Source organism: Triturus cristatus, chromosome 4_1, assembly GCF_964204655.1.
Source record: "Triturus cristatus chromosome 4_1, aTriCri1.1, whole genome shotgun sequence".
In the NCBI taxonomy this organism is placed as follows: Eukaryota; Metazoa; Chordata; class Amphibia; order Caudata; family Salamandridae; genus Triturus; species Triturus cristatus.
Window position 1 is genome coordinate 1,276,874,131 of NC_140585.1, and position 1,153,433 is coordinate 1,278,027,563.

The following is a 1,153,433-nucleotide window of genomic DNA, read 5'->3' on the forward strand; positions in this document are numbered from 1 at the left end:
GAGACCAGATCAATGGTAGCAGATACAGGTTGAAAAGAAGAGGCGAGAGGGAAAAGCCCTGGGGAACCCCACAAGACAGTTTCATTTTCTTGGAAGTGAAATTGGCGAGACGGACTGCTTGGAATCTGTTACATAGGAAAGAGGAGATCCACTTCAGCGCCAGACCCTGTATTCCGGCATTGCTGACACGGTCAATCAGGAGACCATGATCGACCGTGTCAAATGCAGCTGACAGGTCCAGGAGTACCAGGGCCTGGATGTGCAAGTGGCAGAAAAGTGAGTGAAACTAATAAAAATGAATGCGAATAAGTCAGCGTCTGAGATGGAGTGAGTGAGTCAGAATGAATGGGTGTGAGCTTGAGCGAGTTTGTGAGGAAGAATGAGTCACCGTGAAGTGAGTGAAACTGAATGATTGAATGAAGCTGAGTGAGAATGAATGTGAAGGAGTGACCGTGAATGAATATAAGAAAGCATGAATGATAGTGCGTATGTGTTAAGCTTGCAAGTCTGTGGTTAACCCTGGCATACTGGAGGTCATTTTTACATAATGGGTGGTCAGTACAAAATGTTGTCACTGGCATATTGGAATTATTTGTTGGTGGGGGGGTACCCATGGCAAAGTGTTGTCAGTGGAGATAAGTGTTTGAGAAAAGGGTAAAAAGGGTACCAAGATACTGGTGTGGCACACTAGCAGTAAATTGTAACTTCAGCAAAATCCTGGTGCTGGAATACTTAATGTAATTCCTGGCACTACGGAGAATGACCAAGCCACATGGGCCTATGGTAAAGGCAACCATAACGAAATGCCAGCCCTGACATTCTAGATTTCTGACATGGCTCACACGTGTTTTATTGATGGCGTCAATGGCAAGACTTGGGCACTGGCATATTGAAGGTAATGCATTTTATAAAGGAGCATCCATTTCATATTGGAGTCATTCATGATAAAATTCTGGTCCACACACAATTGAGGTAATTCTTGACACAAGCAGGGAACCTACTGTAGGTATTGAAAAAATGGGGTCAGTCCCGGATTTTCAGATTCATTGACTTTACATATCAGGAAAGTTCTCAAATAATAATGGCCATATTTATCAAAGTTTTGCCTCACCCTCGTACCACACAAGGTAACGCAAGGGCAACACAAAACTTAGATGAGATTACCAAGCCACGCAAAGCCACCTTGTGTGGACCTGTGGTGCTTGTTAAATCTGGAGTAATACAAAGCAGCGCAAGTCGCTGCTGTGCATTACTCTGCCCCAGACAGGTGTTCAATGAATGGAGCCTGCATGTTCCCACACTTCCACACACAGATTGTCATGCATTCTCAGATTTACCATAAGTACTAGACCTGAAAATGCATCAAAATGCTAAGCCTACCTGGGGAGAGGAGAAATGTTTTTATTTCTCCTCATTATTTCCTCTTTCTGCCTGTGCTGCATAAAGCATGACATATAGAAAGAGCCACAGAGAATTGTGTTTTGTCCAGTAAGGTGCCCCCTGTTTTTCGTGCGTTTTTGGATTCAGGGTAAAATTACTTGGCATTTAGACAGTAAACTTTAAAGCTAAGGGCCATGTTTATGCCCCGGTTTGTGACACATTTCCACCACGCAGCGTGGTTCATGCGCATCTCAAACCTTAAGTGAGATGTACAAAGCCACAAAAGGCCATTTTGCTTGACCTTGAGTGACTTCATAAATCTGGAGTAAAGTAAAGCAGCGCACATCGCTGCGTTGCCTTACTCTGCCCTGGAAAGGCATTCCATGGGTGGTGCGCAGTCCTTCCTTGGGGGCTTATCTAAAACCCCCTTGCGCTGCCGGGGCGTCAATTTTAATATGTGAAAAAGGGACGTAACAGCGGCGCAAGGGGCTTGTAAATAAGCCCCTTTGTGCTTATGAGATAGGTGGTTGGCATTTACCATAAAATGCCCGATTTAGAGGAGGTGAGGTTACCAGGAAGTGAAATCAAGCCCAGGGTAGATGAGGTGACGTCAAAGGAAGCAAAACCAAGCGACCTTGAACCCAGAATCCTAAGACTTCATGCCACATGACCTTGATCCTTATATCACCTGATATCACAATTAATTGGCATCAGTGAAGCCTAGGGCATACCTCAAGGAGAAAACTCTACTGATAAACCCCAGCGAGACGCACACAAAATAGTTTTTATGCTTATGTGGATAATAGTTCCAATTTGAGCTATGTTAGTGGTTTAGTTTGGTTTTTGTGATCACATGCAAAGCACTATCACTCCTGCGAATTGCATAGGTGAAGGTTTAATTCAAACAAATTATTTTTCATGTATTCACAAAAATTAAACATGGAAACAAGTTGAAAATGTATATGGTTTTCTAAACTAATTTTATTTTCTGATGTATTAGAAAGAGTGCTCATTGCACTGCTGATTATATTTGGTTTCTACAACTAAAATGATAATTATGATATCCTCATGGAAGCTGCGGAAAGTAAACCATATTTATGAATGCACTGTTTACTCACTGATTCTGGCACTATCATTTCCACGTCCTGAGGTCAGGGGTCACAGGGGTAGTAGCTGCAGTCTCTGGTGACCGATTAAATTGCATCCATACCATTGGGGACCTAAGCTAATTCTTCATCATCTCACTACGACCAAGAGCAAGTGAAAGGCAGAAAAGAGCAAAGATCGGCATTCAGGGCCTCATTTACAAGGAATTGGCATAGGGCAGCGCCAACAAGCCATCTTGCTCCGCTGCCCTACACTAATGTGAAAGGGAAGGAATGCACTGTATTTCTGAAATAAGGTGCATTCCTGTCCTTTCTCCCTGTGCTGTCACACAAAGTGATGCCTAGCACCCATGTAGGCATCCTTGCACAGTGGTACAAGGATGACTCCATTGCAGACAGGATTGTTTTTGTGCAGGAAGGGTCAGCTTCCTGCACTAAAACACTCATGGCTTGGCAGTTCGGGCTGGACTGTTCCCATGAGGCACAGGGTCAAGACTGATTTGCATATGGCCATGTCTAAACTGGGGTGGCGTAGTGGGCAAAAGAACGATGGATTTAACCCAGATCTCTTGACTGGGGGAGAATGTCTGCATTGTCAGCATTCCGTCCATCATTTGTTTGTTGTAACGCTTTTCGCCCTAAGTGGGATGGGTATTCCCAGACGTGGGACCCGTGCTCACTACGCCACTGGAGTCAAGCTATCCTGGCTGATGACGGCTGATAGCCAGAAACCGGTCCTAGGATGCTTGATTCCGGTCCAGGGAAGACATGGCTTGGCAGTTCGGGCTGGACTGTTCCCATGAGGCACAGGGTCAAGACTGATTTGCATATGGCCATGTCTAAACTGGGGTGGCGTAGTGGGCAAAAGAACGATGGATTTAACCCAGATCTCTTGACTGGGGGAGAATGTCTGCATTGTCAGCATTCCGTCCATCATTTGTTTGTTGTAACGCTTTTCGCCCTAAGTGGGATGGGTATTCCCAGACGTGGGACCCGTGCTCACTACGCCACTGGAGTCAAGCTATCCTGGCTGATGACGGCTGATAGCCAGAAACCGGTCCTAGGATGCTTGATTCCGGTCCAGGGAAGACATGGCTTGGCAGTTCGGGCTGGACTGTTCCCATGAGGCACAGGGTCAAGACTGATTTGCATATGGCCATGTCTAAACTGGGGTGGCGTAGTGGGCAAAAGAACGATGGATTTAACCCAGATCTCTTGACTGGGGGAGAATGTCTGCATTGTCAGCATTCCGTCCATCATTTGTTTGTTGTAACGCTTTTCGCCCTAAGTGGGATGGGTATTCCCAGACGTGGGACCCGTGCTCACTACGCCACTGGAGTCAAGCTATCCTGGCTGATGACGGCTGATAGCCAGAAACCGGTCCTAGGATGCTTGATTCCGGTCCAGGGAAGACATGGCTTGGCAGTTCGGGCTGGACTGTTCCCAAGAGGCACAGGGTCAAGACTGATTTGCATATGGCCATGTCTAAACTGGGGTGGCGTAGTGGGCAAAAGAACGATGGATTTAACCCAGATCTCTTGACTGGGGGAGAATGTCTGCATTGTCAGCATTCCGTCCATCATTTGTTTGTTGTAACGCTTTTCGCCCTAAGTGGGATGGGTATTCCCAGACGTGGGACCCGTGCTCACTACGCCACTGGAGTCAAGCTATCCTGGCTGATGACGGCTGATAGCCAGAAACCGGTCCTAGGATGCTTGATTCCGGTCCAGGGAAGACATGGCTTGGCAGTTCGGGCTGGACTGTTCCCATGAGGCACAGGGTCAAGACTGATTTGCATATGGCCATGTCTAAACTGGGGTGGCGTAGTGGGCAAAAGAACGATGGATTTAACCCAGATCTCTTGACTGGGGGAGAATGTCTGCATTGTCAGCATTCCGTCCATCATTTGTTTGTTGTAACGCTTTTCGCCCTAAGTGGGATGGGTATTCCCAGACGTGGGACCCGTGCTCACTACGCCACTGGAGTCAAGCTATCCTGGCTGATGACGGCTGATAGCCAGAAACCGGTCCTAGGATGCTTGATTCCGGTCCAGGGAAGACATGGCTTGGCAGTTCGGGCTGGACTGTTCCCATGAGGCACAGGGTCAAGACTGATTTGCATATGGCCATGTCTAAACTGGGGTGGCGTAGTGGGCAAAAGAACGATGGATTTAACCCAGATCTCTTGACTGGGGGAGAATGTCTGCATTGTCAGCATTCCGTCCATCATTTGTTTGTTGTAACGCTAAAACACTCATGAGCGGCTTTTTCCTCATTCTATGTGTGCTGCAGCATGCAGCACACATGAAAAGAGGAAAAACAAGGAGAAATGAAAACCTTTTTCCTTGTTACACCTGATCTGGGGAGGCGTAAGGTTTAGGCGCTGCCCCAGGTTTATGTGATTTAGTAAATCTGGGGCAGCATCAAAATGGATGTTGCATGGGAACACCCACTGCAATGCCCATAGAACGCTTCCTTGATGCAGAGTAAGGCAACGCAGTGGTTTGCACTGCCTTGCGCTACTCCATGTCTATGAGGGCATGCTAAGCACGCAGGGTAGCTTTATGTCACCTCATAGATTTAATTGAGAGGCCTGCGCACCGAACTGTCAAAATAATGACACTCCAGCAGCGCATGCCTCTTGTAAATAAGTCCCACAATAACAAAGGCGCAGGGCGAGGAGGAACAGACCCTGCTAGAGTGATAGAGACGTGCTGCAAGGTGGTGGAAAAAAGAGGCGTGAGGTATAATCGGGATTACAGAGGCGTGATATATGGCTGCCCACATTTGGCAGAGAAGTACTTCTAATAAAAACTGCGGGCCTCTCCAGCTATTTTATTATTATAAATTAAGCACTGTTTATAAGTGTCTAAATAACATTTAACTGTTTTTGTTATAAAGTTCAAGAGCACTGTTAATCTGAGCTAATTACACCCTAATTTCTAGATTATCAAATAGCAGTAAACATCGGTTGTGCATCAAATTTGGTATTCAAATTTGAGCCATGTCTGCTAAGCTGGGTAAAGAGCAGTGTATTTTGAGGGGGGAAAAACCTGACATTTAGAGAAGAAGTGGGGGAAAATGTGTTGTGAGATAATGAGCCTTTAGGCCACAGTTTCTCTGAACATCTTTCCTTTCTATTCTATTTATGAAATTGTGAAGGACATGTACAGGACTACATCTCTCATGTAATGTATTTCTCTCAGGCATGCACACACCCAGCATATGTACTAACCACACATGCACTGAACAGTACTGCTCCATCCTTGTCTGTCTTTTTCTGCCACCAGCTTTGAGGTGGCAATTTCCTGTTGATTGTGCAATATTGTTCTGGAAGTAAAGGGTCTTGAAAACAGTGTTTAATTTGAGCCAGTGGTTGTATGTGGGACCCAATTGTGCTCATTTTTGGGGACGGGCACATCGTTTTTATCATTGGGCTTTCAATCAGAGCAAGAGAGAAAAAAAGACAACAAGGGAAAAAGTGGAAGAAAAAGAGAGTTGTGATGGAAAAGTGTACCCCTGCTTTGAGTACCCAACTGTACTGTTGTCTGAATCCGTAATGTTGATTTTTTTTTTTCTGTCATAGGTGAGCACAGATCAAGTGCGCTTGTGCCATGACATAGGCCCGTCTCACAGATTGCAGTCTTGTTGGAATGGGAGGGGCGACCAAAGAGCTACCCTCAGAGTGGTGGAAGGCTACCACCTTCACTAAGAGTCAAGCAGCAGAAACACAGTGGTGGCAGCATACCGTGTAGTGATCAGTAGTAGTGAACAGAACCTTTTTACCCTGTGTCACTAAAGTGAGGTCTACAGGTTCACTCACCTGTTTAAAAGTTCTGCTTCTGTGTGCTTAACTCACCCTTGGTCTACATCAGGTAAGATGTGGAGTGCTGCACAGCGCATGAGTGGTGACTGAGTTGGTTGTATGTGTGCCTGGGAAGGGTACAGTCCAAGGACAGAGCAGTGCAGGTGTGGTTAATGCATGTGCTGAGTGTATTTATGCCTGAGAGAAATACATTGGATGAAAGATGTAGTGCTGTGCAGTGCGTGTGCAGGGCAAGCATGTGCTGGGTGTATGTGTGCTAGCAAGAAGTACAATACGTTAAGGGTGAACTGTTGTGCAGTGCGCACATAGTGAGTGTTTTTACCAGGTAGTGTGCATGTGTTTGTAAATACACACCCTGGTTAAAGATAGAAAAGCTTCAGTGCTGAACAGTGTGGACAGATGGAGTGTGTGTACTGAATGCATGTGTACATGTGAGGGTACAATGCATAGGGGTAGCAATGTTGGGCCCTAGGTGTGCTGTGAATTTAAGCAGAGCGAGTGTGCCTTCAGTAGTACATTGTATGGAGGACTCTGGGTTCCACTTTGGGAAGCCCAGGCCTGCCTGATGAACTCAAGAGGAAGAGATAAATCCCCTCAAGCACATTTTTGTATTGCTGTATTCCTGTGAGATGGGTGGGGACCCTCTGGAGGTAAAAAGAAGAGACTCCCTTTAAATTTCAAACAATTGCTAGTTGATTCTGTGATAGATCACAAGGAAGGAGCCTGGACACATCTCAAAAAGGATGATGGGGCTGATAAGGTAATCATAAAGGGCAGGGCTGGGGGTAAGAGATTAACCCTTTGATGCACATATAACTGTGGCTGACATCCAGCTGTGAACTCTGGGCACTCAAATCAATTGTATTGTGGGGCAATCAGCTTCGGAGTCATGCCTTCGGTGACGGATACCCTTTGAAGTGAACACTTTAAATAAAAAAAGGAACCGCAACATAAAACTTCAAAGACCCAGACCCTGACTCACATTTGGTGTCTGGCAGAGGACTAAAAGAAGGGGATATGGAGTCTCTCAAAATTTGTCATCTTCCTAGCAGACAGAGGCTGCGAGATAAGGGGAAGCTCTGCAAGACTTCTGCTTCTGACCGGGATGGGGGGGGGGGGGTCAAGGTCTGCTAGTCTCCCAGTTGGGTGTGGGGACATGACCCAGGGAACCAAGACCACCTGCTCTGGAGAACCAGCCTTCTTGGCAAAACCAGTGTGCCCTGTGAGGAATTGGATAGAGGTGGAGGAAGTGAGGCACAGTCGGGAGCCCTACCATGAGGACTCCCAGTGCATGCTGTAAGAATTTGCCTGTGCACCGAGCGGGCCATAGTCCATGCGCAAAACTGTTTTCTGCAATCCCCATATGCTGGGAGAGGGCCGCCATTAATTGAAACAAGCATTGAGCGCTGCACAGAGGGTGCCAAACCCACACAGTCTTGTTGCTTAGACCCCGTGTGCCAGAGGGGGCCACCAGTGAAGGAGCTGCGTGCCAGTACTTGTGAACGTCTGAGCTCCATCCCCGTATGGAAGGAGGAGCCACAGTGGGGTAGGCAATTGCACCTGAGGAGTCTGTTGCGTCCGGTAAGGACTGCGGCAACCCCGTGTGGCAGGAGGGGCTGCCAGGACCAAATCGACAAAGACTTCAGGCCCTCACTTCGTACTGGAGTGCGGCTTTGACAGGTGAGTCCAGATGAAGTGAAGGATCTGCCCTGACTGGCCCCGTGGACGAGGAGGAAGATGCACCATTGCTAAACTCCAGTAGGGAGCCAAAGGCCTGAATTCCCTCCACCTGGGATAACTTGACTTACTACAACACTGCGAGTTGGAAGCTGTACCGATCGCTGGGGAGAGTGACTGTGCCACTCCAGAAAGTGAGCCTGCACCCACCTAACACTGCCATATGTACAGCGAGCAGCCCAAATTCTATGAGCGGGATCTGCTCTTGTAAGTGCTCCTGCTGATGGTACCCACTGTAACACAGAATGCTTCCATGCTGAAGGAGCAGTAAAACTTGAACTAGGGTCTTTGGGGCCCTAGGGGATTCGCTGTTGAAGGTGTTGCAGCACCATAGACATTTTTAACTAAAATACTGAAGAGTCAAACAGAACTCTTGAGTATGATCCAATAGTTTTACAAATTAAATTCTGCTTGAAATGGCCTGGTGTTTTTAAAAGATTGATGCAGCGCTTCAAAAAAAATGTGTGCTACTCAATGCTGTGTGCGACAACCTTGGGCTGTGCCGGGTCCAAGAGTGAGCTCCTCTGCACCTATATGAGGCAGTAATGGGCCCTCTCTCTAATATCTAGTATTTGACCCCATTAAAGTAAGTAAGTCCTTTCATACTTCTTTTGGTCTGCTGCCAACATGGGAAGAAGGAAAATTATTAGCAAGGCTATTGCCCCCTCTACCTCTAAATGTATTACGATTGTTAAAATAGTGGAGAGGGCTGTGGGTGTCATTACTAATGTAATTACGCTGAGTGAGCACAGACTTTCACTCAATCAGAGACCCAGTGAGATAAATATGGGGGCTGCTACAGTGACTGATAGAGTAGGAGTACAACAGGACTTTGATAACACTCCATCAATTAACCCAGAGTTTGGAGCCATGAGTAATTCAACGCAATCTCCAGTTGGCCCTGTACTGAAAAGAAAAAGAAAGGGTGGTCAGGTGCCAGACCCCCTCCCCCATGAGTCACAAGTGAATCAGCCACTGAGCCCCTTACATGTTCGGGGAGGGCTGAAACAAGTTCTTAGAGTGCTGCTGTATAAGGTTTACAACTGTTATTAAGAATGACCTCCAACCAATTTTGGAGTGCCATATCTCGCCTGAATCCTGGCTTGAAGCTACACATCAACCTCAGACTTCTGAGCTGTTGCTCACCCCATACAAGAGCTATCATTATTTATGAGCTATATAGCTAGCTTATACCTTCAGTCCTTGACCACTGGTTGTTCTTCCGCCAGCTTGGATGAAAACCTTGGCACAAAGTTACTTACCACCAAAGCCTAGGGCTGATAACGGAGGAGTAAATATGCTCCTGGGACCAAATATAATGAAAGATCAACTAACGCAGGGGTGCGGTGGCTCACAGCTATTGCCAAGATTAGTGCAAGAGGTGTCTCCCACCTATTACTTCTAGTAACAGTAAAGCTTGTAGATGGGGCAACCAAAGCTATATGGAACGAGTGCCAAATATGGATGAAATTGATCTTTCACCAGCTGTTAGCCTATTTGTATTAGTTTGGTTGGTGTCCCTGCTCTTCATAAGTTTGCAGACAAAACCCATGGCGATCTTTTCGACAAAGTTTTACATTGGCTGGCTAACCACCCGGGTTTTCTGCAGGATAATAGTAACAGTATCCTCATGGTAAGAAGAGTTGACTGAATTGGACATTCCAAAAAATACATCCTGGGAGGAAGTATCATTGTCAATTTTTGCAATACTGCTTTTGTAAGAAGCCTAGGGGCATACTTACAATAGAAAGGTGGAGCACTGCATAAGCTAAAATTGCTAACACTGTGCTCCACCATTCTGAAAACACAGGGATGTGCAGTATTTACATTGATACAGTGCACCCTGGGTTTTCCCTAGCCCTGGCGTTAAATTCAGCTGCTTAGAGCCATAACAGGCACCCTTGCACCATAGTGTAAGGGTGCCTGCATTGAGGGAATGAAGGTTTATGTGCAGGAAGGTGTTCCTTCCTGTACATAAACAATGACTAATGGTGATTTGTAACTCCTATGTGTGCTGCATTGTGCAGCACACATAGAAGTTGCAAATCATAATTTTTTAATGATTGTTTATGTGAAGGAAGTGATACCTTCCTGCACATAAACAATAATTCATGGCAATTTGCTGTTTCTATGTGTGCTGCAAAATGCAGCACACATAGAAACAGCAAAAACAAGAAGAAATTAATAGTTTCTCCATGTTTCACCATGTTATAACAAGCACATTTTTGGTCTTAATTTTTGCGCTGCCAAATATTTACGTCACCCTTGTAAATATGCGTCAGCGTCAAAATCAATGGGTGTTGCAGCAGAACGCCTGGTGCACCACCCATTGCCTACTGCTTTCATCCTCGTGTTACGAGAGAGGGGGCCTTATTTACAAGGCAGCATTAAGCTACGTTAAGTGGCTTAATTCCGCCTTGTAAATAAGGCGAAGGGTTTATCGACACAGGAATGTCCCAAAAGTGATAAACCCTTGTAAATATGCCCTCTATTGTTATATTTCAAAAGCTCTGAGCAAACTCATGGCTGTGGAGCAGCATAATTGTGATACCATCCTGATATACTGTTGAAGTGCATCATAGTTGTGTGTAGTCAGCACTCAAATATATTCTGTGTGACTAATGTGACTAAGAAAAGATGGGGTATTGCATATTTAAGTACTCCACCTAAAAATAATGTTTTTTTTTTAAATTGTGTGCACAAAAATCTGACAAATAAAGGTCTTTGCAACATTTGCATATTAATATTAAAAGAAATCAAAGCTTAGACATGTCTCATTATGAAGCTAATGAAATAAGGTGCACGTGTAGAATAATGTTTAAGCATTTTTACATCTAACAAGAAACTATATTCATGTTGGTGTTGGAAATAACATTCTTCAGGAACCATTGCCATTAATCATGTGTTAAGAAACTGCATTTTGTTATGTGTGTAGAAATGTGTATGTTTTGTAACACTGTGCACTGTTAAGATGACATATGTTTGGGCCTTGAGAAATGTTTCAGTACAAGCTCATGTTTAAAGTCTAACATGTAATTCGTATCTAGCCTTCAATTTGGAATGTATTTGTATGTATTTTGTTTTTACTGCAGGTGCGGATAAAGCCTTTTTAGCTAGAAAATAAGGGTTTTATTTTTCGTCAGATAGTAAGGTATGAGAAGATGAATCTTGGCAAAGAAAATTGTGGTTACGAGTAAGGAGGCGAGCTCTTATGCAGGAGAAGTATGGCCAAGGACGAACGAAGTAGCAACATATCGATGTGGGAAAGGAGGTGCCAGTAACCAATTTGTGCTTGAATCATGAAAAGTTACTGGAGGAACACGTGACATACCTTGAGTGCAACTAATGTATTATGTTGTAACGTGGTGAGGGTCAGAGAGGCATCTTAGGACCTCATGAGGTAGAGACCTCTGTTTCTTCTTTCAGTGACTTCATGCTACTTGACCCTTATCTGGAGATTCTTCTACTGAAGAATCTGACAGCTGACGCCTTTCTATCTTTCATTCTTACTCCATCTTCTTAGTATAAGGCTATCCCTTTTAAGGTAGTATAGGGATATATAGCTTGCTCATGCTTACCTTGGAGAATCATTTGATGCAATTTAATGCTCAATTCTTTTCCTGATTACTTGCATCACCATAATTGAAATAGGTGTATGCTTCCTGTTATATAGGGTAAATCTCTATAGGAGATTTTGACTTATCCTATTTAATCTGTATTTCTATACGATAATGCTGAGGTTGATGTATATCAATCTGTTTCTGAATTTAAAATTAAACCTTACTAATCTCAGATCCAGTTGTTGAGTGAATTATGGGTGACTATATTGGTTGCATTGTAATGAAATTTAATTTGCGATTGTTTCCACCCTCTTATCTCTCAAGCACCTAAAAAGACCATCTGGTTGAGTAGAGATGCTTAAGTGGGTCCAAGCTCTTTCAGTTGGTAGCAAAGTAGGAAGGTTTGCTCTTTAATTAGAGGGAGATAGAATCTAACCCAGAACAATCTAGACCCAAACTCAGTGACCTTGGTCCAGAGTTCAGGATTGAGACGTGGAGAAATAGATAGACTTCCACTGGCAGACATTGAAACAGCGGGGGCGTGGGAGTGAGTATTATTAGGGTTGTCTGCATGAAGACTATGCTTACCATGCAGTGAAACAGTAATTGTGTGATGTCTGGCGGAGATGTAACAGTTGTATGAATGTGGTGTTAAGTTGTTGAAGCTGAAGTTGTTGTTGAAGTTGTTATAAGATCCAACGTGACCTAAGATCCCGGGATATATAATAAAGGTGCAGAAGGGGGGCGGAGCTAGCCAGGCTAGGAAATGGCCGCCCCGTAGGCGAGCGCTCCCGATCGAGCCACACTCCTTCACGTATCCTGTGTTAATAACCTGCACATTGGGCATAAGAACTAAGCGACTGCACGGCGGAAGACATCCGCTACAGAATTGGGTGTTTTTCTGTGGTGTGAACTGGCCCGAATACAGCGAAACCGCACAGTCTTTCTGACCAGGAGGCGGCCTGGAGCTCGAGGATGTGCACGCCCTGGCATGGTCAGTATGCAAGCCCCGGGTGCGACCTGTGAGGTGTGGGCCTGACAGAGGGGACAGCACCGTGGAACCCAGCGAGTGACGTGCGCTGCAGGCTATCGGGGGTGTTTCCGGCCTCCTCTTCACATACTGCTCAGCCGACAGCAGCTATCAACAGCAAGCAACAAGCGTGGGGGCTGTGATTATTGCCAGACGTGGCAGCAGCGGATGAAATTGAGCCGCGTTGGAAGCACTGACCTCCACCGTCACTGTGGCGGCACCACATTCAGACGGTGGGGGTGCCTGAAGTAGTGCCGGCTGCACCCGATACCCGAGTGTACCCTCAAGTCCCTAAGGTACAGAACCGGGGTGTGGGGCAGGGGGCGCGTAATGGCCACTGATGCATGATACCACAGGTGCCGGACACTCGTAGACAACCCTGCACTTTAGCGCCTCTACCCAGAGCGTAAGGAGTGCCGTGCGTGTGCTGTGGCCCTTTGCAGAATATGTCGTTACTGCCACATGATGAGAGCGGAAGGCAATCAGCTGCCACATTGATAACCCTCAATCCTATACCTACCATTGCAGCTTACAGCCTCACGAGCAATCCAGTCTACAGAGTTAACCTCGAGTGATGGGCAGCCACAAACCCTAGGTTCCAACTCTTCATTAATGCATGCAGGCTTGAAACGGACCTGCACTACTCTCGGGCCCGAGTGCAAGCCTTTCGCTGAAGCAACACTCTGCCAAGCCCTGCCACCCAGATTAAAAGCCTAACTCAGATGCAGAATGTTGCGCCCTGTGCTTATTCAGTATGGTGCCTGGGAGCACATCGCCCTATCTGAATTGGCAAGCTTATACTTCAAGGTGCACGCTTCACAACCAGATGCCCTCGGAGCACTAGTAGGACAGTCATAACCCCGTGTGGTACACTGGGTCACTTTGAGGAAACTCCTGATTAGAATAACTAAGGGCCATATGTATCAATGTTAGGTTTTGCGATTCTCAGATAGCGAATTCCTGGGAATCGCTGTTTGAGAATCCCGAAACGCTATGTATGTAGGATTTGCAATACATTTTGCGAATCCTACATATTCCTTAATTGTGAATTGCAAATTGCAATTTGCAATTAAGGAATACCTCCCCAGTCATTCCTATGGGCTTAGAGGCCCATAGGAATGAATGGGAAGACATTCTCAATTTGCAATTCTCAATTAGAGAATCGCAAATTGAGAATGCAATTTCAAGTGTGCCAGGATGTCAAAAGGACACCCTGTTGCACCCCTGAAATGAGCATGGGTGCACATGTGGCGCACATACATGCCCTAAGGGCATGTGTGTGCGCCACATGCCACTTTGAAAAATGCAAAAATATGCATTTTTGAAAGAAATCGCAAATTACCACCAACCTGTAGTTGGTGGTAATTTGCGATTCCTTAAGGCCAAATTGCACTTTTTTGGTGCTTCTTACATTGCATTTAAGGAATCGCAAAATTTGCGATTCCTTAAATGCAATTGCAAAATAAGGAATCGCAAATTTTGCGATTCCTTATTTTGCACGCAGATTTGTCTTCATACATACCACTTAGCAAAATTGCGATCGCAAACGCCGAAATTCGGCGAATTTCAGCGTTTGCGATCGCAATTTTGCTTGATACGTATGGCCCTAAATCCTTAGCAAGTAACCAACCACACCCTCACAAGGCTAGCACTCGCAGAGTACTTTCGGTACTTACCAAGATACCCATAAATCATATGCAAGATGGGGAAACCGGATAAAAATCAACCTAAACTTCACTTTGAGCAGCAACGAAAGACGGTGGAGACTGGCACAGAGGCCCCTGTGCAAAACCAAGTTAACACAACTGCGCCAGGATCTGATGCATCAGTGGACTTCCACTCAATGTTTGCAACCATACAATCGATGCTGTCCAACATCGATAATTTTTCCAAACAAAGGTTCAGAATATCCAATTTCTCAGTAAAAAAGGACAATTAATGAGCCAAAAATTTACATGTATAGCAATGCACACATTGAAATACAGAATAAAATAAAAATTAGAATAAAAAGACCCTAATGAAAATACAAAATTTATTCAGTGAAAAATATCACCAGGGCTCAGTATAATAAGCTGGTACATATACAATTTTACAATCATATACACAACCAGACAAGTGGCAGACAAGGAGAAAAAACATAAAAGGCAGAGTTTCAACACTTTACAAGAAAACTCCGACAAACAAGACAATGTGTCCTCCAATAATTGCGGCCACAGTAGCGTCGACGGCGTTTCGACCTTTGGCGTTAATCCATGGTCATCCTCAGGACATAAAGTTTAACTGAGCTTCCCAAATGAACAATATATACATCAAATGGATTCTATGTTGCTCTAAATTCAATTCGGCAACTGGCCACCGAAACAAGTCTTATGGGGCCCAAAAATGAAAAGATCCACTCCAAATTATGCCCGCATTGTTAGGCAGAATGGACACGCTACGCGGCAAATTAATTACCGACCAACATCGATGGCAAGATATACTCTTTATACCGTGTCGATCGAATGTCAGAGAGATTGGACAAACATACAGAGCGTATCGACATGGCAGAACGCTGAATATCAGACGCATAGGACACTCAACGTCAACTCGACTTGAAACAAACAAAAGCTGATAAAGCCCTGCAGACCCTCTTGGCTAAAACTGAAGATTTAGAGGCCCGGTCACGTCGTTGTAACCTAGGTCTGATGGGAGTGGCAGAATCGACGCGGGCGGGCAACATGGAACAATACATTCAGACATTACTTATCGCTCTCCTGGGCAGAGAAACATTTTCCGACGTGTTCATTGTTGAAAGGACGCACAGATCGCTCGCACCGGCTCCGGCACCTGGGGTGAGACCTCGTCCCATAATAGCCAAAATACTGAACTATAGAGATAGGAATGCAGCGCTTCGCAAAGCCCGAGAACTGGGAACATTAAACCATGAAGGAATGACGATATCCATCCACCCAGATTTCACATCGCAAGTGCAGGAGGCACGAATGAAATTCCTGGATGTGAAAAAGAAATCGAGAGAGAACAATATTTCTTATGCAATGATATACACAGCTTGTTTAAAAATTACAGATGACGGAAAGAGTACAATGTGCAACGACCCTAAGGAAGTTCTTAAATTCCTGCAGCTAAAACACCCGCAAGCTCTCCGACGTAAATCTCCAAGGGGAACACACGCCGAGCAGGAGCAAACCTCAGATATTGAATAATACCTACACTTCTTGAACTTTGTGCACCACTGCAAGGAATTATTTGGAACGCTCTTGCAGGACTTCTATGCCTTTTATGTGATACCTTGAGACACTAAGAGAAACATCAGTTATGTAAGTAATTCTGTACAGATAACTGTTGTAGACAACTGTATCAAAATGGTTCAATGTTAGATGCCTCCGTTGTATAGGTAACTCACTATTGATTCTAGGTTATGATACACTTATTATATCCATTTTCAATTCCACGTGATTATGGCTTGATCCCCCAGTCGCTTTGCCGCTGGGGTTGTTGTCTGTCGACTGTGTATACCACAGCTTTTGTTTTTTCGATTCTCATCCTAGGGACGGGTTAGGGGTGGGATAATTTAGCTGTAGTTAATGGGAATTGTCTTTGCCATAATTGGGATGGCAAAGTGGGCGGGGGGAGGGAAAGTGCGAAATGTTGGTACATCGGTAGTCACATGTGTGATGAGATCCTATATCAATATATACACCCATATATCACCTTCAAATACAGCACACATGATCAAGGGTAAAACAGATGCAACAATATACAGCACTAGCCATATTTGGTATAATTGGATATTGGATTGACATCACATTGATGTAGCATTGATGAAGCATTACTCCAGGAAACGCATCTACTTAAACACAAAGCAGATAAATTGGGAAACAGATGGGCCGAACTAGCGAAATCGGCAACCTACTCCTCATACGCACGAGGAGTGACAACTATTATACGAAAGGGCACTCATTTTCTGCCAGACCAGACGCTCATAGACCCGCAAGGTAGATACGTTATTATCACGGGCATACTAAGAGGCACCAAAGTTGGTATAATTAACGTATATGGATCGAATACGTATGACCCTGACTTTTTTATGAATCTCTGGACCAAACTACGTGACATACCAGCTATGGAATTGATCTGGGGTGGAGACGTAAATGTCACACTGGGCAATGTATAAGACAGATCACAAAACACCATAGAACACCACCAACGTGCAGTCTCAATTATTTTAAATTGTATGACAGAGTTCCATATGCATGACATATGGCGCATGCGAAATCCAACTACGCTAGATAGCACCCATTCATCGACAGTACATAACAGCTGGTCAAGGCTTGACTATTGGCTCATTACAGAACAAGCCTCCCCATGGGCCCAGGACATTACTTATCTCCCGAAAACACTCTCTGACCATAAACGTGTCTTATTGACCCTACAAATTCCGACATATATACCCCCACCATTTGTGTGGCGTTTCAATGCCACTGTGTTCTTAGACCCAATCTACAAAGAAACAATTCACTCGGCAATAGTAGATTACTTTGCGGACAATAAACACTCAGTTGACAGTGCAGGTATGCTGTGGGAAGCCTTTAAAGCGACTCTCAGAGGCATCTGTATAAGCACGAATGCTGGCATTTTAAGAGATATTCGAACACAATTGAAGAGGTGTGAAGATCGCATGAAAAATCTAGAAACGGAATATGACAACACTCACAGTGCACTCACCCTTAGTAATATAAGGGACGAGATAAATCAATATCTAGCAGACGATGAAATAAAATACACCTCCCGACGCCACGCAGCACGCAAAATAGGTGAGGGAGGCAGACCAGGCAGAATCTTAGCACAAAAAGTGCACACAGAGCATAAACAGCACACCATTATACGAATAGAAGATGACAACAGGGTAATACAATATGATATCCAAGGCATACTGAATACGTTCATGGAAACATACAGTGATTTCTATATAACACACCATACAGCGCTAGCGGCAGAAATTATGCAATATGTTGAAGATATAGCGCTAGTATGGCTATCCGATGCTCACCGTGAATACCTTGACCAACCCATAACAGTGAAAGAGGTACAGCTAGCTATAAAATCATTGCCCAATGGTAAGTCACCTGGTCCTGATGGGTACACTGGAAAATTCTATAAAACATATTCTGAATTACTAAGTCAACATCTGATTGATATGATGAAGTCTATAATAATAAAATCCTCCCCCCCAACGCTACGTGAAGCGCTTATAGTAACACTGCTAAAACCAGATAAAAATCCCGAAAAAGCTGAATCCTACAGCCCCTATCCTTAATAAACACAGATGTTAAGATATTGGCAAAGATTATCGCCACCAGGCTACAACCACTCATGTCCACCATAGTCCTACCCGACCAATCTGGATTTATTCTATCTCGCTCAACCGCACATAATCTACGCACCATATTTGCCCTATTACTTCAATTAAATCAGGAGTTACAAGCTGTAGCGGTGCTACTAGATGCGGCTAAAGCCTTCGACTCTGTGATTTATGACTGGACTTACATGTTTACGATTCTACAAAAAATCATATTTCCATCCATATTCACCAACTGGATTACCCTTCTATACAATACACCCACTGCCCGTATCAAAGTTAATAGACATATATCAGAGGTAATACAAATAGAACGTGGAACTAAACAGGGTTGCCCATAATCCCCCCTATTATTTTCTACTGCATTGGAACCACTAGCTTGCAAAATACGTCAGAAATACGCTCAAACGGCACTACGGTTTAATTTAAGACCCATTAGCATATCATTATAAACGGATGATATAGTGCTATAATAAATGTGCAGAAGACACCGTGTTGTAATTGTCTGCTAAAGTTTTTGGGGGGTTTGTCGTGAGACGTCATTGATGGGCCAATTGAGATAGGGAACTTTTTGTGCAAGATAGAGTTGTGATTAGTGTGGGGTACCTTTTTGCGCAGGATGGAAACTAATGGAAACTATACTGATCTAAGTGATTTCCTGCTGGTCGAGGTTTAATTTGTGAATGTGTATGTTATTTGAGTGATTACATTGTGTCGATTGTTATGGAGGAGCAAACAATTGTTGTTTGTTGTTTTTTTGTATGACTAGTGTGAATGAGAGAAAGTGTGGGGAGTTGTGAGGGAGGGTGAACTGCTGAGAGGAGTGAGAGTGAGGTCAGAGTGTGCCGCGCTGAGATATGTCAGTTGCACTGGGATAGGTCGGTTGATGTAACGCGGCCGGGATTGGTGGTACTTCTCATTTGGTGACGCACTGCTATTGGTGGTCACATTGATACGGTACTTGCAATTATTAAGTTTGGATTTGATTTTAAATTAATCAGATAAAAACTGTGAAAATTAGATGCTTTAGAGCAATAAGGAATATGATAAGAGGAGATGTGGATGTACTTTCTAGAGTAAACGAAGAGTCGCCACCAGAAGATATGCCAGCTCATTATATGGCAATGAATGTAGGAATTTACACTATTATTTGGCTTAGAAATTGGCACAAGATCACAGAGAAGGAAGGTGCACTAGCATTTCCATGCTATAGTACATTAAATTGGGGGAAAATTGACAATTTGAGAGGAATATTTTTGCAATGAACCAATTACCTTACCTACACCTACACAGTTTGAAGTGCTTAATGCATGGATTTGGGCAGCACATGCAAAACAAAAAAACATATACAGAAACAGCTCCGATCATATGTAACTCATACATCACACTTTGTATCTGTGTAATTTACAACACTTACACATCTTCTTCACTGCACTATTTATCACTACTTTGAAGACGTCGCTGGCCGGTCGGTTCCTCTGATATTTACAATCTAACAAGCAGTCGACAAGGCCCTTTATTCGAATGCAATATGTCTCGCATTTGCAAGAGTTTAAGCTATTTGTATTGTAAATGACAATAGCTCAAACTCGCGTGACTACGAGACCTATTGCATTGCAAATGCTTGTTTGATTAGCACTAGGCACCTGTACTGCCTAATATTTAGTCGCACATAGTAACAAAGCAGTGATACCTTTTAATTGTATGACACATTTCAGCTTAAGTGATGGTGACCAGAAAGGCAGGCACTACGCCTGAAGGAACTCCGTAAAACACTGTAAAAGTCTCGAGAATTGAAGGATGTCTATCTCTGGCAGTTTCTGCGGTCTCGTGGGAGATCAAATTAGCTGAGAGAAAACTCTCCCTTTCCAGGGACGACTTAGAATTTACCCCCATTTGAGCACTGAGCGCATAGTGCAATACGATTTCCACCCCAGCTTCAGATATGAGATTTCCCACCCTTAATGAGTAATTGTAGAGATGTCTCTGTAGAAATTTACAGTGCCCCCTCCTCACCAACAAGGGTGAGAAATCAGTAGTAGACATTAACCGTGGGCGTAGTTTGCGAAGTAACGCTACGCGAAGTGCACTACGTGAGCTGCACGTAGCTTTGCAAACTGCGTAGTGCACTGTGCAAGATGCTGTTCGCACTGATTGCACAGTGCCAGATGCTTGTCCGCACTGTGCAATCAGTGCAAACTGCATCTTGCACAGTGCAAGCGGTCATTTTCTGCCGCTCGAGTAGATTTCTACTCGAGCGGCAGCTTTCTCAACGTGGACTGGTAGTTTCTCATCGCGAGCGGTCGCAAGCATACGTGATGAGAAACCTGACCTCCCCGCGTAGAGAAGCTCGCCGGGAGGTTTATTTTGCACGCTCGCGATCGGCAACTTGATGTTGCTGATCGCGAACGAGCAATAAGTCTCGCCGGGATGTCATTTTGCTTGCTCGCGGTCACCAACTTGACGTTGAGAACCACGAGCAAGCAAAAACTGACCGCTGCACTACGCTACGCGTGTTTGCACTGTGCTACGTGCAATTCACATAGTGCGAAGTAGAGCAAACTTCGCAAACTACGCGAGCGCAGCATAGTGCTTTGCCTAGGCTTAGTAGACATCTGGGAGTGGAACATCCAGACTAGCCCAAGCAGCAAGCGGCGCATGAGAGCCCCCAAGAGGAAAAGCAGTTCATTGTCGTGGGAGTACAGATAGATCCCCTACCTGATCATTCAGTACATATCCCTCCTCAGGGAATGAATAGTGGAGACAGCAAGTTTGAGCTGATTTTCCCCAAATTAGGGCAACTAGAAGAGTGTGTTGCCTGATTAACGGCACAGGTAATCAGTTTAGCCACATTGCAGAAAGATAAAAATAATATATCGGGGGCCGGTTCAGATAAAATTAACAGTAACCCCAACGCTAATAGAATCATTTATACTGTGATAACCCAGCCCCAAAGGCCATCAGCAAACACTGATGAGCGAATCTCTTCACCTATGATGTTTCCTAAGGATCCCAGTACTGTCCCACACATAATTCCAACATCAGTGGCGCACTGGAATGCTCCTTTTTAAAACGTCCCGCTATTAAGTCACAACCTCTAATCACCCGGGCAAGTAATGTAATCAACTTCCCCCCTAGTCAACTCCCTATGTAATAGTTCCTGGTAATGTAGCCATAAGCGCGTCATCTCATCTAGAAACATTTTGGGAGTTGAAGAATAAGGTAGGTTTTGGGTAAATGCGAAAATTGGAGTGGAAATTTACAGTTCAATCATCATGGCTAGAAGGGTTGATTGGCTCGGTCTGGACATTAAGAGATGGCCAAGGGTGTGCGTGATAGTTAACTTTAACATTCTCTTGGTCGCTGCACGCCTCTAGTTGACCTTGGGTCCATCCAATACGGACTGAGTGAGTGGTACCCAAGCCTATCCAATGGGATATTTTTACAGACCAGAGATACTGGGCCGGCCCACTTGTATCCCGGCTCGTGGCAGACCACTACGCAAGGGACCCCCTTTTCAGGTCATATAGGCAAAGCCATTGTTATGCTTGGATAGAAGGTTTAAGTAACCTTGAGTCATGTGACTGACAATACAGCTCCAAACTGGCATCTGCCTTAAATGTAGTCGCAGCCCCATTATGGCATGCCAAGTAGACCAGGAAGCACTGCCATCTACACAGTGTAACATCATTCCTAGAGGAAAGGTAAACATACTGAAAGTAATGAGCTGGAATGTTGCAGGGCCAAAGTGCTCCTTCCCGAATGACAGTCCGTCGTACGTGATCATGACATCACTATGATGTAAGAAACCTGGGTTCCTGACCCCATTATACTGGATGGGTATTCAGGCTTTAATGCACCAGCCATCCCATCCTGTGCAGAGCGAGGATCTGGGGGCCTAACCATGTACTGTAATGATAGACACCTTAGGTAGCAATTTTCAAGTGGTGCTATACAAAGGAAACCCCATGATGTATTTTGTAAATTTCTACAGTTATGTTTTTTCCCGAACAGTCCAAATCTCAGATTTGTGGAATTGTTCCTTTTAATTGAGTCCCTTGTGGGGTCAGTAACAGACATAGGGCACCCAGTTTATATGTGTTTAGCACGGGATTTCAATGCTAAACTAGACTGCCCCCCCCCCCCCCCGAGGAAACAATGTTATTTTTCGGGGGGCCTGATCATAGGAGTAATGAACTGAAATCTTTCCTAGTATCTTCTGACCTGCATAATGTTCTGGAGATGGCTGGTGTGGGTATAACTGGTTAGCCTACTTTTAGAGGCATGCACTGTTTTTCTATCATTGACTATATTTTTGTCTCTAATAATTTGTTAGCCTGCTTCGTGTCAGGGTCAATAATCCAAACAGAGTTTAAGGCTCACACTCCTGTAGTAATGTATCTGTTGAGGGCACTAACATTTGACCCCAAAAGCCAACCAGAAGTTTCTAATCTGCAGGTATCCCCAGATAATTTAAAAGTTTGCTTGAAGCTCTCTAGTCCTACCTATACATTGGCTGAAATTATTCAGAGGAACATAGTTTTAATTTTTAGTTGTTAATATCATGCTGATTGTAGAGGGAATGCGCAAATAGTAAACTAATTTGTGACTCTTTGTTCAAACATTAAATTCCATCTTGCTTAGCTGTTAAAAGCCCTAACTGACGATCATCATGCCCCCAGATGGTTCGATCATGAATTGTCAGTTATCAATTGAGCCCTTCAGAAGGCCGTAACTGCCTGTTCTATGGATACTAGTGAGGTAATCCGTTTACGTAAAAGATATAAAGCAGTAACTAGAAGGAGAAAGGTGGAGGTGGTTCCCCAGCGTTGGGATAGATTAGCACATTCAGCTGTGACAAAGAACAGTAAATCCTTTTGGGAATCGGATTTAAGCTTTGAGGTTAGCTCATAAGACCAGGGTTGCCAATTAGTTGTAATATTAATAGTGAGGTATGGAAGACACATTTAGCCAAAATGTACTCATTGGGGACCCAGCCACACATGTCAATATAAGGGTTAGTGTAAACCCTGTTGTGGCAGTTTCATTGTGGAGAAGTGTGGCTCACTGGTTAGAGTAGGCAGACCTGGAAGCAGAGGTCAGCCTGGGACCAGGGTTCAATTCCTGGCTTGGCGTGGTCTTGAGTCCATAAATTGTCCATGGACTCGATAATTCTCGCTCCAGTGCATACTCGATTCATGGGTTCACACTCTGCGACTCTGGGCAATAGTTTGCTTTATCTCCACAATGGCCCCTCACGGCAGGATGCCTGGCTTTCACCTTGTGGATGCCCTGCTGGGTTATCTCACAGGGGAATACCAGGACGGGTTCCCTAAGCAAGCGCTTAGAGACCGGTTGGTGATTTGCACTATATAAATATCTGCACATTACATTACATTACAGAAAGTCTCGGTCTCCATTCATCAAAGTGTGGGGGGCAAGGCACCAGGCCCGGATGGTATTTCCATCAATTTGATAAAATGTAATGACAGCTTATGGGCCCCTCTGCTGGCTAATGTTTATGTTTATCTAGACTGTGCTTCCCTACCCATTTCTTGGGTGTCATCTATAATTCCTATTTTAAAAAAATGAAACCGATCTTCACCTAGCTGGTATCGCCCAATTTCTCTTCTAGATATCCCAGCTAAAATCTATGGGAGGGTTTTAGATAAAAAGATCATTGAGTGGGTGGATGTTAACAACATTCTGAATCCGAGTCACTATGGCTTTCGAAAACCTATTGGAACTCAGGAGCAGTGATTGAATCTTAGTCTAATATTGGGCAAATACACTGTAGCGAAGCGCACCCCCATGTATCTAGTTTTCATGGACCTAACTATGGCTTTCGATTGTGTGAATCGATCCAAGCTGTGCCTAATATCTTTAGCAATGGGGATGGAGGAACCACTTGTACATCTTTTGGCATCATTGCACATGAATGCAAAGGCCAGAGTGAGGTTTGGACAAACTCAGAGCTCCCAAGAGAGATTAACATTGGGCGAGGGGTACGACAGGGGTGCGTGCTCACTACCTTACTGCTCATCTTGTATATAAACAAACTCGGAACCCATTTAACATCATGCACTCCTGATGTACCTAGGTTCTTGGTACCCCATGCCTTGTTTTTTTGTACGCAGGTGATGCAGTCTTGCTGGCATGCACCCCAACTGCCTTGAGAATATTTGTTACCTCATTTGTGGAATTCATGTGAAATTTCGATTTGTTAACAAATTTTTCCAAATCTTTCATCGAGGCATGTGGATAGCGGAATAATACAACTTTCTAGCATCTTGGTCGGAACAAACCACCTAGTCAGTACAAGCACGTTTTCAAATCTGGGGTGCTCTTTAGTTCTAATGGCTCCTGGCATCCTAATATAATTGAGCCGAAAGCTAAGCTCTCCAGGGCGACTGGATCACTTGTAACTCTACTGTCCCCTCCCAGGGTGGAGCATTCGCCCCCAAGGTACAAATTTACTCTTGGCAATGTGTCCCAGTTGCTTCTTACAGGGCGGAGGTTTGGGGCATTAGGGATGAACCAGTGGTTCAAATAGAAAAAATCGTGTTTGCCACAAGCTTTTATCTATTCCCCTTTCTTAATCCCTTTTTAGGTCTCGCCTGACCCAGCGCATGCGCTGGTCTGGCGAGACTTATTGAGAGGGCTCGAAAAAGTGCTACCAGGCCAGCCTAGAGCTACAGTGCATGTGCGCGGGCGCCGCTCTTTACCGCGATTACTTTCACTTTTGCGGCTGCACGGCCGCTTGGCATAGCCAATAGGTCTCGCTTTTGGGACCTTATAAGTATTTAGTAATGCAACTGTTGCATGGCTAAACACTTAAAAGGTCCCAAAGGCGAGACCTATTGGCTATGCCAATGCTTGTTATTTGCCTTAGCGGGCTAGATTTAAGTTAGGTATGCGATTCAGTTCATATCTGGCCAGTTTTGCTATGACTATCGACATGGAAAAATGATGAGCATTTCTTACATGAGATATAATAAAAGATTGGCTAGCTTTCGATAAAAGCCTTGATATCCCATGGTTGGCCTACGTACAAAAATCCTTTGCAGCTATTGACCTCCCCAAACATTCACAAATATGGAACCTGTGGCACACAGGGCAGGAAGCTAGCTTGGTCCCTATTATTAACTCATGCCAGGGAGATAAGGCGAAGTACGAAAACATTAAAAAAACTCTACTTTGCTGTATCTCACTGTGGATCATGATAATACGATTAGCTACTATTTGTGCACAAAGAGAGGTAGATGGAAATCTTCATTATTATTTCGTTTTTGGGCAGAAACAATAAAATATTGACTTCGTCTTCCCTTTGGTTATCAGACCAACTTAGAATCGCATGTCTGCCTTTGTAATAACATCAGTAAACAGTCCATGCTCCATTTGACCTTTTTTCACTTTTTTATCGGAAATGCGCTAAAATGTTTTTAATACGGTTTATCAAACCTAGAAATCTGACAAATTGTACGCAGTCATTTTATTTTTCTGAAGCAGATGCACAAGTCGATGAAACATGTTTTTATGTAAGTTTATTTTTAAGGGCAGCTGTGCGATCCAGACATTCTATGCACTTTGATTAAGCACATAGCACTTTATTTAAGTTTTTTTTTTTTATAGATGTTACTGCAGGCTGCCCAGAACTATAATAATAAAAATGTAAAAGTAGTTTTATGTCTGGTGTGTTTTTTTTATATTGTCATATTGTATTTTGTACTTTTATAGCTGTATGTTCAGCCGAAGAAAGTTGATTTGACTTGACTAGTTAATATCTTTGTAGAATTCAGGCCCAGCCTTGACTTAACTCATTTTAATAAATCCCAGTAATGGCCTGAGGCCCCAAGAGATGTGGGGCTACCTCAAGAGCCTGTCAGAGTAAACGCTTGAGTAATGTAGACATATTTCATATGTGGAAATCATGTATGAGCCATCAGGCTCATGGGCTTCACATATTTAAGCCAACTGTCTAAAACTATGTAGGGTGAATGGTGCACTTTTGAACCTTCCGATGCCAACTGGTCACAAGGTCTTGACTCTCCTCCGACTCGATACAAGTTTCATTGTGTTCCAATAGGCAGTTATGGTGCTGGAGTTTGGGATATTCAAGCAACCATCCTTTGCAGGAGAAGGAAAATTATCTGAGTAGACCCACCTGGAAGACCTTATTCAACTGGCCCTAATTGTAGACTGTCACTTGATCTGGAGTAATCCTAAGGGAACCCTGAATAGGGCCATTATTAAAGATTGCTTATTGAAAGATAAGGGATCAACCATCCCATGGACTGCTTACGTTGATAACTTTAAAAGACCTTGTCCAACCAGAGCTATTTCATTTGCCCGCACTCATCCATTAAGAGGATAAAAAAGTAGTGAACGTTCTTTTCATGAGGAAACAGGCCTGAGAGTGAGCATTGAATGCCACAACATAACAGTGCAAGTATTATCTTGCCTTATGGGAAACAGATGGTATGGAACCCTACCTATCATGGGGAATGGGAAGGTGGGAAAGGTCGCACTTATTTCATTTTAGGGAGGGAACTGTACATCACTTGTTAAGTTTCCTTGGGAGCTTACCCAATGATGGTTCCTCTGAGCAAACCCTGATTCATTTCTTCCTTTTTTTACAATTTTGTGATTTTGGTTTATTTTTTATTAAACACTTTTTAATACCATTATTAAAGAAATGTAGTCTGTCCAGTGGAGGGTGGCTCTTCGCTATTTACAATTTTTAAGCAGCAAGGATGTTTGCCATACCGTTGGTTCCTTTTTAAAATCTGCTGTTTATTTGAGGAAAAGCATGCTTTATTGAACTCCCTAATTAAAGCTCAAGTTTAAGTATTTTGTGCCCCCTTTTATACTCCTTTAAATTTTGAACTTTATGAATTACTGATTTTTACTGTATTTTAACTTTATGCATATTTGTGGTATGTGAATAAAGAATTTGATTGATTGGTACCTCGTTTTTTTCTTTAAAGATAGTAATCAATGCATATATTTTAATTTATAAAAAAAAAACGAAGTCCTTTCCCCCCCCCCCTGCAAAAATAAACTTCCATTTAACATCTACAAGCGGGAAGGGGAATTTGGTCCTGAATGGATAATAGTTCTAGTTCCTGTGCAATCATATTTGCCAAAATAATGTGAAAACACCATGAAATATTTGTTTTTTATAAACTCGAAGTCTTGCCCCTATTTGGGTTGCTGCTAACTGAATACTCCTATGTAAGACACCGTGCCAACATTGTTTCAATTGTAAATCCCAGAAGAAGACTTTCCAATGGGTTAAAAAAGTAACAGAAACCCACCGCTAACTCTTTCAAAATCTGGGTTAATGTGCACACATTAGCTGCTCACAAAGAATGGGGAAAAAATGCATAGCATATATATGGGCACATTCCTACATAGACTCAAACAGCTTCCGGTGTGGTTTTCCCAATTCATCCTTGTCATTCAAATGGTATTAATGTGTTATAATATGTATGTTAAATGTCAGAACACTAAAAATGGCCATGAATACTTACACTTCATTAGGTACAGCATACCATGGATTCAGAAAATGGCATGCTCCAGTCTAGGCTAAAAGCGAATTGTTTGCCAAAAAAATTACAGGCTTCTATTTGGGTGCTGATGTTTTACTTTAGTGGTGCACGATGCCACTTAATGTCATCGCTTTATGCGGAGGCACTTCGTGATCTATAGTTAAATCTTTTTATAGTCTTATTCTCACATCTTCAGTTGGTTATCTGGGGCCTCAGCCCGTAAGATCACAGAATTAGTGGTTTGCACCTGTACGAGTCATGTAAAGTGAGCAGTACCACTGAGATCTAGAACAAAAATGTTTAGTTCTTTAAAACTGGCATGCTATCAAGAACTGTAGCAAATAATTAGACTAGATCTGGGAAGTTTTTTAAACAACGACAAAGATATGGTAAGTACAGTAATATGCCAATGATTTCAATTCTACCAGAGGTAATACCAGCAGAGAGTTAACTAAACAGAGAAAGGGGGCCTGTATGCTCATGGCAGTATGGAGGATGTAGGTTTGCAAGATATTCTTCCATCTGGTATTGTCGAAGTTCTTGAAATTTTACTTCATGAAACCCATGCAGCAATCAGTTCCTGCATCCCAGCTAGAACTCCAGGCCGGATAGAATCCTTAATGATTTGTATGGAGAAGATCTGGAAGTGTGGGGCACCTATATTAATATGTTATCCCATGCCATCCTTTTAAGCATGGAAATTCCCCCTCTTGGAAGTCGGCTGAGATCATACCAATCTTTAAGAAAGGGGATAGGGCTAATCCAAGGAGTTATAGACTCATAGCCTAATGTATTCTGTGCAGAAAATTGTCTGCAAGCAGATATTGGCCCGCATTCAGGATTGGATCTTAGAAGAAAATATTTTGTCTGACTCCTGGGTGGGTTTTCGTGCTAATATTAGTATGTTGGACCAGGTTTTTCGCTTCCTTTGTATTTATTGGAAAGATGTTTTTGTTAAAAGGGGAGGGGGGTATTTGTATGTAGCATTTTTGGACCTACGTACGACTTTTGACCTGGTCCCTCGTTGCAAACTTTGCAAGGTAGTGGTAGAGGTGGGGATCCCATCATATTTATTGGATTTTTTTATGCAGTTGCACTCAGCAAATAAGGCCCAAGTTAGGTGGGGAGAGGAGGGACAACTAACAAAGCCCTTTATGATTAAATGTGGAGATAGAGAGGGGTGTGTCTTAGCACCCACCTTGTTTTCGCTATTTATTAACAGAGTAGTAGAGTTTCACGATGGAGAAGGGTGTGATGCTCCAAAAATCTGAGAGAGTAGGGCTCCTGCTCTTCTCTTTGACAATGATACACTATTGATATTTAAGTCTCCCCAAGGGCTCCAACAGTTACTAAATGATTTTAAACATGTTTGTGATGAGCGTGGTCTGGAGCTAAAATATTTAAAAACTAAATGTGTGGTATATTCTAACTGTACTTCGAAGACACACAAAAGATGTATAAAGGGGACTACACTATTGAATTCGTTTTATTTTGATTACTTGAGGATTCGCTTAACCCAGAATCTGTGCTGGACCCCTCATATAGAGACAGCTCATCTGTCTTTAATCAAGCAGACCGGCCATATTACTAAGATCCACAGAAGAACGGTGTCTCCAGTATTAGAAATATATAATACAAAAGCATTAGGATCAGTTATGTATGGAGCAAGACTGTGGGGAAGTGGGAATATCAATTACCACTCTGTGATTGAACATTGCATTATAAGATCACTGCTTAATCTCCCGGCTAGTACTCCCCTGAATCCTATTTTCCTTGATTAGGCTCAAAGAAAAATTGTTCACAAACTGGACTATAAGCACTTATTGTTTTGGCATTGTCTATGGATGACGGAGCAGCTTGCCCCTTACAGAGTTGGCGTTAGGGATTTTATGGCACTGCCCAGGGTAAATTAAAATTCCCTATTTTTGCTCCCTCAGGGAATTATTGAGGAAACTGGGGTTGGAGGACTATTGGACTAACCCTGGGGAGATGTGCTCGAAGAGAAGGGTTAAGGCTATTTATTGGGAGTTTGTTTTGGTGAAAAATGTGTTAAACCCTATGGGCTCACTTACTCAAGATTTTATAGATTTTAAACCCTTCCTCCTTTTTGAAGATACCATTGACAAAGTTGTTCCTCCATTAGCATGGAAATTGTTACTTCTATTCAGATACAAGACTCTCCTCACCAAACTGTTTTGTAACAAGTGGCGTAGTTGTGCTCTTTCTGATGTTACATGTCCGGCTTGCAAAGGAAGCCCCAAATCCTTAGTCAATCTGCTATTTTTTTCGTCCACACTATGAGAATTTGAGGGCTAAGTGGACCATCCCCTTGTGTAGGCTTATTGGAACAGGCCATTATTTAGAGCTGTTTAGAATACCTGGCACGGATACTAGTAGAGCTGTGGTATTTGGCCTAGCCAAATTCCTGTTGGCTTTATGGATTAGACGCTCAAAGTGTGCTGTGCAATATATTTAGTTTACACTATTTAATCATTTATATTTTTATACTAATGATATGTATTGTCCTACATGTTTTTTATTGTGACATGGGATTTGAATTGTTTCTTTTTTATAAAATGATGTATTTTGGGGATTTTACCATCATCATTTTACCTGTAACATATGTATGTATTGTTTGTGATGTACTTTTTAAGATCTTTGTGATTGATAATAAATTGATGATGATAAGAAATATCTTCCACCCACTTCTAACTTTCTATACCTCACAAGTGTGATTAGGCTGGTGTCAATACAGTGAAGCGATGGCACCAAAAAAACAGTATGCTGTTGCCAGAGAAAATTGGGACCAAGATTATGACATGTTCATAGCACCATGTACACTATCTTAAATAGTATCAGTGAAGAGAGACCAAAGTAGGGTTCTCCAACCTTTTCAATAGTGAGAGCTAATTCTGATTTATTTTAAAAAGTCCTGAACTACTGCCTAACATATGGATAAGATAACCGCACAAAACCAATTTAAGCCACTTAAACACTGCCCCTAGAGAACCCAGTCCTGGTGCAGTAAGCACACACCATTAAGGACAGAATACCTATCGGAAAAAGATCGTGAAGCTGTGTGCTCCACATGAACCAGTGTTGTCCCTTTATTCTCTGCAAATCATCTTTGAGAGGTGTCTTAATGGTTTTGTGGTCTCTTAGTCATGGGATGACACTCTCGCTATCATGAGGGCTAGGACCCGAAAATCTTCCATTTTATGGTGAATGGCCCTAAAATCAATTCATTGTTGTCCTGAAATGTGCACTGCCTTAATGATTTATTTTTAAGAATGGGTACATGCACACTTCATAGAAAACATACCTCTGCAGCCATCCCCATAAGTATACTTTTGATGCAAAGATGAAACAAAAGTAATGAATGAAGAGAATGCTTTAGGAAGTTAAGTACATTCCTCAAAGGAAGAAAGAAGAGAAAGAAAGAAAAGGAAGAGAAAGAAAGGAGAGGAAAAAAGGAAAAAAGGAAAAAAAGAAATAACTTTGGAAAGAATTGAAATTCTGAAAAAGCAAGACGGAAAGAAGGAAATGAAATAAAGTCGGGAGGGAGGAAGCATACAAAGACAAAAAAAGAGTATAAGGAAGGAAAGGAGAATGAGAAAAGGTGAAGGGGGAAACAAGAAAGTGTAAGGAAGGAGAGAACAGAAGGAGAAAAGGGGAAATAAAAGAGGAACAAATGAAAGAAAAAAGAAACGAAGGGAATAAGGTGAGAAAGAAAGAAAAAAGGAAGTAAGGAATAAAGGGCAAAGAAAAAATCGAAAGGAAGAGAACAAAAAATAATAAAAGGGCCGGAATGAAAGAAGAATACAAACGAAAAAGGCGATGAAAATAAAAAAGAATGAAATAAAAAGCAAGAAAAAAGAAAAATAATGAAGAGAAAAATATTAAATGTAACAGAAGGAACATGTAACAGAAAGAGGAAGGAAGAAAGAAAGAAAATTTAAATGCAGTTCAACTCTCCTTCAAATATTTTACTGCCATTGACTTTAAGGAAGTATAATCGATTGAGACTGGTCATCACAGATGCTATCTTTTTTTCAGGGTGAAAGTTTTCAACCAGTGTGCTCTGACGTGAGACGTGTATTGTTTATTAAGGGCTTCTTATCAGCAACACTTTTTTTATTTAAGGAAAGAAGGCTGCATAATGCTTAAGCAGCCACTTTTCAGGCATCACAACTGAAATTACCGAAATAGAGTGACAGGCAGCGAGCCACTCCAACACAGTCTGCAGGCTACTGACAGCACGCAATCAACGTATTGAAGACTACAGGTTCACAGTCTGGGATATAAGGGCGTTTACCATCAGATACGAAATGAAGTATCCATTTTGAATTCACTGCATCCCGTTGTAAAAGGTATTTGGGGCTCAGATATATGCTGGATGAAATGACCAGTCCAAGTACCACCTGGTCCTTTCTTCAAATCTTCCTCAGGAGTTTCAGTTGTAAACGGGTTCCCAAAAACATGTTCTGTTGGGGTTACAATTTCATTTTACTTTTGTCTCTGAAAGTTCAACTGTCTTTAGGCAACAATTTTGCAGCATTTTTGAGGCCCCTCAGTATACCTGAGGGAGCCCTTCAACTGTAAATTAGTGCTCCTCCGGGTTACATTGTTGGTGTTACCTGACCATGGATACCCTAAATTGGTGCCTCTCTGTCCCCATCCTCGCAAAGGGAGTCTCTTTACACAAATATCTATGTGTGGTAACACATTCACAGATTTTGGTATGCATTATTGCATTAGGGGAGCAATCTAGATGCCTCCCCACAGGAATAAAGTTAAGTGGTTTTAGAACAAATGGACACACACATTTTGCGTTATTTTTTCGTTGTTTAAGATGTTTGGAAAAGCGATGTGAATAACCTGTGTCAATAATCTTTAGTGTCATTGGAATGTGTGAGCAGGTTAAATAGTTTGCGAGCACAAAATCCCATCTCTTATGGTTATGACTATCTGATCATATTAAATTTCTTAGAATGTTGGTTGCGATATAGAGCATAGCTGCTATCCTCGAAGGATATTTCCATCCAAAATTATCCTCTTTGGCTGTTTTCTATGGCTGTCCAGAGGGAATGAAGTTTCCCATCAGGCAGGCCTTGGCCCCTCCATTGCACTCAGAGCACCTTCCCAAATGCTTCTTCAAGGAGTGAACTTGGGCACCAGTATGATTCGCTGGACACTGTTGGAACATGCACTGATATATTGACTGGAGGTTCCCTATGACTTGCTGAATATCTTTTGCACCCGTGCAGAATGTGCTGCTTTTGGTGGTTCGAGAGTGGGCAAATGAATGGTGCCACCTTCTTTGCTGGGAACAAGCCTAAAGGCTCTTCCGAAGCTTTGTTGGCTTGCGCTCTGCTGTTGCTGGCTTTACCCACAGTCACCTGAGAGATGAAGTCAAAGCACATAGAAGCGTTCTTTACCCCTCAACAGAAACAGAAGGAGGGCTGCCTCAAAAAATTGCACCTCAAAGTACAAGTGAGCTGAGTGTTGAATCCACAAGGTGAGCATATTAATTTACCAAGGCCTATTCCTTCGCGTCTTTGTGCCTTCAGGTTCTGTGAGCAAGAGAGTCGAATAAGTAAGCCCCCTGTGATGTGCATGTGGGGCTACTGATACAGAGCCACTTGTCCTCCTAAGTAGCAAGACATCCCAATTTTGGGAGAGTCCTAAACCCAGGAGGTATGATTACTATTGTTGGGGACAAATGGGAGCAAGGAGAAGACAACAAGACCTCTGGGTGATAAATGCAGTCCTCCGGAAGAGTTTGAAACGCTCTTACTCCTATGAAAAATTCCAACGTTAGCTGTTGCACTACCCTACTGCAGGACCCTTCTTTGAAAAGCCACATAGAGCATGATCTGCGTTCTATCACTGTATACTCTACTTAATTGGTGTGCATGCTCTCTTGATCAATTTGCTGTTATGGGCCTGCTTGAAATGATTTCTCTTTAAAGTGAAACATGATGGAGCAGAAATCTTATTCAATTTGTTTGGGTGCATCATAATCACGTGAAGATCACATCTGCATATAATCTTGCAATTATATTAACATGACGTGTTAGAATTATGAAATGTATTAACGTAACTACGTGACATTTTTTAGGCTACTGGTAAGTCGCATGGAGAATTAATGTAGGAAATTAACGTAACCAGCAGACAAAGTTAACATGAAGAGCTTGTGATGTGAAGTTGACACTACTCATATACTAACTGTGATTAACAGTGTTATTTCTATAAGTTGGTAAATGTGATAGTTAAAATTCAATAGAATTATGCCAATTTGTAATGCATAAAGTGATACGTTCTTATGTTAGCTAAAATTGTAGGCCTGAAATGCAAGTCCCTGACTACTTTTGCTTTAGATTTAATGTTCTGAATTTCGTGTGCACTGTGGAATCTGTTCTTTCTCACGTTTGCATTGTAGGTAGTGAAACATTCATTAGTGAAAAGTAATGTCTTTGTTTTAGTAGCTAGGTAAGGAGAGAAGAAGTTACAGCTACATGGTTTGGAGGTGATAAAGACAGAGATACATTTGCATGGGAGAAGGCATGGGAAATAAGGACACATTGTTACAAAAGATCTACATGGAGAACACCCTGGAAAAGTAGTTGCATGACTGTACTCATTATGGACTATGCACATGCTGTGCATTATGGGAAAGCTACTTGTGGATCATTGATTGCTGGAAATCGGGAAAGTGCCCACTTCTTTCTTGCCTTTTGAAGGGAGAGCATCTCCGAACAAGCTCTTTCTTTTGCGACAGTAGCTTTATTCTTCTCAACCCATTTCGATGATGGAGAGGCTTCGTAGGAAGACTCTACGTACTAACACTTTGCCTTTTCATTGAAAATGATTTTGGAAGGATGTCACCTTAGCGATAGAGTAGGGATAGATTTAATGCTCTTCACTCATCAACCCTCGATGCAAGGAAATTTGGACCCATGCTTCCTGATTCTCTATATCCTCCTTCTTGAATTAATAGTTATGTTTATTCTGCATCATTTAAATTGGATGCGTAAATTTGGCTTCATGCTAATTCATTGGTATCACTATACTCTCGTGTTGAGGTGTCTCTATGTCCAGTTATTTTTGGCTTTGTAATACAACCTTTTGTAAGACAACTAACCTTCTATAGTTGTCCTCTAATTATTATGTATCAAGGAGATTTATTGACTAATTAGCTGTGTATTAATGATTTTTATCCCCTTTACACTTTCATACTGCTAAAAAGAACCATCAGATTATGTCTCTAGAGAAGGTCTAGAACTAATGGGTCCAGCCCTTTCAGTTAGTAGCAGAGTAGGATGGTTAGCACATGAAGCAAGGGGAGAATCTAGAAGTAATCTAGCATAGGTGAGACTTAGAACCCCAAATCCCCGAACTAGAGCCCAATGATCGAGAATGAAAGATGACATGATCCTGCAGAGATCGACAACGTCTGAAGGTGCAGCGAGATCAGCGGCAGAAGGGGGAGATGGTATTAACAGGATGTATGTAGCATATTAGATTGCAGTAATGGTTCGATTGTGTGATGGCTTGTGGAGTCGAAGTGAGAGTCAAGTGAATGTGGTTTTGGGTCTGACATGGCCCAAGTATTGAAATTTGAGTGCAGTTCCCAAAGTGGTCTAAGATCCTGGAAAATTAAAAGGTATAGAAGACACGGAGATTGTGATGTCTGACCGAAGAATTGAGTAATTGTTGTGAGACATTAGCAGCAGTTCCACCTAAGACAGGGTACTCTGTGCAAATGGGCCATATGGGAATAGTTTAGTGGACCTTGTGGATAGGAGTTAACTATACCGATTTGGGTGATCTACGGTGGTCAAGGGTTCATTTGTGAATTCTCTTGAGTGGTAGAATTGTATTGATCTTTTAGAAAGGCAGAACATTATGGATTTAAGATGATTGTATGTTTGAATGCGTACAGAGAAATTGTGAAGGAGGGTGAGCCGCTGCGAGGAGTGATAGTGACATCCGGTTGTGCCGCGCTGTGATAGGCCAGTGTAATGCCACGCTGGGATTGGTTGGTAGTCATTGAGAAGTCTGTGGTTTAAAAGGATTGTTCCACTGTAATCAATTGAACAAAAATATTGCATTATTAAAATCCTGTGATGCTTTAGGGTGTTACGGGATCTTTTCAGGGGTGATAAAGGGGTTCTTACCAGAGTTGACAAAGAGGCTCCACCCAAAGATACTCCAGCACACTATAATGTGAGAAAATGTGGGCTCCACACTATAATTTGGCTGCAAAATTGGCACAAGGTCATTGAAAAGGAAGGTGAATTGTCATTACCACGCTTTGGAACATTCAGGTTAGAGGTCTGTACTGCTCGATTTTCCCGGCCTTTCTGTGTTAAAGGGGAACTAATGTGACTTCAGTCTCTTTACATCCAAGTCTAAGGGTTAGAGTAGTGTATAGAGCCTATTTATTAGGCACTTCGACATGATCCTGTGTTCTTCCTCATAGATCAGGGTTTGCACACATATCCTAGGGGATAGATTCGTTAGTATTAGGGGTAATTTATTCTGTAGTGAGGGTATTTCATGGAGCCGTGCTGAATTCAGGCCTGGTAGGCCTCAAACGGGAGAGACTCCATCTTGATTCCTGCTCCGGCAGCTTGGGATGCTTCTAGGTCATAGGCAGTGTTTTAGTTAGGAGGTGTTATTCGCTTGGATAGAACCGGTTCAGGCCGGCCCTTATCGAAGGATTGTATTTTTCTTCATGCCGAAGACACTACATCAGGCCGGCCGGCTGGGAACGTGTCCTTGGCACGGGGAGGTACAAGAATTTGGTGGGCGGCAGGTTACGGGCTGGAATTTTCCATGAGAAAATGCACCTCTATATTAGTGAAAGTCTGAGGCAGATACTGGCACTTGCTTTTAGTTCGTAGGCGGCACCTGGCCGTTAGCAGTAAAGCTACTACTTATTCCAGGGAAGACAGATGACAAACTTGAAGGTGGAGAAAAAACCGAGAGATAGATATTCTTCTAACAGAATAGCCAAAGAGAAGAGAGTAGCCGATGAGGAAGAGGTCCCAGTGACTCGGAGGAGAAGGGAGTAGATCTGTGACTGCGGAGGTGTGACTTCCAGGCGAAGCCGAGGCACAGACGAGAAGGGAACCTAGATGACCATTGAGTGCAGGCTACATACGACCAAGGTGATGTCAACCCCTTTTTATTAGAGTGTACAACTTAATCTTTCACTTTTCTTTGCAGGTTATATGTCATAGTATAATGTTATGTGGTTACGTATGTAATGAGTAATAAAGTACCCAGTTTGTAGTGAATCAACATGTGCTGCGTGTTCTGGTATAAGAGGGTAGCCTATTCTTCTAGTCAGCTGTGACTTGACATGAACAGATGTTAATCCTGATCAGGTAAGTGGTAACTGAATAAGGGAGAAAGGAGCCCCTCGAACTGGGGAACAGGTTGTGCTCAACTGGCGGTCCTTGTGTGATCTGATACATAGTAACACTGATTCCCTTGTTGTATGTCGTGGTAATTATAGGATGAACTCGTGCTAAGGCTGCCGTCTGGGTAGGAAGTCCTGGGTCCATCTAGGACCGCGAGGCTGAGGCTGCCGCCTGGGTAGGAAGTCCTGGGTCCATCTAGGACCGCGAGGCTGAGGCTGCCGTCTGGGTAGGAAGTCCTGGGTCCATCTAGGACCGCGAGGCTGAGGCTGCCGCCTGGGTAGGAAGTCCTGGGTCCATCTAGGACCGCGAGGCTGAGGCTGCCGTCTGGGTTGGAAGTCCTGGGTCCATCTAGGACCGCGAGGCTGAGGCTGCCGTCTGGGTAGGAAGTCCTGGGTCCGTTTGGGACCGCGAGGCTAAGGCTGCCGTCTGGGCAGGAAGTCCTGGGTCCGTTTGGGACCGCGAGGCTAAGGCTGCCGTCTGGGCAGGAAGTCCTGGGTCCGTTTGGGACCACGAGGCTAAGGCTGCCGTCTGGGCAGGAAGTCCTGGGTCCGTTTGGGACCGCGAGGCTAAGGCTGCCGTCTGGGTAGGAAGCCCTGGGTCCATCTGGGACCGCGAGGCTGAGGCTGCCGTCTGGGTAGGAAGTCCTGGGTCCACTTGGGACCGCGAGGCCGCCACTTGTATTATAAGAGGTCTTGGTATATATATATAGTAGGAATTCCCTGTCCTTAGGTGGTATATATATATGTGGTTTTGTTTGTGAATAGGCCCTAGGGAGGGGGGTAACGTTCTGGCTGGGTTAGAGAGGCTCTGTTGAGCGGGTTCTATCTGATCAGAAAAACCCAAGCAGAACATTTGGCGTCACGAACCGTTTTCGAAACCTGTGTGCGTCGTGTTGTCTCGTGTTTGCTTTCGGCGTGTGCGTGGTTTTGTTTGTATATTATTTGTGGTATACTTGTGTGTCTAGCTTTTCTTCATCTTTCTTTTCTTTTTCTTTCTTTTCTTCTTTCTCTTTCACGATGTTTTCTAGAAAATCTAAATCTACTTTTAAGTTGCCCGTTGATATTCCCGGATGGGATTCAACGCCTTATGAAGCCTTAGCCCGTGAGTGGGCTGATTCTACTGGTTTGAGTGAGAATTGGAATTCTTCTTTGGAGCTGGCGGAGCCGGCTAATGTGATTACTTGTTTACAGAAGGCACCCGTATCGAAGGGTGAAGAGATTCCCGTTTTGGGGCGCAGAGGTTGGATTGTTCTGTCTGCGTACAGGATTCTACATGAGAGATTGTTGAAGTTACAGATATCTCTTAAGGATGTGGAAGCGCACTTTGTTGAGATTCAGAATTCTCATACTTTGTTGCGGTGTCAAAATAAGTTGCTTGCTGATAAACTTGAGACTTACCAAACTATTGCCGAAAGGGCGGCCGTGCGAATTGCTCGTTATAAATACAAGAACAGGCGCGGTCGGGTTTCGACGCGAAAGGTGCGTCTGGTCGTGGCGAAAGCCGGGCTGGATTGGAATCCTGATGAATGGGATGGTAATATCTGGAACTCGAGTGATTCTTGTTCCTCGGGTGAGGAGTCTGCCAAGCGCGAGTCTTCTCGCTCCCGCCATGATTGTAAGTCTGCTTCTCGCACCTCTGATGGTGCACCCCGTGATTACGCTCGTTCTTCGAGTGGGATCGATGCCTCTTACACTGATTGTCCCTCTACGAGTACTGATCGGGCTCCTTGTGATGCTCGTCCCGCGGTCTCTGCGCATCCAGTTTTTCGTCGGAAGTTGCAGCAGTCTCCCAATGCTCCGCAGGGTGTTTCTTTAGACTGTTTAGAAGACTTTACTCAACAAGAAATTAGTGATATTTTGCAGCGATTTCGGCAACGAGCTGGTGAGTCCTTGCTCACATGGATGGTGCGCCTTTATGAACTGGGCGCTGCTGGTATTATGTTGGATACTGGCGATTGTTTGAAGTTCTGTTCCTTGAGTTTGGATTCTACTGTGCAGGATCATTTTCGTAACTATAATGGTGGTGGTCAAATTTCTTTACTCCAATTGGCGACTGAGGGTTGTAATCAAAAATATCCTACTGAATCTGACTGGCCTGTGAATGACAAGCCGTGGTATACTTTGCGCGATGCTGCTCAACGTCTCAAAGAGGAGGTGATGAAAACGGCAATTTTTCTGGGTACTGCTGACAGGTTGCTTGATGGTTTGTTGACATCTTCTGTGCGGAACCGTATTATTCGATCTTCCCATGTTGCCTATAAGCAGGTCATGATGACTTTATTGATTAATCAGACTGGTAATGTGTTATCTACGGTACTGGAATCGGTGTGCCAACTCGGTGAGTTGGGTGAGTGGTTTAAACCTGAACGTCAGTCCCGGCCTGACACTCGTACTCCTGGTGAAAATAAACTTACTAGACGTGATATCTTTTCTGGTCTTCTGGATGATGGTGTGCGTAGGGAAGACATTGACGGTGAGACTACCGCTCGTTTGTGGGAGTTGTTTCGCAAACGTGGTTTGGATCGGAAGGAGGGTGCCCGGCGTGTTCGGACCACTGAGTGTGATCGTGATGGTTCTGACGGTAGCGGTGATGACGACCGCCGTGGGCGCTCTGTTCGTCGTGATGATCGACGTTATGTACGTGATATGTCCCCCCGTCGAGAGAGAGACAGGGAGAGAGAGGGGGAAAGAGAAAGGGGGAGAAATGATTATGTTTACAGCAGACGTAGAGATGATAGGGATCAATCCCCTGAGTTGAGGAGGAGAGAGGATCGTCACAGTTTGGTCGATCGTAACCCGCAGTACAATGCTGAAGACTCGAATCCGTTCCGTACTGGGAATGGATATGAACAGGAGGTACCGATACCTAAGAAACGTGAGAGTCTTTATCCTGATTTATCCTGGTACACAGAATGCAGTAAGAATGACTAGGAAATAGGTCAAGCTCCGGTACACAGATGGGCTCACAGAGATAATAGACCCTATGTAGATATTGATATTTATTGGAGACATCGTAATATCCAAAGGGCCCGAGCATTGGTAGATACAGGAGCGGAGGCCACTCTTATTCATGGAAAATCAAAGAAGTTTACAGGTCAGCCTTTTACAATTACCGGATTAGGTGGAAAAGAAACTCCTGCAGTTCAAACTTTGCTTGAAATGAGAATAGGTAGAATCCCTAGAAAAGAATATTCTGTACTAGTGGTGCCTCTCTTAGAATTCATAATTGGAATTGATATTTTGAAAGGAATGACGTTGCATTTAGATGATGGGTGTTACCAATTTGGAACCACGCATTATATATCGTCCAGGCCTATATGGGTTGGTCGTTTAAGAATGCCCCCCATACAAGTTCCCCAGGCGACAAAAGTGGTTTGTCAGAAGCAGTATCGGATTCCAGGTGGTCATGAGGAGATTAGTACCACTATTCAGGAGTTGGTGGATGCAGGTGTTATAACCCCGGTTACTTCTGCTTGGAATAATCCTGTTTGGCCTGTACGTAAGAGTGATAATTCTTGGCGCATGACTGTTGATTATCGAGAATTGAACAAACACACGCCCTCTTTGACTGTTGCAGTACCGGATGTTATTACCCTAATTGAAAGAATCCAAAAGCATCCAGGTACATGGTATGCGTCCATTGATATTGCTAATGCTTTCTTTTCGATTCCAATTGCCCCTGAGTGTCAGGAACAATTCAGTTTTACGTGGAACGGGCGTCAGATGACGTTTAGAAGTCTTCCTCAGGGCTTAGTGCATAGTCCTACGATATGTCACCGGCTGGTGGCAGAGCATTTGGCTGAGGTACCGGTTCCTCCCCAAATTCAGATATGTCATTATATTGATGATGTTTTGATCCAAGTTGAAACACGAGAGGAAGTTCAGACACAATTGGACAGGATCATTGAGTGCCTGCGTGGGAAAGGTTGGGAAATCAACCCGGATAAATTGCAAGGTCCGTCCCAGGCTGTAAAATTTTTGGGTATTAATTGGCATGAAGGGCACCGTGAAGTGATCCCTCAGGTTAAACAGAAGATTCTTGATTTTGCAGTTCCGAGGAATAGGAAAGAAGCCCAGAGCTTCATTGGTCTGTTTGGTTTTTGGCGCCAGCATATTCCTCATTTGAGTCAAATATTGGCCCCTTTGTACCGGGTTACGCGTAAAAAGAATGCATTTGAATGGGATAAACCGCAGCAAGATGCGTTCAGTCTGGCAAAAGAAGCAATTCAACATGCTCTGGATTTATGGCCTGTACGTGATGGTGACGTGGATTTGAATGTGTCTGTACAGGGCCCTTATGCGAATTGGAGTTTGTGGCAGAAACAAGGCAGGAGTAGAGTACCGTTAGGTTTTTGGACCAAAAAGTTACCTGATGCTGGTGAGCGTTATACACCTTTTGAGAAACAGTTACTTGCTTGTTATTGGGCTCTGGTGGATACCGAGCAATTGACTTTGGGACATGATATAGTTTTGCGTCCTGAAATTCCTATCATGCAGTGGGTTTTGAGTTCGCCGAAAACTCACCGAATTGGACATGCTCAAGAGGCGAGTGTGATTAAATGGAAATGGTATATACAAGACAGGGCACGTGTGGGCCCGAAAGGAGTTGCCTCTTTACATGAGCAGGTGGCGCGAGCGCCGTCGACTGAGACTGAGAGTGAATGTTCCGTACCTTTAGTACAGGAGTCTCCTGTCAAGTGGGGTAAGCCTTTTGATGATTTGTCCGCAGCGGACAGAAACCATGTTTGGTTCACGGATGGTTCAGCGAGGTTCATAGGGACGACACGGCACTGGAAGGCGGTGTCCTATAATCCGATCACACAAAAATTGCTGAGCACAACTGGTGAAGGTAAAAGCAGCCAATTTGCTGAACTTTATGCTGTTTATCAAGTTTTGAAACAAGAGTTACCTGGTACATGTCATATTTTCACCGATTCTTGGTCTACTGCCAATGGACTGGCTGTTTGGTTGCCGACTTGGCATTCCCATAATTGGAAGTTGCATTCCAAAGAATTGTGGGGAAAAGAGTTATGGCAAGAGATTTGGGAGATGCTCCCACAGAGTACTGTTACAATCTTCCATGTGGATGCTCATACCCCGATAGATTCTCTTGACAAATTTTTTCATAACATTGCAGATGAGAAATCTAAAATTGCTGAGGCAGTGGTGGACAGGCAAGATTCTGATATTGCGGGATTGGCGAAATGGGCACACCAGAAGGCAGGACATTTTGGAGAGAAGGCCACTAGCAGGTGGGCTGCTGATCGAGGAATTTATATTCCCCTAGATTTATTCAAAAATGTTATTTTACATTGTCCCGTTTGTCAGCATGTCAGACAGCGTAAGGTGCCCCAAATTGTTAAAGGTCATTTACATCGCGGGAAACTGCCCACTCAAATTTGGCAGATTGATTACATCGGTCCACTTCCTATGAGTAGGAATTGTCAATATGTTTGCACTATTGTTGATACATACAGTGGCCTGCTGGTAGCCCTTCCCTGTAAGCAAGCTACCCAATTGAATACCATTAAAACATTAGAATTGATTATGATGTATTATGGTGTGCCATTCCAAATTCAATCTGATAATGCATCCCATTTTCGTGGAAGATTGGTACAGGAATTCTGTGTGGAAAACAATATTGAATGGATATTCCATATACCCTACTATCCACAGGCCTCGGGTCTTGTGGAGAGGTTGAATGGCTTGCTAAAGGATCAGCTGCGTAAGTTAACAGATGACAAGTATAAAAATTGGCGAGACTTTTTGCCCCAAGCAATATTGATTTTGAAAAATCGTCCTTTTCTAAATGCTGAATCTCCACTTATGCGTTTGTTTCCCCCGAATGTTGAGGCTATGCCTAATGAAATCAGAGAGACTGTGATGTATTGGGAAATTACTCCCGGAGCTTTGGCTCCCTGTAGAGCGACCCCAGGGTCGGCAGGCTTAGACTTGCATGCCATGGATGACACCGTTTTAAAAAGTAAGGATCGGGTCATCATTGCTACCGGTGTTGGTATTCATATACCACCTGGAAATTTCGGATTGATAGCCCCTAGATCGGGGCTGGCTGTAAAAGGCATTCAGGTGCTTGGAGGAATAATTGACAGTGATTATCAGGGAGAGATTAAGGTGCTCCTGCTGAATAGCAGTGAGGTTGACTTACTGATACACCGCACTGACCGAGTGGCTCAATTACTCATTATGCCTGTTTTCAGTGGTTCATTAATGAAAGGCGCTGCCCCAACTTTGCTAACTGTACGAGGCCAGAAAGGTTTTGGCTCTACGGATAACCCTGGGGCTAGGGTTTGGGTGCAGTCGCCTAAGAATCCCCCTGAACAAGCAGAGGTCATTGCCACCGGTCAGGACAATACCATTTTGGTTATGAGACCAGGGAAAGATAGCTGGGAAGCGGTCCCGGCTGATAAATGTTACTTACGAGAATGATTAATGCCTGTATTTGATTCTATTTCAGATCATTCTTTGGACTGTTGCTGCAGGATGTGTCGGCGCTGGACTCCTTTTGGGCTGGTACGACGAGAGAGGAGGGATCCCGTCAACCCGGGATGAACTGAGAACCAGAGTGTTGCGTTCCTTCGCTGCGTGGGATTCATCATCGAACTTTTGGACATCGCTAGCTAAGAGGGTGACTGATGCCCCTCACTTCTGTTTGACACCGATGAGATCTGTACATGATATCTTGGCGACCTGTCTGGTTGCTGTCCCTGCCTCACTGGAAACTCTAACTAACATTTTCAATGTTTCAAAGGCTCGCCCCAATGTTCTCCTGGGTGATTTCGCTACCCATGTGTATTGCCCCTCATGTACTGAAATGATAGACGAGCAACCCCCCATCCAGTCCCAAATAGTTACTTATAATATCACACAAGGTGACTTATGTTTCTTTCTTACGTGTAATCCTAGTGCGATCTCTGAATGTCTACGCCTGAAACTGAAAGGTGCCACTTCATTTACAGCTCATGAACGGACTTTGTGCTTTCAAAGGACACCGACCACATGTGTTTCAGTTCAGAACAATATGACTTGCAATAGTTTGGTAGTTACCCCCAGTCATTATCGCACGATGTTACTCTATCTGTTGTTTTATTCAGTGTATTCCTTCACTACTTCAATTCTGTACACTCGGTACTAGACATAGATCAGTTAGCTTTGTTTCATATTATTCTTCCACCGATGTTAGTTCTGTGTAATGAATGTATAATAGACTGAAGTCAAGGGTGAAATGTACTGCTCGATTTTCCCGGCCTTTCTGTGTTAAAGGGGAACTAATGTGACTTCAGTCTCTTTACATCCAAGTCTAAGGGTTAGAGTAGTGTATAGAGCCTATTTATTGGGCACTTCGACATGATCCTGTGTTCTTCCTCATAGATCAGGGTTTGCACACATATCCTAGGGGATAGATTCGTTAGTATTAGGGGTAATTTATTCTGTAGTGAGGGTATTTCATGGAGCCGTGCTGAATTCAGGCCTGGTAGGCCTCAAACGGGAGAGACTCCATCTTGATTCCTGCTCCGGCAGCTTGGGATGCTTCTAGGTCATAGGCAGTGTTTTAGTTAGGAGGTGTTATTCGCTTGGAGAGAACCGGTTCAGGCCGGCCCTTATCGAAGGATTGTATTTTTCTTCATGCCGAAGACACTACATCAGGCCGGCCGGCTGGGAACGTGTCCTTGGCACGGGGAGGTACAAGAATTTGGTGGGCGGCAGGTTACGGGCTGGAATTTTCCATGAGAAAATGCACCTCTATATTAGTGAAAGTCTGAGGCAGATACTGGCACTTGCTTTTAGTTCGTAGGCGGCACCTGGCCGTTAGCAGTAAAGCTACTACTTATTCCAGGGAAGACAGATGACAAACTTGAAGGTGGAGAAAAAACCGAGAGATAGATATTCTTCTAACAGAATAGCCAAAGAGAAGAGAGTAGCCGATGAGGAAGAGGTCCCAGTGACTCGGAGAAGGAGAAGGGAGTAGATCTGTGACTGCGGAGGTGTGACTTCCAGGCGAAGCCGAGGCACAGACGAGAAGGGAACCTAGATGACCATTGAGTGCAGGCTACATACGACCAAGGTGATGTCAACCCCTTTTTATTAGAGTGTACAACTTAATCTTTCACTTTTCTTTGCAGGTTATATGTCATAGTATAATGTTATGTGGTTACGTATGTAATGAGTAATAAAGTACCCAGTTTGTAGTGAATCAACATGTGCTGCGTGTTCTTGTATAAGAGGGTAGCCTATTCTTCTAGTCAGCTGTGACTTGACATGAACAGATGTTAATCCTGATCAGGTAAGTGGTAACTGAATAAGGGAGAAAGGAGCCCCTCGAACTGGGGAACAGGTTGTGCTCAACTGGCGGTCCTTGTGTGATCTGATACATAGTAACACTGATTCCCTTGTTGTATGTCGTGGTAATTATAGGATGAACTCGTGCTAAGGCTGCCGTCTGGGTAGGAAGTCCTGGGTCCATCTAGGACCGCGAGGCTGAGGCTGCCGCCTGGGTAGGAAGTCCTGGGTCCATCTAGGACCGCGAGGCTGAGGCTGCCGTCTGGGTAGGAAGTCCTGGGTCCATCTAGGACCGCGAGGCTGAGGCTGCCGCCTGGGTAGGAAGTCCTGGGTCCATCTAGGACCGCGAGGCTGAGGCTGCCGTCTGGGTAGGAAGTCCTGGGTCCATCTAGGACCGCGAGGCTGAGGCTGCCGTCTGGGTAGGAAGTCCTGGGTCCGTTTGGGACCGCGAGGCTAAGGCTGCCGTCTGGGCAGGAAGTCCTGGGTCCGTTTGGGACCGCGAGGCTAAGGCTGCCGTCTGGGCAGGAAGTCCTGGGTCCGTTTGGGACCGCGAGGCTAAGGCTGCCGTCTGGGCAGGAAGTCCTGGGTCCGTTTGGGACTGCGAGGCTAAGGCTGCCGTCTGGGTAGGAAGCCCTGGGTCCATCTGGGACCGCGAGGCTGAGGCTGCCGTCTGGGTAGGAAGTCCTGGGTCCACTTGGGACCGCGAGGCCGCCACTTGTATTATAAGAGGTCTTGGTATATATATATAGTAGGAATTCCCTGTCCTTAGGTGGTATATATATATGTGGTTTTGTTTGTGAATAGGCCCTAGGGAGGGGGGTAACGTTCTGGCTGGGTTAGAGAGGCTCTGTTGAGCGGGTTCTATCTGATCAGAAAAACCCAAGCAGAACAAGGTCTTGAATCAATTCGGGAACAATATTTGCGATGTGAACTTTGCCTGGACCCACACAGTTTAAAGTGGTAGACACATAAATGTGTGCAGCTCATGCTAAGCAAAGAGAGAAATACCAAGGGAGGATGAAGAAAACTGTGAAGGCGTATCAGGATGCACAGTGGGATACTAGGCTTAAGAGGAGGAGAGTGGATAACATTGAAGGCGAGAGGTTGTATCCAGTGTTGGTAGGAGACGTGGACCACAGGATAGCAACAGAAGGGCAAATGGGAATGACAGTAGTGATAATGAAGACTGCTTGTTGGATGGGTTGTTGGCTGAGTGCCTGCCACCCTATAGTCCACATTCAGGTGAAGGGGGATGAAGCGCGGAAAGCATCCAGAATATGGAAAGTGTATCAGACCCAGTGGCTCCTGATCAAGGGGTGATGGGAATTACATTGACGGGGGAAGAGGGGACTGGCGAGTCCATCTCGGTGGGTATGGAACAGAAAGATGTTAATGCTGCTTCACAGTTGCCAGAAGCTCTTACAGTACCGGATCATTAGTCCTGTCGTTCCTGTTTATGACCCATGCCCAGTAGGAAGCCTCATTCAGAGACAATCCATACATGCTGAAGTGACTGGTTTGGGAAAAACAGGGAGCATGAATAGGAACTGTCATTCTTTAGTACCTATGGAATCCAGTACTTCTTTAGTGACTACTGCCGACTCTTCTAGAGTACGGATTGGCTCCAGTACAATAAGGTCTATACCTATGTTAAGCACCAGGTCAGATCCGCAAATGTGAGAAACTCCGGTGAGAGGACTAAGTGGCATGACTCAGGAAGCAAGGAAAGAGACAGAGAACCTCTGTGAATCAGCAGGTTCTAAATTTTGCGGACTTAGACTCCTGGTTGAGGGACCATAATAACAGCAAGGAGAGCCAGAAGTCAAGTAAGTGCACCATCAAGGCGGCAATGAAGGTGAAGCTAGTGAATGTGATGAGGATGAAGGCTGAATTGGAGGAAATCATCAGTGAGAGTCTATCTTTAGACAGAATAGAGACCTATGAGCCAGATGACTTGTTATTTATGGCTAAGAATGTTTGCCAGAAGACAAGACAAGCACACAAGAAGTTGTCAGAGTTTGCTCAGAGGTATGAGGTAGATTTTTCCTGAACAAATGCATTGCAGGTAAATCACAGGCTTACTGACTGTGACCCAGAGTTAAAGGAAAAGAGAGTGACAGGGTTTAAGGATGCACACTCAGGAGCTGGTAAAAGGGATAAGGGCTTGGCTTGGAGTATGCTGGATAAGTGGGAGGAGATGTGGTCAAAGAAGAAAAGCGTAAGAAAGGTGACAGGAGGGTGAACACAGGGAGTAGAGGCACATTCATTACTGGAGGTAGCTAGTGGAGGGTATGTGCATGTTCCTTGGAGTAGAGGTGACCTTGCTGCATTCACAAATGATTTTCCCAGATTGAGATACACTTGCTGAGTGGTACAAGCAAGTTGATCACTTTTTTTAGATCTCAAAGGTGTTGTTGATAGATTTAAACACCTTGCTTAAAATTGTGGATCCTTGTGATCTATTGTCTACTTGTAAGATAGCTGTTGAGGGGCCTAGTGGTGGACCAGAGAAGGAATCAGTATCTCATGGTCCTTCGCCGATGGTCATGAAAAAGTATGATAAGGTGACTGCATGATTGCAATCCAATATAGCCCCACAGGACATCGATAGGGTCAAGATAGACCAAACTACCAAGGAGCTTAAAGAATCGGTGCATGCCTATTTTGAAAGGCTGTTACAAGCCTTCAAACAATACAGTGGGTTAGATACACTTGACCCTAAAGACATGGGACAATTTGTGCCTGGACTGAGGCCAGAGATCAGCCTCAGGATCCAACAGCACCTAATTGTTTGGCAAAACAAATCCGTAGATGAAATCCTACAGTATGCCAGGTACAGCAGTGATGAGGTGGACTTGAAACATAGGAGGATAAAGGAGAAATTGATGTTGGTCCAAATGTGTAATGCCCAAAAAGGAGAGCATGAGCAGGCAATGATGGGAGATATAACTCGTGGTCAGAGGAACACCTCAGGAGGGGTACAACCTCAATCACTCATAGGGTCGATGGGACAGGGAAGAGGGAGAGGTATCCCTATAGATCCAAAGGCAGAGATGGATGTGGAGACCCTAAAGAAGACTACTGCCTGTAATTTTCATCATAAAATCGGGCATTGGAAGTGCCAGTGCTGCCTTAATCCTGCAAACTAATAGCAGGGGGGAGAACTTGTACAGGTGACAGATGGCGTGAATCAATTATAGACATTGACAAGTGCCTCAACCTCCGAGAAGCCACAGTTCAGTCGGATGTATCACCAGATGCCCTCAATCTCTGGATGGATTTGATCTGAATTCATCCTAATGACAGTGCCTGAGAGGGGAGAAAGACTGTACACTTGGAGTAGTCTAGAGGTAGACCAGAGTGGACCATACGTAAAAGCAGATATGGATGGTCATCCCATTACATTCTTGACTGTACCGCTCTACTGTGAGATCCACAGTAGCCCCAAACCAGCCCCTCTCTGGAAAATTGATCCATGTTGTAGGAGTCTCTAATAAGAGAATGATGAACCCTTTGACGCAAGAGGTGCCGCTGAAAATCGGATCACCTTCAGTTTGTGGTGTGGGATTCGACTCCAGTCTGTTTGTTAAGAAGTGCTCTGTTGTGCAAGTTGAATTGTACTATCTACTGCACACCGAGGGGAATTGATTTGCAACCAATTGATGAGGACATTGCTTTCAAATTGGCAAACCAGAACCTTTGTACTGCCATGCTTCCTTTACTGACAGTGGAAGACATGCTGATGGATCTCAGAGACATTGTCTCTCCATTGGTGTGGAACTTCTCAGGAGAGGAGATCGGACTGATTTGAGGAGTCGAGCCAATCTGCATACAGGTCAAACCAAATGTAGAATTTCCAAGAACACCCCAATACAATATGACCCCAGAAACTGTAGCAGGGATTACACGTGTAATTGAATCCATGATTGCACAGGGCATCCTAAAGGAGATCATGGGAAGTCCGTGCAATACTCCTATTATGGGGTTGCAGAAGCAGAGTGGGAAATATCGCATTGTCCCAGACCTTAGGAAATTCAACAGCATAGTGATTCCATGTTGTCTCATGGTACTGAATCCATCTGTAATCCTATTTCAGATTGCTGGCGAAGCTGAATGGTTCACAGTGATAGTACCTCTGTCACACATTTTTCTCCATTCCATTGCACGAGGATAGCCAATGCTTATTTGCTTTCCGTGTGGAGAACTGTTTCTTAACATGGTGTTGAATCCCTCAAGGGTACACTGAAAGTCCATCCATATACAACCAGATCCTGAAAAAGAACCTTGAGAGTTTGATTCTGCCTCGAAACTCAGTGTTGTGCCAATACATTGATGAATTCCTTATCCCATACGGGATGCAAGATGCTTGCAGGAACGATATCATTGCCTTACTGAATCATCTCGCTGACAATGGGCATAAGGTGTCTCTGAGTAAACTTCAGTACTGACCGAAAGAAGTACAGTAGCTGGGCCATTGAATCGAAATGGGCAGAAGGTATTAGAGAGAATGTTGTGCTCTATCTGTACTAAGCAGACACATGGAGGTGCCCATAGACCACTGGCCTATTTCTCAGCTACTCTAGATCCTGTAATTTCAGCCCGGATGTCTCAAATCCGTTTCTGCAACAGATGTCAGTATTGAACGATGTGAGAGCATTGTGGTCAGTCATCCTCTTACAGTATATGTATCACACTCAGTTGAACTTTTGAATACGGAGACTAAAAAGCAGCATTTGACAAATAACAGGTTGACAAGGTATGAGCAGGTGCTTCTTGCCGCTGAAAATGTACTCTGAAGTGGTGTTCTATGTTAAATCCTGCTACCTTGTTACCCGTTCCAAGTGCTGATGTGGAAGAATGTGAGGACCATGACTGTCTGGATGTCACTGAGCTGTCTACGAAACCGAGACCTGACACTGTTGATGAGCCATTGTCCGATCCTAATCAAGTCCTTTTTGTTGATGGTTCATGCTTAAGAGACAATGAAGGAAATTTGAGAGCAGTGTTTGCTGTTTGTCCCATATCTGGAGTGGTGGAAGCTGCTTGGTTACAGGGAGTACACTTCGTGCAAGTGTAGTGAATCAGCCACTTTTGTGGTCTGACACCCTATGATGACCCTCACCACCACCATTCTGTACTGACTTAAGTGTGTTATGTTACCTTAGCCTTAATGTAGGATGGGTTTGCATATGCCTGCATTTTTTCTGTCTTTTAGTGGAATAGTCTTTCCAAGAATAGAAGGTATGGGATGTTGAGGTGCAGTCTTGCGGGTGGTGGTGCACACATGTGCTCAATGTTGTATACTGAGGGATTAAGTGTATAATGTTATTTGGGTTAGGTGAATTATGACTTTGACCTATTGGCTTTGACGTAGTCTAATGTCATTCTGCCTTCTGACTTTACCTTGCTTCAAACTTTTCTGTGTGCACAGTGGTGCTTGTAAGTTGTGTGGATGAGAATTATAGGTGCGGACTTTTGCCTTTGACAGGGCCTCATGTCTGACTCTGCCTTGCTGCTGCGTGCACAGCCGTGCTTGCAAGTTGTTTGGGTTATTCACATTCAAGGTCTTGGTGTTTTCCTGAGCGATTGTTTTTGTTTAGTGTACTGTGGAAGGCCTTGTGAGAGCTTCGTCAAGACAGAGGCTGGAAGAAGTGCGAATGGATGAAGAGACTTGAGAGCTCCTTACTGCCATGGAGATGCTTGCTTGGAACTTGGCCAGTTCTGGTAAAATTCCTCTGGCGGTGGGAGGAGGTCTTTCACAAATCTTCTAGTGTGTTTGTAGCTGAGGGTTGCAGGCTGAGAAACTGGGAGTTTGGATTCCGAGCGAGGGCAGACGTGTCTATCTCGGATTGAACCCTGGCTTGCTGAGCTCTGATCCCCGGCTGTAATTCCCCCAGTCAGAAGTGGAGAAGTGGGCAGTGTATGCACCAGGTGATGTATTGAGTTGTGTAGTTCTTTGATCATTGGAGGTGTTTTCTTTGTGGTGTGGGAGGTGCACATCCAGAGTACTCCTCTGCTCTCTATATATGTATATCTTTCTGATCTCTTGCAGGACGTCCAGTGTACCTTATCTGATATCAGTTATTGCTTGTTTATTAATCAGTATTATAGTCATGCCTTTAGATTATAAGTTTGCTAATCTTATGCATTTGGTATCTGAGATAGCCTTTGCTTAGAGAGTATTATGTAATAAACCCCAAGCTTTATTCTAAAAGTGATAGGGTCTTTGCATTTTGTTAAATAAAACCCCTTTTCAAAAGGTGCTGTTTGTTTTGTGTTGCAGTCTTGCTGTGCCAGGAGTGGTAAGACATGCTCAAAAGTGTATATTATTCAAAGGTGCAGTAGTATATTTGCCTCCCAGGTGGGAGTGCAGGGATTGGGTGTGGCTTATTGGTGAGAAGCCACATTCAAAACAGTGCAAGTGGCTGAAATAATTGCCTTGACACATGCATGTTGCATCTCTGAACAAATCTGAGTCACAATCTATACCGATAGCCAGTACGGTTTTGGTGTGGTTTATGATTTCGGACAGCTATGGTCGCAGAGAGGTTTCCTAACGTCATCTGGGCCACCTATCAGAAATTGGCAGTACGTGAGACAACTGTTGGAAGCTTTACAACTGCCAAGAGAAGTGGCTGTCAAGTGCACAGCCCATGGAAAGGGGAATACATTTGTTACTATTGGAAATAGGTTGCTGATAAATTTGCACGCTATTGTGCTTTTCATGCATTTGTTGTCAATGGAGAATATACTGGCGTGAGTACAGAGAAGACCAAATTCAACATGATGCTAGCAGCTGCCGACACTTGAAGCGAAGTGAGACATTTTTCCAATTGTGATCGCAGTGGAGGAGCAATCGGGTTGGATCAGAGCAGGCTGCGAAAAAGGGAAAGATGACCTTTGGGTGTCAGCTGATGGCAAGGCAGTATTACTGGATTGTTTGTAACATCCCATTGCGAGACAAATTCATGGAGCAGCTCACATGGGAAGAGATGCGATGGTGAGGTTGTTCAGGCAGACTTGGTTCAATCCGAGGTTTCAAGTGATTACGGAAGCTGTGTGTCATCAGTGTGTCACTTGCCAGCAAATGAATGCTGGGAAGAAGACTGTTACTTCCTTGAGCCACATTGGCAGATCAGAAGGTCCCTTTAATCGTATCCAAGTGGATTTTGTTGAGATGCCTGTGTGCAATGAGTTGAGATACATTTTGTTTGATGTGTGCACCTTTTCTCAATGGGTTGAGGCCTATCTGTCTAGGAGATGTGATAGCCTCACAGTAGCTAAGGTGTTGCTGAGGGTACTCGTTTGTAGATTCGAATGTCCAACTACATTGGGTCGGATAGAGTCTCGCATTTCCACCATGAAGTTATTAAGTTTTTGTGCACCACTCTGCATGTGGATCAGAGACTACATTGTAGCTAATGGTCAGAAGCATTAGTAATGGTTGAGCAATTAAATGGTACCTTGCAATCAAGATGTGTGCTTTGACATCTTTAAAGGGGCCAGATGCTTTACCTTTAGTGCTAATAGTTTGCAAGCATCCCTGACAGGAGAACTGGGCTGTCGCTTCATGAAATACTTATGGGAAGAGCGATGCATTTGCCTGCCGTGCCTGCTACTGCATTACTGAACATCACAGATGATTTGGTCCTTGACTACTGTAAAGGATTGGCTGACCTGGTTCATTCTGTGTCTCATCAGTTTGATGCAGCAACTGCATGGACATCAAAGGATCTCTGCCATGACCTGAACCCAGGAGCTTTGGTTCTCATCAGAAAGCACGAAAACTGGTTTGATTCTGTTTGGCGTGGCCCATATCAAGTGATACTGGTAACTACAACTGTTGTGAAGTATGACTCGACGAGTCCTAGGTCCCTCTGATGAAACAGCTCCTCTCCCAGAAAAAATTCCAGTCATGACTGAGGGGTCATGGGAGAGGACAAGCCAAAGTGTAGTGGGACCTGAAGAGGCTGTATACAAACCAGGTTGATGTGAGGAGAGTCAAGCTGCACTAGACCCTGGCATAGACTCTGAGGGAGTTGGACTGTTGCGAGTGACAGAGAGTCTGAGTCAGTGGAAGAGACTGGTGTGACAAGTGGTCGTATGCAGTTAAGGAGGAAAGATGCTGCAGGCGAGACCTGTCCATTGAGACAGAGAAGAAAGAACCTGAGACTTGCATCTGAAGGAGAGCTTGCTCCAGTAAGTGAATTTTTAGAGTATGATCTGAGTGAGACTGAGCAAAACACAGAAGTTGCAAGAAGACCTAGGAGAGCCTGAATGCCTTGTCGGGGATATTCTTCTCCCTATATGGACTTATCTGGTTGCAAATGCTGGAGTGAGCGAGGTCCGAGATCTTGGTGCTGGTTGTCGAGATATTACTGAGAGTTCCTGAGATTGAAACAAAAGCACTTCTGTAATTGACTGTTCCTTTTCCACCAAGGCTAAGTGGCTTAGGGACTCATATTCTGGAAGACATCAAATTTGTTTTGGGGCGCTACAGTCTCTTCAATAGATTGCAGCATTGAGAGCTGAGCTGTTACAACGAGTCACTGCGAAGATTGGCTCTGATCTGATAAGGGATGTGAAGTGAATTTTGAACTGTAAATAATTTGTTTGAAGAAGATAACCAAGGCCCCCGTGGAAGAAGAATACATGTAGGGATTTAATTTAGAAGAAGAAAGAGGGCTAGGGAGGTTATTCCGAGCTGTGTAAATTCTGTAAAACAGAGGCTATCAAAAAGAACTTTCCAAGGTTTCAAAGAAAGTTTCTTGAGAACGTTGTCAAGCGTGGATAGAGGCAGAGAAAGGAGACTCTGAGTGCTATTCCTCTTTGAACTATGATCCGAGCTGCTCTAAAATGGAGTCTGGAAATTCAAATCATAGGCACAAATGTATTGCATGCGCACTCATTGTAGGGGTAGTTGTAGTAATAATGCAGTCATTATAGAGTCAATTTTAAGTTCACCTGAAAGCAAGGAGCATGGATGGGTTGGGGGGTACAAGGGACATCCGCACTTACCACTGTTGGCTCAAAGGAGGGTACACTAGGATCTTAGAAAGGCTTAATAGAGCAAACTAGTTGCTTCCTTCATGTAGACCTATCCAAAGGTGATTATACATTGAATGCTTATGCTAGGTTGTTATTAAGAATATGTGGACGGTATGGAAGTTAGAGATTGCTATGTGTGTATTCAATTACCTGCCTCAGTCGAGGAGGGAATATGATACCATCACTTACCCTTGACTTATAGTATTAGATGTAGTCTACTCCTTATAATGTTTTATAGGAAAAGCCATTATGAGTACCACTTTTGAATTATGTTGTGATACTACCACAAATACCTGTATATACACATCTGAATAAGTGCTATGCCTATAAGAGAGTAGAAAGAAAGGAAAATGACTGCTCACCAATAAAGACACTAGACACTGCTTACGTGCATAGATATAACTTAACATGCATACTAACAGATATAGAAAATAAATTTATAGATCAAGTAGAAGATAGACGTAGAGGAGCAGTTAATAAATTTGACCACAATGAAAAGGGTTCAGATTGGACCAAGGAGGAGTTAGCTCGTAAGGCTAAGGGAAATTCTGGTCCGATAGCTTTGGATTGGCAACAACCAGGTAAGCTTTGCATACGTAAAGCTGAGAGTAGTTATAATTCACTATTTGTGGGACAAAGTGTGTGTGATCATATCTTTTGGTCAATGGTCCTTGGAAGACATTTTTGCAGGAGTCAGTCGAGTGGCACATGGAGTATATTTAGTGTGTGGAACGAATGCATATGTTTGGTTGCTGAGCAAATGGCATGGTACTTGTTATTTGGTAGTTGAGTTTCCGAAAATATACCTTGTGGATGATTTGGAGAGTTCCGAAGAGAAATTGAGCAGTAGGGAAAAACATGGATGGAGTGCAGGAGAGGTGGTGGGAGATATATTTGGAGTGATAATACCTATGAATGACCTCAAGATCAGAAGGCTGTCTACCATAGTGGAGAGGTTATCTGTTAACACAGCTCAGTCTTACTACTCATAGATGAGGACATGGTCTTCAAAATCGCCTTGCATTAGATGTGCTACTTGCAAAGAGGGCCGAGTCTGTCGGATGCTGAAGGTCCAACAGTGTTGTACATCCCTTATAAAAGTAAAGATCTGAAGGTATATATTATTAATATCACAGATATACATCATGAAATACAGTACTCCGACAGCTGAAGGAGTATTGGATACATCCTGAAATCGATAATGATAGCTATAATCTGTATCACTGTCTTGGTAGGGATGATAAGGGCATATAAGTGGCACAAAGCGAGGCAAGAGGAGAACTCCTTAAGAGAAAGAGAGAGAGAAGGATGAAAAGACTGCATGACAGTTACTATAGGAATTTGAAGCAAATGGAGGAGTTTAGACAGAGAAGATTAGCTACAACATTGGTTTAGATTGGTCTACTCTGCAGGGATGCTTTAAAGATTTTTGTAATGGCTCAACATCATCAGAGGGGGAACTGATCGAGTGGAAATCTTATTCGATTTGTAGGGGTGCATCATAATCACGTATAGATCGCATCCGCATATAATTTTGCAATTAAATTAACATGAGGTGTTCGAATTTTGAAATGTATTAACGTAACTACTAGACATGTTTTAGGCTACTGCCAAGTAGTATGGAGAATTAACACAGGAAATTAATGTAACTAGCAGAGAACGTTAATATGAAGGATTTGTGATGCGAAGTTGACACTACTCATATACTAAATATGATTAACAATGTTATTTCTATACATTGGTAGATGTGATAGTTAAAATGCAAGAGAATTTTGCATAAAGTGATACATTCTTATGACAGCTAAAATTGTAGGCCAGAAATGCAAGTTCCTGACAGCCCTCGTTTTAGAATTGATGTTCTGAATTTTGTTTGCACTATGGAGTCTGTTCTTTCTCGTATTTGCATTGCAGGTGGAGATACATTCATTAGAGAAAAGTGATATCTTTGTTTTAGTAGCTAGGCAAGGTTTGAAGAAATGATGGTTACATGGTTTGGAGGTGACCAATTCGCATGGAAAGAGGCTTGGGAACCAAGGACAAATTGTGGCAAGGGAGCTACATGGTGAACACCGTGGTAAAGAACTCGCATGACTGTACTCATTAGGGACTATGCACACGCTCTGCATTATGGGAAAGCTACTTGTGGGTAACTGATTTGTGGAATTAGGGAAAGTGCCCACTTCTTTCCTGCTTTTCGAAGGGAGAGTATCTCAGAACGAGTTCTTTCTTTTACGGTAGTAGCTTTATGCTACTCTAATCATTTCAATGGTGCAGAGACTTCTTAGGAAGACTTCACGTACTGACACCTTCACTTTTCATTGAAAATGCTTATGTAGGGATTTCACCTTAGCAATAGGGTAGGGTTAGATGTAATGCTTTTCACTCATCAACTCGCGATGCGGGGGAATTTGGACTCATGCTTCCTGATTCTCTGTATCCTACTTCTTGAATTAATAGTTTTGTCATTGCTGCATCGTTTAAATTGGATGCGTACATTTGGCCTCATGCTAATTCCTTCGTATCTCTATACCCTTGTGTTGAGGTGTCTCTATGTACAGCTATTTTTGGCTTTGTAATAACCCAACTTACCTTATATATTTGTCCGTGAATTATTATGTATCAAGGAAAGTTATTGACTAATTAGCTGTGTATTAATGATTTATTTCCCCTTTACACTGTCATGCTGCTAAAAAGAACCATCAGATTTTGTCTCAGGAGAAGGTCTAGAACTAATGGACCCAAACCCTTTCAAACACTATCTAAAGGGAGCCTTATGAGAAGGTGGTTTGGGGGGAATTCAGGAAAATGACTAGCTGATTTTTAGAGGGTCTATAATTTAACCATGACATCCCTTAACATTGAGTATTTTTTGAGACACACAAACTGACAATTACAATAGACACAACCAGGTGTACCAAATCTAAGAATCCAAACTTCTCTGAATGAAGAAACTCCAGAGACATGTGAAAGATACAATGTCATCATATTTAAGTAAAAGCATGATCCTTTTAGTCTATCCAGCACTTAAAAATATATTATAGATTTTACATTTTTCTTTATACATAAGTTTGAAATGTAACAAAACAGCATCTAATTGCCAAGCTGGCTGGCATTGCTACAATAATGTACACTCACACCTCAAGGTATGATATTTCAAAGATTCATGTAAGCATACCGAAATCTGTAAGTAATCTGCACAAATACTGTATTTTTTAGATGCCCCTTCATGTAAACCAACCTTTTTCCTTCCCCACTACTTTCACTGACATGCAGAGCATGCTCAGCTACTCAGCAAGCAGTGTTCCAAAGCTTAGCTTTTCCAGGGCACTTATTCCAAAGTGTATTCTTTCTCACTGAACCAAACCCACAAGTTTTCCACAACCAAGAAACTGCAAGGATAGCCCTTCTTCTGTAACAAAAGACTTGAGAATTCGAGGTGGATGGCAATGTTGTCCTTAAAGCCAATCCACATTGTCGATTGCGAATTGTTGAACAAAAGTTAGGTCAACAATTGAGCAAAACATTGTTTTCGGCCCCTTTCTCATCAGCAGCTGCAAAGATTCTCTGTCCAACAGCTGTGTGTGAAAGGCGTGACGTCAAGTGGTGATGGAGTCCTTTCTCTAGGCCACTGCATTGGCCTAACTGACACTTTCTTGTTGGTTCTTGGGTCACCTCACAGTACTGTGCTTACAATAAACTTTGTTGTTCAGAATGGCTATGAAATTATTAAAGTGTCATGAGGATTCCAGGTCTCGAGAAAGCTGGCAGAGCTTCTTCTGGTTGTCAATGACCTTCATTTGAAGAATGTATGCCCACGTAGTGGCGGCACTCCTCATCGTAAGGGACTGTTCAGAACCTGCAAAAATGTCAACCACAAATTAAATTTATGAAGAAGAAATATATGTAGATTTGTAAACATTGTATGGTCGGTAGTTAAGTTACTGAGCCATGTACAACTTTTATTAATCTGCTTTGTTTAGCATTTTTAAAGCAAACATGTATGTCATACTGGAAGACAAGCCTTTATCCAAGAACAATGTAGCAAACACTCGGCCATCCCCTAGCTAAATTGCTGTTCTAAGAAAGGCTATTTAGGTCCTTCCAATGGGTCATGTGTTAAATGTCTGAGAAATATCCCCTTAATTAACAATACTGCAGAGTACATTTTGCATCATTATGACTTTTTAGCACACCCTGTAATACCGTTATTTATGGATGCAGCGCAGCAATCATACCTAGTAGATATCACTCCTGAATATTCATTATTTACTGTGTACCATATTTACCACATGTTAGAAATACCGCATGTGCTAGCTTAAGTGCATGCACATATTTACAGGAAGTAGCCACTGATGAGCCACAGAGCGATATGAGCATTGCAAACAATAAGGATCTTTCATCAAAAAAGAAATACTTGAAAAGTAATCATTAAGCAAATCAACAGAGTTCCATCATTTCCGCAAGAGGTGGAGGATGTATAAAAACATTTCCAGAACCATAAGAGATGGATATGTGAAATTGTGTCATGGAAGAAGAACACCATGGCAAATGGTGAGCGCCCCCAATTCAATACCCTCTATAACATTTCCACAATGAAAATATCAGAGACAGAAGGCTTTATTGGTGAGTTAGAGAGTGGAGCCTAGAAAGATATTGCAGGTAATGTTAATGATTGACCCTACGAAAATTATGAGTGCATTTCTAAACGTACATCAGTCCTTAGGCACCTAAATTCCCTTTGAAGTTTGCTGAGAGTATTTTATCCAGATTCCACTTAGGTTTGTTTAAACAAGTTCTTTATATTACCTCAAAAAAATTATTTAATTATTGTCAGTCATATTTGATCTGGTGCAACAAATTACACAACTATTACTAGACAACTTAAACTGAGGGTAATTATGTACAAGAGCCCTCATTACGACTGGCCTGATAATTGCAGTGTTACTTATAGCACTTCATAAAATATGACCCCATTCTGATTGGAATTCATCTGGTGCATTAAGTACCACCCAATTCTGACCCCCCTCTCCCCCAAATAATAGCAATACACATTGCACAACTTTTACTTACGATCTATCTGCAAGCAAGTGTTTGACAATGGATCACAATTTACATGTCACTCATAATGTTAGTCTTAATGTGATATGCATCACAATAGATTCGCCCTTATAACATGAACCTTTTGTGGTACAAAATAGTGCCTTCTTATGTAGATGATGAAACTGAAGAATGACATTCCTGTTTGCACCAGTAGTAGCTCAGTGTTGACTTACACCATATGATTATTGAAAATAAGTAAAGGAGAGGAGGAATTCATTCCACCTGAAGAAATGATCAAATAACACTTAGAATCCATGGAGGTATTGACAGATATCAATGCCACCAACTAATTTGGAAAGGAGTTAACCATGTAGTGAAGAGGAGGCATTAGACATGTTCGAAGATGAACATCGAGAAACAATAACGTCAGGGGAATTGAAGAAGATCTAAGTGGACTCATGACAAAAAAAAGAACAAGGACAAGAACAGTTACTCGATTCATTTAAAAAGCAGGTTGAGACACATTCTGCATTTCCTCAGATCGGAGATACCCTAAAAGGTACAACTGCAGCACATGAAGCAGTTACTTACTGAACAAAGACATTACCTATGGTCTAATACCTGTTCCATGAAATGCATGACAGACATCATTGCTCACTATCAGTCGTCAGATGGTGGAAAGACCCGCATCTACTGTGTCAGCCCTAAATATCCTTGGAAAACTGCTGTAACAATAAGAAATGCCACAAATGATACTATTTGCTTCTAGGGAAAGCAACACTTCAACGGCCCCATCTACTTCAAGCACCTCTTTATACCCTCAAACATCTCCAGAGAGAAGACTAAGATGATCAACATAAACAGCACTATGCAACTCTGGGAGAGTCTGCTGCTAAAAAATCAATATTGAACATCATTGAATAATTTGAGTTCATTCTTGAAAATGTAAAGAAGTGTTTGTTGTTAATCTTTCCATGATGTCTTGGATTGTAAGGTATGAAAAAAGGGATTTTTTTCTTTAATACCACCATGTGTATTAGTTACGTGTAATTAATCTTTACATTTAAAAGTGTACACAAATGACCACCAGGTGACTACTTGTGATAGTTTTGGGACAAAATTCTGAAGGCATTCAGAACACAACATTACATTATTATTCAAACCACACCAGAGATGGAGCTATATTTGTTTTTGGTTAGCAAACCATGGGAGGGATCTCTGCTAACAAGATTTAACTTTAGAAGCTACCTCAGTTTTCCCATGGACAATTTAATTCAACTACTATAACTGTAGTCTCTTGCGACAAATACCCTATGCAGACATTGTTGCACTTTGTATTTTTTTGTAAATTTTATAATCCATTTACTTGTTTTTTAATTCCTGTTCTACAAATGTATGGGTTTTATAAATTAATACCAGAACTTTATTTCCTAAAGATGTTGAGCAACTCCAGAGTTTGTAACTCTTTTGGGTGTTTTAAAAAAAGAAAATCTGCTGTACATCATACCTAATGAATGCTCTTTTACTCCTAGTATGGATTTGTCTGGGTTAGTCTGACATTTTTATAATATGATGGCTGTACATTTTTTGATCTTTGCTTTAATGATTATATATGAAAAGTCAATAAAGTAAAAGAATAAAGTATGAAGTATGCACCACTTTATTCAGAATTTAGTTTTATTTGCTTCATGCGAAAAATATCACACATGAAATTTAAAGATTTGGTATACATCGCATTTGGAAATGACATGCAATAAATTGTGAACAATATTTTCAGCAAATTATTTTATAAATGTAATTAACATCTTGTAACTGTGTGAACAGCTATATGTAAGCAGTTTTTAATGATGCATGCAAGACTGTCTTGCATGCACCGAGAATCTTAGGCTTCTCGTAATTAGTGCATTAGAGTTCAAACATTTATAGCCGGCATGTCCAATAATGGGCCCAGATTTTCAGGATATTCTCATAGGCTACATTTACATGCAGTGAAACTAAAGGAGAAGCAGGTACGTAGTTGATGGTCATCATAAAATTTACACGATTTGTTGCAACTGTGGACAAGCAGAAAATGTAGGACATCTAGTTTATTGGATGGAGCAAAAGCCCACAAGATATAGTACTTGTATCTTCTCATGATGAATACCCTATTGATTTAACTACATCTTAGTGATGGAAAATATTAGGGGATAGTATATCTTACTACAAAACCTATGCACGGCTAATAATGGATTACTCTGATCATGACACTGTTGCACATTATGATAACCATATCAAAAAAGGGAATGTTCTCTATATTTATGGCTTGATTGACAAATGGGGCCGACTTTTTTCCTTCGAACTTTCTTGACCTCTAGATTCTCATGATGCCAATCAATCGCAGACTGGAAGAAAGTTGTCCTTGATTAATCTTATGACCCGTTAACTATAATAACTATATCACTATTATAGTTGCAAAGGAAAGAGTCTTACACACATTTTGTCTTACATTTCTGATTATTTTCTTGCCTTGTTTCTGAAGGATTTGCATACACTGACTGTGTTTAATGTGCATAATATTGTTTCAGTTTGATGAGTACAGGATCTTACTGAATAAAATCTTACAGCACGGAATTGGAAGAATACTGGCAAATTCCCTGGTAAAGTATTCATTTGCGAAAAACCAGATGGCTTCATGAAAAAGTTACCTTCCATAACAATGTTTCTGGTAGATAGTATACATTCTTCACCTTATGAATTTCCTCCACTTCCCAACAATATCCCTCCAGCATCACTAGATGGCCCTTGTGGCCTCAGCCACCACTCTGCCTACCAAAGATGTGATGACATTGGAGTATACAAATTGCCCACTGGTGCACTGGTGTAAGTTTCTGGTCCTATTCCATGCCCCATTGAGGTGTGCAGAGAGTAACAAAAAGCATTAATGACAGCAAAAAAATAGCATATATTTCAATACCATGGGACCTTACTAATTATCGTATTAAGTCACAGGAGGGGTTGGGAGGGAAGTCAGCATTCTACTGGAATATTTAGTATTCACAGGATATATTCCCAAATGTAAGCGACTTCTCCTTCTGAAGGATACTTCTTTCCACAGATTCCTCATCTTTTGATGCAATACTTTACAGAGAGGTGGGATTGAGCAGTGCTGATGAACCAAGGAAGTCATGAAACAAGGATCCATCACTGTCTGCTAGACCTACGAGGCCTAAACATTATGCAAAAATATGTAAGCATGACCATGTGGCTGATTGGGAAATGTCAACTACTGGAATACCACCAAGGAGAGCAGGTGGAAGCAGCCATGGCAAAGGTAGAGTGGGCATGTATGCCAGCTGGAGAGTCATTGTAGGTCAAGGCAGAGCAGATCTTAATATAAAGTGTAACCTAAGGTTAAATGGTGCATTGCTTTGACCCTTTTGCCATTAGTGATGACCACAAAGAGTTGAATATCCTGTCTATCCTGTCATGGATTATGGAGGTAGTAATGCACTGCACACCTGGGTCCCTGTCTATGCATTTTCTTCTTATTTGAATGAAAAGGATAGAAGAAAGATGAAAGGGTTATGGAATGGCCCACGCGAAAGGCAGATAACACTTTCAGTAGGAAAGAAGGGCTACTAAAGCCAGTTTATCTGGATCGAAAACTGTGACTTGTGACTCGTCCAAAATGCCCTGGAGTCACCTAACTCTACAGTATGTAATCACAGCCTCCAATAAGGAGTTTTCAGAGTCAGAATTCGATCTGGTCAACTGTTTATTTGCTCAAATGAGGATTGTATAAGAGACACTAACGCAAGATTTAGCTCCCACTGAGGAGAAACCAACAGAATGGTCATAAACAAGTAAAACAAATATTTCAGCGAAGCATCACTCCTGGAAACTTTAATTTGAAAAAAGTCTTGTCAGAGAAACACATGCAGCCATATAGTGCAATGAAATAACCTCTTACAGTATCCAAGGCAGAGTAAGGCACAGAAAATCAGAAATGCTTGTACGAAATGGGTACATACCTCTGACTTGCACCACTGAGGACACTTGTTCCAGCGCAACACAAAAATTTATTCTGTGGTGTTCCTGGAAGTCATGAGGCCATCCATAACTTCAGGTAGCAAGCAAAAGTAATCTAGTTGACACTGCTTATACTCCATGTGTGCAACCGCAGTACTTAGGGATTGCGATGAAGGACCTGATCATCCTCCGCTGATGGCATACACTCCTTGTATATACTCTTCTTCATCCAGCAAGAGGGCAATCAGGATCAGCTTGTTTTTTTCACCCACACTTTAGTCGATGTGTATGTATAAAGCAGTAAATGTATGTTTGGTATGCAGTTCCTAAAGAAGAATGTCTTTATGTGGGTCTATGACTATTCTGTAGGGTACACAGTGGGTGTGACCCCGCAAGATTCAAATGCCCTCACACACCTGGATAGATGCCATGCTTCATCACAGGGTGTTTGCTCCTCGGCGGGCCGGCGATGCAATGCCTGACGGGCACCCTCAATGGCGGTTCAGTGCCGGTGATCTTCTTGTCTGCAGTTTGGTGAAGTGCGGGTGTGGGGGCTTAAGGAGTAGATTGGTGTTGAGGTGTGAAGGTGTGAGGTTCAAAATATGGAAAGAGGTACTGCTCAGGAAAAACTTTAATTAACAAGTTCTCTTACCTATATTAAACACATGTGGTGCTATCTATTAGACTTTAGTTATCTCAGATAGCTATAGATCAACATGTATCTAACTTCTGTGTAGTCATAATAAAGATCTAGCAGCTATTCATCAGGACCAATATCAACTTAATCTACTTAGTGATTGGCGTTTTAATGCATGGGTTCATTGATTTTCTCCCAATCACACATGCCTTGGTTTTGGTATTGATTTGTGATTTATGTAGCGATGACCCAAATTGGGCTCAACTCGAGTCGGAACACGAGGGTAGGTTGTTCGTAGAGCCGGTCCTGACCAAATTCACGCAAACAGTGTGCTATTGTGCACAATTCAATGAGGCACCAATTTTTACCCAATTTTGGTCATTGCTTCCAGATTGCTTGATATATCAGATATCAATGCTGGAGCTTTTAAGGGTTTGCAGTCCCCTTGGTTCTCTGTCTTGCCTGTCGGAACACCATGTGTTTTACAGATCGTCCTGTTTGTGACGTGTGATGGTTCAATGACTCTCTTCAGTCTCCAGGACCTGGCGTTGTTTGTGACCCTACTGAGGTCTGAAATGGGCTGTGGAACTCCTTTCCTTTGGATAAATTGGCTGTACTGGGTGGAATGGTGGGTCCTTTTCCAGTGGCCACTCTGTGCTGTCTTTTTCTGGAGTCTCAGCCTCATTTAATATAGCTATGATGTCCATGACTTGCTTAGGAGCCTCCTTTTGATTCGGTTCGGGCCCCCAAATCACTGGCCTCTACCTCTTGTCTAGACTTACAGTCCTCTTTATCTTTTGTGATGAGTGGTTCAGTTTTTCCCTGCTCCTCTTCTTGTTTTGACCATAGCCAGTAAAGTAGGGTTGATCCATTATTAATACCTTTATGTAGTTTCAATATTTTCTTGTTTTTCCTTGACTAGGGAATTCTCAAATTATCCAGAGAATTTGGGTCATTAATTGTGACTTTGTTTTGTGGTTGTAGTTGGCACCCTCTTGTAGTGCTCTGCTCTGGATTAGGCACTGCCTGTTGTACACAAATTGGGACATATTCTCAAGGAACTATCGCCGAGTTAACGACACATTAGCACATCCAAAATCGCGTTAAATACATTGCATATTCACAAGCTGGTGCTAACAGCCGATAACACCAGTTTTCCGGCAATAGCATCCTCAAAAAACATCGCCACAGATGACCCCGGCAACTATCGCTAATGAGATGCAGAGTAGGCGTTCCCGTGCCAAAAACCGCAACAACACCACACCCCAACATTCTCAACAACCAGCCACATCGGCGATAAGAGCACAAAACATGCGATAGGACACGTTAGCATCAGGAAACTAACACCTGCTCAGACCTGGTGCAAAGTCGGACCACAGCCTGCACCACAAAAGCGAGCCCAGCCCAGAGCCACACATGAAGAACAACAGATACCATGGAGCCACTGAACATGCATGCCGGACACACAAGAGGGCCAAAATACCCACCGCCACCACCCCCAGGACCCCAACCCCAAAAGGCCCCCCTCCCGGACCACCACAGAGGCAGCGCAGACAAAGACAGCAGACTCCCAGGAAATGCACCACCCTCACAGACCCAACACCTGACAATGTCATTGCCCACTACAGGCCCAAAAGGACAACCATCCTACGCATCATTCCTGACCATCATCGCCCAACAGGCCGACGGCACCAACACAGCGGACAACCAACATCCCACCCCACACAAAGTTGCTGGCTGTGCTGTACATGTTGGCCTCTGGCACCCCCCAACCAACATCCGCCAGAGTCGGAGAAGTCTCACAGCCAGCCACATCCAAGTCCCTCGCACTTGTCTTGGACATCAGCCTGGTACCCCAGTACCTATACGTCCAAAACAATGAGCAGGATCAGCTGGAGACCAACCAAAGACCATACGCCATAGCTGGATGCACACACGTGGTGGGGGCAATCCACAGCACACATGTCATACCTGTGCCCCCTCATGACCAAGCACACAATTACCGCAACAGAAAGCACACGTCTCACATCAATGTGCAGGCAACATCCGAACACGTGGAATTTCCACCAACGTCGTCGCCAAATACCCAGCCAGTGTGTATGATTCCTTCATCCTCCGACAGTCCATCATCAACCAGCGTTCCCAGGATGGCACCAAGGGAAATGCACAGCCCTTTGGCAAGTTCCAAATGAACACCCCACACACCTCAACTCCACAACCATGCAAATCACAACTCTGGCAAAGCACACCTCACAAAATCACAAACAACATGCAAAACAACATGCTGACCCACCAAACACGACAGAACAACTTACAATGGTAACCTGGGCAAGCCATGAACATGAGCCATCAACGGCATGGCACCTCAGCCACACAATAGCAGAATGTGGGGAGAGGTGGGAACCAGGCATGTCTGAAGGAGGCAGGAGAACGATGTTTGGGAAAGCACACAATGCCGAAAGTGGCGGAGATGTGCTGGACAGACCGCAGTATGCAGAACACACTCATATCCATGGCGACATACACCGCTGGTGTATGGAGTGTAGTGGACAATGGACGAAACCATGTCACCCCAGCCAGTGGGGGAGTCCGTGGAAATGTTGACTGTTGCGTCCCCCCCGCCGTATGCGTGAGCGGAGTGGAATGGGCCGGCGTACGCCAGGTCAGCGTAGGGGAGTGAATAAAAAGCACATAGCCCTGGGCGTGGTCCTCTTCTGGAATGCCCAACGTCTCTAACAGGGCGACGCCTCTCACCCCACCACGAGGCAGATGCCGTCCTCGTGAGTGGAGTTGCCTACGATCCTGTGCGCCTACCGTACCCCAGTCCACTGTACCCCGAACCTGTCAGGCCTGCCCCTGCGCAGCCAGGCCGCACTGATCACCTGCTGACACCGGCATGTGTCAAGGAGGGCTCACCACTTGCCGGCGCAAGCTCCAAGCCCGAGGCCTGCGAACTTGGCAGCCTCCACAGACCATCATGGCCTCCATGACACAGGCACGCTTGACTCCTTTCTCGTTTACGTACTCTACTGCTGCCTCCGGCCTTCACTGCGGTCAAGTAGGTCATACATTTGGGACAGAGTCTTGATTACACGATGGCAGAGTACATATGTTACTTGCAGAGTTAATATCTGTGTACTCCCTTTGAAGTGGTGCCACCAACTCTTTGCATGGCATTCCTACGACACCTGTCTCTTGTCCCCTGCTGACTACTGCCGTCGGCCTACACTACGGACAAGTAGGTCACACATTTGAAACTGAGTCCTGATCATGCAATGGCAGAGTACACACTTTATGGCTGATTTTATCTCACTGTACTCCCTTGGATCAGGTGGCAGCAACCATGTGCATAGCATTCCAATGACAGTTGGCTGTGAGCCCACGTGGACTACTGCTCCCGGCCTGCGCTGCCCTCGAGTAAGTAACAGAATTAGAACTGAACATCGATTATTCAAAGGCAGAGTAAGAATCATTGCATGCAAGTAGAGGCGTAAGAGGAAGACGCGGTTCAGTCAGGAGGAAAAAAAGGATCATCGTTACGGAGGTGATCAAACACTACCGACAACTGCCCTGGTGTCACTAACTCTGTGCATCGCAAGACAATGACACGTGGCTGTGGGCCCTTGCTGACCGCTGCCTCCGGCCTACGCTGCGGGCGAGTAGGTCACACACAATTTGAATTCTGTCTTGATTTATATACATTGACTTGATGTCATTGTACCAGCCTCAACGCAGACTGCATCCCCTTTCAGTCACGGTGCCACTAAGTCTGTTCCCTGAGACCCATGGCCACTTTCTGGTTGGACTTTGGTGGCGACTAAGTCCTAGGACTTGGAGTTGTCGTCGCCATCATGATACTGACTTTGTGTCGAAAACGATGCCGTGGCATTCCACTCCTTCATTTGCTGCTTCCAGACAGCTTCCACCCTCTGCATCATGCCCTGGAAGACACCTTCCACTGTCCCCCGCAACCCTATGCCACATACACCTCGGACACAGATGTGGACCCGCTCAGCTCGCGTGGCCCATCTGACTGCACCACAAGTCACCGTCCCGTGGCAGTGTGCCTGTGCCGGCCGCTGTGCATCCGGGGCCACTAACTCTGTGCAGCTCAAGTAAGGGACCCTGTCTGAATGAATATTGGATGCCCTCTGTGATGGTGGTCTTGGGGTCATCGACGCCATGTGCATGTGGCCCTGCGCTGTCCGCTGCCTCCGGCCTCATCTGTGGCCCACCAGGGCTCACACATCAAATTTAGTCCTGACCGGCCCAGACGTCACATCACCGCAGGAGGCACACGCCACCACTGCCAGGACCACCTCCAAATGCCAACTGCCAGTGTCGAAACAGTTGTACTGGGAGACTAATGGAGTTGCTCACACCTGGCGTGGATGCCATCTTTTTTCTGATCCCCTCCTCAGCACTCAGGTGCCACAGAGTAGGTGCACCACAAATCATCGTCCATTACTGTTTTGGTCATGTGATGTGGGGAGTTCACGCAGCAATGTCACTTCAGGCAGCGTGGGAGACCTGGGATGACGATGAGGAAGATGATGCAGTTGCGACACCCCCCCCCCCCACTGCAGCTGCATCAGGAATATCCCAAAGGGACACCTTCTAGACATTTTCTTCAAATGAGCACGCTCAGCTCTGGTGCCCCGAACTCAGCACACTGCAACTCACGGACACTTCTGTTTGATCATTGTGTGACCTCTGGACTTGCTCCAACTCCCTCCTTGTTGCTCAGTAGTTGACTTAGTACTGCATGTGTTTTCTGTTTCTATTGCAATGGTGTCCACTGTTCAAGTTGTTGCCAGCACCAAGCACTCCGTGCAGGCTGGCTTACACTCACCCCACACACATCCAGCACAGGCGTCACTGTACATGTGGCCCTGCCAATAAATGGGCCGGGCGCATGTGCCCGTAGCCAGTTCAGCATAATATCTGTGTGTGTCCCTGTGGTCTTGTTGTATGCATGCGGGAAATGGACCCTGCAACATTACATTGTGCTGTGTACAGCGGACACGTCACCACAGGCAGCAGGTTAGAGCTTGGACATGTCGCATTGTCGTCACCCACTCAATTCGTAAGGGGAGTGGACTGGGCCGTCATACGCAGAGCCAACGTGGGTGTGTGACTGATATGTGCGTGCCCCTGGGTGTGGTTCTGTACTGGGAATGTGCATCTGCGTGTGTCTCTATGGCAGTGTGGGTCTCATTTGTGGGGTGTAGGTGGTCCCTGAAGGGTAATGGACACCCACGTATGTGTTCTAGTTCGCGTTCCATGGGTTCTGACCATACCCAGACCTGTTTGGGCAATTCCTTTTGGCGTTGTGACACCTGGCATTGGGGTGCCATGTGTGGGTAGGTGAGGTGTTTTGAGCCAGTCGTGGTTGTGGGTGCTTCATGCTGTGTGGTCTGTGCAGGGGCTGGGGTCTCCTCTATGTAGCTTGTGTGCCCTGGTCCTGGTGGTGGGTTGCGTGGAATGTCCATGGGCTGTTGTTGGGCGTTGGTGTCGCAGTAGTGGTGGTCGTCTCAGGCATCACTGATGGGTTGTCTGGTCTGACCTGCTGAAGGTGTTGTTTGTCCCTCTGCAATGTGAAGGGGAGATGCATGTTGACATTGTGTTGACATTTATGTTTGCTCATTGTCCTTGTAGACATGCAGACTGTGTGACAATGTACATTGTGCCTGTTTGGGCGGTGCTGGCAATTAGAGGGGGGACAGTGGACATTTGGCCTACATGACTGATGTGAGGTTGTACCCGTACATATGCATCTCACACTTCCCTGCTCTGTTAAATGTGATTTGCCTGTTTCTGCGCATGGGCGTACCCAGTTGTGTCCTCTGTTCTGCAGTGCCGGTGTTGCACTTTGCGCCACATTGTCATGGGATGTGCTGAGATTACTATGTGTGTGTGCTGCAGTGTGTCACAGGGATGGAGGACATGTGCTACACATAGTTGTGCAATTTGTGCCATTGTGCCCATCTCCCCCCGTCCTCCCAGTCCCTGGTCGTTGCTCACCCTGTTCATGTTGTGTCAGGTCCTATTTTGCTGTGTCCGTACTTCCGGCACTTTGCACCGTCTCCACACTGATGACTGTGGCTTCCATTTCCTCCAGCTCCTCCTGTGGCGCAAGTCTACCACCTCCTGTCGCCGTTGCTGCCTTCCTGTTGGCAGCGGCTTTGGGCCTGGTTTGGGTTTTTACGTCATGCCAGCCCCTCTTGTCTTCCTCCATTGGCCTCCTCTTAATTCCAGCTGCATTCAAGGTGGTCTGATTGTGGGTCAGTTGCTGGTAGTGTTCTTTGACCTCCGTGACGCTGGTATTGTTTTCTTGTGGACTGCACCCCGTCTTCCTCTCCCTCTTCTCCTTGGCCTTCCCCGACCCAGTTGTTCCTTGCTGGTGGTCTGTGGGGCTTGTGGGGTTCGCGTTGGCCTCTGTGCTCGGCCAGGGTGCATCCATGTTGCTTCGCACTTTGGGTTGTTTCTGGTGTGTTGTTTTTGTTGCTTTTATAGTGCATTTGCCCGCCAGACGCGTGGGATTTGCAGGCCTGCTGCTGTTTTTCACTGCTTTTTGTATCGCGCTTGGCCTCATCGCAGTTATTTTGCATTCGGGTTTCACATTTTTGCGGTGTGGCGTTGTTTTTAACGCGGCCATTTGACGCGTTGTCTGGTGACTATCGCATGGTCCCGTCATGTTGTGAATACTTGGTTAACACGGCATAAATTTCCCGCGATAGACTGCGATGTTGGAGGTTGCGTTAAGTTACTTTCGTGATGGTTATCATGTATTCTTGAGAATATACCCCATTGTTTTTTTGGTCCAGGGGGTAAGCGTCAGGGCAGAGATCCATGTACATTAAGTTTGGCTCAGCTATCAGAGCGGTATCATTGTTTGTGGACTCTGGTGTTCCTTGGCTTTGGTGGCATTGGTGTTGAGTCAGCCCGTTTTTGATATCTGGAGTGATGGCTGACTTTTCAGGTCATTGATCAGAGAAATCATCATTGCTGGCACGTTAGAAAAATTGACATTTGCACCCTCAATTTGTCTGCATACAACAATGCAGCATTGGCCATAGCATCTATTATTTTATTGATGTTTACCATTGCCACCATTTGCAGCGTAGTTGCTGGCTGTTCTTCCACCATGCCAGATAATTGCTCGGGCTCTTGATGGTGGATGAAGCATGAGCTCTCACATTCAGAGCACCAGCTGGACAGGGAGGACCTTTCTGGACCGGACTCTTCTGGCAGTGCTTCAAGAACTTGTGGTCCAGAGGATGCTTCTGGTAGAACTGCCACAGCCCTGACTTGGGCCACAATTTTAGAACTTTCTCTGGCCTTATCTGACTCACTGTCTGTAGTTTGTTTTATGCCTGTAGTTTGTTTTCTATGACCCGGCAATCCAGCATTTCCCCCACCCTCTTCTCCTTTATCTTTTGTATTCATGGATGTCGCCCCCTAACATTTGATTTAAGGTGTTTATTGCCTGCATTCAGGATTGCCATTAAGATCTTGTTCACTCAAGTTCCATGTCCCTCTTGATTTTCCATATTCCACCTTACCCTATTAATGGGATCACGGCCTACTGTTTGTTACATTTTTAATGTCTGGCTTCAAACAGCTCTTTTAGTGAAAATAAACCACATGCTATGAGGTCAGCCCCTTCAATCATTGGTTGCTTTGAATTGGCTCCCTTCAGCCATTTCTTTTTACAGTATACCAGAGGATTATTTCCTCTTAACTGTCTACTGAATTCATTTTTAACATAGACTTTGTTTACTTTAATTATCTGCCAGGGGATCAAGAAGGCAGCTGTGATATACAATTTGAAGGTATTCCTTCCTCTATCTACTGTCTAAAGTATGTACGGATAATGGGAAAATACCAGCCTTATGTAATTATCCAAACTTTTGGATCAGCAGGAACATTAAACAACCGGCCAGGAGGCAACCCTATGCACATACCATGAAGAGTCCTTGCTCTTCAATGAAAGGCCATTTACTTCTGCTCATGCATATCATATCAGTAGCACCTCGTACTCATGTGAGCCTTACAAGCATCATAGATCAGGGGAGTCAGGAAGAACAGTTACCTATTCTGCCACTTCACCTTTTCCAGAGGCACACTTTTCAATGTGGACAGGACAGATAGGTTGACTCGAAGTTGACCTATAGATTTTGTCTGGACAACTGGTAATATTACTACCACTATTGTCTATTGATATGCCTTGTGAGACTTAAGAACCATCAAGAAAATGTTCTAATAAACTGCGGCTGTAACTACACACTAAAGAGGGGGTCTGGCGTATTTTTCTGACGTGGCAGGAGGTGTGTACGGCTGGGCGGCCCTGGAGGAAGCCTGCCCCTTGGGGTGGGTTTCATCCATAAATACGCTCAGCCTTCCATCCACCTTCTGGCTCTTTCTCACACTCACCAATCAGTACAACCACATACAAAGAGAATCACGAATTACTGCAATTTCAATTACAAAAAAGAAAACAGACCCACACCTATTGGCTATGCCATTTTTTATGTCTCGCATAGGCAGCGCATGTGCTGCCTCTCCGAGGCATCAAGTAATCTATATGTTGGGTGAAACTCTGCCTATTGCCGGGTAATTTGTCCTGCCGCTTGCCATTTGTTGGCATAGCTTTTCTTATCGGGCTTTTTATTGGCTGTAGATGCGATGCGTCACTTCCGTTTGTTCCGAAGGCAGCACCGCCTAACTACAGTTTTCGTCCGCTTTTGTGGACTTTTCTTCATCAGCACTTGTGTTTAAGAACTCTTTTTTTTAAATTCTGACTTTCGCCCGATCCTTCAACGTGCATTACTTTTATTGACTTTTGCTGTCCCGCGCTACATACAACACTCTCAGCAATGGCGGGCGCTTTTGGTGTTTATTTTCTGTGAGCCATGTGAGCTTTCACTTTTATTTCTTTGTCGCAATGCCGGCAATTTGACTTTCGCTGTCCCGCGCCACACACACAACTTGCGGCATTTGGGGGGCTTCTTGTGTTTATTTTCTGCACTACATGCAAGCTTTCACTTTTAGTTGTAACAATGGCAGAAATTTGACTTTCGCCCTCCCTCAGTGCAATGGCAGCGGTGGGCACCACACACCACACTCTCGGCAATGGCAGGTGCTTCTGGTGTTTATTTTCGTGCACGCTTTCAATTTTATTTCTTTGTCGCAATGGCAGCGATTTGACTTACGCTGTCCCTCGTCAGTGCTGTTCATTTTCAGCGCACCATCACTAACCCTTTAAGACTGGCCCTAGGAGCTCCTAGCACTCTTTCCAAACATGGGGCTGAACACTCCCTCACATTTCCGAGACATAGATTTGAAGAGACAGACTACTGGGATTGAAGGAACCCGCAACCTCCCTCGCCTCCTCCTGCTGGTGAGAGCCAGACACCCCGTCCCCCTCTCCTTCCTTAGTGCATCCAGACATAGTGTGCGCCCTGCCTGCAATCGGCCCTTCCTCCGGTGCCACCTCCTGTCTGTTGGGTACCAACATACGCTGCTGTTCCTGTCAATGGACAGTCCAGTTCCCTGCCCCCTCCTGTGATGTGCAGACCAAGTGCTCGACCCCTCTTTCTCCATAAGGACAGCTCCCACCGTGAGAAGTATAGCCACTGTTATGCTGCTGTACTACGGAGCTACCTCAGGCAGCCACATAGCATTTCATTTTTTAATTACAGGGATGTTTTAGATGTATTTATAAATCACAAAGATAGCTGCAGAGGGCAGCACAGCGCTGCAGGAGAAACCGGATAAAAAGTCAGCATGTGCAGATTTTACGCATTAAGGTACTCCTGGTACTGGCCAAGATTATGTGACCTTTCACCTTTGTTAACCCTTATATGACCTGCCTGAAGCATCAGAAGCAAAATACAAGGGACTTTAAAGCCAGCTCAGTTTACTTGCCCGGAGCAACTCTGTTCACAAGTAGGTGTGAATTGACCATTTGTTGTGATGGTGAGATGATGGCATTGCTTTAGTTTAATGCACTATGGTCCACTCACAATTCAATCTGGAGATTCACAGGACGCTTTATTTAGTTAAGTCATTTGCTGTGTATTCTTTCCACAATTTCACTCCTTTGGCTTAAGGCATTTACTTTGTAGATTAAGAAATTATTTGACAAGAATGCCAGAAAAAACAAGTTGTAGGTAAGACATAGCATTTGTCGAAGAGACTGTGCAGAATTATTAACAAGGAAAATACCCCAGGGCCCATGTGTAAATCAAATATATTAAAGTGTTACTTACTAACTAAAACAAAAAAAAAGAATCCTGTTCGGGTAACATTTGCTGCTGAAAAATAGTGTGGTTACCCCCACCCACTCTCTGCCCATAGTTGTCATTGGCTTTTGTCATTGCACTTTGTAAATGTTGGCTTCTGATTTGTTAATAGGTTTGGTAGTCCCTCCTTAGTACCGCCTTGTCTTCATTTGTAACCTCCTCCCATGAGGACTGGCCATTTTACTTCGGTTGTTACATGGTACCTCTTTTTTAGTCTGTAAGCACTATTTTCTTTCATTTGTTTCTCCTACTGCAGGCACGACATGCTTTCCTGCAACATTCAGCGCACCATGCATGTTTTCTCTTTCCGAGCAGCCCAGGAAAATGGCGGCCGCTTCTTTAAATAGGTGTCACATTTACAAAAGTTTGAGCTATTGGCATTGTAAATGAGAATGCCTTCTATTTATGTGTTAATTAGCAAAACAAATAAACAAAAGGCATTCTCAATTACAATGCCAACAGCTTAAACTCTCACAAATGCGAGACCTATTGCATTTGCAATGCAATAGGTCTCGCATTTGCGAAACTTTGACCTATTGGTATTGTAAATGACAATGCCTTTTATTATTGTATGTTTTTTAAACATATAAATAAAAGGCATTGTCATTTACAATGCTAATAGCACAAAATATCACAAATACGAGACCTAATGCATTGCAAATGCTTGTTTTGTTTGCAGTTCTACAACAGCAATCGTAATTAGTGTGGCGCCGTTCTGCACAGTGTCCTCTTCTGTGAACAATGTGCTTTACAAATCTGAAGAAGTTGTTCCCTGTGATGAAAAGAAAATAGTCCAGTACCACCCGTTGATACAGAAATGCGAACTGCAGCCTGGATATAACTTCCTCGCGCCTTTTCTCTTCCTTGCTCTTCTCCACGGCACGCTACTTAAGTGCACCCATTTTTAGCTGCCTCGGTACTGTACGGAAGTTAAGTTGTGTCAAAAGGTTCCCAAATTGCAGTGTATAGTTAAAATCTACTCTACGCACTATTAATGCTGATAATTCATGGGGCTCCAACAAGTGCCCGAGACAACTGGATAAATAAAGGGGGTCATTACATTCTCACGCAGCAAAATCAGGCCAGAAGTGACTTAGTTTAGAGGATCAGCGACAGTGGAGGTGGTGTAACTGTGTCTACAAATACATGTTTTCATTAATGAAAAATCCTCAATATTTGTACAATTAAAACCTTATGCAGAACAAGCCTTAGTAATATCTTCTTACATGTGGACAGCCGCACGGCGCTGTAATCTTCCAGAACGTGGTGAGGGCGGCTTCTCAACGGAGACAGAGGGACTGGAAGATAAATTTAAAGAAAAGTTTATTTGAATTAAGAAATCTAAAAATGAACAACTGGTTGATCTCAAAGGTTTTGTTATTTTAAACATGTTTTTCTGTATTAACGCAAAATCGATCATGAATAACGTTTTGAATATTACCAACTAGCAAGGGCTGCCACATGATACGTTTGGCCCTGCCAGATGGCCATATCCTAGCTTATAGCTATTTTCTTGCAATATCTATTTACTGAAAATTTGACAATAGTGAAAGGAAGATACCAGGTACGTGTGGCAGAGCTTCTTTATTGCAGTCCAGACATGCAGATCCCCCGGCAGCAACTGCCAACCCCGACCGTTCTACATTCCCTGCACGGAACCTTCATTCCAGGTTCCGTGCAGAGAACCCGAACAGAACACTCGGACAGAACCCCAACACACCCCCCTTCCTTCACAAAAAAAAACACACACCCCTAATTACATAAAAACAATTACAACCCACATGAAAATGCATTAATCACAAAATACAGGAAGTCAAAATCTAACATAGTCCTGTAATTTAACGGGAGATGACCTGGCTCTGGCAGGGAGAAACTTAGTTCTCAAAGGACCCTGTTGAGAAGCAAGGTTGCTTCCCGAAGTGCGACCCCTGGGCGTATCCATGCTGGGAGGTAGAATTGTACCCTGAGTATCGACACCAAATCTGCTTCTCACAAACTCCACTTTGGGCTTAGGTACAACAGAAACAGCAGACTTATTCCAGACCTTGCCATTATGCCACATCTCATTAATGTTGGGTAGAGGTTGGCGATCCACCCAGATGCACGCATTCAGATCGCGCAAGTCCACACACATCCTAAGAGACTTATCGGCCTTGCGCGCTAAAACAATGGGTGACAACCACTCAGACCCTTCAATAGCTTCAATCACCCCCAATGCGCATAACCGTTCTAACTCATGTCTCAATTCACTACGCATACTGAGTGGTACTTTCCGTACCTTGTGCGCCACAGCCCTTGCACCTTCTTTGAGAACAATGCGGTGTTGAAATCCTTTAAGTTTGCCTAACTTTCCACTAAAAACCTCAGGGTAACTTTTTATCCAATCATTCTCGACGCACACATCAGTCGTGATAGTATGCACCGGAGCAACATCCGAAAGACTAGCATAATATTGTCTAGCTTCCCGTTTGGATAGAACCATGTCAGCATGATTCGGATCAAGGATGATTCCAAGTTCACCTTGTTCATGCCATCCTAGCAAATTCGCACCTTCCTCCACTATAAATACAGTACGGAAATGCAATCACCCTTGAATTCTAAGTTCCCCTTGAATTTGCCTATCACCTTCACTCTTTTACCACCATAAGCAAAAATTCTTATACTGGAGTGGACTACTGGGATATTGCCCAAACCTTTAAAATCCTTGACATTAATGAGAGTAAAAGGGAAACCGGAATCGGCAAGAAACCTCATGCCGTTCCCATTCACATTTATAGTACACAAAGGACTTTTCCTTCTTTGACCCTCTCCGATAGAAGCTATTTCTACAACCCCCTCTTCTTGTATAGATGACGAAGATAACATTAATAGTTCGTAACATTCATCATCTTCATACACGCAGTCCTCTTCTATGGCCCTCACAGTACGAGGAGGTACTCTATGTGGTAAAGTTGCTTTGCACATACGCGCTAAGTGTCCCTTCTTCCCACACTTGAAGCAAGTCTGATTTATGGCATAACAAAACTTGAAGTTTCCCAGATGAGAGGTGCTACCACAACGATAACACGAAGGGTGTTGCTCAAATTTTGTTTTCGGGGAATTAGGCACAGATGGTGTCCGGGAAGCATTGATGTTAGTACCCCTGACTAATTTAACAGGAGCTTTTGTGGTAACCAGCTTGACCTCAGATGCAGATGTAGTTTCAGATGTCGATACAGGTGTATTTAACTCTTTCATACAGAGTTGAGAATGTTCAACACTCTTTGCCAAGATAAGAGCAGTCTCAAGGTCAGGATCATCAGAGGATAGAAGTTTCTGTTGAACTTTCTTGTCACATGTGCGTTCAATAAGCTGATCGCGAATTATTTCATCACGAAATTCTCTATAATTACACTTGAGAGCCAAAATTCTGAGAGCAGCAACAAAGTCATCAATAGATTCACCAGGCATCTGTGCACGCTGTAAAAATTTGTGCCGTTCCAGAACTACGTTGCGCTTAGGATTAACCCTTTTATCAAGAGTTTTTACTAACGAAGCATAGTCATCAACAATTAGTGCATCACCATCTTCACCTCCGCTGGTGCACGTCCACACCGACTCCAGGGGTAGAGTTTGCAAAATTGACCTGGCCTCAGCACCTACATTGTACATTAGTAAGGCCTTCTTTTTCTTAGATGTGAAAGTATCACCATCGATTGCTTCCAAATAAGCCTCAAAAGTGGCCTTCCATTGTTGCCATAGCATAGGAGGAGGACCAGGTAACTGTAGAAATGGAGGTGGAGCAGCAATGTTATCCATTGTTAATCTTGCGTGGGTGAGTTGCTGCCACTTAAGATAAACACTATCCTGCAAATGCCACTTTGGAATCTTTCCACTGTTACTGAAAGTGTCTTTTAAAACGAAAAAATAATACTAATAGAACTTCAAAATTGTCTTCTTTTGCTTAAAAATGCTTTCATATGTATATAACTGTACATTTCCACAGAGCTATGGATTGCCAGTTAAATATACTCCTTTTGTATTATTGCATCTGCCATATTCACAAGTAACACTTCGCTTTTAAAAGAGCAACAGAAATTAGCGCTGAAATCCTCGCACCGCCTTTAACCAAAGCGCATGCTACGGAAGCGCAAAGGTTGCCAAGGTTACTGTAAACAGCAAGGCAAGGAACGTCACAGGGTGACGCTCGCGCTGACGCCGCGCGCCAATCTACACGCCGAACAAATCACCAGAAAGAGAGGAAAAACCAAAAATACATCTCACCGCTGAGGATCGTCGTTGGCAGGAAGAGCAGCGGAGAAAGATTCCAGATCCGCCAACCCTGGAGCTCGATAAAGTTCGATTTCTTCGTGTTTGCCGTATCGACGGCAGTGCAGGCAGAAAAAATGGCAGAATCACGGAACACGTGAAGGGGGACTGGACGCTGGACCAGCCCGTCGCCAATGAAAGGAAGATACCAGGTACGTGTGGCAGAGCTTCTTTATTGCAGTCCAGACATACAGATCCCCCGGCAGCAACTGCCAACCCCGACCGTTCTACATTCCCTGCACGGAACCTTCATTCCAGGTTCCGTGCAGAGAACCCGAACAGAACACTCGGACAGAACCCCAACAAATAGGGTGCCACCAAAAGAATCAGAGAGACACCGAGGAGCGTGTGTTGAGAGAAGCATAAGAAAAAGCAAGGTTCAGGAAGATGCAGTACAAGGATTCACCTTCAGAGACACTAATACCACAATATATCTGCAAAAATCTAAAAAAAAAACCTGGGGCCTGGTCCGGTGGGTAGCTGACGATCGAACCTCTCTTCAACAGTTGAACCCTCTTGGTGGACTAAAATGTCATTGTGGGGCAGGGGGAGGGGGTGGGAGGGAGATGGTGGAGAAGTTAGGGGAGAGGGGAAGATGAGGGCGGGGGTACACCAGTGCCAGCATCGGTGCACTAACTGCCATGGAGTCAGCCTGTCTCCTCCCGGTCCATATGGCCTTTCACCCAATCTCCTAGAATGGTGCAGCTACTCCTCCGCTTGGCAAGGTGTTCGGTCAAGCGATGCTGTGGCATCCGCCATGAAAGGGCACCATATGGCTTCAAAATGTGTGACTGATCATTCAGTTTGAAAGTGATTTTCATGTAGCCCCCCACACAATATAGTTAAAGTAGACATTCTTTGTGTGGGGAGAGGGTGGGTTGTCGCCAGTGGAGGGGTGTACATAATTTGGCGAGCGAGCTGGCAAGGCATCTGCACTCCTGGGCGGTTGTATGGAGTAAGTGAGAAGGCCAGGATAAGGCGAGGGAGTAATTTGGATAGTTCTATATCACCATAGCCAGTGCCATACTAGTGTCCAGTGGGGTGAAATGGCTTAACAAGACCACACAATATGAAACAAGTGCTGGGGTCTTGACTACCAACTTAGCAGTCTGAGGAGCAATGGCCAGTTTACATTCAAGTGCGCTGCCTAAACATCTCATTTTTGCATATGGGTTCCAGGTGTTGTTGCATTAACATTTTTAAAGTTGTCCTAATTTTTGCGGTCAGTGGGATTCACAGAAACATCATCATACCAATGCACTAAATCACATTTATTCAAGCTGGCAGACTTGACATTTATAAAGTACAGCAAGCGTCAGTTTCTTGGTAAAGTGTTATCATGCCTCATCTCCGCACCACAGCATCAAAGGGGCAAGAACCTTTGTTAAAATGCAAGCACTCAAACTAAGCATATTTAGATGGATCCTGACTTAAAGCTGGCCTTGGATACGCTAAACAACATCTTGACTTACACAACTACAGAGTGCCTACTTTTACTTAGACTAAAACGTATATACAGTGGTGGCTGGTGTCATTTGAAAGTGGTGAGGAGACATTTGAAAGTGGTGAGGAGTAAACGTTCAGGATGAGTGCCTGTGGCGAGCGAGCATAGCAAGTGAGCCCGGCCACTATAAGATGGGTTCGGGAGGGGGGTTTCCACTGGGAAAATTGTGAAAAAGGAGTGGGAAAACGGTTCATTTTAAGCAAATTCGAGAAAGCAAAAGGTTTATAAAGCAACTGTGAAAGTGTTGTTTTGCCATCAGTAAAGAGATTTCATATAATGACTTGGATAGCTGCTTATTCAGTGTAATCAGAGAATTTCATAACACACTTTGGGATAACAATGCTGTGTTCCTCATAGATCTCCTTATTTATTTAAATACCTTTACAAATTAAATCTACTGAGGAAATACAAGTTCTTGTGATTTGCCAGACTGGACAAAATGAGACAGCAAGGAATAAGCATTGAAATGCAGTAGGGCACCCTACAAGTCACTTTATGTCTCATTCAGGTCACTTGTGACCTGGTGATTCAATTGGTACCGGGCCGTTACGGGTGATCCTGAACCTTTACTCCCCACCACTTTCAAATGACACCAGCCACCACTGTAGACACATTTGATTCGAGGCCGGCCTGGGAGGAAGAAATATCCATTATCTCTTTTAAAGCAATCGTAAAATGCCAACATCAGTTAAAATCCGATGAAACTTATCTTTCATTTATTGTGAAGAAAAATCAGGCTTGCCTCCCCCACATAAGAATTCTTATACTTCATGCCATACTCGACCCTAATGCTCACTTACCATATGTGTGGTTCCTGCAGCAGTGAATCAGCTGCACGGTCTTGGCAATCATTCGCTAGGAAAAATCAGAAATAAAGTCAGTGACCTGCCTATGATAAAAAAGATGCACATAATGCAGGTGTGTTTGACAGTAACTGTTTGAAGATACATACATGTGAATCGGCTGATGCACAGTTCCAAAGCACAGCCATGAAATAATTGTCCAAATGTTGTTTATGCTTAGACATCTATATCATGGTTAACCTGGGACTTCCTGCACTCAATCATGGTTATACTATTTCAGATTTTTGTGAGCACACCTCCAAGATCCTTTTTCATTCCAAGACTCATCCTCAGCCAACAAATGTGGCATACAAATACATCTGCAAAACCCCAGAAGTGTACAGAACCTAATGTTAAAGGCACTGCATTGATAAATGTTCCTTTATATTAGTGGATAGTGTAATCAAGAACTTACACAAGACAGGCAGAATACTTTGCATGTTCAATAGATCAGTAGTATTTGAAAATGAGTAATTATACAAGGACTAGTAGAGAAACATCATTCTGGATCCACCTACAGATGTGGATATAAACAGTGCTTCTTCATTTGAGCAGGTGGTTTCCGGTGCTGGGCACTTAATTGCCAACACCAGCTCTTCGGACAGTCGGCCACATGGTGCCGCTGTTTGTCCAATTTAGAGACAAGCACAACAACAGCTATTTATTAATTCATAATACATTACCAAGCATTTGCATTGCAATCAGTCTCGCCTTTGGGGCCTTATAAGTATTTAGCCATGCAGCACACTGTCTGCAGCTAAGGGACAGAAGCTGTTCCACCGAGATGCAGGGAAGGAAAACATTGGGACATATTTACCAGCCCCTATCGCCACAGGAGCGTCACTTTTTGCGACATTCCCGTTGGGATGGGGGCTTCGCCTTATTTACACTTAACATGGCTTAACGCTTTCTTTGTAAATAAGGGCCCGTTTCACTCTATGCTTAGCGTAAAAGTGGTGGGCAGTAGATGTTGCGGTGGGCATTCCACCGCAATACCCATTGATTTTGACTCTGCCCCCTATTTACATGGGCAGCGTAAATAGGAGGCAGCGCCAAAACTAAGACCAGGGAAAACCTGGTCTTAACTTGGCAAAACGAGGAGAACTGCTTTATTCTCGTTTCTGCTTTTTCCATGTTAGAAAAAGCAAAATGCCTTGGATTGTTTATGTTCAGGAAGGTGACCCTTCCTTCACATTAACCATCTTTAAAAAATAGGAGATGTTGTAACTTCCATGTGTGCTGCATTAAGCAGCAAACATAGAAGTGACAAAACAGATTTCAAAAATTGTTAATGTGCAGGAAGGGGGACCTTCCTGTACATAAACAATCTTCCCATGCATGCAGACACTCTTGCACTATGTTGCAAGAGTGTCAGCGTTGGTGCTAGGCTGCTAAACTAAGCACCAACTCAGGGGAAAGCGCAGGGCTGCACCATATTCTTGTAAATATGGTGCAGCCCTGTGTTTCAGAAATGGCGGAGCATGTCGTTAAGCCAAGGAGGCTAACGACACATTCCACCACTTCTTTGTAATTATACCCCATTGTGTCTCCAATCAAGAACTACCTGCTTGAAAAATGCCAAATATCAAATGATTGGTTAAGCTAATAAGGTAATAATGCACTAAAATTGAGGGTAAGGGGTGCTAAAGCCATATCTGAATTGAGAGATCCACCTACATGGGGCTGGATGCCATGAGAATGTCAGGAACCTGAAGGACGAGCTGTGGCTGTGTGTGCCTTGAATAGCAGCGGGGTTCAAATGCACACCGGCATATAAATGCGGTGGACCAAGGTACATAGAGATAAAGAAAGGAGTAGGCATGGGAGATAAAGAAAGAACTAGGGGCAGGAGTACTGGGAAGGGTAGAGTGCAGGTTAGTGCGATTGATAGCCATATTGGTAGAAGGGATTACATTATACCAGCCCTGGCAACGGGTTAACAAAAGGACTAAGCAAAAATAAAAATAAAATCAAGTAAACAAGTTGCAACAATAAAGTTCAAGGCGACTGCAGCCTGCACCCCAGAATATATTGTTTCCACGCCTTTATCTGTTGACACAGAGCTTAACGATGCTGTAAAAAAATGGACTTCGAACCAGAATGCACTAGGGCCTCAAAGGAGAGCAATATTTGACCTTCTAATTAGAAAGATTCCTGCTTTTCGAAGTGCTTCCGCAATACCATGTAAAGTGCAAACAAACGTTTTGCCTCGCTGCAACAAATCAGGGCAGGGCTTTGGTTGCCTAATGCTTTATAAATACACTGTCACCCCCACCCGCCCCTTACTTATCAACTTTTATAGCTGCTGTCTATCAGTTCTAACTTTAGCCTTCTCTAGGGAACAATACAATTATGTATAAAATACAGACTTAGCCCTCACTGTAAACATAACATTGCACCTTGATAATGGCCGTAGGCGTAGAGGCACTGATTCATGTGTTCCAGTCTCTACAACTTGTGCTATTTTTCAATCTACTCTCCTGTATATTTGCAACTGCAAAGTGTGTTTTAACTGAATAAAACACAATCTTTGCATGGCAAGGCAATTAAGTGCACACAAAGTGAGGCAACGGGAAGCAGCATTGGGAATAGTCACTCCCTTGTAAGTACACAGCGTAGCTTGCTCGCAAAGCAAGGTTTGCTATAAGAGCTACTGTACTGTGGGGGAAGCGGCCTCTACAACGCGGCCGTTTCCACGTATAACCATAACCACGCATGCATTACAACGCATGCGTGGTTACCACGAAAAGCCTTTACCACACATACCTTTACTACGAGATACGTAGTAAAGGCATGTGTGCTAAAGGTAATATTAACAAGCATTGGCATAGCCAATAGGTCTCGCCTTTGGGACCCTATAAGTGTTTAGCCATGCAGCAGTTGCATAACTAAATACTTATAAGGTCCCAAAAGCGACACCAATTGGCTATGCAAAGCGACCGTGAAAGTGATCCCGATCACGATTAAACATCAAAGCGGAAAGTGAAAGTAATCGCGGTAAAGCGCGGCGCGCGCGCCCGCGCACATGCACTGTATCTCTAGGCTGGCCTGGTAGCACTTTTTGGAGCCCTCTCAATAAGTCTCGACAGACCAGCGCATGCGCTGGGTCAGGCGAGACCTAAAAAGGAGGCTTCGGGGTCTTCCCCCCCCCCAAAAAGCATACGAATCAAAAAGGGGGGTTGGGGGGTCTACCCCCCAAAAAATACCACACCTGATTCCGTCGCGATGTGGAGGCAATCGGCGTCGTTCGAGGAAACGGAAATACACTTCCGCTTCCTCTTTATGACGTGCGACGCAGATCGGAAGAGCTAACAGAGAAGAGAGGACGTAGAGAGGTAAGGGGGAATTTAGGTTAAGAAAATAATGAGGGGGATGTGTAACGAAGGGGTACATTTATAGGGTTCAGGGGAGGGGAAATTGAAAAAAGGGTTTGTCGGTGGGGGAATCGAGCAGGGAATTTTTTTTAATGTTAAGGGCAGGGGAATTAATTAGAAGGAATGGGGGCAGGGGGGTCGCACAGGGGTAAAGGGAAGGGGTATTATAAAAAAAAGAACATTTACCACGAAAATGCCTTTACCGATATGCGTGGTAAAGGCATTTTCGTGGTAAATGTTATTCGTGGTAATGGCATTCGCAACGGAATGCGTGGTAACGACATACAACCTTACTGTGGAATACCATGGTAGAAACAATGGTTTCTTGGGGAATTTACAATTTTAGGAGTAAAAACAAACAACACAAAGGGATAAGAGGTGTTGCTTGTGGAGGTGGTGAAAGGATTGGTAGGAGAAGATCCCTTCATTAGCATCCTGACCCATGCTCACCTTTACAGAGTCTACAGGGTACATTACAGTGAGACAGTCTGCTCCCCTGCAATGGCTCCAGCTGTCATGCATGTGCCTGTGGAGGCGCTGGCTGGAAAGCTTTTGTATTAGTCCCCAGGACCCTCTCCACCCCCAGCCCTGCTCCTCTACTGCAAAGCCGTTCCATCTGTCCCTGGAGAGAAGCAGCAGCCGGAGCATTGCTGAGTACAGAAGGGGCAGAGTACAAACCTCCAGCATGCGACAACTTCACCTCATGCAATTTCACAAGCACCCATGTTTCTACGTCGCTCATTGCACAATCACCCAAAACGCTTATCTAGTGTTACCTTTGGTGTGCAATGGGATCTGCTGAGCCTCCCAGGGTGTGCTCCAACAGGCGTTTACATATCAAAGCTGCAGCCATCTTTACAATGTACGGCCTATGGTGAATGGCAATGTTTTATGAGCAGCCTATCCTCCTTCACTCCGGTGGACTCAGTCAGGTTCACACAGGCGTGGGTAAGGGCACGTGATGACTGCAAGAAGCCTCCTGCATGACACCCTACCCGCATACCCTGATGATCCCCCTGACTCTAGTGATATCTACCACAGATAGTAGCAGATTGGTTTCCTGACTATCGCTCCTGTCTGGAGCTGAGGGCAGCAGAACCGGAGAAGTCTAGGGCTCCATAATAAGTATTTACACTGCACATACCCCACGCCAAAGGCTCTAGCAATGTTGGAACCCATGAAATCGCATCAGTGTCCCAAGTGTGCGGCTGATTATGCCAATTTTGTACATTTAGCCTGGAACTGTACAGTTGTCCATGCATTTTGGGTGGCTGTATTTGCCTTAATCTCAACCATGCTTGAACATGCAATTGACCCTGACTCACTGATGGTGCTGCTGGGATATGTCAAGCCATTGAGTCCTGAGCTGAGATGCTTCACTGCTGTATTGCTGTTACTGGCTAAGCGACAAATAGCCCTTTTCTGGGGCAGTAACAGGATTCCCATAAACAATGTCTGGTTGAAGGACATGACATTCTGTGATACTACCAATGAATGTAATGCCTCCTTGCAACCTCTAACCTCCAGACCCAAGTACATTAGGCAGCCTCTTTGATACAATTTATTGACCTTAGAACCTGATGATACCGATGATGCTGCTGGTTAAACTTAATAACCCATACCATTTATCGCTTTGTAAGAGGCTGCCGGTTAACCTGCATGTAAATATGTGCTACCCTTTCATTCCACACTACCCTTTGCCTTAATACCAATGTATCTCCACGTTTAACGCTCCATCTGACTGCTGTATTCCTTGCACCTGCAAATTGCACCTGTTTTATATAATGGTGTGCACATACATGCGCATTTATGATCTGTGCAGCATTGTTTGCCTTATCTGTGAAAATCAATAACTACAATTAAAAATTAAAAAAAGGACAGCATTTCCTTAGAAGACAAGCTAATATTGACAAAGCTCGAGACAAAGGGATCTCACAAATTTACGTATCTCTGCTACACAATGCCAGAGACCCCCTTCTAAAACAAGGGCAGAGATGGGAACAGAATGTGATGTGGTTGGATGATGATAACTGGAGGGAGGCAATGATGAAACCGCAGGGCTTGGCTGGGTCTTCAAGGCTATGCCTCATCCAATTTAAATATTTCCATTGTTACTACTATAGAAGTCTATGACACATGGGTAGAACATATACTCCTATTTGTACTAGATGTCACCCTGCAGAAGGAGCCTTATCTCACGTGATCTTCATCTTTTTGAAGAAGTTGGCCACCTGGATCTTAGAAGAGAGTTCTGGATGTAAGGTGTACTGTCTGAAAAAGTATACTTTATAATATGACTTTTTTGGAATTTGCGAAGGTGAATACGTAATGATGTTCTCCCTCTCAAGTCTCTGATTCTTTCAGCCAAAGATAGTTTGCTTGTCAGGTAGATGAGGTTATTCATAAGATTTACTAACCAAGACTCTTTACATAGAACTCAGGCCTTGGCTGCTAGTGGCTAATGGAAATAGGTAATTATCCCTACAACTTCTCCAGTTGGATCAAGAGGGCAGTGGCCAGTTCTTCTCCTACAGCTCCCCGCAAACTATCCAGGGATTCCCCATCCCAGCCATAGTTTTCGCATGAGCTTAGACTGCAGAAACAACACTGCAAAAAGGTAGAACGTTTATGGCTGCTTTGGTGAAACTGAACCTTAGGAAAGTCCAGAAGCTGTACTATTCCTCTATATCTCGGGCCAAAATCCTCCACTATCGCATCGATCTAGCGAGGAACAATTCTAAAGAAATCTTCTCTATCATCCAGGACTTTATGGCCCGTAGGGCGGAATCTGTCACAATTCCCTCGTCAAACGCTTGTGCAATGTACTCTTTAATTTCTTAACTGATAAGGTTCGCTCAATCCAGGCTTCCTTTATTTTAGATCCATCACTCTATGACCAGGTCCACCCCCTCTCGGAGGTGCCACATACTGAGTGGATCTCTCCCCAGGATTTCATCGGGTAATTCCCCACCATCTGCGATTGGGCACAATATGTGTGACACTTCTTTCCTACGCAGGTGGCATAGTCTCACTTACTCTAACAAAAGTGGGCCTTCAAAGAGCACTTCGTGAGCTAGAAGATTGTTACAATCAACAACCTCGAAATCAACACAAAAAAACAAAAACAATGTCAATTAGAAAACGACTAGGCCCACAACTCACAATCAAGCTCAGCAACAATATCTTAGAGGAGGTCAAGTATCTGGGTCTGTATATGGACAACAGATTGAACTTTCAAAGGCTCAAACAATACATGGTAAAGGAAGGAAACAGCTTGATGTATGCATTCTGCTTCCAAGCAAAAAAACTGGAGGGCCCTTCTTTTAAAGTGCTATTGGTGGTCATAACCGCTAAATTGCTGCAAACACTGGCATACGCAAGTGTGGTCTTGCATGGTAAAGATGCATCACTTTTGGACAGGATAAAAAACAATACATATAAAAGAGTATTTAACCTTCCAAAGAATGCTTCTGCAGTGCAGTTTGTTTGGAATTTGGTCTTACACCACAAATCATAGGGACAAGATACTCTACAATAAAAACATGATACAAACTCGGGTCAAACAGAGCCAGTCCACTGAATATTGCCATATGGCCGGCCCGGGAATCAGTCCCTCACTCTATCCAAAGCGAATATCTATAATCATCACTGGAAGCAACAAGTACAACAGAACTTTGGATCAGAACCTCCCTTCCCCAATAGTTCCCTGGATGATTAAGTGGCCAAAATGCACTCGCTCTTAGATGATAAATGCAGACTAACCAGTCATGCACATGCCTGGATGGGCCTTCAAACATATCACACACTGAAACTGGCTGCATGTTTAAGTACAGCATTCTCCATACATCTAAAGAGAAAGCTAATGGTGGCTCGCTTTGGCACTCTGCCATCCTTGGCCAATCAACCGTCTTAGAAATACAAAGGCCCAAAGACATGCAGACTATGCGGTGCAGTAAAATAAGACTTTATTAATCTAATTTGCATATGGAGCTTTTTATAGATTGTTTGTGTTTTATTATTGAAAAATATTTTTAACACCAGGGGCATTCGATCCTGCAGAAAGGCCATAATGAAAGATCTTGAGTCAATTGGCCCTCAGCCCAGCTGCAAAATGATGACATTTCTGATTTTACATGAAAAATTAACTGAGCTCGAACCTCCGAACGGCTCATGAAATCTATTGTTCCTTAAAGTCTCCTGGAGCCAATGCTAAAAGTCTTCCCAAGACATTTATGATGATTATTTTTCTTACTAAATTGACCAATACTGTATAGATTTTAATAGTATTATGATATACTTCGATCATTAAATTAAGCAATCCTGTATATATTTTAATAGTTTTAAGGTATACCTTGATTACTAAATTAACCAATACTGTATAGATTTTAACAGTATTATGGCATCTGTTTATGGCATTTTGATGATTTTCTTTGGAAGAACTAATTTGGTAACATGGTGGTTTTATCTTCAGATGTATGTAATAATGTTATTTAATCATTATCATTATTTGGTAGATTTAATGGCACTTCAGCAGTTTATGGCTGTCATTTTGGAGGTTTTTAACACTGGAAAGAACGTTCATAATGTCTTTCTACTAATTGAAAAAAGACGTTAGCCATGAGTTTTTATTATACAAGTATTGCACTGTTCCAGTGTTTCACTGTTGACGTTATTTTACTGCTGAAATGTTTTTAAAACTGCTGCTGAAGAATACCTCATCTTACAAGATCAGATTTACCCTCATGTCTCACTGTAATTTCATAAATGGTAATCTAATAATTCTTTCCTTAATCTAATCCCATTAACGACTCTAAGTATCCACCCCAAACCGCTGATGTGCTATGTACTAGTGTGGCAGTAAGGTAGTATGTTCCAGATGGGCTTCTTGAGAGAGAAGTAGAGTGCTGGATAGTACAGTTGCATATGAAGGTATGTGGCCACAGACATGCTGATAAAACAAACACGTTACTAGCCAGCCCATGGCACTGTATGTGGGTGCTGGAATCTTTCTGGAGTCTTTCATCAGACGCATTCCCTTAGCTCAAACTTCATTTGTGAAGCTCACCCTTTATGCTTATGTACTTAAATGCAAACTACAAAGGTCTTAGAGAAAAAAAAGAGAAACAATGAAAGAGAAAGAATAAAACATGAGGGCACAAGCCATTAGTAATGGTGGGAAGAGCTGGTCTTCAAACTCTCTACTTTCACCTGGCAGTAAAGCAAAGCAAACGAAACACCAATCATTAGCCTAAAACAAGAGATTAGAGATACATTCAGACAAATACACAGAAGCTTGCTGCAACACAGAGAGAATTAAAAGGCATTAAAGAGTCTTAATGTAGCACTGGTAGGCCATAAGTATAAACTCAAAAGAATTCCAAAATGTCACCTGAAAACCACAAAGAATGCCAGCCCTCCAAAGTGTACAATTATATACCACACACAGTGCCACAAAGTAACCTAAAAGACAGATGATAAGATGTATTTTGAGCAAGGGAAAAGGTCTAGGCCTATGTCCATAGCATTTCTACTTTTTAAGCATACTTGTGGATAATGTTCCATCATGAGGTAAATCCAAATTAGAGAAAGAAGGCATTGTTTTCAGAAGTCTCTGCCCAAATGGGGTCGTTCTAGGAGAGTAGTCAAACACATATTAAAAATCAGACTAGAGAGCAAGGGCAGGAGGGTACAGTGTTTTGTGGGTGCGCGCTAGGAAATGCTGTTCTTCATTTCAAATGTGAAATTTATTAACAGAATACTCTCGAGTAGGTTTTCATGAGATATAGTTGCAGCTACTATAAGGGAAAGTCAATGACAAGACTAGGATTGCACACAAAAAAGGCAGAGACTTCCGATCCCCTTTTCTTTGCCATTGAATTTGGAAACAAAACGATCAGTCCAATAAACATAGGAGATGTTGGTTCATAGTGTTTGCCTACTACTTGCTGGCCTTTCCCTCGCTCGCTCTTGACTATTTAAACCCCGTAAGAGTTGTTTACAAAGAAAAAACTTACAGACTCAGTTATATCGTCAAGAAAAAAACAATACTGCCTCCATGACAAAGAGAGCAGAGTTCTCTCAAAGGAAATGTAAAGTATCCTCAAAGCATCACTCCAAGTAATGTTAGGGACAATTACAACAGCTCCTCACATACAGTAAGTGAGGCGGGGAGCCTTCGAGATAGGCCTAGTTGGGTCAATCCATGATGTAAGAAGCTAGAAGCAAGCTTTTGAGAAGTCTGTGGAAAAGTAACACTGTCAGAAATCAGTTGAATTAGAAATTCAGAGATTTTTGGAAGTGATCAACTGAAGCAGGATAGCTCAAACACCAACCTTTTCTGATCTCTTTCCTTTATCATGGGTAACTTACCATCTTCTCAAAGTTGATTAGGTTCTCCACCAATGTCCTGTTGCCCTCATGGAGAAATGTCATATCTAGAAAGACAATGGAAATACAAATGAGATATTTAGTTTAAAAAATATGTGAATAGTGTTCACCATCCACTAATTCAGCACAGAGACAGCCATCAGTCATAGGGTCCCTCATTTGCACACTGTGTTGCACGGATCAACCACTAAATTAACTGGTGTACTAGTCTGAATCCTGGAAGTAGCGAATTCCAAAAATGCTGGTAGAGAAGAATAGTACTTGACTATGACACAAACTATGATACTATCAATGTGGGACGTGGCTGGCCGCCTAAGATGATGGGTGCATAATTTGGAGGCTCCCGGACCCATCCTGTGAATCCTGTTGCTGATGCCTACAGAGAGCAGCATCGGAGCCCAAGATTACCGAATTCATGCTCCTGATGCTCTACTGAACCCGGAGGGCTGCTTTGCGACTCCGTTATGGCCTGCAGAGCGCTGTGGATTACATCAGCACCCAGCGTAATGGATGAAGCCTGATTCAACTGGAGGCTCCAGACCCCTGGGGCGAGGAGCGGACTGTGCTATCTGTGCGCTGACCAGGGCTGCGAACTGCCAGATGGCGTACCCTGATATGGACTTGGGCATGCATGGCACCTAACAACCAGTGAAGGTGAGGGGGAGACGCGGGCCAGCCCAGCTGACTAGGGCCTGCTCTTTGGTATCAGTTGATGGCTTCACTGCTCAAAATGCACTGTGGGAACTGCCCAGCCCTTCCTGCCAGCTACTGCCGGCCATTGGTACACACTTGACTCCACACCCTGGTCAGCTTGCTGCTGCAGGCTCCCCCCCCCCCCCCCTTCCCCACCCCCTCCTCTTAGCACAGTCTCTACAATCACCACTTTGTGGATGGCGGCCGGCCCTGTTGTGCTTTTGAGCCTATGAGAGACTGGCAAGGCAAGTGACCGGAAGGTGGGGGCCACTTTCGTGGTGCCTGCTGTTAGCACTGCAGGAGCACGGCCACTGATTCCCTCTTGGAGACCATCATCACATGGGGTTACAAGGAATGGCCCTGCAAGTTGGTGACCTTGGATGCCTGACTGACACTGAAAGTTATTGACGGCTCCCTCTTCACCCCAAAGGCCCTGCACACTCCCTAATCGTGCCCGCATCCAGCTGAATACCTGCGATATGTCCTCCCTGGTTCCTTTGGCTGATGAGTCTGGGCCTACCGGGCCGGTGGTCCCTGGTATTTGTGTAATCAGCGATTCCTACACCATATGGATGAGACTCTGGCCCCCCCATCTGGTATTCCTTTACCTGCATTGCCCTGATCTGATGGGACCCCGTTTCTGATGTTAGGCTCCTCACACTGACCTTAAGGACGCAGTTGGCATCTGTTGGGGGCCTAAGACTGAATCCTTGGTCCCTCTGCCCCTGGTGGTGTACCAGGATTGATGGCTCCAGGCTGGGGTGCACAAGGTCGCAGCGCACTGTGCTCAAGGTGTAAGGCCCTCCGGTGGATGGCCTGGTAGCAGATTGCAGCAGCTGTAGTGGGGTGTTGACACTAGTGGCACAGCAAAATGTGGAGCTCCATCACCTGCCTTGTTCTGACCTGTCTGGCCCATCGAGGGGTGCGGTGAGTGGTGCCTGTTCCCAGTTGGGTCGTCGATTTGCTGCTGCCACAGACATTGCTGTTGGCGGCCATGGGTCACACTAAACACATGCCTGATAAACCGGCCCACACTCGGATCCACGCCCTTGGAGAGCTCAGTCACACAGATTCCAGAAGACATTATTTCTCCCACAATCAATCTGCCCAAGCAGACAAGCTGAATATTATCCTACAGGAAACATGAAAATCGCCAGCAGCAACTGAGCAGTGCTTTGGGGGCAATCAAGACAGACATAAGCATTCTAAAAGATAACCAGAATAAATTGTCAGACGGAGTCAAAAGGAACAAAATAACCCTCTAGGCCCTAACTCCCTGTCAGGCAGACCATTCCACACAGCTTACTCACCTCCATTGACATAACAATCGGCTTCAATTCCGCGTAGATGACAGGGGGAGAGATCATAGAAATAACGTTCGAATAGTGGAGGCTCTGGAGGTTGTCGAAGTCCCTAAGGCCACCCAGTTTTTTAGAGGTGGCCCCATCTGGATTGTCCTAGCTGTTTACAGTGGAGAGGGCAAACCAGGTCCCCACCACGTGGCCCATTTCTGGAGCACCACCCCAGCCCATAATGGCTAAGATCCTTAACTTCAGGGATAGGGACGTGCTGTTGCGCTCTGCATGTGAAAAGGCGCCCATCCTTCCGGAGAATGTCAGGGTCTCTTCATTACCGGACTATGTGGTGGCCGTCCAGCAGAGGCATTCTTTGTTCTTCAAGGTTAAGAAGCAGGTGGGTTCTGTAGGTCTTCATTATGCCTTGCTGTTCACTGCCAGGCTGAGGGTGATCCATGAGGCTCACACTCTCTTTTTTAATACACCGGAGGGAGCTCGGAATTGACTGGAGCTTCAGCTCCCGGACTCGGGGGGCCAGCGGACATCCCACTCTGAGCCACCCAGCCTTAATTAAATCATTTGGCTTTACCCTGGTTTCTTATGCGGATGACACACAGATCATTGTCTCCGTCACCTACAATCCGGAATCCATGGCTACCCAGTTTCACAACTGCATGCTCCATGTTGGTAACTGGATGAGCAGCAATTGCCTGAAATTAAAGTCCTCAAAAACGGAGGTCCTACTGTTTGGCAACAACCCTTCCTTTTGATCAAACAAGGTGGTGGCCCCAGGAACTAGGGACTCTGCCTACCCCCAGGGAAAAAGCAAAAGACATGGTGGTGATTATTGATACCAAGCTATCCTTTGAAGGACAAATTAATCATATCACTTCCTTGTGTTTCCTCATTTTGAAAATGTTAATGAAAGTTTGACCTTTTATCCCACCCAGCCTGCAAAAGAGGGTAGTCACAACTCTAATCTCATCCAAAGTAGATTATGGCAACGCACTTTTTATTAACATCCAAAAACATATTGTATATAAGTTACAAACACTACAGAACGCTGCAGCCAGGCTACTGCTGGGCATTCCAAAACATACTTCTGTTTCTCAAGCACTCATTCAACTACATTGGCTCCCAGTTGACAAACGTATACAGTTTAAAGCACTCTGCATTGCCTTCAAGGCACAACATGCTGTTGGCCCAGACTACTTTATACAGCATTTTATCCATATATCCCAATGCGCTCACTGCGATCATCCACAAGTGGAAATCTGGTAATCCTCAGATTTAACTGAGGTGGGTGAGGTTTAAATTTATGCACATCAAGATCATGGAATTCTCTTTCGGCAGAACTAAAATTCTAAATAAACTTACTGAAGTTTAACGTGGGAAAAGTGATGCAAAAGTGGCGCAGGGGGCTTGTAAATCTGCCCCTTGGCTGTTGTCCAAATAATTCTGCCATCTTCTGAATCTTCTTAGCCTGTCAGATTCTGCTTAGCGCCTAGACACCCCTGGGTGATTTTCGCGCTTTACAAATTGTATTTTCATCTAATTTCATTTAATTTCAGTGTACTCAGCAGAGTAAGCGTCGTCCTCCCTCTTGGCGTTATCTGCAGACAACTCCTTCTCTACAACAGGCCTAAGAGGAACAGCAGGAGGCGATTACCTCAGCAACTGCTCTGAGACTCAATATCAACTGCGTCAGCTCCAGTTCATCATTGGGCACTAACTCAGATTTAGACTCAGCTGGCAGCATGGTGCTTTGTACATCGATCACCTGGCAGATGTCTTATGACTTGTTGTGATGATGGGCTTAAGTAGGGTGTAGAGTATGCCTTGTATTCTCACATTTCTTTTTCTAATTACTGACTACAGTGGTAGGCCTTGTACTACTGCTTGGCGGCCTGTGAGTGGTCATGAACCTCATACCTATACAATGTGTCTCAATTGAGTAATGAAGGGCCTGCGTGGGATCTGGCTTCTGGTAATATGTAACATTCAAATGCATGGCAATGGGTTCTGCTCCTTGATGTGCTCTTTTGCTTTGAGAACAGGGCTGGGGTTTGGGTGGCTTCCAATATAGAGGATGGGTTCACCCTGCTTTCTGGTTTCATATAAACGGTGTAGCCCCCTTTGTGAAGGCCAAACATTTTTACATAGTTGATATGTTATTGCTGGTTCTCATATTGGGTCAAGTGGTTCCTAGAAGCTAGACTGAGTATTTGGGTTTGGGTGTTTGTAGTTTGCCATGTCACCTATTGCATCACTTGAGGGAGATGAGATCTGTTACTTGGGGTGGTTGAGGTGTTCGTGTGGAATTTTAAATGCTGCATTGATACTACCTATGGCTACAATCTCAAATACCTATAACATTGTCACCTGGAATGTGCAGGCCTAAGATCTGTCTATAAGAGGCACAAGGATTCAGTACAACTTTAATAGACGTCGTGCCCACATCTCATTTTTGCAGGAGACCCATCTTTCCACCCACAAAGCCCAAATGATGCACAGGAAATGGAGGGGCCAATTGTTTCACACTTTCTACTTGGCCAGGGGTGTGGTGATTTGGCTTAGAACCGAGGTCCCATTTGCAATCCTTGACACTAAGATAGACACACTGGGACGATATGTTTTGCTTAGCGGTATGTGGGATAGAGCTCCTATTGTATTGGAATGCATATATACATCCAACAAGGAACAAGATGTCTTCCTGTCACACCTCTCCTTCGTTTTGGCAGAGTGGGCAGTGTATCCCTGCATGCTGGTTGGAGACTTTAATGCGGTGCTGGATACTACTTTAGATAGATCACATCTTCCCTTGCCTGGCACTGAATCGATTTGTCAGTCGAAGGCCCTGAAGCAATGGGATGGAAAGCTGGAGCCTTTCGGATGTCTGGTGCAGCTGGAATGCTATAAAGTGGCATGGGAATACACTTTCTACTCATGCCCGACGCATTGCACTCCTGCCTCAATCGGTTTCTTTGTCCGATTACACTCCTCCCTGATTTAACACATGCCACACTTAGGGAAGATGATCTCTGATCACAACCCCATAAAATAACGCTATTTTGGGGCCAAGTGCCTACCCAATGCCCACATGGCATTTGCTGCCGACCCTTCTGGAGGATGTAGTTTTTAGGGAGACGCTAACCACCACCAATACCTATTTTACAGAGAACAATGGTATGGCCACTTCCTTGTTGGTGGAGTGGGAGGCCTTTAAGGTTATAGTTTGAAAGGCTTCCATTAGTGCGGTGGTGAGAGCTAGGCAGGAGGTTATGAGGGAGATTATACGATTGGAGGACAGGGTGGCCCCTTAGAAACGAAGGTGATCATTGATACTGAAGCCGCAGGAGTGCTGCAGGAGGCTCGTATTTTATATGTTGAGCTGCTTGAGCGCCTCCGCCTCATAGATTATAAGGTCTATACTCAGGAGACATATACTAAGGTGGACAAGTCGGGCCATTGCTGGCTCGCCTGATTTGATCTGACACCACCCCAACACCCATTCTCACCATACACGACCCGATTAATGGCTTGCCGGATACCCAAAAGGCTATTTTAGGGCTTTCCATGATTTCTATGCTTATTTATATACAGCCCAGCATTCCCGGACCCTGTGGCTATTGCTGCATTATTACAGTGGGCAACACTGTCTAGGGTGTCGTCGAATGAGAGGGAAACTCTAAGTGTGCCTGTATCGCCGGGAGAAATACATGGGAATGTTAAAGTACTGGCCAGGAATAAAACACCGGGATCAGATGGGCTTCAGATAAAATTCTACTCCGCGTATGTCTCTAAGTTAGTACTGTGCTCAGAAAAATAATATAATTCCTCCCTAAAAGAAATATTGCTTCCTCCCTCTACTAGAGAGGCAGTAGTGACATTGCTGCTGAAGCCTGTTAAATCGCCTGTGGAACTTACTTTGTACCAACCCCTTTCCCTCTTAAACAAAGAATATAAAATCTTAAGTAACATCCTTGCCCACAGACTTCTCCCATTGTGCCAGCAATTACCACATCGGGACCAATGTGGCTTTGTGCCCAGTTGCAATACCTTGCTGAATATTCGTCGGTTGTTTCACGTCATGACTGCATCCCGTGAGGATTACCCATTTGCAGGTTGCGTCTCCTTGGGTGTTTGCCAAGCCTTTAATACCCTGGGGTGGGATTTTACACTGACAGCGCTGGTCCATTCTGGAATCCCATACATTCAATGGGTCACTCTCTTGTAAAAGGACCCAACGGCCAGGGACTTATCTCATATTTCAGATCGCACATGGAACTCGACAAGGCTGCCCCTATCGCCACTCTTATTTGTACTGGTGCTAGAAACTCTAGCACAGCATATTCATCGGGAGTCTGAAGAATAGGGTATACCGGTGGGGCTAGCAATGCCCTCAGAGTCCTTGTATGCAGATGACATGCTACTTTACCTCTTAGACCTCTGTTTTGGATTACAGGGCATATTCCGCTTATTGACATCCTTCCACGCAATATCTGATATACATATCAATATTGACAAGTCCTGAGCTTTTCAGTTTGCTGACAATTCCAAAGGTTCCATTTTGCACTTCGATGAGGGGAACCCACCTGTTGCTGCTCACACTTTCCACTACCCAGATATTCATCTCTATCAGGATGCAAAGGACTTGTTTGAAGGCAACCTTGTAAGAACGATCAATTCACTTAAATCACAAATATATTTTTGGATCACTCTGCCTCGTCAGTCATGCGCCGGCTGGCCCTGGCGAAGATGGTTATGTTACTGTGCCTTTTGTACTATTTTGTGAACCTCCCAGTGGTAGTGCCGGCTTGGGGATTCCAGTTGATGAACTCTATGTTAGATGAACACACCTAGGGTACTGAATACCACAGCGTCGGTCTTACTAAATTACAGCTTTCCACATCTAAGGTTGGCCTTTGGACCCTGACTTTAAGGCATAGTGGGGCAATTACAATGGTTGCCATATTGGTTAGCATGTTGTGATCTGTCAGAAACAGGTTTCACCCCAGCCCAGATCGACAATGGTCAACTTCATAGACTAATGTGCCCCAGTGTGATCCCCCGCGGTCATGTTCTCTCCTACTTCAGGTGGGTCTTGCCTACTGGAAACTTGCGCTGAGATACGCAGTGGTCCTCACACTGTATAGGCCAAATATTCCCATACGCAGTCGCCCTACCTCATTGGGAACACTCACGGTGAGACGTCTGGCTCAGTGGGAACAAGAAGGGGTGTTGACAATGGGATCGCTATTGCAGGAGGGCACTCTGCTGTCCCATGTGGACTTTGTACAGCTGCCTGGGCTCTACAGACTTTATTTTTGACACATGCTAGAGTAGTCTGATATCTGCAGCAGCCCTGGGTCCCAGATGGGAGCAAACCCGGCATGCATGTATTACTTCAGGTCACGCACCCTATGGGAAATGTGAGGCACCTTGTTCGCTGGCTTTATTGTGGGCTCTAGCATACCAGGAGGTGTCGCTGACTCCTTTGAAACTGAATTGTGAAACCAACCTCATTCTGGAAATCCTGGAAAAAGACTGGACACGCATACTTAAATATCCCAAGCGCCCCTTCCGCAATTTTAGATTTAAATGTATTCAGTTTTCTATTCTGCACAGGGCAAATCGTGGACCACATAGGCACACTAAGATGTTCCCTACAGCCTCCTTCAGCTGTCCCCGATGTAAAGCTTTGAAGACCAAATTCACCCCCCTGCTCTGGACTTGTCCCCATTGAGCTCAGTACTGGGCAGAAGTGGCATTGGCCTTATTGGGTGTTATGGGTTGGATCAATGGCACACACCAGTGCAGTATTTTCTTGGTCTCCATTCATGGCCACGCGGTTCTAAGGTGACACTGTGATTTGCTGATTTGGCCTTATTGTTAGCAAAGAGTCTTACAGCACGACACTAGAAATCCCTGATAGCCCCCAGGTTAAATAAATAGCGATGAGGTGGCCCACTGGGGGCTTGCAGCGAGCGATGCTCTTTGTCGAGAGGAGTATTGTGGCCTCTGCAAAAAAACAATTTCCCTGGAATAGGATACTCTTTTAGAGGGGTTTAAAGCGCAGGACATGGCACCTGAATAACCGACCTATGCACACATTCACCGCCACTCCCGGAGCAGGTGACACTTTGTTGGTCAACCCCCTTGCACTCCGTGACTCTGTTGCCGAGGGTACTCTTTTAGATGCTGGTTATGGTAGTGGTTTGGCGGGGTCCCCTCTCTGTCCCCTGCCTGTTCAGACATGGTGTCATTTTTTGCCACTGCCCTCGCATGTTTATACCATTTCTATATCCCCTCGAATGTACTGCTGCATATTTGGATTTCGTAGCTTAGGTGACATGACCATGTGTTGGGAGGGTGGGAAGGATGGAGTTCATAGTTTTTTCGTTTGCAATATGGCGACATACCTCGTAATATTTATGACTTGGCTGTGGGTCTATGTAACGTTCTATGCTTCATCACTGTTTTCATTTGCCAATCACTGCTGTACAAAATGCAATACACCTTGTGTTAAAAAACTGTCTATTCAATGCGCATGCTGTGAGCGAGTAAAACGTGTGAGAAAATAGTCTAAATGACAAATATGTGATTTGTGAGACATCTGGTACACCAGAATATGGTATTTTTCCAGGTAATAAGGGACAGGGATAATGCAAGGTACTACACCACCCCCCTGACTCACAGTCCTCAGTTTTGCATTTAAGAATGGGGTACATGGTAATGCTACATATTTTCCTCAATTCTGACCTAAAAAAACCTGATAAAGTACAATATATTTCCCACACACATGCTGCCAGATCTATTTGATCTATGTGCGAAAGTGCTGTATCTGTATGTGGGCGCAAAGTCCTGATTACCACAACTCTAAGAATAATGGCCTGGAATACTTTGAAACCCAATGCGTAGTGAAACTAGTAAATGAAAGCAGTAACTGTGTTTGAAAATTCAACTTCAAGACAGGTAATCCGAAATCAACATTCAGTTGTCTTTTTTTACTATCTCACAAGTTATTTTTCTTCACTCTCACACGTACGATTATTTTTAAAAAAGTATATCATTATATGAAATTCGATGGCAGGTTTCTTATGGTTAATGAAATCTGCCGACGGTTAGTACTTTAGTGAGATATTTTCCTAGTTTGAAAAGTATTAACAAATATTTTATTTAGTACTTGGACTTTCTTAATTACACACATTTTTACTGTGAAGAGGGCTCATGTGGCTAGTAATTAAAAACATGGAAATATATTTTGTGTAGTGTAACTCTCTTATACGCCATCAAGACAAGTGGTTGAACCCTATTTGTGGGTAACATTACTGTTAATGCTTTTATTGTAGGGATGTGCGCCAGTGACAATGCAGACATGTCCCTCGTCCCGTGTGATGGGGGCCCCTGAGATTCTCATGTCTCATATACACTAATTGGCCTTGGGCTGAATGGGGGGCTATTGGTCTGTTTGGGTCCCCTGGAGGGTTGGGGACCCCGACCTCACCACAGGGGCTGCAGAGACCTCTGTTATGCCCTTGATGTGCGTGCTCCTCGGTGGCAGATTTTTTAAAAATGTTTTTACTTTCCCAAACCTGGGGACCCCACCTGCACTGTTAATGCCTTCTAGCACAAGGGTTGTATATGTATGCCATATGAATGTTTACTTCATACACACTGGTTCAAATCCACAACAACATGGAGAGTTGTTCTGGAATAGTGGAATCCTCTTCCCATCTGTGTGTGAAACGACCAGTGTGTTCCATTTGCCCCGACAAGTAGCAGTGGCTCTATTTCCTGACCTACGATATGGAAATGTGCCTGCATGTGAATTAAATACATTATTGAATTATGAAGAGACTCAAATTTTTATACTTTTACTGCAAAATCTCTTTATAAATAAAGTTGTTCCTAAAGATAAGTGATGCAGGACGCCACAGTTACATCCTTTCTTTAACATCAATTAACCTTTAAATAAACCCTTGCCTGTTTGACATATTTGTATTGTTAGTGCTGAGTGGAGTATACAGCGGCCCAGTGCTGCTGTTGACCAGCAGGCCAGATGTAAAGGTCAGGAGGGCCGTACTTTGAGTGTCAATGATTTAAAGAAACAATGGGGCACTTAACTCACTGTTCTAAACCTGGGAAAAAGGACTGAGATACTCACAACCCTGCAGCCTGTGGGAGGAGGAAGAGCTGCTTATAGCACTCACCTGCAACCTGCTGCACGGGACACCTGTTACATGCCAAGGCAAGAGGACTGTGTTGTCCATAACCCTGCAGTCTGCGGGGAGAAGGAGGAGGCAAGGCGCAGCTGCTCAGTGCTTATAGCACTCACCTGCATCCCACGGGGTGGCACATCAGTTATATACATTGGCAAGAGACCTGCATTGCCCACAATCCTGCAGCCTGCAGGGAGAGGAGGAGGCAGGGCCTGGCTGCTCAGTGCTTAAAGCGCTCACCTGCACAGGACCTCCCGCCTGCACCACACCCTGCACTGCTCCCACTCAGAATACTACTAACAACCTGGAAACACTTTAGTGCATCCTGCTCAACGCCCGCTTCCTCAGCAAAACCACCATGGAAATCTGGGACACCATCAAAAACCTCTCCCCGGACATTGCTTTCATCACAGAAACGTGGCTCAACCCCTCCTGGAACTCCAACCTAACCACCAGCACCCCGACGGCTACACAATGATGCACCAAGGCCACACTAACAAACACGGCAGGGCAATCACCATCATCTTCAGAGAAACCATCAGATGCACTGTTACTCATGACAACACAACCCATCTCATGGAAGACCTCAACTTCCAAAAACAAAATGCCGCCAGGACCACGATCAGAGGCATCTTCGCGCACAGACGTGTGATGCCATCTCCAAACCTCAGCGTACCCCTTGCCATTGACTCCCTCCACTACGTCCTGCCTGGTGATCTAGAGTTTCATGTAAATGCCCCAACAATGCCAACTCTACCACCCTCCTGGAGAACCTTAACAACATTGGCCTCACCCAACTAATCCCCAAACCCAAGCACAAAGTCGGACACATACTTGATGCCATCTTTACCTCCAGCGACAGATTCCAATTCATCCACGTCACAGAACTCAACTGAACAACCACACCATCATCCACCTTACCCTCGCAGATTCCCAAAATACCATTGCCAAGCACCAGAAGAATGCCATCTACCTCAGCTAGGGCAAAGTAACTGAGAATCAATGGACTCAGACCCTTAGCATCACACAACCCAATCTTGACCAGGATGTCCAGAACATCTCTTTCTGTATCAACAAATGCGCCGACAGAGTCGCCCATCTGAAACCAACAAAAATCATCAAAACACGCCAGCTGGTACACCCAAGCACTCAGAACAACAAAGTGTAACTGCTGGAGAAGCGATGGCATGTCACCAAGGACCCCTCTGACAGAGCAGCTCCAAAATTAGCCCTCAGTGATTAGCACCTGTACATCAAGGTAGCCAATCGAGCACCCATCACCAACCGCATCAACACAGTGGCAACCAGACGAAGGAACTCTTCAAGACTGTCAACTAATTCTCCAACCCGGTAGCTACAGAGAACACCATCCACCCTTCCCAAGAACTCTAAGATGCCGTCTCAGACTACTTCAACAGCAAGACTGCCTCCATCAACAACTTTTACCCACCAGCCTCGGCAACCTCAACCAACCAGTGAACACCACAAGAACGATACCCATCTGGTATACGCACACCACTCAAGACCACCACAACCACCATGTTGTCCATCCACTCCGGGGACCCACTGACCCCTGCCCCCACAACCTCTTCAACCTCAGAGCCAATCCAATCAGCACAGAACATACCAGCATCCTCAACACCTCCATCTTCACAGCAACCTTCCCAGGCAAAAAAGTCCATTGCCGACACCATCGACCTAAACATTTACAGACCAATCTCCCTGCTTCCCTACCCAGCAAAGGGCTTGAGAAAGCTATGAATAAACAGCCTAATGAAATCTTGGAACTACACCACCTACTAAACAGATCACAATCAGGATTCCATGCAAACCACAGCCCTTAGACCGTGCTGATTGTTGCCGCAGACGACAACAGAACCCTCCTCGATCATGAAGAAACTGTGGCCCTGATCCTCCTCGACCTCTCTGCTGAGTTCAACGTCTCCCACCACACCCTCATTGACAGACTCCAAAATATCAGCATAAAGCAAAACGCCCTCAAGTGGATTGCCTCTTTCCTTTCTGGATGCCCACAGACTATCGGTCTGCCTCTCTTCCCTGCCGTACTCAAGGACATCATATGCGGCGTACTCCAAAGATCATCCCTTAGCCCCACCCTGTTCAACATCTACATGACGACCTTGCAGACTTCATCAGATCCTACGGACTCAACATAATGTCCTAAGTCGACGACACTCAATTTATCTCGCGCTCACCGAAAACCCTGTCAGGGCCAAAACCAACGTCCACAACGCCATGACCAACATAACCAAATGGATTAGAGACAGCTGTCTCCATCTCAACTGTGACAAAACAGAAGTACCGATCTTCAGAAGAACACCTCTGCATGGGACCACAGCTGGTGGACAATGAAACTCAGCCATACATCCACACCGACAGACCAACCCCAGCATCATCCTCGACAGCCAACTGACAATGAAACGACAAGTCCACACAGTCGCCTCCTTCTTCCAAATCCATCATGTGCTCTGCAGAATCTACAGATGGACCTCAATCAACACCAGAGAGACTGTCACTCAAGCCCTAATCGCCAGCCACCTGAGCTTTGGCAATGCTCGCTACAACGTCATTTCCACCTGCCTCCTCAAAAGACTCCAGACCATACAGAACACGCAGTCGGATTCATCCTCGACCTCCCCAAATCGGCCCACATTACCGCCACCTCAGAAACCTCCACTGGTTACCCACCCAGAATAGATGCCAGTTCAAGATCTTCACGCATGAATGCAAAGCCTTACACAATCAAGGACTATCCTACTTCAACCATCGACTGAACTGCCACCTGCCCACTAGACACCTGTCCTCCACCTCGCTCTCCCTCACACCCCCCTCATTCATCGTGGACAGAGCGGAGCAGGGGCTGCTCCTTCTTCTATGGACAGGCACAAAGACCCAGTTTGAGATAGCAATCACACATCTAAATTCAATCGATAGTTAAGTGCAATTTACACATGAGATGTGCAATACACAAATAACTTTCTTGGATGAGAAAGTTTCCTTGATGAACAAAAGTCTAACAACTGACATCTTTGTCAAATCCACCAATCGGAACAATTTATTACATGATTCCAGTTTTCACCAATTTTCTTTGTAAAAAAATCTGAACCTTATTCTGAACTATTAAGAGTGAGGAAAACGTCAGACAATGATACATATGACAAAGCCAAATCATGATATGTGAGAAGTTCATTAGCAGAGGGTATCCATGAGACATCATAATAGATGCTAAGACAAGAGCTGAAAAGACCAATCGTCAAGTGTTATTTAGAAACAAACCAACTCAATTAAAGAACAAAAGAATTATATTTATATCAAAATACTCCTCCAACAGCACTAGGATCAGAAAAAACATTTTGAAACCGCGGCCTATGATACAATCTGAACCTGACTTCAGGGGCATATTCAATTCCACACCAATGTTTGCATATGAACATCCAAAGGAATCTAAGGAGTTACTACATGCTAAGAATCCCATTGATAACCAGAGTTCAACATACAAAGGTACCATCCTGTGTTCGAATAGCACAAACTGCAACAACATTATAAAAAGGCACTGAGATAAATCATCCATCTAAAGGATACAAAAACAAACTAAGAACCAATGCCACATGTGATATAAAAAATGTAATATACATGTTGAAATGCCAATGCGGGCTCTCCTAAGTGGGCAAAGTCTAACACAGAATTAAAACCAGACTGACTGAACGCAAGAGTAAACATAAAATTTAAAAATTAGAAGTCATTAATCATAATACATTTAAACGTTTTCGCACATAACATTAGTCACCTGAGATACCTAATTTTAGAACAGGGTTTGATCAGAGAAAACATGGACAACGGAAAAAAAGTATTGCAAAGAGAAGTATATTGGATCAAACTATTAAATACTTTAATACCATCTGACTCAATGATCGCATAGAATATTCTATCAAGCACTAACATCCGACAGTATGAAGAATTTTACATTTGGACAGGATTAACATCGCTTTAACGTCCATTGTAAAGTACTTTCCTGACAACAATGATATATTGTAACACGTTGCGATAGACATGAGCAAGAAGAATGTATGTAGTATGGAGTATCAGCATGGTAATGTATTCGGACTATGTATATTAATCAGTGATAATGTTACAGTCATACACAGTTAAAAGTGCACTACCTTAACCAAGTGTTACATTTGTATTTTGACTAACACACATTTAAGCATCACATACCCGATGGAAAAACAGGGTGATTTTATTCAATGGTATTACCATTGAGAGACACATGACTACAATTTGAGGGAGAGTTATACACCAGAGAAGAACGTTAGGAGACTCACATTACAGTTAAGTCGCTACTTCAGGTTGACTTCAGTTATATCCCAGACACTGATGACTTATATAGTTAGGGGACCATAATCTCTCCCTGAAAGCACACTAGGGATCTAGTGTGCTACACCACTGGGTTAAGTTATATATGGACCTCGTAAATGTTGTAACAATGTAAAAGTCTTGTTGATCAAATTGTTTAATCGTGTGTGTATTTATTATGCTCACGGGCATTATGTATGTAGAGTACTGTCGATGTTAAGTGGTTTCACTATGTTTTGCACAATGTAATTAACTGTCGTTTTGTAAAATATTTCTTGTATAGATTTTCTTTGTATTTCGGCATTCTTGCCTTAACCCCCTTTTCTTCCTCTTACTTTGGCATACAATGGGAGAGTCTTTCCTCCCTTTCGTTCCCCGTACACCGATCACGTACTGCTTCACGTTGTCGGTAACGTTTTATGGCGCGCGAGCGCCGACCGCCTCTCACTAGGCCTTGTTGACTTGCCTGGAGACGGCCACGTACTGGAAGGCGTGTTCTGTCGTATACAAATAAACCCCCGGAGCCCGTTTAGAAATTATGACTTATACTAGTAAGTGTTTTTATCCATTGGTCTAACTTGATAATCCGTATATAATTAATTATGACATCAGGTCAATTGTATACGCGGGGTTTTCCTTGACTTTTTCCCTGACTTAATCCCTCAGTATTACATTACCATACTAGCGGCCGCGTAACGCAGGCAATTGTTCTTTCAACCGGCCCGCCCCCGCCCGCCCCCCACCCCTTTTGAAGCACTGAAGCGAGCTATAAAAAACCTCCTTATACCAATTATGGGATTAAGATAATTACAACACTCCTTACTTGGCGAGACCAGCAGCCCCACAATGCCGAATATAGTGGTTTCATCGTGATATAATTCGATATGGTGTAATGTGGTAATTGAACGTTTACCCCTCATTCATGCAAGCAGTGTTCATGTGCATAACTCGTGGGTGAATCAAGCTCTTTCTTCTTTATGCAGCGGGGTTGGAATCATTACCATCACCTTGAAGCCTCCGGGTTGCATTCATTGGACATTAAGTGTCAAGGTAATCTCTCTCTATTGATACCAGCTCGTAGATTTCAGCCAAATAAGCTTTTTGGCAATTACAAGACTCAATAACCTTACTCCCTATTATTATTTTTATTCCTTTTTAAGATTAACTTGGAGAAAAAAAACATTTCCCCCCCCCAATGGTTTCATTAAAGGAACCATGGACTTCATTGCTCACCCCTAATTGATAGGTGAGACCACTTGGTTATCTATACCAATTGTGTTTTAATTCTTTAATGCAACGTCCTGACGTTTGGCGCCACTTGCTTTTTAGGTTGCCCAGTTCAGTCCTGATGAAGATCTGCAAGGCCGAGGAAATCAAAAACCCTAATTGGCCATAAGTCGGATCGAAACGTCGACGCCCAATCTATTCAGTCTGGACCTCTAACTTTGTTCATGTGCCATCCTCGAATTGATTTCTAGTGAGAACCAATATACACGTTTATGTGAATATACTTGGGCCAGACTACCAAGGACGGTGAACTACAACCGTTTTGCCTTTGCTTTGACATATTAAATTCTCTATATATATTCTGTTGAAGTATTCTCTTTCATCACTCTACACCTGAGCACCCCTTTTTCACTGCACGCCCTCTTCTGGAGCAACCTTTCTTAAATTGTTCATGATATTAACTGTCTGGCTCTCACCAAATTACTTTAAATAAATATATGGTGATCCATTTCATGGTCGGTTGTTGCATTCTTATGATTGTTTGCTTCATTCAATGATATGGTTAATCGAAACATATACAAAACACATTTTTTTTTATTAATTCATTCTAAATATAGGTCTAGGACCAATGTTTTTTGTATCACATTACAGTGTCGCTACTTCAGGTTGAATTCAGTTATATCCCAGACACTGATGACTTATACCGATTAATATGTCACTCAAACACACATCAACATACATGTGGACCATAAATTGACTTACATTATAATTCAGAAGCAGGGAGCACGTGTTAACCAGCACAAAATTGTACACATATTAAAGTACATGCGGACTAGAGTTTTTCATCAGATAGACCTGAATAACAGAATTCACACGTTTGCGCGCATTATTTCTTGTTTGACCCATGATTTTTTGTTTCATTATTAGACCTCTCATTGTATACAGCTAGGTAGAGCAACCCTTTTTCGTACCATTTCATGTAGATTGCATGATTTTCCATTTTATTGTTAGATATTAAATCATATATACCTAGGTGGGAGCACTCCATTTTTCATACCATGAATATTACAAGAAAAGTGCGATACTCGTTAGCAAGATGACAATGAAAACATTTTTGTATTAGAGTTGAGCTTCAGTGTTTCACACTGATTTGATACACCATGAACTCTGAATGTTTCAATGTAATAACTGATGCATGCTTGTAACAGTTTATGAATCAATTAACAATGTTTATCTAGAATGTATGTGATACTTTTGAAGTTGCTATTGCGCTATGTTAATTGAACATATGATTGAGCAAATGAAATTCTAAGCAACAGGTTTCCAGACTGACCACTCAATGGAAATGTGCATTTGATGAGATAATATGATATTTCTTTTTTATATGTGTGTTTGAACATAAGTTTTCTTTCATTCCACAGTACACAATGAACTCCTGGTGAAAGACCTTTGGTTCAAAATGTATTGTGGATCTTTACATCGGGATGATTATTCTTTTCACATATTCACAATGAACTTTGTTGACTACAACAGATAAAACAATAGATGCATAATAAACAAGTAAAATTTATAAATATACGTTTTTGATAAAGCACAGTACTAATTCACTTTTTGAACCTAATGAAACAAGTGTTGATTCATAATTAGGAACTAAAAGGTTGTGCAATGGGGACACTGCACCAGCACGGTACAGTGCATGATTGACAAGTCGAGAGGACATTCAGGTTCAGTGAGCGTACCCCATCTGTACCCAACCACTTTACCTACTAATTATTTTTGATTAGTAGGGGAGTGCATGGATCAAATCTACTGTTTGGTAATATGTCAATAAAGTGATAATTGAATTGACCAAAAAAATATGTTCCTTTATAACTAGTGAATTTTGTTCCTGTTGCCAATGCTTTTGACTGGTGGTCTGAACAAATAAAAATAGTAAAATAAAATATTTCGCTTTCTTTCCTTAACTTCACATCCCATTAAAGATGCATAAACATACCCTTCATCCATATTATATGATTTAATAAACCTATGCCTAAATTTCATTTTCAGAATGGCCACTGCAGTTCTATTTCTTATCCTGTGTCCCTGGTCTCGAACATATCACCTCTATCTCCTAGTGAACTCCATTGCTAATGTGTCAGTTCTAACTGTAATATCATTTACAGATCTCCTGCAGTATGCTACAGACATTGAGCTTGATTTATGTGGCATGTTACCCCTGATCCCACTGTCTACTGAACATGACAAATGTGGTGCATTTTACATCTTAAACCACTAGTTCATTTAAAGCTGTGAGGTCTAACATGGACCTAAGGTTCTGCAGTTTTGTCAGATTTTCAAAATAACAGTAGCTTTTTGAATGGATCCTGTTTAGATTCATTGTATGCAACTTTATGTCACGTTGTCATCCTTGAAATCTGACAGTAATTTCAGCCCTACAGAGATGCAATTTAACTGACTTGATTTCTGGTTTTTCACATGTAACCACAACACATACCTTTCAGGAAGAGAGGAATGAAAGGAATTATGGGTGGGTTGAGCTTTGCAATGGCCAGTCTGTAAGATCTATGATTCCATGATGGATCCTGTGGGATAAAATATTAACATATAAGCAATTTTTCAATAGTGCAAAAATGCAGATCAGAGAGCAAATAGTACACATTAAATATTTCTTCTGGGGCAGTGCTCTGCTCAGATGCAGTAAATCGTATATAGCAGTTGATTCATTAAATGAAATTTTACCACAAATAGTCCTTTTTTGATTTTTTGTCACTACCATCTCCTCTCTTCTGGAGAGTGAGTGAGGCCTAGTGGCTGTTTGCAAAATATACAGTGTAATCCAAAAGTCTTACTCAATAGCAAAAGCTACATTCTGCTTGGAAGGGACTCGGAGATATAATAACCCATAAGCCAAAGGCTTAGAGAAAATGACTCCTAGTGCCTATATTAGATATAAGGTGAACTGCCCTGGATGAATCCACTGCACAACTTTATCTAGGTGCTTCAGCATTAGGAGCTGTTCCTCGCAAGAGAGAGCAATGCTGGCTCCTGGTGTATGCAGGGAGCCGCCTGGAGGCGTGGGGGCCTTGAAGTTCCAACCTCTGCCTGAGAGTATGGTGGGTCCCCTAGGGAGAGGGGCTGCAGCCCTGCCCGCTTTATTTAAATGAATGTTACCAGGGATGGAGGTCCCCGGGGCCCATAATGACTCAGAGAGGAGGACTGTGTGGTCCTCCTTTCCTTAAAAAATACATGGCCATGGGTATGGAGTCCCAAGGGCTTAAAAAGACTCGGTGAGAGGAGCAACGCAGGCCCCCTCCTCCTTTAAAAAAAAGGCCCTGGGGTTTGGGGTCCCAAGGGCCTATTGATGCTTGGCAGGCCGATGACCACTTCATTTAAATAAGTGGCCTTGGAAATGGGGTCGTCGGGTAAATAACTGCTCTGGGCGTGGGGGCCACATGGCCTCCGCCCAAAATATTTTTTTATAAGGCCCGAGGGGATGGGGTCCTCATGGCCTAACAATGTTTAGGGAAGTAGGCAACACGGCCCCTCCCCTTTAATAAAAAACAAACAGCCCTGAGGGATGTGTTCCTCACCGCCTTACAAGGTTTGATAAAGGGAACCACACACCCCTCTCGCCTCAAAGGAGTTGTAAGTTGGTTGATGATGAATGCACTTATTGATGAAGAGGTGATCGATTTGTGTGATGCCAGCTCTTATGCTGAGCAAATAGATTGCAATTTGATGAGGAGCTGTGGTGCTTAGTGCTGTGCAGTTTACATACAAGCTGCACAGGTTCTGGTCCTTGCTTCCTAAAAGACTAAACAAGGTGTTTTTATTCTCTTGTCTTTTCTCTTTATTTGGGATGCCTTGAAGGATCTGATGTTTATGTCTCAAATTAGAGTGAAAAATGTTCCTTTGTTTGTGATTGTCCAAGGATGTCTGTCAGACCATCTGTGGTGGGGGTATTTAGAATGTTAGTGTTGTAAATACACTCAGTTAGCATGGAGAGCTGTTTTGCATTATTTACGTTCCAACCTAGGTTTGTAATCAGTTATTTTTAAAGTGTGTGATGATAAATAGTACGAGTACACTTGAACCTTCCTATTTTCAATTTCCAGTGCTCTGTAGTCTGAATTTTGTTCTCTCCTGACCTGTTCTGAACCCTATTGCAGAGCAGTATGGACAAAAACTACCCTTTCAAAGATATGCCAATGAACAACCTCTGCTCAGGCAGATACAATGCATGTCCACACAGTCCTGATCACCTTCTACGTTCACTCATCTGCTACACTTTAGTGATCTGCCAAAGTTCTCATTGTGGGTTCTTGGGATCGATTTATTTATGATTTTCATAAGTTTCTTTGAGGTGTTTTTTTTTTGTTTAATTAATGTGTTTCTTAGTCAAGAGTCCTCGATCTAAACAATGGAAAACTGTGTAAACCCATGCTCATGGGGAATATGGACAAGTATAATATTGCACGGCAGTGTAACAAGACGTCTGTGCTCTTTATCATTTTACTTTGTATTGCTTTGTCTTGTTTCATGCAGTCAAGTTTCTATGTGTACATGTATTAACCATGTTAACCAGTTGATACGTTTCACCCTTTATATCTTGTAATGAGAGAGTTTTTTCAAGTCTTGCTTATTGAGGCACAAATGTCCTGAAAAACTGTTATGTGTGGGACCGGCTCACAAATTCTTTGTGAGGCTTAGATCAGATCTTGTCAGTGGTAGCATCAATGTCATCAGATGAAGCTCATTGCATTCCCACTGATATTGGGTGTAAGGCTGAACTGAAGAATTGCTATCCATTTATTTTGTGCTGAGCTTGTACTGCTGTTTTGAGGTCCAGATATGTTGCATTCCTACGATTCACATCTCTGAAGAGAAAAGGATTGTGGATGAGAATTGTCTGTGCTCTGTTTTTTTTGTTTTTGTCTACCTTGACTTTGATTTCTGAGGTGCTCCGAGTTTAGCTACCCACTTCCTGTACTCCAAACTGAATTTGAGTGCCTTCTTAAATGAGGGCTGCACTGCCCAATAAGAAGCAGCCAGCCTGGCTCCTTAGAGAAAAGAGTAAGTGGCTGGTAGAGACTTGGAGCAGAAAGGAAGTACCACAACTGCTAATATTTGTAAGCAAATGTCCTCAAGCCCCGAAGTTGTGGCCCAGTGGCATCTGGTGACAACATGGCCCCCCGAATGTTACCTGAGAACTATGATGTGAGAAACATTTTTTAAGTTTGTATCAGGCAGGAGTAGCACAATCACAAACTTTTAACTGTTTCTACCAAAACTAAGTAAGCTGAATCCATGCTGCATTCAGTTTAAATCTTAGTCACTTCCATCCAACTAACATATGTTTCGTGCTCAGTTTAGTACCCTCTCATGACTGAATTGATTTTCTTTGCATTATGTTAAAAGTAGAATAATAGAGCTACTTAATCAAGCACCTGGTGTAAGGCATGCTTGGTACCATTCCTAATGAGATACGGTAGCAGGTTATTAGTCAACAAGTACTGACAAAGCCAGTAGGCCTGGCTTTAATGTACTAACAAATGTAAACACAGGCATTCACAAATGCTGTTTGCATGTATTGTATGCACAAATGTTGTTTATCACAAAAACTGCATTCAGGCTGCAATGGCAATTCTGGGACATGTCTTAAACGGCTACTGAGGTGGGTGGCCCAATAAGTGCTACAGGCCCACTGGTAGTATTTAATTTACAGGACCTGGGTATATAGTATACCACTTTAAAAATATGGCAATTGGGTATAAGTCAATGTAACCATGTTTAAAGAGAGTGAACGCAAGCACGTTAGTACTGGTTAGCAGTGGTAAAGTGCACAGAGTCATAGGGCCTACAGAAATAAGTTCCCGCAAAAAGGATGAGGAGAGGGAAAAAAGTTTTGGGGAAGACCACCCTAAGGCTGACAGGTCTAACATGAGATACATTTAATAAACTTAATCCAAATGGAAATCATTTATCCGGTCACAAGTAATGCTGAAAATCTAGCATGACTGTGCCCCTCATGGGCCAACTCCAACATCCATCACGTACAAATGATTTTTTTTTTTAGACCTAGAGAACATATGAAATGCTGAGTCATTGGTAAACTTTTAGTACTAGAATTCCACGCAATGCACACATAATCATGAAGAAATTGTATTAAACCTCGGAGGGTCGGCCGAGGTCAGGGGGAGAGGTCTCCGGGGAGAGCCGTCTCTAGCGATCGTACAGACAAATAACTTCCCCCCCACAGACAGATACCACACAAGGATAAGATTTAGCGTTCTTTATATGCACTTCTTAAGGTACAATGAGATAGTACAAGGAGGTCTGGACTCAGGGGTCCCCTCGATTTAAGTCTCTCAGGATAGGGAAGGGGGTAGCGGGACAGTCTGGTTACCAGTCTGGTAGTTCGGATGATATGATGATTAGCTCACAATCCTCGTGCTTGGTGGTTTAGCTGGTACGGGCCGCGGCAGCGCCAGCAGGTCCCGGTAGAGATGGTCGGTACACGGTCCGCGGCAGGGCCAGCAGGTCCCGGTGAAGATGGTCGATGTACGGTCCGCGGCAGCGCCAGCAGGTCCCGGTGAGGATGGTCGTTACAACGGGCCGCGGCAGCGCCAGCAGGTCCCGACGAGGATGGATGTTGCAGAAGGCCGCGGCAGCGCCAGCAGGCAGGACGATGGTTCGCAAGATAGGGCTACGGCAGCGCCAGTAGTCCGTCAAGGCTGAGTTCTCTCGGTGTCTCTCGGATACAACTCCCTTCCTGCTCCGGAGCTGCCCCAGTTATAGGGCAGGCGCCCTTTGATGTCCGGACCCTCGCACTTGGAGGTCGGAGGGCCTGGGATGAAGGTGTCCAGACACCCAGCAGGGGGTGGAGCCAGCGCCTGGGGGAGCTGGAGGCGATCGGCACCTGGCGGGGGATGAGCTCTTGACGCTTCGTTCTCCCATCGACCTGCCAAGTGGTCCGCTCACCTCCTGGGTGGATGGTGGTGCCGGGATGTCGGGGCCGGCCAGGCCCAGGGTTAGGGTCGGGTGGAGGCCACGCGGCCTCGTGGTGCAGGGCCCAAGATGGCGGCTTGACCCGGCCGGAGGAGCCGGTGGGGGCTGGGGCCCGTGATACATGGAGGTCCGAGGGCAGGAGTTCCGTCGGGAGATGGGGTGCGGGTGCTTTTCGTGGGTCACGCCTGGCGGGCCGGGGCTTGGGCCCTGTCATGCGGGGAGGGAGCAAGCCCTTCGTGTGGCCTGTCCAACATGCGTCCCCCCCAGCTGAAGGCGGGGAGAGTCACCCATCTTCTTGGGGACTCTCCTCGTCGAGGCGGAAAAAGCGTGACAGGCCATCTGCGTTGGCGTGGTCTTGGCCCGGTTGGTGCTCCACGGTGAAGTCCATTCCCTGCAGGGAAATGGACCAGCGCAATAGTTTTGGGTTCTCCCCCCGCATCTGCATCAGCCACTGCAGGGGTCGATGGTCGGTTTGTACCCGGAAGTGGGTACCGAAGAGATAGGGCCGGAGCTTTTTAAGGGCCCACACCACTGCGAAGGCCTCCCTCTCGATGGTGCTCCAGCGCTGTTCTCGGGCCAGGAGACGTCGACTGATGAAGGCCACCGGCTGGTCATGACCTTCGGGGTTCAATTGGGAAAGAACCGCTCCGATGCCGTGGTCGGAGGCGTCTGTCTGTACCACGAATTCCCGACCGTAATCGGGGGCCTGGAGCACAGGGGCGGTGCACAGGGCGGCCTTCAGCTTCTCGAAGGCCGCTTGACAATCGGGGGTCCAGTTAATCTGCTTTGGTTGGTTTTTGGACGTGAGACCCGTGAGGGGCCCCACGATGCTGCCGTAGTCCTTCACGAACCGCCGGTAGTAGCCGGTGAGCCCTAAGAAGGCTCGGACCTCGGTCTGGGTGACGGGGGGCTGCCAGGACTGGATGGCAGCAATCTTAAGTTGCAGCGGGGCCACCAGCCCGCTTCCCACTTGGTGCCCAAGGTAGGTCACGGACCCTTGGCCAATTTGGCATTTGCCGGCCTTAATTGTGAGGCCGGCCCGCTGGAGGGCCTGTAGGACCTCTTGGAGGTGGAGGAGGTGGTCGGACCAGTGGCGGCTGTATACAGCGATATCGTCCAGGTAGGCAGCGCTGAACTCTTCGAGCCCCGCCAAGACCTGGTTCACAAGGCGTTGAAACGTGGCGGGGGCGTTCTTCATGCCGAAGGGCATGACCCTGAATTGGTAGTGGCCATCGAGGGTAGAGAAGGCTGACCGTTCCTGAGCCCGGGGTGTGAGACCGATCTGCCAGTAGCCCGCTGTTAGGTCGAAGATACTGAGGTAGCGGGCGGCCCCCAGCCGGTCGATCAATTCGTCCGCTCGGGGGATAGGATGAGCGTCGGTCCGGGTGACAGCGTTCAAGCCCCGGTAGTCGACGCAGAATCTCAGTTCAGGTGTGGTGCCGGGGGCAGCGGCCTTGGGGACTAATACAACCGGGCTGGCCCAGGGACTGTCCGAGGGCTCGATGACCCCGATCGTGAGCATTTGGCCACTTCCTCTTGTATGCAGGCCCGTACCCGATCTGGTACGTGGTAGGCCCGGTGTCGGATAGGGGGACTGTCCCCGGTGTCCACGTCGTGCAAACACCAAGGGGTGACCCCGGGGGTGAGGGAGAACAGTGTAGCGAACCGCAGCAGGAGGTTCCGGCAGCCCTGGCGTTGCTCCGGGGTGAGGGCATCAGAGAGCCGGACCCCGTCCACGGAACCGTCATTCTCCTGAGTCTTCAGGAGATCCGGGAGGGGTTCTGAGTCTTCCTCGGCCCCACTGTCCGTAGCCATCAGGAGGCTGAGTTCTGAGCGCACAAAGTGTGGTTTGAGTCTGTTGGTGTGGAGGACCCGAAGGGGGTTCCGGGAGGTCCCCATGTCGATGAGGTAAGTGAGGGGGCTTTTGCGCTCGACCACTTTGAAGGGCCCCGTCCACTTATCTTGCAAGGCACATGGTTCGGTGGGGGACATCACCCACACTTGTTGACCAGGCTCGAACTCGACGGAGGAGGCATTGTGGTCATACCATCTCTTCATGTCTTCCTGGCTGGCCTCGAGGTTCGCCTTGGCCATCTCCCTGAAGCGCCGGGTCTGATTGCGTAGGGCCAGGAGGTATTTGAAGACGTCTGGAGGGGTCTTTAGGGGGGCCATCTCCCAACCTTCCCTGACTAGGCTGAGGGGCCCTCGCACAGGGTGCCCGTACAGGAGTTCGAAAGGGCTAAAGCCGAGGGACTTCTGGGGAACTTCTCGGTAGGCGAAGAGGAGGCACGGGAGTAGTACATCCCACTGGCGACGGAGGGGCTCTTCCAATCCCCCAATCATCCCCTTGAGAGTGCGGTTGAAACGCTCCACTAGTCCGTTCCCTTGGGGGTGATAGGGGGTCGTGAATCTGTAGGTGACCCCGCATTGTTGCCAGAGGGACTTCATGTATTTGGAGATGAAGTTCGTGCCTCGGTCGCTGACGACTTCTCGGGGGAAGCCCACCCGGGAGAAGATCCCCATTAGGGCCCGGCCAACCACCGGAGCTGTCACGGTTCGTAGTGGCACCGCCTCGGGGTAGCGGGTGGCGTGGTCCACCAGTACCAGGATGAACCTGTGTCCTTGTGCCGTGCGGGGGTCCAGGGGCCCCACAATGTCTATTCCTACCCTCTCGAACGGGGTGGTGACCACAGGGAAGGGTTGCAGAGGGGCTTTCAGCTTACGGCCACTCTTCCCGCTGGCTTGGCACGTGGGGCAGGACCGGCAGTGGTTCAGGACGTCGTTCCTCATCTTCGGCCAGAAAAAGTGGGTCACTAGGCGACTGTAAGTTTTGTCCTGGCCCAGGTGTCCAGCCAGGGGGACATCGTGGGCCAGGTTGAGTAGGAAGTCTCTGAAGCGGAGAGGTACCACCAGCACCCGACCGGCCCCTAGCTCTGCGATTCTCTGTTCGCTGTATAGCAGGTCGTTATCCCAGTAGACCCAGTGAGATCCGGTGGAGTCCCCTGCGCTCTGGGCGCTGGCTTGTTGGCGGAGTCCCTCGAGGGAGGGGCAGGTCTTTTGTTCCTGGCGGAACTGTTCTTGGGTGGGCCCCCCGTTTTGACGCCACTGAGCCAGGCCGGGAAAGTCCGGGGGTTGCGCGTCTCCTTCGGTCGTCGGTTCCGTGGGGTTGGCCTCGTCGTTGTCTCCTACTGGGGCGACCGGGGGCGGAGGTGCTGGCCATTCCGGTTCTTCTGATCGGGGGACGGCACGGGCGGCCATGGACCGGGTGGTTATGCAGGCCCAGTCCGGGAGGCCCAGCATCCCCAGGTGCTCTCTTCTCTCGACGGTGGCCCACGGGGAACTCTCGAGGTCATTCCCCAGGAGGCAGTCCACGGGGGCATCATCCCGGACCATCACCTTCAACAGGCCGGAGACCCCTCCCCATTCGAATGGGACGCAGGCCATTTGACACAGACTTTCCGAATTGTCGGCTGAGCGGACGGGGCAGAGAATGTTCGGCAGGATCTACTCGGGCTTCACCAGGTGACAGCGGACGGCCGTCACACTGGCGCCTGTGTCACGTAAGGCCTCGGCCCGATGTCCATTAATGGTCACCCACTGACCGTATTTCCTGGTGTTAGCGGGTAGGGGAGCCCGCGGGACCATGTCTTTTCCCCCTAGGCACGCCAGGACCATGGCGGCCGGTTCCCACTCTTGCTGGGCCGGCTCATACTCTTCCTGTTCCTCCGATAATCGCCCTTCCCCCAGGGCGGCGGCAGCTACCTGGCGGGGCTTGGGTGTTTGGTTCTGCGGGCAGCTCGGGTCATTGGCGTAGTGGCCGACTCGCTGGCATCGGTGGCACGTGACGTTGGCTCGGAACCCAGGACGCATCGGGGGGTTGCCCCGGCCGGCCGGAGGCGGGGTGCTGGCCACGGGGGTTGCCGGTAGGGCGTCTCTCCCTCGCCCCTGGCCTCCTCCTCCTCCCCGAGGACGGTGCTGGCCTTGGTTGCTTCGGTTCTGCTCGTGTGGCCCTCTCCGGCCCACTCGGGTGCTTTCCCATCGGTCAGCTTCGGCGGCGAGCTGCCGGGGGTCAGTCAATTTACTGTCGAGGAGGTGCTGCCTGAGCTCGACGAAACAGTTGTTCGACAGGTGCTCCCATACCATAAGGTTAAAGAGTTGTTCGTAGGTCGTGACATGGCTCCCCTTGATCCAACCCTCGAAGGCTCGGCTGAAATAGTTAACGTACTCCACCCAAGTTGTACCCGGGATCCGGGTGCAGTCTCTGAACCTCTGGCGGTACATCTCGGGTGTGAGGCCATAGCGGGTGAGGAGGGCAGCCTTCATGTGGTCGTAGGACGACATTTGGTGATCTGGGAGCTGCAGCAGGGCATCGCGACCTTCGTTGACGAACCTCCCCCATAGTCCGGCTCCCCAATCACTCCGGTCGATCCGGTGGGAGGTCATGGCGATCTCGTAGGCTTTGAACCACTGTTGTATGTCGTCTTCTCGGACATACTCCCGGACAACATCCTTGGGGATGTGGACTTTTTTCTCGGTTGGCCCCGGGGTGTGCGGTCGCTCAGGCACCCCCGGTTCTTTATTCTGTTTCCGAAGTTCTATTTCCGCCAGTTTGCGCTCGTGTTCGAGTGTTATTCTCTTTTCCTCAAGCTCTCTCTGTCTCTGCTTTTCTTCTCGTTCTTCTCGGAGCCGCATATGCTCTAGATTTAGTTTCTGCTCGGCTAACTTGAGTTCACCGTCCATCTTGAGTCGTGCCATTTCCAACTCGTGTAATCTGGTTCTTTCTCTTTCCTGGATCTCCTCCTGCGAGAGGCCCGTTCCCCGCTCCTCGGGAGCCGTGGCGTTCCCCTCTGGTGTGACACTGTTTCGGTCGGAGGGCCCGGCGATCCCAGTTTCTGTCCACGACTCAAGGGCGCGCTTCAAATCATCTTTGGTACTCAGGCCGGTGGTAGCAATGCCTAGTTCCATGCAGAATTGTTTTAGTTCGCGGTGGCTGTATTCTTCCAACTTATCCATTTGGAATTTTTCAGTGGAACCGCTATCTTTGGCTGACATCGTGGTTTTGTCGTGGGGTGAGCTACTCTCTGTACGATTACGCGTTGATTCGGATCGCGCCGCTGGCCACCAATGTTAGACGGACCGGGAGGGTCGGCCGAGGTCAGGGGGAGAGGTCTCCGGGGAGAGCCGTCTCTAGCGATCGTACAGACAAATAACTTCCCCCCCACAGACAGATACCACACAAGGATAAGATTTAGCGTTCTTTATATGCACTTCTTAAGGTACAATGAGATAGTACAAGGAGGTCTGGACTCAGGGGTCCCCTCGATTTAAGTCTCTCAGGATAGGGAAGGGGGTAGCGGGACAGTCTGGTTACCAGTCTGGTAGTTCGGATGATATGATGATTAGCTCACAATCCTCGAGCTTGGTGGTTTAGCTGGTACGGGCCGCGGCAGCGCCAGCAGGTCCCGGTAGAGATGGTCGGTACACGGTCCGCGGCAGCGCCAGCAGGTCCCGGTGAAGATGGTCGATGTACGGTCCGCGGCAGCGCCAGCAGGTCCCGGTGAGGATGGTCGTTACAACGGGCCGCGGCAGCGCCAGCAGGTCCCGACGAGGATGGATGTTGCAGAAGGCCGCGGCAGCGCCAGCAGGCAGGACGATGGTTCGCAAGATAGGGCTACGGCAGCGCCAGTAGTCCGTCAAGGCTGAGTTCTCTCGGTGTCTCTCGACTCCAGGATACAACTCCCTTCCTGCTCCGGAGCTGCCCCAGTTATAGGGCAGGCGCCCTTTGATGTCCGGACCCTCGCACTTGGAGGTCGGAGGGCCCGGGATGAAGGTGTCCAGACACCCAGCAGGGGGTGGAGCCAGCACCTGGGGGAGCTGGAGGCGATCGGCACCTGGCGGGGGACGAGCTCTTGACGCTTCGTTCTCCCATCGACCTGCCAAGTGGTCCGCTCACCTCCTGGGTGGATGGTGGTGCCGGGATGTCGGGGCCGGCCAGGCCCAGGGTTAGGGTCGGGTGGAGGCCACGCGGCCTCGTGGTGCAGGGCCCAAGATGGCGGCTTGACCCGGCCGGAGGAGCCGGTGGGGGCTGGGGCCCGTGATACATGGAGGTCCGAGGGCAGGAGTTCCGTCGGGAGATGGGGTGCGGGTGCTTTTCGTGGGTCACGCCTGGCGGGCCGGGGCTTGGGCCCTGTCATGCGGGGAGGGAGCAAGCCCTTCGTGTGGCCTGTCCAACACTGACTAACACATCCGCCACTCAAATTACTTTCACATTTCACTATACTAATTCACCAGTAATTCTTTATGGGTTTCGGAGTAGCGTGTTACCCGAAAAAGTGCTTTGATGCCTCATCAGGGGTAGTAAGGGCTATAAATATTCAATTGCAATACAATACCTTGTAATAAGGAATCCCCAATGTTAACCTACAGGAGTGGTAGGCCTCACAGGAGTGATAAACAAATGTAGGGGGTTTTCACTAAGACTTAAAAGTACATGCCCAACCTTTTAATTACACAGCACCCTTAGTTCTAACATAAACGTAATAAAATAGGAATTTAAGGCTTGGCAGAAGTGTTTAACTGCCAAGTCAAGATGGCAGTTTAAAACTGCATTCAGGCTGCAATGGCAATTCTGGGACATGTCTTAAACGGCTACTGAGGTGGGTGGCCCAATAAGTGCTACAGGCCCACTGGTAGTATTTAATTTACAGGACCTGGGTATATAGTATACCACTTTAAAAATATGGCAATTGGGTATAAGTCAATGTAACCATGTTTAAAGAGAGTGAACGCAAGCACGTTAGTACTGGTTAGCAGTGGTAAAGTGCACAGAGTCATAGGGCCTACAGAAATAAGTTCCCGCAAAAAGGATGAGGAGAGGGAAAAAAGTTTTGGGGAAGACCACCCTAAGGCTGACAGGTCTAACATGAGATACATTTAATAAACTTAATCCAAATGGAAATCATTTATCCGGTCACAAGTAATGCTGAAAATCTAGCATGACCTAGAGAACATATGAAATGCTGAGTCATTGGTAAACTTTTAGTACTAGAATTCCACGCAATGCACACATAATCATGAAGAAATTGTATTAAACCTGTGTGCTATGAAACTCGTATGGCCCTTGCACAGCATCTGATACAGTTGTCTATGCCCCTAAATGCATGGTCTACTGTCATTTTTACTCTCAACAGGCCATACTTTTAGATCTCAAATGTAAAAAAACTGAACTGCATAAAGAAAAAAGAGAATGCATGAAGTAACAAGCTTTCCCTTAGTAAGAACCACACAATAGATTGGTGTTAAATGCAGTAAAGAGTACAATGTTGCCTACAAGTAGATCAAGTGTCAGTGTTATACACATGTATTTATAACACATATGAGAATTCCCAGTATGCGGCACTCACTGTAAGATTCCCAACAGCTATGAATTTTGAAGGATTCTGAATTCAGGTCTTTTATGATGTGTGGCTCATCTGACACTTCCATATACAGATTTAATCTGATTAGAGAAATTGCTGACCCAGGGCTCCTCACTGTGATCTTGAGTTAATTGCTGATGGTTCTTCTATAATTTTCTTATTGAGGTACAGGTGGAACACAAAATGCACATAATGAGAGACTCACCAGGAGACGTTCAAACGCACAGTACAACTTCCTGCTTTTGTGAGGCAGCGTCTGAAAGAAAGCATAAAACACAGAAGTTTTAATGTTGTCACAATGTGAAGAGCTATGTTAGTTTGCATGTTAGGGTCCTCATTTATGTGTTATTGCCGTAGGGCAGCGCAGCAGGCCTTCCTGTGACAGTCACAAGGGCCTTTTTCTTTTTCTATAGGAAAAACAAGGAAAAATAAAGATATTTCTCCTCGTTGTGCCTTCCGGACGCCTCCCCAGGGAGACGTACATTTTTGATGCTGCCTCTGATTTACGATTTCTCGTATATCTGGGGCAGTGTCAAAATGCCATGGATGTTGCTGGAAATGTCCCCTCAACACAAATTGCACACCCCATTAACACAGGAAACTGTGTTAAGGGGGACAATATTTACGAGGCAGCATTAAGACAAAAATAGTGGCTTAGTTCTGCCTCGTAAATATGAGGCAGGCTCCTGCGCCACGGAACGTTACAAAAAGTGACATTCCGACGGCGCAAGGGGCCTCATAAATGAGGCAATAAATATTTTCCAAATCAAGTTTGTATACTGGAAGCGAAAGGGATAAACAGAGTCATGCCGTGCCTGCCATAAATGATAATATAGTAATGCAACACTCAGAATTATGCATAGCAAGCTCTGCAAATTCAGAATTGATGGTGTACAAATTGAGAATTTTCAATCTAAAAACTAAACGCAAGTATATAGGAGCTTTCATTCAGTCTTCTTAATACATTGGTCAGTAGTAGATCCATTCATGTTCTGCATCCACCACCACAACTTGCAGCATAGGGCAATAGATCAGCCTTCTTAAACCATTGGGTCGCTCCAATGTGGGACACAGCAATGTGCTCAGGTGCCACAAAAGTAGCCCCCTCCAGTCCCAGAGACTAGTGGGCTAATGTATCCCTTTTACAATGCTTTTCATTCCTCTTTTTCCCCGTCTTTTTTAGGTCTCGCCTGCTACAGTGCATGAGCTTGCACATGTGCCCTCACTTGTGAGAGATATTGTTTACTAGAAGGGGCTTAAAGCCCACCTATTGCTTACAATTTTGTTGCTTCTTTGTCACTCTTATTTGATGCCTCCTAATTGGGCAGCACATGACAGCTTCTCTTCCCCTTCCTTCATCTGGAGCATAGACTAAGTACAGATTGCTTCATCTTGATTAGTGTCCTTCTTTGCTGCCGCTGCGACTGAGGTACTAGTTTTTTTTTCTTCCCCTGTACATGTTGCTTCTCCCTTCCTACACCCACTCCCCACTCCCCTTGACTGTGTTGCTTCTTTCTTCACAGCTCCATCTTCCCATTGTCTGTGTTGCTTCTTACTTCCCATGCTCCCATTGTCCGTGTTGCCTCTTCGTTCCCACTCCCCCACACTCCTGTTGTGTGCATTGCCCACCCCACCTGCAATAGGAAAAAAAAGCACTATGACATCGCCAGCGCTGGCTGTATCATAGCATTTTTTTTTTAAGATTCTTGTTACCTCCTAATTTCCATCCCATTGTTTATGATTCTCCTTTGCTAGTTGTCCGGGTTGCCAATACACCTAAGAAAAAAGAGCTGTTATGTGACCAGCGCTGACCGCATCATAGCACTTTTTTTTATGACAGTGAACCATTAATCTATGTCTTTGACTTTTGCAAGCAAACATCTGACTGCTCATACTGTGTAACATTCGCAGGCGGAGAATGGGTTTCCTCTGGTATAATATAATTACAGAATGCTTTACATTGGCAGGAATTTATAGCACTGCAAAATTCATGTTTAAGAAAAGAAAGAAGACAATGTATTATTTCTGCATCCTTTCCTCAACAAAGTTGGAGCTCCGGATGAGGGTTGCTGGGGTACTGACTGCAGTGGATTTTTTTTAACCAATATCTTGGGCATTGCTAAGACCTATTGGGTTTTCCAATGCTTGTTTCCAGTGTCACACAGAAGATACTGCACCAGCATTTTCTCACAGCCACAGAAAAGAGGAAATAGCTCACATTACAAAAATTAGGTCTTCCAAAAAGTGGGCCTAGATGCTGTGCTTATTACTCACATTTTGTTTATGTGCCACGGTCCCTTACATTTGACTTTTTTAACAAACTCCTTTCCCTTGATGAAAATATAGACGTAATTAAAAACCACACTGTAACATTGTTCTGTTATTATTCATGCCCTAGTGCTCAATTTTCCAATTCTTTCTCTCTCAGTCTCCTCCATGGCAGCGTCTTTTTAGGTCAGAGCTTTATTTCTCTTCCCCAAGTGCTAATTTTTCCAATCACTACCGTCTCTGAACATCTTTCTGCTTGCTTCTCCACACTTTGAGCCTCCGTGCCTGTTTTTTTCTGAATCCATAATTCTTGCCAACCCCTTGAAGCATCAAAAATGCTTCACAATTTTCCAATTAACATCCCATCAGTAGTGTTGGGTGGCCGGGCCTAGGAGAAATGACTCAGATGAGATAGGAGCTGGGTACAGTGCCATTTATTATCCTGCTACTCACCACTTTGCCTCTCACAATAATCCTTATTCTGCCTGCTCCAGCCCTCCACGTCACTTCCCCTCTTTCCCTGAGAGAAAGTCACTTCCATCTTTAGACCCTCTAGTACCTTGTGTTTGTTCTTGTGTTTGTTCTTAGTGCCTGATAAGGTGATGGGTCTACATCACCTTGATCAGTCCACGAGGTTGAAATATTTGATGAACTAAACACTAAACACGTGGTCATCCATGCCCGGGACGTGGGAAGTTGGATCTCTTCCCTCACGTTGGTGTGGCTTTTCTGCCCTTCTTTGCTCATTGTCTGTTTCTCTGAAGGTGGTGGTATCCCAGTGTTGGTTGGTGGTTGGCTTGAAATGTGAATCCCATGTCTTGTGATGGACTTCCTTTCTGTCACCTGTAGCGGATTGGTGTCACAGGGAGTTTCCACCTTCCTTTATTGTTTTTACTTGCCCACCACCTGGTCTCCTTCCTCTGGGGTTGTTTCCTACATCCTCTACATCATCTATCCATATAGATTTTAATTATTTTCTTTTTTCGCAGTCCACTGTGAGAGTCTGGTACTAACAGCTCGTCCAAAGATCAGGGTGGTGGTGATTTCTTCTGTCATCAAGTGTGGAGTGGTTTGATATGCGTGCAGGACTTGGTACAGTTCTTTCTCATTCATACAATATCTGTGGTGGCTTGCTGCACAGTTCTTTTTAAGTTGTCCATGAACTGTTCCGCTACTCCACTGTTGTGTTATCCTGTGGTGTTCAATGGCTTAGTGTTTTAGGAATTTTCTGCACGTAAAGGGTGGACCATTGTCCGATTTTAAGGTTTTTGGAAGTCTCCACATTGCAAAGATGTCATCTAGTATGCGAGTTGCTCATCACTGCTAACTCCTCTTGGATGTTGTGGATCCCTTTGATTCCCTTGGAGTCAGTGCCCCACTGTTTGCTGTGTTTCCACTTTTGCGTCTTGCTTAAATATTTGACCAATTCCAGGTCTCCATTTCTTTCATTGAGGTAGCCACCTGTGTGATTGATAGGATCAAGTGTACACTTGTATAGATGATGAAGTGGAGGGACATACTGGTTTGGTAATTTCTCACAAGAAATGTGCATGCACGGGTGTGCGCGCATGCGCAGTTTTCTCAAGGATCACTAGAGACGGCGAGGAAGAGGAGGAGGGCAGCCCAGGGACGCCGCAGTAAAGGTAAGCGGTTTTTAATTTACTTTTAATTATTGTAGAATTCATAGTTAATAGGGGGGGGTGGAGGCAGGTGGCAGAGCAGAGTTCCACAGAGTTTGTTCGCAAACTCTGTGGACCTCTTCGTAGCATCGCTACGCTAACTACGCCCAGGGTTACTCAACAGCTTCGCCATAAATAACGTTTTGCAAAATGAATTACAATAGAAAAAGAAAATTGACAAAGTCAAAAAGCTTGTAGCCGATGGCATAACTAATAGTCTTGCCAATGCTTTTTTTGTGCTGAAAGTATTTGGGATGAAGCTAGGCCTGGGTTCATGGTGAGAAGAGAATGTAGTGATCCTCCATAGTCCCAGGATACATCAGATCAGATGCACTGCAGTTTTAACATCAGAACCCTGACTCTAGTTTGATTACAATCACACGAGGAAGATCAAATCCCAGAGGGCTATTCTGCTTCACAAATGCTCAAAAAAAGGTAAAAAGAATAATCATTGCAGATGTACAGTCCCGACCTAAGCTTGCCTGTACCCCAATCTTTCAAAAAATTAACATTTTGAGATTCCCATGCATTCTACACCTCTAAAAGGAACTATGCATGTTATATTCTAGTATGGCACAATACAAGGGCAATGTTGTACTCTTCCTTTGTATGGTGGTGGCTCTGGAGAAGAGCATGGTGATACGTCTGCAAAATGTTTAATATTTGACCTTTTACAGAACAAGAAATCCACGATGCATTCACAGGTTGTTGATCTGCTAACAGGAGAGCGGAACCAAGCTCTCAATTGTGACTTTTTCCAAGAGCAACTGGTCTCTTAATTTAACTTAGCATTACAGCACAGGTAACCATTTTTTAATGAAAATATGTTTAGGGATCTACCCCTCTTACTGACAGAACGTAAGACAACTAACACCTGTTGTACCTAGAAACGCAGAGCTAATTCAGATACAGAAAGCCACTTAGGCCCTGTTTTTTTCCCATACGTGTTAGCAGTACCTTCAAGTTAATGTGTGGAAGTAGAGTTTAATGCTATTATCGACCAGATATCGTTGTTCTCATGTTGTGTAGCGTTCAGACAACAAATGTTCACAATAAACTCTGCTCGTGAAGGACGAAGGATGCTATTTTTAAAGGCTTCCTGTCCTCACCGGGTTAAACTACTGGACAATTGTATACACGTGTTTACAAATACCAGCTAAATGATGAAATCTGATGTTGTAAGATACACAGACACAACAAAGCACAGGCCTATACTGCTCTTCAGTTTTTGTCTTATCTACATGATGCAAGTTATAACACCTCAGCGGTTCAATCGAGACAGAAATGCTCGCTTTCCATGATGCCAAAATGAATCACATGATAATCTTTTTGGCCCAGAGGTTTCCCCACCTCGGTGTCTTGACAACCTTTTATGAAGAGTTTTTGTCCAATCCAGCCATTCACAGTGATGGAAAATACATTCTGGCTTAGTAGCCGACATGTTCTATTGACCCTGTCTAGATTACTTTCTTCTAGGAAGCCTTCCACTCCCCATTCCTGGGAGATCACAGAAACCCTTGCTGGCTGATGAAAGATCAGCTCTATCTTTGGAAAGTATTTCACTTAAGATTCTGCTGTAAAACCTGAATTGGTTACCTAACAACTGACTAACCACTATATTGTCTTTTGTTTAAGCAATGGTTTGCAAATATATTCACATCCAGTGCCAATGGTCTGCAATCTGGTGACTTTAATATGGCACACGTGGTTCCATTAGCGGCTCGGCAATGAGACCACTATTTCCTGTGTTGATCATATTCAGGAGTTACAGTCAATTCATGACATGTAAGAATTATTTATTCCTTTTGTTCAGACTGATCATTTGGTAATGGTGTATTGTTTAAAGATTTGTCAGGAATTTTGGACCAGACAAGTGTGGGGGACATGCATAATGTTTTATTTATTGTAGACATGTCTATAAGTCCAGTATAAATGCAATAGTTCTATGCAAGCATATACTAGAACAACGTTTTCACCCATGAGTGGTGCTGTGTCTTGCCTTAAATATGGTATATAAGTATTAGTAGTTAGTCACCTTGACCACTGCAGCAGGGGCACCCGTCGCCAATTGCTCCACTATAACGATCAAACATCCACAAAACATGTTTTGGTAGGACTGCCCTTCCTAGTGTGTTGACATTCAGATTCATAAGAGAAATATTGGCACACATTCTACAGAGAACACATTAGCAGCTGCAACCAAAACTGTGCTTAAGGTATTGATGGACCACAAACCATACCTCCCAGGTCCGGGTAAGTCGACTCACTGCAGTGTTGCTTAGACCAAACATGACAGCAAAGAAGGAATTAAGGTTCTTCTGCTCCTTCAGGCTGCAAAAAACAGAGTTATGATTAGAGTTTCAACAGACAAGAATAACCAGGCTTTAAAAGTTTAGGACTAGAGATCAAAATAAGATTAAAACAAACTAAGTTTCATTAAGAATACAATATAAGGTATTCTCCATTGCCAAAAGACTGTGTCCATAGGCTGTGTTAACCCAAAGCAACAACAATGCACAGATCATTACTGGATTATCCTTGACTAGGTTAACAGAGAACTTCTTTTAAGTTACCAAATTTGTGTGGCATAAATTGTTTTAGGACAAGTTTTAAGTTCTTGGGATTGTGGGGTGAACATGATATACATTTCAATTCAAATTGATTTAATAACCCAGATTTACTCGGAGTTCCTTCTTTGACTCTGCGTAATCTGTCAATATGCCCACTGAGCTTTAATGTAATTTTTGAGTTCACTTAAACAAGATGACCTGCTCATGCCCAGGCAAATATATACTCCTGTAGTGACAGCAAATATCTTGCCAAGGGCTGCTTTTATAGTAGTCAAGGCAGGCCTGAGTGATTTTTTATTAATCCAAAAACTGTAACACTTTGCATCGAATGGTAAATATTTGTGTCACTTGCTGGTTTGCTATGGATGGTATTTTGATATGATGATGCTTAAAGCCTTTGCCAAAATAGAGGGTTTTTTCGTTATTCTGGATAAAGTATTTTAGTGATGATAGTCAAAAAACCTTTTACTTAGGATTTAATTCTGCCCCAGAGTTAAGCTTTGTAAAAAGCATCACCCTAAATGTTGAATTTTCTCATGTAGGATGACCTGGCTTTGCTTGGGAATGCTATAGTTTCCAATAAGCTCTACTGATAATAAAACACGTTTTAATAACTGTGTTAGACCTGACATCCTTGGTGTGGTATTCCCCCAGATTTCTGCCTTCACACCCCTGATTGCTGAACTCGTTTTTGCTGGCATTTGAATTCTGTGCACTTTACCCCTGCTAATCAGAGTTAAAGTGCTTGTGCTTTCAGCTTTAAACGTGCTAAAATTGACCTAAACCTAACTGGCACATTTAATTTACTTTCACATCCCTAGTAAATGGTACTACGTAAATCTTGGGCCTGTAAATACAATGCTACTAGTGGGCAGCAGCACTCATTGTGCCATCCTCTAAAGTAGGACTGCAAAACATGTTTCAGGCTTGCCACTGTCTGTTGTGCAATTTTAAGCCACAATTTCGACCAGGCAAAATTAACCTTTTGCCCAGCCTAAACCTTCCTTTTTAATACTTACTAGTCAATCATAAAATAAGGGGAACAACTTTTACAACGCATGCGATGTTACAACGCATGCTTTTACAACGCAAGTCTTTACATCGACTTGCACTAGATGGCGTGCTAACATTAGAAATAGTGTAGTTTACTATCAAAACACCTTCCCTACTGCAACGTGGACTGGAGTTAGAATAGTAACTAACACATTTCTAATGTCAGCACGCCATCTAGTGTATGTCGATGTAAAGACTTGCGTTGTAAAAGCATGCGTTGTAACATCGCATGCGTTGTAAAACTTTCGTTGTAACAGCATGCGTTGTAAAAGCATGCGTTGTAACGTCATACATCCATAAAATAAGCTCTAAAGACTCATAGGGCAGGGTGCATGCTATTTAAAAAGTTGGACGTGTCTTTAAGCTTTACATGTCCTGACAGTCAACAGCTACTAAAGTTGTTTTTCACTGTTGAAATGCTATCTATCCCATATACTAACACTGAAGGTATATTATTACACTTAATAAGTGATCATTTCAGTTGTTGCCAGATAGAAAATTCCTGTTTCCACTCAGATGAATTTTAATTTGAAATCCTCTTGACTGGTAAATGCAGATATTACTCGCTTCGGAAAATGCCACTTTTAGAAAGTTAAAATGTTTGTGCCTAAACCAAATGTGCCTTGCTGCCAGTGCCTAGGGTCACTTGACTGTGAATGGCTCTCCTGTGGCGTTTTACGTATTCCTGACAGACATGGGGACAAAAGGGTATTAGGTGAGGGGTAGAGTGTTCACCTCCAGAGTAGGGTGTCGTCAATGTCCTGGGAGTTATACTCAATTTTTACTGAGCTTCAAACAATAGCCTTATGGCTTGCCCACAGTCTTCCTGACTTTAAGGGGCTGCCTGCTCTGCCACTGGCAAATGCAGATCACATTTAGGCCTGTGTGCCCTTTCTTACCCAAGGCAGTTTGGAACCAAACCCAGGAAAGGAGCAATGTTAGACAAAGGGGGCATCCCCCACCTACAGACTGGCATTGGGGAGGAATGTCGGACCTTAAGACCCTCTCCTTAGAACAGTCCTTAACCTGTGGAATATTCAGAGGAAGGACTGCCCTGCTGTTTGCAGAAGGAAGACTGGACGTTCTTGCCTTCACCTAGATACCCCAGAAATGAGCACAAGAGTCAGTTGGGTGACCTCCTGTGTAAGCTACAGGGCCACAACAATTGGACCTGCCTGAGACCTGCTGTTGGCCTCTGCTGGAGCGAGTTCTGATTCTCCAAAAAATGCACCCCAGGTCCTCGACTTTGACTTCCATTAGAACGCACTCCTCCTGAACTGAAGGCGAAAATCCAGAAGTTTAGGCTCCCAGGGATACAGAAGTAGTCGTTTTTGCACTGTCCATGACTCCCGCCAATGCAAATCTTCAGTGATGAACTGCTCTTCACGTCAGCTCCGAGATCATTCGCCAATGGCAATATTCCGCATCAACCACTAATGCAAAGCTCCAGCAATGATGACTGCACCAAACATCGACTGCCGAAACACGCGACCGTGTCCTCGTGCCAGCAGTTGACTCATCGCTGCTCCCGCCAACGCAAGCCTCTACCTGCAGCTCATCACTTGGACTTGAGAAAGTAAAATTCTTCAGCAGGATGGTCCCTCTGTCCAACCCATGCAGCATTACGGCCAGCCTGTACCTGGGACTTTACCCTGGAGCAGTGTGACAGGATAACCGCAATTGGCACTTTGTGCTTGTCAGAGCTATTTTTCCCTAAAAACTTCCAAAGTTCACAAATCCAATTCCATGAATTGTATTATTGTTGTTTTTATGTAATTTTATATATATATGGTGGATTTCGAGTGTGTCGCGTTTTAACTGTATGACTGATTGAGTGCTGTATACATTCTTTACACATTGCTTCTAAGATGAGTCTGACTGCCTTTGTGTAAAGTTACCAGAGGGTTACTCACAGATTTATTTAGTGACTTTTGCAGTTCACCCTGACAAGGATTGTGTTCATTACTTGAGGGGGATTCCAGTCATATCAACTAATAACTCAAGACAATCTATATTTTGCTGTGTCCTCCCCAACACTTGTTTTGCTTTATACATCTGCCATTTCACCTTTCCAATGTATGTATATATTTATGTGATATAAGAGTGAACCTAGTCAAAACATAGTGGTGCACTATCCAAGCTCAAAGGCACAGACACAGTCGACAATTGATTGGAGAGAGAGATGGATTCTGCTACTGTTTTATGAAATAATGTTCTTTAAAGAATTGAGCCTTCACCTCTCACATAAGTTGCAGCAGAGGGCAGTCCTGGGGATTTGTCATTTCAGGTCCTGGAAGCATAGTGAATATTGATTGGTGCATTCTTTTCTTTTTTACACGTTCTCCATTTTGATGGTATCCTGGCTGTGCCAAGAGCCACAGCAAACGGTGAGCATATCTTCTAGGCAGGTGGGTGCTCTTGTCATAATGACCTTCTAAATCATGCAGCTAGTTTGACAATGGCCAATGGAGTTGACTAATAAGGGGGGTTAAGTGGCGTTCCAACAGGATGGGTGTGATATAATCACGATTCTTCAGACTTCTGATGAGGCATGCTGCTCCACGGAGGATGTCCTTAAGCTCAGTGGGCCAGAGGGGTGTCAGAGAGACAGTGGAGCAGTGACTGCAGCCTCCTAACAAAACCAGGCCAGAAATTCTTCGTTGAAATAGAGGTGGTTTTACTTTCAAATTGCCATAACTGTTACACTGGTAAATCAAATTGTGTAGGACTCTGTACCTGGAAAGATAATGGATTACTTTGCTACAAAACTGGAAATGGGAAGCATGGCAGTTAGAGCAGGATTTATCAGATCTGGCCCCAATGACTGATTGGTTTAGCCTTTACACACCTCATTTGATCTTTTCCAGTGTGAAAATGTGCCTTACACTGAAGAGGAGAAAGGTCTTTCCTGGCTGAAGGATTATTTGTGTGCCAGAGCTCATTGAGGAACAGCTTTGTCATCTCTTCTTGAACATATGCTTCCTGCATTTTGCTCCATGCCTGGTCATGGACTTCTGGTAATTCAGAAGGCTGAAGGGGGCCAAGGCCCTGCCAGTCAAGTAATTTTGCCCCACGAATATGCCACCACAGACAGAATTGAGTATGGGGTCGGGAGACCGAGCAAACTATGGCCAACCTCAAAAAATGACAGTTAACCAATTGTTACTTGACATGTCTTGTGGACGTAGACGTTCTATTGTGGGGACTCCAGACTGCCTATAGAAGAAAGGAGCTTCAGTGTAAAGAGACAGTCCTGGAGATTTGAGTTTTCTCCAACGTTGCATTAGCATGAGAACTTGTGGAAAACAATTTAAAATTCTACTGGGTGAACAGAAACAACCTTAAGGTGCTTACTAAAATAAGGCAAACTCAGCCGACTTGGAGATTTTTGTAGGTGGTCTAAGGCAAGCTGAAACTGCTTGATCATCATTTGGAAGAGTCTAAAACACAGGGTGTGGCCAGCCTGCTGGTTTGATCCTCTTAGATATTCTTTTCTATCACAAAAGTTTCTAAGTCTAAATGTAATAACGATCAGTGAGATCAACCTACAGCTATTATGGAACAATGTTCATTTGAGTCAGCTAAAGGGTGTGTCTAGCAGCCACTGTCATTTTTAGGTCTGGCCTACAGACAACTTTAGCTTCCTCATCAGCCTTATGTAATAAAACAATTCTAAAATAAAAAAATGACATGTATGCAAAAAGGGACTTTGCATCAGCCCTATTCATTTTGGGTCTGTTCAGTTGTCACTCGCATGTTGCTCCCTGCCATCATAGCATCATTTGTGGTGCAACAGGTCAGCGATGTACAGCCACTAGCTGTACTGCAACATGTTTCCTGAGCAGACGTGCTCATCTGCCCATCTGCCTAAAAATTCAGTGCACTTCTTTAGGATATAGTAATTCAAAGTGAATAGTAGCTTTTCTTTGCAACATTAATAATCATATTTTCTTGTGCTGAGCAATAAAACTGATAAGAATTTCCATAATTATTCTAAGTACGCCTGCCTCCTAGGAACTACCCATACTGTTCTAATAAACCGAGATGCAGGTTTAATTTTTCTGAATGTTATAAATGTTACATGTGGGTGCAATAAAACAAAATAACCACTGTATCCACTTGTCAAGGGAAGGCCTATTGGCATTGCCAATGTTTGTTTTTATTGCTTGCACTTTTACCGGTTAAACCGTAATGTCTTTTTCCAATGCTTTGCTATGGTGCATGTGCCTGTTTACTTTATAATGTTTGATTCTTGTAAGCAAATGTTTTCGATGCTGGTATGTATTCTCAGTACGTTTTTGTCTTCATAAAGAACTTGGGGCCTGATGTATGACGCTTTTTAGCATGCGCAAATGGGTCTTAGGCCCGTATGTGCATGCTAAAAAGCATGGGCCCATGTACAAGCAGTATTTTGCGACTCGCAAAATACTGTTTTGTGACTCGCTATTAGGAAGGGGCGTTCCGTTCCTAATGGCAACCGCAAAGCTATGTACCAATTGCAGTCACAAAACACTCGCAAATTACCATCTACTTCAAGTAGGTGGTAATACATGAGCAAATGGAAAGGGGTCCCCAGGGGACCCCTTCCACTTTGCAAATACATGCAATATTATTTTTATGGGCAGGTTTTTTTTTATTTTTAATTGTTCCTGTTTTCCTTTAAAGAAAATGGGCTGCATTTAAAAGAAAAAAAGCTGCTTTATTTAACAGCAGTCCCAGCCATGGTGGTCTGCTGAGCCCAGCAGGCCACCATCCCTGGGAGGGCTTGTCATTCCCAATGGGCTCGTGAATTGAGAAAGGCTCATTAATATTCATGAGCCTCGCAATTTGCGACCCCATTAGGAATTGCAAACAGTGTTAAACACACTGTTGTACGTTCCAAATGGCGCCTCGCAAATTGTGAGTTGCAAATGTGATGCAATTTGCGAGGCGCTATTTGGCAGGTCGTACATCTGGCCCTTGGTGCCTTATTTAGAGTTTGGCAGACAGGGGTCGCAAAAGTGATGGAGTACCTTGTCCTGCAAACTCACAGGCTGTCCTTGCCATTTAGATTTGGGTGAACCATCAGCTTTCCGTTGGCGGTACCCCGGTTGGTTCTTTAGACAGAAAGCTAACTCCGACGGCCTGAGAGAGTGCTGGCCGTCAGAGTAAGAACATTACCAAGTCTGTCCTACTAAGGGCTGACTGTCTGATTTCCTTTTTATCTGACAGTCACTGCCTGGGAAAATCTGGAGTTGCTGAACTGAAAATAAGACTAATAACCCCACTCACACAGGGAAAAACACACCCGGGTATGGGATCATTAGTTATTTCTTTTTCACAAACCAGCTCTCGCTTTGGCAGTTCATTTTTGAAATACAAAACGTTTGGTGGATAACTTTTAAAACCGAGATCAGCCATTCACCAAACATTTGGTACTATCAGAGATCCCTCTATGACGTCAGTTCCTCTCTAAAAATGGTGGTCCTCTGTCCATTAGGATGGCGGTCTTAACGTCCTCCATGACCCTGACGGGCAGAGTACATGTTAATGAACCATAAATCAGGCCCACAGTTAGGCCCTTTTCAGTTCATCTATTTCTTAACTGTATTGTAGCTTGGATAATTATTTCACAGATAGAAAATATGTCATTTCAAGGATGGCCTTTCTGCTTGTGGCAAGCAACCAAGGTTGAGCCAGGAATTCATCACAGCAACCAGCTTACCTTTATGGGTCAGACTATTTGGGCCCGGTAGAATCAGGCACACGGCACGTCACGACTGCGCACACATAGTGTAACTCTGATTGTGGCAAAATTACAGCATAAAGCAGTGAGTACTGTGATATCCAAACTTTGTTTTTTTTAGCTACAAAATCTCGATGCCTCTTATCTCGGGAACACCTGTGTTTGTGATCCATCAACTCCATGCACTATATCCACGTCGGCCTGTCCGACATGGAAAGGCTGTCGGAAAGTGTCTTTGGGGCCCCTGGCAGGGCCCGCTTGGCCCCGCAGCATACGGTTGATGGCCGAGGAGGTGCCTAAGGGACCCCCCTGTAAAAACCCATTACCCTGTGGCAGGCACCATGGGGTGCCTGCCACAGGGTGCAGGGTTTCCTGAAAACACCCCATTTCCCTAAAGGAGTATGTGTTACGACCGGTTCTCAGGCATAACATGGGATGCCACAGGAAACAATGGCAATCCAACCAAACCATGTTAGGTCACATCGTAATCTGTCAGTTGGAACCGTCGACCGCAAGTCGGTCGGTCCTCATTCCGAGACGGTGTCGGGCGGAGGCTTTCCACCTGACATCGTAATAAGCCCCTGTGTGTGGTCACATCCAAATAATGCGGTCAGGACCAACGACCTGAGGTCAGTTGGTTCACTATCCGCAGAGATGTCGGTCAGAGGCATCTCTGACGGACATCGTAATCTGGCCCTATGTCTCCTCGCATGGATCAATGAGAAACCTTGGAATGATGGGTATAAATGTTAAGGGCAGTATTTCCTTAGGTAATTGATAATGAACAGCTGTTTATATGTTGAAAATGTGAGGAATGTTAAAAATATGCTGTTGCTTGGTCCTCCTTTTCACGAGCGCATTACACATTATAGGTAACCTTTATGTCAGAGTATCTCAAGTGTGCACCTTTCTTTCAGGGTTTAATTTTTTTTTTTAGTGATGGGGCCCTAAGTTTTGTTCAGAAGCCTGCAGCTGGCACTATCAAAGGTCGGAGTGCTGAATGCCAATGCTGCGTACTCTTGATTGTACCTCATGTGTCAACCTCAAGTGCTGGCTCTGGGGGGCTGTGCTCGATTGACAACCCTCAGGCAGCCGTGTATAATGGCCCCAAAACAGGAGAGGCTAGTAGGAAAGCGACAATCATAAAGACAGATGTGGTGATACCTTCCCAATTCTTCCTGTCCTAAAAAAAACCAATCTGGAGGCTGACATCCCAACAACTACAGGCCAATATCTCGACTTCCCTTTCCAGCCAAGCTGATAGGAAAAGCTATAAACACCGAGCTCTCTCTTTATATCCAGGAACACGATTTACTGGATTCTTCTCAGTTTGGCTTTAGAAGCCAACATAGCACTGAGACAGCTTTGATCACAGCTGCAGAATATGTCAGAACAACTTTAGACAAAGGAGGGAATGCTGCCCTAATTTTGCTAGATCTCTCGGCTGCGTTCAATACTGTCAGCCTTCAACACCTTACCAACCGGTTATTCCAGAAAGGTGTTGGAGGCATTGCTCTTAAGCTCCTCAGTTCATTTCTCACTGACAGAAAGTAGTACGTGGAATGTAACGGTCACAGATCCACTTCTTTCACCCTTTGCTGTGGCATACCACAAGGCTCGTCGTTGAGTCCCACCCTTTTTAATCTGTATGTTGGACCTCTGGTTTCACTGATCAAAGGCCTTGGCTTCTCGGTTGTCTCCTACGCTGACGACACCCAAATTATGGTGTCAGTCAAAGGGAACGCTGATAACACAGCTAAATGCTTCCGCAACTGTATGCTACAGATTGGGAGTTGGATGTCTAACAACTGTTTGAAGTTGAACTCAGATAAAACTGAGGTACTGCTTTTTGGTAATAAACCATCATTTTGGTCCCCTAGTTGGTGGCCTCAAGAAATGGGTGCACTCCCCACTCCTGTGCTAAAGGCGAAAAATTTGGGAGTTCAGTTTGACGAAAAACTCACCTTTGTGGGTCATGCCAATGCCATCACCTCGTCTTGTTTTTTCATTTTCAAATCTCTTAGGAAGGTCCTCCCTTTTATACCTGTGGACCTACGTAAAGCAGTTATTACCACACTATTCTTTTCTAGAATCGACTACTGCAATGGGCTCTTCTTGAATGCCCACAAGAAGGCCTTGGACAAACTGCAAATGGTCAGGAATGCAGCAGCCAGGCTGATTTTAGGGATCCCAAAACATCAGTCGGTGTCCAAGTTTCTCCCCTTACTCCAGGTCAAAAAAAGGGTTATGTTCAAATCCCTGTGCATAGCCTTCAATGCCCTCCATTCTGAGTGTCCAGCTTGTATTAGGCAACTCTTCCTTCGTTATATCCCTGCCAGAAACCTAGGATATGCCTCCCAGGCTAATCTGGTTGTTCCCAAGTTTAAAAGAGGTACCTGGGGAGGAACTGCCAAACTCTGGAATACGATGCCGCTTACTCTCAAAACCTCGAATGATCTGCTTACCTTTCGTAAAGCACTTAAAACCTGGCTTTTTAATGATTAGCTTAGTACGCTCCTCCATTTCTCTGTTGCCTCACTGATGTCTGTGTTTCTCTACCCCTTTCCCCTTGAAAGTCAGCTCCTAGACACCCACAGGTAGTAGTGCACTTTAGAAATCCTAATTTCATTTCATTCATCCCTCTTTAATCCATCACAAAAAATGTCCCTACCTCTTTATCTCAATCTCACGGTTCTTTTTTATTCCTGCTTCTCCCTTTGACACTATTTTTCTGCCTGTCTCTTCCTCCTCCTTAACCCCTTGTCTTTTTTTCTCTCTTGCTCTGGATAAACGTTTGTTGAAGTAAACTAAGTTCAGGTCACCAAAAATGAGGGCTGGTGGGCCTCACCTGCAACCACTGGATCACAGTGGCATGTATGATCAGAATGATAAAAGAAAACAAAAAACTAAGGCCCTTATTTATGAGGCCTTATGCTGCCATTGTGTCACTTTTTTTGAGATGCTGCAGAAGCGTAAGAAATGCTTCACACTGCGTCATATTTATCATGGTGTCTCAAGGAAGGCGCACTGAAAACTGTTGCATCGCTGTTTTCAACCAGCGATGCAACACTTTTCATAAATGAGGCCCAAAGTGATGAGAGAGTGTGCTTATGGGGGACAATACTAGACATTCCAATGTGCACTTAGTTTACATGGTCTATGTTTACTACGTGAAGCAGATTAATAACAAATCACCTTTTAAACATGTGTCAATGCCAGGATTTGCAAACGTGTCTCTGAGTTTCAAGGCCAGCATATCGGACCGTCAGATATCATTAACTACTATTTTTGCACATCTTGTCTGAAATTTACTAAGAAGACCTGCATTTGCTGAGGGGACTTTTCAACAATCTCTCAAATGCTAATGTCTGGAGTTGATCAGCCTTTGCAATTTTAGCAGTAGGTCCCCTCTCACTCAACAGGGACCTAACAGTTATGGAGGTCGACCAGGAGCAAGCATCTTCATATCCCAGAAGGCAAGCTACCTCACACCCCATTTGCGCCTGCAAATGAATGCAAGAGTGGTAGACTAGTTTGTAACTCACCGTGGAAAGACTGTAGCTTGGAATTTAATGGATCGAGGAAAGAATATTGACTAGTTGCTAATTCACCCATTACCTCGTTCAGAGTTACTATAATAATAAAAAATGCTATCTTAAAAATTAAAACAATACCTGACCATCACCAACATTAAAAACGTTTTAAAGTGAGTGATCTAAGAACCAAAGAGGCTAAGACAATGTGTAAAATCCTTTGTGGCTCTGATGTGCAGGGGGCTCCTGCACTGGCATACCACAGCTTATAAGCATACTTTGACTACATTTAGTGTAATATTTATAGAACTGATCGTTTACTTTGGCATTATCGTATAATTTTGGATAATATTCGGTACATAAAATGTTTTATTACATACTGAGCAGCAAGTTTGATGAATTTTTTCAGCAGCTGCGCTCTCTTCGCCATCTCGTGACACAGGCATATCTCAGTAGCGACCCAGTACTGCACCTCATTGAACCGTCGAATGAACCGCTCCAGGTTTGCAGTCGTTGAGTTCCTGAACTTCTGCTGCCCGAAGATGTAATGAATCAGCTCAACCTTAAATGAGATGTGGAAAGAGAAATGACGTCCATCAGCTGTCTGGTCCAAACACGCAAAAATTCAGTCATTGGTTATTGTTCAAAGGTGACGAGTTAGTGTAAGAGATCAATTGTAACGATGGTTTATAAACGTTAAACAAATAATTTCGCAGCAATAAATGTAATGATCAATAAAGCATTTGTGAAAAGTAAACAAAGATGATGATTTCCTAAAAAATATTTCAATATTATTATTGACAAAATACTCAGAGGAGGAGATGTCATTCATAAAAATATTCTTTCCGATCATACTATTTTTTTTTCTTTTATCTTTTGGATACCTGAATACCTTAATTGTTCGTGCATCTTATTTTAACACCCCGGAATAGACTAGGTAGAATTTAGCAACACCATCTTACTTTACTTTCCAGTCTATATTGCAGCTTTAGAAATACCTTGCTGTAATGTGTTCTTAAACCTTCATCACTTCCTGTATAACATTCCAACATATTTATAGCACTTCCTCTGTCATACCTCTCCATCGACATCACTATGTTATTTCCCTTACGTCTGCATCAAATTCGCATCACTTCATTAAATCTTACATTACTATTATGCTTCATCTACTCCCTTCTTGAACTGCTCGATTTATCTGGATGGCATTTAATCGTCTTGTACCTTCTCAGCTAGAGCTCTTCATCCTGCCTGGCAGATCAGATATTTTCAACACAAAATGCTTCTCTATTATCTGGAATTGATGAATGTCGTTGGACTGGAATTGAACTACCTCATCTATATATAGGATAAATATATTTTTCAATGATACATATTCGTCTTGGAGTACTTTATGTTTATTTTTTGTTATCCCTTCATAAACTAAACTGATGATACAATTTCCTAGCCAATAGAGTTGTGTGAGGTCCAAATACTGCTGAAGGACATAAGTGAACTTAAGGTCCAAGAATTTCCCAGCTAACTTAGTACTGCCAAATGTCTGTTACTCTCTGTATAACATAACAGTCCAGTAGTGTTTTTAAGTAGATCTTTAGTTGGAATTTTATGAACCAATGGTCGGAACCAAAGATCAACCACCCCCAGTGGTCAGTAACTCTTTAATTAAATACAGCCAGGGAATGTTGTGGTATCTGTCAGCCTTGATAATATCTTCTAGAGCTGCTCCATAATGGCAGCTCTGGGGTAGCCCAAATTCTCTGCCACAATAGCAAAGGCCAGAGAGGGGCTCAGAAAGCTACATTTTGCATCCCCATGTCCTCAAGTTATTTTGAGTAGTGTTAAATGTCATTTTGAAAATAATTGTTAAATATTTTCTAAATCTGTATGCATACATTTATTTCATATTTATTAAAACTATTTTCTACATTAATTTTTATTTTAAAATTGGCATATGGATATGTTCTGGTTATATATGTTAGTTAATTATTTTTTCAAAGTTGTTAATATATTATTTCATTTATTTTAAAAATCGTTTAACTACTCATTAAATATATATATGTCTGCTTAAATTGGAGGAGACCTACCTTGTGATGTGAAATGCGTTAGCCAGTGGCGCGCAGGGGGACCCTTCCGTTAAGTGTCTTCGGCATCACTGGCAACTCTCTTGTGTCTTTATGTTCCGAGGTATCTGAAGCCGAGGACCGCCACCCGACCCAAGAAGGCTGAGGAACTGCTGGTAAATACAGTCCATCACTGCATGGAGTGACGTGGTCACTGCTACCGTCGTCTCCAGTTCTTTGCATTGTTTGGTGAAGTGCGGCTGGATTTAGGGGCATGGGAGGCAGCTTTCATAAGATCTGCGCTGTAAATTTTTCCTCATTATGCTTGAATTCAGAAGTCAACTCACAGCAAGCACATACTATCAAAGCTGCAAGAATTCCACTTTGCGGTTGTACATTAAGCTGCATTGTGAGAGTTGGAGTCTGTACCTAGAACGAAAACTACGGCTCTGGAAATAATGTGAGACAGGTGAGCCCTCTTCACTTGCAGGAGAGGCGGGACTATATAAAAGACTTTACAGCAGTTACATCTGAAACTATCGGCATTTGATGAAGGTATTCACCGAAACGCATCATGCCACACAGTTCATTAAAAGCTGGCGTACCTTGCTCCGCTGTGCCCCTCGTGTCTGCTTAAACTGGAGGAGACCAACCTTGTGATGTGAAGTGCGTTAGCCAGTGGCGCGCAGGGGGACCCTTCCGTTAAGTGTCTTCGGCATCAGTGGCAACTCTCTTGTGTCTTTATGTTCCGAGGTATCGGAAGCCGAGGACCGCCACCCGACCCAAGAAGGCTGAGGAACTGCTGGTAAATACAGTCCATCACTGCATGGAATGACGTGGTGACTGCTACCGTCGTCTCCAGCTCCCTGCATTGTTTGGTGAAGTGCGGCTGGAAGTAGGGGCATTGGAGGCAGCTTTCATGAGATCTGCGCTGTGAATTTGTGCTCATTATGCTCGCATTCAGAATTCAACTCACAGCAAGCACATACTATCAAAGCTGCAAGAATTCCACTTTGCGGTTGTACATTAAGCTGCATTGTGGGAGTTGGAGTCTGTACCTAGAACGACAACGACGGCTCTGGGACCAATGTGAGACAGGTGAGCCCTCTTCACTTGCAGGAGAGGCGGGACTATATAAAAGACTTTACAGCAGTTTCATGTGAAACTACCGGCATTTGATAAAGGTATTCACCGAAAAGCATCATGCCACACAGTTCATTAAAAGCTGCCGTACCTTGCTCCGCTGTGTCCCTCGTGTCTGCTTAAATTGGAGACCTACCTTGTGATATATATATATATATATATATATATTTACACATATAGTCACCGAAAAAACCAAAGGTTACAGGGATGTTATAGTTAGATTCAGATTTTATACACAGAAAACCATAGAAATTCAGCAGTTATAGTAATCTTAAGCAATAATAACTCGTGCCCCCACAATGCACAGTTTTCTCATCAATAATTTCACTGCAAATGTTGCAGTGATATTATCTATGATTTTATAGAAGATTTCATGGGTGATGTAATATTTGGGGTATTTAGCAGTGATGGTGAGGGCTCGAGCTATAGTTACTTTAGGGCATGAGATATAGTTAATTGAGATAACTATAACTGCTGAATTTCTGTGGGTTTGTGTGTGTTAAATCTGCCAAACAAATACTTTGGACTTGGGGGAAGGATGGAGTGATTTCAAATCGCAGGTGCAAAGCATTATGGACATTGTAGTAATGATAAGAAACGAAATTGTGATCATGGACTTTCCAACTCGAACATTATAAAAAAGAGTGCAATTGCAAATATATTTAATAGAGTATGGATTTGGACTGATGTATTTTGATTTCTTAAATATGAAAAAAACAGTGGGTTGCACGTATTCATTGCTTGTGTAATTCACAAAAAGGAAAAAGCACTTGTACTGAAGTCCTTCCTCTCTGTCTGACTTAGCAAGGTATTTGAGTTTCCCAAACACCTGCCCCTTGAATTTGCATATGATTAAGATCCATTTGGGATTGAAACGCGTTATGCATGCTGACATGCAGCTGGTTTACCTGCTTGAATAAAGGAGTTTGAAACTACTCTCGTTTGGAGAGCTTGACTCTCATGCTGGGAATGTGCAAGAGTTTTTGTTTGCATATATATATATATATATATATATATATATATATATATATATATATATATATATATATGTGTGTGTGTATATATATATATATATATATATATATATATATATATATATATTCACTGAAAAAACCATGGGTTTCACACACGTTATAGTTAGGAATTAGCATTTAAAAAACCTTAGAAATTCAATGAAAAAACCAAAGGTTTCACACATGTTATAGTTAGCTGGACATTTCACTCGTAAAAAAACAATGAAATTCCCCCGTTATAGTTAGTTCAGCTAACTATAACTCGCGCACCCGCAATGCACTGCTGATGACGTCACATATTACATCACTCATGACATGGTCAGTGACATCACTCATGACATCACTGATGACATCTCAAATGACATCACTGATGACATCACTGATGACATCATCCAGAGAATGTGTGTTTTTCTGAAAATTACATATGTTTTATATATGTATATCTCAAGGTCGATGGAAGAATAAATGGGTATATAAGTGTCTAAATGGATGAATTGTTTTTGAAAAATTGATTCTATAACTGACGGATTAAGTGTATCTTAGTGAATACATGGCTTAGTGAGTAATGTTTAAATATGTAAATATCTGTATCAGTCTCTCACTTTGTGTATAAGTGGCTGCATGGGTTGGTGAGTAGCTACATGAGTGTCTATATAGGTTATTAGTTGGTTTTTTGAGTATCAGTGTCTGATGTCTGTATGGTTCGGTGGGGGGTATTACGTAGTGCATAGGTGCATGAATGAATGACTCACTCTTTGTATGTATTGAAGACAGCATGTGTGCAGGACTCTATGGGTGGATGAGTGTGTGTATGGGTGTGTTAGTGAGTGAATGACTGTCTCAATAGTGTCTCTATGAGTAACTACATATGTTTTAAACTAGTATATGTGACTATTGGTGTATATAAGTGAGTATATGTGAGAGTGAGAGATTGGAAGAGTTCCTGTATGAATAAGTATGTGTTTCTATAAGTGATTGTTTAAAAGACTAAGTGTGTGTAAGTTTCTGTAGAAGTAAGTGTGGTGGTGTGTGTATAACTGTATATGCAAGTAAATGTATGTTTGATTCTTTATTAGCATGAGTGACTATGTGTGTGAGTACCTCTATGGATGAGTGGCATTGTGTAACAGGATGTATAGGTGTATGAGTACATATGATGAGTGAGTACATGTATGAGTGACTGTATAGGACTGTTGGTGAATGAGTGGATGTGTATTTGGATCTTAGAATTACTGTATAGGTTGTTGTAACTGGTATTGGTATGTCCATTGTTTTTAAAATTTTAATTTCTATTTTTGAATGTGTGTATCAAAGGTTATATTAGGGTGATAGGAGGTCTGCCACTCTATCACAAGGATGATGTCATCAGTGATGTCATCAGTGATGTCATTTGAGATGTCATCAGTGATGTCATGAGTGATGTCACTGACCATGTCATGAGTGATGTAATATGTGACGTCATCAGCAGTGCATTGCGGGTGCGCGAGTTATAGTTAGCTGAACTAACTATAACGGGGGAATTTCATTGGTTTTTTACGAGTGAAATGTCCAGCTAACTATAACATGTGTGAAACCTTTGGTTTTTTCATTGAATTTCTAAGGTTTTTTAAATGCTAATTCCTAACTATAACGTGTGTGAAACCCATGGTTTTTTCAGTGAATTTGCAAGGTTTTTTAAATGCTAATTCCTAACTATAACGTGTGTGAAACCCATGGTTTTTTCAGTGAATTTGCAAGGTTTTTTAAATGCTAATTTTTTTATTTTCTTCTATTTTTTAAACATATTTTTATTTTAATTTTCTATCCTTTTATAAAGACTATGGTTAAATTTTTTAAATTCTTTAATATGTTTTTTTTAATATATTTTATAAAATAATCATCTAAAATTTATTTGCAGTACATTTTTTCCTTTTTTTTAGTACGCGTACCGTAAGCTTACGGTAAGCGTATGGTTTACGCAACGTCCGTAATTTATCTACGCTGTTTGCGTATATTAACGCAATTTGCGTAGCCACGCGTACTCTGCGCGGGACGTGTACGCGTGTACGCTACACGCGCACGTTACGCGGAAGTGTCGGGGAGTGACTGTTAAGCGCATGCGCGCAAGCGCGTGTCTTTTTTACGCGCATGCGTACTTTTGCCGTAAGCGTACCGTAAGCGTACGGTAGGTCATGTGATCATGAAACACAACTTTTGATTGGTTGAAACTACTTTCAGTTCTAGAACTCTCCTAAACCACACCCATTCCCCTCATTTCTGCTTGTGATCTCTTAGGAGAAGGAGCTGGGTTGTCTTTGTGATACGATGGCAGAACAGCAGAGCCCTTCTGAGAGTGAGGCTAGCACTAGCAGCACTACCTTGAGGCAGAGAGCGAGGAAACAAAAGACCTCTTATGTATGGGATTATTTTACTTTTCCTGAAGGCCAGCAAAAGGTAAATGCACCCTTAGTTACTTGTAAGCTGTGTCAGCGTGTACTTTCAAGAGGTAATCCTGACAGGAAGTATTCCTTTGGGAATCATACCATGATGAGGCACCTCAAGGATGTACACAAAAGGACACATGCTCGACTTACTGGAGGTAACCCTTCAGTAAGTCAACCAAGCACATCCACAGCAGCTCAGCCTGGACCATCATCTGCAGGGCTGAGTCCTTCTTCTGCAGGTCAGGTGAGCCCTTCATCTGTGGGGGGAGCATCTCCTTTTGCTGGCCCTCTGGAAATTAACCCTCGATTTCTGAGGGTTGATATTCGATGCGCCTCTTGTCATGATCTAATTTGTCATAGGGAGACCAGTGTTTCCCTAGTGAACCTCAAAATAGATCAGCACACTTGTCGCAGAGACTAATTTTCCCAATCTTTCTTTCCTCTGTCCCTGCATGAACACAACGGCTCTTTTAAGAGCCAACCTTATCTTTCATCTTTTTTTTATATATGTTTTTAAAAACTTTTTTTTTTTTTTTTTACCGTACGCGTACGGTGCGCGTAATTATTATTTTTTTTTTAAAAAAACACTAAAAATCAATTATCACATTACAAGGTCCTTGAGAGACTACAATTATTATTATTGACTTACCATACCCACTCAAAAAAATATTTATTCATTTGTTTTTTAAAAAAATTGCTTTTAAAATGGTTCTAGTTTTCGTAAATTTTCTATATCAATCTAAAAAAAAAAGAAAAAAGTATTAATATTTTTAAAACATTTTATAATACAGTACACATATTTACATATTTATCAAAAAATATTTTTGCCTTATTTTTGCTGTTTTCAGAATATATTGCATTTCACTATAAATTGTGAAAGCAATTGCATTCATCATTTTACAGCGGGCAAAAAAAAATAACAATCTCAAAGATTGTATTAAAAAAGCCCACAATCTCTTTTTACTTAAACTTAACATTATAGAAATGTATAATATTCTAAAAAAATATCATCTAATATCAATACTTATTTCTTTAAAATACCGTCTGATATTTTTGTTTCAGAAGTATAATCACAATATTATATCTCAAATAACTCCACATTACATCTGGTTCCATTTCCTTTAGGCCAAATAGTAATTTTAAAATTCTTTTTTGATTAAATTTCCAATGGTAATCCAATAAAATTCTAAAGTTTTATTTGTACAGATCTCACCGATTCTCTGTAACATATTGGTTCCCGAAATATTTATTAATAATTTATTAAGTCCACAATAGAATTGTTTACCTTTCCACATGGCCAAATAGTAATTTAAAAAATCTTTTTTGAAAAAATTTCCAATGGCAATCCAATAACATTCCAAAATTTAAATTGTGTAGATGTTACCGATTTTCTCTAAATTTTTGGTTTTCGAAAGTTTCATTAAAAATTAAAAAAAGTCCACATTACAATTGGTTATCTTTCCATTATGCCAAATGATAATTTAAAAAATCTTTATTTTTGAAAATTCCAATGGTAATCCAATAAAATGGTAAAATTGTTTTGTCCAGATCTTGCCAAGTCTCTCTAAAATTTAGGTTTCAGGAAGATTAGATAGGAATTTGCTAAATCAAAAGGCAAACGTTGCTTAAAAACCAATTGGGAATCATTACACAGTGTCCAGCCTTTTTCACATTTAAGATAAACTGTGTAATGTCCAGAAGTAACAGTAGGTCCTTCATGGAAAATTATTGCAACAGTTACAAAAGTTTTTCCTGAAATTGATAATTGCTGTCCTGTAAACTTCTTTATTAAAGTATCCAATTTTGAACCATCAGCTCTACATCGTTGCATCATTAAAATTACATACTGTCCGTATTCCTTTAAAATTAATGTTGAAAACATGTCAGATTGACACTCACCGCATTGCATGCTATGATTAGCATCTTTAACTAATTTAGCAAAAGTCACTGTTTTAGTCTCTGGCAATGTCAAAAAAATAAACCTTTCATTATCAACATTAGAGCCACATATATTATAACAGTTTTCACAACTATGTTCCCATTTATAAGAGAGACCAAATAAATTATCAATTGCAACTTCTTCTTCTTCCAGTACCTGAAGAAAAAACATCAAAAATTCGTGTGCATCTTGCTGTTCATTTTGAGAAAACTGTGTTCGTCCTGAACATACATCTAAAAGTTTTCTAATTTCAGTAGCACTTTCTATTTGAGTTTTATCATTACTCAGCTTTTGAAAAAGGAGACTCAACTCAGAACAGAATCTTTTTCCCTGATTTACTATTATCTGCTCTTGCAAACTTTCCAGATAAAATGCAACATTCAGCACTACATTTGCGTAGCAGTTGACACCAGAGCTATTTTCAAAATGACATCCTACAACCTGTTCTTCATTTTCCTTATTCTTTTTGCTTGCAATTACATCACTCCTCTTTTTTTTCCTCCTCTCTACATCTTCATCACAGATATTCTCATTTCTCCTTTTACGAGAAACTACACGTTTCTCCAACACAGGATACTGACCTAAATGAGGAGCATAGCTTCTTCTTAATCTATTATACTCCTTTACACAATTTGTATCTGCACTAACTTTTGAGTCATCAAAGTCTATCATGAATAAACCTGATAATGTTTTCACTCGTGACAAAGCAACATATGCCATACCTTCTTTGAACACAGTTGAACCAATGTTCACAAATGCACAATCTACAGTCAATCCTTGAGACTTGTGAATAGTTACAGCATATGCTAGCGAAAACGGAAACTGCTTCCTACGTACATATAAGTCTTTCACAAGCATGAAACGAACTGTACAACGACAAATGTCTTTAACTTCTTCTATCTGATCAAATTTAATTTTTAAACATTCAATTCCATCTTTTTTCTGATAATTAATAAAACCCACAACTCTTCCCATAGCTCCATTAACTAAACCTTTTTCAACATCCAAATTTCTCCTTAAAAATACTCTACAGTTCAAGCAAACATATAGATTTTTTTCTAATCCAGCTGTTTTGGAAATGTTCTTCTCTAGTGAATCCAATTTATTTTTCAGTGTGCCTGTTACTGTGACAGTAATTCTTCCATCCTCAATTTTGTCCACTGCTTCTAATTTCCTGATCTCTTCCTTTTCCAATTTCAAAAGCTCCTCATTGAATATTGAGCATTCACGTAGAGTTGGCATTAAGCAGATGACACTTTTGTTTTCTGCAATGTTCTTGTATATCTTCTCTGCAACTATTTCTTCCTTTGGAAATAAATTATGTAGCAGCCGACTCTGTAATGCTTTTTTGCCAACTTCTGTGAGTAGTCCAATTCTGATATCTTTCAGAATACTTCCATATTCTTCATCGCTTGCTTGCCTCATATTAGTAGTAAGTTCCTTGTACTCAAAGAAGGACCAAATATTTGTATTTCCGATGCTTCCCAATGACTTCTTCGTGTCTTCATGTGTGACAGTATTAAACACTGGCTGTCCTTTAACTGGAGTAAGTTGCAAAAGATCTCCAAAAACTATGACGTGTTTTCCACCAAATAACATGTCATAGTCTGTCTTCAGAATTTGCTGCATTCTTAAATGCACAAAGGCAAGCATTAAGTTTGAAACCATGCTCACCTCATCAATAATGAGAACTTGCATCTTCTTCAATACTCTTGAAACTTCCAAGGATGCTTCTCCAGTTAGCTTGTTGTATTGTATTTTGTTCTCATGCTCCACTGGTAACATTAGCAAACGATGTAAAGTGATTCCTTTTATGTTATATGCTGCTAACCCAGTTGGAGCAGTAACCACACAAGACCAAGTAGAATCCGTTTTTTGCTGTAGGTAGCTTCTGATGACTTTAATTAGGAAACTTTTTCCAGTTCCAGCTTGTCCGCTTACATACATCCTGATTGGATGAAATGATGTGCATGAGCACTCTTTTTTTTTCATGTAGAAATCCGTGATCAATTTTGTTTCTGATCTCTTCATAAATTTGTTGCTGCTCTTCGTTCAGTTGTCTTTCCAAATTTTGTAAGTCTATAAATTCTTCTTGAGCTTGATTCATAGCCGTTTCCACTTCATTCATGGCTATTGATGCTTCATTTTCAACGATTGGTTGTCCTAGGGGATCTTGACTGAGTGTTTCTGAACTTTGGCTGTCCTGAGAACTGTCTCTAGCTATTTCTGCTGCAATTGTAGTTTCCTGTTCAATTTCTTCATTTAACATTTGCAGATAACTTGAGAATGTACTGCATTGTATGCTGTCTTTGCAAGCATTAAAAGAATCTTCATAGCTTTGAAATTCTCCCAGTAGTTCATCCTCTGTACGCCATGGTTTAAACAACTGTAAAAGAGCCAAGTAGTAAAATTCCTTCTTGTCAGTAGTGTCGCAACTCAGCTTCCTGTGATTTATCAAACTTCCTTTTGTTTGCTTCACCAAACATCCTTCCTCACCAATGACTTTATATTTTCCATTGTTGATGTCTTCTGCGGCTTTCCGTGAATAAATGTAGTTCTGCAGCACTTCATAGAGACACATGTTCTCCAGATGTTGACTTCTCTTGGGATAATATGTGTCCAACATGTTTGATTTCAAAATATCTGTACTTTCTGGGTCATTCTCGGCCAAATATTCAATTTCTCCAACAGATTTTAGTACCCGATTTCTCATTGCTGCAAGGCCTAAACTTGCCCAAATTATTCTTCTTGACTTCGAGTAGAGACTTGCAGAAGATAACCTATCTGAACATTCGTAGGATCCAATTTCTCGATGCGATAACATCTTCAAACTGAAACTGTACAGCTTCTTACTGACAGTCTTCTCGTGAGTAATCTCTTCCCACATTTCCTTCAATTCTGTTTTTTCTGATTCCGTAATGTAAGACGTTACATATCGAGCAACAGCAATAGAATTGTCAGCTACATACTCTATATCCATGTTAGCGTTCCACATGGATAAAATGACTGGGTTGTAGTCATTTATATTTTTTGATTCTTCTTTTCTTTTAAGGTTGTAGGTATTCTTAGGTGATTTTCTTGTGATAGTATGTCTCACAGCTGACATAAAACTGTTTACTCTTCCATTTGAAAGAACAGGTCTAGGAAATCCAAATCGACATTTAGTGTAGTATTTATCTTTGCTCTTGTATTTCCGTCGACAGTATTTTCCACACCGATGACTTTGGAAACGTAAAACTTGCTCCTTTAACTTTTTCTCTTCTGTGCTTTTTGGTATAGCACATGTTGCATATTCTTCAATGTAAGATAACACTGCTTCATCAGTATCTGTTCCAAACTTTGGGGCATCCTTGATCCACAACAGCATATGAATATGAGGAGCACCTCTTGCCTGGTACTCTTTTCTCCAAAAGAAATCTACTACTTCTCCTAGAGGTGGATTTTTTTTATTGCAGATGAAGGACATCATAGCCTCAAATCTATGATTGAAATATCTGCAAACATTAACCGGATCCAATGAGCACAGTTCTCCTGCTGTCTTGTATTCGATGTTTTTAATGTTTGAATTTGCCTCTCGTAGAAAATCCAGTAAATCATCCCAAGCGTACTCGACACAGCTTAGTGTAACGAACCATGTTGGTGTTCCTAAATTCCGTAACATGCATTTTAATTCACCATGGCGTCGGTACCAATATTCATTTGTCCCATGCTGACAAGCCATCAGATTGATCAGTTGTGTTTCCAAATGATCATCTCGGTGCTGCACTTTCTCCATAAAATCCTTAGCAGACACATTTTGTAAATGTACTCCACTTTTTAAAATGTGATTTACTGCATAAGACAGTGCAGACAAGTCGCTTTCAAATAAAAGATGGAACAAATAAGGAATACTTTGTCGAAATCTGGGATCTTCAGCATATAGTCTTGTAGTCCGATACTCAGAAGCTGGAATCTGTTCCGGACGTTCATCGTATCGTCCTCCTTTTCCAAGCTTCCAAGCTCTCCTCCCATACACTCACGGGAGTTCCTTTTGCTTTCTTCATCTGAAAGAGATCAATATTGTCTCCCATAACTTCTTTTGAATGAAGAGGATGTATGCTAAAATGTTCATAAATTTCTTCTTCCTTTGACTTGTCCACTTTTTCAATTTGTCCAGTTGGTGTTTCTGTGTCTTCTTGTAAATCTTCTTCTTCTTCTTCTTCTATATAAATTGATTCATACCATTTGTTATTCCTTTTCAAATACAAATTTGCTCTTTGTACTTTCCGCACATCTACCAGCTCCTGCCAAATCTTCTTATTCTTTGTAGGTACACCATTAACCAGAATAATTAATGGTTCAGTTTCCAAAGTATCCGCATCAATAGTTTCCATATTTTTTTTCAAATCCAAGGGCAAATACACCACTCTACCTTTTAAACCTCTCAGTAAATCTGAAGGAGGTAATTTACCAGTTTTGGGCTCCATACGTACTATGGTCTGGAACGGATGAACACATTGAATGAGTATAGACTCATATGTATTTAATTCAGAAAGTTCAGCAGGAATAGCATCCAATTCTAAATTATTATGTACAGCTCTGGTCGGCATTCTATTTTCCTCTAACTTGTTGTAACAGTATTTACAAATACGCTGATCTTCACCCAAATCAAAACAATTTTCAAGAAATATATATGTGGCAAAATCCTTCCACTTATAATTATCTTCATTTTCACTCTTTCTGTAGAGATCAACATTCCTAGTTTGTTTTCTATAATGAGTTCTGCGGCAACAAATACAAGTAAAATTTGGTCTTTCATTAGAGATTATTGCAAATTTTGTTATGTGATCATTAAATGTGTTACTTACAGAGGGTTCTACATTCTCTTCCACTTCTTCCTCATTTACTGTGTCCTTCTCTGCACTGTTTTGTTCAGGACCAAAGTAACAAAACTGAATTTCATCAACAACCTTCTCTACATCTGATACCGTTCCTCGGAACAGAGCCCTATTCAATTCATTTAACTTTATTGCTGGACTTTTGGCAAAATACAACCGTCTCACAAACTTTCTCATTTCAGTATGATGAACAGCCAGCATCCTAAAATGATGGAAAACACTATTACACACTTTTCTAGATAGACAAGCCAGAGAATGACCCTGCAAACCAGTATTCTCTCTCACTCTGCATGGATCCAGACTTTGAAGCACCTTAATCTTCTGTTTTATACTTTTTTTACTATATTCTCTTAGAAACTCACGAAATTTGTCAATAGATTCCTGACGCACAGTGCAAGTACTACTACAATTCCAAGTGTACACTGGGGCTTTAGGACGTCTCCCCATAGCCTCATCCGCCATCACTTGTACCTCATCTCTTGGAACCATTATCTCCTTCTCCATTATGCAACCATTTTTTACATCATAAGCACGACCTCTGGTGTCAACTGCATGCAGCAAACTATTACTTTGAAAATAGCTCTCTTCATTAAAAAAAGGTTCACTACTTGAACTATGCATCCACTTTCCTAAAAACACTTTACAAAAGTTTGTTCTGTTCACTACTCTTTTCCTTTTGCTATGTGATTTCAGTACATTAACCATTTTGTCTAATGTACGCATCCTATTCAAAATTAAAATGAATAGTTTCCTTTTTAATTCTAATGCCTTTGCTGCAATGGCTTCAATTTCTTTTTTTCTTTTATAAAACTTAGTCTTTTGCTTATATTTCTTCACATCCTTTATCAAATTGGACATAACTCTTCTCTGAAACATTTTTCTACGTATCTCTTTAAACGCTGTTTTTCTATTTATGTAAATCTTTTCAGTTGCAGAAGGTATATTTGCATTAACTAAATTCTCAATTTTTTCCTGTCCTTTTCTTTTCAAAACATTCTTTCCAGTACAGACATTTTGTACATTTTTCATTCTTTTGAATATATTTTTTAGAAATTGTTTTTTCTGCTTACCAGAAGATTTTTTCTTTTTCCCAACATGAGCATCTTCTACTAACTTTAGTCCTTCAGTTGTCTTCAAATATAGGTTTTTTTTGTGAGTTTTTTGAACTCTGGATTTTGTAGGCATCTTAAATTTTGTTCACTGCTCTTCAGCAATACCTGAAAAAAACTAAAAAAAAAATCCTTTATTTTATTTAAATATATTACTACATTTCTTTTCACAATAGTCAAAAAACGTAATTTCTTTGCCAATTTGAAAACACACTTATTACTCTTTTTTTTGGCAAGTGATAATCACTTTTACAGACTGACACATTATAAATCCAGTTTTCAGATTTTTTTAAAAGCACATGTCCAGACTGCTTTTTCAGACCACCACCATGTGTATCCTGGGTGACTGCCTACACTTCAGCAAGGGCAACCAGCCTTAGTGATTCTGAATGTATTTGCATTACAGACTGAAACCTCAAACCCCACTCGCTTGTAAATACTGTGCATGATTATACATGGAAAGGAGCTGGGTGTGTGCTAAGAGTCTGCTTCTGCACCAAAAAATCGCTCCCCCTTTTTCCTACTAATGCAACTGTGAAATCACCAGAGCAAAACGCAATAAATCTCTGCCTGTAATTCCTATTTGCACACAGAGTCATGTTTTCACATTAGTCACAAAACGAAATTTCTTTGCCAATTTGAAAGCACACTTACTGCTCTTTTTTTTTGGCAAGTGATATTCACTTTTACAGACTGACACATTATGAATCCACTTTTCAGATTTTTAAAAAAGCCCATGTCCAGACTGCTTTTTCAGACCACCACCATGTGTATCCTGGGTGACTGCCTACACTTCAGCAAGGGCAACCAGCCTTAGTGATGCTGAATGTATTTGCATTACAGACTGAAACCTCAAACCCCACTCGCTTGTAAATACTGTGCATGATTATACATGGAAAGGAGCTGGGTGTGTGCTAAGAGTCTGCTTCTGCACCAAAAAATGGCTCCCCCTTTTTCCTACTAATGCAACTGTGAAATCACCAGAGCAAAACGCAATAAATCTCTGCCTGTAATTCCTATTTGCACACAGAGTCATGTTTTCACATTAGTCACAAAACGAAATTTCTTTGCCAATTTGAATGCACACTTACTGCTCTTTTTTTTGGCAAGTGATAATCACTTTTACAGACTGACACATTATGAATCCACTTTTCAGATTTTTAAAAAAGCCCATGTCCAGACTGCTTTTTCAGACCACCACCATGTGTATCCTGGGTGACTGCCTACACTCCAGCAAGGGCAACCAGCCTTAGTGATGCTGAATGTATTTGCATTACAGACTGAAACCTCAAACCCCACTCGCTTGTAAATACTGTGCATGATTATACATGGAAAGGAGCTGGGTGTGTGCTAAGAGTCTGCTTCTGCACCAAAAAATCGCTCCCCCTTTTTCCTACTAATGCAACTGTGAAATCACCAGAGCAAAACGCAATAAATCTCTGCCTGTAATTCCTATTTGCACACAGAGTCATGTTTTCACATTAGTCACAAAACGAAATTTCTTTGCCAATTTGAAAGCACACTTACTGCTCTTTTTTTTTGGCAAGTGATAATCACTTTTACAGACTGACACATTATGAATCCACTTTTCAGATTTTTAAAAAAGCCCATGTCCAGACTGCTTTTTCAGACCACCACCATGTGTATCCTGGGTGACTGCCTACACTCCAGCAAGGGCAACCAGCCTTAGTGATGCTGAATGTATTTGCATTACAGACTGAAACCTCACACCCCACTCGCTTGTAAATACTGTGCATGATTATACATGGAAAGGAGCTGGGTGTGTGCTAAGAGTCTGCTTCTGCACCAAAAAATCGCTCCCCCTTTTTCCTACTAATGCAACTGTGAAATCACCAGAGCAAAACGCAATAAATCTCTGCCTGTAATTCCTATTTGCACACAGAGTCATGTTTTCACATTAGTCACAAAACGAAATTTCTTTGCCAATTTGAAAGCACACTTACTGCTCTTTTTTTTTGGCAAGTGATAATCACTTTTACAGACTGACACATTATGAATCCACTTTTCAGATTTTTAAAAAAGCCCATGTCCAGACTGCTTTTTCAGACCACCACCATGTGTATCCTGGGTGACTGCCTACACTCCAGCAAGGGCAACCAGCCTTAGTGATGCTGAATGTATTTGCATTACAGACTGAAACCTCAAACCCCACTCGCTTGTAAATACTGTGCATGATTATACATGGAAAGGAGCTGGGTGTGTGCTAAGAGTCTGCTTCTGCACCAAAAAATTGCTCCCCCTTTTTCCTACTAATGCAACTGTGAAATCACCAGAGCAAAACGCAATAAATCTCTGCCTGTAATTCCTATTTGCACACAGAGTCATGTTTTCACATTAGTCACAAAACGAAATTTCTTTGCCAATTTGAATGCACACTTACTGCTCTTTTTTTTGGCAAGTGATAATCACTTTTACAGACTGACACATTATAAATCCACTTTTTAGATTTTTAAAAAAGCCCATGTCCAGACTGCTTTTTCAGACCACCACCATGTGTATCCTGGGTGACTGCCTACACTCCAGCAAGGGCAACCAGCCTTAGTGATGCTGAATGTATTTGCATTACAGACTGAAACCTCAAACCCCACTCGCTTGTAAATACTGTGCATGATTATACATGGAAAGGAGCTGGGTGTGTGCTAAGAGTCTGCTTCTGCACCAAAAAATCGCTCCCCCTTTTTCCTACTAATGCAACTGTGAAATCACCAGAGCAAAACGCAATAAATCTCTGCCTATATTTCCCAACATGTGTAACCTGGGTGACTGCCTACATTCCACCAAGGGCAACCAGCCTTAGTGATGCTGAATGTATTTGCATTACTGAGTCCAACCTCAAACTCTTAAACTATTCTTTTTTTATACCAATACACCTTAATTTATCGTGAAAACATAGTCCATATTATTTTACATGTTCCTCACATTTAAATTTCTCCCAAAACAGAAAATAATAAACGCAACTTCAACAAAAAGAATTACATTTCTATTATTCATTTCTTAATTTACCATATACATCTCCTCTCAAACTCTAACCTCACCTTTAAAATTAGTTAGTTGTGAAAGAAATGTGGCACTCAAACAGCTGATTATCAGAGCCAGGATCTCTGTTCTCTACACCTCTCTCCTCTCAGCAGAACCAGATAATGGCAAAGTTTCCCTCTATTTTTCCACACATATACATGTAAGTTTCAAATCTCAGTGCTTCCCCCTTTTTTTCAAATGTAATCACACATTTCTATTGGTTGAAAACCAACCCTTTTCCAAAAGTACCCTTCCCCCAACTTGACTTCTGCCTAGTACCCTTCCCCCAACTTGACTTCTGCCTGCTACCATAGCAACAGCTCATGGAACACTGCTGTGTGGAGTTAGGTCAGAAGTTCGCCAAACAATGTTTCAATTCCACAGAGCAAGAGTGCTTGACTTTTCAAACCTTACAGCAAATCCATAGTACTGTTCTTTGGTAACACATTTTTCTGTACCAATACAAAACATGCTTCTATAAATTTACACATACAGCCTAGTTTTTAGTGTAGAATGGTATGAAACAGCCAATCAGTTCTTTTTTTTTATAAAAAAATATGTATGCCTCCATTTCCAAACTGTCTTTCATTTCTTTTTACCATTCTACTGAATTTCACCTCCTGAGTGCATCCAGATCTCCTTTGAAGATGTTCACAGTGTGGATTGTAGGGCACAGCTATGTCTTCTGGAGTGAAAAGTTTGCAGAGAAAACAGGTATTGTGAGAGACCTTGCTTTGCCAAATGTAGACATTAAATGGATTGGTCAGAGAGGGTTAAAGTGGCACCAATTGATGCCATTGGTGAAATCCTTCATGCAAATCCAACACCCTGACCTCATAATAGTGCACTGTGGTGGCAATGACCTAGGCACTTTGACTGGGGAAGGTCTGGAAATGCTTATGAAGGACATCTTTGCACAACTGTTTTCAATTTTCCCTAAAACTGCCTTTGTGTTTTCCAACATATGCCAAAGGCAAAAATGGAACTGGTCCAATCATTTCTGTCCGCAGATTGACAAAGCAAGAAAGCACGTCAACAAATCTGTTTCTGCTTTCCTCCGTGACTATGGTATGGGTTCCATTTACCACAACAACTTGCGTTACGACATGCAAGACATTTATAGAGGAGATGGTGTGCACTTCAATGATGAAGGGAACAGAGTCTTCCTCTTGAACCTTAGACTCTGCATCGGTACTTACTTGTAGGTACCACTAAAAAATCACTTCATAAACACAACGGCTCTTTATAGAGCCCCCTAATATCTAAACTCTTAAATCTGCATTTCATTTCATTTTTTTTATTTTTTTTCTACCGTACGCGTACGGTAAGCTTACCGTACGCGTACCCCGCAATTTTTTTTAAAATCAATAAATGTTTTCTTTGTACTTTTCTGTCCTTCTTTGACCCCCTTACAAATGTTAGGGGGTCTGTAACTCTCCTCCTTGCCCCCTTTTCAAGATATCACTCTTTTTTTCCTGAGTGAAACACACGAAATGGCGGCCGCCGCTTCCTGGTTTCGACCGATTCGAATGTTTACTAAGATCTAAGAGCCAATCAGAATCGCGCTCGCGCACGCCACCGTACGCGTACGGTAAGCGTACCGTAAGCTGGCTCAGATATATATATTGATTTAAAGGCTATTTTCTCAGAATCTACTGAACAGATTTACACCAAACCTACAAAAGGCACTTCCTTGACCTGAGGACTACCTCTCTGCCAAATTTCTAGTAATTCTGTTCAGCCGTTCGGGCTGTAGCCCTGTCTAAAGGTCCTATGGAAAAATGCATGGGAAAAACGCGTTTTGGGACCCCCCTTTTATCTCAGCCCCCGCTTGACGAATCCCCCCGAGACTTTCAGGGTAGGAGCGGAGCGTAGCGCCCCACCTATTTTGAGAAATTCGCGAGGATTCGTCGACCGGCGCCAAAGTTATTCAAAATAGAATGTTGCGGATTTCCTATGGAAACAGGGTCCTAACTATAACTACCTACTGGCGACCGCCAGTAGGTAATATGTGTGTGTGTGTATATATATATATATATATATATATATATATATATATATATATATATATATATATATATATGTGTGTATATATATATATATATATATATATATATATATATATATATATATATATATATCCACACAACAGTTCTCCACTTTGCTAGGAGCCCCCGTCCCTGCAGGGCGGCCTCGTGAGAACAGGCAGGGAGTCTCCTGTCTTTCAAAACTGCACACAAGAAGAAATGTCGAGGCTTCAAGTCCGTGAATTGCAAACTTTATTTCAGTAACACAGAGGCAGCATTCCACTCTTTCCCTGACGCGTTTCGACAAATGATTGCCTTGTTCACAGGTGAGTTGAAACATAGTGCTTGATATCATTGGCCTTAAGTACCCTGCGCATGTGACCTCAGTTGTCAGCATACATCATCCATGATGCACCATAATTGTGAATAAATTCAAAGCGTAAGTATTCTGCTTAATAGCACGAAATTCATAGCATAGTGCATTATTGGTGCAGCATGATTTTCAACAGTCACAAAATGTAAGGAAGGCATCCAAAATAAATAGCTGTTCAACTCCAATGCTGCCATATAAATCTGTTAAAAAGCGCAAAATGTCACGGAAATAACAAGATGAAAGCTTCCATCCTGTTGCCCTTTCTCACCTCCTTAATTGAAAATCACCAGGAAAATTCCATCATGGTACAAAGGGGGTGAGCGGGACATGCTCCCCGAGTTAAATCCACACAACAGTTCTCCACTTTGCTAGGAGCCCCCGTCCCTGCAGGGCGGCCTCGTGAGAACAGGCAGGGAGTCTCCTGTCTATATATATATATATATAGATATAGATATAGATATTACCTACTGGCGGTTGCCAGTAGGTAGTTATAGTTAGGACCACGTTTCCATAGGAAATCCGCAACATTCTCTTTTGAATAACTTTTGCGCCGGTCGACGAATCCTCGCGAATTTTTCAAAATAGGTGGGGCGCTACGCTCCGCTCCTACCCTGAAAGTCTCGGGGGGTTTCTTCAAGCGGGGGCTGAGATAAAAGGGGGGTCCCAAAACGCGTTTTTCCCATGCATTTTTCCATAGGACCTTTAGACACAGCTACAGCCCGAACGGCTGAACAGAATTACTTGAAATTTGGCAGAGAGGTAGTCCTCAGGTCAAGGAAGTGCCTTTTGTAGGTTTGGTGTAAATCTGTTCAGTAGATTCTGAGAAAATAGCCTTTAAATCAATATATATATCTGAGCCAGCTTACGGTGCGCTTACGGTGCGCTTACCGTACGCGTACGGTGACGTGCGCGAGCGCGATTCTGATTGGCTCTTAGATCTTAGTAAACATTCGAATCGGCCGAAACCAGGAAGCGGCGGCCGCCATTTTCTCTCTGGCACTCTGAGTGGGGCAGCATAAATGAAGCCCAAAAATGTGTAAAGGGGCAGTATATTGAGATAATAATCACCCAGCAATGATATACGGGCCCCCAAACAACCCACAAGGCCCAAAAAAAAATTTTTTTTTTTTCGAAAATTCGACGATTACGCTTACCGTACGCGTACGGTAAAAAAATTAAAAAAAAAAAAAAGTATCCACACTCTCCCCACCCCATGTGCAAATGGAGCCCGAAGGGCACCAGTTGTGCACGGCTTATCAAATAAATGAAAACAATAAACAAAACATTTCACAACGATGCGCATAATTTTTCCCCCATGTGCGCACGGTGCGCGAAGCGCATCGTGCGTACATGGCCCATCTCGCATAATGTGGGCACGCGGTGCGCGCAGCGCACCTCGTGACCACCGTGCGTGCATGGCACTAACTGCGTAAAGTGGGCGCGCGGTGCGCGAAGCGCACCGTGCGCGCACGGAACGAACTGCGTTAACTGGGCGCGCACGCCACGAATGGCGTAAAGTAAGTTAGCATTTAAAAAACCGTACAAATTCACTGAAAAAACCATAGGTTTCACACACGTTATAGTTAGGAATTAGCATTTAAAAAACCTTGCAAATTCACTGAAAAAACCATAGGTTTCACACATGTTATAGTTAGCTGTACATTTTACTGATAAAAAACCAATGAAATTCCCCCGTTATAGTTACTGTAGGCAACTATAACTCACGCGACCGTAATCCTCTGCTGATGACATATGTGTCTTTATGAAAAAAAAATATTTGTAATATATGTATAGCTAAAATTTAATGGAAGAAGACATGGGCAAATAAGTGTCTAAATACAGTATTAGCATCAGCAGAGGATTGCGGTCGCGTCAGTTATAGTTGCCTACAGTAACTATAACGGGGGAATTTCATTGGTGTTTTATCAGTAAAATGTACAGCTAACTATAACATGTGTGAAACCTATGGTTTTTTCAGTGAATATATATATAGATAGATATATATATAGATAGATAGATATATATTTTAATATATATATATATATTTACACATATACTCACTGAAAAAACCAAAGGTTACAGGGATGTTATAGTTAGATAGTTAGATTCAGATTTTATACACACAAAACCACAGAAATTCAGCAGTTATAGTAATCTGAAGCAATAATAACTCATGCCCCCACCATGCACAGTTTTCTCATCAATAATTTCACTGCAAATGTTGCAGTGATATTATCTATGATTTTATAGAAGTTTTCATGGGTGATGTAATATATGGGGTATTTAGCAGTGATGGCGAGGGCTCGAGCTATAGTTACTTTAGGGCATGAGATATAGTTAATTGAGATAACTATAACTGCTGAATTTCTGTGGGTTTGTGTGTGTTAAATCTGAATCTAACTATAACGTCTCTGTAACCTTTGTTTTTTTCAGTGAATGTTTACATTTGTTTAATGCTATTTCCTAACAATAATTTACTTGTAACCTTTGATTTTTTTGGGTGAATTTCACTGTTTTGTTTAATATAAATTGTACTACAATTTGACCCATAAATTCAATTTACTAATATACATTTACATACATTTATATATTCATTTTGTTCACACATTCATTCTTATTATATATTTTAAAACTAAACATTTCTGAATTAACGTAAGTTAAGTTATGTAGTATTTCTATAAATGCAATGCACCAAGTCTTACTATTTTTTAATGTTATATGTACATGTATCCGTTGCAAATACTCGGACAAACAAGGGGACTGCCAGTTATAGTAGGCACCTTGCTTAAACCTTGATTACATGCACAATTTTACATTGCTACAGTATGTACACAATACTCTGAGCTCTATCAGTTTGCAGGTTCTGTTTGACAACCCAGCTAACTCTAAATGAGAGTAAAAAGGATATTTTTAAGAAAGATGGAGTGAGAGGGAGATTGGAAAATGATTGTAACAAACAATGGTAAAATTATATCTGATGGCCCCTACAATTATTTTTGATGTAAATTCATACTTAACTTTTGTGTCAAATTCCCGACATCGATTTATTCTATCAAGGTTTTGACTAAATCACATTTCGATTATAATAGGTCATCCAACGGGCTTCTATTCTATTCAAGCCTTGGCAGCCTGCCTGTGCGATGGGACATCTTTCCAAACAAACTTGCATTTAATCTTTTTTTGCAGATTTTATTTGGCGGAAAGGAAAAGAGTTATTCTCCCCCTCATTCCAAATTTAAATTCAGGCAAGGCCGCCCAGCATTATACTTCTTACCAACGTTGGCAGATCTGTTTGTATGTCACTGCTTAGCATCCTTCCTATGGCTCTCACTAAAGCACAGGAGATCCCATCTGTGGGTCTGAGGGTGAAATACTAATCCTAAACAATATTAACTTAGAATGATTTTAGGCATTTATTGCCTTATTCATATAATATGTCATGGTGTACATATTTTTATTGTACTATGAATGGTTTTACTGTACATTTGTTGTGAAAATGCATTGGATATTAAGAAAAATTATAGGAAGTAACACAGATCAGTGGAAATTATAGTTAAATAGGTTGGAGCGCTTAGCAGACCCATTGTTGAGATTTTTTCCCTCCTCCTCTATTTCGCAATGTTGTAATTTGGACCCTATGAAGTGGGTAGGGTGAGACAGCATAGAGTTTTGGTATTAATTCCATACTATGCACTGACACTTTTGGAACCAAATGTATTTTTTTGCATTGCTTTTATTATTGTACTTTTATGATCTTTGCTTTTTTAGATTGAATAAAGTGATGATGATGAGTGATACTGTTTCTAACATATGTCATCGGAGTGGTAGTGTGACTGCCTGTATCAGTGTGGAAGTGGCTGTATAAGTGTGTGAGTGGGTGTGTAAGTAGCTGTATGGGTGAATAAGTGGGCATGTGAGTATCTGTATGGGTGAGTGAGTGACTGTATGAGTGGCTGTATTGATGAGTGATTGGGTGAGTGAGTGGGTGCATGTGTGAGTGAGTGGGTGTGTGAGTGGCTGTATGGGTGGGTGAGTAGTGTGTGTGTGAGTGGATGTAAGTGTGAGTGAGTGGGTGTATGAGTTGATGTATGGGTGGGTGAGTGGTTCTGTGAGTGGCTGTATGGGTGTGCGAATGGGTTTGTGAGTGGCTGCATTGGTCTGTGAGTGGCTGTATGGGTGGACGATTGCTTCTGTGAGTGGCTGCATGGGTGTGTGAGTGGCTGTATGGATCTATATAGTGGGTGGAGAAAGGGGCAGGGCCTCTGATGAGCTCTCAGCAATCCTGCTGAGTGGGACTTACTGGTGGTAACAAAAGGGGTTCTTGACTCCCTTGGACTCTCAGCAACCAAGGGGACTTCTTCCCCAATGAATAGTGCACCAGGAGGTGTGTTTGCAGAGTGGTGCACAATGGGGGTTGGACCGCCAATGAGCTCTCAGCAGCCCTGCTGTGTGGGACTTATTGCTGGTAACAGAAGGGGTCCTTGGCCCCAAAGGATCCTCATCATCCAAGGGGATTTCATACCCAATGAGCAGTGCACCAAGAGGTGTGTTTGCAGAGTGGTGGATAAAAGGGTTGCGGCCTCCAACAAGCTCTCAGCAATCTCGTCATGTGGGACTTACTGGTGGTAACAGGAGAAGTTCCTGGTCCCCAAGGATCCAAAGGAAATTCACTGCACAATGAGTAGTGAGTCAGGAGGAGCGTTTGCAGAGTGGTGGACAAAGGGTGCGTGGCCTTTGCAAACTCTCAGTTAGGCTGTCATTGTATCCCTGTTGGAGCAGTGTGCACTGCCGGTAGTTTCAAAAGCACATGACTGAATCTAAACGTAGGAGGTACAATAGTGTATACCAGGGATAAACACACAGTAGCCATTTAAAAAAAAAAGATAATAATCAAAAGGAATGCCTCGTACATGTAGCGTTTTAGGCAAATTAAAAATAAAACAGTTTTGTAAAGGGCAGCACATGTATTTAAGGAAACACAGCGTGGACTATGAGGATTGCTGTGGAGCTCAATTTAATTGTAATTCTAATTTTTCGTCTAGTGCTAGAAGCCTAAGCAGTGAGAAGGAGCTGTTTTATACAGAAATCTATGATAACATGAATCCTCCTACAGAGTAGATACTGAGACTATAAGGAGGAGAATCTCCACTAAACAGAGGTACTTCCTCTTAACAGTATGAAGTAAGTGCTTCCTTGTTTGCTGGAGATGTCTTTATTTTCTTGGCATCAACAACATATCACCAAATTTGGCTGGAAACACGTTGGGGGCCTTTTGGTAAGCTGTCCATCATCCTCGCAAAAGGCAGGAAGACCATTGCATCTACTAAGGTGGACGGCCCGGGGCCAAACAGGTGGAGCCTGAGGTAATTTGGGATGTAGTCATTTAAATGGGGGATGGAGGCTGCATGGCCACCCGTCCCTTGGCCTATTTTGGCCCCAGGGCCCCCAACCTCTGGGGCCAGGCCACAACTTAATAGGGGAGGGTACCACTGGGCCCTCCTCCTCGGGATGATTTTGGCCTCAGGACCCCACACCCTGGGGCCCAGCCTCTTCATGCTGGGTGCCCTGGAGCCCATCCTGTGTGCCATGTTGGAAACCACAAGAAAGCGTCAATGCCCCCACAGTCCCTGGGTTTGCTCCCCCATGCAGGGAGCAGCTAAAAATGTAGCTCGCTGTGTGTGGGAGCAGTTTTCCTGTTCCAGCCAGCTGGAAGCGGTCTTACTGTTTGCTCTTGCTTGGCAGGAGCTGTCCTAACCTCTGCCAAGCCAGAGCAAACAGCTGTGTCCAGGGGGTGGGTACCCCTGGACAAAGGGGGCCAGCCCTGGGGGGTTGCAGTCCCCAGGGCTATTAATTCCCTGGGAGATGACCGTAGATATACAAATTTGGACTGTTTTTATATCTCCAAGACTACTGAACGAATTTACACCAAATAACAAAAAAAAAGGTGCTTTCTGGACCAAAAGTTACGTTTCCGACAAATTTGGTGACTTCCTTTATTAATCCCATTTCTTTTTGACTTACAATATTCCATTCTCCCTTGCACAACACCAAATCCTGGGCCCTCAGCACTGTATATTCTTTATGAAACTCCAGATCTACCATCCTGTCAATGTATTGTTAAGACAGTCATCAGCTTTGTCCTTAAGTGCCAGCAAGTACTTCACCGTAAATTCTCTCATCACAATCATCTGCCTATTAGAAGGCTTGAATCTGTCAGTGCTTTGAACAGAAAAGACATGGATTAGCCGCTTGTTGTCCATCTTGACTACAAACTGCACTCCCAACCAGTAGAACATAAAGTCCTTCAGATCCCAATAGCAAGCCAGAGCATTCCCTTGATGTAAATACCACTACACTCTCTCTTGTCCATTACAACCTGTTTGAACAGAGCCTCTAATCTTATGATGCAAGTAGCACATATCCAAACAGTTTACCTCTTTATGGTAAATCTATCCAAAGATTATTTTTTTTTAGACTTGACCCTCTCTGCAGATCACACCCAATCTTTTTGGATTCACTCCTCATAACTATTCTGAATTGTTTTTTGTTGGCCTCGGGACTCTGCACTAACCAAAGTTAAAGTGTTTTTGCTCACTCCCTAAAACATGGTAATATTGGCTTACACCTGATTGGCATAACATTCAATGCTCTTAGTGGGCTTGCAGCACTTATTTTGCCATCCACTTAAGTAGCTCCTTAAAATATGTGCCAGGTCTGCAATTGCAGCATGAATGCAATTTTAAACTGGCAGATCAACTTGGCAACTCCCTTTGCCAAGCCTAAAACTCCCCTTTTATTGCATACATGTCAACCATAACGCAGGGGGTAGTTATCCCATAGGGCAGGGTCCTTGTAATTAAATGATTAGATGTATACTTTTAAATTTTACATGTCGTGGTAATGATGAAAAACTCTTAAGTTTGTTTTTTGCTACTGTATGGACTGCCTCTTCCACAGGATAACATTGGGTTTCCTTATTACATTTAATAAGTGCTAACATTTGATTGGTAAACATTTCATGTTTGGTCTTAAGAAATTGAAATGTAAAATCATCTTTAATAGTAAAGTCTGATTTTAAGCTACAATTTTGGTTAGACTTGTTTATTCCCCCCAGACAGCCACACAATAGATGAAGTAGGTGTGCCTGCTTAGTTCATCACATGGTAGGATGCGGGGGCTAAGCACAGCCCCACTTGCAACTTGAATCGGCTGGGCACGGCATTCACACAAAGGGTCTGTCACCACTCCATTGTTCATGCAGCCACCTTGGAACCAGGGTAGGGGAAGTGGAAACTTCAAGCACTTCAAAGGGAAATCATTAGAAACTTCTACCTTAAAGGAGGCATCAGGTTTAAAAATAGGATGCTCAGACCCACTCTTCAGTTCACTTTCTGGGCCTTCAGAAGAACTTTCAGTGGACTGCCTGATGCTGTGTACTTCAGAGGACTGCTTTACTTCACCTGAAAGACCTGCCTTTTTGCCCAATGCCTGCCTTCAATCCACAAGGGCCTGTCCTGCTGTTTGAGCACTGCTCTGCTAAACCCAGGACTACCAGAGTGACTTTAAGGGCTAGTTGGCTTGTCTCCTGATTACAGCCTCAGGGACAGAAAAGGCTTATAACATCTTGAAACCGCACTTGGACCTGGTACTGAGCCCCAAGTGGTACCCCTCCAGTCCTGGACCCTTAGTGGTAAAGCTAAAGGTGCCCAAACAGCCAAACGTCAAAACTTGGGACTCAGAACATTTTTTGCTAAAAACTGTTCAGAGAACCTAGAGAAGACCGGGACCAACCTGCTTGTTTATCTGCCCAAGGTGCATCGCTGGTCGGCCTGACTTCGTGACAGCTTCCACTACATTCTTCTTTGTAGTAGCAAATTCTACACAGGGGTCCTTCACGAAAGGAGTATCCGGCCTCATGGAACTCTCATCGGCTACAGCCTCCAGCCTCGTACCACTGGAGTTTTTGACCTCCTAATAAGTGACTAAGTCCAAACACAGAAATCACTACAACTTCGTCCTGCGTCCAGTATCGACACTCCCTCCTCAGACACAGTTGGCAGCCTTGCCCGGCTAAACTTGACCTTCTCTGAACACTATTCTTTGAAATATCCTCTTAGTCTGAAGGTCAGCCTGACCAGGCCCAATCCATTTTATGTGTCCGACTGGCGCTCAGCCATATCTTTCAACTTTGACCCAGTCTTGTGCGACTAGATGTCCACAGCTGGTGCTTTCATCTTTCAGGTGTCAATTTTTACCTTAAACTTAAAAGTTCATAGCTCCAGTTTGACTGATTGGATTTGTGTTGTTTTGGTGTCAAATAATTTATTAAAATTGGTGTGGGGTTCTTTCTTGTGTTGCATTTTCACTTTATTGCTGTTTGTGTACTGCATAAATACTTCACACGTTACTTCTAAGTTAAACCTGACTGCTTTTGTGCCAAGTTACTAGAGGTTTAAGCACAGTGACTTTTGTGCTTCACCCTGACTGGGATTGTGGCTGTTGCTTGAACATTCAACCAACCACCCAATTTCTCACAGTTTTCAACATATCCTCCTTTAATATGTCAAATATCAAATGGCACAATTCAGTACACTGGAATGTGCACCATTTCCTAATGATTTCCCTAAAAAAATGATACATTTTGGAAGTCTCTAAAAAACTAACATTAGTACTCTGACAGTCCTAAATAGGATCTCATTCTGTTCTTAGTTAGAGGAATTGGGGCTTTCTGTATGGCCTTCACCAACTCTGTTTTCAGTATATTATCATCTTTTGATATTGTGTGGACCATGTTTATAAGATATTGTCTAAATAAAGCATCATATTGTTAACACCTCAAATATTTTCTTTTTCCAGTCCACCCTGATGTTTTACTAAGGGCCCTAAGGTCTACACATATGCAGATAGCCTGCCCTGTCCCACTGACCTTAGTCACCAGGATTGCAGGAGCCAACTATTGCAGTTATTCTTCCTCCTCTATGAACTCAAAGTTCACTAACATTTCCAGCACTGTCTTGAACAATCATCAAGTGAGGCATGCCATACTTTGTGCATTACCAGTATAAATTTTTCTTCAATGTGACTTTGTGGTGCCTAAAGGTGCCCTAACCAAGCAATTCTTAACCTTTTGGCTTCTGTATACCCCTACTGAATCAGTACTGGAATCCGGGAAACTCTACTGAGTCATTAATGAACGCCTCTGCCCTAAGAATTTTCTAGAATTTGAACCGCAAAACAATGCACAAAAAGGATAACCAAAACAATGCTCAAATATTGAAATACTTTGCTTAACCCACTGTCAAAAATATAAAATCTTTCCGAATTTTCAAATGTACTTCTTTAATAGTATAAATCTTATTAATTTTAATGTATTATTTTAATATTAAAAGAGACCCTAAGAAAGCCTTGTGAACTCCCAGGGGCCCTCGGACCATAGGTTAAGACCACTGCTATAGCCTATTCTTGAACAACTTGGGTATCTTTTCTACCACATACAAACCCTGTAAAGAACACAACAACATTAATGTCTTGCTGGCAGTTGGATTCAAGTCGAAATATCCTGCAGATGGAAAAGTCCACTGTTAGTCTATTATTACTTCTGAAACTCAACAACAGCCAAGTCTACAACACACTGCTGCATTAATTACTCAGTGCATATCCAGGCAAGAGAAGTGCTGGAGGGAAAATGAGCTAAACAATGCAATGCTCAAGCATCTGTTCCTACTTCACATGGAACCTGCAGAGAAGCTAAGCTTAGTAGTATCAGCGCAAAGGCACAAAAGGCACAAGGTAACTGCCGGATAGCAGGGGCCTTCGAAGATGATGATGAGTGCCTCATACAAAGGATGCAATGGGATTGATGGCCCATCTAAAGGGCACTCCCCCATGTAATTTAACAATAAACTGGGCACATTTTATAATGAACTACAGTTGCCGCACGGAAAAGTACTCACTTAACACTAAGCTACTATAGCTAACAAACAGACTTATCTGATAACTGTTTGTAACTTCTTGGCTGCAACTAAAAACACATGAGTGATGGTATCTTCACCTTTCCCTAGTATGCGCCACTAAGTACCTTATCTCCAAACTGTTGAGAGAATTATTCAAATATATTTTACATTTTGCCATGACCCTGGCATGATTAATGGCAGTCATTGGAATTATCACATGTGCGAACTGGTATTATTTGTGTACTGTAGTCTTCTATATTAGTTAAGGCATTGGTGATTTGAGCAGATCTTGCAGGAGGTTGTATGGATCACTAATGACTATGTCCTGAATTATAGGAGTAATTTCTGAACAAATAAAAGCATATAAGATTTGAATTCTAAGCTGGAAAGCACCTCCCGGGATACTGCAGTTACAATTTCTCTACTTCTGTTAAGTTGTGGGGTTGCTGCCTATAAATCCTCATGATGTCTAGCCTTTCACTTTCATCTATGGTTCCAAGATTGCTGTCATGGTGTGATAAAATACAATAGGGCACAGAAGCATGGGAATCTCCCAAGTTCAGTAAAAATGGTGTTATATTAGTCCTTGTGCAACTGAAACATTTGTTTGATTAGCAGATAAACATGGTATGCAGGGTTTAAACATAAAATCTTTCTTCTGCCTGAAGGATTCTATGGACATTAGTCTGACTTTTATTGATCAGCAGTATTTTACGATAAAATCCATGCTTAATATAAATGTTTGTCTTATAAGTTTCAAAGTCCATTTCCTCATACAAATTGCTACAGGTAACGAATGTCTAGTATTGTGTGGTGATGCATTTTTTGTAATGTTACCGATGTAATGCGAGACAAAAGGGCGGAACCATTGTGAGGCAGAAAAAGAGCCAGAGCTCTTCTATGGTAGCTCCATATGATGTAGTCTAAACATTTTCACTAAGACTTGACACTTAGTGGTGAATCTCTACATAGTTTTGATGGTGACGAGTGGAACAGCCACTGTCAGTTAAACCGCATTGAGAAGAAACAATGCTCGAGGATCCATTATGAAGATGACTTGACATAGGATGTGGTCCGTCGGCTACGCTGCCGACTTTGGTGCTGGACACCAGAGTTCGAGCCTCAAGGTCGCGTCCACATCCTGTGATTCTGGAAAAATCACGTAATCTCCCCGTGCCTGAATGTGTAATGTAAATACGGTGCTATGTAAAGCACTCCAATACCTTTGGGTCGAGTTCGTGCTATATAAAATATGCACACAAAAAAAAATAGGATACATGTTGGCCTCACAAGTATGTGCACTGCAATTTAAAAGAGACATCAGCAACACATCTCACTTTATCTTCCATTTTGAGAAGGGGGCACAACCGTAAGTTACCATCAGGAATTGTGATTGGATGTTCAACTTCTGGTGGCCATTTTAATTTGAGTAGTAGTCGCCTAAGAGCGTTACTGGGAAGACTTACTTTTGGTGCTCATCTTATTTAGGGAACAATTCTCATTAAAGTTCCAACAATCCATGATATGCTGACCCTATTGGCTGTGCATCACTAACTGGAAAACAAAGTATGCATCATTAGAGTGACGTGGATTGTTACCTTAGAAAGTTATTTGAATATGAATTTAGGATCAGTGAGCATATTACTTTCTTATGCAGATTTATGATTTCTGCCAGTGATGTGCAAACTGTATTTCTGAGGTATCGAATATGGTTGTGGATGAATATTCATGATCAGTGATACACACACTGGTCGTACAGGATTCATCAGTAAAAGCCTTAAGCACACCATCTGTTATCTACCTACATAGGTTATTTAGCACACAGGGGCACACATTTCTTTTCAGATTTCTTTTATTACTTATAATCAGTTGTACTTTTTGACAAACAATTTTGGTGGTCTATTTTATCTGTTTTCTTTGAGTTTTGTTGATGTTTTTGTTGAATTTGTTTATTGCCATGCAGTCTGTTCAACCACTTTACCCACCCCCATCATTTTTATAATGTCCAGGAGAGCAACCCAATGCATGGAGAAAAATTGCATGATGCTTTCAGATGCACCTGGGAGCAATTTGACCATCCAGATTTAGCACTGAGGGAAAATAAATTCTTACTGCTCAACTCTTTATGTTTTGAAAAGTGTTCTATGTATAAACACTTGACATAAATTGCTTCCATTGAAGGAGAAGAACTGTATCAATACACAGAAGCAGCAAAGAAAATACAATTGAGGTTTGATGTATGTCCCAGTTTGGTAGTGGATCACCTTAAATTTATAATGAGGAAACAACTAAATGGAGATAATGGAGATACTTACATTTCCACACTTAGAAGACTAGTTGCTGAGTTTGAATTTGACAATTTTCCAGATCAGTTAGATTGAGACCATCTCATTTGCCATTGCACTAATAAGGATAGTAAGTAAAAACAATTGCCTTTGGGAAATCCTTCTTTGGGGGAAATGATAAGAAATGCCAAAGGCATTGAGACTTCATACATTTTTGTCAAAGAATTTGAGGATAATCATTCTAATTCTATTAATGTTCACTCCAAAGAATTTGGATGTCCAAAGTACTACAAAGGGGTTAAATAGTCTAAAAAAACAACCAAGAATTTTATTAACCTAACTAATTTATGAACAGATGTGAAAATTCTGCACTTGGCAAAATAGGTGTAGTTGGCCCTTTTAAATGTGTTACATTTATGTAGTGTAATAAAGTAGGACATTTTGCAAATGTGTGTCAAGAAAAAAAGAAGCAAAACAAAAAAATAGTCAATGTTGTCAAAGAAGAATAAGATGAAATACAAAGTAGTTTAGACAAAATACAAGTAAATTTCAAGGACATGATTTTGGTGGTCAGAGAGGATGTTATTGTAACAAACAACCCCTCTAGCCATGTAGGTATGTGAGTTCCCTCTGAATGAAGTTGAAGTTGAAAATACTTATAAAGCGCACTGTGACCAAGCGGTTTCCTGGCGCTAATAGATTACACAGGGCAGAGGGGAGGGCAGGGAAGGTCAGTGAGAGAAAAACACTAGGGTAAACAGGTGAGTCTTGAGTGCCTTCCTAAAATGTGAGTAGGAGGTAATAGATCTAATAGAAAATGGAAGATCGTTCCAGAAGCGGGGGACAAGGACAGAGAACCTGGTGCCACCTGCTCTCGACTTGCGAAAACGGGGGATGATGAGAAGAGCCTGGCTGGAGGAGCGAAGTGTGCGACTGGGGATGTAAGGAGTGACCAACGAGTTGATAAAGAAAGAGGCAGTGCGGGCACGGGCCATGAAAACTATGCATCCCATTTTGAAAAGGGTGCGATGCATAATGGGAAGCCAGTGAAGGGATTTAAGGAGGGGGAAGGAGTGATGAAATTTGGGGAGCTGGTGGATAAGGCGAGCCGCCTGATTTTGGATGGTCTGAAGGCGTCGCAGCTCGTAGGCGGGGACACCCACATAAAGGCAGTTGCCATAGTCTAAACGAGAGAGAACCATGGCTAAGATAATAATTTTAAGGGCATCCAGAGAAAAGAAACGAGAAATCTTGCGGATAATCCGTAAGGATAGAAAACAAGAAGAGACAACGGAGCTGATCTGAGGGCGCATGGAAAGGTCCTGGCTGATTTTGATGCCAAGGGTTCTGACTGAAGCAGAAGGGGCCGGGGGGGAGCCAAGGCTGGGGGGCCAGAAGGCAGAGGACCAAGGGCTAGAGGTCCCACCAGTCAGGATCAGCTCCGTTTTATCCGGATTGAGTTTAAGATGGTTTAAACTCATCCAGTCAGAAATAAAGACAAGTGTACTTTGACATTTGGGAAGGGGATTGGGAGAGGAAGAAAGATCAAATATTAACTGGAGGTCATCCGCGTAGTTATATACGGAGACCTCCAATTTGAGCAAAGAAGCAATGAGGGGGTAAATGTAAAGGTTGAAAAGAAGAGGGGAAAGGAAAACCAGAGAGCTGGACAGCCTGTGACCGGCCTTGGAGGAATGACGCGAGCCAAGAGAGGGTGGTGCCCTGGATGCCCGCCGCCCTGACACGATCGAGAAGGATGGAATGGTCGACCTTGTCAAAGGCGGCGGAAAGATCAAGAAGCACCAAGGCTTGAGGGCAGTTGGAGTCCGCCTTATTCTTGAGCTCGTCCAGGACAGAGAGAACCACTGTTTCGGTCGAATGAACCGGGCGGAAACCAGCTTGGTGGGAAGCCAAGAGATGGTTATCCTCAATATATGTAGACAGGCAAGAGGTAATGTAGCTCTCAAGGATCTTGCCTAAATACAGGAGAAGGGAGATAGGCCTAAAATTAGAGGGGAGGGTAGGGTCGGATCCAGGTTTTTTTAAGATAGGGATGACCGTGGCTGATTTGAATTGAGACGGCACTATTCCCTGAGAAATAGATGAGTTTAAGAGGACCAAAGGGGGGTCAGGGCAGCCAGCGAGCAGCTCTCTTAGGATGCGAGCTGGTCCGCAGTCGGCAGGAGAGCCCGATTTGACCTTCGTGAGCAGAGTCAGAAAAGATTCTTTTGAGATGGGGGAAATGGGTGAGAGAAGAGGTCAAAGGGGGAGGAGAGAAGGGGTGAAGTTGAGAGGAAGGTGGTGGGATATTTAATTTGATATTGGTGTTCTTGTCAAAGAAATAGTCATTGAGAGACAGACAAAGAGTATGTGAAGGAGTGAGGTTGAGATTGACTATCAGATGCGGCCAGGTTGTGAACGATAGAGAAAATCTCCTTAGGTTTGTTGGCTGCTAATAAAATTTTACCAGAGAAATAGTCTGATTTAGCTGATAGGATCGCTCTCTTGTAGTTGGCTAAGGGGGACCGGTATTGATCCCTCAGGGCGGGACAGTAGTTGCGCCTCCACTGGCGCTCTGACTGGCGAAGAGCCAGTTTGAGGATTTTGAGATCGTTAGAGAACCATTTGTTGGCATCATGGAGGCGGCAAGCTTTAACCGTCCTGAGCGGGGCAATCCGATCACAAAAGGTGAAGAGCCAGGTGTTAATGGCGTCCACTAGAAGGTCAAGGGAAAGGGCTGATAGGTCCGGAGCAGATTTAGTCAGAGAAGAATGAAGGGAGTTGAAGTCAAGCCGATTCTAATTACGAGCAAGGACGTTCTTGGGCAGGGGAGACTTGTCAATGACTGTTAAATCAATAGAAAAGGAAATAAGCGAATGATCTGACCAAGTGCAAGGGAGGATGGTGGTCGGAGAGAGAACCCGATTGGCTGACCAGATCTGGTCAAGAATGTGACCATGAACGTGAGTGGGGGCGTGAATATGGGGGATGAAATTGAGACAACGGAGAGTATCGGAGAAGTCCTTGGAGGCGTGATCTTCCCTGGGGTCGCCAGGCCAATAATTAAAATCGCCCAACAAGAGGACTGACAAATTATTGACTATGAGGGTAGCTAGAAGTTCCTGTAAATCGGGTAAGAAATGGGGCGTTGTGTAAGGCGGGCGATATACAAGGACTATAGTGAGGGGAGAGGACAGATTGACCGAACGGGCCACGACAAAGTCAATTTTGGGTATGGGAGGAAAGGGCAGGGGCTGAAACTGGAGAGCGGACCGGATAATCAATGCCACGCCCCCACCGACTTTCTCATCAGGGCGATCAGCCCGGAGTATGTAATACGAGTCGGGGAGTGCAGATAGAACATCAGGCTGGGAATCTGCGGAGAACCAGGTTTCCGTCAGACAAAGGAAATCAGGGCGCTCGGTGTCCAGGAGATTGTAGAGCTCCAGCTGATGCCTGCCTGCTGAGCGGGTATTGAGGAGGAAGGCAGAGGCTGCCAACGAGGGACAAGGGGGAGGGGGAGGAGAATGTGTGGGGGAAACAGTAGCCTGCTGACAAATTGGAGCGACGACAGGAGGGGAAACAGAGGGAGCAACGATGTTCAGCGCCTGAATGCGATTGCAAGTGATTGAACTGAGAGGCCAAGGACCCTGACAAGAGCGAAGCTGGTCAGAGTTGTAGACAAAGGCAGAGGCAGGGTTTGTGGCCCCGGGTCCTGACTGGGCGCGGACGGGCGCAGACGGGCTTGCCTTTGGCGCGCCCGCTGCGCCCGCCCGCTGCGCCGTCGGGGAGCAATGAGCATTTTATAGGAGGAGAGGTGGGTGGGAGGCAGCCGCGACTAGAGCGCTACCCCTGCCTTCTCCCAAGATGGCGACGATCCTCGTCTCTACTCGGCACCGGATCTACCGGGCGTGGACAAGAGCAGAGGTAGGAGCGGACAATAGGCAATGGCGAAATGCACAGAAGGAGCGCTTCTTAGAGGTAGGCAAGCGTGAGCTAGTAAAAACAAAATTGAGCCCTAGAGCAGCACACAGCGTCAATTATAGTGCAAACAAAATTAAACGTTAAAAACACACTCACTCACTGCCCCCGGCTTCCGCCTCAGGGGTGACACACAAGTAATCTGTGTGGGAGTGGAAGTAGAGGTTTTAAATAGTCCGGGAGGGTGGGAGGCAGCCGCGACTAGAGCACTACCCCTGCCTTCTCCCAAGATGGTGACGATCCTCGTCTCTACTCGGCACCGGATCTACCGGGCGTGGACAAGAGCAGAGGTAGGAGCAGACAATAGGCAATGGCGAAATGCACAGAAGGAGCGCTTCTTAGAGGTAGGCAAGCGCGCGCTAGTAAAAACAAAATTGAGCCTTAGAGCAGCACACAGCGTCAATTTTAGTGCAAACAAAATTAAACGTTAAAAACACACTCACTCACTGCCCCCGGCTTCCGCCTCAGGGGTGACACACAAGTAATGTGTGGAACCTTACATCAGCATGTTAGTTTTAGTTAGGGATAGAGTCTTTAGGCTTTTAGTTGATTCTGGAGCAAGGATTATCTTGATCACTTACAAGTTGTTTGACGAGATGTGTTCGAGTAGACCATGCTCTTGTATTGTATGAATGGAAAAAGAAGGACTGATGGACAGAATGTAGAAAAAGGTCAAACATTCACCCCAGTACAGAAATCTGGGTCTAAATCCATCAACTTTTTGCTTCTCATGCCATTCCAGTTTAAACCCTGCCATATGCAAATCAGTCTGGACCGTATTCCCTATGTGAACAGTCGAGCCCGAACTGCCAGGCCAGGTTCTCCTGGACTGGCCAACAAGCACCCTAGGACCAGTTTCAGGGTTTCACCCCTCATCAGCAAGGCTAGCTGAACTCCAGTGGCATGGGAAGCATGGGATCCACATCTGGGCGTACCGTCCCACTCGGGGTGACAGATGCAAAAAGAACACTTTATGGACAGAATGTTGAACAATGTCAAACATTCACCCCAGTACAGAGATCAGGGTCTAAATCCATCGTTCTTTGCTCCCCTTGCCATTCCAGTTTAAACCCAGCCATATACAAATCAGTCTTGACCCTGTTCCCCATGGGAACAGTCCAGCCCAAACTGCCAGTCCAGGTTCTCCCTGGACTGGAAAACAATCTTCCTAGGACCGGTTTCAGGGGTTCACCTCTCATCAGCCAGCTAGCTTGACTCTAGTGGCATGGAGAGCATGGGACCCACATCTTGACATACCTGTCCCATTCAGGGTGACAAATGCAAAAAGAACAATGGTATTGTATTAAGGCAGAATAATTGAATTGTCAGGTTTTTCTAAGATATACTTGAATTTAGGGAAAGGAAAGTATTTGGCACAATTTAGGTAGCAGTCAAAGGACTCTGCATATTGGTTCCATGAGGGACTTTTTCATATGGTGCTGAGACCCAGAACTAAAGATCAAGTGTCGGTGGTCAGTGACAGTCAGGTGGAGACTAACTCAAAGGTTTCCAGATGTTCTCAGCACCATTAGGAGTTCTCAACACAGGATTAAAATGAAATATGGATACGTGCCTGTTAAGCACAAGTTACATAATTTACCATTTTCCGTAAGAGACAATCTGGACAAAGAGCTTAAGGAATTGTGTGACAAGGTCATAATTGAGCCCACTGAATCATCACTGTGGTTGTCAACTCTTGTTGTGGGTCATGAATAGTCTGGAGATCTTCGAGTGTGTCTTGATCTCAGGAGTCTTAATAAAGCCATTTGAAAATATTCTCATACTCTTCCCCAAGATATCAGATTTTTTGGCTTTGATTGGTGGTGCAAAATGGTTTGGTAATCTAGATTTAGCCTTTACATATCACCCAGTGGTGTTAGAATTTCAGTTCAGGCATTTTCACAGCTTTCTTTACACCCATAGGCACTTTCCAGTACTGTAGAATGTAATTTGGGTAGGGCTGGGCCACATTTGTTTTACAAACGATTATGGGCCGTATGTAGATAAAACGTGTTTTGCGATTCTCTAATTGCAGTTTTTAGGGAATCGCAATTAGAGAATTTCAAAACGGAATGTAGGTAGGATTAGCAAAATATTTTGTGATTCCCACCTATTTCTTATTTGCAAATCCCAAATTGAGATTCGCAAATAAGGAATACCTTGCCATTCATTCCTATGGGCTAGAAGGCCCATAGGAATGAATAGGAAGACATTCTCAATTTGCGATTCTCAATTAGAAAATCGCAAATTGAGAATGCAATTTCAAGGTTGCAAGGGTGTCAATAGGACACCCTTTTGCACCCCTGAAATAAACATGTGTGCACATGTGGCGCACATACATGCGCTAAGGGCATGAAGGTGCGCCACATGGCACTTTGAAAAATGCAAAAAAGTGAATTTTTCCAGGAAATCGCAAATTACCACCAACCTGAGGTTGGTGGTAATATGCGATTCCTTAAGCCAAAATTGCACAACTTGGGTGCTTCCTACATTGCATTTAAGGAATCGCAATTTGGGATTCCTTAAATGCATTAGCAAAGTAAGGAATCGCAAATTTTGCAATTCCTTATTTTGCGTGTGGGTTTTTGTGTGCTACATAGCACACTGCCCAAATTGCGATCGCAAACGCCGAAAATCGGCGAATTTCAGCATTTGCGATCGCAATTTGGCTGCCTACATATGGCCCTATGTAACATTTTTTCAAAGGCATAAAGTGGTTGGCTGCATTTCATGATGATGTACTAATTTTTGTAACTTAATGATGAAATATTGAACCAAGTTCTAAATATTATGCAAGGATATGGTGTAGTTCTAAAGAGGAAGAAACGTGATTTTTTTTAAAATTAAGAGTGGAATATCTTGCCAATGTTGTTTAAGGTGATATTATTGAGCCCAGCCCAGGGTTAGTAGGTGCCATTATTGATGCCACTGCCCCTAAAGAAGAGGCAGGACAAATTAAATTCATTGGATTGTGTGAGTTTTATACACGTTTTATTCCAGCTTATCCTTCACATACCAAACCATTGTCTGTTCTTTAAAACAAAACAGTTTTTGTATGGGATCACGTGTGCCAAGACTCATTTGAATGGATCAAAATACAATTGGTCAGCTCATCTTGCTGTATAACTGTTGATGCCTCCCGGTATGGGCTGGAGGTTGTTTTTACTCAGAATGAATGAAATGTGGAAAATACCATAGGATATACCTCAAGAGTACTCATGGATTCAGGGTTAATTTTCCTACTATTGAAAAGGAATTGTTAGCATGTTGGTGGGCTAATAAAAAATGTAACCCATATGTATGGGGTACTAAGTTTACGGTCAAAGCAGATTATTAACCTTTCCTAGAGAAAGTGTTAAAGACTAAACACCAAGGATTGCTAGATTGCCAAATACATTTGTCTAATACCATTTTGACGTGGAGCACACACAGGGTACTATGAATGTAAGAGCTGATTTCTTGTCCGGGGCTCCAGTTCATGACAAAACGGATGGTAATAATGATGAGGAATATGAGGAGAATTGTTTGATTGCAACCATTGATGTGGAAGCAATGTGTGCTGTATCAGAGTCTGAATGGAAGGAAGAAGTATGGTCTGCTGAAAATATCAAACTGGTGACGAGTTGTGTCATAAGGGTGTCCCACGGAGAAAACAATCTGAAGCTCTTTACAACCTTTTTAGAAAACTAGAGATGAGTTGTCAGTTGAAGTTAGGGGATCTCAAACATCTTGAAAGTACTTTATAGCACCCACAGACCAATGGGTTTGTAGAACACAAGAATCGATTGAGACTTAGTACAATGTGTTAAGTGGGCCATTTCTAAGTGCATTGTGGGAATGCAGTACGTTCCATACTATTGTTTTACCATACAAGTCCTATTCCACTACCAGACTGTCTCCATTTGAGTTGTTAAGAGGTCGTAGACCAGCTTCTAAGGTTTGTGAAGGTAGGATGAGCAAATAGTTTATGCACAGTGTGTCTTTGTATAAGCTTGTTTCTGATGTCAGGAAAAATTTGATCGAAGCCCAGTGTAGACAAACGGTGAAGCTTAGGATTTTTGATTTTGTTTGAATTAAGAAAGGGGGTTATATGAAATAAGGTGAAGAGAAGTTTGGAGAACCTGTATGCATTGATAACATCTGTGGTAATGTGATTAGAGTCAATGGGGAAATGTGTGGCATACTGTTAGAGTTTTAAAGATTTGACACAAAGATGGTACTCCTGACGCAAGTTTTGCCCCTGATTTGGGCATCCAGAACAGTCTAATAGAAACTAGTAATCTAGTTTGCATGAGTATTTGTGTGAGACGTTTGCCCTACGAATTTAGATGAGTCTGCTTTTGTACTCTCAAATTTGGAAATGTAGTTTTAAGAGACAATTACGTTACACCCTACTATACAGATCTAAATGTTTGCTTAAATGTTTACAGGTCTAGTTGGTTGATGTAATATTTAATAGATACACTAGTTTTTCTTTGTGTGCTTTCTGTTCATTCTTATTTCTATTTGTATTGGGCTTATTTAATTATGTGTTTTTAAAAATGTTTAAGTAACTTAGTTTTATGTAAGAGTTTCTGTTTAGGTTTGTGTTAGTCAAGTAAATAGGCAATGCAGAATACTGCGATGTTTTATGAAATGTTATTATTAATGATGCAATGCATCATTAACATGTTACCATTCAAAGAGGAGAGACCATTATGAGACAGAGAAGGAACCGGAGCTCTCCTGTGGAAACTCCATATGGTGTCGTCTAATAAACATTTGAACTAAGACTTATTTCTTAGTGGTGAGTCTCTACAGAATGTCACTGCCAATACATATTATACATATTATATGCGGGGATGCATAAATCTATTCTGACTGATCAGTAATAATACTAAAAGTGGCAGCAGTCATTAACATCAGTTGAGCGCTTCATATAAGACTAATGGGCTAGGGGAAAGAATGCATAGGACCAGATTTGATATATCTGCTTTCAGCAAGCTTGAGGGCTCAAATACACAGATCAAAACATTTTCATCTATGTAAGTTGGAATCATTGAAAAAGTTCATTACAAGTGTTTTCATTAATAGAATACTATTTGAAGTTAGGCCAATATGAAGACTCTACTCTTTGAACATTATTCATCTGAATTCTAAAATAGGTGTAAAAGATATTTGTACATCTTTGTAAGCAGGTTACTGCAGAGCTGAGAATCTTCGACATCAAAACACAGTCTAAATTACATACCACTGTAACTGAAAAACAATTGGCAGTTTTACCATCAGATTATCCATGAACCCTTTGTCCACACCTTAACCAGTAATCTCAATTACTCTTACCCACCACCACTGTTTATATTCATGGTCCTCCACTGGTTATGGTCATGGTCCTTCATTGTTTTTTTTCCTCATTCACTACTGGTTATTATCTTCTTCATCCACCACAGGCTATCCTTCTGGTACAACACTGGCTAGCTTCATAGCCTACCACTGGAGACCATCTTTGTGCAACTTCCTGTTGGTCAAGTACTGGTCATCCTCCTACTCCACCATTACATAAACACATGATGCACCACTGTTTAGCCCCTTGACACTCAATTGTTTATCCCTTCAACCCCAGGCTGAAGATTACAGTCTTTCTAATGTTTTTTCATCTTCATCTTTGACCCGCTGCTCTCGCCCAGCTATTTCTTTCTTTGTGTATTCTCCTCAGTGTCCTCCTTTGAATACCCTGAAGCAGTTAGGAAAATGCGAATATGTTCAAAGTAAAATTACAGTATACCAAAACTGGCATGCCAGCTAAACAATATATTATGATACTTATATTTCCCTACCTGATGAATACTGTTAAACAGATTCCAGTCGTAATCAGTTAATTGACAGGCCAAGTCTTTGGAGCTGATGAAGTCCAAAATTTCTGACGTGCCAACATTTGGTCCCAGTTGGTCGGGATGAGGTGTCTGTACATAAGGAAAGAAAGCATCCAATTGTTTTGTACTCATTCCATATTACAGATTCTGATAATTTCATGAAATATTACCAAATGCAGATGATATAAACTTAATGAAAGTGTTATAATAGCATCATCTTGTTTATTTTGAAAGATTATTTTTACTAGACCTCTTCTATTCCCTATTACTGGAATGCAATCATCATCATCATCATAACTTTATTTCGATCACAAAGATCTTAAAAAGTCCATCACAACCATGTACATTCAAGCATGAATTACAAACAACTGGAATACAATCATAATACAGAATGCATGCCTGATATAAAGCATCTTCGGGGCGGTGGTATCCCACACAGTGGGAAATAACACTTGCTCTGTAGTCGGAAAATGCTTCTTTGTGGGGTTCAAGCCGGTGTACACGACCTCAGTATGGCTGCCCTGTTACCCATCATGCCTACTGGTTTTTCCCCTTCTCAGACCATGAAGAATACTGTACTGGCGTGGACTCAAATGCATCCTATACACTGTAAACAAAATCCGAGTCCAGGAAAAAAATGTGTTGACTAGTCTACTGTAGCATGGCAGACCACCTGACACCTCCCCCCCATGGTGGCAAGAATTGCTTCACCCAAAAAAATGCCATCGTTGGACGAATGCCTAAATTTGACAGGCAAGGAATCGCTGGGCAGCCAAGGTTTTTCTTTCTGCTGCTTCCTCCCTTTGGAGGCCCACCATACTTTAAAGGAGGGTCTTTCCTAATATTAAGGAACTTTGATTATTTCCCAAAAGCTGGGGGTAAAATGTTTGATCCTGGCAAACGGCGGGAAGTGTATACGAATGTAGCCTCTTTTAAATATTATGGAACAGTAAATACAGTGGGTACATTTCATGATGACTTACTATAGCAGCCCAAAATAGGATAACAATAAAGTCATCACTACCTTCCATCATTCCAGGAGATTCACTTTTTCTTAACAAGCCTATCAGCTTACTACTGGCCATAAAAAATTACTATTTCATGGTTGCTACATATAAACACATCACACACTCATCACAGGACATCAACACAGAGTTCTGCTGCCAGGGTCACTGTCCTATTCAGAGTCAATTAATTTTGTATTCCAGTCTCCTTTTGAGTAAGCCTTTTCAACTCATTGCACATACCATAAGTGAGATTAAGCGCCTTAAGTCTGCACAGAACCATTCTATCTAGGGGCCTGGGACTTGCTGAACTCCTCCTCTTCATCCAAATGCTTAATGTTTTTTGTTACAGTTCAGCAGTTTCTTCCAAGATATAACACAGTGGTGCATGTTGCCCCAAATCAAAGATGGAGCAGTGTGAGCATCAAACAACATCAACAGAACCGGCAACAAACTACTGTTGAGCCGCCAAGTCATTGGACAATGTATGTTTTCTGATACATTCTTTATTAGGTATTGAAAATTTCAGGCAACAGCATTTATAAACCATGGTTAATAGCAGTGTCAAGTAATGAAACACCTGTTAAAGTTACTTTAGACTTTTAGTTACCCATAATGTAAGTCTAAGGGCTTACGTTTTTGATACACTTTCTTTGAAGAACATCTGGAGGACCTTTCAAGTCCTGTTAAATGGAAAACATTTGACATTTATTGATTCCTAGTCACTGGAGGATATTTACAGGATAGTTAGAAGCCTCACTGATTTTCTATTGTGTGTACTTTTCAAAGTACGTACTAGCCATCGGGAACTTTGCTGCGAGGATGATTGATATCTTTTTACAATCCCTTAGCTGTACCATTGGATCACTTTTTTTGTTACATTGTTCATGGGGTATATAGAGCTGGTACTGCTCTAACTCAGTTTGATAAGTGTCCACTTCTCTGGCTAAGAGCAGCCTGAGATTGTTGATCTGGGCTTACAAGATCTTCTTCATGCCTTCCAATAGTCTTTCAGATAAGAGCCTTGATCCCAACTTTTACTGAGAATTGTAAATCTAGCCTAATATGTTCTTCCTCTTATTCCTGTATTAAGCTCTCACATGGGAGAGGATTCCAGAGCGTGAGAAGTTTGAGTCACTCTTGTTTTGTAAATTTCTTCAATCACCACTTTCCGTTTCTCCCATACTTCTTTGGTCACTCTTTGAATTATAGAGAATGGTGGTTTTTCAGGAGTTAGATAGACTGGTAGGCCATTGATCATTTCATTGTGTTTTGATCAGAAGCCTCTGGCATCATGATCAGAGATTTACTTAACTGTGAGTATAATCTCATCAGAGCACACAAAAGAAATAGATCAGGGTTAATCGGGAAAAAAACAGTGATGTCATTTTAAACTAGAACCAGACACACATCTCAATTCTGTACCAGAGCTTTCAGTGCTTGCAGTTCTATTTCTCGAGTGGTAGCATGATACATCAGCTCATTTAACCCAGTACACATATGCAGTCATACCATATTCTCAATAGGTTCATATTTATGTAACAATACTGTCAATTATAATGGGATTTCTTGCTACATACACTGTACGGATGTGAATCAGTCTTTATGGCCAGCCTCATTGCTTTTCACATGGTTAGAAATTTGTTTAGGCTACAGATGTGCTTGTCAGCAAATGTATATGCACTTACCAAAGTGTTTAGTTCCCGAGCACGGCAGAAAAATAGCCTCTCATTCACCCCAAGAGATGTGTATACACCAATAGTATCAAGCTTCAGACAGACACGTTCTGTAGGAGAATGAACAAACATTTATGAGGGAGTGAAAGATCGCAGTCCCAACTATTTAGAAATATCTAATCAGAGCTACTGGTATAAGGCCTATATGCATAGGTGGCAGACAAGGAAACAAGAGTATAAGTTCCTCTTGGAATTGAGTTATACTGTGTTTTCAATTTGTAACAGGTAGACATTGAGTATGGGGATCTTTACCCTAGGATTGTCCAGTGTGGGCCCAAGGTCCATTTCCACCTCATTTTTCAGGAAAACCCTTAACCATGGAAATTAGTTCCTTTCAGATTCATTGACTGTAGCCTTAATGCCCATCATTGATCTTCCCTCAGGGATCTACTTTGAACACCTCTGATTTAATCAAATAAGAGAGGTGTGATAATCTGTTGGATCGTACATGGTAGAAACATACAGGGGAGCAGAGGCACTGCCATGAGAGGACACAAGAATGCTAAGCAGGAGGAAATATATATATTCTGCATCAAGGGATGTCTATTACTTAAAACTCACTGTTTCTCTGCTCAACAATGAGTATGATGGCCAACCCCTACTGCTTTCAGACCACTACAACTCATAAACAACCACTCCTTCGCTTTATAACTCATCTCCTAGCACTGTTTGGCACGGCAAGATCAACAGGAAACTAACTGATGGGTGCAGTATGATTTGGGTAATCAAATTCAAGACCCAGCTTAATAATACAGACCAGCAATCACTATTCATGTGAAAAGTTTGAATTAATGGATAATAGTGGCATGGGTCTTCCTAACTCACCCTGCCTTTCTCCTAAACTACACTCTACTTTCCCATAAGATATTGAGAGTAAGGAGAGCAAGCAGGATAGTTCTGGTGGAAAGCAAAATGAGGACACTGCTGCCAAAGGGTCCCTCACTGTTCTAGGTAGTGGAGTGCTCAGCCAATGTTAACACTGCCATGTCAAACATTCACCTACTACTGATATACGATGGATAACAGCAAAAAACAAGCATGGCATGTAAAGAAAACAATTAGTAACTGCAGAAGCACAAAACAAATAGGAGGCATATGTATGACAAGTTTTTTTATACAATAGCTTTTATTTGATTTTGCACCTTAGGGTATCAAGTATACAAGACAAGACTCTTTTTCGTACATTAGCATCCTCCTGTCCATGCACAGATAAGGCATCCATAACTTCAATAAGGAGTGCACCTCAGTATTTCAAATAATTATAACCAACATAAACTAAACAGTATCACTTTGTTGGTTCCATCCACCCTCGCTCCCCCTAGGTTCCCTCACAAGGAGAACCTCAATTCACTCTTTCAATATGTTCAGCAAGGTTCGTACGTTCATGTTGCCCCCATCCTATGTCCCCCCTAGGTCCCCCGGGATGTCACTGTATGATAGATAACCTCCCATTTAGCCTCTCCTTTTCTTGTCAGTCCACTAAATATTGTGCAGTCCAATTTTACTTAGTACAGTAGCCACACAACATATTTGTTTCACATCACTGTCATTCAGAGGGGCCTGGAATCTGAGGGATCTGTCAACAATCTAACCAGTTTGGCACAACTTATTAGGTCGCTCACCAGCTTGTCGTTCTACCTGGTGTTTTCAATGTGAATTTTCTCCACTGTAGCCCACTCCACCATGTCCTTTACCCACGTGCTAATCTCTGAAGGTTTGGTCACAGGCAAATGTATTGTGATTCGTCTTTTAGCTAGTACCAGTCCCAGCATCAATATTTTATGAGTTACTTTCCTCAATTTCCTCAAAAGCAGACACTGCTAAATTGTTAGTGGTAACATGTAACTTGTACACTGTTTCAATTTGTCTAGCATTACCTTCCAGTAGCTCTTAATTGCTTTACAATGACATGTCAAATGTACAAAGTCTGCCCGGTCTGTGAGACATCTCTGAAGTCTGTCTGGGTAAAAATTTGTTCAATGTATCTGGGGTTAGGTATGCCATGTGAACATAACTGCATTGCATGAGTTTGAACCTCACACTGGTCAACCCCTCTTTCACTGCTGCACATACCTCATCCCACTTCGCTTCTGTGATAGGTTCATCTGTGCAGAACTGCAATTTACTGTATGCCTTTAACTGATCTAGGGCCAGATGTATCAAGCTAAATTGCGTTCGCAAATGCTGAAATTCAGCGTTTGCGATCGCAATTTAGCTGTGTGCTATATAGGTAGGCAAAAACCTACTCGCAAACTAAGGAATTGCACAAATTGCGATTCCCTATTTTTATTTAGAGAATCACAATTTGCGATTCCCTAAATGCTATGCTAGTTGGCATCGCAAATTGCAATATTGCCTTAAGGGATCGCAAATTACCACCAACCAAAGCCCTTTTTAGCTTTTTTACAAAGTGCCATGAGGCACACATACATGCCTTAGGGCATGTATGTGCACCACATGTGCACACATGCACATTTCAGGGGTGCAACAGGGTGTCCTTTTGGAACCTTTGCACCCTTGAAATTGCGTGCGCTATTTGCGAGTACCTATTGGGTACTCGTAATTTGCGCACGCAATTTCCATTCATTCCTATGGGCCTCTTGGCCCATTGGAATAAATGGGAAGGGATTCCTTAATTGCGACTCGCAATTTGCGACTCACAATTAAGGAATGCATAGGATTCGCAATTATTATTGTGATTCCTACATACATAGCAGTTTGAGAAACCTTAATAGCGATTCGCAAAAAATTGCTATTAAGGATTCGCAAATCTGTTTGGTAATACATATGCCCCCTAGTGCTGTATGCAGCACTCTATATATGATGGACACCAACTTCCTACAGTGTGATAATGCACACAAGTCCACAACTGTTTGTGTTTGCAAAGGCTCATTTCGGAAGGTTGGCCACATGCCTCTGGCCATGCATTCAAGTTTGGTATAGTGTAAACGACCAAGTACTACCCCAAATATTTATTGTGCATCAGAAAAGGTTATAAATCTAGCAGCAGGTTAAAGATCAGGATCTGTCCTGCATCCCTCCTTTCCCATCAGCTCACTGTCATTTTAAGAGCAATGTGTGCAAACCGGGACCTACTCCATACGTGCATTTCCAGCACGAATGTTGGTTGCCTGAAGATTTATTTTGCCGCTAGATCCCATGCCTTGCAGGTCTGTTGAACTACAAATGGCATTCATCCTAAGAATCCAGCACCCTTCACAGTAGACAGTCCATGAAAGCATGCTCTCTGTCTATGAATTTAGGGGAAGGGTGGAGTGGAGAATGTGCGGCAGTCTACGTAGGTTGAAAGTTGTATTTCTGCAAGGGATACATCTGCATTGGTCCTTGTGGACCAACTCGGGAATCATTGCAATTATTTGATTCACTAGTACTTTACCTAATATTTTTGTGTCTTCATTTAACATGGACAGTGGGTGATATGCCTTCAATTCCATTGGGTCTCAACCAAGTTTAGGGATGGGGATTACGATAGGCTCCCTCATCGTGGCAGGGAGATTACCAGCATCATATGACTCAGTGTAGACCTCTAGGAGTTTCTCAGCTAGGAGCTCCAAGGTTGAGTTGTTATAATTCGAATGTCAGCCAGGGTGGCAGAAAGCCCACCTGGCACCAAGGATTATGTTTTTTATAATACGTAGGGGTGGGGGCTGCCCAGAATGGGCATGTAAATGCCCCCACCCCTCATAAAAACTAGCCAGTCTTTCTGACTCCCCCAGGAGGCAGAAGGGGGCAATAGTTCCTAATCTGCCCACTAGGCACCAGGGATTTTTCTTTTATACATAGGGGTGGAGGCTGCTGAGAATGGGCATGCTAATGCCCCTAACCCCATAAAAGTATTTCTGCCCCCCAGGAAGGCAGCTAAGCGACAATGACCCCTTATCTGCCCCACCGTGGGCAGAAAACCCACTAGGCATCAGGGATTATGTTTTTTATTATATATAGTGGTGAGGGCTGCCCAGAATTGGCATTTTCATGTCCCCACCCCCTATACAAATTTTCCACAGTCTTTCTGCCTCCCCCGGGATGCATATGGGGGCAATAGCTCCTAATCTGCACACTAGGCAACAGAAATCTTGTTGTTTTCTTTATACGTAGGGGTGGGGGCTGCCGAGAAGGGGCATGCTAATGCTCCCACCCCCCAAAAAGTATTTTTGCCCCGCGTGGAGGGGGCGAAAAGTCCACTAGGCACCAGGGATATGTTTATGGGCATGCCAATGAAAAGCCTCATAGGCAAGGGTTGCTCCCTTTTTTTAGGAACACATTTTGGCTGTTTCAGTGATGATTTTAGTCTCATCTGTACCCAAGTGGGGCAGAAAACCACTAGAAACCAGGGAGAGTTTGTGTGTAAACTGGAGTTTGGCTGACGGTCTGCGTGTACTGACCTTTGACTGGCATTTTGCTGGCGGTGTGGGTGGACTCGCGCTTGATGATGGTGTGTCTAGATTGGCACTTGCCTTATGGTGTGCGTGGAGTGGCGCTTAGCTGGTGGTGTATGTGAACTGGTGATTGACTAGCTGTGTGCATGGATGGTGCTTGGCTGCAGGGCTGTAACCGGCACCGGGCGTTTCCCCACTGGGCCAGAGGGGTGGGGGCTAGTTTTCTGGCCAAGGGGGCGGTTTTATCACTGAGGGCCGGTTCTGCAGGAGTGCTGCGATACCGGCATCCAGTAACGAAAGTAGGAGTGGAGCTTTTTACTAGCACGCCCCCCACCTCCCAGGGCCGGTCAAGCAGCAATCTGCCAGGACTGTGTGAGAAAATTATGGAATCACTGGGCCGCCACAAATTTCCTATCACCCAGCGTTCCCCCAGATCTCCTGATATAAATGGTACCTCACTTGTGCGGGTGGACCAAGTACCTGCGACAGGCAAGGGCCCAAAACGTATTGTGGAGACATCAAAATTACCAATTACAAATCAACCTAGGTTTGTAATGGGGGCACCTGCATTTTTGATCCCGGGCTCGGCAGCCATCTAGGGGAAACCTTCCAAACCCACACATTTTTAGCAACTAGACACCAGGGCAGTGAAGGGAGGTATGGCTTGCGTGGATCCCCCAAAGTTTTCCTACCCAGAATCCACTGCAAACCCCCAACTTAAAACGCGCCACGGGCGTGTTTGCACAGTGGTGAAGGTAGGGGGTGGGGCCTGAGGTGATATGTGTGCAAACATGCCCTGTGGCGGGTTTTAAGTTGGGGAATAAATTCCTCTTCAATCCCGAGGTCCCCTGGGGGCCAACTAGCCCACCAGGTACCTCCAGTAATCGCCACGGAGCTGCGTTGCAGAGTGTTGTAAAAAGGGGCGTGGCATCTGAACACCTCTCTGCAACGCAGCTCCCTGGCGCATACTGGAGGTACGTGGTGGGCTAGTTGGCCCCCAGGGGACCTCAGGATTGAGGAGGAATTAATTCTCCATCTTAAAACGCGCCACAGGGCGTGTTTGCAGACATGTCACCTCAGGCCCTGCCCCTTTCCTTCACCATTGTGCAAACCCGCCCTGTGGTGCGTTTTAAGTTAAGGAATTAATTCCTCCTCAATGCTGAGAGTCCCTGGGGGCCAACTAGCCCACCAGGTACCTCCAGTATTCGCCAGGGAGCTGCGTTGCAGAGAGGTGTTCAGAGGCTACGCCCCTTTTTACACCTCTCTGCAATGCAGCTCTGTGGCACTTACTGGAGGTACCTAGTGGGCTAGTTGGACCCTAGGGACCCTTAGGATTCAAGGGTACTTAATCTCCCAACTTAAAACGGACACAGGGCGCGTTTACACAGGGGCGAAGGGAGGGGACAGGCCTGAGGTGATGTGTGCAAACACGCCCTGTGGCGTGTTTTAAGTTGGGGAAATAATTCCCCTTCAATCCTGAGGGCCCCTGCGGGCTAACTAGCCTACCAGGTGCTTCCAGTAAGCGCCACTGCACTGCGTTGCAGAGAGGTGGCCCAGGCCGTGCCCCTTTTTGCACCTCTCGGCAACGCAGCTCTGTTGCGCTTACTGGAGGTACCTAGTGGTCTACTTAGACCCCAGGGACCCTCAGGATTGAAGGAGACTTAATCTCCCAAATTAAAATGGACACAGGGCGTGTTTACACAGTGGTGAAGGGAGGAGATGGTGTAGGAAAGTGGCTCTATATATAGAGGACCAAAGTAAAATCAGCCGAACTACGAATTCAGATTTACTCACCTGTTATCAGGAGAGACCTCAGTGCTGCATCTTTGACCCAGTACTGACCCTGAAAAGTAATTCTAACCATACTTACCAGTAACGTGAATTTCCTTCCATTGGCTGACATTGACTGGTTTCACTTGGAAATTCTTCTAAGTGTAGAGTTTTGGAACTTTAAAATATTCACCTAAAATCATCCGAACAACGAATTCCGATTTACTCACCTGTTATCAGGAGAGAACCCAGTGCTGCATATTTTAGCCCAGCACTGACCCTGAAAAGAAATTCTAACCGTACTTACCAGTAACTTGTATTTCCTTCCATAGGAATCCATTGTCTGGTTTTCACCAGAAAAGTTTCTGTGTCGATTTTCACAAACTACAAATATTCCTTAAAAATCGCCTGTATGACTTAAACGCATTCTTTCAACTGTTTACAGGAGATGCACCAGTGCTGGATCCAGGATCCACCACTGAGTAAGAAAAAGTAACGATAACACTACTTACCTGCTAAGTGAATTTCCTCCCATAGGATAACATTGGTGATTCTATGTGAAAAAGTTTCTGTGTCAACTTTTAAAATATAATAATATTCCTTAAAAATCACTAGTGTAACCAAAACGCTTTTACTCAACTGTTTACAGGAGATGTCCCAGGACTGAATCTAGGATCCAGTCCTGTGGTTAGAAAAGTAATCCATAAAGTAACTAATTGCATTTAACTAGAAATTCCCATTGAGCTCAATGTTGCATTGTGTTTGAAACTACTGTACTTAAAAGTCTATTACCTATTTGCAAAGTATTTAAACTAAAGTAATTCATTCTGAGAAAGTATATTTTGTAATGTAATGTATAATGTAATTATAATGTAATTTAAAAAATAAAATATCTAAAAATAAATAGTTTAAAAAAATTTAGTAAATCAGTATCAAACAAATAAATATAACAATACATTTAAAATAGTTATTTACATGTCATTTGAGATGTCATCAGTGATGTCATCAGTGATGTCACTGACCATGTCATGAATGATGTAAAATGTGACATCATCAGCTGTAAATTGCGGGCGCGCGAGTTATAGTTAGTAGAACTATTTTTACCAGACGAATTTCAATGGTTTTGTACGAGTGAAATGTCCAGCTAAATATAACACCCCTGAAAGCTATGGTTTTTTCAGTGAATTTCAAAGGTTTTTTAAACGCTAATTCCTAACTATAACATGTCTGAAACCTATGGTTTTTTCAGTGAATTTCAAATGTTTTTTAAATGCTAATTCCTAACTATAACATGTCTGAAACCTATGGTTTTTTAAGTGAATATATATATATATATATTTTTTTTTCCATAATTGCCCAAGCTTTTGAAAAGCGCACTCTCGATGGACTGCACCATGCGGTTTTCTCTTTGGCACAGACTCGCACACTTGCTCCTCGGTTATTCGTTCAGACATGACGCGTTTCAAGGCTCCTGCCTTTCATCAGAGGTCAACAGTAAAAATGAACGCAGAGGAAAATTCTGGCCTTCTTTTATTTCAGTTCATTAATGTCACCGCCCTCAGTGTTTTTTTTGGCTTTACGGTGCATTGTGGGAGAGATAGTCTCCTATCTGCCAGAATAAAAATAAATTCATCACCTTAGTAGGTTCCTCGTACTTCATCCTTTTAAACTTCTATTTCTTGCTCTGGTGGGTCCTGGAGCAAGGTGAGAGTCAATTAAGCCGCAATCCTTCGAGCCGCATATCGGGTCCGGACCAGTTCCAACCCGCGGTCTCCTCTACAATAGATGGATGTTGCTGCTTTTCCGCGGCAAGGCTGCCGCGCACAAAAAGTTCTTTCCAGAATTGCCCAAGCTTTTGAAAAGCGCACTCTCGATGGACTGCACCATGCGGTTTTCTCTTTGGCACAGACTCGCACACTTGCACAGGATCCTTGAAACGCGTCAGGTCTGAACGAATAACCGAGGAGCAAGTGTGCGAGTCTGTGCCAAAGAGAAAACCGCATGGTGCAGTCCATCGAGAGTGCGCTTTTCAAAAGCTTGGGCAATTGTGGAAAAACAATTTTGTGCGCGGCAGCCTTGCTGCGGAAAAGCAGCAACATCCATCTATTGTAGAGGAGGCCGCGGGTTGGAACTGGTCCGGACCCGATATGCGGCTCGAAGGATTGCGGCTTAATTGACTCTCACCTTGCTCCAGGGCCCAACAGGGCAAGAAATAGAAGTTTAAAAGGATGAAGTACGAGGAACCTACTAAGGTGATGAATCTATTTTTATTCTGGCAGATAGGAGACTATCAGAAGACATCTGTAGCAGAATAGGACAGCTAGTATAATGAAAAGCATCTAAAATGGTGGACAGAAGGTGGTTTACGAAAAAGGTGATAAGTCATTGGTTGTTCATAAATATTACCTACTTAAAATTAGGTTGCATCTTGCTTTGTAAAATACGTATTTTTCTGATTTGTTGTGAAGAAATTTTTGAAAGGCACAATATGCTGGATAAGCTAATCTTTTGCTGTAGTCAACCACATCTGCTACTGTTGCTAGTGTGCTGCTGTTAAAAACATGGTGAATGTTTGACTTACTGGTACAGTTGAATGTTTCAGAAACTGTTGCTATGGAAACGGAGGTGAAGCAGTGTGGGGGAAGGGTTTAAAGAACAATGTAGTTTTAAAATATATAATTGAGTATTCTATATGTTAGAAAAGTGAATTTTTCCTATCCAGTAGTATATTTAAAAGTGGTATGTTGTTGAAAAATAATAGTAGTATTATTGGAAATGGGTTTTCGAACCACCACAAGGGTTCGCGACCCCATCGTGATGTTACACTGGGGGTCACACTAGGCGCCGCGGCCAAGTCGCGACTTTAGCAAGTTACACAACGAGATTGGGTTGCTTTAGAAGAAACTAGAAAAGGTTAATATAACTACCCAATAGGAAGTAGTTTTACATTTTGAACAACTGAAAGGAATATTTTGATTTGTGCTAACAGTAATATCAGTGGAAAATGATAGGGAAAATTTGCCATTACTGGTTCTTTCTTATTGAGAGTGGTACGTTAAGTTTATTGTGTGGAAAAGAAAAATATCTAACATTTAGTGATAATTTCAGACACTGCAGCAGAATTTCACAGGCAAGTTACGAATATGCAAGGAGTGTGATGTATGGCGTTGGATTCATTAAGTGATTGTAATTAATTTTTTAACAATAAGATGAACTATTTTAGAAAGTTGTGAACTATTCAGTCAGAAGAAATATATACTGGATTACCTGTGTGTTTCAGTGTAAATAATGCTATGGGTATGTTTGATATGTGCAGAGTAATTTCGGCTGTCTAACTGCTACCATGTCTTATGTATGTTTCTGCTTGTTCGTGTAGTGTAACACGTGTGCTGCTGCTGATGACCCTAACTTAAAAACTATACAGTCTATCATAGCACTGCGCAAATCTTGTCAGAGCTACTTGAGCATTCAGTCCCAAAAGCACAGATCTGTCGGCGAAGGCAGGCGTCAAGGAAGCACTTGAAAATTGAGCTTCATACTTGGGCTGCCCTGTTTAAGGAGCAGAAAGGACCCATGCAGCTTCTTCTACAGACATTTAGAGAGAATGTGTTGTGAAACAGAGGTAGTCTAGTACCTAAAGGCTTCTTTCCATGTTTTGTGTAATAAGAGTGACATGAGCGAAGTCAGCCTTTCATTTTGGGTTAGGCCTGGCACTATGAGCTCTGTGTCTCTAATCAAACAGGTAGAGAAATGTGTTGTTGAAAACATGTTCTCAAGTGTATATGCCTACTTGATATTGAAACATATTCCGTCAACTTTCATTGTTTGACCTGTTCCATGTTTCAGTCATGTCTGTGCTTGTACATGTAGTTTAAGACGTGAGGTGCAGCTGATGATCCTAATTTGAAAACTATTCTGCCCTTTCGTAACCCTTGGCATGTATTAACAGAGCTACTTTATCCTTCAGTCTAAGTACAACACATCTCTTTTCTAAGACGGCCTTGTGTAAGCACTTGGACATACCGGTTCATACTCCTTTGTCTTCTATGTTAACTAGAAAGTGATCCATCCTTCATCTTCTACACACATATACAGACTATTCAGTCTGAAGCAAAGGTAGTCTACTATCTATAGGCTACTTTACATGTGTTCAGGCATGTTTGTATTTCTATGTTTAATCTGCACGTGTGGTGTAGTTGATGACTAACTTAAAAACTTTGCAGTCTATTATACTCTTGGACAAATATTGTCAGAATTACTTCAGCATTCAGAAGAACAGGTCACTTAGCTAGGCAGGCCCTTGTGAAAATACTTGAACACACAGGTTAGTCCCTGCCTACCGTGAGTAATAAATAGAGCAGCTTCTTTTATGCATATTTACAGAGCATATAGTGTTAAACAGATGTAGACTACTGTGTAAAGTCTTTGTTACAGGTGTTATCTCATCTCTAAAAGGCACCACTGACACAGTCACTGAGTTATGTTGAAAGATGCTGATATTAATGAAAGTGGTGTGGGAGGAGACAGCCTTTCATTTTGAGTGAGGCATGGCACTGTGAGCTCCGCCCGTAATGAAACTGGTAGACAATTGTGAGGTTTTAAACATGTTGCCAAGTGTATTAACTTCTGTCCTAGTGCGGCCGTAGATAGTGCTGTGTCTTAAACTGAAAGCGTATTCTATCAAGTTTAAATGTCTGACTAGAGTCATATCTGTCATATGTCTGTACTTCTACATCTAGTCTTGCATGCGTAGGGCAGCTGATGGCTCTAATTTAAAAACTAAACATTCTATCATATCCCTAGACAAATATTGTCAGAACTACTTTTACTTTCAGTCGCAGAAGCACAGATCTCTTTGCTAGGCAGGCCTCATGGAAGCTCTTGAACACGCAGCTTCATACCTGGCTGCCCTGTATATTAAACAAAAAATGATCCATACAGCTTCTTCTACACACATTTACAGACCATGTGTTGTGAAACAGAGTTAGAGTTCCACCTATAGGCTACTTTACATATGTCATCTCACCCCTAAAAGGCACCAACATACTCATTGCAGTGTCTAGAAATATGCTGGCACTAATACAAGTGTCATTAGAGGAGATGTCTTTTCAATCAACAATTATTTTGGGGGGTTTTACAAAGAAAACCATAGAAGTCAAGCAAACACAATTAAAATTGGCATCAAGTGCTAAAAGAGGCAATACAGTTTATCCAGCATATCCCCATAACTTGTACCAAAAGGTAAGCGAAGTCCGGAAATAAAATGACATCATCTCAGCCCCAAAAAATGCAAACTAAAAAAATATAATATCAAACATGGTAAAACCATTCATCAGGGCCCCATTATGTACAGGATAAATTACAGACACAGAGAATAGACAACCCTGTTTTTTGTAGGACTCTGCTAGACACACGTCCTACTGCCGCTACTAATCTGGAGGGAGCGCTAGAGAGCCTTTCTAACTGGATTTCCCAGGCGATTGAATCTATAACCACGCCCCTCTCTAATAGATGAGTAAGAAATGCACTCTCAAAACCTTGGTACTCCAGCAAACTTAAAGAACTTAAACAGGGCTGTAAAAACTTGAACGTAGCTGGAGATCGTAATATTGCCCCATGGCTAAAACAACTTTAAGAAGGGCTCAGAGAGAGTATTATGCAGCCATCAGGGAGGCGAAAAGCAGCTTTTATTTGGAGCGCATTGCTAGGTCCAACAATAACTCCAAAGAAATTTTCGCCATCGTCCAGAGTTTCTAAACACCTTGCGCTGAGCGTATTGCTCTCCCTGCTTCATCAGAAAGGTGCGAGAAGCTGTCGTGCTTCTTTATCGATAAAATACAGCCAATTCAGAACAGCCTAGGGACTAGCTCCCTTGAGCAGGCAAGGTCGCACATCCTGAACATTTTAGTTCCCACTCCGTCAGTTCCCCCGCTGATGGAATTCTCTCCCATTGCCTTGATGGACTCACTGTCTATCCTTAAATTACTCAAGTCGGGCTCTCCAACAGACCCTTGTCTGGCTAGGTTACTACGGACTGCGGAGGTGGTTAATCCGGAGGTATATGTCATTGTTAATCTGTCTCTCCAGACCGCCACTGTTCCATTGTCATGGAAGCAGGCTAAATTGTTACCGCTTCTGAAAAAGCCCTCCTTAGATCCTACTATACTCCCTAGCTTTCGCCCTATCTCCCTTCTTCCTGCTGTAGCAAAGGTGTGCGAGAAAGCTGTCTTTAGACAGCTTGCCACCTTTGTTGAGTCATCCGGGGCACTCCATCCTGCCCAATCCGGATTCAGGGCGACATACAGCACAGGGACTGCTCTCGTCAAAATGTCGGAGGCAATAAGGGAGTGCCTGGACGCAGGTGGCAGAGAGGCTCTGATTTTATTAGAACTCTCTGCCGCCTTTGATACAGTGCCCCATCAACAACTACTTGCCCGTCTTACAAACATAGGCGTGTCTGGACGTGCCTGGGATTGGCTTAAATCCTTCCTAGAGGATCGCACCCAGCAGGTTTGGCTCCCACCATTCTCGTCGGCCCCCAGAAGAGTGTCCACTGGAGTTCCGCAAGGCTCCACTCTGAGTCCTCTGCTTTTTAATATCTATATCACGCCCCTGATCTATCTTGCAGAGGAGCTGGGAGCCAAGATCATAGCCTATGCGGACGATACCCAGCTCCTCTTTACTTGGAGGGAAAACGACTTGTCCCCAGAAACAGCTCATAACTGTCTTTCTACCATTTTCAAGTGGCTTGAACTAGAGCAGCTGAAGTGCAACGAGGACAAGTCGGAGGTCCTTTTGTATGGATCATTCCCCCCAACTTTCAGGGAGACTCTGTGGCCCTCAGAATATCATCTGCTCAACTTAGTGGGTAACCCCTCTAAGAACTTGGGTATCTGGTTTGGTGAGGACCTTAGGTTCTCCGTGCAGATTAAGAGACTTGCTGGGGTATGCTTTGGTACACTTAAATCGCTCAGAAAGTTTCTTCCCTTGTTACCCAGGCCAGCCAAGGAAATGGGGGCTCGTGTTCTTATCTTGTCACGCATTGATTATGCCAATGCTCTGTACATTGGCATATCTGGCTACCTACTAAAAAAACTGCAAACAATACAGAATGCGGCAGCCAGGCTTCTGCTGGGAATTCCAGGAAGATCAAGTGTGAAACAGCATCTGCGGGACCTCCACTGGCTCCCTGTGGCCCATCGAGTTCAGTTCAAAGCACTTACTCTGGCTCACAGAGCCCTGCATGGATTAGGGCCGCTGTATCTTAGGAGGCGTTTTGCCGTGCAGCGATTGGCAGTGGTACCTCGCTTCCGCAGGACTCGCTTGGGGGGTAGCTCCCTTTCCGTCAAAGCAGCGGAAGCCTGGAACTCCCTCCCTGTGGAGCTTTGGAATACTCAGGATACTAGGCTGTTCAAGAAGCAATTAAAGACCCTACTTTTTAATAAACCCATTTAATCTCAGAGCCTTCGCTTCCAAGCTCACCGCCCACGCCGGGACACTCTTGAGTATCTGTGCACGTTACAAATGTATTATAACATAACATAAGATAACAGTGACTATGTTATTTATTTTATTTATTTATTTTATTTGAGGAGTTTTATATAGCGCTGGCTAGACCTGGAGTTATCAGAGCACTTTACAAGAGTATCAGCAAGAAGCAAGTTACAGCGAGTTACTATACATTACACAATGTGAAACATTAAAAACACAAGATTACTCGAGAATGGCAAAAAAGTCATAAGATGAAGCAATGTAACACAATGGAATAACAATATTAGCGCAGGATAAGCGGAGACAAAAACAACCTAAGGGGCATAGAGTGAAAAGAGGGAAAACAGTAAGGAAAGGGTAAGGAAAGAAGATTAGGACAGGAAAGGGAGAGAGAGAGACGAAAGGTAGGTGGGACCAGAGGATTCAACAACAATCGAAAACATGGTGCAGGTCCATGGAAAAGAGAGACGATCGAAAGGTCGCCCAGATGGAGACCAGCGGGGAGGAGGAAAGGACAAAGGTCACTAAGATGGCGGAACCAGGACATGTGTGTCAATAGAAGATTGTCCCAAAATGGTGGGGTACATATGAGTCCAAGTCCAAAAACCAAGGGGGCTGAGTCCAGAAAACAAAGCGAGCTGATTTCATGGAGTGGAACTAGATGGGGCAAGGAGCCAGAGAGTCAGAGAAGGGAGGAGTGCAGACGATTGCCAAAGCACAGCCGTGCCGTCCGCATGCACAAGTTCTAGGCAGCGGGGGCAGCAATGTCCACTCCGTTTTCCGCAAGTCAAGGGAAGACTGTTTCAGGTTTTTCAATCAAACAAGGGAGCTAAAGAGGGAACAAGTGCCAGGACGCCCTCCAATCAACAATAGTTCCAACAAAAAAGTACTGGCACACTGTAGCAGAAAACTTTCTTGTTACTCTGGACTGGGTGGGAGGGAGTGTGCGTAATCACAGACCTCCAATGCTCGTTCATAAAATCTAGAGACAACCCATCCAGAATGCTACAAACTTAACAATTAAAATAGATAGAAAAGTCAGAAAAGGAGAGTGTGTAGTCAGTCCACAAACAAATACACTCTACAGACACCCTCAGATAGTGACGAGGTGAGAAAATATGTAGAGAGAGAGAGAGTACCTCACGTGCGCACCACCAGAGGAGCTACTGGTTGGTTCTCACCAGCTTGCCCACGTTTCTTTCATCATCGGTCACTCTCTCTCGAGAAAAAAGGGGGTGTACGGTGTCCAATAGAAAACACAAAACACAAGACAGTGTCATGTGAGAAACGCAACAAACAAATAAATTGTGCAGACAACGACAAAAATAAAAATAGTGAAAGTGTCTAGACTCACAAATGATTGTTTTATTCTGGTTAGGAGTCTATCACTCTGTTAAAAACCACAGCATGTTGCATACCTTAACAATGACGGCCAACATGTTTCATTGCCAATATAGTTTGTGGCAAATTCATCAGGGCAAGAAGGGGTCAAAGAATCACCTTCTCAGGACACACACCCTAAAAAAGACTGACACACACAGACAAACAAACAGCATAGTCAGAGCGGGGAGGGATGAGTTTAACAACCAACCAACGGCGGTGGATGGTAACACCATTTGGTTCATTACCTGGTTTTGGCTATGGGCCCACGTACCAGCCACCAACCAGTTGCAGGGGCGTACTAAATTTTAAACTATCGCCGTCCTGCTCAGCAAAGCACGACCAACGTTGGTGCCTGCACCTGTGGGAACAAGTATAGATCATCTATACATGACTCAATTTAAAAGACACACTGTGTAATCACTCTTCCTCGATGTTCCAGTGAACTAACACCTCGTTTATTCGAAAGTTCTTACAGGCACAGGACCCTTTTAAATATATTATACCACGTGAGCACGCCCTAGTGCCGATATCGAACTCACAGCACAACTGCCTTCAGGAATCCCCAGCGTCTAGTTTGATAATGTGTAAAAAGAACGAAAGCCCACGTTCTTCGTACCAAAACAATCACAAACCAAAACCGGAATGAGAGCGGCGTTTGTTCAGTATCTCGTCCGTCCCCGGGCTTACCCTATCTCTTGTATAACCAGGCGTCACCTCAGCACTGGAACACCTCTACGCGCGGCTGCATTCTATTTCAACAAGAAGCTATGACAAAATCTCGCGTGATTACGCGAGTCGAGGGGGTGTGTCAATTACAATATAGAAATGCCGCGGCCATTTTGGAGTGGTCATAGCTAAGACTTGCAACACAGAGGAACCAAGCTCCGAACTCGGTCCTTTGACTCTAAATAAAAAATGGTACTAATGCAAACTGTTCATAAAACACTTGTTTGTTAAAACACTTGTTTTTTAAAAAAACCAAACACCATACGTCCACCACAAATAAGGCCGGGCCCAATAGGTGGCACGTATGAGGCAATCCCAGCCCGTATGTAGGCAAATTCTTGCACTCACACGACCCATATGTCAATCATCATTATCAAAGGGCGATGGTATATCGGAAAACAGGGACGTAAGTCCGCAATTAAGGCGATCAGGATAGTTAATAGCCAACCTCCAGGATGAAACAAGACACGCATCTGGTTACCGTCGTCCTATTTCATACACCGCCCAACCCAATGGCACCATGATTGAACTATACCAATGGCCAATGTGTCACCTGGTGTTTGCCCTACGGAGCTGGAACATCTCGACCACCCCATTGCAGAACATGCGGAACCACTTTATCAAAGTTGTACTATATATCAGATGTTAAGAAGGGTTTCATCAGGGGTAAGTGGAGGTAGTGTATTGATAATTTGTTCAAATACTCAGCCTATCAATAACCACCTATCTACTTACTTTATTCCACTCGATCTGGTCATTGAGGCCAACGATGTCCCCCTTCTCAGTGAAAATCCAACGGGCCTCCTTTACAGCTAGTCTCTTATCAATATCACCCAGATCGCCCCACACCTTTTCCAGGACAACCCACTTTACAGATCTAAATTGGTGTCGCTGCTCTTTGTAGTGTTGGACTAGTCGAGTGGTGAGCTTACCAGCCCTAATGGTGCTCAGATGCTCCTGAATGCGTACCTTGACCTTTCTAGATGTAAGCCCAATGTAATGTAGTCCACAAGGGCATGTCAACCTGTAGATTACATGGCACGTATTACAGTTGGTGAACTGACGGAGAAACCAGGTCCTCCCGCTACCTAGTGTGATCTCAGTAGTTTTTTCCGTCAGTTCGCACACTGAACAGCTCCCACAAGGATGGTGACCTGAAGGTAGATTTATGTTCTTCTGAGCATGGGCAGGTCGTGTATGCACCAGTCTATCCTTCAGGTTTTGGGTCCTTTTAAATGCAAATCTAGGCTGAGGCATCTGAAAGTCACTGGTAGATAACAATGACCAATGTCGCCTGATTATTTGTCTGATCTTATTAGACAACGGGTCAAATGTAAGGACAACTGGCAAACTCTCCTTGGATTCCTTTTTGTTCCTCTCCAGCAGGGCCTCCCTAGGTGTGTTGTGCGCCCTTTTACGGGCTCTGGTAATGATCCTCTTAGGGTAAGCACGTTGTTCTAATTTCGTGCTCAACACCTCAAATTGATGTAGGTAATCTGATGTAGAGGAACAGTTTCTACGATATCTAAGAAACTGCCCCACTGGGAGGTTATCCCTCAGAGCTCTGGGATGGTACGACTGATAGTGTAAAAGGGAGTTTTTATCAGTGGGCTTATGATGAACACTGGTAGTAAGTTTGTCATCCAACACAGTGATATCGAGATCAAGGTATGTCACCCCCTCCCTACTAAACTGCCAGGTGAATTTCAAGCAGGTGTCCAGAGAATTCAGCCATTCAAGGAACTCACACAGATGTTGTTGAGTGCCCCTCCAAATACATAGAACATCGTCTATATATCTCTTCCAGAGGCAAATGTGCCCCTGGAAGGGATTAGAGGGGTGGTCAAGGTAGTTTGCCTCGAATTGGCCGACGTAAATACACGCCAGGCTCGGCGCAAAGGTAGCGCCCATCGATGTCCCCGAGATCTGTAAGTACAGGGCATCCTTGTGACAGAAAAAATTACGAGTGAGAGCCAACTCCACACATTGCATGACAAAGGACTGGGGGGTGTCATAAAACCACTCCTGAGCTCCCAGGGCGCGAGCTGCTGCCACCAGCGTCGCGTCCTAGGGGATGCTAGTGTACAAGGACTCGATGTCAATAGTCACAAGTAACTGCTGGGATGAGTCAAAGGCCGTATCATTAATGATGTTAAGAATATCGGTCGTATCCTGCACATAGGACCGTTGGGTGATTACCGATTCCCTGAGGAAGAAGTCGGAGAACTGGGAAAGTGGCTCCAACACCGAGCCAATGCCCGATACAATGGGGCGGCCTGGGGGTGGGCGCTGGGCCTTATGAATCTTCGGCAGAATATAAAATGCCGGTGTCCTAGGGTTGAGGTTAACGAGGAACTCCGCCTCTTTTGCAGTGATCCACTTCTTCTCTCGCGCCTGTGCCACAATGATGGTAATCTGATGCAGCAATTCAGCCGTGGGATCACGTGCCAGAGGACGGTAGTTCCTCCTGTCACTCAACAACCTCAGAACTTCCGCCTCATAGTCAAGACTGTTTCAGGTGCCAGGTCACGAGTCCAGTGAGAGGGAAGCAGCAGAGTTGAAACCGGAGGGGGAGCCTCTCCGATTTGGACGGAAGAAGACAGGCTGATAGAGCCCCATAGCGTAGTGCCATAATTCTTACCTCCACTAAACCCCCACATCGTCCCAGTCATCTTGCAGGAGGCCAGCTGGCGGGCCGGTAGTAGGAAAAGCAGCGGCAGTCGAACCCAGAGGCAGGGGGAGGGAAGAGCCTCGGCCCGGCTCCTCTGCGGCAATCCGGAGAAATCAGAGGCATTGGCAATGCTGCGATAGGGTCCGCCGACCGCTGGTCACCAGGTAATTCCACAGAAAAGGCGGGAGAGGGGGAAGACAAGCAGTGGAGATGAGAGGGGAGCTTTGCCCAGTGCCTTGCTGGGTAGGTTTCGGCCACGGTGAGATACCGGAGCCAGACTCTTCTATAGCTGACTGGGCAACTCCACCGAGCATCGGCCATGCTTGCTCGGTCTCCACGGGAGAAAGCCTCTATCGCATTTCTTTCATGAATCTCAGGCTCAGAAGCGGAAGATTAGAACATCGAGGACTGCTGACAAAACAAGACCTCAGGTGAGTAGCTGGTTCCCTGGATTAAGGTGGAAATCTGGGGATTTGAGCCAGAAAGGCAATGCCTGGCCAGGAGCTCCCGGCCAGAGCTCCTCACTGGTCGGCCATCTTGAAACAATCTCATCGAGACGATAAAACCATCCATCATGGGCCCATAAAATGTGAAATAAATAAAGGATCTCATGTCCTTACCATAAAACCTTCCACCCTGATCCCATAAAGGGCAAGGGGTTCTATTAAGAAAGATCTCAAATCACCACTGTGCCCAGAATTTGTCCATAAAGAATTAATCACAGCTGGACCTGAGCCTGATTGTGGTCCTTAAAAACTTAAGACCATGTAATATAGTATTGTTTGAGAGTAATTGTAAAAAAATCAAAGCGGGTCTGACCTGTCTAAAACTTTATTTTTTGCGAATTGAAATAATAAAGGACTTTCTTGGTACCGCATAAAAGTTACAAAACATTAAAAAGTGCATCATGTCCTGTGGAGACTTCCCGTCGCAGCCACTAGGTAGGAGGTACTGCCCATTATTTGCCCAATGAGGGTGGGCCAGAAGGTAGTGGAAGAGGTCCAAACAAAATCTTTTCAATAGGAAATGGTCCTGGGTGCTTTTAAACCATGAAAGATAGGACTCTGTTAAGGGCACAGTTTTCAACAGGGCATAAACTCGGACACTGGGCTTCCTCAGTTCTCAAATAAGTCTAACCTCATGCTAGTAAAGATTTCTATAACGTACTTGAGCCAGCAAATTCGGATAGAATAATCACGAGAAAGATAATCTCTTAAGATGTGCTTGCTTAGGGTAGTTCCTTCTTGAGCCAGATTTTCAACCAAAGCGATTAGGAACAAAAAGCCAACATGTCTGAGAAAAAGGCCATACCTAATTCTTCATGGGCTACAAAGGATCATGAACACTATGGTAAACAGAGCATCCATCCCAGAAAGGTATTTTCAACGACTTGCAATGCATCATGCTTAATGCAACCTCAGATCTCACTAACGTCAATAACCTTGGAGATACGTTTAGCCTTATAAATCTACAGGAGGGCCTGATGGGCCTAATACCCAGTCTAGAGGCACAATTAAAAACTTTGGCAGTGGCCCTAACAAAGTCCCCTTTTTTACGACTTATCAGAGGGCCCCAACTCAAGGCTGCATCAAACACTACCCCAAGGTAGGAGAAAGCATCAGTCCTACCAGAAGATCTATTGATGCAGTAGAACACAGATGACAAGTCCATGAAGGCTGGGTAGTTGGTCCCAAATTGAGCGACGGTGTACTTATTCACAATCATGTAAAGATTTAAACTCTGGTCCACCGTGGAACAACCAGGGCGGAAACCATATTGGACGTCGGCAAGAATGTTGTTGTCATCTACCCAGCTCAAAAGCCTGTCTAATACCATACATCCCAGTACCTTAACCACTGAATCCAAAAGAGAGATGGCCCTATAGCAATGAGTACTATCCCGATATCCCTTTTTGAAAACGGGGATGATGGTGGCTAGAGTTCAGGAATTCGTGCGGCCCGTCATAGCCGCAGCATTGATAATTAAAGTGGGGATAGTAGCGAAAGTGTTCAACTTTGAAATATAAAGGTCTGGAGGAATCCCATCTGGTCCTGGGGCCTTATTTTTAGTCAAATATGTTATGCTTGCTCTTACTTCCTGTGCTGTATAAACAATCTCGGATTGATACTCTACAATATCCTATGATTCCCTAGAACTAAGGCCCGTCTGAAACATAGCCTCAAAATGGCTAACCCACTCTTCCTTTGTGATGTGGGCATCCAGTAAGTTGGCAATATCTTCTGTCAAGAATGGATTGTTGATAATGCTCCAAAACTTGGAGCAATTCTTCAGGGTGCTGGACTCTATTGGGTCTAACCAGGCCTCCTCTTTCAAAACTGACTTACGCTTTACCAGGGTGGCTTTATATTGTTTACGATGTTCCTTGACCACCATGGGATCCCTTGGTCTGATGCTCAGAGCTTCCTTCAAACTCCTGGAGGCTCTGGAGCACTCAAAGTCAAACCATTTAGGGCCTATATGAGATAAACGCTTACCCAGGGCCTGTAATAGATTAGCTATAACTCCTGACATACTATCAAACGGCTTCAAGATATCTGATGGTTTCGACCACCTGTCTAAGCAAGCGGCAAACTCCTTTTGACACTGAGTAAACAGTGACTCAAAACATTTGTCAGGAATAATCTGTGGCCACTTTAGTCTCCTCCCCCTTCCACAGCTATCAGGGACCCCTTGACTCTGTTCTTAATCAGTTGTACTACCCCGGGCCAACCAGTCAAAACACACACAGGGTTGTGGTCACTATAAATGTAATGTTATAGTGATTTGTAGAGCGCATGGCTGCCCAAAGGCTTCCCAGCACTAAGCATAAAATATGGTACAGGCAGCAGGAGCGGAGATTAGCAGAACTCGTGGAACAACCAAGTCTTCAGCTTTTTCCTGAAGGTCGCTTCTGTAGCTATGAATCTAAATTCCCGAGGAAGTGAATTCCATAGCTTGGGAGTCTGGTGGGAAAAGGATCTTCCACCCCATCTGGCCCTTTTTATTCTGGTAGTTTTTAAAAGGCGCTCAGTGCTGGATCTCAGGCATCTGTTGGGGAGTCGTAATCCCACCAGATTTGTGATCTTGCAAGGTCCCTTATTATTTATGGCTCTACGTGTTAGGCAGAATGCTTTAAATCTGACTCTCACCTCATTCTGGAGCGATTATAGAGTTCTTCAATGGTTTCGCATGAGTTCCTGAATTGGGATCTTACACAGAAGTCTGACCGCACCATTCTGCATGACCTGTAATTTCTTGATAACATATTTAGGTGCGCCCAGAAAGAGTGAATTACCATAATCCAAACGTGATGTAACTAGAGCATGTATAACCGTTTTTCTTAGCTGGAGGGGAATCAGCTCAAGGACCTTACGGAGCATTCTGAGCAACCCAAAGCAAGTACCTGCCACTTTGTTTGCTTGGGTCTCCATGGTCAGCTCCTTATCCATCCAGAAGCCGAGATTCTTTTATAGCAGTACTCGGGACTGGAGCAATCCCTAAGCAGCTTGGCCAACTGGATAGAGGCCTGGGGACTCCTGAATTTACAAGGACCATCAGTTCAGTGTTGTCCCCGTTTAGTTTCCGACAGCTCCCTGTTATCCATTTCACTACGCTTTCTAGACATGGTGCCAACTGAACCGATTTACCATCGATCCTAGAATCAAGTGAAAACACCAACTGGATATCGTCAGCGTATGAAATCATGGAAATGCCAAATTTCTGAACTATGTCAGCCAATGGCCACATATAAATGTTAAACAACGTGGGGCTCAGCGATGAGCCCTGTGGCACACTGCATGTCAGCGGCTTTTTGTATAAATGCTCTGCTGGATAGTAAAGTCCCGAATGTAAGATAAAAAGGCTGTAGAGCCAAAAATAAAATCAATGAAAGACTCACACCCTCTACCGTGAAGGTGGGAGCAACATCCTTCTTATCCGGGGGAAATCTGTTCATTTACGAAGTTAAGTCAAACTTATTCATGATAGCATTAAACAAACAGCCCTGGTAGGTATGTTCCATGTGCAGGCCAGATTCGCGTGCACAACCCACATCAGTGACCCCTCAAGCCGAGGGTTCCCACACAGGTGGACATTAAAATCTCCTGCTATAAGGATGGTGGGGCAATACTGTTTGAGATGTCCTTTCCTTTTGGGTCAGGCCTGGCACTGTGTGCTTTATCTTTCTTATGAAACTGGTAGAGAAATCTGAGGTTTAAAACATGTTGCCAAGTGAATTAACCTCTATCCTAGTCCATATAATTCTCTGCAAAGGTATACTGCAAGTAGCCCGCAGATAGCGATGTTCCTTCTTGGAACTGAAAGCGCATTCTGTCAAGTTTGAATGTCTGACTGCTACCATGTCTCAGGTATGTCTGTACTTTTACATGTAGTCTGACACGTGTGGTGCAGCTGATGACCATAAGTTACAAACTATACGTTCTATCAAACCCCAAGACAAATATTGTCAGAGCTACTTTAACGTCCAGTCCCAGAAGCACAGATCTGTTTGCTAGGTAGATTTTATGGAAGTATTTGAACAGACATCTTCATCCCTGGCTGCCCTGTAAAATAAGTAGAAAGTGATCCATGTAGCTTCTTCTACACACATTTACAGAGCATGCGGTGTGAAACAGAGGTAGTGTAGTATTTCTAGTCTTGTCTATATGTGTTCTCTTGCTCTTAAGAAGGCACTGGGACACTCATTGAGGTCTCTAGAAAGATGCTGATATTCAGAAGAGTAACATGACAGAAGTCGCACTTTGATTATGGCTTAGGGTAGGCATTGTAAGCTGTCTCTCTCATATGAAACTTGTAGAGCCAACAGCTATGTGCCTCTGGGACTGAATGCTGAAGAAGATCTGACAATATATGGAATAATAGACTATATACTGTTTAAGTTAGACGGTATATTCCTGCAGCTGATGACCCTATCATACCCCTGCATAAATAATGTCAGTGCTACTTCATCATTCAGTCCCAGAAGCACAGATATGTTTGCTAGGCAGACCTCATGAAAGCAGTTAATCACACAGCTTCATACCCGGCTGCCCTGTATGAAGAGAAAGTTGTCCATGCAGCTTCTTCTACACACATTTAGCGAGCATGCAGTGTGAAACAGAGGTAGTCTAGTACCTCTAGGCTTCTTTATATGTGTTATCATACCTCTAAGAAGGCACTGACACACTATGTGAGGTCTTTAGAAAGATGCTGACACTCAGAAGAGTGGTATGACGGAAGTCACCCTTTGATAATGGCTTAGGCCTGGTATTGTGAGCTCTATCTCTCCACTGAAACTGATAAAGCAAGCAGATATATGCTTTTGGGACTGAATGCTGAAGTAGCTCTGACAACATTTGTCCAAGGGAATGATAGACTGTATAGTTTTTAAGTTAGACTGTATATTTCTGCAGCTGATGACCCTACCATAACCCTGCACTAATGTCAGAGCTACTTCATCATTCAGTCCCAGAAGCACAGATGTGTTTGCTAGGCAGGCCTTATGAAATCAGTTGATCACACAGCTTCATATCCGGCTGCCCTGTATAATGAGTAGAAAGTGATCCATGCAGCTTCTCCTACATGTGGGTTCAAACAGAGGTAGTCTAGTACTTCTAGGCTAGTTTACATGTGTCATCTTACCAGTAAAAAGGCACTGACATACTCATTAAGGTCTCTGGAATGATGCTGATACTCAGAAGAGTGGATTGACAGCAATTGGCCTTTCATTTTGGCTTATTCCTGGCATTGCGAGCTCTGCCTCTTCAATGAAAAAGGTAGAAAAAACATGGTGCCAAATGTATTAAGCTCTATCCAAGTCTCTGCAAAGGTATACTGCAAGAAGGTCGTAGATACTGTTAGTGTCCGGGATACTAAAAACCGACAGACAATGTTTTCCTTCTTCTTCCTGGGTACCTCTTCTTCCTTTACTTCTTCTAACAATCTTAAGTCGTCTTCCTCCTGTCGTTGGTATGAACTTGCCAATGTTTTTGAGAAAGAAAATAAGCACATCAAAAAAATCAGCCTGCCCCCTAACTATCAGAAAGTAGAATGTGACTAACACCCTCATATTTCTAGAAATAGGTGGGAGTTTGAACTTTCTACGATTAAAAGATGTTACACCAATCAAAAGTTTTTTCTTGTTGGTCACATAGGATTCCACCGCGATACTACAGCGGCGGGAGAGCGGTACTGTAAAATATAGTAAATCATAATTTATTGCTCAAATTAGTGAAAAGTTAAAAAATGTTTAGTATTGTTAATAAACCTCTATGATTTATTGCAATTTGAAATGTCTAAATACTGATTTAGAACTTTTTTCAGACATGTAGGAATTGCACCCCCAATGCAACCCTGGAAATACATAACGTAACTGTACACAGTGGCATTGCGGTGTCCTAAAATACTATTAAGATTAATATTATTCAAAAATATATTTTCCTGCTTGATGCACTGTTATTGGATTATTTATGAATTACAATTTTACAAGTAAAAATGTAGATGCAACATTATATATCTATGGGAAAAATTATACATCTTCAAAATCTACGCACCCACTGCAACTTTAAAATTGTAAAAATTTGGAATTGAAAACTAAATTACATTGAATATTAAATAACAATATAAAAATATATTTTTTTAAAACATTTCGCTAGGATCCCTGTAAAAAAAAAAACAGAAGCACAAAGGTCCCAGGAGCACTAAAGACAAAATATCTGAAACAAAAATTAGGAGGACGGGTTATGGTCATCTTCGGTACCCTGAGGACCACCACCTCCCTGGGGCTATATCTTAAACAAATGTGGGGGACAACACATGGCCACTCACCGCAGCCCCGGGGACTGCCATCTCCCGGGGGCTATATTAAATTATAATGCGTGGGGAGCTCTGCCCCCCATGTAGTCCTGGGGACCACCACCTCCCTGGAGTACACAAATAATAATTTAAGGGGTCTGTTGCACCACCTCCCTTGGGGTTATATGAAATAATATTGCATGGGGGCTCCAGCCCCTCGCACAGCCCCAGGTATGGCCAACTTCCCGGACCTATTCAGAGAAATGAGAGGGAGACATGCACCCCTCCGGAGCCCCGGGGACCACCACCTCCCCAGGGCATACATACTATAATTTAGGGGGTCTCCTCCCTTTCTCCACCACTCTGCAAATGCAATTACGAGTTAAAAAAACATAGAAATTGACTGAAAAAAACCAAAGGATACAGGGACGTTATAGTTAGGAATTTGCTTTTAAAAAACCTTGGAAATCCACTGAAAACAACAAAGGTTACAGGAGTGTTATAGTTAGGGTCAGATTTCCTTCATACAAAACCAGTGAAATTCAGCAGTTATAGTTACCTGATCTAACTCTAACTTACTGCCATGCAATTAACTCTTTATGACCTCACATATTACATATCTCATGACATGGTCATCACTGATTACATCGCTCATGACACCATCCAGTGAGTGTAAGAGTTTATAATTGTTATTATATATACTAAGGTACTACAAAACTTAAAATAGTATACAAGGTGTACTACTAATGAGTGATACTACTTTTAATATATATCATGTGAGTGGCTGTGTTGACTGTATGTATCCTTATGCACATTGGTATGCGAGTGGCTGTGTGGGTGTATAAGTGGTTATGTGAGCAGCTGTGTGGGTGAGTGAGATGCTGAGTGACTGTCTGTTTGGTGATTGAGTGGGTGTATCCGTGGATGTATGGGTGGGTGAGTGGTGGTGTAAGTGGCTCTATCAGTGGGTAAGTGGGTGTGTAGTGACTGTATGGGTGAGTGAGTGGGTATCTGAATGGCTGTATGTATAACTATAATGTCCCTGTAACCTTTGTTTTTTCTTGTGAATTTCTAAGGATTTTTTAAATTCTATTTGCTATATAACGTCCCTGCAACCTTTGTTTTTTTATTGAATATATATCCATCCAAGAAAGAAGTGACTCCATTGGAAGGACTAATCAAAGAACAAAAACATATTTTCAATACCACTACAGCATTTCAGCTTCCACCTTCCTCAGGTAGTACTAGATGGTTTGCTCAGTGGCTGCACATATGACACTGTGTGAGATAATGATTAGTATTAAAACAAATGTAATAAGGTTTTACAAAAAAAAGAAACCATCATGTCATTGAGTCTTTCTTTTAACGTTGTGTTTATGTTTGCATTTGGTGGACTGAAATATGTGAAAAGAAAAGTTCCAATATGTCTCTCATTCTTTTAACAGCTTTAGCCCCCATAATACAGTAATAAAAACAACCATAAGAAGTCTTTTCACTTTAGCTAAGGACCAGGGAGCTTCAACTTGGAGTGCTTAAAAAAAATGTCAAGTTCTCTTGAGGTCATGTTTTTAATGACCCAGGAGACATACTGTCTTTTAAAGTTGTATGGGGTCTGATGCACTTCCTGCAGTACACCACAACACCAAAAAAGGCTTTGTGGTGCACCTGCCTCTTCTAGGGGCACCACAAGCATGAAACTATAGAATTTTAAAATGCCCAAGTGCACTATGTTGCGCTCCTTCTTAGAAGCAGTGAATAATGAATGAGTGGCTCCTGCTGCTCTTTATTCTTTTTAAAAAATTTAATATGGGTGTCCCAGAGCCTACCTGTTGCACCTCAATCATTTTTGGTTTTGGTGGAGCTGTGGAGAGGCACCATGGGGGAGGAACCCCAAGGACCAAGCTGGCTTCCCTGTCACCACCCATCACGGGGGCCAGCATAAGCCGGCCATTAGAAAAATATATATATTTCGGAGGAGGCCAATGCCCCCCTTTCTGATCCTCAACGAGAGAGGGGACCTCAGTCTCGGGCCATGTTTTTAATTAAGTGGAGGGGACACACAGCCCCCTACCCAAGACTCTAGGGGCCCAGGCACCCCATCCCGGAGGCTTTCTGTTTTTTAAAGGGAGGGATGTGTGGCCCCCCTCGCCGAGTCAAGAGTGGCACTGGGAAACCCATCCCCTAGCACCTTACGTGGGTGCCCTGGTGTCAACCTGGGGCATCTACAAGACAGTATGTTTGGGGCCAAGGGGGAGCCCCAGGTCGCTTGCAGCCCTGCCGACTCCCCTCATGAACCCATCCCAGGTGCATAAGGAACTGGCTTTGTTCACGCCCAAAGGGAGCAGTTGTTTTTGCTTGCTCCTTCTGGGCAGGGGCAATTTGAGTTTCACTGCCCACAAAAGCTTGGGCGAGAAAACCAAACTTTACTCCTACCCACCAAGACCATTTTCAAAGCTTCGACAAGGTGGGAGCAGACAAGTGGTGAGCTCCCAGGGACACAGTCAGTGAGCCAGCTCTGGAGGGTGGGTTCCCAGGGCCTTTTCTGGCTTGCGGAGGGGGTCCCTGTGCCCACTCCCACTTTTTTAGTATTCAGCTCTGGGGATGGGGAACCCTGAGGCCTCGCCCCCCCCCCTCTCCTAAATATCTATATGCGCTGCCCCCAGGCCCTAGCCCACCTTATTTTTCTTTTATTAGCAGCGCAGGAGGCCACATGTTGAGGTTTTTTAAAAAAATTGCATATTAGTTGCGGATCCTCCGTAAATTTGCTGCAAAATAAAAAATAAGAATATGTGGCCAATGGGAGTCCTTCTGGCCCCTTGTACAGGCCTAGGCAGGCAGGGTATACCTACCTTGCCCCTTTTGTCTATTTGTTATGTATTTTCAAGGACTCAGGACTGAGCCTCGAGTCCTAAGATGACTGCAGCCACATTGTTGTTGAAGTCGTGGCAGCCAATCAGATTTCATTTTGAGGTCTGTTGGCTCAGCTGATCCTCCGCAGCATGAAATACGCAAAGTTTCTGAGGTTTGATTATTCAAAAACTACTTAATGGATTCACACCAAATCTCGGAAAGCACACTTTCTAGACCAAGACCTACCTTTCTGTCAAATTTGGTGTAAATCCGTTCAGCTGATTGGCCTGTGTCTAAATTTTATATACAAAAATATATGGGGAAATATCGCTTTTGGCCCCCTCCATTGTGCACACAAGTAGGTGCTTCCACAGGTGACAATGAGTCAATGGATTTGTAATAAAGTTTTACAAGGCAGCGGTCAACACCACACTTATTGGCTTTGAAAGTGCTTGTTTACTTTGAATTTGAAGCACCTGGCAACAAAACAAAAACAACAAAAACAAGTCTAGTCCCCTCTCAGTGCATGTTTTCAGAAGTCAAAGGACTGTTTTGTTTTTACACTAACAGTGGCTAGGAGTTTTGGTATACCTTTTTGAAGGGAATTAATTGAACACTGGTGGGTTGATGGTCCTGGAAGCGAGAGGAACTGGATCATGGAGGAAACCAGGAGAATATCTAACAGCTACTCAATGCTCCACCATGTTCAGGTTATTCTCTAATTAAAAGATAGTGGGTTGTTTCTCCAGTCAGATGACTTAAATGGTATCTGCTGGTGTGCCCTCAGGCCCTTTGGTATCTTCTTGCATGTACCATCATTTCTGCATATATCCTTGCTGTATTTTAACTTTTTCTCTGCCTTGTCTCCATTTGCATTCACTGTAAGGGGTTGATTTTCTACCTGGCCATCGGGTCCCAAATCTTACAACGACAAGTTCAATGAGTGGGTGAAACTGCACATTTTCTTGTAAAATGAAATATGTTTTTTAATATGCAAATGTGCAAAATTGTGCATTCTGTGTATAACATACTTAGCTGGTATCTTCTTTGAAAATGACATTCAAGAGCATAATGATCTTTATCTCTATAATATAAATTATGTAAGACACTAGTAAGAAATAGGTCAAGAAGGAAGTGTCTCCCACAAGACATTTTCTGCTCGAACTAATCTCCTTTGGGGAAAACTTACGCAGAATTGTGTGACTACAAAATGGCCAACAAATTGATGCAATTCACAAAATATAACCTTCATTATTAAAATGCAATCCAAGTGTTGTGTTGTTAATGGCTAGGTTCATCCCTTTTATGTTCAACTGCAGGCAAAAGAAAAAGAGACTGCTCAATATCCTGTTCTTCTTCTGTATATTAGGATAGGGAAATAAGCTTTAAACTCTTCAAATTAGTGGTTTTCAATGCTGGTATATGAGGATTGGATCCATGCCAAATTTTCAGAGTAGATGCTGAAATGTAAATGTGTTCTAATAAGATTCACTGTCTGCATATTTATTCTCTTTGGATTTCATAGAAATCCACAAAGCATCTGCCTCTACAGGACATACATTGGACACACCCACTCTAAACACTCTTATTTACACCATGTGGTTTGCTCTTAAAGCAAACATTATACCTACTGCTAAAGTATTCTCTTATAATATATTGTTAATTATACTTCTAGTGTGATCTTTTATCTGAGTTATGTGACGGTTATCTTTATGCAATTATACTTTTTCTCTTGAGTTGCATGTTCTATTTTCTATTTTAAAAAGCCTAGACAGCTGAAATATCATTAGGCAAGGATTATGCTATCTTTTCTTCATTTTATTGCTCAGCAGCCATGTTAACTTTCAACAATAAAAAGCAGAAAATCGTAATTTCCCATAACCTTTGAGAAATGATGAAGTAATAAACAAAGAAGTCCATATCAACTCAGGACCCACCATGGAGTATAATGCTCATTGTCCCCTGTCAGTTACCTTCGTTCTTCACTGCCCGCAGCCATGCAAGTTAAGTGTGGGGACTCCGGTCCTTTTTTGTTTATATTCTATCTTGCACTGGTATGTCTGTTTTATTCCTTTTCAGCAATGTGCTCACACCTTATTCTTCAGCAGCCGCAGGAATGATTCGTCGCTCCTTCGTGGCCGCTTCTATAGGTTAATTTCCCTCATTAAGGGGTTACGGGTCTGAGTACACGGCAGACCTCAAAGATGTTTACCTCACAGTGCCTATTTTTCCACCGCATCGGGGTTTCCTCCAATTCCAGTGGTGAGGCCAAACTTTCGAGTTCACCTCTCTACCTTTCAGCCTGTTGTTGGCCCCTTGATGTTTCGCCAAGGTTCTGAAATCAGTGATAGAACATTGAAGGGCATCCGGTATGCGCATGATAGTATACCTGGACAACATGCTGCTGATTGACCAATGAACAAGTGTTCTATCACACCAATACAAATAGCAGTGCATCTCTTGCAGTCCTTTGGGTTTGTAATCAACCAAGTGAAGTCAAGCCTAGTCCCTTTGCGCTTCACCACCTTTCTTGGACTTGTGATCGATTAGGTAGAGTCTATGCTAGGCCGTCCTTCCTGGAAAATAGCTAAAATTCAGCACGAGGTGAGGTGGACATTAATGAAACAGAGAATCTCTTTCCAAGGGTGGTAGGCCGGCTGTTGTTCCTAATTCAGGCAAATTTTCCAAGGCCTCTCCATTTCCAAGCCCTACAGCGTTTGAAAGCATTTCATCTCGTCATAGTCTCAAATACTACCAGCATGTTCCACTATCAGATGAGGCTACTGAGGGGGTTCAGGGGTGACTCTCCCACATAGAAATGTGGAATGGCCATGCTATCTTTGTGTCGCAACCAGATCTGGTAATCGAGTTCGACGCCAGCGGTTCCAGTTGGGGGGCTCGTTGTGGCCATTTCACCACCGGCAGTGCGTGGTCCACCACAGATCAGTCCCTTGCAATCAACTGCCTGGAAAAGATCGGGGGCTCCTTGGCCATCGTGCTATTGTGTGTTCTGCTGAAGATGGACAATGTAGTGGCGGTCCGCTATACCAATCATCTGGGGGTACACTGTTCAAGGCCCTCTCAGATCTGGACAAGAATTTTTGTGAGTACAACCTTAAGTGACATGTTTTGATGGTGGCGGACCACCTCCCGGCGTCGGGTAACCAAGTGGCAGACTGGCACTCCCACCTTCTCCGGGATTCAAGCATGTGGAGGCTACTTTCGGTGATGTTTCAGGTCCTTTCCTCCCTCTGGGGGTCGTTCATGATCGAACTGTTTGCGTTCCGACTCAATCATCAGCTTCCCCGGTACTTCAGCTGGAGACCTGTCCCAGGAGCAGTGGGTCTGATGCGCTCCTGCAGGATTGGTCACTAGAGCATGGATCTGGCTTTCCCCCATTTTTCATGATCATGCGACTGACAGGTCATGTGCGCAGGATGAAGGTGGATGTGGTGTTGGAAGTTGCAAGCGTAGTTTCCAGTTCTGATGGAACTTTCTTGGGCTTCTCCAATGCATCTACATCAGTATCCTCATCTTCTGAGTGATCCGTCAGGGAACCCCATCACCTGGTGACAAACGGCAATCTCTAGCTGAAGCCATGAAGGATTGCAGGTCAAGATGGCAAGTCCCTGGCCTATCGAGAGACGCTGTAGACCTCTTCTCTTGAGCTTGGGCAGACTGCACCGCCAAGAGGTATCGTTCAGCCTGGTCTCGATGGGTGAGTTGGTGTATGCAACAGAGTCTGTATCCCATGAGGGCAGACATTATTCCCGTCCTTAACTTCTTAGCCTATTTGCTGCTCATGGCCAAGCAATAGATACCTTTCCCGGAAACAGTTATCGACTAAACTGCCCATTCTGCTGTGCTTGAATTCCTGTCAGAGGGTGTCAGATGTTAGAGCCCTAGATATTACAGGAAGATCATTTACTCTGGACGGAGTTACCTTCCACATCACAAGGTGGACAAAGAGTCATTCCCAGGTAATTTCCTAGCTAGTCTTCGTGGAGGTGCCCAAATTGTACGTAGTTCGATGCATCAAAGCCTACGAGAAAATGATGGAAGAGCTTCACCCCCACGGGAAGAAACAACTTTGCTTTGAGGAAACCTTTACGAGCAGTCTCCTCACTGACTATCTCAAGATGGCTTGAGGTGGATCATGTAGGAGGCGTGAATTGAGGCCAAGGTTTTTGGTGTGTACTCCACTCGTGGGGCAAAGGCATCAAATGCTTTTGTCTTTAGAGCCCGCTTTGAGGATATTCTGAATGCAGCGGACTGGTCTTCAGGTTCTACCTTAAAAAGGTTTTATTTCTAACCAGTCTCCTCGATTTTGGCCAAGGTCGTGGATAACCGGGGTTAATGGACCTGTTTAATGGGGTAAGTAAGTGTTTCTGAGTTTGAGGTTTTGTATAATGATTTGCTGTATTGTCAGGCATCATGGTTGTTTGATTACCTGATTAACTGCCACCTGCTGTAACCAGTGGGGATAATGATGCAACAGTATCATTTAATGTTATATTTATTTCAAAGCTCAAATATATATCATGGGCTGCTCAGTCATTGCTCAGTTTGTAAGGTTCATGGGTATACAAGGTTACAACAGAAAACGTTTTCATTTGATCTGGAGACCCTAATATTCTCAAAAAAGTAATAATGTAGGGCTGGCTAGAATTTGTGATTTCCTATCATGAAATGTCAAAGCAATGAGCAACCCTGCCTCTACTGCATCAGGAAAGGAAGTCTGACCTCAAAAAAGAAGGTGCAAAAAAAGCACTGGCAAAGCTGATATGTTTTTGTTGTGAAAATGTTTGGTAATAGTTTCGCAACTTTACCTCTCTATCCCAGAAGGAAAGTCACATCTTGAAGCAACATTTTGTGCTACAACAATAATTAAGTTGGGAGTACTCCCCCTTTGCTGACCAGACATCAGTTGCAGGTTTAAGCAATACTCTAAAATAAATGTACAATGGAGTTAGAATATTAGGTTTGTTTTTTAATTGGTGAACTTAAAAGGCATAAAGAGGCCAGATGTATGAAAGGTTTTTGCGATCTCAAATGGTGCACATAGCAAAATTCAGCGGTTTGCAAATGCTAAAAGGCCTTTCATTCTGTATGTAAGGCTTTGTATTTGCAATTTAGGTAATCTCAATATTTTTCGATTACCTAAATTGCAAATGCACTTAGGTAATCACAATTTGTGAATGCCTTATGCACATGTAAGAAGCCTTTCCTAAATGCAAACTGTGCATTTAGGAAACGCTAATTACCATCAACTTCAAATTGATGGTAACCATGTGCGAATTTTGAAAAATGCAGTGCCATGTTGTGCACACATGCCACTAGGGCATGTGTGCTCTTTACATGTGCACAATTTAAATTTTGAGGGTGCCTCAGGGGGGCCTTGAGGCCCCGGGAACCATTGATTTTCCAGTCGCTAATTTGCGATTATCAATTAGTTAATAGCAAATTAGCCAATGCAAAACCATTCACTTCTATGGGCCTTTTCGCCCATAGGAACAAATAGGGTCATTTCCCTAAAAGCGATTCACTATTTACCGAATCACTATTAGGTAATATTAAGAAATCGCAAAATCTTTGGCGATTCCTACATGCATAACATTTTGCGATTCCCAAATAGTGATTTGGTAAAAGCGGTTAGGAAAAGGGCAGGTAAGGGGAATCAGTTTTTTGTTAGACCCGATTTATGTCATGCAACAGTGGAGAAGCGTTAGCAATTGCAGCAGGAAGGGCCAAATGCACTTTTTTTCATCCAAGGTCCAAGCAAAATATTATATGCAATCAATTTAGGTCAATATATGGGGGTTTGAAGCTGGACCTTATACGAGTGTCTATGGGTGGTACCAGGAGTGTGGTAGATGTTAATGCATACTGCGGTGACATTTCTGGAGGGGGGTGAAAGATCGGGGGTAAGGTCAGCTTCCCATCACATCAGACCCTTGGGTCCTTTTGCCTTGCTAGGCAGGCGGGTGGGTGTTGGGTTTTGTTGGGGAAAATGGGGTCACAGGGGTCAGGGGGTTGGTAGGATGCGTTTGGGTGGTTTGGTCACTGGGAGGGGTTGCAGGGGTTGGTGGTATTTGAGGAGAGAAGGTGGAGGAAAGCAAAAAAATTATATCGGCTATGGTTGGAGCAAGCTGTTTTCTTGCAGATTCACATGATAATCGTCATGATCAAGTTAGGCGTGGAGGTATGCACTCTGCCTAGATGGGGGATAGGCTGACGGCCGGGAGACTACAGATTTGTTCTATTAAGGTGTCCGGCTTGAGTGATAGGGCTAAAATACAGAGGGTAGCGATGGAGTTGCGAGTTTTACAACCTGATGTGGCGCGCCTACAAGAAATGCACATTCCCTGGGAGAAAGGCGGGGTGATGGCAGAACTGGGGTATACAGTATTAGCTTGCACACAACATGGCTCTACAAATCGAGAGGTCACCATCTTGACAAAACAAGCGTATGGCCAGTTGGCAGGACAATCGCAGAAAAATAAGGGCGCTGGGTAATTGCTAAGTGTGTAACCGGGTATATTACATTTGTCATATGCTCTCTGTATGGGTCAAATATAGACGAGGCACAGATTCTGGATTTCCTTAATATAGAGCTTGCATCTTGGCCTACCCCTTTGGTATTTTGTGGTGACCTTAACAAACATCTAGATGGCCCAGAGCTACAATCTGGCAATAGACATACACTGGGAGGAGACCAAAGGTTTTTAGGGCATTGCTGTAGCTTCTGTATGAGCATGGTTTAATAGATTTGTGGTATACAGGAAATATCCTGATGCTGGCTTTACATATTTCTCCTGCCTACACAATAAATTGGTCAGATTAAATTACCTCTTTATCTCCAGGGCAACGGCAGCGGAGGCTAAAATCACGATATATCTCAGAATCACGTCTAATCATTGTCCTGTAGTAATGGGAATCCCAGTTCAGGCTCTTTATCCCCAGAGAGCTTTTTCTTTCGATAGAAAACTTTTGGCAGATGATTTATTTGGCAACCATATTAAGAGTTGGATTGTTCAATTTTTGAAAAGCAACAGGAATACAGCTGCTCATTCCATAGTTTGGGATGCCTTAAAGGCAGGGCTTAGGGGGGAGATTCTGAGCTTTGGTATCCATAAGCAGAGAGAGCACAATCTTTTGATGCAGGGCTTGTATGGTGACCTCGGAAGGGCCAAATGCAACTTGATACAATGTATGCTCTTCGATGTGTCAACTACTTTGGCACAAATGGAAGTCGCTTGCTGTAGGGCCAGGATTGTCTCCCTATGGTCTAAAGCGATTGCCTGTAGAGATCAAGTATACAGAAGAGAATTGTATGAATTCAGGGAGGTTACTGGAAGGTGCTTGGCAAAACGGGTTCGGTATAAGTAAGTCGAGCGAGGGATAGCTTCCCTCGAGGATGAGACAGAGAGATTGATTAATACACCCCCGAGGTTTTAACAGTGCTTAGGTCCTTTTATCAAGATTTGTATACAAAGGACGTAAGAGCAGAGGGCTTCCTACTTGACCTGTTGTCGCAAGACCTGTTTAGTGAGATTCTTAGTTGTGAGGATTCTGCACAGCTCGATATTCCGATCTCGCTGGAAGAGGTCAAAGACGCTAATACGTCATTAGCGATAGGCAAGGCATCTGGTCCTGGTAAACTACCCTTAGAATTCTATAACATTTTCTTCCAGGAATTGAAAACAGATATGCTGCTAACTTGTCAGGCGGCTCAGCAGGGACAGGCACCACTATCCTGGGTTGCTACTAATACCGTCATCTTTAAAAAAGGGGCAAATCACCCACAATGCCGAGATCATATAGACCTATCTCTCGCTTAAACTGTGACGATAAAATCTATGCGAAAATCCTAGTGATGCGTATCACCAGGGTAATCACTACCCTGGTTTTGATCTATCAGCAGGGTTTTATCACTAGGCAGAGGCATGGTCAATCATATTAATAGAGTTGTGATCTTATTGGATCTAGCTAGGGTTCAGCAGGCCCCACTGGGGCTGATACTGCTTGATGCCGAAAAGGGTTTCACACTCACTAGGCTTTCACTACTGTGTCTCCTGGAACTTATTATGGATGGTTCTCCACTGCTCGGGTTTCGGGATGGGTTTCATTAATTCAGTAAAAGCTATGTATAGTCACCTACAGCCCAATACAGTGTGATGGGCTTTGAATCCGAGCCAGTCATCATCTCTAGATGGAAAAGACAGGGATGCTCATGCTCTCCTTTATTGTTTGCTTTGTATATAAATCCCTTTTTGGTTAAGTTGGAGCATAGCACGATCATTCGTTTTGTCACCACATGCTCTTCCCATACCCAACTATTGTTTTCAAACATTTATTTTCATACGGCAATCACCCTGTTGAAATCTTTTGTTATCTCAAAATACTTAAAATGGAACTCTACTTAAGCCTCTGTCCTTTATCATCTGTGTAAACTGCTTGATCGTCTGACCTGCTGCTCGTCAGATGGCTTAGTGATGGAATGAAGATCAGACACTAATGAGGGACTAATGACTAATCCGCTAAAATCTTCCTTCCAATAAAAATGATCTTCCTGTTTCAATAAGTTAGATTTTTAACCGTTTTAATACAGCAGATCAGGCAAACCCTCTTTGAATTCTGCTTTCTATTTGGATATCTGACTTTGCTCTTTGCTTGATACCCCTTATCCCCTCAGGTTCACCATGTTGACTGCTTAATGATGTCTCTACATATGGTACTGTAGTTGCTTTTATATAAAGCTTCATACCCCTGATGAAGCATGGATGTTTAGTTGCAGAAAGGTAACACATGGCCTTGTAGGAGTGGTAGAATGAAAGAATCCATGTCTGTTATGAGGTCTGTGTGAGTAGTATTTTGATGCAGTGTGTGAGGAATACAATTGTGCTCTAATCATTGGTTTTTGTTACAGCAGCATAGTATGCACTTACGCATGTGAACTATAATGTTTAGGATTACAAATTACTAGTGCAATTAGTGAGAAAAGTACATGAAAACTGTGGGAACTGCTTTGCTCTTGTGCAAATCTCACAGGCTGCTCCCATCATGGAACACCTCAATTCCAGATCATACCTGACGCAAACACCACCATCAGAGGAACCCTCACCTACAGACCTCCTGGCCCCAACCTCTGCAACTCCATCCCAAACTTCATAGCCTCCCTGGCCTGATGACACCAACTCCACCACACTGCTCGAAAACATGAGCATCATCTGCCTCTTTCAAATGGTCACCACCCCCACGCACAGAGCCAGACACACACTGGACCCCATCTTCTCCACCTTCCACAGAGCTAAATTCTCCCACAACATCGAATTGATATAGCCAGACCACAGCATTTTCCACTTCACTATCGAAAGTCCACAAGATCCTCCAACGAGACTCCTGAACCTCCCTCGCCGCAACTGGGACAAGGCCACAGTACTGCTCTGGACCATCGTCCTAAAAGTAACAAGACCTGCCTCTTCACACTCCCTCGAACACAAAGTCCAAAACTTCTCCAACTGGATCTCCTCAGTCCCCTAAAGAACACCATCAACAACAGACCCATCAAACAGGTCAGCTGGTTCACCCCAGAGCTACTGACCCTCAAGTGACACTGCAAGAAATTAGAGAGACACTGGTGATCCAACAAGACCCCCGACCAACCTCGACTCCTACAGATCTGCCCTCCACAACTAACACCACCTTTTTTAGGGAGACCAAGAAAGAAGCCCTCATCGCTGGCATTGAGGCAAGCGAGGCAAGCGAGTTCAGCATCGTTGGAGAATTCTCCTGCCCCTCCACCACTGAGAATACAATCTGTCCCTCCCAAGCCGTCTGCGATGACCTGGCAGACTACGTTCACTGCACAATTGCAGACATCTACTGCAACTTCGACCTCCAACCCATAGGCCTCAACCACCTCAGCACCCCAACCTGCCCCTCCCACCATCCCAGAACCACCAACTGAAATCAGCACTCCATGGAAGACACCATCTCTATCATGAACTCCATACACTCCAGCTCTCCCACTGGCCCCTGCCCACACGACATCTACAAACTAGGAGGATATATCATTGCACGCCCCCTCACCAAATTCCTCAACAATTCCATCACCAGAGCCACCATAACCAACGTCTGGAGGCACACAGAGGTCAAGCCCCTACTGAACAAACACTTTGCCAACCCCAACGAACTCAAAAACTACCATCCAATCTTGCTCCTCCGCTTCCCCGCCAAAGTCTTGGAAAAAGCCATCAACCGTCAGCTCACAGACTACCTTGAAACTAACAATCTACTCAACCCTTCCCAATCTGGCTTCTGACTAAACCACAGCACCAAGGCCTGTACAGCAACTGGTGATAGCAGATGCCTTCTCGACCTGGGCGGAACAGCAGCCCTCTTCCTCTTCGTCCTATAAGCAGCCTTCAACACTATCTCCCATCACACTCTGATCCCCAAATTCCAACACATCGACATCCAGGGAAATGCACTCATCTGGATCTCTTCCTTCCTCTCTGGCTGAACCCAGAGGATCTGCTTACCACTCTTTTCCTCTGCACCCAAAGACATCTTATGCTGCGTACCCCAAGGATCCTACCTCAGCCTCACCCTCTTCAACACCCACATGACACCTCATATGAAATTGCTCTGAATGTGGAGCAAAGAAATGAGGGATGCTCTTGTGATTTACAGACTCTCTATTTGACCCGTCCTTTCTCTCTCATACTCTTCTCCCCACTCTATATTACTTATACCTTTGGTGTTTCCGATGACTATTTTACAGGGTGGAATCACAGATATCTGCTTTTTTCATCACAATGTTATTCTGACACTTGCACAACTATCTACTGCTGTTCTTTTTGTAAGAAAACCTTGCACTGCTTCAGTATGTATCAGAAGCTTGTGCACCCTGGTGTTGTATTGTACCTCTTCCGCATACCAGTTAAAAACACTGCTGCTGCATCTATTCTGTGTGTGATGGAAGCTACACTCTTCCAGCCTTGTGCTGCCTGCTGTGTATGCATTCAGTAAACTTGTACACCTGCTACAGCAGGTCTGTGTATGGTACATGCATGCACTGCTTCTGACCATACTGTTGTCATTTTTTAAGTGTCAGTGAACTTTCTAAACACCTTTAACTTGTAGAAGACACAATAGTTGGCTTGGCAAATCTTGGTGCTATGTAAAAAGATGTTGCATGATGTGTAACATAAATTAATTCCAAGTTTGAAATAAGCATTGAAAAAGCTAATAGTTCTCTCCGGTAAATGGCTGTTCTGTTGGTTTTACCTGTTTGTTTGCACAACCATTAGATATGCCAAAAGAGCTGCCAGTGTGTTGTGTACACATGCAGACACTTTAGTGGCAATCTTGGAATGGGTTTTCCAATAAAGAAAAGCCATTCCAAGATGACCAACTGTGAATATGTATCTGTGTGCATGCATCATAACACAGCGTGTTCATGAAACCATTCCACGATGGCTGTTGATGCATATGCATGTGTACAAATGCACTGTAGCATGCTGTCACCAATTTTGCCATTTTTAATTTACAGTTCCAATACGACTGGCTGGAAATTAAAAGAGGAACAGGAAGAGTGGAGAGTAAGAGAGCAGAAAAATTCAGAGGTGGGGCAGGGATGTTAGGGGACAGACCTGAGGAAGACATGCACTTCCATGGAATGCAGTAAAAGGAACACTGTGGCCCCTCAATTTAGCTGCAGAAGGATACAGCTCATACAATTAGAACCCTGTGAGCCCAAAATGCTCTGGGCAGGACAAATACAGGAAGAGCCACTGAATCAAGAGCAGAGACCTAAGACGAACAACTAAGCTATTCAGTCATGAATTTGTCTGATCCAAAGCCTACTCTAAGTATTTGTAATTTATTGAAAACAATAGGTCGGTGTCATAGAGTTAAAGCTGTCTATGGAAAGACTGCAAATAAAGGACTGGAGTAGAATAGTAAAACCATTAATGGTTTTGAACATCATTAGTGATAACAAATTCAAGGACTTGCACTTACCCCCTGCTGAGTTCATCTTGACAAGGATTTGGTCCCCTTTGTGTCCATACTTGGCTGCTAGAGATGACATCACTTCTTGTACAGAAGCATTCACAGGTAGCATTATGGAGAGAAAGGAGTGGTCAGATCTGTAGACTTCATACGGGACTGTTCGTGAGAAATAGGAAAAATGGGTTACATTTCAATTTGAACCACTGTAATTTGTGCTCCATAAAAAAAGAATTAAATATTTGATAGATAATTAAATACAAATATCTCTCTGAGCTGCATTAAAATAGGTTTGCAAAGTAATGGTTACAATGCTGAATAAAGTTTATAGTAAAAAAGGCTTTATTTTATTTTATACTATGAAATGGTGATTCAAGCAGTACCCTTCTGACTAACATAAGTCTCAGCTAGATATATAAACATTCTATCATTCATTATCGACCATTAATAAAAGGAGTACTATTTAGTAATCCTGTTAAATTCCCAAACTCTTTATTTAGTCACTGCATTATTCATATAGTTCTTGCCATGAAGTGTACATATGTCTTCCTATTTGCTTCCTATCCTCTGGAGTTGATGAACATGCTGCATATAGTTAAATAGATGACACGAACAGCAGAATGTGAGCAGCAAAAAAAAGAAGGGTAAGGGTGATTTTAGACTTAAGGGGTGGATAGTGATAAAGGGTGTTTTACAGTTTAGGGGTCGGTAGAGGTTAAGGGAAGTAGGTGTAAATTTAGTATTTAGGGGTGGGGAGAGGTAAAGGGAGGAAAGGGAACATTTGGGATTTATCAGAGGGCAGAGACAAAGGGAGATACAGGTTAATTGAGGGTTATGGGGTGGGTGGAGGAAAAGGGAGGTAAGGGTCATTTTAGGGCTCATGGAGGGGACGAGGTAAAGGGAGGATAGGAGTGAAAAAAAAAACTTGGGGGCCCCCTCTTGATATATATGTATATCAGATACTCCTTCTGTATCGCCAAAGAAACAGAACAGACTCCTCTTAGTAAGTGCTTCATATTTTTTATTTTATCGTGCATTCGACGCCATGACACGTTTCGGGCTGCCCAGAGCCCTTGATCACATGACATGCTGCTGATTTACTCCCATTTTCAAAGTGACACAGTGCATTACGTGCACAAATGGTTATAAAATACAGACTTTCCGTCTGAACCCTGCTTTTACAAAACTCGGCTGTATGCAGTTAAAGAATTTGTTTCCTGTTTGTATACACATTGCATTATTTCAAATTACTTTACATTTTAAATACTAACATTCATGTGTAAATACATAAAGTCATGTGTAAAACTACCGATAACATATTTCTGTATAAATAAATATATTTAAAATATTATACACATGTTAAAAAGACATTAGACAATTTCATACTATGCATGCATAATGCTTAAAATCTGCTGCTTTAAAAATCCATGTGCAAATTTATGTTTCAGAGCAATGACTGTATAAATACTTGATAAAACGAATCCCACGCGGTAAACAAATAAATCAGATTATAACACAACTGCTGACACTATTAGTCTGCCTTTACTTTTGACTAGGTCTCACTTGTCATAATGTCTAATCTTTTCTTACAGGAATTAGCTTCTAAGCATGTTAAAAAACCCAAACATATCATGCAATTGGGTTCTTATACCCTGTATACAATACAAGAATCGTGCAAAAGGTGCTGTAAAGTGCTATGGTGCTATTATGCTGTTTAGCATAAGTGTAAAATTACTGAAAAAGTGTCACCGTGCTTAAAAATAAGTCCAGTGTGCCATGAGCCCATGTGCACAACTGGTGGAGAATGAGTTGTTTAGGGAAGAGGGACATAGATAAAATCATATGACACCTTTGTTGGGTATGTCAACTGTTTTCATGCTAGACTGCCTTAATTAAAGCCAGGTATACAAATCTTCAGTAGTATTTAAACAGTGTGGACTCTTACTATCTAATTCTAAGATGTATTTTGTCTCGAGTCGTCAGAGTATTGCATCTCTGTTCCCTCCCCTTCTCAGTGGGGGAACACTGTCAATTACGTAATATTTCAACTGATTGAGATTTTTTATTATGGATCTCGTTGAAGTGGCGGGCTACCGGATAGGAAATATCATTATTGGTTATTGCCCTTAGATGCTGTAATATATTCTTGTGGACCTGGAGGCGGGTGCTACCCACATATCTGAGTCCACAAGAACATTCCAATACGTAGACTGCAAACTCAGATTTACAAGTTAAAAACTTGTTGATTGAGATAAGCTTGTCATTGAAAGGTGTATGGAATATGGTTTTGTTTTCTCCATATTTGCATGCCTTACATGCTGTACATCTGACGAAACCTTTACGTTTGGCTAGCCAATTTTTAGTTTTTAGGGATTTCAGGACTACTACTGACTAGGTAGTCAGTAGTACTGCACGCTTTTCTGAATGTTATGATGGGTGAAGATGACATTTATCCCCATTAATCGGATCACTTTGAACCAGATGCCAGTTTTTTAAAATTATTTTCCTGAGACTATCTCTCTGTTTATTATAAGTTAGAATTAGCCTAGGATTGCCTATATTGTTTGCTGCAATTTCTGTCTGTTTTGTTTTGCTGTTTGAAGGTTTGAATAACAGATCTTCCCTGGATCTAGCTTTTGTGCTCAGTATTGCCTGATCTATGACTCTTTGTGAGTAGCCTCTTGCCAGAAATCTTGATTTACATTCCTGTTGAGCTATACGTAGATCATCCTCATTGCTGCATATCCTGCGGATACGTAACATTTCTCCAAATGGAATACTGCACACTGTATGTTTAGGATGAAAGCTACTTGAGTGCAAAATTGTATTTCCTTCTGTGGGCTTGCAGTGTGGCATGTATGTACCTTGTTGTTCTGTACATATATCTCCACATCTAGAAAGCATACACATTTTGTGCTAATATCAAACGTGAACTGTAAATTCATGTCATTGTTATTCAGTTTGGAAATAAATTCTTCAGCACTTTGTTCATCACCACACCATACTACAAACAGATCATCTATGTAGCGGACCCACTTGACCACATTTTCTGTCCGAACTTTTCTGTGCACTGTTTTCAACACCATCTCCTCCCACCACCCCATATGGAGACCCGCGCCCATAGCTACGCCTCTCTCCTGGTGGTAAACCTGCTGCTGAAACATGAAGTAGTTGTTGTTTAGACAAAAATGTATGATGTCAATAAGCATTCTATTATGTACATGATATTCAATGGGCCTTGTGCATAGATAGTGTTCTAATGCCCTTAACCCATCCCTGTGGTGGATAGAAGTGTATAAATTAGACACATCAATAGATATTAGCACATAGTCATCTTGACATTTAAAATCATATATCTGCCTTAAAAAGTCTGTGGTGTCTTGTATATATGAAGGTAGGGCCCTCACGTGCTCTTGGAGAAATGAATCAAAATACACAGAAACGTTTTCCAGTAGGCTTTCTTTCACAGAGATTATTGGTCTGCCTGGGGGTCTCAGTCTGTCCTTTTGGATTTTTGGGCTGAAGTATACCACTGGCATTATCGGGTGTCCACTTTTAAGACACTTGAGTTCTTCTTGATTAACTAGCCCCATGTTCTTCCATACCAGTAGTTTGGTAAATAGTTCATCCTGCTTTGTCTTTGCGATAGATTTTGAACATAGTTTGTAACAGTTGCGGTCTCCCAATTGATTTTGAACATAGTTTGTAAAAGTTGCGGTCTCCCAATTGGCGTAAAGCCTCCTCCATGTATTGATGTTTTGGCCAGATGACCACGTTGCCACCCTTGTCTGAATTGCGTATTACTATGGAGTCATTGTCCCGCAGTTTTTTCATTAGTTGATGATATTTCTGCAGCTGCACATTATGTTTCTTCCTTTGTTGTTGAGTTTTAAAGTGCAGTTTCCTGATTTCTGACGAGATCATTTCATTAAATGTATCTATCAATCCCTAGTCATTACTGGCACAAATTTGGATTTTGTTTTGAAATTTTTAACTGGTTCGGTATTGATGTTGATATCTAATGATTCCATGGTCATTTGAGTAGATTCTTCATAGTTGTTTGTTGATTCGTCTTGATGTAACATGTTGAGGTCGCGGAGGAAATTAATGTCTGAGGCTGCTAAATCGATACCCGCTCTTTGTTGAGTTCTTACAGGAGCCATCGTTTGCACTTTATCAGATTTCAGTTGATGGTATTTCTGCAGTTTTATTTTTCTGATATATTGATATATGTCTGCTTTTGTTTGTGGGTAATCAAAATTGCTTTCAGGACAGTAGGCTAGCCCTAATGTTAACAGCTGTTCCTCTGCTTTGTCCAGATTGATATTGGCCAGGTTTAAGATGGAGTTTTCATTCATGTTGTTAGTGTTTATTTGTGGCGCCATCCGCTTTGTTCGATTTTGTTTTGCACACTCCCTCCTTCTTTTCCTTCTGTCCCGGTGCCTGGCATTTCTCCTTTGTTTTTGTAGGTGTTTGGCTTCCTGGGACGGAGTGTCTGGCGTCTTTCCTCTCGTAAAAATGTTAGCTCTTCCACCAATATGTGTCTCCTTTTTTGGTATTTGGTTGCCCCTGATGTACTAGGATTTGCTTCCGCTTCTGATTCTGTTTCATCTGAGGAGCTCAGATCTGACAAAGAAGATGCTGTTTGTATTTCTCTTCTTAATGGGTCCTGTTTCAGCTCTGTAATTTACGTTCTTTCGCTGCTTTTGTCGCGTCGTATTTATGCGAAAAGGTAAATATTTGACCCTGTTCGTAGTCGTTTTTATCCCGCTGAAATTTATACGGCTTTCGTTTCTAAATTATTTCTTCTTTCTTTTTCAAAAGCGATATCATCTCCTCTCTCATTTTGTGCCCCACATTGTAGCATTCCAGTGCCTCAATCGTTAGATTAATTTCATCGATTTGTTTTTGTAGATCTTTTCTATCTATGTCGGCATATTTTACCAAAATCTCCACTAATTTCTTAGACAATTCCAAATTACATTCCCCCATTCTTTTAGCATGTTGGAGTTGTCATAGCTCGGTGCAAGCATAATTCAAAGTCCCCTGGGGATTCTGCCCACCTCTAGATATTTTGAAAGCGACCTATGCTCCTACTACTTTGTTTGTTCCGATTTCGACAATTTTTCCAATTTCTTGTATAGTTCTTTTAAGCTTGTGCATTTCTCATCATTGCCTTCCCTGCCTACTTGACCTGGGATCGGCATGCTGGCAGTCTCTGAAAACATTTCCTCTGCCGCCTCTTCCCTCCCTCAGAGCACGTCGACGGCCATTGTATAGCACTACCATGAAAGCGTGTATACTGCAGTGACTACACAGTTCTGCCACTTTTGCACACCTCTCACCAGACTCTAATGGGTAAATCCTACCTTTCCAGCTTCCACTGTGGTTCCTGCGTCCTCCGACACAAAATCCACTGTTCCGCCGTAATCAGTAGGTGTTCTCCCGCCGTCTGGGGGCTTGCGGCTTTCTCCTCGCTGTTCCGGTTCCTACCAGATTTGGCTTTCTGCCACATTGCCCACTTCGAGATATATATATATATATAAACATATATATATATATATATATATATATATATATATATATATATATATATATTATCTACTGGCGGTCGCCAGTAGATAGTTATAGTTAGGACCCTGTTTCCATAGGAAAACCGCAACATTCTATTTTGAATAACTTTGGCGGCGGTTGACGAATCCTCGCGAATTTTTCAAAACTAATGGGGCGCTATGGTCCGCTCCTACCCTGAAAGTCTCGGGGGGATTCGTCAAGCGGGGGCTGAGAAAAAAGGGGGGTCCCAAAACGCGTTTTCCCCATGCATTTTTCCATAGGACCTTTAGACACAGCTACAGCCCGAACGGCTGAACAGAGTTACTTGAAATTTGGCAGAGAGGTAGTCTACAGGTCAAGGAAGTGCCTTTTGTAGGTCTGGTGTAAATCTGTTCAGTAGTTCCAGAGAAAATAGCATTTAAATCAATATATATATCTGTGGCAGCTTACGGTGCGCTTACCGTGCGCTTACCGTAAGCTTACCGTGACGTGCGCGAGCGCGATTCTGATTGGCTGTTAGATCTTAGTAAACATTCGAATCGGTCGAAACCAGGAAGTGTCGGCCGCCATTTTCTCTCTCGCACTCTGAGGTGGGGGAGGAAAAACAAAGCTGGATAACACTAAAAGGGGCAGTCTAGACAGCTCCTAACCACATAGCCATGGTTAGGGTGTCCCATAAGAACTCCCAAGGCCAAAAAATTAAAAAAAATTTTTTTTTAAAAACGCCGATTACGCTTACCGTACGCGTACGGTAAAAAATAAATTAAAAAAAAAAGCAATATCCAAACTTGCCCCACCCCGTGTGCAAAATGTGCCCGAAGGGCACCTTTTGTGCATTGTATATCAATACTAATAAAACAAATAATAGATAACCTTTCATAACGAAGCGCATAATATGTCCGTGTGCGGACGGTGCGCGAAGCGCATCGTGCGTACATGGCCCATCTAGCGTAACGTGGGCACGCGGTGCACGTAGCGCACCGCGTGCCCACCGTGCGTGCACGGCACTAACTGCGTAAAGTGGGCGCGCGGTGCGCGAAGCGCACCGCGTGCTCACTGTGCGCGCACGGTGCGCGAAGCGCACCGTGCGCGCACCGAAAGAACTGCGTGAAGTGGGCGCGCACGCCACGAACGGCGTAAAGTAACTTAGCATTTAAAAAACCGTACAAATTCACTGAAAAAACCATAGGTTTCACACACGTTATAGTTAGGAATTAGCATTTAAAAAACCTTGCAAATTCAATGAAAAAACCATAGGTTTCACACATGTTACAGTTAGCTGGACATTTCACTCGTAAAAAACCATTGAAATTCCCCCGTTATAGTTAGTGCAGGCAACTATAACTCACGCGACCGCAATCCTCTGCTGATGACATATGTGTCTTTATGAAAAAAAATTTTTTTGTAATATATGTATAGCTAAAATTTAATGGAAGAAGACATGGGCAAATAAGTGTCTAAATACAGTATTAGCATCAGCAGAGGATTGCGGTCGCGTGAGTTATAGTTGCCTGCACTAACTATAACGGGGTAATTTCAATGGTTTTTTACGAGTGAAATGTCCAGCTAACTGTAACATGTGTGAAACCTATGGTTTTTTCATTGAATTTGCAAGGTTTTTTAAATGCTAATTCCTAACTATAACGTGTGTGAAACCTATGGTTTTTTCAGTGAATATATATATATATATAATCTACTGGCGGTCGCCAGTAGATAGTTATAGATAGGACCGTGTTTCCATAGGAAATCTCAAAATTCTATTTTGAATAACTTTGGCGCCGGTTGACGAATCCTCGCGAAATTTTCAAAACTAATGGGGCGCTCAGTTCAGCTCCTGCCCTGAAAGTCTCCGGGTGATTCGTCAAGCGGGGGCCGAGAAAAAAGGGGGGTCCCAAAACGCGTTTCCCCATGCATTTTTCCATAGGACCTTTAGACGCAGCTACAGCCCGAACGGCTGAACAGAATTACTTGAAATTTGGCAGAGAGGTAGCCATAAGGTCAAGGAAGTGTAAATCTGTTCAGTATTTCCTGAGAAAATAGCATTTAAAAGCATATCAATATCTATACGCGCGCAGGGTGCACGCACCGTGCGCGCACCGTGCGAGCACCCTAACGTGCGCGAGCGTAATTCTGATTGGTGGTTACATGTTAGTCAACGTTCGAATCAGTCGAAATCAGGAAGTGTCGGCCGCCATTTTGTTTGTTTTCAGTGCGAGAGTGAGAAAGGAAGGTGGCGAACGTGAAAAGGGGGCAGGGTAGAGAGTTCCTGACCCCCTAGCCTTTGTCAGGGGGTCCCTGAAGGACCCCGAAGGCAGAAAAAAATGTTTTAAAAAAATCGCGGGGGTGCGCGCACCGTGCGCGCACGGTGAAAATAAAAAAAAATTTAAAAACATTTTAATACGTAGTTTATTATAAAATAAATATATAAAAAAAATAATACTACTTAAATAAATTAGCATTTAAAAAAACGTACAAATTCACTGAAAAAACCATAGGTTTCACACACGTTATAGTTAGGAATTAGCATTTAAAAAACCTTGCAAATTCACTTAAAAAACCATAGGTTTCACACATGTTATAGTTAGGTGGATATTTCACTCGTAAAAATACAATGAAATTCCCCCGTTATAGTTAGTTCAGATAACTATAACTCGCGCGACCGCCACTCTATCACAAGGATGATGTCATCAGTGATGTCATGAGTGAAGCCATTGACCATGTCATGCGTGATGTAATATGTGACGTCATGAGCAGTGGATTGCGGGCGCGCGACTTATAATTATCTGAACTAACTATAACTTAAAAAACCATAGGTTTCACACATGTTATAGTTAGGTGGACATTTCACTCGTAAAAAAACAATGAAATTCCCCCGTTATAGTTAGTTGAGATAACTATAACTCGTGCGCCCACAATCCTCTGCTCATGACTTCACATATTACATCACTCATGACATGGTCAGTGGCATCACTCATGACATCACTGATGACATCATCCTTGTGATAGAGTGGCAGTCGCGCGAGTTATAGTTATCTCAACTAACTATAAAGGGGGAATTTCATTGGTTTTTTACGAGTGAAATATCCACCTAACTATAACATGTGTGAAACCTATGGTTTTTTAAGTGAATTTGCAAGGTTTTTTAAATGCTAATTCCTAACTATAACGTGTGTGAAACCTATGGTTTTTTAAGTGAAGTTGTACGGTTTTTTAAATGCTAAGTTATGTATGTATTATTATATTTTTTTTAAAAGATTTTTCACCGTGCGCGCACCCCGCGATTTTTAAAAAATAAAATAAAATGTTTTTTTCACCCTTCGGGGTCCTTCAGGGACCCCCTGACAAAGGCTAGGGGGTCAGGAACTCTCTACCCTGCCCCCTTTTCACGTTCGCCACCTCTCTTTTTCACTGTCGCACCCAAAACAAACAGAATGGCGGACGACACTTCCTGATTTCGACCGATTCGAACGTTGACTGACATGTAACCACCAATCAGAATTACGCTCGTGCACGTTAGGGTGCGCGCACGGTGCGCGCCTAGAGATATTTATGTACTTTTAACTGCAATTTTCTCAGGGAATACTGTACAGATTGACTCCATATATGCAAAAGGCACATGCCTGACCTGAGGACTACCTCTTTGCCAAATTTCAAGTAATTCTGTTCAGCCGTTCGGGCTGTACCTTCGACTAAAGGTCCTATGGGAAAATGCATGGGGGAAACGCGTTTTGGGACCCCCCTTTTTTCTCAGCCCCCGCTTGACGAATCACCCCGAGACTTTCAGGGTAGGAGCTGAGCGGAGCGCCCCATTAGTTTTGAAAATTTCCCGAGGATTCGTCAACCGGCGCCAAAGTTATTCAAAATAGAATTTTCAGATTTCCTATGGAAACACGGTCCTAACTATAACTATCTACTGGCGATCACCAGTAGATAATATATATATATATCTATATATATTACCTACTGGCGGTCACCAGTAGGTAGTTATAGTTAGTACCTAGTTTCCATAGGAAAAGCGTTTTTTGTTTTCCCAATAACTTTGGCGTCGTTTAACGAATGTTCACGAAAGGTTTAAAACTAGTGAGGCGTTCTGGTCAGCTCCTGTCTTGAAAGTTTCGGGGTGATACATCAAGCGGGGGCGTTATAGTTAGTTGGACATTTCACTCGTACAAAACCAGAGAAATTTGGCCATTATAGTTAGTAGAGTTTGAGGAACTTCGATTTTCGATTGTGATCGTATCGACCCGCCATTTTGTGCTCGGCCGCCATCTTGTGTTGCCCTCACTCAGGCAGCACGACGATCGAAGTCTTTTTCTGCTTTTCCTGCAATAGTGTAACAAAATAACCTTCTGCCTCTATTTGCAAAGCTGGTGTTAGGATTGGCGGAGTACACTAATCCCTGTCTGGTTTTTCTAATCCCCGTCTCAACTATCTGTTGGTTCACACTATTCTCCTCTGACTTTATCTTGTCGTCTGGCCTTCGCTGTCCTCTGCTAGCATTCTCTTGTTTCACAACTGTCCTCCAACACACACAAACGTATCTCGCCACCTGCAAGTTAGTTGTGGATCTGTTAATGAATTAGTTTGAGGGAGGGGTGACAAACACAGTTGGAGGAGAGGTCTCTTTGAGTCATCTGATACTATGTTTTCAAACCTTTCCAATTGGTGCTGTCCTGTTTTCCAACTTTTCTTATTGGCTCTTTTCTATATGTTCTGGGTGTGTATTTAGTTAATGTATATTTTACATATGTGGTATATAAGTTTGTGCGCCACGGAGTGAAGTGGCAGTCTCCTGAGAACCTACCTCGTGTACTTCTGGGACAACTGTACTAGCTGCAGCTAATAAATCTGATCTTTTACACCGACAGAGTGTCCCCGTGTCTCTGTGTAGCTAAGCAGGAGAACCCAGGAGATTAAGGCGTACCCTGCGCCGCCAGGTCCAAAAGGTACTGGTTCTTCAACTGGCGCCCAACTTAGGGCGGTGCAGTGGTACCGGTCCTGCCCGAAGGTCGTGAGGAAACCCGCAAAAAAATTCTGGAGGAATCGCGAGCCACGTCAAGCGACCCTTGTATGTCGAAAGTGGTCTGAAGGTCTTTTGCAGCGCGGTTACTCCTTCCTGACGGCTACTGACGACTGCTGCCCTAACTGCCGCCCTGCCTTGGCCCTTCCTTTGGTGATGTATGGTAAGGCGAGACGATAGACGGGCCTCTGTTGGTGTAAGAAGACGTCCTTAGTTAAGTATTTCATGGGTCGCGCCCACAATTTTTGTCCTTAGTTCCTCTGGTTCTTAGATTCGACTATTGCAATAGCCGAAGCCGAGGGTAAGTGCATTTGTGCTGCGTAAACTGAGTTTTACCCCCTTTAAGTTTGTGAACAGTCAGGTGAAATCACGAGATGCCTGGTCTGACTAAGTTTGGAAAACTTTGTTGCTTTGGTTGTAATAGGGATTCCTGGCTTGAGGACTCTTGTCCGATTCCTTCGGTTGGAACTCCCACATATGAGCTCTATTCAAAACATGGTATTGGCCCCATTGTCTTTAACGAGACATGGACCTGATACACGAAGAAAGATGGTGTTTTAAAATGGCCAGAAAATGGTAGTTTCGATTCTGATGTGCTAGATAATTTGGAAGCAGTTTTATTCAAAAGAAAAGCCCGGCCGGCAATGTTTGACTCTTTCCGCCTTTGGCGTAAGGAAGCCAAACAGAGAGAAATTAAGCAAGCAAAACGAGATAGGAAAGCACAGGGTATGACTATTATACAGGCTGCCCAACAATTCAAAGATGATGAAATTAATAATGCGATGGAAATTTCAGAAAGACAGCATCGTATGGCGATAGATAAATGTTATCCGCTATTGCCTGTTTCCTCGTCCGATAACAAGAAAGATTTAGAAGAAGATCCCCTAATGTCCCATTTATTGAGGTTGCCTCCGCCCTATGCACAAGGTACTAATGCACCCCAGTTGTTACAGCCTGTTCAGCTGCCAGCAGTACCTCCGCCTGTTCCGGCTCTTCCGCCTTTGCCCCTTTTATTATCTCCGCCCCTACCAGTTTTGCCTTTAACTTCAACTTCTTTGCCCTCATCTCCTGATCTTCGATCTCCTTTGCCTTCTGCTCCTCCTGCAATTACCGGTTCTCCTTCCATTAGTTTGCCTAATATCTTGTCCCCCATTCTTATGTCTAATTCTCCGTCTGTGCGTAAGCGTCTCACGGACACCGTCACTGGTATTCTATCTCCTTTCTTTGAAGCTTTAAATGTGTCTCCGGCTTTTGCTCGAAGACAATCTCGCAGCCAGTTCCCAGATTCTGAAGAACGAGAAAGGTTGGACTCTCTCGCACGTAAATGGATCAAGAAGGGTCCTCAGTATAGTGTGCCTGATATTATGTCTACTTTCTCACAATGGAATGCGCCTACACAAAGATATGTTTTTAATGTAATGTGCGATACTCTCATTAAAGAATGGGAAGATGTGAATTCGAGTCCGATCCCACAAGATCTGTTAGATGTTCAGACTGATTTCGACAAAGGACTTGTGGTGGGTTCTAAGGTTGAGAAAGCTGTAAGGACACTTATTTCCTTTAGATCCTTGTTGTCCTCACAGGCTTTCCTTGATTCCGATCCGTCGGTTAGACTGACACTGAAAAATTACCCCATGAGAGAGGTTCCTCCAGTATGGAAGGAAGAGGTCGCAGCAGTAGGTGCTAATCCAGCTATTCCTGCTCATTTTCAACGTATATGGGTACATGTTCCATGGAAACGATCTGAAGTTTTGGCTCTTACGCAGACTCTACCGGATCCTCGTAAAAATCCTGCAGGTTATTATAAAGAATTATCACAGACAGTTGACGCTTGCATCATGAACCTAGCTGACATCGATATGTTGATGGGAAATGTAGTCCCACAGACAATATGGGCTAGGATTCATAAAGAGAATCACGCACAATTAGGTGCTAATTGGGATGTTATAACTGCCACAGACAGAGACCAAGTGGGTGGTGCAAAGCCTGATGCTTTGATTTCAAGACTCCCTGGTAGGATTATTACATTAATGAAAACGAGGATGCCTGCATTGAGAGTTAACTGGGATAAATTAGCAGCATGCAAACAAAAAAAAGATGAGAGTGTCTCTGATTTCTTCACTCGTTTCGAGGAGACATTTATTGACCACAGGGGTCAAGATATGGCTACAGAGGGTGGTCAGCGATTATTTGTGGACAAATTCGTATTTACTTTGCTTCCCGAGCTGTCACACAAATTGAAAGATTCTGAAAGTTCATGGGCTGTTTCTCCCTCTGCCCAGATATTAGCTACTGCACAATATTATGAAAATAGAGATAAAGAAGAAAGAGAAAAGCAAGAGAAAAAGACGAAAGAACTGAAAACAAAGGTTCTCTTGCAACAAGCTTATCCTCCTCGCTATGTTCAGCCTCAGTTCCAACAGCCTCCGCAGTTTGAGAGGTTGTATCAAAAACCTGAGCCATATGTTCCGCGACCTTTGTTAGGACCTAATCAATGTGCCTATTGTAGAGAAGAAGGTCATTTTAAAAGTAGTTGTCCGATTTTATTGCAGCGCAATGGAGCATTATCTGCTCCACGAGGTCGTGCTGGCCTCCAGTCAGCAAACAGAGATAGAGGTCGAGGTATGTCAACTCAAGAACAACGTTCCCTTCCTCTTCCCAATTCTGTGAATTATTTTGATCAGCAAAATGTTAGGACTACACAGTATTACAATGAGGATTGTTATGTAGAAGGCGAGAATGAGAGTCTTCATATTAACTAGGACAGCCATGGACAAAGTAAGGGAGTTGTGTCGATTCCAGTAGATCAGAATGGACCCTATGTTAATGTCACTACAATGGGTGTTTCAGAGCCATTTCTCCTAGATACTGGGGCGATGAGAAGTTCTATCATTCATTCTAAACTCCCTGGGGCACCTTTGTCTGGCTTAACGAATGTTTCTGTAGGATTTTCTGGCGCCCCTGTTCGTAATCCGGTTTCTTGCCCTTTGCCTATTTCAGTTGGCCCTTATGATTTGGAAGCTTCACTTCTTCTGACGAATGGTTGCGGTAAGAATCTGTTGGGTTTGGACTTATTGAAAAGAATGCATGCTACGATATATTGTTCTCCTTCTGGTGTACATCTTACTTTAGGACAAAAACTGATCTCTCCAATGTATTTGTCCAAAGATCAGTTTCCACCTGAATTGCTTTCTCTTCCGGCAACGCTTTGGGCCACGGGTCCGAACGATGTGGGTTGTCTTGAGATTCCACCTTATGTTGTCACTCTTAAGCCTAATGTTGAATGGCCACGTATTCCGCAGTATAGAATTTCTACTGAAGGTGAAAAAGCGCTCTTGGAAATCATTCAAGATTTGATTCAGAAGGGTGTGGTTGAGGAAACGAGAGGTAACATATGCAACAGTCCTATTCTTCCTGTTCTTAAACGCACTGATCCTTCTCAGCCTCCTGTATATCGTTTCGTAATTGATCTCCGGGAGGTAAACAAAATTGTTGTACCACAATTTCCCGTAGTCCCAGATATCACTGCTCTGTTGACGATGATACCTTCCACAGCGACTTGGTTTTTGTTATCGATCTAAAGAATGCCTTCTTTAGTATTCCCATTGCTGAAGAGAGTAGGGATATTTTTGGCTTCTCTCTTGGAGGCCGAAGCTTCCGGTTTAAGCGCGCACCTCAGGGCTATTGTGAAAGTCCCTCTATTTACAGTCAAGCTTTAAAATGTCATCTTGATGCTTTTCATTTGCCATCTGGTGCTGCTCTTACTCAATACATGAACGAATTGTTGATTGCTGCTGATTCAGAAGATATTTGCAAAGATGTGACTGTTGCATTGTTACGTCATCTGTTTAATCTGAATCATAAGGTTTCACCTTCAAAACTACAATATGTTCATCGAGAGGTTACCTACTTGGGTCATCTCCTATCAAAGGAGGGACGACGATTAACCCCAGAACGAATTCAGGCAATTGCGCAAATGTCTGTGCCATCCACACAAAGGGAGGTACGTGCCTTTCTGGGTATTACTTCTTATTGTAGGCAGTGGATCCCTAACTTCTCTTTGTTGGCCAAGCCTCTATTGGCACTCACTTTGAAAGATACGCCTCAGCCCCTTCCATGGACTGACGAATGTCAGAAGAGTTTTACTGACTTACGTACTGCTCTGTGTTCTGCTCCTGTATTGGGTACTCCCGATTACAGTAAACCCTTCACGCTCTACACTTATGAAAGAGAAGGGTGTGCGTTGTCAGTTTTAACGCAGCGATTTGGAGACAAACAGCGGCCATGTGCATATTTTTCGGCTACGTTAGACCCAGTAGCTAAAGCATTGCCTAGGTGTCTCAAAGCAACAGCAGCAGCAGCGATTTCTATTCGACAGTCTGCTGGAATAGTGTTAGATAACACACTTATTGTTATGGTGCCGCATGCAGTGGATACCTTACCAAACCGAACAAAAACGCAGCATCTTACGAGTGCTCGTTTGTATGGATATGAGTTGACGCTTTTTGCTAGTCACGTGCACATCAAACGATGTAATACTTTAAATCCAGCTACTTTGTTGCCTCTTCCAGTAGACAAAGATGACCAAGAACAACATGATTGTTTCCTCCGTACTGAGGAAGAGACGAAAGGAAGAATTGATCTGAAAGATACGCCGCTAGAGAATCCGGATGGGATTCTATGGGTGGATGGTTCTTGTTTTAAGCTACCTAATGGAGATACAGTTTCAGCCTATGCTGTTACTACTTTACATACAGTTGTGGAAACCGCACGTATCAGACACAATTCAGCTCAAGCAGCAGAATTGATAGCTGTAACGAGAGCATGTGTGTTGTCAAAAGGAAAGAGAGTGAACGTGTACACCGACAGTCAATACACCTTTGGTGTAGCGTTTAATTTTGGACGTCTTTGGAAAGAGAGGGGTTTCTTTACTTCTCATGGTACTAAAATACAACATGGTCAATTAGTGACTGATCTTCTTGAGTCACCTTCTTTGCCTGCCCAAATAGCAATTGTGAAGTGTAGCGCATACAAAAAGATTACAGACGATATTGGCCGAGGAAAAGCATTTGCAGATGAAGTAGCGAAAAAGACAGCGAGAGACGCTACAAGTCGAATGTATGTGGCGGGTCCTGCGAATTGGGTTAGAGAGAGAGGAATGTATGAGGATACAGTGGAAAGTGTAAGAGCGATTCAGAAAGAGGCTACAGAGAAAGAGTTGAGCAAGTGGAAAGAAAGTACAGGAATGTTGGATGAGATGGGATGTTGGGTGGAATTGTCTGAGCACCAACGTTGGCTGTTACCAGACGCCTATGTGCTGGCAGTAGTCACTATGGCACATGGTCCAGCCCACCTAAATGCGAAAGGTATATGCAAGCTTCTGGCTCCAGTGTGGCAGAATGAAGGAATCCCAAAGTGTGCAGACAATGTAGTGAAACATTGTATTGTTTGTTTGATGTACAATCCGGGAAAGGGAACCCCAACTCCGGCAGGTCACTTTGCTCCTCCGACATATCCATTTGAGGTGTTGCAGATCGATTATATTCATATGGAGCGATGCAACAACCTCAAATACGTTCTGGTGGTAGTATGCGTCTTTTCAAGATGGATAGAAGCATACCCTCTAAAAGACAACACAGCCTTATCCACAGCTAAAGCTCTATTAAAAGAATTTTCCCCCAGGTTTGGTTTGCCGCGCGTTGTCTGGAGTGACAATGGGAGCGAATTTGTGGGCCAAGTCATGCAAAAAGTCTGTGCGGTTCTTGGTATCAAGCAAAAGTTCCATGCGGCAAATCATCCACAGTCAGCGGGTTTAGTAGAATGCTACAACAGTACACTAAAGTTAAAACTAGCGAAAGTTCAGGCTAGTACAGGACTCAATTGGCCCAATGCTTTACCATTGGCTCTTCTGTCCAGTGCACTCTCGTTTGGGACTTAGCCCTTACGAAGTGGTTTTTGGACGCCCGGCTAATGTATGGGGAGTCCCTCGCCCTAAGAAATACTCAGACTTACCATATCCAATGTTGATTGACTATTTGCATGACCTTACGACTAAATTGCGTGTTCTCTATCAACAGGTTCAGAGTGCTTTACCAGAAGTTTCCACAGACCCAGGTCATGCCATCCAACCAGGTGACTGGGTCTGTACAAAGAATTTCCAAAGGACGAAAAATTTGGAGCCCAGGTGGAAGGAGCCTCATTTAGTACTCTTAACTACGAGAACAGCAGTCAAAGTTGAAGGAAAGAAAAATTGGATTCACGGTGTGCATTGTAAGAAAGTGCCTTTGCCTCTACCCTTTGATCAGTGGGTTCGTAGGGGTGTTGGTGACTCTGAAAGTGAAAAAGTTCCACGATTCGTACCTTTCAGTGATGCACGCCTGAATGGAACATTGTCTGAGAGAGAGGACGACGACATTCTGCAGGAAGCAATACCACCACATCATTGCTTGGATACGACAAATCCACGAACATTGTTCCGAGACCAAACGATATCTGATAAAGAACATTATAATTTGAGACCTAGACCAAAGAACTCTTAAGATTTCTCTCTCCTATGTAGTATTCTGTCCCGGTTGCAAGGTCACGGTAAGAGTCTTAGTTGCGACCTGAGTAGTGGCATAGGACGGCAGACAATCGTGATTAGGTGATTGAGGAAGATTGCCGTGAGCATCCACTTAGAAAGATGGAGACTACATTAGGCAAAAGAGAAAGTAAAGATAAAAAGAATCATTGTAAAGAAATGTATAGTCGTTGTAGTATTGCTTTATGTATTATTATATTATTGTGCATTCTTTTGGCGTGTATAAATTGGATTGTTATTGCTCTGCAGCAAAAAGTTGTCTCTCCTTCAACTTCTTCGTCTTCTTCTACTGTCTCTCCACATCTGTTTCATACCCTTCCTCAACATGAACTCATTAGAAGAACTGAATATTATAACAATTCCTTTGTCCAGTTGTTACATCAACATCAATTAGTAATCAATACAACTGACTGTTGGGTGTGGGGACTCATGCCACATACCGTAGAAAAAGGAATGCCGTATTTAGTCCTTCCGTTCTCCTATGAAGGTTCTGCTTGGGCTTATTTTGTTATCTTCTCCAATGCCTATCAAAGCAAATTCAGACGATCCGTTAGTTCACGTGTTAGTGATCCGGATTTTAGTCATAGTTCGTTGATAAAGGGAATGGTAGCTATGGCTAAAATCATGGAAAATAGTAAAATCTCCGTTGACGAAAGAAAAGAGTACACTAACTGGAACGTCACCCATTACGTCACTAGCCTTAGTGATAAAGTTAAAAAAGGAAAATCTTCACCGATTTGGACTATACCACATCAGGGTAATTTCTGTCTACAGATAAATGGTCAGTTTGCTGACACTGTACAAAGAAATAGCTGTTCCCACACATATGTCTACTCCTCTCAAAACTCGCCTCCTCTAGTGCCATCTCAAGGCACATATTTCATTTGTTATAATAGGGCTTACACATGGTTGCCAACTGTTTTTTCCGGTACTTGCTATATAGCTTTCCTTCTTCCCCCTACATACACCGCTTCTGCAAATCATCATCGAAACAGGTATGGCAGAGGAATTATTAATTCCAAGGACACAGCAGGACAAGAGGGAGGAGATTTCCTCAAAGGATTTCTTCCTTTTTGGGGTCCGATGGCCAACAGCAGAAATATAAGGCAATTGGTTCGTGTCGTAGAAACCACCATAGACATCACTGTAGGAGCCTTAAGTAATATCATGGCAGAACTACAGGCAGATCGTCTTATGACTTTACAAAACCGAGTTGCCTTAGACTTTGTTCTTGCAGACCGTGGTGGAGTGTGCAAATTGATCGGATCAAGTTGCTGTATTTTCATACCTAATGACGCTCCGACAGTATACCAAGCTATCTCTTAGTTACATATAATCTCAGAGTCGATTCATCAAGACGAAGGAGATTGGTCATTATTGGAGTGGTTTTGGGGACTACTGTCCAAATGGGGTTGGAAGGTATTGACGTTCCTTGGAGTAGTTTTAGCCATCGTATTCTCTTGTTGCCTTTGTATGCACTGTGGCCCCGCCATCTGCGACCTTTATGCTACTATGTGCATCCCTAAACCCAAGTCACAAAGAACAGAGAATATCAGAATGATGCTACAGCAACAGCTCGATGACCTTATGGCCATCGACATTGACTCAGATTAATGTTAGTCTGAGTATCTTTCCTGAGTTCTGGCAAAAGGAGGGTCTGAGGAACTTCGATTTTCGATTGTGATCGTATCGACCCGCCATTTTGTGCTCCGCCGCCATCTTGTGTTGCCCTCACTCAGGCAGCACAACAATCAAAGTCTTTTTCTCATTTTCTTGCAATAGTGTAACAAAATAACCTTCTGCCTCTATTTGCAAAGCTGGTGTTAGGATTGGCCGAGTACACTAATCTCTGTCTGGTTTTTCTAATCCCCGTCTCAACTATCTGTTGGTTCACACTATTCTCCTCTGACTTTATCTTATCGTCTGGCCTTCGCTGTCCTCTGCTAGCATTCTCTTGTTTTACAACTGTCCTCCAACACACACAAACGTATCTCGCCACCTGCAAGTTAGTTGTGGATCTGTTAATGAATTAGTTTGAGGGAGGGGTGACAAACACAGTTGGAGGAGAGGTCTCTTCGAGTCATCTGATACTATGTTTTCAAACCTTTCCAATTGGTGCTGTCCTGTTTTCCAACTTTTCTTATTGGCTCTTTTCTATATGTTCTGGGTGTGTATTTAGTTAATGTATATTTTACATATGTGGTATATAAGTTTGTGCGCCACGGAGTGAAGTGGCAGTCTCCTGAGAACCTACCTCGTGCACTTCTGGGACAACTGTACTAGCTGCAGCTAATAAATCTGATCTTTTACACCGACAAAGTGTCCCCGTGTCTCTGTGTAGCTAAGCAGGAGAACCCAGGAGATTAAGGCGTACCCTGCGCCGCCAGGTCCAAACGGTTCTGGTTCTTCAAGTTAACTATAACTCGCGCCTCCACAATGCACTTCTGATGACGTCACATATTACATCACTCATGACATGGTCAGTGGCATCACTGATGACATCTCAAATGTCATTACTGACGACATCACTGATGACATCATCCATGTGATAATCTGATGCACCTCCTCACACCCTAATAAAACCTTTTATACACCCACTCTAAAATACAGACTACCATTACCGAAACCATAGACAGACCAATAGCAGTTAGTACATACCCGCTCAGTGATTCCTAGGTCTACACACACACATCCATTCATTCACCCATACAGTAACTCATACATGCAGTCACTCATCAATACAGCATTATCATATGCACTCATACACCTATACATTCACTCACACAGTGCCACTCATCCATAGACTTACTCACACACCTACTCAGTCATGCAAAGAATCAATCACACCCATTTACTCATCTATACGGTTATACACAGACCACCTCACTTACTTATACAAATACTAACACATACTTACTCTCTTATACAATCACTGATACAAGCACACACTCATCCATACAGCCACTCTCACAATCACTCACTCTCATGTATAGCCATTTATATACTCCAACACTCACATATACTGCCTTTCACATATATAGTTACTCACACATATCCTACTGAGACATCCATTCACTCACCTACACACCCATACACACACTCACCCATCTATACAGCCCTTCACAGATGCACTCTTGAACCCATACACCCAGTGAATCACCCACTCACATATCTATGCACAGAGTCACCCACCCCCACCCACTCACACAGACACTCAGGCACCCATATATATACTCAGACAACCAATCAATAACCCATATAGACAGTCATGTAGCTACTCACCAACCCATGCAGCCGCTTATACACCAACTGACAGACTGATACAGACATTTACACAGTTTACTCACTAACCCATGCATTCAGTAAGATATGCTTAATCAGTCACTTATACAATCAGTCATGAACCTACTAAATAATCAGTTCAGACACTTATACACCCACTCATTCTTCAATACACCATAGGCAAATATATATATAAAACATATTTAAATTTTACAGAAACACACATTCACTGGATGAAGTCATCAGTGATGACATTTGAGATGTTATCAGCGATGTCACTGACCATGTCATGAGTGATGTAATATGTGACGTCATCGGCAGTGCATTGCGGGGGTGCGAGTTATAGTTAGCTTTACTAACTATAAAGGCCAAATTTCTCTGGTTTTGTATGAGTGAAATGTCCAACTATAATGTCCCTGAAACCTGTGTTTTTTTCAGTGAATATATATATATATATATATATATATATATATATATATATATATGATACTAAACCTTAAATTACAGGCACACTCGAAGTATAATGCTTATAAAGAAGCTGGTTTATTGCTCGTTATGCGTTTCGACAAGTAAATGTCTTGATCACACAAGTCGTGTGATCAAGACATTTATTTGTCGAAACGCGTAACGAGCAATAAACCAGCTTCTTTATAAGCATTATACTTCGAGTGTGCGTGTAATTTAAGGTTTAGTATCATAATTATTACCGGTGAGGGCATACCGGCAAACGCACCACCTGACATCGGGCTCAATCCCGGAATGACCCGCTTTGTGAAGAGATATATATATATATATATATTCACTGAAAAAACCATAGGTTTCAGGGGTGTTATATTTAGCTGGACTTTTCACTTGTACAAAACCATTGAAATTCCCCCGTTATAGTTAGTTCAGCTAACTATAACTCGCGCGCCCGCAATGCACTGCTGATGACGTCACATATTACATCACTCATGACATGGTCAGTGACATCACTCATGACATCACTGATGACATCTCAAATGACATCACTGATGACATCACTGATGACATCATCCAGTGAATGTGTGTTTTTCTGAAAATTAAATATGTTTTATATATGTATATCTCAAGGTCGATGGAAGAATAAATGGGTATATAAGTGTCTAAATGGATGATTTGTTTTTGAAAAATTGATTGTGTAACTGACTGATTAAGTGTATCATAGTGAATACATGGCTTAGTGAGTAATGTTTAAATATGTAAATATCTGTATCAGTCTCTCACTTTGTGTATAAGTGGCTGCATGGGTTGGTGAGTAGCTACATGGGTGTCTATATAGGTTATTAGTTGGTTTTTTGAGTATCAGTCTGAGTGTCTGCATGGTTCGGTGGGGGGTATTACGTAGTGCATAGGTGCATGAATGAGTGACTCACTGTTTGTATGTGTTGAAGACAGCATGTGTGCAGGACTGTATGGGTGGATGAGTGTGTGTATGGGTGTGTTAGTGAGTGAATGACTGTCTCAATAGTGTCTTTATGAGTAACTACATATGTTTTAAACTAGTATATGTGACTATTGGTGTATATAAGTGAGTATATGTGAGAGTGAGAGATTGAAAGAGTTCCTGTATGAATAAGTATGTGTTTCTATAAGTGATTGTTTAAAAGACTAAGTATGTGTAAGTTTCCGTAGAAGTAAGTGTGGTGGTGTGTGTATAACTGTATATGCAAGTAAATGTATGTTTGATTCTTTATTAGCATGAGTGACTATGTGTGTGAGTAACTCTATGGATGAGTGGCATTGTGTAACAGGATGTATAGGTGTATGAGTACATATGATGAGTGAGTACATGTATGAGTGACTGTATAGGACTGTTGGTGAATGAGTGGATGTGTATGTGGATCTTAGAATTACTGAAGAGGTTGTTGTAACTGGTATTGGTATGTCCATTGTTTTGAAAAGTTTAGTCTCTATTTTTGAATGTGTATATCAAAGGTTATATTAGGGTGAGAGGAGGTCTGCCACTCTATCACAAGGATGATGTCATCAGTGATGTCATCAGTGATGTCATTTGAGATGTCATCAGTGATGTCATGAGTGATGTCACTGACCATGTCATGAGTGATGTAATATGTGACGTCATCAGCAGTGCATTGCGGGCGCGCGAGTTATAGTTAGCTGAACTAACTATAACGGGGGATTTTCAATGGTTTTGTACAAGTGAAAAGTCCAGCTAACTATAACACCCCTGAAACCTATGGTTTTTTCAGTGAATTTCTGAGGTTTTTTAAATGCTAATTCCTAACTATAACGTGCCTGAAACGTATGGTTTTTTCTGTGCATTTCAAAGGTTTTTTAAATGCTAATTTCTAACTATGCCTACAGAGATAGGACATGTGAAGAAAGAAGAAAAAATGCACAGAAAGAAAAAAAAGAAGTGCAGAAAGAAGCAACAGAAGTCCTCAAAGACGAAGAAAAGTGCAGGAAGAAGGATAACGTGCAGAAAGAACAAAAAGAAGAGCAGAAAGAAGCCTTGTTGCAAAATCATCCTGTACCCTCAACTTTTTCAGACGGATACTGGTGGTAACTGAGTCTGACTAACCAGTACTAGAGCCAGTACTAGGTTAAAAGACACTTAGAATACAGTGAAAACCCCTACATACTCTAGGGAACATTATGCGTTGGGGTCCCCCTGTGATTAGCATGACCTGCTCTGTAAGCACCTAGTATATAATAGGGCAGGGGGATTAAAACTACCTCTTAAAACAGGCCACAGGGCGTTCTTGCACACGTTAACTCAGGCCCCGTCCCCTCCCTTCACCACTGTGTAAACACGCCCTGTGTCCGTTTTTAGTTGGGAGATTAAGTTCATTTGAATCCTGAGGGTCCAACTAGCCCACTAGGTACCTCCAGTAAGTGCCACAGAGCTGCGTTGCAGAGAGGTGTAAAAAGTGGCACGGCCTGGACCACCTCTCTGCAATGCAGCTCAGTGGCGCTTACTGGAAGCACTTGGTGGGCTAGTTAGCCCCCAGGGGCCCTCAGTATTGAAGGGAAATTATATCCCCAATTTAAAACGTGCCATAGTGCGCGTTTGCACACGTCACCTCAGGCCCCGTCCCCTCCCTTCACCACTGTGTAAACGCGCCCTGTGGCTGTTCTAAGTTGAGAGATTAAGTCCCCTTGAATCCTAAGGGTCCCTAGGGTCAAACTAGACCACTAGGTACCTCCAGTAAGCGCCACAGAGCTGCGTTGCAGAGAGGTGTAAAAAGGGGCTTGGCCTCAGAACACCTGTCTGCAGCGCAGCTCCCTGGCGCATACTGGAGATGCCTGTTGGGCTAGTTGGCCCTCAGGGACCCTCAGTATTGAAGAGGAATTAATTCCCCAACTTACAATTCGCCAGGGGGCGCGTTTGCAGAGTGCTGCAAAGAGGGGGCATGGCCTCCGGCACGATGCCAGTCTTTTATTTATTTTAATTTTTTAAGAAGGGGGCTGTGTGGTTCCCCTTCTTATTCTAATTTATTGGCCCTGATGACCCCATCCCCCAGGGCCTGTCTCCTAATTATATTTTTTTGACCCCAATCCCCAGGGCCGGCCACTGTTTTTTATTATTTTTAAAAAATATATATTTATAGACACACCTAGGACATGCTGGACAAACCGTACGTACCTATCACCATGACGATTTGCGTGATATTCATTAAAAGGCGACTATGCATACAATGAATCCACATGGAATGTATTTACACCACTAGTGGAGCTCTGACATGTCTGATGCCCTACCGTGCCTAATCCCGGTAGACACCCTTGTCGTTTATTTATACAAACATGGGTAGCTATTGACGGGCACATTTAATACACATGCACACCAAGCCATTCAAAGGAGATTCGACAAAAATTCGACCAAAACTATGCAAGAAACACCCCTCACGGTTAATAAAACACACATCCACTGCCGGATGTGTAATACTTTTTATTTTACTCTCTGGAAAGGGGACGAACATCATTTGAGAGTCACAGCGCGCTCCTGGCAGAGCCCAATGCTGTGTTACACCCACCATTGCCTGCTGAGTGCCACACACCTCTGTGTTGTATTCCACTAGCTAGTGCATATGCTATGACACTCTCTAGCCCATGTGCACTGTAACACCACCCCGTGAATATGTCATGCCACACTTGTCTTCGCACGGGTTATATTGCCCCATCTAACGTGCCTTCCTCGATGCCTATGTTAAACGCACAGTGCTATGCCATACATATTACAATCTGGGATCCATATCTTTGTCACAGTGCATATGCAACGTTACACTCCCCAGCACATATTTTATATTACAACTTTAGAGACTAGTTAGGTTACACAACACTGCCCTGTGCATATTACACTCCAAGGCGCATATCGCATAGCACGCGCTAGTGCCTGTGCTATCTCACGCTCTCCAATGAATCTGTAATTGCGCACAATGTATTGCATATTATATTTCACGCCCGGTTCATCTTATATCACACTTTTTGGTGCATAGTTTATACCATACACTATATCTAGTTTTCATTTTCAATCGTGCTCTCAGGACTATGTTCTATATAACACTGTGTTCACCTACCCTTTTCACGGGCATTACATTTTGCGATAGGGGGTGGAGGGTCAGGGGGTGTTTCTGCCAAGTGAGCCCGGAGTCACAGTCACAAACGTCCTCTTCTTCCTGAATAAAAGTGAGACTATGCTGCATACTTGTTCATATTTTAAGTAGTTCGCACAGACACACGTTTTAAAAACAATAAAGTTCCTAATACCCGCCTTCTCTGAACAGTTAGCTTGCTGCCCCATCCCCCTCCTCCCTATCCTCTGTTGTGTGAATCATGGACTAGCCTCCTCCCTCCTGCCATGCATGGTCTATTGTGCTGCCACTGTCCTCAATTTAGTATGATGTACCAGTTCACTCCTCCTGCCCTCCATTGCCCAATTCTATGCCCCATCATTGACCTCCTGCTTAAACTCTGTGCTTAGCTTGCTGCCCCTATTCTCCTTCCCCCTGCCCTCCGATGTCTTTGTGCATGCCCCTGCTCCATCCTTTTTGCCCACCATGTTCCATGGACCTGCCACTCCTATCTACTCTGAGTGTTCTGTTGAGCTGCCACTCCCCTCCCACCTGCCTAGCATTGTCAGATGACTGTAACCTGTCCCTGCCACCTCCACCCTGCCTGTCCACATGCCATGCCCCTATCCTCTTCCTCCTGTCCTACATGGTCCATTGTACTGCCACACCCTTCTGCCCTCCCTGGTCTGCTGTGCTGCAACTGCTCCTCCTGCCTGCCCCTTGCGGTCTGTTGTGAGGCCCTTTCCCCTGAACTTTCTTGTCTGTGCACAGGTCCTGACCCTCCCTTCTATCCTCCATCGCCCTTTGTGCATGCCCCTGCACCCTCCTTCTTGCCCATCATAGCCATTGTGCTGCCACTAACCCTCCCACTTGCCATGCATGGTATTCTGTGCTGCCATGGCCCCTCCCACCTTCCCTGTGTGGTCAGTTAGCTGCCCCTGACCCCCTCCCACCTTCCCTCCATGGTCTGTGTGTATGCCATCACAGTCTCAGTGTTGCTCTTCATGGTGTGTCTTGCTTCTAGTGCCCATCCTGCCTGACCTCCATGGCTATCTTGCTGCTCCTGCCCTGCCCCCTTGCCCCCAGCCCTCTGTTTACATGTGCAGACCCCTACTCCCTCCCTCCTGGCTTGTCTGTTCCATTGTAATGCCCCTGATCCGTCCCTCCTGCCCTTTATGATCTGTTACGCTGCAGCTTTCTCTCCTGTCTGTCCATTATGGTCAGCTAGCTACCATTGCCTCTTGCCCCTCTGTTCTCTGTTGTCCATGTGCATGGTCCTGTCCCCTCCCTCTTGCTTTCTATGGATTGTTGTGCTGCATTCCCGTCCCACATGCCCTGTGTGGTGTATTGTGCTGCTGCAAACCCTGATGCCTGCCTGCAGGGTCAGTTTGGTGCACCTCTCCATGTCCCTCCTGTCCTCTGTTATCCAAGTCCATGTCCCTACCTCATTTCCTTCCATGATCCAATGTACCATACTTGCGAACATTTTGAACTTGGTAAGAGGGTGATTTTGAAAAAAAACTGGGGTATTGATTTTCCCCTTTGAGTTACATTGAAAAAGAGGAGATTGTAGACAGGAGACAGATCAAATAAAGCCCATTTGAGCTTAAAAACATTGGACGTTTCCTGGCTGAATCGGGTCTGTTGGCATGTATGGTTGTACTACCATTGCCTCTTCCTTCTGCCCACAATGGTCTATTACATTGCCACAGCCTCTCTTGCAAGTCCTGTATTGTTGGTTTGTTGCCCCTGCCCCCCTTTCCACTGCCCTCCATAGTCTGTTGTGCTGCCACGGCCCTTCCTGCCTGCTCAGTGTGGTTAAATTGTTGCCTTTGCACCCTCCTACCTGCCTTCAATTTTCAGAGTCCGTGCCCCTGGCCTCTCAACAGTATCCTAATGAACAACTAGATTGCTAACATTCTATATTTATTACAAAAGTGTGGAACGCCTGACGTCATCTTGATGTAATCAAAACTGTAATACCTAGAGCATTTCCTTTAGAAATTACATATATGAGAGGGTCTTATTGGCATCAAAATTATGGTTAGTGCTCTAAAAGACTAAAATAAGGACATATTTTCTGAGTTTTCAAATAGCGACAAAGCACTTTTAAATTATGTGTTATCTTTATGTTTTTTTATCCAGTTGACCGCTTGATTAAATGTTGCACTTAGGGGAGAGGATGTGGTGTTACTTCCAGAACTGCAGACTTTGCAACTGGGGAACCAGGTTGGAGTTTCTGCTTCAGCTCGACATTCTGTGATGCTGGTCAAATCACTTAGTCTCCCCATGTCTACAACCAAAATGAATTTGTTCTTGTGTGATGTAGCCAATGCTCATGTAAAGCACTCCAATACCTGACAAGTCTGCACTATATAACACTGCAAAAACACAAAATAATAAGTGTTTTGCACAATTCTGTCATTGGGCTATATTTGAGCTACATCTGGGTGATTTTGGGCTACATTTAGGCTCTTTTGTCTCCGGTGGCCATCTTGGGAGATTTATTTGTTATGAAGTTTCCTAATTTCCTCATGTACTGCAGTCTCCTCAGTAGGAAATGCTTTCAGTTTTTTACTTTGATTCCATCATGAAGGTATTCAGATATGTCACACATTTGCCATAAATTCTGAATGTTAGCACTCTAGTTGCTCATTAGATCACTGTAGTAAAACTACTGTTCACCATGGAAGTCTTCTCCTGGTATTAAAAGTGCATATTTCAGTCTGCATGTCAGAATTTTTTAATGAAATAGAAGAGGATTTGAGAAGTCACTCAAAATATGCCCTCATTTTCTTTCTTCAGCATTAATCATAATTTCTATGGCAAAATGAACCCCCTCATTGTGTTCCTTTTTAAATTAAATGTTTTAAGTGTTACCAGTTTATTCCAATCAAGATGGCTTCAGGTGTGCCATACTTTTGTCATAATGAAGACAGTAAGCGCTCTAGTTGTTTTTAAGAACACTCTGGGACATTCTGTCATTGGGCTATACTTGGGCTACATCTGGGTGATATTTGGGCTACATTTGGGCTCTTTTGTCTCTGGTGGCCATCTTGGGAGACTTATTTGTTATGAAGTTTCCTAATTTCCTCATTTACTGCAGTCTCCTCAGTAGGAAATACTTTCAGTTTTTTACTTTGATTCCATCAAGAAGGCATTCAGATGTGTCACACATTTGCCATAAATTCAGAATGTTAGCACTCTTTTTGCTCATTAGATCACTGTAGTAATGCTACTGCTCACCAGGGAAAACTGCTGCTGGTATTGAAAGTGCATGTTTCAGTCTGCATGTCAGAATTTTTTTAATGAAATAGAAGAGGATTGGAGAAGTCACTCAAAATGTGCCCTAATTTTTCTTTCTGCAGCACTAATCATACTTTTTATGGAAAAATGAACCCCCTCATTTTGTTCCTTTTTAAATTAAATGTTTTAAGAGTTACCACTTTAATCCAAGCAAGATGGCTTCAGGTGTGCCATATGTTTATCATAAGTAGGAGTGTTAGCGCTCTAGTTGTTCTTTGGAACACTCTGGGAAGCTGCAGTAGAACACAAAGGAATCAACTGACAGTCTCTGCCCTTGTTGGATGTACATGTTTTACTGAGAATGTCAGACTTCATTCTCACATGACTGAGAAAGATAATGTGAATTTACAGAAAATAAGCTCTCAGTTTAGCTTATAGATCACCTTCCAAACCTCTGTGGGAAAAGCATGAGAAAATATTTTTCTCTCAATCATGATATCCCAGCAGAAGGCTTTTTCACATGGTGAAATCACCTTAGAACATACCACAATTCCTAAAATGAGTATGGTACCATCAACAAATGATTTATAATGTAACTAAAGTCTTAAAACCTTCTATTAACTGCAATCTTTTTAATGAGGTGCTATCATGTATATTGGTCCCAAGATGGCTGCCAACACTTCTTGGATGAAGTGCTGACAGCCAATCAGATCTCAGGATGAGATGTGTGGTTAGGCTCCGCCCACATATATATATGATTTTACTTTTGATTTTCTCAGGAACTACTGAACAGATTGACACCAGACCTGCAAAAGGCACTTCCCCGACCTGAGGACTACCTCTCTGCCAAATTTCAAGTAATTCTGTTCAGCCGTTCGGGCTGTACCTTGGACTAAAGGTCCCTATGGAAAATTGCATGGGGAAAACGCGTTTTGGGACCCCCCTTTTTTCTCAGCCCCCGCTTGACGAATCCCCCAGAGACTTTCAGGGTAGGAGCGGAGCGGAGCGCCCCACCTATTCACCTATTTTGAAAATTTCACGAGGATTCGTCAACCGGCGCCAAAGTTATTCCAAATAGAATGTTGCGGATTTCCTATGGAAACACAGTCCTAACTATAACTATCTACTGGCGACCGCCAGTAGATAATATATATATATATATATATATATATATATATATATATATATATATATATATATATATATATATATTTATATATATATTCACTGAAAAAACCATAGGTTTCACACATGTTATAGTTAGTGGAAATTTTACTGATAAAAAACCAATGAAATTGCCCCGTTATAATTAGCGCAGGCAACTATAACTCACGCGACCACAATCCTCTGCTGATGCTAATACTGTATTTAGACACTTATTTGCCCATGTCTTCTTCCATACATTTTTAGCTATACATATATTACAAATATTTTTTTTTCATAAAGACACATATGTCATCAGCAGAGGATTGCGGTCGCGTGAGTTATAGTTGCCTGCGCTAACTATAACGGGGCAATTTCATTGGTTTTTTATCAGTAAAATTTCCACTAACTATAACATGTGTGAAACCTATGGTTTTTTCAGTGAATTTGCAAGGTTTTTTAAATGCTAATTCCTAACTATAACGTGTGTGAAACCTATGGTTTTTTCAGTGAATTAGTACGGTTTTTTAAATGCTAAGTTTTTTTCCCTTATAATAAGCCCTGTACATTTGGTGGCCTACGGCCACCAAAAGCACAGGGGGTGGGGTAAGTGTGGATAGTGTTTTTTTCCATTGTAATAAGCCCAGCACATTTGGTGGCCTTCGGCCACCAAAAGCACAGGGGGTGGGGTAAGTGTGGATAGTGTTTTTTTTTTTTTTTTTTTTTTACCGTACGCTTACCGTAAGCGTACGGTAAGCGTACCCCGCGAAATTGCCGAAAAAAAAATAAAACCGTTTTTGCACTTGGGGGATGTTTGGGGACTCCCTCAACATGACTATGTGGGAGGGAGTTGTCAAAACAGCCCCTTTACATGTTTTTGGGCTTCCGATTTTAAAAATCTCTCTCAGTGCGAGAGACAAAATGGCGGCCGCCGCTTCCTGGTTTCGGCCGATTCGAATGTTTACTAAGATCTAAGAGCCAATCAGAATCGCGCTCGCGCACGCCACCGTACGCTTACCGTAAGCGTACGGTAAGCGTACCGTAAGCTGGCTCAGATATATATATTGATTTAAAGGCTATTTTCTCAGAATCTACTGAACAGATTTACACCAAACCTACAAAAGGCACTTCCTTGACCTAGGGACTACCTCTCTGCCAAATTTTGAGTAATTCTGTTCAGCCATTCGGGCTGTAGCTCGTTCTAAAGGTCCTATGGAAAAATGCATGGGAAAAACGCGTTTTGGGACCCCCCTTTTATCTCAGCCCCCGCTTGACGAATCCCCCCGAGACTTTCAGGGTAGGAGCGGAGCGTAGCGCCCCACCTATTTTGAGAAATTCGCGAGGATTCGTCGACCGGCGCCAAAGTTATTCAAAATAGAATGTTGAGGTTTTCCTATGGAAACGTGGTCCTAACTATAACTACCTACTGGCTATCGCCAGTAGGTAATATATATATATATATATGTATATGTATATGTATATATATATATATATATATATATATATATATATATATATTCACTGAAAAAACCATGGGTTTCACACACGTTATAGTTAGGAATTAGCATTTAAAAAACCTTAGAAATTCAATGAAAAAAACAAAGGTTTCACACATGTTATAGTTAGCTGGACATTTCACTCGTAAAAAACCAATGAAATTTCCCCGTTATAGTTAGTTCAGCTAACTATAACTCGCGCGCCCGCAATGCACTACTGATGACGTCACATATTACATCACTCATGACATGGTCACTGACATCACTCATGACATCACTGATGACATCACTGATGACATCATCCAGTGAATGTGTGTTTTTCTGAAATTTAAATATGTTTTATATATGTATATCTCAAGGTCAATGGAAGAATAAATGGGTATATAAGTGTCTAAATGGATGATTTGTTTTTGAAAAATTTATTGTGTAACTGACTGATTAAGTGTATCTTAGTGAATACATGGCTTACTGAGTAATGTTTAAATATGAAAATATCTGTATCAGTCTCTCACTTTGTGTATAAGTGGCTGCATGGGTTGGTGATTAGCTTCATGGGTGTCTATATAGGTTATTAGTTGTTTTTTTGAGTATCAGTCTGAGTGTCTGCATGGTTCGGTGGGGGGTATTACGTAGTGCATAGGTGCATGAATGAGTGATTCACTCTTTGTATGTGTTGAAGACAGCATGTGTGCAGGACTGTATGGGTGGATGAGTGTGTGTATGGGTGTTTTAGTGAGTGAATGACTGTCTCAATAGTGTCTTTATGAGTAACTACATATCTATTAAACTAGTATATGTGACTATTGGTGTATATAAGTGAGTATATGTGAGAGTGAGAGATTGAAAGAGTTCCTGTATGAATAAGTATGTGTTTCTATAAGTGACTGTTTATAAGACTAAGTATGTGTAAGTTTCCGTAGAAGTAAGTGTGGTGGTGTGTGTATAACTGTATATGCAAATAAATGTATGTTTGTTTCTTTATTAGCATGAGTGACTATGTGTGAGTTACTCTATGGATGAGTGGCATTGTGTAACAGGATGTATAGGTGTATGAGTACATATGATGAGTGAGTACATGTATGAGTGACTGTATAGGACTGTTGGTGAAAGAGTGGATGTGTATATGGATCTTAGAATTACTGAAGAGGTTGTTGTAACTGGTATTGGTATGTCCATTTTTTTGAAAATTTCAGTCTCTATTTTTGTATGTGTGTATCAAAGGTTATATTAGGGGAAGAGGAGGTCTGCCACTCTATCATAAGGATGATGTCATCAGTGATGTCATCAGTGATGTCATTTGAGATGTCATCAGTGATGTCATGAGTGATGTCAGTGACCATGTCATGAGTGATGTAATATGTGACGTCATCAGTAGTGCATTGCGGGCGCGCGAGTTATAGTTAGCTGAACTAACTATAACGGGGAAATTTCATTGGTTTTTTACGAGTGAAATGTCCAGCTAACTATAACATGTGTGAAACCCATGGTCTTTTCAGTGAATTTGCAAGGTCTTTTAAATGCTAATTCCTAACTATAACGTGTGTGAAACCCATGGTTTTTTCAGTGAATTTGCAAGGTTTTTTAAATGCAATTTTTTTTTTTTTTCTTTTTTTTTTACATATTTTTATTTTAATTTTCTATCCTTTTTTAAAGACTATGGTTAAATTTTAAAAATTCTACAATATGTTTTTTTTTACCATTTTTATAAAATAAACAAGTAAGATTTATTAGTATAACATATTGGGTTTTTTTTTTCCTTATTTTTTTTTTTGAATTTTTTTTTAACGTGCGCGTACGGTAAGTGCACGTCTTGCTTTCATTACGTTAGATTTCTACGCTGTTTGCGTTCATTTACGCAATTTGCGTAGACGCACATCACGCGCGCACAGCGCGTAACGCGTACGCTGCACGCGCACGTTACGCGGAAGTGAAGGGGCGTGCCTGTTTTGCGCATGCGCGCGTGCGCGTGTCTTTTTTACGCGCATGCGTACTTTTGCCGTAAGCGCACCGTAAGCGCACCGTAAGCGTAACGTACGCGCACGGTAGGTCATGTGATCAAGAAACAAGACTTTTGATTGGTTTTTACTACTTTCAGTTCTAGAACTCCCCTACACCACACCCATTCCCCTCATTTCTGCTTGTGATCCCTTAGGAGAAGGAGCTGGGTTGTCTTTGTGATACGATGGCAGAACAGCAGAGCTCTTCTGAGAGTGAGACTAGCAGCACTACCTTGAGGCAGAGAAGGAGGAAACAAAAGACCTCTTTCATATGGGAGTATTTTACTTTTCCAGAGGACAAGAAAAAGGTAAATGCACCCTTAGTGACTTGTAAGCTGTGTGGCCGTGTACTTTCAAGAGGGAATCCCAACAAGAAGTATTCCTTCGGGAATCACACCATGTTGAGACACCTTAAAGATGTACACGGAAGGACACATGCTCGACATACTGAAGGTAACCCTTCAGTAAGTCAACCAAGCACATCCACAGCGGCTCAGCCTGGTCCATCATCTGCAGGGCCGAGTCCATCTTCGGCAGGTCAGGTGAGCCCTTCATCTGTGGGGGGAGCATCTCCTTTTTCTCGTCCTCTGGAAATCAACCCTCGGTTTGTGAGGGTTGAAATACGGTGCGCCACTTGTCATGATCTAATTTGTCATAGGGAGACCAGTCGTAGAGACTAATATTCCCACTCTTTCTTTCCTCTGTCCCTGCATGAACACAACGGCTCTTTTAAGAGCCAACCTTACCTTTTAACTTTTTTTTATATATTTTTAAAAACTTTTTTATTTATTTTTTTACCGTACGCGTACGGTACGCGTAATTTTTTTTTTTTTTTTTTTAAAAAACACTAAAAATCAATTATCACATTACAAGGTCCTTGAGAGACTACAATGAAAAACTGAACATGTGATTGTGGAGAAGTGGAAAAAAGGGACCATGAAATTTTTGACTTGCCATACCCACTCAAAAAAATATTTATTAATTTAAATGTAATTTTAATTGCTTTAAAAATGGTTCTAGTTTTCGAAAATTTTCTATCTCAATCTGAAAAAAAAGAAAAAAGTATTAATATTTAATAAAACATTTTATAATACAGTACACATATTTACATATTTTTCAAAAAAAAAATTTGCCTTTTTTTTGCTGTTTTCAGAATATGTTGCATTTCACTATAAATTGTGAAAGCAATTGCATTCATCATTTAACAGCGGGCAAAAAAAAAAATAACAATCTCAAAGATTGTTTTAAAAAAGCCCACAATCTCTTTTTGCATAACCATAATTTTATAGAAATGCATAATATTCTTAAAAAATATCATCTAATATCAATACTTATTTCTTTTAAATACCGTCTGACATTTTTGTTTCAGAAGTATAATCACAAAAATATATCTCAAATAACTCCACAATACATCTGGTTCCATTTCCTTTATGCCAAATACTAATTTTAAAATTCTTTTTTGTTTAAATTTCCAATGGTAATCCAATAAAAATCTAAAGTTTAAATTGTACAGATCTCACCGATTGTCTGTAACATTTTGGTTTCCGTAAGATTAATTAATAATTAAATAAGTCCACAATAGAATTGTTTACCTTTCCGCATGGCCAAATAGTAATTTTAAAAATCTTTTTGGAATAAATTTCCAATGGCAATCCAATAACATTTCAAAATTTAAATTGTGCAGATGTTACCGATTTTGTCTAAATTTTTGGTTTTCCAAAGTTTCATTAAAAATTGAAAAAGTCCACATTACAATTGGTTACCTTTCCATTAGGCCAAATGATAATTTGTAAAATCATTTTTTTTGAAAATTCCAATGGTAATCCAATAAAATGGTAAAATTGTTTTGTACAGATGTTGCCAAATCTCTCTAAAATTTAGGTTTCAGGAAGATTAGATAGGAATTTGCTAAATCAAAAGGCAAACGTTGCTTAAAAATCAATTGGGAATCATTACACAGTGTCCAGCCTTTTTCACATTTAAGATAAACTGTGTAATGTCCAGAAGTTACAGTAGGTCCTTCATGGAAAATTATTGCGACTGTTACAAAAGTTTTTCCTGAAATTGATAATTGCTGTCCTGTAAACTTCTTTATTAAAGTATCTAATTTTGAACCATCAGCTTTACAGCGTTGCATCAATTAAAATTACATATTGTCCGTATTCCTTTAAAATTAACGTTGAAAACATGTCAGATTGACACTCACTGCATTCCATGCTATGATTAGCATCTTTAACTAATTTAGCAAAAGTGACTGTTTTACTTTCTGGCAATGTTAAATAAATAAACCTTTCAGAATCAACATTAGAGCCACATATATTGTAACAGTTTTCACAACTATATTCCCATTTATAAGAGAGACCAAATACATTTTCAATGGGAACCCCTTCTTCTTCCAGTACCTGAAGAAAAAACATCAAGATATCCTGTGCATCTTGCTGTACATTTTGAGAAAACTGTGTTCGTTCTGAACATACATCTAAAAGTTTTCTAATTTCAGTAGCACTTTCTATTTGAGTTTTATCATTACTCAGCTTTTGAAAAAGGAGACTCAACTCAGAACAGAATCTTTTTCCCTGATTTACTATTATCTGCTCTTGCACACTTTCCAGATAAAATGCAACATTCAGCACTACATTAGCGTAGCAGTTGACACCAGAGCTATTTTCAAAATGACATCCTACAACCTGTTCTTCATTTTCCTTTTTCTTTTTGCTTGCAATTACATCACTCCTCTTTTTTTTCCTCCTCTCTATATCTTCATTACAGATATTCTCATTTCTCCTTTTACGAGAAACTACGCGTTTCTCCAACACAGGATACTGACCTAAATGAGGAGCATAGCTTATACTCCTTTACACAATTTGTATCAGCACTAACTTTTGAGTCATCAAAGTCTATCATGAATAAACCTGATAATGTTTTCACTCGTGACAAAGCAACATATGCCATACCTTCTTTGAACACAGTTGAACCAATGTTCACAAATGCACAATCTACAGTCAATCCTTGAGACTTGTGAATAGTTACAGCATATGCTAGTGAAAACGGAAACTGCTTCCTACGTACATATAAGTCTTTCACAAGCATGAAACGAACTGAACAACGACAAATGTCTTTAACTTCTTCTATCTGATCAAATTTAATTTTTAAACATTCAATTCCATCTTTTTTCTGATAATTAATAAAACCCACAACTCTTCCCATAGCTCCATTAACTAAACCTTTTTCAACATCCAAATTTCTCCTTAAAAATACTCTACAGTTCATGCAAACATATAGATTTTTTTCTAATCCAGCTGTTTTGGAAATGTTCTTCTCTAGTGAATCCAATTTATTTTTCAGTGTGCCTGTTAATGTGATAGTAATTCTTCCATCCTCAATTTTGTCCACTGCTTCCAATTTCCTGATATCTTCCTTTTCCAATTTCAAAAGCTCCTCATTGAATATTGAGCATTCACGTAGAGTTGGCATTAAGCAGATGACACTTTTCTTTTCTGCAATGTTCTTGTATATCTTCTCTGCAACTATTTCTTCCTTTGGAAATAAATTATGTAGCAACCGACTCTGTAATGCTTTTGTGCCAGCTTCAGTGAGTAGTCCAATTCTGATATCTTTCAGAATACTTCCATATTCTTCATCGTTTGCTTGCCTCATATTAGTAGTAAGTTCCTTGTACTCAAAGAAGAACCAAATATTTGCATTACCAATGCTTCCCAATGACTTCTTTGTGTCTTCATGTGTCACAGTATTAAACACTGGTTGTCCTTTAACTGGAGTAAGCTGTAGAAGATCCCCAAAAACTATGACATGTTTTCCACCAAATAACACGTCATAGTCTGTTCTTAGAATTTGCTGCGTTCTTAAATGCACAAAGGCAAGCATTAAGTTTGATACCATGCTCACCTCATCAATAATGAGAACTTGCATCTTCTTCAATACTCTTGAAACTTCCAAGCATGCTTCTCCAGTTAGCTTGTTGTATTGTATTTTGTTCTCATGCTCCACTGGTAACATTAGCAAACGATGTAAGGTGATTCCTTTTATGTTATAGGCTGCTAACCCAGTTGGAGCAGTAACCACACAAGACAAAGTAGAATCCGTTTTTTGCTGTAGGTAGCTTCTGATGACTTTTATTAGGAAACTTTTTCCAGTTCCAGCTTGTCCGCTTACATACATCCTGATTGGTTGAAATGATGTGCATGAGCACTCTTTTTTTTCATGTAGAAATCCGTGATCAATTTTGTTTCTGATCTCTTCATAAATTTGTTGCTGCTCTTCGTTCAGTTGTCTTTCCAAATTTTGTAAGTCTATAAATTCTTCTTGAGCTTGATTCATAGCCGTTTCCACTTCATTCATGGCTATTGATGCTTCATTTTCAACGATTGGTTGTCCTAGGGGATCTTGACTGAGTGTTCCTGAACTTTGGCTGTCCTGAGAACTGTCTCTAGCTACTTCTGCTGCAATTGTAGTTTCCTGTTCAATTTCTTCATTTAACATTTGCAGATAAGTTGTGAATGCACTGCATTGTATGCTGTCTTTGCAAGCATTAAATGAATCTTCATAGCTTTGAAATTCTCCCAGTAGTTCATCCTCTGTACGCCATGGTTTAAACAGCTGTAAAAGAGCCAAGTAGTAAAATTCCTTTTTGTCAGTACTGTCGCAACTCAGCTTCCTGTGATTTATCAAACTTCCTTTTGTTTGCTTCACCAAACATCCTTCCTCACCAATGACTTTATATTTTCCATTGTTGATGTCTTCTGCGGCTTTCCGTGAATAAATGTAGTTCTGCAGCACTTCATAGAGACACATGATCTCCAGATGATGACTTCTCTTGGGATAATATGTGTCCAACATGTTTGATTTCAAAATATCTGTACTTTTTGGGTCATTCTCGGCCAAATATTCAATTTCTCCAACAGATTTCAGTACCCGATTTCTCATTGCTGCAAGGCCTAAACTTGCCCAAATTATTCTTCTTGATTTCGAGTAGAGACTTGCAGAAGATAACCTATCTGAACATTCATAGGATCCAATTTCTCGATGCGATAACATCTTTAAACTGAAACTGTACAGCTTCTTACTGACAGTCTTCTCGTGAGAAATCTCTTCCCACATTTCCTTCAATTCTGTTTTTTCTGATTTCGTAATGTAAGACATTACATATCGAGCAACAGCAATGGAATTGTCAGCTACATACTGTATATCCATGTTAGCATTCCACATGGATAAAATGACTGGGTTGTAGTCATTTATATTTTTTGATTCTTCTTTTCTTTTAAGGTTGTAGGTATTCTTAGGTGATTTTCTTGTGATAGTATGTCTCACAGATGACATAAAACTGTTTACTCTTCCATTTGAAAGAACAGGTCTAGGAAATCCAAATCGACATTTAGTGTAGTATTTATCTTTGCTCTTGTATTTCCGTCGACAGTATTTTCCACACCGATGACTTTGGAAACGTAAAACTTGCTCCTTTAACTTTTTCTCTTCTGTGCTTTTTGGTATAGCACATGTTGCATATTCTTCAATGTAAGATAACACTGCTTCATCAGCATCTGTTCCAAACTTTGGGGCATCCTTGATCCACAACAGCATATGAATATGAGGAGCACCTCTTGCCTGGTACTCTTTTCTCCAAAAGAAATCCACTACTTCTCCTAGAGGTGGATTTCTTTTATTGCAGATGAAGGACATCATAGCCTCAAATCTATGATTGAAATATCTGCAAACATTAACCGGATCCAATGAGCACAGTTCTCCTGCTGTCTTGTATTCGATGTTTTTAATGTTTGAATTTGCCTCTCGTAGAAAATCCAGTAAATCATCCCAAGCGTACTCAGCACAGCTTAGGGTAAGGAACCATGTTGGTGTTCCTAAATACCGTAACATGCATTTTAATTCACCATGGCGTCGGTACCAATATTCATTTGTCCCACGCTGACAAGCCATCAGATTGATCAGTTGTGTTTCCAAATGATCATCTCGGTGCTGCACTTTCTCCATAAAATCCTTAGCAGACACATTTTGTAAATGTACTCCACTTTTTAAAATGTGATTTACTGCATAAGACAGTGCAGACAAGTCGCTTTCAAATAAAAGATGGAACAAATAAGGAATACTTTGTCGAAATCTGGGATCTTCAGCATATAGTCTTGTAGTCCGATACTCAGAAGCTGGAATCTGTTCTGGACGTTCATCGTATCGTCCTCCTTTTCCTTTAGGAAACAGCTGGGGAAAACATCGAGCTTCCAAGCTCTCCTCCCATACACTCACGGGAGTTCATTTTGCTTTCTTCATCTGAAACAGATCAATATTGTCTCCCATAACTTCTTTTGAATGAAGAGGATGTATGCTAAAATGTTCATAAATTTCTTCTTCCTTTGACTTGTCCACTTTTTCAATTTGTCCAGTTGGTGTTTCTGTGTCTTCTTGTAAATCTTCTTCTTCTTCTTCTTCTATATAAATTGATTCATACCATTTGTTATTCCTTTTCAAATACAAATTTGCTCTTTGTACTTTCCGTACATCTACCAGCTCCTGCCAAATCTTCTTATTCTTTGTAGGTACACCATTAACCAGAATAATTAATGGTTCAGTTTCCAAAGTATCCGCATCAATAGTTTCCATATTTTTTTTCAAATCCAAGGGCAAATACACCACTCTACCTTTTAAACCTCTCAGTAAATCAGAAGGAGGTAATTTACCAGTTTTGGGCTCCATACGTACTATTGTCTGGAACGGATGAACACATTGAATGAGTATAGACTCATATGTATTTAATTCAGAAAGTTCAGCAGGAATATCATCCAATTCTAAATTATTATGTACAGCTCTGGTCGGCATTCTATTTTCCTCTAACTTGTTGTAACAGTATTTACAAATACGCTGATCTTCACCCAATTCAAAACAATTTTCAAGAAATATATATGTGGCAAAATCCTTCCACTTATAATTATCTTCATTTTCACTCTTTCTGTAGAGATCAACATTCCTAGTTTGTTTCCTATAATGAGTTCTGCGGCAACAAATACAAGTAATATTTGGTCTTTCATTAGAGATTATTGCAAATTTTGTTATGTGATCATTAAATGTCTTACTTACAGAGGGTTCTACATTCTCTTCCACTTCTTCCTCATTTACTGTGTCCTTTTCTGCACTGTTTTGTTCAGGACCAAAGTAACAAAACTGAATTTCATCAACAACCTTCTCTACATCTGATACCGATCCACGGAACAGAGCCCTATTCAATTCATCTAACTTTATTGCTGGACTTTTAGCAACATACAACCGTCTCACAAACTTTCTCATTTCAGTATGATGAACAGCCAGCATCCTAAAATGATGGAAAACACTATTACATACTTTTCTAGATAGACAAGCCAGAGAATGACCCTGCAAACCAGTATTCTCTCTCACTCTGCATGGATCTAGACTTTGAAGCACCTTAATCTTCTGTTTTACACTTTTTTTACTATATTCTCTTAGAAACTCACGAAATGTATCAATAGATTCCTGACGCACAGTGCAAATACTACTACAATTCCAAGTGTACACTGGGGCTCTAGGACGTCTCCCCATAGCCTCATCTGCCATCACTTGTACCTCATCTCTTGGAACCATTATCTCCTTCTCCATTATACAACCATTTTTCACTTCGTAAGCACGACCTCTGGTGTCAACTGCATGCAGCAAACTATTACTTTGAAAATAGCTCTCTTCATTAAAAAAAGGTTCACTACTTGAACTATGCATCCATTTTCCTAAAAGCACTTTACAAAAGTTTGTTCTGTTCACTACTCTTTTCCTTTTGCTTTGTGATTTCAGTACATTAACCATTTTATCTAATGTACGCATCCTATTCAAAATTAAAATGAATAGTTTCCTTTTTAATTCTAATGCCTTTGCTGCAATGGCTTCAATTTCTTTTTTTCTCTTGTAAAATTTTGCCTTTTGCTTATATTTCTTCACATCCTTTATCAAATTGGACATAACTCTTCTCTGAAACATTTTTCTACGTATCTCTTTAAACGCTGTTTTTCTGTTTAAGTTAATCTTTATAGTTACAGAAGGTATATTTGTATTAACTAAATTCTCAATTTTTTCCTGTCCTTTTCTATTGAAAACATTCTTTCCAGTACAGACATTTTGTACATTTTTCCATTTTTTGAATATGTTTTTTAAAAAATCTTTTGTCTGCTTACCAGAAGATTTTTTCTTTTTCCCAACATGAGCATCTCCAACTAACTTAGGTCCTCCAGTTGTCTTCAAATATAGGTTTTTTTTGTGGTCTTTCTTTAGTCTGGATTTTGTAGGCATCTTAAATTTTGTTCACTGCTCTTCAGCAATACCTGAAAAAAACAAAAAAAAATTCCTTTATTTTATTTAAATATATTACTACATTTTTTATGTTCTTTAGAAATCTTAAAATACTATAAACCCCTTTCCTATAAATGAAAATCACAATAACACCTTCACAAATTAAATATCTAAAAATAATTCCTGTGTGCACACAAAGTCATGCTTTGAAATTAGACAGAAAACGAAATTTCTTTGCCAATTGCAAAGCATACTTTCTACTACTTTTTAGGCAAGTGAAAAGTACTTTTACAGACTGACACATTTTTAATCCACTTTTCAGATTCTTAAAAAAAGCACATGTCCAAACTGCTTTTTCAGACCAGCACCATCTGTAACCTGGGTGACTGACTACACTCCAGCAAGGGCAACCAGCCTTAGTGATGCTGAATGTATTTGCATTACTGACTGAAACCTCAAACCCCACTCGGTTGTGAATACTATGCATGATTCCAGAGGATAAGCAGCTGGGTGTGTGCTAAGAGTCTGCTTCTACACAAAAAAAATGTCTCACCCTTTCCATCTAATGCAAATGTAAAATCTCCAGAGCAATACGCAATAAATCTCTGCCTGTAATTCCTATTTGCACAGAGTCATGTTTTCACATTAGTCAAAAAACGAAATTTCTTTGCCAATTTGAAAGCACACTTACTACTCTTTTTTTTGGCAAGTGATAAACACTTTTACAGACTGACACATTTCGAATCCACTTTTTAGATTCTTAAAAAAGCACATGTCCAAACTGCTTTTTCAGACCAGCACCATGTGTAACCTGGGTGACTGACTACACTCCAGCAAGGGCAACCAGCCTTAGTGATGCTGAATGTATTTGCATAACTGACTGAAACCTCAAACCCCACTCGTTTGTGAATACTGTGCATGATTCTACAGGATAAGCAGCTGGGTGTGTGCTAAGAGTCTGTTTCTGCACAAAAAAATGGCTCCCCCTTTCCATCTAATGCAACTGTGAAATCACCAGAGCAATACGCAATAAATCTCTGCCTGTAATTCCTCTTTGCACACAGAGTCATGTTTTCATGTTAGTCACAAAACGAAATTTCTTTGCCAATTTGAAAGCACACTTACTACTCTTTTTTTTGGCAAGTGATAAACACTTTTACAGACTGACACATTTTGAATCCACTTTTTAGATTCTTAAAAAAGCACATGTCCAAACTGCTTTTTCAGACCAGCACCATATGTAACCTGGGTGACTGACTACACTCCAGCAAGGGCAACCAGCCTTAGTGATGCTGAATGTATTTGCATTACTGACTGAAACCTCAAACCCCACTCGGTTGTGAATACTGTGCATGATTCCACAGGATAAGCAGCTGGGTGTGTGCTAAGAGTCTGCTTCTACACAAAAAAAATGGCTCACCCTTTCCATCTAATGCAAATGTGAAATCTCCAGAGCAATACGCAATACATCTCTGCCTGTAATTCCTATTTGCACACAGAGTCATGTTTTCACATTAGTCACAAAACGAAATTTCTTTGCCAATTTGAAAGCACACTTACTACTCTTTTTTTTGGCAAGTGATAAACACTTTTACAGACTGACACATTTTGAATCCACTTTTTAGATTCTTAAAAAAGCACATGTCCAAACAGCTTTTTCAGACCAGCACCATGTGTAACCTGGGTGACTGACTACACTCCAGCAAGGGCAACCAAACTTAGTGATGCTGAATGTATTTGCATTACTGACTGAAACCTCAAACCCCACTCGGTTGTGAATACTGTGCATGATTCCACAGGATGAGCAGCTGGGTGTGTGCTAAGAGTCTGCTTCTACACAAAAAAAATGGCTCCCCCTTTCCATCTAATGCAACTGTGAAATCACCAGAGCAATACGCAATAAATCTCTGCCTGTAATTCCTCTTTGCACACAGAGTCATGTTTTCACATTAGTCACAAAACGAAATTTCTTTGCCAATTTGAAAGCACACTTACTACTCTTTTTTTTGGCAAGTGATCAGTACTTTTACAGACTGACACATTTTGAATCCACTTTTCAGATTCTTAAAAAAGCACATGTCCAAACTGCTTTTTCAGACCAGCACCATGTGTAACCTGGGTGACTGACTACACTCCAGCAAGGGCAACCAGCCTTAGTGATGCTAAATGTATTTGCATTACTGACTGCAACCTCAAACCCCACTCGGTTGTGAATACTGTGCATGATTCCACACGATAAGCAGCTGGGTGTGTGCTAAGAGTCTGCTTCTACACAAAAAAAATGGCTCCCCCTTTCCATCTAATGCAACTGTGAAATCTCCAGAGCAATACGCAATAAATCTCTGCCTGTAATTCCTCTTTGCACACAGAGTCATGTTTTCACATTAGTCACAAAACGAAATTTCTTTGCCAATTTGAAAGCACACTTACTTTTCTTTTTTTTGGCAAGTGATAAACACTTTTACAGACTGACACATCTTGAATCCACTTTTCAGATTCTGAAAACAGCACATGTCCAAACTGCTTTTTCAAACCAGCACCATTTGTAACCTGGGTGACTGCCTACACTCCAGCAAGGGCAACCAGCCTTACTGATGCTGTATGTATTTGCATTACTGAGTGCAACCTCAAACCCTTAAAGTATTCCTTATTTTTACCAGTACACCTTAATTTATCGTGAAAACATAGTCCATATTATTTTACATGTTCCTCACATTTAAATTTGTCCCAAAACAGAAAATGATAAACACAACTTCAACAAAAGGAATTCCATTTCTATTATTCATTTCTTAATTTACCATATACATCCCCTCTCAAACTCTAAACTCACCTTTAAAATTAGTTAGCTGTGAAAGAAATGTGGCACTCAAACAGCAGATTATCAGAGCCAGGATCTCTGTTCTTTACACCTCTCTCCTCTCAGCAGAACCAGATAATGGCAAACTTTCCCTCTCTTTTTCCACACATATACATGTTAATTTCAAATCTCAGTGCTTCCCCCTTTTTTTCAAATGTAATCACACATTTCTATTGGTTGAAAACCAACCCTTTTCCAAAAGTACCCTTCCCCCAACTTGACTTCTGCCTAGTACCCTTCCCCCAACTTGACTTCTGCCTGCTACCATAGCAACAGCTCATGGAACACTGCTGTGTGGAGTTAGGTCAGAAGTTCACCAAACAATGTTTCAATTCCACAGAGCAAGAGTGCTTGACTTTTCAAACCTAACAGCAAATCCATAGTACTGTTCTTTGGTAACACATTTTTCTGTACCAATACAAAACATGCTTCTATTAATTTACACATACAGCCTAGTTTTTATTCTAGAATGGTATGAAACAGCCAATCAGTTCTTTTTTTTATAAAAAAAATATGTATGCCTCCATTTCCAAACTGTCTTTCATTTCTTTTTACCATTCTACTGAATTACACCTCCTGAGTGCATCCAGTTCTCCTTGGAAGATGTTCACAGTGTGGATTGTAGGGCACAGCTATGTCTTCTGGAGTGAAAAGTATGCAGAGAAAACAGGTATGGTGAGAGACCTTGCTTTGCCAAATGTAGACATTAAATGGATTGGTCAGAGAGGGTTAAAGTGGCACCAATTGATGCCATTGGTGAAATCCTTCATGCAAATCCAACACCCTGACCTCATAATAGTGCACTGTGGTGGCAATGACCTAGGCACTTTGACTGGGGTAGGTCTGGAAATGCTTATGAAGGACACCTTTGCACAACTGTTTTCACTTTTCCCTAAAACTGCCTTTGTGTTTTCTAACATATGCCAAAGGCAAAAATGGAACTGGTCCAATCATTTCTGTCCGCAGATTGACAAAGCAAGAAAGCACGTCAACAAATCTGTTTCTGCTTTCCTCCGTGACTATGGTATGGGTTCCATTTACCACAACAACTTGCGTTACGACATGCAAGACATTTATAGGGGAGATGGTGTACACTTCACTGATGAAGGGAACAGAGTCTTCCTCTTGAACCTTAGACTCTGCATCCGTACTTACTTGTAGGTACCACTAAAAAATCACTTCATAAACACAAGGGCTCTTTTTAGAGCCCCCTAATCTCTAAACACTTAAATCTGCATTTCATTTCTTTTTTTACTTTTTTTTTCTACCGTACGCGTACGGTGAGCTTACCGTACGCGTACCCCGCGATTTTTTTAAAAATTAATAAATGTTTTTTTTGTACTTTTCTGTCCTTCTTTGACCCCCTTACAAATGTTAGGGGGTCTGTAACTCTCTCCCTTGCCCCCTTTTCAAGTCATCACCCTTTTTTTTCTGAGTGAAACACACGAAATGGCGGCCTCCGCTTCCTGGTTTCGACCGATTCGAATGTTTACTAAGATCTATCAGGCAATCAGAATCGCGCTCGCGCACGTCACCGTACGCGTACGGTAAGCGCACCGTAAGCGCACCGTAAGCTGGCTCAGATATATATATTGATTTAATGGCTATTTTCTCAGAATCTACTGAACAGATTTACACCAAACCTACAAAAGGCACTTCCTTGACCTGAGGACTACCTCTCTGCCAAATTTCAAGTAATTCTGTTCAGCCGTTCGGGCTGTAGCTGTGTCTAAAGGTCCTATGGAAAAATGCATGGGAAAAACGCGTTTTGGGACCCCCCTTTTATCTCAGCCCCCGCTTGACGAATCCCCCCGAGACTTTCAGGGTAGGAGCGGAGCGTAGCACCCCGCCTATTTTGAAAAATTCGCAACGATTCGTCAACCGGCGCCAAAGTTATTCAAAATAGAATGTTGCGGATTTCCTATGGAAACGTGGTCCTAACTATATCTACCTACTGGCGACCGCCAGTAGGTAATATATATATATATAAACACATATATATGTATATATATCCAGCACAGTCCTGGCAAACTGCAGCTCTCCGCCACCGCCTAACAGGAACGAACCACTCAACGTTTGTAGATTCAATAAGTGCTTTTATTCAGGTTTCCATTCTCAAATGAATGACTTCACAAGGCATCCGCCTTACGCTCTTGACGTGTTTTGACCGCTCCACTGTGGTCTTGATCACATGACAACACTGCGTTTTTTTACGCTTTAAATATCTTCATGAACACCTAGTGCCCGTTAATTCAATGATAATGGAAAGCAGACTATCGAATCGCATAACTTGCCTTCACATGGACTCATAGATACAAGATATTTGTAAGTTTGATACAGCATAAAATAGATAAATAGAAAACATTCAACATGTAAATCAAAAACTTGTAATTCATTGGCCCAATCTCATTCCTCTCTGCTATATAAATATATTATTGTTATTCACAATGAATGTCGGCTGGGCTATAAACAAAATCATCATATTCACGAAAATGATAGTTTTAGATGTAAAAAATGGCACTGATGTAAATAATGGCTCAAATTCAAAAAAATCTGTTTAAAAACACAAATATCAAAATTGCTATATGCCTATAAATAATTACTTAATTTGCTGATACCATGCTGCTGCTGTTTTTATGTTCCATTACATTGTCGCCTCATAAAGTGCTATATGTACCCCATAAAGTGCGATGTGCATCTGATTGCACTATACCTATAAAGTGCAAAATGATTCAAAAAAGTGCTCTGTGCAAAAAATGTGCCAATATTGCTGGTTAAACTTGTTTGAAACCACATGAAGTCTCATGTTGGTAATTGTTCAACAGTGCATGACATTTCTGGCGATGTTACCTTGAAAGTATTAAAGTGCTAGTGCAAGATACTAATAATCATATCAAAATTTTCTTGCAGTGGTGGACCATATTGACTCATCTTTTAAGGACATCTCAAAATTATGGTTAAAAGGGGATTAACCAAGCACCATCTTACATTTACAACCTACTGCTGAAAGTTACTGATACCTCTGAAAACATACTGATAAAATGCCTTTCTAAAAAATTAGGTAAAGCCTTACTCATATTTAATCAATTTGGCATTTTGGTATTTAATTCTATTATAAATTCTGATTCCAGTTGCCTTAGTAGCCTTTCCCTGTTGCTTTCTCTTCTTAATGGAGGAATTGTTCCGATTATAAAATATTTAAGCTCCCTTATGTTGTTTTGATGTACTAGTTTAAAATGCCTGGCTATTACCGGTTAGCATGGATCGGAGTTAACTATAGCCCTTAAGTGCTGCAGGATTCTATTTTACACTTGGAGTTTGGTGCTTCCCACGTACTTTCTTCTGCAGGGGCACTCTAATACGTACACTGCATATTCAGTCCGGCAGGTATAATGCCCCTTGATCTTAATTGGTTTGTCACAGAATGCAGTTGTGTAACTCAGCATATTAACTCCAAATTTGCCGACTCTGCAAGACATGCATTTAAAAAAATACAGTCTTGAGTGACAACCTGTTTTGTGCCGGACTAATTTCCGGACTACGCCTAACTAGTGAATCCCTCATTGACGGTGAGCGTCTGAATGAAAGGGAGGGCTTGTCAGGAAGAATCTGATTTAAGGAGATTTTTCTGATCTGCTTCTCTTGTTTGCTGTAAGTTGTAATCATTCTGATCTCCTGTAGTTTCTCCCACGTATTTAGTGATGGTGTAGTGACAGGTTCCCTATTGCTATTCTCATTGAAGAGTCTGATCTCTCTAGGTTGGGCACTGGTGTTAAGTATGGCTTTCTGCAAATCATTGATATTGTACCCCCATCCAATAAATCTATCAGTTGCTTCTTTCTGACACTGCTGTAAATCAATTTCAGAGCTACAAATTCTTCGTATTCTTAAATATTCCCCGTAGGGGATGCTCCAAATCAAATGTCTGGGGTGTGTACTCATGGCATGCAGGATTGAATTCCCTGCTGTGATTTTCCTATGCAGCTTGGTTTGTACGATACCATGGTCTATGTACACTTGCACATCTAAAAACCTTATAGCCCTATTGCTGATATGGGCTGTGATTTTCAAAATCATCGTCTGTACAATGCCACCATCTCATCACGTGTGGTTCCCACAGCCAATTCAATTGTGTTTTGAGGACCTGCTCCCCCCACCAGCCCACGTGTAATCATGCATAGCTGGGGGAGAAGCAGGCCCCCATGGCTGCACCTCTCATCTGTTGGTAAATTTCTTTAGTGAACATAAAATAGTTATTTGTCAAACATAAATTGATAATTTTAATCAACATTTTGTTATGTTCATTTATATATACACACACACATATATATTCAAAAAAATCAGTCCTCACTTGGTGCGCTCAACCACAGGTGCTAGCGTGGGGCTGAACTGTCTGCCCAATCCAATTTTATCATCAAGGATACACTGCACTCGATACATTCCAAGTAGACATTCTTTATTCAGAACACCTCTGCTCCACCAACAAGTTTCGATCACATTTGGTCTTTCTCACGGTAGGTGAGTATGTTTTTAAAAAATGTTAATATACTGCTCCGACAATTGCTTATTAGGAATCATTGTGGGAGTTGGAGTTTCACCATACATATTTACAAGTATAAAGGACAGTGCTATTGGCAACATTTTGAACTCTTTGTTTTACTGTCCATATATTTCACATCGTGTCTGACTTACACTTGAAGTGACATGTTTAGTACATTATTGATGTAATTATTGGTTTTACACGAGGCATACCAACATAATGCAATCATTGTTATTTTGATTACAGTTTCTTTGTCATGATTGTTATTATTGGTGTTTGGTTTCTATAAGTAGAGAGATATCCAATCATAACCTCGTTGTTCTGTTCATAATTACTGGTATTGTACCATCTTAATATTCAATTCTTAATTTGACTAATTGCTGGTATAGTACCCTTAATTGGTACTTTGTTGGTATGTCCTTTTAATTTCTTAGTAAACGTATGACTGCAATGGGCATCAATATATGTTCAATTTATTCACGGCGTGTCTCAAGGTGTTTTTTTTAAAAGTTTCTGTCTTATAAATGTACATAAAGTTCCTCATTGTTATTCAGACCTGCTGGTTTCTTAGTTTTAAGTCTGATGATGCAAAGTGATTTTAACCTTTTCGGTGCGTCGCACGGCCAGGAGCCGTCTGACGCACCAGTGCTCATGTGGTTCGGACGGCTACCGGCCACCTGCGCACATGGCACTTGAAATCCCTCTGGTGTGTTATGTTTTGGACCCTTGCCTGTCATGGGTACTTGGCCCACCCACACAAGTGAGGCACCATTTTTATTGGGAGACCTGGGGGAACACTGGGTGGTAGGACATTTGTGTCAACCCTGTGACCCACACTGTTCCCACAGAGAAATTTGTATTTTTTTTCAGATAAATTTGAGGTTTTCAGGGGATTCTGGGTAGGAAAATGTTTGAGGGTCCACGCAAGCCATACCTCACTGGACTTCTCTGAGTGTCTATTTTTTTTAAATGTCTAGGTTTGGTAGGTTTCCCTAGATGGCCGTCGAGCCCTGGGCCAAAAATCCAGGTGAGCTCCTTTGCAAAACCAGGTCATTTTTTGATAGGTAATTTTGATGTCCCCTCAATGTTCTGGGCCCTTACCTGTCGCGGGCACTTGGCACACCCACACAAGTGAGGTACCATTTTCATTGGGAGAGTTTGGAGAATGCAGGGTGGGCAGAAGTTTATGGCTCCACGCAGATTCCAGAACTTTTCGTCACAGAAATGTGAGGAAAATGTGTTTTTTTTTACAAAGTTTGAGATTTGCATGGGATTCTGGGTAACATAACCTGGTGGGAGCCACACAAGTAATGCGATCTTGGATTCCCTCGGGTGTCTAGTTTTAAAAAATATATAGGTTGGCTAGGTTTCCCTAGGTGCCGGCAGAGCTAGGGTTCAAAATCCACAGCTAGGCCCTTTGCAAAAAAAGTTTCAGTTTTCACTGTAAAAATATGTTGTGTCCACGTTGAGTTTTGGTTTCCTGTCGCGGTCACTAGGCCTACCCTCACAAGTGAGGTACCATTTCTATCCGGAGACTTTGGGAAATGCGGGGTGAGTGGAACTTTGTGGATCCACACAGATTCCAGATCTTTCCATCACAGAAATCTGAGGAAAAGATGTGCTTTTTTACAAATTTTCTGATTTGCAAGGGATTATAGGTAACAGACTCTGGTGAAAGCCACACAAGTCATCCTATCCTGGCTTCCCGTGGGTATCTAGTTTTTAAAAATGTATAGGTTTGCTAGGTTTCTCTAGGTGCCGGCAGAGCTAGGGGTCAAAATCCACGGCTAGGAACTTTTAAAAAAAGGGTCAGTTTTCACTGTTAAAATGTGGTGTGTCCACTTCGTGTTTATGCCCGTTTCCTGTCGCAGACACGAGCCCTACCCTCACAAGTGAAGAACCATTTCTATTAGGAGGCTTTGGGCAATGTGGGGTGGGTGAAATTTTGTGGATCCACGCAGATTCCAGAACTTTCCATAACAGAAATGTAAGGAAAATTTTTTTTTTTTACAAAGTTTGAGGTTTGCAAGGGATTCTGAGTAATAGAACCTGGAGAGAACTTCACAAGTCACCCCATTCTGCATTCCCCTGTGAATCTAGTTTTAAAAAATGTATAGGTTTGCTAGGTTTCCTTAGGTGCCGGCTGAGCTAGGGTTTACAATCCACAGCTAGGCAATTTGCTAAAAAAGGTCAGTTTTCACTGGAACAATGTGGTGTCCACGTTGCGTAGTGGGCTGTTTCCTGTCACGGGCACTAGGCCTACCCACACAAGTGAGGTACCATTTTTATTGGGAGATTTTGGGGAATGTGGGGTGGGTGGCAATTTGTGGATCCATGCAAATTCCAGAACTTCCCATCACAGAAATGTGAGGGAAATGTTTTTTTTTTCTTCAAAGTTCCAGATTTGCAAGGGATTCTGGGTAACAGAACCTGGTGAGAGCCACACAAGTCACCCATCCTGTATTCTCCTGGGTGTCAAGTGTTCAAAAATGTATATCTTTGCTAGGTTTCCCTAGGTGCTAGCTGAGCTAGGGTTCAAAATCCACAGCTAGGCAGATTGAGAAAAAAGAGTCTGTTTTTACTGGAAGAATTTGATGTGTCCATGTTGCGTTTCGGGCCGTTTCCTGTCGTGGACACTAGGCCCACCCACACAAGTGTGGTAACATTTTTATCCGGAGACATAAGGGAACACAGAATTGTAGAACAATTGTTATTACCAAATTGACTTTCTTTGCATTTTTTCCCTTCCACGTGTAAGACAATTTGTAAAAAAACTGTCATTTTGAAAAATGACCTCAAATTCACATGCTTGTATGGGTACCCACAATTTTGGAGGGGTGCAAAAAACCACTGCTTATAAACTCTATATTTTGTTCCCATTGCAGAAATATATTGGTTTCCTTGGTACCAATTTTTCACTCTTTATATTTTACCAAATGAATTGCTATATACCTGTTACACAATAAAAAACAATTGCAAGACGCAGTTCAGCTATTGGCTCTGGGTTCCTCTGGTCTTCAACCTACAAGTCCTATATATCCCCACAACCTGAATGGTCCAGCAGATGTAATAGTATATTGCTTTCAAAAATGTGTCATACTTAGAAGAAGTTACAGGTGAAAACGTAGGCACAAATGGCAGTTTTTTTTAACTCAATTTCAATATTTTCTATTTTCAACTGTCAGTTTCTATTAAAAAAAAAACTCAAAGGATCTACACAAATGACCCCTTGCTAAATTCAGAATGTTGTCTTGTTACCAGAAATGTATAGCTTTCTGGGATCCAATATGGGTTTCACACCGATTTTTACCACTAACTGGAACGAAGTTGAAAGCACGAAAAATAGGCTATGTCTCAGTGAAAAGCCAAAACTGTGTAGAAAATGTTGGTTTCTAACAAAAGTCTGCCTGTCCCTGAAAGCTGAGAAGATGGTGATTTCAGCATCATAAACCCTTTGTTGATACGATTTGCAGGAAAAAAACAGACTCTTTCTTCTGCAGCAATTATTTTACCATTTAAAAAAAAAAAAAAAATGTAGCGGTATCTTGGCTAATTTCTGGGGCTCTTCCAGGGGAATCCACAAGCCTTGGGTACCTTTAGAATCCTCAGGGAGTTGGAAAAAAGGGTGCAACTTTGGCGTGGATACCTTATGTGGACAAAAAGTTACAGGGGCCCAAGCACGAACTACCCCAAATAGCCACAAAAAAAAGACTTAGCACTGGCGGTGGGAAAGGCCTAGCACCACAAGGATTAATTGTCTTAATCTTTGAATTCTATTGCCTCTATGTTAATTCTGAGGAATCATGCCTAGTCCAACGAAATGCATTGATTTCTAATAGCTCTTTTTGCATTGAGCAAGATGCTTAGCTCTGTTTTTACTGGAAGAATTTGATGTGTCCATGTTGCGTTTCGGGCCGTTTCCTGTCGTGGACACTAGGCCCACCCACACAAGTGTGGTAATATTTTTATCCGGAGACATAAGGGAACACAGAATTGTAGAACAATTGTTATTACCAAATTGACTTTCTTTGCATTTTTTCCCTTCCACGTGTAAGACAATTTGTAAAAAAACTGTCATTTTGAAAAATGACCTCAAATTCACATGCTTGTATGGGTACCCACAATTTTGGAGGGGTGCAAAAAACCACTGCTTATAAACTCTATATTTTGTTCCCATCGCAGAAATATATTGGTTTCCTTGGTACCAATTTTTCACTCTTTATATTTTACCAAATGAATTGCTATATACCTGTTACACAATAAAAAACAATTGCAAGACGCAGTTCAGCTATTGGCTCTGGGTTCCTCTGGTCTTCAACCTACAAGTCCTATATATCCCTACAACCTGAATGGTCCAGCAGATGTAATAGTATATTGCTTTCAAAAATGTGTCATACTTAGAAGAAGTTACAGGTGAAAACGTAGGCACAAATGGCAGTTTTTTTTAACTCAATTTCAATATTTTCTATTTTCAACTGTCAGTTTCTATTAAAAAAAAAAACTCAAAGGATCTACACAAATGACCCCTTGCTAAATTCAGAATGTTGTCTTGTTACCAGAAATGTATAGCTTTCTGGGATCCAATATGGGTTTCACACCGATTTTTACCACTAACTGGAACGAAGTTGAAAGCACGAAAAATAGGCTATGTCTCAGTGAAAAGCCAAAACTGTGTAGAAAATGTTGGTTTCTAACAAAAGTCTGCCTGTCCCTGAAAGCTGAGAAGATGGTGATTTCAGCATCATAAACCCTTTGTTGATACGATTTGCAGGAAAAAAACAGACTCTTTCTTCTGCAGCAATTATTTTACCATTTAAAAAAAAAAAAAATGTAGCGGTATCTTGGCTAATTTCTGGGGCTCTTCCAGGGGAATCCACAAGCCTTGGGTACCTTTAGAATCCTCAGGGAGTTGGAAAAAAGGGTGCAACTTTGGCGTGGATGCCTTATGTGGACAAAAAGTTACAGGGGCCCAAGCACGAACTACCCCAAATAGCCACAAAAAAAAGACTTAGCACTGGCGGTGGGAAAGGCCTAGCACCACAAGGATTAATTGTCTTAATCTTTGAATTCTATTGCCTCTATGTTAATTCTGAGGAATCATGCCTAGTCCAACGAAATGCATTGATTTCTAATAGCTCTTTTTGCATTGAGCAAGATGCTTAGCTGTTGCATAATTCAGATGGTTGTTTTTGACTGCTCTTATATGTTCTAGTATTTTCTTCTCAGGCATACATATACTGTTTCCTACATATCTTAATACACATGCACATTGAATGTTCTATACGACAAATTTCGTGTTGCAGGTAATTTTGTGGGCTATTTGATTAGTCTATCTTCGTTATCTTTAATGCTTTGCATATTGATCCCTATTTTGCGTGCCTTGCAACTACTGAAGTTCACAAAGCCATTATGTCGATCTTCTAGCCAATTCTTTTTAGATTTCTCTAGAAAATGGCTTTTCACTAGATCAGGTGTTTCAAACCAGTCGATCGGGAGCTACCAGTGGCTACCACACACCTTCAGAGTAGCTTACAGCCATGAGTTTGTTTTTAAGTAAGTGCTGGGTCACATTTCCCTTTCGAAATTATGGGAAGGCTGTGTTTATTTTACATTATTATCAGACTGCAGATAGCAAGGTCTGATAATGAGCAGTGGCCAGTCAGATTTATGACCTAGGCTGGGCACAGAGGGGAAGAACTAATGTACTGAAGTATTTAACTTTTAAAAGTCCTTGTCAACTCAATATTGGAACATGAGAAAAAAATTATATTTCTGAATGCTTTTAAAGAGGAGAAAATGTATATTAAAAGTTACCTTAATGATTAAGTTAACTCTTCATATACATTTTCTCCTATTTCAAAGTCATGTATTTGCAAACAGTAGGCTTCTTGCTCCCACGTGCCATATGTGTAACTGAAAAATCCAGTAATTATTTTAAGTGGGATAAATTTAAAGTGCAGAAAAACGTTCCATACTTTGAACATTTTGCAGAACATTTTTCTGCACTTTAAATTGATCCCACTTAAAAAGAAATGGTTGTATGTTTATGCTACACGTGTAACAGTGCCACATATTGGGAAAGGTATGTCCTGTGCTACAAGTACGTACGACACAGGCTCTCAGTCACCTACAGACATACATCCCATTCATACGCACAATACATCCCAAAGATTACGCTCTTGCTGACACACATGGCAGCCCTGTCATAGTGCTCCTAGTCAAAGTATTTTCTTCAAACCATAGTATCTGGCTCTATGGACATTAGTCCTAAAGTAAATGAAGCCGGATGTGGGGGAATCTGGTAACAAAGCACAAGTTATTTAGCCCTCAGTTACTCACATTGATTTACACTGATCAGAAGTACCTCTCACTACAGAAAAGGTTGGAGACCCCTGCACTACAGGATCTTTTAAGGATTTGGTTTTCCTGAAGGGCACTAGAGGCTGAAGACCTAAGCATGATCCAATATCTAGGTCCTTAGATATCGGATGCCACTATTTTTTAATTACGTTAGTGATTTTCTTGCATTCTTTGCTGTATGTTATTATGAATCTGGGTGTTTTTTGTTTTGATTGTATGGGTTGTCAATGCTTGTGTTTCCCTCTAAGTAATCAATGTCTCTGCACAAGATATATTTTGGACTTTTTCTATACAGTTTTTTAGATATTTTGATTTGTATCCTCTGGTTTGCAATCTATGTACTATGTCTGAGAACTTTTCTTCTGCGACTTTATCTTTGGAATATTTCTGTTGCATTCTGATAAGTTCTCCATATGGAATGCTTTTAATCAATGAACCTGGATTGAAGCTAGTGCAATGATATATGCCGTTGGTTGATGTTTCTTTTCTATACAGAGTAGAATGATTTTCACCTTGATCTATACAAATCTGTGTCCCAAAAATAATTTTCGTTTTACTGGTTGTACAGGTGAATGATAGTCCTACACTGCTTTGATTCAATCTGTCAAAATGATTTCTGAATTCACTGTCATTCCCAGTACAAATTAAAAATAAGTCTTCTATGTATCTGACCTATAGTACTATCTTTTTCAATTCTTGTTGGTTTTCTGTTCCCCAAGCAATTTCCTTTTCCCACTATATCGTAATGATATTGGCATAGTTCGGTGAAATGATATGCCCATGGCAATTTTGAATTTATGCTGATAACATTTGTGTTTCCTCTTCATATTTTCAATATCAGATTAGAAAAATAGGAAGAGAAAACAGAAGAAAAAAAAAGCGAAAGTTCCTATGAGATGAGATGGACTATAAACAAGGCAGAATTTTAACATTTGCTAAAAGATTCGAGGCCTTGAAACAAAACTATAAAAAATAAAGACATTTTTAACAGAAGTAACTAGTGAATCTGATATAAGTGAAAGTGAAGTGACAATTAGCTGCACTTTTCAACTCAGATCAACTCTTTTAGAGGAAATGAGATTAATGTATCTGGTTCAGACAATGACAAGGGGAAGGGGCAGAGGAAGAGGAGGAGGCAGACACAGTGGCAGAGGAGATTCAAAGTCTACAAAAGTAAAAGAAAAACAAGGAGATAAAGGAGGAAAAAAGACAATATCCTTGACGCTATTTGAGCAAGAAGAAGCAATGAATGATGATGCAAACCTTATAATCAAGTAAGTTCTATTTATCTCAGGCAACTATTACTGTTGAATTTCTATGATTTTATATGAGTGAAATCTGAGCCGTTTACAGAGTGGTGGGGAAAGGAGGCGAGACTCAGGCACTTGCGGGGGCCGGCTTTTTATTTAAAAAAAAAATTTATTAGTGGAGGGGGCTACATGGCCCCTCCTTCCCGGGGCTGATTTCGGCCCAAGGACCCCATCCCCCGGGGTCAGGCCATTTTGGAATAAGGGAGGGGGTGGTGCAGCCTCCCCTTCACAGGGCCGATTTCGACCCTGGGTACCACAGGGCCCGGCCACCATTCTGGGTGTAAACAAGAGAGAAAAGAGAAATGCATGTTATTGTTACATATTGTAAGGTTACACAGTAAGGTATAAGTTTCAGCAATAGAAATGCTTATGTAAATATTAAATCATTACACAGCTGTAACCCAGCAAATTACTTCTACATTTATTTCAAGCAATTCATTTTCTCTTTTTTCACTTTTCACAGCTTTTATATGTGTACATCATAAACATTGTACTGTCTAAATATTCATCTTTGAACAGTGGAGAAAACCCAGCACTGTACAGTATAACACTATAAATAAGTGACAATATGCATTGCACTCACTACAAATGCTTAATACATTATTATAGCTATAGCTACTGAACTAATTTTAAGAAACATTTAAAAACATTATGATATTACAAGTTGTCCATTACTCAAGATAGATGTAGAATTTTGGAGGCCGCTTTGAAGACATCATCCCTGGTAGGCCAAATGATGTCCCAAACACTGATGATCCATGAAGAACAATCACAGTATATCAATTTTTAAACAGTAATCCTCCTTAGAACTTTGGATGAAGAAAGAAGAGGTATGAATTTGGAAGATTGAAAGGCAGTTTATGTTTCAATGTAAGCTTGCTGTTATTGCATTCCGTTCATCCACTTACACTTCTTAAGTACACAATGTAGTTTCCTGAAGTTTTAAAAAGTCCTGCATGAAAATTGATAGCGACTGTAGTGTAAATTCTTCCAGAAATTTTTATTTATTCTGCTTTGAAGTTTGTCATTTCAGTTTCCATTATAGATCCATCTGCTCTGCATCGTTGTGGCATTAATATAATATAGTTTCCACTTCTCTGTAACTGCAATGCAGACATATATTCTGATCTACAATTTGGGCAGGTCAGATTTTGGTTAGCGTTTTTGATCAATCTGTCAAATGGCACAGCTTTGAAATCCAGGAATTGTTCAGAATTGATTTTAGTGGTAGATGCAAAAGAGCAATCTTCACAGTCAGGCGTCCATGTGTAACTCCGTCCAAATAGCGTATCAATATTACTTCTTCTTGATTCAGAACTCCAGGGATGACCATAAGAAAATTATTTTGCGTCTTGCTGAGTGTTGAGAGTAATACTACAGATCAACTATATATGTCTACTAGATCTCCAATGCTTGAAACACAATGTACTACAGTTCAATCACTACGTAAACATTCCAGCAAACAACACAGTTGACAGCAGAATCGGCTGTCTGCTTTATGTTGAATTGCATCTATAAGATACGGTAAATAGAAGAGTACATTGAGAACAACATTAGCATAGTAGTTGACATCATTACTATTTTCCAGCTGGAAACCTGCATTATCTCCCTCGTTTTACAGTTTTTTCATGTTAAAACCTTCTTCCTTATCTTTCTTTTGCTTTTTTTTAGGAACATCTATCGATTCTTTTATAAGCTTCTACTTTTAACAGATTATCTGTTCCTCATAAATAGGATACTGTCTTAAGTGAGGAACACTTCTTAACTGATTGTACTCTCTGACACAACATGCATTAGCACTCTCTTTCTTTTCATCAAAATCGACCAAAAGCAAACCAGACAATGTTCTAATTCGAGACAATGGTGCATATGATGTATCTTATTTGAATACAGTACTTTCAATATCAGTGAAAGTTGCAGCTACTCTTAAACCTTGTGATTTATGGTTAGTAATCTGTTTCACGCCATCAATCTGATCAAACTCTATGGCTAAGTATTCAACCTCATCCCTATTCAGAAAACTAATTAAATCAATCACTTAAACCCATTGCACCATTTACTAATCATTCCTCAACATTTAAATTACTCAGAAAATTGCTCTACCGTTTTTGCACACGTGTAAACACTTTTCTAATCCTGCAGTCCTAGATACAGATTTGTCCAGTGAATCCAATTTTTATTTTAGTTTTCACTTAGTAGTATTGTCACTCCCTGGTGTTCCATTTTGTCGATAGCTGTGAGTTCCAAAATGTCTTCTTTCTTCAGTTTTAGTAATTGTTTCTGAAAATTGAAACATGCTTGAAGTGTAAGCATTAAACAAACTATAGCTTTACCTTTTTCACTGAAATTGAACATTAGTTGTGCTGCTGTGTTGTTAGAGAATAGTTTCTTGATAAGTCAACTTTCTAAGATAATACTTTTACCTTTGTTTGTCAGAATTCCAACTCAAATGTCGTTTAGAATTTTTCTGCATACCTTATCAGACGCCTGGCGCATATTTTTCACTAGCTCCTTGTATTGAAAGTTTTGCCAAATGTTTACATTTCCAATACTCCTTAATGAATTTCGAGTTTCATCATACAGAAGTGTCTTGAAAACAGGCTTTCAATTCATGGGGGTTAGTTGCAGTGAGTCACCAAAGACAATTAAGTGCTGATCTCTAAACATCACGTTGTACTCTGTTCTTAAAATCTGTTGCATTCTCAAGTGAATGAAGGCAAGCGTTATATTTGAGACAAAGCTTACCTCATCGATGATTAAAAGCTTCAGCTTCTTCAATACTCTTGACACTTCATGACAAGCTTCACTGGATAACTTCTGGTACGCCAGTTTATTATCATGCTCAACAGGAACTATTAGTAGTCAATGTAGGGTAATTGCTTTAATACAGTGTCCAGCTAATCCAGTTGGTGCTGTTACTACGCACAATAAATATGATTCTGTTGTCCTCTTTAGGTAAGTGGTAAAAACATTAACTAAAAAGCATTTCCCTGTGGCAGCTTGGCCACTAATGCATAATAGTATTGCTTAAATGATAAGAATTTGAATAATTATTTCTTCTCATGGATGAATCCATGCTCTATTTTCTCTTTTATCTCCATATAAATGTATTTCTGGTCATCGTTCAGTTGTCCAACTAACTGTTCAAAATCAACAGTTGACTGTCTTGCTTGTTCCATTGCAGTTTTCACCTCATTCATGGCAATGCAGCTTCATTTTCAATAATGGGTTTTCAAAGAGAATCTTGACTCAGTGATACAGAACTTTGACTGCTTTGGAGACTCTCCTTAGCTACCTTAGTTGCAATAGTTTCTTCCTGTTGATTCTTATAATTTGACATTTACAAATATTTTGTGAAGACTAAACACTGGATGCTGTCTTTTACAGCATTCAAACAATCTTCATAGTAGTCATAGTCTCCAAGTAATTCCGATTCGGCACGCCAAGGCTTGAAGAGTTGTAAAAGTACCAAATAGAAAAACTCTCTTCTATCGGGAGTTCGGGAACTACGTTTTCTGTGGTTTATAGATTTCCTTTAGTGAGTCTCACCAAACAACCGTCACATCCAACTACTGCATATTTCCCTTCCTCTATGTTTTCTGTTACATTGCTTGTGTATCTGTTGTGTTGAAGGACTTCATAAAGGCACATGTTTTCTAGATGTGTACTCCTTCTTGGATAGCATGTATATAACATATTTGATTTCACAACGTCTGTACTTTCCAGATCAAACTCTACTAGGTACTGCATTTTTGGGACAGACTTTAACACTCTATTTTGACTACTTGCTAGGCCTAGACTTACTAAGACAATTCCTCTTGATTTTGAGAACAAATTAGCCTAACTCAATCAATGACAGCACTGCTATAGTCCCATCTCCCTATGGGAAAGAATTTTCAAGCTGAAGCTGTACAATTTCTTGGTTAAAGTCGTTTCTGCAGAAATCTCTCTCCACATCTCCTTTATCTCTGTCTTCCCTGACTTTATAATATATGAAGTAACACACCGAGCAACAGCGATGGAGTTGTTTACAAAAAATTGTAGATCCATATTTGCATTCCACATCTTGAGACTCACAGGGTTGTAGTCATTAATGCAATTGGAAGCCTCTGTTCTTCTCAGGTTGTATGTGTTTTTTGGTGATTTCCATGTCACAGAATTTCTGACTGCAGACAAAAAACTGTTCACTCTTCCCTGAGAAATATCAGGTCATGGGAATCCAAATAGACATTTTGTGTAAAAATTCTCCCTTGCATCTGTATTTTGGACGACAGTACTTCCCACATCTATGACTTTGAAAGCGTAGAACTTATTGTCTCAGGCCCTTTACATTACCGTCTTTTGGGATGGCATATGTCACATACTGTTCTATGAAAGACAAGAAAGACTCATCAGTGTCACAATCTGTTCCAAATTTCAGTGCATCTTTTACCCATAATAGCATGTGACTATGAGGAGCACCTCTTGCTTGGTATTCTTTTCCCTAAAAAAATCAGTTACTTTGCAAAGAGGAGGATTTATTTTGATGCAGATGAAAGACAACATAGCTTGAAACCTGTAGTTGAAATATCTACAAACATTAGCAAGATCCAAAAAGCAAAGATCTCCTGCTGTCTTGATATTGATGTCCTTGTGTTTGAGTTCACTTCTCTCAAAAACTCAAGCAAGTCATCCCACGCGTACTTAGCAGGGGCGGCTGGTATTAAGGGGGTAGGGGGCGTTGACCTACCTACCAGCATCGGGGAAAACTAAAGGGAGAGAGAATGAAGCCCCTCTTTTAAAACGGCTCCATGGTGTTTAATGAACACCATGGAGCCGTTTTAAAAGAAGCCTCACTGCTTGGTGCTCCCCCGTGAAACGAAAAAAAAGATTTTACATAGTTTGAGTGAAACTATGTAAAATCTTTTTCTTGTGCTTGTCTCGGAGTCTTCCTGCGGAAGAGCGCATGTGCAAAGCTGGGCGAGGACTATTCCTTGCCCTCGAGGCAAGTGAGGAGGCTGGTGACATCAGCCTTGTGGGAGTGGCTGCATAAAGTGGCAGGGCATGGCTTTCAAATGGGGCGCTAAGGAATTGGCCCAGGGCGCGGTCAGTGGAGCACCATTCAGGATAATGGGAAGGGGCAGGGCTGGCGCATAGTGCGGGGGAAGTGGCTATACAACTTTGGCAGCCCCTATTTCACAACACAGTTGCTGGGAAAGAAAGGCACCTACAGCCGTGGTGGTTTTAAACGAGCGCACAGCAGGTTGGTTTACGTCTTTAAAGTTACAGAGAGCTGCCATTAATTATAAAGTAGTGACTCGGAGTCTTCCTGCTTGATTTTGTGTCGTCCATAGCACCAGGACGGGCGGGAACAGAGGTGGCGTGGAACCCGGCCCAGGAGGAGCAGAGGCGGCACGGCCAGGACCCGGTCAGGTAAGTTTCATTTATTTTTTGTCCCCTCCAGTAAAGCCGACCTGTCCGTTCTGCGTCCGAGCCGAGGCACTCCTGAAAAAATACAAGTTCAAGCCAGGCTACCTACAGATCATCGACATTAGCCCCCAGGAGCTGATGAGCAAAATCCAGGACTACCTGCAGCAGCTCACGGGTGAGCGGACGGTGAGTGGCAGCTTCTTTAGTAATAGTCATACGAGGCGGGTTAGCACTTAGCAGAAACCTCGCTCCTGTATTCACCGTTTACTTCTCACTAATTTTTCGGGACTGTTTGTGACATTCTTTCTGAGGCAGAATTTCCTCCTGGAAGGGGGAGGAGGTGAAAGCGCCGAATGATTATTTTCAGTTTTTCTTTGCGCTTTATGCTCTTTCTTCAGTCACGCCACTGTATCTGGTGGGGGGGGGCGATACTTTATTGTAAAGAGTGAATTGTTGAAGATGTACACTGAGTGACCGGGGAAAATAGCTCTTATGTAAGTTCTCATTTTACTGTCTTCTTGTAAATAGGAAGGTTGCATATGGACACCGCATGTAATTCCCCCCCTCCCCCTTGTGTATTGCGAGTGTAAAATCTTTACGCCACTAGTTGGGACCTTCATTCTGCGCTAACTTGTGAGATTGCTCCGTAGGTACTGATTTACGTAAGCAGGTTTGGAGAAGGCCAAGGTGGGGTCTTGGCTTCTCGTCAAAAGGTTTCCACCAGATTAATGAAACAATAGGCGATCGATTTGCAGCTGCGCCACCTGCGTTTACAAATATCCATTGTCACCGGAACTAGCTATTGCGCTTGGAGAGAAACAAAAGTAAAGTTCACCCACGATGTGTTTGTTTGCTATTTGCTGCTGCTTCTGGTGTTATTTTTTTTAACTTGTGTGAAAGGTGGTGTGCATCTAAGCACTGAGATTAGTCTTGTTAGTGCACGTCTCACGATGGGTATTTTCCCCAGTAATAGAAAGTGATTCTTCGCTGTCACTGCTCTTGTGCACACTGCATGCAGATCGGGCATCATTATAGGAATTCACTGATCTTCACGGCCTCATTTATTTGTATTGCTAACAAGTTGCCTTTGCCCTTTGGGATCACGCTGCAACTTAGGACCAAATTAAACATAATGATGAGAAGGCGGTCTTGGAATCTAGTGTGTGTTTAGGGGCGGGGCGTGTTGCACCGTGCAGACCGGCGAAATTATGCAACCGTTTCATGCCATTAAGACCGCTGTTTTAGGGCAGACAGGACAGGACTCATACTTAATACACGTCCATTAATAACTGTAGGATTTATATCTTACGCATGTAGGCGAATAAGGTGGAAAACGAAGAGCACAACCCGTTGTCCCACCCCCCTTGCCCAGCCTGCCTTCCCTGGTGACTCCGCCGGCTTGGTGGGGAAGCTTGTTAAAAACCGGGGGTTGCATTACGCAGAAAAAATATTAGTCACGATTTTTTGTCAAACTAGATGTTTGGGAGGTTGGAGGTTAGTGGGTTTTTGGTGCCTTCTGTGGAACAGCTCGAGATTTATTTAAAGTATTGTCACAGTAGTGCAGTGCAGAGCACAGATTTCTGATGATTAGAAACGTAGCTTCCCTCTGCAAAGACCCACATATAATTTATGATATTGGAGTAAATTACATGTGCAATTTACACATTTGGAAAAAATCCCCTCATTTCCAGCTGCCTTTGCATCAATAAGCGCCCTGCTCCCACCCGCTGTTGCATATTGATTTTCAGCTGGCTGTGCTGTTGTTTCTCAACACCAGAGCAGTTTAGGGGAAAAGCAATTCCTGCAGTGTTCTGTATTGTTTTTTCTGTCTCTCTCCCCCCTCTAGGCCCATTTTATTTTCTGGAATACCCTCTGCATGTAGTGACCTATGAACTCAGTCGGTGTAGAGTCCAACAACATTCTTGTCTAGGGGGTCTTCAATCTGAGGCCTTACAAGAGGTTTACAAGTGATGTCTCTCCCCCTTAAGTAGCGTCCATTAAAGCTGTAATTTGTTTGCCTGTTTGGCCAGGAGAGTTCCCCCCGAAGGGGTGTCTGCAGTGTTCCATGAATTATCCGGCGTGCACCTTTGTGCTTGTGGGTTGGACATACTGTGCTTTTGTAAGTACCAGTACTCATTTTAGTCTTGATTCGTTGCTATGGTTGGCTCTCCATTACCAGCGCTCAGATCAGAGACACAATAGTTCAAGCTAAAATGGATGGGCAGGCCTGGGCGATAAACATGGATGTTGTCAGGTAGTCCTTTAGGCGAAAACACTATTGCTATCTGTCCAAATTGATAACTATTACAGAAAAGAATTGTACGTCTTTTCATTCTATGCAGCCTTCTGTGCTCTCAACTTGTCTTGCTCGTCTCAAGTGCTGTTTTTCTCATCGCGCTCGCCGCTGTGCACCATGCCAATATTATTACGCCTCACCACTTTCAAATGTCACCAGCCACCACTGGTACTTAGCATAAGTGAGTGTCAGAAACCAAGAAGGTGCACCTAGGTTTCTCAACATGCATTTCAGTTCTCCATGATGACAATACTAATATTTGTTGGTGCCACATTGGCACGCCATTACGTTAATCAAGTTGTACTCGAAGTTTTCATCCTTTTTTAGGAACTTCCACAACAAAATCCTTCGCAGAGAGATTTTGGTGATCAATTCCTGTCTTTAGTACGTGGTTTACAGCATATGAAAGTAGAGACAAGTCAATCTCAAAGAGAAGAGGGAATATGTATGGAATACATTTTTCAATCCTCTGAATATAATCGTGTTGATCAGGATTCAGCTCTTGCTATCTGTACAGGTCGGTCATCATATCGGCCACCTGCTCCTGTGTAAATTAGTTGGGGAAAACAGCCAGCCTCTTTCCCCAGACACTCATGGCAGCTCCTTTTGCTTATTTCATTTGAAGGAGATCAATAGCATCACCAATTATTTCTTTAGACTGTAGGGGATGGATGCTATAGTGTTCATAAATTTCTTCTGATCTGGATCAATACACTTTTTTCAATCTTTCCACTTGATGATAATGTGTCATCCGCCATATAAGTTACATTTTGAGCAACATCAACATTTTTATACCAAATATTCTTTTGTACCAGGTATAATGTTGCTTTTTTAACTTTATTAAACTCCTTGAACTCATGTCAGATTTTTTAAATTCTTGGTTAGAAGCCTATTTACTAAAATTATATGTGATTCATCAATAACTCTCTCTGCTCCTATGGTTTCAATTTTCTTTTTAATCTAAAGGTAAGTAGACAAATCCTCTTTTTAGGTCTTTCTGTACACCTGCTGCTGGTACTGTTCCTGCCTTTAGTTCCACACTAATTATTGATTGAAAAGGATGTATGTATTGCATAAAAATTGATTCATAAACATGAAATGCTTGAAGTTCTTCTGGAATTGATGAAAATTCTAACTTGTTATGTATGGCTCTGGCTGGTATTTTGTAATCCTCTAACTTAAAATAGCAGTACTTACATATTATTTGTCGTGTGGACAAATCAAAGGGTTCCACTACCAATACATTTACACCAAAATATTGCCACTTACATTGTTCTCTTTTTTAGTTTTAGGGTACACAACTACATTGCGAGTTTGGCTTTGGTAAGTCAGTGCATCAATAACAAATACAAACATGGTTTAGTTTCACTGAACAAAGTGTGTTAAACTTTGCAATCTCTTGTGCAAGGTTTTCAGTACTAATTCTGGTATCCTGTTCTTCTATACCTCCAGTAATCAACTCTTCATTTTCTTTAGACTCCTCTTCAGGACCAAAGACATTAAACTGAATAGCTTTGAAAACTTTTTCTACCTCTGCTACTGTACCTTGCAATATACTTCTATTCATCTCTCATAAACATAAGGCAGGTGTTTTTACATAGTAAAGTCTCCTAACCAAATTTCGAACGTAGGAACGCTGCGAGATACATCTCGGTGGAACGTATCATGGCACCACGAATTTATTGAAAAGGAGTTTGAGAGATACATGGAATATAACATAGATTTTAACGGATATAAATATTGAGAACAGATGAAAATTTGAAGCTGATTGAATTCCTGATAATGTCGTTTGGAGACAATTACTTTTGAATATTTACACAACAACAGAGTGTGAGCTACGACATAAATGTGCCTTGAGGAAGCCCTGGGTGGGGCGAAACGCGTATCGGCTGCTGGCTGCTGCATTCCTAAAAGAGAAATAAAATGATTTCTGAATGATCTACAGCTACGTGGATACTGATTTGGAAACTCCTTTATAATACGATGAAATGGTTATGAAGAGTGTATAGATACACATGGGATTAGAGTGACTTGTATACGGTGTGCTCCTGTGTCTTTTGTCTGTTAGGTTTGCTCTGGGACAAGGAAAATGTAATACATTTTCTTTGTACACCCAGGTTGTAACACTCAAGGTGGATGAGTGTTTGACATTGTGATTGCACCCAATAATAGAGTGTTGTTTTAGTAATATTTGGAGACACTATGATGTGCAGATCACATATAGCAAATCCACCATGGTCTTTGTTGAAGACAGAATTTAGATGCTGTTTTAGATCAGGCTGAGGTATTCAACCCCGGATGAGCTCCTGGGCCTTTAGAAACACCCAGATTTGAAAGGTTTTCACCTCTTACCATGGACAAAATAATTAGTCTCATGAGTTCCATTAAATCCAGTGTTCCTTCGGACCCTTGTCCTCCTCAGGTCATTAATCTTGAGGCCAGGATAGGGACCGGACCACTTATGAATTTATTAAATGAGATATTGAATTTTTGACAATTCTCAACCATATGGAAAAGGGCATCCATCCTTCCATTGGTGAGAAAACCCTCTTTGGACCCTAAGCAGGTGGAAAGTTATCAACCCATTATCCATCTTCCGTTTTCTCCCAAGTTTTAAGAGAAGGCAATGAAAGAGGAAATACTATCCTTTTTATATGCCAACCAGTTGCTTGATTCCGCTCAGTATGGGTTTAGAGCAAGCCATTGTACTGAATCAGCTCTGGTGGCAGCATCGGAGGAACTAAAAGGACTAGTTGACAAGGGCGGCAGAGCAGCACTAATTGTACTGGATCTCTCTGCCGCCTTTGATAAAGTTCATCACGCACTTCTCATTAAATTTCTTACGTCGCTTGATTTTAGGAATACTGCGCTAACACTGTTGAGCTCATTTCTTAACGATAGGCAAAAGTGGGTAGAGATGGGAGATACAAGTTCCAGGCCTTTCACTCTTCCCTGTGGGGTGCCTCAGGGATCTGCTCTCATTATTTAATGTATATGTCACTCCCCTTGTTAATCATATTCACAGTTTTGGCCTGGCTGTATTCTCCTATGCTGATGATATGCAGATAGTGCTGTCTATTGTATCAGATGTGGAAAAGGATACAAGCAATTTATGTAGATGCATGTCCCAGGTTGCAGGCTGGATGTACAGAAACTGTCTCAAGCTAAGGCTTACCTCCCTGGCGCTGTCTTTGGTGTGAAGACGAACGGCGGTTTGGGGCAGTGGCGCGAGGCGCAGAAACGCCGCAGCAACCACGGACTGCATCCCCCAGGTGCCCCAGGTGCCCCAGCAACTACCGGCGCGCCGCTGACGACACCACCTGCGTCCGGAGGCGCTACTTAACAGCGGAACGCCTCCCGCCCCGCGGGACGCGCGCGGGTGTCGCCGGGCTAAGCCCGGGCAAAGGGCGGACCGTCTGTGGCCGTCCGAGGTCGGTGGAGGTCGGGTCGGGCCAGCCCCCTAACACCTTGCTCCTCGGCTTTGGAACATTCAGATAAGTCATTGAGTGACTCTTATGTACCATTGAGTATTTGGATTTGTGACCATTTTACGTGCATCGGTCTGTTTGTGTCTGTGTATCACTGTGAGGATTGCTAGCCCTATGGCTAAATGTATTGCCAATACAAAAGGGGGGGTTGGGACACTGGATGCGTACCTTAAACGAGCTGAAACGGCGGTGGCTAAAGAGATAGAATTAGTTGAAAGGAGGTTATCTCTTGAGCCATCTAGTATTAATACTAATAATTCGAATAATGCATTGACCACCGTTTCAATCGGTAATACTCAAGTACCAATGGTATCGCTTCAAAGCCATGATTTGCTAGATATATCAAATGTATCCTGCCCTCCTGCTCCTAGCCCGACGCCTTCCCCTCCCAATACACGCACTAGGCAGGCACGGGCTGAGCTTGTTACTAGAGCTAAAGAGCTACCAAGAAAGCGGAAGGCAGATAGTGCCATCAAGGGTAGCAAACCGCGTGCAAAACAAGCGAGAAAAAGTAAATCTACTGTTGGCATGGGCTCTCAAGTAACTAGCCAATTGATTCAGGCCGATAAACCTAAGACTCATGCAGAGGGCGTCCAAACAACTTCCCCTATAGTCAACCCTATTGAGGGTGATCACATGGCCAGATTTTTGGGGGGTTTAGAGGAGCGCTTCAAGGCCCTTATTAATCCAGTTATGGAAAAACTTGAGTTAATTGACCATAGACTAGTGGCCTTGGAAAGCAAGGTATCAAATTATCAGGGCTCTTCGATCATGAACAAATTAACGGCCACTCGCTCTGACTGTGCTCCCATACAAATACCTGTAGACACTAGCTTGAATGTTGGAGCCCAGGTATTTAGAGAACAGGTAGTAGCTCAGACAATTAATGCAACAAATAATCCCATTCCTGTAAGAGACACTATTTCAGGTCCTGGAGGTCATAGAGACAATCTAAATGGTATTCTTTATCCTTCCCAAAAAGCCATAAAACTCCATCTCCCCCCTGAGGCGTGCCCATATTCCATCATTCTGGCAAATGTCCCCAAAATATTAGATGGCAAAGAGGAACATTGGTCATCACTCAAGAATAAAGTATTACATTTTCTGAACTCCAGAACAGTGCTGGGTGATAACCTATATAACAACTTTAAGATGGTTCGAAGGGTAGACTGGGTTGGAGACACTAAAAAGGGCTTGGATGGAGATTGCGTTGTTGTTAACTTTGCATCCCCCCAATTGGTAGATCATATCCTAAGACCGGCAGGCTCATTGAGAATACATCAAGACCGTATTAACATTCTGCCCCTAGGGTTTTTCTACCCCCCTCGCCCTATAGTTGTCAGCAAAGGGAGAGGCCTTGTTCCCTGTTCTGATTCCTATGTTAGACCCATTACAGTAAGTAACAGATTCGAGGTGTTGAGTTCTTTGGACTGCAACGACTGACTGGCTAATGGTCAAGATCAGGGCCTGCGAGGATCTTCGCTAGCGAATCATTCTGTAGCTATTATACCATCTGATGTAGGTTCATATGATGTAATTCCCCGGGAATTCAGAGAAGTGACTCAGACCAGTGTTCCTCTCAACACCAATAGTCCTCTGCTAGTGGTATCTCAATATGAGGACCTTGTTGTTGGAGACTTGCAGGAAGTTTCACTACGTGGAAGGGATGAGGACAATGTTTTCTCATCTCTAGTTTCCTGGAATGTAGCAGGAATTAGGGATAAAGTTGTGTCATCTGATTGGTCCAAGTTTTTCGAAAATAAGGATATTATATTGTTGCAGGAAACCTGGTCAACTGTTTTAGATTATAGACCTGGTTACCTTAGTTTCTATGTCCCCGCTGTCCCAAGTCTCCATGGAAGAGCTAAGGGGGGTCTCTTAACCTGGATTAAACAGGATAGCGGGTATTCTTTGACTCAATTGGATACAAACAGTAACGATATTTTACTTATTCAAATCCAGCGCCCTTGACAAAAGGATCTATTTGTTTTTAATATCTATGCTAGAGGGTTGCCAGGGGGTAAATCTTCAAAAACTGTGGAGGAGCTGGACCAGCTTCTTGATGTATTTTGCAAAAGGGGTAATATCATTGTAGCGGGTGATTTTAACTGTTGTTTCGAACCTCTGGATGTAAATGATATTGATCTTACTCTAGAGGAGGATCGTACTTGGAACATTCCCCAGCTGACACTTGCGCCAGTAAAAAAATGGACCGAGGCTGTACTTCAGCTTAAGGCACTTTGTTTGGGCCAAGGTCTACGTGCAATTAATGGTAGATCAGCATCTGACAAACAGGGGGCTTTTACGTTTAATAATGGATTACGTAAAAGCTGCATTGACTATATACTGACTAATAAAGAATATTGGTCTAGTATTAAGGATATGAAAGTGATGGAGAGGGTGGAAAGTGATCATGACCCCCTACTACTATCATTCAAATTATTTCATATTAATAGTGAAGAGACTCCTTTTAGGACGGTGGAAATTGTTCCATCTAACGATTCAAGGCGAGTCAAATGGGCTAATTGCCTATTGAATGAGAGGCAAATTTTAACTATAAGAGATTTAACTATTAAAGCCACAAATGACCTACAGATTTGTATTGCTCAGAAGGACAATATGGGAAAAGCAAATATTATTCATATGAATCTTTTCAATCAACTTAGTGTTTTTTTTACAAAACAAACTCATGCCAAACCCAACAGACCATCCAGAAAGGAGGACCAATGGTATGGGAAATCATGCAGGACTGCTTATCGGGTCTTGTCAGATGCAGTCAAAACTAAGGATATAGCTTGTATTAGGGTTGCCCGCGAATTATTTAAAAAAGCTCAACTTGATGCCAAACGTGCATGGGATCAGGATTACTGGAATGATCTTTGCTCAGCCAGTAAACAACGATCAATGTGTTCCTTTTGGGACCTGGTCAGGTGGAGTAGGGGTCAAAAAAGAGAAGAACCAACTAACTTTGTACCTCCCAATCTGTGGGTTTCGCATTATGCATCTCAGTTTGCACCCACGGATGCTTATGAAGAGAGTTGTATACCAATTATTCCCTCTAACATGGTCATAACTCCTTTGGTTTTTGATTTAAATGAGGTGCATAAGGTATTGAAATCTATCCCTAGAGGCAGAGCACCAGGTTTAGACACGGTTCCAGCTGATCTGTTTATGCACGACAAAGATCTTTGGGCACCTTACATTCTATCCTTAGCCAACTGCTTATCAAATGGTTCACCCATACCTAACACCTGGAAGGGCGCTCAGATTATCCCGATTTTCAAAAAGGGAGATCGCTCTGATCCGGGTAACTACAGGCCCATAAGCCTGATCGATTGTATACAGAAGGTGGTAGCTAGGCTTGTCCTATTAAGGATTCAAGGGTGGATAGAGGAGGAGGAAATTCTATCACCACTTCAGGCAGGGTTCCACAGCCACACAAGTACCATTGATCAGGTATTTAGGTTTTTATTAATATATTGGCGGGTGGTTCAATTGGGAGATGGCATGTTATTTGCAGCCTTTGTTGATCTTAAATCAGCTTTTGATTTAGTCCCTCGAGCAAAAATGTGGTCCGTTTTTAAAGATCAAGGAATGCCTATTGACATTTTACTTTTTTTAATTAAACTACACAAGGATAATTTTGCTCAAGTAAGATGGGACCAATCAGGCAGTGTCACAGACAAATTTTCAATCGCTAGGGGAGTTCGTCAAGGGTGCGTTTTAGCCCCGACCCTTTTTTCTTTATACATCAACAGAGTTATCAACTATTTTAAGGAAACACCAACCGATGCCCCAAAATTGGACGGTAAGTTGATTCCTCTGTTGATGTTTGCAGACGACACCTTATTAATTTCCAAGACACAGCAGGGCCTTCAAAAAGCTATAGATGTGTTTCAAATCTTCTGCAAAGACCATGGACTTATCGTAAATGTTACCAAAACGAAGTTTATGGTCTTGCATAAGACCAAACACGTTAGAGGGACCGTGCTGATGAATGGAATAAAACTAGAACAGACCAGGGTCTTTTCATACTTGGGCATAACTCTTGCATCGAAGTTAGAATGGAAACCGCATGTAGATCACGTGACAATAAAGCATGCACAGTTAACTGGTGCACTAATAAAAGAATTACATTTGTCTCATACTAAACATATGATTCCAGCGCTTAAAATATATGAAGCTAAGATAGGTTCGGCAAGTCTTTATGGGGCAGAACTCTGGGGATATAGTAATCTTATCCAACTGACTAGGGCCCAAAACAAGTTCTTGCGACTGATTACTGGCCTCCCGACCTCAACTCCTTTAATCCCCCTGTATTATGACCTGGGGGTTTTGCGCCTTGAGGATATTGCAAGATACAGACCAGTGGCTTATTGGAGGAGGCTTTGGGTTACCCCTGAAATCTCTGAATACGCCCGGGCTTTTCTGGATGTCAGGGGGTTTGACAAGGGGAATAAGATTTTATGGATGAGGGAGGTCAGGTTATTGTATTCTGCAATGGGCCTAGCAAGTTTATGGGAGGAGCCTACAGTACATACTTTTCCCCCCAGGAAAACCCTAAAAGACTTGTATTGGCGGGTGGTTTCAGAAAGAAGATTTGGATCAAGTATTGGTCCGTCTCTAACTTCGGACTTCTTGGCACTCAAGGATAAGCCCTTGTTTGAAAACTACTGGGACTGTATCACTGTTGCGGAGGACAGAAAGCGATATCACCAATTTAGGGTGGGCACCCTTCCAATCAATACATTTGTCGCAAAATGGCGAAAAGACTTAAAACCCGATTGTCCCTTTTGCCCAGCTTACCGGGAAAATATTGCGCATATTTTATTCATTTGCCTGGAGTACAAAACACCAAGACGGGTTTGGCTCAAACCAATCTCTCTTTTACTGGGTTTTCGGACAGGGGTTGAGGCTTTGCGGTGTTTTAAGACAAACACATCTCAAACTGTGATTATTGCTGTTTCAAAATTTCTCCATTGGATCTGGATTATTCGTGCTTATAAATTACGCCTCGTCTGATCATTTGATAATTTTTAAACATTTTTATGGGTTTTAATATATGAGATATTTATTTATTTATAATTCCCGCTGCCATGTATGCTCTATTTGCAGTCTACGTTATAACTATGGTCCCCTCTTTTGCCTTCTGTACCCCTCTATCTATTTTATAATTGTTTAATATTATGTGTCTTTTATGATGATAAATCGAAATAAAGACTTGAAATTGAATTGTCTCAAGCTGAACTCGGAAAACATGGAGGTTCTGCTTTTTGGAAATGTGACTATCATGGTGGCCTTTAGATCTAGGTGTTTACTGAGGCCCGCTCAGAAGGCAAGACATTTAGGAGTCATTTTTTACACCAAACTATGTTTCTCAGAACAAATCAATACTGTTACCTCAGTAGGATTTTTCAAGCTGAAGTGAGGTTCTTAGGAAAATTATTTTGTTTATTCCGTTTGATCTTCAGAAGACGGTGATGATGGCACTCATCTTTTCAAAGATGGATTACTGCAATGCCTTATATTTAGGCACCTCTAAATATCTGATAAAAAACTTCAGTCCTTTCAGAATGCAGCTGCAAGAACGTTACTGAAGGTCCCTAAATTTGAACCAATCTCTCTTTTAATGCACAGCCTCCACTGGCTACCGATGGAACAGAGGATTACATTTAAGGCTCTGTGCATAATTCACAAGGCCCTTCACAGAGCTGTTCTGACCTTTTTTCATGATCGGTTCTCTTGGTATACCCCCAGTAGGAACCTTAAATTGAGCTTTGCACGAATGTTTACTGTCCCACGAATAAACAAAGTAAAATGGGGTGGAAGAATGCTCTCTTACAGTGGAGGTAAACTATGGAACTCCTTGCCTCTTGCCTTACGGCTGCAACCCACCATGCACCAATTCAGAAAACAGTTGAAGACCCAGCTGTTTACTCGATAGATCAATGAGCAATGCCAGAGGTGTTCCTCAGGCAGAAGGTTTTCCTGGTTATGATCTGTATAGCGCTAAGACACCTTCGGGTATTGTGCGCTCTATAAAATTATTTCATTCATTCATTCAGTACCTACCTCTATGTGCATAGTTGTACCAGTGCCCCTTTACTATGTACCTGTGTGCATCTGTGTATTACTGTATACTTAATAGTATACTTCAATGTCTCACCCTATGTTTCAGTATCTCTGTCTGGGTACGTCAGGATACACTTCACTATATACCTAATTATCTCACTGTATGCATCAGTGTCTGTCTGGATGTGTTAGTGTACACATCAGGTTGTACCTCACTGTGTTAATGTATACAGGAATGTATCCTTGGCTCTGTTGGTGTATACATAGGTATATCTTTATGTGTGTTAGTGTGTATATCAGACTATACTTTACTGCATTACTGTAAGCATCAGTGTGTGCCAGGTTTTCTCAATCTATATACCAGTGTATACCCGAGTGTAACAGAATGTACATGACAGAATGTCTGGGTATCACACTGCTTATATTCACTGCTTGTGTTAGTGGCTATATTGGTGTATACCTGTGTTTTGTTACTCTTAACACATTTTTATTCTCCTTTGCTGATCGCAGTACTTTTCTTTATTTTCATTATATATTGTCTTGTTATATTCCCTTTTACTGTTTCTAAACACCCTACTCACTTCTATCCACTTTATATGCACTCATCGCTTCTCTATCAAATATATGTTTATGCTACAGCTTAATTCACCTACCTGTTAAATGTGATTGCTGGCGTGTATTTTTGTTTCTCTGTATCTCTTTGAATATTTTCTTTCAGAATGAACACAAAAAACAAGCACAAGAATGGTACACTACTCTCATACAAGGGAACCATTAATGGTAACCGTTTCATCTTTGCTTTCAAGGTTACACAGTCTGTAGACTAATCACAACCTTGCTTTAATATTTTACTAGTAATACACTTCTTCTGAATGGTCAGAATTGTTAATCCTTTCTTACACTCCTTAAAAGAAATCCCAATTTGGTAGGTGTTTTGGGCAGCTCTGTGGAGCCACAGTGGTGGTCAGCACGGCCCCCCATATCACCTGACGATGGATCTGCGGATCCATTTGACAAACTGAAATCTTTATATTAAACTGCTTCTAAAGAGTTTTACTTACACACCACTAAGCATTAATGCCTAAATTTGGACACAAACACTCCCTATTCAACATTTCTTCTATTAACATTCTTTCTTCACATTTACATTCTAGCCTTTTTTCTCCCCTTCCCTCCTTCCTCCTGCAGGTCTGTTACTATGGTGACCAATATTGTAACATCCTTTGCTAATAGTAGGTCACAAGTTCACAACAATTTCTAGACCGGCATGCTGACTCCTAAACAAACTGTAGCAGTTATGGTTGAGTGTTTGGAATTAGAACCATATCCCAAACACCATTACTTCTTGCTAATAACTGGAAAGCAAATCACACACCTACTTACTTTTATCTGAATATCTCAACCTAGTTTTAACCACTAGCATATTTATACCATCCAATAAAATCTCATCTTTTAAATATGACTTGCTAAGGTCTTTTTTTTAACTACCTTCATTTTCAAATCTGTGCCATTCATCAGCAGCCTTCTCCTGTGTCGCACTGCTTCTTCCTTCAAGATGGTTAGAGTGTGGATTGTGGGCCATAGCTTTGTGTTTTGGGCTACAGAGTGTGCTGGAAAGAGTGGCATGGACAGGTATCTTGGTGTGTCTAATGTGAACATTACTTGGTTTGGCCAGAGAGGATTAAGTGGCATCAACTGCTTCAATTAGTTAAAAGCATTATGGATTGCCAACATCCAGACCTCATGATTGTGCACTGTGGTGGCAATAACGTGGGCACACCAACTTGGGTAGGACTGGAAATCCTAATGAAGGATACATTTCTCAATTAATGAAACCTTTCCCTCAAACTGCTTTGGTGTTCTCCACCATATGCAGAGGCAGGAAAGGAAGCAGTCAACTGAATTATTTCCGCAGATATACCTAGCCAGAAAACATGTTAATAAAACTGTTTGAGCATTCCTCAGAGACCAAAATATGGCTCTATCTACAATAACAACCTACGCTTTGACATGGATGGGATTTAAGACAGGATGAAGTTCATTTCAAAGGGAAAGGTAGCAGGGTGTTCCTGAACAACTTGAAAGACCACATCCTGTTTTATGTGTAGTGTTAACACACACACAATGAACACAAAGGTATTTGAGCCACCATATTTCCCAAACACATGTTCATTTACTTTGTAAAACTTAAAAAGAAAAATTCAGGTCCACAGTGGAACCGCAAACCTAAACATACATTCAATACAAAACAGCACATTTAGGATTCTTTTTTAGAGATCTGTGTGTGGATGTATGACTGTGTGTGTGAATCTGCAGCTGAAAGTGTAAATGCCTGTGTGGGTGTCTGTATGGGTATGGGTATGAGAGTGGGTGTGAGACTGTCTGTATGGGTGTAAATATGGGTGTAAGATTCTCTGTATGGGTATGTGAATAGGTATTAGAGTGTCTGTATGGGTGTATGTGTGAGTGTTAGAGTGCCTGTATGGGTATGTGAGTGGGTGTGACAGTGCCTATATGGGTGTAAGAGTGGGTGCAACAGTGTCTGCATGGGTATGTGAGTGTGAGTATCTGTATGGGTATGTGACTAGGTATGACAGTGTCTGTATAGCTAGTGAGTTGGGGGAAAGTGTATGGGTGTAAGTGTGGGTTTAACAATGTCTGTATGGGTGTGTGTGAGTGTATGTATGGATATGTGAGTGGGTGCAAGAGTATCTGTAGGGGAGTAAGCGTGGGCCTTCATGTCTGTATGGGTATGTCAGAGGGTTTGAGAGTGTCTCTATGGGTGTAAGAGTTGGTGTAAAAGTACATATATATAATTTATGAGTCTCTTGAAGTTACAGGGGGCAATGCTGAGCCCCATGAGGGGTCTGCAGATCTCACGCCTGACCCCAAAAAACATTTTGCGGCATTTTACCACCCAGTATACATGCTTACAGCTCATTTTTTAACACACACAAGGGGTCAGGAAAGTTCTCACCCGACGCCTTCATTCACTATGCATGCAACTTTTCAGCCCCGGAGATCATTTCTGAAAAATAAAATGGTGGCCACAACTTTTCTGTTAAGGTGCATCTAGCCAATCAGGACTCGGATTCACCATGGGTGGATCTGCCGAGGGTTGGCGCCACTAGATATACAAATGTCGTTTTCATTTATTATCTCTAAAACTACTGAATGGATTTATACCAAATCACAAAAATCACACTTTCTGGACCAAGAGCTAGCTTTCTGCCAAATTTGGTGTAATTCCATGCAGAAGTTTATGTTATAGTCGTGTTCAAAATCCTATGGGAATTAACATGGGGAAAACATATTTTGGGCCCCCTTTTTCTTGTCTCGGCCCCCGCTTGATAGATCACCCCAAAACTTTTAACACTGCAGCTGAAGTGACCATCATATTAGTTTTGAAAATCAAACGGCACCAAAGATACTGGCCAAACAAAAAACGCTCTTCCTATGGAAACTAGGTCATAACATAACTACCTAGTCGTGACCGCCAATAGGATGTGTATATATATATATATTCACTGATAAAACCATAGGTTTCAGGGACGTTATAGTTAGAAATTAGCATTCAAAAAACCTTAGAAATTCACTGAAAAAAAGATAGGTTTCAGGGACGTTAGAGTTAGTTGAACATTATACTCAGACAAAACCAGAGAAATTCCGCCGTTATAGTTAGTTCAGCTAACTATAACTCGCGCCCCCGCAATGCACTGCTGATGACGTCACATATTACATCATTCATGACATGGTCAGTGACATCACTGATGACAACTCAAATGACAGCACTGATGACATTGATGACATCATCCAGTGAATGTGTTTTTCTTCAAAGTTTAAATATGTATTATACATATGCCGAGGTATATTGAAGAATGAGTGGGTGTATAAGTGTCTGAATGGAGGATTTAGTAGGTGTGTGAATGACTGTTTAAGTGAGTGATTAAACAAGTGTTACTAAATGCATTGGGTTAGTGACTACACTGTGTGAATGTTTGTATCAGTCTGCCTGTTGTTTTATAAGTTGCTCCATGGGTTGGTCAGTAGCTACATGAGTGTCTATATGGGTTATTGATTGGTTGCCTGAGTATTTGAATGGGTGCCTGGGTGTGTGTGTGGGTGGGTGGGAGGTGTTTGAGTCTGTGTATGGATGTTTGAGTGGTTAATTCACTGTGTATATGGGTTCAAGAGTGCATGTGGAAACAGCTGTATGGCTGGGTAAGTGTGTGTATGGGTGTGTTGCTGAGTGAATGGATATCTTAATGGTACATGCCCAAGTAACTACATATGTAAAAGGCAGTGTATGTGAAAGTTGAAGTTAATAAATGACTATACGTGAGAGTCAGTGATTGTGACAGTGGCTGTATGGATGAGTGTGCACCTGTATTAGTGATTGTAGAAGAGAGTAAGTATGCATTTGTTTCTGTTTGAATAAGTGATGTGGTGTGTGTATAACTGTATAGGTCAGTGAATGGAAGTTTGATTAATTCTTTGCATGACTGACTAGGTGTGAGAGTAGCTCTATGAGTGAGTGGTGGTGTGGGAGTGTCTGTATAGGTTTATGAGTGCGTATGATAGTGTTGTATTGATGAGTGACTGCATGCATGAGTGATTGTATGGGTGAATGAGTGGATATGTTTGGGTGGAGCAGCCTGGGTGTGCAGGGGCGAGACAGTGATGAACGCATATGCAGTTGTATGTACTGATTCTATACTATATTTCAGATGAGTGAGCTTGAGGGCTGCAGTATGTCCCAGCACGTGGTTGGAGACACACCGGTGGTAGAAAGGTGAGCTGTGAGGGTTTTGTCCACAGTGCCGGCACTCCCTCTCCCTCTCCATCTCTTCCTTTCTCTCTCTCATACTCTTTCTCTCTCTCTTCCTCTCTCTCTCACTCTTTCTCTCTTTCTCACTCTCTTCTTCTCTCTCTCACTCTTTCTCCCTTTCTCTCTCTCTCTCTCTCCTTTGATAGGCGCATGACGCAAAATCTTATCTTGCTTTTTGTCTTGCAGGCTGTTATTCACAGATTGTCGAGGGATGACATGCCATGGCTGTACCTACTTTTATTTTGTTGTTTTCTGTAAATAATTTCTTTTATATGTAAATCCGTAGATGACTTTGATTCTCATTAGTCCAACCTCACATGAATCTTGATTATTATAATTGTGCGGCATCAGCTGTTTTGTTACGTTCCAGATTCTAGAAGGTTGCTGTCACATTTGTCGGGGGGATTAGGGGGGATGGCGGACAAGCGGATGGTGGCGGAGGTGTCGGGGCACTCTTGGGTGTCCGAGCTGCATGATCGTTGGCTCCATGGCATCTGTTGTTGTTCAGGTGTGGCTGTGGGCTGGGCTCCCTTTCATGTTGCAGGTTGAAGTCCGACTTTACACCAGGTCAGAGCAGGTGTAAACTTCCTAGTGCTAACGCACCTTATCGCCTATTTTGTGTTCTCTTTGCTGATCTTGCTGGTTGTTGAGAATGTTGCGCAGTGGTGTGTTTATTGCTTTTTGCACGGGAACGCCTACTCGGTATCTCATTAGCAATATTTGCTGAGGTCACCCGTGACAAGGTTTTTTGAGGCTGCTATCGCTGGTAAACTGGTGATATGGGCTGTTTGCACCAGCTTGTGAATGGTGCGTTAAATTTATCACCATTTTGGCTGCCATTAACTCGGCGATGTGTCCTTGAGAATATGCCCCTCGGTGTTTTAAAGAACTGAGAAGTACTCAAGGCCGCGCTGAGAGCCACGCACCCAGCGCCTTCACACTAGGAGGCAGCACACCCTTCGTGTTCACGCTAGGAGGTCGCACTGAAAGCCGCGCTAGGATCACTACTCCAAACTTTTTTGGAAAAAAACGTTCACTTTTAATAATGTACCTTCCCCTTGGAGACCCCATCCCCCGAGGCATGCCCACAGCTACATTTTTTTTTTAAGGGGACGGGGCCAATTCTGGCCCCGGGGACCCCATCCCCTGGGGCCTAGCCTCTCTGTTGGAGACCGTGGGGGGAGCCCCAATGCCCCCATAGTCCCACCGGCTCCCCGCCTCCTGCGGGAGCCAGCATTGCTTTTGGGCAACAGGAGTTGCTAACATGCAGCATCCCTTGCCCAAAAGCAATTCTCATTTCCTTTATTGAAGCAAGAGGAGGTTTTCCTCCTCTCGCTTCAACAAAGCAAACCAGGGTTTGCTATCACAGGGTGAAAGCCATGCTCCCACCCTGTCATAACAAACGGCAATGTCCTGGGGGTGCACACCCCGGGACATTGCAGGAGCTGGCTCTGGGGGGTGGCGGTTCCCAGGACCATTAAGCGCTCCACTTCCCTCTATTTTCAAAGCCCCATGTGGTGGTGGTCCCCGAGGCTGCGGGAGGGCCGCGAGCCCTCCCGCACCTGAGAGCGCGCATTCGGACGTTTTTAAAAAAAACAAATGGGGGGTCCCAGAGCAGGCCTGGGTGTCAGAGTGTTTCTACCCTGCCCCCTTTTCTTCACTTTCAACTTCGTTTTACTGTCATCAGTGATGTCATTTGCGATGTCGTCAGTGATGTCACTGACCATGTCCTGAATTATGTAATATGTGACGTCATCAGCAGTGCATTGCGGGGGCGTGAGTTATAGTTAGCTGAACTAACTATAACTTCCGAATTTCTCTGGTTTTGTATGAGTGAAATGTCCAACTAACTATAACGTCCCTGAAACCTATGGTTTTTTCAGTGAATTTCAAAGGTTTTTTAAATGCTAATTTCTAACTATAACGTGCCTGAAACTTATGGTTTTTTCAGTGAATATATATATATATATATATATATATATATATATATATATATATATATATATATATATATATATATATTAGTTATAGTTAGGACCGTGTTTCCATAGGAAATCTGCAACATTCTATTTTGAATAACTTTGGCGCCGATTGACGAATCCTCGCGAAATGTTCAAAATAGGTGGGGCGCTCCGCTCCGCTCCTACCCTGAAAGTCTCGGGGGGATTCGTCAAGCGGGGGCTGAGAAAAAGGGGGGGTCCCAAAACGTGTTTTCCCCATGCATTTTTCCATAGGACCTTTAGTCCAAGCTACAGCCCGAACGGCTGAACAGAATTACTTGAAATTTGGCAGAGAGGTAGTCCTCAGGTCAGGGATGTGCCTTTTGCAGGTCTGGTGTAAATCTGGTCAGTATTTCCTGAGAAAATAGCATTTAAATCAATATATATATCTATAGGCGCGCTCCGAGCGCGTACGGTAAGCTTACCGTACGCGCACGCTGCCGTGCGCGAGCTTAATTCTGATTGGTGGTTACATGACTGTAAACATTCGAATCGGTCGAAATCAGGAAGTGTCGGCCGCCATTTTGTGTGTCTCACACTGATAAACAAAGGTGGAGAACGTGACAAGGGGGCAACAAAGAGAGTTGCAGACCCCCTAGCGTTTGTCAGGGGGTCCAAGAAGGTCCCAAAAGTATGAAAAATACATTTTAATTTTTTTTTTAAAAATCGTGGGGTGCGCGTACGGTAAGCTTACCGTACGCGCACGGCAGAAAAAAAAAATCAAATTTAAGTGTTTAGATATTAGGGGGCTCTAAAAAGAGCCGTTGTGTTTATGAAGTGTTTTTTTTGTGGTACCTACAAGTAAGTACCGATGCAGAGTCTAAAGTTCAAGAGGAAGACTCTGTTGCCTTCATCAGTGAAATGTACACCGTCTCCTCTATAAATGCCTTGCATGTTGTAACGCAAGTTGTTGTGGTATATAGAATCCATACCATAGCCTCTGAGGAAAGCAGAAATAGATTTGTTGACGTGCTTTCTTGCTTTGTCAATCTGTGGACAAAATTGGTTGGACCAGTTCCACTTTTGCCTTTGGCATATATTAGAATATACAAAGGCAGATTGAGGAAAAAGCGACATTAATTGCACAAAGGTGTCCTTAACAAGCATTTCCAGACCTACCCCAGTTAAAGTGCCTAGGTCATTTCCACCACAGTGCACAATAATAAGGTTAGGCTGTTGGAGGTGTAGAAAAGATTTCACCAAAGGCATTAATTGGTGCCACTTTAACCCTCTCTGACCAATCCATTTAATGTCTACATTTGGCAAAGCAAGGTCTCTCACCATACCTCTTTTTTCTGCATACTTTTCACTCCAGAAGACATAGCTGTGACCTACAATCCACACTGTGAACATCTTTCAAGGAGATCTGGATGCACTCAGGTGGTGTCTTTCAGTAGAATGGCAATATGAAATGAAAGACAGTTGTAAAATGGAGGCATACATATTTTTTTTTAATAAAAAGAGCTCATTGGCTGATTCAAACCATTTTACAGTTAAAACTAGGCTGTATGTGTACATTTTAAGAAGCATGTTTTGTATTGGTTCAGAAAATTGTGTTCCCACAGAAGATTAATTTGGATTTGCTGTTAGGTTTGACAGGTGAAGCACTCTTGCTCTTTGGAATAGAAACATTGTGTGCTGAACTTCTGACCTCTCTGCTCACACCAGTGTTCCATGAGCTGTTGCTATGGTAGCAGGCAGAATCTGCTGTTTGAGTGCCACATTTCTTTCTCAACTAACTAATTTTAAAGGTGACATATGAGTTTGAGAGGGGATGTATGTGGTGAAAAATTGTTTTTTAAATATGAAAATATGTGTACTGTATTCTAAAATGTATTATTAAATATTAATACTTTTTTCTTTTTTTTCAGATTGAGAAAGAAAATTTAGGAAAAAATAAACCTTTTTTCTAGCAATTTAAATAAACCATTTATTAATAAATAAGTTATTTTGTTGGTCAGGTAAGTGTGAAATTTCTGTATTTATCACACATTTAGTTTCATGCTCCCTTTTTTCACTTCTCCTCTCTCTGCTTTTCTCATTTCAGTTGTACTCCCTCAAGGACCTTGTAGGGTGAAAAAAAAATTATTTAAAAAAAAAAAAAAAATGCGCGTATCGTACGCGTACGGTAAAAAAAAAATTACAAAAATTAATTTAAACTTTTTAAAAAAAGTTGTGAGGTAAGGTTGGCTCTTAAAAGAGCCGTTGTGTTAATACAGGGACAGAGGAGAGAAAGAATGGGAATATTAACAAGGACCACAGATGTGCTGGTCTATCTTATTGTTTATTAAGGAAATACTGGTCTCCCCATGAACAATTAGACCATAACATCTGGTGCACCTCATTTGTACCCTCTGAAATCGAGGGTTCGTTTCCAGAGGAGCAGAAGAGGGTGATGCTCCCACCGCAGAGGAAGTGCTCAGCTGAGCTGCCGAAGATGTACTCGGCTGAGCTTCTGCGGGTGTGCTCGGGTGACTTACTGAAGGGTTTGCTTCAGTATGTCGAGCAAAAGTCCTGGGATTTAAATCCCTAATGTGTCTCACCATAGTGTGATTACCAAAGGAATACTTCTTCCTTGGGTTACCTCTAGATAAGACACGCTCACAAAGTGAGCAGGTGACTAATGGAGCATTTACCTTTTTCTGCCCCTCTGGAAAAGTGAAATACTCCCAAACAAAAGAATTATTTTGTTTCCTCCTTCTCTGTCTGATGATGCTGCTGCCCTGCTCACTCTCAGAAGAGGACTGCTGCTCTGCCATTGTATCCCAAAGACAATTCAGCTCCTTCTCCTAGGGAATCACAAGCAGTAATGAGGGGAATGGGTGTGGTGTAGGAAGATTCTGGAACTGAAAGTAGTTTAAACCAATCAAAAGTGTTGTTTCTTGATCACATGACCAACCGTACGCGCACGTTAAGCTTACCGAGCGCGTACGGTAAAAGTACGCATGCGCGTACGAAAGACACGCGCACGCGCACATGTGCATTACAGGCATTCCCCCGTTATAGTTAGTGCAGGCAACTATAACTCACGCGACCGCAATCCTCTGCTGATGCTAATACTGTATTTAGACACTTATTTGCCCATGTCTTCTTCCATTAAATTTTAGCTATACATATATTTCAAATATTTTTTTTTCATAAAGACACATATGTCATCAGCAGAGGATTGCGGTCGCGTGAGTTATAGTTGCCTGCACTAACTATAACGGGGGAATTTCATTGGTTTTTTACGAGTGAAATGTCCAGCTAACTATAACATGTGTGAAACCTATGTTTTTTTCAGTGAATTTGCAAGGTTTTTTAAATGCTAATTCCTAACTATAACGTGTGTGAAACCTATGGTTTTTTCAGTGAATTTGTACGGTTTTTTAAATGCTAAGTTACTTTACGCCATTCGTGGCGTGCGCGCCCACTTAACGCAGTTCTTTCCGTGCGCGCACGGTGCACTTCGCGCACCGTGCGCGCACAGTGAGCACGCGGTGCGCGAAGCGCACCGCGCGCCCACTTTACGCAGTTAGTGCCGTGGATGGGCCATGTACGCTCGATGCGCTTCGCGCACCGTGCGCACGTGGTGGACATATTATGCGCTTCGTTGTGAAAGATAAATATTTATATACAGTTTAAATTATATGTTATATGCCGTGCCCAAATGGGGCCCTACGGGCACCATTTGCACACGGGGTGGGGAGATTGTGGATATTTTTTTTTTAAATACATTTTTTTACCGTACGCGTACGGTAAGCATAATCGGCCAATTTGCGTAAAAAAATTAAAATGAATTTTTGGCCTTGGGGGTTCTTTGGGGACACATTTAGCAAGCCTAGGTGGTTGGGAGCTGTGTAAACAGTCCCTTTACATGTTTATTCTCTTTGTTTTTCATCCCCCCCTCAGAGTCCGAGAGAGAAAATGGCGGCCGCCGCTTCCTGGTTTCGAGCGATTCGAATGTTTACTAAGATCTAACAGCCAATCAGAATCGCGCTCGCGCACGTCACCGTACGCGTACGGTAAGCGCACCGTAAGCGCACCGTAAGCTGGCTCAGATATATATATTGATTTAAAGGCTTTTTTCTCAGAATCTACTGAACAGATTTACACCAAACCTACAAAAGGCACTTCCTTGACCTGTAGACTACCTCTCTGCCAAATTTCAAGGAACTCTGTTCAGCCGTTCGGGCTGTAGCTGTGTCTAAAGGTCCTATGGAAAAATGCATGGGAAAAACGCGTTTTGGGACCCCCCTTTTATCTCATTCCCCGCTTGACGAATCCCCCCGAGACTTTCAGGGTAGGAGCAGAGCGCAGCGCCCCACCTATTTTGAAAATTTCGCGAGGATTCGTCGACCGGCGCCAAAGTTATTCAAAATAGAATGTTGCGGTTTAACTATGGAAACAGGGTCCTAACTATAACTACCTACTGGCGACCGCCAGTAGGTAATATATATATATATATATATATATATATATATATATATATTATATATATATATATATATAAAGTTTCCTCAAGTAACGACGCACACTCAGGAATCCATTGCAACCACAGAGGTTTATTCAAGTGAACCGCTACGCGTTTCGACACCAAGAGTGTCTTGATCACACGATTTTCACAGTGCTTGATGCCGTGTATATGACAACAAGAAACATAGAAAAGGTACTACAATCGGAGATCTCGCTACTGCCCCGTTTTTTGGCAGCCATCTTGTAAGTGTAACCAAAGTAAGTATTGTATGTCTTAATAGATGTAGACTCACCAATTAATATCTACAAATTGACACAAATGAAAACATACTTGATAAATCATGATCACATAATGTCCCGTTAGTGATGAATACACAAACTGAAGTACTTTGATTGGTCCACATGGCTCAGGGCATGCCTTCAGGGTTTTGAGAAGATAAAACAATAGGTGTTGGCGTGACTCAAGTAGAGCCAAAGAAGACTTTGCAAATCACACAGAAATGAAGATATGGTCTAGGTACAATTTGTGATAAAGTGCAAAAATGAATATAAATGGATAACTTAGTACAAACAATTACCACAATCCCACAAGCTACCAATGACACCTTCTTTAGGACCTTATGTGCAGCTCTCATTATGTTTTCATGGTATTATGCCACACTGCCATAGACACAGCTCCGAAGTACATATTCCATAATGCACAAAAATCATCTTGAAAGTAAAGGAAGGTTACCTTTATCTTGAGCCTGAATGACGTATGCATTATTAGAAAATCCATCTTCGATGCTGGCTAACCAACTTCCACCGCTACGGACCTGGGAATGTTGACAGCAAGAAAGGGAATAATTGTTAAATTACGTCAAAACAAGAAAGTGCGCTGCTTTGTTCGAACTGCAGTAAAGTTTGACTAGACTCCTGTTGTATAATGTAAATACAATACATGATCCATTACATCTCACACTGCAATTGTTCTAAGGTAGAAAGATCCTTCTGACTCTATCTGGCCAGTACAGTAAAACTGAAGCTGTTAGGGAGCCTTCCGAAAATGATTTAACTTCTATATTAGGATATTTTAAATATTGACTGTTACCGTCCTCTGCATACATATTGGCTAATGAATTGATTATATTAAATAGAATAAATGCACTGGTACAACACATTTTGCCTACTTAACTTGTTTCTTTCTTGTTTGGAAGGAAGGTGCCCTAAGTTCAAAAAAGCTATCTTATGGGCTTAAAAGATGGCTTTAAATTGTTGTGTTACTCATGGGTCTTAACTCCTAGAGCAGGAATGGACAAAATGTTGTTTGCATTCCAGAGTAGCAGGAAGTGGATTATCGCAAAAATCCACAGAATTTCGCTCATCCACTTCCACATGTCATACATGGATAAAAGGCATAGCTGCCAAAACAAACTTTTGATCAGTTGAAATATAAGGTGGTTATCTGATCATACCTGTGCCACATCTTGTTGTCCAGCAAGAACCACATAACAAGCCTCACATTGGTTACTGGCTCATAACCAACCAAAGTATATTGTAATGTAGCACAATTTGTGAACACAAAATATACATTTGCATGCCAGAAAGAAAAGCCAGTGCAGATGTAAACAATGACTAGCCTTAATATTGAAATTGGATTAGTAAAATATTGTCATATTTAGAATAATAAGAAAGAGGAACAGATAGAAACCTTTTGGGAATACAAGATGTATTTGTTGTAAAGAAACAATGGCACATCTTAACACACACACCTTAAGACTCACCTGCTGCTTGATTACAGTGGGGCACAGAAGAAATGGTGGAACCAAATCGGCACACAGAGGAGAAGATAGCAGAATTGAGCATATATGGTAGAGGTTTGCCACAGTCAACACATACAGATTGAACATAATCGTCCAGGGGACAATCAGTAGATGGTGATCCAACAGACATGTTACCTTTCAACTTTTGTTAGTTATATGGTTTCCACTTGGGAAAACTCTGCACTTGTGCCACACACTGTGCTTGTTTTTCATGTTTTAGGGTACGGGTCACATTCTTTGTTAGGTTTACTTGGGTTTGCTTTGGAGGTCGTTGACTTGCCATGTGGGTTCAAAAGTGGCACCCTGGTCTATCCACTGACTTAGTATGACCCCATCCCTGAAGAGGCCTGTAGCATTGATACTCGCTTTATGTTATTGTATGATGCCTTTTCTTATCACTATGGTTATTTATTTCTGTTAATATTGGGGTTTTTTTTGGTTGATAGAGGTAAGCACCTTCTCCAAGCAGGAACCACCACTCTAGCTAGGGTAAGCTAGATACACAGAAAAAGATAACCTGTGTTCACCCTCTGGTGGCTTGGTACACAACTTTCAGGCTTAACTAAAGAGGCAATGTGCAAAAGTATTTGTGCAACATGCACACAATGACACTGTGACAACTCCACAAAAATACTCCATACAGGGTTAGAAAAATTGATTATTTTTATGAATGTATCAAGGGCAAAACAAAAATCTATTACATAGAACCAGTGTAAGGAATTTTTAAAGAGTGATTAGAAGCAAATAGTGCTCAGAGGTTTCTTGAGGTCATGCTGGACTGGGGTGAATTCAAGAAACCGCGATGGAGGGCAGGCTGGTTACAAGACTCATGCAGGTCCTGCTGAAAGGTACCTTGAATGGAGCAAGGGTCGACATCGAAGAATCAATGTGTGGGTTCCTAACAGCTCAGGGGATGAAGGCTTCGTCAGCAAACCCCTTTATTATGCAGCCACCCCCGTCGTCGTTGAACTGCACTGTCCCTCGTCATCGAGCAATGCAGTCCATCGCAGTGATGTCGTCAATCAGCTCTTGCGTCAGCGTAGAAGGGTAATGTGTTGGTTGTAAAAAAAATTGTAAATTGATACTTGTATAGCGCACTACTCACCCGCAAGGGTCTCAAGGCACTTGTACGAATACCGCTGTGGAATCGATCCTGGCTTTCCCTGTGAGGCGTCCACTCCTGGGCACCCCCAAGGTGGAGGCCAGGCATCCTTTAGCGTTGTGGGGGCCGTTGTGGAGATTAAGCAAGCTATTGCCCAGAGTTGCAGAGTGGGACTCCATGATTGGAATAGGCACCGAGGCGAGAATTATCAGGTCCGTGGAATTTTTGAGCCCAAGACCCGCCGGGGCGGGGAACTGAACCCTGGTCCCGGGCCAGACCTCTGCATCAGGGTCTGCCGCTCTAACCATTGAGCCACACTTCTCCATTGGCGCAAATTTGTCACTGCGTCAATTTTGATGGCTCTGTACAGAAGTAGTCAGCTTTCAAGAGCCCAGGACTGGATTGACACCACTTGGCAGGGCGGGACTCACAAGTGGCAGAGTCCAGGTGCTGTTACAGGGTTGAAGGAAGTCTTTGATGGCCATGAGACTTCAGAACAGGGGGCATGCCAGCAAGCCCTTGGAGTCACTCTGGGTTCAATTAAGATGGGTCCCGTCCTTGTCCTCAGCGGGGCAGAGTTCAGCAGGGAGCAGGGCAGCACAGCAAAGCAGAAAGGTTGTTCTTTTAGAGCAGCAATCAAGCAGAGTGGCAATCCTTGTAGCACAGCAGTCTTTACACCTGCCAGACATCTTCACAGGTCCAGTAGTGTACTGTTTTGGTAGTGTCAGTCCCAGTACTTATACCCAGTTGTGCCTTTGAAGGGGGATTAATTCAAAGCAGGCCCTTGAAGTGCACGGGGCCCGTTGTCTTCCCAGCCCTGGCTCCAGTCTATCATTATGGAGTAATCAGTTTGGAAACAGGACATTGCATAATTAGGTGTAACAGTCAGCCCCACCCCTCTTTTCCTGCCCAGGAAGAGTATCAGAATGCAGATGTGTTCTCTGTCAAACCCATCCTTTCTGTATTTGTGACTGTCTAAAGGGAATGCACAAAGTGTAGCTGTCACCCACCCCAGATGTGTGTTGGAGACAGGCTGCAAGGCACATAGAGAAGTAAGAGCACAGAAATGTCGACTTTCTAAAACTGAAGTGTTAAATCCAACTTTACCAGTAAAGAGGATTTATCATTACCATTACAAAGATTTGAAACATGATGCAGCTACTCCTTTCTAATCAGGAATTACATCTTACCAGTGTTAAGGAATTCCCAATGCTAACATATGAGAGGAGTAGGCCTCACATATGTGAAAAACAAATGTGGGTGTTTGTCACTACCAGGACATGTGAATCTTAAAAGTTCATATCCTACCTTTTACTTAAATAGCACCCTGCGCTTAGGGCTACCAAGGGCATACCTTAGGGGTGACTTATGTACAGGGCCATTGGAATCATGTGACAGTACAGGGCCAAATTATGCAGCAGGGTTGAGTAAATTATGCGGCGAGAAAAGGCAAATTATGTGGCACAATGCAGCATTTATTTTATAGTATAACTTCATTATTTTGTACTTTTTACACTTGTTAATACTGTCTGGGAATTGGGTGCACCTCATTAGAACCAGTTGTATACCCAAATATAGCAATAAGCAACAGAAAGGTGAGCAGTCAACCAGGCGTAAACTAACGTCCTGCTGCATTTTTAGCAACGTTTGAAACTTTTGAGCAAGAAACAAAATATTATTTTGTTAAAATCTGCAGATTATGCAGCGGATTATGGAATATGTGGCAAATGTGGCAAATCTATAATCATGCAAAAAGTGCTGCAGCCGTACAATTGCATAATTCCAGTGGCCCTGCTTATGTGTAAGAAAATGGAGTTCAAAGCTTGGAAAGTAGTCTTACACGCCAAGTCAAAGTGGCAGTAAACTGCACACACAGGCCTTGCAAAGGCAGGCCTGATACAGGTTTGCAAGGCTATTTGTGTGGGTGGCACAACCTGTACTGCAGGCCCACTTGTAGCATTTAGATTACAGGCCCTGGGTATATGGTATACCAATTTACTAGGGGCTTATAAGTACTTACATGTGACGAGCCTATAAGGTGCTTGCCATGCGAAGAACTGGACGGAGCTGCGGCTGAAGTCTGTGGTGTACAGGGTGAGGTGTCAAACTATGGGGAACTGCGCTTCTGAGGAAGACTCGGGTGAAGAACAGAGTACCATATGGGCCATCCCCACTAGTCTGGTTCCTACCTGGCACGTTCATACCTTTGCGAGGGGCCAGGGCTTCTTGATCCTCCGGCCTTTGGACCTCTGGAGTTCTTGTACTTTATTGGTGTTGTCTGCCCCAGGACCCGAGCCCCATAACACTGCACCGCTCCTCATTAACTGGCAGACAAACTAAGCCAAGTGCTACAGCCAAGATAAAGGAGCAGGTGGGAGAGTTGCTCCCATATCCTTGGCACTCTGCTACAAATCTTTGGCTCATTTGGAGCCTTTAGTTAACAACATCCTGCAACCGGTAATATTATACTGATTCATTTGGGCAAATCGGTGACCTGCAATAAACCAATGATTGTGCAGCCAGAATCAAGAACAGTGGTGAGTGTTGTTTAAGATGGGCGCTCTGTTGTGAGTCTCACCACGTGTCTAGTGTGAGGCACTAAGGTTCAGCGCAGATTGGTGGGAAAGACTGTAGGCATAGAGTCCTCAGCAAGAGGCGAGTCCATGCACCCACAGAAGTGGCCCAGCTAGGACTGGGTGTGGCTTGAGGAGATGGAGCACTAGCACTCCCAGCACCAGCCACAGATCCGCTGTTCAAATGGGAATAAAGTAGAAGAGCCGCCTGCTCTGTCTGCCCATTGTACACCCCGTCTCGATTCAGTTTAAATCCTCCTTTAATCTACACTCAGTTTCTTTTATCCTCCAAATATGATTGTGCTCATGCCTGCCCACTAACTCAAATTTACCACTAGAGGATTTCTACTCAGATTCCTGGCATTGAAAGACTGCTCTTACTATACTAAGATATCTTGAACATTCATTGTAGTGGGTGAAGGTGGCAATCAATCCCAACTAAGGGAAGAAAAGGCATCCCTCCAACATGACAATTAAAAAGCTAAGAAATTGCTCTGTCATAATGAAGTGGAATGAAATGGTACAAACAGTGAAGAGAGGCAAGAAAAAGTCTGGACATATATGCTCTATAGAAGGACTAACATAGATCCCTGAATTCTTCCCTACGATAGCTCTTACAACATCAGGAAAACGGAAAACACCAATAAGAAGTATCACAATGATCAATGCAGAATTAAGTGACAACACAGCAACTGATATGATTTGATTTGAGTTTCTACAGCGCAGCAAATACCCGAAGTGTCTCGGCGCTGAAGAAGGGAGGACAGAGAGAATGAGATTGCATTTTAGTAAAAAGCCAGGTTTTAAGAAACTTGCGGAAACTCCAGAGAGAGGGAGCTGATTTAATTGCCAAAGGGAACCTTGTTCCAATTCCGGGCTGTGCAGACCAGAAAACTCAGCCACTCAAGGAGGAGAGCCTGTATTCAGGCACCACCAAATTAATCACTGAACTAGATCTAAGGGTCCAGTTGGGCACTTACTTTCTGATTTTTTCCCTCCGGAAGGCTGGCCCTTGACCCTTAAGTGCTTTGAAGGTTATTCAAAGCGCTTTAAACGGAATTCTTTGCCGAACAGACAACCAATGCAGTCTAACTAGAGCATGTGTGGCCGACTGGAATCTTGGAATTTTCATCAGCAGTCTAGCTACTGAATTTTGTAGAATTTGTAGTTTTTTTCAGCAAGCCTTAGAACAAGTGCCAAAAGCTGAAGTGAAAGCATAAACAAACAGCACCGCTCTTTCCACTGAAACAAGTAATCAGTAGATAATTCCAGAAGTTGCCTCTATCCAAACCTTGCCATTGGATTATACACTACCTGACATATAATTGAGTCAGCTCACTTATACAGCTGGGATCAAACTGCTGAAAGAGACTTTAGAACTAATAAATAGTACATTGTAACAGAGATTGAAGTGAATCTATCCAGCTCTCCGGTTTTTCATCTTTAACATCATTTCAGCCCGCAAAGGAGCATGTAAACATCTCCGAATCTCTTCAACCATTACAGAAGGTACTTGAATCTATACTACTACTGCTAGAAATGGCAACATCCAATTCTGAGCACACACTAGAAATCCAAACTACAATATTCAAATCTCTAATTAATCAAAATGGTCTGTCCACTGCTGGAAGGGCAAATATTGGAGTGGGAGTCCAAACAAATGAGGTCGTTGACAGCCAAAAAGCCCAAGTCACATAGAATATTCACAAAAAGTCCAGTGCATCTCAATCAAGCTAAAAAAAACACAAAAAGGGAAAATGGGAATGGGGAAGCAACAGTTTACCCCCTATGCACGTTATTTGCAAAATCACCACTTGATCACCACTTGATCGGAGTACTGAGACTGCTTCTCATCCCTTGCTACCTGATATTTAATTACCTCATTTAAAAAAAAAATGTTTTAGTATTTATGAATTGAGGAATTGTACTTATGATTATGTGGTTTTTAAACAATGGCTTGGGACTGGTTATGTATGAAAGGTAAGGAAACTACATGAAGAGGTTTTTTTTATGAATTGTTACAAAAATTGTATTAAGATGTTTTCTACTGTAAGTTTTCACTAACTCAACAATAAATGTTTCATTCATTCAATTACCTCATATAGCAGGTTCCTCGAAAATACCCTCTTTCACCTGTTAAACAATACAAGAAACAGACCCAGAGAAGAATAATAGAAATAAGACAAAAGTAAAGAAGTCTTTGAGGAAAAAGAAAACAGCACCTGTGAATTTGCCTTTTTTAATGTGAAACCGCTTGCTCCTTTAACCTCAGCGCTAGTGTGGGTATCTGTTTCAACAAACTTTATACTTCGTGACTTCCTCTTAGTAGTTCTGCTATTTGCTTTTTTCTTTTTCCTCACATTGGGGCATATTTACAAGCTGGCGATAAAAAATTATCGCCGCTTTTGCGGCTGTTTTTGGCCAAAAAGCGGCGATAATATTATCGCCAAATTAGCAAGGCCACGCTAACGCGTGAAACCTTGCTTTAGCATGGGGATTCCTAACGCCCAGCTTTGCATCTCTAATGAGATGCAAAGTGGGCGTTCCTGACCTAACATGACAGGAGAAATGGCGCTAAGCGACATTTCTCCTATCATCAAGCCCCACGCTATGAAGCATTGCGGCAGGAAAAGTAGCGATAACCCCTGTTATCGCTACTTTCCTTACGCCTGCTTCAGGACTGACTTAGCCATGATATCCTATGGAAGGTGGATATCATGGCTAAGTTTGTGAGTCTCTATCAGCAAGCCAACGCCACACTACGTGAGATTATCGCTGGGTTTCCAGCGATAATCTCACGTTAGGCAGTTAGCATGAGGATTTTTATCGTTGAGGAGATAAGCGTTGCTAATAGCACGCTATCTCAGCGATAAAAATCCACGTTACCCGGCGATAATTATCCTCACGCTAAGAGCGCTGAGAGATGATTATCGCCGGGTGTTGTTGATATGCCCCAGACTTCTTTACTTTTGCCTTATTTCTATTAGTCTTCTTTGGGTCTGTTTCTTGTATTGTTGAGGATGTCAAAGAGAGTAAATAGAGCTTTGGACACAATCTTAGCCTGATAAATCGTGACAAGGGCTCGGAGGGGTTTACTTCCCAGCTTAGCAGCAAAGCTAAAGACTGCTCCTGTGGTCTTTCTGAGTTCCTCACCTTCGGCCCAATCAGCGGCTTCCAGCTCTGATTGGAGTCAAACAGCACACGAAGATAGGGGAAACTCTCCACCTTTGCAAATAAGGGCCCACTCAGGCTAAAAGATTTTGCACTGGGTTTGCTGGGCACCACCACCATAATGTGGGATTTAGTGAGGTTGACCTAAAGGTCTAAACCCCTCATAAAGGAGTCAAATGTATTCAAAAGTGTTTGTAGACCACTGGCTGTTCTCGCTATCAACACTGCGTCATCTGCGTATAAAAGTACTGGTAGGAGATGAGTACCAATCAATGGGGGGTCTACTTTTGGTGCAATTAAAGCATGGTCCAGGTCATTTGCATACAAAGTGAATAAAAGTGCAAGAATGCAACCTTGTCGAACCCCACAGCCCATCTTAAAGCTATCAGTGCATAAAAAATTGTTGGAATATCTGACTCTAGCAGATGTCCCCTTTAAGAGATGCTTGAGTGACGTCACTGGTAGTGTGTTATAAGGCAGATCAGGAGGATTTACTAACATTTTTGTGCTGGGTGTGCCTCATAAAAGTGATGCAAACCAGCAACATTTTTTTGAAAAATGATTTACTTTCCAGCGCAAAACTTGTTTTGCACTGGAAGTTGACTAAAAATTGTGCAAAGTAGTGCAAAGAGCTGCTTTGTGTTATTTAGCGCCAAGGGGGCGTTCCCATGCAATCACCCACCCTTTTTAACGTGCAACCCTATCTAACTAAAATGTGAGGTTTTGTTTAAAAAAATAACAGCTTTTGAAACCAGGTGTCAAAAGAAAAAAAGTTTCCATTTCTCCTTTCGTTTCAGACTTTGCATGTGTGCTGCACTGTACAGCACACATACAAAGTAGGAAAAGTTTCAGAAGTTGTATATGCAAATAATTTGCTGTGGAAGGGAACCCTTCCAGTACAAAACCTATGCTAGACTCTGACACACATCCTTGAACTATGGTGCAAAGGTGTGTGCATGGCGCACGGCAGCAAAATTCTGCACTGGCGTGGGAAGAGAGTGCCATATCTCTGTAGATATGCCGCTCTCCTCCCTGCATTTTTGGCTGCTGCCCTGCGTTGTGGGACAGTTTAGTAAATCTGCCCCTTCATCTCCCTGTATTTAAGTAAATAAAAAAAATCTGACCTTGTGTAATGTCATTTAGTGGTCATGTAAAGCGCTTTAATGCCTTTGGCCCAAGTTCCAGCTATACAAACGTTCCAAAGAAAATCAATCTCATTATTGTTCAAGAAGCCATGCAGACGATACAGATACCAACATAGGACTGTGTGGTACAAACATTACGGGGCAGATTTACAAGCCCCGTGCGCCACTTTTGCGCTGCCGTTGCGTCACTTTTGTGACGCAGCGGTGGCGCAAATCTAGCGCCAAGCTGCGCCAGATATACGACGTGATGCATCTAGGGAGATGCGTCACGTTGTAAAGCCCTGCGCCACATTAAACCTGCGTCAGGTGTAATGTATGCAGGGTGGGCGTTCCGTCTGAAAAAGCCTCGGAAAAGTGACGCAGTGAAATCTATAAGATTTCACGCAGTCACTTTTCCGACGCTGGTGCGTCAAATCCTTACGCCTGCTTCAAGCAGGCGTAAGGCGTGACGCACCATGTTAGTGATAGGGTAGGTTGGAACAGTGCTGGAGTTGCGTCGCGCTTGCGACACAACTTCAGCACTGCGCCAACCTTACGCCGGCAGATGCGTCGCGCATCTGCTTGTCCTTGCGCCACGATGCACCGCATTGTAAATGCGGCGCATCTGCGGTGGCGCAAGGGCAAACTTGCGTGACGCATCTTCCCTGGCGCATCCCTGCTGATTTGCAGGGATGCGCCAGGGAACATAAATCTGCCCCTACGTGTCTAGGATGGGGCCTTTCTCAGTTTGGGCGGGGGGCTCAAGGATTTTCACTGCCCTAGCTAAAATGCAATATTGTTGTTATCGTGCAACAATTGTGTTTTTTGTTCAGCGAGCTCACTTCACACCACTTCTTTGCATCCTGCATTAAATACCTTAGATCAGTGCTATCCAAACGTTTTTGAATCGACGAGAGCATTGAGCCTAGCCTGAGAGCTCGGAACCGCAGCCAGGCCGTCCGATTGGTCCTTCTAATAGAGGCACACCTTCGATAACAGGCCCTGTTCTTCCACACTATGTCAGCAGCCCACACCCTCCTCCCCCCAACCACACGCATACTGCACTGACGGCATAACCACTTATGTTTACTCCACATAGTGGAACCCAATCTTCATCTTCGCAAATGTATGTGACTATTCTCCTCTGTCAAACCACCTCACACACAAAACACCTGTCACCTTAACCCTCTCTGTGCCTGCCGTATCTTTTCACCCCTTGCTTAATACCCCCATATTTGCCTAGCACACTAACTCCCCTTCCTGAACCTGTAACCTTGCTGTCACCCCCTTTGCACCTGTCTCCTCATTGTGTCTGACTGCATCCACTGACATTCTAATCGCACATTGTTGTCTCACCACTGAAAATCACCACAATCTGCTGTCAGCCACCCTCACTGTATCTGTAATCTTGCTGTCTTTACAAACTCTCTGTAGATGTCATACCAGACCCACAGCATCTGCCACCCCTACATTCTTTGTCTGCACTCCACTTCGTCTCCGCCAAACGCCACTTTTTCATACTCTACTTCTTTACCTGGAAACCCTTTAATCTTTCCCTTTATTTATCTGTCACAACAATAGTAACTGTCAGCATCTCCATTCTATAGGTCATCCACCATAGTTTCCACATTCATGCTAACGTCTTCCACGTTATAGCAACAGTATTCGCCGTCTGTCACACCACTTTATTTTCCCCATTGTGTTTTTTAATACCACTGTATCTGTAACCAACCAGTCTGCCACACTCTCACTGCATCTTTCACCCCTTTATATCTGCTACCCTGATGCACTTTATCTCTCACCTCCACCATACCGGCCACCGCCACTCTGTCATTTATTTACCATGTCTGTCAAGTTCATAGCTGCATCTTTCTGTCTTTTGCTCCTCTGTCACTTCGACACTCCATGCCCACCACTGAATAATACCACAGCCACAGTGCTTCACCCACACTGTCTCTTACTTCCACTGTATTTGTAAACAGCCTGTGCCTACCACAACCTCAGGGTCCCTCCTCCCACATTGAGTCTGGCAACCCCCACCTCTCGCATGCGCAATTTGTCCATTGCCCTTTTAAGATTTCGCATGCACGGGGCTGCTGTGAACATGTCTAAAAATCATTGACAAAGCCAATAGATCTCGCCTAGGCGAAACCTTTTGACTTTGCCAATGCTTGTTTGCATTGTAAGCAAGGCTGACCTGGCTGTAGTGGGCATCAGGCGTTTCCTACGGAGGCTGGCAGGTGGAAGGTGCAGTTTTAAAAGCACCCGCTGCAAAGTTCCTTGTATATCCAGAGTCTTCAGGCAACACTAAAAGTGTCATGACAACCTTGGTCATTTGTATCTGCTGGAGAGAGAGGCAGTTTTGATTTATCTGAGGAAGCGAAGAGGGTTAATATGCCTGCTGCAAAGGACATGTACTATGAAGATTACAGAACAGTATTTTATGCGCATAGCTCAGTGGGTTACTGTTTTTGTCACAGAGGTCCTTGTTACAGTATAGTTCATAGTACAATCATAATCTAGTACAATGAGCTATGAACTGCCATCAAAGAGCTCCATGCAAGCTCCATGGTACAGGTTAGAAAGTTATGTTCTTTCCCCAGTCTTTCATTATTTTATTAGTAATGCTAACCCTAACCATTGTGTTACGTTCTGGATTCTGGATCTGATTCACAAAGGGCCTCTGCACTTGTGGTGGAGGCCGCGCAGTAATGGGGGAGTCTCTGCACTCAGGGCGGAATCGCCTCAATGATTGTGGAGATTCCGCCCCGAGTTTAGAGACTCCCACATGACTGCGGGCCCCCGCCTTGAGTGCAGAGGCACTTTGGGAATTGTGCATGGAGAGTTTGTGCCGCCCCACAGTGGCGTAATGAAAGTTGAAGGGGCCCCCTTGCAAGGTACACAGAGGGGCCCCGCTCCAGATTTAATCCGGAGCTCTCCGGCGCGAGTACAGTGCTGAGGGGGCCCCCTGCAGCTCGCCCCCCCCACTGCGGGGGATGCGGGGGACTGTGTTATGCCGCTGCCGCCCCAGACCAAGCACTCTAAAAAAACTGTCTACCATTATGGATGACATGTGACTCCTACACCTTGTAGTCCCCTTTGCTCTATGTAACCTTTTCTATACACTGATTTACACTGTTATAATTTGTTTTCTCTGTATGTGTGTGTGATATAAAGTGCTTCGACACACTACAATGGTATGAGGCGCTATAAAACAGATGAAATACATGTGAGAGAGGGACTATGGGGAGAGGAGAGGCACTTTTGGAGAAGGATAATGAAGGAATCATTGAAGAGCCCCAAAAAAGATAGTCTTTTCCTACTGCTCTGTAAGGTCATCATGTACTATGCTTTGAAAGCTAATACAATTGAATATATAATAAAAAAAAATGTGTTGTAGAAGGTACCATATTTCCTAAGTTGTCCTGGGGAGGGAGAACTCACCCCCAAACCCCCTTGTAGTGGTCAGACTCGCTCACTGCGCAGCCTGTCCCTGAATGCAAGTGTTGCAGAGCAAAACAACCATTAGAAAACAGTCGCAATAAAATCTACCTCATTAAAATGCACAAGGCAAGTTTCATTTAACAACTCATTGTTAAAGAATATGAATACAGATTTGGAGGCCGGCGACTGTCACCTGACCGAAATCCATGCAGTTACAAAATGCCCACTTTTTCATTAATCTAATCTCTGTTCATTAAAGGAACAAGAGATGGAGTAAAAAACAAGCATTGGCATAGCCAATAGGTCTCGCCTTTGGGACCTTATAAGTGTTTAGCCATGCAACAGTTGCATAACTAAACACTTATAAGGTCACAAAAGCGAGACCTATTGGCTATGCCAATGCTTGCTTTAACTGCTGCAATCTATTGAAGCGTCACGGAGAACATCAAAGCGGCCGCAAAAGTGATCGCAATCGCGATCAAACATCAAAGCGAAAGTGAAAGTAATCACGGTAAAGCGCGACGCGCGCGCCCAAGCACATGCACTGTAGGTCTATGCTGGGCTGGTAGCACTATTTGGAGCCCTCACAAAATGTCTCTCCAGACCAGCGCATGCGCTGGGTCAAGCGAGACCTAAAAAAGGAATCGGATAAATGCTAGAAATCGCATTGGAAGAGCATGCGGTGGTCGCCTGGAGCACCCGTACACTGTGATTCACAGGGCGGAAGCTGTCTGTCACTCCAACGTTCACTTTGACAATCAGTACCACATACCTGTAAATGGTTTGCATCTACAAACGTGGTTGCAAAATACGGAGACTCGCTTCCTACAAGCACTATATTTGATTTACTATAATAAAATCCAAAGTTACGCAACCATACCTTTGCAAGGGAAGTCACGTTCGCGCTGCCATTTTCGATTCTAGAGTAGAACAAAGAAAAGACGTGTTAAAAGATGCTGCTCGAAAACGTGTGTTTTTTAATGTATTTATGCAAAATACATATTTTCATTTAGTTACAATAAGTACAAGTAAAGTGGCAGGTGGTCTCGTGATTAAAAACCACTGGTATTGTAGCTTCCAGTTCTTAATTTGTAAAATATTAAGTGCCAGGGCGCTTACCAGGTGGCCACTGCAGCTTCCACCACCCATCCCCTTGTCATCGCTGCCAAAACAACTACTAACGATCTCTCTCGCATGTAAATGCGACATTTCAGATTATTCCAGGTCCCCAAAGCTAAAGGAATGGTGCAGGTATGAGCAATTTTAATGTATAAAGTAGTCGTAATCTACCGTTGTTCTGCTCATCTCTAAATTAGATGAGCAGCGCCACCATGTGGTGGACTGTTTTAAGTATGGTGTTTACTTTTAGGTGCGGCTGCCGAGCACCGGAAATCAATTAAGCACTGGCAGCTTCTTTTGAGAAACCCTGTGTAGTTGTATTCTGATGATTTTACCTGCTGGGATCTACCAGTTCTGAACTGGAAGTGCTTTGAAGCAGATTTTACAACAAACACATGTATACATTTTAAAAATAACCAACAGAGGGCATGGGCCGGTACGACTTCTTCCTGCTAAACTCTGGCTGGCATGGTTCCACGGCCGAGTGGCGAGCTGGGGGCCTTGAAACAAGCATGGAGCGGCTGGATAGCAAACACCTACAGCCAGAGGCGACGGATCGCGGTTAGTCTGTCCGAGGGAGCAGCAGCCCCAGAGCAGCTTTGGAAGCAGTCACGATAGCGCCAGCAGGAGGCAACAGTCCCCACCCCCCACAATAGCATGCATGTTCCTACGCATAAATAAAACACACCACACAACTTTTTGTTTGGGTAAGAAACTGCTGCAGGTTTATTACATACACCGTTATGTAATATGGTGGGTTATCTTACGGGCGATCCAAGGGCAGGCAACCAACTGGGCCACCTGCCCGCCTGATGAGCCAAGCAGCACTAGGGCGAACCCCGTCTGTGCTGCCCCTTCGGTGCAGAGAGGGGGGACGCCTCCCCGAGGGGTCCCCTAGTAGAAGGGGGGTGGGCTGGTGCCTTGCTGGCACTAGAGGCCCGTCCTTCTAGGGCACCCTGCGGGCGCCAGGGCAGCCACGTTGCGCCAGCAGGAGGCAACAGTCCCCACCCCCCCACAATAGCATTCATGTACTTACGCATAAATAAAACACACCACACAACTTTTTGTTTGGGTAAGAAACTGCTGCAGGTTTATTACATACACTGTTATGTAATATGGTGGGTTATCTTACGGGCAATCCAAGGGCAGGCAACCAACCGGGCCGCCTGATGAGCCAAGCAGCACTGAGGCGAACCCCATCTGTGCTGCCCCTTCGGTGATCCTCTTCCCGGATCACGGTCCCTTATTACTCACGCCCCTTTCAGGGCGGAGCGTAGCAAGGCAAGCCCCCGGATGTTCAGGCCCACAACCGCCCGAAGGACTAACGCAGCGCCGACACGGTTTTCCAGGAACCTCCCATGAGGCTCCTGGGCTCTGGCACCCCCTATGGTGCCGCGCAGAGGTATCCTTCCTTCGGTACCCATTTGCATCCAGATCGCCCTGTAACTCCGCCACAGCTCTGGAGGAGGCCACCGTCACCACCAGGGCCTCCCACCAAAATAGCTATAGTCTTGCCCGCTAGATCGTCTATCTAGAGCCTCCTGCAAAGCTAGATGAAAGAACATCCCTACTGGATATTGATGCCCCATCTATCTCCCAATAGCCCTAGACGTTAGCTTGGGTCAGCTGGTGTCTGATGAAACAAACGCCCTATGCCTGTGAAGTTGTGCCAAGCACTAGGCACCTCACGCCGCCAAGTTCCACTGTGTCCTAACTCAGCCCCGTCCAACACAGGGCGGGACAGTTTCAGGCCCCCTGGCTCAGGATGCCCACCTATTTGCTGATCACACCGGATGCCACCCTTCTGGCACCGTGTGTGACTGGACACATGTGTCTCCGAACTCTGGGACAGCACTCGCTTGTTAGGGGACCGTTCCTACCGCAGTAGCCAACTAGGCTTTAGGGCTGGAAGGACTATACTTAACCTAGGCACCGCCCCTTCACTCGCTAAATCAATGCGCACATGGAGGTCTCTAACGCATATGAACCTTGCGCATGGCTGCACACCAGCGCAGCCCTGCATCCCCTATTCTTTATAGGAATTTCGACCACACAGTTCCCTCTGGGAAGTCCCCTAGGCATACCCGCTTAGAGAATCTGCTGATTCGATACAGGGCGCACTGTCTGTAATCTAGTGCCTAACCTTTATATGTGGGAGATGCCACCCACCGCCTAGGTCATGGGTGCGAGAAGTTGGCCTGGTATATGCTGTCTCCTAGTTATAGGGACACCTTGCACTAGTCCAATTCGACTCTTATTGATGATAGGTTTAAGACAACCTTTAAAGAAAGTTATCCTAGTGGTAGCTGTGGAGAGCAGCCTTCAGGCTAAGTCTTGAAGGAATGTTAAGCTTATCGTTTTACCATAATAACCTCTTGAATAACCAAATGAAAGAGTATCCCACACAGGTATATATGTAAAATATATGTATTTATTCTAGACAGAATCCCACAGTCTCTTTATGAGGCTAGTGGCAAAGTTCCAATTCAAACAAGCATTTATAAACACAATAAATAGCACAGGAATCACTGGGCCCCAGGGGGGGACCAAACCATATATCAAAAAAGTGGTATAAGAACCACGACAATTCTACAGACAATGCCTAGGGCATTTAGGATCGCTGGCCCCTTAAGAATCCACCCCAGGTTATGAGGAAGGGGACCCACGGGAGGCGCGTGCAGTGGAAATAGCTGCTATCGGGATCTCTATTATAGTCTATGGAGAATGTCGCGGTTGAAATTAAACAGATTAAAGTCGCTTCTAGCAGGAGTACAAAGTTAAAACTTTAGACTTAAGCTTTTGAGGAGCCCACTACCACGAGAGTACCGAGGTACCATTGTTACCTGCCCCAGGGAAGCCGGGTGCATAGGTCGATTCTGGTGTCGGGTCGCGGGCTGATTTTCTATAGGAAAATGTTCAAAAGTGCTGCTAGCCAAAAGCGTCGATGATGCCGTGAAGATCAAAGATGTGAAGATTGTAGAGAAGAATCTGAAAGCAGAGGGGACAGAGTCTGGGTCACGGCAAAGTGACCAGGAGGCTCAAAGCAAAGAGCCCTTCGATGTCGGGTGATTCAGGTGCGAAGTGGTGTAGCTTGAATCTGCAGCCACGGGCTCCGGGAGGCTTCAAGGAAGGCCAGCTTCCGGAGGGCAACTGTCCCACGTTGGATGAGGGTTGCTGCGGTGTTAGTGTCCGGATTGGATCCACTAAGCCTTGGCAACCGCAACCCACGAAGAATAAACAAATCGGCTACAGTGCAGACCCACGAGGTCTGGGAGAGGTCTCTTTTGGAGAGACTGTAGAGCAGGCCTGGAGCAACCAGAGGAACTCTTGATTGTAGAAATAGACCTCCGGTAGGGCCCACAAGTTGAGAGACAAGGGACCGCAGGAGGCGGCAATTTGGAGTGCGTAAAAGGGCACCCACGGGCCACCGGAGGGGGCTAGGGCGCTGGTCTTTGGCACAATTGCTGTAGAGTGGTTGGCTCGAAAACGGGCCAAAACACAACTTCCCCACTGGTCAGGGTCATGTGCTACGCAAGAGGTGGCCGGTGTCCTGGGGTATTGGGGATCTCGGCACCCACGCGGTCCACGGTGCCCAAACTCTTTGAGCACACTCACTGGCCTCTGGGATGCGCTGGAAACCCACCTCAAGGGTGCTGGAAGTCGTTGAAGTCCGTAGGAGCAGCGAGGTTCCAACCGGGTCACTTGCAGTGTTTCAGGTGCCTGCCAAGCAGGGGGATAACTCCTTTATCCCAAGGGAGATTTCTTCCATCAGCTGGGCAGCAGCAAGTCGAAGGTCAAGACTGTAAAGTTATAGATTAATCTGAGGCTCTGGGGCCACGTTATTCACCTTTATCCCCAAGATTAGGGGAGTGTCCAGAGTAGTGTCCACCAATGAGTGGTGAGGCGGGAAAGGGTGGCTACACCCTCTCCCCTTTGTGTGTTTCCCACCTGGGCGTGGGGCAGGATGCCCCTGAACCGGTTCCATGTATGCAGAATGAGGTCTCTGCAGCTGCCTACGTGCAACTCTGAAAGGACATTTGGTGCACCCACCCTGTTCCAATCCACATTATCCTGTCTGGGGAGATGCTAGCACCTCCCTGCCACAGTCAGCTGGCGAGGCTGGGGTTTTCCCCCGCAACAGCCAGCCAAGGTCGTGTAGGTGGCGGGCAGTAGCCATTTTGTGATACATGTGCACTTTTAAATTGGTGTCTCAATTCTGCCGCTTTTCCCATATCGCCCCTCTATCAGGGGGGAACCGTACCCTCATGCCCATGGCTGGACTGGGGGTATGATTCCTACATGTTTGACACCAAACACGATATGGTTCTGTGTAGCCATTCTCAAGTTATCACGCTATCGCGATAGACTTATAATGCGGTTAAGAGTATATGGTATGGCTACACTACAAACAACCCAGCAATGATTTTAGGAGGGTTGCAGAGAGGCCCTACTCAGGTAGGGGTCCCCCCTCACACATATCTCAGCACCCTGCCCTGTAGGATTAGCAAGGCCTGCTATAGGGGTGACCTATGAGAGTACATGTTTTGTAATGGGGTGGGATATAGGCTACCTATATCCCTGTAAGGGGCGCTAGCACCACCTTACCCAGACTACAGTAGTGGTCTGGTGGTGTCAGTTTGTATGGCTGTCCCAGGGTGGCACAATAAGTGCTGCAGCCGTGGTAGGCCTACTGAGGGACCCATGCCCTGGGTACCTAGGGTACCATCTACAAGGGACTGTCAGGGTACCCTCAGTATCCAATTGGGTTTGTACCTAGGGTACTCACATCAGTTTTAAGGAGAAAGAAGATAGGCTGGGGTCCTGGATAGCAGGATCCCAGCCAGACTAGTCAAAAACCACTCAAATACCAGGCAAAAAAGTTGGGGGCAACCATTAGTCAGATTCCACCTTCCTACATAACCCCCCCCCAAACGAAGGAAGATAAGGCTAACCTTGTCCAGATAAGCCTTTATTTCCTGAGTGGCCATATAAGGAAGAACCTGCACTAGCATGGTTGCTCCCCGTCTCATGGTCCACTTGGGAAATCCTACCCCAAGGGGTTCTAGAGTTTCTCCAAAGTCTAGGGGAATTACCTGTATTGGTTTTTGGTACAGAGGTGGGCTGGTGGGGTGTCTGAGTCTGGAAGTGAGGCCCTATTTGGGTTGGTCTCAACCTCCTCAGGTCACTGGTCACCATGGAAGCCTTTCTGCCCATGACTGTGTCATATCTGGCCCTAAGGGTCAACCTCTGGCTGCCTACAGCTGGGGGTTGGGTCCCTTTGGTTGGAATAGTGGAGGGCACTGAAAGGTTTAGGGTAACTATGCCCCAGGTTTCCCTGTGCCCAGCAACATCCATTTGAGGGGTACCTATACCTAGGGGTAAGGGGGATCCCTCAGTTTGTAGAGGAATATTCACCTGGCTAAAACTATTCTGCTGGGTGTCCCTAATCTGCTGATGAGGGGGTTACTCTGGGCAGGGGCCCAGTAAGGGTCCACTGACCTCCCTGACCTCTGCAGCCCTGCGCTGACTGAGGCAGGGTAGAGAGGGGCAGGATACCTGCTCCAGACTGGGTACCACCTTGGAAGGGTCCCCTGCCATCAGAGAGGTGGCCAGGCCAGGCCTGTCCACTTCTGGGGCAGTTACTTCACAAGGGGCAGGATCAGTTCCCTGAGAAACTTGACCCTTACCTTTAGTCTGGTGGGGGGAGGATTGTTCCTCTCCCCCTATGCTCTCTGTTTGGGTGGAGTGATCCATAGTTTCAGGCTTCACTCTTTTTACTTTCTCCTGGGGTGGAGGTGAGGCCTTTAAGGGCTCATCCACTCTCTCAGGAATGCCTACCATTTTCAAGTGGGCCTTGTGATCCACCTCAGCCCAGACTGAGATTTCCAGATCATTCCCCAGTAGACAATCTACAGGCAAGTTTGGGGACACTGCCACTCTCTTTGGGCCAGTGACCCCTCCCCAGCTGAGATTTACCACTGCCATGGGATGGTCTGTCCTTAATCCATCTATATTGGTCACCTGGTAGCTAAACCCAGGTAAAAGCTGTTCTAGGGGCACTAGCCTCTTGGTCACCATGGTAACACTGGCCCCTGTGTCCTTGTAGGCCACAGCCTTCTGACCATTGATCATGGGCTCTTGTCTGTACCTGCCCAAAATTTTGGGATCCATGGTAAAGTTGGCAAACCCCATGCCACCATCACAGACTAGAGTTGCTTGTGCAGGGGACCTGGTTAGGCCAGAGTCCACCTGCGTTCCCCAAGAAAGCCCAACTAAATTTTTGGGTGCACTCCCACCACCTGGGGGATTACTACTAGTAGTAACAGGAGGTGTTGGAGCTGCAATGGGAGGAACATTTTCTTTATTGCCATTCTTTGGACAGCTGGAGTCAGTTTTCCAGTGGTCAGGTTGCTTACACACATGGCAATATGGTTTCTTGTTAGAAGAGGAAGTATTTTGGGACCCACCCCCAGTACTGGGTTTTTGGGGCCCTTCAGGGGACTTTTCTGTTTTATTATCTCCACCTTTCTCTTTGGGCTTGGTAGAATCTTTCTTCTGGTCACCACCTTGGTTCTTGGGCCTGATCCTGGTTCTGACCCATTTGTCTGCCTTCTTTCCCAATTCTTGGGGAGAGGTCAGATCAGAGTCCACCAGGTGCTGGTGTAAGAGTTGGTTATGACAATTATTAAGAATCTGCTCCCTCATTATGAGATTGTACAATCCTTTGTAATCATTAACTTTACTGCCATTTAACCAACCTTCCAATGCCTTGGTAGCACAATCAACAAAGTCTACCCAATCTTGATCCTGTGCTTTTTGGGTGTCTCTGAACTTAAGTCTGTATTGATCAGTGGTTAAGCCAAACCCATCTATTAAAGCATCTCTCAAGATATAGTAATCATCTGTATCCTCTTCTCTTACAGAGAGGAGCTTGTCTCTACCTTTGTCTGCAAAGGAGAACCACAGGATTGCTGCCCACTGCTCTACTGGGACCCTTTGTACTTTACAGGCCCTCTCAAGAGCAGCGATCCATTTGTGGATGTCATCCCCTGTCTTATAGGGGGGCACAATCTTATGGAGGTACCTATTGTCAGGGACTTTCTCTCTAACTCTAGGGGTTTCATCACTGCCACCAGGGGTCTCTAGACCCCACTTTCTTGAAGCTTTCTGAAGCTCCAGGGACTCCCTGTCTAATGCTAACTGTTCTCTCTTGAGCTATAGCTTTTGCCTGCTCAAACTGGATCAGTCTGCATTTCCTCTCTTGGGAGGATTCTCTCCTCTGAGGAGAGGCAGAGGTCCTTTTGGATCTCCTAGAATGCTTGGAACCCACTGAGGGGGATCTGTTCCTTCTACTTGGATCCACCACTCTCCCTTTAGGGATGGAGAGAGTGCCTCTTGGGCCATCATGTTGTGAGTGGTCTGGTTCTTCCAGGTCAGGATCACTATCCTCTCCCTGGTCCTCATCAGAGTCCACTCTGGGAGTGTCCTCTTCAGAGGGATGCCCACCCTTCCTGCCTACCCCATCAGACACTAAAGTCTGCTTAAAATCTGCTATGAGCAGGATTTCCCTGAGGCGTTGGGTGTTGGCACCTTTGTTTGGCTTAAGTTGCCTAGTGGTGCACATCTCCCTAAGCTCAGCAAAGGAGAGATCATCATATTTGTTGACTGGAATCCTTTGGGATCCTTCCAGAGTCTTATGGGCACCTCCATTCAAAGGCATTTCTAGTGTAGTGATAGTGGTGTATCTACCGACTCTAGGTGTGGCCGACTAAACCCTTTCTTGAGTTGTAGTCAAGGTGTGCTAAACCCTCTACACACAACTCCTAAGTTCAGTAGAACTTATTGTATTCTAGCTTGAATGTATATGTACCTTTGGTACCAAGTGGCTTTCACTTTAGAAATTCAATTTGTTATCTGGTAAAACAATGGTAAGCTTGAATCCAACCGCTGCACACCAATGTGAGAAGTTGGCCTGGCATATGCTGTCTCCTAGTTATAGGGACACCTTGCACCAGTCCAATTCGACTCTTATTGATGATAGGTTTAAGACAACCTTTAAAGAAAGTTATCCTAGTGGTAGCTGTGGAGAGTCTTGAAGGAGTGTTAAGCTTATTGTTTTACCATAATAACCTCTTGAATAACCAAATGAAAGAGTAGCCCACACAGGCATATATATAAAATATATGTATTTATTCTAGACAGAATCCCACAGTCTCTTTATGAGGCTAGTGGCAAAGTTACAATTCAAACAAGCATTTATAAACACAATAAATAGCACAGGAATAACTGGGCCCCAGGGGGGGACCAAACCATATATCAAAAAAGTGGTATATGAACCACGACAATTCTACAGACAATGCCTAGGGCATTTAGGATCACTGGCCCCTTAAGAATCCACCCTAGGTTATGAGGAAGGGGACCCACGGGAGGCGCGTGCAGTGGAAATAGCTGCTATCGGGATCTCTATTATAGTCTATGGAGAATGTCGCGGTTGATATTACACAGATTAAAGTCACTTCTAGCAGGAGTACAAAGTTAAAACTTTAAACTTAAGCTTTTGAAGAGCCCACTACCACGAGAGCACCGAGGTACCACTGTTACCTGCCCCAGGGAAGCCGGGGGCATAGGTCGATTCTGGTGTCGGGTCGCGGGCTGATTTTCTATGGGAAAATGTTCAAAAGTGCTGCTGGCCAAAAGCGTCGATGATACCGTGAAGATCAAAGAGGTGAAGATTGTAGAGAAGAACCTGAAACCAGAGGGGACAGAGTCTGGGTCACGGCAAAGTGACCAGGAGGCTCAAAGCAAAGAGACCTTCGATGTCGGGTGCTTCAGGTGCGAAGTGGTGTAGCTTGGATCTGCAGCCACGGGCTCCGGGAGGATTCAAGGAAGGCCAGCTCCTGGAGGGCGACTGTCCCACGTTGGATGAGGGTCGCTGCGGTGTTAGTGTCTGGATTGGATCCACTAAGCCTTGGCAACCGCAACCCACGAAGAATAAACAAATCGGCTACAGTGCAGACCCACGAAGTCTGGGAGAGGTCTCCTTTGGAGAGACTATAGAGCAGGCCTGGAGCAACCAGGGGAACTCTTGATTGTAGAAATAGACCTCCGCTAGGGCTCACAAGTCGAGAGACAAGGGACCGCGGGAGGCGGCAATTTGGAGTGCGTAAAAGGGCACCCACGGGCAACCAGAGGGGGCTAGGGCGCTGGTCTTTGGTACGATTGCTGTAGAGTGGTTGGCTCAAAAACGGGCTAAAGCACAACTTCCCCACTGGTCAGGGTTGTGTGCTACGCAAGAGGTAGCCGGTGTCCTGGGGTATTGGGGATCTCTGCACCCACGCGGTCCACGGTGCCCAAACTCGTTGAGCACACTCACTGGCCTCTGGGATGCACTGGAAACCCACCTCAAGGGTGCTGGAAGTCGTTGAAGTCCGTAGGAGCAGCGAGGTTCCAACCGGGTCACTTGCAGTGTTTCAGGTGCCTGCCAAGCAGGGGGATAACTCCTTTATCCCAAGGGAGATTTCTTCTGTCAGCTGGGCAGCAGCAAGTCGAAGGTCAAGACTGTAAAGTTCAAGATTAATCTGAGGCTCTGGGGCCACGTTATTCACCTTTATCCCCAAGATTAGGGGAGTGTCCAGAGTAGTGTCCACCAATGAGTGGTGAGGCAGGAAAGGGTGGCTACACCCTCTCCCCTTTGTGTGTTTCCCACCTGGGTGAGGGGCAGGATGCCCCTCAACCGGTTCCAAGCGGTGTATGCAGAATGAGGTCTCTGCAGCTGCCTACGTGCAACTCTGAAAGGACATTTGGTGCACCCACCCTGTTCCAATCCACATTATCCTGTCTGGGGAGATACTAGCACCTCCCTGCCACAGGAGCCCTATTGTCCAGCTGGCGAGGCTGGGGTTTTCCCCAGCAACAGCCAGCCAGGGTCGTGTAGGTGGCGGGCAGTAGCCATTTTGTGATACATGTGCACTTTTAAATTGGTGTCTCAATTCTGCCGCTTTTCCCATATCGCCCCTCTAGCAGGGGGGAACCGTACCCTCATGCCCATGGCTGGACTGGGGGTATGATTCCTCATGTTTGACACCAAACACGATATGGTTCTGTGTAGCCATTCTCAAGTTCTCACGCTATCGCGATAGACTTATAATGCGGTTAAGAGTATGGGTGCTAGCACCACCTTACCCAGACTACAGTAGTGGTCTGGTGGTGTCAGTTTGTATGGCTGTCCCAGGGTGGCACAATAAGTGCTGCAGCCCTGATAGGCCTACTGAGGGACCCATGCCCTGGCTACCTAGGGTACCATCTACAAAGGACTGTCAGGGCACCCTCAGTATCCAATTGGGTTTGTACCTAGGGTACTCACATCAGTTTTAAGGAGAAAGCAGATAGGCTGGGGTCCTGGATAGCAGGATCCCAGCCAGACTAGTCAAAAACCACTCAAATACCAGGCAAAAAAGTTGGGGGCAACCATTAGTCAGATTCCACCTTCCTACAATGGGGATCTAGGAGGTCATGGGGATCTAAAGGCGCACACCATATCCCCGGGCGTATCTCTAAGTGGGACTGGCTCCAGCCAGCTGTAACGCCAGAGACACACCTCTCAAACATCTTACTCGTTATGTCACTTGGCACCCTTCTGGTTGCAGCTTTGTGTATTTGTAGAGTACGCCTGCCCCCGGGGCACGGTGGCGCTGCTAGCCAGTGTGTGCTACCCCCTAGCCGATACTTATCTCCCTTAACTGCCATTACTTGGATTGAGGGGTTGCAGATTCTACCCCAGGACTGAAGACTTAATGCTCCAACCCCCTTTGACCCCAGAACTTGGGGACAACCCCAGTGGGGACCCTGCCTTACATGGTACATCTACCGCAACGCTTGACTATCAATGTGTTAGGGACCCCAATCCCCAAAGATGCCCCATCTATTGTCTGGTTCTAGCCCGCAGAAGGATAACCCAGGGGGGGGGGGGCAGACAAGTCTGCTGGACCAGGGGGGAAAGTTGTGTGCAAATACCTGCCCTTTCCTGGATTTTGGGACACCAAAAGGTCGAAAATACCCTGTCTCCAAATGGCACTAACGCAGAGTTTACCAAACTATTCCGCGCCACCGCACACTTGTTAGCTGACACTACCACCACCCGCCTGCTGCCCTGGTTAACGCGCGGGTGACTGTGTCTTACTGGAGCTACCTGATACCGGCCCTTGGCTGCAGGGGACTGCCCACCCAGTGTACATGGTACCTGATTCTATATGGTGCCCGCAGGTGTTCCCCATGAAGGCCCTCGTAGCCTATTGCGCAATGCAGACCCAATATTTTAGCAGTGCCGCACTTTGCGTTGAAATTGATTGAGTAAGTGTAAAAATGTGCTTTCCCACCATTGGGCAAAGGTAGACAGGTGTTTTGCGGCTCCTGACACTGCCTCCGGATATATAACACAAACCACAGTACCTCAATACACGCCAGTACCCTTGGTTTTAACAGTGCTTGTTAGTTGTATAAGATAGGTGAAGCCAATTTTAGCTTCCCTGCGTAGCCTGTTAAGGATGCTTCCCTTCTGAACTGGTGGGACTGTCACCTTAACGTGTTGAACATTCCTTAAATGTTTCCCTTCGATGCATAGCGAGCTCAACCGCAAATGGGACCATTACACTAATCAACTTCCGCAACAACCAGACAGGTCACCTGCACGTGATCTAGGTGCGGAAAGCGGGAGCCCTTAGGAAATGGAATAGTGGCACACAATCCCCATGTTGGAGACAAACTAGACCTCGGTGTACTGCGAGAGAGGCGCATGCAGAGACAACATAACTATCCTATGCCAAAAAAGAGCCTGTCCGTAACTTTTGTCTATGTTGGGACAAAGGATGAACCAAGATAATATCACCGGTCAAGTCTGTGATGTAATATACGCTACCTCTGGCATATTTCTCATAGTTCCCCTATACGGCTGACACCGCACTCTCCCCCTGTGCTTTGTGAGATCCTGGCCCACTTTGGTGTGAGCAGAGCCCCGTGAAGTATACTTGGGTTCTAGACCGCTAATGCACAAGTTTACGGAGAGAAAGATGAAAGCATACTTGCCGAGCCCCGGCCAAAACCGACAACCCTTTCACCCTTTGTCACCAGTAGCACATACATCAATAAGACATTGATAAGGGCCACATGCATAACTCCTGGTGGCCAAAGGACCCTGTTAGTGAATGAAGGCTTTATTCATTCATGAACAGCCAGATTGAGATAGACTGGCCCCCCAAGTGGTCTTCCCGCTTAATGGCAGCCTGGCAGTACAAATTGGTTTAGAGCACCCATGATTAACCCCAACTGACCCTGTTCGGTAACCACCCAAGCAGACCTTGGGCTGTTTGCGGCGACACGGCATAGTGACGGTCGGTATTGCGCAAAACTAGGATCCGCAAACGCGCGCGCTACATAACTGCAAATCTGCAAAAGTCCCGAAACATGCAAAACACGATAGAGGTGCATTGAAAATTCTGTGCGGTCACGGTAGTGATCTCTAGAAACACAACTGCATCACGATAGTGATCAGTGAAGTTCCCTTACTTATACAAATCTCTGGTGCCACTGACACAGCACAATCGCGGCCACAAGAAGCCACAGTCTTACCAAAGGCTTTAATTTCGAGGCCAGTGGGAACGCAACAGCATCGCAACAGCGATCGACTTGAACTCGGTGTGCTCTGAGGGGATAGATGAAGGGACTCTTAATACAATCTGAAGGCATCTCCAGTAATTTCACAGGTTAGAAGCCCACTGACGCCACAGCTGGTACAGTGTAGCGACACTGAATCCAAGTTTGGCTGCATAACAAACATCACCTTTGCTTTTACCATTTTCTACCAGCCATAACTGTATAAACGAATCATCAAACGTTTTAAACGGTGCAGGTATCTAAAGTTGGTGTACAACCTCTCTGTCCTCCTAACACCTGATGTGTTCTGTCGATTACAGGTAAATGCACATCTGACTTCTGACCCTTCTGACACATCTGGCTGCTAGGTGATTAGCTGTTTTGCCCACCAGGCCGTTGCCAATTATGACTCTGATTATGTTCTTGTCTTGCTGTGAGTCTCCAAACTGATGTGTAATAATGAAGGATGTCTCGTAGACAAGTTACGTAGAACAAGTTATAGGTTTATTGGTTAGTCATAAAGTCCATGTAGATCTCATGTAAGGCCTCAGCTAGGCCCCAGTAAAGCCCCACCAGGAGCAGCCTCCCTGCTGCTCAGCCCATCTCCTCCAACTGCCAACTCCTCCAGTCCCCCACACTCAACATTCCAAGTGACCTCACTCATGGCTGAGCAGCAAGGAACAGGACAGCAATGAGGAAAATGTACAAACAACTACAATAGATTATAGCACATCTCCCTTCCTTAGAAAAACTAAGCAAAAGATATAAATGCATTGAATCAAGATAGCACAAAATACCTTTGCTTAAATAAAGTAGAAATAAAAAGAAAGTACATTATGCAAATAATTATACATCAAATCAGCAAATAGTCGCAAGAAAATAACTATAACAAAAGAATAATGAACCCCATCCCCCTCCCTAGGGAAACTAATTAGTTGGGTACACACTACCAAAAAAACACCTCCCTAAGACACATAGAACATAGAAATAGGGAAACGCATCTCCCTATGAAACTCCAAATACTGTAATAGGGGAAAACACCTCCCTATAGGGGAAAACACCTCCCTTAGACACATAGAACATAGAAATAGGGAAACGCACCTCCCTATGAAACTCCAAATACAGTAATAGGGGAAAACACCTCCCTATAGGGGAAAACACCTCCCTTAGACACATAGAACATAGAAATAGGGAAACGCACCTCCCTATGAAACTCCAAATACTGTAATAGGGGAAAACACCTCCCTATAGGGGAAAACACCTCCCTTAGACACATAGAACATTGAAATAGGGAAACGCACCTCCCTATGAAACTCCAAATACTGTAATAGGGGAAAACACCTCCCTATAGGGGAAAACACCTCCCTTAGACTCTGCGAACACTGTAATAGGGAAAAACTTTCCCTATGATACTCCAAGATATCAAATCTTGTAATAGGGAAATCCCTATGACACTCCAAAATTCAAATTACCGTTATAGGGGAACAACGCCTACCTACAGGGGAATTAACCTCCCTTAAAAACTGAACACATTCATTTACATTGAATGTTACATCCACAGCTGCTTCTACGCACAAGAACGCACACACACAACTGCGTTGCAGAACACATTGCTTACAGGGTCGCACAAGGCAATCCACAACCGAGAACAACGGTATGACTAAGAATAAAATACAGATACAACACCATATCCAACATTCACTCATCAATATAATCACATTAATTACGTACAACACAACAAAACGCAACGCAATGAGAAGCAAACAAAGCAAAACACATAATAACAGTGTACATAAGCATGGTAATGCACAGTGTGGCAAAAACAAAGATATCATATCCGAGAAGCTTGCTAAAACAGTTAAATGACTAACGAGTGACTTCATCCAAGGACACCATCCAACAGTATCTGGAAAATAAAACCTGCTAATTTCCAATGACCACGCAGCTCGTTTTTCATAAGAGTACACTTCTTCACCTCATAACTTCAACATAGAAAGCAGTTACTAAACCGATGTCTTTGCAGAATTCCGTTTCCAGTCGAGATTGGCAGTATTCTGTTTCCAGTCGAGATTGGCAGTATTCTGTTTCCAGTCGTAGTTGGCAAAAAAAAAACCAATAAATGCAAACTTCCACAAGATGGCGGCACGTTACCAAAGCAGAGGCGGATGGCTCACAGCACAAACGTGCATTCTCTGTCCCTGCAGAACGATGCAGACGTCACCAGGAGACGACAATGCAGGAGGCAACCAAGAGCAAGATGAAGGTGAGTGGCGCGTGCACCGAATCCCACTTGGATTCAAAAGGAAATAGTATCGCATAACAGATTGGCAGTTGTTTCCTCACGTTATCCTTCAAATAGCTTGCACTAATTTCCCAAATATACACGTGTCTCCCACGCAGTAAAAATATCACAGCCAAATGCGCCACTATGTGCCCTTCTTAACTTCAAAAAAAAAAAATACTCGACAGTCTCTTTGTTTTTCCGGTTAAACTGGCAAAATAATGAACAAATGTCTCACCCATTGTCACGACCAATCACGCACCTTGAAACTTGCAAAAAAATAGATCAGACTGATGATCCAACACGATCCACAACGTGCCCTCCTACAAGCTTCATAGATGATGTTAGTCACGCAAGCCAAGCACGAAGATTTATTCACCTCGTTGTCTCTTGTCAACAGACTTGCACTCTGACTTCACCTCGACCTTGAATGCAAGCGTGAAATTTGCCAAACACTTCACGGGACCAGACTCATGCCCCCCGATTTCAGAATGCTTAAGCGATGTACTTTCCCAGCCAAAGTGAATGTTTCAACATCCGTGCACTTTAAAATCAGATTGCCAGATCGTTGTATTTCCAAAAGTGTAGGTTTTTAACGTGTGAGAATCTCTTGCACAGTACAGAAGAAAGAAACTGACACATACATATTAGGGCGACCGATGGATAGGTCACTGGTGGGGCTCTTAAGTGTCAGCTTCCAAAGGTTCACTTGTAATCTCACTTAAATTCCTTTTTCAATTCCAGTTCCAATCACTTTACACACATCTTTACAGTTTCCTCTTTACTCACAGTTTCAGTACAGCAACCAGCTTGAAAGTTCTCTTGAAATTTTCCTTCTCTCCTGAAAATCCTTTATCCATTGAAGCACACACGTAAGTTCTTTCCAGTCGTCGCCAGTGTAATAATGAAGGATGTCTCGTAGACAAGTTACGTAGAACAAGTTATAGGTTTATTGGTTAGTCATAAAGTCCATGTAGATCTCATGTAAGGCCTCAGCTAGGCCCCAGTAAAGCCCCACCAGGAGCAGCCTCCCTGCTGCTCAGCCCATCTCCTCCAACTGCCAACTCCTCCAGTCCCCCACACTCAACATTCCAAGTGACCTCACTCATGGCTGAGCAGCAAGGAACAGGACAGCAATGAGGAAGATGTACAAACAACTACAATAGATTATAGCATGATCCCTCTGTTTTTCTGACAAGATCAGGATGTATTTTGTTTTGCAAAACAATAGAACCTTCTGCTATCCTGATTGTGTGTCCCGTCACCACATATTGGAGAACTTTAAATTTGAATCGTCACAAAGCTTTTCTCCATGTCTTCTATACTTTAAGTGCGATTTTCCTACCGATAATCCTTTTCGGGTTCTGGAGTAGCATGCTACTCACTGAAAAAGCGCATCGTCGCCTCACCCGAGGGAGTAGACACCATAGAATGCAAATTACAATACATACATCTCTATAGTAGTCCGCTTCATTACCCATTACCTTTTGTGAAGCAGGTGCAGTGGCACCGGGGCCCAGAGCCCTGCGGTGTCCATTGCCCACTGGAGAATGCTGTAGCTCACTACTCTAACAGCAGTCACAGGGGCCATATTCCTTGTTTGCACCAGGGCCCCTAACTTCCGTGCGATGCTAATACCTGAAGTGCTTGTTTATGTTAGCTTATGTTTTTTGTAGTTTCATGTTGCTTGATATCGGCCCATGTGCATTGGAGCGCTTTACATGTGCATGAGTTACATTACCCAGGTCAGGTTGATTCATTCTTTAGGCACAGGGAGATTAAGCGCATTGCCTAGACAAAAGTGTGTCAAGCCGACGCTGGGACCAAAGGCAGGTTTCCCAGCACCAGCCAACAGTTCTGATTTGACTTTATGACCCGGGTGATATTTACACATCTATACTGCAGCCGCATTATTCTGCTGGGATTAATACCGAAGTCCCGCAGGTGAACACTTCTCTCTCTCTCGCTCTATTTTGGGTCTTAGAACGCCTAAGTATTGTGTTGGGATTCATCCCTGTGACCTAGCGGGTCATAACCAACGTAGCCAGGTGCGCATAATACCGCAAGGCTTTTCATAATACCAATCACTCAGGCATTACAGGTGCACTCAGGCTTCAACCGACGGTGCCTTAAAACACAGAGCAACTACACGAAGTCTCAAGACTGCACAATTCTGTACATTTGGAGATTCGCATGTGAGCAATTTCCCCAGTGAATGTATCCCCCTCCTCCCTCGGGAGACTTATTTTTCACTGTTATTTTACTAGCAAACAAACCTGTACTTCAGACCACATGCGCTTCGGCGACCGGTGTTATCGGCAGGAAGGTGCGATATCACTTTGATATGAAACTGTGACCTTACTTAATCTCGCGTGAGTGCAGTAAAGCTTTCATGTGACCGGTATTGTGAATTGATGTCTGAACTTTAAACCGGGTGAATGTCTGAGACTCCTTAGACCTCCTCCCATCTGCCAGCTCACAGTCATGGGGCAATGATGACCGCGCCTAATGAAATACCAGGAATCTAGTACTCCGTAGATATTACCTAATTTTGCCATTCCGGATTCGGAAAATGTGACCGAGAGCCCTGGCACGTCTGTCACAATACAGGAGGACACGGCGTGCGTGCGGGAATTGGCCTCTTAGTGTCCCGTGATTATCCCCCAGATGCCAGCGAGGCCACAAAGGGATTGTTTATTGCACACAGGCGTGTGGCGTGGAGCCCTGCCTGTCGGCTGAGATGGGCACGCTGAGGACAACACTGCGCGTAGGCTCGCAAACGGACTAGACCATCAACTTGAGCAAGTAGTCACTGGGATACCCCTTAACTTTTTTAAATTTTTTTTATTACAATTCGCATCCCAAACACATGCAAGTGAGAGGAGCAGAGATGAACCTCCCGTGCAAACACTCTTTGTGAATCCGGCAGCGATCTACTAATCGACTTGTGACCACCCCATCTGCTGCTGCACATACTAAGGTTGTTCACCACTGGCCCGCGCCAATGACCAATTCATGAGTCAAGCACCAGCAATGTAGCCTACTGCCATGCACTGGTGTGTGCATCACCACTTCTTTCAAATGTGACCATGCCATGGACCCACCGGCAAGCCACATCATTGCCCGCACAAAATGTGCTCTGAGTCGGTCCCACAGGCACACCAGAAGAGCACTGAAGCCACCCAGAAAGAACACCTCCCGGTGAGTGCAGCTGGCCACCGCTCCACGAGGTTGGGCGGATGTCGCGAGCCCAACCCCCCAGGATAAACCCCAAACCCGGAGCCACTCTGCCATGGTATGTAAAATGGCCCAGCCCAACAGAGCAGCGCTATCGGAACCAGCACCTTGGGGAGCACAAGGAGCCAGTGCCGCCCCAGCAAACACAAGAGGAAGGTAAGAGGGTGGGGGAGGCCTTTATACCCCCACCTCCCGTTCTTGCGCCCCGGAAGTGACGCGCCCTGCGTGCCGCAGCCACTGGCTGCAGAGAGGGGGGACTCCTCCCCGAGGGGTCCCCTAGTAGAAGGGGGGTGGGTTGGTGCCTTGCTGGCACTAGAGGCCCGCCCTTCTAGGGCACCCTGCGGGCGCCAGGGCAGCCGCAATAAAGATGTTGCCGGAAGCACAAAGGGCTTCACAATGAAATTGGGGGCATATAAGGTCAGCTTCTTTGCAAATGATATTTTATGTTTTCTAATGAACCCAGCACTTTCAGGGCCAGCCAGGCCCAGCTCTAGGATTCTTGCGGGCCATGAACAAGGATGGGTGGGCCACGAAGATGAATGAGCAGTGGTTCAAAGTATTGCGGAGATCTGATATTTTAGGTACTGACATTGTCAGCTTTTGACATTTTAACACCATAATCCCCAACTAGTGAGGTACTTACAACGCATTCCCTTAATTCGCTTCTGGCTTTATGGAAGGGGAGGGATGCAGCATACAGATTGGCTGCAGCCTGCTCCTGGTCATTTGCAGCAGCAGAAAAATTCCTGCTGCTACACGTCTCTTTGCAGCTTTTCATGTTTTTTTAAAAACAAAATTGGCAGCTTTGCAGTTTGCAAAGCACTGAAGTTTCAAACTGCTGTGCAGTAAGCCCACTGACAACTTTGCACACCCCTACCTAATAAAATAATTGCAGACTTTACCATTATTTATCCTCCCTTTCTCTGCACATATTCATTAAAAAAACAAAGTTGAAAACGATGGAAACTCACCAGTTATGGTAACCAACACACACAATATAGGCCATAACTCACGCTGCCTGTCCCGCTCAGAACCCATTCTCAACTGAGCATGGGTCTTTCTCCCATTTGTTTTGAGGCCATACAAGCTTTTTTCAGAGATAATGCTTTTTTAGCTCTTCTAGCCTCTGGCAGTCTTCCCTGTAGTTGTACTACTTCTAACATTCACATCTCCCCTCTCAGTGGAAGAACTAACAACGTGTTTGAACTGCTAGTATTGAGTTGTCTGCTTGTTTTGTAGCGTACATTTGGTTTGCGATGTGTAAATGGTAATTAATGTGTACCATGTAATAAAAGACGCTTCAGTCTGCTAAACAATACTGCAGTGCCCTGTACTAAACAAACATATTCAGACTAGACAACATTATAATGTGCACTTCAGAGCTCTGCCTAGCCACTGAGGTAATAATAAAAGACTTCCACAGGAGTTTATGGTACAACGGGTGTGCTCTATGAACCTTAAAACCCTTTCTTTAAGGCACTGAAATACATCAGGTAAGGTGCTTTTGAAAAAAATCATAGTAGTATGAAGTCAGCCTCATCTGTGAGAGTGAGTGAGAGTGTTCAGGATATCTGCGTTGTTCATTTGTGAATGTAGCAGCTACCATCCCTGCTGACATCACACCTGTCCCCAGGCCTGAAAGTAGCCTATGTTCTGGGTTGACTCAGGACCAAAAATTGGCCCAGGCACCCAAAAGCAAGCGTCCCACCTTTGCAGATCTCAACCTTTCAAGAAACATTGTTTGGATAGTATTAGGGAGCTGATCTGGGGAGACATTTCTGATAAATTAAACTTTTAAAATGTTCTAGGACCGTTAGCATTATTCACTTGCTAGAATATCTATTATTTCTCTGCAGCTCACTCGCACATCTTCCAACGAATCTGTCCCTGAAACAGTTGCTCACTCTTAGATAGTCTAAGACCTTATTTGCCCTTTGATCTCTAAGTCCTCTCTCTGGTCCTAAAACTCCTGATCATTCTTATGAATCCTTCCTTGGCCCTGACCAGCATGACCCCAGAAGCTCATGTGGATCCTCTTGTCTGTAGGATTCTGTTCACACTTAAGAATCCATGGGCGCTGCTTATCCTAAGGCCTTCAGACTCTTGCTCGCCATCAGTTGATCTCTTAACTACCCACTTATCAAAAGGACCCTGAAGCTCATTTCCACTCTCCGGTCCTCTGAGACTCCTGCTCAGGTTCAGATGCTTCAGGTTCAAGCTCACTCTCAGGTGCCTTTGGATTCCATCTCATAATCTGGTCACCTGATTTCCCTGTTCACTGGTAGTCCCTATAAGCAGAGGGTGGCCCAGCACTCAAATAAATGTAAATGTAAATGTCAAGGTACTTATAGAGCGCACTGTCACCAGACAGCCACCTTGCGGTGTCACCTTTTGCAGTTTCCTGACGCTGATACTCATACCACTGTGGAACCCCTCCTGGCTTTCCCTGTGAAGTGTCCACTCCTGGGCAAAGCCAGGCATCCTTAGCGCTGTTGGGGCCGGTGTGGAGGCTAAGCAAGCTATTGCCCAGAGTTGCAGCGTGGGGCCCGTGATTAGAATAGGCACTGAGGCGAGAATAGACAGTTGCGAGGAAATTGAGCCCGAGCCCCGCTGAGGCAGGAATCGAACCCTGGTCCCTGGCCAGAACTCTGCTTCAGGGTCTGCCACTCTAACCATTGAGCCACACTCCTCCACACAAATGTGAGTGATAATTTATAATAAACCTTATTCACAATATAACAAAACACAGTCCATCAGGGTCTTCCCAATCAAAGAAAAGTGCTGGCAGAATTTGATTGTAGATACAAAAATTCTTTAATTCTTTATTGGTATACAAATTCATAAAATTCTTGATCGCTGATGTATTTCGTCCTCATGCGGACTTCTTCAGGGCTAAAATATATACAAGTAGACAAAATAATATTTACAACACATACATAAAAATATTGTAACATAACATACAAAAGAACCAGGTAAAATATTACTCCACAAAAGAGTAAAGTTCATTTGCATCATTGCCATGACATAGGCCAAATTCTTTAAAGTCAAGGGAAGACCACTATAAAGCACAAGAATTGATATGGCTATTTAAACCAACATTGGTATGTAGATATGATGTTCATAAAGACAGGAGCATAAAAGGAGCACACAAACCCAGAATTATCACAAATGATTTCTAAAAATGAGCGATATTACTCACTCATCAAAATATATCACAATACAATAAGTCCCCATAGAAAAAGAAAATGTGTTTTTACAAATAACATGTATTACACACAACAATACAAAGGTAAAAAACGGAAAAAACAAATATCTCAACCTATTATTTAATCATATAGGCATACCTTGCTGCCGTAAACAAATTCTCGAGATGTTATATTTTAAAATGCAATCAGGTCAAATTTGCAGAGTAAGTTATTCTGAAAATCTGAATTCTTGCTTGGCCCTGACCAGCATGACCCCAGAAGCTCATGTGGATCCTCTTGTCTGTAGGATTCTGTTTACACTTAAGAATCCATGGGTGCTGCTCATCCTAAGGGCTTCAGACTCTTGCTCGCCATCAGTAGGTCTCTTAACACCCACCTATTAAAAGGACCCTGAAGCTCATTTCCACTCTCCAGTCCGCTGTGACTCCTGCTCAGGTTCAGATCCGTCAGGTTCCAGCTTACTCTCAGGTACCTCTGGATTCCAGCTCATAATCTGGTTACCTGATTTCCCTGTTCACTGTTAGACCCTGTTGGAAATGGGGGTCTCTGGTTGGCAGTTGATGGCCACTGTTCAATCAGGGACCCTTCTTTCTAAGTCAGAGTGAAGGGCTGCACCCCCTTGACAACCCCTGCTCCACCCTGTGGTAACATAGCACGAGCAGTTAGGCTAATCTCAGAGGCAGTGTGTAAAGCGTTGATGATCATACACAGTAAATACAGTGAGGAACACTACAAAGGGACATAACACAGGTAGCTATCCAAGGAAATAGTTATATTTATAGAGACTTATCACAAGACCACATAACGGGGAAAATACTGTACAAAAAATATTTCTCTCTGGATGCTGCAAAAATAGTTCCAATGGGTAAGGTAAAGTTCATTTCAGGACAGTGGTCTCTGCGACCCCTCTTACTCACAGTTCTGAGATGTTGGCAAGTAATCCACAAGAAATGTCGCTCCGGCGGGTTAACGACAGGGCCGCTCGCTAACGGGGGTTAGCGATGATTTTCCGGATGCTCAGCCACTGTAGCGATGATTTTCGGCCCGCGACCATGCGGGGCGATGATTAGGCCAGCGAGCCTTCAGCAGCAGTGATGCGATGATTTTCTTTACGCTCAGCAGCTGTAGCGATGATTTTCTGGCCGCAAACGTGCGGGGCGATGATCAGGCCAGCGAACCTTCAGCGGCAGTGATGGGACGATTTTCTTTACGCTCAGCAGCTGTAGCGATGATTTTCTGGCCGCAAACGTGCGGGGCGATGATCAGGCCAGCCAGCCTTCAGCGGCAGTGATGCGACGATTTTCTTACGCTCAGCAGCTGTAGTGATGATTTTCTGGCCGCAAACGTGCAGGGCGATGATCAGGCCAGCGAGCCTTCAGCGGCAGTGGTGCGACGATTTTCTTTACGCTCAGCAGCTGTAGCGATGATTTTCTGGCCGCAAACGTGCGGGCGATGATCAGGCCAGCGACCCTTCAGCGGCAGTGGTGCGACGATTTTCTTTACGTTCAGCAGCTGTAGTGATGATTTTCTGGCCGCAAACGTGCGGGGCGATGATTTTTAGGCTTTAGCGATAATTTCGAGGCTTTAGCGACAAAATGAAGTCTACTGGTCCTGAGACTTCAGTCAGGGGGCTAGCTCTCTCTCTAGCCCTTGGGTGATTGCAGGTTCAAGATTAAAAAGTTCTCTTGCAGCTCCTTTTCCCTCCTTTTTCCAGTCCAATGAAAACTACTGCAGGCCAATCCAGGGAACAGCACACAACACCAGGACAGTCCTCTCCTGCAGCTTTCTTCAGTTCCATGGACAGAGGTTGGTCTTGAGATCCAGGGGCAATAAAAATTGTAGGGGTTTCAGAACAGATATTTATACCCCAAAAGTCTTTGTTCTAAAGAGTCACAAGTCACTGAACCCAGCCAGAACCAGTTCTGCTCAGTCCTGGAGCACTTTGTTTACCAGGCTGCTTCTTTCCTTTCAGGGGGCAGGGCAGAGACATCAGACGCACCACAGGAGGTGGAGCCAGCATTGTGGAGGGAAGGCACAGCCCTATTCAGGTCCCAGGTGCAACTCCTCCCACCCATCTAGATGTAGATCCCTCCATTCACCACTCGGACACATCACCCTGTCTCTCTAGGAATTCCCCAGCCCTGTCACTCCAAACCCAGACAGCCAATACACATAGCAGCAGAGCACACTGGAAGGCTTAGGCAAGAAAATACCTACTTTCTAAAAGTGGTATTTTCAAACACAGTATATAAAAATAACCTTCACTAAAAGATGTATTTAAATATTCTGAACTCAGGCGTACTAAACTCGCTTTTCTACCATGTTCCTGGGGTCAGTTAGGACTATAGAGTGTAATAGTCAAACTGCCCATTCTGGCCTATGGAGAGCAGATAGCCTTACAGTAGTGAAAAACGAAATGGGGTGTAATTCACTACCAGGACATGCTACACACATCAGAGCATGTCCTACCTTACAAATACAATGCACCCTACCATAGGGGTGGCTTACATGATGCCAAGGGAAGGTTCAGGGGCTGGGAAGTGGGTGCACTTCACAGCCAAGATGGCAGTTCTAGACTGCACACAGACACTGCAGTGGCAGGTCTGAGATACACTTTACAAGCTGCTTCTGTGGGTGGCACAAACCAGCGCTGCATGCGCACCAGCAGCATTTGGTTTACCAGCCCTGGGCACACACAGGCCACGCTACTAGGGACTAACAGGTAAACCAAATAAGCCAATCATGAATATACCAATTCACATATCATATTTACAAAGGGAGAGCATATGCACTTTAGCGCTGATCAGCAGTGGTAAAGTGCCCAGAGTCATAAAATCAACACAAACAGGTCAGAAAAAATACAAGAGGAAGGCAAAAAGTTTAGGGATGACCCTGCAAGAAGGGCCATTTCCAACAGACCCTGTAATTCTTGTTCACTCTTCCTTCGAAGCTTCAGGCCATCCTCATTTCCCTGAGGGTCATGTTTACCATGAGATTCCATAAGACTTATATATCCATATAGCTTTCTTGATGTTTTGCTCAACCTAAAGGCATGAGGTGCATTGTCACTACCAAATGGCTAAAGCTCCTGCTCACCCTAAATCCTCACAGTGGGCATTGGGATGAACATATACTTCAGAGCCATAGCTGAGTTTTGGTCCCTGAGCCTCAAGCTCACCCTGGGGTCCTGAGGTTTATGCTCATTACACTTTTCACGAAACCCTGCTCACTCCAAGGTCTTCAAGGCTCCTGCTTGTCCCAATGGCTCTGGCTCACCAGGGGGTGCTAAGGTTCCTGATCAGTGTCATTTGCCTGTGGGTCCTGGCCACACTCCAGTGCCCAAAGGCTCCTTCTGAGGGACATTAATTATTGAAGATCTGGTCCACCTTAGACCCCTGGGGCACATGCCATACTCAAATTGCTGAATCTGCTTCTCAATTTCACCTACCAGAAGATCTATTTTACCTTCAGATCACTGACTTTCCTGGACAGCCTGAGTTTTCCTATTATCTCTTCCCACACTTCATAAGTCGCAAAACTCACTGCTATTGTTCAGGCTTCAGTGGGTGTACACATACAAGTCTTTCATGGACCCTTTTGGATGTCACACTGAAGTGTCTCTTTGTGTGATGTCTTGGAGGGTATAACACAGCGTGGATACTTTTATATTGTTAGAAGAAACATGATCTGAATCTGCTTGACATGCTGGAGGAAATCACTTCAACTACTGCCGTTCTTTTAATTTTTTATATATTGCTTGTGCACTTCACGCCTCCTGCTAGTGTTTAGCCCTCTCTCTGCTTTCTTCACTCTCTCATTTCACCTGCACTCTTACATTCTCACCAAACATATCTGCAGATTTTCTATGTTCCTGTATGTCTGTCCATATATCATACCAAATTTTCATTCTGTCTTCCTCCCTCTGTTTCCTCTCATTCTACAAACCATTCTATCTAATTTAATCCCCTTCTTTAACATTGTCCCTCCCATTATTCCATCTCTCTCGTTATCCATCTCTTTTTTCCTGTCTCTACCTTGCTCTCTCTGTAGTTGGCCTGAATCTTCCCATTTTTATTGCCCCTCTACTATTTCCCTTCCTCTCTCTTAGTCTATAATGTCCCCCTCTTTCACACTCCTGTCTCCCATTTACACTCTATACTTTGCTATTTTTCTACCTTCCATGTCCTTAGTCCCCTCTTTCCTATTGCCTCTTTGAGTTTTACTTCAGTTCTTTTTCCTGTCTTGAAAATCTTCCCTTTCTTCAATTTTGTTTTCTCATGTCAATCACCATCATTTCCCTCTGCTCGTTGAACTTGTTTGTGCCTTACACCTAATGTTATATTTTGTTGTGCCAATTTACTGCATTGCTGCAGTCAGTATCTACCTGCTTTATCAAACCTTGACATTTGCAGAAGACCATTCTCTGTAGACATTAATTAGATTCCTGTCCTTGTAAGTGCTTTCAGTTCTGCATGCTATCAAAGGTTATTCAGGAAAGTGGAGGGGCCTTGTTCTACCTTTAGTAGAGATGACACCAAAAGTATGTTTTATTGTTGAGTGGTAAAGAGAAATCCACCTATTTATGGAGGAATCTTTGGAAACAGTGGAGAATCCACAGATGGCATTTCTTTTACCAACCTATCCCTTTCTTGAAGGTCTACAATTATCCCTATCTCCCTCTTCTGCATCCATTGCTCGCTTTGTCTTTCTTTATTCCTTTTCTCCCTTTGACACCATCCTTCTCTCCACTTTTGTTTCTTACCCTACCTTTACCAATCTCTTGTTCTACCCTTCTCTCCATTTAGACTGTCCTCACTTCAACTTTTCCTTGGCTGTTTCCCTCATCCCCTTCTCTCATCTCACTCTCTCATTGTGCATATCTATAATTGTTTCCCTTCCCTCTAGCCTCTTTTCATCTCTTCCCTCATCAATCATTTCTCCCTCTTTCTTCTCCCCCTCTGCGTTTGTCTCTAATCCCCACTTGAAGGTGAATTACGCAAGTATCACCATGCAGCTTACGTCCTAGTAGCAGGTGACCTTAACTGCTCCTTCGAGCCCCTTGCCTCAGCAGACCTTCCAGATCTATTAGAGGATGACGTCAAGCGAGGTATCCCACTACTAACATTGCCCCCTATCAAGAGATGGACTAAATCTGTTGTATTTCTGAACACCATGTCACTAGAATTTGGCCTACGGGCGGCCAATGGTAGAACACCCTCTGACCTCCAGGGCGCCCACACGTACAACAGACCTAATCACACCTCAAGGATCGACTATATACTTCTCGATCTTGAGCTCTGGACACACATGGTGGACATGGAAATAATTCCCTCTCATGATAGCGACCATAACCGGCTATCTCTTTGTCTAAACTCACTATGGGCACAATCACATGGGTCCTTGTCTTCATTGGTGGCTAACCCCCTCCAATCTTCGGAGGTTATCCCCACCAACTGTGAGAGGCGCCTCAAATGGCGCAAAGTAATGTTGGATGATGTCAAAGTCGAATCAATTAGGTCTATTTTACATGCTACGCAAGCTGAGCTGACTCCAACCACCAATATTCAGGATTCCCTTAATAGGGCTCCTTTAGTCTTTCAAGATACCCTCCTTAAATTGGGGAATCTATTTCGAATACATTGCAAAGGTGGCCTGCCGAGGGGAGGGCTAAAGCCCATCTCCAAGAATGGCTGGTATTCGCAAAATTGCAGGACTAACAAATCTGCCCTAATAGCGGCTCTAAAGAGTGGGAATACACCCATGATCCAGAAAGCTAGGAAAGATTATAAGATCTCGGTTTTCAAAGCAAAAAAGTCTTGGGAGGAACAGTTTTGGCAGACCCTAAGGGAGGCTTCCCTTAAACGTAACCCCGGTGCCTTCTGGGATACAATAAGATCAAAGAATAGACCAGCCCATGAACTTCTAACATGTAATATCACTGGTCCAGTTTGGTATGAGCACTTCTTCAATCTCTATTCCACTCGATCCAAGACGGTGGAGATGTTCTTCCCTGAGGGGATGCTTCCCCTCGTGGACGCCCAGGATATTGACCCCTTCTCTGACAGGGAGGTATTTAGTGCTATCCAGTCTATTGTCCCGCAGAAGGCAGCTGGTCCGGATGGTATCCCCGGTGATGTGCTTAAACTTGATCCATCAAGTTGGGGGAAGCTCCTCTCGACCCTTATCAACGCTATTGTTAACGGCGCCCCAGTCCCTGAGTCATGGAAGGGGGCTGAGGTTGTTCCCATTTTCAAAAAGGGTGACCGAGGAGATCCGGCTAATTACCGCCCAATAAGCCTGATCGACTCATCTCAGAAGGTTACTGGGAAAGTGATTTTGGAAAGGATACTTACCTGGGCAAACGACAACAACATTCTCTCAGATTATCAAGCAGGTTTTAGGGCCGGGACGGGCACTATAGAACAGGTCTTCAGACTGATCCTTATCTATTGGAAGATTGTCCTCCTTGGAAAAGGCAGTCTCTATTTGGCCTTTATAGATTTAAAAACAGCGTTCGATCTTGTCCCCCGCGATACCCTTTGGCGTGTCTTATCCGACATGCACATTCCTTCCTACATATTGGCCCTGCTAATAAAACTCCACGACGGCAATTATGCCCAAGTGCGTTGGGGCCAACAGGGCCAAAAAACTGAGAAAATTCCAGTAAACAGGGGCGTCCGCCAGGGGTGTGTTCTTGCTCCCACCCTTTTTTCACTTTATGTGAATGGGGTAGTGGACCATCTGCTGAAAGTTCCTGCTGATGCACCATCCCTGGCGGGCGAACGTGTTCCAACTCTCCTGTTTGCTGATGACACCCTCCTCCTTTCCAAAACACCTATGGGCTTGCAAACACTTCTTGATAGTTTCCAATCCTTCTGTAATGATAGAGGTCTCATCATCAACACCACCAAAACGAAATACCTAATTTTAAATCCACCTAAAAAATTAGGTCAGCCTCCAGTTTTGAACGCAGTTCCTCTTGAAAGGGTCAAAGAGTTTGATTACTTAGGCATCCGCATCACAGATAATATGCGATGGACATCTCACTTGCACAAAATGCTTCTTTCTCATAAGAGGGTCACTGGTGCCCTCCTCAGAGAACATCGTTCCTCTTCTTCTAGACCAATAGCCCCAGCACTGGAAATCTACAAAGCTAAGGGTGTGAGTTCGGCACTCTACGGAGCCGAATTATGGGGCTCAAACAATATTGAGGAACTTGCCAAATCCGACTCCAGTTTCTACAAGGAACTGATGGCACTTCCGCAGAGCACACCTATAGTGCCCTTACTTTCGGATTTAGGGTGCCATGCGTTGAAAGATCTGGCCAAACTTCGTCCTTTACTCCTCTGGGCTCGGCTCTGGCGGACCCCCGAGTTAGTCAAGTACGCGGAGGGCCTATCCGAAATACTTTCCATGCCCTCTTGGAACAAAATTAAATGGTTAAAAGAGGTAAAGTCCCTGCTTCTCGATCTCGGCCTAAAAGATGCCTGGATAAATAAAACTTCGCCCCCGAAAGCCGAGCTGAAGAAACTCTACTGGAGTTGGGTTATAGGAAAAAGGAATTCCAGCTCCCATTCCAGTAGATGTACCACCGAATTTCTTCTCCTCAAAGATAACGTTCATTTTGAGCCTTATCTTGACATTATTCAGAAGCCATACGATCGAGCCCTCTACTTTAAATTCAGAATTGGCACTCTTCCAGTACGAGAGCTGACTGCCCGCTGGAAACCTCCATTCCAAACTTTGTCCACCTGTCCTTTTTGTGTAACTAAACTTGAATCTCTTGCACATGTGCTTTTTGCATGCCCAGAATATAAAATCCCAAGATCATATTGGCTCAAACCCTTATGCAGAACTTTGGGCACGCGTGACCACCTCATAGCGTTGCGCATTCTTAAATCAGACACACGATCTCTCTTTGTTTGCGCCCTATCGAAATATTTGAGGTGGTCCTGGCTCCTAAGGTCTAAAGGCCTTGCAGCCCTTGACTAAGTAGTCAGACTGTTTTACATTGCCTGCCTGCATATCTATTTTATATTGTCCTATTTATAATGTTTACATGTTTTTTATAATTCTTTGTATATCTTGGGATTATGTTGTCATTATATTTGCATGATTTTTTCTTTGGCATCACCTGTTTTTAAAACTGATATTTGTCTGTGCTTTTTAAGATATTCTTTTATCGAAATAAAGCTTATTTCAATTCAATTCAATTCTAATCCCCACTCTGTCTCTTATTGTCTTTTTTCTGTCTCTTACCTCTGCTTTTGTCCCAACATAAAGGTGAATTAATTTTTTCACTTCAACATTGTCAAAATCAAACTTTCCTTTTACCTATTTCTAGTCATATTTTTCTTTAAATGTAAAGGTTTTTCAGTCCTTAGTGCAATCACTCTTAGCTGTGTACAGCACTCTCCCCATTTAATAAACGGATGACATTTCATTACAATGAAACTTCCAATCTCAGTCCGGTACATCACTGCACAGTTTTTAAACCAAACCCCTCTCCCTCCCCCCCCCCTAGCTTTTCAATACGGCCACTGTGGTCTGCTGTGATGCACCAAAGCCAATGTCCCTCGCCTAAGACTTGTAATTGTGCTGTGCCAAAAGCATCAGCAGCTCCCTGAGGACTCAATCACCTCCTGAGGCCTGGGATGGGAGGAGATACTTCATGCTGTGTCTCCTCGGCCGGCCCATTCTCATTCTGCCCATGACAATGGGCCGGTCTCACTCTGTGGCTTGCGGAGAGTCGCACGCAAGCTGTAGCAGCCTTTCCGGTTGCGCGCCAGCTGGAAAATCGGCCTAGGTATGTCGACCTGCTTTTCCACTTCTAAATGGTTTTGGGTGGGCCAGGATCTTCCTTGGGTGAGCCTGGCCCACCCGACCCACCCTCTAGAACCGGGGCTGGGGCCAGCCCTGGTTGCAGAGATAGATCTTTTTTCCGAGGTGGCAGGATTCAAGATCAATTACTCTAAATCACTTGGCCTGGTAGAGGCTGACCCAGCCTACACTGCACACTTACACCTATCGAGGGACGAATTCCCATACACGGAAGGCCTGTTGCAGTACCTTGGTGTTACTAACTCCAGTGGCGGCTCCTCCGCTAAGCCGTAGGAGCATTGCCACACTGTGCAAAAATGAAAAATAAAATTACAATAACGTATCGTTATCATTTTATTTTTCCTATTGCATGCAGTCAGTGGCATGAGTGCAGTGTGGGGAGGGCGGGGCTGGCTAGAGCAGAGGAAGAGTGGTTTGCACTCCCAAAGTGCACATCAACTGTTTGGCCAGCCCTCTTGGGCCAACCAAACAGTTCATGCGCACTTTGCATGTTCCCATCAGGTTGCATTACACAGCCTGGTGAGGAACATGCACAGGCTCCATGTTCCGGTCTGAGTGCCAATCCACGTTGCTCAGACCAATCCCTCTTGGGCCAACCAAACAGTTCATGCGCACTTTGCATGTTCCCATCAGGCTGCATTACACTGCCTGGTGTTCCAATCTGAGCACCAATCCACTCCGCTCAGACCAATCACAATGCTGCATTGCAACCTTGTGATTGGCTCAGGGGAGTCTGTGTGCCGGCTGCTTCCTGCTGCCGGCTGGACTGCAGAAAGGAAGAAGGAAGAGGACAAAGGGGAGGTGGCAGTCATCCATTCCGAGGTAAGTGTTTTTTTTGTGGTTAATTAACAGCCTACCACCCCCGTACGTTAGCAGCCGCTACTGATTATCTCCAATGAGTGCTCCACTCTTCACATGAGAAATGTCCTGACCTTTCTGGATACTATTCAAAGACCTTGACAGATGGGGTCGACTTGATCTATTGTAGTACAAATGCATTAACACTGTTAAAATGGGGGGAGCAGCCTAGCGCGCAACCAAGATGGCCGCGTAGGTGCGAGGCTCCCGAGGACCTCCGCAACCTCCTACGATTATCCTGAAATTATCCTGTCCTGGATGAGGGGACTATGTTGGTGAACCTGAGCTGAGGTGGCGCCCGTTTCCCGCTTCCAAATCGGATCTCGGACACCGGAGTGAGCACCGATTGAAGTGTGCGGCCTTCCCCTCGCTGGACCCCGGATTTGCGCTGTGGGGTGATCGAGTGACAAAGTGAACAACAGCGGCAGGCAGGGCCTGGCGACTCGCGTGCCCCGCACTTTCGCTTTCGCACCACCTTGTCGTCTCTGCGAGGTTGGGTCGCGGAGCCCTTGGTGTTGGTGTGGTGTGGCCTTGCTGGGAGACCCTGCCTGCCTGCAGGCTGTGATCCACCCCACTGCCCTGAGGGGGCCCCCCCGGAGCTCGTGTCTGCTTTCCTGCCCTACACGACGTGGCTGGTGCGACTGGGAGACTGGTGGCCATGGCCACGAAACAAGATGGAGACCGGGCAAAGACCAAATCGACCCGGCGCGGCGCCGTCCATCAGGCCAACAGTATGGACCGCTATACCCTCCAGAAGGGATCGCCCGATGGACCGCGCAAGTCCCCTGAGAGCCCTCCTGATGCCCCAGACCTGCCCGCAGATTTGACTCTGCGAGATGTTATGGGCGCCATTGCCGAGATGAAGGCCTCGGTGGGCCAGCGGTTTGATACACTGGCGCAGAAGATTGACTCGGTCCTCGTGGATGTTGGCCTGGTGAGGGCCGATCTTTCCAAAACCAATGACCGAGTAGAGTCTTTGGCCCACACCGCATCGGGCCTAACGACAGATGTAGCGGCCTTGCAAACAGAGGTGCGCCGGCTTAGTCGGGCGACTGCGCTAATGGATCGACGCCTGGAGGACTCCGAGAGTCGGGCACGGAGGAACAACATCCGCATTATCGGGGTGCCCGAGGGACGCGAGGAGGCGGCGGCGGATCTCTTTGTGGAGGACCTGATTGCTACCCATCTCCAGCCACGGGGGCTGAGCAGATTCTTCGCTGTGGAGAGGGCCCACAGTGTTCCCGGGGGAAGGCCGAAGGTCGGAGCCCCTCCGAGACCTCTCATCGCCCGGATTTTCAATTTTTGGGATAGAGACGCTATCCTGCAAACCTCCAGACTGCATGAACCGGTCAAGCTTGACAATATGGAGGTTAATTTTTATCCTGATTTCACCCCAGCGGTCCAGAAGCAGAGACTGAGCTTACCCCGGTGCCTTCTGGGATACAATAAGATCAAAGAATAGACCAGCCCATGAACTTCTAACATGTAATATCACTGGTCCAGTTTGGTATGAGCACTTCTTCAATCTCTATTCCACTCGATCCAAGACGGTGGAGATGTTCTTCCCTGAGGGGATGCTTCCCCTCGTGGACGCCCAGGATATTGACCCCTTCTCTGACAGGGAGGTATTTAGTGCTATCCAGTCTATTGTCCCGCAGAAGGCAGCTGGTCCGGATGGTATCCCCGGTGATGTGCTTAAACTTGATCCATCAAGTTGGGGGAAGCTCCTCTCGACCCTTATCAACGCTATTGTTAACGGCGCCCCAGTCCCTGAGTCATGGAAGGGGGCTGAGGTTGTTCCCATTTTCAAAAAGGGTGACCGAGGAGATCCGGCTAATTACCGCCCAATAAGCCTGATCGACTCATCTCAGAAGGTTACTGGGAAAGTGATTTTGGAAAGGATACTTACCTGGGCAAACGACAACAACATTCTCTCAGATTATCAAGCAGGTTTTAGGGCCGGGACGGGCACTATAGAACAGGTCTTCAGACTGATCCTTATCTATTGGAAGATTGTCCTCCTTGGAAAAGGCAGTCTCTATTTGGCCTTTATAGATTTAAAAACAGCGTTCGATCTTGTCCCCCGCGATACCCTTTGGCGTGTCTTATCCGACATGCACATTCCTTCCTACATATTGGCCCTGCTAATAAAACTCCACGACGGCAATTATGCCCAAGTGCGTTGGGGCCAACAGGGCCAAAAAACTGAGAAAATTCCAGTAAACAGGGGCGTCCGCCAGGGGTGTGTTCTTGCTCCCACCCTTTTTTCACTTTATGTGAATGGGGTAGTGGACCATCTGCTGAAAGTTCCTGCTGATGCACCATCCCTGGCGGGCGAACGTGTTCCAACTCTCCTGTTTGCTGATGACACCCTCCTCCTTTCCAAAACACCTATGGGCTTGCAAACACTTCTTGATAGTTTCCAATCCTTCTGTAATGATAGAGGTCTCATCATCAACACCACCAAAACGAAATACCTAATTTTAAATCCACCTAAAAAATTAGGTCAGCCTCCAGTTTTGAACGCAGTTCCTCTTGAAAGGGTCAAAGAGTTTGATTACTTAGGCATCCGCATCACAGATAATATGCGATGGACATCTCACTTGCACAAAATGCTTCTTTCTCATAAGAGGGTCACTGGTGCCCTCCTCAGAGAACATCGTTCCTCTTCTTCTAGACCAATAGCCCCAGCACTGGAAATCTACAAAGCTAAGGGTGTGAGTTCGGCACTCTACGGAGCCGAATTATGGGGCTCAAACAATATTGAGGAACTTGCCAAATCCGACTCCAGTTTCTACAAGGAACTGATGGCACTTCCGCAGAGCACACCTATAGTGCCCTTACTTTCGGATTTAGGGTGCCATGCGTTGAAAGATCTGGCCAAACTTCGTCCTTTACTCCTCTGGGCTCGGCTCTGGCGGACCCCCTTGTGATTGGCTCAGGGGAGTCTGTGTGCCGGCTGCTTCCTGCTGCCGGCTGGACTGCAGAAAGGAAGAAGGAAGAGGACAAAGGGGAGGTGGCAGTCATCCATTCCGAGGTAAGTGTTTTTTTTGTGGTTAATTAACAGCCTACCACCCCCGTACGTTAGCAGCCGCTACTGATTATCTCCAATGAGTGCTCCACTCTTCACATGAGAAATGTCCTGACCTTTCTGGATACTATTCAAAGACCTTGACAGATGGGGTCGACTTGATCTATTGTAGTACAAATGCATTAACACTGTTAAAATGGGGGGAGCAGCCTAGCGCGCAACCAAGATGGCCGCGTAGGTGCGAGGCTCCCGAGGACCTCCGCAACCTCCTACGATTATCCTGAAATTATCCTGTCCTGGATGAGGGGACTATGTTGGTGAACCTGAGCTGAGGTGGCGCCCGTTTCCCGCTTCCAAATCGGATCTCGGACACCGGAGTGAGCACCGATTGAAGTGTGCGGCCTTCCCCTCGCTGGACCCCGGATTTGCGCTGTGGGGTGATCGAGTGACAAAGTGAACAACAGCGGCAGGCAGGGCCTGGCGACTCGCGTGCCCCGCACTTTCGCTTTCGCACCACCTTGTCGTCTCTGCGAGGTTGGGTCGCGGAGCCCTTGGTGTTGGTGTGGTGTGGCCTTGCTGGGAGACCCTGCCTGCCTGCAGGCTGTGATCCACCCCACTGCCCTGAGGGGGCCCCCCCGGAGCTCGTGTCTGCTTTCCTGCCCTACACGACGTGGCTGGTGCGACTGGGAGACTGGTGGCCATGGCCACGAAACAAGATGGAGACCGGGCAAAGACCAAATCGACCCGGCGCGGCGCCGTCCATCAGGCCAACAGTATGGACCGCTATACCCTCCAGAAGGGATCGCCCGATGGACCGCGCAAGTCCCCTGAGAGCCCTCCTGATGCCCCAGACCTGCCCGCAGATTTGACTCTGCGAGATGTTATGGGCGCCATTGCCGAGATGAAGGCCTCGGTGGGCCAGCGGTTTGATACACTGGCGCAGAAGATTGACTCGGTCCTCGTGGATGTTGGCCTGGTGAGGGCCGATCTTTCCAAAACCAATGACCGAGTAGAGTCTTTGGCCCACACCGCATCGGGCCTAACGACAGATGTAGCGGCCTTGCAAACAGAGGTGCGCCGGCTTAGTCGGGCGACTGCGCTAATGGATCGACGCCTGGAGGACTCCGAGAGTCGGGCACGGAGGAACAACATCCGCATTATCGGGGTGCCCGAGGGACGCGAGGAGGCGGCGGCGGATCTCTTTGTGGAGGACCTGATTGCTACCCATCTCCAGCCACGGGGGCTGAGCAGATTCTTCGCTGTGGAGAGGGCCCACAGTGTTCCCGGGGGAAGGCCGAAGGTCGGAGCCCCTCCGAGACCTCTCATCGCCCGGATTTTCAATTTTTGGGATAGAGACGCTATCCTGCAAACCTCCAGACTGCATGAACCGGTCAAGCTTGACAATATGGAGGTTAATTTTTATCCTGATTTCACCCCAGCGGTCCAGAAGCAGAGACTGAGCTTCCTAGGCGTCAAACGCCGTCTTCGGGACCTAAACCTCAAATATGCCATGCTTTTCCCGGCCAAGCTGCGTGTGGAGGTGGATGGTCGCACGCACTTCTTTGATCGTCCCGAGGCGGCCGGGGACTGGCTGGATACTTTGCCCGGGGATCGTGATCGGGGGGGCGGGGGGGGGGCGGCGGGGGGAGACGACACGCTGGATCAGGACTGAGGGTCTAATATTGGGCCTCACTCTGGACGAAAATGATGCCACTTTTGATTCTGCGTCAGTTTTTGTAAGTTCCCCTCCTATGGAGGTTGTGTTGGGTCTATTGGGGGTTCTCCCTCCTCCTCTAGGGGGTTTAGTTAGTCTAACTACATATGGGGCGACAGGCACACTGCACGTTGGGGGGCTGTTTGGGCTCATGCAGGGGTGCAGGGAGGGGGGAGTTCTGTTGGGGTGGGTGGGTAGGGATGGGGTGTTGTTCGTTTTTATCACAAGGCAAACGTATTATTGTGTTGGTTCTAAAGTGCTCTCCGGGGTACGAATGATGGCTTTTGTATATGATGGGGGGTAGGGAACTAACTTTGTTGTCCTGGAATGTGAATGGACTGGGGGACAGGATCAAACGGGGTGTGGTCCTGCAGTTTTTCAAGCGAATCTCGCCCGATGTAGTCTTTCTGCAGGAGACACACCTCATTGGCAACTCCTTCTGCGCCATGAATCGGCGTGGCTATCGCCTAGTGGCTCACTCGGGCTTTACGTCCGGCTCACGGGGTGTGGGCATCATGGTGAAGAACTCGCTCCCGTTGGAGATTGATGATGTGCTCCACGATGATAGGGGACGTTATACGGTCTTGGTGGGAAGACTGGAGGGCAAAGTGGTTGTCTTTGTGTCAGTATACATCCCACCGGGGCTGCAGTCGACCACCTTTGCGGACCTTGGGCGCCTTCTCCTTGGCCTTCCGGGAGGGCTTTTGGTTGTGGGGGGGGATTTTAATGCGGTGGTATCTGGATCTTTGGATCGTCACCCCCCTAGGGACCTCCCCCGGGCACAGGCGTGGCTACCCGGCCTCTTGGATACATTTGGATTAGTGGACTGCTGGCGTTTAAAACACCCCACGCAGCTGCAGTATACTTTCCACTCGGGAGCCCATGGTAGTCTCTCACGACTAGACTATGTCCTTGTCCCGGCGGCCTATGTTGGGAGGGTGGGAGAGGTACGCCATTTGCCACGGGGTATTTCGGACCACTCCCCGCTCCTACTGCACTTTGATGTCTTTCCGAGGGGTGAGGGTAGGGTGGTCCCAATCAATCCTTGGTACCTGCACGACCCCTCCATTCGCGCTGCATTGATTAAATCCCTTCAGCGATATTTTGATGAGAATGTGGGGTCTGTGCCTTCGGCCATACCGCTATGGGAGGCTTTCAAGACAGTACTCCGAGGGGAGGCCCTATCCCTTATTTCCCACGCCCGGAGGCGCGAGCGGGAGGAGGTGACCCGGATGGAGGCCGAAATAGCCGAGTTGGAGGGGAATTTAGAAGGTGGGGTGACGGATGCTGCATTACATGTCCTCCAACTCAAGCAAGCGGCCTACAGGGCCCTCGTCACGGAGGCGGCCAGGGGCCTCAGTAGAGAGCAACAGGGGCGTCTGTATGATGTGGGTGATAAGGCTGGTAAACTTATAGCGTGGTTGGACAAAAAAGAGAGAGCGAACCGTGTGGTCCCGCTGATTGAGAAAACGGACGGTGTGTGTGTAACTGAGCCAGAAGAAATTGTCTCCTGCTTCGCGGATTATTTCCATGGGGTGTATTCCCTGGTGTCTCCCTGCTCGGAAGAGGATTCCCGTGCCCTGCTCAGTGATATCGCGCTGCCGTCCCTTTCCGGGGAGGACAGGGTGTCGTTGGACGCCGCTCCCACCTCCGACGAGATCGCCCTCGCCATACGCTCGGTCGCTTCCGGCAAGGCCATGGGTCCGAATGGTCTCCCTATCGAGTTGTACAAGTTGCGACCGGATACGCTGGCACCCCACCTCCGGACTATGTTCCTGGCGGCACACTCGGTGGGCTCCCTCCCGCCGGACCAGCGTCTGGCTACAATCGTGGTCATCCACAAGGAAGGGAGACCTCGGGACCGGGTTACATCCTATCGGCCCATTTCGCTGCTGAATGCGGAGCCCAAGATTCTCGCTAAGGTACTGGCCAATCGGCTGGTCGGCGTGGTGGGCGATTTGGTTCATCAGGACCAGTCTGGCTTTATTCCCCATCGCAACACAGCCCTTAATCTGCGGCGTTTGCACGGTGTGCTCGCACGTGCCCCGTTCATACGGGAGCCGGCCATTTTGGCGTCCTTAGACGCCACCATGGCGTTTGACACGCTTGAATGGCCATACATCTGGGCGATGCTTGCGAAGTTTGGATTTGGCCCAGGGTTCATCAGCTGGGTCAAATTGCTGTATTCGGGCCCATTGGCGCAGGTGGTGGTGAACGGAAGAGTATCGGCTCCGTTCGAGCTGGGCCGGGGCACACGACAGGGCTGCCCCTTATCGCCGCTCCTCTTTGCACTTGCCTTGGAGCCTCTGGCGGAGTGGCTGCGGTGGGAGCCTTCCATCCGTGGTCTCCGCTGGACCCCCGAGTATGAGGACCACGTATCCCTATACGCTGATGACATCCTCTTGTACCTAGCTTCCCCACGTAAATCACTCATAGTACTGGTTGATGTTCTGCATTCATTCGGTCGTAACTCCGGTCTGGTCATCAACTGGGCTAAATCGTGTGTGTATGTTCTCTCTGGGGAGGCTCCTATCCTCCCGCGGGGCTGTCCGATCCAGGTCGCCCCGCAGGGATTTAGGTACCTGGGTGTCTTCATCACTCTGGACCCGGAGGCTCGGTATGATCGGAACTTGCTTCCCCCCCCTCCAGCGTCTGAAAGAGGATGTCGCGCGCTGGCGGCGTTTGCCGCTTTCGCCGCTCGGCCGGGCGGCATTGTTTAAAATGATGTCGTTGCCGCGTTTCCTATACGCGTTGCAGAACACTATGGACCTCGTCCCAGCGCGCTACTTCCGCGAAGTGGAGAGTTTGCAGCGCCTCCTGTTCTGGGACGGGAGGCCACGTATTGCCCTGGCTAAGCTGACGCTCCCCTGGTATGATGGGGGGATTGCCCTCCCGGATATTAAACGGTATTATTGGGCCTCCCAGCTAGCTGCAATTAATCAGGGCCTATATGGGCCAGCCTTGAACCCGGCGTTTGCAATGGATAGGATGCTACTTCCAGGTGGTGACCATAATCGAGCGCTCTACTCTAGCGCGCCCGACGCTCGCCTAACGGGCCCCACGCGTGTCATGGTGCGAGTGTGGCACGCGGCCAATGCTGCAATGGGGTGGAAGGACCGTTTGACCCGGGCGTCACCACTATACGCATCTGAGCGGTTGGGCTCCTTGTGGTCCTCGAAGGGCTTTGAGAAGTGGGATTTAATAGGCATCAGCAAAGTGGGGGATCTCTGGACGAGGGGAGGATTTAAAACGTTCGAGATGCTGCAGACGGAATTTCAGTTGCAGGGCAGCGAGTACTTTCGGTACTTGCAGGTCCGGCATGCGCTGGGCTCCGTCTTTCCGGACGTTGCCTCCATCCCGGAGTGTTCCCCCCTGGAGGATAGAGTGCTGGATGGACACGTCCCTGACAGCACGATCTCACTGATCTACAAAAAACTGATCAACGACCGCTCAGACTTGCTGACTGCCCTTCGTGAGGCTTGGGTAGCCGATGGGCTGGAGCTGGACGACGAGGACTGGATCTCCGCGGTGGCCTCCCCGAAAGAGGTGGCCATACCGGCTCGCCTTCGTTTCGTCCAGCTCAAGATACTCCACAGGGTCTACATGACGGGGCCAAAGCTCCTGCGTATGGGCTATGCTGAGGACGGTTTGTGTAAGCGTGGGTGTGGTGCGCTGGGGACTTTTCTGCATATCTTGTGGGAGTGCCCGGAAGTGGAGGGGTTCTGGCGAGGTGTGCATGAGGTGCTGCGAGTGGTCACGCATGTGGCGCTGTTGCCCGAAGCGAGGAGATGCCTGTTGAATGTGTGGGAGCCTACCGATTACTCGGTGCCGCAGACGTGGTGGGTGACTCTGGGGTATATGGTTGCCAAGCGTGATATTGCCCAGCTGTGGGGATCCCAGAGGCCCCCGACTGTCTCGGCCTGGAAGGAACATATGGATTGGTGCATGTTTCGGGAAAAGGTGGTGTATGTGGCGAGAGGTAAGCCTGCGACATGGGTGAAAGTGTGGGGCCCCTGGAACGCCTACCGCGGGGGAATCTGTGCTCCACCGTTATTGCCCGATCCGTCGCCGGCCCCGTCCCCTTAGCCAACTCATCCCCCCGGTACCTGGGCATTAGGTGTCCCCAGCCCTAGTTCTGATCTCTCCCCCCCTCTTGAGATTCCTATGGATGGCTAGGATCCCCCTCTAGGGGAGCACGTATTGCTATTCCGATTGAGGATTGCCTTGTGGGTTTGTTTGTATTTGTTGTTCTTTAAGTTTAAAATGGAACCGTATAATGGGGTCTGGATAGTGTGGCGCGCAACGATGTTACCTCCTGTACATGCTCGGCCGCAGCACCATGTGTTTTATAAATGTATATCGTATGCTCCTTTTATTGCTAGCGGCCGGCCGGAAGGTTGTAGGCCCATATTTGTATAATTTTTTGAGTCTTGTAATAAACGGTTTCAAAAAAAAAAAAAAACACTGTTATAATGAATTTTCTACCATGCCTGCTATTCATGGTCCAAACCTTTCCACTAAGATTTCCCTAAAAATACCTAAAACATTCAATCCCGTCTACTGCAGTTTGCATGGGGAAACACATCACCCAGGAAGGCAAGATTAGCCATCTTCAATAAACCATCAGAGGGTGACATCGGATTCACAGACGTAACACATTGGGGTCAGTCTGCTTTGCGGATTTGCTTTTAAAATATACTGCACTTTCACTTTTGATTTAAAATCTGCACTTATTAGAACTGAAAACTTCTTTTTAAACTTGCTGAAATTCCATATTGCACTGTTCGTTAACTGCATTGTGCTATTAGGGGCATAGCTACAACCTAATTGCCTAGGGGGGGGAACCAATCAGGGGCCTTGTTGGGCCACAGGCATGTGAAGGTGCTAGGCACCATGTCCATTTATTGAGAAGCGGGCGCACCAGTACCTCTGAGTAGTGGCCTTGCTTTTAAAATAAATAGCACTTACACTTTGGATTTAAAATCTGCACTTTTTAGAATTGAAAATTGCTTTTTCAACTTGTAATTGCTGAAATTCCGAATTGCGTTGTTTGTTAAATGCATTGCGCTGTTAGGGGCATGGCTACAATCTGATTGGCTAAAGGGGAAAACAATCAGAGGCCTTGTTGGGAGACAGGCATTCGAAGGTGGTTGGCACCACATACATTTAATGAGCAGCTGGCAGTCCGAGCCCGTCCGCATCCGGCCGGGGCCAGGGGCCAGCCACCATGCCCAAATCATTACTTATTCTTTGGAAGAGATATGGGACCTTAATCCAGTAGGTCAAAATATATCCCCTTCACTTAATATGCAATTTAGTAAGATAGGCTTATTTAACATCCATGATACTATCCACACCACATGCAATTACCCTAAACCTCTGCTACCTCTCAGTCTTAATAGTACCATTACCACAATACACAAGCAAAATTCTACCAAACTTTTGGTGACTCATCTTAATACATGTTACGTGGTTTAACACCAGTCTGAAATGTTCTAATTTTTAGATACAGAGGATCCACATTTGCTATTATTTACTGAGACTTGGCTCACAGAATAATCATCCCCAGATATTCTATCAGCTCCCCGGATGATTATTACATTTTACAAACCAATACAGTACCAGGGAAGCTGGGTGTTGGCGTTGAAGCAATAATCAAGAAAAATGTTGAATTTACCTAGCTGATGTTACTAACCCTTCCATCAGTGGAAAATGTGGTAATTAAACTTGAATCTTCCACTTGGCCCTTGACGCGCGTCCTCTTGTATAGACCTACCAATTATATGCATAATTCCTCTTAAACTAAGCCAGTTCCCTCTACCTGAGTATTCCTAAATATCTTACATGCAGGTTCAAGTTGGTTCAAAACCAGGCTGCTCAGCTGATCTATCAATGTCCCAAACACTCCCGCATTTCTCAAGTGACAAGAGATCTTCATTGACTCCCTGTTGCACAGAGTTCCATGTTCAAAGTATATTGCACTATCTTTAAGGTTTTGCACAAGAATAATCCAGCTTTTATCAAATCTCTGATCCATAAGTATTCCCCCAGAAGGGATCTTAGATCCACTCATCTACTCTATTTGGTGATTCCCCAATTTAAGAGGAATAAGACTGGTGGAGTCAGGTTCTCAGTCACTGCTCTCTGTGTCTCGAACTCCCTGCCTCTGGAACTTAGGACCACCTCAAACTATGGAAAGTTCAGACAAATGTTTTGAAGACTTGGCTTTTGAAGCAAGCCTATTATAAATATGCTGAGTCGTGCTGAGACAGTTACCTAGTGCTAAGAGGCCATTTGGTGGATGTGCGCTCTATAAGATACATTCACATAACACCATAACACAATAGAATTAAGTGGCACAACTCCATCTGCCACTTGAGTGAGTCGGGTCCATTGGAAGAAAACCATGGCTAGCTGTCTGTCTCTCTCATTCTTCTTCAACTTTTTTTGTGGCAGCCTTCACACCATAGGCCTAAGTCCCACAAATTTGCAGACGTTGTAGACACTCTCCTTACTTATTTGAAAAAACTGGATAGGTGGACAGAAGCAGCCACGTTTCCACTCCCCTTGTCTCCCTTACCCGTAACACAGACTTCCCAACAGGATTGAAAGAGCATTCATATTTTAACTGAACTGGTCTTGGTCCTCATAGGTTGGGGGATATTTTCAATGGAACATTACTAAAACCTAGAATTGGGTACGAGGAACTCTACCAAGCTCAACCCAGATGTACCCGGCACTATACTGGGTGAGCACTTGACTCTGGGAAAGCCGGGAGAGCTAACTCACTAGGAAATCATTATCTCACTGGTCTCCGCACAAAGGGGAATATCACCACTATGTACACAACACTAGTTATGGGCCTCACACTAATCTGCCCCAATTTCATGCAGAGGTGGGAGGAAGCTAGAACACACCTTTGCAGAAGAAGAGCAGGAGATCATCTGGCAGAGGGTTGGGAAAATCTCAATCTGCGCTCAATACAAAGAAAATGCATATACTCCTAACTCGCTGGTATCTTTCTCCAGGTAAGTTAAAAGCAATGTTTGGGAGTTTGGACTTGTGCTGGAGGGGATAACAGATGAGGGGCACATTATTTCATGTCTGGTGTGCATGCTCACAAGTAAAGCCCAATCTGCTAACTTTGATAGAGGAAATGACAGAGGTAGCCCTGCTGCTGGACATAACAGTTATTCTATTAGGCCACACCTTGGAGGAGAAGGTATACCCATTACACACTCCCACGTCTTACAGCGCAGAGACTGATACGCCCCTGGGGTTAAGGCAGTCAGAAATATGGCACATATACATTATGAAATGTTATCGGCCATTTTGAATATTTAAAAAAATATGTAAACCATTTAAAACTTAGGTTAGTGGGAGGAAGAGGACTCACGTGTGTTTAACCTAATAGGAAAATGTAGACTGCACAGGATTTCGGTCTTCTTGGTGAGAGGACTCTGAAGGATGCCTGTCCTAGCCAGCCCCTCCCCACTCCCAACCTGAGACCATTAACAAGTCATCACGACTATGACCGGACTAATGGTGTAATTGATGAGAAAGTAGCATGCTATTGTTATTATTTGAAAAGGGCACAGATGTATAGATATATCTCCTCCTATGCCCTCATGAACACCATTTGGTATTTAAGACACAAATCCTCCAATCCCCAATGGTTTTGAAAAAAAGCCAGACCTGCCCTACCTGCACATTTGGTTTTAGTTTCCTTTACCGCCTTCTTTATTAGTTAATTCCAATTGCATTTGTTGGTTCTTAACATGGTATACTGAGCTTAAACATTGTATTGAAATGAAAAAACCTTCAATAAAAGTGTAGTTAAAAAAATATTAACGAAGGAGCTTAGACCACTGAGCCAATGATGCAAAGGAGAACATCACTATCTTGAAACAATATAACACTAAATGGAAATTCAAACTAAAGCCTTGCTATTGTACAGCTGTCATTGTTTTGATGGGAAAATAAAGAAATGCATTAAACTGGGACTACGGTTATCCCTTAATCAAAAGAGGAGAAGCATAGTTAGCAGCCTTTTGCACACAACTCTTCATGGTTCTTCTCAAAATTTTTCCACAAAACAGTTGAATTTCTAACTTCTACAAGTGAGAATATAAATTTACAACTTGAATTTGAGAAGATTTTTAAAGGCCCATTAATGTCCCCGGATATAGTTAATCCAATCATCTTGACACCCGTCCTCTTTAGTGGTGACTAGAAGTCCTGATTGATCAAAAGCCTAAGACTGTTCTTGGGTTCTCCATTCATCATTCAAGATTCTTTCAAGGCTTTATGCTGATTTGGGGACCTGTTGAATGGAGGATATATACTGGAACTCACCATCCTTGCTGAATGATCTACTAGTTCTCCACTAGGAGGCTCTTGCAAATGTCTTGCACTGCAACTCAAAATTCCCTTTATATATCCAAACACAACAGTGGACTGAGTCACCAGATGGTGCTTGGAAGCAATTCAGAAAATTCGAAATAATAATAACAATAATAATCAAAATTAATTTTAAAATGTAAATCGTTGTTAGCCTTGAAAGACAGTGGAAGCCAAGTTATGTACTAATATTGAATCCTGTTTAACTAGAAATAAAGTAATTAAATTACATTTAAGTGGTTATGGCATGTACTTACTGAAATAAAAATATAAATCACTCCTGGCTGCTCAAAATGTAAATGCTGTATTACTTGCTATTAATTCTCCCTTCTCCTTATTTAACTGTAAACAACTGGTCTTGCACATAAAAATCTAAGAGAAACACAATTTCTAGAATTGTAATTGGCAAAAACATTTATATTGCTGAAAGATAAATGGTAGTGTCTCTGTTTAGGTCACTAAAGGGTGAAGCAGCCTATTTGAAGAATAGTGTTTCAAGCCAGCAGAGAGTCCATATCCAGGTCTCTCGATGCAGATTAATGAGTGAAAGAGTGCTTTTTGGTATGCTCACCTGAATGTGTTTGGACTAATGCTGTTGGCTTTTCAGCTCTGTGCACTGGGTAACTGCCATTTGGACCCTGTGCATGTACTCTGACCCCTAAAATCGGATAAAAATTGCTACATCTGAACTTGAATATACAACTTTCCAATAAGGCCATAGTATAAGGTGCAGAAATATACCTGTGGATGGGAAGTTACATTTCACAAGTGGACTACTATTGTGCCATGAACTAGATTGACAAGGGGACACATGGCTTCAGGCCTAACTTTGAATCTAGACTTCTGCAGCATTTTAAACCTGCAGCCTGGCCTGTCAAAATAACAATTTTAACAGGAGAAAAATGGTTCCTTTTAAATGCTAACAAGTCATTCTAAAGTAGGGTTTGTAGCCCACAAAGTAGGGTGCATGGTAATTAAAAATTAGATATGTAGAAATGTAATGGTGCCATGTTCCCACAGTGACACCCCCCCCCCCCCATAAAAAAAAAGCTATTTTCACTGTCATAAGCTCTGGCTATCCTTTGAGGGAAACTAGAGTGCAGACTGAAATATTAATTCTGCTTTCTTGATTTGGGATAACCTAGAAAAATGATTCAGCAACTGTTTTTAATATTGAATAAAATACCAATATAGTGGTAAAGTTAGATTTAAAAACCTATTTAGGAAAAGTAACTTTTAGAAAGTTACCTTTTCACTGCTGGAGTATCCTAAAGGCTAATATGAATTAGCCTGACAGCAGCTGCTCTGCCAATGGTTTACCTTAATGAGGTGTGAAAACTGTCCCATAGCTAGAGGTAAGGGCTTAGATCTGGTTACAGGTTGGGCTGGGTGCAGAGAGTGTGATACATATCAATTCAGGTAGGGCAGCTGGGGAGGCTCCAGATTCATTACCCTGAAAGGGATAGAGGTGAAGCCTGGCCATTCACAGTTTAGTGTAAGTGAAGACCTGAAGAGGGTGAAGTATTTGTACTTTAGGACCAGGGTAGCCAGTCAGGTGCCAGTCCAGTGGGAGGGGGAGACAGTTCCAGAACACATTTGGTGCAGCTTAAGAGGGGAGAACTGCTCATTTCCCAGAGCACACATCTGACTGACACACACGCTTACTCCAATGGCAGATGGGCTTAAAATAGTGCACTCCGGGATAGTATGCAGTAAGAAAAACAGGATTTGCTATATAAGTGGGTAGGTTTGCCCCAGGAACCTTTTCCCCATTGGTTAAGGAATGTCCAGGTGTCACCCGTAACCACTGTCTACTGAACTGCACAAAATGGACCTTACCACCAGCTCCTCAGAACACCATCTGGACCTGCTATTTGAGATCTGTAAGGAGACCAGAAGGGTTAGACCTTCTCCCATATATACCCAGGACAAAGAAGTGGAACCAATAGCCACTTGGCTAACCTCCTATGTGGAAACATTGACACAACAAGCTGCAAGAGGCCTTTTTGCTGACCTGCCCACCTGACCAGCTGCAACTGAGCATGGACTGGACCACTGCTTAATTTAAGCCTGTGATTTCTGGTGCCTGTCATGGGCATTTAATTGTCAGCACTTATCATCAGTCCACCACATGGTGGCGCTGTCTGCGAAATTTTAAGCACAACTGTGTTTAATACATCAATATACATTAAAAATGAATAACATCTGTTGCACACACAATTATTATAGCTTTGGGTGGGATGGGATAGTTTGAATGGTTACACTTGTAGCAGTGCATTAGTTAGTACTTGTGTTTGCTCTGTCACTGGCAATAAGTGGCACTAAGTGGTGCAGGCTGCAGTGGCCTCCTGAGATGGGCCCTGGTACTTACTATTTTACAAATTAAGCACCGGACTGGACCCTGCGGCCTCTGCTGAAGTGAGTTTGAGCCCCTCATTGCTGTCCCTGTGTCCAGATGGAGTTCCTCGACAATCTCTGAAAAGCTGAGACTTCCAAACCTCTGGAGGAGAAGGACCAACCATCCACATCAATTCACTAAAGGAAAAACCTTGCTGGAAAAGAAAATCAAATGGATTCCAATCTTCAGTTTTTTGCTGCCTGAATATGCAATTCAGTGGAACCTTTCAGCAGGCCTATTTGCTTCGGTGCAACCTTCCTGGATACAGTCTACAGCCTTGTCCCACTGGAGGACCCTGAGCTCCAAAAACAGACTAAATCCCAATGAAGAAGTCTTGACCAGGTGAAGGCACACAAAGTATCCAGCACACAAGCAAGTATCTCTCTGGGAGTGAAATTCAAACTTTTGCCACTCAGAGCTTTTCCCACCAAAACCAATGGCTTCAGCAGGACCTCGTGCAATGAAATCTAGCTTTGAAGTGGACTTCGTCAGATACAATCTAAAACCTTGCCTCGTAGAAGGGTTTCACTTCAATTTCAGCGTATCTTTGGTCTTCGACCAGAATGTCGAATCTTTGCCCCAGATGAACCACTTGATGAATCCAACCAGGGCTCCATCATGGTTGGTCTGAAATCATGTCTCGGTGCTGATCACATGCTAACAAATTCCTACAATTGTTGCTTAGCTTTTTTCAATTTTTTCTAGTAAATCGTTTAAAACTCATATCTCTTATTCCCTTTATTGGATTTTTGTTGTTGTTTATTAAATGTTCCTCTACTTTTATAAATCGGAGTGGGATGTTTATAGTATTGACTTTTTAAAACTTTTTAACTGTAATGGCACTTCTAAACGATTTACATATGTTCACTAACTTAAGCCTGTCTTCTCCCTGCAATATTACCAGGGCTTTAGTTCAGGTTTAAATTATTGAAATCTTTGCCTGGACTTAACAGGTTAGAGACTTTACTTGTACTGAAGTAACATCCACCAAAATTAATCATTACATTTCTTTCATTGGTGGCAGCGGTTGGATCCAGAACTTGTGTTTAGCAGTCCCACTCAATGACAAAAGTTGAAATTTCAAAATCCCTAAACTAAATACACTGCAAAAATTGTTTTTGACTTTTAATTGACATACAATATTTTATAGGTTATTTTTTCCAGATTATTTTCTGGTTCCAATTGTTGCACATTAACATTTTGGGAAGATTTACACTCTGTAACTAGTCTATTGTTGATATTCTAGGTTCATCGATGACTAGACTAATAGTGTGGAAGTCATTTCCATACTATATTTACTTACATAAGTCAGACTTCGTTCAGAGTTATGTCAGTGCATAGTAGAAAAAAGGTAAGTAAGGAGAATTTTGACCCCCCCAATTAGTAAACTCAGTTAGAATGTAAATTATTTTGGGGTAGCAATCATGCATCTTAATAGCAGTGGGACATTCAGGCTTATTTAGTGTATCCATAAAGCAGATTTAGCTATTCTAATAGCAGATGTTTACTCACGTGCGGATCTTTCTCCTCTCTTGCAGCTGTTCCTTCAGAATGTTACTCAAGCGAGGATCTTTACTCACAAAATCAGAAAGTTTCTGTAAGAATCAACAGCACATAGTGGATTTATTTTTCTTTTATAACCAAGATTGATTCTACTAATCTTTCAATATAAATATACCATATTATTAATACTTTTGCAGGGTGAGACAAACCTTAATCACAATTACGGAGGTACTGAATAAAATAATATGATAAAAGATATTCATTATCAGTTATCAAGCCTAAGCAAAGGGATCAGCACACTCTGGTGCACTAGATGAACTATTGGCCCATTAACACAAACAGAGGTTATTTTGCATCAGAGCAAAGGAGGTGCTATAAAATTCTCACTTGCCTACATTGAGCCTTCCTGAATGATCATAAGTCAATATATGCAACTTAATGCCTTGATTTCATCCCTTCTTAATGGAGGGGGCAGGCTACCAGCATGAATGTGGCCTGCCTGTTTTCTGACTACTGTATGGAAAGCTTCCCATGATGGATTTTATGGAATGGGCAGGGTGAAATGAAAGAGTGGAGGTTGGTCGAGGGCAGACCCATTCTTCCCCCGGGGTCCAACAAGGAGTAAAGTCCTCAATTGTCTGACAGAAAGACAAGCCTATTTGTGGCATACTGTCTGTACTCATATACTCTACTGAATTGCATTTCATTTTCATTTACATTGTGTGCTGCATTACAAAAATGCATCTAGATGCTAAATACAGAAAAAATGTATGCTAAATATGAAATAAACAATTAATGAGGAACTACTATTCTAAAATCGATTAAGAACTAAAACTGTTGGGACATTGTAGAGGACTGTTGCAGATGATGGGCACACTGGAGCAGGTGATTAATATTAGTACTTATCACCCAAAGCCCCTGAATTTCATCTAGGTGGGAAACTTTAATGCCAGATGCTGCCAAAAAGTAGGAAAGATAGTTTGTGGTTTAATGGATTGTGAAGGTGACACAATTACCCATTTTGACCATAGCGATCATAGGAATGCAATAAATTGTTGATTACATGGAACCTGGAGATAATGACTAGAATAAATCCTCTTAAAGGTTCCATGCTTGGGACTTTTGGGAGCGTAGATAAAGAGTCTGCAATTTATTATATAATATCTTCAAAAACTTTTAATGATAGGCCACCTAATATGCAGGTAAGCTTTTTGGGGTTTAGTGACCATCCTTTTCTTGCTTGCGATTTCAATTGGGAGGGAAATACTAATACAAATGCGGGGATAGTCCCAAAGCCAGTTTTAGCCAGAAATAATGGCTATATAATAAACTGGAATAAAGTAAATCTTCATCCAATGGTGCTTACATGTAGGCAGGCTGAGATTATGACCAGCTTAGATGAGAGTGCTATTCCTGAACAGGTAACCGCTGCATTTGTGGAGGTATTGGATGATATTAGGGCTCATCTGACATGGACATTCTCACCCACAAAGCGCCCTCCAGAACAATGGTTTCACACCAATTGTACTAAGACTATATCAAATTTGCACAAGGCTTTGGGCATGGCTCCCAGACACGCTTCTCTGATACGGAGCCTGCATACCAAATATGAGGATGCGAGAGGGATTAGGATAACTGGTTTAAGATAGATAGCTTGGGCAAACCTGAGATGAGCAACCGAGATGAAGGGTAGTAGAGGGTTTTGGAAGGTTGTGAACGCCCCATTTTAAAAAGAGGATGAGGATCCCTCACCAGCTGTACATATTGATGAAGCCAGCCGGGTGGCTCATTTTCAAAGCATTTTACAAGCACTATAGGGATGACAAGTAATATACAGAACCACTTCATGGATAGAAACAAGACCTATCTAGTGTTTGAGGTGATAGAGATAGAGTACGAAATAGCCCAGTCTAGTTTCCTGAAGGAAACTGCATGGGGTTCCTGTAGACATAAGTTTGGAGACTAAGTGCCTCATTACAAGGCCCCTAGCAACACTTTTGCTTTGCCGGAGTGCCTCCGTTTTAAAGCTGCAGTAGCGCAATGAGTCGCAGCATATATACAAGGCCACACAAAGCCACTTTGCATGGCTTATCATGGTCTTGTAAATATGTGCCCCTTTCACGCAGTGTTGTGTTCCATGGGTGTTGCTATGGGAGTTCCCATGCAACACCCATGGAATCTGAAGCCTTCCTAGACCATCTTTATGACCCAGTGCATTGTAATGATAGGAGGGTGCTTAATATGTTACTTCTATCCAGAAGAATCAATCTAAATCTTATTGTCATGCACAAATTAGGGAAAAGGAAAAAAGAAATAAATCAAGACGAATTACAAGGAACTTCGCCACAATATGCATCGCTTGCCCATAACCAAACACAACAGAGAACTTATTACCAAAGTCACGAGCCCAACACTGTGAAAATAGTGAAATAAAAATTGATTCTCGAAACACCAAGTGTAGTGCAGCAATCCCAACACTAGTGTATACAACACAAACTTAACTGTGTAAAAAGATTCAATTCCGACAAAAAAGCAACCGTATGCACCATGTCATGAGTTAATCCCTTTGAGCAAAAGTCACAGGATACCTTAATATGTTCAATCAATCCATATCTGAGGTAGGATAAATCCCAATCAATTGTATATGACTGCTTGTAACATAAATACAAACAGACATCTAAATAGAAACGTTTAGGGACACTGATCCGTCTAACCCGGCACACATAACATGCTCAAAGGGTGCACACAAAACACCATACCCATCGATATTCTTACAATGCCCGGAAATTAGAATTGCAGAAAAAAGAAATAACGAAGGCCAAGTATTAAAAAAAGGCATTCAAGGCAATACACTACGGTAGGAAAGTAGGATCTGCTTATTATGGTTACCCACACTTTTTGTTTGATGTAACACTGTTTTTGACTAGTCTGTCTAGGATCCTGCTAATCAGGAACTCAATCTATCTGTTTTCTCCCTAAACTATTATGTTATGTGCTTAGATACACTCCACCCTATCATGTTTGGTGTCAAACATGTTGGAATCATACCCCCACATCGGTAACCGGTGTGGGAGAAATTATTCTACCTCTCCAACTGGACAAAGGACATGGGAGTAACCTCCCCCCTGTCCAGAACCTCCCCTGGGAGGGTCCCCTGAATCTTTCCAACCCTCTCCCGTGGGTACTTAAGGGTTTACCTGGCTGTAGGAACCTAGATTAATTGTGGACAAGATTCAAAACTGAAACCACGGCACTTCAACCGTCTGGGCAATCTGGTCTTCGCTGGACTTCATTTGGGCCTGACTTCTTCTCCCTCTCAGTCTGCTGCATCGTCTGTGCCTGTGCACCATACAGGACATGTGTGGGACCAGTGGGGCATCCAAGACACATGAAGATAATCTCCCTTGGAGTGAAGGAGTCACTCCCCTGCACTTGCAGGCACCGCAACACTGCTGACTGGTCTGCTGATCCTGACCTTTTGTGGACCCCGAAAGGCTCAGCAACACAGGAGGTGGGTTGCTACGTCCCTCGAGATCTGAGCTTCCCTCTCACTGACTTTGGGGTCAGAATCCCTTGTGGGGGCTGCAATACCTGAACCCCTGTGCACTGCATACTTTTGCAAGTGCGTGTGCTTGTTGGCAGTTCCTTAACAAGTGCATCGGGCTCCAAGTAGCCCCAACCTCTGGCAACTTTTTCCACAAAGATCTTCAACCACCTCACACCGTGTGCTCCGTGGCCTTTTGTTTTGTGAAGCTGCTCGAGGTCCTCTTGCGACTCCAGTGCCTCCGGCCTGTGGGTCCAATTTAAGGTCAACTTTGCTTTTCCTGGGCTCCCCTGGTTGCTCAAGGCTTTCCCCAACTACCTTGGCTGTGGTGAGTCTCCTGGACCATGCTGGTCCGAACGGTATACTTCCTTGACCTTCTTTGTGGGTTGCTGTTGCCAAGGCTTATTGGTGCTCCCGCCGGACACCGACCCCTCAGCACTCGTCATCCTTTGTGGGACAGCTCACATCTGGCTCCTTGTACTCCTCAATGTTGCCTGGTCCCTGTGCTGCAGAATCAAGGTCACAGTCAACTAACCTGAAGCACCCGATGCCATTGTCTACCGAGCCCCTGGTCACTCTCAAGTGACCCAGACTCTGTCCCCTCTGCTTTCAGGTACTCAACAAGAATCCACATTTGGATTCCAACAGACATTCTTCTCCCTTACAGCAGCGGCTCTTCTTCAAAGTCCTCCATTGGCTTCAATGGCGGTTTCCGACGCCACTTCACACCTATGCACCCAGCTTCCCTGGGTGAGGTAACTTGGGTACTTCGGTATCCACGGGTGGGGTGGCTCTCCAACCTTTTGTCTTCCACTGGGTTTCTTCATAGTCCACTGGCAAGGGTCCCTAATCTTTAAAACTCCAACCTCGACTTTCACATAGATTTGTACGGAGCACGCGGTCGTGTTCCCAAACTGCACTTGTTCTCCGTGGGGTCCCTATCTACTCACCTTTGATGGTTGCTTGGGGTCCCAGTGATTATAAGTCCTCTCGACATCGTCCTCACTCGAGTCGCGGTTCTTATACCACTTTCTTAGTATATGGGTTGCCCCCCCACCCCTGGTTCCACTGTGTATTAGTGCTATTTACTGTCATTTCTTTGCTTAAGTATTGTGTTCTTTGTGTCTATCTCCATGTAGAAGATACTGTAACGTATTATATAGCGTTATATAATAAATACATATTTCTTATAACTACTGTGTGGTTCTCTTTTCATTTAATCTATACTATAAGATTGCATTTTGGTAAAACAAGCTGCTTTACACTCCATCATGCCTCAGCCTCAAGGCTGCTTTCCACAGCTACCACTTGGATAAGTTTCTAAGGTTGTCTGAGACCTCTTAAATCACCATAAGAGTTGTCTGGACTGGTTCAAGGTCCCACTTACTTTAGTGGACAGCATATACCAGGCCAGCCTCTCACAAATACCTATTGTTTAATAGAATATTTTCAAAGTACAACTTACTTGAATTACCGATATGTGAGTTGACAATGCTGGTTCCGTGGTGTAGCACAATACCGAAGCGAGCCCTAGAACATTTAAACACCTATATCTGGTCACATGCTATGAACCCAATCACGGACCCAACTTCAACAGATCTTTGACAGACATCTTGAAAAGAAGGAACAAACTCAATTCAACTAACAAGTCAGTGGAGTCCTCATCTGAAAAAATTAATCAAGAACTAATGGTGAAGGGGGCAAATGAGAATTTTTTTTTTTTTTAAATATTCAATGGTTGACCCTAATTGTGCTATCAACGGACAAAATATGTTCACCAAGGTATATTAAAATACAGTAAATGATAAAGCAAACATTGGTGTAATTCCCTTTAACTGTTTTGGCTATAGCACTGCATAAACTTCCCTATTGAAATTGAATGGAAAAAAGCATTCTGGGGGACCCCTCCTTTCCCACAAATCTCCCCCACTTGACAGATCACCTCTGTTTGTGTCTGTTATGGTAGGGATGGAGAATGCATGAGGTCATTTAAAATAAAACAGGGTGTAAGACAAGGCTGTGTCTGGGCCCCTTACTATTTTTTAAAAATACACCAATGGGGTGCAGGCAGTTGTGATGGGAGCATCAAAAGACCTACCCACCTTTAAAGCAGCATTCCTCCCAATACTGCTCTATGCAGATGGTGCTGTGTGATTTGCAAGACCTGGGGTGGGGCTACAGAAGCTAATAAGGGCCTATTCAAAATTTATGACTAGCCTAGATCTCTGTGTAAATGAAGCAAAATCTTTTGTGCTGGTGGCTGGCACTCACCCAAACAAAACTCCCCTTGTTTCATATAGATTGGTGCAAACTGACAGTGGTATATTCCTTCACATACTTGGGGGTTGCTTTTGATAGGAACTATACCTAGTCAAACATGGTGGTTAACAGGGCCCTAGCAATGGAGAAACGTGTTAGGGCCATTTTTAGCTTCATTTAGAAGCTAGGTTCCCAGAGGATGGAGGTAATTAAAAAGGTGTACACCGCAAAATATGTCGCTGTAGCAACCTATGGAGCTTGGGTCTGAGGGATAGGGGCAATAGATCAACTTCAAAGAATAGAGAACGATTTTCTCAAGAGCCTGTTAGCCCTCCCAAGTAACTGTGCAAACTATGTTTGTCACACTGAGCTAGAGGCCCTGTACATTTCAGATGTAGTAATATTTGCACCGATTGTGCTGTGGCACTCGATCTGTAAGAGAGACACAGTCAGTTTTATCTAAAATATCATTAAGGATTGTCTGGGCTTACACAATATACATAAGGTCGCCTGGCTGCAATACGTGAAAACGGAGCTGGGGTTGCAGGGTCTATTTGCTAACCCTCCCAGTTATAGAACTGTGTCTAAAAAAAGGATCAAACTAATAGTCCCGGAGAAGCGGGTAAGCAAAAGAGTAGAAGCTAGTCACATTAAAAATTCAGTAAATTTATACCTCACCTGCCCCGTCCGCACCCAGGAGGATGAGTCCTATTTGATATTTGTGACAAATCCTCAACACCGTTGTATACTATCTAGATTTTGCATGAATTATATCCTCTTAATGATGGGTTTTCTCAAGAACATTTTTACATTGAGCGACCTTCCAATATTTCCCTGTGATAAAAGGTCTGTACAGTCCATTTTGTGGGATTTATACCCCACACAGGAAATGGTTTATTCTCATACTTTTAAACAATAGCGCTTTATTTTATAAAACAGTTACCTACTCATTGCATCTGTCACAGCACGCCATAGTTTTTATGGTCCTGCTGGTCAAGTAGGAGGGGCTTGACAGATTGGGATAGGGTAGGTTAAAAGGGAGAGAACGGTCTTTAAGTCAGAGGGCATATTGTTCTGTTTACCCTGTGGGAATCGTTCTTTTTCTCTCTAAAAATCCATTACCTCAATTACCCACCTTCCCAACCCAATAGTGATACGTCAGTCACCACTGTCAACTCTGGTTGGGGAAGAGAGAGGCTGGAACAATTTCATTTGAACAGCCAGACTGCAGACCATGAGCCTTTTCCTATGAAATATGGATGGCATCCAATAGATTTCCTCAACGCTGGGCCCACTGGAACTTCAGATTCTGCTGCAGAGCCTGCATATGCCACCTAGCATTGCTGCCAAGGAGAAAGCAGGAGGACAAGAAGCATAAGTGCTGCTCTCACCTTGATCAAGGACCAAAGATGAAATATTGTGATCATAGCCCGAATGACCTGGACTCATTGCTGTGGAGGGAAGGTCCTGTACTGTACTGGGTACAGGACAGCTCAGATGAATGGGAGCATCTGCAAAGGATTTTGGTGTGACTTCAACTCACTGCAAGTGAACCCCAATGATGTCAGAAGGTTCATCTTCATTGAAGGTGATCTACAACTGATTGTGGTGAGCTCACTTTCAACAACCAGTCATCAAGGTGTGGAAAAACTGGTATCCTCCACCTCCAAAGGTGGGAAGTAACCACAGCCATCACTTTCTTGAACACCTAAGGGGCACTGGTGAGGCAGAAGGAGAGCACATTAAAATGATCTACCTTGAACCACAGATAACATCTGTGAGACTGCATAACTGGATTTGGAAATGTGCATCCGACAGATCCAATGTCACCATCCAATTGACTGGGTTCACAGCAGACAGGTTTTCGTCCAACATGAGCCTTTGAAGGCATTTAGAGGATCAGGGTCCAGAATAGGCCAGGGTTCCCAGTCCTTAAGCCCAAAGCACTAGAAAGGGTAATAACCCTTTTCTCTTTACAAGTCCGGAACTCTCTCAATTGCATCTTTGGAGAGTAACACTCACACCTCTTGTAACATAGAGGACAGGTGTGCATCCAAAATGCACTCACATATGAGAGGAAGATTTGGTGGGCAATAAGACATGGTAGGGCATAGCCATAAAAAACAATCTGTAGGAACCATCTGTCAGACATGATGGATCGGCATCCTAGAAGGAAATGCTGAATACTGCCCTTCACAGGATGGGTGTGTGCCACTAATGACAAACTAATGTAGCTTAGTATCTGTTGCTGAAGGGGAAGGAACTAGAGGACTGGTGCCTCTGCTGACCTTCGCTCTCCCTACCAGACCACATTCTCAAAAAGTCTGAGCTGACTGCTGTACTAGTTGTGGTAACTGTTTTTGTTTGTATTCCAGCTCCATGGAATAGCCTCTGAACTTTTCCAACTCAAACATGGGAACTGCTTGGCTGGTGTCAACTGACCTAAAGATCATGCTGTGGCTCCCCTTTCTACAAAGTGCACCACGGCTTAATCTGCCTTTTGACTGAAATGGTGTGAGCCATCAAAAGAAATATCCAATAGAGATGGTTCTACATCTATGGAGAATCATGAGTAACACATCAACATGTGTCAGCATAGCATAGCTTTGGTGCTAACCACCCTATCCAGGCAATCAGTAGTATTTGTCATGAACACCCAAGTTGTACTGATGAGTCACAAGGAGAGCACATTAACCTGATCTGCCTTGCGCCACTGATAACATATGTGAGATTGCCTGACTGGTCTATGAAAAATGTGCATCCAGCAGGTCCAAGGTCACCATCCCATTGCCCGGGTTCACAGCAGACAAGATTTGGTCCAACATGAGCTTTTGAAGGCGTTCAGAGGATCAGGGTCCAGAATAGGCCACAGTTCCCAGTCCTGAAGCCCAAGGAACTAGAAAGCATAACAACTATTTTCTCTTTGCAAGTCTGGAACTCTCTCCATAGCATCTTTGGAGAGTAACACTCACACCTCTTGTAACAGAGAGGAGAGGTGTGCATCCAAAGTTCACTCAGATTTTGAGGGGAACATTTGGTGGGCAATAAGAAATGGTAGGGCATAGCCATAACAAACAATCTGTATGGCCCATCTGTCAGACATGATGGATCGGCATCCCAGAAGGAACTGCTGAATACTGCCCCTCACAGGATGGGTGTGTGCCACTCATGACAAACTAAAGTGACTTAGTATATGTTGCCAAAGGGGAAGGAACTTGAGGACTGGTGCCTCTGATGACCTTCACTCTCCCTACCAGACCACATTCTCAAAAGGTCTGGGCTGACTGCTCTACTAGTTGTGGTTACTGGGTTTTTTTGTATGCCAGCTCCCTGAGATAGCCTCTGAACTTTTCCAACTGAAGTGGGAACTTCTTGGCTGTTGTCAACTGACGTAAAGACAATGCTATGGCTCTACTTTCTATAAAGTGCACCAAGGCTGAATCTGCCTTTTGACTGAAAAGGTGTGAACCATCAAAACGTATATCCATGAGAGATGGTCATACATCTCTGGAGAATCATAAGGAACGCATCGACATGTGTCAGCAGAGCATAACTTTGGTGCTAACCACCCTATCCAGGCAATCAGTAGTATTTAGGCCAGCTTGGGTCATATATTTGGCTGCATCTTGTCCATCATGGATTGTCCGAGCCAAAGCAAACTAATGGTCATCCAGGACCACCAGCAAGATCTCACTGACCATGTCACAGAAGACATGTGTGTAGCAACTCAACAAGAATACTGAATTTACCAATCACAATCCGAGGCTGGCAAAGTAGAGCATATGGTTGCTAAATACTCCAGTTCTCTTGGACTCCCTCTATAGAAGAGTTGTGGGGAATGAATTAGGAATCATCCCACTGGTTGAATCATGAACCACAAGGATATATGGGATAGGATGTTTAATAAGAAAATCAGGGTTCCCAGGAGCTGGTCTGTGACTCCGGGCCTACTGCCTATTCACCAGTGTGAAGGAACAAGGCTTTAAATAAGTGCCCATTAAGGTATCAGTGAGGGCCTTGTTAGAAGGAAGCAAGGGCTCACACATGGCAGGCTCAGGTTGCAGAATTTCACTAAGGACATTTGTTTTTGTCCCGACTGAAGTCAGCTGTAATCTAGGATCTCGGCTGCCCAGTGGACCACTAATGAATTTGATGCACTCTCTTCTATTGGGGGTCCAAGTTGGGAGTCAAAACCATGCCTCAGGGTTGGCATCAGGCCCATCCATGTTGAAATAAGGGGAGAGAAACCCATTCAGGGGAATATTCACCATCATCCCTATCCTTGGGCATTCAAAGGTTTAGAGTCCGAGCCCAAAAAATAATGGAGCCTCTGTTGGTGTGCTTGCACTGGTAGAGGCACCAGGTAAGAGTCAGGCTGTATTGTGACTGATTGCACTTTAGTAATCTTGTAGCATGGCATTGGGCAAGATCAGTTCGAAGTCGGGTCTCAAGGGGTCAGGCAGTGCAGAGGACGGACCCGCCGGGATTAACCTGACTGGAGGCCGATGCCTTTCCTTGGGGTCCCTAAGAGGACCAGAGGAACTGGAAAAATGCTAACAATCTACAGCATGACCTTCTTGCAAACCTCAATCTGTTGCAGCGTCACCAATGGCATGGGAATTTATGGTGCATTGGGATCAGTTGGGGAATCGGCTCCAGGGAATTAGTTCCATGAAGTGGACCTAGAAGGAGATAAGCTCACATAACACACTCATACCTTCTCTTTGGATACAGAGTGGTAGGACGGGATCAAGACCTGCTTCACTTTTTTATGCTTGTGCTTGGACTTTGATTTGGACTTACTAGAGATCTTTGATCATGAAGATGAACATCATGGGGATGGCTTTAAGAGTAGGACTGAGTCCGTGCCCAAGACTTGGAGTGGAAGTGGGACTTAGGTGAGGGCTGAAACTTCTTATATTTGGCAACTTACTGCTTCACTTCTTGATCCCGATCACCATCAGGTGCATGAAGGCGCATTTACTTCATGATTTCAAATTGTGGCCCAGGCACCTCAGACACACCTCATACTGGTCATGACTAACTTCTTCTTTACACAAACATTTTTGAAGGGGACATTGTTCCCTAGCACACTGGATTTTACTTAGAAGTCGTCAGAAGGATGATTAAAATGGTAGCAGAGTTTGTGATCCATGTTGGAAGGCATGGCTGCAGTGCGTAGAGGTGGCATATATATGGATGGCACTTATATGCGGCTCTGCCCCTTCATTTCCTGGATAGTACACAGACGTGGAGCTGCATGGCATCTCCTAGTGAGACGTGGAAGCTTTGCAGGAGAAATGTTTCCAGAACCATTCTGGTGCCTGGGGAGTATTCTAAGGTGAGGAATCTGTGATTACAAGAACCCATCAGAACAAGTGGTACTCTAAGTGCTAGAATATCTCAGAGGTCTGATGGACAGTAGTGGTATCAGAGTGATGCCACTTTTAGATTTTTCTGCTACTTTGACACCATTGTTCATTTAATTCTTATCACCACAGAGGCTGAAGTATGCACTGGTGTGCAACAACTGTTCTTCTACCTGAGTCACTGGAGTCAATCTGTTGCTCTGCCACCTTTTTCCTCTCAGCACAGGAAGATCTGCTCTAGCGTCCCTCATGGGTCCATATTATCCCGTCTTATACCTACTATCTAAATGAGCCACTTAGCAAAATCAGAGTGGTTTGCACTTTTATAGGTACACTGGCGATACGCAACTGATCTTTTGTAAGTAGAGCCTAGGACAGAGAAAGAGAAAATGGTTTCATTACTATCAGTCCTTCACTTTGCGGTCAATGGCTACCAGTGTCTTGAAAATAAATCTACTCAAGACAGTACTGCTTATCAACCTGCATGACCTTCCAGCTGGGGCGTCAGGCTGCATGGTCACCAACACTGGGGCCCTACCCACTCCAGGCCAAGATGTTGTAATACGAATATGTATCTAAACAGTGACCTCTCCCTTGAAACTCTAGTTGCCAAGCAGCCAAAAATGCAAAGTATCTAGTAGCATATTTGTTTACATTCATTTATTTAGTTAGTATTGATACTAAACCCTCCAATCACATGCCCATAGTTAATGCCCTTATACAATCCAAACTAAACTATTATCTCAAACTAGCTGGGGATCCAATCAGATTAACAGACAGATTTTAGCTTGTCCAGAATGCAGCTGGCCAAACTAATTTCATGGCTCTCTAGAGGAGATCACATCAGACATATTACTATCATTGTGTGGCTCCCTGTTAAAGACAGGGCGCTTCTCAGGGATACGGTAATGACAGAGTAATTTACCAAGCTATCCTTAACTTCTTTGAAGCTAAATTCAAGTAGCAAGATCCTGGTCTCCACAAGTGATCCAGACATCTGCTTCTTTGTGACATCTACAATACTAGCATGGCTACTTCTGGAGACAGAACATTCACAATTGCACCCCTAAGATATGAATACTCTACCTGTGAGCTGAAGACAACTTGTTAAGATTTCGGAAAGGCCTCAAGACTTGGCATTTCAGTCACTAAGCAATGTGCAGTTTCCAATCTTGTGCTGCCTTCACGGTTTACTTTTATTTGTACTTTTTTAGGATTTCTGTTTTATTTTTTATTTTCAGAAGCTTTGTCCTAATGTATCTTAGACTTCTACTATGTTATATAAGGTTGTATAAGGCTTAGCCTTTGTGTTCTCAAAGCACCAAGAAGCTCTGCAGTTCTACTCTCTATAAATAAATATTAACATAACAGGGATGCAGTAGAGGGTGCAAGAGGCAGACCTATTATCACCCCAGAGGTTCTAATTGAAAGCAGATGCCAGTAGCAGCAAGCTGTCAGTCCCCAGTGCCCGTGGGACAGACACAAGCAAACACACAGTCATTCATGCACAGAAAGGTAGCTTTATTTAGGCTTCTCCACAGTAGTCAACCACTATTCACCAAACACTACATCTGCTGTGCTTGCGTCTTGGGCTGAGAGGGACCTGAAGTGATAGCAGCAGGGCCTGCTCAGTGACAGAGACCCCAGGCAGAGGGAAAGGAACACAGTATAGGAAGACTGCTTTGGGCAGGGTTGCTCAAATTAAAATGGAGCTGAGTGCCAATGTTTTTATAACTGGGTGTAAACAACAGGCACGCAGGTGTTTAAAGGCTGGGATGGCATAGGCTTGAAGAGGTGAAACTTGAGTTGAACATATGCTGACTTGGAGGAAGGGTGACAATATGAACAGTAATTAAGGGAGGGAAGTTGAGTTACATATGTGCTTTTATGAAGGATAGGAAGGTATGTGATACATAGCACCAATTGGCTACATGATGGCAAAGCATGCTGTGTTGCCTTGCCCTATGTTATTTTATTTACTGTTGTGCTGCGCTTAAGATACAGCTTGGTGTGCCAAGTCATGGCATATTATGTTATGGTTTAGCTATTCCATTGTGAGTGTCACTAATTCACAATGTGAACAGATTTGCAAAATACATATGAAATGTAAATTTTTAACCTGGTAAAAGATCAAACCAGGTATATGCAGTATATGTAGAGATAGTAACATATTGTTGATGGTCAGGGAAGAATTGAAAACCATTGTCAACTCTGACAAAAATATCCAAATCAGCCCATGTACTGTTGGTGGACATGTCTAAAAGGGGGCCATTTGGACTGTTGTGGCTGAGTTAGAGCAAACAACCTGGCTCTAAAAGCAGTCTCCTAGCTTGCAGCCCACCCAAGAAAATGTCATTGTGGTACATAGCCGGTCAGATCCTATTGGCACTTTTCTAACCTGGTGCACCCGCCACTCTATTTCTAAAAAACAAGAAAAAGTGGCTGTCAGATAGTCAAATACCGCAAACCCTAGCTCACATTAAAATGCTGACACAAGACATTTATAAGCTTTTGCTGTCAATCGCACTTGAGGCTATAGTGTCTGTAAAATAAAGAGGTTTTCAACAAATCCATGTATTCTTCCCTTTTTTTCTTCATCATTGTTCTATCAATCCTTACGCCCTAACCCATAATAAAGTCAATGCAAATTAATTATATCATATCTCACTGTACATTTCGGTATCCGCAGCACATGTATACATTTTTAGGTCTCGTCTGTGACAGCATTTGCGCTTCTGCTTGCAAGACAGTTTATTTTCAGAGGGTTTGGAGTCCACTTTAGTTTACCATTGGCTGGCTTCATCGTCACTCTCATTTCCTTGCTTCTCTTTGGTCAGGGCCTGCCAGCTTCAACTCCTCTTCGTGTATTTTTTCATCCCCAGGAGCAAAATCCAAAGTTCTGCTTCCTTGGTGAGTGTCCTTCCACTGCTTGCATTGTGGGAGCTACTTTTTTCTTTTTATGGAAGCACTCTGTGTGAGTGCATGTTTTTGTCAGCTTTGTCTCCTTTCTGTGCTAAACCCCACTTCAAGGTGTCAGTGCTAAGCAAACAACTGTAGAATCGAGACACAGTGCTTGCAGGGCGTCAGGATGTTGGGGGGGGTTGCTGAATCCATTAGCAAAGTCACTTACTAAATGCACACGGTGAACTGCAGCAGTGAGGATGCAGGAGGTACTACTTCCCTTCACTCAGCAAGGGACAGCAATTAATTACTGAGCAAACTTGAGAGAAAAATATAAAGACAGAAATATGTATGCAGGCAATACTATAGTGTTTCTTCTTGTAGTTTGTTGTAGGTCTCTCTGCTTGCTGAGTTAGCATGTACACGTGATTGTTCCTCCATCTGGCATGTGTTATAATGGTATTTTAAGAGATCAGAGTTAAAAAAAAAAAACATTCTATATAGATTGTAATCCACTGCATCAGTAGACGTTTTACCTCATCTGTGGGGTAAAAGGTCTATAATGCCCACTGCTTGGTATGTTACACATGAAAAGCTAATAATTACAGCAGTCACCCTAATATCTGCAGCAAAGCGCCCTTTGAGTCACTACCCGTAAATAGCTTCTGAAAACACCAACATCAGCTGAATGACGTCACCATTTTGTAGCTTTAGACACTCGACCATTTGATGTTGCCTAATATTGAAGAGACTATTGCAATCTATTCTAGAGAACTGTGCGACAGCAGTGTTTAAATACTAGAGTCGCTCTGGCTCAAATTTTAAGCTATGAGACATAACTTATTCACGCATTCTACCTAAAAGTACTTTGGTATTCTCCCTTTCCAGTTGTTGTTTGGGGGGATGCATCCGTGTGTATAGAACAAAAGTCATATATATATATATATTCACTGAAAAAACCATAGGTTTCACACATGTTATAGTTAGCGGAAATTTTACTGATAAAAAACCAGTGAAATTCCCCCGTTATAGTTAGTGTAGGCAACTATAACTCACGCGACCGCAATCCTCTGCTGATGCTAATACTGTATTTAGACACTTATTTGCCCATGTCTTCTTCCATACATTTTTAGCTATACATATATTTCAAATATTTTTTTTTTATAAAGACACATATGTCATCAGCAGAAGATTGCGGTCGCGTGAGTTATAGTTGCCTACACTAACTATAACGGGGGAATTTCACTGGTTTTTTATCAGTAAAATTTCCGCTAACTATAACATGTGTGAAACCTATGGTTTTTTCAGTGAATTTGCAAGGTTTTTTAAATGCTAATTCCTAACTATAACGTGTGTGAAACCTATGGTTTTTTCAGTGAATTTGTACGGTTTTTTAAATGCTAAGTTACTTTACGCCATTCGTGGCGTGCGCGCCCACTTAACGCAGTTCGTTCCGTGCGCGCACGGTGCGCTTCGCGCACCGTGCGCGCACAGTAAGCACGCGGTGCGCTTCGCGCACCGCGCGCCCACTTTACGCAGTTAGTGCCGTGCACGCACGGTGGGCACGCGGTGCGCTACGCGCACCGCGTGCCCACGTTACGCTAGATGGGCCATGTACGCAAGATGCGCTTTGCGCACATGGAGGACATATGATGCACTTCGTTTTGAAAGGTAATATTTTAATTTTTCGTAATTTTTATAAGCCATGCACAAATGGTGCCCTTCGGACATCATTTGCACACGGGGTGGAGAGAGTGTTGTTAATTTTTTCTTTTATTATTTTTGGTTAAAATATTGTGGTTTTTCACACATCAAATAAGCCCTGCACATTTGGAGGCCTGCAGCCACCAAAAGCACAGGGGGTGGGGAGAGTGTGGATAGTGTTTTTTTTTTTTACATTTTTTACCGTACGCGTACGGTAAGCGTAATCGGCGAAATTAGCGAAAAAATAAAAATTGCATTTTTGGCCTTGGGGGGTCTTTGGGGACTCCCTCAACATGGCTATGTGTGTGGGAGTTGTCTAAACAGCCCCTTTATATGTTTATTGGTTTTATTTAACAACCTAGCTCTCAGTGCGAGAGAGAAAATGGCGGCCGCCGCTTCCTGGTTTCGGCTGTTTCGAATGTTTACTAAGATCTAAGAGCCAATCAGAATCGCGCTCGCGCACGCCACCGTACGCGTACGGTAAGCTTACGGTAAGCGTACCGTAAGCTGGCTCAGATATATATATTGATTTAAAGGCTATTTTCTCAGAATCTACTGAACAGATTTACACCAAACCTACAAAAGGCACTTCCTTGACCTGAGGACTACCTCTCTGCCAAATTTCTAGTAATTCTGTTCAGCCGTTCGGGCTGTAGCCCTGTCTAAAGGTCCTATGGAAAAATGCATGGGAAAAACGTGTTTTGGGACCCCCCTTTTATCTCAGCCCCCGCTTGACGAATCCCCCCGAGACTTTCAGGGTAGGAGCGGAGCGTAGCGCCCCACCTATTTTGAGAAATTCGCGAGGATTCGTCGACCGGCGCCAAAGTTATTCAAAATAGAATGTTGCGGATTTCCTATGGAAAAGGGGTCCTAACTATAACTACCTACTGGCGACCGCCAGTAGGTAATATATATATATATATATATATATATATATATATATATTCAATGAAAAAACCAAAGGTTTCACACATGTTATAGTTAGCTGGACATTTCACTCGTAAAAAAACAATGAAATTTCCCCGTTATAGTTAGTTCAGCTAACTATAACTCGCGCGCCCGCAATGCACTACTGATGACGTCACATATTACATCACTCATGACATGGTCACTGACATCACTCATGACATCACTGATGACATCTCAAATGACATCACTGATGACATCACTGATGACATCATCCAGTGATTGTGTGTTTTTCTGAAAATTAAATATGTTTTATATTTATGTATATCTCAAGGTCAATGGAAAAATAAATGGGTATATAAGTGTCTAAATGGATGCTTTTTTTTTTTTATTTTTTGTGTGTAACTGACTGATTAAGTGTATCATAGTGAATACATGGCTTACTGAGTAATGTTTAAATATGAAAATATCTGTATCAGTTTCTCACTTTGTGTATAAGTGGCTGCATGGGTTGGTGAGTAGCTACATGAGTGTCTATATAGGTTATTAGTTGTTTTTTTATCAGTATGAGTGTCTGAGTTTCTGTATGGTTCGGTGGGGGGTATTACTTAGTGCATAGGTGCATGAATGAGTGACTCACTGTTTGTATGTGTTGAATACAGCATGTGTGCAGGACTGTATGGGTGGATGAGTGTGTGCATGGGTGTGTTAGTGAGTGAATGACTGTCTCTATAGTGTCTTTATGAGTAACTACATATCTATTAAACTAGTATATGTGACTATTGGTGTATATAAGTGAGTATATGTGACAGTGAGAGATTGAAAGAGTTCCTGTATGAATAAGTATGTGTTTCTATAAGTGATTGTTTTTTAGACTAACTATGTGTAAGTTTCCGTAGAAGTAAGTGTGGTGGTGTGTGTATAACTGTATAAACTAATAAATGGATGTTTGATTCTTTATTAGCATGAGTGACTATGTGTGTGAGTAACTCTATGGATGATTGGCGTTGTGTAACAGGATGTATAGGTGTATGAATACATATGATGAGTGAGTACATGTATGAGTGACTGTAGAGGACTGTTGGTGAATGACTGTATGTGTATGTGGTTCTTAGAATTACTGAATAGGTTGTTGTAACTGATATTGGTATGTTCATTATTTTGAACATTTTAGTTTCTATTTTTGAATGTGTGTATTAAAGGTTATATTAGGGGAAGAGGAGGTCTGCCACTCTATCACAAGGATGATGTCATCAGTGATGTCATCAGTGATGTCATTTGAGATGTCATCAGTGATGTCATGAGTGATGTCAGTGACCATGTCATGAGTGATGTAATATGTGACGTCATCAGTAGTGCATTGCGGGCGCGTGAGTTATAGTTAGCTGAACTAACTATAACGGGGAAATTTCATTGGTTTTTTACGAGTGAAATGTCCAGCTAACTATAACATGTGTGAAACCTTTGGTGTTTTCATTGAATTTCTAAGGTTTTTTAAATGCTAATTCCTAACTATAACGTGTATGAAACCCATGGTTTTTTCAGTGAATTTGCAAGGTTTTTTAAATGCTAATTCCTAACTATAACGTGAGTGAAACCCATGGTTTTTTCAGTGAATTTGCAAGGTTTTTTAAATGCTAATTTTTTTTTTTTTTTCTTTTTTTTTTACATATTTTTATTTTAATTTTCTATCCTTTTTTAAAGACTATTGTTAAATTTTAAAAATTCTACAATATGTTTTTTTTTACCATTTTTATAAAATAAACAGGTAAGATTTATTAGTATAACATATTTTTGTTTTTTTTTTCCTTTTTTTTTTTTAAATTTTTTTTTTAACGTGCACGTACGGTAAGCGCACGTCTTGCTTTAATTACGTTAGATTTCTACGCTGTTTGCGTTCATTTACGCAATTTGCGTAGACGCACGTCACGCGAGCACAGCGCGTAACGCGTACGCTGCACGCGCACGTTACGCGGAAGTGAAGGGGCGTGCCTGTTTTGCGCATGCGCGCGTGCGCGTGTCTTTTTTACGCGCATGCGTACTTTTGCTGTAAGCGCTCCGTAAGCGCACCGTAAGCGTAACGTACGCGCACGGTAGATCATGTGATCAAGAAACAAGACTTTTGATTGGTTTTTACAACTTTCAGTTCTAGAACTCTCCTACACCACACCCATTCCCCTCATTTCTGCTTGTGATCCCTTAGGAGAAGGAGCTGGGTTGTCTTTGTGATACGATGGCAGAACAGCAGAGCTCTTCTGAGAGTGAGGCTAGCAGCACTACCTTGAGGCAGAGAAGGAGGAAACAAAAGACCTCTTTCATATGGGAGTATTTTACTTTTCCAGAGGGCAAGAAAAAGGTAAATGCACCCTTAGTGACTTGTAAGCTGTGTAAGCGTGTACTTTCAAGAGGGAATCCCAACAAGAAGTATTCCTTCGGGAATCACACCATGTTGAGACACCTTAAAGATGTACACGGAAGGACACATGCTCGACATACTGAAGGTAACCCTTCAGTAAGTCAACCAAGCACATCCACAGCAGCTCAGCCTGGTCCATCATCTGCAGGGCCGAGTCCATCTTCGGCAGGTCAGGTGAGCCCTTCATCTGTGGGGGGAGCATCTCCTTTTTCTCGTCCTCTGGAAATTAACCCTCGGTTTCTGAGGGTTGAAATACGGTGCGCCACTTGTCATGATCTAATTTGTCATAGGGAGACGAGTATTTCCCTAGTGAACAATAAAATAGATCAGCACATTTGTCGTACCGACTAATATTCCCATTCTTTCTTTCCTCTGTCCCTGCATGAACACAACGGCTCTTTTAAGAGCCAACCTTACCTTTCAACTTTTTTTTATATATTTTTTTAAACTTTTTTTTGATTTTTTTTTTTACCGTACGCGTACGGTACGCGTAATTATTATTATTTTTTTTTAAAAACACTAAAAATCAATTATCACATTACAAGGTCCTTGAGAGACTACAATGAAAAACTGAAAATGTGATTGTGGAGAAGTGGAAAAAAGGGACCATGAAATTTTTGACTTACCATACCCACTCAAAAAAATATTTATTCATTTAAATTTATTTTTAATTGCTTTAAAAATGGTTCTAGTTTTCGAAAATTTTCTATCTCAATCTGAAAAAAAAGAAAAAAGTATTAATATTTAATAAAACATTTTATAATACAGTACACATATTTACATATTTTTCAAAAAAATGTTTTGCCTTTTTTTTGCTGTTTTCAGAATATATTGCATTTCACTATAAATTGTGAAAGCAATTGCATTCATCATTTAACAGCGGGCAAAAAAAAAATTAACAATCTCAAAGATTGTTTTAAAAAAGCCCACAATCTCTTTTTGCATAAACATAACTTTATAGAAATGCATAATATTCTTAAAAAATATCATCTAATATCAATACTTATTTCTTTAAAATACCGTCTGATATTTTTGTTTCAGAAGTATAATCACAAAAATATATCTCAAATAACTCCACAATACATCTGATTCCATTTCCTTTAAGGCCAAATAGTAATTTTAAAATTCTTTTTTGATTAAATTTCCAATGGTAATCCAATAAAAATCTAAAGTTTAAATTGTACAGATCTCACCGATTGTCTGTAACATTTTGGTTTCCGAAAGATTAATTAATAATTAAATAAGTCCACAATAGAATTGTTTACCTTTCCGCATGGCCAAATAGTAATTTTAAAAATCTTTTTGGAATAAATTTCCAATGGCAATCCAATAACATTCCAAAATTTAAATTGTGCAGATGTTACCGATTTTTTCTAAATTTTTGGTTTTCCAAAGTTTCATTGAAAATTGAAAAAGTCCACATTACAATTGGTTACCTTTCCATTAGGCCAAATGATAATTTGTAAAATCATTTTTTTTTTAAATTCCAATGGTAATCCAATAAAATGGTAAAATTGTTTTGTACAGATCTTGCCAAGTCTCTCTAAAATTTTGGTTTCAGGAAGATTAGATCGGAATTTGATCAAAAGGCAAACGTTGCTTAAAAATCAATTGGGAATCATTACACAGTGTCCAGCCTTTTTCACATTTAAGATAAACTGTGTAATGACCAGAAGTTACAGTAGGTCCATCATGGAAAATTATTGCAACTGTTACAAAAGTTTTTCCTGAAATTGAAAATTGCTGTCCTGTAAACTTCTTTATTAAAGTATCTAATTTTGAACCATCAGCTTTACAGCGTTGCATCATTAAAATTACATACTGTCCGTATTCCTTTAAAATTAACGTTGAAAACATGTCAGATTGACACTCACTGCATTCCATGCTATGATTAGCATCTTTAACTAATTTAGCAAAAGTGACTGTTTTACTTTCTGGCAATGTTAAATAAATAAACCTTTCAGAATCAACATTAGAGCCACATATATTATAACAGTTTTCACAACTATGTTCCCATTTATAAGAGAGACCAAATAAATTTTCAATGGGAACCCCTTCTTCTTCCAGTACCTGAAGAAAAAACATCAAGAATTCCTGTGCGTCTTGCTGTACATTTTGAGAAAACTGTGTTCGTCCTGAACATACATCTAAAAGTTTTCTAATTTCAGTAGCACTTTCTATTTGAGTTTTATCATTACTCAGCTTTTGAAAAAGGAGACTCAACTCAGAACAGAATCTTTTTCCCTGATTTACTATTATCTGCTCTTGCACACTTTCCAGATAAAATGCAACATTCAGCACTACATTAGCGTAGCAGTTGACACCAGAGCTATTTTCAAAATGACATCCTACAACCTGTTCTTCATTTTCCTTTTTCTTTTTGCTTGCAATTACATCACTCCTCTTTTTTTTCCTCCTCTCTACATCTTCATTACAGATATTCTCATTTCTCCTTTTACGAGAAACTACACGTTTCTCCAACACAGGATACTGACCTAAATGAGGAGCATAGCTTCTTCTTAATCTATTATACTCCTTTACACAATTTGTATCAGCACTAACTTTTGAGTCATCAAAGTCTATCATGAATAAACCTGATAATGTTTTCACTCGTGACAAAGCAACATGTGCCATACCTTCTTTGAACACAGTTGAACCAATGTTCACAAATGCACAATCTACAGTCAATCCTTGAGACTTGTGAATAGTTACAGCATATGCTAGAGAAAACGGAAACAGCTTCCTACGTACATATAAGTCTTTCACAAGCATGAAACGAACTGAACAACGACAAATATCTTTAACTTCTTCTATCTGATCAAATTTTATTTTTAAACATTCAATTCCATCTTTTTTCTGATAATTAATAAAACCCACAACTCTTCCCATAGCTCCATTAACTAAACCTTTTTCAACATCCAAATTTCTCCTTAAAAATACTCTACAGTTCATGCAAACATATAGATTTTTTTCTAATCCAGCTGTTTTGGAAATGTTCTTCTCTAGTGAATCCAATTTATTTTTCAGTGTGCCTGTTAATGTGATAGTAATTCTTCCATCCTCAATTTTGTCCACTGCTTCCAATTTCCTGATATCTTCCTTTTCCAATTTCAAAAGCTCCTCATTGAATATTGAGCATTCACGTAGAGTTGGCATTAAGCAGATGACACTTTTCTTTTCTGCAATGTTCTTGTATATCTTCTCTGCAACTATTTCTTCCTTTGGAAATAAATTATGTAGCAACCGACTCTGTAATGCTTTTGTGCCAGCTTCAGTGAGTAGTCCAATTCTGATATCTTTCAGAATACTTCCATATTCTTCATCGTTTGCTTGCCTCATATTAGTAGTAAGTTCCTTGTACTCAAAGAAGGACCAAATATTTGCATTACCGATGCTTCCCAATGACTTCTTTGTGTCTTCATGTGTCACAGTATTAAACACTGGTTGTCCTTTAACTGGAGTAAGCTGTAGAAGATCCCCAAAAACTATGACATGTTTTCCACCAAATAACACGTCATAGTCTGTCCTTAGAATTTGCTGCATTCTTAAATGCACAAAGGCAAGCATTAAGTTTGATACCATGCTCACCTCATCAATAATGAGAACTTGCATCTTCTTCAATACTCTTGAAACTTCCAAGCATGCTTCTCCAGTTAGCTTGTTGTATTGTATTTTGTTCTCATGCTCCACTGGTAACATTAGCAAACAATGTAAGGTGATTATTTTTATGTTATATGCTGCTAACCCAGTTGGAGCAGTAACCACACAAGACAAAGTAGAATCCGTTTTTTGCTGTAGGTAGCTTCTGATGACTTTTATTAAGAAACTTTTTCCAGTTCCAGCTTGTCCACTTACATACATCCTGATTGGATGAAATGATGTGCATGAGCACTCTTTTTTTTCATGTAGAAATCCGTGATCAATTTTGTTTCTGATCTCCTCATAAATTTGTTGCTGCTCTTCGTTCAGTTGTCTTTCCAAATTTTGTAAGTCTATAAATTCTTCTTGAGCTTGATTCATAGCCGTTTCCACTTCATTCATGGCTATTGATGCTTCATTTTCAACGATTGGTTGTCCTAGGGGATCTTGACTGAGTGTTCCTGAACTTTGGCTGTCCTGAGAACTGTCTCTAGCTACTTCTGCTGCAATTGTAGTTTCCTGTTCAATTTCTTCATTTAACATTTGCAGATAAGTTGAGAATGTACTGCATTGTATGCTGTCTTTGCAAGCATTAAAAGAATCTTCATAGCTTTGAAATTCTCCCAGTAGTTCATCCTCTGTACGCCATGGTTTAAACAGCTGTAAAAGAGCCAAGTAGTAAAATTCCTTTTTGTCAGTACTGTCGCAACTCAGCTTCCTGTGATTTATCAAACTTCCTTTTGTTTGCTTCACCAAACATCCTTTCTCACCAATGACTTTATATTTTCCATTGTTGATGTCTTCTGCGGCTTTCCGTGAATAAATGTAGTTCTGCAGCACTTCATACAGACACATGTTCTCCAGATGATGACTTCTCTTTGGGTAATATGTGTCCAACATGTTTGATTTCAAAATATCTGTACTTTCTGGGTCATTCTCGGCCAAATATTCAATTTCTCCAACAGATTTCAGTACCCGATTTCTCATTGCTGCAAGGCCTAAACTTGCCCAAATTATTCTTCTTGATTTCGAGTAGAGACTTGCAGAAGATAACCTATCTGAACATTCGTAGGATCCAATTTCTCGATGCGATAACATCTTTAAACTGAAACTGTACAGCTTCTTACTGACAGTCTTCTCGTGAGAAATCTCTTCCCACATTTCCTTCAATTCTGTTTTTTCTGATTTCGTAATGTAAGACGTTACATATCGAGCAACAGCAATGGAATTGTCAGCTACATACTGTATATCCATGTTAGCATTCCACATGGATAAAATGACTGGGTTGTAGTCATTTATATTTTTTGATTCTTCTTTTCTTTTAAGGTTGTAGGTATTCTTAGGTGATTTTCTTGTGATAGTATGTCTCACAGATGACATAAAACTGTTTACTCTTCCATTTGAAAGAACAGGTCTAGGAAATCCAAATCGACATTTAGTGTAGTATTTATCTTTGCTCTTGTATTTCCGTCGACAGTATTTTCCACACCGATGACTTTGGAAACGTAAAACTTGCTCCTTTAACTTTTTCTCTTCTGTGCTTTTTGGTATAGCACATGTTGCATATTCTTCAATGTAAGATAACACTGCTTCATCAGCATCTGTTCCAAACTTTGGGGCATCCTTGATCCACAACAGCATATGAATATGAGGAGCACCTCTTGCCTGGTACTCTTTTCTCCAAAAGAAATCCACTACTTCTCCTAGAGGTGGATTTTTTTTATTGCAGATGAAGGACATCATAGCCTCAAATCTATGATTGAAATATCTGCAAACATTAACCGGATCCAATGAGCACAGTTCTCCTGCTGTCTTGTATTCGATGTTTTTAATGTTTGAATTTGCCTCTCGCAGAAAATCCAGTAAATCATCCCAAGCGTACTCAGCACAGCTTAGGGTAACGAACCATGTTGGTGTTCCTAAATTCCGTAACATGCATTTTAATTCACCATGGCGTCGGTACCAATATTCATTTGTCCCACGCTGACAAGCCATCAGATTGATCAGTTGTGTTTCCAAATGATCATCTCGGTGCTGCACTTTCTCCATAAAATCCTTAGCAGACACATTTTGTAAATGTACTCCACTTTTTAAAATGTGATTTACTGCATAAGACAGTGCAGACAAGTCGCTTTCAAATAAAAGATGGAACAAATAAGGAATACTTTGTCGAAATCTGGGATCTTCAGCATATAGTCTTGTAGTCCGATACTCAGAAGCTGGAATCTGTTCTGGACGTTCATCGTATCGTCCTCCTTTTCCTTTAGGAAACAGCTGGGGAAAACATCGAGCTTCCAAGCTCTCCTCCCATACACTCACGGGAGTTCCTTTTGCTTTCTTCATCTGAAACAGATCAATATTGTCTCCCATAACTTCTTTTGAATGAAGAGGATGTATGCTAAAATGTTCATAAATTTCTTCTTCCTTTGACTTGTCCACTTTTTCAATTTGTCCAGTTGGTGTTTCTGTGTCTTCTTGTAAATCTTCTTCTATATAAATTGATTCATACCATTTGTTATTCCTTTTCAAATACAAATTTGCTCTTTGTACTTTCCGTACATCTACCAGCTCCTGCCAAATCTTCTTATTCTTTGTAGGTACACCATTAACCAGAATAATTAATGGTTCAGTTTCCAAAGTATCCGCATCAATAGTTTCCATATTTTTTTTCAAATCCAAGGGCAAATACACCACTCTACCTTTTAAACCTCTCAGTAAATCTGAAGGAGGTAATTTACCAGTTTTGGGCTCCATACGTACTATGGTCTGGAACGGATGAACACATTGAATGAGTATAGACTCATATGTATTTAATTCAGAAAGTTCAGCAGGAATAGCATCCAATTGTAAATTATTATGTACAGCTCTGGTCGGCATTCTATTTTCCTCTAACTTGTTGTAACAGTATTTACAAATACGCTGATCTTCACCCAATTCAAAACAATTTTCAAGAAATATATATGTGGCAAAATCCTTCCACTTATAATTATCTTCATTTTCACTCTTTCTGTAGAGATCAACATTCCTAGTTTGTTTTCTATAATGAGTTCTGCGGCAACAAATACAAGTAATATTTGGTCTTTCATTAGAGATTATTGCAAATTTTGTTATGTGATCATTAAATGTCTTACTTACAGAGGGTTCTACATTCTCTTCCACTTCTTCCTCATTTACTGTGTCCTTTTCTGCACTGTTTTGTTCAGGACCAAAGGAACAAAACTGAATTTCATCAACAACCTTCTCTACATCTGATACCGATCCACGGAACAGAGCCCTATTCAATTCATCTAACTTTATTGCTGGACTTTTAGCAAAATACAACCGTCTCACAAACTTTCTCATTTCAGTATGATGAACAGCCAGCATTCTAAAATGATGGAAAACACTATTACACACTTTTCTAGATAGACAAGCCAGAGAATGACCCTGCAAACCAGTATTCTCTCTCACTCTGCATGGATCTAGACTTTGAAGCACCTTAATCTTCTGTTTTACACTTTTTTTTACTATATTCTCTTAGAAACTCACGAAATTTATCAATAGATTCCTGACGGACAGTGCAAATACTACTACAATTCCAAGTGTACACTGGGGCTTTAGGACGTCTCCCCATAGCCTCATCCGCCATCACTTGTACCTCATCTCTTGGAACCATTATCTCCTTCTCCATTATGCAACCATTTTTCACTTCGTAAGCACGACCTCTGGTGTCAACTGCATGCAGCAAACTATTACTTTGAAAATAGCTCTCTTCATTAAAAAAAGGTTCACTACTTGAACTATGCATCCATTTTCCTAAAAACACTTTACAAAAGTTTGTTCTGTTCACTACTCTTTTCCTTTTGCTTTGTGATTTCAGTACATTAACCATTTTATCTAATGTACGCATCCTATTCAAAATTAAAATGAATAGTTTCCTTTTTAATTCTAATGCCTTTGCTGCAATGGCTTCAATTTCTTTTTTTCTCTTGTAAAATTTAGCCTTTTGCTTATATTTCTTCACATCCTTTATCAAATTGGACATAACTCTTCTCTGAAACATTTTTCTACGTATCTCTTTAAACGCTGTTTTTCTGTTTAAGTTAATCTTTTTAGTTGCAGAAGGTATATTTGCATTAACTAAATTCTCAATTTTTTCCTGTCCTTTTCTATTGAAAACATTATTTCCAGTACAGACATTTTGTACATTTTTCCTTTTTTTGAATATGTTCTTTAAAAAATCTTTTGTCTGCTTACCAGAAGATTTTTTCTTTTTCCCAACATGAGCATCTCCAACTAACTTAGGTCCTCCAGTTGTCTTCAAATATAGGTTTTTTTTGTGGTCTTTCTTTACATTGGATTTTGTAGGCATCTTAAATTTTGTTCACTGCTCTTCAGCAATACCTGAAAAAAACTAAAAAAAAAATCCTTTATTTTATTTAAATATATTACTACATTTTTTATGTTCTTTAGAAATCTTAAAATACTATAAACCCCTTTCCTATAAATGAAAATCACAATAACACCTTCACAAATTAAATATCTAAAAATAATTCCTGTGTGCACACAAAGTCATGCTTTGAAATTAGACAGAAAACGAAATTTCTTTGCCAATTGCAAAGCATACTTTCTACTACTTTTTAGGCAAGTGAAAAGTACTTTTACAGACTGACACATTATGAATCCACTTTTCAGATTCTGATAAAAGCACGTGTCCAAACAGCTTTTTCAGACCAGCACCATGTGTAACCTGGGTGACTGACTACACTCCAGCAAGGGCAACCAGCCTTAGTGATGCTGAATGTATTTGCATTACTGACTGAAACCTCAAACCCCACTCGCTTGTGAATACTGTGCATGATTCCATAGGGTAAGCAGCTGGGTGTGTGCTAAGAGTGTGCTTCTGCACAAAAAAATGGCTCCCCCTTTCCATCTAATGCAACTGTGAAATCACCAGAGCAATACGCAATAAATCTCTGCCTGTAATTCCTCTTTGCACACAGAGTCATGTTTTCATATTAGTCACAAAACGAAATTTCTTTGCCAATTTGAAAGCACACTTACTACTCTTTTTTTTGGCAAGTGATAAACACTTTTACAGACTGACACATTTTAAACCAACTTTTCAGATTCTTAAAAAAGCACATGTACAAACTGCTTTTTCAGACCAGCACCATGTGTAATCTGGGTGACTGACTACACTCCAGCAAGGGCAACCAGCCTTAGTGATGCTGAATGTATTTGCATTACTGACTGAAACCTCAAACCCCACTCGCTTGTGAATACTGTGCATGATTCCACAGGGTAAGCAGCTGGGTGTGTGCTAAGAGTCTGCTTCTGCACCAAAAAATGGCTCCCCCTTTCCATCTAATGCAACTGTGAAATCACCAGAGCAATACGCAATAAATCTCTGCCTGCAATTCCTCTTTGCACACAGAGTCATGTTTTCATATTAGTCACAAAACGAAATTTCTTTGCCAATTTGAAAGCACACTTACTACTCTTTTTTTTGGCAAGTGATAAACACTTTTACAGACTGACACATTTTGAATCCACTTTTTAGATTCTTAAAAAAGCACATGTCCAAACTGCTTTTTCAGACCAGCACCATGTGTAACCTGGGTGACTGACTACACTCCAGCAAGGGCAACCAGCCTTAGTGATGCTGAATGTATTTGCATTACTGACTGAAACCTCAAACCCCACTCGCTTGTGAATACTGTGCATGATTCCACAGGGTAAGCAGCTGGGTGTGTGCTAAGAGTCTGCTTCTGCACCAAAAAATGGCTCCCCCTTTCCATCTAATGCAACTGTGAAATCACCAGAGCAATATGCAATAAATCTCTGCCTGTAATTCCTCTTTGCACACAGAGTCATGTTTTCATATTAGTCACAAAACGAAATTTCTTTGCCAATTTGAAAGCACACTTACTACTCTTTTTTTTGGCAAGTGATAAACACTTTTACAGACTGACACATTATGAATCCACTTTTCAGATTCTTAAAAAAGCACATGTCCAAACTGCTTTTTCAGACCAGCACCATGTGTAACCTGGGTGACTGACTACACTCCAGCAAGGGCAACCAGCCTTAGTGATGCTGAATGTATTTGCATTACTGACTGAAACCTCAAACCCCACTCGCTTGTGAATACTGTGCATGATTCCACAGGGTAAGCAGCTGGGTGTGTGCTAAGAGTCTGCTTCTGCACCAAAAAATGGCTCCCCCTTTCCATCTAATGCAACTGTGAAATCACCAGAGCAATACGCAATAAATCTCTGCCTGTAATTCCTCTTTGCACACAGAGTCATGTTTTCATATTAGTCACAAAACGAAATTTCTTTGCCAATTTGAAAGCACACTTACTACTCTTTTTTTTGGCAAGTGATAAACACTTTTACAGACTGACACATTTTGAATCCACTTTTTAGATTCTTAAAAAAGCACATATCCAAACTGCTTTTTCAGACCAGCACCATGTGTAACCTGGGTGACTGCCTACACTCCAGCAAGGGCAACCAGCCTTACTGATGCTGTATGTATTTGCATTACTGAGTGCAACCTCAAACCCTTAAAGTATTCCTTATTTTTACCAGTACACCTTAATTTATCGTGAAAACATAGTCCATATTATTTTACATGTTCCTCACATTTAAATTTCTCCCAAAACAGAAAATGATAAACACAACTTCAACAAAAGGAATTCCATTTCTATTATTCATTTCTTAATTTACCATATACATCCCCTCTCAAACTCTAAACTCACCTTTAAAATTAGTTAGCTGTGAAAGAAATGTGGCACTCAAACAGCAGATTATCAGAGCCAGGATCTCTGTTCTTTACACCTCTCTCCTCTCAGCAGAACCAGATAATGGCAAACTTTCCCTCTCTTTTTCCACACATATACATGTTAATTTCAAATCTCAGTGCTTCCCCCTTTTTTTCAAATGTAATCACGCATTTCTATTGGTTGAAAACCAACCCTTTTCCAAAAGTACCCTTCCCCCAACTTGACTTCTGCCTAGTACCCTTCCCTCAACTTGACTTCTGCCTGCTACCATAGCAACAGCTCATGGAACACTGCTGTGTGGAGTTAGGTCAGAAGTTCACCAAACAATGTTTCAATTCCACAGAGCAAGAGTGCTTGACTTTTCAAACCTAACAGCAAATCCATAGTACTGTTCTTTGGTAACACATTTTTCTGTACCAATACAAAACATGCTTCTATTAATTTACACATACAGCCTAGTTTTTATTCTAGAATGGTATGAAACAGCCAATCAGTTCTTTTTTTTATAAAAAAAATATGTATGCCTCCATTTCCAAACTGTCTTTCATTTCTTTTTACCATTCTACTGAATTACACCTCCTGAGTGCATCCAGTTCTCCTTTGAAGATGTTCACAGTGTGGATTGTAGGGCACAGCTATGTCTTCTGGAGTGAAAAGTATGCAGAGAAAACAGATATGGTGAGAGACCTTGCTTTGCCAAATGTAGACATTAAATGGATTGGTCAGAGAGGGTTAAAGTGGCACCAATTGATGCCATTGGTGAAATCCTTCATGCAAATCCAACACCCTGACCTCATAATAGTGCACTGTGGTGGCAATGATCTAGGCACTTTGACTGGGGTAGGTCTGGAAATGCTTATGAAGGACACCTTTGCACAACTGTTTTCACTTTTCCCTAAAACTGCCTTTGTGTTTTCTAACATATGCCAAAGGCAAAAATGGAACTGGTCCAATCATTTCTGTCCGCAGATTGACAAAGCAAGAAAGCACGTCAACAAATCTGTTTCTGCTTTCCTCCGTGACTATGGTATGGGTTCCATTTACCACAACAACTTGCGTTACGACATGCAAGACATTTATAGAGGAGATGGTGTGCACTTCAATGATGAAGGGAACAGAGTCTTCCTCTTGAACCTTAGACTCTGCATCGGTACTTACTTGTAGGTACCACTAAAAAATCACTTCATAAACACAACGGCTCTTTTTAGAGCCCCCTAATATCTAAACTCTTAAATCTGCATTTCATTTCTTTTATTTTATTTTTTTTCTACCGTACGCGTACGTTGAGCTTACCGTACGCGTACCCCGCGATTTTTTTTAAAATCAATAAATGTTTTCTTTGTACTTTTCTGTCTTTCTTTGACCCCCTTACAAATGTTAGGGGGTCTGTAACTCTCTCCCTTGCCCCCTTTTCAAGATATCACTCTTTTTTTTCTGAGTGAAACACACGAAATGGCGGCCGCCGCTTCCTGGTTTCGACCGATTCGAATGTTTACTAAGATCTAACAGCCAATCAGAATCGCGCTCGCGCACGCCACCGTACGCGTACGGTAAGCGCACCGTAAGCGCACCGTAAGCTGGCTCAGATATATATATTGATTTAAAGGCTATTTTCTCAGAATCTACTGAACAGATTTACACCAAACCTACAAAAGGCACTTCCTTGACCTGAGGACTACCTCTCTGCCAAATTTCAAGTAATTCTGTTCAGCCGTTCGGGCTGTAGCTGTGTCTAAAGGTCCTATGGAAAAATGCATGGGAAAAACGCGTTTTGGGACCCCCCTTTTATCTCAGCCCCCGCTTGACGAATCCCCCCGAGACTTTCAGGGTAGGAGCGGAGCGTGTGCCCCACCTATTTTGAAAAATTCGCGAGGATTCGTCAACCGGCGCCAAAGTTATTCAAAATAGAATGTTGCGGATTTCCTATGGAAACGTGGTCCTAACTATAACTACCTACTGGCAACCGCCAGTAGGTTATATATATATATATATATATATATATATATATATATATATCAACGCTCCAGAGGTTACCACACAGTAGGAAAGCACTCGGACAACAGGTAGGTTCACCTCTTAAACCTTTAATCTTTGGTACAGGCGGGTTCAGCAAGCAAGTAAAATAAAGCAGTTCCAACGCGTCGCCTTACGCGTTTCGAAAATCTCTTCATCAGAGGCTTTGGCGTGGATAGCGTGCAGTTGCGGACACTCCCCCATTGTTATGCTCGCATCCACATATGATGCATTATGGGAAAGACAGTCCTCTTATTTCACCGTAAATCGTTGCACTTGTATTTTCTGCTGTCCTTAAAGGCTCTGCATGAGCCCCTCACCTGCCGGTCCGTCTTAATCCTCAGCCCGCTGTCCCACAACAGGACAGGTATATCCAAGTCCCAAGTGGCCCCCAGTTATTGTGGGGTGGTGCCTTCCCAGCGGCTGGGCTGCCGCTTATAGATCAACGCTCCAGAGGTTACCACACAGTAGGGAAGCACTCGGACAACAGGTAGGTTCACCTCTTAAACCTTTAATCTTTGGTACAGGCGGGTTCAGCAAGCAAGTAAAATAAAGCAGTTCCAACGCGTCGCCTTACGCGTTTCGAAAATCTCTTCATCAGAGGCTTTGGCGTGGATAGCGTGCAGTTGCGGACACTCCCCCATTGTTATGCTCGCATCCACATATGATGCATTATGGGAAAGACTGTCCTCTTATTTCACCGTAAATCGTTGCACTTGTATTTTCTGCTGTCCTTAAAGGCTCTGCATGAGCCCCTCACCTGCCGGTCCGTCTTAATCCTCAGCCCGCTGTCCCACAACAGGACAGGTATATCCAAGTCCCAAGTGGCCCCCAGTTATTGTGGGGTGGTGCCTTCCCAGCGGCTGGGCTGCCGCTTATAGATCAACGCTCCAGAGGTTACCACACAGTAGGGAAGCACTCGGACAACAGGTAGGTTCACCTCTTAAACCTTTAATCTTTGGTACAGGCGGGTTCAGCAAGCAAGTAAAATAAAGCAGTTCCAACGCGTCGCCTTACGCGTTTCGAAAATCTCTTCATCAGAGGCTTTGGCGTGGATAGCGTGCAGTTGCGGACACTCCCCCATTGTTATGCTCGCATCCACATATGATGCATTATGGGAAAGACAGTCCTCTAATTTCACCGTAAATCGTTGCACTTGTATTTTCTGCTGTCCTTAAAGGCTCTGCATGAGCCCCTCACCTGCCGGTCCGTCTTAATCCTCAGCCCGCTGTCCCACAACAGGACAGGTATATCCAAGTCCCAAGTGGCCCCCAGTTATTGTGGGGTGGTGCCTTCCCAGCGGCTGGGCTGCCGCTTATAGATCAACGCTCCAGAGGTTACCACACAGTAGGGAAGCACTCGGACAACAGGTAGGTTCACCTCTTAAACCTTTAATCTTTGGTACAGGCGGGTTCAGCAAGCAAGTAAAATAAAGCAGTTCCAACGCGTCGCCTTACGCGTTTCGAAAATCTCTTCATCAGAGGCTTTGGCGTGGATAGCGTGCAGTTGCGGACACTCCCCCATTGTTATGCTCGCATCCACATATGATGCATTATGGGAAAGACAGTCCTCTTATTTCACCGTAAATCGTTGCACTTGTATTTTCTGCTGTCCTTAAAGGCTCTGCATGAGCCCCTCACCTGCCGGTCCGTCTTAATCCTCAGCCCGCTGTCCCACAACAGGACAGGTATATCCAAGTCCCAAGTGGCCCCCAGTTATTGTGGGGTGGTGCCTTCCCAGCGGCTGGGCTGCCGCTTATAGATCAACGCTCCAGAGGTTACCACACAGTAGGGAAGCACTCGGACAACAGGTAGGTTCACCTCTTAAACCTTTAATCTTTGGTACAGGCGGGTTCAGCAAGCAAGTAAAATAAAGCAGTTCCAACGCGTCGCCTTACGCGTTTCGAAAATCTCTTCATCAGAGGCTTTGGCGTGGATAGCGTGCAGTTGCGGACACTCCCCCATTGTTATGCTCGCATCCACATATGATGCATTATGGGAAAGACAGTCCTCTTATTTCACCGTAAATCGTTGCACTTGTATTTTCTGCTGTCCTTAAAGGCTCTGCATGAGCCCCTCACCTGCCGGTCCGTCTTAATCCTCAGCCCGCTGTCCCACAACAGGACAGGTATATCCAAGTCCCAAGTGGCCCCCAGTTATTGTGGGGTGGTGCCTTCCCAGCGGCTGGGCTGCCGCTTATAGATCAACGCTCCAGAGGTTACCACACAGTAGGGAAGCACTCGGACAACAGGTAGGTTCACCTCTTAAACCTTTAATCTTTGGTACAGGCGGGTTCAGCAAGCAAGTAAAATAAAGCAGTTCCAACGCGTCGCCTTACGCGTTTCGAAAATCTCTTCATCAGAGGCTTTGGCGTGGATAGCGTGCAGTTGCGGACACTCCCCCATTGTTATGCTCGCATCCACATATGATGCATTATGGGAAAGACAGTCCTCTTATTTCACCGTAAATCGTTGCACTTGTATTTTCTGCTGTCCTTAAAGGCTCTGCATGAGCCCCTCACCTGCCGGTCCGTCTTAATCCTCAGCCCGCTGTCCCACAACAGGACAGGTATATCCAAGTCCCAAGTGGCCCCCAGTTATTGTGGGGTGGTGCCTTCCCAGCGGCTGGGCTGCCGCTTATAGATCAACGCTCCAGAGGTTACCACACAGTAGGGAAGCACTCGGACAACAGGTAGGTTCACCTCTTAAACCTTTAATCTTTGGTACAGGCGGGTTCAGCAAGCAAGTAAAATAAAGCAGTTCCAACGCGTCGCCTTACGCGTTTCGAAAATCTCTTCATCAGAGGCTGGGAAGGCACCACCCCACAATAACTGGGGGCCACTTGGGACTTGGATATTACGGTGAAATAAGAGGACTGTCTTTCCCATAATGCATCATATGTGGATGCGAGCATAACAATGGGGGAGTGTCCGCAACTGCACGCTATCCACGCCAAAGCCTCTGATGAAGAGATTTTCGAAACGCGTAAGGCGACGCGTTGGAACTGCTTTATTTTACTTGCTTGCTGAACCCGCCTGTACCAAAGATTAAAGGTTTAAGAGGTGAACCTACCTGTTGTCCGAGTGCTTCCCTACTGTGTGGTAACCTCTGGAGCGTTGATATATATATATATATATATATGTATAAGTGGAGGTAAATCCTTTTTATTTTGCAGATTCAAATGTGCAAGTGCATAGTAGTTTGCAAGCAAGTGCCCAGTCTATATAGGAAGAAATAACTATTTGTATATTTTGTTTCACTCTAAAGCCAATGCTTACAGGGATGTTATAGTGAGGTTCAGACTTTGCACACACAAAACCATAAAGATTCAGCAGTTATAGTTATCTCAAGTAACTATAGCTCAGCCCTAAAGTTACTATTTATCAGGCTCCCACCATGCACAGGTTTCTCATCAATAATTTCAATGCAAATGCTGTGATATTATCAGTAATGTCCTAGAAGATGTCACGAGTAATGTAATATGTGGGGTAATTAGCAGTGCATAGCGTGGGCTCGAGTTATAGTTACCTTAGAGCAATAGTTGCAGCCAAAAGCTGGCCCTCACATATATATCCCCCGGTCCGTCACTCGCTGCAGACCCGGAACCCCCATTCGAGTATCGTCCTCGCAACGAAGATTGTGCAGACTGAGCCGATCTCCATTCAGATCCGCCATCATGGGCTGCCTCTAATTCCTTCCGGTATGAAGTTTCACTTCCACGCGGATAATTATTGCCGGTTTTGCCGCACCAGGAAGAGTCCATACTGACCTTGTTCCAATACCAGAACAACCACCGCTCGTTCCTTTACGACTGTGCCCCCCGCACAGGCTCATCCAGGAGCGCTTGGAGCATCAACCCTCCAGGCTCACTTTCCCAGGCATTCCATTACCTTGTTAGTCCTGAAGAGATCCCACCATCAAATTGGGGATCGAAACGTCGTCGACCTACATCTCTAATCTCTTGATGTTACACTGGAATTTTCTATTCAGAGTATGAGATGTTTCTCAATTGTGACTTTAAATAATCTTTATTTCAGATACACCAAAAGTCACTTTTTAAGTCACTTGCCTGCGGTTAGGAAATCGGCTGATTTCCTTTACTACTCACGGGCTGCTCACTTATTTCACCACGTGCATACTTGTTCTTAGCAACTGTATTAAATCTTTAATTTATTTTCTGAATAAAACATTAAATCCAATTTTTGATTGGAAAATTGTGATATTTAAAATTGTATCTATTTTTGAATGGGACCTTGTTTCTTCTAAATAACCGTGTACCCTTGGTCCCGTCTGATCAATAGGGTTTCCTTGTTTATATTTTTTCACATATATACAACACACACATAAAACACACATGTTCAAATAGATACAAAAGTTGCACACTGTTACACAATCAGATGTACATAAAACACACATTCAAATAAGACAAGAAAGGTGAACACTGTTACACACTGTTCACAAGCACAACAATACAGAAACAGGCACAAACATCCACCAACATCCACGTACAGAGCACAAACAATTCAATACAAATATTGCAATCTAGGGGGGCGCTAGAGGGCGCACTGCGGTATGGCTGGCTGAGAAAGGCAGCTCCGCCGGGCGGAAGACAATTCGCGGACTTTCGCCCCCACAAACCACCCCTATGATAGCGAAAATGGCAGATATGGATGTGGGAAGCCTCGGTGCCTAAGGAACTGAGATTGCGGGGCTGCCCCGGCGACGCAGCAAGGTATTTCCAGCGAAAAAGTGGAAGGAACCGATGAGCCGATACAAGATGGCCGCGCCCGCAGCCGGGGACTGCCGCCGCCTCTGCCGCCGCCTTTGAAAGACTGACGCCCGGCCCGCGGCTGCCTGGATCCGTCATGGTGTACACAGCGGACCGCCGCCAACGAAGCGCTGGTGGGAATAGAAGGTGAGCCCTGAAGCGCATAAAAAGTACGGACAAATAGCGTGTGAGCTGGCGACCACAAAATGGCGGCGGAGCTTACTTGCGGGCCTGAGACAGAGTAAGGACGAGAGCCGCATGACCATCGCTCTATCGAGCCCAACGGAAGCACGACGGATGGCAAATGGGGGGTATGACACGTACAATGCCCGGGAACGCGCACACCAGCGCGGTTATGCGGCGGATTTAGCGGCGGAGGAGGGACAGCAGCGACAACGACGAGGCTGGAGGGCAGCTGCTGGCTGGTGAGGGGTGTGCGGCCTGACCCCCCTGGAGCGATACCCCATAGCGCCGCAAAGCTGGTTATTGTCGCGCCGACCTCGGGCTGGGGTGTTTCACCGCTGGTCAATGCACCTCCGTTTGCCGCAATGGTCGAGACACATTGGCGGCGGTGGCCGAAGTTAGCGAGGTTGGAAGAGGTGGCGCACCTATAGACAGCCGCGAGATAGGTATTGGGTGTGCTGGCTGCCCCGCCCGCCTACCTGCCGTGCCCCAGTCGTGAGGATAGCCAAGTACCACGCTGACCCACAGACCCGCAACACCAGGACACTGGAGACCACCATGGGTAAAACGGATAAGCACCAATCCAAGCTGCAGTTCGGGACCCGCACACAAGGCAAAAACAGCGCGACCACCCATGAAAATGAGGGGGATTGTGACACGTCTGAAGGCTCGGGAATGGAGGCTGTACTGAAGGCGATCCAGCAGAGCCTTCAAGAAATGAACAGCAAACTGGACAGCGTGGTGCTGAGGGTCGACACCATGGCGGCAAAGCTGGAGAAGCATGATGGGCGGCTGACGGAGGCGGAGCACAGGATCTCCAAAGCGGAAGACGACTCCATGGCTATGTTGAAAATGTGCAGTGGTCACGATAAGGCGCTTGAGACCCTACGAGCGAAGGTGGAGGACCAGGAAGCTAGATCCAGGAGGAACAACATACGCATTTCTGGCCTCCCAGAGTCCACAAACACTGGGAAGATGGAGACCTATGTGGAGACATTACTAAAAGAACTCTTCGGGGCCGATAAATTCTCGCCTGTCTTCCTTGTTGAGCGGGCCCATAGGTCACTGGCACCGACGCCTAAACCGGGCGCTCCCCCGCGCATGATAATAGTGAGGATGCTGAATTACAGGGATAGGGACACAGCACTCAGGATGGCCAGGGAAATGGGCAAAATCACGCATCAAGGAAATAACCTGGAATTTTACCCAGACCACACTGTGGCGGTACAGATGGCCCGCAAAGAATTTACCCCCGTGAAGAAAAAATTGCGAGACTTGGGACTAGAGTATGCGATGCTGTACCCAGCAAAACTGAAAATCATGTCAGCGGGTAAGCCGATAATACTCCCAACAGTGCAGGCGGCGCAGGAGTATATCAAGAAGCTGGGAAGAAGGATGGAATCGCAGGGAAGGGCCGACCGAACCAGCGACGTTGAATGACTACTGGACACGCTAGACCACGTGCGATGACGAATGTAAGATCTACTCTACACCCGGAACTAGGTGTACTCTGACTGTCGAGCTCCACAGGGCAGGCTGCGATTGATATGGCGCTGGAGGTCCAGTGCGAAGTCGGGAGGCCCGGCTCTCCCACTGAGTGTGGGAGTAAGAACTGATGACATACTCCCTGCCTGGAACAGTTGATCGCTTGGGCCGGAGGAGTTCCCTATCGCAGTGAGTACAGTAAGCGCATTGGGAATGTGGAGAGTGGTGGTCATAGACTTACGGGTAAGATGGGGACCACGGCGCACACGCACAAGTGGACTGCTGGCGCAATGGCGCGAGACACTGGTGGCGCTGGTCTCTTGGGCAGTGGCGGCCCACCGATAACAAGAAGACACAACCCGGAGGTAAAGCGAACTTGCAGGGGTGCGCCGGGATGTTGGACAATTAAGATATGGCGTACCTATGCATAGACGGCCGGGCCGGAGGTCATGATTGCGAAAGTATATGGGGTGGGGGAGGGGGTAGAAGGTTACATGTAAGTGAATCAATACTCACGCCTCAAACTTCTGCCCACATCCACTAAGTGGATGGCGATGTGTGAACCTGGCGACACCCCCCGGAGGGTGCGCCCCACTTCGAAGTTAGTTACACTACAGTTCAAGTTACAGTTATTCTTGGGATGGCTTTGGCAAAGTTCGGGGGCTAAAGTGGGTGGGGGAGGGAGGGGGATTTGGACTCCAACCGACTACAACCTCTGTGTCTGAGAGGCATGGCGAACTCCTGGGCAAGGTACTATCACATGTATAATGATTGCACTCAATGTATGCCGCTGTCACATTCACTTACCATGGGGTATACACCAGTGCACTCACATTCTGGAACCCTGACTGAACAGCTAGCGTTGATCATTCATCACCAGATACAAACGCATGTCACGTAGGGACTCGCTGAAATTAATCACTTGGAACGTAAGAGGGCTGGGCAACCCTAAGAAAATTAGGCAACTGTTTGCTTACTTTGACAGGCTGCGAATTAACATTGTTTTCTTGCAGGAGACTCATTTGGGTCAAAACGGTGCTTCCACACTGGGGGGTAGGTGGGCTGAATCGGTCACTCACTCTAACTACTCCTCTTATTCCAGGGGAGTGAGCATACTGATTAGGAAAGGTACGGGCTTTGACATTACCGACATTCATAGGGACACGGCGGGGAGGTGCGTGGCGATAGCTGGCAAGATTCGAAGGCAACAGATCCTATTAGTAAACACATATGGCCCCAATGTGGATGATCCGGGGTTTTTTAGAAAGGTATGGGGAACCATCGCGAACATGCAGGCGCCTCATGTTATTTGGGGAGGGGATTTCAATGTCACGTTACAGGATGCGCTAGATAGAGCGGCACACACTGCGGAACAGCATGGGAACGCCAGAACAATGCTACGGGATGCAATGGAAGACCTAAACATGGTAGATCTGTGGAGGGCGCGTAACTCAGGAGTAACGACAGCGACACACGTAAACGCGGCTAATAATAGTTGGTCCAGGATAGACTACTGGCTGGGCACGCAGAATGTACTCGCATGGGTGCTCGACGTTGTTCACTTACCCCGCACACTGTCGGACCACAACCCGGTGCTCTTGGAGGTTGAGGTCCCGCACTATGACCCACCGCCGTTCGCCTGGCGTTTTAACGCAGCGGCGCTAAGTGACCCTGTCTACGTTCATACCATACAGGAGGCGATAGGAGACTACTTTGACCTTAACGGCCCAACAACGGAAGACCCGGGTTTGTTATGGGAGGCCTTTAAGGCTACAATCAGAGGAGTCTGCCTCAGTACAACCTCGGGCATCCTCAGAGTGCTGAGACGACAACTGCACACACGCGAACAGGCCATTCGCACACTGGAACAGTCATATACCCAGACAGGAGACACCAAAATCTTGGGGGAAATCCAGGTACTGCTGACAGAACATGCTAAACTTGCTACTGAAGAGCTGCAATACGTGTCCAAGCGAGCTACAGCGAGAAGATATGGGGAAGGAGGTAGGCCTGGCAGGGAACTAGCCTCAAAGATATGCGCAGGCAAAACACCACAAAATATCACGTCCATAACCACTGACACCGGGGAGGTGATCTCAGACACCAAGGGTATACTGCAGGAATTCATGAGCACATACGGCACACTATACAAGGCACACCCCTCACCGTCACAGGCTGAGTTACTAAAATACATGGAAGACATAGAACTGGCATGGCTGGCTGACGGACATAGGAAGTACTTGGAACGCCCGGTTACTGTCGAAGAAGTCGCAGACACCATTAGGCGCCTACCTAACAATAAAGCACCAGGGCCGGATGGCTTTGTAGCAGAATTCTATAAGGCATACACTGACCTACTTGCCCCGCATTTGGTGAACCTGTACGGGGCGGCACATGAAGCCCAAACACTACCGGCATCAATGAGGGAAGCCTTGCTCATTGCATTGCTGAAACCGGGCAAAGAAATAGATAAGTGCGACTCATACCGTCCTCTGTCACTGTTAAATGTAGACACGAAAATCATAGCTAGTCTACTGGCAGACAGGCTTAAACCGCTTATGCCGCTATTAATCAGACCTGACCAATCGGGTTTTATCCCGGACAGGGCCACCACACATAACACGCGCACGCTGTTCGCATTAGCACACTATTTGGATCCGGAGACGAAGGCTGTGGCGGTGCTCCTTGACGCCGCTAAAGCGTTCGACACGATTGGTTGGCCCTTTATCCACGCAGTACTGGTCCGTATGGGCTTCCCGTGGATCTTTCAAAGATGGATAGCTATGCTGTACACAAACTTGACAGCACGCATCAGAGTAAACAGATACATTTCGGACCCCATACAAATTTGCAGAGGCACTCGGCAGGGGTGCCCGCTCTCGCCGATGCTTTTCGCTTTAGTGCTGGAGCCCCTAGCCTGCAAAATCCGGCAGCATTATCATCACTCGGCGATTCAAATGCCCTCTCGACCCATCCACATCTCACTCTACGCGGATGACATGGTGTTATATGTTAAACACCCTGATCAGCACCTGAATCCGCTTCTGAGAGAATATATAAAGTTTGGTCACCAGGCAGGTTTGCAGATAAACTGGGCTAAGTCCCTTGTATTGGCGCTAACAGACAGCACAAAACCGACCACATTAGATTATCCCCTAGAGTGGCATGAGGAACCCACCAAATATCTGGGCATATGGTTCCATAGAGACCCAGAATTGGTAATCAGGACGAACTACGGGCGGGTGATTGCAACACTGGAAGACAAAATTAAAAAATGGAACAGGCTTCCGCTGTCCTTGGCGGACAGGGCAGCGATTGTGAAAATGGTACTGCTGCCGAAATTCCTCTATTTGTTTAACAATATCCCTATAAAACCTCCCGCTGCTGTCTTCCGCAACATCAAGGCGCTAGTCCTTAGTTTGCTATGGGCAGGCAAACAGGCGAGGATGGAATTACGCACAATGACACTGCCATACGCGAGGGGGGGGTTCAAGGTCCCAGACTTCTACCTATACTACCTATGCGCTCAGGCGCAGTACGCGCACTTCTGGTACCACGAAGTGCCCTTCCTGACACACGTGGCCGTGGAGGCAGGGAACGCCGATCCGGTCCCTTTACCCAGTATGCTCACACATAAGCGCACCAGGCTACACGATCGCGATATTAACCCAGTTAACACGACCGCAGAAGCATGGAGACTCCTGGGCAGGGAAGCAGGCTGCCTACCGCTATATGCACCCACGCTCCCGCTAGCGCATCACCCAGCCCTCTCGGTAACACAAGAAAAGGTTGGCATGGATCTGTTCCGGCGGGCCGGAATAGACACGTTGGGGGACCTGTACACAAATGGCGAATTCCAGACACTTGATAAGCTGCGATACATCAGCAATCCAACCCCACTGTTCAGTTTTAACTTCTATAGACTGCAGAGGGCACTACGGGAACACTACCCGTCACATCCAGAGGAACCACCTACCCTGGAACCTCTACAACTACTCCTGACTACACCAAGGGCATCACACCTGGTCTCCAAACTATATGCGAGTATACAAGGGGCGGTAGGGACCAACACACACAAGGCCAGGGACAGATGGAGCGCGGGACTAACAGAACCCCTGACGGATGTGGAGTGGGAGTCCGCTTGCATGCTCACGGGCATGCTAACTCCCAACGGGAACCTGAAAATTATACATTACAAGTATTTGCATCAAGTGTACCACACACCTAAGAGGCTCTACAAACATGGCTTACGAGATGATTCAAAATGTTGTAGGTGCGGTCAGGAGGATGCAGATTTCATGCATCTAGCATGGCACTGTCGTAGAGTGGCGGGATATTGGGAACGGGTCGTAGAGGTTTTGAGTGAGATGTTGGGGGTTGCAGTGAAGTGCGAGGCGAAGGTCTGTCTGCTGGGTATTACTCCACATCTGAAAGCTTTGAGGCGTAGATTCTGTGCTGTGGCGCTGCTGCTGGCTAAAAAAAGGGTGTCGCTTCACTGGCAGAGTAAAAGAGCGCCAGAAGTAAAACGCTGGCTTGAAGACATGGTGTACTGTCGAGATACGCTAGTAACATATGAAGAGGAATTGCCGGGCGGCTCTAAGCCCAAAGACTATTGGGGGTACTTGCGAGCCTATTTGCTTGAACATGACAAGTCAGACACAGACACGGAAATTGTGTGAGCTGAAAAACTACAAATGTCAATACGGGGTGCTCAGTTATGCAGTGCCGACGCTTGGGAGGGAGGATGCCGTGACGCAGAGGGGAGGTTGCAGGGGGAGACCTATAAGTTGGGGAAGGTAATGTTAAGATAAGTTACAGTTAAAAACGAAAATGCGCGTACAATACACCAAAAACTGTTAAAATGTAAGACTATAGATGTACCAGACAGCGAGCGGAGCACTGACACACACCTGCATGATGTAGGTTACCACGCCGCCGGTCCGCTGGATGTCGGCTGATGGGCTGTGTACAACTAGCATTGTAGCGCAAAACTGTAATTGCATGTAGCCGGCCCGAGGTGGATGTAGGCAAGTGCAGTATAAATGATTCTCGACATGTTGGATGTGTGTTAACAAAGTGCAATAAAACTCTTACAATAAAAAAATAAAAAAAAAAAAAAATATTGCAATCTAGCACCCATACAAAAAAGCACATCAGTTCAAACAAGCACAAAAGGTAAAAAGCACACACTAGTACACAAGCAAGCATGGCAGAAAACAGACACAATCACACTCACCAACATGCATGGACGCAAACACAATACAATCACAGACAGGTACATGCACCCACAAACTCACACAGACTTAAACACACAAATTTAGTTTAGTAAATATGCATCACACAACTACAGGTTGGCCGTAGACTTCCAGTTGAAAGGGGCTAGGAAAAGTTTCCAGAGAAAGAAAAAGTCACCAGATGGTGAGCATCAGACACCATATCACATTACAATTAAATCAAGCAATGGCAAAGCCAATAGGTCTTGCCTGTGAGAGCTATTAGCTTTGTTAATGTTTCTTTGTCATGTTGTACAGCAGTGCAGCTGCTGTGCATGCATGACAACGTTTTTCAAAAAGTGCGTTATGATACAACCAGCACTGGCTGCATCGTAGTGTTTTTGAAAAATATTAGTCATGCTGTACAGTGGCCAGCCTGCCGTACAACATGACTATGAAACATTGACAAAGCCAATAGCTCTCTCATATGTGATACCTATTGCATTTGTGGACACTTGTCGGTGTTTCACATAATTAGCGATGATACCCTGTATTATTATAGGATTAGTCAATGAAACATGAGAAATCATGAACAACCAAAAAAGGACAGAGCATATAGGAAAACATCACAGTTTGCCTACAAATAACCCTTCCAGTGTTGTGTTATGGTGTTGTACGACTCATGCCTAATTTCTATGTTCACTGACCCTATTCTGTTCATTAAAAGGCTGCCTTTTTCTTTGGTATCTGCCTATCCTCCTTCCATTGACGACATGTGAACCAAGAACATTAAAACAATTAAAACTCTAATTACCTCTAAAAGGTTGAGAGCACTGGGTTCCATCTGCACCAGCCTTCCATAAAGCGTCACCCACTGGCTAATCAAACGCAGGATTTTCTGCCTTTTGTTGAAGGAGTACACAGCCTTCTCCTGTTCAGTGCCTTCTGATGGCTCCGCGTAGAAAGTAAGAAATTGTTAAGAATGTTTTCTCATAGTATAAATGACGGCATGCCATTCAAAAGACCAAGTTGGAACAGTGTCATCCTAAAGATATTGAGGGACCCTGGCAACAAATGTTTAAGGGCACTGGTTTGGAACAAATGCGAATTTTATGACGATTTTTTCTAATTTAGACCTTTTGTTGCCTAACAATATTGAATTATATGATGGGTAACGTACAAAAATACGCCGATGTCAGCTGGAGGCAAATTTCCTTTTCACAGGGGGGCCATCGGAAGGTGGACGGCCTGGCTTTCCCCATGCCTTAAAACGTCTCTGAGTCTGAGAACTTTAGTTGGGCCTATAGGGGGGTGTTGGCTTACATATAGTGGAAAAATATATAAGCTTCAAGTCTTTAAGAAAATACTGGCTTCGATGTCCTCTGCTGCATTCATCCTGCTCTGCTTCTTTCTACCTATATTTTTAGATTTCTACACTGTCGTTTTTAATGACTACAAAAATTTAGTAATGGGCAAAATATCGAATTTCGCTGGAGAAGTGGGAAGATGAAAACGTTGCCACTTCATGCAGATTTGAAGTTTCACAACTTTGCACAGTTTACATTTCTGAATGTAAAACCTACCTTTTGTGGCTAGTTGTTAACCCCTTTACTTTTTTAAAGGTCAAGATGTTGGCGAAGTATCACTTCCGTCTATAGCAATCTTGCACAAAGATTCTTGCTGGCTTACAGGTCATGCAATCCTCGGGCAGAACATTGTACTGCTTGATTATCTCATTCTTTTCCGGAATTAAAACATTAAGGCTTGTTGACGATGGGAAATTATGGATTAACCTTGGTCCTGTTCCAATAGACCAGCCAAGCAAGAACTGCCAGGCCTTCGCCCCCTGAGCAGAACACACGCAATCCCAGACTATTTCAGCCTATTTGGGCACTGGCATTAAGGTGCAAATTTAGTCCTATGGTCCAGCGAGCATGGTCCCACAATTGGGCCTATGCATCACATTGGGGAAATCAAAAAAGTGTCTGGTGGAATACTTGAATTAATCTCAGCTGCTGCTAATTAATTGAGCTGCATTCCTGTCCATGCTCACTTGGGTTACTTCTGCTCCCAGGGAACCTGGCCTGGCCTGGCAGTTCAGACTAGACTGTTCCTATCGGGGCAGAACCAAGACCGATTTGCATGTAGATGATTCATTTCTGAGATGGCATGGTTTGCAAAAGAACAATGGCCTGGACTGTGCACAGAGTACCTACTAGTTACTGAGATTAATTCAAGCAATCCACCTATCACCTTTTGTTTTTATCATTGTCTTTTAAACATTTTCACAAAAGTTAGTCTAGTGAGCTATTACCTCTATATTTACAGAGTGAATATTCTGCTTCAGCACATACCTGAATTTTGAACTGCCTGCAGTACATCTCTTTATGATGGTTCAGGATCTTGCTGTGCCCACTGTTACTCTGCAATGTCTGTCTCTCTCCATTGTGCTTCTCGGGAGGGCAGGGAAAGACCCATGGCCTTCCCCGAGTGGCGGGGTGTGCAAGCCACTACACATGTGTGGCCGCCACCAGTCCATATCCGCCTAACATTTCTTTTGACATCAAATTGTTCCCATTATGTTTGATCAATCGAGAGCACACTTCACAGCTAAATGAGGACTGCCTTGCTCCTCCAGAGCTCTGCTGCATCACTCAGATTATCAAGGCCTCTAATATAATGTTGGCCCTGTGTATAGGCTTTAGTCCAGGGTTTGCTCCCGGCCTCCTCCAAAACGCTTCTAAAACGTCCAGCTCTGCCCTCCCAGGGCCACCATCTTACCCGAACACCCCTGTTTAGGCCATCATGTTCCTAGCCTCACCACTTGCCATGACAACCTCGAGTCTGTATATGTGCTGCAATGTTGAAATCCTTCAGGACACTGCTTTGTCCTTGTCTGCCACATAGCTCGCCTAACCACAGGTCGCACCTCGTCCTTGTGTAACCATGCATGCCATCACAACTACTACTGTCACATCTTTCTTCTTCAAGCCATCACCACATCTTTCAGGCAGATCTTTCACAATTAGCCTCCAATGCCTATCCTGCATCTCCTCTGCATACTGGTTCCAGAGCTGACGAGCAGAGAAAGAAGGGCTTACCTCAACAATTCCCCAGGGGACTCAGTTGTCAAGTGGTCTCCCTCAGTTAGAAGCAGTCTGTGGCAACTGGTGATCACCTCCTTCCTAGCCAACCATTATTTTATAACAAAATATTTTCTGGGGATGATGGTACGCAAACAGAGCTACACTGATAACAGCCATCTTGCTGCTGGCACAGCCACAATCTCTGATTTCTAAGATTTGATCCTTTTAATAATTTATGACAAGGATAGAATAATGTCTCTCTGATCGTACTTCTGTTTCCCTCTTCGTTTTTTAAAAATTATTTGAATTTTTTCCGAAGTAATTTCATGTGTTTCAAATTGTCTTCTGCATAATACAGGCGTGTCTCACAAGGATCCACGAAGTACATGCCCAATAAAGATTTTCAAAACATAAAATTGAGGTAAATTTTAATGCAATAAATAAAATCATATTCATGGTTTGCATCTAGCCTGAAAATCCGGCATGGTGATGATCCTCTTAAAAACAATGCACAACTTTGCCACAAAGTGCATTAATGTTTGGATTTAAGGTTTATATTGCAACACTACTCTCTAAAACTAATTAGAAAAACTAGAATAATGCATTAAAATATATGTCTCTTCAGTTGTAGCAGTGTAGCAGAACAAGGCAGAAACTACTGTAAGTTTCTCCTATTTACCACATCCCGCTCTAGCTAGTGGCGGAACACATCATCTGTGGATTTTCAATCGCAACCAGACAGGGAACAAAAGCTAATCAAGTCATACAGAACACACAAGGTGCTTTGTGGTGCACTACAGCTGTGTTTCCTACAGTTGCCCTCAAAAGAGGTGTGCTCACCCTCCCTGACAGGGGGAATGAGTTGTTCAAGTAGCAAAGAGATGTTACTTACGCTGGATTGGGCAAACTAAAGGATTCATTCATAGTAAACTTTGAGAGAATAGGTCACCATAAGTAAAGCCAATGGAGGCAATTCCATGATGCTACTTCTTTCAACATCATGGTAAATCAGAATATAAAGTTCATTTTGACTTCCGCACATCCATGGTCCAGATTGAGACATGGAGAAGAAATGAGTTGTTGCCATAGAGTGCCATGCAACATCACACGCTTCACAAGTTTTCATGGTTCTAGTAGAATAAAGATTTGGGATAACCTCAGGGATGACACTGGGAGCTCTAAATGTGACCATAGTCGTCAATAAGGAACATATGCCGTACTGCTAGACCTATTTCATAAGACAGGCAAAACTGAGAGGAAGGACTACGCTCCTTTTCAGATAGATGACAGGTTTGATAATACTTTCTTCCAAAAGATCGTGAAGACCTTCATTTCCCTGGACGAGCATTCACAGACTATCTACCCATTTCACAGACTATCTACCCATTTCACAGACTATCTACCCATTTCACAGACTATCTGCCATTTTCTGTTCGTGTCCATATGGAAGACTTTATTTGTGGACACCGTGCTTTTATCACCTAAAGAATAGCAATAAACTCCAAAGGATATTGATGTAGTAGGGACTGGCACAGCTGCGAAGTTGGCATAAAAACACTGTGGGTCAGTAGGAAATCACCAAAGAACGTGTCTGTAAAAAACACAAAAGAAACAAGGAAGTTTAGAATTGCAACATTGAAATACAATTTGGAGATCCTAGTTTGTGTCTGCAACAGAGGTAAATGTGCAATGTAACAATTGTAACCACAGTTAGTGCAAAAAGGAGAACACAGGGTTAAAAGCTTGGTGCACATGATGGAGTTTCTGACCAAAGAATTAGACAAAGTGGAGTTGCCAAATGGTGCCAAATCACGGGAAACACATTCAACCAGTCCTGGAGTTTTAGTCAACAGCAGGTTAGAATCTAAGAATTCGAGGTTCCTTTTTCTCACCATGCAAAGTAATGTTGAGTAAAAAGCCATGGCTGGTGGTGAAGGCTTCACTCATGAAAAGGGGCCACTAGCTAACTTTGATAAGGACATACTGTGGTGATATAATATTTGAACGCATCATCTGCTGTTACAGGGCCTAACAGTATTTTGCAAATGTCGAAATTCTGATATGATTGTGGCCTCCACACTAATCTCAAAGAGCCGTTTACATAAACATTTCTGAGAAAAACAAATACGTTTTGAATTTGTAAACCTGCCCATGTAGTCCTGCAAATGATTGATTACACTTCGTTTTTGCAGGTGGAAGTATGTTAGAGTAATAAGATGGATTCACCTCCCCCATCTTGCACCTCATATAACCAAGACATCCACATCTACTATCCATTTTGCCTCGGCAAGGAACCTTCCAGCTTCAAACATAAGCTTGCTCTGTTTGTTCACCATGTTGAGGTTTGGGTGCCAGGTAGGCTTTACACCACTGAGCTGCCGTAAGTTGTGTCATTTTGAGTCACTCCTTTGGCTTCCTACCTCTCTTAGTATGAGGTTTATTAATGATAAGACGATCAATGAGGATTGGTGTCAGAGATTTATTGTCATTGCTGTGAAGCACATTGCTTTTTACAGACCTTTTTCAGCTCCTTTGCTTTTGTCTGCATGTGCACTTGACCAAAACACATAAAGCACCTTGTTCAAAAGGGGCAAAGAAGCATTGACATTGACATTTCCATATCAGGCGTTTGGCGCGGTCATGAAAGCCTTGTTGAGGCTTCCAATGTCTGCCTCAACCAAAGGGATACCTTCTGTGAGAAAGTCTCAACATAGTGATACAGACTGACACAAATTTCAGCAACCGTGTGATATCAGGATGTTTGTGAAATGTTTGAGGTAAGCTTAGTGCTAATCTATATAAAAAAAAAGTGCAGGGGCCCAAAGTTTTTTGGGGAGCCCAGCTCTGTTGCTGCTGAATGTCTGAGTTGCGGAATGCCAGTACTAGATAGTCTCAACACCACACTTCCTGTCTCTGCCTTTCCCCTGCAGATTATTTTTAATTCATGCTTTCTCTCTAACTTACTTTGCCTCCTCCTTTCACCATTTTCTGCTTTTCTCTCTCATGCTCAAGGTTTGATGTTGAAAAATTAGCCTTGGTCTCAATGTGTACTGGCGCCCTCCACATGCAACTGTATAAAGTGGTAGTGCGGATTGCGCGAAGTGTTTTAAAGTGTTCTTTTTCTTATGCTTTAAAATTAAATAGCTAAAAGTAGTTTACAGTTCCTTGATCCTCTCTGTTTGATACATGTTCAATAAAAATGTTAATTATAAAAACATTGCTAATGATACGCGTGCTTCATAACACAAATGTGTGTCCAGTGACAGACAAGGAGTGCGCATAGCAATTTCTTTCATCTGAAAGATGGTGGTTATTAAACACAGAGCACCCAGGTATGGAATTATGTGGTCTGAGAGACTCTCACGTTTTATTTGGCGCATAAATGTTTTGAAAATCAAAGTTATTTCTAGAAAGTAAATCTGATCTTGAATCTCAGGTGGGTTCCATCCAAAAGTTATTTCTGTAAATCACGTATTCAATTGACTACGTCAATACAATTCATCGAATCAGAAACAAAACTAGCATTATTTTTTTACTTAACTTCTTCGCTTTCCCAAAAGTATAGCACATCTGTTTTCCACTACATTTCTGCCTCTGTAAAATATCCTTGCATATGGTTTGGGATTTTTTAAGAAAGACCCAAAGGATATTCAATCAGTAGTTTGGTTATCACATTCAATTCAGAACTTCTAATTGTCATATGATGAAATCTACAAAACAGATGCAGAACCACTTCCCCAACCCCTCTCAAGGGAAAGTGTACACCGTGTCTTCACTTCATCATCTTACAAGATAGCACATTAAGTAGTCATACATAGCTATCGATGATGAAAAAAATTACTGCATTGACACAGCTTTCTAAATTTGAAAGTTTGGGCGCTCTGTTCTTAGCATGAAAACCCACAAGATGACCTTGATCTTGACAAAATATTTATGTGAGTTTCATACACAAGATCTCCTATCTGAAGTTTTATTTAGATGAAAAGTACAGAGAAAAATTAAGTGAATAGAAAATGATGATCTATCCAAAGCTTTCAGTATAAGATACTTAATGATCTGCGTAGAGAAAAATAAGACCGCGCCATTTCCGAACCAGAAATAGTGACACAAAGGAAATAATTTACAAATGGAAATTGTAGTACAATACCTGTCTGATCATATATGGAAGAATCCAGCTTCATTGTCTCTAGCAAATGTTCGAATATCTTCTCAGGAGTACCAGACATCACTGTGTATCTGAAAAACAGAGCAGTCAGTCAACTACCCAAGAAGAATCTTTTTACCCGATCACCCCCCTCATGCAGCTGAAGTGGGTCAAGATCAACATGATCAACATGATTATATTAATTTAGCATTCTTCAGTGCATATTTAAAGATTTTTAACAAGGAAGCTTTTCTTGAATCAAAGAACTCAACTGGTCAAAAAATGGTGACCTCAATTCTACTATGAATTTGGAAAATCATGGAACAAAGACTTCAGCTTTTGACTCTTACTTGCAAATGTATGGAAAAGGTTACATTTCCACTTTCTACTTCTCAGCAATTTAATATTTTACAACTCCAAATGATATATTAAAGTATTTTTGCAATAACTGGGCACCATGCTAGAATTTCAAATTGGAATAATAGCACAGTTTTGTATTGGAAGTGGAGATAACGTTGTTGTAATGGTGCTGATGCATGTAAGTATATGTAAATGCAATCAAGTCAATGTGATGGGGATGCACTGCCAGTGCTTCAGCAGGTACTCTTATCAAACTTTGTTACAGTATGCATTCTCATCTCAAAGACAGGAAATTTTCCAGTATTTTGCCTGTGCACCCGTTTAAACATGCCACTATGCTTTGACTAGAACACCAACAGAATATATCCTGACATCAAATATCTGCAAATGTCAGCATATCAGAAGGATCAATGGTAGGGTGTTCTATGGAGGCTTTTGCCCTTTAGCGATTGTACACAGCTCACCGCCAAGGGTTTGCACTGTTCCATTAAACCTTGACAGGGTCGTGTGTTTACAAATTTGCACATGAAGGACATCCATTTTAATACTTCTCAGTATCCTTTGTGTCAAGGTATATGAATTCCTCTTTCAAGGTATTTTAAGGATAATCTGTAGAACCTTTGAAGACTTCAGCAACAATAAAATCCCTATGATTTGGCTGTGGGTCAACTTACACTTTGGGAAAACTTGTTGAATCACAACATGTGTAATACATGACGTCCCCTGGACATTTTTTCCTACCCCCTAGGAAAAAATGTGGTTGTTATTCATGCAAGTGCAGACTTTGCAATAGGGGTTGTAGTGAAATGGGTTCCGCCTATTTAATCCGCCCAGATTTTTCATTTTTTGATCACCTGGTTTTTAGACCTTTTCTGTGGGTGAGTCTCACTAACTGAGTTTCACCCACGGTAATAACATTGCAATTGGACTGCAGGGTGCCTACCTCCAGTGTCCACCTTTTAAGATAAGGCCACTGCAACGTAGCTAGGTTAAGGAGCATTTAGCTGATTACATGTGTGTGGGTTGCACATGTGAGACTACTGTCGTGTACAGACCATTTACTGTACACAGGTATCCTGGCCCAGAGGGGACTCTGCCTGGAAAGATGTTGACCTAAGGTAGGCCCAAAAATATTACTGGGAACTTAATAGGTACGGGCAATAGGGCTTACCGGTTTATCTGCAGTGTCACTGTATTATGCACATAAGGGGAAATCTGCCTTAAATTGCAGTTTTGGCCTACACAGTCCAGTGAGTTATCACACTGGGTGAAACATGTACGGCAAGTTTGAATATGTAAATCCGAAGAACCTACAAGTACAACTTATGGGTCTTCCAGAATAGTCATATTTCTCTGCTCAACTCGGGATCAATTTCCAGGCCTTTTGTCACCATGCTGGGCCACGTTAATTACTCTGCTCCACAGCAGGAGGAACAAAGTCCTCTCCACAAAAAGGAGTAACTTACATTGCTTCACAGGAAGAGGTGAGAAGGAAAATCTGCATCTGCTATTCAGCTATCACACTCTACCTGGGTTGATACAACCCAGTCCCAGTTAACAAATGAGGAAGTCCAGAGATCTGAAGTCAACACAAGAAGGGCATCCCTTTGGAGTTTTGGTGGGAAGGTCCCTGGCAGTGATGTTAGCTAGGGGGTAGCTGAGTCCCCAAGAGGAGCTGTGCACATACACCACTTGACAGCATCATCTTGGATTGTCTCGGCAAGCTGTGCTGGAGGGTTGAGACAGGAGTCAAGGGGTGATGTGGCAAGATAGGACTGGAAAGGGTTGCCTGGCAAATAGGACTTTCCACCCCTACTTAAAAACAACGAAGAGAGAGACTTGTACACTGTAATTGGACAGCGGCAACACTATGGACAACTGGAAGGACAAGTCCCCTTATGCCCTAATAGACTAAGGATTCTACCTCTAGCTGACCCCTAGGCCAGTAGGTCTCTCCGGGATGAGTGAGGTTTGCTCCATTAACCCCCTAAGGACTATTTGGGGGAAGACCTGGACTTCTGTGCCCCAGCAGGAGGATAGGAGCACCAAAGACAAAGCAAAGGAGAAAAGCTGTTGAAGAGAGCAGGTGAAAGCTCACTCTCTGCAAAGTGTGCCACTTTAGAGGCCAGGAGGCCTGCTGAAAAGGTGGCTAGTGCTTGTTACCAGGAGCAAAAAGAGTCAGGAACCAAGAAATCAGCCTAACAGACCCACGTTAACTAAGGGTAAAGGATTTGACATTTGACGCCCCCTGCTCGAGCAATGGAGTGCGTGACCTGTCTGGACTACAAGTCCAGAAACAAATCCCAGTGTGGGCCAGTGCCAAGGGGCTGGCACAAGCATCATCAATTATTAAAGCCTAGGGAGGGGGCATGCGTGGGGCCCCCTCCCCATTCCCAGGCCAAAGTACAAAAAAATGGGTCCCGGACCCCACCCCCAGGCCCTGAAGACAAAGGACGTGTCCTGGGACCCCGCCCCCCGGGACTGATGAGGAGAAAGGAAGAGGATGCACTGTCGCACCCCCACCCACAATGGCATTGAATTCACCCCTGCCGCCCATGCCCAAGCCTGGGGGAGCTCATCATCCAACACAACTCCAACACCCTTCCCAATGGAGCGACATGGAGTTAGCCAGCTGTGCAACGCGGTAGTGGGTTCCATGCTCTGTCCCAACAAAAATACATATCGGGGTGTCCCAGGTGGGACCAGCGATCCCTAACAACAGAAAAGGCAAACACAGAAAAAAGAGACACAGGCATGAAGCCCAGGCCACAAAAAGTAGAGTGGTGAAAGCTATTCAAATATGCACAATCCACAAAGGGAGCACTACATAATGTACAGAGGGGCTGCATTTGCGCAAAGTGTGCTTCCTTCTGGTGGCTCTAGGAGGGCAGGGGAACCACCAATACTTTAAAAAAAAGTTGTGGGGGCCTGCATGCATCACAGTAGAACCCCCAAAGGAGTTTAAAAAGTGCCCCCTTAGTATCCAGGGCCAAGGAAGTTATGACACCATGACACCAGGTTTTTCAGCATTCATTTCAGGTCATTCCCAAGGTTAGAACTTTGCTTCTAAAGCTTGGATGTTCATGGACATCTAGTGGTTGGTGCTATAAGTGCAAGTTATGTAGCCTAAAGGATTCAAGAAAGGCACAGACATGTTATGTGATTTAAAAATGCTTTATTTAAAAATGTATTGATAGTGATTTATGGTAAATATTGCAATACTTTATTGATAAAAATGATTGCATGTAAACCATGGTTACTGATTTCAGTGATAGATGGTTTTCAATATATAATTCTTGGTCTTTTAATATGAGGACCCTGACACAGCCAATAGATCTGGTTTATTTAGAGTGACACTCTCCCTATATTGAGATGTGCTGTATGAGGAGGGGATACTGTGATCGATTTGGGGATAAGTGTGATTTCAGAATGCATATATTTGTTACTTTGCAGCATAGTATTTTGTAGAGTGTGTGTAATTAATGCACTTTTCCATTTCCAAAGGTAAAGCACAGACTGGTCAATCATTTATTGAAAGTTATTGTTTCGTGCCAGCAAATGGTTATTACTAGCCCTCACCACCTCCCCTGCTCGGTTACCCTGAGAGAGTCCAGCACTTCAATGGGGTGCTTTTTTCAAGTGAGGGGATGATTGTAGACCTATTACTTGCACAGAACTAACACCCTTCACAACTAATTACCACATTTCCTTACAATGGTAAAATGCCACTGTTAGAACTGCCATCCTTGGCATGGTTTCTCCTGAACTTTTACCTTCTGATCTCCTGTTTTTGACTGATGCTGCTGACTTTGTTTTTGCTGGCTTTGGGAATCTAGGCACCTTAACACAGCTAACCAGTGCTAAAGTGTGTGTGATCTTTAGTTAAAATATAGTAACATTGGTTTATCCACAATTACCATTTTTAATTTAATTATAAGTTCCTAGTAAAGTTCACTACATTTTCCCATGGTCTGTAAATCGCGTGCTACTAGTGGGATCAGCACTAATTGTGCCACCCACTTAAGTAGACATTTAAACATGTATCATGCCAGCCACTGCAGAGCCTGTGTGTGAAGTTCTAAACTGCCATGTCGGCCTGACAAGTTAACTTACTGAAAGGTCTATCCCCCCATAGGATAACATTGGAATTGCCTCATTAGATTTTAACAGTGTACTTTCCAAATGAGAAGAGATGGGACCCTCAGATTTGATGTCTCTGGAATCACAATTTAAAAACACAACTTATGGTGAAGTTGGTTTTCAAATTGCAATTCTGAAAATGCCACTTTTAGAAAGTTGGGATTTTCTTACAGTTCCCATTTGGTGCCTCCAGCCTGTCGCTGGAATACACGTCTGTGGTGGGTGACAGCTGGCTTCCTGCATTCCATCTATACAGCCAAACACAAAGGAAGAGTAGGTGAGTCTAAGTGGTCATCTGCATGCTGATGGGTCATGCTGAGCAGGATGACAGGGAGGAGCTGAAAATTACACCTGAATGGGCTGTGCCATGTCCCACAAAGGGTTGCTGCCCCCCCATTAGCGAGTCTGGAGCCAAGGCAGGAAAGAATGGGACTCTGAGCACTTCAAAGCATTTTTTTGAAGTCTCCCAACTTCGAAAAGCTCAACTGGGTATAAGCACTGTACCTCTGACATCACCAAATCAGAACACTTCAGGAACTGAAAAAACATTCTACCAGGAAGAAGGAATGCTTTGCTGCTGGAAGAACTGCCATTTTGCTGAACTGCTTTGCTGTGTTGGCCTGCTGCCTTTTACCTGGGGGTGAGAAGGACTGGACCTGCATCTCTACATCCTAGAACCAAAGTATCTCCAAGGGCTGATTGGCTGTTTTGTGAAGTCCCAGGAATATCAGAGACTTCCTCTCTTCAACCTGCAAACAGCACCTAGACTCTGTCTGCTGCGAGCCCAAGTGGAGCCAATTCAGTCCTGGGCCCATGGAAGTGAGCATAAAGTGCTTCATCTGCCAGAACCAAGGCATTTACATTGTTGCACCGATAGGAACTAACGCATCCCCGCCGTTGTGAAAACCAGATTGATGCATCGTACTTGGAACTGCCGCATTGCCTCCGGAACCACTGCGTCGGAACCAACGCATCGCCACCACTGTATGCAGAACATTGGCACATTGCCTCCACTATGTGGGGGAAGTAGGCGCTTCACATTTGGAACCGCCACATCTTGGAACTGTTGCACCGCTCACAGAACCGATGCTTCCCCGCTGTTGCACAGAGATATCCGCCGCATCACCCCAACTGCATGGGGATCACCGACGCATCTTGCTGCTGGTGACCAGGATCAAGGTACATCTGTTCATTGGGCCCAGCATGGGTTCTGGATCTGGCTCGCACTCTATCGCGGTCAGACTGAACTCTTGACTTTTGCCCGGTCCAGTGTGACCAATTAGCGCTGTAACTGCTTACTGCTTTTAAGCGCTATTTTTGCATTTAATCTTTAAAAATTCATATCTCGTCTTCTACTGACTGGCTTTTTTGTTATTTTGGTCTTCTATTATTTATAGAAATATTCTCTATTTTTCTAAACTGGTGTGGAGTCTTTTTCTGGTGTTATCACCCTGTTACTATTTGTTGTGTTGCACAAATACTTTACACATTGCCTCTTAAGTTAAGCCTGACTGCTCAGTGCCAAACTACCAGAGGGTGAGCACAGGTTAATGTGTGTTACTGACTTACCCTGACTAGGATTGTGGTTCCTGGTTGGACAGGATGCATACCTCTGCCAACCAGAAATCCAATTTCCAACAGCCACCATTTTCCACCTTTCTGCTCCACAGAGCAAATTTGAGGCACTTCATACACTCAGCTTTCATTGGAGGAAGACGCACCCTGAAAATGTTCTTTATGCTCTCCTTTTATGTAGCTTATAGTGAAGCTTGGACCTTTGTCCTGCTATGGGGAGCCCAGTTCCAATTTCCTTCTCTTACTTCTTAGGGAGGTCCTATTTGAGCTAACAAAATCACTAAGGCACTGATTAGGAGTAAAGGGTAAAACTCCACTTGTTGCATGAACAGGAGTTTGAACAGATTAATGTGTTCATAACAGTCTCCCCTGCAATTGCCCCGTGGTAACTTTCAGCTGGTATACCCTGCTTAACTTTACCAGGGGGAAGCCTGAGGGGAAAACTATGATACGTTTAGAATTAGGTGCATTGTGCCACATTCACACATTGAATTCTCAATTTTCAGTGAGTCAATTCAGAATATGAGCTCTTTACCATACCTAGTAAACACTGCACCTCATAGTATAGATTTTTACCGGTTATAGTAAATATTCACAACTAACTTAAAGGTTACCCGTTTTCAATGATAGCAGGTACCTTGACCCTCTCATTCTTCCAAAAATTTATCAAATGAGTACCATTAAGCTGGGAAATAGTACACCTGCTAGTACTGTGGAAAGAGAATGAATTGTACTCAGAAGTGCTTTCTCTACCCTTACTCATGTACAAAGTGACTCTACGCAATGTTAATTTATGCAAGCAGGCGGAGCTGCAGTTGGAGTCGAAGCACTGGAGTTCAGGTTCCGATGCTCCACAGGTGTTCTACAGGGTCGGCCCATCGGCCTGTCGTGAGAGCAGAGCAGGCAGAGTGGGTGGAGCTGTGGCTGGAGATGAATCAAGCCTAGGTAGTGGCCCATGCCGCCTCCTGGAGTGTCTCCAGTGCATCATCGATACACAAACTGCCATTGGCCTCAGAGCACGAGGGATATCTCCCCCCGTCTGCCTCGATCTCCATCTGGCCGTTGCCTGAGGTCACAATGCGGCGAAACCTGTAAAAAGCCAGAGGGAGCCCTACCAAGTCCTAGGAAGCCTCAGGGAGTGCAGCGCACCACATTGCCATGCAAGGGGCAGCAAGTTGTGAACTGACTGGGGCACCCTTGCTAGATTGGTGGCTTTGGCTGTTGGCTGCTTTCTGGTTCCCCTGCCCCACCCCCCTGTCAGCACTCCTTCCTATCCTTATTGAAGGCCTTTTTGTCAGCTGGAGCACTGGAGCTTGGGCATTGAAATTGGGAAATTAACAGTAGCAGCATGGTGGACAGGCTGCGAGTACTCCAGGAGGCAAAGCCACACTATACAAAGGTAGAGGCAGCTGAAGTTGCAGTGGTAGTTGAAGGGGCAGCAAGGGGCTGTAAGGTAGGCCTTCTTGCATGGTTGCGCGCTGGGTTGTGGATGCTGCCCAACTAGACTCGGAAGCGGCTTGTGGCCTGGGTGTGCTCCCTCCCCTGACAGTCATCCTCGCACCATTACGCTTTCCATCGCAAATACGAAGCCAACACAGAGCTGTCGTACCTCCTAACTGGATGACACCCATGCCAATAAAAACACTGGGAGATTTGCTGGTTTACTTGGCGGCACAAACAAGGCTCTCAACCCTATTATGCAGGACACGGCAGCAGCCCCTAGCTAGCTGGAAACTCTCCCACAGGGTATTTGAGACTCACAGGTACATTGCTAAGTCAAGAAGAGAACAGAGAAAAGCAGCACAGAGATCCACAGTAAGGACCACAACAGTGGAAACAGTAGCAAGTGGGTCGAGACAACAAATGGCGCACAGAGATACTCATGGCCAATGCAAGCCTGTGCCACAAGGCAATTCACTGAGAGGAGTGCCCCAGGATGAAGAGGGGAAATTAGGCCTTGAACATTCTGAGCTTACATCGACCCAAGCACACAGCTTGGCCCAACCAAATATACCATTCATAACTATATCACAAGGATAAGGGCAGGCATGAGGGAAACCAAGCTGCAATCAGAGCCAGAACTGCAGAGGCAACAGAGGAGCTAACCCCCATTTCTGACAGTGCAGCCATCCCCAGCCTTGAAGAATCAATAACCAGAGAGATGGTGTAGTTAGCAGATGCAGTTGAAAAAAGAAAAAGTACAATAAACCTACACAACTTAAGCACACCCTCAGGAGACAAGGAGGTGATAGAGAGCTCCACAAAAATGAATACAGGGGTCATAAGCCCAAAGGACAATACGCACGATCAGGCTCCGACCATACAAGAACGTGAGTCAAATGCGCCTATCTACACATCCAACTCACAGAGATATAGCCCAGATGGGGCTAACTCCACAAATTTGCAAAAAAGACAGGGCATTTTAGTAGAGGCGATGGCTCATCATCCAGCCAACCACCATTGTGACAATTCATATGAGACGGAAACAGAGCGGCTCAATCAGGACTGCTCTACCCCTCCAGGAACAACCCAGGATGGTGAGAGGGACCTTGAGCAACCATATTTCTCAACAACAATCTTTGCACCAAATTTAATTGGTATGAAGTACCTTGTTACCAATATGAAGGGGGCATCGGGCCCAAACTTGTAGGGTATTACACCCCTATCCCAAGTTCCATCAACTAGAAATGATGTTTCTGACACCATCATAAACACTAATAATTTGTTTCTACAGGTTGCGGTCAAGGCCCTCACTTGGCAAAGTGGAGCTAATGCAAATGCTCGCCCTAGAGTGTGTTGATGCTCAAAAAGAAATTGGACACACTTAATCAGCAGTGGTGAAGTTGCAGCAGCAAGCAATGCCATAATTGACAACTATAATTGACAAGCTAACCACACTGTTGGAACTATTATCCACACTAATAAATTATTGCAAAAGTACTCAGATGGGCACTACGCAAGGTGGACAAATCCCAATCAAATTGAATGTGGAGGAATGGAGGATGAGGAAACTTCCGGTATAAGCAAAACGAGAGGTTGTGAAGTGAGTTGGCCCCCCCTCAGCTATGGACCCACAACTGGAAACCACAAATCAAGGGTCCGCAAGACCTGGAAGGCAAAGCGACACCAGCAGGAAGATACAACAGCTCTAAACAACGTCTCCCACACACTTGAGAACTGAGGGAATTAAGCTGCTACAAGAGAAGCAGGCATTTAATAATGCTAGTCCTGCTGAGAACACAGCCAACACGCCATCAACAAGTAACTATGCAATAGAGACCAAGCCAGAAGTCGTGAATGCACCTTGCCCCCTATTGATGGAAAACCTCCAAGTACCTCTTTTACGACAACAAAAGAAAAAATTGGCAAATCCTTGAAAAAAATAAACAATAGGCCCATTTACAATGGACAAAAAGAAAAACCTACTCAACCCTAAGCGCTAAATACTCCAGTGAACGGGAGAGGGTAGGGTAATGACAGTAGTGGGGAGGGACTTGTGAGCTACCCGCTCTTCCAACACAAAACAGCAACATAAAAATAAATTAAACAGCCTCTTCAAGACAAACAAACCATACACATTGCAGAAAGCATTCATACACTGTCAAGCTCTGGACTGAATGTGTTCCCAGAGGCACAACAGAAAAAGGAAAACTACACCCAGACTACGTACCATACGGTACATAACGCTCAGCCAAAGACCTACTCACAGGCTGTGGACACCAACAATAGATGCAGTGCCTCGGCGAAATAAAGCTCCCTCTACACTGAAACTCTCAACGAACAGCATGAGATAGCATAGGTTAATGAAATCCAATCAGAAATGACTAGTACGTGGAACATCATACTAACATACAGTAGGGCAATCAATCCAACTAGGGTGGAGGAGCTGCATCAGGGATCTAGATCTCTCCGTATGGAAATTCACAGTGAGCAGCATGTTTCCTCTTGGTCAAATGATCAACAAATTGTAACAATCAGAGAAATAGTAAAACCCTCTTCTCATTTTGCACACAAAGAACTTAAGGAGAACAAAAGGATGTGATGCATCGCAGAGCTCCTGCATAGAAGAGGGAAGGGCCCCAATACAGAACGCCAGCTAAAAGACACAAGGAAAAAAAGATAAAAAGATAGTATGGATGCTAAACGAAAACATTTAGAGGATGAGTGGAAATACATATACTCACTGTAGGCACCTAGTAAGTCCAGGGAATTCTGGTGCTTCGTCAACAGCCTGGCAAGTACAACCACTGGCAAGGAGAATGCTGTCCCAGCCAACAAATGGGTTGTTCACGTATCAAACCTTTATGTAGAGCCCACTAAAACAAGGGCCACAATCAAGAACTCACTTGCTAATGCCCTAGAGTGCCTGGAGAAAAACCCAATTGTAGTCTCCAAAAAGGAGATGCTAAGCATCCTGTAGAGAATCCGGAAAGATGGAGTCCTGGGCCAAAATAACTTACCTTGGAGCATCTTTAAGGAAGACCAGGTATTTTGGTCACTGTTAGGCCTGGCATCTTTTGGCGTTATGTTCCCAATCTTTGTGTTTCTGACCTCCTGTTTTTGACTGTGTGCTGCATTTCGGTTTTGCTGGTTTTAGGACTCTGGGCACTATACCACTGTTGACCAGAGCTAAAGTGCAAGTGCTCTCTGTGTAAAATGTAACGATGATTGGTTTCTCCATGATCGGCATATGTGTGCGCCCAGGGCCTGTAAATCAAATGCTACTAGTGAGCCAGCAGCACTGATAGTACCACCCACATTAGTAGCCTTGCAAACATGTCTCAGACCTTCCACTGCAGTGTCTGTGTGTACCGTTGTAAACTGCCATTTAGACGTAGCAAGTGCACCCACTTGCCAGGGCCAAACCTTCCCTTTTGGTGCATGTAAGGCAACCCTAAGGTAGGCCCAAGGTAACCCCATGGGCAGGGTGCAGTGTATTTAAAAGGTAGGACATGTACTGCTTTGTTTTACTTGTCCTGGTAGTGAAATACTGCTAATTTCGTTTTTCACTACAGCTAGGCATAGCTCTCCCATACGTTGGCATTAGAGCTGCCCTGTAACATCTTCTAAGTGTATCTTTCAATTGGGAGCTGACAGAAAAATTTAAATTGCAGGTCTGACTTTACTTTTTACTTGTTTACTTTTTTACTTTAGCTATTCAGAGCCTCTGCCTGTCTGCTGAATATACTTCTGGGTTAGGATGACAGGTGGGCTGTTTGTGCATTCACTATAGAAAGTCACACAAAGGGAGCCAGATGTGACCTGCATATCCTGATGGCACATAACCAGGCTGATGGGTCTTCCTGAGCTAGTGGTGGGAGGAGCTGACACTGACACCTGAATAGGGCTGTGCCTGTCCTCACAAAAGCATCTTCACCCCCCTGCAGTGTGTCTGGAGCCAGGGCAGGGAAAGGCTGAATCCTGTGCACTACAAAGACTGCCCTCTGAAGTTTGCTTACTTCGAAGACTAAAAAGGGTGTAAGTACTGGACATGCGACCCCATATCTTTAGAACACTTCTAGACTGAGGACATTCTGCCAGGAAGAAGAGCTGGATTAACTTTCTGGAGGGACCTACACTTTGCTGTTTGCTTTGCTGTGTTGGTCTGCTGCTTGCTGCTTCTCCTGGGAGTAAAAGGACTGGACTTTGCTTTCTGTATCCTGCTTCCAAGGTGCTCCAAGGGCTTGAATTGAGCTGGCCCCCTGTTTAGAAGTCTTAGGGCAATCAAAGTCTTTACCTGCCAGTAACTGGACTCTGCTGCTGAGAGTCCTGACTTGCCATTAAGGGTGGGCGTAGTTCGCGAAGTAGCACTTCGCGAAGCTACGCAAAGTGAAGTTCGCACTACGCGAGCTACGCATAGCACTTCGCGAACTGCGTAGTAACATGTTCGCACTGTGCAAGATGTTGTTTTCAATGATTGCACAGTGCGGACAAGCAACCGGCACTGTGCAATCATTGAAAATGACATCTTGCACAGTGCGAGCTGTAGTTTTCTGCTGCTCGAGTAGATTTTTACTCGAGCGGCAGCTTTCTCAACGCAAACTGGTAGTTTCTCATCGCGAGCGGTCGCGAGCATACGCGACCCCTCGCAATGAGAAACCAGACCTCCTCGCATTGGGAATCTCGCCGGGAGGTTTATTTTCCATGCTCGTGATCGCCAACTTGATGTTGCTGATCGCGAACAAGGAAAAAGTCTCGCCGGGATGTCATTTTGCTTGCTCGCGGTCGCCAACTTGACGTTGAGAACCGCGAGCAAGCAAAAAATGACCGCAGCACTACGCAACACTACGCTACGCGTGTTCGCACTGTGCTACGTGCAGTTCGCGTAGTGCGAAGTAGCGCGAACTTCGCAAACTACGCGAGCGTAGCGTAGTGCTTCGCCCAGGCCTACTTGCCATGTGGTGCCAACTTAAGTTCCTGAGTAAGGGTGGGCGTAGTTCGCGAAGTTGCACTTCGCGAAGCTACGCAAAGTGAAGTTCGCACTACGCGAGCTACGCGTAGCACTTCGCGAACTGCGTAGTAACATGTTCGCACTGTGCAAGATGTTGTTTTCAATGATTGCACAGTGCGGACAAGCAACCGGCACTGTGCAATCATTGAAAATGGCATCTTGCACAGTGCGAGCTGTAGTTTTCTGCTGCTCGAGTAGATTTTTACTCGAGCTTCAGTTTTCTCAACGCGAACTGGTAGTTTCTCATTGCGAGCGGTCGCGAGCATACGCGACCACTCGCAATGAGAAACCTGACCTCCTCGCGTTGGGAATCTCGCCGGGAGGTTTATTTTCCATGCTCGCGATCGCCAACTTGCAGTTGCTGATCGCGAACAAGGAAAAAGTCTCGCCGGGATGTCATTTTGCATGCTCGCGGTCGCCAACTTGACGTTAAGGACCGCGAGCAAGCAAAAAATGACCATGACCGCAGCACTACGCAACACTACGCTACGCGTGTTCGCACTGTGCTACGTGCAGTTCGCGTAGTGCGAAGTAGCGCGAACTTCGCAAACTACGCGAGCGTAGCGTAGTGCTTCGCCCAGGCCTATTCCTGAGCCCTTAGAAGTGAATTTTGGTTATTTCAAAGCTAAAATCCACACGACTCCCAGCGTCATTGAGAACCGACACATCACTGCAAAACAAGACACATCGCTGCTGCCAGCCCTGGAGGGTGGTCCCCACTTGACACAGCGACTGTTAGTTACAATGCATGCCCCAGCTTTCCATTGCAGCACGTCAGACGTACCACCGTTGCGTGAGTTTCGAGCACCGCATCACCAAAGTCCACACTGCTCTGACTCCAACGCAGTGCATGTTTCATCACTATGGAATCGACGCAGCGCAGCTTAACTTTCAATGCATCATCCCTGGGAGCCGATTTCTTCATCAACACTGCACAGCAGTAAGAAAACTATGCACCGTGTCTTCAAACAACGCATCACACTCCCCTGCAACAGTAAGGAATCAATGTATCATCTCCCCGCCTAGCAGTAAGAAAGCAAAGCCTCCCCTCCCCTGCAGCAGTAGGGAACCAATGCATCACCTGCCTTTTTTGACGCTTCACCTCCCCTGCCCCTCGCATCATCTTTCATTTTTGACACATCTAAGGTACTTTGTCCTAAACAAGCACATCCATTGACTTCTATGGACTAAACTTGCTTGACCTTTTAAAAGTGAGACTTTGATTTGTGTACGTTGGATTGTTGCTGTGTTAGTCTTGTTTTATTCAGATAAATATTAGCTATTTTTCTAAACTGGTGTATCCTCCTTTTGTAGTGTTTTCACTGTGTTAGAGTGTGTGAGTGTGTGTATGTTAAGGTGTGTGTGCGTGTGTTAGTGTGTGTGTGTTAGAGTGTGTGTGTGTGTTAGAGTGAGTGTGCGTGTGTGTGCATGTGTGCGTGTGTGTGTGTGTGTGTGTAAACCACTATCAACTAGAGACCCATTTCTATCAGGTACTCTACATGCACAACCTCTTCAACGGATATATTCTGTTGAGAGCCATCTGAGAATCATGGAAATGCTCCATTTTGCATCCAATTCATAAAAAAGGGGCCAGCACCTCACCTGAAAACTACAGGTTAATTGCTCTACTAGACATGGATGGTAAGGCCTTTGCAAAGGGGCTCCCTCATTAGCTGGAGAGCTAGATCAATGACAACAACATCAACCATGCTATCAGATGGGGTTCAGGCAGAACTCCTCAAATACGGGCAATATGATAGCTCTTTCCTACCTGGGGGCCAAGGCCATTGAAAAATTCACCCCCTGCTTTATGCCCGCTTCATCAATTACAGTGCAGCGTTTGATGGAATTGACCAGAACATCCTCTGGACCAAACTGACGGATTGGGAAATACCAAGGCAACTCCTGGCAGCTGTCACAGTTTTGTACACTGACACTTGGGTCTAGATTAAGATAACGCAAACTCACACTACAGCAAAAATATATGCAAAGACCTGAAGCAGGGATGCCTCATTGCTCCCACCTTGTTTTGTTTATATACAGCAGACTTAGGCTCGGAGCTGTTGAAGGGAAATATCTGCTCACCTAAGTTAGGCCACCCCAAATTAGCCATAATTCAGTATGTGGATGACCTAGAGCTATTGGATCAAACACAAATTAGGATTAAGAGACCCTGGGCATACCTACTCATATACCACTAAGAACTCCCTGCATGGAAATGCTGCAAAAACTAAAGTCCGGTCTTTGGCCAAAGAGTCAAGAAAGATGGTAAACAGTGTTTACCAAGCAAGAGAGACAATTTTTTAAACAAGATTTAAAATCAACCACCTTCCCTACTGTTGCACAGACTGGAGTTGGAATAGTAAATTCGACTATTCCAACATCCAGCCCCCCAACAGCAATTCATTGTTTTCCGACTTGCGTTGTAAAGGTATGCGATGTAACAACGCAGTAGTTGTAACAACCGTGTTGAAATGACAGGCATTGTAAACGCATGCTAACTAACGTGCCATATTCAGAAAGATCACCTGGAATAGCAGGTGGACCCCATAAACAAAAGCACGACCTGCAAATACAATTATCTCAGTATCTGGTTGGCAGACACTGGCAAATCCTTATTGCATGCCAAGGCCCAGGTAGAAAAAGCAGCTAAAAACTACCTTTGCCTTAACTAAATTATATCACAATCTGCAAAGTCATTCAGTGCAGGAGATCCAAATAGTGACGGAGGCAAAACCACTATCAATCATAACTTATGGACACCTCGTGTTTGCCGGTATGCTCAAAGCGCTATTAGAGAGCTGTCAGACAGCTGCACAGAGAAAAATATTCAACCTCCCCAAACAACAAGACGTTCACCGGTCTACCAAGAGTATGGCCTAGTGAAAAGATGATTTAATTAAATATTACCATCAAGTGGCCAGAGCAGAACCACACTCAATGAGAGGTGCCTTGCGTGTGATATTCCAAGATAAAAAAAGTGACTGGTCAAGGTACCTTGGCAGCACAAGAGTCCCATTGCATTTGACCGCAGAGGGTCTAATCAACCCACTCGTAACAACACAGCACCTAAAGAGGATTGTAAAGGAGCAGGGCAAGCTCATAACAAGGGAAAAAGTCATTAATGAAATCAGAACCATCCCAGGAGCAGTGGGGCTCGACACATCAGATGAATACGCTATTTGCCAGCCATATCTGAAAGCAGACTTGGAAAGACAAGCTCTAAAGAACGCCCTGTTGACCAGGTTCCTAACACTGCCTGTATATGCATACAGATCCCACTGGAAGAACATTCCCCCTGGTCTTGGGCAATGCAGGCTGTCCCCATATCCCTTATAATCTGTGGTGCACATTGTATGTTGTTGCCGAGCATTGCTCCTTAAGAGGCAACTTTTTCTAAGGGCAATTTTCCTGCAACATCTTATAAGAACATGTGAAGAGGCAATGACATACATCAATACATCAGATGTCCTGCTGGAACTACCATGGCTTGGAAGGTTTATTGCTGTATCTGTAAGGCTGTTGTGAAACGCTAGCTCAATCCCAGGGACAACTCACCTTGCAAATGGGCCCACTGTCCTGAGTTATTTGGTAGGGCCTGACGTCTTGGCACCTTGAAGAAATGTCAGGTTACAATCACTTTTGAATTGACATGTGACACTGGAACAAATTTGTACCTTTGTCTTTCAAGCAGCTGGCCTTGGTTGGGCGCTGTCTTGTGTCACTTGACAATTTGACAATTTACACTTTGAATGTTATGCATGTTTCTGTTGGCCCACAGGTCTGACACCTGTCCCTGAAAGAAATACCTGCTTATAATTTGTTCCTACAGCCAGCCATGAGATATTTGATATGGCCCACCTATAAGGCACCTTGAAAGTAAGGCCTGTTTACAATTGTTCTTGAACTAGCAGGTGGCACTTAGTGAATGGCCTGAACTTGCACATGGCACTTTAGTGAATGGCCTGACAACTTGACACCTTGCACTCTGAAAGAAATACTTGTTTACAATCGTTGTCGGATCGGCCCCTGACACCTTAGTGAGTTTGTACCTCTGTTACTCAAGCTGCTTGTCGCTGTGAGGCTCTGTCTTGAGTTCTTAGATAAGCCTTCACAATTAGGCACCATGCACTTTGAAATTATATTCGAAATGTCTATTGATGGTGCGCATTATCCTCCTTGTGATGCACTGTTTTAATCTGTCCCCGTAGCACAATTGCTGTTTTGTTGCGCTCTGTTTCGAGCCATTCGATAAGCCTTAACAGCTTGACACCCGACACTTTGAACTCTATTCCTGCTCTCTTAATCACATCTGAAACGTCCTTTCCGGCTGTGTTTTAAATTCTCTGTAATCTATCATTTATTTTGTTTCTACACTAAATGGATCTTTGCCTTTTATTGCTTTCAGGTTTTTTTATCAGAGACCTCATGGCCCGACATATTATTGGTATATTTTAATACGTGTGTGTTTTTGCCTCTTTGACGGCATTGCAAGGAATTTAAGTAATCACACATTAAAGTACTATTTACGTACTTATGTATTAATAAGAATATTGTGTGTTATTAATGTAATGCTATTATCATTATTGCTCCTATTATAATGATTGAAAATATCATTATTACATATTTTATCATTGCAGGGGAAGGGAGAGTGCCATTTTACTCGAGTTTCTTTGACTTTTCTTTCTCTCTTCTACATGGTAGTTGGACAAATATTTAGGTCTTCATAAAAAAACAAAAAACACCGATATCTGACCAGTATGGCAAGAAATTAATCTGATCAAAATTCTAGTACAAATATTAGTTAACATTCGTACTTAGATATGGTGTTCTCATGGAGGTAAAACACATCACAGAAGTGCCACAACTGCACATTCTGCTTAAAAAACAAGGGGATAACAATTTTGCTTCGGCTCTTTGCCCAAACAGGCGTATGCACCGAATTCAAAGCCCTGGCGATGTCCTTTTAGTAAAAGCATGGCCACGAGAGAGGATTTCTGCTAGCATTTCCAAGTAACTATTAACTATATAAATTACTTTCACTTAGGGTGATTTTATGTAAATGTATTTGTTATCTACATCATAAAAATCTGTCTCTCCTAGACCTAAGGTATACAGCCTTGATTTAGACTTTTATACCTATTGCAATTGTTATGTAATATTATATGAGAAACATCTCCTATTTCATATTAAGACAAACACATTGAACACCTTAAAAAGTTAATCAGCACAAATGGAGCATACCTTTGACTTTGGCCAGAAAAGTATTATTGGTATTAATGTTAACTCCTGCTCCATCCTGTCCATTCCATAAAGAATCACTTACAGATAAACTCTCCCATCCGCTAAGAAGGATTTGTGAGGTAAAGACAGCCCTTTGACGTGCTGTAATCTACCAGTATTGAGTTCAAATCAAGGCAATGTCAATCAGCTTTCTATTAATATTTGCGAATACGATGTCATTGCACACTATGATATATGAAGGCTTGACCAGGACAATACTAATAAATGCAGTGTTAATGCACACCATAAAATATGCTCACATTTCAATGTTAATAACTTTAGAAACAATGTCAATGTATGCCATAGTTTATGCACGCATAACATTGTTGATACCAGCAGATAGAATGTCAATGTAAACCATAATCTATGCATGCATGACAATGTCAATATCAGTGAAGACAATATCGATGTACACTGACCTCTAAACACATAATATAGCCTTATAGCCCGCCGTAGCAGGCTATACCGGCTATTAAAGGCCCGCTGCAGCGTTAAAGGCCCGAGCCGAAGGCGAGGGACTTTAACAAAAGCAGCGGGACTTTAATAGCGGTATAGCCCTGCTACGAAGGGCTATAAGGCTATTAGAACAATCTGCCACTAGAGGGCAGAATATTCTAACAAATTAAACAAAGGCTTCTCGAAGCTCGAGGGGATTTAAATCCCCTCGAACTTCGAGAGGCTTTTGTAAAACATTAGAATGTTGCTCTGCGGGCCTTTACCGGCCCGTAGAAGCATGGAGCACTCCATTGTCTACAATGGAGTGCTCCACATTCCAATGTTCTAATACTGACGACGTCAGTAAAAATGAAATCAATGACCGCCATGTTAATTGTACACATTTTAACTAACTCATATCATTGCTATCTGATTCACCCAGGGTGACCTCCCCATCAACCGCAGGTCAGAGATACGTCGTCAGCCAGGCCCTGCAACCCAAAATCGACCCTACCAATTGACAGGTCGGAGGTGGGGTGACACTTAGCCCAAAGACAAAAGCGCACCCAGGGAAATCCCCCATCGATCCCACAGATAGGAAGATACACCCCAAACAGGTCCGAGGAAATTGGCCCTAAGAAAACAAGTTTGGTCACAGGTATGCGTTCCCAAAATACCACAAAGATAGATGCCACATAAAGTTAGTAACACTCAGCAAATCAGGACACAGCATACGCACTTCTCACGTCGGACATCTGGACACATACACACTGGCCCGCACTAGCTCTCCCTGAAGTCGAGAGCCACCTGTTTCCCCCCTTATCGGATGGTTTTACTTCTTGTTTATCACTAGACCAAGAATGGCAGATCGGTCTATTGTACCTCATGAATGGTATAAATGGTCGGCCAAAACTTCTGCACAATGAGAGACTTTCTTCAGACTCTACACTGCCGATACTCTCCCAGCCGCTGCATTTAATTAAACCAACTTCTTCCTGTTTTTCTCAAATGCCTCTTCTCTTTTCATTTTTTAAGGTAAATTCATATGTGAGCAACATTCCCATCCTACTAAGGCAAGTAAATCAAATAATGTGGTGGAACTTTGTAATATCGTACTTCACATATACCTACTTCACAATAATGACTACTAGCATACCGTCAAGATAAGTAGCTGTGGAGTTAAGAAGAGCAAATCTACCCTTCTCTTCATATGCTTACCTTGATCAAATGGTGGTAGTTGAAGAGGTCAATATTGTAGAGTTGATACATGTGCAGGTCAATATAATTTACCTCCATATTGTGACAAACAATACCATTGAATAGTTAATACTAACACTTAAAGATTGCAAAAAAGCGGACTGAAGCTATATATAGACACAAATTGTTTATTAATTCTATTATTAGTGTTTCTAGGCACATGGGAGAAAAATTATAGACTGACAATTCGTACTTGTTAGTGACTGAAGATGCAGCCTGTTCGTTGGTACTTGCTCCACGTTGGTTCCTTTCAAGGACCAGCACAACTCTACCATGTTCCGTCAGGCGCACTGTGTTAGCCTCCACATCCTAGGAGAATTGTAAACATATAAAATACAATTAAAATTCACAAGTCAGTGCTTTCTTTCAAGGCTGGCATCTCTCTACTTACTGATAGGTGCTAATGGTACTAGCTCCTAAACAGCTTGTCAATGACCACCTCTCACACCATTTTCCAGCTCCACAAAGCAATCCAGTACCTGTAGCCTGGAAAAATACTCTGGGAGATTCAGGAAAGGTCTTTACAAGGTTCAGTTGCCTGGAACTTGAGCCTACCAACACTAACCACAAAGAAAAAACAACCTCTTTTGTATGATCTTCATTAAGACAATCGCCCAATCCTTAAGCTCTCACCTGTAACCGTTTTTTTTTAAATCCACAAGCCTGTCAAACACCTAGGATAGGTCAAACCACTTGTACCTCCATCAACTGTGTGAGCCAGTCTAAGGCACTTCCTTCATTATTCACAAAGATCCCTCTAATCCCCATGAGAGATCAGGAAATCCCTATATCCACATGAGGAGTCTTTTATAATACCATGCTGTCCATGAGCCTCCTTGCAAAGTGGCTACTTGTAATCACTCACCCATAAGCAGAAGCTCCCTACCGAAAAGAACAGGAACAATTATTTCATGTTTTAATTAAAAAATTATTTGGAAAAGATGTTCATGTAAAATATACATTTGAACTAAAGAAATAATTATTTTTACTCTAGAAATAATCAAATAAAATGTTAAAGCACATTAGCACTTCAAAATACATGTACATTGAATCTTTTGAATATGTAATTAACTTTATAAATATTATTTTTAAATAAAATGAAATAAAACTTCCCCAACTAGCATTTTTAATTTATAGTGCGTACATTTAATTAAAAGTTATGTTTAATGTAAATTATTTTTTGATTTAAGTTTATAAAGTTAATTTATTGTTTTTTTTAAAAAAAAGGTAAATTAATTATTAAAATAATAACATATTTAATGATTCATTTTTAATATTATTTAAGACTAAAAAAATATAATTTAACATAGAAATAATGTAATTATTTTAAACTTAAACTGGGATGCTATATTAAGTCCCTGCCGCCATTATTGTCCGTGTGAGTGGCTATGTGTGGTGCTGGATTTACTCTAAGGCCGGGCTGGAGTACATCTACTACTGCTGGTGACCGTTAGGGCTGTATTAACTTTAGAAACGTAGAGACTTATTTACAAGCCCATTGCCTCATTGTTACGTCACTTTTAATATGGGAAAAAGTGATGTACTGGCAGCACAAGGGGTTTGTGAATAGTCCCTGTAGTTTGTGAATAACAATGTTATTACTCTTCTGTAGGGGTGTGTTTGTATAAGTATGTCCCCCGTAAACACCCATTTAACACTCCATTAACCAATTCCATTTTATTGTAGCTATTCCCCATTTTTCAGGCACTTTCCTTGGCCCCCCCACATTTACTTTTTGTGCACTTTTTATATAGCCCAAATGTGGCCCAGGGGAATTAGAAAGCTTTAAATGAATATCAGATTACTTATTTCTTTATTTTTCTGTTTTAGGCACAAGGAATTTAACTGATTAGCCCAGAATGACAGAATGTTGAGCCTAGGCCAGGACACAGACCTGGTTCTCTAGTCCCAAATTATTAGTCAGATTTGTATAGCACATGGCTGCCCCAGCGACGGGGCGTCCCAGCGTGACCCCAAACCAAGACAGACGCCCTGGAGACGGAGGCGAGATGTTACTAAAGAGATGTTAATTGACAGAGCCGGGGAAAAGCCAGGTTTTTATGGCTTTACGAAAAGCCAGGTGCTTCTGAATTACTCTGATGGAAACAGGCAGTGAGTTCCAGAGCTCCAAAGACAGGAGATCTGGCCGTTAGTGCACATTTCCTCCCTATGTACTATAAAAACGTATGCATAAGCACATTTCCTCCCCATGTACGATAAAAACGTATGCATACTCCCCAAACTGACTGAGATCTCTGTATGCAAACGATACACGAGGCGGAGGACCCAGCACATATGTTTGTGAATAGTATTTTGTGGTGCGTCAGTAGAAATACTTTATATACTTACGACAAAATGATGCGTGTGAATAGGCAATGCCGATTTTTTTTTTAGGAATCTTAGTCGTCACTGGATGTAACAATAAAATAAAATGATAAGGCCAAAAAGTGATTGCTATCTGAGCATCACAAAAGCTTCTGACTGGGCTAGCTTCCAGTCTATTCTGAATCCACAGAGCAATCCTTGTTGTCCACTGCTGAGTGTTTACCATTGACAATAGTGTAAAGATGCCTAGTGAACCATTAATATTCACAATAAGTCATGACTGACTAGCGGAAAATCAACGTCTGGAATAATATATGGCTTTCTACAGGACATTTTATTATGGATAATACTTTATAGTTACAAAACGAATAATTATTATAGTCAATAATAAATAGATTCATACAGAGTCTTTTTTTCTACACGTAAATCTACAGGAGGGGGTCTGTTACATAGACACTGCATTTGTAAGCTGTACTAGCAATTTGGGCGCCCATGCTTGCCTGCTCAGTGCCTGACGTCGTCTGCAAGACAAGCTCTGACTCACCCTGAGGATGCGGTTGAAGTCTTGTTTGTCTACACGCAGGAAGTGGCAGTTGTCCTCGCGCAGGATGATGCTGGCTGCCCTCGGGGCATCGTTCACCAGCGCGAGCTGGCCAAAGTCGTCGCCCTCATGCAGAGTTGTCACCAGCCCCTGCAAAGAAACACAAGAGCTGTCCAAAAGAAACCTGTTTATCGCTAATAATAGCAAGCATGCGAAAGCTTACAAAAAGGCAGCCTTTTCGCAGATTCGGGTGGAGGTTGCTGCGTAGCAAATAGTTTTAACCCCATTCTGTCAGGATCATTTGTTACAGCTGCGTCAGCATTTCCCTGCTGTCTCACTGGTGTTAGAACACGTGCAGGCAGATGCCAGACCAAATAGCTTTTTAGGTCTCGCTGAGCCAAAGGCTCGAAGAGACATTTTATATGTGGGATTTTCAAAGTGCTACCCACAGTCTTTTGGCTGGCCTAAACCTTGAGTGCACGATCACATGCACGTGCACAGCTGCTCCCACTCCCCCCTCCCTTCTCTATAGCTTTGGCTCCTTTGTTTTTTATTACACCCTCCCTTCTCTCCCCGCTGTTTTCACACTACCCCCTCCCTTCTAATCAGTTTCCTTTCTGCTTGCTTGATCGCGTCTCCGATCACTTTAACTACAGCCTAAAACAAGACTGATGTGAAATGAACAACAATAACATGTTACGAAAAACAAAAGAAATTAAACAATACACTTTTTCAGATATGTTTATTATTATTATTATTATTTAAAATCTTATATAGCGCGCAGCTACCCTTGGGCATCCCGGCGCTTAACCATGCTTATGGCTTATATAACAATCCCGCAGCTTTCCTTCCCACACGCACTGTACTCTACAAACACTGTTATTACTTAGGAACAGCCGGACTCGCGTCTGTCTCTCTAGGACACCAGAAGACGATTGTGGTTATATTTGGAATAAAGACTTTTCTTGGAACCTATAATTGGCTTGAAATTCGGTGAATGCTAAGAACAAACAGTGCGTATCGTTAGTCAGGAGTTTCAAAATCCATTTCTGACACGACAATATCAGATAGATTCAGCATTTTCTCTTTTATAATTTTTTTTACATTATGCAGTACGACATCCTTACATTGTTTTAGGCATTAAGAGGGTTGCCTGCATAATGTACTGCCTAATGCGTTCCTGCAAAAGGCACATTGTGCTTGTGGTATATTACTTTGCGTATTATCATTTACATTTGCTGGAAAATGTACGATAAAACCGCAAATATGCAGTAGCGTTACCACACTGATTGACAGTAATACCACAAGATTAGCTTTAATTGGATATTATATTGGAAAACGGCATTTCAGCTCTTTTTTTCACACTGAAGTCGCAGTGTTGGGTCAAGCTTCGTGCTGGTGACCTGATGTGGTATTATCCGATTTTCGTAATACCAATTCCTTTTACGTCGCATATTTAACATACATTTTGTGCTTCACAAGCCTCGTTCCAAATTTCTTTGCAGAGCTGTAGAAAAACGAGCGCAGACCCAAAGTTCATGCAGATTGTTTATTGCCACCTAAGTCAGTCCGCCAACATTTTGTGCATGTGCAACTTTGATCTCTAAATAATCCCCACTCGCAAATTGGAAATAAATATGTGGCAAATTATGTGTGTCTTGGCTACATGATGATAAATGCACATTGCCGTAGGTCCTTTCCACCCGTGTCTCGAGATGCTATGGCATCATAATTTCTCTGAAGCTTTTTTATTCAGCTAATCGTTGAAAGCACAGATGCGTTTATTTTTTTTACTTCACAGGTTTAGCAGGATCTCGTATTGTGTGGGATGAATAATCCAGACTGAATGTCGGTAGTCCCTCAATGTTTTCTGACGAAAGGGACTACTGTAGGAACATGTGTGCGATCTAATTTGAAGTGTGTCTGATAAGACTTTTGGCCCAACTATAACCTAAGAGCTTTTTATTTTTAATGGGTCGAGGTGATCTCTTTTCAGCTTTGATTTTACATATGTTTTGGTCCTTCTACAAAAATATCACAAAAGCTTACGAAAATATGGCAAACCGTCATGAGCAATGCAATGAGTTTCACTGACGGAATTAAAATGTGCCAAACATGACCCGAGTGTCACAATAAAAACAAGCATTTGCAATACAATAGGTCTCGCATTTACGCGAGTTTCAGCTATTGACATTGCAAATAACAATGCCTTTTATTTTTGTTTTCGTTTTAAAAACATAAATAAAAGGCATAGTAATTTACAATGCCAATAGGTTAAACTTGTTATGCGTGTATCTAGTTACGTATTTGCATTTATTTAATTGGTAAAGCACTGCCTGGGGGCGTAACTCTCCCTTCGTAGCGCTAATGGCTGCATCGATGGCAGTTCTTGTTTTTTTTACTTTAAACGCGAGGCACGTGTGCGGCCAATGCTTATTAATAGCATTCCGTCGTCCTTGCATGCTGTACTCTGACGTGGTTGAGGATGTCTTGACAGCAAGCGGTACTGTGGCGTGAGGAGGAATAACCGGCGAACAGTCGTAAGGACTGGCTGTGGCCTGGTGGCTGAATTGCTCGTTTGGAGACCTCAAATTTGGATTCTGCTCCGATTTGGTATTTGAAATGGAACACACTGCGTTATTGCATGTTCCTGCAACTTTTTAAAAAATTCCATAAGTGGGCCAGACATGGTTGAACCACGAAATAAAATACTTTAGACGTCAGTCAGAGACAGAAAATTGAATTCTCTGCTTTGTTCATGGGCAGCGCAGTTCACTTTGCGTTTGGGTCTGTTGTTAAATTCGGGAAAAAAAAGTCAACCCATATTATTTTGGACTCTGCAAGTTCACCTGTGTACAGTTAGATAAACCTATGCAAAGTCAGTTACAATAGTAACGTTTTGCTGAGATCCAGAAACAAGTGTCATCCGCTGAAGCATGTTGTTCTTTTGGGAGAAAAGGCGTCATAACCAAGTGCTTTCAGTAACAGAACATTTCCATTTCTGGATGAGAAAGGTGTTCTCAGATTCCAACTGCTGTCTTGTGACCTCTCAACCCGCTACGTAAAAAATTGAAGGGCTTCTTTCCAATCCCAGGTGGCGCGAGGAGCTTGTAAATATGCCATGGAATCTGTGCACTGTTCTACCACTTGGTTCAAAAGTAGCCACGGGAGTCTAGGCGCTGCTGTGACCTCCCCAGCTCATACGTGCAGTATCAAAGCATCTATCGGGCCAGGCACTGGCCACTTTTGAAGAGTTTACCCATGCAGCGGAATGGAAACATGTCTCTTGCGTTTATACGAATAGCTGCTTTATTACCCAGCTTGTCTGGCCTCCTTATCGACCATGTGAAGATAAAGAGCTTTGCTGGAATCGAAATCCAACTACAGTGCACAGAAGCCCTGATAGCAGTGGCATCAGCCCGCTAAATCCCCCCTCCAGAATTCAACAGCCCTCCCTACTACACAGTAGAGTGTAACGAGCTCAACACTTTTCTAGTGAATCCCTTACCCTAAACACTGATTCTGAGCACAGCGGCCCCTCCCCACACCTGTGTGTAGCAGCAGTGGGGTTTTGTTACAAGTGGTAGCTGAAAGGAACAAGCATTTGCAATGCAATAGGTCTCGCATTTACGCGAGTTTGAGCTATTGGCATTGTAAATGACAATGCCTTTTATTTATGTTTTGGTTTTTAAAACATAAATAAAAGACATTGTCATTTACAATGCCAATAGCTCAAACTTACGTAAATGCGAGACCTATTGCATTGCAAATGCTTGTTTTCTGCATCTTGTTAGTATAGAGCAGTGATACTCAAAGTCAGGGGCGGCTCCTCCGCTATAGCGGTGGAGTGTCACCCCACTGCTTTTAAGCAGTGCGACGAAGAAGAAACATAAAATGATAATACCTTAGAGTTACCATCATTTTAGGTTTCCTGCCTCTCTGTGGGCGGGAGGGCGGGCGGGGCCGCTCTGCTCTTGTACCAGGACAGAGGAGGAGTGGTTTGGTCACCCCTAAGTGGGCACTGACTGTTTGGTCGGCCCTTTTGGGCTGCCTTAGCCAGTCATGCGCACATTCCCCTTTCTCCATGCAGGCTGCATTACAGCCTGCATGAAGATCAACGCCAGGCTCCCATTCCCTGTTTGAGCGTCGAACCACGACGCTCAAAACCAATCACAACATGGCATTCCAGCGTTGTGATTGGTCAGGGAAGACTGGCTGTACTTCCTGTCCCTGTCTGACAAGAAGAGAAGACACAGGACCCGGCGCGGAAAGATAGGTGTTTTATTTACTTATATATTTATATTATCAATTGCCCACCGTCCGTACCCCCACGCCTGCACCCGCACCCGCCACGCCACCTGTGAACCATGCTGGCCACCACTGCTCAAAGTAGGACCAAGGGCCGCTTGAGCCCTCTTGACCTTCACATGCGGCCCTCCTGAAATGCCTGCTGAACAACAGTACTGGCCTGCTGCAATTTCTAAAGAGAGATCCAACATTCCGAAAGATGTTGACTAAACGGTTAAGCATTTATTTACACCTAAATGAATAGAAAAGATGCAAATAAGTTGACCTGCCCCACTAACTTTAGCAACACATTTACTTTTAAGATATCTAGCATTAAATGTGTACAAAATATGATAAACGCCTCTCCAAATTTCATAAGCGTATTTTGTTAACATGGAGAAGCGATTCACCTTAGTACAGCAGATTAAATCAGTGCATTAGTAAGCATTTTTGAACAGTGACAGTTTTAAAAAATGAACGTAGAAATGTTAATGCCTCCTCCCACCCTGACAACAATACTAATAGTGAACTAAGAGGCAAATCATTAAATCATCGGAGTCATGTGGAACTCCCTGGGTGGCCTAGGTTGTTGTTGTACATGGATAAAATTACAGTTTATTAAATTAAACACAGAGAAGGTTATGTAGAGCACACATCCATTTGAGTATTTTAAGGTGCTCTTAAATGTAATAATGAAGAAAGGAGGCAGAGCGAGATAAAACAATTGCCTAGGTTCACACAATTAGCTCAAGTGGGGAAGCCGGGATTGATCCCAAGTTTTCTGGTTTCCCCTACACCCACCTTACCCTGTTCTCCGCAAAGACTCTCTCCCACCCTGCTGGCATCAATGATGCTCTCAGGCACACCACAGACCATACTTTGAGGCCCCTGGGACATTGATTACGAGCACCATGCCCATGGTATAGAAATACCAGGCGGGGGTGACCACACCCCCTCCAGATCATTACAGACCCTCTTACCAGTCCAGGACCTTCAGGTAACAGCCTAATGCATTCTGGGAGTTGTAGTTATACTGTGCTTTCGTTCACCGACTTAGACTAAGACACCTGAAATGTGTTGATGAAAAATTGAGTTTCTAACGGCAAGAGTGGGGTGGCCATGCCATATGAGACATACCTATGGGTACAAAAGTATTTGCACATTCTAGTCTATTCTGTAAGTCTTGTAGAGCGCATAGCTACCCGAAGGCCTCCCAGCGCTAGAACAGCATCAATACCCACAGCTCACCGGAAGGACTATGTGCCAAAAAGACAGGTTTTCAAGGCATTACAGAAAAAAAGTTCATTGGGAAGCGGGCGCAGTGTGAGTGGTAGGGTGTCCCAGAGTTCCACACAATCAATAACTCCTGGGAATACTCTTTTGGCTAGTATGTGAGAGGCAGCCATGGTTTTATTCGGAATGCAGCTCCAGGACCACATGGAAAGAGAGCAAAGCCATTTACTTTCTGAATGCCATACATTATGGCGTGACTCAGTGAACGACATGCTCATTGCTTCTAAGTGGCTGGCCAGGACATACTGCGGGATGTACAATATTCCCAAGACATTTACCTGCATTTCGAAAAAACAGACTCTTCAGGTAGACTGCCCTCTTACAGAAAAGGGTAGACTCGGTTAAAGGGCCCAGTATGCATTGCTCATATCATTATGAGGCTGTGGTAACTACCAGTATTTCCACTGGCACTATCACATAATACCTAATACGAATAATCTCCACACCACTACACTACATGACACTACATTCAGTTTATTTGTAAGTAAACTGTAAATAGGCCAAGGACAGTAGGCAAAGACAGCAAACTGTATATTCCCTGAGAGGCCACGTCCCAAGGAAAGCATTGAAAGTTTGAAACATGCTGAAGATGTTATTGTTTCCTTCTTGATGTTCCTCCCACAGGAGTATGTTAACTTGGTAGCTGAGGCCATGTGCTGATATCACCAGGGCTCCTGAGTATAATAACCAGTCGTGCATATCTGCACATAGGGGTTCTGACATGCATGAGCAATGCCATACCTCAGTCTTCTTTCGAAAAAGAAGTGACCCCAGCCCACTTAAGGGTGGTCCTGAACATTATTCCAGGACCACAGGTAAACGGGAAAAGCATATATTTTCTAATTTGACACACCATTACCAATTGATCAGTGTATCATTGCCCCTGAATACCTTGTCAGGAGCCCACACTGAAATCATGTTTTCACTACATTCATTTGCAAAACCTGATGCTTGTTTCTGGCCTCTGTCTTGTGGTAAACTTTATTTGGGTTGCCGGCCACATATATTGAAGTAGGGGACCCAGGCATTGATGTTCTGTAGGGATACCAGATGTGCAAAGGGATTCTGGCCTTCAAAGGCTCACCCTTAATACATCTAACATACATTCATGCCTCTTACACAACTTTGAGCACCTTCTACCATGCGCACAGAGCCCCTACTTTTTAGGCTAACTCACAAAATGAATACTGCCACGCCCTAACCAGATGCCTTCCAAAAGTGGTTTTCTCGCCAATCAAAATACAGATGCATTACTGTAGCTAATGGTTCACTCCCTTTTCTTCAAAGCAAATAATGTTGTGGCCTTAAAACCATCTTAATACAAGTGTGTTGTCTGAAAGCTATGAAACAGGACTTCCAGCTTACATTGATCGTCGCCCTCTAGTGGTCGTACTTTACATCACTTTGCCTTTCTTCCACGTCTAAAGCTACTGTTCAACACAACTGTCGAATGAACTCCCACTGAAAATACCTAAGGAACAATCCCTAATTAATTTAAGGAAATCTCTTAAAGACACTTTATTGTCAATTTAAACAACTTCTTCTGCTGCCAAGTCTTTAAGTGCCCCCTCTAATCAGCGCCAAGAGACTGTATTTGTAGTGTAAATTGCCCTTAAAAATATCATTAAATAAATAATACGAAAGAAACAACAGACTAAACTACAAGAAAATAAAATGAATGTTTTACAGTGTACATATATGAGGTCATGTACAAAAGCCAAAAAAATAGTTATATGGAAAATCATAATAATAACAACTGTGTGGTTGAAATGTGGATTTCTTCAGTTGTCACTACCGCTGTGAAGAAGCAAAATTCCCGACGCTAGCATTAAAGTAGACCTTTCCATATCTGAACAGCAGAGGCAAGTAGGCAGCGTGGACCTCGCAACACGGTTTCTGAGCTCACCTGGCTGCGTTATTACAAAAAACAAATACTGTCTAATACCATAACACACTGAGGGGTCTATTTACTAAGATTTAACGCTGCGTTCGCATTACAGAAGTGACGCAAAACGATACAAAAATCTTTTTTTCACCTCTTTAATTTCCAGTGTAAAAGCTGTTTTCCGCTGGAAAATAATGCACAGCACTGCGTTGTGCTGCTTTGCATTACTTAGCGCCAAGGGGGCGTACCATTAATGGTGCCTGGGCATTCCCATGCAGCCATCTACAGGGCATATTATCAAGAAACAGAGTTAAAATTATCGCCGCTTTAGCGGCAGAAAACTTCAGCTAAAGCGGCGATAATGGGCTTGATAATATGCCCTTGAGAATTCCCATAGAAGCCCATGTTTTGGTGACAATATGGGCTTCTATTGGAATTCTCAAGGGCATATTATCAAGCCCATTATCGCCGCTTTAGCGGCAGTTTTCTGCCGCTAAAGCGGTGATAATTTTAACTCCATGCTTGATAATATGCCCCTAAGTTTTCTAACCCTAAGCCCTATTTACTTAAAAAAGTCGACAAGGTTTAGCACCTATTTCAGATTCACACTGTGAAGTAGAAATGCTTTTATTTTTCCTTTCTTTTCCGACTTTGCATATGTGCTGCACTGTACAGCAGACATACAAATTGGAAAAAGGTACAAAGTTAATCTAAGCATAATATTTCTCACAAAACCTATGCTAGACTCATGGAGACACCTTTGCACTATTGCACTATGATGCAAAGGCGAGTCCATGGCGCACAGCCGCACATTTCTGCGCCAGTGTTAGGGAGAGGAGAGGAGAATGCCATAATTCTGTAAATATGGTGCTCTTTTGCGGTCTCCTTCTCACGTAGTGCAACATTTGCAGCTGCTGCACTGCGCTGCGTGAGAATCTGGTAAATCTGGCCCTTAATACTTGCAATTGTCATCCCAGTGCTTCAACCGCACATATATGATTTCATTCGTTTTCTTAACAAGTGTGTCACGGTTAGAGATGTTCAATATGCATTACTTCCTGTAAGTCATCCCTTTTACCCTTTTCTGGCTTCTTTCTTTACCAATCTATCCGCTTTCTTTATTGTTTTCTTAACTTACCTTGCCATGGGTAACCACATTTACCGAACCCTTCCAGATGATGTACCAAGATGTGCCTTTGTCCCCTTGACTGAACACTGCAAGTAGAGAAAAGATGCACATATATTTAGCAATATTATTAAACTCCAGTTCGCCCTGCATAACACCGTCAGACAGCATATTTTTGTGAACCACCTCAAGTTATTACTTTTAACTCAATCGAAAACACTGTAGGAAAAACAAGCATTGGAATGTCAATGGGTCTGGCTTTAATGTACTGCTGTCCGATCTCTCATAGGCACACTGCTCAACTTGCACAGACACATGGGCAGAATCGTGTGTACTGGGAATAGGAGCAAGAACCAGAAAAGTGCATCTGCCTGAACTGGCATGTGGACCATGGGGACAACCAAGAGTACATGAGAAAAGAAATGGAGCATCTTAAAGTGCATATACGTATGGGAACTGAGATGCCCAGTTCAAGTGCCAGCAAGTGGCTTGTGCGGTGAACAGTTTAAATATCAAGTTGCCAAAATATCGAATTTTAACCCCTTCGACGCGCATGACGGAACGGTTCCGTCATGCACGTCGGTTGGGCTGTGCTTATGACGGAACCGTTCCGTCATGGCCCCGCCCGCGCACGGAATCTTCAGCGTGGCGCGGAAATCCGCGCCGCGCTGAAGAGGTTAAATATCGAGTTGCCAAAATATCGACTTTCAAAAATATAATGGTGCAGAATATCGAAATGCAGGTAATAAATATCGTTTTTAATAATATTGAAGTTAGTAATATCGACAGTCATTATATAGTTGTTAAAAATATCTTTAGTGTTTTATGTGTTAGTATATGTGTTAAAAGTATGTATTATTTTTTTAATGTATGTTTGAATTTTTTAAAAGTAATGAATTTTATATTGATTAATTTTTGCGTAATTTAAATCAGTAGCGGGTTGTGGGTTTATAGGGGAATAGGGTGGGAAGTAGTTTAATTATAATAGTTTTTTTTTATTATTTAGAATTAATTAATTATATGTTAATTTGTTTTTGCGTAGTTTAATTCTGTAGCGGGTTGTGAGTTTATAGGGGAATAGGGTGGGAAGTAATTTAATTATTTTATTCATTAATAATTTAGTATGTAATAATTTATTTTGTTAATTTAGTTAATTAATTTTTACTAATTAATTATAAATTGATTAATAACAATTAATAATTAATTGGACATTATATTAATTGTGTTTTTATTATTAATTAGTAATTAATTAGATATTAATTATTAATTTGTAAATATGTTAATTGTGTACTTTTTTAGGGGTGGGTGAGGGTTGATAGGGGAGTAGGGTAGGAAGTACTTTAGTTTTAATGTAATTTTTATTGTTTTTTATATTATATTTATTAAAAGTTATTTTATAATGTTAATTTTGTGAATTAATTTAGATTTGATGGATATTCATTGTATTGTTAATTGTAATTAGTTAATTAATTAATTGTTAATTAATTATGTTAATTTATTAATATTTTACAATATTGTAGGTGACGTTTATAGGAGAAAATGGTAGGAGGTAAATTATTTTTCAAAAAATAATTACTTGTTAATTAATGTTAATTATATTGCAGAAGTGGGTATACTAAATTATTTCCCTACGCTATCCAACACTTTCCCTACTGTTATATTTGGTGGAGTGAGAATATTAAATCATTCCCACCCGATATCCAACAATTTCCCTACTGTTGCATTCGCTGGAGTGGGAATAGTAATTTTTAACCTCCCGCTATCCAACACTTTCCCTACTGTTGCATTCGCTGGAGTGGGAATAGTAATTTTTACCCTCCCGCTAGCCAACACTTTCCCTACTGTTGCACTCGCTGGAGTGGGAATAGTAATTTTTACCCACCCGCCATCCAACACTTTCTCTACTGGTTCACTCACTGGATTGTTATATTTAATGTATGTAAAATATTATTTAAAAAAATAAATATTTATTTGAATGTTCTAAATTTTTATATATAATTTATTTTTATATCTATATTATAGGTTTATTTATATATATATATATATATATATATATATATATATACATGGAATTATATTTTAAATTATGTTTTTAACATTTTATAATTAAAAGTATTAATTAGTTTTTTAATATTATTAAGTTAATATATATAATAAAAATCCATGTTTATTTCTTTTTACATTACATTTATTATTTATCAATTTTAACGTTATTATTTAATTAATTTTATATTGCTTTTAAGACACATAAAAAAAGTCGATATTTTAGCAGACTATATTATTGACAACGATATTTAGGATTCAATATTTTTGTACTTACCTGTTTGTAGATAAGAAGTCGATATTCTGTCTCTCAATATTTTTACCTTGATGTTCTGGCAGCTCGATATCCTTCTCCTTGATATTCTGTCAGTGATCCGGCTAGTGCACCATGTAAAGCGTTTTAAACAAGGCCCATTTATTCAATTGCAGCATGAAGAGGAAAGACAAGTTGGATTTAATAGAAGTGGCTAAGGTACATTAAGCAACAGATGTGGCAGGTGCATTTTGCGTAATATGAAGATGAGTGACAAAATATATAGTTAGTTAAGAAAAGCAAGATGATTTCCGACAGTCCAAAAGGAAGGAAATAGTAGCTTGGATCACTAGCCTTCTCTCTTCAACTTGGATGGCTAAAAATAATTTTCCTTAAGCTCTTCAAAAGGGCAAAATATGTTCCAGTCATTTTGTTGCATGCAGGCTGAAGTTAAGATCAGCGTTATTAGTAACACCAACATTGTTGGTTATAGTAGAAGGATCTGGGATTGGACAAAGAGCCAATGATTACCAAACAGAGGTCCCAGTCTAAGGATGATTCCCTAGAACTAACACCCCTGTTTAATTTGCATTCAACTACAAATGGTTATTTGTCATCAAATCTGTGACTGAAGCCAGGCATTCCCAAAGCTTATGCTGAAAGAGAGAGCGTCTTCAATTTTTCAAGAACTGAATATCATTAGTGAGTTCAAAAAAGCTAAGCTAAAATTAAGGTGCCGATTCCGATCCATGAAAAATATTCCCCGTACGAATCGTATCCGGATTTTTTTACGTACGAATCGTACAAGTCCCGTACAAACTGGCAAGTACGATTCGTATGTTAAAAAATCCATACGAATCGCATTGGGAAGATTCCCTGACATGTCCTCGGGTCGGAAAAAGTGTCCGACACGTCCCCGGACAGTTTTACGTACGAATCGGTAAACTGAAGTCCGAGCGCGCAAGTACGATCCGTCCCGTCCGTCCGAATGCACAACCGTATGGAAAAAACACCGTACGGAGCGAACTTCCATAGCAACCATAGAGACGTCCAAATATGTGCCCGCATACGCGCCGAACACCCCCCCAGCCCACCCCCCCAAGTACGCGCCGTACCCCCAGCCCCCCCATGTACGTGCCGTACCCCCACCCCACCCCCGTAGGTACGGAGCGTACCCCCACCCCCCCTATGGACGGTGCGTACCCCCACCCCGTAGGTACGGAGCGTACCCCCACCCCACCCCGCACCGTACCTACGGGGGTGGGGGTACGCTCCGTACCTACGGGGTGGGGGTATGCACCGTCCATAGGGGGGTGGGGGTACGCTCCGTACCTACGGGGTGGGGGTACGCTCCGTACCTACGGGGTGGGGGTATGCACCGTCCATAGGGGGGGTGGGGGTACGCTCCGTACCTACGGGGTGGGGGTACGCACCGTCCATAGGGGGGTGGGGGTACGCTCCGTACCTACGGGGTGGGGGTACGCTCTGTACCTATGGGGTGGGGGTACGCACCGTCCATAGGGGGGTGGGGGTACGCACCGTCCATACGGGGGGCTGGGGGTACGGTGCGTACATACGGGGGGCTGGGGGTACGGCATGTACAGGTGCTCCTTCTGCGCGTCGTCCTGATTTCCCGGCAGTTTTTGGCTGCCGTAAAATATAATCCGTGCGGAGTGACGTGGGCACAGATCGTACTTGCTGGTTTGTGAAATGCTGCCTGACTCCGTCCGGACGTCACGTCCGCGGTGTCCCGGATCGGAATTGTGGGTATGTGTTTTGTCGGTCGGTGGTTTTTGCGATTCGTACGGAAATGGTGTTTCCGTACGAATCGTACTTGCATGTTTGTAAGGTATTTTTCCCGGGTACGAGTCGGACGGAGAAAACGCTCCGTCCGACGATTCGTACCTGGTTTTTCCAGGATCGGAATCGGCCCCTAAGTGTTAGAGCAACCAAAGGCGTTAAATAAATGATAGAGAACTTCATAAAGTGTACAATATTTCTTCATAAATTAGTGTTTAGGGTTTTTACTTTTAAAAAGAAAAGGTGTAATAATTCATTTTCAACTAAACACAAAATCACAAATTTACACAATGAAAAACAAAATCTCTCATTCACCACCTGAACTAGATGTCTGTGAAAAAGGTCTCATAATGTTGATCAATGTATAGACTTTTCCAATTGTATGTGTCGATGAGTTCACAACAGAAAGCTCTTCCTATCGTAGCTGTCTCAGTATTATCAACTTGCATTTGTCACAGTTCATATTGAAAAATCTCTTTCTAGTGCGTTTGTAAAAGAACCCACAACATAAAACCAGACTCTCAGAGCACTCCATCGCTGACTTGGAGAGGGGCTGTGGGCTAGAAACTTTGAGTTGAGCAACACTCAAAAATAACACCCACTATAGCAATGCCCAACCAATGCCTTTTCTTAAAAAAGACAAAGTACTTTAATGCACATACAACTAAATAGGATACTCAAAAAGACAAATATTTACAAGATTTCAATCTAAAGAAATATCACAGGTGCAACTAACCCAGGAAAAGTAGTGCACTTCTATTATATGTGAGGTACCATGTGGCAAGGTTTTAATCCTAAAAACTAGCTATGCTCCTATATGGACTGACTGGAAAACAAGAGGCTTCTCGCACTCAAAAAGTTTAAGACTACAGTCTTTGTCAATTCTTTCACGATGTAAAATGAGAGCCCTACTGCCTTTGTAGAACAAGTTACTTACCTTCGGTAACGATGTATCTGTAAGAAACATTAGTTAGTTGGATTCCTCACCTTAGAATATCCCCAGGCGTCAGACTGGATCCGGAAGATTTTTCGTCAGCAATACCCCTTGCGCGTCGCTAGGCGTCGTCTGCGGCTCCGCGTCCGTCGTCGGCGTCGTGCGCCGGAATGACGTCGTCGGAGTACTTAGACGCCGCCCTCGCGCGCTGACGTCAGTTCTTGTACATAGCTTTCCGCGCCAGGAACGCAGAGCCATGCAAAGACCGACACTGGTGCCAAAAATAAAATCTAGGGGCCTGAAAAGGATAACCTTAACCCTAGATGTCAGTTCGCAGAACGGGGAGGATGGGTGGGTCGGTGAGGAATCTAACTAACTAATGTTTCTTACAGATACATCGTTACCGAAGGTAAGTAACTTGTTCATCTGAAAGAAACACGTTAGTTAGATTCCTCACCTTAGAATAGATACCCAAGCAATACCATCCCCGGTGGTGGGTCTGCGAACCAAGATCACACCAGAAAGTCCTGGAGGACAGAACGGCCAAAGAAGCCATCCCTCCGGACTTGGCTGTCAAGGCAATAATGCCTGGCAAACGTGTGTAGCGAAGCCCACGTTGCCGCCTGACAGATGTCCTGCAAGGGGACACCCCGTCCCAAAGCAGTAGTAGCCGCTGTGGCCCGAGTAGAGTGGGCGCGCAGCCCAACAGGAGGGTCCTTTTTTGCCAAGGAGTAACAAATCTTGATGCACAAAACGACCCACCGAGAGATGGTCCGTTTGTGCACCGCTTTCCCCTTCTTAGCACCCACGTATCCAACGAAAAGTTGGTCGTCCACCCGGAACTGCTTTGTGCGGTCCAGATAAAAGGAGAGCGCACGTTTTGAGTCCAGACGGTGGAGCCTCTCTTCCTCTTTGGAAGGATGCGGAGGCGGAAAGAAGGTGGGCAAGGTGACAGACTGCCCAAGATGAAATGGAGTCACCACTTTCGGAAGAAAGGAGGGACGAGGCCGAAGGACAACCTTGTCCGGATGAACAGAGAGAAAAGGAGGCTTTGAAGATAAAGCCTGGAGCTCACTCACCCGTCTAGCCGAGGTGATGGCTACCAGAAAAGCAGTCTTAAGCGTCAGCAGACGAAGAGGACAATTATGAAGAGGCTCAAAGGGAGCACACATTAGAAATGTGAGAATGAGATTCAAGTCCCACTGAGGCATTACAAAAGGGACAGGAGGGAACGTGTGAGTAATGCCTTTTAGAAAGCGTGTAACTACAGGGGACTTGAAAAGAGAAGGCTGATCAGGAAGCCGCAAGAAGGCAGAGATGGCAGCAAGATAACCTTTCAGGGTGCCCAGGGCAGAGCCCTGCCGGGCCAAAGAAAGAAGAAACAGTAGAACCTCAGAAAGAGGGGCGGAAAGGGGATCCACAGCCTTTGCTGTGCACCATGCCACAAATTTGTTCCACCGGCAGGCGTATACCGTCTTTGTGGAGGGACGCCTGGCTGCCAGAATGACATCACAGACTTCAGGAGGCAAGTCAAATGGCATCAACTGCCACCGCTCAATCTCCACGCATAGAGGTGGAGGCTGGACAGGTTCGGGTGGAGGACCGTCCCCTGCTGCTGCGACAGAAGATCCTCCCGAAGGGGCAGACGTATCGGAGGATCGGTCAACATACTGAGTAGCTCGGGATACCAGTACCTTCGTACCCAATCCGGAGCCACCAAGATGACTTGGGCCCGGTCGTGCCTGATCTTCTTCAGCACTCTGGGCAGAAGTGGTATAGGCGGAAAGGTGTACAACAGACCGCAACTCCACTCGTGACGAAAAGCGTCGCCGAGCGAGTGCCGCCTTGGAAATTCCAACGCGCAGAAGTGCTGACATTGCGCGTTCTCTTCGGTGGCGAATAGATCTAACCAAGGCTCTCCCCACTGCTGAAAGAGACCTTGCGCCACTTCGGAGTTCAGACGCCATTCGTGATCCATCATGCACCGGCGGCTGAGTTCGTCTGCTCTGGCGTTCAGAGAGCCCGCCAGATGTTGAACCACTAGGGTGACGCCCTGGTGTTCCAGCCACGTCCAGAGGCGCAGAGCCTCCTGACAAAGGGTCCACGACCCCACCCCGCCCTGTTTGTTGCAATACCACATGGCGGTGGTGTTGTCCGTGAACACCTGCACGACACTTCCCCTGACAGAGGGAAGGAAGGCTTTCAGTGCAAGCCGGATCGCTCTCAACTCCAACAGGTTGATGTGGAGACGAGACTCCGCCGGAGACCAGAGGCCTCTGATCTCCGCCTCTCCCATATGGCCACCCCATCCCAGGAGGGACGCATCCGTCACTACGACATGCTCCGGTTGGGGAAGGGAGAGGCTTCTGCCCATGACCCAATCGCGGTCCGTGAGCCACCACTGCAACTGCTGTGCAGTGCCCTCCGAGATCAAGACATGGTCGGACAGGTTGCCGTGATGCTGGGCCCACTGAAACTTCAGGTCCCACTGCAGAGCCCGCATGCGCCGCCTGGCGTGATGCACTAGTAGGATGCAGGAGGCCATCAGCCCCAGAAGCCGCAACACTAGCCTGACCGAAACCCAGGATAGAGGCCGAAAGATGGGAATCAGGGCCTGAATATCCCGGACCCGCTGTTCCGGTGGATAGACCCGGAACTGCGCCGAATCGAGAACTGCTCCGATGAAGAGGAGCTTCTGAGAGGGACTCAAGTGTGACTTCGGCACGTTGATGGAAAATCCCAGCAAATGCAGGAGATCCGCCGTAGTCTGGAGGTGGGAGACGACTGTCTGGGGCGAGCCCGCCTTCAACAACCAGTCGTCGAGATAGGGGAAGACTGGAACCCCTGATCTGCGCAGATGAGCTGCGACCACCGCCATCACTTTCGTGAACACCCGAGGGGCACGGGTGAGGCCGAAGGGGAGCACGGTAAACTGAAAGTGCTCTTGGCCCACCGTGAACTGCAGGTAACGCCGGTGGGCCGGCAGGACGGGGATGTGGAAATATGCGTCCTGCAAGTCCAACGCTACCATCCAGTCTCCAGGGTCGAGGGCAGCCAGAACCTGAGCCAAAGTTAACATCTTGAACCTCTCCTTCCGGAGGAAGGCATTGACGTTCCGGAGGTCCAAGATAGGGCGTAGGCCCCCTTTGCCCTTCTTGGGAACCAGAAAGTAGTGGGAATAACAACCACGACCTACTTCTGGGCTCGGAACGCGCTCGACGGCCCCCTTGGCCAAGAGGGCCGAAACTTCCTCGTGGAGAAGATTCAAATGATCCCCCGAGATACGGTGGTGCTGCGGTGGCATGGCTGGAGGGGTCGTCTCGAAGGGGAGGGAGTAGCCCCTTCGGACGATTTGCAGCACCCACCTGTCCGATGTGATGGACCGCCAGTGGAGCAGGTGATGGCGAACTCTGCCGCCCACTGGCGTGGAATGGGCCTGAAAGCTCGGACTAGGAAGGCTTTGAGGCGGATGCTGCCGGGGTGGATGTGGGCTGACCGCGTCGTCCTCCAGAACCGCCTCGGCGGAAACCACGTCCGCGACCGCGCGCAGGTTGGTTCTGCGGCTGGTGGCTAGGCGTACGTGAGGAGGCACCCCTTCCTTGGCCACGAAAGGGGCGAAAGGCGGAAGTTTGCGATCGCGGGGCCGAGAGGCCCAAGGACTTGGCCGTAGCCCGGGAATCCTTAAAGCGATTCAGCGCACTGTCCGCTTTCTCGCCAAAAAGGCGAGTGCCATCAAAGGGCATGTCCATGAGAGTGCTCTGAACATCGCCCGAAAATGACGTGGACTGCAGCCAGGCGTGACGTCTAAGCGCCACTGTGGTAGAAATCGCCCTACCCAGCGAGTCCGTAGTGTCAAGCCCACATCGGATAGCGTGTCGTGCTGCATCCCTCCCATCGGCCAGAGCCTGGGTAAGTCGTGTCCGGACCTCCTCCGGACACAGGGGCAGCACGTCCTCCATCGCATCCCACAGAGAGTGGGAATAACGGTCCAAGAGACAGGCGGTGTTCAAAGACCGCAGGCCCAAACTAAGGGAAGAGAACAGCTTCTTGCAAAACTGTTCGTCTCTTGGAATCCCGGTCCGGCGGAGCGGTCGGGAAGGAGGATTGGGACGTAGAGGCCTGGATAACCAGGCTCTCGGGGGTAGGGTGTTGGGACAGAAAACTGGGGTCGCCCGGAGCAGGGCGGTGGCGCCTGGCGACGTTCCTGTCCACAGGAGGAACTGTGGAGGGCCTGGACCAGGTGCCCTGCAGAACGTCAATGAGGGCCTCATTGAATTGCAGCAGAGGCTCAGTGGAGCTTGCTGCAGACTGAAGCACCTCAGTGAGGACGTTAGTCCTCACAGCCACGGCAGGTAGCTCGAGCCCAAGGGCTGCGGCCGCCTTGCGCAGCACCACAGAGAAAGCAGCGCCCTCCTCCGAAGCCACAGTCGGAGGAGAGACGAATCCAGTGTCCGGAGAAGTATCCAGGCCACTGGCCTCCCCCAGTTCATCTGCCCAGTCCTGTGACATTTGAGCCTGAGCGGCCATAGGATCCTCGGATCCCTCCCAGTTGTCCCCATCATCCGATTCCTGGTATACAGGAGGAAGGAACGGAGCCGGGCGGTAGACATAATGTGTCTCTAGCGGCGCCGAACGCGGCGTCCATCGACGCCGTAGCGGCGCCGGGCCTGGAGCGGGACTGAACTGGGGCTCGACGTCGAGCGGAGTCGGCGTCGGGGGTGGTACCGGTGTCGACGCCGGCGGAGGAGGCGTGACGAGGTCGACCGGCGTCGGCGGGGACTCGGGAACGGGTCCCTCGGGCGCTTGCGGTGTCGAGGCCGGAGCCGTCAACGGCGCCGGGGCCGGAGCCGCCGGCAGGCAAGGCAGCCCTGTCGGGTCCGCGGGGCCCGAAGGCGCGCCAGCGGGCGTCGACGGCGGAGCCAGGCTCCTCATGGCCGAGAGGAAGGCACTGACCTCCGCCGGCGTCGCGTCAGTCCCAGGGACCGGCGGGTATAGGGACTTGCGCGGCGCCTGCGGCTCCGCCGGAGCCGCGGGGGTGGAACCACCCTGACCCTCGGCCGAGTCGCGCGACCGGCGAGGGGAGTCCGAAGAGCGGTGTCGCCTCTTGGACTTCTTGGAATGCTTCGACTTACCCGAAGACTTGGATCCCGACGACCGATGGTGACGTCGGTTGCGGCTCCGCGACCGATCCTTGGACCTCCTCCTGGACCGGGATCGAGAGGCTCGCGGAGCCGAGTGGCGAATCTCGAGAAGCTTACGGGACCGCTCCCGTCTAGCCTTCGAGGTCAGGGCCTTGCAGTCCGAGCACGACTCCGCGTCGTGGTCGAGGCCCAAGCAGTAAAGGCACCGGCGGTGATGGTCCGTAACCGACCACAAGCGGCTACAGTCAGCACAGGCTTTAAACCCAGGCATCCTACCGGCACCGAATTCGAGACAGATCAAAAAGGATCGAAAAAGTTAGTCAAAAAATGACTAAAGGGGTAGCTCTCCCGGATCTGCGCTTACTGGCGCGGAAAAAAGAAGAACTGACGTCAGCGCGCGAGGGCGGCGTCTAAGTACTCCGACGACGTCATTCCGGCGCACGACGCCGACGACGGACGCGGAGCCGCAGACGACGCCTAGCGACGCGCAAGGGGTATTGCTGACGAAAAATCTTCCGGATCCAGTCTGATGCCTGGGGATATTCTAAGGTGAGGAATCTAACTAACGTGTTTCTTTCAGATACCATATTTAATAATCAATAATGCATGATTCATGGCTTCAACTTGTACATGGCCATGTCGCCTCTGTCTCGAGATACCCATGAAACAATTTCGGCCACCTGAAGTTTTCCTAGTCATAACAGTTAACTCTCCTTCTGGAGACATTAAGGGCCTGATTCACAAAGGGCCTGTGCACTCGTGGCAGAGGCCCCACAGTCGTGGCAGTATCTCCACAATGAGAACGGTCATTGCAGAGATTCTGCCCTTAGGGGCTCATTACGATGGCGGGTGGACAAAGTGAAATGTGCATGTTGTGCATTGGCATGCACAGCATGACAGGCACCGCGCGGTACCTGCCACCTTGTGCATGCCAATGTAGGGGGGTACCATAGTTTCCCCAAGTGCAGCCCTCACTCCCCCGGGGGCCCGCAACGGGCCCCCACAGCAATTCCCGCATGCCTTTCAGGCCTTCTCTGCCAGGCATCCTGTTATGTATGGCGGTGTCGTCCAGACACCGCCACCAAATAAGGCCCGAGTTCCACCCGGCAGGCAATCGGAACGATTGCCTGCCAGCGGAAATGATGCAGACAGTCTTTCCCTCCGCCGCTGTAACCCCCGCCATTGTGATATGGCTGGGGGTAAATGGAGGGTGGGCAGGGAAAGATGTCGGGCGGATTGCCGCCGCCGGTCGGGCGGTGGCGATCTGCCCGACATCATAATGGACCCCTAAGTGTGGAGAATCCCCCACAAGTGCGGGGCCTCTGTCACGAATGTGAAGGCTCTTTGTGAATCAGGCCCGCCCGCAAGCAATTACTATAGCTGGATCTAAAACGGAATATTAATACTAAACCCACTAAATCCCTTCCTATTGCATTCACGAGGTAACAACCCCGCATGGTGTTCGGTGAGGAGTTCTCAAAGCCCATCCTATTGTATTTATTAAGAGTTCATAATGAAAATAAACTGCGTGGTTTTTGGCAACAGTTCAATGTAAAACCTCTTTCTATAATATTGGTCAGTGAGTTCCCAATATGAAAACTCTTTCTACTGTATTACTCATGGGGTTACACAAAGCAAAGTCCCTTCCTACTGCATTTTACCCTGGTCTGCATTAACAATGTACCTACTAGTTAGGATCAATGGAACTATCTCTTAGGCAGACTAACACAACTATTTTTAAATAAAAAAAATGTACAGAGGATGATCAACAAGTGGGAGGGGCCACAGTCTCTCTCCTTGTGTTACTTCTGATAGTTTTGTTTCTGGTGATCACACAAGCCAGGGGTCTCCAAATCATGTCCCGCGGGCCAACTACAGCCAACTACAACACTATATCTGGCCCGCAGAGTTAGCCTGGCTACAAGGTCTAACCTTGCCTGCAGAGTCAGCCTGGCTGTAATACGCCGCTGTTCTCCGATGGTGTTTTGCCTGCAATAGAAAAAAAACCGGAATCTTACTTTCACAGAGTAAAAGTAAGAGTCCGTTATTCTCTATTGAAGGAAGCCATAAACTGAAGAAGGAGAAGGACAGAGGAAAGTAACCTGACCTGGAGAGGAATGCTCGAGAGCTGTGAGGTCCTTGTTTGCTCAATGAAATCTGTGGGAGCGGAGGAGTAATCTATTTGAAGAAGGTGAACGATAGGTCTGTAATTGCTGCCCTACCAGGACACTTTGCACTACCGTCACAACTGGACTCTGACTTTAATTGCAGTTGACTTTAGCAGAAGTAAACAACTACCGTAATGTGGTGCAGGTGCGTGCTGCTTTTTGTGGTGCCGGTGGGCTCCCGCTTCGACGGCAGCGAGTGGTTCGGGCGTGTGAACGATACAAATACTGGATAACAGCAGTTACAGGTAAGTAAGTTATTTTCTTATATGCTACTCTGCAAGGTGTCTTTTTATAGGCTCATCAAATGTTGCCTCAAATCAGACCTCTGGTATAACTCCGAAACGTCTGGCATACCTACACATGTGAAGGAGACAATATATATTTCACACTGAGCACTTTTTGTAATCTGTGCCATCTGCACTAGATTATGCATTATGATGTTGAAAACATTATAATTGAATGTGTATATCTGCCCTCTCTATTCATTGATTGTGATACTACCACACCCCACTGTGATTATTCGACTTGGGTGGGTAGAACTGTGCATCAAATTTGTACCCACAGGACCATTGTTCTGCATACTAGCTTTAAAAAAAGGTGCTATGTATGCTCTTTTAGACAAGAACTAGCAAGTTAGAACAGTGTGCTCCTTTTTTGATGATTATTTACTACATTCAGATTGAAACCATCTTCCACTTTGAAATTCATAAATCATAAGCTGTGGCATTTCCCGTTGGATATCAATTTCCCAGCATAAACCTTCTTTATCATAATATCAGGGATATTACACCTTGACCTGACTTGCCCCCAACCTCCCGCATTTTGTTCTTATAGACATGTCAGTCTTGTGCCCAATTATCTATATTTCCAATGTAATAGGATAATGTAAATTATTGTTGTTCTTTTAACCTTAGCTTGGATATCTCACTATCTGGCATCAGCAAGTATGTTCAAATTGTGGAGGTATATTTGAAGCACAAGAAGCAGTTATTACTGTTTTCACCAGGCAAAATTCAAGTTCAGCTTCTTAAGTCAAGCCTACCAGACAGCACAGCCAGCTCACTTCTTACTATTGGTTGGCTTTATTGCCTCTCATTTGCTCTCTTCTTATTCAATGGCTATTGTCATCCCAGCTGTTTTGTCAGTCCCATGGGGGATGTAGAGGAAAGGGGAGGTCACTATTTCGATAGGTGGAGTTTGAATAATTGATATTTAATGTATTTCTTGAAATATAGTGTAGGAAAGTGCCCCTTTTTGACATAGTATCTGATGCAAGTTTGACAGGAGTGCCCTGGGTTCGTGCTATCCAGGTCCCCAGTACCAGATCTCTTTCCCTAAAACTGTATGATGTTCCCCCAATTGGCAATACCTTTAGCACCACTGAAAGTCCCTAGTTAATGGTACCCCTGATAGCTAGGGCAGGGAGGCTAAATAGGGTCCCATAGGGCTGCAGCATGTATTGTGCCACCCTAAGGGACCCCTCAGCACCATCATGCAAACTGCCATTGCAGGCTGTGTCCCATAGTGCAGAAAAAAGTGAAGACACAACATGGCATACTTCCTGTGTACCATACCTGCAGACACTTCATGCAGTATAGGTAAGTCACCACTACAGCAGGCCTTGCAGCCCTAAGGCAGGGTGCACTATACTACATCCCAAACCTCATTGTACTACTTTGATCTCCAAACTAACCCTTTCTAGACTCTTCCCTCCTCTATCCCTCATTGGATCACCCCAAAACTCATTTTAATACCGTGATCTCCTAAACAACCCATCTAAATTCTTCCCACACCTATCCCTTCTTTGACGCATCCCAAAACTCATCCTACTACTATGATCTCCCAATAAACTCTTTCTAGACTCTTCCCTCTTCTATCCCTCATTATCCTTTTCAATCCAACTAACAGACTCACATGTCCACTTCTCAAATTAACTTAAATTTCACTATACAGATCCACCGCTAATCATTTTTGGGTTCCAGAGAAGCGTGCTACTCACCGAAATGCGCCTCAACACCTCAAAAAGGGTAGTAAGCGCTATATAAATACAATTACAATACAATATAGTTTAAAAGTCTGTACTGCATCTACTGGTTTCTCACACAATACACATTCTGCATGCAAGATGATTTTAGCCTTGTACTAGATGTCTCAAAGGAACAGGATGTCTTTGAAAAGCTTGTTGTGCTGGTGCAGAGTAATTCACATGTGAGATTTATCTTTAACTAAATATATGACCTGACTCTTCAGGTTATGAGAACCTAACCTAGGGGTGTCAGGAAAGCACTAGTTTCCCGAAAGAACACCCAAGTGGAAGAAAGGGACAGGGCAATTCCTTTCTTTAGTCCCCTCACTCACCAGGGTTTCCCCACGGTGACATGCTTCATCATTGGGGTCCTCTCAGTCCTCTACGGGCTGAGGCGTGCTGCGACTTGCGGATTACGTAGGAGCACTGAACAAGACTATGTGTTGTGCAAGTGTCGTGGTGTGGAGTGGTTTAGAGTGAATTAAAATAATCAACTAGTGGGCCAAATAAACTTTATTCTTGCTCCTAGCTAATTGGTTAAAAAAGTGGGTGATATGCTAGAATAAACTACTTTAATGGGTAAGTGTACCTAGCATATGGTCGACTAGTTTCGAGCTTCCCTAGCTCTTCATCAGGACTACACTGGGACCAGCCCAGTGCAAGTACCACTCCTAGAAGACCTAATGGTGCAGAAATAAGTGAAAAAACATACAAATGCTGCGCATAATTAGCATGCGTTAATCAAATACATACGTAATGTACGTCTAATGAAAATATTTTAAAAGGCAAAACTGTGCCTCATGATCGACTGAGGAGGGGTTGGACACTCGTACACTTGTACTGTTCAGGCCACCCACCGGAAACACCTACTGGAGACCTGCCTCGCCGACCGATACTGCGGTCGGCGAGGCAGGTCTCCAGTAGGTGTTTCCGGTGGGTGGCCTGAACAGTACAAGTGTACGAGTGTCCAACCCCTCCTCAGTCGATCATGAGGCACAGTTTTGCCTTTTAAAATATTTTCATTAGACGTACATTACGTATGTATTTGATTAACGCATGCTAATTATGCGCAGCGTTTGTATGTTTTTTCACTTATTTCTGCACCATTAGGTCTTCTAGGAGTGGTACTTGCACTGGGCTGGTCCCAGTGTAGTCCTGATGAAGAGCTAGGGAAGCTCGAAACTAGTCGACCATATGCTAGGTACACTTACCCATTAAAGTAGTTTATTCTAGCATATCACCCACTTTTTTAACCAATTAGCTAGGAGCAAGAATAAAGTTTATTTGGCCCACTAGTTGATTATTTTAATTCACTCTAAACCACTCCACACCACGACACTTGCACAACACATAGTCTTGTTCAGTGCTCCTATGTAATCCGCAAGTCGCAGCACGCCTCAGCCCGTAGAGGACTGAGAGGACCCCAATGATGAAGCATGTCACCGTGGGGAAACCCTGGTGAGTGAGGGGACTAAAGAAAGGAATTGCCCTGTCCCTTTCTTCCACTTGGGTGTTCTTTCGGGAAACTAGTGCTTTCCTGACACCCCTAGGTTAGGTTCTCATAACCTGAAGAGTCAGGTCATATATTTAGTTATGTATACAATGGGAGGGTGAACCTAACCGTTATAAAACCTCTCTTTCCCCCCTCTTTTTGAAATAGATTTATCTTTAAAGCATCTTAACTCTGCCCCAGCCATACCATTTTCTCCTAGGTACTGATAGGATTCTGATTCCCTATGAAGAAGGTCGCCCCTGCACAGTGGAGAGATTGGACACCTCCTTCCCACTTCAAACCGGCCACAATATCTCTAGTCATGTTCAGAGATGAGGGCCCTGAAGGCTCGTACTTTAATCATTTGAGCTCCTTAAAATCCTTTTTTGATTTTCTAATTTTATCTCCAAGCTTGCACAGTTTATCAGATGATTTACTGCACACAGTAGGTATTTCCTGTCTCTGAAGTCCTCATGTATAATTGGATTGTTCCCTCTTTCATTGCACTTGAGCTTTCCCTTGTCAAAGAATATGGAGCTGTTTAAACTTAAAAGATAGGAACAGAAAGTGATAGAAAGTTGAAATGACAGCCTCTTCCCAGGCCAGGCCTGTATAGCATTTGCACCATGGGATATGGTGCAATGAAGGAAACGAAAAGTCAAATCTCTGGCTGCAGTGTGCACACTGGCCTGTCCACCCCAGTTTCTGGCAGGAAAGACAAGCTGACATCAGCTTCAATCTCATACAATGGAAGAGAGCCTTGTGACATTGGAATAGGGGCGATAGAATGAAATGGGCCAGAGTAGCATCAGTTTCAGAGAATTTAAGAGGCCAGTTTGGCTTCAACCTCAGCTCAAAAAATGGATGAGGTTAGGCCGGCATAAATCTCACACCAGTGTAGCGTCAGTCTCAAGCCTGTTGAGTGGAAAAGATCACCATGGCATCAGACTCGCACTTTGAAAAGAAGAAATTCAAGTGGTATCAACTTCAGACTGTGTAGAACGAAAGAGGTGTCATTTGTTTCTGGTTCTCAGGAATGGTGGAGTCCAGGATAGCATCAGTCTCTGGTGCTTTATTATTGAAGAGTCTAGGCTGGTATGAGTCTGTATGAGTCTTGAGCAGTCCAAAATGTACAATCCCATGATGGCATTTGTTCAATTTATTAAAGAATAAATGATACGACCAGGACGGCATCAGCCTTATATTGCACAGGATATAATAGTCATTGAGGCATCAGTTTTAAGTGCATAGAACGGAAGATACTAGTATGGAAAAGACAAAGTGGCATCGGCCTGAGGATGAGTAGAAAGAAAGATATGGGTGACAGTAGTGTCGCCTCTATAGTGGTAGAGTCAAGGAAAAGTAAAACATATTAATTCTTTACATTTTATTCATACAAAAATGTTTTTTTCGGCCAGCAAATATTTGTAAAATGCACAATGTGGCTCTCGTACTGAAAGGTTTGTTGATCCCTGACATAAGCCATTTCAGACAGCTAAACTGTCAAGCCAGGTGTAAAAAAGGTGATTCCCCCAAAAAGATTTGACAGAGGGGGTAACCAAAGTCCTTGCCTACTATGTAATCTGTGGAAATCCATGATAGAATATATTTGCCTACAAGCTTTGACTCAGTAATGGCAATCCACCAATTTAGGATTATTGGCTCTGAAAAATGCTCCAAACAATAAATAATTAAGGTCTACTACCTTCTCAGGATTTTTCACAATAAATAGCTCACACTTATTGTATCTGGGATAACTTTTCCCAATCAGACTTTCAGTCTTGATCATTGGCTTTTCACTATAATCAACTAAGGCCTCCTTTATTGAGTATAATCTGTGCAATACAAGCATTTGTTTTCATGGGACGCCCACACCTTGTGCCTAATGTGACAGATGTATAGTTAGGAGGAGGAGCAGTGATGACAATTCAACTGCCAAAGTTCTAAAGTAGCAAAATAGCCACTAGACCCCATGTACTATTCGAAGGATAAAGACAACGGGGGCGCTGAACATGGTGACACAGTGTCATTATCATTTATTTGTCTTTAATGAAATGTTAACCTGTAACACACATAACCATTTCTTATATAGGGACATACTAAAAGGATTATTGGGGACAATGCTTGAATTGTAGAACATGAGCTAATTGACTGAAACAGTCTTCTTCTGGGGCAAGGGTGTTCTCACACCAAGAAAATTTTGAAATAAATGGGAGCAAATAGTACCTTTCAGGGTACGTTTGTCTAACATTTTCAAAAAATCTGTAGGCTCTAATAGAGAGCTTACTAAATTTTTAAGTCCTTTCATGGTGTGTCAAGCCAATGAAACCTCATGTTCCCCAGCAATTTAACCAATTTTCTTCAAAATGTGTCGTATGTGCATCTTCACAAACATGATCTCTATTGTGCCATGGCCAGTATTTTATCATGGGTTCCTCCCATATTGAGTGGATGACCCCTTAAACCAAGAATTACATATAGTATGTCAGAGCCAGAATTTTTTATAAATCACAATAAGAGTAGGAGGTACATATCCTCCAAGAAAGTCAAAACAAACACAATAAAATGCCGTGGTGGTGCAGATAGTGTCTACTTCGACATTTACCTTGGACTTAGAATCTACTATAATACTCAACATATTGGATGAAGAAGACCTACATTATGTGGCCTGTCTCATCATCAGCTTCCTCACCCCACCTAATATTACCAGGGCAGACTCTACCTCATTGTGAGGGAATTCTTAATAAAGAAACAACTGAATAAAGGTGGGATCCAGATGAAGAAAAATACCTTGACGTAAACCTTGAGGGATTTCCTTTATTACAGGTACCACAAGTATGGTTAAAATAAATGTTAAGTGACGATGGGTACAATCAGCAACTGTACAATTCCATATACTAGCAATTGTACATTGAAAATCAAGTGTAAGTTAAAATGCAGGCAAATTATGTATATAATAGAAGAGAGCATCTGTTTTGTATATAGATTTAGCAGAGGCATCCTTTGTGTCTGTATCTGCTTTACTTCCTTGAGGAGTTATAACTGTGTATGCGTCCTAAAGCCTGTTGTTTCAATGAACGGGTCATATCAGAGTGTCCCAGCAATGCCCTTTGCCTGCACCTGTAAACAATCTTGATATCTAAAGGGGCAGTGTTTGTATTTGCCCATAGTGATTGTTGCAATTGCATTCTGTCCATTCAGTATACCATATTTTTTGCTTTTTAGATCACCAGGTATTGGACTTTTTACTGTAGGTAAACTTCACTACATGCGTCTCGCCCACGGTAATCACATGGCAAATAGTCTATGCATGTTTAATTCCAGTGTTGGCCTTTTAAGATAAGCCTGCTGCGAAGCAGCAAGGGTAAGGTGCACTTGGCTGATTACACATGAACACGTGTGCGGGCTGTGCAAGGGAGACTGTTGTACACAGCCCGATAACTGCGCAAAGATAGCCTGGTGCAATGTGGACTCTGCAGGATTAGATTTTGACCGGGGGTAGGCCTTATATCGTTAGCGTACACTAATAGGGAAAGTCTGTGTGATTTACTGTTTTGTCTGTAGTGACACTTTATTACACACATAGGGAAAAGACTGCCTAGGAGTGCAGTTTCACTTCCCTTTGGCCTATAGAGAACAGTGAGGTATTGAATTGGGGTGTAACCTGTGCGACAAAATCATATCTGCAAGAACCACAATTATATCTGTACACCTTATGGGCCATTAGGAATTGCCATATTTCTCTGGCTCAGCTCAGAGGCAGAGCCCAGACTTTTTGTCATGTTGCTGTGTCCATTTAATTGCATTACTCTCCAACTGCAGGAAGAAAGGACTCACCACACAAAGGAAGCAAATAATAGGGCTTCACTCAACCCCTGAGGAGGGAAGGGGTAGGGCACAATGTTCTGCATCAATCAATCAGCTGTCACACTGTACCAGGGATGGGCCTTCCAAAGCCCACTGAACAAAGGTGGGAACCCAGACCTCTGGAGCCAACGCACGAGGGGGGCTCCCCTTGGAACATTTAGTGAGCAAGGACATGGAAGTGATGTCCGCAAGGGGCGGAGCTGGGACCCCAGAGGAGATGGGACTAGTAACTCCTGGATGATGCCATTTTGAACTATATCAGCATGCTAAGCAGGAGGCTTGGGACAGGGGTGGAGAGGTGTTGTGGTAGCGTAGGATCGGGTGTCTGGCTTCTGGAAACCTCTCTCCTTTAAAACCCTTGCACAAGGAGGAGACTCTCTCTCTTGCCTAGTGATTTCTCTGCTCTTTGCTGCTGGACCCTGGGACCACCAGCGATAACTAAAAAGAGGATACCCTGATGCCAAGAAAGGACTAAGGACTCTGCCCAGTTGACTCCAGGACCAGTGGGTTTTCCCAACGTCCTGTGAGGCTAGCTCCCTTACGCTCCCTGAGGACCAGATCGGGGAAATCTCTGGACTTCTGCGCCCAGCAACCAAGACAGGCAGGAAGGCTGAGGAAGGGAGCCCGGAGAACCAGCTCATTGAGGACTGCACTGCTTTGAAAGTGAGGCGATCTGCTGCAACTGCACCTAGTAGCTAGAGCTCGCACCAAGGAGTAAAATGAGCCCATGATAGCCAGAATCGGCCCAACTGGCCCAAGTAATAGCATTTTAAAGTTTGGCGACCTTTGACCTTTTGACTGGCAAAGCACGTGTGGCTCACTGATGTTTAATAATTAACCCCAGTGGTTGCAAATTTATCTTTTAAAGTTTCCTCAGGTAGGGGGCCCTCCTCAGACTCTCTATCACTCAGGTCCCCCATCCCTTGGGTGTATTTATCAAGAGAGGGTAGAAACCTCATCCCCGACTCCCGAATACCAAACTATGAAGAGAGACTGACATCACTCTCCCCCAGTAGCAATGGGCCTGCCCTGCTCCCCGTGTTCTAGTATGGGGTAGCGGAAGGCCACTGCAAGTAAGAAGATCCCTGCCTGCTGGAGCAGAAAGGCAGGGAGGAAGGGGTTGATGGAGAGAGAGAGAGGGGGATAGAGAGGGTAAGGGGACAGAGGGAGAGATGGAGAGAGGGAGAGAGGCGGAGAGAGAGCGAGAGTGGGGGGAGACAGAGGGAGAGAGGGAAAGAGAGAGAGGAAGGGAAAAAGAGAGCGGGAGAGAGACAGGGAGAGATGGAGCGAGAGATAGAGAGGGAGAGAGAAAGAGAGAGAGAGAGGAAAAGAAACGACAGGCTCCCGCAGCTATTCAAGGAGGTGCAGACTGCATGAGAGCCTCCAGAGCAGCGAGAGGTGGGCCTCTTCAGCTGCCCCCAGTGTTGAGGAGGAATGGAGATGTCCAGGTGGGACCGGGCACTCCCCCCCAAAAAAGGAGCAAAAGAAAAGCTTAGCAGCTCTCCCCGACACAGAGGGAGGGCCGATACAAAAATATTCACTGCTTCTGGATGGAGCATCCCATAATGCCCCGAGTGGACTTTCTTATTTAAATATTTCTCATACCTAGTGGTAGCTCCAGAAGGACGGGGCATCGCCAACGATTTCAGAAAGTGTTGTGTTGGGCTGTAGCAGTTACCACAGCATCCCTGCAGTAATATTAATAAACTGACCCTATGTCTGCGGGGGTCAGGAATCCAAGACCTCCCAGAATTTGATAATTATTTATTTTTTTATTACTTCACCGGCTTGATCTGGTCGTAATTATTTTGATCAAAAAATGGCTTAAAGAAGGCCATTGTTGTAATGGAGTATGGTCTAGGGACTAAGATTAAGGTGGCATGTTAATATAGTAAAATTATGATGCTTTCTAGGGGCTGCTTTTATGATTTCATGGTTGGAAAGTTTTTAAAAAAATCAAAAGACATGTTTTGCTCGTTTTAAATGCTTTGCTGAGTTACTAACGCTGACATTGATTGTGGAATACAGTTAGAATTTTATTAACAGTAATAGGTGCATTTACACATGAGTATTATTATTGATGATTGAATTTACCTACAAAATGGTGAATTTAACATGGGGGTTGAAGCTCTTGAATCTTTGACCAAGCCAATAGACTTAGTTTATATGTTTGTGTGACATCTTTAGGGGTCAAAGGCGATTATATAATGTCATCTATAGTATTTTAAAAACTACCAATGTATACATTTTTAAATTATTGTGTAGTACTTAGTAGTTTGTGTGTTATAAATGTACTTGTTTTTCTAAAGAAAAAGTACTGACTGGACAATAATTTATTGAGTGTTATTATTGCATGCCAGTGAACGGCGATTACTAGCCCACACCACCTCCCCTAAGTAGGTCTTGGAAGGCTCTGCCTCACTACCCTGAGAGAGTCAAGCGCTACAATGTGGTGCTTGGTTTCTAGTAAGGAGAATTGTGGACATGTTACTTGTGCAGAGCACACAATTAATAACCCAATTTCCTAAAGTGATGCTATATTTTGTATACACATAGTTCTGATTCGTCTTTACTTGGTTTCAGCTTTGATAGTGTTCAGTGGGATAGCAACTGTACTTGTTAGCAATGCTCTTGCATTCAGTGGGGATAGTATCTGCACTTTAAGTAATAGTACTGTATTTTAATGGGACTGGGCCTTAAATTTCACACAGAGTTTCTGAAGGGACAGTGAATGAAAAACTTAGCAGTACTGTTATAATTTTAATAGGGTTGTGTCAGTGATGATGTGATATCAGTACATATACAAGTACAGGTCAGCAATAAAACTTGTTGGCACAGCCCTCTAAGCAGCATACACAGTTACATATTCAAAAATTCATAACATAACAAAGTAAATGAGTGGGTCGGCAGATGCTCCATCCAGAAACAGGCAGTATAATTGCCAACAGATGGTGGCGAAGAAGAGGTAGCATATTTAAGGTTTCACAACCATTACCATCATTATGCAAGGGCCAATAGTAATAAACCAGGTGTGAACACTATCTAGGCCTGATATTAATGTTCTCAATTAGACAAGAATTATAATCATCATTTGCCAAGGCCAGAAGTATTTCTTGCGAGTACAATAACACTATGCCTGTGTATAATTACGAATAAGTGATTACTCGCAGTTCTAATCAGTAGGCACATTGACCAACTGGGATGGTGTACAGCAGTGAGACTAAGTCTGCTAGAAACTATTTTTACATCATGGCTAGAATACAAAATTGTACAAATATTGTGTTCCTTTTCTACATTAACCATGTTTTCACAGAGCCACACTCTCAGGTCTGGCAAGGACAATTTTATGCCTCCTACTCAGTCTATTTTATCTGGCTACATTCATTTGGGCCCGGATAGGAATCTCAAACTGGAGGGGCATAAGGATGAAAGGAAGGTCAAGTAGGACCTTACTTTGGACTGAAGGAGCAGTCCCCAATCTGCACAGGCCGCTTGAGAATACACCAGACGGGGGCAAATCAGTGTGATTCGGTAAGCATAGCTCCTAATCGTTTGGCACTGCCATGCGCAGTGTTGAAGAGCAAGGACTAGGGTGTACCTCGTACACAGAGTGAATTAAGAACAGGAGCAAAACAGCATTCTGCTGTGTGCTGAGTGTTGTATCCTGTCATCTCTCAGTTCCTTGCTGCTCAGCCTGTGTGAATGTGATGTAATACAATGTTCAGGAGGGAGAAATCCTTTACATCCCCTGTGTTACATCGCAAACCATTACAACGCAAGTCCTTACAACGACTTGTGGTAGGGGGCACAAGGTGTTGGATTTTAAAATCCAACACCTTCCCTACTGTTGCACAGACTGGAGTTAGAATAGTGAATTATACTATTCCAACATCCAGTGCCCCCTACAGCAAGTAACGACTTGTAATGGTATGCGATGTAACAACACGGTTGTTGTAATGGCCGCGTTGTAATGGCATGCAATGTATCGCATGTGATGTAGCATCGCATATTCTGTTCAGGAGTGTGTTCAGGAGTGCATGGTTTGTATGAGTGGTCAGTTGGAATGAGTGTGGCTGAGCAGCACGATGCTGCTCCTGGTGGGGCAATACTTACTATCTTACTTGTAATTAAATAAACCTTCTCTTATAATCTACACTACTGGCTACAGGACTGATTACCTAGAAAGGCCTTACTTTATTTACAAAAACTAAGAACCATGTGTGAGATGCTAAGAAACTGCACAAAAACCTAAGAGAAGCTAGTTGAAGCATGAAGAGAAGCCTGAGTAACGCCCGGGATGCCCCACCGGTGTCTATTACAACAGACAGCCTAAGGAATTGAGGTTTTGGGCATTTGACCTCAGGCAGACTACAGAATTGACGTTTTGGGTGTTTGATATGTGTACCTTGAAGTCAGAGAAGCCTGCAGTCATCTGATGTTTGGAAAAGTCATTTGGAAGTTTGTTATTGTGTTGATGATTACACAGTGACTTGGCAGTTTGTGCCTGGAAGCTGTTTCAGGCAAGCAAGGATATCATGAAACATTAACCTACAGCAGTATAGGACAGCGTGTTGGCTGCGATACTGTGCACTATGTACAAGTGATTTCGGATTGTACTCGGGGGCACTGATCGAGCCTCAGTGTGGAATTACTATGGAGACCATCTGGGTTTGATCTTGAGCTCTGGTGTATGCAAGGGCATTTGCTTACCGGTTGTGTGCATTTGAAAATTTGAAGGATGCACCTGTTGGGTCTTTTATCTGCAACATCGCTGCTGCAAGACTCTGCTGTGACGTGTTGCACCATTCTAAAAGTAGCACTGTCAGCGTAATGCAGCTGTGTGATCCTGCGGTTATGTGATACGGCTCCTGTGATGTGTTTGCGGTCCTTCTGAATGTAGCTCCGTGGGTGCAATCTGGCTATGCCGTCAGTGCATCCTCTAACAGCAGTTTATTGGTTGTTGAGGTCACACAAGATGCTCCGGGTGTAGTGATTCCAGCGCTCTACCTTAGCAACGCTGGTTGTGTCGGCCTAGGGTGCCAGGACTTTGGCATGAGGAAGATTTGATCAGCAGCAGGTTATGGCGCAGGTTTTTCGACGGATCGTCAGCAAGACTGACACGCGTGCTGATGTGCACAGCACTAAAGTGAGATGGGCATGCACAGAGCACTGTGGTGAGACGGCCATGTTGGCCTGAGGTCTGTCTGTGCAGCTATGTATCTATTGAGCTGGGGTATGTACTGCCTGTGAGTCTACAACAATTTTTTTCTCTCAGACTTTTCTTCACGTCGTTGGTCAGAGGTGAACTCATACTAGTGGTATTTTTGCAGTGGGCTAGGGTGAGAGGCCGCTCAACAACTAGTTGACTGTTATTGGTAGCTACTGTCATGTAACACGCTATATATATTTCTAATGCCATGCCTCTGTCTATGCATACTGTCCTCAAGGTTTTGTGATATTTATTGTGTACCATGCTTAATGGGCTGTTGTCTGCGGTAGTGAATGATAAATGTGAGCAGTGTGTGGGTGAGTGTTGCACTCTTATCAGTGCATGTGTCTTATGAAGTGCCCAGAGCGAAGATTTCCTATCACACAGTAGTTAGCAGAAGATTTCGAGACATTCTTTATTGTGTCTCACTAATTAACTATGCAATCCCATGCTGTTGACTATCCATTTTGTCATGAAGGTTTTGTTGTATTTTTTGTATAAATATGCTCTATTGGTTGCTGTTTGTGGATGCACTCCTGTTTTGTATGTTCGCTTTATGCAGTCAGGGGTGCGAATTGCGTTTTGTGTCGCTCTGTGTAGTTTCCTTTGTGTGGAAGTCTGCTGGGTTAGGTCTGATGTGAGATTGTGTGCATTAGTTTGCAATATGTGTAGTAGTTGTTGTGCATTGGTTCCCTTGTCGTGCAAGGTGTGCAGCAGTAGGAATGAGTTGGTTCCTTTGTCCTGTAAGGTGTGCAATAGTGGGAGTGCGTTGGTACCCTTGTCCTGTTAGGTGTGCAATAGTGGGAGTGTGTTAGTAGTGGGAGTGCTTTGGTTCCCTTGTCCTGCAAGGTGTGCAGTAGTGGGAGTTTGTTGGTTCCCTTGTTCTGCAAGGTGTGTAATAGTGGGAGTGCGTTGGTTCCCTTGTCCTGCAAGGATTGCAGTAGTGGAAGTGCATTGGTTTCTTTGACCTGCAAGGTGTGCAGTAGTGGGAGTGTATTGATTCATTTGTCCTGCGAGGTGTGCAGTTGTGGGAGTGCGTTGGTTCCCTTGTCCTGCAAGGTGTACAGTAGTGGGAGCACATTGGTTCCCTTGACCTGCAAAGTGTGCAGTAGTGGGAGCCTGTTGGTTCCCTTGTCCTTGAAGGCTGTGCAGTAGTTGGGGTATATTGGCTCCCTTGTCCTGCAAGGTGTGCAGTGGCGGGAGTGTGTTGGTTCCACTGTCCTGCAAGGTGTGCAGTAGTGGGAGCGCATTGGTTCCCTTGTCCTGCCTGGTGTGCAGTAGTGGGAGCCCGTTGGTTCCCTTGTCCTTAAAGGCTGTGCAGTAGTGGGGGTGCATTGGTTCCCTTGTCCTGCATGGTGTGCAGTGGTAGGAGTGTGTTGGTTACCTTGTCCTGCAAGGTGTGAGGTGGATATATGTATAAGATGTATCCTGTTGTATATATATCTGGTGTTCTCTGGTGGGAGCAGTAGATATATTGTGAGTGATCTATGTTAGTAATTTATGTAATGTGATCTTTTTATAATGTGATCTTCTTTAACAATCTAAGGAGTGAATAACTTTTTTAATGTGACCTTTCTTTGAAATATAAGGATTGGTTACATATATATTACAGGAGGCGTGGAGTGTGTATTTTCTTCAACTTATGTAATGTGGCCTTTCTTTGTAATTTAAGGACTCACACATATATTTGCAGGACATGTGGAATTTGTATTGTTTTCCACCTAGCGACCTGTTGTTTCTTTTGTTTTCTGAAAGAAGGAGATATGTTGTATCCTGTTATCTCTCAGTTCCTTATTGCTCAGGTGAATGTGATGTAGTAAAATGTTCAGGAGTGCATGGTTTGTATGAGTGGTCAGTTGGAATGAGTGTGGCTGAGCATCAGGATGCTGCTCCCAGTGGGGCGATACTTACCATCTTACTTGTAACTGAATAAACCTACTCTTATAATCTACACTACTGGCTACTGGACTGATTACCTACAAAGGCCTTACAAAACGGAGGTAATTTAAGAAAATGTCTGGATGCATTATTATCATGAAAATATACATTCATTATACTCGCTGTATCTGAATGGATGGTGAAGAGAGTCAAATCAGACGTCTCATAATCTAAGCAGCCAGCTTCATGACTTAAGTAAGAATCTAATTGTAGGCAAAAAAGTAAGGTAGGCAAAAAAAAGTAAGGTGCCTGAACCCTCGATTAACTGTTTATAAACGCATGTACATTCCATTTTGTTCCTACTTGAATGATTTCACATATTCTGAAATCATTTACCCGTTGCATGCTCAGGGCATTGCTTTTATGTGTTCTACATGGTTGAGGCCTCCCCAGGTCTCAAGGAAGAGAGAGAGTGAGGCGGCACCAGTGCCCTCTAAAACCGTCCTCCATCGCTCAATACTGCTACAACCGATCCAGTCAGGAGGCCAAGGGTCCAAAGGCAGTGCCATGGGTGAAAATTCGCAAGCCAGGGGTCACTTCTGCAACACCTGGTGACCCCAGAATGAAACCACATGTAGCACATTACTCATTACATATTTTATATATTTAATTGTTTATTAATTTATTTCAATATTCTTTAGAAGGATTTTCAGCATTTTAGCGTCATTCTTCATTTTTTGTATTCATTGTTTGGCTGAGAGTACAGGTATGTCTGTGAATGTGTTGAGAAATGTGGATTTTTTGATGAGGAATAGATAATGTGCTAATATCTAAAATATCTTTCATGCAACAACGTGTATTATAAGTAAAATTTCAAATGGGAAATACATTATAAGGAAATTAAAACCTGTATTCTTAAATGTGCTTTTTATTTGTAGTACAGTAGTACAAGTCATCAATGATATCATTAGGGACTTTATTTAGGATGTCATCACTATTTTCATCAATAATGACCAGATTGCAAGATATTTTCCGGGGAGACCCATCCTCGGGACTCAGGCAGGGAAACCTGTCTTTGCTCTTGTTTAGCCAGAGAATTTTCAATCTGCCACCAAGCGGGAGCAAACACCAAGTTCGCTTACAGTTGGTGGGAGTTTCAAAATACTCCCGCCAGATGGGTGTGGACTTATGATCTGTTTCTCTGCCTGCAGTGCCGCACGCCACCACCCTCTAATTGAAACACAAATGGCTCTGGGAATAGAATCCCTTGGGAAAGGCCCTATGGCCAACACCCACACTACGCACAGCCAAAGGCTGTGCTCAGCATGCTGTTGGCTGTATCTAGGTGAGTTTGGCTGCAAGGCTTGGCCTGCAACCCCACCTAGCACGGCCAAAGGCTGCTGGGGGTTAAATTTACATATGGCAATTAAGTATTACTTTACGGTAAGGAAACCCTAGAAATTCACTGAAAAAGACAAAGGTTAAAGTAACGTTATAGTTAGATGTGATAAAAAGATCTGTTTTCGTTTAAAAATAAAAAGCTTAGAAATTCACTGGAAAAACAAAGGTTAAAGTAACATTATAGTTAGGTGAATTTGTCAATGGCATCATAAACCTATTGAATTAAAAAACAAAGAAATTCACCAATTACAGTTAACAGCACTAACTATAACTTGCGCCCCGCCGTGCACTGATTATGACCTCACAATTGACATCATTCATGACATGTTCTATGACAGTTTTAATGACATCACTGATAAAATCTCAAATGACATCATTCATGACATCACAGATGACCTCACTGATGGCATCATCCAATAATTGTGCTAGTTTGTTTTATAGTTTACCTAGTGGCGGGTAACTTCCATATTTCTTTTCTACCTAATTTTGTACAGCGTGGGTCCAGCTAATGAGTGTAGGTGTTTACAAAATGCATGTACTCCTAAAGCACCATAACTGTTCATTATGTTCCATGCAAGTGGTTTGGTTCTCCCCAAAAAGTTTTCAAAAAGAGAAAGATTCTACGTAGTAGGTAAACTTATGTGAGCAGCCTTTAGTTATTAGAGAGAATCGTGTCAGCTTGTCAATTTCTACTTAACATAGAAGACTGTGTGCACCAGGTACAAACCTATGTACATGTGTTTGTGTTTCACCACAGTTTGAAGGATGCAGGTAGTACAGAACAGTGGGGCCGGCATCGGCCACGCCAAAAGTATGGCGGGCGAGCCGGCCCCCCTTCTTGAGCAGGAGGCGGGCCTGTCGCGCACATTAGTGACGCTGCAGGCGTGCCTCCTTCACCATAGGTCCCGGCCCGGAGGCGTGACCCGGAAGTGATTAGAATCAGTTCCGGGTCACACGAAGGGACATCGTCAGCCCAGTAGCCCTGGCCTGGACACCAAGGGGTATAAAGGGCTGGGGAGCACAGGAGTCTGTCTCTTCACTCCTTGCTCCCAAGCTTGCCCCTAAGCCTCGCTAGGAGGCTGTAACTTTGTTTTTTATATTTTCCAGGTTACTGTTGCGAGCTGCGGATCGGAGTGTCTCTGGCTATCGGATCGGATGGACGAAGCGCGGTGTGATCGTCGGTTGGCTGGGAGAAAAGTGGACGAAGGTTGCCGAGGAGAAGCGGCATGTCGTGTCTGTCTCATCGGTTGCTGTTGCTGTTGCGAGCTGCGGATCGGAGTATCTCTGGCTGTCGGATTGGACGGAAGAAGCGCCGTGTGATCGTCGGTCGGCTGGGAGCAAAGTGGACGAAGGTTGCCGAGGAGTTTCCTACGTTAACCGTCAGGTACCCGGTTGGGGTGGCGCAGGTTCGGTTGAGAGCGCCCACCCCCCCCTGGTTTCACTTCAACTCTAGCCCCGCATTGTAATTGTCACCGCGCACCACCTGTTTCTCGGCTTTCATTACCGTAGCGTGCGCGGTGTTTAAACATCAGAGTGTGCCGGCAACAAGAATTTGTCACCACGCACCGTCTGCTTAGCGTGCGCGGTGCGTCGACATCCCGTGTGCCTGGAAAGAGTATTATTCTACATGCATCTCCTGAGTGCATTTGAAAGTGAAAGTCATACCCGCATTTGAATTTGGCATGCGCATCATCAACGTAGCGTGCGGCGGGCTTGTGCTAACAAAATTTAACTGGTGATAGAGCGAAGGGGCATGATAAGAGTTCCATTATACACTGTTTGATGTTTATCCCAGTATCATTCCATCGTTGGCTGATTTATTAAAGCTTTGATACCCTTAACCTTAAGGGTGCTTGCCCTGTAAGGCATTGAGTGACAAAAGGGCGAAGGAGCTTAATAATAGTTCCATTGTACATTGTTTAATGTTTATCACAGTAGCATTCCATCATTAGCTGATTTATTAAAGCTTTGATATCCCTTAACCTAAAGGAGGCTTGCTCTGTAAGGTACTAAGCTGTCTCTGTGGACATAGACAAGAGCTGTTGCAATTGACATACCCCGGTTTGTGGCAAATAGGCATTGTGGTGCACTGTTAACTGATAGGTTTGTTCTGCTACCATTACTGTCAGGGTTGTTTTCTTGTGTCACAATTCTGCCTGAGACCTCATTCAGATTACAACAGGTGGGTGAGGATTTCGTACTGTGTTCCTGAATAATGGCGGAAAAAGCAAAGAGGGGAGACCAGCGCTCTCGTATGGAGAGGCTGATGGAGGAAATGATGAAAAAGGTGGACGAGCTAGGACATGGCCTTGCTAACCTTAGGGAGATAGTGGAGGGGCAAGAGGGGTCAGAAGAGAGGGCTAGGCACACCAATGTGCCCCCCAAGGCAGCTTTTCCCCCAATCCCAAAAAGGGTTAGAGCAAAGAAACGGGTGGGGAAAGAATCTGCTGCACCAATCCCCCAGGTTCCCAGGGGAGGCAATCCTGATGCGCCCACCCCCCACGTTCCTCAGGTGCCACTCGTGCCTCAGGGTGAGGTCCCCCATGCCCCGGTACCCACCCCGGTCCGAGTACCGGAGACTCCGATGGCACCGGTCCCAGGACCAGCTCCACCTTCAACACCACCCGTCCTGGTGCCAATACTTGCGCCTCCAGCGGAGCCGCATACCCCAACACCACTGCCAGCTCTCCCTGTGACCCCAGTGCCAATACTGGGGCCCCCAGTGGCGCCCCACGCCCCAACGCCACTGACAGCTCTCCCTGTGACTCCAGTGCCACAACCCTCCCCCACAGGAGTGCCTCCCACTGTCACAGGGGTCCCGGTCCCTGTTGCATAGCCCACGGGGGATACACCGCAGGGTGGGGTCCCACAAGACATAGTGTCACATTTGGCGGCAATCTAGCCATGGTTGGGGAAGGCAGGCATCCTTGCTCCAACAGTGGGGGCTAAGGAGTTGGGTAGCGATGCTTTAGCAGAGGCGAAGCGAATTGTGTCTCAGTTTAATGCGTGGCCTGGGGAAAAAATCGTGGAAGGGCCAGCTGCACCATTAAAAATCATTACAGGGGGTGGTACCAGCGCACTGGAGAGCAAGGTAGTGTCAGTTTCCAGTGCAGCAGCAGGAAAACAGCAAGAGGCACCTCCGCAGCAGGTAAGCTGCCAACATTGCCAATGTTGGACGCCGGTGAGTCCCGCTCTGAGCGTGAATTCTTAGGCAGACATGTTTCTCTGAAGTTGAAGAATAGAATTTGGGCTGGTGAATATATCAATATGTTTTCATTGCTGATTTGCGAAAGAGAAAGGGAGGAAGCAAGAAAAAACAAAGATTATATGCCTCCCAGGGAATGGGCCAGTCAGATGTTGAAATACAAGGTGGAAGAGAACTTACTCAACTGGATCAGTGCCTTTTCCATATTTATGGCAGTACCGGCTGAGCGTTTCCCAAATTTGCAGGCGCAGATGGCTTGCTACCAAAACAGGATAGTTCTGGCCCATGATAAATTCGCAGGAGGGGGGTGGTTGGAATATGATAATAATTTCAGGGTGGCTAAGGCATCCGACCCATCGCTGTCATGGGACCGAATCGACACAATAGCATGGTTGGGTCTTTTTGGGGGTGAAGGACATCGTGACATAAAGAGCCAGTCCCCTCAGTCCTCTCAGCCTTTTCATTCCTTTCGGTCACAGGGTAACACAAGTTACACCAATAATTCAAACGGCACTGGGGGGAGGAAGGGGACGTGCTGGGATTTTAACAGACGGACTTGCACCAGACCGCAGGGTCAGTGCAGGTTCAAACATGCATGTTCCATTTGTGCCAACCCATCCCACCCAGAATCCAAATGCCTCAAAAAATCAAAAGATAAGGGTAGGAAAAAGCAGGAGTGAATCGGTGACCCCGCTAAAAGCACGGTCTCCCATTGAAGTAACGGCTCAACAAGTATCCCTGCCACCTTACTGCAAGAACTCTGTTGGAGGGTTTCAGGGACGGCTTTAGGATACCTGCTCTAAATTATGTGGGATCACCAGAGTGCAAGAACCAACTCTGCACGGGCCAATCCAGGTATAGTTTCCACAAAAATTGCCAAGGAACTGTGCCTGGGTAGAATAGCGGGCCCATTTGGGTCTGTACCTGTTGAGAATTTTGTCTGCTCCCCGTTGGGGGTAGTGCCCAAAAAAGTGGAGGGAGAATTCAGACTCATACACAACCTGTCAGCCCCCAAGGGAAAATCACTGAATGATGCAATTGATGATGAGTTTTGCAGTGTAAAATACGCTTCTTTTGACCAAGCAGTGGAGATGCTCAGGAATTTGGGCCCTGGAGCATTGATGGCGAAATCAGACATAGAATCAGCTTTTTGGTTACTCCCAGTACATCCGGACGATTACCATCTGCTTGGTTTTAAGTTTCAGGCAAATTTTTATATGGATATGTGTATGCCAATGGGCTGCTCTGTGTCATGCGCATATTTTGAAAGATTCAGTTCATTTTGGAATGGGTGTTCAGACAGAAGACAGGGCATCAGTGGGTCATGCATTACTTAGATGACTTTCTTATCTTGGGGGCACAGGGCTCCCCGGAGTGTGGGTGGGTGCTGCAGGAGTTTTGCGCGCTCATGCAGGCTTTTGGGGTTCCTTTGGCCCCGGGGAAGACAGTTGTGCCAGCATCAACGATAGAGTCCCTGGGCATCGAGTTAGATTCCATTCAGAGGTGCTTTAGGTTGCCCATGGACAAAGTCACCAAGTTCAGAGCAGCTTTACAGCTATGTTTGATCAAAGAGACGGTCACACTCCACCAGCTGCAGCAGACAGTAGGACAACTAAATTTTGCTTTAAGGGTTATCCCGATGGCAAGACCGTTCTCCCGATCCACCTCACAGGCCATGGCGGGTCGCACGGAGAAACATCACCACACAAGGCTGTCAGCTGAGGTTCAGCAGGACATGCAAATTTGGACTTCAATGGCAGAGTAGTGTGGCCCGGTCCGCCCACTGCCTCCGCGGAGTTGGGTTTAATGACTGACGCCGCGGGCAGTGTGGGATTTGGTGCCATACTCGGTACCGAGTGGGTGGCACAACGATGGCCTGCATGGTGGGTGGAGATCAGCTTGACGGGTAACATCGGTTTCCTGGAGCTCTTCCCCATCTGGGTGGCATTGACTGTATGGCCAGAGCATCTGCGTAACCAGTCAGTGGTTTTCTGATCAGACAACATGACCGTCGTCGAATGCATCAATCAGCAGGCAGCCCGTTGTAAGATGATTCTCCGCCTTTTGAAGGAGATTGTTCTCAGTTGCATGAAGCTGAATATCCAATTTAGAGCTAAACACGTGCCTGGTGTCCTTAATCATGCTGCCGATGCACTTTCTCGCTTTAAGATGCAGGTTTTCAGGGCGCACCTCCCAGCAGCGTCGGTCCACGCCTCCCCCTTCCAAGAACGACTCTGGCAGATTGGTGCCCCCATCTACCTGACCTCGTGGCAGCTAGCCTAGCACCGAGGACCAGGAAAGCATACGTAGGGGAGAGTGGAATTAGGTGATCATGTGGCAGACCCCACAGGGCGATACAGTGCCTGTTTGAATGTTATCATGGGGACGCCCCATTGGTTTGGATGGCTGTGGCTCTAAGGGTCTTGAGATGTGCAGCACTGCCTTCTTTAATAAGCACATATCATCTGAATGAGGAACTGGGTTTGGCTTCACCTCTGAGAGCTACCCCCAGAGTGCAGGTGAACTACCATTCTGAGCTATTCACTAGTGACTTCTGGGGTAGTTACATAAGTCATAACCCGAGCATCCTCTGTGAATCCCAAAACTCACTCTTCAAATGCTCTGCATTCAATCTCACAGTATTTAATAATGTTCAACCTATCATCATTAAATAACCACACCTGTCAAAAGAACTGATTCTGTGTGCCTTGGGGCCTCATCCAAATTGCCAGTGTTTACGTGTTGTGTGCCACCAGGAAAGCCATCAATGTCATTTATGATGCCCTCTCTATCACACGATATCAGAGGTTGTGAGCGGTACATTTGGTGGGCGAGTGGTAGTTTATGTCGGTGGTCCAAGTTATGGTTTCTGCACTGAATATCATATTAAACTCTTCAAATCAATGTAGCCTAACATTAACACGTGTTTTGGCCCAAGTATACTAATAAAAGCATGTTCACAGATTTATTACGAAGGTGTGAAGGCTAAATTACATGTTACTGAGACAGTACCCCATAACTGAGAAGAGAAAGCACTGCATATTTTATTGCCAAATGCAGGTTACTTTGACCTGGCCCAGTAAAACAACTCTGCTAATGGTCTCAAGGACTAATCAGTGTGTGGATTTAACTCCTTGTATTCTGGTTTGGTTTAATGCCTTTGCTTGTAACTAGCACACATGACAGAGTAGCATGGCATAATACACATGCAGAGGGTTAATATGCTTCTTATCACCATTGCTGTAGAAGAGGAGGGGCATCATGACCAGCTTCAGGCTTCACCAGTCATGAGACTTTTCCTCTCCCATTCCTCAACATTGGTAATAAGTAGCATATTACACTCTGCATAGCCACATATATACTATAAGGCCCAGTTTACAAATGTATTTTCGGACTTGAGCTTACATTTATGGCCAAAAATACCTCTAATTATGCCTACCAGAAATTCACGAAGGAATTTGTGGCTGGCATAAATGGTTTTACTACTGCAGGTTGCTCTGCCATGAGTGCGGGTAATTCCAAAGTATTAAAACCCACGCAAGGGTTGGAAATTGCTAGAATATGGTTAGGTTAGCCATGTAGGTTTGAACACAACCACTAACTTGTACATTTCTTGGGCCTTGTTGCATTCAAATCCGACGTGCAAAAAAATGATTTTTTTTTCTGATGGCTGGCCTAGGTTCAGTCCGATTTCCTTCACTACAGTCCAAACCCCAATATATCACATACATAAAGAATGAACTTAGCCCTCTGCTGGACCTACAGGAGATACCCTGGTGTACACGGACTCCAAACTAACACAGAAATAACGTGGGTGTCCCTGTAACAGAACATTTATCCTCAAAGAGGGGTTAGAGGTTTTGTGGGATTTCGTGATCTACTTTCTTCATTTACAGTGTTCTGTGTATATGAACATACTTAAAGCAAATTAGCTTGTTAAGCCGCTGTGACTTGCTGTTTGCTTTGGAAGACTAAAGAAAAGCTAAAGCCATGACAGCCTAGAAATTAGTGCTTATAAACTCCTATGAGCTTCCCATTTGTATTCTCTATTTACTTTTTTCAGTTATTTGTCAATCATCTAAGGCACCCTATAAGCTATTAGTATTGAGACCTTGAAATCCTTAAAATGCATTGTGCGCCCCACTTCACCTCGGTGCCTCCCTGCTTGGTCTGCATCATCATATATCTGTGATACAGGCAGCCTAAATGAAGTTTTGGGGTTGATCATCACATTGGCAAGGGGCTCCCAAGGTATTGAGTTATGCCACAGACCAGTCCCATGTTTAGCTGGTAGCTTGTGGCATTTGAAGAGAATTGCAAAGTATACTCCAAGGATGGGATACTTACACACTGTTCCTGCCTTGGCATGGGATTCAAAGACAAGTACCGAAGCCAGCTCTCTCTTCACCTGGAAGAGGAAACAAAATAAGCTTGTTAGCATCCACACAATATCTCAAAATCCATAATGTCGGCTACATTTGTAATTTAAATGTGAAGCAAGGAGCACACTTTGAAACCAGAAGCAGCGACATTGCGTTGAGAGGAGCTTCCACCATAACAAACACACACAGGCGTTACCTTCAATCTACGGTGAATCAATCAGCAAAGGAAAAGAAGCACATCCCAAGGTCTCGTTCAGCTACCTGTGACCCGAAAGGCTCTTTGGTCTGCCTTTTCTATGGAGTGATGTTCAGACATCCAACATTTTTCATTCATATTCCTATCTGAATCTGGAGAAGGCTGAAGGTGGAGAGTGGGGAAAGAATTGTATGTGGTAATTATCAGGCACCTTCCCTTCCCTGGTCTATGGGGAGATGTTTCCATACTGCCATTTGACATTATCATTTTTGACCCACAAACTGATTCTCTCATGGACAAGTCCTTGCCACCTCTACAGCAAAGCAGGAGTCTCATGTGTGTCATAATATGTATTGGGTTTATTCATTTACTTTTTTGTGGCGTGCCCTTATACACAAAGGCTTATGACTCATGAGCAATGTACTCTTTCCGCCAGGGGCTTTCCCTCATGGTTTTGACTCCACCTGGGTCTCCCTTTTCTCCTTGCAACCACACACACTCACATTTATTGGGAGCAAGTAATGTCATATCGGTCATTGCCTCCCCATGGCTCCACCTTGACTTCGTCAGCGCAAATATCCTTACACAAGGGCTTATTTCTTAGATGTTCTGTCAGTTCTCTTTCAGAGCAGGTTTTCTCCCATTTGGTATGGTGTCCTGAGGACCCCTGCCTCTTCCCTAACAGTGGAGGTTGTCTTCCATCTGCGTGTTCCCTAACTGTTGAGGTTTGTTTTCATCTGACAGGACACCTAGTAAAAATACTTACCGAGTTTGAGAGGTGGGATACTGCCTTGATGTGCAGGAGCTCTTCAAAGATCACCTCCAGCTCTTCTTCCGTGCGCTGACTAGGACTAGAGAAAAGAAGAGGGAAAGCAGGTTGGCTTTTGAATCAAACGAAGGAGGAAAGGATCACATCACCTAACATACCAGTACTCAGTTTGCCCCAATACATTATGATAAATGCAGTGCATGGTGACACTTACTTCAGTCACAATCTTTAATTTTCACCCTTGTTGGTGTAGCCAGCGCTGTGTATCTCTAGACATGAGAATCACAATAATTGCCCTTCATCAGTAGTGGCTTTTGAATCATTCCCACTGACCAAAGACATTTAGATGTGCAGCCATTAAGAAAGGAGTGAGCACAAATGCCAAATATCCATAGGTTTCAAATGCACATGGAGAATGAGGATTTACACCTCAAAAGTAAAAATGTACACAAGTAATTGCCAATGGTGATTCACTGGTTTTACAAGGGCTACTGTGGCACACAGAACGGTTTCTTTCTCAGCGGATTATGGCAACAGTTCTTAAATTTTGACTTCTGAGTACCCCTACTGAAACATTACTGAAATCCCCTCACTGAGTGATAATTGGAAGCTGGGGAACCACGGCCTAATCAATGTCTATGATTTGAATCTTAAAACACTACTCAAAAATATAAAAACAGGAATAAACCCAAAACATTCTAAAATATTGAAATCTTTTGATTGATTCACCATGTAACATTAAAAAAGTTTTCAATTTTTTAGTTGTGCTTCTTTATTTGTGCATACTTAATTCATTTAAATGTATTAACTTTAATATTATTTAATTTTGTAAAACGGAGCAGGCCTCACGGCTTCCCATGTGTTCTCGAACCTTAGGTTAAGAACCACTGAACTGGTAACAGTAGCACATAACATGGATGCATACGCATATCACAAGTGTTTCAAATTAGTCACACTGCCTTTAAGCAGTTCTTTACCTGAAGTCTGCAAGGATTTAAACAATTAAATAACGTTAGCAAATTAATAAAGTATATATTCATAAAAAGGCAAGATGCAACATTGAACATTTTAAATTGCTCTATAAATGTGAAGGAATTTGAAATTTGAGGCTAAAAGCTAAGTTGGTCTCTTTAGCTTCATTGTTGAGAAGAGCACAAGTACAACAAAAACAGTACAGTATGGAGGATTTTGCCCACAACAAGAAGCACCACTATGTGCATGTAAAAGAGAGCATGTATTAGGAGCTAAAACATGAAGTGATATCCTAAAGTCTAGCATATCACTTCATCTTTTAGAAATAAAACAGTCTCTTAAAAATGAAACCACATTTTGAAAAGCGTCAACCTTCAAATTAAAATAATCATTTTAACTTTCTATTTTATTTGTATGTAGATTAAAATATTTCACATTTTGTTTATTGTTTTTACGTTTACTTGTTCCTGTGTTTTTGTGTAATGGTTTAAGGTTTGAATCATTGAAATTGTATAGACTGGTGTCCCTATCTTGTAGTAGTGGCTCAGTGGGTGTCCGATCTATCCCAGCTTTCAAGATACTAGTTGGCTATGTACATTATTTAGATATAAGGTTTATCATATGAAATTATACTTTATGTGGATATCATAGATAGTAACACTGATAAATTATGGTGCACTATACTAACGGAGTTACAGGAAACAGAATAGGGACAGAAAAGCAGCATTATATTGAGTAACAGAAGCACTAGAGTAGTGAGCTATATTAATCATATTTTAGATGATAGTGTGAACGTTAAGGGCCCAAGACAATAGTCTGATTGCATGGGACCTTTCTCCAGACCCATTTTACCCTTTGTACATCTGGAGCTTTTCTCCAATGTAAATCTCCTGATTAGATTGACCAATGCAGTAGGCTAGAACGGTTTTTATCACCCCAAGCTACAGTGAGTAACTGATTTTGTTTTATTCCCATTTTGCACATCACAGGAATACACACTGTAATTTTATCCCATTTGTATTAAGCTACTGCCTCGATTTTGGTATAAATAAATAAGGGACATATGTACATAACATTTTTGTGGTTGGAAACGCCCCGTTTGCAAAATCATCCTTGCTTGCGTCAGCAAAAAAGCTATTCTGATGTACATATAATAAATAGCAATTCTGTAGCTTTTTACCGAATTGCAATTTGGTTTAGCGATTCAGTATTTGGAAAGGGCATGCTTAGGGTATCCCTTCCAAATACCGAATGCCAGTGGTATTTACGAATGTTTTGCAACCAAATTACAGTCGCATCAATCATTGTTTACCCACACCGCGAAGGAGGTGGTAACTATTCGCAAATGGGAAGTGGCCCCCAAGGCACCCCTCCTCTTTGAGAATGTTTATCAAAATATTTTTAAAGAGCAGGTAGGGGTTTCAAGGGCCACTGCCTACTCTTAAGAAATAAAAAAAAAGTTTAATTTTCTTTTTTAAACACATACCATTTTCCTTTAAGAAAAACAGGCTGCATTTGAAAAAAAGAATATTGCTTTATTTAAAAGCACCCATAGGCATGGTGGGCTGCTGTCCCCGGCAGACTATCATTCCTGTGATGGCTGCAATTCCTAACGGGTCACAAATTGTGATCTACCTCATTAATATTAATGAGGTTGGTCAATTTGAGAACCCATTAGAAATCGCTATTTTCTATATGCTTATTTTGTAAATTAGAAATTGCAATTTCTCAGTTACGATTCAGTAAGAATCGTAATTAGGAAATTGCAATCCCTACGTTTTGTACATATGACACTAAGTCCTTAGTAGAATGCTCTGTATTGGGAATGCACATGCAGTACGGCTGACTAGAGCCAGTAGAGTGGAAAACCTTCACCAGTACTTTTTATCTTTCACTGTTTTCAGATCCACAAAAAGATTGAGTTCAAATCTCTCAAAGGTAGAATGTAAATAACATATATAAAGGGCTGCTTTCAACATAAAATAAAACGCATCCTCTCACTGTCTTCCTTACACAAACATTAGCCTTAACCCCTGCTTCTGCAGCATGTGGACAGGAAGTAAGACCTTGTCGGTGCAAGCATCCACCTGGTGCACCAATCACACTCTATCCCTACGTCAAAACAAGTGAAGTTATAGTCTGTTAGGGTCTGATTCTTCAACTGGTGTGTTGGACTTGGCCTTTTTTTGCAGGATCGTCCCCAAACCTTTTACCTTCATTCTCCTGTTTTCTCAACCTGTTTTTGTAGGTGTTTAAGACTCTGCACACTTTACCACTCTCCTTTAAACATGGTAAAAGTGGCTTGCAGCCAATTGGCACATTTAATTTACTTGTCCGTCCCTAGTAAAGTGGTACTACATCTACCCAGGACCTGTAAATTAAATGCTACTAGTGAGCAATGTTCCCTCTAATTTTTTTTCTCCTGTTTACAGCAGTTAATGGTCTCTGTGCATTACATTCAAGGCCATGTGCGTCAAAGACATGTGACAACTCACTAACCTAGCGAGTACACTACCAGAATTTGTGGTATTTGCCAGAGGTGAGATCATTCACCCTTTCACCCTGCGTAGCTTTTCCTGGCCTTGTAAATAAGGCACCCTTTCACGCATTACTCTTTGTGAAAGGGGTGTTCCATGGGTGTTGCTGTGGGTGTTTCCACACAACATCCATGGAACTTGGCACATTTCAAGATTTACAAGGTTTTGTAAACCTGGGAATGCGTCAGATTCCTGTGCATAAGGGCGGCGCAACAAGGAGAAATACCTTTATTTCTTTTTCTGTGTGTGCTGCATTCTGCAGCACATAGAAAGAGGAAAACTCCTGTTGTGATTGCTTGTGTGCAAGAAGGTGTTCCTTCCTACACAAAAAGAAGCACCCCTACAACGCAGACACCCTTGCACCGTGGCACACGGGTGCCTGCGTTGACGCATGGCAGCCCATAATATGCCAGCGCAGGGGAAAAGGACAGGAATGCGCTGTGTCTTGGAGATGGGGCGCATTCCTGCCCTTTTCTTTACAGCATGGCAGTGCATCAGGGAGCCTTGATGCTCTGCCGTGCATCAAAATATTGTAAATAAGGCCAATCGTTTTAAAACACAAGCCACTAGTGAACTAATAGGCAAGACAGTTCTGCTTACTCCACACCTTTCGCATGCTCTGAAAGATCTTTAGATCGCTCCCAATGGACACCAGGATAAGCGTTACCCAGGCCCTGATTGCCAGCCAACTCGCCTACAGTAATGCGCTCTATGTAGGACTTACCACCCAACTCCTGAAAAGACTCCAGACGGTACAGAACTCAGCAGCCACTCATCCTCAACCCTCCCAAACAGACGAACATCACCCCCCACCTCCACTGGCTCCTTGTCCAGAAAAGATGCCAATTCAAGATGCCGATACACGCCTAAAAGGCCCCCCATGACCAAGGACCAGCATGCATTAACCACCGAGTGAACAACCACCACCCTCCAGACACCTCCGCTCCACCTCCCTCACCCTCGCTCACACGCCCCGATTCTGAAGCTACAGCGGTGGACGCTCCTTCTCGGACATCGCCGCAATGTCCTGGAACAGCCTTCCCCACTGTACAGCCTCCTCTCTCACGGAAATCAGAAAGGCAGTCAAGTCTTGGCTCTTTGACTGATGCCAGCAGGTTCCAAGCACCTGGATACCCTCACAGGTGACTAGCCACACTCTACAAATACGGATTGATTAAATTTAACTTTTCAGGTGAATCTTCTACCACAATCATGAAACATCTTTCTTCTCCCTTCTCAGTACTCTGAAAATCATGTCACTCATAACTAACTCCACTCACTCAAAGTGCCACAATATAGATCTCATCCTTTCCGACATCCATGCTTCACCCCTTCTTGGCAACTCCCCTATAGTAGTCTGACGATCACATAACCCGTTTTCACATCACACATTGACTCTATACCTGACAGGGATCTAAACAAATGCTCTAGAATCACTACATACTCCTTTACAAACTTCCCCTTAAAAGAGCTAAAACTTTGCATTTTCTGACAATCAACTACCTCCTCAGAACATATTGTCGACTCACATTCAATAGCATTCAAAATCTCCTTGTGCATCACTATACAATCACACATTCCACTCAACAAAACCCTCAATGCTAAATCCTTAGCTCATTCCTGGGCATTTCCAGAATCAAAACTCAGAAAACATGAATTTATGCAAACTAGAGAAGCAGTAGCAGAAGAACACAATCACCAACCACCAAAGGGTGGCTACATTCTACAAACCGTGTCTGGAGATTAAACTCAGAGTTCAGCACTTTTCACAGCTCTAAATGGCTTCATCACCTGTTTCATGCCACCCACCATTCACTACTTTCTACAGAATTCCACTGACATCAGCAACTTCTTTATTTTCAAAATCATCACCAGACACAACATTCAACTGCCTGACAACTCCTCCGACAACCTTTTTCTGCCCCCCACACAACAACTTGGCATACTTTTACTTCTTTTACATGGGCAATACACCACATTCAAGCCTTCCTTATATGATAATGACACTCTGTTCTCCTTTATCATTAAATCTCTACATTGAGATGTTACCACACAGCAACATTATCAACACCTCCTAATTGCCACAATCTCTGTGTCTGACAAATAGCCACATCCTTCACCTCACACACACATATGAGGGCCCTGATGTTAAACTGTCATCACAGCACCTAGCTACCTTAGTTCAGCAAGACCTTGGGAAATGACTGGTTACGATTCATACCCGTCTGCCTCCTGCCTTATAAACAGCAAAGTAACAACCTCTACGCATGTGCATTCTGCATCACTGACAAGTGAGACCTCAGCACTACCTCCTCTTGCTGTTGGACTTGTCTGTGGCATGCAACAGCACACAAGGCCTTCTCATCATTTCTCCCCAATATAATTTTAAGTATTTTGAAGGGCCCAGGGAAGAAATATTTTGGGGACTCCTGTTTGGAACAACAGTGAATTTTGTTAGCCATTTTTGATAATTCAAGCCCTATATTGAATTTTTGCCCAAACCTTAAACGTCTTTGTTCCTCCCTTCTGAACACGCATCGCAGTCCATGCTCCAATAGCGGAGTCCTCCAGACAACCACATTCCCTCATGCCTGTGCATTTCATCGTGGTTTCATCTACAGTTGCATCCTTTTTATTAATCCACTGTTAACATCATCTGACATTCATTGCTTCATACACTGCCTCAGCCTCTGCCTCATTCAATCTTGGATATTTGCTCTGTATCTAAAGCTAAACCGCAATGACACAGACATTCTTCTCCTTAATGGAGGATTCAACAAAAATCAGTTATTATCAGGTAAGAACCATGAAATCTTCGCCCCTTCACTCAAACACTGTTGAAAAATCTTCAACTTTCACATGCACTTGGTCCTTTCATTCAAAATTCAGGCAACCAATAATTCTTACGTGGCTTTGAATAAAATAAATGTGCTTTGGAATATGCAATGCTTTATTCTCCACAGAATATGAATGTATAGGCACCAAAGGGAAGGCTGCTGGTTAGGCTTCTCAATGCATTATCGCTGGCCACGGGAAATAAACGCACATCACCGCCATCTTCATTCATCTGCTCTGGCTCTGCCACCATGACAGAAATCCTCTTTTCATAAATATCTTCCCAATAAGTACAAGAACGCTGGATGCCACAGGAAACAAGCCCAATCGTCAACTCCTATTGGAAATTCATTAGGCACTGCCCAATGGTCTTTCCTTAAAGAAACTAAGAATTTTTCTCGAGAGAACTCATTTCCCAGCCTTGCCCTATGAAGAAAATAAACTCTAAAATGGCTTCCCCTCAGTCCTCAGCACTCGTCTAGTTTGGGAAGAATCTAAATACTTTGTTGCTTGGGTAATTCATTAATGTCCCTGGCAAAACCCCCTCCCTCAATATCACCTATCCACTGTATTTTGACTGAGCCACATCTATTTTTGCTATGTGCTGTCATTAGGGTTGATGGTTAAGTTCATCTTTAAAAACATATGCAATAAAGAATTATTACCAGGGAGACAAACAAAATAAAAGATGACACACTTGTCGAGACAGGGAAACAAGGTATAAATAATTCTACTGTGAAAACGTTGTTGTGTGAGTAGTAGACAAGGAGAAGAAAGCAAGCAGCCTGATGTGTGTGTTTGTGGGTTTGGAGTCTCAGCTTTTGTTACTGCTTACGTGCAATGCTGAATAAATCAAAAAGCTAATTGCATCCTGGATGAAGGCAAAAACACAAATGGCAAGGTGGAAAAGAACTCCTTTCAAGGGTGAGCTCTATTTTTATCATTTAGTCCGGAAGTTAGAAGTGTATCAATTTTTCAACAAAAGGTGTAACGCATCACTTTAGGAGCTAGTTGTACTGACCTGCACCTCGGGTTATCACTGGAAGGTTTGTCTCAAAAGATGAGTGTTAGACCTGGCATCCTTGGCGTTGTTTTCCCTGACTTTTGGCCTTTACCTCCTGTGTTTTTGATGCTGTGGTGGATTTTGTTTTTGCTGGCTTAGATGCTTTGGGCACTTTGCCACTGCTGTTCAGTGTCAAAGTGCAAGTACTCCCTGCGTAAATTGATATTGTGATTGGTTCGCCCTGATATGCATATTTGTTTTACAAGTAGGTCCCTAGTAAAGTGTACTGAGTGAGCCAGGGCTGGTGAATCAAATGCTACTAGTGAGCTTGCAGCACTGATTGTGCCACCCACATGAGTAGCCCGGAAAAGATGTCTCAGGCCTGCCACCGCAGTGCCTGCATGCAGTTTGTTAACTGTAATGTCGACCTGGCAAGTGCACCCACTTGCCAGGCCCTACCCTTCCCTTTCCTTGCACATACAACACCCCTATAGTAGGCCCAAGGTACCCCCCTGGGCATGGTGCAGTGTATGTGAAAGGTAGGACATGTACTGGTTTGTGTAACATGTCCTGATAGTGAAATACTGCCAATTTCGTTTTTCACTATTGAAAGGCTATCTTGCCCAAAGGACAGAATGGAGAATGCTCTGTAACATTTTACAAGCATATCTTCCCATAGGAGTAAGATAGAAATTTGGAGTCTGGTATCCCCGAACTCAGAATTTAATAACACTACTTTCAGTAAGATGGTTTTTAAATTCTGCGTTTGGAAATAGCACTTTTAGAAAGTGGCTATTTTCTTGTTCAACCTTTTTGTGTGCCTCTGCCTGTTTGTGGATTGACTGCCTGGCTTTGGAGTGACATAGGCTGGGGTGGCTCCAGGAGTCTGGGTGAGTCAGCACTAGGCTGAATGGCTCCGATCTGCATTTGAAGTGGTGGGAGGAGTAGTACCTGTACCTGAATAGGGCTGTACCTGCCTTCCACAATGCTGGCTCCACCCCCCTGTGGTGCGTCTGAAACCAAGGCTCACACCGACAAAGCATTATGTTGTGCACTGGCAGAGTGCCCCCAGAACTGGTTTGGACTGGGCTCAGAGTCCCTTTGCACAAAGGGATCAAAGACATTTTGGGGTATAAGTACTAGACCTAAAACCCCTAAACTTTAGACTATTGCTGGAATCAAGAGGAATCTTGGCTGAGGAGAAGAGCTGAAGAAACTGAGAAGTACTGCCCTTGTTGTGTGTCTGGGGTTGGCCTGCAGTTGCTGTTTCTGCCAAAGAAAGGAGAAGGACTTTGCTGTGTGCTGTGCCCCCTGCTTGAAAAAGGACTTTGCTGTGTGATGTGTTTCCTGCTTAAAGAAAGTCTCCAAGGGCCTGAAGAAGAGTTGAGGAAAATGCTGAAATGATAGAGGGTCTGTTCAAGGAAGCCAAACTTAAGTTGCACAATTGTTTCACTAAAACTATAAATACAGTAACGCAACGCCACAGTTTTATGCACAACTACATAAGCCCAGTGAGACAGTTGATGGTTTTGTAGCTCGGCTGCGCGGGCTGATAGCTAAGTGTAAATTTGGGGCAGTTTACGGCGGCAGCACATGCTCCCATAGAGAAATGGGAGTATGCGACCGCACCATCTGCGGTCGCATTGTAATTGCAGTGTTGGGAACACCAACCAGAGGTCGGTCAGTCCCAGGACCGCTACGGTGTTGGTCGGAGGCGACTCCGACCGAAATCGTAATCTAGTCCAAAATGTGAATTAGACAACAACAGAACAATGAGCAAAGAAGGTTGACTAAAATACCCTGTAACACAGTATAATATTTATGTAGAAAATAGATAGACTAAAATCAGGCCTTGGCAAATGCCAAACCTACAAATCAGCAATCAGAGGCACATTAAAAAAGGGGCAAAATCTAAACTCACGCTTTGCGCAGTATCATGGTGAGGAGTGCATCTGGTCCCAACAATGCCAGAAATGCCAGGCATTCCTGCAGCTCCTCCTCCAAATCCCTCTCACTGACCACAGCGTTCTGAGGAAGCTCCACTCCCATGAAGCGGTAGAACTGGTATTCTTTGTCCTGGAAGTTGATCTCCTGCTTGACTGAGACAGCAATAAAATGCAACAAGTCAGTATGGGGTGTGGCTTGCAGAGAGGGCTCAGTCGGTGCAATGAAATGCCACAGCGCACCCATTCCTAATACCGTAGGAGATAAAATAAACAGAATGAAAACACAATCCACACTCATAATTAGGAAAACCAGAACATGACCAAGAAAATAGAGGAAACCCTTTGTGTGTGGGGTTTTGTAAAGTGTGACTATCAATTCAGAGGAGTCTTTTTAGGGTTAGCAGCTACTGAATCCAGTTGGACAGAATGCATTATGGTTGTTAGGTTTACTTTTTATTATTCATACCTTACAGTGCATGGAAGCACTGGTCTTAACCAGTCACCGGGACCGAAGAACCCAATTCGATCTACTAGCCAGAATGAAACATGCATCGGAAATGACAACAGGATTGACCTGCATTTTGAGTGTGACCCAGTTATTAAAAAAGACCGTTGTAGTGTAAAACAAAACAGAAAAATATTGTTTTCAATATGCAATTCCACTATGAGACAAAATCGGAAATCGTGGTGGCCATTGCACTATTGAGATACAGAATAGTACCTCATGCACTGTAATGCAAGTGCTCTGTAGGCGGTAGAATTACACCCCAAATAGGCTAGGAGAAACAGAATGAAAAGAGAAAGTAATACTAGGGCATATCCAAAGTTCACTCACTGTCTACTTTAAAGAATTAGTAATAATTGGTCAAGCAGACACTGTGCTGTTAAACTGGACCTAAAAAGTCGTAGCCTACCTGCATTCCCTAGCCTCTCCAACTAAAAGTCTAAACTACTAAGTGGATACAATTAAACGTTGTTTATTTCATTTGCGGTGTTTATAGTATACAACTACACTTAAAACCACTTTTCTTTTAAAAGGTAATCATGTCCCGTCCTGTTCTTACACTTGTCCATATATTGGGATAAATACCATAAATCTTCAGATGTCTTAAACTGAATTTATAATGTATTTAATTATTTTTTAATGCGTTGAAATGAACAGAACCAAGTGGTCATTTATGAGGATTGATTATGCAATATACTGTTATGTCACATAAGCTTACAATGATGTCACTAAACGATTCTGAACTGTAATGTCATTGAGTTCTCTTATGATGCTACATAATAAATACCACTTTGATCAACACCTTAAACCAGGGTTCCCCAATGTCAGTCCTGGAGGGCTGGATCCATGCCAGATTTTTAGCATATCCACATTTAGATAAATGAAATTATCTTAAAACCCTGGCATGGATCCCGACCTCCGGGACCAACTTTGGAGAACCCTGCCTTAAACTAACCAGGCAGTGGTGAAGGAGTATATTATCCCTATGACCATTCAATAGGTTCATTGCCTCAACAACAGGTAGTAAAATACTAGAGATAAACTAAATTACAATACAATACTGGAATGAAAATTAACCATACTGTAATGTGTCACGTTTTGATGTCATGTTCATTCGACTGTGAGGCAGAAAAGAAGCGCAATTAGCTGGCATTCAGCACATAGATACTTGAACAGGACAATGAAATCACCATTGATTGTTGATTGGTTGAGTCGAAGCGCATGAGCAGAGAGGAGCAAGCAGGACCGTCGAGCCGAGCGGCAAGTGCAGTGTCCCGGAGGCCCTGAATACGGCCCCGAATTCGCCCAGAAATCGGCCCTGAACTTAATGGGAACCTGCAGCCTCCCCTAGCCCTAGGAGCATGGGGTTACTGGCCGTGGCTATACCGTTTTGTCTGGAGACGTTGAGGCGCGGGCTTGTAGGCAACGAACAGCAGCACCGGAAGCTCGAGCTGCGGCACCGCCCGATCTTGCGGATGCGGCTGGCGGTAGGCCGGTGCGGCTTGCGAGTCAGAGCGACCGCTTTTAGTCTACCTGCCTTGCCTCGCCCTTCCTCACCTTGCTTCACCTTGTTCTGCCCTTCTTCCTCCTCCAGGGGTGGGCGTCCACCCGAGACCTGCGTTGGGAGTTGGTCGGATCCGAGCAGCCGTGCAGCACGCGTGGAGCAACACAAATCGTGTGTCTTTGAGGCAAGCCGAATTAAACCAACCTCTGGCTTGCCTCTTTTATCTCTTAGGCAAGCCGAATTAAACCAACCTCCGGCTTGCCTCGGCGCATCTCGGCTCTAGGGTCAGCATTGGCGGTTCCACAGCTCAACCTAGTAGGTCAGCCATAGCCGCAGCTGGGAGCCGCAGTGAGTCGTGCCGCGTTGCAAGCCGTGCAGCAGCCGTAGACGCCATTTACTAACTGTCATGTTATCCGCGCAAACAAGAGCAGGAAGCAAGCTGCAGAGGGTCCTGTGGATACTGCCCGATTTCGCGGAAGCGGCAACCATTAGGTCGGTGTGGCTTGCGAATCGGTGCGGTTTTCTTTAGGAATAAAGGGGAAGGTAACCCACATCGCCATTTGCTGATTATCTCTGATCAATACTGCCTAACACTGTCAACCCCTGCCAATACCTGTTCATAAATTCGGCAGCAGGCGTGAGATTATCATCCTAGTCATAACTCCATCTCAGTCCATCTACAATCTTAACCCTTGTCCTGGCCAAAGCCCCAGTTTGTTAGCTGAAGGGTTGTCCTCGTCTCTCTGTAAGGTATAGCACAGCGGGTAAAGCAGTAGTTGGCAACAGACTACTGGACAGAGTGAGAGTTGGAGTTTTCGGGTCCAGTCTGGAGATAGCGGGCAGACAAGCGGAGAGAGGAGAGCAGAGTGGAGTGGAGGGTAAGGGCTTGACATAGACGGAATGTTAAAGCGTATTATGCGGATCAAGCGAGCGGAGGCAGGAGTCAGCCAGGCAGGCACGCAAGCCCGTAAGCCCGAGCGAGATGACCTCCAGAAAATTACGCTTGGGGCTTGTGCTTTCCTCATCACCAAGTCAACCTCATAAATTAAGAAGATCATTCAGCGGCACTAGACAACTACAGCCACTCTGCTATGAATCCCACCCTGTTTTAACTGTTTTTTTCCGAAAGATGCCCACGTCTTCTTCATTGCCTATCGCTGAATCACAGGGAACTCATTGTAACCTTGCTGGGTGCCAGGTGCAGTTTTGTGAAGGGGTCAGGGCCCAGATATCTGAAAGGGTGGAGGATGGTTTAAGTGAGAAACCGTCTGACGCTCCCACCTGTGCCACTTTGGTCTCTGATCCTCCTGTCATCCAGCAGAGCCAGCTACATACGTAATTGAATAGGAGAAAGCAGCCAAAGTAGTCAAGGCCAGACTGTATGACTGAGGTTACACCTGTTGTTTCACCAGCTCGGGGGACACCCATAAGGGATCAAGCGAGGATGGTGATTTGGATGATCGCCTGGGTGATGTTTCTCCCATGGTGGAGAGGGCAAAGTTATATGAAGAGCCAACGCCAGGGGAAGACTTTACACTCCCAGATATCGAAATAGAAGCCCAAATAAGGGACTGGGGAGACTGTTGTGACCATATGCACAAGGATGATCACTTAATGAGCGGATCCAGGGGAAAAAACATTCCAACCATAAGCTCCTCCCCTAGGCGTCTTTCTATGCCTTTTTTATATTGTAGCACAAGTCATTTGATTGGTACTTCTATGGAGTCTGCCCATGATGTATTCCTGCTCACAACCGAAATGGGAGGGATGGTGCGCCCTCAGAATAACTTGTCTGTATTGAATTTTTTTAAATTCTATTCTGTCTCTATTAGAGAAATCTATATTGAGTTCTGACCATATATTGGAAATGATCTCTGTAATGCTATTTGAAGTGCAAAATGGAAAGAAGTTTGACACTACTAAACCTATGTCTACGATTGTACTGCTTGATTTTCCTGGCCTTCTTGTGTTATAGAGCGATCAATATGACTTCAGTCTCTTTCCATCCAAGTCTAAGGATTAGAGTAGTGAATAGGGCCTATCTATTAGACACGTTGACACAATCCTGTGCTCCTACCCATAGATCAGGGCCTACATACATAGCCTAGGGGATAGATTCGTTAGCATTAGGGGTAATCTGTTCTGTAGTGAGGGTATCTAATGGAGCTGTGCTGCATTCAGGCCTGGTAGGCCTTAAACGGGAGAGACTCCATCTTTCCTCCTGCTCTGGCAGCTTGGGAAGTTTCCAGGTCATAGGCAGTGTTTTAGTTAGGAGGTGTTATTCGCTTGGAGAGAACCGGTTCAGGCCGGCCCTTATCGAAGGATTGTATTCTCCTTCATGCCGAAGACACTACATCAGGCCGGCCGGCTGGGAACGTGTCCTTGGCACGGGGAGGTACAGGAATTTGGTGGGCGGCAGGTTTCGAGCTGGAAATTTCCATGAGAGAATGCACATCTATATTAGTGAAAGTCTGAGGCAGACACTGGCACTTGCTTCTAGACCATAGGCGGCATCTGGCCGTTAGCAGAAAAAGCTACTACTTATTCCAGGGAAGACAGATGATGAACTTGAATCTAAAGAGGAGAAAGTAGCCGATGAGTAAGAGGTTCCAGTGACTTGGAGAGGGAGAAGGGAGTAGATCCGCGACTGCGGAGGGAGAAGGGAACCTAGATGACCATTGAGCACAGACTACATACAATCCAGGTGATGTCGACCCCTTTTTCTTTGAAGTGTATAACTTAACCCTTCACTTTCCTTGCAGGTTATATATATATATATGATGTATTCTGCGAATGTGCATGTGGCATTTAAATAAAGTATCTAGCTTGTCGTGAGTTAGCATGTGTTGTGTATTTTTGTATAGGAGGATAGCCTATTCTTTTAGTCAGAGTTAACTCAACATGAACAGAGGTTAATCCTGGTCAGGTAAGTGGTAACTGGATGAGGGGGAAAACGAGCCCCTCGAACTAGAGAACAGGTTGTGCTCAACTAATAGTCTTTGTGTGATCTGATATATGGTAATCCCGATTCCCCTGTCATGTACTACGGTAACAATAGGATGAGCTCGTGCTAAGGCTGCCGTCTGGTAGGAGATTCTGGGTCTGCTTGAGGCCGCGAGACTATGGGTGTTGCTGCCGTCTGGTAGGAGATTCTGGGTCTGCCTGAGGCCGCGAGACTATGTGTGTTGCTGCCGTCTGGTAGGAGATTCTGGGTCTGCTTGAGGCCGCGAGACTATGGGTGTTGCTGCCGTCTGGTAGGAGATTCTGCGTCTGCCTGAGGCCGCGAGACTATGTGTGTTGCTGCCGTCTGGTAGGAGATTCTGGGTCTGCCTGAGGCCGCGAGACTATGTGTGTTGCTGCCGTCTGGTAGGAGATTCTGGGTCTGCCTGAGGCCGCGAGACTATGGGTGTTGCTGCCGTCTGGTAGGAGATTCTGGGTCTGCCTGAGGCCGCGAGACTATGTGTGTTGCTGCCGTCTGGTAGGAGATTCTGGGTCTGCCTGAGGCCGCGAGACTATGGGTGTTGCTGCCGTCTGGTAGGAGATTCTGGGTCTGCCTGAGGCCGCGAGACTGTGTGTGTTGCTGCCGTCTGGTAGGAGATTCTGGGTCTGCCTGAGGCCGCGAGACTATGGGTGTTGCTGCCGTCTGGTAGGAGATTCTGGGTCTGCCTGAGGCCGCGAGACTGTGTGTGTTGCTGCCGTTTGGTAGGAGATTCTGGGTCTGCCTGAGGCCGCGAGACTGTGATTGCTGAGATTGCGAGGCTGTGAGGTCTTGATATATATATATATATATATATATAATAGGAATTCCCTGTCCTTAGGTGGTACATATATATGTGGTTAAGAGGCTGTGAAAAGGCCCTAGGGAGGGGGTAACGTTCTGGTTTGGGTCAGGAGGGCTCTGTAGAGCGGGTTCCACCCGATCTGAAAACCCAAGCAGAACATTTGGCGTCACGAACCGTTTACGAAACCTGTGTGCGTTGTCTTTGTCTTGTGTTTGCTTTCAGCGTGTGCGTGGTTTTCTTTTTTATATATTTGCGTGAATAGTTTTTTTTTTTTTCTCTCTTTCTTTCTCTCTTCCTTTTTTTTTTCTTCTCTTTCTCTGCGTTTCTTTTTCTTTCTTTTTCGCGATGTTTGCTAAGAAATCTAAATCTACTCTTAAATTGTCCGTTGATATTCCCGGATGGGATTCAACGCCTTATGGAGCTTTAGCCCGTGAGTGGGCTGACTCTACTGGTCTGAGTGAAAATTGGAACTCTTCTTTGGAGTCAGCGGAACCGGCTGACGTGATTACTTGTTTGCAGACGGCACCTGTATTGAAGGGTGAGGAGGTTCCCGCTTTGGGGCGCAGAGGTTGGGTTATTCTGTCTGCGTATCGGATTCTGCATGAGAGATTGTTGAAATTGCAGATCTCTCTTAAGGATGTGGAGGCACACTTTGTTGAGATTCAGAATTCTAATACTTTATTGCGGTGTCAAAATAAGTTGCTTTCTGACAAACTTGACACTTATCAAACGGTTGCCGAAAGGGCGGCTGTGCGGATTGCTCGTTATAAGTACAAGAACAGGCGTGGTCGAGTTTCGACGCGTAAGGTGCGTCTGGTCGTGGCGAAAGCTGGACTAGATTGGAACCCTGATGAATGGGATGGTAATATCTGGGACTCGACTACGTCTTGTTCCTCGGGTGAGGAGTCTGTCAAGCACGAGTCTTCTCGTTCCCGTCATGAATGTAAGTCTGCTTCTCGCACCTCTGATGGTGCACCCCGTGATTACGCTCGCTCTTCGGGCGGCATCGATGCTTCTTACACTGATTGTCCCTCTACTAGTACTGCTCGAGCTCCTTGTGATGCTCGTCCCGTAGTCTCTGCGCATCCGGTTTTTCGTCGGAAGTTGCAGCAGTCTCCCAATGCTCCGCAAGGTATTTCTTTAGACTGTTTAGAAGATTTTACCCAACAAGAAATTAGTGACATTTTGCTGCGCTTTCGGCAGCGGGCTGGTGAGGCTTTGCTCACATGGATGGTGCGCCTTTATGAACTGGGCGCTGCTGGTATTATGTTGGATACTGGCGATTGTTTGAAATTTTGTTCTTTGAGTTTGGATTCTACTGTGCAAGATCATTTTCGTAACTATAATGGTGGTGGTCAAATTTCTTTGCTCCAATTGGCGACTGAGGGTTGTAATTTGAAGTATCCTACTGAATCTGACTGGCCTGTCAATGACAAGCCATGGTATACCTTGCGTGATGCTGCGCAACGTCTTAAGGAAGAAGTGATGAAAACGGCTATTTTTCTGGGCACTGCTGACAGGTTGCTTGATGGGATGTTGACTTCTTCTGTGCGAAATCGTATCATTCGCTCTTCTCCTGTTGCCTACAAGCAGGTCATGATGACTTTGTTGATTAACCAGACTGGTAATGTACTGTCTACAGTGTTGGAATCGGTACGCCAACTCGGTGAGTTGGGTGAGTGGTTTAAACCTGAACGTCAGTCCCGGCCTGACACTCGTACTCCTGGTGAATATAAATTTACTAGACGAGATATCTTTACTGGTCTTTTGGCTGATGGTGTGCGTCGGGAGGACATTGATGGTGAGACTACTGCTCGTTTGTGGGAGATGTTTCGCAAACGGGGCTTGGATCGGAAGGAGGGTGCCCGGCGTGTTCGAACGACTGCGTGTGATCGTGGTTGTTCTGATGGTAGCAGTGATGATGATCGCCGTGGGCGCTCTGATCGTCGTGATGATCGGCGTCCTGCACGTGATCTGTCTCCCCGTCGAGAGCGGGACAGGGAGAGAGAGGGGGAAAAGGAAAGGGGGAGAAATGATCATGCTTACAGCAGACGTAGAGATGATAGGGATCAATCCCCTGAGTTGAGAAGGAGAGAGGATCGACACAGTTTGGCCGATCGAAACCCGCAGTACAATGCAGAGGACAGGAATCCATTTCGTAATAGAGATGGATATGAACAGGAGGTATCGATACCTAAGAAACGTGAGAGCCTTTATCCTGATTTGTCCTGGTACACAGAATGCAGTAAGAATGACTAGGAAATAGGTCAAGCTCCGGTACACAGATGGGCTCACAGAGATAATAGACCCTATGTAGATATTGATATTTATTGGAGACATCGTAATATCCAAAGGGCCCGAGCATTAGTTGATACAGGAGCGGAGGCCACTCTTATTCATGGAAAATCAAAGAAATTTACAGGGCAGCCTTTTACTATTACCGGATTAGGAGGAAAAGAAACCCCTGCAGTTCAAACTTTGCTTGAAATGAGAATAGGTAGAATCCCTAGAAAGGAATATTCTGTATTAGTGGTGCCACTTTTAGAATTCATAATTGGAATTGATATTTTGAAGGGAATGATGTTGCATCTTGATGATGGGTGTTACCAATTTGGAACGACGCATTATATCTCGTCCAGACCTATACGGGTTGGTCGTTTAAGGATGCCCCCTATACAAGTTCCCCAGGCGACCAAAGTGGTTTGTCAGAAGCAGTATCGCATTCCGGGTGGTCATGAAGAGATTAGTACCACCATTCAGGAGTTGGTTGATGCAGGCGTTATAACTCCAGTTACTTCTGCTTGGAATAATCCTGTTTGGCCGGTGCGTAAGAGTGATAATTCTTGGCGCATGACTGTTGATTATCGAGAATTGAACAAACACACACCCTCTTTGACTGTTGCAGTACCGGATGTCATTACTTTAATTGAAAGAATCCAAAAACATCCGGGTACATGGTATGCGTCCATTGATATTGCTAATGCCTTCTTTTCTATTCCAATTGCCCCTGAGTGTCAGGAACAGTTCAGTTTTACGTGGAACGGGCGCCAGATGACGTTCAGAAGTCTTCCTCAGGGCTATGTGCATAGTCCTACGATTTGTCACCGGCTGGTGGCAGAACATTTGGCTGAAGTACCAGTTCATCCCAAAATTCAGATATGTCATTATATTGATGATGTTTTGATCCAAGGCGAAACACAAGAGGATGTTCAGACACAATTAGATAGAGTCATTGAGTGTCTGCGTGGGAAAGGTTGGGAGATCAATCCGGATAAATTACAAGGTCCGTCTCAAACTGTAAAATTTTTAGGTATTAATTGGCACGAGGGACACCGCGAGGTGATCCCTCAAGTTAAACAGAAGATTCTTGATTTTTCGGTTCCGAGGAATAGGAAGGAAGCCCAGAGCTTCATTGGCTTATTTGGTTTTTGGCGCCAGCATATTCCTCATTTGAGTCAAATATTGGCCCCTTTGTACCGAATTACACGTAAAAAGAATGCATTTGAATGGGGTAAGCAACAGCAAGATGCATTTAGTCTGGCGAAAGAGGCAATTCAACATGCTATGGATCTATGGCCTGTACGTGATGGTGATGTGGATTTGAATGTGTCTGTGCAAGGTCCTTATGCAAATTGGAGTCTATGGCAGAAACAAGGCAGGAGTAAGGTACCGTTAGGGTTTTGGACCAAAAAGCTACCTGATGCTGGTGAGCGTTATACACCCTTTGAGAAACAGCTACTTGCTTGTTATTGGGCTTTGGTGGATACCGAGCAATTGACTTTGGGACGTGACATATTTTTGCGTCCTGAAATTCCTATTATGCAGTGGGTTTTGAGTTCACCAAAAACTCATCGAATTGGGCATGCTCAGGAGGCGAGTGTGATTAAATGGAAATGGTACATACAAGACAGGGCACGTGTGGGTCCGAAAGGAGTTGCGTTTTTACATGAGCAAGTGGCGCAAGCACCATCGGCTGAGACTGAGAGTGAGTGTTCCGTACCTTTAGAACAGGAGTCCCCTGTCAAGTGGGGTAGACCTTTTGATGATTTGTCCGCTGAGGACAGAAACCATGTTTGGTTTACAGATGGGTCGGCGAAGTTTATTGGAACGACACGACACTGGAAGGCGGTGTCTTATAATCCGATCACACAGAGACTATTGAGCACAACTGGTGAAGGGAAGAGTAGCCAATTTGCCGAGCTTTATGCTGTTTACCAAGTTTTGAAACAAGAGTTACCCGGCATATGCCACATTTTCACCGATTCCTGGTCCACTGCCAATGGACTGGCTGTTTGGTTGCCGACCTGGCATTCCCATAATTGGAGGTTACACTCCAAAGAATTGTGGGGAAAAGAGTTATGGCAAGAGATTTGGGAGATGCTCCCACAGAGTACTGTTACCATCTTCCATGTGGATGCTCACACCCCAATAGACTCCCTTGACAAATTTTTTCATAACATTGCAGATGAAAAATCTAAAATTGCTGAGGCAGTGGTGGACAGACAAGATCCTGACATTGCGGGATTGGCGAAATGGGCACACCAGAAGGCAGGACACTTTGGAGAGAAGGCCACTAGCAGGTGGGCTGCTGATAGAGGAATTTATATTCCTCTGGATCTAATCAAAAATGTTATCTTACATTGTCCCGTCTGTCAACATATCAGACAGCGTAAGGTACCCCAAATTGTTAGAGGCCATTTACATCGCGGGAAACTGCCCGCTCAAATTTGGCAGATTGATTACATCGGGCCCCTTCCCATGAGTAGAAATTGTCAATATGTTTGCACAATTGTCGATACATATAGTGGCTTGCTGGTAGCTCTTCCATGTAAGCAAGCCACCCAATTGAATACCATAAAAACATTAGAATTGATTATGATGTATTATGGTGTGCCATTCCAAATTCAATCTGATAATGCATCCCATTTTCGTGGAAGATTGGTACAGGAATTCTGTGTGGAAAATAACATTGAATGGATATTTCACATACCCTATTACCCGCAGGCCTCAGGCCTGGTGGAGAGATTGAATGGCCTGTTAAAGGATCAGTTGCGAAAGTTAACAGATGACAAGTATAAAAATTGGCGAGACTTTCTACCCCAAGCACTATTGATCCTGAATAATCGTCCTTTTTTAAATGCTGAATCTCCGCTCATGCGTTTGTTTCCCCCAAATGTTGAGACTATGCCTAATGTAATCAATGAAACTGTGATGTACTGGGAAATTACTCCCGGAGCTCTGGCTCCATGCAGAGCGACCCCAGGGTCGGCAGGTTTAGACTTGCATGCTATGGATGACACCGTTCTGGAAAGTAAAAATCGGGTCATCATTGCTACCGGTGTTGGTATTCATATACCACCGGGGAATTTTGGATTGATCGCCCCTAGATCGGGGCTGGCTGTAAAAGGCATCCAGGTGCTTGGAGGAGTTATTGACAGCGACTATCAGGGAGAGATTAAGGTACTTCTGCTAAATAGCAGTGAGATTGACTTGCTGATACATCGTACTGACCGAGTGGCTCAATTACTCATTATGCCTGTTTTCAGTGGTGAAATAATGAAAGGCACTGCCCCAACTTTGCTAACTGTACGTGGCCAGAAAGGCTTTGGCTCTACGGATAACCCTGGGGCCAAGGTTTGGGTGCAATCGCCTAAGAATCCCCCTGAACAAGCAGAGGTTATTGCCACCGGTCAGGATAATACCATTTTGGTTATGAGGCCAGGGAAAGATAGCTGGGAAGCTGTCCCAGCTGATAAATGTTATTTACGAGAATGATTAATGCCTGTATTTGGTTCTTTTTCAGATCATTCTTTGGATTGTTGCTGCAGGATGTGCCGGTATTGGACCCCCTTCGGACTACTTCGGCGAGAGGGAAGGGATCCCATCAACCCGGGATGAACTGGGAACCCGAGTGTTGCGTTCCTTCAATGCGTGGGATTCATCATCGAACTTCTGGACCCTACTGGCCAAAAGAGTAACTGATGCCCCTCACTTCTGTTTGACACCGATGAGATCTGTGCACGATATTCTTGCGACCTGCCTAGTTGCTGTCCCCGCCTCGCTGGAGACTTTAATCAGTATCTTTAACATTTCGAAGGCTCGTCCGAATATTATCCTGGGTGATTTTGCTACCCATGTATATTGTCCTTTGTGTACTGAACTGCCGAATGAGCAACTCCCCATCCAGTCCCAAATAATTACGTATAATATTACACAAGGTGACCTATGCTTCTTTCTTACATGTAATGCTAATGCAATTTCTGAATGCCTACGCCTCAAGTTAAGGGGCGCCACTTCCTTTACACCTCACGAACGAACTTTGTGTTTCCAGAGGACACCGACAACATGTGTCTCAGTCCAGAACAATATGACTTGCAATAGTTTGGTAGTTACTCCCAGTCACTATCGTGCGATGTTGCTACCTGCCCGATGGCTTTTCTCGTGTGGTAATACTTCCTGGCCATATGTCCCCGCAAACATTTCCGGAGGCCCGTGTGCCATTACTAGATTGAGTTTATTGATGTTTTCTTCACATCCAAATGCCAACTCTCGTGTGCTTCGAGATACAGTGATATTACAGGAGGATTGTGACTCATCTTTGCATTTATATTCCAAGTCTGAATATCTTAGCCTAGCTGTTTCAATTATTGGTGTTCCTGCTTTGGCGGTTTACAATGCCAAATCCATTGGGAAAATGGCTTGCTGGATGGTTAAATCTATTAATCATACTTCTACAGTCTTGTCTGACTTGCTATTAGACGCCCAGGGTGAACGTAGGGCCATTTTGCAAAATAGAGCAGCCATTGATTATCTTTTGCTTAAACATGGACATGGTTGCTCAGATTTCGAAGGTCTCTGCTGTTTTAACTTATCTGATCATACACAATCCATTCGTGCACACATAGATAAATTGCATGACTTAACCGATGAAGTTAGAAAACACATTGATCAGGGCTGGTTTGACTGGCTCTTTAATTGGTTACCGGACATGCATATGCTACGCTACATATTAGGTGGCATTTTGATTGCTATTGCTGTTTTGATTTCTATCTGTTGTTTTATTCAATGTATCCCTTCACTACTTCAATTCTGCACATCTGGTACTAGACATAGATCGGTTAGTTTTGTTTCATATTATTCTTCCACCGATGTGAGTTCCGTTTAAATGTATGTATAATAGACTGAAGTCAAGGGTGAAATGTACTGCTTGATTTTCCTGGCCTTCTTGTGTTATAGAGCGATCAATATGACTTCAGTCTCTTTCCATCCAAGTCTAAGGATTAGAGTAGTGAATAGGGCCTATCTATTAGACACGTTGACACAATCCTGTGCTCCTACCCATAGATCAGGGCCTACATACATAGCCTAGGGGATAGATTCGTTAGCATTAGGGGTAATCTGTTCTGTAGTGAGGGTATCTAATGGAGCTGTGCTGCATTCAGGCCTGGTAGGCCTTAAACGGGAGAGACTCCATCTTTCCTCCTGCTCTGGCAGCTTGGGAAGTTTCCAGGTCATAGGCAGTGTTTTAGTTAGGAGGTGTTATTCGCTTGGAGAGAACCGGTTCAGGCCGGCCCTTATCGAAGGATTGTATTCTCCTTCATGCCGAAGACACTACATCAGGCCGGCCGGCTGGGAACGTGTCCTTGGCACGGGGAGGTACAGGAATTTGGTGGGCGGCAGGTTTCGAGCTGGAAATTTCCATGAGAGAATGCACATCTATATTAGTGAAAGTCTGAGGCAGACACTGGCACTTGCTTCTAGACCATAGGCGGCATCTGGCCGTTAGCAGAAAAAGCTACTACTTATTCCAGGGAAGACAGATGATGAACTTGAATCTAAAGAGGAGAAAGTAGCCGATGAGTAAGAGGTTCCAGTGACTTGGAGAGGGAGAAGGGAGTAGATCCGCGACTGCGGAGGTGTGACTTCCAGGCGAAGCCGAGGCACAGAGGGAGAAGGGAACCTAGATGACCATTGAGCACAGACTACATACAATCCAGGTGATGTCGACCCCTTTTTCTTTGAAGTGTATAACTTAACCCTTCACTTTCCTTGCAGGTTATATATATATATATATGATGTATTCTGCGAATGTGCATGTGGCATTTAAATAAAGTATCTAGCTTGTCGTGAGTTAGCATGTGTTGTGTATTTTTGTATAGGAGGATAGCCTATTCTTTTAGTCAGAGTTAACTCAACATGAACAGAGGTTAATCCTGGTCAGGTAAGTGGTAACTGGATGAGGGGGAAAACGAGCCCCTCGAACTAGAGAACAGGTTGTGCTCAACTAATAGTCTTTGTGTGATCTGATATATCGTAATCCCGATTCCCCTGTCATGTACTACGGTAACAATAGGATGAGCTCGTGCTAAGGCTGCCGTCTGGTAGGAGATTCTGGGTCTGCTTGAGGCCGCGAGACTATGGGTGTTGCTGCCGTCTGGTAGGAGATTCTGGGTCTGCCTGAGGCCGCGAGACTATGTGTGTTGCTGCCGTCTGGTAGGAGATTCTGGGTCTGCTTGAGGCCGCGAGACTATGGGTGTTGCTGCCGTCTGGTAGGAGATTCTGGGTCTGCCTGAGGCCGCGAGACTATGTGTGTTGCTGCCGTCTGGTAGGAGATTCTGGGTCTGCCTGAGGCCGCGAGACTATGTGTGTTGCTGCCGTCTGGTAGGAGATTCTGGGTCTGCCTGAGGCCGCGAGACTATGGGTGTTGCTGCCGTCTGGTAGGAGATTCTGGGTCTGCCTGAGGCCGCGAGACTATGTGTGTTGCTGCCGTCTGGTAGGAGATTCTGGGTCTGCTTGAGGCCGCGAGACTATGGGTGTTGCTGCCGTCTGGTAGGAGATTCTGGGTCTGCCTGAGGCCGCGAGACTGTGTGTGTTGCTGCCGTCTGGTAGGAGATTCTGGGTCTGCCTGAGGCCGCGAGACTATGGGTGTTGCTGCCGTCTGGTAGGAGATTCTGGGTCTGCCTGAGGCCGCGAGACTGTGTGTGTTGCTGCCGTTTGGTAGGAGATTCTGGGTCTGCCTGAGGCCGCGAGACTGTGATTGCTGAGATTGCGAGGCTGTGAGGTCTTGATATATATATATATATATATATATATATATATATATAATAGGAATTCCCTGTCCTTAGGTGGTACATATATATGTGGTTAAGAGGCTGTGAAAAGGCCCTAGGGAGGGGGTAACGTTCTGGTTTGGGTCAGGAGGGCTCTGTAGAGCGGGTTCCACCCGATCTGAAAACCCAAGCAGAACAACGATACACCCCCAGATGGGAGAATGGGCAAATGATAGGCCAGTACTAGTCTCTCCCTTGGGAGAATTGAGAGACGTCTCCGTACAAGCTGGAATGCCTCTCTTCTTGGTGCCCCCCATAGTTCCTTTGTGTACGCTTGAAAAGGAAGAGCTTTGTTTAAGCACACTATTTGAGGAGGCTGAATTGAGTCCCCCTCTGGAAAAGTCCATCTTGAAAACCTTCCCTCTGTTTAATAAAGGAAAAATAGGGGGCGCCGGAGAAGCCGTGCAAACTGGGGGCCATGCCAAGCAAATTAAGCAGGTGGGGATGGGGGGAGGGGTAGGGGAGGCCATAATTTCATCTACCACTCAGGCGCATTCCCCTATATTGCCAGGGAAGTGAGGACTGAAAGCAGAGAAGACGGGTTGCCCAGTAATAAATCATAAGGGGGAAAATATAAAAAAGAAATATAAAAATGAGACGATTTTCTAAACAAAAAGCGTCAAAATTGCATTTTTCCAGATCCCAGAAAGCCAGAGTGATATTCATATAATAATGGAGGAGGGAGGTCCTAAATCACCGGTATGAGATGGCAATCTAAGGGAACCCACCACAGCGTTTATGGTATCAGTTGGGATATTGGGGGACTTTGGACCGGTAGTATCCCCACCAACCCGGATGTCGCAGTCCTTCCAAGCAATCCATTCCTCCTTGACTAACGAGAAGGCTGATCCATTGGGAGGGGAAATGCAAATGGGATGTGGGGTTTCCTTGCTAGAGACAGGATTTGGGGTCTCTGATTCCAGGGTGGATGGTAACCTGGAGGGGGCCAAATACCAATCATCAGGCAGGCTGGGTCGAATAGAATCCTCATAGGGACCACATCTATGTCCAATAGAAACTTAGAGGCCCCAACTTCCAAAACTGTCTCGTACTCAAATATTCAACCTTATGGTGGTGCACAAGTTGTTAGCTTTACCAATAGGGTCCCTTTATGGATCCCCTGGAGGGACTCTTCAAAGAAAACTAGTGGGGTACAGACTGTTTCATCTCCCATTGTGGATTTTACCTGGCTATTTGACAATGAATCCATTTGGGTAAACGGAGGATTCATTCTTACTTATTCTTGGAATTAGAGGCATTAAAGCTGATAGCAAGCAAGGATATATTAAATGAGATGATTAATGTGTACAGCACTCTTCCCTATTCTAGTGTCACTTTTAGCTCCTTGATAGTGGCCAATTTGGTTTTGCAGAATTGTGAGCATTTTTTGCAACGAGGTCTTGATATAACATCTGTCATAGAATATGAGGAATATCAAACTGTGGGTTCTACAACTCAGCGCTTGAAAGTTCCAAGGGCCCGTTAATTCAGTGGTGCTAGATGCGTTGGGCCCTGATACTGAGTATTCTGTGGGTAAAACCAAAAACATTGTGGTCTCTGTGGATAGGAAGGGACATTCAATATATTTTGTGTCTGGTGTGGCAGTTGCTCCTCAGACCCCAGACATAGAAGATGAATCGGCCCAGTGGAGTTGGGTTGCAGGAGCCCTGAATAACACCCATCCGGAAGCAGAAAGGAGTGCTCCGTTGAGGTAGCCTGGGATATGACTGGTTTGGGACCCAATGAAATGAAACTGAATTCCTTGATAACCATGAACCCTTTAATCATATGCTTACAAAAAAACATGGTCCTGCAAAGAGTTTGAGTGTGATGGCTATTTTGTTTATTCCTGCTATGCCAAGCGTTCTGAAATAGGGCACGCCTGGGGCGGGGGGGTCTCCATTTTGCTTAAGAACTCCATTAATTGGAATCAGAAGGTCTTTTGCCACCCCTCAAATCTTTGTATATGTTTGAAGCTGGCATGTTCGGGAGATTCTGGCAGGTCCATTTCCTTACTTGTGGCAAACTTGTATATTCCTCCTGGAATTTTTTTCTTTTATTCAGGATATAGCTATTAGGGAAGAATGCCCCCTAGTGATAATAGTGGGAGACCTAAACGCCAAAATCTCGAATTCTGCCTCGGGGATCTATGCCAATACTGGCAAAGAGGAAATTTCGCACATACCCGAGATTTTACTAACAGAAAAAATAAAAACAGATAAATGGGGGTTCCTCTTGCTTGATAGTGTCATAAGTTTAGATCTTGTTATTCTAAATGGGAGAGTGCCTGCTGACAAAATAGCACATGTTACTTTTCACTCCCAACACATTCAGAGCCTTTTAGACTATGTGGTTGTCTCCTATCAAATGTTTGGGACTTGTGAAAATCTTTTTTACTCTCCCGTCGATATGGAGCGACCATAGCATAGTAGGTATGACAGTGGCTTTTGATCTTTCCGTATTGGATCCGAGGAATACTGGCCAGGCATGGCTACTTTTAATAAAGTAAATGGTCGGTCCTTCTGGACACAAAAAAACATCTCTGAAGTAGGCTTGATTGTGAAGAGGGCTTATGTAGTACAGCAGGATCATGCTTATGCCAACATTACACAGTTCTTTGAGGCCCAAATGGAGAAGATACGTAATTTAAGCTCTAAATCTTTGAACAAACAGGGTACGTCCTAGTTGATATTTTTAAATCAAGCAATTAACTGTCTTGTCCAAAACAGTATATACAATTCCTCACAGGTCGGCAGCAGGAAATTAATCGCATTAAGCGAGTAAGAAGACGCTGTAAGCTTAGTGAAAAAAGAAGAGAGTTTGATGCCAAGTGGATTGGGCTGAGGGAACCAGCAAGGGCCAAAGACTCAAGAAAGTATTGGCACTTGATCACGGAATACTGTGATTCAAGGCAGAGGGCTCTGCCTATACCAATCCCAGAACAGGACTGGGTGGACTACACTTCCCAGTTATACAAAAATAACAGCCCAGTTACTCCTGTGATGATTGATGTGGTTAAATCTTCTCTTATCAAATTTGGCCCCCCGTCAGGGGACGAAGCGGTAAGTTACATGAAGAATGCTAGAACCTCCGGCACACAAGGGCCGGATGGAATAACAATTGCACTAATGAAAAAGAAGTCAGCTGCATGGGGTGATTTTTTAGAGCCATTGTTCAACTATAGTTTTCTAACAAACAAAATCCCCCCTCTTGGAAGAGGAGTATTATAGTCCCTGTGTATAAAAAGGGCCCGAAAACTTTGCCTGCTAACTTTAGACAGATTGCTATGCTGGATGATTCAGGAAAACTATTTGCAAAAAGTATATCATGTCATCTACAACAATTGGCTCATGATCAGAATATCCTACCACCTGAACAAGCTGGTTTCAGACTACTGTAGAGAAATATGTTTTCTCACAAAGCATGTCAGTGTATACAGCTTTTATTGATTTTCCCACGGCGTTTGACAAAGTGGATCGCCAAACGCTGTGGAGAAATCTTCTCCTTGGCATACCACATCACCTTTTGGGTCTTATTATGGAATCGCATACAGATAACTTGTACCAAATTCTGATGGGAGGTTAGCGGGGTTATCATGCAAGATTAGAACATACAATGGGCTTAAGCTGGTTTGCCTACTGTCCCCCTTTTGTTTTCTTTGTATATTGCTGATCTTCCCGGCATCCTGAACTCAGTGAGGGGGGACGCCCCCAGAATCGGTACAGTGCCCGTTGGAGGAGGGTACACTTAGGGCTGCCCTGAGAATAGATATTTTTGACACATTAAAAGATCAATCAACGTTTTTTAGGTCCTTTGTACATGTAAATGACACATTTGGTCTTAGTCTGGACACCGCTTCTCCTATGCCTAAGTCTGCACTGAAACAGCTTTTTAAAGAAGTCCGTATCAGTATGGTGAGAGATACTACTTCAAGTCAGTCCAGGTCCATTAATGAGGTGGTCTGTGGGAGTGCTTTGGGGAATAAACCACAGCCTTATTTATCTTGGAATATCCCTCACGGGATCGTAAGGCTGATACTCCTACTGAGAATCAACTTGCTATCCCTAAGAGAAGTTATTGGTATCTGGGATAAAATCCCAAGAGAGAAGAGAATTTGTGAAATGTGTCATTTGTAAATCCAAGATCTTAATCATGTCTTATTTATATGTACGAAGCTGCAAAGTGCCAGGCATGTGTTCTTAAAGCCATTTTTTATCAAATGTAATATTCACTTTGTCCAGGAGGCCTGTTCTTTGGTTCGTTCTCCTCCGAATTAAATGGTTTGTTATAAGATATATCAATTTTTTAAAACATTTCTCTTGATTTATTAGGTAATTTTTAATAGTAATTTTATTCTTATGTCATAACATTTGATGGTTGGATATTTGACTGTCTCATGTATTTATTGCACTATTTGCACATTATACAGTACGTTTGATATAAGGATTCCCCCCCAGGAGGCAGCTATGTATAAAGGAAGAATTTTGTATTATAGGTAAAGTTTGTCTCTTTTAATCTGTTTGTGCATTTTTGTGGACCTCCGTCGGAGTTCCACATCAAAATAAATAAATAAATTGGCAGTGGCAAATACATTGGCATACTGTGTTAGACTGTAAGTTATACTTTTTTCTTTTTTTGGCAGGGACTTGCAGAAGCAGCGACCACCCTCAAACATATTTTATCCTCTTGAAAAGAGAAAAAACATTTCTGCTGCAGCGAATATACTCAATGCCAGGCGATGTGTTCTGCCCATCTAATCCACCCAGATGTTTTGCTTTATGATCACCTGTTTTTTGACCTTTAATTTTTTCCTGTGGGTTACCCTCACAACTGGTAACTCACCCATGGTAAACACAATGGCGAATAGACTGTGCGTGCTTAACGCCAGTGTCCGCCTTTTAAGATAAGGCTCCGGCTACACAGCAAGTGTAAGAGGTGCCTGGCTGGTTAAACATGAATGCCTGTGCCCACGACAAGGCCTGTGCATGTGAGACTCATATTGTGGGGAGCCTTGTAACTGCAAACAGATAGCCTGGCACAGAGGGGACTGTGAACCATTTGACCTGGAGTAAGCAACATAACGTTAGTGTGCACTCATAGGGTAAGTCAGTTTGGTTTACTGTCTTGTCTGCAGTGACACTCCATTATACACCTTTGAAAAGACTGACTTAGAGTGTAGTTTTGCTTCCCTTTGGCCTACAGAGACCAGTGACGACTCTCAGTGGGTAAAACCCATATGCCAACCCCAAATCTCTGAGTTCTGTACAACGTATGGCTCAATCAGGATTGTCATATGTTTCTGGCTCAGCTCAGGGTTAGAGCGCAAGTCGTTTGTCACCCTGTTGTGCTAAGTTAATCACATTTCTCACAAGCTGCTGGATCAAAGGCCTTCCAGTTCCAACACAAAGGGAGAAATTAGTAGTGCTTCACTCAGCTCCTGAGGAGGAAAGGGGTGGGGCTAAATGGTCTGCATCAATCACTCAGCTGTCACACTGTGCCAGGGATTGACCTGCCCAAGCCCACTGAACAAAGGAGGGAGCCCAGACCTCTGGAGCCAACACAGGAGAGGGATCCTCTTTGAAGATTTGGTGGGTAAGTGCCTGACAGTGATGTCAGCAGGGGGCGGAGCTGAGAGACCCAGTGGAGATGTGACTAGTGACTCCTGGGTAGTGCCATTTTAAACTGTCCCAGCATGATGTGCTGGAGGGTTGGGAAAGGGGCAGAGAGGTGATGTGGCTTCCTAAGATAGGCCAGAGGTGCCTCTCTTCTAGAACTTTCCGCCACCTCTTAAAGTTCGTGCACAATGGAGAAGAGCTCTTTCTTGGTTGTGTTTTTCTGCTGCACACTGGATTGGAGGCAACAGCCATGGATAACTGGAAAGAGGAAGCCCCTGATAGCCTTCTGGACTGAGGACTCTGATTACAGTTGACCCCGGAACCAGTGTGGCTCTTCCCTGGAACATTAAAGTTTATCCCCTTACACCCCCTAGGGACTAGTTTGGAGAAGAACTGAACTTCTGCACCAGTGGAGAAAGGTGCAGGGAATGAATGGAACCAGCTTCCTGCAAAGTTTGCCTGAGGAAAGTGTTACAGGTGTCTAGGGTTCGCCACAGGAGCAAAATGAGCCCAAAAGCATGTAAAACAGCCCTAAGTGGCCTTAGATATCAGAAGGAGAACTATTTTAACTTTTACCCCCCAGCACGATCATAAAGCGTGTGGAGCACCGAACTGTTAAATGCACCTGGGGTGGGCCAGGGCTGAGGCTTCCTACAAGGAAATTTTAATTTGGCAAATCCTGGGAGAGGGCATGAGTATCCTCCCAACCCAGAGCTGAAAGGGCCAGGGATCCCAATCCCTGGGCCTGATATTATCTATGGGGCCCAGGACCTCCAACTACAGGTCCCCCACCGGAAAGAGGAAGACAGGAGAACTGTTATGCTCCCGCAAAGTCAAGGGAGGGGCCCAGAATCCCAACTCCAGGCCTCAATGACTACTGGGCATGGACAGCACCATCGCACCCCCCTCAGAAGTGGTCCAGAAGGTGGGGGAGTGCTGCTACACTCCCCCAGCTTTGGTGGGCCTCCCCTGCACCCTGTGTCTAGGGGTAGTGGGCATCCACCAGCAATGAGGGGAGTGGGCAGCGGAAAAAACAGCTGCCGGCTTCAGCGGTAGCAGGCAGGAGTCAGCGGGGCAGGCAGGGGTGGGATCCTTGAGCTGCCTCCAACACGAGTGGTGCCGGGCACCCCAGAGATAAATAAAGAGAAACAAAAAGGAAATATTGCGTGGTGCAAGGCTTTAAGGCACAGGAGAAAAGAGCGGCCGGAGCTGCTCATCAATTATTCAAGCTCGCGGGAAGGAGCGCTCCATAATACCCTGCGGGGCCTGATATTGTCTAAAGAATTTCTGCTGCTTTTGGTGGACCGAGGACAGTGGGGCCACTACCAACATGGAAAAGAGGGAATAGATGAGCTGCAGAAGCTCCACAGCTGTCCCCAAAGAGACCTAAAAGATTTTTCAACAAAGTGCTGATCCTAAGTCTGGAGGGTCGACCGATGGGTCGACCGAAGGATAACTCCTCTGAGCATGGTTTAGGTTTCCAAGCACTCGGTAGGCTGGAGCATGTGCTCTACAGCTAGGAGTGCAGCACCCTCCAGAGGCTTTGTTTATGGATATAGGTTGTGACGTAAAGATGGTTAAAAAAGACACAGACACATGGTCCATGTTTGAGAATGCTTTACTTAAAAAAAAAATTCATGACGGTTCAACAAGGCTTTACTCGAAAGCATTTGCTAAACCTGGCCCTCTTTGCAGAGTCACCCCCAACTGTTTTGCCTTTTTCCCCTCCTACTTTTTGCTACATTTATTTTTGTTGGCCCTAGGACTAACCAGTGCTAAAGTGCTTGTGCTCTCTCCCTAATACATGGCTTGATTGGGATACACCTAATTGGCATATTTAATTTATGTATAAGTCCCTTCTAGAGTGGTATACCACATACCCAAAACCAGTATATTAAATGCTGCCAGTGGGTATGCAGCACTTATTGTGCCACCCACTTAAGTAGCACCTTAAAACATGTTCCAGGTCTGCCTTTGCAGCCTGATTGCAATGTCACACTGCCATGTTGACTTGGCATTTAAACCTCCTTCCCAAGCCTTAAACTCCCCTTTTATTACAAATGTTACCCCTAAGGTAGGCCCTAGGTAGTCCACAAGGAAGGGTGCTGTGTAACTAAAAGGTAGGACATGTACTTTTAAGTTTTACATGTCCTGCCAGTGAATAACTCAAAAACTTGGTTTTTCACTACTGTGAGGCCTACCCCTCCCATAGGATACCATTGGGAATTCCCTATTACATTTAATACACTGTAATTCCTAATTGAGAGAAGGTAGCTATGTCATGTGTGGTACCTATGGAATTATAATGATAATCCCTCTTTAATAGTAAGATTTGATTTTTATTACTATTTTGAAAATGTCACTTTTACACCATTGGCATTTTCCTGCCTTTAGACCTTTGAGCCTGCAGCCTGTCTTGGGTCACGTGATTGGATGTAGCTGACAGTTGGACTTTGTGAATTATTCCCAGACAGTCACACAATAGAGGGATTAGGTGTGCCTCAATGTGCCATCACTAACAGGATGGGGGGTCTGAGCACAAATTCCCACTTGCACCTGAATAGGCTGTGTCCTGTCTCCTCAAAATAGGCCTAACAACCTTGTATTGTTACTGCAGCCAACTTGGGAGCCAGGGCAGGTGAGTTAGGAAATTTAATGCACTTCCAAGAACCTTTCCAGAAGATTCTACCACCTTCCACAAAAATGGAACCAGGGTATAAAAATAGGACCTTCAGACCAACACATCAGCTCACTACTGGACCTGTGGAAGGATTATCACTGGACTTCCTGCTGCTGTCACCTGCTGTGCACTCTGCCAGACTGCTGCTCTACCTGGAATAACTGCTTTAATGCCTGGAGCCTACCTTCAAGATTCAAGAGCCAGCCCTGCTGTTGAACCCTGCTCCTTCACCTGCACCCATGATTGCCAGAAGTGACTGCAAGAGCTAGTATGCTGACCCCCTGTTCAGAGCCACAAGGACATAACAGGCTACCACCATCTTGAACCTGCACTTGGGCCCTTTCTGAGTAAGTCCTGAACCCACAAGAGGTCTCCATCCACTCCTGGACCCTTGGCTGTGGTGCTGCAGGTGCCCAGATGGCCAATTTCCAAAACTGAGGACTTAGACAAAATTTGGCCCAAAAGTACTCTCAGAACCAGGAGGGAACCGGGACCAACCTGCTCACCTATCCACCCAAGGTGCATAGCTGTTCAGATTGACTTTGTTGCTTTTCCCTCTGCGTTCTTGTTGGCAACGGCAACTCTGTTTCAGCGACCCTTCTCCAAAGGGGCATCGACCGCGGGGAACTGTCTTCGGCTACAGCTCTCTGCTGCGTCCTGCTGGAGATTTTCGACTTCCATCTCAACGACTAAATCCGAAGGTTAACATTTTCACTGTGGCTTCAAAACACCACGAGAAGGTCTCACCAGTGACCCTGACCTGGGATCTGGTGATCCCCGACTTCCCTCAAGCTTCAAGACGATGTCTGTAGCCTCAACCTGAAGGGTCCCCCGGACCGCAACCAGAGCTAGTAAGAAGATCCGACGCCAAAAGACACCCCTGCACCCGAAGCCCCACTGCCTTGGGTGGCCCAACCAGCGATGTCCAGGCATCCCACAAGAACCCATCTTACCTCTCCAGCTGGTGGTTGCAGTGGCGGCCGGCAAGTCTCGCAGGTGGTAATGCAACATTGTGATTGGTCTGAACACTGTGACACTGAGCTCAGTCAAGGGCTCGAGGGTGGGCATGTTCTCCATGCAGGCTGTAATGCAGCCTGCATGGAAAATGGGTAAAGTGTGCATGACTGGTTTGGGCGGCTCAAGAGGGCCGACCAAGCAGTAATTGCGCACTTAGGAGTGGGCAAACCACTCCTCCCCTGCTCTGAGAGCAGAGCAGCCCCACCCATCCGCAGAAGGGGAAGCTTCAAAGGGCTGCCGCCTTTGTATTTATTGATTTATTTATTTATAAAGTTTTATATGGCGCGAACGTGACCCACGAGAGTATCAGAGCGCTTTACAGTATAAGAACAAGAAATGGTTGAATTAGTATACATACATTCAAAAGTGTCAATTCGTACAAAAGGAATAGAAGATATATGATTAACAAACATAGAGGACCATGATACTGTAGGACGTAGAATAATATACAGTTTAAGAACCTTAAATGAGTGTGCTAGCAAACATATATATTATAACTATGATCGGATCCCAGTGGATAAGAGGTGTATAGATAAACCCAAGAGAGACCCACCACTAGCTAAGCTTTACACTACATACAGCAATTGAACAGTAAGCTGTCCCTGCCTTTTGCTGTCCCCAGCAAATGGCTCCCACCAGTTCTGAACCCCACTCTGGGCAGAAGAATCGGCGGGAAAACCGAATTAGGAGGAGAGGTGCGCCCACCTTTGCCAACCACTCCCCTCAGTTGAGGGATGCGAGGTGAAGCACGCATCTCAGTCCCCCCACTCTTGAAGATGAAGGGACTCAGCCAATTAGGAAGCAGCTCCCCTCGACTGTGACCAGAGCCAAAATACAACCCTGCACCTGACGCCCCAAGGCCTTGGGTGGCCCAACCAACGGTGTCCAGGCACCCCCCAAGAACCCAACTTAACTCTCCAGCGAGTGATCGCCTTCAGGAAGCCTCCCTGCCCGAGCCTGCAGTGTCTTTTATGGACCGAATATCTCCCCTGGAATCCACAGGGTTCCCGATGTCACCATGGCACTCTGCACCCGGCCACCCCTGTTCCTCTGGTGGTGCAGCTCCTGTGCTGATTGTTGGCCACTGCAGTGCTGATCTTAACCCCAGGAGCTTTGCTTCCATCCCAGAGTGTCCTGCTCATAAACAGCCCCTGACTCAAGGCCCTCTTAGCCCCATTGGTTAACCTTGGGCCCCTGCACTCTGCAACCAGCCACCCCAGTGCTATTCTTGCAGGTCAGTTACATACCTGCAAACTGATAACCTTCTTTTTCCCATAGGAACCAATGTTGTGATTTTTTGTTCCTAAACATTTTCTACGTGTCGATCTGAACTTTTGTTTGAAGGAAAAGTAACTATCTTGCAAACCAGAAAAAGTCTTACTTACCTTGTATTGTAGGATCAACGGTGTGGTATCTAGGCATACCACCCCGAGTAGTCAATGTAATCCAAAAATAACTCAAAAGTAATCAAAAGTAATTTCTATGTAATTTGAACTGTTTTTTAAGCATATACAAACCTGTACCAATTGCAAATCCATTCCCAATTGCTTTACCTTAGAAAGTTTTACAATTGCTAGTACATTTTACCTACCTGTACCGGGTCCTCCTTGGTTCTAGAAATAAAACATAAGTATACCTTTTTTATACTTAACTGATTGGTCTGGATCCTGTCTCTCAGTGTGCCATCAGCCTTGATGGAGTGAATACAATCAATGCTTAACACACCCTCTGGATAAGCCTAACTGATTGCCCACACTACCCCAAAGAGAGCTGTTAGTACATGTCTAATTTAGCCTCAGCTATACCTCTGGGGACTCCCTGGAGTCTGTGCACACTATACCTGAAATTGGTATTGTATATACAGAGCTAGCTTCCTACAATGGACAAGTCTGAATGCTGCTCGGATGTGGGTGGAAGATGCAGCAGGTTGGAAAGAAGTTGCAGAGCGTAGCCCCATTAAACTGTCTGCAAAACCCACATGTCGGATGTTATGCCCTGCAGGGACAATGATAGGTTCTACCTAACACTGGGTGGCTATGTGCCACTAAGGGCAAACTACAGTTTCTTTAAGTGGCTGCCGAAGGACAGAGGACTGAAAGGGTCGATCTCCCTGCCGGCCTGGACGCTGTCTGCTGGATCCCCTACCCTGGCCCCAAAAGGGCTGGGCTGACTGTTGCTAGGGTGGTGGCCTGGGCCTTGATATTGCCTATATGTGAAACCCTTGGTGATGCCTCAAAATTTACTAAACTAATGTGGATACTACCTTGTGGTGTGAAGAGGCTGAGGGAACACATTGTGGCCCCACTCTGTTTAAAGAGTTTCAGGATAGAATCAACCTGCTTGCCAAAAAGGCATGACCCATCGAAAGGCAAAATTATGAGGGAAACCTGGACATTATCTGAGAAGCCCGTGGATTTCATCCATGTATGGTGTTGGAGCACCATGCCAGTCCTGGCTGCTCTGCCTAAACAGATGGTCATGTCAAGACCAAACCGTATGACATATTTGGCCATGTGCTAACCATCCTCAATTGTCTGCTCTAAGCTGCCACTGAATTCCTCTAGGAAGCTGGCAAGATCTCTGCATGCAACCATATCCCATAATGCATGGGAGTACCTACTCCACAAGCAGCTGTCGCTGACCGATCGAAAGGCAAGGCTAGCCACGGAGAACACCTCCTTCTCCTAATGCCTCAATTCAATTCAACTCCCTATCTGTTTGACGCATAGAGGAGGAGTTTGTGATAATCCTGCTAGAGGAAACCTCAACTACCAGGCTCTCGGGAGGAGGGTGATGTGTCAAAAAGCAGGGTCACCCAGAGCAGGTCTATAGCATTGTGCTTCCTGTCCATTTACAGATGGGCAGGAACATAGTTTAGCCCATTTGGCCATGAGAGTTTCAGTCAGAGATTCGCTGAATGGCAGCAAGAGTTGAGCGAGGTCTGCCCAAGCTGCAAAATTTCACTGAAGACATCAGTTTTCAATTCAACAGATGGAACTTCTAAGTCCAGAACTTCTGCTGCTTGTCTCATTACCACAGCAAATGAGCCTGTCTCTTACACTGAAGGCCAAGAAAGAACCCAGCCCAATGTAAGGGGAAATGTCCAATCCACTAGCATCTTGAAGGTCCAAATAAAAGATATCTTCATCATATTGTGTGGGAAATTCATCGCCATCATCACCATCTTCACCAAAGGCTGGCTGCCCTTAGCCAGACTCCGATTTAAAACGTTGTAAACAGAGTTGCTCTTTTGTCCGAGTCAGAGTTAACTGGGGCTGGTTGCATTGGAACTGTTCCATAACGCAACTTCGGTGGAGGTTGAGACAAATTTAGTCCAGAGATGGACAGGACAATAGGATCTGTATCCTTCTCTGGCATGTGAGATATCACTGTTGATGTAGAAATATCAGGAACTGGCACAGATTGCGGTGCTGAACATGGAATAGGCACCAGATTCAGAGCTGAACCCAAAATGGCGTCAGGAGGTACATTTGGTGCCAAGGATGGCTACACCGGTGGTAACTCAACTGTAGGCCTCTGCAGATCTGTGGGGCCAAAAGGGTACGAAAGGGAGCCGGCAAGTGCCAAAGATGTGCAACAAGGCTTCTTTGAAAGAACTAATCTGTTGCAACATCACTGATTGCCCCCAGCTATGGGTTCAGCTCCTCTGTGTGGAACAACGAGAGGGATCAAGGGGCAACTTGACGTCCTCACAACTTCTCAGAAGGAGAGTGGCATGAATGGGAAGAGATTAGCTTGGCCCTCTTCTGTTTCTTCTTGGACTTCGACTTACCCGAAAACATGGACCACGATGAAAACATGGACCGCAATGAAGACCTGTCGCAGGAGCAGCCCCAAGAATAGGAACGGGTCTGCCCCCTCAACTTAGAGCGGGAGCAGGGTTTATATGACTTCCTGCAGTTTTCAAAGGAAGTACAGCTTGGCATCCTGGTCCCGGATCAACTTTGGATGCAAAAGAGAACACTCCTAACATGACTTGGAGTCACGGCCTGAACCCAAATACCAAACACACCTCATTGGGATCTGTCACAGACATGTGTTTGCGACAGTCCCAACAAGATTTAAACCCTGTGATTTTAGGAGGGGACATGTTCCCTTGCACACTCGAAAAAACTATTTTGCACCATGTAGGGGCTGTGCTGAAAAATCTTTTGCATCCAGTCTGGCCTCTGGGTATATTTTGAAGGTGAGGAGTCTGTGGGTAGAAGTATTCATCAGAAGGGGATGGTATCTTCAGTTACTGATCTCATCTGGATTATTAGACACTCGGGGTGAAGCCTGCACAATCTCCAACTCATCAGAATATAGAATCACATCTAATTGAGGTAAGTAGAAGTATTTCTTTATTGGGAAGAACCAACAATGATCACCATCCAGAGGAGGTTCAAAGTCAACCCTGAGGCTGCAGGTCAACTAAATCTAGATAAAAACAGAAACATTCAGTCTACCAAAGGAATTCATCTGATTTTTGCAGGCTTATCCTCAATGAAGCAGCACGTATGAACATTCATTCTTCATATCCTCAATCGCCTAGAGCTACAAATTATGGAAATCCATGCACAGTATTCAGAATCTTTATAAATATTCATCTGGCCAAAAAGGTTGACTGCACTATTCATCAACAAATACTTTACTTTGATTATAGTATATTATCATAAAAGTGCAAAGAGACAAATTTAAACACACCAGGTCACATTCATCATCAAATTTAGCTAAAAACTGAAACATGTAACTGAAACTACATAATAAAAATAGTAAGAAAAGGTTATAAAAGTCAGAAATACATTAACATGAAAAGGGAGTTGTAAAGACTAAATCAGTGTAAACTCTAGTCAGCTAAAAAAACTAAAAGGCAGCCCTATTGCGCCAGTAAAGTGCATGTTTCAGAAAGGCACCCACCGAAGATGTTACTGGGGGACTTGGAAGCAACAGCAGGAAGTTGAAAACTGGTCTACACTGGCAAAAACCCAAGTTTTTAAGTGTTGGTGGTAACTATTCCCAAGGGCTGTTAGTATAAACTATGTACTAGTTCTTTGTTCAACTTTCTCCCACTTTCCAGCTGGGATGGTGTAGCTGTTGAACATCCTTGCATTTCACCAGCAGTAGCTTCAGCAATATAGTACAACAAAAGGCAGTAGTTTCAGGGTAATCTTAAGGGTTTAGGGGCCCTGGGCTAAACGTATTTTTGGGGCCCCTGTTTAGAACATCTTTGAATTCATGATCCGATTTCAGCTCTTTCAAGCCCTCTGTGGCCAGGTCACTGAGAGTGCACAGGCACCCTCCTCCAAATTCTAAATGTGTTTACATGTAATATTTAGGGATTGTGATATGTGTTTTCAATACTGTAACACAGCAGCAACTCACTAACACCCTACAAATAATCTCGGTGACCCGCTCCCACTTCTCATATGTGAGGTCCTGTTTTGATCTAAAAGAAACTTTTCCTTATGGATGTTGCATGACACATAAACACAACATTTCTCTGCAAAATGTCTGTAAATAGACTCTCTCACATCACCTACATTAAAAATAAATTCAAGGAAAACAGCATTTAAAACAATCTGTTTAAGAATTCTTCAATGCCATCAGGGAAAGATGCTCTGTAGGTTTGGGCCCTGGGCCAGAGCCCACTTTGTCCATGCCTTAAAACATCTCTGAGTAGTTTCCCAGGGATGCATGGATCTTCATTAATCTTCCCAGCCTTTTTTCTAAGTGTGTTTGCTTCATTAATAGGTTATGCTTTTGATATTTGCACAGTACACAATAGCACCTTTTGGCGTGGCATCATGGTGCTGATAGAGCGTGATGGTGCTCTAAAATTGCAGGGGTGCATTTTAATCATGGATAGTCCACACCCGCATATATTCTTGTGTTGTATTACCAATTTTGATCAGTAGAACTGTGCTGTAATAATAAAACGTGCAAGTGAAATGATATAAAGTTATTTTGTGCCCTACAGAAGATAAATAAAATGATGTTTATATTTCAAATTGTAATCTTTAGTATGCTGCGATTGCTTAGTGAAAAGTTTCTGTGTAATGAAATGCATTTTAGTTTAAATGTGCACCAAAATGAAGATTGCACGAAGAAATAATGACAGATGCTTAACATGTAATAATTGTAGATGCTGTAGTGCAAAGCCTTATTAACTCAAGCGTATAATTTGATGTGTAAAGGCCTAAATGAAATGTTCACGTTGAAATATGAAAGGCCTATCTGTTTATTCTTACGTTGGCCAAAACTGTGTAGGCCCGAGAATGTATTTTCCCTGGTGTGCTCTCGCATTTAGAAGTAGTCAGCGAATTCCATGTGTATGCAAGGATTTTCTGTTCTCACGTTTCAGTTGCAGGTGGAAGAAGCTGCCTTTGTTAGTTAGAACTAACGCCTTTTGTTTTAGGAGTTAGGCATGGAACAGATGTGCAACAACGTAAGCAACAAATTGATAATTGGGAGCCGATGTTCTTTCTCATTGAGGAGGCCTGGGAACCAAGGTCAACGGAATGCATATGTAGAAGACGGTGGAAAACTACCTAGGAGAGGTGTCCATTAGCATGAGGTGATCTGTGGGCGTGTTCTTCATTGCCACGAGGGAGGAGAGGCAGAAGAAGAAAGAAGGAGGTTCAGGGAGGTAGAGGGAGACAGGATGAGTTAGGAGTCAGAGGATTGATTTGGGAAGAGTAACTTAGAACAAACTCTGTAGCTTTAGTCATCTGGGTTTCATAGTGAATGCGCTTCTTAGTAAATCTTCACAAGCCGACACCTTTTTACTGACTTTGTGTGGGAAAATGTTAAGTAGGGATGTCACCTTAGAGGTAGTGTAGGGATAGTTTTCACTTTTAGAGACAGATGAAGTCTGACTTGAATGTTGGAGCAGTCCTTGCTTGTGTTTTATTTTTGAAGTTGTTTATTCTCTTCATGATCCACCGGAGCAGATTAATCCGTAGATTTGTTTTTGTATTAGTTCCTTTGTATTTCTACAACCTCATCTTGAGGTGCTTGTATATTCAGTTGTTCCTGGCTTTGTAATAAACCCCTAAACCGAAGTTGGAGTCTGTGGTCCTTGAGTCCTGATTGGGTTTGGAAGGTTAATCTGTAATGCGTTGTTTCTCCCCTTGTTCTGCTTGGGTTTTCGGATCAGATAGAACCCGCTCATCAGAGCCTCTCTAACCCAGCCAGAACGTTACCCTCTCCCTAGGGCCTATTCACAACAAGTAACCACAGATATATACCACCTAAGGACAGGGAATTCCTACTATATATATATATATATATATATATATCTAGACCTCTTATAATACAAGTGGTGGCCTCGCGATCCCAGACGGACCCAGGACTTCCTACCCAGATGGCAGCCTCAGCCTCGCGGTCCCAGACGGACCCAGGACTTCCTACCCAAACGGCAGCCTCAGCCTCGCGGTCCCAGACGGACCCAGGGCTTCCTACCCAGACGGCAGCCTCAGCCTCGCGGTCCCAGACGGACCCAGGACTTCCTACCCAGACGGCAGCCTCAGCCTCGCGGTCCCAGACGGACCCAGGACTTCCTACCCAGACGGCAGCCTCAGCCTCGCGGTCCCAGACGGACCCAGGACTTCCTACCCAGACGGCAGCCTCAGCCTCGCGGTCCCAGACGGACCCAGGACTTCCTACCCAGACGGCAGCCTCAGCCTCGCGGTCCCAGACGGACCCAGGACTTCCTACCCAGACGGCAGCCTCAGCCTCGCGGTCCAAGACGGACCCAGGACTTCCTACCCAGACGGCAGCCTCAGCCTCGCGGTCCCAGACGGACCTAGGACTTCCTACCCAGACGGCAGCCTCAGCACAAGTTCATCCTATGATTACCATAACATACAACAAGGGAATCAGTTTTACTATTTATCAGATCACACAAGAACTGCCAGTTTCAGCACAACCTGTTCTCTGGTTCGAGGGGCTCCTCTCTCCCTTATTCAGTTACCACTTACCTGATCAGGGTTAACATCTGTTCATGTCAAGTCACAGCTGACTAGAAGAATAGGCTACCCTCTTATACAAGAACACGCAGCACATGTTGATTCACTACAAACTGGGTACTTTATTACTCATTACATACGCAATCACATAACATTACTATGTAACACATAACCTGCAAAGAAAAGTGAAAGATTAGGTTGTACACTCTAATAAGAAAGGGGTCGACATCACCTTAGTCGTGTGTAGCCTGCACTCAATGGTCATCTAGGTTCCATTCTCGTCTGTGCCTCGGCTCGCCTGGAAGTCACACCTCCGCAGTCACGGATCTGTTCCCTTCTCCCTTCTCCGAGTCACTGGGACCTCTTCCTCATCGGCTACTCTCTCCTCTCTGGCTATTCTGCTAGAAGAGTATCTGTCTCTCGGTTTTTCTCCGCCTTCAAGTTTGTCATCTGTCTTCCCTGGAATAAGTAGTAGCTTTACTGCTAACGGCTAGATGCCGCCTACGGACTGAAGTAAGTGCCCCGTATCTGCCTCAGACTTTCACTAATATAGAGGTGCATTTCCTCATGGAAAATTCCGGCCCGTAACCTGCCGCCCACCAAATTCTTGTACCTCCCCGTACCAAGGACACGTTCCCAGCCGGCCGGCCTGATGTAGTGTCTTCGGCATGAAGAAAAATACAATCCTTCGATAAGGGCTGGCCTGAACCGGTTCTCTCCAAGCGAATAACACCTCATAACTAAAACATCACCCTTAACCTAGAAGCATCTCAAGCTGCCGGAGCAGAAAGAAAGATGGAGTCTCTCCCGTTTGAGGCCTACCAGGCCTGAATTCAGCACGGCTCCATGAAATACCCTCACTACAGGACAGGTTATCCCTAATACTAACGAATCTATCCCCTAGGATATGTGTGCAAGCCCTGATCTATGGGGAAGAACACAGGATCATGTCGAAGTGCCTAGTAAATAGGCTCCATTCACTACTCTAACCCTTAGACTTGGATGGTAAGAGACTGAAGTCACACTAATCACCCGTCAACACAATAGGGCCGGGAAAATCGAGCAGTACATTTCACCCTTGACTTCAGTCTATTATACATTCATTAAACAGAACTAACATCTGTGGAAGAATAATATGAAACAAAACTAACTGATCTATGTCTAGTACCAAATGTGCAGAATTGAAGTAGTGAAGGAATACACTGAATAAAGCAACAGATAGAAATCAAAACAGCGATGGTAATCAGAATACCTCCTAATATTTGACGTAACAGATACAAATCAGGTAACCAATTAAAGAGCCAGTCAAACCAGCCCTGGTCAATGTGTTTTCTAACTTCTTCTGTCAAGTCATGTAGCTTATCAATGTGAGCGCGAATGGATTGTGTATGATCAGACAAGTTAAAACAACAAAGACCCTCAAAATCAGAACAATCGTGTCCATGTTTAAGCAAAAGATAATCAATGGCCGCTCGATTTTGCAAGATGGCTCTGCGTTCACCCTGGGCGTCTAACAGCATGTCAGACAGGACTGTAGAAGTATGATTAATGGATTTTACTATCCAGCAGGCCATTTTCCCAATAGATTTGGCATTATAAACCGCCAAAGCAGGAACACCAATAATTGAAATAGCCAGGCTAAGGTATTCAGACTTGGAATATAAATGCAAAGACGAGTCACAATCCTCCTGTAACATCACTGTATCTCGAATCACACGAGAATTGGCATTCGGATGTGACGAGAACATCAGTAAACTGAGTCTCGTAATGGCACAAGGGCCTCCAGAAATATTTGCGGGGACATATGGCCAGGAAGTATTACCACATGAGAAAAGCCATCCGGCAGGTAGTAACATCGTGCGATAATGACTGGGGGTAACTACCAAACTCTTGCAAGTCATATTGTTCTGGACAGAAGCACATGTTTTCGGTGTCCTTTGAAAGCACAAAGTTCGCTCATGAAGGGTAAAGGAAGTAGCACCTTTCAATTTTAGACGCAGACATTCAGAAATTGCACCAGGATTACACGTAAGGAAAAAACACAAATCTCCTTGTGTGATATTATAGGTAACTATTTGGGACTGGATGGGGGGTATCTGGTCTGGTAGTTCAGTACATAAGGGGCAATACGCATGGGTGGCAAAATCGCCCAGAAGAACATTGGGGCGAGCCTTTGAAATGTTGAAAATATGAGTCAAAGTTTCTAGCGAAGCAGGGACAGCAACCAGACAGGTCGCCAAGATGTCGTGTACAGATCTCATCGGCGTCAAACAGAAGTGAGGGGCATCAGTCACCCTTTTCGCCAGTGAGGTCCAAAAGTTCGATGACGAATCCCACGCAGCGAGGGAACGCGACACTCGGGTGCGTAACTCATCCCGGGTTGACGGGATCCCTCCTCTCTCGTCGAACCAACCCGAAAATAGTCCGACGACGACACATCCTGCAGCAACAGTCCAAAGAATGATCTGAAAGAGGATCAAATACAGGCATTATTCATTCTCGTAAGTAACATTTGTCAGCCGGGACCGCTTCCCAGCTATCTTTCCCTGGTCTCATAACTAAAATGGTATTGTCATGACCGGTGGCGATGACCTCTGCTTGTTCAGGGGGATTCTTAGGCGACTGCACCCAAACCCTGGCCCCAGGGTTATCTGTGGAGCCAAAACCTTTCTGGCCTCGTACAGTTAGCAAAGTTGGGGCAGTGCCTTTTACCATCTCACCACTGAAGACAGGCATTATGAGTAATTGAGCCACTCGGTCAGTTTGATGTATCAGTAAGTCAGCCTCACTGCTATTCAGCAGGAGCACCTTAATCTCTCCCTGATAATCACTGTCAATGATCCCTCCAAGCACCTGAATGCCTTTTACAGCCAGCCCCGATCTAGGGGCGATAAATCCAAAATTCCCGGGTGGTATATGAACACCAACACCGGTCGCGATGATGACCCGATCTTTACCTTTTATAACGGTGTCATCCATGGCATGCAAGTCTAAACCTGCCGACCCTGGGGTCGCTCTACATGGAGCCAAAGCTCCGGGAGTAATTTCCCAGTACATCACAGTCTCTCTGATTTCATTTGGCTGAGCATTAACATTCGGAGGAAACAAACGCATAAGTGGAGATTCAGCATTTAGAAAAGGACGATTATTCAAAATTAATAGCGCTTGGGGCAAAAAGTCTCGCCAATTCTTATACTTGTCATCTGTCAATTTACGCAGTTGCTCCTTCAGCAGACCATTCAATCTCTCCACAAGACCCGAGGCCTGCGGATAATATGGGATATGAAATACCCAGTCAATATTGTTTTCCACACAGAATTCCTGTACCAATCTTCCACGAAAATGGGATGCATTATCAGATTGAATTTGGAATGGCACACCATAATACATCATAATCAATTCCAATGTTTTAATGGTATTCAATTGGGTAGCTTGCTTACAGGGAAGGGCTACCAACAGGCCACTGTATGTATCAACAATAGTGCAAACATATTGACAATTCCTACTCATGGGAAGTGGACCGATGTAATCAATCTGCCAAATTTGAGCGGGCAGTTTCCCGCGATGTAAATGACCTTTAACAATTTGGGGCACTTTGCGCTGTCTGATATGCTGACAAATGGGACAATGTAAAATAACATTTTTGATTAAATCTAGGGGAATATAAATTCCTCGATCAGCAGCCCACCTGCTAGTGGCTTTCTCTCCAAAATGTCCTGCCTTCTGGTGGGCCCATTTCGCCAATCCCGCAATATCAGAATCTTGCCTGTCCACCACTGCCTCAGCAATTTTAGATTTCTCATCTGCAATGTTATGAAAAAATTTGTCAAAAGAATCTATCGGGGTGTGAGCATCCACATGGAAGATTGTAACAGTACTCTGTGGGAGCATCTCCCAAATCTCCTGCCATAATTCTTTTCCCCACAATTCTTTTGAATGCAATTTCCAATTATGGGAATGCCAAGTCGGTAACCAAACTGCCAGTCCATTGGCAGTAGACCAAGAATCGGTGAAAATATGACATGTGCCAGGTAACTCTTGTTTCAGAACTTGATAAACAGCATAAAGTTCAGCAAATTGACTGCTCTTACCTTCACCAGTTGTGCTCAGCAGTTTTTGCGTGATCGGATTATAGGACACCGCTTTCCAGTGCCGTTTCGTCCCTATGAACCTTGCTGAACCATCCGTAAACCAGACATGGTTTCTGTCCTCTGCGGACAAATCATCAAAAGGTCTACCCCACTTGACAGGAGACTCCTGTACTAAAGGTACGGAACATTCACTCTCAGTCTCAGTCGATGGCGCTCGCGCCACCTGCTCATGTAAAGATGCAACTCCTTTTTGTCCCACACGTGCCCTGTCTTGTATATACCATTTCCATTTAATCACACTCGCCTCTTGACCATGTCCAATTCGGTGAGTTTTCGGCGAACTCATAACCCACTGCATGATAGGAATTTCAGGTCGCAAAACTATATCATGTCCCAAAGTCAGTTGCTCGGTATCCACCAGAGCCCAATAACATGCAAGTAACTGTTTCTCAAAAGGTGTATAACGCTCACCAGCATCAGGTAACTTTTTGGTCCAGAAACCCAACGGCACTCTACTCCTGCCTTGCTTCTGCCACAAACTCCAATTCGCATAAAGGCCCTGTACAGACACATTCAAATCCACCTCACCATCACGTACGGGCCATAAATCCAAAGCATGCTGAATTGCCTCTTTTGCTAGGTTGAACGCATCTTGCTGTGGTTTATCCCATTCAAATGCATTCTTTTTACGAGTGACACGGTACAAGGGGGCCAATATTTGACTCAAATGAGGAATATGCTGACGCCAAAAACCAAACAAACCAATGAAGCTTTGGGCTTCTTTCCTATTCCTCGGAACTGCAAAATCAAGGATTTTCTGTTTAACCTGAGGGATCACTTCACGGTGCCCTTCATGCCAATTAATACCCAAAAATTTTACAGCCTGGGACGGGCCTTGTAATTTATCCGGATTGATTTCCCAACCTTTCTCACGCAGGCACTCAATGACTCTGTCCAATTGGGTCTGAACTTCCTCTTGTGTTTCGCCTTGGATCAAAACATCATCAATATAATGACACATCTGAATTCGTGGATGAACCGGTACCTCAGCCAAATGCTCTGCCACCAGCCGGTGACATATCGTAGGACTATGCACATAGCCCTGAGGAAGACTTCTAAACGTCATCTGACGCCCATTCCACGTAAAACTGAACTGTTCCTGACACTCAGGGGCAATCGGAATCGAAAAGAAAGCATTAGCAATATCAATGGACGCATACCATGTACCTGGATGTTTTTGGATTCTTTCAATTAGAGTAATGACATCCGGTACTGCAACGGTCAAAGAGGGTGTGTGTTTGTTCAATTCTCGATAATCAACAGTCATACGCCAAGAATTATCACTCTTACGTACAGGCCAAACAGGATTATTCCAAGCAGAAGTAACTGGGGTTATAACACCTGCATCCACCAACTCCTGAATAGTGGTACTAATCTCCTCATGACCACCTGGAATACGATATTGCTTCTGACAAACCACTTTTGTCGCCTGAGGAACTTTTATGGGGGTTATTCTTAAACGACCAACCCGTATAGGCCTGGACGATATATAATGCGTAGTTCCAAATTGGTAACATCCATCATCTAAATGCAAAGTCATTCCTTTCAAAATATCAATTCCAATTATGAATTCTAAGAGTGGCACCACTAGTACAGAGTATTCTTTTCTAGGGATTCTACCTATTCTCATTTCAAGTAAAGTTTGAACGGCAGGAGTTTCCTTTCCACCCAATCCGGTAATTGTAAAAGGCTGACCTGTAAACTTCTTTGATTTTCCATGAATAAGAGTGGCCTCCGCTCCTGTATCTACCAATGCTCGGGCCCTTTGGATATTACGATGTCTCCAATAAATATCAATATCTACATAGGGTCTATTATCTCTGTGAGCCCATCTGTGTACTGGAGCTTGACCTATTTCCTAGTCATGCTTACTGCATTCTGTGTACCAGGATAAATCAGGATAAAGACTCTCACGTTTCTTAGGTATCGGTACCTCCTGTTCATATCCATTCCCAGTACGAAATGGATTCGTGTCTTCTGCATTGTACTGCTGGTTTCGATCGGCCAAACTATGACGATCCTCTCTCCTCCTCAACTCAGGGGATTGATCCCTATCATCTCTACGTCTGCTGTAAACATAATCATTTCTCCCCCTTTCTCTTTCCTCCTCTCTCTCTCTGTCTCTCTCACGACGGGGGGACATATCACGTACATAACATCGATCATCACGACGAACAGAGAGCCCACGGCGGTCGTCATCACCGCTACCGTCAGAACCACCACGATCACACTCAGTCGTCCGAACACGCCGGGCACCCTCCTTCCGATCCAAGCCACGTTTGCGAAACAACTCCCACAAACGAGCAGTAGTCTCACCGTCAATGTCCTCCCTCCGCACACCATCGGCCAGAAGACCAGAAAAGATATCACGTCTAGTAAGTTTATTGTCACCAGGAGTACGAGTGTCAGGCCGGGACTGACGTTCAGGTTTAAACCACTCACCCAACTCACCGAGTTGGCGTACCGATTCCAGTACCGTAGATAACACGTTACCAGTCTGATTAATCAATAAAGTCATCATGACCTGCTTATAGGCAACAGGGGAAGAACGATTGATACGATTCCGCACAGAAGATGTCAACAAACCATCAAGCAACCTGTCAGCAGTACCCAGAAAAATTGCCGTTTTCATCACCTCCTCTTTGAGACGTTGTGCAGCGTCGCGCAAAGTATACCACGGTTTGTCATTCACAGGCCAATCAGACTCAGTAGGATACTTTTGATTACAACCCTCAGTCGCCAATTGAAGTAAAGAAATTTGACCACCACCATTATAGTTACGAAAATGATCCTGTACAGTAGAATCCGAACTCAAGGAACAAAACTTCAAACAATCGCCATTATCTAACATAATGCCAGCAGCGCCCAGTTCATAAAGGCGCACCATCCATGTGAGCAAGGTCTCACCAGCTCGCTGCCGAAATCGCTGCAAAATATCACTAATTTCTTGTTGAGTAAAGTCCTCTAAAGAGTCTAAAGAAACACCCTGCGGAGCAGCGGGAGACTGCTGCAACTTCCGACGAAAAACTGGATGCACTGAGACCGCGGGACGAGCATCACAAGGAGCTCGACCAGTACACGTAGAGGAACAATCAGTGGAAGAAGCATCGACCCCGCTCGAAGGACGAGCGCAATCACGGGGTGCACCATCAGAGGCGCAAGAAGCAGACCTACAATCACGGCCGGAGCGAGAGGACTCGCGCTTGGCAGACTCCTCACCCGAGGAAGGAGAATTACTCGAGTTCCAGATATTACCATCCCATTCATCAGGATTCCAATCCAGTCCGGCTTTCGCCACGACCAGACGCACCTTTCGCGTCGAAACCCGACCACGCCGATTCTTGTATTTATAACGAGCAATTCGCACAGCCGCCCTCTCGGCAATAGTTTGGAACGTCTAAAGTTTTTCAGCAAGCAACTTATTTTGACACCGCAACAAAGTATGAGAATTCTGAATCTCAACAAAGTGCGCTTCCACATCCTTAAGAGATATCTGTAGCTTCAACAACCTCTCATGCAGAATCCTGTACGCAGACAGAACAATCCAACCTCTGCGCCCCAAAATAGGAATCTCCTCACCCTTCGAGACGGGTGCCTTCTGTAAACAAGTAATCACATTAGCCGGCTCCGCCAGCTCCAAAGAAGAATTCCAATTCTCACTCAAACCAGTAGAATCAGCCCACTCACGGGCTAAGGCTTCATAAGGCGTTGAATCCCATCCGGGAATATCAACGGGCAACTTAAAAGTACATTTTGACTTTCTAGAAAACATCGTGAAAAAGAAAGAAGAAAAGAAAGAAAAAGAAAAGAAAGAAGAAGAAAAACTATACACACAATTATACCACAAAAAATATACAAACAAAACCACGCACACGCCGAAAGCAAACACGAGACAACACGACGCACACAGGTTTCGAAAACGGTTCGTGACGCCAAATGTTCTGCTTGGGTTTTCGGATCAGATAGAACCCGCTCATCAGAGCCTCTCTAACCCAGCCAGAACGTTACCCTCTCCCTAGGGCCTATTCACAACAAGTAACCACAGATATATACCACCTAAGGACAGGGAATTCCTACTATATATATATATATATATATATATCTAGACCTCTTATAATACAAGTGGCGGCATCGCGATCCCAGACGGACCCAGGACTTCCTACCCAGATGGCAGCCTCAGCCTCGCGGTCCCAGACGGACCCAGGACTTCCTACCCAAACGGCAGCCTCAGCCTCGCGGTCCCAGACGGACCCAGGGCTTCCTACCCAGACGGCAGCCTCAGCCTCGCGGTCCCAGACGGACCCAGGACTTCCTACCCAGACGGCAGCCTCAGCCTCGCGGTCCCAGACGGACCCAGGACTTCCTACCCAGACGGCAGCCTCAGCCTCGCGGTCCCAGACGGACCCAGGACTTCCTACCCAGACGGCAGCCTCAGCCTCGCGGTCCCAGACGGACCCAGGACTTCCTACCCAGACGGCAGCCTCAGCCTCGCGGTCCCAGACGGACCCAGGACTTCCTACCCAGACGGCAGCCTCAGCCTCGCGGTCCCAGACGGACCCAGGACTTCCTACCCAGACGGCAGCCTCAGCCTCGCGGTCCCAGACGGACCCAGGACTTCCTACCCAGACGGCAGCCTCAGCACAAGTTCATCCTATGATTACCATAACATACAACAAGGGAATCAGTTTTACTATTTATCAGATCACACAAGAACTGCCAGTTTCAGCACAACCTGTTCTCTGGTTCGAGGGGCTCCTCTCTCCCTTATTCAGTTACCACTTACCTGATCAGGGTTAACATCTGTTCATGTCAAGTCACAGCTGACTAGAAGAATAGGCTACCCTCTTATACAAGAACACGCAGCACATGTTGATTCACTACAAACTGGGTACTTTATTACTCATTACATACGCAATCACATAACATTACTATGTAACACATAACCTGCAAAGAAAAGTGAAAGATTAGGTTGTACACTCTAATAAGAAAGGGGTCGACATCACCTTAGTCGTGTGTAGCCTGCACTCAATGGTCATCTAGGTTCCCTTCTCGTCTGTGCCTCGGCTTGCCTGGAAGTCACACCTCCGCAGTCACGGATCTGTTCCCTTCTCCCTTCTCCGAGTCACTGGGACCTCTTCCTCATCGGCTACTCTCTCCTCTCTGGCTATTCTGCTAGAAGAGTATCTGTCTCTCGGTTTTTCTCCGCCTTCAAGTTTGTCATCTGTCTTCCCTGGAATAAGTAGTAGCTTTACTGCTAACGGCTAGATGACGCCTACGGACTGAAGTAAGGTCCCCCGTATCTGCCTCAGACTTTCACTAATATAGAGGTGCATTTCCTCATGGAAAATTCCGGCCCGTAACCTGCCGCCCACCAAATTCTTGTACCTCCCCGTACCAAGGACACGTTCCCAGCCGGCCGGCCTGATGTAGTGTCTTCGGCATGAAGAAAAATACAATCCTTCGATAAGGGCTGGCCTGAACCGGTTCTCTCCAAGCGAATAACACCTCATAACTAAAACATCACCCTTAACCTAGAAGCATCTCAAGCTGCCGGAGCAGAAAGAAAGATGGAGTCTCTCCCGTTTGAGGCCTACCAGGCCTGAATTCAGCACGGCTCCATGAAATACCCTCACTACAGGACAGGTTATCCCTAATACTAACGAATCTATCCCCTAGGATATGTGTGCAAGCCCTGATCTATGGGGAAGAACACAGGATCATGTCGAAGTGCCTAGTAAATAGGCTCCATTCACTACTCTAACCCTTAGACTTGGATGGTAAGAGACTGAAGTCCCACTAATCACCCGTCAACACAATAGGGCCGGCAAAATCGAGCAGTACACCCCTTTACACTTTTCAGTAGGTAAAAAGAGACATCGACCTGGGGTTCCTTGTTAAATTTTCTGTAGTGGAACCCAGCCTTATCAGTGCTTTCGGTGGTTCAGTGTTTCTTTCCATGTGGTTATGTTAATTCAACTGTAGACAAAATCTCAGGCAGCTTGTGAAGATGTGTGTTCAGTAGTGTTACTGGCAAAGTCCTCTGTTAGGTAACAGTGTCAACTTCAGTGAATAGGGGTGCATGTTCATGGGCTTGGTGGGTGAGATTGGAAGGCTGCACCATATTATTTATGAATCTTAATCTTCTAGGCTGGTTGGCACACCAGTTCCCCGGCAGATGTACAAGTGTGTAAGGGGACTGGTGGTAACCGAGATTGTTTGATACAATATTAGTCACATATTTGAGCTCTGCACCATTTTTATTTGTAGTTTCGTCTCTATGTGTGCTGTTGTAGTATTTTGCTTTGTTTATCCTGGTGAAGACTTCTGTTGTGAGCACGGCGGTTCCCAGCTATATGGAGTATTTTCTGATTTGATGAGTTGCACCTTCTTCCTAAGCTGTAATGTTGGATCCAATGTGTGCAGTGTGCGTTATCTTGCGAACATGATGTGCACCAACTATAGCGAATGTCTGTTATCATGTAAGGCCCTTGTTCTACTTGCCACTTGGTCGCCTTCCTTTTTACCTCATTAATAATAGGAATCAAGTGCTGCTATGATACAGACCGCTCTGGCTGCGTCATAGCACTTTTAATTGCTAGCAGAGTGGTTCATTCGGGTGCATCACGTGATAGGGAGGGCATCAACATGGAGGGTGCAGATGCATCCCGGCAGCAATAAAAAGGTGACAGGACGTGACTAGCACAAGTCACACCATATGTACTGCTCGATTTTTCCGGTCTTATTGTGTTGAAGGGTGATTTAGGTGACTTCAGTCTCTTCCCATTCAAGTCTAAGGGTTAGAGTAGTGTCTAGAGCCTATTTATTAGGCACTTCGACATGATCCTGTGTTCTTCCCCATAGATCAGGGTTTGCATATACATCTTAGGGGATAGATTCGTTAGCATTAGGGGTAATCTGTTCTGTAGTGAGGGTATTTCATGGAGCCGTGCTGAATTCAGGCCTGGTAGGCCTTAAACGGGAGAGACTCCATCTTTCCTCCTGCTCTGGCAGCTTGGGATGTTTCTAGGTCATAGGCAGTGTTTTAGTTAGGAGGTGTTATTCGCTTGGAGAGAACCGGTTCAGGCCGGCCCTTATCGAAGGATTGTATTTTTCTTCATGCCGAAGACACATCAGGCCGGCCGGCTGGGAACGTGTCCTTGGCACGGGGAGGTACAAGAATTTGGTGGGCGGCAGGTTACGGGCTGGAATTTTCCATGAGGAAATGCACGTCTATATTAGTAAAAGTTTGAGGCAGATATTGGCACTTGCTTCTAGTCCATGGGCGGCACCTGGCCGTTAGTAGTAAAGCTGCTACTTATTCCAGGGAAGACAGATGACAAACTTGGAGGTGGAGAAAAACCGAGAAATAGATATTCCAAAGAGAAGAGAGTAGCCGATGAGGAAGAGGTCCCAGTGACTCGGAGAGGGAGACGGGAGTAAACCCGTGATTGCGGAGGTGTGACTTCCAGGCGAAGCCGAGGCGCAGACGAGAAGGGAACCTAGATGACCATTGAGTGCAGGCTACATACGACCAAGGTGATGTCAACCCCTTACTATTAGAGTGTACAACTCAATCTTTCACTTTTCTTTGCAGGTTATGTGATATGTATTATGTTCCGTGAGTGTGTATGTAATAACTAAATAAAGTAGTAAAGCAATATGTGCTACGTGTTCTTGTGTAAGAGGGTAACCTATTCTTCTAGTCAGCTGTGACTTGACATGGACAGATGTTAATCCTGATCAGGTAGGTGGTAACTGAATAAGGGAGAAAGGAGCCCTTCGAACTGGGGAACAAGTTGTGCTCAACTAGCTGTCTTTGTGTGATCTGATATATATAGTCATGTCGTGGTAATTATAGGATGAACTCGTGTTAAGGCTGCCGTCTGGGCAGGAAGTCCTGGGTCCGTTTGGGACCGCGAGGCTGTGACTGCCGTCTGGGCAGGAAGTCTGTGGCTGCCGTCTGGGCAGGAAGTCCTGGGTCCGTTTGGGACCGCGAGGCTGTGACTTGTCTAAGGCTGCCGTCTGGGCAGGAAGTCCTGGGTCCATTTGGGACCGCGAGGCTGTGGCTGCCGTCTGGGCAGGAAGTCCTGGGTCCGTTTGGGACCGCGAGGCTGTGGCTGCCGTCTGGGCAGGAAGTCCTGGGTCCGTTTGGGACCGCGAGGCTGTGGCTGCCGTCTGGGCAGGAAGTCCTGGGTCCATTTGGGACCGCGAGGCTGTGGCTGCCGTCTGGGCAGGAAGTCCTGGGTCCATTTGGGACCGCGAGGCTGTGACTGCCGTCTGGGCAGGAAGTCTGTGGCTGCCGTCTGGGCAGGAAGTCCTGGGTCCGTTTGGGACCGCGAGGCTGTGACTTGTAGGTCTTGGTATATATAGTAGGAATTCCCTGTCCTTAGGTGGTACATATATGTGGTTATTTAGGTGTGAATAGGCCCTAGGGAGGGGGTAACGTTCTGGTTTGGGTTAGAGAGGCTCTGCTGAGCGGGTTCTATCTGATCCGAAAACCCAAGCAGAACATTTGGCGTCACGAACCGTTTACGAAACCTGTGTGCGTTGTGGTTGTCTTGTGTTTGCTTTCGGCGCGTACGTGGTTTTGTTTGCATTTTATTTTTGTATATTTGTGTGTATAGTTTTTATTTTTCTTCCTTCTTTTCTTTCTCTTCTTTTCTTCTTTTTCCTTTTTCACGATGTTTTCTAGAAGGTCTAAATCTACTTTTAAGTTGCCCGTTGATATTCCCGGATGGGATTCAACGCCTTATGAAGCCTTGGCCCGTGAGTGGGCTGATTCTATTGGTTTGAGTGAGAATTGGAATTCTTCTTTGGAGCTGGCAGAGCCGGCTGATGTGATTGCTTGTTTGCAGAAGGCACCCGTATCGAAGGGTGAGGAGATTCCCATTTTGGGGCGCAGAGGTTGGATTCTTTTGTCTGCATACAGGATTCTGCATGAGAGATTGTTGAAGCTACAGATATCTCTTAAAGATGTGGAAGCGCACTTTGTTGAGATTCAGAATTCTCATACTTTGTTGCGGTGTCAAAATAAGTTGCTTGCTGATAAACTTGAGACTTACCAAACTATTGCCGAACGGGCGGCTGTGCGAATTGCTCGTTATAAATACAAGAACAGGCGCGGTCGGGTTTCGACGCGAAAGGTGCGTCTGGTCGTGGCGACAGCCGGGCTGGATTGGAATCCTAATGAATGGGATGGTAATATCTGGAACTCGACTGATTCTTGTTCCTCGGGTGAGGAGTCTGCCAAGCGTGAGTCTTCTCGCTCCCGCCATGATTGTAAGTCTGCTTCTCGCACCTTTGATGGTGCACCCCGTGATTACGCTCGTTCTTCTAGTGGGATCAATGCTTCTTACACTGATTGTCTCTCTACGAGTACTGATCGGGCTCCTTGTGATGCTCGTACCGCGGTTTCTGCGCATCCAGTTTTCCGTCGGAAGTTGCAGCAGTCTCCCAATGCTCCGCAGGGTATTTCTTTGGACTGTTTAGAAGACTTTACTCAGCAGGAAATTAGTGATATTTTGCAGCGATTTCGGCAGCGAGCTGGTGAGTCCTTGCTCACATGGATGGTGCGCCTTTATGAACTGGGCGCTGCTGGTATTATGTTGGATACTGGCGATTGTTTAAAGTTCTGTTCCTTGAGTTTGGATTCTACTGTGCAGGATCATTTTCGTAACTATAATGGTGTTGGTCAGATTTCTTTACTCCAATTGGCGACTGAGGGTTGTAATCTAAAATATCCTACTGAATCTGACTGGCCTGTGAATGACAAGCCGTGGTATACTTTGCGTGATGCTGCTCAACATCTCAAAGAGGAGGTGATGAAAACGGCAATTTTTCTGGGTACTGCTGACAGGTTGCTTGATGGTTCATTGACATCTTCTGTGCGGAACCGTATCATTCGATCTTCCCCTGTTGCCTATAAGCAGGTCATGATGACTTTATTGATTAATCAGACTGGTAACGTATTATCTACGGTTTTGGAATCGGTGCGCCAACTCGGTGAGTTGGGTGAGTGGTTTAAACCTGGACGTCAGTCCCGGCCTGACACTCGTACTCCTGGTGAAAATAAACTTACTAGACGTGATATTTTTTCTGGTCTTCTGGCTGATGGTGTGCGGAGGGAGGACATTGATGGTGAGACTACCGCTCGTTTGTGGGAGTTGTTTCGCAAACGTGGCTTGGATCGAAAGGAGGGTGCCCGGCGTGTTCGGACCACTGAGTGTGATCGTGGTGGTTCTGACGGTAGCGGTGATGACGACCGCCGTGGGCGCTCTGTTCGTCGTGATGATCGACGTTCTGCACGTGATGTGTCCCCCCGTCGAGAGGGAGACAGGGAGAGAGAGGGGGAAAGAGAAAGGGGGAGAACTGACTATGTTTACAGCAGACGTAGAGATGATAGGGATCAATCCCCTGAGTTGAGGAGGAGAGAGGATCGTCACAGTTTGGTCGATCGTAACCCGCAGTACAATGCAGAAGATACGAATCCGTTCCGTACTGGGAATGGATATGAACAGGAGGTACCGATACCTAAGAAACGTGAGAGTCTTTATCCTGATTTATCCTGGTACACAGAATGCAGTAAGAATGACTAGGAAATAGGTCAAGCTCCGGTACACAGATGGGCTCACAGAGATAATAGACCCTATGTAGATATTGATATTTATTGGAGACATCGTAATATCCAAAGGGCCCGAGCATTGGTAGATACAGGAGCGGAGGCCACTCTTATTCATGGAAAATCAAAGAAGTTTACAGGTCAGCCTTTTACTATTACCGGATTAGGTGGAAAAGAAACCCCTGCAGTTCAAACTTTGCTTGAAATGAGAATAGGTAGAATTCCCAGAAAAGAGTATTCTGTACTAGTAGTGCCACTTCTAGAATTCATAATTGGGATTGATATTTTGAGAGGAATGACTTTGCATCTAGATGACGGATGTTACCAATTTGGAACAACGCATTATATATCGTCCAGACCTATACGGGTTGGTCGTTTAAGAATGCCCCCCATACAAGTTCCCCATGCGACAAAAGTGGTTTGTCAGAAGCAGTATCGTATTCCAGGTGGTCATGAGGAGATTAGTACCACTATTCAGGAGTTAGTGGATGCAGGAGTCATAACCCCAGTTACTTCTGCTTGGAATAATCCTGTTTGGCCGGTGCGTAAGAGTGATAACTCTTGGCGCATGACCGTTGATTATCGAGAATTGAACAAGCACACACCCTCTTTGACTGTTGCAGTACCGGATGTTATTACACTTATTGAGAGAATCCAAAAGCATCCAGGTACATGGTACGCGTCCATTGATATTGCTAATGCTTTCTTTTCAATTCCGATTGCCCCAGAGTGTCAGGAACAATTCAGTTTTACGTGGAACGGGCGTCAGATGACGTTTAGAAGTCTTCCCCAGGGCTATGTGCATAGTCCTACGATATGTCACCGGCTGGTGGCAGAGCATTTGGCTGAGGTACCGGTTCATCCCCAAATTCAGATATGTCATTATATTGACGATGTTTTGATCCAAGGCTAAACACAAGAGGAAGTTCAGACCCAATTAGACAGAGTCATTGAGTGCCTGCGTGAGAAAGGTTGGGAAATCAACCCAGATAAATTGCAAGGTCCGTCCCAGGCTGTAAAATTTTTGGGTATTAATTGGCATGAAGGGCACCGTGAAGTGATCCCTCAGGTTAAACAGAAGATTCTTGATTTTGCAGTTCCTAGAAATAGGAAAGAAGCCCAGAGCTTCATTGGTCTGTTTGGCTTTTGGCGCCAGCATATTCCTCATTTGAGTCAAATATTGGCCCCCTTGTACCGGGTCACGCGTAAAAAGAATGCATTTGAATGGGATAAACCACAGCAAGATGCGTTTAGTCTGGCAAAAGAGGCAATTCAACATGCTCTGGATTTATGGCCTGTACGTGATGGTGACGTGGATTTGAATGTGTCTGTACAGGGCCTTTATGCAAATTGGAGTTTGTGGCAGAAACAAGGCAGGAGTAAAGTACCGTTAGGTTTTTGGACCAAAAAGTTACCTGATGCTGGTGAGCGTTACACACCCTTTGAGAAACAGTTACTTGCTTGTTATTGGGCTCTGGTGGATACCGAGCAATTGACTTTGGAACATGATATAGTTCTGCGTCCGGAAATTCCTATCATGCAGTGGGTTCTGAGTTCGCCGAAAACTCACCGAATTGGACACGCTCAAGAGGCGAGTGTGATTAAATGGAAATGGTACATACAAGACAGGGCACGTGTGGGCCCGAAAGGAGTTGCTTCTTTACATGAGCAGGTGGCGCGAGCGGCATCGACTGAGACTGAGAGTGAATGTTCCGTACCTTTAGCACAGGAGTCTCCTGTCAAGTGGGGTAAGCCTTTTGATGATTTGTCCGCAGCGGAAAGAAACCATGTTTGGTTCACTGATGGTTCAGCGAGGTTTATAGGGATGACACGGCACTGGAAGGCGGTGTCCTATAATCCGATCACACAGAAATTGTTGAGCACAACTGGTGAAGGTAAAAGCAGCCAATTTGCCGAGCTTTACGCTGTTTACCAAGTTTTGAAACAAGAGTTACCTGGTACATGTCATATTTTCACTGATTCTTGGTCTACTGCCAATGGACTGGCTGTTTGGTTGCCAACTTGGCATTCCCATAATTGGAAGTTACATTCCAAAGAATTATGGGGAAAAGAGTTATGGCAAGAAATTTGGGAGATGCTCCCACAGAGTACTGTTACAATCTTCCATGTGGACGCTCACACCCCGATAGATTCTCTTGACAAATTTTTTCATAACATTGCAGATGAGAAGTCTAAAATTGCTGAGGCAGTGGTGGACAGGCAAGATTCTGATATTGCGGGATTGGCGAAATGGGCACACCAGAAGGCAGGACATTTTGGAGAGAAGGCCACTAGCAGGTGGGCTGCTGATCGAGGAATTTATATTCCCTTAGATTTAATCAAAAATGTTATTTTACACTGCCCCGTTTGTCAGCATATCAGACGGCGTAAGGTGCCCCAAATTGTTAAAGGTCATTTACATCGCGGCAAATTGCCCGCTCAAATTTGGCAGATCGATTACATTGGTCCACTTCCCATGAGTAGGAATTGTCAATATGTTTGCACTATTGTTGATACATACAGTGGCCTGCTGGTAGCCCTTCCCTGTAAGCAAGCTACCCAATTGAATACCATTAAAACATTAGAATTAATTATGATGTACTATGGTGTGCCATTCCAAATTCAATCTGATAATGCATCCCATTTTCGTGGAAGATTGGTACAGGAGTTCTGTGCGGAAAACAATATTGAATGGATATTCCATATCCCCTACTACCCACAGGCCTCGGGCCTGGTGGAGAGATTGAATGGCCTGCTAAAGGACCAGCTGCGTAAGTTAACGGATGACAAGTATAAAAATTGGCGAGACTTTTTGCCCCAAGCACTATTGATTTTGAATAATCGTCCTTTTTTAAATGCTGAATCTCCACTCATGCGTTTGTTTCCCCCGAATGCTGAGGCTATGCCTAATGAAATCAGAGAAACTGTGATGTATTGGGAAATTACTCCCGGAGCTTTGGCTCCATGTAGAGCGACCCCAGGGTCGGCAGGCTTAGACTTGCATGCTATGGATGACATTGTTATAAAAAGTAGAGATCGAGTCATCATAGAGACAGGTGTTGGTGTTCAGATACCACCTGGAAATTTCGGATTGATCGCCCCTAGATCGGGGCTGGCTGTAAAAGGCATTCAGGTGCTTGGAGGAATTATCGACAGTGATTATCAGGGAGAGATTAAGGTGCTCCTGCTGAATAGCAGTGAGGTTGACTTACTGATACATCGCACTGACCGAGTGGCTCAATTACTCATAATGCCTGTTTTCAGTGGTGTATTAATGAAAGGCACTGCTCCAACGTTGCTAACTGTACGTGGCCAGAAAGGTTTTGGCTCCACGGATAATCCTGGGGCCAGAGTTTGGGTGCAGTCGCCTAAGAATCCCCCTGAACAAGCAGAGGTCATTGCCACCGGTCAGGATAATACCATTTTGGTTATGAGACCAGGGAAAGATAGCTGGGAAGCGGTCCCGGCTGATAAATGTTATTTACGAGAATGATTAATGCCTGTATTTGGTTCTCTTTCAGATCATTCTTTGGATTGTTGCTGCAGGATGTGTCGGAGCCGGACTGTTTTCGGACTGGTACGACGAGAAAGGAGGGATCCTATCAACCCGGGATGAACTGGGAACCCGAGTGTTGCGTTCCTTCGCTGCATGGGATTCATCATCGAACTTTTGGACCGCACTTGCTAAGAGGGTGACTGACGCCCCTCACTTCTGTTTGACACCGATGAGATCTGTACATGATATTCTGGCGACCTGCCTGGTTGCTGTCCCCGCCTCATTGGAAACTTTAACTCATATTTTTAATGTCTCGAAGGCCCGTCCCAATATTCTCCTGGGTGATTTTGCTACCCATGTATATTGCCCCCTATGTATTGAATTGCCGAACGAGCAACCCCCCATCCAGTCCCAAATACTTACTTATAATATCACACAAGGTGATTTGTGCTTCTTTCTTACGTGTAATCCTAGTGCGATCTCTGAATGTCTGCGCCTAAAACTAAAAGGCGCCACTTCGTTTACAATTCACGAACGGACTTTGTGCTTTCAAAGGACACCGACCACATGTGTTTCAGTTCAGAACAATATGACTTGTAATAGTTTGGTAGTTACCCCCAGTCACTATCGCACGATGTTACTACCTGCCGGATGGCTTTTCTCATGTGGTAATACTTCCTGGCCATTTGTCCCTGCAAACATTTCCGGAGGCCCTTGTGCCATTACGAGACTCAGTTTGTTGATGTTCGCATCGCATCCGAATGCCAACTCTCGTGTGCTTCGAGATACTGTAATGTTACAGGAGGATTGTGACCCATCTTTGCATTTATATTCCAAGTCTGAATACCTTAGCTTAGCTGTTTCAATTATTGGTGTTCCTGCTTTGGCGGTTTATAATGCCAAATCCATTGGGAAAATGGCCTGCTGGATGGTGAAATCTATTAATCATACTTCTACAATTTTGTCTGACATGCTATTAGACGCCCAGGGTGAACGTAGGGCCATTTTGCAAAATAGAGCAGCCATTGATTATCTTTTGCTTAAACATGGACATGATTGCTCGGACTTCGAAGGTCTCTGTTGTTTTAACTTGTCTGACCATACACAATCCATTCGTGCACACATCGACAAGTTGCGTGACTTAACAGAAGAAGTTAGAAAACACATTGACCAGGGCTGGTTTGACTGGCTCTTTAATTGGTTACCTGATATACACGTGCTACGCCAAATATTAGGTGGTATTTTGATTGCTGTTGCTGTTTTGATTTCTATCTGTTGCTTTATTCAGTGTATTCCTTCATTATTTCAATTCTGCACACTTGGTACTAGACATAGATCAGTTAGCTTTGTTTCATATTATTCTTCCACAGATGTTAGCTCCATTTAATGAATGTATAATAGACTGAAGTCAAGGGTGAAATGTACTGCTCGATTTTTCCGGTCTTATTGTGTTGAAGGGTGATTTAGGTGACTTCAGTCTCTTCCCATTCAAGTCTAAGGGTTAGAGTAGTGTATAGAGCCTATTTATTAGGCACTTCGACATGATCCTGTGTTCTTCCCCATAGATCAGGGTTTGCATATACATCTTAGGGGATAGATTCGTTAGCATTAGGGGTAATCTGTTCTGTAGTGAGGGTATTTCATGGAGCCGTGCTGAATTCAGGCCTGGTAGGCCTTAAACGGGAGAGACTCCATCTTTCCTCCTGCTCTGGCAGCTTGGGATGTTTCTAGGTCATAGGCAGTGTTTTAGTTAGGAGGTGTTATTCGCTTGGAGAGAACCGGTTCAGGCCGGCCCTTATCGAAGGATTGTATTTTTCTTCATGCCGAAGACACTACATCAGGCCGGCCGGCTGGGAACGTGTCCTTGGCACGGGGAGGTACAAGAATTTGGTGGGCGGCAGGTTACGGGCTGGAATTTTCCATGAGGAAATGCACGTCTATATTAGTAAAAGTTTGAGGCAGATATTGGCACTTGCTTCTAGTCCATGGGCGGCACCTGGCCGTTAGTAGTAAAGCTGCTACTTATTCCAGGGAAGACAGATGACAAACTTGGAGGTGGAGAAAAACCGAGAAATAGATATTCCAAAGAGAAGAGAGTAGCCGATGAGGAAGAGGTCCCAGTGACTCGGAGAGGGAGACGGGAGTAAACCCGTGATTGCGGAGGTGTGACTTCCAGGCGAAGCCGAGGCGCAGACGAGAAGGGAACCTAGATGACCATTGAGTGCAGGCTACATACGACCAAGGTGATGTCAACCCCTTACTATTAGAGTGTACAACTCAATCTTTCACTTTTCTTTGCAGGTTATGTGATATGTATTATGTTCCGTGAGTGTGTATGTAATAACTAAATAAAGTAGTAAAGCAATATGTGCTACGTGTTCTTGTGTAAGAGGGTAACCTATTCTTCTAGTCAGCTGTGACTTGACATGGACAGATGTTAATCCTGATCAGGTAGGTGGTAACTGAATAAGGGAGAAAGGAGCCCTTCGAACTGGGGAACAAGTTGTGCTCAACTAGCTGTCTTTGTGTGATCTGATATATATAGTCATGTCGTGGTAATTATAGGATGAACTCGTGTTAAGGCTGCCGTCTGGGCAGGAAGTCCTGGGTCCGTTTGGGACCGCGAGGCTGTGACTGCCGTCTGGGCAGGAAGTCTGTGGCTGCCGTCTGGGCAGGAAGTCCTGGGTCCGTTTGGGACCGCGAGGCTGTGACTTGTCTAAGGCTGCCGTCTGGGCAGGAAGTCCTGGGTCCATTTGGGACCGCGAGGCTGTGGCTGCCGTCTGGGCAGGAAGTCCTGGGTCCGTTTGGGACCGCGAGGCTGTGGCTGCCGTCTGGGCAGGAAGTCCTGGGTCCGTTTGGGACCGCGAGGCTGTGGCTGCCGTCTGGGCAGGAAGTCCTGGGTCCATTTGGGACCGCGAGGCTGTGGCTGCCGTCTGGGCAGGAAGTCCTGGGTCCATTTGGGACCGCGAGGCTGTGACTGCCGTCTGGGCAGGAAGTCTGTGGCTGCCGTCTGGGCAGGAAGTCCTGGGTCCGTTTGGGACCGCGAGGCTGTGACTTGTAGGTCTTGGTATATATAGTAGGAATTCCCTGTCCTTAGGTGGTACATATATGTGGTTATTTAGGTGTGAATAGGCCCTAGGGAGGGGGTAACGTTCTGGTTTGGGTTAGAGAGGCTCTGCTGAGCGGGTTCTATCTGATCCGAAAACCCAAGCAGAACACCATATCGCTTTTCTTTTAAGTCATGCTGCTGTGCAACACGGCTAAAACATAGACAAATCTAAAAGGTCAGGTAGGTGAAAAATATTGGCATTGCCAATGCTTTTTGTTCTCTTCTACATGGTTGGCAATGAGTTACAGATTCTTCCCGAAATCTACATTTCCAAGTTTAAAAAAAAATCTTCAGCATGAAACTCCACGGCCTGAACACTCCATGAAACAACTTCTTGGAGACCAGTTTATTGGTAGGATATTCTTCTCAAAGTCATTGCATTTGTCTCTCCATGGAGGGTCCCTCCGTTAACTGATGGTTCACACAAAACAGACTGACCCATGATTGCTATTATCAACTTTACATTCAACTCAGTTCTGCTGGCCAAAAGAGCTACTCTGTGTACAGAAACCTGAAACCTTTTCCCAACCAGGCCATGAACGTTTCGACTTTTATGGAAATTTCCTTCTTTGACTTATATTTCTTAAATGTCCACTGGGTTGAGACTGACACTTGCCAAAAGGCAGTGGGGGCTGCACCGAGTTGAAGACAGAGATACTGTCTGAAAGGGAATCTTGTCCGTGTGCGAGTTCTGCAGTGGCGTAACGAAAGTTGAGGGGGCCCCCCTGCAAAGTACACGGAGGGGGCCCCCTCCCCGGGCCACCACCTACCACTTTTGCAGAGGAGGTCCCCTGGAGCTTGAGGGCCCACCCTGCACCGAGGAGGCTGCGGGGACTTATTTTACGCCACTGCCCCAAGCACAGAAACCTGCCAGTCCCACAGAACTCAAGCAGAGAAACATGCCAGTCCCACAGACCTCCCCAGGCAGAGAATCCACCCAATCCCACATACCTCTACAGGCATAGAATCCTGCCAGACCCACAAACCTCCCCGGGCAGAGAATCCTGCCAGCCCCACTGACCTCTCCAGGCACAGAATCTGCCATCACCACAGACCACTCCAGGCAGAGAAACCTGCCAGCACCACAGACCTCCCCGGAGACAGAAACCTGCGAGTCTCACAGACCTCCCCGGGCATAGAAACCTGCCAGCCCCACAGACCTCCCCAAGCACAGAAACCAGCCAGTCCCAAAGACCTAAACAGGCACAGAAACCTGCCATCCCCACAGACCTCCCCAGATAGAGAAGCCTGCCAGCCCCACAGACCTCTCCAGGCAGAGAATCCTGCCAGTCCCACAGACCTCCCCAGGCAGAGAAACCTGCCAGTCCCACAGACCTCTCTGGGCACAGAAACCTTCCAGTCCAACAGACCTCCCCGGGCACAGAAACAAGCCCGTCCCACTGACCTCCCCAAGCACAGACACCTGATAGTCCCACAGACCTCCACAGGCACAGAATCTGCCAGCCCCACAGACCTCCCCAGCACAGAAACCTGGCAGTCCCACAGACCTCCACAGGCACAGAATCTGCCAGTCCCACAGACCTCACCAAGCATAGAAACCTGCCAGCCCCACAGACCTCCCCAGGCACAGAAACCTGCAGCCCCACAGACCTCACCTAGCACAGACACCTGCCAGCCCCACAGACCTCCCCAAGCACAGAATCCTGCCAGCCCCACAGACCTCCCCAGGCAGAGAAACCTGCCAGTCCCACAGACCTCCCCAGGCAGAGAAACCTGCCAGTGCCATAGACCTCCCCATGCACAAAACCCAGCCAGTCCCACAGACCTCCCCAGGCACAGAAACCTGTTAGCCCCACAGACCTCCCAGGGTACAGAAACCTGCCAGTCCCACAGACCTCCCCGGGCACAGAAACCTGCCAGTCCCATAGACCTCCACAGGCAAAGAATCTGCCATCTCCACAGACCACTCCAGGCAGAGAAACCTGCCAACCCCACAGACCTCCCCAAGCACAGAATCTTGCCAGCCCCACAGACCTCCCCAGACAGAGAAACCTGCCAGTCCCACAGACCTCCACAGGCAGAGAAACCTGCCAGACACACAGACCTCCCCAGGCACAGAATCCTGCCAGTCCCACAGACCTCCCCAAGCACAGAAACCTGCCAGTTCCATTGACCTCCCCGGGCACAGAAACCTGCCATCCCCACAGACCTCCCCGGGCACAGAAACCTGCCAGTCCCACAGACCTCCCCAGGCAGAGACACCTGCCAGCCCCACAGACCTCCCCAGGCAGAGAAACTTGCTAGACCCACAGATCTCTCCGGGCACAGAAACCTGCCAGTCCCACAGACCTCTCTGGGCACAGATACCTGCCAGTCCCACAAACCTCCCCGGGCACAGAAACATGCCAGTCTCGCAGACCTCTCTGGGCACAGAAACCTGCCAGTCCCAGAGACCTCCCCAGGCAGAGAAACCTGCCAGTCCCCACAGACCTCCCCGGGCACAGAAACCAGCCAGTCCCACTGACCTCCCCAGGCACAGAATCCTGCCAGTCACACTGACCTCTCCAGGCAGAGAAACCTGTTAGCCCCACAGACCTCCCAGGGCACAGAAACCTGCCAGTCCCACAGACCTCCCCAGGCAGAGAAACCTGCCAGCCCCACAGACCTCCCCAGGCACAGAAACCTGCTAGACCCACAGACCTCCCCAGGCAGAGAAACCTGCCAGTCCCACAGACCTCTCCGGGCACAGAAACCTGCCAGTCCCACAGACCTCTCTGGGCACAGATACCTGCCAGTCCCACAAACCTCCCCGGGCACAGAAACATGTCAGTCTCACAGACCTCTCTGGGCACAGAAACCTGCCAGTCCCACAGACCTCCCCAGGCAGAGAAACCTGCCAGTCCCACAGACCTCTCCGGGCACAGAAACCTGCCAGTCCCACAGACCTCTCTGGGCACAGATACCTGCCAGTCCCACAAACCTCCCCGGGCACAGAAACATGTCAGTCTCACAGACCTCTCTGGGCACAGAAACCTGCCAGTCCCACAGACCTCCCCAGGCAGAGAAACCTGCCAGTCCCACAGACCTCTCCGGGCACAGAAACCTGCCAGTCCCACAGACCTCTCTGGGCACAGATACCTGCCAGTCCCACAAACCTCCCCGGGCACAGAAACATGCCAGTCTCACAGACCTCTCTGAGCACAGAAACCTGCCAGTCCCACAGACCTCCCCAGGCAGAGAAACCTGCCAGCCCCACAGACCTCTCCGGGCACAGAAACCTGCCAGTCCCACAGACCTCTCTGGGCACAGATACCTGCCAGCCCCACAGACATCCCCAAGCACAGACACCTGCCAGCCCCACAGACCTCCCCCAGCACAGAAACCTGGCAGTCCCACAGACCTCCACAGGCACAGAATCTGCCAGCCCCACAGACCTCACCAAGCATAGAAACCTCCCAGCCCCACAGACCACCCCAGGCACAGAAACCTGCAGCCCCACAGACCTCACCTAGCACAGAAACCTGCCAGCCCCACAGACCTCTCCAGGCAGAGAAACCTGCCAGCCCCACAGACCTCCACAAGCACAGAATCCTGCCAGCCCCAAAGACCTCACCAGGCAGAGAAACCTGCCAGTCCCACAGACCTCCCCAGGCAGAGAAACCTGCCAGTGCCATAGACCTCCCCAGGCACAAAATCCAGCCAGTCCCACAGACCTCCCCAGGCACAGAAACCTGTTAGCCCCACAGACCTCCCAGGGTACCGAAACCTGGCAGTCCCACAGACCTCCCTGGGCACAGAAACCTGCCAGCCCCAGAGACCTCCCTGAGCACAGAAACCTGCCAGTCCCACTGACCTCCACAGGCACAGAATCTGCCAGCTCCACAGACCACTCCAGGCAGAGAAACCTGCCAGCCCCACAGACCTCCCTGGCCAAAATAGAATAATCTTACTATGGGCTAATTATTGTTGCTATGTCAGTGCAAAATGAATTTGTTCTGTTTTTTACCTGGTGTTAAAGTGGATGTCTTATGGCCCGAAGTTGTGGGTCTGTTGTTTTTCTAATGAGATAGGTCCATAACTGAAATAAGAAGCATGTCTGGCATCCAGTTCTGAGAGGGGAGGAGAGGTGGAATATGTACTGTGCTCAAATGTCGTGTACCATAGGAGACCTCTTCAAAGACAAAATATTAGCATATGGCGTTCCAGAAAGCGATACTCAAATTTAGTGCTTAATTTGAGTCGCTGGGGCCCACAGGCACACATTTTTGTGGGCGGCCATTTCTTTTTTCCTATTAGTCTTTTCCGAGAGCGGGAGAGGGAAAAAAACACATAAAGGGGAACTAAGGAGGAAGTGTAAGACAGAAAACCGTCACCTAGGAAAAAGGAAGGAACCTGCACGAGTGAGATAAAGGGCATGGAGTATCTGGCACTGGTTTATAAGTAGGGCTCCCCATTTCAGTTTTTTACTGATTTTTTACAGATAAATACAGACAGAAAACCATTTATTTTCTTGTCTGTATTTATTTTTTAATGTGGATAAAAACGAAAGTTGGGTGTTTTTGGAGAGAATCTAAATACACTTTGCCATGACTGCCAGGCCAATAACTGTGTAGATTGCTAGGTAAGAGGGTTTAAAAAAGGAATTTTGATAAAGAGGCTTAAACAGCAGCAGTGGCGTAGCTAGGCCTTCTTCGCCCGTGGTAGTTACAGCCTTTACTGCCTGTGGCAGCCGTAAGAGCGGGGAGGGAGGTGTTGGTGAACAAATCCAGCGTTTGCCGCCCAACACATTGCAGGAAAGAGCGGGGGATGCTGCCACCCCAAAGCTCGTGCCACCCAGGCGCACCGCCACCCCCCTTGCTACGCCACTTAACAGCAGTAGATATGTTCAAGGCTGATACTGAAATGTGCATATTTTCATAAAAGTGCGTTGATTTATCTTCTGCGGTTGTTCATATCACTGAAACCTGGCAGGCATTCAAGCATGACTGCATATTTATTGGTTAAATAAATGTGGAAATATACCAGTTTCAGCTTTATTTTTCTCACAAAAACAATAATAAATATGGATAAGTACAGATAAAGTTGACAAAAAATAAATATGGATAAATACAGACGGAAATGTCAAAAAATAAAATACCATAACACCGAGAGCCCTAATTACAAGGATGCCTAAGGTAGTTTCAGGACTACCCATTCTTGGTACTGGGCGTGCTGGCATTATATAACGCCGACCGCGTTGTTCTGAGCAGGTTAAGGACACAGGCACTCATTATTTTACAAATTAGCACTGCTCAATCCAATAATCCGTGTTATAAACATGCAAATTGTGGGGTCAAATGATAATTCTGTCTTTGTTTAACACAAAAAACCAGAATGAATGGACATTTGTGAAAAACATCAATGCATCAAAGGATATAACTATAACATTTAAAGACGTTCAAAATCATTGTCAATGGTGCCTCTGTGCCGCCCACTTAAAGTGAAACACTTGCGCCAAAACTGCGACAACCGATGAAATAATACGGAAGGTAATTATGTCAGTACAAAATGTTCACTTCTTAGTTAGGACCCCAAAAACATTTTATTCATACCCTCTCTGCTTTGCGCCTCAGCAGGGGGCTAGATCCTTATACATGTCATGGCATGCTAAATGAAATAACAGTGGTGGGCTCCAATTAATCTAAGCAAGCTGGGCCATGCAGTTCTCCTATGAGCCAAGATGGCGGTCTGGTACCTATGCCTTTCCTCTCTTTGGAATGCACGTATTAGCCAGGCTAGTCACACTACCCTTGGTCTGTAGCATGTCGGCCAGCCCCCAACAGGGCCGGACTGGGAACCAAAACTGGCCCTGGCAAATTGCTCTTTGCCAGGACCGGTTTTCGGCTAATTTTGTTACAGGGCCAATTTTGCAGCAACGGCCCTCTAACAAAAACGGCCCCCAGGGGCCCAAAACCGGCCCCCACCAGTGCGGCGCACCGGGGGATTGCCCGGTACCCGCTACGACCAGTCCGGCCCTGGCCCCCAAACCTGCAATGCCATGATGATTCTCCTTCTCATACAGTCTCATGTACTTCTGCACTTGTAGATCTATGTGAAAGGTGTTCTGCGGTGTGGTGTGGTACAAAGCAGCAGCCGTTACTGTGGGCTCGGGCTGAAGGAGGCTTGTATTTGATGGAGCTGCATGAACCGGAATAAAATATTACAACTATAATAAACCATAAAAAAAAACTATAGCAATAATAATAAATGCTAATAAACCAGCCACATCTTCATTATGGTTTTAGAACTTCATTTCTGAAAGTCATCGATAGTCTGTGCAGGGAATTTCAGGGCATCACCTTTTTAAAGAATGGTTAAAAAAGGAGCAATATAGTTGCATTAAATAAAGGTATGTGGGGTGGGCAACACTGCAGTTTTGATTGTATTTCAGCTGCCTTTGGGCATCATTGTTGGGTACTGTGGGCCTCATTTATGAGAAGTGACGCATCGCTGCTTGAAAGCAGCGATGCGTCACAACGCAGTGCGACCTCCTTTCGACATCAGTGATGCGTCATATTTATAATATAATATAATATAACGCATCATGTCGCAAGGAAGGACAGATACGTCAGTATAACTGAAGTATCTGTCAGCGCAAAAAGTGGCGCATTGCTGGAGTTATGTCGGAAGCCTGACGCAACTCCAGCAATGTTCCTTTCACATGGGGCAAGCCCCATGTGAAAGGGCCTGCGTCACCCTTACGCCTGCCATGAGGCAGGCGCAAGGTTTTGACGCATTGACGGCCTAGTAGTGGCGCAGCGAAATCTCAGATTTCTCTGCGCCACTCCTACGACCCTTTCTTGCGGGGGTACGCCCACCCTGCATACATTATACCTGGCGCAGGTATGATGTAGTGCAGGGGTTTACGAAGTGACGCATCTACCTAGATGCGTCACGTCGTAAATATGGCACGACATGGCGCATGTTTTACGCCGCTAGTGCGTCACAAAAAGTGACGCACCGGTGGCGCAAATGTGACGCAGGGGCTCATAAATGAGCCCCTGTGTGTTAACAAAATGTAAATGTGTATGTACTTGTATAGCGTACTGCCACCCCCAACGGGGGTATCCTGGCGCTTTTACTCATACCGCTGTGGAACCCTTCCAGACCTTTCCCTGTGAAATGTCCACTCCTGGGCACACCCATGGTGAAGCCAGGCATCCCAGCGCTGCTGGGGCCGTTGTGGAGATTAAGCAAGCTATTGCCCAGAGTTGCAGCGTGGGACCCATGATTAGAATAGGCACCGAGGCGAGAATTATCAGGTCCGAGGAAATTGAATCCAAGACCCGCCGAGGCGGGGGATTGAACTCTGGTCCCGGGCCAGAACTCTCCATCAGGGTCTGCCACTCTAACCATTGAGCCACACTTCTCCACATGCCACAGACCATGCGCAGTGGCACCCCAGGGTGGAACTAGTTCCCTAGTTCCCTTCTAGCCTTCACACAGCCAGGCAGCAGTTTTTCTGATTACTTAGCTACCTTGAGCGATCCCCAAGAGTGACTACATGTTGTAGCTGAGATTAGTATACACTGGACAAAGAGGGACCTTCTCCCGCACGGAAGGAAGCTCGAATCCTCTCCTGCCTGCTGAAACCGAGGCACTGAAGTTCTTTCGGGGAGGAACTGTCGTAATGAGGAGCATATACTGGGTACCTCAAAACTTAACACAGTGCAGAGAAAAGCCAAGTGAAACACAACCTCAGAGACAGTTTGAAGTGTAGGAGCACTTCCTTTCTGTAAATTTAGCTACCCAAAGTTGTGACGAGTGCGGGAGCATTGAGGTCTCAAGAAGGAGTGACATTTGAAAGCCAAGTGGCCAGATTTGGCAGACGGTGAGCGCACTACATAGAAGAAATTGAGAATGTTCTAAGAGTCAAAGGAGGATTCATCAATTTACAACTAAGTCTTGGCTACCTGTGCAATATTACTGTGAGCAATCTGGTGGATCAGTTTCACCAGGTGCTTATTACTGTAGTCTCTTTTGTTAACTTGTTATATTGATTTATTCTGATCATTCGTTTTTGTCTTAGTCCAATAGCATGAAGGAACCATTGCTCACTTGGAAAAGAAAGCAGAAATTATGAGATTATTAGTACATTGTCATTGGTGCAGAAAAAGCCTGCCACACCACAACAAAAACAGACACTGTAACGACAATTTGGGATAGAGCAGTGGAATTTACAAAACCTTTCCTAAAGATACTGAGAGGTCAGCAGGAGAGCACAGGGATGCCCTTAAAAGACTGTCTTGGTCGCTGTCGCACACTCAAGTGGGTGGTAAATTTGATGTTGTGTTGTTGTGGGAGATCAGCAGAAAGCTAACCAAAATGATCAGTGGGGAAAGAACAACATTTTGAGGGCTTGAAAGGAGGAGCTTATTGAAGGTCAGCTGGCAGGATGGATATTGACAGAAGAAACAAATAATCCTGCAAAAAACATTACACCAGGTCCTTTCACTTATAAATCATACAATGTATTGTTCTTTATAAGTAAATGTAATTGTAAACAGAATGCTTGTAAACATTCCTAATCAGACAGCATTTAACCAACATTAAGACATTTGCCTGAGAATAATTTAAATTCAAAGTTTAACTAAGATTTTCTTCTTTTTGGGCAGATTTGAAACTTTAGCTACGGATCTTGCTCGACATTGACGGCCACCTTACCATGAATGAGAGCGCCTTCATCCAACAACACTTGCCAGATCCCAACTGCTTGACTCCGGAACTGGACTGTCGGGCTGGCGCGGATCAGCCAATCCACAAGCTCCTTCCCTGAGCAGCACTGCCTGTAAAAATCATAACACAGCAGATGAAAATCAAGGTTTGCTATATTAATCAGACGTTCTATGCATTGAAGATGTACCCCCAGGGCTCATTGGTGCACCCCCAAAACAAAAACAGAAAATCCTAGATAGGAAAGACTAATTGGTGAATGGGAAGACCGCAGGGCTGCCAAAGACGTATGTAATGGAGATGGAGTGAAACGGTGACCAACTGACAAAATAAACATAGATGAAATATTGTCAGGTTAAATAATAAGAGAAACATTATCAACCTTCAAAGAGGAGTTATTCAAATAAATTGCACTTTTGTGGAAAAAGCTTTCACTTGAAGCAATCACGTAGGACACCCACTCTTTCGGAACCCATGCAGCCAAAAAAAAACCAGAGACCACGGTACCACAGCCACAGTCTAGTCTTATTCAGTGCTTAATTTGAGCCGATGGTTTCCGGTGCTCGGCACCAGCCCTTAAATGTTCAACACCGGCACTTATTACAGTGCGCCACATGGTTGCACTGTTTGTCTGCATTAGAGATGACCACAACAACAGTTGTTTATTAATTCAATATATATTAAAATTAAGTAAAACTTGCCGCCCAACCCATTCTTAAAGCTTTGGAGGCCTCGAATAGTCTGAATTAATACACTTGTAGCAGTTGTGTTGATTCTGTCATTGGCCGGCTCGCAGGGGCAATGGATGAAGTGGCACCCTAACAAAGGCCCTGGCACTTTATTTTTTTACAAGTTAAGCACTGGGCTTATTTATCTCCTTCACGTCAGAAATACACTGAGAACACGTCTCCTCATATCATCTGACCCCTCTTGTCCCACAGGATGTACACAAGAGAACCTCAATGGAGTGGAAAGGATGAATTGTTCCTGCTTACTGTGTACTCATTCATAGATACACGCGCATTATTTGTACATTTATAGATGTTTGCATGTGTACTGTTTATTGCAGCAGAACTCCTCAATAAAAGGAATAAATTCAATATGGAGTTTGGTGTTGTTTTTGTAGTGGCTCGCAAGGCATATTGGCTGATGCAGAACTTTTCTGTTCCACACTAAAGTGGGTAGTCAATTCCACTAATGTATTATACTTAACACATATTTGCAATTATTTTACTCTAGATACAGTCAAGCAGTACTCCTCTCAGAAACCAGGCTTACCCCTTAGGAAAACCCAATGCGAGCGGTGCAGCTGCGGTGATTTCCCCCGGCACAAAGCACAGCAGCCCACAGAGGTTTTGCCGTTGGATGTGCTCAAGGGCTGACCTGTCTGGAAGCCATTTTCATGACGTGGGGAAAGACCACCAAGGACGATGGCTGGAGAGCAGCCCATCCTTAGAGAGAAAGCGATGCAACCAGCTAAATCGACATCAGGGATTGAGGCCTATCTGCCAGTGACCACGTCTTGACTGTTGGAGGCAACATTGAGGACAACAGTGTTTGCATGTGTGAGACAACCTCTTCCCAGCCTCTGTCCCTGCTGAATGGGAGTCCATGCCGGGGTGCTGAAGCAAGGTGGGGATGAGGCCGCTGGACCCTGAAGTCAATGGCAATAGGTAGTGATCGCAGGATGTGTCCAAAGGAAACAGACTGATTGAGGGCTCTAATCTGTTGACACAATAGGTTAGATTTTCTAATTGTCGATGTAACACAGCACAGCAACCAACGTTGCTGTACTGTGTTGTGCAAGGGGGGACACAGTGCAGACATATCTACTAAGATTAGCCTGCTGCTGCTGCCATCCCCTGTGCTAGCTATGTAATGTGGCTGCCTTGTGCAATGTGCACAGCCTCGCACCAGGGTGCAAAAATGAGTGTGCGCTTTTATGTGCTTTCTCGCCATACTCATTCAAAACACTTAGCTCCAAGAGATTCCCTTCAAAGTGATAGCTTTGCTTAAAAAATACCCCAGATTAACTAAACAAATAAATAACTTTTCTTCCTGCAACCAGATGATATGGCAGCGAGGCCAGTTGGTGAGCATGCAGTGGAGAAGCAGAAAATGAGACATCTGTTGGCATAGTAATCCACCTGCCACCTAGGACTAAACCTGTGATACAAGACCACTGGTGATTGGCCCCTATAACCAAAATGAAGGGGCTAGCCTAACACCAACCTGAAGTTCCACAGAGGACAGCATACTACTAAACAATCCTGAATGAATCGAAAGAAAACTGCACAGTGATTACTATTTGGAACTGTGAAGTAGGAGAGGCACGTCCTACGGAGCATGCTAGATGAGCATGGTGAATTGCTAGTGAACTCCCTCCTTATCTTCACCCATCCCCTAAGTTTGCACAAAGGCTGTGAATTGCTTGATGGCCATGGATGGAGTAAACCAAGAGAGATTGATGAACTGAAAAGCAGCTTTTATGCCCTGCAAAACATAAAAGTGCATATGGGCACCTAGCTCAATGGTCAGGTAAGAAAGGAAGCCTCACTAGAGCGACTGCTGTAAGAGGGGATACTCCTGTGGAGAGACCCCACTCGTCCTTCCTCCCCTGTATCTGCTGCTAAGCAGTGAACCTCATTGAAATCATGCTGATCTTATTCACTGACAGAAGCGCAACCACTTCCTGCATAACGATGAGCACATCAAAAAATATCAATAATGACATGCACCTTTTCACAGACACCTTGCCCCAGAACACGCTAATAATAAAATGCCTTGTTGACCCAGCCATCTGACTAAGGGAACGGCAATTTCAATCAAATAATAAAATGCCCTTGTTGACCCAGCCATCTGACTAAGGGAACGGCAATTTCAATCAAACCCGGCAGGCCTTCCAAGACACTAGAGAGTCAGTGAAAAAATAAATAGATGCTGTGGCTGTTGCAGTCAACCTTCTGAGGAAAAAGAAACAAACAAAGTCAAGGAAAGAGAATCATTATTTGTAACTCTTACAGCTGAATTAATGTCAATACCAAACCAAATGAGGACTAATTGGTGTTGATTCCTTAAATATAGGGAGAAGAAGCCAAAAACAGATCCAGGAAAAACAAAATCAGAATAGCGGGACTGGCAGGGAGAGCAGAAGGCCCCAACATGGAGCTCTTCTTAGAAGATTGCATTACCAGAACTGAAGTGCCTAAAGATCCTCTTGAACATTTTCTCCATGGAGCAAGCATATAGGGTGCCAATTCCCTGTCGTCCTGGAGGGATGACCAAGACCTGTTATAGCCTGTCTAGTAAATCACAGAGACCGCAACCTTATACTCCAATGCGAAAGACATTAGAGCCCTATAGGGTTTGAGAGAAATTCTGTAATAATATTCCCAAATGGCTCCCTAGCAATTCTGCAAGAGCATATTTCATTCCTCAAAGAGAAACATTGGCTATGGGAATTGAACATTCAGTAATGATCCTCTTTCCTGCCAAACTGAAGGTTATAGTAGATGGAAAGACTCCATTATTTACTGATGCCACTGCTACATGGGAATGAGTGACTACAAAAAGCTCCCTGCTAAGAACAAGTTCGATTGCAATATGTGGGGCAGTGGAGTAGGGTTTTCCCTGGTTGCGTGTTTGTCTTTCGGCTGAATGTAACCCCACCTGTGACCTATCAATCAGTAAGCCTGGGTTTCGGTCGCAGGGCCTGTCTGACAACGTATTTCTGACTTGGGGTTGATGGGGCGGTCATCTTGCGTGAATTTGACAGCAATGATATGAGCTTGTTGCTGCGTATGCATAAAACATGGCGGTCATTGATATATTTACTGACATTCTCATTATTGTGTGCACCGTTGTCGTAGATATCAACATTGCTTTTACTGTTTTTGACATTGTTATGCGTGCACAGTTTATGGTGTACATCGACATTACATTTCATGGTGTACATTGACATCGAATTCACCAATATTAACACTTTTAAATCTGACTTTGACAGTATATGATTATATATCTACACACACAAAGTCTGATTTAACATCTTTAGCAAACCAGTACACTTTTGTGAATGTGTATCTATACATACACACACGCTTTACGATTGTCCTTTGTAGGTGGCCCCACCACTTTAATCAGTGCCCCAATGTATGCCACTGCCCCTCCCCCAAAAAAATCACTGCTAGAGGCGCCACTGGACCTTAAGATGAAACTAGTATGATTGCACCTTGCCAACTGCTCTTGTGGAGCATAGGAGTATATATACTACCCCTTTGGAGAAGCTGCGATGTTTCGATTTTAGGGGCTAGAAAGCAAGGTAGCACGAGGAAGAACACATTAGAGCAGAACAATTTTGCAATTTCACACTGAATTTACTGTCGGATTTTGTGCCCGGACGGTATCTTTAAAAGTCACTTTTCCCCCAGGCTGCCTGTCCTTTCTTTCAATGTGTATTTTGTATGGGGAACATTCTTCGTTTTCTTAACGAAGTTTCAGCCTTTGCATTCTCTGTTTATGTGATGAAGTCAACCCGATTGTACATATTTCATTTCTTTTCCGACAGCGCCACCTGCTGGCCCTTGGTAGTTGTTACTTTTCATGCCTTAACACTTATGTCCATGTTGCAACATATATTGATGCTAGCAACCTCATTCGGCAGCCTTGTCTCCACACCATGCAACACTACACCCCCTCTGTCCAACTTTTACTTACTATCTATGCTGGTCAAGGCAGGATCTGCAAACGCTTACTTGAAATTATTAATTATATGCATTTTTTCAACCTAATCTCCGATCACAAACTGGATGCGGGTTTCATCACTGAATCTTGGCTCAACGGCCTCTTGTCCCCCAAAATGTATGCAGTTTTTAGTGTCGACAGACAAACATAAAACTGGAGATGGCCTGGCTGTAATTATTAAGAACTCAATCACATGCATTACGGCCCTATCCAAAATGATGACTCCTTCAAATGCCTTACGCTGTCTTTTACTAGCTCACCTGCTTACATGCAGTGCAAACATACAATCAACCATCCCCCTAAAAACACCTCCATATTCATTGGGCAGCTAGCAGAATACATAACTGAAAACATGCTCTCCGAACATAAGAGTTTTCTGGGAAACTTTAACGCTGACGGGTTTAATCCTGATAACAGAATTCCCAATTGAAAATGGCTTCCTCTAGTTCACAATATTCACCCAAAGGTCTTGTTGATCTCCACTCCGACTCCCAAGGAAAAACTCCTGACCTCATTCTCGACGATTCCAACCGAGTCCACTGTCTATCCCCCGTCCCCATTTATTGTTCTGTTCATTTTACCCATTCCATTTTACATTCTTACTAATTTCAGTCCACACTGTCCTAAGCCTATCTGCAAAAGGCTCTGACGCACCCTTAAATAAATATCACCCATCAGGCCTTGCTTGCTATGTCACATTATTCCTGAACTCTGCAACACAACCAACTCCAAAAATGTTGACCAAATATTTGTGGAATCGGACTCCCTTGTATCCAAAAAAGTTGATCTATTAACTATGTTACAACTCAGTAAATGCCAGAGTCAACTGATCCAATCATGTTTCTCATATCTGATCACATGGGTAACAACCCTCCCCGGAAAATTAAGAAAATTAAGAAGAGTTCTGTCACTGGTCTAAATAGTAAAGAGAGTCAGTGGCGTCATTAGGGTTGGTGTCACCCGGTGCGGTCCGCACCCCCCGCACCCCCATAGTGACGCCACTGGCAGCACACATGCAAAGTGGGAAGAGTTAGGAGAAATAAAAGCATTTCTGCTTCTTAACTCCTGCTTTTAAGTGGCGTTACTATTTGGTGTTTGATGAAAAATCCTGTGTACTATTGTGAGCAGATAGGGTTTTGCATCAAAAACCTTGGGTGGTTACAGGGACATGCCCATGTGCCTCCTTAATGCAGAGTAACGCAAATCAGCGCTTTGCCCAGGTTTGCGTAACTTTTTCGTGTAAACCAACATTAATACCAATTCAAATTGGTTTGTGAATCTCAAAAAGCGTTTTCCGTCCGCAGGCCCAATACAACACCTTTGTAAATCTGGGCCTGGGTGTTTACAACTCATCATGATGAATGACAAACCCTACAACACAGAGGTTTCGGCCTGGTTTGTGCTTGTATCAGGTCTTCAGTGCTTCACTGATTCTTCACACGTGGTTGAACCGCACAACAATAACAGCAGTGTATCTTACTTCCTACAGCTTTGTACAATTAACTTTTCCAGCCTTAAAAAACCTCCAGACGAGTGAACGCACCGGTCAAAACACCTGTGGGCTGCGTGCTCAACCCCATCAATGAGCAGTGTTCCCACAACAATGCTGAACATGCACTGATAGAGGGTCTTACCACAACCTTTTTACTTGTCTAACTGTACAGGCTGTGGGGCTGCGACCTGTGTTCTTCTGGTTCAGATGCAACCCTTGTTCTAGCAAGAAGCTTTGATGCTACTAGCAATGAAACAGGGCCTGTCTGCCTCGGGCCCCACCCACGCTCTAAGCTGCATTCTCAATGTGTCTGCATGGCAGTGCAGTGCTGCAGTGTGAATTTGAGGTCAGGTAGTGCTTGCCGTGGGGCGTCCGCCTGCACCTCCCTGCACCCCCAGCTTGCACAAGCACAAACTGCCAAATATTGACAGCTGACAATCTGCAAATTGTTAACCCCTGTTTTGCTCCGCAGCACTCGCGCATGCTTCCGTGAGGCATCCCTTTCCCTTGCGACTCGCAAGTCTCGCATTATGAACATTGCTTTTCATACCAGCCCTTGTGCGTCATTATTCACTCTGCTTTGCGAATTGGAACTGTGCATTCACAAAGGCCAGTTCAACTGACTTACCAATGCCAAGTCTGTGAGCACTTGAACCACGCTTTGTCTGGCAACAAGAACAAATGAGGCATTACATATAAATAAACACTTATTTCAGTGGTGGGTGGGCGATGGGACGCTCGTTTGGAGAAGTCAGTCACCACAGACTATGGAATCACGAATAGGCAATAGTAGGCCTGGCCACTCACCTGCTGAGTTGCAGACAGGGGGGGGGGGGACTACCTCGGTCGGCCTTCCTTGAAAATTAAATTATAGTGGCAGTGTGGCTGGCGACGGGCCGACGGCGACCTGGGACCTCCTCCCCTCCTCGTCGTGATGCCAAGTCACGCGCATGCGGGAACCCCTCTAGTGACGACGTGACGTCACTGCCGAGGCGCGCAGACACGGTGGAGGAGGAGACAGTGCGCGCTGCGCACAGGCACCTCCTGTGAATAGAAGAACAAGGTTAGGTTGCACTGGCGCGTCGTCGTTGCGTTTGGACTGCTGGTGGTTTACTTTCAATAACATTGCATTGCATTGTGCACCCACGGTTGCAGTGCACGCACCACAGACAGTGACACATCACCGACCGGACCGGCCCTTTGGTGTCACCCCCCCGTGAGGGTGTCACCCGGTGCGGTCCGCACCCCCCGCACCCCCCTAGTGACGCCACTGAAGAGAGTCGTACTGCGAATCATATGGGGGCATATTATCAAGACAGGCGATAAAATTATCCCCGCTTTAGCGGCAGAAAACTGCCGCTAAAACGGCGATAATGGGTTTGATAATATGCTCTATGGAATTCCAATTGAAGCCCATGTTAGATGTGAAGGACGTCTAACATGGGCTTCAATTGGAATTCCTTAGAGCATATTATCAAGCCCATTATCGCCGTTTTAGCGGCAGCTTTCTGCCGCTAAAGCGGTGATAATTTTATCGTCTGGCTTGATAATATGCCCCAACATTTGTACACAAGAAAACAACGCCTGTTTATTAGAGTGACCAACAGTCCATACATTTCACCGACTGCCCGTTATTTGGGCCTCATGTCCGTTGTCCGTTCACGGACGCCTTTTGTCCGTAATTCTGCACAGTGCAGTGAGCTGTCCCCCTGCAAGCAGCCTGAGAGTTCTTAAGTCTCACTATGGGGGCCAGCTCGCGCTCCTGCTGTGCCCAATGGCCTGCAGCAGCCCCTCCCCGACCTGGCGCAGACGGATGTATGACGTTACAACGCATGCTTTTACACCGCATGCCGTTACAACGCATTTTTTACACCGCAAGATCTGTTACAACGCAAGCCTTTACAACGCATGCTTTTACAACGACGTACACTAGATGGAGTGCTGACATTAGAAATGTATAATTTACTATTCTAACTCCAGTCCACGTTGCAGTAGGGAAGGTGTTTGGATAGTAAAACTACACTATTTCTAATGTTAGCACGCCATCTAGTGCATTTCGTTGTAATGGAATGCGTTGTAATGGCATGCGTTGTAACAGATTTCGTGTTGTTACAGTTTCGTTGTAATGGTAGTGCGGTGTAAAAGTTGCGTTGTAAACGTTGTATACCGGCGCAGACTGCTATCAGCCCATCATGATCCTGTATGTTGGCCTAATTATCACAAACAGAATGATAATGGGCGTCTCTGCTCAGTGACAGGATGACCTCTTTTTACTAGTAAGTTTCACATGATGCCATGTGCAGACTCTAACATGCAGGAAGTATTTAGTGCTTGATTTTCTCCCCACAACAATCAGAATATTTTAAAGGAGTCAATCTCTATGAGTCAGAGAGTGACCTCTCAAAACAATGTTGAATAATCACAGACAGTATTTGCCCTGCTTGGCGTTCATCTGTGAGATGGGACAACAGTGCAGTAACCAAATATATAAATTACCTGCACAGTTGCTCAAAGCTGCATGCACACCAAATAAACGCAAGGTCAACGATTGTCGCAACCAAATATAAACTTATTGAGACTTGTACTTATGTTGGTTGTCTATTTACGCACTCATATACTATTGCGTGACCTCCTCTGCAATGTCTGTAAAACGTACCTTCCGTCCCGAATATTTGTCCTGAATTTTGACCTTCTGTCCTGAATTTTTGTACTGAATTTTGACACTTTGTCCTGAATTTTCACACTCACCTTCCTGAATTTGCACCCATCCCAGTTGGTCACCCTACCGTTTATCTTAACCAACATTTGATTCGAGGGGGAATCAAATGTTGCTTAAAATAAATGGACGTTGTTTTGCTGTGTTTAACATAACTCTTAATGTGTGTCAGACATTAACAGTTATTTTAAACACAACAAAACAACTCCCGTTTATCGTAACCAACATTTGATTTGAGGGGTGTGTGTGGGGGGAGATGGGGGGGGGGGGCAATTTTGAAGTGTGGAGAGATGTCCAGGATAAATTGGACGGGAGCACGGTGAAACTAAACAGATCGCCTGTCGTTTATTTAGGTGTTGCTTTAAAAGAAACGTTTCACGGTTTTTTTTCTGAAGCTGCTCAGCTTTTCTTTACATCTGATGGTCTCAATCTGATCTCATGTAGCGAGTTCCAGCGAGTGAGAGCCACGCCCTCAATTTATTTTTAAAGTGCGGCTATCCCTGGGTAAAAATCGAGTTTTTTTTTACTTGGAGTTTTTTTTTACTTGAGACTGAGGCATATTTTGCTCTTTAACTTTCCGTCGCCGTGGTGGGGCAGACACCAAGAGACGCGATGGCCCTCACTGCGTGCGCCTGAGTGCCTGCCATTCACAGCAAAGACGCTTTGCCCCAGTTTTCTCTCCTTATTTGTTGCAGTGCACAGCTGTGTGCGCACCGTGACATGGTGGTAATTGTTATGGGGCATATTAACAAGCCAGGCGATAAGATTATCGCCGCTTTAGCGGCAGAAAACTGCCGCTAAAACGGCGATAATGGGCTTGATAATATGCTCTATGGAATTCCAATGGAAGCCCATGTTAAATGTGAAGGACATCTAACATGGGCTTCAATTGGAATTCCATAGAGTATATTTTCAAGCCCATTATCGCCGTTTTAGCGGCAGTTTTCTGCCGCTAAAGCGGCGATAATTGTATCGCCTGGGTTGTTAATATGCCCCCAAGTTCTTTAAAGCACACCGATGCCTGGCCTGTGAGTAGAGCAGTGCTACATAATAAATATAGTATGCATTTCCATGATGAAGGGGAGGGCTTAGCCTGAACAGAGATCCTCCCTGGAACGCCTCGAGGCATTTTAGCGGCACCACTCACTCTGTTGATGTGTCTTCTCCCAGAGCCTGGCGTCCGGCCATTGTCGTCCTGCGGCTGCGGTACGGGGTCATCATTACCCCATTACCAGGTCCCGGGGCTCCGCGAGGTGCTTAGAAGGGGTGGCAGGCCTAGCAGGATGGACAGCATAGTTTCAGAAGTAATGCAATTACCAATTTGAAAACTAGCCTGTTTCCTCAGGAGACGGGCCGGCACGAGCATTACCCGATTTAGTGATTTGCTTAGAACGCCTGAGCTGCCTCCAGGTGAGGCGTGCATGGCTAATGGAAGTTGTCGTGACCATGCTTTGTTCGTCATTATGAGCCCGGCCTTCCAGCCTCGCCCCTGCGTCTCCCGAGGCAATCTGCATGCTGCGCCCTTGCAGTTTATGTTAGTAAACAACACGAAAGCTGTGCAAAGTTTGGCTCGGACAGGCGAACCCCGCGCTGAGGCTGTGGATGTAACCCCGGGCTCGGACCATTGTGCAGATAGGAGAGGGTTCAAGTGCCCATGTCGGACTGGTCACAGCAAGGCACCCGTCTAACCCGACATGCACACTTCACGCCAAGGCCCAGCTGAACCTATGTCTATGTCAGTCAATTATTAAGCCCCCACGACTGCCCTCACTCATGCAGAACGCAAACTCAGCCAGGGGTGTGCTGAAATAAAAGCAGTGCACTGTGGCTGGGCTGAAAACAGATTCAAAACATTTATGGGGCCCGACCCTGGTGGCGATAAAACAAACAGGGGTACAATGCTCCCACGTACCAAAAATGAAACCGCCACTGATCGATAGATCTTAACTAGTAAAAATAGGCGACCACTCCTCTTCAACTACCAACATCCTTCACAACGACAGTGTCGTCCTTCACTAGTCTAGTATGCTTCACAAGCTCAGGTCTATCTAACTAAATCAACATTAGATGACATCCTCCTGCTAAATAACTGTCTAACTCAGATTTAATCATGATTCACTAAAAGTGCCTTCTTGCCAAACCCCCCAAAACTAAAGAACTGAACACCTACTTTTACCAATGTTAGAATTAGGCAATTTATGTACTTACATGGTCTCCTTTTGCGTTATGTTATGTTAGCATTTAGAAGGCAATAATTAGTAGTAGCCACTATGCCTAAATGTACTCCACTGAGTTATCCACGAGCTTAAGTTAGCATTTGCGGCTCCATTTTGTAGCTCGTAGGCCATGTTAGGTGGTGACTGATTCAAGCCCCAATTATCTGAGGTTCTTGCCTCAGCGGAAGACTGTCTTCAGCTATTTTTTTCCTTCTTGTGTTCAAGGTTGGTTCCCGACTCACTAATGAACAGGCCATTCTGCCTCTGTATGCCTATCCCTCTTCGTAGCCCTGCTCCTACGTTAGGAGGAGCAGCGCCTAGCCAGGCAACCTTGAGATAATGATAGTGTGTACCCATCATACAGGTGGCAGCCCATCCTTCTGTGCCTTCTTTCTTCATGTACGGCTCAAGCCGATAACTTTCCATTGGGGGCATGGTTGGGGGTTGTCTGAAGAATTAATTTGCGTTACCAAGTGTTGGGGAGCCAGTCCCCTCGACAGCCATCTCCGGGGGTTGGTAAGACTGGACTCCAATGCAGTGTATTTTACTAATAAAGGATTGTTTGTATTCTCTACTGTCTGACCGACTCTTCACTTGTTTGGAAGGCTATGAGGTGGTCGTAAGTGACCCGGGTGGACCTAATTGGGTCACTTCCTTCACCCAAAAAAGATTTGATCCCCAAGTATTTGACTCTCTAAAGTTTGAAGCCTAGGCACCCACCACAACCCGACGGCCAAATCACTTGGGTTCATACTTGCTTCTTATCTCCTCACATCAGGAGGTGGAACAAGCTAAAAAAATTAATCTTCATACATAAAAAAAATCTCCCCCTTATCCCTCTTGATTTACTAAATGTAGCTGTCAACCCTGCAATGATCATTTCAAGACCTGACTTCAGGAATGCACTACTGGATGGAACACATCAATCTTCTCTGGGTCCTCGCAAATCATTGCTTCATTCAGCAGCTATGTTCCAACCCTCGGCCTGTAAATTCAATGACATTTCACCTATACTTCACAAGTTGCATTGGCTGCCAATTTTCACTAGAATCAAATTCAAGTTCTGCTTTCTTGTCGACATGCCCTTCAATGGAAATAATCCACCTTACTTTGCTGATCTGCTCAAGATCTCTGGCAGTCATAAAGGACTAAAAAGTCATAATGTTATTCTACTTGAAACCTCAATGTTTACAGCCTCTACTGCTCAAAGGCCATCCTTCTCCGGTGTGGCCCCAGTAGCCTAGAACTCTCTCTTTCTAGACCTCAGAACTCTGACATCAATCACTATCTTCCAGAAAGAACACAAGGTTCACCTCTTTAGCAACACACAAAAAAAAACCCACAAAAAGATGATGGATGGAATGCTGAACATTATCAAACATTCACCCACAGTCACAGATCTGGGTCAAACCCCTATGTTTCTTTGCTCACAACTAGGCCTGGGCTAAATTTCCGTTCCGCTCGCGGAAATTGCGATAATTTGACATTTTTGCGTTCTGCGGAGAGCGCGAAAATGTCAAAATTTCCGCATTCTGTAGATTAGCGATAATTTGTTTCTTGCTCGCGCTGTAAAATAATACATTCTCTCACGCGCGCGATCGCCTTACCTGAATCCCCGCGTTCGCCGACAAGTTTTCCCGATCCGGTCGCGTTCTCCACGAGATGTTGGATTGTTGGTAGCCATTTGCGCTGTCTCGCGACAGTTCGCGCCCACAGTAACGTCATGCGTCACGCAATCACGTCTTTCTTCTCGCGATCATGCACCGCGAGAAGAGTGAAAACAAGATTGCCGCACCCGCGAGCAACCGCATGGATAAGTTGGCGAGCCGCGACCACGCAGAAAATACCGCGGACGGGCGGGAAAAAAACTTCTGCATCTTCGCGATATTTTCGCGTGTTTGCGGAGATTTTTAACATTTTCGCGATAATTTGCGAAAGTCGCTTTCGCAAATTCCGCCCACCCCTACTCACAACACCACCCCAATTTAGACCCAGCCATATTTAAATCAGTCTTGACCCCAGTCCACATGGGAACAGTCCAACCCGAACTGCCAGGCCAGGTCCTCCCTGGACCGATGGATTTAACCCAGATCTGTGACTGGGGGTGAATGTTTGACAATGTTCAACGTTCCGTCCATCATCTTTTTGTGTTGGTTCACCTCTTTAGACAATACTTACTCTAACAGTATTGTGCACACCTGACAAATTCTATTTAAATATGGTCTGTCGTAAATGTTCAAAACATTTGTTAATGACTGGGACATTTTTCCTCCTGCCCCATCCAGATGTACCCATTCATTTCAGAGGTTTTCACTGTAACACCCCCTAACGCTGTTGAGCTCCATATGCACTATATAAATGTTAAACATTAATAAATACAATTAAACTCAGTTTCAGACTGCTTTAAGGGACACAAATGACATAGTATGTTTTGTTGAAGAAGATACTGACACCATTTTGTAGACTCCTTCCTATACTCTAGCTCTTCCCTAATGGTGGTTATAAAAATTCAAGGTCCATCTACTGGGAATCTTCTTGCCTGCACTCTCATCAAATGCTAGCATGATGCCCTGATCACACTCAAAGAAGAAACACGTGATTAGATTCTCCGGAGGAAAGACCCCTGATACAGATGGCCTTCCATCGTCATTTTATAGTACATATGGGCAATTGTTATCCCTTCAGCTGGAATCGTGCAGACTGTTACCTACGGCAAAAGAAGCCATGGTGGCAGTGGCTACTAAACAAGACCGAGATCCATCCACAAATAATGGCAGTGCTCGAATTCAGATTTTAGAGACTGGATGCGCACTCGTCGAGTGCGCAATGAGTCTGTATAACAAGGGTGATACATAACAACTAATGTAGTATTTACTGGAGTGTTCTGGAGCAGAGAACATGGCGTTGCAGCACCATCAATACTCTTGATGATAACTACAAACATGATTAAGAAAAAGAAAAAGAGGAACAACTCTTGATAATAACTACAAATGTGAAAAAAGGAATCAATGTGTGAATTTTTTTTTTTGAGAGTGCAAAACAGGAACCACTGCCTGATTTGAACGAATCTAGATCATGAAATATTGGCAAACATAATAACAAACCAGCTACTTACATTTTTCCACCTCTTGTTCATCCCAATAAAGTGGGTTCATTCCCAACCCCAGCAGATCATCTAATTTGAACAGACTTTCATTTTATTGACAGCCTTCCACGATAGTATCGGACACTCTGTGTGGCCTGCTGTTATTGAAAAGACCTTTGATACATAAGAATACTTCAACTCTTCTGGAGTGGTGAGGGATATGGCATTTAGACCATACATTGCAGTCTCCATTTGGGAAGAAAATCTAGGCAAACGGGCCCTTCTTCAATTGTTAAAAGCATGTGCCTGTTGGCAAAGGAGTGCTCTACTTGCAAGAGGAGACGGTGCGTACACACCAAGGCAGGGGTTATGAAGGTAGGTGCAAGGCAGTATCATATCAAGGAGCATTATGTAGAATGTCAGTGCACAGCCTGCATTGACAGACATGTTTCTATTCATGTAATAAATCACTAAACACATTATTTTTAAATGTCTGCTCCTAAAATGTACCTGTTTTTCACCAGAGAAGCCAAACAAAAAATATGCCAGTGATCCTTGTGAACCAAATCACACAAAAAAGAAGGCTTGAAATGTAATACCTCCTTCATGGCACAGTTGAAGCTAAAAATATATCAAATTCAGCTCTTTTTCTTGCAGCTTCATTTTGGGATAAAAATTCATGGTGACAGAGTAATAGAGTTATTTCCAGTGTTAATAAGGAAGGAAGCATCCTTCGTTTGATGAGAATTAGCTACCTAATCAAGTTGACTTTCTTTACAGGACCAATTAGTAATCAAGGATGATACACGGATTGAGTAGAGGTTGTGGCATTCTGGTAGGTTACTCCGGCAATGTTCCCTTGTTGGAGTCTAGTCAAGACAGCGTTGAATACATAAAAAAAATGTCAACGGGCATCAGCCATAGCCCATGCAGGTAAGAGTGGAGAGGGGTGGGGCGGTGGGGCGTTTAGACAGTTGACGAGGATAAATGAATTATTTATTTAATTTTCCCTCGTAGTCATTTGTCGAAACCCCCCCCCCCAACCTAGCCCCACCGCTATTACCTGCACGGGCGTGGCTGAAGGGCATACATTGCAAAGTGCTTTAATCATTAGTGGTATTACATTTCAGAGCAGAACTTCAGGGCTGCGACGCAAAGATTTTTTTTTGTTAGAAAAAAATACTTATCTTTTCAAAACAAAAGAAAGAAACGTATTCCCTCTGGCTCCCATCATGATCCTGCACCCCCCACGATCCTCTCTTTAGCCACGGAAGTCATTTTTCAGATTTTTCTGAAGATGGCTAAACTGTCCTTAGAAAAGGGGATAGTTCCGGTGCAATGGAAGCACGCAATAGTTAAAGTCATTTTAAAGAAACCAAACTGAGATCCCATCTGCCTGTCAAAGTACCGTCCAATATCCCTGCTGCCTGGGCTGAGTAAAGAGTTGGAAAAAACACGTCAATACCCACCTCTCAGAAATATCTGAACTGAGACCGCCCTTTTAGCGGTGGTGGAGGGCACTAAAATGAGGCTTGATCATGGTTAAGGTCTTTTCTCTCTGACAGATCTTTTCAAGTTTATGAGACGCCCTTCGCCTCAGACACCTTTCCTCTCCACTGTGGTGTCCCGCAGGGATCTTCTTCCAGCCCAACAGTTTTTAATTTGTACATGCAACCACTTGCAGAGATTATTAAACCATCTAGTATTTTTAAAGTATCAAATGCAGATGATACCCAACTGGTCTTTTACTCACACCTGGTCAAGATCCTTCTTCGACCCTAGGTCTTTGTATGGAAGCTGGATGGGCCCATCCTATCTGAAACTGAATGGTAGCAAAACTGACTTGATGATTATGGGGAATCATCAGTCACCCAAAGGTCTCTGGGCTGGCCAGACTGCTTAGATTCATTCCCCAGTCCCAAAATGTCTATAAGAAGCTTGGGAGTCTGGCTGGATAAAGCTCTAACAATGGTGACGTAAGCTACCAAACTCTTGTCCTATTGCATGGGAATTCTCAGAATGCTTCAGAAAACTCCCCCTCTGCTTCCCAGGATATCCAAAAGAATAGTGGTCCATGCACTCATTCTTTCACGCCTGGACAACGGTAATTTTCTTTTTTTAGGTGCTCCCGAAGCTGTAATACGTAAACTACAAGTTGTGCAGCTATGCAGAATGCTGCAGCACATGTCTTGTTACAAATACAGAGGCACACATCAGTGAGAAAAAGTCTTAGGGAGCTTCATTGGTTACCAGTCTCCCACAGAATCCAATTCAAAACACTATATAACGCTTTTAGAGCACTGAGTAGATAGGGACCCCTTCTTGCCCGTCAGCTCATAACTCGCTACACCCAAACGTGTTCCCTTCATTCCTCCAATGAACAAATGGCAGCTGTTCCTACCATTTGAAAAACTAGAAGCAGGGGAAAGTCTTTTAGCTTCCTTGCGCCCTCTCTCTGGAATTCTCCCCCGCTGGCCTTGAGGTCCACTGGCAGTGAATGCATGTTTCATTAATTACTTAAATCGTGGATATTTGACAACTAACCCTCCACTGCGCCTTCTTTAATTATTGTAGTCTCACTTAGCGCTGGGATGCCTACAGGTCGCCATGTGCTCTATAAATCATCATAGTCTAGTATAGTATCTTATAGAATTAGTGCAGTAACAGAATTAGTAAACAAAATTCAAAAATATTATTAAAGTCATGAAATAATTAACGTTACAATACATTTCTATATCGCAAAAAGAAATATGAAGCAAAGAAAACATTTTTGAGACTGAGAACTCTTGAGTAAGATGTGTGAGACCTGCAAAATTTGCTTTTGCACAGTTATCTAAAATTTCTGAAAAAGTACACGAAATGCAAAACCCCTATATGGCACTAAATTTTATCTTTAAATGCGTCCTTTTTTATTAATTTTGGACACAAGCATGCATTTTGCACTGAAATAATAGTGAAAAAAACTTTCTGGTTATTGCGCTGTCCCTGTGTGCTTGCCCTAATTTTTTTACCCCCAAGTTGCTCATAATTATGTGATAGTGTAATCCGGAAAATTTCTCGTAACACGCGTAATGCACTATTAGTGAATGTTAGAAATGGGGTTTCTGGTTGGCTAGGGTATGCACATAAGCCAGGCAGAACCCACCACTCTAGTCAGGGTAAGGGAGTTACACACCGAAGATAACTCCTGCTCACCCCCTTGGTAGCTTGGCAGTGCAGTCAGCCTTATCCCAGAGGCAATGTGTAAAGCATTTGCACAACACACTCACACAGCAGTGACACACTAGGCACACCACAAAAGAGACTCCACACAAGGTTATAGAAAAATATCCTCTGTATTATCCATAAAAACACATTAGAACACAATCACATATACTGTGCCACTGGGCACTTGTAATGACTTCACATGGGTCACATAAATCACTGGGCCAATCGGGCCACTGTCATAGACACATGTAGTGCACTGGACACAATGCTCATAGGGCGCACAGGTTATCAAAACAGCATAGAACCATTATGCATTGACATAATCAACAGTGCCTTATAGCACGTACCTGTAGAGGGCACACACTTGCAATCTTCACTGGCAATGTAACATCACATATATCAACATCAGGGCATAAAGGAACCAGTAGTGCCATGAGTAACTACTCCTAGTTTGCACAAGTTACAGCAACACCATCATTATACATATGAAGGCAACTTCCTACAATAACCATCAGGATCCTGATACTGTAAATCCAAGGAAAACGACATATGCCATATCAGGGCCCAATACATCCACATTGCCCGTTAGGCAGTCATTTCTCCACACAGCGTGGAGCACAGAAGCCACCAGGCCTCTCTCATGGGGAATGCAGCAATGAATGGGGGTTTCCTTCCCACTCAGGGATCATCAGTACTACTCCTCTTCCTCCGTGAGGAGTGGAGGCCTCTGTCGAGGTCTACCCCGAGATGCCCAAAACAACAATGCCCCTGATATCCATACCACCTGTAAGAGAGGCACCCGCTCTGCTCAAGTTGGCCGGGGACAGGGAGTACCCAATGGACTGGCCCCCATGAGTGCAAAGCCCCGGGGCTTCATTAAAAAAATAATGTTTTATTAAAAACCAGTTAAAAACAGACAAAAGCAGTTTATCATCCTGTCATAAATGTGTCTAAGACATACAAATGCCATATATACTTAAAACAAGTTCCTCTAAGTTCAGGGGCACAGCTATTACCCCTTAATAAAGTGCAGTTTTCGGACCCTACAAAACACAATAGCTACATATAGCAGTTAACAATCCCACAAATTTAAAACAGAGAGACAAAGACAGACAGTATAATTTGTCATTTAGGTAACGCATCCGTTAATAAATTTCAAAAGGCTTTTCATACACACAATCTGAAAATACAGTGTCTACAAGAAAAGCTGTTCCCACAGATTGTGTTGTAGTGCTGCGTCGACGCGTTTCGATGGTTTGAATTAATTATCCATCTTTTTCAAGACAAAAAATATTTCATCGTCTCTCTTATTGTAGGCACTGTTTGGTTGCCGTTGTAAAAGACTCCTTATAACATATCTCGATCTCCTCGGATTCGTCTATTATCTATTTATTCTCTATGACTTGTCTCAAGACCATCTTATTCAGCGATGGAGTTTATTATGTTCCGAGACACTTATCCTTCGTCTTCTCAATGTGAGGCAAATTGATTCTTGCTTGTTAACTCGTCCTCAATTTGTCTTTAGTAATTTTTACAGTCTTATTTGCAGAAAACCGCTTGGCGTGTTATTATGAAGTTGCAGTGTAAAGCGGACCCGTATCGTTGCCTAGTTACGGTATTAGCTTCTTTATTTGGCCACAACAGTGCCATCTCGGTAATCCTGTATCGTTTCCAATGGGTTCCTCTTGTCCTCGTAACGGCTCACCGTAGCGAAGCTCAGCCCACTCACCACTCCCTGGGGGGCTGAACGGGTTAGGTTACGGCCGTCCGCTGCTGTTACAACAAATGGCCTGGTGCTCCTGGTAGGAGGTGGCCAATGGGGGTGCTCCAGTCCGGAGCTACAGGACCGGGTAGACACAGGGTGTCGTTACCGATCTCCTTTCCTCCATTTGTGGTCAGGAGTGCATTCCTGCTTCGCCCGGCCCACCACCAGGCTCAGGCATGCAGCCTGTTACCTCTGCCTGACTTCCAAACTCCCTCATGTCGCTCTGGAAACTGGGCTCCCTCTCCACCTTGGCGTGGTGGTTGCCCTGGCAACATTGGGCATTCCCACAGGAAGGGGCTAGGTCCAGCGTGGAGACCACACTTGCAGCGAGCGCCAGACAACACGAGAGCAGCCCGCATAAAATTCTCTCTGGCTCGGAGGCCAACAACAGGAACGCTCACCACGTGCTTCATTTAAAAATGCCAAGAAGTGAATTACACAGTGCTCACCACGCGCTGTCACAAATCAGATAGGTCAAGCCACAAAGCCATCGGAGATCACAGGGGCACACCAGCAAAGTGTCCCCAGTTAGGCCAGTACCATGATTCTTTAGGCAGAGTGGTAGTCCCTCCCCTTTGCCCGAAATGCAGCAGGTCAGCACTTTCTGCAGTCCTTTTTAATGGCAGTTCCTCATGGTCCCACACAGTGTCTTCTTCCCAGCCCACGCTAAGCTCCAGTCCAAAAACATGGGGTGCCAGACCCTTCTCTTATGGTGCACAAAATCTTTTTTCTCTTCTGGTAGAGGGCTCTGAGCCTAGTCCAAACCAGTTCTGTCCTCACTGGTGTAGTTTTCTGGCAGGCGGTGGAGACAGCATTGTTCAGGGCAGACCAGGCCGATTCAGGTGTAAGGCAAATCTCCACCCACCACTCTATATGCAGCCCAGGTCTATTCAGCCCAGCCCACATTCATCACAGGAAAGGAGGGTCACACCTCAACCCCCTGAGTGGCTGTTTGAAAATATTTCACATCCCCTGTCTCTGTCACTCCAAATCCAGACAGCCAATTCACAAACCAGCAGAGGCACAAAGACACATAGCACACCGAAATGCCCATTTCTAAAAGTGGCATTTCTAAAATAGTAATAATAAATCTGATTTCACCAATAAGTAGGATTTATCATTACTATTCCAAACATACCAAACATGGTCACACTATCCCTCTCATGTCAGGAATTACCACTGAAGCCATATCAGGGAATCCCCAATGCAAACCATCGAGAGGGCAGCCTCACAGCTGTAAGAAACCAAAATTAGCTGTTTGTCACTACCAGGACATGCCACACAGTTAAGGCACATGTCCTTCCTATTATCTACAGAGCACCCTGCCCATAGGGCTAGCTAGGGCCTACCTACCTTAGGGGTGCCTTGTATGTAGTAAAAGAGGAGTTGCAACGGGACAACCACTTTACATGCCGCGTCACGGTAGCAGTGAACTGCACGAACAGGTCCTGCCTGGAGGAGTAGGAGAAACCTACTCTCAGACCATCAAACTGGGTTCCATGCTGAGAGAAGCACTGAACACATATTATATTAATTTGGGATGATCTGAAATTTACAACATACAGGAATGGAGTAGCACCACTATTATGGTTAAACAGATTGACAGCGAGAAGTGCCTAGCATAAGAGGAAGCATCTTAAACTCCAGGATTGGGAAAGTATTGTCTTGATTCCTTCAGCACCTTCCCCCACACACTGTGAAACTCCCCAAACATCAATCATCTTCCAATTTCTGCTCAACCTCTACCTCTCCCCCTTACCAGACCTAACCAGCTACCTCAATTTAATGTGATACAGTTATGCTGAAGACACACAGGTAATACTAAAATTGGAACACCTAAACAAGCTAGGATTGTCAAGACCACCATCTCCTTGCCATTGAAGAATAGATGCTGATCTTAACCGCAAACATGTGGGCACTGGAAAAATTACCAATCAACATGCATCTGGGCCAAGGAACGAGTGACTATGTGTGCACAATATTGCTTAATTGTTTTTCTCAAAATGGAAGTGAAATAGATACCATAGAGTGGACACTATAGTGTATCTATTAACTGCCTGTTCAGAACATTTCTGAGTCATGCCTATATACAGTGCATGCCATGGGCTGTCCGTGTATTCATTGGCTAAACCATATAGGGTAGTGCTGCTTAACATTTTGACTTCTTTGAATCACCACTTCATCATTTCTGTAACCGAGGACAGCAACTGAATCATTATTGGAATCCAGGAACCCCCGCCGAGTAATTATGGGAATCTGAAAATCCTGATCTAAGGAACTTCGATTAGAAGAACCAAAACAATGCACAAAATTATGGAAACAAGCATTCATTAAACAAATAACTTATGACATCTTTTATTTATTCAAAACAACAACATTTCAAATTTAATGGGAAAGTTGGAACTTTTCTAAATCAAATTGAGATCCCCATCATAAACATGTGCTGGTTGACTGGTCCCACAAATCAATCTCAGGACACAAACTTAATTTGTAGCCTCCACTTTCAAATCCCCTCACAGTTATAGAACATTAAAAAAAAATCAATATTACATTTTGCTTCTTTATTTATATACACTTTATTATTCTGTTAATACTATTTACTTTTCTAAGAAGTCGTAGACCTCCCGACTATGTGTCTCGGTAATCGTACCACAGGTTAAGAGCCACTGCTCTAGGACATTTATGCTGGCTGCCTGTAACCTTGTGTAGGGTTAACTGTACTCTATCATTGTCTATTTGACAATCTACTCAGACTTGGGGATACCCTCCTTCGCTCCTCTTACTAGATATGTGAACAGTGCATGACTGTATATCATTCCCCTTTGACCGTGGACATGGTTCCTAACTCACAAAAACAAAATCTCAAAGTGTGAGGAGAGGATGGGGCCTTTGTGGGGGTGGGGCCCCGTGCACGATTTACCTAAGAGGCACTGTTAAACCCCATCCTGCCCCCAAGACCCCTGAAGCTGGTGCCGATGTCAGACATTAGTATTTTAAAGCCTTGAAATTCCACAATTTTCAATGCTTTCCCTGCCACTGTGTGATATCCACTCCTCAGCAGTTGATTGCGTGATGGGAGCCGATATCATGTGTCACATGGTGGCACTGTGTGAGTTGGCAGGTATGCATGGAGTACTACCTAAAAACACATCTACTATGAGTATGCCTCTCCTGTTCAAGACTACGAGCTCTTTACCTTTTTTTTCCTGAGAGACTCCAAAGATCACTTTTCAGGAACGGCAGTAAAATTCCTTCACTGGCTGTTCCTCACTTGTTTCTCCATGCATTACATGGAGCCTCTATGCCGACTGCTGCTTTCCATGATGGTAATTCTCTACTGCTCTATTGTCACACCAAACAATTTATGTAAAACATGTTCACTCTGGCTCCTCTTCCTGCCGATAAACTATTAAGCACTGTAACCTTAAACAGGATAAGAGCACCACTGTTGTCACATATGAACACCACCAAGCTGTCCCGGTACAGGCACCAACGCAGTTCATCACCTTTCCAATAAAGCACTCACCCACAGTGTAGCATACCACCTGTCTTTTGGCACCCCATCATGGGACACAGACTCTTCAAATATAAATGTTGGGGCCTAATTGTAAAGGCATTTTGTAGTACATAAAGTAGTACTCCTGTACTGCTCTTTTACTTACTCTTAAAGGACATTGTGACTTGGCCAAACAACCTAAAAATTGGGAATAAAATGGGACTGTCCATATACAATTATTAGAACTGCACTCTCTTTGTACTTTACTAATAGGAAGTTGGATATAACGGGTCTGATTCAGAAAGGAGTATGAGGGTATGCAAACAAAGACTTATGTGATACTGCCTATCATACTCTAAAGCTTCTTTTTGCCTGTGAAATCCTGGGGGAACAATGCTTTACAGGAGATAGTGGGTGGCCATTGTATTTCATGTCTTTATTTATTGTATCAGTTAAATAAAACCATTGCAAAAGGATAATAAATAACAATACATTTAAAGCACTACTCTAAACTAAATTTCGTTTGACCATATGGGGACTGCAAAAATCCTGGAACAAAAAATCAAAATTAAGTATATAATTTTTTTTCTTGTTTTCAATATTTTGATGAAAAAAATACAGTGAAACTTTGTTGTATTTTATATGGTTTCCATTCATTTCAATATAGGTCTGCACATATTTATTTAGAGAGCAACATATTTTTCTTCAGTTTTTAAAAAGGATTTTTTAATTTTGCTTTTATAATTTGGGACTGTGGGTTGTTTTAAGGGATCGAATGGGAAATGTTTTATTTGATTTGTAGTATTTAATCATTATTTAGTATTTATTTTTAAATGATTTTATTCCAGAATTTTGATTAATGAAATATGTATATGTTAATTTGGGAAATGTTATCTTTATTTTGACAAATTTAACTAAGAGCAATTTATTTATTCATCAAGTAGCGGGTCTTACAAGTAAATTGGGTGGGTAGTGTTTTATTTTTAAGTTGTTTTAATGAGTATCAAAGTTAGTAACCATATTATTCCTAATTTAACATGGGTATCATATGTATATGTACATTTGCCAGCAACTCATAGCACTTTAATCTGAGCACTTTAAACTGCATCAGTGGCATCAATATGCAATTGAATTCATTTAATGAATTTAATGTTTTTCTTAGAGGAAATGTATACTATATTTTTGTGTAATCACATGAAAGTTGAGCGATACTGAATTCACTTTTAAATTGTAGATATATCATTAAACTTATTTCAGAATTGACCATGTGTAAAACTGAAATTACTATTGCATTTGCATGTGTTAGGATGGCGCTAAGAGTATAATTGACATAATGGTATGCACTTACACATTGTTGTTTTCCCTTTTCTATTTGGTTAAAGCTCAAAGTACATAATGAAGTAGACACATGGCGGATGTCATCGTGAACATGGCTGCGAGAGGCAGTCGAAACGTGCAGATGAACTAAACATTGCTGAAAATGGGAAAAAAATACCTTTGAATTCCTAATGGAGTGACATTTATGTCCTTATTGAGGATATATATATATATATATATTATCTACTGGCGGTCGCCAGTAGATAGTTATAGTTAGGACCACGTCTCCATAGGAAATCCGCAACATTCTATTTGGAATAACTTTGGCGCCGGTCGACGAATCCTCGCGAAATTTTCAAAATAGGTGGGGCGCTACGCTCCGCTCCTACCCTGAAAGACTCGGGCGGATTCGTCAAGCGGGGGCTGAGAAAAAAGGGGGGTCCCAAAACGCGTTTTTCCCATGCATTTTTCCATAGGACCTTTAGACACAGCTACAGCCCGAACGGCTGAACAGAGTTACTTGAAATTTGGCAGAGAGGTAGTCCTCAGGTCAAGGAAGTGCCTTTTGTAGGTCTGGTGTAAATCTGTTCAGTAGTTCCTGAGAAAATAGCATTTAAATCAATATATATATCTGAGCCAGCTTACGGTGCGCTTACCGTGCGCTTACGGTAAGCTTACCGTACGCGTACGGTGACGTGCGCGAGCGCGATTCTGATTGGCTGTTAGATCTTAGTAAACATTCGAATCGGTCGAAACCAGGAAGTGTTGGCCGCCATTTTCTCTCTCGCACTCTGAGGGGAGTGGAGGAAAAACAAAGTCCGAAAACAGTAAAAGCGGCTTGATAGACAGCTCCCAACCACCCAGTCATTGTTATGGTGTCCCCAAAGAACCCAAAAGGCAAAAAATGTAATTTTTTTTATTTTCGAAAAATCGCAGATTACGCTTACCGTACGCGTACGGTAAAAACAAACAAAAAAAAAAACAATATCCACGTTTTCCTCACCCCGTGTGCAAATGGTGCCCGAAGATCACCGTTTGTGCATGGCATATATTTCATAAAGACAATCTGTAGATAACCATTAACAACGATGTGCCTAATACGGCCTCCGTGTGCGGACGGTGCGCGAAGCGCATCGTGCGTACATGGCCCATTTAGCGTAACGTGGGCACGCGGTGCGCGTAGCGCACCGCGTGCCCACCGTGCGTGCACGGCACTAACTGCGTAAAGTGGGCGCGCGTTGCGCGAAGCGCACCGCGTGCTCTCTGTGCACGCACGGTGCGCGAAGCGCACCGTGCGCGCACGGAACGAACTGAGTAAAGTGGGCGCGCACGCCACGAACGGCGTAAAGTAACTTAGCATTTAAAAAACCGTACAAATTCACTGAAAAAACCATAGGTTTCACACACATTATAGTTAGGAATTAGCATTTAAAAAACCTTGCAAATTCACTGAAAAAACCATGGGTTTCACACAAGTTATAGTTAGCGGACATTTTACTGATAAAAAACCATTGAAATTCCCCCGTTATAGTTAGTGCAGGCAACTATAACTCACGCGACCGCAATCCTCTGCTGATGACATATGTGTCTTTATGAAAAAAAAATATTTGCAATATATGTATAGCTAAAATTTAATGGAAGAAGACATGGGCAAATAAGTGTCTAAATACAGTATTAGCATCAGCAGAGGATTGCGGTCGCGTGAGTTATAGTTGCCTGCACTAACTATAACGGGGGAATTTCAATGGTTTTTTATCAGTAAAATGTCCGCTAACTATAACTTGTGTGAAACCTATGGTTTTTTCAGTGAATATATATATATATATATATATATATATATATATATATATATATATATATATATATATATATATATTTATTTTTCAAACAAAAAGATCCCGGGAAACAAACTGAAATGAATTGGAAAGGCAAAGAACTTACAACAACTGAGCCGGGTGAAATGAGTGTTCGTGATTTGGAGACCTTGGCAATTTAGGAGGAGCTAGGTGAAGAAAGTGGCTCCCAGCTACCACAAACTAGAGATGATCGACAACGAGCAGCTGAGTTGGGAATAATTCAGGTTGGAAAAGAAACCCCCTTCAAGCCACCCTCACGTTTCCTCCCGCAATTACCTATGGATGCTATCGATGTGTTCTCGGAGTTAGTAATCCAGGATCTTAAAGAACTCAGGAAAGAAGAGGGAAATAGTAAAAGCAAAAGGGAATTGCAATGGAACTTATCTTTGAACCAAAGAAAGGCATTATGTGATCTGCAACAAGATGCTTCAATAATAATAAAACCCTCAGATAAGGGCGGTAATGTTGTGATACAAAGTCATACGAATTACTGCAAGGAAGCTCTTCGTCAGCTACAGGATGAAGCAAATTATGCCTTAACAACAGAGAAAGAATATAAGACGAGCATCCAAGAATATGCCAATTTGATTCAGAAGTGGTTCGAAAGAGGAACGCTGTCCAGGGAAAATCCAAAGATACCCACGTTCTATCACCTACCAAAGGTGCACAAAGATGCTGTTAACCCACCCGGAAGGCCGATAGTGTCCTCTATCGGAGGTTTGACGGAGAATATGTCCAAATTTATCGATTACTTTTTGGCACCTTTGGTTGTTCAGACAAGCTCGTATACGAAAGATACCAAAGACTTTCTAAAGCAGATGCAAGGTATTGTGTGGGAAGAGGATTTTCTGATGATAACTATGGACGTTTGCAATTTGTACACAAGTATAAGACACCAGGATGGTCTAATGGCAGCAAAATTCTTCTTAGGACAACGTCCAGCAAGGTTTCTGGAACATAATGAAATGCTAATACAGTTCATTGCATTTTGCTTGAATAATAACATCTTCATTTTTAATGATCAAAGGTACCAAAATAATGGGTACTGCGATGGGCACCTGCTTCGCCCCCAGCTACGCGAATCTTTTTGTAGGCTGGTGGGAGAAGCAGGTAGCCTGGGCAGATGATAACAGTAAATGGGTGGATCAGGTTGTCTGCTGGCGTCGTTACATTGACAACCTCTTCATCATTTGGAAGGGGTCTAAACAAACAGCTGAAGAATACATTAGTGTTCTAAATGTCAACAATTTCAATTTAAGATTTACTTATGAAATAAGTGACAAGGAAATACATTTTCTTGACATTAAAGTTTTTGTCAAATCAGGTATGATTCAAACATCCCTATATAGAAAGGCCACAGCAGGCAACTCTATTTTGCATGGTGGTAGCAGCCATCCTAGAAGTTTGATAAGTAGCGTCCCGTATGGCGAATTGCTACGAATCAAAAGGAATTGCTCGATGAATGAGGACTTTGATCAAGCAGCTAATGACAGTGTCAAGCGGTTCAAAGCTAGAGGATATTCACATAAAGTATTGAATGTGGCACAATCAAAAGTGAAAGAAGTCACAAGATCAACTCTATTAAAAGATTGTCCTAAGAAGAAAGATGAAGTAGGTAGCCTTAGGTTAATTACCACTTATTCATCATCAGCTATGAGGATAAGGTCAATTTTACGAAGGCATTGGAGGATTCTCAAAACAGATAATACCATAGGTAGTTCTCTGGCGAATTATCCGCAGATTACATTTAGGAAATCGAGATCCTTGAAAGACCAATTGGTACAGAGTCACCTCAAAAAGCCATCTTCCTCTTTCTTAGGATCTAAGGGCCTCCAAGGTTCATTTCCATGTGGGAAATGTAAGGCTTGCCACACAAGTAGAAAAACTCTAGCATACACCATTCCGGGATGTAAAAATCCTAAAAAGATCACAAAGTTTATGACTTGTAGAACATCTTTTGTGGTATACTGCCTAGAATGTCCTTGTAACTAGCGTTACATTGGCAGTACAGTAAACGCGGTTAAGATGCGCATCCTGGAACATCAGAGAGCAATCATTAACAGGGATGTAAATTATCCTGTTGCACGCCATTTTTCCACTCACCATAAAAGCGATAGAACTCTCCTTAGATTCTTTAATCTAGATTGTATCCCAAAAGATATTAGAGGTGGAGATAGAGAAAAGGCTTTGAGGCGTCTGGAGTCTGGGTATATTATTGAACTCCAGACCAAAACACCCGAGGGATTAAATTCAGGGGAGGAGCTGATCACTCATCTATGAGATATCATTTGGTTACTGTGTTCCTATGTTTGAGCTGAACGAAAACTAAAGATGAATCACAAATCTTTGCCCATCCAAGGGCGAAATATTTTGGTACACATATAGAATGAATTGTTGAACATGCATTTTGAAACAATGAGAGGGAGTTGAATGAATCAAGTGTTCGATTGGATTAATGAGGTATATAATTCAAATGTAATGTTTCTTTTCACATTTAAAAGATGGTGAAATCATGCTAAATGGGTCCCGTATTCATGTTGCCCACCTAGGGCTTTATAGCTTGAAAAACGAGATTCACTTGTAAATAATTAATGAATCATTGAACTCAAAAATTAAAAGTCATAGGATAGCCAAAAGTTAAATGAATTAAGAAGTTAAATCTGACCGTAATATTATTTGCATGTTCTAAGATGGCGACCAAATTATGTCTAAGTGGTCCTTTATTTATGTTTATGCATTTAAGTATAAATCAATTTCCGTTTCCCGTTATGAGACGACACTGATGAAAGCTACGGCTGAAACGCGTCTGTTGCACGAATAAATCCGAATTGAGGATAAATCTAACCGGAGTGCTGGTCTTTGTTCTTTTTGAACTTTGGAGCGTCATATATATTTATATATTCGCAATACTCCAACCTTCGTTCCCAAAGACAGGCACAGGAGCACGGACCACACAGGTAGGTGCAGATTTTTATTTTTATTTTTTATTTTATTGATTCAAACAAGCACCAGCAGCATGAAGCGTTGCAGCTCCGAGGAGCCTTGATTACATGACGCGCTTAACAGTGTAAGGTTTGTTTTCATAAAGCTTTTTTTCTTTTTTTCTTTTTTTTTTTTTACTTTTTAAGCTTTTTTCTCTTTCCATTCTTAAAGTGAAAAGTGCCGTATGTGCAAGGTAAATCATGGAAATAGACAACCTATTTACATTTCTAGGTTTCCTGTCTAATAGCATAATTGATACATTCAGGTTTGAATACCGATTGGAATTATGCATAATTAATTCATGGTTTTCCATACATCCTGGTATAAATACTAGACATTTTTGTAAATAGATATGTAAAGTGCTAATGCAAATTACAGTACTTATCCAAAAAAGTGTTTGGGTGCTGACCTTGCCTTCTAAACATACATTAATATCTAAAAACCCGTGCAAAATACGCTAATAAAAGTGTATAAAATTTCTAATACCCATCTAAAACCATGTACAAAATAGTGTAAAATGATTAAAAAAGTGTGGATTGGGCGGCGAGATAGTTACATGTTATTTCTGATGGCATAATGTCTTAAAGTTTGATATCTATGTCAGTTTTAAAGAATCTTACTAGAGGCAGGTGTATAGTTCCTCCGTAATGTTAAGGCCTCTCGGGGACTTTGTGTCGAGCTCTAAAATATATCTGGTTTCTAGACGTCTAAGGGCCTTTTCTCTGTCCACCCCTCTTTTGTATGGTGGGATTGCGTCAATGATAAAATACTTGAGTTGTTTGGGGTCCACATTATTTGCTTCTCCAAAGTGTCGCGCTACAGGGTATGTAGTGTCTTTGTTTTTGATTGCTCTGATGTGCTGGAGTATCCTCTTGTGCCCCTGTAGTATAGTGCTACCTACATATCGTAGGGCACACGGACACTCCAGCATATAGACTACATAGTTAGATTTACAGTTTAGGGCCTTCCTTATTGGTTTTTCCTGGTCACTGAATGGGGGGCCATATGAAACATTGTTGATCCCAAATTGACACGCCTTGCAGGTTTTACAGCGATGGAATCCCTACCTTTGTGACAACCATGTGCTTTTAGTTTGGGTAAAGGGGTCATTTTGAACTAGCACGCCCTTCATGTATATATATGTATGTCCACCAAATGGCTGTACTTAGAAGTTCCCTATACCGCGGTGTCGGTGCCAGCTGACGGCAACAGCAGCCGTAATTTATTCACAAAAGCCCTCAGTTAATCCTCAAATGAAGAACACAAGGAGCGGCACACCAAGAGACTGCACAATTCCTTTACTGTGCACCAAGATGACGCGTTTCCCCTTGCTGCCTTTTTCGAGTGATTTTTTTACAGCAAATTCCACCGAAAATAGGGGTGAAGGTTCATGGACATAGTAAACATACTTAGCATGGAAATATATGTATACATAAAGGAAACGTATAAACAAAAAATGTCAATAATGCTATCTCGAAATTCAATGCGCATAATTAATACATTCTCATAATAAATTTCCCAGGCACTGAATAGCTCAATTCATTATGGTATTTTACATCTTAACTCAAGTTACTCGTAGTATTTTAATAAGTTAATTCAAGGTTACTAAAAACAAGGTAACAGCTTCCAGTTCATGTTTCAGTGTTCACATAAACATTTACAATTGCGTTTTAGGAGTTAATTGCGCATGCGCGATTACAACCATCTCCTTGAAAATGTTTCAAATAATCAAAGTGAAAGACATCATACCTCTGTTGATAATAATGTCTCAATAAAGGTAATTCAAAATCATTTAGATAATCACATAACTCTTTACAGTAATGTTTCATAAAGTCAGTTGCACATGAGAAGCCATCTCATTACAGTGTATCCATTAACACAAAATGCCTCAGGTATTTGTAGTATGTCACATAACAACTTTATTTTACGAAACATAAAAGCGGCAATGACGTTGGCTATCTATTTGGTTCAGTATGACAGTGGTGGCGAATAATCGGCTTCAGTAATGTACTGTTGCCTAGCTATAGCTCGCGTCTGATGACATTATCTATTCGAGAATATACTTAAACGTAGGAAAAAATCCCTCCAATGGATATTCACACCCTCTGCTTTTGGACCAATCATAAGTTATGTACTTCTTTGGGCAACAAACCCGGACTGCAACCATCAATTATCAACAATCAAGAGTTATGTACTCTAATTTAAGAACCACAACCATTGTGGCCCTACACTACCCCGGATATGTAAAAGAGCTGTATACTGGTGCATGTTAAATCAAGGTGAGTGGGAAATTAATGTGAATATGTATCCTAAAATTATAGTGAAAATGACTGGGAACAGGTAGGACCCGCTAAAACATCCTATATATCCAATGATAATGGTAAGCCCCAGCAGTGAGTCATAATATGTGCCTATCTACTGCGAGACTGATGCCAGATATCTGGATCATGGGATATAAATGGGCAGGACTCATTATGTTACATAGCATTAAAATAGGAGCGATAAAGTGAACGTAAAAAGATTAAAATAATCATGAGAGAAGGTCAGGTTCAACGACCTATGTGTGTTTCAAGTTCTTCCCCACTGTTCAATCCGTTGTGAGTTTTGGTATTGAGATAATTTATGTATCTTGCCTCAAGAACCTGGAGATTTTTCGCTCTGTCTCCCCCCCCCACCCGTATGTGTGGTAAAACCCTGTCCACCCAATGGAATTGGAGGAGATTACTGTCACTTTTGTGTATTTCGCCAAAGTGTTGCGCTACCAGATAGTTAAAATCACTGTTGGACACTGCTCAGAGGTGTTGGAGAATTCTTAATTTTTTATTGTAATTTTGTACTGCCGATGTACTGGAGGCCACATGGGCACTCCAGCATGTAAACAGCAAAATCACTGTTGCAATTGATCGGTTTCATAATAGTCTTTGTCAATCCTATGCCTGCCATGTACGTAGTCTGACTCTTGCTGTTTCTACAGGCCTTGCATGAACTACAAATCATAAATCCCCTTGCTGGTGTTAGCCACTGAGTTTTGGTACTGTCTTGTGAGTAACTATGTACTAAATGATCCTTCAGGGAACTGGGCAGTCTGTATGCGAATTTGGGTGATTTGCCCACATATTTTCCGATTATGGGGCCGTCCACCAATAAGCTCCAATGGGCTTTCATGGCTTAAATTCTAAAAGTCAAACAGAAGTACGTCTGGAAAGCTGCACCAGGTTTCAAACTTGCTCCTGGGAAAGTCATGTGACATTCCCACTGAGCTCTCCATAGGGGACAACACTGAAAAGGGGAAATAGTATCCCTCAAGCGAACACATACTTTTTCTTTGCAGAGAAAGTCCTTCGCCTACACCCCTGCCAAATATCCATTCCATTTCCAACCCTGAAAACACATTTATGTATGTTTTCTGTGGACACCATATTGATTCATTTATGTATTTTATGTTACTCTTTGTAAATGTCTCTCATATTTAATGTGTCAAAGTCCTGATACACTTTTATTTAGTTTGTATTTATTTGTTTTTGTGTTTATGTATATGTTATACAACCGTCCTGTGTGTGCTCTTGAAATTTTACTATTTGCAGTTTTTCAAGATATATGATGAACAATATACTGTGTCTTAATTTCATATCTTGTTGGTGTCATGTTTTTAAATTAGGTAATATTTTAATACCTGTACAATTGATTTGTCATATTTCTAGTGTTTCAGGATATTGAATAAGTCTTGTAGGAGAAATATTACACTCCCTACAGAACCAATTGTTGTTACATACCACCAGATGTCCCAGGTTCTGTGGGATACTGGGTAACCCCCTTAGTCTTAATCTTTTAGTTGTTAAGTACCTAATATATTTTATTTTGAATGTGACTAGTAAATATGTTATGTTTTGGTTAGGTGATGTTATCAGTGGAGGTTTTCCTATTTTTGGAGTTCACTTATTCCTTAGCCTATTATCTGGTATAGTTTCTGTTGCTGTATGCGGGGCATGTAGCTCTTATTGGAGAAAAATAGGATGTAAAGAACAAAATGGGCACTAGGTAAGCTGGTTCTTATGTCTTTTATTATTTTTATTTTTTAAATGGATTTATGTTTGAACCTAGTTGGCAGCTGTACACTGACGGGTTCAATGTGTCAAACCCAGGTGTCTTGGAAGCAGTGTAGGAAAAGGCTTAGTTTATCTTCATTAGTTTTACAATATGAGGAGATGAACAGTAAAGCATAGTGTTACTCTCCTTCAAAAGAAAGGACAAATACTAGGATGAAAACAATTTTAAAACTGACAAAAGGAAAATTAGCTGCTCAATGCAAACTATGTTTAGAGTGGATTTTTGAATTTGTTACCCATTTGCTTGGTTGAAATAGAAGTTACACCCTTGTATCTGACTTTCAGGTAATATTTTTAGGATTGTGTGAATCAATACATGTTAACTAATATTTTGGTAGGGATATGTTTGTTAGTTTTATAGTGTATTACATAACTAAATTCATGCTGTTTGATTGTTTTTAGGGTGGAGGCAAAATACTAAAGGTATGTTATTGTGGTACTGTTGATAGATTGTTTACATATGGATAAGAAGGGCATGAGTTACGTGTCCTATCCATTAACTGAATGGTATCCTGGCATCAGGGTTAATAGATTGTTAGTTTTACAGAATGTAATTACTGTTTTATCTTCACTTTTACTATCATAGGAAATTAATTCTTCTTTGCTGTGTGTCACAATATGATACAGTGGAATGTCAATTTAATGAAAAAAAATGATTTTGGGTGCAGGTGTGGTTTCTTTCTCTGATTTTCTTTTTCTGCTTAAGATGGAATATTTGGAGCCACTTCTTTTCATATTGTCCAAGTAGGATTTGTAGAGCGGGAGACATCCTTTTCAAGTCCTGGAGTGTGTTTTTTACTTCAGTTTCTACCACTGAAGGCACGTTTGTACTCTCATATATTTTCCATGTTGAAATTTATTGTAGCTGCACAGCCATAATACACATTAGTGTAATATTTAGTGCACTCCATGTGGGTGTGCCAATTTACAGTGCTTTCCCTTGAATATGTGTAGCCTAGCTAGGTTAATAGGGGTTTCCCTTTTTTGTAATGCTTTGCATCTTAGTTGGTTTGATATTTTGGGATTTGTGAATGATAAATTATATAAAAAGAATTTTGGTCCTATAGTTTAACATCGAGATATTTTTCATTTATTTCAGTTCAATTGTTTGTATTTTGCCTTTATATACTGTTTTATTATTCTGTAGTGTATCTTTAAGCATTGAATGGTAGCTCAGTTTTATCAAAGTAGTTTGAAATGTTTCTATTGAGACATCTGCATTGGAAATATAATGAAGTTGTAGTTGTATATTACATTTAATTATAGGTGGGTTTTTTAAGCTATCAAGCAAGAGTATAATTAACATTGGTTAAATAAATGTCCACTTACATCAGGCAGAGTTAAAAGTGCTTCTGTTGGGCAGAATAAAATCCTACTCTTGCCTCGGGCAGCTTTGTGTCAACTTATTTCTATTTGTCAATTGATCTGTTTTCGAATGTAATAAGGTTAATATCTTTTTTAGTTTAGGATGAGAGACTGAATTTGTCTTGCAAAGTTTCAAACTCTCTACATGTACCTTATTGGATAATCATGGTGCTGGTTTACCAATCTTAAACCCATATTTGCAAATGTAATGCAAATTTTTGCTTAACAGTCATCCAGCATTGCTGCGTAACTGCAAAACTCTTGACTCAGGTTGACAATGAATCCACATCGCTGTGGAGAATGAACAGCCCTGGTGGCAGAAACTGTACGTAGCAGCAGACAGACTAGAGGAGGACCCTGGGGCCCACAAAACCTGTGCAACACTGCCAACTTAAAAGCAGATCACAGCTCTTGGTTCAACATGCAGTCTTTGCATCATAGGCCCAATGCCCTGAGACTGCACCACACATCATCCACTTTGTCTTGGGATACTATTGTGTGTTCCCAGGGCCCTCTCTCTACGTCTCCCCCTATCCTAACTTGCAGTGTTGAAGAAGGGATGCATGGCTCCTGGTGGAACCATCAACCATGCCACGGGAGGTGACAGAGTGCTTACTCTCTTGAAGTTCAGCCACCAGATTATTGGACTGACCACAGAGGCAGAGTCAGGGAACTGGGTGGCGGCAGGGACTCCTGAGCCATCAGGAGGGACGGCATGCTCGGACTGGTGGTTGGGGGTTATGCACTTCCCCTCCTCCACACCAAGTCATAACAACCAAGTAACACAAGGAGACTGTGGACATTGGCATATCGGGCCACTACATCTCTCCCTCCATGTGGACAATAGAGCAAGTTAAAGGTTGCTTTCTTTTACTAAAGTGCACATAGCGCTGGACTTCTGATCCTGGAGAACTGACCCAGTAAACAACTGCACCATTGAGGAGCTGGAAGCATCATGGCACATTTTGTCCTCCCCATGATGGTCATCTGTGTGGTGAAGGTTGTGGCGTCACAAGGGACCATTCATAACTGCTTACGAGACCTGTGGCTGCTTTAGCCGGGGGTGGGGGGTAAAGGGACTTGCTCTTAGCATCTATGCTTCTCCTCGATGATTGGTGGATGCAATGACCATGTTGTGGGTAATGGGCATGTAGAGCCGAAGCAGTACAATTTAAACTTGATCAACAGAGGACCAGAAGTTGCCTGGCAATGGCTGTTGGTAAGCTCAAGGATGTGTTAGGTGGTGGGTTAGACCAGACAACACACTTGAATACCACCACAATCCTGAATCTCAAGGCATGCCTGGAAACAATAGACGGTCTGATTGTTGTGGTCTCTGTAAAACTGGAACATAGTCACTAAATGGCTTGAGTGCCAGAATAGAATGAATGGAGCAGAGTGTCAGATTTCCCACCTTGAGGAGGACACCATGGCCACAAACAAGAAAGTACTGAAGATGAAAAAACTGTTGACTTTAATCTTTGCCATGAATGAGGATCCTGAGTTGCACCCATGCCACAATAATTCCCTTATTGCAGGTCTGTAAAGGGTCTGCAAACATGGTGACACAGGATAGGTTTGTAGAAAATGTTGAGTCTGAGCAAATTTTACAAAACATAAAAAGAACTACTGGCTCGACATCTTGAAATGTATACTGAAGCTTTGGAATTGCAAAGATTAGAGGCCCCCTGCTGCTAATGTGAAGTTCACCTAGGCAGGGAAATACATACTGTAAGGTTCCTAGGGCAACTTCAATATATGTTTAAAAATTCATAATGGGGGCGTGGCCAACTGCCAACGGGAATGGCCGCACGGTAGCGAAGCTCCGATGCGCCACTCCCGAAACATCTGTAAAATACTAATTTCCCCCAGCCGAATCGTGGCTCTGAATGACTCCTTGACTGCAGTGGCTGCCGCCCGAGGTGCGGGTACAATTTGGAGCGGATCAGGGCGGAGAACCGGGGAGAGACGCTGTGTGCCGGAGTCTACTGAAGAGGTCTAGCCAGGTGGAAGTGTTGCTGAGCGTCGGGGTCGCGCCACGCAACACTGCTGCTGCGGCCTGGTCCGTGCACAAGATGGAAGAACAGATTAGGCAGATCCGGCGCTCTGATCACGCGTCCTTCCCAGAGCTGTCTGGAGAGGGGCAAACCGCTGAAGGCCCTTGGCACTGCCGGGTGACTGCACGGCAGTGAGTACACCTGCCCGGGTAGGAACTCCCCACCCGCTGCCTCACCGCCCACACTGACTGTCTCCCACTCAATGTATAACTGATCGGGGGACTACCCGGGGACCGTGGATTGTTTGGGCAGCGGGGGACTTAAACAGCAATGACACCACCTTCGCCTCACGAGCTGCCCCCTATGGGAAACTGAGAGCCCAGCTTGAACTCTATTGTGTGGCCCTCCTGCCAGCTAAGGTCAGGGTGCCAGCGGTGACTCCCCGAAGGGACATGGGGGAGCCAATAGCCTGACTGAAGACTGAGTGTAAGGCGAGGGCAGCGATTGCGTGGCGCATTAGGGGAAGGATCGACTCCATAACTACTGAGGCTAGTGCTGGGCCTATTACACTGGTGGGACCTCACGAGTCTGTCAAGCATGGGGCCACCAGGCCGAAGGTTTATGTTGGATACCTAATTGAAGGTGCTTTGGACCCGGAGCTGCGGGGAATAACCAGAACCCCTTCCCCCTCCAGGAGTATCCGAAGAGTGTATCCAGGCGTCGGGGTGACGTGGGGTTGGAGAGCCACGTGCCAAAGCCAACAGCCGAGTGGAGGATCCCGCAGCAGGCAGCGGTGAGTAGCTGTTGCTCCCTGGCCCTGCATCGTCACTCTTCCCGCCAAGCTGAGATGGCGACGGGCCGCAGTGGAAGAACAGTGACGCAAGCCAAGCTGGAGAAGTTTTCATGACAAAAATCCCAAGAGGAAAGGCCAGGCACTGCCGGAGTGCAGTATGAGAACTCAAAGCCCACAAACAATGACCTCCTGGCAGTAATCACCACGGTGTGGACCTCTCTTGAAACCCGAATAGATACCGTGGCCACGGAGCTGGCACTAATGAGGGAAGACATGAGGAAAATGGCGGATCGGGTGAGCACAGTTGAGGGCACGACCTCCGAACTGGTGACGGACACGACCCTCCTCAAGAAGCAGGTGGCTGATCTACGCAACTCCCAGGAGGTGATGACCCTCCAGCTTGACGACTATGAAGGCAGGACGCGCTGCAATAACGTCCGCATTCTTGGTGTACCTGAACGAGCGGAGGGGCAAGCGGCGGATCTGTTTGTAGAGGAGCTGATTCTAAAGCATCTCCAACCCCGAGGCCTATCCAAATACTTCTCCATTGTACGAGCCCATAGAGTGCCAGGGGGTAGGCCGAAACCAGGAGCCCCTCCTTGTCCCTGCTGGCCCGTGTGTTTAATTTCCGTGACCGGGATGTGATTTTACAGACTGCGAGAGCAGCCCCTCTATTGACGATCGACAACAGTAAGGTCACATTCGTCCCGGACTTTACCCTGAGGGCCCAGAAGCAACGCCGGAGTTTTCTAGAATCGAAGAAAGCCCTCAGGGAACAGGAGATTAAGAATGCCATGTTGTTTCCAGCGAAGCTCCGAATTGAATCCGATGGAAAGCTGTGGTTTTTTGCCAGGACGGAGGACGCTTGGGACTGGTTGGTGCACAGTGGGTAAGAAGCCACACAGATCCATGCCGGCGTGGTGGGTGCCGGTGAGTGGCGCCAGCAGAGACGTTCCCCGTCGCCCTCTGATTTGGAAGTACGAGGTCCCTCTGGATGATAGCAGATGAAGGACCACGCATGGGACTGGTTTGATTTCTTTCTGATTGTTTTGGGTGCAGGGACTAATTGTTTCTTTTTTGCCTCATTTCTTCAGTAAGTTTTCTGTGGGACAAGTCCATGTAAATTTGGTCATCTGCTGATCGCGAGGTCCCGATGGTCATGAATGCACAGGTGTGATCATCTTCCTCATACGGTTACGGCAAAAGTGATGTCCCGCACCCGGGGGTTATCGGGCCGGGGCTAGATATTTGATGTTGTGATAGTTGCTCTAGGGAGTGGGGTTGCTCACTTTCCTGAAGTTGACAATGGTGGGCAAAAGGCACTTCTCACAGACCCTCAAATGATTGCCGACACTTTCGCGTCTTAGTTTGAGGAAGTCTATAGGGTTCTGCAGACATCTCAGGCCCCAATGTTGGCAGACTTGCTAGCTACGATTAAGGTGGTCGGTATTTCCCCGGAGGGCAGGGAGCAGTTGGAGGTAGACATTACGGAGATGGAGATCCAAAAGGCCATACACGAGGTTTGGTCCGGCAAGGCGATGGGCCCAAACGGGATACCAATCGAGCTTTTTAAACCCATGACATCAATATTGGCCCCATATCTGTTGGGTCTCTATAAGGAGTGTTTTGATTCTGGTCTCCTGCCGGCGAATGTGCGCACAGCCGCTATAATTTTTATACACAAACCAACCAAGCCGGTGGAAGACTTGTAGATCGTATTGTCCCATCTCCCTTTTAACCGTAGAGGCCAAAATCCTGGCAAAGCTCCTGGCCAATCGGATTCTCCCTTATGTAAGAGAACTGGTCCACCCGGATCAATCCGGATTTATACCAGGGAGGAATACAGCACGAAATTTGCAGAGGGTGCATGGGGCCCTGGGTAGTATCCATCCCATTGAGGAAGACGCATTCCTCCTATCAATGGATGCCGCTATGGCGTTTGACACTATAGAGTGGGACTTTCTCTTCACCGTTTTGGCCCGAATGGGATTCGAACCCAAGTTAGTACGTTGGATTAGGCTCCTCTATGCGCAAACCACTGCACATGTCATCGTCAATAACCAAAGCTCTACTGCTTTCCCCCTCCATCGGGGCACAAGACGAGGATACCCCTTTCACCCTTATTATTTGCCCTAGTATTGGAGCCGCTGGCGGTATGGGTTCGGGGTGATCCCGGGATACGGGGGATCAAATAGACGCCGGATCACGAGGACCGCATGCCGCTATACGCGGATGATATCCTCTTGCAGCTAGCATCTCCAACGCGATCTCTGCAACGGTTACTACACATTTTCCATATTTTTGGTGCTCTCTCAGGCTATCAAATAAACTGGTCCAAGTCCCAAATGTATACGCTATGGGGCTGTCCCCCATCTAGTCCTAGGGGTTACGAGATCCCGGTGGCTAATGGAGGATTCTGTTATCTGGGTATTTTTGTGACACTGGACGTGGGCCTCTTCTATGACCGAAACCTACTTGGACCCCTCCAACGTCTTACATCAGACGCTGCACATTGGAGGTCTCTCCCTCTCACTCTCCTGGGCCGGTGGCTTTGTTCAAGATGTTTGCGGTCCTGCGTTTTCTATACGTGTTGCAAAACACTCCTGATCCCATTCCAGACCTATTTTTCTCAAATTGATGGCATACTGCGGGGCCTATTGTGGGAAGGCCGTGCTCCACGAATAGCAATGAGTAGACTTACATTGGACTGGTATGAAGGGGGCATAGGGCTCCCAGACTTACGTTTATACTATCAGGCCTCTCAACTAGCCCTGATTAATAGGTGGGTGTTCGTCTCACATGACAAGCCTAATTTTCGCACGGACCACTGGCTTATGGGAAGGGTCGGGTACAATAGGGCGCTCTATACCAACCCCCGTAAACTTCATCTGACGGGACCCACGGCCCGGGCGGTCGAAACATGGCACATGGTCACTAGGAAACTGGGCTGGAAGGGACGCCTAACTAAGGCGACGCCATTGTGGGAATCTGATACCTCTGGGTGCCTTGGTCGATGCCCGGGGTTCGACAAGTGGGATTTAATTGGGATATCCACGGTGTGGGACATGTGGGTCAAGGGAAAGCTGGCCTCATTCGCAGACCTTCAGACAAAGTATCAACTGGGACAATCTGAGACCTTTAGATACCTACAGATTAGTCATGCAATTTCGGTGGCCATACCAAAAGACGCCCCTCTCCCTGACTCATCCCCTCTGGAAGATCGGTTACTACTGGACCCCATGGATCACAAGGATATATCATTCACTTATAAGAAGTTGGTAAATAATCGTGCAGATCCAATGCTGAAAGTGAGGATAAGCTGGGAGACTGACTTGGGAGTTATGGGGGATGACGACTGGCGAGAGGCACTGGCGTCCCACAGGGAGGTGGCCATTCCAATGCGCCTACGGCTTATTCAATTGAAGATTCTACATCGGGGCTACTTTGACTCCAAGCTTCTATTTAGATTGGGTAGGTGCCCTGAGCCGCTTTGTCTCCGACACTGTAATCAAGAGGGTACCTTTGAACATATACTATGGGGCTGTCCACAAATCCAGTCTTATTGGGAAAAGATTACCCGCCAAATGGAGCGGACCTGTGACAAGACCCTGGGGATGTTTCCCCAGCTTTGTCTTCTCAATATCTGGGGTACTACTGATCTCACACAGGCAGAGCAGCACTGGGCCTCAATGGGCTTCATAGTAGCCAAACGCAACATAGCCCAGAAATGGGGGGTGGCTGAGTGCCTGCGGGTGAGTGATTGGGCAAAAGATATGGATGCAGCTATAATCGCTGAGAAGATGGTGTTCAAGGGCCGTGGCTGTCCCAGGAAGTGGGACCATAAATGGGGGAAGTGGAATAAGGATAGGGGAGGCATCTGTATTTCCCCTACGGTAGAGTTGAGGAGAGAAAGACACACCCTGATGGCCCAGTTGGCAGCAGAAGTTGGATCTCCCTCCCATCCCAACTAGCATAGGACGTAATGTCGAGAATATGTCAGTTGATCTGTGGTGTTGTGTAGTAGGCTCTCAGAAAATATATTTTGTAAATGGCGGGTCTTTGACCAAATGCGGTGAACAACAATCCTTCTTGCATATAACTGATGTGTATGTTACTCTATTGATACCTGAAATGAGAAATGTTATTATGTCTCATGTGTATGCGATGTACCGATGCATTGTTGTTGGAAAATTAATAAAAAGTTTTAAAAAAAACATTCATAATGAAAATGATTTCAAAAGAGGAGACCGTCACTCAATGTAAAAAAATACAAAAATATTTTTTATTAAATCATTTCTACTTCAAGTATAACATATTCAACTTATTGTAACAGAGAAATCACTTTGTCGTTCTACATGCATACTGCACTCATTCATTTATCCATACATACAACTCATACACATGATTAAGTTCTTTTGGACATTCTATACATTGCATTTATGGAAATTGTAAATGTGTGATGATACGGTATCCCAAAGTTAATCACAATTCATATATTCAGTCAAGGAATACAGCAAAACGAGATGTGGCAGTGATTCATCTAAGCGCGATTCGGCAGCGCCCTGCCTTCTTCAGGAATGCCACTTCACAAATGTTTCTCAAGTGAGGATTAATTGCCTAAGGTAGGTCAAGAGTGTCCTCAATGACAGGCTGTTACTTCATATGCCAAACTCATTTTTTGGTAAAGGTAGGATCTTATAAGAAAGTAATCTATGGAGCTAAAAAAAGCATCTTAGTGATGAAATTATGTGATTTTAAAAGCGGGGTTCCTGTATGCGGCCTGGTCCTGTATAAACGAATTTAGTTGGAGGCAACGAGCTGTATATCCAATCTCTAAAGCTGTAATCTGTGATGAGGAGGATAATCCTTCTCATGCAAAGCTCAGCGGCATCAGCTTCTTTATTCCATCATCGGGTCCCCCTTAAGTCCGGATACCGAGACTTCAGGCGGACCCGATGATGGAATAAAGAAGCATGAAGAAGAAGTGTCTTTCTGGCAAGGTCAGCGTTACTATGGACGAGTACATATGGCCAATTCCTTGAGTGCAGGTGTGCCATGGGTAAGCCTGGATTTGTCACTCTTCAACATGCTTAAATAAATTTCTTGTTGGGCATGAATTGGTGACTAGTTCATATAATATACCTATACATCTTTCTCCAAGGGACTGCCATACTAGACAGAACTATGCACAGAGGCGTTTTAAGGCATGGGCAAAGTGTTCTCTGGCCCAGGGCCCCCTGAAACATTTGGCTCTGTTCTCCACACAGTCCTGCCCTGATGACTTTGAATGATTCTTAAAGATATATTGTTTTAAAAGCTATATTCCTTTCATGTGTTTTAATGAGTGGTGTATGAGAGTTTATTGCAGATGTTTTGCACAGAAACTTTGTTTTTTTTCAACATCATGCAACGTCCCTAAAAATTTTCTTTTTAGATCAAAAGAGGACGTCGGTAGCAGAGATTATTTGCAATACTACTACTAAGCTGCTGCTATCTTACAATATTGAAAACATACCCAACTATCCCTGAATAACAGATATAAACACATTTAGAATGTGGACCAGTGTGCCATGCAGTGTCGGTTCCCTGACCAAAGAGATAGTGAAAAAGCTGAAATTTGATCATAAATGTAAAGCTGTTCCAACAGGGACCCCAAATTATGTTTGTACTAGGATATGCATGCCAGAATCGTTTTCTCCAATGACCACCAACCATGTAGAGCTGCCCAGGCTGTTGGAGATGGCTTGATGTACCTCTGCTCTTTCTTCCTTTCTTTTTTGTTGTTTTCAAACTCTTCTCTGACTTGTTGGCTCTCTGTTTCATGCTACAAGCTGCCGAGGCGGTTCCTTATTAATGTCCGATTATAGCTGTTAAGTTAGCATTCAATGGAATCCTTTTGTATGCATATAGTAGTTCAATTGAGCCTTTTGCTTGTTGTAACATAATATGGAAAAAAAAAATTGTACGCACCCTTCATGTATGATCACCATCACCTGTGGAGTCCACAAGGATCCATCTTTTTTACCATCATCTTCAATCTCTGCATTAAACCCCTTGAAACACTACTCACCAATAACATCATCAACTTGATGAGCCTCGCACACTGATTTCATCTCATTCACAAACAGATGTACAGCACCTACCTGAAATTTACTCCAACCAAAACAAAATGTATCCTATTAGCAAACAACAACAAACAGTAACTAGTCCAAACCTTGTTCAACGACCTGAATCTGAATTGATTCTAAGCCCACCAGTCAACCACGGGATTTATCTTTGACATGAACATCACTCTCACGAAACACATCACCAAGAATACCAAGATGGCCTGGGCTGATCTCTCTACTAAAGAAAGTTAGATCATTGCTCCAAGAATGTGACTTCAGAAATGCTGCTCAAGATCTCATACTCTTAGATCCGGATGGTGGCCATGCACTGGGCATGTCCTCCCAGACTGCACTCTGTCCCCTTTTAAAGGGATCACACAGTCTGCAGCAAACCTCATCGAGGACTTGAAGATACATGATCACTTCACCCCCTCCCTAAATAAACTCCACTGGCTTGCCCTGCTAGGAAGTACCACCTTCGAGGACAGCACATCGTCATTAAAGCAGCCCGACCAGCAAACTGGCTGGCTAGGTAACAAGCATCCCTTTGTCTATCAGGCCTACCCCAGGGCTGTGTTGGTTGTAAAGTTACCAAAATACATTACTCTTTAGCACTACATAAAAACCCAGTAAATAGTTAATCTCCCTTCCCAGAACCCAGCACTCTGCATCTAGATTCACTTTCTGATTGAATCTCTGGGTAGACGCTCTGGAGCGCTCTGAGGCTTTTTGGCTAGGTTTGCTCTATACAAATAATACAAACAATCATTAATTAAGTCACATGTACTTATGTGAATAGCGATTGCTGTACAATTCCGAAGTGTTGACTTCATGGTTTTGCAATTATTGGCATTTATTGCTTTGTAGCCATGTGTAAGATTTTTGTTGTATAGAAATTCACAGACAACATTAACAGTGTTGATTGTACATTGTGTTCTAATGTATTGACTAGAAATCTTTCTGACGACCAAGCCAAAAAAACACAGACGTGCTTTCGTTCTCCCTGTCTAACATGAAGGAGAAAGTAGTATCTAAGGAAAGTTAGTCATTCTAGGACTATTCCTTGTCCACTATTATTACAGCCAACGCGTCAAATGGGGGCTCAACAACATTTTCTGGGCGATTGTAGGATATTTTGTGATTTCCAAATTTATTTAGAGGTATATCTTAGTGCACACCACAGAGAAACAAACTTCAGATTACTTAGCAAGTTTTCATAACAAGATTGTAAAATGTTTTTAGCCCCCAGGCAGCCTAATATTAGGAAATTGGTTTCAGGAATAATCTGGTCAAAAGCGGCCACTTAATATATATTGTCGGATCCCCTGCCGATAATCGAGAACTGGATCCATGCCGCTTTTTCTGGATGACCACAGGTATGAAAATGAATGCCATTTTAATTAAATGCAAATTAATTACAAACTGATATCCAGAAATTCTAGCACAGCGACAGCTCACATGAACCAAGACTCGATACCTTGTTAAAGACAAGCGCCACAAACTCACAGTCTGGTCATTCAAGTTGTTCACATGCGCTCATGCCATATTTTTGGAGTGAATATTTCACAATTTCACATCGTGGCGTAATGCTTTAATTTAGGGGATTTTACGTTACAACTCCAAGCCCGAGAGGCAAAAATACCGATTTTCTTTTTTTTTAAATGATGCCACGGTAACGGAAATTTCCCCTGGACCTGGTAAGAATCCGATCATGGGGCCTTTGGAACTGGTCTCTTGCCCTTCCTATGGTTAATGGCGAGGGGCAGGGCTTAAATTGTGCAAGTAGTTGCAGGTAGGGAGTGCCAACATTCATTTTTGAGGGTTGGCTTTCTCTTTAATTTTGACCTGGAGAAGAAAGAAACAGAGACAAATGGGCAGAAAGAAGAGAAAGATGGGAAAACAGTGACAAAGGGAGGGAGCAGGTATGAAAAACAACCTGCAAGAATGGCAGACTGGTATTATAGGGAGGTGGAAGAAAGAGCCATGAGGTGAATTCGGGGCCGGTTTTGCAGCTGCGCTGCAATATTGGTCCCCAGAAACAAAAGCAGTAGTGCTCCACGCTGGCACCCGCACCCCCTCCCCCACGGAGGGCTGGTCTGACAACATTTCCAGGCCTGCTCTGGGTTCCCAGTCCGGCCCTGACGACATGTACTTTAAGCATCGGACCACACCCCCGCCGTGACATGCAATTTAAAAATAACCTTTTGTTCGATTCAAACAAACCAAAAATAGACACCTGAACAACAAGGTCCAGCGCACTAATTAGCGAGGCAAACTATGGTTATTTTGACATCTCACTGGGTCGCCCATTTCCATGAATAGAAACAGTTTCCCATCTCGGCGGGTAATGCAGCTATCCCGGTGATGAGCAGTGACAGAACTGTGCACGCCACAGCTCTCCTGCCACGTTTAACTGCCTCCAATGAGCAAGAGTATGGCCAGAACAAGACCTAAAGCTATAAGCATTTGTTTACTATTTGAGAATAAAATGCGTCTTTAAAGTTCTCTGGCTGCCCCCACTTCCAAGTGAATGTGTCAATGAGTGGCACAGGAGGAGTTATTCCTTGGAAGCTTGACAACACAATACATTCTTTTGTTTGCCATTTTACATAGTGCAGATTTGCCCCAAATAGCATCGAAGCGCTTTATGCATTTACATTTACGTGCTGGTGCCGGATACAGGGACAGACTGTAAAATAAGCAAAGATGGAACATATCACATAATCCTAGCAGTGGACGTCTACAATTGCATAGGTGTAGTGGCACATCCAGGGACAGGTTTATCATTATTTGATACAGCACAACGCAGCAAGGCAACTTGCTGCACCCTGTCAAACTGAAAGGGCGTGAATGCACCAAATTTATCAAGATTTTGTCCATTCCTACCCTCTCACTGGGCTGGAGTGCTATGTGCTGTCTAGCTCCAACGCAGGCACTCCTGCACCATGGTGCAAGGGTGCCTGCGCTATATGCACAACAGCAATCCTTGTGTTATTTGCGTTATATGCACAACAGCAATCCTTAGAGGTGTTTTCCTCTTTCTAGGTGCTGAATAGGAAACAAGTAGTAATAAAGATAAGGGGAAGGTGTACTGTTTTGACAAATTCCTAGGTTTACTAGTCTTGGGACATTTGGGAATGCACTAAAAAGCATTGGCGGATGCTTGGGAACACCCATACTCCACCCATGTAATGCCTATCCGGCGCAAAGTAATGTAAGTCAGCGGCATGCGCTACCTTGCGTTACTCCAGATTTAACAAACACAGTGGGGCCACGCAAGGTGGCCTTATGTGGCTTGAGAAATCTGACTTAAGGATAGTGCTGCCCTTGCATCACTTCACGTGGCACAAGGGCAACGCAATGCCTTGATAAATCTGGGCCCCAGTGTCCAGACAAAGCATTTGCCTATGTGTATGACCAGGTCAGGAGGAAAAGGCCCAGGGGCACACAGGATGTGAGGATGATATTATACATGAATTACTTTCCTGACGTTTGGATGCAAAATGGTAATTGTTCATTGGACTAACACCAATGTGTTACAGTAATCCATTGAGACACATAGAGCAGGTTTTTTAATGCTTCCATGGAGAGCAAGCAATGGTAAAACCAATAGGTTTCGCCTAAGTGAAATCTAATGGCTTTGTCAATGTTTTTTTACATGTTGCACAGCAGCGCAACAGGAGGGTGAAAATGGAGAGTGGTTGGAGGATGAAAAACAGTGGGAGCAGGGCGTGCGGTGGCTCAAAATCAACAGAGAGCAGGAGGAGGGCACGGGAGTGGGGGAAACACAATAGAGAGCAGGAGGAGGGTGGGGTTGGAGGAGAGTGACTGCAGACACATGCACTCTGGAAGAGTGCATGTCAAAAAGATTTTTTTAAATAGTACGTGCAGGAGCCTTCTGCCAATTGAAGGACTCTGGCCACAGACAGGGACAGTACTTGGTTCTTGCTCCACAGCAGAGACACATAGAGAAGCCTCAGGAGGAAGCAGAAGCAAGGAGGAGGCGGCTTTGGCCAGTAAGAAACAAGGAAACTAGAGTGTTTTGGGAGCCAACCAAGGATACGTAATGGTAAGTAATGGGTGAGCTCTAAGTCAGTTTTAGGAATTTTTTTTTCACAAGCACTGTGCAGGTGAATCCTAAAAAAGGTTTGTGGTGCTCAAAAGGCACAAAAAGTTGAAAAGTTGGCAGGATGTCAGATAAGCAAGCAAGGGCTACAGATGAAATGTGGGTAAATCAGAATGAAGTGTGTGTAAATCAAGTCTACACATTTGAAAAAAAAATGGCTAAACCATTAAAAGGATCTATGTCATAATCTCGCCAGCCACTACCTCATCTGCCTTTTCCTTGTCAACTCAAAACCCCTGTCTTCAACTACCCTGTCTCCCTATATTTCGAATTATTTTAACGTTACACTTCAGCACCACATCATATCCGTTCATGAAAAGGGTTCTCCTTACAGTTACCCGTACAATTGCCCTTGCCCTAAACAAAGCCCTAACACTTATCCTATCCCTCAAATTGTCCCCTACTCGTACCCAGACCCTAATGCAAACAGAGCATTTTACATAAACCTTACTACTACTCTAACACTTAAACTAACTCTAAACCATTTCTTAATACTAAACCTATACTTAAACCTTACTTTTTCACTAACTAATTTCTACTGTTGACCATCAATGTAATGTACCTTTTCTTTCTGACTAACTCTTTCTGTTACTCTAAATTTTTACTTATCCTCACCATTACACTAAACCAGAATACATTCTTTACCCTCACACAAACTGTAAGACTATTGCCTGCCCTAAACCTTTGTCTTGGCATTATCTCAACCCCAATACTAAACGATCCTACCTCACTTTAAAGTGTTGAACATAAGGTAATGATACCTTTAATAATAATGGTGCTGATGTAATCACACATCTGGAAGGTTTACCAGTTGCATGCTTGACTAATCTGGACAGTCCTGTCTTTCTTTTGAATTCTTTTAATCTTATCTAACTCACCATAAAACCAAGACCAGATTTTTAAGGAAAAAATGGTAAAGGCCTAACTAGTCACGCATGGACCTGGGAAATTTGGCCTCTATGGGTAAAGATACTTCATGATGTAAAGCAGACAGGTTAATTGCGTATGAGGGCTGACTCAACAGAGGTTTCAGGTAAACAGAGAGCAAATAGAGCAAATCCATCTGGACAACGAGGAGTTACAATATGCAGATAAACAGTAATCTGAAAAATGAAGTTATGCCAAATTGTAAAAGAAGTCTGTTAGAAATGGGGGTCTCTAGTTGGCAATGGTTTGCACCTTTGTCCAAGTTGGGATCCTTCTTCCTAGTCAGGGTAAGGGAGTTACACTCCAAAATTAACCCCTGCTCACCCCCTTGGTAACTCGGCACGAGCAGTCAGGCTTATCTCAGAGGCAGTGTGTAAAGCATTTGCATATAAACAACATTAATACAGTGGAAACACTACAAAAGGACACCACACCAGTTTAGAAAAAATTCAAACATTTTTATATATCCAAAACAAGACCAAAACAACATAAATCCAACATAAGGTACTTACAAAAATGCACTTTTGCAAGAATAACTTTAAAGATGCAGTTCCTTGAAGTGGGTAGCCCCGTCCGGTGCTACAGCGATACTGAAAATGACAGAATCCAACAGTTCCTGCTGACCTCATCGGAGCGGGTCAGCGGTAGGGTCGACAGACTCATTAACAGTATCTTTTTCATTGCGGCTGATGCGGGTGGATGTGGCAACTGTAGGAAAGTAGGATCTGCTTCTTATGGTTACCGCCACTTTTTGTTTGATGTTTCACAGTTTTTGGCTAGTCTGACTGGGATCCTGCTAATCAGGACCCCAGTCTATTTGCCTTCTCCCTTAAATTGTTACACATGTACTTTGGTACACTCCAGATTGGATACTGAGGTAACCCTATAAGTCCCTAGTATATGGTACGCATGTACCCAGGGCATAGGTACCCCAGAGGACTCCATGAGCTGAAGCATGTATTATGCCACCCATGAGAGGCCATGCAAAATGGAACTACAGGTCTGCTACTGCAACCTGTGTAAGATGGTGCTTGCACCACTTACCGTAGATATAGGTTCACTATATCTATAGGTCACTACACTCAAAACTTATAAGTCACCCCTATAGCGGGCCTTAACAATCCTGAAGGCAAGGTGCTGGGTTTTTAGTGAGAGTGTGGTAAATAATTTTCCTTTACCGGGACTGAATTTGATACAGAAACATAATAAAATAGCTCAGTAAAATGAGAGGCAGAATCCGTGGTATTAGAGGTTCGGAATGGGCTTTATTCCAATACTCGATTATAATCGGATGCTTCAAGTTCCGTCACCACGAAGGTTCAGGAAGTGAAGTACATACATTATTGACATGAAATGGCTTTTATAGAACATACATTACAATGAAGTGAATACAGTAGGCGTAACAATTGATAAGGAAAATGACGAATATCATGCGTAACCGAAAATGGGTGTAATAAGGAGTAAAAAGGAACATAATTGGTTGTGATGTCATGTATAGGTGGATCTATAAGATAATACTTGGCATAGATGCGCGCGCAGCATTATGACGTGTGATTGACGTGTAACTAGGGGGTGAAGGGGACTTGACATTTAGCTCTACATGTGGAGACAAGAAGTCTGAGGGGTCAAGTCAACCTAATCCCAAATCATATCTAACATCCTATGTTTAAAGAACTATGTTATCCACAAAGGAAGGACTCTCGGACAGAATCTATTCTATACTGACTGTGCGTGTGTGTACAAGCGTCTAAGTGTCTACACTAAATGCGAGGGCAGGAATCTTCCATAGTAACAGGGCTATGAATTACTTGTATTAAGACAGAGAAGCCGGGCCCTTTGCTTGGTAGCTAGAAGAATGTTTACTTAAACTACTAGGCAGGAATGCATCGGCTGAGGGGGAAGCAGATAACTCGAAGGTGAAATACAGTTCTTGGCAGAGAATAGGCTGATGTCAGGCTTCGTGAGCCGCGCAGAGAATGAGACAGAGTTCATGGTCACAGATGCAGGCTCAGACTGGAGCTTTCAGAGGCAGAAGGCAAGAAGAGTTTTGATGACAGAATCAGGGCCTACTTGCCTGGACTGTAAAATGGCATAAGTGAACCATATAAAGCCGGTGGCCTTTTGTACTTAGGAATGGAATATCCGGCCTATTCATGGTGGATCTGACAGAGGACATGTTGACGGTGGACGCACATGTATTTGCGTCTTCATAACTGGAACTGGAGGGAACATACATGTACTTGTAACATGTACATAGAACCGTTGGGGTCCAAGATAGGGGACATAACTGACCAGAAAAATCCATATTTCCACATTCCCTCCTTGTCCCCTACTTGCCCATCAATAGACATCAATCTTCATTAATCCATCGATTTGTTCATATAGCATCATTTGTTCTTCTTTCTTCTTCCGGGGTCTTGAATGAAATCTTGGTGGTGGAATACACGATGTGGCACACAGACCACAAATCGCTGGTCCACATTGCAGACATAGACAGCAACTGAATAGTATGAGAAGGCCAATACCTAGGAAGGATAGAACTCTCCATCCCCAGGCTGATATCACACTCCAAAACCAACTGGACCAAGTCCAGGTGCCTGGATTCTGGTGTATCTGGCTTACAATCTTGTGAAGGCGAGTTATAGCTTTATATACAGATGGCGAATTCTCTGGTATGAATACGCAGCAGCTGGATCCGATGACCCTACAAGCTCCGCCCCTATCAGCCAGGATGACGTCAAGGACAAGACGATTTTGGAGCACAACAATCCGCATAGCAGACTGCTCTTCTGTTAAATTGCCTAAGGCGGAAATAGTTTCATTCACTACTGCTTCAAGGGTTCTAGTTAATCTACGTATCAGCTTACTATTAGTAACAGTACCTATATAGGGAAAGATGCCTTTATTGAAATCTACATACTTGTCCCATGCCGTCTCAGTATAATCGACAATTGGGAGATCTCTCCGCTCTCTATTGTGTACTAAATGAATATTTCTGTAATAATCAGGAGGAGCTAGGAAAACAGGTGGCAAAAGGAATGCAATATAGCAGGTACCATCCCAATCTAGAGGTAGACGCATATATGCAGTCTGACCACATATAAAGTAGGAGTGGCGATAAGCTCTGAACGAAGATTTGCCTTGATCACTGAATTCTACTGTAGTAGTACATTTACTATGGCCCATATGTATGGAACCAACCTTTCTTACACACAATTCACCTTTTGCTGGGAATACTGACATGGTGGGTAAGACTAGTTCAACTTCGGTTACGACATTTAGAATCATGAGATTAGGTGTAAAATTACCTAATCCATATACTTCATTTTCTAGATCAGTTCCTGTTCTTTTGGGGCGACCCTCCTTGTCAGGGTAGCAGACCTTGAGTAAAACTAGGTTTAGGTTTCCCCATACCCACTGATCTTGGTAAACTGCTGTGTCTGAGTCTATGGAATTGATTAAACTGAACCATGCTCCACAGGAGCCATTATGTGTAAATGGATGTGGAAAGAAAGGCAAGACTCCTTCATAATTCTGATAGGGAGGGAGTCGGCCACACACCCAACAATTAGTTGCATTACTAGTCTGATGGGAATGATGTAACATACTAATGAAAGTGTTATTGCGCAGCGCAAGTCTATAAGACAATTCATGCGGAGGTAAGTCACTAAAAGAATGTTCAGCAGCAACATTATAAACATGTCTAGAAATAGGGTAATATATGTGCAACAACATACTTGTAATAATTATTAAAAGACTCAATAAAAATAAAATTAATAATGTCACTATGCAGTGGCTACGCAGTGATTTACAATACGCCTGTCGTTTCAACATTTTCCGGGTATTTTCTCTACTCAGGTCCAAGGGATACATGTCAGAGACAATTCAACCGCTTCACCTTGGAGAGGACTTAAACAATCAAATTGCTCGACTTGTTGGGCCTAAGCTTTAGTTTGTAAAGTTCGGTTTCAGTCCTTTCAACCAAAGGAAGTTTTGAATCAGTCTGTGAGGGAGTGCAGGGCACAATGTCTATATCCGAGGATTGTCCATGGAATTTCTTGATATGACTTGAATGAATCCAGCCCTTGCGGCCCTCGATCTTCACGGCTGTTCTTGTGGTCAGCAGAACCAACTTGGGTGTCTTCCACCTGGGCTCCAGCTGAGTCTTTCGGTCGAAATTTCTCACAAATACAATATCCCCCGGAACTACGTCATGGGGTTTCACCTCAGTGTTGTCGGGAAATGCTGCAGCAACCTGTGAACGACAAGATTGTAGTGCAGACATCAAGGAAGCCAAGTAATCTGTCAGCATATTACAGTCAATATCAGTTATTTTGCGTGGTACAGGCGTCCCCCACATATTTGGTGGTCTGCCGAAGATCACCTCATACGGGGATAGCCCTGTTCGAGAGTGTGCTACCATTCTCATGTAAAAGAGTGCAACTGGTAATGCTACTATCCAGTCGACACCTTTCTCTCTGCATATTTTGGACAGTCTTATTTTCAGTATCTGATTATGTCTTTCTACGAGACCTGCTGCCTCGGGGTGTCGAACACAGTGGAATTTCCACTGATATCCTAGCAGAAGTGAAACATGTTTCATTAATTCGGATGAGAACGGCTGGCCGTTATCTGAGTAGACAACACGTGGTAAACCGTATCGTGGGAAGAATTCTCGAACCAACTGTTTGGCAGTAGTCGGGGCAGTGTAATCTGAAACCGGGTATGCCTCCGTCCAACGAGACAGAGCGCAGACAACTACGAGAACATATTTGAATCCTCGACATCATTCCATCTGGATATAATCCATCTGGAGGACTTCAAAAGGGTGGTCAGGAGGATGAAATCCACCCTGTTCTACGGGAACACTTTTTCCTGGGTTGAACTGGCAACAGATCATACAGGTACGGACTTTTTGTTTGGCTGCTGCTCGTAAATGTTTATTGAACCAAATGTGTTGAATGCTGTCTAGCATAGCTTTCTCTCCTAGATGCGCTGGACTATGGGTAGTGTTAATAATGACTTGGACCATTGAATCAGGAAGGAACCATACAGACTTTTCCTTCGTCATCCATCCTTGGTCCGTTTGGATCCCTCCTAATTCAGTCCATTTCTTTATTTCGTCTGGTGTAGCATGTGTCTGTATGTCAATTACGTCAAGAGTAGGATCTTTAACTGTCATACAATGTGTCGGCATCGGGACTATTGTCTTTGTCATGTCGGGTGTTTGAGCAGTCTGTTTAGCTGTTCTGTCCGCTAAATCATTGCCTTGAGAAATGATATCAGTAACCTTCGTATGAGCCTTACATTTCATAATTGATATTGCAGTAGGTAGATGTATTGCATCTAATAAGGCATGAATGAGGGGTCCGTGCTGAATGTGGGCACCGTGGGAAGTTAAATAACCTCTCTCTCGCCACAGCACGCCGAAGTCATGTACAACTCCGAATGCATATCGTGAATCAGTGTATATGTTGACCCTTTTACTTGTGGCTTGAATACAGGCTTGTGTCAGAGCAATGAGTTCTGCGGCTTGAGCTGACAAAGTATTTATACGATTTGTTTCAATGACTTCAGTATCTGTTGTGACTGAGTAAGCAGCCACCAACTCTCCTGTACTTGTTCTCATACATGAACCATCTACATACAAGGTCAGGTCTGGATCTGACAATGGAACATCTGTCAAGTCTTGTCTAGGTTTCGTCGTTATAGTAATAACTTCAATACAGTCATGAGCTAGTGGGTCTGTTCCGGTTACTGGTAAAAGTGTGGCAGGATTCAATGTGTTACAGCGTCTGATTTCTATATGTGGCTGAAACAATGTAAGTTCATATCCTGTGAGTCGTGCTATAGTCAAGTGTTGTGTTTGCGTTCTATTTACAAGAACCTCTACTGCATGTGGTACTTGAACTGTCAATGGATGTCCTAACACTATGGCATCGCTTTGTCTAATTGCTAAAGCTGTCGCTGCTACTGATTTTAGGCATGCAGGCAAAGCCTGAGCTACGGGATCTAATGTGCTAGAAAAATAAGCACATGGTTTGTGTGCTCCTGCTTGTTCTTGTGTGAGTACTGACAAAGCAGTACCTTCGCGTTCTGTAACAAAGAGTGTAAACTGTTTTCTGTAACAAGGTGTTGCTAAAACGGGTGCTTGACATAAAGCTTTCTTTAGGCTTTCAAAAGCTTGTGTATGTTCCTGGGTCCAAGGGAGAACAGTCGATGTGGCTGCCTCCTGGGTTGTCAACTGAATGAGTGGTTTTGCTAGAAATGCATATTGCGGGATCCACTGTCTACAGTATGAAGTGAGGCCTATGAAAGCCCGCACCTCCTTTTGTGTCTTGGGTATTGGCATGTTAGCTATTAACTGAATGCGGTCTGGTGTAAGCTGCCTTCCCTCCTTGGACAGCGAGTGTCCAAGATAAATAACTCGCTGGACACAGAATTGCAGCTTAGAAGGGGACACCTTGTGCCCCTTTTCGGCTAGAAATTGTAAAACTGTCAGTGATGCTTTTTCACATTCAGGTTCGCTTCGGGCGGTGATCAGCAGATCATCGACGTATTGAAGCAGAGCAGTGTTAACTGGCATGTGGATACTGTCAAGTTCTCGTTTCAGTGCTTGGCTATAGATGCTGGGGCTTTCTGTAAATCCTTGAGGTGCGCGTGTGAATTTAAAGCTACGTCCATTTAAACTAAATCCGAATAAATATTGGCTTTCCGGATCTATTGGGACGCTGAAAAAGGCATTCTTGAGATCGATTACAGTAAAGAATGTTGCTTCGGAATCAATAGCTGTCAGTAATGACGAGATATCTGGGACCACAGGAAATTGTGGCACAATGCATTTGTTTAACTCGCGCAGATCAATAACCAGTCGATATACTGGCGGGGCCTTAGGATCTGTTCGTTTAAGAATCGGAATTATCGGTGAATTACATATATTGGAGTCTGTTTCCACAACTACTCCTTGGGTAATGAGCTCGTCAATGATTTGTAGTAAAGCCACTACAGCATCTGGGGGTAATTTGTATTGTCGCATTCGTGGTAGCACCACTCCTGCCTTTAATGTGACTCGATATGGTGTAATATTCATGCAACCAACATCAGTAGGGCCTTGTGCCCATAGATGTGTCGGTAAAGTCTGCAGTCGGGGATCCATGTCTCTAGATACATAGTGACCTTTAAAATCACGTAAAAACAATCTTACTCCTTCCGGAGAACAACATATTATGGCTCCTAGAGCTTTTAACGTTTTTATTCCTAATAGATTTTCTGGACATGATTTAGTAAGCAATAAATCTGTAGTTCGGGTCAGAGGTCCTATCGTAAGTGGCAGAGGTTGTGACACTTCATTAACAATAGGTTTTCCTGAAAAACCAAGGGAAATATTTTGTGAGCCTGAGAGGGGTGCCCCTAGAACTTCACTACGTTTTATAGTTGTTCGACTTGCCCCTGTATCGAGTAAAAATTTTCTATCTTGACCTAATAATTCACTGTGTACATAAGGTCCTTCTTGATCTACAGGTATCTCGATAAGGGGTAAGTCAACTTCCCTCTCTAGGCTAGTTCATGCGTAACGCTGATACTCAGGGTATTCATACTGTGCGGTCTGATACATTTGTCGTGTTGTTGTCTGTGTGGCAGCAGCAGGCAACGGTGGTGCAGCTGGCACAAACTGTATTGGCTGTTGTGCGGCTGGCATGGCCTGGGCATGCTGCATAGCTCCTGGTTCATTCTGATCTTGTCTAAGTGGCCGTGATCTTTCTTGCGTTTTACCTATGGCGATATTATGTTTTAAAACTGGACAATCGTGTACGTAATGACCTGGCTTTTTACAATAATTGCATGTCCCTTTTACAGGTCCTGCAGAGTCAGAATGTGTCATACCCTTTTTATGTCCTTCAGCTGGAACTGTCTGAGAAACTAACATTTTCATTTTCGTGTCTTTCATGCGTCTGTGTTCATGTTCTTGTTCCTCTCTAATTCTATTGTGATGGTACTGTAACATTTGTAACATTTGTGATGGAGTGTTACCTTGCCAGGTACTCTCGAATTTTAATACTCTATTCTTTACTGGGGGCAGGGCATTTTCTACCAATTTTGTTACAAACAGATGTGGGTATGATTCGCTACTTGCTTTTATGCCACTATTTATACCAAAACATTTTTCAAATCGGGCATAGTAATCACTAGTGTCTTCATCTTGCTTCTGTTTACAGGCTGAAATTGTACCCCAATCTTCCTTTTTCGTAGTTAATAAACGCGGCAGTACCTGTACTAGTAATCCTGGTAATGCCTTAGTTTTGTCCCCAAGCCCTGCTCCTGCAGTTCGGGCCTTTTCTTCTGCTTCTAATACTGACCATTCTATCTTTTGGTCTCCTACCTCCCACTCTTTTTCCTTGAGTTTCTCATAAATGCCAGCAGGCATCAATACCTTTAATATTGTCATAATGTCGGGATAGGTATACTCTCCCATGAGTAACATGTCTTTAATTTCTCGGTGAAAACCCGCTGGGTCTTTGTCATGACTGGGTACCACTTTCTTCATTTGTAACAATTCTATTTTCGATATGGGCGTGTATACAAATACACGTTTGAACTCGTTGTCCTCGCCCTTTATTGGGTGCACTTCTCGTAAGGGATTCTGTCTATCCATGTGATACGTGGTTCTTTCCTTGACGGGCAATGAAACATGTTCTGAACATACAAAAAGGATATATTGCTTTCTTGATTCTAGAATTTCTTTAATTAATTTAGTACCTGAACCTCTCCATCTATTCGTGAGTAATTCAGTCAATATGTCGGGTAAGGGACCAGGATCTGAATGTTGACTCCGATATAGTATAATGAGTTGTTGAATCATATAAATCCCAGCTAACCTCTGTTCATCTGGGGTGAGATTCAAAAATGTGCGTACTACTGTATCATCACCATATTTTCCGGGACTGTCCACCCAATGGACAGCTGCCCTGGCTAAATCTTGTTCATCCATAGAATCGAGAAAATGATAACCCCTTCGTTCTCGGAGTAGTTTGTCAGCTGTTTGGAACGAATGCTCGTTAGACCTTATATGGACTATGGGTGCTGGGAAACCCCTGTTATTGTCTGGACATATCGGGCGTATCGGGTCAATAAGACATCTCGTACTATTATAAGATCTTCTTTTACCTACATAGGCTATAGTTTCTGACTGTCCTGTGGGCGGTCCTGACCCTTCTTCCTCGCTTTGTTCGAACTCATCTACCTCTAATCTCTCTTCGTGTAGGCGTTCTATTTCTTTACGGATCTTTCGGCACATGGCTATTATACAATTTTGTTTATCATGTCTCCCTTCTGATATATTCTGGCTCCATCTTGTAAGAATTTGCATTGCTTCCGGGTCTACCCCCGGTCGGTCCTGATTTCTGATCACACAGTTTATGAGGAAACGTAACAGTTCCCCCTGTATCTCTACTTTCTGGTATTCCATAGCTCTGTAAATACATTCTGGATCTCGCCCCATTTGGACAAAATGGTATATTTTATCTAGATGCGCAGTCATTCCTGGTAACTTCCCTAAATACACTGCGGCTCGTCTGATACGTAATGATGCTAGGGTCATTTCGTCCTCTTTTCCGGGCACAGGGTCATATCTACAATCTACAAGAAGTTCCTTAAGCGCACGGGCACTAATGAGTTTGGGTGTACGTGAATGTGCTGACTCTTGAAAAGTAAGTTTATTTATTCTGGGTGGCGTAGAAAAGATATTGGTAGCACCTCCCGTGGCCCCATCTGGGGTGTCGGGTGTGAAAGGATTCGTCGAACGTGACACAGCAACTATAGGTGTGGACACAGCTATAGAAGTAGCTGTAGGAGCGGATGCAGAAACAGATGTGCTTGCCGGAACTCGTGTCAGAACTTGTTGCTGTAACGATACGGGTACTGGATGTTGGCGTTGAACCTCCCTGGTATGCGGTCTATGCGGGGCGGAATTAGCATACTCGGGAGCTGCGTCATCTAAATATGAGGAAAGAAAAACGTCTTCTGCGGTTCTAGGATGCCCCTTAGGATGTACCTTTATTGGAAATAATGGGGTTGGCAAGTCTTTCGGTATCTCTGGAGTAGCCTTAGGTAATCCTTCGGCCAGAAGGGGATACATACCATTCATAAGGGCATTTCTTTGTCTGTCTACTTGTTCTGCTTTCACTCGGATACCTTCCTCAATTAATAGATTTTCTTGAACTTTATTGGAATTCTCTTTACTCTTCTCTTCCTGTCTACGTGCTTTTTCTGTTCGTCTATGTGATTCTTTACGCCATAATTCAATGGCATCTTTCTGTGACTGTCTGACTTTTCTTTTCCATAACTCTTCTTCTACTTTTATGATGCATTCCGCATCCCAGGTTCCCGCTGTGGGCCACCTCTGACTTTCTGGTAATTCCTTGGTATAGTCTACCCATAAATCGAGAAATAATATGGCATCTAAGCCATGTTTATGATACATGAAGTACCCTGGGGTGTCCCTAGGAGGAATAGGAACGGCCTCTTCGAGTACCCCTTTTCTGGTGGTGATCTGTCTTAATTTCGAAAAGAGCGGCATATTGAAAACTGACCTTATACTTGATTTTGACCAACTGACCTGATACTTGAATTTGAACAGACTTAATACAATAAACACGATAATGAACAGTCATTCATACCACAATATACAGAACATACTTAAACATATTTAACATGTAAACATTAAACCTTTAACTGAAACAACAATGATGATTGTCTGCATAACTAATCACCAAGCTTAATTCTTGACAATAACTAGATACTTCGGAATACTTGATATACTGCTAAACAGTACAGATACACTGCTAAAACAGTGCAGACCGGATTTGTGTACCCAAACCCGTCTTGACCGGCACAACCTATGTGCACGTCAGAAATGCCTCCCCAGCAATGGTACTCACCGGGTAGCTTCGGAAACGGAAGGCCTCGGTAACTTGAACTTGAATCGGACTGGACTCGACTCGACTCGTCGGACACTGGACTCGACTTGGGACTTCAGACACTGGTGGGCCTCTGTATACCTCGGATCTTGCTCTCTCAGCTAGGCTCTGGTCGGGATACTTCGCACTTCTCACCGCCTCGTCTGGGTGTTGATCGCAGTCTCAGTCGCCCCCGCTTGACCGGAGGGAGATACAGGAAATCCTGCTGGTACGCGTTATTGTCCGTCCAGCTGTGGCAGGAGACCGGGCCTGCAACGCACCGCCGGCGCGTGAGATGAGAAAGTGTCCCTATTCGGGCGCCATCATGTGGTAAATAATTTTCCTTTACCGGGACTGAATTTGATACAGAAACATAATAAAATAGCTCAGTAAAATGAGAGGCAGAATCCGTGGTATTAGAGGTTCGGAATGGGCTTTATTCCAATACTCGATTATAATCGGATGCTTCAAGTTCCGTCACCACGAAGGTTCAGGAAGTGAAGTACATACATTATTGACATGAAATGGCTTTTATAGAACATACATTACAATGAAGTGAATACAGTAGGCGTAACAATTGATAAGGAAAATGACGAATATCATGCGTAACCGAAAATGGGTGTAATAAGGAGTAAAAAGGAACATAATTGGTTGTGATGTCATGTATAGGTGGATCTATAAGATAATACTTGGCATAGATGCGCGCGCAGCATTATGACGTGTGATTGACGTGTAACTAGGGGGTGAAGGGGACTTGACATTTAGCTCTACATGTGGAGACAAGAAGTCTGAGGGGTCAAGTCAACCTAATCCCAAATCATATCTAACATCCTATGTTTAAAGAACTATGTTATCCACAAAGGAAGGACTCTCGGACAGAATCTATTCTATACTGACTGTGCGTGTGTGTACAAGCGTCTAAGTGTCTACACTAAATGCGAGGGCAGGAATCTTCCATAGTAACAGGGCTATGAATTACTTGTATTAAGACAGAGAAGCCGGGCCCTTTGCTTGGTAGCTAGAAGAATGTTTACTTAAACTACTAGGCAGGAATGCATCGGCTGAGGGGGAAGCAGATAACTCGAAGGTGAAATACAGTTCTTGGCAGAGAATAGGCTGATGTCAGGCTTTGTGAGCCGCGCAGAGAATGAGACAGAGTTCATGGTCACAGATGCAGGCTCAGACTGGAGCTTTCAGAGGCAGAAGGCAAGAAGAGTTTTGATGACAGAATCAGGGCCTACTTGCCTGGACTGTAAAATGGCATAAGTGAACCATATAAAGCCGGTGGCCTTTTGTACTTAGGAATGGAATATCCGGCCTATTCATGGTGGATCTGACAGAGGACATGTTGACGGTGGACGCACATGTATTTGCGTCTTCATAACTGGAACTGGAGGGAACATACATGTACTTGTAACATGTACATAGAACCGTTGGGGTCCAAGATAGGGGACATAACTGACCAGAAAAATCCATATTTCCACAAGAGGGTGCCCTTCCATGAGCAGAGCCCCTCTGCAGCCTTCGGAGACCACTCTCCTGGGTTGTCTGTGACTCAACCAGACATATAGGTAGAGGTGCATTATAACCTCAACGTAAATGCTATCTCGAAAACGGCTGCATAGAAACATATCGTGTTTGGTATCAAACACCTTGGAATCATACCTCCACACCGGTAACCGGTGTGGGAGGTACGATTCCACCCTTCTGAAGCGAGCTTCATGGGGTCACTGGTCTATCCGGTGCCAGCCGTCTTGACCCGGACAGCACAAAATGGATGCTGCCAACCATAGACACATTTCTGCCCTTCTGCTGCTGAGTCAAGCTCGAGCAGAGTAAGGCAGTACAATAGGCATTCTGTCGCAGGGAGGTGTGACCACCTACCAGACAGGATTCTGTGTATTGGAGCTGGGTGTGAATAGAGAGATACTGTTTACACACAAAGGAATTTTAATTTAAAATCCTCTTTAATAATTTAGTGGGATTTTAAGGCACAGTTCTGGAAATGGCACTTCTCAAAAGTTTTTAAACAGTAAAAAGGTACACCCTATACTATAGATCATGAAAACTTTCAAAGAAGTAATGTTCCTTCTTCATTTCTCGGATTGTCAATCTATGATCACAGTACACCTTCCTTCTGAATACATACAAGTCACACCTACAGTAGGTCCTAAAGGCTCATGGGGCAGCATGCATTGTACTTAAAAAGTAGGACATGTGTGCTTAAGTTTTACATGTCCTGGCAATGAAAGACTCCTAGAGCCATTTTTCATTGTTTCTCCCAATGACTAACCCTGGGTTATCTTATTGCATTTTATAAGTGATAACTTTGGATTGGGAGCGAATAGAGAGATACTGTTTAACCCAAATGAATTGTAATTTAACATTCTCTTTAATGCTTAAGTCGGATTTTAAGTCACAATTATGGAAATGGCACTTTTAGAACGTTTTTAAACAGTAAACATTAAAAAGGGGGCTAGGATCTGTACATTTTGAAAGAGTATAAAGGTACTCCCCTACCATAGATCATGAAAACTTTGAAAAAAATGATCCTCCTTCGTTTCTCATATCGTCAATCTATCACCACAGTGCATTTTTCTTAACTTAAATAACGATCACTGCCGCTACCATATGTCAATTCTTGATATAAAATTGTTCCCCCCAAAACAAGAGAACTCAAAAATGTATATAGAGTTGAATATCATTCTTTTTTAAGTATCATTCTTTTTTCATTCTTATTTTAAAAAAACACTAAAAAATGCATTCACTGATAAGCAAAAGACAAATTATGTACAGTTTGTGAAACAACCTTATACAAATGACAACATAAATTTTAAAGACATATACATACAAAGTCTTCAGGACATTACATATACAAAACATATTGTTCGTTTCTGTGTCATGCCAAATCAGTGCAAAAACAAGATATGAAGAAAGTGTCCTACAGTGTAATGCTAAAGGTTACATATTAATTAGATTCCGGTGCATGTTTTAATTCTCAATAGCGTAGTCCAAATAATACTACGTGGCATTTATTGTGGTCGGAGATTATTGGTTAGATCCCAGAGCTGTAAATGCTCTCTTCGTAATTTTAATAAATCGATTCATTTCTTGTTTGGTTATAGAAAACTCCTGGCCACATAAATTTGTACGCTGACGCGTTTCGAACTTCCTATAGGGCCTGTATCTTTGTCAATGAAGTTCTTCTTTGGGACTTGTAGAGAATAAATATATAGGACACGTTCAAGAGAGGCGTTCCTACATCTTCATTTGGGTAAAAAGTCTGATCCCAGCATGGGGCCTTCTCAGTAAGTTGATATTGAAGGTTTCAAGATGATTTATTGATTCAGGAAGCTAATCCCAATTCTTCGAGTGGGGATTTTAGTCCTCTTGCATAAGCGGATCCTGCAGCGAGATCAAACCGTGGGTTAGTCAGCGGTCAGGTCAAAGAAACTTCTTCTTGATGAACCCACGGTTTGATCCGTTCATGCAAGAGGACTCAAACCCCACTCAAAGACTTTTTACCCAAAGGAAGATGTGGAACCTCCTTACTTGAACGTGTCCTATATTAATTCTCTACAAGCCCTGAAGAAGACCTTCATTGACAGATACAGGCCCTATACCAAGGTCGAAACACGTTGGCGTACAGGCCAGGAGTTATCTATAACCAAACAAGAAATTAATTAATTTATTAAAACAATGAGGAGAGTATTAACACCTCTAGGATCAAGCCAATAGTAGGGGTGGGCAGAATTTGCGAAATCCACTTTCGCAAATTATCGCGAAAATGTTAAAAATTATCGCAAACACGCAGAAATATCGCGAAGATGCGGAAGTTTTTTTCCCGCATGTTCGCGAGATTTTCTGCATGGTTGCGGTTCGCCAACTTACCCATGTGGTTGCTCGTGGGCGCGGCCATCTTGTTTTCAGTTGTCTCGCGGTGCATGACCGCGAGGAGAAAGACGTGATCGCGCGACGCATGACGTCACTGCGGGCGCGAACTGTCACGAGACAGCGCAAATGGCTAAAAACAATACAACATCTCATGGAGAACGCGACCGGATCAAGAAAACATGTCGGCGAACGCAGGGATTCAGGTAAGGCGATCGCGCGCGCGAGAGAATGTATTATTTTACAGCGCGAGCAAGAACCAAATTATCGCTAAGCTGCGGAATGCGGAAATTTTTACATTTTCGCGCTTTCCGCGGAACGTGAAAATGTCAAATTATCGCATTTTCCGCGAACGGAATGAAATTTTCGCCCAGGCCTAGCCAATAGTCTCTGACTACAATAAGGGCCATGTAGTATTATTTGGACTACACTATTGAAGATTAAAACATTCACTGAAGTTAATTAATATGTAACCTCTACAGTGTTACACTATGGAACACTTTCCTTATATCTCGTTTTTGCATTGATTTGACATGACACAGAAATGATCAATGGTATTTGGATATGTAATGTCCTACAGACTTTGTATGTATATGTCTTCGATATTTATGTTGTAATTTGTATAAGGTTGTTTCACAAACTACATAATTTGAATGCATTTTTGGGTACTATTTAAAAATAAGAATGAAAAATGAATGAGACTTAATAAAGAATGATTTTCAACTATATATAAATTTTTGTCTTCTCATGTTTTGGAGGAACAATTTTATATCAAGAATTTACAAATGGTAACAGCAGTGTTCGTTATTTAATGTAAAAAAACCAATACTGTGGTCATAGACTGACAATTTGAGAAATGAAGGAGGAACGTTTCTTCTTTAAAAGTGTTCATGCTATATGTTATAGGAGTACCGTTATACTCTTTAAAAATGTACTGTTGTCAGCTAACTAGGTCCAAAATTGGACCACTCTCTGTTATGATAAACACTTTTAGAAAGTTGGCATTGTCTTGTTCTAACATTTGGCCCTTCTGCCAGTGTAATGGGTCACATCACTGTGAATGGCTCTGCTGTTGGGTTCTTTTATTGCTTCCAGATAGTAACCCAAAGGGGGCTTTAGATGTGAACAGGATGGGCCATCCTAGCAGTATGACTGGGCGAAGATGTACCCAGTCCCACTTACATTTCACAAGGTTTTGCTTCCTGTGCACAAAAAAGTCTGACACCAGCCCTGCCCTGTCTTTTATCACCCCAAACAGTTTGGAACCTTGACAGGGGGATGGAAAGAACTTTCCAGAACCAGATGCTGAGGTAGTAGAGGTAGTAGAGGGAATCCTCACACACAGAGACTCACACCAGATATAAATATTGGACCTCCAGAGCCACTCTTCAGAACCCTTATGGCCTTGTGGACATTACAGAAGAAGGACTGCCCTACTGCTAAGGTCTGCAATGCTGTCTAAGAAGGAAGACTGGACCTGCTTATTTTCATCCTAACCGGAGTGACTCCACGGGTTAGTTGGCTGACCTCCTGTGTGAGCTACAGGAACATAACAATCTTCAGAGGCCTCCCTGCCCTTGCCCAGGTGACCTGCTGCACTAGACCTGTCTGGACCTGCAAATTGATCTGCCCGAGCCCTGCTGGATGGAGCCCCAAAAGGTGCCCCCAGGTCCTGGACCCTTGTCTAGCATCAGTCTGAGCTCCTGCAAAGAAGTAGAGGTGAAATCTTAAAGTTTGGGCTCTTTGTGACCTCAAATGGGCCCCTTCGCACTGAGACTCTGCCACCTGAGAGGACCACCAACACAAAGATCTGGTGAAAGTTATTCTTCGCACTTCAGCGACCACAAGCAATGTGAGATCTGCACTCCGTGCTACAGCAGCAACAGCCTGCTCTGATCGCCAACTCGACGCTACAGCAATGACCGTCCACGACACCTGACCGGCTCTTCATGCTACAGTGACGACAACCTACAAAGCTTAGCCTGCTCTTAACACTACAGCCACGATCACACACAACACTCTCCTTGCTCCTCACAGCCGGCTCCACCATGGCCGGACTTTGAGAAGGTAGCTTTTTCAACAGTACCAACCTGACTCGTGGTCGGCCTGAACTCGTGACTTTCCTCATGGCCCAGATGGCCGAGAGGGGAGCTTTGTGCTTTTATGAGCTATTTTCAATAAAGACTTAAAAATTGCATATCTCTGTTTCTACTGATTGGATTTTTGTCATTCTGCTATCCTTTTATTTATTAAAATGTTCTCTATTTTTCAAAATGGGTATTGGGACTTTTTTGTGTTGTATTTTCACCTTATCACTGTTTGTGTACTGCATAAATACTTTCCACTTTGCCTCTAGGTTAAGCCTGACTGCTTTGTGCCAAGCTATTAGAGGCTTAAGCTCAGGTTAATTTAGCGAATTTTTGTGGTTCAACTGACAACGTTATTTGTTGTTGCCTGAGTGTGACTTCCATCCATCTAAATCAATAATCCAATTTCTTGGAGTGGAATGTGAAGGAAGTGCAAGGGATAGCATCAAAGGAACTGATACAAACCAGGATGACTTGTAGAGAGAAAGTCAGCTGAGTCGTGATTTTGGGCAGCCAAGTCTTTATTCCTTTCCTGGATTTTACGTGAGTGTTAAGGTTTGTTATTCCCTTTTGGATTTAGTTTCTATGTCTGGGCAATAAAGGAGCTCCCACTGAGGAGTGTTTGGTGGAAATCCACTCAGGAGTGACAGAATCCTTATTCCTACCTGCCAGCGAGAGTGTTCATGGGCTGAGCAACATTGGAGAAGTGGTAGATAGATAGAGACATCTCACAAGGTTGTCCATTGTCGGCCATAACGTTTGGGATTGTAATAGAACCAAAGACAATGAGAAGAAGGGAAGCAGATGGGAGGATACAACTGCTAGGGAGAAACCATATAATATATTCATGTGGAGCTGACTTATTTATCCTTAGAGAGCCAGAATTTACCCTGTTGCAGTCGATGGAAGAGCTTCTGCTCTTCTGAACAGTCTCTGATGGAAATGTAACCTCAAGAAAATCATGAGTCTTCCCACTAAGAAAACAGCAAGAGAGAGCGCAAGTAAAACCAGATATAGTCCCACTCCTATGGAAAATAGAGACGTGTAAATACCTGTGAATGCAGACACATCAGAAAGAAGACAGGATGTGTGGCCACCAACCTCAATAAAATAGTCACTGTACTTTTGGTGAAAGTTGCCCATCTCACGACTGGGAAGAGCTGCAAAACAATATCTGAGACTGCTGTCAATCACTAGACATAGCGGGTTGAGATATTAAAGATGGAAGGATATGGTGCATGCACCACATATATCACTGTGGCGTCTCCCCAGATTTAGAGATAGCTTAGACATACAGCAGACGCCCGTGAACTGCAGCAGGTTTCAAAACAGTGGGGGATATGTGCTAGAACGAGAATCAGAGCAAGTCTGCTAAGTGAGGGAAATATTTGATATGGGGTAGGACATTTTTTGACTTACAGAGCAATGCAAAGGTCAGCAATATTGACCTGGGGACACAAAACGAATGTGCCTTTTGGATCTGCCTGTCTGCAGTTCCTATTGATGCTTGGGAGTTGTAAGCACGAGATAACAACATTGCATAATGTAATAACACAAACATATTTTACCAATATTATCACGCTAAATACGAAATGGGAGGTGAACTTGAGTAGGGAAATGTCAGATGATGGATTGGAAAAGGCTATGCAAACACAAAAAAGTACTCAGAAACAGACGCTTCGAATATACACAGTTGAATGGCATATACCAATCCTACCTGTCGCCGGGAAAAATAAATAAAATATAGGTAAAATATGTCCAGAGGCAATGTGCAACTGCACCCGCTGTGACGTGGCACATTCTGAGGCTTGATATGCTATAGAGAGTGTCTTAGTTCCTGTCCCGGCACAGTAAACATTAATTACCCATCCAAGCTAGTGGTCTTATCTCAATAGATGCCAACTGTGAGCCTGGCACTTCATATACAACTTCAATATTAACATAATATAACCCAAATGGCTTTCATGTTCTCCACACTCATTTTGAGGTAATGCTTGAAAACCTATGGATTTCCCAAACCCCAAGTAATAAACAGTTAATGAGAAGTCAGGGGGAGCTGCAATGGATGCATTAAAGGCTGGTAAATTCCACTAAGATAGACTTAAGGTAAAGGGAGGCCAGGAGGCCACCCAGATTCCCTCTCTCACAATATTGTACCCTTAGCCCAATATACGTCTGTGCACATGTGCATAACAATAATAATAATGGTAATAATAGTAATACCTAGTATACATCCACTCAAAGGTGATCTTACAACCCTTCTGTGAGAGGAAAAATAAAGGAACATTCCTACACCCTGCCAAAAGATAATGGCAGTTTTTAAAATTAAATTGTCAACCGGTAAAGTACTTCACTACCCTCACTCCCATGAAGGAAGTAGTAGAGGAAAGTGATATTCACCACCTTCATTTTGATTCTTTGTGATTTTATGAAGAGATATGTAATCTATTTATGGGTTTTATTGTGTTTTTTTTTATTTAAAAAATATTTGTATTGGTTGTTTTCAAATAAAGCAAAACATAGAATACTACAAATGAATGGACATATGAAAATAAACATATGAGAATAAACAAAAAGGACAATAAGGACAAGTACATTGATTATTCAGCTTGAGGTGGCAGTATGACATTCTTACATATACAAGTGATGGTTAGCCTAGGTTTGTTAAAGCCACCTTGGTAGCTATCAATGACTAGAAATGTACCGCACAGATTCAGCGAGGGGGAATACAGAGAATTCCATAGCTCAGAATATAGAACAACATAGGTATCGGTATGCATCTTAAGATCTATAGTGTTTTGACAGTACTTCTTTATTAGCGTAGTACAGCGAACACGTGTGAGAACATTCCATGAAGGGGATTAGTCTGTCAAGGCTCTGTTGTGAATCATGGCGGCTTGTGCGAGTTAAAGAAAAGATCAAGGCAGTCCCACATGTGCCTAATGGGGGGTTTCCATGGTGAGTTCTGAAGAGCAACGTTGTCAGCCCCCCTTAGGTTAGTGACCCAGTTCAGCCAACATTTAAAGGATGCTTTTCGCGTGTCTTTCCAGTTGTTTATTATGATCTTAACTGCTGCCATTAGGAGTCGGTCCAAAAGCGCCCCATCTTTTTCATTCAGTGACTCTACTCTGAGGAAGTCGAATGTCAGTGTAGATAGTTCCCTATTAAGGGAGTATGGGAAAAGTTTAGATATGAAGGTCGAACACCTTATCCCAAAAGGGTACCACACACTCACAGAGAAGTAATAAGTGTTCCAGGTCCCCTATTTTATCATTACAATTCCAGCAAATGGGGTCTTCTCGAATCTTGTGTGAGTGTAGTCGGGCTGGTGTCCAGTAGGCCTTATATAATAGCCAGAACTTCGTCTGGGAGAGTGCTGGAGTAATCTTATTCCTCGCAACAGAGCTCCAGGTTTTGGACCAGTCACCCTCCGATATCGGGGAAGAGGAATGTGATTCCCAGAAGGATGTGAGTTTCTTATTGAGGGCAGAATGTTGTGAACGGATTAACTTATATATCCAGGAGACCTGATGTCCTAATATATTTATTTTCGTCACAGATTGTGGCAGAGAAGGAGATAGGGGGGATCTAGGTTGTATCTAGCCTGCAATTATTTAAAAGTTAATGGGTAGGCTCCATTGAAAAGTTGATGAGGGAAATAAATACCCCTATTAACTCAGGTTTCGTTATGTAGAGTGTTCCCTTTATATAAGATTTTACGGTTATCCCAAAGGGATTCAAGGTTAGATCGTCTAATGCTAGTGTCCAATAGTTTATCCACTTTCAGCTGTTCAGACTTTGTGTTTTTAAATATGGGCTTTGAGCAAATGACTTTGGTGAGGTTTGCTGTTAGTAGGGCTGCTGGGGCAAGATTTTTAAGAAGTGATGTTTCAATGTCTAGCCATACTGGGGTATATTCTTCCGGTGGTGCGAGCCAATACGAACCTTGTTTTGCCTGGAATGCCGTCTGGTAGAGTTCAAAGTCAGCTATGTTGACCCCCCCAAGGATTTGTTGTGTGGATTTGTTGGATTTATTGTGTTTAATAGGTAATTTCAGGTACAAAATCTCCATCAAACTGTCCCGCAACAGAAGGGATATGAATTTCAATGTCAAATATTAACAGGAAGCCCAACTTACTATTCAAAAAACACAATTTCGAGGAAGACAAGTCCCACATAGCATAGTTGTTTATCTCAGCCAGCCTGGGCAAAGAAAAAATACTGAAAGCAAAGATAACTTATCATAATATCACTTAAGAAAGATCCTTCCGGGAGGAGCCTAGCGCGCAACCAAGATGGCCGCGTAGGTGCGAGGCTCCCGAGGACCTCCGCGACCTCCTGAATTAATCCTGGCGATATCCTGTCCTTGTTGAGGGGACTGTGTTGGGGAACCGGAGCTGAGGCGCCACCCGTTTTTTGGGCTCGAATCGGACCCCGAACGCCGGTGGGAGCATCGATCGAAGGTTGCGGCCTTCTCCTCGCCGGCCCCCCGGATTGGAGTAGTGGGGCGATCCGGGGACAAAGTGAATAACAGCGGCGAGCGGGGCTGGGCGACTGGCGTACCCCGCACTTTCACTTTCGCTTTTGCGCCCTCCTAGCTCTCAAGCCGGGTCGGGCTGCGGAGCGGGGTGCGGTGGCCTTGTCCAGGAGCCCGGCTGACCCGCCGGCGGTGGGTTGACCCGCGGTTCGGTGGTCGCCCCTGCCCCCCCCCTGGCACCCGTGACTTGGTATAGCGGCCCGTTTGGGGAGCTTGGCACGACGGTGGAAGAGCCAGCATGTCCACCAAACAAGATGGCGACCGGGCGAAGGTGAAGACGACCCGCCGTGGCACGGCGCACCAGGCCAACAGTATGGACCGCTACACGCTTCAGAAGGGTTCTCCGGAGACATCGCGTGCATCCCCGGTGGGCCCGACGGAGGCATCTGCTCATCCGGTGGATCTGACCCTCCGGGACGTCATGGGCGCCATCGCAGAGATGAAGGCCTCGGTGGACCAGCGTTTCGACACCTTAGCGCAAAAAATAGACTCGGTCCTTGTGGATGTGAGCCTTGTGAGGGCAGACTTGTCCAAAACAAACGACCGAGTCGACTCCCTGGCCCACACCACAACGAGCCTCACGACAGACGTGGTGGCCCTCCAGAAGGAGGTGCGCCGGCTTGGCCAGGCGAGCGCCCTGATGGACCGGCGATTGGAGGACTCCGAGGGTCGGGCCCGGAGGAATAATGTCCGTATTGTGGGGGTCCCGGAGGGACGAGAGGCGGAGGCGGCGGATCTTTTCGTGGAAGATTTGATCCTGACCCATCTCCAGCCCCGGGGGCTGAGTAAGCTTTTTGCGGTGGAGCGTGCTCACCGGGTCCCCGGGGGCAGACCTAAGACTGGTGCCCCGCCGCGGCCGCTCATTGCCCGGATTTTTAATTTTCGGGACAGAGATGCTATCCTCCAGACCTCCAGGCAACAGGGACCGGTCAAGCTTGACAACATGGAGATACATTTCTACCCAGACTTTACTCCGGCGGTCCAGAAGCAGCGACAGAGCTTTCTTGGGGTTAAACGTCGCCTAAGGGACCTGAACCTCAAGTACTCAATGCTCTTTCCAGCCAAGCTGAGGGTAGAGGTGGATGGTCGCACGCACTTCTTCGACCGGCCCGAGGCGGCTGGGGACTGGCTGGACACTCTGCCTGGAGATCGGGGCCGGGGGGGCGGGGGGGGCGCGGCTGGCGAGGAGGGCCCGCCGGATCAGAATTGAGGGGTGACTGAATAGGCCTTGCTCTGGACGTTGTTCCTTCACCATTTATTGATTGCGTATGTTCCCCTCCTATGGAGGTTGCGTGGGGTCTGTTGGGGGCTTCCCTCCTCCTCTGGGGGACTAGTTAGTATTTTAGCTATGGGGCGACAGGCACACTGCACTTTGGGGGGGCTGTCTGGGCTCATGCAGGGGTGCAGGGAGGGTGGAGTTCTGTTGGGACCGGGGGGTGGGGGGGGTGTGTTGTTTGTTAGCACCGCAGGGCAAACCCGCTACTATGTTGTTGTTATTAGGATGCTCGATGGGGGACGACCGATTGATTCGACGTATGATGGGGGGTAGGGATTTGACTGTGTTGTCATGGAATGTTAACGGCCTGGGGGATAGGATTAAGCGTGGTGTGGTCCTGCAGTACTTAAAACGTATTTCACCAGATGTTGTCTTCCTGCAGGAGACGCACCTTATAGGTAACTCCTTTCATGCAATGAATCGGCGGGGATATCGTTTGGTGGCACATTCCGGCTTCACCTCGGGCTCGCGGGGGGTGGGTATTATGATCAAGAACTCGCTCCCGTTGGAGATTGATGAGGTGCGCCATGATGAGAGGGGACGCTACACGGTTCTGGTGGGAAGAATGGAGGGTAGAGTGTTTATCTTTATATCAGTGTACGTCCCGCCTGGGTTACAAGCCACCACATTCGCGGACCTGGGGCGCCTCCTTCTGGACCTTCCGAGTGGCCTGCTGGTGGTTGGAGGGGACTTTAATGCGGTAGCCTCTGGGTCTATGGATCGCCATCCCCCTAGGGACCTCCCCCGGGCACAGGCGTGGCTGCCCGGCCTTCTGGACACGCTGGGCCTGGTGGATTGCTGGCGATTAAAGCATCCCGCATTGCGACAGTACACCTTCCACTCGGGTGCCCATGGTAGCCTCTCGCGGCTTGATTACATCCTTGTCCCGGCGGCCCATGCAGGGAGAGTGGGGGAGGTGCGCCATCTAGCGCGGGGTATCTCAGACCACTCCCCATTGTTGTTGCATTTCGATGTCTTCCCGAGGGGGGATGGCAGGGTGGCCCCAATCAATGCATGGTATTTGCGCGACCCCACCATTCGTGCCGATTTGATCAAATCCTTACAGCGATATTTCGACGAGAATGTGGGGTCGGTCTCTTCCGCCATCTCCCTGTGGGAGGCTTTCAAGGTAGTCCTTAGAGGGGAGGCCCTCTCCTTTATCTCCCATGCCCGGCGGCTCGAGCGGGAGGAGGTGACCCGGGTAGAGGCCGAGATTGCAGAACTGGAGGGTGACCTGGGGAGCGGGGTAACAGACGCCAAGTTGCATGTTCTACACCTAAAGCAGGCGGCCTATCGGGCCCTCGTCACGGAGGCGGCCAGGGGCCTCAGTAGAGAGCAGCAGGGGCGATTGTATGATGTGGGTGATAAGGCTGGCAAATTGATTGCGTGGTTGGATAAGAGGGAGAGAGCGAGCCGCGTGGTGCCTTTGATTGAGAGTGTTGATGGTGCGTGTGTCACCGAGCCGGAAGCCATTGTCTCCTGCTTCGCGGATTATTTCCGCGAAGTCTACTCCCCGGTTTCCCCCTGCTCGGAGGAAGATTCCCATGCCCTGCTTCGGGACATCGCACTGCCCTCCCTAACGGTGGAGGACAGGGATTCGCTGGACGCCCCTCCCACCTCGGACGAAATTGCCTTGGCTATTCGCTCGGTTGCATCCGGCAAGGCCATGGGCCCCAATGGTATTCCCATCGAGCTCTACAAGCTACGCCCGGATGTGTTGGCGCCCCACCTGCGCGCGATGTTCCTGGCGGCCCACTCGCAGGGTTCCCTCCCGCCGGACCAGCGCCTGGCCACAATTGTGGTGATCCACAAGGAGGGGAAGCCCCGTGAACGGGTCACATCCTATAGGCCGATTTCGCTTTTGAACGAGGAGCCCAAAATCCTTGCCAAGGTGTTGGCCAACCGGTTGGTTGGCGTGGTGGGCGACCTGGTCCACCAAGACCAATCTGGCTTTATACCGCACCGCAACACGGCGCTCAATCTGCGGCGCTTGCACGGGGTGCTCGCGCGTGTCCCATTTGTGCGGGAGCCGGCCATCTTGGCGTCCTTGGACGCCACCATGGCGTTTGATACGCTTGAATGGCCATACATCTGGGCGATGCTGGCGAAATTCGGGTTCGGCCCGGGTTTCATTAGCTGGGTCAAATTGCTATATTCGGGCCCATTGGCGCAGGTGGTAGTGAATGGGCGAGTCTCGGCCCCATTCGCGCTGGGGAGGGGTACGCGACAGGGTTGCCCCCTGTCGCCTCTCCTGTTTGCCCTGGCCCTGGAGCCCCTGGCGGAGTGGCTGCGGTGGCACCCTTCTATCCGTGGTCTCCGCTGGACCCCCGAGCATGAGGACCGTGTGTCCCTCTACGCTGACGACATCCTTCTGTATCTCGCCTCCCCGCGTAAATCACTGATCGTCCTGGTTGATGTTTTGCGCTCATTCGGTCGCAACTCAGGCCTGGTCATCAACTGGGCGAAATCCTGTGTCTATGTGCTTTCCGGGGAGGCTCCGGCCCTACCACGGGACTGTCCGATCCAGATTGCCTCCCAAGGTTTTCGGTACCTGGGTATCTATATCACACTTGACCCGGAGGCCCGCTATGAGCGGAATTTGCTGCCCCCCCTCCAGCGCTTGAGGGAGGACGTGGTGCGCTGGCGGCGTCTGCCGCTCTCGCCGCTCGGCCGAGCGGCTTTGTTCAAAATGATGTCCCTGCCGCGATTCCTCTACGCCCTCCAGAATACTATGGACTTGGTCCCGGCACGCTATTTCCGTGAGGTGGAGGGCCTCCAGCGGCGCCTGTTCTGGGACGGGAGGCCGCGCATTGCTCTGGCTAAATTGACGCTCCCGTGGTACGATGGGGGGGTCGCCCTCCCGGACATTAAACGGTATTACTGGGCCTCCCAACTAGCTGCAATTAATCATGGCCTTTATGGGCCCGCCTTGAACCCGGCATTTGAGATGGATAAAATGCTCCTACCCGGTGGCGATTACAATCGCGCGCTCTACTCTGGCGCGCCCGACTCCCGTTTGACGGGACCGACGCGTGTTATGGTGCGTGTCTGGCACGCGGCTAATGCAGCTATGGGGTGGAAGGACCGTTTGACCCGGGCGTCACCGCTGTATGCGTCTGAGAGGTTGGGCTCCCTATGGACGTCGATGGGCTTCGAGAAGTGGGACATGATCGGAATCAGCACGGTGGGAGATCTCTGGACGAGGGGGGGATTCAAAACTTTTGAGACGCTGCAGGCGGAGTTTCAGCTGCAGGGCAGTGAGTACTTTCGGTACCTACAAGTCCGCCATGCGCTGGGCTCCGTCTTCCCGGACGTTGCATCCATTCCGGAGTCTTCCCCCCTGGAGGACAGAGTGCTGGACGGCCATGTACCGGACAGCACGATCTCCCTCATATACAAAAAACTGATCAACGATAGATCGTGCCTGCTGACTAGTCTCCGCGAGGCCTGGGTTGCCGACGGGCTGGAGCTGGACGACGAGGATTGGATTTCCGCGGTGGCCTCTCCGAAAGAGGTGGCCATCCCGGCTCACCTTCGTTTCGTCCAGCTCAAGATCCTTCACCGGGTTTACGTGACGGGGCCAAGGCTTCTGCGTATGGGTTTTGCTGGTGACGGACTGTGTAAGCGTGGCTGTGGTGCGCTGGCGACTTTCATGCATATACTGTGGGAGTGCCCGAAGGTGGAGCGATTCTGGCGTGGTGTGCATGAGGTCCTGCGTGTGGTTACGCGTGTCGCGCTGCTGCCTGAAGCGAGGAGATGCTTGCTGAATGTATGGGAACCGAATGACTATTCGGTCCCGCAGACGCGGTGGGTGACTCTGGGATACATGATAGCTAAGCGTGACATTGCTCAATTGTGGGGATCCCAGAGGCCCCCTGCGGTGTCGGCCTGGAAAGAGCATATGGATTGGTGTATGTTTCGTGAAAAGGTGGTGTATGTGGCGAGGGGTAAGCCTGGGGCGTGGGTGAAACTCTGGGGCCCCTGGAACGCCTACCGCGGGGGTATTTGTGAGCCACCACTGCTACCGGCTGCCTCACCTGCTCCGTCTCCCTAGACGGCCCCCCTCCCTCGGCCGCGGGCGCGCGGTCCCCCAGTCCCTGGCCTACTCCCATTCCCCTCCTCAGAGTTCTGCTGCTGGTTTGGATCCCCCACTTATGGAGCACGTGCTGTCACTTTGGATCGCGGGTTGCCTTGCGGGTGTGGTTTTTTGGTGTTGTTTTGTTTCAAGAAAAGGGAACCGTACTGTGGGCTTGGAGCTGTGTGGCCTGCACCATTGATTACTCCTGTTTCACTGCTCTGCACTGCCGAGAGACTTTTACTGTATGTATGCAATATGCTTTTGTCATTCTAGCGGCCGGCCGGGTGGTTGTAGGCCCATACCTGTAACTTTTACAACCTGCAATAAACGGTTTCACAAAAAAAAAAAAAAAAAAAAAAAAGAAAGATCCTTCCCTGAGGAGCATTCCCCATGCCCAAACCACCCAGAGGACCTAAGAGTACTTTGCATCTCATTTGAGCACCCCCTCCCCCACCCCCAAGCTACATATAGAAAGTTTTGCCTGGTAAGGGCTCCGATTGCCCAGAAAAGCCCTTTCAACCAATAGCCGTGAGAATACATATTTCTTTCTTTTGTGTTCCACTTTCTGTTTCCCTGGGTGTCCCACTGATGCTCGGAGCCCCTTAGCCAACACCCCCTGCTTAATTTGCAACAAGGCATATTTCGCTTCATTCTTCCGAATGGTCTTTTGAATGATGCAATCGCTCCACTCAAAAGAAGTTACCAACACCATCACTGTGCCACCCATTCCATCCACAATTTCGGCTTCTTTAAGGCAAATTCAAAGGGCCTTGACACTATTCCTACCTCCACCACCCCAAGTAGATAAAAAAAACAAGTCAGCAGACACTTCAATCATTATTGGCTGTAATTTCCCCAGCGAAACTTCAGCAGGTACACCAAGCACTCCCAACTGAAATCCTCTCTATGCATTATTTAGCAACTTCAACTTCTCACCCAATTTCCCCTAGTAGCCATAGTGCTAGACTTAAAGGCCTGATTCCCTCTCATGGCAGTAGATGACTCCGGGCCAGGTTGGAATTTGGCTGAGAGGTACTCCATTGTAGTCACTGTCAGCTGATTTAAGGCTGAGCAGGCCAACAGTACGTGATTGACAGAACCTACTCCAGCTTCGTTACCCACATTCTCCTCAGACAGCCCAACATTGTATGGGCCGTTCGAGGTAAGTCATGCAACCATTTAACCAATTTAAAGATGGCAGTCAGGTGGGTTTTTGCTGTCCGTCACTGCAAGGTAGAACCTGGCAGGGAGGGACAGTAAAGAAAAAATGCCCCTCCACTATGGGAGAAAAACCTAATGATGTGAGGACCATTATTTTTCAAAAACAAACTCCCCCATTGAGGAACATTTGGAAAAGTCTGATGTTCACCCATCAGGCTTGAAGGTGCCATGTGTCAAACGTTTCCAACATTGATGTGAACCACCATTCCTGTCAATGTAGAGAGATGTCCATGGAGCCGTCAGGCAGAGCAGAGGTAGCATAAAGTCCTCCGCCACCCTACCTTTGCTTTACTCCGTCCACCAAACCTTAAATCTGGCCCTTATTTGTATGACCCTCCAATTTGATGGTCCACTGACAGAATCCTGCCAGATAAGCCCTCCAGCTTCTCTTCCTCATTTCCCACTACTGCAGTCATTATATTCATCTTTGCATCAAGAGATTCATGCAAGGTGGACATTAGGCCTGTATGAAATTTCGATTAAGCCAGCATAATCTGCATAATTTTCAGCATTTTGTGATATGCTTTTTATGCGAAATTGAGCATCGTGGCGTAACTGGTAGTCGAGTACAAAATTCTATTGTATTAACACCAGAACAACACAAATGGACAGAACAAGGGCAGCTCTTGTTCGTGGCAGTTGTGGTCATATCAATTTTGGATGCAAGAATGCACTTCCCCAAAAAAAAAAAAAATGCCAGATCTGCATTTCATGTAATTCAGCGTACATTTTTCAAAATCTCATAATTAGCAAATGGAAACTATGCAAATTTCACACGTGCCTGGTGGAAATAGACTGCAAGTGGGTCTGTTCACCTTCTATCAATTGTGGCCCACTATGGGCTTCCTGTGACAGATCATACCTGCCTCCTCCTATATTCTATCCCTTCAGTGACAATAACGTTTTATTTGCTTCTTTGCTTGCTCATCGTCGCCAAACCAGAAGAGCAGAACACAGAGCACAGATCAACTGTATCAAAAGAACACAGTGCTATGACCACTTTTAGGTGTCTTCAATGCTTTTGAGATGATACCTGGAGCCACCAGAGAAGACACCACATGGCCAGTAAGAAGGTTGAGGCCCCCAGGGTAGTCATCTGCTGTGGGTGACTCTGTCCCGGGTATACAGGAAGCAGGTGATCGCTGGCCTATAGGCTAGCATTTGCCCCCCAATCATGCCCTCAACCTCTGTGCACTCCAATGGAGCAGCAACAATATAGCAACGGTTGTGGTTAGGCCACTGTACATCTTTTTCTCACATTAGGAAGAGGTTGAGGAGAAGCACTACCCTCTCTGTTAGCTGAAATTGGGCCTTAACATGTCTCTGTTGCAAGCACAGTGAGGATTGACGTGGCCGCTTATGGGAACACTGCCACCTCCAACTCCATTTCATTGCTCTAATGGGCACACAATATACATCTCTCACATTAGTTAGTGTAGAAGTCTCATGGATCCCACAATTGCACACCAATGCAGAAAATTGGTAGGAGCACCAAAGATTAACAGCCACCGTGACATCCCACCAGTACACAAACAATGGAATGCATGACATACTATAATTCTAACCTAAAGAGTACTGCACTTAAAGATACAGATACAGCATACTACACCCGCCTGCATGTAAACTATTTTTAACTCCATCATTTCTGCATTACTGAATTTATTTCCACTCTTTCTTCTTGCTTTGTTTTCATGTCCCTCCCGACTAGCAGTCTTCATTTATGTGCAAAGTCTAGGGAGGCTTAATAATAAATGAAACTTAAAATAATCGAGTACATGCCCATACCTGTAGGTTCTCAGGTAATACTTTCGGTCCCGGATGATGGCAGGAGATAGGCTCAACAGGTGAGAGTATAAGAGCCTTGAAGCATTCCAAATCTTTTTGGATGATACCTAAGAAGCAGGTTATCAGTGAGAAAACGATCAATAAGAAAATGCACTAGAATTGAAGGTTTGAAAAACATACATGCCCTACTGTTAAGTTAACAAAATGATCTTAAACATTAAGTATTTATAACTTGCAGCAGTTTTAATGTTTCTAAATGTTTTAAGCTTAATCCATTCAAGCTAGTATATTAACATATCAAAGTACGTTCTGACCTATGCATATTGGTTATGTCAGTAATCCACTGAGTGGCGTTTTCACGTGTCAATTTTCCTGCCAAATTTATGTTATTTAGGGAATGTTGTACAGAAAGGTTTTCACAAGGCACTGCTATAGTGGTAGTAATTCTGCTCATTTAGGACTTTCTCTATTAAATTCTAAGGGCAAGCATCACAGGTTTTATTTTTTAGGTCTGGCCTAGAGACAACTTTAACTGGTTTGTCTGTCTCATATTTAACACAAAAATCATATTAAAAAATACGTAAGCTGTACATACATACATAGGGCCAGCCATCATTATTCATTTGGTCTGTTCAAGTGTCATTCACATTTTGCTAGAGCCCACCATAGCATACAGCAAAGGGTACTGAGCAAGCCCGTTTCATCCACTGAGTGTCTTGCACAAAGAGTGACAGCATTTTGCCTGATAACATGTTTAGAAAAAACTGTTAAGCAGTGAACTTATTATTTTTTATTTTTTTATTTTTTTTTATTTAGAGAGTTTTATATAGCGCTAGCTAGACCCGGAGGTATCAGAGCGCTTTACAAAAGCAAACAGTGTGTTACCAGTTACAGAAAAATTCACATTAATTACAGAAAAATTACAAATTCAATACAGGAGTTATTGGCAGGACGAGTGTCAGGATTAAAAAAGAAGTGTCAGACCAGGTGTGCCTGGGTTGCTGGGACAATTAATTTCCTCATGTTTTCCATATGTTTGTAAACATAAGTATATAAATAAAAAAGCTTGTGCATGCCAAGTTCCGACCTGTTGACTTTGCCAATGCTTTCTGAGTTAGTTTACAGACTCTAAAGCAGTGCTTCATTTGAGCCGGTAGTTTCCGGTGATCGGCACCGGTACTTAATTATCAACATCTGCATTTCTGACAGCCTACCACATGGTGGCACTGTTTTTCTAAATTAGAGATAAACACAACAATAGTTATTTATTAATTCATTACACATTAAAAAATAGTAATACCTGCCCAAGCTATCGTTATAGCATTGGGAGCGGAAATAGTCTGAATTATCACACTTAGAGGGTGTGAACTGTAGCAGTTGTGCTGCTTCTATCACTGGCGGCACTGGCAGTGGCAATGGGTGGTGCAGGCTGCAATGGCGCCCTAGCATCAATCTTTCTTTTACAAATTAAGCACTGCCCTAAAGGCATTATTCCAAGCTATTCAGTCATATCTTTACAGGTGCATGTTAGACTTTATTTCCCAAATAGGCATTACAATTGATGCACCCATTTTGTACAGACCCCACGTGTTCTCCAAGCACACATTTTGCCAGTTGGAACTCAGCTAAATTTTTGGTGGAAAAAAAATAAGTTTGGCAGCTAGGAAAGGGTGAAGATCGAAGAAACATTGTTTACAAAGATGCCACCCTATTCTGACTTGCAAAACCCATAATGTGAATGTAACACACCACGAGGGAAAAACTGCATGCAATAGAATTTCTTTCCTGGGTAGTATTACTTCCTGATATTACGTATTAACTTTTTAATGAGTCTCTTTTTTCCATTTAAATTACTGATAATTAATACATATGAAACATCTAGGAAATTAGCTATCATACATCTGGTTTAATTTGCACATTATTGGTTTAGGAAGTGTATACATGCAAAAGACATAAGGCTCTAAGTTACACACAATTTTGTGCATATGAATAGATATTAGATGAATCAAACGTAATGTTTGAGCGGAGAACTCTTGATTCCAATTTGAAGATTTAGGCTTAGCGGACATTTACATGGCAGACTGCACTTACTACTTCTGCCAACCTGTTTGTGAGGATTGTGGTGTATTATATGGTATGGTATGGCTGTCAAGCCTTACTGTGGAATACTCTTGCAAAAACTGTCTTGGGTCCAGTCAGGTTCATTTGACCAATCGTAAGCTCAAACCTGGGAAGCTATGACTTTGAGCAGCAAGGTTTGAACAAAGAAACTTAGTGTAAAGCATTTAACAGTACCAAACAACGGAATCAGAAAGCCACAACACATGAAAGAATTACAACACCAATTTATAGAAATAGATATTTTTATGAGGTTTTAGAGTCCTTTTATGAGCAAAATACATTGGAGGGTTCCAGAGATACAGTTGTTTAAAGGTTTTAAAACATTGTAATTGAAAACCAAACAAGCATCGTGTCGTGTCCCCCTGCGTCGCCCTTCAATAACGACAGACACGGTAGGTACAGGGAGGCTTCTTTATTCTTATCCTCCACCTTCAGTGTCCCTACTCTAACTGCCCCGTTTCCCTCTCCTAGCACCTCCCGTTCCCTCGCTCCACCCACGCTCCGCCCTCCCATCTACTAGACCGCACACTAGTACATCTCCCCCTTTGTTAACAGAACAAACTTACAAAATATTTACATCTCTTCAATCAGCCGACGTGGCTGGCGGATTGTCTGTCGTGGTCTGAGAGACCGGCCTTCTGGTACCGCAGTAGGGTTGCCTTCGCTTCGTTCCTCCGGGCCAGTAGCAGTCTCACCTCGTAGTTCAGTCTGTTCAGTTCTCGGAGGCTGGAGTCGTGACTCTAGCGCATCTTGCAAGGCCGAGCTACATCTTTGAAAATGAGACACATTTCGAGTGATGCGCCTACTGTCTGATTCTGCCGTCAGCATGGTTCCCTTTTGACGGGTGACTGTCAGCGGCTCTGCTCGAAACCTGCTGTCCGTTTTCTTACATTGCTCCTGCTTAACCACCACACAGTCTCCCTCTCGGAAAGAGAGCGATCGGGCTCGCCTCCGACCATCAGCATACGTCTTCATGCCCTCTTTGCGAGCCCTGTCAGTGGTCACCATTTCTTGATGGATGCGACCTGGGGACACGGGTCGTAATGCTCCTTCCCAGGTGGGTATTCGTGTCCGAATGGGACGCCCCAGCATGAGTGTCGCTGGGCATTTGCCTGTGGTGGCATGTGGTGTCGTTCGGTATGATCGGAGCACGTCATTGAGGGCTGTTTGCATGTCTCTTCTATCAAGCACAGCCTGCTGGAATGTTCTCTTGAGGGTGGCCATGAATCTTTCAACAGTGCCGTTAGCCTGAGGCCATAGCGGTGTTATTCGCCGGTGTCGGATATCCATTAGTTTCATGAAGTCACTGAACTCTTGCCCATTGAACGGCGGGCCATTGTCCGTCTTCATTACTTTGGGTACTCCCCACGCTGCAAACACTTCGTCGAGGACGGCGAGCGTGGCAGTTGCTCCGGTGGAAGGGACAAATCGGGCGATGGGGAATCTCGAGTACTCATCAACAACCACCAGCACGTACTTGCCTGACTGCATTGGGCCGTAGAAGTCCATGGCTAGTTCCTGCCACACTCCCGATGGTAATGGTGTCATTTGGAGCGGAGCTGGAGGATCACCGCGCCCCACCACTTGGCACTGCGGACAGTCTTTGAGGGTACGTTCTACCATTTTGTCAAGAAACGGGAACCAGACACGTTCACGAAGGGCTCTCTTGGTCGCAACCACGCCTCGGTGGCTTTCATGGGCCAAGTTGATGACTCCTTGGCGCAGGTGCTGTGGGATGACAATCTGGTGGTCTCTCAGGAGCAGCCCTTCCGCTGTGACGGATAGTTCCTCGCTCACATTCTTAAATGCCTGTAGCTCTTGGCACTTCTCTGGGTCACTCTCCTCAGGTGTATCGTCCTGTCTCCACCGATGTGCTCGTACCCGGTGAATCACCCTTTGTAGCAGCTCATCCTGCGAGGTGGCTTGTTGGATGGCTTCCAGGGGAACAGCCGGCGGCCGTGCCTGGGCCACTACGAAGTGGATGTACTCCTCAGCTACGGACGGAGTGGGACGTTGGGTAGCTTCGGGGTGCCTTGACATGTAATCGGCTGGGTTGGCCGACTTCCCTGGTTTGTGGACAATGGTGAAAGTATATTCTTGCAGACGTAGTCCCCATCGTTCGATGCGGGGTGGCATTTTGGAGCGCGGGTTCCCAAAGATGGTGACGAGCGCTTGGTGGTCTGTCACCATGGTGAAGTGTTTTCCATATATGAACACGTGAAAGTGTTCGCAGGCCCATACTACCGCGAGGCTCTCTTTCTCGGGTTGGGAGTAGGCCTTCTCCGTGTTGGAGAGACTTCGGCTGGCATGGGCCACTATGTGACGCTGGTCAGTGTCCTTATCGTATTGGGCTAGGATGGCACCGAGACCGACGGGGCTGGCGTCCACTGTGATCTCAGTTTTTCGGTCCGGGCTGAAGTACGCCAGACTGTCGGCTTTTCCCACCGCTTGTTTGATGTCTCGAAATGCTCGCTCGCACTCCGGAGTCCACTCAAATGCCTGGCCTTGTTTGGTCAGTCTCCGGAGGGGGTGGCTGAGAGTGGCGTAGTCTTCGATGTACCGCGAGCAGTAGCTCGCCATCCCTAGGAAGGACTGCACGTCGCTGACATCCCGTGGACTCTTGGTATCATTCAGCGAGCTCACTTTGTCCGGGTCCAGCTTCATCCCTGCACCAGAGAAGACGTGCCCGAAGAATTTCAGCTTTTCTTGATGGAATTCGCACTTCTCTTTGTTGAGAGTTAAGTTTGCGTCCAAGAGCGCGTGGCAGACTCTGTCGAGGGCTGTGTCATGAGCTTGAATGTTCGCCCCATACACTAGGATGTCATCACTGTAATTCAGTGTGTTGGGGATGTGATGGATAGTCTGCCGGATGGCTTCTTGGAATATCTCGGCAGCTGATGATATACCAAAGTTCAACCTTTTATACCGGAACAGCCCCAGGTGCGTCGCGAACGTTGTGATGTACCGAGAATCTTCATGGAGTTCCAGTTGATGGTACCCTTTGTTGAGGTCGAGTTTGGAAAACACGCGCGCACCATTTAGTGCGGCTATCATGTCACTCAGATGGGGTCCTGGGTGGCGTTCTCTCTCGATAGCTGTGTTGGGCATGCGCATATCCACACAGAGTCGGACTTTCCCTGGAGTTCCTTTCTTCGGGACGATCACCACTGGCGATACCCACGGCGTGGGGCCCTCTGTACGCTCGATGATGTCGGCTGTCAGGAGGTCTTGCAGTTCATCTTCTACAGCCTGCTGAAGGTGAAAAGGAACCTTTCTGGGATGCTGGGCAACCGGTCGAACCTGTTCATCGATATGCAAGCGGATCTGGCCCCTATTCATTTTTCCGAGTCCTGTGAACAGTTTTGGGAACTTGCGGACGGTGTCACCGTCATCGGTGACGCGATAGAGAATTTCAACCAGTCTTAGCCGTTCGCCCGTCGGGAGGCTGAGGAGACAGTCCGCTTCCGGCCCCTCGATGACATGTATCACCGCTGGGACTGATGTCGTTTGGTGCCTCAGTACAGTCGGGAATTTTCCAAGACACGGAAGTGGTTCTCTGGACATCCAGGTGTAGACACGGACGTGCGCAGGGTTCAGTCGGGGGCGAGGGTTCATCTTCCTGTATTCAGTCACTGGGATGTAGTTCAGCGACGCCCCGCTGTCCATCACGAACTTCGTGTTGTGGCCACCAACACTGATGTCCAAACGGGGGTATTTTTTGAGTTGGTCCGGGTCAGCGATCATGTTCGCGTACTCCACCGAATACTCTTGTTCGTCTGAAGATGACCCTGATTCACGAGATGGAGATCTCCTTGACCACCTGGACGACCGCGACTCCCTGCTGGAATGGGAGGACCTTGATGATGATTTCTGGCGGACATGCACTGCTCGTACATGGTGCCGGCAGGTGTCTCTTCTCGACGACTCAGGCGCGGTCTTGTCTTTGTCTTTCTCACGGCGGTATTCCCCGCACATAGCTTCAAAGTGATGACTCCGGCCGCACTTGCGGCATTGTTGCCCCATGGCCGGGCATGTCCCGCTGTGTGGAAAGTCATATCCACATCGGTAGCACCGTCTCGCAGCCGATTTCTTTGCGTGATCGTGTCGCTTGCTCCTCCTTCCCGAGTCAGGTCGCCGATGTTCTGGGTAGCGGCGGCGTGAAGATGGTCGGGCATGTCGCTCGCGCTCTTTCGACCCCCGGCGGGGACGACTAGTGCGCACTTGACACGCAAGCTCCTTGCGCTCCGTGCACCCTGACTCCATGGACTTGGCATGTTCCTCGGCCTGGTCGTGCACTCTTGTGAGTTCTTCTATTTCGTCCAGTGTGTGGGTCTTCTTTAGCAGTTTTCGTCGAAGTGTCTCCGACTGACAGCCGTCAATTATGCGCAAGCGTATGGCATCATCCGTTGAGAACGATTCGAAGTCGCAGTGACGCGCTAGCCGCCGAAGCCGCGTAATGTAGGCGCCCATTATCTCATCTTTCTCTTGTCGCGCCCGCTGAAACACATACCTCTCATAGTCCACATTCTTCTTGTGTATGAATTTTTTATCGAGGGCTTCACGAACTTTGGCGTATGTTCCTGCATCTGCTGCGGGAATTTCCTTGATCATCTTGCTGACATCTTTCCCCACGAGATTGCGGAGTGCAATCAGCTGGTCCTCATCCCCGAGTACCTTGGAGCCTTTGATGTAGTCCTCAAAGTCCTCTATCCATTCCTCCCAGCGAGGGCCCATACTGCTACCGACGACGAGCGCCAGAGGCTCCGGAGGGCGCAAATGCGACAGTCCCATGACGATTGGCTTCGCGTCCTGACGGGTCGGCGATCCATGGTTCGACATCGTGTGCGCGATTCACCCCACTTCCGTCAGATCAGGCGGCTTCCCAAGTTCGTTGTGACTTTGCTCGTGTTTGTTTGTTCACTTGCCTGTATTAGCTCGTGCTTATTTGCTTTGCATTGACGTTGGTTCGTGCTTGCTGTTTGTAATCTTCTTTCACCTTTGCTTTCGCTTGTGCTTGTTTGCTTTCACACTCTTAGTGGACTTTGCTCGTGCTTGTTTGCAGTGGCTGGCTTGTGCTTGTTTGAATTTTTTTTTTCCTTTTTTTTTTCTCTGGGCGCCTGACTTTAAGATGGCCGCCTATTTATTTCAATGGGGATGTCCCTCCGAGGCTGCCTGACTTTAAGATGGCCGCCGGGTCACTGCACACGTGGGGGCCTCACACGAGGCTCAATCCTTGCTTTCTGCCTGCCGCAGCGTGTTGGAGCTTCACTCACCCACTCCTGGAGACTGCCGCTTGCACCAGGTAGGGAAGGCTTCACCGCTGCTCACACGTGTATCTTCTTATTTCATGCGCAGGGGGGGGGCTCTCATGTGTCGAGATTGCCTTCTACGAAGCACTTCTCTCGCGGGGGGGGTTCCTTGAGCCGGATCTGGGCTTCCCCTTCTCATCCGCGTTCACCTCTATTATCTGCAGGCCCCGGGTCAGACTCCGGGTGCACCGCGTGTGTGTCAGCGCTCCCGCCGTCACCTGTCACCACTCGGTCTCCGGCGGGTCGTTCACGTCGTCGGGTCCGGGAGAGTCTGCTGCTCATCCCACCCTCGTCGCCAGCTGTCGTGTCCCCCTGCGTCGCCCTTCAATAACGACAGACACGGTAGGTACAGGGAGGCTTCTTTATTCTTATCCTCCACCTTCAGTGTCCCTACTCTAACTGCCCCATTTCCCTCTCCTAGCACCTCCCGTTCCCTCGCTCCGCCCTCCCATCTACTAGACCGCACACTAGTACACATCGGTCAATCAAAAGGTTACATTTTGCTTTTCTCAAAGGTTCAAACCACTTTTAGGCAGATCAGACTTTAAGCACTCCGAAAGAATGTGGTCACAGGCAGTGGCAGCTTCTCAACAATGGTGGAGGAGTGTCGCCCCACTGCCTGGTTCAGAGCCAGTAAATGAAAAATAAAACAATGTCATTGTTTTATTTTTCATTTTCCAGCTCTGAGCCAGCTTGCGAAGAGAGGGGTGGGGCATGGGGAGGAGGAGTGTTATGTGCACTCCTTAAGTGCGCATATGTGTTTGGCCAGCCGCCCCGGATCATCTAAAACACACATGCTCACTTAGGTTTCTCCAGCGAGACTGCATTGAACAGCCGGGCTGGAAAAACTCCACAGACTCCTTGGTCTGAGCAGGGCATCTTTCCTGCCTGCTCAAACCAATCCCTGCACTGCTCTCCCATGAGAGCAGTGTGTGGATTGCAGGGAGTCCATGACATGGCCCCATTGCTTGCTGGGACCAAGAAGGACTATGCTGAGTGTGACGAGGTAGGCAGCTCCAGGTACGTTTTTCTTTTAATTTATATTTTGTTATAACACCCGCATGCGCTTCCCCTCCCGAGCGCCCCCTCCACCCGCTCCACCACCTCTTTATTGTGGCGGTCACGATTGGCTACAGGGCAAGGCCAATGGAACACCTAAACGAGATGTGCTCAATAGTCATTACCCAACTGTGGTCAGCTCTGGCAGAATACGACTAAGGGCCTGATTTAGATCTTAGCGAACAGGTTACATAGGATCTAATGGGATTTATATTTTGGCGGAGGGTATATCTGTCATTTATTTTAGAAACTTTATTGGCTGAAGAACTGTCTGCAATGAATCCACTAACCATGATGATATTGGATATCTGTTGTCACTATAAAACCAGACTTTGTGAATGTTATGAAGTGTTTGTGTCTAAGGGACCAAACTCAAGTTAGACCAAGAATATGAATGTGCTGCACCCATTATTTTACGGGGATTCTCCAATTGCACTCTCCAAGGACAGCAGGAAAATGAAATGGTTCAGCTAAACTTTCAATGGAAGCTCTCATCATAATCAGAGAAGTATTTCACAAGGGACAGAAACATTACCTGTCCTCCCTGACAATTCAGGATCATACTTGAAGGACCACAGAAAACCATATTTTGCTCAGAACTGAAGGAGAGAGAGTTGCATGGTCATAACCAGCTTTGCCAGCTGATAGAACAATAGCCCAACTACTGTGATGTTCACTGCCTGCTGTGTGGAATCCTTCTGAGGATGAAGGCCTGTGCCGCTGCCCACCCCACCTCAGGATGACTGTTGCCAGGAGCAGAGCTCTCTTCCTCATCATTCACACAGCGAGCTATGCAAATACATCCTCATACTTACCACGAGGAATGATAAGGAAGAGTTCAAGAAACCTGAGTGGTGATCTGCTTTTTGCCATGCTGCTTGCACAAGGTGGGCTCTCTGTCTTCCAGAGTAGAGGGTCAGGGTCAGCAATATATCATGTAACATAAATATCTCAAGCACTACATTAACCTAATCACTTCTTAGCACAGTAAGCAAAGGTACCTTTATGGGGGTATAAGGTTAAAAAATGCATGCTTATCCTGCAAAATAGTGGTAGGTGATGTAGAAGGTATGAAACTTTGGAAGGGCAATATTGTCAACCTTAATATAGTCACATAAAACTGCTCTGTTAGCAACTAAAAGGTTGTGTCCAATTCCATACACCTTCACATCCAATGTAAATCTTGAAGATTGTGACATCTTCTTTGGAACCAAGCATGCAATGTCAATGTTCTAGGCTGTAGCAAACCCATTTCAGGTTGTCCACAAAAAGGATGGATCATGTGTTTCTAGCCTTGATCTCCGGGTTAAACCTCATTTAAGGGAAGGGTGGTGAAGCGCTTATCAAAACCAAACAAAATGTTTTTCACAGCATGAAAAGTGGCAAATTTTGATGTTGTTTATAGCAGAAGAATAATGGTGGATCCCCTGTCATGGGTGGACATTCCTATTGCATGAGCTATTGGTACGTTTCTGTAGACAATTTTTCACGCATAGACAGTTGAAACATAGGGAGTTCGTCCAGTGGCTTCAGTCCTGGGCAGATGGTGGGAAGAGAACTTCTAGATTTCATGTGGAACACAAGGAAATCTATCATAGTCATACCAATCAAAGGTGGATAATGTTCTTAACAGGGCAAGATTTCTTCTGTTCTACCTTCGGAGGTTTTCTCATTGAGGGAGTGGAGGTTTATTTGTTGTGGGAATGTCATTTTTAGGTCTCGCCTACGCAGCGCACATGCGCTGCATAGGCAAAAAGACCTTTAGCCGTTGCTTTGGCTTTTCAGCCAAAAATGTGCACCCGTTCCATTGCCTTCAATGGCAACGCATGCATGTGTGGCGATTCACTTGCAGGAGCGCGCGGCGCCATTTGGTAACAATTATCGCTCATGGTGCTGCTTGCTCTCACAAGTGAAGCGCTTTCACTTTTGCCGACACTTTTTTTATCCAACACTCACCCCCTCCTCTCGCCCCTCCCCCTGCTGCCTCCTATTAGCGCGAGGAACGTGCTTGTTATACCTGTACTTGTGAGAGATCTACTGGGCGAATTGAATCTAAAATTATTAGCGTTTCCATCACACATACTCACTTGTGCGTTCGAAGCTCCGAAGGTGAGCCAGCCTGCCAGGCAGGCGTCTGTGCTGATGTGCTCCGCAAAACAGCTGTAGCGGAAGGCATGGAAATGGGGGCGGAGCTTCCGTGGGTGCAGCAGGTGCAGTGGCACCAGGGCCCAGAAGCTCGAAGCGCCCCCGATTATTGAATTTCACAGTTTTTTTTTGTTGAAAACTTTATTTATTCGCCAACAGACACATATGATGCCGGCCCCTGTAATCCAGAGGTATCGGCCCAAGCAATTTACAATCCTGCCATTGACATTTTGATCAGAATAGGATAATTGAAATTCATTTCAGATGAAAACAAAACCCCTAAACTCGCCCCCCACCCTCCCCACTCCCACCCCCGGACCGCACCCTACCATAGTCAACTATCCGTAATGCGTGTAGGCGTAAGTCTAACAGGTCAGTTCCCCCTCCATACGTGTACCCCCAGGGGGAGACCCCTATAGTTCGCCCACCTCTTCCAGATCTTATAATGTTTGCGAGGACACCCTCGGGCAACTAAGATAGGGAGCTCCAGGCCCATACTAAAGTCTAAGCCCCTCTTCCACACAGTCAGCGAAGGGGCATTCGGCGCTTTCCATGCCCTGGCAATATCCCTCTTGGCCAACGTAAGCCCTAGTAACAGGAGATGCCGCTTATATATGTTGCCACCAATGTCCTCCATGATGTGCAGGAGCGTCAGCTTGGGGTCCGCGGGGAGATCCCACCCCAACACCTCGGATAAGCAAGCCAAAACCCCTCGCCAGAATCGAGACAGGGACCCACAAAACCACACAGTATGAAAGAAGGAGCCCTCTTCCAGTCTACAGCGCAGGCACTCCGGAGAGTCAATCAAGCCCGCCCGCCTCAACCTTCACCGACTAAAGTAGGCCCTATGTAGGTACTTAAACTGTATAAGACGGAGTCGCATGGCTATAGCTGCACCCCGGGGCGAAGCCAGTGCATCTGTCCAATCCGTCTCATCAAGGGGCCCAACGTCATCCTTCCATTTCCCTTTAAGCTGTTGGAGTGAAGGGGCGCTATGAATAACTAGGGATCTTTAGATCTTGGAGATTTTCTTCTCCTGCAGGTCTCCCATAAACAACTTCGCCTCGATTGGACTAAAATCAGCTATGGAGTCCAACCCCACCAGACTAGGGGAGAACGTGTGGCGAAATTGCAAATATCGATAGAACTGCGTCTGCGGCATGTCGAACTCCTGCTGGAGTTCCCGGAAGGACTTCAGCACACACCCACGCACAACGTCGCCTACTGTGGAAATACCAATCCGATCCCACCCCTCAAATCCTGACAGGGCCGCCAGCTGAGGCAACTGCCCATTATGCCACAGGGGGGTCTCGCACGTGAGGACACCCCACCACCCAATGCGTCGTAGCGCCTGGCGCCAAATTTGGAAGACACCTGCGTCGCCGGGGGCAACTGTGCCCGATGGACAGCGGAATAAAGCAAGGTGTGAAGTGTGTGTGGGGCCATAAGCCGCCACTCCACCGCATATGCCGGGTCCACCCCCCTCCCATACCACCACTCGTTCAATACCAGCAGATGGGAGGCCTGGTAATACGAGAGCAAATCTGACGCAGCCAGACCCCCCGTATAAGTTGAAAGGAAGCAAGTTCGTAGGGTTGAATTTCGCAGTTTAATAGAGGAAGGGAGACCCGCTCACTTTCTGCCACTGTGACCCTCTATCACACTGACTGCATATAAAAGGCTGAAAACCAACACAACTTGCAATAAAATCGTGAATCCTATTTTTTTTTTTTAAGGCGGGCTGGTGCCTCTTGGCATGCGTGTCATTACATATTTTGTAAATATGGACAGAAATATGTTTTTTGTAATTTTGGGGTCGAAACAGCTTCAGAATTTTTCGAGAGAGGCGGACACAGTTCTGTGAAATAAAGTGTGACCCGAGTTACCGAGGTGACAGTGGCAGTTTGAGGCGATGCCCCTGTGACGCACCCTTTGAGTGTCTGTTTACTGTGGTCAAAGTGTGGACTTTGGGGGGGTGCCTACCTGTAACAATGCGATTCCTTTCCCACTGGGCTACCACAGACCCTCCCTCTTGTATTTTCAAAAAGACACCAGCGCCAATGAATGACTCCCCTTGGAGCCGCGCGCTGGGCTGGGGTGGGGGGGGGGAGAAGGGGGCAGTGACCCGGCGCCACCATTAATGCCCTATTAACCCCACCTCTCACAATCACTTTTAGGGGCGCCGCCGCGAGGGCTCGCCTCTGTAAAATGGGCCACTGAGCCAATCCAGAGGGGCGGCCGGAGCTGAGGGGCTTTGTGTGCGGGGGGATGTGGCGGCTCCTGAAAGGGAGGGGGGGGTATGTCACGTGGTGTACACAGAGTTCAGCACTCTTTTTCTGTGAGCTCAGCCATTGTTTACCTTCTGAGGGAAATCTGAAATATCAGGTTTTTTTTTCATACAATAGATTTCCCTTTTAAACTTTGAAGAAGAGACTTCATGCCCTTTAACTCAATTGGTTTAAACATTTTCCAAATACACAGTCGCGTTATGAAGATCATGTTAAAGATGCAAAAAAGTGCAGAAATATTTACTTAGCTCTTTTGCCAAATCCTTCACATTATATTTATTTAATGTGCACTGGAAAGCGAAAATTGTCTTTATTTTTTGTCGTTTTATGTCGTGATATGACGTTGTAAAAGGAGAACGTTTCTGGGTAGATGTTTAAAAGTATTATTCAAAAGTTGTGCATTGTTTTCAGCCTCTGCCAATGCTATAACAATATTTCATCTTGCAAATAGTATTTGGGATGTTTGCCCTGCGCCCTGTTCTCATTAAGCCCCCTGCCAGAGCCGAGATTATCCGCAGCAGGAAATGAAATTACACAACAGGGGTGGTTTATCGAGTTTACAGAGCAGTCGTTACATAGCCTTCCTTGGAAAGGATGCAAAGGGAGCGAGTTTTTTTTTCATGCATCATTATTGTCTAATTATAACAACCTGTATTATATATAGCGCGCCGTCCCACGCTTCTGCAGTTTCTAGGTGCTGTAGGTAACAACCGTTACTGTTACCCAGTTGATTAATGAACTTCAGAAGGATAGTAGACTGCGTTACCCTTGCTGGGATTCTAACTCTTGATGTGCAGATAACAGCAGCGAGCGTTTAAATCACTGACACCTTGCTGTCTTTCTTGCGCCCGCACTGCCCTTCTGCTCCTATAGAGCGCGTTGCTACCTAGAGGGTGGTGAGGGATACAAAGGAGTAGCAGAAGAGGAGGAAAGACGTCCTGTAGGAGGGTTTCGTACATACATTCACACTCTCTCTTACTTGTTAGAAATATTTATATGGTCTGGGAAATGCTTCACATTCAACAAAGTAAGATGCAGGGTGCATCTCTTCCTCAACCTCTCAAATAGTTCTGCAAATGAACCACCACTGCTTTACTTGTAGGTAGCTGTCAATGCAGCGCCCAGATACCCCTAGGGGTGACGACAGTGCAGCACTATATAAATGCTGCTTGACTGAATATTATGTACAATATGACTAGAAATGATACAATGATGCTAGCTCTAACACTATGACTGATGCCACGTCCATCATTATGTCTTGCTGGACACCACTATGGTAAGGATGGCAAAAATAAGTAAAGAATTGCCACCATTATGCCAGGGCCAACAGTAACCAGACGTGAATAGTGCATGTGTGCCAACATTAAGCCAATGGTAAACAGTATGCCAGGGGTGTGCAGCATCTTGCCATTGATGCCCATAGTAGGCTGAGAATGACCTGCATTGAGCCAATTGTTGCATTATGTCACATGTGGTTTCCATATTGCTTCGGGTGACCTCAATATGCAAATAATGACCGCCACAATGCCAGGGGCAGGATTGGTCAAGTGGTGGGTTCCATCATGCCATAGAAGTCCATATAATGACCACAAGCATTGGCATAGCCAATAGGTCTCGCCTTTGGGACCTTATAAGTGTTTAGCCATGCAACCCTTGATGTTGTTGCACCAAGGATATTGTGCTGGATAACTAAACACTTATAAGGTCCCAAAGGCGAGACCTATTGGCTATGCCAATGCTTGTTGGAATGGTCACTGATTTTATCAAAGCAGTGGTATTACATGTTGTTTAGATTCTTGTTATAATATGTGTTTGAGCTTGGGTTTGATATGCCAAGGGTACTGTCCTTAACTAGTATCATGAATATTGCATAACTTAAAGAGGTCTAGGTTCTAGTGTCTGGGCAGGGAATCTTTGTAATATGGACTTCGTATGGCTTTAGATCTTGGAACACTTTATGATAAGTTTTAAACGGCCTGTTAATTTGTGTTTTAAATCTTATTTTAGTTGTGAAAGTTACCTGGCTGTAACACTGCCACCTTATATGAAGTCACTTTATGTAAAATTTCACTTGGGTACTTTATCATTGAATAGGTTTACAGCAAAAAAAGAAGAGAACACTTCCTACGTAATTTTGTGCTCTCTTTCAAAAACCAAAGACACAGAGCATTTTCTCATGCCCATGACAAGTTATGGAATTAATGGTTGAATCTGCTTATGTTTGGAATACGAGGTTAGAAATAGAAGAGATGTCCTAGACTTGAAAACACACAGAGAAGGTAAAAGATAATTTCTGTATTGCAAGTCAGAAAACAAAAGCTGACTCTTCAGTTGATATTACTACAATTATGGCCTTGTAGTGTACCTTGGAGGATAAAAAAATATTTGTAACTATTGAGAAATTTTATTTTATGTAGATAATGATATGTTTAAAATGAGGACTGTCATTTATTTATAGTACATTTTGCCACTAAACATTACTGACTGCCAGACACTACACAACTGAGAGGCACACACCAAGAATTGTATGTCAGAATAACGAGGACAGACACATTATCCTCAAAAATACTGTGAACTGAACAAGGAGAACGAAAACATTGTGGCGTTCAGTATATATAAATAATTATATATCTACTCTTCTTAACTCGACATATGTTTACTCTGAAGACACATATATTGGCAAGGTATGTACAAATTAAATTGGGAAAAGACCTATTGATGGACAGAATGCAGAACAATGTCATACATTAAACCCAGATCAGTTGACTGAGGGTGAGTGTTTGATTTGCTCAAACGCTCCGTCCGTCATCCCCTTTGGTATCGCTTTGTTCACCCTAAATTGGCAGGGTATGCCCAGACGTGGGTCCCTTGCTCACTTTGCCACTGGATTCAAGATAGCCTGGCTGACGAGGGTTATGAACCCGAAACCAGTCCCAGGATGCTTGTTTCCGGTCCAGGGAAGACATGGCTTGGCAGTTCGGGCTGGACTGTTCCCATGAGGCACAGGGTCAGACTGATTTGCATATGGCCATGCCTGAACTGGGGTGGTGGAGTGAGCTAAAGAATGATGATGGATTAAACTCAGATCAGTTGACTGGGGGTGAGTGTTTGATTTGCTCTAACGCTCCGTCCATCATCCCCTTTGGTATCAAATTAATTTGGGTACTGTAAACCTCTAGTTACTTGCATACACTTGTCTTTACGATCGTTTAGTAGTCAATAATGTTGGCGGACGATATAATGTCCCTGAGACTCCAGTAGTATACCTCCGCCAAAGCCACGGCTACGGATATGTTGACTAGAACATCCATTTTCCTCATTCCCTTTCTACTGCAGAACGAGAAATTCCCAATAAGAAAGGAAAATATAGTATGAATAGACAGATGCACTGCTGGACTTTCGTTTTTATGAAACACAATGGCACCATACTTCCCCTTCGGTATTCACAAAACAAAGAATAATTTGAGAACACTATATGTTATCACATCTTTTTAAAATTAATACAAGGCTTTAATCCTAATCAACTGCCCATCTCCTGGTCAGGTCAATTACATCCCAGTTTTCTCTATTAGTCTTCAGGGTGTGAGGTGTACAGAACAATATTTGGCAAACCATATTTCCTCGTCTGTGCATTACCAAAACCGCACTTCCTCGTGCATGCAGGAAAAACTCTTTCAATTGACGTGGGAGAGAACAGCAGTGAATTGGAAGAGTTCACCTATTTGTTTGAGCTAATGACAAAATCAATCATTTTTCAAAGCAAACAAAAAACAACACGGAAGTTTGCAGAGAGATGCCTTTGTTAAGCTAAATCATAATTAAGGTTACTAGTATTCAAGACCACATCCTCATGGTGTAATAATGCAACTGAAACAGACCTTGTAGGAAAGAGTAAACAAGCATTTGCAATGCAATAGGTCTCGCATTTACGAGAGTTTGAGCTAGTGGCATTGTAAATGACAATGCCTTTTATTTATGTGTTGATTTTTAAAACATAAATAAAAGGCATTTAACAATGCCAATAGCTTAAACTCTTGCAAATGCGAGACCTATTGCAAATGCTTGTTTATTCTTATGGCAGATAACTATAAATATTGAGGGTGGGTTGAATATTACATTTGTTTTTGTAAATATATGGGAGGAGAAGAGTCAGACAAAGTGGCAGGTAATGTTGATGGTTGGGAAGAAGAAGAGGCTTTATATATATATATATATATATATATATATATATATATATATATATATATATATATTACCTACTGGCGGTCGCCAGTAGGTAGTTATAGTTAGGACCACGTTTCCATAGGAAATCCGCAACATTCTATTTTGAATAACTTTGGCGCCGGTCGACGAATCCTCGCGAATTTTTCAAAATAGGTGGGGCGCTACGCTCCGCTCCTACCCTGAAAGTCTCGGGGGGATTCGTGAAGCGGGGGCTGAGATAAAAGGGGGGTCCCAAAATGCGTTTTTCCCATGCATTTTTCCATAGGACCTTTAGACACAGCTACAGCCCGAACGGCTGAACAGAATTACTATAAATTTGGCAGAGAGGTAGTCCTCGGGTCAAGGAAGTGCCTTTTGTAGGTTTGGTGTAAATCTGTTCAGTAGATTCTGAGAAAATAGCCTTTAAATCAATATATATATCTGAGCCAGCTTACGGTGCGCTTACCGTACGCGTACGGTGGCGTGCGCGAGCGCGATTTTGATTGGCTCTTAGCTCTTAGTAAACATTCGAATCGGTCGAAACCAGGAAGCGGCGGCCGCCATTTTCTCTCTCGCTCCCTGAGTTGGGCAGCAAAAACGAACCCCAAAAATGTGTAAAGAGGCAGTTTCATGTGATCCTAACCACCCAGCATTGATACAGGGGTCCCCAAACCACCCCCAAGCCCAAAAAAAAAAATTTTTTTTTTTTCGGAAAATCGCCGATTACGCTTACCGTACGCGTACGGTAAAAATGTATAAAAAAAAAAAATTATCCACATTCTCCCCACCCCGTGTGCAAATGGTGCCCGAATGGCACCATTTGTGCATGGCATATTACAGCTATGAATTTAACAAAGAATACATTTCACAAAGATGCGCATAATATGTCCCCCATGTGCGCACGGTGCGCGAAGCGCATCGTGCGTACATGGCCCATCCCGCTTAACGTGGGCACGCGGTGCGCGCAGCGCACCGCGTGACCACCGTGCGTGCACGGCACTAACTGCGTAAAGTGGGCGCGCGGTGCGCGACGTGCTCACTGTGCGGGCACGGTGCGCGAAGCGCACCGTGCGCGCACGAATGAACTGCGTTAACTGGGCGCGCACGCCACGAATGGCGTAAAGTAACTTAGCATTTAAAAAAACGTACAAATTCACTGAAAAAACCATAGGTTTCACACACGTTATAGTTAGGAATTAGCATTAAAAAAACCTTGCAAATTCACTGAAAAAACCATAGGTTTCACACATGTTATAGTTAGCTGTACATTTCACTCGTAAAAAACCAATGAAATTCCCGCGTTATAGTTAGTGCAGGCAACTATAACTCACGCGACCGCAATCTTCTGCTGATGACATATGTGTCTTTATGAAAAAAAAATATTTGTAATATATGTATAGCTAAAATTTAATGGAAGAAGACATGGGCAAATAAGTGTCGAAATACAGTATTAGCATCAGCAGAGGATTGCGGTCGCGTGAGTTATAGTTGCCTGCACTAACTATAACGCGGGAATTTCATTGGTTTTTTACGAGTGAAATGTACAGCTAACTATAACATGTGTGAAACCTATGGTTTTTTCAGTGAATATATATATATATATATATATATATATATATATATATATATATATAGGCATGTAAAAACGGTCTCGCCTTTGGGATCTTATAAGTTTTTAGTAATGTTTTATATTATTGTATGTGAAAGCTTTAAAACATTTATGCATTTATTTAAATCAAAAGTTTCTTTTTTATTTTAGTGTTACAGTATTATATAGCGCCTGCAACAGCCGGAGCTATACTAGCATTTTAACAAATAGTTGCTCGGAAAGTTACAACTAATTTATGACGCACAACAATTAAATAGGTCACAACAGAATGCATTAGCAAAGTAAGAGAGCCCACGATATCCCTAGTGGAGGGGGTGATGCCACAGTGCAGATCAGAGCAAAAGCGTAAGCAAAGTAAAAGAAGAAGGCACGCGCACAGCTGAAAGAATCCTGGGGGCAAACTGTGTGGGTTTGAAGTCGGACTTTAACATCAGGAAGATAACGCGATGTACGACAAGAAGGTGCGCGCACATCTGAAAGAGCCCGAGGGCTACTGAGAGTACACGCAGCAGCCACAGGTACAAATAAAAGCAGGGCTGACTCTGACTTTCATCCTTTCTATTGTTCAAAGAACATTACCATCACATTAGGTAATAATAACAAGGTATGTTGTCTTGTCTTCTAAAAGAGCGATTTCCATCTGATCTACCTACTATGTAACACAAGGCTCAGTAATTTATCGAAGCTCAGTGACAGCCAGTCATGGCAATGCCATGCTGAGCGCAGCGCGGCCTTTCAGTCCTGTTATTTCCTCCAACTACCCCACCTCGCACGATACACTCGCGAGGGCGCTCGGATGAATGCAACCAGAAGACGATGACGTGCAATCAATGTACTAGATGGAGCACACATTCAATTATGGAACTGTTATTACTGTACATCTACACCAAAGCAGCAATGCTGTATTGGGAACCAGCAAAACAAACTTGTCATTGTTGTGTTTAAATGTCATCCTACGTCAGAAATCGAAGGACTGTGGAAAGAAAATAAAAGTATGAAAAGCCCAAACTTGTCTCGAAGCTTTCTGCTAAAATGGAATGCTTAGGTGAAATGCAGAGCTCATTAATGTGCCCTCAACTCAATGAACAAAACAACTTTGGCCCCAACATATGTTTCCAATAACCCGTTTCTCACTCCAGTTTCACTTTTTAATGCGTATTTCAACTACATAACAAACAAAGCAGTTTTTTTTTTAAGGCTGCTGTATTATGTTGACCCCAGACACACTTGTTACGTCATCAGTATTTTTAACATTAATATTCCCACTGTATCCCTCAACCCTCAATTGAATGGAGCATTCCAAGCCTCCTTACATGGACATAGTGCTCTGTCAAACGCAGGCAGAGAGGAGGGTTGGGCAAGATGTGCACTGCCCTGGTTGGTCCCTCCTGCCACAGGTAGCGAACACATGTCCCACCGGGGTTGTGTTTTCTCACTGCCTGCAGGACAAGCTTTGAAAACATACAGAGGCGGCAGCCGGGCTGGCTCTGGGCCCCTGGCTGCACCGTACAACCCTATAATCAGGGAGTGCACTGTGGGATGGGGGAGGAGTGGCGTCCGAGAAGGTGCTCGGAAAGTTACAACTAATTTATGTCGCACAACAGTTAAAAAGGTCACAACAGAATACATAAGCAAAGTAACAGAGCCCACGATATCCCTAGTGGAGGGGGTGATGCCACAGTACAGGTCAAAGCAAAAGCAGATGGGGAAGTAATGGTGGCGGAAACAACACAGGGGCTTGGGTGGGGGCGCCAACAAGGGAGGAATGGGTTTGGGGAAGCAGTACAGAGGGCATGGGTTGGGGAAAAGCAGAATACAGAAACAGCACAGAGTGGGGAGCCAATGGGTGTAAGACAGCAAAGTGGAGTATGTGGTGATAAGCAGACGGGAAGAAAGTAATCGGAGGGATGGTGGACTACACGAGGGTGAGCGGGACGGAGAGAAGTACATGGGTGACAGACAGCAGCTGGAGAGAGATACACTTACTGTCTGAAACAACTCGGCCTAACCTTGCCAAGACCACAGTTTGCAAGGAATCATTCGTACCGTGAGCCTGTCAGCATTGCAATCAGCACTTCAATGAAGGCTGGGCACTTTTCGGCGAAGGACTGGGAGCTCTCTGAAGAGAGACTCTTGTGTTCGATGAGGACAGGTAAGTGCTGCAAATAAGGTGGTGAGAGGTTGTAAAGGCCACAGTGGCAGCTGTGAGGAAGGGTATGAATGCCTCGTGGATAAAGGAAACAAGCAAATCGCTGGGCAGAAAGGTAGGAAAAGCAGGAGCTTCTGAAGGAAATAGAGATACAGGGACTAACGAGGGTAAAGAGAATGTCTCCGTGAGCCTTGTGCTCGGCTGGCGCCTCGGGCATGTTTACTACGGGAACACATGGAATGCAAAGCCATTAATCAAGCAGGATGGCTCTGTCTCCTTCACACCCAGGGAGGAGGGAGATGCGAGCAGAGCATCAAAGGGCTGGGTGAGAAGGGAGGGGGGAATGCAAGGGTCAAAGCGGCGAAAGTGAAAGTAATCGAGCAGAGCATCAAAGGGCTAGGTGAGAAGGGAGGGGGGAATGCAATGAGCAGAGGAGCAGCTGTGCACGTGCATGTGATCGTGCACTCAATGTTTAGGCCAGCCAAAAGACTGTGGGTAGCACTTTGAAAATCCCACATATAAAATGTCTCTTCGAGCCTTTGGCTCAGCGAGACCTAAAAACACTTGTGGCACATAAAAGGTAAACGTAAGTTTGCACAGCAGAAGAAAGAAATAGGAATTGCTGTTGATACATTAATCATGGTGTGAATGAGTGAAAAGTAAATGCATGTTTGATATAATCAGGAAACTTTAATTTCTGTCTGTTGTATTATTTCTAAATTCATTTTATAGTGTGTGAAGGTGATTTGCAGGTTTAGAGAAAAGGGAGTATAAAAGCTGGGTACTGTAGTCTGTTCTTTGAATAAATCCTCTGCCCTGATTAATCCATTTTGCAAAAACTGAAATGTTTGACTCATTTTTCAATGCATACCTACTTCTTGCGTTGTGTGTGTTGAATCTACCAGTATTGACCATCCATTTTATTTCATTAATGATATGCTTGGTGAAAAGAAAGGTGTTCTCCATTGGTCGGCCTTTCTTTTTGTGATTAATGTTGTAGTGATACATGCGGATTCTTTAGGAAGTCAGACTTTTGGAGTGGTGCACCGCTCGGTATTGAGACAAGTGGTAGTCAATTAGTCAATGAGTCTTATGATATTAAAGTCTTGACCTTTTTTCGTGGTTTCACCCCTCTTCAGCCAGGATAGCTGGCTGAAGAGGGAAGTGCGGTCACTGTGTCCGCCGTTGTTTGGAACTACAATTTACATGCGGATTCTTTGACTGCCAGTGAATGTGTGTTAACCTTTCACTCACTGTAAAATACAAATATGTTGCTCTTCTGTCTAATGAAAGGACCTGTTTCACATGTATTAGAACTATGTTGAAGAGATTCAAGGATAAACCTACCGCTCATCTCGATAGGCAGTGAAAAGAACTTTATGTTCTTTACAGAGCAGCAATGATAATGATTTTCCTATTCCCGCTTCAATTACTCAGTATGCCTGAGGCAAAAACACGATTAGCAAATAACTCTAAATGATTTCGCAATCCAGTATCTAACAGACTTCACCTGGTAGATCTCATAGGAATATGGAAACTGAAATGTTTTGTGTCCTCCGACGTATTAATTTAAGTCTGTACACATGTTTTATTTTTTTATTTTACATGCATTTTTCATGAGCATTGTTTGTGTGGCTTTTTAAGTCGAACCTAGGCAGCACGCATGCCCTGCTTCAAGACATGCCGTATTCTCACGATAGATCAGTCCTGTTTTCACTCCCTTCCTAACAGTGTTTTGCTAGATTTCACATTGAGGTCACGTTAGTGAGTTTCTGAAATGTATTATTGTTTTATGCCTGTGTCCAGGGGCACGCAGCCCAAACCCTCCCACAGCTTAAGTAATGCTCTAAGCCGAAATCACTCAGGTAGGTGTTGACGCATGTTACCATGTATTTTCAACAGTAGCATTCCTAGATTAACTTTTCCAAGTTCATCATAAATCTCTTATAGTAATATTAGCAGATCAGCTGTAATAGATGGCATGCATGTCCATATTCAAGATCCTCATAGCTACAATTGTGCAGATATGGGAAACCTTATCCAAGATGGCCACCATGATCTGAACTTCAATGTGTTGTTCGCAGTTTGAGACCGGAAGTGTGTCTTGAAAGCTGACAGCAAAAGCAGCTAGTGCTTCGGTCCATAATTACATGGAGGCTTTCTCCATAGGTCTGGTGGTGTGCATGAAGTGACGGCCACAGATAGAAGAAAGAGGGAGTGACCCACAAGAGATTGGGGCTTAAAATTCAGTCTGCTCATTTATGCAGCCAAAGCCTAGTTCATAAGTACGCTATGTGCTGTTCTTACTCTTGCGGTCTTCGTGCTCCTTGTTCCCCCATACTATAAAATATTCCTTTTGTGACCCTTCAGTTTGCTGTCCCCAGGTCCCAAAGGATCATGTCCTCCCTCAGACAGTAGGAGCGGCACTGTGACTCCATCAACTCCAACTGCGAGGGTGAAGGTGATGGGAGCTTGGGACGTTCACGAGGGAGCTTCAGCAGAGAGCAGTAGGAACTGCATAACTTACCTATTCAGGTGTCGGGACATGGGGCCTATGAGGAAGCTACTCTATATCGGAGAACTGAGGTGAGAAACTGCCCTAGAACACTGAGACCCATGCAACAGACCTTAAGGATAGGATACAGTCTATAGAGCGCTCTAATACCCGAAGGTGTCAAGGCGCTGGGCAGACGGAGGAGAAGAAAGAAGCAGGTAGGCGCCCACTAGGATGAGAAAATACATTTTCAGCATTTTTCTGAAAGTCAGAAGAGAATCCGCATTGGAGATGATGGACAGCAGAGAGTTCCAATGTTTGGCGGCCGCTACAAAAAAGGAGCGACTGCTCCATCTGGCCCTGCGGAATCTCAGAGAGACCAGTTTTTTCTGGGTGGAGGATCTCAGGGTCCTCCTGGGGACAAGCATTTAAACATGGTTTTCAACTGCGATGAGCCTTTGCTGTGTAGGGCCTTATAAACAATGCTCAAGACCTTGAAGGAGACTCGCTTCCTGGAAAGCCAGTGCAACCTGGCAGCTGTGTTCTGTACAACCTGAAGCATGTCCAGGGATGTCGCATTAATGTTGAGGTACAAAGCATTGCAGTATTCCAGCTGGGAGGTGATAAGTGCAATTATGGTGGACCGATGCAGTTCACGTGGAATATACGGCAGCACCTTTCTGAGGGGTTCTTAAGATACAGAAGCAGGTAGTGACAGTGCTTCTGACATGTGCAAAAACAACAGTTGATGGACAGAATGCAGAACAATGTCATACATTCACCCCAGTACAGAGATCTGGGCCTAAATACATCGTTTGTTTGCTCACCATGCCATTCCAGTTTGAACCCAGCCATATGCAAATCAGTCTTGACCCTGTGCCTCATGGGAACAGTCCAGCCCTAACTGCCAAGCCAGGTCCTCCCTGGACTGGAAACAAGCATCCTAGGACCAGTTTCGGGGTTTCACCCCTCTTCAGCCAGGATAGCTTGATTTCAGTGGCATGGAGAGCATGGGACCCACATCTGGGCATACCCGTCCCACTCGGGGTGATAAATGCAAAAACAACAGTTGATGGACAGAATGCAGAACAATGTCACACATTCACCCCAGTACAGAGATCTGGGCCTAAATCCATCGTTTTTTTGCTCACCATGCCATTCCAGTTTGAACCCAGCCATATGCAAATCAGTCTTGACCCTGTGCCTCATGGGAACAGTCCAGCCCGTACTGCCAAGCCACGCCCTCCCTGGACTGGAAACAAGCATCCTAGGACCGGTTTCGGGGTTTCACCCCTCTTCAGCCAGGATAGCTTGATTCCAGTGGCATGGAGAGCACGGGACCCATGTCTGGGCATACCCGTCCCACTCGGGGTGACAAATGCAAAAACAACAGTTGATGGACAGAATACAGAACAATGTCATACATTCACCCCAGTGTAGAGATCTGGGCCTAAATCCATTGTTTTTTTTGCTCACCATGCCAATTCAGTTTGAACCCAGCCATATGCAAATCAGTCTTGACTCTGTGCCTCATTGGAACAGTCCAGCCCGAACTGCCAAGCCAGGTCCTCCCTGGACTGGAAACAAGCATCCTAGGACTAGTTTGGGGGTTTCACCCCTCTTCAGCCAGGATAGCTTGATTCCAGTGGCATGGAGAGCACGGGACCCACGTCTGGGCATACCCGTCCCACTTGGGGGTGACAAATACAAAAACAACAGTTGATGGGCAGAATGCAGATCAATGGCACACATTCACCCCAGTACAGAGATCTGGGCCTAAATCCATCGTTTTTTTGCTCACCATGCAATTCGTTTGAACCCAGCCATATGCAAATCAGTCTTGACCCTGTGGCTCATGGGAACAGTCCGCCCCGAACTGCCAAGCCAGGTCCTTCCTGGACTGGAAACTAGCTTCCTAGGACCGGTTTCGGGATTTCACCCCTCTTCAGCCAGGATAGCTTGATTCCAGTGGCATGGAGAGCACCGGACCCACGTCTGGGCATACCCGTCCCACTCGGGGTGACAAATGCAAAAACAACAGTTGATGGACACAGTGCTTCTGACATGAGCATCAAAGGTGAGACCCTTATGGAAAGTGACCCCCAGATTTTTTGCTGTCCAAACTGAGACAGGAAGGGGACCGCAGTCCGTAGGCCACCAGCCATTGACCAGATGGAACTCTGTGAGTAAAATACCAGTACCTTGGTTTTGTCAGCATTAATCTTAAGTGAGTCACCCTTCATCCAACAAATAATGCTAGTCACGCACTGATTGAATTTTCCAGCGACCATTTGCAAATCATTTGAGATGGAAACAATGATTTGGGTGTTGTCCGCTTAGGACCGCAGCTGGAACCCAAATGATCTCACCAGCTCGGCCAGGAGTGTCACATAAAGGTAAAGAGGGTAGGGCTCAGGGAGGAACCCTGGGGGACCCGAAAGGAAAGGCTGTATGCATTTGCTTTGAAGCCTCCGCAGCTGACAGTGTTCGTTGTCCCTGACATGAAGGAGTGGAGGAGCTGCAAAGCCTTACCCGAGACTCCCACTTCCTGCAAGCGCTGAACCATGCTCATGGGAGAGACAATGTCAAATGCCGCTGAAAGGTCGAGCATCATCAACACCACCGATCCACCCTGATCCACCTGTGTGCCAATATGGTCTGTAGCCGCATTAAGAGTAGACTTGGTGCTGTGACTGTCACAAAACCCATTCTGCGAGCGGTCTAAGATCTCCTGGGATTCGACGTATTTCATCAATTCCATTTCAATGAATTTTTCCAGGATCTTAGCAGGGGCAGGAAGAATGGAGATGGGTCAAAGAAAATTCAATTCTGAAGGGCCAGAGTTAGTTTTTTTTAAAGAGTGGTGAAACTGTAGTCGCCCGAGGAAAGTATGTCATTAAACACCTTACAGATGAAGTTATCTACCAGGTCAGGAGCCAGTTTGAGTAAGGATTGCATACAAGGATCCAACAGAGCACCGGTGTTAGAAATGGGGGTCTCTAGTTGGCAGAGGTAGGTACCTTTGTCCAAATAGGGACCATTGCTCCCAGTCAGGGTAAGGGGGATACACTCCTAAAATAACCCCTGCTCACCCCTTTGTAGCTTGGCACGAGCAGACAGGCTTATCTCAGAGGCAGTGTGTAAATCATTTGTGAACACATACAGTAATACAGTTAAAACACTACAAATGGACATCACACCATTTCAGAAAAATAAGAAATCTTTATCAAAACCAAAACAGGACCAAAGGACAAAAATCCACAATACAGTTCTCAGGATATCCTAAAAAATAGGTTATTCACTCAAATAAAGTTTGTAGCAACAAATAACTCCACCTGGAGTTATGATGGCGTGACAGATGAAAATCCCAAAGTACGGCGCCGACTGCGAAGTGTGTGGCGTCAGGGGTGGAGTCAAGCAGACCCTCAATGAACAGTACCTTGGAAACAATGAAAGCAAATATGGGGCACGGCGTCAGGGAGGTGATGCTTTGTTGGCGCCGGGCAGCATTGGTTCCTTACTACCCCAGAGGGGGTGAAGCTTTAGTTCCTTACTGCGATGCAGGGGGTGAGACGTCGGTTCCTTACTGTGTTGGGGAGGAGAAGTCATGGTGGCGGTGAGGCGGCGGTTCCTTACAACAGTGCTCTATGTTGATGAAGCACTTGCGTCGGTGAAGTCGGGGCTGCGGGGTGAGTCGGGACGGTGCATCGTGGACCTCATGAGCAGTGTCCTCTGCTCCGGTGCAGGCAGTGGCCTCGGTGACGACTTCGGAGTCGATGAGGCACAGCATAAGCAGGCGACGGGCCTACAGTGCAAGTCGGGGCAGTACGTTATGCTCTTAACCAGCAGTGACCACGGCTTTGGTGCAGCTTACGGCGTCACTCGCCGGCGTCGTTGTTGCAATTTACTTCTGTGGCAGCTTAAACAGTATTTCCAGATGCAGAAATACAGAAGAAATTAAGCCTTTGTGTCCCTGAGACTTCAGTACAGGAGGCAAGCTCTATTTCAAGCCGTTGGATATCTTCCTCAAGCAGGAGCACAGCACATAGCAAAGTCCTTCTCCTTTCCTTGGTGGCAAGTAGCCACTTCAGGCCAACCCCGGACAGTAACCAGCACAGGGGCAGTATTCCTCCCCAGCTTCTCCGGCTCTTCTCCTCGGCAAAGGTTCCTCTTGATTTCCCAGAAGTGATTTAAAGTTCTGGGCCCCAATAGTTATATCACAAGATCCTTTGTTCTCTGGTGGCAAAGAAGCCCTGTGCTCAGTCAAAACCAGTTCTGTACTCTCTGGTGCAGATTCATGGCAGGAGGTGGAGACAGCATTGTCCTCGGCAGAGCAGGCCCATTCAGGTAAAGCAAAATCTCCCCCCCCCTACTGTAAATGCAGCCAAGGTCTATTCAGCCCAGCCCTGACTCATCAGGCTCTTTGGAGCCACTGCTCCTCCCCAGCCCCTGTCATCCAAAAGCCAGATATGCGCTACACAAACCTCGCAGAGGCACACTGGATGATTAAGCAAGAAAGTACCTACTTTCTAAAAGTGGTATTTTCAAACACAGAATGTAAAAATGACCCTCACTAAAAGATGCATTTTAACATTCAACATTCAGGCGTACTAAACTTTATTTACCTACCTTGTTCCCAGGGGCAGTTATGTTTATAAGATGTTATAAACAACTTCCCCATTCTATCCTATGGGAACAGGCAGCCTTGCAATAGTCCTTGCTTCAGTTAAACATTTCTAGAGCAGTTTCTTTAATACCATTATAAGTCATTACTTTCCTGTGCAACAGCAGACTGGAACCAAGCATATGCAAATCACCCTCGGTCCTCCCCAAAAGTGACTCTCCCCCTGTACTCCCTGTTCCTCTTTGTTGCCCAACTGCCTCTGCCATCCATCCTCCTTTTTGTGCTCACCTGTGTGCTTCTCTGCATTGCCCTATGACCCGCTCCCTTCGTGTTGCTTTCCCTCAACCCGTGTTTCTTTCAATCCGCCCTTTGCTTTGTTGTCACCTCCAGCCACCATTTCTGCTTTTACCCACCCTCTCATGTTGATTTGGTGTTCAACTCAAAGTTCCTCGTGTTGCTTCATTTCCACCCACCCTGTTTTAAAAAAAGAAAGAAAAAAAGGCATTTGCTTCTTTTTTACGTCAAGCCTAGCGTTAGCACGCATGCACTGCTCGCTCTGCAAGACTGCTATAGTAGAGTATGGGAGAGAAGCCACACCTACTCTCCCATATTTTTCATTTGCTTGTGTCATTGTCTTTCGTAAATGCGGTCGTCAGATTCGTTAATAGGCTTGTTAGTCCCTCCTTAGTACGGCCTTGTCTTCATTTGTACCATCCCATGACGACTGGCCCTTTTACTTCAGTTGTAACACAGGACCTGTTATTTAGTCTGTAAGCACTATTTACTTTATTGAGTTTCTCTTACTGGAGGCCGGACATGTGCTGCTTCAGCTGACACCGCTTGTGTTTTTTTCAGCAGCACAGCCACCCCCGTAACACGGGAGCCTGCTTTCAATCACTTTAACCCAGGATTATCCTGTATCTGTTTCAACCACCCAAGTAAAATGAAATTAGAAATGATTAGCAAATTAAGTCATGCTAATTCCAGGTAGCACATAACCCTGTGCTAATGGGCTGAAGCTGACAACAGCACATCTGTGTTACATGTCGTCTGTACTAATGCTACCTGGCGGGTTGTTTTCAAAAGCCTGTTTTATTAACACCACCAATACCAACACCACCAATACCACCACCACCAATACCACCACCATCAATGCCACCACCACCTCCACCAATACCACCACCACCAACAATACCCCCACCACCAATACCACCTCCACCACCAATGCCACTACCACCAATACCACCACCACCAATACCACCACCAATACCACAACCAATACCACCACCTATACCAATACCAACACCACCGCCACCAATACCACTAACAGTAACACAACCAATGCCACCATCACCACCACCACCAATACCACCACCACCACCAATACAACCACCACCAATACCACCACCACCAATACCATCACAAATACCACCACCGCCAATACCACCAATACCACCATTACCAATACCACCACCAATACCACCACCAATACTATAACTAATACCACCACCAATACCACCTCCACCACCAATACTACTACCAATACCACCACCACTAATACCCCCATTACTACCACCACCATCATCAATATCACCACCACCACCACCAATACCAAAACCACCACCATTACCAATACCACCACCACCAATGCCAGTACCACCACCAATTCCAATACCACCACCACCAATACCAATACTACCACCACCTATACCGCCACCACCAATACCACCACCACCAATACCAGTACCACCACCACCAACACCACCACCACCACTACCACCAATACCAGCACCACCATTACCACAACCACCAATACCACCACCACTACCACCAATACCACCACCACTAACACCACCACCACCAATACCACTAATACCAATGCCACCACCACCAATACCACCACCACCACCAATACCACCACCATCAATGCCACCACCACCTCCACCAATACCACCACCACCGACAATACCCCCACCACCAATACCACCTCCACCACCAATACCACCACCACCAATACCACCACCAATACCACAACCAATACCACCACCTATACCAATACCAACATCACCACCACCAATCCCACCACCACCAATACCACTAACAGTACCACTACCAATGCCACCACCACCACCACCACCAATACAACCACCACCAATACCACCACCAATATGACCACCACCAATACCACTGCCAATACCACCACCACCAATACCACCACAAATACCACCACCACCACCAATACCGCCACCACCAATACCACCAATACCAATACCACCAATACCACCACCAATACCACCATTACAATACCACCACCAATACCACCATCACCACCAATACTATAACTAATACCACCACCACCAATACCACCACCACCACCAATATCACCAATACTACTACCAATACCACCACCACTAATACACCCATTACTACCACCACCAATACCACCACCATCAATATCACCACCACCACCACCAATACCAAAACTACCACCATTACCACCACCACCACCATTACCAATACCACCACCACCAATGCCAGTACCACCACCAATTCCAATACCACCACCCCCAATACCAATACTACCACCACCTATACCACCACCACCAATACCAGTACCACCACCACCAATACCACCACCACCTCCACTACCACCAATACCAGCACCACCAATACCACACACCACCATTACCACAACCACCAATACCACTACCACCAATACCAGCACCACCAATACCACTAATACCAATACCACCACCACCAATACCACAACCACCACCAATATCACCACCACCAATACCAATACCAACACGGCAGCGCCTCTCGCTCACTAGTAATAGCAAGGGCACTGTACGAGGCTGGAGCTGCAGCTGCAGCCAAGACCATCCCTCCCTCCCTCCATGCCTGCCATAAAGCACAGCCCACCCTGCATCTGGACCCTTCTACAGCTGCAGTGTTTTTTATTAGGCCAAAGATAGCAATAACATTTCGCAATGCCACACTGCACACTCAAATCATGGAGAGGGCAGGAAATAGCCCCCCCTTCCCGCTTTTCCTTCTGAACCGCAACTGTAATCTCAGAGCGAAAGGTGTTGGAGTGCTTTTTTAGTGTTTATAGCTCGGATCATATGTAGCTCTCACTTCACACTTTGTGTCTGTGTAAATTACAACACTTACACATCTTCTTCACTGCACTATTTATGACTACTTTGAAGACGTCACAAGCCGGACTCTTCCTCTTATATTTACAATCTAACAAGCGGTCGAGAAGGCCGTTTATTGCAATGCAATAGGTCTCGCATTTGCGAGGGTTTAAGGTATTAGTATTGTAAATGACAATGCCTTTTATTTATGTTTTAAAACCCAAAACAAAATAAAAGGAATTGTCATTTACAATGCCAATAGCTCAACTCGCACGAATGTGAGCCCTATTGCATTGCAAATGCTTGTTCTTTTTTACTTACCGATCTAACTTGTTTGATAACTAAAAAAAATTTAAAATGTAGGCACGTGCATGTGTGTAGCTATACTGCGCAGTATCTAAAATGAGGGGAGAGACTTGCCTGCAATATGTGGTGCCCTACTGTGTGGTGCCCTGAATTTACGGGTCTATAGTGGAAATCCTACACTGGGGTGGTGCTCTGATGACATCTTGGGCTGCCTGCTGCTCCTGAGGATGAAGCCGTCTCACAGGATGCAGCAAAGGGGACTCCAAGTCCCATATTCCTCTGCACAGCCATCAGCTACTCTTGATTGTTGCTTTATGAGCACAAGGGAGCGCCACTGCACCAAGGGACAGACTTGCCAACAGTGCGGTGCCCTACTGTGTGGTGCCCTTAATTTACCAGTCTACCATTGAAATCCTGTGCTGGGGTGGTGCTCTGATGACATCTTGGGCTGCCTGCTGATCTTGAGGATGAAGCCGTAGAAGGAAGCGACCGCTGGAGAGTCCAAGTCCCATCATCCTCTGCACGGCCATCAGCTGTTCTTGATTTGTGCTTTATGAGTTCAAGTGAGGCCGCTGCACTGGGGGAGAGACTTGCCTACAGTGTGTTGCCCTACTGTTTAGTGCCCTTAATTTACCAGTCTGTAGTGAAAATCCTGAGCTGGGGTGGTGGTCCTCTGATGAAATCTTGAGCTGCTTGCTGCTCCTGAAGAGAAAGCCATCGGGGACGCAACCGTTGGGGACTCCAAGTCCAATTATTCTCTGCACGGCCATCAGCTGTTCTTGATTGGCGCTTAATGAGCACAAAGGAGCCTTACTGCCCGGGCTGCATGTTGGCTGAGCCCAGGCGAAGCCCGGCCAAGGGCGGGCCCGTCCTGCACCCGTCAATGACAGGAGGAGGCAGGGCAGGGCCACCCCCTTTGGTCTGGCACTACTGTAGACCCTCGCTTTGCCCCGTGTATTTAAGTGGACTCCTGCAATTTGTATGCACTTGGAGGCTACACGTAAGGAGTCCTTTCCATGGATTGAGGCGCTGTCAAGAGTAAGTTGTAATAGAATGCCAATGCTACAGTTTGCATTTTAATGTTTACGAACAGGGCCGGCGCTAGGCATGGGCAGTGTGGGCTGCTGCCCAGGACCTCAACTTCACCTTATCCACATGGGGCACGCATCAGTTGGTCACTGACCACAGCACGCGTCTCATGTGGATTTCTACCCAGCTGTGGGCTTCTCTTGTGCCCCCCTCCCCTATTCATGTACTATTTAGCAACTAGGTGTGGCTGGGCCCCACACCTCAAAGGGTAAGGTAGATTGTCTGGAGTGGTGGGGGCGACGATTAGCACCCTGCACTGAAGGTCAGGGCGGGGTGGTGGAAACAGTAGGTACACTCTCTCTGCTGCTCATGAGGGTGCCTAATTTGTTGCCTTGGTCACAATCACTGTGAGGCCTAAGGCAGAGGCCCCCTACCCTGGGCCTTGCACCGTTACACAAGTGCTGCGAGGTCCAAGAGAGTGCCCTAGACCCTGGGCATTGCAGGGGTAAACCAAGGAGAGGGGGACTTCAACCCTGGGCCTCGCAGTTATGGTATTGTGCTGCAAGGCACAAGACCAAAGTTGCCACAGGCATCTGGTCATCGCAGAGCTACAGAATGTCTGAGAGGCCTAGGAAAGTTTATGCTTAGCTGCCAAGTTTTCAATCTGTCTGTGTGTGCTATTTCCATGTTTTCTGTGTGATTATGTGTGAAATTTTATTTGGTGAAAAATCAGTTGCATTCTGAGACATGTACTTCTGTTTGCCAATCAAAGACGGGCTTCCCAGCCTTGGGATGTAAGTGATATTAGCTAACAGGACAGATTTGACAGTGAGCATGTATATATGATCTTATAGTTTGATGATTTAACATTTAGATTCTGCCTTTATTAAGGGAATGGCCCATGCATTCCTAGTTTTACAAAATGCAACTATTTCCACCAACATGTATGTGGAACAGTGCAAACTGTGTGGACTATTGAACGCTATTGATTAACGTGGAAATTGCGGCCTATTCACAAAGGAAATAAAACAATGTTGATACACATTATTTTAAAAGAGTGGGATGGTCCTCTTATTTTTGTATGGTACAACCTCCGCAGGTTAAAATACTATCAGTGCAGCAGGACAGATATCCTGCAAGATAACGACTACTTTGGATGAAAACATTGTTGTTTAAGAATTCCTATCTAGAAAAAAAATCTATGAGCTATATTTTGAGTATATTCCTTTACACTTCGAATTGTGCTCCAGTTTCAAAACTTCCACCCAAGTGGACCACAGAAATACTGTTAAATCTGGTAAAGAAATTTGAGAAAAATTGATATTTTTCTTTTTTCATCATAGTGATTTCGTTTTTCTGGACCAGCTGAACAGCACACCATTTCGAAAAATAAAGTGGAGCCTAGGAGACGGAGATCATAGATCTCCTAGGGGCTAGGGTGTTTGCCAGCAGATGCGTAGAGTCTAGCCTGCTGGGGAAGTAAGGAGCTACATGCTCTGTTGGTACACGTGTTTAAAAAATCCCATTCACACTTCTGCCCATGCATCTAAGCATCTCTGCTGTAACAGTCCGTATGAATTTTTGACAATTCACATTACTGGGCAAAAACAGCCGGGGTGCTTGTTAGCCAAATCACCACAACAACAGTGCTAACAGAAAGAGCCCTTATGTAATCGTGCCATATGCCACGCATTTGCATGACTGTATGCAGGCCTGGTGGGGATGCTGTAACATAACCTATAATGCTTTAGTCTAACGCAAGATGCATGGCACTTAGCAGGGCTGTTTCATTGACTTGTGGCTTTCCATTACAGATGACAGCACTACTACCTAAAGAGGTAGGCAAGCCAACAAATTAACAAGGATAGCTAAACCAAGGGTCTAGCTTGGCTCAACGCACCCATGCGCAATGCAAGCTAAGAATATTTTAGCCATGTAATTCATGCAAAACCATCAAGTAAAAACACAGGAGTCTCATTAAGTTTCTAAAAAGTATATTTCTTTAACATAGTTGAAGAGTTTCATCTTAGCACACCAAATAACATTTAAAGGTATTCTGGTTTTAGATTGTGCAATACAGTTGTGTGATGGGTATCTTTTTCTCCTGTTTTACACAAAAGGTAATTCCTTTGTTTGTATTCTTGATGCACAAGGTTAGACCATAAGTGGCACCCATAAGACATGAATGCTGGGCTCATTTTCGGCATGAGGGTCCAACAGGACCTCGAGCTGAGCCAGTGCTGGGCTTCTGGCTTGAGCCCCTAGTGGCCTGACCACCTCTACCATTGGCATGTGCATATGTGATATCAGCTCATAAGGCTGCAGCTTCCTACTTCCTTTGGCAGCACTACTGCCCTGTGTATAATGTATTATAAGTACATAAAACTGCAGCTTTCCCCTTTTGGATTGCAGCACAACTACTCCAGGCATAGGACCCTATAAGTTCACCGCCCTGCAGCTGGCAAATCATACTGTAGCATGATTTCCTTGTTCGGGCTTCCAAGTTCACGAAGCTGCAGTTTCACAGCGCGGACTATAGCTATATTAGCCTATGAAGCCTATGCGGATGAACATGAACGTTCATGAAACTATAGCTTTCTAATAAACTACACAAAGGATGACATAGTTCCACTATTCTGTTGCTCTGGTCTTAGTCCTTATGTCTCGATGGATGACTTTAAGCCAGTCCTATGTATACAGCCTACAGAACTAAGTATAATGGAAACAGTAAAACTTGGTGCCGTTAGTATAAAGCTGCCCTCATGCTATGGCAAGTTAACAGCTGTGTTGCAGAATTATTGCCCTTTGTACAGATCCTAATATGTCTGTGATGCGAGTAACCTTCTGGGTTGGGTTGCGCAACCAGGGAAGAAGGCTATCAAATGATAAGAATTAGTAGTGGGCTGAGCTAATGCCTTGAAATATGGATGTTATAGGTTTGAACCTCACCGTGGACAACTCAGCCTTTTATCCTTCCCAAGTTGATGAAATGAGACATAAATTATTTTAGCACCTAGGGACAGCTCGGTTGGTGGCATGTGAAATGTTAAAATCAATTTGTATATGTGATGTCCCAAATCAGATGCAATAGTTTGTTCGCGTAAATAGACATAGTAATGGGCTCTCCTGTGTCAAATGTGAAAGTTATGCCTTTTTAACGGACACCCTTGTACATTACACTACTTGTAGTTTGACTTTCCTACCATTTGTTTGCACTTGTACTGTGTTGCATATTTGCCAGAAATGCTCTGTCTAGGTCACAGGGCAGGCCACACAGGTAGCAATGTCACTGGGAGAAGCAAATGGATCCATGGACATATTTGATGGTTCTGGGCTGCCTGCACTGGCCCTTTATTCTATCAGCCCATTTTTTGAAGACTCGAGGGTGCTGCGGTCACCTCTTTCACTTTTTCTTCTCCCTAGGGTTAATTTCAGCAGACACAGGTCGGGCTACAGGAGGGAGAAAGAAGAAAGAGAGAGAGAGAATGGATCTACGGATGGATGGAAAGAGATAGAAAGAGTCAACGGGGAGCAAAAACTTTTTTAAAAGAAGGGTCAATTCCCTGATAAGTATCCCTAAAAAGTGAGGTTAAAAGTACTTTATGGATACCCATCAGCGACTTTAATGATGCAATCATAAAAATACTTTAAGGGCATGTTCTTGATGCACATTTGAAGATGTAGTTTGAAATGCAATTTAGAAATAAATAAATAGTCCTCTTATGTGCAGCCATTACAGCAAGCTTAAATGCTCCCCATTGTGCCTCGTTGTCTTGATGTATTACTGCAAGGCTGAGCAGATGAGGGCTCCCCTGTTAGGTCTTGCATCTCTACACCATGGCTGCAGTGCCCAGGGGAGGGGCATCAACCTCTCCAATATCCCAAGAACTCACATCCACCTCCACCGCTCTACTTAGTATAATAAACCAGAGGGTTGCCTAACAGGCCTGTGCCGAACTCTAACCCGCGGCCAGGCTCTGTTCACTGAGCCACTGGGAGGAAGAGGACTTGCCAGCCTCTTAACACAATATCTGTTTCCAGGTCAAAGTTCTCTTCCTGTATCACTTGTAAAGGGCGCGCGTGGTTTAATACTGAACTGTTATTTATTATTTTAAGCACTGTTATACAGTGTTTTACTGGCATTTACATGCTCTAGTTGAGCTTTCTGAATCTGAAGCTTGTGAAATAATATCTTGGTAGGAAAATGGCTGAGTATTAACTAGGCATATGTTCAAATGTTCTGTATATTTATTTGGTGGATTTCTTAGGCATGGTCCCTGGCTGTTGAGGTGCTGCTGTATGTGCACCATAGGACCATTTACTGGCCACACATGAGAGAAGGTTTATAATCTATGGCCTTAAACTTAAAAAGTGAATTTATATTGGGTTTGCTGGGGATTATATTGAAGAGAAGAGGTGCTTAGACCCAGAACAAAAAAAACAACAAATGAAATGTCTCATTTTTATGGTGTGAATTTTTGTAAAAGAATTTGTCGAAAATTAAGTTTAGAGAAACTCAATGGTAGTGTTACTTCTAAAGGTGCAACACAAGATGATACATTTGGGGGAATATTCTTAAAATTATTTGTAATGCCAAGATAAAAACATTTCTACAGAGCACTACTCTAACTCCCAAGGCTTAATTAACACTCTCCTGGCTTCACTGCGAGCACCACTTGCCCAGACCTTAGCTACATTCTTCTGGTTCTCCTCCAGGTGCTTTGCACACAACACCTTTTTATTGAGTTCCCAATCCTCCATTGGCCCTCACAACTATAATCAAACACTGTGGGCCTCATCTGCAAGAAAATGACGCAGCGTGGAACGTCAGCCATTCAGCTGTACCCTGCTGCGCCATTTCCTTTTTTTAATATATTTTTATTTGAGAGAGACAAAGAAAAAATGTTCTCTTCCCCCCCTCGTTTTATCCCCAGCGCCCCCCCACCCATATATGTTTTATCAGTGCATGATTCCAATCCCGTGGTGGTGCATAAACCTCGAACATACTTTGGTGTGCTCATTCAGGAGCTTATAAATAATTCCAATCCTAGAGGGCGTAGGCAGTGTTATTCTATCCACCAGTTCATTTCTCCCGAAGTAATCACCCTACTCTTATTTTTTTGTAAAAAGTCCCTAATTTGAATATACTTAAAAAAGTCCCCATGGGTAAGGCCAAATTTTATGGTGTTATAATACCCTTGTGGGAATAAAAACAGCCTAATTTTTTAATATCAGCTTCAAGCCAGGTCTTAAAAGGTAAGTCATTAAAAATATCTGGTAGGTGTCTATTCTGCCATATCGGTGTGTGTTAATTTAGCCTTCCTAGCCGATTTAGATGCTGTATTGACCCCCAGATTTTAAATGCTGTAAATAGCGTCTTAAACCGGACTCTTTTATAGTACCCATAATTTAACTGGTGTCAAGTAATCCGCAAGCATCAGGGCCAATCATAAGTTTCCAAGGGGTAGGAAATTTTGTTTGCATCCTTCTATTGTCAATGCTCAAGAGTGTGGTAAAGTGTGTGAGTGAGGTTGCCCACTAGTACAGCTTCAGATTAGGAAGGGCTAGGGCTCCATGCTCCCTGGGTAACGATTACAATGTAAATGTTCTTCTTGGCCGTGAGTAAGCTCAAATAAATTGTGCAGAGATATTCTCAAATGTTTTAAACCAAAGATTTAGGAAGGCAAGTGGTATTGCTCTAAAAAAATATAACAATCTGGGAAAATAAATCATTTTGATTATGTTGGTTCTCCCATTAAGGGTTAGATGTAAGTGATCCAGCTTCTTTAGCACCTTCCTGGTCTCCTCCGCACAAGTCCCCAGATTTTCCTTAACGACCTGATCCAAGTCCGAGATAATCTTGACCCCCAGATAGTTTGCTTTATTGACAACCCAATTATCATTAAGGGTAGTGAATTCTTTAACAGCTATTTGGGTTTTTCCTGGTTCAGGGCGTAGCCTGAGAGCGCACCATATTTTCGTGCTTCTTCTTCTATCGCACCCATAGCCTATTCGGGATGTGGAGTTATAACGGCTATGTCATCTGCATAAGCCAGGACTTTGCTCTCATACTCGTATCTTACCATAGGGGGAATTCTGTGGGCCGCTACTAGTTGTTTTAGGAAGGGATCTATATACAGAGCCAATAGAGGTGGTGAGCAAGGGCACCCCTGTCGAGCCCCCCTCGTGATTTTCAATGGTTCCATCATTTCACCATTTATGAATACACTGGCTCCCGGTTCTTTATATAAGGCTTGTACTGCTCTGATAAACCTTTTCCCTATCCCTTTCTTTTGCATTGTAACCAAAAGGAATGGCCAGGAGACCCTATCAAAGGCCTTTTTGGCGTCTAAAAAGATTGCCACCATAGGGTCTCCTGACACTTGATTTACATCGAACAGGGTGATAACCCTTCAAATGTGCTCTATTGTTCCCTTACTGGGAATAAAACCATGCTGCCCCTCGAACACTGTTTTACCAATGACCTGCCAGAGCCGTGTAGCCAATACTCTGGAGTATATTTTCACACCTCCATTGATTAAGGTTATAGGGCGATAGGATCCCATCTCCTGAACAGTTTTATCTTTCTTAGGGAAGACTATCATTTTTGCCAGCGCCCAAGTTCTTGGTGGTGCCACCCCTTCCGCAGTCTGCAGAAAAACAGATGTCAGTGTTTCTTTAAGTTCCTCTCTGAAGATTTTATAAAATTCTGTAAGAAACAAATCAGGCCCTGCCGCTTTCCCTCTGGGTAAGTTTAAAAGGCTCCCTCGAGCCGCCAGAGCTGACGAGCTTGGGAGTGCCTGCATGCCCTGAGTGGAATTATGCCTGTGAAAATTAAGTGGCAGCATGTCCAGCAACCTACGACCTTTTCCCTACTGATGACGGAGGAATCCAGAAACACGTGTCTATGGATACGCGATAACAAATTAAGGCATTTGCCTATTATCACTACGAACTTTGTACTGAACTTAAAATTATGCACTACATCAACCAAGATGCCCAGAGGTAGTGACGCTGAGACGTGATGACAGTGTGCCCCTACCCCATTTCACTGTTTAAAAGGCTCCCTCGAGCCGCCTGAGCTGATGAGCTTGGGAGCGCCTGCATGCCCTGAGTGGAATTGTGCCCGTGAAAATTAAGCAGCAGCATGTCCAGCAACCTACGACCTTTTCCCTACTGGTGACAGAGGAATCCAGAAACACGTGTCTAGGCATACACGATAACAAATTAAGGCATTAGCCTATTATTACTACGAACTTTGTACTGAAATTAAAATAATGCACTACATCGACCAAGATTCCCAGAGGTAATGACGCTGTGACGTGATGACAGTGTGCTCCTACCCCCTTTCACTATCCACTGAGGTGACTGCAAAAATGTCTAGAGCTCGGGAAGCGGTGCTGCTGCAGGCACTGCAGAGCACTGCAGACTTGAGGTCTACAGGGACCGTCCAAGCCAGGATGAGCAACTGCTTGTGATGGGGGTGAGGGCAGGGGTGTTCATACAGGTAGCCTTAAGGAAAAGAAAGATAAACATTGTGACTGCTGCAACTGCTTAGAGTGCCGTCCGATAGTATGGGTACAGAAGAGTTGTGTGTTGTACAATCAGTGTGGCATCAAGGTGAATAAAATAAAATTAGGATGAAAAAGCTTGCTGCTGTTACAATAAGCAATAGTAACCCTCTCAGCTTTGCTCAGATGCCCTTCTAAGTACTGGTGAAAGGCTCTCAGCCTGTGTTGTCCTTGAGCAGACAGCTGCAGAGTTATGCAAATCTGCCTATTCAAACAGATTTCCTGACTCTATGCAGCATCAATTATGGAAATCTTCAATAAGTGATTGTCACTTAGTTTACATATGTGCCTCGGCGGAACTTGTAGATAATTGACAAGGCATGGAACACATCACTGACATTCCACGCTGACAGATACAAACACTGTTGAATCTCTATTGAAATAGTTAATGATGCATGCCTAGTAAAAGCCAGTGGCTGAATTCTTCTTTAAAGGGATGTACTATATATCTATTATTCTGCTACAGTTGGTCAAGCTTTCCCCCTTGTTGCCCTTCGCTTGGCAGTTTATATTCAGAGCCAGGTTGAAGTAATTGTATTCCGGCGTCCTACTGCTGAACAAGGAAGGCAGGAGTCTGCCATGAGCCGAGAAACAGGAGGACACACCAGACCAGGTCTGGCATTGTTTAAGAATACCATTTTGCTTATCACATTTAAATGGGACTCTCCCGGTCCGACTCCTAACCCAGGGCACAAGCCTGCTTGGTGTTTTCAAAACATTGGTCACTCCCTGATACTTCCCGTAATGGATTACATAATATGTTTTTTACAAGACTAGCTGATCTATTACATCAGTTATTTTGAACTCTAAAGTTTCAATAAAGTGTATGTAATCATGTTTGTGTGCTATAATACCATGGGTTTCAGTTTCATCCAGTGAGAAACTGCATCAAAAATGTTAATTTGGGATGGGCGGATTTCCGCTGAATTTCTGAGTTTTTTTGGAGCTCCATGGAATTCCGCGGAGTAGAACTCGCAAGCTGCACCCACCCCTAAATTTTATTCATTCAGATATCATCGCCACTATAGAAGCCACCATTGATAAATTTAAGGAATCCTCTAAAATTAGTAATCTGAATACAGCTGCAAAACTTTCAATAGTGGTTATGGGGGATTTTAATATTCATCCTTGCCTTGGACCCTGTTTTTTATTTCAAGACCCTCTTGTGGAGGATTACTCTACACTTGTTTATTTTGAACACTCTCCACAGGGAGATCAGTTGAACAACTTGATAGATTCGCAGAACCTGGTTATTCCGTGTATTCAAGCTGCCCCCAAATATTTTGGAAGAGGCGCTAAAACTATAGTGGATCATATCTCTGTCACTTCTCCCTTTTGTGGTGTATTATTCTGTTAAGTGGGCCTGCTGGAGCGGGTTATGCAAAATTTTGTATACCCACCCCATTTTGCATGTCGTTTTATTAATTAGATTAATTAATTAATTAATTATAATCGTACTAATGGTTTGGAGTGATGTGGAAATAACTAACCAACCTTATTAATGATCGAAATACACGTGGGATTTGCATCTGCATGGCCTAATTAATTAAGTGAACTAAATTCCGTACGCATACTAATGGTAGATAAATAGAACATTGCATGATATATGTCGCTTTGGTGATGTAATTTTGATTCATGCTTTATTTTGTAAGTATAACCCGCAATGAGTGTTGCTTTTGCTAGATAATTACACACACATATGGGTATTAGCGAGGGAATAACATTTAATTAGTCCTTTTTATGTATTAATTACGTTTTTGTGTCTCTTTGCTTAAGTTGTCCATTATGGCCTGCTAAAGATGGCTGACGTTGGTGCCTAACCCGACTGCCAACGCTGAACAAGGCTTGGGTGAAGTGCGCCTGCGCTAAGATGAGCAACAATGGCCCCGTCCTGACCCCAGGCAAGATGTACTTATCAAGGCCACTGGGAATGGTGCCAACGATACAGACAAAAGACTTTATAAAAGAACTGGAACCAGCAAGTATACTGACATCATGGACTAAACCTTATGGGAACGGAGAGGTTGACCCCTGATCAGCCAATTAGAACAATTTAAAACTAAATTTTGTTACATTTTGTTATTGAAATTATTATAAAAATAGAATAGAGAGGTCGAGAGTCACTCCATCGATTTCCTGATGATATGCTGACGGAGAGGACGGTGACACTGCAGGACAGCTGTTAGCCCAAATCTCTGAAGGACTGAATTAATGCCCAAATTCCTGATGAACTTCACCTGCTAAATTGATGGGCATAGATTTGCGAGACTGCCAGATTTGACATAGAGGACGACTTTAGCCAGAATAGGTAAATATGAATGGCAACTTGATCGAAGGCATGATTTCATTTGCAATATTAATATAAAATTGAATTTAAATAACAACAGAAATGAGTTGGGTTGTTTATTCATTGAAATGTGTTAATGTAAAGGTTAATTAGGGAAGTAGGGTTTCACTAAAACCTTCAACTAACAGATCCATCCCGGTTTTAGGAGGATAATACCAAATGTGGAAACTTGGGCCTAATGAGTATTAGAAGGGTTTGTAGGTGTGTTGCTCATTAGGGTAAAGTGGTATCTTACTCCCTCATTATCCAGCGCTTGGAAGGATAAATCGCCTCTCGTGCGGACTAATGGTAAGTGTACGTTGGTGTTATGGGCCCCACCAGCGAATGTATAGATAGTGTATGTGTGTGTGATCCTTTAGTCTGTGGCAGTAGGGAGGGATTTTGCACTCTGCGCTAGATCAGGCCGATGGAGTGATCAGAATGCTCTAGTGCTGGTCCTTTCTTATCAGAGCCAGCACTCTTCTGCCTTACCAGCAGCGTTTGATTCACTGGCTGTTTCAGACCTAGGGAGACAGATCAGGTGGGCAAAAATTGTTCCCGATAATTTTTGTGGGACACTTTTTAAACATCATAGTTTAGAGAAGGAGAATTGTCTTAACCCTGATCTAGGTCCCAAAGACATTCTTTCAGCCTTTTCGAATCCTTCAAATCTGCCCTAATGGTGGATGGCCCGGATCGCCCTACCCCTAACAATCCTCAGTGGTTTAACCAAAACTGTTCTAACGCTTTAGGAGCCCTGAAAGCAACACTAAAAACACGGCCAAGGGATAGGGCCTTGATACAACTCCGAAGATCTGTATATAAGAAGGTGCTGAAAAACAGAACAGAGTCCATAAAGTGATATTTGGGAGGAGTTGGTACAAGCTAGTGATATCAGCAACACAGTTGCTTTTTGGAAAATCTTGAACAATCCCTTTCTGGCAGCAGACTCTCTGCCAAGACTGGCTCCAGTTATATCAGAAACCCAATGATTCACCCATTTTCCCTCTATTTATTGGATGGCAGTCAGAGCTTGTTATTATCTAATTAGGGCCCAGAGGAGGTTAATCCGTCCTGTCTTTCTTATTCCATCTCAGAAGTTACCAGTGTCATCAGCCATCTGTCTTGTCATAAAGCACCTGGACCAGACAGCTTTCCTGAAGATCGTTTCAAGGGAGACAGTACTCACTGGGCTCCCTAATTGCCAAATATTTTAAATGCTGTGGTTTCCATTGGCGCTTATTTTCATGGTTCGAGTCTATCATAGTCCCGGTCTTCAAGAAAGGGAATCGAGGGGATCCAAAATGTTATAGACCAATCTCACTTACTGACACAACAGTGAAGGTCTTGTGTCCAGTGGTTTTAAATAGACTGATGGATTGGGCGGACAAGTAAAATATAATTTTCAATTGTCAGTATGGGTTCAGATCGGGGTTAAGCACCAATGGGCAATGCCTAGATCCCCAACTTTTGATTCAGAAATACACGATGGCCAAGAAGGGGAATCTCTGTTTGGGTTTTATGAACCTTTCCACAGCTTTAGATCGGGTTAACCGATGAAAGCTGTGGTCATATTTATTGCTTTGGGGAGGAACCAGTTTTAGTCTCTTTCATGGCAGACGTCCACAGGGATATGTCGGGCGCGGTTAGAGGTTCAATTGAGGTTGCCTTCAATAGGAGTTTTTCCATCTCCCGTGGAGTGCGACAGGGATGCATCGTAGCCCCATTTTTGTTTCCATCTATATTACCGTCCTGGAACCGGCATTAATGGAAGTTTAGGGAGACCCTCCTAGGGTGGGGTCACGAGCAATCCTAGTACTCCTATACATGGACAATGCCGTCCTTATATCTAGGACACCTTTAGGTCTCCACCGTCTTTTAATTTCTTATTAATCTTTTATGGATAGCCTAGACTTATTTGTAAACTCTGCAAAATTATTCATGTTGAGGCTGGGGGTCAAGCCTGTTAAACCAAGGAGACATTTTTGTCAGAAAATCAGAATTGCCCAGGTGGGCTCTTTTAACTACCGTGGCATTCTGTTTCATGATAAATCCTCTTGAGGACCTTCTTTTTTTGGAAGAAATTGGCCCTTGCCAGGCTGTGTGGCGCAGTTATGGATTTTAACTTATGGGTGGCCAGGAAACTGTGAAAGCTTTGATCCATGTGTATAAGGTTAAATGTGTGTCAGCAATTACTTATGGCAGTAACCTCTGGGGATATCGGGATTGTGATTTGATACAGCAGGAAGAAAATAAGTTCCTCAGGCAGCTCCTGTGTGTCCCACTGGGTACTTCCAGCCTCGCGGTGCATGAGGAACTTGGTATCAGCTATATATCGGACCACAACAAACTCAGACCTTTACTTGCTGAATCTCGATCTGGCTTAATAGTGAGCCTATACTTAACAGAATAATCATTCGGGACTGCCTTTCCTTAGCTAATCATAAGGTCATCCCATGGCTAAATTATATAAAGTCTGCATTTTTAGCTTTGGGTGTTCCCAGCCTTTTACTCACCCAGAAGGTATTATTAAAGAGGATTACCAGTGGGTGGAACACAACTTTCCTATGCCTTTGTTAGCCAGTCATGAGGATACGGAGAGTCATAAGTCTTTGGTCCGGGCTTACTTTTTAATACAGACGTTTAACTCATTGGAGCCATACTTAACCTGGGTGACTAATACCCATCATCGACATCTTCTATCCAGGTTTAGGATGAATGCGTTTCTCCCACTGGCAAGTTTCCCTAAAGGCTGGGTGGCAGGTGACCCTTTAGGCCCCTTTGAGTGCGATGCTTTTTGAGAGCAGACTTTGCTGCATGTCGTTATGTTCTGTAATCTTTATACCTTGCCTAGGAAAAAGCAGCCGCGGCCCGTGGAGGGAGTTCCGTGGGGCGGTAAGGCGGGGCGGGGGAGGGGCAGGGTGGGGGGTTCTAAAAACCGGAATATGGATAATTGCAGGTAAGTAAACAAATAAATAAATAAAACGAATTTCGTAGCGAGCGCTACATCGCAAAATGCGATGCAGCGCGCGCTACGAAATTCGTTTCATTTATTTAATTGTTTACTTACCTGTAATTGTCCATATACCGGTTTGTAGAACCCCCCACCCTGCCCCTCCCCCGCCCCGCCCCGCCTTACCGCCCCACGGAACTCCCTCCACAGGCCACGGCTGGGAAAAAGTACCTGGTTCCGCTCTTGAGGGAGGCCAAGTTTACTCAAGTGAGGTCGGCCATGGATTTTCTTGCTATGCTGGGGAATGGTCGTATATGTGTGAGCATGGGGCATTTTTTAAGCACTGTAGTTAAGTTGCGAGGCGCCGGGACATGATGTATCTTGTTCATACTGGATTAACCGGCACCTGCGGAGAGATTGCCTTGGTGGAATGCAATAAGGTATTTGCTGATAGTTTGACCCGTTCATTATATCTGTGTCTTCTTCCGTGTTGAGTGGTATGTAAAATGTATGTATTTGTTTAATTGTGTTATATATCTTTTATGGTTATTTATTTGACCGAATAAAGAAAATGTTCTTCCTCTTCATCTAAAATGCTGTGCAGTATAGCCAGGGCACAAGTCCTAAAAAAAGAAGTGGGGGGACGCTGTCACCGGAAGTGACGTCACAACAGGAATCTCATGAAAAGAAGTGGGGGGACGCTGTCACCGGAAGTGACGTCACAACAGGAATCTCATGAGTATTCATATGCCTTTAGATGACGGGGCATTTCACAGCACTGCTACCCCTGGTCTGTTCCTCGATGTCCTTTGCAACCCCCCCTCCCCCCCACTCCCCCGAGGGGGTGCCCCAGTTGCACAACGAAGTGCACAAGATACAGAAGGACACACATTCCAAGCGTTAACCGCCAACGCCTGCTCGCTCCGCCTCCCAATCACTCCAGCCTGCACACACCACCGGTGCCTCTTAAAGTCTCCAATTACAAATATTAGCATATCTTTGGTAATTTACGGGAAACTTCCCTCCCACCCGGGCTCTCTGCTCACACAATGCTGTCCAGCTTTTGGGCAGGGGGGACGGCGTCCACCCGGAAAAACCTGGTAAAATAAGTGGGGGGACGCCGTCCACCCGCGTGGTACCCCGACTCGAGCCCTGAGTATAGCTGAGAACCATTTGTAAAGCCAGTAGATCACGAAGGCGAGACCTATTGGCTTTCCCCGTGCTTGATTGGGCAGGCAGGCACTGGGATCTCACTACAGAGAGGGCATCTGCCAGTGCAGCTTCACAGACAATAAATGGCAGAGCAGCGACTGTGAAGCCAGGAGAACTGAAACCACTCTCTGAGCCTCAGTTGTTTCTTTTTCTAAACATGGGCACTGAGTCTGCTGGGGAACAACGAGCAGAAACAAACCCAAATAAAAAACAAAAAAATGAAAACAGAGGCACATTAGCAACAAGCAGCACTCCTAATTAATGTTAGCCACTTTTCATTTCTATTGTGTTACTGATATCGTAGTTTTACTGCATAACGTCATTAATATTGCTATCAATGTTATAATTAGTAGGTAGAATTACCATTTACCTCTTTCATCGACTGGGCGTAGTCCAAATGAGCAGCACTATCCGGGAGAGGAGTCTGAAAGGGAGGAAAAGAGAACAAGGCCGTATTTGTCATCTGTGGTTTGTCTCTCTTCTAAACACAAACAATGAGATATTATTGCCCGAGGCCCCAAAAGCATGGCAATGGAGAAATGTCAAATAAAAAAAAGTGTTAACCTTACATGTAATCGGTATGATAATATCACATACAAATGAGCACTCCATAGGCATAGCTGCGACAGGAATTACGCTGGAATGAAATGTGGCAGGGCGATGCCAATAGTATACCATTTCCAGAATACTGTCTTCCTCAGTGAGGACACAGGTACAGCATTCATGGATAGGATGGGAGGGCCATATGTACGAGGAAGTGGCGGAGCGTGTCGTTAGCCTCCTGGGCTTATCGACACGCTCCGCCACTTCTGAAACGCAAGGCTGCACCACGTTTACAAGAATGTGGTGCAGCCTTGCGTTTCCCCCTGCAAATGCGCTAAGTTTCACAACTTAGCGCCAACGTAGGCACCCATGCACCAGAGTGAAAGGGTGTCTGCGTGAAGGGGAGGATTGTTTATGTGTATGAAGGGTGTCCCTTCCTGCACATGAACAATCCTAAAATGCCATTTTGTAACTTTCATGTGTGCTGCACACATGTAAGTAACAAAATGGCATTTTTAAAAAGGTTTGTTTATATACAGGAAGGGACACCTTCCTACACATAAACAAACCATGGCATTTTGCTTTTTCCATGTGTGCTGCACAAGGCACCACACGTGGAAACAGCAAAAACGAGCAGAAATAATGCATTTCTCCTCGTTTTGCCGCCTTAAGACCAGGGTTTTCCTGGTCTTAATTTTGGCGCTGCCTCCTATGTACGCCACCCTTGTACATAGGGGGCAGCGTCAAATACAATGGGTGTTGCAGTGGAACGCCCACCACAACACCCACTGCACGCCCCTTTCATGCTAAACATTGTGTGAAAGGGTGCCTTATGTACAAGGCAGCGTTAAGCCACGTTAAGTGGCTTAATGCGGCCTTGTACATAGGGCAAGGCCCCTATCGCCACGGGAACGACATAAAAAGTGACGTTCCCGTGGCGATAGGGGCTTGTACATATGACCCAGAGTCTTTAATGTTTGTGAACTTTATGAGGAATTAGAGAATGTGTACCATATTGCTCCACATAAAAGATGCCTAATGCCATCCCTGGCGTGTGGCAGAAGGTTCTAAGGGACACAACTTGCTAAACAATCAGTACTTTATACAAACAGTCATATCCCATTACATGTGAACAGTGAAATGCCCCATGCATAGGAATTACGTCTGAACCATAACAGCACCAAAACTCAAAGTGAAATGTAAAATGGGACAAACATGTAGGAACTAAATGCACACTGACACCTGAAAACAACATTCCAATGAACATTGGTTTGTTTTATGAAGATCCTAATGACTTATTGTTCCATAAACCAAAAAGAAGTTGTTCATGGAATAGAAACTGTAGAAAATAAGTTAGCATAGTTTCTTTAGCTGATTCACTTATGCCATTAAAGCCCAGGAGATTTTTCAAGACTGTGACACTGGCAAATGGATGGATATTTCTTGATTGATAAGTAATTTATATTTTGACCAACATAAAGTCAATAGGTCTCTTACTTTCACAAGGATCATTAACCTGGAATGCTTTCACGCTGTATAATCAAAACAAAATATTAATTTTTACCCTTCGCTACTTTGAAAAAGCTCAGGACCTTCAATGGCACTCCTTTAGGTATTTCCTTTATCGGCATCGCCTAGAGTCAGAAATAATTACTCAAAGAAAGGTGGGGATGGTATACAACACATTTATCAATGGCACATCATTTGCTAAGTCTCAGAACCCTTGGATATTTAAGTGTTTTGGTAACAATACTGTTGTCCGCTGGTTTGGGTTGTGGAGATTCCAAAGCGGGATGGGTCTTAAGAACTTTGGGTAAGTAATTAGTGGGTCTTATGCTTTGGCTATGGTGTGCAGGTCAGTGATTGTTGCCTATTGGTTGTGGTCTTCCAAATGGTGATGGTTATATGTTGGGGTTGGAGGACCACTTTGTAACCTTCCCCTAGTGTCCGTCTCTGTTCTCTATGTGCACATTGTTTTGGCTGGCAATGGGCCTTTCCAATGGAGTGGACTATTAGGACATGGATAGGGTCGAGACACTTATTACATTAATACTTGTATACATGATCATTGGGTTTCAGTACTGGACTGGCTGTTAGTATTGTTCCGTCACCTTTATTCAACCTGTTAACTGCAGACTTTGCCAATGGCAGAGCCCCAACAGTGGGAGGAGGGAAACAATAGTCTTTCAACATTCCATTAGTCTGTGGTGGGCTTGTGTTTCAGGGGATGTGGAAATGCTGGCTTTCATTAGCAGACTACTCTCTGCAGATTATGTATTTTGCCAATAGTGGAAGTTTTGAATTTAGGAATACGCAACTTGTGTGCTTCCAATAACCTGTTTTAGTGCTGTCAGAGGGTGCTTTGTTTTGGTGAGGGTCTGGATCAATTGACTGTACTTTACTTGTCTCAGGAATAATGTTTGGGACATTACTTCTAGAAAATACTCTCACAGCTCCATTACTTCAGGATTGACATCATCCTTGCCATTCTTCTCTCCCTCTATACCACACCCAATGCCCCTTTACTCTGCTACATCGTGTTGCTGTTACACATGTGGCAATGATCTTGTAGTACGTCACTGGGTCACAATCCTATGGCCCACCTGATTCGCAGAGAATTTACCTTACATATAAAGTCACTCAACGACATGTCTTGTCTTCCTTTGAACAATGTTGTACCGGCACTACCTTGCAGAGCTAGGATGCAGGTATGTTAAAAGAATTTCTGTAAGCCATTACCACTGTTACCTGTAAGGAAATGTGCCATGCGTCAACAGGTGGAGTGATGTAGTGCTAACCAAGCCTCCCTGTAACCTTACAGAGGAGCTTCTGATCCAGATGTTCTGAAGCTGCTGGTGAATCGCATTGTGCCTGTACAATTATGCTACATGTGTGATTTACGTACACTTGGACACTATGTTAGTGAGCTTCAAATTAATTTATGGAGGGGGTAGGATAGAGCTATCATGTTTGTAATTAACTTGTGTCTGAGGACAGCATCTGCTTCCTGTTGCTGTGCATCTTGTTAAACTTCTTCGCCCTTTTCCTTATTGCTTTCATGTTCTGACTCATACACATCTGGTATTGGTGCACAATGTCAAACTGTAGCACTGTCACAAAGGCAATAAATGAGTACCATGTGGTACAAGGTGTCCTGCTTGTACATCAATTCTCCATGAGTGTGTTCCGGACACCTAAAATCTTCCTTCAGTAGTCCCAATGCACATTCTATTGTGCTTCCGCTTTAGATGTGTGCACTGTTGTTTGCTTTCTCATCAGCTGTCCCTCTCAGAGGTGGCCATGAACCATTCTACAGGAGGATGTCCTGAGTCACTTTTAGAGGATACACTAATGGATACACCATTGCCATCACCAATGCGCCCGATCAGGGCCAAGCAGTGATAATAAATGTGTTCAATGAAAAAAAGTGAAACAGTAAAATCGCATCTCTGGGAACGAGACGGTTAGCTTCCCATTTCCCAGACATCTTCGTCTTGTGACATCATGTATGTCTGAGTGCAGATGGTGGAGCTGGCGGTGTGGTTGTCAGAGAGTGGAATACTTCCTTTATTCCTAGCATCTAGGCACTAAAGAGGCATTGGGTAAATAGGACTTGCTCTTCGACTCCCAATACCATACAACAGCACTCTTCATCTTCACTTGTGGCCAAACATCCATAGCATGCACCAATATTTGACGTGTCTAAGTCACCGTAGTATCACATATTCCAAATTCACTTTAGGAGCACATGCACTATTCAAAACTATTGAGATTATAACTCGTTAATACACTGGGGAATTTTCAGATGGTGAAAGCTCAAGCGCACCTCAGAGGCTGTTTCCCTCAAAACATCCATCCAGTGCAGGGACAACCCTCTTACCATTTATTATTTGATATACCTTTTTCGCCAACTGAGAGGTAAAGAGAGTTAGCATTTTAATCAAACAATCTCATTAACAGTGCAACCCATTTGGCTACACAATAAGGACCAGGAATCAGTGACTATAGTTAAGAAGGTTTATTACAACTTAGCAGTCATGTTAAGCTTTCTAATCTAATGCAAATTCAGTATAACTCCAACAGATGGTATTATGGCATCAAAGATGTCTCCCACAATTTCACTAGCATTGGCACCTCTCTAAGCTCTCATATGTTCTTCCCCTGTTGGGTCATCAAGATGCCACACATGATAGACGTTTGGAATAACTATCCCTTTTTAACATGTTCCATCCATACCATCTCCTGGGGAATCTGTAATAACCATTCTTCCCACAAATAAAGTAGACTCATGGAATAACAGGATCTGTTCCCTCTAAATATAATCCCCAATTCTCACAGGTTTCAAAGGTGTGATCACATTCACTCCTACCTAAGATATAAGTATCTAAATTAGATTATCTAGTATATGCACACAGTTTCCTATGATGTTGGCAATCTAATGCGAATGTGGTTACATTTCCAGCTACCTTATGATCAAGCTCCCCTTTAGCCCATGTTGGTGCAGTTTGCTGCTCATCCATAATAGTTATTCTCCTATCTTCTACTTATCCTATACATTTCTTCTCAACATCTGTCAATGTACAAGTCAAATTGTGTCTATAAGCATAGGCTGTATCCAATGTTATGGCGTGTTTAAAGAAATGTCCAACTATATCCAGTGTTCTAGCTGACGATTCATATGTTTCAGCACAGGAATTTCTGAAAAGGCTAAGGGGTAATTGCGAGTCTGGTGTTCCACAGACTGCCAAACTTGCTGGGGCAATGTGATAGCGGCCTTCTGACCGCCCTATTACAACCAGGACAGATGGGCCACCATGGGACCACCGCAATGGGCAGGGATCAGAGATCCCTGGCGATGGTTCAGTGGTCTTGAGGACGCAATATGCTTGGGGGACCCCTGTGGCCCCTGAAGCATATTATGAGTTTCCTCACCACCACACTTTTAATGGGGGTGTGACCGTCATGAAAAGTGTGGTGGAAAGGAAGCAAGGGGGGCCCTACAGGGCCCTCTTGTGCCTCAGAGCCATGGCGTGCATGCAGGGGGGCATATGTCGTGCCCCCTGTGTTCATGCACCCCAGTACCTGCACTGCATGGACTGCAGCTGTCCATACCATGCAGGTACTGATTTTGATGTGCCCATTGCGGTGCCTAATTCATAGACACCACCATGGAAAAGCCTAAGCACCGCCTGCAAGACAGGAGAAAACACCTAATCTGGCAGGCGGTTCAACCAAGGATATGGTGGTGCGGGAGGAGTGCGGGAGGGGGCGGTCCCACTCCCGCACTGCCAGATTTGTAATGAGGCCCTCAGTCATAATTTGAATAATAATATTGGAGATGTCCTTTCCATAGAAAAGACTCATCAACAAACTACAAGACACACCATAAGTCAGAGGAACATGATGATATGTAATACCCTCTTCTGTAGAGGAAGGGTATTGCGTGCACATATAACAGTCCCTATCATCCATGGTGTCAACATATTCATATAGTAATTTGGAATAAGCGTTTAATGAATAGTCTCCTCTAGATGCATCTACATGTAAGTCTTACTCTTCCATAGAAGGTAAACTACTGTCCGTAGGAAATGGAATTTGAGGGGCACTTGTAGACCTAAACTCTTTTACATGAGAAGAAGTAGGTAAGCTCAACATTACAAGCAAAGCAGGCAATACTAATGTTACAAAAACAAATACTCCTGCACACAAGCACATACATCTACCAGTGTTAGTACCAGTGTTAGTACTAGGCTCTATGATTTCTCTGATCAGACAGTTTAGGTGGAAGAAAGCAATACAGCCCTCTCAGTCAGTTCCAACTGTGCAAACAGCAAAACAAAGTTAAAGTGCCTTTTCAGCAAAATATGTACAAAGGATCTTAATGAGACTTCCTTAGCCCTACTCCATGTTCTTCTAAATGACAACCTTATGATCCTTCAGCAGACTAAGGCTTCGACACTCTTCTTAGTAGTTTGGACAAAATCTATTAAGTTCTTTCTCATAAATGTGCAATTCAAATTCACTAATGATCACATCCGGAATAAATTGACTCAGTCTGTGTAGTGGCAATGCGATTTCAAAGCTCAGTTCAGTTACAGCGTTCAGTTCAAGGAGGCTCAATCAAATTGAATTATTATAGCAACATTTTCAAAATGTTCTACCCCCCACCTTATTAATTAGCAGCACAATATGTCCATTCAGGTGAGGAGTACCTTCAACAGGGTACTTTAGCTCTCTTTTATCTCCTTACAGCCGGCCCTTTGTGATCATCATCACTTAGACCAGATCCTTCAGTATCTTCTGGGATAGTGTATGGCACACACACTTCAGACAAACTCTGTCCTTTTCTCACTTGCCCTCTTGGCTACTGGTCTACAAGCACTACTCGCATTATTGCTGCACTAGGTCCTTTGCCAGGGTTTGAATCTGGTGCAGTCAACGCTACAGGATACAACCCTTCAATACCGACTTTAACTGATGACTCTCTCAGACCCCCTCTCAGGTCAAACAAGTGCTGTCCAATCTCCTTGCTGGTCCCCAACTAGTTGACTAACCTGCTTGTTTGTCTCAATTTAAACCACCGGCACGTCAGGGGCAGGTACTGTTATATCTTCAAGGGGACAAGGTACTCGGTGAGTATGGGTGGCATACCTCCAGTAGGGGAGATCTCTGCACTTCGCAGCTGTTGTAGTGACCAAGATAACCTGGTAAGGCCCTCGCCACTGAGGTTCCAAGCATGACTTTTGCACATGCTTCTTCACCATAACCCAGTCAGAGGGACTGAGGTCATGGCACTGTTCCTGTTGAGGTGGGCTGTGGCCTCTTCAACATGCTGAGACACAGAGTACACCACATCTGTCAGTCCTTTGTAGTAATCAAGAATCATGTCATCTGTAATGTTCACAAGCATATTTGCAAGCCCAGATGGCAGTCTCATGACAATCTTGTACACCTATCTGGAGCACTGCATAGGCTCATCGACACAAGAGGCAAAGCATCAGGCCACTTCAAAGGTATCGAGGCACACACTTATGTCAACCTAGATTTCAAAGTCCCATTGACCTGTTCCACAATACTGGAAGCCTCCGATCGATAACTGCACTGTAGTTTCTGTTCAATTTGCAATGCAGCACAGAACATCTTCAGACCTCATTATTAAAATGAGTTCCTCTTGCTAAGTCCAGGCATACTACATGCATTTGGATTAATTCACACGATGGATATGTTTTCCAATAAAAAGAATAGCTTGGTCCCCCTACATATAAAGGGAGAGGTTGTCATTCATTCATTGATTTTATTTTCGTAACCCCCTTATTAAGGGGGATATACTGAGATTTGACATTGAACATAGTGTCTACAGCGATCACAACCCACTAGCCTTAGTGCTTGGGACACAGTCACAGCTACAAGTGTTGGATAAACAGGCTGGGTGCACGGAAATTGTTGTTATAGACCAAGGTAGAAGGCTTAGATGGGCCCAGGTCGATACGGGCTCTTTTAATGCCTCCCTATTTGATAAAGGACAGCAGGAAATACTGAAGTGTTTAGATCTAAGGGTAGTGGGTGTGGACCTAATAGAGGCCTTTAAGAACATCGCACATTTAGTAGAAAACTTACTGAAGGCCCCTTTAAGGGGGCCCAGTGGGGCCGCACCAAGGTGGTTTGACAGTCAATGTTCGGGGGCCCTGAGAAAACTGAAAGGAGCTCTTAAACAGAAACCCAGGGATAGGGCGCTAGTGGCTGCTTGTCGTGTAAGCTACAAGTTAGCTGTCAAAAAAAGAAAGAGGGATTTACAACGTGCTACTTGGGAAGAACTTACAGAGGTGGCAGAATCGAAGAATTCTGCTCGCTTCTGGAATGTAATCAATAATCCCTGTTTCTCTGATCCAAACAAGCCGGGGCTAAGTAACATCATCCTGCTAGATCAATGGCGAGAGCATTTTCAGGGACTGTATAACCACCTTGCCATTCAGAACGAACAACAAACCCTAAATATATCATTAGGTTGCACCCCTCTTGTCCTTATGTTGGAGGAAGTAACATCAGGAATAGAGGGTCTGACAAGGAACAAGGCTCCGGGGCCAGACAGGATCCCACGGGACCTTTTTAGGTCTAACACCGAGGTCTGGGCCTCTCTTTTAACAAGGGTACTGAACGCAGCAGTAAACACAAACATGCCAGATTCCTGGTCCTCTGCTATCATCGTGTTGATTTTTAAGAAGGGTAATAGGGATAGCCCACAGTGTTACCGGCCAATATCGCTGATAGATGTTGCAGCCAAGGTTCTGGGGCAGGTGCTTTTAAATAGGTTGACGGATTGGGCAAAGGAGACACAAATTATCACAGACGTGCAAAGTGGGGAAAGTCCACCGTAGACCAGTGTCTTAATCTGTATTTCATCAGTGCTAAATATACCATAGCGAAGGACAGGGCACTATATCTAGCCTTTATGGACCTCACTGCGGCCTTTGATCGCGTGAATCGTAACAAGATGTGGGCTTCAATGAGGGACCTTCGGGTAGATATAGCCATAATAAACATCCTCCACTCACTGCATTCCAACAGGACAGCAGCTGTAAGATACACAATGGAGGGGGAAGTTACAGGGCGTTTTAGTTGTTCTAGTGGGGTGAGACAAGGATGCATTTTTGCTCCGTTCTTGTTCGCCATTTACATTAACGGGCTTGATGCTACCTTGCGGAACATTGAGGCTGATATACCTAGAATAGGGGGCAGAACAGTCCCGGTGCTGCTGTAAGCAGATGATGCGGTGCTTTTGGCCAGCACCCCACATAGCTTACAGCTTATAATAAACGGTTTTGTAAAATTCATGGATCAATTGGACATGTCCTCGAACCTAGCAAAATCATACCTGATGGAGATGGGAAAGAAGCCCAGCAAAAAATATAATTACACTATAGGCTCATACACCCTGGGTAAAGTCCCAGCCTTTGCCTATTTGGGTGTGTTTTTTGATAACCATCTGAATTTTAAACACCTTATAGAGGCAAAGTGTATGACTATGAACAGGTCCACGGGCTCAATTGCAAATTATGCCCGGAGGTTGGGGCACTGGACCCCGGGTGTGATTTTAAAATTGGATAAATCAGTTTGTTGTGCTAAAGTCTTGTATGGTAGTGAGGTGTGGGGATTCGTTAAACCGACCACCCTGCAAAGGGAAGAGAACAAATATCTAAGGTGGATGTTGAAAGTCCCACATAGCACGCCAGCATACTGTATACATGAGGAGCTGGGTGTTAGGTATATTTCAGATATCATGGGAGTGAAGCCCTTAGTATGTTGGCTGAAGATCTGGTTCAATGAAGAGGTGGGCCTGACAAGGTTGATAGTACGGGATTGTCTCTCCCTGGAGCATGCGTGGAAAATCCCATGGTTGAAATACGTTAGGGAATCCTTTGTCAACCTATGGTGCGCAGATTTATTTGACAAACCAGAGACAATTAAATCAAAAGATATAAGCGATTTTAAAACTCTGTACCCAACGTTTGCGATGGTGCAGCGCGAAACTGTTGAGCTGGGGAAACACTCAGTGAGGGATTATATTTTAGCTAAAACGGCCCCGGGTATAGAACCCTACCTAACATTAATGACAAATGCCCATGATCGTTTTTTAGTAACCCGTTTTAGACTGAATTACATCCATCATTTATCGGCAGTTCCGGCAGGTTTTATTATTAACTCAGAAGAGAGAGGGCCCTGTGGCTGCGACATGAAGTCTCCGCAGGACACACTTCATCTAGTTTTACTCTGCCCATACTATGCCTACCCCAGGAAACTGTTTCTGAAAGACCGGTTAAGACAAGCTAGATTCAGGTAAGCTCGGGTAGCTTTGCTATTTGTAAAAATGTCAACTGATGTTTTTACCCTTTATTGTGTGAGAAATGTTTTAAGAGCCGTTTTAAAATTACGAGTAACGAGGGGGAATTGAGTATCAATGAGTTTTTTTTTTTAGCCCATTTTAGCTAACTGTATTCCTGTGAATCTTTTTAATGACTGTTATTTGTATGCTTTTATGGTTTGTCTATCAAATCGAATAAAGTTGTTGAGGTATTAACTCTCTCAACAACCAGGGGGGCGCTAGAGGGCGCACGGCGAGATGGCCGCCTGCTAAGTCGGCTCCGCTGGTCGGTGTGAGGAAACGGCAGCTATCGGCGACATGCGGCGATCCTAGCGCCCAAAAAACGGGGGCACAGCCCCTTAATATATGCCGGACTAACTTGGTGAAGTTTGAGACACTGACGCTGCAGACAGTCACAGAACGCGACACTCCGGACGATCGTGGCTGACGGAAGGGCAGACAACATGGCGGCGCTGGAGCAGCAAAGCGGTGAGCGGTGAAACTTACAGGGATCGCCTGCGGAGCCGCGGTGAGTCGCTGTCGCTGCTCTGGGGAGCTGCTGGCTGGAAGCTGGGGATCTATGGAGCTGCGGCCCTGAACTGGCATCGCGGAGGAGAGGGGTGGACGAAGCTGGCGAAAAGACGCCCTGACTGTAAAATGGCGCCCGCCATGTTACGAACGGCTGGAAACGGACGGCCATTAGTGCGCAGCGAACAGAGGCAGTGGGTATGCGGTTACTGAAGGCGGCGACTGAGACACGACCTCACCACACATAACGTCACACGGAGGAGACCGGCGGCAATCGAGGGGGTAAGGCCGAACAGGGAGCCACAACAGATGCCGGTAGCGTGTTGAACGGGAAGCTGACAAGGGGCGCTACAGGCCTGGCGTAGGGTGAATTGCGCGCCTGGTTCAGGTGACTGGCAGAGGGTGAGCGGTGGCAATCGGAGAGCCCGGGAAGCCATAAGCGCTGAAGGAAGACACCTGCAGACGCAGAACCCAGAGGCGAGCACCACATAAACCGCTCACGGAACGGAGGGCGCAGAGGCCGCGACTTGAAGCGTGCGCGGGGGTGTGTGGCGCTATGGGAAAAGCAGACCGAGGCCAGACGAAGCTCCAATTTGACGCGAAAAAAGCGGCGAAAGCGCACACGGCGTCGTCGGAGGAGACTGCGGCAGCGATACAATCGGCGCCTGTGGGAATGGAGGGTGCCCTCCAGGCCATACAGCAAAGCCTGCAGGATATACATGGAAAACTTGACTCGATCACGCTTCGCGTGGATAATATGGCGGCGAAGCTAGATGGTCACGGGGAACGGCTGGTGGAAGCGGAGACCAGAATATCGGCGGTGGAATACGAAGCGCACGCCACAACCCGAAAGTGTACGGACATGGAGCGACTGCTGGACGTGATAAAAAACAAAGCGGAGGACTTGGAAGCGAGGTCCCGTCGCAACAACGTACGAATAGCGGGAGTTCCGGAGTCCACAAACATAACCAAAATGGAAACTTATGTGGAGGAATTGATAAAAACTGTATGTGGAGAGGAATCCCTATCACCCATCTTCCTAGTCGAACGCGCGCACAGAACCCTGGCACCACGACCGAAGCCGGGACTGCCTCCGAGACCTATAGTGGCGAGGATCATGAACTACCGGGATCGCGACACTGTCCTCCGTATAGCCCGAGAAAAACGCAAGATCAGCTATCAGGGAAACGAGCTGGAGTTCTACCCGGACTTTACGATAACGGTGCAGATGGCACGTAAGGAGTTCAACCCGATAAAAAAGAAACTCAGGGAGTTGCAAATTGACTATGCTATGTTATACCCGGCGCGTTTGAAGGTCACCTGCGACGGGAAAACAACGCTGCTGCAGACACCGAGGGAAGCACAGGACTTCATCAAAAGGACTCTCAATCGGCGAAAGGAACAACGCCGAGCGGAACCCACAATAGACTCGAACTGAGGACGACTACATGGATAAGTGTGCTGGTTGCCACAATGGGTGATAACGGTAGAGGCTGTGCTGGAGATGAAACATGGTGTACTACATGCTGTCGGCTGACTCATATATCTTTTGAGGGGTGGGTGTAGACCGGACAGCATACTGCAAGGGAGAGCGCAAGGGAGAGGTACGAGGCAGACACTGCTGCTTGATCTCTTGTACACAGGCTCCCTGCCGCGAGCACCGAACAGTGAGGCATGGCGGACGTGAGTACAGAAACTTTGTGGGGAAAGGTGGGCCGGAGTGAATACTTGCCGTATGCGATATGGACTACCTGATAGCACCATAAATGCTCGGATACATAACTGCTATGTTAGAAGTTGAGAGATGTGCTGGGATTTGGCATGTATAGAGATTATATCACTGACCACATCCATTAGATTGGATGGAAAAGTGCGCTCTTGGTGGATCCCCCACGCGGGAGTTCCCCAAATCAAGTTGGGTTGTACTGTTACGGGCTAATGGGAAATGTCTTTGGCAGAGTTGGGTTGCTAAAGTGGGTGGGGGGAGGCGGAGGGGACATTGGGGTTTGTTTCTTAGGTTTTGGTACGATGATAGCAACAACAATCTGAAGGGTGATGCTATGACACGGGATGTAGGCAGGGTCCGTGAGGTTGGCTGCGGTGGAGGTGCCGATTGCATAGAGATTGCACCAGTATGGACTGAATGGGGGTATGATGGAGAGTAAAGCACTACGAGATACTAGATTATCTTTACTGACGTGGAATGTACGGGGGCTGAACAACCCCCAGAAAATAAGGCAGGTGTTGGCATATTTAGATCGACATCACATTGATATTGCAATGCTGCAGGAAACACATCTGACACCGAAGGCCCCTATGCGAGTGGGTAGTAGATGGGCGGAGACGGTGCAATACTCATCATACTCTTCCTATTCCCGAGGAGTCATGATACTGATCAAGAAAGGGGTGCAGTTTGAGGTGGAGTCCACACATACAGATGAGATGGGGCGCCTGGGACTAGTGGTGGGACGGCTACGGGGTCAGCAGGTGGCATTAGTGAATACTTATGGACCAAATATTGATGATCCTGACTTCTATGATGCGGTGTGGACGCGATTGGGGGAATTGCCTGACATACCACTGATATGGGGGGGGAGATTTCAATATAGCGTTGCAGGACGGTTGGGACAGATCGAGTAACACCACTGAACCGCATACAAGGGCTAGGAGAAAATTGCGGGCCATAATGGAGGATAGGGGGCTGGTGGACGTCTGGAGAGCAAGAAATCGGGAGAGCAAAGAGGCGACACATACGACAGCGATTAGTAGTAGCTGGTCCAGGATAGATTATTGGTTGGGAAACGAGGCGGTGCTCCTATGGACGAGATCCATCTGCCACATGCCCAGGACACTTTCGGATCACAATCCGGTGAAGCTCACCATTGAGATACCGAATTACACACCCCCCCCTGTTTAGTTGGAGATTTAATGCAAGAGCACTCACTGACCCTTTGTATGAAGACGCAATTAGTAAGGCTGTGACGGAATACTTTGAATTAAATGCGCCAACCACAGAAGACCCCGGGTTGCTGTGGGAGGCGTTTAAGGCCACCATTAGGGGGATCTGCATTGGAACGAGTGCGGGCATACTGAAGGATATTCGCCAACAATTGGCGTCATGTGAGCAGAAAATTAATGTGCTAGAGAGAGAATATGAATGTACCCAAAACACGACATTACTGGCTGATATCAGAAGCCACATAACTACATACCAAACGCTAGCAGACGATGAGTTAAAATATATATCGAAGCGACACGTGGCCAGGAATTACGGCGAAGGTGGCAGGCCGGGTAGAGCGCTGGCGGCCAAAATATGCGCGGGGAAAGTGCCACAGGCGGTACATGGGGTACGAGATGAGCATGGAGACATGAAATATGGGGCACAAGACATTTTGAGGGAATTTAGAGCCACATACGGTAAGCTATACGAGTCAAGGCCGACAGCGACGGAGGAGGAGACAGGGAACTATCTGGAGGAGGTAGCGATAGCCTGGCTATCAGACGACCATAGAGAATATTTGGCGGCACCTATTACAGTAGAGGAGGTGAAGGAGGTGATAAAAACTCTCCCCAATGGGAAGTCACCGGGCCCTGACGGGTTCACGGGGGAATTTTACAAGGCATTCATTGATCAAATAGCTCCACATCTGGTGGAAATGTACGGAACTGCCCATGACCAGATGCGATTGCCGCCAACGCTTCGTGAGGCGCTTATTATTGCCCTTTTGAAGCCAAAAAAGGACCCTGAACACTGCGAATCGTACAGGCCACTCTCCCTCATTAATGTGGACGTCAAGATTCTAGCCAAACTGTTGGCGAAACAGCTACAGCCGCTGATGACCCGATTGATTCTACCGGATCAGTCGGGATTTATCCCCACCAGATCAACTACGCACAATACACGCACCCTCTTTGCACTATCACACTATTTGCAACCAACGACCAAGGCGGCTGCGGTCCTACTGGACGCGGCCAAAGCATTCGATTCCCTGGAATGGCCGTATTTGAGCAAGGTGATGCGGAGGATGGGATTTCCGCTGCGCTTTTTGCAATGGATACAGCTACTCTACACAGCGCCGGTGGCTCGAGTGAGAGTGAACGGATATGTGTCAGACCCGATACATATATGCAGGGGGACGAGACAGGGCTGTCCACTGTCCCCATTGCTATTCGCACTGGCGATGGAACCGTTAGCTTGTAGAATACGACAGAAGCATCACTACTCGGCGTTGCAGTTCCCGCAGCGCCCGCTCCACATATCGCTATATGCGGACGATATGCTCCTATATGTGAGAGATCCAGAAGTGCATTTAAATGCACTGCTGAGGGAGTATGTGCGATTTGCGCAGACGTCCGGGATTAGCATTAATTGGGAGAAATCGATTATTGTTCCGCTATCGGACACTACTCGGCCGCATCAACTGGACTACCCAATAGAATGGCAATCTGACCCGGTGCGATATCTGGGAGTGTGGTATCATAGGGATCCAGAGGAGGTGATCCGGGCGAACTATGGTAGAGTGGTGGGAACGCTGGAGGGGAAAATAGAGGGCTGGATACAACTCCCCCTTTCGTTAGCGGATAGGCTGGCCATTGTCAAGATGATTGTATTACCCAAACTGCTGTATCTATTCAATAATATACCGATACCACCACCAACTGAGGTGTTTCGTAGAATCACAGCGATGGTATTACGATTGATTTGGGCGGGCAAACATGCTAGGATTGAAATGAGGACGCTAACGTTACCATATGCGAAAGGTGGGTTTAAAGTGCCGGATTTTCTGTTATAATATTTATGCGCACAGGCGCAGTTTGCGCACTATTGGTATCATCCCGTGCCGTTCCTGACGCATACGGCGGTAGAGGAGGGCGATGCAGCTCCTGTTCCGCTAAAGGCAATACTCCCACATAGGCGAGCACCGCTGCATAAACGTGACATCAACACAATAGATACGACAAATAAAGCATGGCAGGCAATGGGGAGGAAAGCGGGTAAACTACCTCTGTATGCGCCGGATTTGCCCCTTTTACACCATCCAGCATTGTCGGTGACCCAGGAGGAGGTAGGGATGGGACTGTTAAGACGGGTAGGACTGACCACAATGGGGGATCTGTTCCTTAATGGGACGTATCAGGAACTAAGCGATCTTACCTATGTTAGTAACCAAACACTAATGTTTAGATTTACATATTACAGACTGCAAAACGCCATGAGGGTGCTCTACCCTTCTTTCCCTGAGGAGCCGCCACAAATGCAAGCGTTGCAGTTGGTGTTGACCACGCCATCTGCCACAAAACTGGTGTCGAGACTTTATAGTAAGTTGCAAGAAGATATTGCGTATACTACGCAGGCCTCATTGGACAAATGGAACAGTGCGTTAGAGGACAACTTGACACTGGAGGAATGGGAGGTGACCTGTTCATTAACTGAAATGCTGACACCTAATGGAAATTTAAGAATGCTACATTACAAATATTTGCACCAGACCTATTACACACCGGCTAGGCTTTGCAAGTATGGTTTAAGGGAGGACTCGCGCTGCCGCAGATGTGGGGAGGAGGGGGCGGACTTCTGCCATCTGGCCTGGAGGTGCGCAGGGGTGGCGGATTATTGGGTAAAAGTGACGGACATGTTGGGAGAAATGATGGGAACGAAATTGGGTTGCTCGGAAAAGATTTGTTTGCTGGGGATAGTGCCTGGTCTGAGAGCTATGAAACGTAAATTTGCTGTGATTGCGCTTCTGATGGCCAAACGGCGTGTATCGCTCTGCTGGAACAGTAGGACTGCTCCATCTATTCAGCTATGGCTCAAAGATCTCACTTACTGTAAGGACACACTCAAAACGTATGAGGAAGAGCTTCCAGGAGGGTCGAGACCACATGATTACTGGATGTACCTAATTGACTATTTACAAATGCAACAAAATGAGTGATATTGTTGGCAGACGGAGGGAGGGGATGGCTGCTTAACACCATAAAGATACTACCTGAGGGGAGCTGGGGAGGTCCTAGAGACCGAATGATATTGTACCACGACCTAATTGTTTTGGTTTTGTATGTTGAAATGTTGATTGCATTTCCAAAATGTGAATAAAAAAAAAAAGTATATAGAAAAAGGACAAGTCCCTAGGGATTACGGATTCTGATCTTTCCTTCGTTTGAGGATTTAGACAAAGGTCACCTCAAAGAGTGGGAAAAGCTATTACTGAATTAATCTGTGGGAATGATGGACATCCTAATTACGGATGCAGAACTAAAACGTAGCAAAAGTTTAGTTGAAATTGCAAGTCTAGAAAAAGAAATACAAGATTTGAACTTACCAGAAGTGACAGAACGTAATCTAGTGATTTTAAAGGAAGAATTACGAAAGCACCAACTATAATTGAAAGATAAAAAGTCCCAGAAAATTAGGAGAGATGAGAGAGACTATCAGAACGGAAGAGTCTATACTTTTGCAAAAACAATTGATAACATCAAGACTTAACAATACAGAACTATTAGAACGTATCTCTCAGACAACTGATACAGCCAGTGTCTCGGACACTTCCAGCATTAGTAGTTTAACTAGTGGAGAATCATCAAATATGCAGGGACAAACAGCAAGTGCAGCTTCTGATCCATTTATTTAGAACTACAACGGTTCAGAAAAGGGAACAAACAGGCATTCAAAAGAGATATGGACCTAAAAAGACAAGGAGGGGCAAATCCAAATCTGGGCGGGAGAGAAAAAGTAGGCGTCGCCACCAGATCAGTGGCACTCAACCAGAAGAGTTAATCTGTACAAATGATGTTGAACACTCAGATGGTATAAACATTGTCAATCCATCAAGTCGTGTTTTGAATAATTCTGAAATAAATGTATTGAGCAAGGGACAGTTTTTGTCCGAGCGCCACACCAAATTTTACATCCTTTACATACAAGTTGTTTTAAATTTGTTAGAAAAATAAAACTGCTCAAACTTTTTCAAGATAAATAAAAAGATAAAACTTGTGAAAAAAAAAAAAAAAACTCTCTCAACAACCAGGACATAAATCAGCCCATTACACACAGGCATCCTCATAAAGTACAGTTTCATCCTGGTGAAGCGACCACCTGATCTCCCATTGTTACTCAGTATTACTTCTGTTCTCCTACCCACAATGTGCTGCTGACACATAACACATCTGTGACAGAACCCTTCATCCATCTGCCTGAACCTGGTGTTAAACCAGGTTTGCCTGAACAAGCGTACCATGGCGTTTCTACCAACATGTGCAGGTCCATGATGTCTTGCCATTGGAGGCAACAAATTATCTGGCAACACAGGTCTTCTGTCTCCTGAAACCCAAATGTTGTCCTCATCTGTTTTGACACAACCAGCTCTAATCCCGCCTTGTTGATCTACTTCTGATACTACCTCCTGTAGCCTCTTAACTTCCTCCCATGTATCAACTGTGGTTAACGACAGTTTGTAATTTGTCTCATCTGTTCTTTCATTTTGGTACTTTCCATTAAATGTACAAGCATTAAGGCAGAATATTTGGCTGTTTCATCTGCATACCTGTGGCCCACAGTAACATAATAAGTTCCGCTGCGGTGTGAGGACCACTTTACGACCGCAATCTGGGCAGATAGCTGTAATGCTTTGAACATGTTATGCCCGCTCTCCCCGTTGCGGATTGCTGATCCCAAAGAGGTTCTGAATCCACGTTGTGACCACAACTGTCCAAAGTCGTAAACACCAAAGCCATACTGACTATCAGTAAAAATTGTTACTCTCAGCTGGTCTGAACCACAGCATGCTCTAATAAGAGCAATCAATTTGGCCACTTGTGCAGAAAATACTAATTGAAGCCAGGAGGCGTCAACCACACCTGAGAAAGTACAGACTGCGTAGGCAGCTCTCAGGCTTCCTTCGTGATGTTGTAAGCAGGAACCATCAACAAACATTACATAATCTGATTCCGGTTGTGGCACATCTTGTATGTCAGCTCTTGGCTTGGTGCACAGTTCAGTAACATTGAGACAGTCATGCTCAACTTCACCTTCGCCTACTTCACTTTCAGGCACAGGTAAAAGGGTGGCAGGATTAAAGGTAGTACATTGCTTCAATGTTAAATTCTCAGCTGCAAGTCTGACTTGCTCATACTTAGTCAGGCGGCTGTTGGTGAGGTACTGTTTCCTGGTGTGAGTTGACACTACTCCTTCAGAATAGGGAACAAAACCAGTCAGAGGATGACCCAAAGCAATGCTCTCACACCAAATGATGCGGACACCTGTGGCGGCAATGGCTTCGAAACATCCGGGCAAGGCAGCAGCTACTGGGTCAAGTGTAGATGAAAAGTAATCAACGGGTCTGCGAGCATTCCCATGCATCAGGATTAGCACAGGGAGCACAGCCCTCCCTCTCACCAAAACAAAGCAAAACGTTTATTGTAATGAGGTATTTCCAATGCCTGGGGCACGACCGAGTCTCTCAGATATGAGATGGCACTCATGCAGATGTTATACCATGGCTCCAAATCTGACACATCCCTGTGTGTCAGCCTCTGTAAAGGCTTAGCCACTAGGGAAAAGCCGGGAACCTTCAGTCAACAGTAGCTCACCATTCCCGAGAACATCCTGACTTCTTTCTGGGTAGTGGGTGGATTCATTTTCGGAATCGCTGAGATTCTCTCTTGTGATGACTTCTTTCTTACAGTACTGGAACTTGGTGGGGACACTTTATGGCCATTCTCTGCTAAATGGTTCAACAGAGCAATGGTATCTCGTCTGCAAGCCTCCTGTGTATTTGACGCCACCAATAGGTCGTCAATCTATTAAACCAGAACTGAGTGATAGGACATTACCAGGGACTTCAGGTTCTTTTTGACGATCTGGTTAAAGATGGACTGACGTTTGTGTACCCTTGTGGGACTCAGCACCGTGCCAAAATATGGCTGCTGAACCGAAATGCAAAGAGGAACTGACTGTCTTCATGAAATGGTATGGAAAAGAAGGCTTGATACAAATCAATGACACTGAACCACTCGATCTCACATGGAATCTGAAATAAAATCACAGGTGGATTTTGTACCACAAGACAACAAGGAACAACTATAGTGCTGATCCTTCGCAAATCCTGCACTGTCAATATTTTCCATTTGGGTTCTGCAAGCCCATAATGGGTGAGGTACATTGACTCTCTATAATCTCCTTCAGAATGCCTTGTTGAGTAATTGAGTCAGTTACAGTAGTAATCCCAGTAATGGTTTCAGGGGTCACATTATATTGTGGGATTACCGGATATTCAGATAGCATTGAGTTTCACTGTTATACGGACAGGTACAACTCCTTTATTGAGACCTGTGTCCTTTCCTGAAACGTCCCATACTTCAGGCACCACAGTGTCTCTCAATACTGGGTGCAGATCATCTTTTGCCAACATGGAGTACAGTCTAACATCTGAACTCTGGTTCTCAAGTTTAAAGACAACGTCTTCATCATGAGTATGAAACTCAATGCCAGTCGGGGTTCAGTAAACAGAGCAATTCAGCTTGCTCAAAATATCACGTCCATGTAGACTTACAGGAGTCGAATTGCACACCAATAATCTGTGATTCTCCTCAAAGGACACTATTTTAACAGGTACTGCTTCAGTAACAGAGCTAGTCAAATGTTTTTTTGCCACTCCAACAATTTGGATTCCTTTTCCTCAAGAGAGGTAGGTTGCTAACCTCTGCTGTTCTCCCAGTAAAGTTGGTAGCACCAGAATCTATCAGGAATAATATGGGGTGGCCATTCATCTCACCATCCGCGAATGGACCTCTCTGGCCTACCTATAAGGTTGTGCCATGCACATAATCCTCCTCCTATCTCAGGCCCCAACACTGGGACAGGTGTGAACTGTAATCCTCATCTGCTTGTATCATCATGGGGTACTGCTGACATGTACCCTGATTCACAAAAGGATTGGTGGGGGCACATTGAAATGTTGTACTCTCTGCTTCGGTACCTTTCATGAGCTTGTCCAGCAGGTCTAGAAATATCAGGGACCACCCAGGTGAGATTATAGCCCTATCATCATTTTATGCCTTGAATGTTATCCCAATATATTACATGCTCAGATTGGAGTTGTTATACTATTATCAATTCACAGATATACCACTGTGGTTTCGGGACTTGAGAGAAACCATCAATCACCCCGTAAATCGTCTGCCCAATATGACTGGAACAATAGAAGTCTTACCAATACTAGGTGAGGTATTTTTCTCCTTGAAAGCAAGTGAGGAGAATGTGTACGAATGCAAGGTGATTAGTTCTCAGTATGTGAGCTTATTAATCTTTTCAAATATACATTTTAAACTACTAGTGCGTTTAAGTGTGGATGATGAGAAGGGTGCCATATAATATTTCAAAGAGAATTCCTGTTGACCTCGTTGTATTTATTGTCATGCCCAATAGTTGACTGTTGTTAGTTGCATCTTATTTTTGATACTATGCCAACATTTTTTATTCAAATCTAACGGTTTTGTTAATAATTAGTTACCAGACTATCCGTGAACCCTTCACTGGAATACAGGGGGGGCCAACTATGTGGGAAGCATTGGTTTTCAAAATGCATATAGTTTGATATAACATGTTGGCTTAGAGATTACATTTTTGGACCAAATGATTGATATTTGTTGTTTTTTATTATACAGGTGTTTTTAACCCCTTCCCCGCTCATGACGGAACCCCTCCATCATGAGCCACGGTTGCGCTGTGCTCATGACGGAGTGGTTCCGTTGGCGGCCGCTCCGCCCACGCGGCGCTAATTCCCCGCCTGTGCGGGCGATTAGCGCAGTGGGCGGAGACGTGACGGAACCACTCCGTCATGAGCACAGCTCAACCGTGGCTCATGACAGAGCGGTTCCGTCACGAGCACCGCGCCACCGCGCTGCCCCCAAACCCCCCCCCCAGCGCCGCGGCGGAATTCCTGCCACGGCGAAGGGGTTAAATCATCAAACATGTTTACATTTTATGATCAAGAGAGTCAAAACATTTGTCTTGAAAAAGATGGTGGCATAATACATCCATTGAAACGCGTTGACGCTCAAATAAGTACACAATCTGTGAAGGGGGATGTGGCCAATGAGTATTTGAAAAATCAAAAAATACAAGGATCCACACTTGTGTCACTGTTGTAATACGGATGTGTGCCATGTAAATGACATATTGTGGTTGTCTATTTTCTGTACTCTCTTTATCTTTGCTTTTTAGTCAATTCGTCATTAGTTCTTGGTCAGGACTCTGTGATTATGTACTGGGTTCATTGTTCTCTTTTTTTTTAAACTTGAGCTTGATTTTATGATTTTTTAACTAATAAATCGATTTATACTTTTTGCATACCTATGTGTTTTATCATCTTTGGAAGATATATGGCACGTTCTTCTCAAGTGTGAATGAGACTGTATGGAAGGTACAGTTTATGGTGAATGGATTGTGTAGACTGGTTGATTATTGGATAACTGAAACTGGTCCAAAGGATACTGTTCCCTTACTACTAGAAATATCTTTACACATGAACAAAAGCTCATCATCCTCATAGCCGTTTAATTGGCAAAGACAAGGAGATGATGGACGGAGCGCTGAAACTTGTCTGACGCTCACCCCCACTCACAGATCTGGGTTGATTCCATCATCGTTCTTTAGCTCACTTCGCCACCTCAGTTAAGACCCAGCTATATGCTATCCCAATTAAATGCTTTAGGCCTTTAATTAGGACATGTCAAGATTCCAAAGTATCATTTTGTCTAATTCTAGTTTCAGTTTGGCCACAACTATTGCTTTTTCCCTTTTTGGGGCTTGAATATTCCTGCCACTTGGTCTGGGATTCTCAGAGTGTCTAAACCTTTGAACGAATCATCAAGTTCTCGGGCAGTAAGACAAGGTTCTTCTGCTAGGTATTAAGATTTATCTCTCCACTAAAAGAACCACGATTTGCATTAGGTGGTTCAAAAGAGACATGTCAGAACTTGGCGAACCCATAGGTATTTCTGTACTGGGGGTACTGTTGTAAACACTTGGAAGCACATTCCTGTTGGGCATGAAAGAGAGTAGCAATCTTTGAGCAAACCTAGTTGGGTCAGACCCTATCTATTTTAATGTAGGGTCTGCACTTGCAGCACATGGGGCATTCCTTTGAGTCGGAATCAGAGGAAATGTACTTATTGTCGAGGCCATAGGATTTCTACCTGACGTGCCCATCCCAGTGGGAACAGTCAAAGTATGTGTAGTATTTACGGCCAATCCATGTTTATAGGAAGGAACTACAGGATAAATAGCAACAGGAGCAGCCAGTGTATCTGGGGCATTTAGAACAGGTGAAATGTCAGTGGTTGTCATCCTTGAACCCTCTTCCATTGAATTGGAACTTGCATCTACTGGTGCCGTAGGCACATCAAAATTCCCACCGGTGTGTGCACTACTCACTCCACCAGCTTGGGTCACATTGTAAGGCAGTGGACAGTTTAACAATTATTAGTTTCTAAATTCTTCACTTGAATCACTATCACGGTCTTCAGCTATATTCTCTATACCATTGCCTCTTTTTTTTTTCTTACCCTTTCGTTTACCTTTCCCTTCTTCCTCCTCATTGATGCAGGTTACAGTCTAGCTCCCTCAATCATGTCAGTTCTCCATGTTTTCTGTTCTGCATCCCATCTAGCATCCGCACAAGTAAATATTGGTTTCTTGACCCTTCCTTAAAATCGCTCTCTGTCCAAGGTGGGCTGTATGTTCCCAAGCATAAAGTGATTCATAATTGCGTAGGTCTAGGAAGTGGTTTCATTTCAAACAGCTTCCTCCTTAAATGTTTAATGATTGTCAAATTAAATGTACAATAATGTGAAAACATCAAAGGACCATCTTTCTCAGTAATCTTATGCCATTGTTTAAGCCAAATACACTTATGAAGACCTACGCTTATTGCCAGATAATGACCTGCTGTATCTTGCGTATCTTCAGGTGGTGCCTCTTACCCCTTTCTAACAGGTACAGTTACATCTCCCCTCATTAGACTTTGTAGTGCTTTAAAGAACTTCATTTTCATTGAAAAATATGCAAAGTTCACAAATGAGTTTTGGTTAACACCCCAAAATTCTTCTTCTTTCACAATTCTCTGTTCAGCGCTAACAACCAACACCCAACACCAGTGCGGCTCTTTATGACATATCCAACCAATACCAGTGTGGCTTCACACCAACCAAGCATTACCAGTGAAGCACTCGGTGACATCAATCTCACTCCTTGCAGCAGCTCACCCTCTTCTACAATTTTGACAAATGCCTTCTCTAAGCAATTTACGTACAAGACAAATGCAAGCAATTTCCACAACCAACTTTGTCTCCCCTTTCTAAGAAATTAATGATATTCATACACACAAGAAGAGGCCCGGAGCAACACTTTCCGACCGACCCTGACATTTATTCAAATTAAACCTCAGCCAGGGGGTTCTTATCCGGGTTGATACAGGTCCTCCCTGTGCACTGAGATTCACTATACCAACCACGCCTCAAAACCAGGCAAAGATAAAGTCCCTATCTTAATAGGGCTGTCAAAGACGTCTCACGACTAGCACCACAACACAGCAGATAACTACACCACAGTATCTTCTACACTGATAACGTATCTATCTCGGGATCTTAGGCATTGTCAGGCCCGATAACCACTTAACCTTTTCTGCATTAAGCACCACATTCACACAACAACTTACAACATCTCCACAGAACCCCACACAATCACTGCAAAACACTGCAAGCTAAATATAAGCAATTGCAACACGCAACCATATTAATACTCACACCTTTGCTGGTCCAACTAATTTCTGAGCCGCTGTAACTCCATCCATCATTCGAGCGAACCATAGGCTTTAGAGTTTTGTAATGGACTTGGGACATTTCTGAATGGGACACCCTAACTCCCTCACTTCAGTGATGAACCATCCTCTCCTACCAGTTGATCTAACACTGGGCCAACCCTCTTGCCATTTGTTATCTGATAGACTTTTTTCACCAACTGAGAGGAATAGGGAGTTAGTATTTAATCAAACAATTTCATTAACAGTGCAACACATTTGTCAACACTATGAGGACCAGGAATCGGTGGCTATATTTAGGAAGGTTTATTACAAGGTAGCAGTCAGGTTAAGTTAAACAAATCTCAATACCATGCAGTAAAGATACATAATAACAACTGGAATCCCAACCTCCTAAAGAAGATCAGGTGTACTAGAATAAGGCAGGCAAGAGGTTCAGTCACAACAATACAAAAGATCAATAACAGAATTTGAAGATACGAGAAGAGTTTCTGGTTCTCTCTTCTATACATTGGTGAAAATATAGCATAGCTCTTGTATAATTATTTTATTTTTAATGTGCAATGTTTATTACAAAATTTAGAATTTCATCATAATGACCAAATAGATTAAGTTGAATAAATCAATCCGATAATGCCTACAAAGTACAAAGATAGGTAATTAGGTATGAATAGGAAATGCCACAAAAGTTCTAAAGCTAAAACATCTGCTTTATACAACTACTTAATTACAAGCAAGCATTCCAGCATACTGTTAGAAGCTGTCTGCCTTTTCCTTGGGAAGAGATCTTATCTTGACAGTAAACGGGGCTTAAACAGTGGGTACAGATTTTGGACGAAATATCGTAAATGCGTGCAGCCAGGAAAAGTTAACAAAAAAATGTTCCTCGCAAAAGCGAATGAACACAGTAATTCGGTGATGGGAACTGATAAGAGATCCATTTTAAGATAAACTAAATACAAGAGATTTCACAAGCAAGCGCCAAGCATGTGAAACCTAACAATCAACTAGTCCAGACATATCCCAACACTTGAACCTGAGCAGATCTGATTGCCACCTTACTCGGATTCACTATGGAGACCAACTCACCCTCAAGGGACACATCTCCAAGAAACCCAAGACTGCCTGGTAACAGCACTCTGGACTTTAGAAAGTGAAACCATTCCTCACAGAATGTAAGCCCTTGTATGCTCAGATCAGTAGGGTGGAGATGCCCTGCTCCAGGGCCACTAAGACCTCTCATTGGCCACTACATTAAGGGCATCCCTCGGCACTCACAACTCCTCATCAAGTAAATGGGTAAGTATAAACAGATGACATCCCACCGTAATGGAACTCCACTGGCTCCTTTGTCAGCCTTTTTAAGATCAGCTGCTCATTCACAGCACCATTAAGATCAGCACTCCCTGTTATCTGGCTGAAAAAGTATTTACTTTTGGTAGGTGTAGGCACAACTACAGCCAAAATACCAGACTACAAACAAAGAAGAGCAAAAAGAAAAAAAATAAGAAAATCCTTTTCAATTTAAGCACCCGGGATCTGGAATGGTATCCTTTTACCCACCAGGGCCACCCCAATGTTCTCCAATTTAGGAACCTAATGAAGACACACACTGCTATAAGGAACCCTACAACTGGCTGAAGTAACAGTTCAGCTCCACTCAGAACCCGGTTTTCACTCCAATAAATTATATATTTATACTCTGTACAGGGCTTGCCTGACTTTTGGCTAGGTCTGCATTATACAAACACCATAAAAACATACATACCTAAATATGTAACAATTTGTTAGTGTGGGGACTGCAGGGGCTAAAGTTGAGCAATTTACTTTCCTAGGCATTCCCTTTGATCCAGACTCAAACTGGAAATACCTGCTCAACTTTCGGGTTCATCAGCTCTAAAATTCAAAAGAGGCTATTTTCTGTTTTTCTTCAAGATTAGACCATTAGCCTGTGAGGGTGTTATTGTGCATTAAAAACAAGTGTCCAGCAAGTGTCTCCTATGGTGGCAGAGTTTGGAGGTATGCTAACGTGCTACAGCTCGAGCAAGTGGAAAATTGTTTTCTCCGACAATTGCTTGAGTGTCACAATCTTCTTCTACTTTGTGTCATGCTGATGTCAGTTTAGGGTATATAGAAGAAAGTACTTAACTTAGCCCGTTGTTGCTATGGTTGGAGGTGTGAATAAAACTTGAGGCTGTAATGACTAGAGCAATGATTTCTGATTGCTTGGCCCTACATAAAATGTTTGCACTCCCTTGGCTAGCTTACATCAAAAGGACATTTATAACTCTAGGAGTTCAGATGTTTTTTATAAACCCATACACCATCAGTATCAGCACAATGGATCGAGTCAAATACCTTTCCTTCAACCATGAACTTCTTAAAAATAAGTTGCAGAATACGCAGAAATGGGGGATGGTCTAACCCACCTCATGACATCTCCCAGGACCTATCTGATTGATATTAGCAACTCTTACTATAGATACCTTCTCACTTGTTTTAGACCCAATACTGTTCACATTTTAGATGCATTCCCTATCCAGGGATCTTGGTTTTCAACACTCCCTCAGTACCTATGCAACAACGTATTTGAACAAAACACTGTCCACTTTATTCTGTTCTGCTCTTTGCACATATCATACAGGAAAAGCTTTCTAGTTCCCTCTTTGCATGAAACAGGCATTAGGCACCATAAAGAAGCTTTTATCAACACACAGCAGCTTGATAACCTCTGAATCTGCTACACGGTCCTAAACTATATAAGATGTTCTATAAAGATAAGAAACATATATGGAACAAGGCATGAAATACAGTGGATTGTAAAAAGTTGCTGGTTGATGCTTCATTGCTTACCTCTAATGTACTTTGGTTGTATTTTTTTCTAGGCCTATATTGAAGTGTAAAAACGTTTTTGCATGAGGCACTTTTCACTCTGCTTTGTTTTGTCCAAATGCCCATCGATAAACTGACAGATAACTAAATGCTTTAGCTTTAATGTATTTTATTTATTAAAGTACCGTGGGGCGATAATGAAATATTGCACCTTTTTATTCTAGTCATTGCATGTATTTTTATCATGAAATTTTGTATGAAATTGTGCACGTTTTTATGGCTAAAGATGATTTGACTTATGCCTTTTAAATATGCAACACCGAAGAAAGCCTTGGTAACCGAGTCTTTCATGCAAGGAACTATATTTAGGTCATTTCATTGTAATCAAGGAAAAGTATTTACTTTACAATCTTTACATGATGAGAAAAATTGAATTCAATTGTGCTTCACTACATAAGCAGACTCAGCTAGGTACATACCATCTAATAGTTCATGATTACTGTTTATTGTACAGATTCTACCAAGAATACACTCGAAGGCTGGGTGATGGCATTCCAGAGTTGTGCCATTATTGAAGCATAAATATTTCAATACTTTTGGAAAGGAGCACTGGGCACATTATGGCAGACTCCAAATCCACTTTAACAGTTTCTTGTTAGCAGCAAAAACTACCACTTTTGCATCACTGCATGATCTTCTTTATTTTGGAAAGGTAAAGTGTTCAAAGTATTTTCTATATTTTTCATCAGTACATGTCTTACTAAGGATGTTCTCCTTCTCAAAAGGTCGGTCTTTCAGTTACAGATGTATCTAGGCACTAACAATCAAGTTTAATCAAAATTGACAATGTTCCATTATCTTTCTTTCTTCTTAGAATTAATGAAAATATGAAGCAAGAGATTCACCACCATTTATACAAATGTATTTTATATTCAATCTGAACAATACTTTGTTAGAGGTCATAGATCTCAAGACTTCAGATATAAAGTTATTTATTTGAGATCATATGCATCAACATTTAATAGATATGATACATCTATAGAACAACTTTACATTCATAAAAACCTTAATTCAAACATCTACCCAAAAATATTTCCTATTTTTGTTAAAGGGAGACCTCTTCAAAGTAGTGTAGCCACTCATTTGATCATCGCCTGCACTTATCTACTATTTAACCTTCAGCTCTCTTATCTCAATCATATTTCTCAAAAAATCATAATCAACCATGTGCACATAGTTTTGGCTTATTATTCATAGTCTTCATCAGGTTATCTTCCAATAAAGATATATATATATATATATTTTTTTTTAAAGTCTTACTATTGGGTTTCGTTAATAAATATAAAACTTAAAATATTCTTCGTTTACCGGAATGCCCAGTCTTAATCCATGGTATTTCCTTTAATTCATTCATACATGGAAAGAGATACAAAAGTCATCCTGTCGAACTACACAAATATATACCATCTTTTAGGATGCAATTGATTACCTTTTCTTCATTGGAATTTATGAAAAAACATTCAGAAAGGGTTATTTCCTTATCTCACCAGAAAGTATCTCCAGGGGTAAAATAAATGCATCCAATCCTATACAGTATAAGATATTTATGATTTCCATATGCACAACTGAATCTAAGGACAAACCCAAAGCTAACTTTTAAGTATCTAGTTTCTATGTGCTACAACTTATTCATAATAAATAATGTTCACACTCTTTCACACCTATGTATTCCGTCCTTTTGGTAATATTTTTAGGGATTCAGTACTTATTGTTTAGGACATTTGTTCCCAACACAAATCTACGGAATCATATATTAGAATGTAACCGCAAAGTTAATCATACAAGATTATTTTAGGTCATTTTTCAGAAAATATGACTCCCAAGTTTTTTGCTTATTGTGTGCTCACCTTTGAATTTTACATGGTCTGTTAGAATACAATTCAATCACAGATATAGTGTTCAGGAAGTCCCTGATTGTGCTAAGCTATCATGTGAACACTAATTATGCCTCACATTCAGGACTTCCCTAATCGTTCTATGTTTATAGAAACACTGATCACATCAGAAGTTCAAGAAAACCTCCTATTACTCATGTCCATAACATGAACAATATCTCTCATTAGGAAAGCCACTCAGTAGAATTAACAATTTATTTGATGGATCTTGTGTGTAAACTTGATACTATTTACCTTTCAGAACGTCACATATATCTGTTATTAATTAGCTTTAACTCTTTCATTTTCATCAGTTAACCACATTGTAGTAATTAAGTACTACAACGTCGATAGTGCTGAATGTAGTTTATTCAGATTACAGCTACACAGAAGACAGGAGCACGGTGAAGAGCTGGCTTCTCCACCAACAGCTCCACAAACTATTTAAAACATCACTGACAATGGGTTACCTAGCAACACTAAGATTCTATGACACAGTAAACCAAGCTAAAGAGGTGAGATATAACATATCCTCTCTCCTCCCAACAAAAAAACAAAAGACAATCAAATCGCCAAAAACAAAAACAAAACTAACATTTTGTAAAGAACAAAAAACTAAATCACATTTCAATCCCAGAGACTATAAAAAACATATGTCAACATTATCAATTACGATATCTGCAAGGTACACATATGTCAACATTATCAATTACGATATCTGTAAGGTACACTTCTCGTTCTGTTGCTTCTTCTCAGAATTCCCTCGACATTTTTATTATGTTGAGCAACATGTGAGGTTGAAGGTGACAAAGGTAAACCCACAACCTCCTTAACCTTAACAATTTTGTTAGCATTCCACCATTTCCCTCCAACAACCTGTACCGCATTCCTTCCCACCTTAATAATCTGTACAGGACAACCAAACTTAGACTCACCTTTGTTTACATGCAAAGGAGTTCTAATGCGGACAAAATCGCCTACAACAACATGTACAGATTTGACCCCACGTTTGTTATCAAACCACATTTTTTGTTTACATTGGGAATTTGAAACATTTTCACGCACCAATGACATAAGACTGTCAACATCAGGAACAGAATTAAGTAATCTATTCATCCATGCAGGTTTGAAACTTGTATTGGCTCTTCTACCTCTCAAAAGTTGAAAAGGAGAAACTTTGGTAGTGGAGTGTGGGGTAGTTCTATAGAACCACAACATGCTATCAATTGAACTAAGAACATCAGCATTCCGAGACCTAGCCCATCTAATGCAATCACCCGCCACTCTGTTCATGCGCTCGACCAGACCATTAGATTGAGGGTGATAAAGCGAACTTTTTACATGCTTGATATGACAAGAGAGCAAAAAACATTCAAATTCTGAACTAATAAATTGTGTTCCATTGTCTGTAACAACTGTACCAGGAAACCCTTCTCTCATGAAAACCTCTTTTAAAAAAGAGATCACAGAACGAGAGGAAGAATCCTTCACAACTTTAATTTCAGGCCATTTTGAAGAATAATCAATCAAGACAAAAATAAATCGACACCCCCCAGGCAATATTTCCATTGTTCCCATTATATCCAGACCAACCTTATACCGTGGTTCTGAAGGACATTCTATAGGAAGAAGAGGAGGAGTTGTCACCTTCAAACCCTTATCAGCTGAATGACAAATCACACAGTCATCAATAAGTTGATTGATATCACCATCCATAGCATGCCACCAAAAAGACTGGCGAACCCTTCGCTTGGTAAGCGTAGCACCAAGATGACCCTCATGTGCTTTAGACATGATACTCTTTCTGAGACTATGTGGAGCAACAAGCTTGTCACCACGCAACAGTACACCATCCTCCACAGAAATTTCAGACGCTACTTTCCAAAACGGTTGTAAAGACTGCGGGAGTACACGTTCTTTTGGCCACCCAGATTTAACTAATTCACACACACGTTGCAAAACTTGATCCTCACTTTGTGCCTTTACCCATTCATCAACTGAGTCAAAACCATGCTCATGAAGATCCACAGAAGCTACAAAACAATCTTCAGAGTCATCATCCCCAACCTCACAATCTCCCAACTTCGAATTGTCAAATGGAAAACGCGATAAATAATCCGCTCTAAGGTTTCTACCTCCTGAGATATGCTGTACATCAAACTGATACTGCATAAGGCGAGAAACCATACGAAGTATCCGTGGAGAACATGATTTGCCAGAACACGAACTCAATATACTAACAAGAGGTTTATGATCAGTTTTAAGCGTGAAACGTTTTCCACAAATGTATCGTCGGAACTTTTCAACGGCCCACAAGCATGAAAGTAGTTCCTTCTCGATCACAGAATAATGTGACTCAGCATCTCTCAACACTCTGGATGCAAACTCAACAGTATTTTCCCCACAGGAAGAATCTTGAGTTAAGACAGCTCCCAAACCAACTTGGCTTGCATCAACTATGATACAAGTGGCAAGAGTAGGATCATAAGGTTTAAGAGCTCCACTCTTAACAAGTGACGATTTCACATATTGTAAAGCCAATTCACACTCATCAGTCCAAGCAAAGATCGTTCCCTTGCATAAAAGTGAACTGATCGGACGAACTATAGTAGCATAGTTCGGGACAAACTTGGAATAGTATTCCAGCAAACCAAGAAGCGATTTTACTCCGGCCTTGTCAGAAGGTGATGGTGCATTAGTGATAGCGTCGAGTAAACCTTGCCTAGGCCTGATACCATCGCTTGAAATCAAATGACCAAGATATTCAATTTCATCACAGAGAAATTTGCATTTCTTCGATTTAACAACCACCCCTTGATTCTTTAACACATCAAAAACTTTCTTGAGCAGTACATCGTGTGAGGGGATATCTTTTGAGTGGATTAAAATATCATCCTGAAAAACAAGAACTCCACTAATCCCACCTAAAATGTTTTGCATCACCCTCTGAAACACTGATGCCGCAGAGGCAAGTCCAAATGGCATCCTTTTATACTGAAATGTGCCAAGGGGTGAAATAAATGCAGTAAGATGACGAGAGGAAGGATCTAGTTCAATCTGATGATAGGCACTTGCAAGATCTAGTTTTGAAAAATACCTCGACCCCTTTACACTTGATAAAAGATCAGAGATCTTAGGTAACGGGTGGGAGTCGACCCAGATCTCCTTATTAAGAGACCTCAAGTCCACACAGACACGAAGTTTACCACACCTTTTCCGGGCAACTACCAAGGGAGAAAGCCAAAGTGAGGACTCCGTTGGCTCAATTATTCCCTGCTTAAATAACATTTTAAGTTCTTTGTCCAAATCATCCCTCACACTAAAAGGAACACCTCTCAATTTGTGTTTTACTGGAAGAGCACCTTTCTTTACTATAATTTTATGTTGAAAACTCTTAATCGTGCCCAAACTTTCCCCAAAAACAGAAGGGTAACGTTCTTTCCAACTGCCCAATTGTTGATCCTCAGTAATCACCAAAACCTGTTCACTTGTACCTGGTCTGAGTACCATTCTGAATAATCCTTGATGGTACCAACCAAGAATGTTAAGACCCTTGACAGCAACGTAAATCTTACCACAAATTTTCCTGTCTTTGAAAACAAGTTTGTCTTCAAAAATACCCAACAGGTCAATTTTCCGTCCCTCATACGAGACTGGGGAGCGATCAGGGGGTTGAAGATGTCTATCACCCCATGTATCATTAAACAATTTTGAGTAATCATTGTAATTCTAGCCCCCGAATCAATCAAAAGCTGTAGAGATTTACCACCTACTATAATCTCTTCAACAGGATCTACACATTCAGAAGAATCATTAACATTAGCCACCATATCATGAAAGTCAGTAACTACAGAAATGATTTCAGGATCAGAATCCTGATCCGATTCAACAATACAGGCAACAGATTTGAGTGGTTTTTTCCTCTTCATGCAGACTTTAGCGAAATGTCCATATTTCTTGCAATAATTGCACATGACATTTGCTCCTGGGCACTTTGATCCTTTTTGATGTGGTGGATTTCCACATCGGTAACACATGTTCTTTGTAAATTGTGCTTGATAAACACTGTTTCCTCCGCCAATGTCTTTTCGTGAACTGATCTTTGTCGATGAAGATTTTGACGAACTTAGTTTATCTTTACTTTGAGACGTAATAACATTAACAGATTCTGTAAAATTCTGCTCCAGTTCTTTCAAAGAAGTTACCGAAGTCTCAATGCTTTTAGCTATTTTTATAGTTTCGTCAAGAGTGGGATTGGCTAGAGACAGAAGTTTCTGACGGATCTGTTTATCTTTGCAGTGGCAAACAAACTGATCACAGATCAACTGGTCAGTAAAATTTTCAAACTGACATAGAGAAGCAAAATTGCGTAGTACTGATATATACGAATCCACATCTTCAGTATCACTCTGTTTGCGTTTGAAAAATTTGTGTCGTAACACCATTAGACTGGGTTTCTTGTCAAATCTTAACTTAAGTTTTGCAACAGTATCTTGGAACGCATCAACAATTTCATCAGGAGCAATATATGGACTGCAACAAAACTTATTATGATGAGGTGTAAACCAACATTTTTAAATGAAGAAAACGTTTTTAAAGCTGTCCTTATTTTGCTAAATGTTTCACAAAATAAAAAAAAATGTGAATTTAACTTAAATACACACTTTTGTATAAGTGAACATACTCCTTTAATGCCCTAAATCTGTTTTTTTATTTAAAAAAAAAAAACGTGCCGATTTTCGTGTGAAGACGACACAGCTGATGCCTTTAAAACGCAAAACTGCAATTATTTTCCAAGACGTGCTGATCGTCGTATGAAGACAGCACTCGAAATGCCTTAAAATCGTAGAACAGCTGAGACGGCCTTGTACAATTTTAACCAGAAGTTTAGACGTGCCAATCGTCGTGATTGGCTGAACCGTAACTGACGAGGCTAGAAAACACCGTTGCGCGTCGTCCACATTGATGACGCGATGTCCCACAAGCTCAGACTGTAATACTGCGGCCTAGGTCAGGCAGATCAGGCGAAACCAAGCCAGCAACCGTTGTTGCGCAAGTGCAGAGATCAGCCAGCAGCTCTTGCTTGACTGCGCAAGACCGGACAAAAAGCGTAGAAATCTTCCACATAAACGGGAATGAGCGTCGTGCAAAGGTAAGAGAATACTCTCTACTAATCTTTATGCACAAAAGAGCTTCTTGTATAATAAATATGACATCAGTCATCCTCTCTGCGCATATCCGATAGAAGACTTTGCGGTAGCAGTCAAACTAAACAATCCTTTTTGAATAAATAAACAGTCTTACCGCAATTCGTCTTCTTCTATAAATAAAGCTTGTAACTCAGCTTTGCGCTCGTAGTCCGGAACGTTTCTGTGTAGCACTCGATCGTCGCCACAATAATTGTAGTAATTAAGTACTACAACGTCGATAGTGCTGAATGTAGTTTATTCAGATTACAGCTACACAGAAGACAGGAGCACGGTGAAGAGCTGGCTTCTCCACCAACAGCTCCACAAACTATTTAAAACATCACTGACAATGGGTTACCTAGCAACACTAAGATTCTATGACACAGTAAACCAAGCTAAAGAGGTGAGATATAACACACATCTACTCATGATTTATGGTATGGATAATATAATTGTGATCATATAAACCATTACAATTCTTACCTATTTCATTCAAGGTATGAGACTATCTCCAGTCTTAAACTCTAGGCCATGTTCTTGTGATTACTAGTATTAATAATTCTCCAGTTTTACGCATAACTTGTCAAAACATACTAGACTTAATATCTGATAGTTTCATGCTTATTTACATAAAAGTGAGTGGAATCCAATCTAGCTCTTCATAAATGACTTACATTAAGAAGTTACACACACATTTTTATATAGCGTGAGCTATTTGCAAGGGTGTCAGAGTGCTTACCGTGAACAGAGATACAATATATTTCTCCATTACATTGTTCTAAGGACAGTTTCAAGTTGCAGTCTATAATCAGGCAGAGACATACTGCCGGTTTAGTATAAGATTACATGTCGACCTATGGTCTCTCTTCAGGAGACCAGATAGAGATAGAACAAGGTCTGGAGGGGGGTGGGGGCTTTGGTGATAGTACAGGTCAGATACTTTAGGATTCTTTGCCCATATAAGCAGTCTGCACTCTTCACTAGGAAGGACAATCCATTAAGTGTGGAGCCATCGATTCTAACCCATATTCACCTACTGCCCATGGCTTTAAAGGGTAATATTCAGTTTGTAGTGTGTTGAGATCAGATGAAGCCTAGTGGGAAATCAGGACGTTGCTGAGTTCCTTATGAAGGGAAGTTAAGGAAAAGCCACTAAATAAGAGGCAGTTCAGCTTTTCTCTTTTGGGTTGGCTATGATGCATAGAAGTGGAGTGAGAATAGAGAAGAAAATGGCTCAGTGGTCTGTCCCGGCGAGGTGTGTGGAGGCCTTTCCTTGGAGTGAAAGTTAATCTTTTTTTAGGAGGTCAAGTTGGCTACCTTTATGGTGAATAGGTTTGATGATGTGCTGTTTAATATCTAGTCTTCACAACAGATGTGTAGTATCCTGCCTTTGTTAATGTTATGCCATTTACACCTCCTGCTCAGCCAGTGTGTTTGTGCTGCGTGCTGCATGGAATGTTGGGAGTGATGATGTATATCGAAATGTTGGGAGTCTGTGAGGTGAAGGTGACAGTTGAGAATGGGCTGAGCAGCAGGAAGGCTGCTCTTGGTGGGGCTGCTCTACAGAACCTACCTACCTGCTGTTCTGGAACTATCTACATGTAACTATCTTCAAAAAAGCTTCCTGAATTTCTTCCTTTCTGCATGGACCTTCTTGTAGTATACAAGATGTTTTCATAATCTTGATACAAGAGCCGCTGAGGAGGTTGAAGTCTCCAAGTAAGAAGGAGTGGGAGTGCCGAATGGAGATCATTGTGTTTAGGTTGATAATTCTTCAGCAAAGATCTTCTTTAAATCCATGCAGTTGTAAATCAGGCAGAAGTAGGCGATGTATGATTCTGAGAACCGAAAATGTCAAGTAAGGAGCTCGAATTTTTAAGCTGTTGCTGTTTCAGTTCTGGCACTTGTGAATGTTGGGGAGACTTCCTCCTGTCCTCAAGTGAAGTCTGTATGTTGGATGATGAGATCTGTGGGGATGCATTAAATATGCAAAGAATTTGCCCAATTTATATGCAAGGAATTGCCCAAGTTCCCTGGGAACCTGGGCTGCAATATAATAATTTTACCAATAGTTCATATGGCTACATTTATGCATTAATGATTACATTGACGGTTTAAACAAAATATACATCAAGCTGATAAACAATGGATTTGAATTATACAAGTACATCAAATGGCATGACATATTGGATGCACAAAAAATAAAGTTGTGACAAGAAAGCAAATATGAATATTATGATCATCTCCGAATTAACAGTGCAATAATTCAAGGTAACGCGCCACATTGACTGCGTGATTCAAATATGTAAACAGTGAAAAGGAGCAAAAATCAAGCACCTAAAAACACATATAGCTGTTGAGAGCAAAATGGAGAGGAATTACAATAATTGGTCCCCTTTATTCCTTTAATCAGTGGAGTATGAGATAATCCAGAGTTATAGAGATATTGAGGTGAGTTACACAAGGGCATCATCAGGACGGACTCAACAACACTCTGGCAAAAGCAACTCTTAAGACTCTAATGAAGGTAGAGCAGCCAGGCAGATCTGCACAGGGGCAGGAAGATCAGGATGGGTGGTAACACGTATGCACCGATGCAAAATGGACATCCAAGAGCTGTCACTGTCTACTTGGAGCTGCAGCTTGGGGCCCTGTAACCCAGGTCGATTCACAGGACACAGCAATTTCATTTAATAATCCAAGGGAGGCTTGAGGCTCTACCACAGGCCCAACATATATACAAATTGAGGGGCATGGCTACTAGCTCACAGAGACAGGATGGAAACGTTGCGTCCTGTGAGGATACGGACATCAAGGATCTGTGTAAAGATGGGGTGACCCATGTTTCTGTGATGGAGACTGGATGGAGCAGGTTTGATGCATAGAACTATGTTAATGAGGAAAGGACAGGTCCATAATGGCTGTGGCACCCTCATGAGCAATGATGACATGCAGCGAGGAGTCAGGGGTCCTTCCTCTGAGCCAGAGTGCAGAGACTGTCACTTCTCAGATCAGCGGTGTAGAGGGAAGGCTATGTCTGTCTCTCTGTCGGCCAGTTTGGGCTTTGTGCTCATGTGTGCATTTATGTGTAGCCTTTGGGTTTCGTCCCACTGCACACATATCTCTGTTTGTAGTGTTGCTGGTCTGGACAACTGCACTATAGCTATTAGAAAGCCAAACTATTTTATTTTTAATGGCTTGCACCACGCCTTTCCACTGCCATTTTGTTTCTTTTATTTTCTGCTTTTGCCTTCCTCTGGCCTGAACCTTCCACATCTCTTCCCCTGCTCTGTTACTGTAAATCACTGACAATTAATTGGCATAAGAAAAGCACATAGCACATTTTTGGGTGTTAACCTCCATTATCTAAAACACTGATCGATGTTCTTTGCTCAGTGTTTTTGGCAATCGAATGTTGTCGACTCACTGTAATAGTCCATTAACAATAAATGCACTTTGTACAGGCTGGAAATTAATTTATAAACATATGATCACGTGCTACTTTTCAGAAGGTATGGTGTTTGTAAGAATTGGTGCCAACTGCAAAATGCTGTCACGAGATGTAGCAAGGCTTGGATCAGGGTCAAGTGCTGCTAAGCTGCAGAACATGGCGTGCCTCGATAGAAGCAGATCCTGCACGTGGAACACCAATGACGTAACGCAGGTAAATCACTAAATCTACATGATATCTGAGACTGGATTAAAAACGTACTTAAAACGCATTGCATAAGATACAGCCTGGGTTTGTGGTTTCAGCAAGTCCTTGCTCCCTGCCCAGGGAAGGTTACCTCTGGGACTCCACCACCCTCAAGCTGTTCAGTACAAACAGCTCTCTATTCCTGCAGCACGTGTTGACACAGCAAACACGCAAATTGCTTCCAGAAAAGAAAGAATGCAAGATCTCGGGTACAGGCTCTCAAGTGAAAGCTTTAACTGATAGGGATTGTTTTTTTACTGACAGATTGCAAGCTGCAGACTAGTCAAGGGGACATTAAAGGCTTTTAGCAGGACTTGCTGGTGCCCTATGTGAATTTACATGCAGTGTCACACCTCTGATAATCCGGTCATATTTGATGCTTCTACGGACAATCTGGCGCAAATTTTCTGGTGGTCCCCAAGTGGGCTGCCAACGGTAGACAGCATTTACAACGCTGTCTTTACAATGGAATGCCTTTACCATGCGATGCTTTACCACGCAAACCTTTACATCAAAAGTTGAGTATAGTTAAGGTAAGTGTGTGTGTGTGTGTGTGTGTGTGTGTGGTGGTATGTGGATGCGTGTGTGGGTATATGTGTATATATGTGTGTATATATATATATAAATATATATATATATATATATATTCACTTAAAAAACCATAGGTTTCACACATGTTATAGTTAGCTGTACATTTCACTCGTAAAAAACCAATGAAATTCCACGTTATAGTTAGATCAGGTAACTATAACTTGCGCGCCCACAATAAACTGCTGATGACGTCACATATTACATCACTCATGACATGGTCAGTGACATCACTCTTCACATCAATGATGACATCTGAAATGACACATTGTGGATTGCGGTCGCGCAAGTTATAGTTACCTGATCTAACTATAACGTGGAATTTCATTGGTTTTTTACAAGTGAAATGTACAGCTAACTATAACATGTGTGAAACCTATGGTTTTTTACGTGAATTTGCAAGGTTTTTTAAATGTTAATTCCTAACTATAACGTGTGTGAAACCTATGGTTTTTTCAGTGAATTTGTACGGTTTTTTAAATGCTAAGTTATGTATTTATTTTTTATTTTTTTTTCTGGTTTTTCACCGTGCGCACACCCTGCGCGCACGGTGCGCTTCGCGCACCGTGCGCGCACTGTGGGCACTCGGTGCGCTTCGCGCACCTAGCGCCCACGTTGCGCAGTTCATACCGTGCGCGCCTCGCCTTTTTTTACACAGTAACAATTTTTTTTTCTCCCTTGCGGGTCCTTCAATTTATTTAATAAATGTGATTGTTATTTCTTTTTTTTTTTTAATTGTTTTTTTTTGCCGTGCGCGTACGGTAAGCTTACTGTACGCGCACTCGGCGATTTTTTTTAAAATTAATAAATGTATTTTTCGTACTTTTGTGTCCTTCTTTGACCCCCTTTCAAATGTTATGGGGTCTATAACTCTCTTCCTTGCCCCCTTTTCACGTTATCTCCCTTTTTTTTCTGTGTGAAACACACAAAATGGCGGCCGACACTTCCTGATTTCGTCCGATACGAATGTTTACAGTCATGTGACAACCAATCAGATTTGAGCTCGCGCACGGCACCGTACGCGTACGGTAAGCTTACCGTAAGCGCACGGAGCGCGCTTACAGATATATATATTGCTTTAAATGCTTTTTTCTCAGGAACTACTGAACAAATTTACACCAGACCTACAAAAGGCACTTCCTTGACCTTATGGCTACCTCTCTGCCAAATTTCAAGTAATTCTGTTCAGCCGTTCGGGCTGTAGCTGTGTCTAAAGGTCCTATGGAAAAATGCATGGGAAAAACGCGTTTTGGGACCCCCCTTTTTTCTCGGCCCCCGCTTGACGAATCACCCCGAGACTTTCAGGGTAGGAGCTGAACGGAGCCCCCCATTAGTTTTGAAAATTTCGCGAGGATTCGTCAACCGGCGCCAAAGTTATTCAAAATAGAATTTTGAGATTTCCTATGGAAACACGGTCCTAACTATAACTATCTACTGGCGACCGCAAGTAGATAATATATATATTATCTACTGGCGGTCGCCAGTAGATAGTTATAGTTAGGACCGTGTTTCCATAGGAAATCCGCAACATTCTATTTGGAATAACTTTGGCGCCGGTTGACGAATCCTCGCGAAATTTTCAAAATAGGTGGGGCGCTCCGCTCCGCTCCTACCCTGAAAGTCTCGGGGGAATTCGTCAAGCGGGGGCTGAGAAAAAAGGGGGGTCCCAAAACGCGTTTTCCCCATGCATTTTCCCATAGGACCTTTAGTCCGAGCTACAGCCCGAACGGCTGAACAGAATTACTTGAAATTTGACAGAGAGGTAGTCCTCAGGTCAGAGATGTGCATTTTGCAGGCCTGGTGTAAATCTGTTTAGTAGGTCCTGAGAAAATAGCATTTAAATCAATATATATATCTGTAAGTGCGCTCCGTGCGCTTACGGTAAGCTTACCGTACGCGTACGGTGCCGTGTGCGAGCTCAATTCTGATTGGTGGTTACATGACTGTAAACATTCGAATCGGTCGAAATCAGAAAGTGTCAGCCGCCATTTTCTGTCTCTCGCACTGAAAAACAAAGGTGGATAACGTGAAAAGGGGGCAACGAAGAGAGTTGCAGACCCCCTAGCGTTTGTCAGGGGGTCCACGAAGGACCAAAAAGTACGAAAAATACATTTAATAATTTTTAAAAAAAATTGCGGAGTGCGCGTACGGTAAGCTTACCGTACGCGCACGGCAAAAAAAATAAAGAAAAAAAAAAAAGAAATAACAATCACATTTATTAAATAAATTGAAGGACCCGCAAGGGAGAAAAAAAAATTGTTCCTGTGTAAAAAAAGGCGAGGCGCGCACGGTATGAACTGCGCAGCGAGTGCCCACAGCGCGCGCACCGTGCGCGAAGCGCACCGTGCGCGAAGCGCACCGTGCGCGCAGGGTGTGCGCACGGTGAAAAACCAGAAAAAAAAATACATAACTTAGCATTTAAAAAACCGTACAAATTCACTGAAAAAACCATAGGTTTCACACACGTTATAGTTAGGAATTAGCATTTAAAAAACCTTGCAAATTCACTTAAAAAACCATAGGTTTCATACATGTTATAGTTAGCTGTACATTTCACTCGTAAAAAACCAATGAAATTCCACGTTATAGTTAGATCAGGTAACTATAACTTGCGCGACCGCAATCCACAATGTGTCTTTTTAGATGTCATCATTGATGTGAAAAGTGATGTCACTGACCATGTCATGAGTGATGTAATATGTGACGTCATCAGCAGTTTATTGTGGGCGCGCAAGTTATAGTTACCTGATCTAACTATAACGTGGAATTTCATTGATTTTTTACGAGTGAAATGTACAGCTAACTATAACATGTATAAAACCTATGGTTTTTTAAGTGAATATATATATATATATATATATTATCTACTGGCGGTCGCCAGTAGATAGTTATAGTTAGGACCGTGTTTCAATAGGAAATCCGCAACATTCTATTTGGAATAACTTTGGTGCCGGTTGACGAATCCTCGCGAAATTTTCAAAATAGGTGGGGCGCTCCGCTCCGCTCCAACCCTGAAAGTCTCGGGGAGATTCGTGAAGCGGGGGCTGAGAAAAAAGGGGGGTCCCAAAACGCGTTTTCCCCATGCAATTTTCCATAGGGACCTTTAGTCCAAGGTACAGCCCGAACGGCTGAACAGAATTACTTGAAATTTGGCAGAGAGGTAGTCCTCAGGTCAGGGATGTGCCTTTTGCAGGTCTGGTGTCAATCTGTTCAGCAGTTCCTGAGAAAATCAAAAGTAAAATCATATATATATGTGGGCGGAGCCTAACCACACATCTCATCCTGAGATCTGATTGGCTGTCAGCACTTCATCCAAGAAGTGTTGGCAGCCATCTTGGGACCAATATACATGATAGCACCTCATTAAAAAGCATTGCAGTTAATAGAAGGTTTTAAGACTTTAGTTACATTATAAATCATTTGTTGATGTTACCATACTCATTTTAGGAATTGTGGTATGTTCTAAGGTGATTTCACCATGTGAAAAAGCCTTCTGATGGGATATCATGATTGAGAGAAAAATATTTTCTCATGCTTTTCCCACAGAGGTTTGGAAGGTGATCTATAAGCTAAACTGAGAGCTTATTTTCTGTAAATTCACATTATCTTTCTCAGTCATGTGAGAATGAAGTCTGACATTCTCAGTAAAACATGTACATCCAACAAGGGCAGAGACTGTCAGTTGATTCCTTTGTGTTCTACTGCAGCTTCCCAGAGTGTTCCAAAGAACAACTAGAGAGCTAACAGTCCTACTTATGATAAACGTATGGCACACCTGAAGCCATCGTGCTTGGATTAAAGTGGTAACTCTTAAAACATTTAATTTAAAAAGGAAAAAAAAAATTCCATAAAAAGTATGATTAGTGCTGCAGAAAGAAAAATTAGGGCACATTTTGAGTGACTTCTCAAATCCTCTTCTATTTCATTAAAACATTCTGACATGCAGACTGAAACATGCACTTTCAATACCAGCAGCAGTTTTCCCTGGTGAGCAGTTGCTTTACTACAGTGATCTAATGAGCAAAAAGAGTGCTAACATTCTGAATTTATGGCAAATGTGTGACACATCTGAATACCTTTGGAATCAAAGTAAAAAACTGAAAGTATTTCCTACTGAGGAGACTGCAGTAAATGAGGAAATTAGGAAACTTCATAACAAATAAGTCTGCCAAGATGGCCACCAGAGACAAAAGAGCCCAAATGTAGCCCAAATATCACCCAGATGTAGCCCAAGTATAGCCCAATGACAGAATGTCCCAGAGTGTTCTTAAAAACAACTAGAGCGCTTACTGTCTTCATTATGACAAAAGTATGGCACACCTGAAGCCATCTTGATTGGAATAAACTGGTAACACTTAAAACATTTAATTTAAAAAGGAACACAATGAGGGGGTTCATTTTGCCATAGAAATTATGATTAATGCTGAAGAAAGAAAATGAGGGCACATTTTGAGTGACTTCTCAAATCCTCTTCTATTTCATTAAAAAATTCTGACATGCAGACTGAAACATGCACTTTTAATACCAGCAGCAGACTTCCATGGTGAACAGTAGTTTTACTACAGTGATCTAATGAGCAACTAGAGTGCTAACATTCAGCATTTATGGCAAATGTGTGACATATCTGAATACCTTCATGATGGAATCAAATAAAAAACTGAAAGCATTTCCTACTGAGGAGACTGCAGTACATGAGGAAATTAGGAAACTTCATAACAAATAAATCTCCCAAGATGGCCACCGGAGACAAAAGAGCCCAAATGTAGCCCAAAATCAACCAGATGTAGCCCAAATATAGCCCGATTACAGAAGTGTGCAAAACACTTATTATTTTGTGTTTTTGCAGTGTTATATAGTGCAGACTTGTCAGGTATTGGAGTGCTTTACATGAGCATTGGTTACATCACACAAGAACAAATTCATTTTGGTTGTAGACATGGGGAGACTAAGTGATTTGACCAGAATCACAGAATGTCGAGCTGAAGCAGAAACTCCAACCTGGTTCCCCAGTTGCAAAGTCTGCAGTTCTGGAAGTAACACCACATCCTCTCCCCTAAGTGCAACATTTAATCAAGTGGTCAACTGGATAAAAACACATAAAGGTAACAAATAATTTAAAAGTGCTTTCTCGCTATTTGAAAACTCAGAAAATATGTCCTTATTTTAGTATTTTAGAGCACTAACCATAATTTTGATGCCAATAAGACCCTCTCATATATGTAATTTCTAAAGGAAATGCTCTAGGTATTACAGTTTTGATTACATCAAGATGACGTCAGGCGTTCCACACTTTTGTAATAAATATAGAATGTTAGCAATCTAGTTGTTCATTAGGATACTGTTGAGAGGCAGAGGCCAGGGGCACGGACTCTGAAAATTGAAGGCAGGTAGGAGGGTGCAAAGGCAACAATTTAACCACACTGAGCAGGCAGGAAGGGCCGTGGCAGCACAACAGACTATGGAGGGCAGTGGAAAGGGGGGCAGGGGCAACAAACCAACAATACAGGACTTGCAAGAGAGGCTGTGGCAATGTAATAGACCATTGTGGGCAGAAGGAAGAGGCAATGGTAGTACAACCATACATGCCAACAGACCCGATTCAGCCAGGAAACGTCCAATGTTTTTGAGCTCAAATGGGCTTTATTTTATCTGTCTCCTGTCTACAATCTCCTCTTTTTCAATGTAACTCAAAGGGGAAAATCAATACCCCAGTTTTTTTTTCAAAATCTCCCTCTTACCAAGTTAAAAATGTTCGCAAGTATGGTACATTGGATCATGGAAGGAAATGGGGTAGGAACATGGACTTGGATAATAGAGGACAGGAGGGACATGGAGAGGTGCACCAAACTGACCCTGCAGGGCAAGCATCAGGGTTTGCAGCAGCACAATACACCACACAGGGCATGCGGGACGGGAGTGCAGCACAACAATCCATAGAAAGCAAGAGGGAGGGGACAGGACCATGCACATGGACAACAGAGAACAGAGGGGCAAGAGGCAGGACCATAATGGACAGACAGGAGAGAAAGCTGCAGCATAACAGACCATAAAGGTCAGGAGGGATGGATCAGGGGCATTACAATGGAACAGACAAGCCAGGAGGGAGGGAGTAGGGCTCTGCACATGTAAACAGAGGGCTGGGGGCAAGGAGGCAGGGCATGAGCAGCAAGATAGCCATGGAGGTCAGGCAGGATGGCCACTAGAAGCAAGACACACCATGAAGAGCAACAGTGAGACTGTGATGGCATACACACAGACCATGGAGGGAAGGTGGGAGGGGTTCAGGGGCAGCTAACTGACCACACAGGGAAGGTGGGAGGAGCCATGGCAGCACAGAAGACCATGCATGGCAAGTGGGAGGGTTAGTGGTAGCACAATGGCTATGATGGGCAAGAAGGAGGGTGCAGGGGCATGCACAAAGGACGATGGAGGATAGAAGAGAGGGTCAGGACCTGTGCACAGACAAGAAAGTTCAGGGGAAGGGGCCTCACAACAGACCGCACGGGGCAGGCAGGAGGAGCAGTTGCAGCACAACAGACCAGGGAGGGCAGAAGGGTGTGGCAGTACAATGGACCATGTAGGACAGGAGGAAGAGGATAGGGGCATGGCATGTGGACAGGCAGGGTGGAGGTGGCAGGGACAGGTTACAGTCATCTGACAATGCTAGGCAGGTGGGAGGGGAGTGGCAGCTCAACAGAACACTCAGAGTTGATAGGAGTGGCAGGTCCATGGAACATGGTGGGCAAAAAGGATGGAGCAGGGGCATACACAAAGACATCGGAGGGCAGGGGGAAGGAGAATAGGGGCAGCAAGCTAAGCACAGAGTTTAAGCAGGAGGTCAATGATGGGGCATAGAATTGGGCAATGGAGGGCAGGAGGAGTGGACTGGTACATCATACTAAATTGACGGCAGTGGCAGCACATCAGACCATGCATGGCAGGAGGGAGGAGGCTAGTCCATGGATTCACACAACAGAGGATAGGGAGGAGGGGGATGGGGCAGCAAGCTAACTGTTCAGAGAAGGCGGGTATTAGGAACTTTATTGTTTTTAAAACGTGTGTCTGTGCGAACTACTTAAAATATGAACAAGTATGCAGCATAATCTCACTTTTATTCAGGAAGAAGAGGACGTTTGTGACTGTGACTCCGGGCTCACTTGGCAGAAACACCCCCTGACCCTCCACCCCCTATCGCAAAATGTAATGCCCGTGAAAAGGGTAGGTGAACACAGTGTTATATAGAACATAGTCCTGAGAGCACGATTGAAAATGAAAACTAGATTTAGTGTATGGTATAAACTATGCACCAAAAAGTGTGATATAAGATGAACCGGGCGTGAAATATAATATGCAATACATTGTGCGCAATGACAGATTCATTGGAGAGCGCGAGATAGCACAGGCACTAGCACGTGCTATGCGATATGCGCCTTGGAGTGTAATATGCACAGGGCAGTGTTGTGTAACCTAACTAGTCTCTAAAGTTGTAATATAAAATATGTGCTGGGGAGTGTAACGTTGCATATGCACTGTGACAAAGATATCGATCCCAGATTGTAATATGTATGGCATAGCACTGTGCGTTATAACATAGGCATTGAGGAAGGCACGTTAGATGGGGCAATATAACCCGTGCGAAGACAAGTGTGGCATGACATATTCACGGGGTGGTGTTACAGTGCACATGGGCTAGAGAGTGTCATAGCATATGCACTAGCTAGTGGAATACAACACAGAGGTGTGTGGCACTCAGCAGGCAATGGTGGGTGTAACACAGCATTGGGCTCTGCCAGGAGCGCGCTGTGACTCTCAAGTGATGTTCGTCCCCTTTCCAGAAAGTAAAATAAAAAGTATTACACATCCGGCAGTGGATGTGTGTTTTATTAACCGTGAAGGGGGTTTCTTGCATAGTTTTGGTCGAATTTTTGATGAATCCACTTTGAATGGCTTGGTGTGCATGTGTATTAAATGTGCCCGTCAATAGCTACCCATGTTTGTATAAATAAACGACAAGGGTGTCTACCGGGATTAGGCACAGTAGGGCATCAGACATGTCAGAGCTTCACTAGTGGTGTAAATACATTCCACGTGGATTCATTGTATGCATAGTCGCCTTTTAATGAATATCACGCAAATCGTCATGGTGATAGGTACGTACGGTTTGTCCAGCATGTCCTAGGTGTGTCTATAAATATATATTTTTAAAAAATAATAAAAAACAGTGGCCGGCCCTGGGGATTGGGGTCAAAAAAATATAATTAGGAGACAGGCCCTGGGGGATGGGGTCATCAGGGCCAATAAATTAGAATAAGAAGGGGAACCACACAGCCCCCCTTCTTAAAAAATTTATATAAATAAAAGACTGGCATCGTGCCGGAGGCCACGCCCCCTCCTTGCAGCACTCTGCAAACGCGCCCCCTGGCGAGTTGTAAGTTGGGGAATTAATTCCTCTTCAATACTGAGGGTCCCTGAGGGCCAACTAGCCCAACAGGCATCTCCAGTATGCACCAGGGAGCTGCGCTGCAGACAGGTGTTCTGAGGCCAAGCCCCTTTTTACACCTCTCAGCAACGCAGCTCTGTGGCGCTTACTGGAGGTACCTAGTGGTCTAGTTTGACCCTAGGGACCCTTAGGATTCAAGGGGACTTAATCTCTCAACTTAGAACAGCCACAGGGCGCGTTTACACAGTAGTGAAGGGAGGGGACGGGGCCTGAGGTGACGTGTGCAAACACGCACTATGGCACGTTTTAAATTGGGGATATAATTTTCCTTCAATACTGAGGGCCCCTGGGGGCTAACTAGCCCACCAAGTGCTTCCAGTAAGCGCCACTGAGCTGCATTGCAGAGAGGTGGTCCAGGCCTTGCCACTTTTTACACCTCTCTGCAGCGGTACCTAGTGGGCTAGTTGGACCCTAGGGACCCTCAGGATTCAAATGAACTTAATCTCCCAACTAAAAACGGACACAGGGCGTGTTTACACAGTGGTGAAGGGAGGGGACGGGGCCTGAGTTAACGTGTGCAAAAACGCCCTGTGGCCCGTTTTAAGAGGTAGTTTTAATCCCCCTGCCCTAATATATACTAGGGGCTTACAGAGGAGGTCATGCTAATCACAGGGGGACCCCAACGCATAATGTTCCCTAGTGTATGTAGGTGTTTTTACTGTATTCTAAGTGTCTTTTAACATAGCACTGGCTCTAGGACTGGTTAGTCAGACTCAGTTACCACCAGTATCTGTCTGAAAAAGTTGAGGGTACAGGATGATTTTGCAACAAGGCTTCTTTCTGCTCTTCTTTTTGTTCTTTCTGCACGTTATCCTTCTTCCTGCACTTTTCTTCGTCTTTGAGGACTTCTGTTGCTTCTTTCTGCACTTCTTTTTTTTCTTTCTGTGCATTTTTTCTTCTTTCTTCACATGTCCTATCTCTGTAGGCATAGTTAGAAATTAGCATTTAAAAAACCTTTGAAATTCACAGAAAAAACCATAGGTTTCAGGCACGTTATAGTTAGGAATTAGCATTTAAAAAACCTCAGAAATTCACTGAAAAAACCATAGGTTTCAGGGGTGTTATAGTTAGCTGGACTTTTCACTTGTACAAAACCATTGAAATTCCCCTGTTATAGTTAGTTCAGCTAACTATAACTCGCGAGCCCGCAATGCACTGCTGATGACGTCACATATTACATCACTCATGACATGGTCAGTGACATCACTCATGACATCACTGATGACATCTCAAATGACATCACTGATGACATCACTGATGACATCATCCTTGTGATAGAGTGGCAGACCTCCTCTCACCCTAATATAACCTTTGATACACACATTCAAAAATAGAGACTAAACTTTTCAAAACAATGGACATACCAATACCAGTTACAACAACCTCCTCAGTAATTCTAAGATCCACATACACATCCACTCATTCACCAACAGTCCTATACAGTCACTCATACATGTATTCACTCATCATATGTACTCATACACCTATACATCCTGTTACACAATGCCACTCATCCATAGAGTTACTCACACACATAGTCACTCATGCTAATAAAGAATCAAACATACATTTATTTGCATATACAGTTATACACACACCACCACACTTACTTCTACGGAAACTTACACATACTTAGTCTTTTAAACAATCACTTATAGAAACACATACTTATTCATACAGGAACTCTTTCAATCTCTCACTCTCACATATACTCACTTATATACACCAATAGTCACATATACTAGTTTAAAACATATGTAGTTACTCATAAAGACACTATTGGGACAGTCATTCACTCACTAACACACCCATACACACACTCATCCACCCATACAGTCCTGCACACATGCTGTCTTCAACACATACAAAGAGTGAGTCACTCATTCATGCACCTATGCACTACGTAATACCCCCACCGAACCATGCAGACACTCAGACTGATACTCAAAAAACCAACTAATAACCTATATAGACACCCATGTAGCTACTCACCAACCCATGCAGCCACTTATACACAAAGTGAGAGACTGATACAGATATTTACATATTTAAACATTACTCACTAAGCCATGTATTCACTATGATACACTTAATCAGTCAGTTACACAATCAATTTTTCAAAAACAAATAATCCATTTAGACACTTATATACCCATTTATTTTTCCATTGACCTTGAGATATACATATATAAAACATATTTAATTTTCAGAAAAACACACATTCACTGGATGATGTCATCAGTGATGTCATTTGAGCTGTCATCAGTGATGTCATGAGTGATGTCACTGACCATGTCATGAGTGATGTAATATGTGACGTCATCAGCAGTGCATTGCGGGCGCGCGAGTTATAGTTAGCTGAACTAACTATAACGGGGGAATTTCAATGGTTTTGTACAAGTGAAAAGTCCAGCTAACTATAACACCCCTGAAACCTATGGTTTTTTCAGTGAATATATATATATATATATATATATATATATATATATATATATATATATATATATATATATATATATATATATATATATATATATATATATATATATTACCAAATATAGCAAGTATAACGACCACCACCGAGCTTTTCAATCACCAGATCTAGTTTATTAGGTAACGCGTTTCGCCTGACACAGTAGGCTTGATCACACACGGAGTCGTGGGATGAATACACGTTTATACTATCAGGGAAACAAAGCAGAAAACGGACAACATTCAAACTGTTATCAACCAAGTGTGTTAGTTTGGCGGCCATTTTGAGCTAGTCAAAATTATACATGAAACATATATTCAGTCTAGTGCTCTATATGGTCTAATACATGTAATTTTTGGTTTTGTGAACTATTGTATTCATAGTTTCAAACAATTATTTCCTCTTATTTTACATGTTGATATCCTTTATACATTGTACCTGAAACGAAATATCCTGTATACAGTCTAGTGCTGTTTTCAATATATGCACACAATTTACACTATTCATAAAGCATAGTGCTCTGATTTTGAACTATTAAATTCATAGTTGCAAACAATTGTTATACATGCTTTCTTTATAACCATTTCTTCATACGCGTAGTAGCTAAAAGGAAAAATATCCTCTATTTCGTCTAGTGCTGTGACCTGTATTGTAAGTCCTCAATATATATAAATTCTAAAGCATAGTGCTCTGATATGTATGTACATGAGGCAAAGTTCTTGTGTGCATAATGGTACGTATAAACTATACAAGTTCCTGACACAGTGTCAGTATTATTGTCCGATGAACAAACATTCTCCTCAAGCAACGTGACCTAATCTATCCCTGCTCCACCCAAAAAGATCCACACCCAAATCAACAAAATTAAAATTCTGTGCTACCTTTCCCTTATATAATCTATACACTACAGAAAAGAACTAAAACATATCGTTAGGAATATGGAGGTTCTCTTATCTGTCATGTGATTCAATTTTCTTTTCTGGAAGAAAAGGGTAGGGGTGAGATGCGATCCCCTTCCGGAGTCGGCCCCTTCCTTTCTTCCTAAAATAAAACAAATTACAAATATATTAGATACACTTATTCAGTTAAAATTCTACTCAATTACCTCTTAGTACACAGATATACAGATCAATTAGATATACAGAGCACAGCATCCAATGAATCTTATTCTCGTAAATGCACACTTAATTCCTCATCTTGATTCAATCCTCCTGGATGTTTACTTTGTAAGTTAATGATATGCCAAGACTCCCTCTGTCTGAGTTGTAATTCTCTATTACCACCCCTTCTGTTATACTCTATCTGTTCTATAACGAAGAAAGATAGGAGTGAGTTGTTGGATAGATGGTACTTAGCAAAGTGTCTTGCCACAGGGTAATGTGGATCTTTGTTCTTAATAGCTCGCATATGTTCCAACACCCTCTTTTTTGCTGCCAGAGTGGTACTTCCCACATATCTTAAGTGGCAAGGACATTCGAGGATATAAATAACAAATGAAGTTCCACATGTAAGGAATTGTTCAATATTCCTTTCACCTACAGGTGTACTGTATTTTTTCTGCATGTGACTGCTGCGGCACGCTCTACAGTGGCCACACGGAAAAAACCCCTTTAGATTAAGGCGTGTGTTTTTTTGGGGTTTAGAAATATCCCCTTTCATCAGAATATCTTTCAGATTTCTGCTTTTCCTGTAGGTGATAAGTGGACGTGTGGGTAAGTCTTTAACCAAACTGGGTTCCGTCTTTAATGTGTTCCAGTTTTTATTCAAAATTTTGGCAATATTTTTAGACTCTGCATTAAATGTGAGGATAACCCTAGGTTGGTTTGTTCCTTCTTTTTCTTCCTCAAGTTTTTCTAGCAGAGTTGTTTCTCTCGAGATGTTTTTCACTTTTTCGACCGCTCTATCTAGCACCCATTTGGGATATCCCCTTTCTTTGAATCTCTCAAGCATTACATTTTGTTCAATGTAGACATCTTCCATGCTACTGCAGTTTCTTCTTGCCCTGAGCAGTTCTCCAAATGGAATACTCCATTTTAAAGTTTCTGGATGGCTGCTCAGGGCATGAAGAAGACTGTTCCCTGCTGTTTCTTTTCTGTGCAGTTTAGTGCAGATTTTGTTCTGGCTGATTTCCACCGTGACATCTAGAAATTCTATGGCTACCTTACTTATATTATATGTCAGTTTCAGGTTGTAATCATTGACATTCAAGTTGTTTATAAATGCAATTGCTGATTGTTCATCCCCCTTCCATATAATAAAAAGGTCGTCGATGTACCTAAGCCATTTAATTATTTTTTCTCCTGACTCAGTTTGGGTAATTTTACTCTGTACCTCTTCTTCCCACACCCCAAGAAAGAGATTGGCAAAACTTGGGGCAAAACAAGTCCCCATAGCAGTACCGAGAACTTGTTTGAACATTTGATCATTGAACAAAAAAATGTTGTGTGTTAGACAGAATTTTATCATTTCTAATATTGTCATAGTGTGGTCCAAAAACCAAATTTTTCTTCTTTTCAAATAGTGAAAACAACATTTTAACCCCAATTCATGGTCAATTATGGAGTAGAGTGAATTTACATCCATTGTGATTAGTTGATAATCCTCCTCCCACACGATATCATTTATTTTGCCAAGAAAATCCTTGGTATCTTTGGTGTATGACGGAAGAGTTACCACGTACTCTCGTAGAAAATAGTCTACATATTTAGAAATCTGTTCTGAAACGCAACCAATCGATGAAACTATTGGTCTCCCTGGCGGTGAAGTGGCATTTTTATGGATTTTAGGCAGTAGGTAGAAACTAGGTAACTTTGGGTAATCTTTTTTCAAGTAACAGAATTCTTCCCATTGTATGAGGCCTTGGTCTTTCCATGCTGTTAGCATTGCCCAGATTTTTATTATACTGTCATTGTATTCTTCCATATTGCTTGCCACATAATATTTTTCATCATTTAACTGCTTGAGTGCTTCATTGATGTACAGACTGCGATCCCATAAGACGATGTTACCGCCTTTGTCTGCTGGACGGATTATTATATTGTCGTCTTCTGCTAATGATTTTACAAAATCCCATTGGTTTTTAGTAAAATTCCTTTTAGGTTGTTTATAAGAGGGTTTCTTAGTTTTCATACGGAAAGTAACTAGATCTTTCATTACTGTTTCGTGGAAAGCATCTATGTTGTCGTGCGGTGTCGTGGGATAAAAAATAGATTTGGGTTTAAATCCTGTTTTAGCTGGACAATCCGTAACAATTTCTTCTTCTACATTAGTCGTACATTCGGGATCATCATATAGATCCACTAACGTTGTTAGTGTGTTGAGATCTCCTATGTTGGTGTAAGGTATATCTTCCATTCCCATATAGCTATTATCACTTTCATTTGGTGGTCTTACCCATCTGTTGTTGTGCCATTTTTTTAGCTTAAGCTTGCGTATAAATTTAAAAATGTCAATTCTAGTTTCTGGGTAATTGAAGTTACCTGTGGGACAAAATGAAAGACCCAAACATAGTGTTCTTTTTTGTTCCATGCTAAGTGGTCTGTATGATAAGTTTACAATAGTTTTGTTTGCCATTGCGTCCTCCGTTATTTCTGTTGTGTTTGACCACTCTTTTTGTTTCCCATTGGTCTGTATCCACGTCCTCGCCCTCTTCTTGATTCTCTGTCCAAATCTATTTTTTATCCCACGACACCGCACGACAACATAGATGCTTTCCACGAAACAGTAATGAAAGATCTAGTTACTTTCCGTATGAAAACTAAGAAACCCTCTTATAAACAACCTAAAAGGAATTTTACTAAAAACCAATGGGATTTTGTAAAATCATTAGCAGAAGACGACAATATAATAATCCGTCCAGCAGACAAAGGCGGTAACATCGTCTTATGGGATCGCAGTCTGTACATCAATGAAGTACTCAAGCAGTTAAATGATGAAAAATATTATGTGGCAAGCAATATGGAAGAATACAATGACAGTATAATAAAAATCTGGGCAATGCTAACAGCATGGAAAGACCAAGGCCTCATACAATGGGAAGAATTCTGTTACTTGAAAAAAGATTACCCAAAGTTACCTAGTTTCTACCTACTGCCTAAAATCCATAAAAATGCCACTTCACCGCCAGGGAGACCAATAGTTTCATCGATTGGTTGCGTTTCAGAACAGATTTCTAAATATGTAGACTATTTTCTACGAGAGTACGTGGTAACTCTTCCGTCATACACCAAAGATACCAAGGATTTTCTTGGCAAAATAAATGATATCGTGTGGGAGGAGGATTATCAACTAATCACAATGGATGTAAATTCACTCTACTCCATAATTGACCATGAATTGGGGTTAAAATGTTGTTTTCACTATTTGAAAAGAAGAAAAATTTGCTTTTTGGACCACACTATGACAATATTAGAAATGATAAAATTCTGTCTAACACACAACATTTTTTTGTTCAATGATCAAATGTTCAAACAAGTTCTCGGTACTGCTATGGGGACTTGTTTTGCCCCAAGTTTTGCCAATCTCTTTCTTGGGGTGTGGGAAGAAGAGGTACAGAGTAAAATTACCCAAACTGAGTCAGGAGAAAAAATAATTAAATGGCTTAGGTACATCGACGACCTTTTTATTATATGGAAGGGGGATGAACAATCAGCAATTGCATTTATAAACAACTTGAATGTCAATGATTACAACCTGAAACTGACATATAATATAAGTAAGGTAGCCATAGAATTTCTAGATGTCACGGTGGAAATCCGCCAGAACAAAATCTGCACTAAACTGCACAGAAAAGAAACAGCAGGGAACAGTCTTCTTCATGCCCTGAGCAGCCATCCAGAAACTTTAAAATGGAGTATTCCATTTGGAGAACTGCTCAGGGCAAGAAGAAACTGCAGTAGCATGGAAGATTTCTACATTGAACAAAATGTAATGCTTGAGAGATTCAAAGAAAGGGGATATCCCAAATGGGTGCTAGATAGAGCGGTCGAAAAAGTGAAAAACATCTCGAGAGAAACAACTCTGCTAGAAAAACTTGAGGAAGAAAAAGAAGGAACAAACCAACCTAGGGTTATCCTCACATTTAATGCAGAGTCTAAAAATATTGCCAAAATTTTGAATAAAAACTGGAACACATTAAAGACGGAACCCAGTTTGGTTAAAGACTTACCCACACGTCCACTTATCACCTACAGGAAAAGCAGAAATCTGAAAGATATTCTGATGAAAGGGGATATTTCTAAACCCCAAAAAAACACACACCTTAATCTAAAGGGGTTTTTTCCGTGTGGCCACTGTAGAGCGTGCCGCAGCAGTCACATGCGGAAAAAATACAGTACACCTGTAGGTGAAAGGAATATTGAACAATTCCTTACATGTGGAACTTCATTTGTTATTTATATCCTCGAATGTCCTTGCCACTTAAGATATGTGGGAAGTACCACTCTGGCAGCAAAAAAGAGGGTGTTGGAACATATGCGAGCTATTAAGAACAAAGATCCACATTACCCTGTGGCAAGACACTTTGCTAAGTACCATCTATCCAACAACTCACTCCTATCTTTCTTCGTTATAGAACAGATAGAGTATAACAGAAGGGGTGGTAATAGAGAATTACAACTCAGACAGAGGGAGTCTTGGCATATCATTAACTTACAAAGTAAACATCCAGGAGGATTGAATCAAGATGAGGAATTAAGTGTGCATTTACGAGAATAAGATTCATTGGATGCTGTGCTCTGTATATCTAATTGATCTGTATATCTGTGTACTAAGAGGTAATTGAGTAGAATTTTAACTGAATAAGTGTATCTAATATATTTGTAATTTGTTTTATTTTAGGAAGAAAGGAAGGGGCCGACTCCGGAAGGGGATCGCATCTCACCCCTACCCTTTTCTTCCAGAAAAGAAAATTGAATCACATGACAGATAAGAGAACCTCCATATTCCTAACGATATGTTTTAGTTCTTTTCTGTAGTGTATAGATTATATAAGGGAAAGGTAGCACAGAATTTTAATTTTGTTGATTTGGGTGTGGATCTTTTTGGGTGGAGCAGGGATAGATTAGGTCACGTTGCTTGAGGAGAATGTTTGTTCATCGGACAATAATACTGACACTGTGTCAGCAACTTGTATAGTTTATACGTACCATTATGCACACAAGAACTTTGCCTCATGTACATACATATCAGAGCACTATGCTTTAGAATTTATATATATTGAGGACTTACAATACAGGTCACAGCACTAGACGAAATAGAGGATATTTTTCCTTTTAGCTACTACGCGTATGAAGAAATGGTTATAAAGAAAGCATGTATAACAATTGTTTGCAACTATGAATTTAATAGTTCAAAATCAGAGCACTATGCTTTATGAATAGTGTAAATTGTGTGCATATATTGAAAACAGCACTAGACTGTATACAGGATATTTCGTTTCAGGTACAATGTATAAAGGATATCAACATGTAAAATAAGAGGAAATAATTGTTTGAAACTATGAATACAATAGTTCACAAAACCAAAAATTACATGTATTAGACCATATAGAGCACTAGACTGAATATATGTTTCATGTATAATTTTGACTAGCTCAAAATGGCCGCCAAACTAACACACTTGGTTGATAACAGTTTGAATGTTGTCCGTTTTCTGCTTTGTTTCCCTGATAGTATAAACGTGTATTCATCCCACGACTCCGTGTGTGATCAAGCCTGCTGTGTCAGGCGAAACGCGTTACCTAATAAACTAGATCTGGTGATTGAAAAGCTCGGTGGTGGTCGTTATACTTGCTATATTTGGTAATCTTGAAGTCGGCGCGCTCCGCCGACACCGAACGACCTGCCTGCCTGGGGCGTGGGGAGACAGAAGGAGCAATCGGAAAATGAATATATAGCTTTCAGAAAGAGCAGGAGACAATGTTGCAAAGATTCCGGGAGAGGGGTTACCCTGAGGATGTCCTTTTGACTGCTCAGAATAAAGTAGCCAAACAAAAAAGAACCACGTTACTAATTAAAAGACCTGTCTTGGAAGAACAATGTAAGACCATTAGAATGATTACCACATTCAATGTGGCGGCTAAAGCAGTTAACCATACGCTTAGTAAACATTGGCATTTGGTTAGAAATGACCCAGTGGTGGGTACAAGTGTCAATGTTTTTCCCCAAGTCACTTACCGTAAAGCACGTTCCTTACAGGACATGCTGGTAAGAAGTTATTTGGGAGTAAGCAAAAAGTTGACTTGGATTCAACAACAAAAAGGTTTTTTCAAATGTGGGAAGTGCAAGGCTTGCACCACCAGCAAGAATGTAAAGACCTATCCCCTACCAACAGGGAAGAGTGGTGCCATTAAGAAGTTCATTAACTGCAACTCAGATTTCTGTGTGTATGTTATCAGGTGCCCATGCTCCAAACTTTATGTAGGAAGTACGATCTTTCCTGTAAAAAAACGTATTTTGGAACATCTAAGGGCCATCAGAAATGTTGATCTGAACTATTCAACAGCCAGGCACTGGTTGAAACATCATAGTAAGGATCTTAACTGCTTTTCGTTCTTTGGTATTGACAGGGTGCCGGCCAACCCTAGAGGGGGTGATCGCCAAAAACAACTGAGAATCCTGGAGTCACAGTATATTATTCTTCTTGAGTCGAAGAATCCCTTTGGTCTCAATGAAGATGAGGAACTTTATGTACACATTGGATGAACATCTTATGTGAATGTATCATGAATATTTTGATCGATTGTGTGGTTTACCTTATACTCCTAGGATGTTGTTGTCTGATCGGTGCTCTTGCCACATTCATTTTCTCGTAGTAAACATGTGTCAGTGATTTTGTTTTTCACTCATATGAAATTTTCATTTGATGGGACCATGTGTTTAATGGTCACATGACCAATGTTTTCAAGAGTGTTTACATGTATAGAATTGCCTATGAAGAGTATATTTGGTATTTCTCTCAGTTCAGAGCCACTTGGCTTTTTTTTTTCATTAATTTCACTCTTTTGTCTACGCACTTGCGTTTGTAAACTTTAATGATTTTGTTTTTCCTCATCTGGAGGATTTTGAAGTCTTCTGTCTATTTCAATGCTCGGACAGCGAGCCACACTTGGTCCACTTTCTATGTCTTTGTATGTTTTAAATGGAGGACGAGTGTTTTACTTTTTGTGGCCAGTGAAGAAGAGCGTCTGCTCGAAACGCGTAGCCAATAAAACTTTATTGAATTACTAGACCTTGGAGTGCGAGTGTTCCTTGACCTATTGCGGTGGAATTTTCATTCATATATATATATATATATATAAATATATTTATATGTCACAAACAAACGCCCAGGTTTGAGGCCGCACTCCGCATTCAGGTGGGTTACAAACCATTTTTATTGAAGCATGCAGCTTCCCATCTCGTTAGGAAAATCCCTCGGCCTTACGCGTTTCGAGTCCTTTGTGACTCTCATCAGAGGCCAGCGTCCGAAAAAAATTCCTTTGCTGCCACACCCCCTTTATGCACTCTTGGTTACTTTGACTAGCCTCCGGTGTGCCCTCGCAGTCGAGTTGATATTATCAGGTGCATTATGGGGCATGTGGTTTATTAATGCACTTTATACGCTCCATTGCGTTTATTTCCTTTAGTTCAATCACAGGATAAAAGTTTAACAGGCCTCTAGTGGGCCCCAGATAGGACTCTGCATGTTTCTTTTCAAACGCTGCCCTTGCCTCGAAGGAAGCACTACCAACACTCTCCTACCTGCCACATCGCCCCTGGGTTCCTGACGCTGTGTGTCTCCCCTGCAGCCGCTGCCTGACATCGCGCGGCCATCGCAGGGGGAGACTACAGCTCCCAGAGGGCTTAGCACTCCACAGCTGATCGCAATCTTCGCGCCCGGAGGCGCTTAAATGAAGGAGGCTCCCTCGGTGGAGCGGGTTTCTTTTCAAACGTGGCCCTTGCCTCGAAGGAAGCACGACCAACACTCTCCTACCTGCCACATCGCCCCTGGGTTCCTGACGCTGTGTGTCTCCCCTGCAGCCGCTGCCTGCCATCGCGCGGGTCATCGCAGGGGGAGACTACAGCTCCCAGAGGGCGTAGCGCTCCACAGCTGATCGCAATCTTCGCGCCCGGAGGCGCTTAAGTGAAGGAGGCTCCCTCGGTGGAGCGGGTTTCTTTTCAAACGCTGCCCTTGCCTCGAAGGAAGCACGACCAACACTCTCCTACCTGCCACATCGCCCCTGGGTTCCTGACGCTGTGTGTCTCCCCTGCAGCCGCTGCCTGACATCGCGCGGCCATCGCAGGGACAGACTACAGCTCCCAGAGGGCTTAGCGCTCCACAGCTGATCGCAATCTTCGCGCCCGGAGGCGCTTAAGTGAAGGAGGCTCCCTCCGCATCGCGGGACGCGCGCGGGCGGCGCCGGGCTAAGGGCGGGCCATCTGTGGCCGTCCGAGGTCGGAAGAGGCCGGGCTGGGCCATTCCCCTAACGACCAGAGACACAGTAAGACGTGACTGTACTATATGTTACTCGCCTTCGGCTCTGTGAATTATCCCTATCTGCTCTTATTGTGTTAATCTGTGTATGTGATAAATGGCAGGGAAAGGGAAGCGAATTGGGGGTTCCACTTCCATCTTAGGCACTTTGGACTCATTCATCACCAGAGCCGTCTCTGTACTTGAGCATGAGATAGCCATCACCGAGAGGCGCCTCTCTACAGAACAAATGTACGCTAGACGTTCATCTATTGGCCCATTTGGCTCTGGCGAAATCTCCAAACATGTCGGGGGGGCACGCCTGTGGTGATTTGCCTTCGGTTGGTGGTATTGAAGTGAACCCCATTACTTCTCCAGCTAAGGAGGTTAGTGGTGCCATTACTAGTGCTCCTAGCGTGGTAGATGTGGCTCCATCAAATCCTAGAGCTGCCTGCCCTCTAACTAGGGCTGGTAGTAAATTATCTAGATCTGTCATCCCAAAGAGGAAACGTGGGGGGGCTGCCGAAGGTGCTAGACAGGCGAAAATGGCTAAAATAGCAAAATACTCGGCTAAGCCAGACGCTGTACCTTCTGACGATTGCCTGACTATGGGCAACACCAGTATTATTGCTCCTGCTCTGCCTGTGAGCGGCGATAGCTTTTCCCAGATTGAACAGATGGGCCGATCCTTAATTCTCCCTCTTTTAGAAAGGGTTAAGTTAGTCACTGACAAAATTGATCGCTTGGAACAAACGATTCTCGATAATTTTTGTTCATTAAAAAACGTGGTCAAATTGTCTACAAAAGATATCGCAAAACCCATTTGCCCACACCTTGAAAAGCCCAAGACCTCTGGATCGGTACCTAATGTTACACCCTCTGCCAAGACAAACACAGGTTCAGGTCCCGGCTCTTCTAGATCCATAGCGAACACTCGGCAGTCTTTGGGGAGGGTGGGAGGGACAAGTAATGCACCCAGGGGGATTTACAATATGGAAGTAACGGGTGAGAGGGAAATGGTTAATTTAGATATCCCCGCAAATCCCCCTAGATCTCCACTGGCCCACATCCATCTTCCACCCGAATCCCTCCCCTATGTAGTGGTACTAACTGGTGTCCCTGACCTATTAGGTGACAAGTCTGAATCCTTCCAGGAATTAAAAAACAAAGTGTGTCATTGGTTAAATAAGAACAGACCAATTCCTGCTAATATGAATGGGAGGATCTTATTTGTCAGAAGAGTCAACTGGGTGGGATCTAGAGCCAAGGATGTACCGGGCGATTCTATCATTGTGAAGTTTATGGATAGGTGTATTCCGAGGTTCATTTGTGACCATGCATTTCTTGGGCCCAGGTCAGGGATCTAGGAGTATGACCTGCACTACTTTTACAATCTGTCCTCTAACTATGAGGGTACTACTAGACAGGACTGGGCGAAGAGTGGTTTGCATCCTGGCCCTACCCATTATTCTTATACTAACAGTGCTCGCTGTAATGGTCCAAGCAACCTTGATGCCCAGTATTGACCAGCAAAGAATGAGCGGAACCCACTATCCTTTAATAATGTCACGGTGTCCGTGAGCAAGCTCCCAGACGGCCCCGATGTTGCTCCCCTGGCATTTCCCGGGACTCCCACTTTGCACAGGGATGCATCACCGGGCTTGTACAGGGTGAGCGTGAGGCCATGTGAGGAAAGTTCGATCACCGCCCACCGTGATCTGAGTGTGGGCTATGGGCGAGGTACTCTGATATCCTGGAATATGGCTGGACTAAAGGCTAAGTTGGATTCCCCAGAATGGGTGGAATTCATTAATAATTACGATGTTTGCCTTTTCCAGGAAACTTGGTCTAGTGACCCTCAATTCCTACCGGGATATTTAAATTTTCACGTCCCAGCTATCAAGGGCCCTAAAGGCCCCCTATTGGCGGTTTAACCATCTGGGCCCGACAGGATTTATTCTCCAAGGCTAGTGTGATACCCACGGGGTCTCCTGACATACAACTAGTCAGGTTATCCGTTGGTCCCATGGGCGAAATAGATATCTACAATTTATACCTTAGAGGGACCCAGGGGAAAAGGTCACGGGTATTGGATACTTTGGTTAGTCTCATAGAAGCAAACTCGTGTGACAGGGATCTGATTATAGCGGGCGGCTTTAACGTTACGTTTGAACCCCTTCTTGATCCGGACTCCGATTGGGGCCTTGATCCCGAGGAGGACCGGCTTTGGGGCGTTTCGTGCCTCTCGCTCGCCCCAATCAAAAGATGGTCTGAGGTGATAGTGCAGGTAAATGCACTTTGCTATGAGAAAGGATTAAGGGCCTTGAATGGTAGGACCACAGGGGATAAGTTGGGTGCCTACACATTCGATAATGGCCGCTCGAAAAGCAGGATTGACCACGTACTTTGCTGTATGAGGCTATGGCAGTACATTTATGACATGGTGGTCGAACCAAGAGCCGAGAGCGACCATAACCCTATCTGTGTAACCCACCACTGGTGGGGGGATACTCGTAAGACAGGAGAGGCACCGATACTGCTGCCCCCTGATAGTGTCCCCACTAATGACATGCGAAGACTCAAGTGGTGCCAGGTCAAGACCCATGCCAAGGTTATTGCTGGCATTGATGTTGAGCTTGCCCAAACCATGCTGAGACTAGAGGATGCATTGCCCACTAAAGAAGGTAGAGACCGAGTCTCTAGATTACACGAGTCCTTTTTCTAGGGACTACGCAGGTACTTCCTCAAGCCAACGAGCAAGGGTAACAAGTCACCACCCAAGCGCTTGCGCTGGTACGATGGGGAGTGTAGACGTGCCAGAGGTAATGTGGTGCAAGCCCTTTCTAGTGGGAACAAGACATGTATTTAAAAGGCCAGACACTCTTATAAGAAATGTCTTGCCCGGGCAAAAAAGAACTGGGACGATCAATACTGGCTAGATCTGAAGGAAGCATGCTACGCCAGGGACTCTAGACTGTTCTGGAATGTGATTAAATGGAACAGAGGTGGCCTTCCGGACAGACCATCAAATCATGTTACGCAAGAGGAGTGGTTAAGGTATTTTAAACCCCAATACACTTGTAACTCTTCATTTAACCACCTGGGGGTGATACCCCAAGTTTTTTACCCGCAAGGTCCTTTTAGCCCCAAGGATGTCCTAGCTGTATTTGGTTCTGTAGCCGCAGGGCGGGCCCCAGGTCTAGATGGGGTTCCATCTGACCTCTTTCTCCACAATAAAACCTGTTGGAGCAAGTACATCGCACTGGTGGCTAATGCTGTGGCTGAAGGCGCCCCAGTGCCTAAATCATGGGGGGGTGCCGTTATAGTCCCCATTTTTAAAAAGGGAGATAAGTCACTCCCAGGGAATTACAGACCCATTAGCTTAATAGACACAATCCAGAAGATCATCGGGAGGTTGGTGTTGAATGCGATAATGGACTGGATCGAAGACAATAGGATTTTGTCTTCTTTCCAGGCTGGCTTCCGTAAATTTACCAGCACTGTGGACCAGGTTTTTCACTTTGTCCAATTATACTGGAAGGTAGTAACCTTGGGCAAGGGCAGTCTCTATGTCGCTTTTGTGGACCTTAGAGCTGCCTTTGACCTCGTGCCCTGTCCGCGGTTGTGGTATGTTCTTGAAAAGTTGGGCCTTCCCCTGGAACTTTTGACTCTGGTTATGCGGCTCCATGAGTCTAATTTTGCTAAAATTCAATGGGGAGGACCCGGGGAAGTCACCTCTGAGTTTCCAGTAGAGCGCGGTGTGCGTCAAGGTTGCACCATGGCCCCCACGCTCTTCTCCCTGTATATCAACGAAGTAGTAGATCGAATGCTAGGTGTCAATACCGATGCCCCAAAGCTCTCACCCCAATATTAATGTTTGCGGACGATACTCTTATCGTATCGAAAACTCCGAGTGGTCTGCAAAGGGCTTTGACAGTGTTTGACGATTTTTGCCGCGACTATGGTCTTGAAGTAAATGTGGCCAAGACCAAACTCATGGCTTTTAATCCTCACTCTAACTACAAAGCGGGAAAGTTTTTTATGAATGGGCAGTCGCTTGAAGAGGTTAACAGCTTTGTCTATTTGGGAATTCACGTGACTAATGACATCAAGTGGAAGAGGCATATAGATATGTCTACAATGAAATTTAGACAGATATTGGGAGCCCAGACCAGCAAGCACAAAAAATCTTTTAGTAAACCTATTAAACCTGTGCTCCAAGTTTATGAGGCCAAGGCTATAAGGGCTGTGCTATATGGGGCTGAGCTATGGGGTTTCGACACGTTAACTTCTTTGACAGTTGTCGAAAATAAATTTTTCCGTAGTATAATTGGCCTTCCCCAGCGCACGCCCTTGGTACCACTGCGGTATGATCTAGGTAGGAAGGCTATTAAGGACTCAGCCAGACTTCGTCCGGTTTTATACTGGCGGAGGCTTTGGACCACCCCGGAGCTCTCCTCTTATGCCACGGGTCTTATGGACGTAATTAAATCTGACACGTTCCATAAGATCGGGTGGCTGAGGAACCTCCGTGTGTCTTTGATAGATCTAGGATTAGAGGGGCTGTGGAGTGATCCGGTGGCTGCCTTGTTCCCCCCTAAGAATCTTCTGAAATCGCTTTATTGGGAAAAGGTTGACCACCGTGTCTGGGGTGACACCAATTCTTCCAAGCTGACCAGCCAGTATTTGGAGGCCAAGGTTACACCTGCTCTTGAACCTTATTGGGATTTGATTACTCACCCGAGAGATAGGAAACTCTACTTTCAAATCAGAGCAGGTTCTCTTCCACTTAGGTCTTTCACTAGAGGGTGGTCTGGTACAAGCACAGATATATGTCCTGCTTGTGGTTCCTACGTCGAAACAACCGCCCACTTCTTGTTTGTCTGTCCTGCATATGCTATTCCCAGACGAGTGTGGTTATCCCCTATGTGTAAATCTTTGGCCACAAGGAGCTGTGCTGTTGCTTTAAGAATCATATGTACAAGCACTTCTCTGATTGTTTCAATTGCTATAGCTAAATGTTTGGGGTGGGCCTGGACTTTGAGGCATAAGGCTCTCGTGAAAATTTTGGGAGCACCTTCGTGAGGGTTCATGCTGATGGGAAGTTGGTTGACTCTATCCTTGTCCTAACGGATATATTACTTCTTTGTATAGTACTTTTATTCATTTTTATACATTGTAATTCATCCTTAGTCTATTGAAATGTGTAATGTTTTTTTAACTAGGCTATTTTTAAGTATTTATTGAATGACTGTATGTATTGTACAGGGGATTTTTATTGTTGTCTATTGTTGTATATGTTTGTGTCTTATATGGATTTTTTTAAATTCGAATAAAGACTATGATGATGATGATGACTCTGCATGCTTAAAATTAGGTCACCATCAGCGCCCAGGCAGAGAGGTACGGTGCCCCCCAGGCGGACCCTTACTTCGCTCTTCAGATGGTGCGTCGCCTCTGACATTGCTTTCAGAGTTGCTTGATCGCTTCTACGATAACATTGGCGGTCTGTCAATTGTTCTAAAGCCTCTTTGATGTAATCCTCCTTTGCCCAAATTACCAAATTGCCGCCTTTATCAGCATTCCTTATGACTATATCTTTTTTTGTTTGACAATTTTTTCATAAGTTGATAGTATTCCATTTCCTGTTTTTTCTTTTTGGTGTTTTTGTCTTGTTGATCTTGTGATTCAAATGTTTGAGTCCCGTGATGACTTGTTCGTGAAATAGATCGATTGAGTCCCTCAGCATAATGGGAACAAATGTTGAGCTAGGTTTAAATGTTTTAGTTTGAATGGTGACATCGATGTTAGTCCCTGTGGCTGAGCTCCGATTGAGCTCATCCAGAGTTTCGGTTGTTTGTGCCAACATCTGGAGGTCTCTGAGGAGCGGCATGTCATCCTTGGTTAGATTAAACACAGAGGGGGAACAGGCAAGAGGAGACACATTTTCTGCTTCATTATTGCTTTCTTTATTTGTTGTGTCTTTAAGAAGATGGTATTTTTTAAGTTTTAGGGCCTCATGTAGGTAGCGAAATACCGGTCGGTAACGGCCGATTTTCGGTAAATATGCCGTTACCGACCGGTATACAGACAAGTGAGATGTAGGAGTCCAAAAACCACTTTTCGGTAAATATGAGGCGGTAAATACCGATTCATAGTTACCGAATTCTAAAATACCGATTCATATTTACCGAATACAGAATTAACGAATCGGTAAACATGAAGTGGTAAATATGAAGTGGTAAAAATTTAAAATGACATGTAGGAGCAGTCGGTAATTAAGAAATCCATTAAAATCGGTAATTAAGAGTCGGTAATTAACACGGACTAAAAGCAGGTGGTAACCATCAACAATGGATAAAAGCAAACCCAAAATTCAACAGCGTGGACAACATGGCCGCTATGTACGTCATTGCAAGGCGCCTACGTCTACAGGCAGCAGGACTGAGGGTGTGGCGACGGGAGGAACAAATCTACAGACAGCGCATCACACTATTCCAGCTGACTGATGCAGAGATACATGAGAGGTACAGGCTACACCCCGAAACAATCATTGACTTAATCAGGGACCTACACCCACTCCTGGACCAGCCAGTTAGAAGGGCGCACGCCATACCCCCACATGTGCAGGTGCTCTGCAGCCTACATCTGTTGGCATCCGGCAGTTATCAGGTGGTGATAGCTGCGGTGGGTGGGGTATCCCAAAGTTGCCTGTCCCGTTTCTTCAGGAAGTTCCTGGATGCCATGATGCAGAGAATGCACCACTACATAAGCTTCCCGAACTCACAGGCTGCACTGCAGAAAACAAAAACTGACTTTTATCACATGGCACAGTTCCCCCATGTCCTCGGCTGTATTGATGGTACCCACATCCCAATCTGTCCACCAGCAGATACAGAGCACATCTACAGGAACAGGAAGTCCACCCACTCCATCAACGTGCAGGTGATCTGTGATGCAGGGAACATCATCACAGATATTGTTGCAAAGTTTCCTGGGAGCACCCACGACTCTTACATCTTCCAGAATAGTGGGATATACACACGACTGAGTGCCGGAGAATTCGGAGAGGGATACCTGCTAGGTAAGTAACAGTGACGCCCCTTGAAACATGCAAACATAGTGTATAGAGGCATGTTACTGATGGTTCCCTTTCACCCATCCAGGCGACAGTGCATATGCATGCCGGTCATTCATCCTCACTCCCTACCTACACCCAGCTACCCAGAGTGAGAGACGATACAACGTGGCACACAAAACAACACGCAATGTGGTGGAGCGCACGTTTGGACTACTGAAGAGCAGGTTCCGCTGCCTGCACAAGAGCGGAGGCGCACGCCAGTACAAACCCATCACCTGCTGCAAGATCATTGCCACTTGTGCAATGCTGCACAACCTTGCCACGAAAAAAGGTACAGATGTGGAACTAACATATTTTGAGGACAACGAGGATGAGTCAGGCCAGCCAGAGGGCAACGCAGCTAGAGTGCCAACTGCAATCGATGGGAGAGAGAGACGGGCAGAGATCACATCCAACTATTTCTGAGTAAGTAAGGGGACACAGCGAGTTGTGAGCAGTCATGACGTAGTTTAATGTGGCACCACGCCATGAACACATGATCAGGCCAATCTGGCAATATATCATCTATACAAGGAGTATGTCCAGGGTTACGTCACCCATTGTGAAGTGGCTAGGCAGGGCGACATCAATGTTTGCGCATACGCGCTGCAGTGGTGGATTGCACGGCCTGTGCATCCTCACTAGAGCCAACCCCAAGCCGCCTGCTGCTCCTGCGTGTTTCTGGGACGGGGGTGTGATGCTGCTGGTGGTGTCGATGCTCTCCGCAGGATCCCCTGCAGCAGTTGTCGACGCCTGACTCGTCAATAGCACCCCTAGTGCACTTGTCACCTGCACCATCCCCCGAGACAGGTCGCTGCAGCACTGTGTTAGGCCCTCCTGCATCGTCACAGAGCGCCGGCACAGTAGGGAAGTGGCAGTTGCCAGACGGTTGAGTGCCCTGCTGGTAGTGTCCCTTCTCTGGCGTTCCCGGCGCCGTGCTTCGATGTCAGCATCTAATTTGCTGCACAACTGCTGGATAGACTGGGACATGTCCCGAATGCCCGCAGCCATGCCGCCAATGTTTGTGTCCATGTTGACTAAGCTTGTCTTCATCACCCGCATGTGCCTCTGGACTGACATAACTGCCTTTGATTGCAGGCGCTGTTGCTTTAACATTTGGCCCTCGAGCCCCAAGAAGACACCATGGCCGTCAGTGGGTGCTGGTGGACTCTGGACACGCGACCTGCGGCGCCCTCTTGTTTCCGTCTGTGCTGCCTGTGAGGTGTGGGGCACAGTGGCATGGCTCCCTTCCTGGGGCCCGGTGCGGTCTTCAGGGCCCATGCTGTCGTCTGACGAGGTGTCCAAGGCTCGTAGCCTGGCTGCTGGACGCCTCCTCTGTCTCACGCATGCAAGCGGAGATGTGGCCGGTGACTCGAACATGAGTGGCGAGGCTGGCTCTGGTGGTGGTGATGCTGGCTCACGGTGAGGTGATGCTGGCTCTGTGTGCGGCGATGCTGGCTGTGTTGGTAGTGCGGCTGCCAGTGGGCCTGCTCCCCGGTCTGTACTTGTGCTGGCTGGAGGTGTTTGATGTTGCCGTGGTGCCGTCTCTCCTGCAGCATGCCCTGTCCTGCATGATGTCACATCTGTGGACAGAAATACAACATTGGCTCAGTGTCCCCGAAGGGCTGCATTGCAAGCGGCACAATAAATAATTTCACATTCCAACATGTCCCCTGTCTCCTTGTGCCTCGAGTGCGTGACATGCCTTGTTGCCCTGTAACATTTACGGCATGGTTAGTGTTGCCCTGACTACATCTCCCGGAATGCATTGCCTGTCTGCACTGACACGTGTGGACTGCAGTGTGATTCTCGTTTCACATTTGGGGGATGTGGGATGGGGTAGGGGGGATACATTGCTGTGCTTTCGTCTTACCTTGGTGTGTTGCGGCTCTGGCAGAGCTGTCGGCGTCCCCAAGACCCACGACGCTCTCTTGCTCGATTGTGGCCGCCACCAGCTCCTCCAGTTCGGTGAGGGCAGGTGCCCTGTTGGTTCCACCTCCGGTCTGGCTGGCCTCCTTCTGGATGTCGCCCATCTTCCTCTTGGTTACAATCCTCAGGTCATACCAGCGCTTTTTGAGGACCTCAATGTCCCTGTGGGTCACTCCCACAGCATTGACCTGCGCCTGGATGGCCAGCCATATGTTGCGCTTTTCCACCTCAGGCACTTGCAGGGATTGCCTGCCGAACAGCTTCTGGTGCTGCTTCACGACCTCCTCCACCAGCACCTGGAGTTCCTTGGGGCTAAATTTCAGCTTCCTCCTCCTTTCCCCTCCGTCTTTCTGTGTTCTCTGGCTGGACATGCTGTTCGTTTACCCGCTCGCACATGCAACTGCTCCCTGCCTCTCCTCTGCACTCCAAGCCTCTCCAGGGTCGGCTAATTATGTCCACCTGCCTGGGTGTGGCCACTTCGGCTAATTGAGTACACCTGCCTGGGTGTGGGCAGTTCCAGGTTGGGTGGGCTGTCGTTGCACTGGATTCGCTGTTTCGTCAAGTCATGTGATTTTCTTTACCGACTCCGTACATACCGAATCGGTATTTTCCGAATCGGTAACTACCACCTCGGTATTTTGCGATTCGGTAACTTCCACCTCGGTATTTTCCGATTCGGTAAATACCACCTCGGTATTTACGGATTCGGTGAATTCCGATTCGTGATTACCGAATGTTACCGAATCGGTAACTGTTACCGAATTTTTACCTACATATAACTTACCGATTCTAATTTACCGATTCGGTACGGCTCGGTATTTACGAACCGGTAAAATTTATTTACCTACATGAGGCCCTTAATTTTCTAATACCTTTGAAAACATCCATTCGCGTTGCAGCATAGTCAAACATTCTTTCTGGACAAAACGATAGTCCCAGGGAGAGTAGTTGTAATTCTGCTCTATTGAGGACTGTAGTTGATTAATTTGTCACTGTGATGTTGCTAGCTTTGACCTGTTTGTTGTTTATTTGCGATTCCATCGGTGTGTTTGATATCGCCTGGTTGGTTCACCTTCGTTTTGCCCGTCTCCTTTCTCGACGTTTGGAGGTATTGTTTTTCCTTCTTGCTGTCTTGGTCGCAAAGTTTGTTTTTGTTCTTCAACTAAAAAATCCAATTCTTCTTCTAATGACATGGCAATCGGGACACATTTATCTCTGGCTTCACCTTCCGTTTCACTTTCCATAGCTGAACTCAATTCGGAAGTAGCAGATTCCGCTTGTTTATTCCCTCTGTTGCCTCTAGATGGGAGTTTTAGAGGCGGTGCTATACTTGAATATCTTCATATTTTCATATTTTTAGCGAATGTGAAGATGCGCCCGCACTCGAAATCAGCTTTGTCTCGATGGTATTTATACTTTTTGCGTTCCCTTATCTTCTCCTCCTCTTTTTTTAGGTGTTGTGTCATTTCATCTCTCAATTTCTTATCTTCGTCACTTTGACCCATTTCGCCGATTTCGTCATTCAGGGCTTCTATCTGTTCCTGTAGTTTAAGTCGATCTGACTCCGCATATTTTACCAGAAGAATTACTAGTCTCTTTGATGATTCTAAATTTGTCTCAACCCACTCTATCATCATTCGTGGGTCCGGTGTTTCATAACTAGGCGCTATTAGTATGCGTAATCCTTGTGGTACCGCTGGAGGGATCTCCCCTCCCACCACTTGCTCTGCTCCCTCTTCATCAATTTTTCTAAACTTCTGTATTTATCCCGGAGACTTGTGTTTTTTGCTCCTGCTGTTGCATTCTGGGCTATGTGGTTTGTTTTAGGTATGTTCGTGTCATTGAACATTTCTACCGCATGCGTAAAGTCGGACACTTCGGAAATTTCTGAATGAGGAATTTGCGTTCCATTTCTCCGATGGTACCGTCCCGGACTGCTTTGTCTATAATGTTCTCAAGAGTTAGCTGAATCTGAGAGGTAGGATTATGTTCAAGAATTGAATAAGTCATGGTGTCAAGTACATGTTCATCCAATTTGCGATTGTAATGTACCGAAACCATTACTACAGGCGCTCCCCCTTTGTCAGCATTAAGAAATGTAATGTTAGGATCATTGGCCAAGTGTCTCAATAAAGATTTATCTTTGGATGTCAAGTTGGATTGTTTGATTTTGTTGTGTCTGAAAATGAGTTGAAGGTCATGTTTAACCAAAGTTTCGAAGGTGTCTAAAACTTTGTGGCTCACAGTGGCCATGAACGTACTTTTTGACTTCAAGCCTGCCAGAGTGTTAGCTGGTTGTGCAGACGGTTCAGTGAGAACATTGTCAAAAAAATGTCTAAGTCTTAAGTTGCGCATGAATTTATGAAAGCTTACTGTTATATCCTACTTAACTGAATAACTTGTAGTCCAGCCCTGCTGCCACTATCTGCTCAGCCAGAGCGTGAGATGGTCATAGAATGTTGGTGTGCCTGTGATGCATGGAATGCCTGGGTGTCTGAGTGGATGAGTGGTGGCAGTTGAAGATGGGCTGAGCAGCTAGGCAGGCTGCTCCTGGTGGGGCTGGTACCACACTAGGCTGGCTGGAGTAGAGACAGATGTAACCTGAACTGGAGACTGAATAAAGATGGCTTAGGAATACCTCCTGGCTCCAGGTGTCTTTCTACAGAGATCATAACACTTACTTCCGCTTCCAAAAGATTCGAAGAATAGGTAGGAACAAAAGAAGATCCTTTTTGAAGTAATTTGATGTGAAACTTATCCAAGGGCGTTGAAGAAATATTGATGACGAGGTTGTCAGGATCATTCAACGTTGACTCCTTGTGATCCTCTTGTCTATAGCAGGTTCTGAAGATACTTCTTTTCTTGTCCCGCCTGGGTCTACGTTGTCTGGATGGCTTACTCCTAAAAAAGGAGCCGCAGAAGTAGAGGTTGAAGAAGAAGTTGATGGAATTTCTGTGTTCCTGATTGCTTCTGTGCGAGGTTGTTCCTTACGAGTGAAGTTCCTGGGTCTATTCCGAGTTTTGTCTTGAATCGCTACTCACAGGTGAAGTGTCTGTATCAGATGTTTTACCAGGTGGTTTATTCTGACGTCTTCGTGCGTATACTTCAGCCCAATTATAAACTTCACCTAGTTTATAATCTATGGTGTCCCTGCGGAACTTGCGAAACTTCCTTTCGTTGATTTCTTGCGTGTGTTTCTCAAGTTGTTCATTAACATCTGAAAGTGTCTGGGTAAGTTCATCTGACGTCATCTTAGACGATAATTCACTTTTAAGTTGAGTGATTTCAGTGTTCAATTCATCCAATATGTTTGATAACTCTTCAATTATTAGTAAAATGAGATCCAATGAACACTTATTCAAAATTCCATACCATCTGTCGATGAATTTAGGATAATTTTTGCATAGGGATGGCTTTAATGAGATTCTTAAACCTCTAGGAATGCGTTGAGCGTGATGGTATTGGATAAGGGTACTCGCGTGTAGACGTTGGTTGATTTCACGTTTAGTGAGGTAAATCAGTTGTTTAATGTTGCTTTGTACAGTGCCGGTTCCGGAGGGGGTCGATTCTATCTCTCCTATCAATGAGTAAATGCGTTGTGCTTCTTCATTGCCGAAGGCAAAAGTTTCAGCTCGTTTATCAGTTAGATTAATGATATCTTGATAAGCCATGTTCGCTGATGGGTGCTGTGGTAGTGGTTTAGCGAATGAGAATGTCACTTGTATAATATACCACGCACGACCAAGTTAAACACTGTAAAACTGGAAGTTTGAAAAGTTCTGGGCGTGCTAGAGAGGAGTCGTCCTCTAAACCAAGGCGAAAAGTACAGTCGGCAGTTGCACCACTCAACAATGGGTGGTGTCCCTCGTATAGCACAGCCGTAAATGGGGCGACGATGTCGCAATTAATCAAAAAATTTGAAGAAAGTGGAACTTAAAGTTTATTAGGAGATAATATCCATTGTAATCATGAATATTTCAATGATGTAAGTATTTCAGCAATTCAAATTGTTGTTTTAAGGCAACTGAAGGACAATCCCCGATTCATTTCGGGTATGAGATACCCATCGTCAGGAGGAATCCTAAAAACGTAAAGGTAGAAGTGAGTAACACGACCCATAGAATGAGAATGTTGATTAGTCAAAAAGTGACTCCTAGTTAAAAAAGAACGTGTATTATTGAAAAAGGAAAAAGCGGAAAGGAACAGCGGAACAAAGGAATGTGACCAGATCCCCAGTAGACCAAAAATTAGACGAAAAACTAGTTGAATACCCGTGTGTGTAAATACCAATACTACTTTGTAAAGCCACTATGATTAGAAAACATATAACGACAGATAAAATACCCGTGACTGTGTAGTGATCAAAAAGTCTAATTTTTGGTCTACTGGGGATCAACAGTGTTTAACTTGGTCGTGCGTGGTATACTATACAAGTGACATTCTCATTCAGCTAACTATAACGCCCCTGAAACCTATGGTTTTTTCAGTGAATTTCTAAGGTTTTTTAAATGCTAATTCATAACTATAACGTGCCTGAAACCTATGGTTTTCTCAGTGAATATATATATATATATATATATATATATATATATATATATATATATATATATATATATATATATATATATATATATATATATATATATATATATATATCGAAACCATAGACACACCAATACCAGTTAGTACATATCCATTCACTGATTCATAGGTCATTACACACACCCTCTCATATGTGCAGAAAGAGGAAGAAATGTGCAGAAAGAATCAAGAGAAGTGTAGAAAGAACCAACAGAGGTGCAGAAAGAGGCTTAGCTTGACTACCTTACAACAGACTCATACAATATTCACTAATCCTTTTCCCAAGATGTATTAACCACTTCGCTGCAGCGCACATTTCCCCGCTGTGCAGGTGAATTCTATGCATGCGCAAATCGGACGGCCCACCATGACGTCAGACGGCCGGGGGCCATCCAACGCACGGAAGAAGTTAAACCTCACTTTTGTCTTGAAGGTTCACTATTAATAGACTGCTCAGAATGTTAGGCCTACCAAACAGCAATCCTACGCATATCACTGTTGTAAGTCTGATCAAGTTTGTGAAGGTATGCATGCGTGTCTCTGCTTTTACAGAGAGACATGTTACATAAAAATAAACATAGACATTCTTGAATACCTGTGTTTTAAACAGCATACTCTGTAAATATGTGTTCAAAAAGGTTTATGTATTTCTTTCTGCTCATACTACAGGGCACATGGGTATTCAATAGTATATTTGAGGAGCTCTATAACACCTATTTACATAAGACTTGTCTGCCTGTGCAACTGAGAACATTTAACCACCTATAGAAGAAGCTACCCACTTTTCAAGCTTCCATCTTCAGATGATTAACACATGTGAGAATACATATACAAGTAGACATATACCTCAGTCACAAGAGCACGCAGACCTTTAAACTTGACAGCTTGCACTTCCCATTTGAGTACAGAAAGAGAAGAGAGAAGTACAGAAAGAAGCAAGAGATGTGCAGAAAGATACAAAAGAAGTGCAGAAAGAAGGAACAAAGGTGCAGAAAGAGGCAACAGGGGTGCAGAAAGAGGAAAGGGGATGGAGAAAGAGGCAAGGGGGTGCAAAAAGAAGCAGACGAGCTGCAGAAAGAAACAAAAGAAGTGCAATAAGATGGAATAGAGGTGCAGAAAGAGGCAAGAGGGGTGCAGAAGAGGTAGAAGGGGTGCAGAAAGAAGCAAGAGAGGTGCAGAAAGTAACACAAGAAAAGCAGAAAGAATGAGCAGAGGTGCAGAAAGAGGCAAGAGAAGTGCAGAAAGAGGAAAGAGGGATGCAGAAAGAAGCATGAGTGGTGCAGAAAGAAGCAAGAGGGGTATAGAAAGAAGCAAGGGAGGTGCAGAAAGAAGCAACAGAGGTGCAGAAAGAGGCAAGAGGTGTGCAAAAAGATAGAAGAGGGGTGCAGAAAGAGGCACAAGGGTTGTAGAAAGAAGCGACAGAGGTGCAGAAAGAGGGATGAGGGTTGGAGAAAGAGGCAAGAGGAGTGCAGCAAGAAGCACGAGAGGTGCAGAAAGAAACAAAAGAAGTGAAGGAAGAAGGAATAGAGGGGCCGAAAGAGGCAAGAGGAGTGCAGAAAGAGAAGAAGGGTGCAGAAAGAGGCACAAGTCGTGCAGAAAAATGCAAGAAAGGTGCAGAAAGACGCAAGATAAGTGCAGAAAGAAGCAACAGAGATGCAGAAAGAGGGAGGGGAGGTGGAGAAAGAGGCAAGAGAAATGCATAAAGAAGCAACAGAGATGCAAAAAGGGGGGATTAGGGTGGAGAAAGAAGCAAGAGGGGTGAAGAAAGAAGCAATTGTGTTGCATAAAGAAACAAACGAAGTGCAGAAAGAAGGAACAGAGGTGCAGAAAGAGGCAAGAGAGGTGCAGAAAGAGGGAAGAGGGGTGCAGAAAGAGGGAAGAGGGGTGCAGAAAGAGGGAAGAGGGGTGCAGAAAGAAGGGACAGAGGTGCAGAAAGAAGCAAGAGAAGTGCGGAAAGAAGCAACCGTGGTACAGAAAGAGGGATAAGGGTTGGAGAAAGAGGCAAGAGAAGTGCAGAAAGAAGCAACAGAGATGCAAAAAGGGGGAACAGGGGTGAAGAAATTGGCAAGAGGGGTGCAGAAAGAAGCAAGAGAGGTTCAGAAATAAACTAAAGAAAATCAGAATGAAGGAACAGAGGTGCAGAAAGAGGCAAGAGGAGTGCAGAAAGAGGGAAGAGGAGTGCAGAAAGAAGCATGAGTGGTGCAGAAAAAAGCAAAGAGGTACAGAAAGAAACAAAAAAGTGCAGAAAGAAGGAACAGAGGTGCAGAAAGGGGCAACAGGGGTGCAGAAAGAGGGAAGAGGGGTGAAAAAAGAGAAAAGGGGGTGCAGAAAGAAGCATGAGAGGTACAGCAAGAAACAAAAGTACAGAAAGTAGGAACAGAGGTGCAGAAAGAGGCAAGAGGGGTGCAGAAAGAGGCAAAAGGGGTGCAGAAAGCAAGAGAGCTGCAGAAAGAAACAAAAGAATTGCAGAAAGAAGAAACAGAGGTACAGAAAGAGGCAAGAGGGGTGCAGAAAGAGGGAAGAGGGGTGCAGAAAGAGGCAAAGGGGTTGCAGAAATAAGTGAGAGGTGTAGAAAGAAACAAAATAAGTGCAGAAAGAAGGAACAGAGTTGCAGAAAGAGGCAAGGGGGTTGCGGGAAGAGGGGTATGAAAGAGCCACAAGGGGCACAGAAAGAAGCAAGAGAGGTGCAGAAAGAAGCAACAGAGGTGCAGAAAGAAGAAAGATGGGTGGATAAAGAGACAAGAGAAGTGTAGAAAGAAGCAAAAGAGATGCAGAAAGGGTGAAGAGGGGTGGAGAAAGAGGCAAGAGGGGTGCAGAAAGAAGCAATAGAGGTGCAGAAAGAAACATAAGAAGTGCAGAAAGAAGGAACAGAGGTGCAGAGAGAGGCATGAGGAGTGCAGAAAGAGAAGAAGGGTGCAGAAAGAGGCACAAGTGGTGCAGAAAGAAGCAAGAGAGGAGCAGAAAGACGCAAGGTAAGTGGAGAAAGAAGCAACATAGATGCAGAAAGAGAAAAGAGGGGTGGAGAAAGAGGCAAGAGAAGTACAGAAAGAAGCAACAGACATGCAGAAAGGGGGAAGAGTGGTAGAGAAAGAGGCAAGAAGGGTACAGAAAGGCGCAAGAGAGGTGCATAAAGAAACAAAAGAAGTGCAGAAAGAAGGGCGAGAGGTAGAGAAAGAAGATGGAAGGGTGCAGAAAGAGGCAGGAGGGGTGCAGAAAGAGGCAAAAGAGCTGCAGAAAGTAGAAGAGATGTGCAGAAAGAGGCAAGAGAAGTGCAGAAAAAGAAAGAAAGGTGCAGAAGGAAGCAACAGAAATGCAGAAAGAGGCAAGAGAGGTGCAGAAAGAAGCAAGAGTGGCTTGCACACTATTAGTACCAATTTAACACCCACCTTTAGCAATAAGTAACAGGTGACCATTCTAGGTTTACAAAGGACCTTCCACCAAGCTGTAACACTTGTAGCTGCATTTTTGGTAATGTTTGAGCCGTTTGAGCTAGAAATAAGGCTTTTTTTGTTCAAATCTGAAGATTAGGCAGCAGATGATGGATTATGTGGCAAATGCGGAAAATGTATAATTATGCGAAAGTCGTTGCAGCCAAAGAGTCGCATAATTCCAGTGGCCCTGCTCATACCTCCTACTAAGTCCAGAAGTGCTCCTCAGTGGTTCCTTCTTGTTTTTGTCTGATTGAGTTTATAGTTTAGCTTCTATGGAAAGGAGGAAGACTAAACCTGAGATTACTACTCCACAACACAGACTACCATACCACGTAATTACTCTCCATAACACATTATCTCACACTACATAATTCCTATACACTAAATACCACATACTTCCTATCCACATAATTTCACTGCACATCATATCGCATAATTCCACTACACACAACAAACATCCACTCCACTCTAAAAAACATTAGTAAAAAACGTTTACATTTACAATGCCTATAGCCGTACCTTTCACAAATGCGAGACTTATTACATTCCAAATGCTTCTTTAACTAGTAGTCGCATTTGCAGAGTGGTGGGAAAAGGGGGCTTGGCCTCCAACCAGTGCTCAGGAATTCCACTGCGTAGGACTTTCAGGAGGTACCAGGAAGGCTTCTTGGCCCCCAAAGTCCCTCAGGAGTAAAGTGGACTTCATTACCCATCCAGTAGTGTGCCAGGAGGCACGTTTGCAGAGTGGTGGAGAAAGGGGTCATGGCTACCGATGACTTCTTAGCAATCCCGCTATATGGGACTTACTGGAGGTAACAGGAGGGGTAATTGGCCCCCAAGGACATTCTTGGGGGCCAACTACCCTTTCTATTACCTCCAGTAAGTCCCACACAGCAGGATTGCTAAGTTCTCATATCAGGCCATGCAAATTCTGCCGGATTTCTTAAAAGAAAAATGCATTTTTGGGGCTGGGGGTCCCTGTGGGACCCGCAGAGCAGGCCTAGGGGGTCAGGGTGTTTCTACCCTGCCCACTATTCTTGTTTTTCATCTTTTTCTTTTTTACTGTTTTCTTGTGACTCGGTTTTACCGAGTCACAAGATGGCTGCCAACACTTCTTGGTTTGGAGTGTTGACAGCCAATCAAAATGAAGCTCGTGCTCAGGAGGGTTCACAAATCCTACTCGGCAACCAGATATCCATATTTTTTTTTTCTACTTATCAGGAACTACTGAACGAGTTTAAAAAGACCTACCTTTTTGCCAAATTTTGTGTAATTCCGTTTGTCTAAAGTTTCCTATGGAAATGAACATGGAGAAAACGTGTTTTGGGACACCATCCTTTTTTCTTGGGCCCCACTCGACGAATCACCCCAAAACCTTCAGGAGCTGACCTGAGTGAACCATTACTTTTGAAAATTTTGCAAAGATTCATCAAATGCGTCAAAGATATTGGCAAATCAAAAAACGCTTTCCCTATGGAAACTAGGTCCAAACTATAACTACCTTCATATAATTTTAATGTACAATAAAAGTTTTAAATAATTTATAAATATTTATTATTCATCATCAAACTTTATTTTGGATATAGAGAAATCCATAAAACATAGTATTCATCAAGCATAGAAGATTTAAAACTGCGCAATACATAATTGATAGTAAATAAGATATAAAGTGTCGACAATCGCATGGCCAAGGCTCTTGGGAGAGGTACATGTGCTTGTATCACAAGACAGCGTTGATATTGATAAAAACTATGTGAATGCTTATGATGGTACATTGGCATATACAAACAAAATTGCATCACTATTGTCAAATTCTCCTGTCATGAACTCCCCATCAACCTGATTCAAAAATACGTGAATAAGCAGGGTCTGCAACACAGGTCACAGGTGGGGTGGCACATAGCTGGCAGGCAAATGCGAAAACAGGAAACTCTGGTTCCTCCCCAGATAAGTGAAGCGACACCACAATAGTCCAGGGAAATTAGCCTCAATAAAGCACACATGGCTAGAGGGGTACGCACATTCTTGAAACACCATAAAGTTAGATGCCACAGAGTTAGGAACACACAGCTAATCAGGACACAGCACACACAGTACACGCAGTGATCATGTGCCCTTCATACCGGATACACTACCCACTAGCCCACAATGTGTCTACGCTAAGTCGAGGCCAACCTGCATTAGTTATCAAGTACCTTTTATTTATGACTCTACAGATCAGGCCACATTCCTTTACCAAACAAGGATCGCCAGATTTACTTTTATTGCTCCCAAAACTGTATAAAAACAGCTCGGATTGATTGTACTTTTGAGACAGTACTCAGACCTGTTTCTGTAAGCTGCACTCCCGGCTGCAGCGTTTCATTAAACCAACTGTTACTGTTTTGCCAAACGACTCTTGTTTTTTCAAAGTAAATTCATATTCAAGCAACATTTTGGTGAGTCAGAAATTAGAAATTGGTGCTTCGAACCCAACTATAGCTAAATGACAGGGACCCCATTTGGACAGATTCACATCCGTGCTGTAAGGAAGATGAGCAGATGCCACAATTGATTGAAAGTTCTGCTGAATCTGCAGTGCGAAGGTCCATTCTGAAGCCATCGTCAGAGGGTAAGAGATCACATCCGATCCTTAGTCCCGCACATTTGGCATATGGTAAAGAAGAACGAAGCACAAAAATATAACCTGAGCGTTCTGTCACTGAAAGAAATTTGACATATTACCTAGTTTATGTGCTTGAACTGAGTAGTTGCAAGGTAGCCGTGGAGGAGTTCCTGCGGAGGTCTCCTCATTTCGATGGTCAGCACCCTAGGAAGGGTGAATTGGTTGTCGCTTGGACTGCAGGTTATGATACAGATGGTACGCTTGTCCCTAGGTATGATACAGAGTTAATGCTTGGAACTGCTGGGCGTGATACAGATAGTATGCATAGGACCTGGGTGTGATATAGGGCCAGCTCCTAAATCTTATTTTTTAGTCTAAAAGGGTTTTCTCAGTGCAGCCGTTTTCTAAACACTGTTGGAATCTGAAAGAAGTGGGAGTTGTTGTTTGCTTGGACTGCTGGGTGTGACATAGATGGTACGCCTGAGCCCTGGGTGTGATATAGGGTATAATTCGGATACTAGGGCTAATTTGGATCTTGGAGATTAGGGTAGCTTGTGCTTGGTCAAAGAGGACCAGTGGTTGTCAAGTTGTTCCGTCTTTCTACATAAATTGCTGTTTTGTTTGTCCTTGAACCAATTTTGACAGACAATCGGACTCACTTAGTCCCATGAACTGTGCAGAGCTTCCCTTTGTCATAGGGTAGCATGCGCTAGGAGCGGGATAAGGTATTTTTGGACAAAGTCATCATTTTTCTCCGTCAGTTTTTTTCTCTTTATCTTCATTTTGGTTTTTTGATTGATACATTCTTGATGTTGTGGTGCTGGTAAATTATTGCAACATCTTTGATGTTGTGTTTTGTCAATGACTTAATGTGCTTATGATGGCGTTGCTATTTCTCACAATCATTATTCCATATCAAAGTAGAGTCTGTTATTTTGCTGCTAAATTCACACGTTTGAACTAACAATTGCACTTTCTTTCAGGTTGTGACCCTTCATATCCATTGCTCTTTGTTTTTGTGAAATTTTTGTTCTGATGCATCTGTACATATCGTTGAACTTGTGATAAAGTAGTTATTGTAGTATACCTGTGTATTTATTTCCCCACAACTAGACAAGAATTTGAGATTACATAATCCCAAAAAGCTAGAGTGTATCAGTCCCTTAAAGGGTTCCCAACTCATCATGGAGTCGCCACTAAAGTATATGCAAACTAGGTTCCCCACACAGGTTAAGAAACTTAGCAAGTATTGCTACGAATGGCAGGCTCACACTAAGGCATACGCGTTCTCTGGCCAGAGGGGGAACCTTAGACATTGACATAATCGAACACACAAGAACACACATTAGGACCAAATATGTAGGGCAAAAAAAGACCAGAAGAGAGCTGTTGTTAGAAGTGTTGGCCATCCTGAAGGAGGTCCAGACTGATAATCCTCTCACCAAACCAGCAAGTAAAACATCTGGGCCTCCCCCACCCTATGTAGGAATGGAGGGGCTCTCCACTATACCTGCCATGCCTGCATTAGATAGAACTAAACTGCCAGTCGAGGAAGCCAGAGGGCCCCCTGCCGAACAAGGAACTACTAGATCCAAACATGAGAGGCTAACAGATCAGCAGGCCCAGGCAGTCCCAGCATCACCCAAGTCCAGTGCTAGAGCTCCCCGAACTTTGACCCCCCAGTCCATCATGTTCAGCCCTACAAACCTCAACGACACGGAAAACATGCACTTCCACCAGTCAAGAGGAACACAGTTGGGTGACAGGAACATTCATAGCTGTTCTGGACAGTGACATGACTAGTGAGGGTGAGGAAAGCGCTCCCAGTCCCCCGGGATATGATGATGAAGGGGAAGCCGCAGGGTATGCTCAAGCAGTAGGAAAAAGACCTTTTGGAATCGATTCACTTTTCGCCCTAAAAACGTGCATGCGTTGCATTGCTTTCAATGGCAACGCGTGCACGTTTGGCAATTCCCTTGCGGGAGCAAGCTTTGGCGCCATATGTAAGCAATTATCGCTCCTGGCGCTGCTCGCTCCCTCAAGGGAAACGCTTTCACTTTTGCCAACACTTTCATTTTTTTACTTTTAGCGCGAGGCGCGCGCGCTTGTCTTGTTTTTTATGCCTCAATTTATATTCACAGTTCAGCTGTCATTTCCAGAGGTGACATTCTCGCTGAGTATGTAATTAGGACAACTGACGTAAGCAAATTAAGCGATCTGGCTCGTATACGCAGGTACCTTTCTTTAATATTACCAATTACTGTCCTAGAGTGCAGGGAACCTGGAATTCACATTGACGCGGACTGTAGACGTTAAAACAGTATGTATTCCCTCGTGCGCAGACCTTCTAATTAGTTCATAGCACAAACGGGTAAGCTGAAATTAGCAGCGGTATTTGTCTTTTGGGCCCCACAGGGGGGGGGGGGGGGCAACACAGACCACGAAACATATTGTTGGTGTGAAAAAGGCCGCTTTATTGGAAACAGGTGCACCTTACATAGAAACGTCCCTTGGCCTGTGCCGTACAAAACTAATCCTCGCTAAATATAGCCTTCCTATCCGACCCCCCACCCCCTCCCCTAAAAATGTTTCCCGCCCTGCAACAATCATAAACAACTTACAATTTCCAACTTCCCTACCCTATCTAACTAGGTAGATTCTTATATCCTACCCCACCGTAAACACAACTCATTAGATGTCCCCCATGCCCTAGGGAAAACGCCCCAAATCCTAGCGCACCACACCAGCACCTGTTCCAGCGACAAACCCCACAACTCAACCTTTCCTAATGCACCTGTCCCCAAGAAAACTCCCCCCACTTCCAAACCTCCGAGAACAAAACACCCCCCCAACCCCCAATAGAGGGGGGGGGGGGCCCAGCTCGAAAAGGGAGGGTGGGCGGGCAAAAAACCAACCCCCGACACACACCCAGCTAAATAGCCCCCCAGCCCAAAACCAGCCCAAGGAGCCCAACCAGCCCAAACGGAGACCCCGGACCCGGAAGAGCTTGCTCGTGCTCCGGATGCCCTCCCCCTCCCCTGGCCCAAAATCCCCCGGGAGGGCGAGCCTCCCGCTGGTCGGCCGCCCCCCCAAAGCCCTATTGGTGTGCTTGCTGGCGGGGCTTGTAAAAACGCATCTGAGGTGTCTGCGTGGTTTGCGCCGAGGCAGCATTATTCGCCTTCCCTTTTCTCTGCCTTTGCAGGTGCAGGTTTAGAGAGCACATGCGCTCACTATATTATTGATGCACTTAAGTGGAGTGTTGCAACGCATGTAATATCGCGTACGCTTATGGCCCTGAAGTAGGCGTGGAGAGAGAGGCCGCATATCTGTGAGGTGAAGGACGTACGGGGATGATTACTGAGCCAGCGGTCTCCTTCCATTCCCGACCCTTTATGTTTAGCTGGTTGTCATGGTAAGTAATTGGATAGAATTTAAGCCATTTTCTCCCAGGTAGGGAATTCATAATTTTACCCTTCACCTAATTTTGAGCATACTTTGAAGGAATCCTAAAGTTCCCGAAGGAACGGCGCAGCTTTATTAATTATGTGACCGGGCTGCCTCCCCTTGAAGCTCAGCTCTGCCCTGCGTTGGCCCACAGTCAATAATTGTTGTCTCTCCCAGGCCGCAAGCGCGTCATCACTTACAGACCTGGGCCTTGAAACCCGTGTCTGCTGGAAAGGTTACATTTAAAGTGTTGTTCGTACAGCCCACTCAAATAGTCCTATTGTGAAATTAGCGCATTCTTCCGTTTTTTAAATGTAATCCCTGTCACCCTCCTTAAGTGTGGCACGCTTACACGTGAGTCACGGGACCTCTCTTAAATAAATTACCCTGGTGCCACCCAGAGCAGCTGGCTATGGCTGGTCATAGGCGTCGTGCCACGACTCCCTGCCGCCAGCACTACATGTGCCTGTAGGGCAGAAACCTGGCTGGGCTTGTAAATGTAAATGTAGTTGAGCTTATATAGCGCACAGCTACCCGCTGTGGGTTTCCCGGCGCTTGCTTAGGGAACCCGTCCTGGTATTCCCCTGTGAGATAGCAGGGTATCCACAAGGTGAAAGTCAGGCATCCCGCCGCGAGGGGCCGTTGTGGAGATTAAGCAAGCTATTGCCCAGAGTCGCAGAGTGTGAACACGTGAGTCGAGGAGGCACCGGGGCGAGAATTATCGAGTCCGTGGAATTTTTAGCCCAAGACCCGCCGAGGCGGGGAATTGAACCCTGGTCCAGGACCGATCTCAGCTTCCGGGTCTGCCGCCTCTAACCCCTGAGCCACACTTCTCCAGATCATCTTTCTCTCGTGCAGACAGCTGCCCTGGGAAGCAATCCTGTGCCTAGGGCCGCAAGGTCTGAAAACGCACTGCCATTGTGGATGAACATGTGGGTCCAGCTGGTGGCCTTTCTGCAGCGCTGGGACGAACCACACCACCCCTCCCCCTCCCAGTAGTAAATTCAGGCACAGCATCCAGCTCCATATGGCAGCCCTCGATGCTTGCTCCCGCCCCTCCCCACCTTCTGCCCACACGCCACTGCAGCACCCAAAATTTCAACAACCACTGGTGCGCACAATTTTGTAATTCTGTACTTAAGATAATTTGGCGCCCATCCAGCCTACACAACATTCAGCATATTTAGTCATGCAGCATGATGTACCACACCAATAGTTTAAACTTAATTAACTGTGAATTACCTAACTCACGCACCCATCTCCCAGAATCCCATGTGTAAAGGGACCTTACTAATGAAGCAGTGGCGTAATGCAAAATTATGCCCCCAGCACAATCTGATGGGGGGCTCCGAAGTTTGCCATATCTCGCAGAAACACATTGACATTGAGTTAAACAGAACATTCTGACCATTTGGGGCCACCTGCTATGAATCCTGTTGAAATTTCGAATTATTTGAAGCCAAGTAAGGTGTGTACATACTTGAAGTCACATTTCTCACCCGTTTTCTAATAGGCTGCCTGATTTTCGTTTCCATTTTTAAATACATAATACAAGTTTTGCGGTTCTATGTCTCTTGATTATATAGCCGCGTTAAGTGAAGCATGTGTAATTTTAGAATCACTTAATGTGCCCCGCTTATACTGAAATCCGCTTTTATGCCAGATAAAAACAGCAAATGACACCAATTTAAACTATGTGTCTTCTAGGTGAACATTTTTTAATAATAGACATTTGATAAAATGTATTTAAATATATTAATAACGAAAATAGAGCAAATGAAAATAGATAGAACAAAGGCAGCTATCTACATAATTCATACATGTGAGATAATCTACCCCATTGAGACCTGAAAGATATTCTATGATACATACCACGTACAGCTGCATTCACCACCCATTGCAGGTATAAAACGGATGCTTATTTTTGTTTTGTAAAATTCACTTTCTTCTATGTAGCGCACTTGCGGCTGTAAGGCTGATTCGCAGCGGTAGTGAGTGCCAAATAGAAACAAGCATTGGCATAGCCAATAGGTCTCGCCTTTTGGACCTTATAAGTGTTTAGCCATGCAACACTTGATGTTGTTGCACCAAGGATATTGTGCTGCATAACTAAATACTTATAAGGGCCCAAAGGCGAGACCTATTGGCTATGCCAATGCTTGTTATATATTGGGACAATCTCAGCTGACTGCCAAAAGCCCGGGCTCGAGGCACCATCCAAGATGGAGCAGAAAAGCAAATAAAAGTAGCAGGCTCTAATAAAAGGTTTTGAATGGAACACTTCCCCAGGAATGGAGTTGGGGCAGGGAGCTATCCGCAAGGAAATCATCTTTATTGCCTTTAGGATGTCTTTGAGTTGGAGAGTCAACGGAGTAGTTTCTCTTACTGAGGGATTAAAGGGTTCTACGATACCGCTGATGATGTTGATGGGCTGGCTGCATAAACTTTCCTGAAGTGTTCCACTCAGGTCTGTGGTTGCAAGTTATAATCTACACAACAAGCAGCATTACCGATGCCATGGGCCACTATACCCCAAAATGCCTTGCTATCCAATGTCCTGCCTGTTACCGTCAAGTCTACCCAAACCCTCCATTCCCATGCAGAGCTAGCCTGTAGCTGGGAATTTTTGTAGTTTTTTCTGGTCCTGTGGATATCGATACTGTCCCCCATCTTTAACGTCTGAATGAGGAAGTTATATTTATTATTAACCTTGAAACAGTCAAATAAAAGTGTATAGCACATGAATTCCTCATATTAAATGTCAAATCTTAATTAGATTATTAATTCAATGTATAAATATATAATTTTAAACAGTTTTAAGAAAATCAGACCCTCACAAACATTTTTATATATATTTTGTTTTAAGTTTAATGTAACTTTAAAAAAATAAGATTATTATTGAATTAAAAATGTAATAATTATATGTTTTATAATCATTTGAAAATATATAAATGTTAAAATAATTTATTTAACATTCGTTCTTATAGGGGGGATATTTTAATTCTATATCTCAGTTGCTTTTTCATGCGAGAATATTGCAGCACCAGCTGTTTGCCATGTCAGAACCTGACTCACCCCACGGTGGTACTGGTGTGAATTTGGACCAGTTTTGACACCTTTATCGTGGTAGTAACTTCAAAAATGCATTTTATTTTGTGGATTGTAATTGTCTTACTCTTTTGTGGATGTGTGTTTGTATTAGCATGTGCCTCCCAAATCCCTCCTTATATTTCTTTAAATCCTTCCCACTTAGTAATGAGTCATAAACCAGCCACTCCCCCTTGTTTCTCCCATGCTTACTACCAAAACATACACCTGCATGTGCAGACATTTCCACACATGTCTGCACAGTACAGATACGACTGAAAGAACTCAGAGAAAACAGAAGTCCTCATCCTCAGATCCACCCCCTCCGCATGGGATGACACTTGGTGGCCCCCTGCCCTTGGAAACCCACCCACTCCGACAGACCATGCACGTAACCTTGGCATCATACTGGACTCACTGCTCACTATGAATTGCCAGATCAACACTGTGTCCTCTGCATACTTCAACACCCTTTGCATAATGTGCAAAACATTCAAATGGTTCCCCCCCCAACTCCAGGAAAACTGTCACTCGCGCCCTCATCACCAGCAGACTGGACTACGGCAACGCCCTCTATGCCGGACTAGCCACCTTCTACAGGAACAGAGCAGGGGAAGGTCCCTCTCAAACCTTGCAGCCAAGATCTGGAACGATGTCCCCCTTCACTGCCGGCGAAACCTGACACTGCATCAATTAAGGAAAGACCTCAATACCTGGCTCTTCAAATGGCCTCACTGGAGTCGCACATACACACCCCCAGCGCCTTGAGAACCTTATGGGTGAGTAGTGCGCTTTACAAACTCCTGATTGATTGATTAGGAGAGGCAGGGGTCTCTGGGTGTAGGTTTGATAACTGCATTTTGTAGTACATGTGAAGTACCACAGAAGTATGTTTTACATACTACAACATGCAGGTTGTGAATTCAACTCTATGAGCCTCATTACGAGGTCGGGTGGAAGGGCGGACGACAGCTTGTCGACGGTGGTGCACCCGACATCTGATAAATCTGTCCAACCGCAATATTACGATATAGGCGGTCCGACCGATGCCTGCGGGGGAATCCGCTCCACCTCCGATAGGCTCAAGGAGCTCATGGGGCAGGGGTGGATTGTAGTTTCCTAAATGGAGGCCGTCCCTGCTCAGGCACCGCCATGGGGATTCCAATGCACCTTTCCGACAGCCTTTTTATGTTGGTTCTTCTCTGAATGCAAATTCCAGAAATGCATGTAGAGGTACCTAGCACCACTGTCTAAAGCTCGCGATCACTGCCGCCTGCACAAGTAGAGTGTAAACAGCAAATACTTGACAGCTTTCAGTTTGTGAATGGTTAGCACCTGCCCCTATTTTGCTACTTGCTGAATATTATCACTCCATGCCTCCCTTGGAATTAGTTCTTGACAATATATGATTGCTTATGTGCAAAGGTGGCAAAGGCAATGCCAAGGGTGGTAAGTGCAAGATAGGAGTTGCAGTTGTGACCCCTAAGGGACATCCACGAATATAAACATTTACTCAAATTGGTACAATAAAGATGAACCTGGACTAAAACTTGTCTGTCATTATTGCGGTGTCGGGATTCACATGCACAAGATTAGTGGCTCCAATTCCTTGCTGATACCATCCTGCAGTAAAACACGACCCAAAGTCATGGTTCGATATTCACACCTATGTAATGGACATTTTTGCACACAGAAAGTCAGGTGTACATTTCTGTTAGGTAGTCTCTAGAAAGATTCAAAGGGCGAGATTTACAAAGCCATCTTGTGGTTGCAAATCCTGCAATTTGCAAAATAAAATGGTTTGCCACCCCACAACTCTTTGGCTTTTTATTATATACTAAACCTATTTTTGAAGTCAGAAAAACATCTTGCATTTGCAGACCACTGAAAAGTTGGACTCCTCAAAGGATGTGGTAACAGATATGCAATGGGAAATCTATACCTTTTGGACTCACCCCCTTTTGGGAGTCAAGTCAGTTGACCTCGAGGGGAAAATTCAGTTTTTCTCAAAGCTGCACCTGTTTCTCTAAGCAACACATGGGTTTAAAAAAAGATTCCCATTGGAAAATAAAAAACAAGGGAATGGTTGACTGAATTCCTTTGAGGCCACCATCCCCGTGTTTGCAGCCACCATCCATGTGTTTGTAGTCAATTACAGGAAGTCAGAACCAGCAACCAATCCAATTAATATTCATAAGGAAGGTCATCTGTGACCCTCTGCAATTGGAGTTCTGCAATACAACCTATACGGTCATAGGTCATATTGCAACACTAAAGACTAGTGGCAAAAAGTAGAGGTGCAATTGGCTACCACTTTTTGCGACTGATCCTTTCATATATCTGGCCCAGCCGTGGGGACATTCCAGACTGTGGGTTCGGCTGATGCAGTGTGGACAAGATTATCCTGAACCCTGCTGGTGATCTACAATTACCCAAAAACAAACCATGCCACTGGAACAATAGTAAGTCCTATTTGAACTGTAAATAAACGTGCCCAGAAAAATTTAAAACATCAAAATGTTGTTTGTCATAGAGATAGGTAAGCAAATAACTCTTAATGATCCAATGAAAAGACAAAGTGTTAAGTTAGGTCTGTTCCTTCTCTATCTGGATCAAGCTTTTTGAAGAAACGTCGTTCTCATTCATGTTATGTGTATTTGCACAGAGCACTATCAATGGTGAGGGTATCCTGGTTCTGAGCAGGGGTGTGCGCCCAGCCCTGGCTATTACAGGTTAGTTAATTGGAAGGTAGGTCTTCAGCTTCTTGCGAAATTCAAGAGGAGAGGAGGAGGCTCTGATTTGGAGTGGGAGGTTGTTCCATGCTTTAGGAGTGATGTAAAAGAACGCCTGACCTTCCTGATCTGGTTCTGTGTATACATGGGATGTGTGTGAGCAGGAGTCCCGCAAAGCAGACGTGGTTGGTGGGAAGAGGTGAGATTGTTCAGGGAGGTGGGGTCTGAGTTGTGTAGTGCCTTAAATGTGTGTGCCAGGTGTTTGGATTGAGCGCCTTTGTCTGTCCAAAGCCAGTGTAGTTTCTTGAGGTATGGTGTGATGTGATCTCTGTGTGGGAGGCGGATAAATCTGGCTGTCAATCTCTGGATGGTTTGTACTTTTCTAGTTAGTTGCTTAGTGATCCCGGAGTATTGCTGGTGACTAGAGCCTGAGTGACCGTTTTTCTAATGTTGCGTGGGAGCTATTTGAAGAGCTTCCTCAGAATCTTCAGGGAGTGCAAACTCAAGAGGAAAACAACCTCACCATTTACTTCTCTTAACATTGCACTTCGTTTGTCGTGATCAGCCAGTAGGGTACAAAAGTTGCAACATCACACCACTCCTTTCCGCATATAAAAAACAAACAAATTGTGGTTTTCAAATGGAAAGAAAATATTACATTTTACCTAATCACTTCTTAGACAAACCTATGTACATTTCTCTAGCGACATAACACAATATTGAAGCATGAGAAAACATATACCCAGTCCTTCCAAAAAGGTTAAAGAAATGAGAAGAAAATACCTAACATTTAATTATTTGCGAAGTCTAGTTGTTGTCTGAAGAGGAATTTAGAGGGATACCTCTTGCCAGAGGTACTGCCTAGGATCTCCTGTCCACAATGGTACCTGGAATCAAGAGCGTCTGACAATTATTTTTCCGGTTTGGCCTTGTGCATTCACCCAGGACAAAAATGCAATGTGAAAATGCCCTCCCTTATCCTCCAAGCACAATAATCAACATGTTACGGTTTGTTGTGTTCTTTCCTTCAGAGCCCAGGTGTCTTGCTTTATTCCAGTGGTTACTGAGATGTTACATAGACCATAAATGCCTCAGGTGCCATTGCACTACTCTTCTGTGTGTTGTTGTTAATATCAGTTTCAAATGTTTCAATTAGAACGACGACAAGAGCACAAAGAAGGCAAAACGTGGTCTACAATATTAATGACATTTCAGTATCGACCTGCACATAATGATACCCAAGTCCCAACTGCTAGCATGTCTCAAGGCAAGCTAATGCGGAGTTAATAATAGCAAATCTTTATGTCCTACAGAAGCTTGATTTGATGGAATGTTGGTTGACGATATTGTGTCGTCGATATAGGTGGAGGCCTATGTTACCGACTTCGAGATTGTGACATCTAACAGCAAGAAATACTTGAATAAGTTAATAGTCAAAAAAACTCAGTAGGTGCCTTCACACCACATCCAAAGCAAAGGCTTTCCAGACCAGTCTGTGTCAGCCATAGTGCGACTGTCATGACCCCTCATAATTAAGGCTCCCTGTTTTCCGTTTTTACGGAATTTTACAGACAGAAAACAATGTGTTTTCTGCCTATATTTATTTTTAAAAGTGGATAAATACAGAAAATTGTGCTCCGTTTAAATGATTCCATGCTAACTTTGATGCATAATAGGCCAGCAGCTGAGCATATGCACAGCATCGGAAATAAAAAAAACAGGATGAAATGTATTTAAATAACAGCATATGTCATCATACATTTATGGTATAATGCTAGTATTTACCAGTGGATGTATTGTTATGTAATATTTGACAGCTTAAATAGCTAAAACACGACAGACATCAAAGTATGAGTGCTCGTCTATCAGTTAAATAAATATGGAAATGTACAGATTTTCAACTTCATTTATACGCAAAACACAAAATAAATATGGATAAATACAGAAAAAATGGCCCAAAAATAAATATGGATAAATACAGACGGAAGTGTTCAAAAAATAAATACCATAAAACCGGGAGCCCTACTCATAATGCATCTCACTCAGGATTCAAACAAACACTCTTGCATGCAATTTCTCACCACAGGTTGCATCAGATATAAAACAGCCCAATATAAAGCACTAAGATTTCACTTCCTCTTGACCAACCATATGTGTGCATGAAAACCCCCTCAGCAGGCTGGAGAACAATGGGTTGCCTTTACGGCTGAATGGGCTGGGTGATGCTAAGCAAACCAAAACCGTAAAGCGCTCTTCTGAGAGGGGCACATGATAGTCTTAAAGGCATTCATATTATTGGCAGCTGCAGAGGACTTGGCAACCTAAGTTTTATGCAAGACTGTAAAGTATTAAAGTATATCAGGAGATATTTTTCATAACTAACTGCTTAAGCAAGTGTTTTAGAAGAACTGTACAGAAAAAATAATCATGGAGTCAAATTCCATATAGTGCTCCACATACACGTTTAAAAAATACCGGGCTACCATAATACTGTGGGAAAATATTGAGGATCAAAATATTGACAATGTAGGACGTTGTGCCTGGGGACCGGAGAGAGACTACAGGGGTAAACTACACCTCCCAGCATTCCAATCGCCTGGAGGCACTAGAAAACACCGACACTGGCCCGCGGCATGTAGTAGACGCTGTGACTCGAGACTGGAGAGAGCCTACGGAGGTAAACTACACCTCCCAGCATTCCAAGCCCCTGGAGGCGCTAGAAAACACCAACGCCACGCGGCGCAGAGTAGACACTGTGTCTGGGGACCGGAGAGAGCCTACGGGGATAAACTACACCTCCCAGCATTCCAAGCGCCTGGAGGCGCTAGAAAACACCGATGCCGGCCCGCGGCATGGGACGTGCGCGGGGACGCTCCTGGGCAAAGCCCGGGCCAAGGGCTGGCCCGTGCATGCCCGTCTGAGTCCGGTTGAGGCTGGGCTGGGCCCCCCCTTGAACATCGTGAAAACAGAATGGGATTTGTCCGCCCTCAGGTACCGTAATGTTCCATATTTTTATCTGACTGTAATTACTCACGCTTAGACAGTTGTCTTTTCGCTTTACACTCGAATACATAATGTGCAAGTGCAAGGGAGTGGCAGGAACCTTGAACGCCTTTATTACTAGGGCTGAATCAATGCTCACCCCCGCATGATCCAGCTGACAGAGCGGAGACTTTCATTAGTTCCTATTATTACACAGAGACGTTCTTCATTAGGACCTCTCACATTGGGGGGTGCTGCAAACGTCCCTGCCACTGTCTCTCCTCCTCTGCAAAATTTGTCTCAGTCCCCCTCCCTACCAGCTTTGGACGAAAGTTCTATGAGTACTCGAATTTGGCCTAGTAATGCCACGAGGAGCCGGGTTTTTAAACCGCTTATTGAGGACAACACGAGTGAACCTCCACTTAAGAGAAGGAGGGGTGCAGGCACCCAAAAACTTCAAAAACAAAAGCAATCAAAAGGGCCCGACCTGATAAAGCTAAGGGGGATGAGGAACTGGAACAGGGGACAACCCCGGTCCTACTTAGTCATGATCAGACCATGCTCCCCTCTTCAGTGGATAATGAGCATTTTTGGAAAACGATGGAGACTATGTTCACAGTCCTATTAGCGCCCATGCAACTCAAACGCTCAGTGATTGAAGAAAGATTATCTAATCTAGAGGGCTTGTGCGTAATGGTTAGGCCACCTATAACATGCGAAACAGAGACGGAAAGGGTATCCTCAGCCCCAACAACGGCTGAAGATTATCCTCCTCCTCATCAACCAACTCAACTTTCTCAATTAGAACACTGTCAAAATAAGGATATGAACACTCTCTCATCTGTTCCTCACCGGCTTGGGCAAACCATTACCTTGCAAAGTACTGTTAATCGCCCAAATTCAAATGACTAGAAACCCCCTTGCTTTGCCCCCTAGAATTCCCCTAGGCTGGCCCTTAAATAACTCACAGGGACCTAACGTGGAGGGTGGAAATGTGGGTACCGTATTGGAAAGGCCTAATACTATGGAGTAGGCCCATGACCGGTTTCAAACGCATTTACCACCTTCAGCGGCTCCCCTTGTATTGGTCCTTGGAAACGTTCCCACCCTGAGGGTCGATCAGTTAGAAAATACCACACAACTAATTGATAAATCCCTCCATTGGCTGACTGCCCATACTACAGGTCTGACAGGAGGGGGGTCATGTTTAGCCAATCACATCATCATGGCAAGAAGGGTAAGGTGGGTGGGGCCGTCCTTAAAAACTTTGGAGGGTGACTGTGTGGTGATCAACTTTAGCAACCCAGAAATATTGAGATCCCTTTTGTTTCAACTACTCAGACTCCCACCTAAGGGTACCCAGATTCTGCCCTTGAAACTTGGCTACTTTTATTCCCCTGCAAAAAGAACAATTGATGGACAGAATGAAGAACAATGTCGTACATTCACCCCCGTACAGAGATCTGGGCCTAAATACGTCGTTTTTCTGCTCACCATGCCATTCCAGTTTCGACCCAGCCATATGCAAATCAGTCTTGACCCCACACCCAATGAGAACAGTCCAGCCCGAACTGCCAGGCCAGGTGCTCCCTGGACTGGAAGCAAGCATCCTAGGACCGGCTTTGTTCGCCCTAAGTTGGCAGGGTATGCCCAGATGTGGGTCCCTTGCTCACTTTGCCACTGGATTCAAGCTAGCCTGGCTGATGAAGGGTGTTACCCAGAAACCGGTCCCAGGATGCTTGTTTCGGACACAGGGAAGACCTGGCTTGGTAGTTCGGACTGGACTGTTCCCATGAGACACAGGGTCAAGACTGATCTGCATATGGCTGGGTCTGAACTGAAGTGGCAAAGTGAGCTAAAGAATGATGATGGATTCAACTCAGATCTGTGACTGGGGGTGAGTGTCTGAAAAGTTTCAGCGCTCCGTCCATCATCTCCTTGTGTTAACCTTTATTCCCCTCCATCCTGGGTGGACCGAATGGGTCTGAATCCACCGCTGCTTTCTAGGGCGGTTTACGCAAAGTCGATACCTCTGAAAAACTCAGGTGTACCACTTATAAATAGATTTGCATCCCTTTCAGGCATGGACCAATGTGATTGACTACCCCTACCTCCTTTCGAGGGTCCCCTTATATCAGCAAGTGTACTGACCGGTATTAGTGAACCCCCTAGGCACCTTTCATCAGAAATCACACTTTCCGATATTAGTAAATCTCCTTGGTCCGCGAAACAAGAGACGGGGCAGTTTAACTCCTTTTTACTAGCAACTTGGAATGTGGCAGGCAAAGCAAATAAAGTGGGCAATGAGCATTAGGCAAAATTTTGGCAGGAATGTGATTTGATCTGCTTTGAGGAGACTTGGGCTACGGACCCCTTTTTTGTTAATGGTTCCTTCCAATCAAAGGCAGTTCCAACGACATCAGGGAGGGACAAGGGGGGTTTGTTAACATTGCTTCCAAATACATCAGATGTGAAGTAAATAACGTTCATACAAAGTACCTTTTTCTTTCATATGCTCATCCTTAAGCCCCCCCAAATTAGGCTCCTGGGTTTTATTACATTTTTATAACAACAACTTTGGGCCCAACATCCATTTGGCTGTAGATTAGGTAAATAGAGAATTGGATGCTACTCTAAAAACACAAAGGCTTAAAGAACCTATTACGTTTATCTGGCTTGGTGACTTTAATATCTATCCCTGTAAATACAGTGCAGAGAAAGTATGTGGTATGACTGATCTCATGGGCAATCCGTTACACCATTTCTCTCACACCACCTATGGCAACACTCTGAATCAGACACTTTCGGCCAGGGATATGGTGATCGTGAACAAGTACTCTTCTACCACTGAATCCCTACCTAAAACATTTAGATCTGGCGAAAATGGGTCAACTATAGACTTTTCTCTGATTTCAAACTAACTCAATGAGAGCTGTATTCATGCGCATGCCCAATTTACATCTTTCAGTGATCACGCCATTTTAATCTGTGAGATCCGCTCTGCTCCTAGAGAACTTCATAGACAGCAGGAAATAGCTCCACCTTTAATTGCTAGGAGAAATGGATTTCAACTAAAGTGGGCTAAGATCAATAGCGCTAAACTCTCTCTGAAATGGTCAATAAATTGTTAGATAGTATAGAAACATGTTTGGATCCAACTAGTTCCCCGAGTGCAACATTACTAGGCTTCACAAACCTACTGGATAACATAAAAGATGCATTTACATGGTACAAGCTTGATAGACCCGAACAATCCAATGGTTGGTTTGATTCCTCTAGCACAAAAGCTAGAAAGGCCCTAGTAACAGCACTAAAGACATTACCAAGGGATGCAACACTAATTGCCTCCTTACGCAGGGACTATAAAGTAGCAAAAAAATCTAGGGAGAGGGCGAGAAGGGAGGAAATTTGGGTTAGTTTAGGGGATGCCTCAGAATCAGGGAATAGTAAAGAGTTCTGGGACAAAATTAATGCTCCCTATTTCAAGAGCCAAGGAGATCCTGCCCTAGAATCACATATAGGGGGAGATGATTGGGTGGCACACTACTCAAGCATTTTTTGCCTCACCTCTGCTCACCCGAGCCCTCCTAACACAGTAGGCCCTAACCTCCAAGTAAATCTAGTATTTACCCTGTTGGAGGTAAAGTGTAGACTAGAGACCTATAACAAGGGGAAAGCACCTGGCCCGGATGGGGTCCCAATAGATTTTTTTCAGATGGATGAAGAACTTTGGGCCCTCTTGCTGACAAATGACTTTAACAGGATAGCGTTACTGAGCCCTCCGCCATCATGGAAGTCAAGCCTAATTGTCCCAATCTTCAAAAAGGGAGATAAGGGTAATCCTAAAAACTACAGACCCATCTCCCTTATCGACCCAACGGCCACACTTATGGGTCGTCTTCTTTGATCCAGGCTTGAATCCTGGGCGCTAGGAAGGAATTTTTTTAATGCAGTCCCAATATAGCTTTCAACAGGAGAAGGGCACTGTTGATCAGTGCTTAAACCTTTCCCTTATTATGGACAAATATGGGAGGGTTAAGGGCGAGAAACTTTATTCAGCCTTTATGGACTTAACTGCAGTGTTTGACTGCGTTTCCCACCCGAAGCTATGGGACATCATGTTAGAGATGGGAATGGACTAGCCTCTTATTAACTTCATTCGCCAACAGTATTCCGATGCCTCTGCTTCTGTCCAGTATGGGAGGAAAGGAGAGCATGCCCGCCCCTTTAACATCTTAAGAGGGGTTAGGCAGGGTTGCGTCCTCGCACCATTTTTATTTTCTATTTATACAAATGGTGTGGAGGATGTGCTGGTGGGTGAATCCCGGAATATTCCCTTATTTGATTCCTGCCAGCTCCCTATCTTGGCATACGCAGATGATGCCGTACTACTTTGCAGAACTGGTATGGGTCTCCAGCATCTGATAACAGCATATGCGGCTTTTATGAGTACGCTGGACCTAAAAGTAAATCATACTAAGACATTTATATTAATTGCAGGAGCAGGGAAAAAAGATAAAGTACCAAACTTTTATATGGACTCGAAAAGAATTGAGGTGGTAAACTCATTTTCATATTTAGGAGACCTTTTTGATAACAAGCAATCCTGGACACAGTTGGTGGAAGGAAGAGTAATGACGATGAACAGAAGTCTAGCAGCATTAAAATCATTCACTAGGAGGCTCGGTGCCAGACCTATCGGCCCCATAAAAAAGATTTACCCGGCAAAAACAGTTTCAGCAGCTGTGTATGGGGAGTCTCTACAGTTAGCCAAAGATAAATTCCCGAAATCTCTAATTTCCCTTCCTCAATCGTACTCAAACTATATCTCCCATATTGAATCGGCTCTTCCTTATATCACTGACTCAATTCGCCTGGCACCTCTCATGTTGTGGTTCTCGATTTGGCACAGGGATACAGTCCCCCTAAACCAAATGATTATTATAGATCTCTTCAGAATGCAGAACCATAGCAGGAGTCGATTGTTAGACTATGTTGAGCAGGAATTTAGTGCCTTGGGTTTGTTGAATTTATTTAAGGTACCAATGAGATGCCGGACCTTTCCCAAGACAAGGTTGGTTGAGACTTTCAAGATGAGGGCCCAATATGACCATAGAGAGAAGAATTATGGTACACAGATGGTTCAGATGTATCAATTAACACCCCCGATAGCGGAGGGTGAGTTTTCATATTTAGTAGAGGTCTCACTTTCTCATCACATGTTTATCCTATCGAGATTCCGTCTAAATTTGATACATTAATGCTGGGGTATCCAGGTAGAAGATTTAGGCACTCTGAATTACCATCGTGCCCTTGTGATTCTAAGGCACCACACAATGATTTGCATTTGGTACTTTTCTGTAGCTTGTATGCTCAAGAAAGGAAGTCATTTATTGTACCTATTTTAAAGAAGCATAAATTTCGTCAATGACGGGTTGTACTATATTTTTCAAAATCACTCTCGAACCCCTTTGTCTGGAAACAGGTGGAGAATTAATGAATTTTGAGGACCTTTTATTTGTCTACTAGTTTTATTACTTTTTAAAAAACTGAAAAATATATATTTGCATTTTTTCTAACTAAATGCCTTGATTTTTAAAAATGTTTAATATGGAATTTACTGTAAATTTGACTTAAAGGAGGCTTGTTTAAGGATAGAATTGTGACTCGTTGTATTTTCAAAGTTGTTGTTTTTTTAATGTACTTTTATGATCTGAACAAAAAAGATCGAATAAGGTTTTAAAGAAGAAGACAATGTAGGACTATAGAGGTTTGCTTAACTCCACATATATGTACCTTGACTATATATATATATATATATATATATATATATATATATATATATATTATCTACTGGCGGTCGCCAGTAGATAGTTATAGTTAGGACCGTGAATCCATAGGAAATCCGCAACATTCTATTTTGAATAACTTTGGCGCCGGTTGATGAATCCTCGCAAAATTTTCAAAACTAATGGGGCGCTCCGCTCAGCTCCTACCCTGAAAGTCTCGGGGGGATTCGTCAAGCGGGGGCCGAGAAAAAAGGGGGGTCCCAATACGCGTTTTCCCCATGCATTTTCCCATAGGACCTTTAGTCGAAGGTACAACCCGAACGGCTGAACAGAATTACTTGAAATTTGGCAGAGAGGTAGTCCTCAGGTCAGGGAAGTGCCTTTTGCATATATGGAGTCAATCTGTTCAGTAGTTCCTGAGAAAATTGCATTTAAAAGCACATACATATCTATAAGCGCGCACCGTGCGCGCACCGTGTGCGCACCGTGCGCGCACCCTAACGTGCGCGAGCGTAATTCTGATTGGTTTTTACATGTCAGTCAACGTTCGAATCGGTCGAAATCAGGAAGTGTCCGCTGCCATTTTGTTTATTGTGGGTGCGAGAGTGAAAAAGAGAGGTGGCGAACGTGAAAAGGGGGCAGGGTAGAGAGTTCCTGACCCCCTAGCCTTTGTCAGGGGGTCCCTAAAGGACCCCGAAGGGTGAAAAAACTTTTTTTTATTTTTTATTTTTAAATCGCGGGGTGCATGGCGCACGGTGAAAAACCATAAAAAAATTTAAAAAAAATATAAAAAAATTAGCATTTAAAAAACCGTTCAAATTCACTTAAAAAACCATAGGTTTCACGCACGTTATAGTTAGGAATTAGCATTTAAAAAACCTTGCAAATTCACTTAAAAAACCATAGGTTTCTGTTGTAATCTCGTGCACATTCTGTTCCATGTTGGAACAGATGCGCGTTAGGAATGTTCGGGGTTGCTGGGGAATGCGGGGGGTTGGCAGTTGAATGGACGAACACGGAGGGGCAACATCTTTTGTCTGTTGGTGGTGTTTGTAATAATAAAGCAGCAATTGGAATATTTACTGGAGTCCTGCAACTTTTTAACACTGGCGACGATTGACTGTAGGAGCACCACCAACGTTTGAAGAACCCACGGATTGTTTTTGTATGGTCGTCCGAGTCGGCAGTATTTGCTTGGATGTGAATGGACTTTGGACTCTACATCCTGTTAACGACTGTTTTCCCTTCGAGAGGTACAGCAAGTCAGAGGGACTGCTGCTGAGTTTCGCCCAAGGCATAGTGTTTCGTGCTGGTAACGGGAAAAGCGGCAAGACACAAGGAAGCGAAGAGTTGTTGCCGTTTGGAACAGGCAAGTCATTTAAGAGACTGTGGCTTGTCGGATGTTTTGTGTTGCGGTGCTGTGGTGATTACTAGTGAATATTCACACTTACCGGTGTGATTAACGGACATCTACGGGGCTCGCGCTGACTTGATGGTCTGCATGCGCGTCAATCGAATCCTCTTAGCCTCATCTCATTGCGGTGGTGTCATCGCGCATCACGCATCACGTGATTGACCAGCGCGTCACGTCACGTTGGACGTGCCTCCATTTTGAAGGTGGTAACCTTGGTTACAGCTGAAGCTTTTCTACGGAGTGAAGGAAGGTTTGCAGGTCGCGTTTTTGATGCGGTTTCTACGCGTTGGAGGGAGACATTAACAGCCTGCGTTCCTGTTTTATCCTATTGACTGTGATTATGGCATTCTAGTCAGTTTCTCGTTTTTTTTCTCGTTTTTTCCCTTAAAATGTCGTCGGCCTCAATGAGCCAGCCACCTGCATTCCTGTGTGAGAAAGGTGAGCCATTACTTCCTTGGAAGCGATGGAAAAATCTTTTTGACTCCTATTTAGTGGCAATTGAGGGGGAAAGATTCTCGGCCATTCGGAAACAAGCCATTCTTCTACATAACTTGGGGGTTGAGGGGCGAAATATTTATGACAGCATTGATGAACTTCCAATGGGGGATGGATCGGGTAAACCGTGTGATGTCTTTGAAATGTCAATGAAGATGCTTGAGAACTACTTTGGGCCACGCATTAATGTTGTGCTGGAACGTCATACATTTTTCATGAGAATTCAAGAACCAAAGGAGAAGGTTGGGAATTATGGAGCATCTTTGAAGACTTTAGCCAGAACATGTGATTTTGGAGATTTAACGGAATCACTAATCCGCGATCAGTTAGTCAGATGTACAAATAGTCCCAGAGTTCAGGAAAAACTCCTTTCTAAAAATCCATCTTTACGTGAAGCTATTGCAATTGTGGAAGGCATGGAAAATACTTCAGGTTGGGTATAGGAGATGAAGGAACATAAAACCTCCACAGACTGGACTCCTGCCCCCAGCAGTATCCACGAAGTGGCAGCTATGGTTCAACAACCAATTGTGGAAGACAACGTGGGCAAAGTTTCTCAAGTCCCTAAGGCGAAATTCCAAATTGATCGTAGCAAAATCAAATGTTATCGTTGTGGGAGTTCGAATTATACTTCTAATTTTCCGAATTGTTTTGCTAAATCTGCAACTTGTCTAAAATGTGGCATGAAGGGTCATTATGCCAGGGTTTGAAAGTCTCCTAGCAAAGTTCAATGTCTTGAGAATGCTGAATCTGTTACAACTGGTCCAAGGATGGTCATTTCTAATGTTAGGAGTGATGGTATTGTGGATGCTGACCCCATATTTATGCCTGAATGTGATGTTGTGATTGGTGGGGAAAGTTTTGTTGTATTAGCAGATTCTGGTTCTCCTTTTACGATGATTGGAGAAGAAATTTGGAAAAAAACTTTTCCTGACATTACGTTACTGGATACTGATATTAATCCGGTTAGTTATGGGGGGTCACGGATTAATGTGTTTGGTTACACGATTATGGGTATATTTTAAAGGGCCGTGAGACCATTGGTAAGATCTATTTGGCACAGAGGGGGGATAATCTGTTGGGTTGGAGGCATCAGAGGGATCTGGATATTATACTTAATCCCAATGCTCTCAAAGCTGCTGATCAAGTCATGCTTATTGACTGCATCCCCAATTCCAACAGTTTTTTTGAAGAATTTCCCCAAGTTTTTACAGACAAGTTGGGTCTTTTAAAAGATTTTGAACATCGCATTATCTTAAAGCATAATGCAATACCGTGTGTGCATAAGGTTCGAAAGGTTCCAAACATGATGATAGCTCCTCTTAAAAAAGAGTTGGATAGGCTATTGGATTTGAAGGTTATTGAGGAGATTGAATCATCTGAATGGTTGGCTCCGGTGGGTTTGGCCCCCAAGGATTCTGGGAGGAGCATTCGCATGTGTGTGGATCTCAGAGGTCTGAACAAATGGATATGGGTTGACCGCCAACCATTGCCCAATATTAACGAGTCTTTGTCTATGCTGAATGGTGCGAGGGTTTTTTCTGTTCTTGACTTATCATCGGCGTATCATCAAGTACCTCTTCATGCTGATTCTAAGCACCTGACGTCCTTTGTAACTCCATTAGGAGCATTCAGATTCGTCAGGATGCCCTTTGGGTTGGCATCAGCTGCGGCTTGTTTTCAACGTATTATGAAGTTGGTCATTGGTGATATGTCAAATATCATTTTCTTCCAAGATGATATTCTGGTTTTTGGCAAAGATAACTCGGAACATGACATAATTTTGAGAGTGGTCTTAACAAAGTTAGCAAGTAAGGGCCTCACAGTCAACAAGCTGAAGTGTAGAATTGGTGTGTCTTCAGTTACATATCTTGGGCATGTAATTTCTGGGGAGGGCATTCAACCTAAGCTTGAATTAGCTAAGAGCATTGTTGAAGCTCCAACTCCAATAGACAAGGAGCAAGTTAGATCCTTCTTGGGTTTGGCTGAATTCTATGCCAAGTTTGTTAAAGGTTTTGCATCTGTGGTTGAGCCTATAAGAAATTTGCTTAAGAAGGGTGCTCATTTTGAGTGGAATGAAGCCTGTGAAGTTGCTTCTGGGATTGTTAAACGCTCCATCAGTCAGTTACCCAGTTTAGGCCATTTTGATGCCAACAAGAGAACTATTCTCACCACTGATGCGAGTTTGGCTGGTTTGGGTGCGGTACTATCCCAAGTGGAGAATGGAGTGGACAAAGTTGTTGCTTTTGCTTCTCGGGCTTTGAGAAAAGCCGAGCAACAAAATTCTTGTATTGAGAGGGAAGCGCTTGCAATAGTTTGGGCAATTAAGCATTTTAAGTTTTACCTTTGGGGTATTCCCTTTGTTGAAAGATCAGATCATCGTCCTCTGGTGCAAGTCTTCTCTTGCATGGAGAGTGACAGATTGACTCCTAGATTGAAGTGTTGGAGTGAGGGATTGGAGGAGTTCAATATCCAAGTGCAGTACTTGCCTGGGTCCTCGAATGTGACTGCTGACTGTCTGTCCAGATTGCCCATTCAAGAACAGGAAGATTATGTTGATGTTGATGTTGGTGTTTCTTGGGTTAGGGAGTCCTCTATTTCCCATGAAGAATGGAGTCAGGCTGTTTCTGTTGATCCTTTATTTTCTTGTATCAAGGATTTCATCATTAAAGGTTGGCCGGTTCATTGCAAGGATGTGGATACAGAGCTTCATCCTTTTTGGTCTGTTAGGAATGAGCTAACTTTTGCACATGGGGGGTTGATGAGGGGTAGTAGATTTATTCCTCCTGTATCCTTGAGACAAAAATTGATAAACCTGGCTCATGAGGGGCACCTTGGAAGGAGTCTCACTAAGTCGCGGCTTAGAGAGAGATATTGGTGGTCATTTATGGACCGTCAGGTGGAGGTTATGGTTAAGGATTGTCATCTATGTGCATCTAATGATAAGTCCAAAGTGGTCAATAATGCCCCTTTGTCTCCAGTTGAAGTTCCTAGTCAGCCATGGACAAAGCTAGGTCTGGACTTAATGGGCCCATTTGATTTACTTGCGCCGTCTGAGAGATTTGTTATTCTCTTGGTGGATTATACTTCCAAATGGGTATCTACCAAATGTGTGAGTAATGTCAACTCAAAAGTCATTGTGGAATTTCTGAAAGATGAATTTGCTGGGAAGGGTATTCCGAAATATCTCATTACGGACAATGGTGTGCAATTTGTCTCTTCTGAGATGGGGGAGTTTTTAGATGATCTTGGTGTCATTCATTTTAAAACAGCTCTTTATTCTCCTCAGGCCAACGGTCTTGCTGAGCGCATGAATCGTGTTGTCAAGGGTTGTGTGCAAACAGCGTTGGATACGAAAACTCCCCTTAAGGATGTGTTACGTGATACATGGTGGGCTCATCGTACCACTGTGAACCAGGTTGTACGTAACTCGCCTTTTTTTTCTTCTGCGGAGTCTAAGTTGAATCCGACTTGGTTTCCTTCTCATGATCTGATTCCTTTGGATGGGGAGGAAGTGGAATCTAGGATTCATTCTTATCAGTCAGAGTATAAAAAACGGTTTGATCTAAAAAATGCTGTTAAGTCCAAAGTATGGTGTGTGGGGGAGTGGGTGTTGGTCAAGAAACCCAGGTTTTCGAAAAAAGGTATTTCGGAATTTATGGGTCCGTTCTTGATTTCTTCAATTCACAAGAATGTGGTTACGATGCAAAATGGGTGTAAGTGGAATATGTCAAGGTTGGTGAAATACACGGGGCCAGATCCTTCTTGTGGTTCTAGTCCTTGTGATGTTGATCAGTCTAGTTTTTCTGCTTCTTCAAGTTGTGATAACTTTCCTAGCACTTCAGCTTTTCCTGATCCGGGTCATGTACTGCCCAGGGATCCTTCTAGGAGAGTGCGTCGCACTCCTGCAAAGTTTAATGATTTTTATTTGAATACCTGTTAGTTAATTTGTGTTTTTATTTTTCTTCCATTCTCGTCATTATTTGATTTTTCTATTGTTATGTAAAGGGGATGTGTTGTAATCTCGTGCACATTCTGTTCCATGTTGGAACAGATGCGCGTTAGGAATGTTTGGGGTTGCTGGGGAATGCGGGGTGTTGGCAGTTGAATGGGCGAACACGGAGGGGCAACATCTTTTGTCTGTTGGTGGTGTTTGTAATAATAAAGCAGCAATTGGAAAATTTCCTGGAGTCCTGCAACTTTTTAACAGTTTCACACATGTTATAGTTAGGAATTAGCATTTAAAAAACCTTGCAAATTCACTTAAAAAACCATAGGTTTCACACATGTTATAGTTAGGTGGACATTTCACTCGAAAAAAACCAATGAAATTCCCCCGTTATGGTTATTTCAGATAGCTATAACTCGCGCAACCGCAATCCACTGCTCATGACTTCACATATTAAATCACTCATGACATGATCAGTGGCATCACTCATGACATCACTGATGACATCATCCTTGTGATAGAGTTGCAGTCGCGCGAGTTATAGTTATCTGAAATAACTATAACGGGGGAATTTCATTGTTTTTTTTCGAGTGAAATGTTCACCTAACTATAACATGTGTGAAACCTATGGTTTTTTAAGTGAATATATATATACATATATACACATACATATACACTCAGCTCAGATGTGTCCATCAGTTGAGTTGCACTTGGCCAGCATCAGCAAGAGAACTCTCTTTCCATGGTATGGACGGATACCGCTTACAGATGCGTGCATATCACGTTCCCATTTAAATACGACACTCCCTCCAATGGGATGGTCATATGGAACTGTGCATTATGGGAAGTATAGTTCGTAATCGATCATCCGTATAATGCGTGCATCCATTTGGGGGATGATCGATTACAAACTATACTTCCCATAATGCACAGTTCCATATGACCATCCCATTGGAGGGAGTGCTGTATTTAAATGGAAACGTCCTATGCACGTATCCTTTCCGTGAAAGCCTCTGAAGAGAAAGCTGAGGAGCTTTCGAAACGCGTCAGGCAAACCTACACGGAGGCTGTTGATGGCTGTAAGCGGTATCCGTCCATACAATGGAAAGAGAGTTCTCTTGCTGCTGCTGGCCGAGTGCAACTCAACTGATGGACATATCTGAGCTGAATATATGTATATACACATATGTTTAAAGTATCTAGTTGTTAAGTTAAGAGTGAGAGCCTTATACTTACCTATTTGTACTTACATTCTTGACAGTTTGGTCCTCAGTATTTTGCTCAGTATTGGTGCAAAAAGAACAATTGATGGACAGAATGCAGAACAATGTCATACATTCACCCCAATACAGAGATCTGGACCTCAATCCATCCTTTTTTTTTGCTCCCCATGCCATTCCAGTTTGAACCCAGCCATATGCAAATCAGTCTTGACCCTGCGCCCAATGGGAACAGTCCATCCCAAACTGCCAGACCAGGTCCTCCCTAGACGGGAATCAAGCATCCTAGGACCGGGTATGGGTTTTCACCCCTCATCAGCCAGGATAGCTTGACTCCAGTGGCATGGACAGCATGGGACCCACGCCAGGGAGTTATTCTATTTTGATATAAACAGAGGGCTTGGAGAGAACTCAACAACCAAACACCAAACTATATTGAAGAAGGTTAGAATCACTGGCTATACTAGCTTACTCCTAAACTATGAGAACATCATAACACATTTTGCTGGGCTGTGGTTAGCATTCAGTCCTTTCCTCTACACTAAATATAACACCTTCAAGTAAGAGAATGGCCAGGACTATTTAGTAACAACTCTGGACAATCCACTGTGTGGCGTAGTTCCCTTTTAATCATTTAGCTGATCTGCAAACTGTGAAAATACAGTCTCGCAAGGTCAGTATATTATATACCTTCAAGGTCAGTGTACCATATGCTTTTAAGGACAGTATACCATGTACCTTCCAGGTCGGTATTCCCACTGTTGTAACGAAACTTGAGGGGGCCTCCCTGCAAGGTCCGTGGAGAGGCCCCCTCTGGGCTCAATCAGGAGCTCTACGGCCAGAGTGCTGCACTGAGGAGCTGGGGGGCCTGTGTTACGCCCCTCAGTATACCATATATCTTCGATAACATAGTGTCCTGGCTTAAGGTAAGCAGTAGTACAATTCCATTTTTTCAATTGATTTTAAGTCCTGTACCACAGCCTGATCAGGCGACAATTAAACTTGCTTGGTGCAAAGAGAATCACCAATGGATAGTTTCTTTGGATCCATTTGGCATTTCAGCTATTACTTGCCTTCATCGCGGAGTGAGATTTTCAGGAGACCACATTGATTTACATAGTTTTGTGAGCAGGCTCACTCCACTTGCTTAATGGAGTGGAGAATTCCCACCATGTTTAATAACACGATTGATAACTCATGTGAATAAAGCAAAGATATGTACTTTACATAGAAAATGAGGTATTCGTCTTAGAATTACTTTTCTATCATGTATAGGTAGTGAGGTTTTAATGCTGCAATGCTTATATTTTTTAGAAACTCTGTAATGCCAACATGACTCCTAACAATAGGGCCACCCCTTTTTTGAGTATCTCTTCTGGATGTAAGTGTTTTTTTTATTTTATGATGGAAGTCAAGGTAATTCTTGTGAGTGAATCGCAGTATGAGATGTCATGTACCAAAGTGACACTCCTCTAGTTATGTGTGTTTATTGACCATGACTTCAGGGTCATTCAAATTCCCCTAATTATCCATTCAGTGAGCTCTGTTTTCTGGCAACACCCTCGTTATTATGACCATCGAGTTTTTTAAGCTCCACCCCCTCCGCATGGGATGACACTTGGTGGCCCCCCGCCCTTGGAAACCCACCCCCCCTGACAGACCATGCACATAACCTCGGCATCATACTGGACTCACCGCTCACTATGAATTGCCAGATCAACACTGTGTCCTCCGCATGCTTCAACACCCTTTGCATAATGTGTAAAACATTCAAATGGATAACCCCCGACTCCAGGGAAACAGTCACTCACACCCTCATCACCAGCAGACTGGACTACGGCAACGCCCTCTATGCCGGACTAAACAAAAAACTCCTCTGCAAAGTCCAGACAGTCCAAAAGGCCGCAGCCAGACTAATCCTCGACACAACCACATCAACCAACACCTCCACGACCTCCACTGGCTCCCCGTCGAAAGACGAATAACTTTCAAGCTGCTAACGCATGCCTACAAGGCCCTCCGCAACATTTTGCTTATTATCCATTTACTGAGCTCTGTTTTCTGGCAACACCCTCGTTATTATGAGCATTGTGTTTTTTTAAGGGAAACATGCCTTTAACACTCTATGTTAGGTAATGCTAATTTTCCATCAGTTTTGTTTTTGTGCTGTCATTGCACTTATAGACCTTAGAAAGGTTTAAGTAAGTTGCCTGTCTAATACGAAGGGTTTGTAATCATTAAACCATGTACCTGGATTTGAACTTTTGTAACATCGCTTACTGTGGCTTCCTCAACTTTTTTTTTTTAATAACATTATATATTAAATTTGTCAGAATTGGTCTTTGCGTGTATAACAAAAGCACAAAAATTATAAAACATAATACTTTGAGGGGTAACCCCAATTGGAACACTTGGAAACGCAATAATTAACCCACCGGCTTAGAGATGGCACAATGTCCGAGCCATAGAAAGAGATACAAGAAAGAAAAAAACAAGAAACAGGAGAAAAGGAAGGATATAAAGAGGGACAGAGACTGATCAGGCCGTTCAAATCCGCTATAGTTTAATTGCAGATTATTCCATAAATCCCAATGAAACCCCGACCAGATGCTGTCGACCTTCCTAAGCGAGCGAATACTCCAAATGTGTTTTTTTTTGGGGGGAGGGGCGGTTTATGTAGTGCGAACTAGCCCCGAAGGTATCAGAGCGCTTTACATGAGCACCAGTTGAGTTACAGTCAGACACATTCATTTTTTATGTTTTGTTAGGCACAGGGAGATTAAGTGCTATGCCCAGAATCACAGGATGTTGAGCGTCCCTGTCGAGACTCGAACCCGGTTTACCTGCTTCGCGTCGACCGCCCTGTTAGGCCACATACTCTCCCCACATCTTTTCTTTGGCAAGATCAATTTCAGACTCGTTAATCTTCTGAATGTTAGCCCACCACTCCATTGCCCGCAAATGGACTGAAGACACCCAGGATCTAGGGATACAAAGTCTGGCCGAGACAACAATTATAGAGAACAGCCACCTAAGACCAAAGTCATTTTCCATTCGGAATCCCATCATAAACTCCTTGGGGGTAAATTGTGTTTCAAAACCACAGCATGCTGCTGTCAGTTGACTCACCCCTGTCCACAACTCCTGTAGAGCAGGACATGTAACAAACATGCAAAGGATGTCAGCAGCAAGACAGCCGCACTCAGGACAGTTAGTTGTATCTGCACGAACATTCCTGCCCCAACTCATAATTTTCTGTGGTGTATAGTACAGCATACAAAGGGTCTTAAATTGTTGTAAATTGAACTTAACAGAGTGCACTGACCATGCCACTATCTCTAGAGTGTTGTATAATTCTGATGGTACAATCTCGAAGGAGAACCTTTGCCTCCACTTAGCAGCTAGAAATGGGCTATCATCCGTCCTGTGCTCGCAGAACCGAAGATACATCGTGCTAATTAGGGATTTCCTGCTAGCTTTATGCAGGCATGTCATGATGTTAAAGCCTACCAAATCAACGAGAACCTTGCTTCTGGACAGAAAGCAATTCCTCAACTGCAGGTATTGTAAAAAGAAATGCTGGGGAATATCAGATGAAGCTTGAAGCCCAGTAAACAAATGAAATCCATTCAGATCATACAGCTGCCCCACAGTTTCCATCCCTTATCAGGACCAGGTCCTGCAGACATGCAATTCCTCCAGAAATGCAGGGTAATCCCATAACTGCAATTTATTAACACTAGAGAAACTTTTGCACATACCCCCCACCAGATAAAAATAATATCCTTAATGAACTTAAACTCTAACCTGTTTATAGTAAGTGGGAACCGCTAACCTATAGAAGAAAAGCCCACAATCCAACCCCAGTACCACTCGATATCCCTCTATTGACAAGTCTGGTTCGATTAATGTAAGCAAATTGCGAAGTCGGCCCGCAAACGCTGCCCAGTAATACAACTTAGAATCTGGTAAATGCAATCCCCCCTGCCTGCATGGAAGCTTTAGCGATCGAATAGCTCATGGCTTCCTAAACTACAGTTCCAGAGTGGTCCCAAGCACTATACTATCAATGTGGAAAAAGACTCATTTGCTGCTGTTGGAAGATTCTAAGTTACCACGATCAGGGAAAAACATAGCAGCAGTGCATAATGTTCCAGTTACTTACTGGCAATCATGAGTATTCCTAGTCCTGTTGTCCTCATCCCACTCATTACTTTGAGGTGGAGTCCACCTCATAAGACAGAAAAAAGTACAGACTGGAATGCTAGCATGAGCACCCCACTACCTCCAGCTTGACTCATGAAGGGCTTTCTCACTCAGCGTTCCTCCGAGATTATCAAACCTAGACAGAAAAATTTATGAAGACCTTTGAACTGGGATGGAAGTGGGGACGTAATGAATGGGACGAGGACAACAGGACAGGAGCAATTAAGATTACCATTAAGAAACTGGAACATATGGAACATTAGGGGGCTAAACTACAGCAGGAAAGCAAGGCTGGTACACGCATACCTCACAAGACATAACATAGATTTGTGTCTGTTACAGGAGACTCATTTACATGCCCAGACCTCCTCAAAACTTAATCATAAAAGGTGGGTATTCACATACACATCGAAATACTCTAACTATTCTCATGGGTTGGCAGTGTTGGTGAAACGTGGTCTTGACTGGAGGGAGAGAGAGATATATATTGACCCGAAGGACGATACATTATCCTGCTAGGCTCCCTGGGAGACCTTTTTCAGGATATATGGGCAAACATCAGAGAAACTGGATGCACCACGATTCTATGGGGGGGTGATTTTAACGCTGTTGTAAATGATGATTTGGACAGACAGGGCACGGCGTGGGCACATCACCCCGCAACAAGCAAAGTTCTAAATTCTATATTGAATGATGGGGACTTGGTTGATGTTTCGTGAATGCTAAACCCACTAACTAGGGAGGGGACAACTCGGCCGCTGGCACGGGTCCGTACGGGTCGATACGTGTCGGATGCCTTTACTATTGAGAGGGGAACGCGGCAAGGCTGCCCGCTTTCCCCATTGTTGTTTGCCCTGGCAATGGAACCGTTGGTGTGCCGTTTGCGCAGGATACTCGAGGGACAGGGCATCCGGGTGGGGAACACGGAGCATGTGGTGTCATTGTACGCCAACGATGCATTAATATACCTGAGTCGGCCGACCCAATCACTGCCGATATTGTTAACAGCGCTGGCCAAGTTCGCTGACGCCTCTGGACTCTATATTAACAGAGCAAAGTCACAGCTCTATACGACTGAATCTAAGATCGCCTGGGAGGCGGACCAGCGACCGGAGCTGGAACTTCCCTGGGCGGAGGATACGATCCGATACTTAGGGATATGGCTTGATAGGTCCAGGGAAGGGTTTTACCAGCGTAACATCGTGAGGATCATCCAGGGGTTGCAGGGTAGCATTACCTTTTGGAATACTCTTAACCTCTCCCTGATGGGAAAGATTGCACTCATAAAGCTGGTGGTCCTGCCTCGTTGCCTCTATACCATGCAAGGGTCTTTTTTCGAGATTCCACACCGGGTCTTTCGGGAACTCGACTCGCTCCAGGTCCAACTGCTATGGAATGGGAAGCGCTGCAGGGTAAGTTTGGAGGTCCTGAAACATAGCTGGGGTAGAGGGGGTTTGGAGATTCCCAATCTAGAGCTTTACTACTTTGCGTCGCAATTGCAACATGCCATAGCTTGGTTGGACGCGGATCCCTCTTGGGAGAGGTCCCTGCTGGCGGGTACGTGCGGGGACCGCCAGCTAGGGGCTTTGTTGTGGCGGGCTGGGGGGCGGGACCCGCCTCTGGTGCAGCTAGGGGCCGCAATTTGGAACCGAGTGGTTCGCAAAACTATTCAAGATAGACCCTTCGCCCCGGATGCGGATTTCTGGCAGATGCCGCACTTTGCGCAGATCGAACGGGTAATGTCAACGGAGGCGTGGAAGTCAGGGGGCTGCCTGATGTTGGTCGACCTGTACCCGGACGATAAATTTATTACATATCAGGAAGCAATGACCACCTTTGAGTTGGGAGCAGGGCAGTTTCTGCATTATGCAAAAATAGCGGCAACAGCACGACAACTGTGGACTACGTTTCCGGAGGCCCCGGGGCACACTCAGACCTTGGTCACTATGATAGCTATGGCGGGAGGGCGAAAATGTGTTACTCACCTCTATAAGGCGCTACGGGAGGATAAAAAAAACGGCCCCCTAAAAATAGAAGAAAAATGGCAGCAGGTGTGCCCGCAGGAGCTTGCACCGCGAGACTGGGTGCGAATCCACGAAAGTGTGCGGAAGGTGGCAGTGAGCAATCGCTTTAAGCAAATCCAGTACAACATAATACACATGACATACCTGTCGCCTAGGAGGTTGCACGCCATTGATGGCTCCAGGGACCCCCGTTGTCCCAGATGTCGCGGTGAGCCAGCAGATTTTCTGCATATGGTGTGGACGTGCCCAACGATCCAGACGTACTGGGGGGTGATTATTGACGAGCTGACCCGGATAACCGGTTGGACGATCGCATTGGATCCCCGTGTATGTCTGCTGGGGCTGATTCCGCGAGACCCGAAACGCAAGCTAAGCAGGCGGTTTCTGGTCCTGGGGCTAGTGATAGCCAAAAGGCATATAGCAATCCACTGGTTGACGCAGCCAGGACCTGTATTGGCAAAGTGGAGGTCAGATTTACGGGAATGGGCCCTGGCAGAGGAGGGGCACATAGGAAGCACTAGGAGAGACCCCAAGTTGCCTGAGGTGCTACTAGCATGGGGGGCAATGATGCAGGACATAGCGGGACAGGCCTCCCAGGTCACTATATCCAGTACAGCGGGACTGTCCATCGGGGCGGGGGAGACCCCAGGTCGAGAGAGGGAGATCGCAGGTGGCCCTGTGTGAGTACTCTGATAAGCGACCCTTGAGTTACGGTGACCCGGCAGCAGGGGGGGTGGGGTAGGGAGGGGTAGGGAGGGTGGTTGGGTTGGGGGAAGTGGATGGGAGGTGGGAGGGGGGTATTGTTTTTACGATTGGTTTGGATAAAGCGAATTCACAGAGACATCGATTGTACATTATGAAAGAGAATGGACTCTACAAGGAATTGCACCCATACGTGAGGCACGATTGCTGCAGACTTAATAATAGGCTTCTGGATGAGGCAACGACCGGACCACTGCTAGGTGCCACGGGTTGGCTTGGTCCCTTGGTAATCTGTAGATATCTGTCCCACGGCTTCCTGGGTTGGAGTCTCTTCGAAGCACCGGTCGATATGGCTATGTTATGCAGTGTACTGATGATGATGCACATTGTGATCTTGAGGAAACCAATAAAGTTTGTTTAAAATAAAAAAACTAGGGAGGGGACATGTTTCTCTGAACATCGTAGAGCCTGGTCTCGATTGGATTATTGGTTAACGACTAGAGACGTGGCCAGCTGGGTGGTGAAGGTGTTGCTTCTGCCGAGAACGCTATCTGATCATTCCCCATTCCTCCTAAAAATTGCACTTCCTGATACTAAACAAAGAGCGTTTTCTTGGAGGCTACCCCCACACGCGCTATTAGATGCGGCATTTCGAGAAGAAATCCGTACTGATATAATTGACTATTTCACCCTCAAAACTGGTGCCATCGACACTGAGGCCTCGCTATGGGATGTATTTAAAGTGGTCATCAGGGGGCAATGTATATCTAGACAAGCGGGGGTTCTCAAGGCCATCAGGATTACATTGCAGAACATAGAGAATCAGATACAGGATCTGGAAACCCATGTGTATTCTGAAGACACATCTCCACTCCTAGCTCAGTTGAAAGCCAAATTGTTAGAATATGACGAAGAGGCACAGAGGGAGTTGAAGTTTTTGGGGAAATATGCTGACGCACGTAGTTATGGTGAAGGGGACAGACCAGGACGGACGCTTGCAGGCATGCTTAAGAAACCATGGTCTACTGCTTATATCCCCGAATTGATAACAAGGAACGGTGAGGTGGTCAGAGGTCCAGTAGCTGTTCTCGAGGAGTTCTCCTCCTTTTATGCCCATTTGTACACAGCCACACAAACCGAATGCCCGGAGGGAATCCAGGCATTCTTGGACTCCTTGGCATTAGTCTGGTTTAATGATCGACACAGGAAATATATGCAACTACCATTTACGGTGGAGGATGTGGCTACAGTTATTAAAAGTTTGCCATTGGATAAGGCCCTTGGGTCGGACGGGCTTTCTATAAAGCCTATGCGGAGGAGTTGGCGCCCAGACCTTTGGCGGTTTATGAGGAAGCCCATGAAACGGGTATATTACCACAAACAATGCGTGAAGCTATAATTATAACCTTTCTAAAACCTGGGAAATTGGACACTGACCTAGACTCATATCGCCACTGTCACTTATAAATGTGTATGTTAAGATCTTGGCGAAATTAATAGCAAATAGACTGCAACCTTTACTTCCCATCATAGCCCTGCCAGACCAATCGGGTTTCATACCTGGGAGATCCACATCCCATAACCTAAGAACAGTCTTTTCAGTTCTGCATTATCTGCATCAAGATGTGCAGGCGGCAGCGGTGTTTTTAGATGCGATGAAAGCATTTGACTTGCTTGAGTGGCCTTATTTGTTTAAAATTCTGGAGCAGATGGGGTTTGGCCCCCTTTTTGTCAAATGGATCAGACTGTTATACACTGGCCCGTCGGCTAGGATACGTGCGAATGGTCTTATATCCGGTCCAATCCAGATTACGCTGGGCATGAGGCAGGGATGCCGCTGTCCCCCCTTTTGTTTGCTATTGCAATGGAGCCGCTGGCCGTATGCACAAGACAACACCACACAGATAAAGTGATAGGGTTTAGCGCAAGGAGCCTCCTAATATCAGTGTACGCAGATGACGTCACCCTTTATATTTTGAACCCTGCGCAGAACCTAGACACAGTATTACGAGAATTCATCAAATTTGGTGGTCTGGCTAGCATATCCATAAATTGGGCCAAATCGGTAGTGTTCCCCTTAACAGATAACACCGCGACAGTGACTTCTGAGTTCCCATTACAATGGGAAGACAAGAAGGTGAAATATCTAGGAATTTGGATCAGCAGGGATGTACAGGAAGTGTGGAACTTAAACTATGGCAGAGCCATCAACTGGTTGGAAGAGAAAATTGCCATATGGGCTAAACTTCCACTGTCGTTAGCAGGACGGATTGCATTGATAAAGATGGTTGTGCTACCTACATTTTTATATCTATTTGTAAATCTGCCGATTATAATTACACAACCCTCATTGCTAATATCTGTGGTGTGGGCGGGTGGACAGGCCCGAGTATCGTGGGAACTGTTGACTCTCCCGCTTAAGCAGGGAGGACTGGGTGCCCCTGATATGAAGTTATACGCACTGTGTGCACAGGCACAATTCTTACACTATTGGGTTCATCCAACGCCGTTTCAGCCATACGTGGCTGTGGAGACGGATGCAGTGGCACCGGTTCCCCTGCAGGTGGCGGTATATCAGACATATCGACGACCCACGGATGGTATCGATATCTTTGAAACTCTGATATGGGCCTGGGATGGGCTGCGATGGCGGGCAGGTGCGCAGGTATTATATGTAGGCCTGGGCGAAAATTTTGTTCTGTTCGCGGAAATTGAGATAATTTGACATTTTCGCGTTCCGCGGAAGAGGGCGAAAATGTCAAAATTTCCGCTTTCCGCAGCTTGGCGATAATTTGCGATCGCCTTACCTGAATCCCTGCGTTCGCCGACAAGTTTTCTTGATCCGGTCGCGTTCTCCATGAGATGTTGGATTGTTTTTAGCCATTTGCGCTGTCTCGCGACAGTTCGCGCCCGCAGTGACGTCATGCGTCGCGCGATCACGTCTTTCTTCTCGCGATCATGCACCGGGAGACAACTCAAAACAAGATGGCCGCGCCCGCGAGCAACCACATGGGTAAGTTGGCGGCCCGCAACCATGCAGAAAATCTCGCGAACATGCGGGAAAAAGAATTCCGCATCTTCGCGATATTTCCGCTTGTTTGCAATAATTTTAAACATTTTCGCGATAACTTGCGAAAGTGGATTTCGCAAATTCCGCCCACCCCTAATTATATGCCCCCTCCATTCCACTGGCGCCAAATCCAATGCTGCCTAACATCAGAGATGAGATAAACAAGAGGGTTACGCAGACGATGACACTAAATACTTTTGAGGACCTCTACCGGGGTGGGGGGGGGGTGTTTAGGGAACCTCCGACGGCAGAGGACGGACAGAGAGTAACCTTCAGGGAGACCATTCTTTACCATAAGATATGAGCCGCCTGTCGCTCATTGCATACTGAATTCCATGCCCGGCCGCCCCCTTGGCGGCCCTGGAGAATTTGCTTCCTACACCATCGTCGAGTAAGCTTATCACTAGGCTTTACGCACGCATGCAATCTGACATCCCAGTGACGGAGCCAAGCGCTCGACATAAATGGAATGCAGAACTACTGCCCCCCGACTGAGGAACAATGGTCTTACTGCTGCACTCAATTGACTGAACTATCTCCCAATTACAGACTCAATGCGAGTAAATTAAAGTGTCCTGCTGTCGAATTTTAACATTATTATGTTTGAAATGTATACTTTTATATCTATACTGGTTTTATGTACAAGGGACACATCGCTTGGGTAGGCACATGTTGACATGTGTGGGAAATGTGTGTTATCCACTGTCGTATAATGAAAAACCATACACCGAGTTGGTTTGTCATTGTTCATGATCTGTAATGTATCTATATGAAAATACCAATAAAGTAAAAAAAAATGTTTTAAGTAACCTGGAACATTGCCTCCACATCCTTTAGTCCTCATCCCTTCATTACTTTTGAGCCATACCAAAGTATACTTTGATTGGCCTGCATATCCAGAATAAAGGAACTGCAACCCATTTTACTGCATCACAGTGATTTAATGACAATATAACAAATTATATGTAAGCACATTTTAACCGATTTAACACCCCTGTACCAAAGCTTGTCTTATCTTTGAACAATTTTTCAATCTTTAGTGCCTTACAAATGGGTAGGGAACCGCCCAGGTTGCTGACCTGAAACATTTTGGTGGATTGACCTTGGACCCCCTGCAGGCAGGATTCCTAGGCCAGAATATGCCCAAGAGATTGTCTGCTTTATCCATCTACTTATTTTAGACCCTTGATTAGAAGTACCAAATGTGATGTATAGAGAATCTGTTCTTCTACAGAAGTACCAAATGTGATTAATGGAGAATCTGATCTTCTAAAAGATGGGGACCTTTCAAGATAGATCAGTGTTGTCCTCTTTACATCTAACAAATTCTGCTGCATGTCTTGTGTGGAATCAGAAGACTCATTTAAGGATGGGAGAAGAATCACCTAGGATTTTGTGAAAAGAAGATGGCACTTTAGGGATAAATATAGGGCCCAACTTCAACAATATCCCGTCATCATGAAATGAAAGAAAGGGTTCTCTAGCCATCCCAGCTTGCCAACCCTCCTTGTGGAGGTGATTGCTACCAGAAAGACTACTTTCATAGTTAGCCATTTGATATAAATCTCTTGTAAAAGTTCAAAGGAGGAGGAACCTAGGCCTTTAGGACCAAAGGTAAGTCCTGTAGAGGGTACAAAGGTTTTATCACTGGGCATGAGAGAGATAGACATCTCAATCTGGCTTCTAAATCCTCCTCATCAGGTAGATTTCTCCATGGTTTCCTGAAGGCTCTGATAAATGCCTATTGGGATCTTAGAGTAGAAACAGACAGGTGTACCATCCCATGGAAACTGGAGAACTTCATTTAAAACACTATCTAATTTATTTATAAAGATTTATATAGCGCGAACATGACCCGTGAGGGTATCAGAGAGCGTTACATTAGGGGGACGTGCGAGATAAGTAGGAGACAGGAGAAACAGTCACATATATGAGGGAGGTGCAAACAAAGAAGATTAACAGGTTGATAAGCTTGACCTCCATAGTAAGTCAGAAATAAAGTGGTCATGGTCAACAAATGAATAATAGTCACAGATAAAATCAAGGCGATAATTTATGCAGAGAACATCACTTTTGGAAATGTCCCCAATGCCTCCCATACGATTTTAACATAAAAGGTTTCTGAGACTCCTGAATAGCTCTTAATAGATATATGGGTAATCCCTTGCTTTGCAGGCCCCTTCTCTCCACCTCAGTACCGAAAGCCTTAGCCTCTGGGAAAGAATGACATGTTGTATTCCTAAGAGAGAAATCCAGAGGGAGAATCCAATATTTTTGGACTGCCAGTGATTTCAAAATCGGAAACACCAACGTCTATGGCCAAAATGAAACCACCAGAATCATATTGCAGTCCTCCATTTGAACTCTTGTAAGCAGTCTGGGGATCAGAGGGATTGAAGGGAAGAGAGAGAGTATTTGATTGGGGCAATGCGATGTCAGTGCATCCACACCCCATGGGAGCAGAACTTTGGTTTTTGAGTATTCCGCGGTGAGGCAAGAAGGGCCAGAAATGGACTCCCAAACCTCCTGCGGCTTGACTGAAAGGTTTGTTTGGATAATGACATCTCCTGGCATTAGGAAAAGACCCTGCTCCAGTTGCCCGCAAACACATTATCCAATCCCTTTACATGAACTACTGTTAGGGAGACTGGATGTTGCCCTGCCCATTAAAACAATTGGATAGCTATCATATTATCAGATTTTATCACCACATTTAAATGAGATATCAATTATTATTTTTTTTTAAATGAAGCACTGCTCTGAGCACTTCTGTCAGTTCTCTCCACTTGGAGGATTGCCAGCTTTCCAAAAATATCTAACTTGACAGGCAGGCCATTGACTCCAGGGCTGCTCCTGAACCAAAGGCACTTGCATCCATGGTTATAACATTTGGGGGATCTGGTTGTAAACATTTCCCTTTGATTCCGTAAATAACCATACCCTGAGCTCTTTCTTGATCTCCTGTGTTCCTGGTATCAACATCTCAAAATTCTGTGACTTGGAACTCTAATAGGAGTGCAGATGGGCCCACAGAGGCCTCATATGTTGCCTCGCCCTTGGCACCATGAGGGCAGATGATGCCATGTGTCCCTGGATTCCTAGTGATTGTCTCACCGGAACAACTTGATTCAGAATAGATTTCAACATCAAGCTCCTTAAGGTCGTTGCCGGGCCACAGGAAGAAACACTTTGTTGAGATTCACACAAAGCAAAAACAAGCATCCTGAAGATCTAGTCCCCTCCTAAAAAACTCCTAGGGGAGTAGAGGAATTAGCCTCTGAAGTGACTCCATCTTGAATGGTATAGTATTGACACATATTTTGAGTCGCTTTGAATCTAGCATCATATTGTGGCTTTGGTGACCAGGAATACTACTGGAAACAATCCTTTCCCCAATTCTTCTCAGGGACTGCTTCTATTGCCTTTCACAGAATCGAGACTGGATTGCTTGAGAAATGGCTTTCTTTGCTGTGTGGCCCATTGTGTAGGTATCACTCCTAATTCCTGTAGAATCATCAAAAATTCTCTTTTTAGCCTGATCCAATTATCAGGAGAACCCATTTGTCAGAAGTAGATTCCCACCATGTTTCCAGAAAGTGACGGATTCTTCCACCAACCACACACTTGGCCATTTCGGGCATAGTCATGACCTTGATTGTTGGGGGACTATGGTTGCTTCTCATCACCCTCATTCCTTGGTTTGAATTTGTCTTTTTATTGTTTAGACTGCTTCCATGAAGGTTGGTAAAAAAGAGACTTAGGGCCTGATTGCCATGTCGGTCGGAATGCCACCGACCGACAGTCGGAATTCCCTAGACCGTGTCGGAACCCATCCGTCCGACTAGGTCAGAAACAATTCTGACCAACCAATTATGATGCTCATGGCCGGAAGGGGAACCGTTCAGTCATTCCAAATAGTTTCCGGCATTTGGAGAATCCAAGTTGGTCGTAATCGATTCATACAGCTCAACGGACTGCGTTTCCGAACAACCGATTACCATGGTGGATTCCGACAGCCTTCCCGACTCGGTCTGTCCAACACGTAAAGGCTGTAAGAAAATGACTTTGGAGGCCCTTAGCAGGCTCCCCTGCATCCTGAGTCCTCCGGTTTCGGGTTGACGGGGTACCCAAGGGACCCCACTGTAAAACCATGCACAGTGTGGCATGCACCATGGGGTGCCTGTGATAGGGTGCAAGGTTTTCCACAGACACCCATTTTCCCCATAGGAGCCTGTGTTGTTGGTCGGAAAACAGGCTCCCATTGAAGTCAAAGGGAGTCCTTCCGAACGGTGTTCGGAAACATCATAATTGGTTGGGCTGAACAGACGACAGCAAGTCAGTCGGAACTGAATCCAACAAGGAGTCGGTGGTTTAGGTTTCGACCAACATCGTAATGAGGCCCTCAGCATTAGAGAAAGGAATAGAACTCTGTTTAAAAGAATTAGATATGTTTTCTTACTTTGAACAGCTAATGGATTTTGTCCTCCAGCTCTGGACCAAACAAATGTGTATGCTCAAAAGGCATACTTAAAGCTGATGCCTTCTGAGTCGAGTCAGTATGCCAGTCTTTTAGCACCAAATTTCGATTGGTGTCAATTGATACCCTCACCCGGCTAATGCAGCTGCTCTAACATCAACTGAAATATCTGAAATGTACTCTGGTTTTCAATATTTCCCAACAACATACAGAGGTCTAAATCCTCTTACATTGATAGGCACCATAAAGACCAGCTCTTCCAGGTAGGTGCATCAAAACAGTCTTTCTGTCTGCATGATACTTAATTTTGGACTCTTCTATCAAAGATGTCCTTCCCACTAAAACTTGCTACAGAGGAAATAACGAGAACAGTATTAGGCATTAATTGCTGCATGTCCACCAGTGGATATCATTTTGCCATAAATATAGGTAAGATTATCTTCTCTGGCTCCTTCCATTCACGCTTTTGAAATCTAGACTATAAGAACGCACCAGGTCTAGTGTAGATAAGTGCTGGAATTGTCTAAATAAGTGACTTTGAAGAAGTCTCAGGAGTTTGCTCCTCTTGAAAACCCATATTGGTTTTGACATGCAACTAAATATATCGAGAAGCATTTCTTTTGTAACATATTCCCCTTTTTGATCATCAGGCAAGTGCTCCTCTTCCTCCTCAGAATCACAGGAAGTATTAGAAAACAACAGTTGTTTGCTTTTCACAGTCGTGAGTCACTTTGTCCCCTTCTATCTCCAACATGGTTTCTCTAATTAACCTTTTTAACTGCACATCCTCCACCTCCTTCCTGGACTCTCTCTTCGGGGGAGGGGAGGAAGACTAATTAGATTATATAGAGGTATGAATATGCTTCATCTTTCTCAAGTGCTTCCCCATTATGGCACTGAATTCCAAGACGAGAAAAAGGGAATGTTGTTATACCACCAACAACAGCCTGTTTTAATTTTGTAGCTCTGCTATGCAAACCTATTTAACCTTCTTCGTCCTTAAACTCTCTCCCTCCAAATGACTGTGAAGGAAAAAAAGTCCAAGCATGCAAGATGAGCAAACATCTCCACACATACCTAGATGTTCATCAACATATCTAGCCTTTCGTATGCCCTACGGTCCTCTAAGTCAATCTAAGAAGGAAAAAAAGTCCAAGCGTGCAAGATGAGCAAACATCTCCACACATACCTAGATGTTCATCAACATATCTAGCCTTTCGAATGCCCTACGGTCCTCTAAGTCAATCTAAGAAGGACAGCAAGAAAACACTAAGGGCCTGATTACGAGTTTGGCGGTGCGGCGCAGGGCCCGCCCCACCACTGCACCGTCAAAGCCGTGGTCTGGATGCCCGCCAGATTAGGAGTTTCGTCCTGTCTGGCGGGTTTTTTGGGGCGTTCCCATGGCGGTGCATCTAAAAATGGACACTGCAATGGAAACGCCAAAAACAGTTCCTGCACAGCGTGGACTGATTGGTCCATGTCGTGCAGTAACTGGTGTGGAGGCACACATGGGGGGCACATACTGTGCTCCCCTGTGTGCATCCACATGACGTGAGGGACCTGGGGGGCCTGTAGCACCCTCTTTGTTTCCTCTCCACCACGGTTTTCATGGAGAAGGAACCGCCATGGTTGGAAACTTGTAATATGCTTGGTGGGTCCCGCCAAGCATATTACTGCCTCTACAGCCACACCACTGTCAGGGAACAGCTGTTTCCTGGTGGCAGCGGTGGGGCAATTGCGTTCATACCTCCCTAACTGTAATAGGGCAGTCGGGAGACCGCCACTGCAGCGCTCCTATGAGTCTGGCAGTCTGTGGACCACCAAACTCATAATCAAGCTCTAAGTCAGAACAACACAGTCCTATTTTTAGTGCACCAGTTTTAGTCCTTATGTTTACTTACCCCCAGCCCAGCAAGCGAAAAGCGAGACAGAAACTACAGAATAGCTCAAGTCTAAGAGGAGTCGAACACCAGGTATTGACCTTTCAGCGAGACTGCCATACGAGACCCCAATAAAGAATGTAATTGAAGTGGGGCCCTCCTTCACTCAGCAAAGGCCTTGGCTTATGAGAAGCATGAAAACATGTTTTTAATTGTGTATTTGTTTAGCTAAGCATATGTTTCGGTGTTCTATAAAATAACCTGTATGTAATATAAGATTGACAAGTCTTCAGCTACTTCTGACTCTTAGGTTGCAGTATTTCAATTTCTGCTCACAGTGATTCGCCAATTGCCATAACTGTTTCACTTTCATACAAATTATTGAGTAATAATTCTTGCTATTTATATGACTTTTATTGTGTATGCAGTTGAACATAGGATAAATGTAAAGGAAGAAAAGGGATTCAAATAATCTGTTTTGATTTGCGAATACACTGTTTGATATAATCATTCATTTGCAGTAGTGCATACAGAGAGCGTTACACTGAGCTTTATAGTTTCTACAATTACCTTTGAAGCATGGAGGAGGCAATAAATATATTTTATTCAAAAACTTTGATGTCAAACTCCACTCATAGAACAGCTTCACAAAAGTGGGTGGATGATAGACAGATTATGGTTAAAGTCCAATATGTTTTTAACAAGCTGTTGAACGGTGTTGTATTTGCTTATGTCAAAGTATACACTAGCTAAGAAGAGAAAAAATTACCTTGTATTTATGTAACAGAAGTTGCCACAAGACAAGGTGAGTTGGGGGAAGTTGTGGTCTATTCTGGCCCTAAACAGTATGGTCAAATGACAGTAAAAATGTTGAAATGTGTGTATGACCAACTCTTTGTAACACTTAACTATGTGGGCAAGGGAAAACCTGGCTTGGCGGTTTGGGCTGGACTGTTCCCATGAGGCACAGGGTCAAGACTGATTTGCATATGGCTGTGTTCAAACTGGAATGGCATGGTGAGCAAAAAAATAATGGATTTAGGCCCAGATCTCTGTACTGGGGTGAATGTATGACATTGTTCTGCATTCTGTCCATCAACTATTGTTTTTGCATTTGTCACCCCGAGTGGGACGGGTATGCCCAGACGTGGGTCCCGTCCGCTCCATGCCACTGGAATCAAGCTATCCTGGCTGAAGAGGGGTGAAACCCCGAAACCGGTCCTAGGATGTTTGTTTTCAGTCCAGGGAGGACCTGGCTTGGCAGTTCGGGCTGGACTGTTCCCATGAGGCAGAGGGTCAAGAAGTCAAGCTCTCATGAATTATGTTATTTACCGAAAATTGCTAAAAATGTTGTTCCTTTATATTATTATTTCCTGGTGATGCTGTCCTCATGTCACATCTCCTAGAGGGCTGCAAAAACTAGGTGGAAATATATATGTTAGGTAAATAGGTTTGCTGTATCTATGCATAAATATATGTGATGTAAGGAAATGTGTATTGCAAACCATCATAGATTAGAAGTTTTAAGTGTGTTATGGAACGGGTAAAGCAAACCAAAGCATTTTCACATCTGGTGAGCTTTTTAATAACTAGTTAACATTGTCCACACTTTTGAAGGCAATGCAGGCCTATATGTCACAGGCTCATTGCACAATCATGGGATTTGCAATTTCTGATTATTATTAACCAATAGATTTAATTTTGAAAGTCTATAGTGCATAATTAGTTGCAACAACTTTATGGCTCAGGCGTTTAAAAATTTGTAAATCCAGATGTTATCCATTAAAAGAAAGCTGATTTTTACACAGAATGAAGAGCACACTGATATCACTATTAATTGGTATTCTGTAACAATATTTTGGCCTGGTATACACATATAATTTTATCAAATGGGCACCATTCAGAAATAAAACAAAGAGTGACTGTTTAAGAACCTAAATAAGAATTATTAGAGCGAGGTGTGATTATTGATAATTATTGGATTAATGTATTACAAATGGTGGGTTCTGATTAGTGCTGCATAATAAATTAGATACGGGTGGTGATATTTATTCATTTTTTATTGTTTTTCTGATGTATGATGATGTATGTATATTAACTTTTCCAGAAAGAATATATTTAATCTGACCTAGTGATATAATATAAATCAATCTGGACTGAAGAGGGTTGCAGCCTATGCTGTACTTTCTGAATATTGCTGATTGTTCAGAGCTTAGGTTCAACTTAACCTTAAGGATTGTTGATGCTGTCTTATTATCTAGCTGTAAGCATCATATGCACAATATATGAAGCCAAATCGGTTTTAAGGGTGCTGATTTCATTCAACACGGACAAGACAAAAGTCCCGATATTTGAGAACAACACCTCGCCATGGAACGATGCATGGTGGCCTGCTGAACTCGGCCCATTCCCCACCCCTACAGATCATGCTTGCAGCCTCTGCATCATCTTGGACCGCAAGCTATCCATGAAGAAACAGGTAAACACATTCTCATCTGCCTGCTTCCACACCCCACGCATGCTCCGCAAGATCTTGAGGTGACTCCCAGCCATCACACAGGCCCTCCTCACCAGCAGGCTGGACTATGGGAACACACTTTACACAGGAATCACTGCACGCAGAATACAAAAACTCAGCGGCCAGACTCATCCTTGACCTCCCCAGACAAACACTCATCACACCTCACCTCAATAAGCTACATTGGCTCCCGATCCACAAGAGATGCCAGTTCAAGATGCTGACCCATGCATACAAAGCCCTGTACAATGAGAGACCAGCATACATCAACAAACGCATGACCGGCTACCAACTGGTCAGACATCTACGATCTGCCTCCCTCTTCCTCGCAGACACCCTCCGAATCTGCCGAGGCAACAGCAGAGGAAAATCCTTCTCAAGCCTGGCGACCAAAGCTTGCAAAAACCTTCCCCTGCACATAAGGACCACCTCATCACTCCAGCAATTCAGGAAAGGGCTCAGGACCTGGCTGTTTGAATGAACAGATGACCACGAAGCAGCTTGCAACTCCAGCGCCTTGAGACCATCATAGATGCTTTACAAATACATGATTGAGTGATTATTCTAACATACATTCACACACACAATCTCTTCACATCAACCCCCTTTTATTAGTTGTATTGTACAATCAAAACTAAGTAGAATGTGCAGGCATATTGAAACACTCGTTTTCATGCCACAAAAATGTTATGTTACATTAGACAAAGGATCAAATGACCAGTCTGTAGTTAGTAGACAAGAGTTTTTCATCTAGATTTTGAAGTGAGTGAAATATTTAAGTCAGTGTGATACTGGAAAACACAGAAGGCACACTCTCTCATGCGAACTGGGGAGTGCAATGTATGCCCTACTCATCTGTTCTTTCATATTCCCTTGTTTATAACATTCGACTGATTAATTATCTCTCCAAATTGTGGATAGAAATGTTCTGCATCCCATCCTCTTTGCTCTACTCACAGCCATCAATTGAATGAATGAATGAAAGTTTATTGTACATAAAAAAATAAAACAGTTTTAGACTGGCCTTTAACACAAAAGTTATGAAATATGTTAATGATTGCCAGAAACGTTTATGGCAGAAGCAGTACTTACAGCTTCCATCTGTTTTTTAAAATGCTCTTTATAAGAGACAGTCCACTTTTCATTTACATTGTCTTTATCGAAGAAGCTTTATTTTGCCTAGGTGTATATAAAATAGTGGAGACATTTAACAATGTAACTTATTGATTTGTTCTAATTACCTGCAAAGCAAAACAATGTTACACCCTGTGCTATTCTACATTCTCATTTTAGAAGGTGTGTAGCATTTTGCATAAAATCAAGCATATACCAACATAAACAAATTAAATGCTGCACACCTTCTTCCATTGTAGAACATATTCAAGATACTCTTTGATGCTTGCCTAATAGGAGCCAGGCACCTTACATCTGCAAAATCATTATTACCTTAGGCATAAAAGTCAATATTAGATGTAGCCTGAAAATTGGATTTTAAATATAACTATGAATTGATTGTCTAGTTACTGTTGAAACATAAATCCTACCTGTATCATATTCAGATACTCCTGTGTACTAATATTTTATAATCAAATATGGATGCCAGTTTTTAGTAGTTTGAAGTGCCTGTGGCACCGAGTACGGTAGTTAACTTTCATGGTTCAAGTAGGCACTGAAGCCAGATGGCCTGAGTTGTATATTTGCACATTTCATAAAGGTCCAACCTTGCTTTCAAATTTGTCATGTGAGAATTTGACTTAAGAGAATATTGAGCCTAGTGCTGTGTGTATGAATAATATCAATCCCTCAAGGATAGCCAGCACTTCATCGAAAAGGAGATACTGACACTTGCTCATTAGATAAAGTTTTGTTGAGAGTAACAAGTTTCTGTCATGTGATTAAGCTCTATTGATTTGTATTGAAAGAAAACATGTATGCTGGCTGGCTGTATACTTTTGAAGAAACAGGCTTGATTAATTTCAAAGAAAAGGGTTTAATTGGAGTAATTGCAGCAACCCCCAACAGCAGTTATCCAGAGCACTTCTGCCACCGTCTCCGTGACTCCAACAGACTGGATTCCCGTAGTGGAACAGCAGTTGCTAGGATGCAGTTGCTGGGTACAAGATATGGTGACATCACCATGAAGGCACATGAAGAATACAACATATACTGGCTGAATGTTTGTGTCTTTTTAGCTCTTTGCTCCAAATGACCATTTTCTAGCAAGGGCCTGGTTAGGTGAAAAGACAATTGTCTCAGCTTTTTCTGTGCTGCCAGCGATTTTGCATTAAATGGTAGTTGGACTTTAAGTTTCCCAGTTTGCATTTTATTTTTAGCTCAACCTAGTTCGAATTTTTATAAGATAGACAGTGCTATATCTTTTAAATAAAAGTAACATTTGACATTTGTTTTTAGAAGATGTAAGGTACTCTTGTCCAAGAGAATTTCCAAAACAAGGTAACTTGTATGCAGCAATAATTTTACTAATATGTATTGCTTCAGATGAGCTAGACATAGTGCTAATACAGAAACAGTCCAATATATCAGGGCTTTCAGAGTATGTCCTCTGCTAATGGGTATTCACATACCTAATAATGTTTAGTCCTAATAATGAAACAAGATCCTCCTCAATATATCATTGAGCATGGAAGATCTTCAATAAGCAATTAGAAACAATCGAAAAAAATCAATATGTATATTGTTTGTTGGACCCGGCCTCGTGGCGTGGTCCCGAACCCTCCTGCCCGACCTGACGGGGGCAGCCCCCACCCTTCGGGGTCCCCCAGGATTGTACCTTGCTACCCGCACCAGCCTACGCGCCACGGCTCGCCCCGGCCTCGGCCCCAGCGAAGCCCCGACATCGAGGCACCAAGATCCGGCCAGGGGGCACCAAGTGGCCACTCCACTGATCCCGGAGGAGGGGAGTTTCGATGGGACCCCCAACCGGTCCCCAACGCCTGGTGTCGATCGCCCTCCGGCCTGCCTGGGCGCTGGCGCCTCTCCCGCTGGGTGTCTGGCCTCTCCCATCCTGGCCCCTCCGCCCCCGAGGCGCAAGGGTCCGGACATCAAAGGGGTCCAGACCTATATCTGGGGCCGCCTAAAACCAAGACGGCAGTTGTATCCTGGAGTCAAGAGCCCTGCTGATAGGATCGTGGCTGACCCTACGGAGAAAGACTCATTACTTGGAACTTGGACCTCTGAGCCCTGCTGACTGCGTCGCGGCTCCCCCCTCTTGCTGAGAAGAAGACCCTCCCGGAACATCGGAGCCCTGCTGACCTCGTCGCGGCTCGACCTCGCAGAAGTAAACCATCGGAGCCCTGCTGACCTCGTCGCGGCTCGACCTCGCGGAGGTAAACCATCGGAGCCCTGCTGACCTCGTTGCGGCTCGACCTCACCGCAGCAATCCCCCTGAACCGTACGGAACCCCCCGGCTCGAGGATTGAGAGCTAGGCGCAGGGTGTCCAGTCCCAGGCTAAGACTGAGACTGTCCCGCTACCCCATCCCAACCAGACTTTGAGACTCTCTTGGATCCCTCGATCCACCTGTATATATTACCACAGAAACCTGCCCTGATAACCGATAAAATCGTATACGAATAAATACCCTGGCTGTGTCCCTTTGTGGTGGTGGGGGTGCTTGGCTGATACGATCATAGGAGAAGGACCTTGCCCCGGAGGCTTCTCAGCGGCGCTCGGCTACTCGCCTACGGAACGGTGGCCCTCGGGGTGGTCAGTCCGACACCATCCGGCTTCCGGAGGGCGCCCTTCTAACATTGGTGGCCAGCGGTGCGATCCGAGCCCGACGCAGATCGTACAGTGGGTAACTCACCCACTACCTATCCAGACACAGAGTAACCATGAGCAACCAAGAGACCACCCCAACCGCGGAGTTCCAACAAGAACGGTTGGAGTAATATACACATAAGGAACTAAAACAGTTTTGTAAAGACAAAGGCATCGCAACCACCGGATTAAACACAAAAGAGGACCTGCAAACAGCCCTAAAGACCTGGGTAGAGTCCGAAGCGGCCTCCCCCCAAACCGAAGAGAACCCGGTGCCAAACGTACACCGGCAACCAACCGCCGCCCCGGCAGAGCGGAGGACAACTAGCCTAGAGACCGGCCTCTCCCCGGAAGAGATACGAGAACGGGAGAGGGTCAGGACCCACGAGTTAGAGCTCGCCCGACTCCGCCTGGACGGCGAACTCCTACTAGCCGAAAAGAAATTGGCCCTAGAGCAACTGCGGTTGCAAGAAGAGATCGAGGAGAAAAAAACGGCACCGAGAACTGGAAGAGAGGAGGCTAACCCTCGAGCATGAGCGGGGCCTCAAAGAACTTGAAATCAAGTCCAGAAATGGAGAGACCGGCACCCCCGGAAACCGAGACACCCCCACACCGGTAGAGGCAAAAGTACATATCCCCAAGGATGTCGTCAAAGAGTACTACAAAAACGATGACATCCAACAATCGTTCAAGGCCTACGAAGTAGCCATGACCGCCCATCGGGTACCTCGGAAAGATTGGGGTGCCGGCCTATGGGGACGGTTCCTCAGCGAAGGCAGAGACACCCTGCTGCAGCTCCCAGACGCAGTGATGACCTCCTATGACCATATGAAGGAGGCCCTGCTCACCTGCTATGGGCTCACCCCAGAGATGTACTGCCAACGCTTCCGGGACTGCAAGAAGCTCCCCGGTACCACCTGGGTGGAATACGTAGACTTTTTCAGCAGAGCCCTGGAAGGGTGGATCAAGGGCAGCAACAACTGCTTCGTCGAGCTGAGACAGCACCTCCTCGACAGCAAGCAAGCTGACCAAGCCGCGGAAGCTCGCCGCCGAGGCCGATCGATGGGTGAACACCCGGGTCCCTCGGAACTCGATGGGGGAATACCAACGGAACACCACGGGGCCCCCCCGCCAGCGGGGCGGAGGAGGGGGATCGAACAGAAACAGAGACTTTCCAGCGGGGCCACCCCGGAGTCCTCCCCGGGGCCCGCCCTCAAACCGCACGTCCCCGTCCCTCGCCCGAAGAGGGGCCCCCCCAGCCCGACCAGGGCCTCGACCGACGGTGACGTGCTACAACTGCCAACAACCCGGGCACTATGCCAGTGACCCTACCTGCCCCATGAACCGACGGGCGGGGACCACCGGGCCACCCCCCCGCCAGTTGGCGGCCGCTGCCCTGGGGGAAGGGGGAGAAGAGGAAGAAACCTACGACGCTGGACCAACCGAGTGGGAACCCGCCGCCATGACATTAGTCTGCCTGGGCAGTCGGGAGATGGTACCCCGGGCTCCCATCCCGAGCAACACCCAGAAGTACCAACAGTGGGTCACCATTAATGGACGCCGGGACGAAGCCTTCCGAGACACCGGAGCCAGCGTGACAGCCGTCCGCTGCCACTTGGGGACCCCCGAACAGATCTTGCCTAATGTACTGTGCCCCGTCCGGTCGGCAGACAACACTGAGAGCTTGTGCCAGATGGCCCGGATTCCCTTCGAGTGGGGGGGAGTGTCGGGCATGCTGAAGGTCACCGTCCGCGACGACGCCCCCGTGGACTGCCTCCTCGGGAACGACCTGGAAAGTTCCCCCTGGGCCCACGTTGAGCGCCGAGAGCATCTGGGGATGCTGGGACTGCCCGAATGGGTCTGCGCAACCACACGGTCCACGACCGCCCGGGCCATCCAACCGAGCGTCGAGGCTCCCCCCGAAGAGCAGGAATGGCCCGAACCACCATCCCCCACCGACGAAGAAGAAGCCGACACCGAGGCCGGGCCGCCAGAACTCGCCCCGGACGAGGTCGCCGCGCTCGGCGACCTCCCCGAACTCGCTCAATGGCGCCAAGAAGGTGGCCCCACAAGGGAGCAGTTCCGCCAAGAACAAAAGACCTGCCCCTCCCTCGAAGGGACCCGACAGCAAGCAGCCGCCCAGGCTGCCGGAGACCAGGCGGGGACCCACTGGGTCTATTGGGACAATGACCTCCTCTACAGCGAGCAGAAGACCGCAGAATTGGGGGCCAGCCGCGTGCTGGTGGTCCCCCTCAGATTCTGGGACTTCCTCCTCAATCTGGTGCATGATGTGCCACTCGCCGGGCACCTGGGACAGGACAAAACATACAGCCGCCTGGTGACCCACTTCTATTGGCCCCGCATGCGGAAAGACGTGGACAATCATTGCCGGACCTGCCCGACCTGCCAAGCCAGCGGGAAGAGCGGGGGAAGGGTCAAAGCCCCTCTCCAGCCCTTCCCAATAGTCAACACCCCGTTCGAGCGAGTGGGGATCGACATCGTGGGGCCCCTGGACCCCCGAACCTCCCAGGGGCATCGCTTCATCCTCATCCTGGTCGACCATGCCACCCGATACCCCGAGGCCATCCCTCTCCGAACAGTGACGGCCCCCGTGGTGGGCCGGGCCTTGATGGGAATCTTCTCCCGAGTAGGCTTCCCCCGGGAGGTGGTGAGCGACCGAGGCACCAACTTTATCTCGAAGTATATGCAGTCCCTGTGGCAACAGTGCGGAGTCACCTACAAATTCACCACCCCATACCACCCCCAGGGGAGCGGTCTAGTCGAACGATTTAACCGGACATTGAAAGGGATGATCAAAGGCCTGGAGGAGCCCTTCAGACGCAAGTGGGACGTCCTGCTGCCCTGCCTCCTGTTTGCCTATCGGGAGGTCCCGCAAAAATCTCTGGGGTTCAGCCCCTTCGAACTCCTGTACGGACACCCTGTCCGAGGCCCTCTCAGCCTGGTCAAGGAAGGCTGGGAGACCACCATCCAAGATGCTCCCCCCAACGTCTATCGGTACCTCCTGACCATGCGAAACCAAACACGGAAATTCAGGGAGCTGGCCGAAGCCAACCTCGAGGCCAGCCAGGAGGAGATGAAACGCTGGTATGGCCAGAACGCCTCCTCCATCGAGTTCGAGCCCGGCCAGCAGGTCTGGGTCATGTCGCCCGTCGACCCCTGTGCCCTCCAAGACAAGTGGACCGGGCCCTTCAAGGTGGTCGAGAAGAAGAGCCCCGTCACCTACCTGGTCGACCTGGAATCCCCCAGGAACCCCCTCTGGGTCCTCCACGCCAACAGGCTCAAACCACACTTTGCCCGAACAGAACTTAGCCTGTTGATGGCTACGGATGATGGGGCCGAGGACGACTCCGAGCCCTTACCCGACCTCCTGAAAACCTCCGAAAAGGACGGCTCCGTGGAGGGAGTCATCCTCTCCGCCACCCTGACTCCCGATCAGCGACGAGAGTGTCAAGGACTGCTGCATCGCTTCGCTGCTCTCTTCTCCCTCACTCCTGGAGTCACACGATGGTGCGTCCACGACGTCGACACCGGGGACAGCCCCCCCGTGCGACACCGAGCCTACCGGGTCCCCGAGCGAGTGCGGGCCTGCATCCACGCCGAGGTCGCCAAGATGTTGGCCCTGGGGGTCATCGAACCCTCCGACAGCCCCTGGGCCAGCCCGGTGGTCCTGGTGCCGAAAGTTGCCGCCCCCGGCACCACCCCGGAGCTCCGGTTTTGCGTGGACTATCGGGGGTTGAATGCCGTCACCAAAACCGATGCCCATCCCATTCCTCGGGCAGATGAACTGATCGACCGCCTAGGAGCAGCCCGCTACCTTAGCACCTTCGACCTCACCGCCGGCTACTGGCAGATCGGGCTCACCCCCGGCGCCCAAGAGCGTTCAGCTTTCTCCACCCCTGATGGCCATTACCACTTCCGAGTGATGCCCTTCGGCATGAAAAATGCCCCGGCGACCTTCCAGAGGCTGGTAAATAAGGTACTGGCCGGCCTAGAAGCATTCAGCGCCGCCTACCTGGACGATATTGCGGTGTTCAGCAGCCACTGGGCCGAGCACCTGACTTACCGTAAAAGCCAGCAAGTGTCAGATAGGCCAAGGTTCCGTAACCTATCTGGGGCATCAAGTGGGGAGCGGCCATGTGGCTCCCCTCCAGCCAAAGATCGACGCCATCGTAGCCTGGGAACCTCCAGCCACCCAAACCGCTGTGAGGGCCTTCCTGGGACTCACGGGCTATTACAGGCGGTTTATTCAGAACTATGGAAGCATTGTGGGCCCCCTCACGGAGCTCACATCAAAGAAACAGCCCAAGAAGGTGCACTGGACGCCCCGCTGTCAGGCGGCCTTCGAGACCCTCAAGATAGCGATGTGTACCGCTCCCGTGCTACAAGCCCCCGACTACAGCAAGGAGTTTGTGGTGCAGACGGATGCCTCGGAGTACGGAATCGGGGCTGTCTTGTCCCAAGTGAATTCGGAGGGGGTTGACCAGCCGGTGGCCTTCACCAGCCGGCGCCTGCTGCCCCGGGAGCAGAGATGGAGCACCATTGAGCGAGAGGCCTTCTCCGTGGTGTGGGCCCTCAAAAAGCTCCGGCCCTACCTCTTTGGCACCCACTTTCGGGTTCAAACCGACCACCGACCCTTGCGGTGGTTGATGCAGATGAGAGGCGAAAACCCGAAGTTGTTGCGATGGTCCATCTCTCTGCAGGGGATGGACTTCACTGTAGATCATTGGCCCGGCAACGACCACGCCAACGCCGACGGCCTGTCCCGCTTCTTCAGCCTCGGCGAGGAGAACCCCCAAGACGATGGGTGACGCCTGTTGGACCCGGCTTTCGAGCTTCGAACTTCCCTTGAGTGAGAGGTAGGATCGCGCGTCCCACTTGTGTTTATTCAAAACTCGTCTCGCTGATGCACATCCCTAACGACAAAACGTAAGTAAGTTTGTACTTACGTTGTAGGCAATTGGTTCGATGAAACCACAAGTTTTGGTTCGATGAAATTACAGGTCTTGCACGTATATAAATTCCGCTGACACAATACTGTACGATGTAGAAACGATCTTCAATTGCGCCTCATATATTTTTTTTATGCACTCTTCGAGTATCTCCCGGTTAGGAATTCCCTTGCTTCCGCTTGCATCAATAAGTTGAAATGCAAACCCCACACCTAGGTCCTTCTCCGGCGAGAATATCAGTGCCGCTAAATTTCAGTGCTGCTACAATCTTTCAAAGGGCACTTCTGGCTCTCTTAGGATGTTAACTCTCCTGTCTTCGTTTGTATGTAAATCGAAGCACAGCGCTTCTTCACGAGTTCACACTTTGACAGGAGGCACAGTTGTTGATACACTGGAATTGCTAAATTTTTCTTCTGTTGAGGGTCTTCAATGGTTCCGCTAAGGGAATCATGTAGCTGCACAATATTTCTCTTTAATCAAAAACGCTTGATGTTCTTCTTAAATGGTGTATCCCATCCTCGTCGCCATTTTTAAAGAAACAGGCTTGATTAATTTCAAAGAAAAGGGTTTAATTGGAGTAATTGCAGCAACCCCCAACAGCAGTTATCCAGAGCACTTCTGCCACCGTCTCCGTGACTCCAACAGACTGGATTCCCCTAGAGGAACAGCAGTTGCTAGGATGCAGTTGCTGGGTACAAGATATGGTGACATCACCATGAAGGCACATGAAGAATACAACATATACTGGCTGAATGTTTGTGTCTTTTTAGCTCTTTGCTCCAAATGACCATTTTCTAGCAAGGGCCTGGTTAGGTGAAAAGACAATTGTCTCAGCTTTTTCTGTGCTGCCAGCGATTTTGCATTAAATGGTAGTTGGACTTTAAGTTTCCCAGTTTGCATTTTATTTTTAGCTCAACCTAGTTCGAATTTTTATAAGATAGACAGTGCTATATCTTTTAAATAAAAGTAACATTTGACATTTGTTTTTAGAAGATGTAAGGTACTCTTGTCCAAGAGAATTTCCAAAACAAGGTAACTTGTATGCAGCAATAATTTTACTAATATGTATTGCTTCAGATGAGCTAGACATAGTGCTAATACAGAAACAGTCCAATATATCAGGGCTTTCAGAGTATGTCCTCTGCTAATGGGTAATCACATACCTAATAATGTTTAGTCCTAATAATGAAACAAGATCCTCCTCAATATAACATTGAGCATGGAAGATCTTCAATAAGCAATTAGAAACAATCGAAAAAAATCAATATGTATATTGTTTGTTGGACCCGGCCTCGTGGCGTGGTCCCGAACCCTCCTGTCCGACCTGACGGGGGCAGCCCCCACCCTTCGGGGTCCCCCAGGATTGTACCTTGCTACCCGCACCAGCCTACGCGACACGGCTCGCCCCGGCCTCGGCCCCAGCGAAGCCCCGACATCGAGGCACCAAGATCCGGCCAGGGGGCACCAAGTGGCCACTCCACCGATCCCGGAGGAGGGGAGTTTCGATGGGACCCCCAACTGGTCCCCAACGCCTGGTGTCGATCGCCCTCCGGCCTGCCTGGGCGCTGGCGCCTCTCCCGCTGGGTGTCTGGCCTCTCCCATCCCGGCCCCTCTGCCCCCGAGGCGCAAGGGTCCTGACATCAAAGGGGTCCAGACCTATATCTGGGGCCGCCTAAAACCAAGACGGCAGTTGTATCCTGGAGTCAAGAGCCCTGCTGATCGGATCGCGGCTGACCCTACGGAGAAAGACTCATTACTTGGAACTTGGACCTCTGAGCCCTGCTGACTGCGTCGCGGCTCCCCCCTCTTGCTGAGAAGAAGACCCTCCCGGAACATCGGAGCCCTGCTGACCTCGTCGCGGCTCGACCTCGCAGAAGTAAACCATCGGAGCCCTGCTGACCTCGTCGCGGCTTGACCTCGCGGAGGTAAACCATCGGTGCCCTGCTGACCTCGTCGCGGCTCGACCTCACCGCAGCAATCCCCCTGAACCGTACAGAACCCCCCGGCTCGAGGATTGAAGGCTAGGCGCAGGGTGTCCAGTACCAGGCTAAGACTGAGACAGTCCCGCTACCCCATCCCAACCAGACTTTGAGACTCTCTTGGATCCCTCGATCCACCTGTAAATATTACCACAGAAACCTGCCCTGATAACCGATAAAATCGTATACGAATAAATACCCTGGCTGTGTCCCTTTGTGGTGGTGGGGGTGCTTGGCTGATACGATCATAGGAGAAGGACCTCGCCCCGGAGGCTTCTCAGCGGCGCTCGGCTACTCGCCTGCGGAAAGGTGGCCCTCGGGGTGGTCAGTCCGACACCATCCGGCTTCCGGAGGGCGCTCTTCTAACATTGTTTAAGTAGGGCAGGCCATTTAACTGTAGAACAAAATGCGTTTTCCACTATGATGGTAGAGCTTATCACATACCCATTCTGAATGTTAGAGAAAAACTTGATGGCATTACTAACACGTAACTTCCAGTTTAGTCTGATGTCAATAGTAACTCTCAAATACAATCAATCAGAAACAGGTCTTTAATGGGAAGCATCAGTAACCCATTTAAATGCCAGCCTAGAACACCCAGACCTATCAATCTTAAGTCTAGTAATCGTATTATATGAAAGCAATTGAGCTGTTTTTGCATGCCTACATGAGTCATGGATAAAATAATCTGACTGACCTTATCATTGCAGAGTTTCAGAGATATTCTATCAGATTTAACCAGTAAACCAAGAGATCAGCCATATATAATGAATATAACAGGGGTACTAAAATGCACGCCTGCTTTAGGCCATGACAGCATAAACTCTCAGTGTAAGACCTCCTCCATTTGAAAATTCTTAATCCCAAGTATCTAGATATAGCTCAATCAAAAGGTGGATCAATTCCCAAAGAATGTAATTTGGCCTTTAGATGATTGTGGTCTAGTTTGATCAAAAGCTGTAGAATACTCAATAAAAGAGACAAAAATCTGTTTTAATCTTCTGTTCCAAAGCAGTAAGGACCAGCATCAACACCACAAAAATGTTATAAAATTTCACACACTTCATCCTAAAACCAGTTTGGGCACAATGAAGCAGTTTTTTTGCTGAGGTCCATAGTAAGGGTTTTGTCAATAACAATTTAGCAAACATCTTGTTATTGGAGTCCAAAAGTGAAATAAGCAATACATTTCTAAATCCAATGCTGGCTAAAACAAAAGGACATTTGCTAGGACCATGGAACAATTTCAGTTTTACAAATGTTAGTATAAGACTCATAATCAGGCTCCAACTCAGTGTGGTTAGACAAAGGCCACCACTGATATATCATTTAGACTAGGAGAGGGAGATCACCAACAGCCTTCGACGAATGCCAGAAGCTTATCTGCAATAATTACACTGGCATTCATTTTCCAATTTCAGAACACAACTGTAGAGTCTTCAGCAGCATATAGTTCTTTTATAAAGAGTTACCAGGATTGCTTTGTTATATAATGATAAATAGCCCTCACAACGAAGCCGTCACCCCGCATGCAATTACAATGTGGTTGTTAAAAATGACCGCGTTGTAACAACGCATACCATTACCATGCAGGTCAAAACAATGACTTGCGGATGGGGGAGAAGGTTTTGGATTTAAAATCAAACACCTTCCATACTGTCCACATAGACTGGAGTTGGAATAAAAATTATACTACTCAAACATCCAGCACCCCCCTTCGCAAGTCGTTGTTCCGACTTGCAGGGTAATGGTATGCGTTGTTACAACGCGGTCGTTGTAACAACTGCGTTGTAATTGCATGCGAGTTGACGGCATGCGTGAAAAGGAGGCATATTCCTATACAATAGTCAAGTGGCTCTTTATAACAATTCATGCCGAACTCTACTAGGTTCCAAAATCTACAGGAATCCTCAATTGTGAAATAAAAAAATAATTGACTTCAGATTTCATCATGGTTCCATCCTCTGATATTGAAGACTTTATTTTGTTAAACCTGTTTCAATTGCCTAATGGAAATAAACACAATTTACAGATTCTTGATTTTCTAACATTTGTTGTGCATGTTGTTGAATAAGATCATAGTGTCAAACATATTAAAATATTGACTATGAGCCATTTTAATGCCCCCCTCCACATACACCCCCCCCCCCATTTGAAAAAGCCAGGTAAATAAATAGCTGGGTTTCTCCTGCTAACAGTGGCTAGTGAATGGAAACTTAAAATGGGAAATTAAGACCACAAAAGTCTAGTTGAGGCATTAAATTAGTGTTCTAGTGTTGTTTTCCAATTATTTATTATAGTAACAGAAACATTGGTCAGATGAAAATTATTCTTGAATGCTCTGTGTTCCCAAGTTACATTAATTAACTGACTGTGGCGATCAATTCAAAGTCTAACTAATCTCTGGAAATCTTTCAGCAAAGAGAAATCCACAACATGTACAAATGTACAGTCAAGGACCGTGCTAAGAACTAGAAACAAATGTGTATATTGTGCTGGAGAATCATGCTTCAAACACCCACTGAAGAAATAGAAACAATTAATTGAAAAATTACCTTACCACTTTCTTAATGGCACAATTCTGTGGGCTTTGCAATTTAACAGGAGAGTGTTAAAGTAGAAATCATACAAACTCCATGTATTTAATTAACGAAACATGCTAGCTTTAAAATCACCAGTGATTAATAACAAGAGTTTTAAAGTAACATTTTAACAGGCATTAATTTTACTGAAAATCACATTTTACATGACTGTAGGCAAATAGACATTGATTACTTTTTTTATCAAGGATAATCAAAACTACAAGAATATATGTTGAGCTAAGCAAAGGTTTTTTAACCTAAAATCCTAAAGTGGTATTAAGCTGGTATTAATAAGGTCTGGCCAAAATTTTGTGTCTATTCAAAACAACACGGTACCAGTTCCTATAGTGCGCAGTCCCAGTAAGGTATACTGCCTGAGAGGTTGGGAAAAACAATGTGATTGGAGAGGTTCGTGGTGATGTCTGAGATGTAGGCCAGATACTCCCGGGTGGTTTTCCAAGTGCCCTCACACACCCTTGCGGGTGCAAAGCATCATCATCGGGCGTTGCTCCTCGTGGGGGTGGCGCTGCAGTCCCTCACGGGCCCTTCAGGAGGGCTCTCTGTCAGAGATCTTTTTGTTGACGACACCTTGATGGTCCTAGAAGATGCTCTACACTCTCTTGATCCATGGCCATTTATCACTCCCATACCCTTCATCTGCGAATGTGCCCAACTCGCACTCAAAGAAAACATTTTTGAGTTTAATAACAAACTTTACCATCAAATACAGGGCACATGCATGGGGAGCACATTTGCGCTGAGCCTGGCCTGTCTCTACATGGCCAAACTGGAGGAAGACAAAATCCAAAATCCTACTAACCCCTTCCAAGACAACATCCTTTTGTGGCGTCGATACATCGACGATATTCTTGTGCTCTGGAGGGGGAGTACAGATGACTGTGCTGCGTTCTTTGCCTGGATGAATACGATTAACCCTTTCCTCAAATTTACAGGCACCCATTCTCATGAGTCGATTCCCTTCCTGGATCTCTCCATATCCTTGAAAGATGGCTGTTTACTAACTGCGAACTATAGAAAACCAACTGATAGGAATAGCCTTCTACTATATCAGAGCCACCACCCGAAAGCATTGAGGGACAATCTCCCTGTAGGACAGCTCCTTAGACTGAGAAGGAATTGCAACACCCTCAACGAGTTCGAAGCCCAAGCTGCCATCCTGAAAAAGAATCTCATAACCAGGAAATATCCTACCAGCATCATTAAAACAGCTCATAAAAGGGCTAGGAACAACAATCGTGATGCACTGCTAGAGACAAAGACCAAATCAGAGAACACGGCACTGACGTGCGTGACATCTTTCACCCCTCTCTCCAACAACATTCAGAGGATAGTGAGACGACATTGGAAAATACTTAAAACCGGTTCCTTTGACCCTGGTCCCTGCCCCCTGTTTGCGTTCAAACGCACTCAGAACCTAAGAGATATTCTAGTGCATACCCGCCCTAGAAAGAACATGAAACCACGAGAAACTCTGTGGGCATTACCCCCAGTTGTAGGCCATTTCCCATGTGGCTCATGCACTGCCTGTCCCCAGACCAAACCTTTGAAAGAGTTGGACCTAGGACTTCCTAGACCCTGGCAACTGAGACACCACACCAACTGTAATACTAAAAACTGCATTTATCTTGTTACTTGCCCGTGCGGACTCCGATACATAGGCATGACGACTAGACCTGTCAAAACCCGCATTGGGGAACACAAAAGTACAATACGGTGCAAGAAAACACAGACCAGACTGCAGAACCATTTCCTGGAACACAACCATTCCCCTGACAGTCTCAAATGGACTGTGATTGATCACAATCCTTCGTGGACACCAACCAACCTGTTCAAAACAGAACAACGTTGGGTCTTCAGACTCCGCTCTGATGTCACGGGTCTTAACGACGACATCCCATGGAGTTCCCTCAATCCATAACATCGGCCATCATATCCCCACCTTGCCATCCACTGCAGACTTGACATCATCGTCTGCTTTGACTGTAGTTCCATCCCTGTGTCCAGTCTCATGACCAGAACTGCGGTTCTCTCACCGTTTTCATACAGATAATTGCAGCTCTAAATTGTGTGGACCCATGAGAGTTTATGTGCAGACACCTGTAGCTAACAGACCCTCACTATATGTGTATATACACCTATAGCAATGAGTGCCAGATTACCTATGACCTCTCTCGCTAATCACATTATGATACCACCATACCTCTCTGAGACTACGAGAGATATACCTAGCCCCTGTGTATGACCAAACACAACCAGTTAACCTGTCGACACACACACATGAATAAAACCTCGGACCCACCATGGCCGACGCTCTCATCTCTTAGGCTAATGGGATATTGGGACCTTACTTTCCTGCCCGACTCCAAGGGACCTCCATACGGGTCCTGAATATGCATCACCCCTTCTACACCCCTCCACGTGTCTTCCCAAATCCATGACACGGAGACATCCATACGACAACACCCTTTATTCAGTTACGGACCATTCTAACATGGCCGACATCCACAGCTCGTGTGTCTGACCAAACACAATCTTAGAATCTGCCGACACACACACATTGTTATAACTACGGACCCGTTCCAACATGGCCGACACTCACACTACAGAGGCTAGTGGGGGTATTAGGCAACTACTACGCTGTGCGATTCCGAGGGACTTCCATACGGGTCCCTACTATACGCACCACCCCTACGACACCCCTTCATGTGTCTCCCCAAACCCGTGACACGGAGACACTCACACCACAACACTCTTTTTTTACTTTATTTAGTTACGGACCACTCCAACATGGCCGCCATCCACAGTACCTTGTAACTTCAGTCCCGCCTTCAATTCCACGACACTCACAGCTGTTCCGGGTTGAACATCCAATCATCTCCGGACATATATTGTGCCTCCACACCGTTTCAACTACCGGCAATCCTGGAGGCACGTAGGTGTTCAGAATAGAATACCCGGGGCGTAAGTAAGTACATGTCTACATCTTCTTATTTTGTTCTGTATGAATTATCGTAACTCTGCCCAGGCAGTCCTACTGTTGTGTATCTTCCTCCCCTCGTAGTGTGAGTTTTTTTTTTGATAAACAAGTTTTTATTGTTTTCTTGTGCAACAAAAAACAGTGAGCCTTGCAGATCAACCTTATACATTAATCCCATCTGGGAATCAATCCCCTTCCCCGCCCCCCCACCCCCGAACCACCCCCCCCTTTCGCCCCACCCCACCCTACCAATCACAATACATTCCCTAACCATTTCCCCCAAACCCTGCGATACTTTTTGTGGCAGCCCCGAGCCTGGTAAAGAGTCCGCTCCTGCGCCGCACACCAGTCCACCCCCGCGCTCCACCTGGTCAGACTAGGCGGCTGCGGCTGTTTCCATGCTGCCGCAATGTCCCTTTTGGCCACCATTAACGCAGTCATGAGAAACACTTTTTCGGCGCGTGTGCCATCCAGGCCATCAGTGATACCCAGTAGGATGTGTTTGGGGTCGTGCGGTACCTCCCACCCCAGGACCTCCGTCAAGTCAGTCTCTATACCACGCCAATACCCCTCCAGTTCCGGGCAGGACCATACCATATGGAGGAAGTCAGCCGGGTCAAAGCTACAGCGAGGGCAAGCTGCGTCGGTGGAGAGGCCCGCGCGGCGCAGGCGCGCTGGTGTAAGGTAGGCCGTGTGCAGGTAGTAGATTTGAATGAGCCTAAGTTTGGCGGAGGCCGTCACTAGCCTGGGAGCCATAAGGGCTTCCCGCCAATCGATCTCGTCCAGAGGACCCACCCATTCCTCCCAGCGCTCCTTCAGACTCTCCTGGGGCACAGGGGTATTGTTAACAAGGGAACGATATATTCTGGATATGCCTCCCCTTCCTAGGTTACCCATCCGGACCTGCGCCTCCGGGGGGCTATGGTCCGGCAGCCGGATGTCAAGCGGGGTGTGGGCCCTTATGGCGTGTCTCAATTGAAGGTACCTATAGAATTGGGATGGGTGGAGAGAAAAACGCGCCTGCAGTTCCGAGTACGAGCACATGCGCGCCCCCCGCCATACATCTCCCAACTGGGAGATGCCGAGCAAGTCCCACGGGTCAAAACCCTCCAACCCCGCAACCTCCCGTAACCATGTCCCATGCCAGAGAGGGGTGGCGCGCGTCAGCTTCCCGGTCCACCCGGTGTGGCGGAGTGCTGCCCGCCAAGCCAGGAAGACCGCCTTGGTGATATCGGGGCAGGAGGTGGGAATCGGGGCGCCGTACATGCGGTCCTGAACACTGGGGAGACCCAAGGCCTCCAGTTCCACCCTGTAGGCCGGATCGGACCATCCCCCCCCAAACCAGTCATGAATGACCAGAAGCCGGGTGGCCAGATAGTAAAGGTAGAGGTTGGTCATGCCCAGCCCCCCATCAAAGGTGGGGATGCGGCAGATCGGCAAGGCCAACCGTGGCCTCTTCCCACCCCAGAGGAACCTGGTGGCCATCCCGTCCAACTCACGAAACCACGACCTCGGAAAGGACACCGGAGTGTTCTGCAAAATATACAGAAACCGGGGGAGGATCATCATTTTGTAGAGCGCCACTCTCCCCAGCGGGTTCAGCGGGAGAGAATGCCACCGAGTAAGGTCCGCCTTGGCTCTCTTGACCAAAGGGGCCACGTTGAGCGCCCAGCTCAATTCCGGGAGGAGGGAGACCCCGATGCCCAGATACTTGAAGGACAGCCGGCGGAGGGGAATCGTGGTCTGCCAGTCGAAGCATTCCCGGGAGGGGTGAAGGGGTACGAGGACCGACTTGTGCGAATTGAGGCGGAGGCCAGAGGCGCGGGCGAAGCGGCCCAAGATATGGAGAGCTCGAGGGCCCGAACGCGCTGGGTCGCCAAGGTACAGCAGAACGTCGTCCGCATAAAGGGCGATCTTGTCCGCCTCAAGGCCCGGCCATTCCCATCCCCGAATGAGAGGGTCCGCTCTGATTAGGGCAGCAAGGGGCTCCATTGCGAGCGCAAAAAGAAGGGGTGAGAGTGGGCACCCCTGCCGCGTGCCCCGACCTATCGGGAACGCTCTCGACAGCGCCCCGTTAACCAACACTCTAGCGCGAGGGCGCGCGTACAGAACCTGCACCATCCCAACAAACTTGGGACCGAAGCCCATATGGGCTAATACGTCGAACAGGTAGGGCCATCCCACCGAATCGAAGGCTTTCTCGAAGTCGGCGAGCAAGAGAGTGAGGTAGGGAGATATGCGATGGCGGTGTGCCAGAGCTACGTGGAGGCGGCGGAGGCAGTGGCGGGTGCCCCGATCCGGCATAAAGCCGCATTGATCCGGGTGCACCAGGCACGACAGGAGGGGCCGCAGGCGCTGGGCCAGAACCGCCGCATACAGTTTGATATCGGTATTGATCAGAGAGATCGGCCGGTAGGCCGACCTGTCCCTGGGCGGTGGAGTGGACTTAGGCAGGACCACAATCGTGGCGACGTCGGCCTCCGGCGGGAAGGAACCTCTTTCAATCGCCTCCGCATATAGGGCACCCAGCCGCGGAACCAAGTGTTCCTTGTAAGTGGCATAAAATTCCTGTGGGAACCCGTCCGGACCCGGGGTTTTCCCGGCGGATGTGCGCCCTATCGCGTCTCCGATCTCTTCAGGAGAGATGGGAACCTCCAGACTCTCCCAATCACTGGGCCGCAGCCGGGGAAGGCGTAAATTACCAGCGGTGAGCAATGACGCCAAAGGCTCGTAGTGTGAGTTTTATACAAACGCTGGCTGTCTCTTTTTTAGCTGGCGGCCCCGCCCCAGCTGATCTCTATCCGGTATAGCCTGGACCCATGTAACATTGGGTAGGTGTCAGAATGTACCTCAAGTTCCACAGAAGCAGAAGTGACGATTACTCCCAATGCCCCTGCATCAGTGCAGCCACCAAGCAAGGGTAACGGCACTAGCACGGGGGAAAGGGGAAGTGGAAGAGAAGAGAAGAGACTGCCTCAGGATGGTGTATGACCTCTAGGTGGTGATTTTGCCTTCTCTGCTGAGTCTTCTGTAGTGTGTGGTTCTTCACTGGCACGTCTTAACGAGGTACACCTAATGCACAGAGGTGAAAAGGGGATTACAAGAACATCCTACTCTCCTAATCTTCCTAATGACTTTTATATTCCTCTGCTCCTACCTTTTACTCCTACAGGCTTGCTACTCTTCTATATAGTGATATTCTTTGTAACCTTTTAATTATTACTGACTTGCACATCTGCAGGCTTGAGAAATAAGTTCCATCTTCTTACAAAGAATTTGATATGTACATAAATAATGAATTAACGGAATGCTCTCTCTTTCTTGCAGATTCTGTAGTGTAGAAAGTCTAGGTAGTTTCAACAACTTCCTTTGCAAAAGATGCGCGCAAAAGGTACAGGGAAAGGTAAAATAGGGAGGAAAGGAAAAGGAAAGGTCGCCAAAGGGAGGAGAGGAAACTGGGGGTTCGGCGCAGATGCGCACTCACTGACTTTAGTCGCTGGCTCAGTCTTGGCTTCTATTAGTTCACGGAGAAATCGGATACTCAGCCACTCCGGAAAACAGCTTCCTTCTCAGATGAACAAACGAATATTCCAGCCAGTTGAATTCTCCGCAACTTTCTTGACTGAAACTTGGGTAACCGAAAACCGCTTAACTTGACTACTCGACTACTAGCGGTTGATTCGGTTCTGTGGATTATTCCGAAAATATCTCTCTTCAAGTTCTAGGGCAGTTCTCCTCAGGATTCTGGAGCTCACGGAAAACACTAGCTTCTCTCAGGATATCTCGATTGAAGTGCGCAGTTTGCCGCGCGCCCAACCGTCAAGTCAAAGATGTACAGCAACTGACGGCAAGAGCCGCGGCCATCTTGAAAGGTCCAACTGCACATAGAACATTATAAGTCTCGATATAAGTTCACCACTTGCGGCTTCACAAGAATCCGCTGTCTCTTTGGTTTTTGCCATATATGGTGCACTGCTGACACCACATGAGTCTGATTCCTGACAGTAGGTTTACCAGTTTTCCACAAGCATTATACTGCTCCATCACTACAATGTAGAACAGTCTTGAGCACGGGATACTGTTGAATAATTTCACTGGCTCACCCGTCCTGACTCACCATCTACTACGGTAGACCTTCAGGCATGTCGTTAACACGCAGTTTTACTCGACACTAGTCGGCTTTTAGACACCAGCTCAACAACTGTGGTCATGACTCCCTTCGAAACCTTGCATGCCCTTAGCACTGTGGAGCTGTCTACCATGCATGTGTTTCGCACTAGTCATTCCTGCATGACCAAGATATCCACAGAGTTGATAGAGTCACAAGTCTCTCTTGCACTTGCCCCCCTTCCCCTGGCACGTGGCACAACTATTATGCGAGTATATCTCCGCACCGGTTCGTCTATACACCGGGGACATGTATTACGCCCTCTCGATATGTTGCTGACCACTTCTTTTTGCCTCTTTTTGTCTCCTTGTCCCCTTTTTTTTCCCCCTCTCCTTTTAGGTTCGCTCTCTGGGACACGAACAAAACGTGTTCCCTCTAATATGGACATATAGGATACACTCTCGCCTATATCTCATTTTTTGTTATTCTTTTACTTCTGGTCCTGACGAAGCGCTACGGATCCGTTAGGGACTGCAGGGAAGCGCGAAACATGTTGACCACCCACCTCACGTTCTTACTCTCACTCTAATTTTATCACACACGGGTCGAGAGTAGCAGAACAGTCTACCTTTCCCCTACTTTTTAGAGTGCTACTTAGGCACCACTCCCCGCTAGATTTTAACCAGACCCGCAGGACTCACTAATATACCGTTCAGGGTACCTACAGGTCTTTTTTAGTCTCACCACATCACCCACTATCCCCACACACCCGCACGCACAACTACGGCTACTCCAACAAAAAGATCTCCGACAGAGAGCCCTCCTGAAGGGTCCGTGAGGGACTGCAGCGCCACCCCCACGAGGAGCAACGCCCGATGATGATGCTTTGCACCCGCAAGGGTGTGTGAGGGCACTTGGAAAACCACCCAGGAGTATCTGGCCTACATCTCAGACATCACCACGAACCTCTCCAATCACATTGTTTTTCCCAACCTCTCAGGCAGTATACCTTACTGGGACTGCGCACTATAGGAACTGGTACCGTGTTGTTTTGAATAGCTAATTTAGGAGCGCTGGTACAGGACCTTCTCTTTAACTCTTGCTCCTGGTCCCCCTCTCAGTGTGTTTACAAAATTTTGTGTCACCAAATTCTAAAAAATTAAGCGAATATGTTATTTGCGAACTGATGACTGCTTTGATTACTGTTCTGTTGTATTTAGCACTATTTTCTAGGTGCAAAATACATCCTTTGGTCCATTTTGGATGTGATACATCCTGGCAATATATGAGGCACAGATAGAAAGATTACAGTCAACTAGCGATTGAGTTACTACACCTGGGTCAGCAATAACTTTCCCGTTTTGAAAGAGGTAATTCAATTGCCCAGACGCAATCTTAACAGCAAACATTAATATGATTATCATCTACTCTTCATAATTCAATATCCCTTTCAGTTAGCCCGACTCTGAAAAATGTACCCACTAAATGGTCAACCTTCTTTAGAACAAGTATGTCTGAACAATTAATATTCCAGATTATACCATCTAAAACCAATGCATGCCTAGTGTTCTGATTCCACCTTTGCTGAATTGGCCTAAGTATAGTAGGATACTTTTTTGGGGAATATATACTTGGTCTCCACTTCACTTATCATTACAAAGTACAACACCATGAGGCAGTCCCGAACATAACAAGAAAAAGTTGCAATTTCGGTCCATATACTTCCATTACGCTAGACATGCGGAAAATCTCTATGGCTTTTGTAAAACGATCATAATATTTTTACACATTTTTTATGCTTTGAGAATTTAAATAAACTTCAGCAAACTTTGCATTTTACTTTTCAAAATGTTCCTACTGCCCACATAGGGAGGTTTACTCGGTAAAAAACCTAGGGTCTCATGATTTGGCTGTGGGTGGAAGGATATTGTGGTTTCCCAAGAATTGCTGTCCATCTATGTCATTCAAATATATTTTCCCACAGTCTTCCACCTACCACTATTCCTACCTTTTGAAGGGTGGTTGTGATAAATGAGGGATGGTCAAGACATCTGCCTTCAGAAAGACACATTATGATAGGGCTCAACAATGGTTGTGAATGCCGTACACTCTGGATCCTTAAAAAAAGGATAATCAGCATTGATGACACAATCATTCTGGTTCCATGAAGGATGGGGCTAGGATTGGGAAAGATGGAAAATGAAAATGTAACTGAAAACAAAACATTGATTGGCAGTAGAAATCTTAAATGATATTTTGAGAGCTTATGATATATATTAATGCTGATTTGAATTGACTGATCGTTTTACTTTCTGTAATGATTCTTTATTTTAAAATTAGTTTGTGTAGGTTTTTTTTATGTGCTTAAGACCCTCTTTTTTTAGGACCCTCACGGCCCCATTTGTCTAATAAGCCCTTGGAGTATAAAGCTGATGGTAGTCCAGAGGAGACACATTACAATAGGATCAGTAAGTATGCAAATCAGTCTTGACCCTGCGCCCAATGGGAACAGTCCAGCCCAAACTGCCAGGCCAGGTCCTCCCTGGACTGGAAACAAGCATCCTAGGACCGGTTTCAGGCAGGATAGCTTGACTCCAGTGGCATGGAGAGCACGGGACCTACGTCTGGGCATACCCGTCCCACTCGGGGTGACAAATGCAAAAAGAACAATAGATGGACAGAATGCAGAACAATGTCATACATTTACCCCAGTACAGAGATCTGGGCCTAAATCCATCGTTTTTTTGCTCGCCATTCCAGTTTGGACCCACCCAAACTGAAGAAGGCCAGCATTATGAAGGAAAACTATGAAGTGAGAGTTGAGAGACAAGAGCGCCGGAGGGTGCACGTGATTGTAACCAAAGGAGCCAGATATGCAATTAACAAATATGAGCGTGATTTCCGGCTAATGAATTGGGAGGGCACAGGAGCGCCACAAAGGGGAAAAATAATAAGAGTTATTCCATGGCCAATTTTGTTAAATAGACGGGTGTTTCAATTTCGTGATACGATAAGTTACAGTAATACAGGGTAATAACAACTATTTCAAGTTTTTTAAGATTAACATTCAGATCTGTGTGTTTAATGCACGAAAATCTATATGGTACGGTAAACATCGTACACTTTCCCACTGTTAAATTTAATCAGGTTTGACGTGCCGGAATTTAACGAAATGTAAGGTATTTGACGTATCCAGTACCTACCACCTACTTTACATCCCATCCCAAAAATTCCGACCCCTGTGTACAGGGCATTAAGTGGGACGAAAAAACTAGGTGGTCTCCTCAAAGAGACGTGGGTGATGTCATTATGGCCGTGGCTTAAAAACACATAAACTAAAAACCTGCTGCTTAGCATAGTGTCCCGACCGACTGGTATTTTGCTGCTTCTGTCATTGCATCCAGATATATAATACAACACGTAACATTACACTTACAACAAGCCAGGACTATTGGCTTTGTCAATGGTTGTTAGTTGTGTTAGATAAATAAGAAACAACTATGGCTTCGTTGTATAAAATATTGAAAATGCCTTAGTTCTGAGATGATGAGGCTGAAAAAACTATTCATCAGGAACCAGTGAAGGGTGGCACTGCTGCAGAGTTATGATTTTTTTTCACCCTGGGGTGGGGGCAACAATGGGGAACCCGATAGGGACCCGTCTCAGCACCTGCTTTTTAGAACGGCAGGACCCGGCTCGCTGAAAGGCCTGTTTGTGTACAATTTGTGCACCGGTTGGAAAACACCGACCCACTCATAATGACGGTATTAGTGTGTTCAGGTCTGCACAGAGTTTACTATACCAGACTTCTGGTGTGGATTTAATTGAACAGAGTACCTAATCCAATGCATCTCAAATCCCGCTGCGCTTTCCCACTTTTCTCTATCTTGACTCCAATTCCCAACTTGCACATCGCCATGTTTTCCTCTCACGGGTTGGACATTGTGTTTATGATACCATTGAGAGACCCAGTGCCTGCATGGGTCTGTAGACTCTTTAGAAAGACGCTGTAATCCTCCCCTCCCACAGCCGTGTGGCGTCCCCGGCAGGCTTCCTGTGCTCAACCTGCTCAAACAATCCTGTAGTTCGAGAGAAATCCGGCCTGCGCTGGGCCGCTGCCAAGCTCTGGAGTTGTGCTTCGCCTTCTGGCAGCTTCTCGCCTCCTCTGCCTTGTTTTGGACCCAAGCAACAAACATCACAGGATCCCTCGAGGCACTGAGTGCAATTGAGACTCCACGTTTCTGTCGCCATTTTACAGAGCGCCCGTGTGTGTTACCAGACAAAATAAGTTGTTAGTCGTCTAGTATCAGGGTCAAAGCCGAAACAATTTCCATTAAAATGTATGCACTTTCGGCATACACGGATATCCTGAAAATCTGGCATGTTCCAGCAAACCTATTAAGTTAATAAACAGCTGAGCCCACGTGTCCCTTTGTGAGATCCTTCTGGATTCTTTAGCTCGTCTTGTTTCCCTCGCACTGAGTGTAGTCAACAAGCTGGAGCTGTAAAGGCTACAATCGCTTCCTCCACTGTGGCCCTTGGGGCAGCATCTGCAGCTCGCGTTGCACTTTTTCAAGGCAGGCACATTACACAATAGCGAGACGCCCCACTTAAGTCACTACAAACTTTCTTCCGGAATAGGGGTGCCAGAATTGTTATTTCTTTGTGTCTCTTCAGACATGTCCAGCTGCTGCTGCCCGAATGTTAATGTTGGCCTATTAGTAGGGATATGCTCTTAATTGCATTTGAAATGCTATTACTGCCCCCACAACAACCGAGCCTGTTTAACCCATGAATGCCTACAAGAAAGAAAGCAGAAACTCAGGAGCTCAGTTTTATTTTGAGCCTGTCAAGTGGCACTTTTGGCATATGAGACCATCAGGCATTCCTTATTTTTCAGCCAAAGTCGAATTACATTTTGGGCCTAGTCATTTTTTGCGTTTTTAACGCATTTATCATTGCCTCAATGTTCCAGCAGGCACAATGCTGTTGGTTAAGACGTGAGAATTGGTAGAACTTGTTAAGCATAACATGCAGCCACTTTTCACCTATGTTTAACATTTTGACATAACATGCAGCCACTTTTCAGCTATCTTTAACATTTTGACATAGTGGTATAGTCCACCACAAAAACTGCTGGTCTCGCATGTACAACCAAAAGTAAACTCTGCTCACATATTTTGTGAGTTAATTCACATCATGTATTAAAACAGAATTTGGCAATGCGATTCGTCTTGTCTTTTCTTAAGTGGAACATTTCATACAGAGCTTCCCAACACAATAAAGGTACAACATGAACAGCAGCAGTGCAACCTTCTCTAACACAATGAACAGGTGAAGAACAGGTGTCAGGAGCAGAAGGAAAATCACACGATTCACACACACGAACAAGTGCAACAGAGATAGCTCAAACACAAAATAGTGAGCAAGAAGCTTTAACGACAGTTGTATGATTTCTGTAAACAGACAAACAAAGAAGCAGAAAAGTTCTGGAAGAAAAATCCAAACCTCTAGTGGAAATACCAAACATTCATGTACTTACTCACATAGGATTATGAACCTTGGCCTACCTTATGTTCAGTGTGAAATGCTTCAACAGTGGATTACATATCCAAGCATCAGAGAGTATTATGCTTCACTGACTAGACATTATTTTACGTTTTGGGATCCGTAGCTGGGGTGAGGTTACGTACCTTAAGTTGACATTCTCCCTTTGTTAAACTGTCAGACCTATTTTATAATTATATGTAGGTGAGCTAAACATGGTTTATACTGGTGTCTCCCTACCACAATATTAAAAACAGAAGGATCGAGCAACAGACGCTACTTCTCTTTTCTGTCCAAAAGTTTCGGCGCACTAATAATGCCCCTCTGCCGTGAGGCATCTTCCTCAGGACAGTATGTATAGCACATCAAATACTGTGAAACAGCATCCGCAGGACATGGTAGGCGAGGCATATTTCCCTAGGCTCCACTCCTTGAAGAGGCTTTGCAATACCCTATTGGGGGTGCTGTCAGCAAGCGTGCTATGTTTCGCAGGGCACTGTAATCATAGCCTATATCAGAAAATAAGCCATCCCCAGTCGCTGAGCTATTTTTTTTTTTTTATAGCTTAGGTACAAACTTTTAAATTAAACTGTATTTTAGATTTATTGACTTAAGAACATTAAATTATATCACCTGCTCTGGGTGGCCTTCATTAGAATTAGCAAACCACACATTTTCTACTTGATAAGTTTATTAATGACTAAAAAGGCAAGTCCGTTGCTTTGTTTCTTGTACACGAGCCTAAGGAGCAACATTACTGTATATTAAAACATAAACAAGAGAGATTTGTGACAGTGCGCATCCTGAACTGAATTATTTCAAGGTAGTCTCATATGTGATGATTATGGAAAAGTAGGCACAGGGAAGAAAAGTAATTACCTAGTGTTGCACAGTTTGGTCTAGATGGGAAGCCGGGATTGAAACCAGTTTCCTGATTCAATATTGTGCAATTCAGATCCTGGATGGGGTATCACATTCTCTCCACCTTCTTCCCCAATGACAATTTTATGAGTAACCGAAGAGGCAAGTTTGTTGTCTTGTATTTCCTAAACAAGGCCTTTATTGTTAGTATCGGAGGAGCAGCATTATGGTCTATAAGACAATATATAAAAGAGGTTTTCATACAGTGAGCATCCTGATCTGAATTACTTTAAAGTGACACAGCAAAGAAAAGTAATTGCAGGAGTCACATAGTTTGGGCAAGCTAGGTAGTGGAATTGAAACCAAGGTCTCTGGCCAGGGCCCAAACCAAGTTTTTGAGCGACTTCCCACTAAAGCTTCCTATTGGCCTCGACATTTTATGCAAGTGTATTCAAAATATAATTTTTTTTTTTCATAAGAATGTGACAACAGCAGTTGGAACACCCCTTTCTTCATAGAATAGGTACACCTTGGTTAGAAACTGTGCAAGCTTTCCTCCTTCTGATGAGAGGTACAGCTTGGGAAGGAGCAGAACAAGCTTTCTCCATCACAGGACAGGTACAAATTGGTAGTAGTAGTGCAGAGGTACAGTGATAAGTGGCCTTGTATTGTGACCAGCGAAGTCACATGTGGAGTGGAGGAGGATCACACTCATAATTTTGGTGGGTGTCCAACAGTCGCCTCAGAGACCCTTGGGGTCATCACGGCTCATTGAGCTGGGCGGTCCCACACCATCTGCAGGTGTAGTTAACTTCTCACAGGACAACTACACCAAACCACGTCTCATCTCCAATAGACCTCTTCTGCCCACTACTGTTATAAATCAGGGCAACCAAAGAGCACACTTTGTCCATCCTGTAGGCCATCCAAGACTCAAGAACTTCCCTCGAAGGAAAAATAGGTGTATTCGGTTTCGCCTTTTTGTTGCTCCACCAAGATCTGCAGAAAAACCAGAAAGGGTTACGGAGGGTAGACTTTCTAAGTCCATAGACCCACTGTGCAACTGTTATTCCCAAATTTCAATCCTGCACAAGTCTGTTCACCAACTTAAGGCACGCGCTGAAGATGCGGAGGGTCGATCAAGATGCAATAATTTTTATATTATGGCGATACGGGAAAGCTCTGAGGGCTCCACCCCACCCAATTTGTAGTGAATTGGCTGAAATCATGGGTGCCAGAAGAAGACGTGTCTATGTACTCTATAGTGGAGCAAGCCCACTGATCCCGCAAGCCGCTCCTGCTCATTGCGCGCATCTGTCATTTTGCCAACGGGGACATGGTGCTGAGAGCCTCTCGTAATTTAGTCAACATGACGTACTGATCATCTTGAGTAATGATATTTCCTGACTACACATTGAAGGTTTAACAACAGTAGTGCTCTTTCTTGACAAAAGATGAGGGCGATGCAAATCAAATACATGTTACTCTTCCTGGCTCACCTAAAGTTTCTTTTTGGGGACAAAACATTATTTTTCGACAGGGTGCACGAGACTGGGTGGAAGAGAGAGCAGACATGCGAGGACAGAGGTCTCCCCCATCTCAGGGTGGCCGACACAAATGTTGACTCTGGTGCCCGAAACCGGTCCTAGGATGCTTGTTTCCAGTCCAGGGAGGACCTGGCCTGGCAGTTCGGGCTGGACTGTTGCCATTGGGCACAGGGTCAAGATTGATTTGCATATGGCTGGGTCCAAACTGGAATGGCATGGTGAGCAAAAAAACTAAGGATTTAGGCCACGATCTCTGTACTGGGGTGAATGTATGACATTGTTCTGCATTCTGTCCATCAATAGTTCTTTTTGCATTTGTCACCCAGAGTGGGACGGGTATGCTCAGACATGAGTCCCGTTCTCTCCATGCCACTGGAATCAAGCTATCCTGGCTGAAGATGGGTGAAACCCTGAAACCGGTCCTAGGATGCTTGTTTCCAGTCCAGGGAGGACCTGGCCTGGCAGTTCGGGCTGGACTGTTTCCATTGGGCACAGGGTCAAGACTGATTTGCATATGGCTGGGTCAAAATCAGAATGGCATGGTGAGCAAAAAAACGATGGATTTAGGCCCAGATCTCTGTACTGTGGTGAATGTATGACATTGTTCTGCATTCTGTCCATCAATAGTTCTTTTTGCATTTGTCACCCCGAGTGGGACGGGTATGCTCAGTCGTGAGTCCCGTGCTCTCCATGCCACTGGAATCAAGCTATCCTGGCTGAGGAGGGGTGAAACCCCGAAACCGGTCCTAGAATGCTTGTTTCCAGTCCAGGGAGGACCTGGCCTGGCAGTTCGGGCTGGACCGTTCCCATTGGGCACAGGGTCAAGACTGATTTGCATATGGCTGGGTCAAAACTGGAATGGCATGGTGAGCAAAAAACGATGGATGTAGGCCCAGATCTCTGTACTGGGGTGAATGTATGACATTGTTCTGCATTCTGTCTATCAATAGTTCTTTTTGCATTTGTCACCCCGAGTAGGACTGGTATGGTGAGCAAAAAAACAATGGATTTAGGCCCAGATCTCTGTACTGGGGTGAATGTATGACATTGTTCTGCATTTTGTCCATCAATAGTTCTTTTTGACTCTGGTGCCTGGCACCACTCAGGAGGTGGTGGTGGAGGAGAGGGCACTGGATCCAATCAGAAGAAGCAAATAGGGAAAAACACAATGATGGCCAGTTGCCATCGGTAGGGTACCAAACCGGCAATTACTGAATTACAGAGTCCCTGACAACCGGGGCAACATGTGGCCCACTCCTGGAGCTCATCAATGTCAGCATCAGACTGGCAACATAGCATTCTTTCAAATGGGTGGGTGGAGGGGTTTCACTGGGCTGAACCTGCTCCTGTAATACATTTTTAGCTGTGAGTTGTGTTATGGGAGGGCTTAGGAATGTTCTGGTTCAGGGGAGGTTTTCTCTCCACATTTGCTCCATTGGTAATGGTCATTTTTCCACCATAACAGCTACCTCTTGTTTTGGAAGTATGGAGAGGTATGGGGGGCGTTGTATGTACTTCAGGTAGTCAGATACACTTTATACCCCCAAGTCACCTACGGCCCACCAGGTCTGGACCCATGACATTTGACGTCCAGTAAACACCTGCCTCTAGATGGCTGAGCCCTGTGGCTCTGTGTCATGTGGGAACTGTGCTTGATCAAGTGGAATGACAATGGTCTCCTCGATAAAGTGAAAAGGGGGGCTGTCTTTAGGACATCCCGTAGGCTGGGGCCTGATGTTCTGTTTCTTCAAGAAACCTACCAGCTAAGGAATAAATGTCTCTTCTTGACGTACTTGGGCTTCATGCAGATTTTACACGCTGGGTTTACCAGGGGTTTGAAGGGGGTAGCCATCCTTCCTTGGCAACAGGTGCCCTTCAAGGTATCCTGGACTTTGCACGTTAGGATGGGTCGGTAGGTAGTGGTGGCAGGCACTCTTCAGGGTCTGCCCCTCTCTTTTATCAGTGTCTATACACCCCTCCACTGTTGGGGGATTTCCCCAGACTCCTGGAGGATATACTGCTGCAACTCCCTGTTGGACCTGGGGTGGTGAGGCAATTTAAAGGCCTGAGGGGGACAACTATGGATCGCTTGAAAGTTCCCGCAGGAAGGGGACAAGTCACATGCTCTTAGCGCGGTTGCTAATGTCTATGTGCCTGGTGAATGGCTGATGACTTCGCCACCCAACTGAGCGATTTTACAACTTCTCCTCAGGGGTGCACAACTCATTCTCGTGTTTGGATTATTTCTTGCTTTCCAAATCTGAGCACTCGATGGTGGTAATGGTGTAGTTCCGAGAGCGTAGTTTTTCCAAACACTTGGTTGAAATGACAAAAAAGATTGGAATGGGTGGAAGTGGAGGGAATAGGGCCTAGGCACCTAGAGATTGATTTCTAGAATTCAGGGACTTCCTTCTTGAGGCCTTAGATACTTACTTGTAGGTGAACAAGGGATCTGTCAAGCCCCGTGGATGGTGTGGGATGCTCTTACGGTCATGATTTGAGGGGGAATTTTTAACTAATAAACGGGTCAAAAGCCTAAATCCTAGCAGGAGCTTAAAGACATAGAGACTCATATCAGAAACCTGGTGTTGTGCTAACTCTCATCCCGAGAACGCTCTATCCTCAGTGACATACTCCATACTCCAGCAATCCTTCAGCAGACTCTGCTGAATGAGGTGCACAATGCTTGTTTCACCACTCAGAGTCGCATATACTACTGGGGGGACAAAGCAAGAAAAAGTCAAAATCTTGGACAGTAGCGGCAAGGCCATCTGTGGCAACCTGCCCATTGCTCGTAGATTTGTGCCCTATTATACTCAACTATATGCTAAACGGTGCAACCCTCAACTGACAGATCTGGCCTCTATTCTGGCAGATCTCCCTGTTCGCACACCAAACGCTAAGGAGAGGAACCACCTAGAAACTGAAATCATGGTGGAGGAATTAGGCTAGGCATTGATCCAGCTTCAATCTGGTAAAACTCTGGGTCTGAACGAGTTCACAACTGTATTTTTGAAGTCACGCCTCAACACCTAGTGGAAGCCTTAATTCCGCTGGACCTGCAATTGGAAGACATTGTTGTTCTAATGCCGACACCCGACTGTGGATTTGTTCGAGCTATTTCCCTTCTAAACACAGAGGTGAAGATTTAGGCTAATTTAAGCTGCTTAAAGTGATGTAATCCCTGATTTACCCTAATTAGGTAGGGTTTATGTCACACCAAGCCACAAGGGGCAATATCCAGAGAGCCCACAATGCATTGGCCCTAACTCCAGACTACCTGGGGACAAGAAGCTGCTTATGGTTGATTTATGCAAGGCCTTTTTTTTAGTGGTATGGGACTACCTATTCTCACTACTAGCCAAAACGAATTTCACTCCCCGCTTCTTTAGTTACATCAACTGCTCTATAAGTTGTAGTCTGTAAGGATTCATATAGGAGGGGTTGTCTCTGAGCCCTCTCCGATTTAAAGAGGAACGTGGCAGGGGGCCCTTTGTCACCCCTGTTCTTTGCATTTGCCATCAAACTGCTTGCTGACTGGCTGAGGGTGTATTTAGAGGACAAAGGGTTTGCATGGGTGGCGGAAGTAGAAGATAGGATTTCACTATATGCTGACAATGTCCTTATTTTCCTGGGTGCCCCATTGTGGCCCAAACCCCACTATTTACATATTTTACAAGAATGCAGGAGTTTCTTTGGTGTTCAGATGAATGAAGCAAAATCGTCAGTGTTCCCTATCAGTGCTGGCTCTCCTGATGCGCCCTGGGCGACCTGTCTGCATACTGTCTCAGATGGGTTTTGCTACTTGGGAGTATATGTGACTACAAATCGTCAAATGGCCTGGGATCAGAACCTACAGCCTCAATTAGATATGATGATAAAAGACCAGATTCTGGGCCTTACTTCTGTTGTTCTTTTGGGGTAGATCGGCCATCCTTAAGATGGTGAATCTCCACATCTGCTTTACCAACTGCAGAACTAGCCCTACCCCTTTCCGAACACCTTCTTTAGCCACATCAATCAATCAATCAATCACTGCATTTGTAAAGCGCGCTACATACCCGAGAGGGTCTCAATGCAATGCTGCAGGGCTTCCTGTGGAATCACCACCTCCTAGGCTTGCGTTGTCCAAATGTTTTAAATTCACCTTTGAGGAAGCCATAGCAACAACAGACATTATATTATACTACAGGGTCTCAGATCTAGTCGTCTTAAATGACTGGTAGTTTGGTGGGTTCCAAGATCTCGCCTTCTGAAGAGTAGACATTAAATGGAGTATAACTATCATAACTATCAAGCCTCATATATGGAGGTACCACTAGCCACACAAGTGGTTTTTCGAGTTTAGGGTGACACACTAAAGTCCCTTAGCTGGTCCCACTGCCTGACCCAAGAGACTCCCCTGTGGTCAGGCACGTGGCTCAGACAGGTAGCAACGCTGTCGGGCTTTCAGCACTGGGACCTCATTGGTATTTCCAGAGTGAGAGATTTGGTTCATCAGGCCATGTTAAAGACGTTTGTTGATCTGCAGGGGGAACACAGTCTTCATAGCAACCAGCTTTACTGCTACCTGCAGATCAAACACCCTCTTACCCCCTCCCATCTTCTGCCTAGACAATATTCTGGAGCACTGCCTGCTGGAGTCCAAAGCAGCATCAAATTTCTCTTATATATAAATCCCTTATGGTCAACACTCCAGATTCTTTTACCCAATTGCGGAGGAATGGGTATTTGATTTGGGCATATTAGACGAAGAAAAATGGAAGGAAGCCCTGGCATCCCCTCGGTATGTCGCTATTGCTTCTCAATTCCGCATCATCCAATTAAAGTACCTACACCAAGCCTATTTCATGAGGGTACAGATGTGGAAAAAGAGGGCAAAATAATTTTGACGGAAATAGATACAAGCGAGCTTCAACGTGCTTCGATTTGCCTTGTTGCCAAACAGGACACTGCCAAGGCATCGAAAGATTCAGCGTCACCCTCAAAGAAGTGGAAGAGTGGGCTGGATCACCGTCTCAGCTTAAAAAGGCCACCTCCCTGGGATTGCCAAAAAAAAACACAAAAACACGTGGAGAAACTGGGTTTGATTCAGGGAGATCCACCTTGAACTATGTAAAGGGAGACTCTGGCCACAGGACCTGGGCGTATACATTTTGGAATCTCACAAGGTTGAGGACAGGGGGAACTATAAGAGAGGGATTTGGGTGGAGTGGCACACTAGGATGCCCAGGTACTTGGTGAGAGTGGTGCACTTGGTTGTTTTGTACTCGAGATGAAATCCTGACTACAGGTTTATACTGTATCATATGTAAAAACAATAAAAAGTGTAATAAAAAAAAAGTACAGATACAGCATGGTAGCATCAAAGTAATCTACCCAGTTTCGCAGGAGGCAGCACTTGCAATCTGACTGGAATGTACGGGTGGATGAGTGAGTTAATATGTTAGTTCTGACATCATTTTTAATTAGGAGCTATTCCATATCAGAATACTAATGGTCCCACTGCTGTCACTCAGAGACTGCTGTGTGTTCCGATTCTTTGGTTTTTCAACTATTGAGAAGCTGCTGTAACCTAGCAGACCATTCCCAGGTCAAACAGGATTACTTTAGAAGCAATCCCAGAGTCATTGGATGATCATCCAACTACTCTAGAAGTCATTTTCACATCATCAGACATCAGCAAGCTCTTGAAGTCATCAGCAGAGTTTAGAAACTTGAGCTCGATGACTTGTGGATGACTTGAAAATGAGCATCTGATGACTTCACAAGGTGTGACTATTCCTGATGACTTCAGGAGGATTTAAGAATGAGTATGCGATGACTTCACAAGGTGTGACTATTCCTGATGACTTCGGGAAGACTTAAGAATGAGTATGCGATGACTTCACAAGGTGTGACTATTCCTGATGACTTCAGGAGGATTTAAGAATGAGTATGTGATTACTTCATAAGATCCAATTGTGCTTGATGATTTGAAAATAAACATCCAAATCTCCACAAGCATCATTTCTTCTTAACATGATGAAATTTCTCCTTATGTTTTGAGAATGATTATACTTCTAGTGCAAGAGGTAAACACCCATTACAACTAATCTTTTACCACTACTACCATCACCCCGCATACCATCACAATGCAAATACCATTACAACGCATGGCATTACAATGCATATGCATTTACCACACATGCTTTTACAACAAAATTTGTTGTAAATGCATGAATGGTAGAAGCATATGTGATTTATATGCAAGTATAAGGTATGTATAGGGTTTGGGTTTTGGAGTGTAGGGTTATATGTTTTGGGGTTCAGGGGTAATTTTAGGGTTAAGGCGTTTGGGGTGCTGGGATATTTATAGGGTTCAGGGTGGGTTTAGGTTTTGGGGTGTCTGGGTATTTTTAGGGTTCAGGGTGGGTTTAGATTTTAGTGTGTAGGTGTATTTTTAGGGTTCAGGGTGGGTTTAGGTTTTGGGGTGCAGGTTTATTTTTAGTGGTCAGGAGTAATTTTCGGGTTAAGGGCATGTTTGGGTTTTGGGATGCTGGGGTATTTTTAGGGTTCAGGGTGGGTTTAGGTTTTAGGGTGCAGGGGTATTTTTAGGGTTTAGGTTTTGGGGTGCAGGTTTATTTTTAGTTGTCAGGGGTAGTTTTAGGGTTAAGGGCATGTTTGAGTTTTGGGGTGCCCAGGGTATTTTTGGGGTTCAGGGTGGGTTTAGGTTTTGGGGTGCAGGGGAATTTTTAGGGTTCAGGGTCGTTGTAGGTTTTGGGGTGCAGGTTTATTTTTAGTGGTCATGGCTAATTTTAGGGTTAAGGGTATGTTTGGGTTTTGGGGTGCTGGGGTATTTTTAGGGTTCAGGGTGGGTTTAGTTTTTGGGGTGCAGGGGTATGTTTAAGGTTTAGGTTTTGGGGTGCAGGTTTATTTTTAGTGGTCCGGGGTAGTTTTAGGGTTAAGGACATTTTTGGGTTTTGCGGTGCCCAGGGTATTTTTGGGGTTCAGGGTGGGTTTAGGTTTTGGGGTGCAGGGGTATTTTTAGGGTTCAGGGTCATTTTAGGTTTTGGGGTGCAGGTTTATTTTTAGTTGTCAGGGGTAGTTTTAGGGTTAAGGGCATGTTTGAGTTTTGGGGTGCCCAGGGTATTTTTGGGGTTCAGGGTGGGTTTAGGTTTTGGGGTGCAGGGGTATTTTTAGGGTTCAGGGTCGTTGTAGGTTTTGGGGTGCAGGTTTATTTTTAGTGGTCATGGCTAATTTTAGGGTTAAGGGTATGTTTGGGTTTTGGGGTGCTGGGGTATTTTTAGGGTTCAGGGTGGGTTTAGTTTTTGGGGTGCAGGGGTATGTTTAAGGTTTAGGTTTTGGGGTGCAGGTTTATTTTTAGTGGTCCGGGGTAGTTTTAGGGTTAAGGACATGTTTGGGTTTTGGGGTGCCCAGGGTATTTTTGGGGTTCAGGGTGGGTTTAGGTTTTGGGGTGCAGGGGTATTTTTAGGGTTCAGGGTCATTTTAGGTTTTGGGGTGCAGGTTTATTTTTAGTGGTTATGGGTAATTTTAGGGTTAAGGGTATGTTTGGGTTTTTGGGGTGCTGGGGTATTTTTAGGGTTCAGGGTGGGTTTCGTTTTTGGGGTGCTGGGGTATTTTTAAGTGGCATTGTGGGTTAGGGTTTTGGGGTGTAGGGGAATTTTTAGGGTTCAGGGTGTGTTTGGGTTTAGAGGTGCTGGGGGATTTTTAGGGTTCAGGGTGGCTTTAGGTTTGGGGTGTAGTAGAAAATTTTGGGATCAGGGTGTGTTTTGTTTTTGGGGTGCTCAGGGTAATTTTAGTGTACAGGGTTCAGTTTAGGTTTTGGGGTGCTAGGGTAGGTTAAGTGTTCAGGGTGGGTTTGGGGGTGTAGGGGTATTGTTAGTGGTCAGGGTGTGTTTTAGGGTTCAGGGTGGATTTGGGGTGCCAAGGGTAATTTAAGATTTTAGTGGGCATGGGTATTGGGGTGGTATGGGTAATTTAACAATGTTAGGGGTGTTTAGTTATTGGGATAAAAAAGGCCTTTTTTTGTCTTTAGTTTAAAAAAAAAAAAATTAAAATAAAATATATATATACATATCATATTAAAAAATATATATATATTTACCATAAACACTTTTACAAACTTTATGCATTCACCGTGCACGCCTTTGCGTTGTCATGGCATGCATGGTAAAGGCATATGGTCGACCTCGGAGATGGGTATCTGGTTCGAGCCTCGGCAGGTAGGCTGAAAATACTGTGATCCTGGGCATATCACTTAATCTCCCGGAGCCTAACAAAAAAAGAATGTGTCCGTCTGTATTGTGCCTTAATGTAGAATAAAGTACCTGTTTTTTCCATAAGAGTAGCACTGGGTTGGACAATCACATTATTGCATGGCTGGGTGTAGTGTTGAGTGCTGAACCTGTGTGCCACCAAACTTACCTCCATGAGAAGCCTGTGACTGCTCACCATTGCTACCACCGAGAAGCTAGTGTTGAAAAGGTTGTAGTTTGCCCAGTTTTGCAGAGTCATAGTAGAATGGGCCCTGGGACAATAGAGTAAAATGACACCAGCCTACACACAGCCGTGGCCCATAGCCCCTAACTGCTCCATTGCCCATGAATGGGGTTTAATAATCAGATCACATGCCTAATTAAAAATCAATAACATCTTTTCAAAGTCGGCCTCCTTGCCATTAAAACATATTTTGTTGCTTCCCATCTGGCATCTTCACTGAAACCCTCTTGGACCTTTTTAAGGTAAACCAATCTTTGCTGGATCCTATTAGTCATGCCACCATGGTGATGCCTTCAAAAGCTCTAGGAAGAACGTGGCCCTCTTTTATTTCAAAGCAAAACCAACACACACACACAAACACATACACACTGCAAGTCTCATTAAGGGAGACAAGCCCAGAAGCCTCTAGGATATCTCGCTGAGCCAGCTTCCTGATATGTCCATGGCAGGGGTCATCTCAGCACTATCCAACCTGAAATCAGAATCACTCTATAATCCATGTTCTCCCTCTACCTTAAAATAATTGATGCCTGTTCTTGCCCCAACTCGTTGCACTGCAATCAGCTCCTCTTTTAACATGAGCATTGTTAGTCAGCTTTACAAGAAAGGCATCTTCATTTCACTCATGAAAAAAGCTAGCCTGGATCCTAATGAGCTAAAGATTTAGTGCTCTATCACCCTCTTTCCAGCCTTTTCCAAGGTCTTGAAACAGCTGGCCAAGTTGCTTCAACATCTTGAATTGCTTAACCCACTATCTTGGATTGGGAATGGTGATATAGGCCTGGTGTACCTCTTCCTGGGAAACTATGGACCCGAGTACACAAGACAACGGGCTTTATTAGACAACTCATGGTTCTGGTGTCCGCTCACAGGAATCTTCCACGCTTGGCATAAAAGATTTTTAAACCTGCTATTACAAGAGGACTGCTAGTCACAATTAATTGTACAGTGACTGGGCAATGAACCGTCCCCCTTCCATACTGTGAATTTAATTTGCCAAGACTTTGGGCAGTTTTTAGGCCTTCATTGGGGGGCAGGCATAGGACCAGCAGAGGACCCGAGGTTTTTCTCTTCAACAGGCACATGAATCCAATGGACTATCCTACCTGTATGTAAGGCTACTGAAATCATGCGACAGGGTAGCACTAAATTATTTGGCACCGTTAACTAAATAATGCGTCAAATTATGAGGCATGGCGCAGCACATTTTTGTACAGGATTACTTCATTAGTTTGTAATTTATACATATGGTAATACTGTCTGGGCAAACGTTTGACCTCATTAGTACCAGCTTAACAACCAAACACAAAAATAAACAATTTAAAGATGCCCAGTTAACCTTTGCAAAGGGCTTTCCACAAAGTTCTAACACATTGCCACATTTTTAGAAATGTTTGATCCATTTGAGTTATAAAGAAGATTGTTTTTGTTAAAATCTGCAGATTAATTAGCAAATAATGGATTGTTTGGCAAAGGGGAGGGGATGTGGAGGGGATGTGGTCCGTCAGCTGCGCTGCCCACTTTGGTGCAGGAAACCAGGGTTTCCTGCACATCCTGTGATTCTGGGCAGGCGCGCAACACCCATTGGACTCAAAGGGCCTCAGCCCCCCCCCCCCCCCTGTCGTGTGTGGCCCGGGAGGAGACTAGCTTCCCGGCGCACACATAGCAGCACCCGAGCACTTCACAGGTCTTTAAAAGACCATTTGCATGTTAATGGGGCCTCGCTGTTGTTTCACCCCTTCTAAGAGCCCCTGCAGTTCCACTTTGCCTATGGCTTAAAAGATTCAGCCCCCCGAAATTTTTTCTTAGCCCCGCCCCCCCCGAAATTTGGCTCTAGTTGCACCTCTGATTCTGGGCAAATCACTTAATCTCCCTGTGCCTGAATATGTAATATAAATACGGTGCTCATGTACAGCGCTCCAATACCTTCGGGTCCAGTTCGCGCTATATAAAAGATGCAACAAAAAAAAAAGCCGCAAATCTATAATTAGCCCAAAAAAATGCAGTGACTGCAGAATCGCATGATTCCAGTGGCCCTGCCTATATGCATATTTTTATACATATACCTGTGGCACCTCTGGTATATAAATAATAACAGAACTTTCTATTGAAAGTTTAAAAGCTTTCGAAAAGCAAAATGTGTCACGTTTTAATTGAACTATAGATAGCGTAGCAGTGAAATAACAGCCATACCTAATGAGGTTCACGATAGATGTTTAACTCAATATCATTGTTATAACTTTATGCGGACTGTTAATTATTATACCAAAAACCCTTTCACTCTGATGAAGTGAATATTTCATTAATAGACTTCAAGAGTATAATGGATTATGATTTTGAAAATGTGCATTCTTCTCGCTGCGTTCAGAACGGCAGCGCTGTCATCTAGCCTTTATTGAGTTTTCAATAAAGTTGGTTGACAAATGGAAACGGCCTTTCCTGCAACCAACCTTTGTGACCTTTGTCCGCCTACAGGCCATTTCGGCCAATCAGCAGGAGGATTGTGTGTCCAGACCTGCAATCGGGCTACTCGACCACAGGCGTGTGTTCTTTGTGCTGCTGCTCAAACAAGGGGAAATGCCGATCCTTCCGAGCTGCGCTTACCTTGCTCCAGGACAAGAAATGGCGCTTTCTTTCTCATTTCAGATGCAAACAGAGGAAGGTGCTTGGTTTGAATTCGAGTGTAGCGCTCTGGCAGGAAGGGAATGAGTGTAGTCGCAATAGCAGGGAGAAACAAAGGCAAATAAGGCACTGAATTCCCCTCCCCCCAACTTGAGAGATTGACCAGGGTTGCACTTTAAGTAGGGGTCGAGGACTCCTCTCTCGGTCTTGTGTTTTTTTTGTGGTTTTTTTTGCGTGTTTCCATTCTCTCCGATAACTAATCATTCTCTTTTCACACTCGAGACAAAAATACGCTTTTCATCTTTTTTTTCCTATGCATCTTTCTTCACCTCTCCACCCAGCAGGTTCAACACTTCCCTCTCGTCCCGGTGAAGCTTGCTTTCTTCCTCCTGAACCCACGCTCTATTTTCCTGATAGTCGTCCTTTATATTACTACTCTTTCAAGTTTGCTCAGGGTCGGACTGGCCTGGTAGTGCCACAACGGCTGATCTGATAGGTGAGAATGTGGGGCATTATTTAGGCTGTTTGTGGACTGGTTTTGTGGTTCTGGTGGGCCACTGTTTACTGTTGCTTTCCCAGTTAGTACCACATTGCATGCAGCAAGCACAAAGAATGTGGGTCCCAATACACAGTGTAAATAACCTATACAAATGGCTATACAAGGTCAAAACTGCCCGATTTATAACTGTGGGCGAATTTTTAACTAGCTGATTTACGGGGCCACTTTAATTTTACTGCCTGGGTCTATTTTCTGTTCAAGTCCGGCTCTGCGTCTGCTTTACAAACTGCACACTCCGGACGCTTGGTCTCCATCCTCTGCATGCGCTCTCTACTCGCCACATAGACTGTTCATTCGCATTATGTTCCCTATTCTTCAGTGGTGTTAATTGTCAGCCCTCTGTTTTACCAGATGCAGGAAGTGTGGGGTTCTTTTGTTTGCAACTCGGTACAGGGAAGGTGGGCGGATCAGTGATATGGTGGAGGGGTGGGTGAGTGAAGGGATGCATGGATAGATGAAATAGTGAAAGGATGGATGTAAGAATGGAGTAGTGAAAGGAAGGATGGGTGGATGTGTGAAAGGATGGATGAGTAAGTGAAAGGATGGCTGAATGAAAGAATGGATGGATGGCCAGGTTGAAAGGATGGATGGCTAGGTTGCAAGGAAGGGAGGATAGATGAAGGTAGGGTGAAAGGGTGGATGAGAGTGAAAGGATTGATGGATGAGTCAAAGCATGGATGTGTGAGTGAAAAGGTGGATGGATAGATGCATGGATGAATGAGTGAAACAAATGTAAGAATGGATGATTGAAATGCTGGATTGATGATGGGAGGCTGCATGAGTGAGTAAAAGGATGCATCGATGAGTCAAAAGATAAATGGATGGATCAGTGAGTGGATGTATGAATGGACTGAGTTAAAGGGTTAATTGGTGGATATATGGATGAGTGAAAGGGAGAATATATGGATAGCTGGATGGAAGGGTGGATGAATAGATCAATGAAAAGGGTGGATGGATGAGGTAGCAAAAGAATGGATGAGTAAAAGTGTAAATGAATGAGTGGAGCAATGTGTGGAAGGGTGAATGGATGAGTGAAGAGATGGGTGGCTGAATGAAAGGGTGGATTGATGGATAAGTGAAAAGGAAGATGGATGAGTTAAAAGGTAAATGGATGATGGATGGAGGGATGTGTGAGTGAAGAGGTGGATGGATAGATGCATGGATGAATGAGTGAAGGAAAAATGGATGGATGAGTAAAAGGATGGATGGATGGATAGATGAGAGGAAGGCTGGATGGATGAGGGAAATAGTAAATAGAAGGACTAAGTGGATGGATGAATGGATGGGCTAAATGAAACCGTGAATGGATGGATGTATGCATGGATACATGAAGGAAGGGTAGATGGCTGGCTGTATTAAATGGTAGACAGATGATGAGTGAAAGGCAGAATGGATGGATGAATGAGTGAAAGGATGGGTGGATGAGTGAGTGAAAGGGTATATGAATGGATGAGAGGATAGATGGGTAAAAGGGTGGAATGATGAGTGAAAGAATGGATCGCTGAGTAAAAGGGTGGATCAGTCAATGAATGAGTGAAAGGGAGGATGGATGGAGTAAAAGGATAGATAGATGAGAAAAGGGTGGATGGATGGAAGTGGGGATAGACAAGTAAAATGATGGATGACTGAGTGAAGGGATAGATATGTTTTGTGGATAGGTTTGAAGATGGATGAATAGGTTTGCATGTAGATGGGTATATGGATGGACGGAATGGTGAAGGACAGAATATTGGATGGAAGACAGAATGTAAAGGTGAAATGATGATAATCAGCAAGTGGATGGAAGAATGAATTGATGAATGGAAAGGTGCTTGGATGCAAGAGACAAGCAAGTCTTTCTGGGATGGTCCCGATGACTTGCTTCACTTGCTTGGTCTCATAAGAGTTTTGGTTCAAAGTGGGGGGTGTTTTAATTTTCTGGCTACTCCCTTGCCCATACTCCTGTGTAATTCCACTTTCTAACCTTTTATCTTCAATCTCCACTCACCAAATCCGATCTCTACCATGCACATTGTTGTCCACATCAGGCATCTTCTCTATACTGCTCATGTGCTCTCCACCCTCTACAAGCCATTGCCACCCTATTTATCTACTCTTTACACTATAGTTTTTCTCTCAACCGTTCACTTGCTCTCTTCCCTCTGCACACAACTCAATATATCAGATTAAGGAAAGCACAAATGAAGCACATTTTTTGTAATTCTTTGAAGTATGGTGGAAACAAATATTTCAATATGATTTAGAACAATTCAGTACACTAGGAGATTACACTTCCACACATTGTTTTGTGCACTGTATACTTTAAATCAGTAAAACTGTATGCCTTAGCAAATGTAATAGTTATTTAAATTGCAAATGTGTTGACTGTACAGGCAGTGCACCATCACACCAGGCATACTCTACGCTACACCACTCTACTCTGTACAACACCATGCCCCTCCCCTCTACCACACAACCCTCTACCACACACCACTCCACTCCCTTCTACTTTACAACATGCCACTCCACTCTGACACTACACGACATACCACTCTTATACACCCCTCCACTCACGCTCCTATATTTTTTTGCAACGACTCTCTACTTTGATACTCCAATCTTTGACACTTCACTATACTCTACACCACTCTACTGCACTCAACAACCCTCTCTGCCACTCCACGACACTGCCACTCTGTTAAACTCCCTCTACGCCCCTTTACTCCACTCCATTCTGACTCACTTCTCTGCTCAATGACTCTCCATGCCCCTCCACTATTCAACACTCCACTCTGCAACCCTTTACTCCACTCTACACTACAACAATCTACTGCACTCTATGCAACTCTACTCTACGACCCTCTACGCCACTTCACTCTACAAAACTCTACTCCATTTTATGCCACTCCACCTCACTTTACTGCACCCTACAACACTCTGTGCCATTCCACCCTAGGACACTATCGCTCCACTCTACAACACTCTACTCCACTTTATGCCTCTCTACGCAACTCCCTCATTGTCACTCTTTCCACCATCTGAATGTGTTCTCCATCCTAAACATCCACTGTAACCCTCTCTACCCATTCTCCAAGCCTCACCTCCTCTTTCTGTCATTTGCATTGGCTCGCCATATCCATGATCTATTTCGCCCATCCTCCCTCTGAACATTAGATCTTCTCTCAGTGCACCACATGGGCTTTTAGCCCTCTACTTCCAACACCCACACTGTTTATCCTACTCCCACACAGGATCTCCACCAATGACATACATAAACTGTCTGCCATATACACTCTCTACCCAGCACATTCACTCTCTACATCAGCCCTCGTATAGTACTCAGCACATGCTCTCTCCAGCCGCCAATTGTGCTTGTCACCCTGTCATACGCTCTTTACCTTCCAAATAAGTTTCTTACCCTCGTTGGTCTCTATCCACCCATCACTTGTTATCTTCACCATTTACTTTCTCTTGTCTGCATTCTACAGCCCACATGTTCTATCCATGTTCCACTTCCACTGTTCATATCTACACATAACACCCGATTACTAAACACTGTATATCTGTCCTCCACATGAGTGCTACACTCTGTACATGCGTTCCCTACATTCACTTTATTTGCATGTTTGCTTTCTACCATCCATAATTGTATTCTACCCAACACTTGCACTGCTTGTGTATGTACATTGTTCACCCTCTGTATCCACCATCTACATCTGTTGTTTATCTCACATATCCAATCTAAGCCTTCTGCATCCACTCTCCAAGTACTGTATCCTCTCTGAACCCTGTACATCTGTTCTCGACACTTGCTCTAGCCACTCCAAACACCACTTCTGCTCTTGGTGCACTACATCCACTCTCCACCATCTTATCTGCTAAATACAAACCTCACCAACTCCCAGTCCTTTTCATTCTCAAAGCATTATGACCGCTGCTAACACCATTTAAGTTCCCTCTGTGGGTATCTTCTAGCCATTAAATTCATCTTCTACATCCACTCTTCTTCCATGATAAGAGCTTTCCACTTCCACTAAACATTTACTGACACGCCACTTCTACTCCTCTATAGCCTCCAAATGCGTACTCTATTTTTCTCTTAGAACTGCTATCTTGCTGCTAGCCCACACTTCAGATATGCTCTTCATAGAAGCTCTCCATATCCAGTCTCAACATCCACTATGCCCTGTTATCTTTACAAGCACTCTTCAAATCATCTGTCCAATTTTACTGCACAACATATTTCACACGCCTTATCCTTACTCTTCTATCCAGTGCTGCACTGTTCTACCATTCACAAACAGTACTCAACTCTATGTATTCGGCCTTAGCATGACACGTATACACCTAAAGTCCCATGCCTTTTTGTTCCACACTACATATGTTAATATCTCCACTTTGCAGTCAGCATCTGCTATCCACATAGACTTTCCACATGAACATCCTCTCACACCATATAGCTGCAGAGTTCAATATCCATTTGCACTTAAATCCCATTCTTAAACAAAGCGTCAGAACAATAATTAAACTATTTACCAACTGGGATTTAGAACACTTCACGGCTTACTAACTACACACATGTAACACTGTGACTATATACAGCTACACAATCCATCACCACGCTCAGTTATAGTACTAAAGACACCTAAGCAATAGCCAAGAGTGCCCATCCAGTGGATACTCTTGGATGTTACGAATTGGGATTACTTCTAAATAATTCCACTGAGTACTCTTGGTTGTTAGGCAGTGATGAGGGGATGTACCGTAGTGTTTTCCCAATACCCTTGTGTACATTAACTCCAATTTGAAGTTGTCATAAAATCATACTACAGTAATGCATAATAATTCTGAAGATATTAGCAAATCATCCAGTGGTTGTAGCCAGTAACCATGAGGTTGTCCTGAAATCATCCGGTAGTATTTCAAACTCATCCTGCACTTGTCAGTTAGTATTCCTTGAGAAGTACAAGATCATCACGCATTTTTAATTGAAGTAATCAGGACACCATCCTAGAGTAATTCACACTCATCCTGCAGTTGTCAATTAGTATTCTTGGAGTTGTAAAGGATCATCACGCATTTTTAATTGAAGTAATCAGTACACCATCCTGGAGAAATTCACACTCATCCTGAAGTTGTCAATTAGTATTCTTGGAGTTGTAAAGGATCATCACGCATTTTTAATTGAAGTAATCAGGACACCATCCTGGAGTAGTTTTTGTGATTACAGTAAGAGTCATCTCATTTAAATATTTCTCCCTGTGGGCAGACTTCAGGATGGCTTGGGATGACTTCCCCAGATAATTACAGGAATAGCCTGGCTGAAGTCATCGGATGACGCTAGAATGAGTCCAGGATGATCTTCCTTTTTGACTTGGGATTGCTATTTGGAGCGGCCCGACCACACCCCAAGTAACTATGCTCTACATAGGCACAGAGGTGGCAACTTATTCAAAAAGGTTTTGAATGTGCACATCATATGCTGTGTAAACCCTGCCATGGCGCTGCACCTGTTCAGAATGCTATGCACCGCCAGTGATCCCTTCCGTTATGAATGGAAGTACAGGGAGCTGCGCCTGCGTACAAATAGCAGAGAATAGCAAAATAACTCGGCCCACGTAGCTCTACTCTGACCATGACCAGACAGAGCATGTGAATGTTTATCTCTTGAAACTCAAAAGTTACAGATAAACGCCTTCCTTTTCTGAAATAGAGATTGGAAAAGTCGTATTTAAATATCCCTATATATTTCACTGCTATGCTCAGACTTCTGGATCTCTTTTATTTGAGAGACCAGATAATAATAATAATAGCAAAATAGCTCTGTAAGCCACAACGGTGCCCCACTCAAACATTAAAGCCTAAAAATAAAGAGCAAAGTATGCACAATTCTAAAACTACATCACAGGTCCCACTACAGACAGGCCGTAAAATCCCTGATTTCTGCCCTATGGCACTAATCTTGCAATCAAAGTAAGTGGCAGCATCTAACTATCTACTAAAAACTCATATAATGTACGTGACTTAATGCCATAATCTGTAATTTATACTTTCACAGCTGTAATGAAAGCCGTTCATCCTTCTGAGTCTGCTTTGAATAGTTGGATGAGGTGGAACCCCCCTCATGCCAGAACCCTGTACTTAAAGTTCCGTCTAGTGATCCTGCCAATTTTGAGCCTTTACCACTGCATGGAGGCCTGGGAACTCGGAGGCTGGGAAAACATGCCCTTTCTGCCCTGGGGTGATCGAAGTGGTTGAACATAAAATTCTGTTTTGGCCAAGAAAAAGTGTATTTTGCCATAGTGTCATACTTTGGGTCTGAGGAATTACAGCATTGCCCTTAGAATACTCAGAAGTAATATAAGCAAGACCATTGTCTTTGTAGTCTCAAGCTATTTGATGTCTATGTGGAGGTTATGACTGAAAAAGGTGTTCCCCTAATGCTGCTGTGTACTTAACGTTTTAACATATTTTATCCTGGTTGTACTGTAATATATTTAGCTGGATCTTTTTTCTCTCTTATATATGCTCTGTACTTTTATTTTATTTATTTTATATTTATGTATTTATCTTTGCCTTTTATGGCCTTTTAGGCCGAAATAAAGATATTAACTGACTGACTGACCTTCCGAGTTTGGCAAATTAAGTGCCATTAAATCAGTGAATACTAACATCGGTTATTTACAGCGCGTGAACTTTTCAGAAATGCAGTATACATACAAGCAATTTAGTATTGTTGCTATTATTACTGTTAATATTATCATCATCCCAAGAATTATATCAGCTCCTGTCATTTAAGCAAGTCTTATCCCATTTCCTATCAAGCTGTTGGGTCGTGTGGATCCTTGCTTCTTTATCTCGCTGGTGCGTGGCCCTTGCTGGGTCCATTACCGCTCACAAGTAGGAAACCAACGCTAGTAAAGAGAGAGCCTGCACTTCATTGGAAATTCCCCCAAGAACCTAAACCCCATCAAACATGTTAATCGATCCTTCCACGATTAAGGAGTGCAAAATTCTCGAAGGGATGTTAGAGCCAGACTCCCTATGAGGGCAGAATTCACACTCAGGGTTGAGCCTCTTTCTTCAACCAGCCTTCATAGAGACTCTTTTCAATATGGCACCTACATAAGCCTTCCTGACTCAACTGCTGCTCTTGAAGCTCATTTCAGACTCTCAAGTGCTCTCCAAATTCCCAGTCACCGTACTGCTGAGGGATATTTTCTCTGGCATGTTTATCATCCTGTGAACCAGCACGCGTTGGAAGGCCTTGGAATGCCAGGCATGTGCAAAAGCAATACAGACTCACTAAAATATAGCAGCCTTCCAGTTCCAATCTCACCATCCATTTTTGAAAAGCCTCGTTGGTAGCCAGTGCCAGGGAATCTCCTGAAATGTGTGGATCTGCATGTGTCCCTGCCATTGGTGGGGACCACATTTTTCATCCTGAAGAAAAGGGGTGCAACACTAGGACCACTGCACACAAAGTCAATCTTAACCACTGAAATGAATAGAACTAACTAGTATATTCATCCCCATTCATGGCACTGCTGCGGGGGAGTTTTATTATTTGTAGAATGTTCAAGATTCTATATATAAGATTCTATATAAGATGTTCTATAAGCTTTAAAGATGCTGCCGAGTGATGGCAATAAAGGAATTTACTGCAACTCCAGGTCTTGACATCAAATCATAGTTCATCATCTTCCAAGTGGTCATGCTGTCTAGACAGCACATGACGCAGGGCTGGCTGGGAAGCAGTCCCTTGGCGACGCGGGATGGGCACAGACTGCAGGGTTCTTAGGGGCACAGTGCGACGCGTGGGAATGCCCAGCAGAAATGTGGTATTTATGGGAAGAGGTCATCAACAGACTAGCGCGAATTTCACTTTGGTTTGCTTTTTTCATTCGTAAGCCTAAAATAATAATGTTCCTGTGGGAACCATCTAGGGGAAAGAAAGTGAAATCCCTGCATTATTTAGACCCACTGGTTTTATTAGTGTCTTTCTTTGCACAAGTATATTAAACATTGAATGGGCGTAAGGGGCTGCGCCATAAACGCTCCTAAGACGATGTGTCTTTCCTTTAGCATGCCTTAGCATGTTTTTTTTCAATATTTATTTTCTACTCACCATAACATAAAGCTTGTGTGGAAATGGGCAAGTTCAAACTCCATCAGTCGTAATCTTGGGCACTGGGTCGTACTGATGGGCCCGAATTATAAAACCATGTGTGATTTTTAAACACCCTTGAGAGATGTCTACCTTCAAGTAATAATCACATTTAAAGATATATTACTTTATAGTGTGATATAATGTTGAAGTTTGTTTAAAATATTTGAGGCTACATGGCTGACACTCGTAGATGAAAAAGAAACCACTACATACCAGGTGCCTTTTAATTTAATCCGGGGGCAAACCCTCGATCCTGGGATGCAGAGATGTAGCACGTGGATAGTCATAACTTAAGTAAGTAATCTGTATATCCATACAGCAGGTCATTTCATAATATTCTGGAGAGGTTGTTTGGAAGAACCATTTCCATCAAAGTGCGTTTACCGCATCACGTCGATAAGCCCAACCAAAGGGAAGTGACTGGGATTCTAGAACATTTCGGAGACGTTTGTGTTTGCTAACACAGACACCCTAGTGTGATAACATAAATGAAACGCCTCTTTAAAGTTACTTCATAACAAATGTGGCCTGTGTGTTACAGATGTTGAGTCTGTCAAGGAGGTGTGAAAGGCAGAAACATCTTTTTGACTCTCCTCTACTGGGTATCGTTAAGGTTTATTAGTATTATTAATTAACTAATTAACTAATAAGTAAAATATCAAGATAAGTCACTAAAACATGGTGTTATTAATGGATTAATTAAGTCCCAAAATATTAAGTTAATTCACTGACGCATGAATCTAAGGTGCAGGCTGGATGTCCAGATAAACTGGCAGCAATAAAATTTTCAAATATTGAAATAAAAAAATAAAAAAAACAACACTTGCAGTTACAATGAGTTAGTCCGAATCAACGAGTCCTGCTGTTGGGTTACAGATGCTACAGGATTACATTTTCATTTGAAGCAAAGATCAACTGTTAATAATAAAGACATTTCAAATAGATATGCCTGTCGCCTTAACATTGGTCAGTGGTTGTTTCAAGGCACATATGCGCCTTTTCATCAAATGCGAATTAGTGTTAACGTCATCAGATTTAAGCTTTTGTATCAACATGCAATACGGCTAATGCAATGCCATCAACAGATCCTCCTTATTTACCTAGATCATGTCTCCTGACATTATACATTTTAAAGGTTTTTAAATACTTAGGAATATCTATTAGAACCTGATGACAGTGATTAATGGTGTTCCTCATAAAGCCCTTTAGGTCCAGAACCATTTTATAGGAAGTTGCTACACTGTGATCCTGAATAGAATGCTTAAAATAATCACCTCTACTTTTCTTTATATGTATCTGCTTGAGTTATTTCTTTCTTGGATATATATACCACTATCTCTATTTATGTAATAATTGTACTGCAAATATTTATATAAAAAAGGCTGCAGACAAAACTATGCATGTCTCAAAAGAAACATCTGTTTGATGAGTAGTGACTTCAATGGGTTTGGTCATGTTTTGAATTTCTTTGCAAAGATAAGGTCTTTCTCTACAGAAAGATTTTCTTCTGAGACTTCAAGATTAAAAGGTCTTGTAGGGGCACGATTTTAAACTTTTGGACAACACATCAAGAAAGCTTTGTGCAATAATGAATTTAAAGTAAACCGCAGATAACATATCAGTTTGCCAGAATACCATGCTGCCGCAGTCAGAGAAACATAAATTGCACAATAGCAACAAAAACTCGTTTTTTTGGTCGAGCATATGTCAGTGCGCATGCACTGCTCTGCGAGACTTGTTGTGGTGGAGTATGTAAGAGAAGCCCCGCCCACATTTTTCATTGGCTTGTGTCATTGTCCTTCGTAAAAGCTGGCTTGCGAGTTGTTGTTAGGGTTGTTAGTCCCTCCTTGGTACCACCTTGTCTGCATTTGTAAACACCCATGGCGACTGGCCCCTTTACTTTGGATGCGACACAGCATGTCTTATTAAGTTTGTAAGTACTCTTTTCTTTAATGTGTTACTCCTACTGCGGGCACGACGTGCTTTCCTCGCCATATCCACTTTCACTTTCAAGCAGCCACAGACTATGGTGATGGTGGCCGCTTGTTTAAAGTGAAATAGGTCTCGCACTTACAAGAGTTTGAGCTATTGCCATTGTAAATGACAATAGCTTAAACTTTTGTTAATGCGAGATCTATTGTATTGCAAATGCTTGTTTATCAAGCAAAGGAGCATTGAGGGAGGACCGGCGCGACTCATCCATTCCAGAGGGTCCCTCCCACCCTCTAGGTTCAGCCTCGGAGCAGACTGTATTATGCGGCTCAAGGAGACCTTCAGCTGCCACAGCTGGTCGGTGGGGGTAGCTGGTCGGGCCATTCCATCCCGGTGCATTTAGTTTTCTCATTGCCTCTATAGAAAGACTGAGACTGGCATCAGACTAGTAAGACATGGGCATGAAAACCGTGGCCACTGCTCTCTACCTGATGTTAAATCTGACTCGGTGAAACTACCCTTTCAAAGATAGCACTCAGTGACGTCATTCATGGTACACATGGCCTAACCGTCACTGCACCTGGTCTTCATGGTCGCCAGGGCTGTATCAGGACAGGAAGTAAACAAAACAATAAGCTTCCTATGTACATTCTGTAGTTTCCACTGACCTCTTCTCCCTCTGCAGCCAACCAGCTTCCGGGGCTAAGAGTTGGGGATGGGAGTCACCCCTGTGATGTAAATGTAAATGTATGTGTCTTGTAAAGCGCACTGCTGCTCTGAGGCGTCCTGACGCTGTAGACCACTGGGGAACCCGTCCTGGTTATCCCTGTGAGATGGTCCCTCCAAGGTGAAACCAGGCATCCCCAGCGAATGTGGGGGGCCGTTGTGGAGATGAGGCAAGCTAATGCCCAGAGTTGCCGAGTGTGATCCCTGGTTGGAGTAGGCACCGAAGCGAGAATTATCGAGTCCGCTGGCCCTGGTCCATGACCCTGCCGCGTCGGGAATTGAACCCTGGTCCCGGGCCGTCCTCTGCTTCCAAGTCTGCTGCCTCTAACCAGTGAGCCACACCACTCCACTGATGACATCACATATCAAAACCGGTGTGATATAATTTTGCTTAAATGACCTCTGAAGTATTACTAAGTAAGAACATCTCCTAATTTCCCTAGAAACAGTCGGCCTACATGGTCTCAGGTGTTTGGAAAGAGGCAAGCGCTCGTCAACATCTTTTAAACTCTTTAATTGAAATACATTTTCGACGAGATTTACCCAAGATCGCAAGGTGAGATGCAGTGGAGAATCCAACATTATAATCCTTTGTCTCCTGTACTGATAGGCTAGGTGCTGGAAGTTTTTCTACCAAGTTGAGGGTAAATTTATATATTTTATTTTGTTAACCGATTGTTACAGAGTCGGAGAGTCACTGGGATTTAAGGACATATTTTTGCAGTTAAGTGAATTTAGGCGCATAGAGGCGGAGTAGCTTCCCCAGTATGGCAAAGTTTGGTCAAGTGGGGATGCAGGGTTTATCAGCAAGATTTGCTGATTACATGGTGACCGACTGGGATCACCTGCTGATCTCTTGCAGTCATTTCCAGTGGTGTCAGACCTGGGATCTCAGGGCTGGATCCTTGTAGATTTCCACTGACTGCATGGATTACATTTAGATCCACAAATGGATCATATGTGGATATCTTGATAATGTGACACAGATCAGTCCCTCTTTGACCTACTTTGGATACCCCTGGTCCATGCAGTCTATTTAAATCCAGGCTCTGGTTAGTCAGAGTAAAAGCAATGCCAGTTGTGTTCCTGTGAGAGGGGTTTTTAAAGGTATTGACTATCATAGGAGGCCAGGACTTTAAGTGGGCTGGGTCATGCCGGTGCTGAGCACCGGTAGCTCTTAAAAGCTGGTGCCCAAACGGGTCCCTATCGGACTCTCCATTTTTACCTTCAAGGTGGAAAAGAAAAGCTTAACTCTGCAATAGAATCATCCGTCATTGCTTTTGATGTAGCTTCAAAGAGACTTATTTTTCAGTTTTATATAGTGCAAACACGAGCACCAGTTACATTACATGAGGACATAGTTGTGTTTTGAATCACAGGCTGTTGGGCTGACCTGAGGCTCGAACCTGGTTTTGCAGCTCGAAAGTTGGCAGCTCTAGCCTTAGCACAGCCTCGCCCACAAGAATGGAAGCATTTTCAATATTACATACAACAAAATCATAGTTGTTGCCGATTTATCGTATGCAATTTACAACCATTGACTAAGCCAATAGCCCTGGCTTGTTGTAGGTGTAATGTTACTTGTTGTGTTATATATCTGGATGAATGGACAGAAGCAGCAAAGTACCAGTGGGGCAGCACACTATGCTACGTGCATATTCTTAGTTTAAGTGTTATAGGCCATGTCCTTTATTACATCGGCCCCGCCCCTATGAGAGACCCCCAGTTTTTCATATCACTTAATGTCCAGTAGGAGGCTGTTGTAACTAAATACGAGGTCTACCTGTTCACTGGAGAGTTCGGTGTTGTTGGCCTCATCCCCACTGCTTATTGACCTCACTAGAAATGGAACCATAAAAAGGAATTTTAAAATAAACCTAGACTCCTCTTTTGTTGTAGGGGGTATGAAGTGCTGGTACTCTCCCTTTCAGTTTTATTTCAAGCAGTACTTACTGTTATATTTCTATTGCATGCAGTAGTGCGTGTTTTTAATTAACTCGCACTCTCCCTGAGAGTGTTATGTGCAGTAAATCGGATTACATTGACTGTGATTGTTGAACATCTTTGTAGTGGCGGCTCCTCCACTAAGGCAGAGGAGCGTCGCCCCACAGGAAAAACAAAATGATAATAACATGGTGTTTTTATCAGTTTTAGGTCAAGCCTGGGTAGTGCACGCGCTACTGCGAGGCATACAATATTGGAGTATGGCTTTGAAGCCCCGCCCACTCTCCACCCATATTTTTAATTGGTTTGTGTCATAGTCCTTCGTAAACGTTTACTTCCGAGTCATTATTAGGCTTGTTAGTCCCTCCTTGGTACCGCCTTGTCTGCATTTGTTACCTCCCATAACGACTGGACCTTTTACTTGTCTTGTTACACAGTCTGCTTTATCTTGGCTGTGAGCACTATTTTGTTTTGCCCCAATTCCACCCACTACGTCGCAGCACGCAGCCCGCTTTTATTTTATTTACTAATGGTGGTCTGCTTTAACCATAGCGGCCGCGTTTCTTTCTTTTTCTTTAGCAGCGCTGCCCGCTTTAAGTATAGCGGCCACACTTACTTATTATTTTTGCGGGGGTTGTTTGTTTACTAGCGCCCATATCAACTTAACAGATACTTTTTTTTTGTCAAAGCGCCCCGTGCCGCGGTTTCACTTTAATGTCGGCCACGCCCCTGTCTTTAGACACGGCTTGTCTAAGGCAAGGGCGCGGCCTCCAGGAATGTGAAAGCGCCGCATGGGTGCTAGTAAACAAACATATTTGCAATGCAATAGGTCTCGCATTTGCGAGAGTTTAAGCTATTGCATTGCCAATAGCTCAAGCTCTCGTAAATGTGAGACCTATTGCATTGCAAATGCTTGCTTATATAGAGCTTACTACTGCAGCAAGACAATTTTTAAAAGCTATAATGCTGGACCTGACCCTTTTGTAGGGTTATCCACAACGTTTCTCTCTAGATAGTCAAACACAAAGGGAGCTGAGGTGTGCCCTGCATATCCTGAAAGCCCATTACCAGGCTGAGCTAGAGTGGGAGGGGGAGTTGACACTTGTACCTGAATAGGGCAGTGCTTGTCCACATACAAAGAGCTGCCTTCCCCCCTGTTGTGTGTCTGGAGCCAGGGCCAGGAACAACAGAGATCTTTCTTTGAAGTTTCCCTACTTCAAAGGCTAAAATGGGTATAAAAACTGAAACTCTGACACCATATACTCAGAACACTTATGGACTGAGGACATTCTGTCAGGAAGAAGAGCTGTTGTGATGCCAGGAGGGACTGCAACTTTGCTACTTTCTTTGCAGTGCTGGCCTGCTGCCTTCAACTTCTGTCCTGGGAGTGAGAGGAATGGACTTTGCTCTCTGCATTCTGCTTTTTAAAGTTTCTCCAAGGGCTTGGGTTGAGCTTGCCTCCAATTGGAAGTCTCAGGGCCATCAAAGACTTCACCTGCAGCACCTGTGCTCCTTCGTTGAGAAACCAATCCATCAACTTCAAGCGTCACTTCGGAATAGGCGACACTCTTTAACACCACACCGCTTCCTACAAAGGAGCTGTGGTCTCTGCTCAACACAACGACCATGACTTAGAATGCAGGCACAGCCGCAGCGCCTCTGAAGCACCACCACAATGGGAGTCTCCAGTACTGCGTCACCGATGCCTCGCACTCTCTTTGGTTCTCAGCGTTTCAGAAGTACTGTAACTGGGGTCTGCATGACTCCGTAGCCGGTCCCCGCTCCATGGAGGTCAGCCAGAACTTGTGGATCCGCCCTCGTCAAGCACGTCGAGAATAGTGTCAGCTGGAGCTACTGTTTTCCAAGCAATATAACTGCATTTCATCTTTTAAAAATGACCGGTGTAAGTTAGATTTTTGTTGTTTTGGTCTTGTTCTTGTCAAATAAATATTGGCTAGTTTTATAAACTGGAGTGGAGTACTTTTGCAGTGTTCTCACTGTGTTACTGTGTGGGTGTCCAAATACTTTACACATTGCCTCTGGGGATAAGCCTGACGATTTTGTGCCAAGCTACCAAGGGGGTGAGCAGAGGTTATTTTTGGAGGGTAACTTACCCAGACTAGGATTGTGGGTCTCTACTTGGACAGGGGCATACCCCTGCTAACTAGAGACCCACTTTCTAACCTATAAAACCATTGTTGTTACTTCTCAAGTAAATGGTACTCAATTTCTCGACCTCAGAAGAGCAAACTGCTCATTTGACACTTCCATGAGCTGAAATTTTCACCTGCAATCATACCCAAAATTATCAGACAGCACCAAGCTGTTCAAACAATCTTGTCTGTGGTTCCATTCCCGATCTGTTATTACTGCCTTTTGATCACTATCCTGTGTATGTAAAATGACTGACAGAGAGCATGGCCTTGCCATCAGTCTCAGAATACAAAGGGCAGAGAAATGGATCGAGAGCTAGAATTTAAGGGGGACTGGGTAACCCTGTAGTCAGGCTGCAAGGTGAAGGGATAATTAATTCAATGGTTGCTGTGGGCAGGAAGGGGCATCGTGGCTCAGCGAGCTACATGCTAAGATATTCAATGATCTACAGATCATTATATATAGTCCCAACAAAGCTGAGGCAGACTTCGATCTTTTGGAAGTAGGTAAATTGAGTACCATTAATATGGCTATTCGCAATGCCTGTTTTTACAGTGATTAAAAACGGCAGCAGTATGACATAAAGCACTGTACAATACCATGTTATTATTTTTATATTTTCATTCAGTAAATATATTGTTGCTTATGATTTTGTGAAAAAACTGTTTATGAATTTGTGCAACATAGGATTAAAGTCCCCTCGATTGGGTCACGTCCTTGGTTACAGAGGCCACACTCCTTTACAGGACTCGTAGGTGTTTCACATCCATGTCCCTTTTGAGACCCCCCCCCCCCAACACCTTTTCCATCCCACTTAAAGTACTGCCTACACCTATGATTTTTTTCTACGGTGTAGAAAATCCACAGGGCTAGGGCCAGGATCGGACTGGGACAGAAAGTAGGCCCAGGCAACAAACTAAAAGTGGCACCCATTAGGAAGTTAGATAGCTAAATAAAAGTGGCCAATGTGTGAAAATTGGAGCAGTTTTGTACTTGTGAAGACACGATGTATAAGTATTTTGCAAGATATGGAAAAATGCACGAATTTGAACTTGCTTCAGGCATATTTGTTTTAATATTTAGGAAATCAACAGCAAAAACTGGCCCGGTAGGCCATAAAAAAGGCCAAAAAAACAACCAAAAAATTGGCCGAACACTAACCTGTCTAACCAGCCCATTGGGCACTGCCTGATTGCCCTACAGGTCAGTCCTACACTGGCTAGGGCTAGAACACTTGCATGAAATGTACAACAAGGAGAGATGATTTCCAGAGTAGCCATGACTACATACAGAGACACAGGAGTGCTTTTGTCACGTTTAGTGAACGACTATGAAGCATCTTCGAAATATTATGTTGGACTTCAATCTTGTAATCGTTTTTAAATAATATTACTTTCCTTAATTTGTTTGGCGATTACAGTTGCTGTGTGAATGTAATTTTGATGTCGAAGTGATGCGTTGCTTAATATTCAGGTATAGCACTGTGAATACGTGCAGGTATCGCAGGGGATTGTGGGCAATGTAGTTGCTAATGGGAGAGGGAGGGTTTAAATAATTGTAGGCATGCCGCTGAGCAGCTGGGAACTTTCGCGATATTCGTAATCAGGTTGAGCACCTGGAGCCAATGCTTCGCTGTGGATAATATAAATACTAGCCGGGAAACAAGAGTTGCCTTTGCTTCAAGGATATAAGAGATGCGTTTTCGCACTTTTCGCAACTCTATGATGTGGAACACGCTTTTTGTAAAACTAAGCTGGGAGCAAGATAAGCCATGTAGCTTACTTACCTAGAAGGATTCACCACGTTTGTCACGGTAAGCGGAGCAACGCAGAATTACACGGGGCATTTTAAACATTTTCTGTTTAAGCAGGGGGAATAAGGCGAAGGTTGGTAGATCGGAGGTGCTAAGGATGGCGGACTTACAGATTTTTTTTCGTTTTGAAGTAAACAATTGATGTGAATCCGTGTTTTTTTTTTTGTTTGGTTTTTTTTGTAACTGACGTGGCTCAAACAAGTCTGTTGATTAAATAAGCATGCATTATCGACATACACATTATATATATAAAATGAAAGAAGTGTATTATTGTAAGTGAAGTTGAAGTTCAACACTGATGTTAATTAAAATTTTTTTTTGTATTGTAGATACCCCCGAAGAAGGGATTGATTCCCGAAATGCATTGGGTTATTTAATAAAACGTGACATTCTAACACCATCTGGCCTCCTGTGTTTGAGTAAACGATTGTCCATTGAAATGAGTAAACTGAATTGAAGACACAAAAATGGCAGTAAAAAGTAAAGGATTAATGGAAAAGTTAAGAAAAATAAGAATATTAGGATTTGATTGATTGGACTCATGGAATTAATGGCTATGCTGCCGGTATTGGAACTGCAACAGGTTTCACAGTTTTTGTACATAAATAAAGGGCCATATGTACAAAAGCATTTTTGTGTTTCGAAACTGTCCAATTCACTGAATTGGGCCATTTCCAACCGAGAAAATTCTTTTTGATACGTAGAAAACACAAATTGCAATACAGTAACATGTTACTGAATTGCGATTTGTGTTTAGCGATTTGGTCTTTGGAAGGAGTGTGCTTCGTGAGTTCCTTCCAAATACCGAATTGCTGTGTTATGTATGAATGTTTTGCAATCAAATTACAGTTGCAAAACATGAATGCTTTACCAACACCTCAAGAGTGGTGGTAACCATTCACAAATGGGAAGGGGTCCGAAATGTTGAAACAAATATTCTTTAAAAGTGGACAGTGATCCAAGGGACCACTACATACGCCTAAAAAATAAAACTTAAACGTTTTATTTTATGAAACACATCCCGTTTTCCTTAATAGAAAATGGATTTCATTAAAAAAAAAGATTGCTTTATTGACAAGAAATCATAGACATGATGGTCTGTCAACCCCGGCAGGCCACCATCCCTGTGGTGATTTCAATTCCTAATGGGTCACAAATATTGACCAACCTCATTAATATTCATAAGATAGGTCTGTTTGGGACCCATTAGGAATCCATTTCTGAAGTTTGTAAGATTTCTTACATTAGGAATTGCGATTTCCTATTTGCGGTTCAATAGAAATCGCAATTAGGAAATCACAATTCCTATTTTTTTATACATACGACCCTTGGCTCATTGGCATTTTATTTCCATCTTGAACATTTTGCCTTAATCCAAAACTTTCGGATCTGTGTTTCACCCCTACAGGCTAGAGATATTTATTTTCTCCTTTTTAGGTCTCGCTGAGCCCAGCGCATGCGCTGGCTCGGAGAGACATTTTGTATGTGAGTTTTCAAAGTGCTGCTGGCTGGCCTAGCGCTTGCGTTCACGCGACCGTGCACACGCGAACCGCTAGCCTTCAGCAGCACTTTGAAAACTCGTGCGTCACCGCGATCATTATCGCTTTCAGAGCGATCGCGATGATGCACACTTTCAATGCTTGTTAATTCTCCACCCCGTTCCTTCTTCCCCACCTGTCAGACATCACAAACCATACACGGCTCTTCTTTTTTTCCCACCTTCTATAATGGCACTGGGGTAGGATGGCTTTTGCTGACTGGGAAGCAAAAAGCAATTGGCAGCGAGTGTTTTTCTACCACAGATTTTTCTCCACCGCTCATCCTAGCCGGTTGCTCCATATCCACCCATGTGCGGGATGGGATACCTGGCGTTTCCCTTGCATTTTTCACAGAAAGCAACTCCATTGTTTTGATACGATAGTTCACATGTTAAACTGCACGAGGCACGCAAAGTGGTCTGCGCATACTGAACACGCGCGTCTTTTTTGCTCCTATCTTGTATCGTTCCCATGCCACCACAGACCACCCCACTCCCCACGCGGGGCTTCTTTTACCCACCATGCACAGGCATCAGTGCAAAGAGCTGCCGATCCATGGATGATGCACTGCCCTCCAACCCAGTATGCTTTGTGGGTACTCTGCGCTCACGGAGAAAGTGTTGCACTGATAGAAGTGAGCGACTTCGAGAGTGTGTACCACGTTTGTCTCCCAACCACCACACACCACTTGGTTCCATACAATACGTTTTCCTTCGCAGAATGCACGAGGTGCAGAACTTGGTGGAAGCGAGACCTTTAAGTTAGTCCTAATCATGTTTAATATGTATAAACCATAGAATATGGTTACCCAGCTGCAGTGTTTTGGCTTAAATTACAAGCCGTGGATCACCTGCGCAGCGTTGTTTCGCCCCGTTTGGAGCTCGTAGCACTTTTTGTATCACCAATGCCACCTCTTGCCTTGTACTATGTACTGCACACTCATCACATGCCACCTTTACCCAGTGTGCGCCCTGTCTTTGGTTTCTGCAGCATGTGCACCTCACCTCTGAAGCGCGTGCACTGTCTCCAGTTATAAATGTGTCCTGTGCAGCGCTTGCAATGTATTGTCATTCAATGTGCGCAAAGCCTCCCACAGTTCTTGCTTAACCCCTTCCACCGTGTATTGAGGATTTGTATTTCCTCGAGCCGCCTACACATTGTTTGTGATTGGTGCCCCTTGCAGTGCATCCTGGTGCTGTGAGTGCAGACTCTCGCAATGAAGGTTCGGTCTCCTCTCGAATGCATACTATCGTTAAGGACATCCTTCGTTTATATGATGAGTAGTTTTATCTGCAGCACCCTAAACAATGCGTGTAGCATAGCAGATCGATATACTGGAGGGCCCTTCTGCTTCCTCCCTCACCAGGGTCGCAACAATTCACTTCCCATCACTGAATAGTGAATACAAAATCTTCAGTGCAGCGCTTCCGTGCATGCAGTGTCTCCTGCAGCGTATGCGCTGTCTGCAGCACGCACAGACTGAGCTCTGCCTGTGATGCGCGCCCGCACTCCCAGGGCGCCCCCGGCGGGGGAGCCTTGACACCGGTCTCTTGTCAGGGACTCGTAAGCCCTGCGCCGGCTTAAAAGGCACGGCTCAGCTGACCAGCCTTCTGATTGTGGATACCAATGTAAATATTGGGCTGCTACGGTAGTGTAATTGTGAAAGCAGTCTGCCTTATCTTAATGAGTAGGTTTGTTCTTGGAAGCCTGCAGTATTGACAGCAGGATGGGCCGTGACTACCGTCTGCTGCTGTTTCTCATACTGAACGGGCTATTGAGAGTGTCCTGTGGTGACAAACCCTCCTCCCTCACATTCTTACTATAAGGCTGCCCCCTCCGCAGCAGCTTGAAATGCCCAGATCTGATTTTATCTTGAAACACATTTTGTACAAATAGATTGGTTTTGTCACAAATGGAACCCACACGCAGGCTATGGTGACCCCCGCAGTGACCCTGTCTTTCGCAGTGACCCGTTCCTTTCCCTTCCCGCTACCCCAGAGCTCCTGGATGACATGTCTGAGAGCCGAGAGTGCGTGAACTGTGTCTCCAATCAGTTGCCCCTCTAGAGACGGGACAGCACCGGGCACTTGCTGTGCAATGCCTGCGGCCTCTACAGCAAGATGAACAGGCTCAGTCGGACGCTCATCAAGCCCCAGAAGCGAGTAGTAAGTACCGGCCGGGCACTGGGAGGGCAAGGGTGTCTCTCGTGGAGGGTAAGTGTGTTGGTGCTCGCTACCCACCCCTGTAGCACGTTTACACCACTGGGGCCAGACTAAAAAAACCTGGAACTACGGAGGCCTGGAAAAATCAATTTGCACCATGTATTAAGTAGGGAGAGAAGGTGCAATGCAAAGTGGTCCAGCACTATTTATTCTGTTTCCATAATATGGCCTCAATTTAAATGTAAGTTTAAACAAGTGTGCTCCAATTTTATTGTACATAGAGCAAAAACAGTCTAATGTCTGTTCTGTCTGTATAATTAACGCACTATTCATGTTCTAGGATTTTATAAATGTATACATTAATAATATGATTTAGAAGTCGACATTGTACATTTGATTTCACAATCATTTCCCTCTATTATTCCCCTAAGCAAGCGTTCTTATGTGCTGTAGACTGGGAGGGAAATATGTTTGCCCCATTCCGCATTGTACCGGGAGTAAACATGCTGCAGTTGTGGGCATGCTGCTTGTGCAGATTTCTTTTAGGTGACCACATAACTTCCCAACAACAACAAACACCTTTGTCTCTTGCCTTCGTAGAACCCCAGTGCTGTCTTCTGCAAACTTACCTCAAAAGTCCTTCATGCTGCAGGTGCTTTTAAGTAAACACCATGGAAATCTTTTTAGAATTTGCAAAACTTTCAAGGAGTCATGGAGCACTTTTCACTAACAATAAGCAAGCAATCAAAGTTGTGTGCGTTAAATAATCCTTCTATATTGCTCTGATGTTCACGCACACTTGTGATATGAGTTAGGATTGTTTTCTGCCTTCGTTTTAGGCCGGCTTGCCTTCCCCCACATTACAAGAGCTGGCCCAGGCAGGCATCAGCTAGAAATCTCTCTACCCTTGCCCCAAATGTGTCCAACTCTTGCCAATTTGACCCTCAAGTTGCTATGAGCCAGCAGTCGTAGCAGTGAGATGTGAGATGGGCCCAAGCACCATGTCTGCTTCCTTTCACTGATACACAACACTGCCTGTTTGCTTTGCTAATGGTATTGTATAGCAAAGCAAATGGCTTTAACTTAATGAAAGGTGAGACCTATTGCATTTTTAATGCTTGTTTTAAATTCATGCGGAGAACACGTTTTCATAGGAAGAAATCCCTTTCCCTTCATCCCAAGGAAAACTGAGGATGTTTGGATCTCAATACCATAGATAAAGTATGCAATGAGTTTGGAATTGGAAAATGATTATGTAACTAAGTATTTGCAATTATCTGTACATTTTCGCAGTTTTACAAATTGGAGGGGTTTCATTTTTTTTGTAAGGCGTCTGTACAAGGCAATCCCAACGAAAAACGCTATTTTCCTTGGAGCTTACAGATATGACTGAGAACCATTCACATTTCTTTCCTGCTAAAAGTTGCATTTGAGCATGAAAAAGAGCATTATTTCAGTCCTAAATTTCTCCATGGAGCTGAAGTAGGTATTTCTATTATAACACATGAATGATACAAGTGAGAAGTAGATATTAATACATGATCTATCACAGTACAACATCCTACGATTATTGCTTTATGCAAAAGAACAAGCTACGGCTGACCATAAGTTGAGCCCTTCAAACCACAGATATTTTGTTAAAAGTTCAGTTCCTGTGCACAGATCTTCCTGGAGCACGCCGTAGATCGACTCCACTGTAGGCCAGTTAGACGAGAAAAGGCAAAAGAGGAAGGTGCACCAGTAAGAAGTCCAAGTCCAAACAGTATCTTTGAAATATTCCTTTAATTTTCTTGTAAAAAAGACTCGCAGCCAACGCGTTTCGTTCCACACTGGAACTTCTTCAAGGCAAAAAACAGGCTTCCGTTAAACAAACAATGTAGTAGAAGGTGCAACGTAATTGAGTCCCGCACATATGAAGAATATAAATTCACAGACAGTAGTCAAATGGTAAGAGTATCAATGGTAAAAGTAAAGTATCGCTTCGTCTCATGTTAGAGTTCAGGACAGGAAGAGTCACCTCGACAGCATGTGTAGCTTTAAAATGCAGGTGACCAGAATAGCGGCTCCATAATACGAGCACAAAAATATCAAAGATTCCAATATTCTTGAAATCCACAACCTGTCCTCAGAGCGTACAACCGAAAGATGCAAAAAGCTTTTTTTATATTCTTCATACGTGCGGGACTCAATTACGTTGCACCTTCTACTACATTGTTTGTTTAACGGAAGCCTGTTTTTTGCCTTGAAGAAGTTCCAGTGTGGAACGAAACGCGTTGGCTGCGAGTCTTTTTTACAAGAAAATTAAAGGAATATTTCAAAGATACTGTTTGGACTTGGACTTCTTACTGGTGCACCTTCCTCTTTTGCCTTTTTATCCTACGATTATTGGAAGGTTTCACCAGTTACTACCCAAGAGAAAACAATGAGACAGATGCCAGCAGAGGATTCCGGGCCATGGTGATCTTCACCCAGATGGCATGTTCTCCCCAACACCACCACAGTAGTGAGGTGAAGAAAGAGACCAACACCGGCCATGGTGACAGACGATACATTTCAGTACCCTGCACACCCCTTCATGCGGCTCTTAACCGCATAAGAAACAAAATTGCATAAAATGAATTGTGTGCAGCACTGTAATTTGTAGGAAAACTCGAAAATTGAGACTGGCTGCAATCAACTTGTCTTGTCACAGATACAGTGCCCCCTCTCAACACATTTTTGCCGGAACCATTTCCAGAGGTTTTATTGATATATCATCATTTTGAAAATTGTCAAAAACAGCATGCATTCTATTACATTTGGAGACTTACTACTTCAAAAGGCTGAAAGGTCAACAGGTACATAAAGATACAAGATACTGATGGTACAAGAGAGCGTCGAATCTCAAAATAACTAAGTTTAAGATCAGAAATGCATGACTGAACTTGACTCTGATCACAATTTTCAACATTCTATAAAAAGAGGATGGTTTTCTTTAGGCCATATTTAATATTAAGAACTGTCAGTTGTATTCCCTTTATCTTCGTACAGAAAGTATTAAATTCTGACTCGAAAGTTACAAAGGTGTTCTTCTTTCAAAGGTATTATTGGAATATTTCTCACCCATGGAATTTATGCTTTAGGATATTATTTAAATATTTCTCACACATAGAATTTATGCTTTAGGATCTGTCCCACTGACACAGAAGAAAACTGCATAAAACGCTCTGTGCACTGAAGTGTAAAAGCACCAGGCTCCTTTTAGACTTTGCCTGATGATGCTCCAAAGTCCAGACTCGTGTCTGTCAAGCCTCCCCCAGTTTTATGTGCCATAATGAACACGACAAAACAAGCAATAAATATGCCATGCAATTCACAAGCGGTTTTATTTCAAATTACTTTGCCATCTGTGCTTTACTTTCTTACTTGTTTGTGTAAGTGACGCACTGAACATGAACACCACTTTCAGGTGATACAAAATTGTTCGGAGTTTCATCTCGAAAGAATCTCTAAGTAATTCTGAATTTAAGATTGTGCACAGGCAAAAACTAGGCATAAGCAAACTTCCATCAAAGGAAAGGAAAGTCTATCCATTTATCCTAGTAGATATGGGTAATCAATGAATACTTGTTGGTAAATTTGGGCTTCAGAATCTTGTCAAAAAAGGCAGCAAAGATTTGAAGTCCTCGCAAATTTCCAAATAGGGCACTTTTAGAAAGCTATGTGAATGAAGGCATGCACCCTGCAGTACTGTTCAAGTCTACAATAAATCATGGTGGCGTATGACGTACAACAAATAAATACGGTCTTCTGTGCCTGTAGGGGAATGTGGTCTCCATACTATGCGTTTTACACTAAGAACACTTGCCTCCCCTCCAAGGGTCTATAAAAAACAGAAGTGCTGCGCTGCCGAAAAACGTTTTAGTGGACAATACTTACTGTGTGGCCAAAGTGGTCCAAGAAAGACGCATGAGTTGCGTATGAATATAGAACAATAGGCCTAAATCGGGACAGGCAATTAATGACTGTCCCTATTTATGTGACTACTTGAAAAGGACACCGTGAGTGCCTACCCTACTCACAGGGTCCAAAATATTAAAATATTTGCCACAGTGCCCTGCAGGGATCTGCACTCAACTGGACAACCTGAAAACGAATTAAATGCAATGCTATTGGCTAAGGGGGCAATAGGGAGTTGGTTGGGTGGGGCACCACTAAGGGAAGGCAGAAGACTGGAAATGTATGGATATACATTACAGCTAGACCAGCCCATTCCTAGAACCTCCATATTTGAAGCAACTCTGTCTTCCAAATGCGCTGGGTGCTATTGACTTGGAAGATATTAGGGATGAGAAGACAGCAATACACAGAGGCTGGGGACGCCAAGTGCAAGAGTCCATTGTGCTACAGCCAGCTCCACCCTTTACCAGTGCAACAGTTTCTTAAGCAGCTCCAGCTTCCTGCAGCGCGGGACAGTGCTGATATGGTGGCAGTGGGGGGGCTAAAAGGTTGAAACAAGGGCAGGCATGGGACGCCAAGCAGCGCTTATGTTGTTTTTTTTATAATTAAGTGGCAGGGCCCAAGTGTGCAGCTTGCACCACCCTCTGTCTCAGCTTGCACTGTCAAATGCCAGTGCCACCCAAAAATACTACCAATCATACTCGAACAAATGTGGCAATCTGGCCTGGGTGAACTAGTATTAATATTTTTTTAACATATAATGAATTGCCATACACTGTTGCCAATATGCTCTACTCTAAAGTAGACAATCGGTGCAACCATGTAGTGAACTGTCAAAAATGTGTGCCGGTGCTGAGCTCCGGCAAACAGGGGCACAAATTAAGCACCGACTCTGAGTATCTGAGTCTCCCACATTAAAGTCAGATCTGCCCATTCTCACTGCTCCTGCGTCTTATGCAGCGCCTTCTTTCCATAGTGAGGGTCCCACTTCACTTTGGCGCAAGTGGGAGTGACAAGATGAGGTACAGACAGTCATGGGACTCCAAAGACCAGAGACCCTCACCTTCTAGCCAGCCTCGCAGAGTAACAGTGGTTCCTTCTTCTGAGAGTGCGGGATGTGCGCAGGTGTTTCTGGCCATGGCCCAATCCCGTCAAGGACGGGCCCTTCTGCTCTCATCAGAGCTTGGAAGAGTCTGGACTGAGCCGCATCTCTTGACCCTGAAGCTTCTAAATGATGTAAGGAACTATGTCAAAACCAAAGGCGGCAACACTGCTGAAGGTACATTCCACATCAAACGTGGCATCCATAGATGTTTTCTTAAAGAAAGTGATAGGGGAGGGGATTGAATGACAAAATTGCCAATGCGAACAACCATTTCACAAAATACTCCCCTTTCTAATAGTACTCCTGAGAGGCTCTTTATTTATCTGACTTTTTTCCTGTGGTTCGCCAACAACAGCTTCTAATACAAAACATAGTTTAAAGGCTGACCCTAAAGCGGAGATAGCGGAACATCTACAAAGATCCTTTTCCGTTGTGAAGGCAAAGATAATAAATGTTGAAATAATAGACAGTTTAAAATTTAAGACTGTTCTTAATGTTCTGAAGAAGTCTAAATCTATTTGAGCATATCTCTTATTGTAGGAGAGTGTGGTGGGGTGTTGACATCTCGGAATAGGTGTAATAACAATAGGGCAGATGTACGTACTCAATCGTTTGCAATTACCAAATAGCACATTTTTCTGATTTGCTATTTGGTAATCGCAAACACCGATGCACAAAAGTGTGATTTACACTTTCTGCGATTCCCTGTGGGTCGCACATAAACCTATCTCATTAATATTCTTAAGGTGGGCCTCGGTTTGCGGCCCATTGGGAACCGCAAAAACCAAAGAGATGGTGGCCTGCTGGGGTCAGCAGACCACCATGTCTGTGATTGCTTTTACATAAAGCAATCTCTTTTTTTTCAAATGCAGCCTGATGCATTTCTAAAAGAAAAATGAGAAGTTTGGTTTTGATTTTTTTAAGAGTAGGCATTGGTCCGTGGGACCATAGCCTGCTCTTAAAAAATGTTTTTACAAACATCACAAAGAGTACCCCTTCCTATTTACAAATAGGTTACCACCTACATAAATTAGGCAGTAAAATGAGAATGTTTTGCAACCACATTTAGGTTGCAAAACATTCACACATACCACTGTGATTCGGAATTAGGAAAGGATACCCTAAACACGCCCCTTTCTAATACCGAATCACAAACTCAATTTAAGCTTCGGTAATAGGTTACTGAATCACATACTGGGCCTCTGTACATTGAAAACTGTTTTTTTTTTCATTTGCAAATGGCCTGATCCTGTGCATTGGGCCATTTATAAATGAAAAAATGCTTTGTACATCATGCGCACAGCCCCTAAACAATTTTGTGATGAGTCAACACAAACTGATTTTGCATTTTCTTTTGACCTTTGAAAATTCAGTATCATGGGTTGCAATGTGCCTCCATCATCTTTTGGACAGGAAGAGGACTCTTGGGGTAGAAAGCGAGTCCTCAGTGAGCATAGGGAATATAGCCAGAGTTGTCCTGATTCCTTTACAGCCTTACTTCAACCATCCACAGCCTCAAAGTTACAACCCCATAAAAGCCAATTCCCTATGTGGCTATTTTAGTGGCGGACAGTACATTTGAGAATCTTTTCTCGACCAATAATAAGTTTGTAAACTGACCAGCCGCGGTCGGTAGTAGGAGTAACTGCAGGGCGGTGACGTGGGGAGGGGGAGGGGCAGCGTGGGGGGTAGTAAACTATGGATTATGGAGGTTTACAGGTAAATTAACATATAAATTAATAAAACGAATTTCGTTGCGTGCACTGCATCGCATTTGGGGATGCAGTGCACGCAACTAAATTCGTTTTTATTAATTTATATGTTAACTTACCTGTAAACCTCCGTAATCCATAGTTTACTACCCCCCACCCTGCCCCTCCCCCTCCCCACGTCACCACCCTGCAGTTACTCCTACTACCGACCACGGCTGAAACTGACTAAAAAGGAACACTTTTGCAGAGAGAAATTATCCCTCCGATATTCTTATGGCATAATGCGTTTTGTGGGTTGACCCATTTGATAAATGTGCCCCTGGAGTTTGTACTATCTACACTTGTATGAATACCCTTTCAGCTTTGAGGCCTACTCTTGACTGAACCAATCATTCTGTATTAAGATTCTAAATCAAGGCTTTTCGAGAGGCCTAAGGCAAGGCCCCCATTAAGACAAGTGGGTGGGAGGGGGCAGAATTGTTTTAGAGTCTGGGTGGATTCATATTCTGTGGGAGTTGGTTCAAATAAGTCCCCCTCTTCCACCTCACTAGAAGTAAGTGGGACCTAGGCACCTTTAACCATTGAAAAACATAGTGGTGGCTGGCTCTCTGGAGAGTGGATAAATACTGAGCCACCAGCTGGGGGACTCCAGACATGGCTAAGACATTCTAGGGGTAGAGGACGCGCCAGTATCAGATTGCATTTTCCCCCAATGGCTAACAAGGTAGTGCTAGGAAATAGGTTTAAGCCACTGTCCTTGCTGGATTCAAATGAGTGACTGCTAACTCCAAATTCTGAAGCAATGGCGGCCGGATAGCTGCAATAAAGCAGTCATCAGAGTTGTGACAGTGTGAGGTCTTGATAATGAGGAAGAAGAAGTGAAAGACCTATGATTATTTTATCTTGGAATATCATAGGCTCAGAGTCCAAGACAGAGGACAAGACCTGCAGATATTTTATTGAGAAATATCATGTTGCCTATCTTCAGGAAACATGGGGGCAAGAGCTACCTTATAGCGACCTTTTTAGACCGTTATCCTTGCCACTAAAGGGGGAAGAGATAGACTGTCTGGTGAGTTGCGTATTTGGGTGTCCCGTTTACAATATTGTTGTTCAGCCTTATTGCACTCATCTTTGAAGAATTTGCTAATCTTATTAGTACATTTCTATGATGATTCCTCAGTTTATGTGATCCACTAGTGCACTAATTTCTTTTGGGAGAGAAACCTCTCCATTCTTAGTGGAACTCAATTTCTTGATATATTAGTACAGAGCATTGATTCTGTATCATCCCCACAGCTTTCTAATAAATAGTAATGCAAATATTGGTGTTGGCAGAGAACAGGTACTGACCACTAGCAATGCAAATGGTACTGTAGACAATTACAGTGGCAGCTAGCATCTACGGGGAGGAAAGGCAGTGGCGCGTGTGCCGAAATATTATAAAACAATAAATAAGACTTACCTAACGTGACGTCCTCACTCCGGACCTCCTCTTTGCAGGAACTGGAACCCGATGTTAGAAATCCCTTGCCCAATCCTGGCGCTTCTCATATGCAGCATGTGAGCAGCGCCCTGATTGGAGGGAGCGGGCTCACTTTGGCTTCACAGCACACTGGAGGCCTGCACTTAATCTCAACCGGAGAGGTTTAAAGTGCACATGTGTGGCTGGCCATCGCAAGATGGCTGGCCACAAAGACGTGCGCACTTTAAACAGTGCAGTAGACAGCCTACCCTCCTCCCTGCTGTCAGTCAGTAGCGGTCACGCACCCGTCCTGATGCATGGCTCAGGAGGGGGGATGAAAAGCAAAATGGTAATGAACTACCATTTTATTTTTCATCAATGGGCTTTGGGGGTTGTTTAAGTGGGGCGCTCCAACGGAGAAGCTGCCCCTGGATATTTATAAATGTGAGGTAGTGTACTGGTTTTTTGGCTGCACATAGTCTTTTTAGTTAGTCTGGCCTTTTGAGGCTGACGGACTAACTCTCCTTGCTTTTGCAAGTAAAGGCAAACCCTGAGTTACTGAATACTTTCTAGTCTCAGACTGCTTGGGACATTGTACCAAGTTTTCTCCAGAGTCCAGAAATTGATTCAATCTCTCCTCTATTCAGCAATTTGGGTGGCAAATACTACACTGTTGGTGATTGTAGGAACCCTTTCAAAAGATGCTCGGTGTTTATACTGGGAAAATTAGGGCCATCTGATTTGATCTCAAGGGTGATATAACAATCAGAGAAAGTTGGCATGTCAGGCTTGAAGCTAGACATCACTGTTGAGATTATCACCAAGTGGTTTGAGCCAACAATAAATCTGTTGACAGTCTGTCTGGTCCTACCTTGCTTTATTCCCGGTAAGAATGGATGGTTGGCAGTAAAGTTAAGTATGAGCTAAGTAAAGCCCTGAAAACCATTCCAAAAGAAAAAGAGTTGGTTTCTAAAAAGAGGAGTGTATATCAGCATCAAATAAGAAGCGCTCAACAGGAATATGATTGACAAGACTGGTCAAATCTGCCAGAAACTGGTCACTATAAAAATGAGCTGGGCTGCTGATGAATCACTGTAGAATACAATGGTTCTGTCGGGTATATACAAACAATTACTTTGTTTTACGAATGGATCGAGAGAAACTGAATACATTCAAATGGAAAAATCAATCATAGAGGAAAATTTTCTTTTTCAAGAGGACCACATAAACAGATGACAATGAAAATCACGATGAAATCAGATTTGTTGGCTGTCATATTGTTTTTGATATATAAATTGCATCATTTATATTAGCATCTATGTCATTCTTTATAGCAAAGCAAGGCTACCAAAATTACAATCCTTAAAGTGAAATCGTGCATCAGTGAAACAGTGACATAAGTGACAACGTTAGTGCATAATATGTACAGGAATGAAAAAAGTTTTATATACAGAATATAAAAAGGGCCAGTATCTAGAAAAGTAACATGACACAGTTTCCACGAATGACTCAAGTTCTGTATGAAAACAGGTCACACACTGGTCCTAGGTATTGTCGACGTTTCAACCCAGTATAAGCGATATTAAATCGTCATGCGGGTCTTCATCAGGACGTTTAAAAGAAGCAATGGCAACCTGCAGGGGCAATTAAAGTGCGTGTCAAAAGAAGGTCCTTAATACTCCACTACGTGTGGTCCTAGACCTACAGGATTGTGGTCACAAAAGAGGCCAAAACTCACCTAACCGATAGTCTAGGGCTGCCTAATTTTCAAACGTTGTAGAGACGAAGCACTCATCCAATGAGGAGTCTGAAGTGTGGATTCAATTAAATTGAACCTAGGACAAAGGGATTGGATATGATGTAATCAACCCGCCATTACTACTAATGAAGAAAGAGCTCAAAGGACGATTAGGGAACTACAAACCGCAAAAGCCCATTATAGATGGCGAATGGCTCAAAGGCGACTTATCTCCCATTGAATCAAGCGTGAGTGGCGGTTTCTAAATTGGAAAAAGCATACTGCGGTGAATAAGTCACTAAACGGTGGCTGATTAGAGGACCGCTAGAGGGGTTAATGCAGTCAACCCCGAGGAAAACCACAGATTGTGACTGAATCCCTGGCTACGAGATCTAGTTGTTTAGATGGAGGCCGTCAGATCCATTCTGAGGCCGAGACCATTGGAAAAACTAACAGCGTCTAAAGTATGAGCGGGAGATGCGCGCTTAGTTGCATGCTTTAAACAGAGAGGGGACGCTTGTGCGTAATACTCACTTAGAGTGGCAGCCGGATTGCTTGCAAGCGGTTAAAAGTCACGCTAATAGGCCACCTTTCGTTGACGTGGGAAACCAAAATAGTTTGGTAACAGCGTCTAAAATATAAACGGGAGATGCATGCTTAGCTCCATGTTCTCGACAAAGAGAACCCAGAGAGGACGCTAGTGCGTGATACTCACTTTGAGTAGAGGCAAAAATACTTGTAGACGGTTATAAATCCCGCTACTAGGCCACCTTTCGTTGATGTGGGGGAATCCGCGTTCGAAACGCAAGTGACAGGACGGCTGATATATGTAAACGAGCTAATCCCGCCCCGTATGACGTGAGTAACTGAACGTGCCGTAATGGTTGCCAGGTAACCCAGGTCGCGTCAAGGAGAACCGGGACAGCTGTTGGTATGCCGTAAGCGTCTGTGGTGCTGCACTGACGTCGGCCGTAACCATAACAACGAATTAATCGAGGCATATAACAAGTTGGTTACTCGGAAGCGTGGAGATGGGAATTATAGAATGAATACCTTGGCGGCAACCCTATGCTGTGATTAAACAACATGATTTTGCACAACAAGTGAACAGAAAATCTACAAGTATTTTTGCCTCTACTCAAAGTGAGTATCACGCACTAGCATCCTCTCTGGGTTCTCTTTGTCGAGAACATGGAGCTAAGCATGCATCTCCCGTTTATATTTTAGACGCTGTTACCAAACTATTTTGGTTTCCCACGTCAACGAAAGGTGGCCTATTAGCGTGACTTTTAACCGCTTGCAAGCAATCCGGCTGCCACTCTAAGTGAATATTACGCACAAGCGTCCCCTCTCTGTTTAAAGCATGCAACTAAGCGCGCATCTCCCGCTCATACTTTAGACGCTGTTAGTTTTTCCAATGGTCTCGGCCTCAGAGTGGATCTGACGGCCTCCATCTAAACAACTAGATCTCGTAGCCAGGGATTCAGTCACAATCTGTGGTTTTCCTCGGGGTTGACTGCATTAACCCCTCTAGCGGTCCTCCAATCAGCCACCGTTTAGTGACTTATTCACCGCAGTATGCTTTTTCCAATTTAGAAACCGCCACTCACGCTTGATTCAATGGGAGATAAGTCGCCTTTGAGCTATTCGCCATCTATAAGGGGCTTTTGCGGTTTGTAGTTCCCTAATCGTCCTTTGAGCTCTTTCTTCATTAGTAGTAATGGCGGGTTGATTACATCATATCCAATTCCTTTGTCCTAGGTTCAATTTAATTGAATCCACACTTCAGACTCCTCATTGGATGAGTGCTTCGTCTCTACAACGTTTGAAAATTAGGCAGCCCTAGACTATCGGCTAGGTGAGTTTTGGCCTCTTTTGTGACCACAATCCTGTAGGTCTAGGACCACACGTAGTGGAGTATTAAGGACCTTCTTTTGACACGCACTATAATTGCCCCTGCAGGTTGCCATTGCTTCTTTTAAATGTCCTGATGAAGACCCGCATGACGATTTAATATCGCTTATACTGGGTTGAAACGTCGACAATACCTAGGACCAGTGTGTGACCCGTTTTCATACAGAACTTGAGTCATTCGTGGAAACTGTGTCATGTTACTTTTCTAGATACTGGCCCTTTTTATATTCTGTATATAAAACTTTTTTCATTCCTGTACATATTATGCACTAACGTTGTCACTTATGTCACTGTTTCACTGATGCACGATTTCACTTTAAGGACTGTAATTTTGGTAGCCTTGCTTTGCTATAAAGAATGACATAGTTGCTAATATAAATGATGCAATTTATATATAAAAAACAATATGTCATCCAACAAATCTGATTTCATCGTGATTTTCATTGTCATCTGTTTATGTGGTCCTCTTGAAAAAGAAAATTTTCCTCTATGATTGATTTTTCCATTTGAAAGTATTCAGTTTCTCTCGATCCATTCGTAAAACAAAGTAATTGTTTGTATATACCCAACAGAACCATTGTATTCTATATTATTCATACCCAGGTTCTGAGGGACACAGGGTCACCCCATTGTTTATGATACATGATGAATCACTGTAGGCAGGGGGCCTGCTGACCAGAACAATCCAGATTTGAAGCAGCTATCCCAGAAGATGGTGGTACCATTTTTCAGACGTTTATGGGTCTAATGGAGATGATAGTGCGGCTCTCTTTCCGTTATGGATAACCTGATCTTCAGTTTCACACTAGAAGGAGATGGCGTGGCCATCAGAAAGGGTCTGCTTAATGAAAGCCTTCAAGCATTACTAATTATAGAATTGCATTTGTAAATCTGGTAACACTTATTTCTCCATTATTATGTTACGCGGTATTCAACTTTCTTGGGGCAGCCGATAAGCTTAGAGACAGCCTAATGTACATTTTTATTAAAACTAGTTAAGAACTGACTATTTGACTGTTAATGTGTGTTTTGACTAGGTTTTATCAGGATCAAATCTAGATGAGCATTGCCTGTTATGTTGTTACATGAGGATTTTTTGTAAATATTTAAATTTTTTATATGAATCATGTATATTGTTTTATCTATTATTTTTAGTATATTTTTTTTAAAGAAGATGAAATGAAATGCCGCAAGTCATCCCTCCGGGTCCTGAACCTCAGCCCAAACTGTCAAAATATTTGATGAGTTTGTTGAACTCTGATCCCTGAAAATTAGGGGTTTTCAGGAGGTCAGCCTAAGCATTGCTCCCCCGTTGACATAGACAACATATCCTAAGAGTAATAATATTGGGTTTCTGCTGGAACAGTATAAATAAAAGCTGTTATTCCATATATGTTCTGTTTTATTATCTGTTACGCATACAAATCAAATACTCTTTGTATGTAATTATTTTAACAATTTTTGCAGAGGTTTTTTTTCATAAGCTTTACTATCTTTTATGAATTGTCAATAGCATTTTTAGAAGTAAACAAAAAAGAAAGAGTGCCTGGATGTAAATATTTGTCAGTAGGACAGCAGCACGTCAGCTAGAGTACTCCAGGGCACACTTATCCTGCAGATCATATTTAATACACACAAGTTTACTATGGACCTGTTAAAACATGAACATTACCATCTACACATATGACGGTACGCAACCTTTCCCAAGGCTAACATTTGACGCATCACTTATCAAGATGCATTAGGACACAGATCTTATGGGTCATCCACGCTATCTCAAAGTGAACAGGAAAATTGATCATACCTCATTAACGAGAAGTCCAAAAGAAGCACAGCTTAGAGCAATGACAAAAACTGCATATGAAGACTATCTCTCACTAGGCAAAGTTCTTGTTCACAACACAGAACTATAAAACAATCAACTCAACATCCAATGAAATACCAGCTAATGTATACCGTGTAACTGTTCTTCATTACTCTACAAAAACCAGACATTTCAAGAATGAACTATTGAAAACACCCATCTATAAGGTATGCACAAATTAAAGAATTAATTAAAGAAAAATACACCCTTCTTGTAGCCCGGCGATTGGATCCAACACATTATCACAGATTGCTCCTATTCTAAATGAGCTAGGTAATGGTAGACAAGAATCCGTGCTTGTATATAAGTATCACACACAGATGCTTCAACTAGGGCCAATAATTATCCGACAAAAAATAGCAAACCATGGACAGCAAAGTCATTGCCATGTAAATGAATTCCCACTCTAAGAATATGAAAAACAAAACTGAATAACCCAAGAAGAAATACAATGTTTTGTAAGAAAACCTCAGAAGGCCTACTAAGTAGTGGCAAAATAAATCTGCAGCAATTGTATGAACAATAAAAAAAGCACCCATCTCATTTGGATGTGTGCACTTCTGCTGCATGATCCTGATAGTGTGCATTGTTGCTAGCTTAAGGTAAAATGGTAATGGGACTTTGAAATGCAGAAAGACCAAAGGAAACAACTTCCATATCTGGTGAAACTGAACACACTCTCTACTCACTTCTGTGTCTATTGGGATTTCCTGATCTTCAAGGAAAACAAGCTTTGGCATAGCCAATGTGTCTTGCCTTTGAGACCTTAAAAATGTTTAGCCAGAGCTATTTGCTTTGCCAGTGTCTTTAAGCTATGCTGTAGAGCGTTGTGACTGTTGTGCATAATGTTGAAAAGTTATAATAAAAAAGTGCTATAAGCATGTTTGTTACCTTTATACAAACCAAGAAGACATTATATACAACTGAACGACCCTATTAAAAAAATAATTAACATAAAAAATGTCTTCTAGTTTTTATGAACTTGCAATGCTGGCAACTTCTTCCTGTCTGTTCTAATGCTTGTTTGTTATACATTTTATTTGCTATGAGGGGTGGGACATAAACAACGGGGAGTGGAGGTTGAGAAATAGTACCTCAATTAAAACATGTGCAGCGGACGTACACTATAGGAGAATCCACAGGTTCAGAGGGTGGACTGACGTGGAGCTGAGTGTTGCTGAGGTGGTGCTGAGTGATACTGAGCTGGTGCTGAGTGATGCTGTGGTGCCGAGACATGCTGCAGTGGTGGTGCTGCACTGGTGCTCAGGTGATGCTCAGCTGGTGCCCAGGTGATGCTGAGTTGGTGCTGTGCTGAGGTGATGCTGTGCTGATGCTGAAGTAGTGCTGTGTTGGTGCTGCGCTGGTGGTGCACTGATCCGGAGGCAATGCTGTGCTGATGAGGAGATGATGCTGTGCTGAAACTGAGGTGATGCGCTGGCATTGAGGTGGTGAAGCACTGATGCTGACTTGGTGCTGCATGGGTGGTGGCACACTGATAAGGAGGTGGTGCTGTGCTGAGATGGGTCTGTGCTCATGCTGAGGTGGTGCTTTGGTGGTTCTCAGGTGATGCTGAGTAAGGGTGGGCGGAATTTGCGAAATTGACTTTCGCAAATTATCGCGAAATTGCGCAAAATCTCCGCGAGCATGCGGAACTTTCGCGAAGATGCAGAGATTGCTTTTCCTGCCTGTTCGCGATGTGTTTTTGCGTGCTCGCGGGGAAATATATTTCCAACTTGCCCATGCGGTCGCTAATGGGCACGGCCATCTTGCTCGCAATGCTTATTTCCTGTTCGCGATCGCAATGACATGTTCGCGATCGCAAACTCTCGCGGGATAGCGCGACCGGCTACCAACAATCCAACATCTTGTGGCGCGCGTGAACGGATAGGAAAACTCGTCGGCGAACGCTGGCACCCAGTAAGTCGCGACCACGCGCACGAGAATGCATTTTTAGAGCGCGAACAAGAAAAATAGTTCCGTTTCGCTGCAGATTGCGAAAATTTGGACATTTTCACGCTCTCCGCGGAGCGCGAAAATGTCAAAATTTCGCTAATTCTGCGAGCGGAACGAAATTTACCGCCCAGGCCTAATGCTGAGTGAGGCTGAGGTGGTGTTGAGTCATGCTGAGTCATGCTGAGTTGGTGCTACTGCGCTGGTGCTCAGGTGGTGCTGAGCTGATGCTCATGTAGAGGTTAGTGATGCTGAGTAGGTGCTGTGCCGAGGTGATGCTGAAGTGGTGCTGCGATGGTGCTGAATTGCTGCTGTGGTGGGGTTATGCTGATGGTGATTGGGGCTGCACTGGTGCTGAGGTGGTGCTGCACCAGTGCTCAGGTGGGACTGGGCTGGTGCTGAGGGGGGCTTGGATAGTGCTGTGCTGATGCTGAGGTGGGGTTGTGGTGGTGCTGTGCTGATGCTGAGGTCGTGCTGCACTGATGTGGTACTGCGCTGATGCTGTGGTGAAGTGGTGCTTCACTGGTGCTCACTTACTGCTGATACAGAGCTGGTACTGAGGTGGTGGTGTGCTTGTGTGGAGTTGGTGCCCAGGAGCTGATGCTGCGGTGATGCTGCGCTGGTGCTGAGGTGGTGTGCTAATGTTAAAGTGATGCTGCGTTGGTGCTAAGTTGATGCTGAGGTGGTGCTGCGCTGGTACCGACGTAGTGGTTCCCTAATGCTGTAGTGGGGCTGCACTGGTGCTGAGTTGGTGGCGATGCACTAGTGGTGCCGACAGCATGCTTAATTGCAAGGCACGCTTTTATTAGGGCTAGCATTATGCTAGGGTTGGGTAGTAGTAATAAAATGGTACATAAAATATAGCCAGTATGGCTACTATGCTGCTGGGAGTGGTCCCATTAATGTTGCAGATGGCGTGGCAAGCTGGCAGGACACTGGGTTCTGAAATGAGACTATGGGCCAGGTGGGGATTCAGACACCTGTCAGCCCTAATCATGCTCTCTTCCCCTTACATACTATCACACATAAACATAGGCTCTAACTGCAAACCATCCACAAACACGTGCCCTTCTTGTTACTCGCAGAAGCAATAAACATAATTACCTCCACCACTTTGCTCCTTCTCTGTGCCAGCTCAGCGTAGCTCCCAGCACTCCTTCACCTGCACTGGTTGGCTCCAAGCACTCCTGAGGGGCATTATTGACAGGCTTTAAAGGCCCTGTCATCCGTCTCGGACGCAGTGCAGCTAACTGATCTGAAACATGGCTTTAACCAGGCGCGCAACACCCATTGGGCTCACCGGGCTTCAGCCCCCCCCCCCCCCTCGTGTGTGACAGCCCGGCTGAGACCGCCTCGCGGGCTGGCGTCCGTCTAATTGCAGCCGCACCAGAGTACTTCACGGGTCTGTAAAAGACCATTTACTCGTTAATGAGGCTTTTGTTGTGTTTTCACCCCTTCTTACAGCCATTCTGCCTATGGCTGGAAGACTTAGCCCCCCCCGAAATCTTTTTCAGCCCCCCCCCCCCCGAAATTTGGCTGTTGTTGCCCGCCTGGCTTTAACCATGTATCTATGCCACATATGCTGCTAGTGATCGACTCTGGTGCTGGCTCTGCACTGTCTGTCACAATAGGTGGGACAACATACAGCCATGCCAACTATAAATGCGCTATACCCTGTTTCCTGAAGATCATTTTCACAGGATGTGGCCCATTTCCGACTGCCTACTTACATATACGATGAGAGGGGCTGGAGGTAGAGGATGAACCACAGCCTGAAAACTATTTAATGGTAAAATAAAAATTAATAAAGCATGTTCGAGTCAGGCAGCAATGACTTTGTAACCGCCGTTAAACAATACTTTAGAAGCGATGCAATGCCAGAACGAAAAAAGATGCACACAGAACATGGCATCATGTGCATTAATGCCCCAAAGACCCTTCCTTCAAAGTGAATGGAAGCGCTTTTAAAGCCAGGTGAGGAGGGGGGCTGCTCTGAGCGTGAATGCACAACAGATGGCTGGGACAGAACTTGCATGCTTGGCAACCGGCAAGAAGTGACTTGGGGAGGAGGGTGTGTCTCTCCTGAGACAGCAGCCTGTCTGTGCAAGGCATGTGCATCAGAGCAAGGAGAACCCCCTGCCAAATGTACGCTCCCCACCCAGCTGCAAAACAAGATGAAAACATAGATAGAAAGTAACCCAAGGCAGCTTCTGAGTAGGAAAGCAAAACGCATGAATAACTTCTCAGCAGAGCAATACTAGTGACTGTACGTTATGTTCTTTCTGTTTTCAGCGCTTAGAGACCGGCGGTGATAGGCGCTATACAAAAACTCTTTAACATAACATAACTAGCATCAGGCGCTGATATTTTTTCGAGTAACTTTTTCCCTCAAATAATCCTATTTTTCAATGTTTTATTTGATGACAATTTGTCTCGTGCAGTTCTGGGGAACAATAAAGCAGAAAGTGGAGCAGTAAATTAACCGTCTGTTTAGTGTGTAGGAGTTTGGTCAGCGTGGTAGTTTGATGTTGGGTTGCTTTGTGTGTGTTTGAAATGTCCAGAGAGCCTTCAAATAAATCTGCAACAGGAAACTAATAAGATGAAACATGAAAGGGGGCGCCCCTGCTGCCCCTCCACTAGTACCTAGTACTTGTGGAAGTCGTTCCTGTCCGTTGCGAAGCCATAAGCTCCCATGAGCTAGTGCGGTACCCCCGCGGTGTTCTTCAAGACATGGCCACTCGTGCTCACAGTATCCGCAACCATTACAACCCCACTAGTAAGGCAATATACCAGACAAGTGAGGAAATATGCAACGTCCGGGAAAAGTGCGCATAGAAGTACACCTCAACCAGGCACACATACGTCAGTGACGGTCAAATGAGTTAAAAAGTGCAACCTAACCTTAGTCAGTAAACAAGGAGACTTGATGACCAGAACATGACTATAGAAACAAGGGTGTCATTTATTGAAATAGAAGTCGGCCGGGCACATAACGCACTGTGTATTATGGGATGACCATATTAAGCAGTAAAGAATTTAGGAGTGAGTGAGCGACTTGAGGCATCGGCTGTGACTGGAACATGAAGGAGCGGTTTAAATGTATGTTAAGGTGGGCAAATGCCAAAGTATTGTGATTGTTTAATATACATTTATCCATTAATTTTACACTTTCACAACATTACATCATTAACCAATCCAAGGTCGCTATGCCCACAAAGCTTTGCGCCACCCTTGTAGTATTGTGGCATACCCTATAAAGTATTCGTATACCCTAACAAACATGAAGCGCAGTGCCCCTCACCTACCGTCCTCTTCCTCTCCCCAAGGGCGGGCTCGGACTGGTGGGGAAAGAAGGGAGGTGAAAGGGTGGGGTGTAGCTAAAGCAGCAGGGAAGGGTTTACAACTATGAAACGGAAAAAGAAGTGCAAAAACAAAACGAAGTGTACACAGGAGCAATTCCACATGTGACGGGGCTAGTAGTCAGGGACAGGAACCACCCACTGAAAGGATGCACAAATGTGAAAGTTAGCCACAACAAGGAAGGGATTTTAGACAAACACACAAGGGAACCAATGGGAAGCGAGAGGCTGGATCAATGCTGATAGAGTGGATACAGCATGCCTTGCAGAGCCGCACATACGCGCTGACTCTAGGCTCAACCTATAAATGGTTCTCAAAGGATTTTGAATCCTCAAAAGCCACAAATACTGTAAATCCAAAAACAAAGAAGTACAGCAAACAATATTGACCTGTGCAAAAAAATGATCCATTAAGCAGATTCATATCCCAATTTCCAAATTGTGGTGGAAACTAGTGTGAAACCTATGGATGATCCAGGAAAGCTATAGATGCCTGAAAAGTAGATACAATTATGGATTCAGCATTCAGGATTCCAGAAGTTTCATTCACAAAAAAGTAAGGGAAATGCATGATTTCCGGCAAAGTTTGAGGTTTGTAGGGCCTTGTGGGTATGAAAACCTCATGGGATTCACCTGCACCTTTTTCTTTCGCCACAAAGGCAAAATCCCTGATGTCAAGTGGAACCTCCCAAACTTTCCCTGGTGTTCAGGGGGCTTTCGGCCCACCCGGGGTTAGCTAGGAGGAAATACCTCATTTAACCCCCTGGAGGGCACAAAAATAATGTTGCCCCATTTAGTTGGGGTGGGAGCAGGGCCATTCCCATGGTAAACAGCCCCCACTTCAATATATATATATATATATTTTTTTTTAACTTTCCCTGGTGTCTAGTGGGCTTTCTGCAGATCAGGGATAATTACCACATCTGCCTCCTGCGGGGGGGGGGGGGGCGGGCAGAAAGACTGTTGCCTCATTTAACAGGGGACGGGGGCATGGCCATGCCCATGTTGGGCAGCTCCTACGCTTACATTTAATCTTACAGGTAATTTATTTTTTTTAATTCCCGGTGTCTCGTGGGCTTCTGCCCCCCCCGGGGGGTAATTAACTCCACCTGTGCTGCCCTACTCCCTTGGGGGGTTCGATGTCCCCAATTTGGAATACTATTACTACTGTGCCCAGGCACACTTCGCAGTGTATTGGTTTCACCCGCCTTAGCTTTAGAAGATGGCCATATGGCCCCTGTCCCACCCTTGGGCTACCTGTTCACGTTAGGAGGGGGCCGTGAACGAGATCCGTCCACAGTTGACTGCACCAATATGGCCTGGAGAAGGATTACAGCCAAACTAGAGGTCCCAATGATGTATTCCCCTAAAATGCCCTTGGTACACCACCCCTCATTGCAGTTTACCTATGAGGGGTTATGCTGTTAGATGTTAGAAAAACTCAAATACACTACATGGGGAGACCTCTATATAGGAGGCATTTTCCGAACCAGGGAGCAATTTTTTAGCACTCATGATCCTACTACCATGGACCTATTCATGTACATTAGACTTAGGCAAAGTGTGAAGGCTGCCACCCCAACATTCCCCGTAGAACCACTCACCTTGCCACCACTCCACGCGATTTTGCAACCGAAACCCCCTAGACATGTCACTTTGCTTCTGTATAAACACACGCAAAAGGCACCATTACCTTACACCCCAATTGCCCGGGCAGAATGGGACAAAGACCTAGAGACACCCATAACAGATGAGCAGTGGGAATTCAGCTGCACACAGACAAAAGCTCTCACCGCTAGCAGTCGGCTGCGACTTATTCATTATAAGTTCCTGCATAGATTATACTATACTCCTGCTAAACTCCACAAATGTAAGTTACGGGAGGAGGACAGGTGTGCATGGTGTGGAAGGGGAGGGGCGGACTTTTATCACTTAGCATGGCAATGCCAACAGATATATGACTACTGGTTACAGGTGTTCGAGGGCATGCCACGTATGCTAGGAATACAACTACAGTCGACCCCATTGATAGCACTGCTGGGCTGCACCCAAGACATAGTTACGATACATAAAAGGTTTCTTGTGCTGGGATTCCTCATAGGTAACCGTAGAGTAGCTTGCAAATGGGGGCGGGGAAGTGCCCCTAAATTTAAGGACTGGATGCAGGATTTGACTACCTGGCAGGAACAATCGTTATGTTATGCCGATGTTGCTTCCGTTATCGTCACGGCTGAAAGACATATGGGGCCCACTAACCGCATACCTCCTCTCTCAGAGGGCCTCTTTGGATGCAGAACAGGACGGGCGGTTGACCGACTGCGGTCTGAGGGGTGAAGCATCCTACTCTCCTTCCCCCGGGAAGTGGTGGGGAGTACACAATCTTGGAGACTGGCATGCGGAGAGATGTGTGATGATAATGTGGGGAAGTGTGGTTTCTGTCCTATATGTGCAGGGCTTCAGCGGGTCCTATCCCTCTCTGGTGGGACATTCCTTATGAATACTGGGTGTAACATTCCTCTGGACTGAAGACTTGGTTGTGATGTATCTCATGCTTTTTAAGACAGTACAGGCTTATGGGGTTGGGTGGGGGGTTCTGTTTGTTTTGAGTTCATTTGTTACCCCTGTGGGGCCGGTTTGATAAATACTGAAACTTTATTGTCTGCATAATGATAACTTTGTGCTGTAAAACTTGACAATACAATAAGGACATTTAAAAAAAAAAAATGTAACTCCACCAGGGGGACAGAATGACTGTTGCCTCATTTAGCTGGGGCTGGGAGCATGCGCATGCTGGGCAGCTCCCGCCCCAATATTTTTATTTAAGAAAAATCCCTGGTGCCTAGTGGGCTTTCTGCCTCCGGGGAGGGGGCAGGGGGGTTGCGATTAAATGTCCCCATCTGCCCCCCCCTCAGAGGGCAGAAAGACTGAAACAATATATTTGCACGAGGGATAAGCCCTTGCCCAAGAGGATGCTACCCTATCTCTGGTGTCTAGTGGGAGGATCCCTGCTTGAGGAATCACTCTCCTGTAGCGATTTCCAAGCAGGGATCCACTGGGCAGAGGTGGCATTGGAAAGGGAAGATTCTCTCCTTTCCAACAATACCTTTCCAAAAGGAATCGGTGTTCGTGGGCTGAGATATCAGTGCTTCACTTTTACTGCAGTGATGTCAGTGTGCCCTGTACACTCATACTCAATACTAATACTCAAGGTCCTCGAGAAGCTCGTCCCAAGCCGATCATCACAGTAGTAAAAAAAAAACACTCTGGCTGCTCGGGAAAAGGACCAGAGGGAGTCCTTTATTTTATTTTATGCTCTCCAGGGTAAAATGTTTTTCACACTATCATTACCATAGCAAATCCAAACCATTAATTTAGCAAAACTTGGTCTTGGCAACGTTTCTGATGAAAACAGAAGAATAAAAAATGCTGGTTTAAAGATTTACAAATACACAAATTCCTTAAAATGGGTATAGCGTCATACATAAAAGAGAATGTTTAATCTTTTTTTAACTTTAAGCATAATCACGTTATCCTACTTTAATGTAAAAAACATCTTTTTCCTCCTGCCTTCTCCTAAAACGTCACACCATATCATAAACTGATAGCCACTGAATTATTAAACGTCTGTACTGTTCCATTCACCAGTGGTGTTCTTGTTCATGTTGCCAAGTTTAGAACTCCTGCTCACCACAGCTAACTTCCTCCTGTGGTCACCCTTCTATACCTTCATATGGTAACCGATACAGTTGATCATAACATAACTTTACTGGCCTTTTCATGTCTTTTTAACTGTCATGTAACACTACTTCTGCCTCTTTGGCATCTCCTACTCTGCTTCCTACTGCTTCTCCAGCTTACTACCAACATCAATTTAATAGGCAACCCAGGGAGCTGTGCTCTTTAACTTCTCTTCTTCAAACTCTACACAACTATTTTAATGACAATATGTCCTTGCACTGCTTCTCCTACTGTTGCTGTGCCAATGGCACCTACCATGTTAGCATTTAACATGTAAACCAGATTTCTCTGCTCTTGTGGCTGAGAAATCTGGAGTTATATATAAGCTTTTACGTCTGCCAAGAATCCCTTACTAAATGCCTGATGTAAATTGAGGTATCTCTTCCTAAACTTAAGCTCACAACTAAAAATATTCTTGCAAGTCGAGACTAATGTATTGTAACTCAAATCCAGGAATGAAAAGTTTCAATCTATTCTTGAAACCATCCATCTCTTAAGCATCTAAATGTACTGGCAAATAGCTAGACTGGCAGGCATGAGACAGAAGCTTCCATTATATGCCACCAGTACTGTACTGGTGTAAAAAATCACCCCTAAATCATCACAAGTAAAATATTTTGACTTTCGTAATCACCGACCTGTGGAAATATGGATTTTCATGATCAGTTATGTCCCCTATCTTGGACCCCAACGGTTTCATGTATAAATCACAAGTACATGTATGTTCCCTCCAGTTCCAGTTATGAAGACGCAAACACATGTGCGTCCACCGTCAACATGCCCTCTGTCAGATCCGCCATGAATAGGCCGGATATTCCCTTCCTAAGTACGAAAGGCCACCGCCTTTATATGGCTCACTTATGCCATTTTACAGTCCAGGCAAGTAGGCCCTGATTCTGTCATCGAACTCTTCTTGCCTTCTGCCTCTGAAAGCTCCAGTCTGAGCCTGCATCTGTGACCATGAACTTTGTCTCATTCTCTGCGCAGCTCACGAAGCCTGACATCAGCCCATTCTCTGCCAAGAACTGTATTTCACCTTCGAATTATCTGCCTCCCCCTCAGCCGATGCATTCCTGCCTAGTAGTTTAAGTAAACATTCTTCCAGTTACCAAGCAAAAAGGCCCATCTTCTCTGTCCTCATGCAAGTAATTCATAGCCCTGTTACCATGGAATATTCCTACCCCCTTGCATTCAGTGTAGACACTTAGACGCTTGTACACGCACGCACAGTCAGTATAGAATAGATTCTGTCCGAGAGTCCTTCTTTTATGGATAACATAGTTCTTTAAACATAGGATGTTAGATATGATTTGGGATTAGGTTGACTTGACCCCCCAGACTTCTCGTCTCCACATATAGAGCTAAATGTCAAGTCCCCGTCACCCCCTAGTTACACGTCAATTATACGTCATACTGCTGCGCGCGCATCTATGCCAAGTATTATCTTATAGATCCACCTATGTATTACATCACAACCAATCATGTTCCTTTTTACTCATTATTACACCCATTTTCGGTTACACAGACCAAACGTCAATGTCCTTATCAATTGTTACGCCTACTGTATTCACTTCATTATAATGTATGTACTATAAAAGTTACTTCTTGTCAATAAAGTATGTACTTCACTTCCTGAACCCCCGTGGTGATGGAACTTGAAGCATCCGATTATAATCGATCACCGGAATAAAGCCCATTCCGAAACTCTAATATCACGGATTCTGCCTCTCATTTTACTGAGCTATTTTATAATGTTTCTGTATCAAATTCAGTCCCGGTAAAGGAATTTTTATTTACCACATGATGGCGCCCGAATAGGGACACTTTCTCATCTCACGCGCTGGCGGTGCGTTGCAGGCCCGGTCTCCTGCCACAGCTGGACGGACAATAACGCGTACCAGCAGGATTTCCTGTATCTCCCTCCGGTCAAGCGGGGGCGACTGAGACTGCGATCAACACCCAGACGAGGCGGTGAGAAGTGCGAAGTATCCCGACCAGAGCCTAGCTGAGAGAGCAAGATCCGAGGTATACAGAGACCCACCAGTCCGAAGTCAAGCCCAGTGTCCGACGAGTCGAGTCGAGTCGAGTCCAGTCCGGTTCAAGTTCAAGTTACTGAGGCCTTCCGTTTCCGAAGCTACCCGGTGAGTACCATTGCTGGGGAGGCATTTCTGACGTGCACATAGGTTGTGCCGGTCAAGACGGGTTTGGGTACACAAATCCGGTCTGCACTGTTTTAGCAGTGTATCTGTACTGTTTAGCAGTATATCAAGTATTCCGAAGTATTCCGAAGTATCTAGTTATTGTCTAGTTATTGTCGAGAATTAAGCTTGGTGATTAGTTATGCAGACGATCATCATTGTTGTTTCAGTTAAAGGTTTAATGTTAAATGTTTAAAGTGTTTAAGTATGTTCTGTATATCGTGGTATGAATGACTGTTCATTATCGTGTTTATTGTATTAAGTCTGTTCAAATTCAAGTATCAGGTCAAAATCAAGTATAAGGTCAGTTCTCAATATGCCGCTCTTTTCGAAATTAAGACAGATCACTACCAGAAAAGGGGTTCTCGAAGAAGCCGTCCCTATTCCTCCTAGGGACACTCCAGGGCACTTTATGTATCACAAACACGGCTTAGACGCTATATTATTTCTTGATTTATGGGTAGACTATACCAAGGGATTACCAGAAAGTCAGAGGTGGCCCACAGCGGGGACCTGGGATGCAGAGTGCATCATGAAAGTCGAGGAAGAGTTATGGAAAAGAAAAGTCAGACAGTCACAGAAAGACGCCGTTGAATTATGGCGTAAAGAATCACATAGACGAACAGAAAAAGCACGTAGACAGGAAGAGAAGAGTAAAGAGAATTCCAATAAAGTTCGAGAGAATCTATTAATTGAGGAAGGTATCCGAGTGAAATCAGAACAAGTAGACAGACAAAGAAATGCCCTTATGAATGGTATGTATCCCCTCCTGGCCGAAGGATTACCTAAGGCTACTCCAGAAACACCAAAAGACTTACCAACCCCATTGTTCCCAATAAAGGTACATCCTAAGGGGCATCCTAGAACCGCAGAAGATGTTTTTCTTTCCTCATATTTAGATGACGCAGCTCCCGAGTATGCTAATTCCGCCCCACATAGACCACATACCAGGGAGGTTCAACGCCAAGATCCAGTGCCCCTATCCCTACAGCAACAAATCGAGTCACAAGTTCCGGCAAGCACATCTGTTTCTGTATCCGCTCCTACAGCTACTTCTATGGCTGTGTCCACACCTGTAGTTGCTGTGTCACGTTCGACGAATCCTTTTACACCCGACGCCCCAGACGGGGCCGCGGGAGGAGCTACCAATATCTTTTCTACGCCACCCAGAATAAATAAACTTACTTTTCAAGAGTCAGCGCATTCACGTACACCCAAACTCCTTAGTGCCCGTACGCTTAAGGAACTTCTTATAGATTGTAGATATGACCCGGTGCCTGGAAAAGAGGACGAAATGACCCTAGCATCATTGCGTATCAGACGAGCCGCAGTGTATTTAGCGAAGTTACCAGGAATGACTGCGCATCTAGATAATATATATCATTTTGTCCAAACGGGGCGAGATCCAGAATGTATTTACAGAGCTATGGAATACCAGAAAGTAGAGATACAGGGGGAACTGTTACGTTTCCTCATAAACTGTGTGATCAGAAATCAAGACCGACCGGGGGTAGACCCGGAAGCAATGAAAATTCTTACAAGATGGAGCCAGAATATATCGGAAGGGAGACATGATAAACAAAATTGTATAATAGCCATGTGCCGAAAGATCCGTAAAGAAATAGAACGCCTACACGAAGAGCGATTAGAGGTAGACGAGTTCGAACAAAACGAGGAAGAAGGGTCAGGACTGCCCACAGGACAGTCGGACACCATAGCCTATGTAGGTAAAGGAAGATCTTGTAATAGGAATCAGACTAGATATCATACTGACTCAATACATCCGATATGTCCAGATAATAACAGGAATTTTCAAATACCTATAATTAATATAAGGTCTAACGAGCATTCGTTCCAAACCGCCGACAAACTACTCCGAGAACGAAGGGGTTATCATTTCCTCGATTCTATGGATGAACAAGATTTAGCCAGGGCAGCTGTCCATTGGGTGGACAGTCCCGGAAAATATAGTGATGATACAGTAGTACGCACATTTTTGAATCTTACCCCAGATGAACAAAGGTTAGCTGGGATTTATATGATTCAACAACTCATTATACTATATCGGAGTCAGCATTCGGACCCTGGTCCCTTGCCTGACATACTGACTGAATTACTTATGAATAAATGGAGAGGACCAGGTACTGAATTAATTAAAGAAATTCTAGAATCAAGAAAGCAGTATATTCTTTTTGTATGTTCAGAACATGTTCCATTGTCCGTCAAGGAAAGAACTACGTATCACATAGATAGACAGAATCCCTTACGAGAAGTGCACCCAATAAAGGGTGAGGACAATCAGTTTAAACGCGTATTTGTATATACGCCCATATCGAAAATAGAATTGTTAGAAATGAAGAAAGTGGTACCCAGTCATGACAAAGACCCAGCGGGTTTTCACCGAGAAATTAAAGACATGTTACTCATGGGAGAGTATACCTACCCCGACATTATGACAATATTAAAGGTGTTGATGCCTGCTGGCATTTATGAGAAACTCAAGGAAAAAGAGTGGGAGGTAGGTGACCAAAAGATAGAATGGTCAGCATTAGAAGCAGAAGAAAGGGCCCGAGGTCCAGGTTCGGGGCTTGGGGACAAAACTAAAGCACTACCAGGTCTACTAGTACAGGTACTGCCACGTTTATTAACTACGAAAAAGGAAGATTGGGGTACAATTTCAGCCTGTAAGCAGAAGCAAGATGAAGACACTAGTGATTACTATGCCCGATTTGAAAAATGTTTTGGTATAAATAGTGGCATAAAAGCAAGTAGCGAATCATACCCACATCTGTTTGTAACAAAATTAGTAGAAAATGCTCTGCCCCCAGTAAAGAATAGAGTATTAAAATTCGAGAGTACCTGGCAAGGTAACACTCCATCACAAATGTTACAAATGTTACAGTACCATCACAATAGAATTAGAGAGGAACAAGAACATGAACACAGACGCATGAAAGACACGAAAATGAAAATGCTAGTTTCCCAGACAGTTCCAGCTGAAGGGCATAAAAGGGGTATGACACATTCCGATTCAGCAGGACCTGTAAAAGGGACATGCAATTATTGTAAAAAGCCAGGCCATTACGTACACGATTGTCCAGTTTTAAAACATAATATCGCCATAGGTAAAACACAAGAAAGATCACGGCCGCTCAGACAAGATCAGAATGAACAAGGAGCTATGCAGCATGCCCAGGCCATGCCAGCCGCACAACAGCCAATACAGTTTGTGCCAGCTGCACCCCCATTGCCTGTTGCTGCCACACAAACAACAACACGACAAATGTATCAGACCGCACAGTATGAATATCCCGAGTATCAGCGTTACGCATGAACAAGCCTAGAGAGGGAAGTTGACTTACCCCTTATTGAAATCCCAGTAGACCAAGAAGGACCTTATGTACATAGTGAATTATTAGGCCAAGATAGAAAATTTCTACTCGATACAGGGGCAAGTCGAACGACCATAAAACGTAGTGAAGTTCCAGGGGCACCCCTCTCAGGCTCACAGAATATTTCCCTTGGTTTTTCAGGAAAACCTATTGTTAATGAAGTGTCACAACCTCTGCCACTTACGATAGGACCTTTGACCCGAACTACAGATTTATTGCTTACTAAATCATGTCCAGAAAATCTATTAGGAATAAAAACGTTAAAAGCTCTAGGAGCTATTATATGTTGTTCTCCGGAAGGAGTAAGATTGTTTTTACGTGATTTTAAAGGTCACTATGTGTCTAGAGACATGGATCCCCGATTACAGATTTTACCTACACGTCTATGGGCACAAGGCCCTACTGATGTTGGATGCATGAATATTACACCATATCGAGTCACATTAAAGGCAGGAGTGGTGCTACCACGAATGCGACAATACAAGTTACCACCAGATGCTGTAGTGGCTTTACTACAAATCATTGACGAGCTCATTGCCCAAGGAGTAGTTGTGGAAACAGACTCCAATATATGTAATTCACCGATAATACCGATTCTTAAACGAACAGATCCGAAGGCCCCGCCAGTATATCGATTGGTTATTGATCTGCGCGAGTTAAACAAATGCATTGTGCCACAATTCCCTGTGGTCCCAGATATCTCGTCATTACTGACAGCTATTGATTCCGAAGCGACATTCTTCACTGTAATCGATCTCAAAAATGCCTTTTTCAGCGTCCCAATAGATCCGGAAAGCCAATATTTGTTCGGATTTAGTTTAAATGGGCGTAGCTTTAAATTCTCCCGCGCACCTCAAGGATTTACAGAAAGCCCCAGCATCTATAGCCAAGCACTGAAACGAGAACTTGACAGTATCCACATGCCAGTTAACACTGCTCTGCTTCAATACGTCGATGATCTGCTGATCACCGCCCGAAGCGAACCTGAATGTGAAAAAGCATCACTGACAGTTTTACAATTTCTAGCCGAAAAAGGGCACAAGGTGTCCCCTTCTAAGCTGCAATTCTGTGTCCAGCGAGTTATTTATCTTGGACACTCGCTGTCCAAGGAGGGAAGGCAGCTTACACCAGACCGCATTCAGTTAATAGCTAACATGCCAATACCCAAGACACAAAAGGAGGTGCGGGCTTTCATAGGCCTCACTTCATACTGTAGACAGTGGATCCCGCAATATGCATTTCTAGCAAAACCACTCATTCAGTTGACAACACAGGAGGCAGCCACATCGACTGTCCTCCCTTGGACTCAGGAACATACACAAGCTTTTGAAAGCCTAAAGAAAACTTTATGTCAAGCACCTGTTTTAGCAACACCATGTTACAGAAAACAGTTTACACTCTTTGTTACAGAACGCGAAGGTACTGCTTTGTCAGTACTCACACAGGATCAAGCAGGAGCACACAAACCATGTGCTTATTTTTCTAGTACATTAGATCCCGTAGCTCAGGCTTTGCCTGCATGCCTAAAATCAGTAGCAGCAACAGCTTTAGCAATCAGACAAAGCGATGCCATAGTGTTAGGACATCCATTGACAGTTCAAGTACCACACGCAGTAGAGGTTCTTGTAAATAGAACGCAAACACAACACTTGACTATAGCGCGACTTACAGGATACGAGCTTACATTGTTTCAGCCACATATAGAAATCAGACGCTGTAACACATTGAATCCTGCCACACTTTTACCAGTAGTCGGAACAGACCCACTAGCCCACGACTGTATTGAAGTTATTACTATAACGACAAAACCCAGACAAGACTTGACAGATGTCCCATTGTCAGATCCAGACCTGACCTTGTATGTAGATGGTTCATGCATGAGAACAAATACAGGAGAGTTAGTAGCCGCCTACGCAGTCACAACAGATACTGAAGTCATTGAAACTAATCGTATAAATACTTTGTCAGCTCAAGCCGCAGAGCTCATCGCTCTGACACAAGCCTGTATTCAAGCCACGAATAAAAAAGTCAACATATACACTGATTCACGTTATGCATTCGGAGTTGTACATGACTTCGGCGTGCTGTGGCGAGAGAGAGGTTATTTAACTTCCCACGGTGCCCACATTCAGCACGGACCCCTCATTCATGCCTTATTAGATGCAATACATCTACCTACTGCAATATCAATTATGAAATGTAAAGCTCATACGAAAGTTACTGATATCATTTCCCAAGGCAATGATCTAGCCGACAGAACGGCTAAACAGACTGCTCAAACTCAAACTCCCGACATGACAAAGACAATAGTCCCGATGCCGACACATTGTATGACAGTTAAAGATCCTACTCTTGACGTAATTGACATACAGACACATGCTACACCAGACGAAATAAAGAAATGGACTGAATTAGGAGGGATCCAAACGGACCAAGGATGGATGATGAAGGAAAAGTCTGTATGGTTCTTTCCTGATTCAATGGTCCAAGTTATAATTAACACTATACATAGTCCGGCACATCTAGGAGAAAAAGCTATGCTAGACAGCATTCAACACATTTGGTTTAATAAACATTTACGAGCAGCAGCCAAACAAAAGGTCCGTACCTGTATGATCTGTTGCCAGTTCAACCCAGGAAAAAGTGTTCCCGTAGAACAGGGTGGATTTCATCCTCCTGATCACCCTTTTGAAGTCCTACAGATGGATTATATCCAGATGGAACGATGTCGAGGATTCAAATATGTTCTCGTAGTTGTTTGCGCTCTGTCCCGTTGGACGGAGGCATACCCGGTTTCAGATTACACTGCCCCGACTACTGCCAAACAGTTGGTTCGAGAATTCTTCCCACGATACGGTTTACCACGTGCTGTTTACTCAGATAACGGCCAGCCGTTCTCATCCGAATTAATGAAACACGTTTCACTTCTGTTAGGATATCAGTGGAAATTCCACTGTGTCCGACACCCCGAAGCAGCAGGTCTCGTAGAAAGACATAACCAGATACTGAAAATCAGAATGTCCAAAATATGCAGAGAAAAAGGTATCGACTGGGTAGTAGCGTTACCCGTTGCACTCTTTTACATGAGAATGGTAGCACACTCTCGAACAGGGCTATCCCCGTATGAGGTGATCTTCGGTAGACCACCGAATATGTGGGGGACGCCTATACCACGCAAAATAACTGATATTGACTGTAATATGCTGACAGATTACTTGGCTTCCTTGATGTCTGCACTACAATCTTCTCGTTCACAGGTAGCTGCAGCTTTTCCCGACAACACTGAGGTGAAACCCCATGACGTTGTTCCGGGTAATCTCGTCTTTGTGAGGAATTTCGACCGAAAGACTCAGCTGGAGCCCAGGTGGAAAGCACCCAAGTTGGTCCTGTTGACCACAAGAACAGCCGTGAAGATCGAGGGCCGCAAGGGCTGGATTCATTCAAGCCACATCAAGAAATTTCATGGACTATCCTCGGATATAGACATTGTGCCCTGCACTCCCTCACAGACTGATACAAAACTCCCTTTTGTTGAACCTAACAAATCTGAAAATTACAAACTAAAGCTTAGGCCCAACCAGTCGAGCAATTTGATTGTTTAAGTCCTCTCCAAGGTGAAGCGGTTGAATTGTCTCTGACATGTATCCCTTGGACCTGAGTAGAGAAAATACCCGAAAAATGTTGAAACGACAGGCGTATTGTAAATCACTGCGTAGCCACTGCATAGTGACATTATTAATTTTGTTTTTATTGAGTCTTTTAATAATCATTACAAGTATGTTGTTGCACATATATTACCCTATTTCTAGACATGTTTATAATGTTGCTGCTGAACATTCTTTTAGTGATTTACCTCCGCATGAATTGTCTTATAGACTTGCGCTGCGCAATAACACTTTCATAAGTATGTTACATCATTCCCATCAGACTAGTAATGCCACCACTTGTTGGGTGTGTGGCCGACTCCCTCCCTATCAGAATTATGAAGGAGTCCTGCCTTTCTTTCCACATCCATTCACACATAATGGCTCCTGTGGAGCATGGTTCAGTTTAATCAATTCCATAGACTCAGACACAGCAGTTTACCAAGATCATTGGATATGGGGAAACCTGAACCTAGTTTTACTCAAAGTCTGCTACCCTGACAAGGAGGGTCGCCCCAAAAGAACAGGAACTGATCTAGAAAATGAAGTGTATGGATTAGGTAATTTTACACCTAATCTCATGATTCTAAATGTCGTATCCGAAGTTGAGCTAGTCTTACCGACCATGTCAGTATTCCCAGCAAAACGTGAATTGTGTGTAAGAAAGGTTGGTTCCATACATATGGGCCATAGTCAATGCACTACTATAGTAGAATTCAGTGATCAAGGAAAATCTTCATTTAGAGCTTCTCGCCACTCCTACTTTCTATGTGGTCAGACTGCATATATGCGTCTACCTCTAGATTGGGATGGTACCTGCTACATTGCATTCCTTTTGCCACCTGTTTTCCTAGCTCCTCCTGATTATTACAGAAATATTCATTTAGTACACAACAGAGAACGGAGAGATCTCCCCATTGTCGATTACACTGAGACGGCATGGGACAAGTATGTAGATTTTAATAAAGGCATCTTTCCCTATATAGGTACTGTTACTAATAGTAAGCTGATACGTAGATTAACTAGAACCCTTGAAGCAGTAGTGAATGAGACTATTTCCGCCTTAGGCAATTTAACAGAAGAGCAGTCTGCTATGCGGATTGTTGTGCTTCAAAATCGTCTTGTCCTTGACGTCATCCTGGCTGATAGGGGCGGAGCTTGTAGGGTCATCGGATCAAGCTGCTGCGTATTCATACCAGAAAATTCGCCATCTGTATATAAAGCCATCACTCGCCTTCATAAGATTGTAAGCCAGATACACCAGAACCCAGGCACTTGGACTTGGTCCAGTTGGTTTTGGAATGCGGTATCAGCCTGGGGATGGAGAGTTTTATCCTTCCTAGGTATTGGCCTTCTCATACTATTCAGTTGCTGCTTATGCCTGCAATGTGGACCAGCGATTTGTGGTCTGTGTGCCACATCGTGTATTCCACATCAAGGTTTTCACTCAAGATCCCGGAAGAAGAAAGAAGAAGAAATGATGCTCCATGAACAAATCGATGGATTAATGAAGATTGATGTCTCTTGATGGGCAAGTAGGGGACAAGGAGGGAATGTGGAAATATGGATTTTCATGATCAGTTATGTCCCCTATCTTGGACCCCAACGGTTTCATGTATAAATCACAAGTACATGTATGTTCCCTCCAGTTCCAGTTATGAAGACGCAAACACATGTGCGTCCACCGTCAACATGCCCTCTGTCAGATCCGCCATGAATAGGCCGGATATTCCCTTCCTAAGTACGAAAGGCCACCGCCTTTATATGGCTCACTTATGCCATTTTACAGTCCAGGCAAGTAGGCCCTGATTCTGTCATCGAACTCTTCTTGCCTTCTGCCTCTGAAAGCTCCAGTCTGAGCCTGCATCTGTGACCATGAACTTTGTCTCATTCTCTGCGCAGCTCACGAAGCCTGACATCAGCCCATTCTCTGCCAAGAACTGTATTTCACCTTCGAATTATCTGCCTCCCCCTCAGCCGATGCATTCCTGCCTAGTAGTTTAAGTAAACATTCTTCCAGTTACCAAGCAAAAAGGCCCATCTTCTCTGTCCTCATGCAAGTAATTCATAGCCCTGTTACCATGGAATATTCCTACCCCCTTGCATTCAGTGTAGACACTTAGACGCTTGTACACGCACGCACAGTCAGTATAGAATAGATTCTGTCCGAGAGTCCTTCTTTTATGGATAACATAGTTCTTTAAACATAGGATGTTAGATATGATTTGGGATTAGGTTGACTTGACCCCCCAGACTTCTCGTCTCCACATATAGAGCTAAATGTCAAGTCCCCGTCACCCCCTAGTTACACGTCAATTATACGTCATACTGCTGCGCGCGCATCTATGCCAAGTATTATCTTATAGATCCACCTATGTATTACATCACAACCAATCATGTTCCTTTTTACTCATTATTACACCCATTTTCGGTTACACAGACCAAACGTCAATGTCCTTATCAATTGTTACGCCTACTGTATTCACTTCATTATAATGTATGTACTATAAAAGTTACTTCTTGTCAATAAAGTATGTACTTCACTTCCTGAACCCCCGTGGTGATGGAACTTGAAGCATCCGATTATAATCGATCACCGGAATAAAGCCCATTCCGAAACTCTAATATCACGGATTCTGCCTCTCATTTTACTGAGCTATTTTATAATGTTTCTGTATCAAATTCAGTCCCGGTAAAGGAATTTTTATTTACCACAGACCTGACCTGTGTAAGACAGGCTGTCACTCCCTGCTAGCTGGCACAAGTGAATATGAGCCAAAAGGAGGACGATTTCAACGTAGAACATATTTTCAAGCTGTCGCGAAAGGAAAAACTATTTTCGGAATAATAATTACCATAATGTGTATAGAACAATCAGAGGCAGCATGGTAGTTAGGTAAAATAAAATGTTGCACTGTGGCACAATATAGATACTGTAGTGCAGGTTTAGATTAGTAATCAAAATAATGACCAAGTGTGTCACTTTTAAAATGGGAAAAAGTGATGTGCCGGCGGCGCATGGGGCTTGTAAATAAGCCCCATTGTTTCTTGGGGATCAATAGGTGCTGATTACTATCCTCGTCAAAGGAATTCTTTTTATCAGCCCTGAAGGAATTAATGCTCTTATAATATTGTATTGTAATTTAGGATTTCATGCACTTACTACCCCTGCGTGGAGTACTGAAGTGCATTTCTATGTGGTAGCATGCCATACCTTGTAGGTGTGTGGCGGAAAGTATATTGCTTTGTGCCTATGGGAGAACTCTTTCTATGTGATGTGTCGTGCCCATATTATGGGACACTGCACGTACATTTGTATACTTTGTCTTATGTTGGCAGCTCTGATTATCTTGTCACAGTCCCTTTAGTTAGACCTGCTGGGATGCAATAAAAATATAACACAGCAAAGACAATGAAACGCATCCACTCTGGAGCACCCACTGACCCCTGCCCGCCACACATTTTCCACAGGGTCGCCACCACCATCGCACCCGAACTCCGCCGAACTATCAACTGCTCCCTCGAGACCGCCACAATCCCCGATAATTGCAAACGTGCCAAAGTCAAACCCCTCGTCAAGAAGCCCTACGCAGACCCAACGGATCTCAAGAACTTCATGCCAAAAAAAAAATGTCAACTTACCTTCGCACAGCGGCGAAGGTAAGTTTACTTTTTTCTTTTATGCACAGCCCCTCCACCACCGTTCTGAGGCAGCCGCCATGGAGGTCAGCCGAGAAGCAGGACGAAACAGCCCATGTACTACACTAATGAAAAATTGTTTAAGCCAGAATGAGTCATAAAGAGACAAATGGCAGGGGTTGAGCTAACTCACTGGAGGATAAAACAAGCATTGGAGAAGCCATTAGTTCTGGATTTAATGTGCAAAGACATGCACAAATGCCATTTGCAAGGGTTAGCACATAAAGACTTGGCCTATTGGCTTTTCCAATAGTTTTGATTTCTATTTCTTGTAGACCTGCACATATAATGGGGAAAATCCAACTCATAAACAACAGAAATTCTAAGAAGAAAAACAGTACTAGGTCAAATACTAAGTGGCATCCCACAGGCACCTCTAAATTGCTGGCAAAGGGAAGTTGGGGGGGAAGTACAGTGCAAACAACACCGCATCCCAAACCTAGCAGTCGACATCTTTGTGCATATGTGTAAACGGGGAGTATAGGCACATCTGATATTTCTACACACTCAGATCTTGCTGAATCTCTTGGAGAAAGCTCCTATTAACCCTTAATGGTGCTGCTGTAGCATGGCCTTAGGAAACGGTCTATGTTGCACAACTAGAGTTTACCCTAATGCGGGGCCCACAGAGCACCAGACTTTTGAGAGCAAGTTAGGGGGTAGGGAGGGAGGTGTACTGGCCTTTCTGCATGTGCCGGCAGCGATGTAAGGCTGAATGGGCTATGGGATGGGACAGAGAACCATCAGCAAGTGAAATGGGGTGGGGGGTTGAAGGAAGTGAGTAGCTTGCGACATGTGCAAGAGGCATTCTGAGGCAAGAGGCTGAAGTAGGGGGAGAGGCCAGCACCATGTGTCAGCATTGCTTTGAAGTGGTTAGAGCCATGAGAGTGGGTGGGGCCAGCATAGTGGATCGTGTGTTCTTAGATCCCATATGCATGTGAGGGAGGCATAAAAGATGTCCTTGATAAATTTCTTCAGCGCACTGTATATGATGGGAGAGTGGTGCAGCTGCTGTCAGTTGAACAGTAATTCGGGTCAATCTCTCTAGATCTCTTTTATTTAATATCATAATCTGAAAGGTACAACCAGGAGCGAGCCTGAAAGGGAGCTGCTTGATGTAGAGGGGTAGTGGCAATTGAGAAGGTGAATCCTTTGTATTGGAGGGTTAAATTATGCATGGTGTGGACTGCTCCTGCATAGTCAGAGCATTGGGTGAAAGCCAATAGGCTATTGTTGTGCCTCTCAACAATGGAAAACGTCATCAACTAAATTTGGTAGGCTAATCCAAGACTTGATGGAAAGCCTATTCTACCAATAGCTCATGAAGAAAATGTGTTTAAGTCCATGGCTGAAGGAGACTGACTGAAAGGCCACTGTTGCTTTGTATTTCTAGTTCTATGTTTGTGGGTGTATTGGTGAAATGAAATAGCCATAGCCAGACCTAAATAGCATCGGATTGACACTCAGAGGCAGCTTGGCCTAGAAGAAACAAGCCGGATCCTCTGAAATGTTTGCAGGGCTGGGCAGGACAAGTCACATTTCAGGGAGATTTCTTTAAAGGATCACAACTTCTGACAGACTGGGAGGACAGAGCTGGGGTCAATCTGGTGAAAAACTATGTCCCAGCTCTACGGGCTTTTAGCAAACACAACAGGGGCAACCCTTAGACCGCAAATGGAACATGGACATGAATACATACACAGCAACTGGGTCCATCCAGTTGTCATTTCTGGGAATATTTATTAGGTTAAGATGATATAATTAATTCATCATAAGTCCCTGAATATGTACTAATGGCCGTGATGACAAGGATAAATCATGTAGAAACAGTTATATCAAAAACTGTTCAGAGGATATAGACAAATATATAGAGCCATATTATATAACCGCTTAGTGTGATAGGCGAACACATGGTGCTGAGATAAGCTGGAAATGTGCACACTCCCCAGCCCGCCCACGGGCAGCAGAAGTAGACACTGGTCTGTTACAGGTAAGTAATGGTCCTTCCTGACAACCCCGTTTTGCAAGCAGCAGGCTGCCACCTTTGCTGCAGGAATCCATAAAGTGCGATTTTTCGGGGGAAATCAATCATACAAAAAGCACCAGTCTATAAAAAGTAACAACTTCAAGTTCCACTGCGGAAGCGGTGTAAATGAAATAAAAGTCACTTGAATGTTCTAAATGCATTCAAACAAACGCTATTTCTGTGGATGGCAATGTCTTTATTTTTGTTTGCTGAGTGCTTGCTACCCGGCCTCCCAAGTTCATAGCGCTATGAACAAGTTAATTGATTTCAGGGGAACAGTGTCTTACTCAAACTAACCTCATCTCCATCCTGCTGCCCCAACAAATGCATGTATTTACTACGCCTGCTGTAATCCTTAAAGAGAGTTAAGAATACATATCATTGCTACTGCATCTTCAACAGAGATTCGCAGACTCTATTTCTAGTAAGTGTTATGGTTACAATTGGGGTTTGGGGGCAGCCGACTACATGGAGGTCTGCCCCAGGGATATTTTGGAGAATGGAGCAGCCCGAATGACTACTCCAATAGTTTGGCTATGTTTGGGCTATGACAGGCTGTACTGCTCGATTTTCCCGGCCTTTTTGTGTTAAAGGGTGACTAGTGTGACTTCAGTCTCTTACCATCCAAGTCTAAGGGTTAGAGTAGTGAATGGAGCCTATTTACTAGGCACTTCGACATGATTCTGTGTTCTTCCCCATAGATCAGGGCTTGCACACATATCCTAGGGGATAGATTCGTTAGTATTAGGGACAACCTGTCATGTAGTGAGGGTATTTCATGGAGCCGTGCTGAATTCAGGCCTGGTAGGCCTCAAACGGGAGACTCCATCTTTCTTTCTGCTCCGGCAGCTTGGAATTCTTCTAGGTCAAGAGTTATGTTTTAGTTATGAGGTGTTATTCGCTTGGAGAGAACCGGTTCAGGCCGGCCCTTATCGAAGGATTGTATTTTTCTTCATGCCGAAGACACTACATCAGGCCGGCCGGCTGGGAACGTGTCCTTGGTACGGGGAGGTACAAGAATTTGGTGGGCGGCAGGTTACGGGCCGGAATTTTCCATGAGGAAATGCACCTCTATATTAGTGAAAGTCTGAGGCAGTTACATGTTCAGTCCGTAGGCGGCATCTAGCCGTTAGCAGTAGAGCTACTACTTATTCCAGGGAAGACAGACGCCATCTTGAAGGCGGAGAAGAACCGAGAGACAGATGCTTTCCTAACAGAATAGCCAGAGAGGAGAGAGTAGCCGATAAGGAAGAGGTCCCAGTGACTCGGAGAAGGGTGATTCCAGGCGAGCCGAGGCACAGACGAGAAGGGAACCTAGATGACTACTGAGTGCAGGCTACATACTACTAAGGTGATGTCGACCCTTTCTTATTAGAGTGTACAACTTAATCTTTCACTTTTCCTTGCAGGTTATGTGTTATATCGTAATGTTATGTGATGGTATGTGTAATGAGTAATAAAGTATCCAGTTTGTAGTGAATCAACATGTGCTGCGTGTTCTTGTATAAGAGGGTAGCCTATTCTTCTAGTCAGCTGTGACTTGACATGAACAGATGTTAACCCTGATCAGGTAAGTGGTAACTGAATAAGGGAGAGAGGAGCCCCTCGAACCAGAGAACAGGTTGTGCTCAAACTGGCAGTTCTTGTGTGATCTGATAAATAGTTGTATGTTATGGTAATCATAGGATGAACTTGTGCTGAGGCTGCCGTCTGGGTAGGAAGTCCTGGGTCCGTCTGGGACCGCGAGGCTGAGGCTGCCGTCTGGGTAGGAAGTCCTGGGTCCGTCTGGGACCGCGAGGCTGAGGCTGCCGTCTGGGTAGGAAGTCCTGGGTCCGTCTGGGACCGCGAGGCTGAGGCTGCCGTCTGGGTAGGAAGTCCTGGGTCCGTCTGGGATCGCGAGGCTGAGGCTGCCGTCTGGGTAGGAAGTCCTGGGTCCGTCTGGGACCGCGAGGCTGAGGCTGCCGTCTGGGTAGGAAGTCCTGGGTCCGTCTGGGATCGCGAGGCTGAGGCTGCCGTCTGGGTAGGAAGTCCTGGGTCCGTCTGGGATCGCGAGGCTGAGGCTGCCGTCTGGGTAGGAAGTCCTGGGTTCGTCTGGGACCGCGAGGCTGAGGCTGCCGTCTGGGTAGGAAGTCCTGGGTCCGTCTGGGATCGCGAGGCCGCCACTTGTATTATAAGAGGTCTAGATATATATATATATATATATATATATATATATATATATATATATATATATATATATATATATATATATAGTAGGAATTCCCTGTCCTTAGGTGGTATATATCTGTGGTTACTTGTTGTGAATAGGCCCTAGGGAGAGGGTAACGTTCTGGCTGGGTTAGAGAGGCTCTGATGAGCGGGTTCTATCTGATCCGAAAACCCAAGCAGAACATTTGGCGTCACGAACCGTTTTCGAAACCTGTGTGCGTCGTGTTATATCGTGTTTGTTTTCGGCGTGTGCGTGGTTTTGTTTGTATATTCTTTGTGGTATACTTCTGTGTCTAGCTTTTCTTCTTCTTTCTTTTCTTTTTCTTTCTTTTCTTCTTTCTTTTTCACGATGTTTTCTAGAAAATCTAAATCTACTTTTAAGTTGCCCGTTGACATTCCCGGATGGGATTCAACGCCTTATGAAGCCTTAGCCCGTGAGTGGGCTGATTCTACTGGTTTGAGTGAGAATTGGAATTCTTTTTTGGAGCTGCCGGAGCCGGCTAATGTGATTACTTGCTTACAGAAGGCGCCGGTATCTAAGGGTGATGAGCTTCCCATTTTAGGGCGCAGAGGTTGGATTGTTCTGTCTGCGTACAGGCTTCTCCATGAGAGGTTGTTGAAGTTGCAGACCTTGCATAAGGATTTGGAAGCGAACTTTGTTGAGATTCAGAATGCTCATACTTTGTTACGGTGTCAAAATAAGTTGCTTGCTGACAAACTTGACACGTACCAAACTATTGCCGAGAGAGCGGCTGTGCGAATTGCTCGTTATAAATACAAGAGTCGGCGTGGTCGGGTTTCGACGCGAAAGGTGCGTCTGGTCGTGGCGAAAGCCGGACTAGATTGGAATCCTGATGAATGGGATGGTAATATCTGGAACTCGAGTGATTCTCCTTCCTCGGGTGAGGAGTCTGCCAAGCGCGAGTCCTCTCGCTCCGGCCGTGCTTGTAAATCTGCTTCTTGCGCCTCTGATGGTGCACCCCGTGATTGCGCTCGTCCTTCGAGCGGGGTCGATGCTTCTTCCACTGATTGTTCCTCTACGTGTACTGGTCGAGCTCCTTGTGATGCTCATCCCGCGGTCTCGGCGCATCCAGTTTTTCGTCGGAAGTTGCAGCAGTCTCCCGCTGCTCCGCAGGGTATTTCTTTAGACTCTTTAGAGGACTTTACTCAACAAGAAATTAGTGATATTTTGCAGCGATTTCGGCAGCGAGCTGGTGAGACCTTGCTCACATGGATGGTGCGCCTTTATGAACTGGGCGCTGCTGGCATTATGTTAGATAATGGCGATTGTTTGAAGTTTTGTTCCTTGAGTTCGGATTCTACTGTACAGGATCATTCTCGTAACTATAATGGTGGTGGTCAAATTTCTTTACTTCAATTGGCGACTGAGGGTTGTAATCAAAAGTATCCTACTGAGTCTGATTGGCCTGTGAATGACAAACCGTGGTATACTTTGCGCGACGCTGCACAACGTCTCAAAGAGGAGGTGATGAAAACGGCAATTTTTCTGGGTACTGCTGACAGGTTGCTTGATGGTTTGTTGACATCTTCTGTGCGGAATCGTATCATTCGTTCTTCCCCTGTTGCCTATAAGCAGGTCATGATGACTTTATTGATTAATCAGACTGGTAACGTGTTATCTACGGTACTGGAATCGGTACGCCAACTCGGTGAGTTGGGTGAGTGGTTTAAACCTGAACGTCAGTCCCGGCCTGACACTCGTACTCCTGGTGACAATAAACTTACTAGACGTGATATCTTTTCTGGTCTTCTGGCCGATGGTGTGCGGAGGGAGGACATTGACGGTGAGACTACTGCTCATTTGTGGGAGTTGTTTCGCAAACGTGGCTTGGATCGGAAGGAGGGTGCCCGGCGTGTTCGGACGACTGAGTGTGATCGTGGTGGTTCTGACGGTAGCGGTGATGACGACCGCCGTGGGCGCTCTGTTCGTCGTGATGATCGACGTTATGTACGTGATATGTCCCCCTGTCGTGAGAGAGACGGAGAGAGAGAGGAGGTAAAAGAAAGGGGGAGAAATGATTATGTTTACAGCAGACGTAGAGATGATAGGGATCAATCCCCTGAGTTGAGGAGGAGAGAGGATCGTCATAGTTTGGCCGATCGAAACCTGCAGTACAATGCAGAAGACACGAATCCATTTCGTACTGGGAATGGATATGAACAGGAGGTACCGATACCTAGGAAACGTGAGAGTCTTTATCCTGATTTATCCTGGTACACAGAATGCAGTAAGCATGACTAGGAAATAGGTCAAGCTCCAGTACACAGATGGGCTCACAGAGATAATAGACCCTATGTAGATATTGAAATTTATTGGAGACATCGTAATATCCAAAGGGCCCGAGCATTGGTAGATACAGGAGCGGAGGCCACTCCTATTCATGGAAAATCAAAGAAGTTTACAGGTCAGCCTTTTACAATTACTGGATTAGGTGGAAAGGAAACTCCTGCAGTTCAAACTTTACTTGAAAAGAGAATAGGTAGAATCCCTAGAAAAGAATACTCTGTACTAGTGGTGCCACTCTTAGAATTCATAATTGGAATTGATATTTTGAAAGGAATGACTTTGCATTTAGATGATGGATGTTACCAATTTGGAACTACGCATTATATATCGTCTAGGCCTATACGGGTTGGTCGTTTAAGAATGCCCCCCATAAAAGTTCCTCAGGCGACAAAAGTGGTTTGTCAGAAGCAGTATCGTATTCCAGGTGGTCATGAGGAGATTAGTACCACTATTCAGGAGTTGGTGGATGCAGGTGTTATAACCCCAGTTACTTCTGCTTGGAATAATCCTGTTTGGCCTGTACGTAAGAGTGATAATTCTTGGCGCATGACTGTTGATTATCGAGAATTGAACAAACACACACCCTCTTTGACTGTTGCAGTACCGGATGTCATTACTTTAATTGAAAGAATCCAAAAACATCCAGGTACATGGTATGCGTCCATTGATATTGCTAATGCTTTCTTTTCGATTCCGATTGCCCCTGAGTGTCAGGAACAGTTCAGTTTTACGTGGAATGGGCGTCAGATGACGTTTAGAAGTCTTCCTCAGGGCTATGTGCATAGTCCTACGATATGTCACCGGCTGGTGGCAGAGCATTTGGCTGAGGTACCGGTTCATCCACAAATTCAGATGTGTCATTATATTGATGATGTTTTGATCCAAGGCGAAACACAAGAGGAAGTTCAGACCCAATTGGACAGAGTCATTGAGTGCCTGCGTGAGAAAGGTTGGGAAATCAACCCAGATAAATTACAAGGCCCGTCCCAGGCTGTAAAATTTTTGGGTATTAATTGGCATGAAGGGCACCGTGAAGTGATCCCTCAGGTTAAACGGAAAATTCTTGATTTTGCAGTTCCGAGGAATAGGAAAGAAGCCCAAAGCTTCATTGGTTTGTTTGGTTTTTGGTGTCAGCATATTCCTCATTTGAGTCAAATATTAGCCCCCTTGTACCGTGTCACTCGTAAAAAGAATGCATTTGAATGGGATAAACCACAGCAAGATGCGTTCAATCTAGCAAAAGAGGCAATTCAGCATGCTTTGGATTTATGGCCCGTACGTAATGGTGATGTGGATTTAAATGTGTCTGTACAGGGCCTTTATGCGAATTGGAGTTTGTGGCAGAAGCAAGGCAGGAGTAGAGTACCGTTAGGTTTCTGGACCAAAAAGTTACCTGATGCTGGTGAGCGTTATACACCTTTTGAAAAACAGTTACTTGCATGTTATTGGGCTCTGGTGGATACCGAGCAATTGACTTTGGGACATGATATAGTTTTGCGACCTGAAATTCCTATCATGCAGTGGGTTATGAGTTCGCCGAAAACTCACCGAATTGGACATGCTCAAGAGGCAAGTGTGATTAAATGGAAATGGTATATACAAGACAGGGCGCGTGTGGGACAAAAAGGAGTTGCATCTTTACATGAGCAGGTGGCGCGAGCGCCATCGACTGAGACTGAGAGTGAATGTTCCGTACCTTTAGTACAGGAGTCTCCTGTCAAGTGGGGTAGACCTTTTGATGATTTGTCCGTAGAGGACAGAAACCATGTCTGGTTTACGGATGGTTCAGCAAGGTTCATAGGGACGAAACGGCACTGGAAGGCGGTGTCCTATAATCCGATTACACAAAAACTGCTGAGCACAACTGGTGAAGGGAAGAGCAGTCAATTTGCTGAACTTTATGCTGTTTATCAAGTTTTGAAACAAGAGTTACCTGGCACATGTCATATTTTCACCGATTCTTGGTCTACTGCCAATGGACTGGCAGTTTGGTTACCGACTTGGCATTCCCATAATTGGAAATTGCATTCAAAAAAATTGTGGGGAAAAGAATTATGGCAGGAGATTTGGGAGATGCTCCCACAGAGTACTGTTACAATCTTCCATGTGGATGCTCACACCCCGATAGATTCTCTTGACAAATTTTTTCATAACATTGCAGATGAGAAATCTAAAATTGCTGAGGCAGTGGTGGACAGGCAAGATTCTGATATTGCGGGATTGGCTAAATGGGCCCACCAGAAGGCAGGACATTTTGGAGAGAAAGCCACTAGCAGGTGGGCTGCTGATCGAGGAATTTATATTCCCCTAGATTTAATCAAAAATGTTATTTTACATTGTCCCGTTTGTCAGCATATCAGACAGCGCAAAGTGCCCCAAATTGTTAAAGGTCATTTACATCGCGGGAAACTGCCCGCTCAAATTTGGCAGATTGATTACATCGGTCCACTTCCCATGAGTAGGAATTGTCAATATGTTTGCACTATTGTTGATACATACAGTGGCCTGTTGGTAGCCCTTCCCTGTAAGCAAGCTACCCAATTGAATACCATTAAAACATTGGAATTGATTATGATGTATTATGGTGTGCCATTCCAAATTCAATCTGATAATGCATCCCATTTTCGTGGAAGATTGGTACAGGAATTCTGTGTGGGAAACAATATTGACTGGGTATTTCATATCCCATATTATCCACAGGCCTCGGGTCTTGTGGAGAGATTGAATGGTCTGCTGAAGGAGCAACTGCGCAAATTGACAGATGACAAGTATAAGAATTGGCGAGACTTTTTGCCCCAAGCGCTATTAATTTTGAATAACCGTCCTTTTCTAAATGCTGAATCTCCACTTATGCGTTTGTTTCCTCCGAATGTTAATGCTCAGCCAAATGAAATCAGAGAGACTGTGATGTACTGGGAAATTACTCCCGGAGCTTTGGCTCCATGTAGAGCGACCCCAGGGTCGGCAGGTTTAGACTTGCATGCCATGGATGACACCGTTATAAAAGGTAAAGATCAGGTCATCATCGCGACCGGTGTTGGTGTTCATATACCACCCAGGAATTTTGGATTAATCGCCCCTAGATCGGGGCTGGCTGTAAAAGGCATTCAGGTGCTTGGAGGAATCATTGACAGTGATTATCAGGGAGAGATTAAGTGCTCCTGCTGAATAGCAGTGAGGTTGACTTACTGATACATCAAACTGACCGAGTGGCTCAATTACTCATAATGCCTGTTTTCAGTGGAGAGATCACAAAAGGCACTGCCCCAACTTTGCTAACTGTACGAGGCCAGAAAGGTTTTGGCTCCAGAGATAATCCTGGGGCCAGAGTTTGGGTGCAGTCGCCTAAGAATCCCCCTGAACAAGCAGAAGTCATTGCCACCGGTCACGACAATACCATTTTAGTTATGAGACCAGGGAAAGATAGCTGGGAAGCGGTCCCGGCTGACAAATGTTACTTACGAGAATGAATAATGCCTGTATTTGATTCTCTTTCAGATCATTCTTTGGACTGTTGCTGCAGGATGTGTCGGCGTCGGACTATTTTCGGGTTGGTTCGACGAGAGAGGAGGGATCCCGTCAACCCGGGATGAGTTACGCACCCGAGTGTCGCGTTCCTTCGCTGCGTGGGATTCGTCATCGAACTTTTGGACCTTACTGGCAAAAAGGGTGACTGATGCCCCTCACTTCTGTTTGACACCGATGAGATCTGTACACGACATCTTGGCAACCTGTCTGGTTGCTGTCCCTGCTTCGCTAGAAACTTTGACTCATATTTTCAACATTTCAAAGGCTCGCCCCAATGTTCTTCTGGGCGATTTTGCCACCCATGCGTATTGCCCCTTATGTACTGAACTACCAGACCAGATACCCCCCATTCAGTCCCAAATAGTTACCTATAATATCACACAAGGAGATTTGTGTTTTTTCCTTACGTGTAATCCTAGTGCAATTTCTGAATGTCTGCGTCTAAAATTGAAAGGTGCTACTTCCTTTACCCTTCATGAGCGAACTTTGTGCTTTCAAAGGACACCGAAAACATGTGCTTCTGTCCAGAACAATATGACTTGCAAGAGTTTGGTAGTTACCCCCAGGCATTATCGCACGATGTTACTACCTGCCGGATGGCTTTTCTCATGTGGTAATACTTCCTGGCCATATGTCCCCGCAAATATTTCTGGAGGCCCTTGTGCCATTACGAGTCTCAGTTTACTGATGTTCTCGTCACATCCGAATGCCAATTCTCGTGTGATTCGAGATGCAGTGATGTTACAGGAGGATTGTGACTCGTCCTTGCATTTATATTCCAAGTCTGAATACCTTAGCCTGGCTATTTCAATTATTGGTGTTCCTGCTTTGGCGGTTTATAATGCCAAATCTATTGGGAAAATGGCCTGCTGGATGGTAAAATCCATTAATCATACTTCTACAGTCCTGTCTGACATGTTATTAGACGCCCAGGGTGAACGCAGAGCCATCTTGCAAAATCGAGCGGCCATTGATTATCTTTTGCTTAAACATGGACACGATTGTTCTGATTTTGAGGGTCTTTGTTGTTTTAACTTGTCTGATCATACACAATCCATTCGCGCTCATATTGACAAGTTACATGACTTGACGGAAGAAGTTAGAAAACACATTGACCAGGGCTGGTTTGACTGGCTCTTTAATTGGTTACCTGATTTGCATTTGTTACGTCAAATATTAGGAGGTATTCTGATTACTATCGCTGTTTTGATTTCTATCTGTTGCTTTATTCAGTGTATTCCTTCACTACTTCAATTCTGCACACTTGGTACTAGACATAGATCAGTTAGTTTTGTTTCATATTATTCTTCCACCGATGTTAGTTCTGTTTAATGAATGTATAATAGACTGAAGTCAAGGGTGAAATGTACTGCTCGATTTTCCCGGCCTTTTTGTGTTAAAGGGTGACTAGTGTGACTTCAGTCTCTTACCATCCAAGTCTAAGGGTTAGAGTAGTGAATGGAGCCTATTTACTAGGCACTTCGACATGATTCTGTGTTCTTCCCCATAGATCAGGGCTTGCACACATATCCTAGGGGATAGATTCGTTAGTATTAGGGACAACCTGTCATGTAGTGAGGGTATTTCATGGAGCCGTGCTGAATTCAGGCCTGGTAGGCCTCAAACGGGAGAGACTCCATCTTTCTTTCTGCTCCGGCAGCTTGGAATTCTTCTAGGTCAAGAGTTATGTTTTAGTTATGAGGTGTTATTCGCTTGGAGAGAACCGGATCAGGCCGGCCCTTATCGAAGGATTGTATTTTTCTTCATGCCGAAGACACTACATCAGGCCGGCCGGCTGGGAACGTGTCCTTGGTACGGGGAGGTACAAGAATTTGGTGGGCGGCAGGTTACGGGCCGGAATTTTCCATGAGGAAATGCACCTCTATATTAGTGAAAGTCTGAGGCAGTTACATGTTCAGTCCGTAGGCGGCATTTAGCCGTTAGCAGTAGAGCTACTACTTATTCCAGGGAAGACAGACGCCATCTTGAAGGCGGAGAAGAACCGAGAGACAGATGCTTTCCTAACAGAATAGCCAGAGAGGAGAGAGTAGCCGATAAGGAAGAGGTCCCAGTGACTCGGAGAAGGGTGATTCCAGGCGAGCCGAGGCACAGACGAGAAGGGAACCTAGATGACTACTGAGTGCAGGCTACATACTACTAAGGTGATGTCGACCCTTTCTTATTAGAGTGTACAACTTAATCTTTCACTTTTCCTTGCAGGTTATGTGTTATATCGTAATGTTATGTGATGGTATGTGTAATGAGTAATAAAGTATCCAGTTTGTAGTGAATCAACATGTGCTGCGTGTTCTTGTATAAGAGGGTAGCCTATTCTTCTAGTCAGCTGTGACTTGACATGAACAGATGTTAACCCTGATCAGGTAAGTGGTAACTGAATAAGGGAGAGAGGAGCCCCTCGAACCAGAGAACAGGTTGTGCTCAAACTGGCAGTTCTTGTGTGATCTGATAAATAGTTGTATGTTATGGTAATCATAGGATGAACTTGTGCTGAGGCTGCCGTCTGGGTAGGAAGTCCTGGGTCCGTCTGGGACCGCGAGGCTGAGGCTGCCGTCTGGGTAGGAAGTCCTGGGTCCGTCTGGGACCGCGAGGCTGAGGCTGCCGTCTGGGTAGGAAGTCCTGGGTCCGTCTGGGACCGCGAGGCTGAGGCTGCCGTCTGGGTAGGAAGTCCTGGGTCCGTCTGGGATCGCGAGGCTGAGGCTGCCGTCTGGGTAGGAAGTCCTGGGTCCGTCTGGGACCGCGAGGCTGAGGCTGCCGTCTGGGTAGGAAGTCCTGGGTCCGTCTGGGATCGCGAGGCTGAGGCTGCCGTCTGGGTAGGAAGTCCTGGGTCCGTCTGGGATCGCGAGGCTGAGGCTGCCGTCTGGGTAGGAAGTCCTGGGTCCGTCTGGGACCGCGAGGCTGAGGCTGCCGTCTGGGTAGGAAGTCCTGGGTCCGTCTGGGATCGCGAGGCCGCCACTTGTATTATAAGAGGTCTAGATATATATATATATATATATATATATAGTAGGAATTCCCTGTCCTTAGGTGGTATATATCTGTGGTTACTTGTTGTGAATAGGCCCTAGGGAGAGGGTAACGTTCTGGCTGGGTTAGAGAGGCTCTGATGAGCGGGTTCTATCTGATCCGAAAACCCAAGCAGAACACAGGCCTATTTTGTAGCCCAGGGAACATTTTATGTGACCATCCACCATTTTGTGGAAGTAACAGAGTGACTAGTAGTAGGACTTTGAGTGTTTTTTAATTGTCATTTAAGGCTTTGTGGGGTTGGCTTTGGTTGGAACAGATGTGCAGGGGAAGAAAGTGAATGTTTTGGTTGTCACTTTGAACCAGGTGTAGTAGCGGTTGACAGACAAGTTGGCACGGTTTAGCCAAGTTTGTTCTTGTTGACAGCAGACATCCAGGCTGAAAGTGAACGGATAGACAAGCTCATGCTTGGATGAGGTATGAAGTTTAAGGTTCATTAGGAAGTTAGGTTAGTTACAGGTTAATAGTTGCTGTAAAAATGCTGGGGATGATAAAGCTCCCAATTGCTGAGGATCAGTGCAGGAGGCAGTACAGAACTGCAGCTTTAAGTTTGTGGGGGGGGGGGGACTTTTATGGGTGGTGGGATAGTTTACCATAGGTAACAATGTTATAAAGTGAGGTTGTAATTTTGCAAGACACACAGGTTTATAATTGTAATGTGCACCTGTTTCAATAAAAGCAGCCTTTTTGACACTATTTCAATGTCAGTAGTAAGTTCTGCCTCCCATATTCCCCCATGTGGTGAGAAACATTACATTAAAGAAAGAGGTCTGTAAGAGTCATAATGCGTTTTTCAAACTTAGTCTGTCAAACTGCTTTTCAAAAGTATTGCATCATTTCAGTAGTAAAACAACTTCACAAGGTTATAGCTGTAGAAAAAAGTACAATTATAAAAATCAACCCATGTTTCGTAAGGTATCGATGAAAATAACCATAAAGAGACGTGGTTAATAAAAAGATAAGCAAAGTGGTAAAATGGTACCAACTACCAAAAGCAGAGTTATTTCACAATAAAAAAATAAGAGTGAGAAAATACTTCATTTTTCTTAAGCTGAGCAATTCCAGAAATATTCTTGTAACTAGAATCCTCTAGAAGATGGTGACGCCCCAAAAATTGAATCCAGAGTTACAGAAAAACACTACAAGTGAAGTCTACCTCCTATCAGAGCCGGCTTTAGTGCTGGCGATGCCCAGCGCAACAATTGTTTTTTGGCGTCCCTACTCCACTCATGACCTCCTCCATGGATCCCCACCCTCCAACAGTGTCCTTCTTCTCCCCATAGCCGCTCTCACATACACTGCACTAACCATCACGTCGTAGACCCCAGCCTGCAGACGCATCCTCAAAGGAAAGCTTAACAAACTAAAAACCAAATGACCATGGTGAAGAAGGACAAGTTACAAGATATCCTACAAAACTGTAACATTCAGTTCAGCGCACATCCTTCAAAAAGTCCAAAAGTTACAAGAGCTACAAGGGTCTAAGTCCAGCAAAGCAAGAGATCCCAGTGTTTATAACACAAGAAACTATACAGACTCCATATTAATGCTTAACCAACACAGTAAGAAGCTCACAGACAGCATTTAGTTATGCAACAGAAACAACACTCACCCCCCCCCCCCCGCGAAAGGTAAGAAGGAAGTTGTTGTTCCTAATGCTAACATGCCGCAGCAAACAAGCAGGTCACCAGGGGTCCAAATCACAAGACGTTTCATACACCGCAACAAACCTGTCTTGTCCCAGTCACCCAACAGCGCCGAATATCCAGTTTCGAAAACAAAAAATCAGAACCAGACCCTACAACGGCAATGTTGAAAGGATCACTAAAGATCCATATCAATTTTGCTTTAGCACGGAACGTTATCATTTTAAGTGACTTTACTAATGTGTTTTAATACGATACATTGCTAAGCCTGATTTTAGGTGTTTACTTGTAATGATTATAAGTAATCAATCATGAATAAAATTACATACATTTAACTTATTTGAAAGCACTGGTAGGGTATTGCTTTACTAATATGAATGTATATCTACCCAAATGAACCCTTTTTAGCAACATTAGGAATAGATGAGGAAAAACTGGGGGAGAACCATCACATCCTAACCTATATTATTTAGTTTGCATGCAGCTCTTTGAGGTCAGTTCATAAGTCACTGTTCTGTATCAGGATTGTAACTTGTGAACTGCTGTCACTAAAGGATCTTTACAGCAAAAGTGGTAACCCACGGAGCAATGCACATAAAATACAGTACTGTGATCTGCATGGTACACGTTCTTTGCAGCAGGCATATTAACCCAGTGTGCTACTTCATGATGAGCCAAACTGCCACTAGACGAAATTCAGATCCCTCTCCAGCAGGAACATTGATCAGCAGAGCTATCTAGGCATTTGTATTGCTGCCACAAACAGCTGAAAGCACAAGGAACTCTGAAGCAAGTGCTTTTAAAACCATAAATTACTTCTAAACGCAGCGCACCCTCCTCTCCCCCCACCCCCAGACACCACACCTCAAGGTCAGCACCAGGTGCGGCTGCAAGGGTCACGCTAAAGCCGGCTGTTTCTATTCCCTCACACATCATGAGCATTGCAGGGGGATTCTGTGTACAATGCAGAGCAGGGAGCCTTTCACCATATTAAAATGGCATACACAACTAATATGGCAGACCCAACAGTGAAACAACCAACATCCCTCCCTCTCAAGACCTCTGCAACAAACTCAGCTCCTTCTTCCACCGCAACATCAAGATGCTCTACGATAACTTTGACGACCAAGACCATGGCCCGTCCCAAAACACACCCCCAGAGACACCATCCAACAGACCCTTCTCACCTGGATCCCTCTCACCACAGAAGACACAGAAAAAACAATGAAAATCATCCATTCCGGAGCACCTACTGATCCCTGCCCGCCGCACATCTTCCAAAGGGCCGCCACTACCATCACACCTGAACTACGCCGATCTATCAACTGCACACTCGAGACCGCCACATTCCCCTACGATTGGAAAGACTCCAAAATCAAACCCCTCCTCAAGAAGCCCTCCGCAGATCCGACAGATCTCAGGAACTTCAGGCCCATCTCACTACTCCCATTCGCCGCCAAAGTCATTGACAAAGTCGTCAACACCCAGCTAGCACACTTCATAGAAACTAACAAAATCCTAAACATCTCTCAATTCAGATTCCACAGCAACCACAGCACCGACTCCGCCCTCATAGCCGCAACCAACAACATCCACGCCACCCTCGACCAAGGCCACACAGCAGCCCCCATCCTCCTGGACCGTTCAGCAGCCTTCGGCATGGTCTCCCACCGCACAAAAGTCACCAGACTCCATGACCCCGGCATCCAAGGAATAGCCTTAGACTGGATCCGATCTTTCCTATCAGGTAGAACACAAAGAATAAGACTCCCCGTCCTTCCTCTCCGAACCAACAGAGATCAGATGTGGAGTACCCTAAGGATCCTCCCTCAGCCCCACGCTCTCCAACGTCTACATGGCCTCCCTCACAACCAACTTCAGGAAACAAAGACTCAACATAGTCTCATACGCCGACAACACCCAGCTCATCATCTCCCGCGTCAAGGAACCTCACATCAACAAACGCAGTTTCCAAGAAGAGATGGAAGACGTTGCAAACTGGATGAGCAGCAGCTGCCAGAAGGTCAACTCAGAGAAAACAAAAGTTCTCATCCTTGGCTTCACTCCCTCTGTATGGGACCAGGTTGCCCCCCGCCCTCTTAAACCCTCCCAACTCAACGGACCACGCTCGCAACCTCGGCAACATACTCAACTCTTCACTCACCATCAGATCAGGGCTGTGTCCTCCACTTGCTTCAACACCCTCTGCATACTTCGCAAGACCTTCAAATGGATTCCCCCCCAACGCCAGGAAGACCGTCACCCTAGCACTCATTACCAGCAGACTGGACTACGGAAACGCCGTCTATGCCAACAAAAAACTCCTCCGCAAACTCCAGACCATCTAGAACACTGCAGCCAGACTTATCCTCGACATCCCACAAGATGAGCACATCACCCAACACCTATGTGACCTCCACTGGCTCCCCATTGAAAGAAGAATAACCTTCAAACTGCTCACACACGCCTACAAAGCCCTCCATAACACCGGACCCCAATACCTCAACAAACGTATGTCCTTCCATGCCCTCAAGAGAAACCTCTGCTCTGATGACTTCGCCCTAGCCACGGTCCCCCGTATCCACCGGGCCAGAGAGAGTGGAAGATCCTTCTCCTACCTCGCGGCCAAGACCTAGAATGAACTTCCCGACGCATCTGATGAAGCCCGACAGTGCACCAATTCAGAAAGGACCTCAAGACCTGGCTCTTTGAATGACCTACGGGGCTTCTCACACCCCCCTCCCCCACACCTTGAGACCCTCACGGGTGAGTAGCGCGTTTTAAAACCCCTGATTGATTGATACATTTAAAAACAATTAATCTAAACAGGAAACAGTTCCACGGTCAGCCATTGTCATAAAAACCGGGCATGGCTCGGCCCCTCTCAGACCAACATTTGATGAACTGGTCAAACGATGTACCATTTAAAAAAATTGTACCAGCCCAACCATTTTCAATTTTCTGTCAATAGTGATCCGGCCGGCTGGGCCACACTTTTGTAAAGTGAGGCAGCAGGCTACAAAAAAGCATTGTTATGAATACTGTAAATTCCAGCACTCTGGGTTAGGAACATTAGTTAAAGCAGGCCTGAAACCATGTCAGCATGTTAGGATTTTATTGCAAGATCAATTAAGACACAATAATTCTTCATGAAACTGATTAGCCCATTCCTGGTTCTGCTGAAAATATGGTCCAGCCTCAGTCATCCAGAACCTCCCTTGGGCAGGTCAATCAAGGCTGTTGTAAGCACTGACCATTAAGCAAGTTATGACGAATATATGACGTTTCTTCGCATGCGTTTAGTACGCATGCCATTACTACGCGGTCGTTAGTTTTTTAGTTCGCATACCGTTACTACGCAATTCGGAACTACGAATTGCAGTAAGGGGGTGCTGGATGTTGGAATAGTATAATTTACTATTCCAACTCCAGTCTATGCGGACACTAGGGAAGGTGTTGGATTTTAAATCCAACACCTTCTCCCCCTTACTGCAATTCATAGTTCCGAATTACGTAGTAAAGGTATGCTAACTAACAACGCGGTCGTACTAACGACCGCGTAGTAATGGCATGCGAAGTAACGCATGCTAAGTAAACGCCGTTTACCAGTTATGACTGAGTGACGGGAGCATATGACACAATAACGAACATTACTGACGAGTTAAAAGTCACTAAAGCTACTTACAAGTGAATGTGTCAGCACAAGACCTATATACCTCCCACCACCCTTCAGTCAGATGTCTGCTAAGGGACAGCTGATCTGCACCCTATTTAGGAGGTACAATCCATGCAACTGGATTGGATGCCCGCTGTCACTGGCAATTAAATTATAAATTCAGGTTAGTATTATTTTACTTGTGACACGCCGGAAGCTTGGACCCTGCAAACTCTGCAACAACTGATACTAGTATCCCCAACTCAATTGAAATTGTTAATCAAATTACCAAGAATGAAAGGCCCGCCGGCTTCTGCTACCTTTCAAACTTGTCATCTACAGGAAGCAAAAAGATTTCTATTGTACTATGGTCATTTAAAGGGGAGAGGGGTTGGCCTGACAGCTAGGGCGGTCGACCTCGAATCCGGGGAACTGGGTTCGAGTCTGGGCAATGACGCTGAACATCCTGTGATTCTGAGCAAATCACTTAGGGGCATATTCTCAAGGCAGGCGATAAAATTATCGCCGCTTTAGCGACAGAAAACTGCCGCTAAAACGGCGATAATGGGCTTGATAATATGCTCTATGGAATTCTAATTGAAGCCCATTTTAAATGTGAAGGACGTCTAACATGGGCTTCAATTGGAATTCCATAGAGCATATTATCAAGCCCATTATCGCCTTTTTAGCTGCAGTTTTCTGCCGCTAAAGCGGCGATAATTTTATCGCCTGTCTTGATAATATGCCCCTTCATCTCCCCGTGCCTAACAAAAATTAATGTGTCCTCATGTGTGAACTCTATAAAATTAAAAAATTAAATAAAGGCGGAGTTATATCACAGCAAAACCATGAAACCTCGCCGTTTTGACTACTAAAAAGGTAATAAAGAATGATGAGAAGGCCTTTTGCTGAGCCTCACAAACACTGCCACCTGCGCGTGCCACAGAGCTGCCTCAGGGCGGTTACCCTCGGTGCCGAACCTATCATACACCCCGCGGGACGCCTCTTGGTTTTATTTCTTATAAAAGTGCCAAGAATCTTCTACAAATCCAAACGTCTGTTGAGCAGCACGGGGAAGGGTGATTAAACATACATCTACATTGTATTAAAGAGAATGTATTGCCATTGTTGAGGGTACCCACTTAGAGGGAAACGGTTGCATACATGTTGACATCAATAAATCAGTTGGCTGCCATGTTACAGCTTCTGGGCCTGTGCCAAGAGCCTCGCCTCACCAGCAAGAACAGCCCTGCTCCAGCCAAGAGACAGGTGTTTATTCCACATCGAAAGCAGCTGTAGTGCACTCAGGGATAGGAATAAATGTGGCCTCGTAATGAACCTGGTTAATGGGTTATCACCGGCGCACCAGATATATGATCTCTGTTTTCCAACTTGACTACTTTGGTTTACATAATATCTGGAATATACTCCAGGGGTTCTTTGGGCACTACTCAAATACAGTTGCAAACTCAGCATAACTTGTCATGTCTTCTTTTGATCCCCAGAAGGAAACATGAACATTGACGAATACAGACAGTATTTGAGCATCAGAAGCGGGCCACCCTATAGATACACTTAAACCATTCCTGACAGGCCTGGGCCTCCGAAGGGAGGAAGGGCTGGGGTAGAGTAAGTCACATGTCAGCTGGAGCCTTGCATTTGACTGACTCTGTCCCTCCCAGCCTCAGAGGCATTTCAGACTCCAGAGGCCCCAACATGTCGCTGTTGACCTTTGTAATGGTATTTATAGAAACTGTTACGTTTAGTGATGTGTGGGGTTATTTTCAGAGCATTCAACAGATCTATATTTTTGCCCTAAAGTCATCTGCTCTTCTTTGCTTATTGTGTAACCTTGTCATTGTTACCACAGCAAATCGGACCTCAGGTGCATAGGGCTTTGTCCCCCAACACAGATCTGCGCCTTTGGGTGTAAAACTTTTGTTTTGTTGTTCTAAAAACACAAGAAGGGCAAACCTGACCCCTATATATGAGAACATCACACGAAATTCGAGCACAGACAACGGAAGCCAGTTCACCCAATGGGACTTACCAAGCTATCAATTCAAAAAACAGAACCGCAACAAAGTTAGAAGCACACCTCCCACAATCATGCACAGTATCAACAATCCCCCATCACCCCACCACCTAAACCCCTATGGAAAACAACACACTGAAAAAAACTGGTGGAACAAACACAGAAGCAGCTACGCAACCATTCAGAGAGTGCCTTAGTCCTAGTAAGATGCACAGAAGCTCTACGGAAATTAAAACGCAATACAAAGCTCGCATGCCAATAAGAAACTAGCTTACATTCCAACAAATCTCTATTCCAAATACGTGAAAATGGGGCACCCAAAAGGGTAGCCCCTGACAAATAGGAGAGGACCAGCGGGGTGGAGGACACTCAACGGCAATTGTCGGTGGCAATTTTTCAATTTTTGTGGGGACTGGGGCAGCATGGCTCCCAACATGACTGAATGGTGGGTATTTTCAGGGGTTGGTGGGGGTGACTGCTGGGAAGCAGGTGGTCAGCATTTAAACTGTAAGGGCTGGACATTACCCTCTTTTCTCTGCCCGATAACCTGCAGCTTACCCCATACCCTTGGCCACAAGTTTCTCCATCTTGAAAGGGAAACCCGGGGGGGGGGGGGGAGAAGATGGTCAGTAAACCATGTTCCTGTGGTGGGTTGGCTTATAGTTGGCCACAAAGCAGGCAGACACCTTGGCATCAGATATTCAAAAGTTGGGAGAAAGCTGGCTTACGTTTTACCGCAAGCAAGGTACTGCAGTGCTCATTGGTGGTTAGGGGTGGGCCCTACAGCTACCGCCCCTAGCCCTTGGCGTGTACTCTATAGCACTACCCTCAGGAAGTGGGGAAGATGGTGCTTGTGGTAAGGGAACAAATGATGGCCCAGTTACCCATTCCCGTTTCCCGCAGGAAGCCAGGGAGAATCCCTCCTTAGGAGTGACTCTGGCATGATACTATTTAGGGACTCAGCTTATAAGTTGACCTGGGCTCCCGCTGTACTAGGAGGCAGGTGAGTTGCTCCTGTGAGAAATTCAACAGGGGTCCGAGGAGTAGCGACAGGGGCCTGAAGCCAATTAGCTGATATTAGAAGGGCAACCTAGGGGGTCAACTTTGAGGAATCTGCTACTTCAGAGATCAAGTGTCTAGCTTTTCTTTCACTAACTGATGTATACATTTTTAGAACCTTAGAATTCAGTGGCTGGTTTAAACTTGTTTGTAAATAGATCTTACCTGAGAATTTGATTCTCATATCCAACAATAGTGAGTCTTACATGGAGTTCTTCATTGGAAGGGGGGGCTCAATGGGGTTACACGTTCTTCTGTCTCCCCAACATACCTTGGAGGTCCCGCACCAACTGCTAGTGAACAGGCTGGAGCCACAGTTCAGTGATGTCACTACTATACACCTCTTCTATCCTACTTCTGCGCTGTTCGTTTTTGGCGCATTGACAAACCAATAACTTTTTCCCCCAGATAGGGTTGCCCTAGTATGGAACAATCTTTCAGCAGAAGCGGAGCCAAACACGCTACTTAATTTGGAAGGCCCAAGATTTACAAAAGATAACAGAAGGCTTAGTAGAGAAGGGTACAGTTGAGCCCAAGTAGGGTATGGTCTTCCAAGCACAGAGAGTGATAGATCTACTGGGAGACAGAAACACATTCCCGTAGTTTGTGTGTGAGGCAATTATGACTGAGGAGTCCTGTTAATCTTTTTGGCGAACAGGCTCCCTACAAAATAAGACAGTACATCCCTGGCCAATACTAGGTAAGGAATTGAGTGGGGAAAAAATCGTCAATCGTTGTTCATTTGGGTGACAAGAATAATGACCAACAAAAGGTTCTATAATCTAGTGAAATAAAGCACATACCCATCGTATTCCTTGTATTCTGGGCTGCTCCCCTGTGTCGCGCTCCAGGTGGATCTGATAGGTGTAACTCCGGAAAAAGTGCATCTTGCTGCACCAGTTGAGAGGCCTCCAGTCCAGTCTACATTCCCCCCCGCTACAAATCAAATGGTATGACCTTGCAGAAGCGAGAGCAGGGCCGGGGCACGGGTTCCATAGTCCTTGCTTCGTAACTTGTCTGCACACAGAAAAGATAGGCCATCTAGGAGGTGCAATCACGTGATTCTGCGAGACAACTGCATGATCTAATACTGAGGCGACGCGATACTCCACAGCTCGAAGAACTCAACTTCTTGCAATGAACCCCAAAAACTTGTAGTTAAGGCTGATAGAGCGCACCACAGTCCATACAAGCGGACTTATCACGTCACTAGCAGATGCTGCATTGCTGAGGTCGTCCTCCTAGAAATCGTCGTTAATCATCAGAAATGCAATAAATGTTGTGAGAACCGGGTTGTTAAAGGTCTTTTCTGCACACCGGGTACTGTGTGGGAATCTTGGCACAGTTCGCTAGACTCGGCCCCAAACGTCGAATGACTTCAGGCTTCTTTCACGCAGTTCTCTCCTTTCGCGCAGTTGACATTGTGTGCTGTGAGGAGGCGGTCAGTTTGAAATCCGTGACACGACACACGAAGATGCGCCTCTAACACACCCGGTGTTTCTTCATCCAGCGAGCGCCTAGAGGCGAAAAGTTGTTGTGCTCTCTACGTCCCCACCACACTCAGACGCAGGTGCATCCGCTCTGGCGGAAAGGGACGGGGCACACGCACTCAAGACTGCTGCTGCAAGGGCGGAGGTCGGAAAGTCTCTAACTTCAGACTGTTGTTTGTAGCGTGTTCATGTAATCCTCGGCTGCTCTCTGGGTAAACATGCCCCACGCACGCACGACAGACACCGGGCAGCGCGCGCTGAAAGAAAAAGAAGGAAAGGACATCTTATCTCCAACTGTGGAGGTCCAGTTCACAGCTTGTGTCTCCGCCTGAAATTCTCCCTTCTAGAGGAGAGCTCAGGGAAGTAGTTTACTCTCAGAGGAAGATCGTAATCAGTCATTTAAAATGTTTCGCTTACTGACACTGCATCAGATCTCACTGTGCCCGCCAAAACACTGCATCCAGTCACCAACACTCTCTGCACAACCTCAAAAGCCGTTCAGCGCCTCTTTAACAATGCGCATTGCCTTGCTTCGAATCGAGTCCATAACGGCCTCTGCTTCAAAGCAAGAACACTCTCTCCGCGTCACCTCATTAACATTCATTTATTTACCTCGATAACACTCTGATTCACCCCGATGACAATATCTGCTTCGCCTCAAAACCCCTATTTTTCTTTACCTCACCACTCTGCTTCACCACATTATTCTTTAATTTAACTCAATTACACTCTGCTTCACCTCAAGAACATTCTCTGCTTCAGCACCATAACAATATTTTCTTCACCTCAACAACACTAAACTTCACGTCTCTCTGCTTCACCTCAATAACATTATTTCCTTCACCGCTAGCAGACTTTCTGCTTCTACTTATTAGCATTCGCCCCTTCGCCTCAACAATCTCTGCTGCCCCCCCCCCCCCAAAAAATCGCTTTCTACTTTACCAGTGTCACTAACTTCGCCTCACCAACACTCTGGTTTACCTGTATAAACCTCTCTGCTTTACATTTAAACAGTCTATGCCCCAGAGCACTCTCTTGCATCACCACAAGTACACGCTTTCACCTCAACACTATTGTCTTTACCTCAAGAACACTGTTTGCTTCATCTCAATATACTTGTTTGTACATCAATCACTCCCTCAGCTTCACCTCGCAGCAATCACCGTTCACCTCTCTGTTTCAGCTCCCTGCTTTTCTCTCGTCCCCATTCTCATCTACCAAGTGTTCGCCCTATAGCTGTATCCTAAACGCATGCATTTAATTCAGCTCAACTGCGCTCTTTGCCTCAGACGTGTACCCGTTTACCGGAATAATACCTAACCATGCCAGCTTCACCTCATAAGTTTCTGCTTCACCACATCACTCTTTGGTCAGCTGAATTTCTTTGGCTGTTTCACCTCAATAACTTTCTTTGAGTCGATAACACTCGTTGCCTCACCTCGGTAATTTTGCTGCTTCACCTCAATAACTCTTCTTTCCTCGCCTCAGTGCCTCTCTTTGCCCCGCCTCATTAACCCCTCAGCCTCAGCTAAATGACTCTTTCTTCCTCGCCTCTATAATATTCAGCTTCTTCAGTATACCTCCTTCCGCCTCACCTCCGGAACACGAGACGAGCACACAGCTTCCAGCCGCATAACCAGGACGGAAACAACGCTGGCAAGCCCGTACCAGGCTGAACAAACATTTGGCAGGTGACCTGCAGCAGAGTAGTTTTCATTAGGGAGGCAGGGCGCCCTCCCCAGGCGGGCCGGCAGGGACACACCCCCTGGGCCGGCACCGCCCTAGTGCTGCGTGGTGTCTGCTCCAGTTTACCAAGCGCGCGCCGAGCTCGCTGCGGCAGGCGCTGCTGCGTGTTCAGAGAGATGTCGTGTCACGCAGCGCGGGCCGCGGGCCATAGGAGCGACCCTGTCGGGTTGCTTCTGGTTTGTAATCTGCCGCAGGTGATGCGGGAGGTGACACGACTTGCACTTTATCAAGCTTCCAAACTCTCGTTTTCGTAGTTGTTTTTTTCCTATCAATATACTCTTTTTTTCCCCCTCAAATACTGGAGCTGTCCACTTTCTCAGCGCAATGCAGTTTTCACCATGGTAGCTGCATGTCGGCTAGGTGGCCCAATGTAATGTGGGAAGTAAGAGAAGGCACACATTGATTGCACTCACAGACACCCAGGGTCGCCCCTTACGGGGGCAATCCTAGGGGCTGCCTCTGCCTTCTCCCCAGGAACGGTCTTGGAAGAAGGTTCTATTCAGGGCTTCCGTGGGATGAAAAAGGTTGGGGGGGGTGCTCTAGAAAGGAGGTGGCCAAGAAGCATAGATGTGACTCGTCTGAAGAGGCATAGCCTATATAATTAAGGGCTTGGCATAAAATATGTAACCTAAATTCCTGTGCTTCACACAATATGGCACCTGACTGGCATTTGCGTGCCTCTCCGCCAGCTTTCTGTTATTGCACCCAGACATATCACAGAATAACACCTATTCACCCCTTCACACCACATCCCTCTGTGAAAACTTGACACCATTTTTCTGTCCTTATCTTTCAGAAATCCTCCTTCTGCATATATCACATTTCATTCTTTTTGCTCTCTCCTTCGGCACGTATTTACTTGCTTCTCCTGTACTCCACCCCCACAAACATACACCTGTAAGCAAACCAATTTCTTTTACTTATGCCCTCTCAGTATTTTAACAACTTAGTACTTCTTTCACACACTTTCTCATATACTCAGAATTACATGTGGTGCTTGTCATCATTGATCTGTGCGCTCTGCAGAGGGACCTAAGAATGGATACGAGCGTGTGTTCTGGACACCTTCATGACCCACTGGCCTGTGGTGCGAGAACCTCACAATGCCTCCAGCCTAAACTCCTAAGTTCTCATTCATGGCCCCTTATAAACACCCACTACAACCCGAGCTGATGCAGATACCAGGAGACGGCCCAGCTCACAGTACTCACACTACAAGATCACTACAAAGGCATGAGAAACCGCCAGGAATAAACTACATCCTGGAAAGAGCAAATACTCTTTGGAAAGTAAATCAAGTGAAACATGTGAAATGTAAACAGAACTACCTCACTGGCATGGATAGCCTGAAGAGTTTTAACAGTCATTGTTGAGAAATTGATCAGGTTCCCTTTAAAGGCCAGTATCATGGGGTCCAATAGGGAACCATTTGAAAGTCCGCGTTTAATTGTTTCAGGGTCTGAGACCCGATGAGACTCTCTCACTTAAAAGTCTGGTGCTATCATTTTATCATTTACCAGACTCCTAAACTTTAGGCTGAAAATAACACATCATGGGACTTATTTACAAGCCTCTTGCCCCACATTTGTGACGTATGGGTGGCGCAAGAGGCTTGTAAATAAGCCCCCATGTCTTTAGGGTCCCATCTTTCAAATCCTTGGATGTATTTGTTCAAACCATTTTGTTCTGGTTTCATTTTGAGGCAAGCCTAAAACTGTCAGAATTGCTTTGTTAACCAAAATCACAGGCATGGAAAATGGCGCCAAATGACCCTTAGGTACAAAAACAGATGCTTTCTTCCAATTTACAAATGCTGTGTGGAAAGTCTCGACACCCCCTCACATAAACGAAAAAGTATCCAAGATTTAGTGAGGGCTTCTGCGTTCTATCAGAGAAGGGCAACCTGGGCATAGCTGGGCATAATGCTAAAACCTTCAGTCAGCCTGTCATTGTTTTTAACTAATAGCAGTGTATGTTACGGCCTTTGGGCTCATGCTTATAACAAAACAGGAGATATAACACGCCCATGAATGCAAATTGCTGATGGTTGATAGAGCGCGGGTCACCAGCTCGGGTTAAACACACATACCTAAATACTCACCTGGGCCGAAACCATTTACACAAATGAGCTAGCAAACCCCGCTGATATCAATTTTTAAGTTTTAACTGCAATTTAATTTCACCTTTACCAAGTCTTACCAATTTGATCTCCTCAATATTTCCTTTCTCGATGAATCAGGTTTCTGAGATAGTTTAAGGTAGAAAATGACATTTAACTTAAACTTGAAATAACCACAAATTCAAAAAGTTTGAAAAACTTTATCTAAATCAGTAATTTTGTGAGTCAGAATCAATTACAGCTTAAACACATTCTTTCAGGAGGCAAATTAAAGTAAAAATAAACAAAGTCATACTAATGATCAATGAAGACGGTACCTGGAAGAAAGGAAAAGAGAGAGAGCAGGTACAATGTCAGTTTTCGCAGAATTATATTTACCTAAGGTGATAGATGAACCCAACTCTTTGAAGATAGGCCAGATAGAATCTGCCAGGACAGGAAACAGACAGAGGATTGGACAGATTCAGATCTGGGAAGGTGACCTCTTCTAAGTGCAACGCCAGCGTCGAACCCCTCTCTGATACTGCTCTCCTCGGGTGTCCCTCTTCCGAAATCCCCTTCTAGATGATTAGATTAGCGATCAGTATCTCAATTTCTTGAGCAGAGTTTCTGGCAGCAGGTGGGTCTGAGACAGCGTCTCGGACAGAGTATGTAGCAGCATACGTGTTGGGTCGGTGACGAGTCGGAATGACGGATCTGACAAGTCTGACAACATTTCTACTTAACTTACCTCAATTATACTATTCTGTATTTGTGTACCTAACCCCAAAATTGCAATATTTGCGTTTTCCCCTATTCTGATTGGGCAGGACGAGGAGGTGAGTTCATCACACCATATTAAAAGTAATAATTTCACTGTGGACTATTGTTCTATGTTTTCACCCCTTAATAAATGATTTCACTGTATACCACTTATCTCTACTCTATCCCCATTTACTCATTTTAATCTTTTGCATTAGTGTTTAATAGAACTTACAAGTTTTAGTTCAAGCAGTAGCATATGCGTTAACATGTGAGTTTTAAGCGGCCATTTTTAAAGCTATTGCGCAGCTGCAAAGTTTTCCCACCAAGCGACAGAATACGTCACACTACGTAGATGCAGTAGACGCATGCGCACTAGAAATCCCGCGTTTTAGGCGGCCATTTTAAGACACTCGGGTTACTTGTTAGTAATACACATAGAAAAGCTTCCCCTAGATACAGTATGTTGTGTATAATGCAATATTAGTATTTACAAAACGTGTTGGTAAAGTGGTTACATGTTATTTGAGAGGATTGCATACAAGCAAGTTTCTTTTAATACAAAACCTTGTTCCATCAATCCCCTCTCTGATGACATTTAACGCCATCACTAATTTTGACTAAATCAGATGCCAACTTTAGCACATCTCAATTTCTTCTTCAACTTTTTCATTCCTTTCTTTCTCCCACTTACACTGTAATCCTCTAATTCTTTTGTAAAAGTCTCCTTTTAATTCTTCTAGTTGTATTTCCTCGAATTTTCTTTTCTTACCTCTTTCATTCAATTCATATTTCTTTCTCCCTTTGCAGCATTTATGCCAAAACATTATTGCTAATACCAATAGTGTTATTCCCATTATGGGCAGTATTATGTGGCCTAGAATACCATTACCTATGTTAGAAAACCAACTACCTAAACTAGAAATGCTCTTTGTCAGCGTCTTCCAAACATTTTCAACTTCCAGTGGTTTCAACTCTTCTTCTTATTTCATAATATTTTTAATGTATTTCCCAATTTCAGCGCTTTTATCTGGAATATACGTGCAACAATGTTGCGCTTTCAATAATTTACAGACTCCACCCTCTTTTGCCAATAGTATTTCAAGAGCAAGTCAATTCTGCATAACCATAGGTCTGACCGCAACTAATTCAGTGTTGATCATTAAGAATCCTCCAGCAGTGTCAGTAGATAACCGATCAACTACTGTAGATAACTGACAAATCTTCCGTGAATTTAGAAGAACTCCCACTGAAGGTATCAATGCTCCAAAAATGTCACCTACTATTTCTTAAAAACGAGCTTTTTTTACACGTGTTAGTTCATTATTGCCTTCATTGCTTCCAGTGATTCTCTTTACATGATAAACTTTAGGGAATACTATTCCAAAATAGCAACTCCCATACCAGTGGTCAGGCAGCCTAAAATAGGCTTTATTGCCACACACATAATAGATTCTAGGAAATACTGGATCCGTTCCTCCTTTTAGTCCCCATCCTCCAATTACTAAGAAATTATGTTCACATTCACTGGAACCAATGAACACATTGTTATATTCAGTCTTTCACCTATGAAGACGGATTTTTCCCTTCTTTTTAAAATCCAAAGACATTGCAGCATGAGTCTTGCCATTTGCATAATGCTTTTTCTCCTCAGCCCATTTAGGTAGCTGAGGTTAAGGCTCAGCAGCTCTCTTTTGAAAATCTTGTCTCCTTGCCTCAACTAAATTCAAAAATATGTTCTCTTCTTCATGCAATTTACAAGTTAAATTGTGTTTGTGTGCTTCAGCTATATCTATTGCTTTCATTGTTAGAAAATATTCCCCCATAAATTGTGTGTCTCTCGTACTAAGAACAGGGTTCATGCTTTTCCGCATAGGAACCTCAGAAAAGATCACATCTACATTAGAATAATAATACTGCAATTTCCCTGTTCTATAGAATAAGCTTGCTAAAATGCTACACGAAATACCATATGTCAATGGTAAATGATGATATGTTATTCCTTCTGCTACAGATGCAGGTAATTTCATACATACATAACAATCACTAACCTCCATGGTTTCTACATATTGTACTAACAAGTTGGTAAAAACATTCAAGTCTGTATCATTTTTGTTAACACTGTGATGTAAATCTAACTCATCTGGTGCTTCTAATTCAACTTTGTCTCCTTTAATGGTATCTACCTTTCCATGTGTATTAGTGCTATTTTGTACATTTGTAGCCATCAAATAAGGAATGGCCACAGTTAGTACTAACCATATTTAGAGTACTAAAAATATCATACCTATACATATTCTACAACATTTCCTTACACAATTCGGTTTTCCAGCAGCTCTATTGTCAGCCATTTATCAAAAGGGATAAGAAGATTTCTCCTCTTTACTTTAGTATTTAACTTCGTGACAGAATATAAAGGGAAATTCTTTTCAGGTTGGTCTCACTTCTTCATCAATTGGTTCTGCATTTATCGCCAATTATCGCCTCTCCTGATTCTTTTAGCTTGCACTGCGCTTTCAGTTTCTTACAGTGTTCTTCTATTTTCACTAAGTTGTGGCACAACTTGTTTATTTTCGTTTTCCGAATCCCTCTCTACCTGACCTTGTCCAGGGCTCATTATTTTGATGTCTCCCACCTGGATGCGTTCTTCTTCCCTAATCTGACCCTGTTCAGGTTCAGTTTTAATTGGATTTTCTTCTTCCTTTACCTGAACTTGTTTGACTTTGCCTGTCTGGTCCTGCTCAGGCCTTTCTGTTTCTTGATTTTCTTCTGCCTAAAAGTATTTTCTAAGACCTATCTGTCCCTCCTCAGACACTGGGGCTGTAACTTCAACTTCGTCTGTCTGAGTAAATTGCACTTTCCTCATCTGGTCCTGCTCAGGTTCCCTAACAATCGTGGTTTCACCTGAGCGTGTTCTTCTGTTCCTACCTGGTCCTTACTCTTTTCCTGACTAGCTAATTTAGTTTGGCTCCTTGTCCTTACAATTTCTTCAGGTATCTCAACTATTGGGATCCAATCATCTTGACTGGTGCTTGGTTGTTCCTGCTCAGCTACTTCAGGATTTATTATTCGTGATCCTTCAGCTGTACAACTTTCAGCCCCTTCACCTGCTTGAGTCTGTTGAGGTTCTTCTTCGTCTGGTGCTGGTACTATTTTAGTATGGCTTGCATGAATCCAATTAGGTAAACCTGCACATTTTACTGCTGTTGTTGTAACCAATATAACCAGATGTGGTTTTTTCCACCTCGGTGCTAGGCACGATTCTCGAGTATGAATCTTCACTACAACCCAGTCACCGGGATTCAGATCATGCGCTTGGTTTGACTGCCTGGGGACTGCGTCTTCTCCAACCTGGTGAGATATAGAACGGACTTGGTCAGCCAACTCTTTGCAATACTCCAGTACCAAATCACCAGTTATATTTAACAGCTTGTGTCCTGGTATACATGCCTGCCTCATTGTTCTTCCCATGATTATTTCATGGGGACTCAATCCGGTATTCTTGTCTGGAAAACTTCTAAGTCCCATCAGAACAAGAGGTAAAGTATCAGGCCAAACCAGTGGACTGGATGCACACACCTTTCCCAGCCTTGACTTAATTGTGCCATTCAATTGTTCTACCACTCCAGATGCCTCTGGGCGGTATGCACAGTGCAGCTTTTGTTAAATTTTGAATGCTTCACAAATTTATCAAATTATTTCATTATTAAAATAAGACCCTCGGTCTGATTCAATAGTTACTGGAAAACCGAAAGGCGGTATACACTCTGTTAATAGGAGTTTGTCCACAGTCAAGCTGTCATTTCTTCTGGTGGGGTATGCCTCCACCCACTTTGAAAATAGACAAACGATGACAAGTACAAATTTTAAGCCTCGACAAACAGGCAACTGAATTAAATCAATTTGAAGTCTTATAAAAGGACATTCAGCTGTTCCAATTTTCCCTGTATAGACTATTGTTCTCTTGCCGAGATTCATTTGTTGACATGTCAAGCATCTTTGTCAAAGACTCTCTGCAATGTTCCTGAACCTTGGATTAAACCAATCCCATCTAAAGAGTCTAATCATTGCATCTCTGCCTATGTGGGTGTCTCCATGATACATCCTAGCCATGGGTGCAAGCATACAGTCTGGCAATACAGGTCTGTCATCTAAGTAAACCCATACACCATCTTCTGCCCTTCTCTGACAACCAATTTTCTCCCACTCTTCTCTTTCGTTTGCCTCTGCTTCATCTTGGAGTTCTCTTATTTCTCTCCATGTTTGTAATCCTCACAACAGCATAAGTTGGCAGCTGATTCCACAATTTTCAGCTTTCCTGTTTACTGCCATTTGAAATTTTGCGCATTGTTGGGCAACCTGTGCAGCATATCGATTACCTGCAGTCACACGGTCATTTCCTGATTTGTGTGCGGCACACTTGACCATTGCCACCTCTTTTGGTAATTGTATTGCTTCAAGCAACTCCTTTACAAAATTTCAGTTTTTAATGGGAGACCCTGAAGAAGTCAGGAAGTCTCGCTGCATCCAGAGCTGGCCAAAGTCATGCACAACCCCGTAACCATACTGACTATCAGTGTAAATGGTTACTCTCCAATTTTTCCCATTTTTGCAGGCTTTAATTAAAGCTATCAATTTGGCTACTTGTGCAGACCCAACTCCTGGTAAATAGGATGCTTCGACTATTCCAGCCATTGTACATACGGCATAAGCAGCATTCAACCCTCCCTCCTCATGGCGCATACATGAGCCATCTACAAAACGCTCATGCTCAGCATCTCTCAAAGGCTCATCCTATATGTCTGGTCGGGGTTTGGTACTGAGTTCTGTTACATCAAGACATTCGTGTTCAGCTTAATCTTTCACTTCCTCATTGTATGGGTCTGGTAACAAGGTAGCTGGGTTAAGAATGGTACATCTGATTATGGTCACATTTTCTGCTCCAAATATGATCCTTTCATATTTGGTTAATCTGCTCGGAGTGAGATACTGAGTTTGAGTTCTTGTTAGCAGAATTTCAACTGCATGAGGAACGTATACCTTAACAGGATGTCCCATTACAATTGACTCACTTTGTTCTATACTCACACACGTTGCAGCCACAGATTTTAGGCATCCTGGCAATGCGAATGCTACAAGATCTAAGGTAGCAGAAAAGTATGCCACAGGACGTCGCATTAGACCATGTCTCTGTGTTAAAACTGAGAGGGCACAGTTTTCTCTCTCACAACAGAACAATGCGAATTCTTTTGAGTAATCTGGCATACCTAGAGGAGGTGTTTCACATAAACAATTTCGCAATTTAACAAAAGATTGCATGCTCAGATCATCCCACTCTACTGGGTCTTTTGCTCGTTTCTTTGTCATTTGTATCAAGGGTTTTGCCAGTAGAGAAAACCCTACAATACATTGCCTGCAATATCCCACAACACCAAGAAACATTCTTATTTCTTTTTGTGACTGTGGTAGTTTCATTTGCTTTATTATTTGTATTCTCTCAGTGGTCACTCTTCTTAATCCTCATTCTATTTGGTGTCCTAAATACTTTACTTTGTTTCTGCAGAATTGCAATTTTTCAGGGGACACTTTATGTCCACCCTTTGCTAGATGGTTTAATAGGGCAATGGAAACAGTTACACAATCATTCCTTGTTTTGGACGCGACCAATAGGTCATCAATATACTGCTGAAAACAACAAGAGAGTGAGGGAAGAACACAAAGTAAAGGCCACTCTCAGTCCCCCAGGTAAATATAATCAAATCAACTAAAGAGTGTGCCTTGAGTCTGTCGATAGAGCACAACTGTAGAATCCAAATAGGTTTCTTAATAAAGCCCTCACTCACCAACCTGGTTGGTGACATGCTTCATCATCAGGACCCACCGGGAGAGGCCGAATGCCACCCCGGTGTGCTTTGATGCCAGAATTACTGCGGAGCTGGTAGTGTGTGTGTGGTGAGTAGTGAAAGTGATTGTTAAAAATGTCTTGTTTGTGTCAAAAAATAAACTTTATTAAAAGCCAAACAGACATATATAAAAACAGAGTGTAGGACGTACAAGCTGAATAAATTGCTCAGCCAAGTCCCTTATGATGTGGTCCACATGTTTCTGCCTAAGTGTTATGTTTAAACAGGCATTCGTCAGGACCAAGGAAGGACGTGGGAACCTCAGCGGTATGGGCACGCTAATGCCCACCCTAACCAGAGGTTATAAGTGTGAAAAATAAAAATAAAGATATGGTGTCTCCCGCATTGGAGAGGAACCGAGTTTATTTGGAGGTGTAGTCAATCTCTACACCATGGGTCTCGGGAAGGGGGTGGAAGCTACAATGGCACACTGCCAACTCAGCTAGGCACCCGCTTGGCACCTAAGTGATCCCTCTGAAACCGGACCACGATGAAAATTAACCGCTGAGAGAAAAAACCTTTTATTAATATCTCTCAGAGATCAAAACTAAAAACAGTGCAAGGCGACAGTTTTCAACAAATGACTGTCTGGACGTAAAGGGTCAACATGTTTCAGCAAAAACGGATCAATTGTATCCTATGCCTTCTTCAGGACCTCAGAATGTTGCTACTGCAGAAAAGTGATGAAATAAATGAAAAAAATGAATACAAGGTAGGAACAACTGCAACCTCATCACCTGTAATCAGGGCTGTTCAACAATTCCTCTGTAGATAACGGACTGTCGATAGTTTCAGTATTATACGAGGATAAGACCTCACCTATCCTGGCCACAGCTCGGGAAAAAGGAGGCACCGCTCTATCCGTCGGTACCTCTGGCGGTCCACTGAGCCGTCTGGGGAGGTCAATGGGGAGTGCACTGTTTTTAGTTTTGATCTCTGAGAGATATTAATAAAAGGTTTTTTCTCTCAGCGGTTAATTTTAACTCACCAAACTCACAGCAAATTTCGCACTGCACCTAACCTTCCCACACAAATCAACCATTCACGTCTGTAGGTCTATCGCTATAAACAGCTCCAATTAAAACATCCATGAGCTCCCCTTTCCTTTTGAAAGGGTTCTAGCCCTTAGTGCCACTAGAGTGACACTAGGCGGAGACCCAGATGATGAAGCATGTCACCACTGGTGAGTGATGGGTATCCGTCCTTTTATAGGATTTTTCCTCTTTTAGTCTTAGAGAGATATATAGGTTTCTGGTCACTGTCTTTAGGTCTTTTGTGGTTGTTACAGGTTGTCTAGACCCGTGGATATTGTTGTGTAGTTAGTTGATTCCTTAGCACCTCATTCTGCGTCTGTGGATTTAAATTTTGATTTGGGCCATTATTATGTTGTATGCTTTTACACGCGTTCTTCCAATGCCCCAATGTTCCGCACCCATGACAGAGAAACCTCTTCTTGGCCTCTTCTCTACTTAGCCGCCCTTTCGGTTTACCCCCATTATTTTCCCCCTGACCTTGCCCCTTCCTGTATTTCCTGCCTGATTTTGTAACTGGAGTTCTTGTTGTTCTGCTAATTTCACTTGAGCCCACATCACTTTTTCTTCTAAATTCTTTCGTCTATTGTCAATTTCATCTCCACAATACTTTGCATATTTTAAAATCTCGTCTATTGGCTTTGCTTGCCAGCACAAATTATGCTGTCTAATCATTTCAGATATTTCTTTTCGTAACCCTGACACAAACCAATACACAAAATGTGCCATGTCCTTATCCCCAATAATCTCAAATCCACTATACTGTTTGAATACCTGTCGGAGGGGCTCATAATACGCGTGTACAGACTCATCTTTTTCCTGGGTTGTTCTATCTATTTTTATCCAATCTGTTTCCTTTGGGGGAATTTTACCTTTTAAGAAAGTTATTACTTGGTTATATTTCTTCATAACCTCCCCTGATGGATCTCCTGTTTTCTCATTTCTCAGTACTCATCATTAGGCCAATCGACTGTAATTTACATTCAGTCCACAAATCAGCAGGCACCACTATATCAAAGAGACCATCTAAGTCTTTCAACAAAACGTTCGATACTTTCACAAACCTTTCAACTTGCCTGTCCCATTCCATTGGTTTTTCTCTCAACTTTGGAAAATCATTTGTAAATGATAATATATCCTGTCGGGTCCATGGGACATGTACATATCCTCCTCCTGGAACCCCTCTCATTAGGTACAACCTTTCTGACTTCTCTGTTTCTTTCACTAAATATTCAGATGTTACCCGATTTGCCTGGGCCTCCTCTTTTTTCTTTGACCACCAAACTTTCCATCTGTCTAAATCTACCCATTTTTGCAATATAGTCATTAATTCTTTAATCTGTAATTTTCTTCCTAACACAGTCATATTTTCTAAATCCTTATCAGAAAATTCTACTCTACAAGGTTTTTGCAATACTTTGGATCGCCCTATTTCTGTTCCCATTTCAGAGGCTAAATGTACCAGTTTTTCATGAAATGTTTTTGTGTTTCGGGTTATGCTTCTGCAAATGGATAGCAATTCTTCCTCATTATAGGTATTTAACCTATCTAGTCCTACATTCCCAGCTATCATTTCTTCTAATTCAACTCTCAATTTGAATATGTCTAATATTTTCAGTGGTGAATTTGGTTTCTCTATTTCTTGTGCCCATCTTTCTATTTCTTATGGGGTTACAATTATGGCACTTTTCAATCCGGTGGCTGTCTCGATTCGTACCTCTTCTGAGCAACCTGATATGACTCTTCGGGGTGTGTCATTTATTTGCCCTCTTATCGGTAAGTCCATTAATGAAATTACAGACTCGCAATCACTAGCTTGGTCATCAATTACTAACTTCTCTTTTCTTGGCTCAATAATGGGTGTTGTTATGACAGGTCTTTTAGGACAATTTGATTTATCCCCGTACAGTGGGACAACAGGACCTATAGTCACTGGTATAGTCAAAGCTTCGGGATGTGCGTTTATCTGCGTTATCTTCTGTATTAATTCATCTCTATTCTTATTTATCGCTTTCCTTTCTTTTTCCTGAAGTACCCTTTCCATTGTTCTCTGTTGTACTATTTGTGGCACTAAAGATGCATCTAGAATCGGAGCACTCAGGGTAGTTCTATTAGGTCTTTCTTGATAAGGCGGAGGATTTTTCATTAAAATATCTTCTAAATAATCATCTTCTGAGTCCCCGCAACCAGTTAATGTTAAACGATTTTTCTTTTCTGTTCACTTTCCTCCTGTCTGTTCCTCTGCCACCAATACAGGATATAACCCTTCAGTTAACATGGTCTGTCTCCACTCTTTCATCTGCTTATCTCGAGTTTCACGTGGAAATTTTGGATAATATCTGCTCAAATTTCTCTCACTCTTGGGTCTATCTCGCTCAAATGCCTCAGTTTCCCATTCTTCAGTGCTTCATACTGAGTTAATCTGGGTCTTGGTTTTAATTCATTCATTCTAGTGCGTAAGTTATGTAAAATTCTTCCAATAAATGTTCCGTTCTCTGGGAACGCCAGTATTCCATCATCTTTTGTATACTCTACCCAATTTTCTATCCATACACACGTATGATAATAACCTCTTTCTACCATCATATAGGATGCAGGAGTTTTCGGAGGAGGAATGAGGATTCCCTCTCTAGTTTTAATGGGTTTATCCTTTATAAAATAATTCTTAATTTTCTGGATAAATGACATTTTCCTTTTCTCTCCATACATTTTGCGTGATCTTCCTTTTATGTACTGTTCGTGGGCAAAACCTAAGTATCTTCTATCTAGGCGATTCCCTATTAAAGTAGGATCATGTCTCCACATGCAAGACCCACTATCAATTATTATTATGGATTCTATTTTCAACTAATCAAATGTTCGCTTTTACTTTAACAATTGACCAATACCAGCAGGGCTTCTTTTTCTTCCCACCAATCTGCTTCTGTTTTGCGATGCGTTTAGCCAATAGTAGCGCGGCTCTCTATGACATCAGTATCACTCCTCACTACTGACCCCTCCTTTATAATTCTTCACGACAGTCGCACGCCCACTGTTTCAACCAATCCCAGCGCGGCCCTCTGTGACATCAGTGCAGCACCCGCAACTGACCCCTCCTTTCCAAGGTAATATGAAAACTTATTTCTTTCCCGAATTTACATACAATTTTTCATTAATCAACAACATAGAAACATTTGCTACTGTGTCTGATCCTCTAAATTCAAAGAATAGTCAACCTATTACTGCGAGCAAACCTTTTCCGCTTACTCTTCACACACTATGAGTAAAACCCTTCCGCTTACTCTTCACACACTTCAAGTAAAACCTTTCGGCTTACTCTTCACACAAGCATCAGAGAATCTGCTACTCCTTCAGTATTACCCTTTCTAGGTGATATAAGACCAAAGTTTCACCAGCGGACTCCTTTGCTACCAATTACTCTCACTTTTATACAAAAGAAAAAATAGTCCCTAAATCAGTGCTTCTAGTCCTGCGTAACTTTCAGCACTTTCCTGATCCAGACAAGTAACCTCACTGCAGTATGGCTGCCATTTGCCACCCACTATTCCATATTCCCGGGAATTTCCAGACAGCATGAAACAATACATAACAATTAACGAATAGCGGTTATTAATGCATAAATCAAATAATTCAATCCACAATATTTTCTACCTAACTAACTAGAACCTAACCATGCCTCTGCTACCAAAGAAAACTGATAGAGCGCGGGTCACCAGCTCGGGTTAAACACACACATACCTAAATACTCACCTGGGTCCAAACCATTCACACAAATGAGCTAGCAAACCCTGCTGATATAAATTTTTAAGTTTTACCTGCAATTTAATTTCACCTTTACCAAGTCTTACCAATTTGATCTCCTTAATATTTCCTTTCTCGATGACTCAGGTTTCTGAGATAGTTTAAGGTAGAAAATGACATTTAACTTAAACTTGAAATAACCAAAAACTCAAAAAGTTTGAAAAACTTTATCTAAATCAATAATTTTGTGAGTCAGAATCAATTACAGCTTAAACACATTCTTTCAAGAGGCAAATTAAAGTCAAAATAAACAAAATCATAATAATGATCAATGAAGACGGTACCTGGAAAAAAGGAAAAGAGAGAGAGCAGGTACAATGTCAGTTTTCGCAGAATTATATGTACCTAAGGTGATAGATGAACCCGATTCTTTGAAGATAGGCCAGATAGAATCTGCCAGGTCTGGATACAGACAGAGGATTGGACAGATTTGGATCTGGGAAGGTGACCTCTTCTAAGTGCAACGCCAGTGTCGAACCCCTCTCTGATACTACCCTTTTCAGGTGTCCCTCTTCCGAAATCCCCTTCTAGATGATTAGATTAGCGATCAGTATCTCAATTTCTCGAGCAGAGTTTCTGGCAGCAGCCGGGTCTGAGACAGCGTCTTAAACAGAGTATGTAGCAGCATATGTGTTGGGTCGGTGACGAGTCGGAATGATGGATCTGACAAGTCTGACAACATTTCTAGTTAACTTACCTCAATTATACTATTCTGTATTCGTGTACCTATCCCCAAAAGTTGCAATATTTGTGTTTTCCCCTATTCTGGTCAGGGCGAGGAGGTGAGTTCCTCACACCATATTAAAAGTAATAATTTCACTGTGGGCTATTGTTCTATGTTTCCGCCCCTTAATTTACTTTCCCATAGCTTTATTCCCACCCGCATTTCACATTATGATCAATACAAGTTATACTTTTTATTCAAAATGGTTGCTTTCGTCCGGTTCAGGGGTTTACTTTCCCAGGCGTCTTCGCCTAATGTGGCCTTGGCTGTGATTCAAGTGTGTCATCCTAGTTTCCGTCGAGTTTGCATGCGCGCGGAACCTGTGGAGTAGGGATTTCAGTCAGCCTCCGAGGCCCAAACGTGACTATTAATAAAGTCAGAAAAAGACACGTTAGAATGTGACAATAAATGATTTCACTATATACCACTTATCTCTACTCTATCCCCATTTACTCAATTTAATCTTTTGCTTTAGTGTTTAATAGAACTTACGAGTTTTAGTTCAAGCAGTAGCATATGCGTTAACATGTGAGTTTCAAGTGGCCATTTTTAAAGCTATTACGCAGCTGCAAAGTTTTCCCACCATGTGACAGAATACGTCATACAACGTAGATGCAGTAGACGCATGCGCAATAGTAATCCCGCGTTTTAGGCGGCCATTTTAAGACACTCGGGTTACTTGTTAGTAATACACATAGGAAAGCTTCCCCTAGATACAGTATGTCGTGTATAATGCAATATTAGTATTTACAAAACGTGTTGGTTACGTGGTTACATGTTATTTGAGAGGATTGCATACAAGCAAGTTTCTTTTAATACGAAACCTTGCTCCATCATGGTTAAAAAGCCATTATTTGGAATTCAGTTTAACTTATAACTGTTAGCCACTTGGCACTACTGATTATTATTGGGTATTATGTTAAACCACTGGTGGGAAGTGATCACAACCCTCAAGTAGTAACATTGGAGCTAACAGTACATTTTCAGCTACAATACAATATTCTTCATCAAGCGTCAACATCCTATAATTTGAAAAGGCTGTGTTGTGTGTAGATTTAGATTTCGTATATAGCTTTCCCAATTTATGCCCTTATATAGGTACAATTCATATTGCCCTTATTTAGGCATAGAAAATCCAGCCCTTATTTAGGTATTGTCCATGCTAACCAAATACAGGCATGGTCTCCTACATCCGTCCATCCATGTCACAACGAGTTCTTGGAAAACCAGACTCTTAAGCCGTTAGGAATTTCCCTTGCTTGGATATTGATTTCTCCAAGAACTCATTTAGTATGCATGAACATCAATACCTTCGGGGTTCATTCATGACGTTCCGATGCCCGACTTTTACGTAAATACAGGCATTCCTAAACACCTTCAAGGTATAAATATACCTGCACTTGCCCTGGCAAACCACGATTCCGGTACGGTCCAGCTCGACTGCCTACTTGCGGGTCGCCACGGCAAGTTCGGAAGGAGATCGAGTTCCAGCCTAATGCACTGACCAGACGCTGTCATCCTCCTCGCAGAGAATCCAGCTCCAGTGTTTCTGACTCCCCTTGCGGGGTGTTAGATATCGAGTCCCGGAAAGAGATTCCAACCTCGCACATTCTAAGGTATGGAGCAGACTAGAACTTAGAGAAACTTTTGGCAACTCTTGGCAAAACTATAGCTATAGCTAGCAATACTTTAGACAACAGCACATACTTCTTACCTCGTACTACACTTAGGTTAGGTAAACTGGGGTAGAACAATTTAGAAGCATCAGATGAGTATTCACATTTTAGCCTGTGTTATTTATGTATGTATTTTATGAATATATATCGTAACTATAAACCATGCTTTTGCAGTATTATTTTATCTTACTGCTAACTCTGTACATATTGTACTTCGCAGCCTGTCTTACGGTTATAGCAGTTCATATCTCTTGCATGAGAAATAACACTGTTCAATAAACCCTTTTTATTGAAACGCCCGTCTCTCTATTTCTGTGCAACTCTGTAGAAACGAAGCATGCACGATTGACTGAGTGAAACTGATATCTATTGTTTCCACGGTTCTGAGATTGTTCCGACTCTAAGGGAAACAAAGTCGTCATGTTTAGGCGGTTGTCAGAAACTAATCCCTTCTTGTTTTTTCGAGAAGTTTCTAGTGACCTCTGAGTTAGCTGGCACACACAAGTAATTAAGTTTAATGTACTCGATAGAGACATACTGACCTCAGTCCTATGTCAAATCTATAGTGTATATTATTCCAATGCGCAGAGCCTATCAGGGATATTAGAACTACACTACAGCTGGTTTGGGAGTCAAAAAACAACCTGGAATAATTTGTTTTGCGGAAAAATAAATGTAAGTTGTTTTTTATTTTGAGACACAAAATGAAGTATATATGGTGGAGATTTGGAACCAAGTTGGTAAATCTTTATTATGATTTTTTCCCTCTAAAAACAAATGAAGGGGGAACCCTAATGTAATTTACCACAATAGGTGGTATTCGTTCAAGCTGTACCGACAAAAGAAGACCCTCAGTAGAGCTACAAGAGCAGCCTTCCGGCAAACATTTTCGGCTACAAACTCTTCTTGAAAGCACACATTGAGATCCCTGAGAAGGGTATATAAGCAAGAAATATGAAAGGCAAAAACGGCATATCATAAGGAGATATGAACTAAACTGCATTATGCCAGTAAGACAAATATCAAGGAGTTCTTGGGAATTATTAAAGACCTGGACAACAGTGGTTCCAGAGCTAACAGTGCTAATATCACTGAATCTGGCTCGGAAGCTTTCATCTCAAACCTGTATGGTGAGAGCCCTGAAACCAATGTACCACACCAACAGGATAAGGTTGATGACATAAACCAATATAGTCCAATGAGCTCGAACATCATCAATTAAGCCATTAAACAAGGAAATAGTTTCAACCTTTCTTAGTGGGATCAGATCAAATGGAGCGCCAGGCCCAAACAGTCTCTTCAATGCCATTTTTAAAGCCAACCCAGACCTGTGGGCAGTGATCTAGACCCCTAGGCCAGTCCCAGAATAATGGTAAGGGAGCATACTGCAGCCCATTTATAAAATATTTCCCTTAAATATTCCAGCAAACTACCAGCTTATTGTTCTAATAGATGTTGAGGTGAATGTTTTTGCATAATGTCTACTTAAGGATATCAAAGAGTGGGCAGAATCGCATTACATAATACCTATTTACCAATCCGGACTCCTAAAAGCCCGGTCAACAACTACAAATTTCCCTTCTCTTACAATAATAGCAGAGAGAGCAATTTATAAAAGGCAAACATTATACATCTGATTTGTTGATCTAAAAGCAGCATTTGATACTGTACTACGTGAGCTGCTATGGTCAAAGCTAGTGGCATGGGGAGTGGCGCATAAACTTCTTGATATCATTATCCTCCTATATACCAACACAGGTTCAGGTGAAGATGGGGGACGGTACCAGCTTGACCCGGCAATTTAACACCTTTAGGGGCTTGAAGAAAGGTTGTGTGGCTGCACCATGTTTATTCAGCCTCTTCAATGGACTGTCTACCTCTCTACCTGCATAATGTAAACACAAACACCTCATTTACAATATGCCAACTATACCATATTACTCAGTTATATGCCAATAGGCCTACAGAGGTTAATTGAGTCCTTTGACAAATACATAACAGCTAATTGTATAAAGTTGGATATAAAGAAAATCAAAATAATGCCAATAGGGTCATTCAGTTCTAAAGACCCGGTAACTGCAAATTACAGGGAATGCCAATTGAATCAGTCAGGTCTTACAAATATCTAGGCATTTTATTTGATGACAGAGTTACGTTTAAGGGTCACTTTAACCTTTTAAGAGCTAAAACTGCTTCCTTCTTCTTTAATATTATAACATTGCATGACAAGTTAACATGCCCTAGCTGTGAGCATCTAGTAAAAATCATGAAGGCAAAACTGGTTCGTGCATTAGCCTATGACTCAGTAATCTTTCGAGGTCTGGATGTCAAATTACTGGACAAGCTACAAATTAAGGCTTTTAAATCTGTCTTCAAGATACCGAAGAACATAGGCCATGCAGGAATTTGTTTGGAGCTTGGTCCACAAAGTCAAATTCCAGTGAGAGAGGACGCCTTTTTTAAAAGTCTTCATGTCTTGTTTTAATCCAAAGCGGGCTCTTTAGAAAATTTGTGTTTGGCAATAACTTATAATAATAATACTATTTATCAGAGTACTTTTATAAATTCAACTACCAGCCATTTGGGCTCTCAGAAACAAATAAAGACTCAGTTCAGAACCTTTTAAATTGAGCAACAAATCTTCTATCTGTAATAGCAGAAAAGGAGGCATGCTTGCACTGTAATTAATTCTTTTGAGAAACTTGAGGTCCAGCCTTACCTGCGGGCACATTTTCCACCTTATATGAGGGCCTCATTTCTCAAACTAAGTCTTGGCAGGTATTCAGCTAAGGACAGTACTCCAAGGTGGATGCAACAATGGGCAACACATTTTTGTAGACTCTGTGGCTACTCAAAAGAATCTTTATTGCATGTAGTTTGTGTTTTCCCTTGTTATCTTAAAGTGTGACAAACTCTGCTAAAATCATTGATTTTAGAAGCAGGTGTGAGAACATGACACCAAGCCATCATGCTTTGCTTATTTGGCACATCAATTCTTTTAATTTGCTGATTTATCAAGTTCTTGCTTTTGGTGGATATGTTGAAATCAGTTTCATAATTTGTCAGTCTTTATGCGAACACTTACATCTATTGATTCCTGCAAATATAGAAAGAAGTATATCACTTTAGTTCTACTATGTATATTTTTTTTTATTGTTGTTATTATTATTTATTTGTTTACTGGTGTTAGTTTTAAGGCCTAGTACAATTTGAAAACTTTTAAGTATCTTTGTGTTATCTTGTTTTGCAGTGTTTGTGGGAGCTTATTTTTTATTTTAATGTTCTGAATGCTCAGAAAATGCAAGCACTTTAGCGCCAATTTGATCAAACCGCGAAATGTTGAATTTGATGCTAACAGTGTCTGTATTGAGTTGATTCTAAGCCCTTTGCACTTAAGGCCCCATTATAATGTGGGTTGGAAAGCCTCCGACCACAATTCGGAGTTTTTTGACTGACACCTAAGGTTTACAGTCTGACCGTCTTATTGCAATTAAGGCGGTCAGAGTGTAAACTGGCCGGTCTGACTGTCTGGCTTCCGATGGGCTCAAGGAGCTCGTCGGCCAGTCAGAACTGCAACATAATCCCTAAAGGACGGCGTTTCCGCCATCGAGATTACGATGTCGGCTTCAGACAGCCTTTCCATGCCGGCCTTTCTGACATGGAAAGGCTGTTGGTAAGCAACCTTGGGGGCCCCTAGCAGGGCCCCCTTGCCTCTGCAGCCTATGGTTGTGGGCCTGGGGCCCTGCACCCTGTGGCAGACACCGTGAGGTGCCTGCTACACTGTGCAGGGATTTACACAAACTTCGATTTCTCTATGGAAGCTTGTGCTGCGGCTGGTTTCCGACCACAGTACAAGCTCCCATAGAGAAATGGGAGACTGCAACCACACCATTTGCAGTTGCAGCATAATAATGTGGTAGGGACCGCTGACCAAAGGGCGGTCGGTCCAGATTCCGCAGAATGTCGATATCGTAATGAGGCCCTTAATATTCTAAAGCGGACTGTAACTATTGAGGCACTTTAGTGTTACATTACACTAATATCTGAAGAATTATTGAAAATGTTTACAGACTTGATGAATTTCTAAATTTCTTCTTTTCCAGATGAGATATGGCTATAGCCAAGCACTTTATTATTATTATTATGGTTTGCGTTTGCCTGTAATCAATGTATTGTTGTGAGAAGTGCTGTAATTATTGTATTTATATAATTGTAATGGATTTTATTACTCAGGCAATAAAATCTACTTACATAACTGAGTCTGAGTGCTCGAAAGCAACACAAAATCAAGCAGAATGCATCCAAAAGACACAAACTTGTCTGTGTGGCTCCAGTACTTACCTCTAGAACATGGGTACTCACAAACTTTCTCTCGGGGGGCAAATTTACTGTGTGGTTTGTGGCCGTGTGCCGCACTGGTGGGGGCGGGGTCAGTGGGGGAGAAGGAGAGGGGACAGAGATAGAGCAAAAGAAAAACTGTGACCATGAGGTTGAACACAGGCCCCTGCAGCAGACGCCTTCGTCCACTGAGCCACCAGACTCGGCACACACACACATCTCTCTCTCTCTCTCTCTCTCTCTCTCTCTCTCTCTCTCTCTGTCTCCCTCCCTCTCTCCCTCTCTCCCTCCATCTCCCTCTCTCTCTGTCTCCCTCCCTCTGTCTGTCTCCCTCTCTCTCTGTCTCCCTCCCTCTCTCTCTCTGTCTCCCTGCCTCCCTCTCTCTGTCTCCCTCTCTCTCTCTCTCTGTCTCCCTCCCTCTCTCTCCCCCCCTCTGTTTCCCTCTGTCTGTCTCCGTCTGTCTCCCTCTGTCTGTCTCCCTCCCTCAGTCTCCCTCTATCTGTCTCCCTCCCTCTGTCTCCCTCTGTCTATCGTCCTCCTCCCTCTGTCTGTCTCCCTCCCTCAGTCTTCCTCTATCTGTCTCCCTCCCTCTCCCTCCCTCTATCTGTCTCCCTCTATATGTCGCCCTATGTTTCCCTCTCTCTGTCTCCCTCTCTCTGTCTCTGTCCCTGTCTCCGTCCCTCTGTCTCTCTCCCTCTGCCTCCCTCTCTCTCTCCCTCTGTCTCCCTCTGTCTGTCTCCCTCTGTCTCCCTCTCTCTGTCTCCCTCTGTCTCCCTCCCTCTGTCTCCCCCTCTCTCTGTCTCCCTCTGTCTGTCTCCCTCTGTCTGTCACAGTCTCCCTCCCTCTGTTTCCCTCCTTCTGTCTCCCTCTGACTCCCTCCCTCTATTTCCCTCACTCTATCTCCCTCTGTCTCCCTCTGTCTCCCTCTGTCTGTCTCCCTCTGTCTCCCCCTCTGCCTCCCTCTGTCTCCCTCCCTCTGTCTCCCTCTCTCTCCCTCTGTCTCCCTCTCTCTGTCTCCCTCTCTCTCTGTCTCCCTCCCTCTCCCTCCCTCTGTCACCCTCTGTCTCCCTCCCTCCGTCTCCCTCTCTCTCTCTCTCACTCTGTCTCCCTCTGTCTCCCTCCATCAACCTCTCCCTCTCCGTCTCCCTCTCTCTGTCTCTCTGTCTGTGTCTGGCTCTATCAGTCTCTGTCTGTCCCTGTCTCTGTCTGTTCCTGTCTCTGTCTCCCTCTCCTTCTCTCTGTCTGTCTCTGCCTCTATCTGTCTGCCCCTGTCCCTGTGTCTGCCTCTATCTGTCTCTGTCTTTCCCTGTCTCTGTCTCTATCTCTGTCTGTCTCTGCCTCTATCTGTCTCTGCCTCTATCTGTCCCTGCCTCTATCTCTGTCTCTATCTCTGTCTCCGTCTCTGTCTCTCTGTCTCTCTCTCTGTCTCTATTGCTGTCTGTCTCTATCTGTATTTACCTCTATCTGTCTCTGCCAGTCTGTCCCTGTCTCTGCCTCTATCTAACTCTGTCTGCCCCTGTCTCTGTCTCTGTCTGTCTCTGCCTCTATCGGTCTCTGCCTCTATCGGTCTCTGCCTCTATCTGTCTCTGCCTCTATCTGTCAGTCTGTCCCTGTCTCTATCTGTCTCTGTCTATCTCTATCTCTATCTCTAGCTGTCTCTGTCTGTTTCTGTCTCTATCTGTCTCTGTCTTTCTCTGTGCCTTGGGCAGTGCACACGTACTGTGTCTACACATCCCCGTCACCAGTCCAGAGACAGCCCCCCTCCACTCCCCCCTCTCCCTGTGTAATGTAAATTTCTCTCTGAATTTGTTGCTTCACGGGGTTTGTGTCCCACCACTGGTCCTGGGGTCACATCTGTCGCTGGCTTTAATTCTGACTCTCACCCCCAAGTTGTCAGATCACAGCCCCCCTTTGGCGCCAGTCACCCGTCTGTGTAGGTATGCATGCTTCAATTATATATAGCGCCAACCTGGCGGCGAGCATATGTGCGCTGTGCTGCGAGAGCGGAGACCAGGCCTGAGCTCCCTGGCCTTGGCTCAACCCTCTGACTACAGCTGGAGGGAAACATCACATCACAGGCTCTTAACGCACACCTCACCCGGCTTTCACTCCCTACTGCCCTCTGTCACCCTCTATCACCTCACCCGGCTCTCACTCTCTGCAACCCTCCGTCACCTCACCCGGCTCTCAGTCCTTGCTGCCCTCTGTCACCTCACCTGGCTCTCACTCCCTGCTGCCCTTTTTCACCCTCTGCCATCTCACCCGGCTCTCACTCCCTGCTGCCCTCCGTCACCTCACCCGGCTCTCACACCCTGCTGTCCTCTGTCACCTCACCCCACGTGTGTGGCAGCCCGGGCTGAGACAGCTTCCCAGGCACACACACAGCCGTAGCCGAGTACTTCACAGGTCTTTAAAAGACCATTCTCTCTCTCTCTCTCTCTCTCTCTCCATCCCTCTCTCTATGTCTCCCTCCCTCTCTCTCTCTCTCTGTCTCCCTCCTTCTCTCCCTCCCTCTCTCCCTCCCTCTCCCTCTCTCTCTGTCTCCCTCTGTCTCCCTCTGTCTCCCTTCCTCTGTCTGTCTCCCTCTCTCTCTGTCTCCCTCCCTCTCTCTCTCTGTCTCCCTCCCTCCCTCTCTCTGTCTCCCTCTCTCTCTCTCTGTCTCACTCCCTCTCTCTCCCTCCCTCTGTTTCCCTCTGTCCGTCTCCGTCTGTCTCCCTCTGTCTGTCTCCCTCCCTCAGTCTCCCTCTATCTGTCTACCTCCCTCTGTCTCCCTCTGTCTGTCGTCCTCCTCCCTCTGTCTGTCTCCCTCTGTCTGTCTCCCTCCCTCTATCTGTCTCCCTCTATTTGTCGCCCTTTGTCTCCCTCTCTCTGTCTCCCTCTCTCTATCTCTGTCCCTGTCTCCGTCCCTCTGTCTCCCTCCCTCTGCCTCCCTCTCTCTCTCCCTCTGTCTCCCTCTGTCTGTCTCCCTCTGTCTCCCTCTCTCTGTCTCCCTCTGTCTCCCTCCCTCTGTCTCCCTCTCTCTGTCTCCCTCTCTCTCTGTCTCCCTCTGTCTGTCTCCCTCTGTCTGTCTCAGTCTCCCTCCCTCTGTCTCCCTCCTTCTGTCTCCCTCTGACTCCCTCCCTCTATTTCCCTCACTCTATCTCCCTCTGTCTCCCTCTGTCTCCCTCTGTCTCCCTCTGTCTGTCTCCCTCTGTCTCCCCCTCTGCCTCCCTCTGTCTCCCTCCCTCTGTCTCCCTCTCTCTCCCTCTGTCTCCCTCTCTCTGTCTCCCTCTGTCTCCCTCTCTCTCTGTCTCCCTCCCTCTCCCTCCCTCTGTCACCCTCTGTCTCTCTCCCTCCGTCTCCCTCTCTCTCTCTCACTCTGTCTCCCTCTGTCTCCCTCCATCAACCTCTCCCTCTCCGTCTCCCTCTCTCTGTCTCTCTGTCTGTCTCTGGCTCTATCAGTCTCTGTCTGTTCCTGTCTCTGTCTCCCTCTCCATCTCTCTGTCTGTCTCTGCCTCTATCTGTCTGCCCCTGTCCCTGTGTCTGCCTCTATCTGTCTCTGTCTTTCCCTGTCTCTGTCTCTATCTCTGTCTGTCTCTGCCTCTATCTGTCTCTGCCTCTATCTGTCCCTGCCTCTATCTCTGTCTCTATCTCTGTCTCCGTCTCTGTCTCTCTGTCTCTCTCTCTGTCTCTATTGCTGTCTGTCTCTATCTGTATTTACCTCTATCTGTCTCTGCCAGTCTGTCCCTGTCTCTGCCTCTATCTAACTCTGTCTGCCCCTGTCTCTGTCTCTGTCTGTCTCTGCCTCTATCGGTCTCTGCCTCTATCGGTCTCTGCCTCTATCTGTCTCTGCCTCTATCTGTCAGTCTGTCCCTGTCTCTATCTGTCTCTGTCTATCTCTATCTCTATCTCTATCTCTAGCTGTCTCTGTCTGTTTCTGTCTCTATCTGTCTCTGTCTTTCTCTGTGCCTTGGGCAGTGCACACGTACTGTGTCTACACATCCCCGTCACCAGTCCAGAGACAGCCCCCCTCCACTCCCCCCTCTCCCTGTGTAATGTAAATTTCTCTCTGAATTTGTTGCTTCACGGGGTTTGTGTCCCACCACTGGTCCTGGGGTCACATCTGTCGCTGGCTTTAATTCTGACTCTCACCCCCAAGTTGTCAGATCACAGCCCCCCTTTGGCGCCAGTCACCCGTCTGTGTAGGTATGCATGCTTCAATTATATATAGCGCCAACCTGGCGGCGAGCATATGTGCGCTGTGCTGCGAGAGCGGAGACCAGGCCTGAGCTCCCTGGCCTTGGCTCAACCCTCTGACTACAGCTGGAGGGAAACATCACATCACAGGCTCTTAACGCACACCTCACCCGGCTTTCACTCCCTACTGCCCTCTGTCACCCTCTATCACCTCACCCGGCTCTCACTCTCTGCAACCCTCCGTCACCTCACCCGGCTCTCAGTCCTTGCTGCCCCCTGTCACCTCACCTGGCTCTCACTCCCTGCTGCCCTTTTTCACCCTCTGCCATCTCACCCGGCTCTCACTCCCTGCTGCCCTCCGTCACCTCACCCGGCTCTCACACCCTGCTGTCCTCTGTCACCTCACCCCACGTGTGTGGCAGCCCGGGCTGAGACAGCTTCCCAGGCACACACACAGCCGTAGCCGAGTACTTCACAGGTCTTTAAAAGACCATTCTCTCTCTCTCTCTCTCTCTCTCTCTCTCTCCATCCCTTTCTCTATCTCACCCTCCCTCTCTCTGTCTCCCTTCCTCTCTCTCTCTCTATGTCTCCCTCCCTCTCTCTCTCTCTCTGTCTCCCTCCTTCTCTCCCTCCCTCTCTCCCTCCCTCTCCCTCTCTCTCTGTCTCCCTCTGTCTCACTCTGTCTCCCTTCCTCTGTCTGTCTCCCTCTCTCTCTGTCTCCCTCCCTCTCTCTCTCTGTCTCCCTCCCTCCCTCTCTCTGTCTCCCTCTCTCTCTCTCTGTCTCACTCCCTCTCTCTCCCTCCCTCTGTTTCCCTAAGTCCGTCTCCGTCTGTCTCCCTCTGTCTGTCTCCCTCCCTCAGTCTCCCTCTATCTGTCTACCTCCCTCTGTCTCCCTCTGTCTGTCGTCCTCCTCCCTCTGTCTGTCTCCCTCTGTCTGTCTCCCTCCCTCTATCTGTCTCCCTCTATTTGTCGCCCTTTGTCTCCCTCTCTCTGTCTCCCTCTCTCTATCTCTGTCCCTGTCTCCGTCCCTCTGTCTCCCTCCCTCTGCCTCCCTCTCTCTCTCCCTCTGTCTCCCTCTGTCTGTCTCCCTCTGTCTCCCTCTCTCTGTCTCCCTCTGTCTCCCTCCCTCTGTCTCCCTCTCTCTGTCTCCCTCTCTCTCTGTCTCCCTCTGTCTGTCTCCCTCTGTCTGTCTCAGTCTCCCTCCCTCTGTCTCCCTCCTTCTGTCTCCCTCTGACTCCCTCCCTCTATTTCCCTCACTCTATCTCCCTCTGTCTCCCTCTGTCTCCCTCTGTCTGTCTCCCTCTGTCTCCCCCTCTGCCTCCCTCTGTCTCCCTCCCTCTGTCTCCCTCTCTCTCCCTCTGTCTCCCTCTCTCTGTCTCCCTCTGTCTCCCTCTCTCTCTGTCTCCCTCCCTCTCCCTCCCTCTGTCACCCTCTGTCTCCCTCCCTCCGTCTCCCTCTCTCTCTCTCACTCTGTCTCCCTCTGTCTCCCTCCATCAACCTCTCCCTCTCCGTCTCCCTCTCTCTGTCTCTCTGTCTGTCTCTGGCTCTATCAGTCTCTGTCTGTCCCTGTCTCTGTCTGTCCCTGTCTCTGTCTGTCCCTGTCTCTGTCTGTTCCTTTCTCTGTCTCCCTCTCCATCTCTCTGTCTGTCTCTGGCTCTATCTGTCTGCCCCTGTCCCTGTGTCTGCCTCTATCTGTCTCTGTCTTTCCCTGTCTCTGTCTGTCTCTGTCTCTATCTCTGTTTGTCTCTGCCTCTATCTGTCTCTGCCTCTATCTGTCCCTGCCTCTATCTCTGTCTCTATCTCTGTCTCTGTCTCTCTCTCTGTCTCTATTGCTGTCTGTCTCTGTCTGTCTTTACCTCTATCTGTCTCTGCCAGCTTGTCCCTGTCTCTGCCTCTATCTAGCTCTGTGTGCCCCTGTCTCTGTCTCTATCTGTCTCTGCCTCTATCGGTCTCTGCCTCTATCTGTCTCTGCCTCTATCTGTCAGTCTGTCCTTGTCTCTGTCTGTCTCTGTCTATCTATGTCTCTATCTCTAGCTGTCTCTGTCTGTTTCTGTCTCTATCTGTCTCTGTGCCTTGGGCAGTGCACACGTACTGTGTCTACACGTCCCCGTCACCAGTCCAGAGACAGCCCCCCTCCACTCCCCCCTCTCCCTGTGTAATGTAAATTTCTCTCTGAATTTGTTGCTTCACGGGGTTTGTGTCCCACCACTGGGCCTGGGGTCACATCTGTCGCTGGCTTTAATTCTGACTCTCCCACCCAAGTTGTCAGATCACAGCCCCCCTTTGGCGCCAGTCACCCGTCCGTGTAGGTATGCAATTGCTGGAGCAGAGTTTTCTGTTAGAAAATTCTGGGGCTTTTGAAGCTCTGGCATGTCTATGCGTTTTATTAATTATTAATAATTAACAACTAATTATTTGTCTTGTGCAAGTGAGTCTCATTAACCAATTTGTTTGTCCTAACACAAGAGAAGGTTACACAAGGGTTAGCTTATTTGTGCTGTATTTGTTTTTACAATAACGTGCAAGTTTTCCATGTTTAAACGTTGCTGTGTGCTATTTATTTTGAGCACAAAACGCAGTCTGAATTAATGCTCTATATGTCGCAAAGCTAGATAAATGCATACACATAAGGGTATTAGTGGGGTTAACACTGTCTAATCATTATGATGTAGTAATCTTTATTTTGTCTCTTTAATTAAAGATGGTCTATTGTGGCCTAAGGAGGCCTTTATGAAAATAACTAAGAATAATTTGAAGCCTGGCTGAGCTGTGGTGCAGGCGAGATCTATGATGTTACAAGGGAGACCCCTGCTGGAGTTCAGTTAACAGAAAAACTGACGGTAGTCCTTATATGGAAGTTTCCGGGAGGACATCAGCAAGTTTGGAGGATCTCCAAAAGAAATGTTCGTCCTTGATGAACAATGGAGCCTCAGAAAGAACTCTGTGCAAAGGCTGATTTGCCGAGGGAAGTGAACTTCAACAGTTACAAAACTTGATTCCTTTTCCGAGGATTGCGTATTATGACTTTTCTTGAGCGGAGATTTCAGGATGTTGCTAAGATACATCCCTTCCTTCTCGTTCTGCTCAGTGATACAATTAATTCATGTGGGTTTTCATTGTATTTTGCATTATAAAATGTTAGCTTAGGGAGGGCTCTCCCCACTCTTTCTTTCGTCGCCTTGCTGCGTGAACTTGCGTTGCAGAGGTCCGATGCTGAGGACTCTATCCTGAAAAGACTTTTCAAGAGACTGGTCCTGACCCGTTCTGACACTAGTTAGAATAGGTAACTATGAGAAATGATTTATTCTGATTTTATTCTGACTAATTTTAGATAAAGCAATATAATTTCAACATGGTGTTGAGTATTTCTTTCCTGGTCATTTATTGTATACCTTTTGATTATTGTTTATAGATTATATATATTATGTTAGGCAACCACTAAGCTGGTCCTATCGCCTAGATATAGATGCAGGGTGCTTTAGGAGTTTTCTTCCCACAGGTTTATTGCTGGTAGAGTATTGGAGCGTATGTTAGTGAAATGGGCCCTAGTGTATGATGAGTGCATGTGCGTGTAACTGTGAAGATTACTCTATCTGTGGTAGTGGGCATATTTCTGATACCCTGATCTGTATCAATTTCCTGGTAGCAGAGGATGGTTTAGATGGTTGTCTTGATTTGATCTGATAAGATAAGATTGCTTGTAAACTAGCTTATTGATTATTGATTTATTTTTGATGTTTTTAGTATACGTACTAATATTATATGTTGGAGTCGTAATGTTGAGTTAAATGTAGTGCTTCTGGAACTTGGAAGCTGGAAACAGTTCCGTAGTAGGGCAGAGGAAGGCGTATATGCTGCTCTCGGGAAAGACGGGATTGTAAGGAATTACGTGTGACAATTGAAGTTGCGCGTTCACATTGTCTGGGTTCGGAATCAGTGACATTGTATGTTGCTATTAGAAATTTCTGGTATATAAGGAGTGTGTATCGTAGTGAAGGTTATCTGTGAAACTCTGGTCTTAAGTCCCAGGGATCCGTAAGGATTGCCGTTAAAGCTTATTGCAGGAGGAGTAGTAGGTATTCTCTGAGCTTGTTTGCAGAACTGGGCAGAGGTAGGCTGCTTAGTTGTTGTGAGTTATAATTCTGTACAGAGGCAGATTGTGCGCTGTTCTCAAGAAGCAGGATTCTGTGTGTATGTACTATATTTTTCTCGTATGAATGTGCGTGAATGCATATACATTTATTAATTGTAAGACTCTTTGGATAAGTCCTAGAGGAAACAGTTATGAGATGTATGTAAGTTGTTGACTCTTGAGAAATAGACTCTCTTTCCTATTCTGTAGTTAGCGAAGCAGACAATGGAAATGTTTTTATGTGGTAACTAACAAATTTTGTAGAAATTTTGACACACGAAGTCTACTGAGAGTTTTGTAAAGGAGGGGTAGACGAGTGACAGTGACAGGAGACAGAGACTGCAGCGGCTGCTGACGTCAGAAGGTTCGCGCACTGATTGGATAGTGACTCGGAGTAGGGTTCGCGCTAGGATTGGTGCGTTAGTGTGGGTCGCGCAGGGATTGGTAGAGCTATTTAGTGACGTAGACGCTCCAGGACTGGTGCGTTAACGAGAATTGAGTTTTCAACCTAAAAGGTAGAGAGTTTAATAAGTGCTCGCTAAAATGTATTATCAAGAAGAGAAAAAGAAAAAGACATTCTTTGGAAAGGTTAAGAAGTGGTTTAGCAAGGATAAAGAGGTTAAGACAAGAGAGGGTGAGTTGCTACCTCCAGCGAAAACACCTGCATCCTTTATGGTTGCGAAATATGGATTACATACCTGTATATGGTTGCAGAATTGGGTTGGCTATACTAAAGAAGATGGTGTTCTAGCATTTCCAGAACATGGTTCATTTAATCTGGCCGTGTTAAGAAATTTACGGGAAAAGATGGCACATCTGGACCCGAAGCCGAGACCTACACAGTTCGAGGCTTTAGTGGAATGGGAAGATGAAGTAATTAGTCGAGAGAGACAGAGAACTGGAGGTCAGTACAGATATATGTTTGGGAGGAGACATGATCGCGAAACACATCATGATCGAATGAAAAGGTGGCGGGATGCTAACATGTCAGAAGGATTATATCCTATGAGAACAGTTGAAGCTTCTGCTCCTTCAGAAGAAAGGGTTTCTGAGTCAGATAGGAGAAGATATGGAGAGTATGAAGATGAGGTCTTAAATGACATGATTTACAAGAGACCACCTCCATATAGATCAGAACCAGATGAGAGTACACCAGTTGTTTCTCCGATAAGAGATACAGTTGAGAAGGAAAGGATGACACCTGAATCAAGAGGTAGTGGGTCTTTCAGAGAAAGAGAGAGTCAAGGTAGTAGAGAAAATGCTAGACAATTAGCGAAGACGACAACAGAACTGACTGAGAAAATTAGAGAGTTAACGATGAATCTGGAAGCTGTTACGGTACCTGTAACTATAGGTCCGGTTATTCCTAGGTTTGACAGACAGAGAGCAGGTGAAAATGGACTGGTGGTTCCATATATTGCAAATGATTTGACAAATTCAGCTGGATCTTCAGGAGATTCAGATAAAAGAACAGGGAGAAATGACCTGAGACAAACAAGACATGACACAGGTAGTGAATTAATGGATGTTAGTGAACCTAGTTGTTCACGAATGCCAATTTTAGACCTGCAGAGAAAAGTGGTTCCAGTGAGAAAAACGGCAGAAATAACAGTTGACGATTTAAACGACTGGATGAAGGTTCTTCAGAAAAAGGATAAAGATTCACAAGTTATTGATGTGGTTAAATTACGTATAGAATTAGAAGAGCTTGTGACAGGAACAGTTCCAACAGAAATCCTGAAAAGTCATCATGATGGTGAATTATTGTTCATGTGCAAGAGCATAACATGGAGAGCAAGAAATACACATGATAGACTGAGAGCGATAGCAAATGAGCAAGGAGTTGACATTGATAAAGTAAAGGCTTTACAGAAGACATACAAAATGGATTTTACGGAGAAGGACATAGAGAATTTGAATACTTCTGGTAGAACAGGACAGATTAAGGAAATGGTGGCATTATTGCGAAGATGGGGTGACGTAGAAAAGTGGAAAGATAGGTGGTATAAAAAGAGAGATGAATCTGAAGATAGAACAACTTACTCAGCATTTCCAGTAAGAGAAAAAGAGAAACCAGTGGAGCAGTTTCCCATGAGAGAAATACCTGGAGGAGGATATGTACATGTTCCATGGACCAGACAGGATATTTTATCATTTACGAATGATTTCCCTCGATTGAGAGAAAAGCCCGTCGAGTGGTATAGGCAGGTAGACAGGTTTGTGAAATTGTCAAAAGTGCTGTGGGTTGACCTGAATAGTCTGTTTGATATAATTGTTCCAGCAGACTTGTGGACTGAGTGTAAAATAGTTGTGAGTTGGCCTAGTGAGGAATATCCAAGAGATCCGAGAACAGGGGCACCAGATCCAGAAGTGATGAGGAAGTATGAGCAGGTGATGGTATACCTGAAGAGTAAAGTTCCACCAAAAGAGACAGACTGGGTTAAAATAGATCGAACACAACAGGAAGCAAAAGAATCAGTTCATGCTTTTTACGAAAGGCTGATACTGGCTTTTAAACAATTCAGTGGAGATGAACACCTGGGTGACAAGGATTTGAGTCATTTTGTATACCGATTTGTATATGGCCTTAGACCTGAAATTGGTGAGAGAATTCGTGAACATACAGTGGATTGGCAGAGTAAGAAAGTAGATGAGATTCTGAGACATGCAAAATATTTCAGTGATGAAATTGAAGCGAAACAAAGAAAGCTGAAGGAAAAAGCAATGTGGGCACAAGTGAAAGTTGCAGAAAGACAAGAAGCACAGTTAGTGGAACAGGCAAATAATCCAGGAAATAATACAGGGAATAGACCAAGATTTGCAGGAAAGGGAAGAGGAAGTCTTGAGGAAGCCAAAAAGAAGTTCCCGTGTTACAACTGTGGTCAACTGGGACATTGGAGATCTGAATGTCCTAATCCACCATTAAATGAGGGTAAATCCTTAAATCAACAGGTGCAGAATGAAGGGAATAACCAGCAGCAACAGCAACAACAGCAGAAAGTTGTGAGACAGCAGCAGAGTCAAGAGCCAAAACCACCTTTACCGCAGAATAGAGGGGTACAAAAGTACAGTCAGGATTCGGGATTCTTCAATGATGAGCAGGTAAACAAACCAAGACGTACTAACAAGGTACAGCAGTACTTGTTAAAGAGTGAAGGGAGTGAGTCTGAAAGTGATTACTGACGGTGCCGAGAAGAGGAAGAAGAGTGCATACTTGGTGCAACTCTAGAAATAGACCAGGCAGGACCATTTGTGGATGGGAAAATAAATGAAGAGGGTGTTACTTTTTTGGTAGACACAGGTGCGACAAGATCAACTGTCAGGTCAACAGATGTTAGAAATCTTCCTCTCTCGGATGAAGCAATCCAAGTAGTTGGTGTAGCTAATACACAAATCAGAACACGTCTTACTGAACCAGTGAAAGTACAGATAGGGAAATTTTCAGACATGCACAGATTTATTGTCTGTGACACGAGTCCAGTGAACCTGTTAGGTAGGGACTTATTGTGCAAAATGAACTGCACGATTTTCTGTACACCAGATGGAATAGCTTTTGAGACACCAGATGATGATGTTTTCTATCGAATGACTTTAGAAAATAGAGAAAATGAATTAATTGGTGCATTTCCAGTGTTTAATCCAGAAGATCTGCCTCAAGAGCTGAGAGACACAGTGAAAAGAATAGTTTGGGATTTTACCGGAGAGGATGTGGGATTGATGAATAATGTAGATCCAGTAAAGATTGCAGTGAAAGAGGGAATTACATATCCTAACATTCCTCAGTACAAAATGACGCCGGAAATAATTGAAGGGATAACTCCTATAATTGAGAAAATGATTCAGCAAGGAGTTCTGAGAGAATTACTGAGTAGTCCGTGTAATTCACCGATAATGGGGCTGAAGAAGCCTAATGGCAAGTTCAGGATTGTCCAGGACCTGAGGAAAATTAATCAGATTGTGGTGGCATGTTGTCCCATCGTGCCAAATCCATCAGTGATTCTGTATCAAATTCCACATGATGCTGAGTGGTATACAGTGATTGATTTGTGTCATGCATTCTTTTCAATTCCATTGCATCATGACAGCCAGCCGATTTTTGCATTTAGGTTTGGCCAGCGTATTTTAGCATGGTGTCGTATCCCACAGGGGTATACGGAGAGTCCTTCGATATTCAATCAGTTATTGAAGAAATCGTTGGAAAGTTTGGTTATGCCTGAGAACTCAGTGCTAGTGCAATATATTGATGACCTACTTGTGGCATCAAAGACACGTGAAGCTTGTGAAGTAGATACCATAGCTTTACTGAATCATCTGGGAGATGGAGGGTTAAAGGTATCTCCAGCCAAATTGCAGTTTTGCAAGAAAGAGGTGCATTATCTTGGACATAATATTGAGAAAGGTCTGAGAAAAGTGACTACTGACAGGATCAAAATAATCAGAGAAATGAAAGCTCCAAAAACTCAGAGAGAAGTGAGAATGTTCCTGGGTATGGTGGGATATTGTCGTCAGTGGATAATTAATTTTTCCCTGATAGCAAAGCCATTGATTAAATTGACAAAAAGTGACATGACAGATCCATTGGATCTAGATGCAGAACAATTGGCAGCATTTGAAGAGCTCAAAACAAAAATGTGTGAAGCTCCAGCTCTGGGTATGCCAGACTATGAAAAAGAGTTTGAACTGTACTGCAGTGAGAGAAATGGATGTGCACTTTCAGTGTTAATCCAGAAACATGGGCAATTGAGGAGGCCTATTGCGTACTTCTCATCGACACTTGACCCTGTAGCTGTGGGTTTACCAGGTTGTCTAAAATCTGTGGCTGCAACATGCAGAAGCCTGGAACAAAGTGAGGGGATCATAATGGGGTATCCTGTAAGGGTATTCGTACCTCACAATGTGGCAATTCTTTTGACAAGAAGCAGAACTCAGCATATGTCAAATAGTAGGTTGACTAAATACGAAAAAGTGATTTTGGGAGCATCAAATGTGACTCTTGAGAGATGTACGAATGTGAATCCAGCGACACTTTTGCCGGATATTGAGAATGTGGGTATAAAGATGGAAGATGATCATGATTGTTTGGATGTGCTTGAGTACTGTACAAAACCAAGACCAGATATCAAGGATGTTCCTTTGCCTGAGAATGATCATGTGCTGTTTGTGGATGGATCATGCTTGAGAAATGATAATGGTGTGCTATGTGCAGCATATGCGGTGTGCAAAGTTTCAGAGGTAATGGAAGCATCACCATTGAAAGGAGTAAAATCTGCACAGGTTGCTGAATTAGTGGCATTGACAAGAGCGTGTGAGATTGGGAAAGATATGAGAACAACTGTATTGACTGATAGTCAGTATGGGTTTGGAGTGGTGCATGATTTTGGCCAACTGTGGCTACAAAGAGGTTTCTTGACATCGGGTGGAACTCCGATAAAGAATGCTGAGCTGATTGGAAAATTGCTTGAGGCGATACAGCTGCCTAAGGAGTTAGCAGTTGTAAAATGTGCAGCACATGTTTCAGGAGAGGATTTTATCACTGTTGGCAATAGATATGCTAACGATGTGGCACAGTACTGTGCGAAGCTAAATCAGTCAATTAATAGGGACAGAGAAAATAAGGAAATGTCTTTCCCTTTTGTGATGTTTACTAATGTCTTAGAAACATGGGATGAAGTGAAACAGTTACAAGATGAGGCAGGAGAGGAAGAAAAACAAGATTGGATTAAGGCAGGATGTGCTCCAAGAGAAACAGACCATGTTTGGGTCTACAGAGATGGCAGACCAGTAATGCCAAACTCAATTTTGTCGTCAATGGCAAGGATGTATCATGGCCAGGGACATCTGGGGAGGGACGCGATGATTAGGTCCTTCAAACAAACCTGGTACAATGCAAAGTTTAGGGCAATTGCGGAGAGCATCTGTCAAAGGTGTTTGATTTGTCAGCAATTTAACACTGGGAAAAAGACAGTGGTGAGTTTAGGGACAATTGGCAGAGAAGGAGGTCCTTTCACAAGAATGCAAATTGATTTCATTGAAATGCCCCAAGTGAACAGACTGAGGTATGTCCTAGTGATAGTATGTTTGTTTTCAAGGTGGGTGGAAGCTTACCCGACAAGGAGGAATGATGGATTAACAGTGGCAAAATTACTGTTGAGGGAGTTGATTCCTAGGTTTGGGTTTCCAGTCACAGTTGAATCTGACAGAGGTAGACACTTTCAAAATGAACTCATTGGTTTGATTTGTGAAGCATTAAAAATACAGCAGAAGCTACATTGTGCATACCGACCAGAGGCTTCTGGTGTGGTTGAGCAGATTAATGGCACAATCAAGAACAGAATTGGGAAAATGTGCTTAGCCACTGGCATGAAATGGCCAGACGTTCTGCCTCTAGTCTTAATGACTATGAGATCTACTCCAGATAGAACTACAGGTTTGAGTCCACATGAAATCATTATGGGACGTGCAATGCGACATGCATTCGTGCCTGTGAATAAATTGATGACAATAACTGATGACATGATTTTGGATTACTGTAAAGGCCTGGCTGACGCAGTTCATTCTGTGTTTCACCAGGTTGGAGAAGAAGCTACCACACTTGAGAAGAAGCAAGCCCATGATCTAAGTCCAGGAGACTGGGTGAGGATTAAGGTGCACAGAAGAAGAAATTGCTTGATTCCAAGGTGGGGAAGGCCGAGACAAGTTATTCTGACTACAACGACTGCAGTAAAGTGTGCTGGAGTGAGACACTGGGTACATGCAAGTCATACTCTGAGAATTCCAAGTCCGAGAGAGGGAACTGGCGAAGAGTATTATGAAGAGTCAGATTCCAGTGATGGTGAAGATCCAGAAGATACAGAATCAGTGAGAAGAGAAGCAGAGAGAGCTTCACGAGATTCACTGCGAATATCAGAGGGAAGATCAGATTCTGTAGAAGAGCCTGAAGTTTCGTGTAGCAGTGGAGGAAAAAGAAAAGAAAAGAGAAAACACATAGAGACTACTCCTGAATCAGAAGAGGAGGAGATTGAAGAACCACTTGAGATTATTCTTGAAGAAACAGGGTCAGAAGAAGATAGAGAGGGACAGATTGCGGAAGACCCCCGAGGAGGTGTAGGGAACATTGATGAGGAGCTAGGTAAAGGGACAAATAGACAGCAAGAAGATTGCGTGTTGGAGACCCGAGGAGGGACAGAAGTAGGGAAGTCTCAAACAGTGGTGAAAGAATCTGTGAAAGAAAAGAAAACTGCTAAGAAACGAAAGCAAAGGGCAATTGAAACAGAATCAGATGATGAAAATGAACAAACAGAAGGTCGAGTTCTGAGAAAGAGAACTTCGATTGGAGAGAAGAGTGTTAAAGAAGTGAGGCCGAAAAAGGTTGTGAAAGGAGATCGTTGGCCTAACAACAGAGTGAAAAGACTGAGATACAAGATAATAAGAGCAAATACATCGGAAGCAGAACAAGTGAATGAGGTATCCAGTCAAACTTCAAAAGTTGAAGAGGTTGAATCAGAGAAATCAAAAGAACCAGTAGAAATAAGAAGAGTTAAGAGACCCAACCAAAAGTATAGGTCGCCGGAATGGACGTATGTGACACTGCCTGAAGGTGAAGAGGTGGAAAGTCAAGGAAATCCAGAGGAGACCGTGCGAGAAGTGGTTGAGGAGGATACTGGTGAAATCCTGAAAGTACTCTTGACTGACATCAGAGAAGAGTCAGATACTGAGGATTCAAGTGTTGGAGATCTGATACAATTTGATGTTGAAGAAATTGGAGTGAAAAATGATGAGTATCCAAATTGAGTGAAAAAGAATTCACTTGGACTGAGTGAACAGAGAGATTTTTGAAGAAGCTGAAAAGTTTGGAACAAACGTTGGAAATTTGAAAAGTTCTAATTACAATAGTGGAGTAGAAGTTAAAGCAGAATGGCTAATATAGAGAATAACCAAAATAGATGTGCCTTCTTTAAAAGATGGTGCAAGATGTGCTGCTGTTGTACTGGAATATTAATGCTTCTATGGGGTGTTTTAGTTTTATTAGTTACTTTTAAGGTTGAATTTGGGATGGACACAGAAAACATGACTAATATAGAGAAGAATTCACAAAAGGTAGTCCCAATTAGAAGTGGTAGTTACATACACAAAGATAGGTCAATTAACAATTTTTCTAGTAATGTTTTTTCTAAACTGTTATATGAATATGTGAAAACAATGGAAGTGAGGGATTGTTATGTCTGCATGCAATTACCTGCATCTGTTTCAGAAGGTGTTACTTATCACCATTTACCAGCTACATATGGTATTTCTTGTAGTATTTTAAGTAGTGTTTTTTATTTGTTAGGGAAAGTAGATTATAAGATGTCTAACAGAGATAGTATTTTTGGGCACTTGCCAATGAACAAAGAGCTGAATCCAGCTAAAGAAGCTAACACTTTGGGTGAGATTTTTATTGAAGAAAAAGGACTAACATTAGATTACATTTTTAAAAATAATTTAACTTGCAGTTTGAAAGAAGAGGAGAAAGCTTTCCTGGATATGGTAGAGGAAAGGAGAGTGAACATACAAGAGAAAGCAGGGAAATATGAAGTGATGAGACTATTTGGGACATTGAGATGGGAAAAGAGTTGAGGAATGGGGTTAGTCCAACTTTAGCTTTGGATGCACTGCAGAAGGGTAAACTATGCATTACCAGAAGGAAATCCCAATATGATACATACTTTGTGGGAACTAGTGAGTGCCATGATACATACTTCGTTGCGACTGGTTGGGGTTTCAGAGGTGGAGAAGATACTATTTTTCCAGGAGTGTACTATGTGTGTGGGAACAAAGCTTATTACAGGTTGCCTGACCATTGGTATGGCACATGTTATGTGGGTTTAGTTTTTCCTAAGATTTTTCATACAGATAAAATAAGTGATGTAGAAGATATTAATATACTAAAACGTTTTAAGAGAGAAACTTGGTCTGAAATAGTGGGTGACATTTTTGGGGTTTTGATTCCAGCAGTGGGAATTTCTTTAAATGCTTATGGAATTCGGAAATTGTCCACAGTGGTTGATCGTTTATCGACAAATACCGCAGGAGGATTTCTTTTGGTAAATACGGAATTAAGTGCCGTACGTGCCATGTCTATGCAAAATCGACTTGCCCTTGATATTCTTTTGGCTAAGGAGGGTGGAGTTTGTGGAATTTTGAAAGTTCAACATTGTTGCACTTACATTCCTGATGAAAGTAGAGACTTGAAAGTCTATATCAAAAATATTACTGATTTGCATGAAGATTTAGTACCACTTGAAACTGGGAGTTTATGGACTAAACTAGCTAATAAGATGATAGCTGTTAAGGATTTTATTACAAAGATAGGTAGTACTATTGTAGGTAGAATATTGTTTCCTTTTTTTCTTGTATAATTGTTGCTGTGCTGATACTGAGATTAATGTGTGTGTGTTGTAAAAACAGGAGAGGGAAAGAGAAGAAAGAGAAATTAAAAATTGAAAAGAAAAACAAGAATTCGAAAAGAGAACGAGAACCAGAAGAAATTGAATTAGAAGAATTGAGGGAGAGTGTTTATTTAGAGACTAGGAGAGATGATGAAAGAGTGACTGGTGTTTAATGTTGTGTAAGGGGAAAAAGACATTTCTGATTTCTCCTAAAATGGGACTAAAATTTTCACTAATTTTTTTTTTTGGGTTTATTTGGTGATAAAATCACCAAAGGGGGGATTGCTGGAGCAGAGTTTTCTGTTAGAAAATTCTGGGGCTTTTGAAGCTCTGGCATGTCTATGCGTTTTATTAATTATTAATAATTAACAACTAATTATTTGTCTTGTGCAAGTGAGTCTCATTAACCAATTTGTTTGTCCTAACACAAGAGAAGGTTACACAAGGGTTAGCTTATTTGTGCTGTATTTGTTTTTACAATAACGTGCAAGTTTTCCATGTTTAAACGTTGCTGTGTGCTATTTATTTTGAGCACAAAACGCAGTCTGAATTAATGCTCTATATGTCGCAAAGCTAGATAAATGCATACACATAAGGGTATTAGTGGGGTTAACACTGTCTAATCATTATGATGTAGTAATCTTTATTTTGTCTCTTTAATTAAAGATGGTCTATTGTGGCCTAAGGAGGCCTTTATGAAAATAACTAAGAATAATTTGAAGCCTGGCTGAGCTGTGGTGCAGGCGAGATCTATGATGTTACAAGGGAGACCCCTGCTGGAGTTCAGTTAACAGAAAAACTGACGGTAGTCCTTATATGGAAGTTTCCGGGAGGACATCAGCAAGTTTGGAGGATCTCCAAAAGAAATGTTCGTCCTTGATGAACAATGGAGCCTCAGAAAGAACTCTGTGCAAAGGCTGATTTGCCGAGGGAAGTGAACTTCAACAGTTACAAAACTTGATTCCTTTTCCGAGGATTGCGTATTATGACTTTTCTTGAGCGGAGATTTCAGGATGTTGCTAAGATACATCCCTTCCTTCTCGTTCTGCTCAGTGATACAATTAATTCATGTGGGTTTTCATTGTATTTTGCATTATAAAATGTTAGCTTAGGGAGGGCTCTCCCCACTCTTTCTTTCGTCGCCTTGCTGCGTGAACTTGCGTTGCAGAGGTCCGATGCTGAGGACTCTATCCTGAAAAGACTTTTCAAGAGACTGGTCCTGACCCGTTCTGACACTAGTTAGAATAGGTAACTATGAGAAATGATTTATTCTGATTTTATTCTGACTAATTTTAGAAAAAGCAATATATTTTCAACATGGTGTTGAGTATTTCTTTCCTGGTCATTTATTGTATACCTTTTGATTATTGTTTATAGATTATATATATTATGTTAGGCAACCACTAAGCTGGTCCTATCGCCTAGATATAGATGCAGGGTGCTTTAGGAGTTTTCTTCCCACAGGTTTATTGCTGGTAGAGTATTGGAGCGTATGTTAGTGAAATGGGCCCTAGTGTATGATGAGTGCATGTGCGTGTAACTGTGAAGATTACTCTATCTGTGGTAGTGGGCATATTTCTGATACCCTGATCTGTATCAAATGCATCAATTACATATAGCGCCAACCTGGCGGCGAGCATATGTGCGCTGTGCTGCGAGAGCGGAGACCAGGCCTGAGCTCCCTGGCCTTGGCTCAACCCTCTAACTACAGGCTGGCGGGAAACATCATATCCCAGGCTCTTAACACGCACACCTCACTCCCTACTGCCCTCTGTCACCCTCTTTCACCTCACCCGGCTCTCACTCCCTGCAACCCTCCGTCACCTCACCCGGCTCTCAGTCCTTGCTGCCCTCTGTCACCTCACCTGGCTCTCACTCCCTGCTGCCCTCTGTCACCCTCTGCCATCTCACCCGGCTCTCACTCCCTGCTGCCCTCCGTCACCTCACCCGGCTCTCACTCCCTGCTGCCCTCCGTCACCTCACCCGGCTCTCACTCCCTGCTGCCCTCCGTCACCTCACCCGGCTCTCACACCCTGCTGTCCTCTGTCACCTCACCCTACGTGTGTGACAGCCCGGGCTGAGACAGCTTCCTGGGCACACACATAGCCGTAGCCGAGTACTTCACAGGTCTTTAAAAGACCATTTACTTGTTAATGAGGCTATGTTGTATTTCACCTCTTCTTAGCGCTCCTGCATCTCCACTCTGACTATTGCTGGAATCGCCCGGCCCCCATAGAGCAGAGTCTCTCGGAGTCCGCGATGCTGCAACCGACGGTGTTTGCTGACACTCTTTAAAAAAAACAACAACAAAAAACACAGGTATGATGTCTGCAAGGTCCGCGGGCCGCCAAGGAAGGCTTGCCGGGCCACTGGCCGCCCGTGGGCCGTACTATGGGTACCTGTGCTCTAGGGGGAAGTGCGGGGGAACAGTGGAGGTCCTTGTGAGGCAGAGCAATATCAGAATTTCAGAATAATCAATCACAAGGGACACTTTACATACAATGGGGCACAATTCACAAAGAAAGCTGTAAATCTGTGCCTGCCGGTTTACTACATCGCCTGGGCATAGATTTAGGTATTTACAAAGCTTCTAGAAGTATACCTGCAAAATTGTTGCAGCTTTCCAGGCATTTTTTAGGAAAATATTAGTGAATTTCTTTTTTGCCAATGCAGAATCATTGCTTCTAGAGTAACCGTATGTGTTGCAAATTATTGCATAGTAAAATGCGTTCTCCATTCATCAATTCAAACATTTTCACAGAGGAAATGTTTTTTATCTTCAAGAAACCTACCCTTTCTTCTTCTCTAACCAATTTTAGGGATGTCCTCTTCTTCTCTACACCGTAGACAAGATTATTGGCCTGAGCAAGCCTCTAACCAATTTCATGGTGGAAAGGTGTTGGGGAGAGTTTTTAGAATACCCACATCCTCAAACATATGTCATAAACCTAACATTGAACCACCACCCTAGAAGCCTAAGCACTAGTGCAGTGAAATTTACTCTCGATCACTTTTACACTATCATGCGGCAATGTTGTACATATGTAAATTGATTCACAAGTGCAGCATCACCTTTTACGAATAGCTGACAGCTGTAAATGTAGTTATTTGCACTCAGAAATCAGATTTTTTCGTGTCAATTTGCATTTTGAATCGGGCCCATTCAAAGCAGACCTGAATACTTTACATAATCAATGGTTATTCTGAAAATATTATGTAATCAACAGGGGGAGAAAGAAGCTGTGATCCATTCAGCTTCCTGTCAAAGGTAAATAATCAAGGGGAGAATTGATCACTTGTACCTGTAATACTAGGGTCAGGTGTGGTAACCAACTTAAAAACCCTCATTCACATACAGGAGCGATTGAGCGGTATATCTTGGTTCTCCGCTTCTCTTGGAACGTGAAAGCATCATCATTGGATCTTTTTTTGATAGTATGCTTTCCTCCACCTGTAGGTTGACCGACTGGTTTTGACAATAGTGATCAGGAAAAAAGAACAAAAGTGAAGTGAGTTAAAATTCCTTAGCTCTCCTTCCCAAACAAACTTTATTCGGTAGAAGAGGTGGCAAGATAAACAAAATAGGATGGTGTGTGTATAGAAATGCTACTGTTCTATAGCACCTTGTAGTCCATGTGAAAGGTCGACATGTTTCAGCCCCTTTTATTGCCCAAAGGGTCGGAGGGCTTTCTTCAGGACCTATTTCAAGTGCTAGGGTGCTATATTTGAAAGCATCCTATCAGGGTAGGTAAATAACTCACCCTTCCCTTTAAATTGTGCCCCGGTTAAGGACCCGTAATTGGAGCGAGCACAAACAAGACAGCCTGCAGCCTCAGGTGTCAGAGCCTGCCGGTCCCCCCAAGGAGGCCCAATTTGGCAAACATAAGTTATAGGTACTACCGACCTGTTACAAAGAAGAAGGGTGAGTTGTTTACCTACCCTAATAGGATGCTTACAATTATAGCACCCTAGCACTTGAAATTGGTCCTGAAGAAAGCCCTCCGACCCTTTGGGCAATAAAAGGGACTGAAACATGTTGACCTTTCACATGGACTACAAGGTGCTATAGAACAGTAGCATTTATACACACGCACCATCCTATTTTTTTAATCTTGTCACCTCTTCTACCGAAAAAAGTTTGTTTGGGAAGGAGAGCTAAGCAATTTTACCTCACTTCACTTTTGTTCACTTTATTCCTGATCTCTACTGTCAAAACCAGCTTGTCAACCTCCAGGTGGAGAAAAGCATACTATAAAAAAAGGACCCAATGATGAAGCTTTCACATTCCAAGAGAAGCGGAGAACGAAGATATACCGCTCTATCGCTCCTGTATTTGAATGAGGGTTTTTAAGTTGGTGACCACACCTGACCCTGGTATTACAGGTACAAGTGATCCATTCTTCCCATGATTATTTATTCTGAAAATATGCTAAAGATGTGGCCATTGTGGATCTGTCTCAGAGTTATATCTTGCAACTCACCTCTCCAATAGCGTGGTCAGGGTTGAGCCTTCACTGCAAAGGAGCAAAAGGTAAAAAAATTATTGTGTGCAAGGACATAGCTTTGTCAGTAAAATTAGGGGGATGCTAGCCTTAGATTTCCCAACACTCTCCATGACATACCTGTGAGAAAGTAGATTATTAGTTGGGATGGATAGTAGTCCACCAAAAGTAATAATTTCACTATACTTGTTAGGTCCAATAAAGTTTTCAGTAATTCAACCCTGATCTCAACCCCTTGTAAAAGACAGGCTTAACTTAAGAAAATGTATAAAGCATTAAAAAGTACCAAAACACTTAAAACACTTAAAAAGTCAATACAACACAATAACAATTCCCCTCCAATTTAAAAATATAAAGAATATTTTAATGAGCAAAATGACCCAAAAACAACAAACATCCAGTAAGGGGACCTGGAAATATGAATTTTTAAGGTTTTAAATAAAAATAGTGCCAAAAAGTGCAAAGCGTCGACTGCAGGTATGCTAGGCACTCAGACAAAGGTAAGTTTTAAGGCCAGCCACGATGGAGCAAGGGTTTGATATGAGGACAAGGTTAGACCTGGTCCAGGAGTTACCTGCGTACTTAGAAATTGTTCTAGAGAGAAGTGGCAATCGACAAGTTGTCGGCAGGGAAAGCTGCATTTTGGATCCGAAGCAGGGCTGCTGAAGAGAGGGGTCCTAGTGTGATCATCGATGAAGGTGGGAAAACTCAGAACGCGTGAATTCCCAAGTCTGTGCACAGGAAGGGCTTGTCAACAATCGGATGCTGGTCAGCGTTAATCCAGACAAAGCCCTCTTAGTTGGAATTTGAAACATTTGTGTGGGTCGGATCCCCTTCAATCGCACACAAGAGCAAGCTGAGGCCGACAAGCGATTATACAGCTGTGACTTAGATGGCAATCCCGGTCTCCATCGGTTCTCCAGGAAGAAAGTTGGCAAAAAGTTTCTAAGTTAAAGCTTTTGCAGTTTGGGCAGGATGAGAGTCAGACTTTGCCCTTTTTGCAGGGTCATCCCTGAACCTTTTGCCTTCCTCCTGGTATTTTTTCTGACCTGGTGTTGGTGGTTTTAGGACTCTGGGCACTTTATCACTGCTGTCAGTGTAAAGTGCATGAGCTCCTATGGTAAACCTGGTAAGATTGGTCTACACCTGTTTGGCATATTTAATTTACCTATCAGTCCCTAGTAAAGTGGTATCTCAGATACCCAGAGCCAGTAAATTAAATGCTACTGGTGGGCTTGCAGCGCTGCTTGCGCCACCCACTAAAGTAGCCTTTCAAACCTGTCTCAGGCCTCTGCCATTGCAGGGCCTGCACGCGCAGTTTACTGCTGCTGTGATGTGGTACATGAAGTGGGTGCCACGTCTGTGACTCCCCTTTTACTACATATCAGTCACCCCTAAGGTAGGTCCTAGCTAGCCCTATGGACTGGCTGCACTTTAGGTAAAAGGTAGGTTAAGTGAATTAACTGTGTGGCATGTCCTGGTAGTGACAAGCAGCCATTTTGGTTTCTCACTACTGTGAGGCTGCCCTTTCATAGGAATGCATTGGGGATTCCCTTATATGTGTTTCAGTGGTAATTCCTGACATGAGAGGCGTAGCATGATCAAGTTTGGTATGCACGGAATAGTGGTAATAAATGCTGTGCAGTGGTGTTCGCAGATTTATTATCACTATTCTAGAAATGCCACTTTTAGAAGTGGGCATTTCTGTGTGCTATTTGTCTTTGTTCCAGCCTGTTGAGTATTGCATGTCTGGCTCTGGAGTGACAGAGACTGGAGAGGTGCAGTGGCTCCAGAGGGGCTGGGTGAGTCAGCGCTAGGCTGAAAAGGTCGATCTGCCCTTGGAGTGGTGGGAGGAGTAGCACCTGAACCTGAATAGGTCTGTGCCTGCCTTCCACAATGCTGGCTCCACTCCCCTGTGGTGTGTCTGGGTCCAGAACCTACACTAAAAAAGAGGTGCTTGTGCACATGTAAAGAAATCTGTAAGTGCACCCCAGAACGGGTTTGGACCGGGCCCAGAGCCCTGTGCCAGGGGGAGAACAAATACATTTTCAGTATAAATTTTGGGGTATGTTTGTGTGACCTGCTTGGAGCTGTGAAGAAAGGACTGCTGGGTGCCAGGATGAACCGCCATTAAGGACTTCCCTCCTGCTGTTTGGGGGCCCTGTGAGCTGGCCTGCCTGGGCCCAGGTCTGCCTTGTGCGAGCGCTTGGTGAGCGCCCTTTTTATCCTGCTACACAAGGAGTGGGTTGAAACAGAGAGGAGCACTTTGTGCTCTGCAGCGTGGGCAGCGCCAACCTCTCCTATGTGACCTTAGCCCCAGGTGTTGGCTCACACCGCCCCAAGGCTTGAGGTATGTTTCAGGAGTTTTGCGCTCGAAAGTGCTGTGAAACGAAGCCCGCTCCATCGCGGAACCCCACCGAGAAGGAATTCCAGCATGGGGATTCCTCTGTGCTGCCTGGCTGTGGGCAGAGCTTTGCCACTGGAAACCTGATTATGAGCGCTACTGCTGAAAGCAAACGCCGAAGTTGCCAAAAGCCAGGCGGCTGTTGCCTAGTTGTAGGCGGGGCTTCCATAAAGAGAGCCCCACGTGATTTCTTAGCGTGGACAGGGGTGTGGCCGCCCTCCAAGAAGGAGACGGAGACCGCTGCTGGAGAAGGCTGGGCGGAGGGGAGAACACCCACGGAGACTTTGTTCTGTGTCCTGCTACCACGGTGTCGTACCGAAAGAGGCAGTGCAGCCTGAGGTTGGTGGGGTGAGTGACCCCACCATACTTGATGGTCCCGGCATAGGGAGCCTGAGGCCAGTGTTTGCATCTGCACCGTCAGATCGCAGGTAGCTGCGCGCGGGATAAAAGTGGTGGCCTGAGCCCTGACTTTATAAAGGGGCATTGCAAGGGTAGCTCTGGACTGGGCCCCCGCGGACAAAGCTGGACTGCCTGATGTTCGCCCCCTATGTCTAGGTGGGACCTAATGTGATTAGGTAATGTGTGGCCTCAGAAAGTGGGTACAATGGTGCCCTGCTGCTAATGTTATACAAAGTGTGTTATGCTCAGTGTGACCCTACCAGGGTAGCGAGCTGTGGCTCGGAAAATTGTACAGTGAATGTGTCATTGTACTGTGGGCAACTTATCAATAATTGCTCTGGTGCACTGTAGAGAGATGTACCATGATGGTGGTATTATAATATGGGCACACTAATAATGTTTACGGTATGTGCACTGCTATGATTTTCATGCCTAATGAATTTATGCTAAGTGCACCCTGACCAGTAGTCACTGGTCGTGTCCCCTAACTGTGATACATATGATGGTTCTTACAGTGGCCCGAATGGCCCTGTCATTTATAAAATCTCCAACGAAGGGGCACATTATTATTTAGAACCCGCGAGGCTCTAGGGGGCATGTGTTTAGAGCCTAGAGAGGCTCCCAGGGCAGCAGATTGACTTCAAGGGGCACAGTGGTGCCCACGCTCCCTGTTCACAGTTGCCCAGCACTTAGTGGGCAACTGCTACGTTTAGGTTGTGACCCCCTGAGTTTGGGACTGTGCCTCCTGCGCAGTCTTGCCCCTGACTTTGCTGGGACATAGGGCGTCCTAGCCCCGACCAGGCCAGTTGGCCCAGGGATTGCCACAGATAGTGGCTAATGTGAGTTTTTGCGCCATTGTACCTTTCCTGCACCTCTGAATGTGGTTATGCGTCATGTGCTTTGCTTTACACCTCTGAATGTTATGCATCATGTGTTTATGTGCTTAGACCCCTACAGGTATTGTGATACTTAGGTGGTTGTTTTCTCCCTAGTACAGGTGGTGCTAGTGAGGTCCTGATTCCCTGCGCAATATTTTCCTAAGGTGGTTAGGGTTGCGTAGGTGGTACTTACCTGATACCAGTAGTTACTGGTTGTGTGCTACATATGTTATTTTGTACTACAGTATTATTCCTATGTTCTAAAAAGTGCAAATTCCTGACAGTGGTCCAGGTGGCCCTGTCCCCTGTATATATAATCCCTTGTAAATTCTGCCCGTGCCTGTTGGCACATTGTAGAGTGTGTGTTTTTATCTAATGTGTTGTGTATAATACAAAGGCTATTTTTATAGAATACCTTGTGTGGAGTTTCCTTTGTGGTGGGCCTTGGGTGTTGTTGCTGGGTGCGCGCGCAAACGCTTTACACATCGCCTCAGGGATAAGCCTGTCTGCTCGTGCCAAGCTACCAAGGGGGTGAGCAGGGGTTATCTTTGGCGTGTAACTTCCTTGCCCTGACTAGAGTGGTGGTTTCTGCCTGACTTTGGCGCAAGCCTTAGCCAACCAGAAATCGCCAGGTCTAACATTGGTGATCAGCGGTGGGATTTGGACTTGCGTTTGCGCTGTACCACAGCGGCAACTGGCTGCACTACAAAACTCTGCATTTAGATAAATCACATGGTATAGGGATTATTGTTCTAAGGTTGCTTTTAAATGTAATTTCTTTGGAAATGTGTTTCTTGTGCACTGTGAGTTAGGTGTCCCTAGCTCGGGAGGGTAGATCATCCCCCTTAGTGCATTGTGTTTCTGGATTCACCAGAGGGTGGGATCCAGTGGTGGCAGCATAATAGTGTCCTGTACATTTGTCCCCCGCCCTGCGCCCAGAGTTGGTACCTGTGTCACGTGGTGGTCAGGTTGAGGAATCAGGGGTGGTAGAAACTGCCTTACCAGTCCGAGGGGAGGGTTGTGTGTGGATGAATGGTGTGTGGCACTAGGCAAGTGAGTGTGAGTTCTCTGGGTTAGAGAGCTTTCTGAATCTTTTTGTGAATTGTGTGCTCCTGTTAAACTCAGACCCCTAGGTTCCCTGTGTAATCTTTCACCAGAACGTCCGCCAGAATGGAGCCTGCTTTTGATCTCAGTGATCTAATTTATTACAGTAGGCAGGAGTTGGAAATGTTCTGTAGAGAGAGAGACATAGGGGTGAGAGAGTCAGACACTGTGTACGAACTTAGGAGCCACATGATCCAGTGGGTTAAGAGGCAAAGGGATCTTGAGCGCAGTAGAGAAAGGGCCCGGGCCTCACACCTGGAGGGTGGTGGGTCTGTGGGAAGCCCTGAAAATTCCGAAGAGGAGGAAGAAGATGACAGTACCTGGACGCCCGTAGAGAGTGAGGACCCCATAGGTAGGGCGTCCCTTACTGGGTACAGCGTAGGAGGCAGCGCCTCATCCCTTTCCCTGTCCCCAGAGGAGTGGGAAGATAGGAGGAAAGAAAGGGAGCACCAGCTGGCGTTAGAAAAGCTCAGGTTAGAGCATGCGCAGGCTATGGCGCAGCTGGAGGTCAAGAAACAACAGCTAGAGACTGAGAGGGTCTTGGCGCACGAGAGGATAGAGAAGGCTGAGAGGGCCTCCACCAGAGGCAAAGTAGCTCTGGGGGGTAGACTATCCCCTGCGCGCAGTCTTAGTTTTCTGGGCTCCCCAGGGAGGGTTGAGTCCAGTTGTAGTAGCCATATAGATTCCAGTGCAGGAAATCCCAGTCCCAGTTCCCCCAGTCTGGTACCTGTTCCCCAGGAGGAGGAGTTAAGGTTAAAATTCAGGGGCAGTAGGAAACTGTCTCACCAGTCTTGGGAGGAGTTTGTGGATGGATGTGAGAATGCACTGTTTGCGTGGATAGGAGATCCCACAGGAACTGATTATGATAAACTGTGTGATCTGGTTCTCAAAGAACACCTGCTCAGTTGTTGTGTGCCGGGGTTGCGCCAACACCTGTTGGGGTGTGGATTGTCTGAGCCATTTGAGCTTGGAGATGAAGCAGAGCGCTGGGAAAGTGCTAGAGGTCCTCTAGTGCCATTAGTGAGTGATTCCAACAATAGTGGGTCAGAGATCCTCCAGCCCAGCGTGGTGGAGGAGGCTCAGTGTAGCCCAGCTAGGTCCCAGGATAGCGAGGAGGGTGTAGGGGCTCACTGCCTGGCTCAGTGGAGCAGGAGTGAGGGGGTGACCGAGGGTCCCCAGACGCCCGAAACCCTGCCTCAGGACTTGGATGGTTTCATGAGGGAACACCAAGTTGGGGACCTAGGCTGTCCTGTTAGTCCACTTGAGGAAGATCTCTTAGTGAGTGGAGGACCTGGAGCGCCTGTAAACAGGGCTCCTGTGGTTCTGGAGTCTGGCAGTATCCCTCCGGTAGGGAGGGTACAGGAGGCCAGCGTGAGGAGTGATTGGGGGATGAGTTCCCCAGTGGAAGAGCCTGTGGGTCAGGGACTACCCAGTTGGGCTAGGATCCCGTGTAGTGACCAGGGTGGCACCACTTCTGTTCTGGGGGATCTCCGCGCACTGTCAGGTGGACAGGGGACGGGAGATCACCGCCAGACAGACAGTCGCTCGACATATGTGTCATTTGATAGCCTCAGGGGGATGGAGTGGAAATCCCCAGAAGTCCTGGAGTGCCAGGCAATTATTCCACCAAAGGTTCTAGGCCGGAGGTTGGAAGGCCAGGTTCGGGATCAGCCTGACCTGAAGGGTGGGACGTCTGTAACCAGCGTCCCGACCAGTTCTTCTTCCAGAGGTACCGCCCCAGTTGGTAGGGAGCAGGGCTCTGGAAGGGGGTGCAGAGGGTGGGAGAGCCCACCTCTGCCCCCGGTACAACCTGAGGGGTTAAACCCTGGGTTGGAATGGCGTTCTAGGTGTACCCCTCACCAGAGGAGGAGGAACCCTAGGAGAAGAGGTAGGGGGAGGAGAGCCTTCCCTAAGACTCCTGGTCCGCCTGAGGGTGTAGACCCTAGGCTGGAGAACCAGTGGCAGTCTAGTCCTGTCTTGCAGAGAGGAAGAGTGGAGAATGGCCGCTATGTGCCAGGGGTTACTACCCCCCACTCTGTGATTAGGCAAAGACCGGTGGCACCTGGGTGGCCTAGGGCCTGGCCTTGGCCGCGGACAGCTTGGGAGTACCAGTGGGGTAGCCCAGTTGGTCCGGACAGTGGTGTTAGAAAGAATTCCATGGGTTCACCGTGGCGTAGAACCGGAGGGTGTCCCTGCAGTTGCGGGCCCGCGTCCGTGTTCTATCGCCCCAAGCAGGGAAGTCCATCACGGTGGTGATTGGTCTGCCCTGCGTTTTGGCTGGAAGGGGGTTGTGTTGGACTTGGCCCTTCTGGCAGGTTCACCCCTGAACTTTTTGCTTTTTATTGGTGACTTGGTGTGGTGATTTGTTTGGTTCCTGCGCACTTTCCCTGTGTCCCAGGGTAAAGTGCGTGCACACTCTGAGTGCATGTGGTGAGATAGGCCTGCCCTCCCATAGGCATGCATGGGGAATGTATGTGTCCCTAGTAGTTCCTGATGCGTGGGGTGTGCAGGCCCGAGTTTGGTATGTGCGGACTCGTGGGAGTGAATGCTGCGCGATGATGTGTGCGGCGTGCATGTACCTAGTGTGGAAGTGCCACTTCTAGAGGTGGGCACTTCTGTGTGCAGTGTGTCTGTCGCGTGATTGGCTGGTCATGTCATGTGACGGGCTAGGGATTCCCCAGAGTCAGGATGAGTCACCCAGTGGTGAATGGGGAGATCAGCAGCTAGATGGGTGGGAGGAGTACACCTGGGTCCTGAATAGGACAGGGTTTTCCACACACAATGCTGGCCCCGCCCCCTGTGGTGCGACTGACGACCCTAGCCCTGCCAGTGAATAGAGTGAGGGGCTGAGCACATCAAGGGTGCTCCCCAACCAGCTGCGACTGGTTTTCCCCCTCACCCTGAACCCAGAACAAAGGGTTTGACTGTATAAAAATGGGGCTGTGTCCCCACAGAAACTGTTCTCTGCCAGGATCTTACCTGAGGGGGGGCTGCTTCTGCTGCTGGACCAGAGGACCGCCACCTGGACTACCTCCCCGCCTGGAGGCCCAGTGAGCTGGCTCTGGGTCCAGCCTTGCCCCCCACCCCTGCCCTGCTGCATGCAGGGAAGAACTTTGCTGGACTTTGTGGTGCTTGTTAGGCCTAAGCGCTTGGAAGCGCTTTTATTCTCCTTTAGCGCTTGGAAGCGCTTTTATTTGTCCTAGCGCCAGGAGCGCTTTATTGCTGCAAGCCGGTGCCCACCCGGCATTTCCCCCGTGCGGTGCCAATCCTGAAATCCCCTGGCAGGTGCCCACCCTGCCAGGGACCTTGCCGTGCTCGTTGGCGGGTGCCCACCCCGCTTATTTGTTTATTTTACGGCGGGTGCCCACCCCGCCGTACATCCACTGTAACGAGGGAGCCTACCCCTCTTATTGCCGAGAGAAGTCACCGCCGCGGCCGGGCTCGAAGGAAGTCAGGCAGGCCGGGGCGGGACTCCGGGACAACAGGAAGTAGGAGGGCGGGAGCCTACCCCGCCTCCCTTCGTGGACTCGCGACGGTTTGTTTGGCCCCCGGAGCAGGCAGGAGCCGACTCTGCGCCCGGTGCCCTCGCCCGAGAAGCGAAGGGTCCCTGAGGTCCTGGCTGCCCGAGCGGGGCTCTCAGGAGGAAGAGGAGAGCCCCGCCGCCTTCAGAGACGCTAGCGCCGCCTCCGCCAGGATCCCGGTGAGTGAGGGCAGTGGTGCTTGAGCCTGTGAGGCTCCGACGGGACAGTGTTGATGGGCCCAGAGCGCGAGTGCGCTCCAACATAAAAGGGGGCATTAGTTTGGCAGGAAAGAGCGGCCCCGGAAGGCGGCGGGCCGCTCCAACGTTGCCCCACAGTTGGTCCAGAGCCCCCGAGGCTCCAAAGAGGCGCAGGGTCCTAGAGCCGTGAAGGCTCCAACGAAGGGGCACATTATTATTTAGAGCCCGCGAGGCTCTAGGGGGCATGTGTTTAGAGCCTAGAGAGGCTCCCAGGGCAGCAGATTGACTTCAAGGGGCACAGTGGTGCCCACGCTCCCTGTTCACAGTTGCCCAGCACTTAGTGGGCAACTGCTACGTTTAGGTTGTGACCCCCTGAGTTTGGGACTGTGCCTCCTGCGCAGTCTTGTCCCTGACTTTGCTGGGACATAGGGCGTCCTAGCCCCGACCAGGCCAGTTGGCCCAGGGATTGCCACAGATCACTATCTAATGTGAGTTTTTGCGCCATTGTACCTTTCCTGCACCTCTGAATGTGGTTATGCGTCATGTGCTTTGCTTTACACCTCTGAATGTTATGCATCATGTGTTTATGTGCTTAGACCCCTACAGGTATTGTGATACTTAGGTGGTTGTTTTCTCCCTAGTACAGGTGGTGCTAGTGAGGTCCTGATTCCCTGCGCAATATTTTCCTAAGGTGGTTAGGGTTGCGTAGGTGGTACTTACCTGATACCAGTAGTTACTGGTTGTGTGCTACATATGTTATTTTGTACTACAGTATTATTCCTATGTTCTAAAAAGTGCAAATTCCTGACAGTGGTCCAGGTGGCCCTGTCCCCTGTATATATAATCCCTTGTAAATTCTGCCCGTGCCTGTTGGCACATTGTAGAGTGTGTGTTTTTATCTAATGTGTTGTGTATAATACAAAGGCTATTTTTATAGAATACCTTGTGTGGAGTTTCCTTTGTGGTGGGCCTTGGGTGTTGTTGCTGGGTGCGCGCGCAAACGCTTTACACATCGCCTCAGGGATAAGCCTGTCTGCTCGTGCCAAGCTACCAAGGGGGTGAGCAGGGGTTATCTTTGGCGTGTAACTTCCTTGCCCTGACTAGAGTGGTGGTTTCTGCCTGACTTTGGCGCAAGCCTTAGCCAACCAGAAATCGCCAGGTCTAACAGAGCACCAGCTGGCTTTGGAAAGGCTCAGGTTAGAGCATGCCAAGGATATAGCACAGCTTGCTGTGTAGGAGAAAAAGGCCTTGTTGGCTCAGGAGTTGAGTCTCAAAGAGCTGATCCTTGAAGAGAAAAAGGCAGAGGTTGAGAAAGCCTTAGTTCAGGAGAGGATGGCAGAGGCAGAGAGGGCCTTCGCCAGAGAAAATCTAGCTCTTGAGGATATGTCCCCTGAGTGTAGTTTTAGTGGTCTGGATTTACCAGTGATGGTGGAGTCCAGTGGTGGCAGCAATATAGAGTCCACTGTGGAAGCTTCCACTCCCAGAACGTGGTTCCTAGTTCCGAGGAAGAGGGTGTCACACCTGAAGGGTATAGTCTGAGGTGTAGGGGCAGTACGAAACTGTCTCACCAGTCTTGGGGGGAGTTTGTGGATCAATATTGTTATGCACTGGAAGGTTGAGTGATGGGTAGCACGGCAAACAATTTTGAAGGGCTGTTCAATCTGATTGTCAGAGAGCACATGTTCCATTGTTGTTTCCACGGTTATGCCAACACCTGTTGGAGTGTGAGTTCTCTGATCTCAGGAAGCTTGGCCAGGAGGCAAACCTTTGGGTGAGTGCCAGAGGGTTTGAGAAGGCATTTGGGAGTGACCATAAGAGGAGGGGTTCAGGTATTTCCCAACCAAGAGTGGTGAGAAAGGATCTTAGTAGCCCAGATATGTCCCGGTGTGGATGGAGGGGTGTAGGGGCTCACGTCCTGTCTCCGTGGAGAAGGAGTGAGAATGGAATGCATCCCAAGGTGCCGGAAACCCAGTCTCAGGGGGGCCTGGAGGGTTCCTTTGGGGAACACAAGGTGGGGAGCCTAGGCTGTACTGGTAGGCCATCCGTTGAGGGGGATCTCCTAATGTCAGGAGAACTTGGGGCGTCTGAAAGCAAAGCTCCTTCAGTTCTGGTGTCTGGCGATGCCACTCCTTAGTGGAGGGTGTAAAAGTCTAGCTGGAGGGGTGAGAAGGGGATGCGGACCCCAGTGGGAGAATCAGTGGGTCAAGGGCCAGCCATAAGGGTTGAACCTTCTAGGAGTGACCATGGTGACACAACTTCTGTTTAGGGGGGTATTTGCGTACTGTCAGATCACAGGGGTCGGGAGATCAGCGCCAGGCAGACTGTCGCGTAACACATGAAGTATGTGTTACCCTTGGGGGTGCATGCATGCTCCCCAGGAAGTCCAAGTATGCCAGGCAGGTGCTCAACAGCAGGGTGTAGTCCCTGGGTTGGGAGGCCAGGTTCAGGAGGTTATGCCTGCCCTGGAGGGAACTACATCTTTAAGCAGTGTACCTACCGGTTTTCCTTCTGGGGGTACCACTCCAGGAGGGAGCGTACAGAACTCTGAAAGGGGGTGCAGAGGGAGGGAGTCCTCGCTTCTGACCCCGGTTCAACCTGAGGGTTTAGACCCTAGGTTGGGAGACCAGTTGCAGGGTAGAAATCTTGAACTGGTGGGAGAATTGTATGGGAAGACTGATTCCAGCGCCAATACAGTTTTTTGTTCTGAGGGTGCCTCTCCTAGGAGGAAAGTGCGGAACCCCAGAGGGAGGGGTAGGGGATGAGAGACTCACCCGTGACTCCTGGTCAGTCTGAGGCTGCAGACCCTGGGTTGAGGGATCATTGGCAATACATGACTGCACTGATGAGAGGTAGAGTGGAGACTGAATACTATGTACCTGGGGCTCCTGCCCCCCACTCTGTAAGATAGCAAGGACCAGAGACATCTTGATGTCTAGGGCCTGGTCCTGGCTGCGGACAGCTAGGGAGTCCCAGTGGGGTCACTTAGTTGGCCCTGGGAGCTTTGACAGAGGGAACCACATCGGTTCAGATTGGCATAGAACTGTAGTGTGCCCCTGCAGTTGAGGGTCCGTGTCTGTGTTCTATCGACCCAAGCAGGGAAGCCCATCAAGGTATCGATTGGTCTACCCTGGCTTTAGGCTGGAAGGGGGTTGTGTTAGACTTGGTCCTTTTTGCAGGGTCATCCCTGAACATTTTGCCTTCCTCCTGATATTTTTTATGACCTAGTGTTGGTGGTTTTAGGACTCTGGGCACTTTATCACTGCTGTCCAGTGTAAAGTGCATGTGCTCTCTATAAACATGGCAAGGCTGGTCTTAACCTGTTTGGCGTATTTAATTTACCTATCAGTCCCTTGTAAAGTGGAATCTCAGATACCCAGGGCCAGTAAATTAAATGCTACTGGTGGGCTTGCGGTACAAAAGGGGGTGGTGAACGATGGATTTAGGCCCAGGTCTCTGTACTGGGGTGAATGTATGACATTGTTCTGCATTCTGTCCATCAATTGTTGTTTTTGCATTTGTCACCCCGAGTGGGACGGGTATGCTCAGACGTGAGTCCCGTGCTCTCCATGCCACTGGAATCAAGCTATCCTGGCTGAAGAGGGGTGAAACCCCGAAACCGGTCCTACGATGCTTGGTTCCAGTCCAGGGAGGACCTGGCTTGGCAGTTCGGTCTGGACTGTTCCCATGAGGCACAGGGTCAAGACTGATTTGCATATGGCTGAGTTCAAACTGGAATGGCATGGTGAGCAAAAAAACGATGGATTTAGGCCCAGATCTCTGTACTGGGGTGAATGTATGACATTGTTCTGCATTCTGTCCATCAATTGTTGTTTTTGCATTTGTCACCCCGAGTGGGACGGGTATGCTCAGACGTGAGTCCCGTGCTCTCCATGCCACTGGAATCAAGCTATCCTGGCTGAAGAGGGGTGAAACCCCGAAACCGGTCCTACGATGCTTGGTTCCAGTCCAGGGAGGACCTGGCTTGGCAGTTCGGGCTGGACTGTTCCCATGAGGCACAGGGTCAAGACTGATTTGCATATGGCTGAGTTCAAACTGGAATGGCATGGTGAGCAAAAAAACGATGGATTTAGGCCCAGATCTCTGTACTGGGGTGAATGTATGACATTGTTCTGCATTCTGTCCATCAATTGTTGTTTTTGCATTTGTCACCCCGAGTGGGACGGGTATGCTCAGACGTGAGTCCCGTGCTCTCCATGCCACTGGAATCAAGCTATCCTGGCTGAAGATTGGTGAAACCCCGAAACCGGTCCTAGGATGCTTGGTTCCAGTCCAGGGAGGACCTGGCTTGGCAGTTCGGGCTGGACTGTTCCCATGAGGCACAGGGTCAAGACTGATTTGCATATGGCTGAGTTCAAACTGGAATGGCATGGTGAGCAGAAAACGATGGATTTAGGCCCAGATCTCTGTACTGGGGTGAATGTATGACATTGTTCTGCATTCTGTCCATCAATTGTTGTTTTTGCATTTGTCACCCCGAGTGGGACGGGTATGCTCAGACGTGAGTTCCGTGCTCTCCATGCCACTGGAATCAAGCTATCCTGGCTGAAGAGGGGTGAAACCCCGAAACCGGTCCTAGGATGCTTGGTTCCAGTCCAGGGAGGACCTGGCTTGGCAGTTCGGGCTGGACTGTTCCCATGAGGCACAGGGTCAAGACTGATTTGCATATGGCTGAGTTCAAACCGGAATGGCATGGTGAGCAAAAAAACGATGGATTTAGGCCCAGATCTCTGTACTGGGGTGAATGTATGACATTGTTCTGCATTCTGACCATCAATTGTTGTTTTTGCACTGGTGGGCTTGCAGCACTGCTTACGCCACCCACCAAAGTAGCCTTTCAAACCTGTCTCAGGCCTCTGCCATTGCAGGGCAGGTGCACACAGTTTACTGCCACTGTGACGTGGCACGTAAAGTGGGTGCGACATCTATGACTCCTCTTTTACTACATATCAGTCACCCTGAAGTAGGGCCTAGCTAGCCCTATGGGCAGGGAGCGCTGTATGTAAAAGGTAGGACATGTGCCTTAACTGTGTGGAATGTCTTGGTAGTGACAAGCAGCCATTTTGGTTTCTCACTACTGCGAGGCTGCTCTCTCAGAGGAATGCATTGGGGATTCCCTGATATGTGTTTCAGTGGTAATTCCTGACATGAGAGGAGTAGCATGATCAAGTTTGGTATGTTTGGAATAGTGGTAATACATGCTGCGTAGGGGTGTTTGCAGATTTATTATCACTATTCTAGAAATGCCACTTTTAGAAGTGTGCATTTCTGTGTGCTATGTGTCTTTGTGCCTGCCTGTTGTGTATTGCATGTCTGGCTCTGGAGTAACAGGGACGTGGGAGGTGCAGTGGCTCCAGAGGGGCTGGATGAGTCAGCACTAGGCTGAATAGGTCGATCTTCATTTGGAATGGTGGGAGCAGTAGCACCTGAACCTGATTAGGACTGTGCCTGCCTTCCACAATGCTGGCTCCACCCCCCTGTGGTGTGTCTGGGGCCAGAGCCTACACTAACAAAAAAGGTGTTCGTGCACATGTAAAGAAATGTGTATGTGCCCCTCAGAACTGGTTTGGACCGGGCACAGATCCCCGTGCCAGGGGGAGAACAAAGACATTTGCAGTATATATATTGGGGCTGTGACCCCATGTTTGTGTGACCTGCTTGGAGCTGTGAAGAAATAACTGCTGGGTGCCTTGAGGAACCACCACAAAGGACTTCCCTCTTACTGGGGGGCCCTGTGAGCTGGCCTGGGCCCAGGTCTGCCCTGTGCGAGCGCGTAAGGAGCACCCTTTTTATCCTGCTGCACAAGGAGAGAATTGAAACAGAGAGAGTGCTTTGTGCCCTGCAGCGTGGGCAGCACCACTCTCTCATATGTGACCTGAGCCCCATGTGTGAGCTCACACTGGCCAAGGCATGAGGAATGTTTCAGGAGTTTTGTGCTCGAAAGCCCTGTGCAGCAAAGCCCGCTCCATCACGGAATCCCACCAAGAAGGAATCCCGTGTGGGGATTCCTCCGTGCTGCCTGGTTCTGGGCAGAGCTTTGCCCCAGGAAGCCTGATTGTGTGCGGGGCTGCTGAAAGCGAACGCTGAAGTCGCCAGAAGCCAGGCGGTTGTTGCCTTGATGTGGGCAGTGCTCCCGTGAGGACAGGAGAGCCCCGCGTGATTTCTAAGTGTGGACGTAGGCGTGGCCACCCTTCAAGAAGGAGACGGAAACCGCTGCTGTTGAAGGCTGGGTGGAGGGGACAACGCCGATGGAGACTTCGCTCCGTTTCCCGCTACCGCCGCGTCGTACCGAAAGAGCCAGTGCAGCCTGAGGTTGGTGGGGTGAGTGACCCCGCCGTACTTGATGCTCCGGGCATAGGGAGCCTGAGGCCAGTGTTTGCAGCTGCACCGCTAGACCACGGGCAGCTGCGCATGGGATACAAGTAGTGGCCTGAGCTCTGACTTTAAAAAAGGGCATTGCGAGTGAAGCTCCGGACTGGGCCCCCCCCTGCGGACAAAGCGGACTGCCTGATGGTCGCCCCTTATGTCTAGGTGGGACCAATGCGATTAGGTAATGTGTGCCCTCTGAAAGTGGGTACAATGGTGCCCTGCTGCTAACGTTATACACAGTGTGTTATGCTCAGTGTGAGCCTACCAGGGTAGCGAGCAGTAGCTCGGAAGATTGTACAGTGAAGGTGTCATTGTACTGTGGGCAACTTACCAATAAGGGCTCTGGTGCACTGTAGAGAGCTGTACCATGATGGTGGTATTATAATATGGGCACACAAATGATGTTTACGATATGTGCACTGCTGTGATGTTCATACCTAATGAATTTATGCTAAGTGTACCCGGACCAGTAGTCACTGGTCGTGTCCCCTAACTTTGATACATATGATGGTTCTGACAGTGGCCCGATTGGCCCTTTTGTGTATATAATCCGTGTAAAGACATATTAAGTGCCAGGTGGCACAGTGTACATATGTGATTGCGTTCTAATGTGTTTTATGAGTAATACAAAGGCTATTTTTGAAATAACCTTGTGTGGAGTTTCTTTTGTGGTGTGCCTAGTGTGTTGCTGCTGTGTGAGTGTGTTGCACAAATGCTTTACACATTGCCTCTGGGATAAGCCTGACTGCTCTGCCAAGCTACCAAGGGGTGAGCAGGGGTAATCTTCAGCATGTAACTTCCTTGCCCTGACTAGAGTGGTGGTTACTGCCTGGCATAGGCCAGCCAACCAGAAATCCCATTTCTAACAATGAGCATACTACAACACAAGCCAAGGGTTTCAGGACCTCAAATACAGCACTTGGGGGTCAGTACTCACTCCAACAGAAGCCACCAGCTGGGTAGAAGGCAGTTCCCATTGAATCTGGGCAGCTGGGCTCTTCCAATAAAGTGATCTTCTTGTAGCTTTTGGTGGCACTGTAGAATAACATGAGACCCACCAACTGACCCTTAGAGTCCACTTCTTAGTCTAGGATACTAGAGGGGTCAGGTCCTGCCCTCAGGGCTTTCCACGCAGGTCACAACAGAAGGTGCAGTCCATTGTTTGTCTTCCACAGGTCCAGTAGTGTTCTTAACAGGGTGTCCAGGGGTGCCACGTTTATGAATGGCACTAGCCTGTGGCTGGGGGCGGGGACTCCTGGCTCTTCCCTGAACAATAGGGAAAAAGGTCCCAGGGGTAACGCTACCCATTTTTGCCTCAGTTCCTGTGTGCCCTCCTTCAACAATTTCACACTGACACTCTCTCCATAAAACTAAGATGGCTGAACCTTTCTTTCCCTGTGCAGTGCTCCTCTGCCCACCCTAGAGGTGTGGCCAGGAAAATAAGCAAACTTTCTCCCGTGGTCACTCAAACCAGTTCTCAGGGCAGCTCTTCTCCTACTGGGATTCATGCCTGGATGGATAGCAGGACAATACATAGGACAATACATTGGCAGGTCCAGACATGAGCTACATCTGCCTGTGACAGGGCTGACCTCTTTGCAGATAATTACGTTCCTGGGCACTGCCCAGATGGTCACACTGCCAGAGGAACAGGACATCTCTCTGCACCCAAAACAATTGCCTCTGCTCTGGGAGACACTTCTCACCTAATCAAGGAGCCTTTCAGCTCATGGGTGACAGATGGAAGCTCAGGCAAATGGACTTCCAGTGGCTTTAAGTAGGCTAAAGGGAACTTTGTAAATGTACCTTTGGCAAAAAGTTTATTTCAAATACAACTTTACCAATTAATTGGATTTGTAATGAGCATTTTAAAATGTCTCAGAAGTAACTCTGTATGTGGTTCCTAGGCGGAGATAACAATATTTCATTTTAACATTTACTACCAGTGCTTTCACACGGAACAGCTAACCCTGCTACATTAAAAAAAGCTTTTACGACTTTTTACTTAAGAGAATGCTTTACTTTAAACTGTCACATTTTCTACAGTTAAAATCTATGGGTGCGCTATCTCTTAGATAATCTGTATAGTTGTAGCGCCCAGATTGCATCATCTAGGACAGTTTTGATCTCTCAAGAACTCTGAGGTAATGTGTTCCTGGAGACAAGATTCAAAACAGCATTTTCAGATACAATCATTAAGAAAGAACTGACTCAGAATCGAATCAGAATCAGAACAAGCTTTATTCCATTTTATACAAGTAAAATCACAAAAACAGACACAGCAGATAAAAACGATTAATCTTTTAAAAGGACTTGGTTATGAACATACCGCACTGACAAACAAAAGATATCACAAAATAAAAAAAATGTCTTGCAAAATTGAGTCCATCACTGTTGGACTTGGCCCTTTTTGCAGGGTCATCCCTGAACTTTTTGCCTTCCTCCTATATTTTTTCTGACCTGTTGTTGGCTGTTTCATGACTCTGGGCACTTTACCACTGCTGATCAGTGCTAAAGTACATATGCTCTCCCTATGTAAATTGATGTATGGATTAGTGATTCCATGATTGGCTGGCTTGGTTTACTTGTCAGACCCTAGTACAGTGCACCAGGAGTGCCCAGGGCTGGTAATCCAAATGCTGCTGGTGGGCCTGCAGCACTGATTGTGCCACCCACAGAAGCAACCTGTTAAAGTGTGTTTAAGGTCTGCCATTGCAGAGCCTGTGTGCAGTCTGGTACTGCCATGCTGACTGGGCAAGTGCACCCACTTGCCAGTCCCTAAACCTTCCCTTTTCTTCATATCAGACACCCCTATGGTAGGCCCAAGGGCAGGGTGCATTGTAAGTATAAGGTAGGACATGCCCTGGTGTGTGTGTGGCATGTTCTAATAGTGAATTACAACCATTTTTGTTTTTCGCTATTGCAAGGCTACCTGTTCTCCATAGGCCAGAATGGGCAGTTTGGTTATTACATCCTATAATCTTAACTGACTCAGGGAACATGGTAGACATTCGAATTTAGTATGCCTGAACTCAGAATGAAAAAATACATCTTTTAGTGAAGTTGGTTTTAACATTCTGTGTTGGAAAATACCACTTTTAGAAAGTAGGTATTTTCTTGTCTAACCATTCAAACCTGCCTCTGCTAGGCTGTGTATTCCTTGTCTGGAGTTTGAATTCCAGGGGGCTGGGAAATTCCCGGAGACAGGGTGAGTCAGCTCAGGGCTGAATAGAGAGATCTCCATGTCGATGGGTGGGAGGAGATGCACCTAGACCTGAATAGGGCTGTGCTTTCCCTCCACAATGCTGGCTCCACCTCCTGTGGTGCGTCTGATGCCTCTGCCCTGCACTGTGAAAGGAAAGAAGGAGTCATGTAAACAAAGTGCTCCAGGACTGACCAGAACCGGTTTGAACAAGGCAAAGGCCCCTCTGACTCAGAGGACAAAGGAATTTTGGGGTATAAATATTGGGACCCTGATCCCAAGAAATTAGATCACTTTGGGAAACAAGAAGAAACTCTGCTGAGGAGAGGAACCAAGAAGAAACTGAGGAGATACTATCCCTGAAACTGGGGGATTGGCCTGCTAGGGTTGCCTACTGCCAAAGAGAGGAGAAAGGAACTTTGTGTGTACTTTTGCTCAACTTGTGAAGGATCTCCAAGGGCTTGGAAAAGAGCTTGCCTCCTGCTGAAGTCTCAGAAACAACAGACTTCAACCCCCAGCTCCCCAGAGTTCTTTGGAAGTGCCTGCTGCTGTGTTGGGCCTTCTGAACAGCCAGAAGAACCAGAAGAACCCAGAAGAACCCAGACAATGGTTCCATTGTCTGGGTTCTTCCACGATTTAAGCAGTGCATAATGGGCACTGTTGAATAGTAGCCACTGATGCTGTGATTCATGTAAGATACGTTTTTCTGATGGTCTGACTCTTTGAATTCTCCCTAGGAAAGAAGAGATAGCTCTTACCTCCAAGTACGAGGTTTGCTTGTCCGGTAGGGTGGCAATTGCCACATACTATTACTTACCCGATTATTGTATTTCCTTTATGAGTATTGTTTTTCACGATTTTATGCACAAATTGTGTTTATCCTGCAGTAGCCTTTATTCCACTACATCTAGGTCCTGAAGAAAGCCGGGTTAGTTGACCAATTCGGCTGAAACATGTCGACCGCATTAGACTCTGCCAGGAAATAGTCAATTTTTTCAAGACTATTGTTTTTTTAAAGTATGACACCTGGACAATCCTCAATAAACATATTTTTTGCCCAGGTAGCCATTTTTAACTCACACTTACACCAGAGCACTGCACGTTACTAGAGTTCATATAGTTTGAACACACACCTCGGCAGGAGCCCTTTTCAGGAGTATCAGGTCAGGTACCCAGCAGGGCCCGGTGGCTCAAAACTGTGGCCCTAAATCCTGACTTCCTAGAGTCTCAGATGACGAAGCTCCGCCAGTAAGGGTGGGCTGATGGACTCTTAACTCCTGCCAGGTGATGAGCAAATTATCTGAAGAGGTTTCTTAGTATTTTTTCACAGCGTTCAGTGGCTGTCTGTTCTCTATGAACGGACTGAGCATCTCCTGTTAGTTGTTAAGTACTGATTGGGGATTGGAGGTGTGTCAGTCCATAATTAACTCCCCTGTGACCCCTATGTACATTGTGTTTTTGGTTATTAGAGCAGCCACGGCTGCGGGTCCTGTCTAGACTTCAGATTTTTCTCAAGAAGTCTTAAAAACGCTCCCTAGGGTCATTGACCTCTCAAACACTCGCCCCACGATGGCTGATTTTGCAGGTTTAGCCTTTGATGATGAAATTCTTAGTACAATACTGTCTGATAACCCCAGTATTCTGGACTCCCTACCAGAAATTACAGGGAGCCCAAAGGATGACTGAACCGCTTTACTTACTCTCAGAAAGACACAGTCACGAACAGCAGTCCATGGTCTAGTCGTGGCAGAATATCTACGAGGGAAATGTGCCCCCACTGGCTTAATTGTGACCAATACGCCTAGATTATTTCTTACGGACAAACAATTTTTGCGGGACTGGGCACTGATCGCCTGGCGGTGTACCCGTGACTGGTTAATTTTGATTATCAGCACGGCGAAACGCCAAGCCGATGCCATCCTCATCGAAATTCAAACACTTGAGGGACAAATCAAAACCACCATTACATCGGCTCTATATAAGAAACAATTGGATGAGACAAACAAGACCAATAAAGAATATAGAGACAACATCTTGATTACTAAAATAGATAAGTTCAAGAAAGATATAGCCCGTTTTTCTTGGGAGAAAATCTACCCCTATACCAGTGACACCTATGTGGCCCTGGTATTTAACAACAAAGGCAGGCGTTATGGGTCCAACTATTCATCATCTGGGTCGGATCTAGGATCAGGTGACTCTGATTCCTCCATGACCGGGGTACCCCAAGGTAGAGGGAGGGGACCATTCCGCAGATACAACAAGAGGTGTGGTACCCAAGGATTTTATCCAAATCAAGGCCAATGGTGGCCACCGGCTCCTTGGGGCTATCAACCACCCCCTTTTCCACCACACATGCTCGGAGGGGCAGTCACTTGCGGTGCTGGGACCAGGAGGACAGGTCCTTGCGGTGCTCGTGGTAGCCCCAGGTGGCAGATGTCGCGGTGCTTGGAAAGTGAAAGGCACACAGGTTCTCTGGGGGTCAGCGTCACGGGATTACATCCAGCAGCTTCTCCTCTTCTGGGGGAAAGGTAGCGCCCACTGTTCCTGGGGCGCAGATCAGGGGGCAAGTTCACAAACAAGCCCTTGGAGATTGTTTGAAAGCACAAGTTGATGCAAAGTCTTTTCCTTTAGTCTTTTCCTCTCCTTCCAGCAGACAGGCATCCACTGCAGGCCAGTCTCTCAGGCAGAGAGACAGTATTCCTCCTTCAGCTTCTCCAGGTCCTTCTCCTTCAGGCAGAGGTTCGTCTTGGCGCAAACAGGATCTGATTTCTTAGGAGCAGGGCTCCTTCTTTTATACACCAATTCTTTTGTTCTTTGTCGCCAGGGGGCCTGGGCCTGGCTCAGTCCAGTTTTGGAGCACTTTGTTGTGGTGACTCTGCTCTTTCCTTTCAGCAGCAGGGCAGAGACATCAGCCGCTCCACAGGGGGCGGAGCCGGCTTTGTGGTGGCAGAGCACAGGTCTATTCAAGAGTCAAGGTGTACTCCTCCCACCCATCCTGGTGTAATCTCTCTACCCACCACCTGGCAGCCAGCCTGTCTCCTGGAATTCCCCAGCCCTGCTCTTCACTGTTGCTAGGCAGAACACACACACACAGCAGAGGCGGACTGAAATGGCCAGGTCAGTAAATACTAACTTTCTAAAAGTAGTATTTACAAACACAGGATATTAAAATAAACTTTACTAAAAGAAGTATTTTATTATTCTGAGTTCAGGCATACTAAACATGACTTTCTACCATGCTCTATGAGTCCACTGGGATTACAGTGTGTAGTAAATCCAGCAGCCCATTCTGGCCTATGGAGAGCAGGTAGCCTTCAATAGTGAAAAACGAAAATGGCTGTAATTCACTATTAGGACATGCCACACACATCAGGGCCTGTCCTACCTTATGCCTACAATGCACCCTGCCCTTGGGCCTACCAGAGGGGTGACTAATATGTAGTTAAGGGAAGGTTTAGGGACTGGCAAGTAGGTGCACTTGCCCAATCAGCGCGACAGTACCAGACTGTGCGCAGGTTCTGCAGTGGCAGACCCTAGACACATTTTACCAGGCCACTTCTGTGGGTGGCACAACCAGTGCTGCAAGCCCACCAGCAGCATTTGTATTTACAAGCCCTGGCACTCCTGGTGCACTTTACTGGGGTCTGACAGTAAACCAAATAAGCCAATCATGGAATCCAACCAACATATACATTTTACAGTAGGGAGAGCATATGCACTTTAGCACTGAACAGCAGTGGTAAAGTGCCCAGAGTTTTAGAATAGCCAACAACAGGTCAGAAAAAATACAGGAGGAAGGCAAATATTTCAGGGATGACCCTGCAAAAAGGGCCAAGTCCAACACGACCCCCTTCCAGCCAAAACGCAGGGCAGACCAATCACCACCGTGATGGTCTTCCCTGCTTGGGGCGATAGAACAAGAACCTGGCCCGCAACTGCAGGGGCAGACTCCAGTTCTACGCCAATCTGAACCTATTGGAAACCCTCTGTCCATACTCTCAGGGCCCACCAAGCCAATCCCTGGGGAACCCTTCTCCTCACCTGTGGACACCATCTGTGCAGCACCTAACCTTAACTGGCTCACAGGTGTGTCCGGAAGTGTCTCGCAACGCCGAAGAAGCGTGTCGCCATCGCAGCCATCGTAGTTGTCGCATTGCACCGCATCCAGAAAAGCGCCTCTCATCCACGGAGAAGCGTGCCGCCGTCGGAGCCGCTGACGTCGCATCTCGCAGAAGACTGTCACACATTTGACGATCTTCGATACAGTGAGTTCAAGAGATCAGTTTTGCTAAGTGACCTTCTACTGATGTCATATTCTGTGCGTGGACATAATAAGAGAACATTCTACTTGACCACAAAATGTGTAAATGTTTTAGATCATGTATATATAGAGAAAGATCCATGTGAATTTGGTTGGGCAGATATTGATGGGCTGCTAAAACCTACCAAATTTCTAAAGCCTCTACTCACAGAACTTACATGTACTTGCAAAACCTGTGCTACAAAAAGATACAAATGTACCACGAGAGATTGCCGAAACAAATAAATAAAGTGAACTATGAAAAGGTTTCTAAAACAGGAGTGATAAACATTTTCTTTTAATATTCAGATCATAAATATTGTTTGGTGCATACATAAAAGGATTAAAACCACTATTATTTGTTTCATTTCTATATAGGTCTTTTCTTCCTCTATTATAGCCTCCATTGTGGAAAATGGCTGATGGTTTGTTTTGAGGAGTCTCTATACGACTACTTGACCCACAAAATCAATGTTTTGACACCAAAATGAAGTATATAGATCTCATGGTTCCTAAAATATTACGCTGCATAGGGTGAATATTACATCATCACTGCAACACATCCTCCATTTTTTAAAATGTCTGGGCATATTTACAAAAGAAGTGATGGACCGTGACGCTAGCCTTCTTGGCGCAACGCCATGATCCGCCACTTCTGAAACGCAGGGCTGCACTGTATTTACAAGAACACAGTGAAGCCTTGCGTTCCCCCCTGCGCTGGTGCTAAATTTAGCAGCCAAGCGCCAATGCAGGTACCCTTGCACCATAGTGCAAGGGTGCCTGCATTGAGGGGAGGATTGTTTCTGTGCAGAAAGGTGTTGCCTCCTGCACATAAACAACCTGAAATGGAGTTTTGTAACTTCCATGTGTGCTGCTTTGTGCAGTACAAATAGAAGTTGCAACTCGTCCTTTTTTTTAATGATTCTTTATGTGCATAAAGGTATCCCTTCCTGCACATAAACAATCAATGGCGTTATGCTGTTTCTATGTGTGCTGCACAATGCAGCAAACATAGAAACAGCAACAACAAGGAGAAATAAAGCATTTCTCCTTGTTTCGCCAGGGTAAGACCAGGCTTTCCCTTGGTCTTAATTTTGGCAGGGCCCTATATTTATGCAACCCTTGTAAATATGGAGCAGCATCAAAATCATTGTGTTGCAGAGGAATGCCCACCACAGCACCCATTGCCCTCCCCTTTCATATCTAAGTATAGTGTGAAAGGGTGACTTATTTGCAAGGCAGCGTTAAGCCTTATGCCACTGGAACGTCACTAAAAGTGACATTCCTTTGGCAAAAGGGGGTTGTAAATATGCCCTGCGGTCCAGAAAAATTTGACCCGGATCAGCAATGTCTACCCAAGCTAGGTGACTTCTCTAATGATCCTAAAACACATATCAAAAATTAATATCTCTGGACAATAATTTATTTACAGAGGTATATCCGGGCCGGGATTAATAGTAGTCCTACAGATATTGCTTGAATTTATACGTTGTCAGTTGTAGGTAAGCACACTCTCATCTACCAGCCTCTTTTCCATCTCTAACCCCATCATCCATCATTGAACTCCTTCTACATACCACTAACTCTAAGACTTAAACCTTTTCCTTAGCATTTGACAATCTTGTCTTTCCAGGCATTCCCTCCTTCCACCATCCCGAACTAGAGAATACACTGATTAATTTGTGTCCAGGAACTGGGACATCCCTTTGTGGAGAAGTGTGGCTCAATGATTAGTGCGGCAGACCCTGATGCAGAGGTCTAGCCTGGGACCAGGGTTCAATTCCCTCCCTCAGTGGGTCTTGGGCTCATAAATTCCACAGACCTGATAATTCTCGCCTCAGTGCCATTTCAATCATGGAGTCCCACTCTACAACTCTGGGCAATAGCTTGCTTAATCTCCACAACGGCCCCCACAACGCTAAGGATGTCTGGCCTCCACCTTGGGGGTGCCCAGGAGTGGACGCCTCACAGGGAAAGCCAGGATGGGTTCCACAGCGGTATTCGTACAAGCGCCTTGAGACCCTTGCGGGTGAGTAGTGCGCTATACAAGTATCAATTTACAATTTTTTTGTGGCTGATGGGGTCAGTAAAGCTATTGTAATTGAATTAATAAAATCAACCATAAAGTTGACAGAACCTCAAAACCTCTGACAGCTATCTAGGTAGAAAGAAGGGAAGGTTTTTATGAAATGTCAGTCTCCCACCATGACCATTCCCTCTTACTAGCTTCCACTCTAAGAATCCACTCTAAGAATCCAGCTGACCTACTTGTGGAAGATTAAGAAAGACTCAATATACCTGTGTCCCTTTGTGACGAAGCATGCATTGACTGGGTAGCTCCCTTTTAAACAGAATCAATTTCATAGTCTCATTCCACCTCTCCATTTGTCATAGGGTGAGAAACCTGTTGTAGATTTAATTAATCATGTTTTTATTTATCAAACATGACTTCTGCAGTGAACCTGACCCTTTCATTTTAATTCTGATTCTCAATCTTTACTTTTCTCCGAGATCTTGCCCGCGAATAAGTGTAAGGAAGTCTGTTAGTGTCAGCCATGTGGTTGTGTTAAGGTTTGGGCAACAATATTGTTGAAAATAAACTGGCATGGACAGTGAAAACACACAGCTGGTTCCAAGCAGGGTATGTGATCATCACAGCTTGGTCCAGCGATGTATCTCAACTATATGGGCAGTAGTAACCACCAGAATAAATGCTGACAATGCTTTTTCCTTGCTCTTTTTTTTAACAACCTTTTATTGATTTTTGCACAAAACAAAAGCCAAGCCTGGCATACAGCGTATAATAGATTAAACCACATTGGAGTTATTAATCCACACATCAATCTGTAGTGGCATACACATGTCCCATAAGTCAAACAAGGTATCCCTGCTAACAACAACAAATCAAAGGGCAGCCATGATCCAAGGAGTCAAGACATCCCCCCAAAACTCTACCCTATACAGGCTGATAGGAACACAACTCTTTGTCAAGGAACCAAGGCCTGGAGGGGCATGATTCTACAAAATACCTCTATGATCATGCCAGCCCTTCCATATTTTAACATGTTTATGAGGTCAATCTCTAGTTTGGTAAATCAGGTGCTCCAGGTCTATGCAGAAATCCATGCCCTTAGCCCAGCCCTCTCTAGAGAGGGCATCAGTACTTTTCCATGCTCTCACGGTATCTCCTTTATCCTTCATCAGGCCCAACCAAAGTAACGCCTTTTTGTATCTGTTGCCCCCCACATCATCTATGACATGCAGCATGACCAGTTTCATCTCTCTGGGGAGCATCTAATGCAGCACAGTTACCAAGGTCCCCAGCACCCCCTCCCAAAAGTGTGATAGCGTAGGGAAGTCCCATAATGTGTGCACCAAATCCCCATTATCATAGCTGCAATGTAAGCAGTGTCTGGGACTAAGAAGGCCCATATGTGATAATCATTTCAAAGTGAGGTATGTGTGGTGGAGGTTTTTAAGTCAAATGAGGTGGATTTGTAAGGCTATCATGGCCTCTATCGGGGCTGCCACTGCCTCTCTCCAATCCTCAGCATCAAACTGGCCTAGGTCCTTCAACCGAGCCTCTCTCACATTCTCCATGGGGTCTGATTGTTGGTGTAGCAGCATTCGGTAGATGGCTGACAGTTTGTGTGCACTAATGTTAGTCAACAAAATCTTCGCCTCCAAAGGCGAATAGGCCAGGATCTCAGTGTACGGTGATATATATATATATGGGGTGATGTTACCACTTTTATCCCTGACATACTTCACCTTTTACTCCATTTCACATTTTCTATCTTTCCCTGCTGTATACCCTCTCCTTCCCATTGGCTGAGACACACCATGTGTACAGGGATCACATTATTTAAAGAACGCCAGTTGCCAACACAAGTTGCTTGGCTTATTGGAATTTACCTTTGTACTGAACCCAGGCTTAGAGAGAGCGCAGGAGCGCTTATCTTTCACACTCTTCTGTTATCAGTGCACGCCAGGAGCTGCGAGCACTCTTCAAATCCTGCTGACCGCGTATGCGGTCTCCTGACCTTTGACCTTCTCCAGGTGAACGGCTAGAGCCATTGGCACCTCTTTGCTTTTCCGGACCGCAAATCCGGTTCTCAGCTCTACAATTCCCTTGTGGTGTTCGGCAGGAGCCGTTGACACTTCGTAACTCTTCCCAACCGCAGACGCGGTTCAAAACTCTTGATACCCTCCTGGGGTGTATGGCTGGGGCCGTTGACCCCTCGTTGTTTTCCCGACCATTGACGCGGTCTTCGGATTTCATCTGCTTGTGGTGCGCGTCAGGAGCCGTGAACATGGTTTGTTACGTTCACAACCGCAATTGCAGTTTTGGCATTACTGTTACCTTCCCTAGGTGCGCGGCAGTAGCCCGGAGCACCTACTTTGCATACTGACCGTGGTTGCGGTCTCATCTTCATTCCTTGTCTCTCCAGGTGCGCGGTAGGAGCCGTGACCATCTACTTTGCATACTGACCATGGGTGCGGTCTCTTCATCATTTATTGCCCCACCAGGAGGGCGGCAGGAGCCGTGTTCATTATACTCATTATCACAAAACCGCAGGCATGGTTACTTGTTTCTTTATTTGCCTTCCCGTTGTGAAGCAGGAGCCTGCAACAACACTACGTCGAGCTGCAACTACTGTTGTGATTCTTTGGATAGTTTGGATTTCCCTTCTTCATTGTTTCCCACTGGAGTACTGAGGATTCTTGGGAGAACTTCCCCTTCAAGGATTATAACACCAACAAAAAAGCAGCACGCAATTGAAACCTGGAAACTTAACCTACCCATCACTCCTAAGACTCCTACTAAACAGACGCTGTCTGCGGTACCCTCCTTCCCTTATCGCGATACTCCAGGACACCACGTCATTCACCGTCTACATCAACCCCAAAAGCATCTAGTGGGGTTTATTCACATGCCTTTCCCCTTGTGATCAATCGCCCATCCTGTTGTGATCAGTGTGGAGGATTGGTCTGGAGGTGAGAGGGGGGACTCTCTCTGTTTCCGCTGTTCCTGGTTTTCAGGTGAATGGGATTGTGAAAGTTGAGGCCATGTTGGAGCTGGAGACAGCAATAGAACTAGGAGCAGTGGAGTTGAAACTCTGTTTGCAGTTCTAAATAGGTCTTAAGGGACCCTTTCTAGAGGACGTCTCTGTGCGTTGTGATGCCAATGGGAAACAATCTAGGTCTGCAACATTTTGCAAGGGCTATCCGATGAGTTTTGCCATTGCACAGGAGTTCCAGCAACAGAGCATTAGTCCTCACAAGGAATGGTTTCGGTACGGGGACGTGGATGTGGAAATTTTGAAGTTGGTACAAAAATCTTGGCTGGTTACCATTTTGAAAATTGCTGAGCAGCCCAGCAGAGACAGAGGAAGGGATTTCCAGAATCTCATATCCCTGGCCAGTCTCTCTAGTTGAGAATGGATGTTGCGGTCATATGCCTGGGTCTTGTCTTCCTTAATGTACACCCCGAAGTATTTAGAACCCTGCAGGAGTACCCAGAGTTTCGCAGCCCAAGGCATTGATGCTGTGGGGTGGGAAGCAGGATAGACAGATGACGTCCTTATTAAGTCAGAGGCCTAAGTAGGGCTCAAAGATACCTAGAATTTGGAATGCTCATTGCCCAGAGCTGAGGAGGACATCCAGGAAATGCAAATGTGGTCAACGTACAGTGAGATTCTGTCGCTCACTTTCGGTGACCATTGGAAACAAGGAACAATGTGTCCACTTTCACCCATGCAGCTAGAGGTTCTATTGCTAATGCAAAAAGTAATAGAGAAAGTGCGCACCCCTGCCGGGTGCCCCTCTGGATGGTGAACCAGGAAAAAACAACACCTTCCAGTCTTACCCTGGCATGGAGTTGAGTATTTAATAGTCGGATATAACTGATGAATTTGGGGCCAAATTGTAGGCGTGTCAATAGCGTAAAAAGATACTCCCAGTCCACAGAGTCAAAAGCTTTTTAGAAGTCAACCATGAGAAGAAATTGGTGTCCAGGGAGGCTAGCACTCATCACAATGGCGTTGTAGCCCCTTCTGATACCATGCTGAGTGGCTCTGCAGACATAAACCTAGACTGTTTGGGTTGTATTAATTGTCCGATCACCCCAAGTAACTTGTTGGCTAACACTTTAGCACAGATTTTTACCTCAGTGTTTAGTAAGAAGATCGGCTGATATTAGTCACAACGTGTGCCTGCATGACCTGCCTCCGGAGCACTAGATTGTCTGCGGTCCAAAGGTCCCTATGTAGTCAAACCCTCTTCACATCATCTAGGAAGGTCAGCAGTAACAACGGGTCCACTTGGGGCCAAATGAGTTTTCAGAATTCTTAAGGGTAACCATTGGGACTGGGCACCTAGCCCGGCAAAAAATCTGCCAGATCTGCTCCCATTTCCTCTGTGGTGATATTGGCCTGCAGCATTTCCCTCTCTGCCCTGTCCAGTTTAATCACCAGAAAGTCTGCTATGAAGCACTGAAGGTCTTCCCTCCTCCCCTCAGGGTGGGCACTTTACAATCACCTGTAGCAGGAGGCAAAGACGCCCTTGGCATGCAGATCATTGCCTGCATCAATAAACGATATGGAGAGGCGTCAGCATTGTGGTGCGTGCACGGCCAATGAGTTTCTGCCATTGGAAGCATTAAATGATCAAGCCAAAAGTTATTCTTGTGCAGATGAGAGAAGAAAGGATAGGAGTGCTCAACTGAGTGGTGACCTCGCCAGAAATCAAGCCGAGACATTTGCACACTGTCATGGGAGGAGGGGCACAAACACACACCAGGGATAATGGTGAGCCTGACAAGGATCCAGTCACCACCACATACCTCCCCAGTTTGTCACGCCACACCTTTGATACCACAATGGGAACACAGCACCTCATCAAAACGGCCCCTCCCCTCGTGCCACAGTAGAACCCTATATGGAACACCTGCGAGAATCCACTGCACGCCTGAAAATGGACATTATTTCCCACTAAATGTGTTTTTTGAAATAACAGTATGTCTGTTTGCATTTGTCGGCCGCCTTCAGGACCGCCCCCCCTTTTGATCTTTTCCAACATGCCATTAACATTCCATTAAAAGTACAGTGAGTTTTCCCAGGTGGGCGTGGGACTGTGTATTAGTTAGGAGTGGGCAGTAAACTCTGCTCCATTGGCAGGGGTTGCAGAGTTTTGCCACTCAGCACTCCGCTTGGAGCACAGAGTTTGACAAAAACTCCGTCAAACGCCACGTGGCAGAGTTTACTTGCATGCACCCCTAGAAAAAAACAGAGAGGCTTGTAACGCATGACTGGCATACAGCTGAGTTCATCATCTGATAGTGTTGGTCCAGAAAAAGGCTTGTACCGTATGTTGCCCTTCTCTACGATAGAGCAACTGAAAGCAGACGTTCCAGAAGGGCGGGCCTGGGAAGACCAGAATGCGCAGACTTCCCTACCTACGGAGTGCTGCTGTGTGTGGAGGAGAATGCCATGCACCTACACAGAACAAGAAAGGGTGGTGCTCCTGTCAGATCAGAGGAACAGAGAAGCTCCCGGGATGGCAGAGCAGGGGGTACCACTATAACAAGCAAAACATGCACACAGGCTGCCAGGCAAGCACTACTGCCCTAGGCAGAAGGTCAAAGTGCAGCGATAAGGGCACAAAGAGAGGGGAAAGTCTTGCTCCCAGCTGGCAGGGGCAGAAGTTTGATGCTGCCCGAGGTGAATGGGGAAAGAGAGCAATAGGGTGCCACTGCCTAGATGTCTTGGATGACTTCCAACAGGGATTCTCATGGTCAGCAGAATGTTGTTGTTGACTGGGACGGCACCATGAAGGCCTCCCCAGGCTGGCAGCAGCCTGTCGAGCAGCAGATTCCGTCACCAGGCCCACCGCCATGCTTGGTAAGGTAAGTGGCATCTTTGAATGTGTAGGTCACTTGAGGTGCTTCCCCATAAATAGGTCAGCGATAGTAGTCTGTTAAAACTAGCTGCGAATATCAGAGGAACCTCCTGCACCGAGCACCGGTGTGTAACCATTTTCAAAGAACTCACCTTTCAGGAAATACTAATTAAAAAGAAATAGAGAAGACCAATAAAGGAGAAGCATAGGAAGACCCACGTCCCTTGGGCCTAAGGTGTTGGTGGTGGACATGAAGTTGTCTGGTACTGCTACAGAGAAATCAGCTCTTGCAATTAGATACAAATAACATCTTACACAGCCCTGTGATGCTACCTTGATTGACTGATAATAATAATAAAAGTTTAAAATGTTCACTTTCGTTTTGTGTGAAGTGGCTCCTCTTCTCTGAATGCAGAGTCTGACTGAACAGGCAGTGGCAGACTGTGTACACAGATGTCAATTCACTAAATTTTCCAAGGCAGTGGATGTTATACTCTTTTTACGTTCATAGGTTTCATTGGGCAAGGCATTGTGGGAGTTTGAGTTTTTTCATATAAAGTTTTTAGTAGTACTGAGTGCATTCATTGAAAAAGAGGTCACATGAACAAATTGTTTCTACAGGTGCCGTTAATTATTTAGTTCACGAGGGGGTATTTAATTAGCATATCGCACGTTAGTGAAGGATTATCATGAACACAACAAACAGTATGAGGAGATTCTGTTGCAGTTTGACGGTTTGTTAAGGTAACATCTATGGAGTATTGCAGTTTACAGACACGGGTTGAGGGGAATATTTAAAACATTGTTGGGAGGAAAGAAGGGGTTGGAAAGTAAAAACAAATTTTTGTTAGACGGGTACATTTTATATTTTTGGCACAAGAGCATGTTCTCATGACTGAGGGGGTGAATAAGTGTGTATTTGTAGAGGTTTTTTTCTTTTTTTCATTATTTCATTGATTCCGGGACAAGGGTGGATAAGTGAGATGTTTTTTAGTATTGTTTATTATTCAATGGTTGTCTTATGATCTGTTGGTTTAGTGGTCTCTTTTACTTTATTGTATAGATCCCTGACGCAGAGCCACACAGGCTCGAAATGCATTGGATATTAATATACACGTCTTTTCCATGAAATGATTGACTTCAAGCGGAACGTGTTGTTGTATGAAGCCTGGATGGGCACACAGCGCATGAGAAGATTTTGAATTAACTGTTTGAACGAAATCATCCTGTCTCCGCAGTGATTTAAAGAAAAGCTCATAAGTTTTGGAGAAATAAGTGTAAAATATTCGGAATGGTGTGTCAAGTATGGATTACCTGGATTAACTGATATACTGGTGGGGCTTTTCCCACATGTAGCAGTGCGACAGTTTGGGGCATAATTAAAATGCTCCTGTTCATGTTTACTTCATACTCTTGCACAATGGCATTACAGGTTTGCTCCCTAACCAAACCATACAATGCATATAAGATGCTTCTCTTAAATGCCCCCATGTTTCTGTCCTCCAAATTCATCATCTCCAGGGAATCCTGCACAATCAGAAGCAAATAAATGAATTCACTAAGCACCCGATATTTCTGAAACAAAACCTCCAAGACTTGTGCATTCACTGTCCATGCCCCTAATTTATAGAATTATTTCTCATAATCATTAGACTACTCTATTCTTAGAACCAATTTGAGTGATGATTGAAAATGAACTTTTATTTAGAGAAAAATCCCTGATAGAAATGGGGGTCTGTAGTTGGCAAGAGTTTGCACCTTTGTCCAAGTCGGGACCCTTCCTTCTAGTCAGGATAAGGGAGTTACACTCCTAAAATACCCCTGCTTCCCCTCTTGGTAGCTTGGCACAAGCAGTCAGGCTTATCTTAGAGGCAAAGCGTAAAGAATTTGCACATAACCAACAATAATACAGTGAAGATACTACAAAAGGATACCACACCAGTTAAAAAAAAAAATCCAATATTTTTATATATCCAAAACAAGACCAAAAGCGATAAAAATCCACCATACAGTTCTCAGAAGAATCTTCACTGATCAAAATAGACATGAAATACAGTTCCTTGAAGTCGATAGTTCCGTCTGGGGCTATCACCGCATCATGAACAACAAATCCAAACAGTTCTGTGAGCCTGCTACGGTGTCGGGAAGACCCGCAAAACAGTACCATTAGGAATGTGGGGCATCAGCGACCTCTTGATGAGCCTCGGAGGGCCGGCGTCCACAGGCGTCAGTTCCGGAGGTCGGTGCAGGAGTCGTCAGGCCCTTGAAGTCACACGCGATGCAGATCGAACTCCTTGCAGTTGAAGTCGGGAGCGCCGGCGTCGGATGGCTTTAGGGTGAGTAAAGCCGGAGGTTCTTGGGTAGCTGGTAGGAAGTCAAGGGCCTCCGCATCCCTCATAATCTGCGCCTCATTCTGTGAAGGCAACTGTCTCGCTGGGGTACTCTCTGGTACATGGCAATGTGCCAGGTGCTCTCGCCATAGGTTCCTGCATCTGTGGGCAGAGTGCCTGTCTCTTGAGGGCCTTCAGCCTCACCACCACCACCCCCTCCTGCCAAAAGGTATCCCCTGGTTCCTCAGGTTGGGGCGTTCTTCCGTCCAATCCCACGTGGTTTCAGGAGTGTCAAAAAATAGGAATTTTCCTTATATGTGACCTTGTTGTACTGTTCCAACTACTTCAGAAAGACTGTGTGTTTGAGCAACATAAGCATCAAAACTATGTAGGACTGAGTCTGCACATGCCTTGTGAATATGTTCACTTAAATCTGGGCAAGGTCACAGTGCGCCATGTGGACCTCAAAACGTACAAGGTACCGGATGGTGTCTGCAACCTTAGAACATGACAACCCTGATTCCTCAGGGAAATCGTGGAAACAGCTCTTACTCTTTTATTAGTAACTCAGGCATGCCCAAAGAGAGACACAAGAAGTACGCAAATTTACATTTCAAATATTTATAGAAGCAATTGTACTCCTGTGTAAAATATGTGCACTGCTATGATTAATAGAATAGAGCAACGTTACTCTACTAGCATTCCAGGAATGGTGAACAGAATAATTCAACTACTGTGCGTTTGTATTAGATTATATGAATAGATTTAATTGCGCTCCTACCTTGTACTGCCTATCCTATAAGTATAGGGTGTGAGGGTCTGCCAGAATACCTTAGGGTGGTCTAACTCCCCAGTTACCTGTGTGTGTGTCATCTGGTAGCCGGTATTGGCGTAGAACAGGCTACCGTCCTTCTCAAGATAGTAACAGGATTCAGGTGGGCTAGAATTCCGGCATGGGGTAACCTAGACAACCCAATGAAATGCTTCTCTGCCTAAACAAAGGCTTGGTCTAGTACATATAATGAACTGGACCCATTTGTTCTGTGCCAGGGCCCTGGTTCGGCTGCCATTGTGGATTCTATCCCCCCCCAGAGATGTCAGACAACAACAAACAACAACAATTTGCACAGTGAAGAGTCCTTGCACTAGATGTTCCAAGGCCTGATAGTGTGCTTAAACAATATAACTTGCTCATGAAACCTAAAAATCCTAAATAATGTTACACTTTAATAATAAAGCAAAAGGAAAGCCAAATTGCATTTTAAAAGCAAATTTAAAAATACGGATTTAATATCTGCATAAAAGTCAATTTGTATTAAAAGGTTTGCAGAATTAAAAAAAAAGAATTACTTCTCAAAACCTCATGATTGTTTAAATGTTCTGAGAGTTAGACAAAACAATATTGTTTCCAGATTCCACAATGTTTCTATTGGCACCCCAGACACAAGTTCCAAAGAGCAAATATGGTTGTAACCAGCCCAATCAGCAGCTGCTGAAGGTGTGACAGCCAGTAGTGGATCTGCAGAGAATGAGCCAGAATCTGAAAATCCAAGAGCCAAAGCATCCAAGGAAGGCTCATAATATGTATTTTGCAGCAATTGTGCAAGACATCTTTGCAGGTAGATTCCTAACAGACCAATAAGCAGTTCTATATCTGTAGACTGGACCAATTACATTCCAAGGCATATATCCAGGGCACACTCAAAAGTGCACTGCAAACAGCGGAATACAGGCTATACCCAATGTAACCAAATAGGCCAAAAAGACAAGGATCAGTTGTCATTTAGCTCCTGAAGCAATGGTGCACCAAAATACAGTATCATGCGCTCACGACACAGTAGCAGATGTCATACTGCTATTCCCATTCACCTGCGTGACGGAACATCGATTGCTGAGCAGCAATAATAGAACTAAGATCCCACCAATCAGAAACAGAACAAGTGGTATGCTTTCAGAAATCTCGAAACAAAGCCATGTATGAAAGATGAAATAACTCCAAAGACAGCTGGAAAGTGCTAGAAAAACGCAGACCCAGTCACTTTAAAAAAGTGTACTACTCCCACAGTGTTTGAGGCGTTAAAAATCAGTGCACAAGTTCTCCAAAATGTTGTAGGAGGTTGGTGAGTAGTAGCTACTGGATTTCAGAAGACCTCGCTTGAAGATCAATCATCTCCCTTGTAAATGTTAAAGAAACTTCCTTCTGAAACAATAAGGATTTTAGTCTGCTCAGACAATCAAAGTTTACATTTAAATCCAAGGCCATATTGTCACTTCACTAACCGTATAGGCAAGTGGAAAAAGCACATTCGTACAACAAGTCACGACCCTGGAAACCATCACCATGTAGGGCACTCCTAGTTTCACCCCACAGCAACCAAGGTCATTCAAGATCAAATAACTTCCATTTGAAAGTAATTTGAATTCTGGATGAATCACAGCAGCTGGGGAACCCTTTAGATCACATGCTAAGTTTGTCTTTGACACATTACATGCTCCGTGAAGTGTAAACTCCCTGCAACTCCCTAAAAACTAGAGAATGGCCGAAAGTTTTCAATGACCCCATTTCTACACCTGTACAGAAAAGATAGGACCCATGTCTTGTGTGCAAATCTCTCCCCTTACGCTTCATATCTGCCTACTTGATAATCTTGTAAGTAGTTTGTAAAGTGGAATATTGAAATCGGCAGAGATTTAAACCCATAAATTATCCAGTAAGCTGAAGGTGTTTCTACCAGAGTGACTCATAATTTTTCTAGGTATTCTATGTCCAACAATGTGTATGTTGCGTTCTTCTTTGCCACCCTCTGAACTGTAATGTGAAGAATTATATGTACCATTCTTGAGCATGTTGGTAAATATTTCCTCCTTGTAATTTGTGAATTGTTGCCAATTTTCAAAGCGTCCAATTGTGGGAATGTTTGGTTTCCATATCCTTTATTTTGGCAAGGCCTGGGTAGGATGTTTGTTGCACAGTTTTGTTCAGGAATATAATTTGTTATGGTATTACAAACAATCTAAATAAAGCCTCATTGCCTTGAACTTGCCAGTCTGTCGTTCCCCCAACAGATTTGAACTCAAAACTGTCCTTCCAAAAGTCATACACTTGTATTGACAAATGGGAAATAAAGGGGGCCAAATAAATCTATTTTGCGAAGGTTAGCATATTTTTCTTTGCCTGGGAAGAAAGACGTTCATAATAATAAGACTCTGGGTCTATGGGGTTATTGCCTGAAAAAAATACAAACCTCTGTGCAAATGTTTTGGAGCTACCCAAAGATGGTGTAGGGCAATCTTTGTTTTACAGGAGATGGTTGCTACATATCTGTTTTACATATTTAAGGTGCAATTTGTGGACCTCTAAAATGCTTGTACTGTTACATGTGGCGCGATGCCTATGGCTCACACGTGGAGCTTCTATATTGTATTGCAAGCTTTTCAATAAACAAATATAAAAAAAAAAAGTAATTCAAGGATATTTTAAATAAATACGGAATCTGCAAAGTTTCTGTCAGTCTACAAAAATCATATTGTACCTTATACCAAACAATTCCATCAAGTACCTGAACCGCAAAAATGTTCAAAAGGGAATGGTTTCTTTGCACTTTGTGTGATGAAGAATGAGGGTTCAATACCACAGGTCAACAGCAGAGCGTTCTGGGAGATAATGTCCTTTCAGAAGCTGAAAGAATACTGTCACAAAATCAATCCAAAGGAAGAGGAAGAGCATCAAAATGGAAGTCCAAGGTGGAACAAAATATGCATTTTTGAACCAAATTATAAACTCACGAGTTCCATGTGGGAGGTCCGACGAATCCGAGGAAAAATGTCAGCAAACTTGCCAGTCGCAGTCTGTGCATAAACAGGGATCTCATTTGGTGGTGTGGAACTGATAGTCAACTCCAATGGTGGTGCTTTGTATGATGGGCCAAATTATTTTTTGTCCACAATCTTTCGAGCAGATCACCGTTCTTTGAAATCCAGCGAGGTATTGCTGGTTGTCCCTTCAGTTCGCTAGTAGCAGAATGTTTCTTTAGCTCATTGCTTTGCTCATCCCAGAAGTCTTTTAGTTCCTGTAAGACAGACAAACATTCACTGATATCGAAATGTGTTTCCGCAGCTACTGTGCTAGGTTTGTCAAGGTCTGGAACCCACATCTTAATCTCAAACAGGACCTATTAGGGAGTCCAACTACCCAAGGATCTTCTTGGCAGATTGTTTAGGCTCTGTGTATCCCATATATGTGGTGGACCTAACTGCAATCTGACCCTAATACTCTAGCTGTTAAAGACTGCTTTAAGTCACAATTTTTCCTTTCCACTATTGCATTTCCCTCTGGATAATAGGGGGAGGAGTAGTGCACAGTCACACCCAAAATTCTCACGGTATATCAGTAAGCCCTAGAGGCAAACCCTGGGCTCTGGCCTGAATTGAATGCTGATACTGCATATGTGCCGATGAAGACTTGCAAATCTTTTCTAACAGAGCGTCAGCCGATCGCTGTGGCCATACCCATAGGAATTGAAACAGGAATTTACTCTCAACAGAATGTATTTAAAAGAGTCATCACTGTGGGGAGGCCTGCAATGGTCCAGGTAGACGCAGATGAGCGGCTTATTTGAAACAAAGTGAGGTGTCTGCAGTGGATGTGCTGTAGTAGAAACTTTTATTTGTTGACAAATGTCGCATTTTAGGATTCGTAACTTTACTACTCCTAAATGCCTTTTGTGAATACCGAAAGTCGTAAAGTTAGGATTTTGCCTCAGTTTAGGAGTAGTGAAGTTAGGAATCTTAACTTTACTAATCCTAAATGCCTTTTGTGAATACCGAAAGTCGTAAAGTTAGGATTTTGTATCAGATTACTTTTGCGAATCAGGCCCATAATCTTTCATTTGTTTGCATTGTCCTGGCCGCCAGTATAGTTGCTGTAGCAGTACAACTGTAGCCACCACACCAGAGTATACAGAAACTAACCCCTCATGTGCCACTATGATTAATTCTGGCCTTCGGTCCAAATTTGGTATTACTCTATCCCCTACTCCAGGAAGGTGAGCAAATGGAATGTTTGCCGCACTTTGCAGGCAGGAGTATTTTGCTGCAAAAGATTTTAGTAAGGGTTGCCACAGCGTGAATATGTGACAGCCAACATTATGTCTCCATCTATCCTCATGTTGGAACGAGTCAATGCAGCTGCAACAACAGTTTGCACTGCTGAATTTGTGGCTTTACCAGGCAATGGATTCTCTGCAATGTTGGTGGTGTGTGGATAACATGAGCCCATGGCAGACTTGCTTTAAAAATTGCCCCTTCTCCCCAAAGCAATTTATGCTTGATAATATAACCTTTTGAGTCTCCGCATTCATTCTGGCTCCAATATTGCAAGTACTCATTTTAAGACTGGACACAATAATATGAATCACACACTATAGTGTGGGGAATTCTGGATCTGTATTTTCAAGTGCCATAATTGGAGATTTTAGTTCTGCCAGTAGTGCAGTACAACACCTTAAGGACTGTGTGTAGGTTTTTAAAGGTTGGAAAACTCCATTCTTTATTTTACCCTTTACTGCTGTGCAGGCGGTTGAGTATTGTTGTTTCATTCCAATGGCAGGCTGGACAAAAGCATCAGTGCAAACTATAAAGTCACACTCATCTATAGGCATTATTTCATTTGGTAGAGGGTATTATTGTTCACATTGGCCTTTGACACAGACTCTAAGGCTGGAATGGGAGTCACAACAAATATGTGTTTCCCCTGAGCCAATGATCTTTCTCTCACTACAGCAATCTGTACCACTGTCAGGTTTTTTTCTGTTTGTGCAAAACATATTTCCCATTGGAATATGAATGCGATTTATATGAAATTGGTACACTGTCACCTTTGTTGAATGTGACATATGTATATCAGGTGGTCCCCACAATTACACAGATTACCAATTGTGTTGGCTTTACAAGTGTGTGTAAGTGTTTTGCAGCTCGCACATCAGTCTATATTGCATGCAACATCTGTGTATGTTCTGGTGTCCAATGTGTGCTTGAAAAGTATGAATGAATCAGGTCATAAAACAGTTTTAAACATTGTGTATAATCTAGTATGTATGTTCTGCCAAAATTTAGAAAACCCAATAATACATCATCATAAAATCTTTATTCAGTTGTCTTACATGAAAACACACATATATAGCTCATATACATTAAAAACAGAAGAAAAGTTCAGTTTACAAAACAACTTGTTAAAAAAAGACACCTAATGCATTGATACAGTAATCAGTCATTCTCGATCACCTAGACATCCACGTGGCTCGTAGAAAGCTAACCACAGCAAATCAATTATATCCTTCGGAAAACAACAGCAAGGACAGAAGGACTGGGCATAGTTTAATAAAATTCAGGGTTTTCAACAGTGGGACTAAGAACTGCTTTTTGGGCCTACTGTAGTAGTTTCAGAACATGACAAAATGCAGGAACCCAACCTTCATGCAAAACTAGCCAGAGTCCCAGTAGTTTTAACAAGCTCGGCATGCTTTGCCTCAGTCAGAGGCTTCCACTTGTTCTTAGCATCAACACCCCTAAATAAGGAAAGGTTGAGACTTTTTCTGGGGTATGGTGGCCCACTTAAAAGATCTTGGTACTGGTAGACCATGGGTCTACTATCATGACATAGGATTTAGTAAAATTCACAGCCAAATCCAGGCTTCCCAGAAAGGCATGGGCCATGAGGACGGTGTCATCGGCAAATAGCAATACCAAGAGTGAGATCACACATACCCTTGGGCAATCTGACTGAACTGAAAGCAGGGCTTGCTCGAGCCAATTGACATAAAGCGTGAACAAGATTGTTGCAAGGATGGTCACCTGCTGAAGACCACGACTAGTCAGAAAAGACTGGGTGCGTACAGCACCCTGCGCAAAAACACTCTGAGGCTGAAGCGGCAGAATGTAGGTTTGCCAAGAAAGAAGCAGAGCCTATAGTTTTACTTGGGTAACCCTATCAAATGCGGATGTAAGCTATATGAATGCCAGGTGGAGGGATTAAGGCCGGGTTGCAGTATACTTATTAATAATTAAGGAAAGATTCAAACATTGGTCAGATGTAAACCTACCTGGCCAGAAGCCATATTGGATGTCAGACAGGATGTCAATAACATCTGCCCATGCCACTGGCCTGTTGAGTATAACCCTCCCAAGGACCTGCACTACAGCATCAATCAATGAGATGGGGCAGTAGCATTGGGGATTCTTCTTGTCACCCTTTTTGAACACGGACACAATTACTGCCATCAACCAGAAAGACAGCACCCCTCCCTGCGCTGTTGCAATCAGGACCTAGGTCAGAAGGGGATCCCATCAGAGCCCGGTGTCTTGCTGTAAGTTAGCTCACATATGCCTATAGTTACTTGGTTACTTCATCCACGGTGGCAACCATGGGAACCCTCCCGATCTTCATGTCTACCCCGACATCACTGTTCGCCACCTTCCCAAAATTATAGACTTTTTCGAAATGGTCTACCCACTGGTGCTTGGACATATTGCCGGTCCTATTCCATTCACAAAACAAGGGCTGTTTACTACCCTCCAGAAAAGAGAGCTATCCCCACTCTCACTCACCTAATTTAGTTCTTCCCAGGCTAATTCCCGCAGGGCGTGTTTGTGCTTAGCTAAAGCCTGCTTATATACTGCCTAGAGATGACTACAAGGCTCCTGTCTCCTGAGACCTGCTTCAAGGATACCTTCAACTGGCAAAGGCTCCTGGAGCAATCCCTAGCAAACCACTTGGGTCTTGATTATCTTAGTGGATTACTGGTGCTGACAATAATTCCAAAACTTTATGGGTAATACCCTTTAACACTATCAGAACATCCATCAAAGGGGCGTCTGCATCTAGGCAGGTAGAGCTCTCCAGAGCACTACCAGAAAAAGGAGAACTATAAAACACATCGGATCCACCTAACATCAGTAAAGTATACTGCCTTGATCAACAAGAGAAAACCCATTAAGAACCCCTGCTCTCGAGCTAACAGCATCCATAGCCACCTAAAATTCTTAAGACAAGGGACTATGATCACTAAATGGGCTGTGAATAATGCTAAAATTGGAAATGTACAAAAATAGGGGCACAGAAACAAAAATAAAATCAATAATTGAGGTTCAACCCCTCCTCTTGAATATTGGGACAATACGAGTATTAGGTGAATTAACCAGTTTGTCAAAGGCAAACACATGGATTCTAAAATCGCACCAAGTTCTGAGCCCTCCTTGGAATAAACAAAATTAAGCCCTTCAGACGGCATGCACTTAGATTTAAAGGCATCAAGTGCTAAAGGGCTTTCACATATATGGCAGTTGAAATCCCCCACTAACATTATCAACTCCTTCCCCATCCCAGCATCAAGTTCCATCCAGGAATTCAAAGTCATGTTTAGAGAATGGAAGCTAGAAACCCTATTTGGCCTAATTCTGGTATTAAAAAAGTTAACCGGTAAGATAAATGTAGACACCGGTGCCAACAATGCATTGGATTGTCTGTGCCTCCCAGTGCAAATCAACGACATACCAACTCAGTTCCACTGCCACAAAGGTGATCAATTCCCCACTAGCCTTCCCTGCCACCAAGGGAGCTGTGGGTGAAAAATAGGTCTTGTGGCCTTCCATAAAAAGGATGTTCTTCGCCTCCCACATTTGCTGGAGACAGACAATCTGAAAGGATTTAGCCAACTTCACCCAATTGGGATTGGCAAACTTGGCTGATTACCCAGCAATATTCCATGACAGTTGCTTCAGACCCTTGGGATTCTTGGCCAGATTAACCTCTGGAGGAATAGTGGGCTTGGCGGGGGTTGGAGGGGGGCTCAATTGAGGTCACTGTTGAAATAATGGGCAAAGAAGGTGGAGGAAGTAGGTCGCTAGTTCCCAGTCAATCGCACAGCTCGAGATTCCTCAATGGGGCAAATCAATTTGAGAAGTTCACAAATGGGGCCTGCCAAGTTGACAGACGATTACTGCCATAAGAACTCTGTGTCTCCCACCCTTGGGATTTGAGGGGGCAGCAAACCTTCTCAGGTTTCGAAGAAAACCAAGGGAAGAGCTACGATGTCCTGCGGATCAAGAAGCCTAGATGAATATTAGACAACCAGGATATGTTCCACAACCAGTGGTTTATTAAATTGTACCACCACACAGTACCCTGCCCATCTCTTGCTATCTACCCCCACCCCCCAACTAACTCTATGGACCATAAAGAATGACTGGGAAATCCCAGCACCTGCATAGGAATGCAGGTTAAACCAATACCCCACCTTATTTTTTAACGCGTGGAAGGATTTGAGTGCAGAATTTGTACAAGGAGGGACATTCCCTAGAACTGTAACATAGGGATTCACCTCTTGTAGCAAATTGAGCACATCCACTGTAGTCAGTGCTCATGGGGGAACTGGGACCCGGGGACTGCTCGCCTCGGTAGAAGCAACTAGGATCTGGGGGACCACAGAGACATCCTTGAGGCCCCTACGGTGCTCGATAGCTCACGCTACGGTATCAGATACACTACTGGTGGTACTGGTGCTACCCACTGAGGCAGGGGCCGCAGACATAACTGGCTCAGGAGAGGTAATCTGCCCCAACTGCAAGGCCACCAAGAATTAAGGTAAGCCAAACTTTCTGACACTCGAGACTCAATGTTATTTAACCTGGACATAATTGGAACCAGGCTAGCATTAAACACTGTCTTAAACCTGGAAAGTAAATCCTTACTAACGGGGTCACTCGCTGAGAGACAAGGTCGAGTGGGGTCAGTGTGGGCATCCACGCTGGCACAGGGGCTCCTCAAACCTACATTAGCCCCCTGTCTCTTCGACTTGCAGCTAGGGCTAATGAGGCTGAGGGAGGTTAAATACTGATCAGTAACCCCCATACCCCGAGGGCAAACCTCTGTCCTTAGATAGCCTCCCATGACTTCCCCAGCCCCCTCAAATCAACCAAATCACTCAGCCCCTCCACCCTCCTAGAATCCTTGGTAAAAGAGGGGTGACAACAAGAAGGTTGGGGAGGGCTACCCCTGGGAAATGAAAACCTTCTTTCTGCCAACTCGATTTCTTTAGACAACCACCGACTCTGCTTGGGTTCACAAACCCTCAATGAGATTAACTCGAGAAGCAGTGGGCGGAGAAGGTACCTTAGCAGCAGGAGCTTTCCTCTTTCCCAAGCCCCTAAAGCTAATATGGCCCTTGCAAGACCCGATAGTACAGGCTTGTCCAAATGGAGCGTACCCCCCTTCTACTCAATCATCCAGACCCTGTGTACCTTGTCAATGAGCCCGCCATATACAGATCCAAAAGAATGTCACAACAAGGCACTGCCAGATACCCTGGTCAAACCCTACAGTCCTAGGCAAAAAGTATATGCAGCCAACCACCGAGCACACAAGTCTCTCAGGAATCAGTAGGGCGTTCAACTTGCCTCAAGGACCCAAGTTTACTCCATGGCAAATCCAGCTGGTTTGCATCCAGCCAAGTCCAGAACCAAGTCACTCCAGCACTCCAACACCAAACCTGAAAGATGAACCAAGGGGGGCGGCCCGCTCCTTCCTGGCACTGATGGGCATTGGATGGACCTGCGCTTGGCCTGGGCTTTGACCGGGACACGTCTTTTGCTCGTCCCACGCTGTGGGACTGTGATGCGCTTAAATAGTGCTTGATGAATACTAGTTGAGGCTCCAGGCAGGGATTATGGGACACGTAATCCCCTGTGGCTGCCGCTTGCAGCGCTCTCCACATGGGCAGTGGCGGGTTTCCTCGGTGCCAGCAGTATGATCCCAGCAGTAGGAGCCTGATGAAATCAGTCCCGCATGCCCCGGAATCAAGAAAATAAAGGCAGCAGCCCCCAGAACGCGGGACTGTGATGAGCTTAAATAGTGTTTGATGAATACTAGGTTAGGCTCCAGACAAGGATTATGGGACACAAAGTCCCCTTCGGCTGCCGTCCGCAGCAGCTCTAGCCACGGGCAGTGGCGGGTGTCCACAGTACCAGCAATATGACCCCTAGCAGTAGGACCCTGGTGAAATCAGTCCAGCATGCCCCGAAGTCAAGATAATAAAGGCAGCAGCCAATAATGACTGGAGACTCTCTAATGTGTTTGGTGGTTCTAAGAGCACACACTTTTCAAGGAAGTGTGTCGCAAAGCTTTTGACTTCATTTGATAGCTTGTATCCCAAGAACAGGACACGGAGATAGGCAATTCTAGATTTTTTTTCATTGAAATTGTAGCGAATGTGAGCAAATCCTAGAAATATGAGATCTACTCTGTTCAGGTGTGTTTCTAAGTCATCATCTGTGAGATATAAGTCATCGAGATAGGACAATGCTTCATTGTCAAACCACTGTAACAGTCCTGTTACCCGGGCAGGGAACAAGCTAGAGCTCTTCTTTTACTCATGTGGAAATCAACAAAATAGTTTTTGTGACCCGAGAGCGGTAAATGTGGTCAAATAACTGCTTTCATGTGCTATGTTTTGGTAGAAAAAGCCATTTGAAATGTCTAATTTTGTTTTGAATTTTTTGCAGAGCGGACGACCCCCGGGAAGCATCCAGCCAGCAGCACTGGGCCTGGAGTTCTACAGTAATGATGTCTTGTTCTACCATGTACAGCACCTTCAGTTCCACCTCACGCCAGGCACCCAGGGAAGTAGGTCACTGCTTGGCCCAGATGACAGTGCTGTTACCCTCGGTTCACCACGGTACCCATGGCACAAAATTATCACCGATCACAAGGGCCCCACCATTGCCTTCAGCCGCCTTCCCCACCCGGGGAAAGGTCTCTGGGTCATGTCTGTGTACGACCCTGCCAAGAGGTGGTATATATTGATAGTGGACTCTCACCTCCCTCCCCTGTGACAGTCGGGTGTCATTGCTGGCCCCGGCCAGAGCAACGAATAGCGAGCCACATATAAAATGAGGCCTCCGGCATGCAAGGCCAGGCCCACCCTGTGGGTCTCTCCCCACAACCAGGATGGGTCATCTCTCTTGCTCCTCTTGCCTCTAACAATAGGAAAGTCCAAGGTGCTCCCCTGGCCCTCCAGATGATCAGCAGTGCGAGGGGGGCTCCTTTGTCCACTTCCTCGACCCCCGGTAAGGTGCACTGCAGGTCACCTCAGGCCCGGCCTTGTATTCTATATAGTTTGCACCCCTTGTGATATGTGTACCGTGCGACTCTCCTCAAGCACTGGGGGATTGCGGCCACACTGTGGAGTGTGGAATGTTGTGGCGCCACTTCTGGGGACCTGCCCACAGCTGCAGGCCACGCAGGTGGCCTGACAGCATCACAGACCAGGGACCACGGAGGCGGCCTGGTCCTCCAGGCTCTGACTCAGTTTCTGCGTGGTCCCATTGGCCCCAGCAGGACAGCTTTGATGCAGGTGGTGTCGTCACATCCCACGGCTCCAATTGGAATGGAGAGCCCATGGGAAAGGCGCCAGATTAGCCGGATAGTGATCGCAGCGGTGTGCAGCTCTTTCAGATTGTGGCCTCCATGATTGGCTCTCAAGCCACGCCCTCTGATTTCTCCTTCTTATTAGCATAAGGCAATGGACTACCTTATATTCTGGAGGAACCATTTAAGTAAATATGTGAAAAGGAAGTATGCTTCAATACAACTATCGGTCAAGGGCATTTTAGAATTTTTCAGACTAGCAAGGCTCTTTTAATCATTTATTATCTAATAATTATGTACACAAAGGCACAGATGCTATAGATAGTGCCGAATGGTGTTCTATATGACTTTACCAATGTTAAACAGATGTCAGTGTACCTGGAGAGAATTTCAAATAAATAACAAATGTCCATTTTTGACTGTATACTCTTTCTATTATAGTAGTTCAACACTTGTTACAAACTACAGGTGTAATATTTCAGTCCTCATTTTGAGAATCCAGTCATAATAAATATAATGTTGTTGTTTTGACATAATTGTAATAAATAGTCTTTTGGAGGACTATTAGAGCCCCCAACAGATGACAATAATAAACAAAAGTGTCCTTTAATTAACTGGTTGCATAAGATATTAGCATACTTTACCGAATGGCTTGCCACATGATCATATCACAAATTCAGTTCAGCAATTTGAAGCAATGTACAGAAATCAATCCTGAAATATGAAAAACACAATATCTTTGAAAGGTGAAGGATGCCTGAGAGTGGGTGGATGATTTATTTCCAGGAAAGATGACCAAATCTGGATCAGCACTCCTGAACCCCTGGAGTTTTCTACAATGATTTCAGCAGCTTTCCACAATTTCTGGCTGTTTTTTCAGCATGCTGCAGCACTGCAGTTGTTGGGGATCAGCAGGGTGAGTTTCTTTGGACCTTAACTCATTTTGGTCTGCCATGTCCACCATTTAGATGCTGAACTTGTCTTTTCTAACAATGCATTTTTGAGCTTTCGCATAGGCTGAGGGATAAAGTTGTAATTTTGAAGGATTTGCATGCTGGGGTCCCTGTGTGGAGGTATTAGGCTGCTTCTTGATGCTAAATGTGTTTAATTGGGGTAACACTGCTTTATCATTCCTCATGTGCATCTCACTTTACAGCTTCATATCAATTGAATATAACAGAGCGCGTATAATAAAATATTTTATCCACACAATAATATGTTTTCTGTCTGAAATTCTAATGCTTGGGCTACTTGTTTGCACTCTCTATCATTATTGAGAAGATCTGACAATTTAGAACTGTTTGACAGATCCCATAAAGAATTAGCTCTAGTAATATCTTTTCAAAAGTGCCTATTATATTTATTAACAGAATGTTTTTTTTAGTATTCCCATAGTTATATTTCTTATGCTATGTAAGTACTGTGGTAACAATTTTCCCTCTTTTTGCCAAGACATTACCTACTGGCATTCAAGCTCCATTCACTTTGATGGGAAGGTCTAAATCAATAAAACAAAGTGTTAAACTGTAAATTAGTCATACAAGTGCAGTTGGCCAGCATTTTGAATTTTCTACTAGCATCATGACTGAATAATACTGATTAAGATGGATAATCAGGCGTCATCCATTCGAAAGCATTTTGCATCTTCTACTTTGTTAACTACTCCTCATTAGGAAACTGCAGGTGGCAGATACAAAAAAAGAAAAAAGGATCCAGTGGCACCAGTTTTATCACTGCCATTCCCTACACTAAAATATCTTATGGAGGAGATTGAAAACTTTCTCCATAGAAACAAATATATGTTACAGAGAAATGAGGAAAAATGGTCTAGTTTGGAGTCGCAAAAACTAGAAATAGAACAAACAGTAAGTGGTGCTCAAGATTTTGTATCTAAGGTTGGCTCTATGGCCAAATAAATATTTTTTTCTTAAAAACCAGACAGAAGTGTTGAAAGACTGTAACTAGCAAAATAATTAAGGAATCTACAGAATTCCTGGAGAGGCTGAGGGTCCAATAGGATCTCTTTTCTTAAGATGAATAATCCAGAAATAGTTTGTCTACAAGAATGCCCACCTCTCAACATACAAAGAGCTCATTGTGTTGGTCGTAGATCTTTATCATCATTTCACTCCACTAGATCTAGATGCCTCATTGTATTTCTTCTGCAGTTCAGTGATCTAATAAATGTAATGTCAGTAGCAAAACAAAGGAATCAGGTGCTTTGGTCTGCTCACAAGATTATTTTCATTCAAACATCATAAAGGCAATGTCAAATAGACAGAAAGAATTCCTTGAAATACGTTCAACCCTAATGTCCATGAATGCCAGATTTGGCCTTACTCATGTGTGTTTATTCAAAGTTACTTTTAAAGACAAAATCACGGTTTTTGAGACTCCTGACACAAATACGGGGGGGGGGCAGTTGGAGTTGGGAAAACCTGATTGGCCCTTTCTTACAATCTCCCTTTTGTCTCACGTCTGTCCAATTCCTGTTTGCATTGTATAGATCCTATCATATGCTGTTATTCCTTCACAGATCTTTTTTTGTTGGTGTTATACTTCTTTTGTATATATGTTTGCATTAAAATTCTGAAGGTATTTGATTTCAGACTGGCAATTGTTTCAGCACTCATTCACTACCTATATTTAATGTTTTCCATTCTCTATTTAAATTTTGTTATTATGGTTGAAGATCTGTTGGCTTCTTACCATAACTTTTCTCTGATTTGCTGAGGATTTATTACATTCCACTTTCTTTCTCTTTTCTCCCCACTCCCTCTTTCTTCTCATTCTTTTTTGTACTGTATGATCCATGACTAGTCTTCAAATAAGCTCTTGGAATATTAAAGGTTTATGTGACCCAATTAAAAAACTGAGAGTTCTTACTGAATTAGTCTGGATGAAATGTAAAATTGCTTTTTTACAAGAAATTCATTTAATGAAGAGAGATATTAACTCGATGAAAAAATTGGATTGGCCATGCTTTTTGTTCTTCGGAGACAAAAAAAAGGGGGGTATCTTCTATTTCATAAGTCTCTGGTTAGCAATGTAGTGAAGCAAGAAAGATATGATGAAAGTAGATGGTTATTTATGAACCTTAAGATGTGTTAATGTGTTGGATTCTAACATCTTGGACTTTCGGGAAAATGTTTCTCTAAGGTTGATGACTAGCTCGAATAATTGCAAATAAACTCATGGATCCTTTCACAGACAGACGCTCTACAAAAAGATATATGCCTAATAGAATGCAAAAAACCTTGAAGAAATCAGTTTCCTCCATAGGATTAGTATATGTGTGGATATTGGATAACCCTGAGCTCATGGCATATACCTTTTGCTCTCCAGCACATTAGTCTAGGTCAAGAATAGAGAGTATAATTTTAAGTCAGTGAAGTGAGTTCTTTGGTAAATGATGAGGTTGGTGCTATTCTTATTTTTGATCACGCTCTGCTTATTGTCAATCTAGATTTATTACCAGATAAGCAGCGGTCCAAGAGGTGTCATTTAATATCTCGTTGTTATATGATATGTTTTTTGTTGAAGTGTTAAAGTGTTTTTCTGATGAGTTCTTTAATAGTAATGTTCTTTAAGATACTATTTTGATATTGAATGGAATACCCTCAAAACAACTGCTGGAGGTTTTATTATCAATTTTGTTTCTGGAGGGAAAAGAAAATCTTCTCCTGAATCTGCTTCTATATTAAAACTGATGAAGAACATTGAGCATGAATATTATTCCGCAACTGTAAAAACACCTTAGCTCACCTTGCCTAAGCTAAGTAAGAAATAACAAAAAAATCTATTGAAAGTACTTGGGGTACCTTATTAAAGATTAACACAAAATATTGAGGTGGACGTAACAAGGTCAGTAAAATGTTAGCCAATTATTTAAAAGTCAAAGAAGAAAAATCTCTAATCATTGTTATTCATGCCGAATATAGCACTAAACATTATAAAGATTCATAGATCCTTCACTGCTTTGCATCTTATTTTAATCATTTATACACTCCTGAGAAGGTTCCTTACCACAAGATACGCAATACCTAAATGTTCAGAACAAGCAGTTGACCTTTGCACTTTAGAAAAATATATCAATCTAAATAAAATACATGCAGCCATTGCCAAAAGATAAAGCGCCAAGACCACATTTTGTTTTGTTGAATTTTGATATCACCATTCTAAAATTGTAATGTCCACAGTTTTTCAGTATTTTCTTTCTTTAGATGGCATACAAGATTCTTTTCTTGAGGCAGTGTTAGGTATAATCCCTAACAAATTTCACCATTTATCCTCTTTTTATAAACTATAGACCTATTACTCTAATAAATACAGACTGTAAACTATTTTGTGAAAGTCTTAGGTTTAGGATTTAACCAATGTATTCCTGTTTTATTTGGCATGGAACAGTCCAGTTTTGTTAAGGGCAGGTATATTACAGATAACTCTAGAAACTTTCAGAATATCATATGTGCTGCATCACAGAGTATCACATCAACTGCAGCAAAAAAACTTTCAATCGAGTTGACTACAACATTCTGAGCAAAGTAATTGGAGGTAAAAACACAAGGGCCAAAGGGTGGTTTAAATGTCATTGTACAAAGGCACGTACGGAATTAATTGAGCACCTACATGTCTCCCCAAGGGATTGGGTAGTCATCCAAAATAGCAGAATACAATACAAACAGGACATGAAATTAAAAAATGAGAATTTACATGATATAGGTTGACTAACTTAGTAAAGGCTGCTGATACCAAAGATAACATACTAATTTGAAAGACCATTAATACTCCCTTTCTTAAAGAGAACACCACCCAAACCTCGGGTACTCACAACAACAATTTTCTCTATTCGGTTTCATATTACATAAAAGCAGAATATGAGAATTGGGATAAAAATGATATGGTACAATATGTACAATCACGAAAGCAGGTCTGTGCAAGTTCATAATTCGAGATATATGTGCTAATTGCAATTAATCCCATACTCCAATTATATTAGGATAAAACAGCTAAAAACAGTACGTAAAAACCAATAACTAGATCAGCGACCTATTAGTAATACATATACATGATACAAAAGATGGTAATAAAGGACGAGCCAACTAATCACAACTCGCCCTGAGTTGTATGGTGGCTTTTAAAAAACTTAAAACATGAAATACAGTATTGCTTGTCAACATCTGGAGAAGAATAGAGGTAGGTCAAACTTGTTTAAAGTTGGCCTGTTTCAAGATGGGAATTAAATATGTTTTTCTAGAGGTGTCATAAAATGGGCAAAATGTGAAATGTAAAATTTCCTGCGGAGAAAACCCATCGCAGCCGCAAGGCGGAAAATATTGCCCTCTATTAGAGCCCCTTGGGTGAGTAAGGAGTAAGTAAAACAGATCAAACCAAAACCTGGTCAGAAGGAATCTATCGTAAGAGTTCACGAAAACCAAGTATAAACAGCTCAGCCTTTTTGGTGGACCTTAATAAAACAAGGTGGCGAACACTTGGCTTCATGAGCTCCCCCTCCTCCCTTAATATGGTCTGGCGCGTACTGAACGCCGTCTTAAGAAGGGGTATATCTACCTTTCGAGTTCCCTCAGGATTAGAAAAAATGTCACCTCTTCCCAGGTTCGTTAGACTACTTTTGATATATTTCAGCCATGGAATCCTTGATACTTGATCAAGGGCCAGGCAGTCTTTCAGGATTGCCTTTTTTAGCGAATCCCCCGCCTTAGCCCACATTTTTAACCAAAGTAACAGCGGGCGAATGGCTATCTGATCTGTAATATAGGGCATTCCTCACTCTTCATGAGCACTAAAAGAGGGGATACCCTGAGGAACTGACAGCAGATGTCTCATGAATTTGTTTTCCGCTATTTGAAAATCCTTTAATTCAGCATATCCCCAGATTTTGCTGCCGTACAGTACTTTTGACAGACACTTAGCCCTGTAGAGCTGCAAGGGTGCCCCACAGGTATTTTACCCAGTCTACCAGCAAAATAAAAAATTGCAGCAGTTTCCCTATTGAGGTTGTCTCGCTTACGAGTGAGTTGTGGGCCCCAGTTCAGTTTATCATCCAGGAGTATCCCCATGTAGGAGAAAGCGGATGTTTTAGGAATCGGGGTAGGCCCTACCTTAAAGGTATATGATCTTCTAGGCCTCCTCCCCAGTTTCATGATGTATGATTTGGAGTTGTTGACTTTTAAGTCCAAATCTCCCATTAACTGGGCGAACGTAGATAAGATGGTTTGTATGCCCCTCTCTGTCCTAGCCATCAAGATGGCGTCGTCTGCTTATAGGGACCTCGCCGTCTGATCCGGGGATAATCTGCCATAGTCTCCAGAAGGGTTTTCTCCAAATTGTTAATGTAGAGATTAAAAAGAAACAGGGCCAATATACAGCCTTGACTGACACCGCCCCTAACGGGGAATAAACGAGATACGTTCAAACTCAACGAGTATCGCATTACCATCTTGGTGTCATAAAGAAAGGAGACCATCTCCCTGTCTACCCCTAGTGCTAAGAGGATCTGCCATAATTTGCCCCTGTTTACACCAGGAAGATGGTACCCCTGCTGGCGACTGTATATTTACTGGTTATTAGGAAGAGATTCAAGGATTGATCAATCGTGGAATGGCCAGGGCGAAATCCATATTGGGCGTCCGACAGAATGTCATTGTCAGTAGCCCAGGCCAATAACCTATCCAACAATATCCTACCAACCACTTTTACCACCGAATCTAACAGGGAGGTGGGTCTATAACAGGCAGTGCTGTCCCTATCCCCCCTTTTAAAAACTGGCACGATAATAGAGGTCACCCATGAAGAAGGGGTGCCAAACCTAGCAACCGCATTAATAACAGAAGTAAGCAATGGAGCCCAAAGTGCCACATCCGACAAATAAAGATTAGGTGGGATTCCGTCAGGGCCCGGGGCCTTGTTACGTGTCAATCCAGTGATGCCTCGCCTAACTTCTTCTTCCACTACTACTCGTTTTCTTTTAGCACCACCAGGATTAAGTGAGGGCGACAGGGCTAAGTCTCCCTTGACCATGTCCTCAAAATGACTGACCCATTCGTTTTCAGTGATGGTGCTTCTAAAACATTAGCTGCCTCTTCTCCCAAAATGGGGCTATTAATAATGCTCCTGAATTTTGCACTTCACTTATAAGTTGTTGCTTTCATAAAGTTGCCCCAAGCTTCTTCCTTCAGAGCAGCCCTGTGTTTACTAAGAGCTAGTTAGTATTGCTTTATTTGGATTTTAAGTAGTGCGGCATTCCTCTGGGAGGCGTGAAGAGCTAATTTCAGCCTCCTAGCAGCAAGTGAGCATTTTGGGTTAAACCATCTAGGTCCCCTCTCCATCTGAGCTCCCGAGATGGGACGACCTTGAGAACTCAATTATGGCAGAAGCTTGCATGGATCATTTCACCTCGATCTTGATACCCTCCATTGAGAAAGATCATGAAGGTTTCCATCGGATACCACCTACATTGATATTACCTTTAATATAGAGGAAGTACAGAGAGCGCTAGCTAAATTGGTGCTAGGGAAAGAACCTGGTCCAGGCGGAGTCCCCACAGATGTGTACAATCATCTTCCACACGTTTGGACACACTTATTCACCAGTGTGTAATGTGGCTTGGATGGGAAGCGTGCCTCCATCATGGTCCAAAACTTTAATTATCCTAATATTCTAAAAGGGCTTTAAACAGGACCCGAAATGCTGTAGACCCATTTCATTGCTGGATTCTTCGGCAAGAATCTTGGGTAGAGTCCTTTTGGAGAGACTAGAGGCATGGGCTGAGGCTACTAATAAACGTTCTCAAGCACAGTCAATTTATATCAATGGCATGGATGAGCTACTGCCGTCACTTGGTGCTGATCCTCCAAAAGTAGCAGCGAAACCCATACCCATCCTGCTGAAGGCTGATGATGCCATTCTTTTGGCATTAACCCAGCGAGCCTACAAGTCATTATTAATTCTGTTAGCGATTTCATGGAAAGTATTGATTTAAAGATTAATCCAGGGAAGACTTTTACAGTGTCATCTCATAGAAATTGAAAACTTACCCCTTTTACTTATAGGGTAATAAGATTGCAAGCACAAAGCACTTTAGTTACTTAGGTTTAAGGTTCCCATACAATGGGGGCTGGAATTCACATAGAGAGGTTAGTGCAATGAACATGGTTAGTAATAATGAGGGGATATTCAGATTTGCTGCTAAATTAGGGTCTAAGCACATACCAGAAATAACACTTTATAGTACTAAGTCAGTTTCTGCCGCAACAAATGAGGCTGGCATTTGTGGATTGAGGGATATCCGCATCCTGCAAAAACAAGAAGACAAATTGCTAAAAAGGTTGATAGCAGTGCCACAATCAGTCCCCAGTTCATTGTCCACATGGAACATGGCTTATGGCCCATATCAGTAGTTCTGGATGCCAAACCACTGCATCTTTGGCTCTCAGTTTGGTCAAAAGCTGAGGCCAAATTAACTTAGGACATTGTTAGGGATTGTATGGCGTTGGACTAGGTGCATAAGATACTATGTCTTTCCCACATCAACAGGAGTCAACAAATCATTGGAGACAGTGATATGTATTTGTGGGAGAATACAGAAAATAGTATACTCTTCCTCAAAAATGTATTAAAGCAGACTGCCAGGGAAAAATGTGGGCTAGTACCAAGGGGATGAGACCAAAGCCATGTGATATCATATACATATTATCTTACTCATCAGGGCTACCTTGGACAGATTTCTCCTGAAAAGATTCAGTTTTTCTATTGTACATCACCTGGTAGCCTTCCCGACAGGAATTCTGTGGCCATATAAGGATATTAAATTCCTGTGTGATAATGTATTGAACCAATCAACTATGCCTGCATCTCTCTTTTGAAAATTTTATTATGAAGGCTGAACAAAGTATATGAAGCCCCTGTTACTGAATGAAAGACTGTATATCTATCAAAAAGTATGCCAATTCCTGATGGAAATAAATTATATTAAGGTCAGTCATGTCTTAGCGATATTCTTTATCTATGTAAAAAAAGGAAAGGCCTAAGGAGTACAGGATATTTAGTGGTAGTTATTATCATTATAATCAGTCCATTTTTATCATGCCTTGATTAATTTGGAATTTTTAGACTTAAATATCTGTTTAACTCTTACCATCTTCTTAATAGAAAATAATCAAAGGCTACGTTTGATAAGGAATGTTCAGTTGTTGCTTACAACTGGAATCTTTATGGTCATTTGCATTCATGTTTGAATCTTATTTAGCTAAAATTCTGACCCTGATTTCAATATGGATGGATTGTTTCCTAATCAAAAGCAATCGTGATGTTTTATATTCCAAATTAGTTTTATTATGATGATATGCAGCAAAACGTTGCTTTTTAATGTGCTTTTATGGTTAGTATGATATGAACCAAATAATGTTTATTCTGCTTCTGAATAGAAATGTATGATGAAAGCTTTCAAATGGCATGACTTTGGTCGTACTATCATAAAATGCATTAGTTTTCTTTATTCATCAAATAAAAACTCTGTTTAAATGGACTACAATCTGCTTATTTTAATATGAAAAGAAGCACAAGACAAGCTTGCCCTTTATCTCCGTTACTTTTCATTTTCTCCCTTGAAACTTTTTGGGATCAAATTTGTAGATCAAGTAGTTTTGTTGGTTATATGCTGAAAGATATAGAGGCCAAATTCAAGACCTCTGCTGATGGTATATTATTTTTGAGATCAGATCCCAATGCTACTATTTCATCATTTTGTTCAACTATTAGGAAATTATTCAGCCATCTGGATAATAAATTAAATATAAATACATCGGATGTTTTCCCCCTAAATAAGTATTTAAAGACATATTTAAAGACTTGGGTTTTCAATGGGATTCCAAAAACACTACATTTCTGAGTGTTATATATTTTTATTGTATAAAAAATATAGTTTTATTTACGCAAATTTAGCACCCTAACTGAAATAATTGGCTCCTTTGTTCCAATTGTGGTGCAGCAGTTTAAAAACTATTGAGGGGATGTTACCCATTATTAATTTTAATCTATCAATGCTTCTCATGAAATTTCCACACATTGTTTTCAAATCAATTGACAGTTTTATGACATAGTTTTTTTCTAGATACATTTAAGAGACCTAAAGACAAAGGAGGGGTTAATTTGCCCAATTTTCATGAATAATCATTCTACTTTTATTCTTACAAATGTGGAAGTCCTTCTCACAAGCCCCATTAAGGAGATATACACAAACATAATTAAATTCTTCTCATCCCCAATTGTAAATTACTCTGTCTCTTTCTTATTTGCATAACTATAGATTATTCCCATTTGATATAGCAAAAGCATTGGAATAAACAATACAATCATCTTTTAGAAGGGCTAGATGTACAAGGAGATTATGAATGTGTGACAATTCATTTCCGTTAATTATTTTCTTTCTTTTCAAGAATTTCACAAAAAATGTAATCAGTCCACTTCTTTTAATTCCAAGTATGACATTTAATTTAACTCTATTAAACAATTTCTATCCATTATATTGATAACAGACTTACTATTAAAAGACACACCATCCTATGTTTTGTTTCAAACTAAATTAAAGCTTCCTATATATAAAGGAATCTTAAAATTAATAGTACAGATAGGAATAAAACTAAAGTGGAGTTGAAATGTAAAAAAGATTTAGATCAGATTTTCCAGATACTTCCATGGATGAAAATATTGTCTAAAATACATTCTACCTGTTGCTCAGCGAGTAATACATAGACATTGTTCTTTTTCTATCTAAAGTTATTCCCACTCCTATTTCTCTGTATAAAACAACATTTTCTAAAGAAAGCAAGTGTTGGTCATGTAATAATGATGTATGGCACATGTTTTTTGAATATCTGAATGTAAGACTGTTTTGGGTATAAGTCTGAGAAAAGATTCCAGGTTCCATCAAATTAACATTTGCTAAATTGTTCCTACTTCTATGCATTTTGTGGATCTTATTGGTATTATTCTGGAGATAATCACATTGAATTGGAAAGATACTCCAGATATCACTTTTGCTAGATGGTGGCATTTTTCCACAGGTTGGAAAGGTCAAATATATCTTCTGTACAAATGATGGTTAAAAGAGATATGTTGGGAGGGCAAGGCCAACCGCGGAGGCAAATGGCCACTTCTTAGAGCGGCTCTGGTAACCCATCCAGTTAACCCCCCATTAATCCGGCTCAATATCCGTCATCCAAGGCGAGCAGTGTCTCCCTAAGTTGCACTCACCGTGCTGTTACCAACATTGCAGTTCAGTGCCAGCAGGGTCGAATCAGAGACCAACATCGTGTAATGGCGTATCCTGATTAGAGATCCTCGGCCTAACTTTACTGGTGCCCGGGTGCTGACTTCATGCTGAGGGAGCCCAATCCAGCGCTCGGCGCTCTCTACCCCTGCTGATAGCGGGAGCCTGGGGTGATACTCCCATATTGACCCAACAACTGAACAGGAGGTGGGAGACGAGGTGACCGCATTAGTGCAGCAGCCCATACCGAGAGAGAGAGTGCGACCTGGGGCACGGCCATGATGCCATAGGTGGCCTGAGCAGCTGAAACCAGACCAAGAGGCAGCAGAGGAGTGGCCCAGATGAAGCAGCAGCGACTCTTCGGAGCAAAGTGCGGGCCTGCGGCACTGAGTCGCTGAGGTGGAGATGCCTTGCTCTTGGCAGTGATTGGGAGCTTCTGATCGCAGCTCACTAACAGTAAACCACTCACGCTTCTGGTCCTATGAGAGCTCCTTGGGGCCTGCTTGACTCTCCCTTGGCTTGCAGGTCAGACCATTGTTGCGGGACAAAGCTATATGTTTGGTTGGTGAGGCCCAGATGGGGCTTCCAACAATACACTGAAAAAATGTACCTTCCTAATATATGAATCAAACGGGCCTAATACAAAGGTCCCTTAATATTCTGTCACTATCTGGAGCTGACCAATATAATATCTCAGGCCAAAAAACCACAACCTAAATAGAAAAGAAACATTTTCTTTTTATTGATATAGGATAAACAACATATTATACACGCATTGGCAATGCATAATAGCTGAATAAAACACATAGACAAAATTATTCAATGTCCCACGCATCACCACATTCATACCAACACTCATCCAATCAACAACGACCACAATGGGGAGATTTGGCCAAGATGGTAAAACTGCCAAGCGATGTTAAGCTGAAGGTTTGTTCGTGCGTCATCCTGATGACATATAGGAGAAGCATGGAAAGAGGCACGCAGTAAGTTCAAACGCCTAGGCGCGTTTCGGTGTAAGGCCCAGGACAGGGCCACACCTTCATCAGGGCAAAGACCAAAAGGTAATGGGAGGGACAACACAACACTTCTGAAATTAAATAGAAAAACATAAAAACATAAATAACATAGATACAAATACTTAATACATAATATCATGTGTGGTTTAAGGCATTCAATAGATCAGCTCCAGTAGGAATTATAAAGAACTTGATACAAGAAAGGATATAAAAAACACAATTACTGTCATGTACATGTGCAAACAAGAGGAACTCATGAAAGATATTCATAAGAAGAAATAGATACACCTGTGTATGTGAAAAAAGACATTAATAGTTCAGTCATTTATGAAATCAAGAATAAATCACCCGTGCTATAAGGAAAAACTGCACATAATAACGTCACCAAGGAAGATAGAAAACGACTAAATCGCCTGCATCACATACTTCAAGTCTATCTGGTGGCTAAAATCGAATGGATTCACTTGGAAATTTTAAGTTTATTCAGATATCTGTCCCGATAGGTACATAATCTGCAAAAGATCAATCCAATAAACATCTATTCAGCAATCCACATGGTCGAAAAAAGGCCCTAAGGAAGATTCATTATATGTGATTGAAAACATACCCGCAAGAAATAAGTTTACATAATAAGGGCTAGCGAAACTCAGATCAAAACAGAGTTTTCAGGATCCCGGATACAGAGTACTGATCCTTGGATAAATCATTCAAAGCAACAGAACATCAGTAATTCTGTAGAATGAAAAGAAGAAAATAACGAAAATAAGGAAAAATTCACAGTGCATATATCTGAAGAATATTCTCATCATGGAAACAGAATATAGAACCATAGACAGTCATTAGGGGTCAGGTCCTTTCCCCGGTGGCGGTACATACACAAGGGCTTGCATGGAGACACTGTAGAGGGAGATACAGAACCTAGAGAACAAGATAATAGTATATGACCCCGTGAATCAAGACACCGCGCAGCATGATCTCAATCTTAAACACTGTGGAGGAGGCTGCTAAGGCCAATTTTCAGACCACCCAAAGATGTCTCTAGGAAGTGGGAGACAGGGCTGGGAAACTCCTCGCCTGGTTAGACAAGAAAGAAGAGTTAAATAGATAGGTTCTGAGTATATTAAAAGATGATGGAGATCAAGTTGATACTCGTTGGTGAATAGCGGATGCCTTCGCGACCTATTACGCAAGCCTCTACTCTACGACATTCATGGCCTAAGCCGAGGACTCTTGTCAGTTATTGGCAGATATATGTTTACCCATGCTCACGTCAATGAATAGGGCGCTCTGGAGCAGGAAATTACTGAGGACAAAATTGTCCACGCAATCTGGGATTTAACCCCAGTTAAGGCTTCAGGCCCCACCCAGTTACCAATTGAGCTTTACAAGCTCATGGCCCCTATGGTTGCATTTCACTTGCTTCAGATGTTTAAAGAGAGCCAGGACGAGGGCCTATCAACCCAAGAACAGAGATTAGCTAGCATTGTGGTGATACAGAAAAAGGGAAAAACCCCAATGTCTCTGCTTCATACAGGCCTATTTCGCTACTTAATATTGAAGTAAACATGTTAGCGCGATGGAAGACTAGGAGGACCGTAACTTCCTATATGTGGATGACATTCTACTATATGTCTCTGACCCAGTCCCCACCCTAAATAAGGTAATGCACATTCTCACATTATTCTGCTGTTACTTGGGGTACACCATCAATTGGGACAAATCCTTAATAAATATCCTGTTTAAAATGAGGGCACTTCCCCGCTTTCTTTATGCACTGCCCAACACACCTTAGTTGGTACCCCCTCCTACTTTCAGGCCATCAACAGGGAAAGCAATGCACTGCCCTGGGATGGGAGTACTGCTCACTTTACCCTGCAAAAATTGACTAGGGGTTGGTACGATGAAAGCATCATGCTACCCGATATACAAAAGCTTATCATGGTCAATCAGTGGGCCTATCTCCCAGAGGTGGAACCTGTCTGCTGTCTTGACAGGCTGGCCATGTACTCATGGAAATTCCTAAGGGCATTATACTACAACTCACATCCCAAACCCTTTCCATTACCCACAGCAACCACACTCTCATCTAGAACTCGGTGCTCAAGGCCCTCGCACTGTTAGACATGCTGGGAAAGCCACAGGGATTTGATAAATGGAACCTCATTGGTGTCTCCAAGGTGGGAGATTTGTGGAACTGGGAGGGGTTCAGCCCATTTATGGACCAACAACAGGAATACCAAATGGCACCCGCAGAGTCATACAGATATCTGCAAATTCGCCATGCGCTTCAGCCGGGGGTGCCGGGGGGGGGACGGGGGGGGGGGACTCCCTGAAACCTCCCCACTGGAGGATCGTCTCCTTGATGAATATATGCCCAAGAAAGCCATTTTCCTCACATATAGAAAACTATTCAATAATCAGCCTGATGCCCTGACTTGGGAACAAGAGCAGTAGGACATGGATCAAGAGGGGATAGAAGATAGGAATGGTTGGAGGCGCTGGCGTCCCCACGAGATGTGACTATTAGAGCCAGGTTACGCCTCATAAAGCTAAAAATCCTTCAACGCAGCTACTATGCATGTACCACTATGGCACGGATGGACAAGGCATCAACCTTGCTGTGTCACCATGGTTGCTGCCAAGAGGGGATATTTTTCCACATGAACTGGGACTGCCCTGCCATTCGAAACTTTTGGAGCACTGTGATTACATGCTTGATTGGGGTGTAGGGGGCAATGAGAAGATTTCTGTGAAATGGTGTCTACGTAACATTTGAGAGGTTAGGGATCTCATCCGCAGGGACCAAATCTTTATGACTCTGCAGTTGATAGTGGCGAAGCCCAACATTTTGCGTGAGTGAAGAGCCATCCAGGTGCCCCGCCTAAGTCCATGGCAAAAAGACACGGACTGGTGCATGTTGGAGGAGAGGGCCATCTATGATAGAATAGGTTGTCCCAAGAAATGCATCAAAATCAGGTGGGACGTGGAACAAATTCCGAGGTGGTATATGTACAATAACAGCTCCTATTGACCCTAATGCAATTAGTGTTGCAGAGATTCTGCTCATGCACAGAACTATGCGCAGGAAACCAGGACCTCATTGAATTGCGGTGTACCAAAAACTCACCTCAGTACCCAGAACCCCTATCTGACTAGCATCAGTGTCTCATTCGTTCTCCGTATCATCTCGAAGCTACCAATGATTAGACAACCCAGAACAAGCAACTTAGAGTACTCTCAGGAATGGTGGGAATTAGAAATACCTGTTTGTTATTATTCTCATATCAGTCCACAACAAGAGTAATCAGAGACACAGTAAAGTTTAAAATGTTTATTTTTAACTACGTGCCCTAAGATGCAGTACTTTGGCTAACATAAGCAGACAAATGATTAAAAATAAAACCATCAGCATTGTTACAATACCATAGAAAATGAAGGGAGAAATCATATTTCAAATGATGGTGGACTACAACCACCCTCCCTTCGCTAGTAAGCTAGTATTATTAAACTAATAGGTCTCTAGGTTTGAATGGGGAACCCCATACCGTAAATATCAGCTTAGGTGAATCACATCACAGGATCAGCTTTGCTCTGTGTCTGGAAAAGGTCTTCTCCAAAGTGTCTGACTCATGCATGCAAACTGCAATATTAAAGACACTTGAGTTTCAGATATTTGCAGCTGTGTGCGTGTTATGGCTAGAGTGTGGGCCGATCAAAATGAATTCACAAGCATACATTGTTATTTGTCCCTGACGGCTTCTGCACTCAGTGTTCAGACCAAGGTCGCAGCGCACGTCTAGGGATGTGAACAACAGACCGTTCTCACGTGAAGGAAAAGCAAGCAAGCATTGTTCTTATAATAACAGCTACCTGCAGTGTCGTGTGCAAAAGCAGCAAAAGTGGCAAGATGGCGTTTTAAATCTAAGACGCTTATGCTAACATAGCAATGTGTGTACCTGGAACTCCGTCTCCACTACATTAGTTTCGGGCTGCCCACTAATGATGGCCTCTGATGTCTTTCCAATGGGTTGGGGCGGTTGGAAGGGAAGAGTTTCATGATTTACTGTGCAACTAAGGACACTTGATTGTGCTGTGATGCTACTAGGTTTGTAATTCAATGTTCATGCTTTATTGACTTTTGTTGCAATAAAAAGATTTATGTTGTGGAAGCCTCTATCTTTATGCTGTAGAGGCCTCTATCTTCCTTTCTATTTTAACATATTGCCTCTACCAAAAATGTAATTCTTGATCCTCTTTGGTTTTTGGAATATTCTGCTCTTCTTTTTATTCACTGTACTGCTTTATCTACATTACCTACAGTTTCTTTTTACTGTGCATTTCTAAAACAAACTGTATGAGTTATAACAATGATTCTCAAACTACATATGAATGTTCTTTCTTCCATGTAAGTATTTTCTATTTCCTCTTTTTTTTCTCCTTTTTCTCTATTTACACTCCCCAAAATATAAAACTGTACTTTTTATCTCATGTAATTCAAAATATCAATGAATTCTTATTGAATTTTTATTTTTATTTGAAATTAGTATTTACGATTTTTTTACAATCGTTCTGTAATTATCGTTGATATTTTCAGATTTTTTTTTTGTAAACAGATTTTATTCAATTATCAGATCAAGTAGGAGCAATAAAGTGGGATTATAGAGCTTCCATTATGCTGTTATTAACATTTATCGACATTCATATTTGTGGGTTGCTCATTTCTATTTGCAAAGTCTCATCTCATGCGGCCTTCTCACACGAGGGTAACAGTATTCAATGGTCCAATCAGAGTCCTCAGAAGTGCCGTCCTCTATATCCTCTATATCCCTGTGCCGATAGACCGACATCTCAACTGTCCATTCTAGTACTCATTCATAGCAATCTCAACAATACAATAAAATAACGAAACTCTCCCCCCCCCCCTATTCAGCTTCTGCCCACCTCCCTCCCTCAGGCATGTCACTCAGACATCTATGTCTCTGTGGAGAATAGGATCTAGTCATGCAAGGCATCAGGTTCAATAAGTCAAGAAGTATGATATCCGTAAAGGGGGAGCAGCTTTCTGAAACAAGTTTTTAATCCACCAAGCTACCTGACCAGATGGGGCAACATTTCAATCCCCACACACAGTGCTCCTTATTCAAGGGGTGGTTCATTATCATCAGTCGGGTGCTTGAGCAATTCTACCAGCGTCTCCCATGCTCTCGCAATGTCTAGCATTTTTTTGTTACCTGTTTTCCGGGCCATTTGTAATCGAAAAATCCCTTCACAGTCAGCCCACTTTATGAGTTCTCGCAACCACCTTGACATGCTAGGCACACTGGCTGCCTTCCAGTTATTGGTAATTTCTCGTTTAGCTAGGACCAACCCCAAGACTATGAATTTGCTGATAACTTTATTACGGGCAGTAGGAGGGAACCAGTGTAGTAGGCAATACCCCGGGGTCAGTGCACAGTCTCTTTCTGTTATGTCTCCCAGTTTAGCCGATACTGCTCTCCAAAACCCCTCCAGTAAAGGACACTCCCAGAACATATGCATAAATTCATAATTTTCTAATTCACATCGCGGACAGGCTGTTTGGGCTCCGAAGTACTCAATAATCTTGTGCGGAGTGAGATATGCTCTATGGAGGACATAAAATTGGATGAGCTGGAATCGCGCATTTCTGGAGCACTTCCACGCTCTTTCCACCAGTGCTTCCCACGGCTTCCCCTCTATGGGTATCCCCAGATCATTTTCCCATTTAGTACGCAGCCTCTCCAAGGGATGCCTGATCTCCTGGGTGAGCAGCCTATATAGGCAAGAGACCGCCTTAACCGTCCCGGCTGCTATTACCACATACTGACATGATAAAGAAGTCGGCGGTTCCACCCTCCCCTTCTTCCAATGCTTACGAATGGCTGCCGTCAGTGAGGCATGCAAGAGAAAGTCCCAACTAGGAAGTTCATATCTCTCTGATAGATCATTAAAAGGTAGGAGGGTCTCCAACAGTGGAGGTCCCTGCTTCTTCCCAGGCCCGTAGCCCCTGCCAGTCTCCCCCATGTGGTATTGCCTCACAGACCAGCAGCGGAATGTCGGGTGTGTATGGGGGGCCCTGTTTGGCCCTTTTATTAGCTTGGTTCCAACCTTGGCGCATCGCCCACAGTGCTCTCGGAACCTCTCTTTCACTCAAAGGGAGCCTCAGGAGCACGCGAGAGAGCTGTCGTAAGTCCGGATCCGTGCCCCCTTGTTCCTCTCCATTGCGGAGCCTGTCCGCCACCCATTTCGTGAGCCACTGCATGAAGCCCCTTTTTCGACTAGGTCTCATCATGGTGGCGAGCGCTACCTGCGTCTCCCAGAGCCCCATAAAAATCCTGTTATCATAGTGTTAAGTTGAGTAAAGAATTTCTGCGGGATCCATAGTGGTAGGGAGCCAAAGTAATAGAGCATGCGCGGTAATGTGACCATCTTTAGGAGCCCCACCCGTCCCGCCACTGATAGCAGGAGAGTCCCCCAAAATTCAAAATTGCTCCTGGTGGTTCGTAACGCTCATCCGATATTACCTCCCAGCAAGTCAATAGCTGAATGTTAAATTCATACTCCCAGGTGAGTCAGGCATCCACTTTCCCATACCACATCTAACGTGTCCGGTGGGTCATTCATGCCATTCAAGACAGGGAAGAGGCACATCTTATTCCAGTTGACCTTGAGGCCCGCCACTCTTCCAAGTCGAGCCAACAGTTCCCTAGCGCCCTGCAGTTCGTCTGCAGAGTTGGCGAGGAACAATAAATTGGGATTGGCCCATCCCGTCAAGTCCCCGATAATACTGCCCCGACCTCGCATGGACAGCTAGAGGTTCCATCGCCAGTGCGAACAAGAGGGGAGACAACGGACATCCTTGTCTCGTTCCCCTGCCCACAGCGCAGGCCTCCGAGATCACACCCCCCGTGTGCACCCTGGCAGTGGAGCTCTTATACAGTATTGCTGTCCAGGCCACAAAACCCTCGCCCAGCCCAAAAGCTCTCAGGACGTTAAAAAGATATGGCCATTCTAGACTATCAAAGGCTTTCTCGATATCAATCGACAAGATGCACGCCTCATCTCTGTCACGAACAGGGGCATCCAACAGCCGGAGAAGTCGGCGTATATTCATGGCCGTGTTCCGGGATGGAATAAAACCCGCCTGGTCTATATGCACAAGCGTCTGCATGTGAATCATCAGTCGACTGGTGTACTGCTTGATTTTCCTGGCCTTCTTGTGTTGTAGAGCGATCAATATGACTTCAGTCTCTTTCCATCCAAGTCTAAGGACTAGAGTAGTGAATAGGGCCTATCTATTAGACACTTTGACACAATCCCGTGCTCCTACCCATAGATCAGGGCCTACATACATAGCCTAGGGGATAGATTCGTTAGCATCGAGGATAACTTGCCCTATAGTGAGAGTATTTCATGGAGTCGTGCTGAATTCAGGCCTGGTAGGCCTCAGACAGGAGAGACTCCATCTTTCTTTCTGCTCCGGCAGCTTGGGACACTTCTAGAGGGAGGGCGATGTTTTAGTTATGAGGTGTTATTCGCTCGGAGAGAACCGGTTCAGGCCGGCCCTTATCGAAGGAGTGTATTTTTCCCCTGCCGAAGACACTACATCAGGCCGGCCGGCTGGGAACGTGTCCTTGGCACGGGGAGGTACAGGAATTTGGTGGGCGGCAGGTTTCGAGCTGGAAATTTCCATGAGAGAATGCACCTCTATATTAGTGAAAGTCTGAGTTAGATATGGGCACTTGCTTCTAGACCATAGGCGGCATCTGGCCGTTAGCAGAAAAGCTACTACTTATTCCAGGGAAGACAGATGACGAACTTGAATCTAAAGAGGAGAGAGTAGCCGATGAGGAAGAGGTTCCAGTGACTCGGAGAGGGAGAAGGGAGTAGATCCGCGACTGCGGAGGTGTGACTTCCAGGCGAAGCCGAGGCACAGAGGGAGAAGGGAACCTAGATGACCATTGAGCACAGGCTACATACAACCCAGGTGATGTCGACCCCTTTTTCTTTGAAGTGTATAACTTAACCTTTCACTTTCCTTGCAGGTTATATATATATGATGTATTCTGCGAATGTGCATGTGGCATTTAAATAAAGTATTTAGCTTGTCGTGAGTTAGCATGTGTTGTGTATTTTTGTATAGGAGGATAGCCTATTCTTTTAGTCAGAGTTAACTCAACATGAACAGAGGTTAATCCTGGTCAGGTAAGTGGTAACTGGATGAGGGGGAAACGAGCCCCTCGAACTAGAGAACAGGTTGTGCTCAACTAATAGTCTTTGTGTGATCTGATATATAATAATCCCGATTCCCCTGTCATGTACTACGGTAATAATAGGATGAGCTCGTGCTAAGGCTGCCGTCTGGTAGGAGATTCTGGGTCTGACTGAGGCCGCGAGACTATGTGTGTTGCTGCCGGCTGGGTAGGAGATTCTGGGTCTGACTGAGGCCGCGAGACTGTGTGTGTTGCTGCCGTCTGGGTAGGAGATTCTGGGTCTGACTGAGGCCGCGAGACTATGTGTGTTGCTGCCGTCTGGGTAGGAGATTCTGGGTCTGACTGAGGCCGCGAGACTGTGTGTGTTGCTGCCGTCTGGGTAGGAGATTCTGGGTCTGCTGAAGGCCGCGAGACTGTGTGTGTTGCTGCCGGCTGGGTAGGAGATTCTGGGTCTGACTGAGGCCGCGAGACTGTGTGTGTTGCTGCCGTCTGGGTAGGAGATTCTGGGTCTGACTGAGGCCGCGAGACTGTGTGTGTTGCTGCCGGCTGGGTAGGAGATTCTGGGTCTGACTGAGGCCGCGAGACTGTGTGTGTTGCTGCCGTCTGGGTAGGAGATTCTGGGTCTGCTGAAGGCCGCGAGACTGTGTGTGTTGCTGCCGGCTGGGTAGGAGATTCTGGGTCTGACTGAGGCCGCGAGACTGTGTGTGTTGCTGCCGTCTGGGTAGGAGATTCTGGGTCTGACTGAGGCCGCGAGACTGTGTGTGTTGCTGCCGGCTGGGTAGGAGATTCTGGGTCTGACTGAGGCCGCGAGACTGTGTGTGTTGCTGCCGTCTGGGTAGGAGATTCTGGGGCTGCTGAAGGCCGCGAGACTGTGGTTGGGCTGTGAGGTCTTGATATATATATATATATATAATAGGAATTCCCTGTCCTTAGGTGGTACATATATATGTGGTCATTTAGGTGTAAAAAGGCCCTAGGGAGGGGGTAACGTTCTGGTTTGGGTCAGAAGGGCTCTGTAGAGCGGGTTCCATCCGATCTGAAAACCCAAGCAGAACATTTGGCGTCACGAACTGTTTACGAAACCTGTGTGCGTTGTCATTGTCTTGTGTTTGCTTTCAGCGTGTGCGTGGTTTTCTTTTTTATATATTTGCGTGTATAGTTTTTTCTCTCTTTCTTTCTCTCTTCCTTTTTTTTCTCTTTCTCTGCGTTTCTTTTTCTTTCTTTTTCGCGATGTTTTCTAAGAAATCTAAATCTACTCTTAAATTGTCCGTTGATATTCCCGGATGGGATTCAACGCCTTATGGAGCCTTAGCCCGTGAGTGGGCTGACTCTACTGGTCTGAGTGAAAATTGGAACTCTTCTTTGGAGTCAGCGGAACCGGCTGACGTGATTACTTGTTTGCAGACGGCACCTGTATTGAAGGGTGAGGAGGTTCCCGCTTTGGGGCGCAGAGGTTGGGTTATTCTGTCTGCGTATCGGATTCTGCATGAGAGATTGTTGAAATTGCAGATCTCTCTTAAGGATGTGGAGGCACACTTTGTTGAGATTCAGAATTCTAATACTTTATTGCGGTGTCAAAATAAGTTGCTTTCTGACAAACTTGACACTTACCAAACGGTTGCCGAAAGGGCGGCTGTGCGGATTGCTCGTTATAAGTACAAGAACAGGCGTGGTCGAGTTTCGACGCGTAAGGTGCGTCTGGTCGTGGCGAAAGCTGGACTAGATTGGAACCCTGATGAATGGGATGGTAATATCTGGGACTCGACTACGTCTTGTTCCTCGGGTGAGGAGCCTGTCAAGCACGAGTCTTCTCGTTCCCGTCATGAATGTAAGTCTGCTTCTCGCACCTCTGATGGTGCACCCCGTGATTACGCTCGCTCTTCGGGCGGCATCGATGCTTCTTACACTGATTGTCCCTCTACTAGTACTGCTCGAGCTCCTTGTGATGCTCGTCCCGTGGTCTCTGCGCATCCGGTTTTTCGTCGGAAGTTGCAGCAGTCTCCCAATGCTCCGCAGGGTATTTCTTTAGACTGTTTAGAAGATTTTACCCAACAAGAAATTAGTGACATTTTGCTGCGCTTTTGGCAGCGGACTGGTGAGGCTTTGCTCACATGGATGGTGCGCCTTTATGAACTAGGCGCTGCTGGTATTATGTTGGATACTGGCGATTGTTTGAAATTTTGTTCTTTGAGTTTGGATTCTACTGTGCAAGATCATTTTCGTAACTATAATGGTGGTGGTCAAATTTCTTTGCTCCAATTGGCGACTGAGGGTTGTAATTTGAAGTATCCTACTGAATCTGACTGGCCTGTCAATGACAAGCCATGGTATACCTTGCGTGATGCTGCGCAACGTCTTAAGGAAGAAGTGATGAAAACGGCTATTTTTCTGGGCACTGCTGACAGGTTGCTTGATGGGATGTTGACTTCTTCTGTGCGAAATCGTATCATTCGCTCTTCTCCTGTTGCCTACAAGCAGGTCATGATGACTTTGTTGATTAACCAGACTGGTAATGTACTATCTACAGTGTTGGAATCGGTACGCCAACTCGGTGAGTTGGGTGAGTGGTTTAAACCTGAACGTCAGTCCCGGCCTGACACTCGTACTCCTGGTGAATATAAATTCACTAGACGTGATATCTTTACTGGTCTTTTGGCTGATGGTGTGCGTCGGGAGGACATTGATGGTGAGACTACTGCTCGTTTGTGGGAGATGTTTCGCAAACGGGGCTTGGATCGGAAGGAGGGTGCCCGGCGTGTTCGAACGACTGCGTGTGATCGTGGTTGTTCTGATGGTAGCAGTGATGATGATCGCCGTGGGCGCTCTGATCGTCGTGATGATCGGCGTCCGGTACGTGATCTGTCTCCCCGTCGAGAGCGGGACAGGGAGAGAGAGGGGGAAAAGGAAAGGGGGAGAAATGATCATGCTTACAGCAGACGTAGAGATGATAGGGATCAATCCCCTGAGTTGAGAAGGAGAGAGGATCGACACAGTTTGGCCGATCGAAACCCGCAGTACAATGCAGAGGACAGGAATCCATTTCGTAATAGAGATGGATATGAACAGGAGGTATCGATACCTAAGAAACGTGAGAGTCGTTATCCTGATTTGTCCTGGTACACAGAATGCAGTAAGAATGACTAGGAAATAGGTCAAGCTCCGGTACACAGATGGGCTCACAGAGATAATAGACCCTATGTAGATATTGATATTTATTGGAGACATCGTAATATCCAAAGGGCCCGAGCATTAGTTGATACAGGAGCGGAGGCCACTCTTATTCATGGAAAATCAAAGAAATTTACAGGGCAGCCTTTTACTATTACCGGATTAGGAGGAAAAGAAACCCCTGCAGTTCAAACTTTGCTTGAAATGAGAATAGGTAGAATCCCTAGAAAGGAATATTCTGTATTAGTGGTGCCACTCTTAGAATTCATAATTGGAATTGATATTTTGAAGGGAATGACGTTGCATCTTGATGATGGGTGTTACCAATTTGGAACGACGCATTATATCTCGTCCAGACCTATACGGGTTGGTCGTTTAAGGATGCCCCCTATACAAGTTCCCCAGGCGACTAAAGTGGTTTGTCAGAAGCAGTATCGCATTCCGGGTGGTCATGAAGAGATTAGTACCACCATTCAGGAGTTGGTTGATGCAGGCGTTATAACTCCAGTTACTTCTGCTTGGAATAATCCTGTTTGGCCGGTGCGTAAGAGTGATAATTCTTGGCGCATGACTGTTGATTATCGGGAATTGAACAAACACACGCCCTCTTTGACTGTTGCAGTACCGGATGTTATCACCCTGATTGAAAGAATCCAAACACATCCAGGTACATGGTATGCGTCCATCGATATTGCTAATGCTTTCTTTTCTATTCCAATTGCCCCTGAGTGTCAGGAACAGTTCAGTTTTACGTGGAACGGGCGTCAGATGACGTTCAGAAGTCTTCCTCAGGGCTATGTGCATAGTCCTACGATTTGTCACCGGCTGGTGGCAGAACATTTGGCTGAAGTACCAGTTCATCCCAAAATTCAGATATGTCATTATATTGATGATGTTTTGATCCAAGGCGAAACACAAGAGGATGTTCAGACACAATTAGAAAGAGTCATTGAGTGTCTGCGTGGGAAAGGTTGGGAGATCAATCCGGATAAATTACAAGGTCCGTCTCAAGCTGTAAAATTTTTAGGTATTAATTGGCACGAGGGACACCGCGAGGTGATCCCTCAAGTTAAACAGAAGATTCTTGATTTTTCGGTTCCGAGGAATAGGAAGGAAGCCCAGAGCTTCATTGGCTTATTTGGTTTTTGGCGCCAGCATATTCCTCATGTGAGTCAAATATTGGCCCCTTTGTACCGAATTACACGTAAAAAGAATGCATTTGAATGGGGTAAGCAACAGCAAGATGCATTTAGTCTGGCGAAAGAGGCAATTCAACATGCTATGGATCTATGGCCTGTACGTGATGGTGATGTGGATTTGAATGTGTCTGTGCAAGGCCCTTATGCAAATTGGAGTCTATGGCAGAAACAAGGCAGGAGTAAGGTACCGTTAGGGTTTTGGACCAAAAAGCTACCTGATGCTGGTGAGCGTTATACACCCTTTGAGAAACAGCTACTTGCTTGTTATTGGGCTTTGGTGGATACCGAGCAATTGACTTTGGGACATGACATATTTTTGCGTCCTGAGATTCCTATTATGCAGTGGGTTTTGAGTTCACCAAAAACTCATCGAATTGGGCATGCTCAGGAGGCGAGTGTGATTAAATGGAAATGGTACATACAAGACAGGGCACGTGTGGGTCCGAAAGGAGTTGCGTTTTTACATGAGCAAGTGGCGCAAGCACCATCGACTGAGACTGAGAGTGAGTGTTCCGTACCTTTAGAACAGGAGTCCCCTGTCAAGTGGGGTAGATCTTTTGATGATTTGTCCGCTGAGGACAGAAACCATGTTTGGTTTACAGATGGGTCGGCGAAGTTTATTGGAACGACACGGCACTGGAAGGCGGTGTCTTATAATCCGATCACACAGAAACTGTTGAGCACAACTGGTGAAGGGAAGAGTAGCCAATTTGCCGAGCTTTACGCTGTTTACCAAGTTTTGAAACAAGAGTTACCCGGTACATGCCACATTTTCACCGATTCCTGGTCCACTGCCAATGGACTGGCTGTTTGGTTGCCGACCTGGCATTCCCATAATTGGAGGTTACACTCCAAAGAATTGTGGGGAAAAGAGTTATGGCAAGAGATTTGGGAGATGCTCCCACAGAGTACTGTTACCATCTTCCATGTGGATGCTCACACCCCAATAGACTCCCTTGACAAATTTTTTCATAACATTGCAGATGAAAAATCTAAAATTGCTGAGGCAGTGGTGGACAGACAAGATCCTGATATTGCGGGATTGGCGAAATGGGCACACCAGAAGGCAGGACACTTTGGAGAGAAGGCCACTAGCAGGTGGGCTGCTGATAGAGGAATTTATATTCCCCTGGATCTAATCAAAAATGTTATCTTACATTGTCCCGTCTGTCAACATATCAGACAGCGTAAGGTACCCCAAATTGTTAGAGGCCATTTACATCGCGGGAAAATGCCCGCTCAAATTTGGCAGATTGATTACATCGGGCCCCTTCCCATGAGTAGAAATTGTCAATATGTTTGCACAATTGTCGATACATATAGTGGCTTGCTGGTAGCTCTTCCATGTAAGCAAGCCACCCAATTGAATACCATAAAAACATTAGAATTGATTATGATGTATTATGGTGTGCCATTCCAAATTCAATCTGATAATGCATCCCATTTTCGTGGAAGATTGGTACAGGAATTCTGTGTGGAAAATAATATTGAATGGATATTTCATATACCCTATTACCCGCAGGCCTCAGGCCTGGTGGAGAGATTGAATGGCCTGCTAAAGGATCAGTTACGAAAGTTAACAGATGACAAGTATAAAAATTGGCGAGACTTTTTACCCCAAGCACTATTGATCCTGAATAATCGTCCTTTTTTAAATGCTGAATCTCCGCTTATGCGTTTGTTTCCCCCAAATGTTGAGACTATGCCTAATGTAATCAATGAAACTGTGATGTATTGGGAAATTACTCCCGGAGCTCTGGCTCCATGCAGAGCGACCCCAGGGTCGGCAGGTTTAGACTTGCATGCTATGGATGACACCGTTCTGGAAAGTAAAAATCGGGTCATCATTGCTACCGGTGTTGGTATTCATATACCACCGGGGAATTTTGGATTGATCGCCCCTAGATCGGGGCTGGCTGTAAAAGGCATCCAGGTGCTTGGAGGAGTTATCGACAGCGACTATCAGGGAGAGATTAAGGTACTTCTGCTAAATAGCAGTGAGATTGACTTGCTGATACATCGTACTGACCGAGTGGCTCAATTACTCATTATGCCTGTTTTCAGTGGTGAAATAATGAAAGGCACTGCCCCAACTTTGCTAACTGTACGTGGCCAGAAAGGCTTTGGCTCTACGGATAACCCTGGGGCCAAGGTTTGGGTGCAATCGCCTGAGAATCCCCCTGAACAAGCAGAGGTTATTGCCACCGGTCAGGATAATACCATTTTGGTTATGAGGCCAGGGAAAGATAGCTGGGAAGCTGTCCCAGCTGATAAATGTTATTTACGAGAATGATTAATGCCTGTATTTGGTTCTTTTTCAGATCATTCTTTGGATTGTTGCTGCAGGATGTGCCGGCATTGGACTCCCTTCGGACTACTTCGGCGAGGGAGAAGGGATCCCATCAACCCGGGATGAACTGGGAACCCGAGTGTTGCGTTCCTTCAATGCGTGGGATTCATCATCGAACTTTTGGACCCTACTGGCCAAAAGAGTAACTGATGCCCCTCACTTCTGTTTGACACCGATGAGATCTGTGCACGATATTCTTGCGACCTGCCTAGTTGCTGTCCCCGCCTCGCTGGAGACTTTAATCAGTATCTTTAACATTTCGAAGGCTCGGCCGAATATTATCCTGGGTGATTTTGCTACCCATGTATATTGTCCTTTGTGTACTGAACTGCCGAATGAGCAACTCCCCATCCAGTCCCAAATAATTACGTATAATATTACACAAGGTGACCTATGCTTCTTTCTTACATGTAATCCTAATGCAATTTCTGAATGCCTACGCCTCAAGTTAAGGGGCGCCACTTCCTTTACACCTCACGAACGAACTTTGTGTTTCTAGAGGACACCGACGACATGTGTCTCAGTCCAGAACAATATGACTTGCAATAGTTTGGTAGTTACTCCCAGTCACTATCGTGCGATGTTGCTACCTGCCGGATGGCTTTTCTCATGTGGTAATACTTCCTGGCCATATGTCCCTGCAAACATTTCCGGAGGCCCGTGTGCCATCACTAGACTGAGTTTACTCATGTTTTCCTCCCATCCAAATGCCAACTCTCGTGTGCTTCGAGATACAGTGATGTTACAGGAGGATTGTGACTCATCTTTGCATTTATATTCCAAGTCTGAATACCTTAGCCTAGCTGTTTCAATTATTGGTGTTCCTGCTTTGGCGGTTTACAATGCCAAATCCATTGGGAAAATGGCTTGCTGGATGGTTAAATCTATTAATCATACTTCTACAGTCTTGTCTGACTTGCTATTAGACGCCCAGGGTGAACGTAGGGCCATTTTGCAAAATAGAGCAGCCATTGATTATCTTTTGCTTAAACATGGACATGGTTGCTCAGATTTTGAAGGCCTCTGCTGTTTTAACTTATCTGATCATACACAATCCATTCGTGCACACATAGATAAATTGCATGACTTAACCGATGAAGTTAGGAAACACATTGATCAGGGCTGGTTTGACTGGCTCTTTAATTGGTTACCGGACATGCATATGCTACGCTACATATTAGGTGGCATTTTGATTGCTATTGCTGTTTTGATTTCTATCTGTTGTTTTATTCAGTGTATCCCTTCACTGCTTCAATTATGCACATCTGGTACTAGACATAGATCGGTTAGTTTTGTTTCATATTATTCTTCCACCGATGTTAGTTCTGTTTAATGTATGTATAATAGACTGAAGTCAAGGGTGAAATGTACTGCTTGATTTTCCTGGCCTTCTTGTGTTGTAGAGCGATCAATATGACTTCAGTCTCTTTCCATCCAAGTCTAAGGACTAGAGTAGTGAATAGGGCCTATCTATTAGACACTTTGACACAATCCCGTGCTCCTACCCATAGATCAGGGCCTACATACATAGCCTAGGGGATAGATTCGTTAGCATCGAGGATAACTTGCCCTATCGTGAGAGTATTTCATGGAGTCGTGCTGAATTCAGGCCTGGTAGGCCTCAGACAGGAGAGACTCCATCTTTCTTTCTGCTCCGGCAGCTTGGGACACTTCTAGAGGGAGGGCGATGTTTTAGTTATGAGGTGTTATTCGCTCGGAGAGAACCGGTTCAAGCCGGCCCTTATCGAAGGAGTGTATTTTTCCCCTGCCGAAGACACTACATCAGGCCGGCCGGCTGGGAACGTGTCCTTGGCACGGGGAGGTACAGGAATTTGGTGGGCGGCAGGTTTCGAGCTGGAAATTTCCATGAGAGAATGCACCTCTATATTAGTGAAAGTCTGAGTTAGATATGGGCACTTGCTTCTAGACCATAGGCAGCATCTGGCCGTTAGCAGAAAAGCTACTACTTATTCCAGGGAAGACAGATGACGAACTTGAATCTAAAGAGGAGAGAGTAGCCGATGAGGAAGAGGTTCCAGTGACTCGGAGAGGGAGAAGGGAGTAGATCCGCGACTGCGGAGGTGTGACTTCCAGGCGAAGCCGAGGCACAGAGGGAGAAGGGAACCTAGATGACCATTGAGCACAGGCTACATACAACCCAGGTGATGTCGACCCCTTTTTCTTTGAAGTGTATAACTTAACCTTTCACTTTCCTTGCAGGTTATATATATATGATGTATTCTGCGAATGTGCATGTGGCATTTAAATAAAGTATTTAGCTTGTCGTGAGTTAGCATGTGTTGTGTATTTTTGTATAGGAGGATAGCCTATTCTTTTAGTCAGAGTTAACTCAACATGAACAGAGGTTAATCCTGGTCAGGTAAGTGGTAACTGGATGAGGGGGAAACGAGCCCCTCGAACTAGAGAACAGGTTGTGCTCAACTAATAGTCTTTGTGTGATCTGATATATAATAATCCCGATTCCCCTGTCATGTACTACGGTAATAATAGGATGAGCTCGTGCTAAGGCTGCCGTCTGGTAGGAGATTCTGGGTCTGACTGAGGCCGCGAGACTATGTGTGTTGCTGCCGGCTGGGTAGGAGATTCTGGGTCTGACTGAGGCCGCGAGACTGTGTGTGTTGCTGCCGTCTGGGTAGGAGATTCTGGGTCTGACTGAGGCCGCGAGACTATGTGTGTTGCTGCCGTCTGAGTAGGAGATTCTGGGTCTGACTGAGGCCGCGAGACTGTGTGTGTTGCTGCCGTCTGGGTAGGAGATTCTGGGTCTGCTGAAGGTCGCGAGACTGTGTGTGTTGCTGCCGGCTGGGTAGGAGATTCTGGGTCTGACTGAGGCCGCGAGACTGTGTGTGTTGCTGCCGTCTGGGTAGGAGATTCTGGGTCTGACTGAGGCCGCGAGACTGTGTGTGTTGCTGCCGGCTGGGTAGGAGATTCTGGGTCTGACTGAGGCCGCGAGACTGTGTGTGTTGCTGCCGTCTGGGTAGGAGATTCTGGGTCTGCTGAAGGCCGCGAGACTGTGTGTGTTGCTGCCGGCTGGGTAGGAGATTCTGGGTCTGACTGAGGCCGCGAGACTGTGTGTGTTGCTGCCGTCTGGGTAGGAGATTCTGGGTCTGACTGAGGCCGCGAGACTGTGTGTGTTGCTGCCGGCTGGGTAGGAGATTCTGGGTCTGACTGAGGCCGCGAGACTGTGTGTGTTGCTGCCGTCTGGGTAGGAGATTCTGGGTCTGCTGAAGGCCGCGAGACTGTGGTTGGGCTGTGAGGTCTTGATATATATATATATATATAATAGGAATTCCCTGTCCTTAGGTGGTACATATATATGTGGTCATTTAGGTGTAAAAAGGCCCTAGGGAGGGGGTAACGTTCTGGTTTGGGTCAGAAGGGCTCTGTAGAGCGGGTTCCATCCGATCTGAAAACCCAAGCAGAACAACTGGCTAAAATGCGGCTTAGTATCTTGTAATCCTAGTTGAGCATAGCGAGGGGGCGGTAGGCAGTACGATCCCAGGCTGGCTTATACGGTTTTAGGAGCGGTATAATTATCGCTTCCCTCGTTGGTATAGGCAAGCAACCATCCCGCTTCGATCTATTGTAGAGGGCCAGCAAGCGGGGAGCCAAGGCATCTACATATGTAGAGTAGAACTCAAGCAGGAGCCCGTCTGTACCAGGGGTTTTGTTTCTGGCCATGTGTTTTATGGCTTCCCGAAACTCACCCAGTTCTACATCCCGACCTAGGGACTCCGCTGCCTCTGCATCAATTTGAGGAATTTCTATATCTAGGAATCCCTCCCCTTCTAACACCCTGGATCTAGTTGATATAGTGTAGTATAGTATTCCAAAAACTGTGCATTAATAGCTTGTTGTCCATAATGGGTCACTCCATTTCTCCCCCTTAGTTCTAAGATCGTCGTCGCTCTGTGCGCAGGATTGGCCAGCCAAGCTAACAACACCCCAGACTTGTCCCGCTCAGCATGGGCCCAGGCCATATAAACCCTGTGGTCAAATCATCGCAACCATTCCACCTGGGCCGCTAGCACTTCCCTGGCTTCCAGAAGCTCTGCTTGTTTATTTTTTACCTGTTCTGGTCTATCCCTTTCCACATCCCGGAGCTGTTGTTCCGCCTTCTGTACATCTGTCAGGAGGGTCTTCCATACACCCACTGCCTCGCCGTTACACCGGGCCCGTATGACTACTTTGAAAGCATCCCATTCAATGTGGGGGCTGGTAGATGTATTAGCATTATTCTGGAAATACTCCTCTATGGCAGCGCCTATTGTGGTTCGGAATACCTGATCCTCCAATACCTCCGGTCGGAGATGCCAGCTAGGGATCGTAGGCCTAGTTCGCACCCAGTTTAAGGACACCAGAAGAGGATTGTGGACAGATATCGTCCTGGCTAAGTACTCACTCAACATGATCCCTACATGTACATCTGGGGAGCAGAGAATGGAGTCCAATCGAACATGCAGCTCATGTAGAGCCGAGAAATAAGAGTAGTCCCTCTCCACCGGATGATGGGCTCGCCAAGTATCTGTCAACCCCCAGTGCTTTTGCCAGTCTCGTCGGGCTTCTGCCACCCTGTGTATAGGAGCGTCGGGGAGTGGTGGGTGTGAACGATCCAGGTGGACATCAGTAATGCTATTGAAGTCTCCCCCCAGGAGCACTGATCCGGTCAAAACCTGCGCTAATGTCTGTGATAGCTGAGCGAAGAATGTGGGCTGATCAACGTTAGAGGCGTATATACTCCCTATAGTAATATCTCGGCCATCTAGGTGCCCCACCACCACTACAAATCTGCCTTCAGGGTCTACTATTTGTTCGACACATTGAAAGGGGACTCCCGCCCGCACCCATATTAGGGTCCCCCTAGCAAAAGCTGAGTACTTGGTATGGAACACCTGCCCTCTCCAGCGGCGTTGTAGTGCTGCCCCTTCTTTCTGCGTTAGGTGGGTTTCTTGTAATAGTGCAATTTGCACCCTCTTCTTACTAGATAAGCATGTATTTTATGCCGTCTACTCATAGTATGCATCCCCCTAACATTCCAAGTCATGCACTTGATGCCTACGGGAGAACCCATAGTACAATCTCCAGTCTCTTTCGGTGTAACTCTCTTAGAGCGACATGCCTGACCCCGAACCAATGTTCCCCAACAAAAAAAAAAAAAACCAACTCCCACTCCCCAGGATAGGCTTACACAAACAGGTCCCCATCCAAACGAAAGCACTCAAAAAATGAATCATGGAAGTGGCAGAACGTGCTCCGCTACCATTGGGCCCAGAACCCCCCAGACCCTCCCCCCACCCAGGTCTTGAGCACTGGGTATGCCCCATAATATTAGCGTGCCCTCCAGCAGTTCTCGAACTGACCCACCAGGACCCAGGGCCAACCTTGCCCAACTTTCATTCCTTTGCGCATACGACCTGAAGCCTGATCAGCCAAATACGCCATCTGCTGTCTGTGGTGTAACATCCGGTAGGTCCGTGTCAGTGAGCTCATGGACACTGCTGGATCTCGAACTCTCAGATCTGTCACATTGTTGGCCGCTACTGCTTGCACTGTTCGATCTCGTTCTTGGTGCCTATCAGCAGGTGAAGGGGCCCTCTGAGGTGGCAAAGGAGAGGTCGACCGCTGTCGTGGTGAATCCAAAGTCGGTGAGCGTGATCCGTTACCGCGTCTAGTTTCCAGCCAGTCCCAAGCATCATGCGGGGTAAGAAAGAACTGTGTTTCCGCCTTCGCAGTCACTCTGATGAGAGACGGGAACAACATGGCGTAGGGGAGATGGAGTTGGCGCATCTTTCGCTTGACCGCCAGAAAGGAAGATCTCTGCCGCTGCACCTCCCTAGTATAGTCCGGGAAGATCATCACCCTGCTGTTTCCGATCTGTAAGTTCTGCTTCTCACGGGCCCGTTGCAGGAAGAAATCTCGGTCTTGATAGTGTAGCAATCGCACTACCATTGGACGGGGTGGGGCACCCGGTTTAGGTGGTCTATGGGCACGTTCTAGGGCATAGAAGGGGGAGAGACCTTCCGGGGCCACCTCCGTTTTCAGTCAGGCTTCCAAGTACTGGACAGAGTCTGCTCCCTCCTCTCATTCCGGAACCCCAACTATGCGCAGATTATTTCTTCGTGAGCGCCCCTCACTGTCCTCAGCCCTCGCCTCTAACACTTTGATCCTGGTGTCCACTGTTTTCAGGGCGTCTTGCAGGGTAGCGGCCGTTTCTGGAATGTCCTTCATGGTGTTCTCATTGGTCATCACTCTCTCCTTAAGCTTTCGGTGATCATCTTTCAACAGGTTGAGATCCGTCCCTATGGCATCCATCTTCGTCTACATTGCCTCTCGTGAGGAGGTGATGGTCTGCATGATGTCGGCCAGGGTAGGGTCCCCGGTTGCTCTCTCATCCTCGTCGGTGTGTTGCTCTGGGTCGTCTATCCGCAGGGCCTCAAACCCCTTTTTTCTGGACACCCTTCCCATCTTGCGATCTGCCAGAGGAAGCAGCAGGCTGGAGCAGGGGTTTCCCTTCTAGTCAGGGTATAATGGAGCACACGGCGATGGGTATGATATCTTCAACCTTCAGGTTCCCGCAGGCTCCCACAGGTGTCGTACTTGTGCCTTCGTCAAGAGTGCGGTGGAGCAGTTCCCCGCACCCGGGTCGGGAGGACAGCTGTGATGCGTGAGGACTCCGGGGGGTCACCTCAGGGTTCCCATAGGTATGGGATTGAGCAAGGCAGTAGCGTAATTTCAGCTCCAAGCAGGGGTCCCGCAATCAGGCAGCAGTGCAGCTTTATCTCCCAAGCGCCATCTGCCTACAGAGGTTGGTTTCGATGTCACCCAGTCAAGTAGTCAGCCCGTATCAGGGCCAGAGCACCCAGTTCATTACTCCCCCATTGCCAGGGTGTCCCGCAGCGTGCGCCCCAAGCAGTTCAAAGCTCTCCCCTGCCGCCTCTGAATGCAGGGTGTCAGCGCCTCAGCTAGCCTTCCACCTCAGTAGGGAGCGCTGCGGTACCCTCACAGTCACTTATTAGCATGGGCAAATACCTGACTCCTCATGCGCCCCGCTTTACGTTGAACCGCAGGTCTGGAGTCCTCCCGGTCTCTGGTGACACTGCTATTGGGACTCCCAGCCAGCTCCTAGCTCCTGGCTACAATGCAGCATCCCTGAGTTCAGACTGCAATAGCAAGGTCACCAGGGCAATTCCCAAAGGTCCTTTACAGGGCTGCAGGCTCACCACAGTCGCCCCACTCAAATGGTGCTTAATGGCAGTAGCTCGTCGCACTCGGAGCCCTCCTCACCACCATTTTGAGGTCAGGCGTCAGTCTCTGAATCTCTACAGGGCGCGCTTCCGAGCTCACCTCGCCGTCGCTGCCCCCTCCAACCTTCTCGCGGGTGGGTTCCCTCTTGCTCACAATCCTCAGACCCCAGGCCGCTGATCAGGAGGCGTATGAGCCGTCGACAGCAGGAGGAGTAACTGTCTCAAGTCGCGGCCGCCATTTTAACCGCAGTTAAGTCGGAGCATGAGCCGAGGGGAAAATCTCAGTTTTCTCCACACTCCGCCACTCCAGCACCTCGGGAGTGTAGCTAGAGGATCACCAGATATTCTGCCACAATTTGCGGTGTCTGGGGGCTACCTCAGGTCGTCAGGAGTAATTGCGGTGGAGGGAGGCCACAGAGGAGCTCCGGGGTCCGCTGCTCCCTACATCGGCACCAAGCCACGCCCCCGTTGATATTTTCTGATGTTGTATTTTCCCTTTACTTAATTTGTATCAATGAAGTTTCTTAAACAAAAAAGTGCCCATAAGGACCAAGAATACACTTACCATATTGTCAAGGCTGAAAATGTAAATCAACTTGAGTACATTGTTGTCTTTGTTCATAAAACAATATCTATAGTGTGCCATTTAGCAGGGATAGGATTGCCAAATACAGATTGTGAGAGATGATGTTAGACTTATAACCCTCCTTCTGAATTTGTTACTGAGTCAGGCAAAGGTTTTTCTCCCATATCCATTCATAAAGGGAATATCAGAAAGAAATTCTAACATTGCAAATACACAATCATACTAGGGCTACACTTACATCCAGAATAAATCTAAAGTCAACAATGATGTAATACAAACAGCAGCGAAAACCCTATTAGTCTGCATTCACAGAAGAAATGGGACACACCATTTCTCTTCCAGATGGATTAGGGAGAAATCAGAAATTGTAAACATTGTGCAAGATACGTAAGAGAAAACTATTATCATAGTCTGTCTTCTGTCTCATTAGGAAAGGTTTGGGAAAGCCTAATTGTTAGAGTTGAAACCCCATATATCCTGACAAGAATTAAGGTCATTTCACATCTTTCAGGAGTATTGAAAAGGAATTCCCAGGTAATCATACTGCAATATGTGCACTTCTAGAAGTGGTTTTGTCATTATGAACAAGGGTTCCCTTGAGATCAATACTACCTTATAAATATTCAACATCCGATTTAAATAATCTGTGTTAGCTAAATACTAATACTGTTTTTTTTAACTAGAGAAGACTTTTTCTAGTTCATGAAAGCACACACATGTTCTCAATTGGTATCTCCAGGACCCATTGTGTCTCCATTATTGTCAAGGATGGTGGAACTTATAGTGCTGGAACTTTCTGGGTTGGAACCGCTGATTAACCCTGTAGCCTTGAACTGCACACCCAAAGGTTTTTATGGTATCATTTCTGTAGGAGGCTGGCTCTGTATATGGTATAACACTAGGTGTTTATACCGTAGACAGAGTCCAGAGATTCCACAGAAGTGTACGGGGCTCAAAGTAAAACCCAAAGTGTTTTATTAGTGGTAGTGTGGGCGAGTAGCCTTAGGCCAAAAAGAGACACATGACTCACTCAAAAAAGAGATCCACATCAATTTTAGAAAAATAAGCTTTGTTCAAGTTTTATTTTATGACTTAGATCTTCACAATAAGGTAAGTACGTTTTTTTAGGAAAAATTCTTTAGTCTTTTAAAAGTCAACACAGTGCAATTTTCACACAATTCAATGTTATCCTATTGAGGAAAACAACAACGCGGTTTTACGGGTAAGCACCCAAATTACAGTTCCAGGCTTCAGGGGTTAGGATCAGCAGAAGACAAGGTTCAGGTAAGCACAAAGTCTCCACCATTAGCGGCAGAGGAGCGGCTGGGTGCAGAGGTCAAATTCAGTGATAGGCCCAATGCGTTTCAAAGGAGACGGGGGGACCTTGGAGCCACATTGCTTTCCGGTAGGTAAATCGGCTGCAGGGGCCAAGCTTTGGGGGTTAGAGCAAGCACCGGGGGGCCACAAAGTATCACCAAACATACACCACCAGCGGCAGAGGGGCAGCCAGGTGCAAAGTGCAAATACAGAGTTGGGTGCCCAATGCTCTTCAATGAAGTAACTCGGTTGGACAAACAGGCTGCATGCATTGCACCAGAGGTTGCAGGAGGGAGATCAACAACAGCAGAGGTAAGTTGAGGTGTTGAGGATCCTAAGGGCACCGTTCATTCAGCTCACCAAGGCCCAGGGGTTTCAGGTGCAGGGGTGTCCTTAGACGTCAGATTCTTCTCACCGGGAGGAGCCTCTGTATTCAGTCTGCAGACGTCGTTGTGGAGTCTAGGAGAGGACAGCCAATGCTGGACTTGTGGTCAGGATCACTTGGGAACCTGTTCTGCATTGGTGGGCCACCTGGACACGGTCCGGAGGCATAGGGTGTATAGTGGGTATAGTGGGCAGGACTCGCTGATCCGGAGGGCAACAGAGTCCTTTATGTAGGTTTTCCTTGCGACAGAGACGCTGTCCTTGGGAGTCTCTGGTCTTTGTCGAAGGGCAAGCATCCTCAGGTAAGGGCCAATGGGCACCTTACCTGAGGTGACTGCAACCTCAATTATACCACGCTCCTGTGGGAGGAGGCATAGTCCTTGTCCTAGCTGGAAGGCTCTCCCCATCTTCAAGATGGTGAGAACTGAAGCATGTGCTTCACCTCACCTCCCCCACCTTAGGAGTGGAGTTGGCAGAGGTGGGCACACCTATTTTTCCTAGGTTTCCCTCCAGTTTTCCCTCTCAAAGTTGGGGGTGTAAACCAGGGGCTTCCCTCTGCTGCTAGCAGCAGAGGCTGGGGGTTGCATTACAAAGGAAGCTTCCCTCTCGAGCACTGTGCCCATCCTGGGGGAGCAAGTGTGACACCTCCACCCAGGATGTGTATTGTTTCTGGTCCCAGAGAGCAGAGGCTGTCGACCAGGGGTCTAGAAAGATGTCTGGTGGTGGAAGACTGCCTACATCCAGTCTGTGACCACACTAGGGTTGGTAGGTTTCCAGGGGGCATCTCTGAGGGGCCGTCTGAGTACATGGGTCAATAAATACCACACTGGAATCAGTGTGGTTAATTGAGAGGAGTGGTTTGGTACCAAACACTCCTGGTTCCAGAGAAGCGATCATGGGGCTGGGGATCTCGAGTTGTCGAGTTTCCAACCCATGTACTCTCTATGGCTTTACTGGCAATAACAATATCTAAGAATTGACTTAAATATTTATGGCTTTGTCAGGAGCAGGGTAGAAATATCCTTTTAAATAATTTTTATAATAATATCTTTGATAGCTCAAGAAATCAGGTAGTGTTTGCTCTGGAGACCGCTTTGGCAGACATTATAACTAAATTTGACATTAATTTCGATCTTATTTGGGTGGGGGATTTCAACACAGTTGCATGCCCCCTTGCTGCCCAAATGGTATGTGGCTTTAATAATTGCTTTGGAGATGGTATCCCCCACTTCCCTCACAATTCCTACGGTGATTCTTTGAAAAACATTTTGACAACTTACGATATGGAAATAATGGTTAATCAGGAAGATCCCTCTGGAGTAATTATCCCCACTTACACGGGTAGGAACGCTAATACAGTGATTGATTTTATTTGTATGTCTTCTGGTATTAGCCCATGGTGTTTGGCCCCTGTGGTTGTGGATAATCAACTCAGTGATCATAATTGTCTTACTGTTGAGGCTATACTCTGGAAGGAGCAACAGGGTCCCAAAATTTGTACCATTACCAATATTGAGCCACATCGACCAAATGGAATTCGAATTAGATGGAAAGGGAACAAAGCGGATTTTACGTCTAACTCCATTGTTACTAAATGTCTTACTGAAATCACTACCATTTTAGAAAGTGAGGAAGTAACTGATAAAATTGTGTGTAATATTATTGATATTAATTTAATTATAGATAGCAACTTCACCATAATTTCAAAGGGTAGGAAATTCCAATTAAGGGGGTGGTTTGACCATGCATGCACTATTGCGCTCAAGGGGCTCAAAGCAGCATTAGCAGCCAAGATTAGGGATAAAAGTGTGATTAGGGAATTGAGAGCTACCTATCAGGCTGCAGGAAATCAGAATTAAGACAAGAGGCTTGGGACAAATTAGATCAGGCAGCCTCAACTGCGGATTCCTCTTTATTTTGGGCGACAGTTAATAGTCCGTTTTTAAAGGACGATAAAATGCCCGAATTGACGGCCAATGTTAGTGTGGAGAGCTGGGTTACCCATTTCTCTTCGATTTTCGATTCGGTTAGACCTAGGGGAGTACATGAAGATGGTTGGCCTGTCGTCCCCTTGGACATTACCATCGCCGAAGTGCGGGGTAGTATTGCTTCTAGCAGGGGTGGGAAGGCCCAGGGGCCCGACGGGGTACCCTTCGATGTATATAAAACAGCACCAGAGATCTGGGGCCCATTGCTAACAAAGGTTTTTAATGCTGCTGTACGTAATGGTGTTCCACCCACCTGGGAGGAATCCATAATTATACCTATTTACAAGAAGGGAGACAGGGGGGATGTAAAGAACTATCGCCCTATCTCCCTCCTGGACTCCTCAGTGAAAATTATGAGTAGGGTACTTATGGTTAGGCTGGAAGAATGGGCTGAATCTAACAACATTCTCGCCAATTGCCAATATGGCTTTAGGAAGGGTAGAGGGACCATAGAACAATGTCTCAATCTTGAATTATTGATTGGGAAATATACGAAGGCCAAAAAAGGATCCCTCTATCTTTGCTGACTTGAGTAGTGCCTTCGATATGGTGGACCACAATATTTTATGGGCCAAACTATTAGAAATGGGGGCACCCGAGGGCATTGTTTATTTTTTGGCACGACTTTATGCCAATTTAAGCACTAGTGTCCGTTATGGCCCGGGTGGGGAGCGCACCCCTAAGTTTAAGATTAGGCGTGGTATTAGACAGGGGTGTGTGCTTGCCCCTTTACTTTTTACTCTTTTTATTAATGAAGTGGATCTAGTTTTAAAGACGGTTCCGGCTGATGCACCTAAAATTAATGATTTTTACGTCCCTGTACTACTCTACGCGGACGATGCCGTAATCCTGTCTAGGACTCCCATTGGCCTGCAACGCCTGATGGACAGGTTCTCGCTGTTCATCAAGGATAGGAAGTTGTTGATCAACAAAACCAAAACTTTCATCATGGAATGTGGTGTGGGACGTAAAAAACCCCATGCCTATTTTATTGAAGGGCATAAGGTGCAAACGGTGAAGTCCTTTAACTACCTTGGCATTACTTTTTCTAAGTCAGGTAGTTGGTCCAGTGAGATTAATAATGTCCGGGCCAAGATGGCGAAAAGTGCCCATGGGGTGTTTAAGTTCGCTACTAAAATAGGGGACAAACGGATCAAAGACATTTTAAAAATCTATCAAATGAGATGTCTTTCTGTGGCTCTTTATGGTTCTGGGGTCTGGGGAGCTTGCAAGTGGAGGAAAATCTCTTCCTTAAGAGACTCCTGTGTTTGCCTAAATCAGCATCTAATGATTTGGTGCACAGGGAGTTTGGTATTCAACATCTCTCTGACCTGGTAGCTATAAGACCTCTAATGCTGTGGCGTGCTGTCTGGTCAAAGGAGGAGACCTCCCTAAACAGAGCTATCATTGGAGATTGTCTCTCCATTGACGACCACTTAAAGATTCCCTGGATTAAATTTGTCATCAACTGCTTCTTGGAGATTTATAGTATCAATCTTAAAGAAGATTGCTACGCTATTTCCAGTCTGACTAAAGCAGAGATGAAGACAGTTTTTATGAACCATAAATCAGAGAGGCGGGAGAGGATCAGTGGCAATCTTACTACATGTATGCTCTATGGAAAATTTTGTGAAACTGTGGGTTTTCAACCGTATTTGAGTTTAGTCACCCGGGCTTCCCACCGGTTTGTCCTCACGAGACTAAGGTTCGGGATAGTGCACCATTTGGTGGCCTTCCCTTGTACTAAAAAACACCCGAATGGCCCATGTCCATGTGATAATGTTTCAGCACAAAGCACTATGCACTTTCTTCTGCTGTGTAATTTATATGATAATTTTCGCTTAGCTTATTTAAAACCTATCCTCTTGAAATATGGAGTTAGGAACATACAAGATGCTATGAAGTTGCTTTTTAATTCTTACCCTGATGTCTGCTTTTTCACTGCTATTTTTCTCCTACAAGCTATCAAATTAAGGTCTAGTATGCTATTTTAACCATCTTAACTGTTTTTTAAATTATGTAATCTGTATTATAGTCTTTTTTAATATGGTCGTATGAACGATGTATTTTTTGTGTGATTGTACATGCTTTTATGGACTTTGTGTTTAAGCTCCGAATAAAGCCTTATGAAATGAATGACTTAAATATTGTAGGGACATATTTCTTCATGCAGATATGCCCACACCTGTGGTTTAGTGAACCCTGCCTTAGGGCTGGAAGGCCTGCTAGAGGGGTGATGTACATATACCTTAGGCAGTACAAGTTGGCAGGGCACACAGGCAGTGTGCTGTGTCGACTTTATCATTTTGTCTGCACCAGGCCATGCATGCCGCAGTAGAAGTCTGCAGGGTTTAGGTGAGGGTTCCTAGGGGATCCTCTTCAGACCCAATGCTCTAGGTACCCACGTATCATTTACTAGAAACCTGCAGGGAGCCTCAAGGGCCAATTGTGGAATAATTTCAGGGAAGAAGCACTGGAACAGGGGATCTGGTTGGCAGGTACCCTGTGCACTACAATCGAAACCACATCAATAACCATCCAAAATTGGAGGCTAACCATGTCGAAAGAGGCACTTTCTCACATCAGCCAAACATTAAAAAAATTAAACAAAATCAATCAGCACATTCCACTTTTTAAACGGCTATTAATCACTGTAGCAGTGTCCATTACTTGAATGTCTCATAGAAAGTCAGATATATTTGCACATGCAACCGAATAACATACTTGTTAAGCAGATATGTTTTTTTAGAAGGATCTAGCAATAGAGGGCTTCCGATGAAAAAGCAATGAATAGCATAGAATAGGAAGAGGTCTGCTCACACAATTATTACGTAATATTATCATAGGGGAGTGCGCTTACTGATGGTTATTGAGCAGAGTGGACAATGGTCCTGAGGTGAAGCCAGGGGCCCTACTCCTCCATGGTAACTAGCTACATGGAACACCCTCCCTCTGGATAACATTGCTATTGTAAACCAGACCCTTATAAATATGGGGTAAAATTCACAAAATTGTTTGTTAGATGCAGTGTTTTTCATGCAACTACTTAGGGTATAAGGTTATGTAGGAAACTGCGTTTTTGTTGCACTAGTCCCCACACTTTGTGGCTGGTATTAGATGGTATTTGATGCAACCATGACTGAAGTGCACTGGGTCCCTGTTAACCAGGTCCCATTGCCAGTGTTCGTTCCCAAAAATTGTATAATTGTTTCCTCAATTGGCAATACTTTTAGCACTCTCTATAAGGCCCTAGTGAATTGTACCCCTGGTACCTAGGGCCTGAGGTACTAAAGAGGGTCCTGAAAGACTGCAGCATGAATTGCGCCACCCTAAGGGACCCCTCACCAAACTCATGCACGGCTGCCATCGCAGGCTGCATGTTTTGGTGCAGACAAAAGTGAAAACACGACATGACACACATCCCTGTGTACCATATCCACTAACACTACATGAAATATTTGTCAGTCACCCCTCCAGCAGGCCATACAGCCCTACAGCAGTGTGCCTTATATTACATGTGAGGGCATATTTGCATGAGCAGATATGCCCCTGTGCTGGTCCATGCCATTGCTGCCAGTACAAGTGATCAGGGCAGCCATGCCAGCCCACCTGTCCAGAGCCCTTAGGCACCTGGACAGGTGGGAAAATTAGCCAGTCAGGTAGACATGCCCATTTAGGAATTCTGGGACAGAGCTATGCCCACTTCCCACAGGAAGTGGACATATAAGGGGCATAGTGACCCCAAGGTTTGAGTCGCCCATTGGCTTCTACCATACACTCCACAACACCCCTAAATTCAGTATTTGGGGGAGTCTCTGGCACCAGAAAATCAGATCTTACCGATCTGAAAGAAGAAGACGGACATGATGAGTCACAAAGAGCAAGAACTGAAGCCCCAGCAACTGACTTGGTGCCAACCCTGCCGGCCTGCCTGCTGACTTTGACAATTGAGCCAAAAGACGACTTGTCCTGCAGCTGCTGTATCTCCAAAGCCTGGGAGACCTGCCACCACTTCACTCAGGAACCAAGAACTCCAGTGGAGCAGCTGAGCTGCTTCCCTGCATCCTGCAGGCATCTAAAGAGACCTGAGAGGACTCAAATACCGCAAAAATCCAATGCCTAAGGACACCACTGCACCTGTTGCTCGAAGCCTGAGTTGAAGTGGACCAACTGTGCCAGCGTGGTCCCCCACCCCTCCAGAGACAGAGTCAACTGTGGTTTTGTCTCTCTTGGACTTCCTGACATCGCCTGCAGCCTCTGCTCGCAGGCCGCCTCTACCAGGACTGCTCCCAGTAAGGAAAGCCTGTGTCCACACGAGGGAATTACTAACACCCTCCCCTTGTTTCCAGTCTACCATTGTTTAATGCCTTTTTGACCCCTCACGGCGTCATCCTAGCATGTTAACTAGCTGATCGCTGTTCATTTTCATTGTACACTTCACCAGTGTCCGTTGGTGCACATTTGTTTCTTTTTGTCAACTGCATCGAATTTACATTGGCTATATTGACTAGCTCAATACCGTATTTTCACATGAGACTTATGTCTACAGCGATTGACCTGCTGTTTGTTTATGCTAAACATGTTTGATGCTTCTTGTAATTACAATCATGTCTCATCTATGGTTTACCCATTCCATTATTTGATCCCTTGTACAGTCCTACTTTATGAGGAATTATTGCTCATGTTACACCCACCGGGTACTGTTGTGGTCTGGACCTATACTAAATAGGGTGAGTCATCCTAGATCATTTTCTGCTGTTTTGTAACGATTTGTACACAGGTGAATAGCCACTCTAGTTCACAGTGGGGATTCACCACCAATAAATGTGTCCTGATGCGTTCTAAAGCATTAGAAGCCACCACCATTTTATGTAATGAACGATTGAAGAGTCACTTCTATGGCTGTTTTTGAATTGTCATGTCCATTGTGTTCTTTTTTAACTGGTATCACCTACTTTTCCTTTTGCAGGTAGTACCAGACATTAACAGGTATTTTAATTAGGAGACACTGACCTGCTTTATACCACTTAACTGATAATATTAATAGCATAACATTCTCCCCGTTTGTAGATAGTTGTTTTTTAGGTCCTGAAGAATCGCGAATGTAATAACTCCATGCGAGAAACATGTTGACCATTAAATAATAACATAGGCCACTCTTACATGAGACATTATACTCTGTTGAGTGCTACACCTTCACGTTTTTAATCAGGGAAGGAGGCCCCCAAAATAAAATTGATTCCCAGCTGGCACTTTCAAACCTGTTTTATATCACTTATTCACATCTACACCACCCAGGCCCCCACACCCGCACTTCACCATACGGCAGTTGGATTGAAGATATCCGATAAAGTGCCCCTTATTAAGGGAGCCCGTTAGGCCTTGCACCGCCGGCCCGATGAGGAGCAGCCCATATGATGAAGCATGACACCTGAAAGGGTGTGTGAGGGCATTATTATCCAACAAATGGATTACCAACTCTAAACACACACCGTATATAGTTGGGTCCAGCCTTTACTTTGACTCTTCTTCTTCCTCTTTTTTGTATATTGAGGAACAGCAGGAATACCCTTTCTTGGTATGACGCCTAAAGATACCTCGGCAGCCATCGCCCTTGGACCATGAATCAGGGGACCAAAGGTGTCCTTACCTTCCCAAGCATTGTGAGGCCTGAGCCCTCTGTTGGTTCAGCCTGACTGGACTCCCAGTCTGAGCCTGCAGCAGCTCTACGCAAAGACCGTTCTTCGTAGACTTACATTGGGCCCCGACGCTGTTTTTCAGCCCTGCACCCGGGCATCCTAGTGCTGCTGGTGGTGTCTTGCTCCTGCTGCCTTGTACTTTGCCCACCATTCACCTTAACTCTTGGCGATTGGTCCCATAAGTCGCTGTACTGTACCTGAATACCGTACTTCCTCCCATAGGATAACATTGCAGCTTCTGAAAAGTGCACTAAGTGTAGACTTTTTAAATACAAAAGTATTTCTTTTGAAAAACGTACTTACCTGAAAGAATTGCTTCTGGTGCCTGAATAGATATGAAGATATGTTTTATTTTTATAAATTGGTGTGGGTCTCCTTATTGAGTGGTGCACATCATTTATTGACTATTGTGTGTAGTTGTGAATGTCTAACACTCCCCTCTGATGAGCCTAAGGCTGCTCGACCACATTACCCCCTAGAAGAGCACCTTGGGATTGCTAGAGCAAGGTCCTGTCCACTTATAGGTGAATCCCTGGACTCTTTACACAAATTATCTCATTTTGATATATCATATAAAGAGCCAGCTTCAAACAGGTTACAAGAAGGATACGTATTGGAGTTTTTCGGGGTATAAGACCCCACCATTTTTGACTCACTGAAATGCATTGTAGTGAATGCATGGTTTTGAGGGTCACAAAAAGAACAAACATTAAGGGTGCTAACAGATTTTAGTGATAACTTAAATTGCTTGTTTGAGCTATCATACTAATTTTAAGGAATCGTGGTGTGTACTACAGTGATTTTACTCTGTGAAAAAGGCTGAATCTCATTTCCCCCTGCCTCTATAATCTTTTGTTTTTATTTTTAATGGGGTGCTCCTGAATCTTCTTCACTATCACAACTTGTGCTCTCACAGTAAGGACCAGGAAGGGAAATATTAGTTGGGGGGGGAGAGTAATATGAAACCGGAAACCATTAGTTCTGAGTGCAGGACTCCTGTAAATACATATGAGGCACAGTGTGCACGACACATACTGATAATCAGATCATGGTTGACTTCTTTACTGCCAACATCATTGTTAGTTCTACACCTCATGGTCCAGATAATTGTTTTCAGATGATACAGGTATGCTTAATATGTGCTTTGTTGTGGTTGACAATTCAAAATCAGGTTGTTTATCAACGTTATAATTGAGTAATCAGGAGGCGTTGGTGTTCAAGTGCTGGTGGTAAAATATATATTTTTAATTCCACATAGTTCTATTACAGAGGAGAATTTGCTTCCTAGCAACTGACAGAGTTGTCCGCCGTCTTTTTCATACATTTGTAGACGGAGTACAGACTGGATCAAGAAAGGGGGCGAACTGCAGTGGTGGCCATAAACAAATAAGTAAATCATGTTTTATTTTAAAATGCAAACATTTCGTGGGAAGTCCTGCTCAGTTCTCCTCCCCTTGGTCTAGTAAAAACATCTACCACTATTCCCTGTAGGGTCCTGGCCTGAACCGGTTTTAAAGATAGTGCAATTGACGCATTCCTTTTTGCCACAAAACATGAAACTCCTTTCAAGGTAATGTTGTGTTTTCACACAATCTTTTCATTGGTACCCATTATGCCAAGAACCTGCCTATTATGGACTAGGAACTTCAGTTCCTTTTTATAGATGCCACTTGCTTTTATGGCATTCATTCTGGTGATCGTAAACTATATGGAGAAGCATGTTGTATGCACTATTACCGTCCGTATTTCGTAGTCAAAAAATATGTACATTTTTCTCACTTAACATCATGAATCACAGGATCACATTCTCATGACAGCCTTTCGAATAGGGTGAATACCCTGTCGTTAGCTATCTCAGTCAGAGAGGAGCAATAGCAAAGGCACAGCAGGATTATATAGAATAAAGTCAGCAATATCTATATAATCTGCTTTCCATTCATTTTCACTTGCACACGATTTTTGTAATGCTTTCTATTATATTTTTGCATATAACCTGTACTTAACTGACTTCATATAATGCCTTATAAATCACTTATCCAGATTTCTTGTGTGTAAACACTTTTGGGCAGATCTATCATTCTTTCACGCAACGCATTGCAGTAAGACAACTTGCTGCGATCCGCTGCGCATCGTGAAAAGGAGAGGGTAGGAATGCACCCTATCCACCGAGATATGGTGCGTTACTGCTCTCTGCCTGTGTTGATGCACAATCTGATGCCTAGCGCCAACGCAGGCACCCTTGCGCCGTGGTGCAAGTGTGCCTGCATTGCAGGCATGATCATTATTGTGCAGGAAGAGACACTTTTCTGCACAAAAACAATCCTCGGAGGAATTTTCCTCTTTCCAAGTGTGCCGCTGAAACAACGAGGAGAAATAAAGAGATTTCTCCTCATTGTGCCACCCCCGGGATGGTGTACCATTTTGATGTGTTCTCAGTTTACCTGTATTGATAAATCTGGGAATGAGCAAAAGTCCATGGGTGGATGCGTGGGTACACCCATGCTCCACCCATGGAACGCCTTCCCGGGGCAGAGTAACGCAAGGCAGCGACTTGCACTTCTTTTTGTTATTCCAGATTTACCAAGCAATGCTGTTCCACGCAAATTGGCCTTGCGTTGCTTGGCAAATCTAACGTACGTATTGTGTTGCCTTTGCAGCACCATGCGTTAGGCAAGGGCATTGCAATACCTTGACAAATCTGCCCCTTTGAGTTAAAGGATCAGTGGAACCCATTAAAATATCTCTGACTCTGGTAGGTGACAATTGTTCCTAACATGGATTCCTTCCAGGTACGATTAGGATACATTTACAGAACACCACTTCTTGGGTTTTGTAACTCCAGCTGGCCAGTCGATGAAACTCTAGAGCATGGGGTTTAAGGGAGATCTAATGGGTGCAGTCAGGACTGGCCTGGCATGCAGCTTAAGAATCATGTTGTTTATTACAGTAGGCATCATCATATATATTTACACCAACACAAACTCAAACTGGTGTATAGAGAAGACCATGCTTTGTGCTCCCCACTATATTAATTTAATCTTAAACTTCTTTTATGCATTCAGCTGATTCGCACTTGCAGGTATACAATCGTCCCAATTTTTTAAAACAATGTATATATCTGGAAAGGAAGTGTTCCAAAAATGTCTAAAGTAAATTGGTTAAGAAGGTAGTATTGATTTTTGATAGAACTTTGAATTTTAAAAACAGAAAGCCAACAGGGTGAAATTGACGTGGAATTAGGACCGATTGCAAATGCATGGCAACAAAAAACTGATGTTTCCGTTCTTATGCTCTAGTCCAGATGCTCTATGAAGTATCCAACAGCATTCGTTTGAGTTGCCACGTGACTTTCAGAGGAAACCTGCAATTTCCGCGGTGCCCTTGCCATTGCTTGGTCCTTTCTAAACATGAACTGTTTCAACTTTTTGGGTTGCATGTCCCATGTTAGAAAAACAACATGATTAGACAGCATTTGCTTCAGAGCATAATTTCATCTGTATATTTATTTGAATTTCTCTAGCCACTGCAACATTCTTAATTTTATGAAAAATGACAAGAGTATCATGAGCTGGGTCACAAGGCTCTCTAAAAAGTTCTTCCAAATAATAGTCATTTGACTGTCCCGATTCTGCGAGGCACCCACTTATAAACAGCGCCCCAGCACCTCCACCTTGAAAAGGGTTGAAATCTTTATATCTGAAGATTGACAATAAGCGCGAATAATGCATAACCAAATTTATATCATTAATACTGACGTTGCCCCATTGACAACATTGTTGATGAATAGTTGAATCCCAATGACTGCGTGGCATGAAGTCCCCTTTCAACAGAAGCAAGAATAGTACTTCACTGCGAATAACAAGGATTACTTGTACTGTAATGCACAGAGTGGCATTCAGCTGTGCCTTATGGAGGACTCTGCTGTACTGTCCGAGGAGCGTGCTGCTGAAAACTGTAGTAAGTACTATTTTTAAACTGATTCAAATATGACTCAAGAGTTGCTGGATTTCATTTCGTTAAAGCTATGACAAAAAATCTTTCTGTATTATGTCAAAAACTGACAAATAGAAAAGAAACGCTGCAAAAAGATATACTTTATTTGCTTTAGTATGCATTTGAAAACTTTATTGAAGGACAAATGTCCGATATAAACTAAAAAGCCTCCTTTTTTTGTCGAGCCTGGGCAGCGCATGCGCTGCTCTGCGAGACATGCTGTATTAGAGTCTGCACTTGAAGCCTCGCCCACTCTCTACCCATATTTTTCAATGGCTTGTGTCATTGTCCTTCGTAAAAACTGGCTTCTGATTAGTTAAAGTTAATAGGCTTGTTGTCCCTCCTTAGTACCCCCTGCCTTGATTTGTAACCTCCTATGAGGACTGGTCCTTTTACTTCCGTTGTTACACAGTACATCTTATTTCGTCTGTAAGCACTATTTTCTTTAATGAGTTTCTGGTACTGCAGGCAGGATGTGCTTTCCTGCAACGTGCTTTCCTGCAACATTCAGCGCACCATGTGCGCTTTCACTTCTATTTAGTACAGAGGATTTGTTTATGCCTACATGGGTCACCTTAGCGAGATCTGCGATTTTTCTGCAATTTATCTTTAAAAAAGGCAGTTGCACGCCTTTCAGCTATTAGCATTGCAAATGACAATACCTTTTATTTATATTTTGAAAACCAACACATAAATAAAAGGTATTGTCATATACAATGCCAATAGCTCAAACTTGCATAAATGCAAGACCTATTGCATTGCAAATGCTTGTTTAGGATGTTGATATGTTCAAAAAGAGTTAAGTACACAGGGGTAACCCTTTAACCCAAGGAACCTGGGCCTCGTAAATATATATGAACAATGGTTCCGTAGGGGAATTAGTATTTACAATGAAGAAAAAATCAATAGAACATAAACACAGCAATCAATGATCTAGCCAGCAATTAATCTTAAAGACTGAGTAATACTTCAAAAAACGTAACAATTTATTTTTCGTATTTCATATGAATTTTAAATCATTCATCAACTCCTTTAGATATGTACAAAAAATATACAAACGGGCTGTATATACAAAATTATTTACAAAGCAACGACGCAGTGACAAAGTGAATAGGGTGACTCAGTGTGATAGTGCAAAAGTGGATATTTACAATATTGATAAAATACGAAGGAAGTTGTTTTAACACAAAAAGTCCTCGGCTAATTTGTGGATAGGTAATGAGCCTTGTATAGCACACGTCCTGTAATCTGTATGTACAAGGTATTCCAATTAGTGCAGGACTGTGGAACCGTCAACGTTTCGACCCTGTGTCGACCAGTTGTTCTATATGGTCATGTCGGGTCTTCTTCAGGACATTGGGGATGTATAACAGCCCAAATAGCGGTGAAGGGACCGGAGTCAGACAGTATGGCGTAGTGGCAGTCAGAGGAGATTACCAATATCACAGAAGGTCTAGGTTCTTCTTCGCCTAGTTATCTACTCTTGTTCTCCTTTAGTCATTCCGGTCAGCGCGCCAGCTATCAGTCACTGACTTCAGGATAATTTATTTAGCAATGCTGGAGTCTGGGACATCAGGATATCACTTCAACTGATGTTGGAAATGTATTCTCGGAGTCTCCGGGAGTCGATAAGAAGCACGTGCTTCTTATCGACTCCCGGAGACTCCGAGAATACATTTCCAACATCAGTTGAAGTGATATCCTGATGTCCCAGACTCCAGCATTGCTAAATAAATTATCCTGAAGTCAGTGACTGATAGCTGGCGCGCTGACCGGAATGACTAAAGGAGAACAAGAGTAGATAACTAGGCGAAGAAGAACCTAGACCTTCTGTGATATTGGTAATCTCCTCTGACTGCCACTACGCCATACTGTCTGACTCCGGTCCCTTCACCGCTATTTGGGCTGTTATACATCCCCAATGTCCTGAAGAAGACCCGACATGACCATATAGAACAACTGGTCGACACAGGGTCGAAACGTTGACGGTTCCACAGTCCTGCACTAATTGGAATACCTTGTACATACAGATTACAGGACGTGTGCTATACAAGGCTCATTACCTATCCACAAATTAGCCGAGGACTTTTTGTGTTAAAACAACTTCCTTCGTATTTTATCAATATTGTAAATATCCACTTTTGCACTATCACACTGAGTCACCCTATTCACTTTGTCACTGCGTCGTTGCTTTGTAAATAATTTTGTATATACAGCCCGTTTGTATATTTTTTGTACATATCTAAAGGAGTTGATGAATGATTTAAAATTCATATGAAATACGAAAAATAAATTGTTACGTTTTTTGAAGTATTACTCAGTCTTTAAGATTAATTGCTGGCTAGATCATTGATTGCTGTGTTTATGTTCTATTGATTTTTTCTTCATTGTAAATACTAATTCCCCTACGGAACCATTGTTCATAGATATGTTCAAAAAGCCTCATTTTTTAGAATGTTGATATGTTCCTACCCTTGGGTTAGATTTTATACTATATTTTTTTTATGAATCTCTATGATCCTTATAGACCAGACAGAAAACATTGAATTATCATTTCTTACTTTTATATCTATGGTCACATTTACATTGTTTCTCCAGGACAGTGACACTTTCTAATGAGCAACAGAGCCAGAATGTTATTCTATGATTGGGAATCACCCATCTACAAATGTCTTTGTAATAAAATGGAGAAAACCCAACTTTTCTGGGTGGCAACCCCTAATTGTTTGCAAACACAAGGAGATGATGGACGGAGTGCTGAAACTTTTCAGACATTCACCCTCAGTCACAGATCTGGGTTGAATCCATCATCGTTCTTTAGCTCACTTCGCCAACCTAGTTCAGACCAAGCCATATACAAATCAGTCTAGACCCTGTTACTCATGGGAATAGTCCAGGCCAAACTGCTAAGCCAGGTACTTCCAGGACCGTAAACAAGCATTCTGGGACCGGATTTGGGGAACACCCCTCATTTGCAAGGCTAGCTTGAAATCAGTGGCAAAGTGAGCAAGGGACCCAAGTCTGGACGTACCCTGCCAACTTAGGGCAAACAAAGTAAACACAAGAAAATTATGGACAGATTGCTGAAACATTTCAGACACCCACCCCCAGTCACAGATCTGGGTTGAATCCATCATCGCTCTTTAGCTCACTTTGCCACCCCAGTTCAGACCCAACCATATGCAAATCAGTCTTGACCTTGTTCCTCGTGTGAATAGTCCAGCCTAAACTGCCAAGCCGGGTCTTCCTGGACCACAAACAAGCATCCTGGTGCCAGGTTTGGGGTAACACCCCTCATCAGCCACGCTAGCTTGAATCCAGTGGCAAAGAGAGCAATCCCTAGTTGTTTGTCTATTTCTGGACCCTATTTCTTGCTTTTATTACAAAGCTTTTCACTGTGACACAGTGTGTGTGCTGTGGCCCAGAAATAGTATTGGTAAAATCGATTTCACCCTATTGGTCCAAGTCTAGTAAGGCCCTTGTAGATGGTGCCAAAATTACTCCTGTGGTGTGGAAGTTAAGGGTCAAATGTGGGCTGTAGTGGGTACTTACACCAACCGAGTACATGACAAAAATATGTGGCAGCCATTAGCATAACGGCTCTGACTGGGCTGCAGATTAAAGGCATTGCTGTAACAGATGGCAAGGAAAAGCACCATGAAAGAATGCCTTTTTTATAGAGTGGTAGTTTTAGTCTATTTCCACTATGGAGGTTTAGGCTTGATTTTTCCGTGGACAGGCCTCAGTGTGATGAAAATATTTATTTCACATATTTGCTTGAGAAAATATTACAAAAATATTTTACCCTTATAATTTGCTGCTGCGGGTTGTAACAGTTGTTAATGTCATTGAACCAGAGGGCATATAACAAGGGAGATGGCCTTTAACAATCAGTATTGCCCAAGGGAGAAGGGCTATAAGGCTTTCAGAACATTCCACCTACTAAGGGGACAATGTTCTAAAGACAATGTAATGTTGCAGGAGAACTCAAGTACACATTATTATTGGCTTTGAGCCTCTCCATTGTCTACTGTGAAGATCTCAATATTCCAAAGTTGTATTCAAAGTTATTTTTCAATCAGTTTTCAAAATATGATTCAATGGTGAAGTCAGATGTTTGTAAACTTTAGGTGGAAATTAACTTTATGAAATATACATAAGGCTACATGAGCCAGTACTGGGATAGAACTAGTTTTGGCATTAATAATATCTCCTTCATCAAATTCTTCTGGCTGGAGTTAACAACTCTGCCTGTCAGAGGGCAATAACCTTGCATCTGGGTCCATAAGAATTGACCACTTAGCAGGAATTACCCATCTGGGACAGCTAGTAGAACAAAGAACAGCCTTAACACTGCTTCCTTTAACTTGACGATCCCAAATGGGGCTGACAAGATCGGATCCTATGCATTACCAGAACGCGGAAGGACAGCAAATCAGTCTAGACCTTGACAGAGGGGAGATGACCTCATCTAAATAGGGGAGTGGCTAGGGGCCTGCATGGAGGTCTTCCAGGTGGAAGAAAGCCGTGGTCAACTTGAATTAGGGTTTCTGATAATTTTTACTGCAAAGAGGATATGCTTTAAAAGGAGAGGGGGTGGCATAGAATGAGAAAATAGACAGATTTGGGAAGAGAAAATTCTCCAAATACTGGCTAGTGCACAGGATGAGACTGGTACCTCACACCTTCTCTACCAAACACCCCTGTACCTGGGAAGACAACATCTGAAGGTAGAGAACTGTTGGATGAAAAGGACTCAAGGAATTTTGACACCTGGTAGAAGAAGTAGATTTAAGGGCTCCTGGCCCCTGGTGGCACCCAGGGACTGGAACCTCTCTTCATGGATCAACTGATTGGGGGCCTGCTCTAGGGACATAAAATTTGGATGGACTCCTAACTACAGCAAAGCCCAGCTGACCACAGAGGATTGGTTAATACAGTAGCCTTTGGTGGAGAGAAACTGGACTCCTAGAAGCCTACACAGAGGATCCAATACTACAGACTGACCAGAAAGAAGTTTTCCAGCAGTGGGAGGATAGTGGACTCAGTCATTTCTCTCACCTCCAGAGGACAGGGACATGATGCTGAGGCTTGCTCAGGGAGTTTGAAAAACCAAGACGGGTAATGAAACCAGGTTCATCCCACTGTGAGATTTGTGCTGCAGTGAAAACAGGTTCAGTGAAACCCTGCAGTAAAGTTATCTTGTCTCATTGTACCATACCATATTCCGTGTCCTTATCTCACTGAATGAGTTTGACCAAAACAGTGACTGAGTCTAAAGATGAAACCTTGGACCATGGGGAGATGCAAATCCATCCCAGCAACGAAGCAACCTCGGTTGGTACAAAATCCAGCTGTGCCAAATTTACAGTATTTAGTGCTAAAATCAACTGCCTCAGCTGCAGCTTGATAATGTCATATTCAAGTTCAAGTGACCCTCGCTGGCTGGATCTGCCACTCTGAGGCCTTTTGACTTGTATTTCAGAGACTAACTCCAATATTTAAAACTTTGACCTGAAAGGCCGGCTTCTTGTGTCTGAATTTGGCTCCACTGAAGTCAGCCTAGAATTGTGAGTATGTCCTGGTCAACTGTGAACTATCATTTATCAATGGTGCTTTACATTTTTCTGGCACATTTTGCCATGAACTTTTAAGAATTCATATCTCTGCCCCCCTCATCTGATTTTAACAATTTTGGCATCATGGTGTTATTTTTCTAAATTTTGTCAGGTCTTGAGCAACAAATTGGGCTTTAATTTGTGTTTTTGCTGGATTTTGTGCAATTTTAGAGGACTGTCTTTTGTCATGGCTATAAATTCTCCTCTCCTCGCATTGTTGACCAGCTTCTTATTTTAATGCAGTAATAGCTCCCATACCTGTACGTACTCCTTGGGTTCTAACTATTGTGTGAGCCCCATGAAACTCTCTTTTCATAATCAGTACCAGACTGACCGCAACACTAGTCTTAAAACAGACCTCATCTTCATTTCTCATAGCATTGACTTCCAGATGGAATTATTCGCAATATATTTGAAGGTGTCCCAAAATGTTGAAACCTCCTATTGCTGGAACTCACCATTTCCCTCTGAATGCTCGTCAAAGCAAATTCCACAAACTTTATCTTTGATAAATAGATGATTCTAATTTGGATTTCAAATAATAATCTTGATAAATTTGGTCCACAATTTCTGAACATTCTTTCCCCCAAGATAGGCTTCTCTTTTCTTTGAGTGTCCCCATCACAGACAGCAGTTTCTCCTTAACCCAAACAGTCCTTAGTCGAGCCCACATGCTATATCTCCTCAAAGGCTCCCTTCTCATACAACACACATTCAGCCAATTCTTCAATTCTAGAACAGCCCGCCTTCTTTGGCAGGAACCCTTTCCTTACAGTTTTTCTCACCTGATGGATTGGTGGATTCTGTGGCTTTATCCTCAACCACATCATTTGGAACCTTCCATATCATGCACATTCCCCTCCCTGAACTAGTCAGATTATCGCCTCTACTTTCTATTGGAATATAGCTTCAATTCTCAAGAGCATCTTTCTTCACTTATATGCCCACTGATCTGTTGGCCGTCCAGTGGTGGAGAAAGAGTACATTCCTTTGCTGGATTTCATGCGGTTTGGTGCACAACAACATTTGCTAATCCATTGTGCTTTGCACACGTGGGTTCAGATCCCATCCTTGTTGTGTACCAAACCACAGTGCAGACCAGCAAACGTAGGTACAATCGTTATTTAGCCCTGGAGAGCTCCCAACACCTGTTCCTGGCTGTCTTCTTTCCAACCTCGATCTAACTGTCTGCATTTTAAGAATACAACTCCAAACAATTCAATCTAATGACGTCAGATATGGCGTTACAAACACATAGAAACATGATATATAAAGAGCCCAAGGTGTAAACACCACAGAGGGAGAGGAGTTGGCCTAACGGCTAGGGCGGTCGACCTCGAATCTGGGCAACTGGGTTTGAGTCTCGTCAATGATGCTAAACATCCTGCGATTCTGGGCAAATCACGTAATCTCCCCGTGCCTAACAAAAATGAATGTGTCCTCATGTAATGCAACTGGTGCTATGTAAAGCGCTCCAATACCCGATACCGGGTCAACTTTGCGCTATATAAAACTCCATAAAAGAAAAAAAGCCATTGAGGCTATAACTAACATTGACAGATAATCACACAATTTTATTATATTTTTCATAAGGTATATTGATTTTACTTTATTGATAGTGTATATCCACATGAGAATATATCATATTGTATGTCAATATTAGTGTATATTGTATGTAAAGCATCAACATGTACCATTGTACACTGTAACTCTAGTTACGTGTCCTTATGTGAAGAGCTCTGTCGTCTACAATAGAAACAAAACCCTTAAAAATTAAATGCATAAATACTTAACTAATCTTAATATAAAGTTGACCATTCGCTATTATGCATGCAGACAAAATGTTATTTTGCATTAGGGATTAGGTGGGTGGAAATGTTTTCTAAGTGAATGATCTCAGATAAATAACTCCTCATGCTGCAATATACTAATGAGTAATGTCAAGGGTTTTAAAAACACATTCAGCTGCGTTTTCCATTTTCTCCGACACTCAAAAACTGTTTTTTTTTCTTCAAACCTATTTTTCATTAATTTGTTATTACAGAATGTATTTTGCTATTTGGCTCTTTTGTTTGTAGGAGACCAGATGAAGACAAGTGGAACAACTTTTATTTGATCAAGTCCGGTAGTGACAGTTGATTCAATATTTCCCAAGAATGGCTACTCACTTTAGCTTCTCGTGTTTTCCTTTGCTCGCTTGACTGTTAGTTATAATGATTTACGTATAGACTGACCGTTTACAGCTTTCTCTGACGCATATTTAGAAAACTACATATGAAAGATATGTGGATAGAATCATATTCTCAGTTCTTTATTGCATTAGAATTATTGTATACTTCTAAGTGATGTTTTAACCATTGATCACCATCATCCTCTGTGTTGTAAAGCCCTTCATTTCTTTGCATACTTAGAGCCCACGTTAAAGGTTAAAGGAAAAAAGGTAAAGGCAGGTTATCCTGGTAAGGCGTCATGCATATGACCTATTTGCTTAAGTGATTTGTGTATTAATAAGTTGTATAAAAAGCTGCTTGTCTCCTTTCGGTTATTTTAGATATTTTAGAGAACAGACTGGAAAAACCCTTCTTGCTGTATTTTCTCATCTCAGCTGATAGTCAGTCCTGCCTCTAAAGAATTTCTCAGATATTAAATAGGTATGTTTTAGGAAATCACTCTGGTCCAAGAGTGATAGTCATTGCAGTTTCTTACTCACTGATGGTACAATTTTGGAGCAGTACACTGAATTTCGTTGGGCGAACTGCTTCCGGCAGGTCTGAAATACTAAATACTATCAGCCTCATGCATCAACCCAAAATCCAGTCGGTAAAATACCGATTCGGTAATAGCTCCCGGTATTAAGTAAAAAATACCCAATCCCAATGCATCAACCCAAAAGCAGAAATCGCTATTTAAGGAATCCTTAAATAGCCATTCTTTAAATAGGGATTCCTTAAATACCGATTCCTTAAATAGCGATTGCATTTAAGGAATCCCAAAGTGAGATTCCTTAAATGCAATGCATCAAAGTTAAAAAATTAGCGATTTCGCTAATAGGGGGAGCAAATTACCATGAAGATGAACTGCATGGTAATTTGCAAAAACTTTGAAAAATGCACTTTTGTGCATTTTTCAAAGTTTCATGTTGCGCACACACATGCCCTTAGAGCATGTGTGTGTGCAACATATGTGCACATATCATTTTCAGGGGTGCAACAGGGTGTCCTTTTGACACCCTTGCACCCTTGAAAGTGCTCCCGCTATTAGCGATTCGGTAATACCGAATCGCTAATACAGACTGGCTTTACATTCATTCCTATGGGCCTCCAAGCCCATAGGAATGAATGGGTAGGTATTCCTTATTACCGATTCGGTATTACCGATTCGGTAATAAGGAATATTAAGGAATCGCTATTTGAATAGCGATTCCTACATGCATAGCCTTTTGCTATTCCTTATTAGCGATTCCTTATTTTTCGCTAATAAGGAATCGCAAATGGCATTGTTGATGCATAGGCCCCTAAATATACTAAGGAAGATCATTTCCAAATTCATAAGAAGATGAAAGGCAGCTCTAGATGCTGGTTCTTTGAAGTTCGATTGAGGTAATTGGCCATCACTTAGATATTCTCTTGGGGCACAAATTTATCAGTGTTTGACCAAGGTGATTTCCTAAAACATACTGATTAGGTATATGAGTAGGGAAACTAATGAGTAAATGTAAGCCAACCAGCTAGATATACTGTTCTTATCCAGACGTGACTGGGAAAGGCATCTGGTCCTGATATGAGGCCGCTGTCCTGGAGTTTGTGTTTTAATAAGAGAAGATCACTTCTCAGGTCTTGTAAGGGCACTAGGGGTGATTTATTAAAAAAAATGTAAAAACAATTCTGGGAATGGCATTCTAATCACAGTGATGCATTCACACATTTATTAGTTTACCTTAAACTATCATATTCTGAGTAACTGACTTCAGCTTTTACAATGAAGAAACTATTTTTAAAATGATCCCAGCACTGAATCCTTCCAATCACTTCACAGACCCTCTCCTAGCAACCCATTTAAAAACCTTCACTCCACTGCTATTGCCCCTATGGACCAGGATTATAAACACTTCTCTTTCACAAGGAATCATCCCAGACATCCTCAAAGTTGGTCAGATATACCCCATCCTAAAAAAACCATCGGCGGACCCATCTGACCCGAATAACTATCGCCCAATTTCCAACATCTCGACCCTCGCCAAACTGCTAGAAAAATGCGTCCACGTGCAGCTTAGTAATCACATAGATCACTTCAACCTGCTCGATCAATTCCAATCAGGCTTCCGATCAGGACACAGCACAGAATCAGCCATGACCCACATAATTGATGACGCGCTACAAATATTGGATCAAAACAAGGGATGCCTGCTAATCCTGCTTGACTTATCCTCAGCCTTCGAAACAGTCAAACATGACACTCTTCTAGACCTCCTGAAACACAGGATGGGTCTATCTGGTACTGTGTTAAACTGGTTCACGTCCTTCCTCCAAAACAGAACACAAAGATTCAAGATTAACCAATCGTAATCCAACCCCTCCCCGGTCACTCTGGGAGTACCCCAGGGTTCATCCCTCTCCCCGACACTCTTCAATATGTTTATGGAACCCCTCACTGACCTTCTCAATTCATCAAACATCCAATATCACATGTATGCCGACAACACACAACTCTACATTAAGGTCCACTGACTTGATGACATCAAGTCCCTTAATTCAACACTCCATAAAACACAGATCTGGCTGGCAGAAAATCATCTAAAACTAAACAGTCTAAAAACTGAATTTCTCCTAATCGCCCCTCCCAACCAAACAACCACCATCCGTGAATGGATGAAGCACATTACAGCACTCAATAGTCAACCTATCATCATTGATTCAGCTAAATCACTGGGAATAACCTTGGACAATAAGTTAAATATGCAGAAGCACATCAGCGCTGCAACCAAAGGAGCTAATTTCCAGATTAGCACCTTGAGAAAACTGAAACCCTTCATACCGGCCAGTGACTTTAAACAGGCAGTTCAATCTCTAGTAATTCCCAAAGTGGATTATGGAAGTATTTCTCTTTGCGGCCTACCCAGATCAACGACCGCTCCTTTAAGAGCCTCAATCAATACAGCTGCTAGACTCATCACTGGCTTCAAAAGAAACAGCCACATCTCCCCTGACCTTCGTGCCCTCAACTGGCTTCCTTTTGAGGCCAGAATTCATTTGAAAATCGCCTGTATGACATATAAGGCCTTACATCACAAAACACCGAGCTACCTAGAGGAGAAATTGGTACTATCGGGTGGTAACAGATCCACTAGGAGCTCCAACAATCTTCTACTTAAACCACAATGGTTCTCCAAGAAGAAAACATACTACCGCTCCTTCTCAGGAATGGCTCCCAGGAATTGGAATGCCTTGCCCCAAGAAACGAGACTTAATCCATCCGCAGCTTTTTTTAAAAAAGAAGTGAAATCTATTCTTCTGGCCAAATTCACTTGACTCATTGATATTCCACTGTAAATACGTGCTATTCGTGTATGTTCACCTTCACTGTATTCACCTATTTCACGATACTTATACGTTTTTTGTTGTTGATATCTCTGTACTGTAAAGCGCTCTGATACCTGCAAGGGTCTTGTTCGCGCTATATAAAACTGTTAAAATAAATAAATAAACTGCTCTTTGTACATCCCTATCACCTACTACCAATGTTGGATCAGATATTGAGGATGAGGGGAGCAGCGCCGACCACTGACACCAGATCTGTGTGGAAAAGGCTACTTTATTGAAACAGGTACACATCACAAAACAACCTTGGCCTTTGCCTTACCAAACTACAACCTCACTATACAAGTTACTCAAATATGTTAAGTTACCAATCACCTCTAAAATATCTCTCTTCCTACAACAACTTGATTCAGCAATAGTGTACTTGCTCCAGAGCTGGTCAACTGCAACTGAGACCTTTAATCTCCCTTCCCTCATTACTATATCTATTAACCTCTTAATCGATTAAACTTCATACAGAACCTTAAACTTCCTGGCTTGTCCAGGTGTGAACTTGCTTACACGTTCCCTTTCAGCCTGAATCGCTGCTGACAACAACAACAATAAACTTCAGTAAACCATGGCATGTCCTCTGGCAATCACCAACCTGAAAAAGGGGGGCCCACTAGTGCACCCTTTTTTCTGCCTCCCCCAGAGAACGGATTTTGCACGAATGGGTTTTAGGTACCTTCAACAAAACCAGCTTTAGCTGCAACAAGTACGGTTCAACGCCTATGAAGGACAACCGTGTACCAGATCCCGAAAATTCCACATCTTCACAATGAAGATCTGAATGCTCAACTCTGCCTCAGGTCAATGACCCTGCAAAACAAGTGCAATCTCTTGATGCATTTCCTCCTAGCCCTGGCAATGGCTGCTGACTTGGCAGACCCATGCCAACCCTTCACGGCATAAACTCCGTCCTGAGCACAGGACAAATAGCCCACCCTTTGTGGATTTTCTTCAGATCCTCCTTCATGTAGTTAAACTCAGACCAACCCTTCAGAAGCTCTGCCTCATTCCCACCTAAATGTATAAACAGTGCATCATGACACATACCCGCTATTGTAGACTGATCCCAACAGGGAAGGGGCTCGCTCCATCTCATCCCCCTTTTCGATACCCACTGAATGAATACATAACAACATAAAAAACCCAACTCGCCTCATGACAGCCAGACCTCTGGAGATTTCCTGCCCACTTTACATAGGAGTGGCTCACACTCCATATCTTCAAACCTGCAGCCTGAGGACCAGGAACCGAACCTGTAAAACAGAAACAAAGTCGACAACCTGCACCATTATGTGAACATAAAAGCCCTCTCCCCCCTCTAACATGGCACTACCCAAGTACCCACTGAGTCTGAGTGGCTGCCCCTCAGCGAACCTGGCAACGCCTAACCATGGAAAATCCCCAGAGCCATACCGCCCTGCCCTCGTCCTTTGATCTGACTTGCAGAGCCCAGCCTCAGACCCTTGTCAGGGCTGCACCCCAGCAGACTGGGCAAAACCTGACTATGGAATGTACCCAGAGCTATATGCTCCCGTGTACCCTCCCTTGATCTGCTTTTATCTTTGTAGATTTAGACCCACTGGCCCTGGACCTATTGACTGACCTCCTCCCAGAGAAAGGCCCTATTCCCCCTGCCGCCAAAATTCTCACAGACATGCAAAGCACTAAGTGGAGAGGTGTGGTGCAGCGGCCAGGGCAGCTGACTTCGGAGCTCAGGGTTCACAGTTCGATCCCCGGCTCCGGCGGCAGCTCAGCTCAGCACCATGTGACTCTGGGCAATAGCTCACTTAATTTCCACGACAGCCCCCAGCGCCTTGAGACCTGTAAGGGTGAGTAGTTCGCACTTCACAAATATGGATTTACATTTATATTTTACTAAGAAAACACCCTGGCCATAAGGACAAAGAAGAACACCAACTCATAGCTCCCACTGCACATCCAATGGAGAAACAAACGCACCTTACTTAAATTGCTGAATGGAAAAGGCCCCCCTTAAGGTGGTCATCCTTGGCTGCCTTTTGTCCATAAGCGACATTATAAATTGAACTATGTCCTTTACTACCCCATTCCACCAATGCCCTTCTGGCTGCACCTGCTAAAAATTCAGACCAGGCCTGTGCCTAAGCCTCCCTTTTAGAAACTGCTATAGAATCAACTGACGCATCCTCTACCCCCTATTTGCTAAAGATCCTGAGCCATCCTGACTCTGTCCCCTTCTGTAGCCGGCCCATGAAACCTCTTTCTCTGTGCATGGAACAGAGCATCTGCAGTGTTGTTGCCCCCCTGGCTCTACTTGGCTCCAAACATGATAACAATTTGCTGGCATTTGCGAGCAAAAGAACTCTCCGAAAATTTAACAGCTGTGTGTCCCTTGCTGACTACCTAGTAACCACCCATAACACCACTGTGGTTTCAAGTCTAAAGAGAACTCCCCAGTGTAACAACCACACTTCAGCACGCCAATGCCCCAAGCAAAAGCCAAAAACCAACCCCCATTGCCACCTCTACAAAAAAGGTCTAAGCGTCCCAATCCCTGTCTGTCAATGCTGCCAGGGAAACCCCATTAAAGTGTTCTATAAAAACTCGCCACCCTTCAGGACCTCTTTGACATCTGCAGCCAGCCTGATAAGATGGTGTGCTAATGGCAAACCCGAAAGTAACAGCCCAACTTCCTACAGCTGCCCACCTCGCTCCCATTACCTTGCATGCAAAGTACCAAAATGGCGCAACAGGATCTGTGACTCACTGGCATTTACTTTCGTTTACCCAAATATTGCCCCCAGAAGCATCTGTGTTGCCATTCTCCTGTCCCCCAGCAATCAGGCTCCCATAGCCTTTGAATCAATCTCAAAACCAATAAAACACAAGTGCCTGTTAGGTCCCAATGTGTTCCTCCAGTGCCAATGGCACTCCTGGTCACCAATGAGGTCCTGAACCTTACTAGCCAGCTTTGGTAGTCTGTGGAACCAGGTTTCCCACAGCTGGGAAGTCATCCAATGAATACATTATGTGCCTGTGACCCGTGTACCATATGAAAATACATTACTGGAATTTACCAACACACTCAAAGAGCGCACACGGAATGGGGCAACCCCATTGAACACAATTTGGTCTTCTAGAGTCTGCCCCTGCATCAGGTTCCCAAACAGGTTAAAGTCAGCAGGGTGTACTGGCAATAATAGGAAGTCCAACTTAATGCCGCTGTTAGAAATAAGCATCCCCTGTCCCCCTCTTTCTCTAAAGCTAATCCTTGACTGACTATACGTCAGGTCATGAAAGTTATTGAATGAACCTAACTGCCTCTGTTCCTCTATGGGTACCCCTTGGATAGGGAACCCCGCAAACTCATCTCTTGACCTCACTGGCATTTACTTTCATTTACCCAACATTGCCACCAGAAGCCTCTGCATTGCGATTCTCCTGTCCCCCTATAATCGGGCTCCCATGGTCCTTGAATCAATCTCAAAATGAATAAAAGAACCTGTTAGGTCCCACCATGTTCCTCCAGTGCCAATGGCACTCCTGGTCACCCATGAGCTCTTTTTTTTTTTTTTTTTTTTTTTTTTAAAACCTTTATTTGTGCATAGAAAAGAACAAATACGGGCCTACAACCATCCGGCCGGCCACAATACGGTTAAGCACTGAGGCAAACATTACATCCCTTGTGCATTGATGATCAAGCTTAGCTACGATTGACGAGGTATACACTGGAGAGATCCTTGACACAAGGGGAAGGAGAAGTAAAGGTTAATTTTAAGGTTTTTAAAATAATTTTTTCGAGAAAAAGTCAGTAAAGGATAGAACCAAGGAGATTCGAGTCCGCAAGATGGCTTCACCACACAGGAGAGCAGCAGCATCATTAAAACGACCATAGAAAATCTCAGACAGTGAGGCGGTGCAGTTAGATAACAGGATAGTCACGTGTGTAAATACGCACCCCTCCAAAGCCGCCCCCACTCAAGCCACCCCACACCCGGACCCCGAATCGAAACAAGTATAGCACAGAGACATAGAAGAAAAAGGCCCATAGAACTAAAAAAACAGTGAATTACCCCCCCACCCTACACCAATGCGGAGGCTACGGCCTGCCCCCCCCCCCAGCATAGTGCCTGTCGCCCAATGAACCCGAAATATAGACAAGAGAGAAAGTAGGAATAGAATGAAGAAAATAAGAAAACAAAGAAGAAAGAAAGCGGGGAGGAGCCCCACGTAACCTCGGAGCGCCCGGGACCACCGGCCAGCCACGCCTCCACACACTGAAAACCCACTATACCCAAAAGCGATCGTGTGAAGATAACGTGTCACAGCATTTTAAATGAAGGCAGACAATTCGCGACGAGTGTGCACAACATATGCAAACAATTCCAGTCCGAGTCCAGTCCAGCCGTGAAACCATGGTGATATAACTCAACCTAGCCCTGGCCCGATCGCGGGCTTAAGATTAGACCAACCCCCACATGAAGGCCCCGCATCCCGTGCAGACAAAGACAATATGGCCGCTGGGGAGAAGATGGAGAAGTAGAGTCACAAAATGGCCGCCGATCGGCTATTGAGGTCCCCTTGTGCACCATATAAAATCCAGACCTGGCCTGTAAAGTACACGAGTTCCACATAACAGAAGCCGTAGGCCACCGTGAACGATTCCTCGAGGACGTCAGGTGTCGCTCAGCTGGATACTCTTGCGGGCGCGGTGGGGCAGGCAACAACAAGGCAGGCAGCGATGAACGGGGAAACAAAGTATCCGCAATTGAGCAGGAGAGCGATTGATCCTGGATGCCGGGAAAGCCAGTTGCAGACACCAGCGTAGCACGGTTATACACAGTCATTGCGGCCCCGCAAGAGGACAGAAGCACCGGCCGACCCATGTCTTGTTGATAACAAACGGGGCGCTCCCGACCCGCAGCCGACAGTATGGAGTCGAACCGCTCACTCAGTGTTTGTAAGCCAGCACACAATTGCAGACGAAAGTCCCGCAGGGCAGCCAGAACGGAGCCGCATGTCAGCGGAAGCTGCGCCCCCACATCGGCAGCAATCCGGGACGGCACTGTGGAGCTAGAGTCTAGTAGAGGGAGGGCGAGGCGGGCAGCGGGCGAGACCGGAGCATCCCCCCCCAGCAGCAGGCAGGCAATCAACGTCATGTTCCACCGCTGAACGGTGCAGTGGCCAGGGGGGGGTCGTTACAAGGAGGCAATTCCCATCAGGTCTGCGCCGCAACAGGTGAAGGCCAACAGTCGCTTCCCCTCCCTCGGGCTCTCTGTGCCGCCAACTAGGCGATAGAAGAAGGGGGTCTGCAGCCTCCCACAGCGCGGTCCACAGAGCGGGCCAGAAGACCCGCCACACCGGGGCTTACCCTATAGCTCCAGCCCGTAGGTGCAGGGTGCAGGAGGTGTCCGGGCTTCTCTCCCCCGGCTCATCTGGCGACAGTCCGTGGTGTGAGGCGGGATCGGGACCGCGGGGCTCAGGTTTGCGCCAGCGGGTCCGGTGACTGCGGAGCTTCCAGGGGGCCGGCCAAGGCCACAGTAGAGCAGGGGTCCAGTGCGAAGAACAAAGGCACCAAGAACTCCGGCATCCGGGCGGGCTAAGACTCCGGGAAAGCGGCGGCGCGGTCAGCGCGTCGTCGCACACGGTGCACCTCGAAAATCGGCGAGGATAGGAATCAGGATGATAGTCCGAGGCCAAGGGCCGACGGAGCCGGGCGCTCAAGCGTCTGCTCCGGTCGCCATCTTGGCTCCTCCTGACCCATGAGCTCTTTGACCTTACTAGCCGGCGCTGGCAGTATGCGGCACCGGATTTCTCACAGCAGGGAAGTCGTCTAATGAGTACTTTATGTGCATGTGACCTGTGTACCATATGAAAATCCATTGTTAGAATTTACCAAAAGACTCAAAGAGCCCACACAGAATGGGGCAACCCCATTGAACTCAATTTGGTCGCCTAGAGTCTGTCCCCTCATCAGGTTCCCAAACAGGAGAAGGTCGAGGGGGTACTGACAACAAATGGCAAGCCAACTTAATGTCGGTCTTAGAGTTAAGCGTCTCCTGTCCCACTCTTTCTCTAAAGCTAATCCTTGACTGACTATTTGTCTGGTCATGAAAGGTATCATATCGACCTAACTGCCCCTGGTCCTTTCTGGGTACCCCACTGATACGGAACCCCATGAACTCATCTCTTGGCCCCACTTCAAACAGACCCCACCATCCTACTTTGACCAACCAGCTCTTTGCCCAATGTGCCTCTCACTATCTGTGGGTGCGCGCAGGCATGACTGGCAGGTAGCAGCCTAGCGTAACACTCTGGAGCCCTCATCCCAGACTAAATCCCAACGTACAACCAAGAGACATCCTTGAGGTTGTCCTCGAATCATACTATGAGAGCCCAAATTCTAATCTGCCCAACTGAACTGGTGTATAATCCTATACTTCAGACTCTGTTCACCCCTCCCTGCCTTGACACTGTCTGCCTGCCCTTGCAGCTGTGCTCCTGTGGTAGACACTTCTGCCCATGTCCTACTGAATCACTGGGCCGACTTGGCCCCAAACCCATGTACCTAAGCACATTTGTAATGGTTATGTCAGAATTTATAATGCTTCATCAACCCTCGCCCTTCATTGCAATCCCATCAAGCACCAAGTTGACCACTCTGCCCTTTGTTTCAATCCCCTACTACTTCGGGGTTGGGGGCCTGTGGAATGGCTGGCATACAAGCTGTGGCCTCTAGCCATAAAAATTGTTTTACCAGACTTAGCTGGTCCCATATTATGGTGTCATAGTTAAAGTCAATCTCTCCCCCATGTGCCACTGGATCCTAGGCCGTACAAGCCATGAGTTTTTCATCCTACTGCGTCTATGTGTAAGCACCACAAATGTTGGCCTTTCCGATGACTACCATCTGTGTAACTAGTGCAACTGGTCTGCCCAAGGACTTTCACAATACACAAAGCAATGCTGTCTTCCAGGTCTCTATAGCTGCCAGCACCTTCAGCCATCTAATAGCTTGAATCCCTACTTTTTCCGAGCCCTTCTTGGACCATAGCTCCCACTGTGATAACATCAGCGACCCCTGCCCTTCCCTTTTACCTGTCTTATCTTTAGAAGCAGTCTGAGGTGAGCCTCTAATGGCTTTGGATGTCCCTTATATGTAACAACACCCTACTCCCATATACCTCTCTTCCTTTACTCCAATTCCATGCCACACCCCTGTCTTCAAACTTGCGTTCTTATCCACTCCATGAATGGAGGACCGACTCCGCTTTTCCCAGCTGCTGCATGTTCAGCCTGTTCATCTGTGAGGACAAAGAGGGGCAGAGCACAAAGGAGCCATTGCTAAAGAAACAGGGTAAGTCTTAGAGGTGGGCGCTAAGTAAAAACTCCTGTGGAGATGACTCCGGCCAGGTGCCTCTCTTGTCTCCCCATCTCTTTTTACATATACTGTTCTGTCTCCAAACAACTTTATGCTTATTTTGTACCTGCTCCAATAACTTGTAACGTTGTTTACCCCTTTGATTCTGGTCAATTTTAGGTTATTCCTACGTTGCTACAACGGGTATAAACTTCACTGATCGACGGTCACGTGTTCTGCGACGTCGATCACAAAGTTGATATTTTTTGATGATTCCTTACTTGGAGACTGGTGTAAGCAGGTCTCTGCTGTGCAGGGGGGACTTCCTTTAGAGTGTCTACATTCTGTCTTATGCCTAACGATAGTGATGCGATGTAGGGAGGGAGCCCTCATCACTTTCTGGTGGGGCCATGATTGTGTGTTATGCCGCTGCTTTGAGACTTTTATAGTGCCAGATGGGAGACCGCTCTTAAGCTGTCATACGTGTTTCCTTAGTAAATTAGGCTTCTGTGTGTTATCATGTGTTGCACCTGATCAACGCTCTGTCTTTGATTGTTTATGGGTTTTAGGTATATTGTACAGTGCCTTACATGTCACTTTTACAATCCCCATAAGCCATCACAAACGGTGTTAATTGCTACACTGTGCAAATAGGACCAGGCAATGGCATTCGGCTGCACACGGACCTCCGCGGAATTCCACAGAGTTTTTAGATAACTCTGTGGAAATCTGCAGAGTAGAACTCTGGAAGCTCCACCCACCCTTGGTCGTAAGGTCATACATGGTCTGGGGATTTTGGGTCACTTTGGGGTAAAGGCAGTTGCAAAGAAGACACTCTTTTAGTTCCCTCTCAACTCAGTCGCTTAAGAGCGGGAACCATACTAGGTCTCTTAGGGCTCGTTTGTTAGCTACAATGCCACAATGTCCTTCATGAGCTTGTTCAATGACCTGTGTTATTAGACTCTCAGATATGACAATTCTTGAGCCTCTCATTAGAACACTTTCCTTGGTCACAGACAGTTCATCCTGTTAATTTTTGATTTATTTTAAGTTTGACGTCAGCAAGAAGTCAAACACTCCTCTTCCAGGATTGAGTTAGAATGATGTCTTTGATGATAAGCATGTTTTCGTCAGCATAAGTAGCCTCAATAATCTGTTTGATTCATTTGGCCGCTGGCCTACTGGATTACACAATGAAGTTGATGTACTTCTCAGTTGTTTTTTGACCTCGAACTGTAATGATGTAGTGGTACTCGTGGTACTCGTGAAAAATAATCAGCAGGATTTTGGTCTTGGTGCGTATAATGGTATTATCGTACTAGTGAGAGGTGTGGTGCAGTGGCCAGAGCAGTTGACTCCAGAGCGCAGGGCTCAAGGTTTGATCCTTGACGCTGACCCTGTGACTCTGAGCAATAGTTCACTTAATCTCCCCGACAGCCCCCAGAGTCTTGAAACCTTAAGGGGTGATATGTTCGGACTTTACAAATATGGACTATACTCTTGCAGTCTCAAACCACACCTCTCAACGTGAGGAGGCATCTTAGCTTTCGGATTTCTGAAGATGGTGAGTAGCGCTTGTTGGTCTTTTATGATAGTGAAACGTTTTCCACCCAGAAAAATATGAAAATGTTCGCAGGCCCACACCACAGCCAGACTCTCCTTCTCCGGCTGAGAATAGGCTTGTTCCTTGTCAGATAGATTCCTCCTGGCATAGGCCACAATGTCTTTCTGAGCTTTCGGATGACCATTATGTTGAGCAAAGATTGCTCCCAGCTCCACAGGACTCACATCCACTATGATCTCACTCTACAGTTAGGGGTCAAAGTAGGCCATCTCGGTTGCATTCTCAATTGCATGTTTTATTCTTCTGAAGCTTTGATCACATTAAACAGACCATTGGAGCAGGACATTTCGTTATGTAAACTCTCTTAATGGAGCACTAATAGCAGCTAAATTACGAATGTGCCTTGAGCAATAACTGGCTGAGCCTAAAAAGGATAGCAGCTAGGTACATCTTGTGGAAGGCATGTAGCTGACAGTGCTTTCACTTTATCCGGGTCAGGGGTCATTTTCCAATCAGAAAATCTGTGTCCAAAGAATTTGAGCTTGGTCTTCTGCAATTCACACTTTGCTGCGTTTAGAGTGAGACCTGCATCAGCAAATAATTTGCACACTTGAGTATAAGCCTTATCATGCTCCTTTTACGTTGCTCCAAATACCAGTATGTCATCACTGAAGTTAAAAGCATTTGTGACAGGTTGGATTATTCGACGTATAACATCCTGATATATTTTTGCAGCTGATGACACTCCAAACCTCAACCTCTTTTTATCTGAACAAACCAATAAAAGTTGAAAAAATAATGATGTACCTGCAATCCTCTTCCATATTGAGTTGATGATATCCCTTGTTGAGGTCAAGACGGGAGAAAACTTTGGCACTGATCACTTGCATGATCATGTCCGCTACTTGTGGACCAGGATGTCTTTCACTCTTGATTGCTTTGTTGGCCGGGCACATATCTACACAAATGTGCATGGCACCCTTACTATCTATTTTGGCACCACCAATATGGGCGATACCCATGCTGTAGGACCAGTGGAGCGCTCAGTGATGTAATGCTTCAACAGCAGTTCTAGTTCTTTCTCAACAGCTTCTTGCAAATTGAAAGTGACTCCGCTGTGCCTCTGGGCACCAGGGTGAACATCCTAATTGTTCTGAAGTCACACTTCCATTGTTTTGAGCCTGCCCAGGCTGTGAAATAACAACAGGAACTGACTCACAACTTCAGACTGAGTGTGGGGGTTGTAACTGATAGATATCAGTCCCATGTCAAACCTATGCAAGCACTAGACGAAGCTCTTTGAAAAACATGAATTGGCACTTGCACTGATACTGCTTTATGTTTCAAAGATGCCGTAAATTACCCTTGACTGCCACGATTTAGAAGTGGCCCATGCATATACTTTCGTGTTGAAAGATTGAGGCATGGCACATGATGGTAATCAATAACCACTGTCTATAATAAAGGTTATGGGGCAACTGTTGAGCTTTATTGTAAACTTGGGGGAATGTCCAAATGAATTTCGTTGTTTCGTTTGGTTGTTTGCCTTTGTTGGGCGATGCCATCAGCGCACATCCATCTCCTTAGGATGAACATGACAATAATTGACTTTGCCTGGTTCCTACTTGTTGCAACTGATGCCACTTTTTTGCTTTGTGGGCATAGTGAGAATGCTTCTGGAACTTTCTGTTGTCCATTTTCTCTTCTCGCAGTGACATAGTTAGTTTCTCTTTCATTTAGCAAACCGTTATGAAGTGGTTCCCCTTACCGCAGCCTTTGCACATCGGAAACTCAGCCCTTTCTTCTTTGCAGTTTGCAACTTGAATGTGTTTACTCTGTATTTGTTATTATTCTTCTTGGCAACACTAATTCACTTTACGCTGTTCTAGCTTCGATGTAATTGGCTTGCTGATTCACTCTTTCTTTGGCCCTGGTGGCCATTAGTACTTTCTCTAAGCCAAGCATCTCTCTCAACATGCGTCTTCGAAAGGAGTTTGAAAGACAGCCATTGATAACTCAGAGACCTACGGCTTCTTCATCAATTAATTCACAAAACTTGCAGTGTTTGATAAGCACATCAATACTTTCACCAAACTCATCCACCATTTCACCAGCTTCCTGTTGTGCTTGATTGAAAATATACCTTTCATAGTCGACGTTCGGCATTGGATTGAAATTGTCTTTCAACGCTTCAATGATTTGACGGTATGATACTGTATTGGTTTGTGATATTTTGTTCAGCTCCTCCCTTACTCCGTCACCGGCAAGGTTCTTTAGGTAATTCAAGATTTTCTTATCACCTGCTTCTTCTAGAGCATCTATGAAATTATTAAACCTCTCAATCCATGCAGTCCATTTGGCACCAATATTCTGCTTTTTGGCGGTGTCGAAGTGCGGTGGTGGTTTCAAAAACAAGGCTACACCGTACTTTGCTCTTCTTTCTTCAGCCATTTAAAGATTTCACAATTTCAAAGGTCTCTTGATGTACTGGATGTCAATTGCTGCTTTGAATGCATCGGCTGCTCAACTGGGTTTGGTCATCACACCCAATTCAAGGTTATATGGCAGTTCCCTCGCTTGTGCTGGTAAGTACGCTTGTACCTTCATAACTGGTTGTCACTGCCTTTAGAGTTTGCTTTGCATGGTTAGTGCCTCAGTGTTATGATGCATTGCAGTATCTCTTCTTTTGTCCTTAGCAGTGAGTTTGTGATGGGCTTTCTAATGTGCTCTACTGCTGGGCCTTCAACTTCTTCGAGGGCTGTATATGGGCTGGAGTGGGGCTTTGATTCCACACACGCCAACTTTGAATTGCTTTTCATCAAAATTGGGCACGCATGGTACACAGAAGGACTTTGCTGTAACATTGCAAACTTTCAGGGAGAGCAGTCTCATATCTTCAGGGCACAGATCCTGCACTTGTCACCAGTTGTATCTCCCCCACCAGACTGTGAACATGCTTGAATTAAAAGAATAGGATAAAACACTAGTAGGGTATTAGCTCTTTTACACTTTGGCTTGTGCTGCGGCCCTTGAAAAAGGCTGCAGCACAAGCCACATTGTAAAAGAGCACTTTGTGCACATCCATGAACTGTGTGCCTTGCAACATGTGGTGCATGGCACACGGTAAATGGATGTGCGTGGGGGCACTACATGTGCCACCAGGGCCACTTTGTAGTGGTCTATGAGGGGCAGGGGCCCTGTTTGAGGCCCCCAAAAGTCCCTTTCCGACATCTTTTTCATGGCCGTGGGACGGCCATGAAAAGGCTGTCTGAAAGGGGTATCATAACCCTGTCCGTGGCGGTCCGCTCGACTTTGTAATCAGGCCCTTTATCTGGCGAGTGGTCGTCCAATGGGTTTGGTGGTCCTGTATCGGGGAGCGGGTTGAACCGTACACTGTAGGGCTGATAAACTTGTAATCAGGACCTTAATTTCAATTTCAACAGTGCAATTTAACACTTTGTTCTTAACAAACTCAATCAGTTAACCTTACAACTTTTTTTTCTAAGCAGGACCAAAAACAAGGAAGAAAAGAATACTCAGCATTATAACATTAACCTCATACATATTTTGTTTTGTTTTTCTTTTCTTTTGTAGATCATTTAAAAATAGAAAACACAAGAGAAGCTAGTTGAACATTAAAATGTAATGTGGCAACAGACCATTAAATTATGGTGGCTATATTTATTGTAAGGAGAGATTAACTGAGCTTAGGAGTCATTGGAGGTGTTTTGAGTACTTTACATCCCATTTCAAAGGCAGAGCAGTCAATCTTAGTGAAACAGTGTAAAGGACCCCAGAACATAACAACTCTATTTCTGCAAAGGAGATGGAAGTTAGGGAAAACATTCAACAAACAAAGACACTTCTAGCCACCTCCAAAAAGTCCTGTGGCTCGGTTTTGAGGGAGGTAGCCCAGAACATGTTGCCAGTAGTGTGCCCACGATCCCAAATTTAAGAAGAATGGTTGCACAACAAAAACAGGCAAGAAATCCCTAAAGAGTACCTCCTAAATCATACCCTGACATGAACATCCCTCCCTGAACTTACTATTTCTTTTACAAACAAACCTTTTTAACTCTATGATAACGAGAACACTTTAAAAAGAATACTATTCTTTTGTACAGTACAATACACAGTAACCCTGGAGAATAGTGAAATGTGAATGATAGATGGGACTTTTTAATCAAGTCTCCATCCAATCATTCAAATTATTACTATTCATGCAAACATTAACAACACTACCATCCCATTAGTTTAAGGTTTACTTCCTGACAAACAATCCTCAACTTACACTGAATTTTTATCAGTTATAAAATCTAAAACAGTAAGTAAACGTCCTAAGAAAATCATAATTAACTTTGAATTACAAAAAAATGAATACAATTACTAAAATATACCTTAACACACAAATTCAAGGATTTTGTTTTCCACTTTTCACAGGCGTCTTGGAGAAATTTTTTAAAAACACACTTAGCTCATATGTGAAATAGTATACTACAATAGGGACTAAAAAATGTACTGCATTGTGTTTTGTGCCTCCTGAATGTGTGGAAGACTTGTACACTTCAATTATACAATTAGAATATTTTTCACAAAATTAGGAAAAATTGGTTACACTTCTAAATTACTTTGAAGACACATAGATTGGCTGTCTATGCAGGTCAAGCCACAGAAGGAACTCAAAGTTTCCTATTGAATGGTGTAACTGTTAATCAACTTGCTTAGAGTGGAGTGCAAAAACAATTATGCCATAGAGGGTTGGCATAATTCTTTCAACAACTCAGTCGGAAAAAACTCAACCCAACTTGTATCATTTTCTGAAAAATATGAAAAAAGAACAAAGTTTCCAGGAAATGAGAATGACAAAAGTCAGGTAGACTGAATCCTCATATAGCCAAAAAAAGTAAATAGATTTCCGAAGGTCTAGTGGCAAAGATACATTAATTTCCATTGAAGGGAGCTTCAGACTACTTAGACAATATTGTACACATCTCAAACTACTAACACCCTCTAATACTACTTGCCTTGTTTTAACTAATTAAAGTGCCATTTTTTGAATTATTTTTTAACATCAAAAAAATGTTTGAGTTCCTACCTGTAGTTGTCTTCTTTGTACCACCCTTGGTAATATTCTAAAACTCCTCTCACCAAGAGTCTCAAATAGTCCAACAATCCAAATAGCTCACCACAATTCCATAAATCCTATTTAACTTTTTTTTTTAAATCCATTTCAAGTTCCATTCTTCTGCAATCCACAAATATGGCAATCCAAAAAATAAAACTCCTGATTTTATTTTTTAAATATGTAAAAATTTTTGCATACCCCAAAACAAAATGAATAGAGAAATGAAAAAAATAATCCAGTAATCCAGATTTTGTTCGTCAAAAGCGATGTCTTTTCCTACCAAAATTGAAGAACAATAAAAAACATGACACAAAAAACTCAAAATATTGCTTTTAATTCAAAAAGGTTTTAAAACGTTGTTACCATGATTTTCCCCCTTTCATACATTTTTAATCAATAACATCTACCTACCTCCCTCCAACTCTCTTTACAATAAATGTTGTCAATATATTTAAAATAGTCAATTAATTTCTTCCTACCTGACCGCAATTCTTCCTTGCTTCTGATCTTCACTGCAACACTTTACCGACTGTAGAAACAGACGCTGAACTGATCACGCAAAGCTGGAAAAATAAAAACTGAAAGAGTCACGTTCATTTATTGAAGTCAATAGGAAATCATTGGAAGCTTTGGAATATTGTAAATATATATGTTTATACTTATGTAAAAACATGTTTTATATTTTTTTGAATAAATATTGTATTGTATTACTAAAATATGTTTAATAAAAATTATTTATTATAATAATACATGTAATACAAATAACCTTGGTGTGTTACATTTGTGATTAAACTATGAAACATTTTACTTTATTTTTTAAAAAACTAGATTTTTCTGTTCTACTACTTTATTATATATAATTATATATAATTTTTTTTGTTTATGTACATATTTATAAAAATATATATATATAGGGTAAATATTTTATATTAATTTGTAAAATTAATACTCAGGTATAAGTGTTGATTAGAGTAGATAACTGAGACTTAATACACTTCTCCACCCATTACCCATGTATGCCTAACATCCAGCTTCTATAACTTTATTTTCATATTTTAAAACTAATTTGCATAAATTATTTAAAAAGATATGTTCAATTAATATTAAATGAACTGCGTTTTTACAGCTCAAACATCACTACTGAAACCTGAGTATTAATACACTGCCCCATCCACTACCCCTATATCCCTTACATCCCACTCCAAAAACTTAATAACGATATTTTTTAATAATTTACATAAATTATTTCAAAAAAATTCAATTTATTTTTAAACAGATGACATATTTAATACTCAGGTATCACAGTTAATAACTCAGCATTACCACACTTTCCTACCCATAATCCATCTATCCCTTGCATCCCGTTCCTAAAACTTTTTTAAATTATTCTGCCTAAACTATTTTAAAAATACTTAAATTATTAGTAAATGAATTACAATTGTGATACTCAGGTATCACAATTGAAACCTGAGTATTAATACACTTCCGCACCCATTACCCCTATATTACTTGCATCCACTAATTTTATATTTTTTAATGAATTTGCGATAATTATGTGCAAAATATTTATTACATTACAGATTTAATACCCAGGTATCACAGTTGATACCTGAGTACTAATACACTTCCTCACAAATCTCTTTCATCCCGCTCCTAAAACTTTATAAAGATATTTTTTAATTAATCTGCATACATTATTTTAAAAATAATTATTCAATGAATCACAATTGATACCTGAGTAGTAATACATTTCCTCACCCATTACCCCTATATCCCGTGCATCCCACTCCTAACTCTACATTATATCAAGTTTAAATTAAGATCATGTTGTATCTGTATATAGTTATATATATATATATATTCACTGAAAAAACCATGGGTTTCACACACGTTATAGTTAGGATTTAGCATTTAAAAAACCTTAGAAATTCAATGAAAAAACCAAAGGTTTCACACATGTTATAGTTAGCTGGACATTTCACTCGTAAAAAACCAATGAAATTCCCCCGTTATAGTTAGTTCAGCTAACTATAACTCGCGCGCCCGCAATGCACTGCTAATGACGTCACATATTACATCACTCATGACATGGTCAGTGACATCACTCATGACATCACTGATGACATCTCAAATGACATCACTGATGACATCACTGATGACATCATCCTTGTGATAGAGTGGCAGACCACCTCTGCCCCTAATATAACCTTTGATACACACATTCAAAAATAGAAATTAAAATTTTAAAAACAATGGACATACCAATACCAGTTACAACAACCTATTCAGTAATTCTAAGATCCACATACACATCCACTCATTCATCAACAGTCCTGTACAGTCACTCATACATGTACTCACTCATCATATGTACTCATACACGTATACATCCTGTTACACAATGCCACTCATCCATAGAGGTACTCACACACATAGTCACTCATGCTAATAAAGAATCAAACATACATTTACTTGCATATACAGTTATACACACACCGCCACACTTACTTCTACAGAAACTTACACATACTTAGTCTTTTAAACAATCACTTATAGAAACACATACTTATTCATACAGGAACTCTTCCAATCTCTCACTCTCACATATACTCGCTTATATACACCAATTGTCACATATACTAGTTTAAAACATATGTAGTTACTCATAGAGACACTATTGAGACAGTCATTCACTCACTAACACACCCATGCACACACTCATTCACCCATAGAGTCCTGCACACATGCTGTCTTCAACACATACAAAGAGTGAGTCATTCATTCATGCACCTATGCACTACGTAATACCCCCCACCGAACCATACAGACATCAGACACTGATACTCAAAAAACCAACTAATAACCTATATAGACACCCATGTAGCTACTCACCAACCCATGCAGCCACTTATACACAAAGTGAGAGACTGATACAGATATTTACATATTTAAACATTACTCACTAAGCCATGTATTCACTAAGATACACTTAATCAGTCAGTTATACAATCAATTTTTCAAAAACAATTCATCCATTTAGACACTTATATACCCATTTATTCTTCCATCGACCTTGAGATATACATATATAAAACATATGTAATTTTCTGAAAAACACACATTCTCTGAATGATGTCATCAGTGATGTCATCAGTGATGTCATTTGAGATGTCATGAGTGATGTCATGAGTGATGTCACTGACCATGTCATGAGTGATGTAATATGTGACGTCATCAGCAGTGCATTGCGGGCGCGCGAGTTATAGTTAGCTGAACTAACTATAACGGGGGAATTTCATTGGTTTTTTATGAGTGAAATGTCCAGCTAACTATAACATGTGTGAAACATTTGGTTTTTTCATTGAATTTCTAAGGTTTTTTAAATGCTAAATCCTAACTATAACGTGTGTGAAACCCATGGTTTTTTCAGTGAATTTGCAAGGTTTTTTAAATGCTAATTCCTAACTATAACGTGTGTGAAACCCATGGTTTTTTCAGTGAATTTGCAAGGTTTTTTAAATGCTAATTTTTTTATTTTCTTCTATTTTTTAAACATATTTTTATTTTAATTTTCTATCCTTTTATAAAGACTATGGTTAAATTTTTAAAATTCTTTAATATGTTTTTTTTAATATATTTTATAAAATAATCATCTAAAATTTATTTGCAGTACATTTTTTCCTTTTTTTTTAGTACGCGTACCGTAAGCTTACGGTAAGCGTACGGTTTACGCTACGTCCGTAATTTATCTACGCTGTTTGCGTATATTTACGCGCATGCGTACTTTTGCCGTAAGCGTACCGTAAGCGTACCGTAAGCGTACGGTAGGTCATGTGATCATGAAACACAACTTTTGATTGGTTGAAACTACTTTCAGTTCTAGAACTCTCCTACACCACACCCATTCCCCTCATTTCTGCTTGTGATCCCTTAGGAGAAGGAGCTGGGTTGTCTTTGTGATACGATGGCAGAACAGCAGAGCCCTTCTGAGAGTGAGGCTAGCACTAGCAGCACTACCTTGAGGCAGAGAGCGAGGAAACAAAAGACCTCTTATGTATGGGATTATTTTACTTTTCCTGAAGGCCAGCAAAAGGTAAATGCACCCTTAGTAACTTGTAAGCTGTGTCAGCGTGTACTTTCAAGAGGTAATCCTGACAGGAAGTATTCCTTTGGGAATCATATCATGATGAGGCACCTCAAGGATGTACACAAAAGGACACATGCTCGACTTACTGGAGGTAACCCTTCAGTAAGTCAACCAAGCACATCCACAGCAGCTCAGCCTGGACCATCATCTGCAGGGCTGAGTCCTTCTTCTGCAGGTCAGGTGAGCCCTTCATCTGTGGGGGGAGCATCTCCTTTTGCTGGCCCTCTGGAAATTAACCCTCGATTTCTGAGGGTTGATATTCGATGCGCCTCTTGTCATGATCTAATTTGTCATAGGGAGACCAGTGTTTCCCTAGTGAACCTCAAAATAGATCAGCACACTTGTCGCAGAGACTAATTTTCCCAATCTTTCTTTCCTCTGTCCCTGCATGAACACAACGGCTCTTTTAAGAGCCAACCTTATCTTTCATCTTTTTTTTATATATGTTTTTAAAAACTTTTTTTTTTTTTTTTTTACCGTACGCGTACGGTGCGCGTATTTTTTATTTTTTTTTTAAAAACACTAAAAATCAATTATCACATTACAAGGTCTTTGAGAGACTACAATTATTATTATTGACTTACCATACCCACTCAAAAAAATATTTATTCATTTGTTTTTTAAAAAAATTGCTTTAAAAATGGTTCTAGTTTTCGAAAATTTTCTATATCAATCTGAAAAAAAAGAAAAAAGTATTAATATTTTTAAAACATTTTATAATACAGTACACATATTTACATATTTATCAAAAAATATTTTTGCCTTATTTTTGCTGTTTTCAGAATATATTGCATTTCACTATAAATTGTGAAAGCAATTGCATTCATCATTTTACAGCGGGCAAAAAAAAATAACAATCTCAAAGATTGTATTAAAAAAGCCCAGAATCTCTTTTTACTTAAACTTAACATTATAGAAATGCATAATATTCTAAAAAAATATCATCTAATATCAATACTTATTTCTTTAAAATACCGTCTGATATGTTTGTTTCAGAAGTATAATCACAATATTATATCTCAAATAACTCCACATTACATCTGGTTCCATTTCCTTTAGGCCAAATAGTAATTTTAAAATTCTTTTTTGATTAAATTTCCAATGGTAATCCAATAAAATTCTAATGTTTTATTTGTACAGATCTCACCGATTCTCTGTAACATATTGGTTCCCTAAATATTTATTAATAATTTATTAAGTCCACAATAGAATTGTTTACCTTTCCACATGGCCAAATAGTAATTTAAAAAATCTTTTTTGAAAAAATTTCCAATGGCACTCCAATAACATTCCAAAATTTAAATTGTGCAGATGTTACCGATTTTCTCTAAATTTTTGGTTTTCGAAAGTTTCATTAAAAATTAAAAAAGTCCACATTACAATTGGTTATCTTTCCATTAGGCCAAATGATAATTTAAAAAATCTTTATTTTTGAAAATTCCAATGGTAATCCAATAAAATGGTAAAATTGTTTTGTCCAGATCTTGCCAAGTCTCTCTAAAATTTAGGTTTCAGGAAGATTAGATAGGAATTTGCTAAATCAAAAGGCAAACGTTGCTTAAAAACCAATTGGGAATCATTACACAGTGTCCAGCCTTTTTCACATTTAAGATAAACTGTGTAATGTCCAGAAGTAACAGTAGGTCCTTCATGGAAAATTATTGCAACAGTTACAAAAGTTTTTCCTGAAATTGATAATTGCTGTCCTGTAAACTTCTTTATTAAAGTATCCAATTTTGAACCATCAGCTCTACATCGTTGCATCATTAAAATTACATACTGTCCGTATTCCTTTAAAATTAATGTTGAAAACATGTCAGATTGACACTCACCGCATTGCATGCTATGATTAGCATCTTTAACTAATTTAGCAAAAGTGACTGTTTTAGTCTCTGGCAATGTCAAAAAAATAAACCTTTCATTATCAACATTAGAGCCACATATATTATAACAGTTTTCACAACTATGTTCCCATTTATAAGAGAGACCAAATAAATTATCAATTGCAACTTCTTCTTCTTCCAGTACCTGAAGAAAAAACATCAAAAATTCGTGTGCATCTTGCTGTTCATTTTGAGAAAACTGTGTTCGTCCTGAACATACATCTAAAAGTTTTCTAATTTCAGTAGCACTTTCTATTTGAGTTTTATCATTACTCAGCTTTTGAAAAAGGAGACTCAGCTCTGAACAGAATCTTTTTCCCTGATTTACTATTATCTGCTCTTGCAAACTTTCCAGATAAAATGCAACATTCAGCACTACATTTGCGTAGCAGTTGACACCAGAGCTATTTTCAAAATGACATCCTACAACCTGTTCTTCTTTTTCCTTACTCTTTTTGCTTGCAATTACATCACTCCTCTTTTTTTTCCTCCTCTGTACAGCTTCATCACAGATATTCTCATTTCTCCTTTTACGAGAAACTACACGTTTCTCCAACACAGGATACTGACCTAAATGAGGAGCATAGCTTCTTCTTAATCTATTATACTCCTTTACACAATTTGTATCAGCACTAACTTTTGAGTCATCAAAGTCTATCATGAATAAACCTGATAATGTTTTCACTCGTGACAAAGCAACATATGCCATACCTTCTTTGAACACAGTTGAACCAATGTTCACAAATGCACAATCTACAGTCAATCCTTGAGACTTGTGAATAGTTACAGCATATGCTAGAGAAAACGGAAACTGCTTCCTACGTACATATAAATCTTTCACAAGCATGAAACGAACTGAACAACGACAAATGTCTTTAACTTCTTCTATCTGATCAAATTTTATTTTTAAACATTCAATTCCATCTTTTTTCTGATAATTAATAAAACCCACAACTCTTCCCATAGCTCCATTAACTAAACCTTTTTCAACATCCAAATTTCTCCTTAAAAATACTCTACAGTTCATGCAAACATATAGATTTTTTTCTAATCCAGCTGTTTTGGAAATGTTCTTCTCTGGTGAATCCAATATATTTTTCAGTGTGCCTGTTACTGTGACAGTAATTCTTCCATCCTCAATTTTGTCCACTGCTTCTAATTTCCTGATCTCTTCCTTTTCCAATTTCAAAAGCTCCTCATTGAATATTGAGCATTCACGTAGAGTTGGCATTAAGCAGATGATACTTTTGTTTTCTGCAATGTTCTTGTATATCTTCTCTGCAACTATTTCTTCCTTTGGAAATAAATTATGTAGCAGCCGACTCTGTAATGCTTTTTTGCCAACTTCTGTGAGTAGTCCAATTCTGATATCTTTCAGAATACTTCCATATTCTTCATCGCTTGCTTGCCTCATATTAGTAGTAAGTTCCTTGTACTCAAAGAAGGACCAAATATTTGTATTTCCGATGCTTCCCAATGACTTCTTCGTGTCTTCATGTGTGACAGTATTAAACACTGGTTCTCCTTTAACTGGAGTAAGTTGCAAAAGATCTCCTAAAACTATGACGTGTTTTCCACCAAATAACATGTCATAGTCTGTCTTCAGAATTTGCTGCATTCTTAAATGCACAAAGGCAAGCATTAAGTTTGAAACCATGCTCACCTCATCAATAATGAGAACTTGCATCTTCTTCAAGACTCTTGAAACTTCCAAGGATGCTTCTCCAGTTAGCTTGTTGTATTGTATTTTGTTCTCATGCTCCACTGGTAACATTAGCAAACGATGTAAAGTGATTCCTTTTATGTTATATGCTGCTAACCCAGTTGGAGCAGTAACCACACAAGACAAAGTAGAATCCGTTTTTTGCTGTAGGTAGCTTCTGATGACTTTAATTAGGAAACTTTTTCCAGTTCCAGCTTGTCCGCTTACATACATCCTGATTGGATGAAATGATGTGCATGAGCACTCTTTTTTTTCATGTAGAAATCCGTGATCAATTTTGTTTCTGATCTCTTCATAAATTTGTTGCTGCTCTTCGTTCAGTTGTCTTTCCAAATTTTGTAAGTCTATAAATTCTTCTTGAGCTTGATTCATAGCCGTTTCCACTATATTCATGGCTATTGATCCTTGTATTTGTATTTGTATTTGTGGGGGTATTTGTAAAGCGCGGCGTTCGCTCCGGAGGGAGCATCTTGGCGCTAAGTGTTCTTGATGGCCGGTCTGGGAGCAGAGCGGGATTAGATGGCTGCTTTAGTGAGATCGTCGGGAAGGCTGAAGATCCAGGTCTTCAGAGCCTTTCTAAATGGTCTTTCTTGTATTATTTGCCTGAGGTGTTTGGGCAAATTGTTCCATGCCTTGGTGGCTAGGTGGCTAACGGTTTTTCCTCCTTTCGTCTTCAGATTGTATTTTGCAGGCAGGATGAGGTTGTCCTGTGCCGAGCGGAGAGATCGCCTGGGGATGTAGTGGGGAAAACGTTTGTGGAGGTATTTTGGCCCGGATTTGTTGAAGGATCTGAAGGCGATGATTAGAATCTTAAATAGAATTCTCTTGTGGAGAGGTAGCCAGTGTAAGGAAAGAAGGGCTGCGGAGGTGGAAGCTCTCCGGGGCAGTTTGAGTACAAGTCGAGCAGCTGTATTTAGCACGCTCTGGAGTTTAGCGAGAGTGCTCTTTTTTGTCCCTGCCAGTAGGCCGTTGCAATAATCTAATCGGGAGATTATAAGGGCCACTGTTACGCTCTTTCTGGCGTCGAGAGGGAGGAAGTGAAAGAACTTTCTTAGGGATCTTATTGTCCCGAAGCATTTGCCGGCTACAGTCTTAGCATGGTGGTCGAATGAGAGATCTGAGTCAAAGATGACGCCTAAATTTCTGGCAGTAGTTACAGTTTGGGGGGGGGCGATTGAGTCGTCAGGCCACCAGAGGGCTGGGCAGAAGGGGGTACTCTTGCCGATTGGGAGAATCTCCGTTTTATTTGAGTTACACTTCAAATGATTTGCATTCATCCAATGGAAGACTTTCGTTAGGCAGTTCTTAAGGTTGAGTTCTGCGCTGGTAGAACCACCATCCAGAGGCACGATGAGCTGGGTGTCATCGGCGTAGGAGGTTACAGGAATTCCAAAGGATTCAATCAGGGACAGAAGGGGAATGAGGTAGATGTTGAAAAGGAGAGGGCTTAGGATCGAACCCTGCGGGACACCTGAGAAAATCATTTTCTCTTTTGAGTGAAAAGGGCCCAGAGCGACAGTCTGAGATCGGTCAGCCAGGAATGATTTTAACCAGGCTAGAGCGTGGTCTGAGATCCCTATGTTCATCAGTCTACTGATGAGGATGGAATGGGAAATGGTGTCGAACGCCGCGGTCAGGTCAAGAAGGATGAGGATAGAATTTTTTCGCTGATCTTGTAGCAGTTTGATCGTGTCTGATAGTTCTATCAGTGCTGTTTCCGTCGAATGTTTGGGCCGGAAACCAGACTGCTGCGGATGGAGTATATTATTTACTTCCAGGTAATGTCTGAGTTCTCTATAGACCAATTGCTCGGTGATTTTTCCTAAGGCTGGAAGTAGTGAAATCGGGCGAAGATTAGTCAAGTCAGATGGTGGTTTATTGGCCTTTTTCATCAGAGGCTTGACAATACCTTTCTTCCACCGGGGGGGGACAGTTCCTGTGTTAAGCGAGGAATTGACTATGTCGTTAATTACTGGGTTGATTACGTCGATAATTTGGTGGAGGATTTTGGGGGGACAGGGATCGGAGGGGGAGCCGGATTTACAGGCCAGGATGACTTCTCTAGTTTGCGCAAGAGTTACAGGGGAGAAACTGCTCAAATTTCCGGGAAGGGAGTCAGAGGGAGGGGGGAGTGGGGAGGTACAGAAAGGAGGAAAATTGCTTTGAATGGAAACAATTTTCTCTTCAAAATAGTCGGAAATTTTATCGCATAAGTCCTGTGATGGAGGTATTTCAGGTTGCAGAGTTTTGGGATGGGTGAAAGACTTTACTATGGAAAACAGGGTCTTTTGTTTTTGGTGGGATTCTTTGATGGCGTTCACATAGTATGACTTCTTGGCTGATTTAATACTCGAAAGATAAGATTTTCTTGTTTGAGTGTATAAGAGACGATCGTCAATGTTATAGGACTTACGCCATTTTCGCTCTGCTTTCCTACAGAGTAGGTGAGAGGTGGCTAGTTCGGGAGTGAACCAGGGGGCATTGCTCTTGGATTTTTTATGGGAAGTGCCTTGACGTTTGGGGGGGTTTCTGGTTGTCATTTCCTGCGCGAGCCAATTGTAAAAGAGGTCGGCGTCGGTTACTGCATTTCCGGACAGAGTGGGGGTATGGGATTGATCCATAGGTTTAAGAGTCAAGCTTTCTTGGACTTTTTTCCAGTTGATGGAATTGGGGGCGAGTGGGTTAGTGTTGTTACGGGAAGGGGAGCGTACACTGTGGATATGAAACAAGATCAAGCTGTGGTCAGTCCAGATCTGAGGGAGTGGGGGTAGGGTGATGAGGGAGGAGAGATTGGTGCATACAGCATCAAGGGTATGACCAAGCAGGTGGGTAGGCTGTGAGACTAGTTGTTGGAGATTAAACATTTCTAGTGTTTGGAGGAAATTGATGGCTTGGGTATCAGATTTGGAGTCGAGATGAAGGTTGAAATCCCCGAGTAAAGTGAAGTGGGGGTATCGGAGAAGGAAGTGGCCCAGGGAGTCGCACAGTGAATCAAGAAATTCGGTGGCGTTACCGGGTGGGCGGTAAATAAGGCCACCAGAGAAGGAGGTTTGCTCGTTCAGTTTGATTGAGAAACCTAGCCCTTCCGTGTTTTTTAGGGGTTCAAGGTTGAAGGTGTGGCATGGGAAGGTGTTCCTGAGTATTATGGCAACACCTCCTCCTCTGCCTTTTGGTCTGTCCTGCCTAAAGAATGAGTAGCCTTGAGGTAGGGAAACGGTGATATCAGGATTGCTATCTTCAGTTAACCAAGTTTCGGTTATTAGAAGGCAGTCCAGGTCAGAGTCGCAGATGAGGTCGTGGATGTCTTGATTATGCTTGCACATAGAACGTGCGTTAATCAGACCTCCTTTGAAGAGCGTTGGTGTGGCCTTGGTGTGCGATAAGGGAGTGGGTGTAGAGGCTTGAGAATTAGAGGTTGTCCAGTTACAATTTTTACAGCTGATATTGTCCGCCGACTTAATTAGATCGAGTGTACAGGGGCAGTGTTTGCCACCTCGTAACCGATGGAGTTCTTCGGGGAGATATCTAATGACAGTCGAGGTTTGCGCAGGGTTTCGTGCGCTGGGCGCGGTCTTGGCGCGGACGGGCGCAGACGGGCTCTCCTTTGGCGCGCCTTCGGCGCGTAGACGGCGCTCCCGCTGCGCTCGTCCGCTGCGCTTGGTTGGTCGACACATTTGTAGTGGTCGGTGGGCGTGGCCTCGCAGTGGGCGTGGCTCCGCCTTTTGGCGCGCTGGCGCTGTTGTGCTTGCCTGAAGGGCGGGGGTCTGTGTGAGCGCGAAGAGGCAGCGCTTCAAACACAGGTGAGGAGATTGTTTTCAGTGAGATTAAAACAAGTAAATGGTGACAATTTTTAAAAAAAACAAAGTACAGAGAGCTAAACCTCCGGCTTTCCGCCTCAGAGGCTGTCAAGAATGGCAGTCGTGGTGCTTTCCAAGCGTTTTTGTAGTGGTCGGTGGGCGTGGCCTCGCAGTGGGCGTGGCTCCGCCTTTTGGCGCGCTGGCGCTGTTGTGCTTGCCTGAAGGGCGGGGGTCTGTGTGAGCGCGAAGAGGCAGCGCTTCAAACACAGGTGAGGAGATTGTTTTCAGTGAGATTAAAACAAGTAAATGGTGACAATTTTTTAAAAAAAACAAAGTACAGAGAGCTAAACCTCCGGCTTTCCGCCTCAGAGGCTGTCAAGAATGGCAGTCGTGGTGCTTTCCAAGCGTTTTTGTAGTGGTCGGTGGGCGTGGCCTCGCAGTGGGCGTGGCTCCGCCTTTTGGCGCGCTGGCGCTGTTGTGCTTGCCTGAAGGGCGGGGGTCTGTGTGAGCGCGAAGAGGCAGCGCTTCAAACACAGGTGAGGAGATTGTTTTCAGTGAGATTAAAACAAGTAAATGGTGACAATTTTTAAAAAAAACAAAGTACAGAGAGCTAAACCTCCTTCATTTTCAACGATTGGTTGTCCTAGGGGATCTTGACTGAGTGTTTCTGAACTTTGGCTGTCCTGAGAACTGTCTCTAGCTATTTCTGCTGCAATTGTAGTTTCCTGTTCAATTTCTTCATTTAACATTTGCAGATAACTTGAGAATGTTCTGCATTGTATGCTGTCTTTGCAAGCATTAAAAGAATCTTCATAGCTTTGAAATTCTCCCAGTAGTTCATCCTCTGTACGCCATGGTTTAAACAACTGTAAAAGAGCCAAGTAGTAAAATTCCTTCTTGTCAGTAGTGTCGCAACTCAGCTTCCTGTGATTTATCAAACTTCCTTTTGTTTGCTTCACCAAACATCCTTCCTCACCAATGACTTTATATTTTCCATTGTTGATGTCTTCTGCGGCTTTCCGTGAATAAATGTAGTTCTGCAGCACTTCATAGAGACACATGTTCTCCAGATGTTGACTTCTCTTGGGATAATATGTGTCCAACATGTTTGATTTCAAAATATCTGTACTTTCTGGGTCATTCTCGGCCAAATATTCAATTTCTCCAACAGATTTTAGTACCCGATTTCTCATTGCTGCAAGGCCTAAACTTGCCCAAATTATTCTTCTTGACTTCGAGTAGAGACTTGCAGAAGATAACCTATCTGAACATTCGTAGGATCCAATTTCTCGATGCGATAACATCTTCAAACTGAAACTGTACAGCTTCTTACTGACAGTCTTCTCGTGAGAAATCTCTTCCCACATTTCCTTCAATTCTGTTTTTTCTGATTTCGTAATGTAAGACGTTACATATCGAGCAACAGCAATGGAATTGTCAGCTACATACTGTATATCCATGTTAGCGTTCCACATGGATAAAATGACTGGGTTGTAGTCATTTATATTTTTTGATTCTTCTTTTCTTTTAAGGTTGTAGGTATTCTTAGGTGATTTTCTTGTGATAGTATGTCTCACAGCTGACATAAAACTGTTTACTCTTCCATTTGAAAGAACAGGTCTAGGAAATCCAAATCGACATTTAGTGTAGTATTTATCTTTGCTCTTGTATTTCCGTCGACAGTATTTTCCACACCGATGACTTTGGAAACGTAAAACTTGCTCCTTTAACTTTTTCTCTTCTGTGCTTTTTGGTATAGCACATGTTGCATATTCTTCAATGTAAGATAACACTGCTTCATCAGTATCTGTTCCAAACTTTGGGGCATCCTTGATCCACAACAGCATATGAATATGAGGAGCACCTCTTGCCTGGTACTCTTTTCTCCAAAAGAAATCTACTACTTCTCCAAGAGGTGGATTTTTTTTATTGCAGATGAAGGACATCATAGCCTCAAATCTATGATTGAAATATCTGCAAACATTAACCGGATCCAATGAGCACAGTTCTCCTGCTGTCTTGTATTCGATGTTTTTAATGTTTGAATTTGCCTCTCGTAGAAAATCCAGTAAATCATCCCAAGCGTACTCGGCACAGCTTAGTGTAACGAACCATGTTGGTGTTCCTAAATTCCGTAACATGCATTTTAATTCACTATGGCGTCGGTACCAATATTCATTTGTCCCACGCTGACAAGCCATCAGATTGATCAGTTGTGTTTCCAAATGATCATCTCGGTGCTGCACTTTCTCCATAAAATCCTTAGCAGACACATTTTCTAAATGTACTCCACTTTTTAAAATGTGATTTACTGCATAAGACAGTGCAGACAAGTCGCTTTCAAATAAAAGATGGAACAAATAAGGAATACTTTGTCGAAATCTGGGATCTTCAGCATATAGTCTTGTAGTCCGATACTCAGAAGCTGGAATCTGTTCCGGACGTTCATCGTATCGTCCTCCTTTTCCTTTAGGAAACAGCTGGGGAAAACATCGAGCTTCCAAGCTCTCCTCCCATACACTCACGGGAGTTCCTTTTGCTTTCTTCATCTGAAAGAGATCAATATTGTCTCCCATAACTTCTTTTGAATGAAGAGGATGTATGCTAAAATGTTCATAAATTTCTTCTTCCTTTGACTTGTCCACTTTTTCAATTTGTCCAGTTGGTGTTTCTGTGTCTTCTTGTAAATCTTCTTCTTCTTCTTCTTCTATATAAATTGATTCATACCATTTATTATTCCTTTTCAAATACAAATTTGCTCTTTGTACTTTCCACACATCTACCAGCTCCTGACAAATCTTCTTATTCTTTGTAGGTACACCATTAACCAGAATAATTAATGGTTCAGTTTCCAAAGTATCCGCATCAATAGTTTCCATATTTTTTTTCAAATCCAAGGGCAAATACACCACTCTACCTTTTAAAACCTCTCAGTAAATCTGAAGGAGGTAATTTACCAGTTTTGGGCTCCATACGTACTATGGTCTGGAACGGATGAACACATTGAATGAGTATAGACTCATATGTATTTAATTCAGAAAGTTCAGCAGGAATAGCATCCAATTCTAAATTATTATGTACAGCTCTGGTCGGCATTCTATTTTCCTCTAACTTGTTGTAACAGTATTTACAAATACGCTGATCTTCACCCAAATCAAAACAATTTTCAAGAAATATATATGTGGCAAAATCCTTCCACTTATAATTATCTTCATTTTCACTCTTTCTGTAGAGATCAACATTCCTAGTTTGTTTTCTATAATGAGTTCTGCGGCAACAAATACAAGTAAAATTTGGTCTTTCATTAGAGATTATTGCAAATTTTGTTATGTGATCATTAAATGTGTTACTTACAGAGGGTTCTACATTCTCTTCCACTTCTTCCTCATTTACTGTGTCCTTCTCTGCACTGTTTTGTTCAGGACCAAAGTAACAAAACTGAATTTCATCAACAACCTTCTCTACATCTGATACCGTTCCTCGGAACAGAGCCCTATTCAATTCATTTAACTTTATTGCTGGACTTTTGGCAAAATACAACCGTCTCACAAACTTTCTCATTTCAGTATGATGAACAGCCAGCATCCTAAAATGATGGAAAACACTATTACACACTTTTCTAGATAGACAAGCCAGAGAATGACACTGCAAACCAGTATTCTCTCTCACTCTGCATGGATCCAGACTTTGAAGCACCTTAATCTTCTGTTTTATACTTTTTTTACTATATTCTCTTAGAAACTCATGAAATTTGTCAATAGATTCCTGACGCACAGTGCAAATACTACTACAATTCCAAGTGTACACTGGGGCTTTAGGACGTCTCCCCATAGCCTCATCTGCCATCACTTGTACCTCATCTCTTGGAACCATTATCTCCTTCTCCATTATGCAACCATTTTTTACTTCGTAAGCACGACCTCTGGTGTCAACTGCATGCAGCAAACTATTACTTTGAAAATAGCTCTCTTCATTAAAAAAAGGTTCACTACTTGAACTATGCATCCACTTTCCTAAAAACACTTTACAAAAGTTTGTTCTGTTAACTACTCTTTTCCTTTTGCTATGTGATTTCAGTACATTAACCATTTTGTCTAATGTACGCATCCTATTCAAAATTAAAATGAATAGTTTCCTTTTTAATTCTAATGCCTTTGCTGCAATGGCTTCAATTTCTTTTTTTCTTTTATAAAACTTAGTCTTTTGCTTATATTTCTTCACATCCTTTATCAAATTGGACATAACTCTTCTCTGAAACATTTTTCTACGTATCTCTTTAAACGCTGTTTTTCTATTTATGTAAATCTTTTCAGTTGCAGAAGGTATATTTGCATTAACTAAATTCTCAATTTTTTCCTGTCCTTTTCTTTTCAAAACATTCTTTCCAGTACAGACATTTTGTACATTTTTCATTCTTTTGAATATATTTTTTAGAAATTGTTTTTTCTGCTTACCAGAAGATGTTTTCTTTTTCCCAACATGAGCATCTTCTACTAACTTTGGTCCTCCAGTTGTCTTCAAATATAGGTTTTTTTTGTGAGTTTTTTGAACTCTGGATTTTGTAGGCATCTTAAATTTTGTTCACTGCTCTTCAGCAATACCTGAAAAAAACTAAAAAAAAATTCCTTTATTTTATTTAAATATATTACTACATTTCTTTTCACAATAGTCACAAAACGTAATTTCTTTGCCAATTTGAAAACACACTTATTACTCTTTTTTTTGGCAAGTGATAATCACTTTTACAGACTGACACATTATAAATCCAGTTTTCAGATTTTTTTAAAAGCACATGTCCAGACTGCTTTTTCAGACCACCACCATGTGTATCCTGGGTGACTGCCTACACTCCAGCAAGGGCAACCAGCCTTAGTGATGCTGAATGTATTTGCATTACAGACTGAAACCTCAAACCCCACTCGCTTGTAAATACTGTGCATGATTATACATGGAAAGGAGCTGGGTGTGTGCTAAGAGTCTGCTTCTGCACCAAAAAATCGCTCCCCCTTTTTCCTACTAATGCAACTGTGAAATCACCAGAGCAAAACGCAATAAATCTCTGCCTGTAATTCCTATTTGCACACAGAGTCATGTTTTCACATTAGTCACAAAACGAAATTTCTTTGCCAATTTGAAAGCACACTTACTGCTCTTTTTTTTTGGCAAGTGATAATCACTTTTACAGACTGACACATTATGAATCCACTTTTTAGATTTTTTAAAAAGCCCATGTCCAGACTGCTTTTTCAGACCACCACCATGCGTATCCTGGGTGACTGCCTACACTCCAGCAAGGGCAACCAGCCTTAGTCATGCTGAATGTATTTGCATTACAGACTGAAACCTCAAACCCCACTCGCTTGTAAATACTGTGCATGATTATACATGGAAAGGAGCTGGGTGTGTGCTAAGAGTCTGCTTCTGCACCAAAAAATCGCTCCCCCTTTTTCCTACTAATGCAACTGTGAAATCACCAGAGCAAAACGCAATAAATCTCTGCCTGTAATTCCTATTTGCACACAGAGTCATGTTTTCACATTAGTCACAAAACGAAATTTCTTTGCCAATTTGAATGCACACTTACTGCTCTTTTTTTTTGGCAAGTGATAATCACTTTTACAGACTGACACATTATGAATCCACTTTTCAGATTTTTTAAAAAGCCCATGTCCAGACTGCTTTTTCAGACCACCACCATGTGTATCCTGGGTGACTGCCTACACTCCAGCAAGGGCAACCAGCCTTAGTGATGCTGAATGTATTTGCATTACAGACTGAAACCTCAAACCCCACTCGCTTGTAAATACTGTGCATGATTATACATGGAAAGGAGCTGGGTGTGTGCTAAGAGTCTGCTTCTGCACCAAAAAATCGCTCCCCCTTTTTCCTACTAATGCAACTGTGAAATCACCAGAGCAAAACGCAATAAATCTCTGGCTGTAATTCCTATTTGCACACAGAGTCATGTTTTCACATTAGTCACAAAACGAAATTTCTTTGCTAATTTGAATGCACACTTACTGCTCTTTTTTTTTGGCAAGTGATAATCACTTTTACAGACTGACACATTATGAATCCACTTTTCAGATTTTTTTAAAAGCCCATGTCCAGACTGCTTTTTCAGACCACCACCATGTGTATCCTGGGTGACTGCCTACACTCCAGCAAGGGCAACCAGCCTTAGTGATGCTGAATGTATTTGCATTACAGACTGAAACCTCAAACCCCACTCGCTTGTAAATACTGTGCATGATTATACATGGAAAGGAGCTGGGTGTGTGCTAAGAGTCTGCTTCTGCACCAAAAAATCGCTCCCCCTTTTTCCTACTAATGCAACTGTGAAATCACCAGAGCAAAACGCAATAAATCTCTGCCTGTAATTCCTATTTGCACACAGAGTCATGTTTTCACATTAGTCACAAAACGAAATTTCTTTGCCAATTTGAATGCACACTTACTGCTCTTTTTTTTGGCAAGTGATAATCACTTTTACAGACTGACACATTATGAATCAACTTTTCAGATTTTTAAAAAAGCCCATGTCCAAACTGCTTTTTCAGACCACCACCATGTGTATCCTGGGTGACTGCCTACACTCCAGCAAGGGCAACCAGCCTTAGTGATGCTGAATGTATTTGCATTACAGACTGAAACCTCAAACCCCACTCGCTTGTAAATACTGTGCATGATTATACATGGAAAGGAGCTGGGTGTGTGCTAAGAGTCTGCTTCTGCACCAAAAAATCGCTCCCCCTTTTTCCTACTAATGCAACTGTGAAATCACCAGAGCAAAACGCAATAAATCTCTGCCTGTAATTCCTATTTGCACACAGAGTCATGTTTTCACATTAGTCACAAAACGAAATTTCTTTGCCAATTTGAAAGCACACTTACTGCTCTTTTTTTTTGGCAAGTGATAATCACTTTTACAGACTGACACATTATGAATCCACTTTTTAGATTTTTTAAAAAGCCCATGTCCAGACTGCTTTTTCAGACCACCACCATGCGTATCCTGGGTGACTGCCTACACTCCAGCAAGGGCAACCAGCCTTAGTCATGCTGAATGTATTTGCATTACAGACTGAAACCTCAAACCCCACTCGCTTGTAAATACTGTGCATGATTATACATGGAAAGGAGCTGGGTGTGTGCTAAGAGTCTGCTTCTGCACCAAAAAATCGCTCCCCCTTTTTCCTACTAATGCAACTGTGAAATCACCAGAGCAAAACGCAATAAATCTCTGCCTGTAATTCCTATTTGCACACAGAGTCATGTTTTCACATTAGTCACAAAACGAAATTTCTTTGCCAATTTGAATGCACACTTACTGCTCTTTTTTTTTGGCAAGTGATAATCACTTTTACAGACTGACACATTATGAATCCACTTTTCAGATTTTTTAAAAAGCCCATGTCCAGACTGCTTTTTCAGACCACCACCATGTGTATCCTGGGTGACTGCCTACACTCCAGCAAGGGCAACCAGCCTTAGTGATGCTGAATGTATTTGCATTACAGACTGAAACCTCAAACCCCACTCGCTTGTAAATACTGTGCATGATTATACATGGAAAGGAGCTGGGTGTGTGCTAAGAGTCTGCTTCTGCACCAAAAAATCGCTCCCCCTTTTTCCTACTAATGCAACTGTGAAATCACCAGAGCAAAACGCAATAAATCTCTGGCTGTAATTCCTATTTGCACACAGAGTCATGTTTTCACATTAGTCACAAAACGAAATTTCTTTGCTAATTTGAATGCACACTTACTGCTCTTTTTTTTTGGCAAGTGATAATCACTTTTACAGACTGACACATTATGAATCCACTTTTCAGATTTTTTTAAAAGCCCATGTCCAGACTGCTTTTTCAGACCACCACCATGTGTATCCTGGGTGACTGCCTACACTCCAGCAAGGGCAACCAGCCTTAGTGATGCTGAATGTATTTGCATTACAGACTGAAACCTCAAACCCCACTCGCTTGTAAATACTGTGCATGATTATACATGGAAAGGAGCTGGGTGTGTGCTAAGAGTCTGCTTCTGCACCAAAAAATCGCTCCCCCTTTTTCCTACTAATGCAACTGTGAAATCACCAGAGCAAAACGCAATAAATCTCTGCCTGTAATTCCTATTTGCACACAGAGTCATGTTTTCACATTAGTCACAAAACGAAATTTCTTTGCCAATTTGAATGCACACTTACTGCTCTTTTTTTTGGCAAGTGATAATCACTTTTACAGACTGACACATTATGAATCCACTTTTCAGATTTTTAAAAAAGCCCATGTCCAAACTGCTTTTTCAGACCACCACCATGTGTATCCTGGGTGACTGCCTACACTCCAGCAAGGGCAACCAGCCTTAGTGATGCTGAATGTATTTGCATTACAGACTGAAACCTCAAACCCCACTCGCTTGTAAATACTGTGCATGATTATACATGGAAAGGAGCTGGGTGTGTGCTAAGAGTCTGCTTCTGCACCAAAAAATCGCTCCCCCTTTTTCCTACTAATGCAAATATAAAATTACCAGAGTTGTACACAATAAATCTCTGCCTATATTTCCCAACATGTGTAACCTGGGTGACTGCCTACATTCCACCAAGGGCAACCAGCCTTAGTGATGCTGAATGTATTTGCATTACTGAGTCCAACCTCAAACCCTTAAACTATTCTTTTTTTATACCAATACACCTTAATTTATCGTGAAAACATAGTCCATATTATTTTACATGTTCCTCACATTTATATTTCTCCCAAAACAGAAAATAATAAACGCAACTTCAACAAAAAGAATTACATTTCTATTATTCATTTCTTAATTTACCATATACATCTCCTCTCAAACTCTAACCTCACCTTTAAAATTAGTTAGTTGTGAAAGAAATGTGGCACTCAAACAGCAGATTATCAGAGCCAGGATCTCTGTTCTCTACACCTCTCTCCTCTCAGCAGAACCAGATAATGGCAAAGTTTCCCTCTATTTTTCCACACATATACATGTAAGTTTCAAATCTCAGTGCTTCCCCCTTTTTTCAAATGTAATCACACATTTCTATTGGTTGAAAACCAACCCTTTTCCAAAAGTACCCTTCCCCCAACTTGACTTCTGCCTAGTACCCTTCCCCCAACTTGACTTCTGCCTGCTACCATAGCAACAGCTCATGGAACACTGCTGTGTGGAGTTAGGTCAGAAGTTCGCCAAACAATGTTTCAATTCCACAGAGCAAGAGTGCTTGACTTTTCAAACCTTACAGCAAATCCATAGTACTGTTCTTTGGTAACACATTTTTCTGTACCAATACAAAACATGCTTCTATAAATTTACACATACAGCCTAGTTTTTAGTGTAGAATGGTATGAAACAGCCAATCAGTTCTTTTTTTTTATAAAAAAATATGTATGCCTCCATTTCCAAACTGTCTTTCATTTCTTTTTACCATTCTACTGAATTACACCTCCTGAGTGCATCCAGATCTCCTTTGAAGATGTTCACAGTGTGGATTGTAGGGCACAGCTATGTCTTCTGGAATGAAAAGTATGCAGAGAAAACAGGTATGGTGAGAGACCTTGCTTTGCCAAATGTAGACATTAAATGGATTGGTCAGAGAGGGTTAAAGTGGCACCAATTAATGCCATTGGTGAAATCCTTCATGCAAATCCAACACCCTGACCTCATAATAGTGCACTGTGGTGGCAATGACCTAGGCACTTTGACTGGGGTAGGTCTGGAAATGCTTATGAAGGACACCTTTGCACAACTGTTTTCACTTTTCCCTAAAACTGCCTTTGTGTTTTCCAACATATGCCAAAGGCAAAAATGGAACTGGTCCAATCATTTCTGTCCGCAGATTGACAAAGCAAGAAAGCACGTCAACAAATCTGTTTCTGCTTTCCTCCGTGACTATGGTATGGGTTCCATTTACCACAACAACTTGCGTTACGACATGCAAGACATTTATAGAGGAGATGGTGTGCACTTCAATGATGAAGGAAACAGAGTCTTCCTCTTGAACCTTAGACTCTGCATCGGTACTTACTTGTAGGTACCACTAAAAAATAACTTTATAAACACAACGGCTCTTTTTAGAGCCCCCTAATAACTAAACACTTAAATCTGAATTTCATTTCTTTTATTTATTTTTTTGTTACCGTACGCTTACCGTACGCGTACCCCGTGATTTTTTTTAAAATCAATAAATGTTTTCTTTGTACTTTTCTGTCCTTCTTTGACCCCCTCACAAATGTAAGGGGGTCTGTAACTCTCCTCCTTGCCCCCTTTTCTTGTTATCACTCTTTTTTTTCTGAGTGAAACACACGAAATGGCGGCCGCCGCTTCCTGGTTTCGGCCGATTCGAATGTTTACTAAGATCTAAGAGCCAATCAGAATCGCGCTCGCGCACGCCACCGTACGCGTACGGTAAGCGTACCGTAAGCGTACCGTAAGCTGGCTCAGATATATATATTGATTTAAAAGCTATTTTCTCAGAATCTACTGAACAGATTTACACCAAACCTACAAAAGGCACTTCCTTGACCTGAGGACTACCTCTCTGCCAAATTTCTAGTAATTCTGTTCAGCCGTTCAGGCTGTAGCCCTGTCTAAAGGTCCTATGGAAAAATGCATGGGAAAAACGCATTTTGGGACCCCCCTTTTATCTCAGCCCCCGCTTGACGAATCCCCCCGAGACTTTCAGGGTAGGAGCGGAGCGTAGCGCCCCACCTATTTTGAGAAATTCGCAAGGATTCGTCGACCGGCGCCAAAGTTATTCAAAATAGAATGTTGCGGATTTCCTATGGAAACAGAATCCTAACTATAACTACCTACTGGCGACCGCCAGTAGGTAATATGTATATATATATATATATATATATATATATATATATATATATATATATATATATATATATATATATATATATATTCACTGAAAAAACTATAGGTTTCCGGCACGTTATAGCTAGGAATTAGCATTTAAAAAACCTTAGAAATTCACTGAAAAAACCATAGGTTTCAGGGGCGTTATAGTTAGCTGGACTTTTCACTCGTACAAAACCATAGAAATTCCCCCGTTATAGTTAGTTCAGCTAACTATAACTCGCGCGCCCGCAATGCACTGCTGATGACGTCACATATTACATCACTCATGACATGGTCAGTGACATCACTCATGAAATCGGGACGTGCGCGCACCGTGCGCACACGGTGCGCTCCGCGCATCGTGCACGCACTGTGGGCACTCGATGCGCTTCGCGCACCGAGCACCCTCGGTTCACAGTGCGTGCCGTGCGCGCACCTTGCAATTTAAAAAAAACAACTAAATTGTTTTTTTCTCCCTTGGGGGTCCTTCTGTGACCACTTGACCAAGGCTAGGGGGTCAGGGACTGTCCACTCTGCCCCCTTTTCACGTTCTCCACCTTTTTTTTTCAGCCCCTCAGACTGCAAGAGACAAAATGGCGGCTGACACTTCCTGGTTTCGACCGATTCGAATGTTTACCGACATCTAACAACCAATCAGAATTGCGCTCGTATAGATATTGATATGCTTTTAAATGCTATTTTCTCAGGAAATACTAAACAGATTTACACCAGACCTGCAAAAGGCACTTCCTTGACCTTATGGCTACCTCTCTGCCAAATTTCACGTAATTCTGTTCAGCCGTTCGGGCTGTAGCTGCGACTAAAGGTCCTATGGAAAAATGCATGGGGAAAACGCGTTTTGGGACCCCCCCTTTTTCTCGGCCCCCGCTTGAGGAATCACCCCGAGACTTTCAGGGTAGGAGCTGAGCGGAGCGCCCCATTAGTTTTGAAAATTTCACGAGGATTCGTCAACCGGCGCCAAAGTTATTCAAAATAGAATTTTGAGATTTCCTATGGAAACTAGGTTGTAACTATAACATATATATATATATATATATATATATAGGAGAACCTTGGATCGGCGTGGCTCGTGCTTACTGGATAGTGTAAGTGTGGTGGTGAATATATATGTATATATCCAGCTCCACTGTCTTGAAAGCAGAAAGGACCAGCACTCGCGTTGGTGTAAATCCAATTCGGGATTTATTAACGTGCACTCAAAAGCACAGACAGACGCGTTTCAGCATAAGCCTTCGTAAGTGTCGACGGGCGCCTTCAAAGGAAACAAGCATATAGTGCAGTCAATTGACAAAACAAAGGAAGGACAATTCATTCATTGTAATCAAGCGCCATCTTTGAATGTGCAACAAGTCTCCTTTACCATTCTCTATTACACAATTGTAATTCATTGTTAAGTAAAATACTCATTATCATTCCACATATGTATCAAAGTGGACAATTCATCACGTCTTTACTCAATCCCACGATCGTTGTATACATTGTTATAAACATTTTGTTTATAAAAAGAGAAGTTTTTTTCTCCCGATTATTTTTAAAAGGAGACATTTAATAACCCATTGGTTGGCCACTAGGAGATTTCTATTTCATAACATATCGAAAGGCATGTGTTTCCGACTGATGACATGATATATCCTTTAAAACATCCATAATGGATATGTGAGACTATTCTCTTGTGGCATGTTAACCTGCTTTATGCCGCCCTGGATGGGCTTTGGTGGATTTTACGGGCCACTAGATTCTCAGTTCCAATGTGCGAATCCCAATTTTAATTCTAGCGCTTCATGTTCTCAGATTGTATAGTCCTGTATTAAAATCCATAAACAAATGTTTTACTCAATGCTTCATTCACAGATGCGTTACCAGCTCCTCCCCCCCATTTAAGCCACCTGGGGACTTTGTCTGGAGAACTATGATGTACCTCGACTTGAGACGCCATAACTTCTTCTCCCTGTCTCCTCCCCTGATTTCATTAGGGATGCAATCTAGACCAAAGAATTGAAGGAGTGCTCTGTTGCTGCTATGGTGGCTTGCAAAATGACGTACCACGGGGTAATTGGTGTCATTGTTCGCAATTGCCCATTGATGTTCCAGGACTCTGGTTTTAACCGGATGTATGGTACTACCTACGCAGTGCAGGCTACATGGGCATACCAGACAGTATACCACATGAGATGTGGTACAGGTCATGAATTTAGTTACTTTTCTTTCCTTGTGGCAACCTGCAAAAGGGTATGAGATCACTCTCCTGCTGTTAGCGCAGGCCTTGCATCTTCCACATGGGAAGGAGCCTTAGAGATCCTGGAGACTGGTACCTGATCTTACTGGGGTAAATGACTTTCCACTAAATGATCCCTTATGGATCTTGATTTTCTGTATTATATTTTAGGATATTCTGGAAGTTCACTGCCCATTACGTTATCTGATTGCAGCGTTTTTCAATTTCTGCGCAGTATAGTTCTGATTTTCTCTGCTGCATTGGAATAATTTGTAATTATTCTCAGGTTCCCTGGATCTCTTTCTGTACTAGATGTTCGTGATTCCCGCAGTAATGTTTGTCTTTCTTTCTCCCTGACCTTCATCTGCGCTGTGTTTTGTGAGTAGCCCCTGGCTTTAAAGCATCCAATACTGCCCTCGGCTTCCTCATCATAATCCGATTGTCGTGAGCTGTTTCTCTTTATTCGAAGTAACTCCCCATAGGGGATGCTCTTTATGAGGTTTATTGGGTGACTGCTACGTCCATGTAAGACTGAGTTGCCCGCTGTACTTTTCCTATAGAGAGCTGTCTGGATCGCATTTGAAATCACAAATACTCTGAGGTCTAGGACATTCACCTCAGTGGTACTCATCTCCCCCGCAAATCTGAGGTTCAGGTGATTGTTGTTGAGACTGGTTAACATGCCACAAGAGAATAGTCTCACATATCCATTATGGATGTAATAATGGATATATTAATCCTTGTAAATAAGGCATGTCATCAGTTGGAAACACGGGCCTTTCGATACGTTATGAAATAGAAATCTCCTAGTGGCCAACCAATGGGTTAAAAAATGTTTCCTTTTAAAATAATCGGGAGAAAAAAAGTTATAAATAAAATGTTTATAATAATGTTTAAAACGATCGTGGGATTGAGTAAAGACGTGATGAATTGTCCACTTTGATATATATGTGGAATGATAATGACTATTTTACTTTAAAATGAATTACAATTGTGTAATAGAGAATGGTAAAGGAGACTTGTTGCACATTCAAAGATTGTGCATGATTACAATGAATGTATTGTCCTTCCTTTGTTTTGTCAATTGACTGCACTATATGTTTGTTTGCTGTGAAGACGCCCGTCGACACTGACGAAGGCTTATGCTGAAACGCGTCTGTCTGTGATTTTGAGTGTACGTTAATAAATCCCGAATTGGATTTACACCAACTCGAGTGCTGGTCCTTTCTGTTTTCAAGACAGTGGAGCTGGATATGTGAGCGGTCTGCTACCGTTGGACCAGGCACCTGTTCGAAGAGTGCGGGTTTAATAAGGCGACCAGGAGGAGCAAGTGATTTCAACACGAACCCGCACCACCGCGACAGCCGAGAGAAGGACCTCCAGGGCAGCTGGACTACGATCAACATAGTCCACAGTGGCGCAAAGGTAAGAAGACTACAGAAGCGGCTGCAATTGCTGATTAAGTCTGCGGTGTGAACGAGTTGGGAGCGCAAGAGAGAAAGATTAGCTAATGTTTAGTGAGACGGCTGGCCGCAAAGCGGCAACAGGAATTTTCAAAACCCGCCCAGGGGGAAGCTCACAGGGCGAGTGTTCAACACATAATGCGGCATAGATAAAAATCAAAACGAAATACCAGCAGTTCAAAAGGCTTCAAGAAAGCGAAATCCGGAAGTGATGGGAAGCCACTTCCTTACAGCATTATATTGATGTGAACAGGATACCAAGAGGTCTGTGTATCTACACGGTCCCAGCATACGAAAATCCGGACCTTTGAGTGAATGGGCTGAATATACGGCAGGATCCTCACAGGGAGTGTTGAAGATCCTAATAAAACTTGCCTGGAGTGACCGTGAAAAAGCTTTGAAAGATATAGAAAACAGCATTTTGGAAACAATTGAACAAAGTAAACATGATGAAGAGAAGGAAATCATTAAGAAACGCCTGAACATATATGAAAAGAAAATACAACAAAGAAAACAACAAAAGTTTGAAAGAGATGCTTGTGATTATGAGCAAGACAGGATACTGACTTTTGCAAGACGGTACGAAGCCCCTCGCAGGGACCTGAAAACAGCAAAGAAGAAAGTAGTCAAGTCCCGGGATACCTCAGAGTCAGAAATAACAAGTGCAGAACAATTGGAGGGGGAGGGACACAACGCGGGCCAAGATCAATGGCACCAACATTCTTTTCATGAGGAATTCAACCTCATCAGACAAACGTGGTTGAGAGGGGGCAAGTGGAGAACCCACCCGAACAACCAAAAACAGGCGAAACAAGAGAAGGGGCGGCAGGAAACACTGCAAAAAGCAACGGAGCAAGGAACACCAGGACCCGGAGGGGCAGGAACTTCAAGGAGTAGAGGATAACCTGGCAATCGTGAATTTGACACCCAAAGTACTGACCTCGGACGAGGAGTCAGTCTTGAAGCTGGGCTTGACTTTTTGTCCTACAAGTAATTACGAATATACACAGACCAAGATAAGCTTATTAAAGTTCACTAGGAAAATTAAATTATTAAAACTTTTCAAAATTAGAAATCCAGGACACGTGCAACAAAGCAGTGCGATAGCATCACAGGAACTGGATATAATAAACGTATGTGATCTGGACACTGGCAATCCTCGAGGAACTGGGAGCTGAGGGGAATATACAGCAGGAACATGTAAGAGACAATATAGCAAGAGCTCAGGAATTTGGGGTATCATAAATAGGGGCAAAAAGTCCCTTCAATCCTCCTTCGAGATTCTGTCCACAGATGCCAATGGATGCAATTGACGTTTTCTCTGAGACAGTGAATAGAGAACTTCTAACTCTACGAAGCAAGGAAGATAAACGCGCAAAAGGTGGGAGTTGGGACCTTACATTTAATCAGAGACAGGCATTGTGAAAACTAGAACAAGACCCTTCAGTCATAATAAAACCCTTGGATAAGGGTGGAAATGCTGTTTTACAAACTAGGGAGAACTATTGCAAAGAATCTCAACGACAGCTGCATGACAAAGAGAGCTATGCTTTAACCACGAAGAGAACTACCTTAGCAGCATTCAAATGTATGCAGAACTTATTGAAAAATGGTATAGGAAAGGAATGTTGTCTAGAGAAGAGTTTATGTTCTTGCAGAATAAACATCAGAGAATCCCTACCTTTTACCATTTGCCCAAGATACATAAAGATGCTGCTAGACAACCAGGGAAACCAATAGTGTCATCCATAGGGGGACTAACAGAAATGTCCAAGGTCATAGAATATTTTCTTTCCCCGTTTGTTTCTCAACTGACTTCTTATACCTAAGACACTAAGGATTTTTTAAAGCAAATTCAGGGGATTGAGTGGGAATCTGATTTAACAATGATCACGCTAGATGTATGTAATTTTTACACTAGCATTAGACACACCGATGTCTGACAGCAGTTGAAAACTTTTTTAAAGGCCGCTCCCTACGATACCTGGAACACAATACAATGCTATTAGAGTTAATCTCTTTTTGCCTGAATAACAATATTTTCATTTTGCAGGGTCAGAGATATAGGCAGACACAGGGGACAGCCATGGGCACCTGCTTCGCCCCCAGCTATGCAAACTTGTTTGTGGGCTTGTGGAAGAAGCAGGTGGGCTGGGCAGATGACATGGAGGAATGGGTGGAGAAGGTTGTTTGTTGGCGGCGATATATTGACGACCTCTTCATTATTTGGAGGGGGTCACAAGAGTCAGCCAAACACTATATCTCCAGTCTCAACAACAATCACCTGAACCTCAGATTTACGGGGGAGATGAGTACCACTGAGGTGAATTTCCTAGACCTGAGAGTATTTGTGAGTTCAAATGCGATCCAGACAGCCCTCTATAGGAAATGTACGGCAGGCAACTCAGTCTTACATGGATGTAGCAGTCACCCAATAAACCTCATAAAGAGCATCCCCTATGGGGAGTTACTTTGAATAAAGAGAAACAGCTCATGACAATCGGATTATGAGGAGGCAGCCGAGGGCAGTATTGGATGCTTCAAAGCCAGGGGTTACTCACAAAACACACTGAGGTCAGCGCAGATGAAGGTCAGGGAGAAAGAAAGACAAACATTATTGCAGGAATCACGAACATTTAGTACAGAATGAGATCCAGGGAACCTGAGATTAATTACGAATTATTCCAATGCAGCAGGGAAAATCAGAACTATACTGTGCAGAAATTGGAAAATGCTGTAATCAGATAACATAGTGGGCAATGAACTTCCAGAATATCCTAAAATATCATTCAGAAAATCAAGATCCATAAGGGATCATTTAGTGGAAAGTCATTTACCCCCAGTAAGATCAGGTACCAGTCTCCAGGATCTCTAAGGCTCCTTCCCATGTGGAAGATGCAAGGCCTGCGCTAACAGCAGGAGAGTGATCTCATACTCTGTTGCAGGTTGCCACAAGGAAAGAAAAGTAACTAAATTCATGACCTGTACCACAACCCATGTGGTATACTGTCTGGTATGCCCATGTAGCCTGTGCTACGTGGGTAGTACCATACATCCGGTTAAAACCAGAGTCCTGGAATATCAACGGGCAATCCCTAACAATGACGCCAATTAACCCATGGCACGTCATTTTGCAAGCCACCATAGCGGCAACAGGGCAATCCTTCAATTCTTTTGTCTAGATTGCATCCCTAATGACATCAAGGGTGGAGACAGGGATAAAAATGTATGGCGTCTCGAGTCGAGGTACATCATCTATCTCCAGATAAAGTCCCCAGGTGGCTTAGATGGGGGGGAGGAGCTGGTAACGCATCTGTGATGAAAGCATTGAGCAAATAATGTTTATGGATTTTAATAACGAAGGACTGTACAATCTGAAAACATGAAGCGCTAGAATTAAAATTGGGATTCGCACATTGGAGTTGAGAATCTAGTGGGCCGTAAAATCCACCAAAGCCCATCCAGGGGGATATAAAGCAGGTTAACATGCCACAAGAGAATAGTCTCACATATCCATTATGGATGTAATGAAGGATATATTAATCCTTGTAAATAAGGCATGTCATCAGTTGGAAAAACGGTAATTTTGATACGTTATGAAATAGAAATCTCCTAGTGGCCAACCAATGGGTTAAAAAATGTCTCCTTTTAAAATAATCGAGAGAAAAAAACATCTCTTTTTATAAACAAAATGTTTATAATAATGTATAAAACAATTGTGGGATTGAGTAAAGACGTGATGAATTGTCTACTTTTGATATATATATGTGGAATGATAATGACTATTTTACTTAACAATGAATTACAATTGTGTAATAGAGAATGGTAAAGGAGACTTGTTGCACATTCAAAGATGGAGCATGATTACAATTAATGAATTGTCCTTCCTATGTTTTGTCAGTTGACTGCACTATATATTTGTTTGCTTTGAAGGCACCCGTCGACACTGACGAAGGCTTATGCTGAAACACGTCTGTCTGTGATTTTGAGTGCACGTTAATAAATCCCGAATTGGACTTACATCGACGCAAGTGCTGGTCCTTTCTGTTTTCAAGAAAGTGGAGCTGGATATGTAAGCGTTCTGCCACCGCTGGACCAGGCACCTGTCCGAAGAGTGCAGTTTTAATAAGGCAACCAGGAGGCGCAAGTGATATATATATTTATCAGCAGACAAGAGGAGTTTCCCCCCAGCTATGCCTGTTTGCCAATGAGATGGTGGGAAGAGCTGGTCCTCAGAAAAACAACACACACTATCGTGAGGAATGTTAAATTATGGTTGAGGTACATAGATGATTTGCTTGTTATTTGGAAGGGTACCTACGATGAGGCAAATAAATGTATCCAAGCTATCAACCAGAATGATCTTAATCTCCAATTCACAGCCACTATCAGCCACACTGAGGTCAGTTTTTGGGATAATTTGGTTTATGTAGATAACAACCAAATCAAAACCAAACTGTACAGGAAGGTGACGGCTGGGAACTCTACACTACATGCTACAAGCTCCCACCCACGTCATCTTGTTAACAGCATCCCATATGGGCAAATGTTGCGGCTGCGACGCATTCACAGTGAGGATTGTGATTTGTTGACTGCTCAGATTCAGTGTAAGGAAAGATTTTTGGATAGGGTTATTTGCACAAGATCATTAACAGTGCCATCACAAAATCAATGAAACATACACGTGCACAACTGTTAGATAGCAAGTACAAGCCTAGTGTGCAACTAACCACTTCTGAAGATGTAGCACCAGATAGAGGGTTCAGGATAATAACAGAGTATAACAGACACCATAAACAAATCCAGTCTATCATCAATCAGAATTGGCCACTGTGAGACCGGCCTCGTGGCGTGGGCCCTCCCGACCAGCAAGTTACCCTACAACCACGCCGCACCTCGTGGACACGGCCTTCCGGCTCCCGTGGGCCAACATCCCGAGGGCCGACCAGATCCCCCACACGCATGCCCGGCCGAAGGAGAGAGGAACCCCCAAGCCAGACCGAGAGGCGCCGACCCGGTCACACCTCTGGTCTCTTCCCCGAGGGAGGTTTCGATTGACCACCAGGCCCCCGGTGAGCGGGCGCCTCGCCTGCTGGGCGTCTGGAGTCCCTCCCAGACCCACCTGCACAGATCAAGGGGCCGAGCGACAGGAAACCCCATCACACCGCCCCCCAGGCACCAGACCCCTCTCCGCGAGGACTCCGGACTTCAAAGAGGAGGGGGAGTATAACAAGGGGTGCTGACGGGACGGGGAAAAAGGAAGACCTGAACTGACGAGAGCCTGCTGACTTGGTCGCGGCTTGATCGCTCCCCGAACAGAAGAACGCTACCCGAACTCTGAACCACCTGAGCCCTGCGGACGCTGTCGCGGCTCCCCGAACTCTGAACCATCTGAGCCCTGCTGACGCTGTCGCGGCTCCCCGAACTCTGAACCATCTGAGCCCTGCTGACGCTGTCGCGGCTCCCCGAACTCTGAACCATCTGAGCCCTGCTGACGCCGTCGCGGCTCCCCGAACTCTGAACCATCTGAGCCCTGCTGACGCCGTCGTGGCTCCCCGAACTACGAACCTCCGGTGCCTGCTGAGTGACTCGCGGCCCGCTCCTCCAAGAGAATCGGCAGAGATTGCCGAGAGAAGCAACATCCCCTCAGCTCGAGGATTGAGAGCTGTGCGCCGGATACCTCGCAGAGACACTGATTCAAAGACTGTCCCGCTACCCCTTTTCCCCTCTTCACGAGATCGCTGCCGCTTGTGGCATTAATTCTGCACCTGCCTGCCGGATCATAAAGATCCCTGACAACCACCGATAAAAGCATATTATCTTACCACGAATTACTGTGTGGTGTCCCTCTATCCGAAGAAGAGTGTAAGTGCAGCGTGTGCGATCCTAGGTACGAGACCCTTCCAGGAAGGGCCTCCCTGCTCTTGCTCGGCCTATCTCTGGGTAAGGTGGGCCTCCGGGTGGTCGGGAACGCATTCCGCAGCCTCCCCGGGGAACGCCTTCCAACAGCCACTTCTAACATGTGATATAGTTATTGGACCAACTCTTCCTTTAAAGCCATCTATAACGCATAGTAGGGGATCCTCTCTGTGAGATGAATTGGTCAAGACTAGTCCTGAAGTGATAGAAGGAACCTCCTGGCTACAAATGCACTAAGGATTTTATAAATGCAAGAGCTGTAAAGCATGTCAAGTAGGGGTAAATACTTACACAACACCATTTAGTTCTAGAAAATATACCATCTCCAAGCTCCTCACCTGCAAAAGTGAATACGCTGTGTACATCTTGTCCTACCCATGCGGGCTCCGATATGTTGGGAGTACTAAATTATCTGTCCAGAAGAGAATACTCCAATATATGCGGGCTATTACAAACCAGGACAATACCTAATGAATCAAAATTAAGAAAACTAGAAACTAAATATATACTAGAACTAGATTCCAAGCATCCGGGAGGCCTCAATATTATGGAGGATCTCCACACCTGCCTTTATTAGAAGCATGTTAGTACATTTTGAGCTTGGGCAGTTGCACCACGTCGTACGGAGGGTATAGTCTAGTACATCCGCCTGCTGCATGCTCTCTTTTATATACATATAGATATATGATTTTATATATCCAATGATCTAATATCTCAATTTTTAGCAATTTGAAGTATTTATTAATGGTTTTTATGTATGCACCTTATGAATTTTAAACTCACTTTTATCTATATGGGTATTAACTGTGATGATAACTTTTAACATGCTTTTTATATATACATATTTATGTATTTATTTCTGATATATATAGTACAAAATTCGGATACGTGCATATATGTTTACTTGTTTATTTATTTACTTCAATGGTCTATTTATTTATTTATTTATTTATTCATTCAAATACCATTCATTGGATCTATATATATATGTATTGTACAGCAATGTCTGAGCATCCCACTCCTGTTTGACAAGCTACGCTAGGCGCACTCTGGTATTGAAACCGAGACTATAAAGGGCCTACTTTCACAGTACGGATTTAGGGCTATAAATCCTAACAAACTCAGTTAATCTCTTTGGGGCTAACGATTCGCAAATCTGCATTACACATTTTAAATTTGCAAACATTACCACTATTCTATTTGCACCTTCATATATTTTTTGCACTAACACACGAGCACTAGCACTTTAACAGCCATAGAGGAATACACAAATAATTCAGAACACACAAGCGTTCTATAACTGTGATCTGTATTATAGAATTACATAACTACTTGTATATTTAATGCAGTAGGGTCTGGGTATGCCATTTGAGGTATTACAAATGACGTGGTTGAGATTTCTAATATAAAATGCTTTTCTTTTTGGAAATGTATTTTATTCAATCTTTTAAAAAATTGTCATTACACAATTTACAGATACAGCAAATGAACTGACCCTGAATGCGGGATGTACTAGCTGCCGTGTCCTGAAAAAAGACAATATGATTACAATATCTTTTCTATGTCTATGGCTTTGTTTGCACATGTGTTTTTAATTTGAGCACTTTTCACTTTAAAAGTAAGGCGGTGACGCGTACCTCTTGTCATGTGATCAAGGCCTGTGGTGGGCTGAAACGCGTTGTGGCAAAACTTGCATCCTGAAATAAAACACCCGAAAGCACAATTTGGTGGTCCGTTCCGTTTTTTTTAAGGAATTGGATTAGCAACGAAATCCAGGAATATATATATATATATATATACCCATGAACATTTAGAATAAATTACTTTAAGCATAAATAAAATAAAACATCCATTTTTACATCTACTTCCCAACACAATTACCAAATGTGCATGCGTGGTAAAGGATTTTGAAGCAATGAAATATGTGTAGTAAAGACATGCTTTGTGAAGGTATATGCGTGGTAAAGACTGCATGGTAATTGCACTGCATGCTAAATGTTTTTCGCCAAGTGACAAAATTTGAATAGGTCTCGTGTCATATGATGACTAATGAAGGGCCAGGCACACCTTCAACGGGTTCCCATGTCAGGAGTGTCAGTATCAGATAGGCTTTATAGTCATGGGTTTTCAGAATTATTTGACTTATAGTTTGGCTAACATTGCAAGTATTGGTTCCAACATCACAGCATTCAAAGGGCCTCATTTATGAGTTTTTGCCGTAGTGCAGCGCTCCAGGCCTTCCTGTGGCGCTGCACTACAGCAAAAGAAAAGGGCAGGAATGCCCCATATCTATCTGATACAGCGCATTCCTGTCCTTTTCCCCTACGCTGGCGCACAATGGGCTGGCGTGATCCAACACAGGCTCCTTTGCACCATGGTGCAGGGGTGCCTGCATTGCGAGGATGATTATTTTTGCAGCGGAATGGAAATATTCCTGCACAAAAACAATCACAAGAGGCTTTTTCCTCCTTCTATGTGTGCAGCAAAATGCAGCACAAATACGAAAAGGAAAAATAAAAGTATTTCTCCTAGTTGTGCATCCCTTACGCCTCCCCTGGGGTGGCGTAAGCTTTTGGCTCTTCCTCAGAGTTACGATTTCTCGTAAATCTGGGACAGTGTCAAAAAGCCATGGATACTGCTGGGAATGCCCTCAGCAACACCCATGGCACGCACCTTTAACGCAGAATACTGTATTAAAGGGAACGATATTTACAAGGCAGCATTAAGCCAAAAAAAGTGGCTTAGTGCTGCCTGGAAAATATGGAGCAGGCTCAAAAAGTGACCCTCAGGCAGCGTAAGGGGCTCATAAAGAAGCCCCAAAGTATTTTAAACGAGCATTGGCATAGCCAATAGGTCTCGCTTTTGGGACCTTATAAATATGTTTACTTTTCCTATAATCGCGGCACGTAAAGCGCGGGTGCCGCGATTATAGCAAAAGTAAAGAAATAGATGTTTTTTTCTATTTCTTTACTTTTGCTATAATCGCAGCACCCGCGCTTTACGTGGCGCGATTATAGAAAAAGTAAACATACTTATAAGGTCCCAAATGCGAGACCTATTGGCTATGCCAATGCTTGTTTACTTTTGCTATAGTCAAGCAGGGGAGGGGGCCTGCAAGATTCCCTTGCGGGAGCGTGCGACCATATAGCGCCACCATATGGCGCCGTGCGCTTCCGCAAGGAAATCGCCAGACGTGCACGCGTTGCCATTGCAAGCAATGCAACGCGTGCACGTTTTTGCCCCCAAAGCTGTGCCGATGGCATTAGGTCTCTTTCCTATGCAGTGCATGCGCGCTGCATTGGCGAGACCAAAAAAGGACATGGGCCACCTGGCTGCTATGCACAAAACTGACTACAGAAGGTACTTCACCCTATCTCTCAACTACAATCAAACTTGTGGACAATTGTATGTCAGACGTGCTACTTGTCTTCTAAGCCGAGGTCCCCTCAACAAAAACTTTTACATTTCTTTTTGCAAATATAGGTAGGCCCGAACAGATTGGAGTATGTAATGAAGCACTGTTTTTAAAAAAAAAAGCCATATCTGTGCTACACAGGATCATTTTTTAGAGGCCAAAGCAGGGTTACAGGGCGTGGGTGGCAGTGCTGTAGTACAGTACAGCTCACTGGTTGCTGGAGGCGACAGCTCAAGTGAGTTGCGGGTGTGGCTGTAATGCCAACACGCCCTACTGTAATTGGCCTATTTTTACTGAAGCTCAAACCATGCACTGCAGGCACCCGTCTAGTAAATTAATTTCATTAACATAGCTGCGTCTTTCGGTTTTAAGTCTGTTCACAAGGGTACTATTTAAAAGTATTTGTTTTACATTATTTCTCTGTCTCTGTCTGACTGAAGATTGAGGTGTAACAACAATTGAAAGTTGAGCCCTCAATATAGTGATTTGGATGATACATAGAGGTGTCAAGATGGTAACCCCCTCAGCTGCATCTCCCGACATTCTGAAACGGGTGCTCTTATAGCCCCCTTAGCCCGCAGGACTGAAAATAAGCAATAAGGCGACGAATGTAATTAGAAACATATAATGTCTCATAGTTTGCAATGGGCAAATCAATGGTTTAACAGGTGGAGATTTGAGCGGTAACCAAAGAGTGCAAATTAGCATGTCTGGAAATTATGCTTAAGTGTTCACAATGAGCTTGTGTGATTGACCTACACTGGCCGATGTTATTAATTTAATAAAGCTATTTATGGAGCGCAAACTTAGACAACAGAGCACTTCAAATGTAACATGCCACAACGGAAATATTAGTGAATTTACTTAAAAGCTGATAAGAATAAAGGGTCACTTGAGCCCTGATTTTAAGTGTGCCAGAATGGGTTAGAAGTGGAATGCACATGCACTGAGTAGATACCCATACTGTGGGTGCTTTATGTACGGGTAAGGATAATAAGAAACAGCTACAGACGCTATAAAGTATTATGAAATGCTATGATGTGTGATGTACTGCTAACTCGACCCAAAGAGATCGGACCACATTACATCAGCACCAGTTTTATTATAGATAAACACGTTCATTTTTAGGCACAGAGATATTAAGTGATTTGCCCTGAATCATACATAAAATGTTTAGCCTCCCGCCGAGACTCAAACCCGGTTTACCAGGTGTAAAGTCAACCGCTGTAACTGTTAGGCCACATCCACTCTTCTCTGCTTATAATTTTTTAATGTGAAGATGGTGATGTACACATGTAAATAAAGTTGCAGAACAAAGGCCTAGTGACAGCATGGCAAAATGTAACTACGTGAAGCAAGTGAGGAAAAGGTGTCACGCTTTAGTTTGAGAATTGATTTTAATTATATTTTTCAGAAATAAACTCCCATTGCTTGATACAACACCGATGACAAACAGCAAAGAAATTGCTTTGAAAAGGCTACAGACGCTAAAAAGTATTATGAAATACTATTTTGTATTATATAGTAAAACAGGTGAAGACCAAATGTAAAAGTAGTTCTAAAAATAAATTCCAGTGTTAACACGGTGAAATGTATCTACGTGAAGCTGATATATAAAAATGTAATCAAAATCCAATTATTCCGGCATCATTAAGAGAGGTCTTTGGTTTATAAAAACCTGTCTCCGAGGCAGTAGGAAAAGGCCTGTTGGAATAAGGGCCTGTAGCATGCTGGACAGTATAGGCCACTGAAAATGTATGCAAACAAATCAAAATGTACAAATACAAATATTTATTCAATCATATAACACAAGGAGATATAATAAAAGTGGGAAACAACAAAGAAACATTGTGTTTTTTACAGCTCAGACATTTTCATAGTGGCTGTAAAAGTAAAAATCCGATTGGCCGCACTCTGCTAGTCCTACCAGCCTGTTACCCCAAAGAATTGTGGTCCATGAAGTAGCGTCGGCGGGTACGCCTATGCCAAAAGTTTAAAATGAAAATGAGTGTCGCGTTAGCCATCCCTGGACACGTGTTTCGAGGTAGTTGCCTCTCGTCAGCAGGGAGTAAGTATGTGTGTAGGGTTGCTGCGTAGGCTGCCAAAAAATATTCTCAGGTAAAGTACCACTCAAGGCGCGCAGGTGCGTAGCCATGGGCTCGTCAGCCCCACCGGCTCAAGGGAGCCTGAATATAAACAAAAATCCGATTGGCCGCACTCTGCTAGTCCTACCAGCCTGTTACCCCAAAGAATTGTGGTCCATGAAGTAGCGTCGGCGGGTACGCCTATGCCAAAAGTTTAAAATGAAAATGAGTGTCGCGTTAGCCATCCCTGGACACGTGTTTCGAGGTAGTTGCCTCTCGTCAGCAGGGAGTAGGTATGTGTGTAGGGTTGCTGCGTAGGCTGCCAAAAAATATTCTCAGGTAAAGTACCACTCAAGGCGCGCAGGTGCGTAGCCATGGGCTCGTCAGCCCCACCGGCTCAAGGGAGCCTGAATATAAACAAAAATCCGATTGGCCGCACTCTGCTAGTCCTACCAGCCTGTTACCCCGAAGAATTGTGGTCCATGAAGTAGCGTCGGCGGGTACGCCTATGCCAAAAGTTTAAAATGAAAATGAGTGTCGCGTTAGCCATCCCTGGACACGTGTTTCGAGGTAGTTGCCTCTCGTCAGCAGGGAGTAGGTATGTGTGTAGGGTTGCTGCGTAGGCTGCCAAAAAATATTCTCAGGTAAAGTACCACTCAAGGCGCGCAGGTGCGTAGCCATGGGCTCGTCAGCCCCACCGGCTCAAGGGAGCCTGAATATAAACAAAAATCCGATTGGCCGCACTCTGCTAGTCCTACCAGCCTGTTACCCCAAAGAATTGTGGTCCATGAAGTAGCGTCGGCGGGTACGCCTATGCCAAAAGTTTAAAATGAAAATGAGTGTCGCGTTAGCCATCCCTGGACACGTGTTTCGAGGTAGTTGCCTCTCGTCAGCAGGGAGTAGGTATGTGTGTAGGGTTGCTGCGTAGGCTGCCAAAAAATATTCTCAGGTAAAGTACCACTCAAAGCGCGCAGGTGCGTAGCCATGGGCTCGTCAGCCCCACCGGCTCAAGGGAGCCTGAATATAAACAAAAATCCGATTGGCCGCACTCTGCTAGTCCTACCAGCCTGTTACCCCAAAGAATTGTGGTCCATGAAGTAGCGTCGGCGGGTACGCCTATGCCAAAAGTTTAAAATGAAAATGAGTGTCGCGTTAGCCATCCCTGGACACGTGTTTCGAGGTAGTTGCCTCTCGTCAGCAGGGAGTAGGTATGTGTGTAGGGTTGCTGCGTAGGCTGCCAAAAAATATTCTCAGGTAAAGTACCACTCAAGGCGCGCAGGTGCGTAGCCATGGGCTCGTCAGCCCCACCGGCTCAAGGGAGCCTGAATATAAACAAAAATCCGATTGGCCGCACTCTGCTAGTCCTACCAGCCTGTTACCCCAAAGAATTGTGGTCCATGAAGTAGCGTCGGCGGGTACGCCTATGCCAAAAGTTTAAAATGAAAATGAGTGTCGCGTTAGCCATCCCTGGACACGTGTTTCGAGGTAGTTGCCTCTCGTCAGCAGGGAGTACGTATGTGTGTAGGGTTGCTGCGTAGGCTGCCAAAAAATATTCTCAGGTAAAGTACCACTCAAGGCGCGCAGGTGCGTAGCCATGGGCTCGTCAGCCCCACCGGCTCAAGGGAGCCTGAATATAAACAAAAATCCGATTGGCCGCACTCTGCTAGTCCTACCAGCCTGTTACCCCAAAGAATTGTGGTCCATGAAGTAGCGTCGGCGGGTACGCCTATGCCAAAAGTTTAAAATGAAAATGAGTGTCGCGTTAGCCATCCCTGGACACGTGTTTCGAGGTAGTTGCCTCTCGTCAGCAGGGAGTAGGTATGTGTGTAGGGTTGCTGCGTAGGCTGCCAAAAAATATTCTCAGGTAAAGTACCACTCAAGGCGCGCAGGTGCGTAGCCATGGGCTCGTCAGCCCCACCGGCTCAAGGGAGCCTGAATATAAACAAAAATCCGATTGGCCGCACTCTGCTAGTCCTACCAGCCTGTTACCCCAAAGAATTGTGGTCCATGAAGTAGCGTCGGCGGGTACGCCTATGCCAAAAGTTTAAAATGAAAATGAGTGTCGCGTTAGCCATCCCTGGACACGTGTTTCGAGGTAGTTGCCTCTCGTCAGCAGGGAGTAGGTATGTGTGTAGGGTTGCTGCGTAGGCTGCCAAAAAATATTCTCAGGTAAAGTACCACTCAAGGCGCGCAGGTGCGTAGCCATGGGCTCGTCAGCCCCACCGGCTCAAGGGAGCCTGAATATAAACAAAAATCCGATTGGCCGCACTCTGCTAGTCCTACCAGCCTGTTACCCCAAAGAATTGTGGTCCATGAAGTAGCTTCGGCGGGTACGCCTATGCCAAAAGTTTAAAATGAAAATGAGTGTCGCGTTAGCCATCCCTGGACACGTGTTTCGAGGTAGTTGCCTCTCGTCAGCAGGGAGTAGGTATGTGTGTAGGGTTGCTGCGTAGGCTGCCAAAAAATATTCTCAGGTAAAGTACCACTCAAGGCGCGCAGGTGCGTAGCCATGGGCTCGTCAGCCCCACCGGCTCAAGGGAGCCTGAATATAAACAAAAATCCGATTGGCCGCACTCTGCTAGTCCTACCAGCATACTTACTCCCTGCTGACGAGAGGCAACTACCTCGAAACACGTGTCCAGGGATGGCTAACGCGACACTCATTTTCATTTTAAACTTTTGGCATAGGCGTACCCGCCGACGCTACTTCATGGACCACAATTCTTTGGGGTAACAGGCTGGTAGGACTAGCAGAGTGCGGCCAATCGGATTTTTGTTTATATTCAGGCTCCCTTAAGCCGGTGGGGCTGACGAGCCCATGGCTACGCACCTGCGCGCCTTGAGCGGTACTTTACCTGAGAATATTTTTTGGCAGCCTACGCAGCAACCCTACACACATACCTACTTCCTGCTGACGAGAGGCAACTACCTCGAAACACGTGTCCAGGGATGGCTAACGCGACACTAATTTTCATTTTAAACTTTTGGCATAGGCGTACCCGCCGAAGCTACTTCATGGACCACAATTCTTTGGGGTAACACGCTGGTAGGACTAGCAGAGTGCGGCCAATCGGATTTTTGTTTATATTCAGGCTCCCTTGAGCCGGTGGGGCTGACGAGCCCATGGCTACGCACCTGCGCGCCTTGAGTGGTACTTTACCTGAGAATATTTTTTGGCAGCCTACACAGCAACCCTACACACATACCTACTCCCTGCTGACGAGAGGCAACTACCTCGAAACACGTGTCCAGGGATGGCTAACGCGACACTCATTTTCATTTTAAACTTTTGGCATAGGCGTACCCGCCGAAGCTACTTCATGGACCACAATTCTTTGGGGTAACACGCTGGTAGGACTAGCAGAGTGCGGCCAATCGGATTTTTGTTTATATTCAGGCTCCCTTGAGCCGGTGGGGCTGACGAGCCTATGGCTACGCACCTGCGCGCCTTGAGTGGTACTTTACCTGAGAATATTTTTTGGCAGCCTATGCAGCAACCCTACACACATACCTACTCCCTGCTGACGAGAGGCAACTACCTCGAAACACGTGTCCAGGGATGGCTAACGCGACACTCATTTTCATTTTAAACTTTTGGCATAGGCGTACCCGCCGAAGCTACTTCATGGACCACAATTCTTTGGGGTAACACGCTGGTAGGACTAGCAGAGTGCGGCCAATCGGATTTTTGTTTATATTCAGGCTCCCTTGAGCCGGTGGGGCTGACGAGCCCATGGCTACGCACCTGCGCGCCTTGAGTGGTACTTTACCTGAGAATATTTTTTGGCAGCCTACGCAGCAACCCTACACACATACCTACTCCCTGCTGACGAGAGGCAACTACCTCGAAACACGTGTCCAGGGATGGCTAACGCGACACTCATTTTCATTTTAAACTTTTGGCATAGGCGTACCCGCCGAAGCTACTTCATGGACCACAATTCTTTGGGGTAACACGCTGGTAGGACTAGCAGAGTGCGGCCAATCGGATTTTTGTTTATATTCAGGCTCCCTTGAGCCGGTGGGGCTGACGAGCCCATGGCTACGCACCTGCGCGCCTTGAGTGGTACTTTACCTGAGAATATTTTTTGGCAGCCTACGCAGCAACCCTACACACATACCTACTCCCTGCTGACGAGAGGCAACTACCTCGAAACACGTGTCCAGGGATGGCTAACGCGACACTCATTTTCATTTTAAACTTTTGGCATAGGCGTACCCGCCGAAGCTACTTCATGGACCACAATTCTTTGGGGTAACACGCTGGTAGGACTAGCAGAGTGCGGCCAATCGGATTTTTGTTTATATTCAGGCTCCCTTGAGCCGGTGGGGCTGACGAGCCCATGGCTACGCACCTGCGCGCCTTGAGTGGTACTTTACCTGAGAATATTTTTTGGCAGCCTACGCAGCAACCCTACACACATACCTACTCCCTGCTGACGAGAGGCAACTACCTCGAAACACGTGTCCAGGGATGGCTAACGCGACACTCATTTTCATTTTAAACTTTTGGCATAGGCGTACCCGCCGAAGCTACTTCATGGACCACAATTCTTTGGGGTAACACGCTGGTAGGACTAGCAGAGTGCGGCCAATCGGATTTTTGTTTATATTCAGGCTCCCTTGAGCCGGTGGGGCTGACGAGCCCATGGCTACGCACCTGCGCGCCTTGAGTGGTACTTTACCTGAGAATATTTTTTGGCAGCCTACGCAGCAACCCTACACACATACCTACTCCCTGCTGACGAGAGGCAACTACCTCGAAACACGTGTCCAGGGATGGCTAACGCGACACTCATTTTCATTTTAAACTTTTGGCATAGGCGTACCCGCCGAAGCTACTTCATGGACCACAATTCTTTGGGGTAACACGCTGGTAGGACTAGCAGAGTGCGGCCAATCGGATTTTTGTTTATATTCAGGCTCCCTTGAGCCGGTGGGGCTGACGAGCCCATGGCTACGCACCTGCGCGCCTTGAGTGGTACTTTACCTGAGAATATTTTTTGGCAGCCTACGCAGCAACCCTACACACATACCTACTCCCTGCTGACGAGAGGCAACTACCTCGAAACACGTGTCCAGGGATGGCTAACGCGACACTCATTTTCATTTTAAACTTTTGGCATAGGCGTACCCGCCGAAGCTACTTCATGGACCACAATTCTTTGGGGTAACACGCTGGTAGGACTAGCAGAGTGCGGCCAATCGGATTTTTGGCTGTAAAAGTAAATCTATTTTTAACCAAAAGACATTTGCGATAGTCATGGTACTGTGTGTAGGTGATATTTCGATCCCGCTTCATAATATGGGGATCATCATCAGGACTTAAATGTATAAGTCTGAGACTTAAAGATGCCTGTAAGGAAGGAAAGGTATGGAATAGGAAAAGAAGAGGAAAAATATAGAGGTATGTAAAAAGGAAAGGGGGAAAAAAGGTAAAATGGAAACAAATTAGTAATGATACTTGCCACAATGGAAGGGGTTGGCCTCTCATTCCATGCATGTACATGGTATTGTGATGTGCATCATACTGTAGAAACAGGGTTGGAAGGAACATGATAGGAAACCGTGCGATAAAAAACATGCAAATGAAGGGTTTGTCAGAACCAAAATAGGTTAAACAAGTTACAGGAATGAAGTGGAAAAATGACTGACCTAACATCAGCCCAAATCGGGGTGATGACATCCTAGGAGGGGTGGCGATCAAACAATCCTTGAAAACTTAAGGAAGGAATAAGTGTGTCATAATAAGGTGGGCAAGTAGCTGGAAGCAATAGTTTTGAGAAGCTTGCCTGGTATATAATGTCCACTAATGTGAGTGGGCATCTTGCACCAGTCCAGACAACCCTTATGGTGATTTAAGAGGTCCTTGACAACATTAGATGCTCTCTAAGTGGTAGCTGTGGAGAGCAGCCTTCAGGCTTAGTCTAGAAGGATAGAAAATCAGCTTGTTTTTACCAGAATACAATCTTATAGTATAGATTAAGTGAAAAGAACCACACAAGGTATTTATAAAAATATGCATTTATTATATAATACTCTCTAACACATAAGAATATCTCCTACCTGGAGATATGCCCAATGCACACTATACTTTAGCAAAGAAACACAGTAAATAGCACATAATACACAGTGGACCCCAGGGGGGGACCAAAACATATACTAAGAAATTGGTATAATAACCATGACTCGGGTCAAGACAATGTCGGGAAGACGTAGAAGTGCTGGGGACCCAAGGAACCACCCAAGATGAGTAGATAGGGACCACACGGAGAGCGTGTGCAGTGTGGGAACATGATCGAGTGCTCAGTACAACTCTACGGTTAAGTCGCGGTTGGATTTTTAAAGATTAAGGACCCTTCCCAGTGGACAATAAAGAAACCCTGTGGAAGACAGAAGGTTGGAGAGGCATCCCAGCCGTGGATACCCTAGTACCCATGTTACCTACACCAGAGTAGCTAGGTGCATACGTGTGAAGTGGTTTCAGAAACCGCCGTCAAACCCAATGGGGGACTTCAGGAAAGTGCCGCTGCTGGAAGAGGAGAAAGTGTCTGGTGGAATCCGAAGGTGGATTTATGATAAGAGGTACCTGCAAGCAGAGGGGACAGAGTCTATGTCACTCAGGAGTGACCAGGAGACTTGGTAGACGAATGCCCTCCGATGTCGGGTGTTGCAGGATGGATGACGATGACCTTGACTCTGCAGCTGTGAGGACCAGGCAACACTGAGGAGGACCAGGAGCCAAGCACAAGCTGGTCCACAAAGGATGTCGAGTGCTGAGGGGTAGGTGTCCGACGGGAGCACCAACATGCCTTGGCAAATACAACAAACGCAGAAATTGAAGAAGGAGCAACGTCGGGACCAGCAAGGTCCAGGTGACTCACCTAAAGTAGGGAAGTCAGGTCAGGCCCAAGCAATCAGGTGAGCCCAAAAGAAACAAGTGTGAGCCTCAAGTGGACCCACAGGCCGGAGGCACTGGAGTCGCGAGAGGACCTCAAGTAGCTCACCAAAAGATGCAGGCGATGATGCACACGATGTGGTGTGGCTGAAGATTCTGGTCACTGGAGGTGCTCAAGGTTGGGACTAGTTGGATCCCGAAGATCTTCTTGGAAGGAAGCCTTTGCAACTGCAAGTTGACGAGATGCACAGGGGTTCTGTTACTGAAACCCCCACGTGGGATACTGGCCTCAAACTTGGTGAGAGGGAAGGGTAAGCCTCAGGAGCTATGGAAAACCACCACCTGTGATGCAGAACCTTTCAGAGTCCGGAGGAGCTCAGGATCAGCAGACGGATTGACTTAGTTGCGGTGCCTGCAAATGCAGGGGAGTGACCCTTTCACTCCAAGAGAGATTCCTTCATGTGTCTGTGATGCTTTACAGGCCTTGGAAGGTTCCTGAATGATGCATGGGCACAGACGATGCAGCAGACTGGAAGGGAGACGAAGTCAGGCCCAAACGAATTCCAGTGAAGTCCAGAGTGCCCAGACGGTAGAAGAAGAAGTGGTGTCTGATCTGAATCTTTTACCACGACGCATATAGGGACCCACCCCCAGGTAAGCCCTTAAGTACCCTTGGGAGAGGGTTGGGACGATTCAGGGGACCCTCCCAGGGGAGGGTCTTGACAGGGGGGAGGTTACTCTTATGTCCTTTGTCCAGTTTTGCACCAGAGCGGAAGCCAACGGCTCCCAGGACTGGTTTGAACTGGACTATGCACAGGGACACCAATTGTGCCCCTCAACTAGACTTAGATGCACTGGCAAGCACACCCACCCTGTCCCTATGCACTAAATCCTTTCTGGGAGGTGGTCACACCTCCCTGTAACAGGATGCCTATTGTTCTGCCTTCCCCTGCTCGAGCTTGGCTCAGCAGCAGGGGGGCAGAAATGTGTCTCTGGTTGGCAGCAACCATTTTGTGCTGTCCGGGTCTAGAACGTTGGCACCAGGAACACTGAGAGCCTAACAGAGGTCTCTTCCAGTGCTTGGAATCATACCCCCACATTGTTTATGGGGTGGGGGTATGATGTCAACATGTTTGATACCAAACATGATAGGATTTGTTGCAGCCGTTTTTGAGATGGTCATCGCGTAATTATTCCCCTCTATGTAGTATATGGCTGCTTCACTGACAACCTGGGAGAATGGACTCCGTAGGCTGCAGGGGTGTCCGGCTCATGCCGGGGCACTCTCTCACTGAGAAGCAAGCACCCTGCCTTCAGGATTGCATATGCCTGGTAGAGGAGTTTTAAGTGCAGTGACCCTAGATATAGGAAACCTATATCTTTAGTAAGTGGTGCCAGCACAAACTTACACAGGCTGCAATGGCAAGCCTGTAGCTCCATTTTGTATGGTCTCTCATCATATGTGGCATAACACATGCTTCAGCCCATAGGAGACCTCTAGGGTACCTATGCCCTGGGTACATGGGTACCATTTAATAGGGACTTATAAGGGTATCCCAGCATCCAATCTGGTGTGTACCTAAGTGCTGAACATAGCAATTTGGGAGATATAATGGGGTCCTGATTAGCAGGATCCCAGCCAGACTAGTTAATTACAGCTTAGCACCAGGCAAAAAGTGGGGGTAACCATAGAAACAGATCCTACTTTCCTACAATAGTCATAAAATATTCCGGTCTGATACAAACCTGATACTGCAATGGGGCTGTCACAGCACTTAACAATTGAGCATAGAGATTGAATTAACAGTAGTCTGTGAATCTAAACAGAAAATGGGGCATTAGAACATGAGCATGTCACCACGCATAAGTGAAATCCTGAAGAGTGAGCTTTGAGGCGACGCTTCCCAAAAATAAGGGAATTAGTCAGCAACTGCCAAAGCTGGCTGTGGACGCCAACCCAGTCGCATGATAGAAACTCCCCAAGTAAGGGGATGGTCCCTTTACTCGTTACTGAAAAGCATACATCAATGTGGAATTAGCGGTAAACCTGGAGGACAGATAATGGTGCAGGTCCATATTGGTGAAATTGACACCTACTGTGTAACCGCAGTGAAGGAAGCCTGATGTCTAAATGCCACCCGTCTGCATAAAACAGGCAACTGCTTTGAGAGCTGGTCTATGCCTATAACAAATGGTGTGCATGCATGCAAATGACTGGGATCAGAAGGCGACTGATACAGGTAGGGAGCAGAGAGAATATCGTGACCATCATGGCATTAGTAGAAGGTATCAGAAGATGGGGCAGTAGATACGGAAAAGAGATAGTTCACAGAGGCAGAATAAAAAATTATCTACAAAAGACTTGTTATATGCATTTTTACTCCAAAGGATTCATTCTTATATCAACTACACAGGGTTTACTATCATATTTAGAAGCAGGAGAAAAACATACGATAGAATCGAAATCTGAGACTAATTAAAGCATATAGGGGATCTATTTCAAGTATTGAGCAACAAGTGCGTAATACCAGAGTGAACCAGATGCCCTCAGTAAAGTCCTTACTACGTGTATAATTCATATATCTTTGCGTTGGTAACCCAATGTAATGCATGCATGCCTATTAGATCTGAAATTTTGCGGGCAATTAGTAACCAATGTATTCCACAAATGAGCCAGTCATATGCAATTGTGCAAATGGTGTGGGCATAGTGCTGTAATAGGTGGAACAGTTGAAACAGACAAAGAAGAATATATTCACATTTTGCAGGCATAGTGTAGTTGTTGCAAAAGTAGGTGCAGTTATAACAGAGTATTCCATTCCTCTGCTCTGTTGAAGCCAGTGTGTAATCTGTTGGTGGAGTTCCGGCTAAATTCCACCAATCACTTCGTAGCAGAATTCTTTTCCTGTTAAGCACTTGAATATGCAGCTGTCGAGAGCAAGCAAGATTTGCTGTCCCCTAGTGTGATTTTCTAATGTGGTCTGTCAAAAGCAGTTGTGGTCAGAGAGTTCCGCTCGAGTACATTTGCTGCAGCTTGAGTATATTTTCTACTCAGTGGCAACAAAATCAGGTCGAATAGCCGCGCTCTCTTGCACAACAGAGTACCTATTGCACTGATTTCTCAGCGCTGCTTGCACTACTGGCACTAAATTGCACCACGGGCTACATATTTTCTGCCCATTGGCGGTACTCCGCAGAATCTCGTGGAGTTTTTATGTGACTCTTCGGCATTCCTCGGAGTGTAACTCCATAAGTTCAGCCCACCCGTAATTGTAAATACACAAACCTGCCTAATCAGGTCATAGCATTAAAGCCAAAATCTAACATGAGTGTACAGATAATAGCTTAATTCTACAATTAAGTGCCATTTTTACTAAGATCACTAAGGCTTGTGGGACAGCGTTGTCACAGTAGTTGATGTAACATGTTCTATCAACCAGTTTAGTACACAGGGTCTCCTGTAATACACATATATCAAAGGAGTAAACAAAAGTCCCCCATTCAGGATCAGCTAGTTTACATTTTACCCCAGCAGTGTTCCAGTCTCCTGTACATTTGATTGAATGTCATTTGTGGATGATGGTGCACAACTAGTTCACTGAGTTTATTCACTCAATTTAATGCAGAGGTTGACTCCTCCATTGGTGGTATATTGTGATCCACCTAGGGGGTTAGAGCTCTGACTTCCAATAAGAGGAGGATTATATTTGAGATGAGTTATGAAACCAGAAGTTGGGTGAGGGCACATCCATTGCCACTAGGCCATCTGCCAAATCTTGAGTTTTTAAAATATTCAATATAATCATGTTTCCACAAAGCCGCCTGCCAGGTGTTGTTTTTTTTATACTATGAAATACAATCATGTTGCTCTCCAGGTATCGTGTGGTGTGTTGCCATTGCAATATCTGATTGTATTCCCCAATTACATTACATTTACTGCATTACATGTACCCAGAAAATGATGTTCTGAATCAGAGAGGTAATATCCTCTTGCACACCAGGGGAACGTTTGGCAACATTGTGAATATATGCAGTTCTCCTCATGCCCAGACATGGGTCCCTTGCTCACATTGCCAGTGGACTCAAGCTAGCCTGACTGATGAGAGGTTTTACCCCAAAACTGGTCCCAGGATGCTTGTTTTCGGTCCAGGGAAGACCTGGCATGGCAGTTCGGACTGGACTGTTCCCATGAGAAACAGAGTCAAGACTGATCTGCATATGGCTGGATCGGAACTCGGCTGGGGAAGTGAGCTAAAGACTGATGATGGATTCAACTCAGATCTGTGACAGGGGGTGAGTGCCTGAAGAGACAGTGCTCCGTCTATCATCTCCTTGTGTCTGCTTTGTTCTCCCTAAGTTGGCAGAGTTTGCCAGATGTGGGTCCCTTGCTCACTTTGCCACTGGATTCAAGCTAGCCTGCCTGATGAGGGGTGTTACCCCGAAACCGGTCCCAGAATACTTGTTGCCAGTCCAGGGAAAACCTGGCTTGATGGTTCACTGATAGAATATAAATGTTAAAAATATAAATGTTCAAAATATCAAAAATAAAATATAGACTACAAAAATCTCGACTCCAGTATCTACACAAGTATGTACAAAAATATTGATTTAAATATGTATATATATATATATATATATATATTCACTGAAAAAACCATAGGTTTCACACACGTTATAGTTAGGAATTAGCATTTAAAAAACCTTGCAAATTCACTTAAAAAACCATAGGTTTCACACATGTTATAGTTAGGTGGATATTTCACTCGCAAAAAAACAATGAAATTCCCCCGTTATAGTTAGTTCAGATAACTATAACCTATATATATAATTAATAAACTATTATCTTTAATTTATTTTAAAAGTTTGAAATTATATACAATTAATATATATATAAATAATTTAAAATATAAAAATAAAAACATTCTAGAATAAATGAAAACATTAAACTATGAAAAAATATTTAAACTTAAATTGCCAAATACAATCAGAGCAAAAGTAGGAAAAGTGTTGGATGGCAAAATAATAAAACTTACTATTCCAACTCCAGTGAGTGCAACAGTAGGGAAAGTGTTGGATAGCGAAGGGGTAAAAATCACTATTCCCACTTCAAACAGTGCAACAGTAGGGAAAATGTTGGATAACGGAGGGATAAACATTTTTATTCCCACTCCAGTGTGTGCAACAGTAGGCAAAGTGTTGGATAGCAGAGGGGTAAAAATGACTATTCCCACTCCAGTGAGTGCAACAATAGGGAAAGTGTTGGATAGCGGAGGCGAAAAAATACTATTACCATTCCAGTGAGAGCAAAAGTAGGGAAAGTGTTGGATAGCGGAGGTCCAAAAATTCCTATTCCCACTCCAAAGAGTGCAAAAGTAGGGAAAATGTTGGATAGCGGAGGGGTAAAAATTACTTTCCCACTCCACTGAATGCAACAGTAGGGTAAGTGTTGCATAACGGAGGGGTAAAAAAATGTATTACCACTCCAGTGAGTGCAACAGTAGGTAAAGTGTTGGATAGCGCAGGGGTAAAAATTACTATTCCCACTCCAGTGAGTGCAACAATAGGGAAAGTGTTGGATAGCGGAGGGGAAAAAATTACTATTCCCACTCCAAACAGTGCAACAGTAGGGAAAATGTTGGATAACGGAGGGTAAACATTTTTATTCCCACTCCAGTGAGTGCAACAGTAGGTAACGTGTTGGATAGCGGAGGGGTAAAAATTACTATTCCCACTCCAGTGAGTGCAACAATAGGGAAAGTGTTGGATAGCGGAGGGGAAAAAATTACTATTCCCACTCCTGTGAGAGCAACAGTAGGGGAAATGTTGGATTGCGGAGGGGTAAAAATTACTATTCCCACTGCAGTGAGTGCAACAATAGGATAAGCGTTGGAATGTGGAGAGGTAAAAATTACTATTCCCACTCCAGTGAGTGCAACAATAGGGAAAGTGCTGGATAGCGGAGGGGTAAAATGACTATTCCAATTCCAGTGAGTGCAACATTAGGGAAAGTGTTGGATAGCGGAGGGGTAAAATTCACTGTTCCCACTCCAGTGAGAGCAACAGTAGGGAAAGTGTTGGATAGCGGAGGGGTAAAATTTACTGTTCCCACTCCAGTGAGAGCAACAGTAGGGAAAGTGTTGGATAGCAGAGGAGCAAACATTACTATTCCCACTACACTGAGTGCAACAGTAGGATAAGTGTTGGATAGCGGCGAGGTAAAAATTACTATTCCCACTCCAGTGACAGCAAAAAGTAGGGAAAGTGTTGGATAGCGGAGGGGCAAAAATTACTATTCCCACTCCAGCGAGTGCAACAGTAGGGAAAGTGTTGGATAGAGGAGGGCAAAATTTACTATTCCCACTCCACTGAGAGCAACAGCAGGGAAAGTGTTGGATAGAAGAGGGGCAAAAAATACTATTCCCACTCCAAAGAGTGCAACAGTTGGGAAAATGTTGGATAGCGGAGGGGTAAAAATTAGCATTCCCACTCCACTGAATGCAAACTTAGGATAAGTGTTGGATAGCAGAGGGGTAACAAAATGTATTCCCACTCCAGTGAGTGCAACAGTAGGTAAAGTGTTGGATAGGAGAGAGGTTAAATTACTATTCTAACTCCGGTGAGTGCAACAGTAGGGAAAGTGCTGGATAGCGGAGGGGAAAAAATTACTATTTCAACTCCAGTGAGTGCAACAGTAGGGAAAGTGCTGGATAGTTGAGGGATAAAAATTAATATCCCCACTCCAGTGAATGCAACAGTAGGGAAAGTGTTGGATAGCAAAGAAAAAAAAAGACTATTCACACTCAAGCACTTAGAAAAATATATAATATATTAAACATATAAAAAGAACACATTATAATACTTCTTACATATAACAAAACGACAAATATTATATAAAATAAAATGAAAAATACATATCCCCAAAAATAATTTTTTTAAACTAGAAAATATTTACAAACAAAAAAATTCATTAAAACATGACTGTATTTATTTGATTTCCTACCCTGTAACACCTCACCAATAAGAAAACACTTCAACATTTTCAATTACATTTATTTACATGATTGACATAATTAATAATGAATTGAACAAATATTATTAATAAAAAACGAATAAACATTAATTGATTACACACACTTTAACACTATACTGTCCACAGTAAAATAGTAAAACACAATTAAAACTTATTTTAAAATTAAAAACTATTACTATTAACAACTAATCGTTAAAAATTAGCCAAAATAAATATCAAATAATTAACATTATCGAACAACTATATATAATTAATTAAACACAAATTACTTTCCACCCTTTGCTCCTATAAATCCACAACACACACCTAAAATTAATTACACAAGTACCACAATTAATTACTAATTAATTTATTAAAATTAATTAACAACCAATTAATAATTCATCAATTAAAATTAAATTACTTACCACCCTTTACACCTATAAACACTACAACACACACCTAAAATTAATTACAAAATTAATAACCAATTAATTAATTAAAAGTAATTAACAACTAATTATTAATTCATAAATTAAAAATAGATTACTTTCCACCCTTTACACTTACAAACACCAAAACACACACCTAAAATTAATTACACAACTACCATAATTGATTACCAATTAAATAAAATTAATCAATAACCAATTATTAATTCATTCATAATAAACTACTTTACACATTTAACACTATAATATCTCAATTAAACAAATAATAATAAATACAATTTAATCAATAGATTCAATATAATTAGATTACTTCCCACCCTATTCCCCTATAAACCCACAACCGCTATGGAACTAAAAACACAAAATTCAAATAATTATTTCTTATAACTACTAAAAGTGTAACACTTATATTAAAAATACAAACAATTCTTATACAAAAAAACATTCCTCACATACATATAAAATATATACTAAAATACATAACAATAATAAAAAACGATATTTTTAACAACTATATTTTTGCAAACTATATTAAACACTTCGATATTTTGAAAATCGATATTACTTACCTTAAGTCGATATTCTTGTCCATGATATTCTTGCTGTCGATATTTCTGGCCTACTATAATAATGACTCGATATTTGTGCAACTCCATATTTTGTACTCGATATTCTGTCTCTGCACCTGGCTTGGCAATTCGGGCTGGACTTTTCCCATGCGGAATAGGGTCAAGACTGATTTGCATATGGCAGGGTCGGAACTGGGATGGCAAAGTGAGCTAAAGAACCATGATGGATTCAACCCAGATCTGTGACTGGGGGTGACTGTCTGAAAAGTTTCAGCGCTCCGTCCATCATTTCCTTGTGCTTGTTTTATTTGCACGATATACTTTTCCAAGCATCTCTTCCAGAGCGGAACGACACCGGCACATAGCAGCACTTTCTGGCCCACAGGGCTACTACTTAAAATGTTTCCAGATCAAGCCTGATGCCTGAGGAATATACAAAAGGTGTGGAATCTGCAGTCAGCAGTATCAATCAGATTATATTGTTTGTCCAACCTGATTTAGGATTGGAAGCCTCAATTTAATTTATAATAACAATTATTTTACCTACCATTCCTTCCTTGTTTCCACAATTCACCAGTAAAAATACTTTTCCATGTGTTTGAGTGAGTATATTGCATGGGACAAGAAAGTAAGCCTGGGCAAAGCACTACGCTACGCTCGCGTAGTTTGCGAAGTTCGCGCTACTTTGCACTACGCGAATTGCACGTAGCACAGTGTGAACACGCGTAGCGTAGCATAGTGTTGCATAGTGCTGCGGTCATTTTTTGCTTGCTCGCGGTCCTCAATGTCAAGTTGGCGACCGCGAGCAAGCAAAATGACATCCCGGCGAGACTTTTTCCTTGTTCGCGATCAGCAACATCAAGTTGGCGATCGCGAGCATGGAAAATAAACCTCCTGGCGAGATTCCCAACGCGAGGAGGTCAGGTTTCTCATTGCGAGTGGTCGCGTATGCTCGCGACCGCTCGCGATGAGAAACTACCAGTTCGCGTTGAGAAAGCTGCCGCTCGAGTAAAAATCTACTCGAGCAGCACAAGACTACAGCTCGCACTGTGCAAGATACCACTTTCAATGATTGCACAGTGCCGGTTGCTTGTCCGCACTGTGCAATCATTGAAAACGACATCTGGCACAGTGCGAACAAGGTACAGTTCGCGAAGTGCTACGCGTAGCTCGCGTAGTGCGAAATGCACTTTGCGTAGCTTCGCGAAGTGCTACTTCGGGAACTACGCCCAGGATTACAAGAAAGGCCAAATAACTCAACCATGTCAGGGAAGGAAATGATGTTTGGACGAGGTAGACTATTGTAGTGGTTGTTGTCTGTCATATTTGGGCTCCAGGCTGGTTGGCACCCAAACAAACCTACCAACCCTAGGTATTTCTGAAAACTGAAGACACAGGGCCGTCAAGGTTGGTGTGGCTTCTTTGGATTGTGCCATGTTTATTAACCAGAAGACCATGCAAATGCCTCATTGGTGACATCACAGAATTACCTAACATTTCTGTTGCAGTATGTGTGGGAATTGCAGAAGTCCTTCCACTCATTATTACCACAGATCTATCAATATAAACACTACCTGATGTATGTAGGCAACAATGTTACACATACGACATAAAGTTAATTTAGAAGGGCTTCTTAAAAACTCATCAAAAATAGTGTTTGAAACCGATGCCGGCAGCAATTTACACGGAGGGCATGAGATTCATTTAACTTGTTTTTTGCCTGCAGATTTAATCTTGTGTTGTCTCCGTTGAAACAAGCTATAACTGCTTGTTGACAAGTTCACACTCCCAGTGAATTGAAAAAATGCCTTAAGAATTGTCTTCGTTCTGTCAGGTAAACTGGAAAAATACAAATAATATGTGGAATAGTTTTGAAGGCTTAATTACAGCCTCTGCAGGATTTATTCATTCCTTTGGCAAGTCAATCAATCGGTACTTTTTTCAATTTTAAAATAAAATCATACCAGTGCAGCAAAAAATAGAACGACACAGTGGTTATACAGCAAGACAAAAATATAAATATTAACATAAAATTGCAAATAAACATCAAAAGCCGGATCAGTAATGGCAACCCCTGTCGTACTGATTTGTAAGCCCCAAAAAGGAACATTGACACATCATAACAGATTTCATGAAAAGCTAAAAGTTGTAGATATAAAAAAGTAGGCCTATCCTGATAAAAATATAAGGATAAAAAAAGAGGTTTTAAAAACTTAAGGCGAAAAGATTTATAAAAAAAAGGACATATCAGTACAATGTGCAAGGTATTACATTCAGGGAAAATATCACAAATACATGTAGGTGGATCAGAATACTTATACCAGGTACCTTCGGGATAGAGCAGCTGATGGAACAAACCCAAAAAAAGTCAAGAAATGACCCTGATGAGAAGGCTTTTCAAAAAGAAGATATGGCTCCATCCTGGGGACTGTTTTGACCAAAACAAAATTTCGAGAGACGGACTCGGCTAGTGCTAGAGATTCCCTTTCTACTTTTATTATTTGATAAAAGGACTTTTGCAAGTCATTTTGGACAAAGTTCTAAAATTCGGAAATCACTGAAACACAGGTGAATTATTTCCATTTTTTGTGACGTGAATAATTAGAACTTAGGTATTCTTGGTGTGAAAAAGTCTTATAGGGCTGGATGGTTATCCATGAGTAAGCGTGCTTTGCGAAGATGTTTTTATCCTCTAAAGGTGAGAGCTCACATATAATGTTGTCAACATCTTACCTAAAGACTTGAAATGAGGTTGGGAATCCCCACAGTTTGTTTATTTGAAGGGACCCTATACTAGACCGTAGATAGTCACTGTGTGGGTCTGTGTTTGTAGACAATCCAACCCAGAGCTGCTCTCAGTTGATGGCAGAATTTGACAAAGGCTCCTTGTGTTTATTTTTGCCACACAATGCCAAACTCCAACCTAATTTGTGCTGGTGAGGCATTCTAAGGTAAACAAAGGAGGTGTCTGTAGGCGTTAAGATTTAATGACTCAAGCCATTTAGCATCTCAGCCACAAAGTGCTTCGCAGCTCTAGGCTATGGTAGGCAGAAGCTTCATTTTAATAACCTCCAGTAGAGGGGGAGCGAGTCGCTTCAAATCCTCTTCGGAAGGGATAAGAAAGCCGCTAAGAGAGACCCCGCTTTTGCTTTCATTTGTTTCTTACATCATAAAAAAGAGCTGACTGTATCAATTATCACTCTGAGATACTTGTAGTCTTGCTCTTAAATTTGTTTGTAGTTGTGTAGATGCCAGGGTCCTACCTTCTTAGATCTTTTATTAAATGTTGACACAATTGTTTTTGCAATGCTGATGTCCAGATTATTTGCTAGAGTATAGCTACTTAATTTGTGCAACAGCCTTTGTAGGCTGACCTTGGTTCTGCTGAGAAGAACTATGGGGGTCATTACGATGGCGGTAGGACTTTTGACCGACCGCCATCGTTGCAGTAGTGGGACCGGCTGCCTATGAGGCTGCCTACCCACCAACTGCATTATGATGCGACCGCCACCGCGTCGGTCGCAGGCCCTATTTTTTGCATTGTGGCAGGGATGCAGTCAGCAGCTCCCGCCGCTATGTAAAAATAGAGGCACTTGCATATCCCTGCACTACGTGGCAGGCACCATGCAGTGCCTGCCACATGGTGCAGGGATATGGTGCCCCCCAGTGCCCTTGCCCCAGCCCCAGGGATTGTGGGGGGCCTGCTAGGGGCCCTCAAAATCCGTTTCCGCCGGCCATTTTGTGGCGGGTTGACCGCCGCAGAACGACCGCCGGAAAGGGATATTATAATCCCTACTGCGGTGTCTTGCTGGCACTGCCGCAATGCTGGCCTTCCGGGGAGGTCCGACAGGCGGTCAGAGAAAGACCGCTTGTTGGGACTGTGGCAGTCCATCTTTCGGTCCGCCACCTGTCCGCCCGCCATAGTTAACTGGCGGGCAGAAAACCTCATTCCGATGGCGGGGGACCCGCCACCGATAGGCTGTCGGTGGCGGGCCCTCCGCCATCGTAATGAGGCCCAAAATGATCAGAGTATAACATGTTTGTAAACGGTTTCCAGCCTGAGCATTTGTCTGGTCCAAGTCTTGGGTAAGATCAGCCAGGAAGAGGTTGAACAACGTTGGGTTAAGCACACATCCCTGTTTAAGGCCTGCTGTGGTCTGGATCTTGTGGGAAACCTTTGTTCCATCTCCTACTTTTATCCTAATCCAGATATTAGTAGATTATTAGATTGCTTTTACAATCGTGGAATATTCTTGCCCACAAACCTTCAGCATATTCTTTCTTGGCTGCCCATATTTTTATAGTTGCCTGATTCATCTAAAATTCTCTAAATGTGATGTACCAGCTGCAAACATCTTTACTCCTCCTTTTTAGACTGTTCATGCTATTTTGCTGTTCTCTAAGCTGGTGTAAACCATTTAGACTTTTGCTCCCTTGGGCCTAGCTGCTGTCTATTCTGACGCAGAGGGTCATCGGACTTGTTTAGCAACCTGGCAACAAGTAACTCCCAACTTTGCACAAGGATACTATCCAAAAATATATTTGAAAAGGGTGTGAGCAGTTCAATGTTCAAATATATACTTTAAAATATCGCTTTTCCTTTGGAGCCCTTTAAAGTTTTCCAATTTAAATGGATTCTGGAACGCTGCGGGTTTTGAGCATAGGCTGTTTGTTGTACTTAGTACAATTAATTGGTGACAGTGGTATAGTGAAGAGTCCGGAAAGAAATGGGCAAGGTATTGGGCCCTGCCGGGCGGGGTGAGCTGTCGGCTGCCTGGTACCAAATTCCAATCGGAGGGAAAAGGGAAGAGTACCCCCTTTTGAAGATCTAGCTGCTCCTCGTGCCAGTAGGTGCGAGAGCGGTGCTAGGTTGCAAGAAGTGTCCAATCGGCCTGGTGCTGCTGCCTCGCAGTCTGTGTCGAGACTTGCCTGGGCCTGGACGTGTTAGTCCCGCCCGCAGTAGCAGAGAGAGTGAGCGGATGGGGGCGTGTGGTCCAGAACCAGTGGAAAGACGGTGGGAACCCTGCTGATAGACGGACGGCTCTCTGATGGCCTACGTAGCAGTTTGAAAGAGCGAGAGTTGGTGACCGTCCCGGTTTCACCTGCGGGGAGCCGATTAGCCGCTAAGCCAAAGGGGGGAGTAGTGAGGCCTGCAGTAACCCGCTGGTTGCCCCTGGAGGGCCTGGATTGGCACATACAGCTGTGGGGATAACAAGCGTGAACTGTGCAAAAGCTTGAGCACCAGCTGGAGAACTAAGCTGCTGCGGTGAGCACAAAGGTTCCCTATACCTGGAGGCCACTAGCAACTACAGTGCGGGCCGGCAGTGGGGAATGAGACTGCTTGGTGCGTGGATCCTGAGCATGTGGTTGGCTAAATAGAACCTGATCGAAGGGTTGAGTGCCCTGGCTTAGTCGAACATTGCACCTCTCGATACCTGAACTCTGCCATACATTGTGGGTTCCTGGTGGACACCAACAGTGGGACTTCACGTCCCAGACAAACTCACGCCTGGATTGCAGCATCTGAGGGCCCCCCTGCCCTTCAATGACTGGAAGAGGCTGGCTTGGCCACTCCCCGTGGTCTTTCCGTACAATGACAAGACAACATTGCCACCTATCTACTTTTACCCCACCGTATCAGACCAAAGTGGCATGCACAGGTAACTGGTTTCCAGTATGGGGAAGCGTAAACTTAATGTCACTAGGGGTGGAGGACTGGCCCATTAGAAAATGTCTTAACAGGTGCTATGGAGGTTTTGAACAGCGATTAAAGACACTGAGACCAAACTTGAGGCAACCCTTAAAACCACCCTAAAAATGGCACCCATCTTAGCAGAGTCATCTGACTTCACAGTTCCAACTACACTCAGATGTGAGATACAAACAAGAAATACTACCCAAGCCCCATCACAGGGGGATGACCCATACTCTGGGACTTCAAAAGCCTGCTTCCCCTGAGAAAAGCACAAAATCACCACCAAAGAAGAAATCAAAGCAGAAAGGCACACAAGAGGACCACTCCAAGTTATCTCCCTCTCAAATGGGTATCAGGGTAGGAAAGAGACAGGCTTGAGGTATGGATCGAAAGAATGCCCCTAGCAAAGACGTGCAAGACAAACAGGTCCCTGTGATAATAACCCTTAAAGACATTAAAGACACATTGGTAGCTATGGAGCAGAGAATGACCACCCTGATCCTATCCCTGACCAACCGACTGACCATGGTAGAGTCCCTTGTGTAATCCCATATGGGAGCACTGCACCAGTACTTGAAGAGCACTGCCTGTAATAAGAGAGTTCCAAGCCAAGTAGCATCAGACATGAACAGAGGCGGCAAACAAGTAAAGGTTCTGTAGACTAATGGAGCTAGAATTACCTCTGGCCCTGAGAATTACGAGATAACTAGTAACATAAAGAAAATGATTAAACGTACACTAGCCAAAAAGAATGTCAAGCCCATGGAATCAGCCCATTGTCCCTAAGATAAGGACCATAGACCTACCACCTGACTGTGCACCATATATGGTTGTCCATGTAGGCGTCCCCTCGATGCAGAAAGATAAAGATAAGGAGGAAACCTGGGGGGCCTATAAAATAAATGTGCACACTGGATAAGGGGAGGGATTGGATAGAAAGGGATTAGCAAAATTTATAATGGCATAATAATGGTAAGGTGAGTAAGATGGGTGGGCAAAGGAAAGAAAACCATCTCAGTCGATTGTGTAATTGTGAACTTTCGCTTTCCCGCAGTAGTTGGGAGGGTCCTATATGCTTGGAGCTCAATGACCGTGGAGACTAATAATATCTCTGCAGTCCCACTCGGTTTCTTCTATATACCTGCAGAGGCTAATACTGACCCGCAGAACTTTGGGATACTAGATAAAGGCAGGAGGGAAATCCAGTATGGACCACAATTGGAGGCCACTAGAAAGCAAAGGGAGCCATGGAGAGTGGGCAACAGGTTTGAGTCCCTGAATGAGTTAAACGAGCTGGACTGACTTGATCCCCAGACAGGGAAATAAATCCTTCCAAAGAGGGGACACAAAACACCAGATCCAACACCTGCTAAGGAACAACCAAGGACAACGAGGAGTAACCCCAAGATGGCCGTGCGCCCAGGGGTGATGGAACTGATAGGCCAAAGTAATGATGCGAATGAACCAATAGACCTCGGGTGCGGCTTAGCTCATGGAATGTTTTGGGGCTTAAAAGCAAGACTGGGATTCCCGATTGGCATAGTTTGGTATCAGATGCCCGTATTCTCTGCCTGCAAGAAACAATGGCGACGTCGGCCTACCACATCAATGGATATTTATGCTTTTTTTACCCCGCCAGTATCATCAGAAAGGGGCAGGGCTAAAGGGGGACTTGCGACCTATATCCTGAATACCATTCCATAGAAAATTCTGAAATTCTTTAAGATATCCCCTTACTTCCACCTATTACTATGCAAATCATTCTCCACATAAAGCTAAATCAACCTGTGGCATTAAAGATACTCAAGACGAGACCCTCATGCACTTCAAACATGATGCATATGGACTATCTTTAAATAGCCTTATGGTTAAACTAAGTTTGAGGATTCAAAATAAAATTGAGAATAATAGTTTAGCACCTACTTTTTCTAGGAGTGACTATAAATCCACAATGGATTTTATTATGACCTTCGAAGCTTTAGGCTTAGACATTAGTGGCTTCAATGTTACATTCACAGGCTATAGCGATCATGCAATGATAGGGCTAAGGGCAACCCTACCTATGATACCTAAAGTTAGAACTAAGTGGACTTTTGACCCAATTCTGAAATCTACAAATGGGTTCTCAATCAAATGGGAGAAAGTAGACCCCCTAATCTTTCTCTCACCCATTATACGGCACATTAAGCAAGAGATCAAGATATGCTTAGATTCCAAGGCTGTTCCAGTACATATTATTAACTCTTTCTCTACTATCAATTGAGCTGTAGGAGCCCGTGAGAGAGGATGGTTTGACTCTGAGTGTACACTAGCGAGAAAACAGCTTAACTTTGCGTTAAAGCAGAAACCGAAGGACCTGCAAGAAATCAGATTGGCTTGCGTGCACTTTAAGCAGACCATTGCATGCAGAAAGCACTGTATCATAGAAACAGCTTGAGAGGAACTGGTATAGTCTAGTGCACTAAACAATAGTAAATCTTTCTGGAGGGTAATCAATAACAGCTACTGTAAGGGTTCCCATTAACCAACAACTGAAGTTCACATAGCAAAGGAAGTATGTATAAATAATTGTGCCGCAATATATGAAGACCACCGGACAACCAGAGTAGGTCAAGCAACACACAATAGAACTGGGAATGCAGATATGCATGGCAGTACTACTTCACAGCACCTCCTCCACCCCGTGCCCTTGCAAGAAGTGGCTAGAGCTTTAGACGAGAGTAGTAAAGGGAAGGCCCCAGGTCCAGATGGGACTCCCTTAGATATGTTCAGGTAGCAGCAGGAACTCTGGGCCCGCTGCTAACAAATGTCTATAATGCTACCACAGTGGTTGCCCCCCCCCCCCCACTCCCCATGGAAATCTTCGATCATTATGCCGATTTATTTAAAAAAAGGTGAAAAATCCCTACCCCAAAATTATCGGCCAATATCACTGCTGGAGGCCAACACAAAGGTTATGGGTCGCATCCTGCTCAATAGATTGAAAGAGTGGGCAGTAGAAAATAACACATTGGTGGATACCCAATTTGGCTTTAAAAACGTTTTGAGCACTATTCATCAATGCCTGAACCTAAGTATACATTGGCAAAATAGAGGGCACTGTACCTTTCCTTCATGGACTTGTCCGTTGCCTTTGACTGCATATCACACTCAAGGTTGTGGCAAATCATGGAGGACCTGGGGATTGAGGCAGGAATTACAAACTATATAAGGCACTTGTGCACGGATGCAAACGCTTGTGTGCGCTTTGGAAGAGAGGGTGAAATGCTCTGATAGCTCTAATATTAAAAGGAGGGGTCAGTCAGGGTTGTGTCCTAGCCCCCTTTCTATTCTCACTCTATTCGAACCGGGTAGAATCTGCCTTAAGGCTTATCAACTAGGGACACACCAATGCTGGGTTCTCGTCTCCTCCCAGTCCTATCATATGCAGATGATGCTGTATTAATTGCTAGAACTGGGAGGTGGTTACAAGCTACAGAAGTCAAGCCGAGAAGACACAGAGACGTGTATGTGACACTGCTTTGCCCAACTAAATCTTCGAATCAGCCGGTGATAAAGAGAGCGAAAAAATAGTTTACATTTCAGCGTCCTTCATCACGCTGTGAAAAAATGGTCAACAACACGAAGGCAGAGAAAGCATGCCACAAACAGTAGAGGGATCAAATACAATGAGCAATATGGAGCCCCCAAGCATGAATGATTACACGAAAATATAAATACCATCACGAGAAGAAATCTTTTGAGTGGTAACCACAAGTAAGAGTACAGATTACACCAAGTCAATTTGCCCTGAAGATAATCCCTCGATAACACAGCGATTTGAAACGCGTCAGCACTTTTCAGGACACAGTGAAGGCTATTTACATAATGGCACTTTTCAGGATACAGTGAAGGCTATTTACATAATGTAGCCCTATGGCATGTTAGGGATATTGAACTAAAAAGTAGATCCCACAAAGACCTTGAGCTTAGCCCCATGGGTTTAGGAACTCTAAAAAAGCCAGTAAAATAGGTGCTAAAAGAGAGTTCCTATAAAATGTGAACTTTGACAAATTGCAGGTGTAATGTGACTTTTGCACTTTTGATTAATGAGATTTATTGTATTTGTTGATTGAATGCTTTATTAATGTGATTCATTCTATTTGTTTCCACAAATATTCGTTTTCATCTTATGTATTTATCTGGTATGATGAACAAATGTATCGATTTATGCTCTGGTATGCATCTAAATGTTAGAAAATATGTAAAAAAAAGAAGCTTGAATAAATGGCAAAGAAATAGCCAGGACTAAGATAAAGTACATCTATTGGTCCGTAATCTGCTAAAATAAATAGCAGTACTCTAAATAAGGTGGCCGGATCTCATTTAAAAAAAAAAATATATCATTTTTATGGCAGACCTGGTTTTGAAAGTAAATGGTTCCAAAACCTACACCATGACATATGGGGCCAAACCTAAGATTAAACCTGTTTTTCTTTCAGAAGGACACAATTTGAGTGAATCATCCACCTTCGGCTATTTAGGGATACTTTTTGATAATACAACTCGAGGTCCCCAATGGTAATCAGCAGATGCGCTCAAATGGAGAAATCCATTAATGGTATATCCATGTTCGCAAAAAACTTGGATTTAATGCAAAAAAGGAACTCCTTACTATATATGCAAGCAAGTCAGTGGCAGTGGCTTCATATGGTGCAGCGGTCTGGGGAATGGCCAATATACAAAGCATCCAAAGAGTTGAGGATTCATTTCTTAAGTGCACCATCTCGCTCCCCCAGGGCCCAGCTCCTTGAGCTATGTAGTTCACACGAACTGGGAACTCCGTATATCTCTGACAGACTGAAGCTCCTATATTGCTCTGGCATTCAATCTGGTCATGTGAAGAGATGGGACTCAACAAACTAATACTTAGCAAAGCAATGAAATTAGATCACGCTATGGAAATTCCCTGGCTGAGGTACGCTAAATCCACATGTGAGGAGATTGACTTACCAAAACTCTTCACCAATCCTGAGACCAGTAGGCTATTAGATAAAGAACAGATGAAACAGCGAGCTCAGAACAATGCAACATCAAGGAGAGGGATGGCAGAGGGTACAGAACCGCCTGTAGTTGCCTCCAACTGAATGAATTCACAGGAGGGCCTGAAACCATATTTGACCTTGGTATGTAATGACTAGCAAAGGTTTACTCTGACCTGTTTTAGGGAAAATATATCACCACTGATGGCAGGATTTCCAACTAACTGCCATTCTTCGTCTGAGTTAGCAATGTGCTCATGTGATAGCGTGTCACCTATAACTAATTTGCACATTATATTCTTTTACAAATTTTCTGAAGCCCCCAGGAAGAATTATATCTAACCTGTTTTTAAAACACCTGATTTTAGACAATGTAGACCAGCACTCCTATTTCTGCAACATTTACATACCCCATATGTATGTTTTAGAATGTCTTCTGGTGCTGAAAATAAGGAACTGCATGCGGGGGTCATCTCCATAGGACAATTTCCGCATTCAAAAAGCAAAAAGAAATTCAACTGAGGGGATGTAAATGGCACTTTGTTTTTTACTTGTCTACTACCTTGAATGTTAAAAATCGCACTGTATACATGAAGAGACATTTTAAACTTTCAAGCTTTTTATTCATTATTGTAGTATACTTTTATGTTACTG

At 44.1% G+C, this 1,153,433-nt stretch overlaps 1 protein-coding gene and 1 long non-coding RNA gene across 2 annotated transcripts; one reads left to right on the plus strand and one right to left on the minus strand.

Moving 5' to 3' along the window:
* Positions 1-57,291: 57,291 nt before the first annotated feature.
* Positions 57,292-928,141, minus strand: RAPGEF3 (Rap guanine nucleotide exchange factor 3). The gene is made up of 28 exons (XM_085654789.1): positions 927,963-928,141; positions 925,838-926,781; positions 684,638-684,691; positions 637,730-637,836; positions 559,598-559,719; positions 497,352-497,529; positions 488,081-488,165; positions 487,084-487,144; positions 451,332-451,408; positions 442,732-442,878; positions 440,056-440,171; positions 420,365-420,453; positions 417,730-417,808; positions 413,946-414,096; positions 369,974-370,056; positions 321,609-321,648; positions 308,246-308,327; positions 222,721-222,867; positions 182,566-182,663; positions 179,838-179,963; positions 138,183-138,364; positions 127,162-127,252; positions 121,180-121,230; positions 109,043-109,130; positions 90,717-90,781; positions 80,932-80,986; positions 75,546-75,617; positions 57,292-58,180 (listed from the first exon to the last, which is right to left on the minus strand). Exons 2-28 carry the CDS (start codon positions 925,919-925,921, stop codon positions 58,059-58,061), a joined length of 2,652 nt encoding a protein of 883 aa, XP_085510915.1. The 5' UTR covers positions 925,922-926,781; positions 927,963-928,141; the 3' UTR covers positions 57,292-58,058.
* On the plus strand, positions 339,284-560,706 carry LOC146856579 (uncharacterized). Its single transcript, XR_014981535.1, has 2 exons — positions 339,284-340,169; positions 559,549-560,706. It is a non-coding gene; the product is annotated as an uncharacterized LOC146856579 (long non-coding RNA).
* Positions 928,142-1,153,433: the final 225,292 nt, after the last annotated feature.

Bases quoted from the DNA above. Each gene is read 5' to 3' on its own strand.
- RAPGEF3 (XM_085654789.1), bottom strand. From the start codon at position 925,921: ATGCACTTTTTCCGGAGTTACACCTATCAGATCCACCTGGAGCGCGAC. The intron at 90,782-109,042 runs GTATGTGTTGTG...TTGTCTTTCTAG, and splicing joins CATTCCTCTCTTCCTGAAAG to ATATGACATTTCTCCATGAG. The intron at 80,987-90,716 runs GTAAGTTACCCA...GATTTTTCCTAG, and splicing joins TAATCAACTTTGAGAAGATG to CGAATGATTGCCAAGACCGT.